Consider the following 1,153,433-nt stretch of genomic DNA (forward strand, 5'->3'; position numbering starts at 1 on the left):
GTCTGTAGAGAAAATACATTCCCCTGATTTGTTTTTTCAAAATCTTCCACTTTCCTCGTCTAAAGTATTGGCATGTATGGCACTGCGTACATATGTATTATGTCATCTTAAAAAAAACCCAACACATTTCCCCTTCTTTGGCCCTGTTTCAAACAGGCATTCGTTTTTGATACAAAGCTTAGTTTAGCTATCTTAGCTCAGCCTTTGCCACAATATCTATAGGTTTTATCACTGATCTGCCCCTGAACCACCCTTGATACAAACTGGTACGAAGCAGTGCAAATGTGCTTTTGAGCTGTGAAAAGTTAATTTTTACAGTATAAAACATCTTTTGCAGTGGATAGAAAATAACAAGCTCCTCTTTGCATCAATCTAGCACTGTTGTAATGCCTTAGAGAGTCTTGGCCCTAGTTCTCTTACGACATGACTGTTAACATGTATGATTATTGTATACTATTGCATACATTTTCAGTGTCCCCCCAAGCTTTATCTCTGAGAGGGCCAAATTGTTAAGGGATGCTCAACTACTGTAGAGGGAATTGGCTGGCATTTATCCTTTGCTCATAATATTCTGGTGTCAAAGAGATTAGACCAACTTGTTGACCAGCTTTATTACACTGTCTTTTAAATGTGCAGAAGAAGGTGCTTTTAAGCTTCAATTCTATTAAAAAAACACCAAAAGGGAACAAAAGCTTTACGCTTTCAAAGTGGAGAGAATTACTTAAAACGTAATGCTTTTATCATAAGAACTTTGCTTAGTACATTGAGTGCGCAATAATTATCAACTCTCTAAGCTGATATTCATTTAATTAACATGGAAAGGAAAAATGGATATGCTCACCATGGTTAGGTAGTGAAACGCAGAGTCTTTAATCTATATCCAAAATGCAGTTGATTTTCAATTTTTCAGTGATCTAGAGGAAAATTGTTTCATTTCTGAGTTGAGAGGTGGGAAAAGAATATACAGACACACACACACTCTTTCTCTCTCTCGCTCTGGGCTCTTTTTAAATTAGGTGTTATTCATTTGAATTGTGACATGGATTTGACAAAACTGGTTAGCACATAATCAACCCATTTTGCTCACCTAAAACATGGACTAGCCCCATAGTAAACAAGAAGGAAAGCTTAGTGAGCGGTGCAACCTGTAGTTAATGTAAGAATTGTATTAATATGATACATGATCACATTTTGTGAGCTTAAAAATACTCATATCACTGCATTTTGTACTCAGTGGAGAATGGCAACCTCTTTTCTTAGGAGAAATCTAAATAGGGTAATTTAGAAGCAGCATAATCTTGTCGTTTAATATTATGGATATGCGTTTGCCTAATATCTTATTCCACTAGTCACATTTCAGCCTGAATAAGCACATTAATTCTGTGATTACAAGAATTTGTGTAGCTGCAGTAGTGGCTAACTAGCTCAACCATATTAAAAACGGAAGATTTGAGGGCGTGGCCTTCTGCCGACTAAGATGGCCAGAGCTTAGAGGAGCTCCGATCCCCGGTGGCTTAAAATATTATCCACACAATCATCTGTGCCTTCTACCCAACATCTTCGCGTGTGAGGGTGCCTGAAACTCCCGGGACCCATCTGAGTGCTTTCCGGAGCGCACAACTGCTTTCTTCGCGCTCCGACGGTGATGGAGTGAAGTGCGGCCTGCCACCACGAGGCGACCGGGACCTCAATTACTAACAGCACCCAGTGGCCACTTCAGGCATCTGTGGTTCCATTGAGCTGCGGGGAACGGTGCGCCACGACCGCTCAACAGTGCTGAGAGTCATCTCCTGCCACCGACGGAAAGGCTCCCCAATTCTCTTCGTGCATGGTGTGGCTCCTGGCTTCGTGATGCTGAAAATCACACTGCTGAGGTCCCAACCTGCACAGCCTGACAGCCTGCGGCGAGAAGAACCGCGTTGCTTCTGACACCAGGTAGGCCGCAGGCCGCACACACGCACAGGGAGGCCGAGATCCTGACCTGCCTAAGTCCATAGGAGAACTGTGTGGCTTAATGAGACAAATCTCTCTGTCCAGCAACGTACTTTGTGGATATATCGGGATTTTTCAGAGGAGCTTACCCTAGCGATAGGTGACGGACCCTAGCGATAGGCGACGGACCCTAGCTCTGTTGCTGACCCCGGCACTCCTACAGCAGACAGCAGGCACCCACACAGTGCTGCTCACTACATCAGCCTTCCCACCATTAAAGGCCATAACCTGGAAACAGTCCAGAGAGGCGGCTCATCAATGAAGAAGATAAGCCTCGCTCCCCTTATTAGCGCCGTTGCTATGGCAGCTGGCTGGTGGGAAACCCGACAGGCCACATATGTGGTTTTACGAAATGGGCAGGCGGCGGTGAGTACCATTGGGGAAACAGTAGCAGAGTTGAGCGGATCACCTTTTCAAAACTGCGGGGCCACGACACGGTGGAGGACCACACTCCCTGACACGATAGCGGCATCAGCTGCATCTTTGGATTACTTCTCGAGTATCCCGCTTCCGGGAAACGCTCGCTGTTGGGGGCATTTTGCGGCCATGAGGGAGGCTGAACTGCATAGCCCCCAAGTCACCTGGGCAAGGAGACACCTCACCGCCACGCCCTCCACAGGTGGTTTAAAACCAGCATCATCACCGCGCATCGCGGGACGAGCCGGGCGAAGCCCAGGCCAAGGGCGGGCCCGTCCGAGCTCGTCAGAGACAGGAAGAGACTGGACTGGGCCACCTCCTTTGATTTTCCCGTATCGGTAAGACTTTTGAAACGTGTTTAATTGTAATTTTATTATCCTTATATAATTGTTTTTCATTACTGTTGAATTTTAGAATCTCGATAAAAGCATAGGCATTAGGGAGCGGCCAATGGCACATAAAACCCAGAAAGGGGAATAAGCTGGGGAATGGGGTGGGGGGGCCTGGTTTAACTGGCACTTTAGACACATTCATTACAAGGGCTGCTTCTGCATTGGAGAAGGAGATAGCCTTAACTGAACGTCGCTTATCCCTTGATCCCATGTTTCTGAGAAGATCATCACTCGGGGGGATAGCTTTAGTACTGTCTCCCGACCGACCACCAACCATCAGTGCTCAACATGAAACCATACCCCAGCATCAGCAAGATCTTTCAATTATATTAGATATTAGCGGGGCAGACCCAAGTATTGATTCTTTTATGGTTTATCCCAGAGTGGTTCCTGGCCCTAGTAATAGCCTGCAATTGGCGAATAAGTCAACGATTGAACAAATTCCATCAGAACATGCGCTGGATTCTGCCCTTAACCTAAAGCGCAAGGGTGGTGGAAACCAACAGATAGGCGGACGTTTTAAGAAGACAAAAGTCGCTTCTCCTAAATGTAGGGACAAGGTGAATGAAGACAGGAAAAACAGATCCACGCAGGCTGAGAATACCGGTCTTAAATGCCATAGCCCCTTTGATGATATAGTAGAAATACCATATAATGACGATAGGAGTGCTCGCTAGAAAGTATCGAACACCTGGTTAAATCCCTAATTTTGCCTTTAGTGGAATGAACCAGAAGGATAAGTGAACAGCTGGGAGCACTTGAGAAAATTACCCAGGCTAACTCTGTAATGTTAAAGAAGTTGGTGGATACTAAAATTTCGCAAAATAGCGCCACCACATCACTCATAGACAAACAGTTTTCAATACCTAGAGAAAAGCCAGGACAAGGAGGTAAAGACTACCTAAACCAGTTAGTGGTAAGACAACCGGTAGAGCCCCTCAGGCAGTCAGACCTGTGGTAAGCGGGGTCAAGCCGAAGGCCAAAAAGACAGATCAATAACGAGGCTGGAGAAAGCAGAAATTATAGTGGAAGCAGATAAAGGTGTGTTAGCTAGAAATAAGGGAAATAGGAAGAGAGTCGACCTCCCCCCGGATTCATACCCATATGTCATTGTGTTGGCAGGTGTCCCTGAGTGGAAGCATGATAGGGCTGAAACCTTTCATGAACTAAAAAATAAAGTCATGTTCTGGTTAGGAAGAAACCGACCTCTTAGACCAGACTTGCAAGGAGAAATTTTAAACGTAAGGAGAGTAAGTTGGTTGGGTTACCAAGCAAAGTATATTGAAGGAGACTGTATCATAGTAAATTTTAGAGATCCTCGAGTGGTACAGTTCGTAAATGGCTTCCCGAATTATGATAATTCCAGTGGTATCTTCTCCTTTGATTTTGCTACTTTTACCCATCGGCTTCTGTCGCTTTTGGTGGCCAGAGGCCTTACAATTCACATCATGGAAGTAATAACCTCATATTAGGAAACCGACTCAATGCCCCTCTGGCTCCAATTATGAATAGAGGCTTCTTGCGCAACAATTCACATCAGGGTGGCAACTATCTTCCGGCAGGGGATCAATTCAATGCCCCAATTAGTAACTGTTTTGAAACCCTGCCAGGGCTTGGGGGGGTGGATTGACCAATAAGGGAGAATGTAACCCTTAATAGTACTGAAAACTCCTCGTACCCTTTATTAATGGTTAACCAGGTGAACTCAGATCCCCCTGACCAATCATGTTTAACCAATGCTAGCAAGGAGTCCGTACATATTGATATGACTGGCAAGATAATCATGAGGGACTTAAGCTTGAGTGAGGAGATAGTGGGCAGTGATTTGGAAAAGGTAGTGAATTCCCCTGATGATCCAAATAGCAAGAAAAAGGACAAATGGTTGATTATCTTCTGGAACATCGCCGGACTCAGAGCGAAACTAGATAATCCACTCTGGTTAAACTAACTAATGAACACAATGTCATATGTTTACAAGAAACATGGGCCAAGGAAGTGTATCATCTAAATGGTTTTAAAACAATATTTACCCCAGCTTGTTGCGTGCTTATCTAGGTTCCTGATCGATACTGTGACCTTATGCCCCTATTCGGCTATAAATCCATTTATTCCCTATATTGGCATAACCGTTCAAGTGCGATTTTCTGAAAAGTCATCTCTGGCCTCACACGAACAGAGCCACATTCCAGCATGACTCTCTGCTACTTCCTTTGCGACCAATTAGTGCAATGACAGAGCAGCAGTCACTATCTGATATTCCTAGATAACACTCCGAGTTCTTCAACAAGATAAAAACTTAGCAAACCTGGAAATCCCCGCTTGCTATGTTTTGATTAGTAATAGAACTCTAATGAGCAACTGATAACTGTCACTTCCTAGTGACATCTTTAATTGACGTCTTATGTCCAGCAAACTTGCGTCAAACCCGGCACCTGTCAGGTATAAATATTACCAACGTTGCCTTAAGCAATGTGAGTTCGTTGCCTGTTGCTGATGCTAGCTGCCTGCATGACCATGTGTTGGTAAAAACTAGCACTCTGTCGCTGCAGCCTGCTATCCTGTGGTGGTGAAGCTGCTGATTACCATTATCGCCGCTACAGCGCGAACTATGGTGCAGTACGCTTAAGGAGCTGAGCAGTCGTCCTCTGCGAAGACATCCAGCCGATTCCAGCTGCCCGCGGACGCTGTCACCCCTCCTTCCTCGACGCGCTGAGAGAACCCGCTGCCTTTCTCGTGCAGAGAAATCCAGTCCCGGCGCTTCCGGTTTACCCTCGCAGGTGACTGGGATATCGAGAGAGACCCCTGAAGGAGATACCAATCCTCCATCATTCTATTCAGAGGTATGGTGTTGACTAAACCCTTAGACGAGAATTCTTGAAACAAACCTTGGCAAAACCAACTTAACTTAAGCTACTTACTTACTCCCCCTTTCACGTGTTAGGCTTAGGTCAGGCACACTGGGGTAGGCTTAGTTAGAAGCACCAGTTGAGTATGTTAGCCTAATGTATATATGACTGTACATATGTTTTATTACTTTTAAACCATTGTATGGCTAAGAAACCATATCAATGCTTTTACAGTTCTATTTCGCAATACTTATCTTACTGTACGTACTTTTTACAATAACAGTTATTGCAATTGTGGCAATACATTTCTCTTGTACGAGAAGAAAGACTGTTCAATAAATGTTAACCCTTTATTGATAAACGCCCGTCTCTCTATTCTCTACATACTGTGAAAGTAAACTGCACTAGACTGACTGAGTGAAATCTGTGTCTAATGTTTCACACGACCCTAGAGATTGACTCTTGATCTGAGGAGCAAAGTTGTCATGTTGCACGGTTGTTGGAAAACTGAATCCCTTCTTGTCTGTGCCAAGGAAGCTGATCACTTCCTATGCAGAGAAGAAAGTTTCCAGTGACCTCTGAGCTAGTTGGTAACACAACCCAATTAAGTTTAGCATAGTCAGTGGAGGCCTGGAATATAAGCAGTTCCACGTCGATACTACTGTTTATGTTATTCCAATGCGCAGGGCCTAGTGGGAAACTAGGAACTACACTACATGGCGCCCTAACGTTTGGTAAGGCGATAAACTAACGCAAGACAGTTAGAGTAACTCAGTCGTGCATATTTCACACCCCTTTCTCCCGTAAATACTCCAATAGACGTCTGGAGTGGGTGAAAGGTTAAAATCCGCCCGACCTTAGTAGGAAGAGATTCCTATGTAAAGCTCTGGTTTATTCAACGTTGAAGGATACAGTGTTCCAAAATATTGTGCACCTAATCTTTGTCTCCTTGGAGACCTACTCTGCAAAAACTGCATTTATACAATGTCAGTAGAAAACAACGGCACCACTGGGGGCGCAGCAGATGCGACTCAGCGAGGTCCCGAATACACAGACCCGGGTGCTATTATCATCCCGGTCCAGTTAAGAAGATCTATAACTTTAAAACTTATAGAACACGGACTGACACCTCAAGGTGGTACAGTGATTTTCGTGATAGAGGCTCACGAGTATCGGCAAACAGAGGTATTCTATTCATGGATAAACTTTCCAGCGGTAAACGCTATAACACAGGAGTTTCACTATTACAAAATAGAGGAACCTCCGGGAGAGTACGCTCCTTTCGAGGAGATTGAAATCCCACTTAAATTCCAAGAGCACCTGCTCTGGTTTAATGGCGCCCTAAAACACAATGATCACATAACTAGGCTCGGTCCACTAGGTAGACCAGGAGCCACGTGGCCGGTTCTAGCCAGCTACACACCACATCCTGACATTGCAAGAATGTCTAGAGAAGAGCTGTTAGAACAGTTAAACACATTAATAAAAATACATAGGCAATTAGTCCAATATGTAATACGGACTGCAACAGTCCAGCCAGCTGTTAATACACCAGAGCTGACCCCTCATCAGGGGAACACAAATAAAATTACACCACAGAACATACAGTCATGTCTTGGTAAAACACCCGTAAAACGGGAACAAATTCCTTTCTGGTTAGCCCAGAAAATCACTCAAATAGAGGCAGTATTTCCTGATACTACCCCTATTGAGAAACACAGAATTTTGACCATCTGCCTTCCTATGGGAATCGCACCACACGTGGAGGACTGTGACACTTGGGGTACAGTCTTTGCTTCCATTTACACAAAAACACACGGTGTTCCGTCTATGGCGGTAATACCAGAAGTTCTAAAACAGATTCAAAATGAATTTGGTCCAGAGCCCGCTTTAAATCTAGGTATGAAATTACTGAAAGATTTCAAGCAGGTCACGGCTATATTATTAGCCAACATAAAGGGAGAAGCAGCATCTGTGGCGATTCGCCAGAAGTTGAGGGAAACAGATATAAAAGATCCTGTTGAGCTTGCAAAAATCATAGAAAAATGCTATGAAGAATTAGGTAGAGACAGCTTGGGTGGGAAACCAGTTAAGCCCCAACTGCTCGAAAATCCTGAAAAATTATTTATTAAAAATAATTTAAACACTCCTAAAAAGAGCTGGGATGGAAATAAACAATCCACTCCCAAGGAAAAAGTTTTCCAGTCCAGAGGAAGGTCTCCTCGACGGAGGGAAAGAACTCCGACTCGAGAACGCCAGTCTCCCCAGAGGGAGCCCTCTGAGAAAAGATATATCCTTAGAAATAGGGATAATATAAAAAAACCTGATAGATATCAAAGTATTGATACACGTCCCTCTCGATCTTTTCCACAGAATTCGGAAAGAAGAGGACGGTCAGACCCAGGAGAGCACACCAAGTCCAAAGACAAGGAATCTGCTCAAAATAAGAAATCTCAATTTCAGAAAAAGAAGGTAGCCAGTATTAGAGTAATCAACCATGCCGAAAATACTGAGGACACAGTTGAAAAACGGGGAGTGGGCATTGACAATGTTGGACAGTGCAGCAGAAATCAGTATAGCGCGCAAGATCTTGATGAGTCATCTGGAGACAGTGGACACGAATGAATACATTCAGGTTGAAACTGCCGACGCCAGGCTTAGCGAGCCCCATAAAATATACGAAATAACATTGCGTATGGAGGGTGATAAGACTAGGAAAATTAAGGGTCTATTTTGGGATAAGCTCTCAAAAGGCTATGATATTCTGTTAGCTGAAAAAGATTGGCCCCCGGAGTTTGTCAGGGAGTGCCCTCGTGGCGAAGAAGTGATTATGCCTGCCTTCTCGAATCACATACCGATTCACAAAAAATACACATATGCAAGGAAATGGGCAGTGGCCCAGGCACCTGCATTGTATAAAAATCATGTAGGATGGGATGAGGATTCACCTCCTCACAAAATCCAACTAAAAAGTGAACCAACTGCCCAACGGCAGTATCCCATAAAGCAAGAAGCTAAAAAACAGGTCAGGGAGATCTTAGATCAACTTGAGTACCAGGGGGTGATTGAAACATGCACCTCTAAAATGAACAATCCTTTGTTTCCTGTCTCCAAGCCAGACAATTCATATCGTCTAGTTTTGGACTACAGACACCTTAATACATGTTGCAAAACTTTTGCAGTACAAAACTCGCATAGTGCAGCCCTAATGAATAACATAGTTAGGAAAAAATATAAAACAACATTAGACATTTCTAATGGTTTCTTTTGTCAAAACATTGCACCGGAAAGCAGATATTTGACCGCTTTCTCCGCATTTGGGTCGCAGAAAAAATTCTGTCGACTCCCACAGGGGTTCAAGAACAGCCCAGGACTATTCTCAGCTAGGGTAACAGAGTTACTACAAATCTATGATGATGAAGCATTATCTTACGTAGATGATATTTATCTCACAGACGACGACTTGGATACTCACTTGAAAAGAGTGAACACCATTATACTTGGGTTCGCAGCAGAGGGTTACAAATTCAACTTTAAAAAGTCCCGAATTGCCCATCTGACAGTACTATTTTTAGGGTACGAATTATCAAGTGAAGGGAAAAGCCTAGCGGACAACTTCTTAGAGAGGTGCGCTGTACTCCAAACTCCAAAAACGCTGAAGAATTTACAATCAATACTAGGTTTTCTGAATTTCGGAAGAACTTACATACTAAATTACGCAGAGAGGGTTAAACCACTCTACGAACTAATAAAACCTGATTTAAAACAAATCAATTGGACTCAAAAACACACAGAGATTTTGAGATCACTGCAAACAGACATGTTAGCAAAAACAAAATTAGATACACGTGACAACACGATCGATCTTGTAATCCGTGTCATCCCAGGAAGATGCGGATTCACGTACCTAACCTCTAATGAGGGAGAAAAGGTACCAATTTCAATTAAATCTCACTTGTACACACAAGCAGAAAAAACATTCAGTCACACAGAAAGAACTGTGAACGCAGTGCAAATCGCATTAGCAAATGAACGAGAACTAGCACACGGCAAACGGATTAATATGCTTACAGCGGAATCCGCCTTCGAGGCGCTATTCAGCCCGGTAAACCTGCCTACAGTGTCACTGGATCCGAAATGGATACAGTACATAGATTCTCTAGGAGCGGAAGATGTGAAATACTATTTCGCCCCGCAATTTGAAGAACTGAATGATTTAGAATATGAAGAAGAATATCCTCTGCCAATCGAAATTCTGCCTCTCCCACAATACGCCTGTATAATCTATACAGATAGCTTTGTACAGCATTTCAACGTAGAGAGAAAATCCTACGATGCAGCATGTGCGATCATTAAAGGTCGTTGGCTGTGCGGTAAATTCAGACCGAAAGTAACAAAAACTGAATCTGTAAGAAACTGTTCGGTTCAGAGAACTGAAATCAGATCTTTAAAGATGGCGCTCGAAAATGCAGAACGCGAATTCCCCATACTTATAGTGTGCGATTCTCATTTTTGCGTCAACTCTTACAACAATAAACTGCAGAGTTGGATCGAAAACGACTACAAAGATGACACAGGTGCCACAATAAAGCATAAATTGCTCTGGAACGAGGTAGCTCTTTTAAGTAAAGAACTACAAAAGACTCACGTGATTCACGCACAGAGTCTTCGACGTGATGGCGTTCACGTTGCAGGGAATTCATTGGCTAATACAGCCACAGCGGAAGCAACTAAACCGGCTTCCGTAGCCACAAAAAAGCGTACAGATAAATACATAGACGGGGAAACCATGCTGGCAGTAAAAACGACCGTAAAAGGCGACTGTGCAGCACTACCCGTAAACTATCCACTCAATTATGCATACATAATCGATGCAAACTCCGTTCCTTTTGCTCGAATCCCTGGAGTGGGGGATAGAGTAATTCCAAACATGAACAGGAGAATATTTTTAATAGCAGACGCACACATGGGTTTGGGTCTACGGCACAGAGAGATCAAGGAATCACTGACTGAATTACAATCAGTATTCTGGTGGCCGGGAATGAGTGTAGAACACCAAATATATGCAAACAACTGTGAAAACTGCAATAGGGATCGCAGTAGCGAACCCTGCTACCGGCTACCAGTCAGAAAGAGCGTAACGCTGCCTACACCTCACCCTGCGTCCTATTAACAGTTAAGGCGAAAAGCACTTAAAAAATGAGGTCCCCAGCGCTCGGCTGACGCTAGAACGGTTATAAAAGATTTGCGAGTCCATATCGGCATATACGCAATTACCACGTTCCATTCTGACCAGGGTCCTGCTTTCAGCTCTCGAGCTTATAAGGAGGCCATGGCCAGCATGGGAATTGGGTTGCGGTATTCTTGTCCGTCGCACCCCGAAGGGAATAGTGTGGTAGAAAGAAAAAACCGGGACATAAAGCAATCTATAACAGCGAAGGTATTAGGTTCAGGCGCTGGGTGGGTCAAACATTTAATAAGTGTCCAGACTAGTCTTAACAACATGCCAAGAAATTCTCTAAAAGGTTTCAGCCCATACGAACTATTGTTCGGAATTAGAATGAACGTTCAGGACCTCGATAGTCAGATGTCAGTGGTACAAGAAGAAACAACGCAGTTTGATGTAAAAGACCGTTTGGCTGTTTTACAGGAACTGAATGAAACAAGAAAATCATTAAGCAACATAAAGTTAAAGCAACAGCCAAGTACCACTGACGAGGCACCACCCGCAACAGCCCCAGCAAGGCCTGTCTGGATTCCAAAGATTGGGGATCTAGTCAGAGAAAAGATCGCGGTTAAGAAGGAATTTGGGCCTTCTTACAGAAAAGCAGTACCTGTCTTAGCAGTCACCGGAACAAGATCAGTTGTGCTACCACCCCTTGCTGGTAAAAAGGAGAACAGAGTCGTGTCTATCGATCTGGTAAAACCACAAGCATGTGGCCTATAATCAACAGTAGGCCCAGTGGACTCCCAAGAAACAACAGAATACCCAAACTTGCAACAATCCAAGAGGTTCAAACTGAAAGACTAATCACATTCGATCAGCCTGCAGTGCACAATGAAGGACTATGCAATAATGCCATGGAACTCGTGCCTCTTGAAACACAGATTGAAACAGTTCGTCATGAAACAACACCAGTCTACAATGATGTGGCATCAGAAAGTGCTACCGAGAGACAGATTGAAAGAACAATCCCATCAATTGACAGAACTGCCTCTGGTTATTTCATCAACTTCGACAACTTCTCTGAAGATTTAAATGACCCCGAAGTGATGCCAGAAACAAAAAAGTCTTTTAAAGAAAAAGCAACGGAACTCTTTCATCAACTGAAGGAAATCTACCTTGTTTCCCCTTGGCTAGAGTTCTGGTTTGGTCTAGGTGTATTTTTCCTCCTGCTTTGGCTCATCATGGTACTGTGCTTGGGAAAATTCATTGAAGGAAAATATATTACAATGGACACAGCAAGTCAGAACATCAACCTAGTCCTGAAACCACACAGATCATCCCACGTGAAGAAAAGAGAACTGTCAACAGTAAATGTCACAGCAATTCCAATACCTGGTGGGGTAGTATGGGAGAAAACAGACTATGAGATCTATGGTCCGGTCGAAATCCTGAAGTATCCTCATCAACTAAAGGTTTCCTTAAGTGACTTTGTGACACCAAGTACATTCTCTGATGATTGGGACTTTAACAGTATTATTGACATGATGTCTGATTTAGTAATGTCAGCTAGATTCACAGATCATGATTATTTACAAGGTTCATCTAGTTATGAGCAGTTATTCTGTTATACCCACTATGGGGATCATTACTTGCATAAATCTGCACAGCCTAGAAATGTTTTTATGTATAATCAATGGGAACATTGTGCTACACCACCTAAAAGCAGTTCTAAAGCATTTTTTGAGAAATTCAAATACTTCTCAGGGTTTAACACCAGTGATGCAGAAACATTTTATTACAAACTGTTAGATAAAACAGGAATGAAAACAATGCTGACAAATTCTAAATTGATATATTCAGAAGCATTTTATGACAAAATGATGACATTTGGTTTTGATTATTGGAAAAATAATATTGAAACGAAAACAATTTGGGGTACAAAAGATTGGCAGGTGCAAGGCATAGAAGCACTATTTAGAACCTGCATGATACCAGAACAAATGTTATTTTTAAATGACACAATACACCAAACATCTTGTCTTGGCCTAGCTAGGATCAAAGACCTTGAAACACCGTCTATACCGAAGCCAATACCTGAGAATACAACCACAGATATTGAGTTAGACGTGTCACACATTTTACATTTCAACAGAACACATCCTGATTGGAAAAAGTGGTTAATCTGGCCTATAGACACAAATAGCTGTCAAGATAGGTTCCTGAATAAAACACAGGGTTTAAAAATGACCAGATTAGACCCTAGATATTCCCAGAGACAACATCCAGGGATTATAACCACATACAGTGTAGGGAAACTCTGCCTAGAATGGCTAACTACATCCACACTGGCTGAAATTAAGCAACACTTGTCTTTATTAAAAGATGGTGCTGATTTGCGCGATTTCATTCTTGGACCACGCAAACAGCGTCAGAAACGTTTCATAGCGACCAGTATCTATGCTGCTTACAACGAGGCTTGGAAAGTAAAGCAAATTGAAACTGCTGAAAAAATACGAGAAATTGATCGTATTAATTTGGAGAAATCACTTTCTGTGGTAGACAATGGGTTAATGACTCTGTCTTCCAGAATATATTCTTTGGACAATATTGTATCCTCTGCCTTTGATGTGATAGACAGAGATTTGCTAATGTTACAACATGGCCAATCTCAATTACGCTCTATTATAGAATTAGGCTGGACGCTGCAAAATCTTCGTTCAGGCTATGTGCCTTGGCGTTTAATCAACACGACGTCATTATTTTCCAGTTTTAACCTTACTGATAAACAGACCAGTTTGGCACAGAAAGGAGCAGACTATACAATCCTGAGCATCGAAAAACTCGAGAGATTACCATTGACAATGTCAGAGAGTCCTGTCATTGAATGGATAATACACGGAATTATCACAATTCCGATAACAACTTTCCGATTTAAAAAGTGCCTTGAGTACATACCTGCTGGCCAGTATGAACAATTGGGTAAAGGATATGTTAAATCCGAATGGAAATTACCATACACTCATTCTTGCTATAGTGACAGTGACAAAAATGTATTTCTTAGTGGTGACAACTGTAAACACTCACTAAGCGGTATACTTTTGTGTCAAGGTATTAATTTACACGGAGCATGTGATGGAAATTCAAACAACCTTTCATGCCACCAGCTAGTCACACCTGCAACTCAGATAGAGCCCTTCTTTATGCAACTCGCAAACGGGAGTTACATTCTTAGAACGGATCAAAGATGCTGTGGCCTGACGCCAGGGAAAAGTTATCTAATACAAGTAACGTCCATGGTCAAATGTTGTATGCAAGCATTGTTTCCGAGCGGGCCTCCAGACATAGTGACTCCCATCTGGCCTCGTCTGAATCTCTATTCTATACGAATTGATACATTAAGCAAAATGAAATCTGTGCTTTTACAGACAACCGTGCCTATAACGTCATCTAAAGAGACGTATGATCTTCTAGTCGCAAGGACGGCTACTGAAGTCCATGACCTTTTATCAACAAATTGCCCCGTGCATTTCGTAGAAATGTTCAGCCAACTCCTTAACATGTCTAGTGCAACAAGCATCCCAGGCATATTTAAGACGGTCTTTACGGGACTGCTAACACCCTTCCAGGCAATTTTGGGAATATTTCCTAATTTTGTGCACTCCATTTTTGGCGGCATACCACTATTTTTGGGACTCGTTGCAGGGATTCTATTTTTGACCCTCCTGCTACGTTATGGCAAGCCTCGGCTCAGACATAGCTCCCATGGGAATGGAAGAGACAATCCTAGCAATGCGCTACAGGGACAGGATAACTAACGTCCTCGGATTGGCCAGGCTGAGAGATCTAAACATGACCTGGTTCCTTTCATTCAGACCGATATGGCAAAATTGCATTTTACCTGTGCTACGGTGTATGCTTTGCGGCGATGAATGCGTGTTGGACATCTGTCTTTCACTTCCATCAGCAGTACCAATGGACGTCGATACTTTGCTCAGTCCAATAACGGCTCACGCATTGTGTTGTCCCCAGCGGCTACCAATCCTGATGACGGCATTTGTGGAGACTCCTGTACTACAGCCAAGTGGTAACAGTGGAGCGAGTGACAAAAGCAACATCATCCAGGTACAACGTTCTGTGAGCATTGCTGGTCCTGCCTTCGATGACAGCAATCATTCTCACACCTGCCAAGTTACAGCGCTATCTAATTTGGTTGAACTATCACCTGAATTTGTAGACCAATTCTTTGAGAGCCTGTCTGATACGATGTTCTCACCCACAGAGAAACAATAACTTTTGAAAAGCTTTCCGACACACAGCGTTCCCATGAACTCTGAATTCGGCCTTCAGTTTTGATCAACAAAAACTGCCAAGTGCTTTGGAAATCTATTTTTCTTTGAATTGGACAAAAAATTTTAAAAAAATATTGACCCTCTCTTTTTGGCACGAACAATTCTTTGCTTAACGTAAAAACTATTCTTAGAGAACGGAAGCTTCACACTTCTATTTCTAAGCACATCTAGAGACATAACAACATAACACCAGCCTCTAGCACACATGTTATTACAATGCATTTTTATGTGATGATTTATCTCGCATTTCTTCTGTCAGAGATACTTCATGTGTAATTCTTTTTGCATAATCGTTCATTGATTTCATATGCAATACCTTTTGAGTGATTACTATGCTTTAAAAAACATACAGTACCTAAATTCCATGTATTACAAGTACGCCTATTTCGAATGCATGTTATGTATTTTGGGGTGGGCAATGTTACACATGCATCTTATTGCTTAGTTTTAGTAATTTTGATGGACATGAAAACGTGGAGTGGATGTTGCGTGCTTATCTAGGTTCCTGATCGATACTGTGACCTTATGCCCCTATTCGGCTATAAATCCATTTATTCCCTATATTGGCATAACCGTTCAAGTGCGATTTTCTGAAAAGTCATCTCTGGCCTCACACGAACAGAGCCACATTCCAGCATGACTCTCTGCTACTTCCTTTGCGACCAATTAGTGCAATGACAGAGCAGCAGTCACTATCTGATATTCCTAGATAACACTCCGAGTTCTTCAACAAGATAAAAACTTAGCAAACCTGGAAATCCCCGCTTGCTATGTTTTGATTAGTAATGGAACTCTAATGAGCAACTGATAACTGTCACTTCCTAGTGACATCTTTAATTGACGTCTTATGTCCAGCAAACTTGCGTCAAACCCGGCACCTGTCAGGTATAAATATTACCAACGTTGCCTTAAGCAATGTGAGTTCGTTGCCTGTTGCTGATGCTAGCTGCCTGCATGACCCTGTGTTGGTAAAAACTAGCACTCTGTCGCTGCAGCCTGCTATCCTGTGGTGGTGAAGCTGCTGATTACCATTATCGCCGCTACAGCGCGAACTATGGTGCAGTACGCTTAAGGAGCTGAGCAGTCGCCCTCTGCGAAGACATCCAGCCGATTCCAGCTGCCCGCGGACGCTGTCACCCCTCCTTCCTCGACGCGCTGAGAGAACCCACTGCCTTTCTCGTGCAGAGAAATCCAGTCCCGGCGCTTCCGGTTTACCCTCGCAGGTGACTGGGATATCGAGAGAGACCCCTGAAGGAGATACCAATCCTCCATCATTCTATTCAGAGGTATGGTGTTGACTAAACCCTTAGACGAGAATTCTTGAAACAAACCTTGGCAAAACCAACTTAACTTAAGCTACTTACTTACTCCCCCTTTCACGTGTTAGGCTTAGGTCAGGCACACTGGGGTAGGCTTAGTTAGAAGCACCAGTTGAGTATGTTAGCCTAATGTATATATGACTGTACATATGTTTTATTACTTTTAAACCATTGTATGGCTAAGAAACCATATCAATGCTTTTACAGTTCTATTTCGCAATACTTATCTTACTGTACGTACTTTTTACAATAACAGTTATTGCAATTGTGGCAATACATTTCTCTTGTACGAGAAGAAAGACTGTTCAATAAATGTTAACCCTTTATTGATAAACGCCCGTCTCTCTATTCTCTACATACTGTGAAAGTAAACTGCACTAGACTGACTGAGTGAAATCTGTGTCTAATGTTTCACACGACCCTAGAGATTGACTCTTGATCTGAGGAGCAAAGTTGTCATGTTGCACGGTTGTTGGAAAACTGAATCCCTTCTTGTCTGTGCCAAGGAAGCTGATCACTTCCTATGCAGAGAAGAAAGTTTCCAGTGACCTCTGAGCTAGTTGGTAACACAACCCTATTAAGTTTAGCATAGTCAGTGGAGGCCTGGAATATAAGCAGTTCCACGTCGATACTACTGTTTATGTTATTCCAATGCGCAGGGCCTAGTGGGAAACTAGGAACTACACTACAAGCTATAGTCTCAACACACGGCAGAGCAAAAGGGGGGCTCTGCACTTATGTTTCAAATTGTTTTAATTGTAAAAGTATGGAGATTTTTTATAATAATTGTTTTTATCACATAGTTGGTCCACATATGAATAAAACTTTCTGTATCCTGATTGTAAACTTATACAATAATATTCCATCAGTAGATATTCTAGCTGTTTTTAAAGCCCTGAGATTTGAACTTAACAGTCTAACCTGTAACGAAAGTAAAGAATTTGCTGTTATATGGGGGGGGGGTGACTTTAATTGTGCTCTTTGCAACAGAGATGAAAAGGGAAGCTGCGGCCTAATGGTGGACAGGGAGTCTACACTGGCACACTTTGAACACTCAGTAACGGGGGATGTTCTAAACGAAATTTTGTTTATGAATGACTTAGATTTTGCTAACAAACTGTGTCAGCCAGAGGTACCCTTTTCTGCCACTTTTATGGGTAGAGGGGTATCCTCGACAATTGACTATATTTTGATCTCCTCATTTTATGGTGATAGTGTTTCCAATTACAGCATCTTGGAAACTCCCCTAAGTGATCATTTCCCATTAGGGTTGACATACTAGACCCATGTGCAGTCCCTACTACTGACGATATATCCAGGTTAAACTCGAGGGATATTGATATCTCAAGACAGAATGGATACGCTTTAAAGTGGACCAAGGTTGTACCTGAAGAGTTCATGTGTAATTTAATTAAGGTCTGTAAAACGTGTTTCAGTGTTTGCTTGGATATGGGTGCTGATAACACTGAAACAATTAATAGTTTTAGGAAAATAACAAGATGTATAAAGATAAGCCTATGGGTCGAAGTAAAGAACCCAAAAAGTAAAAATAGGGGCTGGTTTGACTCAGTGTGCACCAAGGCATACTCTAAACTAAAACAGGCCTTGAGTAGTCACGCTAGAGAGCAGAAACAGATCAGGGAGCTTCGTAAAGCGTATAAAACTGCGTTAAAAAGAGGAGGGACATGTTGAAGAAGGAAGCATGGGAGGCATTAATTGAAGCTTCCCAACTGAAAGATATGACAGCCTTTTGGAAGGCAGTCAACGCACCATATTTTAAGGATAACACCAAGGCAATGATGGCGGTCGCAACCTATGGGGCGGGAATTTGGGGGGATGCTAATGTCTCAACCTTACAGCTAACCGAAAATGGCTTTCTGAGATACCTTCTATCTATTCCTGTGAGTATGTCCACCCATAATTGTCACACTGAACTCGGTTTGTCCTATTTAGAAGACATCATCAAGGTACAGACGGTTCTTTTGTGGCATAGGGTATGGACAACTGATGAATGCCATTTGAATCGTTTCATTTTGGGGGATGCCCTGAAATTGGATTGTGTCCATCGGGTGAATTGGCTGAGATATATTAGGCAATTTCTTGTTAACATCGATCATCTTGACTATTATGACGACCCCCTTTTATTCCCGAGAAAAGTGTTGAAAAAGCTATGCATAACTTATTTAGAGAACTGCACGGAAAAAACTGATTTCACCAAAAAATCTGTGATCTCCCATCAATTGATATTAACACCGCAGGTTATTCAACCCTATCTAACCCTGCAGATGAAAGATCATGTAAGGTTCCTACTAATTCGATTTAGATTCGGGATCCTATTCAGGCTATTAAGCTTTCCCGTTACTAATGACTGGTCAAGTGGTATTAGCAAATGCCCCTGTGATGATTTGTCCACCCAATCTGATATACATATTTTATTCTTTTGCAAATTTTATTCAATACCAAGGAAAAGGTGGATTATCCCCAAATTAAGGTGTCTGAACCTAAGACAGTGTCGACCTGCCTCCTTAGCAATTCAGAAGCTTGACGATATATTTTCTGTGGCGTCTGTTTCTGCTTTTCTTAATATGTTTTTTATTCACGGAGATCCATAATTATTTAAATTTTTACCTGTATTGAGCCATTGATGCTTACTTGCTTGATTTTATTTGTATTAATTTTGCAATTACAATGTTATATATGCTGTGATTATATGAACTTTTATGGTTATTTACGTAATATAACCGAATAAAGTCTTTTGAAAAGAGTACCATTGGCTAGTAGCTCACAGTTGACAGCCCTGGTTCCCACAGACTGAACTACACTCTGACACAGCAGCTTTAAACAAGCAAGTCAAACAGTTGGAGGCTGAAAGTAAGATCAAGGCGGCGAAACTGGACGATTATGAAGGCCGGTCCCGCCGCAACAATGTTCGTATCGTGGGTGTGCCGTAAGGAGAGGGGGATCCTGCGATGGACATCTTTGTAGAGGGCCTGAGCAAAAATCATCTATAACCCAGAGGACTCTCTAACTAGTTTTCAGTTGATCGGGCACACCTAGTCCCGGGGGCAAACCCAAGCAGGGCACACCTCCTCAGCCAAACTGGCCCGTATTTTCAATTTCCGTCATCCTTCAAACAGCCAGAGCAGCCCCCTTGATCCACTATCAACAAAAGCACAATCTCATTCTTTCCGTACTATATGGCAGCGGTGGCCAAGCAGCAGTGGACTTTCATTGCAATATAACAAGAACTCAGAAGGCAAGACCTTAAATATGATGTTCCCCGCAAAACTCAGAGTAGTGGCACACAGAACAACATGGTTTTTCCCACGTTGAAGGAGGCACAGGATTGGCTTGATGGCTGGCGAGAGGCCCCAACTCATGGAAAACCGGGACAAAAGAACGACCGCTGAACTGAAGGATCACAATCGCCGGAGACATCGGAAATGACATCAGCGACGGACACACAGCGACATGTGGACTAAATGAACCTTGCAGGCACTTTTCCTGTTTCATATGGTGTGACTTGAATCTGCTCAATGGGCGTGAGAAATTGTGAAATGGCAGGTACTCTACCTAAACTACTGGCACCCGCATAGATGCCGTTACATCTGGTTGGGTATCCTGCTACCGTAAAGGGCGGTTTAGACCCATTATGTCTCTAAGGACCCATGTCGGTGGCCGCACTTTATGCCATTGTCAGGGTATACTTTGATTACTCACTGGATAGGCTATAGCTCTTGAATAGCTGCCTGGGGAACCATCATGAGAGCTACTCTCTCCCCTTCACTGTTTTTGTTTTTATGTGTTCCTTGGCACACGATCTAACCAAGCATAATATTCCTGCAATGCTCTGCAGCAATCTAATTGACACTGCGCAAATGACACACAGGCCCGTGCAGCAGTCACATGAACCCACAATACCTATGACACCCTCCAGGCAGCATCTAACACTCATCTCCTGGAATGTCAATGGTCTTCAGGATAAACTAAAGAGGGGACTAGTTCTACAATATTTAAAATGTAAGGCGCCAGTGATTACCCTACTGCCGGAGACCCATCTAACGGGGACATTCTGCAAAGCCCTCGACAGATGGGGTTTTAGATAGGGGTGGGCGGCCAGCTACGCTCCGTGCACGGAGTGTGCGTAGTGCCGCCTACTCCGCATTTTGCGGAGCGGGCGTAGCCAGGCGGCACTACGCACACTCCGCAGACGGAGCGTAGCTGGCCGCCACCCGCCTCCCTCCCGCCCTCCCTAAAGTGGTGGTGCGGAGTGGGGCTACGCGGAGTGCGGAGGTGGGCGTAGTTTCTCGCCCACTTCGCGTAGCTCCGCGAAGCCCCACTCCGCCCACTCCGCCCAGGGTTAGTTTTAGACTGGACTGGTTGTGCATTCAGAACTTACACCTGGCTCACGAGGGGTGGGAATCCTCTTAAGGAAACAATATCTGCTGCGATCCCGTGTCAATGGGAAGGACAAATAGTAAACGTAATCTCTGTCTATATCCTGCCTGCACTTCACATCTCAGCCTTCACAGCACTCAGCGAATTCCGTCTCCGTCTCCCACAAGGCTCTTTAATATTAGGCAGCAACTTCAACACCACTCAGAATGACACCCGAGACCGTACGCCCCCTCAACAACAACACCGCACGCACTCGGCACTGACTGACTTCCTGGACGCGATAGGTATGGTAGACATTTGGCACTCCCATTTTCCCTCGGTGTAACAATACACCTACTACTCTGTGGTGCACAATAGCCTCTCCAGGATTGACTACATACTTCCACGTGCAGCCGAACTGGGTAACTTCCTAACAGTAACACATTTGCCAAGAGGCATCTCTGACCACTCCCCGATTAGCACTCTCAACACCGGGCACTCCACAGCACAGAACCGTATATTCCTCATATATCCCGGATACTTGAAGTCCCCGGAAATAGGGAAGGGAATAACTGACACTACTGAATATTACTTCACCAAAACACACCCTCCGTTTCTCCCCAACCGTCCTCTGGGAGGCATACAAAACAGTGCTCCGTGGGCAAGCCATCCCACTAATCACCCAGCATAAGAGGGGGAAAGTCAAAACTGTAGAGACATTGGAACAGGAGGTGGAGGACCTGGAAAGATCACATAGTCAGGATCCATCTGATGCAAATGTCCACTTACTGCAGCTTAAGAGACAGGAGTATAGGACTGGCTCTGGGGGGCAGCGAAAATGCAACAAGGCTGGCGAGCTCCTGGCCTGGCTCGCAAAAAAGGTGGACAGGTGGATAGCAGAACTTCAACTCCCCACAGGCAGTACAACTAGAGATCCTCAGTGCATAGTGGGCCTACTGCCTCAACATTTTGAACAGATCTATACCTCCACGATAATGATCACACAAACAGACGCGGAGGAGCTTCTCCAAGATATTAAACTTCCGAAACTGGAGGAAATAGAAGCTCAAACCTTAGAGGTAGAGCTCTCAGTGGAAGAAATCGTGCTAGCAATCAGCAAAATACAGTCCGGTAAACCGTTAGGGCCCAACTGTATTCTCATAGAGTGGTATAAGCGTAACGCGACAGCACTCACACCATATATGGCGGCAATGTATAAAGCCAGTTTGGAAATAGGGGAATTACCCCGTGACCAAAGTACGACAACAGTTGTGACAATCCATAAACCCAGCAAACCAGCGCAGGACTGTTCCCCCTACAGACCAATATTACTAATCAACGCCGAGACCAAGATATTGGCAAAAGCTCTGGCTAACAGACTTACACCGCACCAGGCAAAATTGATATACCCGAATCAATCCGGGTGTATGCCCAGGAGAAATACTGCATTAAATCTCTGGCACCTACATAACGTGCTTGGGCATAGTCATACCATCCAAAAAGAGGCTGTAGTGCTGCCACTAGACGCCCGCATGGCCTTCGACACAGTCGAGTGGCTGTTCCTCTTCGCTGTCCTCCAAAAACTAGGATTCAGACCAACATTTTTCTCCTGGATCCGATTACTGTAAACTGCTCCAGTGGCTCAGGGAGTAGCCAACGGGCGTAAATCAAGGGATATCTCACTACATTGCGGCACAAGACAGGGCTGCCCGCTATCGCCCCTCCTCTTCACCTTAGTTCTGGAACCTCTGGCAGCCTGTGTACGTCAAGATCCGGTCATCCGAGGACTTAAAGGACTGCGGACCAGGAGGACCGCATTTCATTATATGCGGACGATATCCTCTTATATATGGCCTCCCCAAGACGCTCATTGTCCTGTCTACTGGATATTTGTAGCTCCTATGGCTGATATTCAGGGTATAGGATTAATTAGGCAAAGTTGGTGGTCTACATCCTGAGGGTACCTTCCCTACTCCTCCCGGCATGTTGCACAGTAACAGTGGTGGACAACACTTTTAAATACCTAGGGATCCACATCACCCGAGATCCAGAACTATTCAAGACCCTAAATCTTCAAGCTCCTCTGAAACAAATTCAAAAAGATACTAAGCACGGGCAATCGCTCCCTTTATTTCTCCTAGGGAAAGCATCACTTTTTAAAAAGATGTCACTCCCCTGATTCCTCTACGCCCTTCAAAATACACCCTTCCCAGTCCCACAAACATACTTCTGGGCCATAGAGACGGATGTCACTAAACTCCTATGGGACAATAAACTGGCCTGAATAGCTATGGTAAAATTATATCGCTCCTGCTACGATGGGAGCATCGCACTCCCTAACATACAGTATTACTACTGGGCTGCCCACCTAATAGTGGTGAACCAATATATTCATGTCCCCTACACAGACCCGGCCAATGCCCTGGATAGGCTACAGCTAGGCATATCGGGGCTATAACAAGCACTTTGAACCATACACTCCAGATTTTGAAAACAGTGAACAAAAAGTTGGAGTGGCACGACACAATTACACAAGCAAAACCCCTATGGGTTACAGACAGGGTGGGAAGACTGGAAAAAAGTAAGGGACCATATAGGGATATCAAAAGGGGGCGACCTCTGGGTTAAGGGAAAAATTATTACTTTCAATAACTTCACACATAATACGAATTGGCATCTACTAAACACTTTCGCTACCAACAGATCAAACACGCTCTTGAAGCAGCACTCCCCCCAGACACCACCCTGCCTGAAGCATCCCCACTAGAGGACATGCTACTAACGGACTACTTGGACAAAAGAGCAATCTCCTTAACATATAAAAAATTGTTAAAGACAAGTGGCATGCAGACCTGGGCGATTTGGATGACACCGATTGGCAGGAGGCACTTGCGTCCCCCAGAGAGGTAGCGATCACATCCAAACTACGTCTAGTACAACTTAAAATTCTTCAGAGAATTTACTACACTAGAACTGCCCTCTGTAAAATTGGTAGAGTTGACAACCCACTCTGTTTGTGACAATGTGGGGAGGTCGGCACATTCTTCCATACTATCTGGCCATGTCCTGCTGTGGCATCCTACTGGGAGTCGGTCATGTCCTTGATCACGAGAGTGAGTGGTAGTTGGTCCCAAGGAAGCCCAAATGCTGTTTACTTATTATCTGGGATGCAACAGATCTAAACTCAACACTACAGACCTGAGCTACTCTGGGTATCATGATTGCCAAAAGAAACATTGCCCGCCACTGGGGTGGGGCAGCCAACCCTACATTAACAAAATGGCGTAGAGACATGGACACTTTCATGGTAGCAGAGAAGACGGTGTATGTGAATATTGGGTGCCCCAAAAAATGGATCAAAAATGGGGTAAATGGAATACCCATAGATGAGATATTTGTGTACTGCCATCCATACCTCAAGACTGTGAATTCATAGATATGACCAATACTGCTAATGGTAATGCTGTATAAATCAAAATTCGACCAAAAGTGTTTTTTGTGATGTATATACATGATTGCTAACATTGTATGACGTTACAAATCTAACGTGTATTACGATAATTTGATTGTGCCTCTTAATTTTTTTAATTAAAAATAAATAAATAAAAAAACTCAGGGTTTCTAAACAAATTTCTAATTGCAGTATATGTAAGCAATATGGAATCATTAATTAGGTTTCTCTTTTGACCTTTTTACGCCTCTTCTATCGGATAGAGCAAGCTATCCATTGGTGAAAAATCCTATTGTCAGCTTACAGTGGGCATAGAACTCGTCTATTGCTTACCAGTGGTTGGATTGATTGTCACTCTCATTTCTTGCTTTTCATCAGTTAACTTTTGTGGGCTTTCATCCACTTCATCTGTTTGTCTCTCCCCTAGAGCATTCGTGCATTACATGTACCCTTCCACTGCTCACTTTTCAGGCACTTTTTCTTTTGTTTAAGCACTCCACAATAGTGCATGTGTTTTCCAGCTATGTCCCTCATGTACTCCCCATGCTGTTATTCTCATCTAGCTCTTTCTCTGCCTGCACGCTTCTCCCCATCTCCTATTCACGATGCGTTCTCACTCGGTGCTTTTACTCCCCACATTTCTTTTGTCGTATCCTTCTCCTCCCATCTCCACTTTGTGTTCTGTTATATGTTTTCTCCCCCAATTCTTCTCTCTTTGTGCCCTCGATGTCGCTTCCTCCTACCCACACCCCTGTGTCGTTTCCACCCACCTCATGTGTTCCTTTTCTCGACCGCCATGATTCCAGTCCTCCTCTCTTAGGTTGCTTCACCCCACCCAGGCAACTCTTTTTTTCTTTTTGTTTACCAATCTAATTCAAATTGGTAAACTAAAAAAAAATGCTTCTGTCATTTGTCATATTGTAGTTATGTCCATGTTTGCTGCATACACCAACAAAGTGACATAGCAGGTCGCTTTAAGGGCTTTTTTTTACAGTTTTTTAAATTATATGGCACAGTATCAGAAATACTTTACAGCATGGCTAAAACCATTGTCAAAGGTAATGGGTCCTAAATATGGGACACATTGGCTTTGGCAGTGCTTGTTTGAAAAAGCTATCACACGCTATCTCACACAACAGCACTCTTGTTGCCTCACAGAGTAAGAATCTCACACAACCAGCAGCACTATAACAACTGCCACAACAGCATCCTCACACATTTCATTATTCAGGATAATGTACTGCATGGCTAAACACTTTTACGGTCCCAAATTAATTAATTAATTGTGGGTTTGTAATGCGCTAGAATCGACTCCCGAAGGAGTATCTCTGCGCAGTAGACCGCTGGGGAACCCGTCCTGGCTTTCCCTGTGAGATGGTCCCTACTGGGTATCTCCAAGGTGAAACCAGGCATCCCCGGCGTATGTGGGGGGCCGTTGTGGAGATGAGGCAAGCTAATGCCCAGATTTGCCGAGTGTGATCCCTGGTTAGAGTAGGCACCGAGATGAGAATTATCGAGTCCGCTGACCCTGGTCCACGACCCTGCCGCGTCAGGAATTGAACCCTGGTCCGGGGCCGTCCTCTGCTCTCGGGTCTGCCGCCTCTAACCAGTGAGCCACACCACTCCACAAAGGCGAGACCTATTGGGTATGCCAATGCTTGTTTGTTTCAGAAACAAATTGTATTTATTTTGTAAATAAAGATTCAACAGCCTCGTTACATTTTGTAGCAATGTAGGCATACAATGGTTTATAGGATGTGTTCTGAAGTCCAGCATCCGAAGGGAAAGTGTAACAAGGTCACAAATGGGATATCTAAGTAAGCGTACACTGAAGGAGGACTCCATAGTTCCTGGACAGCTCCCAAGTCTGAATTCAGCCTGCGTGAGCGTAGCAAAAACAAACAGGGGTATAACAATGAGGTGGAGAATGGGACGGGGAAACATTAAGGGGGGGAAATGGGTCCTACTCACTACATGTCCTGTGGCGAGGGTGGGGTTGAGCAAGGTGGGGTTTTATCGTGATCAATATTTGGCAGGGTTTAGGCCTAGTTGCACACTGCCATGACAGAGACTCACCAGGCTGAGCGATGGGTGGAATTCCCCTAGGAGGGAGATGTGGGTGGGTTCCCTATCAGAATCTAGGAATTGTGAGAGTAGATGGTCTCAGAGGGGCTCTATAGGACAGCAGCGTAGGTCCCTGGCATCCTCCATGTGCAACACTGTCACCTCGGCCTCTGCCCAGCATGCCACAAATGCCCTCCAGTCAGTGTAAAGCAATAGGGTGACCCAGTTATGTGCAGAACCTGGGGATTAGTATATTAAGTGAACAGTGGTTCTGCCACCTATCAACTTATAGAAAGCGGCCAACGTATTTACTAATTTTGCCCCTCTTCTTGGATGAGACTAACATTTAATGCAAGAAATCAAAATAAAGCCCAAGAAACAGAAACTCATGGGCGTACCATTGGGGTGCGGGCGGGGGGGATGCAGTTTTCAGGGCACTTTTTGTAAGGGCAAAGGTCATATCAGTCATGCGGCATCTGTATTGTATTCTTTGGGCCCTTTAGATACCCAATGCACTTCGAAGTGTCCAGTAGAGGGCGACCTATGGTTGAGGATATGTCCAACAGGACATCACGCCAAAAATTGAGCCAAGGTCCGGCAGTCCAACAAGATATTCCGGAGATCTGCATCTGGACCTGCCTACTGCCACGTGTCAGGGACATTTGGGAAGATACAGTGCACTCCCTGCTGCGGAAGAGATGCCCATGTAGTGTGTAAAATGTAATCCGTTGTAATCTGGCATTACAGGAAATCTTGTCCAATACCCTCTGCCACTCCTTGTCCTGATGGGCTCGGCCAAACTCAGCCTTCCAGGTGTCACAGAGAGACTGTAAAGAGTGCTGCATGTGCGTGATCATCGCACTCGAAAGCCAGGTCATCACAGTCTCCTCCTGTTCCCTAAAGTTTGTAAGCTATGTACCAGGGCATTCGCTAATGGTTCAAATGTGTCGACCTACCAGAGTACCCTTTGAAGGTACGGAGGAGACCATAGGTTAGGAATTGCCCTTGATGAATTTCATATCAGTCTACCAATTCTTTGAACTAGAGGAGGTGACCATTGGCAAACAGATTCCCAACAGCTGAGAGATTGATCCCAAGCTCGAAGCACATGCTTACAAATGGGGCCTCTTCTGCCAATGAGGACCAATAGGGGACTAGAGGGAACAATAGGAAGGAGAGCTGCAAATTAGCTAATATACACTTTGAAGACAGTGGAGTGAATATGACACTTTACTCCACACGCATTCACAACGAGTGCCATTACCCGCATTTGTTACTCCACAACAACTTTTACAATGCATAGCTTTACACCACAAGCCATTACAACGCATTGTCCATTACAACGCAATTTACTATTCTAACTCCACCCGGGCATTGTAATGGGAAATGCATTGTAATGGCTTGCGGTGTAAAGCCCTGCATTGTAAAAGTTGCTGCGGGGTAAAAAAATGTAGGGTAATGACATGCGTTGTAACGCAGTCACTGTGAAGGATATTTACCCAGTGGAGCACCACTCACACATGGCGCGGGAGGCCTAGCTCCAGGGACCAAGGGGATGAAAAGTGTTGCCCCCTGTGACAAGGGGAAAGTGGCAGCACTGGTGTCTGCTAGATTGCAGCCAACCAGCCAGTGGGCTAGCCATTGCAGCTGTGCTGTTATATAATATAGTTAGACGTTTGAGCCCCAAAACCTCCTGTTGGTAGAGTTCGCAAAACATGTACTGCCAGGGTATCACTGGGAGAGGGCAAAATGGTAAAGAAGGCGCAAGAGCATTTCTGTTTTTGCAATGGCTATACGCCCTTTTACTGATAAAGGGAGAGTTCTCAAGAAGGCGACCTGGTCTCTAAGGGAAGTCACTGTTCACACCAGATTACCCTCAAGGAGATCTGCTGCTGTACGATAAACATTGACGCCAAGATAGTGGAATGAGCAATCTTCCCACCATAAGGGTAACTCCCCATGACCAAACAGTGAGAGGGTGGCGCGGGTATCAGAGAAAAAACACATGATTTTTGTCGAGCTCACGCGAAGGCGTGACAGAAATCCAGAGTGATCAGAAGTTCTGCCAGACTAGAATAATACATCATCTGCATACAGGGAAATCATATGCATACTATGTAAGAGGGTGATTCCCAATTGGGTCCCTGCTTGGCGAGCATGAGAAGCTAGGGTTCCCACTGCAAGAGCCCTGGTGGGTCTCCCTCCTCAAAAGGACAACCCGGGATACAAGTCATCCAATTCAGACTCGTACCATGGGTGCATGATAGAGTTACCTAATAAAGAATGGGCCCCAAAGCTGTAAAATACTGTCATAGAGCGCAGGTCACCCAGCTAGGAAATTTTACTAATACTCACCTGGGCCCATAATTTCTATACCGCACACCTTAACATTGTTTAGGTAACTCCCGCTCTACTATCAGTATATTTGTGATTCTATCTCTAGTTCCTATATCTATAACCTAGCAATGTAGATACGAGGAACCTAAACACATTGGATCAGGGAGTGAGTTTAAAGATAAGCACTCCAAACAATTATAACATTTGTAAAGATGAAATAACCACAGACTCTGGGTAGGTTCAAACTTTTATCTAATCATCATCATCATTATATGTCATGAGCAAAAGGTTAAAAGAAATGAGACTATCTATAATCAAGATCATAAACAGCGTACAGCTATGAATAAGATAGAGTATGCTAAGCATTTGAGAACTTTAAAATAAAGGGAAGGTGGAAATTCAAGATTTAAATTTAGCTCAATACTATAGGGAAGGTAAGATTTGGAACATACTATTAAATTCAGCTTATCTCCTAAAGGGGAGAGTGAGAAAAGGAACATATACTAAATAGAAACGATTTAGCATTGACTAAAGGTGGGTTGAAAAGTGGGACATGCTAATAGTCAGTAATACACGAATATCTCATTTACCATTGGGATGTGGAAAGAAAAGAACATATGTAATCAAGCTTTGTAAGATTAGGATGGGGAAAAAAGGAATGCAAATTTATCTACAAACACCCACACAGACTTTATATTTACCTAGGATAGAGTGAAGACAACCCTGGCCACGGGTCAGTTGGAAAAGACAGGAAGAACCCCAAGGACTTAAGTGCCAATAGGCGAGCAGGTGCAGCTCATGGACAATCAGGACAGGATAAACCCCAGAATTCGGATCAGGACCGGTTCATCAAAGGCTAAGTTCAGCACCCGCAGCTTTGGATGCAATGCCTGCTCTACACCCTCTCTGCAAGGAATCTGCCAAAACCCCGATTGGGTTATAACTTTTATCAGCAAAGTGCTTCGCCAGCACTTTCACTTCCCAAAAACCCAATTGGGTTCTCAAACCTCCCAACAGAGTGCTCCGCAGCTCTCTGTTTCAGTCACCTATTGAGTGCGTTGGGTCAGTGACAGGTCAGCTATTCGGACAAGTCGGACAATTTCTCTAGCTAAACCAACGCTAGTTATACTGTTTTTCGGGTCAGTGTACCACCCCCCAATGTTGCAAGTGTGCGGATCCCCAATTTTGATTGGACAAAGGAGGAGGATAGGTCATCACATCACCTATATTTTAGACTTTCTCAGACTCTTTATGTAAATACCGTTAACGCCCATTGAAATCCAGGTTCTCATGACATATGCTTTCGGTTAACAATGGTGAATATAACATTGAATACAAGTGTAACAAATTTCAGTACAGTTCAGCTTCTTCTCGCTATGTCGCAGGTCCGGTTCCCAGGCGCATCTTGGCTGTGGCTGCCAGCTGGCTGGGTTCCACTGAAGCATAGTTTTTTTCCCTCCGCAAGGCGACTTGCGCAGTAAGGATTTCCAAAATGGAGTAGTAAGCACCTCCCAGGCCCAAAGAATACGATACATGAAAAGTAGGAGGAAACAAATTAGAACACAAAATTTAAGTGATTACACTGTATACCATGAATCCCTACACTATACCCATTACTTTAATATAAACTGTAGCATTAGGATTAAGCAGAACGAACAGCTTAGCAAAAGCAGCAATGCAAGCTTCAAGCATGTGAGAACACAGAACAGCCATCTTAGCTCTATTGCGCAAGTGCAAAGTTTCCCACCATGACATTGAATACGTCATGTCACATGGGTATGACCGACGCATGCGCAGTCTAAATTCCCGCGTAGCAGCGGCCATTTTAGGTTGCAAGTGTATTAATATTAATAGACACATAAGCAAGCTTCTCTCGGTCGCCCAAAAATGTCGGACAAGGGGCAGATTAATAAGACAAACAGGTTGATTAGTTAATTAACATTATTTCGAGGTTCATGAGTTCAAGCAAGTCGCCTTACGTGCTAATCCTTGCTCCATCAACTGCAAAGAGATACTTCCAGTTGAGGGAGCCAAAACCCTTCACCAAATCAAAAACGAGAGCAGCCGCACGGGTCAGTTAGGCTGTTTACCTCTGGTAAAGGGGAATTATGTTATAGGCAGTATTACAGCCCGGAACGAATCAACATTGATATACATGGATCAGACATGAAAAGACTCCTTCAATTCTACAGGCCAGAATCCTAGTGAGTATTTTATAGTCTGTGTTTAAACTAGCTATAGGATGGTATGAAGAAGAACTTATGGAATCTTTCCCTGGTTTCAGCCGGGATGCTATTAGTGCCTCACTTATAGTTTGTGGGAGCAGACCTGACTCCAATATGAAGTCAAACATTTCGACCAGGCGCATGCCAGAATGGTTCTAGGCCGTGTAGACGCTCCATTAGCTGTGATGCCTATTCATATCAAGTGACTCAGTCAATTGGTTTGTCATTCAGTGGAAGACTTAAGTTTTTGACTTTGATGCCAAAGGCCATGATTTTTGTTTTGTCTACCTGCCTAAAAATAAACGTATTAACTATGAATAGCAAAAGCAAACTCACAGTCCTCTGATTTTGGGAGACTTAATTTATACATACTTTTTAAATATTTGAGTGCCCATTTGGAGTATGATAAAGGGACAGAGGGGATTATGTACACAATCAACCATTGTAATTCTAGCAACAGGCAGAAGACAGCATAGATATAATGTGAAATATTAAGTAAAAATAGAAATCTGTCCTGAAATTAACTAGTTGTGTCGTGAAGACAGATTTATTAACCTTTTGTTATTCATAGTGTTTAATACACTTTTAAAATATAACCCTGTCTGATTTGATTTCTCTCAGAATAATCTTTTTATATTTATTTCAAACCAAAAATGTTTTATTGTAGTTTTAATAAGAATTAATACAATCTAATAGTTGAGAGGGCCTGATTCTTAAAAGCAGTTACAAACTTAAGTGCAACCTAAGCACACTTTCAGGCACCAAAACCTTGATTTACGAGTTCAAATCCTTGGTTAGATTCTACAAACATTGCTTTCCACTTTTAAAAGGACTTACTCATGCTTCCTTTACATTTAAGTAAATTTGTCAGGGGCATGGAGTGGTCACGCCAGGCTAGAAAAGGCCTTGGATATGATGCACATAAACAAAGCAAAAGGGGATATTCTCAAGAACTTGTGATAATTACCGCGAAATTAGCTTAAAGCAACTCTTCACATCGCAGTCTATCATGGGAAATAACTCTGTGTTAATGTTGTATTCTCAACCCGTCGGTACCATGCAATAGGCTCTCAATAATGCGTCAAATGTCCACAATAAAGTCAACGCGACTCAGTGAAAATGCAAATCACGAACACAAAAACACTTGCGATGAGGCCAAGCGCAATACAAAAATCAGCAAAAACCAGCGACAGGCCTCCAATCCCCACGCGTCAAGTGGGAAAAGGCACCATAAAAGCAGAACAAAACCAAAGGGAAACAAAAAGAAACGGCGTATCACCATGGATGCACCCGGGCCGAGTGCAGAGGTCCACATGAACCCCAAAATCCACAAAGACCACCAGCAAGGAACAACAGGGTCGGAGAAGGCCAAGGAGAAGAGGGAGAGTAAGACGGGGTGCAGACTGCAGGAAAGCGGATCAGCGTCACAGAGGTGACAGAACACTACCATCAACTGAACTATAACTAGACAAACATGAATGCAGTCGGAGTGTCGAGGAGGTCAATGGAGGAGGCAAAGAGGCACTGGCATGATGTGAAAAGCCAAGCACAAACCCGTTGCCAACAGGAAGGCAGCAACGGCAACAGAAGGTGGTAGTATTGCGCCAAGGAAACAGAGGCCACAGTCAACAGTGTGGAGATGGTGCAAGGAGTTGGGAGTCCGGATACAGCTCGATAGGACCTGACACAACATCAACAGGGTGAATAACAACCAGGGACTGGGGGGACGGGGGAGATGGGCACAATGGCACACATACATAATGATGTGTTGCATACTGCACACCCATAATGACCCTGGATCATGTCCCTGATACCCTTGGCGCACTGCAGCACACACACATAGCAATAACAGCACATCCACATTGACGACAATGTGGTACAATGTGCAACCCGACACTGTAGAACAGAAGACACAACTGGGTCTGCTCATGCGCAGTAACACGCAAATTACATCTAACATAGCAGGAAACTGTGAGATGGAAATGTACGCTTACAACCTCACATCCATCATGTAGTTCAAAGGTCCATTGTCCCGCATCAAAATCCAGAACCTCCCAAATAGTCACAATGTAAATTTCATACAGTCTGCATGTAAAAAAGAACAATGTGCCAACGTACATGTCAACACAATGTCAACATGCATCTCCCCTTCACATTGCAGAGGGACACACAACACCTCCAGCAGAGCAGACCAGTCAACTCATCAGTGATGCTGGAGAGGACCACCACACCTTTGACACCGATGCCCTACAACAGCTCACTGACATCCTAGGCAACCCACTGCCAGGAGCAGAGCAGTCAAGCTACATAGAGGAGACCCCAGCCCCTTCACAGACCACACAGCAGGAAGCACCCACCCGCACGGCTGGCTCCTAACAGGCACACATGGCATTCCAATGCCAGGTGTCAGAATACCAAAAGGAGGTGGCCGAACAGGTGTGGGTGGGGTCAGAGCTCATAGAAACTGAATTTGATCACATACGCGGGTGTCTGATTCCCATCAGGGACCACCTACAGCACACAAAGGAGACCCACACTGCGACAGAGACACATGCATTTGCACATTTCCTTTACTGAACCATGCCCAGAACCACACAATTATCATTCACACAACCACGCTGGACCTGCGTACAACAGCCCAGTCCACTCCTCTTACATATTGAGTGGGTGACAACAAAGCTACATGTCCAAGGACTTACCCGCTGCCTGCGGTGACATGGTTTTGTCTGCTGTACACAGCACAATGTAATGTTGTAGGGCCCGGGGCCCTTATCAGACATTATGACCACACGGACACACTCCGATAGTTTGTGGAACTGGCTACGGGTACGTGCACCAGGCCCCTTTATTGGCAGGGCCACATGTACAATGACACCTGTGCTGGATGTGTGTGGGGTGAGTGTAAGCCATCCCCCACGGAGTGGTTGGTGCTGGCAACAACTACAACAGTGAACACTAATAAAACGGAATCAGAAAACACCAGCATTACAGAGACAACTGCGGAGCATCATGGTGTTATCCGGAGCAAGGACAGAGGTCACCCAATATGCAAACAGAAGTGTCCGTGAGTTGCAGTGCACTGAGGTAGGGTCACTAGAGCTGAGGGTGCTGATGTGAAGAAATTGTCTAGTATTGTGTCCCTTCGGGATATTCCTGATGCAGCTGCAGTGGGTTGTGTTAAACCTACATCATCTTCCTCATCATCGTCCCAGGTCTCCCACACTTCCAGAGGTGACATTGTTGAGTAACCTCTCCACAGCACAAAACTCAATCAGTAACGGTCCTTGGGTTGTGGTGCACTGAGTTAGTGACACCTGTAGTCCTGAGCAGGGTATCAGGCAGATGATGGCATCCACGACAGGTGTGAGCGAATCCGTTAGTATGCCAGTACCACTGTTTTGACTCTGGCAGTTGGCATTTGGAGGTGGTCCTGGCAGTGGTGCCGTGTGCCTCCTGTGGTGATGCAACGTCTGGGCTGGTCAGATCTTCATTTGATGTGTGAGCCATGGTGGACCGCAGTTGAGGCCGGAGGCTGCCGACATTGCAGCGCTACAGACACATGGCGTTGATGACCCCAAGGCCACCGACCCAGAGGCCATCCAATATCTCATCAGATAGGGTCCCTGACTTGAGATGCATAAAGTTAGTAGTCCAGGATGCACTGTGCCCGGCACAGGCACACCACCACAGGACGGTGACTTGCGGTGCACTGAGGTAGGGCCACGTGGACTTAGCGGGTCCTCGTCGATGACAAAGGTGAATGTGGCAGAGGGTTTCAGGAAACAGTGGACGGTGTCCTCCAGGGCATGATGCAGAGAGCTGAAGCCACCCAGAAGCAGAAAATGGAGGAGTGGAATGCTGCTGCCTCGTTATTGTCAAGTCGGGATCAGCTACATGAGAATGAAGACAACCCCCAGTCCTTAGACTCAGACGACACCGAAGTTCAACCAAAGTGTGTCCATGGATGTCGGGAAACAGACCTAGTGGCCCCGGGGCTGAGAGGGGATGCAAGCTGCGATGAGGCCTGTACAATTATATAAACTCTGCCATAAATAAATCAAGACTCAGTTCCTGATGTGTGACTTACTCGACTGCAGTATGTGCCGGAGGCAGCGGCCAGCAGTTGCCCACAGCCATGTGTCATTGAGTTAGTGACACCAGAGCAGTTGTTGGTAGCATTCTATCACCTCCGTAACAATGATGCTTTTTTACTCCAGACTGAAACACGTCTTCTCCTTCTGCCCTTGGGAAATCAAGACTCAGTTTCAAATATGTGACCTACTGCTACTGGACCGCAGTGTAGGCCAAAGCCAGTGGTCAGCAAGGGACCACAGACATGTGTGGTTTGAATGCTATACATAGAGTTGGTGGCACCTGATCGAAGGGAGTACAGCAACATCAAACGTCCCATGAATATATGAACTCGGCCACCATGTTATCAAGACTCAGTTCCAATTGTGTGATCTACTTGAACGCAGTGTAGGCCGCAAGCAGCAGTCAGCACAGGTCACCTCTGTGCAGCCAGCTCCTCCTGGTACTCTAACACGCAACATTGGAATGGCATGTGGAGATGAATTGTGGTTGACGGAGGGAGAGGCACCAGAGTTGAGCAGTGTGCAGGCAGTGACAATGACATGTCCTGCCTGGTACCGACTGTATTGCATTGGTGTGGGCCTGCAGGCCCGCAGTGTAGGCCAAAGGCAGGAGTCAGCAATGGACCACAGACAGGTGTGGCTGGAATGCTATGCACAGACTTGGTGGCACTACATCAGAGGAACTATAGTGATATAAACTCTCCCATGAAATATGTCCTCGGCCATTGTGTAATCAAGATTGAGTTCCAAATGTATGACCTACTTGTCCGCTGTGTCTGCCGGTGGAGTTCGTCAACTAGAAAGGAATACTGCTGGCCTGTGTCGCGGAGGCTGTGATGGTCTGAGGAGGCTGCCAAGCTCGCGGGCTTCAGGCTTGGAGCTTGCATCAGCATGTGGTGGGCCCTCTTTGACACATGACGGTGTCCGCAGGTGAGCAGTGAGGCCTGGGTGCACAGGGGCAGGCAAGACAGGTCCGGGGACCAGCGGCTCGGGGTGCAGCAGGTTCACAGGATCGCAGGCACTACCGCACATGGCGTTGGCCTCGTGGCGGGGTGAGAGGTGCCGCCCTGGCAGACACGTTGGCCATTCTGGAAGATAGCCACACCTAGAGCTATGTGCATTTTATTCACACCCCTACGCTAGAGTGGTATATGCAAGGCCAGCCCACTCCACTCACGTTACATTGGGTGAAGTAACAGTCTACATTTCCGCGATCTTCCCCACTGGCTTGAGTGACATGGTTGCATCCATTATCCAGTACACTCCAAACACCAGCAGTGTATGTTGACATGGATCTGTCTGTCATCTGCATATCGCAGTCTGGCCAGCAAATCCACGCCACACTTGGCATTGTGTACATTCTCATTCACAGGTCACTTGCCCCCTTCGCACATGCCTGGTTCCCACATCTCCCCACAATCTGCTATTGTGTGGCTGCGGTGCCATGCCGTTGATGGCTCATGTACATTGTTAGCCCAGGTTACCACAGTAGGTTGTGCTATGGTGTCTGGTGGGTGGGCATGTTGTTTAGCATGTTGAATGTGGTTGTGTAACGTGTGCATTCGCAGCGTTGTGAGTTGTATGAGGGTGTGTGGTATGTTCATTTGGTTCTTGCCAACGAGCAGAGCCTTTCTGTAGGTGCCATCCTGGAAGCGCTGGTTGATGATAGACTGTCGGTAGATGTTGGAATCATCCACACAGCCTGGGTAGTTGGCGACGACATTGGTGAAGAGTCCCCAGTGGTCCACTATTGCCTGCACATTGATGGAATGCGTGTGCTTTCTGTTGTGGTAATTGTGTGCAGTGTTGGCAGGGGGCACAAGTAGGACATGTGTGCAGTCAATTGCCCCCAACACGTGCGGGAAGCCAGCTATGGCATGGAAGCCTTGCTTGGTCTCCAGCTGATCCTACACAGTGTGGGGGACGTATAGGAACTGGGGTATCAATCTGATGATGGCATCCAGGACATGTGTGAGGAACTTTGCCAGGGCTGGCTGCGAGACTCCTCCGACTCAAGCAGTTGTTGTTTGGAAGGTACCAGTTGGTTTGAAGGTACCAGTGGCCAACAGGTGCAGCACAGCCAGCAGCTTTGTCTGAGGTATGATGTTGGTTGTCCGCTGTGTTGGTACCATCAGCCTTTTGACAATGATGTTCAGGATGCGGAGGATGTTTGTCCTTTTGAACCTGTAGTGGGCATTGACATCCTCTGGTGGTAGGTCTGTGAGGCTGGTGCGTTTTCTGACGGTCCGCTGTCTTTGTCTGCGCTGCCTCTGTGGTAGTCCAGGGGAAGAGCAGGGGGCTCCGGGGGTGGGGGCGTGATCATGGGTGTGGTGGCGGTGGGTGTTGAGGCTCTCTCTGGGGTGTCCGAGCTGGATAGTCAGTAGCTCCAAGGCATCTGTTGTTCTTTAAGTGTGGCTCTGGGCTGGACTCCCTTTTATGTTGCAGGTTGTAGTCCAACTTTACACCAGGTCAGAGCAGGTGTTAATTTCCTGCTGCTAACTTGCCTTATCACCTATTTTGTGATCTTATCGCCGATCTGGCTGGTCGTTGAGAATGTTGTGGAGTGGTGTCACGGCTATATGCACGGGAACGCCTACTCTGCTTCTTATTAGCGTTGGTTGTCGGGGTCATCTGTGGCAATGTTATTTATCTGCTATGGCAGATAAACTGGTGATATTGGCTGTTAGCACCAGCTTGTGAATGGGGTGATACATTTATCGCCACTTTGGCTGCAATAAAGTGCTGATAACTCAGCGATAAATCCTTGCGAATATGCCCCTAAGTGTTTCAGGGTTTTCATAAATCCTTCCACAGAGTATTTCCACGCTGTACACAATTGAACAAGTACATCCGTCAATGGGAGGATTCATTTCGGAGAGGGAATCCCCCATAATTGGAGTGTGCTATGGAAAGGGAGTATTCATTGGGGAAAAATGTTCCCAGTAGAAAAAAAAAAGTAATAGCATTTTGAGGTGCAGTTGCACTAATGAGTTTACACCTATGCATGTATAAATCAGTATTATTTACATTTCCGCATGCAAAAATAATTTCCCGTGCATAAATAGGAATTGACAAGAGAATTCTGAGAATTCTGGTCGGATCCTACAAATGTACTCTTCTACAGAGTAGTACGAGAATTCTCTGTGAACCAAACAGGTAAAGAATACGCTTTGCAGTAGATTTCTGACAATTTTTCTTTAGGCAAGACCCAAAGTGCATGGAGGTGACCGCATTCGCAGAGTAGGAAATCCAGCCCAAAAATGTAGGTTTTAATAGTTTCATCAAAGAACAATTTCATACAATTCAAGTGAATTATTCTGGTGAAGCGTCCTATATAGAGCTCCATTAGAGTAAGGAGGCAGGTGGACCCGGGAAACAGTGGTTTCAATGCGGGTGTTACCACGCAGGTAGGTAACAGCGCGGTCATTACAACAACCACGTTGTTACCACGCGTGGCTTTACATCTCAACTCGTTTCTACGACTTGCGCTAGGTGGCGTGCAACACCAGGGAAAGTGTTGGATTTTAAATCCAACACATTCCCTGCTGTTGCACTAACTGGAGTAGGAATAGTAATTTATACTAGTCCTAAGTCCAGCGCGTCATCTAGTCCAAGTCATAGAAACGACTTGAGATGTAAAGCCAATGCTTGGTAACAACGCGGTCGTTGTAACGACCACGTTGTTACCTACCACACGGTAGCAACACGCGTTGTAAAGGGACATATTCAGTTGGACCGTATAGTCAAACTTTCATCAAAGGTCTATTCCCGGCTGTGAACCTATTTGGTTCCTCCTTCCCCCGCATAATGAAGCTCTAAATAGGACGTTGCTGGGCAAGTATATCTGAGTATGATGAATGGGAGTTTCAAATTTGAACGCACAGAAATAGAAAACTAACGGGAATCTTGTGAGGTCTAAACGAAGGCCAACTGGCCTGGTGATGCATTGGTGTGATGGCTGAAACCTGTGGGCCCAGGGATACAGAGGATACTAAATTCCTAAGTGCATTCCCACCTGTTTTAAGCTCTTTAAAAACAAAATTAACCCTTAGGACACCCTAGATTATATTAAATCTACGATCGCACCCAAAAACCAAATAACTCCCCTGGCTACCAGATACACTAGGTATCTGGACAAGGACTCTGTTTGCCACTTGGAATTCTAGTGGGTGAGAGTCCCTTAAAGATTATAGGCTAAGGGGGCGATTACGATATTAGGTGAAAAGCCTCTGCCTGACACCGGCTCGGAATCCCAACCAACCGACTTGCGGTCGGTGGTTCCGAATGTCAGATTATGAAGCAACGAACACTGTTCAGTCGAAGTCCCATTGATCCCTATGGGAGCTCCAGTTCCGCCCGACAACCTCCGTAACACAGTCTCCTATGGAGAAATGAGGTGTTTGCGGAAAGCCCTGCACCCTGTCGCAGGCACCCCACTGTATATTTCACACAGTGCAGAGTTCAAATCAAATCAAAATATCTTTATTCGGGTTCCATATATGAAAACCATAAAAGTACATAAAAACACAATAAATATTAAAAATCATTATTCATTCATTGTAGAAAAATTATTAAAACTATTACACATCATTACAGGTTCGTACGGTGCCTAATGCATAATTTTAGATATTGTGCCACAGATTTTGTCATCAAAGAATTTTCCAGGAGTTGCAGGGCTAAATAGGCAGGGCGACATCTACGGATGTTCATAACTTTTAGTAGTGGTAATATCCACCTCCTGCGTAGTTCCATATAAAATTTACAAAAAAATGTGACATGTATTGTAGACTGTGGGGACATAGAGTCACACGGACACACTGCAGTGTTATGAGTCCATACATTCTGAATGGGAAATAGAACCAAAAAATGATATATGTTAAGCCTGAAACGAGTGAGGAGTAACTTTTCATATTGCGACAAATGGTACTGTAAATAAGGTTGGATAGTTGGGACCAGCTGTATCATTAAGCATTGTTGTACTGAGGGTTTACCTATTTCACACAGCATTCGGAGTTCAGATAAATGTGACAGACAAAGTGTTTTTAGATCTTTTTTTGAAATGTCTGTTACAGATGGTGGGTCTTCAAAGAAGCTCGGACGGCCGATGTCAGTGAAAAAAGATTTTACATATGCCAACCATTTTATCTTATTCATATGGTCTAGTTTCATGCAGTCCTCTATTATTGTTCTTGTAAGGTGGCATTCTTCTCTGGCCCAAATTCTACGCCATAGCATGATAGGCTGAATCTTAATGATGTCCGATATATAGTGTACTCCGAGTTCAAGGTGACAACCAAATGTGGTGGTGCTTTTGGGAACAGCCAATAAAAACTTTAGGAAGGAGTTTTCGATTTTTTGGAGTTGCTCTACATTAGTTGTACCCCAGACTCCTGCTCCAAAAGTGGCTGTGCTGATAGATTTTGCATTGTATATCTTAATCATTTCGTTGGGTGGTCTTTTTCCCAAACGAAGTGAAAATGCTTTTAAAGCGCCGACTGTTCTTATGAGGGCTAACTTTCTGGAGTTAATTGCCTCTCTCCAATTAAACGCCTCATCAATAGTTATACCAAGATAAGGATAGATGTTAGTTCTTTCAAGAGGCAGGTTGTCCACAAAGATTTTTTTCTCTTTGTTCCCTCTGTTGCCGATGTGCATTACATAAGTTTTCCTTATGTTCACTTTTAGATCGAGACTGGTCATAAAGGTACAGTAATTATTTAGGGCCCTCTGAAGCTGGACAGGTGTTCTTGCCAGTATTACCGCGTCGTCGGCGTATAGTAACGCTGGAATCTGTCGACGACCGGCTTCCGGCAGATCTTTAACGCCCTTAAGCAGTGCAGCCTCTAAACCATTCGTATAAAGTGTAAATAGGAAAGGGGCCAGCACGCACCCTTGTCTGACCCCTTTCTGAATTGGAAAGCTGTTAGTTAGTTGTCCTGCTATTCCATATCTGACCTTTCCCGTAGCGCCAGAGTATAGCTCACGGAGGATATCTACTATAGGTGGTTCTATCCCCATTTGTAGCATTATTGTCCAGAGCTTCGAGTGTCCCACACAGTCGAAGGCTGCTGTAAGATCGACATACACCATGTGTAGGCACGATTTCTTCGCTGTTACATATTTTCCTACAAGTAATGTTAAATTTAGGACTTGATCCACGGTGCTTAGCCCGGCTCTGAAGCCGTATTGGAGGTCTGAGAGTACCCCTTGCTCTTTTGACCACTCCTGAAGTCGATTTAGAAGTATACGCCGTGCAGAGTTTTCAGGGGGGTCCCTTAGGTACCCCCTCTGCCATCAACCATAGACTGCGGGGCCACAGGGTCCCTGCCAGGTAAGCATGGGCGGAAAATCCGTTACGCTTGCGGATTTTGCGGATTTTTGGGAAATTCGCAATCCGCGAGATTTGCGAATTTCCCGCAAAATCCGCAAATTTGCATGCAGCGGATATTTTTTGCGGCTCGCGTCGTTGGTAATACAATTTTTGCGGCGCGCGGCGTTTATCATCGTTTGCCGAGTTGTTTTTCTCGATATTTTGCGAGTGCTGCGCCATTTTGGATCTTGCTGTGTGATCCGGTGGGAATTTGGCGAGCGCGATTACGTCATCGCGGCTTGCCAACTTGCACAGCGAGAGTTTGTCAACGCGAGTACGGCGAGATCACGTCTCGCGGTACTTCGCAATTGCGAGATTTGAGATGCGGCGAACAACAACAATCTCGCACAAGCGAAAATATAAAATTTGCAATTCTGCACAAGAAATCCACCAGCAAGCAGCATAAACCTTCTTGAAATGATGATTTTTATCTGAATTATTCCTTAGGTTGACATTTGCCTGCACTTTTTTAGCGAGGAGTCCATTTTGGGGAGGGGGGTGGGAGGAAGGAAGTGCCCCACAGTCTTCAACTTCCTGTTCCTGTCCAGCAGGCTCCTCCCAGTGCTTTGTCCATCTCCTGGTCACTTTTCATTTGGATCTGGAGCTGGAAGGATTACTTTTTGTGGATGCTGCTGGATATTTGGATTTGAGGTCTTTTTGACTTTCTTTGGATCACTGTTGGATTAGAAATTTTACAAGTAAGTTTGTTTGGGGCATTACAGTTGCTGAATGGGATTGTGCTGATTTTGCAGTGTTTTTCGATTTTTGGGGGTGTTCATGGGGAGGGACAGGCCATGTGGCTGGTGGTCATTTTGAGTGCTGCTACAGGCACTGGCCATGTGCTGGGAGAGGCAAGTGGCCCTTTTGAATGCAGGCTTTGTTGTTAGGCCTGCAACCATTTTGCCTACTTTTCAACCTTTATGCCCAGGGGTAGTGAGTCTTGCATGGGCCTAGTCTTTCTGTGGGTTGTCTTGAATTTAAACATCATGGAGGGCATGGATGGATTGGAATTGTGCTGATTTTTCAGTGATTTTCGTTTTTTGGGGCTGTACTTGTGGCCTTTTCACCAGGGGTATTTGAGTCTAGCATGGGCCTAGTCTTTCTGTGGGCTGTCTTGAACTTAAACATCATGGAGGGCATGGATGGATTGGGATTGTGCTGATTTTTCAGTGATTTTCGTTTTTTGGGGCTGTACTTGTGGCCTTTTCACCAGGGGTATTTGAGTCTAGCATGGGCCTAGTCTTTCTGTGAGCTGTCTTGAACTTAAACATCATGGAGGGCATGGATGGAATGGGATTGTGCTGATTTTGCAGTGTTTTTCGATTTTTGGGGGTGTTCATGGGGAGGGACAGGCCATGTGGCTGGTGGCCATTTTGAGTGCTGCTACAGGCACTGGCCATGTGCTGGGAGAGGCAAGTGGCCATTTTGAATGCAGGCTTTGTTGTTAGGCCTGCAACCATTTTGCCTACTTTTCAACCTTTATGCCCAGGGGTAGTAAGTCTTGCATGGGCCTAGTCTTTCTGTGGGTTGTCTTGAATTTAAACATCATGGAGGGCATGGATGGATTGGGATTGTGCTGATTTTTCAGTGATTTTCGTTTTTGGGGGCTGTACTTGTGGCCTTTTCACCAGGGGTATTTGAGTCTAGCATGGGCCTAGTCTTTCTGTGGGCTGTCTTGAACTTAAACATCATGGAGGGCATGGATGGATTGGGATTGTGCTGATTTTCCAGTGATTTTCGTTTTTTGGGGCTGTACTTGTGGCCTTTTCACCAGGGGTATTTGAGTCTAGCATGGGCCTAGTCTTTCTGTGGGCTGTCTTGAACTTAAACATCATGGAGGGCATGGATGAAATGGGATTGTGCTGATTTTGCAGTGTTTTTCGATTTTTGGGGGTGTTCATGGGGAGTGACAGGCCATGTGGCTGGTGGCCATTTTGAGTGCTGCTACAGGCACTGGCCATGTGCTGGGAGGCAAGTGGCCATTTTGAATGCAGGCTTTGTTGTTAGGCCAGCAACCATTTTGCCTACTTTTCAACCTTTATGCCCAGGGGTAGTGAGTCTTGCATGGGCCTAGTCTTTCTGTGGGTTGTCTTGAATTTAAACATCATGGAGGGCATGGATGGATTGGGATTGTGCTGATTTTTCAGTGATTTTCGTTTTTTGGGGCTGTACTTGTGGCCTTTTCACCAGGGGTATTTGAGTCTAGCATGGGCCTAGTCTTTCTGTGGGCTGTCTTGAACTTAAACATCATGGAGGGCATGGATGGATTGGGAATGTGATGATTTTTCAGTGATTTTCGTTTTTTGGGGCTGTACTTGTGGCCTTTTCACCAGGGGTATTTGAGTCTAGCATGGGCCTAGTCTTTCTGTGGGCTGTCTTGAACTTAAACATCATGGAGGGCATGGATGGAATGGGATTGTGCTGATTTTTCTGTTTTTTTTCCGATTTTTTTTGTGGTGTATAACTGAACTGATGTTCCTCTGTCTTTCATTGTTTTTAGGTGCACAAGACTCAGAGAACCACCAGTGCCAGGAAGAAGTCCTGCAGCGGTGTGTGTGTGCAGCATAACGTCACGCGACGTCACGTCTGGCCTCAGACAACTCTACAATTCGTGCAACTGCGGCCTGCTGTCTGACCTGCTCTGAAGAAGATGGCCCCAAAAAAAGTTCTCCGTAGCTCCTCTAGCAAGAAAGTTGCTAGTAAGGAGCAGAAGAAGCAAGTTACCAAGGAGGCTGGTGTGCCAACCGCCACGTTTTTTGGGAGCAAAAAAAAAAGTACGCCTGCAGCAGCAGCAGGATCTGCTGGGGACCAAGCTGGGAGCAGCACCCCTGCTCCATTGGGTTCAGTGCCTCCACCACCACGCCAACTTAAGTCAAAGCCCTTGAGTGCTTCAGAGGCAGTCAGTGTACTTCTCCAATCACCATCGACCAGTGATGTTGGCTCATCGCAAGAAAGTAGCAGCAATGTCCCTGAATCAACACAGGTTGTTGTAACTCATCTGACAAGTGTTGAACAACCACAGCCGCAACAACAACACCATGTGCAAGTACACGCCCAAGTACATGTGGAAGGAGAGGCAGCAAAAGGAGATGCGCAAGCAGAGGTGCATGGAGGGTCACAAGTGCCCACAATAGTTGTTCCTCCCGAAGTAGGGGCACATCAGGAAATCGACAATGAAGCCGAGGTATCATTGGAAGTCACTCCTCCTGATGATCATTCATTGTCTTCCACATCCCTAGCAAGGAAAAGATCAAGGGGGGTGTCTACATCTTCTTCAGGCCCACCTCCTTCTGATGCAAGTGATCCGTCTTGGGAACCACCACTGCGGTCTGACAGTGAGGCACACCATGATCTGACAAAGGTACCTAAGCGTAAAAGGAAGGTCGTCGAAAAACTCATTGCTATGGATTGTGATGAGGCTCAACAAGAAGTGACAGATACTGCTGGTGATGAAGCCTCTCACGATGACGACGAGCCAGTCATCACAAAGGTCACTGCAGCCCCACTGGGCATGCAGCAAAGAGACATTTTGACCCTATCCCGAGAAGCTGCTGAGCGTGATGATGATGTCGACGAGGAGGCAATGGAAATGGAAACACAACAATCATTAGATTTGGAGTTAAGTAGTACACCAACACCTACCGCTTCCATATTTCTTCCTCGCAAGAAGGTACCCACCTCGACCTCAATTCGTGGTGGTGAAAGTGCAAAACGTACTGAAGTTCGGCAATCCACATCCTCCACTTCATCTGGCATTAGCAGCAGGACCACCACCACCAGTATCGCCGCCTCCTCCGGCCCCCAAAGACATTTCAAGTCTCCAGTTTGGGACTTCTTTAGTGTTTGCCCAAAAATGGAAAACGCAGCCATTTGTAGCATTTGTAAGCTTCGAGTTAGTCGTGTAAGCTTGGTTCTAACTATGGTACCGGAGGCCAGAGAGGTCATCTTGAGAGAGCGCACCCTGTCCAATGGTTTCCGCACCTAGAGGCGGTCAAGAAAGCCGGAACTGCACGTAATGAAAACGTTGATTTTTCATCTGACACTTCACTTACACCCAGTACCCCTGTCAGCAGCACACCCCATGTGAGGCACACTAAGAGTGTGGGGGAGAGTGAGACATCAATGCGGAAAAGTTCATCAGCGAGCGTAACTGGGTCGAAGATATCATCATCATCCCGTAAATCCTTGGTCCAGGGCAACATTAAAAAGATGTTGTTTACAGAAGCGCAAAATGAACGCAACCACCCACTGACGCGTCTGTATAACACTAAGCTGGCTAAAATGCTAGCTCTGGACCTTCTCCCTTTTTCTTTTGTAGAAGGGGTTGGTTTTCTAGAATTAGTGGCAGCGGTCTGCCCTAAATGGAAGGTTCCTAGCCGGTTCTATTTTGCCCGAGTTGCGGTTCCAGCACTACATGAAGATGTTCTGAAGGTGATTGGGGCAGCTTTGCAGAAGAGTGCTGTTCACACTATACATATGACAACAGACATGTGGACCAGTGGCGAAGGCGCTGATTACATGTGCATCACTGCACACTGGGTCTCTTTTTCAGGGGCTAAAGCAAAGCTAAACACAGGTGTTGACACGGACATTGTTTTTAAAGCTGCTCGGAAACATGCAACACTAGCCATGTTTGGTCTGGAGAAACGTCACACAGCAGAAAACATTTTGGATGTCTTTAACACAAAGGTCCTTAACTGGCTGTCCCCACTAAAACGCCAGGTTGGTTATGTTTCCACGGACAATGGCGCCAATATAGTTAAGGCCATGAGGGACGGTAACTATTTCAGAGTGCCGTGTTTGGAGGACTGTATAAACCTGGTTGTCCAAAAATTCTTGGGTAATAAAGGCAGTGCAGCGTACAGCGTATTGGACACCTGCCGAAAAATGTGCAAGCATTTCAGCCATTCTTTTAAGGCCCGGAAGCAGCTGAGGAGCCTGCTATATCAACGTAAAATGCCAGTGAAAGCACTCATCCAGGAGGTGGTAACACGTTGGAACTCAACCTTCTACATGCTTGAGCGTCTGTATGAGCAGTATACGGAACTCGATCAATATTTCCTTACAGAGGGTACAGAGGAGCTGAGGATGGGTGCGGCGCAATGGAACATAGTTCAAAGCCTGACACGCATGCTTCGTCCTTTTGAGTTCTTCACGCGTGCAGTCAGCAAGGAGGACTGTAATTTGGGAAAAGCTATCCCATTGTTGTACATGCTGGAGGACCAACTGAAGGAGGTGTGTTCTGTGTTTGAAAAAGATGTAAAAAACCAAGACTCTTTTCTTCTGGCTGAGAAATTATTAGAGCTCCTACAAGGTGATGAACGCCTTAAAAAGATCCACTCAGAAGAGCATTACATTTGTGCTACTATTCTGGATCCACGCTACAAAAAGGCGCTGGCAGGCCAAGCATTCTTTCCTTTTGATGATGAACATGTTCCAAAGTACAAACATTGGCTAGCCTTGTCAGCCAAGAGGTTTGAAAGAGAACGGCTGGAAATTGAAGGAAATGGCAGTACATCAGCAGGCCATCCCCAGTCAAAACAATCCACTTCTGCACCTGTGGCTGTGGCACAAGTGACCTCTCAGCCGTTAAAGACACCGGCAACCGGATCATCTGCACGAGACACAACAGAAACATTGGAGGCTGAAGAGGATTGGCTAGCTCTGCGTGGGTTTGGTTCTCAAAAGGTCAGAGGCACAGCAAGAGCTAAGCAAAGTGGAGGAACCTTGGATGAGGAGGACCTTGAGTCGATGGTGAAGGACTATCTGAATGACTCTACAGAGGTCTATGTTAATTCAGACCCATTGGCGTATTGGCATGGGAAAAAAGAATTGTGGCCACAGCTCACCAACCTGGCTTTAAACTACTTGTCTTGCCCACTCGCAAGCGTGTCTTCTGAACGGGTTTTCAGTGCTGCTGGTGGCATTGTAACTCCCAAACGGAGCCGCCTCTCGCCCAAAAATGTGGAGAGGTTAACAATGATCAAGATGAATCAGCACCTCATACCACCAGATTTCAGAGTACGAGAAAGCGTGCCGGATGAAGAGGAGGTGGCCAGCAACATAGATGAGGGAATTTCTACTCTGTCAGGTGACACTGAGCTCACCCTGCCTGAATTCGCAGAGTATGATGACGAAGCCTTATTCTCATTCCTGGACCGTGATACCGAGCCCTGAAAATGAGACAACGAATCAATAACTTTCTTTTTCGTCCTTATTCACTTTTATTCCTGTGTGTCTGTCTTTCTTTGTTGTGCACAGTTAATATATTTCAAACTTTAATCAGATAATCACAAAAACAAGCCCATCAGCAGAACTGTCTTCACTGGTTTGCTAATTGATTTGAAGTTGCTGCAGTCTGCATTCCTCAGGTTAACAAGTTCAGAAGAACATGCTCCTCTATCCTCCTCCTCCAGACTCCTATTTCCATCAAACCAGAGGGCTGGTTTACGCCCAATGAAGAAAGACTCAGCACTTGTGGGGGTGTTGTTGTACCTCTTTGCAGGTGAGTTGACGGCTCTGGGGCCATTGCTGGGAAGCTCTAATACCGGATAAAAGTGGTTTGGACCAAATCCCAGGCGGAATTTTTTTTGTGTTTTTGACGACTTGCTTGCCTTTGAGGTGCTCTTAGGGGGGGTTCCGTCTGTTTGTGGGTGAGTTTCGTGGTCTGGGAGCACTGCTGGGACACTCTAATCTTGATTGCATTTGCTTTTCAGGAAATCCGTCGTGGCAACCCCGACTTATGGCCTAGCTACGCAGCGCGTTTGGACCGAAGGCCGAGAAATATTGCAAGTATGAGATTTTGCTTTTGGCCTGTTTGGGGGTGTTATGCTTCTTGGCGGGTGGGTTGGCGGGTCTTGGGGCATTCCTGGGAAGGTCTAATACTGGGTAGAAGTGGTTGGGACAAAATCCAGGCCGATTTTTTTTGGGCTATTTCTGGCATTTTGCTCAATGTAGCGTTTTCGGGGGCCTGTTTGGGGGGCTTCCTGGTGTTTGTGGGTGGGTTTCGGGGTCTGGGCGCACTGCTGGCTATATATATACTTTACTTTGCAAGAGGTTTGAAGCAAATCCATGGTGGCAGAGGGGAGTTAGGGCCTAGCTGCAGAGCGCGCGCGGAGTGAATTGGGAAATTTGTGAAAAACTGACAAAGTCCCCATTTTTGTACTTTTGCTCTTTGGCTGTTTGGGGGTCTTCTACTCGTTTTCTCCTGGGTTGACGGCTCTGGGGCCATTGCTGGGAAGCTCTAATACCGGATAAAAGTGGTTTGGACCAAATCCCAGGCGGAAAAATGTTTGTGTTTTTGATGACTTGCTTGCCTTTGAGGTGCTCTTAGGGGGGGTTCCGTCAGTTTGTGGGTGAGTTTCGTGGTCTGGGAGCACTGCTGGGACACTCTAATCTTGATTGCATTTGCTTTTCAGGAAATCCGTCGTGGCAACCCCGACTTATGGCCTAGCTACGCAGCGCGTTTGGACCGAAGGCCGAGAAATATTGCAAGTATGAGATTTTGCTTTTGGCCTGTTTGGGGGTGTTATGCTTCTTGGCGGGTGGGTTGGCGGGTCTTGGGGCATTCCTGGGAAGGTCTAATACCGGGTAGAAGTGGTTGGGACAAAATCCTCGCGGAAAAGCCTTTTGGCACTTTTTGTAACTTAGGGTTCGTTAGGGTTAGCCCTAGCAGCAGGATTGCATGTGTTTCGGGGTGTTCTAGATTTTTGCAACTGAGTTCTGGGGTCTTAGAGCACTCGTGAGAATGTGTAATTTTGGTTGCAAGTCATTTGAAGAAAATCCATGGTGGGAAAGGGGGGATTTGGCATAGTTAAAGAAAGCCTTTGCCACTATTCTTAACTTAGGGTTCGTTAGGGTTAGCAGTATTTCTATTGCATGTGTTTGAGTGGGGGGGATTTCGAGTCTTGGAGCGATGCTGGCTATGGATACTTTTGCTTGGTTGCTTGCAAGTGGTTTGAATACAATCCACGGTGGGTAAGAGGTAATTAGGAAGGGGGTACTTCGGCCTACTTTTACTTTCAAAGTAAGTTTTGTCACCAGTTTTCTGCTAGGCCTCGTTTTTTGAGATTTGATTGGGGGTCTTCTACATTTTTGCGACTGGCTTTAGTAAGGGTTCACACTATACATATGACAACAGACATGTGGACCAGTGGCGAAGGCGCTGATTACATGTGCATCACTGCACACTGGGTCTCTTTTTCAGGGGCTAAAGCAAAGCTAAACACAGGTGTTGACACGGACATTGTTTTTAAAGCTGCTCGGAAACATGCAACACTAGCCATGTTTGGTCTGGAGAAACGTCACACAGCAGAAAACATTTTGGATGTCTTTAACACAAAGGTCCTTAACTGGCTGTCCCCACTAAAACGCCAGGTTGGTTATGTTTCCACGGACAATGGCGCCAATATAGTTAAGGCCATGAGGGACGGTAACTATTTCAGAGTGCCGTGTTTGGAGGACTGTATAAACCTGGTTGTCCAAAAATTCTTGGGTAATAAAGGCAGTGCAGCGTACAGCGTATTGGACACCTGCCGAAAAATGTGCAAGCATTTCAGCCATTCTTTTAAGGCCCGGAAGCAGCTGAGGAGCCTGCTATATCAACGTAAAATGCCAGTGAAAGCACTCATCCAGGAGGTGGTAACACATTGGAACTCAACCTTCTACATGCTTGAGCGTCTGTATGAGCAGTATACGGAACTCGATCAATATTTCCTTACAGAGGGTACAGAGGAGCTGAGGATGGGTGCGGCGCAATGGAACATAGTTCAAAGCCTGACACGCATGCTTCGTCCTTTTGAGTTCTTCACGCGTGCAGTCAGCAAGGAGGACTGTAATTTGGGAAAAGCTATCCCATTGTTGTACATGCTGGAGGACCAACTGAAGGAGGTGTGTTCTGTGTTTGAAAAAGATGTAAAAAACCAAGACTCTTTTCTTCTGGCTGAGAAATTATTAGAGCTCCTACAAGGTGATGAACGCCTTAAAAAGATCCACTCAGAAGAGCATTACATTTGTGCTACTATTCTGGATCCACGCTACAAAAAGGCGCTGGCAGGCCAAGCATTCTTTCCTTTTGATGATGAACATGTTCCAAAGTACAAACATTGGCTAGCCTTGTCAGCCAAGAGGTTTGAAAGAGAACGGCTGGAAATTGAAGGAAATGGCAGTACATCAGCAGGCCATCCCCAGTCAAAACAATCCACTTCTGCACCTGTGGCTGTGGCACAAGTGATCTCTCAGCCGTTAAAGACACCGGCAACCGGATCATCTGCACGAGACACAACAGAAACATTGGAGGCTGAAGAGGATTGGCTAGCTCTGCGTGGGTTTGGTTCTCAAAAGGTCAGAGGCACAGCAAGAGCTAAGCAAAGTGTAGAACCTTGGATGAGGAGGACCTTGAGTCGATGGTGAAGGACTATCTGAATGACTCAACAGAGGTCTATGTTAATTCTGACCCATTGGCGTATTGGCATGGGAAAAAAGAATTGTGGCCACAGCTCACCAACCTGGCTTTAAACTACTTGTCTTGCCCACTCGCAAGCGTGTCTTCTGAACGGGTTTTCAGTGCTGCTGGTGGCATTGTAACTCCCAAACGGAGCCGCCTCTCGCCAAAAAATGTGGAGAGGTTAAGAATGATCAAGATGAATCAGCACCTCATACCACCAGATTTCAGAGTACGAGAAAGCAAGCCGGATGAAGAGGAGGTGGCCAGCAACATAGATGAGGGAATTTCTACTCTGTCAGGTGACACTGAGCTCACCCTGCCTGAATTCGCAGAGTATGATGACGAAGCCTTATTCTCATTCCTGGACCGTGATACCGAGCCCTGAAAATGAGACAACGAATCAATAACTTTCTTTTTCGTCCTTATTCACTTTTATTCCTGTGTGTCTGTCTTTCTTTGTTGTGCACAGTTAATATATTTCAAACTTTAATCAGATAATCACAAAAACAAGCCCATCAGCAGAACTGTCTTCACTGGTTTGCTAATTGATTTGAAGTAGCTGCAGTCTGCATTCCATGGGTTCACAAGTTCAGAAGAACATGCTCCTCTATCCTCCTCCTCCAGACTCCTATTTCCATCAAACCAGAGGGCTGGTTTACGCCCAATGAAGAAAGACTCAGCACTTGTGGGGGTGTTGTTGTACCTCTTTGCAGGTGAGTTGACGGCTCTGGGGCCATTGCTGGGAAGCTCTAATACCGGATAAAAGTGGTTTGGACCAAATCCCAGGCGGAAATTTTTTTGTGTTTTTGACGACTTGCTTTCCTTTGAGGTGCTCTTAGGGGGGGTTCCGTCTGTTTGTGGGTGAGTTTCGTGGTCTGGGAGCACTGCTGGGACACTCTAATCTTGATTGCATTTGCTTTTCAGGAAATCCGTCGTGGCAACCCCGACTTATGGCCTAGCTACGCAGCGCGTTTGGACCGAAGGCCGAGAAATATTGCAAGTATGAGATTTTGCTTTTGGCCTGTTTGGGGGTGTTATGCTTCTTGGCGGGTGGGTTGGCGGGTCTTGGGGCATTCCTGGGAAGGTCTAATACTGGGTAGAAGTGGTTGGGACAAAATCCAGGCCGATTTTTTTTGGGCTATTTCTGGCATTTTGCTCAATGTAGCGTTTTCGGGGGCCTGTTTGGGGGGCTTCCTGGTGTTTGTGGGTGGGTTTCGGGGTCTGGGTGCACTGCTGGCTATATATATACTTTACTTTGCAAGAGTTTTGAAGCAAATCCATGGTGGCAGAGGGGAGTTAGGGCCTAGCTGCAGAGCGCGCGCGGAGTGAATTGGGAAATTTGTGAAAAACTGACAAAGTCCCCATTTTTGTACTTTTGCTCTTTGGCTGTTTGGGGGTCTTCTACTCGTTTTCTCCTGGGTTGACGGCTCTGGGGCCATTGCTGGGAAGCTCTAATACCGGATAAAAGTGGTTTGGACCAAATCCCAGGCGGAAAAATGTTTGTGTTTTTGATGACTTGCTTGCCTTTGAGGTGCTCTTAGGGGGGGTTCCGTCAGTTTGTGGGTGAGTTTCGTGGTCTGGGAGCACTGCTGGGACACTCTAATCTTGATTGCATTTGCTTTTCAGGAAATCCGTCGTGGCAACCCCGACTTATGGCCTAGCTACGCAGCGCGTTTGGACCGAAGGCCGAGAAATATTGCAAGTATGAGATTTTGCTTTTGGCCTGTTTGGGGGTGTTATGCTTCTTGGCGGGTGGGTTGGCGGGTCTTGGGGCATTCCTGGGAAGGTCTAATACCGGGTAGAAGTGGTTGGGACAAAATCCTCGCGGAAAAGCCTTTTGGCACTTTTTGTAACTTAGGGTTCGTTAGGGTTAGCCCTAGCAGCAGGATTGCATGTGTTTCGGGGTGTTCTAGATTTTTGCAACTGAGTTCTGGGGTCTTAGAGCACTCGTGAGAATGTGTAATTTTGGTTGCAAGTCATTTGAAGAAAATCCATGGTGGGAAAGGGGGGATTTGGCATAGTTAAAGAAAGCCTTTGCCACTATTCTTAACTTAGGGTTCGTTAGGGTTAGCAGTATTTCTATTGCATGTGTTTGAGTGGGGGGGATTTCGAGTCTTGGAGCGATGCTGGCTATGGATACTTTTGCTTGGTTGCTTGCAAGTGGTTTGAATGCAATCCACGGTGGGTAAGAGGTAATTAGGAAGGGGGTACTTCGGCCTACTTTTACTTTCAAAGTAAGTTTTGTCACCAGTTTTCTGCTAGGCCTCGTTTTTTGAGATTTGATTGGGGGTCTTCTACATTTTTGTGACTGGCTTTAGTAAGGGTCTGGGTGGGAGCACTGCTAGGAAGATCTAATTTTGTTCTAAAACACAGTTTACAGTACACCTAGCTTGAGGGGAAAGATCCGCTACATTAATTTGCCCCTACTTATTTATCCTTCAAAAGGTGACTCAGACAGAGTACGCACTTTCAAAAATATTGTACTGTCTACTAGGAAAATCAAATTGTTACTTTTTGCACTCCACAGCCTACATACCTTATATTTATTTATCAGTGGTGTTGTAATATTATATCACTTCCTGTTTTTCGTTGAATAATTACAGGCCGGGTTTCAGTCTCTGCAATGGGGAAAAAAGGATGGAGTCAGGCTTCACATTAGCGAGCCACAATTCAGCATCAGGCAGGCAGTGGACAGGGTGTCTTCTGGTGACCAACATCGATGGACGAAGCGTCGGCTGCAATGGAGGAGTGCCGCTAATAAGAGGATTTTTTTTCTGCAGGCAACTTACTTACCACTTCCAACAGGACAACTACAACAACATAGATACAGTATCCCTTGCCTTTTTCTCTGACTGTAACTGCATTTCTTGGATCTCTCTCTGCTTCTAAATTGATCCCTTAACACATCACTTAGTCCACTCCACTATCACATCTGCACCACACATAGTCATTTGTAAGTGCTCCTACGTAATTCGCAAGTCGCAGCACGCCCCAGCCCGTAGAGGACTGGGATGGCCCCAATGATGAAGCATGTTACCAAGGGGCAACCCTGGTGAGTGAGGGGACACCTAGAAAAAAAGCAATTTCTCCTTTTCTATCTACTATACCTTCCAGACCAACCCCATTGAGTGTTGTTGTGAATGGATTTATAGTGACCAGCAAGGCTCTCAGGTATCTGGCTACAGAGACCTTATGTTGAATATAGTTATCAATAATTCCACACACGCCCTGTACTGTCGCATTCTTTCTTCCACAGTTGTCGAAAGTACTACTTACTTTTCACTGACATGCATACAGTAGTACATGCACTTTCAAAGATTGATGGATAGGTTTGTACCCAAAGAATGGTTTATGTTCAATTGTTTGTCTATGCTGTGCTTTTTTTACAGGGTGTCTTCTGGTGACCAACATTGATGGACGAAGCGTCGGCTGCAATGGAGGAGTGTAGCTAATAAGAGGATTTTTTTTCTGCAGGCAACTTACTTACCACTTCCAACAGGACAACTACAACAACATAGATACAGTATCCCTTGCCTTTTTCTCTGACTGTGACTGCATTTCTTGGATCTCTCTCTGCTTCTAAATTGATCCCTTAACACATCACTTAGTCCACTCCACTATCACATCTGCACCACTTATAGTCATTTGTAAGTGCTCCTACGTAATTCGCAAGTCGCAGCACGCCCCAGCCCGTAGAGGACTGGGATGGCCCCAATGATGAAGCATGTCACCAAGGGGCAACCCTGGTGAGTGAGGGGACACCTAGAAAAAAAGCAATTTCTCCTTTTCTATCTACTATACCTTCCAGACCAACCCCATTGAGTGTTGTTGTGAATGGATTTATAGTGACCAGCAAGGCTCTCAGGTATCTGGCTACAGAGACCTCATGTTGAATATAGTTATCAATATTTCCACCCACGCCCTGTACTGTCGCATTCTTTCTTCCACAGTTGTCGAAAGTACTACTTACTTTTCACTGACATGCATGCAGTAGTGCATGCACTTTCAAAGATTGATGGATAGATTTGTACCCAAAGATTTGTTTATGTTCACAATTGTTTGTCCATGCTGTGCTATTTTTTCTTGTCTCCCAAAACCTTTCCCAAAAACCCCCGTACCCATCCATTTTTCAAACCCTAACCATCTTCCCCCGGGCTGTGTGGTTTTGATTGATGTGTGACTAAATTACAGCAATAAATCCACACACTTGCTGGGGAGGATAAGGTGATAGCAACAGGCTGGTGAAGAAATCCGAGGATATATTCTTACTCTGCTTGACAAAGACCCATGGCTAATGTCAAAGAACTTCAACCGAATTAGTTATACTTTAACATTTGTTAGGCTACAATGTGGCAATGTTCTAGTGTACTTCTGTCACCTGCTATATTCTCTATTGTACCGTTGTATTGCTCAGGAGAACAAACCAGATTTCATTTTCTTTTTTTTTCATAGGCAAGCAACTGCCACTGTGTCACACCACTAGTACCACCGCTATGATGAAATTTTATCCGCCCAGGATTGCCAACCTTATTTGCTGTTTCCCGTGGAGCCAGCCCTGGGCGTAGCCCTACTTGCAAACAGAAATTACAGGTAAGATAGGCGTTTGGTTGGAGGTAGTATAATGGAGTATTAGGAGAGACGAGAGATTTGATTGACGGTAGTACTACTAAAGTCCTAGGACTATTCAGGAAGACAAACTTACTGTTATGTTAAACCCCCACCCACCAGACTCAAAAGCAGTAAAAAACAGGTATGGTCAGATAAAGTTTCAAAAAGTATATTTTTATAGCCCTAACAAAAGAATCTCCCACAAGACCCTCCCTAACCCCAACGATTGTCCTTCAAAGTCCCCAAAAATCCCAACTCCCAATTCCCACCCCCCAAAAGTCTCTAAAAAAGGGGCAAGGGACACTATGGCAGGGTGCTGTTGGAATTAGCAGCCATGGCATCATGCTCCTTGCGGAGGGTGGCAAGTTCGAAGCGGAGGCCCTCCACCATGTCCTTATAGTTATGGACCTCCTGCTCCAGGTAGGACAGTCTGAGGGATAAGCGGCGCCGGTGTGCCTTGCAAATCCTGTGAGGGGCAGCTGCTTTCTTTGCTGCTGGGCGGTGGCGTTTGGCTTTGGTAGCCCGGCTCCGTACCGCTGGAGCACTGCGCTGGCTGGCAGCCCGCACGGAGGAGGATGCAGCTGTCCCAGTGGACGTTGTTGTTGTACCAGACTGCGTCTCCTCCTCCTCCAGGGCCACCAGCCGCTGATATTCAGCGACAGTGGCATCCAGCCTCCGTTGCCGGGCCATTCGAGCCAGCTCCTTCCTCCTTGATGGTGTCTTGGATTTGGAAGGAGCAACTACATGAAAAAAGAAAGACATAGTCTGTAACCAATGCTCCTTAAGATTAACACAAAATGATTGAGCAGAAAGTTGTCACAGTACAAGTAGCAAATTGAAAGCACAGTACATAACTATTGAGGACAGTATCTATGTAACCTCCGACTTCTTCATCCTTGCTTTAACATTAGTGGGAGTTTAAGGAACAAATTCTACGAGCACTATGGACTTCTATTACAGTCGACTATGACAGTACACCACTCTTATTCTTCTTCTTCTCTCTTGTTTAGGAAAATTGGTACGTTATCTTATGCAAGCCGGAATAATGCCAGCGCAGTGAAATTGCACCCGAGAAAAACAGACGCACACCATGGTGAGTGAGACAGACTTGCGTTACTGTACCGGTCCAGTACATGCAGGTGGTGAAGCTCTTACTTTTCTATTACAGGTGGCACTGAGAATACTCTGTTAAAAGGGCTACTGCTTAATTAATTTAGCTTTCACCCTACAGTGCAAATGAGTATTAGAAAAGCAAAATGAAGAAGCTAAATTATCTGATTATCTATCACTTCACATGGGATGTATTTGATGACATATGGGATGACTTTAGGTGCTTTGCTTATTATTGAGTGAACAGTGATACCCCCACACATGAATGACGTACTACTACTAAACTAAAGTTATTAAGGGAGGTAGGGAGTGTCCACCGTAATAACCGGATATATGCTGTGCTTGCAGTTGCAATACAAACTACTGCTACTATTCATGGTAGTCTTTGGACAACGTTACAACTTCTTTTCCTTGCCTTTCCTACACTGGAACGGACATGCGGGTACGGTGTTACATGCTCTTCAAAGTAACACTTAGTTCATCCAGTGACCGTCTACTCTCTCTAGATACACATATGCTATCTAAGAGTCAGATAGTACCATGAATGATCCAGGCATCCATCCATTCAAAGTATATTGCACACATACAGTTTCTGTCTCACCCACCCAGGCTGTTCTCCTTCCACCCATCCTTGCTTTATCATTCACCCAGCCATGCACCATACCATTTTCTTACCTTCCCAGCCACCTCGGGGACCAAGCAAACACATATCATTCTTCTTTGCCAGTCATCATTACATTTCTCGTGCTTCCACACTTACTTACACCCTTCTTTCGCTTTTCGTTCATCCCATCCATCAAGTTCACCTCAGATCTGATTGGGATTCTTCTCGCCAAAAACTTCACAGCTAAGTCGAAGTACATTTAGAGGAGGCTACTACCTGCTTTTTTTATAATACACCCGTGCAGAAAGCACACTCTGCAGTCTTCAATCTCAATGACTAAGGAATGTATAGCTTACCTCTGCCCGCCACCACCGTGTGAACCCTCACAGGCATGTCCTTGCCCGGCACTTGCACCGCCTCCTCCCCAGAGTTGTCCTCCTCGTCCAATGCCACCACCACCTCCGCGCTGGCCCCGTCTCCAGATGTTCCACCTACAAAGTACATTTAATAATGTTAGAATACACCACTCACTACTATATAATATTTGGTCTAGGAGGAAGAAAGAAATGTGAAAAAAAGTGTACAATTTAATAATTTATGACTGTGTACTCTAGAGTAAAAATGTCCCTTTTTCCAGGGAAGGCTGTTGTCTTGCTGCACTTTTTGGCACAACTGATGAATGTTTGCTTTTTACTTTTTAACACGCACCACTTTTTCTCCTAACAGACAGAACCTTGACTTCTAAGAACACGAGCAGGATCAAGTTCAAACCAGGTGAGAGCTCGGCTCGACCACAAGAAATGTGTCCAATTAATCGTCAGCACTAAGCACTTTTCCATTTTCAGTTACACGTTCACTTTTATGACAAACTTGAATTTAATAAATGTGTTTACTTTTAATAAAGCTTTTAAACTTAAATAGACTCTGTGGTTTTTGGTCCTCCAGACTAGAGTGGATGAGCTAAAGGTTTTCGAATTTTTGCAAGCATGAGTCCGTGCCTCTGCCATCGGTGACTTTGGGAGCTAAATGACTCTGCCACACTATCTAGTCAGTAAGGAGATTGGGGGTTCAACTACAAAGTCTGTTATCACTGAGGTATGTGGAAAGTCTAACAGTTACAGCACCTATTATAATTGATAAGCTAAGCGATGCATTATTTAGTGTCCATAGTTCTGTTTGTGCAGATTTGTCCCTGCAACAGTAGTAGAATGGATTGTCCTCCTATCCAAACCAAAAGTAAAGTAGTATCTTATTCTTTCTTGGTGGTGGTCATTCACCTTTTTATTGTTGGCAATGGTCAAAGCATAAACATTTAGAATACTTGAAAAGACATTATGGACAATCCCAGAGGACTGCACTCAGTGCATAGAGCTATTGCTGACTAGAATGGGAGTCCAATGGAAATGCCAAATGTGCAATCTTAGTTAGCTACACAGACAGACTAATAAGAATAATCTAGTAATACCACACGGAGTCATAGTCGAGGCAGGATAAGAATTTAGATCCTGTCTACAAGAAGATCAAAGACGATTTAGAAAAAATCGAATGAGGTACGCTAGGAAAAAATAAGTACTCTATATTAAAATTAAAACTTACTGGGGCCAGCAAAGGAGCCCTCGACTGCCCGGTCCTGGCCTGCATCGACAACAGCACCCTCCTCCTCCTCCTCCTGTGTCCTCCTCTTGCCCCTGGGGGAAGCTGATGTACAACATGAAAGAAAGAAAAACAGAAAACATGGATGATATTTCTCAACCAAATCAAACATTTCAAAAGAACTAACAAAGTAACAAAATATTTTTGCGAAATAGCAAATAGGGAACGACTCCACGGGATATATTATTGACCAATCTCATGTGGTCGACTACGTCATTACTTTAGTATTGCTTGATTTGCGGACCGTCGAATTGGAAACTACCCTATGTAACTCACTAAACAAAGTACTAAAAAGGTTTGCCTAGGATTGGCATGCAGCAGTCCGCAGCACGCAAAGTGACAGCCAAAGTCCATCGTGATTGAAGATCAGCGACAACACTAAAGTTTCCTACTACATTCACCAGTCATTAAAATACTCAAACTATTAATCCACCACCACTATTTCTTCTAATCGCCATGTGTACAAAGGAAGGACTGGACTTGAGTCTGTAGGGGCTGATTTAGAAGGCCCTTGCGGCTCTTTTGCTCCATTGTTGCGTGACTTTTGTGACGCAGCGACAGCACCAAAGAGGCGCAATGGTGCGGCGTATATTAACAACGTGACGCATATGGGAGATGCATCACATTGTAAAGCGCTGCGCCAATAGGGGGCGTTCCGGCGCAAGGGAGGGCGTTCCTGCGCAGGAACGCATCCTAAAAGTGGCTGAGGGAAATCTACAAGATTTCAATCAGTCACTTTGAGGACAATGATGCGTGACTCAAACCCTGCGCCTGCTTGAAGCAGACGTACGGCTTGACGCAGCATTGGGGAGATAGGGCACCCCAGAGCATTGATGGAGCTGCACCATCGTTGCGACGCAACTCCAGCAATGCGCCGCCTTTACGGCACAGATGCGTAACGCTTTGGTGACGTTTTGGGCCCATGGCGCGCCGCATTGTAAATACGGCGCACCATGGGTGATGGTGGCGTGACGCACAATTACTGGCGCATCCCTGCAACTTTGCAGGGATGCGCCGGTAATTAAAAATCTGAACCTTAGTGTGTAGCATTACGCAGTTCTTTCAACTACACTCATACATAATTTCACAGGCCAATGAAATGAACACAAAATCTAAAACAAATAAGCATAGTAGCAACACTACTGAGAAGAAGGAGAGCAGTGTACCTGAAATGCACAGAAGATTTTGAAATAAAATTTACCTACAATGTAATGAGCAGCATTATTGCTCTTGGTAAAAAACAAAAATTTGCAATATAATAACACAGCAGGAGAAAACATAGTAGTAAAGACATAGCTACTACTACTCACCAAACCCGGGGATCTCAAGGCCAAGGAGGTCGAGCAGATCTCGCTCACGGGTCAGGACATCCGTCCAGCGGTGGGTGGCCTGGTTGTAGGTGCGCCAGACCCGAGAGTGGTGGTAAATGGCCTGGCACACCTTCTCCCACCGCTTCCGGCGCTCCCGGGCCCCGTACCCGGCACTGATCTTGCCGCCTCCCATGATGGTCCTGGGGAGGCGGCGCTGAACATAAAAAACGAGTTGGGCCACCTCCTCCGGGGTAAAGATCTCCCGTGGCATCACTAGCTCCCCCCTCAAACGCCCGCACGGGAGCCGGACACGGGGTGCGGGACCCTTCCCCTTCTCGGGATGCTTCCCGGCTCCCTTCACCATGGTCTTGGCGGAAAGGAATAAAGAAAATAGAATAGGGAAGAGTAGAAAAGAAAAGAGTTTACAAAAGTAGTTTAAAATTAACCAAAAGTAGCAGTAAACACAAACATATAGGGCTAGAAAAATAGAGGGATAGATAATAAGTAAAATAGATCAAAAAAAACTTCAAACAAGCAAAGGATGGCAGAGATTGACAGAGGATACAAAGACCATGCCCAGAACCATAGCAATGAATGAGAAACAAGATGGCCGCGCCCGTTCACGACCGCGCGGGTAAGTTCGCGCGAGATTTTCCTTGCGAACACGCGCAAGACTGTACTGGCAAGCCGCGGACTTTGCGAGATTACACTTCGCTCCCGGAAACGGAAATACGTCAGGCAAACAAGATGGCTGCACCCTTGAACGACCGCGAGGGTAACTTCGCGCCTTGTGCTACGAGCGGCTCGCAAAAACGCACAAAACCTTGCCAACTAACACGCCGCAAAAAAAACAAATTGCATATTCGCACGAATTTGCGGCTTCCGAATCCGATCTCGCGCGTGTTCGCGCCCCGCGAACCACGCGAAATTGCAGAAAAACGAGTTTTTCAAAACTGAAAGCACTCGGCAGGGGCAAGAGTTCAAACTCATCATTAGTAACAATTCCCGGTAGTGCTTCCTGACTGGGGCCCCTCCAGAATTCAGTTGCTAGTTGCAACAATTGTATGACCCTGCTCTGACCCTCACAGCAGGCTCATACAATAGCTACAAGTAGGCCACAAAGGTCCTGGGGAAAAAAAATGCACTGCAACAGAAAGCAAAATTACAGATAAGGAAGCAGGTGCCAGACTGGAATTTTAAAACAGTGACACATTAATAAACTAACCCCAAATTAATTCATCTCAGTTGAAGCAGGGCTGGTGTGCTTGCTTTTCCCCCCAATAATCTATAGTAATGATGAACCAGAGGGTGGCATTGATGTAACAGAGGGTTGCAGTGGTGAAACAGAGGGTGCTGGGAACCTGTGATGATGAACCAGATGTAGAAACAACATAATTCGCGACCGTTGCGCTCCGAAATGTAAGTTCGCAATTGCGAACTGGTACGAAACCCTCGCGAACTGGCAGAAATCCTTGCGAACACAAAAAAAAAATCCGCAAATTCGCAAGAATTCGCGGATTTTGCGGATTGCGAGTTCGCAAATCCGCAAAATTCGCGAACGCGAGATTCGCAAAATTCGCCCATACTTACTGCCAGGGCCCCCAAAGCCTCTTTATGGCTGCCTTTCCATGTCGGACAGGCCGACATGGAAAAACGGTTATAAATCGACTTCATAATCCCAAGGGCAGAAACGCTGTTCATAGGGGTGAATGATGCATTTCCGACTGACACAGATACTCCAACAGTTGCTCAGAACTGATTCAGAATGACCGTGCGGTTTTTGTTCTGACCGCAAACATCGTAATTGGGGGGTCAGAATGCAAACCGACCTAGTCGGTCGGAAGAGCTCTGACGAGGTTGAGGAGGTTTCATCTGTCGGGTGGAGGCTTTCTGCACGACATCGTAATCGGCTCCTAAGTATGTTCAGGGTTCCCTCCTGTTGTTTTTTGTATGGCTAAATGTTTGAGAAGGTGAGCTAACCTTGTATCACTTCTCACTCCCTCTTTCTTTGAATATCACATCGAGAATGAGCAAAAATCATGTAGTCTACATGAGGTGCGCAAAATGGTACATAGGCTCATCAAATGGCTATACCAAATAAAATGCAAAAATACCTAATATCATTCGCTAAATGAATAACAATTAGGCCCCTTTTGCCATTTAGTCATCTTACATCACAGAACAAATCTTGTTATTTGTAAATTAATGACAGACTTCAAATTCTTAGACTCTGACATACTTGTCAATTTTTTTGACTCACTGGATTTAAGGCCAGAAGAACTGGTAGAGCATTGAACAGTAACTTTTGAGAGGAAAGCTTCCTCTGGAGCTTACAAGGAACATCTTATGACAAAATAACAATACAAATTACATTCAATAATGTTTCAATGCACATTTTGCAGCAAGTCGGGCATCAGGAATGAAAACATGACCACATCTGAATTTCAAAATGGAGTTGAGGTCCAGTATATCTGAAAATCTCATCCTCGGAAAACATCATCTCACTCAATAATACCCTAATGTTTACTCAAAACTGGTTAACGGAGAATCATCTACTGCTCAACACCTCTAAAACGGAATTCCTGCTCATCTCCCCTCCGAATCTCATCCCCAAGCTAGACCTCTGGCTTAGTCACTTCACTGCTTTCAACTGTAAGTCTCTCATCTTAGACGCTGCCAAGTCTCTCGGTATCACTATGGACAAGCACCTGAACATGAAAGGTCATATCAGCAATGTATGCAAAGGAGCTAACCACTTGATGAGATCTCTCAGAAATAGCAAACCTTTCCTTCCTCTAAATGATTTCAAGCAAGTAGTCCAAGCGCTTGTCTTGCCAAGGTTAGGTTCAATCAATCAATCAAAACACTTGTATAGCGCGATACTCACCCGTAAGGGTCTCAAGGCGCTTGGGGGAAGGGGGCCGCTACTGCTCGAACAGCCAGGTCTTGAGTTGTCTCCTGAAGGCGAGGTGGTCCTGGATCAGCCGAAGGTGGATGGGGAGGGAGTTCCATGTCTTGGCCGCCAGGTAGGAGAAGGATTTGCCTCCGGCGGTGGCTCTTTGGATGCGTGGCACGGCGGCGAGGCTGGCAGACCGTAGCTGGCGGGTGGGCGTGTGGAAGGTCAGGCGTCATTGAGGTACTTGGGGCCTAGGTTGTGGAGAGACTTGTGTGCGTGGATGAGGAGCCTGAAGGTGATCCTCTTGTTGACGGGGAGCCAGTGCAGGTTCCTCAGGTGGCTGGAGATGTGGCTGCGTCGAGGGATGTCCAGGATGAGTCGGGCTGAGGCGTTCTGGATGCGTTGTAGTCTTTTCTGTAGCTTCTGGCGTAGAGGGTGTTTTCGTAGTTCAGCCAGCTGGTGGCGAGGGCCTTGGTGACCTACTTCCTGGTTTCGATCGGGATCCATCGGAAGATCTTGCGGAGCATGCGGAGGGTGTGAAAGCAAGAAGAGGAGATGGCGTTGACTTGTCTGGTCATCGAGAGGGAGGAGTCCAGGATGAAGCCCAGGTTGCGTGCGAGGTCTGTCGGCTTGGGGGCGGTGCCCAGGGCTGGGGGCCACCAGGAGTCGTTCCAGGCGGAGGATGATGGTCCAAGGATGAGGACTTCCGTCTTGTCTGAGTTCAGTTTCAAGCGGCTGTTCTTCATCCACTCGGCGAAGTCTTTCATCCCTTCGTGGAGGCTGGTTCTGGCGGTGTCGGGGTCTCTGGTGAGGGAGAGGATCAGCTGGGTCTCGTCGACGTAGGAGATGATGTTGAGGTTGTGTTGGCGTGCGATGGCTGCGAGAGGTCTTATGTAGACGTTGAAGAGGGTGGGGCTGAGTGATGATCCTTGCGGGACGCCGCAGATGACTTCGGTGGCCTCGGTGCAGAACGGGGGGAGGCGGACTCTCTGTGTTCTTCCAGCGAGGAACAAGATGATCCACTTCAATGCTTTCTCTTGGATGCCGGTGTTGCTGAGGCGTTGGACTAGGGTGCGGTGGCAGACAGTGTCGAACGCGGCAGAGAGGTCCAGGAGAATGAGTGCCGCTGTTTCCCCGTTGTCGAGAAGGGCTAGGATGGGTTACGGCAGTGCTACCCTCTGTGGCCTCCCAAATACGCTCTGGCTCCACTAAAGGCTGCATTTAACTCGGCTGCTAGACTGGTTACTGATACCAAGCGAAAAGATCATATATCCCCAGTCCTAAAATCCCTCAATTGGTTGCCCTTCGAAGCAGGAAATTCAATTAAAGATTGCTGTTCTTACACACAGTGCCCTGCTCCTTAATACTCCTACGTACCTTGCGCAAAAACTTAAACTATCCTGTGGCGTAAGAGCTTCAAGAAGTGCCACTACCCTCCTCCTGAAACCACTCATCCTTAAGAAAAAGAGAAGTTGTCACCGAGCTTTCTCCGGAGCTGCCCTGAGATTTGGATCTCTCTCCCACCGGAAGTTCGCAGAATCTCCTCATTGACGGTGTTCAAAGTGGAAGCCAAAAGATTCCTAATGAACAAATTCATACCCTAATAGGGTTAGACTCACAGGCCCATTGACATTTCACCTGCAGACTTTTTACTTACTTTTGATACAGCTCCCCCTTGTACACTGTGTTTTACCCTTGCTACCCACCTGCACTTGTTTTATTGTATTACCCTCATAGTTGTATTTTGCACTGCATTTCTTTCTCTCCCTTCCTCTTATGGAAATTATTATAGATATTGCTTTTGTCCTTCCTCTCATCATATTGTAAAGCAATACAAGTCCTCCAGGGCATGATGCAGATAGCTGAAGCCACCCGGAAGCAGAAAATGGAGGAGTGGAATGCTGCTGCCTCGTTATTGTCACGTCGGGATCAGCTACATGAGAATGAAGACAACCTCTAGTCCTTAGACTCAGACACCACCAAAGTTCAACCAGAGTGTGTCCATGGATGTCGGGAAACAGATTAAGTGGCCCCGGGGCTGAGAGGGGATGCAGGCTGCGATGAGGCCTGTACAATTATATAAACTCTGCCATAAATAAATCAAGACTGAGTTCCTGATGTGTGACTTACTCGACCACAGTGTGTGCCGGAGGCAGCGGCCAGCAGTTGCCCACAGCCATGTGTCATTGAGTTAGTGACACCAGAGCAGTTGTTTGTAGCGTTCGATCACCCCTATAACAATGATCCTTTTTTACTCCTTGCGTGCAATGATATGACTTCTGCCATTGGGAAGTCAAGACTCAGTCTGACCTACTGGACCACATTGTAGGCCAAAGCCAGTGGTCAGCAAGGGACCACAGACATGTGTGGTTGGAATACTATACACAGAGTTGATGGCACCATATCGAAGGAACTACAGTGACATCAAACGTCCCATGAATATATGAACTCGGCCACCATGTTATCAAGACTCAGTTCCAATTGTTTGATCTACTTGACCGCAGTGTAGGCCGGAGGCAGCAGTCAGCACAGGTCACCGCTGTTCAGCCAGCTCCTCCTGGTACTCTAACACACAACATTGGAATGGCATGTGGAGATGAATTGTGGTTGACGGAGGTAGAGACACCAGAGTTGAGCAGTGTGCAGGCAGCGACAATGACATGTCCTGCCTGGTACCGACTGTATTGCATTGGTGTGGGGCCTGCAGGCCCACAGTGTAGGCTGAAGGCAGGAGTCAGCAATGGACCAGCAAGGAGTCAGCAAGGGACCACAGACACGTGTGGCTGGAATGCTATGCACAGACTTGGTGGCACCACATCAGAGGGACTATAGTGATAAATAAACTCTGCCATGAAATATGTCCTCGGCCATTGTGTAATCAAGACTGAGTTCCAAATGTGTGACCAACTTGTCCGCTGTGTCTGCCGGTGGAGTTTGTCAACTAGAAAGGAATACTGTTGGCCTGTGTCGCGGTGGCTGTGATGGTCTGAGGAGGCTGCCAAGCTCGCTGGCTTCAGGCTTGGAGCTTGCACCAGCATTTGGTGGGCCCACTTTGGCACATGACGGGCAAGACAGGTTCGGTGACCAGCGGCCCGGGTGCAGCAGGCACACAGGATCGCAGGCACCGCCGCACATGGCGTCGGCCTCGTGGCAGGGTGAGAGGTGCAGCCCTGGCAGGCACGTTGGCCATTCTGGAAGATAAATATTAAAATTGTGAGGCTTCTTTTTAGCCCCACTCCAGTGGCGACAGCCTTCTAATTAACTTTGCATTTGCATTCATTTCTTCAAGTGTATAATTTTCACTTCAAATTTAAATCATTTCTTAATGCTCAACCATTTGTCCTTTCGTTTAATCATCGTTCTTTAATACATCTTCAGACAAGGGAATGCGAATTTCCCATGTTTCTCATGTCTTGGTGGGCCAAACGAACCTCTCTTCCCAAAAACACGTACAAAAGCATGGTTCTTTTTTACAAACGATTGTTAAGATATGTCCCATTGTTTATTCACAGTTTTCCCTGACGAAGGGCCCATGTAAGGGTCCGAAATGGATTGGATAACAATAAACTGCTAAAAAAGAACCATGCTTTTGTACGTGTCACCATGGCTAAGGTGACATGGTTGCATCCACTGTCCAGTACACTCCAAACACCAGCAGTGTATGTTGACATGGATCTGTCTATGGTCTGCATACAGCAGTCTGGCCAGCAAATCCACGCCACACTTGGCATTGTGTACATTCTCATTCACGGGTCACTTGCCCCCTTCGCACATGCCTGGTTCCCACATCTCCCCCCAATCTGCTATTGTGTGGCTGCGGTGCCATGCCGTTGATGGCTCATGTACATGGCTAGCCCAGGTTACCACAGTAAGTGTTGTGCTGTCGTGTCTGGTGGGTGGGCATGTTGTTTTGAATGTGATTGTGTAACATCACATGCCGAGGCCCATGTGAACGGAATTCTTTCGGACCATCTCACCAGGGCTAACATCCTTGATCCCACCCAAAACGGTTTCAGTGCGGGCCACAGCACGGAGACAGCCCTACTCTCTATGGTCGAACACCTGCGTTCTGTGCTTGATGCGGGTCGGACGGCGGCACTACTGCTAGTTAGATCTTAGTGATGCGTTTGACACGATCTCGCACAGGATCTTGCTCCAGCGCCTGGAAGAAGTAGTCGTCCCGGGCTCCGCCCTATGCTGGTTTCGTTCTTTTCTTACCGAACGGTCTTTTAAGGTTGCGATCCCGCCCAGCCAGTCTAAATCTTATCCGTTGGAACTGGGTGTCCCACAGGGCTCTTCGTTAAGTCCCACTCTATTCAACCTCTACGTGAGGCCGTTGGCTGCGGTCGTCAAGCAATGGGGCTTGACAATGGTCTCATATGCAGACGACACACAGCTGGCGGTCACGTTGAGTGGGGACTTTGACATGGAGGCTCCCAGGTTCCGTGACGGACTACGGGCAGTAAAAATTGCAAAAAACACAGCTGATGGACAGAATGTAGAACAATGTTATACATTCACCCCAGTACAAGGATCTGGGCCTAAATCCATCGTTTTTTTACACTCCACACCACCCTGGGTTAGACACTGGCTATATGCAAATCAGCTCTGACCCTGTGCCTCATGGGAACAGTCCTGTCCGAAATACCAAGCCATGTCTTTCCCAGACCGGAATCAAGCATCCAAGGACCGATTTCTGGCTATCAGCCTTCATCAGCCTGGATAGCTTGACTCCAGTGGTGTGGAGAGCCTGGGACTCACGTCTGAGTATACCCAGCACACTCAGGGTGAAAATTGCAAAAAACACAGTTGATGGACAGAATGTAGAACAATGTCATACATTCACCCCAGTACAAGGATCTGGGCCTACATCCATCGTTTTTTTGCATTCCACACCACCCTGGGTTAGATACTGGCTATATGCAAATCAGCTCTGACCCTGTGCCTCATGGGAACAGTCCAGTCCGAACTACCAAGCCATGTCTTTCCCAGACCGGAATCAAGCATCCAAGGACCGGTTTCTGGCTATCAGCCTTCATCAGCCTGGATAGCTTGACTCCAGTGGTGTGGAGAGCCTCGGACTCACGTCTGAGTATACCCAGCACACTCGGGGTGAAAATTGAAAAAAACACAGTTGATGGACAGAATGTAGAACAATGTCATACATTCACCCCAGTACAAGGATCTGGGCCTAAATCCATCGTTTTTTTGCACTCCACACCACCCTGGGTGAGACACTGGCTATATGCAAATCAGCTCTGACCCTGTGCCTCATGGGAACAGTCTAGTCCGAACTACCAAGCCATGTCTTTCCCAGACCGGAATCAAGCATCCAAGGACCGGTTTCTGGCTGTCAGCCTTCATCAGCCTGGATAGCTTGACTCCAGTGGTGTGGAGAGCCTGGGACTCACGTCTGATTATACCCAGCACACTCGGGGTGAAAATTGCAAAAAACACAGTTGATGGACAGAATGTAGAACAATGTCATACATTCACCCCAGTACAAGGATCTGGGCCTAAATCCATTGTTTTTTTGTACTCCACACCACCCCGGGTTAGACACTGGCTATATGCAAATCAGCACTGACCCTGTGCCTCATGGGAACAGTGCAGTCCGAACTACCAAGCCATGCCTTTCCCAGACCGGAATCAAGCATCCAAGGACCGGTTTCTGGCTATCAGCCTTCATCAGCCTGGATAGCTTGACTCCAGTGGTGTGGAGAGCCTGGGACTCACGTCTGAGTATACCCAGCACACTCGGGGTGAAAATTGCAAAAAACACAGTTGATGGACAGAATGTAGAACAATGTCATACATTCAAACCAGTACAAGGATCTGGGCCTAAATCCATCGTTTTTTTGCACTCCACACCACCCTGGGTTAGACACTGGCTATATGCAAATCAGCTCTGACCCTGTGCCTCATTGGAACAGTCCAGTCCGAACTACCAAGCCATGTCTTTCCCAGACCGGAATCAAGCATCCAAGGACCGGTTTCTGGCTATCAGCCTTCATCAGCCTGGATAGCTTGACTCCAGTGGTGTGGAGAGCCTGGGACTCACGTCTGAGTATACCCAGCACACTCTGGTGAAAAGTGCAAAAAACACAGTAGATGGACAGAATGTAGAACAATGTCATACATTCACCCCAGTACAAGGATCTGGGCCTAACCCCATCGTTTTTTTGCACTCCACACCACCCTGGGTGAGACACTGGCTATATGCAAATCAGCTCTGACCCTGTGCCTCATGGGAACAGTCCAGTCCGAACTACCAAGCTATGTCTTTCCCAGACTGGAATCAAGCATCCAAGGACCGGTTTCTGGCTATCAGCCTTCATCAGCCGGGATAGCTTGACTCCAGTGGTGTGGAGAGCCTGGGACTCACGTCTGAGTATACCCAGCACACTCGGGGTGAAAATTGCAAAAAACACAGTTGATGGACAGAATGTAGAACAATGTCATACATTCACCCCAGTACAAGGATCTGGGCCTAAATCCATCGTTTTTTTGCACTCCACACCACCCTGGGTTAGACACTGGCTATATGCAAATCAGCTCTGACCCTGTGCCTCATGGGAACAGTCCAGTCCGAACTACCAAGCTATGTCTTTCCCAAACCGGAATCAAGCATCCAAGGACCGGTTTCTGGCTATCAGCCTTCATCAGCCTGGATAGCTTGACTCCAGTGGTGTGGAGAGCCTGGGACTCACGTCTGAGTATACCCAGCACATTCGGGGTGAAAATTGCAAAAAACACAGTTGATGGACAGAATGTAGAACAATTTCATACATTCACCCCAGTACAAGGATCTGGGCCAAAATCCATCGTTCTTTTGCACTCCACACCACCCTGGGTTAGACACTGGCTATATGCAAATCAGCTCTGACCCTGTGCATCATGGGAACAGTCCAGTCCGAACTACCAAGCCATGTCTTTCCCAGACCGGAATCAAGCATCCAAGGACCGGTTTCTGGCTATCAGCCTTCATCAGCCTGGATAGTTTGACTCCAGTGGTGAGGAGAGCCTCGGACTCACGTCTGAGTATACCCAGCACACTCGGGGTGAAAATTGCAAAAAACACAGTTGATGGACAGAATGTAGAACAATGTCATACATTCACCCCAGTACAAGGATCTGGGCCTAAATCCATCGTTTTTTTGCACTCCACACCACCCTGGGTGAGACACTGGCTATATGCAAATCAGATCTGACCCTGTGCCTCATGGGAACAGTCTAGTCCGAACTACCAAGCCCTGCCTTTCCCAGACCGGAATCAAGCATCCAAGGACCGGTTTCTGGCTATCAGCCTTCATCAGCCTGGATAGCTTGACTCCAGTGGTGTGGAGAGCCTGGGACTCACGTCTGAGTATACCCAGCACACTCGGGGTGAAAATTGCAAAAAACACAGTTGATGGACAGAATGTAGAACAATGTCATACATTCACCCCAGTACAAGGATCTGGGCCTAAATCCATCGTTTATTTTGCACTCCACACCACCCTGGGTTAGACACTGGCTATATGCAAGTCCGCTCTGACCCTGTGCCTCATGGGAACAGTCCAGTCCGAACTACCAAGCCATGCCTTTCCCAGACCGGAATCAAGCATCCAAGGACCGGTTTCTGGCTATCAGCCTTCATCAGCCTGGATAGCTTGACTCCAGTGAAGTGGAGAGCCTGGGACTCACGTCTGAGTATACCCAGCACACTCGGGGTGAAAATTGCAAAAAAAACAGTTGATGGACAGAATGTAGAACAATGTCATACATTCAAAACAATACAAGGATCTGGGCCTAAATCCATCGTTTTTTTTGCACTCCACACCACCCTGGGTTAGACACTGGCTATATGCAAATCAGCTCTGACCCTGTGCCTCATTGGAACAGTCCAGTCCGAACTACCAAGCCATGTCTTTCCCAGACCGGAATCAAGCATCCAAGGACCTGTTTCTGGCTATCAGCCTTCATCAGCCTGGATAGCTTGACTCCAGTGGTGTGGAGAGCCTGGGACTCACGTCTGAGTATACCCAGCACACTCAGGGTGAAAAGTGCAAAAAACACAGTTGATGGACAGAATGTAGAACAATGTCATACATTCACCCCAGTAAAAGGATCTGGGCCTAAATCCATCGTTTTTTTGCACTCCACACCACCCTGGGTTAGACACTGGCTATATGCAAATCAGCTCTGACCCTGTGCCTCATGGGAACAGTCCAGTCCGAACTACCAAGCTATGTCTTTCCCAGACTGGAATCAAGCATCCAAGGACCGGTTTCTGGCTATCAGCCTTCAGCAGCCTGGATAGCTTGACTCCAGTGGTGTGGAGAGCCTGGGACTCACGTCTGAGTACACCCAGCACATTCGGGGTGAAAATTGCAAAAAACACAGTTGATGGACAGAATGTAGAACAATGTCATACATTCACCCCAGTACAAGGATCTGGGCCTAAATCCATCGTTTTTTTGCACTCCACACCACCCTGGTTAGATACTGGCTATATGCAAATCAGCTCTGACCCTTTGCCTCATGGGAACAGTCCAGTCCGAACTACCAAGCCATGTCTTTCCCAGACCGGAATCAAGCATCCAAGGACCGGTTTCTGGCTATCAGCCTTCATCAGCCTGGATAGCTTGACTCCAGTGATGTGGAGAGCCTCGGACTCACGTCTGAGTATACCCAGCACACTCGGGGTGAAAATTGCAAAAAACACAGTTGATGGACAGAATGTAGAACAATGTCATACATTCACCCCAGTACAAGGATCTGGGCCTAAATCCATCGTTTTTTTGCACTCCACACCACCCTGTGTGAGACACTGGCTATATGCAAATCAGCTCTGACCCTGTGCCTCATGGGAACAGTCTAGTCCGAACTACCAAGCCATGTCTTTCCCAGACCGGAATCAAGCATCCAAGGACCGGTTTCTGGCTGTCAGCCTTCATCAGCCTGGATAGCTTGACTCCAGTGGTGTGGAGAGCCTGGGACTCACGTCTGAGTATACCCAGCACACTCGGGGTGAAAATTGCAAAAAACACAGTTGATGGACAGAATGTAGAACAATGTCATACATTCAAACCAGTACAAGGATCTGGGCCTAAATCCATCGTTTTTTTGCACTCCACACCACCCTGGGTTAGACACTGGCTATATGCAAATCAGCTCTGACCCTGTGCCTCATTGGAACAGTCCAGTCCGAACTACCAAGCCATGTCTTTCCCAGACCGGAATCAAGCATCCAAGGACCGGTTTCTGGCTATCAGCCTTCATCAGCCTGGATAGCTTGACTCCAGTGGTGTGGAGAGCCTGGGACTCACGTCTGAGTATACCCAGCACACTCGGGGTGAAAAGTGCAAAAAACACAGTTGATGGACAGAATGTAGAACAATGTCATACATTCACCCCAGTACAAGGATCTGGGCCTAAATCCATCATTTTTTTGCACTCCACACCACCCTGGGTGAGACACTGGCTATATGCAAATCAGCTCTGACCCTGTGCCTCATGGGAACAGTCCAGTCCGAACTACCAAGCTATGTCTTTCCCAGACTGGAATCAAGCATCCAAGGACCGGTTTCTGGCTATCAGCCTTCAGCAGCCTGGATAGCTTGACTCCAGTGGTGTGGAGAGCCTGGGACTCACGTCTGAGTACACCCAGCACATTCGGGGTGAAAATTGCAAAAAACACAGTTGATGGACAGAATGTAGAACAATGTCATACATTCACCCCAGTACAAGGATCTGGGCCTAAATCCATCGTTTTTTTGCACTCCACACCACCCTGGTTAGATACTGGCTATATGCAAATCAGCTCTGACCCTTTGCCTCATGGGAACAGTCCAGTCCGAACTACCAAGCCATGTCTTTCCCAGACCGGAATCAAGCATCCAAGGACCGGTTTCTGGCTATCAGCCTTCATCAGCCTGGATAGCTTGACTCCAGTGATGTGGAGAGCCTCGGACTCACGTCTGAGTATACCCAGCACACTCGGGGTGAAAATTGCAAAAAACACAGTTGATGGACAGAATGTAGAACAATGTCATACATTCACCCCAGTACAAGGATCTGGGCCTAAATCCATCGTTTTTTTGCACTCCACACCACCCTGTGTGAGACACTGGCTATATGCAAATCAGCTCTGACCCTGTGCCTCATGGGAACAGTCTAGTCCGAACTACCAAGCCATGTCTTTCCCAGACCGGAATCAAGCATCCAAGGACCGGTTTCTGGCTGTCAGCCTTCATCAGCCTGGATAGCTTGACTCCAGTGGTGTGGAGAGCCTGGGACTCACGTCTGAGTATACCCAGCACACTCGGGGTGAAAATTGCAAAAAACACAGTTGATGGACAGAATGTAGAACAATGTCATACATTCAAACCAGTACAAGGATCTGGGCCTAAATCCATCGTTTTTTTGCACTCCACACCACCCTGGGTTAGACACTGGCTATATGCAAATCAGCTCTGACCCTGTGCCTCATTGGAACAGTCCAGTCCGAACTACCAAGCCATGTCTTTCCCAGACCGGAATCAAGCATCCAAGGACCGGTTTCTGGCTATCAGCCTTCATCAGCCTGGATAGCTTGACTCCAGTGGTGTGGAGAGCCTGGGACTCACGTCTGAGTATACCCAGCACACTCGGGGTGAAAAGTGCAAAAAACACAGTTGATGGACAGAATGTAGAACAATGTCATACATTCACCCCAGTACAAGGATCTGGGCCTAAATCCATCATTTTTTTGCACTCCACACCACCCTGGGTGAGACACTGGCTATATGCAAATCAGCTCTGACCCTGTGCCTCATGGGAACAGTCCAGTCCGAACTACCAAGCTATGTCTTTCCCAGACTGGAATCAAGCATCCAAGGACCGGTTTCTGGCTATCAGCCTTCATCAGCCTGGATAGCTTGACTCCAGTGGTGTGGAGAGCCTGGGACTCACGTCTGAGTATACCCAGCACACTCGGGGTGAAAATTGCAAAAAACACAGTTGATGGACAGAATGTAGAACAATGTCATACATTCACCCCAGTGCAAGGATCTGGGCCTAAATCCATAGTTTTTTTGCACTCAACACCACCCTGGGTTAGACACTGGCTATATGCAAATCAGCTCTGACCCTGTGCCTCATGGGAACAGTCCAGTCCGAACTACCAAGCTATGTCTTTCCCAGACCGGAATCAAGCATCCAAGGACCGGTTTCTGGCTATCAGCCTTCATCAGCCTGGATAGCTTGACTCCAGTGGTGTGGAGAGCCTGGGACTCACGTCTGAGTATACCCAGCACATTCAGGGTGAAAATTGCAAAAAACACAGTTGATGGACAGAATGTAGAACAATGTCATACATTCACCCCAGTACAAGGATCTGGGCCTAAATCCATCGTTCTTTCGCACTCCACACCACCCTGGGTTAGACACTGGCTATATGCAAATCAGCTCTGACCCTGTGCCTCATGGGAACAGTCCAGTCCGAACTACCAAGCCATGTCTTTCCCAGACCGGAATCAAGCATCCAAGGACCGGTTTCTGGCTATCAGCCTTCATCAGCCTGGATAGCTTGACTCCAGTGGTGTGGAGAGCCTGGGACTCACGTCTGAGTATACCCAGCACACTCGGGGTGAAAATTGCAAAAAACACAGTTGATGGACAGAATGTAGAACAATGTCATACATTCACCCCAGTACAAGGATCTGGGCCTAAATCCATCGTTTATTTTGCACTCCACACCACCCTGGGTTAGACACTGGCTATATGCAAGTCAGCTCTGACCCTGTGCCTCATGGGAACAGTCCAGTCCGAACTACCAAGCCATGCCTTTCCCAGACCGGAATCAAGCATCCAAGGACCGGTTTCTGGCTATCAGCCTTCATCAGCCTGGATAGCTTGACTCCAGTGGAGTAGAGAGACTGGGACTCACGTCTGAGTATACCCAGCACACTCGGGGTGAAAATTGCAAAAAACACAGTTGATGGACAGAATGTAGAACAATGTCATACATTCAAAACAATACAAGGATCTGGGCCTAAATCCATCGTTTATTTGAACTCCACACCACCCTGGGTTAGACACTGGCTATATGCAAATCAGCTCTGACCCTGTGCCTCATTGGAACAGTCCAGTCCGAACTACCAAGCCATGTCTTTCCCAGACCGGAATCAAGCATCCAAGGACCGGTTTCTGGCTATCAGCCTTCATCAGCCTGGATAGCTTGACTCCAGTGGTGTGGAGAGCCTGGGACTCACGTCTGAGTATACCCAGCACACTCGGGATGAAAAGTGCAAAAAACACAGTTGATGGACAGAATGTAGAACAATGTCATACATTCACCCCAGTAAAAGGATCTGGGCCTAAATCCATCATTTTTTTGCACTCCACACCACCCTGGGTTAGACACTGGCTATATGCAAATCAGCTCTGACCCTGTGCCTCATGGGAACAGTCCAGTCCGAACTACCAAGCTATGTCTTTCGAAGACTGGAATCAAGCATCCAAGGACCGGTTTCTGGCTATCAGCCTTCAGCAGCCTGGATAGCTTGACTCCAGTGGTGTGGAGAGCCTGGGACTCACGTCTGAGTATACCCAGCACACTCGGGGTGAAAATTGCAAAAAACACAGTTGATGGACAGAATGTAGAACAATTTCATACATTCACCCCAGTACAAGGATCTGGGCCAAAATCCATCGTTCTTTTGCACTCCACACCACCCTGGGTTAGACACTGGCTATATGCAAATCAGCTCTGACCCTGTGCATCATGGGAACAGTCCAGTCCGAACTACCAAGCCATGTCTTTCCCAGACCGGAATCAAGCATCCAAGGACCGGTTTCTGGCTATCAGCCTTCATCAGCCTGGATAGTTTGACTCCAGTGGTGAGGAGAGCCTCGGACTAACGTCTGAGTATACCCAGCACACTCGGGGTGAAAATTGCAAAAAACACAGTTGATGGACAGAATGTAGAACAATGTCATACATTCACCCCAGTACAAGGATCTGGGCCTAAATCCATCGTTTTTTTGCACTCCACACCACCCTGGGTGAGACACTGGCTATATGCAAATCAGATCTGACCCTGTGCCTCATGGGAACAGTCTAGTCCGAACTACCAAGCCCTGCCTTTCCCAGACCGGAATCAAGCATCCAAGGACCGGTTTCTGGCTATCAGCCTTCATCAGCCTGGATAGCTTGACTCCAGTGGTGTGGAGAGCCTGGGACTCACGTCTGAGTATACCCAGCACACTCGGGGTGAAAATTGCAAAAAACACAGTTGATGGACAGAATGTAGAACAATGTCATACATTCACCCCAGTACAAGGATCTGGGCCTAAATCCATCGTTTATTTTGCACTCCACACCACCCTGGGTTAGACACTGGCTATATGCAAGTCAGCTCTGACCCTGTGCCTCATGGGAACAGTCCAGTCCGAACTACCAAGCCATGCCTTTCCCAGACCGGAATCAAGCATCCAAGGACCGGTTTCTGGCTATCAGCCTTCATCAGCCTGGATAGCTTGACTCCAGTGAAGTGGAGAGCCTGGGACTCACGTCTGAGTATACCCAGCACACTCGGGGTGAAAATTGCAAAAAACACAGTTGATGGACAGAATGTAGAACAATGTCATACATTCAAAACAATACAAGGATCGGGGCCTAAATCCATCGTTTTTTTGCACTCCACACCACCCTGGGTTAGACACTGGCTATATGCAAATCAGCTCTGACCCTGTACCTCATGGGAACAGTCCAGTCCGAACTACCAAGCTATGTCTTTCCCAGACCGGAATCAAGCATCCAAGGACCGGTTTCTGGCTATCAGCCTTCATCAGCCTGGATAGCTTGACTCCAGTGGTGTGGAGAGCCTGGGACTCACGTCTGAGTATACCCAGCACATTCGGGGTGAAAATTGCAAAAAACACAGTTGATGGACCGAATGTAGAACAATGTCATACATTCACCCCAGTACAAGGATCTGGGCCTAAATCCATCGTTTTTTTGCACTCCACACCACCCTGGTTTAGATACTGGCTATATGCAAATCAGCTCTGACCCTTTGCCTCATGGGAACAGTCCAGTCCGAACTACCAAGCCATGTCTTTCCCAGACCGGAATCAAGCATCCAAGGACCGGTTTCTGGCTATCAGCCTTCATCAGCCTGGATAGCTTGACTCCAGTGGTGTGGAGAGCCTCGGACTCACGTCTGAGTATACCCAGCACACTCGGGGTGAAAATTGCAAAAAACACAGTTGATGGACAGAATGTAGAACAATGTCATACATTCACCCCAGTACAAGGATCTGGGCCTAAATCCATCGTTTTTTTGCGCTCCACACCACCCTGTGTGAGACACTGGCTATTTGCAAATCAGCTCTGACCCTGTGCCTCATGGGAACAGTCTAGTCCGAACTACCAAGCCATGTCTTTCCCAGACCGGAATCAAGCATCCAAGGACCGGTTTCTGGATGTCAGCCTTCATCAGCCTGGATAGCTTGACTCCAGTGGTGTGGAGAGCCTGGGACTCACGTCTGAGTATACCCAGCACACTCGGGGTGAAAATTGCAAAAAACACAGTTGATGGACAGAATGTAGAACAATGTCATACATTCAAACCAGTACAAGGATCTTGGCCTAAATCCATCGTTTTTTTGCACTCCACACCACCCTGGGTTAGACACTGGCTATATGCAAATCAGCTCTGACCCTGTGCCTCATTGGAACAGTCCAGTCCGAACTACCAAGCCATGTCTTTCCCAGACCGGAATCAAGCATCCAAGGACCGGTTTCTGGCTATCAGCCTTCATCAGCCTGGATAGCTTGACTCCAGTGGTGTGGAGAGCCTGGGACTCACGTCTGAGTATACCCAGCACACTCGGGGTGAAAAGTGCAAAAAACACAGTTGATGGACAGAATGTAGAACAATGTCATACATTCACCCCAGTACAAGGATCTGGGCCTAAATCCATCGTTTTTTTGCACTCCACACCACCCTGGGTGAGACACTGGCTATATGCAAATCAGCTCTGACCCTGTGCCTCATGGGAACAGTCCAGTCCGAACTACCAAGCTATGTCTTTCCCAGACTGGAATCAAGCATCCAAGGACCGGTTTCTGGCTATCAGCCTTCATCAGCCTGGATAGCTTGACTCCAGTGGTGTGGAGAGCCTGGACTCACGTCTGAGTATACCCAGCACACTCGGGGTGAAAATTGCAAAAAACACAGTTGATGGACAGAATGTAGAACAATGTCATACATTCACCCCAGTGCAAGGATCTGGGCCTAAATCCATCGTTTTTTTGCACTCAACACCACCCTGGGTTAGACACTGGCTATATGCAAATCAGCTCTGACCCTGTGCCTCATGGGAACAGTCCAGTCCGAACTACCAAGCTATGTCTTTCCCAGACCGGAATCAAGCATCCAAGGACCGGTTTCTGGCTATCAGCCTTCATCAGCCTGGATAGCTTGACTCCAGTGGTGTGGAGAGCCTGGGACTCACGTCTGAGTATACCCAGCACATTCAGGGTGAAAATTGCAAAAAACACAGTTGATGGACAGAATGTAGAACAATGTCATACATTCACCCCAGTACAAGGATCTGGGCCTAAATCCATCGTTCTTTCGCACTCCACACCACCCTGGGTTAGACACTGGCTATATGCAAATCAGCTCTGACCCTGTGCCTCATGGGAACAGTCCAGTCCGAACTACCAAGCCATGTCTTTCCCAGACCGGAATCAAGCATCCAAGGACCGGTTTCTGGCTATCAGCCTTCATCAGCCTGGATAGCTTGACTCCAGTGGTGTGGAGAGCCTGGGACTCACGTCTGAGTATACCCAGCACACTCGGGGTGAAAATTGCAAAAAACACAGTTGATGGACAGAATGTAGAACAATGTCATACATTCACCCCAGTACAAGGATCTGGGCCTAAATCCATCGTTTATTTTGCACTCCACACCACCCTGGGTTAGACACTGGCTATATGCAAGTCAGCTCTGACCCTGTGCCTCATGGGAACAGTCCAGTCCGAACTACCAAGCCATGCCTTTCCCAGACCGGAATCAAGCATCCAAGGACCGGTTTCTGGCTATCAGCCTTCATCAGCCTGGATAGCTTGACTCCAGTGGAGTGGAGAGCCTGGGACTCACGTCTGAGTATACCCAGCACACTCGGGGTGAAAATTGCAAAAAACACAGTTGATGGACAGAATGTAGAACAATGTCATACATTCAAAACAATACAAGGATCTGGGCCTAAATCCATCGTTTATTTGCACTCCACACCACCCTGGGTTAGACACTGGCTATATGCAAATCAGCTCTGATCCTGTGCCTCATTGGAACAGTCCAGTCCGAACTACCAAGCCATGTCTTTCCCAGACCGGAATCAAGCATCCAAGGACCGGTTTCTGGCTATCAGCCTTCATCAGCCTGGATAGCTTGACTCCAGTGGTGTGGAGAGCCTGGGACTCACGTCTGAGTATACCCAGCACACTCGGGGTGAAAAGTGCAAAAAACACAGTTGATGGACAGAATGTAGAACAATGTCATACATTCACCCCAGTAAAAGGATCTGGGCCTAAATCCATCGTTTTTTTGCACTCCACACCACCCTGGGTTAGACACTGGCTATATGCAAATCAGCTCTGACCCTGTGCCTCATGGGAACAGTCCAGTCCGAACTACCAAGCTATGTCTTTCCCAGACTGGAATCAAGCATCCAAGGACCGGTTTCTGGCTATCAGCCTTCAGCAGCCTGGATAGCTTGACTCCAGTGGTGTGGAGAGCCTGGGACTCAGGTCTGAGTATACCCAGCACACTCGGGGTGAAAATTACAAAAAACACAGTTGATGGACAGAATGTAGAACAATGTCATACATTCACCCCAGTACAAGGATCTGGGCCTAAATCCATCGTTTTTTTGCACTCCACACCACCCTGGGTTAGACACTGGCTATATGCAAATCAGCTCTGACCCTGTACCTCATGGGAACAGTCCAGTCCGAACTACCAAGCTATGTCTTTCCTTGACCGGAATCAAGCATCCAAGGACCGGTTTCTGGCTATCAGCCTTCATCAGCCTGGATAGCTTGACTCCAGTGGTGTGGAGAGCCTGGGACTCACGTCTGAGTATACCCAGCACATTCGGGGTGAAAATTGCAAAAAACACAGTTGATGGACAGAATGTAGAACAATGTCATACATTCACCCCAGTACAAGGATCTGGGCCTAAATCCATCGTTTTTTTGCACTCCACACCACCCTGGGTTAGATACTGGCTATATGCAAATCAGCTCTGACCCTGTGCCTCATGGGAACAGTCCAGTCCGAACTACCAAGCCATGTCTTTCCCAGACCAGAATCAAGCATCCAAGGACCGGTTTCTGGCTATCAGCCTTCATCAGCCTGGATAGCTTGACTCCAGTGGTGTGGAGAGCCTCGGACTCACGTCTGAGTATACCCAGCACACCCGGGGTGAAAATTGCAAAAAACACAGTTGATGGACAGAATGTAGAACAATGTCATACATTCACCCCAGTACAAGGATCTGGGCCTAAATCCATCGTTTTTTTGCACTCCACACCACCCTGGGTGAGACACTGGCTATATGCAAATCAGCTCTGACCCTGTGCCTCATGGGAACAGTCTAGACCGAACTACCAAGCCATGTCGTTCCCAGACCGGAATCAAGCATCCAAGGACCGGTTTCTGGCTGTCAGCCTTCATCAGCCTGGATAGCTTGACTCCAGTGGTGTGGAGAGCCTGGGACTCACGTCTGATTATACCCAGCACACTCGGGGTGAAAATTGCAAAAAACAAAGTTGATGGACAGAATGTAGAACAATGTCATACATTCACCCCAGTACAAGGATCTGGGCCTAAATCCATCGTTTTTTTGTACTCCACACCACCCTGGGTTAGACACTGGCTATATGCAAATCAGCACTGACCCTGTGCCTCATGGGAACAGTCTAGTCCGAACTACCAAGACATGCCTTTCCCAGACCGGAATCAAGCATCCAAGGACCGGTTTCTGGCTATCAGCCTTCATCAGCCTGGATAGCTTGACTCCAGTGGTGTGGAGAGCCTGGGACGCACGTCTGATTATACCCAGCACACTCGGGGTGAAAATTGCAAAAAACACAGTTGATGGACAGAATGTAGAACAATGTCATACATTCAAACCAGTACAAGGATCTGGGCCTAAATCCATCGTTTTTTTGCACTCCACACCACCCTGGGTTAGACACTGGCTATATGCAAATCAGCTCTGACCCTGTGCCTCATTGGAACAGTCCAGTCCGAACTACCAAGCCATGTCTTTCCCAGACCGGAATCAAGCATCCAAGGACCGGTTTCTGGCTATCAGCCTTCATCAGCCTGGATAGCTTGACTCCAGTGGTGTGGAGAGCCTGGGACTCACGTCTGAGTATACCCAGCACACTCGGGGTGAAAAGTGCAAAAAACACAGTTGATGGACAGAATGTAGAACAATGTCATACATTCACCCCAGTACAAGGATCTGGGCCTAAATCCATCGTTTTTTTGCACTCCACACCACCCTGGGTGAGACACTGGCTATATGCAAATCAGCTCTGACCCTGTGCCTCATGGGAACAGTCCAGTCCGAACTACCAAGCTATGTCTTTCCCAGACTGGAATCAAGCATCCAAGGACCGGTTTCTGGCTATCAGCCTTCATCAGCCTGGATAGCTTGACTCCAGTGGTGTGGAGAGCCTGGACTCACGTCTGAGTATACCCAGCACACTCGGGGTGAAAATTGCAAAAAACACAGTTGATGGACAGAATGTAGAACAATGTCATACATTCACCCCAGTGCAAGGATCTGGGCCTAAATCCATCGTTTTTTTGCACTCAACACCACCCTGGGTTAGACACTGGCTATATGCAAATCAGCTCTGACCCTGTGCCTCATGGGAACAGTCCAGTCCGAACTACCAAGCTATGTCTTTCCCAGACCGGAATCAAGCATCCAAGGACCGGTTTCTGGCTATCAGCGTTCATCAGCCTGGATAGCTTGACTCCAGTGGTGTGGAGAGCCTGGGACTCACGTCTGAGTATACCCAGCACATTCAGGGTGAAAATTGCAAAAAACACAGTTGATGGACAGAATGTAGAACAATGTCATACATTCACCCCAGTACAAGGATCTGGGCCTAAATCCATCATTCTTTCGCACTCCACACCACCCTGGGTTAGACACTGGCTATATGCAAATCAGCTCTGACCCTGTGCCTCATGGGAACAGTCCAGTCCGAACTACCAAGCCATGTCTTTCCCAGACCGGAATCAAGCATCCAAGGACCGGTTTCTGGCTATCAGCCTTCATCAGCCTGGATAGCTTGACTCCAGTGGTGTGGAGAGCCTGGGACTCACGTCTGAGTATACCCAGCACACTCGGGGTGAAAATTGCAAAAAACACAGTTGATGGACAGAATGTAGAACAATGTCATACATTCACCCCAGTACAAGGATCTGGGCCTAAATCCATCGTTTATTTTGCACTCCACACCACCCTGGGTTAGACACTGGCTATATGCAAGTCAGCTCTGACCCTGTGCCTCATGGGAACAGTCCAGTCCGAACTACCAAGCCATGCCTTTCCCAGACCGGAATCAAGCATCCAAGGACCGGTTTCTGGCTATCAGCCTTCATCAGCCTGGATAGCTTGACTCCAGTGGAGTGGAGAGCCTGGGACTCACGTCTGAGTATACCCAGCACACTCGGGGTGAAAATTGCAAAAAACACAGTTGATGGACAGAATGTAGAACAATGTCATACATTCAAAACAATACAAGGATCTGGGCCTAAATCCATCGTTTATTTGCACTCCACACCACCCTGGGTTAGACACTGGCTATATGCAAATCAGCTCTGATCCTGTGCCTCATTGGAACAGTCCAGTCCGAACTACCAAGCCATGTCTTTCCCAGACCGGAATCAAGCATCCAAGGACCGGTTTCTGGCTATCAGCCTTCATCAGCCTGGATAGCTTGACTCCAGTGGTGTGGAGAGCCTGGGACTCACGTCTGAGTATACCCAGCACACTCGGGGTGAAAAGTGCAAAAAACACAGTTGATGGACAGAATGTAGAACAATGTCATACATTCACCCCAGTAAAAGGATCTGGGCCTAAATCCATCGTTTTTTTGCACTCCACACCACCCTGGGTTAGACACTGGCTATATGCAAATCAGCTCTGACCCTGTGCCTCATGGGAACAGTCCAGTCCGAACTACCAAGCTATGTCTTTCCCAGACTGGAATCAAGCATCCAAGGACCGGTTTCTGGCTATCAGCCTTCAGCAGCCTGGATAGCTTGACTCCAGTGGTGTGGAGAGCCTGGGACTCAGGTCTGAGTATACCCAGCACACTCGGGGTGAAAATTACAAAAAACACAGTTGATGGACAGAATGTAGAACAATGTCATACATTCACCCCAGTACAAGGATCTGGGCCTAAATCCATCGTTTTTTTGCACTCCACACCACCCTGGGTTAGACACTGGCTATATGCAAATCAGCTCTGACCCTGTACCTCATGGGAACAGTCCAGTCCGAACTACCAAGCTATGTCTTTCCTTGACCGGAATCAAGCATCCAAGGACCGGTTTCTGGCTATCAGCCTTCATCAGCCTGGATAGCTTGACTCCAGTGGTGTGGAGAGCCTGGGACTCACGTCTGAGTATACCCAGCACATTCGGGGTGAAAATTGCAAAAAACACAGTTGATGGACAGAATGTAGAACAATGTCATACATTCACCCCAGTACAAGGATCTGGGCCTAAATCCATCGTTTTTTTGCACTCCACACCACCCTGGGTTAGATACTGGCTATATGCAAATCAGCTCTGACCCTGTGCCTCATGGGAACAGTCCAGTCCGAACTACCAAGCCATGTCTTTCCCAGACCAGAATCAAGCATCCAAGGACCGGTTTCTGGCTATCAGCCTTCATCAGCCTGGATAGCTTGACTCCAGTGGTGTGGAGAGCCTCGGACTCACGTCTGAGTATACCCAGCACACCCGGGGTGAAAATTGCAAAAAACACAGTTGATGGACAGAATGTAGAACAATGTCATACATTCACCCCAGTACAAGGATCTGGGCCTAAATCCATCGTTTTTTTGCACTCCACACCACCCTGGGTGAGACACTGGCTATATGCAAATCAGCTCTGACCCTGTGCCTCATGGGAACAGTCTAGACCGAACTACCAAGCCATGTCGTTCCCAGACCGGAATCAAGCATCCAAGGACCGGTTTCTGGCTGTCAGCCTTCATCAGCCTGGATAGCTTGACTCCAGTGGTGTGGAGAGCCTGGGACTCACGTCTGATTATACCCAGCACACTCGGGGTGAAAATTGCAAAAAACAAAGTTGATGGACAGAATGTAGAACAATGTCATACATTCACCCCAGTACAAGGATCTGGGCCTAAATCCATCGTTTTTTTGCACTCCACACCACCCTGGGTGAGACACTGGCTATATGCAAATCAGCTCTGACCCTGTGCCTCATGGGAACAGTCTAGACCGCACTACCAAGCCATGTCTTTCCCAGACCGGAATCAAGCATCCAAGGACCGGTTTCTGGCTATCAGCCTTCATCAGCCTGGATAGCTTGACTCCAGTGGTGTGGAGAGCCTGGGACGCACGTCTGAGTATACCCAGCACACTCGGGGTGAAAATTGCAAAAAACACAGTTGATGGACAGAATGTAGAACAATGTCATACATTCAAACCAGTACAAGGATCTGGGCCTAAATCCATCGTTTTTTTGCACTCCACACCACCCTGGGTTAGACACTGGCTATATGCAAATCAGCTCTGACCCTGTGCCTCATTGGAACAGTCCTGTCCGAACTACCAAGCCATGTCTTTCCCAGACCGGAATCAAGCATCGAAGGACCGGTTTCTGGCTATCAGCCTTCATCAGCCTGGATAGCTTGACTCCAGTGGTGTGGAGAGCCTGGGACTCACGTCTGAGTATACCCAGCACACTCGGGGTGAAAAGTGCAAAAAACACAGTTGATGGACAGAATGTAGAACAATGTCATACATTCACCCCAGTACAAGGATCTGGGCCTAAATCCATCGTTTTTTTGCACTCCACACCACCCTGGGTTAGACACTGGCTATATGCAAATCAGCTCTGACCCTGTGCCTCATTGGAACAGTCCTGTCCGAACTACCAAGCCATGTCTTTCCCAGACCGGAATCAAGCATCCAAGGACCGGTTTCTGGCTGTCAGCCTTCATCAGCCTGGATAGCTTGACTCCAGTGGTGTGGAGAGCCTGGGACGCAAGTCTGAGTATACCCAGCACACTCGGGGTGAAAATTGCAAAAAACACAATTGATGGACAGAATGTAGAACAATGTCATACATTCAAACCAGTACAAGGATCTGGGCCTAAATCCATCGTTTTTTTGCACTCCACACCACCCTGGGTTAGACACTGGCTATATGCAAATCAGCTCTGACCCTGTGCCTCATTGGAACAGTCCTGTCCGAACTACCAAGCCATGTCTTTCCCAGACCGGAATCAAGCATCGAAGGACCGGTTTCTGGCTATCAGCCTTCAGCAGCCTGGATAGCTTGACTCCAGTGGTGTGGAGAGCCTGGGACTCACGTCTGAGTATACCCTGCACACTCGGGGTGAAAAGTGCAAAAAACACAGTTGATGGACAGAATGTAGAACAATGTCATACATTCACCCCAGTACAAGGATCTGGGCCTAAATCCATCGTTTTTTTGCACTCCACACCACCCTGGGTGAGACACTGGCTATATGCAAATCAGCTCTGACCCTGTGCCTCATGGGAACAGTCCAGTCCGAACTACCAAGCTATGTCTTTCCCAGACTGGAATCAAGCATCCAAGGACCGGTTCCTGGCTATCAGCCTTCATCAGCCTGGATAGCTTGACTCCAGTGGTGTGGAGAGCCTGGGACTCACGTCTGAGTATACCCAGCACACTCGGGGTGAAAATTGCAAAAAACACAGTTGATGGACAGAATGTAGAACAATGTCATACATTCACCCCAGTACAAGGATCTGGGCCTAAATCCATCGTTTTTTTGCACTCCACACCACCCTGGGTTAGACACTGGCTATATGCAAATCAGCTCTGACCCTGTGCCTCATGGGAACAGTCCAGTCCGAACTACCAAGCTATGTCTTTCCCAGACCGGAATCAAGCATCCAAGGACCGGTTTTTGGCTATCAGCCTTCATCAGCCTGGATAGCTTGACTCCAGTGGTGTGGAGAGCCTGGGACTCACGTCTGAGTATACCCAGCACATTCGGGGTGAAAATTGCAAAAAACACAGTTGATGGACAGAATGTAGAACAATGTCATACATTCACCCCAGTACAAGGATCTGGGCCTAAATCCATCGTTCTTTTGCAAACCACACCACCCTGGGTTAGACACTGGCTATATGCAAATCAGCTCTGACCCTGTGCCTCATGGGAACAGTCTAGTCCGAACTACCAAGCCCTGCCTTTCCCAGACCGGAATCAAGCATCCAAGGACCGGTTTCTGGCTATCAGCCTTCATCAGCCTGGATAGCTTGACTCCAGTGGTGTGGAGAGCCTGGGACTCACGTCTGAGTATACCCAGCACACTCGGGGTGAAAATTGCAAAAAACACAGTTGATGGACAGAATGTAGAACAATGTCATACATTCAAACCAGTACAAGGATCTGGGCCTAAATCCATCATTTTTTTGTACTCCACACCACCCTGGGTTATACACTGGCTATATGCAAATCAGCACTGACCGTGTGCCTCATGGGAACAGTCTAGTCCGAACTACCAAGCCATGCCTTTCCCAGACCGGAATCAAGCATCCAAGGACCGGTTTCTGGCTATCAGCCTTCATCAGCCTGGATAGCTTGACTCCAGTGGTGTGGAGAGCCTGGGACGCACGTCTGAGTATACCCAGCACACTCGGGGTGAAAAGTGCAAAAAACACAGTTGATGGACAGAATGTAGAACAATGTCATACATTCACCCCAGTAAAAGGATCTGGGCCTAAATCCATCGTTTTTTTGCACTCCACACCACCCTGGGTTAGACACTGGCTATATGCAAATCAGCTCTGACCCTGTGCCTCATGGGAACAGTCCAGTCCGAACTACCAAGCTATGTCTTTCCCAGACTGGAATCAAGCATCCAAGGACCGGTTTCTGGCTATCAGCCTTCAGCAGCCTGGATAGCTTGACTCCAGTGGTGTGGAGAGCCTGGGACTCAGGTCTGAGTATACCCAGCACACTCGGGGTGAAAATTACAAAAAACACAGTTGATGGACAGAATGTAGAACAATGTCATACATTCACCCCAGTACAAGGATCTGGGCCTAAATCCATCGTTTTTTTGCACTCCACACCACCCTGGGTTAGACACTGGCTATATGCAAATCAGCTCTGACCCTGTACCTCATGGGAACAGTCCAGTCCGAACTACCAAGCTATGTCTTTCCTTGACCGGAATCAAGCATCCAAGGACCGGTTTCTGGCTATCAGCCTTCATCAGCCTGGATAGCTTGACTCCAGTGGTGTGGAGAGCCTGGGACTCACGTCTGAGTATACCCAGCACATTCGGGGTGAAAATTGCAAAAAACACAGTTGATGGACAGAATGTAGAACAATGTCATACATTCACCCCAGTACAAGGATCTGGGCCTAAATCCATCGTTTTTTTGCACTCCACACCACCCTGGGTTAGATACTGGCTATATGCAAATCAGCTCTGACCCTGTGCCTCATGGGAACAGTCCAGTCCGAACTACCAAGCCATGTCTTTCCCAGACCAGAATCAAGCATCCAAGGACCGGTTTCTGGCTATCAGCCTTCATCAGCCTGGATAGCTTGACTCCAGTGGTGTGGAGAGCCTCGGACTCACGTCTGAGTATACCCAGCACACCCGGGGTGAAAATTGCAAAAAACACAGTTGATGGACAGAATGTAGAACAATGTCATACATTCACCCCAGTACAAGGATCTGGGCCTAAATCCATCGTTTTTTTGCACTCCACACCACCCTGGGTGAGACACTGGCTATATGCAAATCAGCTCTGACCCTGTGCCTCATGGGAACAGTCTAGACCGAACTACCAAGCCATGTCGTTCCCAGACCGGAATCAAGCATCCAAGGACCGGTTTCTGGCTGTCAGCCTTCATCAGCCTGGATAGCTTGACTCCAGTGGTGTGGAGAGCCTGGGACTCACGTCTGATTATACCCAGCACACTCGGGGTGAAAATTGCAAAAAACAAAGTTGATGGACAGAATGTAGAACAATGTCATACATTCACCCCAGTACAAGGATCTGGGCCTAAATCCATCGTTTTTTTGCACTCCACACCACCCTGGGTGAGACACTGGCTATATGCAAATCAGCTCTGACCCTGTGCCTCATGGGAACAGTCTAGACCGCACTACCAAGCCATGTCTTTCCCAGACCGGAATCAAGCATCCAAGGACCGGTTTCTGGCTATCAGCCTTCATCAGCCTGGATAGCTTGACTCCAGTGGTGTGGAGAGCCTGGGACGCACGTCTGAGTATACCCAGCACACTCGGGGTGAAAATTGCAAAAAACACAGTTGATGGACAGAATGTAGAACAATGTCATACATTCAAACCAGTACAAGGATCTGGGCCTAAATCCATCGTTTTTTTGCACTCCACACCACCCTGGGTTAGACACTGGCTATATGCAAATCAGCTCTGACCCTGTGCCTCATTGGAACAGTCCTGTCCGAACTACCAAGCCATGTCTTTCCCAGACCGGAATCAAGCATCGAAGGACCGGTTTCTGGCTATCAGCCTTCATCAGCCTGGATAGCTTGACTCCAGTGGTGTGGAGAGCCTGGGACTCACGTCTGAGTATACCCAGCACACTCGGGGTGAAAAGTGCAAAAAACACAGTTGATGGACAGAATGTAGAACAATGTCATACATTCACCCCAGTACAAGGATCTGGGCCTAAATCCATCGTTTTTTTGCACTCCACACCACCCTGGGTTAGACACTGGCTATATGCAAATCAGCTCTGACCCTGTGCCTCATTGGAACAGTCCTGTCCGAACTACCAAGCCATGTCTTTCCCAGACCGGAATCAAGCATCCAAGGACCGGTTTCTGGCTGTCAGCCTTCATCAGCCTGGATAGCTTGACTCCAGTGGTGTGGAGAGCCTGGGACGCAAGTCTGAGTATACCCAGCACACTCGGGGTGAAAATTGCAAAAAACACAATTGATGGACAGAATGTAGAACAATGTCATACATTCAAACCAGTACAAGGATCTGGGCCTAAATCCATCGTTTTTTTGCACTCCACACCACCCTGGGTTAGACACTGGCTATATGCAAATCAGCTCTGACCCTGTGCCTCATTGGAACAGTCCTGTCCGAACTACCAAGCCATGTCTTTCCCAGACCGGAATCAAGCATCGAAGGACCGGTTTCTGGCTATCAGCCTTCAGCAGCCTGGATAGCTTGACTCCAGTGGTGTGGAGAGCCTGGGACTCACGTCTGAGTATACCCTGCACACTCGGGGTGAAAAGTGCAAAAAACACAGTTGATGGACAGAATGTAGAACAATGTCATACATTCACCCCAGTACAAGGATCTGGGCCTAAATCCATCGTTTTTTTGCACTCCACACCACCCTGGGTGAGACACTGGCTATATGCAAATCAGCTCTGACCCTGTGCCTCATGGGAACAGTCCAGTCCGAACTACCAAGCTATGTCTTTCCCAGACTGGAATCAAGCATCCAAGGACCGGTTCCTGGCTATCAGCCTTCATCAGCCTGGATAGCTTGACTCCAGTGGTGTGGAGAGCCTGGGACTCACGTCTGAGTATACCCAGCACACTCGGGGTGAAAATTGCAAAAAACACAGTTGATGGACAGAATGTAGAACAATGTCATACATTCACCCCAGTACAAGGATCTGGGCCTAAATCCATCGTTTTTTTGCACTCCACACCACCCTGGGTTAGACACTGGCTATATGCAAATCAGCTCTGACCCTGTGCCTCATGGGAACAGTCCAGTCCGAACTACCAAGCTATGTCTTTCCCAGACCGGAATCAAGCATCCAAGGACCGGTTTTTGGCTATCAGCCTTCATCAGCCTGGATAGCTTGACTCCAGTGGTGTGGAGAGCCTGGGACTCACGTCTGAGTATACCCAGCACATTCGGGGTGAAAATTGCAAAAAACACAGTTGATGGACAGAATGTAGAACAATGTCATACATTCACCCCAGTACAAGGATCTGGGCCTAAATCCATCGTTCTTTTGCAAACCACACCACCCTGGGTTAGACACTGGCTATATGCAAATCAGCTCTGACCCTGTGCCTCATGGGAACAGTCTAGTCCGAACTACCAAGCCCTGCCTTTCCCAGACCGGAATCAAGCATCCAAGGACCGGTTTCTGGCTATCAGCCTTCATCAGCCTGGATAGCTTGACTCCAGTGGTGTGGAGAGCCTGGGACTCACGTCTGAGTATACCCAGCACACTCGGGGTGAAAATTGCAAAAAACACAGTTGATGGACAGAATGTAGAACAATGTCATACATTCAAACCAGTACAAGGATCTGGGCCTAAATCCATCATTTTTTTGTACTCCACACCACCCTGGGTTATACACTGGCTATATGCAAATCAGCACTGACCGTGTGCCTCATGGGAACAGTCTAGTCCGAACTACCAAGCCATGCCTTTCCCAGACCGGAATCAAGCATCCAAGGACCGGTTTCTGGCTATCAGCCTTCATCAGCCTGGATAGCTTGACTCCAGTGGTGTGGAGAGCCTGGGACGCACGTCTGAGTATACCCAGCACACTCGGGGTGAAAATTGCAAAAAACACAGTTGATGGACAGAATGTAGAACAATGTCATACATTCAAACCAGTACAAGGATCTGGGCCTAAATCCATCGTTTTTTTGCACTCCACACCACCCTGGGTTAGACACTGGCTATATGCAAATCAGCTCTGACCCTGTGCCTCATTGGAACAGTCCTGTCCGAACTACCAAGCCATGTCTTTCCCAGACCGGAATCAAGCATCCAAGGACCGGTTTCTGGCTATCAGCCTTCATCAGCCTGGATAGCTTGACTCCAGTGGTGTGGAGAGCCTGGGACTCACGTCTGAGTATACCCAGCACACTCGGGGTGAAAAGTGCAAAAAACACAGTTGATGGACAGAATGTAGAACAATGTCATACATTCACCCCAGTACAAGGATCTGGGCCTAAATCCATCGTTTTTTTGCACTCCACACCACCCTGGGTGAGACACTGGCTATATGCAAATCAGCTCTGACCCTGTGCCTCATGGGAACAGTCCAGTCCGAACTACCAAGCTATGTCTTTCCCAGACTGGAATCAAGCATCCAAGGACCGGTTTCTGGCTATCAGCCTTCATCAGCCTGGATAGCTTGACTCCAGTGGTGTGGAGAGCCTGGGACTCACGTCTGAGTATACCCAGCACACTCGGGGTGAAAATTGCAAAAAACACAGTTGATGGACAGAATGTAGAACAATGTCATACATTCACCCCAGTACAAGGATCTGGGCCTAAATCCATCGTTTTTTTGCACTCCACACCACCCTGGGTTAGACACTGGCTATATGCAAATCAGCTCTGACTCTGTGCCTCATGGGAACAGTCCAGTCCGAGCTACCAAGCTATGTCTTTCCCAGACCGGAATCAAGCATCCAAGGACCGGTTTCTGGCTATCAGCCTTCATCAGCCTGGATAGCTTGACTCCAGTGGTGTGGAGAGCCTGGGACTCACGTCTGAGTATACCCAGCACATTCGGGGTGAAAATTGCAAAAAACACAGTTGATGGACAGAATGTAGAACAATGTCATACATTCACCCCAGTACAAGGATCTGGGCCTAAATCCATCGTTCTTTTGCAAACCACACCACCCTGGGTTAGACACTGGCTATATGCAAATCAGCTCTGACCCTGTGCCTCATGGGAACAGTCTAGTCCGAACTACCAAGCCCTGCCTTTCCCAGACCGGAATCAAGCATCCAAGGACCGGTTTCTGACTATCAGCCTTCATCAGCCTGGATAGCTTGACTCCAGTGGTGTGGAGAGCCTGGGACTCACGTCTGAGTATACCCAGCACACTCGGGGTGAAAATTGCAAAAAACACAGTTGATGGACAGAATGTACAACAATGTCATACATTCACCCCAGTACAAGGATCTGGGCCTAAATCCATCGTTTTTTTTGCACTCCACACCACCCTGGGGTAGACACTGGCTATATGCAAGTCAGCTCTGACCCTGTGCCTCATGGGAACAGTCCAGTCCGAACTACCAAGCCATGCCTTTCCCAGACCGGAATCAAGCATCCAAGGACCGGTTTCTGGCTATCAGCCTTCATCAGCCTGGATAGCTTGACTCCAGTGGTGTGGAGAGCCTGGGACTCACGTCTGAGTATACCCAGCACATTCAGGGTGAAAATTGCAAAAAACACAGTTGATGGACAGAATGTAGAACAATGTCATACATTCACCCCAGTACAAGGATCTGGGCCTAAATCCATCATTCTTTCGCACTCCACACCACCCTGGGTTAGACACTGGCTATATGCAAATCAGCTCTGACCCTGTGCCTCATGGGAACAGTCCAGTCCGAACTACCAAGCCATGTCTTTCCCAGACCGGAATCAAGCATCCAAGGACCGGTTTCTGGCTATCAGCCTTCATCAGCCTGGATAGCTTGACTCCAGTGGTGTGGAGAGCCTGGGACTCACGTCTGAGTATACCCAGCACACTCGGGGTGAAAATTGCAAAAAACACAGTTGATGGACAGAATGTAGAACAATGTCATACATTCACCCCAGTACAAGGATCTGGGCCTAAATCCATCGTTTATTTTGCACTCCACACCACCCTGGGTTAGACACTGGCTATATGCAAGTCAGCTCTGACCCTGTGCCTCATGGGAACAGTCCAGTCCGAACTACCAAGCCATGCCTTTCCCAGACCGGAATCAAGCATCCAAGGACCGGTTTCCGGCTATCAGCCTTCATCAGCCTGGATAGCTTGACTCCAGTGGAGTGGAGAGCCTGGGACTCACGTCTGAGTATACCCAGCACACTCGGGGTGAAAATTGCAAAAAACACAGTTGATGGACAGAATGTAGAACAATGTCATACATTCAAAACAATACAAGGATCTGGGCCTAAATCCATCGTTTATTTGCACTCCACACCACCCTGGGTTAGACACTGGCTATATGCAAATCAGCTCTGACCCTGTGCCTCATTGGAACAGTCCAGTCCGAACTACCAAGCCATGTCTTTCCCAGACCGGAATCAAGCATCCAAGGACCGGTTTCTGGCTATCAGCCTTCATCAGCCTTGATAGCTTGACTCCAGTGGAGTGGAGAGCCTGGGACTCACGTCTGAGTATACCCAGCACACTCGGGGTGAAAAGTGCAAAAAACACAGTTGATGGACAGAATGTAGAACAATGTCATACATTCACCCCAGTAAAAGGATCTGGGCCTAAATCCATCGTTTTTTTGCACTCCACACCACCCTGGGTTAGACACTGGCTATATGCAAATCAGCTCTGACCCTGTGCCTCATGGGAACAGTCCAGTCCGAACTACCAAGCTATGTCTTTCCCAGACTGGAATCAAGCATCCAAGGACCGGTTTCTGGCTATCAGCCTTCAGCAGCCTGGATAGCTTGACTCCAGTGGTGTGGAGAGCCTGGGACTCACGTCTGAGTATACCCAGCACACTCGGGGTGAAAATTGCAAAAAACACAGTTGATGGACAGAATGTAGAACAATGTCATACATTCACCCCAGTACAAGGATCTGGGCCTAAATCCATCGTTTTTTTGCACTCCACACCACCCTGGGTTAGACACTGACTATATGCAAATCAGCTCTGACCCTGTACCTCATGGGAACAGTCCAGTCCGAACTACCAAGCTATGTCTTTCCCTGACCGGAATCAAGCATCCAAGGACCGGTTTCTGGCTATCAGCCTTCATCAGCCTGGATAGCTTGACTCCAGTGGTGTGGAGAGCCTGGGACTCACGTCTGAGTATACCCAGCACATTCGGGGTGAAAATTGCAAAAAACACAGTTGATGGACAGAATGTAGAACAATGTCATACATTCACCCCAGTACAAGGATCTGGGCCTAAATCCATCGTTTTTTTGCACTCCACACCACCCTGGGTTAGATACTGGCTATATGCAAATCAGCTCTGACCCTGTGCCTCATGGGAACAGTCCAGTCCGAACTACCAAGCCATGTCTTTCCCAGACCGGAATCAAGCATCCAAGGACCGGTTTCTGGCTATCAGCCTTCATCAGCCTGGATAGCTTGACTCCAGTGGTGTGGAGAGCCTCGGACTCACGTCTGAGTATACCCAGCACACCCGGGGTGAAAATTGCAAAAAACACAGTTGATGGACAGAATGTAGAACAATGTCATACATTCACCCCAGTACAAGGATCTGGGCCTAAATCCATCGTTTATTTTGCACTCCACACCACCCTGGGTGAGACACTGGCTATATGCAAATCAGCTCTGACCCTGTGCCTCATGGGAACAGTCTAGACCGAACTACCAAGCCATGTCTTTCCCAGACCGGAATCAAGCATCCAAGGACCGGTTTCTGGCTGTCAGCCTTCATCAGCCTGGATAGCTTGACTCCAGTGGTGTGGAGAGCCTGGGACTCACGTCTGATTATACCCAGCACACTCGGGGTGAAAATTGCAAAAAACACAGTTGATGGACAGAATGTAGAACAATGTCATACATTCACCCCAGTACAAGGATCTGGGCATAAATCCATCGTTTTTTTGTACTCCACACCACCCTGGGTTAGACACTGGCTATATGCAAATCAGCACTGACCCTGTGCCTCATGGGAACAGTCTAGTCCGAACTACCAAGCCATGCCTTTCCCAGACCGGAATCAAGCATCCAAGGACCGGTTTCTGGCTATCAGCCTTCATCAGCCTGGATAGCTTGACTCCAGTGGTGTGGAGAGCCTGGGACGCACGTCTGATTATACCCAGCACACTCGGGGTGAAAATTGCAAAAAACACAGTTGATGGACAGAATGTAGAACAATGTCATACATTCACCCCAGTACAAGGATCTGGGCCTAAATCCATCGTTTTTTTGCACTCCACACCACCCTGGGTGAGACACTGGCTATATGCAAATCAGCTCTGACCCTGTGCCTCATGGGAACAGTCTAGACCGAACTACCAAGCCATGTCTTTCCCAGACCGGAATCAAGCATCCAAGGACCGGTTTCTGGCTGTCAGCCTTCATCAGCCTGGATAGCTTGACTCCAGTGGTGTGGAGAGCCTGGGACTCACGTCTGATTATACCCAGCACACTCGGGGTGAAAATTGCAAAAAACACAGTTGATGGACAGAATGCAGAACAATGTCATACATTCACCCCAGTACAAGGATCTGGGCCTAAATCCATCGTTTTTTTGTACTCCACACCACCCTGGGTTAGACACTGGCTATATGCAAATCAGCACTGACCCTGTGCCTCATGGGAACAGTCTAGTCCGAACTACCAAGCCATGCCTTTCCCAGACCGGAATCAAGCATCCAAGGACCGGTTTCTGGCTATCAGCCTTCATCAGCCTGGATAGCTTGACTCCAGTGGTGTGGAGAGCCTGGGACGCACGTCTGAGTATACCCAGCACACTCGGGGTGAAAATTTCAAAAAACACAGTTGATGGACAGAATGTAGAACAATGTCATACATTCAAACCAGTACAAGGATCTGGGCCTAAATCCATCGTTTTTTTGCACTCCACACCACCCTGGGTTAGACACTGGCTATATGCAAATCAGCTCTGACCCTGTGCCTCATTGGAACAGTCCTGTCCGAACTACCAAGCCATGTCTTTCCCAGACCGGAATCAAGCATCCAAGGACCGGTTTCTGGCTATCAGCCTTCATCAGCCTGGATAGCTTGACTCCAGTGGTGTGGAGAGCCTGGGACTCACGTCTGAGTATACCCAGCACACTCGGGGTGAAAAGTGCAAAAAACACAGTTGATGGACAGAATGTAGAACAATGTCATACATTCACCCCAGTACAAGGATCTGGGCCTAAATCCATCGTTTTTTTGCACTCCACACCACCCTGGGTGAGACACTGGCTATATGCAAATCAGCTCTGACCCTGTGCCTCATGGGAACAGTCCAGTCCGAACTACCAAGCTATGTCTTTCCCAGACTGGAATCAAGCATCCAAGGACCGGTTTCTGGCTATCAGCCTTCATCAGCCTGGATAGCTTGACTCCAGTGGTGTGGAGAGCCTGGGACTCACGTCTGAGTATACCCAGCACACTCGGGGTGAAAATTGCAAAAAACACAGTTGATGGACAGAATGTAGAACAATGTCATACATTCACCCCAGTACAAGGATCTGGGCCTAAATCCATCGTTTTTTTGCACTCCACACCACCCTGGGTTAGACACTGGCTATATGCAAATCAGCTCTGACCCTGTGCCTCATGGGAACAGTCCAGTCCGAACTACCAAGCTATGTCTTTCCCAGACCGGAATCAAGCATCCAAGGACCGGTTTCTGGCTATCAGCCTTCATCAGCCTGGATAGCTTGACTCCAGTGGTGTGGAGAGCCTGGGACTCACGTCTGAGTATACCCAGCACATTCGGGGTGAAAATTGCAAAAAACACAGTTGATGGACAGAATGTAGAACAATGTCATACATTCACCCCAGTACAAGGATCTGGGCCTAAATCCATCGTTCTTTTGCAAACCACACCACCCTGGGTTAGACACTGGCTATATGCAAATCAGCTCTGACCCTGTGCCTCATGGGAACAGTCTAGTCCGAACTACCAAGCCCTGCCTTTCCCAGACCGGAATCAAGCATCCAAGGACCGGTTTCTGGCTATCAGCCTTCATCAGCCTGGATAGCTTGACTCCAGTGGTGTGGAGAGCCTGGGACGCACGTCTGAGTATACCCAGCACACTCGGGGTGAAAATTGCAAAAAACACAGTTGATGGACAGAATGTAGAACAATGTCATACATTCAAACCAGTACAAGGATCTGGGCCTAAATCCATCGTTTTTTTGCACTCCACGCCACCCTGGGTTAGACACTGGCTATATGCAAATCAGCTCTGACCCTGTGCCTCATTGGAACAGTCCTGTCCGAACTACCAAGCCATGTCTTTCCCAGACCGGAATCAAGCATCCAAGGACCGGTTTCTGGCTATCAGCCTTCATCAGCCTGGATAGCTTGACTCCAGTGGTGTGGAGAGCCTGGGACTCACGTCTGAGTATACCCAGCACACTCGGGGTGAAAAGTGCAAAAAACACAGTTGATGGACAGAATGTAGAACAATGTCATACATTCACCCCAGTACAAGGATCTGGGCCTAAATCCATCGTTTTTTTGCACTCCACACCACCCTGGGTGAGACACTGGCTATATGCAAATCAGCTCTGACCCTGTGCCTCATGGGAACAGTCCAGTCCAAACTACCAAGCTATGTCTTTCCCAGACTGGAATCAAGCATCCAAGGACCGGTTTCTGGCTATCAGCCTTCATCAGCCTGGATAGCTTGACTCCAGTGGTGTGGAGAGCCTGGGACTCACGTCTGAGTATACCCAGCACACTCGGGGTGAAAATTGCAAAAAACACAGTTGATGGACAGAATGTAGAACAATGTCATACATTCACCCCAGTACAAGGATCTGGGCCTAAATCCATCGTTTTTTTGCACTCCACACAACCCTGGGTTAGACACTGGCTATATGCAAATCAGCTCTGACCCTGTGCCTCATGGGAACAGTCCAGTCCGAACTACCAAGCTATGTCTTTCCCAGACCGGAATCAAGCATCCAAGGACCGGTTTCTGGCTATCAGCCTTCAGCAGCCTGGATAGCTTGACTCCAGTGGTGTGGAGAGCCTGGGACTCACGTCTGAGTATACCCAGCACATTCGGGGTGAAAATTGCAAAAAACACAGTTGATGGACAGAATGTAGAACAATGTCATACATTCACCCCAGTACAAGGATCTGGGCCTAAATCCATCGTTTTTTTGCACTCCACACCACCCTGGGTTAGACACTGACTATATGCAAATCAGCTCTGACCCTGTACCTCATGGGAACAGTCCAGTCCGAACTACCAAGCTATGTCTTTCCCTGACCGGAATCAAGCATCCAAGGACCGGTTTCTGGCTATCAGCCTTCATCAGCCTGGATAGCTTGACTCCAGTGGTGTGGAGAGCCTGGGACTCACGTCTGAGTATACCCAGCACATTCGGGGTGAAAATTGCAAAAAACACAGTTGATGGACAGAATGTAGAACAATGTCATACATTCACCCCAGTACAAGGATCTGGGCCTAAATCCATCGTTTTTTTGCACTCCACACCACCCTGGGTTAGATACTGGCTATATGCAAATCAGCTCTGACCCTGTGCCTCATGGGAACAGTCCAGTCCGAACTACCAAGCCATGTCTTTCCCAGACCGGAATCAAGCATCCAAGGACCGGTTTCTGGCTATCAGCCTTCATCAGCCTGGATAGCTTGACTCCAGTGGTGTGGAGAGCCTCGGACTCACGTCTGAGTATACCCAGCACACCCGGGGTGAAAATTGCAAAAAACACAGTTGATGGACAGAATGTAGAACAATGTCATACATTCACCCCAGTACAAGGATCTGGGCCTAAATCCATCGTTTATTTTGCACTCCACACCACCCTGGGTGAGACACTGGCTATATGCAAATCAGCTCTGACCCTGTGCCTCATGGGAACAGTCTAGACCGAACTACCAAGCCATGTCTTTCCCAGACCGGAATCAAGCATCCAAGGACCGGTTTCTGGCTGTCAGCCTTCATCAGCCTGGATAGCTTGACTCCAGTGGTGTGGAGAGCCTGGGACTCACGTCTGATTATACCCAGCACACTCGGGGTGAAAATTGCAAAAAACACAGTTGATGGACAGAATGTAGAACAATGTCATACATTCACCCCAGTACAAGGATCTGGGCATAAATCCATCGTTTTTTTGTACTCCACACCACCCTGGGTTAGACACTGGCTATATGCAAATCAGCACTGACCCTGTGCCTCATGGGAACAGTCTAGTCCGAACTACCAAGCCATGCCTTTCCCAGACCGGAATCAAGCATCCAAGGACCGGTTTCTGGCTATCAGCCTTCATCAGCCTGGATAGCTTGACTCCAGTGGTGTGGAGAGCCTGGGACGCACGTCTGATTATACCCAGCACACTCGGGGTGAAAATTGCAAAAAACACAGTTGATGGACAGAATGTAGAACAATGTCATACATTCACCCCAGTACAAGGATCTGGGCCTAAATCCATAGTTTTTTTGCACTCCACACCACCCTGGGTGAGACACTGGCTATATGCAAATCAGCTCTGACCCTGTGCCTCATGGGAACAGTCTAGACCGAACTACCAAGCCATGTCTTTCCCAGACCGGAATCAAGCATCCAAGGACCGGTTTCTGGCTGTCAGCCTTCATCAGCCTGGATAGCTTGACTCCAGTGGTGTGGAGAGCCTGGGACTCACGTCTGATTATACCCAGCACACTCGGGGTGAAAATTGCAAAAAACACAGTTGATGGACAGAATGCAGAACAATGTCATACATTCACCCCAGTACAAGGATCTGGGCCTAAATCCATCGTTTTTTTGTACTCCACACCACCCTGGGTTAGACACTGGCTATATGCAAATCAGCACTGACCCTGTGCCTCATGGGAACAGTCTAGTCCGAACTACCAAGCCATGCCTTTCCCAGACCGGAATCAAGCATCCAAGGACCGGTTTCTGGCTATCAGCCTTCATCAGCCTGGATAGCTTGACTCCAGTGGTGTGGAGAGCCTGGGACGCACGTCTGAGTATACCCAGCACACTCGGGGTGAAAATTTCAAAAAACACAGTTGATGGACAGAATGTAGAACAATGTCATACATTCAAACCAGTACAAGGATCTGGGCCTAAATCCATCGTTTTTTTGCACTCCACACCACCCTGGGTTAGACACTGGCTATATGCAAATCAGCTCTGACCCTGTGCCTCATTGGAACAGTCCTGTCCGAACTACCAAGCCATGTCTTTCCCAGACCGGAATCAAGCATCCAAGGACCGGTTTCTGGCTATCAGCCTTCATCAGCCTGGATAGCTTGACTCCAGTGGTGTGGAGAGCCTGGGACTCACGTCTGAGTATACCCAGCACACTCGGGGTGAAAAGTGCAAAAAACACAGTTGATGGACAGAATGTAGAACAATGTCATACATTCACCCCAGTACAAGGATCTGGGCCTAAATCCATCGTTTTTTTGCACTCCACACCACCCTGGGTGAGACACTGGCTATATGCAAATCAGCTCTGACCCTGTGCCTCATGGGAACAGTCCAGTCCGAACTACCAAGCTATGTCTTTCCCAGACTGGAATCAAGCATCCAAGGACCGGTTTCTGGCTATCAGCCTTCATCAGCCTGGATAGCTTGACTCCAGTGGTGTGGAGAGCCTGGGACTCACGTCTGAGTATACCCAGCACACTCGGGGTGAAAATTGCAAAAAACACAGTTGATGGACAGAATGTAGAACAATGTCATACATTCACCCCAGTACAAGGATCTGGGCCTAAATCCATCGTTTTTTTGCACTCCACACCACCCTGGGTTAGACACTGGCTATATGCAAATCAGCTCTGACCCTGTGCCTCATGGGAACAGTCCAGTCCGAACTACCAAGCTATGTCTTTCCCAGACCGGAATCAAGCATCCAAGGACCGGTTTCTGGCTATCAGCCTTCATCAGCCTGGATAGCTTGACTCCAGTGGTGTGGAGAGCCTGGGACTCACGTCTGAGTATACCCAGCACATTCGGGGTGAAAATTGCAAAAAACACAGTTGATGGACAGAATGTAGAACAATGTCATACATTCACCCCAGTACAAGGATCTGGGCCTAAATCCATCGTTCTTTTGCAAACCACACCACCCTGGGTTAGACACTGGCTATATGCAAATCAGCTCTGACCCTGTGCCTCATGGGAACAGTCTAGTCCGAACTACCAAGCCCTGCCTTTCCCAGACCGGAATCAAGCATCCAAGGACCGGTTTCTGGCTATCAGCCTTCATCAGCCTGGATAGCTTGACTCCAGTGGTGTGGAGAGCCTGGGACGCACGTCTGAGTATACCCAGCACACTCGGGGTGAAAATTGCAAAAAACACAGTTGATGGACAGAATGTAGAACAATGTCATACATTCAAACCAGTACAAGGATCTGGGCCTAAATCCATCGTTTTTTTGCACTCCACGCCACCCTGGGTTAGACACTGGCTATATGCAAATCAGCTCTGACCCTGTGCCTCATTGGAACAGTCCTGTCCGAACTACCAAGCCATGTCTTTCCCAGACCGGAATCAAGCATCCAAGGACCGGTTTCTGGCTATCAGCCTTCATCAGCCTGGATAGCTTGACTCCAGTGGTGTGGAGAGCCTGGGACTCACGTCTGAGTATACCCAGCACACTCGGGGTGAAAAGTGCAAAAAACACAGTTGATGGACAGAATGTAGAACAATGTCATACATTCACCCCAGTACAAGGATCTGGGCCTAAATCCATCGTTTTTTTGCACTCCACACCACCCTGGGTGAGACACTGGCTATATGCAAATCAGCTCTGACCCTGTGCCTCATGGGAACAGTCCAGTCCAAACTACCAAGCTATGTCTTTCCCAGACTGGAATCAAGCATCCAAGGACCGGTTTCTGGCTATCAGCCTTCATCAGCCTGGATAGCTTGACTCCAGTGGTGTGGAGAGCCTGGGACTCACGTCTGAGTATACCCAGCACACTCGGGGTGAAAATTGCAAAAAACACAGTTGATGGACAGAATGTAGAACAATGTCATACATTCACCCCAGTACAAGGATCTGGGCCTAAATCCATCGTTTTTTTGCACTCCACACAACCCTGGGTTAGACACTGGCTATATGCAAATCAGCTCTGACCCTGTGCCTCATGGGAACAGTCCAGTCCGAACTACCAAGCTATGTCTTTCCCAGACCGGAATCAAGCATCCAAGGACCGGTTTCTGGCTATCAGCCTTCATCAGCCTGGATAGCTTGACTCCAGTGGTGTGGAGAGCCTGGGACTCACGTCTGAGTATACCCAGCACATTCGGGGTGAAAATTGCAAAAAACACAGTTGATGGACAGAATGTAGAACAATGTCATACATTCACCCCAGTACAAGGATCTGGGCCTAAATCCATCGTTCTTTTGCAAACCACACCACCCTTGGTTAGACACTGGCTATATGCAAATCAGCTCTGACCCTGTGCCTCATGGGAACAGTCTAGTCCGAACTACCAAGCCCTGCCTTTCCCAGACCGGAATCAAGCATCCAAGGACCGGTTTCTGGCTATCAGCCTTCATCAGCCTGGATAGCTTGACTCCAGTGGTGTGGAGAGCCTGGGACTCACGTCTGAGTATACCCAGCACACTCGGGGTGAAAATTGCAAAAAACACAGTTGATGGACAGAATGTAGAACAATGTCATACATTCACCCCAGTACAAGGATCTGGGCCTAAATCCATCGTTTTTTTTGCACTCCACACCACCCTGGGTTAGACACTGGCTATATGCAAGTCAGCTCTGACCCTGTGCCTCATGGGAACAGTCCAGTCCGAACTACCAAGCCATGCCTTTCCCAGACCGGAAACAAGCATCCAAGGACCGGGTTCTGGCTATCAGCCTTCATCAGCCTGGATAGCTTGACTCCAGTGGTGTGGAGAGCCTGGGACTCACCTCTGAGTATACCCAGCACACTCGCGGTGAAAATTGCAAAAAACACAGTTGATGGACAGAATGTAGAACAATGTCATACATTCAAACCAGTACAAGGATCTGGGCCTAAATCCATCGTTTTTTTGCACTCCACACCACCCTGGGTTAGACACTGGCTATATGCAAATCAGCTCTGACCCTGTGCCTCATTGGAACAGTCCAGTCCGAACTACCAAGCCATGTCTTTCCCAGACCGGAATCAAGCATCCAAGGACCGGTTTCTGGCTATCAGCCTTCATCAGCCTGGATAGCTTGACTCCAGTGGTGTGGAGAGCCTGGGACTCACGTCTGAGTATACAATGCACACTCGGGGTGAAAAGTGCAAAAAACACAGTTGATGGACAGAATGTAGAACAATGTCATACATTCACCCCAGTACAAGGATCTGGGCCTAAATCCATCGTTTTTTTGCACTCCACACCGCCCTGGGTTAGACACTGGCTATATGCAAATCAGCTCTGACCCTGTGCCTCATGGGAACAGTCCAGTCCGAACTACCAAGCTATGTCTTTCCCAGACTGGAATCAAGCATCCAAGGACCGGTTTCTGGCTATCAGCCTTCATCAGCCTGGATAGCTTGACTCCAGTGGTGTGGAGAGCCTGGGACTCACGTCTGAGTATACCCAGCACACTCGGGGTGAAAATTGCAAAAAACACAGTTGATGGACAGAATGTAGAACAATGTCATACATTCACCCCAGTACAAGGATCTGGGCCTAAATCCATCGTTTTTTTGCACTCCACACCACCCTGGGTTAAACACTGGCTATATGCAAATCAGCTCTGACCCTGTGCCTCATGGGAACAGTCCAGTCCGAACTACCAAGCTATGTCTTTCCCAGACCGGAATCAAGCATCCATGGACCGGTTTCTGGCTATCAGCCTTCATCAGCCTGGATAGCTTGACTCCAGTGGTGTGGAGAGCCTCGGATTCACGTCTGAGTATACCCAGCACACTCGGGGTGAAAATTGCAAAAAACACAGTTGATGGACAGAATGTAGAACAATGTCATACATTCAAAACAATACAAGGATCTGGGCCTAAATCCATTGTTTATTTGCACTCCACACCACCCTGGGTTAGACACTGGCTATATGCAAATCAGCTCTGACCCTGTGCCTCATTGGAACAGTCCAGTCCGAACTACCAAGCCATGTCTTTCCCAGACCGGAATCAAGCATCCAAGGACCGGTTTCTGGCTATCAGCCTTCATTAGCCTTGATAGCTTGACTCCAGTGGTGTGGAGAGCCTGGGACTCACGTCTGAGTATACCCAGCACACTCGGGGTGAAAAGTGCAAAAAACACAGTTGATGGACAGAATGTAGAACAATGTCATACATTCACCCCAGTAAAAGGATCTGGGCCTAAATCCATCGTTTTTTTGCACTCCACACCACCCTGGGTTAGACACTGGCTATATGCAAATCAGCTCTGACCCTGTGCCTCATGGGAACAGTCCAGTCCGAACTACCAAGCTATGTCTTTCCCAGACTGGAATCAAGCATCCAAGGACCGGTTTCTGGCTATCAGCCTTCATCAGCCTGGATAGCTTGACTCCAGTGGTGTGGAGAGCCTGGGACTCACGTCTGAGTATACCCAGCACACTCGGGGTGAAAATTGCAAAAAACACAGTTGATGGACAGAATGTAGAATAATTTCATACATTCACCCCAGTACAAGGATCTGGGCCTAAATCCATTGTTCTTTTGCACTCCACACCACCCTGGGTTAGACACTGGCTATATGCAAATCAGCTCTGACCCTGTGCCTCATGGGAACAGTCCAGTCCGAACTACCAAGCCATGTCTTTCCCAGACCGGAATCAAGCATCCAAGGACCGGTTTCTGGCTATCAGCCTTCATCAGCCTGGATAGCTTGACTCCAGTGGTTTGGAGAGCCTGGGACTCACGTCTGAGTATACCCAGCACACTCGGGGTGAAAATTGCAACAAACACAGTTGATGGACAGAATGTAGAACAATGTCATACATTCACCCCAGTACAAGGATCTGGGCCTAAATCCCTCGTGGCAGTGGCCAACTGGATAAATTCCAACTGTCTCCAGTTAAACGCCAAAAAGACCGAGGTCATGGTGGTCAGCAAGCAGGCGGAGCTGTGGGGTGACCGGTAGTGGCCTCCTGAACTGGGTGTGAGCCCATCTCCAGCATCGGAGATAAAAAATCTAGGGGTTGGCTGGATCCGACCTTTAGTTTCATCTGCCACACCAAGAAGGCGGCGGTTACCTGCTATAGCATTTTTTAGAGGTCTAAGACCTATCCTGAAATTTTTCGACGCACCCACCAGGCAACTAGTGGTCCAAGCGTCAGTGTTGTCCCGGCTGGATTATGCTAGCTCGCTTTTGGCGGGGATTAATCAGTCAGAACTCATCCGGCTGCAGCGAGTTCAAAATGCTGCAGCCAGAGTGGTCATCGGTCTGCCAAGGCAGTGTTCTGTCTCAAACACGCTGCGCTCTCTCCATTGGCTCCCTGTGAACCAGAGGATCAAATTCAAGGTATTATGCCTGGCTTTTAAAATCCTTAAGGGTTCATCTCTCCAAATATTGGAGAATTTGCTGGTACCATATGTACCTTCACGAACCCTCAGATCCCTGGGCCAAAACCTGGCAGCTGTTCCGCGCTTCAGGCTGAGTAGAGTCGGTGGTCGTTCTTTTCGGGTGTTAGCGGCGAAGTTGTGGAACTCTCTTCCCCCTCACACCCGGGCTCTTGAAGACCTTTTGCAGTTTAGACGCGCCATCAAGACTATTTTATTTGCTTAGCTTTTATTAAATTGTAGCTTTGTTGTTCCCTCTCTCTGGCCTGTTAACTGAGTTGTGTTTTGTGTACCTTGCAAAGCGCTGGGACGCCCCTTTGGTGGGGCAGCTGAGCGCGGTATAAGTGTGAATAATATAACATAACATAACATAACATGTGCATTCGCAGAGTTCTGAGTTGTATGAGGGTGTGTGGTATGTTCATTTGGTTCTTGCCAACGAGCAGAGCATTTCCATAGGTGTCATCCTGGAAGCGCTGGTTGATGATGGACTGTCAGTAGATGTTGGAATCATGCACACAGCCTGGGTAGTTGGCGACGACATTGGTGAAGAGTCCCCGGTGGTCCACTATTGCCTGCACTTTGATGGAATGCCTGTGCTTTCTGTTGTGGTAATTGTGTGCAGTGTCGGCAGGGGGCACAAGTAGGACATGAGTGCAGTCAATTGCCCCCAACACGTGCGGAAGCCAGCTATGGCATGGAAGCCTTGCTTGGTCTCCAGCTGATCCTGCACAGTGTGGAGGAAGTATAGGAACTGGGGTACCAATCTGATGATGGCATCCAGGACAGGTGTGAGGAACTTGCAGGGCTGGCTTTGAGACTCCTCCGACTCAAGCAATTGTTGGTTGGAAGGTACCAGTTGGTTGGAAGGTACCAGTGGCCAACAGGTGCAGCACAGCCAGCAGCTTTGTCTGAGGTGTGATGTTGGTTGTCCGCTGTGTTGATACCATCAGCCTTTGGGCAATGATGTTCAGGATGCGGAGGATGTTTGTCTTTTTCAACCTGTAGTGGGCATTGACATCCTCTGGTGGTAGGTCTGTGAGCCTGGTGCGTTTTCTGAAGGTCTGCTGACTTTGTCTGCGCTGCCTCTGGGGTAGTCCAGGGGAGGAGCAGGGGGCTCCGGGGGTGGGGAGGGGCGGGGGGCGTGGGTGTGGTGGCAGTGTGTGTTTTGGCCTTCTCTTGGGTGTCCGAGCTGGATGGTCAGTAGCTCCATGGCATTTGTTGTTCTTTAAGTGTGGCTCTGGGCTGGACTCCCTTTTATGTTGCAGGTTGTAGTCCGACTTTACACCAGGTCAGAGCAGGTGTTAATTTCCTGCTGCTAACACGCCTTATCACCTGTTTTGTGATCTTATCGCTGATCTGGCTGGTCGTTGAGAATGTTGCAGAGTGGTGTTGTCACGGCTATTTGCACAGGAACGCCTACTCTGCATCTTATTAGCGTTAGTTGCCAGGGTCATCTGTGGCAATGTTTTTTGCGGCTGCTATCGCAGATAAACTGGTGATATCGGCTGTTAGCACCAGCTTGTGAATGGGGTGATTCACTTATCGCCACTTTGGCTGCGAAAAAGTGCCGATAACTCGGCGATAAATCCTTGTGAACATGCCCCAAAGTGTTTTAGGGTTTTCATAAATCCTTCCACGCTGTACACAATTGAATAAGTACATCCGTCAATGGCAGGATTCATTTCGGAGAGGGAATCCCCCCAAAATTAGAGGGTGCTATCGAAAGGGAGTATTCCTTGGGGAAATATTTTCCCAGTAGAAAAAAAAAAGTAATAGCATTTTGAGGTGCAGTTGCACTAATGAGTTTACACCTATGCATGTATAAATCAGTATTATTTACATTTGCACATGTAAAAATAATTTCACATGCATAAATAGGAATTGACAAGAGAATTATGTGATCCTACAAATGTACTCTTCTACAGAGTAGTACTAAAATCCTCTGTGAACCAAACAGGTAAAGAATACCTATTGCAGTAGATTTCTGACATTTTTCTTTAGTCAAGACCCAAAGTGCATGGAGGTGACCGTGTTCAGCAGAGTAGGAAATCCAGCCCAAAAATGTAGATTTTAATAGTTTCATCAAAGAACAATTTCATACAATTCAAGTGAATTATTCTGGTGAAGCGTCCTATTAAGAGCTCCATTAGGGTAAGGAGGCAGGTGAACCCGGGAAACAGTGGTTTCAACGTGGGTGTTACCACGCAGGTAGGTAACAGCGCAGTCATTACAACAACCATGTTGTTACCACGCGTGGCTTTACATCTCAAGGCGTTTCTACGACTTGCGCTATGTGGCGTGTAACACCGGGGAATGTGTTGGATTTTAAATCCAACACATTCCCTGCTGTTGCACTAACTGGAGTAGGAATAGTAATTTATACTAGTCCTAAGCCCAGCGCGTCATCTAGCGCAAGTCGTAGAAACAACTTGAGATGTAAAGCCAATGCTTGGTAACAACACGGTTGTTGTAACGACCACGTTGTTACCTACCACACGGTAACAACACGCATTGTAAAGGGACATATTCAGTTGGACCTTATAGTCAAACTTTCATCAAAGGTCTATTCCCGGCTGTGAACCTATTTGGTTCCTCCTTCCCCCGCATAATGGAGCTCTAAATAGGACGTTGCTAGGCCAGTATATCTGAGTATGATGAATGGGAGTTTCAAATTTGAACGCACACAAATAGAAAACTAACGGGAATCTTGTGAGGTCTAAACGAAGGCCAACTGGCCTGGTGTTGCATTGGTGTGATGGCTGAAACATGTTGGCCCAGGGATACAGAGGATACTAAATTCCTAAGTGCCTCCCCACTTGTATTTAGCTCTGTCAGGGTGCTCTTTAAAAACAAAATTAACCCTTAGGGCACCCTAGATTATATTAAATCTAGGATCCCACCCAATAACCAAAGAACTCCCCTGGCTACCAGATACACTAGGTATCTGGACAAGGACTCTGTTTGCCACTTGGAATTCTAGTGGGAGAGAGTCCCTTAAAGATTATAGGCTAAGGAGGCAATTACGATGTTAGGTGAAAAGCTTCTGCCTGACACCGGCTCGGAATCGCAACCAACCGAGTAGTGGTCGGTGGTTCCGAATGTCAGATTATGAATCGACCGAACACTGTCGAAGTCCCATTGATCCATATGGGAGCTCGTGTTCCGCCCGACAACCTCCGTAACACAGGCTCCCATGGGGAAATGGGTGTTTGCGGAAAGCCCTGCACCCTGTCGCAGGCACTCCACTGTATTTTTCACACAGTGCAGAGTTTTAGAAGGGGGGGGTCCCTTAGGTACCCCCTCGGCCATCAACCATAAACTGCAGGGCCACAGGGTCCCTGCCAGGGCCCCCAAAGCCTCTTTATAGCTGCCTTTCCATGTCGGACAGGCCGACATGGAAAAACTGTTGGAAATCGACATCATAATCCCGAGGACAGAAACGCTGTCCATAGGGGTGAATGATGCATGTCCGACTGGCACGAATACTCCAACAGTTGCTCAGAACTGATTCAGAATGACCTTGCGGTTTTTGTTCTGACCACTAACATCGTTATTGGGGGGTCGGAATGCAAACCGACCTAGTCGGTCGGAAGAGCTCTGACGAGGTTGAGGAGGTTTCAACTGTCGGGGGGAGGCTTTCCGCATGACATCGTAATCGGCTCCTAAGTATGGTCAGGGTTCTCTCCTGTTGTTTTTGTATGGTTAAATGTTTGAGAAGGTGAGCCAACCTTGTATCACTTCTCACTCCCTCTTTCTTTGAATATCACCTCGAGAATAAGCGTTCTTTTAGACCAAAAATCATATAGTCTACATGAAGTGAGCAAAATGGTACATAGGCTCATCAAATGACTATACCAAATAAAATACAACAATACCTAATATCATTGCCTTGATGAATAACAATTAGGTCCCTTTTGCCATTTAGTCATCATCTTACATCACAGAACAAATCTTGTTATTTGTAAGTTAATGACAGACTTAAAATTCTTAGACTCTGACAGACTTGTCACATTTTTTGACTCCCTGGATTTAAGGCCAGAAGAACTGGAAGAGCCTTGAACAGAAACTTTTGAGAGGAAAGCTTCCTCTGGAGCTTACAAGGAACATTTTATGACAAAATAACAATACAAATTACATTCAATAATGTTTCAATGCACATTTTGCAGCAAGTCGGGCATCAGGAATAAAAACATGGTCACATCTGAATTTCAAAATGGAGTTGAGGCCTAGTATATCTGAAAATCTCATCCTCCGAAAACATCATGTCACTCAATACTACCCTAATGTTTACTCAAAACTGGATAACAGAGAATCATCTACTGTTCAACACCCCTAAAACGGAATTCCTGCTCATCTCCCCTGCAAATCTCATCCCCAAGCTAGACCTCTGACTGAGTCACCTCACTGCTTTCAACTGTACGTCTCTCATCGTAGACGCAGCCAAGTCTCTCAGTATCACTATGGACAAGCACCTGACAATGAAAGATCATATCATCAATGTATGCAAAGAAGCTAACCACTTCATTGAGATCTCTCAGAAATAGCAAACCTTTCCTTCCTCTAAATGATTTCAAGCAAGTGGTCCAAGCGCTTGTCTTGCCGAGGTTAGATTACGGCAGTGATACCCTCTGTGGCCTTCCCAAATACGCTCTGGCTCCACTAAAGGCTGCATTTAACTCGGCTGCTAGACTGGTTACTGATACCAAGCGAAAAGATCATATATCCCCAGTCCTACAATCCCTCAATTGGTTGCCCTTCAAAGCAGTAAATTCAATTAAAGATTGCTGTTCTTAGACACAATGCCCTTCTCCTTAATACTCCTACGTACCTTGCGCAAAAACTTAAACTATCCTGTGGCGTAAGAGCTTCAAGAAGTGCCTCTACCCTCCTCCTGAAACCACTCATCCTTAAGAAAAAGAGAAGTTGTCACCGATCTTTCTCCAGAGCTGCCCCTAAAATTTGGATCTCTCTACCACCGGAAGTTCGCAGAATCTCCTCATTGACGGCGTTCAAAGTGGAAGCCAAAAGATTCCTAATGAACAAATTCATACCTTAATAGGGTTAGACTCATCGGCCCGAAGACATTGGACCTGCTGACTTTTTACTTACTTTTGATACAGCTCCCCCTTGTACACTGTGTTTCACCCTTGCTACCCGCCTACACTTGTTTTATTGTATTACCCTCATGGTTGTATTTTGTACTGTATTTCTTTCTCTCCCTTCCTCTTATGGAAATTGTTATAGATATTGCTTTTGTCCTTCCTCTCATCATATTGTAAAGCGCTCTGTTATCCCTCCAGATCTTGTTCGCGCTATAAAAAAGTTTCTAGATAAATAAAATAAATAAATGACTAAATAATTATTATTTATTCATTAGAAATTTGCTCTAACAATGGTATCCACTATACCACACATAATAAAACAAGCATCCCGCTTAAACATCACAGATCGCAGCAGCACATCACCTAATGCCACCTAACAATACGTAATACCTTTTACCATTTATTTATTTCCTTATTGTCACCCTTCCCCCTAAGCACAAAGATTTTCAGCTCAGATTCTGTATCCCTCGGCCTATGACAGCCTCTCTTCTACACAACTATTTGCCTTTCATTGAACACCATTTATTATGACAATGATACCCCCATGCTAAAGACCTAAGCCCTACCTACATCACTTTCACCTACAACTCTACTGTGCCTTTAAAATCACCCCCTTCTTCTCTCTGGTCTCTCATTCCTGGAGCAGGCACAGCTACGCATATCACTTCCGGTGCTGCATGGACCCGTACAGAGGTGCATCAAACTCCAGATGTGGAGAATATTGCCCAGTGTGAAGAAGCAGAGACGCTATTCAAAATATGAATGTATGTTTGCCAGCATGTACAATGTTTTTGGCTTGAGCCCTAGAAACTGGTAGCTATCTGGGGTCTCTCTTTTCTGAAAGATGAGTAGTGGAACTGACAGAGTTCTGAGCCCTGGAGCCGCTTCACTTCCCTGATCAGGGACAGACCTGGTATGAACTAAACAACTTGCTGCAAGAATCACACCTGCAGACTAGGTTTGGGGTCAGAACTGGGGCAGCCTAGGATCTGCTGCCCTGCTATTGGAGAGTGCAAGACACTGATGCCCCTCGTCTCCCACAGGCCCAAATTCTTCAGTGAGGTGGGGGTTGCTCTTCCTTTTAATTATTTTTGCAACTCTGTTCTCTTTAATGACGGAAATCATAGAGACCAACTGTGTCTGCATATAAGTATAATAATTATCAAAAAGGAATCAACAAGGTTTGCCTGTCCCTGCATTTTCTTGAGGGCAGATCTCTGTAAACACACCAGCATTGGTGCTGGTAATGGATGGTCATTGGGCCAGAGACCTATGCAAAAGGCTACCTGTCTGCTTGCCACTAAACAACAGAGCCAATTAGCTAACATTAATCCTCTCTCACTGCAAGCATCAGAACTACACCCCACTTGCCACTGATAGCAGAGCTTTCCTCGATCTTTGGTTGAGTAATCCTTTGCTTTGCGGTTTATTTCTCAATCAGTGCAGGCACCAGTAAGTCCTCTATTTCGCATATTCAGCACAGCTATGCCTGACCTGCTATGGTCTACTTAGGCATCTCTCAGATTCAGCAGGTCAACCCCTTGCATTCTTGTTAATGCCTTACTCACTGCTGACAGCAAAGCTATCTCTCACCCATCTCACACAGCAGGGCTACCTCTTACCTGCTGTTGACAGCCAAGATATTCTGCGCTGGACACAGGCACAGAGCTGTGACTTGTGCAGAACAATCCTTGGGCAGGGCTTCTCGTGTCTTATTATCAGTCTATCTGACGCCCCCTTTGTTCTGTCTACATTCTTCCACGTATTCCAGGGAGTGTGAAACACACACACTGAAGAGCAATGCTTCTTGGGGAACAGGGAGAAAGGAAATAGGACCCTTACTGGAAGCGACTAAGGTTTGCTGTGTAACCATTTATAACAGCTTAGTTACCTCGGGCCATATTCAGAGCCATGGGAACAATTACAATGCATAATTTCGGTGTCCACAATCGCCGAACTGGCAAAGCCTTTTTTGAGGTAATTTAATGAACTCTGGGAGCTTTAGTGGTTGTTCCATGTAGCTGCTCCCTACAGTGATCATAATGTAGCACCAGTCCTGAGTGCAAGGCTAAGAGGCACATGCACACATTAATCGAGAGAGGTTTATAGACAGTTGCATAAATTGCATAAATGGTTTATTCAGGCCAAAAGGGAGATGGGATTCATTTTACTTACTTTTATTAATACTTTAGGTAGCCGCCACCAAATGTTTTCTAATATGTCAGACGTACTTCAAAAACTAAGGACTATATTTATAAAGGGGGTTGTGTCGCTTTTGCACCACACAACGGCACTAAGGGTGGTCTTGCCTGGCTTGAGAATTCAGGAGTAATGCAAAGCAGTGCAAATCACTGTGTTGCATTACTCTGCCCTGGGAAGGCATTCCTTGGGTGTTGTGTGGGTGTTCCCACACAACTCCCAAGGATTTTGATGCATTCCCAGATGTACCATTGCTGGTACACCTCGAAATGCGCCAGAATGCTACGACTTCCCAGGTGAGGCATGACGAGGAGAAATATCTTAATTGTTACTCATTACTTCCTATGCAGCAGGGGATTATTTTTGTGCATGAAGGTGACCCTTCTTGCACAAAAACAATCCTGCATGCAACGCAGGCACCCTTGCACCACGGTGCAAGGATACCTGCATTGCCGCTAGGAGGCCCATTGTACACCAGCACTGGGGAAAGGACAGGAATGCACTGTATTGCAGTAAATATGGTAACATTCTGCCCTTTCCATATAAAGCAAATCAGAAAGGTGTCTTGTTGTGCTGCTTTGCGTTATTTTTTCATAAATATGGCCCTAATTATTTGTTGAACAATGCTTTTTAGACCTATACAAAAGCTATTCAAATCTATCGATCCACCTCGCTAAGTAGCAAAGAATGGTTGATGTTTATTAAGAATTTGTTGCATAGAATATCCACAAGGAGGTACGAGTTTGATTAAACAAGAGGAGACAAGCCAGTGTGGATAGCCCATTCTGCAACCATTGCTTGTTGTAACTGTCAGTCATCCTTTTCATTGTTCAGTATTGAGATGAGTCTGCAAAGGTAAGGGTGCACTTCTTTACAGTAAATGAAAAAGTCAGAACACGGCTCATTGTGAGCATCAGAGTGTGTAGGATATCGTTGTGATTGATGATTTTTCTTAGGATCTTCTGCACTTCTTCCATACAGGACACAGCTAAGGCGATGCTGCTTGGGGGGGTGGGGAGGGGGAGCTGAAAAGACTACCATGTGCTACACCAACCCTCTTGTCTTTGCCCTTCAGGTCCTTTTTCCTACCCCGGGCTTCCTAGCCATTTTTCATGGTGACCAGCCACTCTCTCATCCATGCACTCACTAAGTCTTCGGGGTACCCATCCATCTACTCCTATATCCATTCTTCCACCCATTCATTCGCCCTTTGACTCATTTTGTATTTGCCCATCCACACTATCAAACATAAACCCACTAATTGATAAAGACACACTTTTTCACTAAAAAATTAAGACCGTTTTTATCGGTGTGGTATTTGATATTCAATAATTGCCAAAGAAGACTCAAGGGCAATTAAGTAATCTTTAAACATATATTTCATTGGTGGAGCCTAACTGCATCTGCCAGGTCTGTGTGAGACCTTCCAAGCAGCCTAACAGTGAACAACTAACTCAGAGGCAGATTTACAAGCCCCTTGCGCCAACTTTATGCCGCTGTTGCGTCACTTCTGTGACGCTGCGGCATTATAAACAATGCGCCAAGATGCAACATATTTACAATGTGATGCATTTAGGGATATGTGTCACGCTGTAAAGCCCTGCGCTACATTATACCTGTGTCAGGTATAATGTATGAAGGGTGGGCGTTCCGTCGCAAGGAAGCCTCATAAAAGTGACGCAGTGAAATCTACAAGATAGTGCAGAGTCACTTTTTCGACGCCACAGCGTCAAAACGTTGCGCGTGCTTGAAGCAGGAGTAAGGAGTGACGCAGCATGTTAGAAATAGGCATCCCTAACCATTGCTGTAGTTGCGTTATGCTTGCGACACCACTCCAGCAATGTGCTGCCCTTACCCCGACAAGATGCGTCACGCATCTGTCTATCCTTGCACCACGGTGCGCAGTGTTGTAAATGCAGCACATCCATGGTGGCGCACAGCTTTTTTTCCGTTACACAAATTAACTGGCACATCCCTGCTAATATGCAGGGATGCGCCAGTTCTTGTAAATCTGCCCCTCTTTATGTTCTACTGTGCATTTGATGTGCAAAAATTAAGCATAGCCTTTTTTTTATTAGACCCACTGTCTGTACTCTACTTACTCGGTCACTATAGCTATTTCCATTTGATCATTGTTTAGAGAAGCAGTTTCCGATTTGGGCCAAAATTAACTGCTCATCCTGATGATGGCCCGTTAAAACAACGAAGGATCAAAATGCCATTCATATTATTAGGCATGAAGAAAGGATAAATATTTTGTGTCCCACCATGTTACTCCAATGGTTATGTATTTTTATTTCCAATGTAAGTATTTGTAGTATTCCTTTCCTAAAACACTGTAAAAGTTATTCCTCAAGCATGAAGAATTTTACTCTTTTCCCCATTGATTTGTTTTCATAAACAGAACAATTTAATTGTTTTTGTGCTTGGGTTGTTGTCACAAATTTCATCGTTTGTTGGCATTCTAAGTTATACTTTTTTTATAAAATTTGGCACTCCAAAGGAACACAGGGGCATATTACCAAGGGGGGGCTATAAGCTATTATCGCTGATTTAGCGGCCGTTTTTGGCCGCTAAGCGGCGATAATTCTATCCCCCTATTAGCAAGCTTTCGCTAACTGATGTTAGCGACAGCTTTTAGGCGATAGCGAGCGGTTTGGGGCCCGCTTTGCATGTCAGCGATGTTTATCGCTAATGACATGCAAAGTGGGCGTACCCAACCAGTTAGCGACTGAAAGCAGTTGCTAACGTCGCTATCGCCTATTAGCAAGGCAGGCGTAGCGTTGGAAATATTCGCGCTACGCGCGAATATCTCCCAATACTGACACCTGCATAGACCAGTTCTTAGCCATGTTATTCAATGGGAGGTGGATAACATGGCTAAGAGCATTTCATCGTGAATGCGTGAATATCGCTGTATTCTCAGCGATATTCACGCATTTCGCCGCTAGCGCTGGATATTTTAGCACAATGGAGAAAAACGTTGCTAATAGCATGTTTTCTCCGCTAACATATCCAGCGATAGGCAGCAATAAAAAAATCGTCGCTAAGCCTATTTAGCGATAAATGCAAATGCAAAGGGGTTTCTCTTTTGTAGTTGTGATTCTCCCTAAGCCCCTCATAAACACTCCCCGAATCCATCCTTACTTCTCCCTAAACCCTCCCTAAACCCTTGCATTTCATAGTACGTGTGTCACTTTTACCAGACACTCCTACAGTGTATCCAGCAATTTACTACTACATAGTAATCTTACATGTGTGAGGACCTATATATAGAAACCAAGACAAAGACCTTTGCAACAAACTTGCCACCTTCTTCCAACACAAGATCAGGCAGATCTATGACAGCTTCAACACCCAAGACCCTCCCACCACGCCCACCACCAGCGCACCCACCCACGCCGCACCTCAACAGATCCTGCTCAACTGTACTCCGCTCACCAGAGACGACGCACTCTAGACCATGAAGAGCATCCACTCTGGAGCCTCCTTAGACCATTTCCTGTATCTTATCTTCCAAAGAGCAGCCACCTCCATCGCCCCTAATCTTCACCACAACACCAACTGCTTCCCCGATAACAGGAAACACACTGAGATCAATCCCCTGCTGAAGAAGCAATCCACCGACCTGACATACCTAAAGAGCTTCAGACCCATCTCTCTACTCACTTTCCCAGCCAAGGTCATCGAGAAGGCCATCAACGCCCAACTTTCCAAGTTCATCGAAGCAAACCACATCCTGGACAACTCCTAATCAGGATTTTGAAACAATCACAGCACCAAGACTGCATCCTCGCCTTCACCGATGACATCCGCTCCCTCCTCGACCGAGGCGAAACTGCAGCCCTCATCCTACTGGAACCCTCGGCCTCCGATACCGTCTCCCAAAGATCCCTAATCATGAGAATCCGCTACAAGGTCCTGGACTGAATCCACTCCTTCCTAAGCAGCCAAACACAATGAGTCAGACTACCTCTGCTCTTCTCAGAACCGACTGAGATCATCTGCGGAGTGCTCAAGGGCTCCTCCCTGAGTCCTACCCTCTACAACGACTACATCGCCCCCCTTGCTGCCATCTTCAGGAACCACGGAATCAACATTTCCGCCTACACCTATGATACCCAGCTGATCCTCTCCCTCTCCAATGAACCTACAGCCACCAGAATCAAGTTCCACAGCTGGATGTAGGCTGTTGCCACCTGGATAAAAGATAGCTGCCTCAAGCTCAACTTGACAGGGTCCGGTAATTGAGGGTCACAAACAGGTACCAAGCGGGTGCCTGGCGACGTGGGCGATGTCCCATTTTCGCCACCACCCCCCTCCCGAGACCAATGGTGTGAGGAATTCTCACATCAAACGTGCAACTGGTTCCTCTAAATTAGAGGTTAGCTACCCCATTTTTTTCATCTGATTGCACTTTTTTACATTTTTTCACTTTCACGTCCTCAGGTCAGGGTGGGCCTTAGCGCACCCATACCGCCGAGGTACAACCCTAAGGTCCTGACGAATGCCAGGTAACTAACACCATGATGGCAGAAACATGTTGACCCCACTTAAGAGGAAGTAGCCGAACAATCAATTTGGCCCCCTTCCCACACTTTGTTTTTAATATGTCTGATTAGCCACCCAATAAAAAAAATTCATGACACAATCAAGACATTTTTCAATAAATCACACTGTCACTTTTCCACCCTTCACAAACACAAATAAACCAGCTCTGCAGTAACTCTGGCATCGAAGCACACCAGGGAGGGACTCGGTCTCTCCCGGTGGGGCAGATGATGTAGCATGTCACCAACCAGGTTGGTGAGTGAGGGCCTTCTATATAAATCTAAATAGATTTATATATCTATCCCCATGCTCCCTTCCATGAATTTTTAGAAGCCACACTCTTTTGTTGTTTATAATTCAAGCTCCACTTGGACAAGACCAAAGTACTCATCCTGGACAACTCCTGTTGGCCTGCCATACTGGTAACTCCCCCACCCCCACGGACCATGCTCGTAACCTCAGCATCATACTGGACTCCTCGCTCACAATGGAACTCCATATCAACACCATATCCTCATCTTGCTTCCACCAAGCTCCACGTGCTTTAAAATATGGATCCCCACAGAATGCACAAAATGGCCACCTATGCACTCATCACCAGCAGACTCGACTACAGAAATGCACTCTACACCAGCGACACCCAAAAGCTCATCAGGAACCTACAGAATGTTGAAAATGCTGCAGGTACACTGATCCTCAATGTCCCCCACTGCAGCCACATCCCATAACACCTTCGAGAACTCCATTGGTTTCCAGTCAACAAGAGAATCACCTTCAAGCTCCTCACACATGTCTACAAAGCCCTCCACAATGCAGGACCTGCATCTCTGAACCACCTCCTCTGATTCTGTGCACCCGCCAGACACCTTCACTCTATCCAACTGGCCTTGGCCACCATCCTATAGGTCCACAAGACCAAAACCGGAGGAAGATCCTTCTCCCATCTCGCCACCAAGACCTGGAATACGCTGTCTCTCCACCTAAGGCAATACCCGTCCCTGACCCAATTAAGGAAGGTTCTCAAGACCAGAGAGATCAGCACCCCCTCTCCCCCCACTCAGTGCCTTGAGACCCTCACTGGTGAGTAGCCATGCCACAAAAACCCTTGATTGATGGATTGATAAAATATATGAGAGTTGAAGGTGGAGATTTGCCCTTGTAGGTTTGTGGATTGAAGTTTGCAGTTCATAGTATTGCTGTAGTACCACCTTACATACAACAAATAAGCATTTCTTTAAGTGGCCTGTGACCCACCGCTTTTGTAAAACTAAAGAATCTTCACAGGAGGCCACTGTCTTCTGTGCTTGTTGAGCAATTATATGATCCCATGTCATTTTGGTGACAAAACGTATACCCAGATAATTATATTTTGAGATCTTGGTAATAGGAGAACCTCAAAAATGAAAAGATTTGGAGCGTGTATTTCTTTGCCCTCTAGTCTGAATGAAAGCTTTCTTTTGATTCACCTGTTAATTAAGAGTACTCATAAAATCATTAAAAATATCCCAAAGAGCCTGAAGCCCATTTGCAGTATGGGCCAAAAGGGCCGTGTCATCCACGTACAAAAGTATGGGGACAAGGCGAGATACTATTCTGGGAACATCTATGGCTTTGGAGGCTAAAAATGTATCTAGGGCATTTATAAAAAATAGAAAAAAATGGGTACCAATATACAGCCCTCCCTTACCCCTGGGGTAACTTGTATGGCTTGTGTGTAACTGAATTTGATGAGTGTATCCCAATGGATTCTTTTTAAAAGTTCCAATAGAGGAGTGTCAAGGCCTACTGCTACCATCAACCCCCACAGTTTTTCTCCATCCACTAGGTCAAAGGCACAGGAGAGGTCCATGAAAGCCATATGAATGGCTCCTCTCCTGGCCTCTACGTATTTACTTTACATTAGGGACAGACTATGTGCCTGTTCAACCGTATCCAAGTGTGGCCTAAGACCAAACTGTACCTCAGAAAAGAAGGAGTGTGCCTTTGCCCATTCTTCGAGTTTACCTAAAGTAACACGCCAAAGTAATTTAGCTGAAGAATTCCACAGGGACATGGGGCTGTAGTTTACCTGGTTGTTCCAAACTCTTTCTTAAAGATAGTCGATTCCCGCCATGTGTTTATAGGGCCAGTTTTGATGATGCTCTAAAAATGTTGGGTAGTAAAGAGGTCCAGAAAGTGGTAGCGCCAGTCAAAAATGGTTTGTCACTTGTCTCCCTCAGTCTAAAGACAAATTCAGCTCAGTAGTTAAGGTTTTTAAGTGTAGTTGTAATGCGCTCTTAAGGAGAGCATACTGATCTTCCAAGGCATTAATCGCAAGTAGATTTTGGCGTTTAAATATACGTTATAGTGCCCTGCCTTTATATGGTAAAAAGGATCACAATACTACTTTCTAAAGAAGTTCACTATGGAATCATTTTTAACACTTTTCAATTTCCTGTAAGCGGCTGCCATCCTTGACGTGTGGAGGCCAACTGCAGTCCTACAAAGCACTGATTTGAACAACACTTGGGGAGTTGATGTCTGCGCATTCATAAGCTGCCTACATTACGGTGCATTGTATTAAGTTTAACCCAACAATTCACACTGTTCTCCAACATTAACTTGCAAATAATGTGCTGCTGCAGTGCAAAAGTGCTACCATTTTATAAATTGATGGAGTGGCACTAAAGTCTTTTAAGCCTTGCATCCGACAACTTTAGCTGTGTGGGAGAACTCTTATTTCTAATATTTATTTGTAAAAGGTACATATAAGAAGTAGTACAGAGAGAGAATCTGGGCAGCTCGTTTCAGCAACTTCCTCCCCTGTGTTCTTCATGGTTTGCCATTTTGTGGATGGACAGTGCATTAAGACCAAGAGATTCTGTGGAAGTATACATTGTCCATTGATTTGTGATGGGACATCAAGAAATAGTTCTACACACTTGGGCAGATTGTGCTTTTGGGGTTCTCATTTTCCCTCCTGTCCTTACTTCCTTTATGCTCTTTCTCTTGCTCGTTTATTCCTTGTTTTTATTCTGCTCTTCAGCTTCTTCGTGTGCCTTCTCTCTGCGCTCACTGTCCTCCCTGCCTTACTTTGTCCCTCATCCCGAACTCCCTGCTTGCCCAACCAGGATTGTGATTGACTAATAACCGCTTGCTACAACAAAGCAGCAAATACAACTAGATGCTGCAAATATAAATGCAGTGATTATTTGCACACACCAGTGCTTAACATTTGCTTAGATTGGTGGGGTGACTTCTTCCAGATCGAACAGGAATGTGGTTAGCGCCTTAATTTTGACTACTATCATCACAACACAGCAATAGAATACTCATTTATCGCAAAGATCGATAGACTTGTGAAAGTGAATATTAACATTTAAGTGGACACCATTCACACTCTGCGCTCTGGCCTACTGAAAACAAAGCAAAGCCAACATTTTGCCCATTGTTTCTTCACACTTTCAATAAAAAATATTAAAGGACATATTCTTTGTTTATAATTATTTTGCATTATGTGCTGGAAGGTGCAATAATGGACGTCTGTTGGACCTTAAATACATTTTTATTTAAAAAGCTGTAGTCTAAGTACACTAAATACACATGCCAGACTACAGGGGGCTCTAATAACCCCCACAATGGTGCCACACACTCATATAGAAAGACTTTGTTTCTGGCTCCAGGGAACTTTAGTAATTTGTACCTCAGTCCAATGACCTCTAATAAGGACATAGGGTACAATGCAGCCTATTACAGCAAAGGTTTTGTTTCTGCCTCCAGGGAACTTCCTACAGAAAGGATGTGTGTGTGTTGATAGGGGCATCTAGTAACTACTTACGTTGTTGCAGTCTGCTACTACAAGGACCTATATTTGGTCGGAGGGAGCTCTGTGGTCTCCATCAGGAGCTTTTCAAAAATATGAGGGAATATGGATACTACATGTGACTGAAGATTGTTTTATTATTTTCTGTTTTTATGTCTTGTGTCTTTGGCAGGTGCAAAGTACAACAATGTTAATAGTGGGACTAAGCGTACAATATGAAAAAGAATTAGCAATGCTGATGCACTTTTCTTATGCCTTACTACAGACGGGAGAACTCATTTTACCAATATATAAAAAGAGGTACATATAAGAAATAGACAGAGAGAGTGGGCTTTGGTTCACCCCTCTACAGTCATTGGCTTTGATGTGTTTCTCATGGTTTAACATTGTTTGGATCAGACATTTAGTCATTTGTCTTTGATCCAAGCATAAAATACACATGTCCCTAAAAGGAGTAGGTGGTTCCTCATTTCCTCAGTAACTGCAAGATGCCTAGAAGCTATGATGAGTGGAGCCTCACTCTTGTTATTTTAGGCAAATACTTTTAGGGCAGTGTGCAGGGACAGAGGAAATTAAGTGCTGCAAAGGTTGGATGACTTTTGGTGGGGATTCTGTGGGGATTGGGCCTTGGTATATCACCAATCACTGGCTAGTGAGTCTGGATAAATATGATAACACTGCACCAGCTTATGAGAATACTCCTGCACCTGAAATACACCTCAGAAACAGGAAGAAAACGATCTGACTTGCCTCTGAAGAAGAAACTTGGTCTCCCGTTCTTGACTTGGACCTTGGTGGTGTAGGTACTCTCAATGATCAGTTAGCTAAACCATTGTACTGCCTCAGGGACACAAATGGCGGAAGAAGGGCTCTATCCAGTGTGCAATAAACAGCTGGGAGTTGACCCCATGGGGATCACTGGCTGGCGCGAGACCTGGGCTTTAGGGACCCTGGCTTGAAACCTGTGAGCTGTGGGAAAGACCAGGAGGGATTGACATTTCCAGCATCAAGACACCAACAGGTCCCCTCACCAGCTAAGGATTGCCCATTTGGCCTGCTCAGAGTTTCTTCCAGCAAGGTTCAAGTCTTCTGTGGGACCAATGGAGAGAAGTATCTGACTCCATGGAGCCTCTGACAGCTAAAGCCTCCAGCCTTTCCTCACCCGAGATTTCTGGGAACCAAAAAAAAGACAAACAGGCTTATTTAGAGCCTGACGGGTGGACAATAAGACCAGCAGGACAGCAGAGGCCTATCTTGTTGGAGAACCACCCACCATATATTTATGAAATGGCCGCCTCCCTAGCGGACATTTCATTGCTTTCAATGCAACCACTGACATGGAGTGGAGGAAGCAACTACAGCAGAGCAGATTGACTTTTTTTGGATGTGTTCAGCAAAGCAGTAGGGGCCTCATTTACGAGAAGTGGCGCAACGCTGCGTGAAAGCAGCGATGTGCCACTTCCCAGTGCACCCTCCTTGCGACACCAATGAGGCATCATATTTACAATATGATGCATCATGTCGAAAGGAAGGACAGATACGTCAGTATAACTGACCAATCTGTCAGTGCTAAAAGTGGCGCATTGCTGGAGTTGTGTCGGAAGTCTGATGCAACTCCAGCAATGTTCCTTTCACATGGGGCAAGCCCCATGAAAAAGGGCCTGCGTCACCCTTACGCCTGCCATAAGGCAGGCATAAGGTTTTGACGCATTGGTATCCTAGAAGTGGCACAGCGAAATCTCATAGATTTCGCTGCGCCATTCCTACGACCCTTTCTTGCAGGGGTACGCCCACCCTGCATACATTATACCTGCGGCAGGTATAATGTAGCGCAGGGGTTTACGAAGTCACGCATCTACCCAGATGCGTCACTTCGTAAATATAGCGCAACATGGTGCATATTTTACGCCACTGGTACATCACAAAAAGTGACACATCGGTGGCTCAAAAGAGATTGTTTAAGAAAAACAAAAATCAATGACAATGATGCACACGAAGACTTCTCTCAGAGCATCATAAGTGTTTGATTTCCCTGCTCGGGACCACCATGCTTACCATAGCAGTCCCTGGTTTGTAATTCAATGATGCTCACCTGACATAAATTAGGTGATGTGGCTGTCTATCTATCCTGGTATCCCTGTAGCATACAGGCCGTCAGGTCAAGAGTTTCCACTGGTGAAGCTACCTAAGGCTCCCCCAGTGGAAACTCTGCAGCCCTCTATCTCTAAATGGGTTGGGGTGAGGGAAACTTCAGATTTGCTGTAGGGGCATTCACTGTTTTTGGCAGATGCCCTACAGTTGATAAACTCCAAAGTCCCCTAACTTTGAACAAAACACTTGGGAACTGAGGATAGTGGGCACAAATATAAAGTGACCTCGGTGAATATGAAAAATCTAACTCTATGTTGACCAGAGCTTTTGGTGCAGAATTGAAAACTGAAGGTGCAGTTTGAGATCCATATATCCAACTCCAAGGTACCCATACCACTTCAGCATCATGCCTTTTCCCATTGAACAATGTGGGCTTCCAGAAAAAAAGACCCTAGGTAAATACTTTGACTGCTGAGCCCCTCAAAGCTGATCCAACACCCGCTCCAGTGTGGCTTGAGTGAAATCACAGCTAGTTCCTGGTAAACTGAGAACACTGACTTTCATTTTCACTTTGTTGTTTCTTATTGCTTTTTAGCTTAAAAGGTTCATATCACTCGGTCACTGATTTCTGTTCTAAACATTTTTGCACTATTTTGCTACATTTTTGTTTATTTTTTTTAATTGGTTTGGGAATTTTGTTGTATTGTTTTCTTGGCTTTAAAAATGGTTGGTGCTGCCTGAACCAGTTACACATTTCTCTGAGGTAAAGACTGCTGCCTGCACCATAACTACCAGAGTTGTATCATATGTATCAGGAGTTAAGTAGAGTTTCATCAGTGAAATGTGTTGTAACCCAGTAAGAAAGTATCTTGTTAAGTCAGTGAAGATCACCCCTTTCTAGATAACTAACTGACTTCAGTTCACTTTGCTTGGGTTTTTGAGTTTCTTAAAAATGATCTGTCAAGTCAAGTTATTCGGCAACTAAAAGCCATAAAAGCCAACATGTTAAAACAGCAGTCATTTCATCAACATTGATTAAAATGTTAAAATCCTTTGGCATTTAAAAAGGTTAAAATAAAAGTACCCATTGTGTCAATAAAAAATACAGATTTCAAGTTTTTTAAATTTACACAGAAATATATTTTATAAAGTGCAGAGTGCTGAAGGCCAAGTGTAGGTGCAATGTATTGAAAAGTGCACATGCAAACATAATGTAGGCCCTAGGCCTGCTGGCTATTGTAAAAACTACTTTTTCCTATGCCTGGCGGCTCCTATTAAAAAACTCGCAACCCCGAAACAAACCATGGGAGAGGTTAACATTTGAAGATACAATAGGGCAGGCCTAACTTGGGTAAAATGGCGACCTCTGAGCAGCTGGAGTATAAACCTTTTACGAAGTGAATGATAAAAATCACAAAAGAAAAAAAGTGTAAAGTATCTTGCTCCAAAAAGTTATCACAGGGGCAGGGTTTTAGGGTACCTAGTTTTGTAAAACCTTGGGCAACTGCCAAAAGCCAAGGGACCAAAAGCAGCCAAAATCTGGTCAATAGGAAGCGGTGATAAGCATTGTTGACTACAAGTAAATATAGTTGGACTTGCTTGCTCAGGGAGATTGTAACATACCTTCTCACTGTAGGTTTTGCCAACTCATTTTCTTCCCTGAGCCCTTGGCTTTTATCCAAAAACTGTTGTTTAATGAGTCTGACTGCAGATTTCCCAAGGGTTTAGGGCTCAGGGACAAGTCAGGACAGCTGAGCCACTTTATCAGATCTGTTACATATTTTAACCAGGGAATGTGCTTTACTCCCTCTAAAGCTACACAATCAGTAATTATAAGCTGGTTTAAGTTGGTGGTGGGACAAACCCATATTCTCAGCCAGCGCAGCAAATGAACTACCACTATCAGATCCGAACTATATCCCACACCTAGTTGTTCGTGTAATATAAGAGCTGGAGTAGTGGATGGGACAGCTAGAAGCTTAAGCAAAAACGTATTCTCTGCCCCCTGGATTTCCTTTCCATCCTTGTAGCCCCAGACATCACATCCATTAGTTGCTATGGGGATGCACTTTTCTTTATAGATCTTCATCGGGGCAGGGAAGGGTTTTGACCCTAGTCTTTTGGCAAAGTTCATGGTAGCCCCAGCCGCTCTAGTTAGCTTGTTAATTTTTTGTGTGGTTAGGGTACGCCAACACCTGTGCTCATCAAAGAATACCCCTAAATAAGGAAAGGTCGGGACTTCAGTTAATTCAGCCCCCTTACAGTAAAATGTGGCCTTTAAGGCCTTTCAGGGGCCTATGGACATAGTATACGATTTTGTAAAATTAGGAGTCAGATCTGGGGAATCCAGAAAAGCTATAAAACCATCTAAAAGTAATTGGAGGCTCACAGAGGTTCTAGCAAGCAGAACCGCAACCTCTGCATAAAGGAGGGCAGGTATCATCTTGGCGCCAACCCTGGGGATACCTTACATCTTGAGATTAAACAGTCTCCTTACTTATTAATGCATAGCGAGAACAGCAGGGGGGCCAAAATGTAGCCCTGCCGAACCCCTCTCTTCACAGCCCAGGTATCCGTCAAACCGCCATCCCTATTTTATCTCACTGCAGCCAAGGTATTTTCATGGGCAGTACATAAAAAGGCCACCAGCTCCGCATTGAGATCCATGTTACTTAAACTCAGCCATAACTTAGACCTGTTTACACAATCAAAGGCTTGAGTTAGATGCATAAAAGCCAGGAGTAAAATGCAAAGCACATGCAAACATAATGTAGGTCCTAGGCCGGCTGGCTATTGTAAAAACTACTTTTTCCTATGCCTTGTGGCTCCTGTTAAAAAACTCGCAACCCCGAAACAAACCATGGGAGAGGTTAACATTTGAAGATACAATAGGGCAGGCCTAACTTGGGTAAAATGGCGACCTCTGAGCAGCTGGAGTATAAACCTTTTACCAAGTGAATGATAAAAATCACAAAAGAAAATAAAGTGTAAAATATCTTGCTCCGAAAAGTTATCACAGGGGCAGGGTTTTAGGGTACCTAGTTTTGTAAAACCTTTGGCAACTGCCAAAAGCCAAGGGACCAAAAGCAGCCAAAATCTGGTCAACAGGAAGCAGTGATATGCATTGTTGACTACAAGTAAATATGGTTGGACTTGCTTGCTCAGGGAGATTGTAACATACCTTCTCACTGTAGGTTTTGCCAACTCTTTTTCTTTCCTGAGCCCTTGGCTTTTATCCAAAAACTGTTGTTTAATGAGTCTGACTGCAGATTTCCCAAGGGTGTAGGGCTCAGGGACAAGCCAGGACAGCTGAGCCACTTTATCAGATCGGTTACATATTTTAACCAGGGAATGTGCTTTACTCCCTCTAAAGCTACACAATTAGTCATTATAAGCTGGTTTAAGTTGGTGGTGGGACAAACCCATATTCTCAGCCAGCGCAGCAAATGAACTACCACTATCAGATCCGAAATATATCCCACACCTAGTTGTTTGTGTAATATAAGAGCTAGAGTAGTGGATGGGACAGCTAGAAGCTTAGGCAAAAACGTATTCTCTGCCCCCTGGATATCCTTTCCATCCTTGTAGCCCCAGACATCACATCCCTTCGTTGCTATGGGGATGCACTTTTCTTTATAGATCTTCATCAGGGCAGGGAAGGGCTTTGACCCTAGTCTTTTGGCAAAGTTCATGGTAGCCCCAACTGCTCAAGTTAGCTTGTTAATTTTTTGTGTAGTTAGGGTACGCCAACACCTGTGCTCATCAAAGCATACCCCTAAATAAGGAAAGGTCGGGACTTCAGTTAATTTAGCCCCCTTACTGTAAAATGTGGCCTTTAAGGCCTTTCAAGGGCCTATGGACATATTATGCGATTTTGTAAAATTAGTGGTCAGATCTAGGGAATCTATAAAAGCTATAAAACAATCTAAAAGTAATTGGAGGCTCACTGCGGTTCTAGCAAGCAGAACCGCATCAACTGCATAAAGGAGGGCAGGTATCATCTTGGCGCCAACCCTGGGGATATCTTTACATCTTGAGATTAAACAGTCTCCTTACTTATTAATGTACAGCGTGAACAGCAGGGGGGCCAAAATGTAGCCCTGTTGAAACCCTCTCTTCACAGCCCAGGTATCCGTCAAACCGCCATCCCTATTTTATCTCACTGCAGCCAAGGTATTTTCATGGGCAGTACGTAAAAAGGCCACCAGCTCCGCATTGAGATCCATGTTACTTAAACTCAGCCATAACTTAGACCTGTTTACACAATCAAAGGCTTGAGTTAGATGCATAAAAGCCAGGAGTAAAATTCCCCTATTGGCAAGCGTATATTTCCCTGTCACTAAATGTAAATTAAGACATTGATCCAAAGTCCCTTTTCCGTGCCTAAAACCGTACTGTAAATCAGAAATAACATTAAAATGATCAAGCCATGCTGTTATTCGTTCCAGTAGTACTTTGTCCATAATTTTAGCACGAGAATCTAAAAGAGAAATCAGTCTGTTGCAATGCTGGATCATCCCTTGCTCCTTTTTTAAAAAAATAGGGATATTGACTGTCATTGCACATGAATGTGGGAAGCCACATGAGCATGCTGCATTACAAACGTAAGTTAAAATCTTGGCCCAAACCATGGGATCAGCCTTGTAAAGATCTGCCGGTACACCGTCGGGCGGGAGCCTTACCCCCAGATGTAGAGGTGATTACCTTTTGGACCTCATCTATGCTGAAGTGGAGACATACACTAGGAGGCCCACCATCCATTTGAGCCTCAGATTCTCCTGTGTTGGTGCACTAAAAATATGTCCAAAATGCTGTACCCAGTGGTCAGCCGGAATTATGCAGTCCAAGTTGACCACCAACCAAAATTTGGAGCTTTCTGCCAGGACACTTGCTTGCCCTAGTGCCTCTCAGTCATTTTTCATTGACTTTGAAGGCTAGGTCTTTCTATTTTTTTCTTATAACAGAGAAGTAATGCACTTTAGCTGTCGCACGTGGACCAAAGGGTCAAGTGCTTTTAGCTCTGTCTTTTCTTGATCCATCTCTGTAGGGTTCTCAGTTAGGATTTGAGAAGTAGTTCTAGAATCTGAGGTAGCAACACTAATTCAACTCTTTTCTGTGATGGTATAATCAGTTCAGAAGTATAGAGCAAATAGTCTGATTTACAGAGTTGGTACAGGCTCTAAAGTGTCCCCAGTCTAGTTCCCCTACTAAAAGAAGGGGGTCAGATGAGATTGGGAGGCTGAGGCTTAGGGCCACATTTAGAATTTGAAGGGAACTGAAAATCATTCAATTTCTGGAGGAAACTCTAAATAAGGGGAACAATCCACCTGTTGAATTTTCTCCTCAATAACATCCCTATTGCAAAATTAATGTTGTTGGCCCAAGCCCAGTGAGTTATGACAGCTTTGAGAGGGGTCTATGCTACATTATGATGGTTTATCTACTACATGAGTACGGTGCTCTTCAGTGCATGCTTGAGTCTGTATTCTTCAGTACATGTGCAGTGCAGCGATCATGCATGGTGGTGAAACAGATACTCCTGTCAAGCTCATAGTACCACACATGTGGCATGTGCATGAAGGGCAATTTGTTGCATTAGCACACTAACTGCCTGATTCACTGAGTTAACTTACACATTTGAGTACATTACACTTTTGAGTTTCTTTAAATAATTTATTTCGGTCAATGATCATAAAAGCCGCATAAAATAAGAATCACATTGTATTAATCAAACAAATAAAATACACTTAAAGCTGGAGTTCCCAAGGGACAGTGCCACAATATTTAAAAAAATGTTTTTAAGTTTGAATAAAATATGTATAAAAAAGGCACTTTCACACTTTGAGACATAATTTTGGAGGCAAAGCTATATAAAATCATTGTTTTACTAAAGTGGATGTTTTCCTGGCAGGTTATGTTTGGCCGTTTGCCGAGCAGTAGTGTGCAGCTGTAGCTATGGGGTCATTATTAGAGTCTACATATGCTGTATGTTTAAGTTCTGGCATTTGCATGAGTATCCTAATACGAGTAGGCCAGACTGATTCTAAGAATTTGGGGGCACATTATGAAGAAGGGTGTTAAAATTATCGCCGCTTTAGGGGCAGGAAACTGCCGCTAAAGGGTCGATAATGGGCTTGATAATATGCACTTGAGAACTCCGATAGAAGCCTATGTTCACACCAGAACATGGGCTTCTATGGGAATTCACAAGGGTATATTATCAAGCCCATTATTTCCGGTTTAGCTGCAGTGTTCTGCCGATAAAGCAGCTATAATTTTAACGCTGTTTCTTGATAATATGCCCCTGGGTTATACAGAAAACCACACAAACCCATGTCTGACCTTCAAATAAGCAAAGCTTCTTTATGGAGCATTATTCCAAGGTGTCTGCACAAGGGAAAAATCGAGCATCTTCACTGTCTGGTATATGCTGGACAAAAAAAGAGCAAGTGATCATTATTCTCCTGTTCTGCTCCACATGTAAAGCAGGCTGCACTACGCTCTGAGTGGGATCTCCATTTGGTGGTGAAGTATGCAAGTGGCAAGGTATCCAACCTGAATTTAATATACATAGATCTAGTATATGGCGGGTCAATTTCGTCCAAGAAAGTTTTGAACCTTGGCTCAATTTTTTGATACAGTAAAAGATCAGAACAACTGCCACTGCTGGTGGTTTCCAATATCTTCCTCCATTCATTTGTCCAGAAGACTTCTTGACACTTGACCTTGCTGGTAGGTCGCTCCCCCACCACACAGCTCCGCCTGTGTCTCCTGACCCTGCCCCAGCTGCTGCTGCTGTAGAAGTTGAGGCCCTCCTCCACCCGCAGGTTACCACCTGTGCCTCATCCCTGGTGGCCAGTGGTAGGCTTTAGGTTTGTATCACTGTCACTGTCTGACTGTCTTCCCTGTACTGCCCATACTTTCTTCTGGTGTCTGTGACCGCTGTTGCCTGTCTTCTCCCTGTGCCTGCATTCTTATCTGGGCCCGTTTTTCTTGCCTTCTGTTCCCCCTCGCTGCCCCTGATTTGTGCCCGTTTTCTTGCCTTCTGCTGTCCTAATTGGTGCCTGTTTTCTTGCCTTCTGTTCCCCTGTTTAATGCCTGTTTTATTGCCTCCTGTTCCCCTGATTTGTGCCCATTTTCTTGCCTTCTGCTCCCCTGATTTGTGTCTGTTTTCTTTCCTTTTGCTCCCCTGATTTGTGCCCGTTTTCTTGCCTTCTGTACCCCTGATTGTGCTTGTTTTCTTGCCTTTTGTTCCCCTGATTTGTGCCCATTTTCTTGCCTACTGTTCCCCTGTTTTGTTCCTGTTTTATTGCCCCCTATTCCCCTGATTTGTGCCTGTTTTCTTGCCTTCTGTTCCCCTGATTGTGCTTGTTTTCTTGCCATCTGTTCCTACTCGCTGCCCATGATTGCGCCCGGTTACCTTGGGTGCCCTCGCCACTCCCGTTCCCGCCGCTGTGTCCCCTGCGGACCCACCCCCTCACTGCCCATTCGCTGCCCCTGCCTCCCGCCTCCCACCTCCCAGCTGCTCCTCCCTCCCCCATCCCCATATATGGCGGCCGCGTGCAGCGGCGGCGTGCAGCGGCGGCGCGCAGCGACCGCGTGCAGCGGGCGTGCCGCTGGCGCACCGAAGGCACGCCTAAGGCAAGACTGTCTGCATCCATCCACGTCCGGACCGTGCCCAGCGCCAGAACCCCTGGTCCCCGCACCTGCCACGACGAGCACCATCGCTACAATGCCAGTATACTCCATGCTCTCAACCCCGGACAGTCCCACACCTGCTTCAAGGCCGCCCCGAAACGCACACACAGTCCCTTCACCTGCCGGAACTGCAGCTACACCAGCCTCAGAGCTGCCAAACCACCCGCCAAGAAAGACCTCAGCCCACCTCTGATGCATCTTACTGAACACCCGCTCCACACGCAAACAGGCCGTCGAGCTCTGGGACCTGCTCAACACATCATCCCCGGACGTCGCCTTCCTGACAGGAACGTGGAGGAATGACTCCTCCGCACCCGACATCGCCATATCCATCTCAGACTGCTATAAGGTCACCTGCAGAGACCGCACCAACGGACTCGGAGGAGGAATCATCATCATCCACAAGAACAGCAGCAAGGTCTCGATCAGCACTGACGACACTCTCAGCACCGCCAAACACATGCATTTTCAGATTCACACAGAACCCAACTCTACCCTCAAAGGCACCCTCATCTACAGACCCCCCGGACCCCGAACCCAGTTCAGCGACTCCATTGCCGACTTCGTCAGCACGCACACCCTGACCTGCCCCATCGCAGCCGATTAGGCGCTGCCTGGGGTTCGGACCTGCAGCGCCCACCATCTTGGGTGAGGAGCAGGTGAGGGGACTAGTGCTCGGCCCCTCCCGCCCTTTCAGCCATAAAATGGTCACCCCCTACAGGGAGCGCAGCGGACGGGCGCAGCGGGCGCACCAATGGCGTGCCAAAGGCAAGTCCGTCTGCGTCCGTCCGCGCCAGACCGGGACCAGTGGCCACTGGCGCTGTGCGATCCCTCTCTTATCCTGCAAACATCCTCAGAGAGCTACAATTTACGCACTCGCCGATCTCCCCTGGCGTAGCTGAGCGTATGAAGTCCGCTGGCATCTTACGCAGGGTGATTAGTTCCCCTGATAGCTGCAAGCGGGCAGCGCTCCCCGTGAGGAGCGAGACACTTATCCGTGTGATGTATCTCAATACACGCTCCCTGGTAAAACATCAAGCAGACATATTCATTCTCCTCACCACTGAAAAACCCGACATACTACTAATTACGGAGACCTGGCTTACTGCAGATTGTCACCCAGACATTTTGGCGGCCCTTCCCCCAGAATATTACATTCTCAACGTTAACCGCCCTTCAGGCCGCTCTGGGGGCGGAGTGGCAGCCATTATGCGTAAACAATTCAAATTCATCGCCACGGCCTCACTCGCTCTTCCAGAGGTTGAGAACCTGGTCATCAGTTTAGAAACTGAGGCCGGTGCCCTCATGCTCATAATCTTATACCGACCCCCTCTACCTATGCCCTCTTTCACTATTTCCCTGAATGAACAGTTGGCAAACCTTATGACACACCATGCCAGAGTTGCTCTCTTTGGCGACTTCAATTACTGGTATAACAATGATAAAGCTGGCCCTCATGCCACGGAACTATTCGAAGCCCTCACCAGCCTCAAACTGGTCAAACAAATCTCTACGCCCACCCACATCAAGGGTCATACTCTTGACCATATCTGGACCCATGACTTAGCACTATCCCGTCCAGTTATCTCCCCCTGCATCTGGTCGGATCACCATCTGATTGATGCCACCATCACAGTCAGTGGCAGGGTCAAGGCCCCTCCCCTGGCAGGTGGGCTATCACGCAAATGGAGTTCTTATGACTCCCAAGGCTTCCTTGCTTTCCTGGCCAACACTCGTCCCACTATTGACACTGACGCCACCGTCGGGTCAATGGAAGACGACACTACCAACTGGCTAATGACGGCCAGTGACCAGTTCGCCCCTCTCACCAAATTTCCACGCACCAGACACAGCAATTCACATAGATGGTTCTCCAGTGCCCTGAAAGCACAGAAGCTGAAAGTGCGCCAGTTACAGCGGATTTGGAGATGCAATTACTCCAATTCCAATAGAGCGATCTTCGTCGCAGCCCGTAAAGACTACAAAGGCGCGATCTCCCTGGCCAAAATCACACACGTCTCTGACAGAATCCTCTCCGCCCAAAACAAATCTAAAGAAATCTTCAAAGTCATGAACAAGCTTACCACGGACGACAGAACCCTACCCACTCAGGCCCCAACACAAGAGTCCTGCAACTCCCTGAACTCCTTTTTCATTGATAAAATAGCCTACATTAAGAACTCCATTCCTCCCCTCACTTCCGTAAGACCACTGGACACCTCCCCTATCAACCAACTGTCCCCAACGCACTTTCCCGCCCTCAACTCCAATTCTCTGGCCAAGCTTGCGGCCCGCATTAAGTCAGGCTCCCCCAATGACTGCTGCCCTCCCTCTGTTCTCCGGGTCATTTGTATTACTCTACCTGACTGCATATTACCCTTGCTGAATGCCTCCCTCAGTACTGGTACGGTCCCTAGCTCTTTTAAGGAGGCTGTCCTAGTCCCTTGTTGACGAAACCTGGAGCCGATCCTGCAAATCTTTCCAATTACCGTCCCATCTCCCTCTTGCCCTATCTGTCCAAACTCCTCAAGGCCCAGTTCACCAACTGCCTCTCACATTTCATCGAAAGCTCCTGCTATCTTGAACCCAATCAAGCTGGCTTCAGGCCGGCCCACTCCACCGAGGCCGTTATCTTGGCAGTATTGGATGCCCTGAGGGGGAACGCAGACAAGGGGACACCTCAGGCACTTGTACTACTGAATTTGTCGGCCGCCTTCGACACGGTGGACCATAACATTCTTCTCCACCGTGTCGAGCAGGCCGGCATCCAGGGTCCTGCCCTCGAGTGGATTGAGTCTTTCCTCTCGGGCAGAGCACAAGCAGTCCGTCTGGGCCCCTTCAGGGCAACCAAGGTACCCTCGACCTGCGGAGTCCCTCAGGGCTCCTCCCTCTCTCCCCTGCTATTTAATCTATATCTCTGGCCATTGATCCACTCACTAAAGAGGTGGGATATCGTAATGTTCAATTATGCCGACGACCTACAGATCATCTTCCCCCTCAATTCCCCCGATGCTGCAAACAGCTTTCAAGCTGTTATGCTCCACATACAGCAGTGGATGAACCATAACCAACTCAAGTTAAATCCCGGAAAAACTGAGCTTATTCTACCTGGAAACAGCCCTGCACATTGGGGCCCCCAGTTCTGGCCTAAGGAGCTAGGCCTTCCCCCCACCCCAGCTAGTTCAGTGAAGAGCCTCGGGGTGGTCATCGACGCAGAGCTCTCCCTTAAGGCTCAAGTGGGGGCTGTTATCTCTTCCAGCATGTTCCAACTGCGCAAAATCCTCAAAATTGCCCACTTACTCTCGCATGCGGCACTGGTACAGGTTGTGATCTCCTTGGTGCTATCCCGCCTCGATTTCTCGAACTACTTATACCATGGACTAAATCACTGCTTCGCCGTCTCCAAATTGTACAAAATCAGGCTGCTAGACTCATTCATAAAACCCCAAAGTGGCAATCTGCTAAACCTCTGCTGCGTAAACTACATTGGTTGCCGATCGAAAAAAGGGCAGCCTTCAAGACCGGCTGTCTGACGTTCAAAGCTCTCTATTGCACCAGCCCTGTCTTCCTTAAAACCTTGATTGTGGAGCACCGCCCGGTGCGTAATCTCCGGTCAGCTCACCTTCACCTGCTGGTCACCCCGACCATAAAACTTAAAAAGTTTGGCGGTCGATGGTTTGCCCATTTGGTCCCCAAACTGTGGAACCCCCTTCCCCTGTCAGTCTAATCAAGCTGCTCCCTACTGAACTTCAGGAAGCTCCTAAAAACCAGACTCTTCACTTTGACCCGTTACTCTGCCTCTTTGCAATCTCTGCACCCTTTAGCGCCAGAAAACTTATGGTGTCAGTGCGCTCTATAAATTTCGCCTAACATAACATAACATAACCAACTACATCCTCATCGGAGACCTGAACTTTCACCTTAAGAACAACAACAAAAGCAAATCGACAACCCTGATCGATAACCTCGCCAACCTCGGACTGAGGCAACTCATCACAATGCCTACTTAATCTGACGGCAACATGCTTGACCCCATCTTCTCCGCTAGCCCCCACGTCTACTTCAGCCACACCATCGAACTCCTTTGGACCGACCACCGCTGCATCCACTTTTCCTCGCAGAAACCCATCACACACCACCGCACCCAACAGATCCCTCGCTGCTGCTGGAGAACAATTACCGAAGACCAACTACACGCAAACCTCGCTCTCAGCCTACCCACCTAACCCTCCACCACTGACGACGCTGCCCACAGCAACAGATGCTGGATCGACGACTGAGCCAACACCCTTGCCCCACTGAAGAAAGCCCCCCACAGAGACACCAGCAAGAGGGCCAACTGGTTCACCCCAGAACTCCTAGCCTCCAAGCGAACCTGCCGGAAACTAGAGAAGAAATGGCACCGCGAACAGACTCCGGACAGCCACGCAGCCCACAAGGACGCCACCCGCAACCACCATCATCTCATCAGGACTGCCAAGAGGACCTCCTTGAAAGATTGTCTCCACAACAACGCACACAACAGCAAAGAGCTCTTCAACATTGTGAAAGAACTCTCCAACCCCAGCTCCAATACCAATGACATCCCACCGTTGTAAGCCCTGTGCTACTCCCTCACCACTTTTTTCCACCGCAAGATAGCAGACATCCACAACAGACTCATCACCCAGACAGCCCCAACAGACAGCAACACAACAGACTTTCCGCACACCATCGACCACGACCTTCTGCTAGCCTGGGCCAGCGTGAGCATCGATGACACCATCAAGACCATGAGCACAGTCCACTCCGGCTCCCCGTCAGACCTATTCCCGCACCACATCTTCAACAAAGCCAGCAGCTCCGTCGCACCCCACCTGCGCAACGTTATCAATTTCTCCCTCGAGACCGCAACCTTCCCAGAGAGCTAGAAATACGCCGAGATCAACGCCCTATTTAAAAAACCCAAGGCTGACCCTAGAGACCTCAAGACTTCCGGCCCATCTCTCTGCTCCAGTTCCCGGCCAAGGTCATCGAGAACATCGTCAACAGACAGCTAACCCGACACCTTGAGAAAACAGAATCCTGGACCCTTCCCAGTCAGGGTTCCGCAGCAACCACAGCATTGAGACTGCCCTCATCGCCGCCACCGAGGACATCAGGACCCTGTTGGACAGTGGTGAGACCGCAGCCCTCATCCTCCTTGACCTCTCTGCCGCCTTCGACACCGTCTGCCACCGCACAGTACGTGCACACCTCCATGCCGTAGAGATCCAAGACAAAGCCCTGGAATGGACCACCTCCTTCCTCTCCGGCAGAACCCAGAGCTTCTGCCACCGCCCTTTCTGATCTGAAGCCTCCGAGATCATCTGCAGCATACCCCAGGGATCCTCCTTCAGCCCGACACTGTTTAACATTTACATGGCCCCGCTCGCACACGTCGCCTGACAGTACGACCTCAACATAACCTCCTTCGCTGATAACACTCAACTGATCCTCTCCCTCACCAAGAACCCCGTCACCGCCAAAGTCAGCCTCCACGAAAGGATGAAGGTCGTCGCCGACTGGATGAAGATCAGCCGACTGAAGCTGAACACGGACAAAACGGAGGTCGGCATCCTCGGCTCCAACCCTTGAGACTGCAAGACTTTTTCTTTTGGTGTGTGCTACAGGCATTCGTTAGACTTTGTTTAGCTTGTGGTTTTCACCACACACTTATTGAGGGGTTATAGGGCTCATCCCCTTTGCCTGTCTGCACCACTATCCTCACCATCACCATATCACACATATGCGTTAAACAGGGTCTGTGAGCCCGGTATTTCCCCCATCCTAAAAACCCTCTTTCTATATAGAATTCTCTTAAAGGCCCCAGAAAGTTGGGTTGCATCAGGACATTTGGGAAACTGGTTCTTCGTTAGGACTGTGTGACGAGTCTCACTTTGGCATCCATGCAGCTTTCCAGAATGAGAGTGGCAGGACGCTAGGGAGTCCCACTTTGATGCCTTCTGCTAGTTTTTGGACTTGACTCACCCAAAGACTCGTAGTGGTAATACAATCTGTTCCCAAAACAGTCTTGAGATCAAGACTGGGATCACTCCAACAACCTCGATCAGGAACAGTATTTCTTCACTTTCTGACGATGTTCCATAAGGTTACGATTGGCTTCAAGTTGCTAAATCACCTTCAGATTCCTCGTGCAACAGTCTTCACAAGACAACAGAGATAGACCTGGTGAGGGCCAGTCAGACATTTTTTTGGTGACAATCCTTGCAAGGTTTCTATCCTGTAATTTTAGAAGCTGACATGTCCCTTGCACACAAGAAATTATTATTAGACTTTTTCATCAGGACGAAAAAGTGAAGGAACAAGCTTTGGATCGGCATCAGAATGCGGGGAAAGAAAAGGACTCACATCAGCACACAGGGCAGTACTTGGGTACTGTGTCACTTTGTGGCGGGACGGAGTCTTAAGATGCCACCAACCAGCATGCAAATTAGCAAAAAACTTATCTGGATCCAATCTTGTACCCAGGGGTATCCACAGGGTGAGGATCTGCGGGTAGAAGTATCCATATGAAAACAGAGGATCTGTCACCTCAAAATAAGGCAAGGGAAGTAAGTGATAGGCAGACAGGGCATCGTTCAATTTCTGACAACTGTTCAATTAAGGTTCCTTCCTAAATGAGGCCAGAAATTCCCCCCGCAGACAAACATGTCCATTTCAAAATCGGGTGCAGCTGTTTGTTTGACATTGTCTATTTAGTATAACAATATCATACATGTAAATATGCATATGTTTATACATGGATTCTGCCTTAAAGCTGTGTTATTCATTACGGATACCATCGGAAAATCAGAATTCTAAACAATATAGCTAAACTATAGATCTACTAACTTGTTGTATCCTTAGAAATGTTTAGACAACTGCACACAGAAGCAAAGCAGCATCCTCGCCTAGTGGCCTTGAGGGAGAAGGTGGATTGGTGCAACACTAGCTTGCAAAACTCCACATGGGAGATAAAGTAATGCATTATGGGCCACCTCCCATTGTCTGCAAAACCTAATATACTAAGTGCCAGTTCTTCACGCCAAGTACTTTTCAGGCTTTACATGTTGCTATGCCTGTAAGAAAGGGCCTCTGTATGCATCTCAAAAGGTGGTATACATGCCAATGACAAGGGTAACTCGTCATGCACTGCCCATTCATTTCAATGGAAATCTCATTAAATGGACCTCATGACCCTTAGCGTCCAAGTGGTTAAGATGCTAGGAATCACCTGGTATCAATCTTGATGGACGACTACCAATACATTTAGTAATTATCCTGTATTATAATATATTTATTACCTTATATGTATCACTGTCCATCAGAGATATAACATAAAAAGCTGTGTTTACCTACAACTCTTGAATCTAACGGTCTTCATCAAAGGAGCTCTACCTGCGCACCAGCCTCACTGCAGTGTCTTTCGGCTCCCCCCATGAGGGAAGACATGGGGCAAGGAATGAACCCGCTGCTGGTAGAAATGAACAGTGCTTGGCAGTAAAGCAAGACATATAACATGTGTAGGCTTGCACTTAATTGCAATTTTCTCAAAAATCTCAGTCACAAGCCAACTTCCCATTAATCAACAGCACTTTCATCTGTGATGCTTCTCATCTTTAGATGCGGCTTCAGTGGAGTTTAGCGGGTTGGCTGGACTCATTGGCAGCTGGTTCCACCTTTAATGGTTTGCTCACTAATTAGCACACAAGATCAAGGAGTATCTTGCTGCTGCCTTCATAAAAGGTCCCCCGTAGACTCCAATCCTGTACCAAGAGGTCTGGCTAGATGTACAAGATTTTGTCAGAACTGGAAATCACAGGGGTATCACAAGTTTCCGGGAGCAATGGGCATATCTCGAGAGGTTTGACGTTTTTAATGTCATTATGAGGTTTGGTGAGATTGTGGCCTGATCAGGTAAGACAGGCCATTCTTAAGACGTAAGATTGTTTGCTGATCGATAAAAGCCACCTAGAAACTAGGTCAGCGGCTGTAAGACTATGTCGATACAATTCGAGGATTGGAATATCTATGGTGACACTTCAGGAAGTTAAAGGTGAAGCACTTATGGATGGAATCTAGGGGCCTCATTTATGAGGCCCCTTGCGCCATCGGAACTTCACTTTTCATGAAGTTCCGTGGCGCAGAAGCCAGCGTGGTATTTATCAGGCAGCAGTACGCCAGTTGTTGTGGCGTACTGCTGACTGATAAATATCAGACCCTTTAACGCAGTGTTCTGCGGCCTCGCTCACGCGCTGCTCCTCACGCCGATGGTTTAGTCCTGGAGAGTGGCAGGTAGGCAAGTAAGCTGCTCCTGCAGCGAAAGGCAGAGTTCAGGGAGACAAGCAACCTCTGTACAAGTGGGCGTGGCAGTGATATACCGATGGAACACTTGCACTACCCGCTGCTTGTCAGACCTTTACACAGATCAGTTGTGACAGTTACTGCCTTACTCTCTACCAATTGCACCCATTGCTCGCACTACTTAATAAAGGGCATGCTTGGCCCTAAAAATGGAGTACACGGGCGCAGTCTTTGTGCTGGCTTTTCTACAATTATGCAGAGACGTTTTAAGACATAGTAAAGTGTGCAACTGCTCAGGGCCCGCACCTTCTAAGTACCCCCGCCCCTCCCAGTAAGGTGATATTTCTCTTTCTATCCCTCGGACTCTCACTTTTATTGATTTCTCTGTCAGAACACCCTCCCTCCCTTCCTCCCTATACCTCTGACTCCCTCTCTACCCAGTTTAATTTTAAGTACTTTTGGGGCCCTGTGCAAGACATATTTAATCTTTTTTTCTGAGAAAGTATATTATTTGTGGGCATCATGCGGGCGTGGCAGGCTAGGTAATAAAATTCAAAGTTGCTGAGAAAATGGGCCCCCTAAAATATGTCATGCCCGGGTCCCCAAAACTCCTTAAGATGGCACTCCAGTTATGATCGCAGTTTCGGCACTGAGCTCTCGGTTATAGCACCTTGAGGTTGAACGCTATACCTGAGCGCAAGCAAGAATAATTCAATTGATTGATAACCAGCTAAACGCTGAAAACGGGTTGAAAATCGCTTGACCACATTATTTACTACTGAATCCCAAAAAACTTTCTTAGTTTGACGTGCTCTTGCTGCGCGCAAACGAAGAGCGACAAAGTCTCCTGCGCAATCTACTATAGTTTTATCACATAACACATTTAAGACTCCGTGTACGAAATAAATACCTCACCATGCTGCATGATTTCTGACTCTATTACAGCCGCCTATGTTGAATGAATGGCATTTACTGATAAAAATGCATAATAAAGCTGTATTCGTTTTCAGTACACTAATGAAAAAAACCTGTCTAATAAGGTTTTCTATTCGTGATGCTGCACTGCTCTCTAACGCTAGGGGTCACAAATGTGCTTCTTCAGTGTTACGGTTGACTCTTCCACAGACTGAATGTTTGTAACTGTGCGTCTCGCGCCTGACCTTCTGCAGGAAGCACGAGCTGCTCTATAGTCATATTGTTTATACAGGATATAAAGCGGGCGTAGTTAACAGCACGTACTATGGGTTAATAATCATTCATTACACAAAACGGCCCAGAAATATTCTCAGGAAACTAACCATGACACAACCACACCTAAACACACGATCGACACTTTTCACTTTATTGTGTTCTTTTCCCAGGCTAATGACACGCAAGGGTGTCTGCATTCGTGGGGGGGGGGGGACGACGGCAAGAGGGGGCGCTTGCCCCCGCCCCCCCCCCCCCCCCCTGGATTCAGGCCCGGTTTAGAGGATCGGCCCTCATACCTGGGCCGATTTTCTTACCTGAAAGGTACTACAGCGCCGAGTGTGACTCTCAGCAGGTCACAGAGTGAGACTGCTCCATTGCCATGGGCAGAATGACAATGGGCCGGCAGAGGAGGCACAGCATGGAGCATCTCCGCCCATCCCAGGCCTCAGGAGGTGAGCAGCACAATTAGCAAGTCTTAGGCAGGGGACGAGAGCTTTAGTCTCTCACAGCAGGCCACAACAATCAGATAAAAAGCTAAGGGGCGCGGGTGGGGGCGTTTGGGGAGCGGGGTTATGCAAACATTCTCAGTTTAAAAACTGTGAAGTGACAGACCGGATTGAAATGTAAACTTTATTATGAAATTCCATCCGTTTGTGCAATGGGGAGAATGCTGTATACAGCTAACAGTGAAAAAACTCTGCAAAAAACACTAAGGACTGAAATAACTACATTTAAAGAACAATATGACTAAAAATAGGAAAAAAATAAAATTCGATTTTGACAACGTTGTAGTGAAAAATTTAATTTCTCCTCCATGCTGTGGCCAAGGGAGACGTAAGAGCAGAGGAGAGATAAAGAGAGAGACAGAGCCAAAAGGAACAAGCATTGGAAATGCAATAGGTCTCGCAGCATTAGAGTTAGTGCTTTTAGAATTGTTTATGGTTTTTTTTTGTAAATCTTTAGCATTTTTGTTTCCTGTAGCCAATGCTAAAGAATTAAAAAAAAAGCCATAAACATATCTAAAAGCTCTAACTCAAATGCTCCAAGACCTATTGCACTGTGTGAGGGTGAGGGGTTGAGGGTGAGTGAGGGTGAGTGAGGGTGAGGGTGGGTGAGGGTGAGTGAGGGTGAGTGAGGGGTTGAGGGTGAGTGAGGGTGAGGGGTTGAGGGTGAGTGAGAGTGAGGGTGAGTGAGGGTGAGTGAGAGGGTGAGTGGGGGTGAGGGTGCTAGTAATTACAGGAAATTAGAACAGGAAATAGCGTAGATGGAAAGCGTTTAACAAAGTGAAAATTAGCACATGAGGTTCTGCAAACATCCTCATCGGGGTAGCACAGATCGGCAACCCTAAAAACACATTACTTGAACAGCGAATGAGACGTGAAATGTATTAGGTCACCTGCCTTATAAGGGATTTAAAGGTTAATAACTAATTAGAAATAATGGTCTCACTCCGAAGATCTATTAATAAACCTCTCAGCTCATTAAATACATTCTATACGCCGTCACAGCAGGCGTTTTTAAATATCCGATAAAGGGAAACCCTACTGAAAGGATTCGTGCTGTTGCAGGGAAAATTGGTTCCATTTGAAACCCCACACGTCACGGGGTTCAACTCACAGTGACAGAACTCCAATGCACCGCTCAGAGTGAGATGACATGCCCTGAATGTTAACTCCTCTTTACTTACACGCACCACCGGCGGTGTAGATGTTAAAAAGTGGGCTGGGTGACGTACAGTAGGCCAATGCCACTGAAAATAAAGTCTGATCAGCTAGCGGCCAAGAAAGTCGCAAAGTCACATACATAATAAAGCATCTAGGTTTCATAAAAGGTTAATGCTCCCTAAAAGCACGTTTCTTCTTCGTGCTGAGGAAAACGAAAAAACCGAAAGAAGCGCTTAACTCTAGTATGCTTGCAACGTATCCTTTTGAATGAGCACCACTAGACATGCGCAGTATTTAACGCTTTGAGTGAGGTTCGCGGCACCATGCCAACAGCTGCACGGTGCCTCCCTTGCGGGTGGCGACATTACGCTGCCAGTGCAGGAGGCCCAGGACCAGTGACGTCAGCTGCGCGCACACACACACCGCACGTCGATGCAACCAAGACCGACGCGGCATTACAACACTGGCAGGTCCAGGCGGATCTCGGGAGCCCATCATGGGAACACAGAACAAGAATGAGCCCTCAGGAAAAGTTAAAAGGCTGCATGCGCTTGCTAAAGCCGACTGCCTAATGTAACCAGCATGCAAAGCAGAAAACACACGCTCATGAAAGTGTCTTGTTGTGACCCACACAGGACACGTTTGGAGCGACTTTGACGGTGTTCAGTAGCAAACGGCAATCGTTATAACACGTCAGCCCGACTATGCCATAAGTAAAAGTAGCAGTGCCTCCGTGTAGAAGCATGAAACAAATCGTACTCACCTCACGGTAGAAGTAGGAGAAATGCGACACGGCGGGAAGGGGAGGGGGTGGAGCGGGTAAAATAACAAACAAGACGGAGGGAAGAGAGGGGAGGGGGGAGGAGAAATGCGACACGGCGGGAAGGGGAGGGGGCGGAGCGGGTAAAATAACAAACAAGACGGAGGGAAGAGAGGGGAGGAGAAATGCGACACGGCGGGAAGGGGAGGGGGCGGAGCGGGTAAACCAAGACGGACGTGCACGCGCTTTTAAGCTCAATGCGCATGCGCATTGAGCTTAAAAGTCACGGGCACTGCAAGGAATCGCCACGATTCCTTGCAGTGGATAAAGAGTGGATAAGTCCCAATACTCTCGCTTGCTCGATGCGCATGCGCATCGACAGGCGAGACCTAAAAATAAGAGACGTAGTGGGGAGTAGAGACAAATGGAGAGGGGGAAAGGAAAGAGTGAGAAATGATTGACGAGAGAAGATAGGAAAAGAGGCGAGAACACAATGAGGGAAGGAGACAGAGGGAGACAGAGGGCAACAGAAGGAGGGAGAAAGACAGAGGGAAGGGGGCGACAGAGGGAGGGAGACAGATAGAGGGAGATACAGGGTGGGATACAGACAGAGACAGACAGAGGGAGGGAGACAGAGAGAGATGGAAAGAGAGTGAGACAGAGAGAGAGGGAGACAGAGAGAGGGAGAGGGAGACAGAGAGAGGGAGACAGACAGAGCAAGGGAGACCAAGAGAGAGGGAGACAGAAAGAGGGAGACAGAGGGAGACAGAGAGAGATGGAGACAGAGAGGGAGACGGGGAGGGAGACAGCGGGAGGGAGACAGGGAGGGAGGGAGACATAGAGAGGGAGACAGAGGGAGGGAGACAGAGGGAAGGAGACCGAGGGAGGGAGACAAAGACAGACAGAGGGAGACAGAGAGAGAGGGAGACAGATAGGGCGGGAGACAGAGGGAGAGAGGGAGGGAGACAGAGGGAGGGAGACAGAGGAAGGGAGACAGAGGGATGGAGACCAAGGGAGGGAGACAGAGACAGACAGAGGGAGACAGAGAGAGAGGGAGACAGTTAGGCGGGAGACAGAGGAAGAGAGAGAGAGGGTGGGAGACAGAAGGAGGAAGACAGAGGGCGATAGACAGAGGTAGGGGGGTGACAGAGGGAGGGAGACAGACAGGGAGACAGATAGAGGGAGACAGACAGAGTGAGGGAGACAGAGAGTGAAAGACGGAGACAGAGAGAGAGGGAGATAGAGACATAGGGTGACAGAGAGAGAGAGGAAGGCAGAGAGAGGGAGACAGAGGGAGGGAGGCAGAGGGAGACAGAGAGAGAGGGAGACAGGGAGACAGAGAGGGAGGGAGACAGAGAGGGAGGGAGGCAGCGGGACGGAGGCAGCGGGAGTGAGGCAGAGGGAGGGAGACTGAGGGACAGAGACTGAGGGAGGGAGACAAAGGGAGGGAGGGAGACAGTGAGAGGGAGACAGAGAGAGAGGGAGACAGACAGAGTGAGTGCGACAGAGGGATACAGAGGGAGACAGAGAGAGAGAGAGAGAGGGAGAGTGAGAGAGAGGGAGACAGAGAGGGAGGGAGACAGAGTGAGAGAGAGGGAGGGAGGGAGATAGAGACAGATAGAGACAGACAGAGACAGATGGAGGCAGAGACAGGGACAGGGGAAGACACGCAGAGACAGACAGAGAGACGGAGAGGGAGACAGGGAGGGAAACGGACAGATAGAGACAGACAGATAGAGACAGGGACAGACAGGTAGGGGCAGAGACTAAGACAGACAGAGAGACATAGAGGGAGATGGAGGGATAGAGAGGGAGGGAACAGAGGATGACAGAGGGGAACAGAGAGGGAGACAGAGAGAGGGAGATAGAGGGAGGGGGAAAGACAGAGGGAGACAGAGAGAGGGTGACAAAGGGAGGGAGACAGAGGGAGGGAGACAGGCAGAGGGAGACAGACAGAGGGAGACAGACAGAGGGAGACAGTCAGAGGAAGACAGTCAGAGGAAGACAGTCAGAGGGTGACAGACAGAGGGCAACATACAGAGTGCCACAGACAGAGGGAGACAATCAGAGGGAGGGAGAAAGAGGGAGGGGACAAAGGGAGGGAGACAGAGTGAGACAGAGAGGGAGGCAGAGAGAAAGAGAGGGAGACAGAGGGAGGGAGACAGAGGGAGGGAGGGAGACAGAGGGAGACAGATAGACAAAAGGCGACAGACAGAGGGCGACAGACAGAGGGCGACAGACATAGGGCGACAGACAGAGGGAGACAGACAGAGGAAGACAGACAGAGGGAGGAGGGCGACAGAGGGAGGTAGACAGACAGAGGGAGCGAGACAGACAGAGGGAGGGAGACAGAGGGAGAGAGAGGGAGGGAGACAGGGAGAGAGAGCGAGATAGACAGACAGAGTGAGTGAGATAGAGGGAGATATAGAGAGGGAAAGGGAGGGAGAGAGAGAGATAAAGAGAGAGGGAGGGAGACAGTGAGACAGAGAGGGAGACAGGGCGAGAGAGAGGGAGACAGAGGGAGGGAGACAGACAAAGGGCGACAGACAGAGGGCGACAGAGGGAGGTAGACAGAAAGAGGAAGAGAGACTAACAGAGGGAAGGAGGGAGACAGAGGGAGAGAGAGGGAGGGAGACAGGGGAGAGAGGGAGGGAGACAGAGAAAGAGCGAGGGAGAGAGAGATAGACAGAGTGAGTGAGACAGAGGGAGACAGGGAGAGGGAGGGAGACAGAGAGATAGAGAGAGGGAGGGAGACAAAGAGAGAGGGAGGGAGACGGAGAGAGAGGGAGGGAGACAGAGAGGGAGAGAGAGAGAGAGAGAGAGAGATGTGTGTGTATGCCGGGTCTGGTGGCTATGTGGACGAAGGCGTCCGCTGCAGGCACCTGTGTTCAACCTCATGGTCATAATTTTTTTTGTTGCTCTAGCCTCTCCTCCCTTCCCCACTATCCCCGCCTCCACCGGTGCAGCCCTCGGCCACAAACCACACTTTAAATTTGGCCCCTGAGAGAAAGTTTGTGAGTACCCATGCTCTAGAACCGCATCAACCTGATTTAAAATGTTTTTGTTTTTTTCCGGTCATTTTTAGTTTTTCCCTCTGTTTTATTGTAGTTGCCAGGTCTGTGGCGCCTCACAAGATTTTTCTCTTCCCCCTATGGGTTTCTTTGTTTATTTAAACTCTTTGTCTTATTAGATTTTTTTAATGTATTTAATACTTGTGCTCAATCATGTCGGAGGATGGTGATGAAGTTAAAATGTTGCCCCCCCACCCCCTGGAAACATTTCTGCGGATGCCCATGATGACACGAAAAATCAAAATACGTAAATCTCACAGATATTATAGCCGCACATTTTATCACTTTCAAGACAATGGGTGGGTGTTTATTGAACGGCGTCACACAATGGTTAAATACAAGTACTACTGATGGGTAAAATGTAATAGTGCACGCACAACCTGACACACTCTCTTCCCCACTTCAATCATCTTTCTCCACCCCCTGCCATGCCCATGAACCATCAGAATCATGTTATATTGTCCAAGGTGTAGATTTATTCACATCAAATCAGGTGATTCACCACAAACCACAACAAGAGTAAAAGTATCCTACTTGGATTTATATAATTAATCATGACATCACACTCCAGCGACATCCACTTGTCAAAGGCAGTAAGAAATTAAAATTGACATTACAGTTAAGCTGTATCTAGGCCAGACTCTTGAACACTCTGTTGCGCACATTATGCCTGCAGGCCCCAACGCACTACAGCAAACAGTTGCACTACTTGAAATCCAAGGCACCGCATAGCGCACCGGCCCACCGGGGTACCTGAACACAGGAAGCCTCCCCAAGATTCATCTCAGTCCATTAGTTGCGGGTTAGGGCAGTAGAGTTGAGGACCACCAGCAGGTCAGTCCCCATGGGTTAAAGCAGGGCACCAGGGCCGAATTTAGCACAAATGGCGCCCAGTGGGACAATGTTTTTTGGCGCCCCCCCAATGACCATCTCCGCCACGGATTCCCTCCCTCCCACCCTTTAACAGTCTACATAACCTCTCTCTCAGATGCATTTCATGAATTTTATGGCATCGCTCATAAAAGTGAAGGGTGTCAGAGCACTTTACATAACACACACATTACACAGAGGGGTATATTCACAAGAACTTATGCTAAACATCACCAAAAAAATGCTAACGCACCTTTACACATCGCAACCTATCGTGGGAAAATAACCCTCTGTCAACGTGGAATTCACAACAAGGGGGTAGTACGCAATAGTCTGCCAAAACCGCGGCCAATGTCAGCAATACAACCACCTCAACGGAGATAAAAACACAAAACACAACACAAAAAAACGTGCGAAGAGCCCATTCGCGACGATGAAAGCAGGGATAAGCACCGCCTGGCCCAGGACACACACGGCAGGCGGGAATAAGCACAATAAAAGCCTGAAAAAAAGACACTCCAAACAGAAGACAACAGCCAAGCACAATGGAGGCAACCTTAGCCAGTATACAACCCCACAAGCCCCATTGGCAACAAAACATTGTACATGGCAGGCCACCTTGGACAAGGTGAATGCAGCCTGAGAGCGGAGGAGGACAATGGACAAAAACCAGAACATCCGGAATGATGCAAAACGTACAAACAATTAGAAACACGCCGAAAACAAGAAGGCAGCAATGCACACCAGAGGTGGGAGGCCAGAGCCACACCAGGAGCTGGATGACATGGTGGAAATGGTGTCCACCACATCAGTCTGGAGACAGTGGCAGGACTCGGGGACCGGAAACGGCCCAAAACAACAAACACAACAGCAACATGGAGGAACTAGCAGGGACCGGGGGATGGGGGGAGATGGGCCTATTGGCACACATGCACAATTAAGCAAAGCACAACTGCAGACAAACCATGCCCAAGAGTAACAACACCAACCAAGAGCACAAGTCACACAACCCGGCAAAATCACACCACTGAACAAGCATAGAAGTAAAAACCACACTGCCTGAAAGGGAGAAGGATGAGCCAAATCAGAGCTGATGGGACATCTCACACACAATGCAGCACACACACATAGGAAGCAGAGCACCCCAACATCGAATAATTGCAATCCCCAATCCCTATCACGAACAGGGTTCAGCGGGTTACCCGCACCTGTCGGCGAAGGGTAGACACACGCTGATCCGTTCAGTGTAGCGCGCGTGCAGCCCCGGACATCTAAGGGCATCACAGACCTGTTATTGCTCGATCTCGTGTGGCTGAACGCCACTTGTCCCTCTAAGAAGTTGGACGCCGACCAACATCGAATACAATATGGCACAAACACCAACATTTGCACAACCAAACATAGGACACAAGTGCACCCACCTGGTGCCGGTAAACGGCCATTCACATCTGGCTAAGCACAAACAGGTTATGAGAAAGTGACATGACAATGCACAAGTACAAACCCACAGTCCTGATGTGGTAGCAATGCACATATTGCAGGGAGCCAGAGAGTCCTTCACACATTGGCATACAAATCAAGGCTCAAAACAGTTGGAGACAAGTTAAAGAGCGTAAACTTATCAACAAGGGCGTGTCAGTACAGGCAAGAGAAGTACCATGATTTGTAGACCAATGCAACAGCATGTCTGTATGAAGAACGTAGGAAAGTGCCCATTTCCACCCCAGGGGAGTCCATTACCAACACAAATCAGTGCCAACCTGTGTCAGTTGTCTGCGCATGGATCATGAGCCCAGGCCAATTCAGCCATGTCCACTGTTATCTTTGGACGTGAGCAGATACACAACATGCAACCAGGCTTTGGGACACGTGCAATGGGTTACATCCAGTTGTGGCTGTAGGTACCTTGTCACTCTTCCATGAACGTGAGTGCAGCTGTGTAGGCCAACATCTCCAATGAGTGATCGTCATCCATCACATCTGACATGTCATTGACGTAATCCATCAGCTGACCCAAACAGATGTGCTGACTCCAACTACTGGCCCCAATGTGCACCAAAGCCCAATCGGGTAGTGGCTCAATGTGCTCACTCCACACGAGGACTCGTGCAATCTCCGATGTCCAGTTTCCAGCCTGCATGCCAAACACCCATGCATGCCATAAATGGGCATCACAGTGACACTCCAGGTCATGGGCCAACAGGGGGCGCACACACACGTCGTAATCCAGGTCAGCTACTGTTACATTGGAGAGACAGACATCCATGGACCACTCGAATATGCACGAGTGACAATGCAACACAGGCTGAACACAGGTGACGTCCGTAAGGTGGAAGCTCAGCCGGTAACTGATCGGCAAGAGGGTCAACAGCAGTGCCCCCAGTACATGCAGCAGCGTGCATGGTACAGATCCATGTGAATGAATTTGAGCATGTGTCTGTGATGGTCTGCCATTGCGTCAGTGGCTCTGCTAGAAGCAGCACTGGCTTGCCCTGCGCCAGTCCTGTGGATGAAATGGCACAGCTCAGAGCAATGAGCAGTGTTTGTGTGCCATTTCACTCACAGCAACTACGACCAAGGACTTCTGCGTGTGGGATGTGTATACGTTGGTCTCAATTTGGGCAGTGTGTAGTGTAGGAGTCGCAAGCAAATGCTATATCGGTCAGGGGGTGCCGGCCACATGCAAATTCATGCTCCGAGCTGCAGATGTACTACCGCCTGAGAGTTAAGACAATGGACCTTTCACCCCTACAGTAACTTCATGATCTGCATGCACACAGGAGATGTACAGAGGCTTGTTGTGGGTGTTGTGGGATGTCTGCAACCCTGGGAACACCCCGACGCTGGCTTTTGAAGGTGTACGGCCACGTGAGTGTAGGCCAATGGACCAGACAGGGCGGACACAGGTGTACAACCCATGGCAGGATGTGATCACGCTGCAAATGAGGCCAGGCAACTGACTCATACATCCGCAGGGCTGATACACATAACACTTGGCATGCATGAGCCAAGACCCTGAGCGGTTTTGCACTCCTACATGTCCCCATACATGTGGGTCCGCCCTCCTGGTGCATCCTACATTGCAACATCGACTACTGTGGCCCTGGTGGCGACTACACCCTAACACAGAGACGCACTTACCACACTTCCTGCCCAAGGCCAGGTCCGACCCATGCACTGCTCCCCCTGCCGAATCAGCACACCCCTGCGCTAACCTGCCATACTCCGGACCAACACACGCCGCTTGTGCATGCAGGGGGGTGCATGCGCAGCTACACGTCCAGGGTCACTGCCAACGCTGAGGAGACATGGAAACGTACACGGAAGACAGCACACTGTGATGTTACAGGGCCCGTGCCCATCATGCTGACACAATGACCAAACGGACACACTTGCTCAGATGGTGTGAATTGCTATGGGCACGTGCACATGGCCACCGTTATTAGCAGACACAAATACCGAGTGACACCTGTGTTGGATGTGTGTGGGGTGGGTGGCACTAGCCGGCAAGGGCTGCCTGGTGCAATCAGAAATCGACAACAGTGTACATCGTAAAGGACAAAACCATTCAACCATAAAGGCCCCATGACATGTGCTGCACAGAGTTAGTGGCCCCAAATGCACAGCGTCCTGCATGGGTCTACCACCATAGATGCTGACTTGCGGGGCACTGGGACAGGGTCACGAGTGCAGAGCAGGCTTCCGTAGATGTAAAAGAAGCTTGTCGCGGAGTGTCTCGGTGGACAGTGGAAGGTGTACCCCCAGGGCATGATGCAGAGGACAGGACCAGGCTGAAACTGTCACTATGGTGGAGATGAATGGAACAGATACATGTTAGACACCAAGTCTGGTCCAGGCAGATGAAGATGCAGGAAACTACCAGTCAATGGACTCAGACGCCATAAAGGGTCAACCAGATAGTGCCCATGACACACTGTGCACAGAGTTAGTGGCACCAATGCTGTTAGGGGATGCCACCTTCGATGAGGCATGTCGAATGGTGTGGACTCCTCCACATCTTACCCAAGACACAGTTCCACATGTGTGACCTGCTAGTCCGCAGGGTAGGCCTGAGCCCTCATCCACGTGTCGCCGGCCTTTGTTGAACAGGGTTAGTGGCACCTCGTATGGCCGGCTGGCGTTAAACAGGGTTAATGGCACCTCGTGTCACAGGCTTGCATCGAACAGGCTTAATGGCACCTCATGTGGCCGGCTGGAGTTGAACAGGGTTAGTGGCACCTCGTGTCGCAGGCCTGCCATCTTGAATTATGCCTCACTAATTGAAGGGAGTCTGGTGCTGTGGCCGCTGCTACGGACTTGGGGTCACTGCCATTCAGGACTCAGGACACAGTTCAAATGTGGGACCTACTGGGCCGAAAAAGAGGATCTGGGACTGGTGCTTGGAACTCGCACCAGCACGTGGTGGGCCCTCTTTGACACACGCCGGTGTAGGCAGGTGAGCAGTGCCTGGTTGTTGCGCTAGGGCAGGCATGACGGGACTGGGGATCAGTGGCCTAGGGTGCAGCAGGCGCTCAGGGACGCAGACCCCGCCGCGATCGGCGCAGGACTCGTAGCAGATGCATGGTCCATTCTGATGAGAACCACGACCAGTGTGATGGGCTTTCTGTTCACACCACTGCGCAGGCCTGTTGTTCGCATGTCCAACCCACTAAGCACGCACATGCAGGGGTGGACGTAACGTGCAACATTTCCACATTCTGCCTCACAGTCTATGGGGACATGGTAGCGTCCACTGGCCACTACACTCCATGCACCAGCAGTTGATCTCCACATGGCCATTTCCATGGTTTGCACTCTGTGGTCTGTCCGGCACCTCCACGCCACACCTGGCATTGGGTAGGGTCACATTCCTTAGTCACTTGCCGCTCTCGCACATGCCTGCTCCATGCCTCCCTCACATCCTGCTATTGTGTCTCCGTGGTGCCATGCCGTGGCTGGGTTGAAGGCATGGCAAGGCAGGATTCCCAATGGAGTTGTTTCATGTCTGGTCGGTTGGCATGTTGTGTGTCATGATGGATGTAGTTGTGCTGCATGCAATTGGCAGTGTCGTGAGTTGCATGACTGTGGGCGGCAGGTGTATTTCAGGTGGGTCCACTGTCTTTGTGTACGCTGCCTCTGTGGTGTTCCCGGGGGGAGGGGCGGAACGAGTCCTGGGGGTGGTCGCGGGCCAGGGATGGTTGCGGTGGGTGTTGTGGCCCTCATGGATATCCGCGGTGCATGATCATTGTCTCCATGGCATCTGTGGGTCTTCAATTGTGGCTCTTGGCTAGGCTCCCTTTTATGATGCAGGTAGTCGCCCTGCTTAACATCAGCAATAACAATTATAACAAAAGAGGACAGAGAGAGAAAGTGGATTTGTTTTCCCCATAGAATTATAATTAAACAAATGAAATCCACAGAAGGTGTGAGGGTGATCCCTACAATGGCGAGGAGCACACAGTGTTTTTTAAATACCCCTCACACACCAAAAGGACCCTTGGTGTCATGCTTCATCATTGGGGTCTTCGCACCCCTCTACGGGATGCGGCGTGCTACTAACCTACGACTACGCGGGAGCACTTTTTATTGGCTATGTGTCATGAATGTGGGGTGATGGCGGTGTTAGTTAGTAGTGGGTTTTTAAGTGGATAAGGTGAGGTTTTAAAAAGGACCTGGCACGTGGGAAATAACAAAAAACGTTAATGCTTCCCTGTGCTGGTACTGTTAAAAGAGGTGATAGGCGAGGTAATTCGTAAATTAATATACGTTACCTCTAGTGTGTGTCAACATGTTTCGGAGCAGAGCTCCTTCTTCAGGACGGGGTTAACAAATCCCCACCTTACTCACATTAGTTTAAAAATCTGATAATCTACAGAAAAATGAAATTGACTCCTAAAAACTCTACAGGTTGCATTACTAGAGCGTGTGCTTTATGTCTAAATGTTGTGTGTGTTTTGTCCTCGTTCTTCTTTTTTACAGGGAGTACCATCATGAATAGAATGACATTTGTTGTCTAGTTGCTGCTGCCCTCACAATTTTTCTAGGTCACTGAACCTGTAATATTGGATTTGTTTTGTCAATTTTCCAATCCATTATTCCCATCTTTATGCCTTTATTTTTAGGTTCTCAATTGCAGAATTCTACAAACTAAGATACTTAGGCACATACTAGCCTCTGACTTTCGTAAATTTCATTTTTCTGTAGATTATCAGATTTTTAAACTAATGTGAGTAAGGTGGGGATTTGTGTACCCCGTCCTGAAGACGGAGCTCTTCGCCGAAACATGTTGACACACACTAGAGGTAATGTATATTAATTTACAAATTACCTCGCCTATCACCCCTTTTAACAGTACCAGCACGGGGAAGCATTATAGGTTTTTGTTATTTCCCACGTGCCAGGTCCTTTTTAAAACCTCACCTTCTCCACTTAAACTAAGCATGGGCGTAAAATCCATTCCGCTCGCGGATTTTGCGGATTTTCGGTAAATCCGCAATCCGCGAGATTCGCGGATTTCCCGCAAAATCCGCAAATCCGCGCGCTGCGGATTTTTTGCTTGTGTTCGCACTGCTCGCGGCCCGCGGCGCGGGCAGAAACAATCTCGCACTCGCGAAATTACAAAAATTATAATTGGGGATGGGTGAAGGAAGGAAGTGGCCCAGTCTCCAACTTCCTGTTCCTGTCCAGCAAGCTCCTCCCATTGGGGTGGGGTGAAGGAAGTGCCCCAGTCTCCAACTTCCTGTTCCTGTTTCCTGGCCATTTTGGATTCGATCTTGACTGGGAAGGATTACTTTTTGTGGATGCTGCTGGATATTTGGATTTGAGGCCTTTTGGATTCGAAATTTGATTTCACAAGTAAGTTGATAAGTTGATGTTGTTTGTGGTGATTTTTGTGTGTGTTTTTCGACTTTTGGGGTGGTGTTGGGGGCTGGCTATGTTGGTGGGGGGCCATTTGTATTACTTTTGGATTCGAAATTTGATTTCACAAGTAAGTTGATAAGTTGATTTTCTTTGTGGTGATTTTTGTGTGTGTTTTCCGACTTTTGGGGTGGTTTTGGGGATTTTGCGGGTGTTTTGCCACGTTCGCGTCGTGAAGCAACAATCTCGCACTCGCGAAATTGCAAAAAGTGCAATTCTGCACCAGAAAACCACCAGCAGGCAGCATAAACCTTCTGAAACTTGATGGATGGCATTGGATTGTGGTGATTTGTGTTGTCTTTTTTTACTTTTTGGAGTAGGGGTTGGGGGCTGGCTATGTTGGTTGGGGCCATTTTGAGGCATGGTCCTGGCCATGTGCATGGGGGTCAAGAGGCCATTTTGAAGGCAGGCAGTGAGCTTTGTGCCATAGGCCTGCACCCATTTTGCCTTGCTTTCACCCATTGTGCCCAGGTTGAGTCAGTGGTACATGAAACTACAACCCTCTCTGTGGGCTCTCTTGGATCAATATTAAATTCCTGTTTCCCAAAAATTTAGCAATTCTTATTTTTGATTTTTCCATATTGTGGTGTGCACGTGTGTATTCGAAATTTGATTTCACAAGTAAGTTGATAAGTTGATTTTCTTTGTGGTGATTTTTGTGTGTGTTTTCTGACTTTTGGGGTGGTTTTGGGGATTTTGCGGGTGTTTTGCCACGTTCGCGTCGTGAAGCAACAATCTCGCACTCGCGAAATTGCAAAAAGTGCAATTCTGCACCAGAAAACCACCAGCAGGCAGCATAAACCTTCTGAAACTTGATGGAGGGCATTGGATTGTGGTGATTTGTGTTGTCTTTTTTGACTTTTTGGAGTAGGGGTTGGGGGCTGGCTATGTTGGTTGGGGCCATTTTGAGGCATGGTCCTCCTGGCCATGTGGATGGGGGTCAAGCGGCCATTTTGAAGGCAGGCAGTGAGCTTTGTGCCATAGGCCTGCACCCATTTTGCCTTGCTTTCACCCATTGTGCCCAGGTTGAGTCAGTGGTACATGAAACTACAACCCTCTCTGTGGGCTCTCTTGGATCAATGTTAAATTCCTGTTTCCCAAAATTTAGCAATTCTTATTTTTGATATTTCCATATTGTGGTGTGCTCGTGTGTATTCGAAATTTGATTTCACAAGTAAGTTGATAAGTTGATTTTCTTTGTGGTGATTTGTGTGTGTGTTTTCCGACTTTTGGGGTGGTTTTGGGGGCTGGCTATGTTGGTGGTGGGGCCATTTTGAGGCATGGTCCTGCAGGTCCTGGCCATGTGGATGGGGTCAAGCGGCCATTTTGAAGTCAGGCAGTGTGCTTTGTGCCATAGGCCCACCCAGTCTGCTCTGATTTCATTCATTATGCCCAGGGGCCCTAGAACTCCCGCGGATTTACCAAAAATCTGCAAGTTCGCGAGCTGCGGATTTTTTTGCTTGTGTTCGCACTGCTCGTGCCCCTCGCAGCAACAATCTTGCACTCGCGAAATTTCACAAATTACAATTCTGCACATGAATTGAAAACCATCAGCAGGCAACATAAGGAGTCCATTTTGTGGGGGTGGGTGCCCATCCCCACAGAATGGGGTGCCATAGGCCTGCATCCAGTGTGCTCTGATTTCATTCATCATGCCCATGGGTCCCAGAATCGGTCTGTTCGCGGATTTTGCGGGTGTTTTGCCACGTTTGCGTCGTGAAGCAACAATCTTGCACTCGCGAAATTGCAAAAAGTGCAATTCTGCACCAGAAAACCACCAGCAGGCAGCATAAACCTTCTGAAACTTGATGGATGGCATTGGATAGTGGTGATTTGTGTTGTCTTTTTTGACTTTTTGGAGTAGGAGTTGGGGGCTGGCTATGTTGGTTGGGCCATTTTGAGGCATGGTCCTGGCCATGTGGATGGGGGTCAAGCGGCCATTTTGAAGGCAGGCAGTGAGCTTTGTGCCATAGGCCTGCACCCATTTTGCCTTGCTTTCACCCATTGTGCCCAGGTTGAGTCAGTGGTACATGAAACTACAACCCCCTCTGTGGGCTCTCTTGGATCAATGTTAAATTCCTGTTTCCCAAAAATTTAGCAATTCTTATTTTTGATATTTCCATATTGTGGTGTGCACGTGTGTATTCATAAATGCCTACTTGCAAACTATTAATTGAAGCGCCACATATGCAACATATATTTAACTGATGTTCCTCTGTCTTCGTTTGCTTTTAGGTGCACAAAGTCAAGAACTCCGCATCATCGTTGAGCATCAGTGCCAGGAAGAAGTCCTGCTGCGGCCTGCTGTTCCGACATCTGAAGAAGATGGGTCCGAAAAGAGGTGCCCGTAGCTCCTCTTGCAAGAAAGATGTCTCTACTAAGGAGAAGAAGAAGCAAGTGGCACCACTTACCAAGGAGTCTGGTGCCTCGACCACTAAATTTATGTGGAAAAAAGAACAAAAGTCCACCATGAGTGCTGCACAGGTAGCCTGTTTAGTGGTTCAATCACCAACGACCAGTGATGTTGGCTCAAGTACTATTCAACAACCAAAGCCGCAACAACAACTGCATGAGCTAACAGTACAAGCACAAGTACATGCGCAAGGAGCTGTCCGAGAAGGAGCTGGCCGAGAAGGAGCTGGCCGAGAAGGAGCTGGCCGAGAAGGAGAAGGCCGAGAAGGAGAAGGCCGAGAAGGAGAAGGCCGAGAAGGAGAAGGCCGAGAAGGAGAGGTCCATGGAGAGTTGCAAGTAGAGGTCAGTGAAGAAGCCCATGTAGCGGCGCATGGAGCGGTGCAAGTGGCCACAAAGGTTGTTCTTCCAGAAGTAGGGGCACAGGAGGAAATTGACTTTGGAGCCGGGGTATCATGTCAGGAAGACGAAGCCACTCCTCTTGATGATTCATTTTCTCCCAGCTTCCCAGCAAGGAAAAGATCAAGGAGGGTGTGTAGAAGTTCCTCTTCAAGCCCCGCTCCATCAGATGATCTGGATCCAGATTGGCAACTATCTCCGACGTCTGAGAGGGAGGCACACCATGAGCTGAGAAAGGTATCAAATGTTAAAAGGAAGGGCCCCGGAAAGCTCATACTTATGGATCAGAACGTCGGACTTGATGAAGTGGTGCATTCTGATGTTGATGAACAGGATGACAGCAATGACCTAGTCATCACACACGTCATTCCAGCCACACCGGCCATGCAGCCGACAGACATTTATACCCTATCCCGACGTCATGCTGAGCGTGACCCTGGCGATGTGGCACTGGTAGCACCACCAACGCAGTCAAGTAGTACAAGTTCAACAAAACCTAGAGCTCCCATATTTTCTCCCCAGAGAAGAACTCCATCCAGCTCGACTCCCTCAAGTAGGGTTGCTGCAATAATTGCACAACCCAGTAGATGTCTGCAAGGCTCATCCACCACTGCTTCATCTGGCATTGGCAGTATCACCTCGTGCGGCAAAAACAGAAGTTTCCAGTCCCCAGTTTGGAACTTTTTTAGTGTCCATGCAAAGCATGATAACCTAGCCGTTTGTTCCATTTGTACGACTACAGTTAGACGTGGTAAGATTGGTACCAACTATGGTACCGGAGGCCAGATAGTTCATCTTGAAAGAAGGCACGCTGTCGAATGGTTTGCGCACCTAGCAAACATCAAGGGAAAGCAATCCCAAAGGGCAAGTGGCCAAAATATACCCGTACTAGGTGTTTCATCTGAAGATGACGGGGAGGTAGAAGAAGCGTCAGACATTTATCCGGGCGCACCCAGTACCCCTGGCAGCACCACACCCTCCGGAACACATAGGAGGCACACTGAGAGTCTGGGAGACACACCAATGCGGAAAATGTCAACACTGAGCAGAAGTGGGTCGAAGAAGGCATCAGCATCATCCATTAAACTTGTCCAGCACAGCATTACAGACATGTTCTCCTCAGATGCGCCATTTCAACGCAACCACCCAATTGTGCGCCTGTATAACACTAAGCTGGCTAAAATGCTAGCGGTGGACCTTCTCCCTTTTTCGTTTGTCGAAGGTGTGGGTTTTCTTGAACTCGTGGCAACACTGGCCCCTAAATGGAAGGTTCCTAGCCGGTTCTATTTTGCCAGGGTTGCTGTTCCAGCACTACATAAAGAGGTGCTTGAATTGGTTGGGGCAGCTTTGCAGAAGAGTGCTGTTCACACTATACACCTGACAACAGACATGTGGACCAGTTGCCAAGCCCTTGATTACATGTGCATCACTGCACACTGGGTCTCTTTTTCAGGGGTTGCAAAACGGATAAATGCAGGTGGTGACTTGGTCGACTTTTTTAAGGGTGCTCGTAAACATGCAACATTAGCCATGTTTGGCATGGAGAAAACTCATACTGCAGACAACATTTTGGATGACTTTAACAAAAAGGTCTTGCAATGGCTGTCCAAAAGAAATTGCAAGTTTGGTTATGTTTCTACTGATAATGGCAGCAATGTAGTTAAGGCCATGGCGGACGGTGACTATTTCAGAGTGCCGTGTTTGGCGCACTGTATGAACCTTGTCGTGCAAAAGTTCTTGAAAAAAGAACCTGCAGTCGACAAAATACTGACCATCTGCAGAAGAATATGCACACATTTCAACCATTCATTTAAGGCCCGGAAGGAGCTGAGGCGCCAGCAAAATGTACGTAGAATGCCAGTGAAAGCACTTATCCAGGAGGTGGCAACACGTTGGAACTCAACCTTCTACATGCTTGAGCGTCTGCATGAGCTGTTTCCAGTAGTCAATGAGTATTTCTACAACCTGGGTGGTGATACGACAGAAATGATGCTAGCGGTGGAGCAATGGCAGCTAGTTAAAAGCCTGACAGACATGCTTCGTCCTTTTGAGGTCTTCACGCGTGAAGTCAGCAGGGAGGACTGTTCTTTGAGCAAAGCTATCCCATTGTTGCTGAAGCTCGAGCACCAAGTCAAGGTGGTGTCTTCAGAATTAAAGGATGCTGGAAAGAATGAAGCATATGAGTTGGCGCAGAGATTATTACAACGCCTAGTTAGCAATAAACGGCTTGTAAATATCAAGAAACAACAGCACTACATTTGTGCTACTATTCTGGATCCACGTTACAGAAAGCCATTGTTAGGCAAAGTATTAATTCCTTTTGAAACTTCAGATGTTACAGAGTACAAAGGTTGGCTAGCTCGGTCAGCCATTCGTTTTGAAAGAGAGCGGAAGGAAACTGTAGGAGAAGACAGTACTAGTGAATCAGCAGGCCAACAGGCGTCCCAAAAAAGCACTTCTGTGCCTGTGGCAGAAGTGAGTGTCTTTTCCTCTGAGCCGTTAACCACACCAGCAACCGTATCATCTGCACCAGGCACAGGCGATATGTCTGAAGAGGATTGGCTAAGTCAGCTAGGGTTTCCTTGTCCCAGAAAGGACACAGAAGTGCAAAGTACAGGAATGCGGGAGAACATTGTTTCAATGGTGCAGGCCTACCTGGATGACTCAACAGCGGTCAATATTACTGAGGACCCATTGGCGTATTGGCATGGGAAAAGAAACATATGGCGAGAGCTCACCAACCTGGCTATCAATTACTTGTCTTGCCCACTCGCAAGCGTGTCTTCAGAACGTGTTTTTAGTTCTGCTGGTGGCATTGTGACTTCCAAAAGGTCCCGCCTCTTGCCCGCAAATGTGGAGCGGCTCACCATGATAAAGATGAATCAGCACTTCATACCACCAGATTACAAAGTACGAGAATGCACGCAGGAAGAAGAGGACACCGACCTACCTGAGGAAAGTTCTACTCAGTTACCAGAAGTACTACCGACTGAATTTGCAGAGTATGAGGACGAGTTCTGCTTCCCTGACAGCGAGTTCTGAATATGAGTCAAGGATTCATTAACTTTATTTTTAGTCCGACTCCTTATTCACTTTTATTCCTGTGTGTCTGTCTTTCTTTGTTTAGCAAGTGCTTGATCCCATTCACAACAAAACTGTAATCACCCAATCAAAGAACAAGCCCATCAGCAGAACTGTCTTGATTTTGATGCCGCAGCATTCATCAGGTTCACAAGTTAGTTGCCAAGAACTCAGTCCTGGTCGTCTATCCTCCTCCTCCAGACTCACCCTATCCATTTCCCATAATGCTGATGCCTGGATTCCGCACAATGAAGAAACTTACGATGACGAGTCCCCTAAAGAGGTACTGGAAGTAGTGAGTCCTCATTTAAATACATTTTGCTAAGTGTGGCTTTTTTCCCGGATTTGCTTTTTGGCTGTTTGGGGGGTGTCAAACTTGTTTGTGCTTGGGTTTACGGGTCTTGGCTGGGCCATTGCTGGCAAGGTCTATTAAGGGATGAAATTGGTTAGGAGGAAATGGGAGGTGAAAACGTTTAGGCGTTATTGCCCGCTTGCCTGTCTTAGGGGTGCTGTCTGTGGGGCTTCTAGGGTTTTGGGGTCTGTGATTCCCGCTGGCACATTTCGAATGTTGATTGCTTTTGCTTTGCAGAAAATCCACGCCGGGAAACTCCAGTTGGGGCCCTGCTGCAGAACGCTTTAGGACACTGTGAATTCCAGGTGGAGACAGCCCTCAAACACAAATTACAGGTAAGATAAGCGTTTGGATGGGAGGTAGTATAATGGAGTATTAGGAGGAGAGGCGAGTGAGTGACAGTGGTACTACTAGTAAACTCCTATGACTCTTGTTTTAAGAAACTCTGTGACAGGCATTTAACTTTGGAAAACATTTGGCCAATCACAGGTGAACGTTTAGGTGTTATTATTGCTCGCTTGCCTGTCTTAGGGGTGCTGTCTGTGGGGCTTCTAGGGTTTTGGGGTCTGTGAGCCCCGCTGGCACATTTCGAATGTTGATTGCTTTTGCTTTGCAGAAAATGCACGCCGGGAAACTCCAGTTGGGGCCCTGCTGCAGAACGCTTTAGGACACTGTGAATTCCAGGTGGAGACAGCCCTCAAACACAAATTACAGGTAAGATAAGCGTTTGGATGGGAGGTAGTATAATGGAGTATTAGCGGAGGAGAGGCGAGTGAGTGACAGTGGTACTACTAGTAAACTCCTATGACTCTTGTTTTAAGAAACTCTGTGACAGGCATTTAACTTTGGAAAACATTTGGCCAATTACAGGTGAACGTTTAGGCGTTATTATTGCTCGCTTGCCTGTCTTAGGGGTGCTGTCTGTGGGGCTTCTAGGGTTTTGGGGTCTGTGAGCCCCGCTGGCACATTTCGAATGTTGATTGCTTTTGCTTTTCAGAAAATCCACGCCGGGAAACTCCAGTTGGGGCCCTGCTGCAGAACGCTTTAGGACACTGTGAATTCCAGGTGGAGACAGCCCTCAAACACAAATTACAGGTAAGATAAGCGTTTGGATGGGAGGTAGTATAATGGAGTATTAGGAGGAGAGGCGAGAGAGTGACAGTGGTACTACTAGTAAACTCCTAGGACTCTTGATTTAAGAAACTCTGTGACAGGCATTTAACTTTGGAAAATATTTGGCCAATTACAGGTGAACGTTTAGGCGTTATTATTGCTCGCTTGCCTGTCTTAGGGGTGCTGTCTGTGGGGCTTCTAGGGTTTTGGGGTCTGTGAGCCCCGCTGGCACATTTCGAATGTTGATTGCTTTTGCTTTGCAGAAAATCCACGCCGGGAAACTCCAGTTGGGGCCCTTCTGCAGAACGCTTTAGGACACTGTGAATTCCAGGTGGAGACAGCCCTCAAACACAAATTACAGGTAAGATAAGCGTTTGGATGGGAGGTAGTATAATGGAGTATTAGCGGAGGAGAGGCGAGTGAGTGACAGTGGTACTACTAGTAAACTCCTAGGACTCTTGTTTTAAGAAACTCTGTGACAGGCATTTAACTTTGGAAAACATTTGGCCAATTACAGGTGAACGTTTAGGCGTTATTATTGCTCGCTTGCCTGTCTTAGGGGTGCTGTCTGTGGGGCTTCTAGGGTTTTGGGGTCTGTGAGCCCCGCTGGCACATTTCGAATGTTGATTGCTTTTGCTTTGCAGAAAATCCACGCCGGGAAACTCCAGTTGGGGCCCTGCTGCAGAATGCTTTAGGACACTGTGAATTCCAGGTGGAGACAGCCCTCAAACACAAATTACAGGTAAGATAAGCGTTTGGATGGGAGGTAGTATAATGGAGTATTAGGAGGAGAGGCGAGAGAGTGACAGTGGTACTACTAGTAAACTCCTAGGACTCTTGATTTAAGAAACTCTGTGACAGGCATTTAACTTTGGAAAACATTTGGCCAATTACAGGTGAACGTTTAGGCGTTATTATTGCTCGCTTGCCTGTCTTAGGGGTGCTGTCTGTGGGGCTTCTAGGATTTTGGGGTCTGTGAGCCCCGCTGGCACATTTCGAATGTTGATTGCTTTTGCTTTGCAGAAAATCCACGCCGGGAAACTCCAGTTGGGGCCCTGCTGCAGAACGCTTTAGGACACTGTGAATTCCAGGTGGAGACAGCCCTCAAACACAAATTACAGGTAAGATAAGCGTTTGGATGGGAGGTAGTATAATGGAGTATTAGGAGGAGAGGCGAGAGAGTGACAGTGGTACTACTAGTAAACTCCTAGGACTCTTAATTTAAGAAACTCTGTGACAGGCATTTAACTTTGGAAAACATTTGGCCAATTACACGTGAACCAACACGATGACAGTGTTCAGTAAAACGAACTTACTGCAAAACCACCACCCACCAGGCTCAAAAGTAGTAAAAAACAGTTATGCTCAGATAAAGTTTGAAAAAGTATATTTTTATATCCCTAACAAAATAATCTCCCACAAGACCCTCCCTAACCCCAACAAATAATTTTTAAATAGTCCTTCAAAAGTCCCCAAAAACCCCAACTCCCATTCCCACCCCCCAAAAGTCTATAAAAAAGGGGCAAGGGACACTCTAGGGATGCATGGTGTTGACTTTGGCCTCCAGGGCATCATGCCTTAGGGCCAGGGCATCATACTACTCCCGGAGGGTGGCGTGGTCTAGGCGGAGGCCCTCCAACAGATTTTGGTATTCTTTTAACTTCCGGACCTCCGCCTCCAGGTCGGACACTTTAGAGTACTGTGAGGGGCAGCCTTTGCTGCTCGGCGGTGGCGTCTGCCAGCCCGGCTCCGTATCGCCGGAGCACTGCGCTGGCCGGCAGAACGTGGGGTCACGGAGGAGGATGCAGGTGTCTCATTTGATGTACTGGACTGCGTGTCCTCCCCCTCCAGTTCTACCAGCCGCCGATATTGGGCAACAGTAGCATCCAGCCTCCGTTGCCGGGCCAGTAGAGTCTTCATACTCCTTGGTGCTTTTGATGTTTTAGTATTACCAACTATATGAAGAAAGAAAGACATAATCTGTAACCAATGCTCTTTAAGGATATGATTAACACAAAATGATTCAGCAGAAAGTTGTGTCACAGTACAACTAGCAACTAGCCAGCGCAGTACACAACTATTGAGGCCAGTATCATGGGCGTCCGCAGGGAGGGGCAAGGGGGGGGGGGCGCTTGCCCCCCCTCGGATTGCAGGTCCATCCAGTGCTGGCCCAGTGACAAATTACAATATGGTAATTACAGCAGGCTGGAACCGACAGACAGATAGAGGCAGAGACAGGGACAGAGAGATAGAGAGGGAGATGGCGAGGGAGAGAGAGAGAGGGATTGAGACTGAGGGTGACGGAGGGAGGGAGACAGAGAGGGAGACAGAGAGACGGAGACAGAGGGAGACAGAGAGACGGAGACAGAGGGAGACAGAGAGACGGAGGGAGACAGAGAGAGAGGGAGACGGACAGAGTGAGTGAGACAGAGGGAGAGAGAGAGAGAGGGGGAGAGAGAGCAAGAGAGGGAGACAGGCAGAGAGGGAGGGAGACAGAGAGAGAGAGGGAGGGAAACAGAGAGAGGGAGGGAGACAGAGAGAGAGGGAGGGAGACAGAGAGAGAGGGAGGGAGACAGAGAGAGAGAGGGAGACAGAGAGAGAGGGAGGGAGACAGAGAGAGAGGGAGGGAGAGAGACAGAGAGAGAGAGAAAGAAAGATGTGTGTAATGTGTATGCCAGGTCTGGTGGCTCAGTGGACGAAGGCATCCGCTGCAGGGGCATGAGTTCAACCTCATGGTCATAGTTTTTTTTGTTGCTCTAGATCCAACCCCCTCCCCCACTGACCCTGCCCCCTTCGGTGCGGCCCTTGGCCACAAACCACACTGTCAATTTGGCCCCGAGAGAAAGTTTGTGAGGACCCATGCTCTATACCACATCCTCCTGATTTAGATTGAATTGTTTTTTTCTGGCATTTTTTGTTTTTCCCTGTTTTAATGTAGTTGCCAGGCCGTCTGCTGTGGTGCCGCACAAGATTTTTCTCTTCCCCCTATGGCGTTCTTTGTTTATTTAAGCTCTATTTCGTGTTAGATTTAAAAAAAATGTATGTAATACTTGTGCTCAAACATGTCAGGACTCAGGAGATGGTGATGATGTTGCCCCCCCCACTCCCCCCCCGGAAACATTTCATAGTATTTTCGTAGTTCATCCAGTGACCGTCTACTCTCTGTAGATACACATCATATGCTATCTAAGAGTCAGATAGTACCATGATCCAGCTTACCTCTCCACTCCACCACCACTGTCTGTTTCCTCACAGTCTCTTGTTTGGGCACTTGCGCCACCGCCGCCTCCTCCCCAGAGTTGTCCTCGGACCCGGAGTCTACCACCACCACCACATCCGAGCTGGCCCCTGCACCAGATGTTCCACCCACAAAGTAGATTTAAGAATGTTAGCTTACACCACTCACTAGTATTTGGTCTAGGAATGAAGGAACGTGAAAACAACAGAAAAAGTAATTGACTGTCTACTGTAGTCTAAAGTAAAAATGTCCCTCCTTCCACGGAAGGCTGTTGTCTTGCTGCACTTTTTTGTCACAATTGATGAATGCTTGCTTAATTTTAACACACACCATTTTTCTCTGAACAGACAGAAGCTGGACTTCTAAGGACAAGACCAACATCAACTTCAAACCAGGTGAAAGCTCGGCTTGACCACAAGAAATGTGTTCCATTACTCATCAACTCAGCACCAGGCACTTTTCCATTTCCAGCTAACTTAATTTTAATATATGTGTTTACTTTTACTTTTAATAAAGCTTTTAAACTTGAATAGACTCTGTGGTTTTTGGTCCTCCAGACTAGAGTGACTGAGCGAAAGGTTTTGCAAATTTTGGCAAGGAGGAGTCCGTGCCGCAGACACTACCAGGTTTATACAGTGAGCCAAACACGCCACTCTGAAAATGTATTACTCTGGTGTTTAGTGTCCATAGTTCGGTTTGTGGAGAATTGTCCCTGCAACAGTTGTATTATGGATTGTGCTCCTATCTAAACACTCTTTCGGAAAAATTAAATTAGGAACGCTTGGACAACAGTAGGTCCTCTATATTTAAATGAAAACTTACTGGGGCCAGCAAAGAAGCACTCACCGCCCTGGCCTGCATCCTCCTCCTCTGGAGCCACAACAGCATCCTCCTGTTCCACTTCTGTCCGCTTGCCCCTGGGGGGACCTGACATACAACATGAAAGAAAGAACAGAAAACATTGATGATTGCTGCTTGTCGATGTCCTTGTCAACCAAATCAAACATTTAGAAAGAACAAGAACCAACTATTTCAGCCAAAAAGAGGGCTACAAAGGAAGGACTGCACCTGAGCCTCTACTCTAGGGGCAGATTTACAAGCCCCTTGCAGCTCTTTTGCTCCGTTCTTGCGTCACTTTTGTGACGCAGCGCCACAACAAGAGAGGCGCCATGGTGTGGCGTATATTAACAACGTGACGCATATGGGAGATGCATCCCATTTCAAAGCCCTGCGCCATAAGGGAGCGTTCCAGCGAAAGGGAGGGCGTTCCTGCACAGGAACGCAAGCTAAAAGTGGCTATGGGGAATATATAAAATTTGAATCAGTCATTTAGGACAATGTTGCGTCACTCAAACCCTGCACCTGCATGAAGCAGACGTACGGCTTGACGCAGCATTGCTGGAGCTGCGCAATCGTTGCGACGCAACTCCATCAATGAGCAGCCTTTACGGCACCGATGCGTAAACGCTTCGGTGACGTTTTGGGACCATGGTGTGCCGCATTGTAAATACGGCGCACCATGGGTGGTGCTGGCGTGCCGCACACTTTGCAGGGATGCGCAGGTAATTGCAAATCTGACACTTAGGGGCATACTTACTAGTTCTGGGCTGCACACCTCCAGAGGTGCACCAGAACAAATGCGTAACGCAAAACTAACCTTGCGTCATGGCAGATGCGCCGCAATTACAATGCGGTACACCCTGGCGCAAGGGTAGGCAGATGCGTGACGCATCTCGTGACGAAAGAAGGGCACATCTCTAGAGTCGCGTCGCAGGCGCGATGCAACTCTAGCACTGCTCAGGGCTGCCCAATACTCAACATACCGCATCAGTCCTTACGCCTGCTTCAACCAAGCAGGCATAAAGAATTGACGTAGCAGCGTCGCGGAAGTGCCTGCGTTAAATCTTGTAGATTTCACGCAGGCACTTTTGCGAGGCGCACAGCTGCCTGACTGCCCCCCGCCCCCGTGTGGGGACGCACCCATTGTGGCGCAGGCCCAGGCCTTAACGTGGCGCGTCTCCCTAGATGCATCACGTTGTACATGACTCGCAGGGATGCGCCACGTTTACGTCGCTGTTGCGTCAGGTAAGGCAGCGTAAACGTGGCGCAAGGGGATTGTAAATCTGCCCCTTGGTGTCTAGCATTATGCAGTTCTGTAAAGTACACTCATACATTACTCAGCCCAATTAAATGAACACAAAATAGAAAACAAATAAGCAGTGGCACCGCCACAGAGAAGGAGAGCGGTGCACCTGAAATGCACAGAAGATTTTGAAATATTAATTTACCTCTACTATCAATGTAATCGGCAGCATTATTGCTCTTTATAAAAAAGTTAAAACAAACATTTGCAATATAACACACAGAGCAGGGGAAACAACAGAGTAGAGAGTGATGAAAAAATTGCTACTACTACTCACCAAGCCCGGGGACCTCCACTCCCAGCAGGTCGAGCAGTTCGCGCTCCCTGTCCAGGATATCCGTCCAGCGGTGAGTCACCTGGTTGTAGGTGCGCTGGACCCCCGAGATGTCAAACAGGGCCCGGCGCACCTGCTCCCACCGCTTCCGTCGCTCCTGGCAGTTGGTGTAGGCAGCAGCGATCCTGCCGCCTGCCGCGATGGTCCTGGGGAGAAGGCGCTGGACATAGAAAACCAGTGAGCCCACCTCCTCAGGGCTGAAGATCTCCCTGGGCACCACCATTTCCGCCCTTAAACGGCCACACGGGAGCCGGGCACGGGCTGCGGGGCCCGTCTTGGGCAGCTTCACTGCTGTCTTCACCATGGTCTGGGCAGGTGGTAGGAACAAGGAGAAAAAATGAAAAAGAATAAGACTAGGGAAGAAGAAAATAAAAGTTTAAAAAAGTAGTTGAAAAGTATGTGGTAAATATTTAATTACCGTCCTAATTTCTATGCAGGTAAGTACTAAAAATAAAATAACTCAATCGGAAAGAAAGACGCAGAGTCCGTGGTGTTAGAGTTCTTAGGGGTTTTATTCCTTAAAAAGGAATGGTTCTTGAACCGGATATCGGGTTCCTGACACCACTGGGGTCCAGGAAGGGATAGAGCAATGCTTTATTGACAATACATAACTTTTATACTCAAATCATATAATGGAAACCAATACAGTAGGCGTAACAGCTGAGAGAAACAAGATAAGAGCACACACGTGTTAGCAATACGTAATCAGAAGGCGTGAACTAGGCGTGAACACAGAGGTGTGTGCTAGAAACGTCACATGAAAGTGTCACAAGTGGGTGGGTACATAGCAGAATCTTGCAATGTCAGCAGAAATCTGAGATCTGGATGCGCGCGCAGCTGCATGACGTGTGATTGACGTGAAGCTGGAGGGTGCAGGGGACTTGACATTTACACTAGAGGAAAGAGACAGAAGTCTGGCATGTCAGATCAACTCGTTCCTATATCATATCTGATATCTGATGTTTGGGAACCATATTATCTAAGGGAAAGGTCTCTTGGGCAGAGGCTATTCTATACTGACTGTGAGTGCGTGTATAAGCGTCTACGTGTCTGCATGAGATGCGAGGGGGCATGGGCCTACCATGGTAACAGGAGCTATGAATTACTTGCACGGAGACAGTGAGGCCGGGCCCTTTGCTCTGCAGCTGGAAGGATGTTTACTTGAACTAGTAGGCAGGAATGTATTTTTGAGGAGCGGAGCAGATAATTCGAAGGTTGAATGCAGTCTTGGCAGGCAACAGGCTGAGCTAAGCGCCGTTAGCCGCGCAGGGAGTAAGGCAGAGGTCACGGGTACAGAGGCAGGCCCAGGCTGAGGCATTCAGAGTCAGAAGGCAGGAAAAGGCTCGATGGCAGAATTCAGGGCCTACTTCGCCAGGGCTGAAAAACGTGTAAAGTACACCACATAAAGACGTTGGCAAAGCATACTTAGGAACGGAATATTCAACCCGTTCAGGGTGGATCTGAAAGAGGACATGTTAACATTGGACGCAAATGTATGTGCGTCTTCATAGCTGGCACAGGAGGGAAGTTACATGCACTTTAAGCTCGTACATGGAGACGGTGGGGTACACGTTAGGGAACATTTCTTGACCATAAAATTTATATTTCCTCAAGTAAACAAAAGTAGCAAAAAACACAAAAATATAAAGCTAGAAAACTAGAGGGATAGATAATAATTTAAATAGATTCAAAAAATATTATAACAAGCACAGGATGGCAGAGATATAGAGAGGATTAGAAACACCACCTAGCCCAGACACAGGAATGAATGAAAAACAAGATGGCGGCCCGATCACGTGAGCGCAAGTAAGTTCGCACGCGATTTCTCTCGCGAACACGTGCAAACTTGTATTCGCAACGCGCTCATTCTGCGAGATTACACTTCGCGGGCGGAAACGGAAATACGTCACGCAAACAAAATGGCGGCGCCCATACTCGACCTTGGGGTCTTTCGCACGAGTTCGCGGCTTTTACGGTCGATTTCACACGAAATTACAGAAAAACGATTTTTGCAAAAGCAATGGCTATGAGCAGGTGCAAAAGTTCAACCTCATCATTTGTAACCATTCCCTGTAGTGCTTCCTGAAGGGGCCCTCCAGAATTCGGTTAGGTTCCTGTTAAAAAAAAAAAAAAATTGCAACAAACAGGAAAAGGAAAGGAAAGGGAGCAGACAAGCAGGTGCCAGCCTTCATTAATGTCAGTTGGGGCAGGGCAGGTGTGCTTTGCTTTGCCACAATAATGTACACTCACTGGTCAACCAGAGGGTGCTCTGATGACACTGAGGGTGGCATGGGTGTGCCAGCCAGAGGGTGGCATGGGTGAACCAGAGTGCCAGTGTTGACAGAGGATGGCAGTGCTTTGCTTTGCCCCAATAATGTACACTGGTGAACCAGAGGGTGCTGTGATGACACAGAGGGTGACATGGGTGAGCCAGAGGGTGGCATGGGTGAACAAAGAGAGTGCCAGTGGTGACAGAGGGTGTCAGTGATGAAGAAAGGCTTGCAAACAGGCTGGGCACGTAGAAACAACAAGTTTGCAAAACTGGCGACCTGACAAGTAAGTTCGCAATTTGCGAAATTGCACAAAACCCTCGCGAACTTGCAGAAACCCGTGCGAACACAAAAAAAAATCCGCAAAATCCGCGAGGATTCGCGGATTTTGCGGATTTTCGCAATCCGCAAATCCGCAAATTCGCGGATTGCGAATCCGCAAAATCCGCCCATGCTTACTTAAAACCCCACTACTCACTAACACCGCCATCCCCCCACATGCACCACACATAGCCAATAAAAAGTGCTCCCGCGTAGTCGTAGGTTAGTAGCACGCCGCATCAAGTAGAGGGGTCCGAAGACCCCAATGATGAAGCATGACACCAAGAGGTCCTTTTGGTGTGTGAGGGGTATTAAAAAAATGCTGTGTGCTCCCCACCATTGTAGGGATCACCCTCACACCTTCTGTAGATTTCATTTGTTTAATTAACATCAGCAATAGGCAGGTGTTAATTCCCTGCTGCTACCGCAGCTTATCGCCTGTTTTTGTTTCGTATTGCAGATCTGGCAGCTGGTTGTGAAAGCTGTGTTGTCATTTTTTCATGTGTTTTTGCACGGGAACGCCTACTCTGCATCTTATTAGGGTTAGTTGGTGGTGTCTACGGGCTACCACTTTGGGACTTAATATTAATAATGAGTTACACCATTTCTTATAAATGAGTCATATAGTAAAAAATACTCCCCTCCCCCTCAAAGGTAGACAACTAGAATATGCGATTTTGATCAGCATATTTAGGTACTATAGATACTCCTCCATTATATACCTGCATTCACACTGAATTACCAGCTAGCAGGTTGGAAGGAGCGTTATATAGATACTTAACTAGAAAACGCAAATTCATCTATGCTCTGTAAGACTATAGCCCAAAATCAAAAAATGCCAGGTTCATAAATAATTTTTCCATAGATACAAATAGCTGATATACTTAATGATCATGACAATACTTGTTATAAAAGATCTCAGAATATAATTTATGATAATAACTTCTCATTTATCACGAAAGACACATAAATAGCTACTGGTGGACATTGCGGATACCTTAACATAAACTTTTCCAAGATGGCGCCCATTTATTTTGGCATGTATACTAGTATATGCCTGGCAAGTTCATGAGTGGTTTATTTACCATTTAATAGAAAACGGTCGGTATTATTATTCATTTCCCACAAATACTTAAATAATATTAATTATTATCAACGAATTGTAATCATTCCATCTTTATTATTTAAATATGGGCAAGTATAAGTGAGGTTTCGCCTCAATTTGATGGACGAAACGAGACCTTCCCAAAATGGCGCCTGTTATTTCATGCCTCTGACCAAATACAACATTGCCGGCCTTTAGATACATGACCAAATAAACAAAAAAAGGCTTAGACTAAAATACTTAAAACAACACTACTTTGTCCCCTTGGGTGGAGCTATTGTTTAAAACCGCTACACCTTCTTTGACTAACAGAGCAGTCATATAAACTTCAAGATGGCGACTATGTTTAAATGTTAAGGGTGTCGCCCTTCCTACAAGAGAGGTTTCGCCACATTTTCATGATCGAAACGAGACCGTCGTAAAATGGCGACCGTCTTTTCATTTTTTAAATTGAATATAACGTTGACGGCGTTTAGATGCCAGAATAAACAAACAGTAAAGTTAGACAAAAATATATATAACAATTTTGTCTTTGTCATTGCGGGTGGAGCAGTTCCTTACAAAGAATTGTTACACCCTCCGTGATTGGCATGGCAGTTAGCTACACTACAAGATGGCGACTGGGCTTTAATATGAGGGATGTCGCCCCTTCAAGAACTCGGTCAGCTGTTCGCGATTAAGTGATCGGAGCGGGCTATTTAAACCGGGTAGAAACTAAACCCATTTGCAAGCGGATGCGGTTACGATGCCACGGAGTTCGGGATCCACACTTTAAAACAAGTAAGTGCGAGGGAAATGCTTTACCAGAGGTGCTTAGTATTAGATGCCCTTTAATTTAATCTGAGAAATCTCTAAGATGCGAGTAAGGGTTTGCAACCTCGTCCCCTTTTATATATATATAATAATAAAAAAACATCTTAGTCAGTGATAACTCTGGGAACCTAGCTGGCCTTTTTAAATTTAAATGTTAACTTTCAATTAATGAATGTTTAAGGATTGCAACCCTGTCCCCTTGAATGAATAGAAAATGTCTTGGATAGCAGGGTCTCTGGAAATCAGTTGGTTGTTTTTTAAAAACAAATTAGGTTAAGTTACAAGTAATGAATATCTGAATATCCTCTTTTTTAACATTTACAATATTATACATGGCTTTCTTAAACTAATAGAAACCCACATAGCTCAAATAATCCAATGATGGCTATGCAATTACGTTTAGGCTAGCTCTAAGGGTACACTAAACAATACTGATGCTTATAATTTACGGTTTATAATATAAACTAAATGAAGTAAATATCATTTCCCTCAAATAGCGAGTTGGACCTACTATAACCCGGCTCAGTCCAAATCTTTACCAAAGACATCACGAGACACTTCTCAAAGATACGGGATCCCCAACGAAAAGATAATACTTACCAATTACAAGGTAGGCTTATACGCAATGCAATAGTTGATAACCATGTATGTAACAATTAATATTGTATGAGAGCTTTTGCTTATTTGTGAACCAACTTTTTAATTGAAATTAATGAGGGACATTTCCAATCTAAATAAATTATATACATATTTCTCTTAGATATTTAACACAATGCTTGTGTAAGCCTGCTGAGAAAGTAACTCGCAGATAACTCCCTAGATGATACGGCAGACTGAATAAAGACATTGAATTACCTGGTAAGACTGATCACAGATATCTTCTTAGATTGTTGTGAATGGAAATCCTAGGTGTGTTCTAAATGCGTAGAACGCAATATGTACGTATACAATGAACATAGCCTGTTTGACTTTCATGATGACTTAAGAAAAATAATAAATAATGCCCTGGACTTTTTTCTTTTGGGGAGATGTTATGCTCACTTAATAGTGTGCGCCTGCCCAAAAGAAATAATAGTTACCGCAATGGTGTCCTCAAGTAGCTACTCTAGTATTTAGTGTAATCTTTGTTCAACTGTTGTTCTCGCTGCTTACTCCAGCTCTGACAATAAGTTCTGGTCCGCCCACCGTCGTAAAAAATCTATGATAAATGGTTGTGTCCATATGGAAAGAATATGTGTAAGAATCTTCTAGTCCCAAAAGAGAACCTAAGAGAACTAATGATAAATTGTGCGAGAAAAATGGTCTTCAGTGGAGTTTTGTTTGATCTCAAAAAGTAGTACAAATGTAAAATGTGTAAATAGTGTAGATATAAAAATTGTTTCCCTTTGACTTTTTAAAAATAATATGTGATAGTAAAAGTAGATTGTGTAATTTGTATATGTATATATGTAAAAATTGTAATTAATGTGTATATATGTGTTACTTGTAGCCCTGAAGAAGTCCTTTTGGACGAAACGCGTAGGCACCGGCTACAACATTGTTTTTAAGAAGATAGAATCCATGCACTTTTGAACCGAATAAAGAATTTACTACCCAACCACTGAAGACTCTTCACTCACCTGGATTGCATGAATATAATGCTGTGATTTTATGGTGTAGAATCCATAAAGAACATTGTTTTTTTTTTCTTGTTTATCATACCACATAGAAATAGATCCTTTATACTTCTGTAGAGTGCTGGACATTGTGTTAAATTCTGTATGTTTGAGACTTTTTAGTCTCAGGGAGACCTAGGGGTCTGGATCTCCTGTCCCTAGCACCTAAAAATTAAAAATACAAACGTGACACTAGTGGATAGGTGCAGTATCCTATAGCCTCAAACCCCTGTGCTTGGTGTATATAATTATACATTTTGGGGTCGTTATCACAGGAATACAGGTGATGTCTGCAGTTTGCACCAGCTTGTGAATGGGCTGTTAGATCTATCTCCACTTTTGATGCATTAAGGTGGGGATAAATCAGAGTTAAGTCCTTGTGAATATCCTCCAGAGATAATCAATCATAGGTGTGTAAATCAGTGTATAGTAAATATTTCAGAAGACAGAGGACAACAAAGGATGGATTCACATGTCATCTATACAGGTAGGCAGTATAGTTGAAGAGTACTTGGTCTTCAGAAGCACAAACTCTGAATTTAAAATGTAGCACAGCGTATTGGGGCTCTCTTTCATAACAAGAACTGATTTGTACCCAAATGAACCCTTTTTGCAACATTAGAATAATAAAGAAAAAATCCATACACTCTAATCTATACCTTGAAGTCTGCACGCAGTTCTTTGCTGACAGTTAATAGATCATTGTAAACTGCAACTAACAAAAGAAAGGTTCTGACAAAAGCAGTAACTCGCTGGCCTGTTTACATTATATTCACTTTGTGATCTGAAGGGTATGTGTTCTTTGCAGCAGGCACATTAACCTCGGCACTAACTTATCATGAATTAAAATTTCCACGAGTCAAAACTTCTGCTAGAGAAAACTCCGATCTCACCAGGAAGAACATTAATCACCGGTGTTTTCTTGACATTTTAATTGTTGATTGATATTGATGGATGCCATGATTGCGGCAGCCGGTGCTATTAAGCACAATATAAAATAGCAAACAGGTGCCACCATTTGAAGTCAGCACCCGGTGCGGTGGCACCATTCACACCCCCCTAGAGCCAGCCCTGCAGGGCACTGCATAGCGCACCTGCCCACCGGGCTACCTGAACACTGGCAGCCTCCCCAAGATTCATATCAGTACATAGGTTGTGGGTTAGGGCAGCAGAGTTGAGGACCACGAGCAGGTCAGTCCCTGTGGGTTAGGGCATTAGAGTTGAGGACCACCAGCAGGTCAGTCCCCCCTCCCCGCCTACCCTCTGCACACTTCAATCCTACCCCCTCCTGGAGATCCACACAGTCTCAAAACCTCTATTGTTGTGCATGACTCTTTGTTGTTAACTGTCAGCGCTGCACTGCTCTGCATTACTCTGTTGCCAGGTGGGTGGGTGGTTGCCGACGCTCTTGCAGCTTGGTCAGGGTCCAAGGGGACAAAGAGGACGAGACCCATAAGGCGCAGCCTTAAATAACCTAGAATTAGGATTCAGTTTTTTTCTCTCCTATGCACATCCCAGTCCAGTTTCGTCACCAGTCCCCCTCCTCAAAGAGCCCCTTTTCCCCAGCCCCGGTGGATGCTCAGTCCTGTGGCGCCACTAAGGGCACCCCTCCTCTAGGCGCGCCTGCTCATAATGAGCGCACGTGACACTCTCTCCTCCCCACTTCCATTATCTTTCTCCACCCCCTGCCATGCCCATGAACTCTCAGAATCATGTTATATTGTCCAAGGTGTAGATTTATTCACATCAAATCAGGTGATTCACCACAAACTACAACAAAGGTGAAAGTATCCTACTTGGATATTTATCATTAATCATGGCAACACACTCCAGCGACATCCACATGTCAAAGGCAGTAAGAAATTAAAATTGACATTACAGTTGGGCTTTAACAAGGCCATACTCTTGAACACTCTGTTGCGCACATTGTGCCAGCATGCTCCAACTCGCTACAGCAAACAGTTGCACCACTTGAAATCCAAGGCACTGCATAGCGCACCGGCCCACCAGGGTACCTGAACACAGGAAGCCTCCCCAAGATTCATCTCAGTCCATTAGTTGCGGGGTAGGGCAGTAGAGTTGAGGACCACCAGCAGGTCAGTCCCCGTGGGTTAAGGCAGTAGAGTCGAGGACCCCCAGCAGGTCAGTCCCCCCACCCCGCCTACCATCTGCACACTTCAATCCTACCACCTCCTGGGGGTCCATCCAGTCACTGAACCTCTATTGCTGTGCATGCCCCTTTGTTGTTAACTGTCAGCACTCCGCCACAGGGTGAGAAGATCCCTGGCGCACTTGCCTACCCCTGCCCCTTGGCAGTGACTGTGCACTAGAATAGCCCTTAGTATAATGTGGATAAATATCTCTGTCCCTTTTGCCGACAGATGTACCCCATCCTGGTGGAAAAACTGTTTTCCTGGGATGGAGCAACTTATGCTGAATAGTACCCATTGTAGAACCAGCTAGGATTCTTTGTATTGAATAGTTCAGCTTCTGTACAGATCTATTCATGGCCTTCACCAGAGCCCCGCCAGCTCATACCGCCCACGGTATCACCTCTGACAACAACTTTAACGTTGTCGATAAGTATTGTTTTATCCTAGACATGATTGAAAATAAAACCTCTCTTACCCCTCGCCTGCCTAGTGGCCTTATATCATTCCCGCCCACGTGAATAACTAAAATGACTGGGTGAAGAACTGCTTTAGACTCTATTGCTTGTTCAACCTGACTAAACAGGTCCTGCAATTTGAGACCCCGCACTCCAATCCAATGATGCACAAACCCAACGGCCCCCTGTGCTTGCTCCAGACTGGACCCGTGGAATTGATGCTCCACTTTGCGAATTAGGTAATGCCCACACCAACATACATGCACTGGTTTGCAGGAATCAACTGAAAGAGAGATAGAATCGCTGTTAAGACCATGATTGGTGAGCTCCCTGGGCATCATTCCCTACACAAGACTTGGCCGGACGTAGCATTGAAAACATGCTGACTGCCAATGACCCACCCTTTAAATTGCATCAACTAGCAGGCTCATCACCGCTGCTGTGGTGGCTGCCCCTAAGCGGAAGGAATGGGAGCTAAACTGCGTTGAACCCTCGCTCAGGTAGGCCAACGCCCTCCTACACACCTGAGTGAACTTGTATTGCGTCAATGGCATCCCATCCCTGTGCACTAAAAGCCTAGTTGAGTCCATCACGGGGCGTCCATTAAGGTACTCCCTCGCCATTGCCACTGGACAGTATGCGGCGTGGTGCGCTGTGTGCAATTTCACCCATGTGCCCCTCACCAGCGAGTCTATTTTTGACCACCGAATCCTAAGATGGATCGACTCTACTTCCAGAAGGACATCCACCAGGCCCAACCCCCTTCACCCTTCTTGGATGAGGCCGCCAACTCAGAGATGTGGAAAATCCCATAAAAGGCAAGCATGTATGCAAGGCTGAATAGCTGTACCTCTTATTGGGACTGGCACACCTGCTGTAAGACCCCCAACAGCCTTCCCAGCCTCTCCATGTTTATAGGTCGCCTTTGTCCTGTACTCATGGTACCAAGCGTTCCCAACCCCTGATGGCCTTAAGTACCCGAAAGTCCTTGTGGGTTAGGGCATTAGAGTTGAGGACCACCAGCAGGTCAGTCCCCCCTCCCCGCCTACCCTCTGCACACTTCAATCCTACCCCCTCCTGGAGATCCACACAGTCGCAAATCCTCTATTGTGGTGCATGCCTCTTTGTTGTTAACTGTCAGCGCTGCACTGCTCTGCATTACTCTGTTGCCAGGTGGGTGGGTGGTTGCCGACGCTCTAGCAGCTTGGTCAGGGTCCAAGGGGACAAAGAGGACGAGACCCATAAGGCGCAGCCTTAAATAACCTAGAATTAGGATTCCGTTTTTTTCTCTCCTATGCACATCCCAGTCCAGTTTCGTCACCAGTCCCCCTCCTCAACGAGCCCCTTTTCCCCAGCCCCGGTGGATGCTCGGTCCTGTGGCGCTACTAGGGGCACCCCTCCTCTAGGCGCGCCTGCTCATAATGAGCGCACGTGACACTCTCTCCTCCCCACTTCCATTATCTTTCTCCACCCCCTGCCATGCCCATGAACTCTCAGAATCATGTTATATTGTCCAAGGTGTAGATTTATTCACATCAAATCAGGTGATTCACCACAAACTACAACAAAGGTAAAAGTATCCTACTTGGATATTTATCATTAATCACGGCAACACACTCCAGCGACATCCACATGTCAAAGGCAGTAAGAAATTAAAATTGACATTACAGTTGGGCTTTAACAAGGCCATACTCTTGAACACTCTGTTGCGCACATTGTGCCAGCATGCCCCAACTCGCTACAGCAAACAGTTGCACCACTTGAAATCCAAGTCACTGCATAGCACACCGGCCCACCAGGGTACCTGAACACAGGAAGCCTCCCCAAGATTCATCTCAGTCCATTAGTTGCGGGTTAGGGCAGTAGAGTTGAGGACCACCAGCAGGTCAGTCCCCGTGGGTTAAGGCAGTAGAGTCGAGGACCCCCAGCAGGTCAGCCCCCCCACCCCGCCTACCATCTGCACACTTCAATCCTACCACCTCCTGGGGGTCCATCCAGTCACTGAACCTCTATTGCTGTGCATGCCCCTTTGTTGTTAACTGTCAGCACTCCGCCACAGGGTGAGAAGATCCCTGGCGCACTTGCCTACCCCTGCCCCTTGGCAGTGACTGTGCACTAGAATAGCCCTTAGTATAATGTGGATAAATATCTCTGTCCCTTTTGCCGACAGATGTACCCCATCCTGGTGGAAAAACTGTTTTCCTGGGATGGAGCAACTTATGCCGAATAGTACCCATTGTAGAACCAGCTAGGATTCTTTGTATTGAATAGTTCAGCTTCTGTACAGATCTATTCATGGCCTTCACCAGAGGCCCGCCAGCTCATACCGCCCACGGTATCACCTCTGACAACAACTTTAACGTCGTCGATAAGTATTGTTTTATCCTAGACATGATTGAAAATAAAGCCTCTCTTACCCCTCGCCTGCCTAGTGGCCTTATATCATTCCCGCCCACGTGAATAACTAAAAAGACTGGGAGAAGCACTGCTTTAGACTCTATTGCTTGTTCAAGCCGACTAAACAGGTCCTGCAATTTGAGACCCCGCACTCCAATCCAATGATGCACAAACCCAACGGCCCCCTGTGCTTGCTCCAGACTGGACCCATGGAATTGATGCTCCACTTTGCGAATTAGGGAATGCCCACACCAACATACATGCACTGGTTTGCAGGAATCAACTGAAAGAGAGAGAGAATCGCTGTTAAGACCATGATTGGTGAGCTCCCTGGGCATCATTCCTCCCCTGCACAAGACTTGGCCGGACGTAGCATTGAAAACATGCTGACTGCCAATGACCCACCCTTTAAATTGCATCAACTGGCAGGCTCATCACGCTGCTGTGGTGGCTGCCCCTAAGCGGAAGAAATGGGAGCTAAACTGCGTTGAACCCTCGCTCAGGTAGGCCAACGCCCTCCTACACACCTGAGTGAACTTGTATTGCGTCAATGGCATCCCATCCCTGTGCACTAAAAGGCTAGTTGAGTCCATCACGGGGCGTCCCTTAAGGTACTCCCTCGCCATTGCCACTGGACAGTATGCGGCGTGGTGCGCTGCGTGCAATTTCACCCATGTGCCCCTCACCAGCGAGTCTATTTTTGACCACCGAATCCTAAGATGGATCGACTCTACTTCCAGAAGGACATCCACCAGGCCCAACACCCTTCACCCTTCTTGATGTGGAAAATCCCATAAAAGGCAAGCATGTATGCAAGGCTGAATAGCTGTACCTCTTATTGGGACTAGCACACCTGCTGTAAGACCCCCAACAGCCTTCCCAGCCTCTCCACGTTTATAGGTCGCCTTTGTCCTGTACTCATGGTACCAAGCGTTCCCAACCGCTGATGGCCTTAAGTACCCGAAAGTCCTTGGTGGGATCCCTGACTCCTTGCAACCCAACAAAGAAGGCCATGGTGGACAATTGCCAGCGCACTAGCGACATCGCTTTTTCCTGGTCTCTCTGCTCCACAAGAAAATCCAGTACTCCTTCTGGTGTGAATCTGTTGTTCTCCTTGCCTGAGCTAAACGTTGCACTACATACCCCCACGCCCTCTCGTACACATGTATTGTCTAGGGTGCCAGCGATGCTGCAATTAGATCTGTAGCAATTGGGCACCAAGCCTCCACAACTCCTCTGGGAACTCCGCCATCAGCTCGTCCGCTTGCGGCCACCATGCCCTGAACTCTGCCAACTTAGATCGAGACAAAGCGTCAGCTGCTAAATTATCAACATCGGGTACATGTTTGGCAGAAAAATGCACGTTATGTAAGAGACATAGGCGAATAAGAGTCTTCAGCAGCCGCAGCACCAAAAGGCATTTTGCACTCTGATTGTTGATGGCCTTGACTGCGGACATGCTGTCAGACCAAAGAGTTACTCTGGTGTTCGCTAATGATGCCCCCCAAATGTGTAGGGTGACAATGATGGGAAACAATTCTAGAAAGGTAATGTTGTGTGTGAGCCCAGACGCAACCTAATCCTCTGGCCAATTCTTCATGCACCACCTAGAGCCCAACACTGCTCCACAACCAATGCTGCTTGCTGCATCCATGTAGAGGTCTAACTCCCTGCTGCTCTGCGCTGGTTGCTGCCACAACAGTGTTCTGTTGAAATTATCTAAGAACCCCTTCCAAGTCCTCTCTGACCTCTGTAGACAACCTTGTGTGGTGGTGCTTTGTACGTAGGCAGGACATTGCTCTCACTATGTTCTTTGAAAAAACTCTCCCCATGGGAATCACTCTCTAGGCGAAGTTCAATTGGCCCTCCAAGACCTGTAGCTGATGTAGGGTAACCGTCCTGGCAGTTATGCAGGCGTAAAGGCTTCCCAGAATGCCCTCACCTTCTGCTGCGGCAACCTACACTCCCCTGCCACAGAGTTTTTCTCAATACCCAGGAAAAACAAACAGGTCATAGGGTCTTCTGTCTTTTCTTCAGCTAACGTAAGCCCCAATGCCTGACCAAGTTGTTGGAACCCTTGCAGTGCCCTCTCTTCCCCGGTCACCTGGGGGGCCCATGAACAAGAAATCGTCTAGGTAATGCACCACATCGACTGATGACACCAAGTCATTCACTGCCCACTCCAGGAATCTGCTGAATGGTTCAAATACTGAGCATGCTACGGACACCCAATGGGCATACACAAGTCAAGGAAGTACTGACCCCTGAAAGTGAAACCCAGCAAGTGAGTATTCTCAGGGTGGACGGGTAGAAGGTGGAAAGCAGACTCTATGTCTGACTAGGCCATAAGAACCCTCTTGCCTAATCTCTGTAATTTTGTAATAGCTTCGTCAAAGGTGGTGTATTGCACTGTGCATAGTGCCTGGTCCAATCCATCATTTACTGATAACCCAGTGGGATGAGATAGGTTGGAAATCAAACAAAATTTGTCTGGCTCTTTTTAGGAACCAACCCCAGGGGCGAACACACCAAGGATACGCATGTTGGAGAACTAAAAGGACCCGCCTGCACCACCCTCATAATCTTGTCCCGGACCAACTTCTGTTGTTGCAAAACTGACTGTTGATTCTTTGCTGGATTGATGAAGGGGGTGTGCAGGAAGGAATGCGGAACCCCTCCTTGAATACGTGGTACAGCATGTGAGCATCCTTGTTGTTATTGTATTTACTGAGCAGGTGTGTAAGGACATGCATGCGAATTGGGGAAGGGCGCTTCACCTTATTGCTTGGGCAATACACTCTCAAAGGTTGTCTGCTCTCTCTGCTTGCCCTGCTTTTTAAAACACTTAAACTCTGGATGTCCTTGTCCCCCGCAGAAAGAACAAATGTCTTTAAAATTACATGCTGCCCTCTTGCTACATTCCTTCTTGTTGTAATGTCAGCAGAACAGTTTTTTGTCTCCCACATTTTTGTTGAATCGAAAAGACTGATCCGCCCTCCCAGTTGCATGAGACATATTAAACTCTGCATGCCAAATATTGATCTCCTTCTGGTCTCATGCTTTCTCAGGCCTGACCGCTTTCATCTGCCTAAATATGGTGTTGTACTACATCCACGCAGACCTTTGGAACTCATATGCTGCCCCTTGTATGAGAAACATGCACCCAAATAACTGTGGGACTAGCGATGGTGTTTTCTCAGTCAGAATTGCTGCGTAAATGGAAAACCCTGTTACCCAGTTCCTCAAAGACCATTAAACCCACACTGTTTTTGGCTTCAACTCGCTCTCCTTTGCTGTTCTGGGCCTACTTGGGACCAGCCCCGCATTGACCAAGACAAAACGTTCACAAATTCTCCCCTATGAATCTTGTCCTGTGTCTCCGACGGAACGTGTCATGTAATTGCTGAAGGAGGGGCCAGCACCAAGGATGTAGACCCAAAAAATGAGGTTGCCATTGGAGGCGATTGGAATATCCTCACCCCCACCATTGCCAGTGTGGCAGAAGGCTGTGCTATTCCCAGCCCCACCGTCATCCCACCAGTCTGTGCCCACACTTGTCCCGCCACCCGGCACGCGTGGTCACCATTGGAGGCGATTGGAGGTCGCCATTGGAGGCGATTGGCCTACCCTCAACCCCACCATTGCCAGTGTTGTAGAAGGCTGTGCTATTCCCAGCCCCACTGTCATCCCACCAGTCTGTGCCCACACTTGTGCCGCCACCCCCCTTGTGCTCCTGTCACCGTAACTGGCCTGGGTAGTGGTGGAACTGTCAATCCTCCAACACTATGGGGGCCTGGTGGGCGGCAGTGCTACCTGCTGCTTGCAACACCCCTTGTGCTCCTGACAGCACACATGGCCTGTGTGGTGGCTGCGCCATGACCCCACCATACTCCCCAGGGGCTGGAGGGCAGAGGCACTACCTGCACCTTGTGTTACTACTAGCACTCCCCCTACCTGTGGTGCCCCCACCGATGCCATTGTCATGAAGATTGACATAATGCGCTGCCCCACCGCACCCACACTCATGTTAAATACAGGCCCCTGCGCCACCTAGTCTGAACTGCGAGCAGCCATGCCCTGAGCAATTGTCTTAACCCCCACTGTGGCTACTGATTCAGGCTCCATGCACGGCTTGTTCTGTTGCCCCTCCCTATATCGAACCAGGACCTTCCTCTGCCGCTTTGGTGCCCTGCCGTCTGGCTGTTGCTCAGACTCATCAGCCAACTTCAGCAGCACTGTCCCCATGCCATGCTGCTTAGCTCGTTCAGGGCATGGAAACCTTCCTGGGTCGCGGACTCTCCAGGATTGGCGCATGCGTGCTTAGGCACCATGCCTCGAACCTACTAGCCAAAAACAAAAGATATCTTGGTAAACACCTTTTCTGCCAATACTGCAAACTCTACCTTCTGTACCACATGACCGAATGATTACCAACCCAGGCTTCCACACTTTCCTTTCAAATGAACCTATGCCAAAAGTTGTGTGATGCATTATTTGCCAACCAGATCAGAAGTGATGTTTAGCCAGAGCACTAGGTACATTTAAAGTTGTTTATTGTAGGCACAGGGGTATTAAGTAAAGTGCCTCGAATTACAGGATGGTGAGCCAGCGCTGGGGGACCAGGGTATGAGGTTGGGCAGGGGCACAATTGTCCAATTGCGGTGACAATCTAATAAGGGATTTAAAGGTCTTTCTCTGTCAAAGTTCTGTATGACTGCATTTGGTTGAGGCTGTGCTATGCTTGTTGAGAGGTGGCTTTTAGGTGAAATATCTTTTCGCGCTGGAGCGAGACAGCGCCCTGAGTGTTGATGGGGCTGGCGGTCGTTTTTGGTTCTGGGGAACCTGAGTTCCAGCCTCAGGGTGGGCGTGACGTGGAAGTCTCTGCATCTATTTTATGGTATATTTATTAAAATACCTTAATGTATTCCTAATGTGTATCAACGCCATTTTAAAATTTACTTGGGGTCACCATCAATGATCATGGCATTAATGTTATGGCCGCATGGCGGAGGCCTGAAACCTAGGGGACCAGGGGTTTCACCTCCAGTGGAGGCACAGGTGTGAATCGGCTACATCAATGTTTTCGGTTATGGCATTGTGTATATGGAAAGCCACACAGGAGCAAGGACCCGTAGACACATGCAGATATCTAACTCAAATGCAACAAAATGACAGACAGCAATAGTCGATATAACGCTGTACTACAGCAAAGCAATGCGTTAGGAATCAGACTTCTGCTGTTAGAGGAAACACACATATTTATTTGAAACACTGAAACAATCAGTTACGGTTCTGACACTAAACCGAATAGGCACACTTTGCCTGGGGTCCGGAGACCCCCGTGTATCGCAGTGGCCTCTGGATCTGTTGAATTCATCACTGTGACCCCGGGCCCCTTCAGGAAATAGCATGCTTCCAACAAGCATTAGAAATGCAATAGGTCTCGCAGCATTAGAGTTAGTGCTTTTAGAATTGTTTATGGGTTTTTTTGTAAATCTTTAGCATGAGGTTGAGGGTGAGTGAGGGTGAGTGAGGGTGAGTGAGGGTGAGGGGTTGAGGGTGAGTGAGGGTGAGGCTGAGGGGTTGAGGGTGAGGGTGAGTGAGGGGTTGAGGGTGAGGGGTTGAGGGTGAGTGAGGGTGAGGGTGAGTGAGGGTGAGGGTGAGTGAGGGTGAGGGGTTGAGGGTGAGGGGTTGAGGGTGAGGGGTTGAGGGTGAGGGTGAGTGAGGGTGAGTGAGGGTGAGTGAGGGTGAGTGAGGGGTTGAGGGTGAGGTGTTGAGGGTGAGTGAGGGTGAGGGTGAGTGAGGGTGAGGGTGAGGGTGAGTGAGGGGTTTTGGGTGAGTGAGGGGGAGTAGTTGAGGCTGAGTGAGGGTGAGTCAGAGTGAGGGTGAGTGAGGGGTTGAAGGTGAGGGGTTGAGGGTGAGTGAGGGTGAGGGGTTGAGGGTGAGTGAGGGTGAGTGAGGGTGAGGGGTTGAGGGTGAGTGAGGATGAGTGAGAGTGAGGGTGAGTGAGGGTGAGTGAGGGGGAGTAGTTGAGGCTGAGTGAGGGTGAGTCAGAGTGAGGGTGAGTGAGGGTGAGGGGTTGAGGGTGAGTGAGGGTGAGTGAGGGTGAGTGAGGGTGAGGGGTTGAGGGTGAGTGAGGATGAGTGAGAGTGAGGGTGAGTGAGGGGTTGAGGGTGAGGGGTTGAGGGTGAGTGAGGGGTTGAGGGTGAGTGAGGGGTTGAGGGTGAGTGAGGGGTTGAGGGGGAGGGGTCGAGGGGGAGGGGTTGAGGGTGAGTGAGGGTGAGTGAGTGAGAGTGAGGGGTTGAGGGTGAGTGAGTGAGGGTGAGTGAGGGTGAGGGTTTGAGGGTGAGGGGTTGAGGGTGAGTGAGTGAGGGTGAGGGGTTGAGGGTGAGGGGTTGAGGGTGAGGGGTTGAGGGTGAGGGTGAGTGAGGGTGAGGGGTTGAGGGTGAGTGAGGGGTTGAGGGTGAGGGGTTGAGGGTGAGTGAGGTTTTGGTTCCCCAGTCCTGCCCTGACAATCAACACTTTACTTTGGGACAGAAGATCTGTTCGAAGTCTCCTCTGGGTGGGGTGATGAACAGCTGCTTGGCTACACAAAAACACACCCGAAAGAAGCAGTATTCAAATATTCCTGGAATTTCGCGATTCTGTAGCAAATACCAGGATAAATAAAACTGCCAAAATGCCAACATTTCCCAGAGAACCTCCTGATTACAGCAAAATGTAACTTTGTATTATGTGGGTAGACTTCAAAAGCCACACAAATTAAAAGAGCAGACTAACTTGCACAACAGCCGGTAACAGCATTTCACCCGAGCTTACATGCGTGAAGAGATATTTACAAACAAGGAGGCAGATCAAGAAAGAAGAGAAACACCTGACCTCTTCAAAAGAGCTGGACAAAGCAGAACTGATGGAACATAAAGAAATTACTGTGGAAATAGTAAAAGGCGCTTTAGGCGGAGATGTGCAAATTACAACGTTAAAATTATCAGAACTTGACCTCGTGTGAGTGTGTACCACGACAATCTGAGTAGGTCCAAAAATGTTTCTCCTACTAGGAAAATTCAGAAATTAGGATTTTGTCTACGATTAGCAAACTTTTTTTAATTTCTCAGAGTCCCATTGGCTACAGACAAAAATGTCCGAAAAATCAATGTTTTTCACACACGCCACAAACCAAAATTCTGCTTATGTTCGCTGGTGAACAATCTGCGGGTTTACAGGTAGGGTTAACATGCATCTTAAATTATTTTCTCTTACTCCAGGTTGCAGGAAAAAGTGCTCTTCGTAAGAGCCCCATGGAGGCCCGGTGACAGGTTTCTCCACCAGCACCACCACTGGCACCTCACTCTGCATCGGTCGGTTTTTGGCACCACTGTCCTGTGCATTGTTCAAAAGCTGCAGTTTGGAGCCCCAAGTGTCCACACTAAAATTGTGCTTCCACAACCAGGAAAGCGTTAACTGGGAAAACTAATGATAAAAGGGGACAGTAATAAATCGCAGTACCTTGCAAAACTGCGTCTCGATTCCAGGAAATGTACTAAGCAGCCAAGCGCTTTAGTTAGAGTTCCGAGATAAACCAGGCGCTAGAATCTACCAGTACAAATGCACTAGCAGGGAGGGGAGGAGGCGGCAATGTGGCAGGAGACTTTAGAAACCAACTCAGCCCTGTGCTTTACCTCATAGTAAAGCAAAAAGCAAACAGCAAAAAATGCGTGAGCAAACGCAGTTCAACCTCAAATCCGAACAAGAAAGGGTGGAGGGGGCAGGGGAGGAGGGGTCCGGGGAGGAGGGAAGGGCCAGAGGGACTTGATGGGAGTGGTGGGGAGGAGGGGGAGGGTATAGAGAGAGAGAGGAGGAGAGACAGGACAGGGGGAAGCAGCAGAGACACGGCGGGTAAAATAAACAAATAACACAGCGGGCAGGGGAGGGGGCGGAGAGGGGAGAGGAGAAATGCGACACGGAGGGAAGGGGAGGGGGCGGAGCGGGGAGGGGGCGGAGAGGGGAGAGGTGCGACACGGCGTTAGACGGAAGGAAGAGAGGGGAGGGGGAGGAGAAAGAGAAATGCGACACGGCGGGAGGGGGCGGAGCGGGGGAGAGGGTGTGTGTGTGTTGTTAGGAGACGGACGTGCACGCGCACGCGCTTTTAAGGTCAATGCGCATGCGCATAAGCTCAATGCGCATGCGCATTGACCTTAAAAGTCACGGGCACTGCAAGGAATCGCCACGATTCCTTGCAGTGCAGATAAAGAGTGGATAACTCGCAATAGTCTCGCTTGCTCGATGCGCATGCGCATCGACAGGCGAGACCTAATAAAAACTGCCACACAAAGTCCAGGCGTATCCAGACAATTGAAACTCCCACTGCACCGGCTCCCCTGAACCCACTGTGCTGCCCTCTTTCTGCCATCAACCGGAACTCCTGGTTGCCGACGCTCTTGCAGCTGGGGGACCAACTCCTCCTAGGGGCTGTGAAAATAGAGGGAGGGGGGCCGAGCGGTCCCCCTCCTGGAGTGCTTGTTAGGCCTAGGGACCCCCCAGCGCCAGCTCCTGCAATGTCCTGGTATATGCATCCCCGGGACATTTCCGTTTGGTATGTTAGCGCGGGAGGCCCGTGTCGAGGGGGGTGTCTACAATTTGGGAATCACAGCCTGCAAGACAAAAAGCAAGATAAGATTGTGCATTATGCACCCAACAAAGGAGAGAGAGAGAGAGAAAGAGAGAAAGTGTGAGAGAGATGAAGAGAGAGATAAAGAAAGAAAGAGTGAGCGAGGAAGACAAAGAGAAAGAGAGAGAGACGAAGAGAGAAAGAGAGAAAGAGTGAGAGAGAGGAAGAGACAAAAAAAGAAAGAGTGAAAGAGAAAGATAGAGACAGAGAGTGAGAGAGAGGAAGAGAGAAAGAGTGAGAGAGAGGAAGAGAGATAAAGAGGTAGAAAGTAAGAAAGAGTGTGAGAGAGAAAGGAAGAGATGGAAAGGGAGAGTGAGTGCAGACACTCCGGACAAAACCCTCACAGCTCACCTTTCCGCTACCGGTGTGTCTCCAACCACGTGCCGGGACATACTGCAGCAGTCAAGCTCACTCATCTGAAACATAGTATAGAATCAGTAATGGCAGAGTACATACGACTGCACATGCCTTCATTGCTGTCCCGCCCCTGCACACTCAGGCTGCTGCACACCATCCACTCCCCCTACCCAGAGGTGACTGCCCGCCCCCGCACACCCAGGCCTCACTGCTCACCTTTCCGCCACTGATGTGTCTTCAACCATGTGCCGAGACATACTGCCGCCCTCCAGCTCACTCATCTGAAACATAGTATAGAATCAGTAATGGCAGAGTCCATCAATTGTGTATATTTTGCTTTCCCACCCTAAGTACGATAGGTATGCCCGGACATGGGTCCTGGGCTCACTGTGCCACTGGAATCAAGCTATCCTGGCTGAAGAGGGGGTGAAACCCGGAAACCGGTCCTAGGAGGACCTGGCTTGGCAGTTCAGGCTGGACTGTTCCCAAGACTGATTTGCATATGGCCAGGTCTAACCTGGGGTGGCATGGTGAGCAAAAGAATGATGGATTTAACCCAGATCTCTTGACAGGGGGTGAATGCTTTGATTTGTTCTGCATTCCGTCCATCAATTATGTATCTTTTGCTAGAGTACATACAACTGCACACGCTTTTATCGTTGTCCCGCCCCTGCGCACCCAGGCTGCTGCACACCATCCACTCCCACCGCCCAGAGGTGACTGCCCGCCCCTGCAAACCCAGGCCATACTGCTCACCTTTCCGCCACAGGTGTGTCTCCAACCACGTGCCGGGACATACTGTCAAACCTCCAGCTCACTCATCTGAAACATAGTGTAGAATCAGTAATGGCAGATTACATACGACTGCACATGCTTTTATCCCTGTCCCGCCCCTGCGCACCCAGGCTGCTGCACACTATCCACTCCCACCGCCCAGAGGTGATTGCCTGCCCCCACGCACCCAGGCCTCACTGATCACCTTTTGCCACCGCCATGTGTCGAAGAGGTTCCACCACGTGCCGAAGAAACCTCCTCAGCCATGGCGTACACGAGGTCTAGCCGAGCTCAAAATACAAATGGGGTCTTAATTGCTCGGCTGGTGTATTGAGGCCATGTATCATCGCAGCCTGCATTCCCACTCAGCTCTTGCGGTGGCACTCTGTGACCAGAGAGACCACGACACGGGGCGGTAGGCCCTCGCCGTTTGATGGCTTAGGCCTACACTGCCGTCTACCAGGGTACACAAAAGCTGACCTGTCTGGATCGCCGGAACGGGGCATCATCGCAGGCTGCTCAGCACTTACAGTCCCCCTACCGCAGTGGCCTGAAAATCACCGTCCCGTGGCAGTGTGCCTCTGCCGGCCACAGTGCATCCAGAGCCAGCAAGTCTGAAATGGCTTAGAGCATGTGTACCCAGTCTTTACTATTGGGAGGGTCAAGTGTCCTGTGACCCCTGTGCTGGATGGCTGTGGTGTAGGTGTATACCAGCCATGAGGGAGTGGCTGTGTCGTACTGACTAGGCCTGTGACCAGTAGATCACTGCAATGAAAACATGGGCCATGTAGCGTTTTCGTCCCTCCCTCTAAGTGTAAGTGGAGTGGGCTGGCCTGGCTTATGCCAGTGCTGCGTGAGGCTGTGAAGAATGATTCCGGAGCTATGGGCATGGTTCTGTCCTGGGTTGTTGGAGGAATAAACTGATGCAAATGTTCCTGTTGTAGTGCTGCCGTCTCCCGGGTCGCAAGCACCAATGTGTCACTCTGTGACCCAAGTCCCACAACGTGGCCAACATGGAAGGTATGGGGAACACTGACCCTACATTCATCCATACTTCCACGGTATTGCACCGTTACAACGCAACTTTTACAACGCACTACCATTAAATCGCAACTTTTACAACGCAGGATCCATTACAATGCATGCCTTTACAACGCATGTCATTACATAGCAGATGCTATTACAACGCATGCCATTACAACGTAAGTATAGGTAAGTATATTATTTTATTTTATATTTTATTTAACATTATTTAATTTATTTAATTAATATTAAAAAAAATATATATATATATTATTTTATGTATTTTTTAAATTAAATTATATATATTAATTTAAGTAATTTTAAAAAATACGTATTTTAGGTTTTAGGGCTGTGTTTGGTTTTTGGGGTACAGGGGTATTTTTAGGTTTTAGGGCTAGGTTTGGTTTTTGGGGTACAGGGGTATTTTTAGGTTTTAGGGCTGGGTTTGGTTTTTGGGGTACAGGGGTATTTTTAGGTTTTAGGGCTGGGTTTTGTTTTTGGGGTACAGGGGTATTTTTAGGTTTTAGGGCTGGGTTTGGATTTTGGGGTACAGGGGTATTTTTAGGTTTTAGGGCTGGGTTTGGTTTTTGGGGTACAGGGGTATTTCTAGGTTTTAGGGCTGGGTTTGGTTTTTGGGGTACAGGTGTATTAGGTTTTAGGGCTGGGTTTGGTTTTTGGGGTACAGGGGTATTTTTAGGTTTTAGGGCTGGGTTTGGTTTTTGGGGTACAGGTGTATTTTTAGGTTTTAGGGCTGGGTTTGGTTTTTGGGGTACAGGGGTATTTTTAGGTTTTAGGGCTGGGTTTGGTTTTTGGGGTACAGGGGTATTTTTAGGTTTTAGGGCTGGGGTTGGTTTTTGGGGTACAGGGGTATTTTTAGGTTTTAGAGCTAGGTTTGGTTTTTGGGGTACAGGGGTATTTTTAGGTTTTAGGGCTGGGTTTGTGTTTTGGGGTAGAGGGGTTTCTTTAGGGTTTACTTTTTTCAAAATCACGACTTTAAATACATTTAATTAATTAAATTAATTAAATTAAATTAATTATATTATTTACAATTAATAAATAAATTAAATTACATTAATTAAATTAAATTAATTACATTATTTAAATTTATTAAATTAAATTATATTATTTACAATACTTTTTTTATTTAGATTACATTAATTAAATTAAATTAAATACAGTAAATTAATTACAATTTTAATATTTATTAAATTACAATAATTATATTAAATTACATTAATTACTTTTTTCTATTTAATAAAATTAAATTAATTTAATTAAATTAATAAGATTAACTTAATTACATTTTTTTAAAAAAGATATACTTACGTTGTAATGGCATGCGTTGTAATAGTATATGCTATGTAATGACATGCGTTGTAAAGGCATGCATTGTAATGGATCCTGCGTTGTAAAAATTGCGGTGTGGCGGTCGTCGCACGTACCGATCTCCCCTTTCAAATCCTATCCCTACCTACCATTGCTACCACTGAATTCCTAGTGATCCGCACACTCTCCACCTCTCCCCCCCTAACCTGCTTCCTCACTTACCGTCCCCCCCAGTCCCCCCTACAGTTCCTCCCCGACTTTCTGGAGGTCCTGGCCACTATTACTGTCAACAATTCCTCTATCTTACTCCTTGGCGACTTTAATTTCTGGCCTTCCGATCCTGCCGAATGTCCTTCATCAAAGGAATTCTCCGAAACCCTTCACTCTCTCAACTTTACATCCCATGTCCACTCCCCTACCCACACTAAAGGTCATCGGCTTGACCAGATCTGGTCCCTGAACTGCCCTGTGGAATCACTCTCTATCTCCCCTTGCCCTTGGTCTGACCATCACTTGATCTCCTTTCTCCTCCCCATTCTTCCCCCAGCTAAGCCCCTCCGACCCAAAAACACCTGGGTCCGATCATGGAGTCGTGTCAATCTTGAAAATTTCTCCTCCCTCCTGACTAATTCTCTTCCCTCTCTCCAGGGCCTCACCACCGCTTCCCAGGTTGATTCCATAAATCAATGGCTCACTCACAGCTGCGACTCTGTTGCCCCGCTCAAACGCATCACCTCCAAACGCGACAAAGACGCCAATCGGTGGTTTAATAATGAGCTTAAAACCACCAAATTAACTGTCCGTCGCGCAGAGCGGGCCTGGAGAAGAAACTACTGCCCCACTTTGAAACTGGAATACACCAACATCCTGAGCCAGTATAAAAAAGCCATCTTGGAGGCCAAAACATCCTACTTCTCTTCGAAAATCCTAGCAGCAGAGATCCAGTCCAAAGAGATTTTTTCCATCGTCCACAACCTGGCGTTCTCGGACAGAACTACTCTCAAACCAGCCCCTTCCGAAGATCTCTGTCTCTCTCTTAACGATTATTTTATTCACAAAATTTCCACCATTAAGGCCAACATCCCCCCTCCCTCCCCATCTTTTGTTGATCCTCAATGTCCTCCCCCTAAAGGTGCACTAATCTCCTTTCCCCCTATCACTCGGGAAAGTCTGACCTCTGTAGTGCCACTGATCAAATCCGGCTCTCCGCTTGATCCCTGTCCTGCCCACATCCTCCGCCACGTCTTTGTCTCTTGCCCAGACCCTCCCCTCCACCTCCTCAACAGTTCCCTCTCTCAAGGCATAGTTCCCAACTCCATGAAATCCGCGGTCATTGTGCCCATTCTGAAGAAACCGGGGGCAGATCCTTCTGTCCCGGCCAATTTCCGCCCCATTTCCCTCCTACCTTTCCTGGCTAAGGTGCTTGAGCGCCATGTCACCTGCGCTCTGAGTTCCTTTGTGGAGAAACACGGTGCCCTTGCCCCCCGTCAAGCCGGTTTTCGCCCCGCACACTCTACGGAGTCTGTTGTTATGTCGGTCCTTGACACCCTCAGGGAGGGTATGGACACCAATCAGCACCAGGCGCTTGTGCTCCTCGATCTCTCAGCCGCTTTCGATACGGTGGACCACAACACCTTACTTTCCCGTATCGCGGCGGCGGGGATCGGGGGGAGTGCCCTGGTCTGGTTGTCCTCCTTCTTGAGTGACCGCACCCAGGCTGTCCGCCTGGGTGACTACACAGCGGACACCCAAAGAGTTCAGTGCGGGGTTCCCCAGGGTTCCTCTCTCTCTCCCCTCCTATTTAATCTGTATATTACCCCTCTTATTTTCTCTCTTCAACAGATGGAGGTCACCGTATTTAATTATGCGGATGACCTCCAGCTGGTCTTCAATCTCTCTTCTCCTTCTGCCACACTTAACTTTCAAACTGTTATGCTTCATATCAGGGACTGGATGAACCACAACCACCTTAAACTCAACCCTGATAAAACAGAACTGGTGTTGACGGGTGGTTCATCCAGTCCCTGGTCCCCTCTCTTCTGGCCCCCTTCTCTTGGTCCTTCTCCTGTTCCCTCTCCCTCAGTCAAAACTTTAGGCATAAAACTCAACTCTCAACTCACCCTTCACTCCCAGGTTAGCTCTGTGGTATCTTCTTCCTTTCTCTCACTGCGTACTATTCGCAGGGTGTCCCGATTCTTCACTTTCTCCGCACTTAAACTCATCCTTTTGGCCATGGTGGTGTCCCGCCTGGATTACGGGAACGCCCTGTATGCCGGCATTTCTGCATACAGCTGCGTCGCCTTCAACAAATACAGAACCAGGCGGCCCGCCTGGCCTTCAATCTCCCTAAATTCCACCACTCTACCCCTCTTTTGAAATCACTGCACTGGCTCCCCGTGCGAGCTAGAATTCAATTCAAGCTCGCATGCATTACTTTCCTGGCCCGCTCCAGTTCGGCGCCAGCCTTGATCTCCTCTGAGATCGTCCCTTATGTCCCCACTAGGGCTCTACGATCCTCCACCCAGTCCCTCCTTACCATCCCACGCTTCCGGAGAAAGAAGTGGGGTGGATCTAAATTTGCTGTCCTCGCCCCTACCCTCTGGAATTCCCTTCCCCTTGAACTTCGCTCCATCCCCCTCTATTCGCAATTCCGTAAAAGCCTCAAAACCCATCTTTTCACAAAATCCTTTGACTAATTGCCCGTTTTGACCTCCCTACCTTCACCCTCAGTCCCCGTTAGCTATAGCGCCAAGAAGCCGCTGGTATACGTGCGCCTAACAAGAACTTTTAAACTCAAACTCAAACTCAAACGGTCCGCGTTGTAAAATAACGCGTTGTAACGTCATAGATCCACTTCCACACATGAAAGATAGTCGACATGACACATCTGTGTGTATGTGAATGTTTATTGCACATTCAGGGGAGTAGTGCAGCTGTAGTAATACAGGGCCATGCAAAATTGAAGTTTCAGTTTTTGGCACTGGCAATTAGAGCCAAGCTCATGCTCAGGGATTAGGCTGCGCCAACATATGTACGTATACAATCACTTCGCCAATCCCCAAGCACTTTTAAATTCACTATACACTCTTGTTGTAGTACTCTAATGATCAAGTCTCTACCTACGTACTTATACAATGGCAGAGACAAAGTTAAATAACCAGAGCTTTTCACACTGCTGGAGGTAACGTGGTTGCATACCCTGTCCACATCACAATGTAATGGGGTAGGGCCCAGGGGCAGCATCTTGCATACATAATTAACAAACAGACACAGTTAGATAGAGAGTGGAACTGGATACGGGCACGTGCATGCAACTCCTTTTCATTACCAGGGTCACATATCCAGTGACGTCTGTTCTGGATGCGGGTGGGGTGAGTGTAAGCCAGCCCTCAGGGAATGGTTGGTGTTGGCAACAAGTACAACAGTAATCATCAGATCACACAAAGAGATTCAATCATAAAGGGTCCATGACTTGTACTGCACTAAGGTAGGGGCACCTGATGTAAAATAACACATAAAAGATTCTATCGCAAAGGGTCCATGACTTGTGGTGCACTGAGGTAGGGGCAGCAGATCTGAAATCATACACAAAAGATTGTATTATAAAGGGTCCATGAGATGTGGTGCACTGAGGTAGAAGCATCAGAAGCATTCAGCGTGTGCGCAGCCAGCGATGGTGCGTGGTGCGGGCGGGTACACTGGGTGCAATGTGTCTTGCCTACTGGACTGCATCATCTGCAATCGCGACTCGATCTGAATTGTGAGCCCTGCTGTCAGCAGTATAGATCAAAGGCAGTAGTCAGCACAGACATCGAGGAATGCTTTTTGTCACCTCCTCTTGAGACAATCCCAAAACATAGAGTACAGTTCACTCTGCAATAAATAAATCAAAACTGAATTCGAACTGTGAGCTCTGCTATCCATAGTGTAGAAAGCCATTCAGTGTTCTTTTGGACTTGCAAGATGAATTTGGTCATTGTACTAAAGGTATAATTGAAATCAAAAAAGTTCTTGAAGCAAGGATACTAAAAGGATATAATGTAGGTTTTAGGGAAGTTTTAGTTAGTTGCCTACTAGACTCTGTAATTAATTAATCAAGACTCAATTTTAAATTGTGAGCCCTGCTGACCGCAGAGTAGGCCAGATGTTGCGGTCAGGAAGGGCCCACAACCATGGGGCATTGACTTGAGCTGCATAGAGTTAGTGGTAGCTGTGGCGCTCAGCACGTGTGCAGCCAGCGATGATGCGTGGTGCGGGCGGGCCGCACTGGGAGCAATGTCTTTTGTCTAATGAATTTTGCATCAATAAGTGAAGAACCGGGTTTTAGAACCCAGCGGTGCCAGGGATAACTCCCGATGTCTTCGGATTCCCCTGCCTCGGCAAACAGAGACACGGGACACTTCTTGATGATGTCAAAGACCAAGTTTATTGGCTGCAACCAGGAACAGAGGTCTACGAAGCACAACACGGGTGGTTCGCTAGAGACTGCACAAATTCAAGGAGCGCAGCATCGTCTTTTATGCTAAAAATCACATTCCTGGCTAGCATCAATTACATACAAACTAACCAATGGAAACATGACATTTCAAAAGTATCGCATGACGACAATCCCACTTTCCGTTGTCCAGCCCACCAGAAATGACCAAGCACATTCCAATATTCCTGTTCGATCAGGCCGGACAAACCCATCATAAAGACCTCAACCCAAATCAGTGACTAAGCCATAAAGGAAGGAACAGAAGCAGATGAGAAGCAAGATAGAAGGGTGTGTGCGTGTACCATAAACTCAGCAATGTCCTGCTCTTTGATCTTTATCTGACCAGCTGCTTAACAAGGAACTGACTCAGCGAGGTCAGCCTCGGGCAAGGGAGTCAGTTCGGCCAGGTCACGCAAGAGTCAGCTAAGGTGTATGTGTCCCAAGGACTCGTTCGGCCATAGTCATTGGCCTATGTGAGGGCAACCACACAAAATGGCTGCCGCACACAAAATGGAACCCGAGGGTTCAAACGAAATTCCTGAATACGTAGTGTTCTCATTGATCAATTATGAAGAAAACACTCGTACACATCGCACTCATGATTTGCGGTCCGCTGATACAAAAATCGTCTATATTCGACGACCTTTATTGAACGGGTTCAGAATCTACGAACCACAGACCCTCGAACTACGGAACCACATAAGGCCTTGTGGCAATAACTTGAGCTGCATAGAGTTTGGGGTAGCTGTGGCGCTCAACACGTGCGCAGCCTGCGATGAGGCGTACTCCGGGAGGGCCGCACTGGTAGCAATGTATGTTGCTTACTGGACTGCGTCATCTGCAATCGCCACTCGATCTGAATTGTGAGCCCTGCTGTCTGCATTGTACATCAAAGTCAGTAGTCTGTACAGACATAACTCTGTGGTGCTGTGCCGCTGGGTTCGGTCATGGCGGCGGTAACGTGGCAGGGTGAAGGCCGCCGCTCTGGCAGACGTGAACCATGCCCAATACCCCAGCCTATTTATTCACACTTCTACGCTTTAGTGGCGTACTTTGGACCAGCCCACAGCACCTGCGCTTACAGGGGGGACGACACAGGTACATGACCGAGATCTTCCCCACTGCCGGAGGTAACATGGTTACGTCTACTGTCCACACAAGCACCAGCAGTATATGTCCACATGGAGAGGTTTCTGCTCTGCATAGTGAGGTCTGTCCAGCACGTCATCGCTACACTTGGTAATGTGTGCATTATTATTGTTGGGTGACTTGCGTCCTTCACACATGTTTGGTTGCCACATCTCCCAACATTCAGCTATTGTGTGGCTGAGGGGCCATACCATTTTTGGAAGGTTCTGTGTCCTGTTGTGCGCTGCCTCTGTGGTAGTAGGGGGGGGGGGGTGTCTGGGAGGGCAGGTCCTGAGGGTGGTGGATGCGGTTGTTGTGGCCTTCTTGGGTGTTGGAGGTGCATGATCAGTAGCTCTATGACACTTGTTGGTCTGCAGATGTGATTCTAGGCTGGGCTCCCTTTCACACTGTAGGTAGTCGTCCGGCTTTACACCAGTAAAAGGCAGATGTTCGATTCCTACTGCTAACATGGCTTAGCACATGTTTTTGGATTGCACCACAGATTGGGCTGAAAATATCGGAAAGTGGTGTTTTTGTGTTATTTTTGCACCTGAATGCCTACTCTGCATATTATAAGCGTTAGTTGTTGCTCTCATTTGTAGCAATGTTTTTTGCAGACGTTATTGCTGGAAAACTCTTGATATTGTCTGTTTTCTCCAGGTTGAGAATGAAGTGATCATGTAAAATCACTGAAAAAACTATAGGTTTAATGAACATAATAATTAGAAAATAAATGTGTGTATAGTTAGGAATTAGTCAGTGGGTATATAGTAACTGCTATTGGTTTCTCTATGGTTTCAAAAATTGTAGTCTGCATTTTAGAGCAGGCGTATCAAAGGTTATATTAGGGAGTGAGGAGGTGCATCAGATCATCACGTGGATGATGTCATGAGTAATGTCACTGGCCATGTCAGGAGTGATGTAATATGTGACGTCATCAGCAGTGCATTGCGGGGGCCGAGTTATAGTTAGCTCTACTAACTATAATGTTCGCATTTCTCTGGTTTTGTACAAGTGTAATGTCCAACTAACTATAACGTCTGTGAAACCTATGGCTTTTTCAGTGAATATATATATATATATATGTGTATGTATATATATATATATATATATATATATATATATATATATATATATATATATATATATATATATATATATATATATATATATATATGTGTGTATATATATTCACTGAAAAAACCATAGGTTTCACACCAGTTACAGTTAGCTGGAAATTTTACTGACATAAAACCAATGAAATTCCACGTTATAGTTAGTTGGACTCACTATAACTTGCGCGCCTGCAATGCACTGCTGATGACATCACATAATACATCACTCATGACATGGTCAGTGACATCACTCATGACATCACTGATGACACCATCCAGTGAATGTGTCTTTCTGAAAAACATATATGTTTTATATATGTAGTTTGTAAAGGACGATGGAAGAATAAATGGTTAAATAAGTGTGTAAATGGATGTTTGTTTTTAAAAGAATTGATTGGTTAACTGCCTTATTAAGTGTATCTTAGTGAATACATATATTAGCAAGTAACTTTTAAATATTGAAATGTATGTGTCAGTGTTTCACTTTGTGTATAAGTGGCTCTATGGGTTGGTGACTGACTCACTGTTTGTATGTGTTTTGAAGACAGCATATGTACAGGACTGTATTGATGGATGAGTGTGTATATGTGTGTGTTAGTGAGTAGACGACTGTCTCACTATTGTCTTTTTCAGTAATGACATATGTTTTAATCTAGTATATGTGAGTATTGATATATATAAGTGAGTATATGTGAGAGTGAGAGATTGTAAGAGTTCCTGTTTAAATAAGTATGTGTTTCTATAAGTGATTGTTTAAGAGAGTAAGTATGTGTAAGTTTCCTTAGAAGTAAAGTGGTAGTGTGTGTATAGCTGTATATGCAAATAAATGGATGTTCAATAGTTTTTTTGCATGTGTGAATATGTGTGTGAGTAACTTTTGGATGACTGTCAGTGTGTAACAGGATGTATAGGTCTATCACTACATATGATGAGTGAATATATATATGAATGACTATATAGAACTGTTGGTGAATGAGTGGATGTGTATATAAATGGTGGAATTACTGAATTGGTTGTTGTAACTGGTATAGGTATCTCCACTTTTTTGAAAATGTTAGTTTCCATTTTTGAATATGTGTTTCAAGGGTTACTTTACAGTGAAAGGAGGTCTGTCACTCTGTCACAAGGATGGTGTCATCAGTGATGTCATGAGTGATGTCACTGACCATGTCATGAGTGATGTAATATGTGACGTTATCAGCAGTGCATTGCAGGTGCGCAAGTTATAGTGAGTCCAACTAACTATACCTTGGAATTTCATTGGTTTTATGTCAGTAAAATTTCCAGCTAACTATAACTGGTGTGAAACCTATGTTTTTTCAGTGAATTTAATAGGTTTTTTAAATGCTAATTCCTAACTATAACTGGTGTGAAACCTATGGTTTTTTCAGTGAATTTCTTAGGTTTTTTAAATGCAAATTCCTAACTATAACTGGTGTGAAACCAATGGTTTTTTCAGTGAATTTCAAAGTTTTTTTTAATGCTAATTCCTAACTATAAGTCTCACTTTATAAGTAAGACTGTTAGCGCTCTAGTTGTTACTTAGAACACTCTGGTACATTCTGTCATTGGGCTATAGTTGGGCTACATCTGGCTGATATTTGGGCTACATTTGTTTTTTTTTTTGTCTCTGGTGGCCATCTTTGGGCTACATTGGGCTACATTGGGCTACATTTGGGCTACATTTGGGCTCAAACATATATATAGCCCAATGTAGCACAATATATATTTTTTTCAAAGTTAATTTTCGTAAAAACCACTTGAGCCTATATCTTGAGACATAGCAAAGGCACATCAGGCTACCAGTCCCTACAATTTTGCCCATTTTTTTTTGTATATATTTTTTTGCCTTGGAGCGCTCCTGGTGCGCGCCCCGGAAAGCGTAGTTTTATGAAGCGCCCCAGGGCGCGCACCGGGGAGCGTCCCGTAAGCGCCAATATCGCGAACGAAAACATGATCGTGACGTATCGCGTAGCCGCGTCCGCATGATACGCACGGCGTAAGCGCACCCGGAACCACTCGAGCGAATACGATCGTGCAACGTAGGCGTCCGACGCGCTAACGCGACGCACCCCTGGGCGTAGCGTAAGCGCGTCGGGTCATGTGATAGATGGTGGAATTACTGAATTACTTGTTGTAACTGATATGGGTATTTTTTTTTAAATTTCAGTTTCTATTTTTGAATATGTGTTTCAAGGGTTACATTACAGTGAAAGGAGGTCTGTCACTATGTCACAAGGATGGTGTCATCAGTGATGTCATGAGTGATGTCACTGACCATGTCATGAGTGATGTAATATGTGACGTCATCAGCAGTGCATTGCACGCGCAAGTTATAGTGAGTCCAACTAACTATAACGTGGAATTTCATTGGTTTTATGTCAGTAAAATTTCCAGCTAACTATAACATGTGTCAAACCTATGGTTTTTTCCGTGAATTTCATAGGTTTTTTAAATGCTACTTCCTAACTATAACGTGTGTAAAACCTATGGTTTTTTCTGTGAATTTCATTGGTTTTTAAAATGCTAATTCAGAAAAATGTCGTTTATGCAACCTATACTTTTGGCAATAAAGTTCTGGCAATATTTTTTTCGAAAACAAGCCGTTTTCTTCACTGTTCAAGTTGCATAGAGACTCCGTGTAAAGCAATACAGAATTCGAAAGTCTGTACCTTGCCTTTTTTTAAACACATTAAAATTTGTCTGTAAATAAAAATAGCCTTACTAAACTTTCGTGCGCGACCCGGTGTGCGCACTCTCGGCAACAGTTGTCAATAAAATGGATATCGCATTTCCAGGCTTTCGTGCGCGACCGAGTGCGCGCACCGGCCTATATATATCGTAAAAACCTTGCGATTTGAAATTATTGAATTTCTACATACACCCCTCAAAGAACTTATAGTACGTCAAAGAGACTGTACCTAGACTTCTTTTTTATTCTTATGAAACTTTTCAGTAAATGGAGCCGAATGTCTTTTTAAACTTTCGTGCGTTACCGGATGTACACACCTTGGTATTTTTTTTAGAAATATAAAACGTTTCATACTTTAACAATTGTGTGCTTAAATCCAGCTCAGAAGATATACAAAATCAGGATGGTAGTTGGTTCAACCCGGACCGTTTATTAGAGGTAGATCGTCCGACTCCACCGGAGGAGACCCCTAATAAAAAGGACATATATATAAAATGCGGACTAGCCGCTGTATCGTGCTAGCAAACTATAACATATAAATCGTTAGAAAAAACAAAAGGAATCGAGCAAAATCAGTAGGCCACTGATGAGATCTTTTTTTGACCTCGCTAAAATAGAAAAATTAGGAACAACCCCTCATGAGAAATATGAAACTAGTGAGAGAAACCGAGCTCGACGCCATGATGGCTGCAAGACAGCTCGGCTCCGCCGCCCACCCCACCCAAAATAACGACAAATATTATAAAGATACACAACACACCAGCAAAGTAACAGGGTAAAACGTTTTATTACATAACTATTTACATGGCAGCCTACTGCAACATGAAAACAACACTTTCAATTGGTTCTTAATAGTTTCAATTCTGGAATTTACACGCAGCACTCCACCCACTTCCCTCACTATCTTTTCTACTCTCAAGAGAGAACAACGTCCTACATCTTTCGGAAGACTTTGGTAAAATGGCTACCGTATCTCATTCATCTTCCGAATCTGACCAAAATGATCGACTACCTTTAATAAGAAAAAATAAATCTTTCATCTGGCAATTTTTCACTTATCCTGAAGATCAAAAGAAAGTGAATGCACCAAAAGTAACCTGCACGATATGTGACTTGGTTCTCTCAAGAAGAAATCCAGCAAAAAAATATTCCTTTTCCATACATACCATGGTGCGGCATGTCAAACAAGTGCACCCTCTGCAATTTGCAGAGGCAACGACAAGAGCCCTGGCCACGCTATTACCATTAGAGGTGGCCAGCACATCTTCTGATCGACGACCTGTATCTCCATCGAGTGCAGAGATGGACTTCAGATATTTAACTATATATGGTCTATAACCTATGGTTTTTTCAGTGATTTTCTTTGGTTTTTTAATTGCAAATATCAAAAGCTTTTTTGTGGAAAATGACTAAAATTAGGTATACATAAGCGGCGTTCATTTATGTTCACCACAGCCATTGTTAAAAGTAAAGTGAAAGTCGCGAAACAGTGGCCACGCCATCTAGTCCCTTTTAGGCCCCATCATGCACGTAAGTAACAGCCATTTTCTGTGTCATGGCCTCTCTGCCCACTGCCAATAGCCTATGATTGTTCGAAATTGGTTCTCTTTGGGTCATTCTCTGTTCACAAATAAGCATAAAGTCGCAATACTCTGTTTAGTTTTTGCAGATAGTGAAGGATAGGTAGTGCACACTTTTGTCCCCTTTGTAACCCGTCATGCCTATCTCTGCCCCGTTTGTTGGTAGTTGGTTCAACCCGGACCGTTTATTAGAGGTAGATCGCCTGAGGGCAGGGTTTGGGTTTTGGGGTACAGGGGTGTTTTTAGGTTTTAGGGCAGGGTTTGGGTTTTGGGGTACAGGGGTGTTTTTAGGTTTTAGGGCAGGGTTTGGGTTTTGGGGTACAGGGGTGTTTTTAGGTTTTAGGGCAGGGTTTGGGTTTTGGGGTACAGGGGTGTTTTTAGGTTTTAGGGCTGGGTTTGGGGTTTGGGGTACAGGGGTGTTTTTAGGTTTTAGGGCAGGGTTTGTGTTTAGGGATAATTAAATTATATTTACCATTTTAAAATTGATTAAAATATATTTAATAAATTAAATTAATTATTTTACACTAATTACATTTTTAAATTAAATTAATTAAATTAAATAAATAATTATTATTAATTTAATTTAATTTCATTATAAAAAATATGTACTTTAAACTAATTACTTTTTTTTTATTAAATTAAATTAATTACTATTTTTAATAAAATTACATTTATTAAATAGATATTATTTATTAAATAGATATTATTTAATTTAATTAATTTAATGACAATTTTAAAATGTCTTTTAATTAAATTATTTTAAATAAATTAATTACAATAAACTAAATAACATTTTTTTAAGAAGGTATACTTACCTATACTTACAATGTAATGCCATGCGTTGTAATAGCATTTGCGATGTAATGCCATGCATTGTAATGACATCCGTTGTAATGGATCCCGCGTTGTAAAATCTGCGTTGTAACGGAACGCGTTGTAATACAACGCGTTGTACTGACACCAATCCACATCTGGGTGATATTTGGGCTACATTTGGGCTCTTTTGTCTCTGGTGACCATTTTGGGAGACTGCATGTCAGAATGTTTTAATGAAATAGAAAAGGATTTGAGAAGTCACTCAAAATGTGCCCTAATTTTTCATTCTGCAGCACTAATCATACTTTCTATGGCAAAATATACCCCCTCATGTTGTTTCTTTTTAAATTAAATGTTTTAAGAGTTACCACTTTATTCCAATCAAGATGGCTTCAGGTGTGCCATATCTTTGTAATAAGTAGGACTGTTAGCGCTCTAGTTGTTCTTTAGAACACTCTAGGAGGCTGCAGTAGAACACAAAGGAATCAACTGACAGTCTCTGTCCTTGTTGGATGTACATGTTTTACTGAGAATGTCAGACTTCATTTTCACATGACTGAGAAAGATAATGTGAATTTACAGAAAATATGCTTTCAGCTTAGCTTATAGATCCCCTTCCAAACCACTGTGGGAAAATCATGAGATATTAGTTTTCTTTCAAACAATATTCATGATATCACAGCAGAAGGTTTTTTCACATGGTAAATTCACCTTAGAACCCACCACAATTCCTAAAACGAGTATGGTACCATCAACAAATGATTTATAATGTAACTAAAGTCCTAAAACCCTCTATTAACTACAATGCTTTTTAATGAGGTGCTATCATGTATATTGGTCCCAAGATGGCTTCCAACACTTCTTGGATGAAGTGCTGACAGCCAATCAGATCAGATGTGTGGTTAGGCTCCGCCCAGATATATATCTTTTTTTTAACCTAAATTACTCAAAATCCACTGGAGCACATATATTGAGACCTAGCAAAGGCACATCGGGCTAACAGTCCCTACAATTTTGCCAAGTTTCGTGCAAATCCATTCAGCCGTTCGAGCTAAAAGTGAGGCCAACCGCCCTATGGAAATTAACATGGGAAAAACGCGTTTTGGGACCTCCCTTTTTTCTCGGCCCCCCCTTGATGAAACCCCCCCAAATTGTCAGGGGCTGCTCAGAAACGAAATGTTCCATTTTCCTGAAAATTTCAGCCAATTCCGTCCACAAACGCCAAAGTTATTAGACATAGAATTTTCAAAAATCCCATAGAGAAAAAATCCTAACTATATATACCTACTGGCGACCGCCAGTAGGTAATATATATATATATATATATATAGACACACTCCTGGTCACAGATGCTCGTATTTTCAGCAAAGAATACCAGAACCGGGGCCCAAATGTTGTTCAAAGTGCTGTATTTTATTGGCACACGGACAAAACAACCCTACGCGTTTCAAAGCTTGCGCTTCTTGCTCACGGGTACATTTGTTTGGGTGGCCATTCCTTTTAAATTGATACAATCGTGATTACTTTCGTGCACGTGACTCCATAGACATGGAAACGTTACTATGTTGCATACACAGTCCATTGTTTACAATCATGTGATTGCCATGAAAATACACAATAATTTATACTTGGCACATTTAAAGGATAAAGCAAAATCGAAAAAATGTACAAAATTGCTAAACTCATAAACCCTTAAACATTAAAGCATGATAAATGATCGAGACTTCATGCCCGAGTGGGCAATTTAAAAAAACCCTTGTTTGCAAATATCGAATTCTCAATCTTGCATGGGAGAAACAAAGTCAATAGTTCATGCTTGAAGGTGTCTAGCCCGAGTGGGCAAAGTCGTTCCAACTGCCAAGTGTATTATCAGCACACCTTAAAATTAAAGGGACAATATGCAAGATGTTTACTATATGAAGCCCTTGGATCACGGAGAAATGTAAATATTAAAAACATACAGAATGGAATATAGAAGGAAAGCAGACAATAGATAAATCATGTTTGCAAATGGACTGATAGTTCTTCCCCCATATTGTGTCCTGAGGGCTGTATGGTATTGTACCGGATGATGTAGCGGGATTCTAGTTTGCGCAACTCTAATAATCTGTTACCACCTCTTTCATTTCTCGCCACACAATCAATGACAAAAAATGTCAACAGATTAGGATTCTGTTGGTGCTCAGCTGCAAACTCTGCAAGCCTGAGGCTTTTGTTAATTTGGTGAAGTGGCTTTGTACCAAATGACAAATTGACTTCCTGTAACTTACCTTAGGATAGTCCGAAAGTTCTTTGCCTATCACTACGTCAGACTTTAAAATCTTCCAATATTTGCAAAGTATTGCTCTTAATTTACTGGCTGCTGACGAAAAGTTCATAATTAGTCTCAAGTTCCCTGTTTCTTCCCCTGATGGACTTGTTTGTAAGTCACTGAGTAACGTCTGTCTTTCTTTTGTCTCCACTCTTTCTTTAGCTAGATGTAGGGTTTTCTGAGAGTAGCCCCTTGATCGAAAACGTCTAGCACACTCACTAGCTGCTTGATCATAGTCTTTCTTTTTTGAGCTATTCCTCTTTATTCTTAACAGTCCCCCATAGGGGATACTGTTTTTAAGGGTAGCAGGGGGACTACTACGCCCATGTAAAACAGAATTACCCATAGTGGCCTTTCTGTACAAAGATGTTTGAATAACCTCCAAATCTGCAAATACTTTGAGATCTAAAAAGTGAACCTCATTTCTGCTCATCTCATATGTGAATCTTAAGTTCAGATCATTCTCATTTAGGGCAGAGATATATTGTTTTGCTGATGTTTCTGATCCCTTCCAAATTACGAAGAGATCGTCGATATATCTTCGACAGCAGACTATCTTGTCTACCGACTCTTCCTTGTCGTCGGCACAGGCACCTGCTTCTCCCACCAGCCCACGAACAGGTTCGCGTAACTGGGGGCGAAGCAGGTGCCCATCGCCGTGCCCTGGATCTGCCGACATCGTTGTCCCTGGAAGGTAAAGATGTTGTTATTCAAACAAAATGAGATGAATTCGATAAGCATTTCACTGTTTTCCAAATATTGGGCTGGGCGATGATTGAGAAACGCTCTTACTGCAATTAGGCCTTCTTGATGACTTCTACTGGTGTATAGGTTGCAAATATCAAGTGCTATCATGATAAGGTCATCTTCCCAACCTATATCATGGATCTGCCTCAAAAAATCTTCAGTGTCTCTCGTATAGGAACTTAATTGTGCAACAAATTGTGCCAGAAAATAGTCGATAAATGTTGACATATTCTCAGTCAATCCTCCAATTGATGACACAATCGGTCTTCCCGGTGGTTTAGTGGCGTCTTTGTGCACTTTCGGCAAGTGGTAGAACGTAGGGATTTTCGGATATTTATTCTGTAGAAATAGAAGTTCTTCCCTTGTTAGTATTCCTCTTCCATACCACTTGTTAATTAGCTTTGTATATTCTTGGATACTCTTATTATATTCATCTTCCGTTGTGGGGGCATAGTTCTTCTTGTCCTCAAGTTGTCGGGGAGCTTCCTTGACATAGTTATTTTGAGTCTGTATGACAACGTTGCCCCCCTTATCCGAGGCTTGATTATAATTGAGTCATCCTGGGCAAGATTTTGTATCGCCTTCCTTTGGCTAGATTCCATTTTATTTTGTCTTTAAAGTCTTCCTCTTTTTTTATCAAAGTTTGCAGTTCTCGAATTACAGTTTCGGAGAAAATGTGAATTGCATCAATGGGTGATTGGGGACAGAAATGTGATGGAGGCTTAATATATATATGTATATATATATTCACTGAAAAAACCATAGGTTTGACACATGTTATAGTTAGCTGGAAATTTTACTGACATAAAACCAATGAAATTCCACGTTATAGTTAGTTGGACTCACTATAACTTGCGCGTGCAAAGCACTGCTGATGACGTCACATATTACATCACTCATGACATGGTCAGTGACATCACTCATGACATCACTGATGACACCATCCTTGTGACATAGTGACAGACCTCCTTTCACTGTAATGTAACCCTTGAAACACATATTCAAAAATAGAAACTGAAATTTAAAAAAAAATGGAGATACCCATATCAGTTACAACAAGTAATTCAGTAATTCCACCATCTATATACACATCCACTCATTCACCAACAGTTCTATATAGTCACTCATACATATACTCACTCATCATATGAAGTGATACACCTATACATCCTGTTACACACCGACAGTCATCGAAAAGTTACTCACACACATACTCACACGTGCAAATAAACTATTGAACATCCATTTATTTGAATATAGAGTTATACACACACTTCCACCTTACTTCTATTGAAAATTACACATATTTATTCTCTTAAACAATCACTTATAGAAACACATACTTATTTAAACAGGAACTCCTACAATCTCTTACTCTCACATATACTCACTTATATACATCAATATTCACATATACTAGATTAAAACATATGTCGTTACTGATAAAGACACTAGTGAGACAGTCATTCACTCACTAACAAACACATATACACACTCATCCACCCATACAGTCCTGCACATATGCTGTCTTCAAAACACATACAAACAGAGAGTCAGTCACTCATGCATCTATGTGCTAAGTAATACCCCCACCAAACCATATAGACACTCATACTGATACTAAGAGAAACATCTAAAACCCATATACATACGCATGTAGCTACTTACCAACACATGTAGCCACTTATACACAAAGTGAAACACTAATATATATATTTAAATATTTAAACATTACTCACTAATATTTATTTTTCAGAACGACACATATTCACTGGATGGTGTCATCAGTGATGTCATGAGTGATGTCACTGACCATGTCATGAGTGATGTAATATGTGACGTCATCAGCAGTGCATTGCACGCGCAAGTTATAGTGAGTCCAACTAACTATAACGTGGAATTTCATTGGTTTTATGTCAGTGAAATTTCCAGCTAACTATAACATGTGTCAAACCTATGGTTTTTTCAGTGAATTTCATAGGTTTTTTAAATGCTACTTCCTAACTATAACGTGTGTAAAACCTATGGTTTTTTCTGTGAATTTCATTGGTTTTTAAAATGCTAATTCAGAAAAATGTCGTGTATGCAACCTATACTTTTGGCAATAAAGTTCTGGCAATATTTGTTTCGAACACAAGCCGTTTTCTTCACTGTTCAAGTTGCATAGAGACTCCTTGTAAAGCAATACAGAATTCGAAAGTCTGTACCTTGCCTTTTTTTAAACACATTAAAATTTGTCTGTAAATAAAAATAGCCTTACTAAACTTTCGTGCGCGACCCGGTGTGCGCACTCTCGGCAACAGTTGTCAATAAAATGGATATCGCATTTCCAGGCTTTCGTGCGCGACCGAGTGCGCGCACCTGCCTATATATTTCATAAAAACCTTGCGATTTGAACTTATTGAATTTCTTCATACACCCCTCAAAGAACTTATAGTACGTCAAAGAGACTGTACCTAGACTTCTTTTTTATTCTTATGAAACTTTTCAGTAAATGGAGCCGAATGTCTTTTTAAACTTTCGTGCGTTACCGGATGTACACACCTTGGTATTTTTTTAGAAATATAAAACGTTTCATACTTTAACAATTGTGTGCTTAAATCCAGCTCAGAAGATATACAAAATCAGGATGGTAGTTGGTTCAACCCGGACCGTTTATTAGAGGTAGATCGTCCGACTCCACCGGAGGACACCCCTAATAAAAAGGACATATATATAAAATGCGGACTAGCCGCTGTATCGTGCTAGCAAACTATAACATATAAATCGTTAGAAAAAAACAAAAGGAATCGAGCAAAATCAGTAGGCCACTGATGAGATCTTTTTTTGACCTCGCTAAAATAGAAAAATTAGGAACAACCCCTCATGAGAAATATGAAACTAGTGAGAGGAACCGAGCTCGACGCCATGATGGCTGCAAGACAGCTCGGCTCCGCCGCCCACCCCACCCAAAATAACGACAAATATTATAAAGATACACAACACACCAGCAAAGTAACAGGGTAAAACGTTTTATTAAATAACTATTTACATGGCAGCCTGCTGCAACATGAAAACAACACTTTCAATTGGTTCTTAATAGTTTCAATTCTGGAATTTACACGCAGCACTCCACCCACTTCCCTCACTATCTTTTCTACTCTCAAGAGAGAACAACGTCCTACATCTTTCGGAAGACTTTGGTGAAATGGCTACCGTATCTCATTCATCTTCCGAATCTGACCAAAATGATCGACTACCTTTAATAAGAAAAAATAAATCTTTCATCTGGCAATTTTTCACTTATCCTGAAGATCAAAAGAAAGTGAATGCACCAAAAGTAACCTGCACGATATGTGACTTGGTTCTCTCAAGAAAAAATCCAGCAAAAAAATATTCCTTTTCCATACATACCATGGTGCGGCATGTCAAACAAGTGCACCCTCTACAATTTGCAGAGGCAACGCCAAGAGCCCTGGCCACGCTATTACCATTAGAGGTGGCCAGCACATCTTCTGATCGACGACCTGTATCTCCATCGAGTGCAGAGATGGACTTCAGATATTTAACTATATATGGTCTATAACCTATGGTTTTTTCAGTGATTTTCTTTGGTTTTTTAATAGCAAATATCAAAAGCTTTTTTGTGGAAAATGACTAAAATTAGGTATACATAAGCGGCGTTCATTTATGTTCACCACAGCCATTGTTAAAAGTAAAGTGAAAGTCGCGAAACAGTGGCCACGCCATCTAGTCCCTTTTAGGCCCCATCATGCACGTAAGTAACAGCCATTTTCTGTGTCATGGCCTCTCTGCCCACTGCCAATAGCCTATGATTGTTCGAAATTGGTTCTCTTTGGGTCATTCTCTGTTCACAAATAAGCATAAAGTTGCAATACTCTGTTTAGTTTTTGCAGATAGTGAAGGATAGGTAGTGCACACTTTTGTCCCCTTTGTAACCCGTCATGCCTATCTCTGCCCCGTTTGTTGGTAGTTGGTTCAACCCGGACCGTTTATTAGAGGTAGATTGTCCGACTCCACCGGAGGACCCCCCTAATAAAAAGGACATATATATAAAATGCGGACTATCCGCTGTATCGTGCTAGCAAACTATAACATATAAATCGTTAGAAAAAACATGAAACTAGAGAGAGGAACTGAGCTCGACGCCATGATGGCTGCAAGACAGCTCGGCTCCGCCTCCCACCCCGCCCAAAATAACGACAAACACTATGCAAATATTATAAATATATACAACACACCAGCAAAGTAACAGGATAAAACGTTTTATTAAATAACTATTTACATGGCAGCCTACTGCAACATGAAAACAACACTTCTAATTGCTTCTTAGTAGTTTCAATTCTGAAATTGAACACCCAGTACATCCAGAGGTCATGTCCGACAAGTTGTGTGGGGGGATGCCTTGCTAATGCCGCCACCCCCACCACCTTCTGTAGGAAGGACTCTGGATATGCTTGGTCCCTGAGAGGCTTCGATGTCCCTGCCTTGCACAAATGTCATAAGTTCTGGATGTTGAGTGCCATACTTCAGGGTCCGACAAGTTGTGTGGGGGGATGCCTTGCTAATGCCGCCACCCCCACCACCAGTCATCGAAAAGTTACTCACACACATACTCACACGTGCAAATAAACTATTGAACATCCATTTATTTGAATATAGAGTTATACACACACTTCCACCTTACTTCTATTGAAAATTACACATATTTATTCTCTTAAACAATCACTTATAGAAACACATACTTATTTAAACAGGAACTCTTACAATCTCTTACTCTCACATATACTCACTTATATACATCAATATTCACATATACTAGATTAAAACATATGTCGTTACTGATAAAGACACTAGTGAGACAGTCATTCACTCACTAACAAACACATATACACACTCATCCACCCATACAGTCCTGCACATATGCTGTCTTCAAAACACATACAAACAGAGAGTCAGTCACTCATGCATCTATGTGCTAAGTAATACCCCCACCAAACCATATAGACACTCATACTGATACTAAGAGAAACATCTAAAACCCATATACATACGCATGTAGCTACTTACCAACACATGTAGCCACTTATACACAAAGTGAAACACTAATATATATATTTAAATATTTAAACATTACTCACTAATATTTATTTTTCAGAACGACACATATTCACTGGATGGTGTCATCAGTGATGTCATGAGTGATGTCACTGACCATGTCATGAGTGATGTAATATGTGACGTCATCAGCAGTGCATTGCACGCGCAAGTTATAGTGAGTCCAACTAACTATAACGTGGAATTTCATTGGTTTTATGTCAGTGAAATTTCCAGCTAACTATAACATGTGTCAAACCTATGGTTTTTTCAGTGAATTTCATAGGTTTTTTAAATGCTACTTCCTAACTATAACGTGTGTAAAACCTATGGTTTTTTCTGTGAATTTCATTGGTTTTTAAAATGCTAATTCAGAAAAATGTCGTGTATGCAACCTATACTTTTGGCAATAAAGTTCTGGCAATATTTGTTTCGAACACAAGCCGTTTTCTTCACTGTTCAAGTTGCATAGAGACTCCTTGTAAAGCAATACAGAATTCGAAAGTCTGTACCTTGCCTTTTTTAAACACATTAAAATTTGTCTGTAAATAAAAATAGCCTTACTAAACTTTCGTGCGCGACCCGGTGTGCGCACTCTCGGCAACAGTTGTCAATAAAATGGATATCGCATTTCCAGGCTTTCGTGCGCGACCGAGTGCGCGCACCTGCCTATATATTTCATAAAAACCTTGCGATTTGAACTTATTGAATTTCTTCATACACCCCTCAAAGAACTTATAGTACGTCAAAGAGACTGTACCTAGACTTCTTTTTTATTCTTATGAAACTTTTCAGTAAATGGAGCCGAATGTCTTTTTAAACTTTCGTGCGTTACCGGATGTACACACCTTGGTATTTTTTTAGAAATATAAAACGTTTCATACTTTAACAATTGTGTGCTTAAATCCAGCTCAGAAGATATACAAAATCAGGATGGTAGTTGGTTCAACCCGGACCGTTTATTAGAGGTAGATCGTCCGACTCCACCGGAGGACACCCCTAATAAAAAGGACATATATATAAAATGCGGACTAGCCGCTGTATCGTGCTAGCAAACTATAACATATAAATCGTTAGAAAAAAACAAAAGGAATCGAGCAAAATCAGTAGGCCACTGATGAGATCTTTTTTTGACCTCGCTAAAATAGAAAAATTAGGAACAACCCCTCATGAGAAATATGAAACTAGTGAGAGGAACCGAGCTCGACGCCATGATGGCTGCAAGACAGCTCGGCTCCGCCGCCCACCCCACCCAAAATAACGACAAATATTATAAAGATACACAACACACCAGCAAAGTAACAGGGTAAAACGTTTTATTAAATAACTATTTACATGGCAGCCTGCTGCAACATGAAAACAACACTTTCAATTGGTTCTTAATAGTTTCAATTCTGGAATTTACACGCAGCACTCCACCCACTTCCCTCACTATCTTTTCTACTCTCAAGAGAGAACAACGTCCTACATCTTTCGGAAGACTTTGGTGAAATGGCTACCGTATCTCATTCATCTTCCGAATCTGACCAAAATGATCGACTACCTTTAATAAGAAAAAATAAATCTTTCATCTGGCAATTTTTCACTTATCCTGAAGATCAAAAGAAAGTGAATGCACCAAAAGTAACCTGCACGATATGTGACTTGGTTCTCTCAAGAAAAAATCCAGCAAAAAAATATTCCTTTTCCATACATACCATGGTGCGGCATGTCAAACAAGTGCACCCTCTGCAATTTGCAGAGGCAACGCCAAGAGCCCTGGCCACGCTATTACCATTAGAGGTGGCCAGCACATCTTCTGATCGACGACCTGTATCTCCATCGAGTGCAGAGATGGACTTCAGATATTTAACTATATATGGTCTATAACCTATGGTTTTTTCAGTGATTTTCTTTGGTTTTTTAATAGCAAATATCAAAAGCTTTTTTGTGGAAAATGACTAAAATTAGGTATACATAAGCGGCGTTCATTTATGTTCACCACAGCCATTGTTAAAAGTAAAGTGAAAGTCGCGAAACAGTGGCCACGCCATCTAGTCCCTTTTAGGCCCCATCATGCACGTAAGTAACAGCCATTTTCTGTGTCATGGCCTCTCTGCCCACTGCCAATAGCCTATGATTGTTCGAAATTGGTTCTCTTTGGGTCATTCTCTGTTCACAAATAAGCATAAAGTTGCAATACTCTGTTTAGTTTTTGCAGATAGTGAAGGATAGGTAGTGCACACTTTTGTCCCCTTTGTAACCCGTCATGCCTATCTCTGCCCCGTTTGTTGGTAGTTGGTTCAACCCGGACCGTTTATTAGAGGTAGATTGTCCGACTCCACCGGAGGACCCCCCTAATAAAAAGGACATATATATAAAATGCGGACTATCCGCTGTATCGTGCTAGCAAACTATAACATATAAATCGTTAGAAAAAACATGAAACTAGAGAGAGGAACCGAGCTCGACGCCATGATGGCTGCAAGACAGCTCGGCTCCGCCTCCCACCCCGCCCAAAATAACGACAAACACTATGCAAATATTATAAATATATACAACACACCAGCAAAGTAACAGGATAAAACGTTTTATTAAATAACTATTTACATGGCAGCCTACTGCAACATGAAAACAACACTTCTAATTGCTTCTTAGTAGTTTCAATTCTGAAATTGAACACCCAGTACATCCAGAGGTCATGTCCGACAAGTTGTGTGGGGGGATGCCTTGCTAATGCCGCCACCCCCACCACCTTCTGTAGGAAGGACTCTGGATATGCTTGGTCCCTGAGAGGCTTCGATGTCCCTGCCTTGCACAAATGTCATAAGTTCTGGATGTTGAGTGCCATACTTCAGGGTCCGACAAGTTGTGTGGGGGGATGCCTTGCTAATGCCGCCACCCCCACCACCTTCTGTAGGAAGGACTCTGGATATACTTGGTCCCTGAGAGGCTTCGATGTCCCTGCCTTGCACAAATGTCATAAGTTCTGGATGTTGAGTGCCATACTTCAGGGTCCAAGAAACGCGGACTCGGAGGGGGCGCTTGGCTCCTGCCCCCTCCCCAAGTCTTGTTCCCCTGGTATGGCCTGAGATCGCCCCCGACATAGGCGGCCGGCTCCCGGGGTCAGGCGGAACTTCTTGCCTTTTGATGCCTCTTCCATTCTGGACCTTGTCCCACAATCCATTTGACCTGAAGACACGTCCTGCGGTGCCCTGGTCCGACCATCACATATACCTGCGCCAGGAGACGGGGTGGGGTGCACTGGAAGGGAGAGGCGGCGCGAACGAGCCTCTCCCACCTCACCAGGTGGAGGTTTCTTAGCTACACCCCAGCGCTTCACTCGGCCAGCTGAGTTCCGCCTGCTCCTGCGGCACAGTGCCTCGCTCGGCCAGCTGAATTACGCCTGCTCTTGCTATTACACCGTCTCACCCGCCATCCGGCTGAATTGCACCCACTCTTCCGATACAGCGACAGGCGGCTGCCACGGAGCTCAGGAAATGGCGGTCGGCTCCACAGACTTGGGCCTGGCCTGCAAGGATGGCTCTGGGCAACCTTGGAACTCGGACGCTTGACTGCTAGGGCATGAGCCCCATTCCCAAAAGCGTCCCCTCAGCCTTGAAGATTCTACAAGAGTCACCGAGGCCCCCGACTCCTGCAGACTTCCGGTGGGGAGCGACTGCCATGATTGCTCGCGGAATGGCCACGACGTAGCCACGGGGTGCTCTCATGCTGACGCCAGCTTCAGTCTGAAACATCCAGAAACACTGTAGACTACCAATTCGATCAGTTCCGGTGGAGCCCCAACGACGTATCGCGTTGTTGCGTAATCCGTCATATGACGCGCCGCGTTAGCGCACACGGAAGTGCTCCGGTGCGCGAGGCGCAAAGCGCAGCTTCCCGGAAGCAATCCGGGGCGCGGCGCGGAGCGCGTAACGTAAGCATTTACATTTCAGTTGGTTCTCCCTCACAATATTTTCAATGTCACATAAAAGTCACCCATCACCCACTGCCATCTCTGGCTGTTTCCATGGTAACACCTCATTCTGCACCTGGCTGAAGGCACAGGTCAAAAGTTCATATCTCAACGTTCTACAGCAAAGTAACAACACTGTTTTCCCTCCAGAAACACCTGCCAATCCACAGCTCTGTTACATGTCTTTTTTTTCACACCCAATAGTACTTTTCGTTTAACATAAACATTAACATGCAACGTACTGTTCAATCTCCACTTCTTACAATCAACCAATCATTTTTATTTTTTAAACCACACCCAGCCTCTTCTTTTTTCTTTATTTAGAATTTCAACTTCTAACTACCATTCCACTTCCAGAACCGATCGGAGGACGACTACAAATCCCTTGAAAATGAAGGTCTGGCTAATAGGACACAGTTATATTCACTGGAGTGAAAAATATGCAGTAAGCAGACGAATTTGCAACCTCGGCTTACCAAATGTACACATAACATGGATTGGCAAAAGAGGATTGAAATGTCACCAATTCATTCCATTGGTGAAAACTTTTATGCATCTCCCAGAACCAGACCTTATAATTGTGCACTGTGGTGGGAACGATCTAGGCACAATCACTGGGGTAGGTCTGGAAATGCTTCTAAAAGACACCTTTCGACAATTGATGACACTTTTTCCTCGATCTGCCTTGGTATATTCCAATATATGCCAAAGACAGAAATGGAATTGGTCCAATCAACATTGTGCACAATTTGAGAAAGCAAGGAGACATGTAAATAAATCTGTTTCTGCTTTCCTCAGAGATTATAGCATGGGTTCTATTTACCACAACAACTTGCGATACCACATGCAAGACGTCTATAGGAGAGACGGTGTTAATTTCACGAATGAGGGAAACAGAATCTTCCTCTGCAACATCAGGCTCTGCATCGGTACTTACTTATAAATGCAGAAAACACTCAATTAACACAATGGCTCTTTTCAGAGCCACCTTATATCTAAGCACTCAAACTTCTGATTTATCTCCATTTTCACACTCTTGTAAAAAGGTGTGCGCGAACGAGTGCGCGCACCACGCAACTTTAAAAAAAATATATATATATATTTTCGCCCTTAAGGGCCTTACTGCACACCCTGAGAAAACCTACGCAGCAAAACAATCTCTACCTTCTCCCCTTTCCATATTCCAACGCTTTGAAATCAACAATATATTTACTCGCAATGACAAAATGGCGGTCAACACTTCCTGATTTCCTTCGAATCGAACGTTAACAGACGTCACGCAGCAAAATTCCGCTCGCGCGCGCAGCCATTTGGATGCGCGCACGTGTGTGCGCGTATAGATATATAATTGACTTTAACTTTAATTTCCTCAGCAACTACTGAACGGATTTACACCATTCCAAAAAAAACGTAATCTGCGAGCCGGACTGTACAGTTTTGCCAAATTTCTTATAAATCCATTCACCCGTTCGACCTGTAGCCGAGTCTAAAGGTCCTATGGAAAATAACATGGAGAAAACACGTTTTGGGACCCCCCTTTTATCTCAGCCCCCACTTGACCAATCCCCCCCAAACTTTTAGGGAAGGAGCGCAGCGGACCGAGCCATCTTCTTTGAGAAATTCGCTAAGATTCTTCAACCAGGGCCAAAGTTATTCCAAATAGAATGTTGAGGATTTCCTATGGAAACTAGGTCCTAACTATAACTACCTACTGGCGACCGCCAGTAGGTAATATATATATATATATATATATATATATATATATATATATATATATATATATATATATATATAGCTACACGTTCTCTGCCTCCATGCGGTATCAGAAAAAAGAAAGGCCGGCACACTGGTATCCGTTTTCCAAAATGTAATTACCAGAACCCCCCTTCACCCCTCGCAAAAAAACAAAAAACAACAAAAATATATATATATGTGATCAAGGCTATCTCTAGCCGAAACGCGTCATGGCGGATTGGTGCTGGGCTAACATCTAAATAAATCTATTTGCACCACATTTGGGTCTTGCCTGTTCCTGACTGACGGTGTGGCTTACTGCGCTGCGCTGTGTTACATTGGGAACTTTACGTACCTCATATATATATATATATATATATATAGGCTCAATGGGGGCTGCATAAACTGTTCTTTAATCTAAAGTGAACATTTAAACCCACTGGAGGGCTTGATTGGTGCGAATATGAACTGCAAAGCCCAGCATTCATTGTGAGTGACAAGTCAATAGAGGCACACCAGAGGCCGAGGCTATTTAATTGAAAAGCATGCAGGAGCTTGTGTGGATGCACATGACTGATTAATTGCTCACTTTTGGCCTCGGAAGAAGATGAAGTGAGTTCATCGAAACGCGTTGGCCGGAATAACAAAAGTACAGAAGGGGAAGCTGCATGATTTACAAAATAAAGAAATGTTTTCTCACCTTGACGGAGTGTGGTCTTAATTGCTGGAGCAATTTAAGAGAAAATATTTACACGGAGCGCTTCAGGCGGTGAAGGCGACGCACCACCCGCCTCATTGAACTTGGGACCACTCCTGGGGTAATGTCTCCTGGAATGCGGCGATCGAGGTGGCTTTAATTAATCATGCAAAGTCTCCTTCAGAGGCTCAATGGGGGCTGCATAAACTGTTCTTTAAGCTAAAGTGAACATTTAAACCCACTGGAGGGCTTGATTGGTGCGAATATGAACTGCAAAGCCCAGCATGCATTGTGAGTGACAAGCCAATAAAGGCACACCGGAGGCCGAGGCTATTTGATTGAAAAGCATGCAGGGGCTTGTGTGGATGCATGTGACTGATTATTTGCTCACTTTTGGCCTCGTAAGAAGATGAAGCGCGTCAGCCAGGAGAACAAAAGTACGGAAGGGGAAGCTGCATGATTTGCAAAATAAAGAAATGTTTTCTCACCTTGACGGAGTGCGGCCTTAATTGCTGGAGCAATTTAAGAGAATATATATATATATATATATATATATATATATATATATATATATATATATATATATATATATATATATATATAACCTACTGGCGGTCGCCAGTAGGTAGTTATAGATAGGATTATTTTGTATAGAGAATTCGCAACATTCTATTGGGAATAACTTTGGCGCCGGTTGAGGAATCTGCCTGAAAATTTCCTGAAATTTGCCTCTCTGCGCTCAGCTCCTTCCCTGAAAATTCGGGTGGGATTCATCAAGCGGGGGCCGAGATAAAAGGGGGGTCCCAAAATGTGTTTTCCCCATGTTAATTTCCATAGGGCGGTTGGACTCACTTTTAGCCCGAATGGCTGAATGGATTTCCTGATATTTGCCCTCCTTCCCTGAAAGTTTGGGGGGGATTCGTCAAGCGGGGGCCAAGATAAAAGGGGGGTCCCAAAACGTGTTTTCCCCCATGTTAATTTCCATAGGGCGGTTGGACTCACCTTTAGCCTGAATGGCTGATTGGATTTCCACCAAACTTGGCAAAATTGTAGGGACTGGTAGCCCGATGTGCCTTTGCTATGTCTCAAGATATGTGCTCCAGTGGATTTTGAGTAATTTAGGTTCAAAAAAATATATATATCTATAAGCGCGCCCCGGTATGCGCACCGGGGCGCGCACCGGGCGCGCTACGCTAGTTCGCGCGTGGAAAGCTGATTGGCTCTCGGGTGTCTGTCAACATTCCAAACAGTCCGGAGCGGCCACCATCTTGTGTCTCAGTAGGATCGAGACACAAGATGTGGCAAAAACAAAGGGGGAAATGACCAATAGGGGGCAGGTTCCCTTCTCTCCAGTTGTTTCGCAAGCGCTCTGAGACCTATTGGTGAATTATGCGCTATATAAAAATAAATACATAGACATAGACATAGACATAGACAGGGTAGACCCCCCTGACCCCCTAGGTTTGATGTGGGGGCCATAAAAGGGCCCAGCGGGGCAAAAAAAAAATTTTTTTTTCTTTTTCGATTTTCGAGGGGGGAGCGCCCGGTACGCGCACGGGGGAGCGTACCATGGTGAAAACCCAGTGAAACAGTAAAATAATAATTTAAAGTGCTTAGAGGTAGGGTAACTCTGAATAGAGTCGTTGTGTTGTGTGGGTGATTTAAGTACCAACATGTAGGTACCAATGCAGAGTCTTAAATTTAATGTACACCGTCTCCTCTGTAGATATCTTGCATGTTGTTACAGAAATTATTGTGGTATATGGAATCCATACCATAGTCTGTCAGGAAAGCAGAAACAGATCCTTTAAACACTCCCTGAGAAGGCCTAGGGGATCATGGGTAGTCTATTCTGCTCCCTTATGATGAAAAAGAGATGTGAAATACACATTGGAGATAATATAGTGGGAGAAAGGAAGTAACTATGAGCAAACTTACTATGTAACACAAAAAAGTTGCACAGTACACTATAAGTCTCACTTTATATTATAATCATGTTGGTACTACTTCATGAATTACATATAAAAATGAATAATGTCTCAAACAATTTTTAATTATTAAATATAAATTTATTCTTCAGATTTTTCAAAATTTAATAAAACTTCCACCATTAGATTGTCTGGAATTTCCTCATAATTTTCATTGCATGATTCTATTTTTTCCAAACAGTCAATTAATTGTTGGTCCAGAGAGTCATCCATAAAATCCAAGTCATCTTTTTTTTCTTCTGGATTGTTCTCAACCTTAACTTCAAAAGAAATAATATTGGATTATTCTTTCCCTTCCATTTTCTTTCTGTAAATTGCATAAAAAATAACTATATCAGTAGAGTTAGGGTACTGTTGGGTTTAAGTTCAGACAGGTACTTCTGAGTTTTTAACAGTGAAGTAATTTTTGGGCAGTGTATGGTTTCAGGCAGGAAGTAGAACTATTAAAAAGTGCATGTGATGAAGCCTAAGTAAATTCATAATTATACCAAAGAAGCCTAACTCAATCCATAACTATAACAGAGAAGCCTATCTCAATCTATAACTATAACAGAGGGACAGTATATAACTATCAAAAAACGTTTTTTCAAATTAACTTCAGTGCACAACATAGTTCCCCTTCCAAATTAACAACTTACCTTTGTCAAAGCAGTTGTAGTTTTGAGTGAAAATCCTTTCAAATGTACCTCAGGTAGTACTAGTCAAAATGGCTGTATTTCCCTCTCATTTTTCATATATATTCATGTACATAACCAATCAAATGTCAGCACATAAAAGTACAAAATGAAAGTAACATTTTAATTGGTTGTAAATTCTAACACTTTCATATGTGTTTTTGTCATGTAATTTACCTCAGGATATTTAGACAGGGCTACAACCCAAATGGCTCAATGGAATTCCAAGAAATTTGGAAAAAGGTAGGGACTGGTATGTAGTAGGGCCTATTCTATATTTGGTGAAAGTGTCTCCAGTGGTTTTTATGTAAATTAACTTCCCAAATTTTTGGGGAGCGCTTGCCGGTGCGTGCTCCGGTATGCGCACCGGGAGCGCCACGGGAGTCCGCCATTTTGTGTTTCGGCAGATTTGAGACACAAGATGGAAGACAAACAATGTTGGGAATGGGTAAAAGGGGGCGCGGTAGACACCCCGTGACCCTCTAGGTTTTCTGAGGGGAGTTTAGGAGGCCCGTATAGGCCCAAAAAAAATTATTCTTTTTTTTTTTAATTTCGCGGGTGAGCGCCCGGTACGTGCACCGGGGAGCGTACCGAGGAGCGTACTTTGGTGAAAAATAGTGAAAAAAGTAAGATAATCATTTTGAGTGATCAGAGGTAGGGTAGCCCTGAAAAGAGCTTTTGGGTTCCGTGGCTGATTTAGGTACCTACAAGTAGGTTCCAATGCACAGTTTTAAGTTCAGGAGGAATATTCTATTCCCCTCATCTGAGAAGTGCACACCATCTCCTCTGTAGAAATCTTGCATGTTGTAACGCAAGTTATTGTTGTATTTTGAACCCATTCCATAGTCTCTCATGTAAGCAGAAACAGATTTATTCACATGTCAAAAAGTGACTCACCGGTGGCGTAAAAGTGATGGATGGCCTCATAAATGAGGCCTTCAGTCTTCTACTCATGCGTCATATTTAATGTATGACGCATTATGTCGCAAGGAGTTACAGATACGTCAGTATTTCAGACGTATCTGTAAGCACAAAAGTGATGCATTTCTGGAGTGTGTCACAAAAGTGATGCAACTCCAGCAATGCATCCTTTCACATGGGGCCAGCCCCATGTGAAAGGGCCTGCGTCAATCTTATGCCTGCTGTGAGGCAGGCGCAAGATTTTTGACCCAACAGTGTCCTAAAAGTGATGCAGTGAAATCTCATAGATTTCACTGCGTCACTTCTATGACCCTTTCTTGCGTCAATACGCCCCCTTTGCATACATTACACCTGGCGCAGGTATAATGTGAAGGGGCTTGCGTCAGTCTTTTCTTACCCTTCCACACCACCGTTCTTTTACTACATTTTCTTCACTTATCCACATTCCCCATGTTCACTCTCCTTCTCCTCACTCTCGTTCCCCACACTCACCTTCTTTCAGTCCCCCTACTTCACTTCCCTTCCCCTCTCATCCCTTTCTTTGCTTTCTCACTCATTTTCCTTTCCTCTCCTCTCTCACTGCACTCCACTTCAGTTACTCCTTTTGAATTTGTTAAGAATATAGCTCTTTTTTGAGAACTGGAGGTAGTTCTAAAAAGAACAGTTTTTTTTCTTCTTTTTTTATGTTTTTTCAGAACAAAAACAAAAACAGGGAATGCAAAACTGCTCAACAGTAGCATAAAAAGGGGAAAAATTAGGGCTGGGGATGGCAGCGGTGTTCTTGCCTCTTGCGTGCAATGAGCTTGATGCTCTGCTCACCATAGCAAAGCATTTCATCGCATTGCTTGCACTTTATAGTAATGTCACTAAAAACAGGTTGAATGTTCGGAATCATCTCCAATTCCGCTGCACGTCCTCTCCCTGATGTTGTGGCTCCTCCTGTAGACGTAGAGGCACCATTCCTTGGTGGATTACATGCCAGGTCTCGGACACTCTCCCGGGCATAGTTCTGGGGGTGCCTGCATTGGACGTGGCAAATCATTGTCGAATTGCCAAAACTGTACTTCCTTCTTGGGTCTCCTCGGGAAAGCACAGTTTGGCAGATTTTGCATTCAACTTTGGGAGCATTCACCTTTTTTAATCCTTCAGGTATTGAAAAAAACTTCCAAATAAAATGCTCCTTGATCTTGGGCTGACAGGCTCGTCCTCAATGAAGCCATCCGAGTCCTCACTACTGCTGGATGGCCTAGCTGCCATTCTTTGCACAAAATGGTAGGACAGAAAAAAACAGGTCTTGCTGTCTCCAAAGTGAAAGAAGAAATGAAGGAAATGGGTGGGGTTTTCATTAGTTGTAAATAAAAACTGTTAACAACCAATGAAAAGAGTTATTTTAAGGTCACATGACTTGACGCGCTTATGCTGTGCGCACCGGAGCGCTTCCGGGGGCGCTTACGCCGCACGAACGTAAGCGCTTCCTGGGGCGCTTACGCGGCATGTACGTAGGCGCTTCCGGGGGCGCTTCCGCGGGCCATGAAGCGGCGCGTCTAAATGACGTTTTGCTAACATTACGAAAATAGGTTAAAAGTTGTAATACGGGTATTTACAATCAAAAATACTACTTTTATAAGTATGCTACTGAATGTCTTGCATTATTATTTAGTTAAATAAATACTTCTTTTTCCGCACGAAGAAATGGCGCTCACGCTGCACTCTCGGGTGAGCTTACCGGTGCGCGCACCCTGAGCAACCCAAGACAATATGATAAAAAAAATGAAAAATACATTGTAAAAATTATTCTTGTGAAAAAAAAAATAATAATAATAGTTATAAAAATCAGTTTAAAAATCGTAGGTTACAAACTCGTTATACAAAGGAATTAGCTTTTAAAAAACCTTTGAAATTCACTGAAAAAAACATAGGTTTCACACCAGTTATAGTTAGGAATTAGCATTTAAAAAACCTATTAAATTCACTGAAAACACCATAGGTTTCACACCAGTTATAGTTAGCTGGAAATTTTACTGACATAAAACCATTGAAATTCCCACGTTATAGTTAGTTGGACTCACTATAACTTGCGCGCCTGCAATGCACTGCTGATGACCTCACATATTACATCACTCATGACATGGTCAGTGACATCACTCACTCAAGGTAAGAACCTTCTTCAGACGCCTGCTGCACAACTGAAAGTCCACGCAGCCCAGCATAATTTGTAATCTGCAATGCTCCCAATCCTTGGAGTAAACGCCCCCCTGAGTCATGTGATCGTCCACCTGGTTGTCGCGTTAGTCTTACACTCCAACTCCCAGAATTCTGTTTGGCTGGGTAGGTTTTTGACGCGGGGAAACCAAAGATGAATCTTTGTGTCTTTCAGCGTATGCAGAGCTGGGCAACCTTCATTCAGCTGGAATTGTTTCATTAAAAGCCCCTTGGGTCCCTGCATTACGTTCTCCCCTGCAGGGCACCAGTCCGCCGGTCGTGGATTGGCAAAAGTTCACCAATTACATCCATGAAGTCACGAACTGCCATGTGACAGCGTCCCAAGCTAGACTGGCCTCTGTAGGTGTTCTGCCGATGAGTCAATACCTTGACAAACACCAAAAACTGCTTGCGCAGACGCCAGGAAAATCAGCAGCCACTTAATGGAATGGAATAACGTCTTCTGGCTGACACGTAAAAATTGCCACAAGCCTCCAGTTTCACCGAAGGAAGGAGCCACAAGCATGGATTCTCAAATGGGGTTCTTTATTTGAAAAAGGAGGTATATATATATGTGAATCAGTTACTGTGGTAGAGTCCCTAGTAGCTCATAGGAAACTGAGGTGCGTTTCAGCAAAACAGAAGATCCTTTAACCATGAAGAATGTGGGGGGAGATGTGCCCAAGCGGGGAGGAACTTTCTCTGATCCTCTGTGGGATGCAGTGAGCAGATTTCGGGAGGTGTTTTGAAGGAGGAGGGAAATCTCAGACCTTTAGAACTACCATGTCAGTAACACATAGACCTTTATCATAAACCAACTAGTAAAGGCGGAAAGTGGATCCTGGTCTGGTGAATCCTAGACAGGGTTAAAATTCTTGTCCGAATTGCTGACAGTTATAGCAAATCAGTCAAATGATCCCTTTAAAAGCAGCTTCATAGCTACCTTTTGTTTGATAGGTGACTGAAATAGAAGACAACAGCAGAGTACCTCATATAGAATTCCTATCTCCCTGGTGTGGGGGTGAAGAAACGAGCATCCTACTTTATCATAAATGTGTGGAAATGGAAAAGCTAATAAGAGGATTAGGGAAGCTGCCTTCTTGCAGAGCCATTAAAAAGAGAGTTCAGGTCCTTTCAAAGAAATCCCTGCCACCTGTGGATCTTCCCTACTGAGCTTGTAGAACAGGGTAGTAGATTCCTAAGGAGAGAGACAGCTTCTTCTCTATGGAAGACAACCAGCAACATTTGTGGTAAAATGTAATTTGGCTGTGGACCTCACCGGAACAGGGGTCCAGCAGATTCCTCTTGGGACTGGCGGATTGATGTCCAAGCAGGCTTTCCTAAAAATTTGAGGGCTGTTGGATGACCGGGAAAAAGACTAGAGAAACAGTACTGCAAGTGCGTCATTTAATCAAAAGCTATTTTTAAGCATGAACATTTGATTCTACAAGTGAGGGAAACTAGTTTTAAAGGACAAATAACGTCTCCACACACTATTTAAACTAATGAACATTGCTTTGTTTCAGTGTCAAAAATAAATCTCCATCATGGCCATTTTGAAGACCCACAACACTAACAGAGATATTTTAATTTTCTGTGAGGAAGCTTTTTCTGTTTGTATTAAACTACCAAGGGGAAATTAGAGATTCCACAAGTAACTTGTTTATATATTAGCAATTATACTACTTTAATTTTGCGGGAGGTCGCCCACAGCTTGTATCAAGTGTGGGGCCTCTCTCACCCATAGTTTAATATTTCCGTGCTTTATGCATTGCTTTGGACAAAATCAATATTTTAATATTGTCTTAGAACACAGTTTTTCTAAAGCAAATTGTGAGAAAAAATGCAGTTAAGGCCCTCTGGTGTCTGTGAGGGGTTCACGCTTTGTTAAGTTAGTTGCTTTATTGCAACAGTAGCAATACAATAGTAACCTTGTATTAATTACTGTGGATTTGTTTTAACTTGGAAAAAGAGTTGCTATTGTACAGTAAAATGGTGCCTTTGCTTTCTTGCTGTCCACAGAAGGTTTGAAAGTCAATATTGAAGGACATCTTTTTTCTCGTACCACAAGAACTACATTTCACTTTGTTCAGGTTAAGGCCGAATTATTTGCCAATTGACTAAGAGCCAGAAGAAAATAGTATGGTGGGCAAGGGCAGTGTTTTTGGGGCAACTATGGAGAGTGGAATTATTGTCAAAGGATAATGACTCCAAAGTGTATGTAGCAACAGAGCTCAGTGCAGCAAAAAAATTATCTGTTGTCGTGATCCTTTCACAGACAAAAGCAACACCAAACCAAGCACTTCTGATGCTCCACAGTGAGAGCTTTAATGCTGACGCCAGGCCCACTAGGAATCTATAGTCTAAATCCCATGCTATATAGATTATGCAGATATAGAAGGCAATGTAGGAGACAATAACGTGCCTGAGGAAAGTGGGAGTGCACGTCAGGGGAAGAAAAAGAATATAAACACCTATGTTCACATATATAGTACCTGCCAGTAATCTGGGGCCAGATCTCAAGAGTGCCAGAATTCCATTGTGAAAAACTGTTCTGTCACTTGAATGAGAAATCCATTGGAAAACCTTTAATATATTGTGCTCTAGCCTCATGCACTTCTGGTGTACCAATGACCCCTACTAAGGATTTCATGTCCACGCCATATATTTCTATACCCATAGCCCCTGCTGCTATTGGCCACCTACTGTGTTTTCAACCACTATTATGTCTAACTTCCTACTAAGACACTCACACACACATTTTCATCCCTGTATTCTATTTTACCAATTACGTAACTGTGCCAACATTTGCTGCACCAGTTTGTAGTAATGGCCTTTGCTGAGTTGCTAGTCAGCAAATGATTTGTGCTCGACAGACTTGTCCTTTGCATGCCAGTATCAGAGAGGATTCCTTGGGGACAGCAAGCTCACAGACGCCTGAGAGCTTCAAATTGGGAACACAATTTGGGAAGTTACTGCTAAGAGATTTGGAACAAGATGGGCACAATTGTAACTTGAAGTATCACTTAAAAGAAAAATCAGATGATCAGGGTTAAGTGCCTCATCAAGCTAAGTGACAACAAAGTTGGTTTACTGAAGCACCATGTTGCAGCCAATTATTTTTATTTTTTAAATGGATCTCCCTCCCTGTTACTAATAGTGTTGTGTTTTACTCTGACGTGTTAATTATACTGGTAATGTTTGATGTTAAGAGACTAAATACCTGGGCCCTTATTTATGAGGCCTTGCGTCAGTTTTGCGCCGCCGGTGCGTCACTTTTTGTGACGCACCAGTGGCATAAAATATGCGCCTTGTTGCGCCATATTTAAAAAGTGACGCATCTAGGTAGATGCGTCACTTTTTGAACCCCTGCGCCACATTATACCTGCGTCAGGTATAATGTATGCAGAGGGGGCGTTCCCCTGCAAAAAGTCTCGTAATAGTGGCGCAGTGAAATCTATGAGATTTCACTGCGTCACTTTTAGGACGCTGTTGCGTCAAAATCTTGCGCCTGCCTCACAGCAGGCGTAAGACTGACGCAAGCCCTTTCACATGGGGCTTTCCCCATGTGAAAGGACGCATTGCTGGAGTTGCGTCACTTTTGTGACACACTCCAGCAATGCGTCACTTTTGCGCTTACAGATACGTCAGAAATACTGACGTATCTGTAAGTCCTTGCGACATGATGCGTCATACATTAAATATGACGCATCATTAGTGTCGCAAGGAGTGCGCAGTGAAAAGTGACGCATCGCTGTTTTCACGCAGCGATGCGTCACTTTTCATAAATGAGGCCCCTGATTTAGTGCTAGGGCGTTATATTCAAATCCTAAATAAACATAGAAATGCATTTCTTGTGAAATGCCCCTCTGTGAGCCACCTCTATTCAAGAACTCACAAGAGCTCTTGGACGGAGCCCTGGTGAAGGAAACGCTCTGTATTAGCTAGAATCAGAGAAAGGTAAGGAAGACACATTTGTCAGGCTTGTACTGATGAATCAACAAGCTAATTCTGTCAATGAAAGGATCTCTTTTGACTTTTTGGTCAAAAGTTCGAATCCCAGTGTCTGCACCCGGTCCTGAGGTCAATAAAATCGGTATGGTTGAGTTGAGGTAAAAATAAATATCTATTATATGGCACTAAGAAACCCCTTGGAGTGAATATTTAATTTACAAATACACATTATGATATGTTATGTAATGTCAGAGAAACCCTTTTGACCTCAAATGTTGATTAAGGTTAGGCTCCATGACAGTGATAATTTCCAAAGCTGCCTTTCTACATCAGACGTAACATAGCGTCGTCCATCAACCATATACATACCTCTAATTATGCTTTACAATGTCCCACCAAAAAGGTAGTTGGTTTTCTACCATTTTAAATTTACCTTGAATACTTCTATTGGTTCCTCAAGGCCCAAGTTAATGTTTGTTCCCATTGACATTCATTAGGAACAAAGAAACCCACTTTAAGTATGGGCTTTAACACTGCTTTAGCTTTCTCTCCCGGTTATTGTTTTTCCAAAATGTCATACATAATATACATGCTATGGGGAGTTTGTGGTCAGTCGAATTGATCCACTGGTTTGTTGTAGAGTTATTCACACTTTGCTCCAGCCCACCACAGCATACAGAATGACGCAATGGGTCAGCCTGCTTGACCCATTGGCTCTCTTAAGTTTCAGTGATTGCACAATGTCGGGGGCACAGTATTTGCATCAGCCAAAATTAGTTCCTCTCTGTACATTGACAATTTTGGTAGGAAGTTTGTTTTATTTTATTTATTTTTCAATATCCACTTTAGATACCAGCTATTAATTTTGTTTGCACTTTTGGTGCCCGCTTAGATAGTGGTGTACTTTCCGACTCTTTTTCAAAGGTGCTGGTACAAAGTGTTTAAGTGACATAGTAATATTTTAGCTGTCTGTAGTTTGACTGCTTTTTTAGGTGGTGATTATTCTTTTCTCCTTCTAGTCAAAACCAAGACACAACTGAAACACTTGTCGTTCATAAAGCATGACTAGTAGTACGGTGGCATCAGTGAATGTTTTTCATTGTAAAGTTCTTATTGAAAGCATATGGTGGCTACGTTTAGGGTACTGCATGCTTTATGTTTTTTCTTTTTGTGGCATGTGCTTGCAAGAAAAAAAAATGATCATACCAGCTTGCAAAAGCAGACAAATTGGTTTTAACAATGCTGTTTAACAAAGTCGCATATTCATATGTTGGCTAGTTTTTAGGATACACTTTTTAGATTCCCTGAAGAGAGAGGGAGAATTTTGTTCTAATTCAAAGTCCTCACTTCAACCTATGCTTTCTTTGTACGGCAGGGTAGCTTATTTCCTATTTCCTTTTTTAATGGCTGGCTAAAACGTACAGTGACATTCTTTCACAGGAACACTCGAACATTACGACTCGTTCAGTTTACCAATTCACAATCACCTTCAATTTGCATGTGCAAAACATGTAAATTCATTGAAAGAAGTTCACAAAGAATGCTGCTTGCATACACCTGTTTTCCTACCTCTGTCCGAGTATATGTTAGTGTTTCCCTACAGTGCACATGCAGGGTTAACATAAAAAACGTGTAGAATTACAATATTATTAAAGCATTTCATTTAAAAGAATGTCTACCATTAAACATCCCCACAGTCCAAACCTATCATGCGTTTTTCTAAAATGTAGTACTTTCACTCACACTTTCTGCAGCACGCAGGCCTAAATATTTCAGGAGTAATTGAATATGAAGGTAAAAGTGGCAAATGTTTTACAAAATCATTTTGGATGCCAGCAAAATTGAGTCTTTGGGGAAGGTGACCTCACTTGCATTTAATTTCGCGGCCACTCCTTTGGTACAGCTCTGCACACCTCAACCAGTATAAGCTGAGTGCAAAATGATGTGTTTACTGTACCTATGAGATCTCCCTTGTAAAGCAGGATAAACCTTTGCATGAAAAGATTAAAAAAAACAATCTGCCTTTGGGAATTAGGATCAACGGTTCACCGAAACAGTAATTGTAACTTAAAAACACAGGGGCGGATTTATCAATATTTTACGCAGACAACTTGCTGCAGTGTACTGTGTGAAAAGGAGAGGGCAGGAATACACCATACTCAACATATTTTCCCATATTTGTCCTGTGCTTGCGCTGGTGCACTTTTGACTTCCTAGCACCAACGCAGGGACCCTTACATCATGATGCATTGCAGGTAGGAATGATTTTGTTTAGGAAGTGACACCTTCCTGTACAAATTCCTCTGAGGCTTTTTCCTCTTTCTACGTGTGCTACAGAACCATTACACACAGGAAGAGGGAAACAAAACGTAGGCGAAATAAAAGTAGTTCTCCTGGTAACGCCTCGCCTGGGAAGGCCAAGCATATTGACCCATTCCCAGGTCTACCACTCATGGTGAATCTGAGAATGTGCCCAAGTTCATGAGTGGATTTGTGGGAACACTCAAAATCCATCCACGGAACACCTCCCTGGGGCAGAGCAACACAAGGCAGCGACTTCCGCTGTCCGCTGTCTTGCGTTACGACAAATTTACCAAGCACCGCAGGGCCACGCAAGGTGTGCTAAATCTGACTTGCTCTTGTGTTGTCTTGCTGCTCTTGTGTTACCTTGCATGACAAGGGCAACGCAGCACTTTGATGAATCTGGGCAAGAGTTGGTCACATGAAAAGATGAAAGTATGGTAAAATGATGACTACTCGCAATGAGGGAAAGATAAACAATGGATGAATGTTTTCCACTAACACATTCAAACAGCTCCACATTTTTGTATGTGAAATGATTTTTCAACTGGAAGGTAAAATACATGCACTGCCTTCTGTACACGCATCAGTTTAAGTCGAGCTATTTCTAACCTCGGCATCCTGTGGTGATTTATTATAAACTTCCTGTTTGGCATTACACGCTTGGGTGTCAGCTGATGCTAAGAGCAAACGAACGTCAGGGAAAGCGAGAGGCTCCTCGGACAGCATCACATATCTTAGAAGGTCAGGAGCCATTCCAGACCTCCCAGCCGTGTGCGTCAGTGCTCACATATTTAGAGCGTGATGTGTACAGGAAGTAGAGTTTCCTTCGAAGTAACAAACCCCTTCTAGTACGATTGACACGAGGCATTTCCGTGAATGGAAATGATGACCTTTCACTTGGAATGCACAGAGCGTTTAAATCATAGCTACCTTACATACTTCAATGTAGTTGCCACCATGCCATCACAGTTCTTCACACAGTGTTTTTAAAACTGGTGGTAGTAACTTGGAAGACTGCCCTAAAGTCACTCGGCTAGTACATGCAAAGCAGTGCTCCATTTGTGTTGACCCTTGGAATTTGAAACAATAAAAAGTGTTCAATGCTATTTGCATATCTATGAGCCACTCACCAAAAGATTTTTCCATATATAAAGTATTCCTCCAGCAGTACTGCTTTCCCAACTCACAAACGCTATTTATGAAAAGGTGGGCAGGAACTCCGCCTAATGATGCCCTCGCTGTTATGTGCTGCGTTCTCTGCCTCGTGGAAGGAGCTTGGGGAAGTGGTTGGGAAAAGGGGAATATATACTGCTAAATTTAAAGGGGTTATGGGAAAAAATGCGGATGTGTGCAGGGTGTACATGCATATACAAAAACATACCTACAAAAGAGTAAAATAATTGTTATTCAACATAATTATACCCACATCTATTCCAATTATACTGCTGACAAATATCTACCCGAGCTAACCCTAGGAGTCGATCACACGCTTCACTGGTACCGCAAGAATTGTAATGCCTTAATCAATTGAAGCAAGGTATAACATAAGGAAATATAGGAATAAATGGAAAATGTTTTTATGGTTCAGAAATATTTTATTTAAATGTATTTATTATTTAGTAATAGCATGTGGACTTAATAGTAAACATAGTTAGAATAAGTAGGCAATAAGGCTTCATTCACTTTGCATAGAGTGGAAAATGCAACACTCGTAGGCGTATATTTACAAGAATTGCAGCAAATCAGGGTTTTCGTTAGCTGCAATTTTCTTAACGCTGTCTATCGCCGAAAACTATCACCCAGTTACCGGCGTATATACAATACGTCACTACATGGCAACAGTATAAGCATGAGCGAATTTTGCGGATCTCGCGTTCGCGAATTTTGCGGATTTGCGGATTCGCAATCCGCAAAATCCGCGAATTCCCGCGAATTTGCGGATTTTTTTTTTTTGTGTTTGCGCGGGTTTCTGCCAATTCGCGAGGGTTTTGTACAATGTCGCAAATTGCGAACTTACCTGTCGGGTCGCAAGTTTCGCGAACTTGTTGTTTCTACGTGTCCAGCCTGTTTGGGACACTCTTCTTCATCACTGCCACTCTCTGTCACCACTGCCACTCTCTGACTACTCATGCCACCCTCTGGCCCACCCATGCCACCCTCTGTTTCATCACCACACCCTCTGGTTGTCCAGTGTACATTATTTTCGGCAAAGCAAAGCACACCTTCCCTGCCTCAAGTGACCTGAATTAATTTGGGGCTGATTAATGTGTCACAGAATATTTTTTTAGCTGGCACCTGCTTCCTTAGTGCGCCCTGATTAGTGATCTTTTGCACTTGCTAAGTGCTTTCATTGTTGCAAAATTAGTTACAACACCTGCCCTGCCCCAACTGACAATAATGAATTAGGGGCTGATTAATGGATTTTAACTTCCAGCCTGGCTCCTGCTTGTCTCCCTTAGCTGTAATTCAGGACCTTTGTGGCATATGTGTAACTATTCTGAGGTTCAGAGCAGGGTCACATAATAGTTTCAACTGGCAACTGAACTCTGGAGGGGCCCCTCAGGAAGCACTACAGGAAATGGCTACTAATGATGAGCCTGAACTTTTGAACCTGGTAAGTAGTTACTTTCAGTTTTGCTAAGATCGTATTTCTGCAATTTTGCACTTATTCGCGGGGCGCGAACTCACGCGAACAGTGCGAGCAGTGCGAGCAAAATCCGCTGCTCGCGGATTTGCGGATTTTGCGGGAAATTCGCAAATCTCGCGGATTGCGGATTTCCCGAAAATCCGCAAAATCCGCGAGCGGAACGGATTTTCCGCCCATGCTTACAACAGTATCAGCTAGCCATGGCGACAACTGCCGCTAACACAAGCGTCAAGGCGATAAAAATGTTGACGCTAGCGAGAGAAAAGTGACAAAAGGCCAATTAGCAGTAAAAAAACACACGTTAGTCAGCCCAACATTACTTTTCTGCCTCTAGAGGCAAAAATAGTTGATAAGTCCACCTTCTATTACAAAAATAAAATAAAACAATGGAATGCAGAACGGAGCAGCCAAGGCCAAGTTCAGCACGGGTAAACAATCCCCCCAACAGCCAGGATGACCAGCCAGAGTCCAAGGGAAGATGAAAAGAAGATTTAGGTCTCCATTTATGTAAAGAGGTGCATCGCTGGGGAAAACAAAGATGCATGCCATAACATGGCAGTTGATGCCTGGAAGCATGGACAGTTTATGGGGCCCGAAGGCCTCGCTGGGCCTGCGTCTGAGGCCCGAAGTGGAAGACAGACGTGCTGTAGAGCCACTGTGGCCTGATGGTGGAGGCAGGCCGTGTCAGGCCCTAGTCTGTGGGCTGTGGCGGTAGACATTGAGTTATCGGCGATCGCCTTTACCTAGTGGTGAAGTCTGGCAGGTCGAATGGAGACACGTTGTTGCTGACCTGTGTGAGAAGACCGCCTGGCGCCCTTTGGAGCTGTGAATGGTCGAAGTGCTCCTGCGCACCAATGTAGGGAGGTCTGCATCGCATAACATGCGCCACCACTACACCGGGGTGCACGCAGAAGATTAGCAACGGTGGGCCGCGCCTCTCTGCATCACAGGCCAGAGGATGTGGCACTGCCTGGGCGCTGTAGAGGTCAAGGCCCCTGAGCTGCACAGAAGTTGTGCGGTGAGAGCGCTGCAACTTCACACCTATGCCGGCCCTGTTGCATCACCTGCTTCGGGAGGTTCCCCAGTGGACTTGGCGTTGATTGCTCTACCCAGGCTTGTGAAATCCCGCCTGGCTGAGGCTCCTTTTGGATGAGCCACAGATTTGGAGAGAGTGCAGTGGATTGAGCCCCGGTGTCAATGTCCAGGTGAGGAGAAGATGGGACTTTGCGGTGAAGAGGGCAGAGGGTCGAGTCGGGCCCAAGCATAGCACCTGTGGGTGGTGCACACAGTGCCCTGAGCAATCCCTGCACGGCGGCTGACCTACATCTACGAAGGCACCTCATAAGACTGGTGGGGGACTCCACTAACTGGCTTAAGTTACTGAGATCAGCCATTGGGGGCAGTGGGTGCGAGAACAGAATCTGGTCACCACTTTTGGATCGAAAAAGGCAACCTGGTGGTGCTGCCTTTCCTCGCACCATGTCATTTTGCTTTTGGTTGTACGGGGGACTATCCCTTAGTGGACTTGCTCTTCCCACAGCACAGCACCATCTGGTAGCTTCAGCTGCTGGCTCCATCTGCTGCAGCTGGTTCCTCTAACCAGGAGGTCAGCTGTTCGAGTTCCTCCTCCACCCGCATGCTCCTGACTGAGCCTCGTCCCGGGTGGTCCAGTGGTATAGCGTCACTGCTCTACTGCTTTACTGTCCTCCTATCCCTCTTTCTGCTCTGCTTCATTGCTTTTCTACCTTTGGCTTTCTTTTTATGTCTCCCCTCCAATGTTGTTTCCCGCCTCCTAGCTGCCCAGCCCCCGCAGCACTCCTTAATGGCTGCCGCTGTGTGGCCATGCACAACAGGCATGCCACTGGTGTGCTGAATGCGAACCACAGGCAAGCACATCTGCATCCGTCCGTGCCCAGCGCCATGGACCCTGCCTCTCAGACACTCCACCACCACAACAAAGCACCCTCTTTGCCCTCAACCCTGGACGCCACACCATCTGCCATCTAACATCACCATAGAATAGCCTTGCATTTTTCACCTGCCCAAACTGCAAACGCATCTCCTGCCACATCAAAACACCAGCTTCTCTCGCAACTCAGCAGACCAACAGCACTCCCAACAGCGCTCAACTACTCCCTCCTCAACATGTGGTCCCTCCAAAAACATACCACAGAAATCTCGGACGTCCTCGATGCCACCTCTTCAGACTTCGCCTTCCTCACGGAAACCTGAACCTACCTCGGCTCTTGACCGGACATCGCCATCCCCGGCAGCCACAAATCACCCGCAAGGACCACCTCGACTGCCCAGGAGGAGGCATTGCCATCATCTACTAAAGCACACTCTGGCTGACCACGCACTCTAATGACCCAACTGCAACCATGGAACACCTCCACTTCCAGATCTGGACCAACCCCAACCCCACACTCCATGGCACCCTTGTCTACAGGCCCCCAGCCCATGACCCCCCATTCCCAGATGTCATCCAAGACCTCATCGCACACCCGGGACTCCCATCTACTGACTACATCCTACTTGGAGACCTCAACTTTCACCTGGACAACCCCGGTGACCATAACACCATCACCCTCCCGTAGAACCTCAGCAACATAGGACTCAGGCCGCTAGTAACCGAACTAACCCACATAACCGGACACACGCTTGCTCGACCCAGTCATGTCCGCCAGCGGGAACTTCAACTACAGCCACACCACTGAACTTTCCTGGACCGACCATCATTGTATTCATCACGTCTTCACCATGCCCCCTGTACCCATCGCCATCATCGCTCCCTCATTGCAGCTAGGTCAAGTCCACAGAAGAACACCTCATCAACTCCCTCAGCACAACCATTCCGCCAATACTTACATACGCCAACACCGTAGCAACACCTCCACCGATGGATCTCCAACTACACCAACACCCTGGCACCCCTCAAGAAAAAAACAGGCAAACAACACTCCAAGAAGGCCTAGTGGTTCACTTCCGGCCTCCACTAGTCCAGACGCACCCCTAGGCATCTCGAGAAGAGATAAAGCCACAACAATACCCCTGAAACTCACACAATCTTCAAATCCGCAATCAACACACTCCAGCGCCCCATGAAAAACACTTAGAAAATGGCCCTCCAAGACAGAATCAATGCCACAACAGCAAGTAACTCTTTACTAACATCAAGGAGTGTGCTAGGCGCAACAGCGAGACCACAGACGTGCCTCCCTCCCAAGACCTTTCAACAAACTTGGCACCTTCTTCCACCACAAGATTAGAAAGACCTATGACAGCTTCAACACCCGAGATCTGGGCACCACGCCTGCCACCATCGTACATAACCAAGCCGCACCCCAACAGACAATACTCTGCTGGACCCCGCTCACAACAGGGGACACACTCAAGACAATGAAGAGCATCCATTGAAATTCCCCGATGGATCCCTGCCTGTACCATATCTTCCACAGAGCAGCTGCAGACATCGTCCCCCAGCTTCGCCACACCAGAAACTGCTCCATCGAAATCACCACCTTCCCCGATGGCTGGAAACACGCTGAGATCAACCCTCCGCTGAAGAAGCCATCCTCAGACCCGACAGACCTCAAGAAATTCTATCTGATCTCAGTCCTCCTGTTACCATTCAAGGTCATAGGGAAAGCCTTCAACGCCCAACTCTCCGAGTTCATCAAAGTGAACCTTGCCCTGGACACCTCCCAACCACGGCGCAGAGACTGCACTCCTCGCAGCCACAGATGACATTCGATCTCTCCTCGACCAGGGTGAGACCGCAGCCCTCATCCTATTAGACCTCTTGGCTCCTTTCAACACCGTCTCCTAGTGCACCCTAATCACAAGCCTCCACAATGCCAGCATCTGCGACAAGGCTTTGAACTGGATCCACTCCTTCCTCACTGGCCGGACTCAGCGGGTCAGACTACTCCCATTCCTCTCAGAATCTATGGAGATCAGCTGTAAAGTACACCAGGATTCCTCCCTAATCCCCACCCTCTTCAACGTCGCAGCCATTGTCAGAAACCATGGACTCAGCATCGTCTCCTACGCCAATGACACATAGCTAATCCTCTCCCCTACTAATAAAATAAATAAATTTGTATTTGTAAAGCGTGAACTACTCACCACTTTTGGGTCTGAAGGCGCTGGGGACCGTCATGGAAATTAAGTGAGCTATTGCCCAAAGTCACATGGTGCTGAGCTGAACTGCCGCCAGAGCCGGGGATCGAACTGTAAACCCTGTGCTCCAAAGTCAGCTGCCCCGGCCGCTGCACCACACCTCTCCACCAATGAACCCACAACCGCCAGAACCAACTTCCACAGTGTAATGAAGGTTGTTGCTACCTGGGCGAAAGACAGCTGCCTCAAGCTTAACACGGACAAGACCAATTATTCATCCTGGAACTCACCCCTTTAGCCTGTGACAACTCCTTGTGGTCAGCCGCTCTGGGAACTCCCCCCACCCTGACAGAAAATGCACGCAACCTCAGCATTATACTGTATTCATCACTCACTATGAACCACAAAATCAATGCAGTTTCCTCAGCCTGCTTTCCCACGTTCCAACTGCTTTGAAAGACATTCAGATGGATCTCGACAGAATACAGAAAGATGGTCACCCACGTGCTCGTCACCAGCAGACTCGACTAAGATTTAGATTTAGATTTATAAAGCGCATGAAAACCCTTGGGCAGCTCAGCGCTGAGGTGATACAGAATAGAAGTGGTAAGCACTTGGGTTTACGGGAAAAGCCATGTCTAAAGTCTTTTATTGAAGGATGCTTCATTTTCAATGAGTCAGAGTTCTGGGTTCAAGCTGTTCCAGAGTTTCGGTACTAGATGGGTGAAAGATTTTCCACCCCATCTGGCTCTTTAGAATGTGGTCTCCTCTGGCGTCACCCAGAAACAGTTCAAGAAATGAAAAAATGCCCAAAATTCAGCAGCCAGACTGGTCCTTGACATTCCCGTGCAGTCACATCACGCAACACCTCCGACAACTCCACTAGTTCCCAGTAAGCAAGAGAGTCTCTTTCAAACTTCTCAATCATGCCTACAAATCTCTTCCTGGTGGAGGTCATGCACATCTAAACACCGCCTCACATTCCAAGTACCCGCCAGATAACTGTGATCCTCCCAATTTGCCCTTACCTCCATCCCTATGATCCACCAGACCAGAACAGGAGGAAGGTTATTCTCCTACCTCTCCACCAAGACCTGGAACACCCTGCTCCTGCAACTCAGGCAATTTGCAGCATTGACCCAATTCAGGAAGGACCTTAACCGCATCGCTGCGACGGCTTTTCCCGCTGTGTGCGGCAAAATTCAAAGAGCCTTGTTACATGACGAGCTCAGCTCGTCATCAGCACGCCGACCACCATGGCTGATGACGAGCTGAGCTCGTCATCAGCAGCGAGGTGGTTAAGACCTAGCTCTTCGAATGATCCTCCACCCAGTCGGACAAGCAGCCTCCCTCACACAATACCGTGAGTCCCTCACGGGTGAGTAGCCACGGTATATATGTCCCTGATTGATTGATTTTCTTCGGTACCGTCCGAACAAAGATTCCTGGCTAACATACACCTGACTGGAGGAGAGGGGCCAGCTGGCCAAAATGCACTGCACCACATGCCAAACATAGTGCCTGGGAGTCTGGTGCAATGATGGGTCACCTGCACATGGGGTAGGGTCAACACCTGGCAGCTCCTCCATGTTAGTGGACAGAGCAGCTGGGGGTCACTGGCTACTACGGCAGGTGACAGCAGACATTCTGGACACCAAACTAGATTCTATACTTGCGGCTGTGGATAAAATAGGTACCTCCCTCGAACAAACACGCACTTCCCTTGAGTGCTGTGGCGACAAAATCGCAGTTGACTTACCCTTGAGTAAGCAGATCATTGCAAGCTGACTGACAAGGTACACAATATTGATCAAGAATTGGCTGAAGTCCACCCTATTAACTGGAATGCAGTGTTGGAGGTACAGCAGCTAATAGCACATGTGAAGTCACTAGAAAGAAGAGCCGAGGATATGGAGGGCCGCTCTTGGCAGAACAACATGCAGGTGGTGGGTCTGCCAAAGGGAGAAGAAGGAGCTGATGCAGTGGCATATATTGCGACATGGTTACGTGATCTACTGCAAGCAGTTGCACTCTCCCCATTCTTTGTTTTGGAGCAGTCCCATGAAGTGCCGTTAAGCCATCCGTCAACAGGGACAGATCCTAGTACCTTTCTCTTCTGCCTCCGTCAGGGATCGTGACACTGTCCTGAGGGAGGTGCACAAGCTGGGGGAGGCGAAAGTAGATAACACCACAGTGCTTTTCTTCCCTGACTACGCCACAGGAGTGCAGAGGCAGAGGTGGTCATTTCTAGTGGTTAACTGATGTCTCCGAGAGTTGAGCATCAAATACTCCGTCCTTTTCCCGACAAGTCTACGAGTGGTCTCAGATGGTATCGCAATTGTTTGGCACCGCTGATCAGGTCTGAACCTGGCTGGAATCTACTGGTCGCCAGGAGGTACAGACAGGAAGTGAAGGGTCTGCACAACAAGCTGTCATTCGCAGAGCCAGTCGTAGTGAGAAGCGCAGAAGGAGCAGGCATACCCGCCACAACTACAGGCCACCCCCAATCTGGAGCAGGTTATACAAGAGAGTTGGAATGCGCTGCATGTGGTGGCTACGATGCACGATTGAACTCAGAGACAGGATCCTGACACTTCCCCTAAATACTCCCCCAGCGACAATTGCTCCACTGCAACGTGGCCATCGATGGGGAGCCAGGGTGGCCCATGAATGTGACTCCTCAGACGTCAGATAACCTAATTTAATGTTTACTGGTTGTTTGTCTCTCCTTCTTCCACAATTACAGACAGCTCAGGAGAGTTTCTGGTTTTCTTTGGTTTCTAGTCTCTAGCTGAAGTTTCAGTGTACAGAGGCCAGCACTTAGAGGGGATCAGGACAAGTTGTCAACTAAATGGAACAGAGCAGTTGTTCAAGTGAGAGATGCATATCAGGGGTGGAGGTGGTGGTCTCCATGAAGCTCTAAGCTGCAAAGGCAGGAAGTCCCTGGTGTTGTTAACCTTGCCAAGGATGAATTGTTAGAGTTCTTCTATTATCCCAGGGCCTCAATTATGAGGAGCTAGCTGCACTCTTGCAATGCTGTGAAGTCACATGCTTGAAGTTCTAATAGCACAATCTGTCACAGCATGTTTACAAGGCCATGCAAAGCCACTCTATGTGGCTTTTAATGTACTTGTATATATGTCCCCCATTCACTCATTAAGCAACACCCAGTTCAATGGGTGTTGCTGTGGGCGTTCCCACGCCAAACCATTGGAATCTGAAGCATTCCCAGGTTTACAAGAAACCGTAAACCTTTCGAATATGCCAGAATCTAATACCACCCCAAGGGTGACGTTTGGGAGGCGCTACGAGGATAAATGTTTTCTTTTCTCCTCTTTTTCTCACTTTTTCTATGTGTGCAGCTTTCGGTAGCACACAGAGAAACAGGAAATACCCTGGATTGATAGGTTTTGTGCAGGTGGGTGTCTTTTCCTGTACAACATCAATAAACTCTGCAACACAATCACCCTTAGACCATGGGGTTTTGTTTAGTGTTATCTGGTATTGTTTCGCTGTCAAAGCGTGCCGCAGTGTTCTCTCAATGTGCCTGCTTGTTTGCGCTGTGCCGCGATACATATTGCCTTGTGTGTAATGCCAGGCGAGTGTCCAAGGGCGCATTGCGCGGCACCAAATTAGGGGAGAATACAGGGGGGCTTATTCATGAGCCCCTTCTGACAATTTAAAGACATCTGCTTGTCATTTTCTTGATGTACTTGCAGTGTGAATTCTATGGCAGGACCGGAGGTGAGGATTATGCTCTGCTTTCTTTATTTTCCAACACCAGTAGCTTTAACATTACAACAAAAAACTCTCTTTCCCAGGAACCCTCGGGCAAGGGCAGTCCGATAGGTCAACCAATCAGCATCCACTCATGTCCACAAGGTCCAGGAAATGCTGGGACATCTCCACTTTCTTTCCTGCTCACCAGCAGATAAGTAACTCCCATTGCTCTTCTATGGTTGTGGCAGTGTGTGGGTTTTGTTTAGTGTTATCTGGTATTGTTTCGCTGTCAAAGCGCGCCGCAGTGTTCTCTCAATGTGTCTGCTTGTTTGCGCTTTGCCGCGATACATATTGCCTTGTGTGTAATGCCAGGCGAGTGTGTAGCGCGAGTACTGTGCTGATTTTGAGTACTGTGCCGATTCCTCTTTCAGCTTCATTTTGTTTGTTGCCCTGAGTAGCGTGATCATTGTGTTTTAGTGGTGGCTGCGGGAGCGTCCTCATCGCTCCCCTCGCGTTTTTTGTTCTGTGGGGGCAACGGCTGCTAGAGGGCGCTCACGCAGCTTGTCTCTCTCCTCTTGTTTGCTCGGCAGGAATGCTCTCTGTCAGGAACGCTCTCTGTCAGGAAGTTCCTGTCCCCGCCGAGCATAAAGCCCCCAGAGCCTGGAGCAGTGACACCCGAGCTCGGGTCTGTTGAAAGTGCAGCCTGACGCCCGCACGAGGGTCGGACTCTAGCTCAGTGAGCCAGTAATAAATCTAATGGCTATTGATATCTTCAGGGGCCAGCCCAGGTTGTTTCTCTTGTGACTGCTCTGGGGAGAAGAGATCCGTCAGCAGTGAGACCCCTTTGATTTAGTGGGTGAGGCCCCGGGTTGATTACCCAGAATTCCTTGCTACAATGCCAACATTTTTGAAGTTTTTCCTTCTGCAAAAGTTAAGAGCCTCAGGTTTGCCGAATACCCCTAGCTTGTTTGTTTGGCTTAATACCTTTGTCATGGAGGGGGAATATTACGAGGAGGAGTCTGTTTAGGTCCTCCTGGTGGATGATGCCTTTTGCGACGCTATGGATGCTTCCATCCACCAAGCTGTCGCTGCAGCCATGGGACCTTTTGAAATGTGCATAATGAAGGTGGCTTGCACCTACGCCTCTGGAGAACGCCAACCCCCACCACGTAAATGTAAAGAAGAAGAGACCGTGGCTGGGGGGGTTTTTGAGCACCTTAAAGCAGCTTTTCATGGCACGTCCCCAGGTGCCCCCAGTAGATCCCTTAGATGAGGGAAGTCCTGTGTCCCCGGAAGGTGACGATGAGGAAGGCGATTAATCGCTTGACGAATCCCTTGAAGAACCGGGCCCTTCCAGGCCCTGGCGCCCATCGCAGAATGTCCCTGAAGGTCCTGCTGACATGCTTGTCCCGGAGGATTTGGTCCATCCTCGCTCTTCTATGTGGACACCGAGCGAGAAGGTGACAAAGTTCGTTGCTAGCAGGATGAGGAAGCCCTTAGAGAAAGAAGTTAGGGCTTGCTTGCGGGCAGAATGCCCTTACCCTGCCTTACCGGGCAAGGTGGCGGTCACCCCCGAGATAGATGCTAGGATGGCCACTTTTCTTCAGAAATATATACGTGATCCCAAAAAGGGGATCGATAGGTCCTGGAAAGCTTGTGGCCCTCTTACAAAAATTTTAGATCTTGCAGAGGAGGCAAAGGCCTCTGGTACCACCCTTTCCCCGGAGTCAGTCTCTGGCTGGGCTCAGCACGCTATTGTCTTCCTGGGGAACGCAAACTGCGCCCTGGCCACAGAGAGGCGTCGCTCCTTGTTGCTTAAGGTGGACCCGAAGTTAGGGGACTTAGCCTCCTCGGAGGTGGGAGCAGTAGCGGATGGGGGGCTTTTCGGCGAGCCCTTTGTGAAGGAGCTCACCAAGTTTGTGGCCACCTTCCCTTCCCTCGACAAGGCGCAGGCTTCTATTAAAAGAGTGTTTAACCCCCAGGTTTTTGTCTGGGTCAGTCATGGCCGGGGGGCGCTTGACCGGCTGCTTCTACACTCAAGCTCTCAAAAAAGGCTTCAAGAAGGAGGGTGACCAACCCAATAGGAATTCTTCCAGTCACGCAGAAACTGAAGAGGCAGAGGCGCCAGGGGAGGAGGCAGAGGCAAGTTCCAAAATCAATCAGGTGAGTCTCTCTCCTTACCCCCATTTGCGGGAGGGGGCAGGTTGGCTTTGTTCGCTCATAATTGGGAAGCCATCACCTCGGATTCGTGGGTGCTTCAGACCATAAAAGGGTTTCACATAGAGTTCTACGGGACCCCAAACCAGAATTGCCGTCCAAGGCCCCTGGTTTTCTCGTCTGCTCAGTCGGCTCTGGTGGACGCAGAAGTTCAAGATCTCCTCTGCAAGGGAGTGATAGTGTGCTTCTCTCTCCATCCCAACGGTTTTTTGAGCAATGTCTTTTCGGTGGACAAAACGGACGGTGGCCAGCATCCAGTTATCAATCTAATGGAGGGAATCCACCTGCTGCGCGACCTCCTGCGCCCAAACGACTGGATGGTGCGCCTCGATCTGAAAGACACTTACCTTTCCGTCCTGATTTTTTCCCCGCATCGCAGGTTCCTGCAATTTCTGTGGAAGGGTCAGGTTTACGAGTTCGGGACGCTTCCTTTCGGTCTTTCCTCAGCCCCTTGGTGCTTCAGCAAGGTGCTCAAACCTGTGGTGGACAACCTCAGGGCTCGGGGATTCCGTCTCCTTATCTATCTCAACGACATCCTTCTCTTGGCTCAGTCACCCACCTTGCTCGGGGAGCAACTGCGGACGACAGTGCATCTCCTGCAGGGGTTAGGTTTTGCCATCAATGAGAAAAAATCCTTCTTGCATCCTGCCCAAAATAACATTTCTGGGATTCCTGATAGACTCGGTCAAAACAACTTAGAGTCTCCCCTCCAGGAAAGTTTCCAAGATTCGCAGGCAACTCAGGCGCACACTGGCTTGACCCACCACCTCTCTCCAGCAAGTGGCCAGGGTGGTGGGCCTTCTTTCCTCATCCATACAGGCCATCTTTCTGGGGGCCCTGCATTACAGGGACCTTCAGCGGTTGAAGGCCACACACCTCAGGAGTGGTTTGCAGTACTCGCAACTCGTTCCTCTCACGGATGAGGTGCGGCTGGAAATGCAGTGGTTAGAACAATATGTGTGATCACAATTTGTTGTGTGAATTAATCTATTTTATTTTCATTTAATTTTTTTTCATCATTTTGGTTATTTTTCACCAATTTCAAGTTTCAAAAGCAATATACTAAAACATTAATCCATAATTTCTAAAAAATCCCTTCTACCCATTCATATACATACTCTCAATAGCTTCAGCTCTCAGTCATACTATCTCTCACACACCACTATTATTTACACTTTTTAATACAATATTCACAAAATGCCATAGACCATATTATTTGTCAAAATCACAATAATTGAAAGAACATTTCAATATTCTTATGGCTCAAAAAACAAAGGGTCTACGCGTTTCGAACTCTCGTTCGATTATGGAGTTCTCATCAGAACCATGCGCTTTCAACCCAAAAAGCTTGTTTCTTTCTAATAGTGTCAACCACGACGCTGAACAATATTCTTTTGTCAGCAATCACACATGCAGAGCCCAGCCTTTCTTAATGGTGGCCGACCCTGTGTGCCAGGATGTATATTGCTAGGAGTACGCCTTAGTTGTGCGTCCGTTTTTGTTGATACAGTCCATTCACGGCCAACAGCATCAGGAGTATGTACGGCCCCGTACATCGTTATGGAATCAGACGCTAGCAGGTCAGGCTGGGGAGCGCGTTGCGAGGACTCCTTTACCGGAGGAAAATGGTCAGCGGACAAACAGCACCTTCACATCAATTGCTTAGAAATTCTTGCGGGCTTTTCCACCATCAAATGCTGGATGAAGGACAGGATCAGCTGCCATGTCCTTCTCAAAATGGACAATGTATCCACGGTCCACTATATAAATCACCTGGAGGGCACTAAGTCCAAGGTCCTGGCGGACTTGGCCAAGGAATTTTGGACCTTTTGCTTGGACAACAGTGTCGCGGTAACGGCGGAGTATCCTCCGGGAGTAGCCAATGTGGTGGCGGACTGGTGCTCCCGACAATGGTCAGACGTCAGCCTCTGGCAGCTGGATCCCAGGGTCTTCCAGAGGCTCAATGCACTTTGGGGCCCCTTCTCGGCGGACCTCTTTGCTTCCCGCCTGGACCACCAACTTCCCTGTTTCTTCAGTTGGAAACAGGATCCTCTAGTGGCGGCGATGGACGCTTTCCTTCAGGACTGGTCCGTGGAGACGGGGTACGCTTTTCCACCGTTTGCGATGATCTTGCGCCTCACAGCGCAGGTTCGCCGACAGCAGGCGAAGGTGGTACTGATCACGCCTTATTGGAGGTCGCAAATTTGGTTTCCAGTTCTTCTGGAGCTTTCTTGGGATTCTCCAATCCTTCTACCCCTCGATCAGATGATTCTTCGGGATCCCCAAGGAGAGCCTCATCCACTAGCCCTGCAGAATCAGTAGCCCCTCATGGCCTGGAGGATTTCCGGCAGCGTTGGAGACTCTGAGGCTTATTGGGAGAAGCTCAGACTATCTTGGCAGCGGCGTGGGCTGACGGCACCAACAAGCGATACCGTTCGGCTTGGTCTAGATGGGTGGGTTGGTGCCTTAGCCGGGGTCAGGATCCCGTGGGGTGCGAAGTGGTCCATGTCCTGAACTTCCTGGCTTCCCTAGCCACAGAGGGTTTGGTTTATGGCACCATAAATTCGAACCGATCAGCCATCTCAGCGGGTCATGACCCGGTGCAGGGTGCTGCTGTGGGGAGAACACCCTTTTGTGTGTAAATTGTTAAGAGGTATTCGTCAATCCCTACCTCCCCTTCCTAGGTACTCACAACTGTGGGATGTTAACAAAGTTTTGCATCTCTTCAAGTCATGGCCTTCCAATAGATACCTGTCTCGCAAGCAACTCTTCGCCAAGTTGTCCATGCTACTTTGTTTGGTATCCTACAGGAGGGTTTCTGATGTAGGGGTTCTTGACCTCTCCGGTCGGGTTTTTTCCCCCAAGGGGTTACTTTTCATGTTTCTCGGTGTAATAGGTAGGACTCCAGGGTAATTTCATACCCAGCTTTTGATAAACACCCAAAGTTATGTGTGGTACTTTGTCTCAAGGCTTATAAGAGCATGACGGATGAACATCACCCTCACAGGTTTAACCAGTTACTGATCTCTCTCAGGAAACCATTCAAGGCTGTGTCTTCTCCCACCATCGCAAGATGGGTTAGATGGGTCATGCGGGAAGCGGGCATTGACATTTCGCACTTCGGTGCTCACTCAGTGAGAGGAGCGATGGCCTCCAAAGCATTTACCCTCGGAGCTCATCTCAAGGATATTCTCAATGCCGCTGACTGGTCTTCAGACTCAATGTTTAAAAGATTTTATTTTAAACCAGTCATTGACATGGCTTCCCTGGTGGTGGACAAGCTTTGAACAAGCATAATCCTCGCCTCCGGTCCTGCCATAGAATGAAAACTTTCCTAGTAGTCGCGACGGAAAGTTTCAATTCTATTAAGGACTCGGATGCGAGGATTATTCCCTCCCAGAGTTTTCCTGAGGAGTCAGTTGCTCTCTCCCACCCGGCCTATATGTCAAGTACACCGTAAGGTATAAGTATTGGTCTCAATATTGCTGTTTAAATTATTGGCTATCCAAAGTATAACTGCATTATTCTTCTGTTTTATGATCATGTTGCTTCTTGTTGGTATTTTACCTTGTGAGCCTTATGTTGTTTAAGTTCTGGTTCATTTGTTGTTCTCTTATCTCTTTCAGGACTAGAAACATCTAAAGCGGACTAATGGACTTCGTTGACAACTGAGTGGTTCGCAGTCAAGAAAGAGGAGATGTCCCAGCATTCCCTGGACCTTGTGGATATGAGTGGATGCTGCTTGGTTGACCTATCAGACTTCCCTTTCCCGAGGGTTCCTGGGAAAGAGAGTTTTTTGTTGTAATGTTAAAGCTGCTGGTGTTGGAAAATAAAGAAAGCAGAGCATAATCCTCGCCTCCGAGTCCTTAATAGAATTGAAACTTTCCGTCGTGACTACTATGAAATTTTTCATTTTGTACCACTTTGTGCCATATTTATAAATTGACACATCTATGCATATGCATGACTCATGAAGTCCTGTGCCACAATATACCTGCATCAAGTATGATGTATGCAGGGAAGTCGTTCCCACACAACAAAGCTTCATAGCAGTGTTGCAGTGAAATCTATCAGATTTCCCTTTAAGTGGGTTGCATCGTCAACATTGATGGAGTCCCAAGTGAGAATTCACGGAGGTGTTGCTGGGCCGACTGTCCCTGTTGAACTGCTTGGCTGTGACTGCTAACCTTTCGGTGGGGCAATGTCTCTCCTCGCTCTCCCGCCTGTGGAGGCCCGTTGTCGGCGTTGCTGCGGGACTGTAGGAGGGCTGCGCTGGGGCCGCTTGTGTGTCGCCTGGGGCAGCTGCAGGACCACGGAAGAGATTGCAGTAGAAATCCAACGAGCTATGGTCTGTTTGGTTATTGTGTGCCCTTTGCGCATTTTTCCATATGCTATGAAAAGCTGATCAGATTTTTGTATTGAGAATGTCCTTTGTAAGTAATATTTTAGACATCTTTTGACATCAAGCCCTTTCCACAGGTGATCGAGGATTAGGAAAGAGAGTCCTTAACATAACTGGTTCATTGAGATGCAAATCAGAAGGTACTTTAGGCATAAAAATGGGGTTAGTGCGGAGCACTACCGAGTCCCTGGTGAATTGAAGTAAAGGCTGTTTAATAATGAAAGCTTGAATATCACTGACCCCCCTGGCTGATGTGAGAGCCAACAGCAGAGACATCTTCCATGAAACAAACTTCAGATCGGCTCTATAAATAGGTTCAAAGGGATGTCGCATGAATTGAGACAGAACAATGTTAAGATGCCATTGTGGAGGTGGGCGGTGGATGGGAGGAAACATATGAAACAATCCTTTGAAGAATTGTTGAATGATCCTAGAGTAGTAAAGAAATTGTGAACCCTCCTGTCAGAATTTTGAGATAGCCGCTAAGAATACTTTAAGAGTAGAAAGCAAAAGGCCTGACTTTGCCAGGTGTAAAAAGAAAGGCAAAAGTTGTTACGGTTTTGCATGGATTGGGTGAATGTTGGCGGCTTGACACCAGAGGCAAAATTGCTTCCATTTGAGCATGTAGGTTTTTACTGTGGAGGGCTCTCTAGCATTAGCTAAGACCTCCCTACATTCTGAAGGAATGTTTAAGTGAGCAAATTCAGGGTGTTCAGGCGCCAGGCTACTAAGCGCAGACATGCAGGATCCGGATTCCGGATAGCAGATCTGCCCGTTGTGGCTGGACAGGAGATTCAGTATTGGTTACAACTGAATGGGATCGCATTCGGACAGAAGGAGAAGTTCGATAAACCAAAACTGGCGAGCCTACCTGGGAGCTATCAGGAGTTAGCAACAAGTATCCTTCTTCAATTTCCGGAGAACCCCGGAAACCAACGGTATTGGCGGAAAACCGTCGGCATAGATCTGCGATCAGTTCATCAAAAACGCATTACCGCACAAGTCTTGTTGGGGAAGCCAGCTTGCGTAGAATGGGCATTTGCGGTTCAGACTGGTCGCGAACAAGTCCAAATCTGGTCGACCCCACATCTGAAATATACGATCCAACTATGGTTGATGGAGCTCCCACTCGTGGTTGGACGTTGTTGACCTGCTGAGGGAGTCTGCGAGGATGTTGGATACTCCCGTAACAAGGACTGCTGCCAGAGTTATTTGATGTCGGGTCGCCCAATCCCAAATTTGCTGAGCTTACTGGGACAGCAGAGTGGATCTTGTCCCTCCTTGTTTGTTTAGATAGTGCATACTTGTTGTGTTGTCTGTCCCGATCAACTCTGATGCTCCAAGAATGAAGGTACGAAAAGATTTTAGAGCCAGGAAGATCGCAAGCAACTCTAAAAGGTTGATATGCCAAGTTCTTTGTTGAGCATCCCATTTGCTGTTGACTGTTAGTCCTTGAAGGTGCGCTCCCCACTCTTCGAGGGAGACGTTCGTGGTGATAACGAAACTTGGAGCTTCCACTAGGAATGAGAGGCCTGCTGCCACGTTCCTTTTGCAAGTCAACCAGAGTAACGCCTTCCGTATCTGAGGAGTGATGTGTATGAGATCGTCGAAGGACCCTGAGACCTGCAGCCATTGTTTGTTAAGCTCCTCTTGCATGGATCTCATCTTGAGATGACAGTTGGGGACTAGGGGAATGCAGGAGGAGAGCATCCCTAGAAGTGACTTGACGTATCTGACAGAAACGCACCTTTTTGATTGTAGTAATTGGGCAAGCTTGCACTGCTTCTGTTGCCTTTCGTTTGAGTCAAAAGCTTGTGTCAGTAGTGTGTCTATGGTGGCTCCTAAGAACATTCTTGTTTGTGATGGGATGAGTTGAGACTTGTCCAGATTGATGGAGAGAGTCAGAGACTGGAACAGCGACATACATTTCTGAGTATGGGCGTTTGCGATTGCAAAAGAATTCGCCTTGATAAGGCAGTCGTCTAAATAAGGAAAAATTTGAGTTCCTTCTAGTCGAAGGTATGCAGCCACCAAAACTTTGGTGAAGACACGGGGCGTGGAATGTAGTCTGAAAGGAAGGACTTTGAACTGGAAGTCCCTGCCAGCCACTCTGAACCTCAAGAACTTTTTGTGTCTGGGTAACATCGGAACAAGAAAGTAAGCGTCTTGGAGATCGAGGGTGGTCATGTGATCCCCCGCAGTGAGAAGTTGAAGGACTTCTTGGAGAATCAACATCCGGAAGGATTGTTTTTTGAGATATTTGTTTAGGGAAAAAAGATCCAGAATGGGGCACCATTCTCCCGCTTTCTTTTTTATTAGGAAAAATCTGGATTAGAAATCGGTGCCTCTTTGTAATTTTGGAACCACTTCAATCGCTCCTTTCTTTAACATCAAATTTATTTGGGAGAAAATCTCTGTGAGATGAGCTGGAGGTGGGCCTTCGAGAGGAGAATTCGGAGGGAGTTTGACAAACTCTAGAACATAGCTTCCGGCCACAATGTCCAAACCACATTTGTCTGTTGTTATAACAGACCAAGTTGAGTAAAAATGGGAGATCCTTCTTCCAACTTTTGTAGGATTGAGCGGTAAAGCAGGTGGCAGTTGTCACTCCTTCTTAGACGTATGCCATCCACGGTAGGATGACTTCCTTCTGTTCTGTGCATAAGACGTAGCTGGTTGTTGCCTGAAGATTGTGGTCGTTGAGAAGTAACGTTGGTTACCCTGATAAGACTGGTATTGTCTCGACTGGTTATAGCCTCCTCGACCGGTTATAGCCTCCTCGACCGGAGAAGGATCCACGGCCTCTAGAGTCACTAAAAGGCAGTTTTCGAAACTGAAGAGTACTGAGACATCTTGCTGTCTCAGTATCTTTTTGAATGGCTTGGAGGGCATCGTCAATATGCTGACCAAAAAGAGACTCGCCATCAAAAGGCATGTCGATTATTTTCACCTGAACTTCCTGACGAAATGATGTGGTTTCAACCAGCCCTGTCACCGCAGGACAACAGCACCTGGCAGTTGCCGAAAACCCATAGATGCAACATCCACAGCAGAATCGATAATCTCAGCCGAGATTTGTTTACCCTCCTGAAGGATCTTGAGCGCTTCTGCCTTGGAGGGCTTAGGTAACATCTTGATAAAGGGAGAGATGCCCCACCACATCTGCCTATCATAGCGGCCTAGGGTGGCCAGTGAGTTAGCTATACGGACAGTAGTGGCCGCAATGGTCGAAACCTTTTTTACAATGGCGTTTAGACGTTTCTCATCCCGATCCGGGGGAGCCGACAATGGAGAGGAGGGATTACGTGCTCAAAACTGTGCTGCTTGGGCGATAACGGAATCTGCCTAAGGCTGACCTATCAAACATGCTGGTGAATTATCCGGTGTCTTGTATTTCTTTTCATGGCGAGGCAGGGTTGCAGGAATGGAGGCAGGAGTCTTCATGACTTTCAGTCCTTCCTGCCAAAAAAGTAAATAATAGGGATAGCTTGTACTTGTTTCCTCGGCTGGTCTTTAAAATCGTATAGGAAACAATCATCTTTCTTTGTTTCCATGGGAAGAAGGCCCGTTGTGCTGCTCTTTCCATCAGAACATGAAAACCTCCGATATCAACTGGAGGTGAGTCAACTGGAGCAGGAGTCAAAGGAGATCAGGTTTGTATTTGATAGTCATCCCATTCTGTAAGGAGTGATCTGTCATCCAATGCCCCTTCTTCCCTGTCATCATCCGCAATGTTGACTTTCTGATGGTGATGAGACATTGAAGGCACCGGAGAAACTGTTCTGGGCGACATCAGCACTATAGAAGATTGAGGAACAGGTGTTGGTGGGACAGAAGAAGCCTATTCAGATAGAGGGAATTGGCGGTTATAGTCATCCAACATGTACTTCAAATTGTTTAGAAGTGATAGAGGCAATTGTGCCATAGGGTTTGACTCTGGAGCTGAAGGAGCAGTCTCAGGGTAGTAGTCCTCCTCTTGATCTACGTCTTGATATTTAAAGAAAAGCTCTGAAGGGCTCCTGGCAGTATGAAATCGGTCATCCTCCTCAGATTCTTCCACATCGGCCCCATAAGCCAATTGTTGTGTATGTATCTAGCACCCTAATTAGATATTCCCGATTTATGCCCTTGTGTGGTTATAATAAATCATATCCTTATAAAGGCATAAGAATCATATCCATATTAAGTCATAGCCAATGCAGTCCAAATACAGGCAAGGCTACTCCCATAGACTCCTAGAAAGTACAACACGTTCTTAAACAAACCAAGCCTCTAGCAGCCTGGGAATTTCCCCTGCTTCTGCTTTGATTTGTCCTAGAACTCCTGAGAGTCCTGAAAGAACTGCCAGTTCTTAGTGACGTCGGCACCTTCCACGTATAAATATACCAGCATCTGCCTTAAGCAACACACGGTGGTTTGGAGCAGAATCGGCTATCTACTTGCCCGACCCCTGCTGATGCGAGCGCCGAAGGAAGCCGACCCTCCCTGCTGACGCACTGCTAAAGACGCTGTCTTTTCTCCTGCCGAGAAATCCAGCTCCAGTGTTTTCCGGTCACCCTCGCGGGTTTCTGGGAGATCGAGTCCTGAGAGAGAGATACAAGACCTCCTTCATTCTATACCTAAGGTACGGAGCTGATTAGACCCATAAAGAATTCTTGATTCAGATTCTTGTCAAAAAACTGTAACTCTTCTACTCCTTCCCACGTACTAGGCTTAGGTTAGGTACACTGGGGTAGGCGTATCTTAGAAACACCAGTTGAGTATGTTTAGTCATTATTTTATCATTGTATTTATCCATTTTAAGTATCATATGGCTTAGAAACCATATAAATGCTTTTACAGTATTATTTCATAATACTCCTTTTACTGTACGCACTTTACTTTATGACAAGTATTGCAATTGTGGCAATTCATTTCTCTTGCATGAGAAAGAAGACTGCTCAATAAATAACCCTTTTATTGAAAACGCCCGTCTCTCTATTTCTCTGCATTTCTGGTGAAACGAACATGCACGATTGACTGAGTAAAATAGCTATCTATTGTTTCCGCGACTCTAGAGAAATATTCCTTATTGCAGGGGAAACAAAGTTGTCATGTGATATGGTTGTCAGAAGCTAATCCCTTCTTGTCTATTCAGGAAAGCTAAACACCTTCTTGTTTACTCGAGAAAGTTTCTAGTGACCTCTGAGCTAGCTGGCACACACAATTAAGTCTAACATATTCAATAGAGACCTAGTCGACCTCAGTCCTACGTCTAAGCTATTGTTTATGTTATTCCAATGCGCAGAGCCTATTGGGCATATAGGAACTACACTACATGGCGCCCAACGTTTGGTAAGGCGATAATTTAACGCTAGATACTAGAGTAACTCAGTTGTGCTTTTGACACAGACCCCTTTTCCCGTAAAAACTCCAATAGACATCTGGAGTGGGTAAAAGGTTAATATCTGCCAAAACTTAGTAGGGAGAGATTCCTATGTATTAGTTTTTGGTTTAGTAAACGTTGAAGGATAAAGTGTTCTACAATATTGTGCACCTAATCTTTGTTTCCTTGAAACTTGTTCTGCAAACTTTCTGTCAGCAAAATGACAGAGAGTGACGACGAAAGGGATAGAGATAGACTTGCAGCTCAACTTTTGATGGAAGACACACGTCTCCAACAAGATCAACCGGATGCAATACTCATCCCGGTAAATGTAAGGAAAACCTGAACTATAAAACTTATAGAAAATGGAGTATCATCAAGAGGTGGTACAGTCATATTTGTTGTCGAGGCACATGAATATCGGCAGACAGCGGTATTCTATTCATGGATAACTTTTCCAGCAGCAAATGCTGTGACACGCGAGTTCCACTACTACAAAGTAGGGTAACCTCTAGCGGAATACGTTCCTTTCGAGGAAGTTGAAATTCCAATAACTTACCAGGAGCATGAGCTCTAGTTTAATTGCGCCCTAAAGCATCAAAATCACATTACCAGGCTCGGTCTACTAGGGAGACCAGGAGCCGCATGGCCGATTCTAGCCAGCTATACACCACATCCTGACATTGAAAAATGTCAAGCGAAGAACTTTTAGTTTGAATTAAAGAATTAACAAATACATATAGGCAATTAGTTCAATTGACAATTGACGGTACAATCTACTGCCAAAAACTAAAAGAAACAGATATAGCAGACCAACCTTTTGAACTTGCCAGAATAATTGAAAAATCCTATGAAGAATTAGGTAGAGACAGTTTAGGTGGTAAACCACTAACTAACTGAAAATCCTGAAAAAACTTTCATTAAAAATAATCTCAATTCTCAAAAGAAGAAGTGGGAGGGTAATAAGCAAACCTCTCCCAGAGAAAAATATTTCCAGTCCAGAGGAAAGTCGCCCCAACGGAGAGATAGATCTCCAGAAGGGGGGGCAAGTCTCCACAACGGGGGCACTCTGAAAAAAGATATAACCTTAGAAATAGGGAAAATTTGAGAAAACCGGACAGATATCAAGATATTGATACACGTCCCTCTCGATCTTTTCAGACTTCCGCACAGAAATCAGAAAGAAGAGGACGGTCAGAACATAAAGAAGAGCGCGTCAAGTCCAAAGACAAAGAAGCTGCCCATCAAAGTAAAAAATTACAATTTCCTAAAAGGAAGGTAGCCAGTATTAAAAACAAAACATGCAGAGGATCCTGAGGACACAACTCAAGAACGGAGAGTGGGTCCAAATATTGCTAGACAGCGCAGCATAAGTGACAATAGCTCGCAAGATCCTGATGAATCTTCTGGAGACAGTGGACATGAATGAATACATTCAAGTGGAAACTGCAGACACCTGAGTAAGCGTGACCCATAAACTATATGAAATAGCATTACGTATAGAGGGAGATAAAACTAGAAAAATAAAGGGTCTCTGATGGGAAAACCTATCTAAAGGCTATGATATCCTTCTAGCAGAGAAAGACTGGCCACCAGAGTTTGTCAGGGAGTGCCCACATGGCGAAGAAATGATTATGCCTGCCTTCTCAAATCACATTCCAATTCATAAAAATACACATGTGCAAGAAAATGGGCAGTGACCCAAGCTCCTCCATTATATAAAAATCATGTAGGATGGGATGAGGATTCTCCTCACCATAAATCCAGTTAAAAAATCAACCATCTGCACAAAGGCAGTATCCTGTTAAGCAAAAAGCTAAAAAACAAGTCAGAGAGTTTCCTGTCTCCAAGCCAGACGATTCATATCATCTAGTTTTGGACTACAGACACCTAAACTCTTGTTGTAAAACATTTGCAGTACAAAACTCACACAGTGCAGCACTAATGAATAATATTGTGCGCAAAAAATATAAAACGACATTAGATATTTCAAATGGTTTTTTCTGTCAAAACATTGCACCAGAAAGCAGGTATTTGACCGCTTTCTCCAGCGTGGGGGCCCAAAAGCAATTTTGTCGTCTCCCACAGGGATTCAAGAACAGCCCAGGATTATTTTCAGCTAGGGTAACAGAGTTACTACAAATATATGATGATGAGGCATTATCCTATGTCGATGACATCTATTTTACAGACAATGACCTGGAGACACACTTGAAAAGAGTGAACACCATCATACTTGGGTTCGCATCTGAAGGGTATACATTTTACTTTAAAAAGTCACGAATTGCCCACCAGACAGTCCTATTTTTAGGATATGAATTATCAAGTGAAGGCAAAAGCCTAGCAGACAACTTCTTAGAGAAGTGTGCAGTACTCTGAGCTCCAAAAACGCTGAAAAACTTACAATCAATTCTAGGTTTCCTGATCTCCGGAAGAACTTACATTCTAAATTATGCAGAGAGGGTTAAACCACTCTACGAATTAATAAAACCTGATTTCAAACCAATTAATTGGACTCAAAAACACACAGAAATGTTACGATCATTACAAACAGACATGTTAACTAAAACAAAACTGCAAACATGCACAAACGAACGCAACCTTGTAATCCGAGTCATCCCAGGAAGATGCGGATTTACATACCTGACCTCCAATGAGGGAGAAACAATACCAATAGCTGACAAATCACACTTGTACACACAAGCTGAAATGAAATTTAGTTCTACTGAAAAAATTCTAACTGTGGTACAAACTGCTGTAGCAAAAGAAAGAGCCCTCGCACAAGGTAAACGTATAATAATCGTTTCACCAGTACCTGTTTTAGAAGCAGTAACAACAGCAAGCATTCCTAATGCTAAAGCATTACATCCAAGATGTATACAATGGGTTAATTCTCTTGCTGCACCAGACGTAGTATACGAATTTGATTGCAGAATGAAAAAGCTAGAACATCTAGAATACGAACAAGAATGTCCTCTGTCGATCGAAATTCTGCCTCTGGAACAGTACACCTGTGTAATTTACACAGATAGATTTGCACAACACTACGTTGTGGATAAAAAAGTCTACAATGCTGTGTGCGTGATTGTTAAAGGTCGCTGGCGCTTAGGTAAATTCAGACCAATGGTCACTAAAACTGAATCAATTGGAAACTGTACAGCTCAGCGAGCTGAACTATGAACTTTGAAGATGGCGCTTGAAAATGCAGATCCCGAATTCCCCACACTAATAGTGTGCGACTCGCATTACTGCGCCGAATCTTATAATAATTCCATGCAGACCTGAATTAAAAATGGTTACAAAGATGAAAAAGGTGGCACAATCAAACGTAAAATGCTTTGGGAACAAGTAGTTCTTTTCCAGAAAGAACTACAAAAGACTCACGTGATACATACACAGAGTCTTCAACGTGATGGCGTTCACGTTGCAGGGAATTCATTGGCTAACAGAGCCACAGCGACAGCTGATCAACCGGCTTCCGAAGCTACAAAAAAGCGTTCACAAAAACAAATAGATGGTGAAACGCTGCTTGCAGTAAAAGCCTCCATGGAAGGTAATTATGCGGCGTTACCTCTGAATTATCCACTCGGAAATACATACATAATTGATGCGAACTCCGTTCCTTTTGCTCAAATCCCTGGAGTGGGGGATAGAGTAATTCCAAACACGAACTGGAGGGTCTTCTTGATTCAAGAAGCACACATGGGATTGGGTCTGAGGCAGCAAGAGATCCTGATATCTCTAATAGAATTACAATGACGATACTGGTGGCAGGGAATGAGCGTGCAAGTTTACAACTTTGCAATGGATTGTCAAGACTGCAATAGAGATCGCAGTTATGAACCGGACCAGATATCTGACTTCAGCACAATAATACCAGCCCAGATACCCCTGTTAGACAGCATTAGACTATCTACTTGCAGGCGTCCGACCGGACAAGTGCGATCCCATGAATATTAAGACGAGATTCATTTGGATGTGGCCCCAGCGCTCGGCTGACGCCAGACCTGTTATAGAAAGATTTGGGAGTCTTTATCGGCACATACGCAATTGGCATGCTACATTCTGACCAGGGTCCTGCGTTTAGCTCCAGAGCTTACAAGGAGGCCATGGCCAGCATCGGCATTGCATTGCGGTACTCTAGTCCATTCCATCCTGAGGGAAATGCGGTAGTGGAGAGAAAAAAACGTGACAAAGCAATCTATAACAGCGAGGGTATTAGGTTTGGGTAATGGGTGGGTCAAACATCTAATAAGTGTCCAAAGTAGTCTTAAAAATCTGCCAAGAAGTTCTCTGGGTGGAATCACTCCGTATGAACTTTTGTTTGGTACAAGAATGATAATAGAAGATCTCGATTGTCAGACTTCAGTGGAGGAACAAAAAGCTTTTGATATCAAAGATCGTTTTGCTGTTTTACAGGACTTGAATGAAACAAGAAGAAGTCTAGGTAACACAAAGCTAAAGCCAACAACCACTGAAGAGAAACCACCTGTCCCAGCAAGACCTGTCTGGATTCCAAAGATTGGGGATCTGGTCAGGGAAAAGATCGCGGTGAAGAAGGAATTTGGGCCTTCTTACAGAAAAGCAGTACCTGTCTTAGCTCTCAGCGGAACAAGATCAGTAGTACTACCGCCCCTTGCTGGTAAAAAGGAGAACCGAGTTGTATCAATCGACCTGGTAAAACCACAACCATGTGGCCAATAATAAGTAGTAGGCCCAGTGGACTCCCAAGAAGTAGCAGAAGACCAAACCTTGCTACAATCCAAGAGGTACAAACTGAGAGACAAATCACATTTGATAAACCTACAGTAAATAAAAAAGGACTATGCAACAAAGCCATGGAACGTGTGCCTCTACAAACCCAAATTGCAACAGTTTGTCAAGAAACACCTGTCTACAATGATGTAGCCTCGGACTATTCTAATATGAAAAAGGAAGAAGAAACTAAAAAGATTAATAATAATCCTGATGCCATCCAAACAATTGACAGAACTGCATCTGGCTACTCTATCAATTTCGATGACTTTTCCAATGATCCAAGTGAACATGGAGACAAGCCAGCAAACAAAACTTTCAAAGACAACATTACAGAGCTCTTTTATCAACTTGGAGAAACATACTTGATTTCACCCTGGATTGAACTGTGGATTGTGTTAGGTGTACTTGTCCTCCTGCTCTGGCTCATCTTAGTTTTAAGCTTGGTAAGAATGATTGATGGAAAATACAGTACAATGGACACAGCAAGTCAGAACATCAACTTGGTTCTAAACCCTCACAGATCCTCTCACGTTGAAAAAAGAGAACTATCATCAGTGAACATCACAGCCATTCCTATACCTGGTGGTGTAGCATGGGACAATACTGATTACGAAATCTATGGTGTCAGGGCTAGGGTGGCCTGTGGTCTAGGGCCCGCCCCACTCAGCATTCGGGGGTACCCCTGTGGCAAAATGCATCAGTCATCTTTGGGAGGGCGTTGGTGGTTGTTGTGTTCTAAGCCTGCTTGTCCATCTGTCTTGCATCCTTGTTAGAATAGCTGTGCAGGTTGCCTGTCCTTTAACTGCTGTCTACTGCCGTTCCGCCTAATGCGTGAGGTTTGGCATGTGGAAAGCGTCCGCCTAATGCGTGAGCTTTAGTAGCCTGGTCGCATACGTAAGCGCCGTAGGCACGTTAACTTACGCGACCGCGCCCTGTCTCCTGTGCTCACTATTCTGGTCGTTTCTGGGGAGTGTCTGTGGTCTCTTCTTGCTCCCTCTCCTGATTTATGCAGATCCAGCTGTTTGGAGTAGGAATTCACCGGAGGCCTTGGAGATCGTTCTCAGAGGGCGTGGCAGTTTTCAGCTTGCTCCGAGTTCAAGATTCCTGAATAGAAGAGTCGTATTGAGGATCCAGAGGGGACGTCTTGTCCTTCAGAGAAGTAGAGTAGGTCGTACTCTACAGGTAGGAGCAGCTCTTGACGCAAAACGTTGAAGTTTACTTTCTTGGTTCAAAGGTGTCAAATCAGGCTGCGAATTTAAAAGGGAATATTTAAAAGTACAGAAGTCTGAATCTTTAACGTAATTTTTCTTTTGAACTGTGACAAGCATCTCATTGCTGGCAAGAGATGTTTAATGTTTTCTGAGAAGCGTAAAGCTAATGAAAGTGCGTGAATTCATTTCTATCACAGATTATCTAGTCGCAAATTGTTCTTGTGATTGTTTTTGGTGAAAAGGCCAAAAGGTGTTTTTAGCTGTAGCTCATGTGAAAGACAACAGTGTGATATTTATTGGGTTGCTCTTCAAACTTTGGTAAAGAAGTCTATTTACTAAAGTGTGGTGTTTTTTCTTTAAAAGGAGAATCTGTCGCAATTCACAAGAGAAAAGAGAATAACAACTTTGTGAAAAGAATGTGTTTAATGACTTTGTTTTTATTACAAGAAGTTGACTTAATTCTTAGAGAGTTTGATTAAGGGCTTGAGTTCTAGAGAATTCTCAGTCTTGGTTCAAAGGTCTATAGTCAACTTTGGATTACGGAATATTTGGTTACTAACTCCTCCTTTTCAGATCTCCTTCCCTGCTGTCCCCTTCCTAATTCCCTTTTCCCCCCCGCTTGATCACTCCAAGATTCTGTGTAATAATTACATTCGGAATTGGAGGTATCGAGAGGTGGGTCCTTATTACTTCACGACAGACCCTGAGGAAGACGTCGCCTTGACAGAATAGTGAGCCCACGAATTATTTTCCTCCTGGTCTGTACGTGAAGTCATAATGACCACCATCAATGATATAATGTCAGCAATCATGCGTATGCAAGCGGACTTGAAGGAAACCATGAGTGCAACTGCTTTGTTAGCAGCTAAGGTAGACAATATTCAATTACAGAGTACTCCTCTTCCTGAAGAGGTTCAAGAAACTGGTGCTAGCAGGGGAAATACGAATATAGCTGTTACAGTACCCCCCCAGATTCCTTTAGCAGCTCCTGAACGTTTTTCTGGGGACTCTTCTAAGGTGCAAATCTTTTTGACCCAGATTGAATTACATTTTGCTTGTAGACCAGCTGCGTTTCCAACCCCACAGTCTAAAATTGCATTTTTAATTTCCTATTTGACCGGAGATGCCGCAAACTGGGCAGTTCCTTTGGTCAGACAAGATGACACCTTGTTATACAACTGGAAACGATTTGTGGAAGAATTTGAAAAGGTTTTTGATCGCCGAACAGTAACATTATCTGCAGATCGAGAACTACTTCAGTTGAAACAAGGTAATAGGGACCTAGTTTCTTATTTGTCTCACTTCAACAGATTGATCGCTGAAACTTCTTGGCCAGAGGAAAAAAGAGCCGCCCTCTTTTATCAAGGTTTAAAAGATGATCTGAAAGATGTTTTGGCACAAATTGATCCTCAACCAGTAATTTGTTCTGAATTGATTAATCTAACGCTGCGTTTAGATCACAGACTCTCTGAACGAAGATCAGATAAAAAAAGAACAGACAAACCTAATTGGAGATCTGAAGCTAAATCCAGACCTCAATTCACAAACCCTGAAACTGGTTCGGAGCCAATGGAAATAGGAACTTTAAGACAACCATTGTCAAAAGAGGAAAAAGACAATCGGCGAAAGAATGGACAATGTCTTTATTGTGGTCGAAAAGGTCACTTCGTGAAGGACTGTTTAACTAAGCCTAAAGGAAGATTTCCTAACTCTAGTAAGTCAGCAGCTCTGGAAAAAACAGATCAAAAGTCGGAAAACTAACTGGCCCAAGATGTTTGAAGGGAGATCTCTTGGGAACCATTGCCTTCCCTTCTGTGAACTCATGTGTCTCTAACTACAAAGCACATTTTAGATTAGCCGTACAAATCAGGTTAATTCGTGAAACATGCCAAATGGAAGTTTTAGTTGATTCTGGAGCTACAGGAAATTTTGTAGATTTAGAAACTGCCCAACGCCTAGGAATCATCTGCGAGCAAAAGGAGACTCCAGAAATTGTCCAAGCAGTGGATGGAAAAATTCTAGCTGGAGGGCCAGTAACCATGCAAACTTCTAAGGTCGTTATGTTCTGTGAAGATGCTAAGCAACAAATACATAAGGAGGAGCTTCAATTCGATGTTATCCAAGCACCTCAGTATGGATTTATTCTTGGAATGCCTTGGCTTTGTTTACACAATCCAACCATAGATTGGCGGAAGAGAGAACTGGTTTTTCTGTCTGACTTTTGCCATTCTTCTTGTCTAAACGCCTCAAAACCAACTCTAAGTCAATTGGCCACAGCAGAAGAAAAAGAAACATTTTTGCGTAAAATTTACAAGGAATTCGCAGAGGTCTTCAGCGAAGCTAAGGCAGCCCTCCTTCCTCCTCATCGTAGCTATGACTGCCAAATTGATCTTGTACCAGGTTCTAGTGTTCCAAATTGTCGCATCTATGCTCTGTCTGAAAAAGAGAACCAACATTTGAGACAGTATCTTGACCAATATTTAGAGAATGGGTTCATCCGCCCCTCCAAGTCTCCGGCAGCATCTCCTTTGTTCTTCATTCCGAAAGCAAATGGGGAACTGAGGACTTGCATCGATTATAGGGCGTTGAATAAAATCACTGTCAAAAATAAATACCCATTACCTCTCATCCCTGTTCTGTTGGACCAAGTTAAAAGGGCAGAGATTTACACTAAGTTGGACCTCAGAGGGGCCTACCATTTGGTTCGTATCAGGCAAGGTGATGAATGGAAGACTGCTTTCAAAACTCGATATGGATTGTTTGAGTACTTGGTAATGCCATTCGGGCTGTGCAACGCACCAGCGGCCTTCCAGTTTTTTTTTGAATGATGCCTTGAAAGAATTTTTGGATCTTTTTGTTATTGTCTATATAGACAATATTTTGATCTATTCCGATTCTGAAGCTGAACATGAAGGTCACGTCAAGAAGGTTTTGAGCACTCTTCAATCTCATAACTTGTACTGTAAACTATCTAAATGTGATTTTCATGTTCGTGAAGTTGAATTTTTGGGAGTTCTCCTCACTCCAACTGGGATGAAAATGACTGACAGAAAGATTAAAGCCGTTGCTGATTGGCCCACTCCGACATCAGTTCGAGACATACAATGCTTCTTGGGATTTGCGAATTTTTACCGTCGTTTCATTGATCACTTTTCTGCTGTGGTAGCTCCCATCACACGTTTGTTGAGGAAGAAAGTGAAATTTGAATGGTCCTCAGAAGCTGAACATGCATTCCAGAAGCTAAAAAGGGCCTTTACTGAAGCTCCCGTTCTCATGCATCCCAACGTAGAGGAACCTTTTATCATTGAAGCGGACGCCTCTGATGTAGCCATAGCAGCCATTCTTTCTCAAAGACATCACACTACAGGTCAAATGCATCCGGTTGCTTACATGTCTCGAAAATTAAATCCCGCAGAGCAAAACTATGTTACAGATGAAAAAGAACTACTAGCTATACTAGAAGCCTTCAAAGAATGGAGACATTACATAATGGGAGCAAAATTTACTGTGACTGTGTATACTGATCATAGAAATCTACAGTTCATGAGCTCAGCTAGAATGTTAACCCCGAGACAACTCAGGTGGATGATGTTCTTTGCCAAATATGACTTCATAATAACTTTTCGTCCAGGTCAAGACAATAAGAAAGCTGATGCCCTGTCCAGAAAAGACTCTTCTTTGCATCGCTTTGAAGGAACTCCTCAACCTATAATCGATCCTGGTAAAGTAATCAGTGTACTCTCGGCAGATCAATTTTTGGAGAATATTCATGAAAGTTTTCCTTCTTCTCAGTGGAAATCATGGTTGAACTCCAATGTTAATCAAACCATCAAAGAAGGGATACCTTTCCATGGAAAACAAGTATATCTGCCCTCTTTGCAACTACAGGAAACTGTGTTCAACTGGTTACATTCACATCCTATGGCTGGACATCCTGGCCCCCGAAAAACTGTGGAGAAAATACAAAAGATGTTTTGGTGGCCAACGCTGCAAAAAGATGTGATGAAAATGGCTAATGATTGTGAAGTCTGCGCAAGATTTAAATCCGATCACACTAAACCAAAAGGTTTTCTGCAGGTTTTACCTACACCAACTGAACCATGGAAACATATTTCGTTGGATTTCATTACTGATTTGCCACCAATCCATCAGCATACTGTGATTCTAGTAGTTGTGGACAGTTTAACCAAATATGCACATTTCATCCCTTGTAAGCAACTACCTTCTGCTGGACAATTAGCACAACTATTCTTGCAACATGTGGTGCGCTTACATGGCCTGCCTTCAGTTTTGCTTTCAGATCGTGGTTCTCAGTTCTCTTCCAAGTTCTGGCAACAATGGTGTAAAAATCTACAAATCACTTCCAACATGTCCACCAGTTATCACCCTCAAACTGATGGGCAAACTGAAAGATTGAACCAAACTTTGAAACAATACTTGAGGTGTTATGTTACGGACTCTAAGAAATCTTGGTTAGATTTACTTTGGATTGCTGAATTTGCATACAACATTTCGCCTCATTCATCAACCGGATCTTCTCCGTTTGAGGCACTCTATGGCTATGAACCTAACACCATTCCGTTGACTTTGCCCAATGATGGGAGTGGTGTGCCGGCAGTTAGAGACTCTGTACAACTTATGCAAAGTATTCATCGTCAGGTTCAAGATCGCTTGTTACAGAGCAAGAGGAAATATAAAGTGCAGTATGATAAAAAGCATCGTTCAGGTCCTAAGTATGCCCCTGGAGACAAAGTTTGGCTGTCCACGAAGAACTTGAACTTTAAACACAAGAGTATGTTTCAACCTAAATTCATTGGTCCTTATCCAGTTCTACGTCAAGTGAACCCTGTGACATTCAAGTTGTTGCTGCCCAGGTCTCTACGCATTCATCCAGTGTTTCATACTTCCCTTCTTAAACCTGCTAATCAAAATCTGGCTCCTCGTCCAGCACCGATTTTAGTTCATGGTAATTGGGAATATGAGGTGCAGAAAATTTTAGATTCTAAACGTCGGGGCTCCAGGTTGTGGTATCTTGTCTCCTGGAAGGGATACGGTGCTGAAAATGATTCCTGGGAGCCGGCTGACAATGTTCATGCCCCTCGTTTGGTACGCCGTTTCCACCTCCTCCACCCTCTAAAGCCGGGCCCTAGACCACTCTTGGGAGGGGGGAGTACTGTCAGGGCTAGGGTGGCCTGTGGTCTAGGGCCCGCCCCACTCAGCATTCGGGGGTACCCCTGTGGCAAAATGCATCAGTCATCTTTGGGAGGGCGTTGGTGGTTGTTGTGTTCTAAGCCTGCTTGTCCATCTGTCTTGCATCCTTGTTAGAATAGCTGTGCAGGTTGCCTGTCCTTTAACTGCTGTCTACTGCCGTTCCGCCTAATGCGTGAGGTTTGGCATGTGGAAAGCGTCCGCCTAATGCGTGAGCTTTAGTAGCCTGGTCGCATACGTAAGCGCCGTAGGCACGTTAACTTACGCGACCGCGCCCTGTCTCCTGTGCTCACTATTCTGGTCGTTTCTGGGGAGTGGCTGTGGTCTCTTCTTGCTCCCTCTCCTGATTTATGCAGATCCCGCTGTTTGGAGTAGGAATTCACCGGAGGCCTTGGAGATCGTTCTCAGAGGGCGTGGCAGTTTTCAGCTTGCTCCGAGTTCAAGATTCCTGAATAGAAGAGTCGTATTGAGGATCCAGAGGGGACGTCTTGTCCTTCAGAGAAGTAGAGTAGGTCGTACTCTACAGGTAGGAGCAGCTCTTGACGCAAAACGTTGAAGTTTACTTTCTTGGTTCAAAGGTGTCAAATCAGGCTGCGAATTTAAAAGGGAATATTTAAAAGTACAGAAGTCTGAATCTTTAACGTAATTTTTCTTTTGAACTGTGACAAGCATCTCATTGCTGGCAAGAGATGTTTAATGTTTTCTGAGAAGCGCAAAGCTAATGAAAGTGCGTGAATTCATTTCTATCACAGATTATCTAGTCGCAAATTGTTCTTGTGATTGTTTTTGGTGAAAAGGCCAAAAGGTGTTTTTAGCTGTAGCTCATGTGAAAGACAACAGTGTGATATTTATTGGGTTGCTCTTCAAACTTTGGTAAAGAAGTCTATTTACTAAAGTGTGGTGTTTTTTCTTTAAAAGGAGAATCTGTCGCAATTCACAAGAGAAAAGAGAATAACAACTTTGTGAAAAGAATGTGTTTAATGACTTTGTTTTTATTACAAGAAGTTGTCTTAATTCTTAGAGAGTTTGATTAAGGGCTTGAGTTCTAGAGAATTCTCAGTCTTGGTTCAAAGGTCTATAGTCAACTTTGGATTACGGAATATTTGGTTACTAACTCTTCCTTTTCAGATCTCCTTCCCTGCTGTCCCCTTCCTAATTCCCTTTTCCCCCCGCTTGATCACTCCAAGATTCTGTGTAATAATTACATTCGGAATTGGAGGTATCGAGAGGTGGGTCCTTATTACTTCACGACAGACCCTGAGGAAGACGTCGCCTTGACAATGGCCCGGTTGAACTCTTGAAATATCCACATCAGTTCAAGATTTCTTTAAGTGACTTTGTATCACCTAGTACTTTCTCTGATGATTGGGACTTTGAAAATATTAATAATATGATGTCAGATTTAGAAATGTCAGCAAAATTTACAGAACATGATTATTTACAGGGTTCATCGAATTATGAAGAAATGTATTGCTTCAATCATTTTGGGCATCATTATTTGCATAAATCTGCTAAACCTAGAAATGTGTCCAACTCCGCCAAAAGGTAGTTCGAAAACATTTTATGAGAAATTCCCATACTTCTCAGTGTTTAATGTCACTGATCCAGAAACATTTTATTTTAAAATTATGAATAAGACAGGAATGAAAAACATGTTGACAAATACTAAACTGATTTATTCTGAAAATTTTTATGAAAAAATGTCTACATTTGGTTTTGAATTTTGGAAAAACAACATTGAGACAAAAACTGTCTGGGGTACAAAAGAATGGCAGGTACAAAGTTTAGAATCATTATTCAGAGCCTGCATGATCCCAGAACAAATAATGTTCCTGAGTGACACCATTCAACAAACAACCTGTCTTGGCCTAGCCAAGATAAAAGATTTAAACAACTCGTCTATACCAAAGCCTATGCCTGATGGAAATAACACTACAAATGAGGGGTTAGACGTGTCCCATATTTTAAAACAAAACAGAACAAATCCTAATTGGAACAAATGGTTGATCTGGCCCACAGACACTAATAACTGTCAAGATAGATTCCTGAACAAAATACAGGGGTTCAAACAGAATAGGCCAGACCCAAGATATTCCAGAGACAACATCCAGGGATAGTTGCAACATACAGTGTAGGAAAACTATGCCTCGAATGGCTACAGAGTTCCACACTACCCGAAATTGAGCAACACTTGACTTTACTTAAATAAGGTGCTGACTTGCGAGATTTCTTACTGGGACCTCGCAAACAGCGCCAAAAACGTTTCATACACGCAGCTTAAAATGAAGCTTGGAAAATAACACAAATTGAAACTGCAGAAAAAATACGAGAAATTGATCGTATTAATTTGGAAAAATCACTTTCTGTAGTGGACAATGGGTTAATGACTCTGTCCTCCAGAATGTATTCACTGGACAACATTGTATCATCTGCTATTGATATAATAGAACAGGATATGCTAATGTTACAACATGGCCAGTCCCAATTACGTTCCATTGTACAGTTAGGCTGGACGTTACAAAATTTGAGTTCAGGCAACGTGCCATGGCGTCTAATCAACACAACGTCATTATTTTCTATCTATAACCTTACTGATAGACAAATCTCTTTGGCAAAGAGAGGGGAAGACTATACGGTGCTGAGCATTGAAAAACTAGAAAAATTGCCATTGACAATGGCAGAACGACCGGTCATTGAATGGATAATACATGGCACCATTACAATCCCGATAACAACTTTTCAGTTTCAATACTGCCAAAAGTATATACCATAAGGCCTGTATGAAAGTTTGGGCAAAGGATACATCAAGACAACCTGGAATTTACCTTATACACATAGATGTTGGAGTGGGGGCAAGAAAGAAGTATTTCTTAGTGGTAACAACTGTAAAAAGTCACTAAGCAGTACACTTCTGTGTCAAGGAATTAACTTGCATGGAGCCTGCAAAGGTTCTTCAAATAACCTTTCATGTCACTAGCTACACAGATAGAGCCTTTTTTCAGACAGCTTTCCAACAGCAGCTATGTTATAATAAGTGACCACAGCTGTTGTGGCATGGTGCCAGGAAAAGCCTATCTCGTGAGCGTTACTTCCATGGCCTTTAACCTCGTCTAGAGAAACGTATGATCTGCAAGTTGCAAGGACAGCAGCAGAGATACATGCATTATTATCAACAAATTGCCCCGTACATTTCGTAGAAATGTTAAGTCAAATCTTAAACATGTCTGATACCAGCAGCATCGCACATGTTTTTAAGACAATTTTTTCGGGACTGCTAGCACCCTTCGAAGCAGTTCTTGGCATCTTCCCGAATTTTGTGCATTCTGTGTTCAACGGCCTGCCTCTCATCTTCGGACTCGTAGCAGGAATCTTATGTTTGTTCCTTCTGCTCCGATATGGCAAGTCAAGTCACAGACAAAACTCAGGCTACAATGGAAGACACGATCCTAGCAGTACAATACCGAGAGCGGATCACTAAAGTCCTCGGCTTGGCACGGCTAAGAGATCTGAATACTACCTGGTTTCTTTCATTCAGACCAATCTGGCAAGATTGCATCCTACCTGTACTAAGATGCTTGCTTTGCGGAGAAGAATACTTGTTAGACGTCTGTCTCACACTTCCATCAGCAGTACCTATGGATGTTGATACTTTGCTTGGTTCGGTAACAGCTCATGCAACGTGTTGTCCCCAGCGGCTACCCATTCTGATGACGGCATTCGTTGAGACCTCACCATTACGATTAGGTGGCGGTGAGGTACGAGATGAAAGCGGCACACACGTACAACCTTCCGTGACCATTGCTGATCTAAACACCGATGATGGCAATGAATCGCACGTATGCACTATTTCCACCTTTTCGGAGTTGGCCCAACTTTCACCTACTGTTGTAGACAAATTTTTTGCCGGCCTATCTGAGGTAATGTTTTCTCCTAACAACGGGAATAATATTTGAAATAGCGAGCACACAGCGTCCCCTGAATTTTGAATTCAGCCTTCAGTTTTGATAAACAGAACTTCTAAAAACTTTGGAACTATTTTTCTTCCCGTAAGCGAAATTATTTTTCTCCAGTTCCCAAAATATTTTCCTTTTTTTGGCACATGAAACTCTGCTTAAAGTAGAACTATTCTTAGAGAACAAGATTTCTATTTTTAAAATACCTAGAGACAATATTTTGACTTAGCCTCTAGCACATGTACAGTCTTGTATAAATATGTGATGAAATGGTCTCTACCTTATCTTCTGTATTAAGAGCCATTTCATAAATGTAATTTTCCTGATTCATTCAGTTAACATTCTAAATGAACAAAATATGCATTTTCTGAATAATACCACTGCTTGAAAACGTACAGTATTATACTAATTTTTCATGTATACACCATTTAAAATGGAAACTATGTATTTTGGGGTGGGCTGAAAAACACATGCATCGTTATATGTTTAGTATTGCTTAGTATTTAGTAATGATCGACATTATACGTGGAGTGGGTGTTGTGAATGTATTAGGAACCCTAATTAGATATTCCCGATGTATGCCCTTGTGTGATTATAATAAATCATATCCTTATAAAGGCATAAGAATCATATCCATATTAAGTCATAGCCAATGCAGTCCAAATACAGGCAAGGCTACTCCCATAGACTCCTAGAAAGTACAACGCGTTCTTAAACAAACCAAGCCTCCAGCAGCCCAGGAATTTCCCCTGCTTCTGTTTTGATTTGTCCTAGAACTCCTGAGAGTCCTGAAAGAACTTCCAGTTCTTAGAGCCGTCTTATGTCCAACCTTACGTCAAACTCGGCAACTTCCAGGTATAAATATACCAGCATCTGCCTTAAGCAACACACAGTGGTTTGGAGCAGAATCGGCTATCTACTTGCCCGATGCTCTGCTGATGCGAGTGCCGAAGGAAGCCGACCCTCCCTGCTGACGCACTGAGAAAGACGCTGTCTTTTCTCATGCAGAGAAATCCAGTTCCAGTGTTTTCCGGTCACCCTTGCGGGTTTCTGGGAGATCGAGTCCTGAGAGAGAGATACAAGACCTCTTTCATTCTATACCTAAGGTACGGAGCTGATTAGACCCATAGAGAATTCTTGATTCAGATTCTTGGCAAAAAACTGTAACTCATCTACTCCTTCCCACATACTAGGCTTAGGTTAGGTACACTGGGGTAGGCGTATCTTAGAAACACCAGTTGAGTCAGTTTAGTCATTATTTTAGCATTGTATGTATTTTATCCATTTTAAGTATCATATGGCTTAGAAACCATATAAATGCTTTTACAGTATTTCATAATACTCCTTTTACTGTACGCACTTTACTTTATGACAAGTACTGCGATTGTGGCAGTTCATTTCTCTTGCATGAGAAAGAAGACTGCTCAATAAATAACCCTTTTATTGAAAACGCCAGTCTCTCTATTGCTCTGCATTTCTGGTGAAACGAAGCATGCACGATTGACTGAATAAAATAGCTATCTATTGTTTCCGCGACTCTAGAAATATATTCCTTATTGCAGGGGGAGCAAAGTTGTCATGTGATATGGTTGTCAGAAGCTAATCCCTTCTTGTCTATTCAGGAAAGCTAAACACCTTCTTGTTTACTCGAGAAAGTGTCTAGTGACCTTTGAGCTAGCTGGCACACACAATTAAGTCTAACATATTCAATAGAGACCTAGTCGACCTCAGTCCTACGTCTAAGCTATTGTTTATGTTATTCCAATGCGCAGAGCCTATTGGGAATATAGGAACTACACTACACAATAACTGCTCCGGCAAAGCAAGAGGAACTTTACTGGGAGAGGTGTGAACTGGAGAGAGTACCTCCAAAGAAGATCTGCGCCCTTGAAGCAAGGAAGGCGCTGTCTTCAACGGTGGCAATTGTGTAGACAGTATCATATGACTTCGAGAATGCTGTGGCTGTAGACGAAGACCAAACTTGAAGTTCAGTGCAGGAAGATAGCAACGTCGATGAGGCAGTCGTCGACGAGGCGGGCGTGGACGAGGTAACTGTCGACGAGGCAATTGTCGACGAGGCAGCCGTCGACGAGGAATCGACGGCAAGACAATCGCCATCAATGAGGCTTTCTTATTCTTCGTCGGCGGAGGGACGTCGATGGTAGACTTCATCTTCTTCGTCGACGAGAAGGCAGTGACTGACATGGTTGGTCTTACGGACGTGGACCAGCGTCGACGGCGAGGAAGCCGACAACAGTATCATCTGAGGCTTTGGAGAGTAGAATGTAGCAGTAGATGTCGTTGTTGAGGCAACGGCAGGCTTCATCGATGAAGACGTCGTCGTCGAGCTCATCGACGAGGGACCACGTTTCTGAGGTAAATCTCTGTCAGAAATGGGTTTTGAAGCCTGAGATTTCACAGTCTTTCTCGGGGGGTGTAGAGGGCAGAGTTTTACCATTACTAGGTGGAGGAGCCTTTTTGGAAGTGGAAGGCAACTCAGCACTCTTAGAGGTGTGCTGTTTTTTCAACACCTTAGCCCCAGGAGAAGTCAAATCTGTGTTGTTAGTCCTCTTCCTAGAGGAAGCAGTCCTGACAGAGGTAACACGTCCAACGTCAGAAAAAGGGTTGTCTTGATCTTTAATCTTCTGTAGACACAGAAGTAGACGTCCCTCTCTGTCCCTCACAGTTTTTTGAGGGAAAGTTCTGCAGATTTTGCAGTCTCTGACCTGGTGGTCCGGATACAAGCAGTAAATGCACTTCTTGTGGGGGTCATCAGAAAACAAGACTCACAAGGTCTAAAGAGAGATTTCTTAGAAGAAGACATCATGAAATGAAGAAATTCTGAAGAAACCTGAGAAGTACTGAGCAGAGCTCAGGGAGACTCTCTTCACAAGACGTGCAGTAGAAAATCTAAGAGCCTGAGACTATGCGGGAACGTTCAGGAGGGTGCTGTCGCCTGATTGGCTATAGTTTAGACTATATATAATGACTTGGACGAGTCACAAAAGTGGAAGATTTTTTCCTGTTAACTTCTAGCTATTTTACTTCCTGGTTCTAATTTACCTATAATATGGCTATTTTATGCATATTTGTTGCTATTTTTATGTACCGTGGGACTCCCACTCCGACGACGGGGAATGATTCAAGCATGTGAATCTATGAAAGATACCCCAATACTGGAGAAATAAATAATATGCCCAACGTCTTTTGTGCAAGAGGCTTCACAGTGGTGTGAGGCACTCGAATGTCAGACGATTGCTGTTAAGAGGGACGACAGAACTTCAGTTATTTCTGTATAAGTGGTCAGAAAAATCTCAGCTTTCGAAGAAAACCATGCAATCTATAGTCAAGCGCACATCTACTGAAAAGAAAAAAACAAGCTATTGCAATGCAATAGGTCTTTCATTTACGCGAGTTTAAGCTATTGGCATTGTAAATGACAATGCCTTTTATTTAGGTTTTAAAAACCAAAACATAAATAAAAGGCTTTGTAATTTACAATGCCAATAGCTCAAACTTGTGTAAATGCGAGACCTAATGCATTGCAAATGTTTGTTTATCGATAGGCTGAAACAGGGAAAGGAACAGATATATGAGACAAGACAGGGGCAGTTACCACTCAATGGACACTCAACATCTACAACCTTATTTAAAAACAAGGAATCAGCAATATTGGAGTTCATGAAGGATACACAGGGTTTGGATGATACTATCCCCATTTTTAACTTCTCTCCCCTGACATTAAGTAAGGAAAAGTTAGAGGTTTCTCCTTCATGCCTAAAATTAGAAATAATATCTTTAATTTGAATCAGGATGTCTTTGCATTCTTTAGGAAAGTCAGGCTAAGAAAATATAGTTTGCAAAATCAAAAAATAAATTCACTCCCACACTGTACATGGGCCCAGAGGTTGCCATCTTTGAAAAGGCGGTTCTAAATGATCTCCAACGTGTCACTAAATATGTTCCCTATGCTACACCTAATCTAACGAAAGATGAATTGACTGCCCCAAGAAATTGCACATTTCTTGGGGCAAGTTTGATGGTAATATCGACCTGATATTACCATCAAACCCTTAGACAGAGGTAGGGACATAGTTGTAATGATATAGACATTTAATGCTATGATATCGAATCACTCCTGAAGGAGTATCTGAGCCCTGCCCTGCTGAGGAGGAGGAACTTCTTAAAACAGCCAGGTCTTCAAACTCTTCTTGAAGGCGATAATGTCTGAGCATAAGCAAAGACTAATGGGAAGTTTACTCCAATGATAGGGGGCAGTATAGGGAAAAAGAGCAACCCCGGATTTGAGGTTCGAATGCAAGGGATAATCAAAAGAGCCTTATCGGAGGACCTGAGCATCTTGCGGGTTGATAAGGTATTAAATTCATGGACAAGTAGGCGGGGTAGGATTTGTGAAGTACCTTATGTGTCAGAAAACAGAGTGTAATGATGACCTGTTTTCTGTTAGGCAACCAATGGAAATCTGAAAAATAGGGGAAGAAGGGGAATGAGAGGGAAGATTACAAATTAGTCCAGCAGCGGTGTTCTGTCCCACCTGCAGCTTAGTCAACAAAGAGTTGTTTACTGATGTTAACAGAGCATTCCCGTAGTCCAGGCGACTGATTATGAGATCTTGGACAAGAGTTTTGCTAGCACTGTCGGGGTGCCAAGGAAGAACCTTTTTTAAAAGCTTCATAGAGGCGAAGCATGAGCCAAAGGTGGCGTTTACTTAATCCTTTATGGAGAGAGACTGATCAAGCTTAACACCAAGATTTTTCACAGACTGCTTCGGTGAAAGGGCTGGGCCCAAACCAGGCACCCACCAGTCAGAATGCCAGAGCTCTGATGCTTTCCCAAAAAGCATAATGCCGGTCTTGTAGCTGTTTTGTTGAAGATAGTTACTAAACATCCATGCAACAACTTCCCTTATACAGTTAGCAAACTTGCTTTTTTTTTTTTCTTCAAATACCTTTATTCGGCACTTCAAAAGATACCATGAAAGAGCAAACAAAGTAAACACGAATTATAAAAACATTTTTTTTTTAAAAAGACGATTTTTTGTTTAGAAAAAGATATAAAATGTCATAAAATGGGGCGACACATTCATTAAGGAGATTTACTGATATGGGGCGAAATTTACAGGTTATTAAGATTAAAATCCACCGCCTCTCGTGTATTTCTCAGTCTCATTGCCATTTTGATAAAGCTTATTATACATAACAGGGTGTGGGGATCAGGAGCTTCTTGTAGAAAAAGTAAGGCTACTTTCGCCTGTCTCAGCTTCTTTTTCTTCAGAATCCTTACTAAAAACTTACGCCTAGGGACTGAGTAAAAGGGACATAGTAGAACAAAATGAAGGGTATCCTGCGGAGACCTAGCGTCGCAGCCGCAGGTACCCTTCAACTCCACTGTACTTGTAAAACCAGAGGGAACGGCAAGTAGGTGGTGTAGGAGGTTTAGTCCGAATCGAGTCATATAAAATCTTTCCTGCGCATTGTGTATCACTGCCAAATAAGGTTCCATTCTACATGATTTTTTCAGCAGGCAATGCACCGTGACAGACGATTTCCCCCTTTCCCTGTCTGCCCTTTTCGAGGATGTCCAATGAAAAAAAAAGTTTTTTAACCTGAGTCCTGTTCAGATTAGTCATGGACTCGGGGTCCAAAAAGGAATTCTTGCAGCCAATTGATTCCAAAGAAATTTTTACAGAATTTAGCCACGGGATCTGTACCCCTCTGTCCCGGCTCATACAGTCTTTGATAATTCGTCGGCTAAAGTTGGCCTCTGGGTTGATCCAAATTTTGATCCAAGCCAAGAGTGGTCTAATCATTATTCTGTCTTCAATGTATGATTCCCCCAATTCATTGTGTGTAATGTAAGAGGGGGTGCACTGGGGAACCTTTAATAACCTTTTGAAGAACTTGTTTTCCTCTTTTTGGATCTGGCACACCCGGTTGCTCTTAAAACCCCATACTTCAGCACCGTATGAAACTTTGGAACAAACAATTGATCTGTACAGGTTAAGTATTTGCTCAGGTGACCATCTGCCAAGCCTCTTCCCGTATGCCATTATGGCACTCGTTGATGCCACCAGTTTGGCTTGCATGTCTTTCAATGAGACTTTTGAATTCCAATTTCTCATCGAATAGGACTCCTAAATAGGAAAATGACTTCACCCTGCCCAGCCTGTGGGATCCTATCCTGTGTACAAAGACCCTCTTGGTGCTTATGCCTGTTGACATTACATATGATTTTTCCAAATTTGCTGCAAGGTCAAGCGAGTTCATAAAGTTGACAAAGCCGTCTATCAGTTTTTGGAGTCCCAGTGAGGTACGGGCCAACAACACGGCGTTGTCCGCATATAGGAGGACTGGCACCGGGCGCTGACCTATTTGGGGGGAGTCCACACCCAACTTCACTAGCTCTTTGTCCAGTTTGTTAATGTATAATGAGAATAGGAATGGGGCTAATATACAGCCCTGACGCACCCCGCTGGTGCAAGAGAATGGTTCTGTCTTCATTCCTTCTTTCGTGTAACTCACTGTGGCTGTGGTCTCCCAATGTAGGGCTTTTAGTGTGTCAACCAGCCCCTCATCCACTCCTAGGTTTGTCATCAAGGCCCATAGTTTTTGTCTATTGACGCGATCAAAGGCCGCCGAGAGGTCCATGAACCCCATGTGAATAGCCCCTTTACTGGCAATGGTGTTCCTCGCCAACAGAAGGTTTAGATTTAAACATTGATCTGTTGTTGATCTCCCTTCTCTGAAACCGTATTGTGTGTCCGATAATATGTCATTGTCCTCTGCCCAGGATCGTAGGCGGCTTAGGATGACACGCCCCAGGACCTTGGCCGTCACGTCGATTAAAGATATGGGACGGTAACATTGTGGGCCATCCCGATTCCCCTTTTTGTAAATGGGCACGATGGTAGCCGTGGACCAGGAACGGGGCAATCCTGCCACTACTGCCTCGTTAAAGACCCTCATGAGAATGGGGGCCCACAAGTCGGTGTTGCTCAAATAAAGGTCCGGCGGTATCCCGTCAGGGCCTGGCGCTTTGTTTTTTGATAGCCCTGAGATTGCGAGTTTCACTTCTGTCAGGGAGAAATCTAAACAAATGGATACTGGTGGACTTGCTCCCTCCTCCCCCTGTGGCGCTCCGGTGTGGCTGTAAATGCTTTGGTAATGGGTATGCCATTGTTCGGGTAGAATTGTGTTCACCACTTCTGGCCTGCTCGGGTCGCTAAAACATGGGTCATTGATGACTTTCCAAAATGCAGCCATGTCCCTCCTCTCTGCTGCCTCCCTTAGGTCCTCCCATACCTGAGTTTGCAGGGTTAATTTGCGAGATTTCAAGGCTTTTTTGTAATTGGATCTACAGCAAGCTATTTTAAGATTATCCCTTGGTTTCTGGCTAAGGCATTTTTTACATCTTTAAGTGCCTTAGTACAGTCATGGTCGAACCATTGCAGACTCTGAGTTGTTTTTGGGCTTTTTACTGATTTTAGTAGACCGTCCACCAAGCAGGCTATTTCTTCAAATGCCCTGACTACACTTTCTCCTACCACGTTTTCATCAAGGCAGACATTTATATGTGTTTGGCCTTTTGTTACAAGGTTGTGGTAGAATTCATCTCCGTTTATCTTGGCCCACCTTAATCTCCTTCCCTGGTCTGTAGCCTTTTCTATAATGCCAGGTCTACCCTCTGATTTTTCAAGGTTAAGGCATTTTAGGACCACAACCAAAGGGTTGTGATCACTGAAGTGGCTAAGTTCAATATTAAAGTGGCCAATCCATTTCCTGAGTGTAGGGGAGACCATGATAAAATCTATATAGGAGTGACACCCTCTGCCTTTAAATGTTGGGTTAGGTTCCTCAGCACAATCTACTTTTATTAGGTCCATTATATGTGTCAGGTTGTGCTTATTGATAAGGTTATCTACTTCCAACCCTTCCGCAGAGTGGACAAAATGTGGCCCACTTGCTGCTGGACATCTTGACCATTCTTTATTAATGGGTCTTAATCTCTCACACAAGTGACAGTTAAAGTCTCCTGCAAGGATAACATATGGCTTCCTGACAGGCTTGTTAGAAGCATGCTCTGCCTGTAGAAGACCATCCAGTTCTTTAATGGTATTGGCAGTGACGTTTGTTCCCATGACATTGTACCAGTTTATCACCGTGATGTTTAGCCCCTTGTTGCGGAAGCCTATCTCCTGCATATTCACTGAATCCCATTTTAGATCGGACCATGTCCCTTGTATGCGGAGATCCACATAGGTAAGCAAACCGCCAATTGCTCTCCCTGATGCCGCCCTTACAGCTGGGACAGCAAAGCATTTAAACCCATCCAATATGTATTGGCCAGGCTCGACTGCCCAGGTCTCTTGAAGACATATAATTTGGAATCTGTTTATGTAGTCTCTCCATTCCTTACATTTGAATTTAGCCGCCACCCCGGCTATGTTCCAGGATATGACTTTCACTCCGTCCTGAATGCCAGACCCTTTCTCACCCTCCCCTAGTCTACTGGGTCCCCTGTTATTCCCCGATGTTATTTGGTCATCAGTTATGGACTGAGTATTACTCTCATTTGGCTCAACCCATTTTTCTTTCCCCTTTATGTCTGCCCATTCATTTACTACAAAGTTTACAGAAGGGCCCATATTGCTACTAGTCTCTGCTGCTACAGAAAATGTGGAACTCCCTGAATGTGGTTGTCCTTTATCTGGGGGTCCGCCAACGGATTGAGGTGAACACATTTGATCCTGACCGAGTCAGTCTACCTCATCCAGTGCACAGAACTTATTCCAGTGTGCATGCATTGCGATGGCTGGGTCGTATAAGGAGAGAGCCTGCCATGGAGCTTGCCATTGTTCCCATCTGTTTTGCAGCCCAAAGTATGGGGCTCTACTCATCTGGGCCCTATTTATACGTATTGGTGTCTGAGGTACTGAGGGATAAAAGTAGGATAGGTGTAATGGGTAGATGTTGGTTGTTGAGCCATGCGTTGGGGCATTACAGATATGGTTCACTGTTGAGGTGTCCCTAAAATTTATAGCTATAATGTCTTCAGTTATGGTTTTTATTCCCTTCCCTATCCATTCCCCTCTTCTCACAGAGAGAATTACCCCAGAGAAGTGGGGCGGTAATGGTCGGTTTATTCTTAGCCATTGTATGCATTTGTTTTTTAGCTCTATCTCGTTTTCTTTTTTCCCTTCCTTAAGCGGGGGACCCCTGTTAGGACTACCACATAGGGTAATGCTTGTGGTGGTAAATTAATTGTGTGGAAGCGTATTGGGCCTTTTGTTGCTTCTAGGTTTTTTTGGGGGCTATTCTTTGCTGGGTTGGTACACTTCTGCCGGGTAGTGCCTGTAGTGTCATTAGTGTCATTGCGCGCAGACAGACTGTTCTTTCCTTGCCCTTGGCTTACTTGTGTTTGAGGGGTATTAACAGTGATACCAGGTTGTGGGGGGACTATTGGCTTGGAGGTAGTAGTTACTTGAGGCGCTGCAGTTTTCTTTGTTTAGTTGGGTTAGTATTTTGTGCTAGCTTGTCAGCATGTGTGGTCGTAAGTGTGTTTGGTTTTCCCGTTGTCTGTTCCTGTGGGGCAGGGATAGTCACTGGCTTAGCTGATCCAGTCCCTCTACTATTTATTAGTGAGGTCAGTTTATCAATTTTTGATACCAAAGGTTTGATGTGGGTAATGATAGACTCTTTCAAACCCACCTTAAGATCTGCTACCATGTTAGCTATCCAACAAGGTATACCGGGCGCAGTGCTTGTTAATGGTGTCACCAAGTTGTGGTTGGTTTTGTTCCGGCCCCCCCTTTTTTTGTGCTTGTTTCTGTGAGTATCTTTCCTCCCTGTCATGTTGGATCTGCCTAGGTGCGACTTTTCTAGATTAGGGGAGGGGGACACATTCGAGCGATGTAGCTGTGGGGCTCCTGGTGTATCCGTAACTGCCTGTGCGCAAGGCGGGTCCACAAACTAAGAAGTTAGAGAAAAGCTGGTTTCTAGCTCGTCTGGCACTACCACTACAGGGCCATCCTCTGAGTCCTGGATATCTATTGTAGGTACTAATGAAAGTCGTCTTTCGGTGTTAACAATAGCGGATGCTACTGCCCCTGTAGTTTGCTGCAACATCTTGTCAATTGCAGTTAAAGAAGGTAACGGCTGTGGTGTATCAGCTTTCTGTTTCAAGTTGGACCCTAATGTTGGCATCCTACTCGTCTTAACCCCTTTCCTCATACTTGTGCGGTCTATACTTCTCTAGTTGTATAACAGGTATCCCCCTAGGCAATAGTACTCGCAGACAAAGTCACAATGTATGTTTTCAGGAAGAAAGCCGGATATAAGGGTCTGGAGACAGTACCCTTGTGAGTTCTTAGTCACGTGATCACAGGCCTGATGTTAGTGGGGTGGCCCAGCCCAGCCTTATCTGGCCTTTGAGGGCCGTAGCGGGCCCGCCCTTTGCCCGGGCTTCACCCCGGGCACTCCCGCGACGCGGATGTAGAGCCTTATTTTTAAGCGCCGCCTGGTGCGCTGGTTGACCACCTCCCTTCCGGTACGGGTGCAAGGGCAGCTGGGTGATGTAGTTAGGAACACTCTCGCTCTCCCCCACTCGGCGGCTGCTGTTGGTCTGCGGCGGCGGGGGGAGAGCGGTAAGCACACACAGGTCCGGGAACAAGAAACAGGTTGCAGTACTCCAGGGAAATGAGCCGGTGAGCAAACACAGATGGGCAGATTCAGTCCCTCGCTCTGCCGATGTAGAGCCTTATTTTTAAGCGCCGCCTGGCGCGCTGGTTGACCTCCTCCCTTCCGGTCCCGGTGCAAGAGCAGCTGGGTGATGTAGTTGGGCGCCCTCTCGCTCTCCCCCACTCGGCGGCTGCTGTTGGTCTGCGGCAGCGGGGGGAGAGGGGTAAGCACACACAGGTCCGGGAACAAGAAACAGGCTGCAGTACTCCAGGGAAATGAGCCGGTGAGCAAACACAGATGGGCAGATTCAGTCCCTCGCTCTGCCGATGTAGTCTTATTTTTAAGCGCCGCCTGGCGCGCTGGTTGACCTCCTCCCTTCCGGTCCCGGTGCAAGGGCAGCTGGGTGATGTAGTTGGGCGCCCTCTCGCTCTCCCCCACTCGGCGGCTGCTGTTGGTCTGCGGCGGCGGGGGGAGAGCGGTAAGCACACACAGGTCCGGGAACAAGAAACAGGTTGCAGTACTCCAGGGAAATGAGCCGGTGAGCAAACACAGATGGGCAGATTCAGTCCCTCGCTCTGCCGATGTAGTCTTATTTTTAAGCGCCGCCTGGCGCGCTGGTTGACCTCCTCCCTTCCGGTCCCGGTGCAAGGGCAGCTGGGTGATGTAGTTGGGCGCCCTCTCGCTCTCCCCCACTCGGCGGCTGCTGTTGGTCTGCGGCGGCGGGGGGAGAGCGGTAAGCACACACAGGTCCGGGAACAAGAAACAGGCTGCAGTACTCCAGGGAAATGAGCCGGTGAGCAAACACAGATGGGCAGATTCAGTCCCTCCTGCTTTTATTTTTGTCTGGGTCTGGTCCGAAGGAAACGATATCACAGGCTCTCACTATCCAGGCGATTGGTGCCATGTAGATATTAAAGAGGGTTGTACTTAGAAACAAGCTCTGCAAGTACATAAGATGAGACTTGAAAGGGTCCAGGCAGACTGGTTGTGTTTTATTTATTTATTTTTTCAATAACTTTATTCAGTATATATAAATACCATAAAAATAGCAATTTATCTAAAACACGTTACAGGTAAAAACATAAAAGAATGAGTTATTCATCAGTCTAAATGGTGCACTTTCAATCAATAAGTTAAAAGAAAATACACATTGCATGACACCTGACCCTCATCAGTCTAATTCATCTACAGACGTGGGAACCATTCTTAAGAGATTATGAAGGATTGTAACAGGAAATCTAAACACTTCCACTGCCCCTTGTGTTCCTTAGTCTGAATGCAGCTCTTAAAAATCTTGCTTTCTTTAAAATTCCCTTCAGGAAACGACTCCTGGGATGTGAATAAAATGGGCATAATAAGATGAAATGGAGGGTGTCCTGTGGAAACCTATGGTCGCAGGCACAGAGCCACTTCATCTCTATAGACGGTGTGAACCCTGCCCGTTCTGCTAAAACATGATGCAGAAGATTCAACCTGAACCAGGTCATTAGGAATCTATCATGCGCACTGCTTAAAAATGACAGGTATGGTTCAATGCCCTGGGCAGACTTAACTACTAGGTGTTCTCACACGGACGACTTGGCTAACTCTGTGTCTGCCCTGAGCAATGAGACATCGTTAAAAAACCGATCCTTAACCAGAACCTTGTCTTGCATACTTACTTTGGAAGGATTAGTGAATAGCTCTGCGGATCTGATTTTCTCAAAGGATTCCTTCACATATTTGAGCCAGGGAATTTTTAGCCCGTGATCAAGAGAAAGACAGTCTTCTATAACCTGCCTACTAAATGCCGCCTCCATGTTTGCCCAGATCTTTACCCAACAAACTAAGGGTTTGATTGCCATCCTATCTTTGATGTAACAGACACCCAATTCCTGATGAACAATATGGGCTGGCGTGCTCTGGGAGACTTTTAACAGGCGCCAAAGATACATATTCTCTTCAGTTTGTAAATGGGTAACCTCAATAAATCCACACACCTCACTCCTGTACAGCACTTTAGCACAGTACATAGAGCTATATAGTCTCAGGATCTGCTCTGGGGACCAACGTCCTAACCTGTGTGCAAAATTCATTATGGACCTGGTGCATTTAGTCATAGCTCGGCGCTTCTCTTTTATTAAATATTTAAAATTTAGTCGGCCGTCAAATAAAATCCCCAGATATGAAAAGGCTTGTACCTTTCCTAGATGATGGGATCCAATTGTGTAATTATAGGATTTACCTGTTTTTTTCCTCACTTCCATTACATACGATTTTGCAAGGTTGGGAGATAAATCCATATTCTCCATAAACGACACAAAAACCATCGATTAAGAGCTGCAAGCCTTTTGGGGTGCAGGGTAACAGTACCGCGTCATCTGCATAAAGCAGAACAGGGATCCACCGCTTACCTATCCTAGGGGTGTCCGCCTGTAAAGTGCTTAGTGCATGGTCCAGACCATTTATATATAGTGTAAACAAAAAGGGAGCTAATATGTAACCCAGTCTGACCCCACTAGAGCACCTAAAGTGTTCTGTTATCTTTCCCTCCTGACTGTATCTGACCGCAGCCGTGGTATTCAGATGCAGGAATTTTAAAATGTTTTAATAAGTCCCGGATCTACACCAAGCCCACCCATGATTGCCCAAAATTTCCCTTGATTGGCTCTGTCAAAGGCCGCAGTCAGGTCCATAAATGCCATATATATCGTTCCTTGGCTGACTATTGTATATTTGGCCAAAATGAGATACAGGCTAAGGCATTGGTCGGTGGTAGATTTTCCAGGCCTGAAGCCAAATTGGACGTCAGTTATGACCCGATGCTCCTCTGCCCAGTCAGTCAGCCGATTCAAGACCACCCATCCTAGTACCTTCACTGACACATCAATGAGTGAAATGGGGCGGTAACATTGTGGGCTATCCTTGTGGGCTATCCTTGTTGTGTATTATTGGTAAGGAAGCTGCAGAGCCAAGGCAGAGCTTTACCGTGTAACCCAGTCTCATGTAGCCTGTGAATTAAGATGGAATGGAAGACTGTTGAATGCTGCAGACAAATCCAACAGAACAAGCTTAATAGGGGAACCTAAGTCAAGAGAGAGCATGATGTCATCACCCATGTCTAACAAAGCGCTTTCTGTACTATGACTCTCTCTGAAACCAGATAGTGAATAATCCAAGATGTGAATTTCCTCACGAAAAGCAGGAAGTTGTTGGTTGATAAACCTTTTTAGAGATTTGGCAAGGAAAGGTAAAAGTAAAATTGGTCAGTAGTTGACGGCATCTTTAGGATTTGCAGGGGATTTCTTAAAAAGTGGAGACACCAATGCGTGCTTCCATTCCTTGAGCACTGTAGCTGAAGTCAGTGAGAGATTATATAAGCCTGTGACTACAGGAGCCAGACAGGTTGCTAAGCTTGCAGTTATTCTAGAGGGGCATGGGTCAGAGGTGAACTGGACTTAGCATTGGATAGCATATCCAACACATGACCCTCAAAGAATAGTGTGACATTGTCCAGGCTACCAGTCGGATGGGGGTGATTAATGTCAAAATTATGCTGAAAGCTATCCGAGATAGCTAGCAGATTTTTATAGATAGATTCAATTTAATCTTCAAAGAAATTGGCTAATTTATCAATAAAATCCTGGGAAGCCTCTGTGGTAGCAATACTGGTGTGGGGTTTCACAAAATTATTTAAAGCTTTACAAAGTTCTTGGGTGGAATTCCCTGCTTTTTCATTTGAGATTGCTAAACAGGCTATCCGGGCGGCCCTGATCCTATTATGATAGCTTCTCAACCTAGAGCGATAGTCTGCTTTCTTTATGAGGTTTAGTAGAACGCTACCTTCGCTCTGGGTGCTCACATATTGATTTCTCTTGACGCAGGGCATCTGAGTACTAAGGGGCAGAGTTTCTGGAGGGAACTATAGATGATAGCTTGAGGGGTGCTAAATGGTCTATAGCCGTTCGTAAAGGAATCCTGGTAAATAGATAGTGCTGTTTCCACATCTACAAAGAGAAGAGATGGGGAATTAAAAAAGACTGTGAAAGAAGAAGGGTAATAGAGTTCCAGTTACACTGTGGCTTTTTTCTGTTTTCATATGTATGTTACAGGTCATATTTCGTGTGGTGGACATATAGATCAGATAGTGGTCTGACCAGGAAATCGTCAGCAATGAGTCACAAACAACTTCTTCAGCGTTCGTAACAATAAGATCCAGCATATGACCAGCCCGGTCACCAGCTGCTTTAAACCATGGGAGCAGATCAGGTAAAAATTGGGTGACACATGCATCATCCAGATTTTCACCATGATAATTGAAGTAATCTAATACTAAAAACATTTTCGTGGCCAAGACGTGAGGGGTAATGACGTCAATTAAAGCTTGCGGGAGTCCTTCTTGGCACTTAGGGGGGGGTTGGATACAACAGTGCTCCTTTCCAGACTTCTGTAGGTGAGAGGTACAATCTATACTACTATTATAAAGAAAGAACTTTGAACCTTTGAGGCGGATAAACTCGGGAACCACAGCGCCAATCCGCACACCTGATACATCGTTGTAATTGTCAGGGTGTGCAGATGGACATAGGCTATATACATTAAAAAAATATAAGTTATTTAAAAAATTTACGAGAAAGAAAAAGTGATCCCATGGAAGTAGCGCCGGCCGCGACGTGTGTGCTGACATCAGGAGCGCAGGGAGGAGAAGCATTCAGGACCGTGAGGAGGAGCGGCGGACATGAGCGCGGGGAGGCGTGGCGGACAGGCGGGGAGGAGCGGCGGACAGGCGGGGAGAAGCGGTGAGGAGCGACGGACAGGCTGGGAGGAGCGGAGAGGAGCGGCGGACAGGCGGGGAGGAGCGGCAAGGAGCGGCGGACCGGTGATCTCAGGAGCGCGGGGAGGTGCGGCGGATGAGGTAAGGCTCCGGGGGACCCACGGACAATGTCGGGCAGGGGCCCTGAAGCCAAAGTCGGGACGGGCTGCTACTCCGGGGGACCCACGGACAATGTCGGGGCGGGCGGGGGCCGGGGCTGGCGGGGGCCCTGAAGCCTGATTGCTCCCGGACAAGGTCGGGACGGGCTGCTAGTTTAAAAATACAAATCTCAAGCCACCTAGTACATAAGGTGTCAGTGAGCTCACCTTTAAGGGAGTCATGAAACGCAATTGTGATGCCCCCCTGGGCTGTCTATCCTGTCGGATTGGACCTGGTAATAATGTTCAAGGATGGCAAGTGAGATATCAGGGAAAGCGGAGGCACAGAGCCAGGTTTCTGTAAATAAACAGATCCCAGGATCGGATAAGGAGATTCGGTCCATACTTCTATGGAATACTTAGCCATGGATCTAATATTACAATACATCCCATGTCGTTTTCTGGGTTTTTCAGAGCTGGAAGGGGAGCCAGAGGAGGCAAAGAAGGTGTTATCTCTAATATTAGCAGATAGGCAGGGGCTCAGCAAGAGGATCTACAGTGTTTACATGAGACAGGGCCCTCCAGTAGGGGGAAGCTATGGCTACAACTCAAGTTGGAATGGGGAGAATAGGACACGGATGTCCGAAATTGGAACAGTTCTGCAGAGGTAAATTTCCTTAGCATGATTAAGCAGAGATAGCCCCCAGGTCCAGAAGAGTGAGAAATAGGAGTAACAAGAGAAAAAGGGCTGGGATTCTGGCATAGTCCCGGTGCGGACAGGCCCTGCAGCTCCTTTTATGAGTTTGAGTGCAGATAGAGGTGGGAAAAAAAGCTAGACCGCTGACCTGTCCAAAATGGCGTTGGTCTATGGCACACAGGAAGTGGGGACAGACTCCAGTCTAGCTCCCTCTGCAGCAAACAGCACAAAAGTCACGGCTGACCAAAGAGCAGGAGAAGTGAGGTGAGGGAAGAACAAAAGAGGGTATGCACACGAAGCAACAGGTAGACAAAAGGAGGTTGAAATTAGCAGGCACACAAGATAAAAGACCACAAGGTCAACTCAGCATCTAGAAGTGTGGAACAGGTTTCTACTCAGCCTAGTAGTTCCCGACCCAACCCCACAATTTCAATAAATCTACTTAAAAAACAGAAAAAAAAGGTACAAGTTTAAGAAAGTACCCTACTAAAAGCTCATACATGAGTATACTACCCAACCACAAACTATGTTAGCAGATTCTGAACACTACAAACACGTTTTTGCTAAACTCAATCCTAAATTTGACAAAATCACAGCAAAAGCCCAGCAAGACGTAAACATCTGCAAAAAAGGAATGAGTTTTTGAATAAATCTGATCGTGTCACTGTACCCCTTTATGGAGTGCCTAAAACCCATAAGGACGTCAGAGACCCCCCCCCCTTGCGACCGATTGCCTAATCTATTAATGTTAGCACTGAACCCCTATCCATGTACGTGGATGCATGTTTGTGCCCTATGACTAGGAACTAGTCATATATTAGAGACACTGGTGACATAATGGCTAAAAGTGAGAATATGCCTTTTAACTTAGAGCTGAAAGTATTAGTCACTCTTGATATAGAAGCTCTCTATACCAATATCCCTCAGCAGGAAGCCATTGAGTCAGTGGCGGTTCTCCTCAATAGAAACGCCGGGGGACTGTTCAGATCATTTTATTTTGGAATGTTTAGAAATAGTGCTTTGGAGCAACTTCTTTAAATTCAACAGCAACACCGATCAACAAATCAAACGCACCAGCATGGGAGCATCATGCGCCCCCCAGTGTAGCGAATATCTACATGGGGAAGTACGAATGCAAACATATCTTTAATGACATCGCACCTTTCTTTGAAAATGTCATGCATTGGTATTGTTTCATCACCTATAGTTTTTTGTATGGTCAGGCAGAGGACAAGGAAGCCTTACAAGACTGACTCATGGATTAATCTGAGTGATTAGAACGTAAAAATGACAGCCAAATACAGTAGGGAGAAAGTTGAGTTTTTACACATCTGGATCTCTGGAATCAATGCAGTTTTACAAATCAGCTTCTACAGAAAATCCCCTGCAAAGAACACCATATTGCAACATAACCGCTTTCATCCTAACTGCCAAAATGATTCCATTCCCTTTTGGGAATTCTTAAGCATCAGGTGGAATTGTTCTAACATGCAAGAGTATGACATGCATTGTGAACAAATGAAAAGTAGACTCTTAGAGAGAGGATATCTGAAAGATCTGGTTAGGAAAGCTTTCAAAAGATATAAATACTACAGCCAAGATGCCCGAATACAGGGACAGAACAGTGCGAAAGAAGAGAAAGTGTTCTGTGGTATCAACAATCCCAACTTCAATTTCAAGATCAAAAAGATTTTTGACAAGAATTGGAAGATTTTAAACATAAACGATGAGGAATAAAAAATACAAAAACCCATGCTCCCATATAGGAGGAATGCCCAGATACGCTGGTTCATTCCAAGTAAAAACAAGAAAATGATTCCTCACAAAGATCCATCATAGGTTTAATCCTTATTAAAGGCTCTCATAGGTGTGGTATTTGCCATGCATGTGAATCAGCTCTTACTACAGAGATATGGGAGTACAGAGGTCATGCTGGTATTTTAAAGGATATGACCAGCTGCAAAAGCAAATATATAGTGTATCTCATCTTATGCCCAAGTAGTCTAGGGTATATTGGCGAAACTGGGAGAGAGTTTAGAACTCGATTCTGTCAGCATACGTCAGCAATGTGGACTAAGAGGTTCAGCATTTCCACGAAAAAGAACATACTGAAAACGATCGCAAATTGCTCATCTTGGAAAAAGTTAGACCAAAACAAGAGCACTCTACCTGTGAAATACGCAAAGAAAGGGAAACATATTGGATTGTTTCCCTTAATACGGTAACAGATGGCCTAACTGAAGAAATAGTTTGTGATATTTCTTGATTTTGCCATAAAATTAGGATTGTATTCCATGCCAGGTAGTCTTCTCTGATGCAGACATTAGCCCTACCCATGTACATCTTTCTATGGGATTCCTTGGGCCGTAACATATTATCTCCAATTGTGTTGAGAGCGTTCCCCACGTGGTCTGTGTGACTGACCATTCTGGCATAATACAATGTTTCTTTTCCCCCCCTATATCCCAATCCATGGCCCTGGGAAAAATATACACACAAATAAATACCATCTGGAGCTTATTCTGTCGATGTTGGGTTTAAGCACGTTTTGCTTTGCATTGTACCTATTGGAAGCCTAACATTCCAAGATGGCACCCATAAGATGTCTCTTTAAATTTGTCTTTACAATAGAGGAGGCTTTGCGATGACTGCGATTAGCTTGTATATATTGGTAGCTCTGCAAGTAAGAGGCAGGTTGAGTGTCAGCTTCTCAACTGTTATTTTCATCCTTGGGTGCAAGCTAGATACCTTGCCACTCGTAAATGTAAGCTTCGTGTAGACAGGGTAGACAATGGGCACTTCATCATTAGTCAATAGCCTTGTTGGATATTTACATAAGAGCTAGGCAAAGTCTAGTTTGAGTTATGTTCCCTGCTTGCTTTGTGTATTTTTCTCTGTACAGCCGGCACACTCCAATATCGGGCGCATGGAATCGTTTCTTATGCCCGCCGCCTCAAGCAGAGAGGCAGAGTATCGAGAGTCTTGCGACATCACTCCTCCCGCAAATTCTTTATTAGCAGTGAGTGATTTTGCTCTTGCCCTCTCACATTCCCTGCGACATACGACTGCCACAGGATGAGGATCGTTTGAGGCATGGCATCATCTGTAAAGAGGTATGTAGTGAATCAACAACATACTGCCTTATTAGGGTCTTAGAAATCATAATGTCATCTGCTAATAGTATAGGTAAATGTAGGAAGTCACTGTCTAATTGGAGTGAAACAATTGTTCGGGAGCCCTTGTGTTTGATGCTGGATTAAAGTTCCTACGATTCAGAAAAGGGGTGGTGATGAACAGAGTGTCTGAATTAAGCAGACCACTCTTACCCAGTCCAAAGATCAGGGCTTGATCCATCACCGTTATTTAGCTCACTGCACCATCCCAGCTCAAAACCTGGCTATATGCAAATCAGTCTGTCCCTGGCCCAGTGCATCATGGGAACAGGGCAGACCAAACTACCAAGCCAATTCTTCACCAGAAAGGAAACAAACTTCCGGGGACCGGTTTCTGGCATTTCAGCCGTCGTCGGCCCAGCTTGCTTGAATCCTGATGGTGCAGTGAGCAAGGGACTCATGTCTGAGTATACCCTACCACACCTATATTGGCCAAAAACGATTCAGAAAAGGGGGTGGTGATGAAGAGAGTGTCTGAATTAAGCAGACCACTCTTACCCAGTCCAAAGATCAGGGCTTGATCCATCACCGTTATTTAGCTCACTGCACCATCCCAGCTCAGAACCTGGCTATAACGGTTCATCACCACCCCCTTTTCTGAATCGTTTTTGACCACTATAGGTGTGGCAGGGTATACTCAGACATCTACTGATTGTGTGATTTAATCTTGCTGACAAGCACAGCTTTGGATATATAACATCTGATAATTTCCTGACAAGCACATCTCTTAGATTAAAAATTAACTTTCGCTGACAAGTGCAGCTACAACAACTTTGTCAACACTTTGTTGCTTGTCGCCGACTGGCACAGCTTCTTCGACCTCATTCTTTCTCCACCTCATAACTGGCCAAACCTCGTCAAAATATTTTAGTTCTTTCTCAATTGTTTTGGAAAATGCAAAACGTCACGCCACCGCCGTTTTTTCTTTCCAATCCTGGTGAACCTCCAATACGATGGTCTAAGTGGAAAAAGGTTTTTGTCAACTACGCTAGAGTCTGTGGTGTATCACTCAGCGCTGCCTAGGCTCTGAAGGACAAGTAGTCTTTGAACATCTCCCAGAACTTAATGACTCTGAATCTGATGGCCTTAATGAATTTGAGGTCTGTTTAAAAAAACTGGATAAACATTTCTTACGTAAAGTTAGTACGGTTCTTGAACGTTACCACTTTGGAAAAAGAGTACAACCTAAAGAGACTGTAGAGATGTATGTTTCACATTTACATAAACTTTCTTGGACTTGCAAATTTGAAGGCGCACTAGAAGAACATGTGCGTGATCAATTTATGCTTGGGTGTTCCATTGAGAAAGTAAAAGATGAATTGTGGCAAAAGGACGACCCAAAACTTGATGAAGTAATTGCCATTGCTAAAAGAATTGAACATTCTTTAGCCTGTGTTGAAGTGATAAAAAAAGAAAGTGAGGCCACAATGTCTCAAAATGAAAAAGTACAGATGGTTTCTCACTCTAAATCTTCTAAAGCTTCTGATTCTAACACAATGAGACCCAATTCTAAATGCATTGATATTCAATCTTCTTGGCAAAAGAAACAGTTTATAGGGAAGTGTGTTCGATGCGATAGTCCTGGACACCTAGCCAATGACAAGTCCTGCCCTGCTCTAAGTTCAAAATGTCAGAACTGCAGGAAGGTGGGTCATTTCACTAAAGCTTGCAGATTCTATGTCAGGACCGGAGGCTTCAGATTATGCTACATCTTCCTTCGCTTTATTAACATAAAGTCTCCACAGCAGCTTAGGAAAAGATATATAATAATAACCAAAAATGCTTTAAACATAAAGCCTTGACGGAATGTTCAACAAATCAAACAACAACTCCCAAGAGTCTCTTTGTATAATGATAGCCCATAGTCCTTCCACTCTGTCCATCACCACTATAAATCCGGACTTCTCATCTTCTTCCTCCTCTTTCTTCGCTGCTCCCGCAGCCAGATAAGTGCTTTTCATGTTTTTTCCCTTTTTCGATATTGCTGATTGTATTGTGTACGATCGTTGGGGGACTCACTGCATGGTTTATTCCCTTACAGAGTCCCCGGTCGCGGGAACGTTCTTCGTTCCTACGCGACCTTTTTCTTTCCCACTTGTGTGCGGTGCGTGAGTAGACCGCCAGGGGGCGGCCTGTCGTCTCGCCGACCCTTCGGCGCGCATCCGCAGTGCCAGGAGCCGCGCCGTGGAGTCTGCTTGCGCAGGAGCCAGCCCTCGCGTACCCCTCTGACACCTGGTGCCCCAGGTCTGTACTTTCCTGCTTCTGACGCCCCGTTGGGGTCTGTATTGCGGCTCTGACCGCGTGATCCCCCGCGCCGCACGGCCACCAGCTGCTGCGTGTGCCCCAGTGCCTGCCTTCTGCCTCAGCGCCGGCCTCGCTGCCGCCTGGAGCGCTCCCCTTGGTTTTCGCCGATTTTTTACCGTAATTTGTGCTTGTTTTTCCTTGTATGCCGTATGATAGTTTGTTAACTGTTTTGCCTCCGTTTTGACCGTAATTTGTGCTTGTTTTTCTTTGTATGCCGTATGAGAGTTTGTTAACTGTTTTGCCTCCGTTTTCGACCTGCATTGTTGCCTGTTTATTTTTGTACCGTTTCTTCTTCGTGTAGCCCTCCATTTGGGCATTTGTGCTTGTCTCCTTCCTGTTTGCCCGCCTACCTCGCCGCCCTCCACTCTCCCTCCCCGCTCCCGCTTCCCGCCACCGCCACTAGCCCCGCCCCTTTCTCTTCTGTTCCCTCCCCGCTCCCGCCTCCCAGCTACTCCGCCCACCCGCGCACTTGGCCTTTAAATGGCGACCGTGCGACGCAGGTGAGTGTGAACCACTTGTGGGACACCCCCGCGCCGCACGGCCACCAGCTGCTGCGTGTGCCCCAGTGCCTGCCTTCTGCCTCAGCGCCGGCCTCGCTGCCGCCTGGAGCGCTCCCCTTGGTTTTCGCCGGTTTTTTACCGTAATTTGTGCTTGTTTTTCCTTGTATGCCGTATGATAGTTTGTTAACTGTTTTGCCTCCGTTTTGACCGTAATTTGTGCTTGTTTTTCTTTGTATGCCGTATGAGAGTTTGTTAACTGTTTTGCCTCCGTTTTGACCTGCATTGTTGCCTGTTTATTTTTGTACCGTTTCTTCTTCGTGTAGCCCTCCATTTGGGCATTTGTGCTTGTCTCCTTCCTGTTTGCCCGCCTACCTCGCCGCCCTCCGCTCTCCCTCCCCGCTCCCGCTTCCCGCCACCGCCACTAGCCCCGCCCCTTTCTCTTCTGTTCCCTCCCCGCTCCCGCCTCCCAGCTACTCCGCCCACCCGCGCACTTCGCCTTTAAATGGCGACCGTGCAAACGCGCAGCGGTCACGCGCAGCGGGCGCGCCGATTGTGCGCCGAAGGCGCGCCAAAGGTAAGCCCGTCTGCGCCCGTCCGCGACCGGATCGCGTCCAGCGCCAGGACCCCTGGACCCCGAAGACCCCGACCGACCCACCTGACGTACTCCGCCGCCACCCTCACCGCACTCAACACCGGCCGACTCCCAGAATGCCATCAAGTCACTCCACGACGTACCCACGGACCTTTCAGCAGCCACGCCTGCAAGTTCTCCTGCATCCGGACCAGCCTCGCACCAGCATCCGCCAAGTCGAACACCAGCAGCACCCACCTCAAGTGCATTCTGCTCAACACCCGCTCCGTCCACAGACACGCCATCGAACTCTGGAACCTTCTAGACGCCACAGCCCCTGACGTTGCCTTCCTCACGGAGACCTGGATGAACGCCTCCTCAGCTCCCGACATCGCCATCGCTATCCCAGAGGGCTACAAGATCGTCCGGAGGGACCGAAACGCCAACCAGATGGGAGGAGGCATCGCCATCATCCACAGGAACACCATCCGTCTCACGACCAGCACCGACAACACCCTGACCAGCGCCGAACACCTGCATTTCCAGATCCACACCAACCCGAACACCACCCTCAGAGGCACCCTGATCTACCGACCCCCTGGACCACGCACACAATTCAGCGAGGACATCACCGACTTCGTCAGCCCGCATGCCCTCCCCTCCGCTGACTACATCCTCCTGGGAGACCTCAACTTCCATCTAGAGAACAACAACGACCGCAACACCAGCACCCTGCTCGACAACCTCGCCAACCTGGGACTCAAGCAACTGGTGTCCACCCCCACCCACCTCGCCGGACACACACTTGACGCAGTCTTCTCTTCCAGCACAGACATCGACTTCAGCCACGCCACAGAGCTTCATTGGACGGACCACAGCTGCGTCCACTTCACCTTCAAGAGAACAACGACCCACCAACACCAGCAACAGGCCGCCCACAGAAGCTGGAACAAGATCACAGCAGACCAGCTCGCCACCTCCCTGAGCCAGCACCCTCCTGCCAGCTCAGCGAACCCCAGCCAGGCCGCCGACAACCTCACGAAGTGGATCAGCAACTGCGCGGACGAACTCGCCCCACTGAGGACCCCGCCTAGCAGACCCGGCAGCAAGAAGGCTCCATGGTTCACCGACGAACTCAAGAGCTCCAAGAAGAACTGCTGAGCCCTCGAGAAAGTCTGGAGAAAGGAACCGACACCGGACAACAGGACCTCCTTCAAACTTGCCACCCGGAAACACCACCAGCTGATCCGCGCCGCCAAGAAAACAGCATTCAAGGACCGGTTGGACAACAACGCACACAACTGCAAGGAACTCTTCAACATCGTGAAAGAGCTTTCCAACCCCAGCGCAGGAAACAACGACATCACCCCATCGCAAGACCTCTGCAACTCCCTCGCTTCATACTTCCACAACAAGATCGCGGACATACACAACAGCTTCTACAACCAACCAACGCACACCATGACCGAACAACCACACCCCACCACCACCCTCCACTCCTGGACCCCGATCAGCACCGAAGACACCATCCGCACGATGAACTCCATCCACTCCGGATCACCGACCGACCCCTGCCCTCACCACGTCTTCAACAAGGCCGACGCTGTCATCGCACCCCACCTGCGAGACATCATCAACACATCCTTCGACACCACCATCTTCCCTGAGAGCTGGAAACACGCCGAACTCAGCGCTCTACTCAAGAAACCAACAGCGGACCCCACCGACCTCAAGAACTACCGCCCCATCTCGCTCCTCCCGTTTCCAGCCAAAGTCATCGAGAAGACCGTCAACAAGCAGATGGCCGCCTTCCTCGAGACGAACGGATCCCTCGACCCCTCACGTCTACATGAGCCCCCTCGCGGCCATCGTACGCAAACACAACCTCAGCATAATCTCCTACGCCGACGACACCCAGCTGATCCTCTCCCTGACCAACGACCCCACCGCCGCCAGAGCCAACCTGCACGAAGGGATGAAAGAGGTAGCCGAGTGGATGACGACCAGCCGCCTGAAACTGAACTCGGACAAGACGGAGGTCCTCATCCTGGGCCCCTCACCCTCCGCCTGGGACGACTCCTGGTGGCCTCCCGCCCTGGGCACCGCACCCAAACCGACAGACCATGCACGCAACCTGGGCTTCATCCTGGACTCCTCCCTCTCCATGACCAGGCAAGTCAACAACGTCTCCTCGGCGTGCTTCAACACCCTACGCATGCTACGGAAGATCTTCTGGTGGATCCCCACCGAGACCAGGAAGACCGTCACCCAGGCCCTCGTCACCAGCCGACTGGACTACGGCAACGCCCTCTACGCCGGTACCACCGCCAAGCTCCAGAAGAGACTCCAGCGGATCCAGAACGCCTCAGCCAGACTCATCCTCGACATCCCACGAACCAGCCACATCTCCGGACATCTGAGAGACCTTCACTGGCTCCCCGTCAACAAAAGAATCACCTTCCGCCTCCTCACCCATGCACACAAAGCCCTACACGACCAAGGCCCGAGCTACCTCAACAGCCGAGTCAACTTCTACGCTCCCAAACGCCACCTCCGATCAGCCAACCACGCCCTCGTCGCCGTCCCCCGCATCCGAAGAGCGACTACAGGAGGAAGGTCCTTCTCCTACCTGGCCGCCAAGACCTGGAACTCCCTTCCGACCGACCTGCGCCTGACCCAAGACCACCTCTCCTTCAGGAAGAAGCTGAAGACCTGGCTGTTCGAGCAGTAGCGGCCCCCCCCCCCCCCCAGCGCCTTGAGACCCTACGGGTATGTAGCGCGCTTTACAAGTGTCATTGATTGATTGATTGATCCGCCTTCGGGTGTCCTTTGTGCACCTCTTGATTCAAAGTGTGGCTTAGCGCGCTTGAGGGGTGCGAAGACCCGGTCCCGGCGAGGAGGGTCTGCACGCTTGGGGGTTGGTGCAGCCCACCTGCCACGTCAGTTGGCCAAAAAACGTGATCGCAGCCGGTTGGCCTACCCATATCCGAGTTTTATCTCGACTGCCGCCCTACAGGGTGCCCCAGATTTGCCCTTGGTTCAAGGATGGAAGGGGAATACGAGGAGGAACCTTACCCCTATCTGCAGGACGACGAATTCTACCAGGCGGTGGACAATTCGATTTACCGCTGCGTGACGGAGGTGGTAGGCCCCATGGAAGACCGCCTTTCCGCCCGCATCGTGGAAGAATGTGCGAAGCTGGCATCGGCGCATGTGCCCCCGATCCCCGATCTCCCGGGGACGTCCGGCGGGTTGTCACCCGCCCCGAAGAGGCCTTGTAAGGAGGGGCCGTCATCGGAGGCCCAAGGTGTAACAGGGGCGCGTTTGAGCGTCTTCGGGACGCCTTCCTGGCAAAGGCAACGGCGGTGCCCCCTGCGCCCTTGGTAGACCCTAGCGCTTCGGGGGACGTGTCTACGGCCCCGCCTCTCCAGTATACGACTCTCCGGACACCGACGACGACGGGGAGTCGACCAGATCTTGGCTTCCGGCACCCTCTGCCAAGGAGATGCCTCGAGATGAGTCGGGCATGCTGGACCCGGACGAGATCGTCCACCCCCGCTCCGCGACCTGGACACCGGGGGAGACGGTGGCGAAATTTGTAGCGGGCAGGCTGCGCAAGCCCCTGGAGAAGGAGGCGAGGGGTTGCCTGCGTGGGGAGTGCCCTCGGCCAACTTTGGAAAGGAAAGTGGCCATGACCCCGGAATTGGATCCCAAGATGGCCACCTTCCTGGCGAAATTTATGAAGGACCCCAGGAAGGGAATCGATCGGTCCTGGCGGGCCTGCCAGGACAAATTGTTAGATGCGGTTGGGCCCGCCACGAAGATCCTCGATATGGCGGAGGAGGCTAGGGCGAATGGCACCGTCATTTCCCCGGAGGTGCTTTCGAATTGGGCCCAGAGGGTGATAGTGTTCTTGGGCAACGCCAACTGTGCCCTGTCGACGGAGAGGCGGCGTTCGCTCCTGATCAAATTGGACCCAAAATTGGGGGACCTGGCCTCATCGGAGGCGGGTGCTGTGGCCCAGGGGGGCCTCTTCGGCGAACCCTTCATCAGGGAACTGGGCAAATTCGTGAACACGTTCACGTCGCTGGATAAGGCCCAGTCCAGCATTAAGAGGGTGTTTCACCAGCGTTTCTCCGGAGGGGCCGGTCGCGGTAGGGGCCGCGCGATCGGCCGTGGCCAGCAGACCAACAATTAAGGACAAGGCTCCGGAAGAGGTCAATACCAGACCTCTGCCAACTATACCAACTTCTACCCCACCAGAGGGCAGCGCTTCGGCGGCAGAGGGTTCAAGTAGAACTCCGGACAGGGAAATGCCCCCAGTAAGTGTCCTTTGTTTGGATCAAGTTCCTATTGGGGGGCGGCTGGCAAGCTTTTACGGGGAGTGGGAATTGCTCACTGCCGACGCTTGGGTCTTGCAAACTGTACGAGGGTTCCACATAGAATTTTACGACCAGCCCACGCAAGCGAGGCCCCCGCGCCCAATGGTCTTTTCGGAGTCCGACGCGCAGTTGATAGACGGGGAGGTCTCGGACTTGCTGCACAAGGGGGCCATCCGCCTATCAACGCGCCACCCACACGGGTTCCTCAGCAACGTCTTTTTAGTGGACAAGACGGATGGGGGCAAGCGACCTGTGATCAATCTCAAGGAATTCAATGGGTGGTTGGTCTATCGACATTTCAAAATGGAGGGTATCCACCTCCTTCGAGACGTACTCCTCCCTCGGGATTGGATGGTGAGACTGGATCTCAAGGACGCCTACTTGGTCGTCCCCATCCACCCCCCTCATCGTCGTTTCCTACAATTCCTGTGGGACGGCAAGGTGTTCGAGTTCACCGCGCTGCCGTTCGGTCTTTCATCGGCCCAGTGGTGCTTCACGAAGGTTCTCCACCCGGTAGTGGAGTTTCTCAGAAGTCAGGGGGTCCGTATGTTAGTATACTTGGACGACATCCTCCTCATGGGGCAGTGCCCGGAGGTGTTGGCGGGCCAGCTGCGACAAGCTGTCGGTCTGCTCCAGAAACTGGGGTTTGTGGTCAACGGCTCCAAGTCGGTTTTGGTTCCCACTCAGAAGATCACCTTTTTAGGTTTCGTGGTGGACTCGGTGCAGGCAGTCTTGAGCCTGCCGGGTCGGAAGGTCACAAAGATACGACACCTGCTTCGGCAGACGATCGCGAGGGATCGTACGGCCCTGCGACATATCGCCAAGGTGGTGGGTCTTCTCTCGTCCTCCATCCAGGCGATTTTCCCAGGCCCACTGCACTACAGGGCTCTCCAACGTCTGAAGGCGCAACATCTGCGCCGTGGGATGAGTTACGATCAGTGGGTCCCCCTCACGGACGAAGTGAAGGAGGAAATGTCATGGTGGCTGTCTCACATGGAGGCTTGGAATGGTCGGGCGATCTTCGGTTCAGCTCCGGACCTGATCATAGAGTCCGACGCCAGCAGGTCGGGCTGGGGCGCCCGGTGCGGGGATTTTTCCACCGGCGGCGCCTGGTCTTCAGAAGAACAACGATTGCATATCAATTGTTTGGAGCTCCTGGCGGGCTCCTTCGCAGTTCGTTGTTGGACCAAGGATTCGGTCAAGGCCTGTGTCCTGTTACGGATGGACAATATTTTGGCGGTTCGTTATGTGAACCACCTAGGAGGCCCTCGTTCCCGCGCATTGGCGGACCTGGCGAAGGACTTCTGGGATTATTGCCTGTCTCGTCACATTGCGGTGACGGCGGAGTATCTGCCGGGTCAGTCCAACCAGGTGGCGGATTGGCACTCCAGACATCTCAGGGACGCCAGCCAGTGGAAACTGGATCCGGAGGTCTTCCGGTGGCTGCAAGCTCTCTGGGGTCCCTTTTCGGTGGATCTCTTTGCGTCCCGTCTCGACCACCAGCTGCCGCGTTTTTTCAGCTGGAGGCCGGACCCTCTAGCGGAGGCCACGGACGCCTTTCTGCAGGATTGGAGACGGGAACAGCCGTTTGCGTTTCCCCCGTTCTCCATGATCATGCGAGCGGCGGCCCAAATACGCCGCCAGGGAGCGGAGCTGGTGTTGGTTACACCACTCTGGAGGTCTCAAGTGTGGTTTCCGGTTCTTCTGGAACTTTCTTGGGATTTTCCAATCCTACTCCCCCTGTTTCCTCTGCTCCTGACAAATCCGGATCAGGAACCTCATCCCCTCGTCACGCAGAACTCTCTTCGCCTCGTGGCGTGGAGGCTCTCAGGAGACGCCGGACGCTCCCAGGCCTTTCAGGGTCGGCTGAGCACTTGCTCTCCAAAGCATGGGCCGATAGTACGACGAAGCGTTACAGATCCGCTTGGCTTAAGTGGATGCGTTGGTGTTTACGAAGGGGTTTGGATCCCTTGGTCGCAGGCCTCGTTCCCGTGCTGAATTTCCTGGCGCATTTAGCCGACAAGGGCTTGGCCTATAGAACGATCAATGCTATCCGATCGGCGATTTCGGCAGGCCACGACAACATCGATGGCCATCCAGTAGGGGAACACCCTTTTGTTTGTCGGCTTCTGCGGGCTATCCGCTTCGCGTTGCCTCCTGAACCCAGGTACTCCGTCCTTTGGGACGTCAATTTGGTTCTGAATTTGTTCTTGTCTTGGCCGGCCAATTCCTATCTGTCTCTTAAGGAGCTGTCGGCGAAGTTGGCCATGTTGTTATGTTTGGTTTCTTGTAGACGCGTCTCTGATGTGCGCGCGCTGGATGTCTCTGCACGCATTTTTTCCCCGGATGGGGTTACTTTTACCGTGGGCCGACGCACTAAAACGTCATCGCGGTCAATTTCATATCCAGCTTTTCTTGGCACTCCTAAGTTGTGTGTTGTGCAATGCCTCAAAGCATATGAGGACCTGACCTTGGAGTTACGCCCTCCGGGCGAGCGTCAGTTGTTGATTGCCCTGCGGAAGCCACACAAAGCTGTCTCCTCGCCCACTATTGCTCGGTGGGTGCGGTGGGTCATGCAAGAAGCGGGCATCAATACTTCTCTCTTTGGAGCACACTCCGCCAGGGGGGCCATGGCCTCTAAGGCATTCTCGGTGGGTGCTCGTTTGGAGGACCTGATGCGAGCGGCAGATTGGTCCTCGGATTCCACCTTTAAGAGGTTTTATTTTAAGCCGGTGGTGGATTTGGCCCAGTTGGTGGTAAGTAAGCTTTGAACTACCATAATCTGAAGCCTCCGGTCCTGACATAGAATCGAAATTTGCCTAGCTTACGTAACGGTAAGTTTCAATTCTATTAAGGACACGGAGGCGAAGATTATCCCACCCAGGCTACAGTGGTGTCTCTTCCCACCCGTATGGCAGTAAGTAAAGCGTTTTCCTTTACGTTGTCGGTATTGTAACAGTCACTGAATGCTCCTCGCCTTGTTGTCGCATTCCTGGACCACCTCGCTGATGCTGTTTCTTTTTCGACAGGCAACGAGGGTGCTAAACAGGACCAATGAGACTTAAGCGTGATCTGCGCGAAGAAAGAGGAGGAAGAAGATGAGAAGTCCGGATTTATAGTGGTGATGGACAGAGTGGAAGGACTATGGACTATCATTATACAAAGAGACTCTTGGGAGTTGTTGTTTGATTTGTTGAACATTCCGTCAAGGCTTTATGTTTAAAGCATTTTTGGTTATTATTTTACATCTTTTCCTAAGCTGCTGTGGAGACTTTATGTTAATAAAGCGAAGGAAGATATAGCATAATCCTCGCCGCCGTGTCCTTAATAGAATTGAAACTTACCGTTACGTAAGCTAGGCAAATTTCGATTACATAAGGGTAAAAAAAACAAGCGTGTTAAGGAAGTGTGGATACAGAATGATTCTGATTCTAGTTCTGATGATCTACATTGTGGTCAAATCCAAACAGAAGTCTCTCAAATTATATCCTCTCAGGTTAAGTCTTCCAGTCCAGTTGATTGTGTCTTAGTAAATGGTAGACCAGTGAACATGCTTTTTGACTCTGGAGCAAAAATCACTTCAATCCCCAAATCATTTTATGATACCTTCCTTTCGGGGAAAATGAAAGTCTTCAAACCAGACAGACCACTGGCTTATGGTGGACAGCCTATTAAGCTGTTCGGTTATTTCAAGGGTGATATTGAATTTAGAAAGAGATCTACTGCTGGGAAGATATACATCTCTTCCAAGGGTGACAGTATAATTAGTTGGGTCCACCAAGCTGACCTTGGTGTCATGTTGATTCCTGGTAGTAATCCTTGTATTGTGATGAGAGAGGATCATCTTCAAAAGAAGTTGTTAGGTTATCACCTGCTACTACTCATGATCACAATCCTACCAAAGAAGTTGTTGTGTTGTCACATGCTCCTATTCATGATCATGATTCTACCAAAATTGTTCAAGTGGACAATTTACATTCTGAATTCAAGGATGTATTTAGCGAACATTTAGGAGGTTTATCTGATTACACTCAAAAGATTATCTTAAGGCCTGGCTCCACTCCTGTAACTTGTAAAGTACATAACATTCCTTTAGCTTTGAGAGGTTCTATGGAAGAAGAACTAAAGAAATTGCTCAAAGAAGGAATTATTGTTAAAACTGAGGCCAGTGATTGGTTGGCCACTGTGGTTCTTGCTCGCAAGGCCTCTGGTGAGGTCAGGCTGTGTGTTGACTTGCGCTCCCTCAATCGTGAAGTCATAGCTGATAAATATCCTCTTCCCAATATTGCTGAGATGTTAACACAATTGGCCGGTGCTGAAGTTTTCTCCACTCTTGATCTCAGGGCCGCATACCACCAAATTAAAATCGACCCTGAATTTCAAAACCTCACAGCTTTTATAACACCCTTCGGCACCTTTAAATTCACGAGACTTTGGTCTCAACTCTGCTGCTTCAGTCTTTCAAAGGGCTATGGAAGATGTTTTACAGGGTCTTTCTAGAATAAACATTTATCAGGATGATGTGCTTGTTTATGGCCCGTCTCAAGACGTTCAAGATGAGAGACTTAGAGCTGTTTTAAATTGGTTTAAGTCACGTGGTTTGGCCTTACGTGAGAATAAATGTAAATTCAATCTAAATTAAATAGATTTAGGTCACAAATTATCTAAGGAGGGTGTAAAGCCTAAAGATAAGCTGATAAATACAATTAACCATCTTCCTGTACCTGAAACTAGAGATGAATTGATCACTTTCCTAGGAATGGCAGAATATTATATTAAATTTGTTCCTCAGTTTGCTTCCCGCACTCACTCTCTCAGATCTCTCCTTAAAAAGGGTGTGAAATTTATTTGGTCACAGGGTTGCCAAAAGGAATTTGACGACATAAAAGAAGCTTTGAATGAGGCCCCTGCTTTACATAGTTTTGATACCTCTGCACCTTCTTTTCTAGTCATTGATGCTAGCTCAAAGGGGCTTGGTGCAGTACTTAAACAAATTAAAGATGGACATGAGACCACTAAGAGCTCTTGTAGGTGCGGAACTACAATACTCTGTAATGGGAAAAGAAACACTCTGCATTTTCTGGGCAATTAAGAAACTAAGAAAATTCTTATGGGGAAGATCTTTCACTGTACAATCTGACCATAAACCCTTGAAAGATTTGTTCACCAAGAAGAGTTTGGACACAGTGTCTTCTAGGATTACTAAATGGATTGTTGCTTTACAGGACTTTGATTTTTTGGTTCATTACATACCTGGCACGCAAAGCAAAGTCTCTGACTGTTTGTCTCACCTTGTTACAAATGATCCAGGTGAATTGAATATTGAATCAGAAGATGGTCACTATGATGAAGATAATTATAGAGTTTGTGAGGTCACGTCTGGTGTTTTGAGTGAAGATGAGTGGAAGTCCTCTATGAATAAAGATTCTACTATGGTCAAAGTTTGTAAATTGGTAAATGAGGGTTGGAAAGGAATTAGAAGTCTTGATGAAGAAACAAAGAAATTCTGGAGTGTACGACATGAACTGTCTGTTTCTTCAGGGTTACCTCATAGAGGCACTAGGTTAGTTCCACCACAATCCCTCAGAAAAACTATTGCTGAACAGGCTCACCAAGGTCACCAGGGTATTTCAAAAACAAAGGAAAGGATATATCTACATTTCTGGTGGCTTGGAATAGATCTGCTGGTTGAACATCTAGTTAGAGATTGTCATGAATGTAACGCCTCTGACAAAATTCTTAAAACCAGGGTTCAACCTATGGTTATTCGGGACGCTCCCTCTCGTTGCTGGCAAGAGCTCGCTCTTGATATTTTAGGTCCTATTCACTGTAACTCGGGTCAATCTTTTGTTCTAGTTTTAATTGATTCTTTTTTAAGGTGGCCAGAAATAAAAATTTGCCATGGCATTGAATCCAAGCTTATCATCAAGTTTCTTGACAAGGTATTCTCTCGTGAGGGTCTTCCAGATTGTCTCCTTACGAACAATGGAGGCCAACTAATTTCCAGAGATAGAAATGTATCTTGCTGAGAAAGGGATTAGACACAAGCGTTATGCTCTCTAACATCCCGAAACTAAAGGTATGGTGGAGAGGTTCAATTGCATGTTGAAGGAGTCCATTCAACTTGCCAAGACTTTAAACAAGGACTGGAAATCTGAAATACGGGAAAAAGTCATGATATATAGACTTACTCCTCATTCCACCACATCTTTGGTTCCTTTTGAACTTTGTCGAGGTAGAAAACCTAATACTCGCATGTTTTAATCCTGGATGAGGTGTAATAATAAGAATTCACTTGATTTGGGTGACACTGTTGGGTCAGCTTCTTGGCAAGCTAGTCAAAAAAAAAGTGCTAAAAGGAAGGCTTACTTTCACTTTAGACACGCTGTCACGCACACTTGTATGCGTGATTGGGTACGAGTTCGTCTTCCACAACGATCTGCTGGTGTTTCAAAATATTCCTCACCCTTTGTTGCAAAGAAAGTCTTCTTAAATGCTGTCAAGTTAAGTGATGGGCGCATTTGGAACCTTAATAGGACTGCACTGGTAAAAAACTCTAATGGTTCTGTGACTATACCTAAGTTGTCTAGTACTCATGTTAACTTTCCTGTTTCACATGAGTCAGAGAAAATCAAGCCTCTTGATGTTGTACCCAATGCTAGGAAAAGTTTGCGTCCTAGTAAACTTCCTGTGAGATTTAATGATTTTGTTTTACATTGATTTCTTTGCTTGTTTTTATATGGTTTATTTTTTTTCTGGAAAGAGGGAAGATGTGTAATAACCTTGCCAGAATCTTCAGAGTATGTCAGAATGGCCTGCGTGTCATTCAGCTCTGGAAGTTCTGGATTCTTGTTTGTGTCAGTTGCTGTTCCTGCTCGCTGTGGGTAGGACGTTACTTTAAGCCTATTTTATCATACTCTCAAATAAATCCTTATTCGACTTTACATCAATGACCAGTACTTCATTTCAATATATCTCTCACAGAAATATTGAAGTTGAATCCTTGACGTGTGGTGGAAACATCTGGCTTATGGCTAAGACCTTCAATAATCAGTTAAGGCCATTCATAGTTAGCTGTGGGGACTCTGACGGTTAGTAGGCAGGACTGTTGTGCTATGATTTTAGATGGAATTGCGCCTTTTTTGTCCTCACGCAGTCACAGGTGTACTTTTCTGGACACATTCTCTGCAACAATGGGATTTAAGGTAGAACAGATAAGGAAGAATATTAAATCACTAATCACACTGTGGTGACCTATGGTCTATTGTTTCTAAGGTCGTTTACAGATCTGTGATCATTAGTGGCTGGCATAATGTGCTCTGGATAAACCCAAGAAGCTTATTAGACATTTCCCGCAAAATAAATATTATTGTTTGGGTAGATCTTGTAAAAATATCTTTTCTGTTTATTTATTTACAGATACCTCCTCCACTCACCATAAAATAAATAGAGAGGCCATCCTGATGAAGGTGGCTATAAATTAGAAATTCCACTGTAACATACGTTGACCTGGTTGCATTTTTCCCAACCTACAACATCATAACAGGACTGTTTCTGGATATATTTCTACTGGTAATTCCAGTAGTGTATGTCATTGGTTGAGTAGGTTAAGTATGAGAGGAGAGAATGATAGTTTGTTGGTGTGTTTGAGGTGAGAATGGCTATGTGTGGTTGACTATAGTGGGTTGTTTCCTTGCAACAATTGATTTATGTTTCATCATATTTGTACAATTGCCTATTTGTTTGATCAGTAAAAGACAATTGATCCATGTGTTACCATGCGGAAGAATTATATGCAAGCATCTATGAATTTATTGTGGTCTCATAACATGTTTTAATTATGTAATTTGTATAATGAAATGAAAAAAAATTACCTTTGGTAAAGTATATAAACAAGTTTTTATAATCAAATAAAAAGACAAACAACAGTATGTATATGCCTATAAATCAATGAATGTGTAATGGTCAGCCCATGGAGCTGTAGCAGGACCATTTGGAAGAAATACAGTTCGTGTGAGAGTTTTTCACGGTTTACATTTGGAAGCGAATGCAGAAAATGGAAAGCTTGTTTACATTGATTAAAACCTTGTTGCATCAGAAATTATTTTAAGTATCACTTAGTAAACGGTTTATAGTGGCCACAGAAGAGAACAAAGTGCATCAAAGTCCGGACTGAAGCCTCATCATGTGGACGAATTAGAATAGTAGAGGAGTCATATTGGCCCAAGAGGAAGAATAAGAGCGACCGGATATGTCCAGTCCGGAAACTCATTAATGAGGTTCTCTCCAAGACATTATATACCCAGTGGAAATATAGCCAATGTAGGGGATGAGGGAAATATTTACAAAGTCCCGGATGAAGTCTTCCAAAATTCAGCAAGCTATCTTTTACGCTACCTCATTCTCCAATAATTTTCCTTCACCCAATTATTTGCCTATCTGTGATCTTCCCAGGTGTAAGGAACAAATCTGCCCTTCCTTGCTCACCCTTCTTGGGGATAACCCATGAAGGGTGGGGATTACCTCATTTTGACCATGGCATAGTTAAGTCCCAGCTCTTCAAGTAAAATAAAATGTGAGCTAGTGTGGTAAGCCCAGGAGTTTCCTTCAAAGTCGGTTTGCTTGAAACTGTAGGCAATCGATTGGAACATAGCATCTCTACAGCTTGCACCACTCCTGCAGCCTACAAAAGCTCACCCTCGTGGCCTCAACTATCCCCTTCTCTCTCCAGTATGGCAGACCTTTGCCTGAACGCAACAGGGTGCAATTCTTACATCCTCGTATACCCTCAGAACATTTCCAGGCCCGCTGCTAAAACCTTCAAACACTCCATTCTGAGAAGACACCCTGAGACCCTGATCTCTGACCTGTGCTCAGTGCCGACAAGGGCACAATTATCAATGACCTCATTTTCTACTCCAGAAGAACAGCTTTATGGTGCACAGCCATTTAAAACCTCCTTAATGTAAATGTAAATGTAAATGTGTTTCGATTTATATAGCGCACTTTAACCCAGGGGTCCCAAGGCGCTTGCTTAGGGAACCCGTCCTGGTATTCCCCTGTGAGATATCCCGGCCGGGTATCCACAAGGCGAAAGCCAGGCATCCCGCCGTGAGGGGCCGTAGTGGAGATTAAGCAAGCTATTGCCCAGAGTCGCAGAGTGTGACCCCGTGAGTCGAGTAGGCACCGGAGCGAGAATTGTCGACTCCATAGAATTTTTGAGCCCGAGACCCGCCGAGGCGGGGAATCGAACCCTGGTCCACGGCCGATCTCAGCTTCCGGGTCTGCCGCCTCTAACCACTGAGCCACGCTTGTACATGAATCCAGGAACATTCCTTATAGCACCAAACTCACGATTGTGGCCTCCTTAAATCTAGGAGCTGACCGTACCATCAACTTATACAAAAACGGCATTGTTCTGGTCCAAGTGCCAAACAAAGCCCCAACAAATTTCCTGACCTTTTCACCACCCTCAAAATGCATGTGCATGACTCCTATCCCTCCACGCTCCCCCAGGGCCAGCTGTCGCCATCTGGCTCTTCTCATAGCTACGGTCAACCCAGCTCAAAGGACAAGGGTAAGAGCATCCAGTAGCTCCACCAAAGCTACAGCCACTCTCCCTCGCTCCCCCAACCACTCCTATCATGGAGACTAGCCCAACTCCACCGATGGTGTTCCCCACTCAAAAAGTCTCTCTAGGCAGGGTCTTACCTATATCTACTAGGGAACTTCCCTCCACTCACCCCCAACCTTCATCCTCTCTCAAGTAGACCATGTCGCTGCCCCGATTGTCCAACCTGTGCTCTTCTTACACATCCATAGTGACTAACATACTAATCACTTCCAGTGCAGCGGACACCTGCCCCAATAACACTGCTGAGCGCGCATAGCCCCACACAAACCCCTCCCCTCAGAAACCTAGACGCAGGATGATCAAGCTCCACTACCAGGCTACCTGACCCACTGATCTCCTTCCCGCAAACACAACCCTCACTTATGGATCTTGAAACACTGAACCTCAGAGCAGCCAAAATTGGTCAGAGCATCCATAACTTCATTCTTGAATTGAAAAGCATCCTTCACCTCACTGAACTCTTGAATTTCAAGCTCTCTCAGAACTCAATTCTTCCCCCACTCACTAAGCCCTTCCTTTCCCCTATGCCGCTAGCCTTTAGACACCTTCATCCTCGCAAGCATCCCAACTACCTCTCGGAGGAAGAAATTCTAGCCCTCCTCTTAACCTACAAGACCGCTCATGAAGCCCCCAGTCCTTCAGACAAGAAAGATGAACACTTAATCCATATGGTTGTAAGCAACTCTAATAGATCATCAACTCTCCGCAACAGGAGTTATCAGCAACAATTTAGTGCAAGTACCCATTTCCACCCTCAATCACAACACATGCCCTGACCCCCCTCTCTCTGGCCTTCAAATTAACTTCCTTTCAGCAGCAAAGCATCCTTCCAACGTCACCATTCTCATCCGGAGCCAAAAATCTGACGTAGTAATCCTGACCAAATCATGGCTCAACGAATCATCATCTTCTTGCCTAGACCTACTTGTCTCTCCAAATTATCATATCATAAGGCTAGACAGGCAATTAAAAAAGGGGGAGGCATTGCTTGCATCTACCGCTCAGATCTCCTCTTGCTGAACTTCATGCTGACCCCACAGACTCCTGCAAATATCTCGGACTCTCCATATGCAACACCACCACACAATTGTGCAGTCTGCATATCTTCTACCACCCCCCAGGTAAGAACGACACCTTCAACGACCACCTCATGGAAATCATTACAGCCAAGGTTTCCCCAACTCAAAGTACATTTTCCTCTGAGACTTCAATCTGCACTGGAACAAACTCAAGGACCCTCAGGTGAAAGCCATCAAAGACTTCCTGGCTAACCGGTCACTTACCCAAGCCTGCACACTCCCAACACACACGAAAGGTGCCACGCTGGATTGCATCATGGCTAAGGAAACTGCGGTCTGGCTTAACTCAATAGACCCATGCGATCGGTCTGTTCACCAGGCTGTTACCTTCTTATTACTTGGCACCCACAAGACAAGACCAACCCAAACTGTGAAACCAAAACGTTGGCTCAGGGACTCAGAGAGCCTAGATCTCATGAAACGGGCTGCACGTTGCGTGAATGAACCCCCCCCCCCCCCCCAATCTCTCAATGGTCAACGACCTTACAGAACACTACAACTCGACTATGTCTGACATACTTGATGATCTTGCCCTGCTAAAGCTATAAAGATCCCAAATCAGAGACAAAAACCTCTGGTTCAACGAATCCCTCAACAATTAAAGGAGAACCCTCCAGATTACAGAAAGAAACTGGAGACAGCACCCCTCAGCCTCCCAACTGAAATTTCTCCGACAGACCAGGAAGGCTTATAACAGGAACATCCTCAAAAAACAAATCTGAACTGGAGAACGCTAAGAACAGACCCCACAAGCTCTTTGAAATGGTCAAACACTGATCTAACAAACTGGCCAAAACTTCCAAAGAAAACCTCAAAATCTGTAATAACCTGTGAGGAGTTCTCCTTCTTTACTGCCAAAATTACCTCCCTAGGAAACTAACTTATTTGCACTACCTTATTAGGACCCCACCTGAAGGGTCCCAGCTCTCGTCTCTGCCCCTCCAGACATCACCCAGAAACCAAGCACACTGGTGCAACTTCAAGTTATATGACGGCCATTCCATCTCAAAAATTCTATCCTCCTTAAATCCAAACAGCCACTTTAATGACCCACTCCACGCCAACTGTTTGGCTGCTACCTCAGAAATGTATCATTCCTATTTGGACAACAATAATCAACCCCTCACTACTACAAGGGATGATACCAGACTCTTTAAAAGCCGGACAAATCATTCCCATCTTAAAAAAACTAACGTTGAATCCTGCTACTCCGGACAACTTTAAACCAATATCCCACTTCAAGCGAAAGCTCTGGAGAAATGTGTGCAACTTCAAATGAGCCAACATATCACCAACTTCAATCTACTAGACGATTTCCAATCTGAGTTCAGGCCAGGGCACCGTAACCACCATTCTCCATATTGTGGATGATGCTCTCCAAGTCCTTGACCAAGGCAGAACCTGTCTCCTATTTGTATTATTCCTTACTTGACTTTCGACACAGTCAACCACGAGAAACTTCTTGAACGCCTCAAACTCAGGACGGGACTGTGGGGATCCGTGCTCCTATGGTTTAGATCCTTCCTCTGGAACCGCTCTCAGAGATTCTTAGTCAACAGTAATTGATATGCTCCTTCCCCGATTACAATCTGAGTTCCCCAAGGATCAACTCTTTCCCCCACCCTCTCCAATCTCTACCTCAAACCGCTAGCAGAAGTACTACGTATCGCCTATATCTCCTTCCACATGTATGCCGATGATATCCAGATCTACATCAAAATCTCATCTCCAGAGGAGGAGATCTATTCCCTGGATGAGGCCCTGAAGTTGACTGTTCAATGGCTCATCTCCAATCAGCTCAAACTAAATGCTCAAAAAACTGAATTCCTTCTAATCTACCCTCCCAAAAGCAACTCTGATATTCGGGAATGGACTAAGTCGACGACAGCTCAAAACTGCAGACCGATCATAGTGGACTCTGCCAAATCTCTCAGAATACTACTAGATAGCAACCTGAATATGCGAGACCATATCAACTCGATGGCTAAAACTGCCAGGTTTCACCGAAGCTATCTGAGAAAACTAAAACCTTTCCTCGACACCTCAGACTAAAAAATGGCAGTCCAGGCATTAATGATCTCCAGAATCGAATATGGATGCTCTACCCTTTCTGGCATACCCAAGATCTCCAAGGTCTCCTAAAACCCTGCCTCAACGCTGCCAGACTCTCAACAGGCTCAAAAAAATTCAACCGCATCTGAAGGCACTGAACTGGCTTCCTCTTAAAGCCAGAACCCAACTCAAACTTGCATCACTCACAAAGTGCTACACACTAAATACCTTACATATTTTGCCCAGAAACTCATGGTGTCCAGAGGAGCGAGATACCCCCCTGGTCCACCAGAGACCTTGTGCTCCAGCAACCCCGCTATGGAGAAAAAAAAAAGTACAATTGTGCATTCTCTGGGTCCGCGCCAAGAATCTTGAACTTGCTGCCAACCTTCATCAGAAGAATTCCCTCTGTCAATTTTTAAAAAGGAAGCCAAAACCTTAATAATGGGCAGGTTCCTCCCATAACTCATGCATTGCACACACCGTTCGGCGACCTTGCTTGTTTTTGCTTCTGCTACCCTGTACTCCCACTTATGTAATGGTTAGATTTCTCTACATTTCGATCCGAAAATTGTATACATCCTGTTTACTCCCAAGTGTTTCACCTCCTTTCAGCCCTATTTATGTTCTTTTTGTCTATGTCATACATGTATACAACTTGTTCTCTCTGTAAAGTGCTCTGATACCTTAACGTGTCACAACTGCGCACTATAAAAAACTAAATAAATAAAATAGTCCCAAATAGGTCTCCCATAAGTCAAAACAGGCACATGTACGTTTGTATATATCTGCACCATTGCAGGAATAGGCTTAAAGCCAATACTCATAACAAATTGAAAGAGGGGCCCAGTTGCTTGTGAAAATCTATTGACCATTTGCCAGACATGGGCTACATTGACAACCAAATATAACAAACAAATAGGGGAAGCTATAATTTCTTTCCAACCATCAATCCTTAACAAAAACAGGTCTGATCTTTGACGGTAGCCTTCCCACTGCCATGTAATGAGTTTTAGTAAAGTTAGTTTCCAGCTTTAGGGCGTCCATAAAGGTCACAAAGTTGTCAATTTGCTTTTTAAGCCCAGCAAATGTTCGTATATAAGAGACACACAGGGAAATCCTTAATTTTTGGGAGATGGCAACCATGCAGTTTAAGGTAATAATGCAACCTATTAATATATAGCAAAAATTAAATTGGTGCAAGCACGCAACCCTGTCTCATGTCACGATCCAGACCAAAGAAATCCGTACAATCCCGCCCCCTCATTCTATAGCAGCCAGAGGCACGTAGGGCTCTATGAAACTCAACCTATTCAGATTCCAAGCCTAGGTCTCGTAAGATAGTCCATTTCAATCCTATAGTCAGCCAGTCAAATGCTGAGCTAAGGTCTATTAATGCCAGCTATAGAAGAGTCCCATCCTTAGACACAGTATATTTCTGAATTAATAACTTGAGCTTCAGGCTTTGCTTGAATGTTTTTAGGCCTTCTCTAAACCTGTACTGGACTGGTGTTAGGATATCACAGGCCTCAGACCTGCCCATAATTCACTTCAGGACCATAAGGCCTACTATTGTCACAGTAGAGTCCAACAAAGAAATGGGTCGAAAGCACCAATGGTTTTTCCCTGCAACTATTCTTAAATACAAGTTTGATAATGGCAGACTGCCAGGAACTATGTAGCTTGGAAACAACTGCACAATTACGTGCATTTGTAATAATAAAAACCCAGAATTCTGGGCACTCTTTATAAAGATCTATTGGGATGCCATCTGGACCCATAGCTTTATTGCCAGGACTAGATGCAATAGATAAATAGACTTCTTCTAGAGTGAATGAAATGGTTAGCAAATTACAATTGAAGCATACATCATTAGACAGCACTGCAGCTGAAGAAATTCCATAAATGGTTTTTAATGAAAAACCCACCTAACCGCAGAGATAACAATGCAAATCATCCATCATCTAGTAAGGAGATCACCCATATTGACAATCTTCCAAAACCCTCCAATGTATTTTTCAGAGCAAGCAGTATTGAGCCTATCCCAGGTATCTCTTTTAATTCCCGTTTTAACACCATCGATGCTAGTGTTATTTTCCTCCTGTGCTGGCTTTGCTTTATTCCCATTGTTCATGACGAGCTCAGCTCGTCATGAGTGTATGGAGGTGTACATCATGACTAGCTGAGCTCGTCATGAGCGTCCAAGGAGTTAAGGTCTCGCATAGCCTTGCGCAATGTGCTGTTTGGCTTTGCGAGGCATGCAGTATACAGTATAGTGGGGGGAAGCTCCGCCCACTTTCTGCCCATGTTTTTCATTGGCTTAAATCGGAAATGCTGCATTCTGATTTGTTTTCAGCTGGTTTGTCCCTCCTCCTCACAGCAATGGAAGGAGAAAAATGGCGGCATGGCCATCGGCCCCTTTACTTTACAAACTCTTGTTCCTCTGCCCCCTTCCCTTCTGCAGTAAGTAACTTCTCTGGCCACCCCCCCACCCTCCCACTCTCCATCATCCCGCCTTCTTGGAAGCCCGCACGTTTGTTTATAATGCAATAGGTCTGTCATAATACGAGTCCTATTGCATTTATAAATGCTTCTTTTTTCGTCGGCTTGGCTGGGGGAATTCTCACTCTTATCTTACGCATGCGCAGTGACAGCCTCTCCTCCTACAGCCAGCCCAGCTTCCTTTATGTTATATTTTTTCACGAGCCTCCTGCTCATATATATCTATCTGTACAGATTTTCTTTGAAAAAATGCATCACGTATGTGTGAAACATACAGTTTGTTCGGAAGGAAAGGGTTCCCTCTGTAAGATGGCATCCGCATTCCATTGACACTAAGCTGACCGCAGTCTGTCCTCTTTCTCTTTCCATAAGGGGCAGTTCTGCAGGCAGCGAGCTACTGCCGGACAGATGCAACAGAACCTCTCCAGGTAGGTCTTCTCTCACTCAGACAGTTCTGCTGCTGTGCGCTGACATCCGGGGATCCCGGAGATAACCAGGAAGCGGGTTTAAGGTTTACATGCGAATTGCTCCATGATGCGCATCTCATATGCATGCAATGTCTTAAAATGCGCGCATACGAGTATAAAGAGCTTCCGTCGGGGCTTCCATTGTGCCCAGAAGTGTTTGCTTGTGCTATTCTAAGCGAACAGTCCTTCCCAGAGAAGCTGTGCTGTTTTGCTTGAAGTGCTGCTGCTCCCCAGAGGTATATCTGCTCTCCTAGTAAAGCCAAAGTAGTCCTGCTGAGAGAGGTGTGGCCATGGCACTCTCTAACGTGCTGTAGTCCTGCTCAGAAGTGTCTTTAGTGTCCTTTTCGAAGAGCTTCAATCGTGCTCTGAAATGTATGCACCATCTGTTCAAAGTACTGCAGTCATGCCCAGAGAGGTCTTCACTGCCCCAAGGGCACAGTCTTGCTCAGAGGTGTGGGTGCAATTCTCTTTAAAGTGCTGCAGTTTCTAAAATGGAATCTGTGGTGTCCTAGCACACGCATAGTATTCCAACATCCCCATAGGGACAGTAAGCGCTGTACAAATACTGCAAAACAATACAGTTGCAGTCCAGACGAGAAGTGTTTAGTGGTCCAGTTTAAAGTGCTCTATTCCTGTGGGCACGTGCCGTGCTATCTTAACTACACAAAATACTGCCTTCTGCAGTGTACTCCTGTCCAAATAAAGGGCGTAGTCCTGTTTGGACGCGTGTGCACCACCCGGTTCAAAGTAATGCAGTCATCCTACAACACATTTAAAGCCCGATTAAAATGAATACACTCTTGGAACGGTCCGGAGAGGGAGTAACAGTACACCTGCATTAAAGGTACTGGTCTAATGGGGAATGTTGGTTCGGGCCCACTGAACACATTGCAGTCCTGCTGATAATTATGTTTACCATCCAAGTAAAAGTACTGAGGGGACTGAGACTAGCAGAAGACCAAACACTGCTTCAGTACTGCAGCCCTGCTAAGATACGCCTGTCCTGCCCCAGTGTACAGCAGTCCTTGTAAGAAGTGCGACTCCTGTCCCATTAAAATAGCATTGGTGCTGTTCACAAGGGATGGCCCTCCCCCACTGAAAAGCAGCGCGCCTCGAAATTGAATGAATGCTGACAAATGGCTGTCCTTTCCCAATGCACAGTCCTTCTGACAAGATGTGGTCAGACTGTACAGTGCACAGCACTGCAATTCTGCACAAAAGTGTCAGCACTGCCCCATCCCAAGTATCACATTCCGGTTAAGAAATGCCATCACTGTCCAGAAGTTCTGCGGTCCCTCTGGGTGGGAAGAGCTACAGCTGCTATTTTCACACTAAAAATGCTGCGTTCTAGCTCGATGGAGAGCACTGCTGTCAACTCCTGAAAGTGCTGCATTACCGCTGGGTGGAAAGCACTGCTATTGCCCCATTGAAAGTGCTGCACTACTGCTGGGTGGAAAGCACTGCTATTAACCCACTGAAAGTGCTGCATTACTGCGGAGTGGAAAGCCCTGCTATTGGACCACTGATAGTGTACCGCTGGGTGGAAAGCACTGCTGTTGACCCCAGAAAGTGCTGCATTACTGCTGGATGAAAAGCACTGCTATTGAACCCTGAACGTGCTGCATTACTGCTGGGTGGAAAGCACTGCTATTGGCCCACTGATAATGCTGCGATACTGCTGGGTCGAGAGCACTGCTATTGACCATTGAAAGTGCTGTATTACTGTGGAGTGGAAAGTCCTGCTACTGGACCACTGATAGTGTACCGCTGGGTGGAAAGCACTGCTATTGCCCCATTGAAAGTGCTGCATTACTGCTGGGTGGAAAGCACTGCTATTAACCCACTGAAAGTGCTGCATTACTGCGGAGTGGAAAGCCCTGCTATTGGCCCACTGATAGTGTACCGCTGGGTGGAAATCACTGCTATTGACCCCTGAAAGTGCTTTCGTTCCAAACAAGGTGGAGGAATAAACTCTCAGAAACTCTGCAACAGAACACGGAGAATAACAAGGTGTATGGTTGTAAAAGGCACAGCCTGGGCAAACCCAAAACAAAAATAGAGTAGTGCACAGATAAAAACATTACACTATAGGGTATTATACCTTATATTCCTTTTGAAACAGAACATGTTTGGAATCCATTTCACAACTAAACTTTTATGAACTTTTTGAAGACTCATTGATTATTGGAACAGTAATTCCAATCCTGATGAAGTCCTGTTGGAAGAAACACATTGGCTGGGCTGCTGTACGCTTGTAAAATGACTTCAACAAAGTGGAGTTGAATACAGATGAACGAGACTCCTTGCTGAATTAAATATGATTTATCAATGTATCTCATTGTAACTACAAAGGAATAATACATATCGTAACATTATGCTCCTTTTCACGTTTTACTTATTACCCGAAAGATCACTGTCAAAGCATGGGCACTGTCTTAGTCTTGAAGTCAAAATTCATCAGTCCTGAATTGGAGGCCAAATAGTGGGCTCACCCCAAATTGTGTCCGTTGCAGGAAGTAGATTGAAAAGGAAAATGCCCCAAGCACTGCTGCACACATCCCCATGCAGTTTGACTAGGCATTGGTAAAATAACCTAACAGGTTAAAAACAAAGTACCTGGAGGGGTGGCCCAGCACAGCCTCGTCCGGTTGTAGACAGCCCCGCTCTTGGCTCAGTCTTTTTTACACTCCTCACTGACTGAAGGAAGGAACAGGAGCAGGAGGAATTCTTGTTCCTGGAACCAACCTGTCTATATCGGAATTCATAGGGTCGTTTCTTTTGATATCTCCTTGCCTTTTCCATTTAATGCTTCTGCAACATGATAAAAGCAGAAACCAATATTCAAATGTTCTATCCTTATCTCACTTGAACTGTTATAGGCAGTTAGCCTGCATAGGTGGCGGGTTTTTGCTTCCAAACATGGAGCAATGCTATGATATTTACATCCCTCGGCTGCTCTCGCTACACTCCACCTTCTCTCCCCTAGTCTGAGTGAGGCTACTGTTGTTACGAGTGCGTCTGGAGTTGTGCGAGAATAGCGGTGTACAGTGCATATGATCGACTGAGTGGCATACTTTCTAGCCGATATGTATCTGCATATCTGAATAGGCTCACTACACAAATATCAAAGAGCTGATGCAAAAAACATCCATTCGATAGAACGAGAATGTGACTCCGTTTCCAGATCTCGTGAGGCATTCTTGCTAACGTAGCCTCACCCGTTCAAAGAAAGGTCTTTGTAAACTTCACTATCAAATAAAGTATCAAGAGAACATCACACTAACTGGAAGCATCACCTGTGACTATGCGTTGCTAATGCGAGAGGTAACAGAAGCGAAACAACAAGAGCTAAATGGCATTCAAAACCGTGCGGTTCTGCAGGCGCTCTAGTTCAACATGTCCTGTCAACATTTCCTTGCATGTGTTTAGTAAGATTTTTAATAGAAGACCCACAAAGAAGAGACAATTTCAAGACTTTTAGTGGTTTCAAAAATCGAAAAATGCTTTACTTTGAAACTTACTGTAACAGCATAGACATTGTAAACGTTTGCACAACATTTATATTTTATTTCAATGTTGCTTTTACCGCTTCAGAAAACAGGTTGGCAATCAGGCCACAGTAAGAATTAAATAACATGGCACTACAATTAATACAAAGTCTGCAGCAGCAATTACAGATTTAGTGGTCGAACAGTTTTAGCTTGAAACATCTGTACTCGTAAAATAACACCACAAAACAGAACTCAATACATAGTACAAGCTAGATGTTTCGTTCACTGGCACAAAACCGCTGTTTTTCGTAAATACAATCTTCTTGAATGTAGGCTGTGTTGGTTTTATCAGCCAATACTGTTTTGCCGATTAACTTCCACTGATTATTTTCACTTGCTCTCACTCAGAAAAATGTGTACAAACATATCAAACACTAAACAAAACTGGAAAGTGGTGCACTTTGCTCGCTGCACTTAAAAATGCATACTGGTCCCTCTGGCCTGCACAGCTGTGTAGCCACAGGAAACAATGGGAAAACATGAAAACAATTCAACAGATTATTCTCAAACGCTAATAACAAAAAACTAAATATGAAAGTAAATTCATCTTAATGTAAGATGTTTATAAACTGATAGTTGAAAAGGTGGACAGAACTGAAAAAACAACACATACGCTTTTTAACACAGTTTGTTAGGCTACCAACAACCGTTTTTATCAACATTGATTGAAATAGGCGAGAATTTCTTCTGAACAAAATGCCCACTGGTCGATTCACCAGTGTCACTAACTGGACACTGAGCGACTATAAATTTGGCAATACACGTTACTGACCCATTTATGCATTTTTAACAATTAATAGGAATCGTTAATACTGCTAACAAGTATACTTTCTCATCAACCTTCGAAGCTCAAAAGAAAACAAATCGATTCCAACGTGCTAACTCTTAAATACTTAGGGTTCCATAAATGGCAAAACATTTAAGGTAAATACAAAGTGTACTTCAGCAAGCTGCCTGTCGATGCCATGGTTTTGCTGAAAAAACTATATCTTTTATTTATTTTTTTAATTGGCAATTCCCTGTCTCATGTCTGGAATGTACTGGTGCTCTGCGGAACCTCAAGCTGCATATATTACATCAGTTTAGGGTACAAAAATGGAAGTGCCTGTAAAATTAGATCACATTCCAGTCTTTTTTATCTTTTCATTTTGTAAAACGGCTTAAGAAAGTGGAAGAAGCGAATTAAAAAAAAAAAACTTTTGTTAGGTATCGACATTACAACTGAGAGGTACATTACCTGAACTGTTGATAGTAGTTAGTACAAATCCATAATTTAAATTGTGTAAAATTAATCTATAAATAGAAAAGGGTTGCTTTGTAAACATCAGGTAGCCAGTTGGAAACTTAAGCTTTTGTAAATAACCCTTTGTGCTGGCTCCTGGTTCACGTCAGGGAAACTGTAGTAATGACAAATACAGATCACGGTTACCAGCAGCAAAGGGTTAATTTGGAATGGTACTTCTGGATACGGTTTTGGTTGTTCAGTTGCTGTGCTGAGTTGAACTCATGTGACCACGTTATAATAGCGTCAGCTCACAGTAAAGGTGTTCGGATATCTATTGAACACTAATCAGTGCACATTTCCATCACATCATCTTCATTTCCACAGCTTCTTATCCCAAATACGCTTGGTGGCAAATGTTATCATATGTGCCGTATCAGGTCTGCAGAGGAGCATTTATAAAGGTATTTCCAAATGGCATAATAATGCACAGCAGCAGCAGTTGCCACAAAAAGATGCCAAATAGCATGTGCAAAGGGTATGACGCCATCACTCTTGAAGAACACCACTCCCAAACAATAGATCAATCCTCCCCAGGCGAGTTCTTGGAGTCCATCCGTGTTATTCTGTATGATTAATGGATAAAATAGAAACTTTAGTAAATGAAGAGACCACTCATATTTCCAAGATGCAATCAATGTACTATTTAAATGTATCTAGAGTACAAAAGGGAGGAGGTAACAATACCCAGTTTTAGGGCTTGAAATATCAACAAATTGCTACTGGTCCTACAGGCTGAATACGCGACTAAAATTTACTAGAGCCCTATAGTCTTCAATCAACCTAATTTTCTCAAAGTAGAAGTAAAATATATTTTAGGGAAAACATTTTTTAAGGTGTCAAAATATAAGCATTAAACAGGTGGTGGTGGCGGCGGTGGCTCCCTGTACTCATGCATCCAGTGCAGGGATCTTTATCACATACCCACAGGTTAATATCTCAGCTGGCCAGTCAGTAGTCTTTCATCCTTGAACATGGATAAAACAAGCACAATTTTAAATATCAACCATAAGAAATGCGTTACTTACCTGTAACTGCAGTTATCCAGTATTGGTATCTTTCATAGATGCACATGCCTGAATCATTCCCAGTCATCGAGATGGGAGTCCCCGGTATATAAGTAAAGTAATGTCCCATTAGACATAGAAAGTAATTGGCCTAAGGCCTCACATTAGTAGCATTTCCAGGTCCTTTTGTAAATGTGACTAAACTCTAGAGAACAACCAATCAGCTGTCACCACCCTCTGGAACCTTCCTGGAAAGAGTTTCAGTCCCTCAGATTTTCGTAAGCACAGTTCTATATAGAGATACCAGTGAGAGTACTAGGTGAACCCTTCCAAGGGAGGAGGGTGGATTGCATGTGAATCTATGAAAGATACCAATAGTGGATAACTGAAGTTACAGGTAAGTAACGCATTTCTTATCCAGTATTAGGGATTCTTTCATAGATTCACATGCCTGAATCAGAATAGAAAGCAATAATGAGCACATTTCCTGTTGTACAGAAGGCATACATGCACAAGTTAATACATATATCAATGTTAAAATGCAGAGCAATTAGTTGCAATTATGGCAAAAGTTCGAAAAAAGTAACAGAGACATGTACGTTTAGAAAGAGAGAGGTTGGTGGGAAGGAAGGAAGGCTCACCTTTATGGAAATCGATGACAACACTGCCTGTCCCACAGCAGCATCCTTCATTAGCTCCGAATCCAAGCAATAATGCTTGGTAAATGTATGCAACATCTTGCATGTTGTCGCTCTGCAAATGTCTGTGATAGGCACGCCCGCAAACAATGCCATAGAAGTAGAAACTGCCCTAGTGGAATGGGCACAACTTCTTGATTGTAAAGGTTGACCAGCTTGTTGGTGGCAGGAGACAGTAGCACCAGAGATCCATCTAGAAATACTTTGTTGTGTAAGGGGAAAACCTTTGCTAGGTAAACTGTAAGCCACGAATAGTTGGTTGGACTTGCGGAATGCTTTTGTCCTGTACAGGTAGAATTTAAGGCAGCGTTTCAAATCCAATGAATGTAGAGCTCGTTCAGCTGCTGTTTGTGGATTTGGAAAGAAGGTCTTTAAGACAATAGGTTAGTTAAGGTGGAAGTCCGACAGGACTTTGGGTATAAATTTCGGATTAGTCCAAAAAATCACCGTATTGTTCTTGAATTGAAGAAATTGATCTTGTATTGTGAATGCATGAAGCTCACAGACTTGTCTTGCGAACGCAAGGGCCGGAAGAAGTGCAGTCTTCCAGGAGAGGAATTTGAGGTCAGCTCTCTGTATCGGCTCAAAAGGATGATTCAAAAGTTGAGCAAGGACTGTGTTTAGCTGCCATATTGGAGGAGGAGACTTTAAAGGAGGGAAAGTTCAGAATAGACCTTAGAGAAATTGTTTTACCAGTCTATTTGACCAAAGAGAAGGTCCTGTAGAAGATCTCTTAAAAAGGGAGATTGCTGCCAGGCGAACTTTGATGGAAGCATGAGCGAGGCCTGAAGTTGCTAGATGGAGAAGGTATGGTAATATTTCTTCCGGAGAAGATGTGAGGGGATGCACCTTAGCAGAGCTAGACCAGATACAGAACCTTTTCCATTTGAAACGGTAAGTCCTGTTTGTACTGTCTGCTGTAGCGCGAGATAGACCTGCCCTGCAGTCTGGAGGAATGTTTAGGCCCTGAAATTCGTGGATCCCAGGAGCTAGGACGATAATTTGAGAGATGCTGGATTTGAGAGGTGTTGAACTTGTTCCTGGTCCATTGTGAGGAGAGATGGAAACGGTGTTAACGGAATTGGAGATTGCAGGGAGAGCAGATGGAGTTCTATGAACCAATGCTGGCGATGCCATGCTGGAGCTATTAGAATTAGTGTGCAGGGCTCTGCCTTCATCTTCCTGAGGACCCGGGGATTCGGTGGAAAGGCGTAGGCAAATACGCCGAACCAATTCTATTGAAAATGCATTCTCCAGATATCCCTGTTGGGGATGCCAGCTTGTGAAGTGTTGGCATTTGGCGTTGTGCTGTGTGGCAAACAGATCCAACAGTGGTTCGCCCCACTGAGAGAAAATGCTGTTGAGAGTATCTTGGTTCAACTCCCACTCAGGGCAGGTTGTCTGCAGTCTGCTTAGCGAATCTGCCAATGCATTGTCTTTTCCAGGAACATACTCCGCCCTCAGGGAAATTTTGTGTTGAAGTGACCAGTTCCAAGATTCTTGAAAGAGTGATAGTGAACAAGTTCCTCCTTTTTTGTTTAGGTAGTGCATTGTCGTAGTATTGTCTGTCTGACGAGCACTAGTGAACCTTTCATCCTTGGAAAGAAAACCAGGAGTGCTAGATAGACTGCTCTCAGCTCTAGGAGGTTTATGTGCAGTTTCTACTCAGAAGAAGACCACTTCCTGCTGATCTGAAGCTCCTGAAGAAAGGCTCTCCAACCTTCTAGAGACGCATCCATGGTGATCACTTGAGGAGAGGCTCGAGTTAGAAAAGGTAGACCTCGAGAGAGATTTCGTGGATAATTCCACCAGTTTGGAGAGGCGACCATCTGAGGAGTCACCTGCATGATGTCATCAAAGGATCCGTTGACTTGAATTCACTGACTGGATAGAGCCTCTTGGAGAGGATGCATGCGGCGATGACAGTAGGGAACTAGAAGAATGCAGGAGGACATTATTCAGAGGAGGGATTTGAAAAGGCGCACTGAAAGACTTTTTCTGTATACGCTCTGCTATTTGCAGGACCTTTTGTTGTCGTTCCTGTGATGGGTAAGCCTGTTTCAGGACTGTATCCAAGACAGCTCCCAGAAATGGTATCTGCTGAGATAGTTGTAGCACTGATTTGTCTGGATTGAGGGCGAGACCCAATTTTTTTTAAAGCCGTAGACAAGCTCTGGAAGTCTTCCTTGCGCCATCGAGAGAGGGTGCCTTGACTGACCAGTCATCAAGATGAGGAAAAACTTGGTGATGCTGCTGCCAGAGGTATGCAGCCACTGGGGAAAGACATTTGTGAAGATGTGCAGGGCTGACTTGAGTCCGAAGGGCAGGACTTGGAACTGGCAGTGCCTGCCGGCCACAGCGAACCTCAGAAATCTTATGTGTCTTCTGTGAAAAGGAATATGAAAATAGGCATATTGGAGGTCCAAGGATACCATGCAGTCGTTCGCATTGAGAAGCTGAAAGACTTCTTGAATGGTGACCAGAAACGATTGTTTCTTCAGGAATTTGTTTAGACTTCTCAAAACTAGGATTGTCCTCCATTTCTTTTCCTTTTTGCGCACCAAGAAGAATCAGGAGTAAAAACCTTGTCCTCTTTGATAGACAGCAACTCGTTCTACAGCTCCTTTCTGGATCATTGATATTTCCAGGAGTAAGAGGTGTAAATGTTTGTGAGCCATAGATTGAGGAGGTGTTGGTGGAGGAGTTGTGATACGATTCCAATTTTGAAGATAGTGTGATATTTTTACTCCTATTTTGGGGGGTGGAGATGAAACAGAGAGAAGTCACTGGCGTCGGGTGGAATCCTTTTGTCGTCCGGCCTTTCCACAAATGGAAGACTTGTTGTAGGAAGTCTGTCTGTTGCCTCTGTTGAAATTGTTGTCTGTATTTTTGGTTAGAGGAGGAGTAGGTAGGATACGTATACTGCTGGTAGCCTTCTCTGTAAGAAGATTGCACTCTAACCCGTGAGCCTCGAAAAGGGGTGCTTTTATATTGGAGGGTACCCAGAGCTCTGGCTGTATCATCTTTTTTGATCCCTTGGAGGGCTTCATCAATAGGAGTTCCAAAAATTAATTATCCATCATAGGGCATGTCAGAATTTTGGTCTGGATCTCAGGCCGGAATGTTGTTGCCTTACGCCATCCATGGCGCCTTAGGACAGCCGCCCCAGCCAGTTGGCGGAAACCAGTTAATGAGATGTCCATTGCACAGTCGATAATTTCATAAGCTGATCTTTCGCCATCCAGCAACACCTTCTTTTCTTCCTCTCTAGAATCTTGCGGGAGGGTCTCTAGGTAGGGTGCAATGTCTGACAACATCTGCCTGTTGTAGCGTCCTAATAACGCCAATGAATTAGACGCTCGTACAGTTAACGCCGACATGGAGGAAAAACGCTTTCCAATATTGTCCAAGCGCCTGCCCTCTTTATCCAGAGGTGCTGAAAGTGGGTCAGATGGGTTTTTTGATCTGCATTGAGCTGCCTGAGTAATGACTGAATCAGGCTTGGGATGGCTTATAAGGCAGGCTGGAGCGTTGTCGGGAGCTCTATATTTTTTATCCAATCTTGGCAAGACTGGAGGAACTGTAGAAGGGTTTTTGCATTATTTTGATGCCTTGATCCCAGATATAATCTAGGATAGGCATAGATCTGAGCGATTTCTTGAAAGATTCCTTGAAGTCGTAAAGGAAACAGTCCTGTTGAGAAGAAGGCATTGGAAGTTGAAAACGTGTTGCTGCTCTTTCCAGAAGGTTATGAAATTCTCCGATATCTTCTGGAGGAGAGTCTACCTGGTGAAATGATGGCAACGCTGGAAGAGGGATAACATAGTTGTCCCATTCCTCATTATGTGACTGAGTATCCTGAATTTCCCATTCTTCTTGCCGCTCATTCTCCTCGTCATCCGTAGAGGGCGGAGGCGACACAGGCACTTCAGGGCAGTAAGCGGTTGAGGTGGAGGTGGAACTTGCACCATCTGAGGGGGCGAGAGAACTGGAGCAGGAGACCGAGCAGAGGTAGGGAACCTCTTCTTGTAGTCTGAAATCATAAATTGTAGGCCAAAGACCAGGGCTGAAGGAAGACAAACCATTTGTGACTGTTGGTGATGGCTTTGTTCTTGACAGTACGCCTGCTCATCCATATCTTGATCCTCATACTCAGAGTCCTCTTGGTATTTAACATTGAGTTCAGAAGGACTTCTTGCAGCCCGAAACATACTGTCCCAGTCAGAATCATCATCTTCGTCCAAAAGATCAGAGGGGAGCACAGGCTGGACCCTACTGGGTGATGTCAGGGAAGGAGTCAGCCTCTGTTTGCTGAATTTCTGTTGAAAATATGTATTTTCTGTCCTTGATTTAGGAGTCATCGACGAGGCCGTCGCCGGTATATTCGTCGACGAAGAATCGTCCATGGTCAAAAGGGGCACTGCCATCGATGATGGAACCCTCGTCGAGAAAGTTGTCGTCGACGGGAGGGTCGTCGAAGTGTAACCTCTTTTTTCTGCAGGTACCACAGGGCCTAAAAAGGCCATTTTTAGGAGTGTCCGACATGAAGACAGTAAGGACTTCACTCAGACAAAGACAATCCTTAAGAGAAATACCTTGAATCCAAGAAATAACTGAATACAAGGAGAAATGAGGAAAACCTGAGCAGAGCTCAGTGGAGACTCCCTTAGCACGACGTGCGGTGGACAATTTGAGGGACTAGAGCTCCTTCCACGAAGATTCCAGAGGGTGGTGTCAGCTGACTGGTTGTTCTCTAGAGTTTGTTCCTTATTAGAAAAGTACCTGGATATGTTAGAAAGTAATAGGCCTAAGGACTCACATTAGTATGTCTAATGGGACATTACTTCACATATGTACCGGGGCCTCCCATCTCAACGACTGAGAATAATTCAGGCATGTAAATCTATGAAAGATACCCTAATACTGGATAAACACTGGTTATATAGTCTAAGCACAAAGAGACCCCACTCAGGATCTAGAATGCCTCTCTTCTGTTTTTAATGTTTAGCTTGTACCCAACATGTGAAGAAGTAGTGTTTGGGTCCTAATAATATGTACTATCTAAGCCAGAATCACAAGGGACATGAGGATGCACTACATTTTGTCACACTGATGCCATCATTACAGAAAATGCTCAAATGTGGTAATTTGCGGATATACAAGAACTCAGATGAGATGCTTTATCTTGTGCCTTCTCGTCTGGCCTTTTTATCCCTCTCCCTCATTTTGTCTGTCTACACAAAATGCTTTAAGACTGTGGACCTAATGTACAAACGTATTATTTTGTGGTAGCAGATGCTGCGATTTGCAAAATTGAGCTTGTCAGCACAACATAGGTTCTTACTGTGTACACTAATTCATATAGGGTAGGATTCATTTATTATGGTCCTGATGAAATGGTGATTGATTCTCCTGGCAACCTATTCTATTCTATTCTAGGTTTGGTAAAGCGCGACAGCTGCCCCAGCGAAGAGGCGTCCCGGCGCTGAGAAGAGTCACAGAACCTACCAGGTAGGGGGAAAAAGGGAGAGTGAAGATCTAACCAGAGGGAAACAGGAGGGTCTTGATGGCTTTTCGGAAAGTAGGAAGGCTATCTAGGGAACGGATGTTGAGGGGCAGAGCATTCCAAAGCTTAGGTCCTAAGACCCTGAAGGAGCGGCCTCCGGTGCGACAAAGCTTTGCGCGGGGAACGCTCAAGAGAAATTGGTTAGAGGAGCGTAGGTCACGACCAGGAACGTAGGGACTGAGGAGATTTTGTAGTAGAGTGGGACTTACCAGTTTGAAGATTTTGAAAATCGTGATGAGGGCTTTAAAACCTAGGCATGAACATGTCGACCTCACCTTATTCCTCACATTTGTAGCTATCAGGGCACATTGTGACCTGAGGATAGCACTATTATATTTATTGAGTCAAGGGACCACCACTCGATAAAATAGTTCCTTGTTTCCCTTGGACTATTTTACTCTCACCCTTGCCACTACCCTACTTGCTAAAACAAACACTTACATGCACTCATTTCGGACAAAGAGCACCCAGACCAGTCAGGCATTGCAGCTCTGGCTTGACGAGGAACGCCCAATGATGAAGCATGACACCCTGGCAGGTGTGTGAGGGCCTTAAGATCTGACCACTCGGATCCCCTGTGATCCTTTCGGTTGGTCCTGTGATTCCACCAGATTTAGGCTCCAATTTGTCCCTAGGGAGGAACTACTCCAGCCATTTTAACTGTTTAGGAGCAAAAATACTTTACACATTGCCTCCAAGTTAAGCCAGACTGCTCTGTGCCAAGTTACCAGGATGGTTCAGCACAGGTTAATTTTTTTGGTTGTGGTTGCTGCTTGACCAGGACTCATACCCGATTCAACCAAAAACCCAATTGCTTACAAGAGGTGACCACAGACCTTGTGCTCTGCTGACCCTATCAGACCATCATTCCTTTGATGGTTTCCAATCAGACTGAGTCACAATTTTCAACCTATCTCATGAATAGTATTGGTACGATTGTGAGCCACTATAAATCATTTTTACCCCCAGAACTGATCTACACAAAAAGCCTGCTAATTAAAAGAAAAAACAAAACAACAAAAAACCTTATTCTGATCTCAAAAATCCTGGTTGCAATTTGCAACCAGAAAGTCCGTAAATGAGGCCTTAAGTTATGATGGCATGACGAACTACACATTACTCAGCACAAAAGCCATTTTGAGTCATGAACTGTTTATTTCTGGGTACAGAGAACATGAAAGTGGAAATCTAAGGTACAGTAATATACCGCTTTCGTATTGGCCTGTTTATTTAATCATGTAAGCGTACTTTCTATCGAATGCAACAGATTTCAGATGGTACATTAAATGGAGGCAAGTAACTGAAAGATGCAGAATTCAAAACTGAAACTTGAATGCAGACTCGTCAACCCTAATAAAATATTTTTCAGCGATACGAGGGTAAACATTTTGATGGAAACGATTGATAGTAATTGCTGGACTGTATCCAGTTTGGTAACTAGCCATGGCAACACCCTGCAATAACTATACAGCAAATTATTGAGTGTGCTTGCACTCCACTTTACAATAGGTTTAGCATTAAATAGCACCTGACCACAGTGTTCTGGAGAGATGAACAATTATTCAGAATTCAAATGAGAGCTGGAAGATGACAAAGAGAACCAAGAAATACATTGGATGTTAAACGTAGCGAGGTATGAAAGAAAGGAAATATCATGATGCAGTGAGTAACAACCTAATTTCCTTTCAAGGAGGCTTTACTCACTTCTTGAGTCTCAACCAAAACGGCCATTTCTGCCATGTCTTGTAAATGCATGAACAGATCTCCAAATAGCATTTTTGCATTTTCTGAAATTGGGATTTATTAAAAAGGTATGAAGTGGCCACTTTTCCTCGTGGAAAGGGCTTTCGATTTTCCCAAAAGTGATTTGTTACTTTTCTCATAAGATATGTTAATGCACAAGACTTATCCATTTAGAAATGAAATGTATGGATGTGGCTCAATCCACAGTAATAAAAGCATGGTTGACAAAAGGATTTTCTAAAACGATGCTTTCGCTCCAATAGACCGTTTTAGTCGCAGCAGCAAATGTTCTTGTTTTAAAACCAGATGCGTGTGTGGCGACTGTATGGGTACCCAATAAGATGTGTGCCTAATTGACCTCTGGGTGCTTGTCTCATGAAAATAGCTCCCACCTGCCCTTTTGGAACTACTACACCATAAAATATAGAATGGCTACAAAGTGTGATCCCTAAAAGAAGAAAGATCAATAACCTGGAAGATTTTGGGACTAAACTCGGATGCAACTCCCCACAGCCAAATCCATGACGGCACTAAAAGAAACAGCAGGAAGACTGCAGACACCAGAACAAGCATTGAGAGCAATACAGGCCTGCTGATCACCTCAACACAGAGGGACGACCACAAACAAGAAAAATAATAGCGATGAGGTCAATACCAACATGAGACTATTAGCGGGGCAGATTGAAGACGGTGGCCCATGATGCTGCCACCAAAGTGAACTGGCTGAGGTGAGACGGTCAATTTAAAAAGCAGTGGCTAGTGAGACAAAAGTTTGAAATGAAATACAACTTGATTAAATAAGCCCAATAGCAAATGGCCCCTTAAACTGCTGCAAATGCAAATTTGAGGGAAAAATAAAACAGAAAATTACAAATAAAACACACAAAACAAATGCATAATTACGGTTTGGATTTAAAGTTAACCGATCCCTATAAACATTATAGCTACGGCAAAAGCGAAAAGAGCCAAAACACCATCCATTGGAGCCATGCTACATTCATGCATTACACATAAACCTCAGAGCAAGCTGAGAATGAACCTACAGTACTCAACTACGGTGCTCGCACCGACGAGTCAGAGTTCAGGCTCAAGCAATTGAAGGCACTATCCAACAGCTCTCATATGAGTTTTAAAAAACAGATGACCACGAAAAGACAAGATTTCGGGAAAGCCATAACCGACTTGGATCGGTCATTACAGAATACAGCATAAATAAGTCTGGAACAAGAAAAAAATCACATTGAAAATAATTTGTTGAACATGCCTCAAAACAGGATGAACAGGCAGCCAGACTTGATGCCCAACAGAGGAGCTTTTCCGACAAACTATAAGGCCTAGAAAGCCAAACCCGTAGGAATAATATTAGAATTTGCGGGATAGGAGGTCGACATTACCCTACACAGACAGAAGCCTCGGTGCAATCCTCTTCCAACACATTCTTCAACTAAGAAAAAGAAACCTAGCTGTCCAGAACTTGTGGAGTATTCTCGTAGCACACCATAATATCGAATACACCTCTTTCAAGAGCTATTCTATCGTAAGTAGTGTTTTAAAATGTATCTCCCTTCAGCCTAAGAATATGGCACTTCTATAGGGTAGTCACACCTTTCTTTCAACCCTAGAAGGTCCCATGTAGATGAGGGATCCCATTCAAACTAATTTTTACTTTGCATGTTGTCAAAACAACAAAGTAATCGAAAGAGATACTGGGGCAACCACATCACTTAAGAACGGCCTTTTTGTAGGGCATGAAGGTTCACAAAGTAATAGTTTGTGTAAGTGTGTAGTGAAGACCATGTAACCACTTTGCACATGTATGCACGCACTAGTGTTACAAGTAAAAACATAGTTGCTCCTTTTTTGTGAGCAGAGTGTGCTCTAGGCATAGTGAGAAGAGTAGGTTTAGCTTTAGCCTAACTTAACAACTTGTAAATAGGATTAGCCAAGTAGGGTTTGTCAATACTGAAAAGTTGTTTTGTGCGCTCTTTATTTATAATATAAAGTGATGGAGTTTGTTAGCTCTTGTCACCTTCATATGCCACAACAAAAGGCTGTGTCGGAGCAGGACTCAGAGAAGTGTCAATATTCTCTTGTAAGAACAGTGATAAGCTGTCAATCCCTTGTATGAACAGGCATTTGGCTAATTATATGCTGTTTTTAACAGATGGCTGAGAAAGAGATTAAAACTCAATGAGTCTAGTGTGCTGGGTAACATTTTGAAGTGCAGCCCATTCACAGCTCTTCATGCCTTTCTTGGACAGGAGGAAGTTGCAACAAATGAATTAGTGATCTAGGGAGAGTGACCAAGGCAGCAGATACAGGTATAATCAGAATTAAATTGAAAAAATAAAGACAAGAAAGCAGCAACCGTTTCTCATTATATTGAGCACAGAAAAAGAAATATGTGCCAAATATTGCTAAGTTTCTACCCTTCATGTAGGTGATGAGAGCCTGGGTGTGGCCATCAGGGTACATGACATTTATGCCACCTGAGGGTTTTGTTCACATTTAAAGTGGACTCAGAAAAATCAATGATGCCAAATAATTTAGCCAAAATGGTTACCATGTTTAGGAACAGACACATGCAGGAAAGGTGCTGTTTAGCAGGTCCTCACTGCCCAGAGGTCATAAACAGCACCAATCCATCATTATAAGAAGCAGAAAGAAACAAACTTCAGTAGCACATCCCTGGGACTGTTCATAAGAATGTAATGCTTGAATCTCACTATCCACGAGAGTGGAAATTTTAAAATACTATGATGAATGCATTCCTAGAGAGGTGTTAATGGGAGACTTTATGCATAGGCTGAAATGGGGATCCTTAAGTTTTAAAAGACCTATACTAAGCTCCCATTGGGAGGAAAAATTGCTCCAGATTACAGCCTTTTTGTAAACACCAAATGCAAAACCGGGATGTATTTTATTTACTATTCAGAAGCTCCATAAAACACTATTTGTAAGCTTTAGGTTACTTTAAATATGAGAAGAGGCATCAAAACTGTCCAACCTGGAAAATTATTGTTGTGTGGGTCGAATACATCTGATCAGGTAGGGTGGCGTGGACGATGAGCGATTGTGACCTGTGTGAGGATAGTCCATTTAGAAAGTGCACTGGAACAGTTGAGCTTCCAAGATTATCCTAGAGCACAGCTGGTTGGGTTCTAATTTCAGATAAGGGCAGAGGGCATGCCATGGTCTTAGGAACTGTACTCCCAGGGATTTTCCCTTATGTATGAACAGCCACAACACAATATGCTGGGGACTGTAGGTTTCAAAGATATAACATACAGCCGGGTTTTGCAAGTATTTGGTGTTTTCTCAATGAGCTTAGTGGTGCAGAGAAGCCTGAATTTGACCCGGTCTTCAATGAGTAACTATCAGAGTACTTTCACTACAGGGATGACTTTGCCCTACTTGTATGGGTTAAGGTACATTCAGGCTGCCAATTTGTGCAATTTGTATAGTTTTTGTATCGGTTTTGGGAGACTCTGGTGCAAATACCACTGCTATGACAAGAGGAACAAGGTGAGGGATCTGGTAAGTTCCACCCAGTGGTCAATTTTTCGTAATGAAAACGTTTTGTAGAATAAGAGACCTAGAGATTAAGTCAGCCCTTTAACAACTGCATTTGCATTTGAAAAGAAAAAAACAATAGATCTATTCCGCAAAACTCTTAATGTCTGTGTAGTCTGCCAGCGATGTATTTGCCTTATGAATGTAGTAGATGAATAGTTGAAGCTATGACATACAAAGCACAAATAAAGGACCAGAGGGGGTTGAAAGACCAGCATGGGTTGTATTCCTAAACAGAATCACTACACAAAAGGACCCCCCGGGTCAAAAAGAAAGGAAGAAAACAAATACAAATGGGGTGCCCCTTTTATAGGACGGTTTCCCTCAACAACCTGAAAGTGGCATGCTTCGTCATAGGGTAACTTCCTCGCACTATGAACTTAGTCATAGTGTTGGCCCACACTGAGTGGGAGGAGCTCAGGGAAGTTTTATTTGTTTGGCTAATGCAAAAAGAACAATTGATGGACAGAATGCAGAACAATGTCATACATTCACACCAGTACAGAGATCTGAGCCTAAATCCATCGTTTTTGCTCACCATGCCATTCCAGTTTGGACCCAGCTAAATGCAAATCAATCTTGACCCTGCGCCCAATAGGAACAGTCCAGCCTGAACTGCCGGCCAGGTCCTCCCTGGACTGGAAACAAGCATCCTAGAACCGGTTTCGGGCTTTCAACCCTCATCAGCCAGGATAGCTTGACTCCAGTGGCATGGAGAGCACAGGACCCACGTCTGGGCAAACCCTTCCCACTCGGGGTGACAAATGCAAAAAGAACAATTGATGGACAGGCAGAACAATGTCATACATTCACAACAGTATAGCGATCTGATCCTAAATCCATTGTTTTTTTGCATTTCAGCTTCGACCCAGCCATATGGAAATCAGTCTTGACCCTGCACCCAATGGGAACCCTCCAGCCCGAACTGCCAGGCCAGGTCCTCCCTGGACTGGAAACAAGCATCCTAGGACTGGTTCCGGGCTTCCAGCCCTTATCAGCTTGACTCCAGTGGCATGGAGAGCACGGGACACACGTCTGAGCATACCCCTCCACTGGATTCAAGCTAGCCTGGCTGATGAAGGGTTTACACAGAAACTGGTCCCAGGATGCTTGTTTCCGGTTCAGGGAAGACCTGGCTTGGAATTTCGGGCTGGACTGTTCCCATGAGGCACAGGGTCAAGACTGATTTGCATATAGCTGGGTCTGAACTGAGGTGGCAAAGTGAGCTAAAGAATGATGATGGATTCAACCCAGATCTGTGACTGGGGGGTGAGTATCCGAAAAGTTTCAGCGCTCCGTCCATCATCTCCTTGTGTGTGATTCATTTGTTTGGCTGTCATGCACTCTTTGACAGATTTAATTCCACTCTGACATAGTTTATTTTTAATCCTAGTCAGAGGACCCTTGAATAAACAAAGTGTGCACCTCTGAACTAGTTTTAATTCACGTCCGTCTTATTTGCCTCCTTCACCACACTGATTTCACATAGGGTATTTAGTATACCTCTTCAAAACAAATAAAACATCCCTGAGCTCCTCCCTCTCAGTGAGGGGGTTGCAGCCCACACTATGACTAGGTTCATAGTGCAAGGAGGTCACCCTATGATGAAGCATGCCACCATCAAGTGGGTGAGGGAAACCATCCTATAAAAGGGACAACCCTTTAGCATTAGCTTTCTTCTTTTCTTGTAGACCAAGGGTTCCTATTTTGTTGTGAAGCTATAACATAGCGACATAGCCTTTGAATGCTCAACACTTTGTCATGGATAAGAGGCTGCCTCATATCATTAGCATGGGGAGAAAATGCAGCCTGACAGGCCAACACTCAAAGGTTAAAAATAGGCCTGTACCTTTAAGAACCTCAGAGCCACCTTATCCCACAATGCACTGTAGTGCCAGTTCGCTTGGGCGAGTCAGTGCTTTTTTATGTGCACTACAAAATACATATGCCCAGACAGCCGGGATGGAGGGCTGGTCGTGTAGGATTTCAATGAAGAAACCTATGATACAGAACCAGGAATACAAGGATGTAACATTTTCTTCTGTGTTGTAGGATCTTTATTGAAAGTCATAAACGTTGTATAGAGTGGCAGGCTGAAGAAAGTACCCCATACCACGGCTGTCAGGTATGTGGTAAAACTCTTATGTGCATTAGCTGTAGTAGTCCAACTACACTAAACTAATGTATCAAGCCGAAAAAACGTCCAACTATTTAAACCGATTTCTCAACATTTCCTGCCCAAACATTGCTTCGGATTGAGTGTCTGTGTCTAGACACTAATGTCTTGTAAAGGTGTGTATAGTTCTCCAAGTAGTTGGCTTCCAGATATCTAAAATTGGAACATGTCTGGCCTAAGCTGTGGCTCCTGCCTTCCCATTTGTAGAGTGAGCTTTAAGTTTGCCTGGTAAAGTTTAAACAGCAATATAGTAGCACAAAAAGATACAAGAAACAATCCATCTTGCTATGGATTGTTTCGAAGCAGCAAAGCCTTGTCCTAAAGAACCATAGTTTATAAAAAAACAATGGTTCCACTTTCTAAAATGTTTCGTCTAAATAGAAACTCAGCATTCATAACATCTAGGAAATCCAGAGTTCTTTCTGCTGCTGTAGTAGGGTTAGGAGAAAATGTAAGGAGTGTGATTGGGTAAAATTAAAATCTGAGACCACTGTAGGTAAAAACTGAAGGGTGTGTGCACAGAACTACTCTATTAAAATGGAAAATTGAGAATGGTTACGAAAATGAAAAAGCCGGTTACTCACTAATCCTACAAGAAGGGTTAGTGGCTATTAAAAATGCAGATTTCCATGACAAATGTTGTCATGTTGATTTATGGATGGGTTCAAATCGGAGCCCATCCGCTTTGATAATACCAAGTTTAATTCCAAAGGACGAGAAGGTCTCGAAACTGGAGGAAAACATTTTTTAAGTCCTTCCAAAAAACCCTTGGCCACAGAGAGAGAGAGAGAAACTCTGTTTATTTAGACCGTAGTCTTTAAACAATGAGATCCAAAGTAGAGCTGCGTCACATCAATAAACAAACAAAACTGTACACAATTTTAAAAATTATAAAATCGTTAAAACATTTAAAACACATGCTATACATAATAAAATTGGAGATTGTTACATTTAAAATAGACGATTTTGATATGTTGCTCATTACAGTACTATCTGATGTCTTATGGGCTTGCAATCCCTCATACTTTAGTTTTTAGCTTCCTGCGCTAAGCGATTTATCTCTTTCAGGTAGTTACCAAGAGCAATTGCTATTTCCAGATTTTCCATTCCTATCAACAAGTTTGTTGCTTGTACACGTTGTCTTATGCCATGTTTTATGAATAAAGGACGTAGGAACCGTTGTCTCACTTTTAGACATGTCAAGCAATCAAGAAGTATATGTAACATTTCACACTTGGCTCCCAAGCCACATTTACATATACCATCTGGGTATAACATTTCTGCCTTAACTCTCCCCTCCATTTGCCAAGGGATGATGCCAATTCGAATTTTTAGTATCTCCCACCTAAAAGCGTAATTTGGCAAGGTTTCTAGGTATGGATACCCCGTCTCGTATTCCCATGCTTCTATCATATTTACCACAGATTTTTTGTTTCTTAGATATCTTATATCCTGGCTTCTGGAGTACTCCCTTCCTTGTGCTCTAAGTGCACTCTTCGTGAACTCCACATCTAGGGAATTTTGGTTTACTCCCACTTTTAGGTTCCCAATTATTTCCTTTATTTTTCTTTTAGCATCTAATGCCCATCTAAGGTTACTGTGGCGGATTTCCTCACTACACCAAAGTGAGACCTTTTCCCCTAGCCCCTGTGATTGGCGTTTCCAGAATCTTATCATTGCCGTTTTGGCCAAGGTATTCCATCCAATCATATCTGTTTCCAGTCTAACAGCCTGTATCATTGATGACTTTGGCAATGACAATAATGTTTTCAGGGCCCTACCTTCCTCCCGATCCCAGCCTCCCTTTCCGCTTAGAAGGAGCACTTCTGCACCATACAGTACTTGGGGTGGTATCATGGCCTCATATGCTTTTAATAGCGGTTTGTGTGACATGTCCCCATAGTTTTTATTGAATTTTTCCAGGCCACAGATAGAGGAAAGGAGAGGAAACTCAGCATTCATAACATCTAGGAAATCCAGAGTTCTTTCTGCTGCTGTAGTAGGGTTAGGAGAAAATGTAAGGAGTGTGATTGGGTAAAATTAAAATCTGAGACCACTGTAGGTAAAAACTGAAGGGTGTGTGCACAGAACTACTCTATTAAAATGGAAAATTGAGAATGGTTACGAAAATGAAAAAGCCGGTTACTCACTAATCCTACAAGAAGGGTTAGTGGCTATTAAAAATGCAGATTTCCATGACAAATGTTGTCATGTTGATTTATGGATGGGTTCAAATCGGAGCCCATCCGCTTTGATAATACCAAGTTTAATTCCAAAGGACGAGAAGGTCTCGAAACTGGAGGAAAACATTTTTTAAGTCCTTCCAAAAAACCCTTGGCCACAGGCATTTTGAAGAAAGATGGTTGAGTTGGAGATTTTCTGTAAACAGTAATTGATGCTAAGTGGACCTTAAATGAAGAAAATTGCAGACCTGACCTGGCCAAGTTAAGTAAGTACAGGAGGAGGACATTCTCTTCTACATTAATAGATCATTGCCATTGTTTCAACACCACACACAAAACTTTTTCCACTTGAGGGCATATCATTATCGTGTTGGCGGTCGCTTTGATTTTTTAAGGATGTTCATACAATCTTCTGGTAGATTTAAACAGCTGTATTGCATCATTTCAGGAGCCATGCTGCCAAATTCAAGATTGGATTGTTGGATGTAAAACCTGGCCCTGAAGCTTGGATAAGAGATCCGAGAGTGAAAGGCATCTGTGACATGGTATGGATATCTGAATGAGATCTGTGAACGACCACTGCCTCGGCCAATCCAGTGCCATTAGAACCATTCTGATGGTTGATATCCACAATTTCTGGATTACTCATGGTCTGAGCGGTATCAGTGAGAACGCATAAACACATGGAATCGTCCAGTTGATCAAAAAGGCATTGCACAGAGATTGTGGTTCTGGTACCATGGACTTGAAGTATCTGCATTTTTTTGTGTGCTGTGGCGAATAAACATAACGTGGAGTACTCCATTATTTGAAGGTGCCGTTACTACCTTCTCATGGAGAACCCACTTGTGGTTTTCTTTGTGAAACTGACAGAGGAAGTCTGTTTCTTCATTTTGGATTCCCGGAATGTGGAAGGCTGTAAGTGATTGTCCTCTCGCTAGTGCATTGTCACGCTGATCAAGCTTGGAGTGATAATTGCCTAATTTTGCTCCAACTTGCTTGTTGATAATAATACATTGTAGTGGTATTGTCCATTTGAATCATTAGATCTTTGGAAGTGGGAGCGGGAAGAAAAGCCTTGACATCTAGATGTACAGCTTTGAGCTCTAATAAATCTATGTGATAAGACTTCTCATTTTAGGACCAACACCCTTGAATAGTGAGGTGGTTCATATATGCACCGCAACCTGAAAGTGAGGCTCCTGATTATAGCCTGTGAGGGAGTTTCCTTCAGAAAAAGGACTCTTGGTAGTAGATTGTAGGACTTGGTTCACCAGGTGAGAGATTGACATTCACTTTATTAGATAAATTTGATCTTCCCAACAACAAGTTTTCAGAGACCATTGATCCTCTAGACATATTTGTAGAGGTCTCATGAAGAGTTGTGCATTTGGGCCTATATACATGCAGGATGCCATTGATCTCAGAAGTGATGCTATCGGACTGGTTTGACTTGCTGCATTACCTGTGCATATTTAATCTGGATTGATGATACGCTCTCCTCCGAAGGATACACTTTTCTCTTAGTGCATCTATTTTTGCTCCCAGGAACGTGAGGTACTGAACTGGTATGGAGGTTGATTTCTAGAAATCGATTTGTAAACCCAGCTTGGATAAAAGATTTGTGGTGACTGTGAAGTCTTTCTTTGCTTTACAAAGAGACTTTGCTTTTATTAGTGACTCATCTAGGTATGGATGCAGAAAAATTCCTCATTTTCTTAAATGTGCTGCTACCACTGCTATGCATTTGGAAGAGGTTTGGAGAGCTGATTGTAGGCCGAAAGGAAGCACAGTGTAATCATAATTATGTGTTCCTTCTAGGAATCTTAGAAATTGTCTGTGATGAAGAGCTATGGGAAGATGGAAATATGCATCTTGTAGGTTTACTGCGCAGAGCCAGTAATTTTTAGGTCTCGCCTAGTGACCCAGAGCATGCGCTCCTCGATTAGCAAGATCTATTGTCGTGGCTTTTGCTTGCGAATGGGGACAGGAGATGTGCACGCGTACGGCGCTGCTTCCCACATCGGTGTCCAGACACCCTCGCTGGCCGGAGGTGCACTCGCTCTTTCAGGACAAGAGATGCACACGTGGCGGTGCTGCTTCCCACATCGGTGTCCAGAAACGCACCCTGGCCGGAGGTGCGCTCGCTGTTTGAAGACTAGAGATATAGACGCAGCAGAGCTGCTTCCCAAATCGGTATAAGGACAGGCACGCAGGCCGGAAGTGCTCTCGCTGTTTGAGGACAAGAGATGTGCACGCGTATGGCATGTCTTTTGCTGCTCAGCAGCGGCGCTGCTTCCAACATCTGTGTCCAGACACACACGCTAGCTGGAGGAGCGCTCGCCGTTTTATTATTAGCTAAGTTAGCAGCACCTAATAAACATTTCCTACAGCTCATCCATGGCTTCCCAGTTGTAAGAGGCGACGAAGCGGGCTGGCATCCCTTTGCAAACAAGTTTGTCACACATTCAAAGGAGGTCGTGCCACCAAGATTGAGGGTCTAAGGCTCGAGATCCAGGAGACCTTCGGCATAAGTGCAAACTGGCAAAGGTTCTTCTTCCGGCGGAAGCGGGTAAAAAAATGCCGGCTGGTCCACGTGAATACATACCGGCTCCAAGTCAGCAAAGTACTACGTATCCCCCCTCCGTCCAGAGGCAAGCAGGTGCCTCCTAAATATATGGAAGCCCACAGACTTGAACACCGCACAGACACAGTGGGCTACTCTGGGGTTTATGGTGGCCAAAAGGAGTATCGCTCAATTATGGGGGGGCTGTGTAACCACCTACCTTAGAGGCATGGGGAAAAAACCTAGATTTGTGCATGTTTAGGGAAAGAACGGTGTATCTTCCAAGGGGATGTCCTGGGAAGTGGTCACATATCTGGGGCCCGTGGAATAACTACAGAGGAGAGATCTGCGTACCACCGCAAAATATTGTTCATGATGACCCCTCTTCCCCGTAGTGTTCCTCTCTTCGGTACTATGTGAATATACTGCTACCCATCTGTGTTGTGGTGTGCACCTTGTTCGATCCTCTGTATGGTGTTTCTTGCCGATGTGTTTTTTCAATAAAAAGAGTTATAAAAAAAAAAATGCCCGCCAAAGCAAATAAAAAGAAATTCATGCAGGATCTCGGAAGCGTGCCCAGCAGCATACAAAAAAATAAGGTTACAAATACAAAAACTGATCAGATTGGTTTTATTCACAACCAAACACATTAGCGCCACTTTACACAATTGCCAGTGATGCGCTACTTTCGTTTGCTCTTCTGTCTTTAAACAAGTCAGTGTTCACTTCTTCTACGTTGCCCCTCCCCCTCTCAATTTCTTCTTCTTCGCCTAGCTCCTTCTCACTTTAGTTTTTCACATTACATACTAAATAATGAACGCCCCTCCTACCTCTCATACAGCATCGAGCGGCAAACCCCATGGCCATTTTTTTTATTTAATACCTATTCGTGTTGATTTACTTGCCAAAACTTTCCATGGCTCGACTCTTGCAGGACTCTTAGAGCAAAACCAGACCCTTGACGTGGCTCAGGCTCGATGGTCATTGTCGTTTCCTTCTGCCCCAACCCCCTTGCACTCCTCGCCCTCTCCTTGTGGCTGCAGGAACACAAGCAACGGAGGATCCTAGCTTTTGCAGTCTCATAGCACTACACCGGAGGTAAAATACACAAAAAACATCCAGCTCCAGGCCAGTCATCTAAATGCTGAGCGCGTCCTCGTGCTTTTTCATGTTTCCACGCCCTGTCTTTGTCTTTCCAGTTCGTGACTTTAAAACTTTCTTGCCTCCCTACGACTCTCAACCGACACCCAACACCTCAATTTGTGGAAAATGGCAACACGGAATCTATAGCCTTGGGTCTGAGACAACAGAACAAGAGCACAGATTACATAGGACAACAGGCTCTGGTTTTAGACAGCAGAGCAATCCCTACAGTCCGGCATCGTACAGCAGAGCTACCCCCAACGTGACAAACACCTTACAGGCACTGGCCTCCCACAGCAGAGGCATTGCTTAAATGTTGCCGCTCTTACAGGCATCAACCTATAAACAACATAGGAATGCCTGGGAAGCCTAGAATGTACAGTAAGGCATCTCACAGCAGAGCTACCTCCAAAGTAACAGAAACCTTACTCTCACAGGCGTTAACCTGTATAGAGCAGAGCAAAGTTACTCTCAAAGTGACAAAAACTTATAGGCACAGGACTCTCACAGCAGAGACATTCCTCGGATTTTACACCTCTTACAGGCGCTAACCTGTAGCAAGAGAACAAGCCTCAGGAACCTAGAATACACAGAGACAAGCACCCGCACAGAAGAGTTATCTCTCAGATTTATGCACTTCACCCCTTCTCCCAGTATTGTGACACCCACAGCAGGGCTCCGTAAGAAGTCCTGCAATTACTGTCAGATCAAGAGAAAACATATCTCTCAAATCAGCACTGTCACCAGAGGCCTGTGAGAAACTAGATCACTAGCTTTCAGTGTGGATTTTTATTTGTGAAAACCGAGGACGCTGTGAAGAGACAGGAACCTGACAGTTGTGTGTGCTAGAGATTAGGGGTTATTCTGAAATCATGTGCCATCAAAGTGGTCTCAGTGGTCATTGCTACATTGTTATGGAAAAAGTCCAGGTTATGCTACTAAAGGCAAAGTGAGAAAATGGTATAGATTGCTCTTGTGAATAAACATTTGCAATGCAATAGGTCTCGCATTCGCGAAATTTTAAGCTATTGGCATTGCAAATCACAATGCCTTTTATTTATCTGTTTTCAAAACCAACACATAAATAAAAGGTTTGTGATTTACAATGCCAGTAGCTCAAAGTCTCGCAAATGTGTTGGTATACTTGATGGAGAAATACCATCATGAATTTTAAGTTTTTGACATACTTGCTGAGGAATCAGATCCAGAATTGGCCAAAACGGGTTGCAAAGATTTTTCTTTTGGACTAGAAAGTACCTTGAGTAGATACCGTTGTTGACCTGATCAGAGAGAAGTTTCTATATTGCTCTTAGAACATGTCTCTTGTTAGAGGTTGTTTAGACTAGCCGTTGTGACATGTAGTGGATGAACAGGTGGAGGAGTGTGCTTGAACCAGAGTGCATACCCGTTTTGAATGATACTTAAAACCCATCTGTTTGATGTTACAGCTTTCCACTCCTCCAGAAAGAATTTCACTGCTCACCCCACAGGAGTGGGAAACTGTGAAGGGGTTGGCTGCCATGTTTAGTGGTGGAATATTTTCTTTTTCAATTTAAGGTGTATGTTTCCAATCAAATATTTTTTAAAGAACTGCCATCACAACAGCCTGCCAAGGGCAGACCTATAGGGTTTTTCAATGCTCATTTTAGATGCACGGTGTTATTTGCATGCTGAACAGGGTGAAAAATAGAATCTTAAATGGAGGGTGCCACCCACCTTGTGAAGTACCAAGAGTAATGAGGAGTTGTTATATGGCCTGCAGCAGTGCATGAGCTTTATGAGAAATGGGCTAATATTTAGGCAGCCAGTCTCCGGATTTCATCAGACTCAAAGGGTTCAAAGGTTGTAAGCTAAGGTAGCAATAAATGAAGTAAGACAGAATTATGTGACTATGGTTCTCGCATGTTGTTCATGGGCTTCGTAATTAACCAGTTAATTATGTTTGTTAAAGCTATTTCTGGTGGGTAATCCATCTAATTGCCGGTTCTTCCCCAAAGACCACTACCCAGGTACCAGACTGGATCTGGAAACTGTCTCAGCCATGTTCTAGCCCACCGCTCGGTTGCACAGTGTGGCTCTGGCTCCATATTCCCCCGAAAGTAATGGAGTGGAGCTGCATATAGGTAGAACCCCTTTGCTCTTGCGTCAGTTTCTTGCTTGACTGTATCTATGTCATCCGCTGCGGAGCGTGATCCAATTGTTGGACCTTTTTAGATGTTACAAAAGAGGCCCCTCTTTTTAGATGTTACAAAAGAGGTCACTCACTGAAAGGGGAGATGAGATAGCATTTAGGTATCTGCGGTTAGACAGAGCATTCACCAAAGGTTAAGTGACGTGTTCTCCTGATGGATACTACTAACCACAGATTCCTCACCTTAGAATAGCTGCCACAGTTGTACCGCCTCAACGTGAAGGGTCTGTAGCGAGGGCTTGGCCTTAAAAGTAGTGCAGGAACAAATGGGAACAATGTTCTTCCCTTCAGACCTGGCTGTCAAAGCAGTAGTATTTAATGAACATATGCGCCAACACCTACGTTGGAGCCTTGCAGGCACTATGCATGCCAACACAGTGGTGGCAGCCTGGGCCCTGGGCTCTCTGTCGATACTGAGGCTGTTTCTTGGTAACAGCATAGCAGAGCTTGATTCAGAGGACAATCCACCTCAACAGGGTCCTCTTCTGCACAAACTTCTTTTTCTTTGCCCCAGAGAAAATCACAAAAAGCTGATCGTCCACCCAATGGTCAGTGGTGCAAAAAATTTAAAAGATTAAAGCCCTATTTAGGTCCAGACAAACAAGCCTCTGCTTCTCTTTTGAGGGGTGAGTGAAGAATGCTAGACGGGTGATGGATTGCCCAAAGTGGAAAGAAATGAAGCAGAGAGTCTGACTCATCATCATCACTTTTTCAGAAAAACGGAGGTGTAGGGTTGTTGCACTGACAATCCCTTTAGTGGTAGCGGTGGTGCCTGCTTGGCTATTTAGCGAGTCATTATGAGGGACCTGGAGCGGTCCCACTGTCACCTGCTACCTACTATATCCCCAATCTCTAGGCAATTCCAAGAAGTGGATGAGGATGGCTCACTCAAGTAACGTGACATTTTTCATCATTTGCCACCACGTCCCACCCTAGTAAGATGGTACTACCAGGGAGGACTCAACTTCAGATTGGTGACCTGAGTGAGTTCTTAGAGTTTATCCTTGAAATGTTACAGTACTGCTGCAAAGGAGAGCAGTTGGGATTGGTGGATAGGTAATCGGCCATGCACATGAACAAGCATTATGTGGGCTCAGGGATGACAGTGCATGTCAGACTGTAGTAACAAGTCAAGGCTATCTCTGACCTACCTCTCTGTTCTTCAGGATGATTTTGTACTTTAAGTAAAGTGGTAGGGTTTCTCCAAACCAAGGCCTTTGTTTAGAGTTTGGAAGATGAGACACTCCATCAAAACATGTCATGGGCTACTTTTCATACAATGGATGGGATATCCGCCGCATTTCTGACAGAGGATACCATTCACCAAGCTCTAAATAAGGCCTTATATCTTGGAAATACTTTAAGTGTACACCTCAACATCCACTGTGAACATAAACATCTCGTGCTTAAGAGTGATAAAAAGGAAATCAGTAAAACTCTGCCATAAAAGGGCAGGAAATCACTCTTCCTAGAAAAAAGAGGTTGTGTGAATCCCTCCAAAAATATAGTTTAAAATTATTTTCTCTTCAAAAAGGTGAAGAATAGTCGGCACTAGCTCGGAGAGTTCCTGAGTCCAGGAGAGTGAAAAGAGAAGTGAGGCAACAAGACATTCCAGGGGATGATGGGATACTGTTGCAGCTGGCTTTCTTAAAGGTGCAGTAAGGAAGTACCTGCCTAATTGGTAACATTATACTAGCTTTCTTTGACTTTTTTCTTTTAAAGAAGGATTGTGAAATATTCCTTGTCACTTAAACTCTCACTACAGGCAGTTTTTAATTGATTTAATATTTCGTATTTAATGCAAACGAATTACATTAGTTCAATAAAGTTTGCATATGGAAAATAATTTTTATTTCTAAAGTGGTCTGGAAAGAAAAATATATATTTATTTTATATGCATGCATTTGGCAGGCATGTGAATGGGATTTTTCAACGTGGGTGCTCTGGTACATAGTGATTTGCTCTGGTGAAGTACAACAATACTAAAACTTTATATGTTTAAAAAACAGCCTGTGCTTTATGTGTAATCGCACTTGTGTTTTGTGTCGGAGCTTACTATTTTTAGCTGGTCAAACTATACTAAATATTTTAATGAAATGGTTAAGCAACACAATCACAGGAACGAGGAAAGGAGGAGGAAGAGAATACACAAAACATTATTTGATTAATAACTCATCTTGTATCTAGACTCTGAGCTCGGATTCAGATTAACGTTTCGGTTTCTTACCATTGATGTGACTACTAGGGCAGGAGAAAACCCCATTGCCAAATAGAAGAGAAGTTCAATAATCTTATACCTAAAAAACAATAAAAATAAAAAAAAACATTTATGAATACGCATTATGTACCAGATACAGAACATCTATGTTTAATGTAAAGTAATACATTAACATTCTCGTCAATGGTATTACTTGAACAAATTGGTGACCTGGTGAGCTCTTAGAAAACAGCCTTCACTATATTAAATATCAAACTGACCCATTATGCTTGTGCATCTATCTAGCACATCAGCATACAGTGTGTGAAAAATTTGATTTGTTTTAGTGGATGGTAGTCCACCATAAGTATTAATGAACAAGTTACTTACCATCAGTAACGCCTTATCTGGTAGAGACATCTAGCCGTATATTCCTTACCTTTGAATTTCTCAGGCACTGGACTAGATAGGGAAGATTTTTGTTCGAGCAATACCCTTGTGCCCTGGTAGGTGGCATCAGTCGGCTCTGTGTGACATCATTGGCATCGTCTCCACCATTGTGAAGTCTGCATCACCTATATAGGCGCCACATCGGTTCACTGACGTCAGTTACTTTTCTCGACTTTCCACACAAGGAGCATGGAGCCGCGAAGTGCACTGACATTGGTTTACTTTAACCAAGTAAGACCCTGAAAGGGAACAGCCTTGACTCTGCAGGGAGGATGGGTGGCTGGATGGGTCGGTAGGCAATCTGCAGCTAGATCAGGTCTCTAACAGATAAGGCATTACCAAAGGTAAGCAAACGTGTCCATCTGACAGACATCTAGCCACCGATTCTCTACCTTTGAATAGATACCTAAGCATTACCAACGCTGCTGAAGGGACTGCGGACAAGTTTAGACCAGGACGTTCTGCAGGTCAAAGCGGCCAAAAAGGATGTCCCTTCCGACTGGACTGTCCAGTCAGTAGTGTCTGGTAAATGTGTGCAGCAATGCTCGCATTGCTGCCTGACAAATGTCAAGGACTGAATCACCATGTTGCAACACCGTGGTAGGAGCCTTAGCTCTGATGGGATGAGCCCTTAAGCCTTCAGGAGGCAGCTTGGCTAGAGCGTCAAAAGTAAAAAAGAACAGATGATGGACGGAATGGTGAACAAATTAAACATTCACCGCCATTCACAGATCTGGGTATAATCCATCCGTTTTTTTTTGCTCACCACACAACCCCAGTTTGGACCCAGCCATATGCAAATCACTTTGGTTTCAAACTAGCCTGGCTGATGAGGGGTGATATCACAAAACCAGTCCCAGTATGCCTGTTTTCCAGTCTGAGGACGACCCGACCTGGCAGTTCGGGCTGGACTATTCCCATGGGGAACAGGGTAAAGGCTCATTTGCATATGGCTGGGTCCAAATTGGAATGGCGTGGCAAGCAAAATAACAATGGATTAAACCAACATCTGCGACTGGGGATTAATATTTTATTAATATTTTATGCAGCATGGAGACACAGAGACACAGAGCCAAGATACAGACTGCGAGGGAGTTGCTATGAGAATCTTCCTAAATCAGTCTGGTGTCTGGAAAAATTGCCTTGCCTTGCTGAGCATTTCTGCATTACCTGTGTACTTCTCTGGGTATGTATGAGAGTGCAAACTAAATGGTTCTGGATCTGTTACCACAGGCTCCCTACCACATACAAATGCCAACGTTTGACTAGGTCCCCTTAGCAATGAGGGAGCAACATGGACCATTTGAGCTGGTTACACACCATATCCAGAAATAGATAATCTAGGAGCAGCAGAAATGCGTATGTTATACACATATCTAGTAAAAATATATAGATGCTTAACAATTTGTCACGCAAACAATGCATGTATGTAGAAACAACTAATTATGAGGAAGTGTTCGGTTTTCAACATTTTGGTAATCATTTCCTGCATAAAGCAAGTACTCCATGTGCTCTGATGATTACATGCAACGGGAACACTGCCTACACCACCACAAGGTAGTTCACATGTTTGCATATTTTTCTTGGGGATAATACTACAGACCCGGCGTCATATTATAGATTCACACCAGCAAAGAAAACTATGCTTACCTACACAATGTGGATATATTCAAACATCATGTCATTGCCTGGCTAAGATAAAACATTTAAATATACCAAACATTACCACATTTACACATTTTGCGAACTGGCAATGATTCACAAATAACATGGATGAAACACTAGATACCATGCTTTGCAAAAGTTCAAACAATTCTTCAGTATCCAATCGGGTTGGGGTTAGTGTGGTATTCAAACACTAGCGGGCATCATGCATGTTTCCTGGGACATACACAAGGGTTTAAGATCAGTAGGCCTGACCCACATTGCGCATAGACACAACACTTGTGGGTCGTGACAACTTACAGTGTTGGGAGGTTGTGACTTGATTGGCTAAAAACCTCAACTTTGTCCCAGATGAAACAATGGCCCCTTGTTTGATGACATGAGACTGCAGGACTTTTTATTAGGTCCTTCAAAACCACGTCAAAAGTGGTTTCCTAGTAGGAGGCTACTGAGAGACTGTTTCAAGTTTGAAAGAGCAAATTTGTACAGGGCTTTTGCGGTAGTAGATAATGGTATGACTAAATTGTCCACTAGGATATACTTTCTCGGTAACATTGTGTCCTCTGTCATAGACATCATATAGAATGACATGTCTTCTTTACAACATGGTAGTCACAGCTTAGATCGATTACGTTATTAAGCTGGACTCTGAACACACTTTGTTCTGGTTGCATACCACTACAACTTCTTAATGCAATTAGCTTGTTTACCACACAATCTCTCAAAACAGCAATCAGTCATGGCAAGGAACGATGCAACATACACTACGTTATACATAAAGAAGTTAGAGAAATTACCATTTACTGTTGCAGAAATATTTTCCGCGGATTGGATAATCCACTGATTTCCTTCTCTGCCAATACAGACATTCCACTTTCCTTAATGTTTACAATAGCATCAGGTAGGCAGATCGAGGCTCTAGGAGAAGGATATGTGCACAAGTCATGGAATTTACCTTTTAGACATTGCTGTAGGAATGGCGAGACTGAAGTCTTTCTTAGCAAGAATACTTTAAGACATTCCTTGGTGTGCAGGGAGATTTCACTTCATGGTGCATGCAATGAGTCAATGGCAAATTTGTCCAGCTATCTGAAGGGTTCTCTAGCTGCTGTGATATCTCGGGCTTACAGATTGCTCTCGAATGGGAATTATTTGATGTTAAACGATCAGAGCTGCTTCATCATGAAACCGAGAATAGCATATCTGGCAACAGTTTCTGCAGTTGTGACTTTATGTACACAAGTATTGTTTCCACCTACCTGTACAGTTTGGGAAGCAAAACTTTGGCTTCCAAAAAAGCTTTCCAACGTGCACTTTGATGCTCTGAGCAGACTGGATGCCTTCCTGTTCTAGAAGGATTTGGCCTTAACATCTGCAAAGGAGACAATTGATTTTCAAGTTGCAGGGTCTTCTTATGAGATACAGTCGTTACTCCAAACAAATTTCCTGCAAAATTTAGGGAATTTGTGCACTGCATTTTTTAAGTGTCTAGTACTGTGAGAGTAGCGCACTATTTTTTAAAGAAAATAGGCTCTGGCTTGGTTAGTACCTTCCGAGACATTCTTCTGAGTTATTCCATAGTTCATACACTCCGTGCTGGGCAACATTTTGGAGGTCTTCCACTAGTCCTGTTCATGATTGTTGGGACTGTTTCTTTTTCTGCTCTCCAATTGATGTCCCATTAAGAAGCCAAATGGAATTAGCACTTCCAGATGTGCTCCTGTGTCTTGAATGGATGATACAATGTTTTGGCACACCCTGGCTTTGGAAACGGAATGATTACTGGTCCTTATCCTTTCGGAATGTGTGCTACACTGCCTGCAGACCGTATTACCCTGTCATCAGTGAGCTTTGGAGTGTGCACTGGATTTATGCCCAAGAATGCAGCTGGTTCAGTCTTTGGACATTGACCTACTAGTGCGCCTGTTAATTGCCAATTTGTACTATTGTCTCTTGCACTTAGCATTGCTCCTAGATGCATTCTACAAGCCCTCCTGGGAAGCTTCTGTGCCTAGTGATCTGGAGCTTGGCTCGGCTACTGCCGATCTTGCACAGACTACTTCTCCTTTGAGGGATGATAGATAGGAACATTTTTGCTCCATGAATCCGATTCAATGGGTGACTCTTGGATCATCCTCTGCATTTGCTGGGAACAGCATTCTTTCCTCTACCTCTCGGAACACAAACAATCTGGCGGTTTCGAGTTGTGGGACAATTTTTTTGGCTTTTTCATTTTTAATACAAAATTGCTTTTAAATTGGTTTTAAATAGCTTTCAATAAGCTCTTTGTTTGAAAGAAGCAGGATGCTTTTTTAGATTTGTAGGGTTCTTCTACATTGATTGGCCCATATATTTTAGCATTCGTCTGGAGATAGCTTTCTTGACTTCCGTGCAAGGAGTGGCTGTCATGTGGTCAGGATAGAACTAGCAGAAACAAGATTTACATGCTTGAGTTTCTTAAGTTGACTTCTTTTTTTACACACAATGACTTTTGACATACAAATGACTTGCATGCGTGTCTATGCAGGATAACATTCTACGAATCTGCATTGCTTACATTTCTACTTTGAGGGTACATTATCATGAAACCTTGAACATTTAGTGCTAATTATAATGCTCACTGTGCAAATGTCATGTTTGTTATTTATATGTTTGGCGACTCCGCTATCCAACTAGAATAAACAATTGAGGCCTCAACGGGATTGTGACATGGAAACATGGGTTTTGTTGAACAAGTTACTTGCCTTCCGTAACGCATTATCTGGCTGCAGATTCCATACCTTTGAATTTCCCAGGCGTCAGGATAGATCCGTGAACTTTTGCTCGAGCAAAACCCATAGTGTGTGCCCTTGAGTGGAGCCATTCTGCCACGCATGACGTCATCAGCAGTACCGGTTATAACGTTGCGGTCACCTGTATAGGTGCCACCCAAGTGCGCTGACGTCAGTACTGATGTTTTTCCACGCCAGAGGCGCAGAGCCACAAAGTTGTGCGCAAAACTAGGGCCCTAAAAAGGGGAGTAACCCTAGCCCTAACAAAACCAAATGCAAAGCGTGGGGGCAGAGGTGGGGCTGTAAGGAATCTGCAACTAGAGTCTCTACCAGATAATGCGCTACTGAAGGTAAGTAACTTGTTCATCTGATAGGGACTTCTAGCTGCAGATTCCTTACCTTTGAATTAGATACCCAACCCATACTATCCTGGCGGTGGAGGATGTCCTGCAGGACTGAACGGGCAAAATAGTCGTCCCTATGGACCTGACTGTCCAGGCAAAGATTCCCATATTGCTGCCGGACAGATGTCCAGGACTGGGACACCCTGAGCCAAGGCCGTAGTTGCAGCCTTTCCCCTCTTGGAATGTGCCTTTAGGGGGCTGCTTCTCAGCCAGGACATAACAGATCTTAATGCAGAGAACGACCCAGCTAAAGAATTGGTCCTTTTCTGTAATACCCGCCCATTCTTTGATTCCAAGTAACCCACAAATAGTTGGTCGTCCACCCAGAACTCTGTAGTGTGGTCATGGTAGAATGACATTGCTCTTTTGGAGTCCAGATGGTAGAAACACTCCTCTTCCTTAGAGGAATGCGGGGAGCAAAGAAGGTGTGCAGCATGATGGATTGACCAGATGGAATGTGGTCACAGCCTTTGGCAAAAATGAAGCACGGATGTGAAGCACGACTTTTGTCTGGGAAAGGCATCATGTAGGGAGGATTTAAAAATGGTGCCTGCAACTCACTCACCCTCCGGGTAGATGTTATTGTCAAGCAGTCGGAGGGGACAGTTGTGCAAAGGCTCGAATGGAGCACACATATGAAAAGTGAGGACCAAATTATGATCCCACGCATAACAAAGGGCGTGTGAGGAAACAAGTCAGCCAGCCCTTTCAGAAACCTATGTACAATTGGAGACCTCAAGAGAGTAGGCTGGTATGGCAACCACACAAAAGCAGATAGAGCAGAAAGACAACCCTTGAAAGTACCCAATGCAGAGCCATGCTGGGCAAGGATTAGAATGAATATAAGAACAGTGGAAAGAGAAGCAGAAAGAGGGTCAATAGACCTTTACGTACAGTATAATACACATTTCTGCCAACAGCAAGCGTATACCGTTTTAGTGGAGGGCCGCTTGGCTGTCAAAATAACGTTACATTCTTTTATTAAAAACTTTGACATTTTCAAGAATACAATAGTGATGTAGTACACAAATCATACACAATCAATGTAAGCACTCAGAGCGCCACTGACAACTAAGAAAAAACAATAAGTACACTTCAAAATTTCGAGGTTGACCAACTGCCCCTGCCCAACACCCCATATTCAGTTAGCAACACAATCCAAGACCCCATGAATGTCCTGACAGACCGACATGGAAGAATACCATTACAGTACAATTTGAACCAGGAACTCCGAGTATCTGATCAATGTCTATCCTATTCCCGTGGGGACCAACCCAACAGGTGGTTGAGAAAGATGGAGTGTAGGGTTGTCAACAAGATAAGCTTTAAAGGGGCCCCATATATCCTTTGGACGGGGCTGGCAAGGTTTCAGCATACAAGTCGCTGTGGGTGTTACAGTGAGCAAGACTGTGCAGCCAGGCTTTAGTTGTGGGAATAGCCTTACAGCCCCATCTAAGAGTGATCACTGGCTTAGCAAGCAAGAAGGTTATAGACATGAATTTCAGAATTGCTTTGGAGAAGTCAAGCACATAACCCAATAACACGGATTCTGGGTTCGCAGTAACCTCCAGCCCAACCATAGTAATGATTCCTTTGCATACGGATCTCCAATAACCCTCAATCGTGGAGGAGGCCCAAACGAAATGCGCAAAATCATAATGTTAAATACTTCAGGACGAAGGTCAAAAGCCATCAACTGTTGTCGCTCAATATTCACACATGGAGGCACAGAGTTGGCTGGTTTGGGTGGACGGCCCTCCCCTGCTGCTGGGACAGAAGATCCTCCGTTAGGGCCAGCCTGATTGGTGGATCAATGCTCATTTTCAGAAGCTCTGGATATCAGACTCTCCTTGCCCAGTCAGCCATAAGAATGACTTATGGCCTGGTCAATCCTTATCTTCTGAAGAAACCTGTGCAGGAGTGGTATGAGCAGAAATGCGTACAGCAGGTCTGAGCTCCACTCTTGACGAAATGTGTTGCCGAGTGATAGCTGCCTTGGAAAATTCAGGGCACAGTATTGCTGACACTGCACGTTCTCGTTGGAGGCGAACAGATCTAACCAAGAACTTCCTCAATGCGGAAAGACTTTGCACCACCTCCGACTGGAGACTGCATTCGTGATCCACTAGGCATGGACGGCTGACTTTGTCCACCCAGGCATTTATAGAACCTGCCTGGTGTTAACCCACCAGGGTTATGTCCAGCTGTTCCAGCCACGTCCAGAGTTGCAGGGCCTCTCGAGAAAGGGTCCACAACCCCACCCTGCTTTTTGCAGTATCACATGGCAGTGTTGTTGTCTGAACACCTGCACTAACTTCCCCCTTGACAGAGCGAAAAAATGCCTTCAATGCAAAATGAGTCGCTCGGGCTCCAACAAATTGATGTGGTGCCCGACTCTGCCAGAGACTAGTGTCCCCTGATCTCCACCTCTCCCAGACAGTCGCTCAATCCCAGAAGTGACGCATTTGTCACAACTGTGAGATCTGGTTAGGAAGGGAGAGGGGTCTGCCATTGACTCAATTCCAGTTTGTTAACCACCACTGCAGATCTCTCACAGTTCCTTCCAAGATCTAGCCCATGTCAGTGAGATTTCTTCAATGCTGTATCCACTGGAACTTCAGGTCCCACTGCAGAGTCCACATACGCCACCTCGCATGCTTTACCAACAGGATGCAGGAGGCCATGAGGCCCAACAGCCTTAGAGTCGGTCTCACTGAAATCCAGGATAGAGGCAGGAACATCGGAATTATAACCTGAATATCCTGGACTAGCTGTTCGGGAGGATAGGCCCGAAACTGCACTGTGTCCAGAACAGTCCAGATCAAAGGGAGCATCTGAGAAGGAGTTAGGTGTGACTTCGCCGCGTTTGTAGAGAATCCCAGTGAATGCAGGAGGTCCGCTGTAGTCTGAAGGTGGGAGACTACAACCTGGGGCGAGGACGGCTTCAACAGCCAGTCCTCGAGGTAGGGGAAGAAGGACACCCTTAACCTGCACAAATAAGCTGCGACCATCTTCATTACTTTGGTGAACACCTGAGGGGCACGAGTAAGGCTGAAGGGGAGCACGGTATACTGAAAGTGCTTGTGGCCTACCTTGAACTGGCAAAATGAGGATGTGAAAATATGCATCCTGCAGGTCCAACACTACCATCCAGTCTTCTTGGTCTGGGGCAGACAAGACCTGAGCTAGAGTGAGCATTTCAAATTTCTCCTTCTTGAGGAAGAGATTGACAGTCCCAAGATCTAAAATAGGCTGCACCCCTTTGTTCTTCTTCGGAACCAGAAAGTAGCAGGAATAACAGCCACTGCCTACTTCTGAATCCAGGACCCTCGCTATAGCTCCTTTGGCCAAGAGAGCTATAGCTCCCTCCTGGAGCAAAATTAAATTATCCTACGTCAGTTGTTCTTGATTTGGCAGAATGGGAGGAGGAAAAGAAAGGAAAGGCACAGAATAGCCCTTCTAATTGATCTGCAAGTGCCATTTGTCCGGTGTTCTGGACCTCCAGCAGGGCAGATGATAATGGATTTTCCCACCAACTGGAAGGTGTGGTCTTGCAGAGTCAGTCTAGGAGTGCTTGGAGGCTGTGGCTGCTGAGGGCAGGATGGCCGTGGACTTCTGGCTTCCATTCCTAGGTCAGAATGAACAGTGTCCAAGTCACTGCACAACTTGGGAATTCTGCGCAAGATGGTGGTAGGGATAAAGCCGATGCGGCTGGAAACTCCTTCCATTGCCACAAAAGTGGCAAAAGCTAGACTTGCCACGGGGTGTAGAAGAGAGGCCCAAGGATCTGGCCGTAGCTCGAGAGTCCTTGAAAATCACCAGGGCAGAGTCTGCCTTCTCCCCGAAAAGACGGGCATTTCCATCAAATTTGCCAGTTGTCTTACGCCAGGAGGGGGACCTCAAGGCCACCGTTGTAGAAATCGATCTGCCCAGTGAATCAGTTGTGTCAAGGCCACACCTTATGGTGAGTTTTGCTGCATCTCTCCTGTCCTTGACTGCCCGAGAGAGTACAGCCCGGGCCTCCTCTCCCGGGGACTTGTGGCAGCAACTGCGCAACCGTCTCCCAAAGGGAATGGGAGAAATGGCTCAATAGACCTGCGATATTTACCTACCGCAATGCCAGGCTGGAGGAAGAAAACATCTTCTAACCAAGCAAATCCAGCTTCTTGGATTCCCTAACCAGAGGGGCAGAAGGGAACGTGCTCTGTGATATAAAGCCTTGCACCTCAAAGCTTTATGGGGTGGGGTGTTGGCTGAGGAACTTTGGGTAACCCGGAGCTGGGCAATGGTAGCGTGCAATTATCCTATTCACAGGAGCCCTTGGGGTAGGCTTGGACCACGTGCCTAGAAGGACATCCGTTAGTGTCTCATTGAAAGGCAAAAGGGGTTCAGAGGTGGCAGCCCCAGATTGCAGCACTTCGGTCAGGAGATTAGTCCTGACCTGCACGGAGGGCAGCTCTAGTCCGAGGACCTCGGCCGGCCTCTTAACCACCACAGCATAAGATGCCCCCTCCTCCCCAGCCAAAGTTGGTGGAGCGAGCATATCAGTATCTGGGATAGTGTCCAGTCCACTTGCTTCCCCAAGTTCCCCAAACCTGTCCATCTGCTCCGCAAGGTCATCCAGATGTTTCAAAGTGTCCATAGACCCCTCCGAAGAGCCTAGAACATCTTAACCATGTTCAGGCGACAAGATACAACATCTGAGTTCAATAAGTGCCGGAATCGACTTAATGTGAAGCCTTTCCGATAGGATATTCCGGTGCATTTTACCAGAGCATCCCGAAGACCTCGAGCGGGATGAAGAGGACTTTGAGCTCCGGAAGCGGTCCTGCGACAACCTCTTGTTCGATCGCGACTAGAACCTTCGCATAATCTCACTGGATGGTGTTGACTGCTGGGGCCACAATGACCTTCGTAGCCCGCTGCAGCAAGGCCTTCGGAGCCGTACCCGACAGTCCAAGCACTACTTTTAATCGCAGTCGCGCTCGAGACACTAGAGGCCAACTAGGTGGTGGTTGGTAACCAACATCATGCTGTGACAGGCACCGCACGGCTTGAACCCAGCCTTATCGAAGACTTATTCGCACACAAAGTTGGGAAAAAAAATGAAAAATCGACAAATTCAAAAAAAGGCCGGTCAAAAAGTGACAGAGAGGTAGCTCTTCCTGGATCAGCGCTTAACTGATGAAGAAAGAAAAGAACTGAAGTCGGCGCACCTGGATGACGCCTATGTAGGTGTCCATGACACCATAAACAATGCTAATCAGAGTTGTCATGTTCTAAAGTTGCACACATAATTGTTGACCATTAGGGTTAGGGGTACTGATGGTGCCCTTGCAGGGACACAGGACAACATATCCAGAGGGTGTGCACAGAATCAGTTTGGCACAATCCTGACGTTTATGTTGTGTGGCAAACGCACGGTTTTACTGAGGGAGATACAAGCCGGCACTGAGACTGGTGCTCAGAGGAAGAAGGTATCCAGTCTTACTGTTAACTCTGCAGCTTGTTTAAGGCTCTCATGTTTAAGGGCAAATGTTAGGCAACAGAAATGCAGAACTATTAGAAGAGCACCTTCACACAATTGAGGAGGATGAGGACCACTAATATGATGCTGTTCACCTTTTCCTGCTTGCCCAGTATCCAACCAACAGTGCTGGAGAGGTACTGACACTGCGTTTCTTGAGCAACAGCTGACCATCTTAACATAAAAGTGTGTAATATTCCAAAATTAGAGAGAAATCCTAATAGTTTAAGGAAGAACTTCAGGCCATCAATGCATGTATAATCCCAAATTGACTTACATCAATCAGTTACTGTGTGTCATAATGACTGTTGAGGTTAGGGACTGGCTAGTAACGAAAGTCAAATGGCCACAACAGAACTGCTCCTGAATATCCAAACAACTGCTACACAAATCCAGACTATCCAAAACACTGCTGCAAGACTCAACCTACAACGTTGCACCCACCTCACACAGCACGTCAAGAAGCTTCACTGGCTCCCCATTCACAAGTGCAGCCAATTCAAACCTAACACACACACACACACTCCAAGCCCTACACATCACAGGACCAGTATACCTGAACAGCCACCTACACTTTCATCAACCCACCAGACACCTACGCTCTGCCTCACTCACACACATTACATATATCAGCAAAAGCAAAACTGGAGATCGCTTATTTTCCTACGTGGCACCCAAGACATGGAACGACCTCCCACAACACATTGGAGCCTCCTCCTCACTTCTTGTGGCTAGACAAAAGCGGTGATATTTGCTTGGGGAATTTGGTGGGGGATCAACTGATGGAACAGTTTTTATTGTTTTAATCTGTTGTACCCACAATTTAACTTTAAACTGCACCGTTCGAAAAAACTAAAAGCTACTTTGACTTACTTGCAAGCTGTCGAAATCTGCCTCAGTGTTTGATTTTTCCTGCTTTCCGCAGTCGCGCACTCTGATTGGCCGTCTCTCAGCCAATCAGTACGTAGCCCGGGTGGAGCTGGTTGAGCTCCCGTGGCATTAAAAGGACGCTGATGCGAGGTCGCGTGGCTAAACAAAAGTGGTAATATTTGCTTGGGGAATTTGTTGGGGGACCAACTGGTGGAACTGTTTTCATTGTTTTTATATGTTGTACTCCCAATTTAACTCTAAACTGCACCGTTCGAAAAAACTAAAAGCTACTTTGACTTACTTGCATGCTGTAGCAATCTGCCTCAGTGTTGGATATTTCCTGCCTTCGGCAGTCGCACGCTCTGATTGGTCGGCTCTCAGCCAATCAGCGCGTAGCCCGGGTGGAGCTGGTTGAGCTCCTGTGGCATTAAATGGAAGCCACTGCAGGGACGCGCAGCGGGCGCGGCAAAGGCGCGCCAAAAGGCAAGCCCGTCCGCACCAGAACATCGCCAGGAGCGAGGGACCTTGCCCCTCTTAAATCTTATAGAGGCAGCTATACCGGCGAGGAATTGCGGGCCTTATGTACGAAAGGCCCCTGTGGGAATCATAGCTGGGATCCTGGGAATTGCCCCACGTTCTGTGAATACTGTGAATTTAGACCACTTCACTTGAAGCACGCTACAACCTATGGTCATGGGGGGCTGAGCCACACCATGTTGAGTATTAATTGTCGCTCCCTGCCTAAACATCACGCTGAGGTATTCGATCTCTTAAAAGAACACTCACCTGAGATCCTGTTCCTAACTGAAACATGGCTCTGTGATTCCTCTGTGGCCATCCCAGCACTTGCTCTTCCTACAGGCAACGTTATACGCAGCTTAAATAGATCTGGAGGTAGAGGGGGCAGCATTGTGATTATCTACAAATCTGTACACTCATGCAGTTTGTCACCATTTGCGCTTCCTGATTGCGAGAGTGCCTTCCCCTTCTCTGGTCTTGGCCAACTTCAACATTATAGGCGACCTGAACCTCCATTTAGAATCACAAGAATCTTCGGAGATCATTAGCTACCTAGGGGACCTGGCAGCCTGTCAGCTGATTCAACTGACGCCCAGTGCGACGCATAGAGCAGGTCATTTCCTTGACCCTATTCTCTCGAATTTAGAGCTACTGAAGTTTTGCTACCGCTCCCTATGATCTGGACTGACCACTTTCTCATTTCAATGCGGCTATCAATAGCTTGACATAAATCTCAGCCTAATCAACATCCTTCCCTAAAACGACCCTGGCATAAACTGAACCAAGTAGACTTCCTCACAGCCCTAAATGCAAAGCCTCTGGGCAAAGCCACAAACATGGAAGAGGCTAACGCGGCTTTCCAAAGGTGGATAAGTCAAGCCTTAGATATGTGTATTCCCCTTAAACTCACACACTCGAAAAGCACGCGGGCCAATGCTTGGTTTAATGAAGACCTTATCCTAGCTAAGAAAAATTGTAAAGTTCTGGAAAGAGCTTGGAAAAGATCACATGACCACCAGGCCAAAGCATTATATAGAGCGACTAGTAAACCCTACCATAAGCTGGTGCGTAAATCCAGAACATCTCACTACTCTGGCTTGATCAATACCAGCACCAATCATAACAGAACTATCTTTTCTCTATTGAAAGAACTGACTTCGGTGCCAGGGGAATTAGGCATGACTATCTCCTCCAACAAACACTGTGAAGACCTGGCAACCTTCTTTCTGAAGAAGGTTGAAGATATTGATCATAAGTTTGACCAAAGTATACCTTCCAGAGCTTATGGGAAAAACACTCCCACTGGTTTAGAGATTGTCACTCTTGCTTCTCTCCCCCCATTTCCCTGAGGGAATTCGAGAGACTAGTAATTAAAATTAAATACGGATCCCCAGATGATCCTCTTAAACCGGACGCCTTCAGGAAAACTCAACAGGGTTTCCTGCCTGAATGTCTGGAGCTACTCAATCTCTCCCTCTCGACCGCGACGGTGCCTAAAGCCAGGAAACACGCTAAAGTGGTCCCTCTTCTCAAAAAACCTACACTTGATGTGTCTAAATCAGAGAATTACCGCCCAATCTCACTACTCCCTTTCCTCTCGACAATTCTGGAAGCACATGTGACTTCCATCTTAACACAGTTTCTAGACTCAAATCATATACTGGACAGCTCCCAGAATGGGTTTTGACTAAGATATAGCACCAAGTCAGCCTTATTAGCTGTGGTCAAACAACTCAAATCTGTGCCAGATGCCGGCAGCACATCTGCATTGGTGCTGCTGGATCGATGCGCGACATTTGACACAGTGTCTCATGAAATCCTGCTCCTTCGTTTGGAAGAAACAGGTATTGGGAATGAAGCCTTAGAATGGTTTTCCTCCTTTCTGAGCGACCGGACCATCCAAGAGACCTCTCCTCCTTTCTCGTCCCAAGTCCATTCTCTTCGCTGTGGGGTCCCTCAAGGTTCTGCATTGAGCCCTACACTCTTTAATATATATATGAGCCCCCTGGCACGGATGGCCAAAGCATGAGGAATATCCCTGGTGTCGTATGCTGATGACACCCAGCTGGTGATTGCCTGGTCTAATGACCCAGAGCAGGATAAATTAAAAATTAAAGATGATATAACGGCAGTTGCAGAATAGATGACAGCAAATTTCCTGCAATGAAATTCCACCAAATCGAAGATTCTTCTGGTTGGCAAACAGTCCCATCTCTGGACGAATGATTGGTGGCCTTGAGCGCTAGGTGACCCCCCTATTCTCAAACCTGCGGTGAGCAACCTAGGCTTTTTAATGGATACAAATCTTAATTTTGAAACGCATGCTAAGTCAGTAGCCAGGAAATGCTTTGGACTACTGCGCGGCCTACGACCAATCCTATGCCTCTTTGATACCCAAACACGCCAACTGATTATCCAAGCCTCTATACTGGCCCGCCTGGACTACTGCAATGTGCTTCTGCTTGGCTCTAACAAATCTGTGCTTAGTAGACTGCAGAGGGTCCAGAATGCGGCAGCACATATTTTTGCACTTCCTAAATTCAGCCATGTGTCTAATCTCCTCCGCCGTCTACACTGGCTCCCACTGGCACAGCGTATTAACTTTGAGATTCTTTGTATCACGCATAAGATACTAACAGGCAGTGCACCGGACATTCCAAGTGGCCTCTGCACTCTGTACACCCACTCACGTGCCCTACGTTCGGCAAACCAGAGTCTTGCCTGTATCCCTCACATTCGCAGATGCCTGGCCCCAACTCTCTGGAACTCTCACCCCCTTCACATCCGTAGCAATCCTGATCATCAAGCCTTCAGACGTCTCCTGAAGACGTGGCTCTTCTCCCAGGCCTAATCCTCCTCGTCCGTCCTGTTCCTGTCCTGCCCCTAGAAGTTTTCCCCTGTTCTACTCCCTGCCGGGATACCCTCTTGGTTGATTAGCACACTATACAAGTCAATATAACATACCAACCCTAGGGATAATGCCACTGTAAAAAAAGTCACAGAAGATAATATTAATAAAGTAATAATATGCCCAGTCAAAATAGACTGAACAAAAATTAAACACTAATCAAAAATAAAAGGGGGGGGGGGGCGTGTGGATTACTTACATGGATAGAAAGGCAAATTGGCATTTAAAATGCTATTAAAATGGTCTCTGAGGCTGTGGGGGTTACCTGTGCTCAGGGGTTACTTTAAAATCCAGGACAAGTTACCTCTCAGAGTGATTTGGCTAATTAAATATCTATGAGATGGTAAGAGGGTGAGGAGGAATGGGAAGAGAGGTAATAATGGGAGTGACTGGGACGGTGTAGTGGTGGATTTTTTTGCCTCAGGAAATTCTCTTACCATTGGGGCAGCTGAGACACTGATCACACTGATGACTCATTTCCTACCCAACCACTGCGTTCAGGTTCTTGCTAAGATGGTCCAAGAGAAGACTGCCCTATCTGTACATCAATACCTATTGATGAAAAAATTGTGTGCGTATAGTGTGGGTTCAAACCAAACCCACTTCCTGTCTAATCAATACAGCAGCCTGTTGATTTAAACTTAAGGCTTTATATGCCCCTCTCCTTCAGTACATCAGTGGGATTTGAATTTCTAACCAGAAAGTTCTCCATTCCGTTTCCACTCCAGTTCTCTCTCCTTAGGTCCCACATCAGATCGACATGTCTTTTTTGTCAAGTCCTCTCTAGCTCAGAAGTCACTTAGAATGAGATCTATTGTGAACCTTGAAACGGTCTGTGTAGTGCACACTAGATAAAATAATTGCCCATCACACCCTTTTTCGAGTATTATTTCACAATTTTAGAAATTGGCACCATTCAATATGGTCCCAGCATGCCAAGATAGGGTTATCGTCATAGCATGCCAAGATAGAGTATGTCCTAACTACTGGACCTGTTAAAGTTTACCCCAGTCCCATGAAGAGGCTCATCTAGATCCACCAATGCACCAAGCTAAGGAGGGAATCTCCTCTGTCATTTATGCATTGTTAGCACAACCTAACTGCAACACTTCATTTTAGCCATCTAGAAACCTGGGAAAGACACATACTGCTTTGTAGATGATTTTCTAGCTGTTAATGCGTTGTCTCATCCACTGCTTCAAATTTACTGGTGTTGATATTTATTCTGTTTTCCTCATTATCCAAATACCCATGTGTTCACATGAAAGGGTCAACAGTTGAGGAATCATAATCCAATTTAATTAACTACGACAAGCATTCCGCATGGAAAGAGTCACGTTCAATATTTTCTTAGGCTCTAAAAACGGGGAGAGATGGGTGGCACGGTGGGCGATGGAGCAAAAGGGAGAGATGGTGTAGAGGCGCAGGGCTCTCCCTTATCCAATATATAACCAGTTGGTCCTCTCCCACACCTTGGATCAATATAATTTGACTCCTTGTACTGTCTCACTAAATTAGCTTCCCCCAGAAATACACCAAGCACAGTAGCACAACAGTGAGAGCAATAAAAGCAAAGCATATAATCTGGACCATTTATATATAACAAGACCAATGATGCATTAGTTTTAGATTTATTTTTCTTTATAAATATTAGTTTGTAGAGCTATCAGTCATTTCAAAAAATATATATTTTTTATTTTCTATAAAAATTAAATGGATTCTTACCTTTCATGATAAAGAAACACATAAATGGTTCCTCCTACAGCCATTAGCCAGATAAACCAACGCATGTGAGATGCTAGTGGTCCAAGTTCACGTAGATTTAACCTAATAAATGTAAATAATACAAGTAGGGTTTATGATTAGCATATACATAATAAAATAATTTTACAAATAACCCATATTAAGTGACCCACATGGCTGACTTACAGACGATCTTGAGGGAGGGAGGATGGGAAAGTGAAGACATGATGCCTGGGCTTCTACTACTTCACATGGATGTGGTCGTGGGAGGAAGATCAGCGCAGTATCGTCACTAGGGTGGGCCTAGATGAGACCTGTGTATTTCTCCAGGCCACCACATTTACCACCAAACACCATTTGCGAGCCATCACCAGGGCTGGAAATGCCTCAACAGTATTTGCAGCCAAACTACTGCAGGAAAACAGAGCTGGAGTCTTTGCTCACTATGAAAGGAACCACCAGAAGTCAGATGTCCAATCTTAATGAAAAGTATAGCACAGATTCCTCCCAACTGACACCCTGCTTAAAAAACCTATATGATGCTGCCTTTACTGCAGCGTTCCTACAGCCCACGTTGAGCGACGCCCTCCTTATCGTACTGCCTAAGCCGGAACAAGACTGCTTTGAATTGGGTTCTTATCACACATTGGCGTTATTGAACCCAGATGATAACATACTAGCAGATCGCCTAGCCGTATTGGTGCCACAGCTAGTTAATTCGGACCAAACCAGTTATGCGTTCGCTAGAAACACTTCATTGAACGTCTCTCGCTTCTTACGAGTACTTAAGTATGCTTTTTCTTAGCACTCTTACTAGGCATGCATGGTTCTAGACCTTCACAATGCATCTGACTCACTGGAGTGGCCATTTCTACTCGAGGTGCTGCAACGCTCTGGCCTTTGGACCATATTCCTTTGCTTGATTATTTAAGTATACTAACCTAAACACAAGGGACCGTATCGACTGACATATCTAACCCCATCACGATACAGCGTGGGACTCACCAAGGATGTCCCCTATTCCCACGGTTATCCTCTCTAGCACTAGAACCCTTGGATCAGCACCTACGTGCGCAAGGCCGAGACTGAGGATCCCACAGGGAGATGGCATATACGTGATTTCGATTTTTGCGGATGACATGCTCCTTTACCTCAAAGATATTAGGTCCATACCCCCAACTGTAGTGAGCCAACTCACAGATTTTGCCGTCATTTCTGGACAGCGAGTCAACTGGTCTAAATCATTCTTATTTCCTTTCCACACCCACACCCACACTCCACATCCTGTTTGCACAGCAAATTGCATTGCACTCGAATGGCAATCCGACACGTTTTGCTACATAAGGATCCGTATACATCGTACACCGGAGGACCTACTGAAGACAATTTGATGCAAGCGGTTTATGCATTAAGTGCACCATTCTCTTATGCCAGACACCGCCCCTGTCGGTTGCTGGACGGGTGGTCATGACGAAAAGGCCCATTCTACCAAGAGTGCTCTACTATTTCACTAACCGTCTGCTTTTTATACATTAACTGTTTTTTCACTCCTTAGAGCGTATGATCGGGGACTTCATTTGGCACAACATACATCACAGGCTAGCACTGCATCTCCCCACTGAGGGCGGTAGACTCAGCGTCCCCAGTCTGGAGCATTATTATCTGAAGTCGCAGTTGCAATGGGTGTCACATTGGCTTGCTGCCCAGAATCTCACGACACTGCAACATTGCTTCCTTCCTGGACCTTGTAATCCGTCCTGACTTTATTTCACCCCTTTTCTAGGCCTTCACCGCCAGATATCCCTCCTCCTCCAAGTGGCTTACCAGTGCTATTGCAGAACCCTTTTCATCACTTGGACAACTAGACCATATGCTCCAGCGCTGCCATTACTTGGTATGCCAATGGGGAGTGGGTTTGCTACTCTCTCAGAGCTGGTTATATAGCACACAGCAGGACTACACACTAAGTGACTAGTACAATGATGGATCACTCCTTCTGTTGGATGAGTTATTTGCTAACACTGAGCTTCCATCTGGCTAATTTTTACTACACGTCTCTTTTGTTGCTATACTGACTCACTCTTGGGGAGGAGATACAACAAGACCCAGCTAAACACCTGGTAACACAATATCTTCAACACACTAGGTACGGGCAGGCATTAGACCCTCAGGTTAGCCTGCGCCATGAGCACACAAATGCACTTCCCCTCGACACACCGCATGGGCACTAGGATGTAGATTTAAGCCACACCTGCACAGACAGGTAATGGCAGACTATTCTGCAATATCCTTCCCTTGTGTCCCACAACGTCCACTTCAAATTGATCCAATTATGCATTTTACATAGAGCGTACATAACTACTAGAAATATCAACTGGACAAAAGCGGCCTGACCCCAGATGCAGAAATAATACATATGCTCTGGTCCAGACCCACACTGGTAATATACTGGAGGGATGTTAAAACATACCTTGAACACTGGATAGCCACTGTCCTCTCGTACACTTGGGAAATCTGTCTATTGGAACTTAACCACCGCACCAAAAAACATAAGGCTGAAATGCGATTCGCCGACCCAGCGAAATGCCTAATCACTCGAAGGTGAAAGGCAGCGCAGCCACCTGTGGGTTCGGCATGGGTACTTACCATGCTGGAGTGGGCCGAGGGCACATGGTTGCATAGAGAAAAAGTAAAGCGTCTCTGTAAATATCCCCCTGCGGGGCTCTTAGATACACTTTTAGGGAAATTCTGTGAAGGAGAGCTAGATACTCTACACATTTCTGGCTCACCCATGCAGGTAGCACCCTCTCCTCGCTCTCCCCTACAGAGCTCCATACCGTCTGATGTTTGTTCCACTAACACTTATAGACCCTCCCTGCATTACTGACATGTGTATGGCAGCATCCTTCACGTTGAAGGAATGCACTCCTCCCCCATCTTCATTTCTTAGTTCTAGTCTCCTGTTGCCAAAACTTTTTCTCCTCCTCTTCGCTTGTTGGCATCCTTTGATCTTCTGTCGAGTCAACACATCCTGGTAACAATGTGTACAGACGACTGCTCACGTTAATGTCAATATTCATGACATTGTTTTACACCCAACTAATACTGTGACGTGTTGTCTCACATTTACTGTATATGTACTTAACCTAACAAATGTCAATAAAAATCAGTTGATAAAATAAATGAGATCTATGGCACAGAATCATTCAGATGAGATGACTGGTTTATGGGGTGTATGGTTCTTCTCTAATTTTACTGGCAGGGAAGTTTAATGTGAACATATAAAGTTTATTTTATATTTTTGAAAATAGACAATTTATATTTTTAATTTATAAATTCCCTTTCATCTTTTCTGCAATCACCATTGGTCAGTGTTCCGTATAGAAAGTAGAATTATAATCAGGGCAAATAGTGTCAAATTAAAGACAGAGGTGGAGACTAAGTAAGGTCAACAAAGTTATAGGAGGTAGGAAAATTGGCAAAACTGGTTTACTTGGTGTCTCATACCTTCAACGTGTATACAGTTATCTATGTACTATCACACATATAATACAAATACATATCCACAAAGATCTGGCCATGAGGTGCACAACTTTGCAAAAACAACAGGTGATGGACCGAATGTGGATCAATGTCACACATTCAACCCAGTCAAAAGATCTGGGTCCTAATCCATCGTTTTTTTGCACTCCACACCACCCTGGGTTAGACAATGGCGATATGCAAATCAGCTCTGACCCTGTGCCCCATGGGAACAGTCCAGTCCGAACTACAAAAGCCATGTCCTTCCCAGAACGGCATCAAGCATCCGAGGACCGGACCGGTTTCGAGGTAACACCTCTCATCAGCCCGGCTAGCTTGACTCCAGTGGTGTGGAGTGCCTGGGACCCACGTCTGGGCATCCCCAGTACACTTATAGCGAGTTTGCAAAAACAACAGGTGATGGACCGAATGTGGATCAATGTCACACATTCAACCCAGTCAAAAGATCTGGGTCCTAATCCATCGTTTTTTTGCACTCCACACCACCCTGGGTTAGACAATGGCGATATGCAAATCAGCTCTGACCCTGTGCCCCATGGGAACAGTCCAGTCCGAACTACAAAAGCCATGTCCTTCCCAGAACGGAATCAAGCATCCGAGGACCGGACCGGTTTCGAGGTAACACCTCTCATCAGCCCGGCTAGCTTGACTCCAGTGGTGTGGAGTGCCTGGGACCCACGTCTGGGCATCCCCAGTACACTTATAGCGAGTTTGCAAAAACAACAGGTGATGGACCGAATGTGGATCAATGTCACACATTCAACCCAGTCAAAAGATCTGGGTCCTAATCCATCGTTTTTTTGCACTCCACACCACCCTGGGTTAGACAATGGCGATATGCAAATCAGCTCTGACCCTGTGCCCCATGGGAACAGTCAAATCCGAACTACAAAAGCCATGTCCTTCCCAGAACGGAATCAAGCATCCGAGGACCGGACCGGTTTCGAGGTAACACCTCTCATCAGCCCGGCTAGCTTGACTCCAGTGGTGTGGAGTGCCTGGGACCCACGTCTGGGCATCCCCAGTACACTTATAGCGAGTTTGCAAAAACAACAGGTGATGGACCGAATGTGGATCAATGTCACACATTCAACCCAGTCAAAAGATCTGGGTCCTAATCCATCGTTTTTTTGCACTCCACACCACCCTGGGTTAGACAATGGCGATATGCAAATCAGCTCTGACCCTGTGCCCCATGGGAACAGTCCAGTCCGAACTACAGTCTGGGAAAGATATGGCTGTTGTAGTTCGGACTGGACTGTTCCCATGGGGCACAGGGTCAGAGCTGATTTGCATAAAGCCATTATCTGACCCAGGGTGGTGTGGAGTGCAAAAAACGATGGATTTAGGCCCAGATCCTTGTACTGGGGTGAATGTAAGACATTGATCTACATTCTGTCCATCAAATTGTTTTTTGTAATTCTCTCCCTGAGTGTACTGGGGTAGCTCAGACGTGGGTCCCAGAGCCTCCACACCACTGGAGTCAAGCTAGCCGGGCTGATGAGAGGTGTTACCTCGAAACTGGTCCGGTCCTCGGATGCTTGATTCCGGTCTGGGAAAGATATGGCTGTTGTAGTTCGGACTGGACTGTTCCCATGGGGCACAGGGTCAGAGCTGATTTGCATAAAGCCAATATCTGACCCAGGGTGGTGTGGAGTGCAAAAAACGATGGATTTAGGCCCAGATCCTTGTACTGGGGTGAATGTAAGACATTGATCTACATTCTGTCCATCAAATTGTTTTTTGTAATTCTCTCCCTGAGTGTACTGGGGTAGCTCAGACGTGGGTCCCAGAGCCTCCACACCACTGGAGTCAAGCTAGCCGGGCTGATGAGGTGTTACCTCGAAACCGGTCCGGTCCTCGGATGCTTGATTCCGGTCTGGGAAAGATATGGCTGTTGTAGTTCGGACTGGACTGTTCCCATGGGGCACAGGGTCAGAGCTGATTTGCATAAAGCCATTATCTGACCCAGGGTGGTGTGGAGTGCAAAAAACGATGGATTTAGGCCCAGATCCTTGTACTGGGGTGAATGTAAGACATTGATCTACATTCTGTCCATCAAATTGTTTTTTGTAATTCTCTCCCTGAGTGTACTGGGGTAGCTCAGACGTGGGTCCCAGAGCCTCCACACCACTGGAGTCAAGCTAGCCGGGCTGATGAGGTGTTACCTCGAAACCGGTCCGGTCCTCGCATGCTTGATTCCGGTCTGGGAAAGATATGGCTGTTGTAGTTCGGACTGGACTGTTCCCATGGGGCACAGGGTCAGAGCTGATTTGCATAAAGCCATTATCTGACCCAGGGTGGTGTGGAGTGCAAAAAACGATGGATTTAGGCCCAGATCCTTGTACTGGGGTGAATGTAAGACATTGATCTACATTCTGTCAATCAAATTGTTTTTTGTAATTCTCTCCCTGAGTGTACTGGGGTAGCTCAGACGTGGGTCCTAGAGCCTCCACACCACTGGAGTCAAGCTAGGCGGGCTGATGAGAGGTGTTACCTCGAAACCGGTCCGGTCCTCGGATGCTTGATTCCGGTCTGGGAAAGATATGGCTGTTGTAGTTCGGACTGGACTGTTCCCATGGGGCACAGGGTCAGAGCTGATTTGCATAAAGCCATTATCTGACCCAGGGTGGTGTGGAGTGCAAAAAACGATGGATTTAGGCCCAGATCCTTGTACTGGGGTGAATGTAAGACATTGATCTACATTCTGTCCATCAAATTGTTTTTTGTAATTCTCTCCCTGAGTGTACTGGGGTAGCTCAGACGTGGGTCCCAGAGCCTCCACACCACTGGAGTCAAGCTAGCCGGGCTGATGAGAGGTGTTACCTCGAAACCGGTCCGGTCCTCGGATGCTTGATTCCGGTCTGGGAAAGATATGGCTGTTGTAGTTCGGACTGGACTGTTCCCATGGGGCACAGGGTCAGAGCTGATTTGCATAAAGCCATTATCTGACCCAGGGTGGTGTGGAGTGCAAAAAACGATGGATTTAGGCCCAGATCCTTGTACTGGGGTGAATGTAAGACATTGATCTACATTCTGTCCATCAAATTGTTTTTTGTAATTCTCTCCCTGAGTGTACTGGGGTAGCTCAGACGTGGGTCCCAGAGCCTCCACACCACTGGAGTCAAGCTAGCCGGGCTGATGAGAGGTGTTACCTCGAAACCGGTCCGGTCCTCGGATGCTTGATTCCGGTCTGGGAAAGATATGGCTGTTGTAGTTCGGACTGGACTGTTCCCATGGGGCACAGGGTCAGAGCTGATTTGCATAAAGCCATTATCTGACCCAGGGTGGTGTGGAGTGCAAAAAACGATGGATTTAGGCCCAGATCCTTGGACTGGGGTGAATGTAAGACATTGATCTACATTCTGTCCATCAAATTGTTTTTTGTAATTCTCTCCATGAGGTGCACAACGGCAGCTTTAAAGCACCAGAAGCAAAGACAGAGTTTACAATTAAGTATGTCTATGAAGCTACAGGAGAGGGGAAGATGGCCAGACCTGATAAGCCAGATAGTCCTCCTATACCATCAATTTCTTTGTATGTTACAATATAATACCATAACAGTGTTTTCATAAACAGAGCGGACAAGTAAAGGACATGAGAGCTGTGAATATTTACGTATAGAAGATCTTACTAACATACCCAAAATATAAGGGTTCTTTGAGAAAATTGGGTTGTTGGTTGAGGAGTAAAACCATACTGGAATAACAGCCACAATCCTTGAAGTCACTTGAGGGATACAAATCAAATTCCCCTACATTAGCAGTATTAATCATATCTATATATTGTGTTAGCATGATGTATCTATATACTCTTTGCTTTTTATATGCATAATGCCTAACCTATATGTGTGATTCTCATAACAGGTAACCGTAGCGCGTTTAATCGCCAGGGGAAATGAATCCGTATTGGGAGTTCAATCATTGGCTCATAAGGACCATCCTTCATTCAATGACCTTTGAAGCCAGATCTATAATCTCAGCAGAGTGTGCTTATTTTAATGTAATTCAATGTTTAAACAGACTAATCTTGTAGCGGTTACGTATTGTTAGAGGTGTATGTATCTCCATTCTACTGTTTTAGTGGTGTAATACAGAATCCCACGGGATGTTGTCATTAAGTCCCAAAGTGTGGGTTGCAAGATGGTAAACCCACCTCTGTTCCTTCTCGAACAGTCTTTGCGTTGAATTGCTTCCAGATGCAATCTGCTCAATAATGGTCCATCGCAGATCGTTTGTCGTTGGATTAAACTGTAAGAAATGTTCCGTCATTCTTGTGGCACTCTTTCTACATCGGATGTTGCTTCGATGTTCACACATGCGTTGTTTAAATTTTCCCTGTGGTCATGCCCACAGACCTCAAGCTGCAGGGGCAAGTGATCATATAGAAACGTTAGTTGAATTACAATTGGTATGTGAGCGTTGCGTCCAGGTACATCCACTTTCCAGGTTTAAAGTTTTGGTGGGTGCAGTTAAGAGGCAAATACTGCAATTCCCACAAGGGAAATGTCACTGGACTCTGGGCAGGCCCCAAGCATTCAGGACAGTCGGTTTTGCTTCATTCTCAGTTTTCCATGGGCAAGTTATACCAGAGCGTCCCTGATGCTCCTCGCTTTTTTGTATGAGAACAGTGATTTTGTCCATTTGCTGATGTTGGTTTCCAAAACCTTCTAATGCTTTTTTTATTGATTTGGAAATCGAATTTGAAGCAATGTTATACGTGGTGTCACATATCAACGTAACTTCTTCAGAATGTTTCTGATGGTGCTCAAGTAGAACTTCCCTTGGTTAGTTTCTAGCTCGTTTACAGCCTCTTTTGAGGGTCCAGTTTGGATAGGTAAATGCTACTTACCAGTATGCATCTGTTCTTGGCATGTAGAGCTGCAGAGTCTCACACTGAGCATTAGATCGCCACCTGGTGTTGGGCTCGGATGATTGCATGTTGTTATCATCTTTGAAGAAGTCTTCGTAGTCACGAGATGGGTGACTCATCCCTTGGACAATAGATTGTTTTTCGCCATGATGGGAAATGATGAAGTTAGTAGAAATAGAAAAAAGGGATGTCCATGTGTGTATATCTAATTACGATAGAACTGGAACAGATACAGGTCCCGGGGAGGCGGGTGGGCGTGTGAGACTCCGCAGCTCTACATGCCAAGAACAGATGCACACTGGTAAGTAGCATTTACCGTTCGAGGCATATGAGCTGCAGATCTCACACTGAGCATTGACTATACAGCAGTGCTTCCACTAGCGGTGGTCGCCTGTATCTGTTGCAGTACATTGAAAGAGTTTTGGGGACAGCTTGGCCTACTGCAGCTTGCTGCTTTGCTTGCACTTCAACACAATAGTGTTTAGTGAAGGTATGTATTGCAGACCATGTTGCTGCTTTGCATAGGTCTTCTAGAGGAATGTTCCCTAAGAAGGCCATAGAGGCTCCTAGTTTGTGTGTGGAGTGCACTCTAGGAGGAATTGTTAATGTACGTTTTGCTTTTTGATAGCATATTTGTATGCATTTTACAATCCACCTAGTAATTCCAGCTTTAGAGATGGAGTTGCCTTTATGTGGCGGTGAGAAAGTTACAAACAACTGTTTTGTTTTTCGAAAGGTTTTAGTCCTATCAATGTAATATAGAAGGGCTCTTTTTACGTCTAGGGTGTGTAGAGCTCTTTCTGCTAGAGAGTCTGGGTTTTGAAAAAAAGTTGGCAACTCTACTGATTAGTTTAGATGAAATGGAGTAATGACTTTAGGAAGGAATTTTGGATTTGTTCTTAGGACCACTTTGCTACGGTGTAGTTGTAAAAATGGTTCTTGTATGGTGAAAGCTTGAATTTCACCTACTCTCCGGAGAGAGGTAATAGCAATAAGGAAAGCTGTTTTCCATGTGAGGAATTGCAGTTCACATTTGTGTAAAGGTTCAAAAGGGGGTCCCATGAGCATGGTAAGAACAATGTTTAGGTTCCACACTGGAGCGGGTGGTAACCTAGAAGGAATGATTCTTTTCAATCCTTCCATAAATGCTTTAATTGTCGGCACCCTAAATAATGACAGATGTTGTCAATTTTGTAGGTACGCAGCAATGGCGGCAAGATGAAGCCTTATAGATGAATATGCTAGACTACATCTTTGTAAGTGTAGAAGGTAGCAGATAATATTCTGGATAGAAGCATCCAGTGGATCAATTTGATTATTGTTGCAGTAAATAGCAAATATTTTCTATTTTGCTGATTAGCAGGCTCTAGTTGTAGGTCTTCTGGCTTCCTTAATGATATTCATACAGTCTGGTGGTAGGTTAAGGTAACCAAACTCTAAGACTTCAGCAGTCCGATCGCTAGATTCAGTTGATTTGGATCTGGATGTCTGATGTCGCCATGGTTCTGCGTTAGCATGGATGGTGTCAGACACAGTTTTTGGTGTGGAACCATTGAGAGTTCTAGCAGCGCTGTGAACCACGGTTGTCGTGCCCATGTGGGAGCTACTAGGATCATCTTGAGAGACTGTTGTCTTAACTTGCGTACTACTAGTGGTATTAGTGGCAGTGGCGGAAAAGCGTATGCAAATCTGCCTGACCAGTTCATCCATATCGCATTGCCTTTGGACAACGGGTGGGGAAACCTGGCGGGGAAGGTTGGGCATTTTGCGTTATCGTGTGTGGCAAACAGATCTAGGTCTGGATGACCCCACTTGTGAAAGAATGGCAGAAGAACTTGCTGAAGTAGCTCCCATTTGTGAATCTGTTGTGTCTGCCGACGTAACAAATCTGCTATCTGATTGTGAACACCTGGAAGGTGCTCTGCTAGCAGATATATTTTCTGTGGAATGGCCCATCTCCAAATGTTCTGTGTGGGCTGGGACAGTTGCAAAAAGTGTGTCCCCCCTCCTCCCTGTTTTTTAATGTAGAACATGGCTGTCATGCTGTCCGTCCGGATCAGGACAGTCTTGTTCTGTACATGTACTTGGAAGGACTTGAGTGCTAGGAATACTGCTTGCAGCAATAGGTGATTGATGTGGAGCATTTTTTGTTGAGTGGTCCATTTCCCTTGAGTTGTATGGTGTAGGAGATGGGCTCCCCATCCTGTTAGGAATGCATCTGTTGTAAGTACTATTTGTGGAACTGGCTCGAGGAACTGCCATCCTCTGGACAAGTTTTTGGTGTTCCACCACTGCAGAGAGGGATATGTGCGGCTGTCGACCAACACCAATTCTGTTAGTTGCCCTTGAGCCTGGTTCCACTGATGTGGTAGACATTCTTGCAATAGGCGCATTTGCAGTCTTGCATATAGAACAATAAAAATGCATGATGCCATCATGCCTATTAGTTGCATGAACACTCTGGCTGGGAGAGTTTTGTGTTTGAAACTTTGTGACTAGGGCTTGAATGCTCTGTATCCTGGCCGGATCGGGATAAGCTAGAGCTGTAGCTGTGTTTATTGTATCCCCTAGGTATTGATGTACATGAGAGGGCTGAAGATGCGACTTGGTATAGTTGATTGTGAATCCTAAGTTGTGCAATGTTTGAATCGCTTTTAATGTGTGTTGGACACACTGATTTAACGACTTGGCTTTTATAAGTCAATCGTCTAGGTATGGGAAGACATGGATGTGTTGTCTTCTGAGATGTGCCTCTACTGCTGTTAGGCACTTTGTAAACACTCTTGGTGCAGTAGTGACTCAGAATAGAAGGACTTTGAACTGATACTGTTGTCCTTCTAGCACAAACCTTAGATACTTCCTGTGAGAAGGATGTATTGCAATGTGGAAGTAGTTGTCCTTGAGATCTAGCGTTGTCAGGAAATCAGTTTGTTGCAACAATGGGAGCACTTGTTGTAAAGTGATCATATAAAAATGATCTGAGTGTATATATAGATTGAGGGGCCTCAGGTCGAGGATTGGTCTTAGTGTCCAGTCCTTCTTGGGTATTAGGAAATACAGTGAGTAAACCCCTGTTCCTTGATGTTGTAATGAAACTATTTCTATTGTGTGTTCTGTAGATATTGGACGAAGTATGGGTGGTATATGTGGCGGGATAGCTGTAAGTTCTAGGCAGTAGCCATACTGGATAATCTGTCTTATCCACTTTTCTGTTGTGATGGAATGCCAGACAGGTAGGAACTGTGTTAGTCTAACCCCTAGAGGAGTGGAATGCTGTTGGGGACGCAGAAAGAAGTTACTGTTTTGTGGTGGGAGAGGTTTGATTATTGTTATTTCCTCTGCCTCTTCCCTTGTTGTTGTTGCCTCTGAAGCTTCCTCTAAAATATCCTCTATTGGAAGATGTTTGTGTATTGGTTTTAAAGGAAGCTGAATTGTCAGCTCCAGCTTGTTTGGAGCCTCCTCTGTTAAAGGAACGACGAAAGGAGCCTCGTGCTTGGGTGGACTGCAGAGCTCCCATAGATTTGGCTGCATCAGTGTCTTTCTTCATTTTCTGTGTCTACCTCTGGACCAAACAATTGTTGTTGGTTGAATGGCTGATTTAAGATGGTTGTTTGCACTTCCTGCTTAAATCCTGAAATGCGTAGTCATGCATGTCGTCTAAGTAGGACACTAGTGTTTATTGCTCTAGATGCAGGGCCTGCTACATCTAGTGTGCACTTGATTGAGGCATTTGAGATTAGCTTACCCTCTTGTATAAGGTCATTTGCATGTGCTTTATATTGGTCAGGTAGATGTTGTAAAAGTGAAAAGTGTTTCTAACTGATCATAGTGAGCCCTGTTGTATCTTGCGAGGAGGGCTTGTGTGTTAGATATGCGCCATGTATTGCTAGCTTGGGCAGCTATTCTCTTGAGTGAAGCGTCTATAGTTTTTGAATCCTTATTAGGAGGTGGTGCTTCACCTGATGTTTGTGAGTTTGCTCGCTTTCTGGCGTTTGAAAGGACTAGGGTAAGGGTAGCTGTCCCTTAATGTAGCCAGGATCTGTACTTTTTCTCTATTCTTGGATTTATGATCATAGCTCGTACGGGATCTTTAAACACATGCATGATGACCCCTTTAATCATAGGTAGTATTTGAACTGACTTTTGGGAGTGTTCAAAAGTATCTAGCAAAAAATCTTCTGCCTCATCTGAGTACATTGTAACATTATGATAGATGGCAGCCCTATTGAATAAGTGTCCAAACCAGATATCTTCTGGAGGAGATAGTTTGGATGGGTATGGAAGTGGATCTGGGATATCTGGTACATCTTGTGGGTTTGGGTACTCCCAGTCTGATGTATCACTGGGGTAGGGAAAAGGCTCATTTGGGTCTCCCCCTTCCCCTAGATAATCCTCATCCTCATTCTGAGGTGGTGTATGTGGAGGTGAAGAATGAGGAGGAGAATTTTGAGGTGAAAGGTTTGAAGGAAGAGGAGGTGACGGAGAAAGAAGAGTAGGTGAAGAAGGTACAGGAGAAGAAGGGTGCATAGGTAATGTGGCAGAATCCTTCTCGACAGTCACTGGAGGTGTAGGTGCTGTATCTAACTTCCTCTTTCTGAGTAGCATAGTAAAAACATGACCTGTTTGTGGATCAATGTAGATCCTTTTTTTTGCAAAGGATCAGGTTGAAAAAGCTCCTCTTCTTGAGGAACCGCTTTTGGCGCAGATTTTTTCGGTTCCTGGCATGGTTGTAGCTTGTCTTTAGCCTTAGGAGCTGGTGTAGTTTTGTGGCGTAGTTTTCGGCACCAAAGATATGGTCTTTGGAGTTGAGGCCTGTTTCGTGGGATTGGAAGCATCAGAAGCAGGCTTTGTGGTTTTTGGCACTGACAATTTCGGGCAGGAAGCTGTTTTGGTCGGCTTTGAAGCGTCGGAAACAGGCTTCATTATTTTCGGAGCCGTCTTGTCTTTAGGAGGCAACGGTTTCAGAGTGTGTTTCGGAACCGGGACTTCTTTCGAGGGAGCTGGTGGTATCGGCACGTCCGGTTTGCTCGGTATGGAGCTACCGGAAGGCTTTAATATTTTCTTCGGAGCCGGGCTGGATTGCGGGGCTCTCGAAGTAGTGGTAGCGACTGGGCCCCGAAGGCAGAGTTTTGACCTTTGCCTTCGATTTAGGTGTTGGAGCTTGGGTAGGGGCAGTAGTACTCCCGCATTGACCCTAAGGTATGGAGTTGTCTGACTCGGATACGATTTGGAGATCGGAACCATCCTCTGGGACGAATGGACCTTCGTCGAAGATATCCACCGGTTCCGGAGCCGATCTCTGCATATCGTGTCGACGGGCCCTCTGATCTCGAATGGTCTTTTTGGATCGAAAGGATGCACAAGCTGTACAGCTCGACTCGTTGTGTTCTGTTGATAAGCACAGGTTACACACCTCGTGATGGTCGCTGTGTGGACATTTTGCTCCACACTCTGGGCATCTCTTGAACGGCGTCCTTCCCATGAGTTGTAGGTCTCAGGGCGTGGATAGGCCCAACGGCCCGCATCGATGACCGGAATCTATCTGATGAGGTCGAGTCGATAGTTATTGATATTGAAGGTTGTTTGGTAAAATTTTTACGCGGCAAAATACTGGAAAAGTAGATTTTGAACCAAAGCGGAAAAGTTACATCCGAACCCTGTGGCGGAAAAAAACAATCTAAGGATGGAGTCGATGCCCATGCACACTATCGTCCAAGGGAGGAGTCACCTATCACGTGACTACAAAGACATTTTCAAGACAACAACATGCAATTATCCGAGCCCAACACCAGGTGGCGATCTAATGCTCAGTGTGAGATCTGCAGCTCATATGCCTCGAACACCTCGTTTTCGTAGTTAGTTAGTTAGGTCAGTGGCTTCCGACCGAAAGTCGTCAATCCTGCTGAAGTTGCGTCGGATCCTCAGGTACTGACCATACAGTAGATTCTCGCTCAGGGTTCTCGGGTGTAAGCTAGAAAACTCCAGTAAATTGTTTTCATCCATAGGTTTATAATGGGTCTTGGATAATAGTTTCTTTCTGATTTCGTTATCACGAAGTCTAAAAAATCATCTCTTTTTTTTGTCCAAGGTGTGTGAACCTTAAGTTGGGATCCAGGGTGTTGATCCATTCCAAAAATACCAAAAGCGGGGCTTCAGGTCCTTGCCAGATGACCAAAATATCATGGATATATCTTTTCCAAAAAAAGATATACCAAAGGCATAGGGGTTACCTGCATTTAAGATGTATTTGCATTCAAAATCATGCACATACAGTCCTGCTATGCTTGGGGAAAAAGTGCTGCCCATAGACGTCCCTGTTTGTAAAAAGAGGTTACTCTTCTACTCAAAGAAATTCCGTTTTAGGTCCAAAGTGGCACACTCGTTGATAAATTGTTTGGGAGTCTGGTGTTCCCAGATGCCTTCATTCAGAGTCACACTCAAAACTCTGATGGTATCGTCCTGAGGGATGCTAGTGTAGAGACTTTCAATGTCTAGTGAGACCAGGATTGTAGAGTGTTCATCAACCGTGAACTCCTGTAGGATGCCCAGGAGGCTCTTGGTGTCTTTGAGGTAGGTCCTGTAGGATGCCCAGGAGGCTCTTGGTGTCTTTGAGGTAGGTAGTGGTCTGTTGGACGAGAGGCTTAAAGAAAAAGTCACAGAACCGTGACAAAGGCTCCAAAAGGAAGCCTATCCCGGACACAATCGGGCGTCCCGGAGGTGGCGTCTTGTTTTTGTGTCTTGGCAAGGATGTAAAAATAAGGAATTATTTCCTGACCCGTCGTCAAAAAATCTGCCTCATTCTTTGTGATGTAGTCATTCGCCTTGGCACAATTGACCAAATTACTAATTTCTGTCTTGAGTTGCGTGGATGGATCACTGATCAGGGGGGTGTAGTTCCTCGGGTCATTCAGGAGACGTCTACATTCTCTATCATAGTCTCCTACATCCTGAATAACCAACCTTCCGCCTTTGTCTGCAGGCTTGATATCGATCAAGGTGTTGAATTGGTTGTGAAAACCACCACCCCCTGGTGTAGGAAAGCCTGGCCACATCTGTTAAGGGTACAGTCGCCAACCCATACCTCTGCCCCTCAGTCTAGATCTAAAACTACCCCTGCTTGATCCACTGGACGTTGATACATCGTCATCAGACGTGTCAGAAAATTATAGACTTCTTTGGGTGTACTGTATAATCTGGGTCAGCATAATGGTATACCTTGGTTGAATGTGAACTACTTTAGGTCTTTTTGCAATTTCTGTACTTTAGACTGTGAGAGACTGTCTTTATAGTCATTGATATCCTTATTCAATTTGTCAAGTTTTTTCTTGTACCCGGTCAATGTGGTCTTGAAATGAATTTCCACCATCATTGCTTCCGATAACCTTAGTGCAGTTTTTATGATAAGCACTAACCAGTCGCGGGTGCAGTGCCATGCAATCAGGGCCATTCTATAAAAACAGCATCTTCTAAAAAAAGTGCACGGGCATTTGTGACCAGTAGACCTTTGGGAGCAATGTTATTCCGCAGGTACTCCATTAGGATTGTACCATGAAGTATAGTTCGGATCCGGTTTCGATTTTGTTCTGTTAATTTCTCCCAATCACTGGTCTGGGAGATAGTTTGTGCTATCGTCTGGTCAGAAAACAGAGGGATGGCCAAAATGGCATCCATCTCTGCATCAGAGAATGACAATCCTGGGATATCCATGCTATTTGCAAATTTCAGTCAAAGTCCTTCAAGCAATATAGAGAGACAAAAACTCACAGCTGTGCGCTGCCTAGATATATATATATATAATCAACAGGAGAGAGAGGGATACTGAGCCACTCTTAGACCCCCTATCAATAATCTTAATTAAACAACAGAAGATTGAGGCCAACTAGGTTGGTGAGCGAGGGTTCTTTTAATCCATTCGAGTGATCCTTTTGCGCCGTTTATTCTTAGCTTTTTCTCTGTATTTTGGCATAAGTGCTGCAGACCCACTAGTAGCATTTAATCTACCAGCCCTGGTTATATGATATACCACTTTAGAAGGGACTTACACATAAATTAAATGTTCCAATCGGGTGCAAGACAATTTGACCATGTTTTTATTGAGGGAGCACAAGCACTTTAGCACTGGCTAGCAGTGATAAAGTACACAGAGTTCTAAAAGCCAACAAAACATGAGAGGTGAAAGCAAAAGGTTTGGGGCTGACCCTGCAGAGAGGGCCAGGCCCAACAGGTCCTATTATGAATCAGGTGGAACAAATTAATTTGTGCTTTCACGCATTCATTTTGTTCTGCCTGGTTATCAAATGTTTCTACACCCAGATTTCCCAGGTGTGAAAAACCAGTAGCATCCAAGTCTCATTCCTGTTTTTATTTGCCTTCCTAACAGAGGGGTTCCAAGACTTGAACAATGTTTCTACTTCTCTACCCTACTCCCCTCACCTCCCTCTATTACCAAAAACACACAGCACCACCTGCTAAATGTATGTGTTAGAATCCCCCACAGAATTAGGAAATCACGAGGCTTTACGGCCTGAAAAATAGCAGTACCACATGCGAATCAGCAATTCTATGAGGTTTAACTTGTAATTGGGCAGATTTACCACACAAAAACAATTGCCATGCAAGTTTATTGTGCAGTTAATCTGCCCCTTTACCAGGCTATTTGTAATTGGGGTTAAGTGTGTCACTTGAGTAGTACTCTACCATCATTGGTGGCCCCAACAATTTTATCTTTGGTCCATCGTGTTTTCCCTCTTGCCCCACACTTCTTTTAAAAGTAGTGACACCACTGACAAAGAGCCTTGGGCCCAGATTCAGAGTTTGTCAAAATGAAGGTGCTATTTATCGCATCTGAATTTTGGGGAATAACATGTGGATTTTGGTGCTTAGTGCACCAATATTTGCATTGTATGGTAAATACCACGCACATTTCCATAGTTAAATTGCCAGGTTTGACCTGCCGGAATTTAAGAAAATGTCTATTTTTAACGCACAAGCAAGTATATCTGTAGAATACATTAGTTAGTGATAGATTCCTTACCTTAGAATATACCCAGGCATCAGACTGGATCCGGAAAGGTTTGCTTAGTAGTACCCTTGCCACCTGGCGGCGGTCGGTGGCATCTAGTGATGTTTTTATCCACCGGGGCCCCCGTAGCCGGCCTCAAACAGGTGCCCAAGATGACCTCTGTAAGAGAGTCATTAAAGGGAAGCGTGTAATGTAAGGTAAAGAGTGCCTACAGGGGATTTTGTTTGTAAGGAACTTCTCTTTTTTAGAAATACTTAAGAGGTGAGTCCTACAGGAACAAACACCAACGTGTCATTAGACAACAACAATAAATGTAAGTTACGAGCACAGAAACACTGGAAATCCTAATAGTATAAAAATATATGTATTTTTATATAGCAGAGATTAAAAAGAGTACAAAAACATGGAACAAATTAATGGAACCGGCCGGGGCCGGACAGGCACCGGTTCCCAATGCGGATCCCAAGCTGGAACAAAATGGTCTGGGAACCAGGGCAGGGGCGGGATAAACGGCACGCAGTGCCGCGCCGGGGGCGGAGCCGAGGGTGGCACCCGGGCTGGAGCCGAGGGTGGCGCCAGGGCCAGAGCTGGCAATGCCGCACCTCGTGGTGCCGGGGCCAGGGGCGCAGGATCCTGCAGACGCCGATGGCAGAGCAGCCGGCCAGCAGGATCTGGACACGGGTCCTCGGGCCCGAAGGCACACTGGCGGGAGCCAGAGGCCTGTAAAGGTGGTCCAAAGCAGCAAGGAACTCTTGCATCTGTTCGGGAGTTGCCGACTGGCCCGGGTATGGCGGGTAGGCCGCGGTACTCCTCGGCTCCAGAGGAGCCGCAGAGGCAAGGCCCCTGTCCCCCTCGTGCGCCTCAGAGGAGCGATGGGTCGAAGAGCGAACACGCTTCTTCGACTCCTTTTTATGGCGACGCATACCGGAATCAGAGGGCGAAGCCTTGAAGTCAGAGGAGCTACGTCTCTGGTCCCACGAGCAGTCCCGGGAACGGCGACGCGTTGAATGCTGGACCTCCAGCAGCTTCAGGCGCCTCTACCGTAAGGCCTTGGGGGCCATGGCACGGCAGTAACTGGAGTCATGGTCAGCCTCCAGGCAGTAAAGGCAAACATCGTGGGGGTCACCTAACGACATGTTTCGGCGACATGCCCCACAGGACTTGAAACCGGGCATCCCTACGTGCACCAAGGGAAGTTGGGGAGACAAAAATTCTCAAAATAGTGGTCAAAAATAGACTAAGGTACGCGCGCAATCCAGATCAGCGATTACAGGCACGGAGACAGCAAGAATGAACTGACGTCAGCGCGCATGGGTGGCGCCAAAGTACACTCCGTTGACTTCATCTTGGCGCTGTCGACGCCAGTGACTGACGCGGAGCCGCAGGATGCCACCTACTGACGTGCAAGGGTACTGCTAAGCAAAACTTTCCAGACCCGGTCTGACACCTGGGGATATTCTAAGGTAAGGAATCTATCACTAACGTGTCTCTTTCAGACACACCTGGTAATTATTAGATGCAATAAAAATAGCCCAACTCAGAATTCCAAATTCCGTACAAACAGGGGTTAATGCAGGGGACAGAACATTCTGACTAACTTCTAATTAGGGCCATTGTAGGGCCCAGGTAGAATTCTATGTAACAAATATCACCCTCCACATGAATGAGAAGCCTCCCAACAAGATGAACTACCACTTCTTAAAAGAACTCTGCAGGAAAAAAAAACATATTATCCAATAATCCTTACATTAATTCAAAAGTAACCACTTTCATTTAGATGGAATACTGGTAAAAATTCAAGGTGCAATTGAATCCAGACAGCCAACGCAAAGACAAAGGGGAGCAGTGAAGGAAACATCCCTCCATTTGGAGGGGATAGTACAAGCTCACTTGCAAGGTGAATGAGATCCAAAACCTACGGCTAATTATGCCAAATGTAGTGGGGCACAAGGATTAGAGAATCCAATAGAAATTTTCAGATCCAAGACTACTCAGGGAATCATGGGGCGGGAGTGGACATGTGAAAGGCATAGTGGGAGAGATCTGACAAGTCAAACAGGAACACAACACATCCCCCAAGAGAGAATATGTAGAAAGCAACTGAGCGGTTAGTGCCCACTTGCAAATCTGAATGCAAGTTGAATGATTTCATCAACTAAGTCCCAAGTCCCCAGGCACAGCCCAGTCTCCAGACTACAGTTGGCAAGGGTGAGGTTTACCTACACCCTTCTGTCAACCTCCCTAAATGCCTCATCTCACCCCCAGTTTCATATGTTAGTGTAGAACATGGCTTTGGAGTTGGCCATGAAGATAAATACACTACTGCACAATACTTACGGAAGGAAGGATTTCAGCACGAGGTAAACAGACGTGTTGATGTACACAAGAGAGATTAATGGAGACCACTATTGACAGTTTTACTTAGAAAGAATCTATGGCAACACTCACGATAGATGGAAATTGGCTCCCATAATTGACCCTCAATACTAGTATATGCTATGGCCTGCAAGTCACAGGTTCAAATCCGGACCAGAAACATCATGTCAAGTTTGGTAAATTCAATATCATTAAGTGGAGTAATATTACCACCTTTTATTTACGTCACTTAGAGGCAGCAACAGTGTATCAAGAAGCACTAAAACGTTATCCTTACATTTTGTTATGCTATTATGCATGGTATAGGTGGCGACATACCTCGGGCATGAGGATGGTGAAAACCAATCAGATAGACACTACGCAAGATACCATCAATTTAAGATGTTCTGAAAGACCGGGATTCAATTAGACTGAGGGCAAGACTCCTGTTTCTAGTAAATCACACACATGGATCACACCCATTACTGTGTCTTCAAACTACACACTATTTCATCACCAAAAGTCTACATCAAAACATTCATGGAAGAATCTACACAAAGAGATGCAGACTTGCACTTCCCAATCAACCTATATGTGCATCCCATCCCATGGAAGAAGCCCCCTTTGTTGTTCTTTTCTACTGCAAAGAAACCTAGGATCCAGGGTTAAACTGTATAATCATCTGGGCACATCCAAAATCTCCTACAGGTTCCCACTAGCATCCATTGAGACTTGATGGGAGTGCAAGGGAACGACAGGACCGGGATCTGAGGGTGTTCAGAGGAGTTTCATGGGGTGGGGACAGATATCTGAACCCCATGAGTGCCACCAAAAGGTTACGTAAGTATTGTGTGATGGCATTCCAGGTTTAATAACCGGTGCCACTTTGTCCCCACCTGGAGTAGGGTATTTGGAGGAATATCACTTGTTCATTTTACATCACAAAGGAGGGAAAGGAACCCTTTGTTGGATATGTACTCCTTCCTCCATGGGGAATTGTTCTGGCACTACTATTTGTTTAATTGGGTAATGACAGCACAAAACACCTGTAGGATCATCAGGCATCTGAGGCTGGATTTAAGAAACAAGGGACTTTGCCACAATAGCCCCTGAACTACAGCACATCATTTATCTACTAATTCCCATCAGATGGAAGTTCAAACACCTTCTCTAGAACCTTTTGTTAAATAATAGAATGTCCACATCAAGGTTGGTACCTGGGTTACAATATAACTATGCCCCAGGACACAACACAGCAAAATGTCAGTTTGCTTTCGACATTATGGACAGCCTGAAGCTACCAATTGTTCTTGACAGGTCTGAGGAAAGAGCAAGATATGTTGCCACTGAAACTAAAGGAAAAGACACAGGTGATGGACGGAATGCAGAGCAAATCAAACATTTAACCCCAGTCAATAGATCTGGGTTAAATCTATTGTTCTTTTACTCAGCTCGTGGTAGGCCTCACCCAGCTGGTGGAACAACCCGAAGTCCTTCATGACTGCCTCGCTAATGTCGATCGTTGGATGTCCCATTCTGCCCTTAAACTCAATGGTGAAAAAACCGAGCTGATGCTGATGGGCAAATCGAGTCCCACACTCATTGCTAGCTGCTGGCCCCGGTCCCTGGGTGACCCACCATCTCCCAAGAAGGAGATTAAGACCCTGGGAGTTTGGCTGGAGGAAGATCTGTCCTTTAGGACCCACGCCAGGAAGACCGTGGGGGTGTGTTTTGGTCTGTTGCGGTCAGCTCGCAAGGTTCTACCACTGCTCCCTAACTAGTCTAGGAAGCTCTTGATCCGTGGTCTAATCTTGTCAAGGCTTGACTACGGGAATGCGCGGTTTCTCGGCGCTCCCGAAGCGACGTTTAAAACCCTTCAACAGGTGCAGAATGCAGCCGCCAGAGTGCTGATGGAGGTTCCGAGAAGACACTCAGCCGCCCCGGCTCTGAAAACGCTTCACTGACTCCCCGTCTAGGAGCGGGTGAAATTCAAAGTGTTATGCACAGCCCATAAGATCTTGCATGGCAAGGGCCCCTCTATCCTGTCCACTATGGCACGCCCCTACAAGCCCACACGCCCACTGCGTTCGGACCAAAGACGACATCTACAGTCAGCCAGAGTAAAAAGAGCTCGCTCTGAGGGCCGTCGCTTCTCAGTGCAAGTGGCGGCACTGTGGAACTCCTTGCCTTTCAAGATTCGTTCAGAGCCCAACATCTTGCACTTTAGGAAACTCTTGAAGACCCATCTGTTTCCGGTGTAGCGACGGAGTTGAGCGTTTTTTCCTGTGTCTACAGCGCCGGGATGGCCCCGGGTTACTGAGCGCGGTATAAATTTTATATAATAATAATAATTACTCACCATGCCACCCCAGCTTAGACCCAGCCATATGCAAATCAGTCTTAACCTTGTACCTCATGGGAACAGTCAGCCCGAAATACCAAGCCAGGTCCTCCCTATCCCGGAAACCAGCATCCTGGGACCAGTTTTGGGGCACCATCCCTCATCAGCCAGACTAGCAGGAATCCAATGGCACAGGGAGTCCGGGAACCACGTCTGGGCATACCTAGCGGACTGGGGGTGAGTGTCTGGAAAGTTTCAGCGCGCAGTCCATCATCTCCTTGTGCTTGCTTTGTTCACCCTAAGTTGGGACTCTCTTGCTTACTTTGCCACTGCATTAAAGCTAGCCTGGCTGACGAGGTGTGTTACTCCAGGATGCTTGTTTCCAGTCCAAGGAACACTTGGCTTGGCAATTTTGGCTTGACTGCTCCCATAAGGAACAGGGTCAAGACTGATTTGCATATGGCTGGGTGTGAACTGGGGTGGCGACGAGAGCTAAAGAATGATGGTTCAACCCAGATCTGTGACTGGGTAGGAGTGTCTGAAAAGTTTCAGCGCTCCGTCCATCACCTCCTTGAGTTCACTGAAACTAAAAGGAGTAATTATATTAAAATGGAAAACAAGAAACTATCCTAAAGCAGGAAAAGGCTTATTTAAAACGCATTCCTAGAATGGTAACTTTGTTCCTGGATCAAAACAGAAACTGAACCTGTTCAAATACATCTATCAAACCATTTGGTCTGATGTTCACATATAAGCTCAATCTCAAAAAGACCTATGTGTTTAGCACTGGCAATGACCACTTCTCAAACCTGTATGTTTAAGAAGTGTGCAATACTGGAGTCACACTTACCAATTGCAAATGTGTCCAATTAACTATAGTTCAGTTCTAAATTGTGCGGAGTCTTCATTTTGGCTCATAGGAAACAAAGAAGGGCATTGTAGTTTCTTCTGATTTGCTCACCAATGTCAAAATACGAACACTACGCCAAAATACAAATCCTCTAACTTAGACTGATATAAGACAGTTGAAAATGCAAATGCAGATTGTAGATATTTGTTCCAATGCATAATGTTCGTGATGGAGTTCCCAGTAGGTCAAGACTGAGTACAAGGGCTTGCGCCATGCCAGAGATCTGATTTTTCTGTTTTGTGAACACATAGTCAAGGCCCCAACGTTTGTAAGCCTTGTCCTCCTGGAATGGCAACAGCAATGGATAACAAAGGTCTGCTACGGTAGGAGATTGCTAGTCATGGAAGGAAGCATGAGGAGTCACAAGAGAGATGAGAGCCCACGCTTGAACTTGGGAAGAAAGGCCCTAGCCAAAAAGCGCAGAGCAGAGACTATGTTGGTGATGAAGTGACTTCTATCTGGCCATCTGGCTCTAAAACATTTGGAGATTGGTCAGAGTGTATGCTAGATCACGCGGCATACCTTAACCACATTTCACCCCATCAAGGTGAGAAAATGGGGATTCCCCCTGGTGGCTTATGTGGCCCGCAAGGACTGATCCACAAGAGAGACTTTTTCTTAATGTATTTATTTTTATACAGAATACATTCTCAACAACTGTTACAGGGTTAGCATAGGTTGAGACAGTTATCAATTATACATAGGGATTTATATAGTTAACCCCACATGGCATTATTTATTGAAGAAGAGAGAAAGACAGGTGGAAAAAAAAGGCAGAAAAGTAAGGGGTGAAAAACAGAGGTAGGGGTCAGACATTCTGAGAGTTTAATTCCTTATTAATTAGATCTGACATTCTGTGCTGATGTATGAGCCCGCATGGAGGCACGAAAGGGCTATAATTGGAAAAGACCCTTTCGGCCCAAGTAGACGCGGTTGACTTGGTGAAACAATCGTAGGGGTTACCAAAGAGTAATTCGCTGGCCTGGCAGTTTCATGGAGGATCATAAGAGTCTAGGTAAGTGTCCAGAGATCTCCACATCCCTCTGGAGGCTGGTTTCCAGGGTGAGTCCTGTAGTGTGATGTTATCTGCTCCTCTAAGATGCGTGATCCAGTTGATTCAACCTTTGTAAGGTACCTTACTTGTATCCTTCCAGTTGGCTAAGACCATTTTCACTGCTGCTGTCAGTAATCGGTCTAGTAGGTCCTTATCTTGCTCCATTCTCAATTTCGTGCTCATAAATGCCGAGGTGAGGGTGGAAAATTCTTCTACCAGTGTACAGTCAAGCAAATCATTCATGAAACCAAAGATTTTCCCCCAGAATACTTTTGAGTGTTGGGCACTGGAAGATAAGGTGTGCTAGGTCCCCCTTCCCCTTGTTACAGTTCCAGCATAGAGCGTTCTCCCTGAGGTCTAATGAGAATAACCGTGCAGGGGTCCAAAACCTCTTGTGAAGCAGCTAAATATGTGTTTGTGCGAGCACTGGGGAGATCTTATTGTGTGAGGTCGAGGCCCATAGTGTGGCCCATCCTTGTTCGTTAAGTGAGGTTTTAGTTTGTTTATCCCAGTAGGCGACTGTCTTATCATTAAGTTTGTAGGTTTTTGAGCGAGGAGTTTATAGAGCTGCGAGACTTGGTGTCCTGATTTGTTAATGTTTGACACATATCGGAAGATTGAGGGGTGTGGAGTAGATAGCTTAGTTTTTGATAGGGCTGATCTGATTTTCAGAAAGTTATAGAATTCAATGTCATTTAAGTGATGTCTTGATTTGAGGTCTGTGAATGTAATGGGGTAAGTTTTGTTCTCTAGTTGGTGAGGGTAGTAAATACCTTTCTCAATCCATGTATCGAAGGTTAGGCTTTTCCCTTTATATAAAACTTTGCTATTTTCCCCAAAGGGATTCTATTTTAGACCCCTTGATACTAAGATCCAGCTTCTTGTCTACCTTTAGTAGCGCAATTTTTGTGTTTTTAAAGATAGGCTTAGAGGCTTGGGGGTATCTATTTACTGTAAGTAGGGACAATGGGCTTAGATTGTTCAGGATGGCCCTCTCTACTTGAAGCCATACAGGTATGTACTCAGGCAGTGGTAATATCCAAGATGAGCCTTGTTTTGCTAGAAAAGCTAACTGGAATAATCTGAAGTCTGCTAGGATTACCCCTCCTTGGGTTTTATCCAATGTTAGTTTCTTAATGCTTATCCGTGCCTTTATCCCGCGCAAGAGGAATTTAGAGTTCAGGATATCGACTTTCCGGTGAAAATCGTCTGTGAGGACTGGGAGCATACTGATGAAATAGTTAACCATTGGGCTGATCATCATTTTAATGGTTTCGATTCTCCCCCACCATGCTATGAATTTTGGGGACCAAGACTCCAAAAGTTTCTTAATCGCTTCTAGTAATAGCTTCTCATTGTGGTGTAGTGTGTCCATTAGGTCGCTACCAAAGTGTATGCCGAGGTACTTAATATGCCCTGTCTGCTAGGCCAAGCCCGACCCCCCAGGGTGTCTTTCGTGCAGTGAATGTTTAGTGGTTTGCATTTAGATTTGTCCTTGTTTAGCTTATACCCTGAGAACCCAGAGTATTCGGCTATCGTAGTCATCAGAGCCCTGATTAAGGACTTAGGTCTCCCAGATTGTATCCAAATTAGTGCTTATGGCACAAAAACAACTGACAATGTGTATATCGCAGTAGGATAGTGCAGCTAAAGACCGGCCTTAAATAAATATGAGGGAGGTCAGTGCCAATCGTGCAGCATCTTGAAGAAGTTGAGTTTCATGCAGGCTTTTTGTGGCCGTCCATTAAGCCAAATTCATTATTTAGCCCTCCTGCAAGACTTGGCCCTGTAAAGAGATTCCTTTTGATGTCCATTCCATTGGGGCCACTAGAAGGTCTCTGGTGAGGGGTTTGGATATCAAGATGCAAGAAAACATTGACTCTGTGGATAGAAATCCATATAAGAAAAAATGGAATGCATTACTGGGTATCAGTTTTAGGTAGAAGTGTTTTCTTCTTTACAGAATCCCAATATTAGAGAGTTGAATACAAACCAATTTGCCTCCAGAGATGAGAAGGGGAACATGTAGGAAATCTGGTAAAGGTGATGAGCTTGTTGTCTGATCTCTTTTGTAGGACTCCCAATTCTCCAGAAGTCATGCTCCAACATAATTTAGTTTCAAAACTGCTTGTTGATATCATTGCAGAAATCAAGGTTCACTGATAGTGAGCCAGCAAACAAACGAGCATCACTATCTCCCCAACGTATGTTAATACCAGCCATTTTGACTAAGCTGTTGCTTCGATTTCACAACATTAACTATCAGAGGGTCCAAGAGGGCGCAAAATGTGAGAAAAGAGTGGAGCAGAGAGAGGACGAAATAAATCAACAACAACTATTATTAAAGCTGGCCATAGTACTCCTAACCCATCTCCCTATGGGAAGCCCCAATCCCGTCCCATACAGAGCCCTCCAGAAGCAAAGATTCCCGGGCTACACCACTGTTTAATGTTAGTGTTGTACCCATCACTCCCAGGTAAACCTCGCAGTGAAGTCTCAACAGAGTCCAAGTTCCACTCTTGAACTTGCAGGAAGAACCACTAAAGCACCCTGCCCCAGCAAAATCATGCTTTCCTTTACACCCACCAGTGCTCTCTTCCTTTAAAATGTGACAGGTCATATGTCAGTGAAATACAAGGGACAACTGTTCCTCATCTGCCCTACCTTACTCTTGACCATTGTCCGCAGAGCCTGATCTCTCCAGTCCGCCAACTGTAGTGACATCAGAAAGAGTAAGAGGCACACCACTGCTTTATCCACCAAAGCATCCCCTCCAAAGTGTCCTTGCCCACATCTGCTTTACTTTCTTCGCACTGGAAATAACCAGGCAATTTTAGTTAGACCTCCACAACAGGGAGAGTGGAGCCATCCCTGCTAGAACAAAGCAGATACTATTTTGATCCCCAACAGGCCCACGCCCCAGCATGTCATTTATATATGTGCACTATTCTTTTAGCACCCATCCCATGCATGTATTTTTTTTTTTAACCTGCCAATTTGCCACAACAAGATGAAAGGGAAGGTGCAACTTTCAATGTATATAATTGAATATGGAGGGGCACAATATTATAGACAGTTTATTCTCTTCTCAACGGACAGAAAGTTCCCTATGGAAAGAGATGCAACTTCTACCAGAGTTTTAAGTCGCAGTTTTTTTTTAAAATAATGGTGTCAGGTTACCTGGGGCATGTGGGACAGACTGATATTTATCTGTAACCTCAGACACTTCAAATTTTCAGTCGACTATGTTCATGGGTAGTCCACAATTAAAAACCTGGTTGTATGAGCATTTTTTTTTTTTTTATCACAATTGCTGTGTTCATTTCATTTTGTCTTCTCTTCAAACATATTGTAAAGCGCTCTGATATCCCTCGGGATCTTGTTCACGCTATATAAAACTTTATAAATAAATAAAATATTGACATAGCTACTTTCGGGTCTGTTTTGGTGGTCACTTGCTCCAATATATGGCAGAGAAGTCGGGTGTTTTCGTTAAACATACGGCTGCGTAGGAAACCGACCTGGGAGTTGCTTATTAGTTTGGAGAAAACCGCTTTGAGTCTAACTGCCAATATCTTAGCATACATTTTAAAGTCCACGTTGATGAGGGATATGGGTCTGTATTTTTTTGTTGATACGTGGTCTTTACCCGCCATTTGGGATGACTACTAGGTCAGCTTCTGACCTGGATTGTGGAACTGCCCCCTTAGCTGCAGTATGGTTAAAAACACTTTTAATGGTTGGTTTGAGCTGGGTTAAGAATATCTTGTAAAAATCGGCTGTGTCTGACCCAGGGGCTTGATTACCTTTCAGAAATTTGACCGCCGTTTCATTTTCAGTGTAGGTAATTTCTTGACCTAACCGGATTGTGTCCTCAGTGCTCATCTTCGGGAGCCCGAATCTGTCCAGGTATTTTATACAGTCCTCTTAGTTGGGGTTCTGGTCGTTTTTGTAGAGTTCTTGGTAGAACCCTTGGAATGTCTTAAGGATGAGAGAGCAGTTAAACTTTTATTGGACCCTCAAAGATTATTACTAAAGTATGTCGACCCGCATGCCCTCTAGGTTTGATGGCAGCAATAATGTGAATACAAATGATTAACCCCTTAAGTGCTGCTGACGGCCAACGGTCGTCAGCAGCGCTACCTCCCCAGTGCTGCGCACGACCATTGGACGTCCATTCAGCACTGGTTCCAATGGACAGCGCAGCACTGGGGAGGGATGTTTACACACAGCTAAGGTGTTAAGGGAATTGCTGTGCGGCACCTGCTGGTCCTTAATTACCTATTCAATTATACTCTTCCTGAAGAGTTTCAGATCTTGTCGCTGCTCGTTCATGCATTGTGTATAGCAGAAGTTTGTGTCTACTATTCAAAAATGGAAAAACAAAACAAACTACTTTCGTAAGGTCTGTTATTTTGAGTCTCAGGAATGTTTCAAAATGGCCGGGCAGAGCTAACATGGTGCACATTTGGAGAAATGTATTTTTCTATATGGGATTTCAGTCTGCTCAGGCTGGCTAGGGGGAGTCCTTCTCACCTTGCTTGCTTTATGTGAAGACAGACCTCAGCTTACGGCGCACTTGTGGTCTTACGTTTATTTCAATTTTCACCCTAATTTTTGTGCATTCTCTCATAATTTGTTTTACCTTGAACGGAACTTTATTGCTTGTGATTTGAATATCTTTAATTGTACATTGCTGCTATACTTATGTTTGTTTCTTGTGTTGCTCTATAAAAAGGGAAAAAGTAACCTCAATGTTGGGTGCAGCTTTATCATGTATTTACATACCACATAAGGACTCAACCGATTTTGCTTAACAGGCATGCAATAAACAAGCATTTGTAATGCAATCGGTCTCGCAATTGCAAGTTAGAGCTATTGGTGTTGACAATGTCTTTTACCCATGTGTCTTGGTTGTATGTGATTTGGAGTGGAATTGTGGGAGTTGGACATGTGAGGTGTAGTGTATTTGTGGAGTGGAATTATGTGGTATGGTGAACAGACAGGGGTGAGAGCTGCACATAATAAGATGGAAAGAAAGGTAGTGAGATATAGGTAGTTTGTGCACGAAGGGGTTAATGAACTTGTGCGTGTGTACACAGAAGACACCCTAAGAGAAGAAGAGCGTGGTTTTGAGGGACGGAAATCTTGAAAAGAGAGGCGGGAAGAGTGTGTGGGAGAGCAAAAGAGCTGTAACGGAGAAAGAGAGAAAGACGAGTGGGTGGGACACCAGGGGAAGTGGACCCGTGCACAGCTGGAGGAGGTACGTGAAGGTTGCTTGTATGAGCAGGGAAGTATAGAGAGGAGATAGGGAGTGTGAGGGAGGAATGAGAGTGGCAGTGAAAATGCATGACGAGAGGAGGTAGTTAGTGGGAGAGTGAGAGAGAGGTGAGGGGCAGTTGCTATGTGAGGGAGAGATGACAGGGTTGGTAGAATTGCGATGTAGAGATGCGTTATATTGGAATTATTTGTTGCAGAATTCTGTGGTGTGGGATGGTGTGGAGTTGGGTAGTGGAAATATATGGCATGGTGTGCTGTGGAAGTATGTGGATAGTAATTAAATGCTGTGAAATTATGTGGAATGAGATTGTGTGTTATGGAGTCAATTATGTGGAATGGTATTGTGGAGTGGAATGTTCTGGAGTTAAACTATGTGATGTGCTGCTCAATTTGTGGCAGGATGTTGAAACGTGTGGTGTGTAATGGAGATATGTGGTGTATTGTGGAATTGTGGTGTGTAGTTGAAATATGTAGTTTGGTGTAGAATTATATGTTGTGTTTTGGAAATGTGTGGAGTTTAATTGCATGGCTGGAACTGCGATATACATACAAAACGCCAGAAAGTAAATGTGAATTCTAGGTCAGGAGCGGAGGCTTCTGATTAGGCTGTCACTTTCTCCTTTATTGTACTCCAGCAGCCATTAAAAGGTAACATTCTCAAACAAAACTACATTTCCCATGAGCATCAGGGAAAATGAAAATAGAAAATGTCCCGGTAACTGTCCAATTCCTGGCCAGGGCACCTCATATCTTCCCCTGCTGGCACTCTATCCTTCTCTGCTCCAGCAGCATACAGATGCTTTTCTTTGCTTTTCTGACTAAACTCTAGATTGTTAGCGATTTACTTGCTGAAATGTACAGGGTCGCGCAGGCCAACGCACTGAGGTTTCTCTCCCCTGGGGGGTTGAGGCAGCGACTGTGTGTGTGCGCCGCGGGGACGTTTTCCGCTCCTTTCGCGGTTGTGTTTTTCTAGAAGGCTCTGTGCGCGGGCAGCCTCCCACCGCTAGGGGACTACGCGTCCTTCGCTGCTGCTCTGAGGAGCTTTACCCCCCGACGGGCGCGAGTCGTTGAGTTCCGCTTCGTACTCTCGTCGGGAGAGGCGGCTCAACGGACTTGACCGCCGCGTGGGAGAACTGGTGTGGTTTTGTCTTGCTAATTGGGCAGCGCTAAGGCTAAAATACGATTTCAGAGCCCCTGCCTGGAGCCTGAACACCCGCGAGGGGGGTAAGATATTTGGCACGATTTCGGGACCGGCCCAGGCTGGCTTCCTTTTCAGTGCCTCATAGCAGAGGCTGTTGGTCCCAGTTTTCCTTCATAATTACCCCGCTGCGGTGGGAGGAGATATTTTTCAGGGCTCTCTCCTTTTATTACCCCCTAATTGAATTGGCTCCTTGGTATTGCGCAGAGGCGCTATCGAGTATGAAGAATATTACGAGGAGGAGGAAGAGCAGCAGGTCATGTACCTGCCGGTAGATGACCACTTCTGCCAAGTTATGGACTCTTCCATTTTGAAAGCAGTGACGCGGGTGGTTGCACCCCTAGAGAAGAAGATTGATCAACCGCAGCCACAGTGCCAACCCCCTCGGGCAAGGGGCAGACCTTTCGGGGCTCACGGGCACCATACCTCCGAGCCAACCATTGACGAGTACCACATAATCTAAGAGGAAGCGTCCTGCGGACATGGGGGTGGACTCTGCACCGACCCCAGTTCAGACATGCTCAACCCCAACGAGTTGCTCCACCCGCGCTCAACGCACTGGGTTCCTGCTCCGACGGTCGCGGCATACATGGCGGCCAGGCTTCGTAAGCCTTTGGACCAGGAGGTGCCTAGTGGTCTTCGGGCAGAGTGCCCGCGTCCCACCTTGGAGGGTAAAGTTACGGTTATCCCAGAGATTGACCCCAAAATGTCCACCTTCCTGATAAAGTTTGTGAAGGACCCCAAGAAGGGCATAGACCGATCTTGGAGGGCCTGTCAAGATAAACTCTTGGACACGGCGGGGCCTTTGGCGAAAATCTTAGATATGGCCGAATACGCCAAGGACTCGGGATCCCTGATTTCCCCGGAGACCCTTTCCGGTTGGGCGCAAAGAGCGATCATTTTCCTGGGGAATGCAAATGTAGCCATTTCGACAGAGAGGAGAAGATCTATTCTAATCAAGATAGACCCGACGTTGGGGGAACTAGCCACATCTGAAGCAGGTCCGATGGCGGAGGGTAACCTCTACGGGGACCCGTTTGTCAAAGAACTGGGTAAATTTGTAAATACCTTTAATTCTCTGGACAAGGCCCAGACATCCGTGAAACGAATCTTCACACCACGTGTTTTTGGTGCAGGCAGTCGTGGAAGGGGCAGCTCGTCTGGCAGACCCTATAACAAAGGCTCCTACTAGCAGGGAGACTCTCACAGGGGTCAATACCAGGATCCTGACAAGTTTGGAAACTTCTACCAGACCAGAGGTTATCCCCGCCGCCGTGGTGGAATAGGAAGAGGAGAGGGTGGCTACAATAATCACAAAGGTGAGACTTCAAAATGTGAAGGGCCTGAAAGTGGGGGGCAGACTCCAGTTTTTTCTTCAGGCATGGTCTTCGCTCACCTCCGACGCCTCGGTCTTACAGACCGTTGGAGGGTTCCAAATAGAATACTCGGGACTCCCCAGGCAGTCCGTTCATCCCAGACCTATCGGCTTCACGCCGGACCAATGCTCTCTGATAGACAAAGAGGTCGCGGATCTCCTACAGAAAGGGGCTATTGTGCAGACGGATCTGCACCCGCGAGGTTTCCTCAGCAATATTTTTTTTGTGGAGAAGCAGGACGGTGGAGAAGCACGTTCTCGGTGGACCTTTTTGCTTCCCGTCAGTGATAAATCTCAAGGAATTCAATGGCTGGCTTATCTACCGCCATTTCAAGATGGAGGGCATTCACCTCCTGCGGGATCTACTTCAGGAGGGGGACTGGATGGTCCGGCTGGACCTGAAGGACGCCTACCTCACGATTCCCATCTTCGCTCCCCACAGGCCTTTTCTTCAGTTTCAGTGGGGTCAACAGATTTACGAGTTTGCCTCCCTTCCTTTCGGACTGTCGTCCGCTCCGTGGTGTTTTACCAAGGTGCTGAAACCGGTGGTGGAGCGCTTGCGCACGGAGGGCATCTGTCATATAATTTATCTGGACGACATGCTCCTCCTGAATCAATGTCCACGGAAGTTGCTGGCCCACCTTCAGAGGGCGGTCAACCTTCTAGAGTCCTTGGGGTTCATAGTCAACCAGGCCAAATCGGACCTTCTCCCATCACGAAGGATGCAGTTCCTGGGTTTTCTGATAGACTCCGTGGGAGCCACCTTGTCCCTGCCTTCTCGGAAGTTGTCCAAGAACACGCACGAGTTGAGATGCACCCTGGCACGTCCGACGATCCTATTGAGACACCTGGCCAGGGTTGTGGGTCTCTTATCGTCATCCATTCAGGCGATATTCCCGGGGCCCCTTAATTACCGGGCCCTTCAGCGCCTCAAGGCTTTTCACCTCCGCAAGGGCCTTACCTACTCCCAGGTCGTCCGACTCACGGAAGAGGCGAGGACGGAGCTTCGATGGTCGATCGAGCATATGGACGCTTGGAACGGTCGGGCGATCTTTGGTTCCAAGCTGGCTTTGGTGATAGAATCCGACGCCAGCGGCCTGGGCTGGGGAGCGCGTTGCAGCGCTGTTTCTACAGGCGGAGTATGGTCATCCGCAGAGAAGGATCTTAACATCAACTGTCTGGAGTTGATGGCGGGGTCATTTGCGGTGAGGTGTTGGACGAAAGACAGGGTTCAGTGCTGTGTTCTTCTAAAGATGGACAATGTGGCGGCGGTGCGCTACATCAACCACCTGGGAGGAACCAGGTCCAGGGCTTTGTCCGACCTTGCCCGTACTCTATGGGAGTATTGCCTGTCCAACGAAATATCCCTGTCGGTGGAGCACCTTCCCGGCTCAGCCAACCGAGTGGCGGACTGGTGGTCTCGCCATTGGAGGGACGCCAGCCTATGGCAACTTCGCCCGGATGTGTTCGAGGCGATCGGAAACAAATGGGGTCCGTTCTCGGTGGACCTTTTTGCTTCCCGTCTGGACGCCCAGCTGGAGCGCTATTTCAGTTGCCGGCCAGAGCCAGAAGCAACGGCGGTGGATGCGTTTCTGCAGGATTGGAGCAAGGAGAGGGGCTATGCGTTTCCCCCCTTTGCGATGATCATGAGAGTGTCAACCCAGGTGAGGAGACAGCAGGCGGATCTGGTGGTGATCACCCCGATCTGGAGATCGCAAGCCTGGTTTCCAGTTCTGATGGAACTTTCCTGGGATTTTCCAATCCCTCTACCCCGCGTTCCAGATCTCCTCAAGAAGACTCCTCAAGGGGATCCTCACCACCTCCTGGCCACAGACAACCTGTGTTTGATGGCCTGGCAGGTTACAGGCAACGCTGGCAAGTCCCGGGACTTTCGGAGGACGCTGCCATGCTGTTGGCCAAATCCTGGGCAGACAGTACCAACAAGAGATACAGATCAGCATGGTCTCGGTGGAGTGGTTGGTGTCTGCGACTACAGATTGATCCTATGGGGCAGACGTTGTCCACGTCCTTAATTTCTTAGCCTCACTGGCGAAGGAGGGTTTGGCGTACAGATCAATCAATACCTTTAGGTCGGCCATCTCGGCAAGTCATACCCAGTTGGATAACCACCCGATAGGGGAACACCCTCTGGTTTGCAAACTGCTGCGGGGGATTAGGTTATCAGTTCCTCCGGAACCTCGCTATTCAGTTTTATGGGATGTGAATAAGGTCCTTAACTTATTTCGGGAGTGGCCGTTCAATAAATACCTGTCGAGGAAACAGATTTCAGCTAAGTTGGCAATGTTGCTTTGTCTGATTTCGTGTCGCAGGGTCTCAGATGTGAGAGCCTTGGACCTTACAGGTCGTGTCTTGACCCCGGATGGAGTTACCTTCCATTTCTCTAGACGTACCAAGGATGATTCCCGATCTATCTTGTATCCTGCATTCCCGGATGTCCAGAATTTATGTGTGGTTAGGGCACTGAAGGCCTATGAAGTGGCAACGATTGATATACGCCCACAGGGTGTAAAACAGCTGTTTATTGCTCTTACTAAACCACACGGGCGGTTTCATCCCCTACTATTGCGCAATGGGTGCGATGGGTTACGCAGGAAGCTGGCATAGATATTTTCCAATTTGGAACTCATTCTGTGAGAGTGGCAATGGCGTCTAAAGCCTTTTCCCTGGGGGCTCGTCTGGAAAACATTCTGAAAGCTGCAGACTGGTCTTCAGACTCCACCTTCAAGAGATTTTACTTTAAGCCAGTAGTGTCTCTGGCTTCATTGGTGGTGGATAAGCTTTGAACTAGCCTAATCAGAAGCCTCCGCTCCTGACAGAATAAAAAATTTCCTAGCTAACGTACAGGAAAGTTTCAAGTCTATTAAGGAGGCGGAGGCGAGGATTAGCCCACCCTGTCTTCATTCAACCCTCCCAATATTCCTACGTTGGGATGGTAAGTAAAATCTTTATGATGCAGTTTCCCCTAATATGCTGTTGTAGGCTATGATGTTCCTACGTTGATTGACTTGCAGAGTGATGCTGGCTGATGTGGTTGGAAGTTCACTTCCTGGTGCCTTACTGAATCTGCTTGTACCGTAGGTTCAGAGACAGGCAAACAGGACTAACGGACGATGGACTGTGGCAGTGTCGCAGGAAGAAAGAGGAGGATAGAGTGCCAGCAGGGGACGATATGACGAGCCCTGGCCTGGGATTGGACAGTTACCGGGATATTTTCTATTTCCATTTTCCCTGATGCTCATGGGAAATGTAGTTTTGTTTGAGAATGTTGATACCTTTTAATGGCTGCTGGGGTACAATAAAGGAGAAAGTGACAGCCTAATCCTCGCCTCCGCCTCCTTAATAGAATTGAAACTTTCCTGTACGTTAGCTAGGAAATGTTTCATTCACCTGCGCACGATGGTTTGAAAATATAGAAAAATTAAACTTTTTATGTGTTGAAAAACTGTCTACTGGCTGAACCGGTTTTAATAAGCAAGCAAAATTGAAAAGGGATTGCTAAAGATCTGGGGATCGGAAAACAAACATTTCAAATACCGTCAAATGAGCAAATAAGCTCAACATTCCAAAAGCAGGAGCAGAGACCAGGAAAAAAGAAAATAGTCCACCAAAACCAACATAAATAGACAGCAGGGAAAGAGCACATGAAATAGGGCCCATACTCCATGGGAGGGAACCAAACACGAGAAGGCCAATGCCCCACTAAAAAGCAAGGATTTCCAAATGGCAGGAAAAAGAATGGATGAAAAATGGTGAGCGTGTTTGAAGCCTCTAAATGAGCAACATCATATTTCAAAGAGACAGTGCATGCGCTAGCAAGGCAAGACCTAAAAACTAGGAGTGAATCAAACAATTTATGTAATATTTGTATATCTAAATGTGTGAAGCAAAAGTCGTAATTAGATCAAATGTCAAAGGATAAAGAAAATAGTACTCACATCGAGTTGCAAATATGTAAATAGCCTTGTTGGTATTAAACAGAATAGATGAGCTAGAAATACGAATGTGTTAAGGTCAAGCTAATTTGCGGACTGGTTTGTTATTTAGGGGTGAATTGTAATCAGGGCTTAAGGGATTCAATCACATATATATCTACTTAATCAGGGGTTAATTAATCATGCAGTACAACTCGCATCATTATGCAGTTGAATACAATTATACAAACATAGCCTTCAGTCTCTTTATAAAACCTGAAAAAGGGCGCGGAGTGCATTGCAACAACTAGAAGGCTACTCTTATTGGCCTTGTTGGAAGGATTACAATTCTGAAGTACGGTGTTTTTAAAGATGAACCAGTTCGGAGCTTGGAAAAATAAACCAGTCCGGATACAGGCTCGGAGCAAGAAGCAAATTCGACTGACAAACTAACTTGGGCAGAGCGCTGAATTATTTGTCGCTCATAGGTTTGTCGAAAGGGTGACCAACCGTCCGTAAATTTCACGGACCGTCCATAATTGGGACCTCACGTCCGTTGTCCGTGAGGATCCCTTTTACGGATGCCTTTTGTCCGTAATTTTGGCCTTCACAGGGAGAAGCACTGCTCCCTGTGAGAGGCCTCAGCCCCTTGATGCTGGCTCCTCGCGCTCCTCCTTGAGCAAAAGAGCAGCCCCACACCGCCCATTGTCATTCTTTATGCAGGCTAATTGCCACATACAGAATGTCAATGGGGCAGTCTGGGGTGTGACAGCATGTGGTGGCCTCCTCTTACCTCAGTGTACAGCCGGGCATTCTGTAAGATAAAAGGTAAAACGCCCATGCTGCAATGTGAGAATACAGTTCATGTAAAGAAGCCTGTGAAACAAAAGTTCTATAATAACCATGGAAGTAACTGTAACTCATTTTAAGTATCTTAATACTACGAAGGATGAAGACACTGTCAGAGGTTAGACTGTCATGTCTAAATATGGTAGGTCTATCTTTTTGATCAGCTTCAAGTCTAGTTTATGCAAAATTATTCCGCTCGATTGCAAACGTACCCATTCTCTCATCTGCCATTTCCCTATACATTTCCCTATTTCTGAATTCATAATTTTTCTGGATAGTCTGTAGTTTCAGTATTGAAGTAATTTGATTTTCTTTTAGATATGGATGCACATTTAGTTTTTCCTCAAGCATATTACCTAGGCAGTAAAGAATCCATCGTTGAATATAAATAGTGTACCTTGATACCTATGGCACGAAAAGACCACATTGGGGAAGGGTCTTACATTTTCTTATTATTATGTAACCCCTTCTGAAAGAGACAGGCTACACGTGGGTACTGCCCCTACATATCATTCACCCCCCCCCACCCCAGCGATAATAGCATATGATTGGAGTGCAGTAATGGCTTGAAATCTGCCGTGAGTCCGCTGACCTCTGCCCGCCCCTGCCCACCCTAAACTCCACGTACCCCGAGCAATCAATCTGCATCAATGGCAAGACTACAGAGCCTCGACGCCACTGCATGTTTGAAGACACCCCTAACGCATATAAAGTTCCTGTGCAGCTCTGTTATTTGAAACGGGGGATGGCAATTAGGAATGGACAGTAGACAGCAAACGTTTAAATATACTTTGGATGGGTTTTTCCTTTGGGCTATGATATGCACTGATGAATGTTAAGGCTCCTGATGGATATTGAACTAAATGCCAATAAAAATAAGTTTGAAAAATAAAATAAAAAAGAAGGGTTATCGTTCTTTCAGTGTCATCATTTTAGAACTGAAGCCATTTCAATATTGTATTCAACAAAGCCATGGTTGCTGCATTTTTACTTTAAGCAACTAACAACCATTGTCAAAGCCAATAGTCCTGGCTTGTTGTTGGTGAAATGATACTTGCTGTATTATATATCTGGATGCAATGGCTGAAACATAATACCGGGGGGGGGGGGGGGGGGGGGGGGGAAATACTATGCTAAGTGCAGATTTTCACTATAGGTGTTTTAAGCCAAGCCCTCAATTACATTGAATACCCCCTTTGAAGAGACCCCCCAGATTTTTAACCCCACTTAAGGCGCTGGAAGCATCACCATGTCACAGTCACCTCACATCCTGGCACTGTGCATCATGCATGACTTCTCGGTTTTTAAATTGTCTATGTGCAGGGGCACAGTGAACTTTCCCCCACCCCACCACACCCCACCCCTTGCTTTAGGAACTGCAGCAGGGTTGAAGTTATTGATGGGTCTCTTTTGTCTGCAACTCTGCAGACTAAGGCTCAGCTCATAATGTGAAAAGGTGGGTGAGTAAATAAGTGAAGGAATGTGTGAACGGCTGGATGGATTACTGAAAGGATGAATGGATGAATGAAAGGGCGAATGGATAGAGAATGAAAAAGGATGGATGAGTGGAAATATGGACGAGAGAACAGGTAAATAGATGAATTTATGGGTGGAAGTGTAGATGGATGGGTAAAAGGGTGGATGGGTTTGTGAAAGGATGGATGGATGAGTGAAAGGGTAGATGATGGGCAAGTGAATGGGTAGATGGATGAGTGAAAGGATAGATGGATTGATGAATTGATACGTGAATGGGTGAATAGATGGATGAGTGAAAGGGTGTATGTAAGGATTGATGAGTGAGTGAAAGGGGGTAGATGGACAAAAGGGTGGATAGATGAGTGAAGAATTGAAAGGGTGGATGGATGAGAGAACGGATGGATGAGTGAAAGCATGGATGAGTAATAGGATCAATGGATAGATTCATGAATGGATGAGTAGATGGGTGGGTAGATGGATGGATAAGTGAAAGGGGGATGGAGAGAGAAAGGGAGGATGAATGACTGAAAGGGTGGAAGGATAAGTGACTGGGTGGATGGATGAGTAACTGAATGGATGGGTGAAAGGGTAAATGGCTGGATGGATGAGTGAATGGATGGATGGGTGGAAGAGTGGATGGATGGCTGTACAGATGAATGGGGTGAAAGGGTGGGTAGATGAATAATGGATAAGTGAACGGGTGGATGGAAGGATATATGGTGGATAGGTTTGCAAATGGTTGAATATGTTTGGATATAGATAGGCGCACAGATGGAAGGACAGAATGAATGGTGAAAGACTGAATGGTAGATAAAAGAAGGATTACACCTTGTAGCACCCATTATCTTAAATAACATTTCCTATACATTGACATTCATGTCAATAGGAGTCATTGTCTCTATGTAATGTGTGTGTGATGTAATGCACTCCAACACCCTGCCCTACATACTTAGGATATGCACATGAGAGACAGTCAAAGTGAAGATGAGGGGCACCATTTTAGGGTGGTAGTAAGGCCGGACTGGCCGGACCGGGCATCGGGTGTTTCCCTGGGAGGCTGGAAAGCAGGGAGAGGGAAGGAGCTGTTTTGTTACTGGGGGGCTGGAACTGCCAAGTTCCTTGTATAGCCAGTAGTTTTCAATCGACAATAAAAGCTGCCTCACTTATATTCAGGTGTGGTTCACCATTGTCTGGTGACTAATGTACCTGCTGGCGTGAGATGCGAATTTTGAATCGTCTAAGGTAGCGAGCTGCGGGCATATTGAAAAACGGTGAAGTGCACGATTGTCTCAACCTAATATAAACTTATTTTGACTTGTACTTAGGTAGTTGTCTATTTACTTACTTGTATACTATTGCGCGACCACCTCTGACGTGTCTGTAAAACGTACCGTTTGTCCCGAAGTTTTGTCCTGAATTTTGACATTTTGTCCTGAATTTTTGTCCTGAATTTTGACATTTTGTCCTGAATTTTGTCCCTTTGTACTGAATGTTTACACTCACCGTCCTGAATTTGCACCTGTGCCAGTTGGTCACCCTATTTGTCAACCCTGCACAGATTAGCACCGCCGCCATTAGGACCTCCTCTGTGTACTACATCAAGCGGCTGGAACAGCAGCCTGCTGCAGACTGGGCTGGAGGGATTGATCAAACCGCCTATTGCTTCGCTGCAGACAGCTTAAATGAGGAGTATGTGATGCAGCAACATGAAGCAAAGAATACGTGAATGTGCATATGCCAGCTGAAAAGACAGAAGGATTTGTAGGTATTCCTGGGATCTTAGGTAAACAATACAAAGCAATGTTGGGCTTTCACGGTTTACTTACTACGGTCAACGCAGATGTCTTCAAAATCACACATCGTTTCATTTTTTCAATTTCGCATCTCTGAGACTTGCTGATCACAGTGTATTCTACAACTCCACCACAACAAAGTATTATCGCAAATTTTGCGACTTTTGCATGAAATGCAAAAATCAAATACTATGGCATCAAAACTACACAGGAAAGGCTGCTTCTACACATTTACCGACTATTAGTTTTCAATGTATAAATTATTTTGACACTGAACTATATAGACTCAGCCCTGTCTGCAGATATGCATAACCAATCTACCATGGCACTCACTAAGATTTGCACTACTGGTACACCCACAGAAATATATACAGACCCATATTCATGGGGTGGTCTCTTGCACTCATTCCCTTGCAGCATCGGAAGCATGGGCAACGCACCGGATCGGGGTCGCTGTACTTAATTTAAAATGCCAGAGTTTCTTATAATTACTGGAGGCTATTTATGCCTTTATATCCCATAGTTCACCCATGTCTAACACCTAAGCAATTACACTTTCCCTGTCCCACTACATGTACATGAATGGCAAACGGTCTCCAATCGCTAATGTTATATATTCTGGTGCTTTCCAACTTCTAAAATGGCTTGCACTACATAAACACTACTTTTAGGAGCATAAACATATCTAAATTAATATACAAGACATTTATTTAGCAAAAGGATATACGCTCATAACAAATAAATACATTAAAAAGAATTATAATAATAATGGTTAAATCGACATTTATTTCAAAAAACAGTTCTTACCAGGGTGTATAGGATGCTGCAATGAAGAAGTAGATCACCATTCTGTCACACATGTGAAAACAGTGCTCCATTGTCCTGAGGAGAAAAGAAAAAACGTAAAAAAGACAATGAGGTAGAAATTAAAGTATACATTGAATGCCTTTCCAAACCCAGTATATGCATATATCTTTAAACCTTGCTTAAAAAAACTATTTCACGAAACAGCATCCATTAAATGAAGTTTATTTTACTTTAAGTGCATCTCATTTATTCGTATTGCGCATGTTAAGCTGGACGATTTGTGCAGAACAAGAGCAATTGTGCTACAGTCTGCCAACAACAGCATTCACAAACTGAAGGGACATCAAGCACAAAAGTTATTTCCTTTTTTAAAATATCAATTTCCTTATTGATGTGTGGTCACTTAACCTTTGTAGCTGGACTAAACAGCAAGATTTAAAGAACAAAATATTTCTGTAATTGCCACACTTGTTAACTGAGTAATGCCAACTCTGACTACCAATACATCTGCAACGCCCCAACCTCCACCCCTGCGACGCCACCCAACAAACCCTCCTCAACTGGATCCCACTGACGACAGAAGACACCCTAAGGACCATGAAAACCATCCACTCCGGAGCACCTTCTAGCCCATACCCGCCGCACGTCTTCTACAGGGCCGCCACTGCCATCACACCAGAGCTACATTGCACTATCAACTGCTCCCTCGAGACAGCCACTTTTCCCGACAACTGGAAGCGCACCCTTCTGAATCCGGATTCCACAGCCTAGAGACCACCCTCCTCACTGCCATTGACTATATCCGTGCCCTCCTTGACCAAGGCCATACGGCAGCCCTCATCCTCCTGGACCTATTAGCAGCCTTCGACATTAGCCACCAGTGGGCATCCAAGGAAATGCCCTAGACTGGTTACGATCATTCCTCTTAGGCAGAACACAGAGAATAAGACTCCTGACCTTCCACTCAGAACCGACTGAGATCAGATGCGGAGTCCCAAAAGGATCCTCCCTCAGCGCCACCCTCTTCAACGTCTACATGGCCACCCTAGCAACCATTGTCAGAAACCACGGGTTCAACACAGTCTCCTATGCTTATCCTCTCCCTCACATTGGAACCAGACCTCACCAGGCACAATTTCCAAGAAGGGAAGAAAGCCATTGCAACATGGATGAGGAACAGCTGCCGGAGACTCAACTCAGAGAAAACAGACATCCCATGCAGAAGGAGTGGAGCCGAGGATAAGGACAACACCTGGTGGCCCATGCCCTCGGGAACCCACCCACCCACCCCAACGGACCATGCACATAACCTCAGCATCATACTGGACTCATCACGAATCACCAGATCAACACCTTCTCATCCACATGGTTAAACACCCTCTGAATACTACACAAGGCATTCAAGTGGATTCCCCCCTCCCCCCCGCCGACTCCAGGAACATCGTCCCTCATGCACTCATCACTAGCAGACTGCACTATGGCAACGCCCTCTACGCCGGAATCAACAAACAAAACCTCCTCCGCACAGTGCAAAACACCGCAGACTAATCCTTGATAATCCAAGGAACAACCACATCACCCAACACCTCCGCGACTTCCACTGGCTCCCCGTCAAGGGTAAAATAACTTTCAAGCTACTCACACATGCTAACAAGGCTCTCCACAACACCAGACCACAATACCTCAACGACCACATCTCCTTTCATGTCCCCAACAGAAACCTATGCTCAGCCGACCGCTCCCTAGCCACAGACCTACGCTTCTACAGGACCAAAGCAGGTGGAAGGTCCTTCTCCTACCTTGCAGCAAAGACCTAGAACAAACTCCCCGGAGCCCGACACTGCACCAATTCAGGAAGGGCCTCAAAACCTGGCTCTTTGAATAACCCAACAGAGCTGCTCACACCCACCCCCCAGCGCCTTGAGGCCCTCACGGGTGAGTAGTGCGCATTACAAAACCCTTTGATTGATTGAGTGAACATATTTGGTTCCTTCTGATGCTTCACATTCACACTTCACATTTCAGGACAGAACTTCAGACTCTGGAATAGCAGGGCAAATGATTTTAATATTTCTCAAGTAAATAAAAAATGTAGAACACAAATATGAGCTCTAAATCTACCCTTTCTGAAGAAACAATCTGCTATTTGTCTGGCAGTGAGTTCAAGAATTGGAATGAACCACCCAAAGGAATTAGGATGGGCAAATATTTTCCAGTCTTTAATGAAAGCAAAAACCTGCTGGAAAAAACTTATAAGTATAAAAATGCCTTCCTCCATACTCATATCTCAACACCTTTCTGATAATATACAGTAATGTGTCTCTTTCTTTTGGTATGATGTCAATTATGTTGTATCCCCTGAACCTTTATTCCTGGGTAGGTATATCGGTTGTATAATTTATAATACTTCAAGTATAGATTTTGCAATGACTGTAAAAAGCTCCTGATGCCCTACAGGATGGAATCAGTGCTATAGAAAAATGTCTAAATGAAAGCAAAAAACTGGACAAGCAATTAAAACATAAGACACAAGAGTTCGCATATAAAAAGGCTCAAAGGGAAGTGGGCATAGGTTGGCAATGGAAAGAGAAAGAAAAGCAGAAAAAAATTTGCAAGACTACAGACGGAACAAAGTTGTACAAACACAGGCGTACCAAGTAACAAAATCCAAAATAGATTAAAGATTAGGTATAGCACGGGGACAAGAAGGAGCTAATAGTAGGACGTGAAGTCCCAAGGATCAAGAACGGGGGAAACTCAGAAGTAGCCAACTGTAGCGCAAAACGCATGAATGTGAATGGAGGAAGTGAATGATAAGCAAATTTTGAGAAGAGCCACAGGAAAGTGGGATGCAGCAAAAAGGGGTAACCAGGTAGAGGGGGAATAATCAAAATGAAGCACTGCCATACGTGGGGTAGACATCAGTTTCTGCGCCACTACTAAACAAACTACTGGCACAACTCTTGGAACTAGAGGACCGCCAGAAGACCCTGGAGGGGCGGTGTCTCACCGAAACAAACCCCACACTAAAACGCACCTTACTGCAGGCACAACAGTCTATACAATGCTCCACAGATTGTGCCAAGCAGAGAAGTCCCCTACTAATGTACCGGTGCTTCGGGACGATCATGGGACCTTGTGCTCGTCTCCTCAGACAGTGGCTGCAGAGTTTGCACACTATTTATCACTCCTAAATACATGCCAAGAGCAGCTATCGGAGGCGTCCATAGACGAGTTCTTACGTGATCTCCCCCCCCGCAGACTATCAGACTCTGCACAGGACCTGCTTGATGCTCCAACAACACTAGATGAACTTAGCGCTGCACTGGCGGCCATACACCCAGCCCGGGACCCTGGACCTAACTGTTTTCCTATGGAATTCCTTAGACCACACAGGACTACATTGGGTCCCCACCTACTAGATGCTATACAGGAAGCCACAGTCCAATCCCAACTCCCTCTGGCGTGGCGCCACGCAGTGATAGTAGTATTCTGAAAACCGGGACGCCCGCCAGAAGATCCAGCATCATACACACCTATCTCTTATTAATTTTGAGCCTAAGCTGTGCAAGGTCCTCGCCGAGCGCATTCGATCCTGTATACATGACCTGATCCAAAAAATTATCACACACCCAATGTTTATTTCTTTTAGGTCTAGAGGAGGGGGAAAGGGTAGGAAGCACACTGTAGAGAAACCTCTGGACTGACCTATCTAGTTTCAGCAAATTGGTATACCTCAAAATAAACAATTTTCTACAAAGACACAGAAAATCTAGTATCAATAAATACAAGAAACAATATTTTAGGCTTGATTTATCATTTATTTCTCAAAGTTTGCATTTCAAAAAGCCATTTTTTTGTTATTTTTCAAGAAGGTTTTTTTAAACATATACAAAAACGAAAATACACAATTCATCATTCCTATATTATCAAAAAAGGTAATTTATACAATTAATACACAGTACAAAGTTTCATATAGCAACCCCACCTAAACACTCCATAAAAGAAAAGCTAAAAAAAGGCAGCTTTATTCATTCATCCATATCAATCTCACCAATCAAACTACTCATACATACTATCTCTTACATACTACGCACAAGGGATGTAGGAAAACCGACAACCAACCAAGTTTACAAAAGCCCCCCGGGGCGGGGTGGGGGGGGGGGGGTGAATTATTTAGATGTTATAGATGCTAATCCCAAAGACTTTTAATTTGCTATCCTTTTGCGGATCCTTCTCAATTGGATTTTCAATTGTCTGTGCGTAGCCTACATACGTTTTGGTGCAAAAATAAAACTAAGCCACCTTCATCAGGGCCAAAAAGAATATACAATCTCCTTGGAGGTAGGGGTATCTTCTCATCTGTAATTAATAAAATGGTGGTACAGATGTAAGTGCTGCGTCCTTGGCACTCAAGTTTCTTTTTTGGTTAAGTTCTATTAGTGGAAAACGTGTCAAGTGCTCATAGAGGAAATGTGACAAAGGAAAGGAGAAGAAGTAGCTATATAGGTTGAGAGTCTCTTAATAGATTATGGTAGAAAAAAGGACTGTATCACTAGTGCATAAGATAAGAAATATAGATTTGTGAGAGAAAATCTGTCTCCATAAAAGCCCCAAAGAATGAAAAGGATTCTATAACTAATAGTGAGCTACCATCAAGAGCAAGAGAAGCTGAAAATACTCTCCTCACCTACTTATCTGGTAATAGCTGCACTGTTGCGGGTTATGAAAATCGGGCCACAATGATTGATGTAACCTGTGCAGACATACACAGAGAGAAAAAGTATTTAAAAAGGGTGATCTAGACCTGTGGTTCAAGATATTCAATTCTCAATCTGAATGATTGGATACCTGCAGGCATATGGGGGCCCAAGCCAGAAAGAAACTTTTCTGCTTGTGCCAGCGCAGCAGTGCTTTCTTCTGTATCTCAGACAATAGTATCTTGTGAAGAAAATAGGATCAAGAGGATCTCCTTATTTCTTCTTCCTTGCGGGCTGGTAGGAAGATTCTACAATTTTACAAAGTGTATGGATTTAGAACATAAGCATATACTGGAGCCTATTAGCGTTGGTTTAGGGTGCATTTATTCTCACTGTAGTCTAACCTTATTAGTAAAATCTCTCTCAGGGCGATCCTGTTGATGGATAGCACCGGAGTGTAATTCTATTTCGTAGTTGCTGGAGTTTCCAACCAGAGCGTGTGATCACTGGAGGGCAAACATAGAAACAAACAGATGGAACTATGTAGCTGCATGTTTATCATTCGCTCATTTCTGTGAGGGAAAATGTTCCTATAGAGGTTGCAAATAACGGGGAAAGCCTATGGTGGACAGACAGATGAGCGCATTGGCGGCGTGCATAGTATAGTATTGGTAAACAGCCTTTACAACAAAACCTTTACAACGCACTAACATTACGACGCAACCATTACAACGCAAACCATTACAACGCAGTGCGCTGGGGGGCACTCTAGGATAGGGAATAGATTTAATTTACTATCCAACACCTTCCCTACTATCCACGGGAACTGGAGTTGGAATAGTAAATTAAACTATTCACTATCCAGCACCCCAAAGCGCTATGCGTTGTAATGGTATGCGTTGTAAAAACTGCGTTGTAACGGCATGCGTGGTAAAAGCATGCGTTGTAAGGTCATACATCCTATATTATCACCGCCATGGCAGTAGGGTCATTATAAACTATGCCAAAAAGTAGCGTCTTATGCGCTCGTATAATTGGTTTAGCAAATTACCAAGGAACGCAAAGCCGATTTTAGAAGGGATTTGCTTGCTACAGAGAACCAACGGTTAAAAACACACTACCATCTGATAGTGCTTTTAAGCAATGCTCACGGCTAGGTTGTGATGCAAAAGGACATATTGACCTTAACTCTAGGTCAAAATGCGGCTGCTAGTTAGAGGAACTGACTGTTGATGCCACGCTGCCTGATGTGTGTTTACCAAGTAAAACGCTTATGGCTTGATAGAGATGCTGAGAAAGCAGCGATTAAACTTCCTCTAATAACGAAATGGTCTCAAAAGCAAATTGCGCTAAGCAGATGCAAGATCAAGATTTTACCTTGTGTAGGTGGCTAATCAATATCCTCTACTGGCGTCGTCTACACAGCAGCTGGTCGGTGTTCGGGAACGCGGACAATAACTGTTTTTAAAGGGAGTGAACGGCTTGACTCCTACTTCAAATCGGGCGATATTGGCAAACTGCACTTCCTTATTGTGAGCGAAATAGAAAGAGGACTGAGATGTATTGCTATCTCGGTGAGGAAAAGTCTCCCCAAAGGGAGCCCTCTGAAAAAAGATACAACCTTAGAAATAGGGACAACTTGAGAAAACCTGACAGATATCAAGATATTGATACACGTCCCTCTCGATCTTTTCCGACTTCCTCCAAGAAATCGGAAAGAAGAGGACGGTCAGAACATAAAGAAGAGCACATCAAGTCCAAAGACAAGGAAGCTGCTCATCAAAGTAAAAAATTACAATTTCCCAGAAAGAATGTAGACAGTATTAAAATAAAACATGCCGAGAATTCTGAGGACACAACTGAAAAACGGAGAGTGGGCCCAGACAATGCTAGACAGCGCAGCAGAAGTGAGCATAGCTCGCTAGATCCTGATGAATCTTCTGGAGACAGTGGACACGAATGAATACATTCAAGTGGAAACTGCAGACACCCGAGTGAGCGTGCCCCATAAACTATATGAAATAACATGACGTATAGAGGGAGATAAAACTAGAAAATAAAAGGTCTCTTTTGGGAGAATCTATCTAAAGGCTATGATATCCTTCTAGCAGAAAGGGACTGGCCACCAGAGTTTGTCAGGGAGTGCCCACATGGCGTAGAAATGATTATGCCTGCCTTCTCGAATAACATTCCAATTCATAAGAAATACACACTTGCTAGAAAATAGGCAGTGGCCCAAGCCCCTGCATTATATAAAAATCATGTAGGGAGAAACTAGGGGAGAACGAGGAGGCAAGATGGCCGCCGTAGCTCTGTAGAGAGAAGTCGCTTTTTCTCTCTCTCCTATCCTAGGATGTGGAAGGATTGGTGAATTCAGGGATGTGGGTCCTGGTTAACCTGATATATCGTGATACGGCAGAAGCACTTAACCCAGACTGGTTGAGGAGATTCTCAACAAAGACGGTGAAGAGCTGGCTTAATTATTGGAGAAGTCTACTACCGTGGTTTGGCCAGAGTCCACCTTGCGTCGGATGTTATCGACCACATAGGTAAGGGCGGACTCTGTGCTGTGGTGTTTTCTGAAACCGTGTTGGGTGTTATCCAGGTATTCAGAAGAATCGAGGAAGGCAGACAGATGGAAGTTCAGATGTGTCTCAAGCATCTTCGCGGGCGCTGGAAGGAGGGAGATCGGCCTGAAATTTTTCAACATGGCCGGATCCAGAGTCGGCTTCTTAAGCAGAGGTTTCACAATTGCCTTCTTCCAAATCGGAGGAAAAGAACTTTGAGTAATAGCCTTATTTAGGACCTCAAGAAAGGGAGGAAGAAGGCAATTTCTGCACTCTTTCAGTTTTTTAAGTGGTATCGGATCAAGGGGAGAGGCCGATTTAGTCCTATCCAGAAGTGAGTTCAGAGATTCAAGGGATAGGGAGGGAAAAGTTGTGAGTAGGCAGGGGGGATCCTTGCCAAGTGAATCAAGATTGGATATGAAAGGAGGAGTGTTTTGATCAAGAGCAAGACAGTGGGCTTCAAGAGAAACGTGTATATCGTGTATTTTGTTGTGAAAGAAATCGGAAATATCATTGCAGAGTTGTTGGGAGCGGACTACGGGATCGGGGAGTTGCAGGGAGCATAAGGAATCAGCAATTTTAAAGAGCTCCCTTGAAGAAGAGAGAGAGCTGGTCAAATTAGAAAAATATTCCTGTTTCTCCATTATCACTTGCTGTTTGTAGGCCCGTAATGCAGATTTATGAGCCTCTCAGTCCTTTGCGTCCCAGGATTTCCTCCATTTTCTCTCACTTTTCTCTCAAACTCCTGCTGTAAAACTTTTGCAGTACAAAAATCACACAGTGCAGCACTAATGAAAAACATCCTGCGCAAGAAATATAAAACAACATTAGATATTTCAAATGGTTTCTTCTGTCAAAACATAGCACCTGAAAGCAGATATTGGACCGCTTTCTCCAGCATGGGGACCCAAAAACAATTTTGCCGTCTCCCACAGGGATTCAAGAACAGCCCAGGATTATTTTCAGCCAGGGTAACAGTTACTACAAATGTATAGTGATGATGAGGCATATGTTGATGACATAATTCTTACAGAAGATGACCTGTAGACTCACTTGAAAAGAGTGAACACCATAATACTTGGGTTCGCAGCTGAAGGGTACAAATTTAACTTTAAAAAAATCACGAATTGCCCATCTAACTGTCCTATTTTTAGGATATGAATCATCAAGTGAAGGCAAAAGCCTAGCAGACAATTTCTTAGAGAAGTGTGCAGTACTCCAAGCTCCAAAAACGCTGAAGAACTTACAATCAATACTAGGTTTCCTGAATTTCGGAAGAACATACATTCTAAATTATGCAGAGAGGGTTAAACCTCTCTACGAACTAATAAAACCTGATTTTAAACCAATTAATTGGACTCAAAAACACACAGAAATTTTAAGATCATTACAGACAGACATGTTAACTAAAACAAAACTGCAAACACGCGCAAATGAACGCAACCTTGTAATTTGTATAGCACACTACTCACCCAGAGGGTCTCAAGGCGCTTGAGGAGGGGGGGGGGGGGGAAAGGGGGGGTGTTCGTTACTTATCAAATAGCCATGTTTTGAGTTGTTTTCTGAAGGAGAGGTGGTTCTGTGTAAGGCGGAGGTGGGTGGGGAGAGAGTTCCAGGTTTTGACCGCTAAGTAGGCGAAGGATCTTCCTCCCATGGTGGCTCTTCGGATGCGTGGAATCGCAGCGAGGGCTTGATTGGACGATCGTAGTTGGCGGGTGGGGGTGTAAAAGGTCAGGCGCGTGTTGAGGTATTTGGGTCCCAGGTCGTGGAGGGCTTTGTGTGCGTGGGTGAGGAGACGGAACGTTATTCTCTTGTTGACTGGGAGCCAGTGAAGGTCTCTCAGGTGACCGGATATGTGATTGTGGCGGGGTATGTCTAGGATGAGTCGGGCGGAGGCGTTCTGAATGCGTTGGAGTTTATTCTGTAATTTGGCTGTGGTTCCGGCGTAGAGGGTGTTTCCGTAGTCCAGTCGGCTTGTGACAAGTGCTTGGGTGACCGTCTTTCTTGTTTCGGTGGGGATCCAGCGGAAGATCTTTCTGAGCATACGTAAGATGTTAAAGCATGATGATGAGACGGCGTTGACTTGTCTGGTCATCGAGAGGGAGGAGTCTAGAATGAATCCCAGGTTGAGAGCATGGTCCGTTGGTTTGGGTGCGCTGCCCAGGGCCGGTGGCCACCATGAGTCGTCCCATGCGGAGGGGGATGATCCTAGGATGAGGACTTCCGTCTTGTCAGAATTCAGTTTTAAGCGGCTGTTCTTCATCCACTCGGCAACGTCTTTCATCCCTTCGTGTAGGTTAGTTTTAGCGGTGTTTGGGTCTTTGGTGAGGGAGAGGATCAGCTGGGTGTCGTCGGCGTAGGAGATGATGTTGAGGTTGTGCTGGCGTGCGATGGATGCGAGGGGGCTCATGTAGACGTTGAAGAGGGTAGGGTTGAGCGATGATCCTTGTGGTACGCCGCAGATGACTTCGGTGGCCTCTGACCTGAAAGTGGGGAGGCGGACTTTCTGGGTTCTTCCAGCGAGAAACAAGATGATCCAGTCCAGTGCTTTTCCTTGTATCCTGGCGTTTCTGAGGCGTTGTACAAGAGTGCTGTGACAGACCGTGTCAAACGCTGCGGAGAGAACCAGGAGGATGAGGGCAGCTGTTTCCCCGTTATCGAGAAGTGTTCGGATGTCGTCTGTGGCTGCGATGAGGGCGGTCTCGGTGCTGTGTTTGACTCGGAAGCCAGACTGTGAGGGGTCGAGGGAGCCGTTAGATTCGAGGAAGGCTGCGAGCTGATTGTTGACGGTCTTCTCTATGACCTTGGCAGGGAAAGGGAGGAGCGAGATGGGGTGGTAGTTCTTAAGTTCAGTCGGGTCTGCTGTGGGTTTCTTCAGTAGAGCACTGAGTTCGGCATGTTTCCAGCTTTCTGGGAAGATAGCAGTGTTGAGGGAGCAGTTGATGATATCCCGGAGATGGGGTGCGATGATGGAGTCGGCCTTGTTGAAGATGTGGTGGGGGCATGGGTCGGTTGGTGATCCGGAGTGAATGGAGTTCATCAAGCGAATGGTGTCTTCGGTGCTGATTGGGTCCCAGGCGCCAAGGGTGGTGGTGGGGGGCTTCAGTTCGGTGGTGGTGAGGGGGGTGGACTGGTCGCCAAAGCTGTTATGTATGTCAGCGATTTTGCTGTGGAAGAATGAGGCTAGAGAGTTGCAGAGGTCTTGAGAGGGAGTGATGTCGTTAGAGCCGGCGCTGGGATTGATTAGCTCTTTGACGATGCTGAAGAGTTCCTTGCTGTTGTGGGCGTTGTTGCCGAGTCGATCCTTGAATGCTAATTTCTTGGTGGATCAGATCAGCTGGTGGTGTTTGCGGGTGGCGTCCTTGAGGGCGGTCATGCTGTCTGTGGTTGGGTTTTTTCGCCAGGCTTTCTCGAGGGTGCAGCAGTTCTTTTTGGTGTTCTTGAGGTCGTCATTGAACCAGGAGGTATTTTTGCTACCGGGTTGGTTGTGATGGTTTTTCAAGGGTGCTAATTCGTCGGCGCAGTGGGTGATCCATTGTGCGAGATTGATGGCTGCTTGGTTTGGGTCCAATGGTTTGGCGGGAAGGTTTTGGTTTAGCGATGTGGTGAGCTGGTCGGCGGTAATTTGGTTCCAGTTTCTGCGTGGGACTTGTTGTGGGTGGTGGTGGGTTGTGGTCTTTCTGAAGTTGAAGTGGATGCAGCTGTGGTCCGTCCAGTGGAGTCCTGTGGCGTGAATGAAGGAGATGTGTTTGCTGGAGGAGAAGATTGGGTCGAGCGTGTGTCCGGCGTGGTGGGTGGGGATGTTTACCAGTTGCATGAGTCCGAGATTGGCGAGGTTGTCCAGCAGGGTTGTGGTTTTGCTGTCGTTATTCTTTTCCAGGTGGAAGTTGAGGTCCCCTAGGAGAATGTAGTCCTCGGATGGGAGGGCGTGTGGGCTGATCAAGTCAGTGATCTCTTCGCTGAATTGTGTGCGGGGTCCTGGTGGTCTGTAGAGGAGGGTGCCTCTTAGTGTGGTCTTGGGGTCGGTGTGTATCTGGAAGTGGAGGTGTTCGGCGGCGGTGAAGGTGTCGTCGGAGCTGGTTGTGAGGCGGATGGTGTTCTTGTGGACGATGGCGATGCCTCCTCCTGTTCGGTTGATGCGGTCCTTTCGGATGATCTTGTAGCCGTCCGGGATGGCTATGGCGATGTCAGGCGCTGATGCGGTATTCATCCAGGTTTCTGTAAGAAAGGCGACGCCCGGCGTTGTGGTGTCCAGTAGGTTCCATAGTTCAATGGCGTGTCTGTGGACCGAGCGGGTGTTGAGCAGGATGCATTTCAGGTGGTTATTGTCGGAGCTCTGTTTGGCGTTAGTGGGCGTAGTGTAGGTCTTGATGCAGCAGAACTTGCACAAACTTGCAAAACAATCCTAGCAATACGATACCAAGACCGTATCACTAAGGTCCTCGGATTGGCCCGGCTAAGAGATCTGAATACTATCTGGTTTCTATCATTCAGACCAATCTGGCAAGATTGCATTTTACCTGTGCTTCGATGTCTGCTATGCGGAGAAGAATGCGTGTTGGACATCTGTCTTACACTACCATCAGCAGTACCAATGGAAATCGATACTTTGCTCAGTCCGGTAAAGACTCATGCAACGTGTTGTCCCCGGAGGCTACCGATTCTGATGACGGCGTTCGTTGAGACTTCACCATTACGATAAGGTGACGGTGAAGTACGAGATGAAAGCGGCACCACACAGGTACAACCTTCTGTGAACATTGCTGATCCTGACATCAATGATAGCAATGCATCTCACATATGCACTATAGCAGCTTTTTCAAACTTGGTAGAACTTTCACCTACTGTAGTAGAGGAATTTTTCAACAGCCTATCTGATTTGATGTTCTCTCCTAACAACGAGAATAATTTTTGAAACGGCAAGCACACCGCGTTCCCTGAACTCTGAATTCGACCTTCAGTTTTTTTAACACTACTGACAACATTTGGAACTATTTTTTTCCCATGAAAGCGAAATTATTTTTTCCCAATTTCCAAAATATTTACCTTTTTCCTTTTTTTGGCGCATAGTACTCTGGTAGACTATTCTTAGAGAACAGAACTTCTATTTTTAGAGACTCTTGTATAAATATGTGATGAAATGGTCTCGACCTTCTCTTCTGTATTAAGAGCCATTTCATAAATTTAATTTTCGCAATTCATTGAGCTGATATTTATATTTGCATTATCTGAATGATACCACTGCTTGAAAGCGTACAGTATAATACTCATTTTTGTGTATCTATACCATTTCAAATGCATTTGATGTATTTTGGGGTGGGCTCGAAAACACATGCATACCTATATGTTTATATATTGCTTAGTATTTAGTAATGATGGACATTATACGTGGAGTGGGTGTTGTGAACGTATCTAGGACCCTAATTAAATATTCCCGATTTATGCCCTTATGTGGTTATAACAAATCATATCCTTATAAAGGCATAAGAATCATATCCATATTTAGTCATAGCCAATTGTTCTGACCGACTTTTTCGGCCCTCTTTGGAGGGAGAATGATTGAAGATGACTCCAGCCTATTACCCTCCTAGTACAGGGGATTAGAACTATAAACAGGACCTATTCATAAGACACAGTAGCGCATTTTCGTACCCTTTTCCTTAGATCGGGGCTTATAAACTTAAGTTAGGGGATAGATTCATTAGTATTGGTGATGAACCGTCCTTTTGCAAGAGTGTTGGTATACCTTCTATGGAGTTATGCTTATTTCGGGCCTTGTAGGCCTCAAACGGGAGAGACTCCATCTTGCTTTCTGCCCGGCAGCTTGAGAGGCTTTCTAGGCCAAGTGTAATGTTTTAGTTTCGAAGTGTTGTTCGCTTGGAGAGAACCGGCTCAGGCTGGCCCATATCGAAAGACTGTATTTTTCTCCACTCCGAAGACAACTTCAGGCCGGGCGGCTGGGAACGTGTCCTTGGTACGGGGAGGTACAAGAATTTGGTGGGCGGCAGGTTACTGGCCGTAACTTTCCATGAAAGGACAGGCTTCCATATTAGCGAAAGTGTTAGGCAGTGAGTCAGTCAGTCCGTAGGCGGCAGCTAGCCGTTAGCATCTATGCCATTAATTATTTCCAGGCAGACAGTCGCCATTTTGAAGTCTGAGAAAGATCATGAAACTGAGACTCTCTGAGAAAGACTGAAGGAGAAGGAGAAGTAGCGCAGAGCGATCCGAAACAGAGAGAGAGACAGCAGCTAATAACGAGAAAGGTTCCAGTGACTTGGAGGGAAGCAGAGGAGACCGAGCATAGCGGTGCAGACATGTACTTGTGACTGCTACGGTGTGATTCCGAGACGAGCCAAGGCACAGACGAGACGGGAATCTAGATGACTGCCGAACCCCGACTTCACGTTAATAAGGTGACATCCGCCCCACCTCTTATAGTGTGCACATTCTAACCTTTCACTTTTCTTTGCAGAATATATGTTATCGTATAGTATTGTGTTTATAATTAATGTCATAAAATACCCCAGTTCTTAGTGAACCGACATGTGCCTTGTATTCTTGTTCAATCAGGGTAACCTGGTCTTCTAGTCAGACATTGTTTGCATGAACGGATGTGAATCCCGGTCAGGTAAAAGGTGACTGAACAATGAGGGAGAGAGGGAACATTTGATGTCAAGAGCAGAAGGTACATATTTCAATTTGGAAAGCCATTCTAACTCCTATCATTGTAGTATCCCGAGTAGACAATGAGAGATTTCTTCCACAGGTGATCATAAGAAAGTGATCGTCGTTGGTACGCGGCGTTAATGAGAGCACCGGGGGGATACGGTGTGTAGATCTGCCGGATTGTGGATCATGTTGTAAGTGAGTGAGCACCGGGGGGATACGGTGTATAGGTCCGCCGGATTGTGGGCCATGTTGTAAGTGAGTGAGCACCGGGAGGACACGGTGTGTAGGTCCGCCGGATTGTGGACCGGATAAAAGAGAGAGCACTGGGACTGCAGCCCCGTGTGTAGACACGCTGGATTGCGTGTCGAGTGAGCACTGAGGGAGATCAGTGTGTAAAGGTACATAATCAGACCTGCCCAAGGTAGATTGGTCTGGGCCTAAGTGGCCGTGAGACTAGTTGGTATGAATAGGATATTGTAGAAAACCTATGCATGTTTATTGCTATTTTCCCCATCCTTAGGTACGAGATGTACATACATATATCTATACCCATTGTAAATACGTTCTAAGGAGGGAGGTGATTACGTTCCGACTGGGTTAGAGGGGCTCCTAGAAGCTGATTCCATCTCGTCCGAAAATCCGGTCGTTACACCAATGCAGTCCAAATACGGGAAGGCTACTTCCTTAGACTCCTAGAAAGTAAAACAAGTTTTTTCAACAAACCAAACCTCCAGCAACCTGGGAATTCCCCATGCCTTTGATTTGTCCTAGAACTCTTGCGAGTCCGAAAGAATGGGCAGTTCTTAGTGACATCTTTTATTGATGTCATATGTCCAACCTTACGTCAAACACGGCACCTTCCAGGTATAAATATACCAACGTTTGCCTTAAGCAACACACAGTGGTTTGGAGCAGAGCGGCTATCTACTTATCCGAAGCCCAGCTGATGCGAGTGCCGAAGGAAACCGTCCCTCCCATTTGACGCACTGAGAAAGACGCTGTCTTTTTCTCCTGCCAAGAAAATCCAGCTCCAGTGTTTCCAGTCACCCTTGCGGGTTACTGGAAGATTGAGTCCTGAGAGCGAGATACAAGACCTCCTCCATTCTAAAACAAAGGTACAGAGCTGATTAGATCCTTAGAGAATTCTTGAGACAGATTCTTGGCAAAACTAACTTAACTTAAAAACTCCTTCCCACGTACTAGGCTTAAGGTTAGGAACACTGGGGTAGGCGTATTTAGAAACATCAGTTGAGTACGTTTAGTCAACTTTTAACATTGTATGTAATTGTATATATTTTATGCATTTTAAGTATCATATGGCTCAGAAACCATATCAATGCTTTTGCAGTATTATTTCATAATACTCCTTTTACTGTACGCACTTTACTTTATAACAAGTATTGCAATTGTAGCAATTCACTTCTCTTGCATGAGGAAGAAGACTGCTCAATAAATAACACCTTTTTATTGAAAACGCCCGTCTCTATTTCTCTGCACTCTGGTGAAACTAAGTATGCACGATTGACTGAGTGAAATAGCGATCTATTATTTTCACACAACTCGGGAGATATACTCTTTCTGGGGGAGCAAAGTTGTCATCTTTATGCAGCTGTCAGAAGCTAATCCCTTCTTGTCTAATCAGGGAAGTTAACTCCTCCCTGTTCATTCGAGAAAGTTTCTAGTGACCTCTGAGCTAGCTGGCAAACCTAATTAAGTCTAACATATTCAATAGAGACCTAGTCGACCTCAGTCCTACGTCTAAATTATCGTTTATGTTATTCCAACGCGCAGAGCCTATTGGGAAAATAAGAACTACACTACAATAGGTCCTACGTAAAAGATACAGGACACATGATATCTGTCCTAGAACATACGCCTTTTAATGACGCTACCCAATTTTTGGTAACCCTTGACATAGCGTCGCTCTATACTAATATCCCCCAGGACCTAGCCATGGAGCCGGTGGCAGCGCTCCTGGCTAGGACACCGGGGGATAGACCAGACAGGTTCATTCTAGAGTGCCTCAAAATAGTTTTACAAAATAACTTTTTTGAATTTAAAAGAAGATCTTCACCGACAGATCAAGGGCATAAGTATGGGCGCATCTTGTGCCCCAAGCATAGCGAATATCTTTATGGGCGAATTTGAAAGAAAACACGTATTTAATGAGGTAGGCCCCTACTTTGAAAATGTCACAAGTTGGCATAGATTTATCGACAATATCTTTTTTGTATGGACAGGTCCAGAACAGACACTACAGGAATATGTGGCTTGGTTGAATCTAGCTAACCAAAATTTGAGATTCACAAGTAACTATTCATCCATACAAGTAGAATTCCTTGATATTTGGATTAAAAACAAAGAGGGGGAGCTGGTGGTGAGCCTGTTTAAGAAACCAACAGCTAGAAACACCATATTGGAACACACTAGTTTCCACCCCCTTTGTCAAAGACTCGATCCCCTTCGGGGAATTTCTACGAATCCGTAGAAACTGTACCAGTATTCAGGATTTCATGTATCATGCCGAGAAACTTAAAAATCGTCTACTACTTTGAGGTTACCACAAAAGGCTGATCCCTTAAAAGAGCCAAATATTAAAACAGCGACGCTCTGTTTAACTCTCCCACCAAAAAAGCCACTGACAAGTTAGTCTGTGTGGTACACCATTCTAGCATGAATCAACAAATTCGACGATTGATCGACAAAAATTGGAGAATTTTAAACACCAACGAAGAGGAGACTAGCCTGACCAGACCATTAGTAGTGTTTAGGAGAAATCCCAACCTAAAAGACAAATTGGTCCATAGTAGATTCAGGACTAGTCCACAACCTAGCCAAAGTACAATGGACGGACGTCCATTACCCACAGGAAGCCACAGATGTGGTACGTGTCATGCATGTGACCAAGCCATCATCAGCCAGACTTGGAATTACGGCAACAAATCAGGCAATATCAAAACGATGACCAACTGTCGTAGTTCCAATACTATTTATCTCATCCTATGTCCTTGCGGACTTGGATATATTGGCGAAAGCTCTAGAGAATTTCGAGTGCGATTCTCAGAACACAAATCAGCCATCAGGACTGGTAAACTCAATGCCCCCATGGTCAGCCACTATCAAAATCAGAATTCCACTGAGAATGAAATGCGCTGTCTAATCCTGGAACGTGTAAATACAAAACCAGGGGTAGATACCACTAAGCTCAGGAAACAACGTGAAACATATTGGATCTACACCCTTAACACAGTACGGCATGTCCTTAATGAGGAAATCATTTGGATAGTTACCAAATGAAATCGGCTTGGCATGGCTCTTCTATACTGTAATGACATTTACCACATCATACATTTACATGGCCTGTTTCTTTGCCGACCTGCAATCATTTTTGATTTCATTTGGTGTACTAAGACACTAGAATCACATACATCATCAGTTATTAACAGATGGGCATATGTGCTGAGATTGCATAATAGTAATTCTATGGAGAATCGATTAGGGTCTGATTCTAACTTCAAATCTTGATCTAACACCCTATGATAGTTTATTGACCTCTCAGCCTGCTCGTCTGACTACACGTTCTCATAACAAGTAGCAGCCGTACTTACAACCCGAAGAGAGAACATTATGATTAGTTTTGCATATCCACACATAAGGCTGCGACCTGTGTCCATATCTGAGAACCATACTCTATAGCTGCGGGTCGGCGGTCATTTTGACACTCTACCAAACCAATACTTGGTGCATCATTGATATTGGAAATAGGATGTATTTATCAGCGTAGTGTATCCTATAGAAAATCTATAGAGTCACTACACAGAGCCCCTACCTTGGAATCCGTTATTATCAATGGCACATTCATGAATCACTGGCTTGCCTGATTCACAACATCACTCGAAAATGGCGGCAACTATGCAGATATTTTCCTCACCGAGATAGCAATACATCTCAGTCCTCTTTCTATTTCGCTCACAATAAGGAAGTGCAGTTTGCCAATATTGCGCGATTTGAAGTAGGAGTCAAGCTGTTCACTCCCTTTAAAAACCGTTATTGTCCGCGTTCCCGAACACCGACCAGCTGCTGTATAGACGACGCCAGTAGAGGATGTGATAAGCCACCGGCACAAGGTAAAATCTTGCATCTACCCCAGATAGGATCCGCTTAGCGCAATTTGCTTTGGAGACCATTGCGTTATTAGAGGAAGTTTAATCGCTGCTTTCTCAGCATCTCTATCAAGCCATAAGCGTTTTACTTGGTAAACACACATCAGGCAGCGTGGCATCAACAGTCAGTTCCTCTAACTAGCAGCCGCATTTTGACCTAGAGTTACAGTCAATATGTCCTTTTGCTTAGATGCAGATATTTAAAAAGTTCAAAATGCACATGATTTGGTACTACCAGTGTACTTGATTTGTTTTCACTAAGGGAGCCCACCATTTTTTTTTTTTAAATACATGTGTCTATGAAAGTGCAGACTGATAGATATTGACGTATTTCTGGTCTGAAAACAGGTAATTTAATCCACATATGACGGTCAAGTAGGACACTGATGTTTACCTGCCTTGAGGCAGCGTAAATGCAATTAAAGGGTCACCAGATGGTTGCATCAAAATTGATTTTCCTCTCCTCCACTAGTTCTTCAGCCCTTTATCTTTAAGCATCTGGGAATTATTGTAATATTTCTGTACATCTCCTCCCATCGATCTCTATCATAGTGTGATAAAAGGACCACCAAGTTAGCAATGCACCACCGTGCTGACAAGCCGAATGTCAAGCATTTACCTGCCCCATCACTGCACTTTATCTTGTAGTAGAGAACCCCCATACTCCTCTCCCTCCTGCAACACCAACAATGACAACTCTCCCTTAACGCCCAATTCACTTGCTCCTCCTGTGAACCCCTCACCCCAACTTACCTCCTGTCCCCCCACCTCTCCCCAACTTACCTCCTGTCCCCCCACCTCTCCCTGCCTTCCACCACCAATACCACCACCCCTTGTCTCAATCGAGCCACCCAACCTTCCGTGCTCGGCCTCATTCTCACTGGAAAATACGCTAGGCTCTTTGATCACCTCCATCTCCCAGCTTACAGCTGCCATTTCACTTCTATGCTCTAAGATCTCCACCCATCCATGCACCTCTACTCCCTCCCAACTTCCCATGAGATGCACCTCGCCCCTTCACCCCAATACAGCCAAGCCCAACCTCTCGTCTGCTAACTTCTTTAACTCACACAAGCCCTTGAACGCCACCCTCCTTCAACAGACATACCCTAGCAACCCCACTATCTACACTATTCCGACCATCACCTCTGTCAGAACAAAGCATCCACCTAAACCTTCCCGAGCACCCCCACATAAGTACAATATCCCGATCACCCTTCAGAGCCCAAGTGCCCCCGTCACCAAAACAGTCTTGACAGAGCTGCGCTGTATGCTTCACAACTGCAGATCTGCAGTAAAACACAAACTTGAAATCTCCGATACCATCACCCTTCACAAACTGGACATGCTCTTCCTCACAGAGACCTGGTTCAAAGATACCTCTCACTCTATGTTTGATCTCCTATTACCCACAGGTTACTCCATATTTAGGAATGACAGAACTGACAACACGGGGGGAGGTGTTGCAGTCATCTTTAGAAACGCCCTCCAACTTAAGGCTTCTCCAATCAGTTCCTCCCTCACCTTTGAATGCCTTTCTCTTGAGCTTCAATTGAAACACCGTCCACCGCTCAGATTCCATATCATTTACCGCCCGCCTCGTAGTGGCCCTCCGTTTATAGAAGATCTCACTGACTTCATCAGCGACCAATACACACAAAGTGACAATCAGACCTTCGTGGGTGACTTCAATCTCCACTGGGGCGTACCGCAAGACTCCTCTGCGAACTCGCTGGCCACCTTCCTCTCTACAAACGATCTTATCCAACACTGCATTGAACCAACCCACTCTAAGGGTGCAATCCTGGACCTTGCTATTTCTAAAGCAGGCATGCTTTCTACCTCTACCCCAATCCATGTAGATTGGTCTGACCACCACCTCATCCCATTCTCTCTTCAACTTTCACACTCGATAACTCTTGGCCAACCCAAGAGGGCCATCTCCTGGTTCCGTGATGCCAAAAATATTGATGTCGGTCCCCTCTGTGAATCAGCTTTGCTATCACTTCCAAGGCTAGACCCAAACATAGCTGTTGACGATCTCACCTCCCAATGCCTCACAGTGCTTGCAGCTGAAATTAATGACGTCGCTCCACTCAAAAGCAAAAGGATAAGGCCCACTCCCTCAGCACCTTGGTTCAACAAATCCCTTTATGAGGAAAGGAAGCAGCTAAGATTTCTGGAGAAGCAATGGAGACAAGTGCCCTCCACGGACAATTTAGCCATGCTTCGCACAGCAAGATCCAAGTACCACAAGCATATCTTCCTTGAGAAAGCGGCGCACTTCAAAACCCTCCTTGACTCCGCCAAAAATAGACCCAAAAAACTATTCGATCTCATCCAGATTCCGAGCTGCTCTCCCCCATCCTCAGAGGTGGAGGATTCTACTAAGAGAGCAGCGGACTTCGCAATTTTCTTCGATGAAAAAGTGAAATCACTTGTGGATCAGGTCGCTCATCCTACACCTCCAGAGGAGCGCAAATCCTTAGCCATTTGACAGAGCTTTGACCCCATCTCTGAAGATGCCCTTCTCAAGTGCATACGCGAAACAAAGCCCTCCAACCATTCTCTTGACCCTATCCCCAGTGCCATTGCCTTGGACTTCTATACCCATTCCCTTTCCTATTGGACCACTCTGATCAACCTCTCCCTCTGGCAAGGCTCCCTTCCTATCTCCTTCAAAACTGGGCAGGTCACCCCTCTGCTTAAAAAGCCCACTGCTGATGCGAAGGACCTCAACAACTTCCGCCCAATCACTAACCTTCCCTTCCTTGCGAAGATCACAGAAAGATGTGTAGCAAAACAACTCTCTCGTCCTATCAAGGACAATGATCTTCTTGACAATTGCCAATCTGGCTTCATCCAAAACTGCAGCACTGAAACAGCCCTACTGCAAGTGGTTGATGACGCGCTGAGGATACTCTATTCTGGGGGGTCCTGTCTTCTAATTCTCCTTGACCTTTCCGCAGCCTTTGACACTGTCAATCACAACACCCTCCTCAATATCCTTCAACAGAGAATGGGCATGGAGGGCACTGTGCTTAAATGATTTGCATCCTTCCTCTCTGACAGATCCCAAATGATCAAAATAGCGAACAGTCTTTCTTCTCCTGTGGCGGTAGGTCAGGGTGTTCCTCAAGGCTCTAAACTTGCACCCACATTGTTCAATCTCTACTTAGAACCACTGGGAAACCTCCTAAGCAAATCCGGGATCCAATATCATCTCTATGCAGAAGACACTCAACTCTACCTCAAGGTTGCCTCCACTCATGATCTCTCCTTCCTAAGCTCTACTCTGGACTCCATCCAAAACTGGATGTCAACTCATCAACTGATTCGGAATCCCTCCAAAACTGAATTCCTCCTCTTCTCCTCCTCAGTCTCTCCTCCCCCGGTCCAATCATGGATGGATCAGATGAATCTACTAAACAATAAACCTAGCATTGTCGACAGCGCAAAATCCCTTGGAGTCATTCTAGACAAAAAACTCAACCTAACTCCCCACATCAATTCTATTGCTAAATCTGCTCGTTACCAACTGCGCCTTCTTTGGGGAATCCGACGCTTCTTCCCGGAGCAGGACCTCATCACCCTGGTGCAATCGCTGGTCCTCTCCAGACTTGACTACTGCAATTCTCTTCTTACTGGCCTCCACAAATCTCACCTGTCCCCACTTAAGTCTGTTTTCCATTCTGCAGCTCGCTTCATTTATGGGGCCAAAAGAAGCGATCACATCACACCAATGTTATCCACCCTCCGCTGGCTTCCCTTCGAGGCTAGAGCTATCTACAAGACCGCTTGTATCACCCACAAAGCCTTGCACTCCTCCTCTCCTCGCTACCTGGCGAATAAACTGAAACTCTCTGGAGGCTCTAGACCTTCACGCAATGCGGAGAATCTACTACTTAAACCTCCCACTTTCAAGAAGGAGAGAACAATGGCCCAATCCTTTTCAGGCAACGCAGTGAGAATCTGGAACTCCCTTCCGCCTCAGTTCCGGACCACCGCCTCCTCCCAGGCCTTCAAAAGGGACCTCAAAGTTCTCCTCCTCCAGAGACGCCTCCAAAAGTAATTCACGTCCTCTTGTTATTTGGAGGAAGGATTCCCACTACTGATAATTTCCACGACCATGGAAGTGCCTTCCCAGTATATTCCTGGGGGTGGAGTGTCTGCCTCTTTGGAGTATTTTCCATGTACTTGTGTTTTGTGCCCTTTTGTAACATGCACACACCACTTTGCCCTTGTAACACACGATTTGCGACCTCTCACATGTTTTTACCTTTGATACTGGCACAAGTGCCACCTCTGCCTACATAACACTTGTTCTTGGGCTGGAGTGCCTAGCACCTTTTGCAGTATTATACCCCAAATGATACTTTGTTTTCTCTTGTAACTGCACACTTGTCACTTTTTCCTCCTGTGCACTTTTTACTACCTCATGTATTTTGTTTGCTCACAATTGTCACTACTACCTTTACTACCTCATGTATTTTTGGTTGCTCACAATTTTTACTACCTCATGTATTTTGTTTGCTCACAAATGTCACTATTACCTTATGTACTGTAATGTTTGCGTTTGTAATCTGTTCTTTTGTAATGTTTCTCATTATGTTTCATTTCTGTTCCTTCTGTGAAGCGCTCTGACACCTTCGGGTAAAGTCCGCGCTATATAAAAATGCATAAATAAATAAATAAATCCTGATTTTTGGAGCACAAATGTCGGTATGGTCTGAACTGTGGTGGCATTCTTTTTTGCAGCCCCCTACCTCTTCCAGTCACTGAGCTATAAATGAAGGTGTGTTTTTCAACTCCTTCCTTTCCTTTGATACCCAGGCGCAGAGGATTGGAAACTCTGGCTTCTAAATTTTCAAAAATCCAAGAAAACGTTTCCTCTAGTTACAGCCGAGCTCAGAGTTGCAGTGGTCTTCGCGCTCATTACATAGAGCCTTTACTATTGTAATACTCTGTACGTAGAAATATTAATAACCACCCCTAATAGACTTAATACTATTTAGAATTCTACTGTCTAGCTTGTCCTAGATGTGCCTAAAACATTGGTCAGTCCGAGGCCATTCGCTCCCTGCATTGGCTGCTTGTCAGGAAGTGTGCGACTTACAAAGTCCTCGGTCTAGTTCACGCGGCTCTTTACTTCCAGGTGCCGATGCACTTAAGAATGGCCTTCCACTGGTTTATCCCCAACAGACAGCTGAGGTCTGCCTGCCTTAGAAAGGTGAAGATACCGAGATTTTGAAAAACCAGGTTTTGGGGTATTTCGGGGATGAGGGGGTGGGGGTGAGGGGTGCTTTTGGGATGCTTGCTAAGCTACTTAACACACTACCCACTCCAAGAGTCTGTACTCCGATGGGGCTTTTCCGCAAGCATTTCAAAACCTGGCTTTTCTCCCTTCCCTGATGGATAGCTTTGGTCGTCTCTTCTGTAGTTGCTCTTATTCTTTGCTAGTGCTTTGACACCCTTGGGTAAAATGTGCTCAATAAATGCTCAAAAATACAAAATAAATAGACCGATTTCACTATGAGGCTGGTAGAGTAGACAGAGGTAAAAGCATTTGTCTGAAGAGCAACAAGTTGGCAGGAGAGTGAGAGGCCAAAAAGACAGGAGACAAGACAACGGAAAACACTGGATTACACAGGAACCACATTTTAAACTCCTCCAAAAAAATACATGAAATTAAGTCAACACCAATTTTAAGCCCAAGGAAGAGATTCTATGCAGGGTGATTCCAGTGAGTATAAAAACAAAGGCAAAGGGGGCGGAGCTAGCCGGCAAGCGAAATGGCTGCCTAGTCCCACAGCTCCGCCATGCACTGAAGTAAATATCCTGCAGGATCCTTTCACAGCACAGTCCTTTGGGCGAATTTCGGCCCTTCCATCTCCCCAACGAGCGTGGACACAGCGGTCGCCCCGGCGGCGCCCAGGAACGGGAGACGCGGCCAGACAAGGAGGGGCTCGCGTCTCTGGGAGATCGGGCCGCAAGCAGCGAGCTCGGGTGATCGCGGCGCCCGGCCGGCGTCACGCGACGTGCTGCCACAGACTTTGCCGGTGGCCGGTACAGAGGCTCCTCCCCCCCCCCCGTCTGTGAGAGGAGGCCGCCCTGAGGAGACAGTGACCCTCAACCTCCGCTCCGGTCCCTGGATCCTTCTTGGCGGGACCCCGGCGGGCCGCCACCGAGCCGGTGAGTCCGCGTGGTGAGGCGGGGAGAGGCCGCGGCCCCCCCTTGGAGAGGCGGTGGCGTAGTGGCCAGACTCCAGTGGCCTGAGAGGACCTTGAGGCGGAGCGCGAGCCAGCGGGGACAACACCGGGGGCGGCTGCCTGGGTGGCCTCGGGTAGCGAGGTGGTCGGCCCCCTGGAAAACCTGGCGCCACTACTTGAACTGCACGGCTGGTGCGGCGCGGCCTGAGGACGCGGTGCAGAGGGCAGGGCCGGTTCCCCGCCGGGCTGCGCCAGCACAGGACGCTGTATCTGTTGGGCAGCATTGGAGGCCCTAAATTTTGACCCCCACTGGCCTCCTCGATCTGTTGGGCCAGACTGCCGCTGGGGTCGTCGGCTCCCTCCACGTGATAACAAGGTCACGCAGCCGGGGGCTCTAACTGGTAGCTCCATCAGGCCCACGAGGTGCGAAGAGGGGAGAGTGGACCCGGTGCCTTTTCTTGCTTCTGCATCCCCTGGTAGGCGATCTGAGGGTTGCGAAGGTGTACTTCTAATAATAAATAATAATAATAAGTCATTTTATAAAGCGCATGGCTGCACAAACTGTGTGTCCCCGCGCTAACTGCTAACAAAGACTGTCAGAGGGAGAGGGGTGGAGGGGAAAAGGAAAATAATTGTGGGAAGAGGTGCGTTTTTAATTTGGCTCTGAAAAGCATTTCTGAGGGTTCCATTCGTAGATGAACTGGGAGAGCATTCCAGTGTTTAACTCCAAGGTAGCGGAAGGATCTTCCTCCCATTCTAGCTCTGAAAATACGGGGAAGTTTGAATTGTGTCATTCCAGAAGATCTTAGGTCTCTAATGGGACGATGGATAGTCAGTAGATTTCTGAGATAGATAGGTCCTTTATTGTGGGCAATTTTATGGGCGTAGCAGAGGCTTTTGAATCTGATTCTTTCCCTAACAGGGAGCCAGTGAAGTTTGGATAGGGCCGCTTTGGAGGATGTTCTTCTGGGAAGACCCAGTACCATGCGGGTGGCTGCATTCTGTATGCATTGTAGCTGATGTAACTGCTTTTAGTTAAGGCCTAATAAGAGAACATTTCCATAGTCCAAGTGGGGAGTAATGAGCGCGTGAACTATAGTTTTTCTGGCTTCAGTTGGGATGAGATCAATGATTTTTCGTAGGGTTTTTAAAGTGCCGAAGTATTTGCCTGTGATTTTGCTGACTTGAGATTTTCCCGAAAGATCCGCGTCAATCATAACCCCTAAGTTTCTGACCTTTTCTACAGGGTGGGGGGGGGGGGGGGGATCGCCCAGGACCGTGGGCCACCAAGCCTGGGACCATATTGAAGTATTGTTCCCTACCACCAACACTTCTGTTTTGTCTCCGTTTAAGCGGAGGCAATTGTTGTCCATCCAGGTGGCTACAGCAGTCATGCAGCCAGAGAAATTGGTGGCATATTTCTCGCTGTCTGGGGTGAGCTTGAACATGAGCTGGGTGTCGTCGGCATAGCTGACAATGCCTACCCCGAAGTTCTCTATGACCCGAGCCAGGGGCTCCATATAGATGTTGAATAAGGTAGGGCTCAAACTTGAGCCCTGTGGAACCCCATAGCTCACGTCACGAGAAGATGTTTTAAAGGGTGGGCAGTGCAGCTGGAACGATCTTTTAGAGAGAAAAGACTTGAAACATGCCAGAGCATGGTCTTTCACTCCTATGTGTGAGAGTCGGGACAGCAGCGTGGCATGGAGCACAGTGTCGAAAGCTGCGCTTAGGTCTAACATGACCAACGCTGCTGTTTCTCCTTTGTCTACCATCTTGCGGATGCATTCTGTTGAGTATAGTACAGCTGATTCCGTAGAATAGCCAGGTCTAAAACCCGATTGAGAGGGGTGGAGTACATTTTCCTTTTCAAGAAAAGCCATGAGTTGTTTGTTGACTATTTTTTCTATAATCTTGGCACATTGTGGCAGGAGGGAGATGGGTCTGAGGTTTTGAAATTGAGTGATAGGGATGTTGGGTTTTTTTTTTTAGAGGGATGACTTGCGCTGTTTTCCAAACTTCTGGCTGAGAACCTGCGAATAACAGCACGGTGAGCGGCCGGGGGGGGCCCTACATTCCACTGTGGACTGCTGACGATCACAGAGGCGCAATGGGCAAGGGGGATCAGACTCAGAGCAAGTTGCCCTTCTCACAAAAACGGCTGCTCCAACAAAGCCCGGCCACGGAGGATGGCCCTGCGACGAGGACGGAGGAAGCCCGGAGTGTTGACCCAGATATAAACACTATGCTGCTCTCGATGGAGCAGGGAATCCAGACTAGCATCTCGGCCCTGGGGTCCAAGATAGATGCCATGTCGTTCAGAATGGACGGCATGGCGGAACGACTGGACAAGCACGCAGAGAGGCACGATATGGCGGAAAGAAGGATGACGGAAGTCGAGGAGGCGCAGACGGACCTGGACGCGGCCCAGAAAAAAATGGAAAGGATGATGCAGGTCCTGAGTGATAAGACTGAGGATTTGGAGGCAGGCTCTCGGCGCAGCAATCTATGTATTACGGGCCTTCCGGAGAACACATCCACCGGTCCCATGGAACGCTTTGTGGAAGGGCTCCTCACGAAACTGTTAGGGGACGGAATGTTTTCAGCCATGTTCACAGTTGAGAGGGCGCACAGGTCGCTAGCCCCGCGGCCGCAACCTGGTGCGCCACCACGCCCTATTATAGCGAAGCTCCTCTCAACTACAGAGACAGAGACACTGCGCTCCGCCTGGCGAGAACCAAGCAGCACCTGCAGTATGAGGGGTCCGCCATCTCGCTGTATCCGGACTTCACAGCTAAAGTTCAGGAGGAGCGGAAACAGTTTATCCCCCACAAGAAACGACTACGGGAGATGGGCCTGGACTATGCGTTGCTGTACCCAGCCAAACTGCGTGTCAACAAGGGGGGACACTCATATTTTCACGGGCCCAAGGGCATTGCAACAGGCGATGAAAAAATGGGTGAAGGAACAGAAAACAAACTCTGAAAAGGACCACGAGGGCGAGGGGACCGATAGCCGACTGGATGACCAGGACTGAGCGCAGTCTCCGATGGAGGGCTTTATGTGACTCCGGTGTGGATGCCTCGGGAAGGCGGAGTGCTGTTGCTTCCCAGGAGGAGAGTCGGGAAGCTTCTTGACTAGTGGGGACATTGCTAGTTACACAGATAAGTGACATTGCAAAAGGGCTGTACGAGGCGGGAGGGGCCGCTCTGGTGGCGATTTGTTGTACATATGCTCTGGGTGCTAGTTGGGGACTACTGCGGGTGTCTAATTGCTTATCCCTTGCAGGTGGTGGGGCCCGGGATCGGGGTCCTTATGCATGATACAGTGGAGGGCAGCGCGTGACGGAAGAGCTTTATAGTTAGGACTGCTGCTTACCGCCTGGTTATGGTGCATGGTGGGGGCGGGTGGGGGGCTTCACGAGAGTTCTGAGACGTAGGTAGAGACTATGTTACTTGGCTACCTGCTGCCCCGAGCGTTAAGCACACTGTTGTGGTGGTTGAACCTAGTTGGGGTGGGTCTGTTGCGGTGTGGGGTGGGCGAGCTGCTGTCGGACCAGGTTGGGGTGGGTCTGCTGTGGGTGGGGGGTTGGATTGAGTTGAAGCGGATGAGGGAATGGGGTTTGTTGCAATGGCGGTTGTTGTGTCTGGAAGGGGTGGGTGGAGGGGTGGGTGGAGGGGTGGGGGGGAGGTGTGCCAAAGGGGGGCTTGTTCATAACCTGTTCGCTGTACCATTTAGATGACCGGAGAAATGTTGGTAGGATTGTGTCGATGTACTATTGTTCTGACCTATGTCATTTCCAAAAAAACAAAAAAACAAAAAAAAAAAAAAAAAAGGCAAAGAATTCCATCTTGTTTAATTTCACCTGACTGCTCCAGAAATGCCTGTTAAGGAACTGTGCCTGTGCAATTGAAAACAAATGCCAATTGAAGATATAAAATCGGACGACTTCGAGCATGAATGTTTAATACTTATTACAGTGCAGGAATGCAAAGAACAGTCATGTGATTAACCCTTTTTAAAGCGCGCCTGAGCACTCCTGCTTTCAATTAATTCCTTACCGTGATCAAGGCAGAGCCCCGAAACGTTGGTAAAAGGAATTGTGCTGCTTTCTAACTCGAATAAAAGCCTGTCAGCAGTATTGGGCCTCACTTTGTGTTGTCTTCGTGGTGAAAAGAAAGGGGCTACTCCGTGCCCGTGTGTGAGGCCACTCCGTAGGGTCAGGCTCCACACACACACACACACACACACACACACTACTGGCGGTCACCAGTAGGTAGTTACAGTTAGGATTGGCTACCATAGGAAATTGGAACATTCTATTGGGAATAACTTCGGCACCGACTGAGGGATCTGCCTGTAATTTTCCTTAAAATGGTCTCGCTGCGCTCCGCTCCTTCCCTGAAAGTTTCGTGGGGATTCGTGAAGTGGGGGGTGAGAAAAAAGGGGGGTTCCAAAACGTGTTTTCTCCATGTTAATTTCCATAGGACGGTCTGACAAGTCTGCAGCCCGAACCGCTGAACGGAATTACGCCAAATTTGGCAAAATTGTAGGGACTGATACGCAGATGTGCCTTTGCTATGTTTGGTGAAAATTGCTCCAGTGGTTTTTATGAAAATTAACTTCAAAAACACAAATATATATATAGGCGCTCTCCGAGCGTTCCCCGGTGCGCGTACCGGGGAGCGCACCCGGCGCGCTACGGGAGTGCGCATGCGGAAAGCTGATTGGCTGTCGGGTGTCTGTCAACATTCTAAACAGTCCGGAGAGTCCGCCATCTTGTGTCTCGGTAGAATCGAGACACAAGAGGTGAAAAAAGAAAGGGGGATATAATTAAAAGGGGCAGAGTAGACACCCCAGGTTTTCTGAGGGGGGCCTAGAAGGACCTTGAAGGGCTAAAAAACTTTTCTTTTTTTTTTTAAATTTTCACGGGGTAAGCGCCTGAGTGCACCACGGGGAAAAACAGTGTTAAAAAATAGAGTAAAAAAATAATGCTGAGTGTTTAGAGGAAAGTGATGCATTGCTGGAGTGTGTGACAAAAGTGACGCAACTCCAGCAATGCATCCTTTCACATGGGGGTAAGTCCCATGTGAAAGGGCCGGCGCCAGTCTTACGGCTGCTGTTAAGCAGGCGCAAGATTTGGACGCAACAGCGTCATAAAAGTGACGCAGTGATATCTTTTAGATTTCACTGCGTCACCTCTACAACCCTTTCTTGCGTCAATACACCCTTTTTGCATACATCACAGCGGACGTAGGTATAATGTGGTGCAGGGGTTTACAAAGTGACGCATCTATCTAGATGCGTCACTTTGTAAATATGACTCAACAAGGTGCATTTTATACAGCACAGGTGCGTCACATAAAGTGACGCACTGGTGGCGTAAAAGTGACGCATGGCCTCATAAATGAGGCCTTCAGTCTTCTGCTCATGCGTCATATTAAATATATGACGCATTATGTCGCAAGTACTTACAGATACGTCAGTATTTCAGACTTATCTGTAAGCGCAAAAGTGATGCATTGCTGAAGTGTGTCACAAAAGTGACGCAACTCCAGCAATGCATCCTTTCACATGGGGCAAGTCCCATGTAAAAGGGCCTGCATCAGTCTTATGACTGTTGTGATACAGGCACAAGATTTTGACACAAGGGCGTCCTAAAAGTGACGCAGTGAAATCTCATAAATTTCACTGCGTCACATCTACGACCCTTTCTTGCGTCAATACACCCCTTTTGCATACATTACACCTGACGTAGGTATAATATGGCGTATGGGTTTACAAAGTGACGCATCTACCTAGATGCGTCACTTTGTAAATATGACTCAAGAAGGTGCATTTTTTACAGCACTGGTGCGTCACGAAAAGTGACGTACCGGTGGCGTATAAATGAGGCCTTCAGTCTTCTACTCATGCGTCATATTTAATTTATGACGTATTATGTTGCAAGTACTTACAGATACATCAGTATTTCAGACATATCTGTAAGCGCAAAAGTGATGCATTGCTGGAGTGTGTCACAAAATGATGCAACTCCAGCAATGCATCTTTTCTTACCCTTCCACACCCCCGTTCCTTTTCTACATTTTCTTTGAATATCCACATTCCCCATGTTCACTCTCCTTCTCCTCACTCTCCTTCCCCACACTCACCTGCTTTCAGTCCCCCTACTTCACTTCCTTTCTCCTCTCATACCTTTCTCTGCTTTCTTACTCATTTTCCTCTCCTTTATCAATGCACTCCACTTCACTTACTCATTTTTTTAAGAACATAGCTCTTTCATGAGAATTGGAGGTAGTTCTGAAAATAACATTTTTTTTTGTTTTTTTAGAACAAAAACAAAAACAGGGAATGGAAACTGCTCAACGAGCAAAAAAAAATAAAAAAAATTAGGGCTGGGAACGGCAGCGATGGTTCTCCAATGCTCGAACCATGAGCAGTCTTTTAAGTAATACAAGGGAACCCAGGGCGCAGTAAGCTAAGGACCATGGGTAGAAACTTATTTTCAAAAGACAACAGTCCTTAGAAAAGGAAGGGAATTAAGGCAATAAATATAGACTCAATAGAACTATATTGTTAAGAATGCCCAGCCGGACACTTTAATTTCTTGATGAAAGTAATATAAAACAGGGGAATGAAGCACAAAGTGCGATGGAAGTGGGACACCAGCCGATGTCCAACCAACACACTTGGGGAACAAACAGAAGGGAGGGAATATTCAGGCAACAATAGGTTATCAAACAATTAAAATTGCAAAATGATAATCCACATTATACACATATGCATGTTCAAATAATATGTTAACTCTGCATTTAGTGTACTTATTGTCGACGACGTTTCGAACCACACATATTATTGGTTCATCCTCAGGACAAAAAGTGATTGCCTAAAGAATTTCTAGGGATATTAATTGGGCAGATATAGTCTGCCCATTTACTAGGGAGTCGGGGGGGAAAACGATGCCCTGGTCCAAGTCACCAGGATCAATACTCTCTCCAAAGCGATCCTTAGCTTATCCGGAATGGGGTTCAAGCTTAATTATTAATTCTTTAGGCAATCATTTTTTGTCCTGAGGATGAACCAATAATATGTGGGTTTATTCCTGCTCTTAAGGACTTATTGGCCACCCTAGTAGTCAATAATACAGCTGTTTTAGCAATACAGAACAAAAGGAGGCTGGGTAAAGTATGCGCAATTACAACTAATATAGTATTCTCCAAGTGAGATGGCTCAAGGGAACAGGGGAAAGCGGCCACCAGCGTCCCCAAAGCAATCCTCTGTGGAATCAGAGGATTCAAAGGCAAAGGGTAAGAAGTTCCCGAGCACAAGAAATCTCCATAAGGTCTTTAGAAAATTAAAGATACTTTCAATAGTCCAAAAAGTCAGTTCCTTATTTATATATTTATAAGGTATATTGTTTATAAAAATTCATACTCGTAGTGCCCTATTACTCAACTAAAACTAAATATTTAATAAATACCTCAAGAGTTTCTGTATTTATGCAAAAAACCGGGATAAACCCGATCAATTTAATGCATGGGAAGTTATCTTTAATATGTGTTTTACATCCTGGCATATCACGCCAGGTTCTAAGTACCAGTCAGCATGTTAACAGCATCAAATATCTATAATCAAGAAGAGGTCTAACTCAAACTTCAAGTAAAATTTATACAAGGACGTAAACACATGAAACCACATACACGGCGTCCCAAATGCTATATCAGGGACTATGTAAATATCGTAACATTGTGGCTCGTCAATCTCGCGAGCCACACAGATACTTAATATAAGAAATGGCCCTGGCTACTTCTATGCAAAAAACGATTATTTAAAAGAGCCCAGTGTAGCGTGTAACACTGAGCACACGTCTTAATACGATAGCCCTCCGGCATTACAAACCACATGTAGAAGATCAATATTTAAATGTGCCCGGTTAAGCAAATGGCGCATAAATACACAAGCGTATAAATGCGTTGTAGCATTGGAACAAATTTATGCGGTCAACAAGCTGCACGTAGAGATTTGAGTAAACCGGTACACCAATATGAAGGAAAGCCGAAAAGGAGGAGGTGCACCAGGAAAGAAGAAAGTGTGTAACATATATAAGAGAAAAAATGTCAAAATGAAGCCTCAAGTTGTACATTGATTTCAAACATAATAAAGTCATAGTTTAAATGCAATCAAAAAATAAGACTTCTGTATAAGTGAAGTCTTATGAAACACAAGATTTGATGTATAGCTGTATGGTTGTCCGTGTTGCATTTTAATATGATTGGTACTATCTGACTATCTGAGTACTAAGATTGTTAATGTACTTATTTGTATGATCATGCATAGACAATCCTATATACTGTGAATATTTTTGATTGCATTTAAACTAGGACTTCATTAGTTCTTTTATGAAATTTTCTCTGTATTTATGGAGCACATAGACTTTTCAGTGGTTTTTCAGTTTCTTTGCACATATTTTCCTTTACACTGCCGAACTAATTCCACATTTGATATATATTCTGTATGTGGTCTGTATTTAATATCTAGGCTGATACTTCCCTTTGAATTGGGCCACTTTAATATTGAATTAGAAATTAGATTTATTTACTGTTATGCGAATGGCGTAGTTGAATAACTTTATTGACGCTATTTCGGCTATCAATCCTTGTATTTGCGAAATGATTTGACTAGCCTAAGATGGCGGCCATTTACGAATATGTATTGTCCTACGTTTATTTCAATCACATCCCTTAGGTGCGAACAGGTTTTTAAACGCCGTGTGTTGTTGTGAGGCTGATTTACGTAAATGGACCCCTTTTGATGCAGCATGGAGTACTCTCCTAGGTAAGCCCTTTATACTATTCCTCAGGCTGGCGTATGGCATCCGTATTGGTGTACCGGTTTACTCAAATCTCTACGTGCAGCTTGTTGACCGCATAAATTTGTTCCAATGCTACAACGCAATTATACGCTTGTGTATTTACGTGCCATTTGCTTAACCGGGCACATTTAAATATTGATCTTCTACATGTGGTTTGTAATGCCGGAGGGCTATCGTATTACGACGTGTGCTCAGTGTTACACGCTACACTGGGCTCTTTTAAATAATCGTTTTTTGCATAGAAGTAGCCAGGGCCATTTCTTATATTAAGTCTATCTGTGTGGCTCGCGAGATTGACGAGCCACAATGTTACGATATTTACATAGTCCCTGATATAGCATTTGGGACGCCGTGTATGTGGTTTCATGTGTTTACGTCCTTGTATAAATTTTACTTGAAGTTTGAGTTAGACCTCTTCTTGATTATAGATATTTGATGCTGTTAACATGCTGACTGGTACTTAGAACCTGGCGTGATATGCCAGGATGTAAAACACATATTAAAGATAACTTCCCATGCATTAAATTGATCGGGTTTATCCCGTTTTTTTGCATAAATACAGAAACTCTTGAGGTATTCATTAAATATTTAGTTTTAGTTGAGTAATAGGGCACTACGAGTATGAATTTTTATAAACAATATACCTTAGGCTTACCCTTTGTTGGTTGCCTTTTTAGACTGTACAAGCCCATTTACTTTAATGTCTAATCCATAACAGTGAATATACCTTTTTGGTGTTTAAGAATGGTGATTACTTGTAGGTCAGGACTTGTGTCACATAATGCTAGTACAAATTTAAAACTAATATACTGGCTCATACCTTTATTGCAGAATATCGACTTAATTACTACTTATATGAAGAAATTCAATAAAAGGAATGGATGCAGGTAATTGTCCTCAACTCATTCCTTTCACCAATATTGCCTGTTATTTTAATGTATAGTTATTATAATAATGTTTATGCTATCCCTATGACCGATTGGGATATTATGCTCTTTTTGGATGTAGTTTTAGCCTTATGTTGGTTTTATCTACCTATTTTTCGAATGCGTAGGCCCTAATTTACTTTTCCTCTATTCTAGTTCTTATCTTGTATTTGGAATACTATTGCCCTTTGGAATTGAAAATATATATACTATCGAAGCGTCTGATTTATATGGTGAGCAAAATTCTCTGACCATAAACAGGCTTATTAGTTCTGATAATCCTTTTTCACTGGCCCATTAGGTCCTATTTCGGGTGATATATTTTGTGACTTTGCACTAGTGCATTTAGATATATGCATGCGTTCTTACACAGATATTGGTCTGCTTTGCTCTTCTTTTCCCCTTGTCTCTTTCTTTATGTGTACCTTATATTCCCTATGGAACCTAGTAATAGTACTACAAATTGTAAACTTTAGTCTTTCCTCTCTCTAGTGTGAATAACACTGTTAGTGTTATGCAACCTTCTTGCTACTCACAATTCTTGGGCTTTCTCGACACCCTGATCTGAGTGTGGAGTGATCACTGGTTGGTGATGGTTGTTTTATAATTATGGACAGTGCTTATACCCTGTATTATTTCACTTTCATTTGTAGCCCTGAAGAAGTCATTTGGGAGATTGTGCCCCATGACGAAACACGTGTTGGAATTGGTTTTTTCCATTGGCTACGTTGATGTGAACTTGATGAATACTCATGAAGAATTCTCTGATGTATGACGAGAAAAGACAAAGAGAAATAAATATATAAATAAGGAACTGACTTTTTGGACTATTGAAAGTATCTTTAATTTTCTAAAGACCTTATGGAGATTTCTTGTGCTCGGGAAATTCTTACCCTTTACAGCTGTTTTAGTTCTAGGGGACTTCAACTTCTGGCCTGGCGACCTGGCGGAAGACGCCCCGTCAAGAGATTCCTCTCAGCTCCTTTTTAGTCTTAATTTTGTTTCCCACCTCCACTCCCCTACCCACTCCCGTGGCCACACTTTGGACCAAATCTGGACGTTATACGTTCCTATTACCACGCCTATTGTTATTCCCTGTGTGTGGTCTGACCACTTTTTGATTTCTTTTCACCTAGACCTTAACTTGGTAAAGATACACTTTTCCCCGAGAAATTCCTGAGCCAGGAACTGGAGCAAGGTAGACATTTCCGCTCTCTGCGCTACGTGGTCATCCTCCTGCCCTGACCTAATGGGCGCCCCTTCATTGTCTCAAGTAGCCATGCTCAATGGCTGGCTCTCGAGAGCTTGTGATCAAGAAGAGAGAAGAGAGGAGAAGTGTGGCTCAGGGGTTAGAGGCGGCAGACCCGGAAGCTGAGATCGGTCCTGGACCAGGGTTCAATTCCCCACCTCAGCGGGTCTTGGGCTCAAAAATTCCACGGACTCGATAATTCTCGTTCCGGTGCCTACTCGACTCACGGGTTCACACTCTGCGACTCTGGGCAATAGCTTGCTTAATCTCCACTACGGCCCCTCGCGGCGGGATGCCTGGCTTTCACCTTGTGGATACCCTGCTGGGGTTATCTCACAGGGGAATACCAGGACGGGTTCCCAAGGCAAGCGCCTTGATGCCTTCGGGTGATACGTGCGCTATATAAATCGCAATACATTTACATTTACATTTACAAGAAGCTCCTTTGAGACGTGTCACGGTTAGGCGCGCTCATGAGGCAAATAAATGGTTCTCCCCCCTCCTTAAGACAAAAAAGCTGGAGGTGCGCCAAGCGGAGCGCGCCTGGAGGCTTGATTACTGCCCCTCCCGCAAAGCCCGCTACAAAACTGTATGTAAGGAATATAAAAACGCCATCTTACAGGCCAAGACTGACTACTTCTCAGAGAAAATCCTTGCCGCTGAGAGCCAATCTAGGGAAATCTTTGCCACAGTGCGCGAGCTGGCCTCCTCCGACAGTACATCCCCTAAAATTCCTCCTTCCCAGTTGTTGTGCGATTCGCTCAATAACTATTTCATCGATAAGGTCGCTCTGATTAAATCCAACATCCCTCACACTCCCCCCCTCTTTCTATGATCCCCAGGCCCCGCTTAATAGGTCAACAATTAACATCATACCCCCTTTAACCAAGGAGTCTCTCCTTCCCCTCCTGGCCCGTGTTAAGTCAGGATCCCCAGCCGACGTCTGTCCGGCCTATGTCCTGCGAAAATGTTTCTCTGATTCTTACTTGCCACCTCTGACTTTTCTGAACGAGTCCCTATGTCAAGGCACAGTGCTTGCTCTCCACAAGGCAACCGCCATTATCCCTATTCTGAAAAAACCAGGGGCTGACCCTGCTTCCCCTGCTAACTACCGTCCAATCTCGGTCCTCCCTTTTTTGGGTAAGGTCCTTGAGATTCATGTCACCCAGACACTGAGCTCCTTCGTGGAGGACAGCGGCTATCTTCCTCCCTGCCAGTCTGGCTTCTGTCCCCGACACTCGACCGAGAAGGTGGTCATTTCGGTCATGGACCAGCTTAGGGAAGGACTAGACACTAACACCCCCCAGGCCCTCGTCCTCCTCGACCTATCCGCCGCCTTTGACACGGTCGATCACTCCATCTTATTATCTCGTGTCAGGGCGGCGGGTATGGGGGGTTCGACTTTGGCCTGGATTAGCTCCTTCCTCAATGGCCGCACTCAGGCTGTCCACCTAGCCGACTTATCAGCTCCCCCGCGAGAAGGGAGGGTCAGTGGCAGTGATCCTCCTGGATCTCAGCGCAGCCTTTGACACGGTTAACCATCGGGTCCTACTCCATCGGCTGGCCGCGGCAGAGCTCGCAGGTTCGGCGCTCACATGGATAGAATCCTTCCTTTCAGGGCGCTCGTTCCAGGTATGGGATGGCAACTCCCACTCTGCCTCCCTCCCCCTCACGAGCGGTGTCCCCCAGGGGTCATCACTAAGCCCCACTTTATTTAATGCATACATGGCCCCTCTCGAAGATGTCGTCGCCCCCTTCGGGATCAAGATAGTGAGCTACGCGGACGACACGCAACTGGTCGTCTCACTCTCACATCTGGACAACCACCCTGACAATCTGCTGAACTGCCTCAAGGAAATTCACAACTGGATGGGCAAATCATCGCTCAAACTAAACGGATCAAAGACAGAAGTCATGCTTTTGGGCAAGCAATGGACCACCATCCCCCCATCGGTCTGGCCAGACGTGTTCGAGGAAATTCCCACCCCGAAACAAGAAATTAAGACCCTAGGAGTATGGCTGGAACCCGAACTGTCGCTGAAAACTCAAGCAGCCAAAACAGCAGGCACCTGCTTTGGTCTCATGCGCTCCATCCGCAGCATCCTCCCACTACTTCCGCCCCTATCTAGGAAACTCCTGGTCCAAGGTCTGATCCTTGCGCGGCTGGACTACAGCAACATGGTATATCTGGGAGCTCCTGAAGCCACCATGGCTAAACTCCAGCGTATGCAGAACGCAGCCGCCCGGCTCCTTATGAACCTCCCTTCCAGAGTATCAGCCAAACCAGCGATCAAGGCCCCTCCACTGGCTTCCAATACGTCAGAGGGTCGAATTCAACGCCCTGTGCACTGCACACAAACTGCTCAACGGTCTTGGCCCTGCTATTCTGAGAGACCTGGTCACTCCATACAAGGCCCCCAGGTCCCTTCGCTCGGATAACGAGCGTCTGGCCAACGTCCCCAGATACAGGAAGGCACGCACCGGCGGCCGACGCTTTTCTGTTAAAGCATCCGCTGGATGGAACTCACTTCCCCGCCCCCTGCGGCTGGAACCCAGTCATCTCACTTTCAGTAAAAAACTGAAAACTCTGCTGTTCCCAAAATAAAGTTCCCTTTTCCCTCTGGTCTCCACAAATGTTACAGCGCGGGGATGCCTCCGGGTCACCAGGCGCTCTATAAATCGCTAAATAAATAAATAAATAAATAAGTTCAGTGTGGTGCTCCTCAAGGGTCCTCCCTTTCTCCCTTACTATTTAATTTGTACATCCTCCCCTTGTGCTTACTCTGCAACAGATGGAGGTCACGGTGTACAATTACGCCGATGACCTCCAGCTGATCTTTAACCTTTCCCCTTCCCAATCCGGTGTTCACTCCTTTCAGTCGGTCATACTATTTATCCGGGATTGGATGAATCACAACCATCTGAAACTCAACCCGGATAAAACTGAGTTTGTTTGACCGGCGGCAGTGGCAGTCCCTGGTCCCCCATCTTTTGGCCCCCGTCTCTAGGTTCCCCCCGTTCACCCTCCCCTTCTGTTAAAACCCTTGGCATCACCATCAATCATCAACTCACCCTTCACTCCCAGATTAGTTCTGTTGTGTCTTCCTGCTTTTTTATGCTCCGAACCATTCGGAAAATCTCCCGTTTCTTTTCTGTCCCTGCCCTTAAACTGATTCTGATGGCGATGGTTCTTTCTCGGCTAGACTACGGGAACATCGTGTATAACGGTGTTCCCGCCTATGCCCTCCAGCGCCTTCAGAACCAGGCGGCCCGGCTGATCTTCGGGCTGCCCAAATTTCACCACTCTTCACCCTTACTGAAGTCCCTTCACTGGCTGCCGATTAAGGAGCGGGCTTTATTCAAATTAGGTTGTACCACCTTTCAAGCCCGAGCGGCAACGGCGCCTGCCTATATTTCCTCAGCAATTCAAGTTTATCAGCCTACTAGCGAGCTGCGCTCCTCCTCTATGTGCCTTCTGACAGTTCCCCGTTTCAAGAAGAACCGGATGGGGGGCCTGAAATTCTCTGTCCTGGCTCCTTCCTTCTGGAATTCCCTCCCGCTGGCCTTACGCTCAGCTGCCTCCTATATGGAGTTCCGAAAATCACTCAAAACCTTTCTCTTCTTGAAAGCTTTCCCAGCCTAAAAATCTTCTTGCTCCCCTGTTTCTGGTTTTAGTGTTCACCAGCGCCATGAAGCCGCATGGCATACGCGCGCTTTATAAATTCTTTTAAATTAAATTACATTTTAAATTAAATTCCTGATTTGGAGTGTTGACAGCCAATTAGCATACAGCTCATGCTCGGCATGGTGCACGGATCCTGCGCGGCCAAAGATATACATGTACTTTTAATTGGGATTTTCTCAGGAACTACTAAACAGATTTACGCCATTTAAGCAAAAGGCATGAGTCTGAACTAAGGACTACTTCTTTGCCAAATGTGGTGTAATTCCGTTACGCAGTTTAGGCTGTAGCCGCGATGAGCAGTTCCTATGGAAAATTGCATGAGGAAAACATGTTTTGGGACCCCCCCTTTTTTCTCGCCCCCTGCTTGACGAATCATTCCAAGACTTTCAGGATAGGAGCGGAACGGAGCTGTCCATTAGTTTTGAAAATTAGGCGAAGGTTCATCAACAGGCGCCAAAGTTATTCCAAGTAGAATATATATATGTGTGTACCTCCACAAAATGATGTGTACTCAACAGATGATACAAAAAAAGCTAATTGCTGAAAGGAGTCTATCTGTACACTTCTAATTGTTATTTTTAATTTATGATATGAAGGAGCACAACAGCCAGATAAAGCTCTCTCTAGCTCAAACTAAAAAATGATGAGTGCTTGTAGGGTGCCCAAATTGAACAAGCAGTCTATGCTTTCTCATTCAGTAGAAAAAATACCAGGGTATTTCGGGCAATCTTTACTACCCAACAACTTCATCTTTATTACATAAGGGAGCTATATGGCTATGTAAACATTCATATAGTAGTGTACCAATGGGACGTTCAAGACAATCCTATGAATGAAATTGTTTTGCTGACAGTAAACTATCTTTTTATGTCATAGCTGTGGATCACGGAAGGGAAAGCTAGTATGTTGAAATAAAAAAGTTATATGCTCTTCAATCAATATATGAAATTCATATAATAAATTAATGATGTGAAACTATTTTATGCCATTTCACTGCAAGGGCCGTAAAAAGTGTCAATACGGACTCAATTTCTATATAAAATCAAGGCTATATGGAAGAGTTTAAGACTAAATTGACTAAAGAAAGCTTAGGTAGACTATTGATACAATTGTGACTGTCGACATATCACAGCACAAGCCATAGTGCTCCTATCTTTCCACTAACTAGAGAGAAATATGCGAGCGTCAGTCACTCTCAATTCACTCTTTGAAATGCTGGTAGAGCATTTCTTGACTGGGTCAGAAACTAGCTGATCTGCTGTGTGCTTTTCAGACTTACTGACCCAGTAAGTCTGAAAAGCATACAGCAAGTTCCTGTTTCACAGCAAAATATATATATATATATATATATATATATATATATATATATATATATATATTCACAGCAAACTGATAGATTTGCAAAGAACAGTTTAAATAAATGCCTTCTCTTACCTCAAGTGACTTTTTTTCCATGATACTATGTGGAATACTGTAGAAACAATGAAGAGAGCACAAAGTCCCATTCCATAAATCCATGCAGTTATCTTTTCCCAGCGATCATCTGACATTCTGTGCAGTAGGGCACTACCCACAATGGCAGGGACAATGAGGAACTAATGAAAAGGATAGAAATACGAACAAGAAAGTTTATGAAAATTTAAACCAGCAGTTCTTGTTTAAAATATTTACATTAGCATCAAACAAACGAAGCAGTGATAATGTAATATCTATATATCTATATCTATATCTATATCTATATATATATATATATATATATATATATATACACATATATATATATATATATATTTTCCATCCATGTAACTATGCAGTAATTAAGATAGGGAGAGACAATCGCGCCAATAACAAATGTAGTAGGCATAGGATTTCCCTTTACTCAGTAAAGACACTAGCTGGAGGGCCATATCTGAGAGTAGTCAGTTAACCACACCACATCCTCCCTATAATGCAACTCATTCTCTAATGTTCCCACTATATTTTCAGCACAAAAGTGGCAGAAAGACCAAGGACTTGCTAAAATGAGCGAAAAGCAATGATGTAGTCTCCTCCTTTAGTAGATACGAAGAGTGGAGGAGGATGAGGATGATGATCAGAATCATTTCCGGTAAACTGTAACTAGCTAGGGGTTTCACGGATTAGACTTTCCTGGAAAATAATCCCCACATTCCTCATCACATAAGCAGGCCTGGGACAATACGAAGCATAGGTCGGTGCAAGAAATATACAAGGGTTCTACCACCGGTATTTCACAATAAGATATACGGATCTTTAAACTACTGGTTGTCATTCCACCACTAATTAACACAGAAACTCTGTGAACGATGGTCTTAGATGTTCACTGGCTAGCGGGAGGCTATACCAATTGGATGTCCTCAGTATAGATGCATATTTTATGACCTATCTTTCAAATCTGCTTAATGAGAGGTAAAACGTAAACATTCTAATATTGATATCACGATGAAGGATAAGAAGTGGGGCATAGTCCCTTGACGTCAAACACTTCCCAGAAGTCTAGTAACATCAATGTTTTCAGACAGAGTTTGAATCTTGCTAGTCTTGGGTAACCCATATAGCAGTGATCACTGATGCTGTGCCTCTAAAGAGGAGAAATCCTGCCTTTGTTGGGTCTAGATGGTCACCAAGTTTCACAGATGACTGTAGTTGCACAACTTTATTCTTTAAAATCTTTTAGGTATGTGACACTTTGACGATCTGCAGAATGTTTGACAGGTCAAAAAGGGTGCACTTGAGTCTTTCAACAATCGAGTAAAAAGAGTCAATTAAAAAAAAAATGGTATGAGTTTAGCCCTTAGACAGGGCAGAAACAATGAAGAGCCGAAGACGGTCAGCAAATTATGAACATGTAGCCAGTCATTAAAGAGAAGTGCTGGGAATCGAGCTGAAAATGTGCGAGTATTAAAACAAACTCGACAGGACTTAAATGAAAAAAAATGCTTAATGAATAACAGATGCCGTTTTCCAAGTAAAAGTGCCGCCCTGAAGTCTAAGTGCCTGATTACGAGTCTGGGGTCTTCCAACCACCAGACTTGCGGTCGACAAGCAGTGGTGGGCCACCATCCGCTGTATTAGGACTTCTAAACATGTTTGGGCGGTGGATCGTCGGCTGCGCCAGGGAACAACCGTTCTCTGGCGGTGGCGCAAGAGCGCCACAACGCAATATGCTGAGCAGGGACAGGCGCAGGCCCGCTAAGCATATTACCAGTTCCTGGACCACCAGGAACAAAGTGCAGGAACAAAGCCCACGCTGTCATCGGGACACATTCAAAGGGGCACAACATGTGCCATCTTGTCTGTACCCCCACAAAAGTCCATGTCCATGCCGGGCTGGAACTTTTTTGTTGTTCTCATTTTAGTGCTTGTTTTCTAGGCACCGCCATGGGAATGGCAAAGAACCGCCGACCGCATTATGAGTTGCAATTTGCAACTCGTAATACGGTCAGAGGTGCTCGCGTGGACTTGGCACAGCAGAGGAGACATTGCGCAGCTGCGCCAATGTCGTATTCAGGCCTAAATACTGACTGTGGCTGACAGCATCAAGGCTGGTTCTGGTAGATGCAGTTTACCAGTTTAAGTGATCGCTATTAAAATATGGAATATATTTTCCTATTACAGCAATTACTGTATTACGAAGTACTCCGTGATGATGATGATTTGCAGCTTCTTAAATTAAGGTAAAATGCAATAGAACTCCTTATATGGGCTATTCAATTTGGGTAAATGTCCTGAAAAGTGTTTTAACTGTGAAATAAGTATTTTCTAGAATATGCAGAATCTCAAATATGCCAGCATGCCTGTTCTATGCTCTCTCTTCCTCTATCAAAGTGTTGTTTTTTTCTAATAAAGAAGGAAACCATTTCTGACCTAATAAGTTCTTTTGAAAGGGCAATGCTTAAGTGATATATTTAGGAGTTCATTTTCAGAAATGTATTCACAGAAGCATTTTAAGACATCATAAAAATCATAGTTAATGATTGAATCTATTGGAGTAATTAAGTTTGTATCAGTTTTCCAGAAACACTTCTGGATCTGGGGGCTTATTCATAAACTGCATTTTATAGCATGCTTAGAAATACTGCAATAGTACTACAAAGTCCTGCAAAATGCTTTTCACAGACTTACATGCAAAGGGTGCCGCCTCTCCCATATTTTATGTGCAGAGATCTCCGCCATGACTGTGGAGATGTCTGCACATGTAGGTATACGTTTTAGTAGTGAATGTGGTAGGGGCAAAAAGAAGCGGTGGCTGGAACATGGGGAATACTTATTAAAGGGGGAGGGGAGGTTTGTGCGGACTAACGAGGGACTAAGGGAGTGGTGTACACCTACCCACAGAAGAGTAAGACCATTGTTATTCACAAACTGTATGTCTATATTAAACACAGCCGAAATGAACCAAAAACAGTAGTAAAAGTACTCCAGCTGAGGGACCGAAATAAGTCCAGCACCACCCATGGCCACTGGGTACAGCAATACCCTCCCATAGAAAAAAAACGAGGTAGGCACTTAAAACTAAACCACATTAGAAACAATATCAAAATAAAGTATTTTATTTAATCTTTTATAAATATACAAACGTTTATTTTAATGTTAAAAAATAAAATGTAAATAGATACATATTAAATACTTTACTAAACTTTTCTCAATTTAAAAAAACAACTTTAAAAAACTATTTTTTGTTCATATATTTTAGTAACTTTCAATACATTATAAACACATATAAACATTTTACTGTATGTGGGTGTTTTCTTTTAAATATATCCCTAAACAAATTACATTAATTTTAATAAGCTTAAATTGTATTTTCAATATCGAATCTATTTAATAGTGCTGAAGCATTGTTTTAACATTCTATATGTAAAATCCATATAAAAAATTAGTTTCCATTGGCATTCAACTTACAAAAACGTAAAACATGTTTTTACTTTAATTAACTTTTAAACATTTTCCTACATTTTACCATAGGAATATCCCAAAGTGCAGAATGTCAAATATAGTTGTAAAGTCCCTATTAGAAGAAAATGTAAGGTTGTAAAAGATATTTTTTCCGATTACACCTCCTAATTCTGGGGGTGGGAACATGCAAGTCTACACCTTTGAGTAACTTTACACTCCTAAATTATGAATAACCAAAAGCAGTAAAGTTTCTCAAAAGCATAAAAGTAAACGTGTAGATTCATACACATGCAAGTTTACCTTTGTGAATAGGGCCCCTAATGTTAAAGCAAGGGAGATCATATTTAATGGCACATTATTCATGAACTATCCAACAATCAAACAATGTCCTCTAAAGTCTTGAGAGCTGTGTGGTTAGGGCCTTTAAATGTCTGGGTAGCATTATGATTCTCAATGTAAATATAGATTTTTGCAGCAGTTCAGTCTAATCGATTAAATCATTTAAGTTTCAGAAAAAGGTTAAATTATTGCCCAATTAGACAACAATTGTCAATGAATCCAACAGTGTCACACATGAGACATGGGAGAACGGTCTATACAACAGCAGCAGCATTAAAATGCTCGGTATGCAAGCCGTTATTAAGATATTGAAATATGAATGGTAGAAGCTAATATTCAGGGCACTGGGCAATTACGTGATAAAATGCTTTTGTGGAACAAGGTACGTGGGTAATACCATCTGCCCTCTGAAAAAACGCATACTAGAGCACATCAGAGCAGTGCAAAACAAAGATTTGAGCAATGCCATTGCCAAGTATCTGTAGGAAACTGGCTCTATATATACTACACCAAAATAAGTTATAGTGGGTGCATAGAGTCCAGGTGACCCCCAGAGGCAGGCAGAGGTTAAAGTTAGATAGAACCTTACACTCTATTTGGGGTATAGTGGTCGAGCAGTAAGGCAGTATCAGAGGACAGTGTTAAGCATTTGATGGGCACACCCAGTCAGCAAATTAATTCACACACCCAAGGACTGAACTCTAGGCCAATTGTTTTTGTATAAAGAAAATATACTGTTTAGTTTTAGAACCAAGCAAGCCTGGCACAGGTGAGCATTAAATACTTTACAGTAATAGGTTGCTGAATGTAGAACAGTATGAAAATGCAACAGGAATTGTACTTTGTTTGATTTACAGGGGATGCAGTAGGTTGCAATACTTAGCAAATACAGTACTTTGAAATTAATAGGCTTTTTCAGTAAATTATAGGCAAGTAATTCTTTACGCTACTTTACTAACTCCATGCTGGATACCTAGATTCAGCACTGGGACATTTCCTGCAAACAGGTAAGTAAATAAGTTTTGGTTAAGCTCAGGGCAAATGGGGAAACAAATTAGCACCAAAGGTGCATCCTTAGCAGCACTAGAGTGGCCGGGTGCAGGGTGCTGTTTCGAGGACGGATGCCCTGTTTCCAATGGAGAACCTCCGGTTTGAAAAGCACTACAGGCAGGGAGATGAAGGACTTCTGGGTGCGACCACCACTTCGAGATGCAAGTTGTGAAACCCATACTGGCATCAGTGTGGCTTTAAGGTGCTGAGAAGTTTGATACCAAACTTCCCAGTTTTCAGTGTAGCCATTATGGTGTTGTGGAGTTTGTAATGTCAAACTCCCAGCACCATATACTCTTAATGGCAGCAGTGCACTTACAATGCCCAAGAATGGACTTGGGCACTGTAGGGGTACAGGGCTCATGCAGCTATACCCTCACCACTGGCATAGTGCACCCAGCTGGAGGGGTGGCTAATCTAGGCCAGGGCAAGTGGGTAGCAGCATAGCACACAGGGATGTGTGCCAGGTCGACTCTTCACTTTTGTTCTGCACCAAGACACGCAGCCTGCACAGGCAGTGTGTGAGTGAAAAGGTGCAGGGCATCTATACAATCTCTCTGGAGGATTTTTTCTTTCTTTCCCACCCACTTAACTCCTCCCATAATTCTTGTTTCTATGTGTGTATTACATGAACATTATCTAAAATTACTATATAAGGTGTTGCTGCCGGCGGTAAATTGAGGCGATCACCCGCTATAGACCCTGATTAAAACCCTGTCTTGGTCGCCAGTGGCCCATGGTTGGTATAAGTATTAATATTTCCAGCCCAACACTTATATTATTTGCTTTCTGTCCCATTCCAGAGTGAGTAGGCTATCTGAATCCAAAATTACAGTGGGTCTGATAAATAGCACCACGTTGGCATTCCCTGGGTCAGTATCTAATAGAACGCCATCATCTTGCGTGTTTACACCTCTTATTCTGTTTTATTATTTCCTTTTAAATACATCTCTAAATTCACCACTCCGTCTGTTAGGTTTCCCAGGGCTGAGACCATCATTTTTTTTTTAGATATTTTTTTAGTGCCAGGGTTGGTTCCTCGACTGGCGCGTTCAGAGTGGATTATCCTGTACTGCCCATATTTCTGCATGCTGGTGCTTTAGCTGCTAGTTGTTTTCCAGTGATTTTCCCTTTCTTAGAAATTTTTTTAGACCGATTTGCCAGACTGTTCACTACGGGTTAATTTACTAATTTACTGCCCATAGTTGGGTTTTTAATGCGTTTAGATGGTGGTGGGAGATCCTCTTCTAAATCGCTCACCTCTAGGTGGCCGGAGATTTCCTGTATACACCCGTTCAAACTACCCTGGACAGCGTTCCTCATTTATGGGGGTAATAGAGAGATTTAATATGTTCGAATGAGCTGAGCCTTCCGTTTGGGCCCCCGCCTCCCTTTCCTAATAGTAACCTCCACTGTGTTAATTTGATCTTCAATAACGCCCATTGCACCAGTCAAATAAGTCAGTAAGGATGTTTGCCCCACAGGTTTTATGTTTGTATTTGTCGTTCCGGGTGCAGGTTCAACTACATGTCTCAACTTCCTTTTGCTCATAACAGTTTATGACACCACAACAAAGGAAAAGTAAAGTCTTACTCATACAGGGGCTCCACAGTCCACTTAACATTAGCCTGGCTTAGAAGGGTTGGCCGGCCGCAGTTGCCTTTATGCGCCACCCGGCGCACATTACACACAATGACACTCCAGCAGCGCAAGGGACGATGGATGTTGAAGTCCCCTAGCCGCGGGTGAAATGGACGGTGTGCCGTTGTCCTCAGGATGCCTCCAACTAATGCCTCCAAAGTACCTCCAAAGTGCGAGTAGTGTCAGTAAGGTTAATAACGGGCTCAATTCCGCTCTGTTTGTACTGCTGCTGATAAGATTTCAGTCTATTTAGAGGCCAAGAGTGTCAGGTTTAGAAAGACCCGGCACCTTAACTCTCTCCTGTGTAGATGCAGCCCGGGTATATCACCATGGAAAGAAGGAGGGGGGGCAGACCTGGTCCTACGAGGAGTGCCCGAGCAGTCTGAGGCAGCCCACCCTTAACTCCACACTGTCCCCGGAGCTTAGGGAACACAACACAAAGGCCCCGGCGTTCCCGCTATTGGCCCCGCCACCGTGTCTCACCCTACTGCCCACACAGCTCCTGCACCCCGCCTAAGTCGGCAACAGGCGTGGGAGGCTCTGCGCACACACACACGGCCTCACCTGGGAGGCGGTCTGGCCGGTAGCAGTTCGGGTCTCCTACGGACGCCGGGAAGGCAGGAGATCACACAGCCTCTCTCCCGCAAAAAGTCCAGCGCCACTCCAGGCGCAGCGGCTAATCCCTGAACCTTTTCTAACTCAGTGATGGATACCTAGATTCAGCACTGGGACATTTACTGCAAACAGGTAAGTAAATAAGTTTTGGTTTCGCTCAGGGCAAATGGGGAAACAAATTAGCACCAAAGGTGTACCCTTCGCGGCACTCGGGTGGTCGGGTGCAGGGTGCTGTTTCGAGGTAGGATGCCCTGTTGTTTCCAATGGAGAACGTCCGGTTTGTAAAAGCACTGCAGGCAGGGAGACTAAAGACTTCTGGGTGCGACCACCACTTAGAGAAGTAAGTTGGAAAGTTAGGGGTTGGCTAGGCACTGTCGGTTTGGGCACACAAGGCAGTGGGGCGTCGGGTGCAGGGGTGCCTTTTTGGGTCGGATCTTCTGACCAGGTCCTGGTTAGGGGGGGCCTTCTGGATTTAAACTGCAGGCGTCGGCTGGAGACTTGAGGCAGGTCAGGGATCGCGGGATCTCGGTTCAGGATCACAGGGGTAACCTCCTCGTGCCCACTCGAGCTCAGGCCGTGGATGGCGGGTGCAGAGAGGGGGGATTTGCAGTTTCCGGCTGGTGCCAGAGGTTGCAGTTGAACAATTTCGGTGTTCACAGGAGAAGCAGTCTTTGGAAGTGAAGGCAGGCACGTCCTCTGGAGTTTTTTGAAGTTGCTGGCTGCAGGACACACCGAATTTCGCAGGAGCTGGTTCGAGGGCAAGACAGGCCGGTAGGGTTGGGGCCATGTCAGTGGGCGTCTTACTCTTGCTAGCTGCTGCACAGCTTTTCTGTCCTTTTCTTCTTGGTTCTGGTATGGATCTGAGGAAGCAAGGTTCAGGGTGCCCCCTAAAGACTAGATTTAGGGGAGTTACAGGTAGGTAAAGGACAGAGACCAATGGGTCCCTTCCCCGATGTACCACCCTTCAGTGGGAGGGGGGCAGGAGCCTGTCCCTGGTCGGTTGGGGACGCTCACAAAGGAGTCATGCCTTTGAAGCTTCCGCTTCATGAACCCTGCCCCTCCTGGGGGGAGGAGGCCTGGCACCTCGTCTCAGAATGTGGATTGCTTCAGGCCCCCTGAGAGCAGCAGGCTCTGGACCCAGGGGTCCAGAAACATGTCTATTGATGTTGGCCTAAGCAGCCGGTCGGGACACTAGTTGGTTGAGTTTCAAGAGGCATCTCTAAGATGCCCTCTTCCTTGCATTTTACATTAAATCCCACACTGGCATCAGTGTGGGTTTAATGCGCGGAGAAGTTTGATAACAAACTTCCCAGTTTTCAGTGTAGCCATTATGGTGTTGTGGAGTTCGTAATGACAAACTCCCAGCACCACATACTTTTAATGGCCGCACTGCCTGCACTTACAATGCCCAAAAATGGACTAAGGCATTGTAGGGGTATGGGCTCATGCACCTGTACCCTCACCGATGGCATAGTGCACCCACCTGGAGAGGTGTCTGATCTAGGCCAGGGCAGTAGGTTGTAGGTATGGCATACAGGGATGTGTGAAACAAACAGAAACTGTTTGGGAGCGAAGCACTTTTCACTAGCTCCTGTGGGATGCTTTTCTAGAAACACAATTCTTTCCTATATGTTTCTGTTTTTTACAAATTGTACATCTATCAAAGCAAATATCAAAACAAATATCAGAACAAATTGTCCATATATCACGTAATTCTTGTCAAGAAACCAATACGACTCTGATGCTCGTCGAGGTCATATGTTTAAATGACTGTTTTCTTTTAGATTTCTTCTTTTAGTACATTACATCATGTACTGTGGTTCCTTTTAACATAATTACTGCAGTTCATCTCAATGCATTTCGGTCTTATATACCTTCGTCAGGGGAATACTGAAAATTGACATAAAACAATAATCAAAACCCTACTTGGGGATTTTTAGGACCCCACCTCGTGTGCATGCATTATTGATTTATGTCAATTTACTTAAAGAAGAAATCGTATTGGTTTCTTGACATGAATTACGTGATATATGGACAATTTGTTCTGATATTTGTTTTGATATTTGCTTTGATAGATGTACAATTTGTAAAAAACAGAAACATATAGGAAAGAATTGTGTTTCTAGAAAAGCATCCCACGGGAGCTAGTGAAAAGTGCTTCGCTCCCAAACAGTTTGTTTGTTTCGCATGTTTTGTACTGACCACGGCCAGTCAGTTTGAGCGAAAGCACCATACAATCAGTTGGATTAAGAGCACACATTTGGATTAAAAGTATATATTTGGATCACACAGGAGTGCAGAGTGCCATAAATCTTTGTATACAGGGATGTGTGCCATGTTGACTCCTCACTTTTGTTCTGCCCCAAGACACGCAGCCTGCACCGGCAGAGTGTGAGTGAAAAGGTGCAGCACTTTAAGTGCTGCAGCCCTTAGGGGACTTCCCGGGTCACAGTGTCCTGTGGTACCTGTGGTACCATTTACCAGGGGCCTATCTGTGGCCAAGGATGCCAATTGGGTTTAGGCTTCAATGCAATATTAGAGAAGGAACTTAGGCCCTGGGTACCTGATTAGCAGGAGCCCAGGGAACACCAAGTCAAAGAATGTCAGCAAATCAGCAGAAAGTGGGGGCATACCATGCAGAAAGAGGGCACTTTCTCACAGCATCTCATTACCTACCCTGAACAAAGTATGCACTACTATGGGGCAGTGAGAATACCTAAGAATGAGAGAGTGAGGTGGATAGAGTTGTTAAACTATGATGACTGGAGTCATTACTCATAAGATTGAGAACAAAAGCACCGTATGGACTAAATGGGGACCAGGAACTCTATGTTCAACTATGAATATACAAGCTCAATTTGGAATCATCCGGTTGATGAACTGTAATACACCACACAGCTGTAGGCACCAATTGAGGTGAAACAGGATGCGACTATGTTCCACATGTCAGTAAACATTGAGTTTTCAATATTGGGGTCCAAAGTATGTCATTACATCCAAGTTGCAATATCTGACCAATCCAATTGGGGAAAGTTCTCCTGACACAATAACACCATGGGCATCCCATCATAATTGATCACTAAATACTGACAAAACCTTGGGCATCCCATCATAATTGATCACTAAATAATATCATGCAATGGGGTCGCGACATGGAGAAAAGCTTAGTCGGGCACTTAGCAGATGATTTTAAATGCAGTGCTGAGGATTTGTAGTACACCTCCGCTTCCCTAATGACCACCACAATGGAGATAGGAACAACAACTGCAAATAATAAGGGTCCTACCCACTCAGAGGGAACGGTTTACATTTTCAGAGCATGTGGCCACCAAACCAGACTCTGCACCATTACTATACGTCATGTTATGTTAAAATGATTTATAGAGCGCATGGCTACCCCAGCAACGGGGCGTCTCAGCGCTAACGGAATGGGCAAAGAGGTGAAGGAGAAAGCTACGGATAGGACAGCCCAGAAATGGCCGGTAAAGGTGCCATGGGCAAAAGTGCCCAGGCTAGATGGAAGAGAATAGCCAGGTTTTAATCTGTTTTCTGAAAGCCAAGTGATCCTGGTTGCAGCGGGCTGAGATTGGCATATAATTCCAGAGGGCAGGAGCTAAAGACCTAAAAGAGCGTCCGCCCGCTCTGCTCCTGCGCACCCTGGGAGTGCAGGCCAAGTGCAAATCAGCGGAGCCCAGAACTCAAGTTGGTACATATAAAGAGCATAGACCCTGCAGAATTTGGGGGCCCTGATGAAACAGCATTTTATGAAGGATACAAAGAGTTTTAAAATGAATTCTCCTTTCGACCGGGAGCCAATGTAAACGATGCAAGAGGTGGGAGGTGTGACAATGTTTAGGGAGGGCAAACAGATAGAGGGCGGAAGCATTTTGGGCCCGTTGCAGTCTCTTCGTGACTGTTTTATTTGTGCCCAGTAAGAGTCCATTGCAGTAGTCCAGAGGAGACAAGACTGCTGCACCCATCCGTCAGGTGATCATTTAATCAGTAAAGAATCCTAAAATGGGTTTAAGCCCACGTAAGTGGCCAAAGCAAGTGCCTGCCACTTTTTTTGCACGCAATTCAATGAAGAGGGAGTTATCCATCAGGACCCCCAAGTTTTTTACTGAATTTTTTGGCGGGGCGGGGGTATAAAAGGGGGGATAGGGGGGGCCGGCGCAACAGGTCACCATTGGTCATCCCATTTATGCGAGTCTCTACCGAACAGAACCACCTCTGTTTTAGAGGAGTAAAGTTGGAGATAGTTTGCTGCCAGCCATTCTGAAATTACCATAATATCCTCCTGAAACCTCAGTTTGTCTTGACTGGGGTTTTTGGAAAGGTGAATAGCAACTGTGTGTCGTCCGCGTAGGAAAGCATATTAATCTACCGAGCCTTGGCCAGACGGGCCAAAGGGCGGATGGACATGTTAAAAAGTGTAGGGCTCAGCGCAGAGCCTTGAGGGACACCGCAGTTGAGGAGATGGGTATTGGACTGGTAAGGTCGGGCATGGATCTGGAAAGAACGCTCGGACAAAAATGATGCAAACCAGCCCCAAGCTGTTGCACTGACCCCGATCTCCCTCAGTCGATGGAGCAAGATCTCATGGGAGACCGTGTCGAAGGCCGCACTCAGGTCAAGCAGCACCAAGACTGCGGCGCCGCCCTCGTCCAGTGCCACCCTCAGCTGCTCTGTGACTGTCAACAAAGCGGATTCTGTGCTATGCTTAGGCCGGAACCCGTTTTGCGACTTGTCCAAGATCTCATTATCCTCCAAGTACTTGGTAAGGATGGTGTTAACATGGGATTCCATGACTTTCGCCAGGTAAGGGAGCAATGAGTCGGCCGAAAATTCTCAGGGGCTGAAGCATCCAGTGAGGGCTTTTTTTTAGGATCAGAACAACCTTAGCGTGTTTCCAGGACTTAGGAAGCACCGCTGACTGAAGTGATCTATGAATCAGAACCCTCCCCTCTGTCAGGAGGCAGTCCTGGACCTTCATAAAAATTTCAGGTTTAACAGGGTCGGCAGGAGAGCCGGATTTCAACTTGTTGGAGATAGTTACCATGTCATTACAGGAGAGGGAGGGTAGGACTTTTAGTCGAGGGGAGGAATCAGAGATAATGATAGAAGGCCGTGGTTCAGGTACAACCCTGCGCACATCAAGGGTAGTATAAATACAGTCAATTTTATTGATAAAGTATTGGGCTAGAGCTTCACAATGCTGGTCGGAAGAAATTATAATATTGGTGTCTGCTATGTGTTTCGTCATATCATTGACAAGAGAAAAAATGGTTTTGGAGGGATTGGAGCTCAAAGTGATTAAATTGGTATAAAATGCAGCTTTAACCTTTTGAACAAGTTTATGGTATGCTTTGATCGCCAACCTATAAAGTTGTTTTGCTGTAGGGTCATAGAAGCGTCTCCAGGAGCGTTCCAAAGATTTGCATTGTTTTTTATCCTGCCTTAAGGACTCGTTGTACCAGGCGTGAGATTTTGTATGCTTAGCACAGGTCAGCCTTTTAGGAATGCAGCAGTCTAGTGTACTACTAATCCAACTCCTATAGACCTAATGCGTTTCCTCTAGATCGGCAGGCCATACAGAGCAGGAGGCTTTTAAGCTGGACGCAAACACAGAAGCGTCCAGTGTGTGCCACGGACGTTTCATGGTGGAATCCTGGAGGATCTGCAGAGGGGCGTCCGCCAGATCGAAACTCATATGAATAAGAAAATGGTCGGATCAGGCTAGTTGGAGAAGGGCATGGGCTGTAGTCCGGTCGCTCCTCTTGCCGCGTGGCCACCCAGAATGTGCCCGTTCTCCTCCCGGTGCCGCACGTTTTCGCGTGTTGCCCTGTAAACTGGTTAGTTGTAAGCTGTCCCTGTGCCTGCTTGTTGTCCCCGACTGTCCCTGTGCCTGCTTGCTTCTCGTGTCTATTTCTCTGCCGTTCACAGTCTCTCGTGTGTGCCCTGTCCCTTTGCCCATCGTTGTCCCCTGCCCCACCCGCTCCCTGCCGCTGCTCCCCCGCATCCTCGCACGCCCCCCCCCCCACTCGCCACCCCGCTCCCGCCTCCCAGCTGCTCCTCCCGCCCACAAAGGTACTTAAGGAGAGGCTCACGAGGCAAGGAGCTGTGACCTACCTGACCTGGTCAGTCCGGTCGCTCCTCTTGCCACGTGGCCACCCAGAGTGTGCCAGTTGTCCTCCAGCTGCAGCCGCTGCCGGTTTTCTCGTGGTGCCCTGTAAACTTGTTAGTTGTAAGCTGTCCCTGACTGTCCCTGTGCCTGCTTGTTGTCCCTGACTGTCCCTCTGCCTGCTTGCTTCTCGTGTCTATTTCTCTGCCGTTCACGTTCTCTCGTGTGTGCCCTGTCAGGCTAGTTGGAGAAGGGCATGGGCTGTAGTCCGGTCGCTCCTCTTGCCGCGTGGCCACCCAGAATGTGCCCGTTCTCCTCCCGGTGCCGCACGTTTTCGCGTGTTGCCCTGTAAACTGGTTAGTTGTAAGCTGTCCCTGTGCCTGCTTGTTGTCCCTGACTGTCCCTCTGCCTGCTTGCTTCTCGTGTCTATTTCTCTGCCGTTCACGGTCTCTCGTGTGTGCCCTGTCCCTTTGCCCATCGTTGTCCCCTGCCCCACCCGCTCCCTGCCGCTGCTCCCCCGCATCCTCGCACGCCCCCCCCCCCCCCCCTCCCCACTCGCCACCCCGCTCCCGCCTCCCAGCTGCTCCTCCCTCCCACAAAGGTACTTAAGGAGAGGCTCACGAGGAAAGGAGCTGTGACCTACCTGACCTGGTTAGTCCGGTCGCTCCTCTTGCCGCGTGGCCACCCAGAGTGTGCCAGTTGTCCTCCAGCTGCAGCCGCCGCCGGTTTTCTCGTGGTGCCCTGTAAACTTGTTAGTTGTAAGCTGTCCCTGACTGTCCCTGTGCCTGCTTGTTGTCCCTGACTGTCCCTCTGCCTGCTTGCTTCTCGTGTCTATTTCTCTGCCGTTCACGTTCTCTCGTGTGTGCCCTGTCCCTTTGCCCATCGTTGTCCCCTGCCCCACCCGCTCCCTGCCGTTGCTCCCCCGCTCCCTCCAGCATCCTCGCACGCCCCCCCATTCGCCACCCCGCTCCCGCCTCCCAGCTGCTCCTCCCTCCCACAAAGGTACTTAAGGAGAGGCTCACGGGGCAAGGAGCTGTGACCTACCTGACCTGGTCAGTCCGGTCGCTCCTCTTGCTGCGTGGCCACCCAGAGTGTGCCAGTTGTCCTCCCGCTGCAGCCGCCGCCGGTTTTCTTGTGGTGCCCTGTAAACTTGTTAGTTGTAAGCTGTCCCTGACTGTCCCTGTGCCTGCTTGTTGTCCCTGACTGTCCCTGTGCCTGCGTGCTTCTCGTGTCTATTTCTCTGCCATTTCACGTTCTCTCGTGTGTGCTCTGACGCTTTGCCCATCGTTGTCCCCTGCCCCACCCCCCTGCCGCTGCTCCCCGCGGCCCCACCCCCGCTCCCTCCAGCATCCTCGCACGCTCCCCCCCCACTCGCCACCCCGCTCCCGCCTCCCAGCTGCTCCTCCCTCGCCCTGCCCCCCCCCCCACTCTCCATTAATGGCAGAGTCCGCACGTACGTGCAGCGTACACGCGCAGCGGGCGCGCCCTATGCGCGCCGAAGGCGCGCCAAAGGTAAGCCCGTCTGCGCCCGTCCGTGCCTGGACCGCGCCCGACCTCCTGGCCCCCGCAGATTCGACCCCACCCGCCGGACTTACGCCGCCGCCACCCTCAGCGCACTCAACACCGGACGCCTCCCCGGATGCCACCAAGCCACCCCAGGACGCACCCACGGACCCTTCACCTGCCAATCCTGCGAGTTCACCTGCATTCGGACCCGCAACCCACCCGCACCCGCCAAACCATGCACCCACAGCAACCACCTGAAGGGCATCCTGCTCAACACCCGCTCCGTCCACAGACACGCCGTGGAACTATGGAACCTGCTCGACACCACACCCCCGGACGTCGCCTTCCTCACGGAGACCTGGATGAACGCCTTCTCATCGCCCGACATCGCCATTGCCATCCCGGAAGGCTACAAGATCATCCAGAGGGACCGCGCCAACCAGACTGGAGGAGGCATCGCCATCATCCACAAAAACACCATCCGCATCTCGTCCAACTCCGAAGATACCCTCACGGCCACAGAACATCTTCACTTCCAAATACACACCGACCCCAAGACCACACTCAGAGGCACCCTCATCTACAGACCCCCAGGACCCCGCACACAATTCAGCGAAGACATCGCAGACTTCATCAGCCCACACGCCCTTCCTTCCGCCGACTACATCCTCCTTGGGGATCTCAACTTCCACCTGGAGAACAACAACGACAACACTACCACCCTACTGGACAACCTCGCTAACCTCGGACTCAAGCAACTGGTGAACACCCCACCCACTACGCCGGACACATGCTTGACCCAGTCTTCACCTCCAGCAAGCACATCTCCTTCAGCCACTCAACTGGACTTCACTGGACAGACCACAGCTGCGTCCACTTCAGCTTCAGAAAGAACACTACTCACCACCTCCCGCAACAGGTTCCCCGCAGGAACTGGAACAAGATCACCACCGACCAGCTCACCGCATCACTGAACCAGAACCCTCCCGCCAGATCATCGGACTCCAACCAAGCAGCCCACAACCTCGCACAATGGATCACCAACTGCGCCGACAACCTCGCACCCCTGAAAACCCATTCCAGCAGGCCCGGAAGCAAGAAAGCCCCGTGGTTCAACGACGACCTCAAGAACTCCAAGAAGAACTGCCGAACCCTCGAGAAAACCTGGCGAAAGAGCCCGACCACAGACAACCGCCCTCAAGAACGCCACACAAAAACACCACCAGCTGATCCACACCACCAAGAAGATGGCATTCAAGGAACGCTTAGACAACAACGCACACAACAGCAAGGAGCTCTTCAGCATCGTCAAAGAGCTCTCCAACCCTAGCGCCGGAAACAACGACATCACTCCCTCACAAGACCTCTGCGACTCACTGGCCACGTTCTTTCACAACAAGATCGCAGACATACACAACAGCTTCAGCGAACAGACCACGCACCCAACCACAGAACCAACGCTCCCCACCACCACCCTCCGCGACTGGACCCCAGTAAACACCAAAGACACCATCCGGACTATGAACACCATCCACTCCGGATCACCAACCGACCCATGCCCTCACCATGTCTTCAACAAGGCAGACTCCGTCATCGCACCCCAACTCCGGTACATCATCAACTGCTCCTTCAACACCGCCACCTTCCCGGAGAGCTGGAAGCACGCCGAACTCAGCGCCCTCCTGAAGAAACCATCGGCAGACACCACCGACCTCAAGAACTACCGCCCCATCTCGCTGCTCCTGTTTCCCGCCAAAGTCATCGAGAAGACCGTCAACAGACAGCTGGCCGCCTTCCTCAAGACGAACGGATCTCTCGACCACTCACAGTCTGGCTTCCGAGCCAATCACAGCACCGAGACCGCCCTCATCGCAGCCACTGACGACATCCAAACCCTGCTCGACAACGGGGAAACAGCAGCCCTCATCCTCCTAGACCTCTCAGCAGCGTTCGATACTGTCTGCCACCGCACCCTAGTTCAACGCCTCAGTAACGTCGGAATCCAAGAGAAGGCACTGGAGTGGATCATCTCATTCCTCGCCGGAAGAACCCAGAGAGTCCGCCTCCCCCCGTTCAGATCTGAGGCCACCGAAGTCATCTGCGGCGTTCCTCAAGGTTCATCACTCAGCCCCACCCTCTTCAACGTGTACATGAGCCCCCTCGCAGCCATTGCACGCCAACACAGCCTCAACATCATCTCCTACGCCGACGACACCCAGCTGATCCTATCCCTCACCGACGACCCCGCCACCGCCATAACTAACCTACACGAAGGGATGAAAGAAGTAGCCGAGTGGATGAAGAACAGCCGCCTGAAACTAAATTCAGACAAGACGGAAGTCCTCATCCTTGGATCAACGCGATCCTGGGACGACTCCTGGTGGCCCCCGGCCCTAGGCTGCGCACCCAAACCAACGGACCACGCACGCAACCTGGGCTTCATCCTGGACTCCTCACTGTCGATGACCAGACAAGTCAACGCCGTCTCATCTTCATGCTTTTATTATTATTTATTAATGACATTTGTTAAGCGCATGGTTGCACAAGGAACAGTGCGTCCCCGCGCTGAAAATCCCACTAATCATCGTATCAGCTTAGCTCAGGGAGGAGGAGCACTAGGACCGGGAGGGGAAACTAAACTAATTATGCCTTGGGGAAGAGATGGGTTTTCAACCTCTGTCTGAACCTTGCTTCAGACGGTTCCATCCTCCATTCGATGGGCAGGTCATTCCAATCTTTACTGGCCAGGAGTCTAAAGGACCGTCCTCCCATCCTTGCTCTGTGGATCCGAGGAATCACTAATGGCATGCTGCCCATCGACCTGAGAAGGCGCGAAGGACGATAGATTGGAAGCAAATCCTGGAGATATGAAGGTGCCTTTTTGTGAGCTATGCGATGGGTAATGCACATAGTTTTAAATTTAATGCGTTCCTTAATTGGAAGCCAATGCAGGGAACGCAATGCATGTTTCCCAGAGGCCCTCCTAGGGAGGTTCAGGACAAGCCTGGCAGCTGCGTTCTGGACGCGTTGCAACTGCATTAGGCCTTTTTTACTGAGTCCACATAGGAGGGAGTTCCCATAATCCAAATGGGAGGTGACCAAGGCATGTACCATTGTTTTTCTGGTGCTGGGAGGCAGTAGGTCAAGGATTTTCCTCAGGACCTTCAAAATGCCATAGCATTTGCCGGCAACATTACCAACATGATTAGTGTAGGTTAGAATCAAGAAGTATGCCAAGGTTTTTGACTGTGTCCACCGGGGCAGGGACAGAGCCCAGTTCTACGGGCCACCAAGCAGATGTCCAGATGGAAGGGCAGGGACCAACGATAAGAACTTCCGTCTTATTACCATTGAGGCGGAGATAGTTCTGCTTCATCCACCCATCAAGTGCCACCAAGCAGGCCGAGAATTTCTCAGCATCCACAACTGGATCCCGGGACAGGTTGATCACCAGTTGTGTATCGTCTGCATAAGAGACAATGGCAACACCATACGACTCCACCAGTTTGGCAAGGGGTTCCATGTACAGATTGAATAACGTGGGGCTCAGAATCGAGCCCTGTGGAACCCCTTGTCTAAGACATCTTATACTGGATTTGCATGGTGGGCAATGCACTTGAAATCTCCAGTTCTTGAGGAAGGAGACCAACCACTCATGAGCAGGACCGGTTATTCCCTTCTCACTCAGACGGTCCAGTAATACGGAGTGCGATACGGTGTCGAACGCCGCACTTAAGTCCAATAGGACCAGTGCGGCCGTGTGACCCTCATCAGCCCTACTCTGCAACAGTTCCGTGGATAGAAGAAGGGCGGTCTCAGTCGAATGTTTGGCCCTGAATCCCGACTGAGACGAGTGGAGGAGCTTATTTTCCTCCACAAAGCTCACCAGCTGTCGGTTAACCAATTTCTCTACTACCTTCACACAATAGGGAAGGAGGGAGATTGGTCTAAGGTTGTCCAGTTGTGTCATGCTAATGTGGGCTTTCTTTTTTATCGGGACAACTTGGGCCAATTTCCAGTTGTCCGGAACTAGACATTCATGGAAGGAAAGTGAGGCCATGTTACCTATGTGCTCCGCTACCTGGGGAAGATGACTGCGAAGAATCCTCGCTGGGACCGCATCCAAGGGGGAGCCAGAGTGAATGTCTAATAAAATGTTAATTAGCTCCTCTGCTCGGGGGACCACAAACTCCCTAAGTTTTTTCGTAGCCTGTTTCTCACAGCTAGGATCTGGCGAATTTGTGGGTTCTGAGTATATCTGAAAAGATGCGTAGATCTTTTCTACCTTCCCTACAAAGAAGTCTGCAATCTCATTGCATGACTCTGTCGAGGGGGGGACTTCCCCTGAACTCGCTAGAGGGGCGGAGAGTTCCTTCAAAATCATAAAGAGCTCTTTAGATGTGTTATCTGAACAGTCAATCCTCTTGTTATAGTAATCTCTTTTAGATTTCCTAATCTGACTGTGATAGGACCTTAATCCACTCTTATAGACTTCACGTAGTGAGGGGGCATATTCCGCTCTCCATCTACGCTCCTAAGTCTTACATTTAGTTTTGGCGGAGCGCAGCTCGGCGGTAAACCACGGAGCAGATTTCGTGCTCCGTGCCATAGCTTTTTGAGTCCAGGGGGCAACTTAATCCAGTGCACCCCCAACCCAATCATCATACATCCTGCATGCCTCAACCAAATTGTCGCTGAGCTTTGGGGGTTCCTGTCCTAGGGCTTGACTGAAGACATCGTGACTGAATTTCCTCTAGTCCCTGCGCCTGAAGGCGGGGGGTTTCTGTAAAGGCACCCTTTTGGGCAGTCTTCCAAGTTTAAGAGGGATCAGATAATGATCCGACCACAGGATCTTAATCGGGGCAGATACGCTTATATCTTCCCAATTTACAAAGATTGGGTCCAGCAAATGCCCCGCTTGATGAGTGGCTCTATTATCGGCCAAAACAAACATCAGAGCTCTAAGGGAATTGATCAGGGATACAGCCTCTCGGCAGTTGACATCCAAATGCACGTTGAGGTCTCCTACAATCATGAACTTATTATGGCGTAAAGCCGATTGCGTTAGGGCCTCCAGGAGACTCTCAATGAACGCGGTAGCCACACCAGGAGGGCGATAAATAAGGTAACCCTTAATGGTGCAGTTAGGGCCAACCGAGATGGAAAATAGCCCAGCTTCACAGTTATTAATGGCAGCCGGTTCAAGAGAACATGGCAGCTCGGTTTTATGAACCATAGCTTTCCCCCCACCCCCCCCCCCCACCCCCCCCCCCCCCCCCCCTCTGGATCCCTCTATTAATTTGGAGAATGTTATAGCCGGAGGGGAGGGCCTCTATAATGTCAGGGAGGGATTGCTCATCCAACCATGTTTCTGTCAAGAAAACCAAGTCAGGGTTGTCATCCATCAGCATGTCATAAATGTTCATACTATGACATTTCAACGATCGACAGTTCAATAGTAAGGCAGAGAGTTCATTACCTTCCTTACCCGTCTCTCGGTCTCTGTGGATAGTGTAGCCACAACCCTCACACTTAAAAGGCCATTGCTCCACGTGCAGCGTGTGTGAGCATTCCGGCGGAAGCACCTTGCGCAGATGTAGTAGCGCCTGCCTCGTATAGGTTACCATCCCTCACCGGTCTATGATGGTCTGACCAGGGGGACGGGCCCCGGGCCGCGTATGGTCGCGGACGGGCGCAGACGGGTTTGCCCCAGGCACTCCCGCTGCGCTCGTCCGCTGCGCTTCCGGTGGCAGCACATGATGCAAGTGGCCGAAGGGGCGTGGCCTAAAAGGGGGCGTGGCCTATGTCCTCACCAGAGTGGCGTTTATGTGCGAGTACAGTCGGCGCTAGGATCCGCTGCCCAGACTGAGGTAGTAGTAAGTGAGTTTAGAAACACACAAAATTAAGTGACAGTAAATAGAATCAATCAATTCAAGTAGCACACAATTTTTAAAAAAATGCAGAGAATGTTGCTCCCGGCGTCCGCCTAAGGAGATCAGTGGAATCATGCTTCAACATCCTACGAATGCTCCGAAAGATCTTCAGATGGATCCCCACCGAAACCAGGAAGACGGTCACCCAGGCTCTTGTCACCAGCCGACTAGACTACGGAAACACCCTCTACACCAGAACCACAGCCAAACTGCAGAAAAGACTCCGCACGACTCATCCTGGACATCCCCCGCCACAGCTTTATCTCCAGACACCTGAGAGACCTGCATTGGCTCCCCGTCAGCAAAAGAATCACATCCGCCTCCTCACCCACGCACACAAAGCCCTCCACGACCTAGGCCCAGGTACCTCAACAACCGCTTGACCTTCTACACTCCCACCCGCCAACTACGATCGACCAACCACGCCCCCACCGCCGTCCCACGCATCCGAAGAACCACCATGGGAGGAAGATCCTTATCCTACCTGGCAGCCAAGACCTGGAATTCCCTCCCCATCCACCTCCGCCTCACCCAAGACCACCTCTCCTTCAGGAAGCAACTGAAGACCTGGCTGTTCGAGCAGTAGCGGACCCCCCCCCCCACATCAGCGCCTTGAGACCCTCCGGGTGAGTAGCGCGCTATACAAATTTCTTGATTGATTAACAGGATGGGATGTTAGAAAATACAGGGTCCAGGAGGTGGCCTGCAAGATGGGATGGACCCACTACTATTTGCGTTAGTTGGCAGGCCTCCATGTCCCCCAGGAAGATGGTGATTTCCTGGGAGTCCTGGCGATCTAGGTGCAGTTTCAGATCGCCCAGAATACTAAAATGGGCTGCCTCCAGGGCCAGTGTAGATGCAGAATGTACGAGGGCCTGTTGAAAAGCTCTAGATGGTCCCGGCAGGCAATAAATGAGGAGCCCAGAGAAGGTAAATGTGTGTGATAGACAGATTTTAAACAGCGCACACTGACAATCCGGGATATTGTGGGGCGATAGGGTGCAGGAAAGGGTCGATTTAAATATTACTGCTAGGCCACCACCCCTACCGCAAGATCTATTCTGGGCCAGCAGGGAATAGCCCGAGGGGAGGACCAGAGCAGGAATTGCCACGGAATCGCTTGTTAACCATGTTTCGGTTATAAAAAGTATGTCTGGAGTAGAATCCTGAAGATCAAATATTCTCCGTGATTTTTAACTAGCGACCTACAATTCAGGCAAAAAAATTTAATATGTGGAGTGCTGGAAGGTCTGCACAGAAATCTATTGGTCACTTCAGTTCTAAAGCCGCATACCTTACACTGCAGTTGAGACGCAGCTGGGTGTAGATTGTGATTGCCACATGGTGTTTGGTTTTGCGCAGCAAGCAGCCACTCCCTGGAGTAGGTATGAGCCTGAATAGGGCAAGAAACAACTACTAACTGGACAGCCCCACCTACATAGGCTACTAAAACATTTAGACCATATAACGGAGCGTCATCAGCACTTAGATACGATAGGATGTATGAAACCTAGCCCGAATCCTTGTCAATGCTTCGATAAGCCAGTGTGCAAACATAGTCATAACTAATATGCCAGGCTGAGGACAAGCAGTATACCTCAGACTCCTAAACGGACATACAACCACAAGGTGTGAAGAAACAACAACTCCATATAAATAGGGTCAATCAACACTGAAAAGGGACGATGTGCATCTTTGGAGTACGTGGTTACCAAACTGGACCCGGCGCTAGGACTATATACTAGAAAGTATGGCATGACATTACTGGTAGCTGGACACCCCCACCCACAGACTCGAGCCAACCAGCACAAATGTCGTAGAGCAGAGCCATGTTGGCACTCAGCCATTACAGGAGGCATGACATCTAACCTAAACCATTGCCATCAAATCACTGGCATCATGTGGCAATGTTGGTGTAAAACCATACACTACTACAAGGATTCCTCCATACAATATTGTGAAATAGTAATAAATATGCATCATGAATGTATTCATTGATCTTGTATGCTTGTGTAATATGCTGTAGGAAAGCATGTAATAATGGCCTCCACAGCAATGTATATATTGTTTTTAAAAGTGTATCATTTATTCAGACAACTACAACTCCCACAATGCCTCATAATTGGCCAGGCTAGATGTTTCTATTTATAGTTCAAATTTAAGATGGGCTCACTACTCAGTGAGCAAGAATTGACCATTGAAACGAGTCAGTGGTGATTTAAGTAAAGTAGGTGAGCCCACAAATAAAATGGACTTTACAAGACACTTCCGTAGTGTGGCTTTATCAATCCATGGTGGCTTCAGGATGTTTTATCCACTCCCACTTGTTGACCTCCAAATGTTAAAAATATATTTTTTTGTTTCTTTTTGCCTGTCACTAGTTGGAAATACATTTCAGAGAGTTTTTGGTAGGGGTGGGCGGAATTTGCGTAAACGTGTTACGCAAATCTCCGCAAAACGGTAAAATATCTCTGCGAACATGTAAAAATTACGCGAACACTCGGAATTGCTTGTTCGCGATGCTTTTTTACTGTTCGCAATCGCTGTTTGCGTGCTCGGGGGAAATATCTCAAACACGCATTTGAGAACGCGAACAAGCAAAAAAGTTTGTGAAGTCTCGAAACGCTGAATTTTTTGCAATTTCACATTCTCCGCGGAACGCAAAATTACCCAAATTCTGCAAATTCCGCGAGCGGAACGGAATTTACCATTAAGTCTAATATATTTCGATAGAGACCTAGTTGACATAAGTCCTACGTCACATCTATAGGATATATTATTCCAATGCACAGAGCCTATTGGGAATATAGGAACTACACTACATGACGCCGAACGTTTGGTAAGGCACTAATTTAATGCTAGATACTAGAGTAACTCAGTTGTGCTTTTCACTGAGACCCCTTTATTCCGTAAAATACTCCAATAGACGTCTGGAGTGAGTTCAAGGATAAAATATCCGCCATAACCGAGTAGGACGAAAATCCTATTTATTAGTTTTTTGTTTTGTTCAACCTTGAAGGATACAGTGTTCCAAAATATTGTGCACCTTATCTTTATTTCCTTGAAACTTGTTCTGCAAGACTTTCAAACAAAATGTCGGATACAGACGAGGATAATCCCAGGGAAAGGGTAAGTGCAGTAAATGCTAACCAGCACTTCTATAAGATAGAGGGACATCCAGCGAGGACATTGAAATTCCAATAACTTACCAAGAGCATCAGCTCTGGTTCAAAGACACCCTACAACATCAAAATCACATTACCAGGCTAGGTCCACTAGATAGACCAGGAGCAACATGGCCGGTACTAGCTAGCTATACACCACATCCTGCCATTGAACAATATGACAGGTCCAGAACTATTAGCTCAGCTAAAACAATTATTCAAAATACATAGACAATTGGTGCAAAACGTCATGCGGACTCTAACAGTCCAACCTGCTATAAGAATTTCACAGCACACCCCTCATCAGGGAAACACAAACAAAATTACACCACAGATTATACAATCAGTCATCAGTAAATTACCCACAAAGGAGGGAACAAATTCCATTCTGGTAAGCTCAAAAAATTACTCGGATCGAGGCAGTATTTCCTGATAGTACACCTCATGAAAAATACAGGATTCTTACAATCTGTTTACCAATGGGGATTGCACCACACTGGAAGACTGACACTTGGGGTACAGTCTTTGCTGCAATCTACACCAAAACACATGGTGTTCCGTCCATGGCGGTAATACCAGACGTCCTGAAACAGATTACGGGGCAGAGCCTGCTTTAAATCTCGGTATGAAGTTACTGAAGGATTTCCAACAGGTCTCAGCTGTAATATTAGCTAATATTAACCCCTCCCCTGCTGATGACGGAACCGCTCCGTCATCAGCTACGGTTGGGCTGTGCTGATGACGGAGCGGTTCCGTCATGGCCCGGCCGCCGCGCCTGCGCTGCCCTGATTTCGCGCCTGCGTGGCCGTTGTATTGAGCGGGGCGGGTCATGACGGAACCGCTCCGTCACCAGCACAGCTCAACCGCGGCTGGTGATGGAGCAGTTCTGTCACCAGCATGCGGCCGCCCCGCGGCCGCCCCGCCCCGTTAGCGCTGCCGCTGAATAGCCGCCGCAGCGAAAGGGTTAAAAGGTGAAGCAGCATCAGTGGCAATCCGCCAAACACTGAAAAAACTTGACGTAACTGAGCAACCATATGAACTGGCCAGAATATTAGAAAAATCATATGAAGAACTAGGAAGAGATAGTTTGAAGAGGGAAACCTGTAAAACTCAAACTAACAGAAAATACTGAAAAAGTTTATCAAAGACAAACACACTCACTACTCCTAAAAATAAAGTGGGAAAATACTAGACAGACACTTCCTAAAGAGAGGCGCTCTCAATCCAGAGGTAGGTCTCCTCAAAAGAGGTATAACCTCAGAAACCGGGATAATTTGAAAAAACCTGATAGATATCAAGATACTGATACACGTTCCTCTCGTATCTTTCAGACTTCCTCGCAGAAATCCGAAAGAAGAGGACGATCAGAACACAAGGAAGAAGGCGTGAAGTCCAAAGACTATCAACATTTTCCGAAAAATAGGAAAACTCAATTCACCAAAAAGAAGGTAGGTAGCAAGTCTAAAAATCAGACAAGCTGAGGATCTTGAGGACACAACTCAAGAACGGGGAGTAGGCCCAGACAATGCTGGACAGCGCAGCAGAAGTTACCATAGCTCGCAGGATCCTGAAGAATCAACTGGAGACAGTGGACCTGAATGAATAAATTCAGGTTGAAACTGCTGATACCAGGGTAAGTGTACCCCATAAGTTTTATGAAGTAAGGCTCCGGATGGAGGGGGACATAACTAGAAAAATTAAAGCACTCTTTTGGGAAAAAACGATCTAAGGGTTATGACATTCTTCTGGCTGAAAAAGACCGGCTACCTGAATTTGTCAGGGAGTGCCCACATGGCGAAGAGATCATTATGCCAGCCTTCTCAAATCATATTCCTATTCATAAAAAATAAACTTATGCCAGAAAATGGGCAGTGGCCCTGGCTCCAGCATTATATAAAAATCATGTGGGATGCGATGGGGGCTCGCCTCACCATAAGATCCATAAAAAAAAAAAATCAACCAACTGCTCAAAGGCAGTATCCAGTTAAGCAAGAAGCTAATAAACAGGTCAGGGAGATCCTAGATCAACTTGAATACCAAAAAGGTGATTGAAACATGCACCTCGTCCATGAACAATCCTGTTTCCTGTCTCCAAACCAGACAATTCATATCATATAGTTTTGGAATACAGACATTTAAACTCTAGTTGCAAAACATTTGCAGTACAAAATGCACACAGTGCAGCACTGAGGAATAACATAGTGCGCAAAAAATATAAAACCACACTAGACATTTCTAACCGTTTCTTCTGTCAAAACATTGCACCAGAAAGCAGGTATTTGACCGCTTTCTTAATAATAGGGACACAACACTTTTGTCGCCTCCCCCAGGGATTCAAGAACAGTCCTGGATTATTTTCAGCCAGAGTAACAGAGTTACTACAAACGTACGATGATGAGGCATTATCTTTTGTCGATGACATCTATCTTACAGACGATGATTTGGACAGGCACCTTGACCAGGGTGAACACCATAATACTTGGATACGCCTCTGAAGGGTATAAATTCAACTTTAAAAAAAATCAAGAATTGCCCACCTCAATGTCCTCTTCTTAGGATACAAACTTTCAAGGGAAGGCAAAAGCCTGGCAGCAAACTGATTAGAAAAATGTGCGCTGCTCCAACCGCCAAAAACGCAGAAAAATCGACAGTTCTAGGATTCCTGAATTTCGGAAGAACTTACATTCTAAATTACGCAGAAAGGGTTAAACCTCTCTACGAACTAACCAAACCTGATTTCAAACCTACTAATTGGACTCAAAAACACACAGAAATTTTGTGTTCTGTGCAAACAGACATGTTAGAAACAACACATTGAAAGACACGCGTAAACGAACGCAACCTTGTAATCCGAATCATCCCAGGTAGATGCGGATTCACATACCTAACCTTTAATGAAGGTGAAAAGGTACCAATAGCTTACAAATAACACTTTGTACACACAAGGTGAAATGAAATTCACTTCAACAGAAAAAATTCTGACAGCGGTTCAAACTGCAGTAGCAAAAGAGAGCCCTCGCACAGGATGAAAGCATAAAAGTCGTTACTCCTGTACCGACCTTGGAAGCAGTGACAAAGGCAAGCATTCCAAATGCAAAAGCCCTACAAACAAGATGGATACAATGGGTTAATTCTCTTGCTGCACCAGATATTGAATAAGTTTTTGACCCCTACTTGAAGACAGAAGAATTTCCCCAATACGAACAAGAATGTCCTCTGCCAACTGAAATTCTGCATCTAGAACATTACGGATGTATAATATATACAGATGGATCAGCACAGCCCGCAGTTGGGGGTTAACAAGCTTATAGTGCTGCGTGCGCGATTGTTAAAGGTCGCTGGCGCGATGTTAAATTCAGACCTATGGTCACAAAAACTCAATATCTCGGAGACTGTACAACTCAGCGAGCTGAATTACAAGCTTTCAAGATGGCGCTTTGAAATACGGACCGCAAATTCCCCACACTTATAGTGTGCGATTCGTATTACTGCGTCCAATCTTACAATGAATACTTGCAGAACTGGGTTCAGAAAGATTTCATAAAATGCAAAAGGTGGCACAATCAAGCATAAAATGCTTTGGGAACAAAAACTTCTTTTTACAGAAAGAACTACAAATGACTCACGTGATTCATAAACGGAGTCATCAGCGTGATGGCGTTTACGTTGAAGGGAATTCACTAGCTGATGAAGCCGCGAAGGCAGCAGTGCAAACGGCTTCCGTAGCTGCAATCACTCGTTCAAAAACAAAAATAGACAGCGAAATAATGCAAGCCGTCACTGCTTCAATAAAAGATAGTGGTAAAACATTACCAAAAGGCTTTCCACTCAAGTACTCATATATAACTGATGCAAATAATGTTCCTTTTGCTCGAATCCCTGGAGTGAGGAATAGAGTAATCCCAAACATGGAACAGACTAGGAATGATTTTAGCAGCACATGAAGGGCTAGCCTCTGCACACGCAGGTGTTTCCGCCACAGTGTCATTATTAAAGCAAATATACTGGTGGCCGCGCATGAGGAAACCGACGCGAAACTATGTTTTGGAATGTGAAATCTGCCAGAAAATGAAAGTTTCAACAGTGAAACACCTGGCGAAGACGCTGCTTATAATTTCAGATAAACCATTAGCATGTGTTTACCTGGACCACTGTGGTCCCCTACAAAGGGATGGTAACTATAAAAACATCATGGTCGCAGTGGATTCATGCTCAAGATTCATTTGGATAAGGCCTCCGTGCTCGGCTGACGCCCGAACAGTTATAAAAGATTTGTGAGTCTTTATCGGCACATACGCAAACGGCACGCTACATTCCGACCAGGGTCCTGCTTTTAGCTCTAAGGATTACAAGGAGGCCATGGCCAGCTTGGGCATTGCATTGCGGTACTCAAGTCCATTCCATCCTGAAGGAAATTCGGTTGTGGAAAGAAAAAACTGACATAAAGCAATCTATAACAGCTAGGGTATTCGGTTCGGGTGAAGGGTGGGTTAAACATCTAATAAGTGTCCAACGTAGTCTTAATAACCTGCCAAGAAATTCTCTGGGTGGAATCACTCCATATGAAATCCTTTTTGGTACTAGAATGATGGTCGAAGACCTCGATCGTTATACTTCAGTGGTGGAACAAAAACCCTTTAATATCAAAGATCGTTTGGCTGTTTTGCAGTACTTAAAGGAAACAAGAAGTCTAAGCAACACCATACAAAAGCCAACGACCACTGAAGAAAAACCACCTGTCCCAGCAAGACCAGTCTGGATTCCACAGATTGGGGATCTGGTCATAGAGAAAATAGCAGATAAGAAGGAATTTGGGCCTGCTTATAGAAAACCAGTACCTGTACTAGCAATCCACGGATCAAGAACAGTGTTACTGCCGCCCCTTGCTGGAATTAAGGAGAACAAGTCCATATCAATTGACCTGGTAAAACCCCACCATGTAGCGGATAATAAGTAGTAGGCCCAGTGGACTCCAAAGATGTAGCAGACGACCAAATCTTGCTACCATTCAAGAGGTTCAAACTGAAAGACTCATCACGTTTGAAGAACCTGCAGTGAGAAAAGAAGGACTATGCAATAAAGCCATGGAACTTGTAACTCTTCAAACTCAAATAACAGTTCGTCAAGACACTCCTGTCTACAATGATGTAGCATCTGACTATACCAATATGTCAAGGGAACAAGCAGCTCCAGCGATTTCCAATAATCCGGAAGCAATACCAACAATTGATAGAACGGCATCTGGCTATTTCATCAACCTCTATACCTTTTCTGAGGATCCTAGTGAACCTGAAACTACGCCAACAAACAAAAATTTCAAGGAACAAGTAAAAGAACTTGGTCACCATCTTGAAACTACAGATCTGACTTCACCATGGGTTGAATTTTGGATTGTGTTAGGTGTACTTTTTCTCCTACTATGGCTCATTCTTGTTTTAAGTTTGGGGAAGCTGATCGATGGAAAATATAGTAAAATGGACACAGCAAGTAAGAACATCAACTTGCTCCTGAAGCCACACAAACCATCTCATCGTGATCAACGAGACCGGTCATCAGTGAACATCACAGACATTCCACTACCTGGTGGAATAGCATGGGATAGAACTGATTATGACATTTATGGCCCGGTTGAGCTGTTGAAGATTCCACACCAATTTAAGGTTTCCTCGAGTGATTTTGTTTCACAGAGTACATTTTCCGATGAATGGGACTTTGAAACTTTTTATAACATGATGGCAGATTTAGAAACTTCAGCAACATTTGCAAAACATGAATACTCAGAAGGTTCATCAAATTATGAAGAAATGTATTGTTTTAATCAGTTTTAACTTATAATCAATGGGAACATTGTCCAACGCCGCCAAAAGGTAGCTCTAAAACATTCTATAGAAAGTTCCCATATTTTACAGGTTTTAATGTCACAAATCCAGAAACCTTTTACTTTAAAAATGTTAATAAGACAGGCATGAAAAGTAGGTTAACAAATACTAAACAGATTTACCCTGCGGCCTTTTATGCTCCAATGTCCACATTAGGTTTTGTCTTTTGGAAAGACAACATTGAGACAAAAACTGTCTGGGGCACAAAAGACTGGCATGTACAAGGTTTAGAAGCATTGCTCAGAGCCTGCATCAAATACTGTTCTTAAATGAAACTGTTCAACAGACATCTTATCGTGGCCTGGCTAAGATAAAAGATTTAAACAAACCATCCATACCCAAGCCCACACCGGATAGTAACAGAACTACAGATGAGGAGGTGGGCGTAAATTACATTTTACAACAAAACAGAACTAATCCTGAATGGAAGCAATGGTTAATCTGGCCCACAGACACGAATAACTGTCAAGATAGATTCCTGAACAAGACACAAGGGTTTACAGTAACTAGGCCAGATCCAAACAACATCCAGGGATATTAACTTACAGTGTAGGAAAACTGTGCCTTGACTGCTACAAAAATCCACACTCCCAGATATAAAACAACACTTAACTTTACTTAAAGATGGCATTGATTTGAGAGAATTCTTATTAGGACCTCGAAAACAACGTCATAAACGTTTCATAAATGCCGGTATTTACGCTGCTTATAATGAAGCATGGAGTCACGCTAATGAAACTGCAGAACGAATACGAGAACTTGATTGTAATAATTTAGAGAAAGCACTATCTGTAGTTGACAATGGATTACAACTCTGTTGTCCAGAATGTATTCTTTGGACAGCATCGTATCCTCTGCCACAGACATAATGGAACATGACTTGCTAATGTTACAACATGGCCAGTCCCAATTACATTCTATAATGCTGCTAGGCTGGACGTTACAAAACTTTCGTTCTGGCTATGTGCCTTGGCGTCTAATCAACACCTCGTCATTGTTTACTGTATTTAACCTTACAAATAAACAAATCTCTTTGGCACAGAGGGGAGCAGACTGTACGGTGCTGAGCATAGAAAAACTTCAGAGATTACCATTGACTGTTTCTCAGAAACCAGCCGTTGTTTGGATAATACCTGGCACCATCACGATACCAGAGACGATTTTCCAGTTTCAATTTTGCTTAAAACACATTCCAGCAGGCCTGTATGAAAAGTTGGGTAAGGGGTACATAAAATCGACCTGGGATTTACCATACACATACAAATGTTGGAGTGGGGGAAAGGAGGTATTTCTTATTGGTAAAAATTTCAAAACCACATTGAGCGGTACACTTCTATGTCAAGGTATTCATTTACATGGAGCCTGTGAGGGTTCTTCAAACAACTTATCATGCCACCTGCAGAGTTCCCCGGCAACAGTGATAGATCCAATTTTTAGGCATCTTTCCAATGGAAGCTACATAATGCTGAATGATCATAGCTGTTGTGGAATGATGCCAGGGACAGCCTATCTCGTTTGTGTGTCAGCCAGGGTCTCTTGTTGTATGCAAGTATTGTTTCCAAAAAACTAAGACAGACGGGGAGTCGCCACTATGGCCTTCACTGAACATCTCTTCTATACAAATTGATACTTTAAGCAGAATGAAAGCCATTCCTTTACAAAAAACGGTGCCACTGACCTCGTCCAAAGATATTATCAACAAACTGCCCCATACATTTCACAGAAATGTTAGGTCGTATCTTAAACATGTCTGATACCAGTAGTCTTGTACATGTATTTAAGACTATTTTTTCGAGACTGTTAGCACCCTGTGAAGCAGTCCTGGGCATTTTTCCTAACCTCGTGCACTCTGTGTTCGGCGGCCTGCCTCTCATCTTGGGACTCTAAGCAGGGATACTATTTTTATTCCTTCTGCTTCGTTATGGCAAGTCCAGTCACCAGCGATACCCAAATTACCATGGAGAATGCTCTTCTGGCAATGCAGTATCGTGAACGCATAACACAGATCCTTAGCTTGGCTCGTTTAAGAGATCCAAGTACCACATGGTTCCTGTCATTCAGACCAATCTGGCAAGATTGCATCTTACCTGCTCTACGATGCCTGCTTTGTGGAAAGGAATGCGTGTTGGATATCGGTCTAACACTTCCATCAACTATGCCAACGGATGTTGACGCATTACTGGGTCCGGTAACGGCTCATGTTTTGTGTTGCCCACAACTGCTACCAATCCTGATGACGGCATTCATTAAGATCTCACCGGCAATTCCAGCTGAGGGTGAGATACGCGGACCAACAGGCACACAGGTACCATCAACTGCGAACATTGCTAATGCGACTGATGCTGACGACGATGCTTCTCATTTGTGTACGATTGATCTATTTAATGAAGTAGTTCAACTTTCATCTACTGTGGTAGACTATTTCTTTGCCAGCCTAGACAAATTAATGTTTTCTCCTGACACCGAGAATAACTTTTGAAGTTAGCACACAGCATTCTTTCAACTCTGCAATTCAACCTTTACTTTTTCATAACAAAACTTCTAACTTTGGAACTCTATTTTTATTTACAAATTGATTTGGCCTTTTTCCAAACACAATGAACTTGGCACAAAAGCAATCTGCTTAAAGTAAACTCTTCTTACAGAACAAGAATTCTTTGAATACTTCCTAGGAACAATATTGACCTAATCCACAAACCAAAACAGTCTGTATATTCTGCTATGAGATGGTCTCGACTTTTCTTCTGTAACTAAGAGCCATTTCACAAATATGTTTTCGCAATTCATTCGGTTAGCATTTCAAATATGTTGTTATGTGCTTACGATGAAATCATTGCTTTTTCATGCATTCAGTACAAATGCTCATTTTTCGTGTGCAGCCATTTCAAATGCAATTTTTATGTATTTTTGGGTGGGATTGTAAACAAATGCTTTAGCATATGTTTTAGTGCTTGAACTTCGTAATGTTGAACATGATAAACGTGGGGTGGGTGTTGTATAGCATTTTAGGACCCTACTGTAATTTTCCCGATTCATGCCCTTATATAGGTATAAATCACCATATCCTTATACAGGCATAGAAATCATAACCATATTTAGACATAGCTCATGTAGTCCAAATATGGCAGGGCTACTTCCACTAGTTCCGAAAATCCACAACGATTTCTTGGAAAACTCTGCTTCAGCAGCTATGGACTTCTCCTTGCTCGAATACTGACTTGTCCAAAAACTCATGGAGTTTTCAAAGAACTGAGACTCTTTGATGACGTTATTATGTCCACCTTTACGTCAAACTCAGCACCTTCAAGGTATAAATATGCCCACAATTGCCTTAGCAAACACACGGTGGTTTGGAGCAGTTCAACTATCTACTTGCCCGACGCATCCTGCTACAGCAAGTGCCGAAGGAAGCCGACCCTCCAGCAGACGCACAGAGAGATGCGGTCTTTTCTCTTGCAGAGAAATCCAGCTCCAGCGTTTCCATGCTAACCTTGCGGGTTGTTGGGAAATAGAGTCCTGAGCCTGACCTTCATTCTAAACCAAGGTACAGAGCTGATTAGACCCATAGAGAAATCTTGGATAGATTCTTGGCAAAGAATACTACATCTCACTTACTCCTTCCCTAGAACTAGAATTAGGTTAGGTACATCGGGGTAGGCGTATTTTAGACGCACCAGTTGAGTACTTTTTAGCCTCTGTTATTTATGTATGTATTTATCTACGGTCTAGGAACCATACAATGCTCTTACAGTATTATTTTATCCTACTCTTTTTACTGTACGCATTATACTTTACGACCAGTATTACGATTGTAGCAGTTAATTTCTTCTGCTTGAGAAAGAAGACTGTTCAATAAATACCTTTTATTGAAAACGCCCGTCTATCTACTTCTCTGCAAACTCTGGTGAAACGAAGCATGCACGAATGACTGAGTAAAATATCTATCTATCGTTTCCACGACTCTGAAGATCAGATTTATCTTGGGGAAACAAAGTTGTCATGTTTGTGCGGTTGTCAGTAACTAAATCCCTTCTTATGAACTCGAGAAAGTTTCTAGTGACCTCTGAGTTAGCTGGCACTCACAATTAGGTCTAATATATTTCGATAGAGACCTAGTAGACATAAGTCCTACGTCACATCTATAGGATATATTATTCCGATGCGCAGAGCCTATTGAGAATATAGGAACTACACTACATCATGAAAGGAATTACGACACGGTGTGTAAACGGTCTGATGGACACAGAAGAAAAAGTAGAAATGGAAAAATAAGAGTCACAGCAGGTTTATTAGAAGAGATGCCCAGGCTTAACTGCTATGTTTTTCCAAGATCATGACACTCTACTGTCTTAAAAGAGCTGAAAACCGATGTCCCAAGTAACCACTATTTAGTTAGACAGATGGTGACCAAGAAAAGGAAGCTAAAATGTTTATAGATGTCATGCAGAAAAGTAGACTCTCGGCTTCTAAGGTAAGAGTGTTCTTTCAATGGAATGGGTGAACACTTTCATATAAAGGAGAGAGGCCGCTCGAAAGGGAAATGCAACAGTCTCTAGGTAAGACCTGCTTTTTGGTAGCCTTCGGTCGGTATGCCTTCTGTACATAAATTTGCTGGTTAAACACATGCAAAGTGTCAGCAGTTTTCACAAGAGTTGTTTTCTTCTATGGCCCACTCTAATGTAGGTTGCATAGATTTCAAGATCTTTCCAAATGTACATTACACAATTGTACTGACCTGCACAACACTTTGATCTGGCCACTCTTTTCGAGTGCTTTCCCATGCCCTTGAGTTGAGTCAGAAATACGAGGGTCACTTTTGCCAAACAATTATGATTCGATATATAGTCCAAGACTGAGAAAGAATGTGTTACTCCGCTTTGGAAGCACAGGTGCCAGGCTGCATACCTCTGATCAAATCCTTATTTCCCTCTTTTTCTTGTTATAAGCACTAGGAAGCATTTACTGATTGCGCTAACAATGCGCAGAAATAGTAAAATACGTTATTGGGAACCAGACTATCATTTGCAGCTGAAGAGAAGTGACCGTGATTCTGTCTGGATTTTATTCTCATGAATTTAAGCGCAGCCGTAAACGCCAGACCCTTTGTGTTATGGGAGGCGGGCAATAATATGTTTTTAATGTTTCATTAACATTTTGTAATATGCAATAAACATGCATTTTCTGTGACAACAGTAGTGGCACCAATAAAACATGTTGAATACGATAGACAAAGAACAAATACGTCCATAAACAAGAGGCAGTAGTAAGTTTACCCCGACTAGAATTGTATGATCGAGAAAGCAGCACTGAACAGGGCTAGCGTAACCTGCTACTGCTTAACAGACAACATCACTGCCTCAGTGGCCTCAGGTCCCATTCCTCTAACCCCTGACCTCCAAGTATTCATCCGACACATCCTGACCTTGTTTCACATGATCATCTGGGTTTCCCTCAGTAATCAACCTTTCAATCTTAATCAGCTGTCAATTTTCTTCTGTGCGAGTTTAGAGTCATTTCAAGTCATACCTCGGTTATGTTTCGCTAATACGAGTCCACAACTGCCTTCCTTAGATGTAATAAACCCAATAAGCATAATTTTTAATTCCTTGTCGGCCCCCAGGACAAGAGCACAGTCAAAAGGTCAGTCAAAGGTCCTCCGAAATTTGACACCACGCTATAATTCTGCAGCATGTGGCAAAACCTTTCTGTAGTTATACCACAGCTCTAACAAAATAGGTTAGAGGATGAATCCATGGACAGAATTATTTCGAGCACTATATAGGTTCATAAGACAGTTATAAAGAAAAATCTTTAAAAACTTATTTCAGAATATCATTTTTGCAGGCTTGTATGCCCTTACCCATTCAATATTTGACATTTGTTTCCCTATTTGACATTTTCATTTCTTGAAGCATTGATAAATTCAAATTCGAACCAATGTTTCGAGTTATAGTCATCCAATGGGTCTTCAGAATGCTAGGGAATTATAGCCCTTCTTTCCTACCGAAGCTGCCAAACTCACGCACAGAGTGAAGCCTATCTGCTATACCAAAATAGGCTCTTAAAAACACTCACAAGCTGTAAATACACCATCAACATAAAATTGGACAGAGCAGCGTGGTGGTAACTCTGTCTTTCTGCCAGTACTGGTACTGACAGCCCCCAAAGCCTAGCTAGTCATCCAGGAAACTGAACCTACTTGGAGGTTTCTTAGCCATCTAACTACTTGCTGCAAAGAGGAGAAGTGCACGATGAATTGAAGTAAAGAATAACAAGCATTGGCTAAGCCAATAGGTCTCACCTTTGGGGCCTTAGAAGTATTTAGTTATGCAGCACAATATCCTTGGTGGAACAACATCAACTGTGCCAAAGCATGTACATCACACGCTCAGGGACCTACCAAGGAATGGAGAGTACACTGAAGCTGCGGTGTAAGGAAGGTACCGTCGAACGCCTTGTTTATTTTGATTTGTTTTTGTCTTCCACTTCAACACCCAAGGACTGGACTTTTGGAGAGACGCGGAGCAAGCCGTGCGTAGCTGATGTAATCTCAGCTCCCTGTCTGGGCCTGCGGCTGGCAGCTCCCAGCTCCCTAACTAGGAAGAAAGATCCAGTTTACAGTTCCGCAGCTGTAACGCAGCCCTGGGAAGGACAGCCTGAGAGAAAGTTTCTCAGAAACAAGGAGGGAGCGAGGCACACCCGAGCCGTACCTCGGGTGCACCATTCAAAGCGGCAGCGGTCAGAGACAGTCGTGGCCCACCGACGAGAAAATGGATACAGCGGCGCGAGGACGACGAAGGCCCCTGCGAAGCCACCCAATGGACCAGCCAGTCCCCTGTAGGCATCTTTCCTGCCAGGTAAGCAGAGCCCCTCGCTGTGATGTGGCACATCAACAAACCTCTCTTGGCGCTACAGAGCACTATAGTTATGTACCAGTGGACAGACATGGCTGAAGCGTCACTTCTTTGCTGCCACATTCTAACCAAAACGATATGAGTCCTCCTGTGTGTCAGTTTGGATCTACAGGTCTTGGTGTAGTCTCTAAATGTGGGGGCATTCTGCCTCACTATGTGGGCAGCTCAATTTGCACTTTCGCTATGAAAAACAGAAAAGAGCACTGCAGTTGCGCCTGGGGAGGAGTGGGGGGGGAAGAGGTGTGATAGGTTTGGGGGCGGGCGGGGGAGGGGGGAAGGGCCTGTGCAGGTTTCCCTTGCAGGAGCGAGCAGCAAGGCGTGATAATTGCTAACATATGGCGCCGCTGCTCGCTCCCGCAAGAGAATCGCCAAACATGCACGCGTTGCCACTGGAAGCAATGCAAAGTGGGCACATTTGTGCCTGCAGAAGTGTAGCGATGGCTAAAAGTCTTTCCTATGCAGGGCACATGCGCGCTGCGTAGGCGCGACTTAAAAAGGATGGGTGTGGTCTTTCTAGCAGAATCATCTTTACTAGTGTCAGTGTCCTCAGAACTACAAATTGTACCATTAACTCTTCTTTGCTTATGTAAGAACAATGTCCACACTGATTCAAATACAAGGTTATTTAATTAATCCCATTGCAGTTTTCATGACAAGTGGAGATAGGTTATGAAAAGGTTAACCAAACAGCAGTTACAGCACTGATTGATCCCAATTTACCATTACATACAAGAACATTCTGAACTCTATAAAAATGGGGAAACAACCTCTGTTTGCAACGTACAATAACATTATCCATATATTGGGCGTTAATTTGTGAAACACTATACACACCAGCCACCATACTCTGCTACCTACATCTCAGAATGTACACCTGTAGCTCAGCGCCCAAGGCAAAAATCAGAAGGGAATATGGACTATCACTCACACTTTGTGTATTTCAGCTAAATATGGCTGTGGGTCCGGAGCCTCTTTTTATTTTATTTTTAATAATGGTTGTTTTGCAGCAGCAAAAGTCTCTTGATGTTAAGCCTCATAAATTTACCAAAATAAAATCCTGTCAAGTGGAAGGGTGTCTGGTTCAGCAGTAGTGGGATCAGTCGCTACAGGTTTGCCATCTACAATTATTAATGATAGGGTCTGTAAGAGCCACATTTCATTGGGTGCTTATCTGGTTAATGGAGCGCTATACCCAGTGTCTGGTGCAATATGTCAGCAGAAATCACTTAACTAAAGCCTGATTAAACAATTCTTATAGGTTGGGAGCAAGTAACACACAATGGAAAATGCACCTGAAGGGCCTTCAATTTTAAGGGCCTTGGCATTAACCAAACCACATGGATTATTTCCTGACGTGGAGGGTTGACAAAGGGCCTTTCTCTGCAGACCAGTAATATATGTTTCGCCCAATAAGTTTAGAATTCATCCGTCTTGCCAGACCTGTTATGAGTTGGTTTGAAATGTTGAATGAACACTAATATTTACAACAAGGGGTGGTGAGGGACAGAGTCTCTGAATTAAGCAGAAAGCTCTCACCCAGTCAAGAGATCAGGGCTAGATCCAACACCGTTTTTTAGCTCACTGCACCATCCCAGTTTCAGAACCTGGCTGTATGCAAATTAGTCTGTTCCTGTCCCAGTGCATGATGGGAACAGGGCAAACCAAACTACAAAAGCCAATTCTTACACTGGGAAGGAAACAAGCTCCCGGGGACCGGTTTCTGGCATTACAGCCGTCTTCGGCCCGGTTTGCTTGAATCCTGATGGTGCAATGAGCAAGGGTCTCACATCTGAGAATACCCTTCCACGCTTAGGGTGGACAAAAATATTTACAACAAGGGGTGGTGAGGGACAGAGTCTCTGAATTAAGCAGAAAGCTCTCACCCAGTTAAGAGATCAGGGCTAGATCCAACACCGTTTTTTAGCTCACTGCACCATCCCAGTTTCAGAACCTGGCTGTATGCAAATTAGTCTGTTCCTGTCCCAGTGCATGATGGGAACAGGGCAAACCAAACTACAAAAGCCAATTCTTACACTGGGAAGGAAACAAGCTCCCGGGGACCGGTTTCTGGCATTACAGCCGTCTTCGGCCCGGTTTGCTTGACTCCTGATGGTGCAATGAGCAAGGGTCTCACATCTGAGAATACCCTTCCACGCTTAGGGTGGACAAAAATATTTACAACAAGGGGTGGTGAGGGACAGAGTCTCTGAATTAAGCAGAAAGCTCTCACCCAGTCAAGAGATCAGGGCTAGATCCAACACCGTTTTTTAGCTCACTGCACCATCCCAGTTTCAGAACCTGGCTGTATGCAAATTAGTCTGTTCCTGTCCCAGTGCATGATGGGAACAGGGCAAACCAAACTACAAAAGCCAATTCTTACACTGGGAAGGAAACAAGCTCCCGGGGACCGGTTTCTGGCATTACAGCCGTCTTCGGCCCGGTTTGCTTGAATCCTGATGGTGCAATGAGCAAGGGTCTCACATCTGAGAATACCCTTCCACGCTTAGGGTGGACAAAAATATTTACAACAAGGGGTGGTGAGGGACAGAGTCTCTGAATTAAGCAGAAAGCTCTCACCCAGTCAAGAGATCAGGGCTAGATCCAACACCGTTTTTTAGCTCACTGCACCATCCCAGTTTCAGAACCTGGCTGTATGCAAATTAGTCTGTTCCTGTCCCAGTGCATGATGGGAACAGGGCAAACCAAACTACAAAAGCCAATTCTTACACTGGGAAGGAAACAAGCTCCCGGGGACCGGTTTCTGGCATTACAGCCGTCTTCGGCCCGGTTTGCTTGAATCCTGATGGTGCAATGAGCAAGGGTCTCACATCTGAGAATACCCTTCCACGCTTAGGGTGGACAAAAATATTTACAACAAGGGGTGGTGAGGGACAGAGTCTCTGAATTAAGCAGAAAGCTCTCACCCAGTCAAGAGATCAGGGCTAGATCCAACACCGTTTTTTAGCTCACTGCACCATCCCAGTTTCAGAACCTGGCTGTATGCAAATTAGTCTGTTCCTGTCCCAGTGCATGATGGGAACAGGGCAAACCAAACTACAAAAGCCAATTCTTACACTGGGAAGGAAACAAGCTCCCGGGGACCGGTTTCTGGCATTACAGCCGTCTTCGACCCGGTTTGCTTGAATCCTGATGGTGCAATGAGCAAGGGTCTCACATCTGAGAATACCCTTCCACGCTTAGGGTGGACAAAAATATTTACAACAAGGGGTGGTGAGGGACAGAGTCTCTGAATTAAGCAGAAAGCTCTCACCCAGTCAAGAGATCAGGGCTAGATCCAACACCGTTTTTTAGCTCACTGCACCATCCCAGTTTCAGAACCTGGCTGTATGCAAATTAGTCTGTTCCTGTCCCAGTGCATGATGGGAACAGGGCAAACCAAACTACAAAAGCCAATTCTTACACTGGGAAGGAAACAAGCTCCCGGGGACCGGTTTCTGGCATTACAGCCGTCTTCGGCCCGGTTTGCTTGAATCCTGATGGTGCAATGAGCAAGGGTCTCACATCTGAGAATACCCTTCCACGCTTAGGGTGGACAAAAATATTTACAACAAGGGGTGGTGAGGGACAGAGTCTCTGAATTAAGCAGAAAGCTCTCACCCAGTCAAGAGATCAGGGCTAGATCCAACACCGTTTCCCCGGTAGCTTGTCTCCTTTCTGGTAAAGAATTGGCTTTGTAGTTTAGTCTGCCCTGTTCCCATGATGCACTGGGCCAGGGACAGACTGATTTGCATATAGCCAGGTTCTGAGCTGGGATGGGGCAGTGAGATAAATAACGGTGATGGATCAAGCCCTGATCTTTGGACTGGGTAAGAGTGGTCTGCTCAATTCAGACACTCTGTTCATCACCACCCCCTTTTGTAAATCGATTTTGGCCACTATAGGTGTGGCAGGGTATACTCAGACATGAGTCCCTTTCTCACTGCTCCATCAGGATTCAAGCAAGCCGGGCCGAAGAGGCTGAAATGCCAGAAACCGGTCCCCGGTAGCTTGTCTCCTTTCTGGTAAAGAATTGGCTTTGTAGTTTAGTCTGCCCTGTTCCCATGATGCACTGGGCCAGGGACAGACTGATTTGCATATAGCCAGGTTCTGAGCTGGGATGGGGCAGTGAGATAAATAACGGTGATGGATCAAGCCCTGATCTTTGGACTGGGTAAGAGTGGTCTGCTCAATTCAGACACTCTGTTCATCACCACCCCCTTTTGTAAATCGATTTTGGCCACTATAGGTGTGGCAGGGTATACTCAGACATGAGTCCCTTTCTCACTGCTCCATCAGGATTCAAGCAAGCCGGGCCGAAGAGGCTGAAATGCCAGAAACCGGTCCCCGGTAGCTTGTCTCCTTTCTGGTAAAGAATTGGCTTTGTAGTTTAGTCTGCCCTGTTCCCATGATGCACTGGGCCAGGGACAGACTGATTTGCATATAGCCAGGTTCTGAGCTGGGATGGGGCAGTGAGATAAATAACGGTGATGGATCAAGCCCTGATCTTTGGACTGGGTAAGAGTGGTCTGCTCAATTCAGACACTCTGTTCATCACCACCCCCTTTTGTAAATCGATTTTGGCCACTATAGGTGTGGCAGGGTATACTCAGACATGAGTCCCTTTCTCACTGCTCCATCAGGATTCAAGCAAGCCGGGCCGAAGAGGCTGAAATGCCAGAAACCGGTCCCCGGTAGCTTGTCTCCTTTCTGGTAAAGAATTGGCTTTGTAGTTTAGTCTGCCCTGTTCCCATGATGCACTGGGCCAGGGACAGACTGATTTGCATATAGCCAGGTTCTGAGCTGGGATGGGGCAGTGAGATAAATAACGGTGATGGATCTAGCCCTGATCTTTGGACTGGGTAAGAGTGGTCTGCTCAATTCAGACACTCTGTTCATCACCACCCCCTTTTGTAAATCGATTTTGGCCACTATAGGTGTGGCAGGGTATACTCAGACATGAGTCCCTTTCTCACTGCTCCATCAGGATTCAAGCAAGCCGGGCCGAAGAGGCTGAAATGCCAGAAACCGGTCCCCGGTAGCTTGTCTCCTTTCTGGTAAAGAATTGGCTTTGTAGTTTAGTCTGCCCTGTTCCCATGATGCACTGGGCCAGGGACAGACTGATTTGCATATAGCCAGGTTCTGAGCTGGGATGGGGCAGTGAGATAAATAACGGTGATGGATCAAGCCCTGATCTTTGGACTGGGTAAGAGTGGTCTGCTCAATTCAGACACTCTGTTCATCACCACCCCCTTTTGTAAATCGATTTTGGCCACTATAGGTGTGGCAGGGTATACTCAGACATGAGTCCCTTTCTCACTGCTCCATCAGGATTCAAGCAAGCCGGGCCGAAGAGGCTGAAATGCCAGAAACCGGTCCCCGGTAGCTTGTCTCCTTTCTGGTAAAGAATTGGCTTTGTAGTTTAGTCTGCCCTGTTCCCATGATGCACTGGGCCAGGGACAGACTGATTTGCATATAGCCAGGTTCTGAGCTGGGATGGGGCAGTGAGATAAATAACGGTGATGGATCAAGCCCTGATCTTTGGACTGGGTAAGAGTGGTCTGCTCAATTCAGACACTCTGTTCATCACCACCCCCTTTTGTAAATCGATTTTGGCCACTATAGGTGTGGCAGGGTATACTCAGACATGAGTCCCTTTCTCACTGCTCCATCAGGATTCAAGCAAGCCGGGCCGAAGAGGCTGAAATGCCAGAAACCAGTCCCCGGTAGCTTGTCTCCTTTCTGGTAAAGAATTGGCTTTGTAGTTTAGTCTGCCCTGTTCCCATGATGCACTGGGCCAGGGACAGACTGATTTGCATATAGCCAGGTTCTGAGCTGGGATGGGGCAGTGAGATAAATAACGGTGATGGATCAAGCCCTGATCTTTGGACTGGGTAAGAGTGGTCTGCTCAATTCAGACACTCTGTTCATCACCACCCCCTTTTGTAAATCGATTTTGGCCACTATAGGTGTGGCAGGGTATACTCAGACATGAGTCCCTTTCTCACTGCTCCATCAGGATTCAAGCAAGCCGGGCCGAAGAGGCTGAAATGCCAGAAACCGGTCCCCGGTAGCTTGTCTCCTTTCTGGTAAAGAATTGGCTTTGTAGTTTAGTCTGCCCTGTTCCCATGATGCACTGGGCCAGGGACAGACTGATTTGCATATAGCCAGGTTCTGAGCTGGGATGGGGCAGTGAGATAAATAACGGTGATGGATCAAGCCCTGATCTTTGGACTGGGTAAGAGTGGTCTGCTCAATTCAGACACTCTGTTCATCACCACCCCCTTTTGTAAATCGAATAAACACTAATGCCCGCCTGATCTGCTACCAATTCACCTCTGAAATTTTCAAACATTGCTCTAGGGCCCTTTTCCCAGTAGGCCAGCCAGGCTACCAGCCTTTTCTCTTTTGCTGCTTTCTTTGGCCAAAATGGGTCCTAATCAAAACAACTCAATCAGATTGCTGCTTCAATGCATTCCAGCTCCTGCTAATATTACCAAAGTTTTCCTGATGTCGGACACGGTCCCCACGCAAGCACTGCTCACTAGAAAATAATCTTAAAAATATACATTAAGTACAATATATCTAGGAATATTTGGCAATTTTTAAGTTAGAGATTCAGAGTGGAAGACAGTTGAAGGGTCTGTGATTTTCCATGTTCCCTCTATAAGACGTTCTACTTAGAATGTTTGAAACAAGAGGACTTCTTTTCTTCTATAGTGGGTTTATGAGGGGGGTGAGGAAGGTAACTAATGTGGATCACTTTTGCTCTCTATCTTCTGGAGAACGATATATGCACTTGAAGGTATTCTGCTGCCTTGTGTGTTCTTGCTCAACTGACGCAAGTCATTATCTTGCCCTGTTGCATTCTTTTGTATTCCATTTTGCTGTCTCTAGAATGTGAGCTGAATGACAATGATGAGTAGACTTCTTTTCAACATGTCACCTTGTCAAGTTAGAATGAACTGATAAAATTAGACTTTGCAATGCTATTGTGTGGATATACCTACCCATTTATGTTGAACATGGACCTACCAGGGGGTATTTATAAAGGCGGCATATTACTTTTTGTATATGCACTGTACTGTGACAGATGGATTAACAGAATTAGTGCGTAAAGAATTAGGTTCATATCTTGATTGTCTTTGTTCTTTGCAATGATTTCAGGTGAGGAAATAGATTGCAAAATAACTCTGTAGTTTTGGTTAACATAACTTGTTTGTAACATATCAAACCAATCATTCAAGCAAAGATGTACTTACTGCATGTGTATAGCAGTTAGCAGCATGTTCATACCATGTGGGTTTATAGCGGCAATTTGCTGGAGCTGGGTGGTTCATAAATCTGAAAAAAAAATGAATGCATATGAATTTCTCTTCTACTGTGACACAACCTTCAATCCTGCCTTGCTCCACAAGCGAATCTAAAGTCAATAGAAAGTTGGTTTAGCAGCAAACATTTATGAAAGTGCATAGTGGGAATTTACAGTACAACACATACTTCACTTGTCTGCAATTCGGAGGGCCACAAACAATCAGCAATCACACACTCCTGTCCACTGCAGTTCACCATTTGTCAGTTGATACATAGACCTACTCGGCAGGAATTTTCTTAATGTAAACACCAAACAATGCAAAAACTGTGAAGTTGGTCTATTAGACTTTATCCTATTTGATCAACAGATTATTTATATTTGTCGATCAAATAGGATAGAGATAGAGATTGCGATAGAGATAGGGAGAAAGAAAAAAAGTTGGAGCTACACCGGTGAACAGTTTTGGGTAGAGTACACCGTTTCGTCCATAGATGAAGGGGATTGTGCTTGTATCTTGTCAACAGGTGGATAGAGATATCAAAGTAGCCAAATAACTGGTCCGAAAACCAGAATACACACCATATTCATGACCAGCCTTTGTTGCAAAGGGAGATGAAATCCAAGTCAAATATTGATAGAATGTGGTTAACTTGTTTGTTAAACTAGATCAGAATGTAAGATGTAGAGCAATGATGTACCTCGAAAGGGAGAAGACAAATATAAAAAAATAAAAAAGGGTGGGGTGTAACGTGACTATTACAGGGTGGCGAGAAGTTGGGGCTGCGAGTGGGAAGATGGCCTTGAAATGCTGAAGAGAAAGTTGGGAGTGAATTACTATGTAGGGTTTATTTCTAGTATGAATTGGTCCAGTGAGTTCCATGGTTTGTGGGTTTTATTGTTCCTGCGACTGTCAGGGTGAACTGTGTGCACTGCAGATTTAGATGACCCAGGCCCAACATGAGTGGAAGATATTCTGCTCAAATGGACATCATCTATCCATATAGAGTGACTGAAATGGTCTAAAGTAGATCGAGTAGTGATATGTCGGTTAAGAAAAGTGAGCGGGGTCTGAAGATGTGAGTGACCTACGATCACTGTAGGGAAGTCTACAGCTATATAGGTTATGACTATGTTGGACAGTTGATTGGAGATCTTTGGTTAGTTTACAGCTAAAGAATATATATTAAGAGTCCCTTTGCATCTCTTTGTAATTCCAATATGTTGTAGTAAATCAATTTGAGTTTGTAAACTTTATCTGGTGTCTAAAAGGACAATTGTAGCATGTATAATTTTTACTCAGTGAAGGAGGGCATGATTTTATCTTTTAAGGAGTCAGTGCAGATGTTAGCCCAGATCTCTTCCAAGGTTTCTAAACATTTTTCTCATTTGAGTTGGATGGAGGAGGGGGGATTTGACATTATATGTTATGACTGATTTGTAAATCTTGGCGGCTATATGGCTTGTTGAGTGTAATTTCTTGAATGGGGATTAGGTCTAGATCCAAAGTAGGTCCAACCATTAGATATTTTGCAGTTTATTTTTTAGAAAATTGCTAAAAGTCAATGTTAGGGAGAGAGTAGGTATATTTGAAATATGTTAGGGGTCTTGAGGCAGCATAAAGATCTTTGATGGGGCAAATACTTTTCACTGGCCAAATTGGTCCTATTGATGGAGATGTTCTGATGATAGGCGTGTTGCTTTTCCTGAGAGTTACAAGGTTGGATGTAGTTATTTGTGTAGACATCTTGTCAAGATGTAGTTTTACTCCGGAGGTGTCTGAGATTATTTGTTTTGATTGTGGGACATGTTCACGGTTCATGTAACGTGAAAAGGGACAGTAAACTCCTGTTAAATACTGCACAAAGATGGCTGGGATATGCGTTTATCAAGAAACAAATGGGAACCTTAGCTAGCAAGATAAGCAGTTTGAAGGCTTCAATGGAGATTGCACCCGCTCTCTCTGTAGCCTAATTATAATTTCCAGTAGGATATTTTGAGTCTTTTTTGGTTACACAGATAATTGTAAGCGATTTTGTAAACTGAGGAAAACAAATTGTTAGATGGATAGGTAACATACTGGAATTAACATTGACTATTGGAGTGAGCATTATTATTTTTTTTTCTTTTTAGAGTTTCCGCTCTGCTCCACCAAGAGATTTACTAGAAACACCAGTAGTCTAAATGCTTTTTGATTTTTTATTTGTTCTGTCTAACCAAGTCCCTGTGATTGTTGCAAAACCAGATATCGGAAATAATTAACTGGGGAGGCACCATGGGTTAAAGGGGAGAACTTCAGGTTTTTTCTTAATTAAAGAATAAACTGAATATGTGGGCATTGTATTAATGATATCTAATACAGATGCGATTGCAGCTTCACTGTCTTCTAGAGAATACTCCTACATCATCAGCATTTGCAGCCATTTTGAAAGGGTTGGATGTAAAGCAGAAGCATTTGAGTTCTTGGTAATTGTTTAATAGTTGCAAGAGTGTTTCTATAGAAAGGAGGAATAGTGGTTGGCGTAGTGGGGTGGACAGAAACGTTGTCGAGTGTCCTGTTAGAGTGATGGGGTCCGGCAAGGTCCTGTAAATTATTACTCTCATTGCTGGGTTGGCATAGAAGGCCACAGTCCCTTTTATGTAGTGTGTCCTGTGGCGGTACTGCTGTAGCACGGCCTCAAGGAACAGCTATGTAACTACCAAATGCCTTTTCCTTAACTAGGGTAATGGTGAACTGAGGGTGAAATAGAGAATGGGGTCTTTTCAATGACATGGCAAAAACTGTTGATGCTCTCACTAGTGAATATTGCTTTGAGAAACCCCTATTAAGAGTTGTAGAAAATTATCACTTCAGGTTCAGAGACTTTGCCAGTGGACATAAATAGTTTGAGAGCCGGTCAAGAGGCTCCACGATTTTGTAGGTAAATGTTTTGTAAAGGCTAATTGGGAATCTATCGAGGCCTGTGGCTTTGTCACCTGGAATAAGTCTGAAGGCATGTAAGATTTTCCTTTCAAGTGGGCTATTAGCCGTGGGTCTGTCTGTAGCAGAGGTCTTGTCGAATAGGATGCTATTTAGGAGATCTAGATATTTTTCCTTTTGAGATGTCAATAGTAGGGTGGTATAAGGAGGCCTACACTTTTCTGATTACTTTTATTTCATTATTTTAAGTTTTAATGCAGCCGTCCATATCTTTCATGATGGTGATGATTGATATAAATGTATTGATTATGAATCTATTGTTTTGAATTTTAAGAATGCGGCCAAGGTTTTCCCACCTTGTTACGGTACAATAGTTTTTTTTTTACTTTTTGCACAAGGACCCATAAGTAAATTGGTTATATGCATACTTCAAATGTTTGGTGGTATCAAGGAGCATGGAATTGTTGATCTGCCTGTGCGGTTCTGTTGCTTAGATTTCTTTTGGTAGTCTATCTAATGCAAGTTTGATCGCTTAGTTTCTTCTAGACATGTGGCTTACTACTTGTTTACAAAGGGTCTGGAGAAAAGACCACATTTGTGTTCTCTTGAAGAAGAGTTGTACATATCTATCAACTACTTTTAAGTCTGTCTCATATTCCTGAATTTCACTGTTCAAACAAAAAAAGTTGCTTTTGACAGTGGTAGGATCATTTTGTATAACTGATATTGTGGCGGCACCGTCAGATCACCATTGGCTCAATTGAGGCAATTATTGACTGTACCATGGTGCGGTCACCGAGTACATATTCAATGTGTGAATAATTTGGGGAGGAGGTGAAAAGTAGCTAAGTGCACTGTTGTTTTGATTGTGTACCCAGGGTTTACGGGTAGTGCAAAGATTGCATTAGTTATGGACTTGGGGAGGTGGAGGAGGGGGGGGGGGGGGGAGTTAGGGTTTCTGTATTTAGATGTTTAGTGTCCATCTAATATTGCATCCATGGGGGAGTTGAAGTCGCCACCACAGATAAAGGCCTTTAGTGGAAGGTGAACATTTTTTAGTTTAGAGCTTTTCAGAATTGAGGGCAATCAAAGTTTGGTGCATAAATATATTTGGCCTGTATAACTCTGTCCCCGTTTTAAAGTCTGGTGAGGAGCCATCTGCCATCAATGTTTTGTTTTGATGTGATGCTTGCAAGGCCCGATTTTTTAAAGATTAAAATAATGACCCCATTTTTTATGCCAACTGCTTCTGAGCAGGACATGTCTTCAACCCATTCATCTCTCAGAGTTAGGGCTTCCCGATACTCTATTTTTGGCTTCTTTAAAGAAAACTATAACCTCTTTTAGTATATTACAATATTCTGTGATTGTTTTCCCTCTTGACAGGATGATTGAGACCTTTGGTATTAAGAAAGACAGTGCTAAAGCTAGCCATGATGCAGAGAAAATTTATGCTGGATATGGGCTGGTTTAGAATCAAATTGGAGGTGAAACGATTGGCGTCTGAGTTGGTAGAGTCTATGGCCCAGACGCCTGGTATTAGCGAGGGTGAACATGAAAGGTAGAGCAAAGATATAGAATATAAGAGTACATGCAAAATTAAAGTAAACACCAACAAAAAGCGCATCCTCCATACCCACCCACCAGGTTTTGCAGAAAGCTTGAAGACAATATTAATTACCTAACTATCTTATGATACTGCGTAAGCACTTTATGGTGGTCTTTCCTGACACGGATAGGCACCCCACGATGCTCAATTTGTGCCTGTGTAATAATTTGTCTGCACAGTCCTCTCTGTTTGTAATGCTAGTCAGGTGTGAACATTTTACTGCAGTTTTTGGAAAACTATTTTACTTTCACTTTTAAGGGATATTAATGCTAAACACTATAAGCCAGCTATTTATTATTTACAATACCTTCTATGAGTGTCTGACTGTAGTGAGCTATGTACAGCATACAATTAAGCACAGGAAATACGGCCTGCAGTGTACTGAACATGTTATACGGTGTTATGAAGCAGAATTAATTTTCATTTAAATTTCCTCTTATCTTGAATTTATTTTTATAAAAATATATTCATTGTGTAATATGTATTCCAACCAGACTACCACTGAATACGACTTGCAGATGACTTTTTTTGCACAATTCATTTGCCACTTTACGATACCCCTTGTAGTCTGTGTCACTCGAATATTTTTTGATTTTTTTCAATTAATGTATTCATTGTATTACACATTATGTGTTCATGTTACTATGATACGATTCACAATTGTTTTAATTCAGGTTTGTGTTTGACTGGTCTTTTATGGCCTTTGGCCGAATAAAGTGTTTTTGAAGAGAATGATACGTTTTTTTCAATGAATGAAAGTAGATAAATCCGACACTGTGAGGCAGCAACAGAGTGTCTCCAGACAAATACCAGCCCTCCGCCATTAGTTTCAGGAGTTAATGACACATGCTATTATTTTCCATTTTACCTGGAGGAAATGTCCCACTACTTTCTTTAATTTACTTTTGCCATGGCTTCGAACATGCTTGTAAAATCAACTGGGAGGTTACCCTTCAGGTTCTATGTGTCTATTCTATTCTATTTTGTAAACAATACCAAACTGTGAAATCTGGTTGAAAAAGTACAATCTCATCATCAAAAACCAAATGTTGGCAACTCAGTTTTTTGATACTTTCGGCAACAATGCAAGCATCTGGCTAACTGCTAATAACAACGAATTCGTGATTTCCAGGATAGGCTATAAAAACAATCAGGTACAGAGCTATGACCTTTGTGCAAGGCAGATAGTCAGTCTATATTGGATGTGTCAAACTACTTTTCCACCATCTTCAGGCTCGACAATCCATGTATAATTTCCAATTTTTACCTATCCTCCAATGCAGGGAGCGAAATTTAATAAAATATCTACTTGTCCGTGGGACAGGTTGGTCATATAACTACTTGTTCAGTAACAAAATCCACTTGTTCCTGTGGTGCCATGCAGTGCCGTGACAAATGACAGGAATCTAATTATATAAAAGCTTTGATAATACCCTCTCTGATGCCAATGTTAAAGTACTAGCAATTCCCTTGTTTTGCCCCCTTACCACAGATCTACATACTGTGGCTGGAGGTAGTGGAAATCAATAGTTCGGCATGGTTGGAATGCCCTTTCGAATCTGTGCAAACCTACTAACTCGCAGGTTTCCTAAGCTTGTCTCTAATATTTTTCCATATAGAGAAAGGTTTGCAATTTACTCCTAATAAGGGCAGAGATAAAACTTATTCCAGGGTTCGGGAAAAAAGTGGGCGGAGGAAAAGTGAACTGTGAATGCAGTTGACAAATACTTTCTATGAGTGTAATTTCCTGGCCTACTTCTGTAAATTCTTGTGAATTCATGAAAGCAGTAAATCTGCACTATTGCAAGGACATATACCAATGGTGCACATTTGTGTCTTTCTTTAAGAATTGGGCCCCCAATTTAGGTCTGGCGTTTAGTTTTTATTAAAATTCTCTCTCTTTCTCGATCTAACAGCTGGCTTGACTGCGAGTGACAGCATTCTGCTGTTTCACAAGGAGCATAGTGGTACGCAAAGTTGTTTTGTTCAGTGACAGGGACTACTGTGGCAAGGTTTGGTTTTTGAGACCAAAACTATTTTTGTTTTTGCCAATGTTTGTTCTAATGATGAGGGTCCAGCAGCTCCCACAACAATAAAGTTTTACAAAACACACGTCAAAATAAGGCACGCATTGACAACCAAAAAGCGGACCACTAAAGTCATATCTATTGTCTTTGCCAATACTGATTTTCATGTTCCCTATAATTTAGCTTTAACCGGTTACACTGATTTTCCCCATAGGAATATTTTGGGGAAATACTACCATGCATCAACACACTTTGCTAAACAATGCTTCAAAGAAATGGTACCTAAAATTTCACACTTTTTTTCTAGTTGCATTTTTTTTTTTTAGATTAATATTTTTAAAGCACAATAATCAATTCTGCTTTCAAGCTTTAGCCTATATTTGCATCTAATCAGAGCATCCTGGAAGCATTAAACATTGCCTTATATTGTTAACCGCTTTGCTGAGGCCGGAATTCCCCTGCGGTGCTGAAAGAAATTGATGCGCGCGCGGTTCGGAAGGCCCCCGGTCGTCCTCCGCCCACGTCCACCGTGATGTCGGACGACACATCGAAGCAGTTAAACTTTGAAAACGTGCGTACACATTTTTACACTGGAACCACTGTCAGTAGCACAGGCTGAACTTACATTTCCTTAGAGCACTCACCCAAATAAAAAAGGCAGAGTATTAATGAACCTTAAATACAAGTTCCAACGGTATTAATATATGAGCACAACTATTCACTTAACTGCAGACAATGCCCTTCCCGGATCCATATTCTGGTAGTGTAATCTGGCAGCGAAAGCAATGCATTTAACCAATGATGGAATTAATCCGAAGTACATACCCAAGTGGAATTAGGGTGGTGCTCCACGATTAATTTAAATTAAAAATGAGACTGGAATTTTTACATAGCCCTGATTTAATCTCTACTGATTTGCTGCGGATGGTAACTTGATGAAAATATTGAGTAAATACGATTGTGAGGCGCACCTGATCACAGCTGGCAAAAATGTGTTAATATATGAACGCTCTTTTGTTGTCATTTATATGCTTTATTTTATTGGATGGAGAGTGCAGCTGAAATCAGCCCTGCCAATCTGATTTCTCTCATGAGAAATTAGAGTCAACAACACTAAACTATAGATACTGAAGACAGTGGTGGACAAGGTTCCAAAAGGCTCTCTACAATACTCTTTGCTGTTCCGCATGAAATAGTGGTGGAGCCCAAAGTTGAACCCAGCCAGAAGTACTGTGGGACACAATATGGAGGCAAGCCTGGAGTAACAATCAAGACAAAAAATGTAAGGCCCAGGCAAACCGAGCATCAGATTGAAAATATCTAAAAAAGCAACTCAAGTCTTGAAGGTAAGAACAGCTGTAATAGACGTTTAACAGGGGTTTAAAATGGAGTGCTTTGATAAGCACTTGTTGTGGTGGGCGATTAAAGTCTGTGATGTGATGTTGAGAAATATTCATAACTGTTCTATGAACATTTTTGATTTGTTTGAAGGTGCTAGCATCAGATTGATTTATAAGAAGATCCTACCTTTAGGAGTCCAGAACTCCGCAGAGTAACTGTTTCCTGCACTACTCAAATTCACAATAAAACACGTGACCGTTTCAGAGCCACCCTTTACCAAATTAACATAACGAAGCTGCCTCAGTTCACCCCTAGCACTTCCTGTGATGGACACAACAGATATGGAACAACGTCAAACACACCTGGAAAATTACAGCAGTAAATAACATATGGCCCAAGGATGTAATGCCTATGAAACAAATCAAATGCCGGCACGCAAACAAAGGCTCAGCAGGGGGCCTACATTTGGTCAAAGGACACGATACCACAGCAATTGGCCAGTTGCATTCATCAGATAAAGCCCAAACAATGCCTCGTAGTAAAGCACAAGTTACTACTTGTGTAACGATATATCTGTAAGAGACATTAGTTAGTGATAGATTCCTTACCTTAGAATATCCCCAGGCGTCAGACTGGACCTTGAAAATGTTGCGTAGCAGTACCCTTGCGCGTCGGTAGGCGTCGTCGGTAGGCGTCGTCTGCGGCTCCGCATCCGTCGTCGGCGTCGTGGGCGCCGTGATGACGTCGTCGGAGTACTTAGACGCCGCCTCCGCGTGCTGACGTCAGTTCTTAGCCACAGCTTTTCCGCGCCAGAAGCGCAGAGCCATGACAAAAACCGACACTCGTGCCAAGAAACTAGGGCCCTGAAAGGGGATGACCTTAACCCTAGATATCGGTTCGCAGAACGGGGAGGATGGGTGGGTCGGTAAGGAATCTATCACTAACTAATGTCTCTTACAGATATATCGTTACACAAGTAGTAACTTGTGCATCTGAAAGAGACACGTTAGTGATAGATTCCTTACCTTAGAATAGATACCCCAGCAATACCATCCCCGTGGTGGTGGGTCTGCGAACCAATATTCACACCACAAAGTCCTGGAGAACGGAACGGCCGAAGTAGCCATCCCTCCGGACTTGACTGTCCAGGCAGTAGTGCCTCGCAAACGTGTGCAACGAAGCCCACGTAGCAGCCTGGCAAATGTCCTGCAAGGGCACACCGCGGCCCAAGGCAGTTGGAGTGGCCGTGGCTCGAGTGGAATGAGCCCGCGGCCCAACAGGTGGTTCCTTCTTAGCCAAGGAGTAACACGCCTGGATGCACATGATAATCCATCGAGAAATGGTCCTCTTGTGCACCGCTTTCCCTTTCTTAGCACCCGCGTACCCAACAAAGAGTTGATCATCCACCCGGAACTGGCGTGTGCGATCCAGATAGAACGAGCGCACGTTTTGGGTCCAGACGGTGGAGCCTCTCCTCCTCTCTCGAGGGGTGCGGAGGCGGAAAGAAGGTGGGCAATGTGATGGACTGCCCCATGTGGAAGGCCGTGACCACCTTAGGCAAGAAGGAGGGCCTAGTCCTGAAAACAACCTTGTCCGGATGGACTGAAAGGAAAGGAGGCTTACAAGAGAGGGCCTGGAGCTCACTCACTCTCCTGGCAGAGGTGATGGCTACCAGGAAGGCAGTCTTCAAAGAAAGAAGGCGAAGTGGACAGTTATGAAGTGGCTCAAAGGGAGCGCACATCAGAAATGTTAGAACCAGGTTCAAGTCCCACTGAACCATCACGAAAGGAACAGGAGGAAAGGTATGAGTGATGCCTTTCAGAAATCTGTTTACTATAGGGGACTTGAACAAAGAAGGTTGGTCAGGCAGCCTCAGAAAGGCTGAAAGAGCCGAAAGATAGCCCTTGATAGTGCCCAGAGCAGAGCCCTGCTGGGCAAGAGAAAGAAGGAAGAGAAGAATCTCAGAGAGAGGGGCATTGAGAGGATCCACAGCCTTTGCTGTGCACCATGCCACAAATCTGTTCCACCTGCAGGCGTATACCGTTTTTGTGGAGGGACGCCTGGCTGCCAGAATGATGTTGCAAACTTCAGGAGGCAAGTCAAATGGCCTCAACTGTCGCCGCTCAATCTCCATGCATGGAGGTGGAGACTGGACAGGTTCGGGTGGAGGACCGTCCCCTGCTGCTGCGACAGAAGGTCCTCCTGAAGAGGCAGACGAACCGGGGGATCGACTGACATACTGAGTAGCTCGGGATACCAGTACCTTCGTGCCCAGTCCGGAGCCACAAGGATGACTTGTGCTCGGTCGCGCTTGATCTTCTTCAGCACTCTGGGCAGAAGAGGTATAGGCGGAAAGGCGTACAACAGACCGCAGCTCCACTCACGAGGAAAAGCGTCTCCGAGCGAGTGCCGCCTTGGAAATTCCAACGCGCAGAACTGATGACATTGCGCGTTCTCTTCGGTGGCGAATAGATCTAACCAAGGCTCTCCCCAACGCAGAAAGAGGCCTTGTGCCACGTCCGAGTTCAGACGCCATTCGTGATCCATCGAGCACCGACGGCTGAGTTCGTCCGCCCTGGCGTTCAGAGAACCTGCCAGGTGTTGAACCACCAGAGTCACGCCCTGATGTTCCAGCCATTGCCAGAGGCGCAGAGCCTCCTGGCATAGGGTCCACGACCCCACACCGCCCTGTTTGTTGCAGTACCACATGGCGGTGGTGTTGTCCGTGAACACCTGCACTGCACTCCCTCGGACAGACGGGAGGAATGCTTTCAGTGCCAGACGAATCGCCCGCAGCTCCAACAGATTGATATGGAGCCGGGACTCCGCCGGAGACCAGAGTCCTCTGATCTCCGCCTCTCCCAAGTGGCCACCCCAGCCCTGGAGGGACGCGTCCGTCACAACCACGTGCTCCGGTTGGGGAAGGGAGAGTGATCTGCCATTGACCCAATCGCGGTCCGTGAGCCACCACTGCAGCTGTCTCGCAGTGCCCTCCGAGATCAGGACATGGTCGGAAAGGTTGCCCCGGTGCTGGGCCCACTGAAACTTCAGGTCCCACTGCAGAGCCCGCATCCGCCACCGTGCGTGATGCACCAGAAGGATGCAGGAGGCCATCAGCCCCAGAAGCCGCAGCGTCAGCCTGACCGAAACCTGGGATAACGGCCCGAAGATCGGAATCAGGGCCTGAATATCCCGGACTCGCTGTTCGGGCGGGTAAACCCGAAACTGCGCCGAGTCGAGAACCGCTCCGATGAAAAGGAGCTTCTGAGAGGGGCACAGGTGTGACTTCGGCACATTGATGGAAAATCCCAGCCTGTGCAGGAGATCTGCCGTAGTCTGGAGGTGGTTGACGACTGCCTGGGGCGAGCCCGCCTTCAACAACCAGTCGTCTAGGTAGGGGAAGACTGAAACCCCTAACCTGCGCAGGTGAGCTGCGACCACCGCCATCACCTTCGTGAACACCCGTGGGGCGCTGGTAAGGCCGAAGGGGAGCACGGTAAACTGAAAGTGCTCGAGGCCTACCGTGAACCGCAGGTAACGCCGGTGGGCCGGCAGGACGGGGATGTGGAAATACGCATCCTGCAAGTCCAACGCTACCATCCAGTCTCCTGGGTCTAGGGCAGCCAAGACCTGAGCCAGTGTCAGCATTTTGAACTTCTCCTTCCGGAGGAAGCCATTGACGTTCCTCAGATCCAAGATAGGGCGTAGGCCCCCTTTGCCCTTCTTTGGTACCAGGAAGTAGTGGGAGTAGCAACCACGTCCTACTTCTGGCCTAGGAACGCGCTCGATGGCCCTCTTGGCCAAGAGGGCCGAAACTTCCTCCTGCAGGAGCCGCAAATGATCCCCCGATACGCGGTGGTGTTGCGGTGGCATGGCTTGAGGGGTCGTCTCGAAGGGGAGGGAGTAGCCCCTTTGGACGATCTGCAGCACCCACCTGTCCGAAGTGACTGTGCGCCAGTGAGAGTGGTGATGGCGAACCCTGCCCCCCACTGGCGTCACATGGGCCGAAAAGCACGGACTAGGAGGGTTTAGAGGCGGATGCTGCGGGGGCAGGTGTGGACTGGCTCCGCTTGCCTCCACGGCGGTTTCCACGGCCGCCGCCGCGCTGGACGACAGTTTACGGCGAGTGGCTGGCGGCACGCGTGGGGACACCCCTTCCTTGGCCACGAAAGGAGCGAAAGGCACCCACTTGCTGGCGCGGGGCCGAGAGGCCCAAGGACTTGGCCGTAGCCCTGGAGTCCTTAAAGCGCTCAAGCGCGTGGTCTGCCTTGTCGCCAAAGAGGCGACGGCCATCGAACGGCATGTCCATGAGGGCATTCTGGACATCAGCCGAGAAGTTGGCGGATCTGAGCCAGGCGTGGCGTCGAATCGCCACCGTCGTAGCCATCGCTCTGCCCAGCGAGTCAGTTGTATCCAGTCCGCACCTGATCGAATACTTCGCTGCGTCCCGGCCCTCCACCAGGGCTTGGCCGAGTTTGGCCCGTACCTCCAACGGACACTCTGGCAGCAATTCCGCCACAGTTTCCCATATAGAATGGGTGTAACGGCCCAAGAGGCATGCGGTGTTGGAAGACCGCAGCCCTAAGCTAAGGGACGAGAATACCTTTTTGCCAAAGGCCTCGTACCTCTTGGATTCCCGGTCAGGGGGAGCCGTCGGGAAGGCGGTCTGGGAGTTAGAGGCCTGGATAACCAGACTCTCTGGGGTGGGGTGGGTGGACAGGAAACATGGGTCGCCCGGAGCCGGGCGGTGGCGTCTGGCCACGTTCCTATCTACAGGCGAACCTGTAGCGGGCCTGGACCAAGTGCCCAAAAGAACGTCCGACAAGGCCTCATTAAACTGCAGCATAGGCTCCATGGAGCATGACTGCGGCTTAAGGACCTCAGTGAGGAGGTTAATCCTCACGGCCGCGACGGGGAGCTCAAGGCCCAACGCCTTAGCAGCCCTCATCAACACCACACTATATGTTGCGCCCTCCTCCGAAGCCACGGAAGGAGGAGAGACGAATCCAGGGTCTGGAGAGGTGTCCAGGCCACTGGCCTCCCCAAGGTCTCCTGTCCAGTCCATGTTAGACTGACATTCCCTTGTCAGAGGGTCCTCAGACCCCTCCCAATCCTCCTCTTCCCCCATCTCCTGAGACTCAGGGTCGTAAGTGAATGAGGATGGGTCATAGGGATGGAACTCCCCGACCGGCTTCGAGATCGGCGCCGACAGGCTCCGTCCCGACGCCGGAACCCATAGAGAGGAGGCAATGGGGACGGCGTCAGCCGAGGCCGACGCCGGAGGGGACACCACACGGACCGACCCCGGGGGGGGTCGTAAGGTCCACCGGGGACGATCCAACGCCCGACGAGGGCCGAACGGCACCCTGCGGCGTCGGGCCCGAAGGCACAGACGACGCCAGGACCGCAGAATCCTGCGGCGCCGAGCCCAAGGGCAGCGGCGGCGTCGGGATCGTGGAGCCCTGCGGCACCGAAGACGCCGGCGGCGTCGAGGCCGAAGCACCCGATGGCGTCGGGTTCGCAGCCCCCGACCCACTAGGGCCCCCTGACTGGTTCGCTGGGCCCGAAGGCGCCGCGGAACCCGGCGGAGAAGAAAGGGACCTCATGGCCATGAGGAAGCGCTCTATCTCCTCCGGCGTCGCGTTCAGCCCAGGGACCGGGGGGTATGGAGCCGAACGCGGCGCCCACGACTCACGAGGAGCCGCGTGGGCGGTGTCACCCGAACCCCCGGCCGCATCGCGCGAGCGTCGGGGGGAGTCGGAAGAGCGATGATGTCTCTTCGACTTCTTATGCTTCTTACCTGACGACTTGGACCCGGAGGAGTGGCGCCGACTCCCGGAGCTGTGACGGCTATGTCCCCGCGACCTGTCCCTCGACCTCCCGTGGGACCGGAACCTCACACGGCGCGGGGCCGACTGGCGGATCTCGAGTCGCCTGCGGGACCGCTCCCGCCTGGCCTTCCTCGAGAGGGCCCGACAGTCGGAGCAGGCCTCGTCGTCATGGTCGACGCCCAAACATGTCAGGCACAGGCGGTGCGGATCCGTAATCGACATGAGGCGTTTGCACTCGTCGCAGTGCTTGAAGCCGGGCATCCCTAACGGCACCGTCGGAGTCGTGAAGACTTCGAAATAGATCAAAAGATCCAAAAAGTTAGTAAAAAAATGACTAGGGAACTGCTTTTTCCAGATCTGCGCTGGCTGGCGCGGAAAAAAGAAGAACTGACGTCAGCACGCGGAGGCGGCGTCTAAGTACTCCGACGACGTCATCACGGCGCCCACGACGGACGCGGAGCCGCAGACGACGCCTACCGACGCGCAAGGGTACTGCTACGCAAAATTTTCCGGATCCAGTCTGACGCCTGGGGATATTCTAAGGTAAGGAATCTATCACTAACGTGTCTCTTTCAGATACTAGATTACACACACGATACACCCAGCCACCTGGACCACCTCAGAATGTGACCTCCAGGTGGCATTTATGGCCTCTTCTATCAGGTTGGGATCAAGCATCTAACACATTTTATGGACCAGTATTTCCTGCTCAAGGGAGGGTAGCGTTGGGGGTGGGGTGGAGCTTCACTTTATTGCACCTGCTGTACAGAATAAAGCATGCTAAGTACCTAAGGCAAGTTGAATTTCAGCAAGCTACTGTAAGATATAAGATATGTGACTGCTATTTACCGCTGTTATTTAATAATTAAACGTAAACTGTTTCTGATAGCCAAGCCTCGCCATTCTCCTTTTTGATATTCAGAACCTGGTTACAATAAAGGGAACCTGGATCAAGAGATAGGTAGATCAGCATGTTGAGGATTGGCCTGCTTGACATAGACATCCTTGGGTTTAACAAACCTAAAGCTAGGTTCAAGCAAGAAGAAGCTGGGGGGCGTGGCCAAGCCGCGGACCAAGATGGCCACCTGGCTTTGAAGCTCTGTCGGCCGGTACGGCAACCGCAAAAAATTCCCACGTTCCAGAGAGGCCACTGATCGACATTACACAGTAGCAATGATCTGGTGAGCTGACCTGGACCCTTTCTGATCCAGTAGCGCTAAAATCGGAGCGCTGTGAGCAGAGATATACTGGAGTCCGGAGCGGACCCCCTGAAGTCAACATGGCGACGGAGGAAACGTAAACAAGCAGAGGGGCGGCGAAGCACAACTGGGGAAATATCGAGCCAAGCAGAGAGTGACCTGAACGGGGTTTGGTGAGTTGTAGGTCCCGGCAGCAGGCAGCAAAACTCCAGCGACCCCCTTTGTGCTGCTTGGGGACAGCCTGATCGACCTCCTGTGGAACCCATTCCATAAGTCTGTCTGCACTCGCAGGAACAGGGCCTGCGGGTGCCTGGTGCATTTAACCCTCGGAATCACCGCGAGCAAAGGGGAACCTGAATGGCCACATTCCCATAGCAGCCTGAGCCTGCCGCTGCCATACGGACTTGCCCCCCCCCCCCCTTACCCCCGTTAGGTGACTACAGGCTGATTCTGCTGCCCCTTCCCCGCTCACATCGCTGCATTAAAGCAACACCACAGCCGGAACTACTGCAGCTGGCCACTACAGCAACATTCCTGGCCCAAGGCGAGGTGTAAGACTCCACCTGTACTATTTATCTGCCTCAAGCCCTCCTGCTTATCTTGAATTCAGTGCCTCCAGCCCAGAACAGGGGCATGGGCCGCAAAGACCCCAAGCATTGGCTTCTCCCCTTTAAAAAGGTCACAGAGACAGCTTTAGAGGAAACCTCCACAATGACAGAAGGCGGACAAAGCGCAGCCACATCAGAAGACACCTCTAATAAAGTAGGCGCACTACTGCAAGAAATGAGAGCAGGATTTAAGGCCCTGGATATGCGCTTTGACACGTTGAATAAGCACATTGCGGATTTGGGCTCTAAGATACAAGTACACGACAGGCGCCTAGATGTTGTGGAGTCGCGCACCTCTGACCTGGAGGACGGAATGGAGCAAATGCTCAAAAGACTCAAGCGGGTTGAGCGTGTTCCCAAAGATGAGGCTATAAAGAATGAAGATTTGGAGGCACGCAGTCGCCAGAACAACATCCATATTCTTGAGGTCTCCCAGTCCACTACCACTGGGCGCGTGGACACTTTTGTAGAATCACTAATAATCAATCGATTTGGAAGAGACTCCTTCACACCGAGCTTCGTGGTGAAGCGTGCACATCAATCGCTGGGTCCTAGGCCCAATCCAGGTCTCCCACCCAGACCCATTATCGCACGACTTCTCGTGACACGGGGGTTTTTTGAAAAATAGGACTAAAAGGGCGCGCTACCTGGGTTGAAACGTTACAAAGTGTGTGAGAGGCAAGATAGTCGTTCATGTAGTGCGTAACGAGCAGACGGCAAAACACCCTTAACCGTCCAAACAAGTCAAAAGACAAAACATTTGTACATAGCTATGCTCTCGCAACTACATTAATGTTCATCCAATCATGGTACAATGACCAAAGTTAAAAAAGAAAGCGCAGAAGCAGGTTCTTTGATGTAAGTCTTCTTGTCACAGCAAGATGTTTAATTTTCTCCAGACTTGAGAATAGTACATACGCCGAAACGTGTTTCGTCGTGTACGGTTGAGTCACACGACTCTTCAGGGCTTCCACTCCAAATCCAATATGTGGATGGAGTAAGTCTGGACCTCTGAAAACTCAGTATCAAGCAATGGGTTTTCTGTAAGTTTATGCAACAGCCGATGCTGTGTCACACAAAATTCAGTTGCAGTGTGAGGATAATAAATGTCTTGTCCCACTGGTAATTTTCATATGAAGGAATAGCACTGCTAGTTGCTATGTTGTGAGGCGGAAAGCCGGGAGGGGATTCAATGTGGCGCCAAAAAGAGGAAACGGGTGCGTGTCCTCCGCAGTGGTGTGCCGCTGCAGGCAATCCCTCCTCTGTTGATTCCCGGCGGTCGGAGACGACCGCCGGGAATCAACAGAGGAGGGATTGCCTGCAGCGGCACACCACTGCGGAGGACACGCACCCGTTTCCTCTTTTTGGCGCCACATTGAATCCCCTCCCGGCTTTCCGCCTCACAACATAGCAACTAGCAGTGCTATTCCTTCATATGAAAATTACCAGTGGGACAAGACATTTATTATCCTCACACTGCAACTGAATTTTGTGTGACACAGCATCGGCTGTTGCATAAACTTACAGAAAACCCATTGCTTGATACTGAGTTTTCAGAGGTCCAGACTTACTCCATCCACATATTGGATTTGGAGTGGAAGCCCTGAAGAGTCGTGTGACTCAACCGTACACGACGAAACACGTTTCGGCGTATGTACTATTCTCAAGTCTGGAGAAAATTAAACATCTTGCTGTGACAAGAAGACTTACATCAAAGAACCTGCTTCTGCGCTTTCTTTTTTAACTTTGGTCATTGTACCATGATTGGATGAACATTAATGTAGTTGCGAGAGCATAGCTATGTACCATTATCGCACGACTCCTGAACTTCGGAGACCGGGACACTGCACTTCGCATGGCCCATGAGCGTGGCGAAACTATCTGGCAGGGCTCCAAGCTGTCCCTGTTCCCAGACTTCACCATCATGGTACCGGAGGCACGGTGCAAATTTAATGGTGTTAAGGCCACGCTCCGAAATCTTGGTCTTAAATATAGCATTTTGTACCCGGCTAAGTTGTGAGTGGAGATCATTGGGTGTGCCCGTGTCTTTGATAACCCCACAATTGGTACTTTGTATATCTTGGTTAAAGTTGGCATTGCCTCTCCGGATGGGTGGGGGGGGTGAGGGGGGGTGGGGGAGGGAGGGGGGGGGGGGGGGTGGGGGGAAGAAAGGGGGCGGAGGATTGGGTTTTGTTACTATTTCGATGCACGGTGCATGCAGTCCAGCCTAGCATATATGCAGGTCACACACCCAGATTAGCATTATACTGACAATATGGCCCAGTTAGGACATAACCCTGGCCCCACGGATTTAACGTTGATGACGTGGAACATGCACGGCCTCAATGACACACGCAAGAGGAAGCAGGTATTGCATTACCTACTCAGACATAGGGTAGACGTTGCCTTTTTGCATGAGACTCACTTGCCAGCATCAGACAAGGCTACCTTTGCCACCTCCTGGGGATCCCATAGATATTTTGCAAACTTCAGCAAGTATGCCAGAGGCACTGCCATTCTTGTTCACAAAAGAGTCCCTTTTTGTCCACACTATTATCCGAGACTGTGATGGAAGGTACCTAATCGTAACAGGCACGTTACATCGGCACACTCTAGCAATAGTAAGCATATATGGCCCGAATAATGATTACTCAGATTTTTATTACTCCATGCTTGCCCAACTGATGCAATTAGGCCAGATGCCCTGCTTCATTGGAGATTTCAACGTCACGCCGGATAATTTACTACACAGCACCCGATCCCAAACCCTGTGCACGCAAGACCCTGCATTCCTTATGGGACCAGCTCTCTTTAGCAGACGTGAGTAGAACACTCAACCCAGAGCACACAGATTACACACTACACTAGTTGCCACAACATATGGACAAGGATCGATTATCGGCTGGCCTTCCCAGCAATATTTCACTGGTGCTATTCTATACATAGATTCCCTCGCACATACTCCGAATATTCACCTGCATCATTGGTATTGAAAATCCCCTGTCCTGAGGGCTTTCAAAGACAGTGGAGATTCCCCAGTCGTGCTCTAGATGACGAGCTATTCCAACACGAAATTCGGGAAGCCATAGAGGACTACTTCTCCATCAACACAGGCTTGGTTGACTCTGCAGCAATGTTATGGGAGGGATGTAAAGCATATATAAGGGGAGTCTGCATCTCAAAACACGCCGGAGTCCTGCGCGACTTACGTGGCATACTAGCCGGTCTGGAGTAAGACTTTAAAGAGAGTTAGACTCTAGGCAGGGGTTCACACAACTCATAGACTGAAGTACGGAGGTTGGCCTTGCTCGCAGATTACAGAGATACTGCTGAGAGTGAGATCCTCTACATGGGGAACTACCATAATGCAAAAAGATATGGCGAGGGTGAACGGCCGGGACGCGTCCTGGCACAAATTATCAGACCCCCATATAATAAGGCATATGTTGCCAACCTACACACATCATCCGGGGAGCACATAACAGACCCGCTTGGTATTCAGAGGGAATTTATGTCCCTCCTCAAGACCCTATATACCCCCAGACTGGGGCCTGACCACACTGACCAAGACACTTATTTATCGGAGATTGCACTGGTCTACCTCGAAAGGTACATGCAGGACTTCCTGGCAGAGCCCATTTCGGATACGGACGAAAACAAAGACATTGCTGCTCTGAAGTCCTCATCGCCCCCTGGCCTGGACGGCTTCCCAGGCGACTTTTATAAAGCCTTCAGGGAGCTGCTGGTACCACAGTTATTAGAGGTATACGCAGAAGCCCTGGAAAGACAGATTTTGCCGCCAACACTAAGCGAAGCGGTCATATTCCTCCTGCCCAAACCTGGCAAAAACCCCTTGATGTGTGGCTCATATCGTCCACTTTCACTCCTGAACTTAGATTACAAAATCTTGGCCAAAGTCCTGGCCAATCATTTATCCCTCTTAATGGAATCCATAGTCTCCCCGGCGCAATCTGGTTTTATTCCCCATCGCTCCACCGCTTTTAATCTTCGGTCCTGATTAGCTATCCTCCACGGAATTAATCCAGGGAGTACCTGCAGCCGCAATTTTATTGGACACGGAAAAGGCCTTCGACTCTTTGGAGTGACCTTTCTTTCTGCCCATCATTCAGAGAATAGGTATGCAAGCTGGTTTCGTAGCCACCACATCACTATTATAAAGCCAGCCCACGGCCCAACTCAGACTAAATGGCAGCCTATCAGTCCCCTTTTCTTTATCCAAAGGAACAAGGCAGGGCATGCCCACTTTCTCCCTTATTGTTTATTTTAGCTATGGACCCCTTGATTCAGCATCTTAAAGAAAAACACATACACAGAGGCATACAATTTAATACGGGCCCATTACTAGTATCATTATACGCAGATGACAATTCTATATGTTCGTAACCCCCACTTAAATTTAGAACCACTAATCCGTGAAATTCTCCGATTTGCTTATATTCTGGTCTAGGTATATTAACGGGTACAAATCCGTTATATTTCCCCTCACTACCAGCACAGAAAAATTAGACCTGGAGTTCCCACTAGAGTGGTGCTGCAATTCGGTAAAATATCTGGGCATGCACATACATCTCGACACTGACCAGATTATCCGACTAAACTATGGTCCGGCAATACTATCAATGGAGGCACAGATAGAGAAATGGCTTAAACTCCTACTCTCGATGGCAGGAAGGGTTGCCCTGATTAAAATGATCGTGCTCCAAAAGTTCCTCTACTTGTTTCATAACATCCCGATTCACCTTTCAAACAGGTTCTTTCCGACTATTCGATCCCACCTGATAAGACTGGTATGGGGCGGTAAGAGGGAACGGGTCTGCTGGACAGGTATGACATTACCCTGCGACAGAGGGGGATATGGGGTTCCGGACCTCCAGTTACATTACCTGGTCGCCCAGTGCAGCTATGCCCAGACGTGGTACCACCCAGACGCCAGAATTCCCTATCTAAGACCAGAGTCTGATCTTGTTCTACCGGATACGTTAGCGGCTGTATTGCCCAAAGGCCTGCCCAGGGACCCTGAAGACATTCAAACTGTATCTACTACCAGCTGGGCCTGGGAGAAGCTGAAACGCATCACTAACACACCCACTCTATATGCGTCCTCGCTCCCACTCCCAAATGCCAGATGGCTATCCATCACAGGTGAAAAAAATCATTCAACGAACATGCACAAAATCCGGCATGGCCAAGATGGGTGACCTATTTCCAGAGGGGCATGTGTTTGGAGCTAACGACATAATGCAATTCCCAGAAGCCACATTAATGGATAAGTTCAACGTGCTCCGTATTCGCTCAGTGTTGCGTGCCACTTTCCCTGACTTTCCTCTTGAACCCTCAACCTTCCCCCTACTCACCATAGTGATAGACAGCGCTAACAGTGTACACCTGATTTCCAAACTATAAAAGGTCTGTGCTGTCCTAATTCCCCTCAATGATTCCAGAATTCATACTGAGTTGGAAACGGACTTAGAGAACCCAAATATGGACGAGCAATGGTTGGCATGTTATGCAGTTACGAAGAAGATATTGCTTAATAGCCGCCACAAACTGATCCACTTTAAATTTCTCTGCAGAATATATGCCACATCTGCCAGAACCCACTGAATAGATCCCTCCAAACCTCACACCTGTCCCAGATGCAATGCCCAATTTGCGCACTTTGCACACCTGTCATGGACATGCCCACGCATATTGGGTAGAAACGCACAGTATTATTAGTGGCATGGTCAATTTAACAGTCACCCCCCTGCCCGAGATTGCCCACCTGGGTTACGTTGTACAGTTGCCCCTGAAAATGTGTAAATTTGTCGCCATGAGTTTACTATTAGCCAAAAGAGAAGTCGCCATCCATTAGGGCGGCAGAGCGCCCCCCACAATAATGGGCTGGCTAACCAGCATGGCATCCTGCTCAATGAGAAGCAAAATATATGCAAGCACATTTCCTCCATCTTCCAGGCCCGCTCCGCGCTTATCTAGAAAAGCAGCAAAAAGATCCACCCACGCAACAGGAACAAGGCATCGTCCCGACTGGAGTGGGTTAGATAAACTATGCCACACATGTAAAGCCAAGCATCACCCCTTTCGCATTGCACTGCTATACATATTCTATGTCAGAACTATGATCACAATCAAATTGAATAACAGGATTAGGCTTCAGGCAACGTACCCAGTATAATGCAGATGTGTATTTGGAGAAGAGAAGTTCATAGCTACTTAAACAGAATTGTGCTGCACTTGAGACCATCTGTGATATACGAGCTGACATCCTACTTCGTGTATTGTGACTGCTATTATATACATGTACTGTATTGTTCAATTCCGAAATGCAAAATAAAGTTTTTAAAAAAGCAAGAAGAAGCTGGTCAGGGGCAATGACTGCAACAAATTCCATGGCCTAGAGTAGTAGGACAGTGTTCTTGGTGAAGATGCCTCGCTGTTGTCAGAAAAGGTCCACATGACAGAAGGTGTATGAAGCAAAATCACGGAATACAATAACTGTTTTCCTAGAGGTTTTTGTAAGAAAAATCGTTACCAGCAACCACTGGACACAGGCTTGGAATAAGCAAGTTTTGAATCATTTGTATTCAATTCATAATCTCGCTCAGATGATGGAAAGTGAAAAGGAAAAGAAACAAGCATTTGCAATGCAATCGGTCTCGCATTAGGAAAGTTTGAGCTATTGGTATTGTAAATGACAATTTTTGTATTTATGTGTTGGTTTTGAAAACAGCGAAATTAATAGCTTTGTCATTTACAATGCCAATAGTTATAACTTTCGCAAATGTGACACCCATAGCATTTGTAATGCAATATGTGTTGTATTTACTTGACTTGGATGTATTGATATTACAAATAACAATGGCTTTTATTTTTTTTAAATAATTAATACTTAAATAAAAGTTATTGTAATTTATAATGGCAATAGCTTAAACTTTTGTAAATAACTTTTGTGAAGGTTATGTTCAGTGTATTTTATTGTGACAAAAATCCAAGAACCGAAGTGAAATATTAACATCTTTTTGTGACATTTGTAATAAAGCTTGAAACATTGAGACAACATATTTGAACCAGTTGTTGTTGAATAGTTGCACAGATTGATGCTGTGGTGGCGCTGAGTGAAGCTGTGGTGGTGCTGAGTGATGCTGTGGTGATGCGATAGATAGAGTGAGGGCGATGGGTAGATAGAAGGACGGTGATAGATAAATAGAGTAAGGGCGATAGATAGACATATAGATAGAGTGAGGGTGATAGATAAAGGGAGTGTGATGGATAAATATATAGATAGATGGATGGATGGATAAATAGTTGTGTGTGTGGTTTTGTGTGTGGATGGGGTTGTGTGTGGGGTTGTGTGTGGGGTTGTGTGTGGGGTTGTGTGTGGGGTTGTGTGTGGGGTTATGTGTGTTGTGTTTGGGGTTGTGTGTGTGGTTGTGGAGCTGTGTGTGTGGTTGTGTGGTTGAGTGTGGTTGTGTGTGCTTGTGGTTGTTTGTGTGTGCGTGGGGGGTTGTATGTGTGGGGGGTTGTGTGTGGGGTTGTGTGTATGGGGTTGTGTGTGTAGGGTTGTGTGAGTGTGGGGCTGTGTGAGTGTGGGGCTGTGTGAGTGTGGGGCTGTGTGTGTGTGGTTATGTGTGTGTGGGGGGTTGTGTGTGTGGGGGGTTGTGTGTGTGGGGGGTTGTGTGTGTGGGGGGTTGTGTGTGTGGGGGGTTGTGCATGTGTGGGGTTGTGTGGGTTGTGTGTGTGTTTGGGGTTGTGTGTGTGGGGGTGGGGGTGTGTGGGGTGTGTGGGTCCAGTGAGTAAGTGATTTGAATCATGATCCCATGCTGAAGGCTCTGTGCAGCAAATGGATGACTGTGCGACATCGGGTCACCGGCGACGCTAGTACGGTTGTGGCACCAACTAAACTGGCAGGAGAACACAGGCAGTCAAGCGGGCACGGCGGGAAACTAAAGAAACATAACTGCCCACCTCATTCAGATACACTGACTTTCTGCCAACAGGCTGTCAGCAATTGGACAAAAGAGTCTTTCATTATTGTTGCGCAGTCACGTGATGCCACATGAATGATACTGTGACCGGCCCGGGAGTCTCTGCAGCAACTGTGTAAATGAGCCCCAGGTCGGCTTGAACCACTCGCCTGGCATATAATTCTGCTATGAACTACTGTCTTCTCAAAGTGTACAGGGCAGCACTGTACACTCGCGAGACAGCCAAAATAAAGCCATTTCAGCTTTAAACCAGTCAAGCCCAAGAGACCCAGTCAAATGAGGGGACATGAAGCAATGGTCACCAAAGATGATCGTTTCAGATGGGCTCGAGGATGGTAACCTCCATTTTGACTCTAGGCTTCAGAAGGGGTGACTTCCTATGTCTCATAGTGCCAGACAAATAGATTATTTTTACTAAGAGCTGATGTAACCCAGTAAAACACTGCTCTGCACCAGTAGTGAGCTGTACAGGTTGCGTCAAAGGCATAATTATTTGGACAAGTTAGGACACTCCATAGGAAGGCCAGAAAAATAATCGGATCTGAAACCTAGTCCTTCTGTCTCAAGCCGTGGAAGTGTGTCTGTTGAGTGCTACCACTGCTAATAAATGTTATTGTAAGCCTAATAGGTAGATCCGGTGCAAATACGCTTAGAAGTAAATTTTCAAAGAAAATAGACTACACAAGAAATAATGCGATGTTAAGCACTGCACAGACGGGAAAAAATGCGGGAAAAAATGTGTTATGCACAGACGGGCGGGAAAGTGAAACAAGCATTTGCCCGCGAAATGAAAAGAAAACAAAAAAGCATTAGACATAGCGTAGAAATTAGGGTAGTAAAACGGCCTCACGCGTTATCCACTGGGTGTATTACGTGTTCTGTGACGAGACCTGGGAGGGCAGGGGCTGCCCGCGCATGTGCGGCATTTCTAACTTTCATTCTGAGAGCCCCGGCTCCGGTTAGAAATGCCGCGCATGCGCAGGCAGCCCCCGCTCTACCAGGTCCGGCAGCTTCCGTCGTGAAGAACATTGGCAGGCAGCCCCCGCTCTACCAGGTCCGGCAACTCCCGTCGTGAAGAACATCGGAAAGGGGCGAACATGCCTAAGGGGAGAGGAGCCCGGTGGGGGTGTACGCGCGTGTGTCTGTGCGTGCGTCCGTTTGTGTGCGCGTGTGCCTGTTTAAGGGGGGGTGCGTGTGTGTATGCAGTGTATGTGTCTGTGTATGGCTGTGTATGTGCGCATGCGTGAGTGTGGCTGTGTTTGCGCATGGGAATATGAGGCACGAGAGGGGCACGGCGCCGTGCGCACCCACGAGGTGAAATCTGCGCTCGTGCCCCTCGTGTCTACATTCCCAAATACGGGCAGCAATAGGTCTTTCGCTGACGCGAGACCTAAAAATTACTTATCTGCAACTACAGTTCTCCATTGATGTCATCTTTCATAGTTTCACAAACCTGAATTTTTTGCCATCATCCAGCTAGGAATCACACAATGGTACAAAAGAAATGTAATAGGAACCAATACCAGCAAGTACACTTTACTAGAATGCATTCATACTTCAAATTATTAAAGGACTAGTGAACTAGAGCCTCTGAAAGGGGAAGACCGCATGTTAATGAATGAAAGATACTGATCCTAGAAAACTGTTTTTACAAATAAGAACATTGTTTTCTTCTACAGCATTATATCTTTTATATATTCAAATGTTTGAATTGCAATAGAAATAGTATTTAATACAGAATTCAATTACATCTAACATACACTATGAAATAATATTTCAAACTTTAAATATGCAAGAAGCTTTCTGAACTGGATAATGCCATACCACCACCTCCCACACAGCAGAATCAGTATCCAAAACGTAAAGACTTGTGAATATATGGCAACTAGTCTATGTATCTGCCCAGTACGTGTCTGATAAACTCATGCTCCTAGAGGTCCAACATTTCTGTTTCGAAGGGGTTATATTCTAGATGGTAAGGGACTACCATTCGGGTGACAAAAATAGCTGGAGAAATCCATCTCACTGTCCCTTGTATCAGGAGCAGACACCCTTTTTGGCAAATTATCGAAGACAATAAAGAGCTGGATTAGTTTGTTTGAATGTTTTACTTCGATCAATATAGAATTTCTAACACCTCTCTACTTCTAAGGACTCCACTCCACTCCACTCCACTCCACTCCACTCCACTCCACTCCACTCCACTCCACTCCACTCCACTCCACTCCACTCCACATGTATGCACCTTAGGTATAAAATTTGGAGTGGCAAACAAATGAATACGATTCTTTCAAATTCATAGGTCAGACAGCCATTCAAATACTGAATGATCTAATGCACATGGCAATTTAAGAATACTCTCATTGGTGCAGGCATTTTATGAAGGCTGAATCTTGAACTGATAATGGTAGAAGTCCAGAATGAAGTCCAGCTTTCCTGATTTTTTTCCTGACCAGATAGAAACTGGAACGGAGATATTGTTTTGCAGGGAGTGCAGCCTTTCTGGGAAGTATTGACAGTACCCATCCTTGCAAGACTTCTAGATGACGAGGAGTTCCTGTAGGATTTGTAAAGGTTTCAGTACAAGTGCACGGGTTGTCCGTATTTCACCAAATCCAAAACCCATCTGCCTATTGTTACGTCTTGCCACTGAGAGTAGAAGACAGGAATCCTACCACCTACAGAGCCAGGTGGAATGTGAGGTGGAGATATGGCTGGTAGGGCCAACAGAGAGTCACTGGTGATGCAATGAGTTCTGCTGTTTACTGTGCCTGAGGGAATACTATCTGGATGCTGGTTTGGTGTAACCTGAGTAGTGTGGTCTATTTGAGGGAAGAGGATATTTAAGGCTATGTGTAGTTTGATGGTTACAAGTGTTGGTTTTGCAGGAGGCTACATGGTTGGAAAAACATTTGCAGAAGGAAAAACCTCTGCCTTTAGCTCCACGAAAAGGAAACTGCAGTGCCCCAGTGAAAGTGTCTTGTTTGTGTCAGATGTGATGGTTTGATGGGCGTTGTCCACATGCATTTCAAAGAGGGGGTTGCCATCGAAGGCATGTCCAAGATTGTGGGATGCACTTCACATCTGAAGCAAATACAGCACATGCACCCCTAACATCACAGTAACTTCTACATCTAATAGTTCATGGAAGCGTTCTCACCTCCTCATAGTATGGTGAGCGCTTCTTCCTTCCAGTAGCAGGTCAAGATATGGAGCCATACATGGTGATCATACCTGCAACTTGTGCCATGGAATAATCAGGCTTGACTAAGAAGATAGATGCCCTCTTCCCAGAATTGCTCAACATTCTTCCTCCTTCCCATATCAGTGGGAGCATGTCCAGATGAATTTTTCTAATGGTTCTGAGAATTTTACATCACAACTAAAAACGATATTAGGATGCCAATGAAGCATGCTCGTGAGTGGTCTATCTCATTATTATTTGGTCAGTATAGGGGCCATAGCTGAATACGTCCAAAGCCAGTGTTTTCATAATTTCTGCCCCTCTTTCCAGAAGTGATCGATCATCTAGAACACCATCATTGACTTCCTAGGTGCCTCTTTAGAATCATAGAGGAAGCTCTCCGCTACATCAAAGTCACTGGTAAGTCAAATCTGTTTGATGCCCTGACCACTAGGGTGTGGAAACTGGAATACCTGTGGTCATCTTCTTCCTCCTTCCAATAGTGATAATCCTTATTATCGTCTTGACATTTTAAATGAAACTGAATAGGGATAGTTGCAGTTCTGACGGGTCCTTCAGCTTAGGATAAATCTTGTATTCTAAGAACTTTGCAGGTAGCCGAGAAGATATTTTACGAAGTGATACCTTTTTTTGCCCGATGCCTGAAGACTACATAGAGCTGGTTGGTTTGCAAAAATGTTTTAGTTTGATTGAAACAAAATTTCAAACAACTGTGTTTGTCCAAGAAGTACAGTGCCTTCCCTTCAAACCTGGTGGTTTCTGAAAAATGCTTTCAGCGTAACTGGCTTATTTAGGCAGAAGTCAGTATGCACTTTCTGCATAAATTTTGGGTTGGTTAACAAAAAAGTACTGTTGTGCTAAATCACAGGAAATTAGGCTTGTTTGTCAAACATCTGGATCTTGTGGCCTCGTCTAGCAAATGTTAGGGCTAACAGAGTTGGTTTGCAGGGCATAAAATAAATGCCCACCTTATTTATAGGTTTGACTGGATGTTTCATTAACTGGTCAGAGGCAGTGCTCAGGTCTTGTGATGGAGAAACCCTGACAGGTGGAAAGGCCCAGAACTCACCTGAGAAAAACTTTAATTATCAATCTTAGTAAAACAGGTGAAGTGCCTTTAATCTCCTGAACCTCAAGACAGCTGCCAAATGTACCTTTATGGCAGCATATTTAAGGCATGATCCAGTTGGCTGCAGGAAGTAAGGCAGGATTTAATGTAGCTCTATGGAAATTGGAGACAAATCAGTCACCAGACACAGAAACTCTCATTTTAACTGATAAGTCTCAACAGTTTAAGAGGCCATGGCTAGGAATAGAATCTCATTGCAATCCTGCAGTATGTCTAATTATTTATGGAACCTCTGGTTGTTCAGGATCCATATGCATAAGCTCAGAGATGCTGGGTTGTGACTGAGAACCGGTCTATTGTCATTCGAAAGGAAATTGCAACATTTACCTATAGAGTTGGGTGTAACGGACAGTTGGAGTGATCGATTGGACCATTAACAGTAGATTGCCCACAGAAGAGAAGACGCATAAGGAAAATCTTTCCCAGATGAAGATTTTCAAGCCGATTTGTCCATCTCAAAGGGCCTTTTCTGTGGCTTTTTACTTTGTTTTGACGTTCCTGAAACACACTCCTGTTCTGGTGTCATCTGGTCAAGAGCCTTTTTTACCTGCTGCCATATGAAAAGACAACCTTCCCGATCATTCCGGGTTTTAGATGAAAATGTGAGGCAAATTCTTACTGTCTTTCGGTTTATGTTGTGGGGGGGATGTGAGAAAATGTAGTCGGAATGCGAGCGATCTACAACAATTCTCTTTTTGCCATACTAGTTGCATGCAAAACAAATAGAGAGGGCTTTCTTTGGTGTTTCAGCAACTATGACAACATTTTTTTGTCTTACAGGCAAAACTTCAAAGGGTAGTTGAAAAGTTAAATCGAGGTGAAAAATTTACAAAGTAAGGTGACAGGTCTCTGAGCAGTACTCTGAAAGGGAAACCCTTCCACACAATGTGTGGCAGAAATATTAAGTATAGAGGCCTGTGGAGTACACTGCACTCTTACCTTATTGGCTGACGTTTGGGTCTTTCTTAATAAGGAGATTGTGCTACTAAAGTGACGATTATTTTTTGTGAAATGTCTTTAATATTGCGAATGAAAGATCAAGGTCAAACTACCAGCTTGAAGACAGACCGGGAACGATTCAAACATGTGAATCTTAAGATCCAATGCTGAAGAAAATGGTTTTTAATTTGGTTCAGAGCATTGCACAATTAGGTTAAAGAACCTCAAATTGTCGCAGTTACATTTTTATCTTGTGAAATACAGCTTAAAAGACAAGGTGCTGAAGAGTACAGAGTGGTAAAATGACTGTGCGAACCTAGAGCTGAAACTGTGTTTCAGGTGTTGAGCCTATAACAGACCATTCAGAATAAGCTGGACAATTGTTCCTTCAACCAGAGGACCATGGGCATCACAGCTACTAAGTACTGCTCTGCAGGTCCTCCATGCATTTTGTTTTCAAAGGTATGGGAGCAACTATGCCTCTAACAATGGAGCATTAGATCATACTGGTTCTGTGGGTGGGAATAGGAGCAGGCAGGCTATTTTATATTGGGAACAAATGTAAGTTCTTCAGTGACTCAGGCATACAAGTTGCTCTTAACTAACAAGGAAGCTTGTTTGTTCCTTAGTGCATTCAATGAAATGGCAAACAAGTTCAGTTGTTAAACTGTACTAACTTTTGCCCTGACTGGTGCGCTTTTAAACCCTTAAATAGAGAAACTGAAACTTTTGTAAAGTGGGCTCACTCTCACTTATACTACAGAGACAATATACAGAAATCCCACGATGTGGTTTCAACCATACAGACCCTATGCTCCGTTTACCACTCAGAGAATATGCACAAATGAAACCATGCCCCCAATTGCGCCCCTCCTTGATGTATATCAAATGAGTGGACACTTGAGTGATACAGGTGAACGAATTTACTCTGAAGGGAGTAAATTATCGCTCATCTTAAACAATGCCTACTCTTCTTTGGAATGTCCCAATAAGGATTCTGAAGACACAAGAATAACCATACTGGACTACCCACTAAGACTGGGTTTCCAGAGCAGTATTTTCCACAAGGTAAAATGGTTCAACGTCTCATACAGGATAGTAAGCACAACATAAAATGTATTTACAATTACAAGAACCGAGACAAACCAATGGTTGAGGTAAGTGCAGTAATAAAGTTGACCAGAGAAGAAACTAAGGGTCTGATTACTAGTTTGACTGTCCAACCGCCGTGGTGGCAGTACGAAGAAGACCGCCATGGCATTGGTCTCCAGCCCACCGTATGAGGATGTTCCGGCAGCAAGCTTTCTGACGGGGGGTGAATGTTTTTTCATTTTTGTCGATGTCTGTGTGTATATTTTGACTGCACAAGTGTTGAATGTACACATGTGCATGAAATGTGAAAAAATACCAACTACCCATTGCTCGAATCTGGACCATATGCGCCCAGTCCAGTCAACGGGTAAATAGTACAAAACGGACTTACCTGGATTTCAGAACCAAAAGAGTGGTTTTCTATGGGGTCAAGAAGCTGCTTTGAAGGGGGGGCCTGAAGAAAGAGATCCACGTCAGAGACTGAAGGGAAGAAAAGGAACTAGATGAGTATGCACCCCAAGACCCTTGATTCCGCCCAACTCGAAGCAGACCGGCCCACGGTCACGGTCAGCTTGTCGGAAAGCAAACTCGTAATTCGGAAGGCAGTGCACTTCTTTGTACCGCCATAAGACAGCTGCTATCCCCCAACCGCTCTCGAGGTGGTCCGCGAATGGATGTCGGTATCAGCTCTGGCGGTCTTCCACTCTGAAATCTGGCAACATCGTAATATGGCGAGCAGGACCACCTAGTCGGTGGTGGTGAATCCAACACCACAGTGGCAGTCAGACCTCCAAACTCGTAATCAGGCCCTAGAGAGGAAACCTATTTTTTTAGGAAAGGAACCTATTTATACTAAATGGTTACTGTGTTCCCATCTGTAATTGGCAGAAATGAATAACGTTTCCATTAGATGATCATGATGAAGTAAGTTATTTGTGTAAACCATACTTTAGAAGATTATGGATCGCAACCTGTGTACCAGTATTAATTTTACTTCTTACACAGCCTCCAAATAATGATCAAAAGAGAAAAATAAGACTATCACAAGGAATGTTGTAGAAAGAAACAATCATGGCGCACAAGGTCACTAATGGTACACAAGGTCACTAAAAAAGTTTTGGTTGGTACACAGATAGAATAAGAGGGAAGCATGACAAGTGGTTGATTTGGACAAGAAATAGACAAACAAAACAGATATATTCAAAGGTCCAAGTAGATTATTGAGACTAATGAATATGTGCTTCTCAATATATTTTCATGAAAGACATATTAGCAATGCCTAGTATTGAGTGAGAGAGTGCACAAGGTTTTGCTGGGCCACTATCTTTATAGTTTAGTAAAGCGATCTTTAAAGAGATTTAGAAATTGGTGAGAGAGGTGATAGCACCTAGTTCAGATGGAAGTCTTTTCCTGACGCTGGATCCAATTAGGTAGAATGAAAAGAAATTGGTTTGGCCTTGTAGAATGGAAAGCAGGGACAGAATCTAAGAATGTTGAGTACTTGAAATCTGGCAGCCATGGCCATAAATTTGACTAAGGATTGTAAGCTCATAGCCGAGTTAAATAGTAATCCAAAGTATCTAGCTCAAGGAGTAGGGTAAGTGTCTGGTGGTAAAAAGATGGGAACTTGAGACGCATGGGTACAGAACTTACGGAAAAGTAGACCATTTCAGTGTTAGAGGAGTCAAGCATAAAAAAGTGGATGTGATCCGATGGAGAATAGCTGTGAGGCAGACCAAGGCTCATCAATGGATGTCAAAGATAAAAGTTGAGAGGAGAAAAATATGTTTTTGTGGTTAACATGTAAAGTGTGTTAGAAGCATAAAGAAATAATGATGTTTCTGAGGGATGAGGCGCAGAGGCTTCTCAATTGATCCTGGAGATACATCAACAAGGAAGGGGGTTGGATTAGGTAGTGAAGAACAGGGAGTGACATTTGATTTGACATCACCCATTTTATTCAATCATAATTTTTGACAGTGAATCTAAAAGCTTTATAATAAAAATTCAGCACATCTCGTAGGGCTTGCCACTTTTGGGAAATCTCACAGAATTCTTGGATTAATACTGGAAAGATGTTTGCATGTGTAAGCCACTGCACATCTGTAAATGCATGTGATATGCAATTTTTCGTGTGTATATGCTTTGCAAAAGTGCTTTTTCACATGCTTTTCTCTCGCCCCACAGAAAAATGATTTTCTCTGAGGCCAAAGTCGTCCTTACTCTGCAGAAAAACAATATTTGAGGGTGCTAACACCCCCCCCCCCCCGTAGAGATTTACTACAGCCCTTGATATAAATAAATCTAGAAGTACATCCTGTGTGGGACAGCGCATTGGAAAGGTATAAAAACACCACAATCCTGTATGGTGTTCACTACATTTTCATGGCCTTCCTACCCAGAAACAACTAATGCTTGTATCGGAGGCAGACTAACACTCATATTTTACACCATAACTGTTCATATTTCACATGAGTAAATCGATTTTCATTTGGAAAAATCAAAGTCTACAAATTGAACTTGTATCCATAAAACCTGTTTGCACAAATAGGTTGAATTAAGTTGTGAATTAGGCCTGTGGAATTTATAAAAAGTGGACCACTCCCAAAGTGTTTCCAACAGGTAGGTCTATACATGCCTTCAGATCAAATGGGAGAGTCTGGCCCTCAGTTTCAGGGTATCGGCGAAAAACATGCCTGTTGCACAGCAGGTGTGAAACTACACGTGAACCCGTGATACAAGATCAACCAAGGTATAAATATGGGTGTTGAAAAAGAAGGAATTATATATCTAGAAACTCTGAGATACCAAGCAATTTCCTGGTATTGATATGGTGGTAACTAATGTAAATGCACTGCTGAAGCAACACCCCGTTTCTTGTGTTATATTAAGAGATGATTTCAGTACTATGATTAAAAATGAAGTACAACATTTTTTTTTTAAATGCCACGTTGAATGGTAGCCAATCCCTCGGGAATGTACTTTTAAAGACTTTGGGAAATGTTTGTGTATTTCACAATTAATACCTGCCTGTGCATGCAATCTTTTGTGTAACCAGGCTGCGAAGTTCTAAATGATTATTGCCAGTAACTTCCGTCTACACAAGCAAAGTAAAAACTGCCCACAAAAATACTTATAAAAAAACAAATATTAATCAGGACACGAATAACAAGCAGGTCATGTCCCACAAGAGAAACATTGAATTTCTGACCTCAAAAGTTTCCGCGTACTTTTCATTCTGCTTAGAATTCCAAAGTATTTCACAAACATATTTGCCATTGGCATTTGGTACCGACTTCATCCAGCCTGTAAAAAAACATTTACAAAGTTACTTTAATCAAAAGCATTACAAGTAGCATAGAAAAGACCAAATTAGCCACATGTTAAACACCAAAAACTATAAAATATGTGTTATGGGAACTGCCTTTACCCGTTTGTAACAATGAATAAATGACACAAATCAAACGAATGACCTTTCTTAATGATAGACACATTAAAAACATGAAATCTAGTCTAAGTAAAGGGGAGGGATATGCATGGCCCAGACACCAAACGAGCATGGCCGAAGTATTAGTCTTAAGATATGTAAAGCATTTTACAACTGTCCCCATTACTGAACGAAATGAACACAAATACGTGTAACTGTCCTTACATAGGTGCATAAAGCAAATTCGCACAGAACAAAATACAAATTGAAATGTATATTTTAGTACGGACTGTACTGTTCGGCTGCATGAACGAGGGAGGGGAGATTTGTGGATTCATGAGAGAGCAGAGAACAGAGAGAGAAAGAAAATGGAAGACAAGCCATTGCTCAAAATAATAGAAAGGCAAGTAGAATAACGGAGAAAGACCAGCAACTAGGTATAGGGAATGGCGGTTTGGGCTCAGGGTGCACAATTTCTAATTGTCAGCAATCCAGAAGAGATTCACATGATCAGAAAACTGAGGACAATTAGGCAGATCAATCGTCCCACTGGAGCAGGTATATAGCCACTCTTTGAAATTCGAGTGGGCACAATAATCATAAGTGCACCAGAGAGAGTCCTTTTCAGAGGATAGGTGAATGCTGTGCATGTGGCAAAGCACACACCCTTTCAGCACAGCAATTGCAATGCAAGCGTCTCTGCTCTTGGCCTTCGCCCAAATTCCGACTTCATGTAATGCGGAACAGGATCTGTAATGCTGCAGCAAGGCATCTAGTCCATGGAATGTACATCCAGGATCTTGTAGTGTGTGCTATGTGAAGTGAAGACCTTTACGAACATGTCTCACATCACCAAGGACAAAAAACGCAGGCTGTGTGGTGGCCTGGAACTTTTCAATTGTTTAAATGATCTAACGTTTGGATAGAAGGACTTTAATGCCAGAAGTACCAGGGAGCTAAGGCCTATTCAACTAATATCCAATGTCAAAGGTGTAGACGTGTGACATAAGAATCAGAACATATTCATTGTATATAAACACTGAGCCTCGACAAGTCCACAGTACGCAGCATGTCGGTTGTTTAGTGTTTCAGGCTTCAACAAAAAAAGGTAAATATGGAGAATAGACACTAATTGTTCTTGTTGAATTTCCTGCTTCGATCAATAAAGAAAACAAATACGGACACATGCTGGAACAGTAACTATGCTGTTGTAGAGTGCCTTCTGTTATAAATTATGTTTTGCTGTTTTGCTGTTACACTATCCTTTGGCACCAATTTAGTTGAGGCAGCACCTGATTGATTTGAATTAACATTTCACTGTCCCATTACAGGATATGACAAAGGAGCGTGCACCATCATGTCAACAGTTGCAAAACTGTGGGGATAGCTGGCAAATAGCCTACTCTATAACCCTACACTCAACCAATGACACACAAGGAACAGAAGAGCCTCTTACACATTCATCCTCAGTTCTCTGGGGTATCATTTGGTGGATGAAGGGACTTTACAAATTATAAAATTCAGCTGTTGATGAGAAAGCTTAACTTTCAGAATCACTAAAGACGTTATATCTGCAATCACAACGCCACTTCACTGAGCTCCTTTCTGGGTGTCTTCAACTGCACATACGCAGAAAACAGATTGAAACGAATTAGGGGCCACACGTACAACTGTTTTTAGTGGTCACAACTAGGTGAACAGGGTGGTTTGCAACTGCTAAAACAGCATTTAGCATGTGCTAACCCTATTTTGCGAGACTGTAACGTATTACCGACTCACAAAATAGGGTTTGGAAGTTATTAGGAAGGGGCGTGCCAAGGGCGTACCTTCCTAATAGCGAGACGCAGGGTCATGTATGAATATTTTGCAACCGGAATGCAGTCAATCAATCAGGGGTTTATATAGCGCGCTACTCACCCGTCAGGGTCCCATGGCGCTGGGGTTGCAAAACATTCATATTTTACCGACTCCGTGAAGGAGGTGGTAACCCATTCAATCAATCAATCAATCATTGCATTTATATAGCGCACTACTTACCCAGAGGGTCTCAAGGCGCTGGGGGGGGGGGGGGGGGGGGGGGGGAAATCTGCTACTGCTCGAACAACCAGGTCTTGAGTTGCTTCCTAAAGGCGAGGTGGTCCTGGGTCAGGCGGAGGTGGGTCGGGAGGGAGTTCCAAGTCTTGGCGGCCAGGTAGGAGAAGGACCGTCCTCCTGTGGTGGCTCTTGGGATGCGGGGGACGGCGGCGAGGGCGTGGCTGGTCGATCGAAGCTGGCGTTTGGGAGCGTAGAAGTTGAGGCGGCTGTTGAGGTATCCTGGGCCTTGGCTGTGTAGGGCTTTGTGTGCGTGGGTGAGGAGACGGAAGGTGATTCTCTTGTTGACCGGGAGCCAATGCAGATCCCTCAGGTGTCCGGAGATGTGGCTGCGACGAGGGATGTCCAGGATGAGTCGTGCTGAGGCGTTCTGGATCCGCTGGAGTCTCTTCTGGAGTTTGGCGGTGGTTCCGGCGTAGAGGGTGTTGCCGTAGTCCAGACGGCTGGTGACAAAGGCCCCACCGAGACCGTCTTCCTGGTCTCGGTGGGGATCCACCGGAAGATCTTACGTAGCATGCGCAGGATGTTGAAGCACGACGAGGAGACCGCGTTGACTTGTCTGGTCATGGAGAGGGAGGAGTCCAGGATGAAGCCCAGGTTGCGTGCGTGGTCTGTTGGTTTGGGTGCGCTGCCTAGGGCGGGGGGCCACCAGGAGTCGTCCCAAGCGGCGGGTGAGGATCCCAGGATGAGGACTTCCGTCTTATCTGAGTTCAGTTTCAGGCGGCTGTTCTTCATCCATTCGGCTACCTCTTTCATCCCTTCGTGAAGGTTGGCTCTGGCGGTGGCGGGGTCGTTGGTAAGGGAGAGGATCAGCTGGGTGTTGTCGGCGTAGGAGATTATGTTGAGGTGGTGCTGGCGTGCGATGTCTGCGAGGGGGCTCATGTAGATGTTGAAGAGGGTTGGACTGAGCGAGGAGCCTTGAGGGACGCCGCAGATGACTTCGGTGGCTTCAGATCTGAACGGAGGGAGGCGGACCCTCTGTGTCCTTCCGGCGAGGAAGGAGATGATCCACTCCAGTTCCTTCTACTGGACTCCGACGTTGCTGAGGCGTTGTACTAGGGTACGATGGCAGACAGTGTCGAAGGCCGCGGAGAGGTCGAGGAGGATGAGGGCCGCTGTTTCTCCGTTGTCGAGCAGCGCTCGGATGTCATCGGTGACTGCGATCAGGGCGGTCTCGGTGCTGTGGTTGGCCCGGAAACCAGACTGCGAGGGGTCGAGGGATCTGTTCGTCTCGAGGAAGGCGGCCAGCTGCTTGTTGACGGTCTTCTCGATGACTTTAGCAGGAAACGGGAGCAGCGAGATGGGGCAGTAGTTTTTGAGGTCGGTGGGGTCAGCCGATGGCTTCTTGAGTAGAGCGCTGAGTTTGGCGTGCTTCCAGCTCTCCGGGAAGGTAGCAGTGTCGAAGGAGGTGTTGATGATGTCCCGCAGGTGGGGTGCAATGACAGCGTCGGCCTTGTTGAAGACGTGGTGAGGGCAGGGGTCGGTCGGAGATCCGGAGTGGATGGAGTTCATCGTGCGGACGGTGTCTTCGGTGCTGATCGGAGTCCAGGCGCAGAGGGTGGTTGTGGGGGGCGGTGGTTCGGTCGTGGTGTTCGTCGGTTGAGTGCTGAAGCTGTTGTGTATGTCCGCGATCTTGTTGTGGAAGTAGGAGGCGAGGGAGTTGCAGAGGTCTTGCGAAGGGGTGATGTTGTTGTTTCCGGGGTTGCAGAGCTCTTTGACGATGTTGAAGAGTTCTTTGCTGTTGTGTGCGTTGTTGTCCAGTCGTTCCTTGAATGCAGTTTTCTTGGTGGCGCGGATGAGTTGGTGGTGTTTTCGGGTGGCGAGCTTGAGGGCAGTCATGTTGTCCGGTGTTGGGTCTCTGCGCCAGGTTCTCTCGAGGGCTCTGCAGTTCTTCTTGGAGCTCTTGAGTTCGTCGGTGAACCATGGGGCTTTCTTGCTGCCGGGTCTGCTGGGCGGGGTCCTCAGGGGGGCGAGCTCGTCTGCGCAGTCGCTGATCCACTTCGTGAGGTTGGTGGCCGCCTGGCTAGGGTTCGTTGTGCTGGTGGGAGGGTTCATGCTCAGGGAGGACGCAAGCTGGTCGGCTGTGTTCTTGTTCCAGTTCCTGCGTGCAGCCTGTTGCTGGTGGTGGTGGATCGTGGTCCTTGAGAAGCTGAAGTGGACGCAGCTGTGGTCCGTCCAGTGGAGTCCGGTGGCGTGTCAGATGTCCTTGCTGGATGAGAAGACGGGGTCGAGTGTGTGTCCGGCGTAGTGGGTGGGGGTGGTCACCAGTTGCTCGAGTCCCAGGTTGGCGAGGTTGTCCAGCAGGGTGGTGGTGTTGCGGTCGTTGTTGTTCTCCAGGTGGAAGTTGAGGTCCCCTAGGAGGATATAGTCAGCGGAGCAGAGGGCGTGTGGGCTGATGAAGTCGGCAATGTCTTCGCTGAATTGTGTGCGTTGTCCAGGGGGTCTGTAGATGAGGGTGCCTCCGAGGGTGGTCTTGGGGTTGATGTGGACTTGGAAGTGCAGGTGCTCGGCGGTTGCGAGGGTGTCATCGGTGTTGGTCGTGATGCGGATGGTGTTCCTGTGGACGATGGCGATGCCTCCTCCGGTGTGGTTGATGCGGTCCCTTCGGATGATCTTGTAGCCGTCTGGGATGGCGATGTCAGGCACTGAGGAGGCATTCATCCAGGTTTCCGTGAAGAAGGCGACGTCTGGGGCTGTGGTGTCGAGCAGGTTTCAGACCTCGATGGCGTGCCTGTGAATGGAGCGGGTGTTGAGCAGGATGCATTTCAGGTGGCTGCTGCTGTTGCTCGTCTTGGTTGGTTTAGTTGTAGAGCAGGTCCGGATGCAGGTGAACTTGCAGGAGTTGCAGCAGAAGGGTCCTTGGGTGTGTCTCGGGGTGGCTCGGTAGCAGCCCGGGACTCGGCCGGCGTTGAGTGCGTTGAGGGTGGCGGCGTCGTACGTTCGGCGGGTGGGCTGGGGTCTGGGGGGGCCAGGGGTCCTGGCGCTGGGCGCGGTCCAGGCGCGGACGGGCACAGACGGGCTTACCTTTGGCGCACCTTCGGCGCTCAGTCGGTGCCCCCGCTGCGCGCATCTGCTGCGCGGTCGCTCTGGGCACAAACGAGAAGGGGTCCCAAATGGACCTCTTCCCCTTTGTGAATATGTCTGCGACTTTTTTTAAGAGGAGGCAGTGGTCCCACGGACCACTGCCTGCTCTTAAAAAACTTAAAGGTAGCTATTTTTTATGCAGCACTTTTTACTTTAAGAAAAAACGTACTGATTGTCCGTAAAAAAATTGCTTCGTTTAAATAGCAAAAAAGGGCTGCATTTTAATTTAAAAATATTTTATTTCAAAAGCAATCACAGACATGGTGGTCTGCTGACCCTTACAGGCCATTCTCAATGAGTAGCAAATTGTAGCCTGCATCAGACACTGTTGTACATTGCAGTTTAATAGTGGCAAAAAGTTGCAACTAGGGACTCGCAAAATGTTATTGCTGTACATGTGGCTCTTGGTCTTCTATAACTTTAGTATGCTGCATCGCCACTTCAACAATAAAGGCTGTGTGCAAGGCTTACCAGACTCCTGTTCTTTTAAAATGTGCAGGACATTTCTTAACGTCTTGATCAAGTCTAAATTGTGTTCCTTAGGACAGTGGTGCATGCCCTTGTTGCGTGTGAAGAGAGGTTTGCAGCTGCTCAATTATCACTCACCTGCCTTTTTATGGCAAAATGCTGCAACGATTGGCTGGTTTTCTACTCTGCAAACACAATAAAATGGACGGAGCCCTGAAACTTTTCAGACATTCACCCCCAGTCAATATTAGATTTGGGCTGAATCCATCACTGTTCTTTTGCTCACTTGGCCACCCCAGTTCAGACCCAGCCATATGCAAATCTGTCTTGATCCTGTTTCTCATGAGAACACTCCAGCCTGAACTGCCAAGGCAGGTCTTCCATGGACCAGAAACAAGCATCCTGGGATCGGGCTAACACCCATCATCAGCCAGGCTAGCTTGAATCCAGTGGCAAAGTGAGCAAAGGAACCACATCTGGGCATACTCGGCCAACTTAGGGTGAACAAAGCAAACACAATAAGCTGATGGACAGAGAGCTGAAACTTTTCAGACACTCACCCAGTCACTATTAGATCGGAGTTGAATCCATCATCATTTTCAGCTCTGCCATTGGCATAAAAGCGCCAATAGTGAGAGACTTACTTCCTCAAGAGTAGATCGCAAGATTGTGCTATGCACCAAAAATCTAAGTATGCCTAGATATCATAGAATATCTTATTAAAAATAATATAATGTTATGGTGGTTCCCTCTAACTGTACATTTGTAGCACGGAGAGGTAAAACCCATATAAAGAAAGAGCTGCAACGCACCGTTACGAGGCAGCCAAAAAAGCTCTCAGAAGATCCTTCATGACTTACTCACAATAAACTTTGTTACGAATTCGATACTGTATACAGTTTTACCTCGACTTTCTTCAGTAATAGTTTACGGGACAAGTAACCAACTGCACTATTACATGTCAGACTGCAGAAATCTTATCTTCAACATAAACAAAAATATATGTACAATGTTAAGACTACGAAATCAGAGTTGACACTCAACAAAAGTTTACATAACAAAATACATGTTGCTTAATTTCCTTGTTATACGCTTATGTTTAAGAGTTCAAGATTAGAAACCATTACATGAAACAATTCTACTGTGAAAGCATATTAAGAAATATAGTTGACTTGTGCTCATCATGGCAATAACGGGAAACATAAAAACGCTAATACTAAAAGTAACGATAAGTGTGCAATGGCCTGTCTCAGTTTACAGAAGAGCAGCTCGCCCTCAGAGCACTTGCATAGATATATACATGAGGTTGAAATCCTATTCCTATTGGGTGAATTCTCACAACCAAAGTTCAGTTCCATCTATTCCACCAGGAGAAGGGCCAAGAGAGCAGGTTCAGCCTAAGCAAGAAAAGCAATAATGACAGGCAAAAAAGCCCAACCATGCCAGTAAAACACCTCGGTAGGCGGAGAACCATTCAGACACTTGCAGCTCAAAGATTGATCCCCAACAGAATCAGCCTTTCATTCTTCAGGTGACAATAAAAGCAATGGTAAAATGTCAGCCCCTAAAGAGCATTAAATCATTTCATTATGCACCGTTGTGGATCGGACATGAAAGTCATATCATGCCTGATTTGGGGCAGAAGGCTCCATCTGACATGCTAGACTCGATCCAAGCCATGCCAGGCTGGATTGGACATGCCATGCTGGATCTGATGCCTCATGCATAATCTAACATGCCAACTACGATTTTAAATTACGACATTGAGAGTTGCCAGAATGAATCAGGTTGCTGCAAGTACTTCATGCTGTTTCCTTGCCGCACAGCTAAGTAGTCGTGTGGTCCTGCCAGCAGCTTACTTGTGTTGTCGTGCCAGTTGGGAGCTGGAGCCATGCTGATAAAGTGATGAGAGAGAGAGTATCGCCCGGCAAGTCAGGCCCTGGCGTCGTGGATCTTAGCCCGTCTATAGTCCTGTGCCATGAAGTGCCAGGGAAGAAAGAAGCGGAACTTTACACATGCTGAACATTACATTTGTGTGCTGATGAAACGAAGAGAAATTGCATGATTTATTTCAAAATACACGAATAACAGAATGTGGGCATTGATGGGTGGCACTTCAACGCTCCTCTGTTCCTTGGTTAACTGTTCAGAGTCAATGCCTACAAATCCATCTGGTGGTACAGTAAGAGGTGTACGAGTAACTAATTTCAGTATTAGTTCGTGCCCTCTCACATCTGTCTTCCCCACCACCACAATTCTATAAAACGTTCCTTTATGTGCTTCTCCTTTTTCTCAAGTGTCTCACAGGGTAACGTTGAGGCTGATAAGTGAAGAGGCGACTTCAGCTTTTCTTTTTGGGGTAATCTCAAAAGGCTACGCCTCAGTTCCTTAATTCTGCTCTTGATCTATAGCGTAAACTTCCGGGAAGGAAACAGAAGAAAAGCTGCGGTCAAAAGAAAGGGAGGAAGGTGCAGGGGAGGACAGAACAGAAACTGTATGAAGAAAAACCTAGGGTATGTAAAGATAGGGTAGGCATAGAAATATTTCTAAAATGGATGTGGCCAGACAGGAGTTTAGTGCCAGGAAGCCCCTTCTGGGGCAGCCGTGCTCTTCAAAAGTCCTTTCAACACAACATAACTATGAACTTGGGGTAGGAGGCCGTTGAAAGCTCCAAATGGCTACCTCCTAGCACGTGCGGCAGCTACCACCACAGATGATGTCTGCTTCCTAATGTTATACTCCCATTATCACCATGGGGCCCACCCAGCTCGCACTACAAATGGGATAATGTGCCACATCAAAGAGCTTACCCGAAAGAATCTGACTGCATTCCACAGCATTCAGCCAGGGTTTAAAAAAGGCAAAGCTGCACATTGGCTTCCCTTTGTCTCTCTCATTTCCCCCAGCAGGAAGCACTATGCCCAAAATATTTAAGCGCGTTTATTCACCTCTTTGTTTTACACTATGCTGTTTTGAGCAAATCACTTGAGGTTGTAAAAGCACACATTTGTAACTGGGAGGAAATTCCTACGGTTGGAACAATTTACGAGGGACTTTTATCACCTCACCTCCCTTTGTAGTCCGTTAAACTTAGGATGTAAATACCTAAACATCAAACCACAGATGCCTCTGCCACAAATAATTTAAAAGAGAACTATATGCATCGAGTTAAAACATATAGGAGTCTTCCTCCATCTGCTCAGCACGGATCAATGACATTCCACAAGAATACTGCTTTCACATACATTTTCAAGAAGCACCTGGATGCCCCTATTGACTAGAATACTGAAGAACCACCGGAATTAGGTCCACAGCTACTATGTCAGCATTTCCAAACAGATCTAGAATCGCAACGGAGTAACTCTGAGCAACTTACAGATGAGCAACAAGTATTGAAATTAGACCAGGAAATATATATTGTAATATTTGAGGCAATACCATATCCGATCTAGAGCACTGATATTTCTTCTCCCACATGCCCCTGCACAACAGCACTTACAGAAACTGATATGTGCATTAGTATCAACTGTTTATACTTATGGGTGGGGCCAAGAATGATGTGTGTATGCTTGGACCATTTCACTGGATACGGTAGAATATAAAGCCACCTAAATAAATCTGCAGTTAAAAAGCTCCATTACAAAGTCTCAATCACTTCTATGAACCCTCTTCTGTTGTCTCATTCCATCGAGGTATATGTCCCAGTTGACAACACATGCAAGAACGGACATGACTAAATACGTTACTGATAATACAAATTTACCGTTTTGAATAAAGCAAACTCGCTCTTACTAGGATTATTTTTTAGAAAGGTTTCCTTAAGAGAAGAACGACAGATTGGGGAACAGAAACAAGTCATTACAACAGTGAGAACTATCTTTTTCCACAAATTCACATTGTCGCAGAGTTGCAATAAGCACCATTCTAGTTTCCGTGTTTCAATATATTGCCGCATGGGCAGTACACTTTTAGAGGCACAGTGCAGACCAGCTTCCAATAACACAATGGGCAATCAAAATATCAAACCCACCAAGAAATTAGCATGGCACTCGGCCTGAGGAACAACTGGGCCCGATTTTCAGCCTGCCTCCAACGGATCATCTTTACATTTGTCAAAGTGCTAACTAAAAAGAATGCGCCGTAGGGATTCGTCAACACACAATCTATGTAGCACATTAAACCCCCCCGTTATTTAAGGGTCTATGTTTAAACGCATCCACTGAAAATTCGAATTTAAAGTCAGGGATTATACAAGCCAAAAACAGACCATTCTTTAGGAATTGATGAAGCTTTGAGGGTGTAAATCACATAAGTAACTGTCACCGAGACAACTTGGCAGGCAAGCAGACGCGAACATATGACCGAAGCAGGGATGCGAGTCTGTTGTAGACGAAAACACTGCATGTTCGTTTGGGTTTGGCAGGCGGTGGTCGTTTATTTCGATATTAAACCGGCTGGCACTGAGAGACAACGGCACATGGAATGAAGGAATGGGACGTTGCCAGTGTCTTTCTGCATCTTGTATGCCCAAGACAACCAACGACATACTGTAAGACACGAAATTAGGATAGCCAATATGCCAGAGAAGTGTACATTGAAGATACCATTACGTTGCCCCTGTGGCGCTATACCTATACCCCCATTCATTCTTAAACATTTACACCACTCCCGGTCACCCTCGACAGGCATGGTCCCTTGCCCTTTACTGGCACTGTATCATACCTTACTCTTCAACGGCACCCTACAGAGCGCCTCGCCGGCTCTGCTCCTTCAACCTACCTAGCCCCTCACCAGCACCATCCCTCAATGTGCACGGCACCGACCCTCACCAGCACACGACCCAGCCACCTCATCTGACCTTCCGTCAGACAGCGGGCATCCTGAGTCTCAAAAGTGAGCCGACGTCCGGGCCCCAGGCAGCTGGAAAACCTCGGGGACCCGTAGGAACGGGACCGGTGCCGGCGAGCGGACTCTTCTCCGAGGCGGCCTCACTGTAACAGAGAGGCGCTGCCGCAGACTCCGCCCCGCAGCATCATCAGTGAGTGTTCGAGCGCCGAGAGCCATCCGGCATATCCCTCGTCACCGCGCGTCACGAACTACGGCAGTCCGAGACACAACCTCAGGCTCCCCACGGCTTAGCGTGCGTTCTCCAGGGGCTTCCCTGTGTCTCAGCTGCGGAAATTCCATAGGCCGTCTGGTCACCTCCTGCTCCTACAAACCACCAGGGCCCGTGTCACGTCCCTATGGCCTCAGCTTTCTCAGCAGATGGGGCTTCTTGGGCGTGGTTATGAAAGTGGGCGTTGTTATCAAAGGGCTTGCTCAGGTCTTTAACGGTAATCATCATTCAGTATCTATAGGACACATTCCTTTTGTTGGCCATCTTTAGTCTCTTCATGTACACTTAAGAGAGTTAGTAACTCTTCAACTACATCAACAATATGAGTAAAATTACAAATCTAACTTGTATAACCATCTCCAGAGTGTTTGTGTATAACCATCACCAGAGTTCAGGTTTTTTAGTATGCAGTTTTCATGACTTATTACCAGGCCTCGAAAAATCATAAAAATGTTACTAAAGCTGCAAGTCTAGTAACTTGAATCATTTACTCAACCTAACTAATGTACTTTTACCCTAAAATGGGCTCATTATGTCATCCCAGGCAATATTTTATTTTGCAAAGCCACATGTTTTCTTCATTTTCACATTCTCTGCACCAACCTATATGTTAGTTCGGCATTCCTGCTGTCCAAAAAACATGCTTGGTTTCATTTAATAGACTAAACCTATGCTTCCACTCGCACAATTCCTGGACGCCTCTCCCGTCACACAAGGGAAGGAGGTGGTGCAGCTTACATTTCTTTGGGGGTTATACATGCCCTTATTGTTGTTAAAGCTACCTGGATGATCCTCCATTTAGGGTGACCCAGACCTCTTTCCCACTCTACACTTCACTCAAATTTAAATTGGTGTTTGTGGAAGGAGTTTTGCTTTTCTCATATATCGACTTTAAGAGGGTTGCCAATACATTGTTTGGGACTCCGCATATCAAATACACTCTTTCGAAGATCAATCTACGAAGAGCAAACGTCGCGTTGCGTGATACAAGGGGTGGACCCACATTTCAATTGAGATTCCCTCTACGCCTGCAATTATTCGCTTATTGACCATCTATTGAGCCCTGAAGAAGTTCCAATTTGGAACGAAACGCGTCGGCTGAGGCCTTTTAAGAATTTTGAAATACAATAAAAAGGACTATTTTTGAAAATTAAAGCGCTTTGGACTGATTTATAGTGCACTGTCTCCATTTTGAAAATGCACCAACCTATATGTTAGTTCGGCATTCCTGCTGTCCAAAAAACCTGCTTGATTTATTTAATTGACTAAACCTATGCTCCATGCATAGTAAGAATCTAGCCCACATGCAGGCTACACATTTTTAAAAAAAATTATTTAGCACAAACTAGACCTGAAGATATCAGGTATCAGAGCATTTTACATAAGGACCAGTTTTGTTCACTAGGACACATTTATTTTTGTTAGGCACGGGGAGGTTAAGTGAATTGTCCAGAATCTCAGGATGTTGAGCATTGTTGCCGAGACTCAAACTCAGTTCCCCAGCTTTGAGATCGACTTCTAGCCATAAGGCTACATCCTCCCCTCACATGACACCTGAATTCCCTCTTAGTTAGTTAGGGGGCAGGGATGTTTCTCAGCTTATCTTTGAAAACTCACTTTTAATAAATATATTACTAACGCATGATGTTGTAGTGAACTGTCATTTAAAGACAGCACGTTTTCCATTGAAATGGCCGAAAACGTTCCTACTAACATGTAGTTTTACTTATAAAGCTATATATTGTTTACACAGTTTTCTATGAAAATTGGGGTTCAGCAAACATATTTATCATTTGCAAATCACCAAGTAAAGTGTTCTGATTTGTTTTCATCCTATTAAAATATTTTTTCTCATAACAAAATTATAAAATAAGGACTCCAAACTACTGAAATTTATTTTGAAATGTTTGTATAGTTCACTTTTTAAATGTGTAGCACAGGGATGTTGAATTCCTCTAGCCTAACACCCAGGATATATTATTTGGGGTCAAGGACAAGAAGTTTTCATGTTTATTTTGTCCTTAGGACAAGTAAGCCCAACCTCCTGCAGCATAAACCTCTGGCTGCCAGATTATACTACCACATTATGTATCAGGGAAGGGCATTGTCTGCAGTCAAGGTAATAGCTGTGTCCATATATTAATGCTGTTCAAACTTTTATTTGAGGCCCATCAATACAAGGGCTTTATTATTACGGTGAAGGCTCTAAGGAAATCTTGTAAGTTCAGACTGCCCTACTGATAGTGGTTCTAGTATAAAAATGTGTACACACATTTGCAAAGTTTAACAATATAAGGTTGCATATAATGCTTAAAGAATGCACTTAGATTAGATGCAAATATACGTAAAAGCTTAAAAGCAACATTGATGATTCTTCGCTTTCAAAATAAAATTTTAAAAAAATGCAACTAGAAAAAAACATTTTGCTGAATTACTGTGAAATTCTAGCTACCATTTCTTTGAAACATCGTTTAGCAAAATTTGCTGATGCATGCTAATATTTTCCAAAAATATTCATAATGAAAAATCAGTGCAACCAGTTGCAACACAATTATAGGAAACATAGAAATAAACAAGCATTGGCAAAGCCAATAGGTATGACATAGGTGGTCAGGCTTTTGGTTATGTTAATGCATGTCTTGTTTTGACATGGGTTTTGAAAAACTTTATTGTTGTGGGAGCTGCTGAGCCTTCATCATAAAAACAAACGTTGGCGAAAGCAAAAAGTTTTGGTCTCAAAAACTAAACATTACAACAGTAGGTCCTGTCACTGAACAAAACTACTTTGCATGCCAATATGCTCCTAGTGAAAGAGAAGAATGCTGTCACTCACAGGGAAGTCTGCTGCTAGATAGAGAGAATCACACACACTCAGAAGGGGGGAGAGACAAAATTCCACTACTCCGACCTCCCCAATCACATAACTATATCACACATGGAGGAGTAGGGAATTGTAATCCAAAGTTGGCATGTGCTCTGTGAAAAAATACTGCCCTTACTCACAAAATTGTGACATGTTTCATCATTGCGCTTGCTTCAATTCCCCCTGCGCAGACCAACGCCTCGGATGGAGCAAAGGGAGGGGAAGACAATACAAACTTAAAAAAGTATATACGTTGGGATCATCGAAAGAACAGTGCAGTGAAGGTTAAAACTAGCTCAATGGTGACTCTTCTCAACAATTTATTCCTGGACCCACCGGCTAGGTCTTACTACGTAAGGAGTAGTTAAAGAGTTCCTTCACCCTACTTTACTGCCAAAGTGTCAACATGTTTCTGCCATGTTTTAAGTGCCCACAGTGTTAGGTCACACCAGCATTCCTCAGGACCCTTCGGTACCCAAAATGTGTAACCCTCTGTACCTAGGTTCGGTATCCTTGGAATCTGTTACTTCCAAGAGAAGGGTAAGGCTAAGTAACTCACTCTCGATAATCTGTAGGGAAAAGCACACCGAAAATGGGATAAAATTACTCATGCAGGGGTACCTCTCGGGTGTTCGTGCTCCGATACTCGATGTTTCCTCTCATTTCACAAGGCACACATGTTTCACCTAGGTGCTTACGTTGACCCAATCGGTATAGAATATTATCTTAACGTCCATTCCAGAACTCACCATTCAATAATGGGATAATTCACCTAAAAACAATTGCAGGAAATCATACTTTGCTACACCGAAGTCCATTGCACATCCATTGGGCACACACATGCTGTGCTGCGAAAACAAACTCACTGAGTTACATCAACTACAATGCTAAAACTGGCGAGAAATATTGGAGAGACTCCCTGTAGTCAAACTCTTGGGGAGAATAAAAAATGTAGACAACTGGGATTAATCAATAGCATATAATGCTGTGTTGACATGCAGGACTAGGTAGTGAGTATTAACAAAGTCATGAGTCGAATAGAATAAAATAAAATAAAGTGAATTGGAGAGGCTCTCTGCGTTGTAAACAGACTCTAGGTAATGCCCCGATACTGCTGTTGCCGTGGTATGTTAAGGCTGTCTGTAAACAACTCACCTTCCAATGTAAAATGTACAGTGAAATATCTGTTAACAATGAATGGTGATAAAGTACCCCCGCATGATAGGGCGATCTCTCATGTCGGGGAAATTCCCTCTACTGAGAGGAATGGCCTCTAGTCGTGGTTCCGTCCCACGGAACTCCCCTCGCTACAACTCCTTAATTCATCAAGGTAGTTGCTCTCCCCTGAAAATGTCCAGCTCTCGCAGTGAAGGTAGCGAGATGCAGCTTTGTTGCTAATCTTATAATGGGAGGATTTCCGGTCACGTGACAGGATCCGTGTCATGTGGCTGTGTCATGTGACCTTGACGTATTCTGTCATCACCACGTTGCTAGGAGCCCTGTAGCCTAGCGCGATCACTGGGAAAACTTTAACTATACCCTCTACATCTGTACAAGGTGACAGAATCAATGTTAGAGTGGAAACGATCACCGCAAGCCGAACCCTACGCAGGCACTGTAGGCAGAGATCTATTGTGTCACTCTGCATAGTTAGAAGGATAGGGCTTCAAGAATCGCTCATACTGCAAAGTTTCCTATGTCCTTAGGGGGCATTTCCTGTACTGTTAGCACAATGGTAGGGGATGTTGGAGGAATGAAGAAGTATGGAATGGGACATTGCTGGAGCCCCCAGTGCCTTCCGTGTAATTCATGGCCGTCCAGGGATTAACACTACTATGAGCACTTGTCTGGAGATACAGTATCATATCTCCTCAGACTATGGTTTTTAGGGAGTAAGTGGTACATAGCACTGTGTAATTCTCTCATTGTTTTATTGCCAAGGGCATGAGACTGAGAGTAAGGTTAGAAAGTGATGTGGAGTGGCCAGTGTCTAACTTGGTTCTATCTATTGAGGGTGTTCCATGGGATATCATCATTTAATCCAGTCTCATGGCTCTCAAGTCTGTATACCCATTTCTGTTCTCTCATCAGAAGCAATCTTCTTTTGTCGCCCACGTTTGAATTAAATCTAGGTTTGTCCAGCACAGTCCATGCTATGTTGTTTATTGTGTGGTGTTACTCCAAATACTGTGTCGTAAGTTTAGTGTTTGACTTTTGACACCTAACGGTGCTTCTATGCTCCATAATGCGAATTTTCACTTTTCTCGTGATCATGCCTATATATTGTTTTCGACAGGGGCATGTTATGAGGTAAATTACATTTTCTGAGTTACAGTTGGTATGTTTCCTCTGTTACTACGAATAGAATATGAGAGGGGTCCAAGGGGAAATTATATTTATAGACCTACATGTATCTTGTCCCCCAACTAACCAATATAATAACACAAGAAAGATACCAGGGGTCTTAAAAAATCCTATAGTTAGCACTCAATTATAGTGTCTAAAGAGAGAATACTGTAGGAGAGAACAAGAAAAGGAAAAGAAAAGTACCCATCAGTCCACCCATTGGCGGAACTTCGTCATCTGGGTTTTTATGAAAATGGAGACTGGTATCCGCTAGGCACCTCAATTAGAATGTCTTGAGAGGTGTTAGTAACGGATCCTCCAGTTAGATTGACAGCCAGTGGGTAGAGGTAGTAAGCTAGGGGTACAGGTTACAATGTTTATAACAGGTGAAACGAAGGAAAAAAGAGTGATATTATAAAAATACCTGTCGTGATGTCTAAAGGTACTTTATTAGATGTGACCATCACAACGGCATGGTTAAAAACAGAGTGAAGATAGTATGAAAAAATTACTATCCAACATAGATATTAAATGGTCGACATGTTTCAGCCCTTACAGGCTTTCATCAGGACCCATGCCATACACTACTGCAACAGTGAAGATAGTTGATAACAGAAAAAGGAATATGTAGACCTACCAGTATATCTTAACTTTTAGGCAGTCTCATATTGTAATGTCATGAACTCTCCCATATATGAAGGGGAGAAGACCTCACCTCGCCTGGCGCTCGCTCAGGACACTGAGGCCACGCTCTTTCCGTTGTTGCCTCGGTCTTGTACCTTCCCCTCGGCTCAGATTAAAACGTGCATATTTGGAACTTTTCCATAATTACATTTTTCAAGGTTTGTTTTGGCTTATTATCTTATTGGTTGGAGATATCCATATAATTTATGTACTTTTATCGTGTTTTTGTGCCAGTTTGCTTTTATTTCCATTCATTATTATTTCTGCTGTTAATACTCCCCTGTTACCTTTTATTGCCACTGCAAATCTTGGAGATGTTTCATGCAAAAGTGAGAGGCCTTTGCTTACTGTAATCTCCAGAAGAGATGGACTCGACAATCCCCTCGTAATTCAGACTAGTAAATAATTGAACTCATTAAGTAGATTACATTCACAACGGATAAAAGGTAAGATTGAATCCCACGTGAAACTCTGATTAATGTATGTGTTCTTGGCTCTCACTACAGCGAGCAGGGAGGCTTACCTCAATGTAGTGAAGAGACCATAGACCAATGCTTGTTTTCTGTCTCGAGAAATAGGCCTCTTCTCTGCGTCATCTTGAGCCTGAGTTACAGATGCCTCAGTCCTCATGAGGGACCTCTTTACACAGTTCAGATGATGAATCAGCTGGGACATCTGAGAGTGACTCTACTGTACATGGGTTGGGTCTTAGTACTCACCCCTCCGGGAGAGCTGACCGCTCGACTAGTTGTTACCCTGCAGTTCCCAATCCTACACGTACCGAGTACATAGAGGTGGACGGTCCCTTACTAACCACGTCAATGTCGCCCCTTCCTGGATCCCTCTTACTGGAGAAACCACTTCTTGGGGGTCTGATCTCAACAGTCATTCCTTTGAGGTATAGCTAGTGCTTGAAGTCTGCTAGATAAACTGAGGAGGCAAAAACCTTGAGTGTTGTTGTGCTTCGCTAAGACTTGCACAGCTCCTAGGAGGGGTCGAGTAGCTTTGACAACGGTGGACTTTCGAACTGAGGAACTGAACAACGTGTCTGTTCTGAAGCGGTGGCCCCACCCGGGAGGTGATTTAACATTGGCGGGGGTATACCTACTAACAGTCGCTTCTTGAGGGACCCCTCCGTTCCTCTATCCTCCTGGTCCTCCCCGGGCTCCCCTCCCTTCAGTGTGCCAGGAGGTGCCCATAAGCACTTACTTCTGGCTCCCCTTCTTATTGAACCAGACTGATCAGTTTTAGAGATGCCGATGGGCTCCTGACGCCACCAAGGCTCAACGTCAGCGCAGCTTTTTAATGCCGAGTAGGCACAGCAGTAAATCCAGAGCAGCGCTAAATTTGAGCCAGTGATTTCCGGTGCTCGGCATCAACACTGAATTGTCAGTTCCAGCTCTAGTGACAGTCCACCACATGGTGGTGCTGTCTGTCAAATTGTGAAATAAGCACAATTACAGTGTTTAATAAGTCAATATACATAAACAATTAATAGCACCTGTGGCTCACACCACCATTATAGCTTTGGGTGGCCTGTGATAGTTTGAATTCTCACACTAAAGGAGTGCGAATGTTAGTACTCATGCCTGTTCTGTCATTTGGTATTTGAGTTCTTGACAGTATTGGCCACATCTCAGAAACGGGTTCATGTCAGTGGTGATGGCAGCAAGATATATATGCATTTACTTCAGCGATGTTTTGCTTTTTCAGTTTGTTGGGATAAAAGCTGGTATTGTTATTTTGAATTTTATTGCTAAATGTTATTTTTTATAATACCACTTCCAATAATGTAAAATGTGGGGAAATATGGTGATAACATCAAGCACAGGACATTTTACAGGTGACAGATTAAAATACTGCCAACACCTTTCAGCGCAAACATATTGTTATACCACAGACACAAATCAACCTTTTCATGTCTGTCATGTCTGTTAGATCTGTGTTCTCAAATCCATTTAAAACGACATCGAGTATGGCAAAAATGAATTATAGCATTTATTTCGAACAAAAAAGATGTAAAGGTTTTCAAGTTTTTATAGAATTAGTTCTGTCACTTCCAAGCTATTCCAGTACTTGTCTATTCCAATTTTTGAGTTTTGCCTTTTTCCTTCATCTCTTTGCACTTGTTTATTCTTTGCAGATTTTTTTCCTCTATTACTGCTTCCTATTGCTGAATTTTCTACTATCTTACACTTTTTTCTGTGACAGTTTTTCCTTTTGTGCAGTTTTATCTCCCTGTTTTTCACTTTTCTGCTCCTTTTTAAGTCTGATTTGGCAGTAGGGCTTTCGCAGAATGTAATGTGATCAACCTTAAAAAGAGTTTTCAGGAGTGCTCTAGAGAAGGGTTTGGCTCCCTCATGCTGGGAGCCAGGAATACCTGTTTGACTGAACAGAAGCTGTGTGCTTCCACAGAAAACAAGCTTTGGCATAGCTAATAGGTCTCGCCTTTGGGACCTTATAAGTGTTTGGCCATGCAATGGTTGATGTTGTTGCATCAAGGATATTGTGCTGCATAACCAAATACTTATATGGTCCCAAAAGCAAGACCTATTGGCTATGCCAGGGCTTGTTTAAAAAGGGTTTGAGATCTTTTTGCAGATTATGATCTTAGACTGATATTAGGTCCCCTCCATTTTTCCTCCCATGGGGCATGTAGGGCTTGTTCCTAGGGTAAGACATGTGAGATTCTCTCTAATATACTATGTTTCTATATTCCAGTGGGTACACAGATGAATGTCACGTGTTACACACATATTGCCACTCAATATATGTGCCTGTGGATATGAATGACTCCAATAAGTGACCGAGTTTTCTTTTGATTGTACTCTTGTGTATATATTTTTCTTTTACAGGCTTACTGAGAACTCTCCTCTCTGCGGTGGAGTGTGACACAGGTCATCACACCAAGTGGTACCTTCTCGCCACGAAGTTGGTAAGAACGGAGCCCCATTGTTTTTGGTCCTGATGAATGCCACAGACACATCTGGTCCAAACCGCAGAAACATGTTGACCGCACTCACTATGGTGAAGGGACAATCAATTCCCCCATTCACCATCCACCCCCTTTTTAATACCCTATAGCTACTTGCCACATTAAAAATGAATTGGGTAACTATAATGGTTTTTAAACTTCACACACTTTTCACGGGCACCCACTTAGTTTAGAAGTGCATCCCTGTCGTCAGGTGAATGCCCACCCTCCCCCAAACCTAGTTTCTAGAGGGCGAGGACTGCCGATGATGAAGCATGACACTTGGTGGTGTGTGAGACCAGTCCTTCACTTTTTGTGAGGTGTCCACACTCACAACTTAGTCTTAGAGCACCTTCGGTCACTTTACTGGGAGCGGCCCTATTTGGGTTGAAAATTTTAGGTTAGATGCTGGCCTGCTCCTAGCGCCCGGGCCTCTAGTTCCCTCCCCAGGACTCCACTGGGGTTAGTGTGGTTTCACTCCTTGTATTCCCCCAACTCATTGTTGACTTCATCTAGTTTATGCTTGTATGTGGCTAAGCTGCTGCTCCAACCGAATCACACACACTCAGAAGGGGGGAGAGGCAAAATTCCATTACTCCGACCTCCCCAATCGCATAACTATTACATACACGGAGGACTAGGGAATTGTAGTCCAAAGGTGGCACGTGCTCTGTGAAAAAATACTGCCCTCACTCACAAAATTGTAGCATGGTTCATCATTGCGCTTGCTTCAATACACCCCTTCACAGACCCACGCCTAGGGTGGAGCAAAGGGAGGAGAAGACAATACAAACATGAAAAAGTATATACGTTGGGATCACTGAAAGAAAACTGCAGTGAAGGTTAAAACTAGCTCAGTGGTGTCTCTTCTCAACAATTTATTTCTGGACCCACCGGCTAGGTCTATACATGTCAAGGATGGTGGTGATAGGAGTACTTAAAGAGTTCCTTCACCCCTCCTTACTGCCAAAGTGTTGATAAGTTTCTGCCGTGTTTTAAGTGCCCACAGGGTTGGGTCCCACTGGCATTCCTCAGGACTCTTCGGGTCCCAAAACGTGTTACCCTCTGTACCTGGGTATGGTACCTTGGAATCTGTTACTTTCAAGAGGAGGGCGCCCCTAAGTAACCCACTCTCGATAATCTGTAGGGGCACCTCCCAGGTGTTTGTGCTCCGACATTCGAAGTTCCGTCTCATAGCTCTCATTTCACAAGCCACACATGTTCCACCTAGGTGCTTACGTTGATCCAATCGGTATAGAATATTATCTTTACTTCTATTCCAGAACTCACCATTCAATAATGGGATAATTCTCCTTGAAACAATTGCAGGAAATCGTACTTTGCTAGAGCAAAGTCCATTGCACATCCGTTGGACACACACATGCTGCCCAGCGATAACAAACTCAATGAGTTCCATCAACTACAATGTAAAACCGGCGAGAAAATGGAAGAGACTCCCTGTAGTCAAACTCTAGGAGAGAATAAAAAACATAGACAAATGGGATTAATCAGTAGTATATACTGTTGTGTTGACATGCAGGACTAGGTAGTGAGTATTAACCAAGTCATGAGTCGAATAGAATAAAATAAAGTGAATTGGAGAGGCTCTATCAGCCCCTTGTAAAGTGATTGCTTCTCTCATAACAGGAGGATTTCCGGTCACGTGACAGGATCCATGTCATGTGGCCGTGTCATGTGACCATGACGTACTCTGTCATCACCACGTTGCCAGGAGCAGCTACATCTGTACAAGGTGACAGAATCGATGTTAGAGTGGAAACGAGTACCACAATAAAATACTCTGACCCGCTTTATCTACCTATAACACACACGGAGGAGTAGGGAATTGTAATCCAAAGGTGACTTTTTCACAGAGCACGTGCCACCTTTGGATTACAATTCCCTACTCCTCAGTTTGTGTTATAGGTCGATAGAGAGAGACAGAGTATTTTATTAAAAACAAAACGCCAGACCTAAATAGGGGCTCCATTCTTAAAGAAAGTCACAAAAGTGCATACATGGTATATGTCCTTGCAGAAGTGCAGATTTAAAGCTTCATGAATTCACAAGAATATACAAAAGTAGGTCAGGAAATCGTACTCCTAGAAAATATTTGTGAACTCCATTTTAGCCCAGGCAAATAATCATGTGCAGATTTCCTCATACGAAAGTCTGTTACACAATAACAAGTTCACATTTTTCCCAATCCTGAAAGTTTTATTTCTGCCCTTTTCAGGAATAAATTAGGCCTGGGCGGTAAATTCCGTTCCGCTAGTGGAATTTGCGGAATTTGGGTAAACTCGCATTCCGCGAAGAACGTGAAATTGTCCAAAATTTTACATTCCACGGCTTCGTGGAATTGTATGCTTGTACGCGTTCTCAAAAAGTGTGTTTGCAAGATATTTCTCCCAGAGTACGCACTCAGCGATCTCAAACGGGGAAAAAAGCATTGCGAACAAGCAATTCCGCATGTTTGCGGAATTTCTGCGTGTTCGCTGAGATTTTATGCTGTTTTGCGGAACTTTGCGTAGCGTGACTACTCAAATTCCGCCCACCCCTAGAATACATTTCCAACCTTTCTCTATATGGGAAAATATTGGAGCCAAGCTGACGAAAACCCATAAAACATTCAAGTGAGTAGGTTTGCACAGACTCAAAGGGGCATTCCAATCACGGGGAACTATCGCTTATCGCTACCTCCAGCTTGAGGATGTAGATCTGTGGAAAGGTGGCAAAACAAACAAATTGCTAGTATTCTAACCCTACTAGTGTATAAACTCTTGCATAGTCAACGAGGCTAGTATCAGAGCTCTTATATAATGAGTTTGTTGCCATAATTTTTAGCAGCACTACATATCACCAAAGGGACTGGTCTATTTTGTTAGAGGACAAGTAGTACTATGAAGCAACCTGTCCCATGGACACTGTTAGAAATGGGATTTCAGGTTGGCTAGGGCAAGCGCCTAAGCCAGGCAGAAACCACCACTCTAGTCAGGGCAAGGGAGTTACACACCAATGATGACTCCTGTTCACCCCCTTGGTAGCTTGGCAGAGCAGTCAGGTTAATCCCAGGGGCAATGTGTAAAGCGTTTGCGCAACACATACACACAGCAGCACACTAGGCATACCACAAACGAAACTCCACACACAGGGATTATATACATCACAGGGCCAATCGGGCCATCATAACTCACAGTTAGAGAAAACAACCAGTAACTACTGTTAACTTTACACTTAGCAGGAACATTAGGCAAAAAATATCATCAGTAATGCACCCACCCCATAACACATCATGCCCCTCTAAGGCATAAACAGCATTGCTGCACATAACACTGGCAGAGAGCGCATATTAGAGAGCATATTAGGAAAATCTTTAAACATGATCCTCAGTACACTACTCCTCAGAGTGCACATTAGTAAACTACTTTGCACCCAATTTGCCCACCACTCGTGGTGCAGCTGCTGTGGTAACTGAGGTGGGGGCCCGCTTCAGACTCTCACCACAATACCCACAGGACCAATAAGATGCCCCTAACAAGCCACCCAAGTGCCTGCTGCTGCGTCTCTCTAAGGCGCAGCTGCTGGTGCCAAATACGTTGGAGACCTCTGTGTCTCATGCACTCAAATACGGAGTAGTCGTTGCAATACTGCCAAGAGGTAGCGCAATGCCGCGTAGGACATGAAGACCTAACTTGGCCCCCGCGAAGTCAACTCTCTCACTGGTAGCTGCCTGCGATGCCCGGACTCACACTCACTCCAGGCAAAGTAGGATTTCAAGGGAGGTCTTCTACACACGGAGCAAAGCCTCCACCGGCTTTCCCTTCTTCGCCTGCCTGGCTTCCTCTCCCGGGGGCGGGACGCACCGACTTCAGTCAGGCAACAGCCACCTGGCTTCATGTTCCAGTGAAGCGCTCACAATGTGCTGGGAAGCAGGGGCCCCCTCCTCGAGCTTAGAAGGGGCAAAAGTGAAGCACCCACTGCATGCTTTCAGTGGGCAGGACCCCCTCTCCTCAGGGGTACTCGAATGCAGCGTTCCCCACTCGTCTGCTCAGTTGCTCCTGACGGCTCCACCCACAGTGAGGCAGCAGCCACCTGACTTCTGGTTTCGGCCACAGCGCTCGTTTACGAGCAAAGTTGGAGCTCCATTCTCAGGCTCTAGAAATATAATTACAAAGTGCCCACCACACGCTCCTGGTGTGTGGGCACGGTGCTATGGGGCACAGTAAGGTCAGGTGGTTGAGGGGCACAGTAAGGTCAGGTGGTCCTCACGCTCCATGGTGGTGCATCAGCAGAGCACTCACAACGCACTGCTACGGCATGAGCTCACGCCAGGGGCTCAACACCTGGGACTCCTGCAGCGCCTCAAAGCATACAGGGCAGAGGTGGGGCCCAGGCAGGCCAGCTCACAGGGCCCTCCAGCAGAGGGGGATTCCTTTGTGGCAGTGCCTGCTGGCGCCAAGCAGTCCTTTCTTCACAGCTCCAAGAAGGTAACAAACAGCATGTGGTCACAGCCCCAATATGTATACTGCAACTGTCTTTGTTTTCCCCGTGGCACAGGGCTCTGTGCCCGGTCCAAACCAGTTCTGGGGGGCACTTACACATTTCTTTACAGTGCACAACAACCTCCTGTGTCAGTGTAGGCTCTGGTCCCTGACACACCACAGGGGGGCAGAGCCAGCATTGTGGAAGACAGGCACAGTCCTACTCAGGGTCAGGTGCTACTCCTCCCACTACTCCAAATGCAGATCAGCCTATTCAGCCTAGCGCTGACTCACCCAGCCTCTCTGGAGTCACTGCAGCTCCCCAGCCCCTGTCATCCAGAGCCAGACATGCAAAACACAACAGGCAGGCACAAAGACACATAGCATACAGAAATGTCCACCTCTAAAAGTGGCATTTCTAAAATAGTGATAATAAATCTGCGAACACTAGTATGCAGCATTTATTACCACTATTTAAAAAATACCAAACTTGATTACGCTACTCCTCTCATGTCAGGAATTATCATTGAAACACATATCAGGGAATCCTTAATGCATTCCTATGAGAGGGCAGCCTCACAGTAGTGAGAAACTAAAATGGCTTTTTGTCACTACCAGGACATGCCACACAGTTAAGGCACATGTCCTACCTTTTACCTACAGCGCACCCTGCCTATAGGGCTTGCTAGGGCCTACCTAATCCATACTAATATAATAAAGATAGAGCCCAAACCTTTGAGGCGGGTAATCTCAGGAACCACAGCACCAATCACAACACCCAATACGGCGTTGGAAAGGGCAGTTGCAGCAGAAGGACATAGGCTATGCAGTCGCCCACCATATACATTCAAAAGGTAAAAGAACCGTGCCAGCAAAGTAGTCCCTTGTGGGCGTGTCTGCGTTGTGCTGTGGGCGTGTGCTGGGGGGGCGTGACAAACGCTGGGGGAGTGTGGTACGTTCTGCCCTTCATGCCATGTCTCATATTGTGTGCTAATCCCACCCGGCTCCCTTTAAATACCCCTGCACCCCATAATAATAACCCACCCTTACTCCTTAAAATACCCCAACACCCTTAAACACTAACCCATCTTAACCCTATAAATATACCCTGTACCCCAAAAACCCAAACCTATCCCTAAACCCTAAAAATACCCCTGTACCCCAAAATCCAAACCCAGCCCTGAACCCTATAAATACCCCTGTACCTCAAAACCCAAACCTACCCCTGAACCCTAAAATACCCCTGTACCCCAAAACCCAAACCTAGCCCTGAACCCTTAAAAAACCACTGTACCCCAAAACCCAAACCTACCCTTTAACCCTAAAAATATACCTGTACCCCAAAACCCAAACCTAGCCCTGAACCCTAAAAATAACCCTGCGCCCCAAAACCCAAACCTACCCCTGAACCCTAAAAATACCCCTGTACCCCAAAACCCAAACCTAGCCATGAACCCTAAAAATACCCCTGTACCCTAAAACCCAAACCTACCCTGAACCCTAAAAATACCCCAAAACCCAAACCTAGCCCTGAACCCTAAAAATACCCCTTTACCCCAAAAGCCATACCTATCCCTAAACCCTAAAGCTACCCCTGTACCCCATAACCCAAAACTATATCTGAACCCTTAAAATACCCAAACACCCCAAAACATATACCTCAGTACCCCAAAACATATACCCCTATACCCATACTTACCTTATCCAAACATTAAAAAAAAAACATGCGTTTACCATTCATGTATTTTAATCGAATTTCGTTGTAAATGTATGCGTGGTAAAAGCATATAAAATGTAATGTCATGCGTTATAATGGCATTGCGGAGTCATGGTACTTTCGTAATGAAAGTATGCGGAGTGATGGTATGCCGAAAGAAAGTTGCGGAATAATGGGTGTTTATCCTCCCCCGGTAAGTACATTGGTGGCACGGCGGCCCACATCTCCAGCAACATACTCATATTTTTTCACCACCCATTTGAAAAATGCACAGGTCTCTCTCATTGATGGCCAGCACCGACATACACTTTTAGACTAAGCATGGGCGAATTTTGCGAATCTCGCGTTCGCGAATTTTGCGGATTTGCGAACTCGCAATCCGCAAAATCCGCGAATTCTCGCGAATTTGCGGATTTTTTTTGTGTGTTTGCGCGGGTTTCTGCCAGTTCGCGAGGGTTTTGTACAATGTCGCAAATTGCGAACTTACCTGTCGGGTCGCAAGTTTCGCGAACTTGTTGTTTCTACGTGTCCAGCCTGTTTGGGACACTCTTCTTCATCACTGCCACTCTCTGTCACCACTGCCACTCTCTGACTACTCATGCCACCCTCTGGCCCACCCATGCCACCCTCTGTTTCATCACAGCACCCTCTGGTTGTCCAGTCAGTGTACATTATTGTGGCAACGCAAGCACACCTTCCCTGCCTCAAGTGACCTGAATTAATTTGGGGCTGATTAATGTGTCACAGAATATTTTTTTAGCTGGCACCTGCTTCCTTAGTGCTTCCTGATTAGTGATCTTTTGCACTTGCTAAGTGCTTTCATTGTTGCAAAATTAGTTACAACACCTGCCCTGCCCCAACTGACAATAATGAATTAGGGGCTGATTAATGGATTTGAACCTCCAGCCTGGCTCCTGCTTGTCTCCCTTAGCTGTAATTCAGGACCTTTGTGGCATATGTGTAACTATTCTGAGGTTCAGAGCAGGGTCACATAATAGTTGCAACTGGCAACTGAACTCTGGAGGGGCCCCTCAGGAAGCACTACAGGAAATGGCTACTAATGATGAGCCTGAACTTTTGAACCTGGTAAGTAGTTTCAGTTTTGCTAAGATCGTATTTCTGCAATTTTGCACTTATTCGCGGGGCGCGAAGTTGTACTGGGAAGCCGCGAACTCACGCGAACAGTGCGAGCAGTGCGAGCAAAATCCGCTGCTCGCGGATTTGCGGATTTTGCGGGAGATTCGCGAATCTCGCGGATTGCGAATTTACCGAAAATCCGCAAAATCCGCGAGCGAAACGGATTTTCTGCCCATGCTTATTTTAGACACACCTCCCGCCACAAATTCTAGAATTGCGAACTTTAGAGCTGGGGAGCTACGTTCGAATCTCAGCATCAGCTCAACATCGTGGGATTCCAGGCAAATCGCTTTGTCTCCCCGTGCCTACCACAAATGAATGTGTTCTTCTGTAATGTAAATTGTGCTGATGCCATGTTGTCGAGTTCGCGCTATATAATATTGCAAGGAAAAATAAAGTAGGGAAACTCGAGTTCACACACTACTGAACGCGCACTCTTAAGTGCATCAGCAGTGCACTGTGAATCGGAGCGTTTCACAGGCCTGTCCCAGATAATAAATGCTATCAAAACGAAATCCTACAAAACAATATACTACTGGCCGGCAGCAATTCATACCCGTTCAACGTCGGGACGGGCTGCTAGTATGTAGTAAAGGGGGAGTCACGAACATGGCACCCACTTTAAGTGCCACTTCACAGCGGCAGTAAACTGCGTGCGCAGGCCCTGCAATGGCAAAGGCCTGAGGCAGGTTTGAAAGGTTACTTTGGTGGGTGGCGCAAGCAGCGCGGCAAGCCCACCAGTGCCATTTAATTTACTGGCCCTGGGCATATGAGATACCACTTTACAAGGGGCTGATAGGTAAATTAAATACGCCAAACAAGGGTAGGCCAATCTTACCATGTTTACCATAAAGAGCACATGCACTTTAACACTGAACAGCAGTGATAAAGTGTCCAGGGTCCTAAAACCACCAACATCAGGTCAGAAAAAATATCAGGAGGAAGGCAAAAAGTTCAGGGAAGACAGTGAAAAAAGGCCCTATTCTAACAGACACATAGATATTGACTTGCCATAGCTGGTGGGGATTAGATTTGTTGAGGTCTGATAACTAACATAAACATGTTCTTGAGACAACTCTGGTGGCAGACAGATAATCCATACATGCCATTATGTGCAAAGCAGAAAGAGGGAGATAAAAAAATATAATTGGGGGTAGGGTGTGCTATCTCCATTGACTTGAATTGGAGTGGGAACAAATTCAGGTAGGAGAAGGCTGAATTGAACCTATGTTTGGCTTTTACAATCTATCAGGAGTCTTCCACCTGAATCACGTGTATTGGTATTTGTGATAAACCTTTACTGTGTAGCACAAACAGAGAAAAAGAGTCTGAAAGGGGCCCACGTCTGCTTCTCAAAATACGGCAAAACACAAAAGATGGCACTGTGTCCTTCTATCCCAATCCCTAAGCAAAGTACCAAGTCGATACAGAATCTTTTTTATGCTTTTACGGCTAGATGCCCTGTATGTCCCTTACTCAAAGTGGTAATTCCAAGAATTGGACGAGGTGGTCTTACTCACGTAATGTGACATGCTTCATTTTAGCTCAAAAAACAACACAAGGGCTTTGACTCACCTTCAGTAACGCAGAGTCTATTTAGATAATCAACAACCAAGATGCCAATACTGAGTTTAACTCCAGACCAAACTTTGTTAACCAGGTTAACAACCAATGAATTATTAACCATGAATTGGATTTAATCCATCAATATTTATTTCTTTTTTAGAAGATATCAAAAGAACAAACACAGTACAAAATGTATATATAAATATGTGAAAGAACACCTGCAAGTTGTGTAGGAGACAGACATGTACAACATGAATAAACATAAAATCTGACACATTCACACAAAATCTTGCATCACCTGACTCAACTCGTCTTCGTATCACACTATCACACCTTCAAGCTTACAACACCAAAAACAAACATAAGACAAAATGACAACAAGGGGATATGTCAAAGCCTCAATCCAAGAGTTTTTCAAAGTGAAAAGAGGGATACATTTTTCTTTTTTCTTTTTTTATCTTAGAAACTTAATAAACATTGTTACTCTGAAACATAAATGCTTGAAAATATTTTAGACATAAGCCCAACAGACAAGGTCGACGCGTTTCGAACTGGACCCTTTGTCCGATTCTCATCAGGACCAAACAGGGAAACTGAAAGGAGAAAGAACAAGTTCCCTTACTGTGAGAAGTTGGCCTGGTATATAATGCTCACTAATTCTAGTGATCACTTTGTACCATGCCAAGCAACCCTTATGATGATGGTTGTAATTCAACCTTGTAGACCAGTTATCCTAGTGGTAACGTGGACAAAGCAGTCTTAGGCTAAACTCTGAAAGGCATGTGAAGCCAGCTGTTATACCATACACAACCCCCTTGAATACCAAATGAAAGGGACACCACACAGATATATATTGAAAATATATATTGATTTATTAACTATAAAATCCCCTGGACTCTTTATGAGCACAGAAGCACAAGCGTAAAATCACAAGACAGTTTAAAATACACAAAAGTTGCACAATATGGATGAGCCCTAGGGGCCACCTAAACCATATACTAAATAAGTGGTATAAGAGATACCAGGAGGAAAGTGAAGAGGCCTAGGGCCTTGGGAATCGCTGGAGCTATTCGAGACTGGAAATAACTAAGTCGGGAAAGGCCCACGGGACTCGGGTGCAGTGTTCAAAGTGCACGCACTTCTCAATACAAAGTCTATGGTGCGTAAAAAGCACAAAGTTAGAAAGTTAGGAACCTTCCGAGTGACCTACGGAGCTGAAACTTAAAACACAGGCCCTTGGGATGTGTACCAGTGCAGGAGCACCGGCGGAGCTGAGTTACCTCACCCACAGGAAGCGGGTGCACAGGGTCGAAGATGTGTCGGGTTTCGTCACGCTGGTCGATGGTGCTTGGAGCAGGAGATGCTGCAGGCGGCTCGATGAGAAGAGTTCCGGTGGATCCAAGGGTGGATCTGTAGATGTGAAGACCTGAAAGCAGAGGGGACAGTGTTCAAAGTCACTAGCCAGTGACTGCCGTGGAACCAGAGTGGAACCAGGTGATGTCGGGTGCAAACAGGCGTTGTCGGGTAGCTTCTTTCTGCAGCCACGTGGATACCCGGGGTCGAGGACGTCCAGGAGTCGGTCACGAGCTGTCCCACGTAGGCTTCTCGCTGTTGGCGGTGTCGGCGACCTGATCGGAGCAAACAGGCCTTGGCAAATGCAAGCCACGCAGAAGTTGAAAGATGCTGTTCACTCGGACCAGCAAGGTCAGAGCGAGTGCTCCTTTTCACAGGAGCTTGGGTAGGTCTGGAGCAACCAGACCTGCTGTTTAAATCTTCGGGTTCGTCGCCAAGATGGCCGCTGGCCGCGTGGCTAGTGGCCGGGATGGCGCGTCGAGTGGCACAATGCAAAAGGGCCCCACGCAGATCGTGGAGATGCTGGAGGGCTGATCTTCGGTGCAAGGGCTGCTCGGTGGTGGGGGTTCTCAATCCCCAAAGCACAACGTCGAGGATGCCTCAGAAGCTGCGCAGTCAGCTTTTCGGGTGTCTTTCAAGAGGTCCGGTCCCACGTCACTCGGTGCCTCCACGGGTCCCTTCTTTGCAGGGACTGTGGATCGGGCTCTGAGAGGTCTGGGAATCTGGTTCTTGTCGGGCTCTGGGCTCGGGCTCCGGCGGGAGGCGGCGGCAAAGCAGACGTCGAGTTGCTGGTTGGTACCTGTGTTCACAGGGTGGTCACTCCTTGGCCACAAGGGAGATTCTTCTTCAGTCTTCTGTGCAGCAGAATGTCGAAGTCCAGTCTTCTTCTTAGTTTAAGTTGATTTCGGGATGATCTGCTGTGCAATGGCACTGCTCCCCCTCTTATTCCAATCTAGGGGGTGGATCACCTACTAGGTCCCTCCTCTGGGAGGAACCAGGAAGGGGGGTGGTTACACCCCCTTTCCTTTGTCCAGCTCCGCGCCAGGACTGGGGCTGGAAGGCCCCAGAACCGGTTTGGACTGGCCTATGCACGGGGACACCTTGTGTGCCCCGGGCATGTCTGATTCTTTTCAGCCCTGTCCTACCTAATACACAAAATCCTGTCTGGGGTGGTGCTCGCACCTCCCAAGGCAGGAAACCCTTTGTCCAGGCCACCATCTGCCGAGTTTCGGTCAGCAGCAGGAGGCCAGACTTGTGTCTGTGGTGGCAGCGTCCATTTTGTGGAGCTGAGGCTCTGTTTAACTTTAACCGGGGTTAAGGCTACACACATGTCGTGTCCCTCTAGAAGGGTGGAATGCTATCCCCGTCGCCAGAACTGGCGAGGGGATAGTATTCCAATTCGTATGACACCTTACTCGACATGTTTTGATAAAGCCAAACCAAAGATAGCATTTAACCGCGAGGATTATAATGCACTTAAGAGTATATGGTATGGCAATATCCCGGAACAGCTTAGGGAGTGGTTCCCGACAGCTGCAGACAGGCTCAGCTCATGCTAGAGCACCATCTCACATATTTCCAAGCACTCTGCCTCCAGGATTGATGAGGCCTTCCATAGGAGTGGCTGATAGGAACATATGTGTCCAGTTTAGGGTTAGGCACAGGCATACTGTACCTAAGTAAGAGGTGGTTACACCGACTTACCCCAGCTGAGTGTTCAGCCAGTTGTGTCAAAGATGGAGGCCAGGCCAGGGGTGGCACAATACGTGCTGCAGCCCCTGGTAGGCCTTGGATACACCTATGCCCTGGGCACCTAGGGTGCACTATTACAGGGGCTCATAAGGTGAACCAGTTCCAATTCGTAATGCACCTAGAATGCATTGGCATCAATTTAGAGAGAGAACAGCAGGCTGTGGGTCTGATTAGCAGGCCCACAGCCACATTAAGTCAGAAACCAGTGAAGCAAAAAGCAAAAATTTGGGGTGACCATAGGATAGCAGACCCTACTCTCCTACATAACCCCCCCCCAAACGCAGGGACATTAGACTAACCTTGACCAGTTGTGTCTTCATGTTCTAAGTGGAAGTACCTGGAGAGACCATCTGCGTTGCCATGGTCAGTCCCTGGGCGGTGCTCCACTGTAAAGTCCATCCCCTGTAGGGAAATGGACCACCTGAGTAGTTTGGGGTTTTCACCCTTCATCTGATTAAGCCATAGGAGGGGCTTGTGGTCGGTCTGAATCTTGAAGTGAGTGCCAAATAAGTATGGTCTCAACTTCTTCAGGGCCCACACCACAGCAAAGGCCTCCCTCTCTATAGCTGACCAACGTTTCTCTCTGGGGGTCAGCCTTCTGCTAATGAAAGCAATGGGCTGGTCCTGGCCATCTACATTAAGCTGTGAAAGCACTGCTCCCACTCCCAACTCAGAAGCATCTGTTTGGACAATGAACTCTCTTGAGTAGTCAGGACTCTTCAGGATAGGTGCAGAGCACATGGCCTTCTTCAGGTCATCAAATGCCTTTTGACAGATTTCTGTCCACTGAACCTTTTTGGGCATCTTCTTGGATGTCAGATCATTAAGAGGAGTCACAATGGACCCATAGTTCTTAACAAACTTCCTGTAGTACCCAGTCAGGCCCAAGAAAGCTCTGACCTGAGTCTGGGTAGTTGGAGGGGACCAGTCCTTGATGGTCTGGATCTTACTCTCCAGTGGTTGAACTTGGCCTCCACCTACAAGGTGGCCCAGGTATACAACCTTGCTCTGCCCTATCTGGCACTTTGTTGCCTTGATAGTGAGGCCTGCCTTCTGCAGAGCCTCAAGCACTTCCTTCAGGTGGATCAGGTGATCCTCCCAGGTGGAGCTAAAGACAGCAATATCGTCCAGATAAGCTGCACAAAAGTCATCCAACCCAGTGAGGACTTGGTTCACCAACCTTTGGAAGGTGGCAGGTGCATTTTTCAAACCAAAGGGCATCACCACAAACTGATAATGCCCACTAGGGGTAGAAAATGCTGTCTTGGCTTTAGACTCCTCAGCTAACCTGATTTGCCAGTAGCCAGCTGTTAAGTCAAATGTGCTCAAATATTTGGCAGAAGCCAACTTGTCAATGAGCTCATCTGCCCTTGGAATAGGGTGTGCATCTGTCCTGGTGACAGCATTGAGTCCTCTGTAATCCACACAGAACCTCATCTCTCTCTTGCCATCTTTGGTGTGAGGTTTGGGGACCAGAACCACTGGGCTAGCCCAGGGGCTCTCTGAAGGCTCAATGACACCTAATTCCAGCATCTTTTGCACCTCAGTCTTTATACAGTCCCTGACGTGGTCAGGTTGCCTGTAAATCTTGCTCTTTACAGGAAGACTGTCACCAGTGTCCACCACATGGGTACACCAGTTAGTCTGACTGGGGGTCAAGGAGAACATATGCCTGTATGCCTGTAGAACTTGTCTGCAGTCATGTTGCTGATGTTCAGTGAGGCTGCCACCTAAGGCCACACCATCAACTGAGCCATCCTCAGGGTTCTGAGTGAGCAGGTCTGGGAGAGGGTCACTCTCTTCCTCCTGTCCCTCATCTGTAGCCATGAGCAAGCCCATGTCTGCCCTGCTGACATATGCCTTCAATCTGTTCACATGGAGCACCCTGTGGGGGCTCCTGGGAGTTCCTAGGTCCACCAAGTAGGTAACCTCTCCCTTCTTTTCCAGAATTGTATGGGGTCCAGACCATTTGTCTTGGAGTGCTGCTGGGGCCACTGGCTCCAACACCCATACCTTCTGTCCAGGCTGAAATTCAACAAGGACAGCCTTTTGGTCATGCCAAGCTTTTTGTAATTCTTGGCTAGCCTCAAGGTTTTTGGATGCCTTTTCCATGTACTCTGCCATCCTGGAGCGGAGACCAAGTACATAGTCCACTATGTCCTGTTTAGGCTTTTTGAGAGGTAACTCCCATCCTTCCTTCACAAGACACAGGGGTCCTCTTACAGGGTGCCCAAACAACAATTCAAAGGGGCTGAAGCCAACCCCCTTTTGAGGGACCTCTCTGTAAGCGAACAAAAGGCAGGGCAGAAGGATGTCCCATCTTCGCCTGAGCTTTTCAGGTAATCCTTTAATCATGCCCTTTAGGGTCTTGTTAAATCTCTCAACAAGCCCATTGCATTGTGGGTGATAAGGAGTGGTGAACTTGTAGTTTACACCACATTCCTTCCACATAGCTGTCAAATATCCAGACATGAAGTTGGTACCTCTATCTGATATTACCTCCTTAGGAAACCCCACTCTGGAGAAAACTCCAAGTAGGGCCCTGGCCACAACAGGAGCTGTTGTGGTCCTAAGGGGAATTGCCTCTGGGTACCTGGTGGCATGATCCACTACCACCAGTATGAATCTGTGCCCAGATGCTGTAGGGGGATCCATTGGACCAACAATATCAATCCCCACTCTCTCAAAGGGAACCCCCACCACAGGTAGTGGTATCAGGGGGGCCTTTGTTGTTCCACCTGCTTTACCACTGGCTTGGCAGGTTTCACAGGAGCGACAAAACTCCTTGGTGTCTTCAGACATGTGAGGCCAGTGAAAGTGAGGGACAAGCCTGTCCCAAGTCTTGTTCTGGCCTAGGTGTCCTGCTAAAGGAATATCATGGGCCAAGGTGAGTAGGAAGCCCCTAAATTGCAGAGGTATAACCAACCTCCTGGTAGCACCAGGCTTGGGGTCTCTAGCCTCTGAATAAAGGAGTCCATCGTCCCAATATACTTTATGGGCACCTTGAGCATTCCCAGCAGCCTCAGCAGCAGCCTGCTGTCTGAGGGGTTCAAGAGAAGGACAGGTTAACTGAGCCTGCCCCAAGTCTGCCCTAGAAGGTCCCCCTGTCCCCAGAAACTCAACCTGATCAGGTTCAAGTTCTTCAGGGACAGTTCCTTCAGGGGTCTCTAGATCAGTTTCCTGTGAAGCCTGATCCTCACTTGTAGGCAGTTGGGAAGGCACAGCCTTAACCCTCCTGTTCTTCTTCTTGGGAGGTACTTGGTCCATTGTTCCAGGATCCAAGACCTGAGGTTCAGAGAGGCACTTTTTGGCCTGTGACCTGGTCACAGCAAGGACATGTGATGATATCCCTAACATCTCTGCATGAGTCCTGTACTCAACTTCTGACCATAGAGAGTTCTCCAGGTCATTGCCCAACAAACATTCTACTGGGAGATCAGCACTAACCACAACTTTCTTTAGGCCAGTTACCCCTCCCCAGGAAAAGTTAACAAGTGCCACACTATGTGTAGTAGTGACATTGCTGGCATTGGTCACCAGGTAATCATCGCCTGGCATGTATTGTCCAGGGTCCACAAAGTTAGGTGTCACCATAGTGACACTGGCACATGTGTCCCTGTAAGCTTGAGCCACTTTGTTGTTAATCAAAGGTGTCTGTCTGTATTTGCCCAGGTTACTGGGACTTATGTCAGGGGTCAAATCTATGTCCCCTTCACAAACCAGAACAGCCTGTGTAAGGGTTCTGACTAGGTCAGAATCTCCTTCAGTTCCCAAAGTGATTCCCACTAAACCCTTGGCTTGAGGACCAACACTGCTAACTGTACTAGTGGGTGCAGGTGCCTTAGGGGCTGCAGTGTTGGGGGCTCCACCCTTTTTACACTCACTTGTCCAGTGAGAGGTGTTCTTACAAGTTTTACACCAGGGTTTCTTCTGACCTTCTTTCTTCTTCTTCTTGGAAGTTTGGGACCCACCCTCTGTCTCAGTTTGGGGCCCTGTTGAAGACTTCTGGTCTTTAGCTTTCTGCTCCCCACCCTTCTGGTCTGTTTTCTTCTGGTCACCACCCTGGTTCTGGTTCTGGTTCTTTTGCTTAACTCTGGTTCTTACCCATTTATCTGCCCTCTTTCCCAATTCTTGGGGAGAGGTCAAATCTGAGTCAACCAAATGTTGATGCAACTGCTGGTTCTGACAATTATTTAAAATTTGTTCTCTCATCAGCAAATTGTACAATCCTTCATAGTCTGTAACCTTGCTTCCCAGCAACCATCCCTCCAGAGCCTTAGTGGCACACTCAACAAATTCAGACCAGTCCTGAGTCTGTGTCTTCTGGGTATCTCTGAACATTAACCTGTACTGTTCAGTGGTTAAGCCTAACCCATCAATCAGAGCACTCTTCAGGACCAGGTAGTTTCTAGAATCCCCATCACTAACTGTGAGGAGTCTGTCTCGGCCTCTACCTTCAAAGGAGAGCCACAAGATTGCTGCCCACTGCTCCTGAGGGATCTGCTGTACTCTGCAGGCTCTCTCCATTGCAGTAATCCATTTATGGATGTCATCCCCAGCTTTGTAGGGGGGCACAATCTTACTCAGGTTTCTATTATCAAAAGACCTGTCTTTATCCTTGTGGATATTGCTGCCACCAGTGGGTTCTATTACCCCACTCTCTCTAGGCTGTCTTGCTCTAGCAAGTTTCTCCTTAGCCAGGGCAACCTCTAACTCTTGCCTCTGGATCCTAAGCTCAGCCTCTCTCATCTTGGCCTCATGTTCCCTTCTCTGAGGGCTAGTCATCTCCTTTCTGGAGTGACCATGAGAGCCTCTAGAGACATGGGAGGTGTTGGATTCACCTGAGTGATGCCTTCTCCTCCTATGGCCCTGGTTAAGTCCACCTGGGGGTCTGAATGGGTTGTTACCTGATTCATTCCCAAGTTGACTTAAGTTAGCCTGGTTCAGTCTACTGACCAGCACCTGACTATCTCTGTCATCATCTGACTCACTGCTTTCCACCTCCTCCTCTTCTTCTTCTTCCTCTTCATCTACCTGAGGAGCTCCAGTGGTGGAGGCTTCCTCATCTACTAGGATGATAGGGGTAGGGGTGTCTACAGTGTCATCCTCTGAAGGATGGCCTCCTTCAGCATTCCCTGTGGGGTTTGCTTTAGAGGTCTTTAGAGCTTCAGACTGATCCAGGAGCTCTCTTAGGTGGTCTGTAGTAGGGGTAGGCCCTGTCTTCAGACCCCTTAAGACACAAAGCTGTCTTAATTCCTTAAAGGGAAAAATAGCAAACTGGGATGGTGCCCTTGGAGGGTCACTCTCAACAGGAGTAAGTCCACTGGACCCCTCTGTTCCAGACATTGCTCTAGTGTGGGTGGATGTGTTGCAATCTACCTACACTGGTGTTTTCCTACTAAACCTATCTAGTAGTTGTAGCTAGGGTGTGCTACTCCCTTTACTCTACAACAACTAAGTTCAGTAGAACTTAAGTATACTAGTCTTGTTTTATATGTACCTAGCAGGTACCTGTATGATCTTTCAAATGATAATCTCAAAGATTGTAATGGTAAAACAACAGCAAGCTCAGATCCCAATCCGCTGCTCACCAATGTGAGAAGTTGGCCTGGTATATAATGCTCACTAATTCTAGTGATCACTTTGTACCATGCCAAGCAACCCTTATGATGATGGTTGTAATTCAACCTTGTAGACCAGTTATCCTAGTGGTAACGTGGACAAAGCAGTCTTAGGCTAAACTCTGAAAGGCATGTGAAGCCAGCTGTTATACCATACACAACCCCCTTGAATACCAAATGAAAGGGACACCACACAGATATATATTGAAAATATATATTGATTTATTAACTATAAAATCCCCTGGACTCTTTATGAGCACAGAAGCACAAGCGTAAAATCACAAGACAGTTTAAAATACACAAAAGTTGCACAATATGGATGAGCCCTAGGGGCCACCTAAACCATATACTAAATAAGTGGTATAAGAGATACCAGGAGGAAAGTGAAGAGGCCTAGGGCCTTGGGAATCGCTGGAGCTATTCGAGACTGGAAATAACTAAGTCGGGAAAGGCCCACGGGACTCGGGTGCAGTGTTCAAAGTGCACGCACTTCTCAATACAAAGTCTATGGTGCGTAAAAAGCACAAAGTTAGAAAGTTAGGAACCTTCCGAGTGACCTACGGAGCTGAAACTTAAAACACAGGCCCTTGGGATGTGTACCAGTGCAGGAGCACCGGCGGAGCTGAGTTACCTCACCCACAGGAAGCGGGTGCACAGGGTCGAAGATGTGTCGGGTTTCGTCACGCTGGTCGATGGTGCTTGGAGCAGGAGATGCTGCAGGCGGCTCGATGAGAAGAGTTCCGGTGGATCCAAGGGTGGATCTGTAGATGTGAAGACCTGAAAGCAGAGGGGACAGTGTTCAAAGTCACTAGCCAGTGACTGCCGTGGAACCAGAGTGGAACCAGGTGATGTCGGGTGCAAACAGGCGTTGTCGGGTAGCTTCTTTCTGCAGCCACGTGGATACCCGGGGTCGAGGACGTCCAGGAGTCGGTCACGAGCTGTCCCACGTAGGCTTCTCGCTGTTGGCGGTGTCGGCGACCTGATCGGAGCAAACAGGCCTTGGCAAATGCAAGCCACGCAGAAGTTGAAAGATGCTGTTCACTCGGACCAGCAAGGTCAGAGCGAGTGCTCCTTTTCACAGGAGCTTGGGTAGGTCTGGAGCAACCAGACCTGCTGTTTAAATCTTCGGGTTCGTCGCCAAGATGGCCGCTGGCCGCGTGGCTAGTGGCCGGGATGGCGCGTCGAGTGGCACAATGCAAAAGGGCCCCACGCAGATCGTGGAGATGCTGGAGGGCTGATCTTCGGTGCAAGGGCTGCTCGGTGGTGGGGGTTCTCAATCCCCAAAGCACAACGTCGAGGATGCCTCAGAAGCTGCGCAGTCAGCTTTTCGGGTGTCTTTCAAGAGGTCCGGTCCCACGTCACTCGGTGCCTCCACGGGTCCCTTCTTTGCAGGGACTGTGGATCGGGCTCTGAGAGGTCTGGGAATCTGGTTCTTGTCGGGCTCTGGGCTCGGGCTCCGGCGGGAGGCGGCGGCAAAGCAGACGTCGAGTTGCTGGTTGGTACCTGTGTTCACAGGGTGGTCACTCCTTGGCCACAAGGGAGATTCTTCTTCAGTCTTCTGTGCAGCAGAATGTCGAAGTCCAGTCTTCTTCTTAGTTTAAGTTGATTTCGGGATGATCTGCTGTGCAATGGCACTGCTCCCCCTCTTATTCCAATCTAGGGGGTGGATCACCTACTAGGTCCCTCCTCTGGGAGGAACCAGGAAGGGGGGTGGTTACACCCCCTTTCCTTTGTCCAGCTCCGCGCCAGGACTGGGGCTGGAAGGCCCCAGAACCGGTTTGGACTGGCCTATGCACGGGGACACCTTGTGTGCCCCGGGCATGTCTGATTCTTTTCAGCCCTGTCCTACCTAATACACAAAATCCTGTCTGGGGTGGTGCTCGCACCTCCCAAGGCAGGAAACCCTTTGTCCAGGCCACCATCTGCCGAGTTTCGGTCAGCAGCAGGAGGCCAGACTTGTGTCTGTGGTGGCAGCGTCCATTTTGTGGAGCTGAGGCTCTGTTTAACTTTAACCGGGGTTAAGGCTACACACATGTCGTGTCCCTCTAGAAGGGTGGAATGCTATCCCCGTCACCAGAACTGGCGAGGGGATAGTATTCCAATTCGTATGACACCTTACTCGACATGTTTTGATAAAGCCAAACCAAAGATAGCATTTAACCGCGAGGATTATAATGCACTTAAGAGTATATGGTATGGCAATATCCCGGAACAGCTTAGGGAGTGGTTCCCGACAGCTGCAGACAGGCTCAGCTCATGCTAGAGCACCATCTCACATATTTCCAAGCACTCTGCCTCCAGGATTGATGAGGCCTTCCATAGGAGTGGCTGATAGGAACATATGTGTCCAGTTTAGGGTTAGGCACAGGCATACTGTACCTAAGTAAGAGGTGGTTACACCGACTTACCCCAGCTGAGTGTTCAGCCAGTTGTGTCAAAGATGGAGGCCAGGCCAGGGGTGGCACAATACGTGCTGCAGCCCCTGGTAGGCCTTGGATACACCTATGCCCTGGGCACCTAGGGTGCACTATTACAGGGGCTCATAAGGTGAACCAGTTCCAATTCGTAATGCACCTAGAGTGCATTGGCATCAATTTAGAGAGAGAACAGCAGGCTGTGGGTCTGATTAGCAGGCCCACAGCCACATTAAGTCAGAAACCAGTGAAGCAAAAAGCAAAAATTTGGGGTGACCATAGGATAGCAGACCCTACTCTCCTACACTTACAATCAAAATGATACAGTGTGTATCGAAGACCACCATTAAGCGCCCACCGGCAGAAGATTCACCCTACCTGAGTGTGCCAAATGAATTGATTCAACTAATTTGGAAGGGAGGCGTGGAAAAACGTCTGTAAACAAAGTGAACTAAGGGTTAGTCACAATGGTTAAAACCTACTTGTCCTTCTAAGTGTAGTGGCCAAGACTGAAAAAAAATACCTGCAGCAGGACTGTATTGTTAGTTGTTCTGCTTTGGTTTGTGGAGGACTGGGCAGCAGCTGGTGTTCTCAACTACTTGCGGGAAGCATAGAGCTGTAAGTAAAGGAGCAAAGAGCTGGTCACTTAATATGATTGCCTAGTATGCATGGGGTGTTCACAGTTACACATGCAGCAAGGGTTTACCTTCGACTCTGAATCGCTGGGAGGAGGTTATCGGTGCATATGAAGCTGCTCGAATGGGGAGGTTAGTTCAGTGATGGTTCGCCATTTTTCTACGAGGGTGGAAAGGATAGCCAATTAATGCAACAGGCCAAATGAGCTACATCATTCTAGCATGCGATGGCAAGACTCCGGCTTAACTACGAAAAAGCACATACCTTCAGCGGTAGTTTCAAGGAGCTCGAACACGGGGTCGCAGCGCGATGTCTCCGTGAAGTGTTTATTTTCTACAAGGAGTGGAGATGATTGACAATTAATATAGAAGAGCGTGGAAGCTTCGGCAATCTAGCGCATGGCGACAGGGATCTTTTAGCTTGAAAGCACTCATACCTTTAACAGTGGTTTCAAGGAGCTCAAAAAACGAGGACGCCGTGCAGTCTGTCCGTGCGGTCCGCGTAGCTCGAATGCACCGTGTGAGGCGGGTTACAGTACGTGGTAATATCAAGCGCTACTATTGGTCCAAGTGGGTGAAATATTTCTCATAGGGTTTCTGGTCGTTGTAGTTTCACGCTGCCTGTTCAAGGTGGGGAGGGAGGACCATCGAAAAATAGTTACAGAAATGGTGGCACAGTTTAGTAAAAGGCCCGTGGAATCTCTGAGAACTCGTTCAGTCCATTTGTGACTGTGTCGAATCTTAGGATAAGCTGTGCTTCACGTTGGCTGAGTTTAGCTTCCATGTCGCCCCCTCTTGTGTCCATTTCCAATCTGGACAACACGGTCCATTTGATATCATATTCTGTATGTCCTACGAACGACCAATGGCTGACCAAAGGTGCATTCGCCACTGATCTCCTGACTCTTGATTTGTGTTGGGTGATCCGCTGACAAATTTCTTGTGATGTTTTCCCAACATATAGTTTCTGGCATGGGCACAGAATGCCATAAATAACATTTTCGGTTTTACAATTTGAGAAAGCTGAGTGTTTCCAAAAAATACCATTATGTGAAATTCCATTGTGTTATTACAACACACGCAAGTGCCGCATCTATGATGTCCATGGATAGGCTGTAATCCCAACATGCTCCGTAATGTAGAGGTTTCCTTTTGGGTAGTGCAGCTCGCACAACAAGATTTGCGATGCTCCTCTCTTTTTTAAAAGCAAAAAGAGGTGGCTGTTGTAAGCTGACTTCAAGATTCTTAACCAAGTGCCAATTTTGGTTAACAACTTTTTTAAGTTGGTTGGCATTTGGACAGAAGGTGGTGACGCAGACTATTCTATCTAATGGTGGCTTGGCTTTTTTCTCCAGTAGGGCTTCTCGTGGGGTCCACCAGGCTCTACGCATGGCATGCTTGAGAAGTTTCTTTGGGTACCCGCATTCCATCAGGCGTTCAAGTAAATTTTGAGCGTGTTCAAAATATTCATCTCTGAACGTACAATTACGCCTGATACGTAAAAATTGGCCGAATGGAAGATTTTGACGGAGGTTTCGAGGGTGGTTGCTTGTGAAATTCAAAGCGTGGTTACGATCAGTTTCTTTTCTAAAGAGTGTAGTAGCCAAAAAACCTTCTGATGAATAGGCTTTCACATCCAGAAAGGTGATATGATGTTTGGCATGGTTTATGGTAAACTGAATATCTTTTGTGCGTCTGTTGAGCCAGGTCAAAAACTCATTGAGTTGTTCCTCATAACCACTCCAAATGAAAAAGGCGTCATCAATGTACCGCATACAATGACTAATGCAGGTTGAGAAAGGGTTATTATTGAGGATAAATTTAGCCTCAAAGAGTTCCATAAACAAGACGGCCAATTCCGGCGCAAAAGGGCAGCCCATGGCCACCCCTTTGATTTGGAAGAAAAAATCTGATCCAAACAAAAAATAGTTTTTCTGCAAAGCTATTTTAGCAAGGGTAATTATGAAATAAGTCGGGACCCTAACGGGTTGTTCTCTTGTGTCCAAAAAATAGGGTAAAGTCTCAAGAGCCTTTTCCTGCGGGATCTGGGTGTATAGAGCAACTACATCCATTGTGACCAGTAGTTGTCTTGATGGATCATACTCAATATTGGCCAATCTATTGATGAACGCAGTCGTGTCTTGAAGATGTGCTGGAACTGCTGAGATCAGGGGTTTTAGAAAAAAATCAATGTATTTAGACACTGGTTCCCTCGTCCCACCCTGGAAAGATAGTACTACAAGGGCAGACTCAACCTTGGGTTGAGCTATTCCGAGGGAGTTCTTAGATATTACTTCTTTTTTCTGGGAAGCTTTGGTCCAGTTACTATCTAAAAGTACAGCAAGAGCTCCCACAAAAGTACTCTTTATTGCTGTGGCATCCTGGATACGATTAAAAATACCGCTAGGTGATTTCAGGTTATGGATATGGATCATTAGGCATTGGTGTAGGTAGGTAGGAACTGACTACATAGTTACCCCCACTTTTTGCCTGGTGTTTTGCTGGTTTTTAACTAGTCTGTCTGGGATTCTGCTAATCAGGACCCCAGTCTATCTGCATGCTCCCTAAATTGGTTATGTTATGTGCTTAGGTACACTCCAGATTGGATACTGGGGTACCCTTGTCAGCCCCTAGTATATGGTACCCATGTACCCAGGGCTAAGGTACCCCAGAGGCCTCCCATGGACTGAAGCATGTATTATGCCCCCATGAGAGGCTATGCAAAATGGAACTACAGGCCTGCTGTTGCAGCCTGTTTAAGATGTTGCATGCACCTCTTACTTTAGATATAGGTTTCCTATATCTAAGGGTCAATGCACTTAAAACATATAAGTCATCCATATGGCAGGCATTAACAATCCTGCAGGCAGGGTGCTTGGACCTAAGTTAGAGGGTGCCCCTGCATAAGCAGGACACCCCTGCAGCCTACGAAGTCCATTCTCCCGGGTTGTCAATGTATCAGCCATGTACGACATATATAATGGCATAATGTGACCGCGTAATGACCAACGCAAAAATGGCTGAACGTAACCCTATTGTGTTTGGTGTGGTGTGGGGGCATGATAAATAATGAAGAGGTGGCGTGGCATGCTATGGTGGATGGTAGACTGTTAAACTAACAAACAGGTTACACTAGTCCCTGGGAGGAGTCAGTTGTACCCCCGGATTATACCCTTACTGAATTGGGATCCACTCTTCATTATTTATCGAAATTGCCACTTGAATGTCGGTGAGAATTTACTGTTCACCCGCAAACTACGACCACCAGGGATGTGGAATTCCTATATCCCAACGCCCGGGACATATTGTTTGGGGTCAAGGGCAACACGTTTTCATGTGTATTTTGTCCTTGGGAAAAGTGGGCCCAACCCCCTGCAGCACAAACCCTTTGGCTGTCAGTTTGCAGTACCACATTATGGATCAGGGGAGGACACTGTCTGCAGTTACTGTAATATTTTTTCCCATATGTTAATGCTGTTGAAACTAGTATTTATGGTCCATTAATTGAAAGCCTTTATTATTAGGGTGAGCACTAATTAAATGTTGTAAGCTCTGACTGTACTACTGACAGTGGTTCCAGTATAAAATGTGTACACGTTTTCAAACTTTAGCAATATGAGGCTATGTTTAATGCTCTCAGATTGTTCTCTGATTTGATGCGAATATTTGCAGAAGCTTGAAAGCAAGATTGATGATTCTTTGTTTTCAAAATAAAATGTTCATAAAAAAATGAAAGCAGAAAAACAAAACATTTCGCTAAACTACTGTAAAATTTCAGGTACCATTTTTTTGTAGCATCATTTAGAAATGTGTTAATGCATGCTAATATTTCCCAAAAATATTCACAATGGAAAGTCAGTGTAAACAGTTTCAATAAAATTAAGGGAAACTAAAATAAACAAGCATCGGCAAAGCCAGTAGGTCTGAAATGTGTGAATTGTTCTGGCATAGTTTTTGTAAAACCTTATTGGCGTGGGAGCTGCAGGGCCCTCACCATTATAACAAACATTGGCAAAAGCAAAAATTGTTTTTACTTTCAAAAAGCACACACTGCCGCACTGAACAAAACTACTTTATGTGCCAATATACTCCTTGTGAAAGAGCAGGATTCTGTCTCTCACAGTGAAGCCAGCTGATACAGAGAGCAGGAGACAGAATTTTATTAAACGCAAAAGGTCATGATCAACGCCAGACCAAATTGGGGCCCAAATATTAAAGAAAGTCTCAGCAGTGCAACCATGGTATATGCCTTTGCATTAAATGTAGCTATACAGCTTTAGTGAATTTCCAAGAATTTACAGTAGTGCAAGAAATAGTACTCCTAGAAAATAAGCATTTGTAGTTTTGCTCATGCAAAAATCTGAGCGTTTGTAAGTTCACTTTCTCTCCAACCACTTTTTCCCCAAATCTGGAAGAAGGTTTACGTCTGCCATTGTCATGAGTACATTTCCAACATTTTTCAGTATGGAAAACCAGTTGTTTGTTTGTTTCACACGGAGGCACCATCAGCAAGGCAGCGCCTCTGAACCCTATCGAGCACACACCTCGCCGCACCCGCTTCGCGGGTGCCGCATCGTCCGGTAGTGAGTGGGGCAGCGTCACTGAAGGAGAGGAGCGGTAAGGCGGTTCCGGGTGAGAGGCATCAGCGGGGCTGCGAGCGTGCGGGGACTCCAACAACCAGGAGTCCCTGCGAGACCGATAGCCAGCATCCGGTCCGCTCTCCCTGCTGGCCCACCCCCCGCCCACCTGAGGACTGTAAAAGCACCCCTCACCTTCCCTCGCTGGGACACCAGTTGTTTGTTTGTTTCACACGGAGGCACCATCAGCAAGGCAGCGTCTCTGAACCCTATCGAGCCCACAACTCGCCGCACCCGCTTCGCGGGTGCCGCATTGTCCAGTAGTGAGTGGGGCAGCGTCACTGAAGGAGAGGAGCGGTAAGGCGGTTCCGGGTGAGAGGCATCAGCGGGGCTGCGAGCGTGCGGGGACTCCCAACAACCAGGAGTCCCTGTGAGACCGATAGCCAGCATCCGGTATGCTCTCCCTGCTGGCCCACCCCCCGCCCACCTGAGGACTGTAAAAGCACCCCTCACCTTCCCTCGCTGGGACACCAGTTGTTTGTTTGTTTCACACGGAGGCACCATCAGCAAGGCAGCGTCTCTGAACCCTATCGAGCCCACACCTCGCCGCATCCGCTTCGCGGGTGCCGCATTGTCCGGTAGTGAGTGGGGCAGTGTCACTGAAGGAGAGGAGCGGTAAGGCGGTTCCGGGTGAGAGGCATCAGCGGGGCTGCGAGCGTGCGGGGACTCCAACAACCAGGAGTCCCTGCGAGACCGATAGCCAGCATCCGGTCCGCTCTCCCTGCTGGCCCGCCCCCCGCCCAACACGTCCCCTATATCATAGTCTCAGACTCCCGCAGCGCGGGACGCAGCTCGGGGCGAAGACCGGGCAAAGAGCAGGCCGTTTGAGGCCGTTCGAGGTCCAAGAGGTCTGGGCCCCCCCCCTTCGCCCCTCGCTCTGCCACCGGTACTGTTTTCATTACTTTTTCCCTTGTTTATGCTGGTTGCTTACCTTTGCTAGATATGTGCACTCGGGCAAGCCGTAGTAGGGCTACTAAGGGGGGGCTGAAACAAAATGGTCCTATGGATGATTTCATTACACGCACAAATATTGCTATAGATAAGGAAATCACCAAACTGCAAACTCGTGTCTCCTTAGATTTTGCTGCTGCTAGAAGATTGTCGCAGGACATATCTAATTCTAAAAAATCCTCCTTGGGACACATAGCATCTGCTATAACTCCGGAGCGTCTGGTCAATCCGCGCTGCGTAATTACGCAGGCGGATGTCCATTACACTCCAGCTTTGCTCCCCTCACCTCCAACTCTGTGCCCCACACACCAGTTTGCAAGTCAGATTCCACCCGTGGCTATTCTTGACCAACCAATCACCAATACACCTCATACCCTGGAAATTCCCAATGAATCTGTATATTATAGTAACAAAGGTAAACTACACAAAAGGAAACGTAACTCAAGGTCTGCATATTCACGTAAGAAGGCTAAAATTGTTGGGGCACATCAACTTAATGTTGGTAGTTTACCTGTGACTAGCGCTACAGGAGGGTGTGCTTCATCGCTACAGGTACCTCGAGGAACAGATAGCGATGGAGTAGCCCCTGCAACCACTAAAGATAACACAATTGCAGAGGAAATTGGATCACAAGCAGAGGAGCAGGAAGGGAGGGATGGGGAGTTTATAGGAATAGTTTGGGAAACTTTAAAAAAGCTCCTATCTCCCCTGGATTTAAGACTCTCACGTATTGAGAACCATCTCTTAGAGATGGAAAAGAGTATTATAGCTTTGGCTACCCTTGGTTTGAGAGGTCTAGATAACCAAGGTCTCCTAGAGAATAACTCAGTCCCACAGACACCAAACCTTCCCTCTCCGGTACCAGCTATAACACGGCCTGTCCCTAAACCTCGTACTAAGGGATTTGATCACAAAACCTCTGATCCTCCGCCTAGGGCGCCAAAGCATCCGATTCCCCAAGCTCCTATTCACACTAATGCAGGTGCTCCCCCAAGGCTGAATGCTAGCAACGCTGTCTATCGATCCACCCAGGGCTCACATAACAAGAGCAATTTTCGAGGGGGTTATATTGATCTCCCCCCTGAGGCCAACCAATATGTGGTGGTGCTGACGGGTGTGCCTGAGATTGAGAATTACCATCACGAAAACCATTGGTCCCTGAAGAACAAGGTTATGCACTGGCTCAATGTGAATAGGCCGATCCCAAATGGTCTGAGAAGCAGAGTTTTAATGGTGCGAAGAGTTCCCTGGGTAGGTCCCTCGCGGAAATCTAGTCCTGGTGACTGTATAGTCGTGACGTTTGAGGATCCATACACGGCCCACCACATTTGTTCATGGTTTATCGATGGTGAAGGCTCATCCATTGTACCCAGGCCATTAACTTTCTTTTACCCACCACGTACTTCACATACTCATGGGGGCGACTGGTCCTTGGTACGACATCAGGCCCGGAGGGGGTTAACAAATAAAGAGCAAGCTCCAATTAGACGGTGGTTCGGGGCACCAACCTCTAACAGGTTTGGCTGCCTTGAAGAAGTAGATTGACTCCTCAAGCCAGTTGATTCGCCACTGCATACAAGGGTTTCTTTATCTCATGGGGACCCCGACTCCTTTTCCTTGACAACCAAGCCTGACGGAAACAGCCCCGTTACACTTGCCCAACCAACGGCACATGCCTTGCTAGCGCAGGGAGTGCTGAACACCTCTAATACTTATAGAACTCATGCAAGAGGGCATGAGATAGCTGCACCCCCATCGACCCCTCTGTTATTGCACCAATTGGCCCAGCCTGCTGGCAAACGGCTCACTGTCACCAGGGCAAATATCCGAATCAAGAAAGAGGACACCCAATTACCAACCAGTGCTGATGCGATGGCGACAGTGTTGGAGCATGGCCCAAGAAGGTTGGGCCCTGTTTCTGATTCTGTCCCCCCTGCTTTTTCCCCAGTGCTCAGGCACAGAACCACAGGAAACCTACAGCTGAGGATCCTAAGCTGGAACGTGGCAGGGCTTGCACGCAATTTTGACAATCCAGATTGGAATTCCCTTGTGGAACCCTTCGGGATTTGTCTTTTGCAAGAAACATGGTGCTTGGAACCTCGTCACAGGATAGGGTACACAACCTACTTTGTGCCTGCATCCCAACCTCAGGGCAGTAAAGGTCGCCCGTCGGGTGGCCTTCTCATTTGGGTCAGTATTGCATTGGGACTAACCATAAGGCATATAATTACACAATCTCCTGATCTTCAGAGTTTAACATTACAGTGCCACGGGGGTAGGAAGCTAGAAGTGTTCAACCTCTACTTAAGGGGGGCTAGGGGAGGGGCCTCAATGTTATCCTCATCCGGAATAGAAGAGGAGCTTGGATCCTGTAACATAGATTCCTTTGTCGTCTTGGCAGGAGACCTTAACTGCTGCTTCGAACCCCTAGCCAGAGAGGACATTTTGGACACCTGGGAAGACGATGCTAGGAGAGGCATTCCCATGCTCTCTCTAGACCCGATCAAAAAATGGACCCAGAGTGCCATAGATATTAATTCACTATGTATGGAATACGATCTTAGAGCAACTAATGGCCGATCTAAGTCTGATCCCAGGGGAGCACATACCTACAATAGGGTGGGACATACTTCAAGAATCGATTACATATTGTTGAACCACAAGCTATGGCCGTATCACCAAGATATGGAAGTCTTATTGACTTCCGACAGTGACCATAATCCATTGGCCCTAACCCTCACCCTCCCGTGGCAAGACAGGAACCCAACCACGCCTCTACATATATGGAAATCATCCCACGAACTTGTCCCCTCGAACTGTGGCAGACGACTAAAATGGGCGAAAGTTGCCGCGGACGAGGGAAGGATGGCCCAAGCTAAGACCATAATGACAGCTGTCAAGTTGCGACTAGACACATCGGAAACCACTAATCATGCTGTCCTTACGGCCTTCTCAGAAACTACTTCAGCTCTAAGTGAGTTGTTCATTGTCCCACAGAGCAGGGCAAGGGCCACAAACAGAGCCGCAACTAAGGGTAGAGATAAATGGTATTCCTCTGCTTGCCATGCTGCCAAACGGGAACTCACTCTAGCCGTGAAATCAAAAGATCCAGGTCACATTAGTCTCGCTAGGAAAAGCTATAAAAAAGCTCTATCCTTGGCAAGGGAAGCACACGAAACCAATTTCTGGAGAGAGCTAATGATTGCGAGTTCTAAAAAGGACTCAAAGGGGTTTTGGGAACTGCTTAGAGCTAGGGACAAGCCCGTTGATTCCCAATTGACTTGTAACATCACGGGGGAGGCTTGGTTCGCCCATTTTTCTAAGCTTTATTCCATCCCAACAGGCGCACTACAATCAAATATGGGTTTCTCGCATAGAGCGCCGGTTGCCAACACAATTAGCGACCACCCCTTTGCTGCTAAGGAAATCGAAGGGGCAATCAAGTGCCTTGTTGCTAACAAGGCTGCAGGGCCAGATGGCATCCCAGGTGACCTGATACGGGTCAATTCAGAGGTGTGGAGCAGACTTATTGCCTCACTTCTGAATGAGGCTGTGATGGGAGGCTGCCTTCCTGACACCTGGAGCGGTGCGGAGGTCGTCCCGATTTTCAAGAAAGGATGTCGGGACGACCCTGCTAACTATCGTCCAATCAGCTTGCTTGATTCCACCCAGAAGGTAGCCGGCAAAGTAGTCTTAGGCAGGATCTTGCAGTGGGCTGAAGAAAACCAGGTATTGTCAGACTTCCAGGCTGGTTTTAGATCAGGAACTGGTACCATTGAACAGACATTTCGCCTACTAATACTTTACTGGAAAGTGGTCGTATTGGGCAAAGGCAGTCTGTATCTCGCATTCATAGATTTGCGGACTGCCTTTGACCTGGTCCCACGTGACCAGCTGTGGAATGTCTTAGAGGGTTTGGGTATCCCTCCGTATCTACTTGGTTTGCTCATCAAGTTCCATGAAAGTAACTTTGCACAGATCAGGTGGGGAGATCAGGGGCAAAAAACATCATGCATTCCTGTAGATAGGGGCGTCCGCCAGAGTTGTGTGTTAGCCCCCACTCTGTTCTCACTTTATTTTAACGGAGTGGTGGAGCACCTACTCAAACATCCAGCAGATGCACCCTCCCTGGCTGGCAGAAAAATACCTACCCTCCTATTTGCAGATGATACCCTCCTGATCTCAAAAACCCAGATAGGCCTCCAAACGTTACTTTCTAGTTTCAAGGATTTCTGTGACTCTAAGGGCCTAGTTATTAATGTAAGCAAACCCAAATTCCTGGTCTTAAACCCCCCTAGGAAAACCGTCATCCCTCCCACCCTAGACTCAGTCCCACTTGAAAGGGTAAAGGAGTTTGATTATTTAGGCATTCGACTCTGTGACTCCATGAATTGGAAGGCTCATCATCAAAAAGTCTTTCTGACTCATAAGAGGGTTACAGGGGCCCTGCTAAAAGAACAACGTGCCTCGTCCCTTAAACCCATTGGGGCGGTCTTAGACATTTACAGGGCAAGGGTGGTGAGCGCGGCGCTGTATGGGTCGGAATTGTGGGGTGTTCAGAGAGTTGATACTTTGACACATCTTGAAAACAAATTCCACAAAGATCTCATGAGGCTACCACACAGCACCCCCACACTCCCACTCTTACTAGATGCAGGTACACGCCCAATAAGCGAGCAAGCAAGGCTACGTCCCCTCTTACTGTGGACTCGAATATGGAAGGTACCAGAACTGTCCAGTTACGCTGAAGCCCTAAGAGAACTCCTTTCAACACCAGGCTGGTACAACGTCGGCTGGCTCAGGGAAGTTAAGCGGCTTCTTTGTGAACTGGGCCTTGGAGACGCTTGGGTCAATAGAACTGCCCCACCCAAACAGATGTTAAAGAAATTATACTGGTCATGGGTGGCAAACGGGAGAATTAGCAATTCTAAATTATGCAGATCTGCAGTAGAGTTTCTGCTAATCAAGGAGCTCCCCTTTAGAGAACGTTACTTAGACACAATCCTTAATTCGAGGGATAGGTCATTGTATTTCAAATTCAGGGTGGGAGTTCTACCTCTAGGGCAGTTGACAGCAAGCTGGAAGCCACCGTTGCAAACTACACCACATTGCCCTTTTTGTGAGAAAAGGGATGAGTCTATTGCCCATCTAATGTTTGAGTGTCCAGCCTATGCAGCCCCTCGATGCAGATGGCTGAAACCACTATGCAGGAGCCTTGGCACTAGATCCCACCTGGAGGCTCTACGCATCCTAAGATCTGATGCTCGCCCTTTGTTCGCCTGTTGTCTGGCAAAATTCCTGGGTTGGGTATGGCGGATAAGATCCGTGAGGAAATCGTCTCTCCAGTAACACGAACTGCATTGACCCAGTCCCATATTTTAGCTATGTTTTACAACCTTTTGGCAAATGAGCTCCTTTTTATGATGTTTTATTGCTAGTTCTCATGAAATCGAAGAATTGATAAACTGTATAATGTGAACAGAGGAATGAATTGTCAAAATGTATTGTACTTTTTATTATTTTTGTATTGTAATGCTTTTATGATATGACAAATATATCGAAATAAAGCTATTCAACAACAGTATGGAAAAAGATTAGAGAAGAGTTGCTGAAAACTCTTAAAACATGCAAGTTAGTGGGTTTGCACAGACTCAACCGGACATTCTAACCCTGGAACTATTGCTTACCACTACCTTCAGCCCCAGTATTTAGATCTGTGGAAACGTGGCAAGGGGATTGCAAGTATTCAAACACTACTATGGTATGTGCCCTGGCATAATCAGAGAGGCTATATCAGAGCTCTTATATAATGAGATTGCTGCCATAATGTGTTGCTGCCCTACATGATACCAAAGGGGCAAGCGGATTTTGTTACAGGACAAGAATATTTATGAAGCAACCTGTCCCATGGACAAGTAGATATTTTATTAAATTCCACACCCCTGGACCACGGTACCTAGTTTCAGAGACCAGTATAAAGGGGTCTGGTTTCTCTACTACTGCAATGAACTACCTGTGAACTCCTTTATTTTGATATTAGCCTGAGCATTTGTGGCCCGGAATACACTGTACCCTCAGCTACCACAGCAGAACAGTTTCCCTGCTTTACCCCAGTCCTGATGAGGCCCAAGATACAGGCTGAAACGCGTCGACTCCACTGATTGGAGAAACCCCACAAATTGAAATTGTGTTTAAAGAAATTGATATTGATTAAAACTAAAGACAGTAGAGATTTTCCCTCAATCTACATTTGGTTTTGACAGGGCTATCTCCATAGACCGGAATGCTAGTGATAAATATATTGTTTGGCATCTGTAACAACTAATAGGGTAAAGAGGAAAGTGTTATATGTACAGTCATTATTATTTCTTATGTGTTGTATATATTCATGTTTCTTTGTGTGTATATGTGTGTGTACATTTGTCATTAAAATTTATTTTCCATATATATATATATATATGGAAAAAAAATTGAATGACATATGTACATATATATGTATATATATATACATATATATTTATATATATATATATATATATATATATATATATATATATATTTGCCACTTCACTCTCCTTTACTCCGGATTTCCATCCATAAGGAAAAAAGCACTCCCCGGGGCCGTTTGGGTCTTTTATTGACAGCAGACGCATTTCGGTATAAAGAAGATTTGCGGGAGCACCCCCGCATTTAAAGCACCCGCCTGAGAGTGCTTCGCTCTGGTGTTGTTGGAGCTGTTATATATATATATATATATATATATATATATATATATATAGCTTCCACTCTTTTTTTGTGAAGAAGGTTTTGGTGTATTTCTACAACGTGTTCACCAGTGACACGTCTCTGGAAGCCCCGCATCGCAAGTTGGCTCCGGTCTCAGTGGCGTGGGCGGCTGCGGCTGCTCGTGTGTTGTTTGCCGAGATTTCGGATGTTCGGAGCCCACCTACAAATCTGGGAGTAAGAGAAGCGATGCTAAAGCTATTCTGCCTCACACCGGCCTGATGCACTGTCATTTGGGCCCTCGTTGATGCGGTGTGGGGACTCGAGGGGGTGTTTTGTTTTTTTACACACATCAGGACAGTGGCAGAAGGCTTAACGGCCGAAATGCATTTGCCTTGTGTATTTTAAATATAGAGGCCTCCTTGATGTTCCCCGGCTGTGGCTTCCACTCTTTTTTCGTGAAGGAGGCTTTGGTGTATTTCTACAACGTGTTCGCCAGTGACACGTCTCTGTAAGCCCCCGCATCGCAAGTTGGCTCCGGTCTCAGTGGCGTGGCCGGCTGTGGCTGCTCGTGTGTTGTTTGCCGAGATATCGGATGTTCGGAGCCCACCTACAAATCTGGGAGTAAGAGAAGCGATGCTGAAGCTATTCTGCCCCACACCAGGCCTGATGCACTGTCATTTGGGCCCTCATTGAACGGACTCCTTGAGGCAAGGTTGATGCGGTGTGGGGACTCGAGGGGGTGTTTTGTTTTTCTACACACATCAGGACAGTGGCAGTGTTCTTTTCCCAGTGTCTCATCAAGCCAAATTGTTTTTCACCCTATCCAGCATCGCCCTGGACCAGAACGATGCATTCTTGGACATGCGGTCCACCGCTACACAGTGGACAGTAGTTTGGGCGCACCAATCCACTTGGAAGGAAAGTGACAGGGTGGAACCAATCAGCTCAGAGCGGGACATATTTCATCAGGGTCTGAGCACGCCTCCTGGATCACTTACCTGGCACTTAAGAAGGCCTAACGACCGAAATGCATTTGCCTTGTGTATTTTAAATAAGGCAGCCTCCTTGATGTTCCCCCGCTGTGGCTTCCATTCTTTTTTTCGTGAAGGAGGTTTTGGTATATATATATATAAAATATATATGAACATCCACGTTTCTCCTTCCGGGATGCTGCGACCCTAGGAAGATGGTGTACACTCCGGCGGAGCATGCCGGGACTCAGTCTCAAAATACAATGTTCAAAGTAGTACGCTCTCAGGAAGCATCCAGGAAACACACAATCTAGATAGCCAAGTTTAATCCACACAACGCGTATATATATATATGCGCAATTCCCCGCCAATAGTCGCCTCATTCGGAGAAGTGTGGCTCAATGGTTAGAGCGGCAGACCCTGATGCAGAGGTCTACCCGGGACCATGGTTCAATTACCCGCCTCGGCGGGTCTTGGGCTCAAAAATTACGCGGACCTGATAATTCTCGCCTCGGTACCTAATCCAATCATGAAGTCCCACTCTGCAACTCTGGGCAATAGCTTGCTTAATCTCCACAACGGCCCCCACAACGCTAAGGATGCCTGGCCTCCACCTTGGGGGTGCCCAGGAGTGGACGCCTCACAGGGAAAGCCTGGATGGGTTCCACAGCGGTATTCGTACAAGCGCCTTGAGACCCTTGCGGGTGAGTAGTGCGCTATACAAGTATCAATTTACAATTTATTTTTACTCGGACCAAAATGACAAAAATCGGACCCCAGATTCTTAATGCCAATCAAGGGATGTTTTATTTGGTGCCCAGCAAGTCCGCCATTACGGGTTTCAACCCCCACTCGGATCTTGATCACATGACGCCCAATATATATATATATATATAGATAGATAGATAGATAGATAGATAGATAGATAGATAGATAGATAGAAACTCCAGCCTGTCCCTCAATGCACTTTCTGTGTGGACAAGAACGGGACACTAAATGACGCCACAGCCAGACTTAAGGTGCTTTCACTCGTGGTAAATTTTAATCGTGCATGCAGGGTGCAAAGCCTCGTCAAACGCGTTTCGGGCCCCGGCTTTCCTCTTGCTCACTGACAATTCGCCATGGTTACGCCACCAATATAAATACAACAGTGTAACAAATGCGCGCCAACCTCGCAGTTTATCAATCAACAGAGACAAAGGACTGGTACGATTAAATGCTTCACTGAATACATGGAATGGTCCCGCCATATTGGAACGGTGTATATAACATAGCCCAATATAAACATAACTCATTAACATCAACATAGATATACCTAAACAAACCTAAAACGATCATCGATCATAAATACGTTTAAAATTGCATTATATACATAGCATTAGTTAGGTTGTTGATGTCATGTAAAGAAATGTAAAAAATGTAAAATGTCTATCGGATGGTGGGAATAAAACCATAATACACTCAAAGCAAGGTTTCATGATCCGTTCACTGGCATAAATTGGAATGCCTATATTTGAAAGTTAGTCCCATTAAAAATATATAAAACCAATAACACTGTACAAATACGATGTGTTGAAATAGCGCTATGCGTGTGGATTGCGATGTCTACAATGATGATGTTTGGTTTCAACTAGTGCAACATTACAACAATAAAGTGCTAATGTGCTGAAATATGTAAATTTAATTGTAAACATAAGACCTGTGCAAACTTAACCATGCAATGTAGGAAAAGTGCATATTGCAAAATGTAAACAGAATATATGTAACTATAGGACTTTCCAGAACGGTGCAAAAATGCAATAGTATTGAAAAATCATGCTGATGTGTTGACTCTCATATGATCATCTGATATAGGGCTACTTGCATTTAACATAAAGATATTCTTTACATATATGTATGTATATATATTACCTACTGGCGTATATATAGTTAGGACCTAGTTACTATAGGAAATCCCCAACTTTCTATTGGGAATAACTTTGGCGCTGATTGAGGAATCTGTGTGTACTTCTCCTTAAAATTGCCACAATCCGCTCCGCTCCTTCCCTGAAAGTTTCGGGGGGATTCGTCAAGCGGGGGCCGAGAAAAAAGGGGGGTCCCAAACGTGTTTTTCCCATGTTAATTTCCATAGGAAACTTTAGACACGGCTACAGCCCGAACGGCTGAATGGAATTACACCAAACTTGGCAAAATGGTAGGGACTGATATGGAGATGTGCCTTTGCTATGTTTGGTGAAAATCCCTCCAGTAGTTTTTGCAAAAATTGAATGTGAAATGTAGCCCAATGCAATTTTCCATAGGACATTTAGACACGGCTACAGCCCGAACGGCTGAATGGAATTACACCAAACTTGGCAAAATGGTAGCGACTGGTATGCAGTAGTGCCGTTTTTATATTTGGTGAAAATCGCTCCAGTAGTTGTTGAGAAAATTGTATTTTCCCAAATTATATATCTATGGGCGGGACACCGTGAGTGCACTATAAGCTTACTGTACTCTGTACCTTCTTGAGTGTGAGCTGCATGCTGATTGGCTGCCACTGTCTGTAAACACTCCAAAACAGAAATTGTTGGCAGCCATCTTGTGCCTCAGTAGACTGAGGCACAGGAAAGCAGAAAAACAAACGTGTAGAACTCAAAAAGGGGGCAGGGTAGAAGCACCCTGACCCCTAGGCCTGCCCCCAAGGCCCCCCAAAAATATTTTTTTTTTAGGAAAATTGCGGGGGTACGCACACCGTACGCGTACCGTACGCATACGTACGTCCTTGTGGGACCCCCTGAGCAGGCCTAGGGGGTCAGGGTGCTTCTACCCTGCCCCCTTTGCGTGTTGTGCACCTTTGTTTCACTGCTTTCTTGTGCCTTGGTTCTACCGAGGCACAAGATGGCTTGGTAGTTCGGACTGGACTGTTCCCATGAGGCACAGGGTCAGAGCTGATTTGCATATAGCCAGTGTCTAACCCAGGGTGGTGTGGAGTGCAAAAAAACGATGGATTTAGGCCCAGATCCTTGTACTGGGGTGAATGTATGACATTGTTCTACATTCTGTCCATCAACTGTGTTTTTTGCAATTTTCACCCCGAGTGTGCTGGGTATACTCAGACGTGAGTCCCAGGCTCTCCACACCACTGGAGTCAAGCTATCCAGGCTGATGAAGGCTGATAGCCAGAAACCGGTCCTTGGATGCTTGATTCCGGTCTGGGAAAGACATGGCTTGGTAGTTCGGACTGGACTGTTCCCATGAGGCACAGGGTCAGAGCTGATTTGCATATAGCAAGTGTCTAACCCAGGGTGGTGTGGAGTGCAAAAAAACGATGGATTTAGGCCCAGATCCTTGTACTGGGGTGAATGTATGACATTGTTCTACATTCTGTCCATCAACTGTGTTTTTTGCAATTTTCACCCTGAGTGTGCTGGGTATACTCAGACGTGAGTCCCAGGCTCTCCACACCACTGGAGTCAAGCTATCCAGGCTGATGAAGGCTGATAGCCAGAAAACGGTCCTTGGATGCTTGATTCCGGTCTGGGAAAGACATGGCTTGGTAGTTCGGACTGGACTGTTCCCATGAGGCACAGGGTCAGAGCTGATTTGCATATAGCCAGTGTCTAACCCACAGTGGTGTGGAGTGCAAAAAAACGATGGATTTAGGCCTAGATCCTTGTACTGGGGTGAATGTATGACATTGTTCTACATTCTGTCCATCGACTGTTTTTTTTGCATGTTCACCCCGAGTGTGCTGGGTATACTCAGACGTGAGTCCCAGGCTCTCCACACCACTGAAGTCAAGCTATCCAGGCTGATGAAGGCTGATAGCCAGAAACCGGTCCTTGGATGCTTGATTCCTTTCAGGGAAAGACATGGCTTGGTAGTTCGGACTGGACTGTTCCCATAAGGCACAGGGTCAGAGGTGATTTGCATATAGCCAGTGTCTAACCCAGGGTGGTGTGGAGTGCAAAAAAAAGATGGATTTAGGCCCAGATCCTTGTACTGGGGTGAATGTATGACATTGTTCTACATTCTGTCCATCAACTGTGTCTTTTGCATTTTTCACCCAGAGTGTGCTGGGTATACTCAGACGTGAGTCCCAGGCTCTCCACACCACTGGAGTCAAGCTATCCAGGCTGATGAAGGCTGATAGCTAGAAACCGGTCCTTGGATACTTGATTTCGGTCTGGGAAAGACATGGCTTGGTAGTTCGGACTGGACTGTTCCCATGAGGCACAGGGTCAGAGCTGATTTGCATATACCCAGTGTCTACCCCAGGGTGGTGTGGAGTGCAAAAAAACGATGGATTTAGGCCCAGATCCTTATACTGGGGTGAATGTATGACATTGTTCTACATTCTGTCCATCAACTGTGTTTTTTTGCAATTTTCACTCGAGTGTGATGGGTATACTCAGACTTGAGTCCCAGGGTCTCCACACCACTGGAGTCAAGCTATCCAGGCTGATGAAGGCTGATAGCCTGAAACCGGTCCTTGGATGCTTGATTCCGGTCTGGGAAAGACATGGCTTGGTAGTACGGACTGGACTGTTCCCATGAGGCACAGGGTCAGAGCTGATTTGCATATAGCCAGTGTCTAACCCAGGGTGTTGTGGAGTGCAAATAAATGATGGATTTAGGCCCAGATCCTTGTACTGGGGTGAATGTATGACATTGTTCTACATTCTGTCCATCAACTGCTTTTTTTGCAATTTTCACCCGAGTGTGCTGGGTATACTCAGACGTGAGTCCCAGGCTCTCCACACCACTGGAGTCAAGCTATCCAGGCTGATGAAGGCTGATAGCCAGAAACCGGTCCTTGGATGCTTGATTCCGGTCTGGGAAAGACATGGCTTGGTAGTTTGGACTGGACTGTTCCAATGAGGCACAGGGTCAGAGTTGATTTGCATATAGCCAGTGTCTAACCCAGGGTGGTGTGGAGTGCAAAAAAACGATGGATTTAGGCCCAGATCCTTGTACTGGGGTGAATGTATGACATTGTTCTACATTCTGTCCATCAACTGTGTTTTTTGCAATTTTCACCCCGAGTGTGCTGGGTATACACAGACGTGAGTCCCAGGCTCTCCACACCACTGGAGTCAAGCTATCCAGGCTGATGAAGGCTGATAGCCAGAAACCGGTCCTTGGATGCTTGATTCCGGTCTGGGAAAGACATGGCTTGGTAGTTCGGACTGGACTGTTCCCATGAGGCACAGGGTCAGAGCTGATTTGCATATACCCAGTGTCTACCCCAGGGTGGTGTGGAGTGCAAAAAAACGATGGATTTAGGCCCAGATCCTTATACTGGGGTGAATGTATGACATTGTTCTACATTCTGTCCATCAACTGTGTTTTTTTGCAATTTTCACTCGAGTGTGATGGGTATACTCAGACTTGAGTCCCAGGGTCTCCACACCACTGGAGTCAAGCTATCCAGGCTGATGAAGGCTGATAGCCTGAAACCGGTCCTTGGATGCTTGATTCCGGTCTGGGAAAGACATGGCTTGGTAGTACGGACTGGACTGTTCCCATGAGGCACAGGGTCAGAGCTGATTTGCATATAGCCAGTGTCTAACCCAGGGTGTTGTGGAGTGCAAATAAATGATGGATTTAGGCCCAGATCCTTGTACTGGGGTGAATGTATGACATTGTTCTACATTCTGTCCATCAACTGTTTTTTTTGCAATTTTCACCCCGAGTGTGCTGGGTATACTCAGACGTGAGTCCCAGGCTCTCCACACCACTGGAGTCAAGCTATCCAGGCTGATGAAGGCTGATAGCCAGAAACCGGTCCTTGGATGCTTGATTGCGGTCTGGGAAAGACATGGCTTGGTAGTTTGGACTGGACTGTTCCAATGAGGCACAGGGTCAGAGTTGATTTGCATATAGCCAGTGTCTAACCCAGGGTGGTGTGGAGTGCAAAAAAACGATGGATTTAGGCCCAGATCCTTGTACTGGGGTGAATGTATGACATTGTTCTACATTCTGTCCATCAACTGTGTTTTTTGCAATTTTCACCCCGAGTGTGCTGGGTATACACAGACGTGAGTCCCAGGCTCTCCACACCACTGGAGTCAAGCTATCCAGGCTGATGAAGGCTGATAGCCAGAAACCGGTCCTTGGATGCTTGATTCCGGTCTGGGAAAGACATGGCTTGGTAGTTCGGACTGGACTGTTCCCATGAGGCACAGGGTCAGAGCTGATTTGCATATAGCCAGTGTCTAACCCAGGGTGGTGTGGAGTGCAAAAAAACGATGGATTTAGGCCCAGATCCTTGTACTGGGGTGAATGTATGACATTGTTCTACATTCTGTCCATCAACTGTGTTTTTTTGCAATTTTCACTCGAGTGTGATGGGTATACTCAGACTTGAGTCCCAGGGTCTCCACACCACTGGAGTCAAGCTATCCAGGCTAATGAAGGCTGATAGCCTGAAACCGGTCCTTGGATGCTTGATTCCGGTCTGGGAAAGACATGGCTTGGTAGTACGGACTGGACTGTTCCCATGAGGCACAGGGTCAGAGCTGATTTGCATATAGCCAGTGTCTAACCCAGGGTGTTGTGGAGTGCAAATAAATGATGGATTTAGGCCCAGATCCCTGTACTGGGGTGAATGTATGACATTGTTCTACATTCTGTCCATCAACTGTTTTTTTTGCAATTTTCACCCCGAGTGTGCTGGGTATACTCAGACGTGAGTCCCAGGCTCTCCACACCACTGGAGTCAAGCTATCCAGGCTGATGAAGGCTGATAGCCAGAAACCGGTCCTTGGATGCTTGATTCCGGTCTGGGAAAGACATGGCTTGGTAGTTTGGACTGGACTGTTCCAATGAGGCACAGGGTCAGAGTTGATTTGCATATAGCCAGTGTCTAACCCAGGGTGGTGTGGAGTGCAAAAAAACGATGGATTTAGGCCCAGATCCTTGTACTGGGGTGAATGTATGACATTGTTCTACATTCTGTCCATCAACTGTGTTTTTTGCAATTTTCACCCCGAGTGTGCTGGGTATACACAGACGTGAGTCCCAGGCTCTCCACACCACTGGAGTCAAGCTATCCAGGCTGATGAAGGCTGATAGCCAGAAACCGGTCCTTGGATGCTTGATTCCGGTCTGGGAAAGACATGGCTTGGTAGTTCGGACTGGACTGTTCCCATGAGGCACAGGGTCAGAGCTGATTTGCATATAGCCAGTGTCTAACCCAGGGTGGTGTGGAGTGCAAAAAAACGATGGATTTAGGCCCAGATCCTTGTACTGGGGTGAATGTATGACATTGTTCTACATTCTGTCCATCAACTGTGTTTTTTTGCAATTTTCACTCGAGTGTGATGGGTATACTCAGACTTGAGTCCCAGGGTCTCCACACCACTGGAGTCAAGCTATCCAGGCTGATGAAGGCTGATAGCCTGAAACCGGTCCTTGGATGCTTGATTCCGGTCTGGGAAAGACATGGCTTGGTAGTACGGACTGGACTGTTCCCATGAGGCACAGGGTCAGAGCTGATTTGCATATAGCCAGTGTCTAACCCAGGGTGTTGTGGAGTGCAAATAAATGATGGATTTAGGCCCAGATCCTTGTACTGGGGTGAATGTATGACATTGTTCTACATTCTGTCCATCAACTGTTTTTTTTGCAATTTTCACCCCGAGTGTGCTGGGTATACTCAGACGTGAGTCCCAGGCTCTCCACACCACTGGAGTCAAGCTATCCAGGCTGATGAAGGCTGATAGCCAGAAACCGGTCCTTGGATGCTTGATTCCGGTCTGGGAAAGACATGGCTTGGTAGTTTGGACTGGACTGTTCCAATGAGGCACAGGGTCAGAGTTGATTTGCATATAGCCAGTGTCTAACGCAGGGTGGTGTGGAGTGCAAAAAAACGATGGATTTAGGCCCAGATCCTTGTACTGGGGTGAATGTATGACATTGTTCTACATTCTGTCCATCAACTGTGTTTTTTGCAATTTTCACCCCGAGTGTGCTGGGTATACACAGACGTGAGTCCCAGGCTCTCCACACCACTGGAGTCAAGCTATCCAGGCTGATGAAGGCTGATAGCCAGAAACCGGTCCTTGGATGCTTGATTCCGGTCTGGGAAAGACATGGCTTTGTAGTTCGGACTGGACTGTTCCCATGAGGCACAGGGTCAGAGCTGATTTGCATATAGCCAGTGTCTAACCCAGGGTGGTGTGGAGTGCAAAAAAACGATGGATTTAGGCCCAGATCCTTGTACTGGGGTGAATGTATGACATTGTTCTACATTCTGTCCATCAACTGTGTTTTTTGCCATTTTCACCCCGACTGTGCTGGTATACTCAGACGTGAGTCCCAGGCTCTCCACACCACTTGAGTCAAGCTATCCAGGCTGATAGCCAGAAACCGGTTCTTGGATGCTTGATTCCGGTCTGGGAAAGACATGGCTTGGTAGTTCGGACTGGACTGTTCCCATGAGGCACAGGGTCAGAGCTGATTTGCATATAGCCAGTGTCTAATCCAGGGTGGTGTGGAGTGCAAAAAAAACGATGGATTTAGGCCCAGATCCTTGTACTGGGGTGAATGTATGACATTGTTCTACATTCTGTCCATCAACTGTGTTTTTTGAAATTTTCACCCCGAGTGTGCTGGGTATACACAGACGTGAGTCCCAGGCTCTCCACACCACTGAAGTCAAGCTATCCAGGCTGATGAAGGCTGATAGCCTGAAACCGGTCCTTGGATGCTTGATTCCGGTCTGGGAAAGACATGGCTTGGTAGTTCGGACTGGAATGTTCCCATGAGGCACAGGGTCAGAGCTGATTTGCATATAGCCAGTGTCTAACCCAGGGTGGTGTGGAGTGCAAAAAAACGATGGATTTAGACCCAGATCCTTGTACTGGGGTGAATGTATGACATTGTTCTACATTCTGTCCATCAACTGTGTTTTTTGCAATTTTCACCCCGAGTGTGCTGGGTATACTCACTGGAGTCAAGCTATCCAGGCTGATGAAGGCTGATAGCCAGAATCCCGTCCTTGGATGCTTGATTCCGGTCTGGGAAAGACATGGCTTGGTAGTTCGGACTGGACTGTTCCCATGAGGCACAGGGTCAGAGCTCATTTGCATATAGCCAGTGTCTAACCCAGGGTGGTGTGGAGTGCAAAAAAACGATGGATTTAGGCCCAGATCCTTGTACTGGGGTGAATGTATGACATTGTTCTACATTCTGTCCATCAACTGTGTTTTTTGCAATTTTCCACCGAGTGTGCTGGGTTTACTCAGACGTGAGTCCCAAGCTCTCCACACCACTGGAGTCAAGCTATCCAGGCTGATGAAGGCTGATAGCCAGAAACCGGTCCTTGGATGCTTGATTCCCGTCGGGGAAAGACATGGCTTGGTAGTTCGGACTGGACTGTTCCCATGAGGCACAGGGTCAGAGCTGATTTGCATATAGCCAGTGTCTAACCCAGGGTGGTGTGGAGTGCAAAAAACGATGGATTTAGGCCCAGATCCTTGTACTGGGGTGAATGTATGACATTGTTCTACATTCTGTCCATCAACTGTGTTTTTTGCAATTTTCACCCCGAGTGTGCTGGGTATACTCAGACGTGAGTCCCAGGCTCTCCACACCAATGGAGTCAAGCTATCCAGGCTGATGAAGGCTGAAAGCAGAAACCGGTCCTTGGATGTTCGATTCCGGTCTGGGAAAGACATGGCTTGGTAGTTCGGACTGGACTGTTCCCATGAGGCACAGGGTCAGAGCTGATTTGCATATAGCCAGTGTCGAACCCAGGGTGGTGTGGAGTGCAAAAAAACGATGGATTTAGGCCCAGATCCTTGTACTGGGGTGAATGTATGACATTGTTCTACATTCTGTCCATCAACTGTGTTTTTTGCAATTTTCTCCCCGAGTGTGCTGGGTATACTCACTGGAGTCAAGCTATCCAGGCTGATGAAGGCTGATAGCCAGAAACCGGTCCTTGGATGCTTGATTCCGGTCTGGGAAAGACATGGCTTGGTAGTTCGGACTGGACTGTTCCCATGAGGCACAGGGTCAGAGCTGATTTGCATATAGCCAGTGTCTAACCCAGGGTGGTGTGGAGTGCAAAAAAACGATGGATTTAGGCCCAGATCCTTGTACTGGGGTGAATGTATGACATTGTTCTACATTCTGTCCATCAACTGTGTTTTTTGCAATTTTCCACCGAGTGTGCTGGGTTTACTCAGACGTGAGTCCCAGGCTCTCCACACCACTGGAGTCAAGCTATCCAGGCTGATGAAGGCTGATAGCCAGAAACCGGTCCTTGGATGCTTGATTCCGGTCTGGGAAAGACATGGCTTGGTAGTTTGGACTGGACTGTTCCCATGAGGCACAGGGTCAGAGCTGATTTGCATATAGTCAGTGTCTAACCCAGGGTGGTGTGGAGTGCAAAAAAACGATGGATTTAGGCCCAGATCCTTGTACTGGGGTGAATGTATGACATTGTTCTACATTCTGTCCATCAACTGTGTTTTTTGCAATTTTCACCCCGAGTGTGCTGGGTATACTCACTGGAGTCAAGCTATCCAGGCTGATGAAGGCTGATAGCCAGAAACCGGTCCTTGGATGCTTGATTCCGGTCTGGGAAAGACATGGCTTGGTAGTTCGGACTGGACTGTTCCCATGAGGCACAGGGTCAGAGCTGATTTGCATATAGCCAGTGTCTAACCCAGGGTGGTGTGGAGTGCAAAAAAACGATGGATTTAGGCCCAGATCCTTGTTCTGGGGTGAATGTATGGCATTGTTCTACATTCTGTCCATCAACTGTGTTTTTTGCAATTTTCCACCGAGTGTGCTGGGTTTACTCAGACGTGAGTCCCAGGCTCTCCACACCACTGGAGTCAAGCTATCCAGGCTGATGAAGGCTGATAGCCAGAAACCGGTCCTTGGATGCTTGATTCCGGTCGGGGAAAGACATGGCTTGGTAGTTCGGACTGGACTGTTCCCATGAGGCACAGGGTCAGAGCTGATTTGCATATAGCCAGTGTCTAACCCAGGGTGGTGTGGAGTGCAAAAAACGATGGATTTAGGCCCAGATCCTTGTACTGGGGTGAATGTATGACATTGTTCTACATTCTGTCCATCAACTGTGTTTTTTGCAATTTTCACCCCGAGTGTGCTGGGTATACTAAGACGTGAGTCCCAGGCTCTCCACACCAATGGAGTCAAGCTATCCAGGCTGATGAAGGCTGATAGCAGAAACCGGTCCTTGGATGTTCGATTCCGGTCTGGGAAAGACATGGGTTGGTAGTTCGGACTGGACTGTTCCCATGAGGCACAGGGTCAGAGCTGATTTGCATATAGCCAGTGTCGAACCCAGGGTGGTGTGGAGTGCAAAAAACGATGGATTTAGGCCCAGATCCTTGTACTGGGGTGAATGTATGACATTGTTCTACATTCTGTCCATCAACTGTGTTTTTTGCAATTTTCACCCCGAGTGTGCTGGGTATACTAAGACGTGAGTCCCAGGCTCTCCACACCAATGGAGTCAAGCTATCCAGGCTGATGAAGGCTGATAGCAGAAACCGGTCCTTGGATGTTCGATTCCGGTCTGGGAAAGACATGGCTTGGTAGTTCGGACTGGACTGTTCCCATGAGGCACAGGGTCAGAGCTGATTTGCATATAGCCAGTGTCGAACCCAGGGTGGTGTGGAGTGCAAAAAAATGATGGATTTAGGCCCAGATCCTTGTACTGGGGTGAATGTATGACATTGTTCTACATTCTGTCCATCAACTGTGTTTTTTGCAATTTTCACCCCGAGTGTGCTGGGTATACTCACTGGAGTCAAGCTATCCAGGTTGATGAAGGCTGATAGCCAGAAACCGGTCCTTGGATGCTTGATTCCGGTCTGGGAAAGACATGGCTTGGTAGTTCGGACTGGACTGTTCCCATGAGGCACAGGGTCAGAGCTGATTTGCATATAGCCAGTGTCTAACCCAGGGTGGTGTGGAGTGCAAAAAAACGATGGATTTAGGCCCAGATCCTTGTACTGGGGTGAATGTATGACATTGTTCTACATTCTGTCCATCAACTGTGTTTTTTGCAATTTTCCACCGAGTGTGCTGGGTTTACTCAGACGTGAGTCCCAGGCTCTCCACACCACTGGAGTCAAGCTATCCAGGCTGATGAAGGCTGATAGCCAGAAACCGGTCCTTGGATGCTTGATTCCGGTCTGGGAAAGACATGGCTTGGTAGTTTGGACTGGACTGTTCCCATGAGGCACAGGGTCAGAGCTGATTTGCATATAGTCAGTGTCTAACCCAGGGTGGTGTGGAGTGCAAAAAAACGATGGATTTAGGCCCAGATCCTTGTACTGGGGTGAATGTATGACATTGTTCTACATTCTGTCCATCAACTGTGTTTTTTGAAATTTTCACCCCGAGTGTGCTGGGTATACACAGACCTGAGTCCCAGGCTCTCCACACCGCTGGAGTCAAGCTATCCAGGCTGATGAAGGCTGATAGCCCGAAACCGGTCCTTGGATGCTTGATTCCGGTCGGGGAAAGACATGGCTTGGTAGTTCGGACTGGACTGTTCCCATGAGGCACAGGGTCAGAGCTGATTTGCATATAGCCAGTGTCTAACCGAGGGTGGTGTGGAGTGCAAAAAACGATGGATTTAGGCCCAGCTCCTTGTACTGGGGTGAATGTATGACATTGTTCTACATTCTGTCCATCAACTGTGTTTTTTTGCCATTTTCACCCCGAGTGTGCTAATATACTCAGACGTGAGTCCCAGGCTCTCCACACCACTTGAGTCAAGCTATCCAGGCTGATAGCCAGAAACCGGTCCTTGGATGCTTGATTCCGGTCAGGGAAAGACATGGCTTGGTAGTTCGGACTGGACTGTTCCCATGAGGCACAGGGTCAGAGCTGATTTGCATATAGCCAGTGTCTAATCCAGGGTGGTGTGGAGTGCAAAAAACGATGGATTTAGGCCCAGCTCCTTGTACTGGGGTGAATGTATGACATTGTTCTACATACTGTCCATCAACTGTGTTTTTTGCAATTTTCACTCGAGTGTGATGGGTATACTCAGACTTGAGTCCCAGGGTCTCCACACCACTGGAGTCAAGCTATCCAGGCTGATGAAGGCTGATAGCCTGAAACCGGTCCTTGGATGCTTGATTCCGGTCTGGGAAAGACATGGCTTGGTAGTACGGACTGGACTGTTCCCATGAGGCACAGGGTCAGAGCTGATTTGCATATAGCCAGTGTCTAACCCAGGGTATTGTGGAGTGCAAAAAAATGATGGATTTAGGCCCAGATCCTTGTACTGGGGTGAATGTATGACATTGTTCTTCATTCTGTCCATCAACTGTTTTTTTTGCAATTTTCACCCCGAGTGTGCTGGGTATACTCAGACGTGAGTCCCAGGCTCTTCACACCACTGGAGTCAAGCTAACCAGGCTGATTAAGGCTGATAGCCAGAAACCGGTCCTTGGATGCTTGATTCCGGTCTGGGAAAGACATGGCTTGGTAGTTTGGACTGGACTGTTCCAATGAGGCACAGGGTCAGAGTTGATTTGCATATAGCCAGTGTCTAACCCAGGGTGGTGTGGAGTGCAAAAAAACGATGGATTTAGGCCCAGATCCTTGTACTGGGGTGAATGTATGACATTGTTCTACATTCTGTCCATCAACTGTGTTTTTTGCAATTTTCACCCCGAGTGTGCTGGGTATACACAGACGTGAGTCCCAGGCTCTCCACACCACTGGAGTCAAGCTATCCAGGCTGATGAAGGCTGATAGCCAGAAACCGGTCCTTGGATGCTTGATTCCGGTCTGGGAAAGACATGGCTTGGTAGTTCGGACTGGACTGTTCCCATGAGGCACAGGGTCAGAGCTGATTTGCATATAGCCAGTGTCTAACCCAGGGTGGTGTGGAGTGCAAAAAAACGATGGATTTAGGCCCAGATCCTTGTACTGGGGTGAATGTATGACATTGTTCTACATTCTGTCCATCAACTGTGTTTTTTTGCAATTTTCACTCGAGTGTGATGGGTATACTCAGACTTGAGTCCCAGGGTCTCCACACCACTGGAGTCAAGCTATCCAGGCTGATGAAGGCTGATAGCCTGAAACCGGTCCTTGGATGCTTGATTCCGGTCTGGGAAAGACATGGCTTGGTAGTACGGACTGGACTGTTCCCATGAGGCACAGGGTCAGAGCTGATTTGCATATAGCCAGTGTCTAACCCAGGGTGTTGTGGAGTGCAAATAAATGATGGATTTAGGCCCAGATCCCTGTACTGGGGTGAATGTATGACATTGTTCTACATTCTGTCCATCAACTGTTTTTTTTGCAATTTTCACCCCGAGTGTGCTGGGTATACTCAGACGTGAGTCCCAGGCTCTCCACACCACTGGAGTCAAGCTATCCAGGCTGATGAAGGCTGATAGCCAGAAACCGGTCCTTGGATGCTTGATTCCGGTCTGGGAAAGACATGGCTTGGTAGTTTGGACTGGACTGTTCCAATGAGGCACAGGGTCAGAGTTGATTTGCATATAGCCAGTGTCTAACCCAGGGTGGTGTGGAGTGCAAAAAAACGATGGATTTAGGCCCAGATCCTTGTACTGGGGTGAATGTATGACATTGTTCTACATTCTGTCCATCAACTGTGTTTTTTGCAATTTTCACCCCGAGTGTGCTGGGTATACACAGACGTGAGTCCCAGGCTCTCCACACCACTGGAGTCAAGCTATCCAGGCTGATGAAGGCTGATAGCCAGAAACCGGTCCTTGGATGCTTGATTCCGGTCTGGGAAAGACATGGCTTGGTAGTTCGGACTGGACTGTTCCCATGAGGCACAGGGTCAGAGCTGATTTGCATATAGCCAGTGTCTAACCCAGGGTGGTGTGGAGTGCAAAAAAACGATGGATTTAGGCCCAGATCCTTGTACTGGGGTGAATGTATGACATTGTTCTACATTCTGTCCATCAACTGTGTTTTTTTGCAATTTTCACTCGAGTGTGATGGGTATACTCAGACTTGAGTCCCAGGGTCTCCACACCACTGGAGTCAAGCTATCCAGGCTGATGAAGGCTGATAGCCTGAAACCGGTCCTTGGATGCTTGATTCCGGTCTGGGAAAGACATGGCTTGGTAGTACGGACTGGACTGTTCCCATGAGGCACAGGGTCAGAGCTGATTTGCATATAGCCAGTGTCTAACCCAGGGTGTTGTGGAGTGCAAATAAATGATGGATTTAGGCCCAGATCCTTGTACTGGGGTGAATGTATGACATTGTTCTACATTCTGTCCATCAACTGTTTTTTTTGCAATTTTCACCCCGAGTGTGCTGGGTATACTCAGACGTGAGTCCCAGGCTCTCCACACCACTGGAGTCAAGCTATCCAGGCTGATGAAGGCTGATAGCCAGAAACCGGTCCTTGGATGCTTGATTCCGGTCTGGGAAAGACATGGCTTGGTAGTTTGGACTGGACTGTTCCCATGAGGCACAGGGTCAGAGCTGATTTGCATATAGCCAGTGTCTAACCCAGGGTGGTGTGGAGTGCAAAAAAACGATGGATTTAGGCCCAGATCCTTGTACTGGGGTGAATGTATGACATTGTTCTACATTCTGTCCATCAACTGTGTTTTTTGCCATTTTCACCCCGACTGTGCTGGTATACTCAGACGTGAGTCCCAGGCTCTCCACACCACTTGAGTCAAGCTATCCAGGCTGATAGCCAGAAACCGGTTCTTGGATGCTTGATTCCGGTCTGGGAAAGACATGGCTTGGTAGTTCGGACTGGACTGTTCCCATGAGGCACAGGGTCAGAGCTGATTTGCATATAGCCAGTGTCTAATCCAGGGTGGTGTGGAGTGCAAAAAAAACGATGGATTTAGGCCCAGATCCTTGTACTGGGGTGAATGTATGACATTGTTCTACATTCTGTCCATCAACTGTGTTTTTTGAAATTTTCACCCCGAGTGTGCTGGGTATACACAGACGTGAGTCCCAGGCTCTCCACACCACTGAAGTCAAGCTATCCAGGCTGATGAAGGCTGATAGCCTGAAACCGGTCCTTGGATGCTTGATTCCGGTCTGGGAAAGACATGGCTTGGTAGTTCGGACTGGAATGTTCCCATGAGGCACAGGGTCAGAGCTGATTTGCATATAGCCAGTGTCTAACCCAGGGTGGTGTGGAGTGCAAAAAAACGATGGATTTAGACCCAGATCCTTGTACTGGGGTGAATGTATGACATTGTTCTACATTCTGTCCATCAACTGTGTTTTTTGCAATTTTCACCCCGAGTGTGCTGGGTATACTCACTGGAGTCAAGCTATCCAGGCTGATGAAGGCTGATAGCCAGAATCCCGTCCTTGGATGCTTGATTCCGGTCTGGGAAAGACATGGCTTGGTAGTTCGGACTGGACTGTTCCCATGAGGCACAGGGTCAGAGCTCATTTGCATATAGCCAGTGTCTAACCCAGGGTGGTGTGGAGTGCAAAAAAACGATGGATTTAGGCCCAGATCCTTGTACTGGGGTGAATGTATGACATTGTTCTACATTCTGTCCATCAACTGTGTTTTTTGCAATTTTCCACCGAGTGTGCTGGGTTTACTCAGACGTGAGTCCCAAGCTCTCCACACCACTGGAGTCAAGCTATCCAGGCTGATGAAGGCTGATAGCCAGAAACCGGTCCTTGGATGCTTGATTCCCGTCGGGGAAAGACATGGCTTGGTAGTTCGGACTGGACTGTTCCCATGAGGCACAGGGTCAGAGCTGATTTGCATATAGCCAGTGTCTAACCCAGGGTGGTGTGGAGTGCAAAAAACGATGGATTTAGGCCCAGATCCTTGTACTGGGGTGAATGTATGACATTGTTCTACATTCTGTCCATCAACTGTGTTTTTTGCAATTTTCACCCCGAGTGTGCTGGGTATACTCAGACGTGAGTCCCAGGCTCTCCACACCAATGGAGTCAAGCTATCCAGGCTGATGAAGGCTGAAAGCAGAAACCGGTCCTTGGATGTTCGATTCCGGTCTGGGAAAGACATGGCTTGGTAGTTCGGACTGGACTGTTCCCATGAGGCACAGGGTCAGAGCTGATTTGCATATAGCCAGTGTCGAACCCAGGGTGGTGTGGAGTGCAAAAAAACGATGGATTTAGGCCCAGATCCTTGTACTGGGGTGAATGTATGACATTGTTCTACATTCTGTCCATCAACTGTGTTTTTTGCAATTTTCTCCCCGAGTGTGCTGGGTATACTCACTGGAGTCAAGCTATCCAGGCTGATGAAGGCTGATAGCCAGAAACCGGTCCTTGGATGCTTGATTCCGGTCTGGGAAAGACATGGCTTGGTAGTTCGGACTGGACTGTTCCCATGAGGCACAGGGTCAGAGCTGATTTGCATATAGCCAGTGTCTAACCCAGGGTGGTGTGGAGTGCAAAAAAACGATGGATTTAGGCCCAGATCCTTGTACTGGGGTGAATGTATGACATTGTTCTACATTCTGTCCATCAACTGTGTTTTTTGCAATTTTCCACCGAGTGTGCTGGGTTTACTCAGACGTGAGTCCCAGGCTCTCCACACCACTGGAGTCAAGCTATCCAGGCTGATGAAGGCTGATAGCCAGAAACCGGTCCTTGGATGCTTGATTCCGGTCTGGGAAAGACATGGCTTGGTAGTTTGGACTGGACTGTTCCCATGAGGCACAGGGTCAGAGCTGATTTGCATATAGTCAGTGTCTAACCCAGGGTGGTGTGGAGTGCAAAAAAACGATGGATTTAGGCCCAGATCCTTGTACTGGGGTGAATGTATGACATTGTTCTACATTCTGTCCATCAACTGTGTTTTTTGCAATTTTCACCCCGAGTGTGCTGGGTATACTAAGACGTGAGTCCCAGGCTCTCCACACCAATGGAGTCAAGCTATCCAGGCTGATGAAGGCTGATAGCAGAAACCGGTCCTTGGATGTTCGATTCCGGTCTGGGAAAGACATGGGTTGGTAGTTCGGACTGGACTGTTCCCATGAGGCACAGGGTCAGAGCTGATTTGCATATAGCCAGTGTCGAACCCAGGGTGGTGTGGAGTGCAAAAAACGATGGATTTAGGCCCAGATCCTTGTACTGGGGTGAATGTATGACATTGTTCTACATTCTGTCCATCAACTGTGTTTTTTGCAATTTTCACCCCGAGTGTGCTGGGTATACTAAGACGTGAGTCCCAGGCTCTCCACACCAATGGAGTCAAGCTATCCAGGCTGATGAAGGCTGATAGCAGAAACCGGTCCTTGGATGTTCGATTCCGGTCTGGGAAAGACATGGCTTGGTAGTTCGGACTGGACTGTTCCCATGAGGCACAGGGTCAGAGCTGATTTGCATATAGCCAGTGTCGAACCCAGGGTGGTGTGGAGTGCAAAAAAATGATGGATTTAGGCCCAGATCCTTGTACTGGGGTGAATGTATGACATTGTTCTACATTCTGTCCATCAACTGTGTTTTTTGCAATTTTCACCCCGAGTGTGCTGGGTATACTCACTGGAGTCAAGCTATCCAGGCTGATGAAGGCTGATAGCCAGAAACCGGTCCTTGGATGCTTGATTCCGGTCTGGGAAAGACATGGCTTGGTAGTTCGGACTGGACTGTTCCCATGAGGCACAGGGTCAGAGCTGATTTGCATATAGCCAGTGTCTAACCCAGGGTGGTGTGGAGTGCAAAAAAACGATGGATTTAGGCCCAGATCCTTGTACTGGGGTGAATGTATGACATTGTTCTACATTCTGTCCATCAACTGTGTTTTTTGCAATTTTCCACCGAGTGTGCTGGGTTTACTCAGACGTGAGTCCCAGGCTCTCCACACCACTGGAGTCAAGCTATCCAGGCTGATGAAGGCTGATAGCCAGAAACCGGTCCTTGGATGCTTGATTCCGGTCTGGGAAAGACATGGCTTGGTAGTTTGGACTGGACTGTTCCCATGAGGCACAGGGTCAGAGCTGATTTGCATATAGTCAGTGTCTAACCCAGGGTGGTGTGGAGTGCAAAAAAACGATGGATTTAGGCCCAGATCCTTGTACTGGGGTGAATGTATGACATTGTTCTACATTCTGTCCATCAACTGTGTTTTTTGAAATTTTCACCCCGAGTGTGCTGGGTATACACAGACCTGAGTCCCAGGCTCTCCACACCGCTGGAGTCAAGCTATCCAGGCTGATGAAGGCTGATAGCCCGAAACCGGTCCTTGGATGCTTGATTCCGGTCGGGGAAAGACATGGCTTGGTAGTTCGGACTGGACTGTTCCCATGAGGCACAGGGTCAGAGCTGATTTGCATATAGCCAGTGTCTAACCCAGGGTGGTGTGGAGTGCAAAAAACGATGGATTTAGGCCCAGCTCCTTGTACTGGGGTGAATGTATGACATTGTTCTACATTCTGTCCATCAACTGTGTTTTTTTGCCATTTTCACCCCGAGTGTGCTAATATACTCAGACGTGAGTCCCAGGCTCTCCACACCACTTGAGTCAAGCTATCCAGGCTGATAGCCAGAAACCGGTCCTTGGATGCTTGATTCCGGTCAGGGAAAGACATGGCTTGGTAGTTCGGACTGGACTGTTCCCATGAGGCACAGGGTCAGAGCTGATTTGCATATAGCCAGTGTCTAATCCAGGGTGGTGTGGAGTGCAAAAAACGATGGATTTAGGCCCAGCTCCTTGTACTGGGGTGAATGTATGACATTGTTCTACATACTGTCCATCAACTGTGTTTTTTGCAATTTTCACTCGAGTGTGATGGGTATACTCAGACTTGAGTCCCAGGGTCTCCACACCACTGGAGTCAAGCTATCCAGGCTGATGAAGGCTGATAGCCTGAAACCGGTCCTTGGATGCTTGATTCCGGTCTGGGAAAGACATGGCTTGGTAGTACGGACTGGACTGTTCCCATGAGGCACAGGGTCAGAGCTGATTTGCATATAGCCAGTGTCTAACCCAGGGTATTGTGGAGTGCAAAAAAATGATGGATTTAGGCCCAGATCCTTGTACTGGGGTGAATGTATGACATTGTTCTTCATTCTGTCCATCAACTGTTTTTTTTGCAATTTTCACCCCGAGTGTGCTGGGTATACTCAGACGTGAGTCCCAGGCTCTTCACACCACTGGAGTCAAGCTAACCAGGCTGATTAAGGCTGATAGCCAGAAACCGGTCCTTGGATGCTTGATTCCGGTCTGGGAAAGACATGGCTTGGTAGTACGGACTGGACTGTTCCCATGAGGCACAGGGTCAGAGCTGATTTGCATATAGCCAGTGTCTAACCCAGGGTATTGTGGAGTGCAAAAAAATGATGGATTTAGGCCCAGATCCTTGTACTGGGGTGAATGTATGACATTGTTCTACATTCTGTCCATCAACTGTTTTTTTTGCAATTTTCACCCCGAGTGTGCTGGGTATACTCAGACGTGAGTCCCAGGCTCTCCACACCACTGGAGTCAAGCTAACCAGGCTGATGAAGGCTGATAGCCAGAAACCGGTCCTTGGATGCTTGATTCCGGTCTGGGAAAGACATGGCTTGGTAGTTCGGACTGGACTGTTCCAATGAGGCACAGGGTCAGAGCTGATTTGCATATAGCCAGTGTCTAGCCCAGGGTGGTGTGGAGTGCAAAAAACCGATGGATTTAGGCCCAGATCCTTGTACTGGGGTGAATGTATGACATTGTTCTACATTCTGTCCATCAACTGTGTTTTTTGCAATTTTCACCCCGAGTGTGCTGGGTATACACAGACGTGAGTCCCAGGCTCTCCACACCACTGGAGTCAAGCTATCCAGGCTGATAGCCAGAAACCGGTCATTGGATGCTTGATTCCGGTCTGGGAAAGACATGGCTTGGTAGTTCGGACTGGACTGTTCCCATAAGGCACAGGGTCAGAGCTGATTTGCATATAGCCAGTGTCTAACCCAGGGTGGTGTGGAGTGCAAAAAAACGATGGATTTAGGCCCAGATCCTTGTACTGGGGTGAATGTATGACATTGTTCTACATTCTGTCCATCAACTGTGTTTTTTGCAATTTTCCACCGAGTGTGCTGGGTTTACTCAGACGTGAGTCCCAGGCTCTCCACACCACTGGAGTCAAGCTATCCAGGTTGATGAAGGCTGATAGCCAGAAACCGGTCCTTGGATGCTTGATTCCGGTCTGGGAAAGACATGGCTTGGTAGTTTGGACTGGACTGTTCCCATGAGGCACAGGGTCAGAGCTGATTTGCATATAGTCAGTGTCTAACCCAGGGTGGTGTGGAGTGCAAAAAAACGATGGATTTAGGCCCAGATCCTTGTACTGGGGTGAATGTATGACATTGTTCTACATTCTGTCCATCAACTGTGTTTTTTGCAATTTTCACCCCGAGTGTGCTGGGTATACTCACTGGAGTCAAGCTATCCAGGCTGATGAAGGCTGATAGCCGGAAACCGGTCCTTGGATGCTTGATTCCGGTCTGGGAAAGACATGGCTTGGTAGTTCGGACTGGACTGTTCCCATGAGGCACAGGGTCAGAGCTGATTTGCATATAGCCAGTGTCTAACCCAGGGGGATGTGGAGTGCAAAAAAACGATGGATTTAGGCCCAGATCCTTGTACTGGGGTGAATGTATGACATTGTTCTACATTCTGTCCATCAACTGTGTTTTTTGCAATTTTCCACCGAGTGTGCTGGGTTTACTCAGACGTGAGTCCCAGGCTCTCCACACCACTGGAGTCAAGCTATCCAGGCTGATGAAGGCTGATAGCCAGAAACCGGTCCTTGGATGCTTGATTCCGGTCGGGGAAAGACATGGCTTGGTAGTTCGGACTGGACTGTTCCCATGAGGCACAGGGTCAGACCTGATTTGCATATAGCCAGTGTCTAACCCAGGGTGGTGTGGAGTGCAAAAAACGATGGATTTAGGCCCAGATCCTTGTACTGGGGTGAATGTATGACATTGTTCTACATTCTGTCCATCAACTGTGTTTTTTGCAATTTTCACCCCGAGTGTGCTGGGTATACTAAGACGTGAGTCCCAGGCTCTCCACACCAATGGAGTCAAGCTATCCAGGCTGATGAAGGCTGATAGCAGAAACCGGTCCTTGGATGTTCGATTCCGGTCTGGGAAAGACATGGCTTGGTAGTTCGGACTGGACTGTTCCCATGAGGCACAGGGTCAGAGCTGATTTGCATATAGCCAGTGTCGAACCCAGGGTGGTGTGGAGTGCAAAAAAATGATGGATTTAGGCCCAGATCCTTGTACTGGGGTGAATGTATGACATTGTTCTACATTCTGTCCATCAACTGTGTTTTTTGCAATTTTCACCCCGAGTGTGCTGGGTATACTCACTAGAGTCAAGCTATCCAGGCTGATGAAGGCTGATAGCCAGAAACCGGTCCTTGGATGCTTGATTCCGGTCTGGGAAAGACATGGCTTGGTAGTTCGGACTGGACTGTTCCCATGAGGCACAGGGTCAGAGCTGATTTGCATATAGCCAGTGTATAACCCAGGGTGGTGTGGAGTGCAAAAAAACAATGGATTTAGGCCCAGATCCTTGTACTGGGGTGAATGTATGACATTGTTCTACATTCTGTCCATCAACTGTGTTTTTTGAAATTTTCACCCCGAGTGTGCTGGGTATACACAGACGTGAGTCCCAGGCTCTCCACACCGCTGGAGTCAAGCTATCCAGGCTGATGAAGGCTGATAGCCCGAAACCGGTCCTTGGATGCTTGATTCCGGTCGGGGAAAGACATGGCTTGGTAGTTCGGACTGGACTGTTCCCATGAGGCACAGGGTCAGAGCTGATTTGCATATAGCCAGTGTCTAACCCAGGGTGGTGTGGAGTGCAAAAAACGATGGATTTAGGCCCAGCTCCTTGTACTGGGGTGAATGTATGACATTGTTCTACATTATGTCCATCAACTGTGTTTTTTTGCCATTTTCACCCCGAGTGTGCTAATATACTCAGACGTGAGTCCCAGGCTCTCCACACCACTGAAGTCAAGCTATCCAGGCTGATGAAGGCTGATAGCCAGAAACCGGTCCTTGGATGCTTAATTCCGGTCTGGGAAAGACATGGCTTGGTAGTTTGGACTGGACTGTTCCCATGAGGCACAGGGTCAGAGCTGATTTGCATATAGTCAGTGTCTAACCCAGGGTGGTGTGGAGTGCAAAAAAACGATGGATTTAGGCCCAGATCCTTGTACTGGGGTGAATGTATGACATTGTTCTACATTCTGTCCATCAACTGTGTTTTTTGAAATTTTCACCCCGAGTGTGCTGGGTTTACTCAGCCGTGAGTCCCAGGCTCTCCACACCACTGGAGTCAAGCTATCCAGGCTGATGAAGGCTGATAGCCAGAAACCGGTCCTTGGATGCTTAATTCCGGTCTGGGAAAGACATGGCTTGGTAGTTTGGACTGGACTGTTCCCATGAGGCACAGGGTCAGAGCTGATTTGCATATAGTCAGTGTCTAACCCAGGGTGGTGTGGAGTGCAAAAAAACGATGGATTTAGGCCCAGATCCTTGTACTGGGGTGAATGTATGACATTGTTCTACATTCTGTCCATCAACTGTGTTTTTTGAAATTTTCACCCCGAGTGTGCTGGGTATACACAGACGTGAGTCCCAGGCTCTCCACACCGCTGGAGTCAAGCTATCCAGGCTGATGAAGGCTGATAGCCCGAAACCGGTCCTTGGATGCTTGATTCCGGTCGGGGAAAGACATGGCTTGGTAGTTCGGACTGGACTGTTCCCATGAGGCACAGGGTCAGAGCTGATTTGCATATAGCCAGTGTCTAACCCAGGGTGGTGTGGAGTGCAAAAAACGATGGATTTAGGCCCAGCTCCTTGTACTGGGGTGAATGTATGACATTGTTCTACATTCTGTCCATCAACTGTGTTTTTTTGCCATTTTCACCCCGAGTGTGCTAATATACTCAGACGTGAGTCCCAGGCTCTCCACACCACTTGAGTCAAGCTATCCAGGCTGATAGCCAGAAACCGGTCCTTGGATGCTTGATTCCGGTCAGGGAAAGACATGGCTTGGTAGTTCGGACTGGACTGTTCCCATGAGGCACAGGGTCAGAGCTGATTTGCATATAGCCAGTGTCTAATCCAGGGTGGTGTGGAGTGCAAAAAACGATGGATTTAGGCCCAGCTCCTTGTACTGGGGTGAATGTATGACATTGTTCTACATACTGTCCATCAACTGTGTTTTTTGCAATTTTCACTCGAGTGTGATGGGTATACTCAGACTTGAGTCCCAGGGTCTCCACACCACTGGAGTCAAGCTATCCAGGCTGATGAAGGCTGATAGCCTGAAACCGGTCCTTGGATGCTTGATTCCGGTCTGGGAAAGACATGGCTTGGTAGTACGGACTGGACTGTTCCCATGAGGCACAGGGTCAGAGCTGATTTGCATATAGCCAGTGTCTAACCCAGGGTATTGTGGAGTGCAAAAAAATGATGGATTTAGGCCCAGATCCTTGTACTGGGGTGAATGTATGACATTGTTGTACATTCTGTCCATCAACTGTTTTTTTTGCAATTTTCACCCCGAGTGTGCTGGGTATACTCAGACGTGAGTCCCAGGCTCTCCACACCACTGGAGTCAAGCTAACCAGGCTGATGAAGGCTGATAGCCAGAAACCGGTCCTTGGATGCTTGATTCCGGTCTGGGAAAGACATGGCTTGGTAGTTCGGACTGGACAGTTCCAATGAGGCACAGGGTCAGAGCTGATTTGCATATAGCCAGTGTCTAACCCAGGGTGGTGTGGAGTGCAAAAAAACGATGGATTTAGGCCCAGATCCTTGTACTGGGGTGAATGTATGACATTGTTCTACATTCTGTCCATCAACTGTGTTTTTTGCAATTTTCACCCCGAGTGTGCTGGGTATACACAGACGTTAGTCCCAGGCTCTCCACACCACTGGAGTCAAGCTATCCAGGCTGATAGCCAGAAACCGGTCCTTGGATGCTTGATTCCGGTCTGGGAAAGACATGGCTTGATAGTTCGGTCTGGACTGTTCCCATGAGGCACAGGGTCAGAGCTGATTTGCATATAGCCAGTGTCTAACCCAGGGTGGTGTGGAGTGCAAAAAAACGATGGATTTAGGCCCAGATCCTTGTACTGGGGTGAATGTATGACATTGTTCTACATTCTGTCCATCAACTGTGTTTTTTGCAATTTTCACCCTGAGTGTGCTGGGTATAATCAGAAGTGAGTCCCAGGCTCTCCACACCACTGGAGTCAAGCTATCCAGGCTGATGAAGGCTGATAGCCAGAAACCGGTCCTTGGATGCTTGATTCCGGTCTGGGAAAGACATGGCTTGGTAGTACGGACTGGACTGTTCCCATGAGGCACAGGGTCAGAGCTGATTTGCATATAGCCAGTGTCTAACCCAGGGTATTGTGGAGTGCAAAAAAATGATGGATTTAGGCCCAGATCCTTGTACTGGGGTGAATGTATGACATTGTTCTACATTCTGTCCATGAACTGTTTTTTTTGCAATTTTCACCCCGAGTGTGCTGGGTATACTCAGACGTGAGTCCCAGGCTCTCCACACCACTGGAGTCAAGCTAACCAGGCTGATGAAGGCTGATAGCCAGAAACCGGTCCTTGGATGCTTGATTCCGGTCTGGGAAAGACATGGCTTGGTAGTTCGGACTGGACTGTTCCAATGAGGCACAGGGTCAGAGCTGATTTGCATATAGCCAGTGTCTAGCCCAGGGTGGTGTGGAGTGCAAAAAACCGATGGATTTAGGCCCAGATCCTTGTACTGGGGTGAATGTATGACATTGTTCTACATTCTGTCCATCAACTGTGTTTTTTGCAATTTTCACCCCGAGTGTGCTGGGTATACACAGACGTGAGTCCCAGGCTCTCCACACCACTGGAGTCAAGCTATCCAGGCTGATAGCCAGAAACCGGTCCTTGGATGCTTGATTCCGGTCTGGGAAAGACATGGCTTGGTAGTTCGGACTGGACTGTTCCCATGAGGCACAGGGTCAGAGCTGATTTGCATATAGCCAGTGTCTAACCCAGGGTATTGTGGAGTGCAAAAAAATGATGGATTTAGGCCCAGATCCTTGTACTGGGGTGAATGTATGACATTGTTGTACATTCTGTCCATCAACTGTTTTTTTTGCAATTTTCACCCCGAGTGTGCTGGGTATACTCAGACGTGAGTCCCAGGCTCTCCACACCACTGGAGTCAAGCTAACCAGGCTGATGAAGGCTGATAGCCAGAAACCGGTCCTTGGATGCTTGATTCCGGTCTGGGAAAGACATGGCTTGGTAGTTCGGACTGGACTGTTCCAATGAGGCACAGGGTCAGAGCTGATTTGCATATAGCCAGTGTCTAACCCAGGGTGGTGTGGAGTGCAAAAAAACGATGGATTTAGGCCCAGATCCTTGTACTGGGGTGAATGTATGACATTGTTCTACATTCTGTCCATCAACTGTGTTTTTTGCAATTTTCACCCCGAGTGTGCTGAGTATACACAGACGTGAGTCCCAGGCTCTCCACACCACTGGAGTCAAGCTATCCAGGCTGATAGCCAGAAACCGGTCATTGGATGCTTGATTCCGGTCTGGGAAAGACATGGCTTGGTAGTTCGGACTGGACTGTTCCCATAAGGCACAGGGTCAGAGCTGATTTGCATATAGCCAGTGTCTAACCCAGGGTGGTGTGGAGTGCAAAAAAACGATGGATTTAGGCCCAGATCCTTGTACTGGGGTGAATGTATGACATTGTTCTACATTCTGTCCATCAACTGTGTTTTTTGCAATTTTCACCTTGAGTGTGCTGGGTATAATCAGAAGTGAGTCCCAGGCTCTCCACACCACTGGAGTCAAGCTATCCAGGCTGATGAAGGCTGATCGCCAGAAACCGGTCCTTGGATGCTTGATTCCGGTCTGGGAAAGACATGGCTTGGTAGTTCGGACTGGACTGTTCCCATGAGGCACAGGGTCAGAGCTGATTTGCATATAGCCAGTGTTTAACCCAGGGTGGTGTGGAGTGAAAAAAATGATGGATTTAGGCCCAGATCCTTGTACTGGGGTGAATGTATGACATTGTTCTACATTCTGTCCATCAACTGTGTTTTTTGCCATTTTCACCCCGAGTGTGCTGGTATACTCAGACGTGAGTCCCAGGCTCTCCACACCACTTGAGTCAAGCTATCCAGGCTGATAGCCAGAAACCGGTCCTTGGATGCTTGATTCCGGTCTGGGAAAGACATGGCTTGGTAGTTCGGACTGGACTGTTCCCATGAGGCACAGGGTCAGAGCTGATTTGCATATAGCCAGTGTCTAACCCAGGGTGGTGTGGAGTGCAAAAAAACGATGGATTTAGGCCCAGATCCTTGTACTGGCGTGAATGTATGACATTGTTCTACATTCTGTCCATCAACTGTGTTTTTTGAAATTTTCACCCCGAGTGTGCTGGGTATACACAGACGTGAGTCCCAGACTCTCCACACCACTGAAGTCAAGCTATCCAGGCTGATGAAGGCTGATAGCCCGAAACCGGTCCTTCGATGCTTGATTCCGGTCTGGGAAAGACATGGCTTGGTAGTTCGGACTGGAATGTTTCCATGAGGCACAGGGTCAGAGCTGATTTGCATATAGCCAGTGTCTAACCCAGGGTGGTGTGGAGTGCAAAAAAACGATGGATTTAGACCTAGATCCTTGTACTGGGGTGAATGTATGACATTGTTCTACATTCTGTCCATCAACTGTGTTTTTTGCAATTTTCACCCCGAAGGTGCTGGGTATACTCAGACGTGAGTCCCAGGCTCTCCACACCACTGGAGTCAAGCTATCCAGGCTGATAGCCAGAAACCGGTCCTTGGATGCTTGATTCCGGTCAGGGAAAGACATGGCTTGGTAGTTCGGACTGGACTGTTCCCATGAGGCACAGGGTCAGAGCTGATTTGCATATAGCCAGTGTCTAACCCAGGGTGGTGTGTAGTGCAAAAAATGATGGATTTAGGCCCAGATCCTTGTACTGGGGTGAATGTATGACATTGCTCTACATTCTGTCCATCAACTGTGTTTTTTGCAATTTTCACCCCGAGTGTGCTGGGTATACACAGACGTGAGTCCCAGGCTCTCCACACCACTGGAGTCAAGCTATCCAGGCTGATGAAGGCTGATAGCCAGAAACCGGTCCTTGGATGCTTGATTCCGGTCTGGGAAAGACATGGCTTGGTAGTTTGGACTGGACTGTTCCCATGAGGCACAGGGTCAGAGCTGATTTGCATATAGTCAGTGTCTAACCCAGGGTGGTGTGGAGTGCAAAAAAACGATGGATTTAGGCCCAGATCCTTGTACTGGGGTGAATGTATGACATTGTTCTACATTCTGTCCATCAACTGTGTTTTTTGCAATTTTTACCCCAAGTGTGCTGGGTATACTCAGACGGGAGTCCCAGTCTCTCCACACCACTGGAGTCAAGCTATCCAGGCTGATGAAGGCTGATAGCCAGAAACCGGTCCTTGGATGCTTGATTCCGGTCTGGGAAAGACATGGCTTGGTAGTTCGGACTGGACTGTTCCTATGAGGCACAGGGTCAGAGCTGATTTGCATATAGCCAGTGTCTAACCCAGGGTGGTGTGGAGTGCAAAAAAACGATGGATTTAGACCTAGATCCTTGTACTGGGGTGAATGTATGACATTGTTCTACATTCTGTCCATCAACTGTGTTTTTTGCAATTTTCACCCCGAGTGTGCTGGGTATACACATACGTGAGTCCCAGGCTCTCCACACCACTGGAGTCAAGCTATCCAGGCTGATAGCCAGAAACCGGTCCTTGGATGCTTGATTCCGGTCTGGGAAAGACATGGCTTGGTAGTTCGGACTGGACTGTTCCCATGAGGCACAGGGTCAGAGCTGATTTGCATATAGCCAGTGTCTAACCCAAGGTGGGGTGGAGTGCAAAAAAACGATGGATTTAGGCCCAGATCCTTGTACTGGGGTGAATGTATGACATTGTTCTACATTCTGTCCATCAACTGTGTTTTTTGCAATTTTCACCCCGAGTGTGCTGGGTATACACAGACGTGAGTCCCAGGCTCTCCACACCACTGGAGTCAAGCTATCCAGGCTGATAGCCAGAAACCGGTCCTTGGATGCTTGTTTCCGGTCTGGGAAAGACATGGCTTGGTAGTTCGGACTGGACTGTTCCCATGAGGCACAGGGTCAGAGCTGATTTGCATATAGCCAGTGTCTAACCCAGGGTATTGTGGAGTGCAAAAAAATGATGGATTTAGGCCCAGATCCTTGTACTGGGGTGAATGTATGACATTGTTGTACATTCTGTCCATCAACTGTTTTTTTTGCAATTTTCACCCCGAGTGTGCTGGGTATACTCAGACGTGAGTCCCAGGCTCTCCACACCACTGGAGTCAAGCTAACCAGGCTGATGAAGGCTGATAGCCAGAAACCGGTCCTTGGATGCTTGATTCCGGTCTGGGAAAGACATGGCTTGGTAGTTCGGACTGGACTGTTCCAATGAGGCACAGGGTCAGAGCTGATTTGCATATAGCCAGTGTCTAACCCAGGGTGGTGTGGAGTGCAAAAAAACGATGGATTTAGGCCCAGATCCTTGTACTGGGGTGAATGTATGACATTGTTCTACATTCTGTCCATCAACTGTGTTTTTTGCAATTTTCACCCCGAGTGTGCTGGGTATACACAGACGTGAGTCCCAGGTTTTCCACACCACTGGAGTCAAGCTATCCAGGCTGATAGCCAGAAACCGGTCATTGGATGCTTGATTCCGGTCTGGGAAAGACATGGCTTGATAGTTCGGACTGGACTGTTCCCATGAGGCACAGGGTCAGAGCTGATTTGCATATAGCCAGTGTCTAACCCAGGGTGGTGTGGAGTGCAAAAAAACGATGGATTTAGGCCCAGATCCTTGTACTGGGGTGAATGTATGACATTGTTCTACATTCTGTCCATCAACTGTGTTTTTTGCAATTTTCACCTTGAGTGTGCTGGGTATAATCAGAAGTGAGTCCCAGGCTCTCCATACCACTGGAGTCAAGCTATCCAGGCTGATGAAGGCTGATCGCCAGAAACCGGTCCTTGGATGCTTGACTCCGGTCTGGGAAAGACATGGCTTGGTAGTTCGGACTGGACTGTTCCCATGAGGCACAGGGTCAGAGCTGATTTGCATATAGCCAGTGTTTAACTCAGGGTGGTGTGGAGTGAAAAAAATGATGGATTTAGGCCCAGATCCTTGTACTGGGGTGAATGTATGACATTGTTCTACATTCTGTCCATCAACTGTGTTTTTTGCCATTTTCACCCCGAGTGTGCTGGTATACTCAGACGTGAGTCCCAGGCTCTCCACACCACTTGAGTCAAGCTATCCAGGCTGATAGCCAGAAACCGGTCCTTGGATGCTTGATTCCGGTCTGGGAAAGACATGGCTTGGTAGTTCGGACTGGACTGTTCCCATGAGGCACAGGGTCAGAGCTGATTTGCATATAGCCAGTGTCTAACCCAGGGTGGTGTGGAGTGCAAAAAAACGATGGATTTAGGCCCAGATCCTTGTACTGGCGTGAATGTATGACATTGTTCTACATTCTGTCCATCAACTGTGTTTTTTGAAATTTTCACCCCGAGTGTGCTGGGTATACACAGACGTGAGTCCCAGACTCTCCACACCACTGAAGTCAAGCTATCCAGGCTGATGAAGGCTGATAGCCCGAAACCGGTCCTTGGATGCTTGATTCCGGTCTGGGAAAGACATGGCTTGGTAGTTCGGACTGGAATGTTCCCATGAGGCACAGGGTCAGAGCTGATTTGCATATAGCCAGTGTCTAACCCAGGGTGGGGTGGAGTGCAAAAAAACGATGGATTTAGGCCCAGATCCTTGTACTGGGGTGAATGTATGACATTGTTCTACATTCTGTCCATCAACTGTGTTTTTTGCAATTTTCACCCCGAGTGTGCTGGGTATACACAGACGTGAGTCCCAGGCTCTCCACACCACTGGAGTCAAGCTATCCAGGCTGATAGCCAGAAACCGGTCCTTCGATGCTTGATTCCGGTCTGGGAAAGACATAGCTTGGTAGTTCGGACTGGACTGTTCCCATGAGGCACAGGGTCAGAGCTGATTTGCATATAGCCAGTGTCTAACCCAGGGTATTGTGGAGTGCAAAAAAATGATGGATTTAGGCCCAGATCCTTGTACTGGGGTGAATGTATGACATTGTTCTACATTCTGTCCATCAACTGTTTTTTTTGCAATTTTCACCCCGAGTGTGCTGGGTATACTCAGACGTGAGTCCCAGGCTCTCCACACCACTGGAGTCAAGCTAACCAGGCTGATGAAGGCTGATAGCCAGAAACCGGTCCTTGGATGCTTGATTCCGGTCTGGGAAAGACATGGCTTGGTAGTTCGGACTGGACTGTTCCAATGAGGCACAGGGGCAGAGCTGATTTGCATATAGCCAGTGTCTAACCCAGGGTGGTGTGGAGTGCAAAAAAACGATGGATTTAGGCCCAGATCCTTGTACTGGGGTGAATGTATGACATTGTTCTACATTCTGTCCATCAACTGTGTTTTTTGCAATTTTCACCCCGAGTGTGCTGGGTATACACAGACGTGAGTCCCAGGCTCTCCACACCACTGGAGTCAAGCTATCCAGGCTGATAGCCAGAAACCGGTCATTGGATGCTTGATTCCGGTCTGGGAAAGACATGGCTTGGTAGTTCGGACTGGACTGTTCCCATGAGGCACAGGGTCAGAGCTGATTTGCATATAGCCAGTGTCTAACCCAGGGTGGTGTGGAGTGCAAAAAAACGATGGATTTAGGCCCAGATCCTTGTACTGGGGTGAATGTATGACATTGTTCTACATTCTGTCCATCAACTGTGTTTTTTGCAATTTTCACCTTGAGTGTGCTGGGTATAATCAGAAGTGAGTCCCAGGCTCTCCACACCACTGGAGTCAAGCTATCCAGGCTGATGAAGGCTGATCGCCAGAAACCGGTCCTTGGATGCTTGATTCCGGTCTGGGAAAGACATGGCTTGGTAGTTCGGACTGGACTGTTCCCATGAGGCACAGGGTCAGAGCTGATTTGCATATAGCCAGTGTTTAACCCAGGGTGGTGTGGAGTGAAAAAATGATGGATTTAGGCCCAGATCCTTGTACTGGGGTGAATGTATGACATTGTTCTACATTCTGTCCATCAACTGTGTTTATTGCCATTTTCACCCCGAGTGTGCTGGTATACTCAGACGTGAGTCCCAGGCTCTCCACACCACTTGAGTCAAGCTATCCAGGCTGATAGCCAGAAACCGGTCCTTGGATGCTTGATTCCGGTCTGGGAAAGACATGGCTTGGTAGTTCGGACTGGACTGTTCCCATGAGGCACAGGGTCAGAGCTGATTTGCATATAGCCAGTGTCTAACCCAGGGTGGTGTGGAGTGCAAAAAAACGATGGATTTAGGCCCAGATCTTTGTACTGGCGTGAATGTATGACATTGTTCTACATTCTGTCCATCAACTGTGTTTTTTGAAATTTTCACCCCGAGTGTGCTGGGTATACACAGACGTGAGTCCCAGACTCTCCACACCACTGAAGTCAAGCTATCCAGGCTGATGAAGGCTGATAGCCCGAAACCGGTCCTTGGATGCTTGATTCCGGTCTGGGAAAGACATGGCTTGGTAGTTCGGACTGGAATGTTCCCATGAGGCACAGGGTCAGAGCTGATTTGCATATAGCCAGTGTCTAACCCAGGGTGGGGTGGAGTGCAAAAAAACGATGGATTTAGGCCCAGATCCTTGTACTGGGGTGAATGTATGACATTGTTCAACATTCTGTCCATCAACTGTGTTTTTTGCAATTTTCACCCCGAGTGTGCTGGGTATACACAGACGTGAGTCCCAGGCTCTCCACACCACTGGAGTCAAGCTATCCAGGCTGATAGCCAGAAACCGGTCCTTGGATGCTTGATTCCGGTCAGGGAAAGACATGGCTTGGTTGTTCGGACTGGACTGTTCCCATGAGGCACAGGGTCAGAGCTGATTTGCATATAGCCAGTGTCTAACCCAGGGTATTGTGGAGTGCAAAAAAATGATGGATTTAGGCCCAGATCCTTGTACTGGGGTGAATGTATGACATTGTTGTACATTCTGTCCATCAACTGTTTTTTTTGCAATTTTCACCCCGAGTGTGCTGGGTATACTCAGACGTGAGTCCCAGGCTCCCCACACCACTGGAGTCAAGCTAACCAGGCTGATGAAGGCTGATAGCCAGAAACCGGTCCTTGGATGCTTGATTCCGGTCTGGGAAAGACATGGCTTGGTAGTTCGGACTGGACTGTTCCAATGAGGCACAGGGTCAGAGCTGATTTGCATATAGCCAGTGTCTAACCCAGGGTGGTGTGGAGTGCAAAAAAACGATGGATTTAGGCCCAGATCCTTGTACTGGGGTGAATGTATGACATTGTTCTACATTCTGTCCATCAACTGTGTTTTTTGCCATTTTCACCCCGAGTGTGCTGGTATACTCAGACGTGAGTCCCAGGCTCTCCACACCACTTGAGTCAAGCTATCCAGGCTGATAGCCAGAAACCGGTCCTTGGATGCTTGATTCCGGTCTGGGAAAGACATGGCTTGGTAGTTCGGACTGGACTGTTCCCATGAGGCACAGGGTCAGAGCTGATTTGCATATAGCCAGTGTCTAACCCAGGGTGGTGTGGAGTGCAAAAAAACGATGGATTTAGGCCCAGATCCTTTTACTGGCGTGAATGTATGACATTGTTCTACATTCTGTCCATCAACTGTGTTTTTTGAAATTTTCACCCCGAGTGTGCTGGGTATACACAGACGTGAGTCCCAGACTCGCCACACCACTGAAGTCAAGCTATCCAGGCTGATGAAGGCTGATAGCCCGAAACCGGTCCTTGGATGCTTGATTCCGGTCTGGGAAAGACATGGCTTGGTAGTTCGGACTGGAATGTTCCCATGAGGCACAGGGTCAGAGCTGATTTGCATATAGCCAGTGTCTAACCCAGGGTGGTGTGGAGTGCAAAAAAACGATGGATTTAGACCTAGATCCTTGTACTGGGGTGAATGTATGACATTGTTCTACATTCTGTCCATCAACTGTGTTTTTTGCAATTTTCACCCCGAAGGTGCTGGGTATACTCAGACGTGAGTCCCAGGCTCTCCACACCACTGGAGTCAAGCTATCCAGGCTGATAGCCAGAAACCGGTCCTTGGATGCTTGATTCCGGTCAGGGAAAGACATGGCTTGGTAGTTCGGACTGGACTGTTCCCATGAGGCACAGGGTCAGAGCTGATTTGCATATAGCCAGTGTCTAACCCAGGGTGGTGTGTAGTGCAAAAAACGATGGATTTAGGCCCAGATCCTTGTACTGGGGTGAATGTATGACATTGCTCTACATTCTGTCCATCAACTGTGTTTTTTGCAATTTTCACCCCGAGTGTGCTGGGTATACTCAGACGTGAGTCCCAGGCTCTCTACACCAATGGAGTCAAGCTATCCAGGCTGATGAAGGCTGATAGCCAGAAACCGGTCCTTGGATGTTCGATTCCGGTCTGGGAAAGACATGGCTTGGTAGTTCGGACTGGACTGTTCCCATGAGGCACAGGGTCAGAGCTGATTTGCATATAGCCAGTGTCGAACCCAGGGTGGTGTGGAGTGCAAAAAAACGATGGATTTAGGCCCAGATCCTTGTACTGGGGTGAATGTATGACATTGTTCTACATTCTGTCCATCAACTGTGTTTTTTGCAATTTTCACCCCGAGTGTGCTGGGTATACTCACTGGAGTCCAGCTATCCAGGCTGATGAAGGCTGATAGCCAGAAACCGGTCCTTGGATGCTTGATTCCGGTCTGGAAAAGACATGGCTTGGTAGTTCGGACTGGACTGTTCCCATGAGGCACAGGGTCAGAGCTGATTTGCATATAGCCAGTGTCTAACCCAGGGTGGTGTGGAGTGCAAAAAAACGATGGATTTAGACCTAGATCCTTGTACTGGGGTGAATGTATGACATTGTTCTACATTCTGTCCATCAACTGTGTTTTTTGCAATTTTCACCCCGAGTGTGCTGGGTATACACAGACGTGAGTCCCAGGCTCTCCACACCACTGGAGTCAAGCTATCCAGGCTGATAGCCAGAAACCGGTCCTTGGATGTTTGATTCCGGTCTGGGAAAGACATGGCTTGGTAGTTCGGACTGGACTGTTCCCATGAGGCACAGGGTCAGAGCTGATTTGCATATAGCCAGTGTCTAACCCAGGGTATTGTGGAGTGCAAAAAAATGATGGATTTAGGCCCAGATCCTTGTACTGGGGTGAATGTATGACATTGTTGTACATTCTGTCCATCAACTGTTTTTTTTGCAATTTTCACCCCGAGTGTGCTGGGTATACTCAGACGTGAGTCCCAGGCTCTCCACACCACTGGAGTCAAGCTAACCAGGCTGATGAAGGCTGATAGCCAGAAACCGGTCCTTGGATGCTTGATTCCGGTCTGGGAAAGACATGGCTTGGTAGTTCGGACTGGACTGTTCCAATGAGGCACAGGGTCAGAGCTGATTTGCATATAGCCAGTGTCTAACCCAGGGTGGTGTGGAGTGCAAAAAAACGATGGATTTAGGCCCAGATCCTTGTACTGGGGTGAATGTATGACATTGTTCTACATTCTGTCCATCAACTGTGTTTTTTGCAATTTTCACCCCGAGTGTGCTGGGTATACACAGACGTGAGTCCCAGGCTCTCCACACCACTGGAGTCAAGCTATCCAGGCTGATAGCCAGAAACCGGTCATTGGATGCTTGATTCCGGTCTGGGAAAGACATGGCTTGGTAGTTCGGACTGGACTGTTCCCATGAGGCACAGGGTCAGAGCTGATGTGCATATAGCCAGTGTCTAACCCAGGGTGGTGTGGAGTGCAAAAAAACGATGGATTTAGGCCCAGATCCTTGTCCTGGGGTGAATGTATGACATTGTTCTACATTCTGTCCATCAACTGTGTTTTTTGCAATTTTCACCTTGAGTGTGCTGGGTATAATCAGAAGTGAGTCCCAGGCTCTCCACACCACTGGAGTCAAGCTATCGAGGCTGATCGCCAGAAACCGGTCCTTGGATGCTTGATTCCGGTCTGGGAAAGACATGGCTTGGTAGTTCGGACTGGACTGTTCCCATGAGGCACAGGGTCAGAGCTGATTTGCATATAGCCAGTGTTTAACCCAGGGTGGTGTGGAGTGAAAAAAATGATGGATTTAGGCCCAGATGCTTGTACTGGGGTGAATGTATGACATTGTTCTACATTCTGTCCATCAACTGTGTTTTTTGCCATTTTCACCCCGAGTGTGCTGGTATACTCAGACGTGAGTCCCAGGCTCTCCACACCACTTGAGTCAAGCTATCCAGGCTGATAGCCAGAAACCGGTCCTTGGATGCTTGATTCCGGTCTGGGAAAGACATGGCTTGGTAGTTCGGACTGGACTGTTCCCATGAGGCACAGGGTCAGAGCTGATTTGCATATAGCCAGTGTCTAACCCAGGGTGGTGTGGAGTGCAAAAAAACGATGGATTTAGGCCCAGATCCTTGTACTGGCGTGAATGTATGACATTGTTCTACATTCTGTCCATCAACTGTGTTTTTTGAAATTTTCACCCCGAGTGTGCTGGGTATACACAGACGTGAGTCCCAGACTCTCCACACCACTGAAGTCAAGCTATCCAGGCTGATGAAGGCTGATAGCCCGAAACCGGTCCTTGGATGCTTGATTCCGGTCTGGGAAAGACATGGCTTGGTAGTTCGGACTGGAATGTTCCCATGAGGCACAGGGTCAGAGCTGATTTGCATATAGCCAGTGTCTAACCCAGGGTGGTGTGGAGTGCAAAAAAACAATGGATTTAGACCTAGATCCTTGTACTGGGGTGAATGTATGACATTGTTCTACATTCTGTCCATCAACTGTGTTTTTTTTCCCATTTTCACCCCGAGTGTGCTAATATACTCAGACGTGAGTCCCAGGCTCTCCACACCACTTGAGTCAAGCTATCCAGGCTGATAGCCAGAAACCGGTCCTTGGATGCTTGATTCCGGTCAGGGAAAGACATGGCTTGGTAGTTCGGACTGGACTGTTCCCATGAGGCACAGGGTCAGAGCTGATTTGCATATAGCCAGTGTCTAATCCAGGGTGGTGTGGAGTGCAAAAAACGATGGATTTAGGCCCAGCTCCTTGTACTGGGGTGAATGTATGACATTGTTCTACATACTGTCCATCAACTGTGTTTTTTGCAATTTTCACTCGAGTGTGATGGGTATACTCAGACTTGAGTCCCAGGGTCTCCACACCACTGGAGTCAAGCTATCCAGGCTGATGAAGGCTGATAGCCTGAAACCGGTCCTTGGATGCTTGATTCCGGTCTGGGAAAGACATGGCTTGGTAGTACGGACTGGACTGTTCCCATGAGGCACAGGGTCAGAGCTGATTTGCATATAGCCAGTGTCTAACCCAGGGTATTGTGGAGTGCAAAAAAATGATGGATTTAGGCCCAGATCCTTGTACTGGGGTGAATGTATGACATTGTTGTACATTCTGTCCATCAACTGTTTTTTTTGCAATTTTCACCCCGAGTGTGCTGGGTATACTCAGACGTGAGTCCCAGGCTCTCCACACCACTGGAGTCAAGCTAACCAGGCTGATGAAGGCTGATAGCCAGAAACCGGTCCTTGGATGCTTGATTCCGGTCTGGGAAAGACATGGCTTGGTAGTTCGGACTGGACTGTTCCAATGAGGCACAGGGTCAGAGCTGATTTGCATATAGCCAGTGTCTAACCCAGGGTGGTGTGGAGTGCAAAAAAACGATGGATTTAGGCCCAGATCCTTGTACTGGGGTGAATGTATGACATTGTTCTACATTCTGTCCATCAACTGTGTTTTTTGCAATTTTCACCCCGAGTGTGCTGGGTATACACAGACGTTAGTCCCAGGCTCTCCACACCACTGGAGTCAAGCTATCCAGGCTGATAGCCAGAAACCGGTCCTTGGATGCTTGATTCCGGTCTGGGAAAGACATGGCTTGATAGTTCGGTCTGGACTGTTCCCATGAGGCACAGGGTCAGAGCTGATTTGCATATAGCCAGTGTCTAACCCAGGGTGGTGTGGAGTGCAAAAAAACGATGGATTTAGGCCCAGATCCTTGTACTGGGGTGAATGTATGACATTGTTCTACATTCTGTCCATCAACTGTGTTTTTTGCAATTTTCACCCTGAGTGTGCTGGGTATAATCAGAAGTGAGTCCCAGGCTCTCCACACCACTGGAGTCAAGCTATCCAGGCTGATGAAGGCTGATAGCCAGAAACCGGTCCTTGGATGCTTGATTCCGGTCTGGGAAAGACATGGCTTGGTAGTACGGACTGGACTGTTCCCATGAGGCACAGGGTCAGAGCTGATTTGCATATAGCCAGTGTCTAACCCAGGGTATTGTGGAGTGCAAAAAAATGATGGATTTAGGCCCAGATCCTTGTACTGGGGTGAATGTATGACATTGTTCTACATTCTGTCCATCAACTGTTTTTTTTGCAATTTTCACCCCGAGTGTGCTGGGTATACTCAGACGTGAGTCCCAGGCTCTCCACACCACTGGAGTCAAGCTAACCAGGCTGATGAAGGCTGATAGCCAGAAACCGGTCCTTGGATGCTTGATTCCGGTCTGGGAAAGACATGGCTTGGTAGTTCGGACTGGACTGTTCCAATGAGGCACAGGGTCAGAGCTGATTTGCATATAGCCAGTGTCTAGCCCAGGGTGGTGTGGAGTGCAAAAAACCGATGGATTTAGGCCCAGATCCTTGTACTGGGGTGAATGTATGACATTGTTCTACATTCTGTCCATCAACTGTGTTTTTTGCAATTTTCACCCCGAGTGTGCTGGGTATACACAGACGTGAGTCCCAGGCTCTCCACACCACTGGAGTCAAGCTATCCAGGCTGATAGCCAGAAACCGGTCCTTGGATGCTTGATTCCGGTCTGGGAAAGACATGGCTTGGTAGTTCGGACTGGACTGTTCCCATGAGGCACAGGGTCAGAGCTGATTTGCATATAGCCAGTGTCTAACCCAGGGTATTGTGGAGTGCAAAAAAATGATGGATTTAGGCCCAGATCCTTGTACTGGGGTGAATGTATGACATTGTTGTACATTCTGTCCATCAACTGTTTTTTTTGCAATTTTCACCCCGAGTGTGCTGGGTATACTCAGACGTGAGTCCCAGGCTCTCCACACCACTGGAGTCAAGCTAACCAGGCTGATGAAGGCTGATAGCCAGAAACCGGTCCTTGGATGCTTGATTCCGGTCTGGGAAAGACATGGCTTGGTAGTTCGGACTGGACTGTTCCAATGAGGCACAGGGTCAGAGCTGATTTGCATATAGCCAGTGTCTAACCCAGGGTGGTGTGGAGTGCAAAAAAACGATGGATTTAGGCCCAGATCCTTGTACTGGGGTGAATGTATGACATTGTTCTACATTCTGTCCATCAACTGTGTTTTTTGCAATTTTCACCCCGAGTGTGCTGGGTATACACAGACGTGAGTCCCAGGCTCTCCACACCACTGGAGTCAAGCTATCCAGGCTGATAGCCAGAAACCGGTCATTGGATGCTTGATTCCGGTCTGGGAAAGACATGGCTTGGTAGTTCGGACTGGACTGTTCCCATAAGGCACAGGGTCAGAGCTGATTTGCATATAGCCAGTGTCTAACCCAGGGTGGTGTGGAGTGCAAAAAAACGATGGATTTAGGCCCAGATCCTTGTACTGGGGTGAATGTATGACATTGTTCTACATTCTGTCCATCAACTGTGTTTTTTGCAATTTTCACCTTGAGTGTGCTGGGTATAATCAGAAGTGAGTCCCAGGCTCTCCACACCACTGGAGTCAAGCTATCCAGGCTGATGAAGGCTGATCGCCAGAAACCGGTCCTTGGATGCTTGATTCCGGTCTGGGAAAGACATGGCTTGGTAGTTCGGACTGGACTGTTCCCATGAGGCACAGGGTCAGAGCTGATTTGCATATAGCCAGTGTTTAACCCAGGGTGGTGTGGAGTGAAAAAAATGATGGATTTAGGCCCAGATCCTTGTACTGGGGTGAATGTATGACATTGTTCTACATTCTGTCCATCAACTGTGTTTTTTGCCATTTTCACCCCGAGTGTGCTGGTATACTCAGACGTGAGTCCCAGGCTCTCCACACCACTTGAGTCAAGCTATCCAGGCTGATAGCCAGAAACCGGTCCTTGGATGCTTGATTCCGGTCTGGGAAAGACATGGCTTGGTAGTTCGGACTGGACTGTTCCCATGAGGCACAGGGTCAGAGCTGATTTGCATATAGCCAGTGTCTAACCCAGGGTGGTGTGGAGTGCAAAAAAAACGATGGATTTAGGCCCAGATCCTTGTACTGGCGTGAATGTATGACATTGTTCTACATTCTGTCCATCAACTGTGTTTTTTGAAATTTTCACCCCGAGTGTGCTGGGTATACACAGACGTGAGTCCCAGACTCTCCACACCACTGAAGTCAAGCTATCCAGGCTGATGAAGGCTGATAGCCCGAAACCGGTCCTTCGATGCTTGATTCCGGTCTGGGAAAGACATGGCTTGGTAGTTCGGACTGGAATGTTCCCATGAGGCACAGGGTCAGAGCTGATTTGCATATAGCCAGTGTCTAACCCAGGGTGGTGTGGAGTGCAAAAAAACGATGGATTTAGACCTAGATCCTTGTACTGGGGTGAATGTATGACATTGTTCTACATTCTGTCCATCAACTGTGTTTTTTGCAATTTTCACCCCGAAGGTGCTGGGTATACTCAGACGTGAGTCCCAGGCTCTCCACACCACTGGAGTCAAGCTATCCAGGCTGATAGCCAGAAACCGGTCCTTGGATGCTTGATTCCGGTCAGGGAAAGACATGGCTTGGTAGTTCGGACTGGACTGTTCCCATGAGGCACAGGGTCAGAGCTGATTTGCATATAGCCAGTGTCTAACCCAGGGTGGTGTGTAGTGCAAAAAACGATGGATTTAGGCCCAGATCCTTGTACTGGGGTGAATGTATGACATTGCTCTACATTCTGTCCATCAACTGTGTTTTTTGCAATTTTCACCCCGAGTGTGCTGGGTATACACAGACGTGAGTCCCAGGCTCTCCACACCACTGGAGTCAAGCTATCCAGGCTGATGAAGGCTGATAGCCAGAAACCGGTCCTTGGATGCTTGATTCCGGTCTGGGAAAGACATGGCTTGGTAGTTTGGACTGGACTGTTCCCATGAGGCACAGGGTCAGAGCTGATTTGCATATAGTCAGTGTCTAACCCAGGGTGGTGTGGAGTGCAAAAAAACGATGGATTTAGGCCCAGATCCTTGTACTGGGGTGAATGTATGACATTGTTCTACATTCTGTCCATCAACTGTGTTTTTTGCAATTTTTACCCCAAGTGTGCTGGGTATACTCAGACGGGAGTCCCAGTCTCTCCACACCACTGGAGTCAAGCTATCCAGGCTGATGAAGGCTGATAGCCAGAAACCGGTCCTTGGATGCTTGATTCCGGTCTGGGAAAGACATGGCTTGGTAGTTCGGACTGGACTGTTCCTATGAGGCACAGGGTCAGAGCTGATTTGCATATAGCCAGTGTCTAACCCAGGGTGGTGTGGAGTGCAAAAAAACGATGGATTTAGACCTAGATCCTTGTACTGGGGTGAATGTATGACATTGTTCTACATTCTGTCCATCAACTGTGTTTTTTGCAATTTTCACCCCGAGTGTGCTGGGTATACACATACGTGAGTCCCAGGCTCTCCACACCACTGGAGTCAAGCTATCCAGGCTGATAGCCAGAAACCGGTCCTTGGATGCTTGATTCCGGTCTGGGAAAGACATGGCTTGGTAGTTCGGACTGGACTGTTCCCATGAGGCACAGGGTCAGAGCTGATTTGCATATAGCCAGTGTCTAACCCAAGGTGGGGTGGAGTGCAAAAAAACGATGGATTTAGGCCCAGATCCTTGTACTGGGGTGAATGTATGACATTGTTCTACATTCTGTCCATCAACTGTGTTTTTTGCAATTTTCACCCCGAGTGTGCTGGGTATACACAGACGTGAGTCCCAGGCTCTCCACACCACTGGAGTCAAGCTATCCAGGCTGATAGCCAGAAACCGGTCCTTGGATGCTTGTTTCCGGTCTGGGAAAGACATGGCTTGGTAGTTCGGACTGGACTGTTCCCATGAGGCACAGGGTCAGAGCTGATTTGCATATAGCCAGTGTCTAACCCAGGGTATTGTGGAGTGCAAAAAAATGATGGATTTAGGCCCAGATCCTTGTACTGGGGTGAATGTATGACATTGTTGTACATTCTGTCCATCAACTGTTTTTTTTGCAATTTTCACCCCGAGTGTGCTGGGTATACTCAGACGTGAGTCCCAGGCTCTCCACACCACTGGAGTCAAGCTAACCAGGCTGATGAAGGCTGATAGCCAGAAACCGGTCCTTGGATGCTTGATTCCGGTCTGGGAAAGACATGGCTTGGTAGTTCGGACTGGACTGTTCCAATGAGGCACAGGGTCAGAGCTGATTTGCATATAGCCAGTGTCTAACCCAGGGTGGTGTGGAGTGCAAAAAAACGATGGATTTAGGCCCAGATCCTTGTACTGGGGTGAATGTATGACATTGTTCTACATTCTGTCCATCAACTGTGTTTTTTGCAATTTTCACCCCGAGTGTGCTGGGTATACACAGACGTGAGTCCCAGGTTTTCCACACCACTGGAGTCAAGCTATCCAGGCTGATAGCCAGAAACCGGTCATTGGATGCTTGATTCCGGTCTGGGAAAGACATGGCTTGATAGTTCGGACTGGACTGTTCCCATGAGGCACAGGGTCAGAGCTGATTTGCATATAGCCAGTGTCTAACCCAGGGTGGTGTGGAGTGCAAAAAAACGATGGATTTAGGCCCAGATCCTTGTACTGGGGTGAATGTATGACATTGTTCTACATTCTGTCCATCAACTGTGTTTTTTGCAATTTTCACCTTGAGTGTGCTGGGTATAATCAGAAGTGAGTCCCAGGCTCTCCATACCACTGGAGTCAAGCTATCCAGGCTGATGAAGGCTGATCGCCAGAAACCGGTCCTTGGATGCTTGACTCCGGTCTGGGAAAGACATGGCTTGGTAGTTCGGACTGGACTGTTCCCATGAGGCACAGGGTCAGAGCTGATTTGCATATAGCCAGTGTTTAACTCAGGGTGGTGTGGAGTGAAAAAAATGATGGATTTAGGCCCAGATCCTTGTACTGGGGTGAATGTATGACATTGTTCTACATTCTGTCCATCAACTGTGTTTTTTGCCATTTTCACCCCGAGTGTGCTGGTATACTCAGACGTGAGTCCCAGGCTCTCCACACCACTTGAGTCAAGCTATCCAGGCTGATAGCCAGAAACCGGTCCTTGGATGCTTGATTCCGGTCTGGGAAAGACATGGCTTGGTAGTTCGGACTGGACTGTTCCCATGAGGCACAGGGTCAGAGCTGATTTGCATATAGCCAGTTTCTAACCCAGGGTGGTGTGGAGTGCAAAAAAACGATGGATTTAGGCCCAGATCCTTGTACTGGCGTGAATGTATGACATTGTTCTACATTCTGTCCATCATCTGTGTTTTTTGAAATTTTCACCCCGAGTGTGCTGGGTATACACAGACGTGAGTCCCAGACTCTCCACACCACTGAAGTCAAGCTATCCAGGCTGATGAAGGCTGATAGCCCGAAACCGGTCCTTGGATGCTTGATTCCGGTCTGGGAAAGACATGGCTTGGTAGTTCGGACTGGAATGTTCCCATGAGGCACAGGGTCAGAGCTGATTTGCATATAGCCAGTGTTTAACTCAGGGTGGTGTGGAGTGAAAAAAATGATGGATTTAGGCCCAGATCCTTGTACTGGGGTGAATGTATGACATTGTTCTACATTCTGTCCATCAACTGTGTTTTTTGCCATTTTCACCCCGAGTGTGCTGGTATACTCAGACGTGAGTCCCAGGCTCTCCACACCACTTGAGTCAAGCTATCCAGGCTGATAGCCAGAAACCGGTCCTTGGATGCTTGATTCCGGTCTGGGAAAGACATGGCTTGGTAGTTCGGACTGGACTGTTCCCATGAGGCACAGGGTCAGAGCTGATTTGCATATAGCCAGTGTCTAACCCAGGGTGGTGTGGAGTGCAAAAAAACGATGGATTTAGGCCCAGATCCTTGTACTGGCGTGAATGTATGACATTGTTCTACATTCTGTCCATCAACTGTGTTTTTTGAAATTTTCACCCCGAGTGTGCTGGGTATACACAGACGTGAGTCCCAGACTCTCCACACCACTGAAGTCAAGCTATCCAGGCTGATGAAGGCTGATAGCCCGAAACCGGTCCTTGGATGCTTGATTCCGGTCTGGGAAAGACATGGCTTGGTAGTTCGGACTGGAATGTTCCCATGAGGCACAGGGTCAGAGCTGATTTGCATATAGCCAGTGTCTAACCCAGGGTGGGGTGGAGTGCAAAAAAACGATGGATTTAGGCCCAGATCCTTGTACTGGGGTGAATGTATGACATTGTTCTACATTCTGTCCATCAACTGTGTTTTTTGCAATTTTCACCCCGAGTGTGCTGGGTATACACAGACGTGAGTCCCAGGCTCTCCACACCACTGGAGTCAAGCTATCCAGGCTGATAGCCAGAAACCGGTCCTTCGATGCTTGATTCCGGTCTGGGAAAGACATAGCTTGGTAGTTCGGACTGGACTGTTCCCATGAGGCACAGGGTCAGAGCTGATTTGCATATAGCCAGTGTCTAACCCAGGGTATTGTGGAGTGCAAAAAAATGATGGATTTAGGCCCAGATCCTTGTACTGGGGTGAATGTATGACATTGTTCTACATTCTGTCCATCAACTGTTTTTTTTGCAATTTTCACCCCGAGTGTGCTGGGTATACTCAGACGTGAGTCCCAGGCTCTCCACACCACTGGAGTCAAGCTAACCAGGCTGATGAAGGCTGATAGCCAGAAACCGGTCCTTGGATGCTTGATTCCGGTCTGGGAAAGACATGGCTTGGTAGTTCGGACTGGACTGTTCCAATGAGGCACAGGGGCAGAGCTGATTTGCATATAGCCAGTGTCTAACCCAGGGTGGTGTGGAGTGCAAAAAAACGATGGATTTAGGCCCAGATCCTTGTACTGGGGTGAATGTATGACATTGTTCTACATTCTGTCCATCAACTGTGTTTTTTGCAATTTTCACCCCGAGTGTGCTGGGTATACACAGACGTGAGTCCCAGGCTCTCCACACCACTGGAGTCAAGCTATCCAGGCTGATAGCCAGAAACCGGTCATTGGATGCTTGATTCCGGTCTGGGAAAGACATGGCTTGGTAGTTCGGACTGGACTGTTCCCATGAGGCACAGGGTCAGAGCTGATTTGCATATAGCCAGTGTCTAACCCAGGGTGGTGTGGAGTGCAAAAAAACGATGGATTTAGGCCCAGATCCTTGTACTGGGGTGAATGTATGACATTGTTCTACATTCTGTCCATCAACTGTGTTTTTTGCAATTTTCACCTTGAGTGTGCTGGGTATAATCAGAAGTGAGTCCCAGGCTCTCCACACCACTGGAGTCAAGCTATCCAGGCTGATGAAGGCTGATCGCCAGAAACCGGTCCTTGGATGCTTGATTCCGGTCTGGGAAAGACATGGCTTGGTAGTTCGGACTGGACTGTTCCCATGAGGCACAGGGTCAGAGCTGATTTGCATATAGCCAGTGTTTAACCCAGGGTGGTGTGGAGTGAAAAAATGATGGATTTAGGCCCAGATCCTTGTACTGGGGTGAATGTATGACATTGTTCTACATTCTGTCCATCAACTGTGTTTATTGCCATTTTCACCCCGAGTGTGCTGGTATACTCAGACGTGAGTCCCAGGCTCTCCACACCACTTGAGTCAAGCTATCCAGGCTGATAGCCAGAAACCGGTCCTTGGATGCTTGATTCCGGTCTGGGAAAGACATGGCTTGGTAGTTCGGACTGGACTGTTCCCATGAGGCACAGGGTCAGAGCTGATTTGCATATAGCCAGTGTCTAACCCAGGGTGGTGTGGAGTGCAAAAAAACGATGGATTTAGGCCCAGATCTTTGTACTGGCGTGAATGTATGACATTGTTCTACATTCTGTCCATCAACTGTGTTTTTTGAAATTTTCACCCCGAGTGTGCTGGGTATACACAGACGTGAGTCCCAGACTCTCCACACCACTGAAGTCAAGCTATCCAGGCTGATGAAGGCTGATAGCCCGAAACCGGTCCTTGGATGCTTGATTCCGGTCTGGGAAAGACATGGCTTGGTAGTTCGGACTGGAATGTTCCCATGAGGCACAGGGTCAGAGCTGATTTGCATATAGCCAGTGTCTAACCCAGGGTGGGGTGGAGTGCAAAAAAACGATGGATTTAGGCCCAGATCCTTGTACTGGGGTGAATGTATGACATTGTTCAACATTCTGTCCATCAACTGTGTTTTTTGCAATTTTCACCCCGAGTGTGCTGGGTATACACAGACGTGAGTCCCAGGCTCTCCACACCACTGGAGTCAAGCTATCCAGGCTGATAGCCAGAAACCGGTCCTTGGATGCTTGATTCCGGTCAGGGAAAGACATGGCTTGGTAGTTCGGACTGGACTGTTCCCATGAGGCACAGGGTCAGAGCTGATTTGCATATAGCCAGTGTCTAACCCAGGGTATTGTGGAGTGCAAAAAAATGATGGATTTAGGCCCAGATCCTTGTACTGGGGTGAATGTATGACATTGTTGTACATTCTGTCCATCAACTGTTTTTTTTGCAATTTTCACCCCGAGTGTGCTGGGTATACTCAGACGTGAGTCCCAGGCTCCCCACACCACTGGAGTCAAGCTAACCAGGCTGATGAAGGCTGATAGCCAGAAACCGGTCCTTGGATGCTTGATTCCGGTCTGGGAAAGACATGGCTTGGTAGTTCGGACTGGACTGTTCCAATGAGGCACAGGGTCAGAGCTGATTTGCATATAGCCAGTGTCTAACCCAGGGTGGTGTGGAGTGCAAAAAAACGATGGATTTAGGCCCAGATCCTTGTACTGGGGTGAATGTATGACATTGTTCTACATTCTGTCCATCAACTGTGTTTTTTGCAATTTTCACCCCGAGTGTGCTGGGTATACACAGACGTGAGTCCCAGGCTCTCCACACCACTGGAGTCAAGCTATCCAGGCTGATAGCCAGAAACCGGTCATTGGATGCTTGATTCCGGTCTGGGAAAGACATGGCTTGGTAGTTCAGACTGGACTGTTCCCATGAGGCACAGGGTCAGAGCTGATTTGCATATAGCCAGTGTCTAACCCAGGGTGGTGTGGAGTGCAAAAAACGATGGATTTAGGCCCAGATCCTTGTACTGGGGTGAATGTATGACATTGTTCTACATTCTGTCCATCAACTGTGTTTTTTGCAATTTTCACCTTGAGTGTGCTGGGTATAATCAGAAGTGAGTCCCAGGCTCTCCACACCACTGGAGTCAAGCTATCCAGGCTGATGAAGGCTGATCGCCAGAAACCGGTCCTTGGATGCTTGATTCCGGTCTGGGAAAGACATGGCTTGGTAGTTCGGACTGGAATGTTCCCATGAGGCACAGGGTCAGAGCTGATTTGCATATAGCCAGTGTCTAACCCAGGGTGGTGTGGAGTGCAAAAAAACGATGGATTTAGACCTAGATCCTTGTACTGGGGTGAATGTATGACATTGTTCTACATTCTGTCCATCAACTGTGTTTTTTGCAATTTTCACCCCGAAGGTGCTGGGTATACTCAGACGTGAGTCCCAGGCTCTCCACACCACTGGAGTCAAGCTATCCAGGCTGATAGCCAGAAACCGGTCCTTGGATGCTTGATTCCGGTCAGGGAAAGACATGGCTTGGTAGTTCGGACTGGACTGTTCCCATGAGGCACAGGGTCAGAGCTGATTTGCATATAGCCAGTGTCTAATCCAGGGTGGTGTGTAGTGCAAAAAACGATGGATTTAGGCCCAGATCCTTGTACTGGGGTGAATGTATGACATTGCTCTACATTCTGTCCATCAACTGTGTTTTTTGCAATTTTCACCCCGAGTGTGCTGGGTATACTCACTGGAGTCCAGCTATCCAGGCTGATGAAGGCTGATAGCCAGAAACCGGTCCTTGGATGCTTGATTCCGGTCTGGGAAAGACATGGCTTGGTAGTTCGGACTGGACTGTTCCCATGAGGCACAGGGTCAGAGCTGATTTGCATATAGCCAGTGTCTAACCCAGGGTGGTGTGGAGTGCAAAAAAACGATGGATTTAGACCTAGATCCTTGTACTGGGGTGAATGTATGACATTGTTCTACATTCTGTCCATCAACTGTGTTTTTTGCAATTTTCACCCCGAGTGTGCTGGGTATACACAGACGTGAGTCCCAGGCTCTCCACACCACTGGAGTCAAGCTATCCAGGCTGATAGCCAGAAACCGGTCCTTGGATGCTTGATTCCGGTCTGGGAAAGACATGGCTTGGTAGTTCGGACTGGACTGTTCCCATGAGGCACAGGGTCAGAGCTGATTTGCATATAGCCAGTGTCTAACCCAGGGTATTGTGGAGTGCAAAAAAATGATGGATTTAGGCCCAGATCCTTGTACTGGGGTGAATGTATGACATTGTTGTACATTCTGTCCATCAACTGTTTTTTTTGCAATTTTCACCCCGAGTGTGCTGGGTATACTCAGACGTGAGTCCCAGGCTCTCCACACCACTGGAGTCAAGCTAACCAGGCTGATGAAGGCTGATAGCCAGAAACCGGTCCTTGGATGCTTGATTCCGGTCTGGGAAAGACATGGCTTGGTAGTTCGGACTGGACTGTTCCAATGAGGCACAGGGTCAGAGCTGATTTGCATATAGCCAGTGTCTAACCCAGGGTGGTGTGGAGTGCAAAAAAACGATGGATTTAGGCCCAGATCCTTGTACTGGGGTGAATGTATGACATTGTTCTACATTCTGTCCATCAACTGTGTTTTTTGCAATTTTCACCCCGAGTGTGCTGGGTATACACAGACGTGAGTCCCAGGCTCTCCACACCACTGGAGTCAAGCTATCCAGGCTGATAGCCAGAAACCGGTCATTGGATGCTTGATTCCGGTCTGGGAAAGACATGGCTTGGTAGTTCGGACTGGACTGTTCCCATGAGGCACAGGGTCAGAGCTGATGTGCATATAGCCAGTGTCTAACCCAGGGTGGTGTGGAGTGCAAAAAAACGATGGATTTAGGCCCAGATCCTTGTCCTGGGGTGAATGTATGACATTGTTCTACATTCTGTCCATCAACTGTGTTTTTTGCAATTTTCACCTTGAGTGTGCTGGGTATAATCAGAAGTGAGTCCCAGGCTCTCCACACCACTGGAGTCAAGCTATCGAGGCTGATGAAGGCTGATCGCCAGAAACCGGTCCTTGGATGCTTGATTCCGGTCTGGGAAAGACATGGCTTGGTAGTTCGGACTGGACTGTTCCCATGAGGCACAGGGTCAGAGCTGATTTGCATATAGCCAGTGTTTAACCCAGGGTGGTGTGGAGTGAAAAAAATGATGGATTTAGGCCCAGATGCTTGTACTGGGGTGAATGTATGACATTGTTCTACATTCTGTCCATCAACTGTGTTTTTTGCCATTTTCACCCCGAGTGTGCTGGTATACTCAGACGTGAGTCCCAGGCTCTCCACACCACTTGAGTCAAGCTATCCAGGCTGATAGCCAGAAACCGGTCCTTGGATGCTTGATTCCGGTCTGGGAAAGACATGGCTTGGTAGTTCGGACTGGACTGTTCCCATGAGGCACAGGGTCAGAGCTGATTTGCATATAGCCAGTGTCTAACCCAGGGTGGTGTGGAGTGCAAAAAAACGATGGATTTAGGCCCAGATCCTTGTACTGGCGTGAATGTATGACATTGTTCTACATTCTGTCCATCAACTGTGTTTTTTGAAATTTTCACCCCGAGTGTGCTGGGTATACACAGACGTGAGTCCCAGACTCTCCACACCACTGAAGTCAAGCTATCCAGGCTGATGAAGGCTGATAGCCCGAAACCGGTCCTTGGATGCTTGATTCCGGTCTGGGAAAGACATGGCTTGGTAGTTCGGACTGGAATGTTCCCATGAGGCACAGGGTCAGAGCTGATTTGCATATAGCCAGTGTCTAACCCAGGGTGGTGTGGAGTGCAAAAAAACAATGGATTTAGACCTAGATCCTTGTACTGGGGTGAATGTATGACATTGTTCTACATTCTGTCCATCAACTGTGTTTTTTGCAATTTTCACCCCGAAGGTGCTGGGTATACTCAGACGTGAGTCCCAGGCTCTCCACACCACTGGAGTCAAGCTATCCAGGCTGATAGCCAGAAACCGGTCCTTGGATGCTTGATTCCGGTCAGGGAAAGACATGGCTTGGTAGTTCGGACTGGACTGTTCCTATGAGGCACAGGGTCAGAGCTGATTTGCATATAGCCAGTGTCTAACCCAGGGTGGTGTGTAGTGCAAAAAACGATGGATTTAGGCCCAGATCCTTGTACTGGGGTGAATGTATGACATTGCTCTACATTCTGTCCATCAACTGTGTTTTTTGCAATTTTCACCCCGAGTGTGCTGGGTATACTCAGACGTGAGTCCCAGGCTCTCTACACCAATGGAGTCAAGCTATCCAGGCTGATGAAGGCTGATAGCCAGAAACCGGTCCTTGGATGTTCGATTCCGGTCTGGGAAAGACATGGCTTGGTAGTTCGGACTGGACTGTTCCCATGAGGCACAGGGTCAGAGCTGATTTGCATATAGCCAGTGTCGAACCCAGGGTGGTGTGGAGTGCAAAAAAACGATGGATTTAGGCCCAGATCCTTGTACTGGGGTGAATGTATGACATTGTTCTACATTCTGTCCATCAACTGTGTTTTTTGCAATTTTCACCCCGAGTGTGCTGGGTATACTCACTGGAGTCAAGCTATCCAGGCTGATGAAGGCTGATAGCCAGAAACCGGTCCTTGGATGCTTGATTCCGGTCTGGGAAAGACATGGCTTGGTAGTTCGGACTGGACTGTTCCCATGAAGCACAGGGTCAGAGCTGATTTGCATATAGCCAGTGTCTAACCCAGGGTGGTGTGGAGTGCAAAAAAACGATGGATTTAGACCTAGATCCTTGTACTGGGGTGAATGTATGACATTGTTCTACATTCTGTCCATCAACTGTGTTTTATGCAATTTTCACCCCGAGTGTGCTGGGTATACACAGACGTGAGTCCCAGGCTCTCCACACCACTGGAGTCAAGCTATCCAGGCTGATAGCCAGAAACCGGTCCTTGGATGCTTGATTCCGGTCTGGGAAGGACATGGCTTGGTAGTTCGGACTGGACTGTTCCCATGAGGCACAGGGTCAGAGCTGATTTGCATATAGCCAGTGTCTAACCCAGGGTGGGGTGGTGTGCAAAAAAACGATGGATTTAGGCCCAGATCCTTGTACTGGGGTGAATGTATGACATTGTTCTACATTCTGTCCATCAACTGTGTTTTTTGCAATTTTCACCCTGAGTGTGCTGGGTATAATCAGAAGTGAGTCCCAGGCTCTCCACACCACTGGAGTCAAGCTATCCAGGCTGATGAAGGCTGATAGCCAGAAACCGGTCCTTGGATGCTTGATTCCGGTCTGGGAAAGACATGGCTTGGTAGTACGGACTGGACTGTTCCCATGAGGCACAGGGTCAGAGCTGATTTGCATATAGCCAGTGTCTAACCCAGGGTATTGTGGAGTGCAAAAAAATGATGGATTTAGGCCCAGATCCTTGTACTGGGGTGAATGTATGACATTGTTCTACATTCTGTCCATCAACTGTTTTTTTTGCAATTTTCACCCCGAGTGTGCTGGGTATACTCAGACGTGAGTCCCAGGCTCTCCACACCACTGGAGTCAAGCTAACCAGGCTGATGAAGGCTGATAGCCAGAAACCGGTCCTTGGATGCTTGATTCCAGTCTGGGAAAGACATGGCTTGGTAGTTCGGACTGGACTGTTCCAATGAGGCACAGGGTCAGAGCTGATTTGCATATAGCCAGTGTCTAACCCAGGGTGGTGTGGAGTGCAAAAAAACGATGGATTTAGGCCCAGATCCTTGTACTGGGGTGAATGTATGACATTGTTCTACATTCTGTCCATCAACTGTGTTTTTTGCAATTTTCACCCTGAGTGTGCTGGGTATAATCAGAAGTGAGTCCCAGGCTCTCCACACCACTGGAGTCAAGCTATCCAGGCTGATGAAGGCTGATAGCCAGAAACCGGTCCTTGGATGCTTGATTCCGGTCTGGGAAAGACATGGCTTGGTAGTACGGACTGGACTGTTCCCATGAGGCACAGGGTCAGAGCTGATTTGCATATAGCCAGTGTCTAACCCAGGGTATTGTGGAGTGCAAAAAAATGATGGATTTAGGCCCAGATCCTTGTACTGGGGTGAATGTATGACATTGTTCTACATTCTGTCCATCAACTGTTTTTTTTGCAATTTTCACCCCGAGTGTGCTGGGTATACTCAGACGTGAGTCCCAGGCTCTCCACACCACTGGAGTCAAGCTAACCAGGCTGATGAAGGCTGATAGCCAGAAACCGGTCCTTGGATGCTTGATTCCAGTCTGGGAAAGACATGGCTTGGTAGTTCGGACTGGACTGTTCCAATGAGGCACAGGGTCAGAGCTGATTTGCATATAGCCAGTGTCTAACCCAGGGTGGTGTGGAGTGCAAAAAAACGATGGATTTAGGCCCAGATCCTTGTACTGGGGTGAATGTATGACATTGTTCTACATTCTGTCCATCAACTGTGTTTTTTGCAATTTTCACCCGAGTGTGCTGGGTATACACAGACGTGAGTCCCAGGCTCTCCACACCACTGGAGTCAAGCTATCCAGGCTGATAGCCAGAAACCGGTCCTTGGATGCTTGATTCCGGTCTGGGAAAGACATGGCTTGGTAGTTCGGACTGGACTATTCCCATGAGGCACAGGGTCAGAGCTGATTTGCATATAGCCAGTGTCTAACCCAGGGTATTGTGGAGTGCAAAAAAATGATGGATTTAGGCCCAGATCCTTGTACTGGGGTGAATGTATGACATTGTTGTACATTCTGTCCATCAACTGTTTTTTTTGCAATTTTCACCCCGAGTGTGCTGGGTATACTCAGACGTGAGTCCCAGGCTCTCCACACCACTGGAGTCAAGCTAACCAGGCTGATGAAGGCTGATAGCCAGAAACCGGTCCTTGGATGCTTGATTCCGGTCTGGGAAAGACATGGCTTGGTAGTTCGGACTGGACTGTTCCAATGAGGCACAGGGTCAGAGCTGATTTGCATATAGCCAGTGTCTAACCCAGGGTGGTGTGGAGTGCAAAAAAACGATGGATTTAGGCCCAGATCCTTGTACTGGGGTGAATGTATGACATTGTTCTACATTCTGTCCATCAACTGTGTTTTTTGCAATTTTCACCCCGAGTGTGCTGGGTATACACAGACGTGAGTCCCAGGCTCTCCACACCACTGGAGTCAAGCTATCCAGGCTGATAGCCAGAAACCGGTCATTGGATGCTTGATTCCGGTCTGGGAAAGACATGGCTTGGTAGTTCGGACTGGACTGTTCCCATGAGGCACAGGGTCAGAGCTGATTTGCATATAGCCAGTGTCTAACCCAGGGTGGTGTGGAGTGCAAAAAAACGATGGATTTAGGCCCAGATCCTTGTACTGGGGTGAATGTATGACATTGCTCTACATTCTGTCCATCAACTGTGTTTTTTGCAATTTTCACCTTGAGTGTGCTGGGTATAATCAGAAGTGAGTCCCAGGCTCTCCACACCACTGGAGTCAAGCTATCCAGGCTGATGAAGGCTGATCGCCAGAAACCGGTCCTTGGATGCTTGATTCCGGTCTGGGAAAGACATGGCTTGGTAGTTCGGACTGGACTGTTCCCATGAGGCACAGGGTCAGAGGTGATTTGCATATAGCCAGTGTTTAACCCAGGGTGGTGTGGAGTGAAAAAAATGATGGATTTAGGCCCAGATCCTTGTACTGGGGTGAATGTATGACATTGTTCTACATTCTGTCCATCAACTGTGTTTTTTGCCATTTTCACCCCGAGTGTGCTGGTATACTCAGACGTGAGTCCCAGGCTCTCCACACCACTTGAGTCAAGCTATCCAGGCTGATAGCCAGAAACCGGTCCTTGGATGCTTGATTCCAGTCTGGGAAAGACTTGGCTTGGTAGTTCGGACTGGACTGTTCCCATGAGGCACAGGGTCAGAGCTGATTTGCATATAGCCAGTGTCTAACCCAGGGTGGTGTGGAGTGCAAAAAAACGATGGATTTAGGCCCAGATCCTTGTACTGGCGTGAATGTATGACATTGTTCTACATTCTGTCCATCAACTGTGTTTTTTGAAATTTTCACCCCGAGTGTGCTGGGTATACACAGACGTGAGTCCCAGACTCTCCACACCACTGAAGTCAAGCTATCCAGGCTGATGAAGGCTGATAGCCCGAAACCGGTCCTTGGATGCTTGATTCCGGTCTGGGAAAGACATGGCTTGGTAGTTCGGACTGGAATGTTCCCATGAGGCACAGGGTCAGAGCTGATTTGCATATAGCCAGTGTCTAACCCAGGGTGGTGTGGAGTGCAAAAAAACGATGGATTTAGACCTAGATCCTTGTACTGGGGTGAATGTATGACATTGTTCTACATTCTGTCCATCAACTGTGTTTTTTGCAATTTTCACCCGAAGGTGCTGGGTATACTCAGACGTGAGTCCCAGGCTCTCCACACCACTGGAGTCAAGCTATTCAGGCTGATAGCCAGAAACCGGTCCTTGGATGCTTGATTCCGGTCAGGGAAAGACATGGCTTGGTAGTTCGGACTGGACTGTTCCCATGAGGCACAGGGTCAGAGCTGATTTGCATATAGCCAGTGTCTAACCCAGGGTGGTGTGTAGTGCAAAAAACGATGGATTTAGGCCCAGATCCTTGTACTGGGGTGAATGTATGACATTGCTCTACATTCTGTCCATCAACTGTGTTTTTTGCAATTTTCACCCCGAGTGTGCTGGGTATACTCAGACGTGAGTCCCAGGCTCTCTACACCAATGGAGTCAAGCTATCCAGGCTGATGAAGGCTGAAAGCCAGAAACCGGTCCTTGGATGTTCGATTCCGGTCTGGGAAAGACATGACTTGGTAGTTCGGACTGGACTGTTCCCATGAGGCACAGGGTCAGAGCTGATTTGCATATAGCCAGTGTCGAACCCAGGGTGGTGTGGAGTGCAAAAAAACGATGGATTTAGGCCCAGATCCTTGTACTGGGCTGAATGTATGACATTGTTCTACATTCTGTCCATCAACTGTGTTTTTTGCAATTTTCACCCCGAGTGTGCTGGGTATACTCACTGGAGTCAAGCTATCCAGGCTGATGAAGGCTGATAGCCAGAAACCGGTCCTTGGATGCTTGATTCCGGTCTGGGAAAGACATGGCTTGGTAGTTCGGACTGGACTGTTCCCATGAGGCACAGGGTCAGAGCTGATTTGCATATAGCCAGTGTCTAACCCAGGGTGGTGTGGAGTGCAAAAAAACGATGGATTTAGACCTAGATCCTTGTACTGGGGTGAATGTATGACATTGTTCTACATTCTGTCCATCAACTGTGTTTTTTGCAATTTTCACCCCGAGTGTGCTGGGTATACACAGACGTGAGTCCCAGGCTCTCCACACCACTGGAGTCAAGCTATCCAGGCTGATAGCCAGAAACCGGTCCTTGGATGCTTGATTCCAGTCTGGGAAAGACATGGCTTGGTAGTTCGGACTGGACTGTTCCCATGAGGCACAGGGTCAGAGCTGATTTGCATATAGCCAGTGTCTAACCCAGGGTGGGGTGGAGTGCAAAAAAACGATGGATTTAGGCCCAGATCCTTGTACTGGGGTGAATGTATGACATTGTTCTACATTCTGTCCATCAACTGTGTTTTTTGCAATTTTCACCCTGAGTGTGCTGGGTATAATCAGAAGTGAGTCCCAGGCTCTCCACACCACTGGAGTCAAGCTATCCAGGCTGATGAAGGCTGATAGCCAGAAACCGGTCCTTGGATGCTTGATTCCGGTCTGGGAAAGACATGGCTTGGTAGTTCGGACTGGACTGTTCCCATGAGGCACAGGGTCAGAGCTGATTTGCATATAGCCAGTGTCTAACCCAGGGTGGTGTGGAGTGCAAAAAACGATGGATTTAGGCCCAGATCCTTGTACTGGGGTGAATGTATGACATTGTTCTACATTCTGTCCATCAACTGTGTTTTTTGCAATTTTCACCCCGAGTGTGCTGGGTATACTCAGACGTGAGTCCCAGGCTCTCCACACCAATGGAGTCAAGCTATCCAGGCTGATGAAGGCTGATAGCAGAAACCGGTCCTTGGATGTTCGATTCCGGTCTGGGAAAGACATGGCTTGGTAGTTCGGACTGGACTGTTCCCATGAGGCACAGGGTCAGAGCTGATTTGCATATAGCCAGTGTCGAACCCAGGGTGGTGTGGAGTGCAAAAAAACGATGGATTTAGGCCCAGATCCTTGTACTGGGGTGAATGTATGACATTGTTCTACATTCTGTCCATCAACTGTGTTTTTTGCAATTTTCACCCCGAGTGTGCTGGGTATACTCACTGGAGTCAAGCTATCCAGGCTGATGAAGGCTGATAGCCAGAAACCGGTCCTTGGATGCTTGATTCCGGTCTGGGAAAGACATGGCTTGGTAGTTCGGACTGGACTGTTCCCATGAGGCACAGGGTCAGAGCTGATTTGCATATAGCCAGTGTCTAACCCAGGGTGGTGTGGAGTGCAAAAAAACGATGGATTTAGGCCCAAATCCTTGTACTGGGGTGAATGTATGACATTGTTCTACATTCTGTCCATCAACTGTGTTTTTTGCAATTTTCCACCGAGTGTGCTGGGTTTACTCAGACGTGAGTCCCAGGCTCTCCACACCACTGGAGTCAAGCTATCCAGGCTGATGAAGGCTGATAGCCAGAAACCGGTCCTTGGATGCTTGATTCCGGTCTGGGAAAGACATGGCTTGGTAGTTTGGACTGGACTGTTCCCATGAGGCACAGGGTCAGAGCTGATTTGCATATAGTCAGTGTCTAACCCAGGGTGGTGTGGAGTGCAAAAAAACGATGGATTTAGGCCCAGATCCTTGTACTGGGGTGAATGTATGACATTGTTCTACATTCTGTCCATCAACTGTGTTTTTTGCAATTTTTACCCCAAGTGTGCTGGGTATACTCAGACGGGAGTCCCAGTCTCTCCACACCACTGGAGTCAAGCTATCCAGGCTGATGAAGGCTGATAGCCCGAAACCGGTCCTTGGATGCTTGATTCCGGTCGGGGAAAGACATGGCTTGGTAGTTCGGACTGGACTGTTCCCATGAGGCACAGGGTCAGAGCTGATTTGCATATAGCCAGTGTCTAACCCAGGGTGGTGTGGAGTGCAAAAAACGATGGATTTAGGCCCAGCTCCTTGTACTGGGGTGAATGTATGACATTGTTCTACATTCTGTCCATCAACTGTGTTTTTTGCCATTTTCACCCCGAGTGTGCTGGTATACTCAGACGTGAGTCCCAGGCTCTCCACACCACTTGAGTCAAGCTATCCAGGCTGATAGCCAGAAACCGGTCCTTGGATGCTTGATTCCGGTCAGGGAAAGACATGGCTTGGTAGTTCGGACTGGACTGTTCCCATGAGGCACAGGGTCAGAGCTGATTTGCATATACCCAGTGTCTACCCCAGGGTGGTGTGGAGTGCAAAAAACGATGGATTTAGGCCCAGATCCTTATACTGGGGTGAATGTATGACATTGTTGTACATTCTGTCCATCAACTGTTTTTTTTGCAATTTTCACCCCGAGTGTGCTGGGTATACTCAGACGTGAGTCCCAGGCTCTCCACACCACTGGAGTCAAGCTAACCAGGCTGATGAAGGCTGATAGCCAGAAACCGGTCCTTGGATGCTTGATTCCGGTCTGGGAAAGACATGGCTTGGTAGTTCGGACTGGACTGTTCCAATGAGGCACAGGGTCAGAGCTGATTTGCATATAGCCAGTGTCTAACCCAGGGTGGTGTGGAGTGCAAAAAAACGATGGATTTAGGCCCAGATCCTTGTACTGGGGTGAATGTATGACATTGTTCTACATTCTGTCCATCAACTGTGTTTTTTGCAATTTTCACCCCGAGTGTGCTGGGTATACACAGACGTGAGTCCCAGGCTCTCCACACCACTGGAGTCAAGCTATCCAGGCTGATAGCCAGAAACCGGTCATTGGATGCTTGATTCCGGTCTGGGAAAGACATGGCTTGGTAGTTCGGACTGGACTGTTCCCATGAGGCACAGGGTCAGAGCTGATTTGCATATAGCCAGTGTCTAACCCAGGGTGGTGTGGAGTGCAAAAAAACGATGGATTTAGGCCCAGATCCTTGTACTGGGGTGAATGTATGACATTGCTCTACATTCTGTCCATCAACTGTGTTTTTTGCAATTTTCACCTTGAGTGTGCTGGGTATAATCAGAAGTGAGTCCCAGGCTCTCCACACCACTGGAGTCAAGCTATCCAGGCTGATGAAGGCTGATCGCCAGAAACCGGTCCTTGGATGCTTGATTCCGGTCTGGGAAAGACATGGCTTGGTAGTTCGGACTGGACTGTTCCCATGAGGCACAGGGTCAGAGGTGATTTGCATATAGCCAGTGTTTAACCCAGGGTGGTGTGGAGTGAAAAAAATGATGGATTTAGGCCCAGATCCTTGTACTGGGGTGAATGTATGACATTGTTCTACATTCTGTCCATCAACTGTGTTTTTTGCCATTTTCACCCCGAGTGTGCTGGTATACTCAGACGTGAGTCCCAGGCTCTCCACACCACTTGAGTCAAGCTATCCAGGCTGATAGCCAGAAACCGGTCCTTGGATGCTTGATTCCAGTCTGGGAAAGACTTGGCTTGGTAGTTCGGACTGGACTGTTCCCATGAGGCACAGGGTCAGAGCTGATTTGCATATAGCCAGTGTCTAACCCAGGGTGGTGTGGAGTGCAAAAAAACGATGGATTTAGGCCCAGATCCTTGTACTGGCGTGAATGTATGACATTGTTCTACATTCTGTCCATCAACTGTGTTTTTTGAAATTTTCACCCCGAGTGTGCTGGGTATACACAGACGTGAGTCCCAGACTCTCCACACCACTGAAGTCAAGCTATCCAGGCTGATGAAGGCTGATAGCCCGAAACCGGTCCTTGGATGCTTGATTCCGGTCTGGGAAAGACATGGCTTGGTAGTTCGGACTGGAATGTTCCCATGAGGCACAGGGTCAGAGCTGATTTGCATATAGCCAGTGTCTAACCCAGGGTGGTGTGGAGTGCAAAAAAACGATGGATTTAGACCTAGATCCTTGTACTGGGGTGAATGTATGACATTGTTCTACATTCTGTCCATCAACTGTGTTTTTTGCAATTTTCACCCGAAGGTGCTGGGTATACTCAGACGTGAGTCCCAGGCTCTCCACACCACTGGAGTCAAGCTATTCAGGCTGATAGCCAGAAACCGGTCCTTGGATGCTTGATTCCGGTCAGGGAAAGACATGGCTTGGTAGTTCGGACTGGACTGTTCCCATGAGGCACAGGGTCAGAGCTGATTTGCATATAGCCAGTGTCTAACCCAGGGTGGTGTGTAGTGCAAAAAACGATGGATTTAGGCCCAGATCCTTGTACTGGGGTGAATGTATGACATTGCTCTACATTCTGTCCATCAACTGTGTTTTTTGCAATTTTCACCCCGAGTGTGCTGGGTATACTCAGACGTGAGTCCCAGGCTCTCTACACCAATGGAGTCAAGCTATCCAGGCTGATGAAGGCTGATAGCCAGAAACCGGTCCTTGGATGTTCGATTCCGGTCTGGGAAAGACATGACTTGGTAGTTCGGACTGGACTGTTCCCATGAGGCACAGGGTCAGAGCTGATTTGCATATAGCCAGTGTCGAACCCAGGGTGGTGTGGAGTGCAAAAAAACGATGGATTTAGGCCCAGATCCTTGTACTGGGCTGAATGTATGACATTGTTCTACATTCTGTCCATCAACTGTGTTTTTTGCAATTTTCACCCCGAGTGTGCTGGGTATACTCACTGGAGTCAAGCTATCCAGGCTGATGAAGGCTGATAGCCAGAAACCGGTCCTTGGATGCTTGATTCCGGTCTGGGAAAGACATGGCTTGGTAGTTCGGACTGGACTGTTCCCATGAGGCACAGGGTCAGAGCTGATTTGCATATAGCCAGTGTCTAACCCAGGGTGGTGTGGAGTGCAAAAAACGATGGATTTAGACCTAGATCCTTGTACTGGGGTGAATGTATGACATTGTTCTACATTCTGTCCATCAACTGTGTTTTTTGCAATTTTCACCCCGAGTGTGCTGGGTATACACAGACGTGAGTCCCAGGCTCTCCACACCACTGGAGTCAAGCTATCCAGGCTGATAGCCAGAAACCGGTCCTTGGATGCTTGATTCCAGTCTGGGAAAGACATGGCTTGGTAGTTCGGACTGGACTGTTCCCATGAGGCACAGGGTCAGAGCTGATTTGCATATAGCCAGTGTCTAACCCAGGGTGGGGTGGAGTGCAAAAAAACGATGGATTTAGGCCCAGATCCTTGTACTGGGGTGAATGTATGACATTGTTCTACATTCTGTCCATCAACTGTGTTTTTTGCAATTTTCACCCTGAGTGTGCTGGGTATAATCAGAAGTGAGTCCCAGGCTCTCCACACCACTGGAGTCAAGCTATCCAGGCTGATGAAGGCTGATAGCCAGAAACCGGTCCTTGGATGCTTGATTCCGGTCTGGGAAAGACATGGCTTGGTAGTTCGGACTGGACTGTTCCCATGAGGCACAGGGTCAGAGCTGATTTGCATATAGCCAGTGTTTAACCCAGGGTGGTGTGGAATGCAAAGGAACAATGGATTTAGGCCCAGATCCTTGTACTGGGGTGAATGTATGACATAGTTCTACATTCTGTCCATCAACTGTGTTTTTTGCCATTTTCACCCCGAGTGTGCTGGTATACTCAGACGTGAGTCCCAGGCTCTCCACACCACTTGAGTCAAGCTATCCAGGCTGATAGCCAGAAACCGGTCCTTGGATGCTTGATTCTGGTCTGTGAAAGACATGGCTTGGTAGTTCGGACTGGACTGTTCCCATGAGGCACAGGGTCAGAGCTGATTTACATATAGCCAGTGTCTAACCCAGGGTGGTGTGGAGTGCAAAAAACGATGGATTTAGGCCCAGATCCTTGTACTGGGGTGAATGTATGACATTGTTCTACATTCTGTCCATCAACTGTGTTTTTTGCAATTTTCACCTTGAGTGTGCTGGGTATAATCAGAAGTGAGTCCCAGGCTCTCCACACCACTGGAGTCAAGCTATCCAGGCTGATGAAGGCTGATAGCCCGAAACCGGTCCTTGGATGCTTGATTCCGGTCGGGGAAAGACATGGCTTGGTAGTTCGGACTGGACTGTTCCCATGAGGCACAGGGTCAGAGCTGATTTGCATATAGCCAGTGTCTAACCCAGGGTGGTGTGGAGTGCAAAAAACGATGGATTTAGGCCCAGATCCTTGTACTGGGGTGAATGTATGACATTGTTCTACATTCTGTCCATCAACTGTGTTTTCTGCAATTTTCACCCCGAGTGTGCTGGGTATACTCAGACGTGAGTCCCAGGCTCTCCACACCAATGGAGTCAAGCTATCCAGGCTGATGAAGGCTGATAGCAGAAACCGGTCCTTGGATGTTCGATTCCGGTCTGGGAAAGACATGGCTTGGTAGTTCGGACTGGACTGTTCCCATGAGGCACAGGGTCAGAGCTGATTTGCATATAGCCAGTGTCGAACCCAGGGTGGTGTGGAGTGCAAAAAAACGATGGATTTAGGCCCAGATCCTTGTACTGGGGTGAATGTATGACATTGTTCTACATTCTGTCCATCAACTGTGTTTTTTGCAATTTTCACCCCGAGTGTGCTGGGTATACTCACTGGAGTCAAGCTATCCAGGCTGATGAAGGCTGATAGCCAGAAACCGGTCCTTGGATGCTTGATTCCGGTCTGGGAAAGACATGGCTTGGTAGTTCGGACTGGACTGTTCCCATGAGGCACAGGGTCAGAGCTGATTTGCATATAGCCAGTGTCTAACCCAGGGTGGTGTGGAGTGCAAAAAAACGATGGATTTAGGCCCAAATCCTTGTACTGGGGTGAATGTATGACATTGTTCTACATTCTGTCCATCAACTGTGTTTTTTGCAATTTTCCACCGAGTGTGCTGGGTTTACTCAGACGTGAGTCCCAGGCTCTCCACACCACTGGAGTCAAGCTATCCAGGCTGATGAAGGCTGATAGCCAGAAACCGGTCCTTGGATGCTTGATTCCGGTCTGGGAAAGACATGGCTTGGTAGTTTGGACTGGACTGTTCCCATGAGGCACAGGGTCAGAGCTGATTTGCATATAGTCAGTGTCTAACCCAGGGTGGTGTGGAGTGCAAAAAAACGATGGATTTAGGCCCAGATCCTTGTACTGGGGTGAATGTATGACATTGTTCTACATTCTGTCCATCAACTGTGTTTTTTGCAATTTTAACCCCAAGTGTGCTGGGTATACTCAGACAGGAGTCCCAGTCTCTCCACACCACTGGAGTCAAGCTATCCAGGCTGATGAAGGCTGATAGCCCGAAACCGGTCCTTGGATGCTTGATTCCGGTCGGGGAAAGACATGGCTTGGTAGTTCGGACTGGACTGTTCCCATGAGGCACAGGGTCAGAGCTGATTTGCATATAGCCAGTGTCTAACCCAGGGTGGTGTGGAGTGCAAAAAACGATGGATTTAGGCCCAGCTCCTTGTACTGGGGTGAATGTATGACATTGTTCTACATTCTGTCCATCAACTGTGTTTTTTGCCATTTTCACCCCGAGTGTGCTGGTATACTCAGACGTGAGTCCCAGGCTCTCCACACCACTTGAGTCAAGCTATCCAGGCTGATAGCCAGAAACCGGTCCTTGGATGCTTGATTCCGGTCAGGGAAAGACATGGCTTGGTAGTTCGGACTGGACTGTTCCCATGAGGCACAGGGTCAGAGCTGATTTGCATATACCCAGTGTCTACCCCAGGGTGGTGTGGAGTGCAAAAAACGATGGATTTAGGCCCAGATCCTTATACTGGGGTGAATGTATGACATTGTTCTACATTCTGTCCATCAACTGTGTTTTTTACAATTTTCACTCGAGTGTGATGGGTATACTCAGACTTGAGTCACAGGGTCTCCACACCATTGGAGTCAAGCTATCCAGGCTGATGAAGGCTGATAGCCTGAAACCGGTCCTTGGATGCTTGATTCCGGTCTGGGAAAGACATGGCTTGGTAGTACGGACTGGACTGTTCCCATGAGGCACAGGGTCAGAGCTGATTTGCATATAGTCAGTGTCTAACCCAGGGTGGTGTGGAGTGCAAAAAAATGATGGATTTATGCCCAGATCCTTGTACTGGGGTGAATGTATGACATTGTTCTACATTCTGTCCATCAACAGTTTTTTTTGCAATTTTCACCCCGAGTGTGCTGGGTATACTCAGACGTGAGTCCCAGGCTCTCCACACCACTGGAGTCAAGCTATCCAGGCTGATGAAGGCTGATAGCCAGAAACCGGTCCTTGGATGCTTGATTCCGGTCTGGGAAAGACATGGCTTGGTAGTTCGGACTGGACTGTTCCAATGAGGCACAGGGTCAGAGTTGATTTGCATATAGCCAATGTCTAACCTAGGGTGGTGTGGAGTGCAAAAAAACGATGGATTTAGGCCCAGATCCTTGTACTGGGGTGAATGTATGACATTGTTCTACATTCTGTCCATAAACTGTGTTTTTTGCAATTTTCACCCCGAGGGTGCTGGGTATACACAGACGTGAGTCCCAGGCTCTCCACACCACTGGAGTCAAGCTATCCAGGCTGATAGCCAGAAACCAATCCTTGGATGCTTGATTCCGGTCTGGGAAAGACATGGCTTGGTAGTTCGGACTGGACTGTTCCCATGAGGCACAGGGTCAGAGCTGATTTGCATATAGCCAGTGTCTAACCCAGGGTGGTGTGGAGTGCAAAAAAACGATGGATTTAGGCCCAGATCCTTGTACTGGGGTGAATGTATGACATTGTTCTACATTCTGTCCATCAACTGTGTTTTTTGAAATTTTCACCCCGAGTGTGCTGGGTATACACAGACGTGAGTCCCAGGCTCTCCACACCACTGGAGTCAAGCTATCCAGGCTGATGAAGGCTGATAGCCCGAAACCGGTCCTTGGATGCTTGATTCCGGTCGGGGAAAGACATGGCTTGGTATTTCGGACTGGACTGTTCCCGTGAGGCACAGGGTCAGAGCTGATTTGCATATAGTCAGTGTCTAACCCAGGGTGTTGTGGAGTGCAAAAAAATGATGGATTTATGCCCAGATCCTTGTGCTGGGGTGAATGTATGACATTGTTCTACATTCTGTCCATCAACAGTTTTTTTTGCAATTTTCACCCCGAGTGTGCTGGGTATACTCAGACGTGAGTCCCAGGCTCTCCACACCACTGGAGTCAAGCTATCCAGGCTGATGAAGGCTGATAGCCAGAAACTGGTCCTTGGATGCTTGATTCCGGTCTGGGAAAGACACGGCTTGGTATTTCGGACTGGACTGTTCCCGTGAGGCACAGGGTCAGAGCTGATTTGCATATAGTCAGTGTCTAACCCAGGGTGTTGTGGAGTGCAAAAAAATGATGGATTTATGCCCAGATCCTTGTGCTGGGGTGAATGTATGACATTGTTCTACATTCTGTCCATCAACTGTGTTTTTTGCAATTTTCACCCCGAGGGTGCTGGGTATACACAGACGTGAGTCCCAGGCTCTCCACACCACTGGAGTCAAGCTATCCAGGCTGATAGCCAGAAACCAATCCTTGGATGCTTGATTCCGGTCTGGGAAAGACATGGCTTGGTAGTTCGGACTGGACTGTTCCCATGAGGCACAGGGTCAGAGCTGATTTGCATATAGCCAGTGTCTAACCCAGGGTGGTGTGGAGTGCAAAAAAACGATGGATTTAGGCCCAGATCCTTGTACTGGGGTGAATGTATGACATTGTTCTACATTCTGTCCATCAACTGTGTTTTTTGAAATTTTCACCCCGAGTGTGCTGGGTATACACAGACGTGAGTCCCAGGCTCTCCACACCACTGGAGTCAAGCTATTCAGGCTGATGAAGGCTGATAGCCCGAAACCGGTCCTTGGATGCTTGATTCCGGTCGGGGAAAGACATGGCTTGGTATTTCGGACTAGACTGTTCCCGTCAGGCACAGGGTCAGAGCTGATTTGCATATAGCCAGTGTCTAACCCAGGGTGGTGTGGAGTGCAAAAAACGATGGATTTAGGCCCAGATCCTTGTACTGGGGTGAATGTATGACATTGTTCTACATTCTGTCCATCAACTGTGTTTTTTGCCATTTTTACCCCGAGTGTGCTGGTATACTCAGACGTGAGTCCCAGGCTCTCCACACCACTTGAGTCAAGCTATCCAGGCTGATAGCCAGAAACCGGTCCTTGGATGCTTGATTCCGGTCAGAGAAAGACATGGCTTGGTAGTTCGGACTGGACTGTTCCCATGAGGCACAGGGTCAGAGCTGATTTGCATATAGCCAGTGTCTAACCCAGGGTGGTGTGTAGTGCAAAAACGATGGATTTAGGCCCAGATCCTTGTACTGGGGTGAATGTATGACATTGTTCTACATTCTGTCCATCAACTGTGTTTTTTGCAATTTTCACCCCGAGTGTGCTGGGTATACTCAGACGTGAGTCCCAGGCTCTCCACACCACTGGAGTCAAGCTATCCAGGCTGATGAAGGCTGATAGCCCGAAACCGGTCCTTGGATGCTTGATTCCGGTCGGGAAAAGACATGGCTTGGTAGTTCGGACTGGACTGTTCCCATGAGGCACAGGGTCAGAGCTGATTTGCATATAGCCAGTGTCTAACCAAGGGTGGTGTGGAGTGCAAAAAACGATGGATTTAGGCCCAGATCCTTGTACTGGGGTGAATGTATGACATTGTTCTACATTCTGTCCATCAACTGTGTTTTTTGCCATTTTCACCCCGAGTGTGCTGGTATACTCAGACGTGAGTCCCAGGCTCTCCACACCACTTGAGTCAAGCTATCCAGGCTGATAGCCAGAAACCGGTCCTTGGATGCTTGATTCCGGTCAGGGAAAGACATGGCTTGGTAGTTCGGACTGGACTGTTCCCATGAGGCACAGGGTCAGAGCTGATTTGCATATAGCCAGTGTCTAACCCAGGGTGGTGTGTAGTGCAAAAAACGATGGATTCAGGCCCAGATCCTTGTACTGGGGTGAATGTATGACATTGCTCTACATTCTGTCCATCAACTGTGTTTTTTGCAATTTTCACCCCGAGTGTGCTGGGTATACTCAGACGTGAGTCCCAGGCTCTCCACACCAATGGAGTCAAGCTATCCAGGCTGATGAAGGCTGATAGCCAGAAACCGGTCCTTGGATGTTCGATTCCGGTCTGGGAAAGACATGGCTTGGTAGTTCGGACTGGACTGTTCCCATTAGGCACAGGGTCAGAGCTGATTTGCATATAGCCAGTGTCTAACCCAGGGTGGTGTGGAGTGCAAAAAACGATGGATTTAGGCCCAGATCCTTGTACTGGGGTGAATGTATGACATTGTTCTACATTCTGTCCATCAACTGTGTTTTTTGCCATTTTTACCCCGAGTGTGCTGGTATACTCAGACGTGAGTCCCAGGCTCTCCACACCACTTGAGTCAAGCTATCCAGGCTGATAGCCAGAAACCGGTTCTTGGATGCTTGATTCCGGTCAGGGAAAAACATGGCTTGGTAGTTCGGACTGGACTGTTCCCATGAGGCACAGGGTCAGAGCTGATTTGCATATAGCCAGTGTCTAACCCAGGGTGGTGTGTAGTGCAAAAAACGATGGATTTAGGCCCAGATCCTTGTACTGGGGTGAATGTATGACATTGTTCTACATTCTGTCCATCAACTGTGTTTTTTGCAATTTTCACCCCGAGTGTGCTGGGTATACTCAGACGTGAGTCCCAGGCTTTCCACACCACTGGAGTCAAGCTATCCAGGCTGATGAAGGCTGATAGCCCGAAACCGGTCCTTGGATGCTTGATTCCGGTCGGGAAAAGACATGGCTTGGTAGTTCGGACTGGACTGTTCCCATGAGGCACAGGGTCAGAGCTGATTTGCATATAGCCAGTGTCTAACCCAGGGTGGCGTGTAGTGCAAAAAACGATGGATTTAGGCCCAGATCCTTGTACTGGGGTGAATGTATGACATTGCTCTACATTCTGTCCATCAACTGTGTTTTTTGCAATTTTCACCCCGAGTGTGCTGGGTATACTCAGAAGTGAGTCCCAGGCTCTCCACACCAATGGAGTCAAGCTATCCAGGCTGATGAAGGCTGATAGCCAGAAACCGGTCCTTGGATGTTCGATTCCGGTCTGGGAAAGACATGGCTTGGTAGTTCGAACTGGACTGTTCCCATGAGGCACAAGGTCAGAGCTGATTTGCATATAGCCAGTGTCGAACCCAGGGTGGTGTGGAGTGCAAAAAAACGATGGATTTAGGCCCAGATCCTTGTACTGGGGTGAATGTATGACATTGTTCTACATTCTGTCCATCAACTGTGTTTTTTGCAATTTTCACCCCGAGTGTGCTGGGTATACTCACTGGAGTCAAGCTATCCAGGCTGATGAAGGCTGATAGCCAGAAACCGGTCCTTGGATGCTTGATTCCGGTCTGGGAAAGACATGGCTTGGTAGTTCGGACTGGACTGTTCCCATGAGGCACAGGGTCAGAGCTGATTTGCATATAGCCAGTGTCTAACCCAGGGTGGTGTGGAGTGCAAAAAAACGATGGATTTAGGCCCAGATCCTTGTACTGGGTTGAATGTATGACATTGTTCTACATTCTGTCCATCAACTGTGTTTTTTGCAATTTTCCACCGAGTGTGCTGGGTTTACTCAGACGTGAGTCCCAGGCTCTCCACACCACTGGAGTCAAGCTATCCAGGCTGATGAAGGCTGATAGCCAGAAACCGGTCCTTGGATGCTTGATTCCGGTCTGGGAAAGACATGGCTTGGTAGTTCGGACTGGACTGTTCCAATGAGGCACAGGGTCAGAATTGATTTGCATATAGCCAGTGTCTAACCCACGGTGGTGTGGAGTGCAAAAAAACGATGGATTTAGGCCCAGATCCTTGTACTGGGGTGAATGTATGACATTGTTCTACATTCTGTCCATCAACTGTGTTTTTTGCAATTTTCACCCCGAGTGTGCTGGGTATACACAGACGTGAGTCCCAGGCTCTCCACACCACTGGAGTCAAGCTATCCAGGCTGATAGCCAGAAACCGGTCCTTGGATGCTTGATTCCGGTCTGGGAAAGACATGGCTTGGTAGTTCGGACTGGACTGTTCCCATGAGGCACAGGGTCAGAGCTGATTTGCATATAGCCAGTGTCTAACCCAGGGTGGTGTGGAGTGCAAAAAACGATGGATTTAGGCCCAGATCCTTGTACTGGGGTGAATGTATGACATTGTTCTACATTCTGTCCATCAACTGTGTTTTTTGCAATTTTCACCCTGAGTGTGCTAGGTATAATCAGAAGTGAGTCCCAGGCTCTCCACACCACTGGAGTCAAGCTATCCAGGCTGATGAAGGCTGATAGCCAGAAACCGGTCCTTGGATGCTTGATTCCGGTCTGGGAAAGACATGGCTTGGTAGTTCGGACTGGACTGTTCCCATGAGGCACAGGGTCAGAGCTGATTTGCATATAGCCAGTGTTTAACCCAGGGTGGTGTGGAGTGCAAAAGAACAATGGATTTAGGCCAAGATCCTTGTACTGGGGTGAATGTATGACATTGTTCTACATTCTGTCCATCAACTGTGTTTTTTGCCATTTTCACCCCGAGTGTGCTGGTATACTCAGACGTGAGTCCCAGGCTCTCCACACCACTTGAGTCAAGTTATCCAGGCTGATAGCCAGAAACCGGTCCTTGGATGCTTGATTCCGGTCTGGGAAAGACATGGCTTGGTAGTTCGGACTGGACTGTTCCCATGAGGCACAGGGTCAGAGCTGATTTGCATATAGCCAGTGTCTAACCCAGGGTGGTGTGGAGTGCAAAAAAACGATGGATTTAGGCCCAGATCCTTGTACTGGGGTGAATGTATGACATTGTTCTACATTCTGTCCATCAACTGTGTTTTTTGAAATTTTCACCCCGAGTGTGCTGGGTATACACAGACGTGAGTCCCAGGCTCTCCACACCACTGGAGTCAAGCTATCCAGGCTGATGAAGGCTGATAGCCCGAAACCGGTCCTTGGATGCTTGATTCCGGTCGGGGAAAGACATGGCTTGGTAAATCGGACTGGACTGTTCCCATGAGGCACAGGGTCAGAGCTGATTTGCATATAGCCAGTGTCTAACCCAGGGTGGTGTGGAGTGCAAAAAACGATGGATTTAGGCCCAGATCCTTGTACTGGGGTGAATGTATGACATTGTTCTACATTCTGTCCATCAACTGTGTTTTTTGCAATTTTCACCCCGAGTGTGCTGGGTATACTCAGACGTGAGTCCCAGGCTCCCCACACCAATGGAGTCAAGCTATCCAGGCTGATGAAGGATGATAGCCAGACACCGGTCCTTGGATGTTCGATTCCGGTCTGGGAAAGACATGGCTTGGTAGTTCGGACTGGACTGTTCCCATGAGGCACAGGGTCAGAGCTGATTTGCATATAGCCAGTGTCGAACCCAGGGTGGTGTGGAGTGCAAAAAAACGATGCATTTAGGCCCAGATCCTTGTACTGGCGTGAATGTATGACATTGTTCTACATTCTGTCCATCAACTGTGTTTTTTGCAATTTTCACCCCGAGTGTGCTAGGTATACTCACTGGAGTCAAGCTATCCAGGCTGATGAAGGCTGATAGCCAGAAACCGGTCCTTGGATGCTTGATTCCGGTCGGGGAAAGACATGGCTTGGTAGTTCGGACTGGACTGTTCCCATGAGGCACAGGGTCAGAGCTGATTTGCATATAGCCAGTGTCTAACCCAGGGTGGTGTGGAGTGCAAAAAAACGATGGATTTAGGCCCAGATCCTTGTACTGGGGTGAATGTATGACATTGTTCTACATTCTGTCCATCAACTGTGTTTTTTGCAATTTTCCACTGAGTGTGCTGGGTTTACTCAGACGTGAGTCCCAGGCTCTCCACACTACTGGAGTCAAGCTATCCAGGCTGATGAAGGCTGATAGCCAGAAACCGGTCCTTGGATGCTTGATTCCGGTCTGGGAAAGACATGGCTTGGTAGTTCGGACTAGACTGTTCCAATGAGGCACAGGGTCAGAGTTGATTTGCATATAGCCAATGTCTAACCTAGGGTGGTGTGGAGTGCAAAAAAACGATGGATTTAGGCCCAGATCCTTGTACTGGGGTGAATGTATGACATTGTTCTACATTCTGTCCATCAACTGTGTTTTTTGCAATTTTCACCCCGAGTGTGCTGGGTATACACAGACGTGAGTCCCAGGCTCTCCACACCACTCGAGTCAAGCTATCCAGGCTGATAGCCAAAAACCAGTCCTTGGATGCTTGATTCCGGTCTGGGAAAGACATGGCTTGGTAGTTCGGACTGGACTGTTCCCATGAGGCACAGGGTCAGAGCTGATTTGCATATAGCCAGTGTCTAACCCAGGGTGGTGTGGAGTGCAAAAAAACGATGGATTTAGGCCCAGATCCTTGTACTGGGGTGAATGTATGACATTGTTCTACATTCTGTCCATCAACTGTGTTTTTTGAAATTTTCACCCCGAGTGTGCTGGGTATACACAGACGTGAGTCCCAGGCTCTCCACACCACTGGAGTCAAGCTATCCAGGCTGATGAAGGCTGATAGCCCGAAACCGGTCCTTGGATGCTTGATTCCGGTCGGGGAAAGACATGGCTTGGTATTTCGGACTGGACTGTTCCCGTGAGGCACAGGGTCAGAGCTGATTTGCATATAGTCAGTGTCTAACCCAGGGTGTTGTGGAGTGCAAAAAAATGATGGATTTATGCCCAGATCCTTGTGCTGGGGTGAATGTATGACATTGTTCTACATTCTGTCCATCAACAGTTTTTTTTGCAATTTTCACCCCGAGTGTGCTGGGTATACTCAGACGTGAGTCCCAGGCTCTCCACACCACTGGAGTCAAGCTATCCAGGCTGATGAAGGCTGATAGCCAGAAACTGGTCCTTGGATGCTTGATTCCGGTCTGGGAAAGACACGGCTTGGTATTTCGGACTGGACTGTTCCCGTGAGGCACAGGGTCAGAGCTGATTTGCATATAGTCAGTGTCTAACCCAGGGTGTTGTGGAGTGCAAAAAAATGATGGATTTATGCCCAGATCCTTGTGCTGGGGTGAATGTATGACATTGTTCTACATTCTGTCCATCAACTGTGTTTTTTGCAATTTTCACCCCGAGGGTGCTGGGTATACACAGACGTGAGTCCCAGGCTCTCCACACCACTGGAGTCAAGCTATCCAGGCTGATAGCCAGAAACCAATCCTTGGATGCTTGATTCCGGTCTGGGAAAGACATGGCTTGGTAGTTCGGACTGGACTGTTCCCATGAGGCACAGGGTCAGAGCTGATTTGCATATAGCCAGTGTCTAACCCAGGGTGGTGTGGAGTGCAAAAAAACGATGGATTTAGGCCCAGATCCTTGTACTGGGGTGAATGTATGACATTGTTCTACATTCTGTCCATCAACTGTGTTTTTTGAAATTTTCACCCCGAGTGTGCTGGGTATACACAGACGTGAGTCCCAGGCTCTCCACACCACTGGAGTCAAGCTATTCAGGCTGATGAAGGCTGATAGCCCGAAACCGGTCCTTGGATGCTTGATTCCGGTCGGGGAAAGACATGGCTTGGTATTTCGGACTAGACTGTTCCCGTCAGGCACAGGGTCAGAGCTGATTTGCATATAGCCAGTGTCTAACCCAGGGTGGTGTGGAGTGCAAAAAACGATGGATTTAGGCCCAGATCCTTGTACTGGGGTGAATGTATGACATTGTTCTACATTCTGTCCATCAACTGTGTTTTTTGCCATTTTTACCCCGAGTGTGCTGGTATACTCAGACGTGAGTCCCAGGCTCTCCACACCACTTGAGTCAAGCTATCCAGGCTGATAGCCAGAAACCGGTCCTTGGATGCTTGATTCCGGTCAGAGAAAGACATGGCTTGGTAGTTCGGACTGGACTGTTCCCATGAGGCACAGGGTCAGAGCTGATTTGCATATAGCCAGTGTCTAACCCAGGGTGGTGTGTAGTGCAAAAACGATGGATTTAGGCCCAGATCCTTGTACTGGGGTGAATGTATGACATTGTTCTACATTCTGTCCATCAACTGTGTTTTTTGCAATTTTCACCCCGAGTGTGCTGGGTATACTCAGACGTGAGTCCCAGGCTCTCCACACCACTGGAGTCAAGCTATCCAGGCTGATGAAGGCTGATAGCCCGAAACCGGTCCTTGGATGCTTGATTCCGGTCGGGAAAAGACATGGCTTGGTAGTTCGGACTGGACTGTTCCCATGAGGCACAGGGTCAGAGCTGATTTGCATATAGCCAGTGTCTAACCAAGGGTGGTGTGGAGTGCAAAAAACGATGGATTTAGGCCCAGATCCTTGTACTGGGGTGAATGTATGACATTGTTCTACATTCTGTCCATCAACTGTGTTTTTTGCCATTTTCACCCCGAGTGTGCTGGTATACTCAGACGTGAGTCCCAGGCTCTCCACACCACTTGAGTCAAGCTATCCAGGCTGATAGCCAGAAACCGGTCCTTGGATGCTTGATTCCGGTCAGGGAAAGACATGGCTTGGTAGTTCGGACTGGACTGTTCCCATGAGGCACAGGGTCAGAGCTGATTTGCATATAGCCAGTGTCTAACCCAGGGTGGTGTGTAGTGCAAAAAACGATGGATTTAGGCCCAGATCCTTGTACTGGGGTGAATGTATGACATTGCTCTACATTCTGTCCATCAACTGTGTTTTTTGCAATTTTCACCCCGAGTGTGCTGGGTATACTCAGACGTGAGTCCCAGGCTCTCCACACCAATGGAGTCAAGCTATCCAGGCTGATGAAGGCTGATAGCCAGAAACCGGTCCTTGGATGTTCGATTCCGGTCTGGGAAAGACATGGCTTGGTAGTTCGGACTGGACTGTTCCCATTAGGCACAGGGTCAGAGCTGATTTGCATATAGCCAGTGTCTAACCCAGGGTGGTGTGGAGTGCAAAAAACGATGGATTTAGGCCCAGATCCTTGTACTGGGGTGAATGTATGACATTGTTCTACATTCTGTCCATCAACTGTGTTTTTTGCCATTTTTACCCCGAGTGTGCTGGTATACTCAGACGTGAGTCCCAGGCTCTCCACACCACTTGAGTCAAGCTATCCAGGCTGATAGCCAGAAACCGGTTCTTGGATGCTTGATTCGGGTCAGGGAAAAACATGGCTTGGTAGTTCGGACTGGACTGTTCCCATGAGGCACAGGGTCAGAGCTGATTTGCATATAGCCAGTGTCTAACCCAGGGTGGTGTGTAGTGCAAAAAACGATGGATTTAGGCCCAGATCCTTGTACTGGGGTGAATGTATGACATTGTTCTACATTCTGTCCATCAACTGTGTTTTTTGCAATTTTTACCCCGAGTGTGCTGGGTATACTCAGACGTGAGTCCCAGGCTTTCCACACCACTGGAGTCAAGCTATCCAGGCTGATGAAGGCTGATAGCCAGAAACCGGTCCTTGGATGCTTGATTCCGGTCTGGGAAAGACATGGCTTGGTAGTTCGGACTGGACAGTTCCCATGAGGCACAGGGTCAGAGCTGATTTGCATATAGTCAGTGTCTAACCCAGGGTGGTGTGGAGTGCAAAAAAACGATGGATTTAGGCCCAGATCCTTGTACTGGGGTGAATGTATGACATTGTTCTACATTCTGTCCATCAACTGTGTTTTTTGCAATTTTCACCCCGAGTGTGCTGGGTATACTCACTGGAGTCAAGCTATCCAGGCTGATGAAGGCTGATAGCCAGAAACCGGTCCTTGGATGCTTGATTCCGGTCTGGGAAAGACATGGCTTGGTAGTTCGGACTGGACTGTTCCCATGAGGCACAGGGTCAGAGCTGATTTGCATATAGCCAGTGTCTAACCCAGGGTGGTGTGGAGTGCAAAAAAACGATGGATTTAGGCCCAGATCCTTGTACTGGGGTGAATGTATGACATTGTTCTACATTCTGTCCATCAACTGTGTTTTTTGCAATTTTCCACCGAGTGTGCTGGGTTTACTCAGACGTGAGTCCCAGGCTCTCCACACCACTGGAGTCAAGCTATCCAGGCTGATGAAGGCTGATAGCCAGAAACCGGTCCTTGGATGCTTGATTCCGGTCTGGGAAAGACATGGCTTGGTAGTTCGGACTGGACTGTTCCCATGAGGCACAGGGTCAGAGCTGATTTGCATATAGCCAGTGTTTAACCCAGGGTGGTGTGGAGTGCAAAAGAACAATGGATTTAGGCCAAGATCCTTGTACTGGGGTGAATGTATGACATTGTTCTACATTCTGTCCATCAACTGTGTTTTTTGCCATTTTCACCCCGAGTGTGCTGGTATACTCAGACGTGAGTCCCAGGCTCTCCACACCACTTGAGTCAAGTTATCCAGGCTGATAGCCAGAAACCGGTCCTTGGATGCTTGATTCCGGTCTGGGAAAGACATGGCTTGGTAGTTCGGACTGGACTGTTCCCATGAGGCACAGGGTCAGAGCTGATTTGCATATAGCCAGTGTCTAACCCAGGGTGGTGTGGAGTGCAAAAAAACGATGGATTTAGGCCCAGATCCTTGTACTGGGGTGAATGTATGACATTGTTCTACATTCTGTCCATCAACTGTGTTTTTTGAAATTTTCACCCCGAGTGTGCTGGGTATACACAGACGTGAGTCCCAGGCTCTCCACACCACTGGAGTCAAGCTATCCAGGCTGATGAAGGCTGATAGCCCGAAACCGGTCCTTGGATGCTTGATTCCGGTCGGGGAAAGACATGGCTTGGTAAATCGGACTGGACTGTTCCCATGAGGCACAGGGTCAGAGCTGATTTGCATATAGCCAGTGTCTAACCCAGGGTGGTGTGGAGTGCAAAAAACGATGGATTTAGGCCCAGATCCTTGTACTGGGGTGAATGTATGACATTGTTCTACATTCTGTCCATCAACTGTGTTTTTTGCAATTTTCACCCCGAGTGTGCTGGGTATACTCAGACGTGAGTCCCAGGCTCCCCACACCAATGGAGTCAAGCTATCCAGGCTGATGAAGGATGATAGCCAGACACCGGTCCTTGGATGTTCGATTCCGGTCTGGGAAAGACATGGCTTGGTAGTTCGGACTGGACTGTTCCCATGAGGCACAGGGTCAGAGCTGATTTGCATATAGCCAGTGTCGAACCCAGGGTGGTGTGGAGTGCAAAAAAACGATGCATTTAGGCCCAGATCCTTGTACTGGCGTGAATGTATGACATTGTTCTACATTCTGTCCATCAACTGTGTTTTTTGCAATTTTCACCCCGAGTGTGCTAGGTATACTCACTGGAGTCAAGCTATCCAGGCTGATGAAGGCTGATAGCCAGAAACCGGTCCTTGGATGCTTGATTCCGGTCGGGGAAAGACATGGCTTGGTAGTTCGGACTGGACTGTTCCCATGAGGCACAGGGTCAGAGCTGATTTGCATATAGCCAGTGTCTAACCCAGGGTGGTGTGGAGTGCAAAAAAACGATGGATTTAGGCCCAGATCCTTGTACTGGGGTGAATGTATGACATTGTTCTACATTCTGTCCATCAACTGTGTTTTTTGCAATTTTCCACTGAGTGTGCTGGGTTTACTCAGACGTGAGTCCCAGGCTCTCCACACTACTGGAGTCAAGCTATCCAGGCTGATGAAGGCTGATAGCCAGAAACCGGTCCTTGGATGCTTGATTCCGGTCTGGGAAAGACATGGCTTGGTAGTTCGGACTAGACTGTTCCAATGAGGCACAGGGTCAGAGTTGATTTGCATATAGCCAATGTCTAACCTAGGGTGGTGTGGAGTGCAAAAAAACGATGGATTTAGGCCCAGATCCTTGTACTGGGGTGAATGTATGACATTGTTCTACATTCTGTCCATCAACTGTGTTTTTTGCAATTTTCACCCCGAGTGTGCTGGGTATACACAGACGTGAGTCCCAGGCTCTCCACACCACTCGAGTCAAGCTATCCAGGCTGATAGCCAAAAACCAGTCCTTGGATGCTTGATTCCGGTCTGGGAAAGACATGGCTTGGTAGTTCGGACTGGACTGTTCCCATGAGGCACAGGGTCAGAGCTGATTTGCATATAGCCAGTGTCTAACACAGGGTGGTGTGGAGTGCAAAAAAACAATGGATTTAGGCCCAGATCCTTGTACTGGGGTGAATGTATGACATTGTTCTACATTCTGTCCATCAACTGTGTTTTTTGAAATTTTCACCCCGAGTGTGCTGGGTATACACAGACGTGAGTCCCAGGCTCTCCACACCACTGGAGTCAAGCTATCCAGGCTGATGAAGGCTGATAGCCCGAAACCGGTCCTTGGATGCTTGATTCCGGTCGGGGAAAGACATGGCTTGGTATTTCGGACTGGACTGTTCCCATGAGGCACAGGGCCAGAGCTGATTTGCATATAGCCAGTGTCTAACCCAGGGTGGTGTGGAGTGCAAAAAACGATGGATTTAGGCCCAGATCCTTGTACTGGGGTGAATGTATGACATTGTTCTACATTCTGTCCATCAACTGTGTTTTTTGCCATTTTTACCCCGAGTGTGCTGGTATACTCAGACGTGAGTCCCAGGCTCTCCACACCACTTGAGTCAAGCTAACCAGGCTGAAAGCCAGAAACCGGTCCTTGGATGCTTGATTCCGGTCAGGGAAAGACATGGCTTAGTAGTTCGGACTGGACTGTTCCCATGAGGCACAGGGTCAGAGCTGATTTGCATATAGCCAGTGTCTAACCCAGGGTGGTGTGTAGTGCAAAAAACGATGGATTTAGGCCCAGATCCTTGTACTGGGGTGAATGTATGACATTGTTCTACATTCTGTCCATCAACTGTTTTTTTTGCAATTTTCACCCCGAGTGTGCTGGGTATACTCAGACGTGAGTCCCAGGCTCTCCACACCACTGGAGTCAAGCTAACCAGGCTGATGAAGGCTGATAGCCAGAAACCGGTCCTTGGATGCTTGATTCCAGTCTGGGAAAGACATGGCTTGGTAGTTCGGACTGGACTGTTCCAATGAGGCACAGGGTCAGAGCTGATTTGCATATAGCCAGTGTCTAACCCAGGGTGGTGTGGAGTGCAAAAAAACGATGGATTTAGGCCCAGATCCTTGTACTGGGGTGAATGTATGACATTGTTCTACATTCTGTCCATCAACTGTGTTTTTTGCAATTTTCACCCTGAGTGTGCTGGGTATAATCAGAAGTGAGTCCCAGGCTCTCCACACCACTGGAGTCAAGCTATCCAGGCTGATGAAGGCTGATAGCCAGAAACCGGTCCTTGGATGCTTGATTCCGGTCTGGGAAAGACATGGCTTGGTAGTACGGACTGGACTGTTCCCATGAGGCACAGGGTCAGAGCTGATTTGCATATAGCCAGTGTCTAACCCAGGGTATTGTGGAGTGCAAAAAAATGATGGATTTAGGCCCAGATCCTTGTACTGGGGTGAATGTATGACATTGTTCTACATTCTGTCCATCAACTGTTTTTTTTGCAATTTTCACCCCGAGTGTGCTGGGTATACTCAGACGTGAGTCCCAGGCTCTCCACACCACTGGAGTCAAGCTAACCAGGCTGATGAAGGCTGATAGCCAGAAACCGGTCCTTGGATGCTTGATTCCAGTCTGGGAAAGACATGGCTTGGTAGTTCGGACTGGACTGTTCCAATGAGGCACAGGGTCAGAGCTGATTTGCATATAGCCAGTGTCTAACCCAGGGTGGTGTGGAGTGCAAAAAAACGATGGATTTAGGCCCAGATCCTTGTACTGGGGTGAATGTATGACATTGTTCTACATTCTGTCCATCAACTGTGTTTTTTGCAATTTTCACCCGAGTGTGCTGGGTATACACAGACGTGAGTCCCAGGCTCTCCACACCACTGGAGTCAAGCTATCCAGGCTGATAGCCAGAAACCGGTCCTTGGATGCTTGATTCCGGTCTGGGAAAGACATGGCTTGGTAGTTCGGACTGGACTATTCCCATGAGGCACAGGGTCAGAGCTGATTTGCATATAGCCAGTGTCTAACCCAGGGTATTGTGGAGTGCAAAAAAATGATGGATTTAGGCCCAGATCCTTGTACTGGGGTGAATGTATGACATTGTTGTACATTCTGTCCATCAACTGTTTTTTTTGCAATTTTCACCCCGAGTGTGCTGGGTATACTCAGACGTGAGTCCCAGGCTCTCCACACCACTGGAGTCAAGCTAACCAGGCTGATGAAGGCTGATAGCCAGAAACCGGTCCTTGGATGCTTGATTCCGGTCTGGGAAAGACATGGCTTGGTAGTTCGGACTGGACTGTTCCAATGAGGCACAGGGTCAGAGCTGATTTGCATATAGCCAGTGTCTAACCCAGGGTGGTGTGGAGTGCAAAAAAACGATGGATTTAGGCCCAGATCCTTGTACTGGGGTGAATGTATGACATTGTTCTACATTCTGTCCATCAACTGTGTTTTTTGCAATTTTCACCCCGAGTGTGCTGGGTATACACAGACGTGAGTCCCAGGCTCTCCACACCACTGGAGTCAAGCTATCCAGGCTGATAGCCAGAAACCGGTCATTGGATGCTTGATTCCGGTCTGGGAAAGACATGGCTTGGTAGTTCGGACTGGACTGTTCCCATGAGGCACAGGGTCAGAGCTGATTTGCATATAGCCAGTGTCTAACCCAGGGTGGTGTGGAGTGCAAAAAAACGATGGATTTAGGCCCAGATCCTTGTACTGGGGTGAATGTATGACATTGCTCTACATTCTGTCCATCAACTGTGTTTTTTGCAATTTTCACCTTGAGTGTGCTGGGTATAATCAGAAGTGAGTCCCAGGCTCTCCACACCACTGGAGTCAAGCTATCCAGGCTGATGAAGGCTGATCGCCAGAAACCGGTCCTTGGATGCTTGATTCCGGTCTGGGAAAGACATGGCTTGGTAGTTCGGACTGGACTGTTCCCATGAGGCACAGGGTCAGAGGTGATTTGCATATAGCCAGTGTTTAACCCAGGGTGGTGTGGAGTGAAAAAAATGATGGATTTAGGCCCAGATCCTTGTACTGGGGTGAATGTATGACATTGTTCTACATTCTGTCCATCAACTGTGTTTTTTGCCATTTTCACCCCGAGTGTGCTGGTATACTCAGACGTGAGTCCCAGGCTCTCCACACCACTTGAGTCAAGCTATCCAGGCTGATAGCCAGAAACCGGTCCTTGGATGCTTGATTCCAGTCTGGGAAAGACTTGGCTTGGTAGTTCGGACTGGACTGTTCCCATGAGGCACAGGGTCAGAGCTGATTTGCATATAGCCAGTGTCTAACCCAGGGTGGTGTGGAGTGCAAAAAAACGATGGATTTAGGCCCAGATCCTTGTACTGGCGTGAATGTATGACATTGTTCTACATTCTGTCCATCAACTGTGTTTTTTGAAATTTTCACCCCGAGTGTGCTGGGTATACACAGACGTGAGTCCCAGACTCTCCACACCACTGAAGTCAAGCTATCCAGGCTGATGAAGGCTGATAGCCCGAAACCGGTCCTTGGATGCTTGATTCCGGTCTGGGAAAGACATGGCTTGGTAGTTCGGACTGGAATGTTCCCATGAGGCACAGGGTCAGAGCTGATTTGCATATAGCCAGTGTCTAACCCAGGGTGGTGTGGAGTGCAAAAAAACGATGGATTTAGACCTAGATCCTTGTACTGGGGTGAATGTATGACATTGTTCTACATTCTGTCCATCAACTGTGTTTTTTGCAATTTTCACCCGAAGGTGCTGGGTATACTCAGACGTGAGTCCCAGGCTCTCCACACCACTGGAGTCAAGCTATTCAGGCTGATAGCCAGAAACCGGTCCTTGGATGCTTGATTCCGGTCAGGGAAAGACATGGCTTGGTAGTTCGGACTGGACTGTTCCCATGAGGCACAGGGTCAGAGCTGATTTGCATATAGCCAGTGTCTAACCCAGGGTGGTGTGTAGTGCAAAAAACGATGGATTTAGGCCCAGATCCTTGTACTGGGGTGAATGTATGACATTGCTCTACATTCTGTCCATCAACTGTGTTTTTTGCAATTTTCACCCCGAGTGTGCTGGGTATACTCAGACGTGAGTCCCAGGCTCTCTACACCAATGGAGTCAAGCTATCCAGGCTGATGAAGGCTGAAAGCCAGAAACCGGTCCTTGGATGTTCGATTCCGGTCTGGGAAAGACATGACTTGGTAGTTCGGACTGGACTGTTCCCATGAGGCACAGGGTCAGAGCTGATTTGCATATAGCCAGTGTCGAACCCAGGGTGGTGTGGAGTGCAAAAAAACGATGGATTTAGGCCCAGATCCTTGTACTGGGCTGAATGTATGACATTGTTCTACATTCTGTCCATCAACTGTGTTTTTTGCAATTTTCACCCCGAGTGTGCTGGGTATACTCACTGGAGTCAAGCTATCCAGGCTGATGAAGGCTGATAGCCAGAAACCGGTCCTTGGATGCTTGATTCCGGTCTGGGAAAGACATGGCTTGGTAGTTCGGACTGGACTGTTCCCATGAGGCACAGGGTCAGAGCTGATTTGCATATAGCCAGTGTCTAACCCAGGGTGGTGTGGAGTGCAAAAAAACGATGGATTTAGACCTAGATCCTTGTACTGGGGTGAATGTATGACATTGTTCTACATTCTGTCCATCAACTGTGTTTTTTGCAATTTTCACCCCGAGTGTGCTGGGTATACACAGACGTGAGTCCCAGGCTCTCCACACCACTGGAGTCAAGCTATCCAGGCTGATAGCCAGAAACCGGTCCTTGGATGCTTGATTCCAGTCTGGGAAAGACATGGCTTGGTAGTTCGGACTGGACTGTTCCCATGAGGCACAGGGTCAGAGCTGATTTGCATATAGCCAGTGTCTAACCCAGGGTGGGGTGGAGTGCAAAAAAACGATGGATTTAGGCCCAGATCCTTGTACTGGGGTGAATGTATGACATTGTTCTACATTCTGTCCATCAACTGTGTTTTTTGCAATTTTCACCCTGAGTGTGCTGGGTATAATCAGAAGTGAGTCCCAGGCTCTCCACACCACTGGAGTCAAGCTATCCAGGCTGATGAAGGCTGATAGCCAGAAACCGGTCCTTGGATGCTTGATTCCGGTCTGGGAAAGACATGGCTTGGTAGTTCGGACTGGACTGTTCCCATGAGGCACAGGGTCAGAGCTGATTTGCATATAGCCAGTGTCTAACCCAGGGTGGTGTGGAGTGCAAAAAACGATGGATTTAGGCCCAGATCCTTGTACTGGGGTGAATGTATGACATTGTTCTACATTCTGTCCATCAACTGTGTTTTTTGCAATTTTCACCCCGAGTGTGCTGGGTATACTCAGACGTGAGTCCCAGGCTCTCCACACCAATGGAGTCAAGCTATCCAGGCTGATGAAGGCTGATAGCAGAAACCGGTCCTTGGATGTTCGATTCCGGTCTGGGAAAGACATGGCTTGGTAGTTCGGACTGGACTGTTCCCATGAGGCACAGGGTCAGAGCTGATTTGCATATAGCCAGTGTCGAACCCAGGGTGGTGTGGAGTGCAAAAAAACGATGGATTTAGGCCCAGATCCTTGTACTGGGGTGAATGTATGACATTGTTCTACATTCTGTCCATCAACTGTGTTTTTTGCAATTTTCACCCCGAGTGTGCTGGGTATACTCACTGGAGTCAAGCTATCCAGGCTGATGAAGGCTGATAGCCAGAAACCGGTCCTTGGATGCTTGATTCCGGTCTGGGAAAGACATGGCTTGGTAGTTCGGACTGGACTGTTCCCATGAGGCACAGGGTCAGAGCTGATTTGCATATAGCCAGTGTCTAACCCAGGGTGGTGTGGAGTGCAAAAAAACGATGGATTTAGGCCCAAATCCTTGTACTGGGGTGAATGTATGACATTGTTCTACATTCTGTCCATCAACTGTGTTTTTTGCAATTTTCCACCGAGTGTGCTGGGTTTACTCAGACGTGAGTCCCAGGCTCTCCACACCACTGGAGTCAAGCTATCCAGGCTGATGAAGGCTGATAGCCAGAAACCGGTCCTTGGATGCTTGATTCCGGTCTGGGAAAGACATGGCTTGGTAGTTTGGACTGGACTGTTCCCATGAGGCACAGGGTCAGAGCTGATTTGCATATAGTCAGTGTCTAACCCAGGGTGGTGTGGAGTGCAAAAAAACGATGGATTTAGGCCCAGATCCTTGTACTGGGGTGAATGTATGACATTGTTCTACATTCTGTCCATCAACTGTGTTTTTTGCAATTTTTACCCCAAGTGTGCTGGGTATACTCAGACGGGAGTCCCAGTCTCTCCACACCACTGGAGTCAAGCTATCCAGGCTGATGAAGGCTGATAGCCCGAAACCGGTCCTTGGATGCTTGATTCCGGTCGGGGAAAGACATGGCTTGGTAGTTCGGACTGGACTGTTCCCATGAGGCACAGGGTCAGAGCTGATTTGCATATAGCCAGTGTCTAACCCAGGGTGGTGTGGAGTGCAAAAAACGATGGATTTAGGCCCAGCTCCTTGTACTGGGGTGAATGTATGACATTGTTCTACATTCTGTCCATCAACTGTGTTTTTTGCCATTTTCACCCCGAGTGTGCTGGTATACTCAGACGTGAGTCCCAGGCTCTCCACACCACTTGAGTCAAGCTATCCAGGCTGATAGCCAGAAACCGGTCCTTGGATGCTTGATTCCGGTCAGGGAAAGACATGGCTTGGTAGTTCGGACTGGACTGTTCCCATGAGGCACAGGGTCAGAGCTGATTTGCATATACCCAGTGTCTACCCCAGGGTGGTGTGGAGTGCAAAAAACGATGGATTTAGGCCCAGATCCTTATACTGGGGTGAATGTATGACATTGTTGTACATTCTGTCCATCAACTGTTTTTTTTGCAATTTTCACCCCGAGTGTGCTGGGTATACTCAGACGTGAGTCCCAGGCTCTCCACACCACTGGAGTCAAGCTAACCAGGCTGATGAAGGCTGATAGCCAGAAACCGGTCCTTGGATGCTTGATTCCGGTCTGGGAAAGACATGGCTTGGTAGTTCGGACTGGACTGTTCCAATGAGGCACAGGGTCAGAGCTGATTTGCATATAGCCAGTGTCTAACCCAGGGTGGTGTGGAGTGCAAAAAAACGATGGATTTAGGCCCAGATCCTTGTACTGGGGTGAATGTATGACATTGTTCTACATTCTGTCCATCAACTGTGTTTTTTGCAATTTTCACCCCGAGTGTGCTGGGTATACACAGACGTGAGTCCCAGGCTCTCCACACCACTGGAGTCAAGCTATCCAGGCTGATAGCCAGAAACCGGTCATTGGATGCTTGATTCCGGTCTGGGAAAGACATGGCTTGGTAGTTCGGACTGGACTGTTCCCATGAGGCACAGGGTCAGAGCTGATTTGCATATAGCCAGTGTCTAACCCAGGGTGGTGTGGAGTGCAAAAAAACGATGGATTTAGGCCCAGATCCTTGTACTGGGGTGAATGTATGACATTGCTCTACATTCTGTCCATCAACTGTGTTTTTTGCAATTTTCACCTTGAGTGTGCTGGGTATAATCAGAAGTGAGTCCCAGGCTCTCCACACCACTGGAGTCAAGCTATCCAGGCTGATGAAGGCTGATCGCCAGAAACCGGTCCTTGGATGCTTGATTCCGGTCTGGGAAAGACATGGCTTGGTAGTTCGGACTGGACTGTTCCCATGAGGCACAGGGTCAGAGGTGATTTGCATATAGCCAGTGTTTAACCCAGGGTGGTGTGGAGTGAAAAAAATGATGGATTTAGGCCCAGATCCTTGTACTGGGGTGAATGTATGACATTGTTCTACATTCTGTCCATCAACTGTGTTTTTTGCCATTTTCACCCCGAGTGTGCTGGTATACTCAGACGTGAGTCCCAGGCTCTCCACACCACTTGAGTCAAGCTATCCAGGCTGATAGCCAGAAACCGGTCCTTGGATGCTTGATTCCAGTCTGGGAAAGACTTGGCTTGGTAGTTCGGACTGGACTGTTCCCATGAGGCACAGGGTCAGAGCTGATTTGCATATAGCCAGTGTCTAACCCAGGGTGGTGTGGAGTGCAAAAAAACGATGGATTTAGGCCCAGATCCTTGTACTGGCGTGAATGTATGACATTGTTCTACATTCTGTCCATCAACTGTGTTTTTTGAAATTTTCACCCCGAGTGTGCTGGGTATACACAGACGTGAGTCCCAGACTCTCCACACCACTGAAGTCAAGCTATCCAGGCTGATGAAGGCTGATAGCCCGAAACCGGTCCTTGGATGCTTGATTCCGGTCTGGGAAAGACATGGCTTGGTAGTTCGGACTGGAATGTTCCCATGAGGCACAGGGTCAGAGCTGATTTGCATATAGCCAGTGTCTAACCCAGGGTGGTGTGGAGTGCAAAAAAACGATGGATTTAGACCTAGATCCTTGTACTGGGGTGAATGTATGACATTGTTCTACATTCTGTCCATCAACTGTGTTTTTTGCAATTTTCACCCGAAGGTGCTGGGTATACTCAGACGTGAGTCCCAGGCTCTCCACACCACTGGAGTCAAGCTATTCAGGCTGATAGCCAGAAACCGGTCCTTGGATGCTTGATTCCGGTCAGGGAAAGACATGGCTTGGTAGTTCGGACTGGACTGTTCCCATGAGGCACAGGGTCAGAGCTGATTTGCATATAGCCAGTGTCTAACCCAGGGTGGTGTGTAGTGCAAAAAACGATGGATTTAGGCCCAGATCCTTGTACTGGGGTGAATGTATGACATTGCTCTACATTCTGTCCATCAACTGTGTTTTTTGCAATTTTCACCCCGAGTGTGCTGGGTATACTCAGACGTGAGTCCCAGGCTCTCTACACCAATGGAGTCAAGCTATCCAGGCTGATGAAGGCTGATAGCCAGAAACCGGTCCTTGGATGTTCGATTCCGGTCTGGGAAAGACATGACTTGGTAGTTCGGACTGGACTGTTCCCATGAGGCACAGGGTCAGAGCTGATTTGCATATAGCCAGTGTCGAACCCAGGGTGGTGTGGAGTGCAAAAAAACGATGGATTTAGGCCCAGATCCTTGTACTGGGCTGAATGTATGACATTGTTCTACATTCTGTCCATCAACTGTGTTTTTTGCAATTTTCACCCCGAGTGTGCTGGGTATACTCACTGGAGTCAAGCTATCCAGGCTGATGAAGGCTGATAGCCAGAAACCGGTCCTTGGATGCTTGATTCCGGTCTGGGAAAGACATGGCTTGGTAGTTCGGACTGGACTGTTCCCATGAGGCACAGGGTCAGAGCTGATTTGCATATAGCCAGTGTCTAACCCAGGGTGGTGTGGAGTGCAAAAAACGATGGATTTAGACCTAGATCCTTGTACTGGGGTGAATGTATGACATTGTTCTACATTCTGTCCATCAACTGTGTTTTTTGCAATTTTCACCCCGAGTGTGCTGGGTATACACAGACGTGAGTCCCAGGCTCTCCACACCACTGGAGTCAAGCTATCCAGGCTGATAGCCAGAAACCGGTCCTTGGATGCTTGATTCCAGTCTGGGAAAGACATGGCTTGGTAGTTCGGACTGGACTGTTCCCATGAGGCACAGGGTCAGAGCTGATTTGCATATAGCCAGTGTCTAACCCAGGGTGGGGTGGAGTGCAAAAAAACGATGGATTTAGGCCCAGATCCTTGTACTGGGGTGAATGTATGACATTGTTCTACATTCTGTCCATCAACTGTGTTTTTTGCAATTTTCACCCTGAGTGTGCTGGGTATAATCAGAAGTGAGTCCCAGGCTCTCCACACCACTGGAGTCAAGCTATCCAGGCTGATGAAGGCTGATAGCCAGAAACCGGTCCTTGGATGCTTGATTCCGGTCTGGGAAAGACATGGCTTGGTAGTTCGGACTGGACTGTTCCCATGAGGCACAGGGTCAGAGCTGATTTGCATATAGCCAGTGTTTAACCCAGGGTGGTGTGGAATGCAAAGGAACAATGGATTTAGGCCCAGATCCTTGTACTGGGGTGAATGTATGACATAGTTCTACATTCTGTCCATCAACTGTGTTTTTTGCCATTTTCACCCCGAGTGTGCTGGTATACTCAGACGTGAGTCCCAGGCTCTCCACACCACTTGAGTCAAGCTATCCAGGCTGATAGCCAGAAACCGGTCCTTGGATGCTTGATTCTGGTCTGTGAAAGACATGGCTTGGTAGTTCGGACTGGACTGTTCCCATGAGGCACAGGGTCAGAGCTGATTTACATATAGCCAGTGTCTAACCCAGGGTGGTGTGGAGTGCAAAAAACGATGGATTTAGGCCCAGATCCTTGTACTGGGGTGAATGTATGACATTGTTCTACATTCTGTCCATCAACTGTGTTTTTTGCAATTTTCACCTTGAGTGTGCTGGGTATAATCAGAAGTGAGTCCCAGGCTCTCCACACCACTGGAGTCAAGCTATCCAGGCTGATGAAGGCTGATAGCCCGAAACCGGTCCTTGGATGCTTGATTCCGGTCGGGGAAAGACATGGCTTGGTAGTTCGGACTGGACTGTTCCCATGAGGCACAGGGTCAGAGCTGATTTGCATATAGCCAGTGTCTAACCCAGGGTGGTGTGGAGTGCAAAAAACGATGGATTTAGGCCCAGATCCTTGTACTGGGGTGAATGTATGACATTGTTCTACATTCTGTCCATCAACTGTGTTTTCTGCAATTTTCACCCCGAGTGTGCTGGGTATACTCAGACGTGAGTCCCAGGCTCTCCACACCAATGGAGTCAAGCTATCCAGGCTGATGAAGGCTGATAGCAGAAACCGGTCCTTGGATGTTCGATTCCGGTCTGGGAAAGACATGGCTTGGTAGTTCGGACTGGACTGTTCCCATGAGGCACAGGGTCAGAGCTGATTTGCATATAGCCAGTGTCGAACCCAGGGTGGTGTGGAGTGCAAAAAAACGATGGATTTAGGCCCAGATCCTTGTACTGGGGTGAATGTATGACATTGTTCTACATTCTGTCCATCAACTGTGTTTTTTGCAATTTTCACCCCGAGTGTGCTGGGTATACTCACTGGAGTCAAGCTATCCAGGCTGATGAAGGCTGATAGCCAGAAACCGGTCCTTGGATGCTTGATTCCGGTCTGGGAAAGACATGGCTTGGTAGTTCGGACTGGACTGTTCCCATGAGGCACAGGGTCAGAGCTGATTTGCATATAGCCAGTGTCTAACCCAGGGTGGTGTGGAGTGCAAAAAAACGATGGATTTAGGCCCAAATCCTTGTACTGGGGTGAATGTATGACATTGTTCTACATTCTGTCCATCAACTGTGTTTTTTGCAATTTTCCACCGAGTGTGCTGGGTTTACTCAGACGTGAGTCCCAGGCTCTCCACACCACTGGAGTCAAGCTATCCAGGCTGATGAAGGCTGATAGCCAGAAACCGGTCCTTGGATGCTTGATTCCGGTCTGGGAAAGACATGGCTTGGTAGTTTGGACTGGACTGTTCCCATGAGGCACAGGGTCAGAGCTGATTTGCATATAGTCAGTGTCTAACCCAGGGTGGTGTGGAGTGCAAAAAAACGATGGATTTAGGCCCAGATCCTTGTACTGGGGTGAATGTATGACATTGTTCTACATTCTGTCCATCAACTGTGTTTTTTGCAATTTTAACCCCAAGTGTGCTGGGTATACTCAGACAGGAGTCCCAGTCTCTCCACACCACTGGAGTCAAGCTATCCAGGCTGATGAAGGCTGATAGCCCGAAACCGGTCCTTGGATGCTTGATTCCGGTCGGGGAAAGACATGGCTTGGTAGTTCGGACTGGACTGTTCCCATGAGGCACAGGGTCAGAGCTGATTTGCATATAGCCAGTGTCTAACCCAGGGTGGTGTGGAGTGCAAAAAACGATGGATTTAGGCCCAGCTCCTTGTACTGGGGTGAATGTATGACATTGTTCTACATTCTGTCCATCAACTGTGTTTTTTGCCATTTTCACCCCGAGTGTGCTGGTATACTCAGACGTGAGTCCCAGGCTCTCCACACCACTTGAGTCAAGCTATCCAGGCTGATAGCCAGAAACCGGTCCTTGGATGCTTGATTCCGGTCAGGGAAAGACATGGCTTGGTAGTTCGGACTGGACTGTTCCCATGAGGCACAGGGTCAGAGCTGATTTGCATATACCCAGTGTCTACCCCAGGGTGGTGTGGAGTGCAAAAAACGATGGATTTAGGCCCAGATCCTTATACTGGGGTGAATGTATGACATTGTTCTACATTCTGTCCATCAACTGTGTTTTTTACAATTTTCACTCGAGTGTGATGGGTATACTCAGACTTGAGTCACAGGGTCTCCACACCATTGGAGTCAAGCTATCCAGGCTGATGAAGGCTGATAGCCTGAAACCGGTCCTTGGATGCTTGATTCCGGTCTGGGAAAGACATGGCTTGGTAGTACGGACTGGACTGTTCCCATGAGGCACAGGGTCAGAGCTGATTTGCATATAGTCAGTGTCTAACCCAGGGTGGTGTGGAGTGCAAAAAAATGATGGATTTATGCCCAGATCCTTGTACTGGGGTGAATGTATGACATTGTTCTACATTCTGTCCATCAACAGTTTTTTTTGCAATTTTCACCCCGAGTGTGCTGGGTATACTCAGACGTGAGTCCCAGGCTCTCCACACCACTGGAGTCAAGCTATCCAGGCTGATGAAGGCTGATAGCCAGAAACCGGTCCTTGGATGCTTGATTCCGGTCTGGGAAAGACATGGCTTGGTAGTTCGGACTGGACTGTTCCAATGAGGCACAGGGTCAGAGTTGATTTGCATATAGCCAATGTCTAACCTAGGGTGGTGTGGAGTGCAAAAAAACGATGGATTTAGGCCCAGATCCTTGTACTGGGGTGAATGTATGACATTGTTCTACATTCTGTCCATCAACTGTGTTTTTTGCAATTTTCACCCCGAGGGTGCTGGGTATACACAGACGTGAGTCCCAGGCTCTCCACACCACTGGAGTCAAGCTATCCAGGCTGATAGCCAGAAACCAATCCTTGGATGCTTGATTCCGGTCTGGGAAAGACATGGCTTGGTAGTTCGGACTGGACTGTTCCCATGAGGCACAGGGTCAGAGCTGATTTGCATATAGCCAGTGTCTAACCCAGGGTGGTGTGGAGTGCAAAAAAACGATGGATTTAGGCCCAGATCCTTGTACTGGGGTGAATGTATGACATTGTTCTACATTCTGTCCATCAACTGTGTTTTTTGAAATTTTCACCCCGAGTGTGCTGGGTATACACAGACGTGAGTCCCAGGCTCTCCACACCACTGGAGTCAAGCTATCCAGGCTGATGAAGGCTGATAGCCCGAAACCGGTCCTTGGATGCTTGATTCCGGTCGGGGAAAGACATGGCTTGGTATTTCGGACTGGACTGTTCCCGTGAGGCACAGGGTCAGAGCTGATTTGCATATAGTCAGTGTCTAACCCAGGGTGTTGTGGAGTGCAAAAAAATGATGGATTTATGCCCAGATCCTTGTGCTGGGGTGAATGTATGACATTGTTCTACATTCTGTCCATCAACAGTTTTTTTTGCAATTTTCACCCCGAGTGTGCTGGGTATACTCAGACGTGAGTCCCAGGCTCTCCACACCACTGGAGTCAAGCTATCCAGGCTGATGAAGGCTGATAGCCAGAAACTGGTCCTTGGATGCTTGATTCCGGTCTGGGAAAGACACGGCTTGGTATTTCGGACTGGACTGTTCCCGTGAGGCACAGGGTCAGAGCTGATTTGCATATAGTCAGTGTCTAACCCAGGGTGTTGTGGAGTGCAAAAAAATGATGGATTTATGCCCAGATCCTTGTGCTGGGGTGAATGTATGACATTGTTCTACATTCTGTCCATCAACTGTGTTTTTTGCAATTTTCACCCCGAGGGTGCTGGGTATACACAGACGTGAGTCCCAGGCTCTCCACACCACTGGAGTCAAGCTATCCAGGCTGATAGCCAGAAACCAATCCTTGGATGCTTGATTCCGGTCTGGGAAAGACATGGCTTGGTAGTTCGGACTGGACTGTTCCCATGAGGCACAGGGTCAGAGCTGATTTGCATATAGCCAGTGTCTAACCCAGGGTGGTGTGGAGTGCAAAAAAACGATGGATTTAGGCCCAGATCCTTGTACTGGGGTGAATGTATGACATTGTTCTACATTCTGTCCATCAACTGTGTTTTTTGAAATTTTCACCCCGAGTGTGCTGGGTATACACAGACGTGAGTCCCAGGCTCTCCACACCACTGGAGTCAAGCTATTCAGGCTGATGAAGGCTGATAGCCCGAAACCGGTCCTTGGATGCTTGATTCCGGTCGGGGAAAGACATGGCTTGGTATTTCGGACTAGACTGTTCCCGTCAGGCACAGGGTCAGAGCTGATTTGCATATAGCCAGTGTCTAACCCAGGGTGGTGTGGAGTGCAAAAAACGATGGATTTAGGCCCAGATCCTTGTACTGGGGTGAATGTATGACATTGTTCTACATTCTGTCCATCAACTGTGTTTTTTGCCATTTTTACCCCGAGTGTGCTGGTATACTCAGACGTGAGTCCCAGGCTCTCCACACCACTTGAGTCAAGCTATCCAGGCTGATAGCCAGAAACCGGTCCTTGGATGCTTGATTCCGGTCAGAGAAAGACATGGCTTGGTAGTTCGGACTGGACTGTTCCCATGAGGCACAGGGTCAGAGCTGATTTGCATATAGCCAGTGTCTAACCCAGGGTGGTGTGTAGTGCAAAAACGATGGATTTAGGCCCAGATCCTTGTACTGGGGTGAATGTATGACATTGTTCTACATTCTGTCCATCAACTGTGTTTTTTGCAATTTTCACCCCGAGTGTGCTGGGTATACTCAGACGTGAGTCCCAGGCTCTCCACACCACTGGAGTCAAGCTATCCAGGCTGATGAAGGCTGATAGCCCGAAACCGGTCCTTGGATGCTTGATTCCGGTCGGGAAAAGACATGGCTTGGTAGTTCGGACTGGACTGTTCCCATGAGGCACAGGGTCAGAGCTGATTTGCATATAGCCAGTGTCTAACCAAGGGTGGTGTGGAGTGCAAAAAACGATGGATTTAGGCCCAGATCCTTGTACTGGGGTGAATGTATGACATTGTTCTACATTCTGTCCATCAACTGTGTTTTTTGCCATTTTCACCCCGAGTGTGCTGGTATACTCAGACGTGAGTCCCAGGCTCTCCACACCACTTGAGTCAAGCTATCCAGGCTGATAGCCAGAAACCGGTCCTTGGATGCTTGATTCCGGTCAGGGAAAGACATGGCTTGGTAGTTCGGACTGGACTGTTCCCATGAGGCACAGGGTCAGAGCTGATTTGCATATAGCCAGTGTCTAACCCAGGGTGGTGTGTAGTGCAAAAAACGATGGATTCAGGCCCAGATCCTTGTACTGGGGTGAATGTATGACATTGCTCTACATTCTGTCCATCAACTGTGTTTTTTGCAATTTTCACCCCGAGTGTGCTGGGTATACTCAGACGTGAGTCCCAGGCTCTCCACACCAATGGAGTCAAGCTATCCAGGCTGATGAAGGCTGATAGCCAGAAACCGGTCCTTGGATGTTCGATTCCGGTCTGGGAAAGACATGGCTTGGTAGTTCGGACTGGACTGTTCCCATTAGGCACAGGGTCAGAGCTGATTTGCATATAGCCAGTGTCTAACCCAGGGTGGTGTGGAGTGCAAAAAACGATGGATTTAGGCCCAGATCCTTGTACTGGGGTGAATGTATGACATTGTTCTACATTCTGTCCATCAACTGTGTTTTTTGCCATTTTTACCCCGAGTGTGCTGGTATACTCAGACGTGAGTCCCAGGCTCTCCACACCACTTGAGTCAAGCTATCCAGGCTGATAGCCAGAAACCGGTTCTTGGATGCTTGATTCCGGTCAGGGAAAAACATGGCTTGGTAGTTCGGACTGGACTGTTCCCATGAGGCACAGGGTCAGAGCTGATTTGCATATAGCCAGTGTCTAACCCAGGGTGGTGTGTAGTGCAAAAAACGATGGATTTAGGCCCAGATCCTTGTACTGGGGTGAATGTATGACATTGTTCTACATTCTGTCCATCAACTGTGTTTTTTGCAATTTTCACCCCGAGTGTGCTGGGTATACTCAGACGTGAGTCCCAGGCTTTCCACACCACTGGAGTCAAGCTATCCAGGCTGATGAAGGCTGATAGCCCGAAACCGGTCCTTGGATGCTTGATTCCGGTCGGGAAAAGACATGGCTTGGTAGTTCGGACTGGACTGTTCCCATGAGGCACAGGGTCAGAGCTGATTTGCATATAGCCAGTGTCTAACCCAGGGTGGCGTGTAGTGCAAAAAACGATGGATTTAGGCCCAGATCCTTGTACTGGGGTGAATGTATGACATTGCTCTACATTCTGTCCATCAACTGTGTTTTTTGCAATTTTCACCCCGAGTGTGCTGGGTATACTCAGAAGTGAGTCCCAGGCTCTCCACACCAATGGAGTCAAGCTATCCAGGCTGATGAAGGCTGATAGCCAGAAACCGGTCCTTGGATGTTCGATTCCGGTCTGGGAAAGACATGGCTTGGTAGTTCGAACTGGACTGTTCCCATGAGGCACAAGGTCAGAGCTGATTTGCATATAGCCAGTGTCGAACCCAGGGTGGTGTGGAGTGCAAAAAAACGATGGATTTAGGCCCAGATCCTTGTACTGGGGTGAATGTATGACATTGTTCTACATTCTGTCCATCAACTGTGTTTTTTGCAATTTTCACCCCGAGTGTGCTGGGTATACTCACTGGAGTCAAGCTATCCAGGCTGATGAAGGCTGATAGCCAGAAACCGGTCCTTGGATGCTTGATTCCGGTCTGGGAAAGACATGGCTTGGTAGTTCGGACTGGACTGTTCCCATGAGGCACAGGGTCAGAGCTGATTTGCATATAGCCAGTGTCTAACCCAGGGTGGTGTGGAGTGCAAAAAAACGATGGATTTAGGCCCAGATCCTTGTACTGGGTTGAATGTATGACATTGTTCTACATTCTGTCCATCAACTGTGTTTTTTGCAATTTTCCACCGAGTGTGCTGGGTTTACTCAGACGTGAGTCCCAGGCTCTCCACACCACTGGAGTCAAGCTATCCAGGCTGATGAAGGCTGATAGCCAGAAACCGGTCCTTGGATGCTTGATTCCGGTCTGGGAAAGACATGGCTTGGTAGTTCGGACTGGACTGTTCCAATGAGGCACAGGGTCAGAATTGATTTGCATATAGCCAGTGTCTAACCCACGGTGGTGTGGAGTGCAAAAAAACGATGGATTTAGGCCCAGATCCTTGTACTGGGGTGAATGTATGACATTGTTCTACATTCTGTCCATCAACTGTGTTTTTTGCAATTTTCACCCCGAGTGTGCTGGGTATACACAGACGTGAGTCCCAGGCTCTCCACACCACTGGAGTCAAGCTATCCAGGCTGATAGCCAGAAACCGGTCCTTGGATGCTTGATTCCGGTCTGGGAAAGACATGGCTTGGTAGTTCGGACTGGACTGTTCCCATGAGGCACAGGGTCAGAGCTGATTTGCATATAGCCAGTGTCTAACCCAGGGTGGTGTGGAGTGCAAAAAACGATGGATTTAGGCCCAGATCCTTGTACTGGGGTGAATGTATGACATTGTTCTACATTCTGTCCATCAACTGTGTTTTTTGCAATTTTCACCCTGAGTGTGCTAGGTATAATCAGAAGTGAGTCCCAGGCTCTCCACACCACTGGAGTCAAGCTATCCAGGCTGATGAAGGCTGATAGCCAGAAACCGGTCCTTGGATGCTTGATTCCGGTCTGGGAAAGACATGGCTTGGTAGTTCGGACTGGACTGTTCCCATGAGGCACAGGGTCAGAGCTGATTTGCATATAGCCAGTGTTTAACCCAGGGTGGTGTGGAGTGCAAAAGAACAATGGATTTAGGCCAAGATCCTTGTACTGGGGTGAATGTATGACATTGTTCTACATTCTGTCCATCAACTGTGTTTTTTGCCATTTTCACCCCGAGTGTGCTGGTATACTCAGACGTGAGTCCCAGGCTCTCCACACCACTTGAGTCAAGTTATCCAGGCTGATAGCCAGAAACCGGTCCTTGGATGCTTGATTCCGGTCTGGGAAAGACATGGCTTGGTAGTTCGGACTGGACTGTTCCCATGAGGCACAGGGTCAGAGCTGATTTGCATATAGCCAGTGTCTAACCCAGGGTGGTGTGGAGTGCAAAAAAACGATGGATTTAGGCCCAGATCCTTGTACTGGGGTGAATGTATGACATTGTTCTACATTCTGTCCATCAACTGTGTTTTTTGAAATTTTCACCCCGAGTGTGCTGGGTATACACAGACGTGAGTCCCAGGCTCTCCACACCACTGGAGTCAAGCTATCCAGGCTGATGAAGGCTGATAGCCCGAAACCGGTCCTTGGATGCTTGATTCCGGTCGGGGAAAGACATGGCTTGGTAAATCGGACTGGACTGTTCCCATGAGGCACAGGGTCAGAGCTGATTTGCATATAGCCAGTGTCTAACCCAGGGTGGTGTGGAGTGCAAAAAACGATGGATTTAGGCCCAGATCCTTGTACTGGGGTGAATGTATGACATTGTTCTACATTCTGTCCATCAACTGTGTTTTTTGCAATTTTCACCCCGAGTGTGCTGGGTATACTCAGACGTGAGTCCCAGGCTCCCCACACCAATGGAGTCAAGCTATCCAGGCTGATGAAGGATGATAGCCAGACACCGGTCCTTGGATGTTCGATTCCGGTCTGGGAAAGACATGGCTTGGTAGTTCGGACTGGACTGTTCCCATGAGGCACAGGGTCAGAGCTGATTTGCATATAGCCAGTGTCGAACCCAGGGTGGTGTGGAGTGCAAAAAAACGATGCATTTAGGCCCAGATCCTTGTACTGGCGTGAATGTATGACATTGTTCTACATTCTGTCCATCAACTGTGTTTTTTGCAATTTTCACCCCGAGTGTGCTAGGTATACTCACTGGAGTCAAGCTATCCAGGCTGATGAAGGCTGATAGCCAGAAACCGGTCCTTGGATGCTTGATTCCGGTCGGGGAAAGACATGGCTTGGTAGTTCGGACTGGACTGTTCCCATGAGGCACAGGGTCAGAGCTGATTTGCATATAGCCAGTGTCTAACCCAGGGTGGTGTGGAGTGCAAAAAAACGATGGATTTAGGCCCAGATCCTTGTACTGGGGTGAATGTATGACATTGTTCTACATTCTGTCCATCAACTGTGTTTTTTGCAATTTTCCACTGAGTGTGCTGGGTTTACTCAGACGTGAGTCCCAGGCTCTCCACACTACTGGAGTCAAGCTATCCAGGCTGATGAAGGCTGATAGCCAGAAACCGGTCCTTGGATGCTTGATTCCGGTCTGGGAAAGACATGGCTTGGTAGTTCGGACTAGACTGTTCCAATGAGGCACAGGGTCAGAGTTGATTTGCATATAGCCAATGTCTAACCTAGGGTGGTGTGGAGTGCAAAAAAACGATGGATTTAGGCCCAGATCCTTGTACTGGGGTGAATGTATGACATTGTTCTACATTCTGTCCATCAACTGTGTTTTTTGCAATTTTCACCCCGAGTGTGCTGGGTATACACAGACGTGAGTCCCAGGCTCTCCACACCACTCGAGTCAAGCTATCCAGGCTGATAGCCAAAAACCAGTCCTTGGATGCTTGATTCCGGTCTGGGAAAGACATGGCTTGGTAGTTCGGACTGGACTGTTCCCATGAGGCACAGGGTCAGAGCTGATTTGCATATAGCCAGTGTCTAACCCAGGGTGGTGTGGAGTGCAAAAAAACGATGGATTTAGGCCCAGATCCTTGTACTGGGGTGAATGTATGACATTGTTCTACATTCTGTCCATCAACTGTGTTTTTTGAAATTTTCACCCCGAGTGTGCTGGGTATACACAGACGTGAGTCCCAGGCTCTCCACACCACTGGAGTCAAGCTATCCAGGCTGATGAAGGCTGATAGCCCGAAACCGGTCCTTGGATGCTTGATTCCGGTCGGGGAAAGACATGGCTTGGTATTTCGGACTGGACTGTTCCCGTGAGGCACAGGGTCAGAGCTGATTTGCATATAGTCAGTGTCTAACCCAGGGTGTTGTGGAGTGCAAAAAAATGATGGATTTATGCCCAGATCCTTGTGCTGGGGTGAATGTATGACATTGTTCTACATTCTGTCCATCAACAGTTTTTTTTGCAATTTTCACCCCGAGTGTGCTGGGTATACTCAGACGTGAGTCCCAGGCTCTCCACACCACTGGAGTCAAGCTATCCAGGCTGATGAAGGCTGATAGCCAGAAACTGGTCCTTGGATGCTTGATTCCGGTCTGGGAAAGACACGGCTTGGTATTTCGGACTGGACTGTTCCCGTGAGGCACAGGGTCAGAGCTGATTTGCATATAGTCAGTGTCTAACCCAGGGTGTTGTGGAGTGCAAAAAAATGATGGATTTATGCCCAGATCCTTGTGCTGGGGTGAATGTATGACATTGTTCTACATTCTGTCCATCAACTGTGTTTTTTGCAATTTTCACCCCGAGGGTGCTGGGTATACACAGACGTGAGTCCCAGGCTCTCCACACCACTGGAGTCAAGCTATCCAGGCTGATAGCCAGAAACCAATCCTTGGATGCTTGATTCCGGTCTGGGAAAGACATGGCTTGGTAGTTCGGACTGGACTGTTCCCATGAGGCACAGGGTCAGAGCTGATTTGCATATAGCCAGTGTCTAACCCAGGGTGGTGTGGAGTGCAAAAAAACGATGGATTTAGGCCCAGATCCTTGTACTGGGGTGAATGTATGACATTGTTCTACATTCTGTCCATCAACTGTGTTTTTTGAAATTTTCACCCCGAGTGTGCTGGGTATACACAGACGTGAGTCCCAGGCTCTCCACACCACTGGAGTCAAGCTATTCAGGCTGATGAAGGCTGATAGCCCGAAACCGGTCCTTGGATGCTTGATTCCGGTCGGGGAAAGACATGGCTTGGTATTTCGGACTAGACTGTTCCCGTCAGGCACAGGGTCAGAGCTGATTTGCATATAGCCAGTGTCTAACCCAGGGTGGTGTGGAGTGCAAAAAACGATGGATTTAGGCCCAGATCCTTGTACTGGGGTGAATGTATGACATTGTTCTACATTCTGTCCATCAACTGTGTTTTTTGCCATTTTTACCCCGAGTGTGCTGGTATACTCAGACGTGAGTCCCAGGCTCTCCACACCACTTGAGTCAAGCTATCCAGGCTGATAGCCAGAAACCGGTCCTTGGATGCTTGATTCCGGTCAGAGAAAGACATGGCTTGGTAGTTCGGACTGGACTGTTCCCATGAGGCACAGGGTCAGAGCTGATTTGCATATAGCCAGTGTCTAACCCAGGGTGGTGTGTAGTGCAAAAACGATGGATTTAGGCCCAGATCCTTGTACTGGGGTGAATGTATGACATTGTTCTACATTCTGTCCATCAACTGTGTTTTTTGCAATTTTCACCCCGAGTGTGCTGGGTATACTCAGACGTGAGTCCCAGGCTCTCCACACCACTGGAGTCAAGCTATCCAGGCTGATGAAGGCTGATAGCCCGAAACCGGTCCTTGGATGCTTGATTCCGGTCGGGAAAAGACATGGCTTGGTAGTTCGGACTGGACTGTTCCCATGAGGCACAGGGTCAGAGCTGATTTGCATATAGCCAGTGTCTAACCAAGGGTGGTGTGGAGTGCAAAAAACGATGGATTTAGGCCCAGATCCTTGTACTGGGGTGAATGTATGACATTGTTCTACATTCTGTCCATCAACTGTGTTTTTTGCCATTTTCACCCCGAGTGTGCTGGTATACTCAGACGTGAGTCCCAGGCTCTCCACACCACTTGAGTCAAGCTATCCAGGCTGATAGCCAGAAACCGGTCCTTGGATGCTTGATTCCGGTCAGGGAAAGACATGGCTTGGTAGTTCGGACTGGACTGTTCCCATGAGGCACAGGGTCAGAGCTGATTTGCATATAGCCAGTGTCTAACCCAGGGTGGTGTGTAGTGCAAAAAACGATGGATTTAGGCCCAGATCCTTGTACTGGGGTGAATGTATGACATTGCTCTACATTCTGTCCATCAACTGTGTTTTTTGCAATTTTCACCCCGAGTGTGCTGGGTATACTCAGACGTGAGTCCCAGGCTCTCCACACCAATGGAGTCAAGCTATCCAGGCTGATGAAGGCTGATAGCCAGAAACCGGTCCTTGGATGTTCGATTCCGGTCTGGGAAAGACATGGCTTGGTAGTTCGGACTGGACTGTTCCCATTAGGCACAGGGTCAGAGCTGATTTGCATATAGCCAGTGTCTAACCCAGGGTGGTGTGGAGTGCAAAAAACGATGGATTTAGGCCCAGATCCTTGTACTGGGGTGAATGTATGACATTGTTCTACATTCTGTCCATCAACTGTGTTTTTTGCCATTTTTACCCCGAGTGTGCTGGTATACTCAGACGTGAGTCCCAGGCTCTCCACACCACTTGAGTCAAGCTATCCAGGCTGATAGCCAGAAACCGGTTCTTGGATGCTTGATTCGGGTCAGGGAAAAACATGGCTTGGTAGTTCGGACTGGACTGTTCCCATGAGGCACAGGGTCAGAGCTGATTTGCATATAGCCAGTGTCTAACCCAGGGTGGTGTGTAGTGCAAAAAACGATGGATTTAGGCCCAGATCCTTGTACTGGGGTGAATGTATGACATTGTTCTACATTCTGTCCATCAACTGTGTTTTTTGCAATTTTTACCCCGAGTGTGCTGGGTATACTCAGACGTGAGTCCCAGGCTTTCCACACCACTGGAGTCAAGCTATCCAGGCTGATGAAGGCTGATAGCCAGAAACCGGTCCTTGGATGCTTGATTCCGGTCTGGGAAAGACATGGCTTGGTAGTTCGGACTGGACAGTTCCCATGAGGCACAGGGTCAGAGCTGATTTGCATATAGTCAGTGTCTAACCCAGGGTGGTGTGGAGTGCAAAAAAACGATGGATTTAGGCCCAGATCCTTGTACTGGGGTGAATGTATGACATTGTTCTACATTCTGTCCATCAACTGTGTTTTTTGCAATTTTCACCCCGAGTGTGCTGGGTATACTCACTGGAGTCAAGCTATCCAGGCTGATGAAGGCTGATAGCCAGAAACCGGTCCTTGGATGCTTGATTCCGGTCTGGGAAAGACATGGCTTGGTAGTTCGGACTGGACTGTTCCCATGAGGCACAGGGTCAGAGCTGATTTGCATATAGCCAGTGTCTAACCCAGGGTGGTGTGGAGTGCAAAAAAACGATGGATTTAGGCCCAGATCCTTGTACTGGGGTGAATGTATGACATTGTTCTACATTCTGTCCATCAACTGTGTTTTTTGCAATTTTCCACCGAGTGTGCTGGGTTTACTCAGACGTGAGTCCCAGGCTCTCCACACCACTGGAGTCAAGCTATCCAGGCTGATGAAGGCTGATAGCCAGAAACCGGTCCTTGGATGCTTGATTCCGGTCTGGGAAAGACATGGCTTGGTAGTTCGGACTGGACTGTTCCCATGAGGCACAGGGTCAGAGCTGATTTGCATATAGCCAGTGTTTAACCCAGGGTGGTGTGGAGTGCAAAAGAACAATGGATTTAGGCCAAGATCCTTGTACTGGGGTGAATGTATGACATTGTTCTACATTCTGTCCATCAACTGTGTTTTTTGCCATTTTCACCCCGAGTGTGCTGGTATACTCAGACGTGAGTCCCAGGCTCTCCACACCACTTGAGTCAAGTTATCCAGGCTGATAGCCAGAAACCGGTCCTTGGATGCTTGATTCCGGTCTGGGAAAGACATGGCTTGGTAGTTCGGACTGGACTGTTCCCATGAGGCACAGGGTCAGAGCTGATTTGCATATAGCCAGTGTCTAACCCAGGGTGGTGTGGAGTGCAAAAAAACGATGGATTTAGGCCCAGATCCTTGTACTGGGGTGAATGTATGACATTGTTCTACATTCTGTCCATCAACTGTGTTTTTTGAAATTTTCACCCCGAGTGTGCTGGGTATACACAGACGTGAGTCCCAGGCTCTCCACACCACTGGAGTCAAGCTATCCAGGCTGATGAAGGCTGATAGCCCGAAACCGGTCCTTGGATGCTTGATTCCGGTCGGGGAAAGACATGGCTTGGTAAATCGGACTGGACTGTTCCCATGAGGCACAGGGTCAGAGCTGATTTGCATATAGCCAGTGTCTAACCCAGGGTGGTGTGGAGTGCAAAAAACGATGGATTTAGGCCCAGATCCTTGTACTGGGGTGAATGTATGACATTGTTCTACATTCTGTCCATCAACTGTGTTTTTTGCAATTTTCACCCCGAGTGTGCTGGGTATACTCAGACGTGAGTCCCAGGCTCCCCACACCAATGGAGTCAAGCTATCCAGGCTGATGAAGGATGATAGCCAGACACCGGTCCTTGGATGTTCGATTCCGGTCTGGGAAAGACATGGCTTGGTAGTTCGGACTGGACTGTTCCCATGAGGCACAGGGTCAGAGCTGATTTGCATATAGCCAGTGTCGAACCCAGGGTGGTGTGGAGTGCAAAAAAACGATGCATTTAGGCCCAGATCCTTGTACTGGCGTGAATGTATGACATTGTTCTACATTCTGTCCATCAACTGTGTTTTTTGCAATTTTCACCCCGAGTGTGCTAGGTATACTCACTGGAGTCAAGCTATCCAGGCTGATGAAGGCTGATAGCCAGAAACCGGTCCTTGGATGCTTGATTCCGGTCGGGGAAAGACATGGCTTGGTAGTTCGGACTGGACTGTTCCCATGAGGCACAGGGTCAGAGCTGATTTGCATATAGCCAGTGTCTAACCCAGGGTGGTGTGGAGTGCAAAAAAACGATGGATTTAGGCCCAGATCCTTGTACTGGGGTGAATGTATGACATTGTTCTACATTCTGTCCATCAACTGTGTTTTTTGCAATTTTCCACTGAGTGTGCTGGGTTTACTCAGACGTGAGTCCCAGGCTCTCCACACTACTGGAGTCAAGCTATCCAGGCTGATGAAGGCTGATAGCCAGAAACCGGTCCTTGGATGCTTGATTCCGGTCTGGGAAAGACATGGCTTGGTAGTTCGGACTAGACTGTTCCAATGAGGCACAGGGTCAGAGTTGATTTGCATATAGCCAATGTCTAACCTAGGGTGGTGTGGAGTGCAAAAAAACGATGGATTTAGGCCCAGATCCTTGTACTGGGGTGAATGTATGACATTGTTCTACATTCTGTCCATCAACTGTGTTTTTTGCAATTTTCACCCCGAGTGTGCTGGGTATACACAGACGTGAGTCCCAGGCTCTCCACACCACTCGAGTCAAGCTATCCAGGCTGATAGCCAAAAACCAGTCCTTGGATGCTTGATTCCGGTCTGGGAAAGACATGGCTTGGTAGTTCGGACTGGACTGTTCCCATGAGGCACAGGGTCAGAGCTGATTTGCATATAGCCAGTGTCTAACACAGGGTGGTGTGGAGTGCAAAAAAACAATGGATTTAGGCCCAGATCCTTGTACTGGGGTGAATGTATGACATTGTTCTACATTCTGTCCATCAACTGTGTTTTTTGAAATTTTCACCCCGAGTGTGCTGGGTATACACAGACGTGAGTCCCAGGCTCTCCACACCACTGGAGTCAAGCTATCCAGGCTGATGAAGGCTGATAGCCCGAAACCGGTCCTTGGATGCTTGATTCCGGTCGGGGAAAGACATGGCTTGGTATTTCGGACTGGACTGTTCCCATGAGGCACAGGGCCAGAGCTGATTTGCATATAGCCAGTGTCTAACCCAGGGTGGTGTGGAGTGCAAAAAACGATGGATTTAGGCCCAGATCCTTGTACTGGGGTGAATGTATGACATTGTTCTACATTCTGTCCATCAACTGTGTTTTTTGCCATTTTTACCCCGAGTGTGCTGGTATACTCAGACGTGAGTCCCAGGCTCTCCACACCACTTGAGTCAAGCTAACCAGGCTGAAAGCCAGAAACCGGTCCTTGGATGCTTGATTCCGGTCAGGGAAAGACATGGCTTAGTAGTTCGGACTGGACTGTTCCCATGAGGCACAGGGTCAGAGCTGATTTGCATATAGCCAGTGTCTAACCCAGGGTGGTGTGTAGTGCAAAAAACGATGGATTTAGGCCCAGATCCTTGTACTGGGGTGAATGTATGACATTGTTCTACATTCTGTCCATCAACTGTGTTTTTTGCAATTTTCACCCCGAGTGTGCTGGGTATACTCAGACGTGAGTCCCAGGCTCTCCACGCCACTGGAGTCAAGCTATCCAGGCTGATGAAGGCTGATAGCCCGAAACCGGTCCTTGGATGCTTGATTCCGGTCAGGGAAAGACATGGCTTGGTAGGTCGGACTGGACTGTTCCCATGAGGCACAGGGTCAGAGCTGATTTGCATATAGCCAGTGTCTAACCCAGGGTGGTGTGTAGTGCAAAAAACGATGGATTTAGACCCAGATCCTTGTACTGGGGTGAATGTATGACATTGCTCTACATTCTGTCCATCAACTGTGTTTTTTGCAATTTTCACCCCGAGTGTGCTGGGTATACTCAGACGTGAGTCCCAGGCTCTCCACACCAATGGAGTCAAGCTATCCAGGCTGATGAAGGCTGATAGCCAGAAACCGGTCCTTGGATGTTCGATTCCGGTCTGGGAAAGACATGGCTTGGTAGTTCGGACTGGACTGTTCCCATGAGGCACAAGGTCAGAGGTGATTTGCATATAGCCAGTGTCGAACCCAGGGTGGTGTGGAGTGCAATAAAACGATGGATTTAGGCCCAGATCCTTGTACTGGGGTGAATGTATGACATTGTTCTACATTCTGTCCATCAACTGTGTTTTTTGAAATTTTCACCCTGAGTGTGCTGGGTATACAGAGACGTGAGTCCAAGGCTCTCCACACCACTGGAGTCAAGCTATCCAGGCTGATGAAGGCTGATAGCCCGAAACCGGTCCTTGGATGCTTGATTTCGGTCGGGGAAAGACATGGCTTGGTATTTCGGACTGGACTGTTCCCATGAGGTACAGGGTCAGAGCTGATTTGCATATAGCCAGTGTCTAACCCAGGGTGGTGTGGAGTGCAAAAAACGATGGATTTAGGCCCAGATCCTTGTACTGGGGTGAATGTATGACATTGTTCTACATTCTGTCCATCAACTGTGTTTTTTGCCATTTTTACCCCGAGTGTGCTGGTATACTCAGACGTGAGTCCCAGGCTCTCCACACCACTTGAGTCAAGCTATCCAGGCTGATAGCCAGAAACCGGTCCTTGGATGCTTGATTCCGGTCAGGGAAAGACATGGCTTGGTAGTTCGGACTGGACTGTTCCCATGAGGCACAGGGTCAGAGCTGATTTGCATATAGCCAGTGTTTAACCCAGGGTGGTGTGGAGTGCAAAAGAACAATGGATTTAGGCCCAGATCCTTGTACTGGGGTGAATGTATGACATTGTTCTACATTCTGTCCATCAACTGTGTTTTTTGCCATTTTCACCCCGAGTGTGCTGGTATACTCAGACGTGAGTCCCAGGCTCTCCACACCACTTGAGTCAAGTTATCCAGGCTGATAGCCAGAAACCGGTCCTTGGATGCTTGATTCCGGTCTGGGAAAGACATGGCTTGGTAGTTCGGACTGGACTGTTCCCATGAGGCACAGGGTCAGAGCTGATTTGCATATAGCCAGTGTCTAACCCAGGGTGGTGTGGAGTGCAAAAAAACGATGGATTTAGGCCCAGATCCTTGTACTGGGGTGAATGTATGACATTGTTCTACATTCTGTCCATCAACTGTGTTTTTTGAAATTTTCACACCGAGTGTGCTGGGTATACACAGACGTGAGTCCCAGGCTCTCCACACCACTGGAGTCAAGCTATCCAGGCTGATGAAGGCTGATAGCCCGAAACCGGTCCTTGGATGCTTGATTCCGATCGGGGAAAGACATGGCTTGGTAGTTCGGACTGGACTGTTCCCATGAGGCACAGGGTCAGAGCTGATTTGCATATAGCCAGTGTCTAACCCAGGGTGGTGTGGAGTGCAAAAAACGATGGATTTAGGCCCAGATCCTTGTACTGGGGTGAATGTATGACATTGTTCTACATTCTGTCCATCAACTGTGTTTTTTGCAATTTTCACCCTGAGTGTGCTAGGTATAATCAGAAGTAGTGAGTCCCAGGCTCTCCACACCACTGGAGTCAAGCTATCCAGGCTGATGAAGGCTGATAGCCGGAAACCGGTCCTTGGATGCTTGATTCCGGTCTGGGAAAGACATGGCTTGGTAGTTCGGACTGGACTGTTCCCATGAGGCACAGGGTCAGAGCTGATTTGCATATAGCCAGTGTCGAACCCAGGGTGGTGTGGAGTGCAAAAAAACGATGGATTTAGGCCCAGATCCTTGTACTGGGGTGAATGTATGACATTGTTCTACATTCTGTCCATCAACTGTGTTTTTTGCAATTTTCACCCCGAGTGTGCTAGGTATACTCACTGGAGTCAAGCTATCCAGGCTGATGAAGGCTGATAGCCAGAAACCGGTCCTTGGATGCTTGATTCCGGTCTGGGAAAGACATGGCTTGGTAGTTCGGACTGGACTGTTCCCATGAGCCACAGGGTCAGAGCTGATTTGCATATAGCCAGTGTCTAACCCAGGGTGGTGTGGAGTGCAAAAAAACGATGGATTTAGGCCCAGATCCTTGTACTGGGGTGAATGTATGACATTGTTCTACATTCTGTCCATCAACTGTGTTTTTTGCAATTTTCCACCGAGTGTGCTGGGTTTACTCAGACGTGAGTCCCAGGCTCTCCACACCACTGGAGTCAAGCTATCCAGGCTGATGAAGGCTGATAGCCAGAAACCGGTCCTTGGATGCTTGATTCCGGTCCGGGAAAGACATGGCTTGGTAGTTCAGACTGGATTGTTCCCATGAGGCACAGGGTCAGAGCTGATTTGCATATAGCCAGTGTCTAACCCAGGGTGGTGTGGAGTGCAAAAAACGATGGATTTAGGCCCAGCTCCTTGTACTGGGGTGAATGTATGACATTGTTCTACATTCTGTCCATCAACTGTGTTTTTTGCCATTTTCACCCCGAGTGTGCTGGTATACTCAGACGTGAGTCCCAGGCTCTCCACACCACTTGAGTCAAGCTATCCAGGCTGATAGCCAGAAACCAGTCCTTGGATGCTTGATTCCGGTGAGGGAAAGACATGGCTTGGTAGTTCGGACTGGACTGTTCCCATGAGTCACAGGGTCAGAGCTGATTTGCATATACCCAGTGTCTACCCCAGGGTGGTGTGGAGTGCAAAAAAACGATGGATTTAGGCCCAGATCCTTATACTGGGGTGAATGTATGACATTGTTCTACATTTTTTCCATCAACTGTGTTTTTTGCAATTTTCACTCGAGTGTGATGGGTATACTCAGACTTGAGTCACAGGGTCTCCACACCACTGGAGTCAAGCTATCCAGGCTGATGAAGGCTGATAGCCTGAAACCGGTCCTTGGATGCTTGATTCCGGTCTGGGAAAGACATGGCTTGGTAGTACGGACTGGACTGTTCCCATGAGGCACAGGGTCAGAGCTGATTTGCATATAGCCAGTGTCTAACCCAGGGTGTTGTGGAGTGCAAAACAATGATGGATTTATGCCCAGATCCTTGTACTGGGGTGAATGTATGACATTGTTCTACATTCTGTCCATCAACAATTTTTTTGCAATTTTCACCCCGAGTGTGCTGGGTATACTCAGACGTGAGTCCCAGGCTCTCCACACCACTGGAGTCAAGCTATCCAGGCTGATGAAGGCTGATAGCCAGAAACCGGTCCTTGGATGCTTGATTCCGGTCTGGGAAAGACATGGCTTGGTAGTTCGGACTGGACTGTTCCAATGAGGCACAGGGTCAGAGTTGATTTGCATATAGCCAGTGTCTAACCCAGGGTGGTGTGGAGTGCAAAAAAACGATGGATTTAGGCCCAGATCCTTGTACTGGGGTGAATGTATGACATTGTTCTACATTCTGTCCATCAACTGTGTTTTTTGCAATTTTCACCCCGAGTGTGCTGGGTATACACAGACGTGAGTCCCAGGCTCTCCACACCACTGGAGTCAAGCTATCCAGGCTGATAGCCAGAAACCGGTCCTTGGATGCTTGATTCCGGTCTGAGAAAGACATGGCTTGGTAGTTCGGACTGGACTGTTCCCATGAGGCACAGGGTCAGAGCTGATTTGAATATAGCCAGTGTCTAACCCAGGGTGGTGTGGAGTGCAAAAAAACGATGGATTTAGGCCCAGATCCTTGTACTGGGGTGAATGTATGACATTGTTCTACATTCTGTCCATCAACTGTGTTTTTTGAAATTTTCACCCCGAGTGTGCTGGGTATACACAGACGTGAGTCCCAGGCTCTCCACACCACTGGAGTCAAGCTATCCAGGCTGATGAAGGCTGATAGCCCGAAACCGGTCCTTGGATGCTTGATTCCGGTCGGGGAAAGACATGGCTTGGTAGTTCGGACTGGACTGTTCCCATGAGGCACAGGGTCAGAGCTGATTTGCATATAGCCAGTGTCTAACCCAGGGTGGTGTGGAGTGCAAAAAACGATTGATTTAGGCCCAGATCCTTGTACTGGGGTGAATGTATGACATTGTTCTACATTCTGTCCATCAACTGTGTTTTTTGCCATTTTTACCCCGAGTGTGCTGGTATACTCAGACGTGAGTCCCAGGCTCTCCACACCACTTGAGTCAAGCTATCCAGGCTGATAGCCAGAAACCGGTCCTTGGATGCTTGATTCCGGTCAGGGAAAGACATGGCTTGGTAGTTCGGACTGGACTGTTCCCATGAGGCACAGGGTCAGAGCTGATTTGCATATAGCCAGTGTCTAACTCAGGGTGGTGTGTAGTGCAAAAAACGATGGATTTAGGCCCAGATCCTTGTACTGGGGTGAATGTATGACATTGTTCTACATTCTGTCCATCAACTGTGTTTTTTGCAATTTTCACCCCGAGTGTGCTGGGTATACTCAGACGTGAGTCCCAGGCTCTCCACACCAATGGAGTCAAGCTATCCAGGCTGATGATGGCTGATAGCCAGAAACCGGTCCTTGGATGTTCGATTCCGGTCTGGGAAAGACATGGCTTGGTAGTTCGGACTGGACTGTTCCCATGAGGCACAGGGTCAGAGCTGATTTGCATATAGCCAGTGTCGAACCCAGGGTGGTGTGTAGTGCAAAAAAACGATGGATTTAGGCCCAGATCCTTGTACTGGGGTGAATGTTTGACATTGTTCTACATTCTGTCCATCAACTGTGTTTTTTGCAATTTTCACCCCAAGTGTGCTAGGTATACTCACTGGAGTCAAGCTATCCAGGCTGATGAAGGCTGATAGCCAGAAACCGGTCCTTAGATGCTTGATTCCGGTCTGGGAAAGACATGGCTTGTTAGTTCGGACTGGACTGTTCCCATGAGGCACAGGGTCAGAGCTGATTTGCATATAGCCAGTGTCTAACCCAGGGTGGTGTGGAGTGCAAAAAAACGATGGATTTAGGCCCAGATCCTTGTACTGGGGTGAATGTATGACATTGTTCTACATTCTGTCCATCAACTGTGTTTTTTGCAATTTTCCACTGAGTGTGCTGGGTTTACTCAGATGTGAGTCCCAGGCTCTCCACACCACTGGAGTCAAGCTATCCAGGCTGATGAAGGCTGATAGCCAGAAACCGGTCCTTGGATGCTTGATTCCGGTCTGGGAAAGACATGGCTTGGTAGTTCGGACTGGACAGTTCCCATGAGGCACAGGGTCAGAGCTGATTTGCATATAGTCAGTGTCTAACCCAGGGTGGTGTGGAGTGCAAAAAAACGATGGATTTAGGCCCAGATCCTTGTACTGGGGTGAATGTATGACATTGTTCTACATTCTGTCCATCAACTGTGTTTTTTGCAATTTTCACCCCAAGTGTGCTGGGTATAGTCAGACGTGAGTCCCAGTCTCTCCACACCACTGGAGTCAAGCTATCCAGGCTGATGAAGGCTGATAGCCCGAAACCGGTCCTTGGATGCTTGATTCCGGTCGGGGAAAGACATGGCTTGGTAGTTCGGACTGGACTGTTCCCATGAGGCACAGGGTCAGAGCTGATTTGCATATAGCCAGTGTCTAACCCAGGGTGGTGTGGAGTGCAAAAATCGATGGATTTAGGCCCAGATCCTTGTACTGGGGTGAATATATGGCATTGTTCTACATTCTGTCCATCAACTGTGTTTTTTGCAATTTTCCCCCGGAGTGTGCTGGTATACTCAGACGTGAGTCCCAGGCTCTCCACACCACTTGAGTCAAGCTAGGCTGATAGCCAGAAACCGGTCCTTGGATGCTTGATTCCGGTCAGGGAAAGACATGGCTTGGTAGTTCGGACTGGACTGTTCCCATGAGGCACAGGGTCAGAGCTGATTTGCATATAGCCAGTGTCTAACCCAGGGTGGTGTGGAGTGCAAAAATCGATGGATTTAGGCCCAGATCCTTGTACTGGGGTGAATATATGGCATTGTTCTACATTCTGTCCATCAACTGTGTTTTTTGCAATTTTCACCCGGAGTGTGCTGGGTATACTCAGACGTGAGTCCCAGGCTCTCCACACCAATGGAGTCAAGCTATCCAGGCTGATGAAGGCTGATAGCCAGAAACCGGTCCATGGATGTTCGATTCCGGTCTGAGAAAGACATGGCTTGGAAGTTCGGGCTGGACTGTTCCCATGAGGCACAGGGTCAGAGCTGATTTGCATATAGCCAGTGTCTAACCCGGGGTGGAGTGGAGTGCAAAAAAACTATGGATTTAGGCCCAGATCCTTGTACTGGGGTGAATGTATGACATTGTTCTACATTCTGTCCATCAACTGTGCTGTTTGCAATTTTCACCCCGAGTGTGCTGGGTATACTCACTGGAGTCAAGCTATCCAGGCTGATGAAGGCTGATAGCCAGAAACCGGTCCTTGGATGCTTGATTCCGGTCTGGGAAAGACATGGCTTGGTAGTTCGGACTGGACTGTTCCCATGAGGCACAGGGTCAGAGCTGATTTGCATATAGCCAGTGTCTAACCCAGGGTGGTGTGGAGTGCAAAAAAACGATGGATTTAGGCCCAGATGCTTGTACTGGGGTGAATGTATGCCATTGTTCTACATTCTGTCCATCAACTGTGTTTTTTGCAATTTTCCACCGAGTGTGCTGGGTTTACTCAGACGTGAGTCCCAGGCTCTCCACACCACTAGAGTCAAGCTATCCAGGCTGATGAAGGCTGATAGCCAGAAACCGGTCCTTGGATGCTTGAATCCGGTCTGGGAAAGACATGGCTTGTTAGTTCGGACTGGACTGTTCCCATGAGGCACAGGGTCAGAGCTGATTTGCATATAGCCAGTGTCTAACCCAGGGTGGTGTGGAGTGCAAAAAAACGATGGATTTAGGCCCAGATCCTTGTACTGGGGTGAATGTATGACATTGTTCTACATTCTGTCCATCAACTGTGTTTTTTTGCAATTTTCCACCGAGTGTGCTGGGTTTACTCAGACGTGAGTCCCAGGCTCTCCATACCACTGGAGTCAAGCTATCCAGGCTGATGAACGCTGATAGCCAGAAACCGGTCATTGGATGCTTGATTCCGGTCTGGGAAAGACATGGCTTGGTAGTTCGGACTAGACTGTTCCCATGAGGCACAGGGTCAGAGCTGATTTGCATATAGTCAGTGTCTAACCCAGGGTGGTGTGGAGTGCAAAAAAAAGATGGATTTAGGCCCAGATCCTTGTACTGGGGTGAATGTATGACATTGTTCTACATTCTGTCCATCAACTGTGTTTTTTGCAATTTTCACCCCAAGTGTGCTGGGTATACTCAGACGTGAGTCCCAGTCTCTCCACACCACTGGAGTCAAGCTATCCAGGCTGATGAAGGCTGATAGCCCGAAACCGGTCCTTGGATGCTTGATTCCGGTCGGGGAAAGACATGGCTTGGTAGTTCGGACTGGACTGTTCCCATGAGGCACAGGGTCAGAGCTGATTTGCATATAGCCAGTGTCTAACCCAGGGTGGTGTGGAGTGCAAAAAACGATGGATTTAGGCCCAGCTCCTTGTACTGGGGTGAATGTATGACATTGTTCTACATTCTGTCCATCAACTGTGTTTTTTGCCATTTTCACCCCGAGTGTGCTGGTATACTCAGACGTGAGTCCCAGGCTCTCCACACCACTTGAGTCAAGCTGGGCTGATAGCCAGAAAACGGTCCTTGGATGCTTGATTCCGGTCAGGGAAAGACATGGCTTGGTAGTTCGGACTGGACTGTTCCCATGAGGCACAGGGTCAGAGCTGATTTGCATATAGCCAGTGTCTAACCCAGGGTGGTGTGGAGTGCAAAAAACGATGGATTTAGGCCCAGATCCTTGTACTGGGGTGAATATATGTATTGTTCTACATTCTGTCCATCAACTGTGTTTTTTGCAATTTTCACCCCGAGTGTGCTGGGTATACTCAGACGTGAGTCCCAGGCTCTCCACACCAATGGAGTCAAGCTATCCAGGCTGATGAAGGCTGATAGCCAGAAACCGGTCCTTGGATGTTCGATTCCGGTCTGGGAAAGACATGGCTTGGAAGTTCGGGCTGGACTGTTCCCATGAGGCACAGGGTCAGAGCTGATTTGCATATAGCCAGTGTCTAACCCAGTGTGGTGTGGAGTGCAAAAAAACTATGGATTTAGGCCCAGATCCTTGTACTGCGGTGAATGTATGACATTGTTCTACATTCTGTCCATCAACTGTGTTGTTTGCAATTTTCACCCCGAGTGTGCTGGGTATACTCACTGGAGTCAAGCTATCCAGGCTGATGAAGGCTGATAGCCAGAAACCGGTCCTTGGATGCTTGATTCCGGTCTGGGAAAGACATGGCTTGGTAGTTCGGACTGGACTGTTCCCATGAGGCACAGGGTCAGAGCTGATTTGCATATAGCCAGTGTCTAACCCAGGGTGGTGTGGAGTGCAAAAAAACGATGGATTTAGGCCCAGATCCTTGTACTGGGGTGAATGTATGCCATTGTTCTACATTCTGTCCATCAACTGTGTTTTTTGCAATTTTCCACCGAGTGTGCTGGGTTTACTCAGACGTGAGTCCCAGGCTCTCCACACCACTGGAGTCAAGCTATCCAGGCTGATGAAGGCTGATAGCAGAAACCGGTCCTTGGATGCTTGATTCCGGTCTGGGAAAGACATGGCTTGGTAGTTCGGACTGGACTGTTCCCATGAGGCACAGGGTCAGAGCTGATTTGCATATAGCCAGTGTCTACCCCAGGGTGGTGTGGAGTGCAAAAAAACGATGGATTTAGGCCCAGATCCTTGTACTGGGGCGAATGTATGACATTGTTCCACATTCTGTCCATCAACTGTGTTTTTTGAAATTTTCACAGGAAAGCAGCATGCTCATTGGCTGTCAACACTTCTAACCAGGAAGTGTTGGCATTCATCTTGTGCTAGGTAGACCGAGGCACAAAAGAAGCAGAAAAACAAACGTGTAGAATGCAAAAAGGGGGCAGGGTAGAAACACCCTGACCCCCTAGGGCTGCTCAGGTGGTCCCACAAGGATATTAACCTATTTAAGCGTTATCCACTAGTAGAATTAGCATTTAAAAAACCTTGCAAATTCACTGAAAAAACCATAGGTTTCAGGCCTTATATAGTTAGGAATTAGCATTTTAAAAACCTTGCAAATTCACTGAAAAAAACATAGGTTTCAGGCCTTATATAGTTAGAAATTAGCATATAAAAAACCTTTGAAATTCACTGAAAAAAACATAGGTTTCAGGCCTTATATAGCTAGGAATTAGCATTTAAAAAACCATTGAAATTGCTCCTATATAGTTAGTTGTACTAACTATATTTCGCGCACCCGCAATCCACTGCTGATGATGTCACATATTACATCATTCATGACATGGTCAGTGACATCACTGATGACATAATTCATGTGATAATATGATGCACCTCCTTACACTCTAATATAACCTTTGATACACCCAGTGTTAAATCCAGACTACCATTCTTGAAACCATTGACACACCAATACCAGTTACTACATACACACTCACTGATTGCTAGGTTTACACACATCCACTTATTCACCCATAGAATCACTCATACATACAGTAACTCATCAATACAACACTAACATATGCACTCATACCCCTATACAGACACTCACTCACTGCCACTCATCCATGGAGTTACTCACACACCTAGTCAGTCATGCAAAGAATCAATCACACTTCCATTTCCTCAACTATACAGTCATACACACAACACCTTACTTATTCAAACATATACTAACACATACTTACTCTCTTATACAATCACTGATACAAGTGCACAATGATCCATACAGCCACTCGCACAATCACTGGCTCTCATGTATAGTCATTTATATATGCCAACTCTCACATGCACTGTGTTTTAAATATGTACTTACTTGGACATGTAGCACTGAGATATCCATTCACTCACCAACACACACATGCACACAGTCAACCGCCCATACACCTGTTTCCACATGCACTCTTGAACCCATACACCTAGTGAATCAACTGCTCACACATCTATGCACAGAGTCACACACCTCCCAGCCACCCACACACACACTCAGTCTCCCATACAAATACTTGGGCAACCAATCAATAACCCATATAGCCACTCATATAGCTACTAATCAACACATGCAGCAGCTTACACAACAACAGACATACTGATGCACACATTCAGACAGTTTAGTCACTAACCCATGCATTCAGTAAGACACAATTAATCACTCACTCATACAGTCAGTCACACACCTACTAAATCCTTCATCCAGACACTTATACATCTACTCATTCTTCAATATGTAAAACATATTCAAACTTTACAGAAACATACAGTCACTCGATGATGTCATCAGTGATGTCATCAGTAATGTCATTTGAGATGTCATTAGTGATGTCATCAGTGATGTCACTGACCATGTCATGAATTATGTAATATGTGACATCATCAGCAGTGGATTGCGGGTGCGCGAAATATAGTTAGTACAACTAACTATATAGGAGCAATTTCAATGGTTTTTTAAATGCTAATTCCTAACTATTTAAGGCCTGAAACCTATGGTTTTTTCAGTGAATATATATATATATATATATATAAATCTTTTTCAAACTACTATCTGGTGTTCGTTTTTTTAATTTATATTTAAAAAAATTGAATAAGATATACTAATCCAGGAGAGGGATTAATTGATTTTTTCCCATCAATATTAGTTTTTTCAAGTATTGGTTCCAATGCATTATTGTTATTTTCATAACTGTTTGTTAGCCCAGATGAAGTTAGAGTAACAGGGCTTACCCCCTTTATATTGGTAGGACACCGACCCCTCAGTATTCGTCATCCTTCGTGGGACAGTTCGCATCCGGCTCCTGGTCATCCTCGACGTCTCCTGGATCCCTGTGGCTGCAGAGTCAAGAAGCCCCTCAACGCACCTAAAGCACCCGACATCGGTGGGCATTCGTCTACCGAGCCCCTGGTCACTCCTGAGTGACCCAGACTCTGCCCCCTCTGCTTTCAGGTACTCTAAATCCAGAATCCACCTTTGGATTCCTGCGGACATTTTTCTTCTTTCCAGTATTGGCTCTCCTTTGAAGTCCTCCATAGAGTTCAACAGAGCTTTCCGAAGCCACTGCAGACCCATGCACCTGGCTTCCCTGGGCTAGGTAACACTGGTACTACGGGATCCACAAGTGGGGTGGCTCTCCAACCTCCTAACTTCCACTGGGTTCCTTCGAAGTCCACTTAGAAGGGTCCTAAAACTTTAAAACTGCCACTGCGACTCTCCCAAAGAATTGTACGACGCCTGCGGTCATGTTCCCACATTGCACCCGTCCTCCGTGGGGTCCCTACTTACACACCTTGGGTGGTTCCTTGGGGCCCCAGTGATTCTACATCCTGTAGAAACTGTCTTGACTCGAGTTGTGGTTCTTACACCACTATTTTAGTAAACGGTTTCATCTCCACCAAGAGCCCATTGTGTATTAGTACTACTTACGATTGTTTCTGTGCTACAGTATTGTGGGCTTTGTGTTTATCTGCGTGTATCAGATACTGTGAAGTATTTAGAGTGTGTTATAATAATAAATACATATTTTTATATCTACTGTGTGGTTCTCTTTCCTTTAACCCATACAATAAGGTTGCATTCTGGTAAAACAAGCTGCTTAACATTCCTTCAAGACTAAGCCTGAAGGCCGCTCTCCACAGCTACCACTTGCATAGCTTTCTAAGGTTATACTTGACTTCTCAAATCACCATAAGGGTTCTTTGGACTGGTACAAGGTGTCCACTTTAATTAGTGGACAGCATATACCAGGCCAACTTCTCACAATTGGGATAGAAGTACACCATGCTATCTTTTGTGCTTTGTGATTATCCTTTCCTGCAGCAGTTATACTGGGAAATTCTCTTAAAAGCCACAGTAAAAGTGAAGCCTTGGTTACGAATTAAAACGAGAAAACAACAGAAATTTGCTAGCTATGATTGGAACCACAATCCATAACTTGCAGAGCAGCAATTCTCATTACTTCATCTTTAACCAGATGCAATTAGAAATGTTTGTATCATCGAGAAAATCTTTTCCAGGAGTATGTTAGAACATCTTGAAGCTTTGGTTTATAAAAATTGAATCATCCCCATGAAGCCATCTGGTTTTAGGTCAATTTGTTTGACAGCTGACAATGGTGCTGTTCAATTAATTATTCAAAAGAATCTGTTAGACTAGTAATTTTAACTCCCACAGAATTCTGTTCACCTCAGTATCGAAAAGATGGCTCAAATGAATTACACTAAAAATGGCCAGAAGCAGAACATTTTTTCAAGGAGGTGCCAATGGTTATTTGGTGTAACTCCCCTCAGTAGTTTTCGAGAAATAGTGTTTACAAAGTTTCCCCAGCAGGGTATGAAGATGTTAGATTTTAGAGCTACCTAGACTGCTAATCCGCGGAGTTCTAGCAATCTGTTTTTGCAGACCTTTGTGGATCCAGAAACTAAAAAAATGCTCAGTGATTGTCCAAGGGAGCTTGTTCTCCCTTTGGCCATTTCTGGTTTGTGGATTCACAGATGGATCAATAATAATGGAACAATGTGACTGGCTGACTGCAACTTGAAGAAAACTTCACAGGCATCAGACCAAAAACCCACAGCAACCCTGTATCTGAATCCAGATCCACAAACCGTGCTGAAGGTCCAACATGCATATCCTCTGATAAGACCGGCAAATTATGAAAAAAAGTTTTAAAAAACCAGAACATGGCTTATGTCAAGGATCTACTGGCAAAGTCTCTTAGCAGCCTGTGGCACATTGAGCACAAGGCTCTGGGTGCAGGCCACGGCCTGAATTTCAATATGTGGATTATGATAGAAAAACAACTGAAAATCTCAGAAAAAATGGTTATACGACACTTATGGTTAGCGTTGCTTATACACTATATAAGCTTAAAATATGCTTTAAAAAACTCTGAAGTTCAATGGAAAACACACAGTTAAGGTGTGGTTATGGTTACAAAACAAACCCTAAAAAAAAAAACAATTTTCCAGTATGATTAAGTCAACTAGCCAAAACTCTTCTCCTGATCATGCGCTACTTATGACCTAATATGATATAATTGATTACATGTTTAATGACATCATTGATGACATATCAGTCTCCAAAGATCACATTTTTAGGTATGTTAAAACTATAGATATAGCATTGGATTATTTATTGGAAACTCCAGATAGGTTAAGATCAAATTAGGAATCGCCTCCTTCCCTACTTTTGTAGATTGGTAGTACTATTTAACCAGGATGAATCAGACATTAATTTGGGCTTCCTCTCAATTGCCGACTGGTATCAGACTCTGACGAGAGTGAAGCAGCCATCGGCATGCGCTTCCTCCCTTGGGCTTGCATGAATCAGCCATTAGACAGAGCTAAATTAGCCATCAGGCTTCCCTTCCTTCCCCTGGTTTGTAGACAGGCGGGACAAGCATACTAGTCCTATTAAACATTCTGCTGCGTTTCAATATTTGGTGAAAGATAATACGATCTAACTTTAGTCAGCCATGAGAGAGGGCTTCCTTGCCTCAGTTTTCTGGTAGAAGTGCCTGAGAAGAATATCTTAACCAAGGGGATGTGCCTTTTTCCCTCTTTTTGCAGAAAGGTAATACAATGTGGCAATGCTGAACCAGCTGTCAAGATGTGCCTCATTTCACATGTTCCTTATAAAGGTAGCACAATCGGAAAAGGCTGAATTTGCTGTCAGGGGGTACTTTCAGTCCAGTGTTTGCAGACAGGTAGCACAATATGGAAGGGCTGAATTAGCTATCATGATGCATTTCCTTCCCCTTTTTTTGCAGAAAAGCAGCCCACTCTGAGATGGGTGAGTCAACGGTCGCTATGTGTTTGCTTCCCAGTTTTACAGATTGGTAGGCTATTCCGATAGGGCTGATTCAGCTATCACAATATGATTTGTCCCCTGGTTTGCTGATAAGCAGCACAGTCTGATGGTTGGTCAGTTGTCAGAAGGCCGGGAAGCATCTCACATTTGTTTTGGCAGACTTGGGGCATAATCTGACAGGTCTGAGTCACCCTTCAAGGTGAACTTCCTCCTCTTTGCAGACAGGCAGCATATTAACTTAAAGGCATGAGTCACTCATCAGAATGTGCTTCTTTCCCTCTGTATAGAGACTGACGACAAAGAAGTATAAAAAAGGAAAAACAAGGGAGCAGGCCTTTTCCGTGAAAACTGCCAGTATCTGAAACTACATCTCGGTTTCCATCAACACTTCCCAACTCGAATCCAAATTAGGAAAGAGTTGAAGACGCACCTCTTTAAAAAACATTACATCATGACGATTTAACAATACACTTCTGCACTCAGAGCCCAGCTACCTCTCCAATCACTCAACCGTATTCTTTCATTTGACCCTGTAGAGTGTTTCACTGCCTAGGTGAACCACATACATACATACATACATACATACATACATTCAGACAGGTGGCAGAATGTTGCTTGGTAAAATCAGCCATCAGCACATTCTTTCTCCCCTGTGTTTGCAGATATGCCACAGACTATGTGGTGCACTTCTTCTTTGCCTCCTTTGCTTCCCTTATAGGAGGATGATAAGAACCCAAGTATACCTCTTGAATATCCAACTAAATTTCAAAGCTGCTAGGCATTACACCTAGTCTCTAAATGTACTTCCAGTGCTAGTTTTGATATAAACACTGCTCCCCTGTGTCCCAGCAGCTATAGCACCTTCCTCACAATTTTCACTCAAGTCTACGTTAGGGTGTATATGTGGTACTATTGACTTGATATTCCTTTTCTACCAGATGTCAGTGGTCGATTAGAAGCCATAACAGAACAGACCAGGTGATACTTGCATAAGTGTTGGTGTTGACAAGCATTGGACTGTGTAACATTGACCCTGTCCTCTGACCTTCTTAACTACTATTTGGCTGGGGACTTATGGACATTGTCGTAGCAATTCCCCTTTAAAGTCACTGGTACTAAGGTAGCATGATCCTTCGACATGTGGAATGTACATGAGTTCTGAAGAAGTTTTCTTTGTGAGCAAACTGCTGTGAGTTGGACATCATTTCTGTAAACCAAAGCAGAGCCATGCGTCCCCAGGCTAATGGACAGGGAACATTAACTATAGTCAGCAGTACTCTATCCATGTTATTATTCCCAGGGCTCAAGGTTATACCATCCTTACGGCCTAATTACATACATGCTTGAATAACCTTTGGGGTCATATCTAAGCCCCAGCTCTCCGTTGAATCTGCTCCTTCTTAACGGATAGCAAAAAAGCTGTCAGCCTGGCACCTTACTCCTTGGAAGCCTGCAAACTCATCTGTGTAGTCCTTCAATGTTCATCGCTCAGCTCCACCTTCTTCAAAGTATAATGGTACCTCTGGTCAATTTAACGTGTGTGCACAAAATCAGCATCCTCCCCTACGCAGACGACGCACAATCATACTCTCTCTCTTGGACAAGACCCCCAACAAAAGAAACAAGCTCACCACCTGCATGATCGAAGTCACTTACTGTATGAAAGCCAACTGTCACAAGTTCATTACAGACCAGGCAGAAGTAATGAGCTTTGGCAAGAACACCTCACCATGGGACTCCAACTGGTGGACAGCTGAACTCGGACCCACACCCTGAACTTAAGCCAGGAACCTCAGAATAATAAAACTGGACATGACTGCACTAGTCAACGCCATCACTGCATCCTGCTTCCGCATCTTGAAGATGCTGAGGAAGATCTTCAAATGGCTCCCGAGCAACACAAGAAAAACTGTCACTCACACCCTAGTCACCAGCAGGTTGGACTATGGAAAAACTAAAGTGTGAATAAACCTCCCTCTCCACATCAATGCCTCAGCCCCTCTTCTTGAATTCCTGGCTTTTCAATTAACCAACCTACCATAGCTAGGGCTAGGTACACATACTTACTCAGCGCCAGGATGTCTTTGTGAGTGATAGTGCACTTTTCAAATGCACATAACATAACAGAGTGTGCACGCCCATAAGAGTCTTCTTTGGTCGTTTTCATATTTACTGTATTATTCATCTGTTGAGTAAAAGACAGACTTATCATTTTTCAAAAACATAGCTCTGCCTGGTCTTGGAAAGTTGTTTTCTTGTATTTGATTAAACCACACTTTATCCAAATTGCTAGCCCATATCATGCCACCTACCCCTGAATTTACCATTGACCTGAAGGGCTCTACTCCATAGTCTAGGCTAAACTAGGATCCTTTTGCACTTGAGCAGAGTACCAATACCAGGCGTGACACTGGTTAAGTGGCAGTATTTACCAGATTATTGCGCAGTGTTCGTTGAATACCCAAGTGCATGAAGATCATGCCAGACATAATCATTTGAGACAAAGTGCTGACAGGACTCATACTTGTCATTAGAAAAAAGAAATAGTGTGAAGAGCAACAAATCTAGGGAAATGGTCATATGCTCAGTATACAGATAGGCCTAAAAAAATTGACTCGCCCACTCACTATAAAGAGTCCGATTTTATCAGGAAGGCTATTTTTTGGGCCCATTCTGGAAACGCTCAAGATAGAAAAGTAGGGGTGTTCTGTTCATGCAGAAAGTGAATGAGCAATAATGTACTTACTTATGCCAGCTACCCATCCTGGGGTATCGGCCATCAACAGTACTCTCCAGCCATCTCTGTCCTTGGCTTTCCTTTCAATCTGACTCTAGTTGTAACCCATCTCCATGCAGCCAGTCTCAAGGCATTGGCGCCAGGTGTTTCTTGTCCTTCATGTTTTCCTTTTCTCTTGTGGAATCCAGGTCAGGGCTTGGCTGGTGGTGTTTTATGAGGAGTTGTGGAGGGTGTCACCTACCCAGCCCCAGTATCTTTTCATGACTTCTTCATGAGCAGGAAGTTGGAATGTCAGCTGCCATAGATCATTGTTTCTGATGGTGTTTGGCCAGCAGATTTTGAGGATTTTCCTTAGTTAGGTGTTGATGAAGGTCTGGACTCTGTTGGTGGTGGTCACTGTTGTCCTCCAAGTTTCTGCTCCATACAGAAAGACCGTTTTTACGTTGGTATTAAAAATCTTGATCTTGTTTTGCAGCGTTTGGTCCTTGAAGTCCCAGATCTTAAGCTGAATGAAGGCAGCCCATGCTTTGCTGATTCTTGCCTTGACAACGGTATCTGTGCTGCCCTGCTTGTCTATGACACTGCTCAGGTAGGTGAAGGCCTTAACCTCTTCCAGTGCATCACCTGCCAGAGTGACAGCAGTTGTGCTTGCTGTGTTAGCCTTCAGGATCTTGATTTTTCCTCAGGGGTTGTTGAGGTCAAGTTGTGCTGATGTGGCTGCCACATTGTAGATTTGTTCTTGCATCTGCCGGTAGGTATGAGAGGGTAGGGCCAGGTCTTCTGGAAAGTCCAGGTTGTCAAGCTGAGTCCAAGGTGTCCACAGGATCCCATTTTTTTGTCCTTGCTGTGGATGTCGCATGATCCCGTCTATGGCAAGCAGGAAGAGAATAGGTGAGAGCAAACAACCCATGGTGGACTCAGGAACAATAAAGAAGGCAATACATCTTGTTTTTATCTTGTCACATTTACTGTGCATTGAAAGACAGTGGTCAAATATCAGCTTATTTCTTCTTATAAATTGCTGTTTATTATGTCCTGGAGATTGGTGTGTACTGTTTAGGTCGAGCCTGGCCAGCGCATGCGCTGAGAGGCATGCTGTATTGATGTATGGCATAGAAGCTTCGCCCATTTCCAGCCCATCTTTTCAATTGGCTCCTGTTACTGTCCTTGCAAAATCGTTGCTTTTTATTTGTGAATAGGCATTGTAGTCCCTCCTTGGTACAACCTTGTCTGCATTTGTAACCTCCCATAACGACTGGACTTTTTACTTGTGCTGATACACGTTCTACCTTATGTAGTCGGTGAGCGCTATTTTCTTTAATCATCTTCCCCTATTCCACCCACGACATCGCAGCACTCTTTTATATTATTAGTAATGTATTTATTTAAATTACAGCGCTGTTTGCTTTAACTATAGGAGCCGCACTTATTTAATTTATTTACGGCGCGGTCCGCTTTCACTTTAATGGACACGCTTAGTTATTAATTTACTTAACAGCGCAGGTCACTTTCACTTTAGCGGCTGCGCTACAGTAGCTTTCTTAATTAATGAATTTTTTTCCGCTTTCACTTTAATGTTGGCTGTGCCTTTTTCTTTAGACGCTGCTCACTGTAACCTGTAACGCGAACAGCGTCTTAAGAAAAAGGCGTGGCCACCATTAAATTGGTCTCGCATTTGCATGACATAGAGCTATTGCCATTAGAAATAACAATGCCTTTTATATATGTGTTGCTTTTAAAAGCACATAAATAAAAGGCATTGTCATTTACAATGCAAATAGCTTAAACGCTTGCAAATGCAAGACCTATTGCATTGAAATGCTTGTTTTTTCTTTGACTGAAAAGTTGGAGGATTTTGGGCCAGATGTACAACCCTTTTTTATACACGCAAACGGGAGATCAGTCCATTTGCGACCCAAAAAAAGTGTAATGGCATGTACAAACACTATTTTGCGAGTCACTGACTTACAAAATAGCGTTTGCAACACTTGCTATTAGGAAGGGACATCCCTTCCTAATAGCAAAATGCACTGCCATGTACTATTGTTTTGTAACTGCATTTGCTGCTGCAAAACACCCACCTATGTGGTAAACCACTCACAAATGGGAAGCGGTCCCCAGAAGGCCCTTCCACTTCATGAGTGTGTGAGAAAATATTTTTTAAGAGCAGGCAATGGTCCCAAGGACCACTGCCTGTCCTTAAAAAATTAAACTGAAAAGCTTAATTTTTCTTTTTTAAATGCAGCCCGTTTTCCTTTAAGGAAACCGAGCTGCATTAAAAAAAATGCTTTATTTAAAAAGCAGTCCCAGACATGGTGATCTGCTGATCCAAGCAGGCCACCATCCCTGGGAGTGCTAGCCACTCCCAATGGTGTCCCAAATTGCGCTTGCCTCATCAATATTGATGAGGCGTACAATTTGCGACCCCTTTGGGAATCACAAATTTGGGTTGTACATTGCATTTTGCGAGTCGTAAAGCAACGCAATTTGCGAGTCGCAAAATGTAAGGGTCGTATGTTTGGCCCTTCATAAAGTTAAATGTCTGAAAAATGTGCTAGGTTACAGAGAGTGTGAAATGAAAGCCTGTAGGATCTCACTTTTTTTCTAACACAAAACATTTAGGTAGCTTGTAAATGAACTATACAAACATTTCAAAATACACCAGCAGTTAGGAAAACACATTTGTTTAATAATTCTGAAGTGTGACGGAAATAAAGATTTTAATAGGATCAAAATAAATCAGAACACTACTTGATGATGTGCAAGTGATAAATATTTTCTCAAATGTGATATCCTTACATTATTGTTTGTACGCTATATAGTTTTATCTGTAAAACTGCATGTTAGTGGGAAAGCTTATGGCCAATTGAATGGAAAATATGCTGTTTGTAAATAACACTGTGCTCCCACATCATACTGTAGTAATATAGTTGTTCAAAAGTGAGAGTTTTTTAAACATGAATTGAGAATCATTCCTGGCCCGCTCTGATGACAATTCTCTCAGTGAGCTAAGAGGCAAGTCAGAGGTCATTTGTATTTTATACATTGGCTAGATTTGTTCTACATAGAGCAAAGTTTAGCCTATTAAATCAAAGAAAATATTTTTTTGTACAGCCGATACACTGAATTCACATACTTGAAGGTGCTCCTATATGTGGTGATGAAGGAAAAGGCAACTTAGCGAAATTCAATATTTGATTAAGATCTGACAATTTGCGACCACTCTATGGGTCAAGCACATTATAGTTACAGTAAGTAGATTACTCAAGTCACAAGACCTGCAGTTCTAGAAATATTTGTATTATTTTTCAAGGGCTGAAACACAAGGAGGGAGAATTATTTAAACACAGCCCTGCTTGTGATTAGGGAAGAAGGCACAAGAGAAATTACATTAATTCCCAAAGCACACAATGCTACTACTGCACTCAGATTGTTGTGAAAAAAAATTGGATGACTTAAGACCCATTCTCAACCTAAATACTACAAATTGGTGATAGAGAAGAAAGTCAGAGTGCCGAATTCGCAACTGACCTATCACCAGTTATATTCACGGAGCGTACTGTGCAGATTACACCCCCAAAATCTGTTTCCCATTTTCCCATAGTAGAAAAACATAAGAAATGTTTACTATTCAAGATCACAAGCCTAAACTGCTCTATCAATGCAGTGTTTCACTTTTTATCATAAAGTAAACTGCAGTTTCTTTCCAAATGATATACAGTGGCACAGCTCATTTCTGAAGGAAAACGTTTTTTTGTTTGTTCATGACCCAATACTAATGTCTCAAAGCATATGGAAACAGCTATTGCAGAATGTAATCAGAACATAAATCCATGATAGAAAATAAAATCATAGTAAACAAACCTTCCACTGGGACAAGATCAAGTTGTTCCTATACTCCAAAAGAACAATTTTGGCAATAACTAAAGGTTTCTCAGATTACTCAAGGTCCACCCCGAAGTCGTCTAATCTCAAAGTTTATGTAATGAAAACAATAGGTCCATTATCTGTTTCATTGATAAAATTCAGCAGATAAGCCATGTGATAGAAAATGAGAACATCCTCCCAGCTACTATATTCAATTGCTCTGTCTCCTCTTTTGCTCTTACAATTGAGTCCCTTCAGCTGTTTTTAACCAATTTGAAACAGAGAGCCATGCCCAGTAAACACTCTCAAAAAGTCTCCTAAAGCTACTCTTGAACAAGGCATTGAACCAGAACCTTATAAACTGACAATGCTCACACTCATTCATAGGAAGACGAGGGCTGATTGCACAATAATACAAAACATTCCCGCAACTTTTTACTGACAGCTGGCAAAGAATTGGACAACTATGTAGCTAAACAAATAAACACGAATATACCATCTACAAACGTATTAGTCAGTCAGTCAGTCAGTCAGTTCAACTTTATTCTGATACAATAGTATCCATAAAAGCACACAAACAAATACATCACATTAGATAACCAAAATTCAATTTAAAAACAATTAAAATATTCAGTACACAGATGCTAAAGTGACTTGTGCAAAACTATACAGATTATCGGTTCATTCAGAAATGAGGTTATTCTATATAACAACATCACTGGTCTAGCATGAATCTTCGCACCCTTACTGCAAATTTAAAAATACAACACATTAGATATCCAAAAGTCTGTTTAAAAACAATTAAAATATCCAGTATACAGATGCTGAGGTGACTTGTGCAAAACTATACAAATTATCAGTGCATTCAGAGATGAAATTATTCTATGTAACGACATCACTGGTCCACTATAGATCTTCGCGCCCTTATTGCAGATTTTAGAAAAGTAGTGGTATGACAGATAAGATCAACATCATCCAATTCTATCATTAATTGATATGCTACCTCCAAACAAATTGGTCTTTTTTAAATAAAAATAAGGGCTTAAAAACGGTTTAAAATACTTGGTATAGTTTGTGCAGAAAAATATAAAGTGCATAATAGTTTGCTCACTCCTCCCATCACATGGGCACAAATTAAGGTTTGAGTTTGGGCTATAGCCGAGTGGGAAACTGATCAAAAATCTAATTGTGCCGGCTCTCAAACGAAACAATAAACTAGTTTCCCAACGGCTCATAGGTAGAGACAGGTATTTGTGAAGTGGGTAGCTGTACCGTTCTATAGCCATATAGTTATGTATAGTTGTCTTCCTAATCTCTACAATCTCCCGTTCATTCTTATATAGGGTGTACAGTGTATTTTGCAATTCTTTTTTAGCGACTGAGATCGCAAGTGTGGGATCCCAAAAGATGTTTTCCATCTTTATACTACGTAAGCTACCCAACACTCCGCTCAGCCATGGAATGTCTAGACACTTATCGCAGCGTAAGCAGTCCTTAATTATTGACTGTGTCAGGGAGCAAAAGATAAGCAGTACCTGCCACGGAGAAGTGAGGTCCACGAGAGAGCCACAGGAGGAGTGAAGCAACCGTAAAATTGCCAAAGTCCGCGAACACCAGGCACGCCACCGCCGCTCCGGGACTTCAAATCCCGGCACCCTTAGCGGCGGCGGCGCGTTCCCTGACGCGAGGTGAAGGCGCCAGGAGGGGCGATAAATTGAGCACGCCCTCGGTGAAGCGGTGGGAGCAAAAGATAAGCAGTACCTGCCACGGAGAAGTGAGGTCCACGAGAGAGCCACAGGAGGAGTGAAGCGACCGTAAAATTGCCAGAGTCCGCAAACACCAGGCACGCCACCGCCGCTCCGGGACTTCAAATCCCGGCACCCTTAGCGGCGGCGGCGCGTTCCCTGACGCGAGGTGAAGGCGCCAGGAGGGGCGATAAATTGAGCACGCCCTCGTGAAGCGGTGGGAGCAAAAGAAAAGCAGTACCTGCCACGGAGAAGTGAGGTCCACGAGAGAGCCACAGGAGGAGTGAAGTGACCGTAAAATTGCCAGAGTCCGCGAACACCAGGCACGCCACCGCCGCTCCGGGACTTCAAATCCCGGCACCCTTAGCGGCGGCGGCGCGTTCCCTGACGCGAGGTGAAGGCGCCAGGAGGGGCGATAAATTGAGCACGCCCTCAGCTTCGCAGGACGCGAGCGGGACGCCCGGAGCTAAGCCCGGGCAAAGGGCGGGCCGTCTGAGGCCATCCGAGGACGACGGAGGACGGGACGGGCCACCCCATCTTATCCCCACGTTATCCCAAAATTCGCCAGCAAGACCTCTCCTTACGATTCATTCATCCATCCACACCACGTCTCCACTAGGTGATTATCCCATACACCTACCGCCATGTCCACAAGGGGCAGTCGGAGCAAGACTGCAGCAGGAGCAGGTAAGGTCACTGGCCCAATTGACAACTTCATCTCCAGGGCCAACAAAGCAATTGATCAAGGAATATCACTTTTGGAGCATAGAGTCTCCTTGGAATTGGCACAAGCCAAACGCTCTTCATTGGGACTACTCGCCTCAGCTAAGACCCCAAACAGGGACAATCCCACTGATGGTACTCCCGTAGTTAGAGCTAGAGCAGAGATCCACACTATGCCCAACACAGTGGACCTATCAGCAACACAGCTATTATCAGAATCATTACGGAGTTTGGAAAAATCCCCAAACCTAGATGTAACTGATAATTTTAATACACAATTAGACCTTGTTACCAACTCTATTCCAGCTGTGAGTTTTGCTGAGAATTTGGTTACATCACCTATCATGGAGTCTCAGTTACCCCCTATTTCGACAACAGACATCACATGTGCTCCTGCCTCGATTTTGATTATAGACTCTGATCTGATGGCCGCTAATCCACCCCCCCCCCCCCTGTGGAAATTAGCAAAATTACTACTCTGAAAGATAGCACTCCTGCTTGACCCACGCAGACCCCCCATTTCCTCTCGAAGAAGCATCCTTCGCCTCAGCTGACATAACCCCCCCCCCCAGCTGTACCTGACTGTCCCCGCTCTCTCATGCGCGGGTCATAAGACCCCTCTCTCTCTCTGTGCGACTCTGTCCCTGAGAATCACCCCCCGCGCCTGACCATCACCTCCCTTCTTTTCATGAATACCCCTCTCTTGATGACCCCTCCACTGAGCCCGATTGTCCGCCCGGACCACTGGTCATCCCCTTCGCCTGAGGATACAGTTATTTGCCCACTATTGTATGCACTCGCCCCTCTCCAAAAGAGCTACTATTGATCATGACCTCCCCACCCCTCCGAGAATCGATCAGGCGCACACATTCCAAAGGAATCAGCGGAACACTCTTGCTGCGTGATAGCCCCCTGCACGTGTATGAGGGATAAGGACCTGTACTGTAGCCACGTGTTGGAATGAGCCGGGCCGGGGAGGGGTCGGGGATGTCTTTCCCTTGTTTCACAATGTCGTTATTGTAATAAGGAATGTTTGTAATGTATAAAAGGCGATGTCGCAGAGAACTTGTTAGAGCACCTCCCGAAAGACACTGTGTTTCGTGTCCGAAATGATAGGCTCTCCTCATGAGAAATAAAACTCTGTTCTTATGATCCTGCTTGCAGCGCCCGTCTCTTTATTTGGTTACTATTCAGAATAGGAACTAAGAGGCGTCTTGCGCCAGCAGCCTGGGCATCGGTTGTAATTTGGGCTGACTTTCCACAATTGGCGTCCCAACGCGGGGTCCATCAGTGACATAGGGTCCAGTAATAGAGGTCCAGACGATGAGGTGAACATCTAAAAGATTGGAGTATACCTGCCTTGAGAGGGCCCTCGTCCGGCTGCCGATTGAATGAACTTCACCGATTCTGAACGGACCTCTCTCGAGTGACCTATTGTCCTGACTGGAAGCCCACAGGAATGCTGCATGGAGTAAGAGAACGATCGGGCGCTGGAAAGGGAAGACGAAGAACTGTCCGCACAGTCCGGTCCGGGTAAGATTAAGTAGGGCGTTTTTGCGCCTGATTGGTAGGATGGTTTTATCCATCTGATTGATTGATTGATTGTATTGGAATCAGTATTTAAATACTGATATTGTTTGTTTATTGGTTCATTTAGCTTTGGTTGCTACTTGAAATATTGGTTCTCTTCTTGAGAACGAGACATTCTCTGTTTGCAAACAGCGGCGAATGGGAACGTTCGTCTCTCTTTGCAGATAGAGAAGGGTAGGTAATGCCCCTTTATGATTCGTCATGCCTACCTTTCTCCCCACTGATTGTTTGTTATCGATTTTCATCGATTGTTGCTCTTTGAGATATTCTCTGTCTGCAAACAAGAGGAATAGGAATATTCCGTCTCCCTTTGCAAGCAGAGAAGGGTAGGTAATGCCCCTTTATGATTCGTCATGCCTACTTTTCTCCCCACTGATTGTTTGATATCGATTTGTATCGATTGTTGCTCTTTGAGATCTTCCCTGTCTACAAACAGAGAAGAATAGGAATATTCTGTCTCCCTTTGCAGATAGCGAAGGGCAGGTAATGCAGACGTTTGTCCCCGTTGTAATCCGTCATGCCTGTTTTTCTCCCCACTGATTGATTGATTGACTGGACATTGTTGTCCAAGGAATTGTTCGTTTGAGGTATTTTCTGTTTACAAATAACGTGGAGTAGAAATATTCTATCTAGTCTTTGCAGATAGAGAAGGGTAGGTTATGCCCCTTTATGATTCGTCAGGCCTACCCACTCCCCACTGATTGATTATTTATTGGAGGTAGACCATCTGGTCCGTCCAGGTGGATGCCCTAACAAAGGGACATGTGCTCCACACTCATTGGAGGTGATCATCCGGTCCGTCCAGGTACCTTAATGAAAGGACACATGCTCCCCACTGATTGATAATCTAGTTCCACCCGGACCATTTATTGGAGGTAACTCATCTGGTCCGTCCAGGAGTACCCCTAATGAAAGGACATATAAAAATATGAAGTGATCACCGTACCCTGTTAACAGAAACTTTAGCCTGAAACACGCTAAGGAAAGGAAGGAAAAATAAAAGAAATCGGGCTAAGTCAGTAACCCCCCGATGAGCTTTCGGCTTCACTAAAAATACGAAACATATATATAAAATGACGAAAGCTTGACGCCGGGACAGCCACGAGGCAACTAGACTCCGCTGCCTATCGCTGCTCCAAACATGTGTGTCCCACCGCCCGCCACGCCCAAATAACGGTAACATGAAATAAATACAAATCAGCAGATACCTACCCCCATTCCGGAAGCTCCCGAAGTGCAACAGGTCCGCGGTTACGCCCATCCGGAAGGCGAGGCCTCAGCGCGTGTAGAGCAGGGCTCGGCTGGCCGCCATCGGAAGGGGAGGCTGTGGGGCGGACGGCCCGAAGGTTGTTATGGTCTTCCCATTCCCTTCTTTCCTTCTGCCCTACGGGCCACGGGGGGATGTCTTGCCTCAGCCACCGACCCCCCCCCCTCTCTCTATCACCTGCTCCGCAGCGATAACACTGGAGAGTTGCAGGTAGCCCCTTCAGCGGCAACACTTGAGAGTTGCAGGTAGTCTCGCCTGGTCTGGCCGCAACGGAAAGTCCAAGGAAAACGGTACCTTGCAGGCCACGAGGGGGGGGATGTCTTGCTGCCTCCGACCCCCCCCCATCTTCGTTGCCTGGTACGGCCATACCGAAGTGCTGGAGCCGAGAAACGGCGCGGGGTCACTGGAAGGGGGAGGCGGCGCGAACGAGCCTCCCCCACCTCCCCAGGTGGAGACTTCCAGCGACACCCCAACGCTCCTGCTCAAAGAGGGTCCATATCAAAAGGTGGGTTTTTGCCCGGGACTGGCACACGCCCTGTGCTCCTCGACCTTGAAGATTCTAAAAGAGCCGGGGGGGGCCGACCTCTCCACGAGGCGCCCCCCGCCCCCGTCCTCCGATGGAGCCACGAGACGTCGGCGCACTCCTGCCGGCGCCAGCCTCAATTTTGAAATGATTAAAATCCTGCAAAGATACAGATTTGTTCAGTTCCGGTGGAACACCAGAGTGACCCGGTAGGAAAGATCGTTGCCTCCCTCCCCACTTTTTGACTGATGGCTCATATCGCTAGTCTGTTACCCTATTACGAAAAACTTTTTGAACTGCCAAAAGAAGGTTCTGGTCCAACCACGAGTCAGTAGAGACAATCTGACTATACTGGGACTTGCCTGACCTTGCCCAAAATGGCGCCGATACAAAATGAAACTTTCAACTCCTTGTTGCACCCTGATTACTCAGCCTTGATGTTCCAAGATATGTATGCAGTTTTTGGACAATGAAAATAGATAAAATGGATATTGATTATGTGTTAGGAAAAGAAAGCGATGTAAGATGGGTATTGATTATTTGTTGGGACAATGAACTGATATGGGGTGGGTACTAATTATATGGATGGATAATGAACAGATATGAGATGGGTATTGATCATGTATTTCAACAATGAATTCAGCATAAGATGAATACTGGTTACGTGATTTTTCAATGGATTGATGCACGATAGGTATTGAGTGAATAGTTGGACAATGAAATGATGTAAAGTTTGAAACCAATGGTTATTGAAAGTTCGAATTTTCGACATTTATGATGCTTGCTCCCAATGAATTTCGATACGATTTTATTACACTGCTGCACCTTATATTACGAAATAAATGGCCACCGACTTCGTTCCTCTTATGCACAGTTCCAGTCTGCTCCGTAGCCGGCCCATTGGGTTGTAGGTCGGTATTTGTGCGCCAACATTTTTTATTAAAGGGTTTCTTGAACACGCAAATATAATTGTAGCGTTTGGATTGATGAGTTTCGAAATGTATGGCTACTGTCACCGATATAAGTAAAATACATGCAGCATGATTAAGGTTGAAGGTTAAAAAGGCCCGATACTTAGCAGCTACATTATGTGTCACAGGCAGCCGGAAAAGTGTTTTAGACGCCCTTAAGCGATACCGAAGAAATGCCACCTGACCACCACCCTTGCACATGACCTAAAAGGCCACGATCAAGTGATTCATGTAGATACGCAGACCATCGATGATTATCTATCTAACAATACTGGTCCCTCTGGGCTTAAACGCCGAGATGGTAGAGAATGCACCCCGTGGAGATGGGTCGAGTATGTGGTAGGTAAAAACATTTTCGGATTATTGCGCGCTGATGTGTTTTGAATGCTGCCCCCACCCTCTTCTTTCTCCTCCCTTCTGCAGGTCACGCCGGAACATCGGTTGAAGTATGAAGGAATGATGACCGAACGACCGACGGAAGGGGAAGTAGGGAATTTGAGCATAGTGCTTATACATGACGAGCTTTGTAAAATGTAGTAACCCCCCCCCCCCTTTTTTTACTTAGACAAGACTGTTCCTCCCTCAGAACCTAGTGATTGGGAGGATGGACTGACATAGATACTCGACGGGTTAGTACGATATGACAGACTATGACTCGAACCAGCATGCCAGATGATGCAACTATGACGTTCAACTAGATAGGGAAAGGACAAGGAAAGTTCCGGGGTAAGGTTTACCTAAGCACCACCCGTCTGGAAGACTAGGAATGTTGTTAATGTTTAAAAACGTGTACCACCTCCTTCTCGCACCCGTATAGATATAGCTAAGCTGTCCGAGTGTTCTCCCGATTAACACACTCCGTTGCCTCAAGCCTGGAGAACTTTTTTTCGCCAAAAGGGAGAAAAGGAGAAATTATTCAAAGATCCCACCGTGAGTAGTAGCCCAACCAGGTTAATTCCTGACCAACTGACCGAGGTGTAAGTATTAGCGATCGAGAACGCTCGCAAAGATAGCAAACGAGAGGAAAAGGAGGAAAAGGTAAAAAGAGCTCAGCACGTAGATAAATAGGATACTAAAGATACGCAGCATGCAGAAAGAGATCTTTTTGGCCAATAACTGTTTTATGTTTTGTCGTGAACCTTTTTTGTATGTAATACATGTACTGTCTTCCCTTGACTGAGTTTGTGTGTATGTAATGTATGGGTTTACGTCTTCCCTCTGTTTGCGTCTCTGTGTTACCTGACCCCTGCTGTCCTGTGTTGTGAGCGCACTAAATGACCTATTACCGTACACGTCTCTCTCTCTCTCTCTCCCTCTCTCCCTCTCTATCTCCCTATCTCTCTCTCTCCCAACCTCCCTACATGTCATACGTGTACCGAATGGCTCGTTTAGGTTGCGGACGACTCTCATTCTCCATGAGAGCTCCCCCTGTTCCCTCTCCCTTTTTTTTGTATGGAAAAATTTTGCCCCGTCGGCACCAGTCTAATTGGGTCCTTTTTTTGAACGCAAAGGTGTTCAGCAAAATTGACAGAAACTAAAACGATTGTGACTTGCCATATTACTACCTCTCCTTTCTGCAAAATAAATAAACTTGAATTGGCTAAGAAAGAAAGGGCAGGTAAGACGACTGATATCCCCCAATCTGGCCTTTTATAGGGGGGACTATATGTCAATGGATTCCTATTCTTCAGTTCGTTAGAAATACAATCCCCAATGCCCAGATTGATCCCCAATGTCCAGGTTGCCCCACCCTTATGTACTCAAGCGCGAATGTTCAAAGCGTCCCCGCTTCTCCCATTGACCCCTGCTCCATATCAGCTACCCCCGAAGTATAACTGAATGACCTTGATTAACTGTCGCTCCTCGATGAAAGTCTGTTTACCCCCCCCCCTCTCTCGATGATAGCACCCCCGCCCTGTTTGAAAGGGTTAACCAGCTCTGAAGGGAAATGTTGGACTGTTAAGGCTCGGGCTAGAAAGACGAGTCTCCGCTGAAGGTTCCGAAATGTTGAGTTTGATGAAATGCGCAGTTGATAGGAGTCTGATTTCTCTCCAAACGTGTCATGAATAGACGATGAATAAACCTGGCATGAACACAGTAGGAATGCCGACATATACACTGCATGGTAATAGACCTCTGACTGTGACCGATGAACGTATCACCCAAGTTCGTAGGATTGGGGGAGGAATTCTAATGCATAAATGTCTTCTTCTGCCAGTTCTCTAAAACTTGTTTTGTACCTGTTCAAAGATATACGATCACCGGAGGAGAAGGGTCGGACGTGACGCACAGCCTGGCTGCAGATCTTGAGACACATGTGACCTCGACCAAAGGTGGAGCTGCAGAGCAACAAGATACGGGACGAGACAGCAATCTCAAACGTGGAAAATGAAAACTTGACGGGCTGCCCTGAAGCCCTCAGTCTGCTAACCCACGTGTGCCTGAAGTCTTCGTCCCCTTTTTTGGGCCCGATTGATGGGCCTGCCTGCTCATTATCCTTTGCTCCCTTGGTCCCTTGGAAATGTCCGAAAAGATCTGATCCCACTCCGCCCTCTCTTCCCTCGACTATCCAACAACCCCCTCTTTTTCCACGTGACTTTTTGACTCAGAAAGAAGAAACAGCATTTAGGTGAAAATGAGGTTTGCAAACGGAAGTAAAAAGAAATATAGGTGCCGAGCATAAGGCACCACCAAAGGGATTGGTTAGGGAACAGGACTGTGGTCTAACAGCAGAGGACTGACCGCACCCTGCAACGCGTAAGGATAGATCCGAGCTGGACCTATAGCTCCACCGCCGGTGCTCAACAGCGCCAACGAAAAGATACGGACTAGAGCCTACCAGTGATGGCTCACTGCTAAAAAGACACTGTGACGAAGATATCATGTATTGGACTGAATTCCTCCCTCAACCACTTGGTATTGTTTTCAAAATGTTTGTCGGTCACCTTTAGAGCTGTACATTGATGCCATTCCTTTTTTTTTTTAGACAGTCAGAAGCATTTATACTGTGTAGTATGCTGCACCCTAGGCTTGTAGTAACCCAACAAATGTAAATGTCTATGTATTGCATTCTGCCAATCACATCGACTGCTCATGGTTATATGCAATCTGCTAGTATTGATAGGTTTTCATCAACCATACATGTTTATATGTACACCCATCAATTAGGAAATGAACTCGCTTATGTTAAAAGGGCGACTGTGGAAATTAGCAAAATTAATGTACATAAGCGGCGTTCATTTGCCTTCTCCCGTCCCCCTCCGTGTAGGCACCATGAATACCGTGAAACATTGACCGCATCATTCCGCCAGTAAAAGCCCGTGCCCATATGTACATGACAGCCATTTTAGGCACCATGGCCCCTTTGCCTGCTCATTGAAATCCCCGGCTTCCCTCCTGCGCGCATTTGCACACCCCCTCCCACTCTCACATGCATAGGTCATGAAACCCTCTCCCTCTGCGTGACCCTACTCTGAAAGATAGCACTCCTGCTTGACCCACGCAGAGCCCCCATTTCCTCTCGAAGAAGCATCCTTCGCCTCAGCTGACATAACCCCCCCCCCCCAGCTGTACCTGACTGTCCCCGCTCTCTCATGCGCGGGTCATAAGACCCCTCTCTCTCTCTGTGCGACTCTGTCCCTGAGAATCACCCCCCGCGCCTGACCATCACCTCCCTTCTTTTCATGAATACCCCTCTCTTGATGACCCCTCCACTGAGCCCGATTGTCCGCCCGGACCACTGGTCATCCCCTTCGCCTGAGGATACAGTTATTTGCCCACTATTGTATGCACTCGCCCTCTCCAAAAGAGCTACTATTGATCATGACCTCCCCACCCCTCCGAGAATCGATCAGGCGCACACATTCCAAAGGAATCAGCGGAACACTCTTGCTGCGTGATAGCCCCCTCCACGTGTATGAGGGATAAGGACCTGTACTGTAGCCACGTGTTGGAATGAGCCGGGCCGGGGAGGGGTCGGGGATGTCTTTTCCTTGTTTCACAATGTCGTTATTGTAATAAGGAATGTTTGTAATGTATAAAAGGCGATGTCGCAGAGAACTTGTTAGAGCACCTCCCGAAAGACACTGTGTTTCGTGTCCGAAATGACAGGCTCTCCTCATGAGAAATAAAACTCTGTTCTTATGATCCTGCTTCCAGCGCCCGTCTCTTTATTTGGTAACTATTCAGAATGGGAACTAAGAGGCGTCTTGCGCCAGCAGCCTGGGCATCGGTTGTAATTTGGGCTGACTTTCCACACCCCCAGGATCGGTCATCACACACACACTGAAGGACTCAACTCCAAACTCAAGAGCACTGCGAGGTTTAAGGGAGGGAGCCATACAGAAACAGCCTAAAGGCTTAAATACATCCATACTTAAGGGGAACCCTCTACCTCAGAGAAAGCAGGGGAAAGGCCCATTTAACATTTCAAAAAAGGGTAATAAGAAAGCTAACATAGGGTTGGTTCATAACGGGGACTCGTCCATTATGGAGTCACTATGCAAAGAATGCTCCCCAAACAACCAACTAATAACGAAGGTTGGGGAACTTATAAGTGCCCATCTAGCAACCATAGACGCAAGACTAGGGAACATAGAAAAACAACTAAACGAACTAAGTACCCTAGTCAAAACTCCCCCTATAAAAGGAACGTCCACTTTAGTGACAGCCAAACCACGCATCCAACAACCCCTGGGCCAACCTGCGAAAAAACCCGTCGCAGCTTCTAACATCACACCCAAACCAACTTCACCCTCTAAGGATGCCGCGAAAAAACCGACCCCTCCCACTACAAATACAAACCCGCAAGGGAAACACTCTAATCCATCACAATCGAAGGGAGGAAGTACCACCAACCACAAAGACAGAAATAAAGGAAATCAAGAATGATTTGCCGCTAACCTGCCCCCTGGATCAAGCCCTTATGTAGTGGTGATGACGGGAGTCCCCAAGATACTAGATAACACTGATGAACCCACCTGGTCCTTATTAAACAAAGTCAATTTTTGGTTAAACAACAACAGACCTCTACCCCCATACTGCAGGAGTAAAATTCTAACAGTCAGGAGAGTACCGTGGGTGGGCCACGAGAGAAAGAAAACACATGGTGACTGTGTGATTATTAATTTCGAGGACCCACGCACGGTAGATTACATCTGTTCCTGGAGAAGTGAGGGGTATAGCGAAGGCATAGAGACAAGGCATCTCTCTTTTTTCTATCCATCTAGGAATCACGATAGGTTTGACCACCACGACCAGGCCTTTGATGGAGGCTGGTGTCGGGTGGGGCAGAGGGACGTGGGGAATAACTGGGGTGAGTGGGGGCGAGACAATTATAGATACCCTCAGAGAAATATATTAAGTAGGGATGCCTACTGGAGAATTCCAGTTTTTAATAGATTCAGCAGCCTAGAAATGGTTGACTGACTTCTATCACCACCATGGCCGCTAAACACTGAACTGGAGGGAGTCAAACAGGGTAGCCACATTGAGACTATAAAAATTAAAGAGGCGTATGCTAAGGAGGCCCCCAGCATGCACCTAGCTCAAACTAGCTTAAGGATGACACCAATAAGAGAAGAGCTAACAGGTGGTAATACTAACGAGCCCACAGCATTTGAACTCCAAGACCCAAGCAGCCCCCAAAATACCCCCGATATACATACGACCAACGGGAAACAATACCCGAACAAACAATCTAATAACGATCTAAGGATCTTTATTTGGAACGTCGCTGGACTCCAACAGCGGGTGTTGGACTCGGAAAGGTTAAAATTTATATCTGATAAAGATATAATAATGCTACAAGAGACATGGGCTACCTCTGCAGTAGCCATAGAAGGCTTCGAATGCCACAGCATTAATGCACAGAAACCAGTTTTTGGACGCCCCATGGGAGGTCTTTTGATCGGATTCAGGATAACTTTAGGGGGGTCCATTAAATTAATATCTACCAAAAGCCCAAATATTCAAATAATTGAGTTCACACGGAGGTTCACGTTATACCTGATTAATTTCTATACTAATGACTTTCAATCGATTCCCAACAAGAATTATATAGAACTATTCGGGAACTTAGCAAAAATAACTGAATCCCTCAACAACCGAGCGAACAACCGGATTATTTTAGCTGGGGATTTTAATGCAAAACTGGCCAAACCTAAAGAAGGTGTTAATCAATCAGATAGGGGTACTAAACGTGGAAAGGAACTAGAAAGTTTTATAAATGCGCATACCCTAATGGATAGTATGGACACAGGTAAAACCAATGAACTCACATATATTCCAACCTTCAGAGGCAGAGACTTTTCAAGCACGGTGGACTATATTTTTATGTCTGTAGAACTAATAGACAGAGTCATCCAGGCTAGAGTTTTAGAAACAGCCTTTGGCGACCATAATGCGCTGGAAGTCACCATCAGATTAGGATCCTTCCAAGCTCCCGCTCGTACTCTCGGAGCCAGGGATATCATGCCTTCAACTAACAACTTAAGGCTGAAGTGGAAAGGGGTGGACAGTGGCTGCATTATGAACACAATTACAAATAACCACCAACCAATAGTTGATTCGTGCTCACTTACTGATGGGAATCATCAAAGGATAGTTAAAGACTTTGTAAATCTTTGCAATGTTATAAAGAATCTTTTAACTGTCCCCAACAAAAAACATAATTACGAGCCTAGGTGGTTCGACAGTCGCTGTTGAGCGGCAAATAAGGCTCTTCGTAGGGCGTTAAATTCCAAACCTAGAAGCCAAATAGAAGTACGAACCGCCAGACAAACCTATAAAACAACTATAGGGATAAGGAAGGCTGCCATAGTGGAAGAACAATGGAAGGAATTAACTGTTTCTGCCGCCGTGGGAAATAGTGCTACCTTTTGGCCTGCAGTAAGGAAGATGCGGGACATGGGAAAGCAGTTATCACCAATAAGCTGTACCATCTCAAGCCAGCAATGGGAACAACACTTCTCCACAATATATGCCAACCCTGTTGCTTCTACAGAAGACTATAGCCCCGGCAAACTGAAATCACTAGACATAACCCAGGGGGAGGTCATCGTGGCTATCAATCAAAGCCTTGGTAACAAGGCGCCTGGGCCGAATGGCTTCCCAATTGACCTAATTAAATACAAGCCGGAATTTTGGGGACCCATTCTGGTTAATGTCTTCAATTGCTTGCCGTTGGTCCCTATTCCTGACACCTGGTCAACAAGCATAATAGTCCCTATCTACAAAAAGGGCGAAAGATCTGACCCTGCAAATTACAGGCCCATTTCGCTCTTGGACAATACCCTGAAAATTCTGGCCCGGGTGTTGTATAATAGAGTGAATGACTGGGCTGAGGAAGCAGGGGTGCTGGACAGATGCCAAATGGGCTTTAGAAGCAAGGTTGGGACAATCGAACAATGTCTGAACTTAAACCTTATAATTGGCAAATATAACATAGCTAGGGCCTCACCCATTTATTTAGCATTTATGGACTTATCGTCCGCATTCGACTTGGTAAACAGGTCAAAATTGTGGGCGACTCTCCTGTCCTACAACCTAGACGAACCTTTGGTTTATTTCCTGGCTTATTTACATGCAGACACTAAAGCACAGGTACGGATTGGTATGGAAGGTGAGATCTCAGGGGCAATCAAGGTTGAAAGAGGCGTGCGACAGGGGTGCGTTCTAGCACCCCTGCTGTTCATTATCTATATAAACGGACTGAGCGACTCTCTGAAAAAGACGACCCCTGACGCCCCGAGAATCCAAGGGAGATTGCTACCCGCACTTCTGTACGCCGACGATGCAGTGATTATGGGCCTAACACCAAATGCCCTACGTGCCCTGGTTAAGAATTTTGCACATTATATGGGGAATCTGGATCTTAAAGTGAATTTTAAAAAATCTTTTATTATGACCTGCGGGCCAGGGGCCAAACATCTTAATTCTATTTCTATAGGTCATGATAAGTTGAATTCCACAAAATCATTTCCTTACCTAGGTATGGTCTTTGCTGCGAACGGCCTGTGGAGTGGGCATCTCGCCCACGCCACAGGCAAGTTCTCAAAGGCCATAAACTCAATCCTCTCCCTCCCACGGCCAAAGAGGACTGAAGCAACCAATGCAATTCTGAAGATATACAGACTGCAGTGTGCCCCGGTAGCAACCTACGGCGCTGAGATTTGGGGGATAGTGAAAACACCCAGCCTGCAGACAGAAGAGAATCGGCTATGCAGGAAATTACTGGGAGCCCCAATTTCCTCATCCGGGTACATCTGCCACGCTGAATTCAACTTGCCCTATATAACTGACTTCATTGCTACAAGGCCTGCCCTATTTTGGCTGGCTATCTGGGCCAACGACCGTGCCACCTTAACACAGGAAATCTTGAAGGAGTGCATAGACTGTGATAAAGGAATGAGCATCCCGTGGCTTAGGGCGACACAGGAAAGCCTGAACAGCATAGGCAAAATCCACCTTTTCAACAATCCCTCCCAGATTAAGAGCACGGATAAAAAGGATGTACAATCTGAACTTTATGCCCTTTTTAGGGAAAAAAGGTTGGAGGTAGAATGCAAAAAGAAACTGTTAAATCATACGTGAATAATGTAAACAATGACCCAACTTTAGAACAAATTCCTTTATATTTAAGACTCCCAACGACTAATTGGGAGAGATCGTTATTATTTCGCCTGAGAGCTGGGACTATAAAATACTCACTTTGCTTTCCTATGGGCCACAGTACGATGAATTCTGGAAACATGCCTTGTCCCTGCGATGGACTTAGTAGACAAAATGATTTACATTTCTTTTTTAATTGTAAATTTTATATGAAATATATTAAATGGTTTTTAGCCCCATATTTTAAAAAACATAGACCAGTTTCCCTGATTCAAGCCTACTCTATGCTTTTAAAACTAGAAAATGATGAATTAATTTTCTGTGTAAGCTCATTTTTGAAAGTTATTTCCCACACACGCAAAACGATGGAATCTCCCTGAAACGTCCATGCGTTGTATAGCTCCCAATGCCTTTGCACTATAGTAATTGGACCTCGCTTTAGCACTTTAGTATTGGATTACACTGACTGTTTACATCTATGTTTGTTTGCTCTCTTTTGTAGTCTTTAATTACTTGTGAAAATTCTGTAATTCTTTTAAATGTATTTTTAAATGTGTTGCTTTTATGGATTTGTTGAAATCCGAATAAAGTATTTTTGAATTGAATTGAATTGACTGTGTCAGGGAGGCTGCTTCATTCTTCCATACAGCAACCCACATAAGTGCCGGGCGTGCCCTAATAAAATCAGTTATGAAATTGATGTTAAGCTCTTTGTGACATAGATATTGGGGACTCGAAATTGGGACGTTCAGTAATATCCTGCAAAACCTATTCTCTTCTTGCCCTATGGGTAAGCAATTAGCCATTCCCCAGATCTCAGCACCATATGAGGCCACCGGAGTACACTGAAGTCTATAAATTTTCTGCACAGCTAAAAGTGCATCCTCAGATTTAGGGCGAGGTATGCTTAAAATAGAATTAATGGCCTTTGAGAACTTACTTCTGCCGTGAGCTATATGCTCACTCCAGGAATTGTTCGCAGCAAAGGCCAATCCCAAATAAATAAATGATGTTACAGATGTCATCTTGTGGCCGTCAATTGTAATAGGTCAGAGAAGGTGCTTACCAGGGCCACTACTCATTAAAAAGGATTTTTTTAAATTTACCAACAGATCTAAATCCTTCATATAGCTATTAAAATTTTGGACAAGGAGGTGCAGTGAATTAGCAGCATGGCCAATAAGAACTGCGTCGTCTGCATAGAGCAGCACGGGGATGGGTTGTTTATTAATATAAGGGACGTCTTGGGTTGCCAGTTTCAACGATGCGTTCAGGCCATTGATATATATAATAAAAAGCAGGGTGGCCAACACTCACCCTTGTCTGACCCCCCTGCCAATATCAATGACACCTGAGACTTCTCCACCCATCCCGAGTCTTACTTGGGCCTTACGGTCTTTATGCAAAAAAGCCAAAAAATTCACCAAGGTTTTATCGAGACGCCCTGCCAAAAGGATAGCCCACAGCCTTGACCTAATAACTAGGTCAAAGGCTGTGGACAAATCCATAAAAGCTATATAGGCCGGAGATTTTTGGGCGATAGCATATTTGCCGATAATTAGGTTCAGGTTCAAGCATTGTTCTTTAGTTCCTACCGTTCCTCTGAAACCCAGCTGACAGAGGTCTAAAATATTGTTAGCTTCTGTCCAGTCTATGATCTTATTATAAAGAACTCTACCTACTAAAATTTTTAACGTGTTCTCTATTAGGGAGATGGGGCGATAATTACACAGTAGGGATCTATCCCCCTTTTTAAAAATCTGAACTATTATACTTGTGGCCCATGTAGCAGGAGTCTTAGCCAACGTCAAATTATTAAAAATATTCAGAAGCAGGGGCGCCCAAAAACCCGGGTTCCACTTAATTAAGTCTATGGGCAGCCCATCAGGGCCTGGCGCCTTATTCCCCAGGCTTTGATTGATCACTTCAACTACTTCCGAAATACTGATCTCTATTGGGGTTGGCTTGCCCGGGATAGGAAGTGAATTGTTTGTTGGTGGGGCAGAATAAATAGTTGAAAAATGGTCCACCCAAGCATTACTAGCTATATTGCAGCTGATTGGCGTAGACGATTGGCCCATAGAGCGCACATCTCTCACCACCGCCCAAAAGATATTACCATTTTTTTGATTAGCCGCATCAGACAATTTAGCCCAGCGTTCAGTCAAAACTTCTTTCTTCCTATTTTTGACGGCCGCCTTATATTCCTCTCTTGTCCATTTAACAGTCATCAGACATCTTGGAGTGGCAGTTAGTGCCCTGTGTAGATTCCTATTCGCCTCGGAGCAAACATGGTTAAACCATCTAGGGCATGGGTACTCACAAACTTTCTCTCGGGGGCCAAATTTACACTGTGGTTTGTGTCCGAGGGCTGCACCAGTGGGGGCGGGGTCAGTGGGGGAGGGGGCGGGGCTAGAGCAATAAAAAAAACTGACCATGAGGTTGATCACTGATCCCTGCAGCGGACACCTTCGTCCACTGAGCCACCAGACCTGGCATACATATATCTCTCTCGCTCTCTTTCTCTCTCTGTCTCCCTCCCTCTCTTTTACTCTGTCCCCCTCCCTCTGTCTCCCTTTCCCTCTCTCACTCCCTCACTCTGTCACTCCCTTTCCCTCCCTCACTTTCCCTCTCTCACTCCCTCATTCTGTCTCCCTTTCCCTCTCTCACTCCCTCACTCTGTCTCCCTTTCCCTCTCTCACTCCCTCACTCTGTCTCCCTTTCCCTCCCTCACTCTGTTACTCCCTTTCCCTCCATCCCTTACCCTCCCTCCCTTTCCCTGTATCCATTTCCCTCTCTCACTCCCTCACACTGTCTCCCTTTCCCACCCTCGCTCTGTCTCCCTTTCCCTCCTTCACTCCCTCCCTCTTTCTCCCTTTCCCTTCCTCACTCCCACCCTCTGTCTCTCCTTCCCTCCCTCCCTCCTTCACTGTCACTCCCTTTCCCTCCCTTCCCCTCCCTTTCCCTTCCTCCCTCCCTTTTCCTCCTACCCTTTCCCTCTCTCACTCCCTCACGTGGTCTCCCTTTCCCTCCCTCAAGGTTCATTACGCCACTGGATTTAACAGATATGTATTTTCTCAAAAAGCGCTCCTGCCACATTGATGAAATTGCTTTTGACTGAAACATCATGCTAATAAAGTGGAAATATTTTAATAGAGCAGGTGGACCACAGGTAGAAGTGGGGTCATTGCGGCTCTAAAAAAAAAAATCTGTCTGCCTGCTGTCTACCTAGCTAGATATCTAGTGGGCGCAGGGTTCAAACCTTGCAGTTGGCCAACCCCTTCTGCACACGGCCACAGGTTGCACACAGTGGGGTTGGGTATAGGGCCTGGGCTGCAACCAGCCCTGCACCTAACCTCATCAACAGCCAAACTGCTGCCAGCAGCCTTGAGTTTTCCACCCACCTATGCCTTGGGTCAGAAACTCATGAATGTGTCTCCCTTTGCCTGTGGATTTATTTTCACCACACAAAACTTGTGAATCACAATCGATTTGTGAATCATTTATAAAAAGGTGCTTGAATCTGGCATCTAAAATGGCAACTTGCAGGTTAAATGATTTGCGAATTGCGTGCAGGCTTTTACACTGTTTAATTGTGTGTGACTCACGATTTGCATACCTTTGGCTTGCAGTCACCACTTCCCTCAAGTCAGACTTCTGGGGGTAGCCACCCAAGGCTGTGAATGTTTTTTAAAGAGCATATAAATTGCAAATAATAATCGATTCACAATTTTGACGATGCTGCAATAAAATTCAGATCCCTTTCTCTCCCTTTCCCTCCCTCACCCTCCTTTCCCTTCCTCCCTCCCTTTTCCTCCTTCCCTCTCTTACTCCCTCTCCCGGTCTCCCTTTCCCTTCCCTTCCCTTTGTCTCCCTTTCTTTCCCTCTCCCTCCCTCTCCCTCTGCCATCTTACCCTGCCTCTGTGTCAGCCCGGGCTGATACAGCTTCGGAGCACACACACACACATAGCCGCACAAGCGCATTAACAGGTCTTTAAAAGACCATTAGCATGTTAATGAGGCTGTGTTGCTCACCTCTTAGGCCCCTGCAGCTCCACTCTAAGTATGGCAGGAATCGCCCGGCCGGCCCCCACAGAGCAGCAGAGTCTCCGAGTCGCGCTGCTGTAACTTAGTTTGCAGACACTTTTTTACAAAATAAAAGAAAAGAAAACACTGGTATGATGTGTGCAAGGTCCGCGGGCCGCCAGGGAAGGCTTGCCGGGCCGCCACCGGCCCGCGGGCCGTACTATGAGTAACCCTGATCTAGGGGGAAGTGCAACCTTTTTAAGAGGTTTGGATAAAATAGTTTTATTCGTCCCGCAAATCTTCCCGAAGTCCCCAATCATCTGCAATGGTATTAGTGCATACACAAGCAGGTTGTACCCTGCACATAGCACAACATATGTTCTACTGGCCACCTGTGATGACCGTAGATAGATAGATAGATAGATAGATAGATAGACAGATAGATAGATAGATAGATAGATAGATAGATAGATAGATAGATAGATAGATAGATAGATAGATAGATAGATAGATAGATAGGAAGCAGAATAAAGGAGTTTAAGCTTGCTGATATCATCAGACCTATTTGATACTGTGGGCCATAAAATCCTAATCCTCCATTTGAGTACAGTTTTAATCACTGGCAAAGCCATCGACTGATTCTCTCAGTAATGGACAATCAACTCAGTCTGTGAGTTTGCCTTCCTATAAAGCACCAGAGGTTCATCAGAAATAAGAATCCCACCTAATCTGTTTAACGTCTATAGGTGTCACCTTTAGCAAGACTACCCCACTCAGAATTTGTCAATTAATATATGTATGCTGATGAGACTCAGCTACTAGTTTAGCTAGATGGTAACCTCACAAAGAGCCTACACTTCATATAATGCATGAGATCCATATGCAAGTGAATGGACAGTGTGAGGAATTGAATTGTTGATTGACTGGGGTGTGAGGCTTGGTCAAACAGCAACCACAATCCTTGTCAGGGTGAGGCACACGTCAAACCTAAATTCTTCACCCTCTGGTAGTTTGGCACAGAGCATGCAGGCTTAACTTAGAGGCAATATGTAAAGTGTTTGTGCAACACTTCAAACAGAAATAAAGTGAAAACACCACACAAAAAGAATCCCTCACCAGATTAGAATAATAGATATTTTTTTAATAAATAAATCATGACCAAAACGTCAAAAATCTTGTCAGCAGAACTGATATATACAATTTTAAGATTATAGTAAAAATAGCACCAAAAAGAACAAAGCTGCAGTGGAACAAAGTGGCATGGTTAAGCCGACCACAATGGAACGTGGGCCAGTTACAGAGACTCAATGAGGCCCACTGAACAAAGTACCTTAAATCCTGGTTTGCAGAGTGATCGATGTAAAAAAACCATTGAGCAGCGGAAGGGATGTGTCAGTTCTGAAATGCGGCGGAGCTGCGATGCGAGGTCCTACGTTGTCGTCGAGGATCTTGTGATGCAGGGTCTGACATGCGTCAGTTCCGAGGAGCTGCAAGGCTGTTTATGCGGAGTCCGTGGTCGTCATCAAGGCTGCCATTGACAAGGGAAGCAAAGGCCTGCGCTGAGGATGCGGCAAGCAGCGGCAGTTCTAAAGAAGCTGAGGGGTGATGTGGGCCTTTACGGCTGGTCCAACCCTCACAGCAGCAATCATGCTTCGGTTCTGCTCAGGATAGCACCAAGCAGCAGAGGAGATGTGTCAGTTCCGCTGGATCCAGAGGCTGCCAGAACACCTTAGGCCCACTTTCAAGGGTCCAGGACACCACTTGGCAGGGTAGACTCACTGATGGCAGAGTCCAGGTGCTGGGGTCGAGGTTATTGGAGCCTTCTGTCCCTGAGGGTCAAGTCAGGCGGCCAGCCAACTAGTCCTTGGAGTCACTCTAGGGTCCTGGGTTCAACAGATGCATGTCCAGTCCTTCTCACCCAGGCAAGAGGGCAGCAGGTCAGCACAGCATGCAAGCAGTACTTCAGAACTGCAGTCCAGCAGATTGTCAGTCCATCCAGCAGCACAGCCGTCCCTCTTCCTGGCATAGCATCCTCAGGTGCAAATGTGTACCGAAGAGTTGGTGTCTGACGTCCATTATTTGTACCCAGTTGTGCGTTTGATCTGGGGAGAAGCAGGTCTTTGAAGTGCACAGATGTCCTGCTTTCCTGGCTTTAGACAAACTAAATGGGGTATGCAGCCTATTGTGTGGAGGTAGGATACAGCCTATTCAGTTAAGTAGGTCCGGGCCCAGCAACTCCCTCCCATCCTGCCACAACTAAGCGTCCTATTGTGTAAGGCTGTCTAGGAGAAATATATCAATCCCAACTGTCACCTGCACCCAGTCATGTGATCCACAGACAAGCTGCATGCGCCAAATGTTAAAGCAGGAAAATGCCAACTTTCTAATAGTATGTCAAAGAAATTGTTGAATCCTCTCCCAAAGTTGGGAATCACTTAATCTCTCTGTGAATTTTGATGAAACTTGTTAAAAGTGGATTGCTTTGGACTTACTGGATGTTTACAGTTTGCCATTATCGGCTTCAGCCTAAAACCGGCAGTGCAGCTTGAATCTGGGTTGCAAGGGTGCAACAGTCTTTTTCAACTTAATAATAATTGCATTTTAAAAATTGTAATTTAAAATTCGAATTCACCATAAGTTAGGATGTTTCTTTACAATTCCAAAGACACCAAACATGATCTGGTTACGGTTACCTGCTCCGTTTTGGAAATACAACTTATTAAATGTAAAAAGGTAACTCCAATCATATCCTGAAGAGATAGGCCTTGTAGTAGTGAAAACGGATTTAGGAGTTTTTCACTTTCAGGACATGAGGAAATTAAAAGTGCATGTCCTACTTTTTAAATACATTGCACCCTGGTCCCTAGGCTGTCCACAGACTAACCAAGAGGTGACCTATATAAATTAAAAAGAAAGGTTTGGGCCTGGCAAAAAGTTTATTTTGCCAGGTCAAAATGGCAGTTTAAAATGCGCACACACACAAGCTGCAACGGCAGGCCTTAGGCATGTTGAATGTGCTATTTAGGCGGGTGGCAGAATTACTGCTGCAGGCCCACTAGTAGAATTTAAATTACAGGCCTTGTGCACAGGTAGGGCCACCTTACTATGAATTTACAAGTAAATTAAAAATGGCAATTGGGTATAAGGCAATTCTACCATTTTTTTAGGGGAGAGCACAAGCACTTTAGCACTGGTTAGAAGTGGTAAACTGAAGATTCCCAAAGTCAGCAAAAAAAGGAGGTCTGAAGGCAAAATGTTTAGGAGGAAAATCACGCCAAGGATGCCAGGTCTAACAGACAGTGACTGGCTTAAGCTTAATGCAGATAAAAGAGATGATAGTTGTTAAAAGTCAATGTAGCCTATGGGTTGATTCATCAGGGCCCCCTGATTCTTCAGGGCCACCCATTTACTTGCACTTCATCTAGATCAAGCACCTATCTGGAGCGTAACCCCACTAAAACAGAAGTGCTTCTATTTACCAAGAAGCAACAACTACTCCAAATTTGCCAAAAAGGCATGGACTTGGACAGCTTCCAACTATAACTTTCACCTAGTGGCAAGTCTCTCTGATTCAGCCCCAATACTGAGCTTACCCTAAAGGAATACACTATCTAAAATGGAAGAAAAGAAATTGCCTGGTGATAGCTTTCTTAAAGAAAGTGAAAATATTTCTCCCATAAAGTGATTTCATAACTGCTGTTCAAGCCCCATACTTGTGCATCTGGATTGCCTGCTCCATGGCCCCCTGGACTCGACACAAGAACCCTGTAAAGGCATCCTACGTGCAGCAACACACCTCATCAAACATCTAAATAAATATGACCATATCACATCACTATGATGAAACTCCACTGACTGCCATCACGACTGACATCACCGGGTATCTAGATCACGAGGCTAATATCTCCAGTGGCTTTATGCACAACCAAATCCACAACACTATCAGACTGGAGATGAAGAAATGCAAAAAAAAAGTCAAGACGCCTTCTCGATGTATGCACGCAGGATTTGGAACGGCATCCCTGTTTCAATCAGGACAGCTCTATCCCTGCTCCAATTTAGGAAAGAAATGAAAAGACACCTTTTTATTAGATAACAGAGATCCCTCTTCAGTGCTCTAGTGCTTTTTGGTAAGGTTTATGATGTACGAAAACACATACATGCATACATATAAACATATATACAAATGGACACTCATCCAGCCCCAGAAAAGGTTGTCAAGACCTTAGGAGTCATGATTAATAGTGAGCTTGCATGCTCACCAGGCATCTTCATTGATATCCTCTTGCTTGTTCCACCTTAGACTGCTGAGGAATATCCTTCCTTTGCTTAATTGGAGAAGATTTGCTATCTCAGTGATCATTCTCTGTAGATTTGACTACGCCAAATGTGTCAAAGTATTTAGATTGGAGCAGCTCGACTGGTACTTAAAGCCCCCAGTTTCACCAATTCCCGTCCTTTTCTGCTGGAAATATATTGGCCTTCTATTAAAGAACATGTCCAAAATAAAGTCCTCTGTATGGCAGACTCTGCATTTTATTGACCCACAATGCTTATAAAAAATAGAAAGAGATACCAACTATCCTGATTCCTTCACTCCTCTACCATCAGTTTCTCCGTCATTCCTCACTAAATTTGGAGAAAAAATTATGATTGGTCACAGCTTTTCTGCCTGTGCAGCAAAGATGGTGCCCGCTACCGTACAATTTTCATTCTGCTCAGACTTCAGTTTGATACATCCTAAAGATAAGATTATTTTATCGTGCATGCTAATCTGTACCTCAGCCGCTATCTATATATGTTGATCTGCAGCACCAAGAAACCTCCATTGTCTGAGCATTTTATATACCATTTTAAATGTTACAAACTTACATAGTTGTACAGGAGACAAACACAAACATCACCGTCAGAATATATATGGAAAAGATGGCCAGATGCCGGTTTCATTTGCTGTGGTGAATGGGGCAAATATTTTCGAAAGTAAATCCATCATGGTTTTCCTGATACTATAGACAGAAATGGGCCTTGGGTAAGACTCCTTCAACCTGACCCTTGTTGGCCTGCCTTTCACAATCTATTTCTGCCCACAGCCAGAAGACATAGAGTTGTAGACTACGTCATCGCACTTAAGCTATTGTTCGTTGGCAGAATCTGTTTCATTTTGTATCAACTACAAGGTCTTACATTTGTTTTCTAGTTTGTCAGGCAGTAGGTGTGATGACATCTTGCCTACTGACTGTCAGCTGCTATAGCAGAAAGACATGCACTGACATTCAGAGGAGTGTCTTACCTAAAACATATCGATAATTTGTCTCTGTGTTCCATTGTAATGAGTAAGATCTTTGCTACACTGACAAACACTATGTTTCGATGAGTTGTCATGCTGCTTCTGTTTTCAGTCTTGGCTTATTCAGTGTCCCACCCTCCATGGCACTGGCAAAGCCAGTATGTCATATAATCAATAGAGTGCGCGCACACACTCTCGCTTTCACACTGCAGCTCAGGGCACTCGTGGTGCCTTCTCTCCTCTGCATTCTGTCTCATTGTTGAAAACACAGCAGCCCTAACAGCTTTTCTGTCCTGCCGTCCATCTTTCTGGCACCTACTAAACCCTACCCTCCTTCTCACTCAGTTTCCGTGCTTGTATTTCGGCTGGGTTGCCGCACCTTGGCTTAACTTCCTGCAGGTACCGGGAGACCTAATTTGTTTTGGGCCTGGTGAGCCAGGATAGCAGCGCCAATAAATGAGACCAAATGCTAATTGTGTTTGGTGCTGCTGCGCGGGGTCCGTTACTAAGGACACACCCTACGGCAGTGAGCCTTTATTTTGCGCTCCCACGCAACGTGAGCTGAACCAACACTACACACGCCACGGGGTGAGTCGAGGCATACCCCTGGCCATACCGTTAGTTATGGTAGCGACACAACTAACATACCGCGACAGGCAATACTACATTTCCACCCGAAAATAAAAAAACATGCAAGCAATGGCTAACAGCATGAACTATAAACTATGTCGCAGTAGGTACTCTGCAGAACCTCACCACTGGTCACTAAATACATTACAGTTCCAACTTACAAGAACTTGAATGTCACCTGGCTCCATAGATCAAAAGCGCCCTTCTAACATCAAATGTCCCTCAGTCTACTTGATGGCTGGGGATTGCTCCTCAGAACACACCTTATTCATGACTCACGACTTGGCTCAATCTCTGTCTCTGCGTGCAGGATTCGCCAATGCTCCTTGCTTGTGAGTGCTCTTTAGCATGTTCGTCTTCTCCAGATTCACCTTCCGACCATCCGTCCCTGTACTGAGCATCCACTCTTGCGTCGCCACACAGGGACATTATGTCTCGACCAGCATGGAATTTTTGAGTGCTGAGATATTACGCGTTATAGCCTCTAGCCTCCTCGGGCATTGATCTGGGTTCCTCATATTGAAGTGATGCACCATGGCTCCTTCTCGAACGGCAGCCTAAACTTGATGCCTGGGTATCGATCTTGGACTAACACCAGATCCCCGACATTCAAATAGGAATTCTTTGCTCTGTGATGACAGCTGGCTTTGTCATTCAACCTCTTCCTCCAGTCATACGCTTCTTGGTCATTCATGGCGATAGGAACCCAGTTTGGGTGATGTGGGATGGAATCTGCAATTACTCTTCCCATGTAGAGATGACCGGGGGCTCGACCGGTGGTGGAATGAGGAGTTTGTCGATAGTTTCTCAAGAAGGAGTAGATAGCTTGTTCAGGTGACTCACCTCTGGCAGTAGTGATTTGGATTACTTTATTCAAAGTCCTCATGAAGGGTTCACCCTCTCGTTACCTTGAGGCAACCTGGGGGTGATTTTCTTGTGGACGATCCCTAGCGAGGTGAAATAGGATGCGATCTTATGCCCTTGCAAGGGAGGGCCTTTGTCAGTCCTCAATTCTTTGATCAGTCCATGGGTGGCCATTACTTTCTCCAGCTTAGGTATGACTTTGGATGCACTAAGGGAGGACAGGACTTCTACCTCTGATACTTAGAGTAGTCATCCGTTATCACTAAAGTGTGTCTCCTGTCTGGAAGGCTCCCGAAATCCATACTGGCACATAGCCATGGGCCATGGGCTCCTCATTTGGTCAGTATTTATTTATTTATTTATTTTATGCAATTTGTAAAGTGCGCAAATAACCATGGGTGTCTCGCCCGCTATGGACAGCGAGCAGGAACCAGAGACAATAGACTATTTGCTGAATAGCATATTTTTGTAATTTTCCTGAAGGCAAGTAGGGTCGGGCTAGACTTGATGTGGATTGAAAGGGAATTCCACAGCTTGGCCTTGGCGAAAGTGAAACGTCTGTCACCCCATGAGGCTGTCTTGGTGTGGGGGACCCTTAGCAAGTTTGCTGTGGATGACCGTAGAGCTCTGTTGGGGGTGTAAGCACCCAGGGCATCCATCAGGAACAGAGGTCCAGTGTTGCGCGATGCTTTATAAGCAATGCAAAGGGCCTTGAATTTAATGTGATTTTTTATCGGAAGCCAGTGATACTGTCGAAGCACTTTTGAGATGGATTTGTACTTGGGTGTTCCTGATAGGATTCTGGCCACTGCATTCTGGACTAGTTGTACTTTGTTGAGGATTTTGCTCTGTGCGTTTATGAACAGACCATTACTGTAGTTGATAGTTGACATAACTAAGGTACTCACTAGGGTCTTTCCAGCACTGAGTGTGAGGAATGGTAGAAGTTTTTTTATCGTTCTCAGTTTGTGGAATGATAATGACACAACAGAGTTAACATGAGGTACGAAGGACAGCTTTTCATCTAATATGATGCCCAAGTTTCTGACCTTAGATACCAGGAGTGGCAGGGGTCCCAATTTGGACGGCCACCAGGAGGAGGACAAGCCTGGGGATAATTTGCCGAAAATCATTACCTCTGTTTTTTCAGAGGTAAGTTTTAGGCAATTATTAGCCATCCATGTGCTGATGGCTAGCATGCCTTACTGGAAATTGGCTGCTACTGTCCTTCCATCGTTGTGTATTGCCAGCACCAATTGTGTGTCATCAGCGTAGCAAGTGAGACCCATCCCGTTTGCTTTGATGACTCTGGCCAGGTCCAACACATAGATATTAAATAGTGTCACACTCAGAGATGATCCTTGTGGCACGCCACACAGGAGTGCGAGTTGTGGGGAGTTCAAAGTGCCAAGACTGACTGATTGGGTGCGGTTGGTGAGAAAGTACGTTAAGAGGGCTCTGGCTGTGTGCTGATACCTATGTTTGTGACACAGTCGATCAGGGTGGCATGGTCAACCGTGTCAAATGCCGCTGACAGGTCCAACAGTATCAGAACAGCGGCACCCCCTTGGTCCAGTATCATCCTAATCCTCTCTGATGCCTTAATAAGGGCTGTCTTGGTTCCATCGCCCTTGCGGAAACCAAATTGTGTGTCATCCAGGTGGTTGTTGTCTTCAATGTAATTGGATAGTTGGGAGTTCATAACCTTTGCATACATTTTTGCTGGGAATGGAAGGCTAGTGATAGGTCTGTAATTTTTTGTATCGGTAGGGTTAAGGTTGTGTTTTTTAAGCAGAGGCTTGAGATGGCTTTTTTCCATATCGACAGATAGATGCCTGTTTTAAACATCACATTCCAAATGTTAGAGAGGCTGGGAGCTATGAGATCAGAGATGGGTATGGGTGCTGGAAGGCTTCATTCTCCAGTTGCTTGACACCAGAAACAGGACCGTACTGCTTCCACCACTACCACTCTCTCATCCATTAGGAGGATAGTTGGGAGAGGAGTTGGCCCAACGGCTAGGACAGTGAACCTCAAATCTGGGGAATAACATCCTGTTATTCTGGGCAAATCACTTAATCTCCCCTAACAAAAACGAATGTGTCCACATGTAACGCAACTGGTGCTTGTGTAAAGCTCTCTGATACCCGGTACCTTGGGGTTAAGTTTGCGCTATATAAATCTCAGTAAAAAAAAAAAAAAAAAAAATATTAGGGGAACTAAACCTTGGTACGGAGGTGACCCTTGGTTTTCATCATGCTCTGATGTCCAGCATGGGCTAAGTGGATCACTCGATCGGCCAATGAGGCAGGGATGACTAGGCAATGGCCTCACAACAGGCACCCAGTGGGATCCACACTCAGTTCCTGCTGCACGTTGTACAGGCTTTCAAGCACACGCCGTGCTTCTGGGTTGAGGAGAGCCCATTGGCCTTTGCACTGGTGCCATTTGTTTGTCTCTACTGCCTCCAGAGGTTTTTGTAGGCACTCAGCCAGGGATGTGGCCTGACAAAAGTCTGAAATCGAAATTAGTATCGGCGAGACCAGTCCACCACATAACATTCATATTCCTCAGTCTCTTCCACATCCTCTTCTTCACTGAGCGTGGCCGCTGGAACAGATAGTCGGCTGGGTTGCTCGCCCCTGGGTGGTATTCGACCCTGCAATTGTATTCCTGCAGTTGAAGAATCCATTTCTCTTTTCTGGGTGGAGGCTTCAACACTGTCCCCTTGAATAGGAGAATCAAAGGCTTGTGGTCGATGATAACCAAGAAGGGCTTTCCATGCACATACAAATTAGAAGTTATGGCACCCCCAGTGAATTGCAATGGCCTCCTTTTCAATTTGAGAGTACCTCTGCCCTTTGCTGGTCAGTGACCTGCTCGCAAAGGCCACAGAGCTCATTCTTCCTCCTCGCCTGACCACTGCATCAGAACGGGTCTCAGGGTCGACTGCAATTAAGGTGTTTTGCTGAGAAGCGAATTACCTCAAGGTGGTGTGGCAAGAGAGGGCATCTTTGGTGGCTTGGAAAGCAGGTTCTTGTTCAAGACCCCACGACCACTGAGTTCACCAATAAGGTAATCGATTGTTGGAGTGAGATGCCATTCCCTTTTGATCACGGCGTTTGGTAGGCGCATGCCCACGCAAATCCTCACCACTCCGGGTTGTTTGGGCTCTTGTGCAACAATGATTGGCGACACCAAGGGGTTGGGTCCTTTCACCTTCTCTATGATACCTGCTGCTTCCAACTTGTTCATCTCCTTTTCTACCAGAGGCCTGGGGTGAAATGTGATGCACCGGTGTCGGAGGGCAAATGGTCGTACATTGGGGTCAATGTACAGGTGTATTTCTTTTCCCTGTAGGCATCCAATGTCATGAAATACCTAGGGAAATTTGTTGAGGCTGTGATTGATTTCCTCTTGGTGTATCCTGAAGGCGAATGTAACGATGCCCAGGACCTCCGCAGGTCGGCATCCCAGGAGCATGCTGTGGCTTTTTCCGTCACATACACCTGAGATTCGCTGGACTTCTGTTTATACATGAGTGTAGTCTTGAATAGGCCTCTGATGACATGTGGTCGCTCCAGCCCATATGCAAAACTTTGATTTTGGCTGTGGCTGAGGACGGTGGCAAGCTCATTTCCCCATACACTTCCGAGGACATTTTGTTAATAGTATCCTCGGTGTCTATTACTGCAGTGAAAGAGTATCCACTCACCAGTATTTGGCATGAGGTAGCCGTCTCTATGGTTGAGATGCCATGCCGATGGGGAAAACTGAGTGGACGGTGTGTTCTTCACTGTCTTCATTGTCCATATCACTGCTTTTTTCTTGTACCTCCGGGATATTGTTGACGGCTGATCGTGGGGTTCGCCATTTGCTGGAGCAGCATACCTTCATGAACTTATTTAAATTCCCACACACTATGCACTTTTTACCCCTTGCCAGGCCGAAGAGGGGGTCCAACACAATACCCACAAGACCGTGTTCTCGGATTCCTCATTCAGACTCTTCGAGAATCCTTTCCTGCAGTTTAGTTGAGGTACAACCCTGAATTATCTGTCCCCTTATCTCTTCTGTTTGGTCTTGAAAACCACACATGCTTGCTAACTCTTTCAGATGGGCATGAAACACATAAAGGGATTCTTCTGGTTGTTGTCTCGCCTGCCTGAATATGAATCTCTCGTAGTCCTGATTGGCCATGGGTTCAAAATGACCTGTTAGAGCTGCTACAAGGGGGAGGTGCGTCTTTGGGGCTCCTTCTTTAACCGTTTTGGATATTTTGTAAATGTCTCTTTCCCCCAGATGAAGCAGCATGGCTCACTTTTGTGCATTGTCTATTTTCGTGGCCTTGAAATAACAGAAGGACTCTCTTTACCCACTTCTTCCACTTGGGCGCTTGTGCTGATTGGGCCCCTTCCACAGTGAAAGGCTCAATTGGAGGAATCTGGGCCAGCTGTGGAGCTGACCTGTGTAATTTGCCCTTTTTTGTGCTTTGCTTAATCTAGTTGTACACTGTGCAGTACTTCCTCCTGCTGTGGATGTTCCTTCTTTGTTGGTGTAAGCCCCTTTTTGTGTAAATGTCTCATATTTGTTTGTGTTGTCAGGTTAGTCACTCACCGTTGTGCAGGGGTATTGCTGCAAGCCATGGTGATGCAGAGCTCCTTTCTGTAGTCTGGGAGTGTCCCCTCATAGGCGGGGCTTTTCACACAGAGATCTGGCATGTGGGGCCAGGTGGAAGGCCTGACCCAAGGCCGGAGTCGATGTGCAACAGCACGCCCGAGGCTTTTGGGCATGGTCCTACCATAGCACGAGCACTGCCCACATGTGTAGGCAGTGCGCGGCAGCTGCCGGGCACAGAAAGCAGTCCAGACTGCCCTCGTCGCCAATGTGATGTTTCGGCAGGGTTTCAGCACCTCGGCTTCACTCCCTACAGGTACCGGGAGACCTGATGAATTTTGGGCCTGCGCTGACCCGGGATAGCAGCGCCAATTAATGAGACCACATACTGATTGTGTTTCGTGCTGCCGCGCGGGGCCCCTTACTAAGGACACTCCCCACAGCATGGAGCCTTTATTTTGAACGCCCACGCAACGTTGGCTCAACCAACATTACAAACGCCACCGGGTGAGCCGAGGTGCGCCCCTGGCCATACCGTCAGTTGTGGTAGCGCTGCAACTAACGTATAATGACAGGCGATACTACAGTGGTCATGGCATAGTCTCTGCTCTGTCCTGCTTCATACCACAGCACAGCTGATCCCTGCGCCTGCTCCACCCCACCCTCCTTCTCAGCACAGCGCAGATAATCTCTACCAGTGCTTAGTTCATAAAAAAAGAATAGATGCTGGTGTGCAAAATTTTTCTAAGGTGGCTGTGGTCCATTTCTGCCCTAAGCGTGGTCCACATCCGTCAACCATACCCATGTTGTTTTGCTCTCTCCTGTCCTATCCATCCCATCCACTCGCTTGCTCTCCCTCTTACTTTTATTCCACTGTGCTTTCTTTCCTTTGCACACCTTATCAATTACCTGATGTCTCTGCCTTTGCTTGGTACTCTACTCTTCCACCTATCTATGTAGCAGCTGGCTTTAGCTGCATTCACTCTCTCTCACATGTACTCGATCTAGTTCTCATTTTGTCAACATTGGAGAAATTAATGGCTATTTCAACACAGCTGAGATTCAAACTTGTAACTGGTTGGAAGTCTAAACCACTGAGCTACTCTTTTCCCCCTCTCACCACTCTCCTTTCAGTGACCATTCTGACTCATGACCCTTCCCCTCTAAAGTACCAACCCTCTTCCTCATACCTCTCTCCCTGCTCCCCCCTTTTCTGGAGCTCTCCTTCATTGTCTTTTCCTCTAACAGTAGCTAGTTAAACACTCCGGACCTCCACAACCCATCTTCCACCTTTTTTTCCATCATCTCCCTTCCGTCCCTTCATCTTATTCCCCTTTCTCTTTCGTCCTATTCTTTTCTCTTACTCGAACATACAGCACTCGCTTTCGGATGCAGGAGTATCCCTCTGCAATAGAAGACCGTGCTTCTTGCTTAGGATAGGTTGGGCTCAGGGACCACAGGTGGCAGAGCAGCACAGAGACAACTTTCACCCAGCCTGCTTTCTCTATCTTCGGTGATGTCACAGATGGATGGAAATATATTTGGGCTGGTCGGTCACATGATGTCACTGACCTACATGCTTGCCTCGGACTTGGCCAGCATGGAGACAGGCCAACCAGTTTAATTGTATGACTGCCACCTGTGGGACATAGTGTCCTGACAATTAAGTGCTGATGGTGCCCATGGCAAACACCAGCAGAAACTGATGGGTTGAGAGCCAGCACCGCTTTGTAGGGAGGCTTCTCCAGCTAGTTGTGTGTGCACCAATACATTTTTTGCTGCCATACCTTCTATCTTGCATATCCGATTGTTCATCACTATGTGGTTGGGCAACCTCAGTCGAGACTGCCCCGTGTGTCACAACGTCGAGGAAACTGAAATGCATGTACTGTTTTTCTGCCCTACCTACAGGATGCCAAGGACCTGCTGGCTTGTACAACTGTGTAAGAATCTGGGCCTTAGACACTGCTCCGAGGCCCTTAGATTACTCAAGTATGATATCTAAATGCCCATTGTGTTCTCCATCTCATGCCTTTTGCAGTCCATGTGGCATACACGTAGAGCTATCCTAAAAAAAGAGTCAAATAGTTTATAGGCTAACCAACGCTCAGCAACAGTTTGCAATACCTCCCAAAACATGCACCCCTCCTTTTTTATTATAACATTTGATAGTTGAGGTTTTGATCCACCACTATTTTGTATATAATCAGTTTTATAGGACTATTTTAATACATTTTAAATGAGGGTACGGAAGTGTATTTTTATGTTTTTTTAGCATATTCTGTTTGAATGAAATAACTCTGTGGCTAACATTGTCTATCTGATAATGCACATGCACCTTATCGCCCTGCACCTTATGGGAAAAGAAAAAAAAAGTGGAGGTCTTCTGCAATAAGTATATTGCCAACTCCTATGCCAGGGGTTGCCCAGACAAGATTTTTTTTGTAACTTACGATCTTTGAAAGATCAACATACTTAGTTTAAACTGTGTTACTTAGCTATGGATACCCTAAAGTATGCCGTTATAAAATATATATATTGTACCATTTGTATGTGCTTTTATGGCCCTAGTGGCCGAAATAAAGTTATATTGACTGACTGACTGGCATATTCAAGCACCACCACTATTACCATCATCAACACTGCTACTCACTCCACTACTAACAGTGTCACTGCTTTCATCTCCATTACTCCATCATCATCACTTCAACGACCTTCACTATCAACATCATTAGCAACAACATCAACACTACCATCACCAATACTAGAATCATTAGTACTATCACCACCACTACTACACTATTATTATAACCACCATTACCACTAACATTGTTACCACTACACCACTCTCACCCATAAACCACCATTACCACCCCATGATTTCCACCACCGTTGCTACCCTATCCCCAACATCACCATCATTACCACCACCATTACCAACACAACCACCACCACAATAACACTGTTACCATCATCAACATGTCCACCACAAATACTACCAACATTGCCATCATCATCACAATTGCCACTGGTGTCATTACCAACATCACCACATACAGAATTACCCCCGCAGTTACCACCACCACAGTTACGTCTATCACCTACAAATACTAGCAAGACCATTGGCGCTACCACTATTACTGCCAGTCATTCCCACCACTGCCTCTCCTTCCGCCACCCCTACCACCACCAGTACTACTACCATCACTGCCAGTGCCTCCACCGCTACTAACACCCTCACCATCATCTGCTTGTGTCACTGAGCCCCAGCCACCACCACCTCTGTGTTTGTGTGTAAAACATTATGTTTTTTGCCAATATTGTTCACTTGTAGAGGAGCAAGTGTAGCGTGTGAATGATCGTGCAACCAGTTATATAAAAAAGATCAGAACCTGCTAGCTTATTTTTTTACTTTTTATTTCAACCGCAAAATATTTCCCACAGCTGTTCTCTTAGAACTTAACCTTGACAACTTGCACTATTATCTAAAGTATCGTTCGATTTCTACTGCTCTCCCAGGCTACTTTTCTTCATTAAAATGTCCTCCTTTTGTTTGCCTTCGTTTTGTTTCATTGAACTATATTTATTATGTGCTATTTAATGATTGGTTGACATGTATTAATACAGTAAATAAGCTTTCGATTCTTATTCCAATTGATTGTATTTTATCTGCAGTAAGTAGAGCACATTGCTAAACATAAGCTGCATCCGACGAACAATATTATGTGAATATTTGAAAAGAAGGAGCTCTGTTTGTGAACACATTGGTATTTATTTGCATGCTATATTTGCTCAGGTTACTTCCTGTTTGCAGCTAAGCAAACAACCAACTGTACACATTTGTGTCGTGTAGGTATGCTCCTGCTAGTCAAGGGCTCAGAATCATAGAACGCCCTGAATAAATACCTATGCATGAAAAGTTATCCTCAATAATATCACAAGAAATGCAAAACATTCTTGTTTGTCAAGCTCAGCGTGAAGAGAGCCTTCGAGGTATAGCTCTTCATACAAGTAGTGTATTGTTCCACCTACACAGAGCAGTTCATACCTCTATGGGAGGTCCTGAAGTGCATTTTCGGATGGGTAGCTCCTCGCACTGTGGGTGATTATAAGAGTTTAGTATTTGTTGTTATGCTGTGTAGGAAGCATTTGGTGTCATACCTGAGTGACGAGAGAGGTGCAGTTGTCTCTTCTTGGGATGTAGTGCCTACCAGCGTGATGGAGAGGCGAGTTGTGAGAGTTTGGGGTGCACATCATTTTCATAGTATGTAAGTAGCAATGCACAGCACCAGCACTGGCAGCAGTTTGTTGTGTGCTTGTGCACCAACAAATGGGTAATCATAGATGGCCCAGTAATCCATGTGGCAACATAGCAAGGCCATATTGTCATATGGGAAAGAATTGCAGTTGGTTAAATGACAGTAGCCATGCATCTTTGTTATAGGCAGGGATACTCAGGCCCGGCTTTAGGGCAGTGCGACTGGTGCGGCTGCACTTGGCGCTAACCTGTGGAGGGGTGCCGACCTCAGGGGGAGGGAGGGGTAGCGCTGTGTTCAGCAATAGCTTATGATTGGAGAGATGAGGGGCTATTTTGCCTGGTGGTAGTGAGAGAATCCAAGGAGGCGGTCATGGGTTGTGGTGGTGCCAAAAATGATTGTCGCACCGGGCGCCACAAGCGGTAAAGCCGGCCCTGGGGATACTAAACTGCCAACTGCGGCAAAAATACACTTTGTGAATGTAGAAAGAAGTGGAAGAGCAATCACATACAGCAGACTGAGCAGGAATTATTAAGGGTCCGATTCACACAGTGCATTTTGTTGTACATAAAGTACTACTTTAACACTACAAAATGCAATTCACATACCTAAGAGTGGAGATTCCCACCTTCATCTCTCCTATCTTTTTTATGAGGAGACCCTCATACATGTAAGTTTACTACTTAGTAGTAACTGTGCTAGGGACCGGGGACTATTTATTTATGCGTTTTTATGTAGCATATACTTTACCCGAAGGTGTCAGAGTGTTTTACATTAGATCCAGTTGCATTGCATAAGGACTTCATAGTACATGAATTACATAACCTATACAAAACAGATACATGCGTTTAAATAGAAAAAGAAAACGTTACAATGGTGTATACAAGGGATGTGCAATTTAAACTAACAACCTAGATATAAAATGCCAGTATTGGCAGGAAGTGAGCACTAAGAATATTGAAATAGCATAATGAACTTATAAAGCATATCATTATGATATCAACATTATTATAATAAACCAGAATACCGGTTGACTGTGCCTGTGTCATGATTGTTCACTTCATTGTCTTTTTTGTTATTATGCTGTTTCCACGCTGGAGGCTGGCCCTATGTTCTCGAGCTCTTTGTTCTCGATCAGCCTCCTCATGGCCGTCTCAGTCTTTCCATACCATGCTCTAGGAGGACGCATGCATCTCCTCCGCAATAGCAATGGCTTGAATTCCCTCCTCCTCTGGAGTGAGCAGGGGCAGGGGTGCTGGCTGCCATCTGCCGGCGGCACCAGGAGAGGGCGGCAGGAGTACTCGCCTTACCTCTGCATGATCGACTCATCCTCTCCTATCGCTCCGACTGGTTGCAGTGGGGGCAGGAGAACTGGGAGCTGGAAAAGGGGGAATGCTACTAAATGGGAGGGGTTTAGGGAAAAGTAAGGAGAGGTTGAGGTAGGGTTAATGAAGAATTTAGGGAGGGCAGAGAGAAACTGACCCACAAAAGAGTAAGTGAATTTCTAGTCACAAACTGCACTTCTAAACTTACTGTTAGACCTGGCATCGTTGGCGAGGTTTTCCCTGTCTTTTTGCTTCTGGCCGCCTGTTAATTGACTGTGTACTGCATTTAGTTTTTGCTGGTTTTAAAACTCTGGTGGCTTTATTCCTGCTGATCAGTGCTAAAGTGCAATTGCCCCTTGTGTAAATTTTGGTTATGATTGGTTATCCATGATTGGCATATTTGATTTACTAGTAAGTCCCTAGAAAAGTGCGCCCAGTGTGCACAGGGCCAGTAAGTCAAATGCTACCAGTGGGCCTGCAGCACTGATTGTGCCACCCGCATGAGTAGCCCTGCAAACATATTTCAGGCCTGCCTGTGGAATCCACGTCTGAGGGAGGGTGACAATTGTGCTGTTTGTGCATTCACTCTAGACAAGTGGTCTTCAAACTTTTTGATGTCGAGACCCCCTTGTCAAACCTTTTTAGACGTAAGGACCCCCTCTGACAACATTTTCTAGAAATTGATTCTCCTCATCATCAGCATCTATCGACAATCATAAATGCTCCTGTTAGACCTGGCATCCTTTGACACGTTTCCCGTGTTTTTTTCCTTTCTGACCTTCTTATGAAATATGGGGATTCCAGTCCTTTTCCCTTCACAAGTTGCTGCCGAGCACCAGCGTAGCAATGGGAAGAGGCACCTTCCTTCACCAAAACAATCCTGAGGTGTGTTTTCCTATTTCTATGTGAGCTGCAGAATGCAGCACACATGGAAAGATGAAAAAACGAGGGGAAATGAAAACATTTCTCCTCGTTACGCTTCTGCTGGAGAGGCATCAGTTTTTGGAGCTGCTCCAGGTTTATGTGATTTTGTAAATGGGGGGCAGCATCAAAATCCATGGGATTTGCGTGGGAACCCCACGCAAAGCCCATGGAACACCTCCTTGATCAGACCCCCCAGGATATTACAGCATAGATTTGAAAAATTTGCGGCACAAAAATGTAAATTTTGCGGCACAAAAATTGAAATTTTGCGGCAGGATAATTGAAATTTTGCGGCATTCTTGCGCCACTTTATTTTACTTGCAATCATTCCTTTCCAGCCTTAAATCATTGAAACTGTTTTAGCAGAGCATTCCAATTTGAAATAGACATGTTTAAAGTGTGTTAGAGTGTTTGTTTGCCTTGTTCTCCTTTGTGGTAACATTCTGGATCATAGGTTAAGCCAAGCACAATAGCCCAGGGTTGCTAGTCCTTTTGTTTTCTGTGGCACTGTGCTGACTTGGGGCTAGCGGTTCCAAGCCCCAAAGGGAAAGAGGTGGCCTGTGGTCGCTTGGTCATGTACAGCATGTCTGCAGTCTCCTCAGAGGTAAACTTGGCTTCCGACCTGGGTGACTGAGGGTGTAAGTGGTACAGATGGAAGGGACCCTTGTCTTGGGAATGAAGGACCGGCCTATGGACGACTGGAACATGCAGAGCACATCTAAATGCCCCTCAGAGGGCAGCCTGGCATCGGGTGAGTGATTGAAGGTGGAAGTGGGACAGATGGAAGGGATCTTTGACTTGGGAATTAAGGGCCTATCAATGTCTGGTGCATGCAGAGCATGTCTACAGACTCCTCAGAGCATGTCTACAGACTCCTCAGAGCATGTCTACAGACTCCTTGGAGGGCAGCCTGGCAAAGGGCATGGGCTGTTGATGGTGGCAGTAGGGGGTAGGTGGTACTGTCACTGGAAGGAAAGGGCCCTTGACTTATAATTGCATTGATATAGTGCTTACTACCCCGACAAGGCGTCAAGGCACTTTTCGGTGAGCACACGCTATTCTGGAACCCAAAAAGGATTAGTGGTGAATTAGAATAGGGAAATACTAAATGAATTTGAGCTGTCGACGTGTCAGTCTGTTAATTGGATTGAAAAGGATAGTGGAGGAATAGAAGAGGGAAGGCTCTAAAAAGTGTGTCTTTGGAGATCATGACATTAGGAGGTTTGGGATGAGTAAAGAAGAGATGGAGGGGCAAGAGTCTAGAAGTGGATTAGGGAGAAAGATGTGGTATTGCATGAGTCTAGGAGGGATACATGAGGGAAGGTTGTAGAAAGGCTTGTATTTATGGAATTATGTGTATAGCAGAGTTTAAGAATAAGCTCAGCACAACACAGTACCAGGAGAGCTTGAAATACATTTGTTTTATTTTGGTGAAAGACACAGGCACGCTTCTAACAACTTTTACCCATGTAACTCATCTTGCAAATGTGCCATCCTTAACTGGTCATATTTTGACTCTACAAATTCCTGCAACAAGAGCAAATTTGCGGCAAATAAGCATCATTCCCCGAAATATCACATGGCATCCTGTAAGGATGCGCAGGTTTCACAGCTCTCATTTAAAAATGGGACACCCAAAAACACAATAGAACGTCCAAAAAAGATTGGCAGCCACCTTTGGAAAAAGTCTAATAACCCTATTGAACAGGATTAATATTACAATCTGAGAAAATGTTACCCTTCTAACAGCTACTTACAAACTGCTAATTTATCTCACACAAACCAGCACATCAACAGAATAAATAGAACAATGGCAAGCAAACAAATGGAACCACCGTATGCAACCTTAAATTGTGGCAAAATTACAATTACTGTGCTGGTTTGTACACGATTGAAGTGGCTATGCACTCGCACAAATGAGAAACGCAAAAACTGTCCTGGGAAACGCAAACTTTTAAAATTCCAAAATAGAAAGATGGATTTTCAGGCCGATAAGTCCTACGCAGGAAATAAATAAACCACTTTCACTGGAAAAATTGTTATTTTGACTAAAGCCTTGCTGGCTCCTTACTAAAATCATGGAACACAACTCTTCCTCTTCTGCCCCAAAATCTCCCACCTAAATGCGTACCCATCTATCCTTCAGTCCCACAGCTTCTTCTCTAGTTGACCTACAGGTCTTAGCTAAAATGACTTGTAAAGTTACAAATACATTTTAATGCTAGCTTTAGGTCTGTGAAAAAAACGAGGAGGGTCAGAGGGAATATTTACCGACCTTGCATTGCTATCGTCCCTTATGACTATGAATACCAACAACTAGGAAACAATTATTTCACCAAGAGATACTCCTTGTAGATTTCGCGGTTGTACCCTCTAGACACATTTGTAAGATAGTATTGTTTTTTGACCCATTGTTATCCTAGTTGTTGGTATTCATAGCTTTAGGTCTGCCCATATCAACCAATTGAAACTGAGTTGTATTATCGACCTTGGAAGGATGAAAGAGTGAGTTGTAACAGCTCACAGTAGAATCTTGCCACATACAGACCTGTTTTTCCTGTACTGGCTGAACCTGCGACCTCAAGAGCAAGATCAGGCTGCCTCAATCTTAGAGGACGCAGTTCCAACTATACTCTGTTTTACACATTTGTAGGGATGTTTGTGCCACCTTTGAAGACATGTTTTGCATGCAGAAGAGAAGCTTTCTTGGATACGTGGTTTGGATTGTTGGTGTGATGCATTTGTTTTAGCTATGCTGGCTGTGCGGTATTTTTAATAGCTATTATGGTATGTCAGGAGAGAGATGGACGCCCCAAAGTGTAGAAAAACTGACAGATTACTGGAGCACGAGGATCTCATTGAAACCGCTTTGCACAGAAGGGAGATCAGCCTGCCTTTCATTCAGGCAAGCTGCTGATAACAATCTCAATTAGCGAGGCCAGCTGTCTTTTTTCAGGGACAAGTAAAGCTGGGGAATCTGCGACCCCCTTCCTAGAACTCCACGACCCCCCTGGGGGTCGCGCCCCACAGTTTGAAGACATCAGTCTAGACAGTCACAGAAAGGGAGTTGAGGTGTGCCCTGCATATCCTGATGGCCCATCACCAAGCTGATGGATATCTCAAACTAGAGTGGTTGGAGGAGTCCCACCTGGATAGGGCTGTGCCTGTCCTCACGCTAAACTGTGTCCACCCCCCTGGAGTGAGTCTGGATCCAGGTCAGAGAAAGGCAGGGTCTTGTGCACTACAAAGATTTTCTTTTGAAGTTTGCCTACTTCAAAGGTAGAAACTCGTTTAAGTACTGGAGCGGTGACACCATAACTTCAGAACACTTCTGGACTAAGAGTAAATTCTGCTAAGAAGACCTGGAGAAACTGTAGGAGGGGACCTGCTACTCTGCTTGTTGCTGTGTTGTGCTGGCCTACTGCTTGCTGTTTCTGTCTTGGGCAGTGAATGGATTGGACCTTTGCTTTCTGTATCCTGCTTGACGGGGTTCTCCATATGGGTGTGTGTGCTTGTCTCCTGTTAAGAAGCCTCATGTTGTAATTTGGCAGCGATTGGGTTAGCATTAGCAGAAGCCATCCTGTATTTAGAGGCTATCTTGTCCGTTTTGTGGAATCTATTTTGTATTTCTGGCAGCCATTTTGTATGCCATGTGCTCTGTCCTACCTTGCTGCTGTCTGCTCTTGAAATCTGCCTAGAGGCAGGTTATACTTAGCCTCTTCCACTTTGCACATGCTCAGTTGAGCTTGCAGCTGTCCATGCAGCTGCTGTTCGTCTGTAACTGTCAGGATGTGTTAACCAGAATTAGCAACTGTTAGCTCCTCCCACTTGTTGACTGTGCATTTTCTGTATGACCTTATATGTGTCTAAAACCTACTTCTTGTACTTGTACCGCCTTCTTTTGAGCCCCTGTGTGGGTATAAAAGGACCAAGCTCCTTCCATTCAGTGTGCTACTTCATAAATTGCCGAAGGGTGTTGTGTGAATGTAGTTCCACCTCATGAGGTTAATAAACTTTGTATTTTCTATTCCAGTTTCACTGCCAACTTCTATCCTAGTGGTCTGAGGATTTGTGCAGAGATGGGCGAACCCCTTGCACTGGTAGGCCTTGCTGAGGCTCACCACCACACTCAGGGCCATCAAAGACTTCAGCTGCAGCCCCAGAACTCCTTTTCTGGTAGTTCTGACCTGCCAAGTGGTGCCAATTCCATTTTTGGGCTCTTGAAGATGGTTTTGCTGCAAAAAACTCAGGAAAGTACACACATTAACCTCTAGCACCTGTTTTCCCTGACGCAGCACCACCGTGCAGTTGAAAAAACAATGTGTCGCCACAGTGCAGTGCCTGCTGTGCAGCTGAAAGATCGCATCAGCCCAAATCCTCGAGCACTGTGTCACCAACGATTCCGACTCCGAAGCAGGCCATGCTGTGTGTCTGAAGAAATCGATGCATAACCTGTTTCACAGCTCGAAAATCGACCCAGCGCCTGTTTTACGGCTGCTTCATTCACCCAGCATGTCCAGATTTACGACATATTGCACCTGTGTGCCAAGTTCTTCATCGAGGTGGCCCAGCAGTAAGGAACCGAGGCTGTGTGTCCGGAAACTGACTCATCACCTGACAGTAAAGAATCAATGCATCACCTCCACTGCACTGCAGTAAGGAACCAACACATCACCTCCCATGACAGTAAGGAACTGATGCATCGTCTACCCTGGGAGAAGGGACGCAACCCTTTGCTTTTCCGGTGCCTCACCTTGCCCGCACCTGTTTTCCTCTCTGATGACACATCCTAGGTACAGTGTGATAAAAGTGATGCATCCATAGTTTCCTATGAACTGAACTTTAAACCTTTTAAAAGTGATATCTTTACTGTATGTTTGATCTTTGTTGTTGTAGTCTTGTTTAATTAAGATAAATATTGATTATTTTTCTAAACTAGTGTGTTGTCCTTTTGTAGTGTTTTTTCTGTGTTACTGTGTGTGTTTGTTCAAATGCTTTACACATTGCCTCTGAGATAAGCCTGACTGCTTGTGCCAAGCTACCAAGTGGGTGAACCAGGTGCGACTCCTCCACTAGGGTAGAGGTGCGTCACCCGACTGCTTTCTCGCAGTTATTATCATCTTATGTTTGGTTGCGGGGCTCCTCTGCAACCAGGGCAGGAGAGGAGTGGTGTGCCTGCCTACTCCAGAGTGCATAAAGACTGTTTGGTCGGCCCACTGGGTCCTCCCAAACCAGTCATGCGCACTCTGCTCTTCTCCATGTAGGCTGCATTGCAGCCTGAATGGGGAAGATGTCCTCCCCATAAGCCTCTGGCTGGGCGTCCGTTGTGATTGACCTAGGGGAGGAAGCCTGACTGCCTGCTTCCTGTTCCTGCCAGAGGCAGGAAAGCAGTGGAGTAGGAGCAGTGAAGACACTGGACACGGCCGGCGGAAAGGTAAGTTTATTTTCTTTTTAATAATTAGTTTTAAATTAAACCGACCCCGTGCCCCCCGACCCGCGAGCTATGCCGGCTGCAACTGGGTTGAGCAGGGATTATAGTGGGTGTGCAACTCCCTTAACCATGTCTAAGTCTAACAGGGGTCATCCCTCAGCCCAACCCTTATAAATATCTAACTGACACCCCTTGCGAAGATCACCGACTGCCAAGTCCCACATCATCTCATATGCTGACGACATGCAACTTATCCTGTCCCTCACTGAAGATCCCAACACTACCAAAAACAACTAAAGCTGCAACTGCCTGCAACTCAAAGCAGAGAAAACATCAGTCCTGTTTTTGGACCCAACATCTCCACCTGGGACCTAACCTGATGCACACTGAATTGTGGCCCACCCCAACACCCACTGACCGGCACGAAACATGGGCATCATCCTGGACATCAAACTTACCATTTGACTCCAAATGAACACCGTCACATCCACCTGCTCCAACATCCTTCACATGCTCAGAAAGATCTTCAAATTTCTCTCCCTGCACACCAGTTAGACCTTCACCCAGGCTCTGATCACAAGCAGGTCAGATTACGGCAACGTCCTCTACTACGGAATACCCACCCACGTCACACACACGCTCAAAATCATCCAAAACACTGCTGCAAGACTTGTTCCCAACCTTACCCACCACACCCACATCATGCTTCACTTTTGAGAACTCAACTTGTTCCAGAAACGCTGCCATTTCAAGATACTCACCCTGCCTACAAAGGGCTGCATCAGAAGGGACTGGCCTACCTCAACTGCCGGCTGCACTTCCACCAACCAGCCAGGAACCTCCTATCTGCCTTGCTATTACTAGCACAGATCCCCCACATTCGCAGAAGCAGGACAGGAGGCCGCTCTTTCTCCTACCTCGGACCAAAGACCAGGAACGCCTTCCCCCAGGACATCAGAGTAGCCACCATGCTCAACATTCCACAAAAACTGAAGACCTTGCTCTTCGACCGATGCTCCTGACCTCCCACACCTACTCAGCATCTGGATACCCTCACTGGTGATTAGTTTGTGCTCTACAAATACGTTTACACTACATTACAGTTAGGCAGATGAGCCATGGCACAAACAGGACAGTGCACCCTATTACAATCAATTCACTGCCCCTAGGGAAGCCACAAACTCGCTGCAGTGGCCTGCACCCTAGAGAGGGGCGAGAGATCCCCTTGCAGATAGGTGCAGTGATGACTGAACCTGCCTTCAGGTGGAGGTTTGGGGGGTTCATGGGACCCCTTAGTCCCTCCAGAGGGTTACCCTCGGTCAGCACCAGGGGCGGTGCGTCCATTAGGGCGCTGGGGCGTTGCCCCCCCGCCTGCACCCGCAGCTCCCTCGGCGTCTCTGAACTTAAGTAAACCCAGTTTACTTAAGTTCAAAGACGATGAGGGAGAAAATCATGTCAGTCAGCATGACGCCGGACCGCGTCTGTGTCATGTTGACTGACACGATTGTCAGACCAGGGGCAGCAGGCAGCACCACAAGTGCGCATGAGTGGGGATGGTTGGCAAATTTTTGCGCCGTGCCCACTCATGCACACTTGTGCCTGCTCTGGTTGGCGCATGCCCATTAGGAGATTGAGGGTTGAGCAAAGGCTCAAACCTCGGTCTCCTAATGGGCTGGCAGGCGGAGAGTAACCATACAAGCAGGTGTTCAAGTCCCTGAGCAGAATAAGAAGGAAATATACCAGCCCAATACTGCCAAAACATAGGTTGTCGAGGTGGACGCCTCAAGGCAGGGCTATGACTGTCCACATGCTAAGCTGTGTACGTTAGCATAGTAGGGGGTGTATCTTCCCTACACCAGGTTTGTGCACATCATTGACATTTATACAACAACTGTGAACCAACAAATAAAGAAGCGCAAAAGAAAACAATAGCGGCTTAATTAATAGCACTGATACCTTATAGTCTCCTCCCCACACTGAGCAGCTCCCCCCCCCCCACGCACGCGCGAGCCCCAGCCATGGCTAGACCCGCACCCGGGGCCTATATATCTCTAGTAGAGAGTGACGGTGTCCATCCGAGTGGGTAAACTGGATATCATTCCACTGCACACCCCACTCCCAAAGGGCACCGCTTAAGCTTCCACACCTCCCACGTCCTCAGCCCCGCCCGCCGGCTGCAAGGCTCTGAGCATGCACTCCCAGCGCTCCGCCATTGGTTCCGTACGGAGCCCCACTGTTTCCTCCCTACGTAAGGCCGTCCACTCCGCTCGGGCCCACGCTTGAAAGGAGGAGTTCCACGCCTGCACACTTGGCGGGTCACTCGCCTTCCAGCACCTCGTAAGCAGGTGCGTAGCCACCACCATCCCCAGGTCTAAGAATCTGGATGACGCTTTGTCTTTAGGTGGCCTCTTAAATTGATGCAGAATGTATTCCTGCCATTCAAGAGGTATAATGCGCCCAGTACACTCGCGGAGCAGCTCGCCGATTACACTCCAGTAGGAGCCCAGCTTGGGGCAGCTCCATAAAAGGTGGAGGATCCCAGTGTCCAGCTCTCCATATCTGGGCAGGACGCATCCGCGCGGTGAAAATATCTAATAATAAGCGCAGGCGTGAGATAGGCTCTGTGGACAACATAAAGTTGTATCCGGCGAAAGGGCAGATTTCTGGGGATGCGCACCGGGCTTTTAAGAATTCTTTCCCACTCCTTATCCGACAATTGCCTGCCCATGTCATGCTCCCATTTTTCCCGTAGCTGGCCAAGATAGTCGCTGTGTATATCCATAACGACCCCGCAAACCAACAGACCAGGTGCCTACCCCTCCCCATGACATGCAAGTATTGCATAGCTAGGTGCTGTTCAAACTCCGAGGACATGCCCCCCCCCACCGGGCCGTCAATTTTGCCATTATGGAGTGGTGCAGCAGGAACCCCCCAGGAGGAAGTCCAACTTCTGTAACCAACGTCTCATACGCCACCAGCGCACCGTCCCTGAAGAGGTCCCCTAACGTCTGAATATCCGCCTCTTTACAGTGTTCTAGCATTGGTTGCACGAGGACCCCGTCTCCGCCCAAAAAGCCCCCAAAGGCACCGCGGGTGGGTATGGGAGGACCCGTCGGGTAAGGAAGAGGGCTCTGCGGAAGCACTTATACGCTACTGCCAGCAGCAGCGGAGTGGGTCTCACGAGAGCCGCCAGAGGATGGAAAAGCCTAGTGACTCTTTCCAATGAATACGTCGGCTCCACTGTGGCTGTATCATCTCTACCTCTGTCCGCCAACCAGCGAGCAATCCATTGAAGCTGCGCAGCTAAGTAGTAGTGCTCAAAACAGGGAGCGGCCAGCCCACCACGGTGCCGGGACGTGCCCCAGATGAAGTCCCGCAACGTTGCATGAAACGACGAGAAGAAGGAGGGCGGTACGTAAAGAGGCAAGTTAACAAAACAGTACAGGAGTCGGGGGAGCATGATCATTTTGGCAAGGGCCACCCGGCCCGTTGTGTCAGCCAAAGGGAGCTCCAAAAACGTATCTGGGACCTAAGCGCTGGCACCGCTTTACCCAGATTGCCTTCAAAAAGATCAGCTGGCTGCCTATAGATCTGGATTTTCAGATACTTTAAGGTGTCGGCCTTCCATTGGACCCTCGTGTCACCAAGGCAGTACCCCGGGTCTTCGACTTCTGCATTAAAGGCATAGAGACAGGACTTGCCCGCATTCGCTCTGAGCCCTGAGACAACCGCAAACTGCTCCAGCAATGGGCCAGCCGCTCCGGTATGCACACCACATCTTTTACGAACACCAGCTGGTCGTCCGCATAAAGCGAGACCTGGTGGGTCGCATCTCCCAGGGGGATTCCCGCTCCCAGTATCTGCCGATTGCAATTGCCAGCGGTTCCACAGCCAGCGCGAACAACAGCGGGGACACGGAACATCCCTGACGGGTGCCCACCGCCACCGGTTCAGAAATATATGGACCCAGCCTCACCCGAACCACAGGGTTTGTGTAGAGGAGCTCAACCATCTGAAGGAAACCTACGCCAAGGTCATAGCGCGAGAGCACCGCAGCCAGGTACCCCCACTCCAGGCAATCAAAGGCCTTTTCCAAGTCTATAATCAGGCAACCCGCCCGAGGCCACTCCTTTGCCGCTTCAGCCGCCACCCTAAAGAACCTCCTAAGATTCAGGGATGTGGATCTCGCCGGCAGGAACCTGTTTTGATTAGGGTGCATTAGATGAGGGACCACTGTCGCAAGCCGCTCCACGAGGATTTTTGCGAAGATTTTATAGTCCGCGTTGAGCATTGCCAGCGGCCTGTATGATCCTAGAGCAGGAAGGTCTCTGTCCGGTTTGGGTAGGGAGACCAGGAACGCTTCCCGTATGGATGGGGGAATGAGCCTTCGCCAATGGCGGCGTTGTACAGCTGAAGGAGTAGGGGCGCCAAGATGTCCCGGTTCGCCTTATAGTATTCGGCGGGTAGGCCATCCGGCCCAGGGGTTTTGCCAGTCGCCATTTCCCTGATTGCATCTCCCACCTCCTCTAGTGTGAGCGAGTCGTTCAGTACGCCTCCGTGGTCCTCGGACACCACAGGCAATGTGACTGCGTCCAGGAATGCGTCCAGCGCTTGCCGTGGGCCTGTGACGCAAGACTTGTACAATTGCTTATAATGGTCGGTCAGGGCACGGTGGATCTCCTGCTGCGTTGATACCATCTCCCCTCCCACCGTACGCAGCGCTTCTATGGGGGCTCCACCCCCATTGCTTTGTATCAACCAGACGAGCAGCCGGCCAGCCCTGTCTGCCCTGGTGTGTGTCCTGGCCGTGTGTGCCGCATAATTGTGGCAAACAAAACAGGTGATGGACCGAATGTGGATCAATGTCACACACTCACCCCAGTCCAAAGATCTGGGCCCAAATCCATCGTTTTTTTGCACTCCACACCACCCTGGGTTAGACAATGGCGATATGCAAATCAGCTCTGACCCTGTGCCCCATGGAAACAGTCCAGTCCGAACTACAAAAGCCATGTCCTTCCCAGAACGGAATCAAGCATCCGAGGACCGGACCGGTTTCGAGGTAACACCTCTCATCAGCCCGGCTAGCTTGACTCCAGTGGTGTGGAGTGCCTGGGACCCACGTCTGGGCATCCCCAGCGCACTTAGGGCGGAATTTGCAAACAAAACAGGTGATGGACCGAATGTGGATCAATGTCACACACTCACCCCAGTCCAAAGATCTGGGCCCAAATCCATCGTTTTATTGCACTCCACACCACACCACCCTGGGTTAGACAATAGCGATATGCAAATCAGCTTTGACCCTGTGCCCCATGGGAACAGTCCAGTCCGAACTACAAAAGCCATGTCCTTCCCAGACCGGAATCAAGCATCCGAGGACCGGACCGGTTTCGAGGTAACACCTCTCATCAGCCCGGCTAGCTTGACTCCAGTGGTGTGGAGTGCCTGGGACCCACGTCTGGGCATCCCCAGCGCACTTAGGGCGGAATTTGCAAACAAAACAGGTGATGGACCGAATGTGGATCAATGTCACACACTCACCCCAGTCCAAAGATCTGGGCCCCAATCCATCGTTTTTTTGCACTCCACACCACCCTGGGTTAGACAATGGCGATATGCAAATCAGCTCTGACCCTGTGCCCCATGGGAACAGTCCAGTCCGAACTACAAAAGCCATGTCCTTCCCAGAACGGAATCAAGCATCCGAGGACCGGACCGGTTTCGAGGTAACACCTCTCATCAGCCCGGCTAGCTTGACTCCAGTGGTGTGGAGTGCCTGGGACCCACGTCTGGGCATCCCCAGCGCACTTAGGGCGGAATTTGCAAACAAAACAGGTGATGGACCGAATGTGGATCAATGTCACACACTCACCCCAGTCCAAAGATCTGGGCCCAAATCCATTCCGGTCTGGGAAAGATATGGCTGTGTAGTTCGGACTGGACTGTTCCCATGGGGCACAGGGTCAGAGCTGATTTGCATAAAGCCATTATCTAACCCAGGGTAGTGTGGAGTGCAAAACACGATGGATTTAGGCCCAGATCCTTGTACTGGGGTGAATGTAAGACATTGATCTACATTCTGTCCATCAAATTGTTTTTTGTAATTTTCTCCCTGAGTGTACTGGGGTAGCTCAGACGTGGGTCCCAGAGCCTCCACACCACTGGAGTCAAGCTAGCCGGGCTGATGAGAGGTGTTACCTCGAAACCGGTCCGGTCCTCGGATGCTTGATTCCGGTCTGGGAAAGATATGGCTGTGTAGTTCGGACTGGACTGTTCCCATGGGGCACAGGGTCAGAGCTGATTTGCATAAAGCCATTATTTAACCCAGGGTGGTGTGGAGTGCAAAAAACGATGGATTTAGGCCCAGATCCTTGTACTGGGGTGAATGTAAAACATTGATCTACATTCTGTCAAATTGTTTTTTTGCATAATTGTGGCATCGCAGCTGCTCCATAAGCATTGCGTGCTTAGCACGCAGGTCATTTAGCGTACGCGCTTGCTCACCCATCCCCTCACCCTCCCTTTCGTATCAGAGGAGTTCCAGCTCCAGTCTCGTCAAGGAGGCCATTAGCGTTTTGCGTATGTTCCATGTGGCCCCCAAGCAATGCCCACGAATAGCTGCCTTATGCGCCTCCCACTCCACCAGTGCACTGCTCGCTGTCTCTGCATTGGCCTCGAAATAAGCTAATATGGCCGTGCCCAACGAGGAACTCAGCGTCTTCTAGTGCAGTAGGTTGCAGCCGCCATGTGGGCACCCGCGATCGATCTGCCTCCCAGCAGATCCTGAACCATAGGGGATTGTGATCTGAGTGTGTTCTTCCTAGGTATTCTGTCTTGGCTAGGAGCGGAAGTAGCGACTGGGTGCCTATTATCCGATCCAAACGGACGTGCAAATCGTGAACTGGGGAATAGTAGGAGTATATTCTATCTGTTGGATGCTGCACATGGCCAGAGGTCACACATCCCCCAGTGCACAAGCCAATCCCTGAACGCTTACGCTGTAGATGTTACTGTCGCAGCTCGGAGGGGAGGGAAAGACCTGTCCAGATGCGTGTCTAGTACCATGTTAAAATCCCCGCCAACGAACCAGGGGAGTCCAGCGTATGGGTAAGGAATATGATTCAGGCTTTCCAAATAGGAGGGCTGATCTGTGTTCAGGGCATAAATAAATCCTAACAGGATTTCCTGGCCATTTAATCGCCACCGCACTAGGGTATACCTGCCCGCAGGGTCCACCAGTGCTTCCATACATTTGAAGGGCACACCCGCCCTTACCCAAATCAGTGTGCTGCGTGCATGGGCAGAGAAAGTGGTACCGAATATCTGTCCCCTCCAATGCATGCGAAGTTTGTCTAACTCAACCAATGTCATATGTGTCTCCTGGAGAAGGGAAACCCCCACCCCATGGCGTTGTAGGTTGGAGAACACGGAATAACGGCGGGACGGGGTGTGCATACCTCGAATATTCCAGGTCACTATGTTAGTGTGCGTCATGTGTCTATTTTGTTCGCACACGCACAGGTGCAAGGGAGCGCCCCACGGGGGGCCCTATGAGCGCCAGCGAGGAAAGGGAGGTCAGTGCGCTGCATCTGAAACATGTGAACGAACACAAACAATAGAACAAGAAGGGCGAGTCCCTGGCAGGGCATACGTCCAAACTTTAACTAGATCCACCTCACAAGAGTGGGTTTAACTCAGCGTGGCTGCTGTCTGGGTGCGTGCGCTGCCAACTATCCTATTTCCCCGCACCCCTAACTTAGATCGCCTGAGAGCGCGGGAGGTGCTTCGGAGTTTCTAAGACCTGCAACTGCGTTGGGCCAGTGCAGGATGCCTGTGGGGGAGCCCGCTAGGAGGATAAACATGCAGCACCTACTAGCCTTGCCCAGGAGCTACATCTTCCATCCAGCAGCCTCCTCAGCAGTGCTAGCATTTTTTTTTTTATCCTCATGTTGCTGATGAAATTGTATAAGGAGTGTGACGGGAGGCCGTGACTTCCATAATTTGTACCTTCACTCTCATATTTTTACTGATCCGACAACGGAGAGTTTCCCTTCGATGGATTTGAGTCAGGCTTAGCACTCCTGCCTCCTTTGCCAAATTCAATAATTCTTTGCATACGAGGGAGAGAGCTAGCCTTCCTGGCTACTCGACGGGAATGATTCCCGTCTGAATTATTGTCACCGCTTTAATCATAGGATTTGTTATGTTTACATGGATTTATTAAGTACCTTGTATATTAAGTAAAACATGGTTTTCCCAGATTTCCCAAAAATTTGATTTTTTTGAGGGCTTTCCTTTCCTATCTAATTTATGTGTTTTTATTATAGAGTTTAGCCATTCTCCACATGTTGGTGGTACTGGTTTAATCCACTTTAGACATATCTCCCTTCTAGCAAGTAATATTAGTACAAACAACACATTTTCCTGTTTTCTTGTCAATTTCAACTTACTTAACTCCGCTTTGGTATGAATCTCAAAAATAATTAAAGACGTACTTACTTCTAGGTGTCTTCCTATAACCCGACTTGTCATCTTAACCACTTCTTGCCAGAAGGAATCCAGGTGAGGGCAACCTTGGAACATGTGCAAATCGTCTGCCTTTTCAAGCCCACATTTGGGACAGTGCTTTACACTGGTTCCGTTAAATTTGGATAGCCTTTTGGTGGTCCAATATGCCCGATGTATTGTGAGTAGGTGATTTCTCTTTAGGCAAGCTGGTTTGATGGTTGACCAGCATTTTTCTGATGACCTCTGCCATAAGCCTTGAAGGTCCGTCTCTGCTATATTATTCTTCCATATTGTTTCTGGGATCAGGAAATTCTCTTCACCTGTAGCTATTAGAGCCCAGTACCACTTTGATATTTCCTTCTTAACTGGGGTTGACTTCATCATTTCTTTCTCTAACTCTATTCTGCCAGTTTTGTTGTCCGTTAGTGTACTTGCCCAACTGGTGAGTTGATAATATTTGAATTTTGACATTGTGGCGTTGGTAATTTCTGTTAAGTACTCCCATGATTCTATTGCATTTTCTGTCATCAACTGGCCCAATTCTTTGTTTCCAGCCTCTAGCATGTATGGAGAAAAGCCAACCTATCTAAGCAGCGCGCACAACCATAAAATGGGTTACACGTCCCAAGCAGGTGCCAAGTCTAGGGTGAGTCCCCTAGTGCGTTCGCTGCAGTGCAATTTACATAATGAGAATAACTGTTTGCGGTGTTACCACAGGCATGACCATGTCGTCGGAGAGCACAATTGATGGGGATGACGGGCTGCTCATCATTCTTTTAATAAATATATGGTCTTTTTGCCTGGTCTCACATAATACGATTTATTGCTTGTTTCAAACATACTTCAGGTGGTGACTAGGGTTTACTACACACTTTTTAGCAGCACATGGGGCTATACCTGGTGAATATGAGCTCGGGAAGAGATTTGGAGCTTCCCTTTTTCTCCTTGTTTTTGTTTTCAGTGCTGACATAATAAATAAAGTGTTTTCAATTTGATATTAATTGTTTCATGTTGCTGTTTTTGATTTCCTTGTTTCCAAATTTTTTCTTGTTCTGCTTTTACGTTTCTGTTTCTAAAAACTTTCTGTTCCTTTCTTTCTTTCGCTTCATTGTGACATTTGAATTTTTCATTATGAATGACTAACAATGTAGTATAAGTAATTGCGGATTTGCCCTTACGAAGCGACCTGTATGTCGTGAAACATGTGTTGGCCCTTGTGTATGGATCTCACTTTTGAAGGAAAATTAAATGATACTTGAATCTTCTTTATGACTCAGTAATTGAATTTCATTGACCTTATGACCTCTAAAAATCTAGTCTCTTCTGTGTTTTTCTGAGCAGGACCTGAGGGATTGACCCTGTATTAAATCCTGAGGTAGTGTCCAGCCTGTGGATTGCCTCTGTTTTTCTCTAACCTTTTAGTGCCAAAGTATTTTTTGGATCCAGGATAATACTCCTATATTCCACCCACTACTGCCAGAACTTGGGGTGTTTCTGGGGGCAAACTCTTGCTTGGTAAGTAGCAATCTCCAGCCCCAAACAATTGTCTAATACCTTCTTCTACACCCCAAGGGTTGGGGGTACATCCGCTTTCCATTACCTGCCTATATCCTCTTTTGCCAAAGTTATCTCCTGGAACAAAATTTGTCATTTATATCTATTCTCCCCTATGCCATCCGTGCTATGGAGCAGGACCAGCTTGGGTTCCAATGGGTTTACCCAGGAAAGGACCTCCCCCAGACAAGCCGTCACACCTCACGAGAACCGCTCCAGTGCTGAGCAATTCCACACCGTGTGGATGAAGGTGCAATCATCCATTCCGCAGCAGAGACAAATTGGGGATTCAATTCCACAGATGCGCCACAGGCGATGTCTCATGTAATAAGCTCTGTGGAGGTATTTCAATTGAATCAAGTGGAGCCAGGCCGAAATAGCAGCCTCATGCCGCGCCCCAAAGGACTCTGTCCAGTCATCATGCTTTAGAGAGCCTAGATCGGCCTCCCAAGCCACTCTAAGTGCAGGCAATGTATTAGTACTATTTGTGACACATGTTTGACACACTTTTGCTGTTTTATGAGTGCCCTAATCCCCCAGGAGTAGTTTGTCCTCCAATGGGTTCAATCTCGGAATGGTTGCAAGGTTTTTAATGTATGGGGTAAGTGAGTGTCGTAGTTGAAAATACCAATGGAATTGGCCTTGTGTAAAGTTGAATTTTAGAAAAAAGAATATTTTTAGAGGTTGGAAAGCAATCTGCATAAAATAATAACCCAGTTTTCTAGAACTTTATTATTAAGTGTATGTGAGTTTAGCTTAAAATTATTACTCTCATTGGTCAGCCCCTGATTGAAGGACTTACAGCAATCCTGTAATGTTCCTGAAGTTCGACTTCAGCTGTTCAAAATCCAAGTGGTTTTCTCTGACGTGCAATTTGTTGTCTCAAAGGGCATAATTATACTGGTTCTCACGCAGGACAGACTTTTCAGATAGGCCACAGTCCTGTTCCATCGTAGCTACAGGCGAGCACTTGTTCTAAGGGGGAATGCCTCAGCCAAAAATTTAAGCGTGTGCAAAAAGGCACTACCTGTCTTGAGGTATCTCCGTACTTCAGGGACCTGCTTCCTTTGATGGAGGTTGCTGTCTCCCAACTATTCGCCCTTTAGGATCGTGACACTTATAACTGTCTTCACCACACTATATTGCGGGCAGAGTGCCAACAAACTTTATGAGGCATTTACAACGCATACTGCAACACTGATTGTATATTATTGGATTAGGATAAATGCACAGACCTATTTTCAGGGGATTGTGATCTGGAATATTCATCTAAGCCCTGATGAAGTCGTAGAGTGCTTACCCTGAAATGACGAAACGCGTTGGCCAAAGGGAGTGGAATATTTTGAATCATTAAAGTAGAAACAAAACCCTTATTACTGTTTTCTTGTTCTTTAAATGCATCTTACTTTAATTTAGATCAGGGAACCTTAAACAATGTCCCATGAATTTCTTCTTTGTGCCAGTTTGGAATTTCTCGCATTTAGAAAAAATCTGAATTGCAAGTTATAATGGTATCTATCACTGGTCTCCTAATTTAAAAATCGAACTAAATTTAAAACCTTATAAAAGCAGAGTCTTCCTTCCTTTACCTAGAATGCCCTTGTTGTTTCAACACCTGATTTGAAAGTAAATGCTTAGAACAGCACTCTCATTTGCAAAATTACTCTCCATAGTTGGAGGACTTCTAAAAAATCACAGATAATGTAATTTAGTACAATTGGTAGATAAAAAGAGTAGTAACTAGTTTTGAAGAGGCAATTAAGGAAAGTCTAGCTACACCAGATAATATATCCCCAAGTATCTGTAGCCGCCGTAAGTGGTTCGATAAATCTTGTTAGCAGTCAAAGAGTAATTAGAGGAAAACGTATCTTACCGGTAAAAAAAGAGGGTAATATGAAGTTTAAGAATTAGAATCACTCTAACGTCAGTATAAGAACCTTGCAATGGGAAGAACAATGAACATCTTAATAAATATTGGTTCCAAACTTTGGAAATTATTGCAATCCTCTCACCATAAGAAATTTTAGCAATTAGGAAGGCAGGGTTCACAAGATTTACAGCTATCCTTGACCTGTGTTGGCTCAAAAGAAGCCTGGGCAACATGTTTGATGAGTGGCAGGCTGGAGATTCTACAAGTAAATTTGATTATGTTAGGAATGATAAAATAATGTATCTGTTTACCTTGTTATCATTCAAACATTATTCTGTCCCTGAATTTAGGCAGAGCCATCAGTCCAGAGAATTTTCCTACAGTGATTAAGAAGTTAATTGTGTATTGCTGGACATTGGATTGCACCCCTTTTTTCACATAGTGACAGAAAGAGTCAGTCTTTCAGTATCTTGGAAGGGAGCGACTGTCAAACCAATCCACAAAAAAGAGAGATGCTACTCTTTCATCAAATCGTCGGCTAATCAACCTGATCGATATTCTTTCCATGGTTTACTTGAAAATAATCTCAAACCATCTGAATGAATCAGTTGAATAGTTGACAATAATCTGATACCCAAAAGACCTGGCAATTTTTTGGAAGGTGACAATTTGCCTTAGGGTCAATTGCGCAGAAGTCGCAAGAGCAGGTGAGGATAATATGTATTTTTGGTCGACGTCCGTGAAAATTATGATATGCAAAATAGGTGAAACCTGTGGAGGAAATTAGTAGAAATTAATCTTTCCATTCTCTGAGCCCTTCAGTCTTCCAGCTGGGACAAGTGGATGTCAATCATAATAGTAGTTTTTTCGTGGAGGATTCTTTTCATGTGTGGCTTGAATCAGGGCTGTGCAGTAGCAGCAGTTTGGCAAATCCTCCATGAAGGCTCCCTGAAACTGAGTCCTTTTCTCTGAAAATGGATGGTGTGCATGACGACTGTTTACTGCATGCAACAACCTCATCCTAATGGATTACACAGCCACTAGGTTGACAACTAAAATGTAAGTCTGAAGCAAAAGTAGACATTTGTCATGGTACTTGGGTGGCATCCATGGCGACAAAGGTAATAATAATACCTAGGTGTAATCTTCCAAATAATCTTGAGATGGTTTGACCATTTTTCCCATGCACTCTTGCAGGCTCAGACAAACTTAGATGGATTGCAAAAAATAAATTTAGACTATGGTGGTACTTCTATTCACCCCATTTTGACAGCTTTTATGAGCAACATTTGCACTCCTTTACAAGGGTCCTTAGTTGGCAGAATTATTTGCTTTAGATAACAAAGTCTCTTGCGAAGAAAAAGATGTGGAAACATATGTTGAATCATCTGCCACACTCTATGATTCAGGTGATCAGACTCAAATTCAATCATTCTTCTTGGTATGATTTTACAAATATGTTTTATTTGTGATAACTCCACACTTTAGTTCCAATGACCTCAATGGAATTTCAGAATTGTCTTCTAATGAGCTTCAAAGATGTGAACATAGCCGGTGTTCCTCAGCAGTAAAGTAGATATGAGCATTAAAAGCACTACACACCCAATTACTTGGGCTTTAGCATCTTCACCAATTTACAGCAAAACTTGAAATGAAAATGGTAGCATCTGAAACTTCAATAACTAGGGGGTAAAGTATGGTTATTTATGACACCAGAGGAGACATGAGAACGGCTTGAAGGGTGGAGGACGGTAGGAGGCTCTGGCAAGATGCAGTACTATGAGAGAAGAAAGACTATTTCTACAACAGGAGTTCAGCTGACTGATGAGACAGTCCAGAGAGGGGTAACCTGAGTCAATCGCTGTAAATGTTCTGTTTGGGTTCTGAATATTACTTTCAGCAGAATGCACACACAGTGGCATCATCAGTATCTCTTTGGGAGGCATATAAAACAGTTATCAGGGGACAGGAGAGCAGAAGTAGGGGGACTTGAACAACAGATATTAAATCTGGTATACCAGTCAGTGGACGAGGACAATGAGAATACTAGACATGTATTAAATTTTAAACAAAGAGAATATAAGGACTTAATGAGGCCAAGACTACTGCTGCTGCACCAATACATAGGGTGTGTGAGCTCCAGAGTTAAATAGGAAAACTTCTAGCATGGCTTAACCAACGTGAAAGAGTGAAACGTTGGGTTGCAAATATACATTCGAGAGAGGGGGAGCTACTTCAAGATCCCCTTGCAATAGCAGAGGTTTTTACAGACCACTATGCCCAGGTCTACTCCTCAGAATCAATATATTTGGAACAGGACTCTAGGGACATTTTAGCGGATATTTCACTCCAGTGCATGACCCCTGAGGATACACAACTTCTAGAGAGTGATCTCACAGCGGATGAAATGACCGAGGCAATCAGAGCCCTTAATTTGGGTAAAGCAGGGGGACCCAAAGGTCTCCCAATTGAACTCCATAAATGTAAGGCCTCCTCCACAGTACCACACCTGTTGAAAATGTTTGAAGAAAGTAGAATATGGGGTTGGCTCCTGCCTCCCAATCAGAGACTTGCAACCATAGTGGTCATCCATAAAGAAGGGAAGTTAGTAGAACAATGTTCTTCATACCGACCCATCTCATTGCTTAACGCAGAAGCAAAAATACTAGCTTAGCTGTTGGCTCTGCTTTTTCTCCCAATTATTTCTGGCTTAGTCCACTCAGACCAATCCGGCTTTATACCAGGGTGTAGTACAGCACTAAATCTAAGACGTCTTCATGGCATGCTAGGTCGAACCCCCAGGATTCAAGAGGATGCAATAATATTATCCCTAGTGCGCGCATGGCTTTTGATACTATTGAGTGGCCATATCTATTTGCGATATTGAAACATGTGGGTTGTGCACCTCACTTTTTAGCTTGGCTTTACTTTTTATATGCATAACTCTTTGCACAAGTGGTGGTAAATAGAGAAGCATCTCGAGTCTTCCCCTGCAGAGAGGGACAAGGCAGAGATGCCCGTCACCCTTCTTATTCGCCTTGATGTTGGAGCTTTTGGCGACTTAGATTCAGGGGGGATCCATTGATATGATGTCTTTGATGGTCAAATAAATGTGAACACAAAATATCATTATATGCAGATAATATCCTTCTCTACGTGGCATCTCCACAGTCCTCTATTACCTGGAGACTGAATATTTTTGTGACCTTCCAGAGGTACTCTGGGATCACAATTAATTGGTCCAAATCAGTCATATTTGTCCTCCATTTTCCAAAGCCCTGTCTACCAATTGAGTGCGAGACGCAGATAGTTTAGGATGGGTTCCGTTATCTAGGTATATTTGTCACCACAGACCCGGCTCTATTCTATACCTGTAATTTACAACCTCCCCTGTCCCAACTCAAGACTGATGAACAACATTGGTGATCGCTTCCCCTCTCTTTATTGGGAAGAGCGTCATTATTTGAAATGATCAGCTCTATTTGTGGACTCCCACTGGCTTTCTTGGATTGGTTAATTTAATTCGTTGATAAGATGGCAATTACAACGTCAAGTATAAATGCATTTAAAGATTATGTTTTTGCCTCAAAACATATCAAAACTCTCTTTGGTAATACTTTTCCCCTACTCACCATTGTTAATGCCTCCCTCAAACAAGGCATCTTCCTAGAATCCAAGAGTAGATCCCCGACTCCTAAAGAAACCTACACTAGACCCTGATGACCTCACCAACTATCCGTCCATTACTCAGCCACCATTCATCTACTAGATTATTGAGAAAAGCAGTCTATGTTGAACTCCAAGATCACATCAATGATAACCTATAATGTACGACTACAAGCCTGGCTTCAGATCATGATGTAGCACGGAGACTGCTACCTTACACATCGTAGACAATGCCCTTCTGCCCACAGATGAAAATAAGCCCTGCCTCTTGATACTGAAGGATCTCTCGGCTGACTTTGACTCAGTCGACCATCCCATCCTCATAAACATCCTGGAATCTCAAATAGGATTCCCCAGCAGCATCCTTTACTGATTCAGCCACACCGAGGTCCCAAAAGATCCCTATCATCTGTGAAAATCCCCCATGTTCCATAATGTCACCTTCAGCCTCTGCATTAATTCTCCTGGTCATAGTCTATGATTAATTCTTTCACAATTGTACTGTGACAACATTTACTAGATGTGTATTTTTAAAGTCTAATTGATTTTCTTTCATTTTCAGTTCTTCTGAGGTTATGTCTATTATGTTTTAGTAATTGGTTTTGGAGTGGATTTAGGCTTCTTTTTGAATTCGAGAAGGTCCTGCAGAGTGTGTTTTGGTGTTTTGGTGCCTTAACCCTGTCCCTTTGATTGAGGGACTGCTCTATATTATTTATTTAGAAACTAAATGGGAACCCATGTTTGAACCTTCTCTGGCCAACTTGGTGTTTTGTCACATTGTTTATGATGAGCTTAGATGATTTAGCCAATGTTGTTTTTTTACTAATTGTTATTAGAAGCGAATTACCCATGACAGCCTGGTTCCTGCAGCGATTCAGTGCTTGACACAAGCCAAGGAGAACTTAGGAGCATTGAGGAACATTATTATGATTTATCTCAAGGCAATGACTATGCCCTATTATCTGATTTCTGATAACTACTTTGGACATTTGGAAAATGTGTTTAATTCCTTTCCCCAAATTTGCTAAGATTAGTGTTGATAATGAGATAATCTTTCCCTCAACTAGATGGCTTAATGCTGGATATGCCAGCCTAACATTCTGGCCCACATTCTGTCACTCCACAGTTTGTTAGATTAGCATTTTGTTAAACTCTTTAGCCTGAGTAACTGTTCCACATCTCTCTGTCAGGCTGTGCTACAATCTGTGGACAATATTGTGCCTCCTTTGTCCCAGCATTTTAGAAACATTTCACTTTCACAGGATATGCTACAACTTGTAGCACCAAGAAGCAGAAAGCTCTTACCGTGGATATTTAGTCGCTCTAGACTGTGACAAAGTCACCGGTTCAGGCAGACCATGATGCAGTGTGGGCCGGATACAGAGACCAGGATAGTCTCAAAGTCTGGTGTGCAGAGTTCAAAGCTTCATGATTTCACAGGAGGAGTACAACTGATGCAAGCGCAGTGTCCAGGACTTGGAGAGGCACCTCTTGAGTATCAGGAACAGACTCCAGCAGAGAACAGCAGGTCTAAGGCAGGTCCCTGCAGGGACTCCTCTATCGCCCTCCAGGCCCTAGGGCTGGGTTCTTGGAAACAATAGGCACCCTACACAAAGATGGAATGTGTTCCGAATCGTTCGTGGTATTAGGGGATTTTAATTTTACCCTCGAAGATGCCGTGGACCTGGATACTTCCAACCTTAATAGAATAATGGAGAACTGGGGAACTGAAGCTGTTAGTGGAAGGTCCTACGCATCTTAAAGGGCATACCCTGGATGGGATTTATTCCAACAACCCTGACCTTGCCTGGCATGAGGCCCAACCCCTGGCCTGGTCCAATCATATGGCCATTATCTTTAAGCTGCAGGAATCAATAGTCACTAAATTCAAATCCAGGCCTACAAAGATGCTGGAAAAAAGAAAATGGAAGGATTTAGAGGGGGCCCAGCTAGAAGAGGAACCAAAGAGATCATTTCTCCCACTCCTGCTGGAGGTAGATGAAGCTGTGGCAACATATACAGACTGGCTAGATAAAGCCTGTAAAAAACTGGTTCCCATAAAAATGTGGATCCCCAAGTGGGCCAAACCCTCGGCCCCTTGGTATTCATCATCCCAAATGCAAAAATCACAATTTAAGGAATCTCTAAATTGCGATTCCTTAAATTGTGATTGCATTTAAGGAATCCCAAATTGAGATTCCTTAAATGCAATGCATGAAAGTTAAAAAATGTGTGATTTCGCGAATAGCAGTAGCAAATTACCATGAAGTTGAACTTCATGGTAATTTGTTAAAACTTTGAAAAAAACACTTTTGTGCATTTTTCAAAGTTTCATGTTGCGCACACACATGCCCTTAGGGCACGTGTGTGTGCAACATATGTGCAGAGATCAATTTCAGGGGTGCCATGTTGACACCCGTGCACCCTTGAAATTGCATGAGCAATATGCGAGTAGCTACTGGTACTCGCAAATTGCTCATGTAATCTCCACTTCCTTCCTATGGGCCTGTAGGCCCATATGAATGAATGGGACAGCATTCCTTAATTGCGACTAGCAATTTGCAAGTAGCAATTAAGGAATGTTTAGGAATCTCTATTTTCATAGTGATTCCTACATGCATAGACTTTTGCGATAAGTTCAAGTGGTATGTTCCCATTAGGACTCTTCGATCGACTGGAGCAAAAAAGGTATGAACCCCCACAATTAAAAAGACCAATTGGGGAGGCAGGAGTTTTATTGTTTGTACTTCCAAGGCTTGGAATGATCTGCCATATCATCTGAGGAATGCCTCGGATCTCCTTCATTTTAGGAAGGAGTTGAAGACGTGGTTGTTTACCCAATGACCCTCTCCCCACAGCGGCTAGGCAGTATATAGCGCCAGGACACCCCAAGGTAACCGTTGCGCTCCACTAATTCAATTAACATAACATAACATAACATTGTTGCAGCAGGACAGCTTGGCAGTTGCGGGGAGGCCACTGGAGCTTGTTTTGTCCTTACATCTCAGAGGTCACCCACTGACCCTTAGAGTCACTCAGGTTAGCATGGGATGCATGTGATTTGCATGAACATATAAAACAGCATCCAGTGGTAGCTGCTACCCCTAGCTTGCTCTTTAGTGACCCTAACACTGCTCTTGCAGACCGTGGTCTCGGTGACCATGAAAGTAGCAGCTCAAATAGAAAGAAAGCAGACCATTAGGTGCATTATGTAATATTGAGGTCAAAGGGTGCATTAGCTCGCTCCTAATATGCCTCAAATTTGGATGAATCGATAGCTACGCTTTTGCCAGCTCTAATACAAAAGGCATATTGGCAACTATGCCAGGTTAAATGTCAGAATATAAAGAAATATCAGCTGATTTAACTATTATGTCTTAAATTTTGCTTACAAAAATGCCACCCAAATAGGGGTAGATTTTCTTTTCCAAACTAATCAGGTGATATTTTTGTAGATGATACTTGGGACACAATATGTATTTCTGACTATATTCTGACAATGATATTAGTTTACCTTTCACAAATACATTGCTTCCTCTAATAATAATATAGACACAGTGCTTTCTTTTCAAGCACTCTTGGTAATGCCCCTAATAGTGAGATGTTCTTTTATGAGACGACCTGCTAAAATAACAATGTGAAAGAAAGTTAATCATCTACAGAGAAAAAGATGGTATGTCTAATACAGGTTTTTGAAAACGAATGAAAGCGGATAAAATGGAGGTTTGTATGAATGTGAGGAAGGTAAATTGTTAGCCTAACTAGGTTTCATATGAACATTTTCTGGAGTGCATGGAGAAAGAATATGTGTGGATTGAAAAATTGGTTTGAAAATATCAACAACCGAGCTGTCAACCATATTAGGTTTTAGGAAATATGTTAGCTATATATAGCATCCATAGCGGTTTTATGAAAGATTAAGGGAAAGAAGTTGCTAATGCTGAAATTTCAACTGATTGTAAATTATTTATGTTGACAATGGCTACTTCTTCTTTCAACACACTATTAGATTCTGTTTTGATTCTATTGAATCTAATAGTGTGTTGAAAGAAGAAGTAGCCATTGTCAACATAAATAATTTACAATCAGTTGAAATTTCAGCATTAGCAACTTCTTTCCCTTAATCTTTCATAAAACCGCTATGGATGCTATATATAGCTAACATATTTCCTAAAACCTAATATGGTTGACAGCTCAGTTGTTGATATTTTCAAGCCAACTTTTGGTCGAACCAACTTTTGGTCGAAGTTGTCACTGAAACAATAAAAAAATCAGATGAATTTTTAAAGTTTGACTTAAAAATAGCACCAAAAAGCATGGAGTGCCAACTGCAGTAATCTGGTCTCTTTACACCGGGTCAAAGTCTAAAGTTAAGGCCGGCCGAAATGGTGTGCGAGGTGAGTACAGGGACCAAGTTTGTGTGATGGAAAGTTTATCTTCTGCCTTTTAAACTTTTGTGGAGAAAAAGTGGTTGTTAACGAGCCTACGGCTGTTTAAGTGTAACCCAAAGTGGGGAAGAGCAGAGTCCCACTGTGGTCATCAACGAAGGCGGCAAAGATCTGAGCAGGCGAACTCCAAAATCTGTGCCCAGGAAGGCCTCAGAGTCAATGGGATGCAGATCCTCATCGGTCCCAATGAAACCCTTTATGTTCGGACTCAGACACTTTTCTGGAAGACAGATCTCCTTCAGCAGGGCAAATCAGCAAGCAAGCAAATGGCATACATAGTCGATGGCTGCGGCATAGACATAGATCTTGGCATCTGTTGGTTCTCCAGGCATAAAGTTAGTAAAATGTTTCTAAGTCCCACTTTTTGCAGTTTGGGGACAAGAGAAGTACACTCTAACACCAGTCAACCGTTCAGGACAAGTGGGGCACCATGTGGGGATTAGTACTCATTCCAACAGAGCCCAGAAATAGGGTCCGTAGGCAGGTCCATTTGGTACTGGTTGCATGAAAACTGCCTATGGACGCTTGTTTTGTCCATGTAGCTCAAATAGCAGGTCAGCAAACTGACCCTTGGAGTCAGTTCTGAAGTCCTGAGATCAATGCAAGCAGGTCCAGGCCTCATTCAGGTTCTTCAGACAGCAGGGCTGTCCTTTTTAAATTATTCACAGGTCCAGGAGTGTTCTGGGGAGAGGCCTGTGGCATCCACTTCTATGCCCATTGTCAGCCTGTGGGTGGAGGGCAAGCCTTTGTCCATCCTCTAAACCAGTTCTGATCTTTTTCTCCACTTCCACTGGGTATGGTGCCATACTGACTATGGAGACAAAGGGGAGATAGGACTAAGAGACTCCATTATCACACCCAGTACCCTTGGCCCACTGCCTGGGAACCATGCACACCTCACCATAGTGGAGGCAGGTGACAGCTGGACACTGGCAGGAAAGCCTTTTGGTTTTAGGCAACAAAATGACATATTACTAAAAATTTAATTTCCAAAATAGTAATATAAAATGTGACTTGCCCCATTAAGTTCGATTTTAAATTGCTATTAAAGTGTGCTCTTGAACCAGTGTTCCTCGCTATTCCCAAATGGAATTTAGCACTTATTAAATGTAATAGGGTGGACCAATGTTAACTTATGGGAAAGTCAGCCTTGCCACTGTGAAAAACGACTTCCCATTAGGATGCGACAGACCACTGTTCGGTCTCATTCCTATATTTCACTGTGGGTGCTTGCATTACGGCCTTAAACCGGCCATAATGCATGCTTCAATAGTCAAATAGGAGATGCAGTTCATCTCTGCACTAGGTGCAGGGATCAACAGGGGGGCACCATATGTACCCCTTCATCCTCCAACCGAAGGCTATGCACCAAAGGGGGCCCTGCTGGGGATCCCCTAACACACTTTCCGACATGGTTTCCATGTCGAACAGACTGGCATGCAAACCATGTCAGAAACCGTGATTGTAATCTCAAGGGCAGAAAGATCCGCCCTTGAGATTGCAGGCCAGCTTAGAACTGGCGGACGGGATCTCCGAGTCCGTCGGAAGCTAGCCGGAATGACCTTCCGGTTTCCTTTCCGGCCACCTCCAACATAAGGAGGCGGTCAGAAAGGAAACTGACTGACCCATGCGATGCAACCCTAAAGGATCCGACCTTTGGTTGGAGGCTTTATGGGCTGTATTGTAACCGTTCCCTTAATATACATGACCTGCCTTTTAAATACCATGCACCCCGCTCATTGGGCTTTTAAGGCTTATCTTAGGGGTGACCTTTAAGTATTAAAACGGTGTAGGCCTGGCAAAATGTTTATTGTGGCAGGAGTAAAGTGTCAGTTTAGAACTGCACACCCAGGTTGCAGTGGCAAGCGTGGAGACATGTTTTACAGTACCACTGTAGGGGATGGCACAATGAGTGCTATAGCCACCCGTACCATTTAATTTGTAGGCCCTGGGTACACATAGTACCATGTTCTAGGGACTTACATGCACATAAATATGCCAATGAGATGTATACCACCTTTAGCAGGTTTGATGGGTGGGCAAATACACTTTACCCCTGTTTAGCAGAGTTAAAGTGCACATAGTCGAATGGCCAACAAAAACAGGCAAAACATCTGGGGGAATACCAGGCAAAAGATTATCATTTCCAACAGCGGGCCTAATTTGGATGTCGGGCTGATGCAAGGAACCGACCGACATAGGTCGGCGTTTCTGGTTGCACAATTTGGATGCGACAGCCCTATGGACAGTCGGAAACATTCATTTTTCAATGACAGCTTGTGTGGCAGGTGGAAAAGTCCTGCAGCTCAAGCTGCCCTTGAAAAATGTTTGTAAGCCTCCCTGCACCGTGTGGCAGGCACCATGCGAAGTCTGCCACCATGCAGTGCCTACCACACCGTGGAGGGATCTTTAGGGGGGCACCATAAGTGACCAGAGACCCCATAGCTGAGGCCACAGAGAGGTGTGGGCCTTGCTAGGGGCCCCCAAAGTCACTTTCCGAAAGCCCTTCTATATCGGAAAGGCCGACATGGAAAGGCTGTAGAAAAGTGACATCATAATCCAGATGACGGAGCCAAGGCTGGCTCTGCCGTCATTATGGGATTATGGGTCCTTCCGACGCTATTACTGTCTCTTTGAGCCCGTCGGAAGTGCAGCAGAATACCCCCGTGGGTTTTCCATCTGGCCGCCGGCATGATAATACTGCGGTCGGAGGGAAACCATCCATGTACGGTGGAAATGCACTGACAAGCTGTCGAATGGCTTTACTCCTGACATCGAAATTGGGCCCAACGTGTTTTTATTCTCTTAGTGGGAACAACCTAACACAATGGATTAAAGACAAAATATTTAAATAGACATAAATATCAGTTAACACTTGAATATAAATGGGTATAGATGTGTGCACAGAATATCCAGTTAGAACATACGTAAAAACTCTTAAACATTTTAAAAAGAGAATACTAAGCAACCACTGACGTTGGACACATTTAAAAGGAAAGCACTTTCTCTAAACTTTTAGCAATGATGCATAGGAGAACAACTTAATTCTGGGGATGGAGAGAGTAGCATAGTCAAAGTAGAGACGTTTTAAACACTAAGTAGTTCCCATACATGATGGAGACATGATGGAGACAGACAATCTGAAAGAGTCAAACAATCCCAAGCTCCAGAACGAATTCTAAATGGATGGTAAATCACCAGTCCTGACTAAAAAAGATGAATCTTCTACTTTAGCTTCATGAACCATATTCAAATATTTCTGTGTTTTTCCAATATATATGGAGTCCGTAAAATGGATATTGTTTTAGTGTGTTGAAACTGGAGCAAAAAAGTTAAGTGCTATGCTTTAGTGTAATTAAAAAAAATCTTTTTATTGATTATACAAACAAACAATAGAGCAGCAGTGCTTGACCAACACCAAATAATACAAAGCAATTGATTACAACTTCCAGGACCCCATGCAATCTCAGACTTTAAGATCACATTTCCTCATCTTGAACCTCCAAAATGTTGCCTGCCCCACCTCTACTGTTCCCATGGGCGGGGGAGAGGGGTGGGGGGGGGGGAGGTTGCATATACTGCCTCAGTATGTAATCCATTTCCCCCATACCTGATTCCACTTCCGGGGGCATCCTGTTTTTGACAGACTTTGTTTCTGCAATCATGCACCAGTCCATGTCCTTCTTCCATTCCACTAAGGTTGGTGACACCGCCACTCCCCAACTCGGACCTATATTGCGTTTTGCGATCATGAGACCCATAGTGGTCCGGGGCTGCTCTGCACAGTTTATGTTGGTTGCTTCCTATATATTCAACAGGCACATCTCAGGGGACAATTGAATAACCCCATCACTGGCTTATTTCATACATGTGATTATTGCTTCCCAGTATATCCTGATCACCGGACATTCCCAAATATTATGATAAAAGGTGCTGATACCCCCACATAACCTTCTGCACCCTGCCTCCAGATTCTTGCCCATTTTAACCAACTTTGTGCATGCACTGTATGAACCATTGGAATACTTTTAATTGGACAAGTCGCAGTTGTGATGATATTGGAACTTCTCGTGGTGATGCCAGTGCCTCCCACCAATCTTCTTCCTGTAAGTTGCCGATATCAGCCTGCCAGCGCTCACGAAGACAAAGAAGTGGGCCAGGTAAGTTATTGATAATTTTTTGGTAGGTCATGGATATAGCCTTACAGTGCATATATTCGGACAGGGGCCTGTCATCCAATGGCGAGGCCTCCGGGTATGTCCTCCCCAACAGGGACTGCACCCCTGAAAGCATGTCGTATTTGTGAATATCTAGGTTTCTTCCTCAGATAACTCATATTCTTTCTGTAGTTCCGCAAATGGGATTATTTCCCCCCTTACCAACAAATGACACACCCTTGAAATGCCAATGGTGTCCCATTTGATGAAGCCCTGGTAGCGGCCCTGCTTCCCCTGCCACTGTGCCCACCAGAGCGGTGTGGCAAGGGTCACTCTGTTATCCCACTCAAGATGTTCTGTAACTCTGTGCCAGACAGCAACTGTTTGGGCCGTGTGCCCCGTGAGTTTCTGCTTTTTTGAGTTGGTGTATATTGCTTTGCTTTACCCCCGGCTCCCATCAACAGCTCATCCATAACACATGACGGGTCACCCTGTGCGTGGGGTGCCCATTTATTTATGACCACTAATTGGGCTGCCCAGTAGCATGCACAAATATTAGATAAGGCGATTATTCCCCCATCGTACCATCCTCTGGTAAATTTGTGGGCTGCGATACGGGGTGGCCTGCCATCCCAGTGTAGGTTTCTAACTTCTCCATCTATTGACCTGAAGTAGGCTTCAGGAATTTTATAGGATGTATTCTGCAGAGCATAGAGAAACTGTGCCATCATTTTAAATAATGCTGCTCTTCAAAACAGGGAGAGAGGCAAGGCTTGCCAGTGCAGCACATCTCCCCGTAAACGAGCAAGAGGAGTGAGGAGATTGCTTTCAGAAAAAGTTCCTCCCTGGTAATGATGTAAATTCCTATGTATATGAATCCCTCTGTTGCGATCTTCGCTTCACAGCCCGCAGGTAGGGCAGGAGACAGACCCTGTAAGGGGAGCACTACCGACTTTGACAGGTTGATAGTGTATCCAGAGTATCTCCCTAAAGTGGAACAAATCTGAGTATCTTGGAGGATCGTGACGATGCAACATACAAAAGTATGTCGTCTGCATAGAGCGAGATGCTGTCTTCGCACTCTGCTGTCCATATCAGCCTTCGGATAATTGGATCTCCTAGTATCCAACTCGCTAAGGGCTCCAATATCAGAGCAACCAGGAGCGGAGATAGAGGACAGCCCTGGCGTGTTCCCCGATTTAAGGTAAAGATATTTGACGTTTGCCTGTTCACTACCACTTGGGCCAATTGCAGTACAGTTAAAAGCAAGTGATACATTTTTTTTACCAGTTCGCTTTAGTGCAATTTTTAAGTTACTTGCAGTTGTCCATCCTTCAAGATCCCCCAGTGATAAGGAAAAACTAGCTTTGGCATAGCCAATAGGTCTCACTTTTGGGACCTTATATGTATTTAGTTATGCAGCACAATATTCTTGGTGCAACAACATCAACTGTTGCATGGCTAAACACTTATAAAGTCCCAAAGGCGAGATCTATCGGCTTGGCTGGGATTTCGTTTTTGGGGTGCTGCACTGAACTGCATAAGGCAGGGTGGAGGATGTGCCTAAACAAGAACTGATGTTAAGTTATGGATCTATGTGTGTGGTCGGTGATCCCTGCACCTTGAAGCAGTGGTAGGTGTGTATGTGCTGCAGTGCCCCACAGACTTAGGTTGGCAGAACCGCGTGTTTATGGCAACGCAGGAGAGGGTTCTGCACAATGATCACCCGTGTGCCGGAATCTATGGATCACTGGACACGTGAACAGCAAAGACCCCATGCACAGCAGGGGGTGGTGCATGGCGATCCAAGGTGTGCATTACACGGATCGGAGTCTGTTAGTGTAGCAGTGAGTCTATGCACAGCAGGGAGTTGTGCAGTGTGAACCCAGGTGTGCTATTACATAGATGCACAGGCCGGAGTCTGTTAGTGCAGCTGTGAGTCCACCTTCCGCAGCAGGGGGTGCAGTGAGACCACACACAGGTGGGGTGCAGTGAGTGCCCCGTGTTGTATCTCCCAAGCGGGAGACCTATTGGCCAATGATGTAATTAAGGAAGTGGCTTTAAACACATAAACTAAAAAAATCTGTGCTTAGCATAGCCTCCCGCCCGAAAATTGTGCTGCTTCTGTCATTGTATTCAGATATGTAATGCAACAAGTAACATTAAACCTACAAGAAGCCAAGACTATTCGCTTTGTCAATTGTTCTTAGCTGCATAAGCTAAATAAGCAACAACTTCGGCTTCGTTGTACATAACATTGAAAATGCTGCAGTTCTGGAATGAAGAGACTGTGAAAGAACTTAACGAGTCTCTTTGAAGGCAGTAAGATAATTTTTTTCACCGTAAGGACAACAATGGAGAGCTCAATAGAGACCCGTCTCAGCACCTGTGAGAAGTAAAGCAGGCGCACAACACACTTTTTAAAAACTGGGACATTTATATGTTAAACCCGGGCACTGCGCAAAAGCCGGGACATTTCTTTAATTTGGAGTAAAGTGTCGGGACACTGCTGCAAAAACCAGGACTATCCGGGGGAAACTGGGAAGTCTGGTCACCCTAGCTATTCTGCAACACCTAGCCTTGCATGCGTACCTGTAGAAATGCAGCCCGTCGGAGTGTGTGGACATCTCTATGCGTCTTTTTCTTTCTGCTTATATGTGTGCATGTGTGATCCATTGCATGCATGTGTGATCTATGTCAATACGTTATACATATAATAACTCCCGATTTAAGAGCAAGACTCATAAATATTAAGACACAAAATGTTATTTTACTCTTCTGTCGCTTAAAAAGTCCTCCATTATAATACAAGTCAATGGGCAGTTAATTACTCTCGAATTTTTATCTTTCAATGTCTCCCTTAGGTATTCATGAATGTAAACAAGTATAAATGTTGTGCATTTCTGCATGCATCCCGAATACGAAAGCCAGAGTTGTTGGCGTAATGCATTATAGCTTTCTACTGCATGGTGTTTACATTACTATTAAAAATAAATTAAGTAAGTAGAAAGAAATTAGGCAAAGTCGGATGTTTTTTATTTAACTCAATGTTAAGCAATGGGCGCTATTGATTAAAATTCTCCTCCTGCGTCTAATCATCGTTCTGCTTTCTTTTTTTGTTTTGTTTTTTAAAACGTGTGCCGTAAAAATAAAATAGAAGAAAAAACACACATTGGCCAGTACGGAGATCAAACCTGCGACCTTGGCGTTATTATCATTACACTCTAACCAACTGAGCTAACCGGCCAAATTGCATGATGTTTGCAAACAAAATTAGATAACTAAAATCTACATAGGTGTGTGTGGCTGTTAATGCTTGTTCATGACTTGCAGCACCAAAGTACTTACGCCACACAACCTGAACCAGTCTGCTGGAAACGAAAAAAAAGCCCCAGAAAAGTTAACGAGGTGGTTCAGACCATAGCATCCACAAATCGCACTTGGATGTTCAGTGCTCTGTTAGTGGCATTGCTTTGAGGTGTGTTTATATAAATTGTCTCGGGCAGTCTAGTGTGAGTAAACGGATAAGTAGCAATTGCTGATAAGATCACAGGGTATTCACATACCAGAAATGTGATAGGTTGTGAGGATGCACGCATGCATGTACATATTTGCGATCAGATCATTGGTTAATCACAACACCTACATGGAAGTGTATCAGTTGGGAAAATGCACGCATGCGTGTTCGTGTCTAGCTGTATGCACAATTTGGGACTGTAAAACAAACACAGGGGACACTGAGGTTTGAAAATGTTTAACTGTCCTTGGCACAAGAGGACAGAGGCAAAAACAGAACCTCGGAGCTGCCATAAACGTGAAGTGGCTCCGTCTATAGACAATGATGGCTAATTGAACAAAACCGCTTTGCACTCTGGGTCTTGCAGTTTCACAGGCACACTCAGAATTATGACAAGTATTCAAAATGCTGCTTACTAAAAGGCCAGACTTGTCTAAATGTGTCACACAATGCTGGGTTCTACCTGGCAACTGCAATGAGGGGCGAGGGGAATGACAACGAATCGAGCAATGCATTTGAGCATATGAAATCAGCTCCCATAAATAACAAATAATAAATAACATATTTTTTTCCAAAGTAAATGCCAACTTAAACTGCAGCTCAGCTACGAAGATCTTCATCAATATATCCATTTAATAGAAACGTTGTAATAAGTGTCCAGACACATTAAAACGCAAACAGCCCTTAGGAATTCAAGCACGATTCACACACAGTTCTCTCCAAGTTCCAAAATCAAAGTTTATTTGGGATTGAAGCTTCATCTTGTTTCACGGCTATGCCCTACATCTACCCTACATGTGTTCGCTGTTTTTCGTTGTCTACTGGAGTATGTGATGAATGCTCAAGTTGTATACCTATCTGTTGACTGGTGAGACAGATGCTGTGCTAAGAACAAGTATTTGCAATGTAATCAGTCCGATTGCATTTCAAATGCTTAATTTTAAAACTGAGCGAGGCGCCGCTTCACAGACACCACGCTCGGTTTCTTTACATATTTCTTAACTTCAACACTGAGCACGGTGTCCTTAAAGTGGGCGCTGCGCTCAGTGCTAAAGTTAGGAAATATATAAATAAACTGAGCGGGGTGTCCGTGAAGCTGCGCCGCCTTCAGTCTCAATGTTAAACGAGCGAGACTCACAGACGTTTCCCTTGTGGGAACGAGCTTTGAAACCATCTGTTTGCAAGTTAATTACAGATGTTTCAAAGCTCGCTCCCGCAAGGGAATTGCCAAACGTGCACGCGTTGCCATTGAAAGCAATGCAACGCGTGCATGTTTTTTGGACAAAAAACTGAATCGATTCCTAAAGTTCTCCTCCTATCAGCGCATGTGCGCTGCGTGCGTAGGCAAGACCTAAAAAAGTATAAGTGTAGACCTAATTTTGAAAAAAACAACCTTTCTAACCTGATGGGGAATTCATTTCCATGTTTACCACGATCTCCAGGGTACCAGTGATTGCATGAGAAACTCTGTAAACTCATCTGATGATTACAGCGAGAACCATTACATAATAGGCACTTAAGATATGGAATTTCGAGCTAAGTGCATCAACAGGTATAGACCCGCACTGTTTGCCAGAAATCAAACAGATCTATGATTGAGGCATTGTATTGTGTGGATGTAGGTAGGAGGATGCCTGCAGACCCATATTTTATCAAGAGAGTATATTTGTCTGCCATGTGCTACTACCTTGGAAAATATTTTTCTAATGTGTGGTACAGTATTGAGATTGTATGAGTGGACTGACTCCAGAAATGTGGAAGTTTCTACTTTCTCAAGGATGACATCTTCCATATGCTAATGAAATGGGGTGGTTTTGTGTCTACAATTAAATAGTTTTGTTTTTGTTTTTGCTGTATTAATGTGAGAGGTGTGAATTGGCATGTTACAATGTGTCCAGAGCACATTACAACCTCAATGATTGAAATCCAAAAGAATGACGTCATCAGCATATATTATCTATTTAATTATTTCATTTTTGAGTTTTATAAAGTGTGGCTAGACCCGGAGGTATCAGAGTGCTTTACATGAGGAAGAAAACATAGTTTCAGAACATGGTTACAAAGTTACATCAGTTACTGGAGCGTAGTTACAGGAATTACATGAGTACAAAAGCATAGCATGTAATATGAGGAAAGAAAACAGGCAAGGGGAGAGAAGAATAGGGGAGAGAGGGAAGGAATAGCGGAGGTAGAGTAGAATAATGGAGGGAGGAGGAGGGGGAGGGTATAGGAGGCACAACGGGGAGACAAGGAAAAACAGTGTCGGACGTCCGGCTGGGTAGGTGACTGCCGAGGGTTGAACCAGAGCCAAACTCCTCTATAGCTGCATGGTGGAGCTCCACCAGTCATCGGCCAGAGGTTGCTCGGGCACAGCAGTACAAAGACCAAAAAGTTCCATTGAGCGCACCGGTCACGATGTACAGCGCTGTGCTCCCAACGGTAATGGGGTATAAACCCTGGCCTCCGCTGTGTGAGACTCCCTTGTCTCTGTGGACTCTCTCAGAGGGGTCTCTGAGACTCCAAGACACAAATGCTCACTCCCTCCCGAACAAGGGGAGAAGGAGTGCTTTGGAAAGGTGACCACTCATGGTGGCCATTATTAGAAAATTGGTGTATCATATTAATGCTTACAAGGCGGAGGAGCATCATCCATTGCAGCGTGGTAATCGCAGGCATCCAAGAAGTGAGTCGATAGAGACATTATTGGAGCAGTCGAGGGGCCACCCTTTTGAGGAGGACAGAGCAGAGGACAAGATGCCGGCGGTAGCCACAGGGCAGGGCAATCAGGGCCTCGCCATTTTAAAGCTTAAAAGGCAGAGGAAAGTGCTTTACATAAGAAAACAGTGTGTTACAAATTACAGAGATTTCACATTAATGACAGAATGAATACATATTAAAGACAGGAGTTATTAGCAAAAACGAGAGTCTGGATCCAAACAGATCAGGGAGATTTGGGAGTCCAAAGGAAGGAGACAGCAGCAGAGGCAAAGATGAGACAAATGTCTGAAGACCGGCTGGGTAGGTGACGGCCAAAGCGGTGTGCCAGAGCCAGTCTCCCCTATAGCTGTCAGAGCAGCTCCACTGGGGAGCGGCCATGTGGTTCGGACTCCTCTGGCTTAGGGTGAGGATCAGGAGCCGAAAAAAAGACTTGAGTCCCAGTGCAGGTGAGTTGAGATGGCGAGGTTGGAGGGGTAGGAGAAGATATGTAGCTTGGCTGCCCTCTTTAAGTCAGGTAGGTAGAGGTTGTTGATCACTGTGACTCTAAGACACTGTGACTTTTAACCGCACCTTGTCACTAATGAGGTAATCACATCAGTTTGAGATCGAGGAGCCGCCATCTTAGGGTCAGGCACCCACAATTGTCTTCTAATCTTTTTGTGGCTTTTTGGTACGATAGTGGTTGGGTCCTTTTACTCCTATGCTGCAAGATAGGTATGAGAAGGTGCAATTGGGGGCCAGCGCATACGCTGCTAAGTTGTGTACGCACCTCGTAGTTGTTGAAGTGATCATCTTAGTGTTAATTGTGTGGGGGGCGCCATCTTAGTGTCAGGCACCCAAGTGTACTGCTAAACAGGAGGTAGGATCCTTATCCTTTCCAGCAGTAGGATAGGCAAGAGAATGTGCAGTTTAGGGCAGGCGCTTACATTGCAAGGTAGTGTAGTCACCTCTTGGTTAATGAGGTCAACTCTTTAGCATTAGTTGTGCCTGGGGGCCGCCATCTTAGTGTCAGGCACCCGAGTGTTCTATTAAACAGGTGGTAGGATCCTTCTTGTGCTTCCCAGCTGCAGGATAGGCATGAAAAGGTCCAGGTTTGGGCTGACGTTGCAAGGATTGTGACGGCACCTCTTTGTTAATGAGGTCACCTCTTTAGTTATAACTGTGTATATAATGAGGGATGCAGGTGGCGTTCCTTTTGCGAGGGGGTAATCTATGCCCCTTATCAAAACTTGATAGTAGATTCCACAAAAATAATGAAAATAAAAGGTGGACCAGGAGGCATCCTTGTTTCAGCCCTAATCATTATGAATGTGGGGAATAAGTACCCTATCAACGCCCATTAAACCCTAACTCCAAGTGGATGTGTGAAGGGCTGTGAAGAGTGTTAACAGACCATTGATAACATCAAGAACTGGTAATTTCCACCAATGTTTGGGCCTATCCTCGCAATCAAATGATGGGAAAAAAATCTACAAAGGCCATGTAGAGTGGTTGGCATCTTATTATTGTGATGTATTTATTGAATACTGCATTTATTGCCGTATTGTTCTCTAATGTGAATAAATATGGTCTTACACTTGATTGCTCTAGAGATAATGATTCCACAAACCAAAGACTCCAAGTAGTCTAAAAGTATTTTCGCAAATAATTTGCCAGCTGCGTCAAGTAGGATATCTGCTAATAACTTTGTGGTTAATTGCGTGGGCCAATTTTGTAAACTGGCATATTAATGCTGCTGTTCCAGCTGTCAGGAACTGCACCTGAAATATATGTCTTTATAAAAAAAATGTAAAAGAATTGTTTATTGGCGTTTAGAAAGAAGTACAGAGAATCAATGTACATATACATGCTGCCGAATGTTGCAGTGAAGGGTAACGAATATAACATAACAAGTAAAACAAAACCAAAGTAGAAGCAGCACAGCTTGATCATACGTTTGAGTGAAATTTCACATTGCATACAAACAAAACAAGGCACTAATGTGCGGATACAAATTACATAACATTCTTTAACATGAAGGCTCCTTGCGAGAAGTAAGACAGTTCAACAACAGTAAACATAGGGCATCAAGTTGATCGCTAGCCAGCATTTTGATTTGACTCGTGAGTAGGTGCAGCAGTTTGGTCAGGAGCTAAATTTAGAACCGCCAACCAAACCAGGAAAGCTCCCCAGATGTCTTTGGGCCTAGATGCTAGTGTAAGTAGTTCCCAATATATGTTTAATTGCTCCTGACAAAATGTGGTGTCTAGGACCCAAGCCTTGATGTCGAGGGATTTGCGCTTGCCCCAGTGCATCGCAACTCTACACTTGGCTAAAAGTAGGAGCATAGCGAGTAACCTGCGATAACCAATTGGTACCTCCTTAACATATCCCAAAAGGCCAACCTTAGGTGATAGAGTCATGTTAGACTCCAGAATCTCATTTATTGTATTGAATATCTCTTTCCAAAATTTCTCCATAACAGGACAACTCCAGGCCATGTGGAGGAATAAACCATTGGGAGTCCTGCATCTCTAGTTTGCATCCATGCGGAGACCCCTGCGTTTAAGTTGCATTGGGGTTCTGTAGATGCGGTGCATGTATTTAAAATGTATGAGAAGTAATTTTTGGTTGGGTGAAAGCATCTCTAATTGCCCACAGCAGAACTGCCATTGGTCGCCTGAAACAGGGTCCTCCAGCTCTTCATTCCAAACCACCAAAGCTTTTGGTAGTGTGACCGGGGATGAGGGTTGCATGGAGCTATAGAGCCGGGTGATAAGTTTGTTGGGTGATGAGTTTGTGAGCATTGATTCTAGGGCCGGGAGAGAGCTTGGGAAGGGGAAAAAACGTGTCATGTAGTTTACAGCATGTACCTCTAATACTGTAGTATAACAATAAATCGAACCATCTGGAATTCCCTCCAGGCTCTGTTGTAGGAGGATGTATGAAGTTGCCGTTCTGGTATAGATCGGCGAAGGTGTCCCATCCCACGTTGTGTGCGTGTGTGGAGTTTCCTTTGTCCTTCAGTATTGGCCGCTGTGGATATTGAGGGTATACTTCCAAAATATCGAGTTTTTAATATCGAGTTACATAATTATCGAGTTAAAAATATAGAATGGACACAATATCGAATGGACAGAATATAGACTACAAAAATATCGAATAGAATAGCATAAATATCGAATCAAAAATAAAGAATGGACAAAATATCGAATGGACAGAATATAGATAACAAAAATATAGAATGACAGAATATAGACAACAAAAATATAGAATGACCGAATATAGACAACAAAAATATAGAATGGACCGAATATAGACAACAAAAATATAGCATGGACATAATATAGACAACAAAAATATCAAATTTGAGGTAAGTAAGTGAATATTAATTTTTTTAAGTATTTTTTATGTTAGTATATGTGTGAAAAGTGTATATTTATTTTATAATTTATTTTAATTAATTACTTTTATGGTATTTAATTTTTGCGTAATATAATTCTGTAGCGGGTTGTGGGATTATAGGGGAATAGGTTGGGAAGTAATTTAATTATAATTAATTAAATGTGTAAAAGTATTTATTGGTATTTATTTTGAATTAATTGTTAATTAATAATTAATTGGTAATTAATTAAAAAATAATTGTTAATTATTTTAATTAATTGATTAATTGATAATTATGTTAATTTTATTAATCTATTTTCTGTAGCGGGTTGTAGGTTTATAGGGGAATAGGGTGGGAAGTAAATTAAATATAATTATTTAAATGTTTAAATGTATTTATTGGTATTTATTTTGAATTAATTGATATATACATTTTTAATTGATAATTAAGTAAAATATAATTGGTAATTAATTTTAATTAATTGAATAATTGATAATTATGTCAATTGTATTAATGTATTTTCTGTAGCGGGTTGAGGGGTTATAGGGGAATAGGGTGGGAAGTAATTGAATTATAATTAATTACATTTTTAAATTTATTTATTGGTATTTATTTGGAATTAATTGATATATACATTTTTAATTGGTAATTAATTAAAATATAATTGTAATTAATTTTAATTAATAGTCTAATTGTTAATTATGTTAATTGTATTAATTTATTTTTTGTAGCGGGTTGTGGATTTATAGGGGAATAGGGTGGGAAGTAATTTAATTGTAAATAAATAAATATTGTTATTTATTAATTGGTTTTGTTTTGTTGTAATTTCGAATAATTTTTTAATTGTTAATTAATTAATTGGTAATTGGTAAATAATTTCTATTAATAGGTAATTATTTATAATACTTTATTTTTGTATTTTTTTTAATTGATTAATTATTATATTATATAAAATTGTTAATTACTTTTAATTAATTTGTATTTGGTATTAATATTTAATTTATTTTTATTCATATGTGAAGTATTTACTTTCCCTACTGTTCCACTCTCTGGAGTTTGAATAGTAATTTTCACCCCTACGCTATCCAACGCTTTCCCTACTGTTGCACTCACTGGAGTGGGAATAGTAATTTTACCCCTACGCTATCCAACACTTTCCCTACTGTTGCACTCTCTGGAGTGGGAATAGTAATTTTTACCCCTACGCTATCCAATGCTTTCCTTACTGTTGCACTCTTTGTGGGAATAGTATTTTTTACCCCTACGCTATCCAATGCTTTCCCTACTGTTGCACTCTGTGGAGTGTGAATAGTAATTTTTACCCCTGCGCTATCCAACACTTTCCCTACTGTTGCACTCTCTGGAGTGGGAATAGTAATTTTTACCCCTATGCTATCCACAACGCTTTCTCTACTGTTGCACTCTCTGGAGTAGGAATAGTAATTTTTACCCCTACGCTATCCAACGCTTTCTCTACTGTTGCACTCTCTGGAGTAGGAATAGTAATTTTTACCCTCCCGCTATCCAAAGCTTTCCCTACTGTTGCACTTTCTGGAGTGGGAATAGTAATCTTTACCCCTACGCTATCTAATGCTTTCCCTACTGTTGCACTCTTTGGTGTGGGAATAGTCATTTTTACCCCTATGCTATCCAACGCTTTCCCTACTGTTGCACTCTGTGGAGTGGGAATAGTAATTTTTACCCCTGCGCTATCCAACACTTTCCCTACTGTTGCACTCTCTGGAGTGGGAATAGTAATTTTTACCCCTATGCTATCCACAACGCTTTCTCTACTGTTGCACTCTCTGGAGTAGGAATAGTAATTTTTACCCCTACGCTATCCAACGCTTTCCCTACTGTTGCACTCTCTGGAGTGGGAATAGTAATTTTAACCCTCCCGCTATCCAAAGCTTTCCCTACTGTTGCACTTTCTGGAGTGGGAATAGTAATCTTTACCCCTACGCTATCTAATGCTTTCCCTACTGTTGCACTCTTTGGTGTGGGAATAGTCATTTTTACCCCTATGCTATCCAACACTTTCCCTACTGTTGCACTCTGTGGAGTGGGAATAGTCATTTTTACCCCTACGCTATCCAACGTTTTCCCTACTGTTGCACTCTCTGGAGTGGGAATAGTAATTTTTACCCCTACGCTATCCAATGCTTTCTCTACTGTTACACTCTCTGGAGTGGGAATAGTAATTTTTACCATTACGCTATCCAACGCTTTCTCTACTGTTGCACTCTCTGGGGTGGGAATAGTAATTTTACCCCTACGCTATCCAACACTTTACCTACTGTTGCACTCTCTGGAGTGGGAATAGTAATTTTTACCCCTACGCTATCCAACGCTTTCCCTACTGTTGCACTCTATGGAGTGGGAATAGTAATTTTTACCCCTACGCTATCCAACGCTTTCCCTACTATTGCACTCTCTGGAGTAGGAATAGTAATTTTTACCCCTACGCTATCCAACATTTTCCCTACTGTTGCACTCTCTGGAGTGGGAATAGTAATTTTAACCTTCCCACTATCCAACGCTTTCCCTACTTTTGCACTTTTTGGAGTGGGAATAGTAATTTTTACCCCTACGCTATCCAATGCTTTCCCTACTGTTGCACTCTTTGGATTGGGAATAACATTTTTACCCCTACGCTATCCAATGCTTTCCCTACTGTTGCACTCTCAGGAGTGGGAATAGTAATGTTAACCCTCCCGCTATCCAACGCTTTCCCTACTGTTGCACTTTCTGGAGTGGGAATTGTAATATTTACCCCTACGTTATCCAATGCTTTCCCTACTGTTGCACTCTTTGGAGTGGGAATAGTAATTTTTACCACTACGCTATCCAACGCGTTCCCTACTGTTGCACTCTGTGGAGTGGGAATAGTAATTTTTACCCCTACGCTATCCAACGTTTTCCCTACTGTTGCACTCTCTGGAGTGGGAATAGTAATTTTTAACCCTACACTATCCAACGCTTTCTCTACTGTTACACTCTCTGGAGTGGGAATAGTAATTTTTACCCCTACGCTATCCAACACTTTCTCTACTGTTGCAGTCTCTGGAGTGGGAATAGTAATTTTTACCGCTACGCTATCCGATGCTTTCCCTACTGTTGCACTCCCTGGAGTGGGAATAGTAATGATAACCCTCCCGCTATCCAACGCTTTCCCTACTGTTGCACTTTCTGGAGTGGGAATAGTAATTTTTACCTCTACGCTATCCAATGCTTTACCTACTGTTGCACTCTTTGGAGTGGGAATAGTAATTTTCACCCCTACGCTATCCAAAGCTTTCCCTACTGTTGCACTCTGTGGAGTGGGAATAGTAATTTTTACGCCTACGCTATCCACCGTTTTCCCTACTGTTGCACTCTCTGGAGTGGGAAGAGTAATTTTTACCCCTACGCTATCCAACGCTTTCTCTACTTTGGCATTTTCTGGAGTGGGAATAGTAATTTTTACCTCTACGCTATCCAACACTTTCCCTACTGCTGCACTCTGTGGAGTGGGAATAGTAATTTTTACCCCTACGCTATCCAACGCTTTCCCTACTGTTGCACTCCCTGGAGTTGGAATAGTAATTTTTACCCCTACGCTATCCAACGCTTTCCCTACTGTTGCACTCACTGGAGTGGTTATAGTAAATTTTACACTTTCTGTTATTCTACAGTAAAAATATTGTAATTATTTTATTAATATTACGTTTATATATATAGTGCAAGATGTCTCACACCTGTGAGGCAAAGGTGGGGCCAGTGATCACATGATCCACAGTGGTCACAGGTTTAAACATCACCACAATGGACCCCCGGAAACAGCGAGAAGGCAGCTGAGATGGGCACTGATGTGGCCAATGGATGGCTGAAACACGTCTGCCCAGCGTTTCAGGAACATTATTGCCAGCTCAAAGAAAATCAATAAATCTGTTCTTACTCCCCCGGAGCTGTGTCACTCTCTTTCTTGAGTCAGAGGGAGTAGTCTGGATGCTATATATATATATATATATATATATATATATATATATATATATATATATATATATATATATATATATATATATATATATATATATATATATATATATATATAACTTAAACATACTTAAAATACTTAAATAAATGTTAAATTATTAAATAATTAATGTAAGTTAAAAAATAAAATACAAATGAATTTGTTAATACATATATATATATATATATATATATATATATATATATATATATATATATATATATATATATATATATATATATATATGTATTAACAAATTCATTTGTATTTTATTTTTTAACTTACACTAATTATTTAATAATTTAACATTTATTTAAGTATTTTAAGTATGTTTAAGTTAATTATATTTATTATTTCATTCATTTTTAAATATTTTAAAGCATTTTAAAAAATTCGATATTTTGACTAACTATATTTTTTACATTGATATTTTTGATTCAATATTTTTGTACTTACCTGTTTGGAGATATGAGGTCGATATTTTGGTATTCTATATTTTTACCTCGATATTTTTATAACTCGATATTGTTTCAGTGATCCGATATTGAGCAAGCGTGATGAATGGTGCATACAGCGTCGAGTGTCCTGCACGTAAGCAGAGCCTGTCCCAGGCCCAACGTAATGTGTCTGCAGTTTTTAGGGTAGCGTGTTGTCATTTATGGGATCGATAAAGAGCTACCGTTAATGGTAATGGAGCTTCGCTGTCAGCTTCAACTGCCACATTGGGTTGAAAAGGGGTGGGGAAGATCCATTAATGTAGAAATTGCGCCTGTGCACAGAAGGCATATAGGGCTAAGTCAGGTGCGCCCAATCTACCATGATGAGCGTTAGCGCTTCCCATGATATATGTGCCTGTTTCCCTGCCCATACCAGTGAGATCATTAAAGATCTAAGAGTTTTCAGGAAAGATTGGGTTAGTTACAACGGCAGGTTAACAAATAACTATAAGAGTTTAGGCAGGACTATCATCTTGGTGATAACAATGTGTCCAACCAAAGAAATAGGAAGTTTTGACCAGATGACTGTCTTCTTGGGCCCTGTATGGTTTCATGGGTGTCTAAGCGATTTCGAACTTGGTCAAGTTGGGTAGAGAGCTTATTGAGTTTATTGTCAATTGCTTTGAGGCTAGTTTTGACCTCCAATAAGATGCTACGTAAGTCATCATCTTGCTTATCTGGGGGGTTGCTCTACGTTGATTCTGTGTACTGGTCCGTTTCAGTTTCGGCACGAACGATATTTTAGATTGCTTAACGCCGTTTTCCCTCATTTTCTTCTCTTGTGGATGAGAGATGATAAGTGCCCAAATGAGTGTGGCGCGGATGGTGCGAGTTTCTGCGATGAGCGGGTGAGGTGCAGGACAGATACAGGGTGTCTGCTAGCATTTGAGAGACCCAGGTTGGTTGCTTGTTAGACAGTTGATGCACAGCTCTTACATGTATTGCCAATTATGCTGTCTCTAATAACTTTCACCCATACAGCCAGACTCCCCGCATCAATGTGCTCCCTGTTGTGCTAAAATGCAGAATCTGAACGTTGTGTTGGTGGTCGTATAGTGGTAAATCCAGGAGTTCGACAGAACAGGGTGATTAACCTCCAATCGTAACTTCCAGCAGCCAGGGGGCCAGGCACAATTGCTTTGCTTTCACTCTTATACTTGTGATATTTTGATTGATGGCATGCAAGCTGGTCAGAGGTTATATTGTTGTGGTGGTATAATGTTTAATAACGTGTCTGCCTCCTGGTTGTGGCTGTACCCTTTCTCAGGCCCGTGCAGCGGTGGTCGGGGCGATAGCCAACACACAGAGCCAGCGGATGAGTGACGCAGTTGGAGTCGGGGTGCAAAGGCAATGCACCAACCTGTGTTCGAGACGACTACCGCAGGCGTGGACTCCTCTTATTTCCCATCTGCTGCTTCGGCATTCACTTTGCCGCTTCATTTGGGGTCACGCAGGAAGGCCAAAACCCCTTCCAGTTGCCGGCACTGGCCCGGAAAGCTCAACGGGGTTCTAGAATGTGATCGTTGAGCCGCGGCGCCTGGAAGTCGCATGCACACATGGTCAGCTCCAGCACCAGGCCCCCCTCCAGGATGCTCCGCCGCTCTCCGGCAGCGCAGGGCCTCCAGCCGATCGGCGAGCGTCATGCCCCACCTCAGCGTGTCCCATACAGGGCCCCTCAGCTGGGTCCGGTGTCCTCCTACGCGGGCAGCACCCAAATCGTCCACGATGATCTGGATTTGAGGAGTGCTTGCAGGGCCGGTCAGCCGATCCACAGGTTCCGCCGCAGCTCGGCTGCACACCCATGGCAGGACTGCGGTTTCTCGTACGGCATCATCAATTCCCAGTTTTCACAGCGGGGAGAGCTGGCTCAACCTCTAGCAGATGTGTTATAGTTTGGTGGGGGATAATCCCTTATCACCAGGATAATTGCCGGATTATAAATTCGCCCGGCAGAGCACACTTAGCAAGCAGCCATCTTGCTGTTCGGATAAGCCACGCCCCCAAATATATCAGTCCTTAAATACAGAATGTAAAAATTCACCCCAAAAGTCACAGTCTCTCAAGACTCATGACTGTTAAGGTTCTTGCAGCAGAGATATATTTTTCTGTACAGGACATAGTAACAGAAAATGAACTCATTAACTGGGCCCTTTTTAGTAACATTACTGTTGGCTGCATGTAGATCAGAGGTGTGATTCATCAAAATGCTGAATAGACATGTACATTTGTTTTGCTAGTGTGAAGGGCAATTGAACACCAATATTTCCTGGTATTTTGTTGACCTTCTACAATATGTATATTAATCCATGCTGTGCCTGAATGAGTTTGTATACACTGAACCTGGTATTTTAATCAGAGATTGTATATATTTTGCACCAGCGTGAAGACAGACTATTAGCCCTATGTATTTCAGATGAGCGTTGTTCAAGATAATCCATTTTTGTAATTTGCTTATCACTTGAGGTCGAATCTTTCAAGAACAGATTTTGACATGAGGATGTGTATGGTGGTTTCCTGATATATACATATGTCGCTGTTAGTGAACACAGTGAAAACATTTACCCCCCTTTCTAATTTTCCTTTGGTCTTTTCGTGTAAGGAAGCAGTAAGTGTTGCGGGCCAGAATAAATGGTTACATGAGATACGTACTACCAATACATCACCTCCCAAATACCAAAACCAATTTTGATAAGTGCATACCATCTAATTGGAGAAGTGAGTGATCACTGAGATCTGATATCATCCACCCCATTTCTTTTAATTCATCCAACAACAATGTACTACACAAATCACCTTTACATCTAGAGAGAAGCAAGTCTCCTGGAATATTCCAGGCCAACTCCTTGTTTTCGGATGTAAATACTTCAGTTCTTGTAATTGGACACTGCAGCATTACAATCACCAATTATTAACAGCAAGTCCACCTTCTCAGGCTGCACCATTTCTGCCATTACATCAAAAGCAATGTAATTATTAAATATATTAGAGTAAGAAAGAGATTGTCTGGTCAGGGCAAGACTGTTATACATATAGCTGAATTCCCAAATTATTATCTTTTTAGAAATAATGTGATCCTAGCTAAGAGAGAGTAGTGGCAAGTCAACTGCTGACATGTCCTTTTGAAGATTTGTTTGTGAAGTTGGAAATAGCGTAATATCTATCTAACATAAAAGGGTTGCTGGTCCAGATGTCTTCTAAGCAAAATATTTGAAAATCTTGGGCACCTATGAAGGCTTTAAAGCGTTAGAGTTTAAGCCAATACTATTTCATGAAATGAGGCAAAGGTCTTGACTAAATGGAGGGAAGTAAATCTTTTTGCATCATAGTCATTGATCCATTGAGTGTGCCTCCTAGCCAAAACTATATTCCAACATTTTCATTAAATTAGAGTAAAGAATGATGCATGGGACACACCCTGTGGATTATTCTGCCCTTAAGGTCTAATCTGATTGTTGCTTTTCGGGCATCACTATGAATGTCATATAGAGAAGAGGAAAAGGGAGAGGAGGAGGGGAGACAATCTCTTAAACACTAGGCCTTGCCAAATGTTGTTATTGTTCTCTAGGGAGATCAGTTCAAGTCTTATGAGTGACAAATAAGGTTAGACATAAATTCCCCTAGCTCAAAGGGTATCCCTATATTTCAGGTGCTGGGTTGAAGGCACATTTTACTCTTGAGATGTAAGTATTTACATCAAAATGTAAGTAATCTTACTAACATCAAGTCTTCAGAGTTTAAAGAGCTTAATTGAGGGATTCAGTGTAGGATGGATATGAGTTTGGCCTATTTAGAGGTGAAGCATCATCTAGAGAGAAATTTCTAAAATGAATCGAGTATGTAAGTAAGGGAGTGTGGAGTTGTATTTGTATCAATACATAAGTTGATCTGAGAGAAGATTGAATAAGAATCGTTAAGGGGAGGATCAAGATGGCGGAGTGACGCCATCTTTGAGAAACCTGCACCGCGATGTGGCCGCTGAGAAATTGGTGACTCCTGCGTTTTTACTTGTTTACCAAATGCGAGAGGAACGCCACTGACAATGTTAAATGGAGCTAACGTACGAGAAAGGGAAAGCATTGATAAAAGGGAAATGGTAAAGCTGAATATTGGAACACAGTGCAGTGGGATGACAGCTTACCTGTGAAGCCGTGAACCGAACTCATCTCACGGGAAACAAGAAAATTCAGTGTCAATTCGACTCGATTGGACTCACCTGGCGGCTTTGCTAACAGTTACAGGGCTGGATGCAGACGCTGGCAAGGATCGGATGTGTTGTGCGCCACGCTTGCTTCTCTTGCTGCTCACTTACGAGACAGCGCGACTTGCGGCTTGGAACGTCTCGATTTGCACCAATTCAGGGACAGCTTTGTGGGTACAGGCACCCCCTTTGCTGCCCAAGATGGCCCCACAGAAGAACCCAGCTAGAGGGACTCGTGCTACGAGTCGTTTGCCGGTGAGAGTGGAGGCGCCGGGGGGTATGAAGGTAGCAGGGAAGGCTGATGTCGCTGAGACAGAGAATGTGAAACAAGCGGCGAATTTAGGAAAGCCGGCCCAGCGCTACCTGCAGTCAAAAAAGTCAGCTGAATTGCTAGAAGCAGAAAACAACGCAGATTCAATAACTAGTAATAAGCTAGTTGAAAAAATCATCAATTCAATCAGCTTGGAGCAAGCAAATAACGATAGTACCTTTGTGGGTCCTAATCAAGATGCGGCGCATCAGAAGGTCGTTGGGGGATCTGAATTGATAATGCTCACTGAAATTGAAGTTGACCTAGGAGGGGCTGAGAATTTGGATAGTGTTGACATACGAGGAACATCGAGGGGGACCGAGAATGACAACCTAGAGCAACCTAGTGCGATAGGCGAAGCAACAACAGGAATTAATCCTACAGAGCTACAGAAAGCAATTACACCTCTAAATGCTGTATCAAATGGGCATGGGCATGTTATTGAAAATAACCAGCAGGGTGACGAGATGGAGAAAACATCTGGTGAGGCAAATGGCTGCACCACGCTACCTGTAGAGTATTTTAGCTCTTGAGCATCCCATCTTAGCTGTGGATTCTGAGGAGGCAATCACAGCGACTGCGGCTTCCATAACAGCTAGCTGTTTGGGACATTACTCTGGTGAAATTCAAGGAGAGGGAGAGCAAGAAAATCAGGTCACTGATGACGTCGTTGCAGGGCAGCAACTCCACACAAATATAAGGGTAGAGCAAGCGGTCTCCCCAATATTATTGGTTAAAAAAAGAAGAGCCCAAAAGTTAAAAACTCAAAAGATACAAATAGGAGTCAGAGCATATCTAGTGTTGGGTCTGCCAGTAAGAAAAAGGCCCAAATTAAGGGATTGCCTGCTAATAGCCCAATGCGGAGATGGGTACAATCAAAAGGAGGGATAAAAACAGTTATGTCAAGGCTATCTGATGTAGGGCTGACGGATAAAGCTACAAGTGTCGTCCGTGTTGTTGAGTCTGGTGTGACAGTACGAGGAGCAAGTTGTTCAGAAATGGACCTGGATTCAGAGGCCTGTACAACACCTGAGAGAGGGGGTAATTCAGGCCAAAATGAACTACTCACGGTACCTGGCTCATGTGGCTCCCATGGCTCACCTCAACGGCCCTACTTATCAAGTCCGGGGAAGGACTTGCAAAAAGGACTTTCTGAGGAAAATGATACCCCAATACTCTCCCTGATATTACAAGCCCTAAAAGATCAGAGGGAACAGGCAAGAGAGCTGTTTGCCCAGATTCAGCAGATAATCTTAGTATCCAACTGTCCTTGAAGAAAGTAACAGGGAAAGTTGGTGAAATGACTGGCGAGATAACAGAGCTACAGCAGAGAGTGGTCACTACCGAGGTGGTCACTTCTAAAGTGGTTAACTTAACACAGCAACATGATGATCAAATAGCGAGCCTGGAACTCAAACTTGAAGAGTTGGAAAATAGGCAAAGGAGGCAAAACTTAAAATTATTTGGTTTTCCTGAAGGCAATAGGGCTCAGATTCTAGAACATTCATTGTGCAACTGATGCAGAAGGCCATCCCGGATCTGGTGGACTGGGACTGGGATTGCCAGATCTAGAGGGCTCACAGACTACCATTGGTGCAACGCCGAAAGGATGATCGCATTCAAGGATGTTTTTTATATATTTCGGGAACTATTTGCTGAGACAAGCATTTTCATTAAACGCGGGTCCTTGAACACCGATAGCCATAGGGTCTTACTCGATCTTTTTCCGCTCGGACTTCTGTAAGGCAACCATGGACAGGCGTTGGCGTTTGAGACAGATAATTGATCCCCTAAAAGCTATAGGGGCACAAGCTAATTTACAGGAACCAGCCCACCTGAAGATCATTAGGAACGGTCAATCGCTTTCTTTTACGTCTGAATTTGAGGCTAAGGAAGTATTACTAAAATGGCAGAAAGAGGGGAGTGTTTGAGACCGAGTAGGGACTAATGTTAAGGCTTTAAATTGGTTAAAGCGGACGGGCCAGATTTTCTAGCCCAAGGCTCTTTATCTTAATCATCTTTTTTGTGCTAAATTGTTTTTCTTATTCTGTTGACTTTTTCTATTGTTCTGATTGAGGAAAACTTGAATTTAGGGGGTCGATATTACTTGGCAGCCATTGTGGATGCAGGTTTCCAGTTTTGCTGCCATACCACCGGCAGTTGTAAGAAGGGGATGATTCCTCCTTTAAATTACGGGTGGGAGGGTTGGGGGTTTGGGTGGGATGGTGTTGGAGGGGGGTGTGAAGGAATAGAAACAGTCAACACAATTGAAGGGATAAAGGAAAAAATTAAATTCACATGTAAGAGGGAAAGAAATCAGCAAGGTAATCAAAAGCTAATGGAGGTAGATAACAGAAAAGGTAGGGAAGAACTAATATTGGGATGGCAATGATAAAGTGCTTAGCTTGGAATGTGGCTGGTCTCAACAGCAAGATTAAGAGGCAGCTAGTAGCGGAGGAATAAAAAATGTATAACCCTCAGATTGTTATGCTGTCAGAACACACATCTTTCTTATAAAGATAGAGGCTTTCTGAGACATTTAGGTTTTGAGGTGATAGTTAGCTCGGCACAAATGGTGTCTTTTCGGGGTGTAGTTTTGTTAAGGAGCAAATGATTTGGAGTGGAAATCTGTAGGACACTGTCCGATAATGGGGGTAGATGGGCTATCGCTCAAGTGAAAATAGCTGGTGAAAAATATGTTTTTTGTTCACTATACGTCCCCAATGTAGATGATCCTACTATATTAGAAGCAGTGACTCTGGAATTATTAAATTGGGAGGGGGAGTGGTTGGTGATGGGGGATTTTAATTGTATAATGGATTATGGAGTAGATACTACACGGAGGGGGGCTTTTCAAGGGATGAGGAAGACACGGGCAGCCATATGGGAGTTGGGGCGTTTGCAGGTAATTAAGGATGTTTGGGGGACTCTTTATCCCAATATAGCAGGTTATACATACTACTCTGCCCCTTACAAGCTATATTCTAGAATTGATATGACTTGGGCTTCATATAACATTTTATGGTCAAGTAGTATGGAAATATACCCGAGGGTCACGTCAGACCACAATCCTGTTCTTCTTAAATTTAAGATCTCCCCTGAAAACTCCGAACTTTCTCCTTTCCAGATATCTGCTTACAGATGAAGAATTTGTGACTCAGACTAGGTCACATCTTAAGGAGTTTTTTTAAACAAACATAGGGACAGCCTCTCCCATAGTAGTATGGGATACATTTAAAGCAGTAACTAGAGGTTTTACCCAGCAATTTATTTTGAGACGAAATAAAGAGCAGAAGACGAAAATGGAAGCTACTATATTAGCTATACAGAAGATAGAAAATTAGCACATTAAGGCAGTTACTAGAGGTCTCCAAAATGTAGATGAGATGGGGTACAGCCTACAGTATCATAGATCAGCGCTGAAAAAAACATTCAGGGAGAGGAGTATAGTGAAATTAAATAAGTATCATCAGGCACAGTACGAGTCAGGGGAGAAGATAGGTAAGATCTTAGCATTTAGAATAGCAGACGACAGGGCCAAGACAATTATAAAGAAGATTAAGGGGACTGACAACAAAATATACAAATGTCCAAAACAGATATTGGAACAATTTATGGCTTATTATCAAGTGCTATATACTCCAGAACACCAGCCTAAGCAAGACGAAATTATCAAATTACATACAAGATAATTCCTTTTTATGTGTGGAGAATGAAACAGCTAATTCTTTATCTAGTGATATAGCAATAGAAGAAATAAAATTATGAATGACCTCCCTTCCATCGGGTAAAGCAGAGGGAGACAATACCATTCCTTTGGAATTTTATAAGCGGTTTATGGAGAAGCTAGTGATACCACTCGGTCAGGTTATAAGATGTATTGGTGAAGAGGGTAAGGCTCCTGACTCATGGAAAATAACGCAAATCATTTTCTTTCTAAAAAAAGGTAAACCGGCAGAAGATTGCCGGTCGTATCGGCCGTTCTCGCTCATTAATGCCGACGCAAAAATATTTGCAAAGATCCTTGTGAATCGACTATCTCCCATGCTACCTAGTTTGGTGTCGCTTTACCAGCATGGCTTCATTCAAGGGAGAAACACGACTGCACATGTGAACATGGCTGTCTCTGCTTTTGATGCAGCAAAGACACAGTCGAACCCACTGGGTATGGTATTTTTAGATGCTAAAAAAGCATTTGACCGAGTGGAGTGGGACTTTTTATGGTCCATACTCATCGCCTTCAGCATCAAAGGGCAATATCTTATATGGATAAAAGCTCTATATGATAAAACTAGTGCCAAAATAATGTACGTGGGTTTACAATCAATTGCTTTCCGGCAAGGGTACCCCCTATCAACAATTTTATTCGCTCTTCATATAGAGTCTTTTGTTTCGACCCTTCAAAATCAGCAACTAATTTGTCCCTATATGCTTGGGGATCTGGGGGGGCATGCAAGTGATTACAGATAAAGCACGAGAGTTTGGCTTGATATCTGGGTACAAACTGAATATCAGTAAAACTCCGATTTTGCTGAATTATAAATCTGCGCTTCCAATACAATGGGTGTGTTTGACTGCCACATATCTGAGAATCAGGATGGCGGCACAGATAGAAAGAATAATCCATTTAAATTACGTGACCTTATTGAAAGAGATGGCTAAATTACTTAAAAGCTGGCACAGGTTACCTATTGGTATTATAGGGGGTATAAACATTGTAAAAATTAAGATTCTGCCAAAATCTTTGTATCTGTTTAGATCTATCCCGTTGCGATTGACTATGTCTTTTTTTAAATGATTAGATGGGATTTTTGGCAGTTTCATCTGGGGCTATAAAAAAGCGAGAAAAGCCCTGGAACTGTTAAAACTCCCCTTTAGTCATGGAGGCTTAGATTTTCCGGATTTTAGAATTTATTTTTGGTCTGCTTTTTTGGTCGTCTTCGCAGCTTTATTCATATTGAGAAGAGTACCTATTATCATAAATTTATGTTGGCAGTGTACGATTTAGGTATCGAGCGGGGAGCCGGCAAGGTAGAAATTAACCTAGTTGTGAAGATAACCCCTGCCGCAGTGCCCACGGAACACTATACTTGTGTTTTCTAAATTGGTAGGTGCCGGGAATTCCGAGCAAAACTTACAACCGGGTAAAACCGTGAGTTTACCGTTATTTGCACACACATTCCCAAGGTTAGGGTACGCCTTAGGGTGCGTATACCGCCTGGGAATCTCAAATTTCTTTATGGTCCTGATGAAAGCTTTACGAAACATAGAAGTTTACAAGCAGAAACATGTCGACCTTTTAACACACAAAGGACATATTTGACTCGAATTGATGGTCAATAATGTCCGAACCACCATTTTTAATAATGGTAGTCTGACTCTTTATTAAATTCACTTTGGAGTACAGCCTGCCATTTTTTTATTTCACTTTTTGAACACTGTTTCACTTTCACGTCTTTTTGAAACCTGCTCCCCTGTAATACAGGCGTGGTAGCATACCAGGGAGACACTCGGTCTCCCTGGTAAAACCCTATGATGAAGCATGTCATCAACTATGTTGATGAGTGAGGGTTTTACTTATAAATACTAATCATTCCAGTCCGACACTCTTCTGTGTCCTTCCTTTATGTAATTCAGTTTCTCCTTAAACAGCATCTGCAGTTTTTTGGAGAATACTTATCCGGGTAGGCACACTTTGGGTACCGCAATTTTTTTCTTCTTTCCAATGTCTTTGTCGCTCCTTTGTTGTTTCTTAGTATTTTGATTGGGGAATAGGAGTGTGTTGTATCCCTAGCTCTCTTGTTGTTTTTGAGAGATAAGGCAGTAGAGAGTACTCTGTTTCTGTTCAGAAATAATGACCCAAATTATTACAAAAGGGTCAAATTTAAGACGGTTCGAGATTGCATAACTATATGGCGTGCTATTTCTCTCAAGTATGTCTTGACACTGATGAATGACAAAATTCCTCTCTAGGGCAATCCAGGGCTGCCTAGCATTTTTCACGACCCGGCGGGGAAACATTGGGCCAACTGTGGGGTAACATGTTTAGGGGACCTATACGATCATGGTGGTTTAAGGATTTCAGAAAAATGCAGATTGTGTATAGATTGATGGATAACATGCAGTTTAAATATGTACAGATTTGTGATTATTTTGTTAATTATCTTAAATTGATGAGTTTATCTCACTCAGATATATGGGACTGTTATATGACTCAAATGATAAATCTTTGATAAGTAGAGCATATAAAAGCTTATGTGGTCATAGATTGGAGGATAGCCCCAGAATAGCTGCTGGTTTAACTAGAATTATGGGCATACCAGTCTCAGCTAAAAATATATCGAATGCACTCAGTAAAATTATTGGGGTAATTCATTCCTCCAATCTGCGAATACAACAGTTTTGCACAATCTGTTTACTATATTATACGCCGGATCAAATAGCAAAATTGATCACTTAATAACCAGGAAAACGATAGGGCAAAATGCCCCAGTTGTGAATTATATGCAGCAGATATACAATATATTATATTATTCCATCGAGCACTCAAAAAAGTCCAATAGAAATCTTTTTCAAGTAATGCAGTAGTTATTTAATCTTGGAAGTTTTCAATTCTTTTCTTCATTGAAATACACTCTTCAACATAGTCTCCAACATGTGCAGCCAACACGTGTTTCGTCTAGTCTGATTCGACTAATGACTTCCTCAGGGCTGCAACCCAAAACAAAGTATAATCGCTATTATAACACTATATCGTAGTTCGATATAACACACTAGTCAATTAAAACCGTAATCAACAGGGAAACATCCCAAAGCCATATTGGTGTTTGAAAAGGAGTACATAATATAGTAAAGTTCTCACCACCAAGTGAAAGCTAGAAATCTCCACAGTGGTCATAGATTACCTAAATATGAATCATATTAAAAGAGTTTTGTTTATTAGGTATTATCTCTTTTATTATATCTCATAAAAGAGAGGGTGCAGTATAGAAGAGAGTAAGTATCAAAAACATGGAGAACGACCATGTTAGAGGGCGTCATACCTAAATGCCTCTTCGTTGAGCCAACCTTAATCCAATGTCGTCCTTATGTTACAGTATTCCAATCTACAAAGTTATATAATATCCATAAGTCAATATGTGTTCATTAAACCTTTCTGTATTATAGAATAGAAAGGGTTTTCAGTCATGGGCAAAGTCCACTATCTTACCTTATTATCGTAGTTTAATACCCATGTTAAGGGCTTTTATTTTCGGGTGATCGTGTCCGTCACCTGAAATAATCACAATATCCTAGTATTAGGTTCACAAGTTTAAATGATACAATGGTTTGCATATCCTAAGTATCTATCTAAATTGTGCACCATGTCCGTTCTTACCTAGTATCGGTAAATCCTTGCTTCGATCGCGTCTCGTCGTGTCGGCGTCCTAGTGTGGCGCCATCTTGCTATTCTTATTTATACTATTCGATGTCGGGATGCGCCATGTTAGTAGAACAGATTAAATAAAGCTAATGTAAGTACTCGAACGTAACATTTAAATAACAGATAATGGACAAGTAATGTATGTTAATATACTTGTCCCATTATACGAGGTATTTCATAATACGTATGTCGGTCTGATTTTTATTGAAGTCGTCTAACTTGGGATCGCGTGTCCGTAATACCTTACGTTGGATATTATTTTATTTTAATTATCTTTCGATTAGTCTCGTATAGTTGGCACTCATTAAATATATCTAAATCTATTCCCGAGTAAAGCGAACATGAGTCAGAAAAAACCATCCGCCATCTTGGAACGGTCTGTTTATACGATCGTTCCTATCAAGTTAAATTCTAATGTATTAGCAATAGCAATATATACAATTTGCCGCCATGAATCTTTATGTCAGTGTACCAAACTTAATTCTGATAGTACCTGATAAAAATAAAATGTTTTTATGTAATCTCGGAACTGTGTTACTAACAATGGGCATCTCTAAACCTTCCTAGTAAGGTATTAGTTAGAGGTGAGTATTTAATTAAAGCGCATCACTACATAATGATAGGCGCTACGTTGAGGCATACAAGTACTCTGCTCCTCACCATCGTCAAAAAGATAAGTTGACTGGTAAAGTACTTGCAAGAATAAAGGAGGGTTAGGTTTGGAAACGGAGAGCACAGTAATAAAATCTACATATTTACTATTTACATCCTATACATTAGAATAGCTCTTATTAAGTTTACACAATATTAGTCAAGTCATCGAGTTATTATACAACAACAAGAGATTCATATAGTTCTATAAATGAACATTAATTCTATGAAACAATACACAGGTAACAGTTCATTGTAACTAACATTACAAATCAATACGTATCATTTACATGAGTTCAAGCAAAGAACGCCATCTCATAAAATAATTACTCATTTCCTAGGAAGAATTCAAACTCATTATCGACATTAAGTCCCTTCTCTACAGCCTTAAGCTTTATTAACCATGTCACTTCCTTTCTCCTAAGTGTTAAAATCCTATTCCCACCTCTGGGTTCAGGATCTACACGATCAATACCATGATAGCTGAATATGTGTTTTACACTATCATGTGAATTCCTAATCAAGTGTGCAGCAGTTGGATAGCGCGTATCACCTTGTTTGATAGCTCTAAAATGTTCTGCCATCCTGTCTCTGAGTCTCCTCTTGGTGCTTCCAACATATATCATTCCACAGCTACATGAAATGATATAAACAACATAGGTCGTGTCGCAATTTATGAATTAGTCTATGACATATTCACCTGTATCATTGTAGTTGAATGTAACTACCTTTTTCTTGGCCCATCTGCATGAAGAGCATTTACCACATTTGTGGAAACCTCTGGATCCAGACAGCCAATCTCTGTTAACCTGTTTCTTGGGGTAGCTAGGACTCAGTATGTTAGATAGAGTCAAACCCTTCCTATATGTAACAGAGGGGTATTTATTAATGAACGGTGTAAGATCTGGGTCAAGCATCAAAAGATGCCAGTGTCTTTTAAGGATAGAATACAGTTTGGGACTCTCTGTGCTATAATGAGTAATCATTCTCACCATAGTCGCAGTATCCTTCTTAACGTTTTTAGGTTTCACTCTTAAGGTGTCTTTACGTTTAAGTTTGTGTACTCTGGTTACAGCCATATCAATCACTTGTTTATCATAGCCTCTTCTAGCAAAACGACATGAAATGTCTTTGATGTTAGTTTTAAAGTCTTGTTCTAAGGAGCAGTTTCGCCTAGCTCTCACCATCTCTCCGTAGGGTATTGCTTTTATTTGATTATTTGGGTGACAGCTTTTGGCATGAAGAACTGCGTTGCAGCTCGATGGTTTCCTATACATTCGACTTTTAAGATGGCCTTCCTCAACAAATAACTCAATATCTAAAAAGGTTATTTTCTCAAAATCATATTGAGTTGTAAATTTTAGATTGAAGGTATTCTCATTGAGATAGTCAAAAAATCCTTTTAGTTGTTCTACTGTCCCTGTCCAGATTAGGAGACAGTCGTCGATGAAACGACCACAGTAATGAATATACTGGATCCATTCACTGTTAGCGATCCCCCAGATTCGCTCCGCCTCGAACCACCCCATGAAGAGGTTAGCAAAAGACGGAGCAAATCTGGCTCCCATCGCTGTCCCGAGCTCTTGTCGGTACCAGTTACCATTAAATAAAAAAACATTATTTTTAAGGACTAGTTCAGTCATCTGTAATAAAATTTGTGAATGATCATAGAGTTCTGCTGCTCTCTTACTCAAAAAATAGTCAAGTGCTTTGATCCCCAAGTCATGTTCTATATTAGAATATAAAGATACTACATCAAGAGTAGCTAGTATCATTCCATTATCCCATGACATATCATCCAGTATATTCAAAATGTACTTAGTGTCTTCAACAAATGATGGTAAGTTATATACAAACTCCCTTAAAAAAGTGTCTATATATTCTGAGAGGTGTTCAGTTGGGCCACCTATGCCAGAGACAATAGGCCTCCCTGGAGGTCTGTCTCGGCATTTATGGACCTTTGGTAAGGTGATTTTGGATGGGTGGTCAAAAGATAGAGGTATTCATCTCGATCTAATAGTGATAAGTCATACCATTCTTTAACTCTCTTATTAACGGTCTCCATAACTGCTTTCATGGGATTATTGTCCAATTTGACATAGTATTGTTCATTATTTAGCTGAGATAAAACTTCATTATTGTAATCCGTGGTGTTCTGAATTACCAGATTACCTCCTTTATCTGCCCTACGTATTTGTATGTCCTTATTATTCATCAGTTCTCTAAGGGCTTTCCTTTCTCCAGGTAATAAATTATCTTCTCTAGGGTTCAGATATCTCTGCTGATGGTAGTTTAACTCCTTATCAATGTCAGTGCTCACTGCTTTAAAGAAAACATCTATAGTGTTACCTTTTGCCAGTTGGGGAGTCCACTTAGATCGTAGTTTTAGACCACTATCTTGTGACTGATATCGTTCAACATCTAATTCTTCCATAAGTCTAGATAAAGTCACTGGATCATCTTCATTCTCTGTTAAGGAAAGTAAGAGCTGAGTTTCTTTGAGTTCTTGTATAGTAAGATTACTGAGCCCTCTAGATCTAGGTGTTGCCTTCTTCTCTGGTATGTTAGCAAAGAATTTCTTTATTTTAAGTAATCTCGTGAATTTGAAAATGTCTATTTTAGTCATCACCCAGTCTTGTCTCCTAGCTGGACAGAATCCTAAACCTTTTTGAAGAACACATATCATATCATTTGTGAGTGGAAAATCCGATAGATTAATAACCTCTATGTCACTTACTTCACCCTCATCTCTTACGGTTGTGGCTTCCAAGACCTCAGACTCATTCTTATCCTTGATCCTGGATCTCCCATTTCCTCTCCTGCCTCTCCTGGTCCTCTTGCAGTAGTATTGCGATTTCTCCCTGTTTCTCGATTCCCCTTCCGTAAACGTTGAACTTCCTCTAAAAAATTATTCTCTGGTGTTGGAACATTCGCTGTAGTTGTTGGTGTTTCATCGTTATCATCACTAGATATATTACTTGATGATGCATCTGTCTCACTAAGGGGTCTGGCGCTGCCTGTCTGTCTTGAATTAGGTGGTTTGTTCATCAAATAATCATATTTTTTAGCATACGTATATATTCTACCTGATCTATAGTCATTCTCATCTCGCTTAATTTTACGAGCTTTTCTCTTCTTAATATCTAGTTGTAAATCATTAAGAATTTCATCCATTATGGTGTAGTTTTTAATTGTCGCTTCAGGAAGGTTCATTTGCTTAATCTCATCTTCTACTTTCTGGATTTCAATCAGTAGTTTTGCCATCTTCCTGTCAGCATTATCAATCAGTATATTCATAAGGTTACGTGAACTATCATTAAGTTCCTTTTCCCAGGTTTTGTACAATTCTGGTTCTAGATCTTCATATGCTGGTATTATTTGTGAACGTAATCCACGGGGTATCCTATTCAGTGCTATATATTGTTTAAGTGTTGCAGCGTCCCACCACTTATTGAGTTCTTGTCTTTTAAGTGATTCAAGCTTTCTGAACTTGGCACTAAGCCCTTCTGGTCTCGTACTAGCAGGTGGTCTTACTGCAGATCCTATAGATCCACCCGCCCTTAAGTTCTTGAATAGTTCCTCTGCTTCTTTCTCTCTATTCATTTTCCCTTTGCGGCTGCTCTATTTAACAAATTGAACACAAGAGAAGCGGTAACTGTTAAGATTAGAGCGCACAGCAGGTAAAGGGGTATCACAAATTGATTATCTGAAATGGTGCTCAAAATGAATACAAGTCGGTTACCACGACAAGAAATATGCTAAGAATAGCTCAGACAAATTATATTATTCCATCGAGCACTCAAAAAAGTCCAATAGAAATCTTTTTCAAGTAATGCAGTAGTTATTTAATCTTGGAAGTTTTCAATTCTTTTCTTCATTGAAATACACTCTTCAACATAGTCTCCAACATGTGCAGCCAACACGTGTTTCGTCTAGTCTGATTCGACTAATGACTTCCTCAGGGCTGCAACCCAAAACAAAGTATAATCGCTATTATAACACTATATCGTAGTTCGATATAACACACTAGTCAATTAAAACCGTAATCAACAGGGAAACATCCCAAAGCCATATTGGTGTTTGAAAAGGAGTATATAATATAGTAAAGTTCTCACCACCAAGTGAAAGCTAGAAATCTCCACAGTGGTCATAGATTACCTAAATATGAATCATATTAAAAGAGTTTTGTTTATTAGGTATTATCTCTTTTATTATATCTCATAAAAGAGAGGGTGCAGTATAGAAGAGAGTAAGTATCAAAAACATGGAGAACGACCATGTTAGAGGGCGTCATACCTAAATGCCTCTTCGTTGAGCCAACCTTAATCCAATGTCGTCCTTATGTTACAGTATTCCAATCTACAAAGTTATATAATATCCATAAGTCAATATGTGTTCATTAAACCTTTCTGTATTATAGAATAGAAAGTGTTTTCAGTCATGGGCAAAGCCCACTATCTTACCTTATTATCGTAGTTTAATACCCATGTTAAGGGCTTTTATTTTCGGGTGATCGTGTCCGTCAACTGAAATAATCACAATATCCTAGTATTAGGTTCACGAGTTTAAATGATACAATGGTTTGCATATCCTAAGTATCTATCTAAATTGCGCACCATGTCCGTTCTTACCTAGTATCGGTAAATCCTTGCTTCGGATCGCGTCTCGTCGTGTCGGCGTCCTAGTGTGGCGCCATCTTGCTATTCTTATTTATACTATTCGATGTCGGGATGCGCCATGTTAGTAGAACAGATTAAATAAAGCTAATGTAAGTACTCGAACGTAACATTTAAATAACAGATAATGGACAAGTAATGTATGTTAATATACTTGTCCCATTATACGAGGTATTTCATAATACGTATGTCGGTCTGATTTTTATTGAAGTCGTCTAACTTGGGATCGCGTGTCCGTAATACCTTACGTTGGATATTATTTTATTTTAATTATCTTTCGATTAGTCTCGTATAGTTGGCACTCATTAAATATATCTAAATCTATTCCCGAGTAAAGCGAACATGAGTCAGAAAAAACCATCCGCCATCTTGGAACGGTCTGTTTATACGATCGTTCCTATCAAGTTAAATTCTAATGTATTAGCAATAGCAATATATACAATTTGCCGCCATGAATCTTTATGTCAGTGTACCAAACTTAATTTTGATAGTACCTGATAAAAATAAAATGTTTTTATGTAATCTCTGAACTGTGTTACTAACAATGGGCATCTCTATACCTTCCTAGTAAGGTATTAGTTAGAGGTGAGTATTTAATTAAAGCGCGTCACTACATAATGATAGGCGCTACGTTGAGGCATACAAGTACTCTGCTCCTCGCCATCGTCAAAAAGTTAAGTTGACTGGTGAAGTACTTGCAAGAATAAAGGAGGGTTAGGTTTGGAAACGGAGAGCACAGTAATAAAATCTACATATTTACTATTTACATCCTATACATTAGAATAGCTCTTATTAAGTTTACACAATATTAGTCAAGTCATCGAGTTATTATACAACAACAAGAGATTCATATAGTTCTATAAATGAACATTAATTCTATGAAACAATACACAGGTAACAGTTCATTATAACTAACATTACAAATCAATACGTATCATTTACATGAGTTCAAGCAAAGAACGCCATCTCATAAAATAATTACTCATTTCCTAGGAAGAATTCAAACTCATTATCGACATTAAGTCCCTTCTCTACAGCCTTAAGCTTTATTAACCATGTCACTTCCTTTCTCCTAAGTGTTAAAATCCTATTCCCACCTCTGGGTTCAGGATCTACACGATCAATACCATGATAGCTGAATATGTGTTTTACACTATCATGTGAATTCCTAATCAAGTGTGCAGCAGTTGGATAGCGCGTATCACCTTGTTTGATAGCTCTAAAATGTTCTGCCATCCTGTCTCTGAGTCTCCTCTTGGTGCTTCCAACATATATCATTCCACAGCTACATGAAATGATATAAACAACATAGGTCGTGTCGCAATTTATGAATTTGTCTATGACATATTCACCTGTATCATTGTAGTTGAATGTAACTACCTTTTTCTTGGCCCATCTGCATGAAGAGCATTTACCACATTTGTGGAAACCTCTGGATCCAGACAGCCAATCTCTGTTAACCTGTTTCTTGGGGTAGCTAGGACTCAGTATGTTAGATAGAGTCAAACCCTTCCTATATGTAACAGAGGGGTATTTATTAATGAACGGTGTAAGATCTGGGTCAAGCATCAAAAGATGCCAGTGTCTTTTAAGGATAGAATACAGTTTGGGACTCTCTGTGCTATAATGAGTAATCATTCTCACCATAGTCGCAGTATCCTTCTTAACGTTTTTAGGTTTCACTCTTAAGGTGTCTTTACGTTTAAGTTTGTGTGGTAGGGTGTTAAAATATCAATTACAAAAATATAGCTGACATAAATATCGTTGCAAAAATATCGTTTACAAAAATATCGACACCCTATACTTAAACAGGTAAGTACATAAATATCGACTCCAAAATATCGTTGTAATTAATATAGATGTAAAAAATATCGACTTTTTAAAATAATTAAAATTACATTAAATAATAAATAAATATAAGTACTATTAACAAAATACATTACATTACTTTTATTTTTTAACTATTTCAAAAAAATTTACTACACTTTTTAATTATAAACTTAATAAATGTGGACATATAAATTGATTTTACACATTACTTTATATAACAACAATAATACATACATATAATTAAAATACCCCTTTACCCAAAAACCCAAAACTGACCCTGAAACCTAAAAATACCCCTTTACCCAAAAACATTTTCACTAAAAAAATCCTGTACACACACCTAAAAATAATTTAAAAATTAACATAATTAATTACACAATTGTTATTTAATTAATTAATTGAAATTAATTAACTATTATTTATTACACTATTTATATTCATTTAAAACATTAATTAATCTATTATTTCATTATATTTAAATACCCCTTTACCCAAAAACTGAAAACTGACCCTGAACCCTAAAAATACCCCTTTACCCAAAAACTGAAAACTGACCCTGAACCCCAAAAATACCCCTTTACCCAAAAACTGAAAACTGACCCTGAACCCTAAAAATACCCCTTTACCCAAAAACTGAAAACTGACCCTGAACTCTAAAAATACCCCTTTACCCAAAAACTGAAAACTGACCCTGAACCCTAAAAATACCCCTTTACCCAAAAACTGAAAACTTACCCTGAACCCTAAAAATACCCCTTTACCCAAAAACTGAAAACTGACCCTGAACTCTAAAAATACCCCTTTACCCAAAAACTGAAAACTGACCCTGAACCCAAAAAATACCCCTTTACCCAAAAACTGTAAACTGACCCTGAACCCTAAAAATACCCCTTTACCCAAAAACTGAAAACTGACCCTGAACCCTAAAAATACCCCTTTACCCAAAAACAGAAAACTGACCCTGAACCCTAAAAATATCCCTTTACCCAAAAACATTTTCACTAAAAAAATCCTGTACACACACCTAAAAATAATAAAAAAATTAACATAATTAATTACATAATTATTATTCAATTAATTAATTGAAATTAATTAACTATTATTTATTACACTATTTATATTCATTTAAAACATTAATTAATGTATTATTTCATTATATTTAAATTACTTCCCACCCTACTCCCCTATAAACCCACAACCCGCTACGGAACTATTAATACTAAATTCAACTGAAAATACATTATTAAATAATAATATACTACTAAAAATACTACTTTGACTAAAAATATTCATTAAAAACACTACATTACTTATAATTGTTTAAAAAACGATATTATTGTAAACTATGTTTTAGTAAACGATATTTATTACAACTATATTAATGTTAACGATATTACTTACCTGTCTGTCGATATTCTGGTCAGACGATATTTTTGTCATCGATATTTCTTCCTGTAGATATTTTTGCAGCGATATTTAGGTTAGTCGATATTTTTACGACGATATTCCTGCTCTGTACCGTTTGTGTACTCTGGTTACAGCCATATCAATCACTTGTTTATCATAGCCTCTTCTAGCAAAACGACATGAAATGTCTTTGATGTTAGTTTTAAAGTCTTGTTCTAAGGAGCAGTTTCGCCTAGCTCTCACCATCTCTCCGTAGGGTATTGCTTTTATTTGATTATTTGGGTGACAGCTTTTGGCATGAAGAACTGCGTTGCAGCTCGATGGTTTCCTATACATTCGACTTTTAAGATGGCCTTCCTCAACAAATAACTCAATATCTAAAAAGGTTATTTTCTCAAAATCATATTGAGTTGTAAATTTTAGATTGAAGGTATTCTCATTGAGATAGTCAAAAAATCCTTTTAGTTGTTCTACTGTCCCTGTCCAGATTAGGAAACAAACAAAAGAAAGTGCCGGACAGTATGAATGAATACAAACAAATGCACACCTAGTGTAATTAATTGCTAGGCGGACAAACCATTTGTGATTGATCACTTGTATTTTATGAAAAAAGTTTTTTGAAACGTTTTTTGGCATCAAGGGATGCACACCACATTCACAGAAGTACACAAGTGCATTGAAACCAAAAACAATACATAAAATTACAATGTACACATATAACAATTGTGATTACGAAAAACAACTGTGCTATGCCTCAAAATATAACGTTGTGCTGAGGCACCAATCCTGAATGAAAAATGAACAAGTGGACAGAAAAATGAAATACTAGCCTACTTGTTTCCACCACCACTAGATACGTATTAATTTTGACATATGGTGCAACAGAATAGGAACACACAAAACTAAGCGGAAGTGTAGAATTTGTGCGAATTATATTCCTATTGTGCCCTGGTGTTTGCAGTATCTGGGTGGAGCAGGACGCCGACGCGTTTCGAACCCATTGAGTAAGTTGAGGGTTCTCCTCAGGACAAGGATTGGGGGGTCGTTGTTGCTGTGAATTTAAAAAGATTGGTATCAATAGGATGTTGACTACCACCTCACTAAAACTAAAACACTGTACATAAACATATGAGTACCTTGTACTTGAAATGTCAGGATACTCCCTGTGGGTATTCCCTGTGGGTAAGATGGTATAAACCCTAATTAGTCACATTGACATATATGACATATGGGCCTCCAAATGATCAAGGAAAGGTGGACACGTACCTTGATGTATACAACACTAAGAAGTGTATGGGGTGCCGATATGCATAAGAGCAAAGATTACGAGGATTATGCCTGGGGAGATAAACAATACTATGTGTCAGTAGCCGAACTCCGGGCGCCCTGATTTAGTTTCGCACATGTAGCTATCACTGCCACAAAGGTAAAAGAAACTCCTACCTTGTTGGGTAGACGTTCGTGACTATGCACGAACTCGAGCGGCAGCCGCCGCTGCAGTTCAGAAACTGTGGGGACAAAGGGAGGCGGTGATCAGTAAAGGGCCGGGAAGGCGTTCGCTGGCTCTCTATTAGAAACACCGAGTTAGAGCGGGACTTACATTTTAGACGATTCAGTCGGTCTGCACGTCGGACACACAAGCTGCACGAAACTGGCAACGCGAGTGAGTTGGGGGCGTGTCCCGATATTTTTAACGCGTAAAGCGTTAGCAGAGGTCTGATGGGACGTGTAGTCCGCTGTAACGCGAGTGAGTAGAGGGCGTGTCCCAGTATTTTAACGCGTAATGCGTTAGTGATGGTCTGATTGGACATGTGGTCCGCTGTAGCCCTGACACCCACGAGTGCAATTGTGAAAAATAGACGAACATGATTGGCAGCTGGAGAATTGTATGTAAACTAAAGTTTCACTTCAAGATGTCATGTATTTATGGCAATCCGATCCTTATATGATCATATTAGGGGAGGCGGGGGTGACGGGTACATCAATACGTTTAAGAGTGAGGATATTTTTAGACACATGAGCGACAAGCAGCAAAAGCAGACAACGGCTGCAGGCAGGCTATCTAGAGATTACTCAGTTCATTAAGATCATTCAGTCCCACCATGGCAGTGTTGAACCTCAGAATGAGGTAGGCCTCTTTCTGAGCGAGGCGGACATCGGGGTCCCCTCCAGCTCCCGGAGTGTTCTTGATGTTTGCTAGGATTGTCCACTTCAGATCATTGGATGAGTGTTCTTTTCGCAGAAAGTGGGATACCAGGGGCGCAGTCAAAACTTTATTGTTTATCCTAGATCTATGCTGGATGATGCGTTGACGCACCTCCTGGGTTGTTTTGCCAATGTAGACCTTTCCACAGGGGCACGTTTTAGCATAAACTGCGTACTTGGTCTTGCAGTTCGTGAAATTATTATGGCGCCAGAATTTTTGACCGTCCGTGAAGAGGGTTCCTTCTGTCGTCAGGTTACACACTGAGCATGTCCCACATTTGCGGTGACCCATGACCGGGCCCATATTGAAGAGGGCACCTTGTGATTCTTTTTTTGTGACACCTCTTGTGGACGAGATCTGCTGGCCAATGCTTCTGTTTTTTTTTAGAGCGAACAGAGGTTTGCCGATGTGAGGTAGAATTTCTTCAATCAAGTGCCAGTTACTGCGAATTATTTTCTGTACCGGGTTGGTGTGGGGACCAAAGGTAGAAACGCAGACCATTCTCTCAACGGTAGATTTTTCTCTTTTTTGTAGGAGATGTTCCCGTGGGGTCCATCTTGCTCTCTTCATGGACTGTTTTAGAAGTTTTGCAGGATAGCCTCGTGCCCTCAGCTTGTTCGTCAGGGCCTCCCCATGGGTGGTAAAGTCCTCTGTTCTCGAACAATTCCGTCTTACCCGAAGGTATTGGCCATATGGGAGGTTGTTCTTCAGGCTTTTGGGATGGAAACTTGCGTAGTGTAACGCATTATTCCTGTCCGTTTTCTTCTGAAAGAGTGTGGACTTCAGGCCCTCTGGTGTAGATTTTATCTCCACGTCCAGGAACGGCATGGATCTGCAGTCGTATGCCAGACTGAATTTTATGTCTGGACTGCGGTTGTTCAGCCACTGGTGGAACTCCTCGAGGGACTCAGGTGTGCCGTTCCAGATGCACCACACGTCATCTATGTACCTGAGCCACTGCCCTATGTGTGCTGCATACGGGTTGTTGTTATAGACAAATCTGTCCTCGTATTGTGCCATATACAGTATGGCCATTTCTGGGGCGAAGGGACACCCCATCGCCGATCCCTTTATCTGCAGGAACATCTCGTCCTCGAATACGAAAAAGTTCTTTTTGAGGGCTAGGGATGCCAGATTCACGATGAGTTCAGTGGGCACTCTGTGTGGGCGTGGTCTTGAGTTGAGATACAGTTCTATCACATCAACTCCATCCTGCTGCGGGATTTGGGTGTATAGAGAGGACATGTCCATTGTGACTAGGAGTTGGGTGTTTGGATCAAACTCAACTCCCTCAACTTTAGTCAGGAAATCCATGGTATCTCGGAGGAAGGATGGTACTTTGATGGTGAATTCCTTCAGGAAAACATCCACAAACTTCGAAATTGGTTCTAACACCGAGTCACAACCCGATACTATCGGGCGGCCTGGTGGGGCACTTGGATCTTTGTGCACCTTTGGAAGGAAGTACAGATGGGGGGGTGCGTGGAAAACGTTTGACAAGATACTCTGCTTCCTTGGGGCCAATAATTCCGTTGTCTCTCGCAACTTTGACAATCCGTGAGATTTCATGGGTGATCTCGGCTGTAGGGTCCTGTGTAATGAGGCGGTACCAGTCGGTGTTGTACACGTGTTTCCTTCCTTCGGTTTTGTAGAGGTCTTTAGACCAGAGGACCACCGCACCTCCCTTGTCCGCTGGTCTGATCACAGCTTCTTGCTGGTTCTTCAAGGATGTTATGGCCTGTCTCTGCTCTTTGGAAAGATTGTTGGGTATGAATCTTCTTTTCTTCTCCAGCTCATTCAAGGAAGATAACACTTTCTGCTCGAAGGTAATGATATTCTTTGCCATGTTGTTATTCGGCGGACAAAAGAAAGATTTGTTTCTAAGACCGGATACCTCAGTTTGTGGTTCGTATGTCGAGTCTTTAAAGAACCATCTGAGGCGAATTTTACGAAAGAATTCGATCACCTCTAATTTGACTTTAGTAAAGTCGATGTGTGTACCAGGTACAAATGAGAGTCCCAATTGCAATAATTCCTCTTCTGCCTTGGTCAGGACTTTATTGGAGATGTTAATGATGGAGGAATCTTCTAGGACTTGTAATTCCGTTTGCGCGTAGACATTTCCCATTGTGGTGGTTTGAATTTGGTCCGCTGTTGCGGTTGGCCCTGTCCTAAAAAAGGCCTCTTCTGTTGACCCCTGTTTGATGATCCTTCGCCTGGGTCGGATTCCACAGACGAATCTGAGGATGAGGTTTCGGAAAATGTTAGAAATCTCTTTTTTGATCTTCCTTGGTACGAGTTGAGATATCTGGTTGACTCAGAACGGGTATAGAAGTCCTCCTTCAAGTATGGGTACACGGACTCTAAATTGAACGCCTTTTTATCTTTCTCGAACTTCGTTGTTTTGAAGTTTATTGTATTGTCCTTGAATGTTGTAATCTCCTTTTCTATCTTTTCTAGAAGAAGTTTAGCCTCCGACTCGGTATGGTTATCTCTGATGTTCTGGAGCTGCTCTTCGATCTCCTCAATTTCTTTTTTACAAATTCTGTGGGCTGTTTCGATGGTGTGGACCATAAGGTCTCTACTGCATTTCGTGCTGATGCAGCTGAACCCTTTCTTGTAAACTGGATCGTCGGTGAAGAGGACGGGAACGTTCTTTATCTGTAGGCCCCACGGTATTGTACCTGCTCTCAAATTGGCCAACAAGAACTGGCCATGAAGTTCTGTTCTGATGTGCTTTTTTTGAAGTCTCAGAAGCTTGTCTGCCACGTTTTGCTGCTTCGCCGTGCCGCTCAATGTGAATGAAGTGAACAGTGTGGAGTCAGCAAGGAGTTTCTCAATGTGTTCCTCACTAAATGAGAGTGTGTCCTTATCTGCCATTTGTTTTCCTAAACGGAATACAATTAATGTTTTGTTTATGTAAAGTAAAGCGGCTTGAAGCCTTACGGGTAGTGACCCGTTCAAAGACGCAGAGAGGAGGGAAAGGCTGGGTCCTGTCTCTGACCGGCTTGGACCACTCTTATGAACCAAACAAAAGAAAGTGCCGGACAGTATGAATGAATACAAACAAATGCACACCTAGTGTAATTAATTGCTAGGCGGACAAACCATTTGTGATTGATCACTTGTATTTTATGAAAAAAGTTTTTTGAAACGTTTTTTGGCATCAAGGGATGCACACCACATTCACAGAAGTACACAAGTGCATTGAAACCAAAAACAATACATAAAATTACAATGTACACATATAACAATTGTGATTACGAAAAACAACTGTGCTATGCCTCAAAATATAACGTTGTGCTGAGGCACCAATCCTGAATGAAAAATGAACAAGTGGACAGAAAAATGAAATACTAGCCTACTTGTTTCCACCACCACTAGATACGTATTAATTTTGACATATGGTGCAACAGAATAGGAACACACAAAACTAAGCGGAAGTGTAGAATTTGTGCGAATTATATTCCTATTGTGCCCTGGTGTTTGCAGTATCTGGGTGGAGCAGGACGCCGACGCGTTTCGAACCCATTGAGTAAGTTGAGGGTTCTCCTCAGGACAAGGATTGGGGGGTCGTTGTTGCTGTGAATTTAAAAAGATTGGTATCAATAGGATGTTGACTACCACCTCACTAAAACTAAAACACTGTACATAAACATATGAGTACCTTGTACTTGAAATGTCAGGATACTCCCTGTGGGTATTCCCTGTGGGTAAGATGGTATAAACCCTAATTAGTCACATTGACATATATGACATATGGGCCTCCAAATGATCAAGGAAAGGTGGACACGTACCTTGATGTATACAACACTAAGAAGTGTATGGGGTGCCGATATGCATAAGAGCAAAGATTACGAGGATAATGCCTGGGGAGATAAACAATACTATGTGTCAGTAGCCGAACTCCGGGCGCCCTGATTTAGTTTCGCACATGTAGCTATCACTGCCACAAAGGTAAAAGAAACTCCTACCTTGTTGGGTAGACGTTCGTGACTATGCACGAACTCGAGCGGCAGCCGCCGCTGCAGTTCAGAAACTGTGGGGACAAAGGGAAGCGGTGATCAGTAAAGGGCCGGGAAGGCGTTCGCTGGCTCTCTATTAGAAACACCGAGTTAGAGCGGGACTTACATTTTAGACGATTCAATCGGTCTGCACGTCGGACACACAAGCTGCACGAAACTGGCAACGCGAGTGAGTTGGGGGCGTGTCCCGATATTTTTAACGCGTAAAGCGTTAGCAGAGGTCTGATGGGACGTGTAGTCCACTGTAACGCGAGTGAGTAGAGGGCGTGTCCCAGTATTTTAACGCGTAATGCGTTAGTGATGGTCTGATTGGACATGTGGTCCGCTGTAGCCCTGACACCCACGAGTGCAATTGTGAAAAAGAGACGAACATGATTCGGAAAGGGGGCAGCTGGAGAATTGTATGTAAACTAAAGTTTCACTCCAAGATATCATGTATTTATGGCAATCCGATCCTTATATGATCATATTAGGGGAGGCGGGGGTGACGGGTACATCAATACGTTTAAGAGTGAGGATATTTTTAGACACATGAGCGACAAGCAGCAAAAGCAGACAACGGCTGCAGGCAGGCTATCTAGAGATTACTCAGTTCATTAAGATCATTCAGTCCCACCATGGCAGTGTTGAACCTCAGAATGAGGTAGGCCTCTTTCTGAGCGAGGCGGACATCGGGGTCCCCTCCAGCTCCCAGAGTGTTCTTGATGTTTGCTAGGATTGTCCACTTCAGATCATTGGATGAGTGTTCTTTTCGCAGAAAGTGGGATACCAGGGGCGCAGTCAAAACTTTATTGTTTATCCTAGATCTATGCTGGATGATGCGTTGACGCACCTCCTGGGTTGTTTTGCCAATGTAGACCTTTCCACAGGGGCACGTTATAGCATAAACTGCGTACTTGGTCTTGCAGTTCGTGAAATTATTATGGCGCCAGAATTTTTGACCGTCCGTGAAGAGGGTTCCTTCTGTCGTCAGGTTACACACTGAGCATGTCCCACATTTGCGGTGACCCATGACCGGGCCCATATTGAAGAGGGTACCTTGTGATTCTTTTTTTGTGACACCTCTTGTGGACGAGATCTGCTGGCCAATGCTTCTGTTTTTTTTGAGAGCGAACAGAGGTTTGCCGATGTGAGGTAGAATTTCTTCAATCAAGTGCCAGTTACTGCGAATTATTTTCTGTACCGGGTTGGTGTGGGGACCAAAGGTAGAAACGCAGACCATTCTCTCAACGGTAGATTTTTCTCTTTTTTGTAGGAGATGTTCCCGTGGGGTCCATCTTGCTCTCTTCATGGACTGTTTTAGAAGTTTTGCAGGATAGCCTCGTGCCCTCAGCTTGTTCGTCAGGGCCTCCCCATGGGTGGTAAAGTCCTCTGTTCTCGAACAATTCCGTCTTACCCGAAGGTATTGGCCATATAGGAGGTTGTTCTTCAGGCTTTTGGGGTGGAAACTTGCGTAGTGTAACGCATTATTCCTGTCCGTTTTCTTCTGAAAGAGTGTGGACTTCAGGCCCTGTGGTGTAGATTTTATCTCCACGTCCAGGAACGGCATGGATCTGCAGTCGTATGCCAGACTGAATTTTATGTCTGGACTGCGGTTGTTCAGCCACTGGTGGAACTCCTCGAGGGACTCAGGTGTGCCGTTCCAGATGCACCACACGTCATCTATGTACCTGAGCCACTGCCCTATGTGTGCTGCATACGGGTTGTTGTTATAGACAAATCTGTCCTCGTATTGTGCCATATTCAGTATGGCCATTTCTGGGGCGAAGGGACACCCCATCGCCGATCCCTTTATCTGCAGGAACATCTCGTCCTCGAATACGAAAAAGTTCTTTTTGAGGGCTAGGGATGCCAGATTCACGATGAGTTCAGTGGGCACTCTGTGTGGGCGTGGTCTTGAGTTGAGATACAGTTCTATCACATCAACTCCATCCTGCTGCGGGATTTGGGTGTATAGAGAGGACACGTCCATTGTGACTAGGAGTTGGGTGTTTGGATCAAACTCAACTCCCTCAACTTTAGTCAGGAAATCCATGGTATCTCGGAGGAAGGATGGTACTTTGATGGTGAATTCCTTCAGGAAAACATTCACAAACTTCGAAATTGGTTCTAACACCGAGTCACAACCCGATACTATCGGGCGGCCTGGTGGGGCACTTGGATCTTTGTGCACCTTTGGAAGGAAGTACAGATGGGGGGTGCGTGGAAAACGTTTGACAAGATACTCTGCTTCCTTGGGGCCAATAATTCCGTTGTCTCTCGCATCGGGTTGTGACTCGGTGTTAGAACCAATTTCGAAGTTTGTGGATGTTTTCCTGAAGGAATTCACCATCAAAGTACCATCCTTCCTCCGAGATACCATGGATTTCCTGACTAAAGTTGAGGGAGTTGAGTTTGATCCAAACACCCAACTCCTAGTCACAATGGACGTGTCCTCTCTATACACCCAAATCCCGCAGCAGGATGGAGTTGATGTGATAGAACTGTATCTCAACTCAAGACCACGCCCACACAGAGTGCCCACTGAACTCATCGTGAATCTGGCATCCCTAGCCCTCAAAAAGAACTTTTTCGTATTCGAGGACGAGATGTTCCTGCAGATAAAGGGATCGGCGATGGGGTGTCCCTTCGCCCCAGAAATGGCCATACTGTATATGGCACAATACGAGGACAGATTTGTCTATAACAACAACCCGTATGCAGCACACATAGGGCAGTGGCTCAGGTACATAGATGACGTGTGGTGCATCTGGAACGGCACACCTGAGTCCCTCGAGGAGTTCCACCAGTGGCTGAACAACCGCAGTCCAGACATAAAATTCAGTCTGGCATACGACTGCAGATCCATGCCGTTCCTGGACGTGGAGATAAAATCTACACCAGAGGGCCTGAAGTCCACACTCTTTCAGAAGAAAACTGACAGGAATAATGCGTTACACTACGCAAGTTTCCACCCCAAAAGCCTGAAGAACAACCTCCCATATGGCCAATACCTTCGGGTAAGACGAAATTGTTCGAGAACAGAGGACTTTACCACCCATGGGGAGGCCCTGACGAACAAGCTGAGGGCACGAGGCTATCCTGCAAAACTTCTAAAACAGTCCATGAAGAGAGCAAGATGGACCCCACGGGAACATCTCCTACAAAAAAGAGAAAAATCTACCGTTGAGAGAATGGTCTGCGTTTCTACCTTTGGTCCCCACACCAACCCGGTACAGAAAATAATTCGCAGTAACTGGCACTTGATTGAAGAAATTCTACCTCACATCGGCAAACCTCTGTTCGCTCTCAAAAAAAACAGAAGCATTGGCCAGCAGATCTCGTCCACAAGAGGTGTCACAAAAAAAGAATCACAAGGTACCCTCTTCAATATGGGCCCGGTCATGGGTCACCGCAAATGTGGGACATGCTCAGTGTGTAACCTGACGACAGAAGGAACCCTCTTCACGGACGGTCAAAAATTCTGGCGCCATAATAATTTCACGAACTGCAAGACCAAGTACGCAGTTTATGCTATAACGTGCCCCTGTGGAAAGGTCTACATTGGCAAAACAACCCAGGAGGTGCGTCAACGCATCATCCAGCATAGATCTAGGATAAACAATAAAGTTTTGACTGCGCCCCTGGTATCCCACTTTCTGCGAAAAGAACACTCATCCAATGATCTGAAGTGGACAATCCTAGCAAACATCAAGAACACTCCGGGAGCTGGAGGGGACCCCGATGTCCGCCTCGCTCAGAAAGAGGCCTACCTCATTCTGAGGTTCAACACTGCCATGGTGGGACTGAATGATCTTAATGAACTGAGTAATCTCTAGATAGCCTGCCTGCAGCCGTTGTCTGCTTTTGCTGCTTGTCGCTCATGTGTCTAAAAATATCCTCACTCTTAAACGTATTGATGTACCCGTCACCCCCGCCTCCCCTAATATGATCATATAAGGATCGGATTGCCATAAATACATGACATCTTGGAGTGAAACTTTAGTTTACATACAATTCTCCAGCTGCCCCCTTTCCGAATCATGTTCGTCTCTTTTTCACAATTGCACTCGTGGGTGTCAGGGCTACAGCGGACCACATGTCCAATCAGACCATCACTAACGCATTACGCGTTAAAATCCTGGGACACGCCCTCTACTCACTCGCGTTACAGCGGACTACACGTCCCATCAGAACTCTGCTAACGCTTTACGCGTTAAAAATATCGGGACACGCCCCCAACTCACTCGCGTTGCCAGTTTCGTGCAGCTTGTGTGTCCGACGTGCAGACCGATTGAATCGTCTAAAATGTAAGTCCCGCTCTAACTCGGTGTTTCTAATAGAGAGCCAGCGAACGCCTTCCCGGCCCTTTACTGATCACCGCTTCCCTTTGTCCCCACAGTTTCTGAACTGCAGCGGCGGCTGCCGCTCGAGTTCGTGCATAGTCACGAACGTCTACCCAACAAGGTAGGAGTTTCTTTTACCTTTGTGGCAGTGATAGCTACATGTGCGAAACTAAATCAGGGCGCCCGGAGTTCGGCTACTGACACATAGTATTGTTTATCTCCCCAGGCATAATCCTCGTAATCTTTGCTCTTATGCATATCGGCACCCCATACACTTCTTAGTGTTGTATACATCAAGGTACGTGTCCACCTTTCCTTGATCATTTGGAGGCCCATATGTCATATATGTCAATGTGACTAATTAGGGTTTATACCATCTTACCCACAGGGAATACCCACAGGGAGTATCCTGACATTTCAAGTACAAGGTACTCATATGTTTATGTACAGTGTTTTAGTTTTAGTGAGGTGGTAGTCAACATCCTATTGATACCAATCTTTTTAAATTCACAGCAACAACGACCCCCCAATCCTTGTCCTGAGGAGAACCCTCAACTTACTCAATGGGTTCGAAACGCGTCGGCGTCCTGCTCCACCCAGATACTGCAAACACCAGGGCACAATAGGAATATAATTCGCACAAATTCTACACTTCCGCTTAGTTTTGTGTGTTCCTATTCTGTTGCTCCATATGTCAAAATTAATACGTATCTAGTGGTGGTGGGAACAAGTAGGCTAGTATTTCATTTTTCTGTCCACTTGTTCATTTTTCATTCAGGATTGGTGCCTCAGCACAACGTTATATTTTGAGGCATAGCACAGTTGTTTTTCGTAATCACAATTGTTATATGTGTACATTGTAATTTTATGTATTGTTTTTGGTTTCAATGCACTTGTGTACTTCTGTGAATGTGGTGTGCATCCCTTGATGCCAAAAAACGTTTCAAAAAACTTTTTTCATAAAATACAAGTGATCAATCACAAATGGTTTGTCCGCCTAGCAATTAATTACACTAGGTGTGCATTTGTTTGTATTCATTCATACTGTCCGGCACTTTCTTTTGTTTGGTTCATAAGAGTGGTCCAAGCCGGTCAGAGACAGGACCCAGCCTTTCCCTCCTCTCTGCGTCTTTGAACGGGTCACTACCCGTAAGGCTTCAAGTCGCTTTACTTTACATAAACAAAACATTAATTGTATTCCGTTTAGGAAAACAAATGGCAGATAAGGACACACTCTCATTTAGTGAGGAACACATTGAGAAACTCCTTGCTGACTCCACACTGTTCACTTCATTCACATTGAGCGGCACGGCGAAGCAGCAAAACGTGGCAGACAAGCTTCTGAGACTTCAAAAAAAGCACATCAGAACAGAACTTCATGGCCAGTTCTTGTTGGCCAATTTGAGAGCAGGTACAATACCGTGGGGCCTACAGATAAAGAACGTTCCCGTCCTCTTCACCGACGATCCAGTTTACAAGAAAGGGTTCAGCTGCATCAGCACGAAATGCAGTAGAGACCTTATGGTCCACACCATCGAAACAGCCCACAGAATTTGTAAAAAAGAAATTGAGGAGATCGAAGAGCAGCTCCAGAACATCAGAGATAACCATACCGAGTCGGAGGCTAAACTTCTTCTAGAAAAGATAGAAAAGGAGATTACAACATTCAAGGACAATACAATAAACTTCAAAACAACGAAGTTCGAGAAAGATAAAAAGGCGTTCAATTTAGAGTCCGTGTACCCATACTTGAAGGAGGACTTCTATACCCGTTCTGAGTCAACCAGATATCTCAACTCGTACCAAGGAAGATCAAAAAAGAGATTTCTAACATTTTCCGAAACCTCATCCTCCGATTCGTCTGTGGAATCCGACCCAGGCGAAGGATCATCAAACAGGGGTCAACAGAAGAGGCCTTTTTTAGGACAGGGCCAACCGCAACAGCGGACCAAATTCAAACCACCACAATGGGAAATGTCTACGCGCAAACGGAATTACAAGTCCTAGAAGATTCCTCCATCATTAACATCTCCAATAAAGTCCTGACCAAGGCAGAAGAGGAATTATTGCAATTGGGACTCTCATTTGTACCTGGTACACACATCGACTTTACTAAAGTCAAATTAGAGGTGATCGAATTCTTTCGTAAAATTCGCCTCAGATGGTTCTTTAAAGACTCGACATACGAACCACAAACTGAGGTATCCGGTCTTAGAAACAAATCTTTCTTTTGTCCGCCGAATAACAACATGGCAAAGAATATCATTACCTTCGAGCAGAAAGTGTTATCTTCCTTGAATGAGCTGGAGAAGAAAAGAAGATTCATACCCAACAATCTTTCCAAAGAGCAGAGACAGGCCATAACATCCTTGAAGAACCAGCAAGAAGCTGTGATCAGACCAGCGGACAAGGGAGGTGCGGTGGTCCTCTGGTCTAAAGACCTCTACAAAACCGAAGGAAGGAAACACGTGTACAACACCGACTGGTACCGCCTCATTACACAGGACCCTACAGCCGAGATCACCCATGAAATCTCACGGATTGTCAAAGATGCGAGAGACAACGGAATTATTGGCCCCAAGGAAGCAGAGTATCTTGTCAAACGTTTTCCACGCACCCCCCATCTGTACTTCCTTCCAAAGGTGCACAAAGATCCAAGTGCCCCACCAGGCCGCCCGATAGTATCGGGTTGTGACTCGGTGTTAGAACCAATTTCGAAGTTTGTGGATGTTTTCCTGAAGGAATTCACCATCAAAGTACCATCCTTCCTCCGAGATACCATGGATTTCCTGACTAAAGTTGAGGGAGTTGAGTTTGATCCAAACACCCAACTCCTAGTCACAATGGACGTGTCCTCTCTATACACCCAAATCCCGCAGCAGGATGGAGTTGATGTGATAGAACTGTATCTCAACTCAAGACCACGCCCACACAGAGTGCCCACTGAACTCATCGTGAATCTGGCATCCCTAGCCCTCAAAAAGAACTTTTTCGTATTCGAGGACGAGATGTTCCTGCAGATAAAGGGATCGGCGATGGGGTGTCCCTTCGCCCCAGAAATGGCCATACTGTATATGGCACAATACGAGGACAGATTTGTCTATAACAACAACCCGTATGCAGCACACATAGGGCAGTGGCTCAGGTACATAGATGACGTGTGGTGCATCTGGAACGGCACACCTGAGTCCCTCGAGGAGTTCCACCAGTGGCTGAACAACCGCAGTCCAGACATAAAATTCAGTCTGGCATACGACTGCAGATCCATGCCGTTCCTGGACGTGGAGATAAAATCTACACCAGAGGGCCTGAAGTCCACACTCTTTCAGAAGAAAACGGACAGGAATAATGCGTTACACTACGCAAGTTTCCACCCCAAAAGCCTGAAGAACAACCTCCCATATGGCCAATACCTTCGGGTAAGACGGAATTGTTCGAGAACAGAGGACTTTACCACCCATGGGGAGGCCCTGACGAACAAGCTGAGGGCACGAGGCTATCCTGCAAAACTTCTAAAACAGTCCATGAAGAGAGCAAGATGGACCCCACGGGAACATCTCCTACAAAAAAGAGAAAAATCTACCATTGAGAGAATGGTCTGCGTTTCTACCTTTGGTCCCCACACCAACCCGGTACAGAAAATAATTCGCAGTAACTGGCACTTGATTGAAGAAATTCTACCTCACATCGGCAAACCTCTGTTCGCTCTCAAAAAAAACAGAAGCATTGGCCAGTAGATCTTGTCCACAAGAGGTGTCACAAAAAAAGAATCACAAGGTACCCTCTTCAATATGGGCCCGGTCATGGGTCACCGCAAATGTGGGACATGCTCAGTGTGTAACCTGACGACAGAAGGAACCCTCTTCACGGACGGTCAAAAATTCTGGCGCCATAATAATTTCACGAACTGCAAGACCAAGTACGCAGTTTATGCTATAACGTGCCCCTGTGGAAAGGTCTACATTGGCAAAACAACCCAGGAGGTGCGTCAACGCATCATCCAGCATAGATCTAGGATAAACAATAAAGTTTTGACTGCGCCCCTGGTATCCCACTTTCTGCGAAAAGAACACTCATCCAATGATCTGAAGTGGACAATCCTAGCAAACATCAAGAACACTCCGGGAGCTGGAGGGGACCCCGATGTCCGCCTCGCTCAGAAAGAGGCCTACCTCATTCTGAGGTTCAACACTGCCATGGTGGGACTGAATGATCTTAATGAACTGAGTAATCTCTAGATAGCCTGCCTGCAGCCGTTGTCTGCTTTTGCTGCTTGTCGCTCATGTGTCTAAAAATATCCTCACTCTTAAACGTATTGATGTACCCGTCACCCCCGCCTCCCCTAATATGATCATATAAGGATCGGATTGCCATAAATACATGACATCTTGGAGTGAAACTTTAGTTTACATACAATTCTCCAGCTGCCCCCTTTCCGAATCATGTTCGTCTCTTTTTCACAATTGCACTCGTGGGTGTCAGGGCTACAGCGGACCACATGTCCAATCAGACCATCACTAACGCATTACGCGTTAAAATACTGGGACACGCCCTCTACTCACTCGCGTTACAGCGGACTACACGTCCCATCAGACCTCTGCTAACGCTTTACGCGTTAAAAATATCGGGACACGCCCCCAACTCACTCGCGTTGCCAGTTTCGTGCAGCTTGTGTGTCCGACGTGCAGACCGATTGAATCGTCTAAAATGTAAGTCCCGCTCTAACTCGGTGTTTCTAATAGAGAGCCAGCGAACGCCTTCCCGGCCCTTTACTGATCACCGCTTCCCTTTGTCCCCACAGTTTCTGAACTGCAGCGGCGGCTGCCGCTCGAGTTCGTGCATAGTCACGAACGTCTACCCAACAAGGTAGGAGTTTCTTTTACCTTTGTGGCAGTGATAGCTACATGTGCGAAACTAAATCAGGGCGCCCGGAGTTCGGCTACTGACACATAGTATTGTTTATCTCCCCAGGCATAATCCTCGTAATCTTTGCTCTTATGCATATCGGCACCCCATACACTTCTTAGTGTTGTATACATCAAGGTACGTGTCCACCTTTCCTTGATCATTTGGAGGCCCATATGTCATATATGTCAATGTGACTAATTAGGGTTTATACCATCTTACCCACAGGGAATACCCACAGGGAGTATCCTGACATTTCAAGTACAAGGTACTCATATGTTTATGTACAGTGTTTTAGTTTTAGTGAGGTGGTAGTCAACATCCTATTGATACCAATCTTTTTAAATTCACAGCAACAACGACCCCCCAATCCTTGTCCTGAGGAGAACCCTCAACTTACTCAATGGGTTCGAAACGCGTCGGCGTCCTGCTCCACCCAGATACTGCAAACACCAGGGCACAATAGGAATATAATTCGCACAAATTCTACACTTCCGCTTAGTTTTGTGTGTTCCTATTCTGTTGCTCCATATGTCAAAATTAATACGTATCTAGTGGTGGTGGAAACAAGTAGGCTAGTATTTCATTTTTCTGTCCACTTGTTCATTTTTCATTCAGGATTGGTGCCTCAGCACAACGTTATATTTTGAGGCATAGCACAGTTGTTTTTCGTAATCACAATTGTTATATGTGTACATTGTAATTTTATGTATTGTTTTTGGTTTCAATGCACTTGTGTACTTCTGTGAATGTGGTGTGCATCCCTTGATGCCAAAAAACGTTTCAAAAAACTTTTTTCATAAAATACAAGTGATCAATCACAAATGGTTTGTCCACCTAGCAATTAATTACACTAGGTGTGCATTTGTTTGTATTCATTCATACTGTCCGGCACTTTCTTTTGTTTGGTTCATAAGAGTGGTCCAAGCCGGTCAGAGACAGGACCCAGCCTTTCCCTCCTCTCTGCGTCTTTGAACGGGTCACTACCCGTAAGGCTTCAAGTCGCTTTACTTTACATAAACAAAACATTAATTGTATTCCGTTTAGGAAAACAAATGGCAGATAAGGACACACTCTCATTTAGTGAGGAACACATTGAGAAACTCCTTGCTGACTCCACACTGTTCACTTCATTCACATTGAGCGGCACGGCGAAGCAGCAAAACGTGGCAGACAAGCTTCTGAGACTTCAAAAAAAGCACATCAGAACAGAACTTCATGGCCAGTTCTTGTTGGCCAATTTGAGAGCAGGTACAATACCGTGGGGCCTACAGATAAAGAACGTTCCCGTCCTCTTCACCGACGATCCAGTTTACAAGAAAGGGTTCAGCTGCATCAGCACGAAATGCAGTAGAGACCTTATGGTCCACACCATCGAAACAGCCCACAGAATTTGTAAAAAAGAAATTGAGGAGATCGAAGAGCAGCTCCAGAACATCAGAGATAACCATACCGAGTCGGAGGCTAAACTTCTTCTAGAAAAGATAGAAAAGGAGATTACAACATTCAAGGACAATACAATAAACTTCAAAACAACGAAGTTCGAGAAAGATAAAAAGGCGTTCAATTTAGAGTCCGTGTACCCATACTTGAAGGAGGACTTCTATACCCGTTCTGAGTCAACCAGATATCTCAACTCGTACCAAGGAAGATCAAAAAAGAGATTTCTAACATTTTCCGAAACCTCATCCTCCGATTCGTCTGTGGAATCCGACCCAGGCGAAGGATCATCAAACAGGGGTCAACAGAAGAGGCCTTTTTTAGGACAGGGCCAACCGCAACAGCGGACCAAATTCAAACCACCACAATGGGAAATGTCTACGCGCAAACGGAATTACAAGTCCTAGAAGATTCCTCCATCATTAACATCTCCAATAAAGTCCTGACCAAGGCAGAAGAGGAATTATTGCAATTGGGACTCTCATTTGTACCTGGTACACACATCGACTTTACTAAAGTCAAATTAGAGGTGATCGAATTCTTTCGTAAAATTCGCCTCAGATGGTTCTTTAAAGACTCGACATACGAACCACAAACTGAGGTATCCGGTCTTAGAAACAAATCTTTCTTTTGTCCGCCGAATAACAACATGGCAAAGAATATCATTACCTTCGAGCAGAAAGTGTTATCTTCCTTGAATGAGCTGGAGAAGAAAAGAAGATTCATACCCAACAATCTTTCCAAAGAGCAGAGACAGGCCATAACATCCTTGAAGAACCAGCAAGAAGCTGTGATCAGACCAGCGGACAAGGGAGGTGCGGTGGTCCTCTGGTCTAAAGACCTCTACAAAACCGAAGGAAGGAAACACGTGTACAACACCGACTGGTACCGCCTCATTACACAGGACCCTACAGCCGAGATCACCCATGAAATCTCACGGATTGTCAAAGATGCGAGAGACAACGGAATTATTGGCCCCAAGGAAGCAGAGTATCTTGTCAAACGTTTTCCACGCACCCCCCATCTGTACTTCCTTCCAAAGGTGCACAAAGATCCAAGTGCCCCACCAGGCCGCCCGATAGTATCGGGTTGTGACTCGGTGTTAGAACCAATTTCGAAGTTTGTGGATGTTTTCCTGAAGGAATTCACCATCAAAGTACCATCCTTCCTCCGAGATACCATGGATTTCCTGACTAAAGTTGAGGGAGTTGAGTTTGATCCAAACACCCAACTCCTAGTCACAATGGACGTGTCCTCTCTATACACCCAAATCCCGCAGCAGGATGGAGTTGATGTGATAGAACTGTATCTCAACTCAAGACCACGCCCACACAGAGTGCCCACTGAACTCATCGTGAATCTGGCATCCCTAGCCCTCAAAAAGAACTTTTTCGTATTCGAGGACGAGATGTTCCTGCAGATAAAGGGATCGGCGATGGGGTGTCCCTTCGCCCCAGAAATGGCCATACTGTATATGGCACAATACGAGGACAGATTTGTCTATAACAACAACCCGTATGCAGCACACATAGGGCAGTGGCTCAGGTACATAGATGACGTGTGGTGCATCTGGAACGGCACACCTGAGTCCCTCGAGGAGTTCCACCAGTGGCTGAACAACCGCAGTCCAGACATAAAATTCAGTCTGGCATACGACTGCAGATCCATGCCGTTCCTGGACGTGGAGATAAAATCTACACCAGAGGGCCTGAAGTCCACACTCTTTCAGAAGAAAACGGACAGGAATAATGCGTTACACTACGCAAGTTTCCACCCCAAAAGCCTGAAGAACAACCTCCCATATGGCCAATACCTTCGGGTAAGACGGAATTGTTCGAGAACAGAGGACTTTACCACCCATGGGGAGGCCCTGACGAACAAGCTGAGGGCACGAGGCTATCCTGCAAAACTTCTAAAACAGTCCATGAAGAGAGCAAGATGGACCCCACGGGAACATCTCCTACAAAAAAGAGAAAAATCTACCGTTGAGAGAATGGTCTGCGTTTCTACCTTTGGTCCCCACACCAACCCGGTACAGAAAATAATTCGCAGTAACTGGCACTTGATTGAAGAAATTCTACCTCACATCGGCAAACCTCTGTTCGCTCTCAAAAAAAACAGAAGCATTGGCCAGCAGATCTCGTCCACAAGAGGTGTCACAAAAAAAGAATCACAAGGTCGACAAAGCGCCAGTTCTCGAGCGCTCACTGGGTTCTTTGCTCCTGAGGCGGAAGCCGGGAGACGCTCTATTTTAAAGTGTGTAATTGTGATTTTAATACTTTATCTGCTGCTATCTGCTGTTTTGCACATCGAGGGCTCCGTGCAGCGGATCCATCGCTCACGTGACGCCCTCCTGCCGGCTGGCCACGCCCACCTCCAGGCCACGCCCCCTTCCCGCCCTTCTTAAGCGCCAGTTCTCGAGCGCTCACTGGGTTCTTTGCTCCTGAGGCGGAAGCCGGGAGACGCTCTATTTTAAAGTGTGTAATTGTGATTTTAATACTTTATCTGCTGCTATCTGCTGTTTTGCACATCGAGGGCTCCGTGCAGCGGATCCATCGCTCACGTGACGCCCTCCTGCCGGCTGGCCACGCCCACCTCCAGGCCACGCCCCCTTCCCGCCCTTCTTAAGCGCCAGTTCTCGAGCGCTCACTGGGTTCTTTGCTCCTGAGGCGGAAGCCGGGAGACGCTCTATTTTAAAGTGTGTAATTGTGATTTTAATACTTTATCTGCTGCTATCTGCTGTTTTGCACATCGAGGGCTCCGTGCAGCGGATCCATCGCTCACGTGACGCCCTCCTGCCGGCTGGCCACGCCCACCTCCAGGCCACGCCCCCTTCCCGCCCTTCTTAAGCGCCAGTTCTCGAGCGCTCACTGGGTTCTTTGCTCCTGAGGCGGAAGCCGGGAGACGCTCTATTTTAAAGTGTGTAATTGTGATTTTAATACTTTATCTGCTGCTATCTGCTGTTTTGCACATCGAGGGCTCCGTGCAGCGGATCCATCGCTCACGTGACGCCCTCCTGCCGGCTGGCCACGCCCACCTCCAGGCCACGCCCCCCTTCCCGCCCTTACGGCCGCCTATATCAATGTGTCAATATAGAACGCGCAGCGGACGAGCGCAGCGGGAGCGCCGACTTCGCGCCGTAGTCGCGCAAAAGTCAAGCCCGTCTGCGCCCGTCCGCGGCCGGTCGGGGCAAAGGGCTCGACACCATGCTCAAAATCTGTCTTACTCCTCTAAAGACCTTATCGCCCTTCAAGGCACCTGGCCACTCCCGGACCCCGTCCGTAGACTCGTCTACTCACTGGGCCTTGCCCCCACCCTCCCTGCACCTCCGCTTCCCCCGCCGCGGTCTCCCCTGTTACCCTGCCTCCCCCTCCCCGACCCACCCCCCACAACCACAGCTCTGTCCGTTATTCTACTCAATACCAGGTCGGCGGTCAAGCATCACCACGAGCTGTTCGTCCTACTCGATACCGAGAAACCGGACCTACTGCTCCTGACCGAAACCTGGTATTGCGATTCCTCTCTCCCCGCTCTCCTGGCCACCCTTCCACCGTCTTACGTGGCCCTACGCGCCGATCGACCGGCAGGCAGGGCGGGCGGCGGGGTGGCCTTAATCACTAGGTCAGATCTGCACTTCCAGTCACTTCCTTCTCCCCCTATGGCCCCTGTCGACTTTCTGGTGGTCCGCTCCCTCCTGACCGCCCCTCCCATCACTTGTCTCCTCATGTACCGCCCCCCTCAGTCCTCGCCCTCATTTCTACCTGCCTTCCAAGATCTACTGGCCAATCTGGCGGTCAACTTTGCCTCGGTCTTGGTGCTGGGGGATTTTAATTACTGGCCCTCAGACCCACACGAGTGCTCCGCCTCAAAAGAATTCACCGAATCTCTGTCTTCCCTCAACTTCGTCCCACACATCTCTGTCCCCACTCACTCTCACGGGCACACACTTGATCAGGTCTGGGCTCTTAACCTCCCACTGGCCTCGGTGGCTGTCTCTCCCTGCCCCTGGTCCGACCATGCCCTCATCTCTTTCTCCATTCCCCACAACCCATCCCCCAAAACCCCGCTTGCCAAAAACACCTGGGCGCGGAACTGGAACAGGCTGGATCTCCCCTCCCTGACCTCCCTGCTTCACAACTCCATCCCTTTCCTCTCCGGCTTACCATCTGCCTCACAGGCCAAGGCCATTAATACCTGGCTGGCTGGAGCTTGCGACTCAGAGGCCCCCCTGCGACGCATTTCCATCCGCCGACTTAAGGACTCTAATAGATGGTTCAACGACCACCTAAAAGAACTTAAACTGAGCGTTCGTAGGGCGGAGAGGCAGTGGAGGAAGGATTACAGCCCCTCATTAAAAACCCATTTTCTGACACTGCTGGCTGAATACAAATCAGCAATTCTAGCTGCAAAAACCGACTACTTCTCCACGAAAATATCGTCTGCCGCCAACAAACCCAGGGCTATCTTTGACATCGTGAATGACCTGGCATTCTCAGACCGAACCTCGCCCCAAATCCCTCCCTCCCAGCTTCTCTGCGACCAACTAAACAACTACTTCGTGGACAAAATCACTACTATCAAGGCCAATATCCCTTTACCCTCGCCTGCCTTCGTCGATCCTTCCCCCCCCCCAGTTCAAAATCATTTCACTCTCATCCCTCCCCTCACTCAGGAATCCTTTCTGGCGATACTCCCCAAAGTCAAATCAGGGTCTCCGGCGGACGTCTGCCCCGCACGCATCCTACAGCAAATCTATTCTAGCTGCCCTGATCCCCCTATTGCCTTCCTTAACAGCGCCTTGGCACAGGGTGTGGTGACCCCGGTACTAAAAGCAGCCACCATAGTACCCCTGCTGAAGAAACCCGGCACGGACCCTTCTATCTCGTCCAACTTTCGCCCCATCTCCCTGTTGCCCTTCCTGGGCAAGGTGATGGAACGCCATGTTACCGCGGCACTGAGCGCTCACATCGAGGCAAATGGGGGGCTGGCTTCTCGTCAGGCAGGATTCCGCCCCAGGCACTCAACAGAATCGGTCGTAGTCTCCGTCCTAGACAACCTCAGAAAGGGTATGGACGACAATAACCACCAGGCACTGGTCCTCCTCGATCTCTCCGCCGCCTTTGACACGGTGGACCATACCATCTTACTCACCCGTGTCAAGGCGGCCGGCATCGGGGGATCAGCACTGGTCTGGCTTTCCTCCTTTCTGAGGGACCGCACTCAGGCGGTCCGTCTAGGCGACTTCACCTCCACCCCCCTCCCTGTCACCTGCGGTGTTCCCCAGGGCTCTTCTCTCTCCCCTCTACTCTTTAACCTCTACATCTTTCCTCTCATCTTTGCTCTCCAGCAGCTGGAGGTCACCGTCTTCAACTACGCGGATGACCTCCAGCTCATCTTTGATCTGTCCCCCTCTTCTCTCTCGGTTTCCAATTTCCAGTCTACTATGACATTCATCAGGGACTGGATGAATCACAACCATCTTAAACTGAACCCTGATAAAACTGAGTTGGTTCTCACTGGTGGTTCATCCAGCCCCTGGAACTCTTCTTTCTGGCCCCCCTCTCTTGGCCCCGCACCATCCCCCTCCACCACCGTCAAAACACTGGGTGTCAAAATGAACAATCAGCTCACTCTTCACTCACACATCAGCTCCGTGGTCTCTTCCTGTTTCCTCACTCTTCGTACCATCCGCTCTGTTTCCCGCTTCTTCTCCCCCCAGGCTCTTAAGACCATCATAGCCGCTCTGGTAATCTCGCGTTTGGACTACGCCAACGCCCTTTTCCATGGCATCCCAGCCTACAGCCTGCGTAGACTCCAAACCATCCAGAACCAGGCGGCCAGACTGATATACGGCCTCCCACGCTATCACCATTCCACCCCCCTCCTAAAAGAACTCCATTGGCTCCCTGTGAAACAACGTTCCCTTTTTAAGATCGGGTGCATGGTCTTTCAGGCCCGGCAGGGCACTGCCCCTGCTTTCATCACTTCACTAATCAAACCCTACGTCCCCGCAAGAAATCTCCGGTCCTCCTCCCAGTCCCTTCTCCAGATCCCCCGCTTCTCGCGCAAAAAGTGGGGCGGGTCCAACTTTTCTACTTTGGCCCCCTCCTTCTGGAACTCTCTCCCTGACAACCTCCGCTCCGCTACTCAGTACCTCTCCTTCCGCGGAGACCTGAAAACCTTTCTCTTTAGCCAGGCTTTCCCCGCCTAATGCTATTTCACTCCTCCCTGGTCTTCTTTCCCCTCAGCTACTGAACCTCCAGCGCCAAGAAACCGCAAGGTGTACGCCGCGCTCTATAAGTGTTTTAAATTAGAAATTAGAATTAGAAGGTACCCTCTTCAATATGGGCCCGGTCATGGGTCACCGCAAATGTGGGACATGCTCAGTGTGTAACCTGACGACAGAAGGAACCCTCTTCACGGACGGTCAAAAATTCTGGCGCCATAATAATTTCACGAACTGCAAGACCAAGTACGCAGTTTATGCTATAACGTGCCCCTGTGGAAAGGTCTACATTGGCAAAACAACCCAGGAGGTGCGTCAACGCATCATCCAGCATAGATCTAGGATAAACAATAAAGTTTTGACTGCGCCCCTGGTATCCCACTTTCTGCGAAAAGAACACTCATCCAATGATCTGAAGTGGACAATCCTAGCAAACATCAAGAACACTCCGGGAGCTGGAGGGGACCCCGATGTCCGCCTCGCTCAGAAAGAGGCCTACCTCATTCTGAGGTTCAACACTGCCATGGTGGGACTGAATGATCTTAATGAACTGAGTAATCTCTAGATAGCCTGCCTGCAGCCGTTGTCTGCTTTTGCTGCTTGTCGCTCATGTGTCTAAAAATATCCTCACTCTTAAACGTATTGATGTACCCGTCACCCCCGCCTCCCCTAATATGATCATATAAGGATCGGATTGCCATAAATACATGACATCTTGGAGTGAAACTTTAGTTTACATACAATTCTCCAGCTGCCCCCTTTCCGAATCATGTTCGTCTCTTTTTCACAATTGCACTCGTGGGTGTCAGGGCTACAGCGGACCACATGTCCAATCAGACCATCACTAACGCATTACGCGTTAAAATACTGGGACACGCCCTCTACTCACTCGCGTTACAGCGGACTACACGTCCCATCAGACCTCTGCTAACGCTTTACGCGTAAAAAATATCGGGACACGCCCCCAACTCACTCGCGTTGCCAGTTTCGTGCAGCTTGTGTGTCCGACGTGCAGACCGATTGAATCGTCTAAAATGTAAGTCCCGCTCTAACTCGGTGTTTCTAATAGAGAGCCAGCGAACGCCTTCCCGGCCCTTTACTGATCACCGCTTCCCTTTGTCCCCACAGTTTCTGAACTGCAGCGGCGGCTGCCGCTCGAGTTCGTGCATAGTCACGAACGTCTACCCAACAAGGTAGGAGTTTCTTTTACCTTTGTGGCAGTGATAGCTACATGTGCGAAACTAAATCAGGGCGCCCGGAGTTCGGCTACTGACACATAGTATTGTTTATCTCCCCAGGCATAATCCTCGTAATCTTTGCTCTTATGCATATCGGCACCCCATACACTTCTTAGTGTTGTATACATCAAGGTACGTGTCCACCTTTCCTTGATCATTTGGAGGCCCATATGTCATATATGTCAATGTGACTAATTAGGGTTTATACCATCTTACCCACAGGGAATACCCACAGGGAGTATCCTGACATTTCAAGTACAAGGTACTCATATGTTTATGTACAGTGTTTTAGTTTTAGTGAGGTGGTAGTCAACATCCTATTGATACCAATCTTCTTAAATTCACAGCAACAACGACCCCCCAATCCTTGTCCTGAGGAGAACCCTCAACTTACTCAATGGGTTCGAAACGCGTCGGCGTCCTGCTCCACCCAGATACTGCAAACACCAGGGCACAATAGGAATATAATTCGCACAAATTCTACACTTCCGCTTAGTTTTGTGTGTTCCTATTCTGTTGCACCATATGTCAAAATTAATACGTATCTAGTGGTGGTGGAAACAAGTAGGCTAGTATTTCATTTTTCTGTCCACTTGTTCATTTTTCATTCAGGATTGGTGCCTCAGCACAACGTTATATTTTGAGGCATAGCACAGTTGTTTTTCGTAATCACAATTGTTATATGTGTACATTGTAATTTTATGTATTGTTTTTGGTTTCAATGCACTTGTGTACTTCTGTGAATGTGGTGTGCATCCCTTGATGCCAAAAAACGTTTCAAAAAACTTTTTTCATAAAATACAAGTGATCAATCACAAATGGTTTGTCCGCCTAGCAATTAATTACACTAGGTGTGCATTTGTTTGTATTCATTCATACTGTCCGGCACTTTCTTTTGTTTGGTTCATAAGAGTGGTCCAAGCCGGTCAGAGACAGGACCCAGCCTTTCCCTCCTCTCTGCAGATTAGGAAACAGTCGTCGATGAAACGACCCCAGTAATGAATATACTGGATCCATTCACTGTTAGCGATCCCCCAGATTCGCTCCGCCTCGAACCACCCCATGAAGAGGTTAGCAAAAGACGGAGCAAATCTGGCTCCCATCGCTGTCCCGAGCTCTTGTCGGTACCAGTTACCATTAAATAAAAAAACATTATTTTTAAGGACTAGTTCAGTCATCTGTAATAACATTTGTGAATGATCATAGAGTTCTGCTGCTCTCTTACTCAAAAAATAGTCAAGTGCTTTGATCCCCAACTCATGTTCTATATTCGAATATAAAGATACTACATAAAGAGTAGCTAGTATCATTCCATTATCCCATGACAATATATGTTTGTCACATGCCCAAAACTTTCGCTATTTTGGCAGAAGGCGGAACATATTCTGTTGCAAAAATTGGTGATCCAAACACCACTAACGGTCATGGAAATATTGATGGGGGGAAGGGATCGAAGATCTGACAATGAAGATCTTTTAACTATTTTGCTTGTCTGCGCAAGACTCATAATCGCACGAGTCTGGATATTGCCAATAGCTCCCACAGTAATGGATTGGTGGGTATTAGTCAGGCAAATACATGACATGGAGGAAGCACTAGCCAGATCGAAGGGTGTTCAACCCATGCACACATTTAATTTGATCTGGGGATCATTGTTTAAAGAAAAGAAAATACAATACTTAAAATGTATATATCAATGGTTGCTTATTTATTCTACCACTTGGTACAAGGAAAATTCATGCAACTATATACTTACTGTTCTCTGTCTTCTTCCTTCTTTTTCTTCAATGCAATGTAAAAGACTTGTTTATTATGATTATGTTTGTGATCATGATTTAGTTTGTACAAATTGGCTTTATACTTTTTTGTTGTCAAAAATTTAAAATATTTACATTTAAAAAAAAAGAATCGTTAAGTGTGTTACGTTTTTTAAACTGGAGAGTGAGAGAGAGCTATGAGGTTTACCTGACAATGTGGTAATTCTGCTAGAAACAAGAAACTTGAGCTGTGATTGCTACTACATGCAAATCAGTTTGGGTGGCTTGGGTAAAAGAAGTTGATATTTTGAATATAATCTTTCTCTGTCCCTTGCGGGTGATCTTACACCCTTCTTCTTGGCTTTTCACTTTACCCCCTTATGCTGTTCCTTTTTACCCACTGTACTTGATGAGAGATTATTAAAGATAGGGAACATTTTTGAGGTTTTAAGCTATGTTTGTTTTTGGTAATTCACCTTATTAGGTCTTGTAACAAGGGGGTTCAGATTCAGAAATGAGGGGCTGTAAAATCCATTTACCACTTATGCAATGTAGATATCTAAGTTAGTACACTCTGTGTTTGTCAAAGTTAGTAGATGGTTTGATCCTAGTGTGAGTAATGCTAGTGATTATGGGTCTCCTCACTTGGGTAGTTTTATAGAGGGAGAGTCTAGTAGATACAACCTGGTTCACCTCTGCAGCAGGATGGTAGGTGTCGTTTTGAGTGATTCCTTCGCATGATTTCCCTTTTGTGTTGACACCGGCATCTTTAAGGATTTAAAGATATCATTTTGGCAACCTACTTATTTTCCGAGCACTTTCAAAGTGAAGACTTCAGTGTTTTGTATGAAGGTCAGGTAATACAATGCTCCAGGCATAACAATGTTGTGGGATAAGTGTTCCTTAGAGTTGTCTATCCTATCCAAGAATCCTGAGAGCCTTACACAGTTGCCGCTGTAAAACTGCAACAGCACTGCCCGCCCGCCCTGGATTACACTCCTAATCTGGCCTGGTGAGTGCACATGGGGTTGCTGGTCCTCCTGTCGGTACGGCAGTGGTGGGCCAACAGGACGGCTACAAAACTCATAAGTCCCTTTGTCAATTTCTAAGCTGGAGCGATGAAAGTATCCTACGAGATAGAATATTTGTTATTGATAAATTGTGAAAGGGGAATATCAGGAACAGTGCATTGAAAGAAATCTTGGTGATGATTTGGTCAGTGATTAGATAGCATATTGGAATCAGAAAAAGAGTGATTTGGAATCCTTATGAGGCATAGAAGAGAATACCTAAAAAGGCTTTCCACTCCTACTGCTGAGTTAATATGAGTTACTACTGGGTCATTAACAGGGGGATTTTTTGTCTGGTGTTCATGACATCATTGGAGCATAACAGGATGAGAGTGAATCTACCATCGGATCTTATTTTAGCTTCCATAGATCTTATTGTTGGTACTGGAAGTGATAAGTGTAAGAGAGTTAGATGACCGGCAATGAGCTATTCTGTCAACGAAGATGGACGGCCCACTTTTGCTGAGTTACTTAAGAAGTAATCAATTATCACTTTTTGGAGTTTTTAATGATGGGCCATGTACCTTGGGATGATTCTGAATACCAAAATTCAAATATGTGCAGCTAAAGGAACAGTATGACATGCAACTTGTGCTCAGCTTTCAAGACGTTTGTCTAGTGTCTTAAGACAAGTTTTGGCCGTGAGAATCTACTATCCATACCCATGACTGTTGTCCCAAGTAAAAGTAAAAAAAAGTCAGGGAAGAACTTATCATTTATCTCTGCCACTTAAAAAAAAGCATAGACCTCCTCCCCTTTTCCTTGTTGTGGTAGAGTGTAGACCGACAGAGTTAAAGAAATTATGAAATAGCAGAGTCCCAGATGCTTACGCTGGGCGAGCCTGATTTCTAATGCGACTCCTTGGCAAATACCAGCATTTGTAAAGCGTGCAGCTACCTCAGGTGAGGTGTCCCAGGGCTGGGGACCGTCGGGAAGATTAAGCGAGCTATTGCCCAGAGTCGCAAGGTGCTAGGCTAACCTGCTGCCAGCTATCGAACCAAGAGCCCCTGTGTACTGGAGTCAGCCACCCTGGCCGCTGCACCACACCTGAGATTCAGCATCGAAGCTTCATCAGGGCACACTACCCCACCTCACACATGCTAGCATCTGCCACCTAACCTTGGGAGCTAATACACGCCCACTGCTCGCAGGAAGCATTCACCATCTACCTAAGGTGATGTAATCCATAATGAGCCCCGCAACTCCAGCAAGACCGGTGCAGAAACAGAGGGCAGAAGCACCAGCATGCCTGACTTCTAAGCATGAATACAAGCAGAAAGGACAGTTTAAATATGAGGCTCAAGCCACAGCCCAAAGTTCATAGGCTGTACTAGGTTCATAGGCAAAATTGATATGCTGTTCATGGATTAAGCAGAGGATAAGTCAATCTAGTAGTCAGGTCTGAAGTGACCTCCCCTCCAGGGGGGCCTCCAAATCAGTGCAATACAAAAAGGTTGTGGTAGATGAGGAAAGATGGAATGGCAAATGAGGGTGGCTACAAAGCAGTGTTCAGGCAATGTATTAGTGGAGTCTGAACACCTGTGAGGCTCCCACCAGCAATCCTTATTACTGGTCTGCAGTGCTGCTGTAGCACTTTGGCCTTATTTTGACCATTTCAGACTTATGTGGCAAGAGTGTGATCACAGGGCCAGAGGTCCTGGTTACCAGCTAAATCTCAGCGATCTTATCAGTCTCAATCGGTAGACGTTTTTGAACTTGAGTGAACATGCAAAGGAGCATGCTACTTTATCTTGTGATGGAACCAAAAACCTCATACGGAAGGCCACTCTGTGTCTCCAAAGTGCAAATGTCACAAAACGTGTTCTTTGTACTTACTAACCTGAACAATTGCACAGAAGGATCAATTAAATGCCTTCTTCACCCTCGTCTGCACATCCTAGAATTAATTAACTTCTTCTCTGAGTTTACACGCAAGGGGAAAGGGGTTGAGGACAGAGAGAGCTAGAGAGAGAGAAAGAGAGAGAGAGAAAGAGGGAGGGAGAGAGAAAGAGAGCTGGTTTCTCGAGTTGTCCTCATGATCAGTAGATTCTCTATCTCCTGGTTGAACTTCATCATTACTCTTGGTGTGGTATGAGTCTTCTTGTATACTATCATACCTGTTCAAGTAATATATGTGATTAGCAAGTTATGGCACCACACATTTGCTTAAGTTCTAGTATCTTTCATATGTTCCTTAATGCACATCTGCGTCGTTTAGGCGTTACCTGATAATTCAATGCTCGCTCACTTTCATTAAAGTCTCCTTCACTCTCTAGAGCGTAGTCCCTTTGCTGGATTACTTCTCTAATTAAGATATTGTTTTTGCTTCCTTCTGAACCTTTCATGAAATTTGGTTTCTCAAATTTCTTAAAGGTTTGTTCAAGCATTGTTAAAACATTGTTACAGAATGTTGCTTGGCGTGGACCAGGTAAGTACTCTCTATCTGGAACCATGATTTCCCAATAAGGCATGGTTGCATTGTGCAGCTTATTTGTATTCAGCCACTCAAAATAGCAGATGAAATTCAAGATCTTGCGTGAGCCACCTCTGGGATTTTTTTAATCATCCCAAAGCACTACATTCATGTGCCACAATTGCAAACCTTCCCACTGTGCCTTTGTGTTCCCATACCAAACGCTTGACTCATAATTTTTTAATAGGATACTTCGTTGGGTAGGTTGAACATTGCACTCTGAACATCCCTTTAAAATATATATGATGATTTATTGTGGCATACACTTATGAAGCTATGTTCAAGCATAGTGTGAGTTGGAATGGGTTTGGAACGCAAGGTCGAACCTCCATACCTTTATTAATTGGGTCCACTCGCTCGACATAGTGGTTAATGCTACTTTCTGTTCCAATGCCTAACATCTAGCTCCATGGTTTTAGGATTACTTTGTGCTCCAATGCATAGCATTTAGTTGTTTATGCACTTATGATTTCTGCGGATATGACAGCAAAGACATTTCCATACTAAAATACACCTTTTTTAGCAACATCCCCAACATCTTGAAATCGCTACTTACTGATGTAAATACTGAGTCTTATTATATTGTGATCAAAACTAAACCAAAGAAGCATCCACAAGACACACAATGACACACATTAATAATTGTCTCTCTGTGTTCATGTATGCTCCCTCAACTTGTTTAAGCACTTCTGATATTCTGTTAAACTTGGTTTCCCTCTGAAATGGTCTGATGTGTAGGCTCATGCTTCCCTTCCATTTGAGGCACTTTGCCTGAGGGTCATGATTGCGCTATATAAAAACAGAATTAATAAATCAATTATCCATCCAGGAAGTGGGAGCCAACTTATTTATGATAATCAGCCACAGAATCTGGTGTTGCTTTGATCACACGCATCTTTACACCTGTGTCAGTACATGTGAATGGACTCATGTTAAGTCATCATAATTCAGCACAGTGACATTTGAGGCTAAACATAATGATGTTCAAAGTGTTCTTATATTTGCCCCTAATGACTAACCGTAATGAATCAGTGAATCAAGAGTTTGTCCTGAGTAGAAGTAAACATTGTAATGCTTGCATGCACATTGTAATGTTCAATGAGGTAAGTACTGGTGGCAAATTATAGTTAAGCAGCTATCTTCTGACCTCCCCCTATCACCCCTTGGAGAATTTCGATTTTTAGTGAATGATGGCCTGGACAGTACTCCAAGGACATGAACATTGCATATTCATCCCCACAAGACTCTTGTATTTCAGTCGTCGTTCATGTTCAGGGCGCAGTTCTTTCTGCTCTTGGTACCTATCCATGTTGCACGTTGCCAGTTTGAATGGGCTTACATTCATTGAACATTTTACCATATAGGGGCATAGGTTACAGAGTTTTATATAATATGCGTTATACTTCATATCCAGTAAAACACAATCTGCTTGTTTTACTCTTTGTACCTTTGGCAAGGCTTCCTGTTTGTTGTCCCGGCTGCTGTTCTGTAAAAAGGGGCTTGATTTGTTACTATATTACAGGGAATCTGCAGTTCCTTTCCTACGTGCAGGTTCCGTGGTATCAAATTGCTTAGCTGCACTCTGGAATAAAGATTTTGTTTGTTTGGATGTAATTCAAGATTTTGTTCTGCAGGTGCCTGTGAAGATCTCGTGAAACTAGTGTTTCCTGTCATTTAATAAATGTTTAGAAAATCCGTTTAAGAGCTTGGTTGTTCAAAGGTATGCTTCATGGAGGAGCAGATGGCTGAATATTTTCATTTGGCAGAAAGCTGGCCCACGGCTCGCCAAGAATTAAATTGAAAGAAGTGGTATTTAGTTCTTTACTGTGCTAAATGTGTGCAATTCCTTTTGGGCGTGGTTCTTACGAAAGTCAACGCTTGTTTAGTCTCAGCCCTAGTTACAGGATTGTTCTGAAAAAAACAAGCAGTTGTATCCATCGCATGCCAACACAATGGTTCGGTTGACTTAAGCAGTCATTAAAGACACCTGTAGCAACTTTCAATTCACAAGTTCAAATCCAAGTCAGCCCTACTCACCCCTCACCCTTCTACTGCCGAAAAACTGAGTATCATTAAATTGGGTAATGGTTAGGTGGCACTTTGAAATGGTGAAACAGTAACATACAGAAAAACAAATTGTGATTGTTAGAAACCATGTGCTTTTGCAGTCTCTCCCTAATTTTTGCCCCATTTGGACTACAAGATGCTGCTTTTTTTACTCTGATGGTGCCCTGAGTTCAACTAACCAGACCCAGGGCATGTGCTCTTTGTAAAGGTTTATGGTATTTAGATATAATGTAGCTTTGATGGACAGAAAATCTGGATTTTATTAAAGACACGGGGCTAATATTATTGCAATCTTCCTTTATTGCGCCACCCACAGCAGCACCTTTAAAGAATTAAGAACATTAACCAAAGTTCTAAGAATCAACAAAGGACCAGAACCACCAGCCTTCTTCCTTCTTTTTTGTACACTGCAACAAAACACAAACATAAGTCCATAAAATAACAGCTTGAATCCATGCGAATTGTTATCCACTTTAAACAAGAGACCATCTTCATGTCTCATTGTTGACCACGTCCTGCAAAAGAACAAACAACAGTTAATAATCAGGGTAGGGTGAAGGGAGGGATAATATTAGCCTCTGTGTCTTTAATAAAATCCAGATTTTCTGTCCAGCAAAGCTGATGAAAATCTGCATTTTATGATAAGACCGGAGGCTAAGATTACTGCAAGTTTAAAGCTTCTCTAACAAATATGAAGCTGCATTAATCACAGGTTTAAAATAAAACTTCCAAAAAACAGAGTCATTAGACCAATCAGCACATCTCAAAATATCATGCAATGCCCCACCCAGCATAAAAGATTTGGAAGCAGATACACCTCTCCCTGAATGTGCACCAAACCTGCTCACATCAACTCCAGCATTTTTCATCACTTCTTTCACCCGGCTTGCAAAAGTTGGACTGGCTACAGCCCTGTGCTGTTTACTATAAGATATTAAAAGTTGCTTCTCATTAGAAAAACGAATACCAATAGTTCTTCTTTCATACTCCTTCAAACAACGCATAAACATTCATGCTCAGCAAAATAAGGATAGAAAATTGTTTCTGAATTGGTTTTCGTTCTTTTGCACTGGTAGAAACAAGCCCCCCCTGAGTTAAACATCCTAGCACAGATAAACAAAGCTTTCATATCTGAAACTCTTTCTAAAAGACAGTAAACACAACAACATGGTCAAATTACCAATCAAAACCCTCAAATCCAAAGCACTGTTGTTTCCTAAATTCTCCAAATATGATAAGCTTTTAGAAACGTCCCACAGGAGTCTTAGAAACTCTCACACTTCTCATCAATCTTTTCACCAAAACATTCTGTCCCACAGATATTCCTTTAACCAGTTCATGGCCAGCAGCACTGGCTGATCTATGTAGATTGATAGTACGGTAAACTAAACCAGAGCCAAACAAATTTGCTAAATAATTTACTATTTCAACTACATCAACTGAAACTGGATCAAAATCCCTCTCTACACACCAGCGAAACCATTTTTCCCATGCCAGTCTATACATTTTCCTTGTTCCTGGAGCCCCAGATTCTCTAATAAGGTTATAAGTGTCTTCAGAAAGTCCAGGCACTTCCCAGACTCACTTGAAATTCTCCATGCCAGACTCACTTGAAATTCTCAATGCCATCAGTTTTAACTGGTCTGCTAGCACCAATTTGTGATGTTCCCACAAAGGACCCATCAAAATGTCTTGATACGATGGAAGCAAAAATTGAAAATCTATTGACATTTCTAAAAGGATTGGGTACCAGACCTGAGATTTCCAAAGAGGAGCTACCAACACAACTGTTTCCTTTAATTTCCTAACCATCAACGTCACCTGTGTTATCATGACAAAAGGAGGGAAAGCATAAGGATGAAGACCCCCTCCAATCCTGCCTGAAAGCATCTATCCCCTTTAATTCCGGATCCGGACGTCAACTGAAAAATCTCCCCAACTGGGTATTCCTCCTGTTCGCAAACAGGTCCTCATAACAAGGACCCCAAATTTCCATCAATTCCATTCCTGGCCTGTGGAGACCCCAATAACTAGAATCACTCTAATTCCTCGATTACCAATCTGCTTCCACATTTCTCAGACCTGGGATATGTTCCGCCTGAACCAGAATATTCTGAGCCAAACAATAATCCCCAAAAACTCTTGCTAGGTCCGCCAGATCCTTTGATCTTGGACCCCCTAAATTGTTCACATACCTCACTGCTGTTTCATTGACCATTCTCAACAGGACCGAGCACCATGCTTTGTCCTTTGTAAAGCTCTTTATTGCAAAGACCCTGCAAGCAATTCCAGGCAATATATATGCATTTCCCTTTCTTCCAAAGTCCAAATTCCTCCTATAGATGTTGCACCACAATGAGCTCCCCAGCCAGTTAAACTCACATCCGACACTATAATCATTTCCGGATTTACTCCGAAAATTGCTTTCCCATTCCATGCCTCCATATTTTTTAGCCACTAAAGAAGTTCTAACTTTGCTTCCTCTGAAAGAGTCATTTCCACTGAATACTTGAAACCACGCCTTAAGTGACTGCTCTTCAACCTTTGAAGAGCACGATAATTCAATGGTCTGGGAAAAATAGCTTGAATAGTTGAGAAAAACAACCCTATAATCCTTGCTAGCATTCTCAAAGAAATCACATCCAACAACAGAATTCTTCATATTTCCTTCCTTATTCTCTTTATTTTTTCCATAGGTAATCTCAGTTGTCTTTGATTCGTAGTTATCAAGAACCCTAAGAACTGTGTCTCTTGACTTGGAATTAAACATGATTTTTCCCTGTTCTCTACAAACCCAAGAGTCTCCAAAAGATCTATTGCCAACTTCGTATGATCTTCCACTCTCAATTTCTCTTGATCCATTATCCATTAACAAAATATCGTCTAAATATATTATCACACAAATTCCTCTCTCTCTCTCAAAAAAGTGACAACTGGACGGAGCATTTTGGTGAAACACCACGGGCCGAGGATAACCCGAAGGGGAGACAAACAAACTTCCACAACCTTCCTCCCCAACTGCACCTTAGAAATCTCCATTTTTCTTTGCAAATTGGTATTATTAAATAAGCATCTTTCAAGTCTAGACGAGTCATCCAGTCTCCTAGTTGTAACACATCTCTTAGCATATGCATACTTTCCATCTTGAAATGATGGTATTCCACCCAATCGTTTAATTTCTTCAAATTTATGACTGGTCTTATACCTTTTCCCTTTTCTCCTCTACAAAAATATTGCTTACAAACCCCACAGTATGATCTAATTCCTCCACAATCATACCTTTTCTTATTAACTTCTGTACTTCTGCATCCACTAGTTCTGTTACCCTTGAATTTAATCTTATCATAACCGGGCATTGATGTTAAAACGGTTCTTAAATGAAGTCTATGTGATACTCCATAGCCCTCTGAAAAACCCACGGGTCCTTTGATATCGCACCCCAATTGTGATAAAATTGAGCAAGTCTTACGCCCAACTTTACATGGATAACAAAAGGGTCTAGACTTACCTGAGCCTCTTGACCTTCTACTCCCTCTCAAGTTTGCTCTCTGCCTTTGAGGGTAAAGGTTTACCGGTTGACAACCACCTTGTGTCTAGTACTGGTAACCTCCAAACCCTCTTAAAAGTGAGGCCCTTGTAATTCCTTGTCCACAGCTGGGGAAACTACCTCTATTTCGCCCGGCTCCTCAAAAAACATGACGGTTAAAGACCTTCTTAATTTCTCGTTGCGACTTCTGTAATGAGCTGAAAGCCCCCACATATTTAGACAGATCTTTTATAAATGCTTCGTCAAACAACATTCCATTGGCCTCCAAGTCACCTTCGTTATTGGGTAATTCAGCCAATTTCAGATCAATCTTGAGAAGGATACTTTTCCTTCTCTCCGCCGAGAAGGCTGTGTTTGCATTGCCTAGCAAACAAACAGCTCTTTGAATCCATTTTCTGAGTTCTTCCACATACAGGTCTCTCTTCCCCACATAAGCCTCTTTGGCATATCAAAAGAATTTATGAGAGGACCTGTTAAATCCAGGAGCCTGTCTTGACACATTCTTAAACCTTTGTCCAAACCCTTCCTAGGATCTTTACCTCCTTTCCCTATAAATGCTATTATCTTAGCATGTAGATCTGGTGTAATTCCTATTTATTTAGCCAAATTAGGTTGTGGACAGTCAGACCGAAATCTTAATCTTACATCCTTTGGAATTTGTTTTCTTAACCATAGTTCCACATACTATGCCATGTGTGGAGCTGGGCTCCATTCAGGTGAAATAGGATGTTTTAACATCAATGGGTCAAACAAAGACTCTCCAAGAGGGTCCATGACCCCACAAAGGCTCTCCACCTTTGCAGATAACATTGTCCCCAGACCCTTACCTTTCTCCACTATTTCTACCTCTGAATGAAATTCTGAAGAGCAACTCATCTCCATTTCTGCACTTCCAGATGACTCGTCACAGAGTATAGTAGTATGTTTTCTACTATTTTTATTTTTATATTTTGTGGTTAGTTTACCTCTTCCAAGGTCCCCATTTGTGTCCTCAACACTACCTTTTTCCGCATGTTTACGAAGACCTCTGTCTGTATGCGCAGGCTTTGTTCTCTTACTCTTGTAACCTGTATCATCTAAATTCTTCCTTTTTCTACTTGCTTTTCCTTCCTTGGTTGCTACCTGCTCAGGCCCCTCACCAGCAGACCAGAAACGTTCAACTTGCGAAGAGCTACCTTTATTCTGAATAAAATCTTCACATTTCTTATCCATCTTCCTGTCCAAGTCTGATGCGAATATTATTAAGCATTTCACTCATTTTATTCTCAATACTCATTTCACTCACATTTGTTTCTGACATCATTTAAAATATATATATATATACCTTTGCTTAACCAAACCAACCCTGTATTATCAAGTTCTTTCTTTAAAAAAATTATTCACATGTAAAAAACAAGTTTCTAAATATCCAAATATACCCTAACTCTAAAACGTTCACTGTCAGAAGAAGTAACGCATCAAATCTACCTCCAAAAATAAATAACCTGTTTTTCTTCAATTTGCGACCCTAAAAACCAGGCAGTAAAAGTCTTGTCAGTATCATACAACGAGAAACTGACTCAAGCACTCGTACAACAAGAGACTGACTCGAGCGCTGGTGCACGCAAGCTCAACGTGAGCATGTGCGTCAGCGTCATCCCTATACTAATTAGCGCGTTCACCACACATCCATGAACTCGTGCAGATGACTCACTCTATGACGTCTGCTAACAGCTCACGCATAGCAATGTTAAGACCTTGCTTATTTTTTTTTTTTAATGTTTCCAAAACTATACGTATATTTATAAATCCGATTTCATAATCGCTCGGCTTTCCTGAATAACGCGACTCGCTCCAAGTCAAAGATATACTTCAAACTATCCATTACGAGATGCCCGCACTCAACAAGACTGACCAAATTTACACGTAAAAATCTCCGGTAACCCTACAAACTACTCCAAATCTTGAACTATCCTCACTTTCGTTTCTCTAGAAATGGAATATTGTGACAAGCGATCATCTAATTAAATAATCCTAGTCTAGATAAAGACGAGAGAGCTAATACATTTCTAAAGCATGCAACTACAGGTCAAGCTCATTCATGCAGGATCACAAAACATTCTAATATTGCTCTAATTTAATATACATATACTATATTAAAATAAAATCATTATTAATTATTAAATCAAACAAGAGAGTCGGCAGACAAGACTTATCTATGTGGGCAGCAGCAGGTTAAAGTTCTTAATTTTTTAAAGGTGCTGCTGTGGGTGGCACAATAAAGGAAGACTGCAATAATCTTAGCCTCCGGTCTTGTTATAAAATTACAATTGCTTCTGACAACCTAACTGTAAGTCCCTAGAATAAGGTAGGGCATGTTGGTTTAGAAGCCCAGCAGATTTAATCCACTTAACTGTGCACTGCTGTGGTACCTGATGCAATTTTAAAAGTGAGCCCTGTCTTGCAGGCTGCTCTTGAAATAAAACTATGCCAAAATTCAACTTTGGAATTAAAGGTAGTTCCAAAGTTTAAGACTATCTTATTTTACATATAAGTTGCCCCTAAGGTCTACCCTAGGTGCCCCATGGGTAGATTGCCATGTTAATGTAAGCAGGGACACTATAAAATATGTTTGATAAGTCCAGGTGAGAGAAAAAATGCCAATTACATTTTTCTTCATTGTAGTGTAATAGCTCTATTGGTTAACATGGGAAGGCTTTAATTAACCTTAATAAAATCTAACTATTGGCAGGAGTGTGCTAAAGTAATTATTTAAAGTATGAAAATGATAGTTGCAAAAAATCCAGCAACTTGCCGAAGTTGGATTTATTATAAATATTACAGAAAAGAAGTTATAGAACTTGCTTTTCTGATGTGTCTGAATTCATCCCTGTAGCAGCCTCTACTGGTTGGCAATCCTTTGACAGGCTGATCCAAGCACTCTTGATTAGGTGTGAAGTGACCTGGGCTGAGACAAAGGAGACATCTGGTGGGAGACGATCTGATGCTGCAGAGCAAATAGCTGGATAGCCAAACTAGTCTTCAAAGGGAGAAAGCCAGTGAGGACAGGAACCAGGCCGACCCCCTCTTTGTGCACCCCGGCCAGATGGGAGCCCCTGTCATTAATTTAGCAGAGTGGCTGGAAGGGGGTGTTAGCGAAAGTTAGCCACACCTTTAGAATGGGTTACCCAGACCTGAAGCTCCAGGAGAGATTTTCTCCATTTTGGATTTTATGATACTCTGCACCCCAGTGGTCATGGGTGCCCCCTGATTTCCTGCCCAGAACACTGGATAAATATAGGTGAGCTGCTCAGCCTGGAAGAAACAAGAAAAAGTAGGACTACCCTGCTGAACCTGTGGCCTGCACCAAGAGGACTGCACCTGCTGCACACTTTGGGCTTCAGCAAAAGAAGTACTTTGCATGACTCTAAAAGTTTGAGGAGTGGACTCCCTAAAAGCGAAAGGTTAAAAGAGCTCTACCTGCATCCTTTCCACCAAGAGGAACCCAGCTCGACAGCTTTCAGTGGACGTTTAAGGATTTGGCCAGGTGCAGTGTGGGTTTTGTAGTCCAAACTTCCCAAGGAGCAACTCAGAGATTCTGGCACCTTGGATTGGTGTTGTGAACCCTTAAAGAGCTCAAAGGGACCTTCTGTGAGAAGATCTAGAAAATTGGAATCATTTGGAGAACTTTTGTGGAAACGCTCCATAAGTTGGCTGACCGGTCGTCGAGAGTCAAGCCACTGACTTCAAACTGCGACACAGCCTGAAATTCAGGTTTGCACCGCAACAAGACTTCCGGGAGTTGACCGGGGCATTGCGCTGAGCCAAGCCGCCATCGTCAAACTGCAAGCCAACCTGAAGAGGAGACCTGCTCGGCGTTAAGAGCAAAATCCCCAAAAAAGTGACTAAGAAGTCAGACAGTAAAACTTGACCAGGGCCTACCACTCATTATACCTGATGCTCACTCCATTGCAGTAGGCCTGAAGCTTTGACAGTTTCAAGCACGACCAGATGTCCCAAGTTGGTGCTTTTGGCTTTTAAGCACTATGAAGTGTTAAAACTTTAAAAATTCATATCTCCGTTTTCCTACATTGGATTTTTGTCATGTTGGTGTCTATTTAATCATAAAAATATTTCTTATTTTTATAAATTGGTGTTTGGAGTTTTATTGTGTGTTGTGTCTTATTTAATGTATTGGTCTTCTTGAATGCTTTACATGCCTGTCTCCTAGATTAAGCCTGACTGCTCGCAGTCAAGCTACCAAGGGTTGAGCAAGGATTCATTTATTGCGATCTTGACTGGGCTTTATTTGAAATTATGTGGTGTTATTACTAGTTGTAGATACCTACCTGCACCTACTAATAAACCCCCTTCCAACAGTTATGATATGGCATATTGTTGCCATGTTACATATCTATTATTTTAAAAAACATGTATGTTCTGATCACAGAGAAATTCCGGCTCATTTATTTATTTATTTATTTATTTTTGAAATTTTTATTGCGCTAACAAATACCCTAGGGTGTCCCGGCGCATGTGTGAGCTAGCAGGACCATATTAGTAGAGTTCACTGGTCAAACAGCCATGTCTTTACGAGCCTCCGGAAGCTCATCAGGTTAGGGGCATTTTTGATATTTAGTGGAAGAAGGTTCCAGAGTTTTGGTGTGGCCACTAAAAAGCGACAGTCTCCCCAAGTTGCCGTTCTAGTTCGAGGTACAGGAAGAAGGCAAGTGTTGGCGGATCTCAACAGTCTTTTGGGGGTGTACAGCTGGAGTGCCTCAGTCAGGAATTTGGGTCCTGTGCCATGCACTGCCTTATAGGCAATGCAGAGGGCCTTGAACTTAATACGGCTCTCTACTCTGAGCCAGTGAAGCTGACGGATGGCAAGAGTAGTAGGCTGGCGGCGAGGGATGTTTAAAAGAATTCTGGCAGCCGCATTCTGTACCGACTGTAACTTTGACAGCACAGATTTCTGGGTGTTGAGGAAGAGGGCATTTCCATAATCCATTTTGGAAAATACCAGAGTGGTAACTAAAGTCTTCCCGGCAGAGGAGGGGAGATAAGGCAGTAATTTCTTTATTTTCTTTAGCGTGAAGAAGGCAGAGGAGACAACCTTGTTAACATGAAGGTTGAAGGTTAGTTTGCTATCGAAGATGACTCCCAAGTTCCTCGCTTTTACCACTGGGACAGGTGGAGAGCCCAGTTGTTTGGGCCACCAGATGGAAGACCATTCTGGGGCGAGGTTGCCAAAGGTCATAACCTCGGTTTTATCCGAGTTGAGCCTTAGGCAGTTGGAGGACATCCACGTACTGACAGCAAGCATTGCTTCCTGAAAATTAGCTGCCACTGCTGTGCCGTTCTTGTGGATCGCCAGCACCAGTTGGGTATCGTCTGCGTAGGAAGTTAATCGCACCCCATAGGCCTTTATTACCCTCGCTAAGTCCGCTACGTAGATGTTGAATAACGTGGGACTTAGCGAGGAGCCCTGTGGTACTCCACATGGTAGTGCAGAGACGGGAGAGTAGAAATTGCCCAACTTGACTGTCTGGGTGCGGTCGGTCAGAAAAGATGAAATGAGGTCTCTAGCCGAACCGTCAATCCCCAGAGCTGTGACATGGTCGACCAAAATAGCATGGTCGACCGTGTCAAATGCAGCCGATAGATCCAGAAGAATTAAGATGGCCGTTCCTCCCTGATCCATGATGGTTCTGATTTCATCAGAAGCTTTTATTAAAGTGGTCTCCGTCCCGTGTCCCTTCCTAAAGCCAAACTGCGTTTCGTCTAAGAGTTGGTGCGTGTCGACGAACTCTGAGAGCTGTATATTCATCAGGGCTTCGCAAATTTTGGCCGGGAAGGGAAGACAGGCAATTGGTCTACAGCTGACCGGAGCGGAGGGATCCAGGGAGGGCTTCTTCAGAAGAGGCTTAATCACTGCCTTCTTCCACGGGGCTGGATAACATCCGGTTTGAAAGGCAGTGTTACAGATTTCCATGAGTGGATGGGAAATCACCTCACTTAAATTAGCCATCACTGAGGGAGGGCATGGGTCCAGAGGGGATCCAGACTTGGTGATGGAAATGAGTCTGCTAATTTGGTCTTCAGAGGTGTCAGCAAAAGAAGAAAGATGGTCATGGTTATTATGGGGAAGTTCCTTATTGCTGGCAGTGGATCTAGCTCCTGAATCTCCACCAAAGGATGCATAGATATCTGCCACTTTAGTAGTAAAAAAGGTGGACAGTGCGTTACAGAAGAGTTGGGAGGGTTCTACTCCGAGACCCGATGGAGGTGTAGATAGGGAGTTGACCACTGAGAACAGTTCTCTGGCCGAATTCCTGGCATTGTTTATTTGGGTCGAGAAAAAAGTCATTTTCTGAGTAGTGATGGCCTTTTTATATATGGTTAAGGCATCTTTGTAAGATTGCTTAGCACTGGGGCAATAGGATTTCCTCCAGTGTCTTTCTAAATTCCGACAATGTTGTCGGTGAAGTCTAAGCTCCTCTGTATACCATGCCGCCGAAGGCGACCTTCTGTTAGGTGGAATGGACTCATCTATATACTGTCAATTGTTCTTTTTCAATATAGATCAGTAGTGTATGAATCACAAATGTTGTGCCCCCATTTCTCCAAAGGTATGGCGTAAGAACTGAATTAATGCTGTAAGTCTAATTTTTCCCACCTATCCTGCCATGCCACTTTCTCACCAACTAGCTGTTTGATCTAGAGGCTAGCTGAAGTAGACTCTTTGTCACTGCATTACCTTGGAACCACAAAAAAAGAACCACATTCTGCATATGACATAGTTACACATCGTCCAGTTCTAACCATGACAACCTTTGTAGGTAGAAGGTGATGGGTATGGCGGTGTAACATTTGAGTTGGTAGAAACACCCTCATACTCCTTCTCCCTGAAACAGGTTGATTCTAGAAAATGTGGTATGATTCAAGCAAATACCATGTGGATAGGGTATAAGTGCGTCCAGCACTTCAATCAGTATGGAAAGTTGTGGGAATTTCCCCAGGATGCAAACCAGGCATACCACACCCAGAATGGTGGTGTACAAAAAGCTTCCAAAGTGGCAGATGCACTCTTTCAACCAATTAGTGCTTTGCAAAAATTACACACTTGATTGTAAACAGAATCCACAAAATGGGTTTCTTTCAAGAAGGAGAAAAACTGATTTATTCACCACTGAAGAAAGGGTACCAAGTGGTACACTGTCACACATGCTCGATAACAATCTATGACAATTAAACTACCATGTTAAACAAAGTCATTCAAGGGTATATGCACCCACTCTAACAGAGTACTAAAATGCACCAAGCCTTCCAAGGGATTATGAGTTGCTTTAAAATCTAAATGTTGTCAATAAAATAAAAATGTTGTTGAGATATGGTATTTCATCCTCAAACACTTTTCGTTGTATCTCATACTAATTTTCAAATGTATCTAAGGTACTCAACTCATGACATATAGCACCTAAATACAAAAATTCTAACACAGAAAACACACACAAAGGCAAGAAACATTATAACAAATAAAACGTTGGAGAGATATTTACAGGAGATTAATGAACAATTAGTTCATCAGGGGTGAGAGGCTGAGTGCAACAGAAAACAGTTTAACAATCACAACCTATGCCAGCACCAGTTTGTCTACCCATTTACACATTGATGTTTCATGTTTGAACATCAGTCAAGCAGCCAATAAGTGCTACAGATAATGATTACAAGACGAATCATCGAAAATTATTAAGTAGCCTAACAGGAAACTAGTAGTCAAAATGTTTAAACCTCAACTCAAGAAATTTGAACATCAAGGTTTACAAAGAGGATTATCTTTTATGGTTACACACAATATATAATATTGTTTGAAACAGAGATTTAAATGTTTTAATGCATGTGTTAGGTGAGACAAAAATATTTGTTCACCTCATTGGAGGAAAATATTGCTTCCGTTTAACCACCACAATATATTACATTTTTCTGGAAAAATGTGGTCAGGTACTTCCACACCCGGTTTGGATCCAATAAACCCTATCCACTAATAATCAGGTATAGCGCAAAGGTAAGTTTTCTTTGTTAGAATTTGATGTTGTCTGTCGCATCCACCCCTCACCCCAGTTCTTCCCTGCATCGGCCGAAACTGGGCAGCATACTCAAGGATCGCCGAGGGTAGCAAAAGCTCTAGCTACGCCACTGAGAGTAAAACTAAACTTGCATTATTGGATTATTGCATTCTGCAGACTTGTAGTCAGGCTGCTAGTATAATATTTATTCTTACATTCAATTTCTTTTCTTACAGTGTTGTTTACAGTTTGTAGCCATTCTATCAATTATTTTATGACATACCGTGATATTGTTATTGTTTTATTCATGTAAAGCCTCAGTCTCTCACTGACTGCTCTACACAACCTTAGTAAATTCCTTACATTTCTCTTTAATCCTCCAATGTGCCCCTGCGTGAAAAGACAACATGGCAATCTAGAGCATTTTAAGGAACTTATTCTTACTCCTGCACATATTTTCCACAAACATTTAGTCCACCGAAAGGACATTGTGGCAGTCCCACCAACATCCAGCGTAGCGGTCTTACCGCCACATTACTATTGGGTCGGTGAGACTGCAGTGGGCGGAGGGAAAGACCGGCACATCGGATAGGTTCTAAAAGCCATCAGAGCATCGATCTGACCATAATCCCTGCAATGGGGCAGCGCTGGTAGTCGCATTGTAATCGGGCAGGTGGAACCACTAACACATAGTCGGTTGGACACCTGCCCGAAATGATGGTGATCAGAAGCTCTTGCGGCCGCCTTCGTAATCAGCCCCAAAGTGGTGGTGTAATAATAGAATTATAGGATTTTTCCCTCTTTCTTTTCTTCTTCTTGTCGATTCCTTTTATTTTACTTCTGTTTCCAATATGCTTTTATTTTTGCACCTAGTGTAACATTTCTTCTTATGTTCAACTTCTGACGGTATTTATATTGTTATATACTTTGGGTATAGTTTATGGCTACTATATGCATTATATTATTGCATCATTTAATAAGTTCATGGTTTTAAATATGTAAAACGTCATTAAACTTAAAAAGAAAGTTTCATGCCTGCTAAGAAACAATAAAATGTGAGTAAGAAATTCTGATTGCTGACTGATATCGTATAAAATGAGGTAAAATAGATTTAGGGAAAAGGTGTTTTTTTTTCAGACATGTCATGTTTCAAACACTTTCACAAGCACATAGCTGTCCATAATGTTACCCGGCCACTTCCCCATAAATCCTGTAATAAAATGTCCCGTTATTTCATCTTGATCGTTAGGATAACTCTCTTTTAACATGTATTTGTTTTTTCCAGGGTACTCTGCAGTGAACTAAAAGAATTACTTTGTACACCTAGGGCCTGATGTAGGTAAATCTTTTTTACCACTTCATAAATACCGATTCATACCGAATCGGTATTTAAGAAGTGGTAAAAAAGAGAAGGGCAGATGTAGGTAATTTTATTTTAAAAATTACCGAATCGGAAGGAATCGGTATTTACCGATTCGGTAAATACCGAATCGGTAATGCCCATTGATTCCTATGGGCATTGAAGCCCATAGGAATCAATAGGCATTACCGAATCGGTATTTACCGATTCGGTAATTACCGATTTCTGCAAGGGTGCAGGGGGTGTCACTTTGACACCCTCTAGCACCCCCAATACTGGCTTGTGTGCCATGTGGCACACAGACATGCCCTAAGGGCATGTCTGTCTGTCACATGGCATAGGTGTGCATGCACACATGTGCATGCACACCTGGATTCGGTATTTTAACACCCAATTGGATTGGGTGTTAAAATACAGAATCTGAAAGGCCTGTGGGATTCAGAAGAGTCCCACCTACATCTGGAAGATACCGAATCGGTAAAAATACCGATTCGGTATTTTACAGATTCTGTAAATTTACCGATTCGGTAAATATACCGAATAGGTAAATACTGGCCCCCTACATCTCAAAGTGCCAAATACCGGTCGGAAACGGCCGATTTTGGCCGTTTCCGACCGGTATTTGCCACCTACATCGGGCCCTAAGACTTGCCTTTAAACTCCAGCTATGAGCTGAAGGGAGTTTGGAGAGTGGAATAAAATGAAAGCACGCCACAGAATATATCCTGATAAAATCCTTTTCTACTATAGTAATCCACTCAGACAAAAAGACAAGACAATAACACCAAAGCCAGCACATGCCCATCTACCATGAAAATCCAACACAGATTGACTTCGCTGCATTAGTTGGTTGTTCCCTTGCTTTCTAGATCTGTGTGTAACCCACAAGTCGCGGTCTAACATACCTGAGGGAGCAATGGATTAGAGATAAGTCATTTGTATAGCACACACAAAAGCTTGAATGTATATTGCTGCGTTTAATGTTATATATTATTACAATGAAGCTAGTTGTAACTGCTTCGTAAGGGTGCAATGCAGAACGGACAGGATATATAAATGTCGCAGGCAGATCACACATACAGCACTGCAGCAGGTGCATGAAACCACTCAGCTGTGCTGTCGAAGATAAATGTTATGTGAGTGAAGGATGAGAAGTTCATTTAGATCAAATAACAAACAGATTTGCCTTGTGGTGTTTTCAATTTACAGATATCAATAATATCCATCTCAAAGTTAGTACTGCTAGCAGCAGAGCGTGGAGAGAATGGGAGCTATGCTATTAGAATATTCCATCCAAAAATACCCCTGCATTTCCTAGAGACTTCCTCCTCAACTCACGCCATCAGCGGCTGAGGTGGTGCCGCTCTGATGACCTCCACCCTCAGTAGTAATATCTCACTCTTACAAGGCTGCTCTATACTACATTTGGAGCCTGGAGGAGACTTGTATAGAACCAACAGGCAGGACTGTTATTGCTGAAAGACTTTGTAATACATTTTGCCTTAGAAGTTTGGAAATAGACAGCCAACGACCGTTTCAGAAGTTAACTGTGAATGCTGTTGTATAAGAGAGCATTTGTCCAAGTAGCACCACCTCTCATCGGGGAACATCCTTTACAACGCAACTTTTACCACGCAGAGCTGTTACAACGCAGGTTTTACTACTCATACCATTACAACGTATTACAATGGGGGGCGCTCTAGGATAAAGAATACGTTTAATTTACTATCCAACACCTTCCCTAGTGTCCACGGGGACTGGAGTTGGAATAGTAAATTAAACTACTCACTATCCAGCACCCCAAAGTGTAATGTGTTGTAATGGTATGCGTAGTAAAACCTGCGTTGTAACAGCATGCGTGGTAAAAGCATGCGTTGTAACATCATACATCCCCTCTCATCATCTGAACGTTAGGCCTTTCAGTTCCTTGAAACAGCCTCTATTGCAGAGTTTATAAACCATTCCTAACAAAGTATAACCCACATTTTGAGTCTATTCAAAATGGGGATACCCAGGCTAAATTAATATAGAACAGTCATTGATCAAATACTTAATTTTACATGAGGTAGAGTCTGAAAAAAAGAACTGATCACACCTGGCCATCACTGGAAAGTGCTATAAATGCTGGGGTAAAGCCAAGTGCAGTACGTTTTCTTTAAAAGGATATTCACTTTTTGTTCTTGTTGTGATTTCGTCCTTGCTAATCATTTTTTACCTTTCCAATTTCTGAATCAAAAGCTCTCTCCAACCACCTTATCTTTCACTTTTGTAAAGAACTTCTCTACTTAGGTTAGTCTTCCTTTTGAGAGCTGCTGCCTCAACCGCGGATTGAGCGCAAGGACAGGAGTGCTATCAGAAATCAGTTACAGCATCAAATGTGCAATCTAATGGAAAAAGCAGACATACTTTGCACTTTGTCTGGCGTAATGGACTTCACGCGATATTTACTGTAGTTTGGGATACAAGGTTAAAAAGGGCTGAAGAATGGAGGTCAGTGTAAGTGAAGACAACCATACTTAAAAAAAATGTTAAGTATAAGATAAAGAGAACAAGGGTTTTCACTGATACAAGTTAACCCATTACCAATCATTACACATTTTCCATTTGTAAATACTATATTCCCTATTTACTGATCGGTTATTATGAGCAGGTGTTGTGGTTAGTATGCAAAGGGCGATAAATAATGTGATTAATGGCAGAGGGGCTTGTTTATGAGAGGCTTGTGATCCCGGAACATCACTTTTTTTTTACACTCTGGCGGCGTAAGCCTCTAAATCATATCCAGGAGGCGACACAAAGCCACTCTGCGTGGCTTTGCATGGACACATAGATATGGAATAAGACAAAGCAGCCCAAGTAGCTGCCTTGCCTTACTCTGCATCAAAGGAGGCGTTCCATGGGTGTTGCGGTCGGCTTTCCCACGCAACACCCATGGATTTTGACGCTACCCCAGATTTACTTATTCACATAAAGCTGGGGCAGCGCCAAAACCTTACACCTCCCCAGAGCAGGCATAACGTAGAATTTCTTTTTTTCTTGTTTTATTTTTTTCCATGTGTGTTGCATTCTGCAGCCCACATAGAAAGAGTAAAAAGCCTCTCGGGATTGGAGGGGCACCTTCCTGCACAAAAACAATCCTGCCTGCAACAGAGGCACTCTGCCACATGGTGCAAGGGTGCCTACGTTGGTGCTAAGCAACACATTGTGCACCAGTGCAGTGGGAAAGGACAGGAATGCATTGGATTGCATTAATATGGTGCATTCCTGCAGCTTCACATTGGTGTACATCAGCGCAGCAAGAAGACTTGCAGCGCTGCCCTATATCAATTTTTCATAAATGAAGCCCAGGTACCCTACAAATGTCAAGTAGCAGCCTCTATTATGGTTTTGAATTTTGATAAAGACAGTAATTTGGCAGGAGCAAGAAAAAACAAGTGAATAGGAATAGTCTACATTTGAGATCAGTAGCAATATGAGGACATTGTGTCTTCATTAACGCATACGGATTCTGCAGAAAATAAATAAATCAGTTGCCACACAAGCTTAATAAAAGAATGACATATTTCTGTATGTCACCTAACTCACCTACAGCCAGCAACAAAAACACATTATTTAATGTCTATTATTGTGCAGCAGTGATTGGAGGTGGGTTAGGGTATCATCCCGTTCTCTCTGTTTCGAGGGTCTAATGCATTTTACCACCTCCAGCCTCTTCTTTAAGATGGTACGAAAATATCAATAAAGAACTTTTAGAATCTTCAGATTGAGCATAATTTCTCAGTATTCCCTTCAAAAAAGACATATTTCACAGTTGGTGATGCCGTAGAGGCGAGATTCCCACAAACAGGGTAATTTAGATAGTAGTAAACAACACTGGCAAACCCCCTAGGTCTGGCTTTTTGTTAAGGAATGTGTTTTGGTAATAATTGTTTAGTTTGTTGCCCTCAGTTATCCTAGACAAAACAACCTATAATGTAGGAACATCTCAGGCTACAACAATATGAAAGCTGTAAGTAGGATCCCATTGCTGAATAGACTGTGTCAATAGAAGTAAGCTGTTCTCTAGCAAAAGAGTAATATGAAAAACAGTGAGAATTTGAAACTTGCATTATGAAAGTCATAAACAGTACAACATTGCTTAGTACATACTATTGACAGAGGCCAGCATTTCCATTGCATCTTTAAGAAAGCCTATATGTGCCCATGCCGTTACTTTCTGAACAAAGAAATCTGTAAATCCAAAAGCTACGATCACGTACAAGTAAAAAAAACATTAGCATAACCAATAGGTCTCGCTTTTGGGACCTTATAAGTATTTAGTTATGTTGCACAGTATCCCTGGTGCAACAATATCAACCTTTGCATGGCTAAACACTTATAAAGTCCCAAAGGTGAGATCTATCGGCTTGGCTGGGATTTCGTTTTTGGGGTGCTGCGCTGAACTGCATAAGGCAGGGTGGAGGATGTGCCTAAACTAGAATTGATGTTAAGTTATGGATCTATGTGTGTGGTCGGTGATCCCTGCACCTTGAAGCAGTAATAGGTATGTATGTGCTGCAGTGCCCCACAGACTTAAGTTGGCAGAACTGTGTGTTTATGGCAACTCAGGAGAGGGTTCTGCACAATGATTCCCGTGTGTCGGAATCTATGGATCACTGGACATGTGAAGAGCAAAGACCCCATGCACAGCAGGAAGTGGTGCATGGCGATCCAAGGTGTGCAATACACGGATCGGAGTCTGTTAGTGTAGCAGTGAGTCTTCGCACAGCAGGGGGTTGTGCAGTGTGAACCCAGGTGTGCTATTACACAGATGCACAGGTCGGAGTCCGTTAGTGCAGCTGCGAGTCCACCTTCCACAGCAAGGGGTGCAGTGAGACCACACACAGGAGAGGTGCAGTAAGTGCACCGTGTTGTATCCTGAGATGATTGCTGGGCTAGTTTATTTGTGGGGTTTACACATCCCGGGTGAGTTCTGTGAACCCCGGTGACGTGGTTAGGATGGACTTTCCCGCACTGCGCAAGCACGCCAAATGAAAGGGTGTATGCGTGCGTGACCGGTGTCCGAGCCGCCCGTGCGCCGACACCAGTTACTCGCACCTTCTGTGTCCTGCCTGTTATTCAGCGGGCTACACACGCACATGCAAGCACCCCGGCCTCGCGGGCTAATTAACATTACTGCGCACTCAGCTGACATCGAGTGCTGTGGTAAGAACATCACACACTGTGCACAGAAGGGGGTGCAGTGAGATCACGCACAGCAGGGGATGCCGAGTGATGGTAAAGTCTGGCCTTTAGCTTCACAGCCTGGAGTTGTACGCATTGTTCCCACAGTGTGTCCTACTGCTTTGAGCACAGCCTTTGCAGTCCTTTCTCCTCTTCCTCCTCTGTTGGAGCAGTTTCTCGATTTTCCGCGCTCTGTAACTCTACCCAAACTCAAGCTGCTTTTGATAGAGGTTGCGAGTGGGGCCCGTGGGGGGGGTAGGAAGGGGGGAGTACGGGGTAAGGTTATGATCGACACCAGTTCATGGATGGAGGCCTGTTTTATTAATAGTCGCTTCTCTGGAAGGCCCAGCACCCTGCGCGCTGGCGTGCGGGGGGGTCTGTACAGCAGAGCGCATGCGCAAATCTGTGGTGAATGGGGAGTGGGGGTAAAATGGGGCATTGAGGGATTTAAGGTTTGCGGACATAAAAAGGAGCAGTGATTGTCTTGAAGGGTCTGGTGCATCAAATTTGTTCCTCGTTTATATAGAGGGGTAGAGGGGGAGGGGTGGAGGAGGCGAGAACAAGGAGAGGAGAACGCAGCAGGGGAAGTGCGGCCTTTTTCCCTTACTGGAGCGAGCAGGGGCACCATATGTTTGCAAGTTAATTACAAACATATGTCCCCAAAGCTCACTCCCGCAAGGGAATCGCCAAACTTGCACACATTGCCATTGAAAGCAATGCAAAGCGTGCACGTTTTTGGCCTAAAATTCGAACCAATTCCAAGGGGTCTCTTCTATGCAGCGCATGCGTGCTGCGTAGGCGAGACCTAAAAAATAATGAACAAGGATGAATAGTAAATAACACTGTATTTTTATGACCGGCTACCAGTAGCGGCTCGTGGAGGGAATGCCACGGGGCGGGGTGGGGGGTAGTAAACTCCGGCTCACGACCAACCGGAGTAATGTAAACAAATAAATAGATAAAACAAATTTCATTGATCGTGCTGAAATACTAAAAGTGTTTCAGCACGTGCAATGAAATTCATTTTATTCCTTTATTTATGTACATTATTCGGGTCGGCCGTGAGCCGGAGTTTACTACCCCCCACCCTGCACCTCCCCCGCCCGCCCCATGGCACTCCCTCCAAGAGCTGTTACTGCAGGCTACGTTATCTATGCAGCACGCTCTACCTTAATAAAACAAACATAAACCAGCAATTAAAATGTGATCACAACAGCAAATGAATACATCAAAGAACACACACTGACTAAATTACAAGCTACATGTCAGGTTGCATCTGCAGTCTAGCAAAGGGACTACCTGCTGCCCATATCACAGAGCCTAATGGTAACACGCATGGTAAAAGGCAAACATCCACCATATGTCATGGCTTTTATGGTCAGTCCATCCAATCAATTGGAGGCTATTAAAAATACATGAAAGTCGATGGCTGAACGGAGCTGAACAAGAGTTCACTCTCTGTATTACTTAATGGTTGATGACATAACTTCCAAACATTTAAAGTTGCCCAAAGCCAGAGCTAATGAGGCCACACACTGTATTTGGATTTATTTTCTCAGGAGCAGCATTTTACAGTCGAATGCAAATTACGCTCTTTAATTTAAAATCTTTTAGTAACTTGTAAAGCAAAACAAATGCAAAAAAGCCTACATAATACATGAGCACAATGGACACTAATGCTTGTTGCGTAGATGTAAAAAAATAAAAGGTGCAAACCTTGTAGTACAAACATCCAGCAGTAATGCTATTTGCACCAGGACATTTTTGCACCTAGTGTTTGCATTGGACTTGATGACCTCAATTTGAAGTGTGAAAATTCATACTCAACGTCATTCTCAGCCACAGAGCAGCATGTCAATTTTTTGTTTATTATTGCCCTTCCCGGTTCTTATAGAAAAAGTTAAAACGGAATGTACACGAGAAACCATTTACATCGTAGAGGATGAGTAAACTAATTAATTGCAACTAAAGCGGAAAATACACAAATAACTAAAACAAATGTAACAATGAAAATGTCAAGAAAAAACAACCTATTTGAGTTAAACAGATTGCTATCAATTAAAAAGTATTAGTTGAAACAACTGGTCTTCTGAAATACACACCCCAGCATTGATATCAAGGGGTATGATCAGGGTCACTGGAATTATGCGATTGTGCGGCCATGGCGACTTTCGCATAATCACAATTTGTCTCATTTGCCACATAATGCATCATCTGCTGCATAATCTTCAGATTTTAACACCTAAAAAATTTTGTTCTAGCTCAAACAGTTCAAAAGTTACTAAAAATGCAGCAACACTTGTTGATGCGCAGCGCACAGCTTTTTGCAAATCTTGGCTAGTCACCATTCTGTTCCTTATTGTTATATTGGGTATTAAACTTATACTAATGAGGTACCACCAATGCACTTGCAGTGTTACAGGTTTAAAGATGACGAAATAATGAAGTAATACTTTTATTATGCAGCATAATGTGACTTTTATTCACATAATTTGCTCAACCCTGCCTCATAATTTGACCATCCCTTGCCTGATTGTCGCGTTGGCCCTGGCAAGGATTAACAGATAATCTGAAATTACTTAGTTACGTTTTTCTTTCAAGTCAAGTCAAGTCAAATTTGCTTTATTCGAGATAAAAAAACTCATAAAAGCATGATTATTAAAACCTCCATTTGTTAAAATAAATTCATTTCGGTTAACAATATTTAACAAATGTAAAAATACAATTCAAAGAAATTTGACAGCACTACTATTTAAAAAACAATCACAAAGTTCATATATTCCAAATGTTCCTAAAATCTCTATCATATACTTTGGGCATGAATTCAATACATCTTAAGATTTCTAATATCGTGTGTATACTATGGAAGATCATGTTACTAACAGATTTTTTTTTCTAATGGCCCAGACCCAGCCCAGGTATTTTGCGACTGCAACTGAAATAACAGGTAAAGTGCTAGTGCAAATTAATCTTAGCGCCACTCCGCTATCCCTTGTGCCTAACAGTCTACACACAGCTTTTAACCAAACTCATCTGGGGTATTATAGGCTATACATACAAAGAGAAGATGAGCAATAGTCTCGTTATCATCTTTACAGGCCGGGCACATTTTGGAACTACCTAGAGTCCATCTTCCAGTTAATGATCTTTTTGGGAGAGACCCTGCTCTGAGCTGCAAGTAGAGCTTCCTATCGCCTGGTTTTTTAATACCATCCCAATATGGCTCTAAACTGGGAAAAGATTTATATTCCAGAAAACGACCCTCCATAGTAGAGGGATCAGCACTGTTCCAATTCCGGTACACAACCAATTTCCAATATTTTTTTTTTAAGATAACCTTAGAAGGGAATGGAGTTGCCTCGGGGTTCTGCCACAGCCCCTTCATGCCCATTCCCACCAGAGTTTTACAAAGTTCCTTTAACCAGGTTATTTTGTGGAAATCATCATTTTTAATTACGTCCAAAAATCCCATGGCATAATGGGCAAGTTCAGGGGTTACCCAAATCCGTCGCCAATATAATATGGGGCGCAATCTAGTGATATCTACCAAGGCCTTCCTGCCTAGATCATATCGCAGTGGTTTCATCGGTGAGCTCTTGGGTAGACTAACAAGGTTTTTCTTTTAAATGCCATGCCTTACGCGGCCTTGCGATTGACAGACGTATAACATAACATAATATTACATACAAAAATAATATAACATTTATTTGCCCCAATTCGATGAAGACTTCTGTTGGCGCATTAAATCTAAAAATAAGCAGCAACTTTCTGATAGGAGTTCCCAGCCACCTTCTCTACCAATCAGGCGGCCCCCCTTTGATCACCCTTAGCGCGCGCACGAACGGTACCTGACAGGCATCAAACGGCGATCTCCGACTCTTCCCTTTCCAAACAGGCTGAAGAAGGACTTGCCATCGCCCTCGGTCGGTTTGCTTCCGTTTGCTGTAGCTTGCTGTGTTGGCAGGGGCGAGGAGTTCAAACTGAAACCGATACCCCTGCGAGTTAGCGAATGCTTATGCCGAGAGCAAATACTCAAATAGCCGAGGCCACCGGGTTTCTGGCATTTGAATGGAAAGCTTGAAAGGTAGTATTAGGAGGTGACGCAGGTAGCTATCCAAAGCTGTATTCGATGGCAGTGTGATGAGAGCCTGACAGCTGCCGCCTCTCGCAGTGACGTCATGCACGCCGAGACCCAGCAGCAAGCTAGGACAGAGGAGCTTTAACTGCAGCACTAGCAGTCAGCCCTTTTCCAGCCCCTGCTCCCCACCTTTCATATTCCTTGTTTTTCTCGCGTTATTCCAAATGCATTATCCAGTCTTTAATGAATAGATTATTACTTAAAATACTGCAATTAACTTTCCGTGATAGGACCATTTTGGAATGGAGCGGAACAAGATGGCAATTTGGAGGAACACTGAAGGAAAGACATCTAAGCAAAATACCACCATGAGCTCCTCTTCTACTGATCCTCAAAAGGTACATCGCCACGTGACATGGTCAATGCATTGATGTATCACCCAGGGAGTGGGACCCTGTCGTACATTGGCAAGTCGTGGTTAGTGTCGGCTGTAGGATTGGCTGAAATGCATCTTTTGCGGTCACCTAGTAGCAAAGCCATGATATGAAATGTCATGAAACCAAGCATTGGCAAAGGTAATCGGTTTATCTCATTGTGTAAGTGTTTATTGTGCAAGCTGTGTGGTTGTGTATATATATTTGACGAGTCAGTGCACAGACAGGAAGATTGTCAGATAGATGTGAGGGCAGATGCATGGATGAGTGAGTGGATGCTCGAGTGAGTTTGTCAGATATGTGAGTGCAGAATCAGCAAAGACATGGTGACATTGTTTAACAGTGCACAAATAAAGTGCATCTCTAGCAAGTAAAACGTTGGCAGTTATCAATGTGCACATGTTCTAAACAGGTAAAGACAGTAGTTGGAGTTTAAGTAAATACCTTGACGAGTTGAGCCATTGCCCTAAATAACAGTGTGGCTTTCTGTTTACATGCTCAAATGCCACCTTTGCCGTCTCAATTCCAACAATAATGTATGGGGTTTTTCTAGTATGGTGAAATACACATTTTAAGAGTGATGAAGAAAAATGAAAAAAGAAATGCGAGTGAATTTCAAGGGTTTTCCTACTTTCTGTTTTTATAAAGTAATACAAAAACATAGAGAAGAACACTACTGTCCCTCAAATATATAATAGGGTGCACCTCCTATAGTTTATAAAGATACATTTAAGGAAGCCAAGATCTTTACAGTCAAAAATAATGTATTTATTTTCTTTTTCCACTCTAATAAATTATACAACAAACAACACTGACCTGAAACACAGGTAGTGTGTTGGAACAGATGATTTTCTCATTCAAATATTAATTACGTTACATAACATATACAGATGCAGCCACCCAACCATCCTCTCAATACTGATAGACCTGGGAGATCCCGATGGACACATGAGAAATCTCAATCCAATCCTCGTTTACGTTTTTGCTGTACCCCGATTGGAGCTTCTGCTCGACCTTTGGGACCTTTGCCTTTATTATTATTATAGTTCCATTATAGGCACAATACCTCACCCACACCACAGAAAAATAGGCATGCATGAATAAATACACAGCATAACTTTTGTTTGGAGAAAATATTGCTGCAGGTTTGTTCCATACAAAAGTATGCAAATACGGTGGGTTATCTTACGGGCGATCTAAAGGCAGGCAGCTGTACCAACCTATGCTGCCCGCCCGCCTGATGAGTCAAGCACTGTGGAAAACCCAATCAGCGATAACCTTATAGGCGTGATCCCCTTACTAGATCAATTGACACATTGGTTCCTTATTACTCACTCCCCTTTCAGGGTGGAGATTAGCAATTCAAGCCCCCGGTTGTTCAGGCCCACAACCGCCCGAAGGACTAACAGGGCGCCTATGTAGGAGAGTAGGGTCTGCTATCCTATGGTCACCCCAAATTTTTGCTTTTTGCTTCACTGGTTTCTGACTTAATGTGGCTGTGGGCCTGCTAATCAGACCCACAGCCTGCTGTTCTCTCTCTAAATTGATGCCAATGCACTTTAGGTGCATTACGAATTGGAACTGGTTCACCTTATGAGCCCCTGTATTAGTGCACCCTAGGTGCCCAGGGCATAGGTGTATCCAAGGCCTACCAGGGGCTGCAGCATGTATTATGCCACCCCTGGCCTGGCCTCCATATTTGACACAACTGGCTGATCACTCAGCTGGGGTAAGTCGGTGTAACCACCTCTTACTTAGGTACAGTATGTCTGTGCCTAACCCTAAACTGGACACATATGTTCCTATCAGCCACTCCTATGGAAGGCCTCATCAATCCTGGAGGCAGAGTGCTTGGAAATATGTGAGATGGTGCTCTAGCATGAGCTGAGCCTGTCTGCAGCTGTCGGGAACCACTCCCTAAGCTGTTCCGGGATATTGCCATACCATATACTCTTAAGTGCATTATAATCCTCGCGGTTATTTGCTATCTTTGGTTTGGCTTTATCAAAACATGTCGAGTAAGGTGTCATACGAATTGGAATACTATCCCCTCGCCAATTCTGGCGACGGGGATAGCATTCCACCCTTCTAGAGGGACACGACATGTGTGTAGCCTTAACCCCGGTTAAAGTTAAACAGAGCCTCAGCATCACAAAATGGATGCTGCCACCACAGACACGAGTCTGGCCTCCTGCTGCTGACCGAAACTCGGCAGATGGTGGCCTGGACAAAGGGTTTCCTGCCTTGGGAGGTGCGAGCACCACCCCAGACAGGATTTTGTGTATTGGGTAGGACAGGGCTGAATAGAATCAGACATGCCCGGGGCACACAAGGTGTCCCCGTGCATAGGCCAGTCCAAACCGGTTCTGGGGCCTCCCAGCCCCAGTCCTGGCGAGGAGCTGGACAAAGGAAAGGGGGTGTAGCCGCCCCCCTTCCTGGTTCCTCCCAGAGGAGGGACCTAGTAGGTGATCCACCCCTCAGATTGGGAATAAGAGCGGGAGCAGTGCCATTGCACAGCAGATCATCCTGAAATCAACTTTAAACAAGAAGAAGACTGGACTTCGACATTCTGCTGCACAGAAGACTGAAGAGAATCTCCCTTGTGGCCTAGGAGTGGCCACCCTGTGAACACAGGTACCAACCAGCAACTCGACGTCTGCTTTGCCGCCGCCTCCCGCCGGAGACCGAGCCCAGAGCCCGACAAGAACCAGACTCCCAGACCTCTCAGAGCCCGATCCACAGTCCCTGCGAAGAAGGGACCCGTGGAGGCACCGAGTGACGTGGGACCGGACCTCTTGAAAGACACTCAAAAAGCTGACTGCGCAGCTTCTGAGGCATCCTCGACGTTGTGCTTTGGGGACTGAGAACCCCCACCACCGAGCAGCCCTTGCACCGAAGATCAGCCCTCCAGCATCTCCACGATCTGCGTGGGGCCCTTTTGCATTGTGCCACTCGACGCGCCATCCCGGCCACTAGCCACGTGGTCAGCGGCCATCTTGGCGACGAAACCGAAGATTTACACAGCAGGTCTGGTTGCTCCAGACCTACCCAAGCTCCTGTGAAAAGGAGCACCCGCTCTGACCTTGCTGGTCTGAGTGTTAAGCATCTTTCAACTTCTGCCTGGCTTGCCTTTGCCAAGGCCTGTTGGCTCCGATCGAGGTGCCAACACCGCCAACAGCGAGAAGCCTGCGTGGGACAGCTCGTGACCGACTCCTGGACGTCCTTGACCCCGGGTATCCACGTGGCTGCAGAAAGAAGCTACCTGACAACGCCTGTTTGCACCCGACATCGCCTGGTTCCAATCTGGTTCCACGGTAGTCACTGGCTAGTGACTTTGAACACTGTCCCCTCTGCTTTCAGGTCTTCACATCTTCAGATCCACCCTTGGATCCACCGGAACACTTCTCATCGAGCCGCCTGCAGCATCTTCAGCTCCAAGCACCATCGACCAGCGTGACGAAACCCGACACGACTTCGACCCTGTGCACCCGCTTCCTGTGGGTGAGGTAACTCAGCTCCGCCGGTGCTCCTGCACTGGTACACATCCCAAGGGCCTGTGTTTTAAGTTTCAGCTCCGTAGGTCACTCGGAAGGTTCCTAACTTTCTAACTTTGTACTTTTTACGCACCATAGACTTTGTATTGGAAAGTGCGTGCACTTTGAACACTGCACCCGAGTCCCGTGGGCCTCTCCCGACTTAGTCACAGCTAGTCTCGAATAGCTCCAGCGATTCCCAAGGCCCTAGGCCTCTTCACTTTCCTCCTGGTATCTCTTATACCACTTTCTTAGTATATGGTTTAGGTGGCCCCTAGGGCTCATCCATATTGTGCAACTTTTGTGTATTTTAAACTGTCTTGTGATTTAACGCTTGTGCTTCTGTGCTCATAAAGAGTCCAGGGGATTTTATAGTTAATAAATCAATATATATTTTCAATATATATCTGTGTGGTGTCCCTTTCATTTGGTATTCAAGGGGGTTGTGTATGGTATAACAGCTGGCTTCACATGCCTTTCAGAGTTTAGCCTAAGACTGCTTTGTCCACGTTACCACTAGGATAACTGGTCTACAAGGTTGAATTACAACCATCATCATAAGGGTTGCTTGGCATGGTACAAAGTGATCACTAGAATTAGTGAGCATTATATACCAGGCCAACTTCTCACATTGGTGGCAGCGGATTGGGATCTGAGCTTGCTGTTGTTTTACCATTACAATCTTTGAGATTATCATTTGAAAGATCATACAGGTACCTGCTAGGTACATATAAAACAAGACTAGTATACTTAAGTTCTACTGAACTTAGTTGTTGTAGATTAAAGGGAGTAGCACACCCTAGCTACAACTACTAGATAGGTTTAGTAGGTAGACACCAGTGTAGGTAGATTGCAACACATCCACCCACACTAGAGCAATGTCTGGAGCAGAAGGGTCCAGTGGACTTACTCCTGTTGAGAGTGACCCTCCAAGGGCACCATCCAAATTTGCTATTTTTTCCTTTAAGGAATTAAGACAGCTTTGTGTCTTAAGGGGTCTGAAGACAGGGCCTTCCCCTACTACAGACCACCTAAGAGAGCTCTTAGACCAGTCTGAGACTCTAAAGCCCTCTAAGGTAAACCCCACAGGGGATACTGAAGGAGGCCATCCTTCAGAGGATGACACTGTAGACACCCCTGCCCCTATCATCCTGGTAGATGAGGAAGCCTCCACCACTGGAGCCCCTCATGTAGATGTGGAGGAAGAAGAGGAAGAGGAGGAGGTGGAAAGCAGTGAGTCAGATGATGACAGAGATAGTCAGGTGCTGGGCAGTAGGCTGAACCAGGCTAACTTAAGCCAACTTGGGAATGAATCAGGTAACAACCCATTCAGACCCCCAGGTGGACTTAACCAGGGGCATAGGAGGAGGAGGAATCACTCAGGTGAATCCAATACCTCCCATGTCTCTAGAGGCTCTCATGGTCACTCCAGGAAGGAGATGACTAGCCCTCAGAGAAGGGAACATGAGGCCAAGATGAGAGAGGCTGAGCTTAGGATCCAGAGGCAAGAATTAGAGGTTGCCCTGGCCAAGGAGAAACTTGCTAGAGCAAGACAGCCTAGAGAGAGTGGGGTAATAGAACCCACTGGTGGCAGCAATATCCACAAGGATAAAGACAGGTCTTTTGATAACAGAAACCTGAGTAAGATTGTACCCCCCTACAAAGCTGGGGATGACATCCATAAATGGATTACTGCAATGGAGAGAGCCTGCAGAGTACAGCAGATCCCTCAGGAGCAGTGGGCAGCAATCTTGTGGCTCTCCTTTGAAGGTAGAGGCCGAGACAGACTCCTCACAGTTAGTGATGGGGATTCTAGAAACTACCTGGTCCTGAAGAGTGCTCTGATTGATGGGTTAGGCTTAACCACTGAACAGTACAGGTTAATGTTCAGAGATACCCAGAAGACACAGACTCAGGACTGGTCTGAATTTGTTGAGTGTGCCACTAAGGCTCTGGAGGGATGGTTGCTGGGAAGCAAGGTTACAGACTATGAAGGATTGTATAATTTGCTGATGAGAGAACAAATTTTAAATAATTGTCAGAACCAGCAGTTGCATCAACATTTGGTTGACTCAGATTTGACCTCTCCCCAAGAATTGGGAAAGAGGGCAGATAAATGGGTAAGAACCAGAGTTAAGCAAAAGAACCAGAACCAGAACCAGGGTGGTGACCAGAAGAAAACAGACCAGAAGGGTGGGGAGCAGAAAGCTAAAGACCAGAAGTCTTCAACAGGGCCCCAAACTGAGACAGAGGGTGGGTCCCAAACTTCCAAGAAGAAGAAGAAAGAAGGTCAGAAGAAACCCTGGTGTAAAACTTGTAAGAACACCTCTCACTGGACAAGTGAGTGTAAAAAGGGTGGAGCCCCCAGCACTGCAGCCCCTAAGGCACCTGCACCCACTAGTACAGTTAGCAGTGCTGGTCCTCAAACCAAGGGATTAGTGGGTATCACTTTGGGAACTGAAGGAGATTCTGACCTAGTCAGAACCCTTACACAGGCTGTTCTGGTTTGTGAAGGGGACATAGATTTGACCCCTGACATAAGTCCCAGTGGCTCAAGCTTACAGGGACACATGTGCCAGTGTCACTATGGTGACACCTAACTTTGTGGACCCTGGACAATACATGCCAGGCGATGATTACCTGGTGACCAATGCCAGCAATGTCACTACTACACATAGTGTGGCACTTGTTAACTTTTCCTGGGGAGGGGTAACTGGCCTAAAGAAAGTTGTGGTTAGTGCTGATCTCCCAGTAGAATGTTTGTTGGGCAATGACCTGGAGAACTCTCTATGGTCAGAAGTTGAGTACAGGACTCATGCAGAGATGTTAGGGATATCATCACATGTCCTTGCTGTGACCAGGTCACAGGCCAAAAAGTGCCTCTCTGAACCTCAGGTCTTGGATCCTGGAACAATGGACCAAGTACCTTCCAAGAAGAAGAACAGGAGGGTTAAGGCTGCGCCTTCCCAACTGCCTACAAGTGAGGATCAGGCTTCACAGGAAACTGATCTTGAGACCCCTGAAGGAACTGTCTCTGAAGAACTTGAACCTGATCAGGTTGAGTTTCTGGGGACAGGGGGACCTTCTAGGGCAGACTTGGGGCAGGCTCAGTTAACCTGTCCTTCTCTTGAACCTCTCAGACAGCAGGCTGCTGCTGAGGCTGCTGGGAATGCTCAAGGTGCCCATAAAGTATATTGGGATGATGGACTCCTTTATTCAGAGGCTAGAGACCCCAAGCCTGGTGCTACCAGGAGGTTGGTTATACCTCTGCAATTTAGGGGCTTCCTACTCACCTTGGCCCATGATATTCCTTTAGCAGGACACCTAGGCCAGAACAAGACTTGGGACAGGCTTGTCCCTCACTTTCACTGGCCTCACATGTCTGAAGACACCAAGGAGTTTTGTCGCTCCTGTGAAACCTGCCAAGCCAGTGGTAAAGCAGGTGGAACAACAAAGGCCCCCCTAATACCACTACCTGTGGTGGGGGTTCCCTTTGAAAGAGTGGGGATTGATATTGTTGGTCCAATGGATCCCCCTACAGCATCTGGGCACAGATTCATACTGGTGGTAGTGGATCATGCCACCAGGTACCCAGAGGCAATTCCCCTTAGGACCACAACAGCTCCTGTTGTGGCCAGGGCCTTACTTGGAGTTTTCTCCAGAGTGGGGTTTCCTAAGGAGGTAATATCAGATAGAGGTGCCAACTTCATGTCTGGATATTTGACAGCTATGTGGAAGGAATGTGGTGTCAACTACAAGTTCACCACTCCTTATCACCCACAATGCAATGGGCTTGTTGAGAGATTTAACAAGACCCTAAAGGGCATGATTAAAGGATTACCTGAAAAGCTCAGGCGAAGATGGGACATCCTTCTGCCCTGCCTTTTGTTCGCTTACAGAGAGGTCCCACAAAAGGGGGTTGGCTTCAGCCCCTTTGAATTGTTGTTTGGGCACCCTGTAAGAGGACCCCTGTGTCTAGTGAAGGAAGGATGGGAGTTACCTCTCAAAAAGCCTAAACAGGACATAGTGGACTATGTACTTGGTCTCCGCTCCAGGATGGCAGAGTACATGGAAAAGGCATCAAAAAACCTTGAGGCTAGCCAAGAATTACAAAAAGCTTGGCATGACCAAAAGGCTGTCCTTGTTGAATTTCAGCCTGGACAGAAGGTATGGGTGTTGGAGCCAGTGGCCCCAGCAGCACTCCAAGACAAATGGTCTGGACCCCATACAATTCTGGAGAAGAAGGGAGAGGTTACCTACTTGGTGGACCTAGGAACTCCCAGGAGCCCCCACAGGGTGCTCCATGTAAACAGATTGAAGGCATATGTCAGCAGGGCAGACATGGGCTTGCTCATGGCTACAGATGAGGGACAGGAGGAAGAGAGTGACCCTCTCCCAGACCTGCTCACTCAGAACCCTGAGGATGGCTCAGTTGATGGTGTGGCCTTAGGTGGCAGCCTCAATGAGCATCAGCAACATGACTGCAGACAAGTTCTACAGGCATACAGGCATATGTTCTCATTGACACCCAGTCAGACTAACTGGTGTACACATGTGGTGGACACTGGTGACAGTCTTCCTGTAAAGAGCAAAATTTACAGGCAACCTGACCACTTCAGGGACTGTATAAAGACTGAGGTGCAAAAGATGCTGGAATTAGGTGTCATTGAGCCTTCAGAGAGCCCCTGGGCTAGCCCAGTGGTTCTGGTCCCCAAACCTCACACCAAAGATGGCAATAGAGAGATGAGGTTCTCTGTGGATTACAGAGGACTCAATGCTGTCACCAGGACAGATGCACACCCTATTCCAAGGGCAGATGAACTCATTGACAAGTTGGCTTCTGCCAAATATTTGAGCACATTTGACTTGACAGCTGGCTACTGGCAAATCAGGTTAGCTGAGGAGTCTAAAGCCAAGACAGCATTTTCTACCCCTAGTGGGCATTATCAGTTTGTGGTGATGCCCTTTGGTTTGAAAAATGCACCTGCCACCTTCCAAAGGTTGGTGAATCAAGTCCTCACTGGGTTGGATGACTTTTGTGCAGCTTATCTGGACGATATTGCTGTCTTTAGCTCCACCTGGGAGGATCACCTGGTCCACCTGAAGGAAGTGCTTGAGGCTCTGCAGAAGGCAGGCCTCACTATCAAGGCAACAAAGTGCCAGATAGGGCAGAGTAAGGTTGTATACCTGGGCCACCTTGTAGGTGGAGGCCAAGTTCAACCACTGGAGAGTAAGATCCAGACCATCAAGGACTGGTCCCCTCCAACTACCCAGACTCAGGTCAGCGCTTTCTTGGGCCTGACTGGGTACTACAGGAAGTTTGTTAAGAACTATGGGTCCATTGTGACTCCTCTTAATGATCTGACATCCAAGAAGATGCCCAAAAAGGTTCAGTGGACAGAAATCTGTCAAAAGGCATTTGATGACCTGAAGAAGGCCATGTGCTCTGCACCTATCCTGAAGAGTCCTGACTACTCAAGAGAGTTCATTGTCCAAACAGATGCTTCTGAGTTGGGAGTGGGAGCAGTGCTTTCACAGCTTAATGTAGATGGCCAGGACCAGCCCATTGCTTTCATTAGCAGAAGGCTGACCCCCAGAGAGAAACGTTGGTCAGCTATAGAGAGGGAGGCCTTTGCTGTGGTGTGGGCCCTGAAGAAGTTGAGACCATACTTATTTGGCACTCACTTCAAGATTCAGACCGACCATAAGCCCCTCCTATGGCTTAATCAGATGAAGGGTGAAAACCCCAAACTATTCAGGTGGTCCATTTCCCTACAGGGGATGGACTTTACAGTGGAGCACCGCCCAGGGACTGACCATGGCAACGCAGATGGTCTCTCCAGGTACTTCCACTTAGAACATGAAGACACAACTGGTCAAGGTTAGTCTAATGTCCCTGCGTTTGGGGGGGGGTTATGTAGGAGAGTAGGGTCTGCTATCCTATGGTCACCCCAAATTTTTGCTTTTTGCTTCACTGGTTTCTGACTTAATGTGGCTGTGGGCCTGCTAATCAGACCCACAGCCTGCTGTTCTCTCTCTAAATTGATGCCAATGCACTTTAGGTGCATTACGAATTGGAACTGGTTCACCTTATGAGCCCCTGTATTAGTGCACCCTAGGTGCCCAGGGCATAGGTGTATCCAAGGCCTACCAGGGGCTGCAGCATGTATTATGCTACCCCTGGCCTGGCCTCCATATTTGACACAACTGGCTGATCACTCAGCTGGGTTAAGTCGGTGTAACCACCTCTTACTTAGGTACTGTATGTCTGTGCCTAACCCTAAACTGGACACATATGTTCCTATCAGCCACTCCTATGGAAGGCCTCATCAATCCTGGAGGCAGAGTGCTTGGAAATATGTGAGATGGTGCTCTAGCATGAGCTGAGCCTGTCTGCAGCTGTCGGGAACCACTCCCTAAGCTGTTCCGGGATATTGCCATACCATATACTCTTAAGTGCATTATAATCCTCGCGGTTATTTGCTATCTTTGGTTTGGCTTTATCAAAACATGTCGAGTAAGGTGTCATACGAATTGGAATACTATCCCCTCGCCAATTCTGGCGACGGGGATAGCATTCCACCCTTCTAGAGGGACACGACATGTGTGTAGCCTTAACCCCGGTTAAAGTTAAACAGAGCCTCAGCATCACAAAATAGATGCTGCCACCACAGACACGAGTCTGGCCTCCTGCTGCTGACCGAAACTCGGCAGATGGTGGCCTGGACAAAGGGTTTCCTGCCTTGGGAGGTGCGAGCACCACCCCAGACAGGATTTTGTGTATTGGGTAGGACAGGGCTGAATAGAATCAGACATGCCCGGGGCACACAAGGTGTCCCCGTGCATAGGCCAGTCCAAACCGGTTCTGGGGCCTCCCAGCCCCAGTCCTGGCGAGGAGCTGGACAAAGGAAAGGGGGTGTAGCCGCCCCCCTTCCTGGTTCCTCCCAGAGGAGGGACCTAGTAGGTGATCCACCCCTCAGATTGGGAATAAGAGCGGGAGCAGTGCCATTGCACAGCAGATCATCCTGAAATCAACTTTAAACAAGAAGAAGACTGGAATTCGACATTCTGCTGCACAGAAGACTGAAGAGAATCTCCCTTGTGGCCTAGGAGTGGCCACCCTGTGAACACAGGTACCAACCAGCAACTCGACGTCTGCTTTGCCGCCGCCTCCCGCCGGAGACCGAGCCCAGAGCCCGACAAGAACCAGACTCCCAGACCTCTCAGAGCCCGATCCACAGTCCCTGCGAAGAAGGGACCCGTGGAGGCACCGAGTGATGTGGGACCGGACCTCTTGAAAGACACTCGAAAAGCTGACTGCGCAGCTTCTGAGGCATCCTCGACGTTGTGCTTTGGGGACTGAGAACCCCCACCACCGAGCAGCCCTTGCACCGAAGATCAGCCCTCCAGCATCTCCACGATCTGCGTGGGGCCCTTTTGCATTGTGCCACTCGACGCGCCATCCCGGCCACTAGCCACGTGGTCAGCGGCCATCTTGGCGACGAAACCGAAGATTTACACAGCAGGTCTGGTTGCTCCAGACCTACCCAAGCTCCTGTGAAAAGGAGCACCCGCTCTGACCTTGCTGGTCTGAGTGTTAAGCATCTTTCAACTTCTGCCTGGCTTGCCTTTGCCAAGGCCTGTTTGCTCCGATCGAGGTGCCGACACCGCCAACAGCGAGAAGCCTGCGTGGGACAGCTCGTGACCGACTCCTGGACGTCCTCGACCCCGGGTATCCACGTGGCTGTAGAAAGAAGCTACCCGACAACGCCTGTTTGCACCCGACATCGCCTGGTTCCAATCTGGTTCCACGGTAGTCACTGGCTAGTGACTTTGAACACTGTCCCCTCTGCTTTCAGGTCTTCACATCTTCAGATCCACCCTTGGATCCACGGAACACTTCTCATCGAGCCGCCTGCAGCATCTTCAGCTCCAAGCACCATCGACCAGCGTGACGAAACCCGACACGACTTCGACCCTGTGCACCCGCTTCCTGTGGGTGAGGTAACTCAGCTCCGCCGGTGCTCCTGCACTGGTACACATCCCAAGGGCCTGTGTTTTAAGTTTCAGCTCCGTAGGTCACTCGGAAGGTTCCTAACTTTCTAACTTTGTACTTTTTACGCACCATAGACTTTGTATTGGAAAGTGCGTGCACTTTGAACACTGCACCCGAGTCCCGTGGGCCTCTCCCGACTTAGTCACAGCTAGTCTCGAATAGCTCCAGCGATTCCCAAGGCCCTAGGCCTCTTCACTTTCCTCCTGGTATCTCTTATACCACTTTCTTAGTATATGGTTTAGGTGGCCCCTAGGGCTCATCCATATTGTGCAACTTTTGTGTATTTTAAACTGTCTTGTGATTTAACGCTTGTGCTTCTGTGCTCATAAAGAGTCCAGGGGATTTTATAGTTAATAAATCAATATATATTTTCAATATATATCTGTGTGGTGTCCCTTTCATTTGGTATTCAAGGGGGTTGTGTATGGTATAACAGCTGGCTTCACATGCCTTTCAGAGTTTAGCCTAAGACTGCTTTGTCCACGTTACCACTAGGATAACTGGTCTACAAGGTTGAATTACAACCATCATCATAAGGGTTGCTTGGCATGGTACAAAGTGATCACTAGAATTAGTGAGCATTATATACCAGGCCAACTTCTCACAGCCAACATCATTGTTCCAGCACCCTCCCATGAGGCTCATGGTGGCCCTGTGCAGGGAGCGTAGGTGGGGGCCCCGGAAGAGGGGGTCCGGACGGGGCGGAGCTCAGGAAGGTGACACTAGTTAAGCCAAGTAATTAGATATTTTAGCATTATTCACTTTCTCCTAATTTCCATTACATATGATTCTTAGATGGCAGCGACACCTCCTGTCCAAACGCACTCACCCTGACATACAAGGGCAGTACATTACACTGCTCGAGAGACGGACATGAGGAAAGATATTTGAATTCTCGGCCTTGGAATGGGCGGAATGGGCTGGTATACATCATAGCTGTCATACCCTGCTCATAAATGTTAATCAGGGATCAATGATGCTTTGCAATGTCAGTAACTTCTGTAACATGTCAATTACACGAAGATATCTTGACAAATGTTGGACAAATATTATGTGATGTAGAATGTATAAAGAAATGCCAATAACGATATGTTTAAAAAAGGAGAATGGGACGTGTCCTGGTACCTCTTGAAAGGTAAGGGCTAGAAAGAAAGGTGAATTGGTTCCAAGTTCAGAGTAACGAGACCTTGGGAGCAAGCCATGGGAGAAGAAAGCTCTGTCTGTTGAGGCTGAGAGGGACAAGTGGAAGCCTTTTTGAGGCATTGTCACAGTATTGTTCTTCTTCTTCCAGGACCTGGTGGGACTCTGCCTTACTAACTGTAAGAAGCTGTCCACTAAGAGCCTGCAGACACTGCTTGACTTCAACCCCACCCTGGGCTCCTTGAGTCTCTTTGGCCGCGGTAACATTTTCTACGAAGAGGAGAATGCGGGTGGCTCCGAGGACTACGACTGCCTGGCAAACCCATCCCGGCAGCTTCGAGTCAAGGACTTCACTTTTCAGGATTTCAGACGCCTGAGACTTCTTAATCTCAGGAGCGTGACAAAAGGAGTGGACGTGAAAAGACTGATTCAACCTCTGACCTGCTTCACCGCCCTTGACCTTTCTGGGATCCATCTGTCTGACCTTGGTTTCCTCACACAGTGGAAGGACATCCTCGTCTCTTTAGTGCTTTACAACACTGACCTGTCCGAGGATCACATCTGTGCAATCATTCAGCTGCACAAACTCAGGTCAGCATCTGGCACCGGCTCTGCCCAGGGATGTCCTGGCTCACATTATACATCTTATTGTCCCTCTAATTTTCACCCATATATTTTTCTTCCTAACAAATCTGGCTGTGTGTCCTTTATGTGCCCTTCTAGACCTTCGGGTTAAGGGTACATTTTCCATACTCGTGGGGTGTCCTGTCCAGATCTGGGCAAGTGAAACTGAGTGAAAACAACAACGCTCACGCTGCCACTGCCTGGAGGCCGCCAAATCCTGACGGGGCCGCCACTCCAGTGATCCTTCCGATCCGATCCTCGTCGTGCCTGCCCCTGGGGTTTGGCAGCCCTGTGCAGGTGCACAGTTTGCACATGCCTAGGGCCGGCCCTGTGGTATTTGGCTCTGGCACCCCTATTGTGCTTTTGGAGAGGTATTCTTCTGTACCCAAGCTGCTTCCAGATCGCCCTGTAACTCTGTGTCAGGGCTCATCAGGCAGAATAGCGCTGTACTGGTGACGAGGAACACAACGAGCGCACTGACGCAGACACGTTCCAAGACGTGCTGTCATCGGAGCAGTATAAACAAAGATGGCGCCTGAACAAAGACGCTGATTATTCCTGAAGTTCCTATAGTACTGGTGAACCCGGACGGTAAGGGTGCGGATGCGCACCACCTCCTTCATTGTTTCTTTACCTCTGTTTGGACCCCGGAGTTTACCGGGATTCACACCATCTTTTTCCCGTTGGCGAGGCACATGCGTTCCTGGTGGTCTCTTGCGGGAGGAAGGACGGGTGTTCCTGTTTTTTCCCGTTGGCGAGACACACACTTCACTTGTGGTCTCATGTGGGAGAAAAAACCTGGGTAATTAAGATTACTTTATGGAGATTAAACACTCTCGCTGTGAGGGAACCGCAAGAGTGATTACAGCCTAACTTCACTGTTGTCGTTAACCACATTTCTATTGGAAAACATTGTGTCTCGCTATGAAGCAATAGTGATAGAAACCCTGAGAGTGATTCTTGGCAACCCCCTTCCTGGCAAGTGGTTTAGGTTTGCTACCAAAGTACTTGTAACTGCACTATGGAGCTTATGGTATAGAGCATTTCCAGTTTTGGTGTTTTCTACAGAAAGCAAACTATTGACTAAATTGATATATAATTAAATCTCAACACTGTGTTCTCTTTCGTTTTCAGGGGAGATTAGTTGGCATATCCAGGGCTAAACTGTCAAAGTTTAGTAGGGGACAAGCACAAGTCTATGCAAGGTATGCACATGTTCATCCTACCTGCTGATAAACTTAATGAGAGGAGCCACTGATTCTTTGTGTTATCTGTGGAGACTGACTACATATTTCCTCATAATAGGTTCAGGCTGGTACCTTGCGATTACCCTCAGGTCTCACCCCATTTATGGCCATCATTATTTTATTTTATAGGTAGCTACATATATAAGTTCTACATGTTTAGTGAGAAGAGCATGCTATTGTAATGTTACCTTTTTATAGGAAGGAATAGGTAGGAGCTGAACATCACAGTAATCTGTGTCTCTCTCTTGTTTACTCCTAGGTCTTACTCCCTGCTGTTCCTACCCTTTCCTTCCCTCACTTGACCATCCCATTAGTCCGAGCGGATTTATTCTATCCCGACTTGGAGCTGTTGAAAGGTGGGCCTCACAGAGCTTCAGCCTGATCCTGAGGATAACCTGTTGCCATGACAGAATAATCGGCCCACGTTTACTATCCTCCGGATCAGGTGGACGCAGACATGGTGACCCTCGATGATTTCTTAGCCGCCCTAGTTTTAGTCCAGTCAGAGCTGGCTGCAATGTTACAGGCCAGAGTAGATAGCTTGTAGAGGAATCCCTTCGATGCAAGTGGCTCTTCTCTTCCCCAATCTGGTTGTGGCGGGGTTGTAGAAAGGGCTCGGAGACTCGTTCTTGATAAGTAAGGTTTTACTCCTTGATGTGAGTCCCTCCCGGGAAAAGGCTGCTGGATCCGTGGTGACTGTTCCCCCTCTGGGAGTCTTCTTCTGCTTTGCTCTCTTTTTGGATCAGCTTCTCCTCAAATATGTCCCGCAAGGGCATGTAGGAACAAAAATAAAGCAACGGGTCAGGACGCCGTCCTCTTCGTGTGTTTGCCTGGGGGGAGGGTTACCAGGGGGTGAGGGGAGCACCGCTGAATAGGTGTCTGCACAAAATGCCTATATACAAGGGTAGTGCAAGGAGCAGTAGTGAGGACAGCGTGTATGGGGAAAAGGAAATGGGGAGGTCAGGAAAGGTTATTTACAAAATAGGGACGTAGGTATTAACAAGTTGGGTATGTCACTAGCGAGATGAGTTTCCCCACCTCCCCACCCAACTTGAAACCCGCTGTCGTACCTGCTGAAGCCACACTCCTCCAGGAATGTGGCCCGGCGACTCGTGGGGATGTTGGCCTCCTGGCGCTCCAACACTCTCGCCCAGATCTCTCATCTACCTGCTCCGGTTCCCTTCTCCTGACACTGATCGAATTCCGCTCGCCTCCCTGCTCCGGTAATCCTCTTCCGACACTGCTCGAACTCCGCTCGACACGTCAAACTCCTCCAGGGTGATGTCACACCCTGGTTCTTCGTCTTCCTCTTTTTTGGCCAATCCGACCATGCGTACAGTAACCGGCGGCGGGTCTTAATCTTCCTCATCGTACGCCCAATTAAAGGAGCCGTCTCCTAATTTCTCCTCATGCTTGGGCAATAGAGGGTGCCTGTCCACGCTACACTCCTTCTGGTTAGGTGGGAGCGAGGGGGCAATATCAGAGTCAACAACCCACCATTCTATGGGAGGAGATCCCTTATACCCCTGTTCATCCACCTTGTTACACTAGTATAGTGGTGGTGGAAGTTCCATTGCAAATCCCCTTAGCCTCCCCTGAAAGATATTATGGAGACATGCACAAAGTCCAGGTGTTTCTAACTCAGGTGATGCTCCATTTTCACTGCAATACCAAGATGTTCTCTACAAATCAGGGAAGGGTAGGCTTTCTGATCTCTTATTTAGCCGGAGAAGCTGCCCAGTGGTCAGTGCCCATAGTACGAAGAGACGACCCCCTTCTCCATGATTGGGATGCTATCAAATAAGAATTTGAAAAAACGTTAGATCGCTGAGCGGAAACCTTTTCAGCCGATAAGGAGTTGCTCGAATTAAGGCAAGGTAGTAAAGACCTCTTGGTATACTTGTATACCTTTTGTCCAGTGGTGGCAGAGACGGATTGGCCAGAGTCTAATCAAGCCGCCATATTTTACCAAGGGCTGCGGGACAACTTGAGGGACGTCATAGCCCAAGTGGATCCACAACCAAAGACTTGTTCTGCTTTGATAGAACTAACGCTGCGTCTCAATCACCGTTTGAAGGAATGCAAAGGTGACCATAGAAGAAGGGAACAGGGACCACTACACGTGGAGCAGTCGAGGACAACAGAGCAGAGAGCAACAACCTCAGAACCTATGGAGATTGGGGCAGTCAGGGCCTCACTCACACCCCAAGAACGAGATTATCGAAGAAAACAAGGGCTCTGTCACTACTGTGGGAAGAAAGGGCATTTTCTATGAGAATGCCCTGTTAAACCTAGGAATAGTCATCCCAGGTTCGGTCAATTAGCAGCGATAGCTGCAGACAAGACGTTGGAAAACTGAGGTGCTTGTGGAGTAGGGACGGGGACTCCTTGAGCAGAAGTGAAATCCCTTCAGAAAAGAATGACGTTACTATCAAGCCTGAACATTTCTTTATCAACATGAAAATTGTTGTGGAAGAAGACAAAAGACCAATTCGTGTGATGATGGATTCAGAGGCGACTGTTTGCTTCATGGATGAAGAAGAAGCCCTCAGATTGGGAGTGGATTTGATGAAGCATCCCGGAAAGGGTATTTGCAGTAGATGGTAAACTACTGGAGTCTGGTCCCATTCGGTTTCATACTAGAGAACATGAAGTATGATACCAGGATGATCATTGCGAGTTACTTACATTCAACATCATCCACGCTCCTCAATATGGAACGATATTAGGGTTGCCTTGGCTTCGGAAGCATGATCCCACCATGGAGTGGTCTACATTAACTTTGAAGATGGATTTAGGGTTCTGTTCCGCCCACTGTACTTATCCCCCCACTGTGCCATCCAAGGCCTTATCCTTGTGTCATCACATCGCTACGGCTGCGGAGAAAGATATGGACTTACATGATTGCTATCAAGAGTTTGCCCTGGTGTTCAGTGATAGCATGGCTGAGGTATTACCACCTCATCTGATGTACGACTGCCAGATAGATCTCATACCAGGCGCTGTAGTCCCTTGCAGCAAGATTTATGCCTTGACCGAACCTGAGAACCAACATCTGAGGCAGTATCTAGAAAAATATCTCTCTTTGGGGTTCATTCGTCCCTCAAGGTCGCCTGCAGCTTCCCCCTTTCTTTATACTGAAGGCAAATGGGGAGCTTTGAACATGTATCGACTTTAGAGCGCTGAATACCATTACAGTGAAAAATCAATAACCTCTTCAACTTGTCTCGGTTTTGCTTGAACAAGTAAAGTGGGCCACGCTCCAGACAAAACTCAATCTTCGAGGGGCCTATCACTTGGTTTGAATGTGAGAAGGTGGCGAGTGGAAGACCGCCTTCAAGACCAGATACAGGCTTTATGAATACCTTGTTATGCCTTTTGGCCTTTGCAACGCCCCTGCCGCCTTCCAATTCTTTCTGAACGATGTTCTCTGTGAGTATCTAGACCAATTTGTGGTCGTTTATATACACAACAACCTTGTCTTTTCTGCTAACACCAAAGAACATCAGGATCATGTTCGGATCGTGCTACAAGCCTTGCAAAGGAATCCTCTTTTCTGCAAAATCAGCAAGTGCGAATTCCACGTTACTACCGTGGAGGTCTTGGGAGTGATGCTCACTCCGGCTGGCCAGATCATGTCTGAAAGAAAGGTAACAGCCATCACGGAATGACCCAGCCCCAAGACAGTGCGTTACATGCAATGCTTTTTGGGATTCGCCAATTTATTAGCTGTTTTATACATCATTTTTCAGCTTTGGTGGCACCTGTCACACGTTTGTTGCTGAAGAATGTTACCTTTGACACTTTGAAAGCAGCTTTTTCCTCCGCTCCTGTCTTGGCTCATGCAGATCCTGAGTTGCCCTTTATAGTAGAAGCTGACACCTCTGATGGAGCAGTGGGAGCTGTATTGTCACAAAGACATCCATCTACTGGATAGTTGCATCCTGTCGCCTTCATGTCTCACAAACTTAACAGCGCCGAAAAGAATTACACCATCGCTGAGAAGGAACTGTTGGCCATCAAGGACGCCTTTTTTGAAAGGAGACATTGGATCCAAGGGACAAAGACCTTGTAACCCTTTACACCGATCACCGCAATCTGCAGTTTATGAAATCTACTCGGCAACTTACTCCTCGACAACTCCGATGGATGATGTTTTTCTCTGAATACCATTTTGTCATCACCTTTAGACCCGGAAGAGACAATAAAAAAGCAGATGCTTTAACCAGGCAAGACACCCAAATAGAAGAAATCTCAAATCCAGCACAAGCAATCGTTTCACCGGATCAAGCGGTTTATGTGACCCAGACTAATGATTTCCTTCACAAAATAAGGAGGGGAGTCCAGACCATCACTTGGAGAGACTGGCTTAAACACCATCCCGAATGGAAGATGTTTCACGGTATTCCCATGAAGGGCAAACAAGTTCTGTTACCCACCAAAGAAGTAGGACAACAAGCCTTTCAGTGTTGTCATACCCTTCCCTGTGCTGGGCATGGTGGTGGTCAAAAAACCATAGAAAACACTCTATGGCAATTCTGGTGGCCATCTCTTTGCAGCGATATCCTTCTTTGGGTACAGGAATGTGGTATCTGCGCTTAAATGAGGACTGATAAAAGTAAGACTCAAGGCCTGTTGCAACCTATGCCCACTCCAGACAACCCTTGGGAACAATGGTCAGTCGACTTTATTGTTGGATTACCTAAAGATCAAGGGCATATGGTCATACTTGTGGTCTTGGACTATTTGACTAAAATGGGACACTTTATTGCCTGTAAACAACTTCCTACCGGAGGGCAGTTAGCAAGCCTGTTACTGGCCAATGTGGTTAGGCTACATAGGCTCCCTCGTACCATAGTGTCAGACAGGAGAACTCAATTCACAGCACAGTTCTGGAGAGTTTGGTGTGCTAGATTGAACATCTCTTCCGCTCTGTCTACCAGTTTTCATCTGCAAACAGATGGCCAGACGGAACGGTTGAACCAAACCCTCAAACAATTCCTGCGGTGATATGTAGACACTAATACAGAGGCATGAGTGGACTGGTTATGGATAGCAGAGATTGCTTATAATAACGCTCTTCATAGCTCCACCCACCATTCACCCTTCTACAGTTCCTATGGGTTTCACCCACGGTTTGTCCGATTTCTAACCCCCAGTTGTTCCCTGAAACTTCCAGAAGTACAGCAGAGGTTCACACACATTAAACAAAGCTTACTTGATACCTCACTACATTTCAAACTCGCCAAATGTATGTACAAAAGTCAGGCCCACAAACATCGGAGACCCGCTCCAGAGTACAAAAAAAAGGGGATTTGGTCAGGCTCTCTACGAGAAACATTTGCTTCAAGAAACATAGTTTTCTGAATACCAAATTCATAGGTCCTTACAGGGTTTTACAAAAGGTGGGACAAGTGGCGGTGAAATTGCGTTTACCTACGCATTTTCGTACCCATCCTGTGTTTCATGTCTCTCTGTTGAAGCCATCCTATAGTCCCGTCAAGAGGCGGCCTGTCCCTTTATGGGTTGATCAGAACCTGGAATATGAGGTCAGGGGACTCATGAACTCTAAGATATCTAGAAACCGTTTATGGTATTTGGTTTCCTGGAGGGGATATGGGTCTGAGGAAGATTCTTGGGAACTGGTCTCCCCTGTTCATTCCCGGATAGTCCTTGTTCCTGTCAGTGCTCTTCGAGGGGGGGATCCACTGTCAGGGTTCATCGGGCAGATTAGCACTGTACTGGTGACGCGAAGCATAACGGGCTAGAGACTACATTTCCATTCGCTCCGTTCATGCTACCAACGATCGCACTGATTCAGACACGCTCCAAGACGTGCTGTCATCGGAGCAGTATAAACAAAGATGGCAGCTGAACGAAGACGCCGATTATTCCTGACGTTCCTATACTACTGGTGAACCCGGACGGTAAGGGTGCGGATGCGCTCCACCACCTTCATTGTTTCTTTACCTCTGTTTGGACCCCGGAGTTTACCGGGATTCGCACCATCTTTTTCCTGTTAGCAAGACACACGCTTTCCTGGTGGTCTCTTGCGGGAGGAAGGATGGTGTTCCTGTTTTCTCCTGTTGGCGAGACACACACTTCACTTGTGGTCTCATGCGGGAAAAAAACAGTGTAATTAAGATTACTTTATGGAGATTAAACACTCTCACTGTGAGGGATCCACAAGAGTGATTACACCCTAACTTCACTGTTGTTGTTAACCACATTACTATTGGGAAACATTGTAACTCGCTATGAAGCAATAGTGAGAGAAACCCTGAGAGTGATTCTTGGCAACCTCCTTCCTGGCAAGTGGTTCAGGTTTGCTGCCAAAGTACGTGTAACTGCACTATGGAGCTCACAGTATAGAGCATTTCCAGTTTTGGTGTTTTTCTACAGAGAACACACTATTGACTCTATGGATATATAATTAAATCTGGACACTGTGTTATCGTTCATTTTCAGGGTAGATCAGTTGGGGGTATCCAGGGCTAAACTGTCAAAGTTTAGTAGGGGACAAGCACAAGTCTATGGAAGGTATGCACATGTTCATGCGACCTGCTGATAAACTTAATGAGAGGAGCCGCTGATTCTTTGTGTTATCTGTGGAGACTGACTTTATATTTCCTCATAATAGGTTCATGCTGGTACCTTGCGATTACCCTCAGGTCTCACCCCATTTACGGCCATGATTATTATATTTTACAGGTAGCTATAAATATATAAGTTCTACATGAATAGTGAGAAGAGCATGCTATTGTAATGTTACCTTTTTAGGAAGCAATAGGTAGGAGCTGAACATAACAGTAATCTGTTTCTCTCTCTCTTTTACTCCTAGGTCTCCCTCCCTGCTGTTCCTACCCTTTCCTTTCCTCACTTGACCAATCCATTAGCCCGAGCGGATTTATTCTTTCTGGACTTGGGGTTGTCGAGAGGTGAAGCCCATAGAGCTTTAGCCTGATCATGAGGAGAACCTGGTGCTGTGACACTCCGCCTGCAACAACAAAGAAAACATTACAAAGTCCTCTGCAGTTCACCTGCCTGTCCCATGCCGGGTACGCAGTAGGGTGGGAGATGGAGTGCCAGGCAACAAAGGGGACCCAAAATGGAGGGGGGAGGCCTAAATACCCTCCCCACCCCATGGCGCACCGGACATGATGTGTCTGGCGCGCCCTGTAAGGGGACTCCTTATGGAGTCCTGCTGTAGTGAGTGGGGGTGGGGAAGTGCCCAAATGGATCTAAGGGGGGCCGCCCTCTGAGGTGGCCCTCTGCGGGGCCGTGGGCAGCTGCATTATTTAACTTAATCTGGGAAGACATTCACCTAAATCCTAAATAATATGCTCTTTTTTTGCTGGACAAGGTATCTAAAACATTTACGCACCCAGTATAGTCTACTCGATGGCGTTTGGATATCTGCAGGGGATGCAGCAGAGCCCCCCACCCAGTAAACCTATTGGTATCTCTCTGTCAGTTTCTGTGACGGATGTCTCGGTTTTGGTAAACACAAAAGATTGCCACCCTGCGCATCCTTGTTTTTACATTGGCGGCATGTCCGATGTCATGAGGAAGGTGTCACTGCATTCTTGGTGTTCCATCAAAACGCGCGTCTCTGCTACCTTTGTGTTATAAGTAGAACCAGAAAGAAACATTTCAATGTGTTTATGATTGTGCTTTGCAGCACATTATTATTTCCATTTAATCGAAGCTGTCTATCAAAACTCATCAGAATTTTTATACTATTTGTATATCAATGTTGTCTGTTATATGAGAGTGAATGGGGTTTGTTTGATTTGTATGTAAATGCTATTTTAGTATGAATGATGGTTGGGTGGCTGGATTTTGTATATATTAAGTCACATAGTGATCATTTGAAGTAGAAAATCATGTTCATTGTCACACTACCTGTGTTCCAAGTCATTTTTTGTTTGTTGTATACTATAGTGGTGATGAAATTAAAAATAAATACATTATGTTTGACTCTAAGGATCTTGGCTCACTTCAATTTATCTTCATAAACTATAGGATATATACCCAATTATATATTTGAAGTATAGTGTTGTGTTTCGATTTAGATTCCGTATGAATTTCCGGATTCATGCCCTTATATAGGTACAATTCAAATTGCCCTTATATAGGCATAGAAATCCAGTTCTTATTTAGGCATAGCCCATGCTACCCAAATACAGGCATGGCTGCTTACATCAATTCATCTACGTCACAACGATTTCTTGGAAAACCAGCCTCATAAACCGTTAGGGACATCCCCTTGCTTGAATATTGATTTCTCCAAGAAACTCAATATTATGCATGAACATCTATTCCTTAGAGGATCATTAATGACGTTCATATGCCCGACTCTAATGTGAATACTGGCATTCATAAAAAAACACCTTCAAGGTATAAATATACCTTCACTTGCTATGGCAAAGCATGGTGTGGTTCGGTGCAGTTTGACTACCTACTTGCACGGCACAGCTCGCCACAGCAAGTACCGAAGGAAGCCAACTCCCCAGCTGACGCACTGACCAGAAGCTGTTATCCTCCTGCCGAGAATCCAGCTCCGGTGTTTCTGACTCCCCTTGCGGGGTGTTGGGAAATAGAGTCCCGGGAAAGAGATACCAACCTCTCTCATTCTAAGGTATGGAGCTGATTAGAACCTAGAGAAACCTTTGACAATTCTTGGCAAAACTAAACCTATGCTAAACCAGCACCTACTTCTTCCCTCGTACTAGACCTAGGTTAGGTACACTGGGGTCGGCGTATTTTAGAAGCACCAGTTGAGTATTTTAGCCTGTGTTATTTATGTATGTATTTTTATATATGTCATAGTTAAAGACAATGCTATTACAGTATTATTTTCTATTACTGTTTACGCTGTATGCATTATACTTCGCATTCTGTCTAATGATTGTAGCAGTTCATATCTCTGGCATGAGAAAGAAGACTGCTCAATAAACCCTTTTTATTGACATGCCTGTCTCTCTATTTCTGTGCAACTCTGTAGAAACGAAGCATGCACGATTGACTGAGTGAAATAGTTATTTATTGTTTCCACGACTCTGAAAATACTGTTCCGACCCTAAGGGAAACAAAGTTGTCATGTTTATGCAGTTGTAAGAAACCAATCCCTTCTTGTTCATTTGAGAAAGTTTCTAGTGACCTTTGAGTTGGCTGGCACACACAATTAAGTTTAATGTACTCAATAAAGACATTACGACCTCAGTCCTATGTCAAATCTATTGTGTATATTATTCCAATGCGCAGAGCCTATTAGAGATATAGGAACTACACTACATGGTGCCCAACAGGTTGGTAAGGCACTAATTTAACGCTAGATACTGAAGTAACTCAGTTGTGCTTTTCTCAGAGACCCCCTACACTTAATACTCCAATAGACGTCTGGAGTGTGTAAGGGATAATATCCGCCATAGCTCAGTAGGATGAAAAATCCTATGTATTAGCTTTTGGTTTGTTCAACGTTGAAGGATACTGTGTTCCAAAAAATTGTGCACCTTATCTTTGTTTCCTTGAAACTTGCTCTGCATTTTTCATTAAAATGGCCTACGAAGATACCACCGCAAACGGTGGAGCCACAGGCGACAATGCCGAAACATATTTTAACTTTACAGGTTTTAATGAAACCGATGGGAATGCTATAATCATTCTCCAAATATAAGGAAAGCCATCACTACAAAACTTATAAAACATGGCCTAACATCAAGAGGTGGTAGGGCAGTTTTTGGGAAAGAGGCACATGAATATCACGAGACAGAGGTATTTTTTTTTGTATTTAATGAGTTTTATATAGCGATGACTAGACCCGCAGGTATCAGAGCGCTTTACATTAGGTTAACACAATGTTACAGAAAATGATAACAATTACACATTACATCAAAAATAAGCAACACATTGAGAGAGGAAAGAAAGGTGGGACATTAAGAGTAGAGGGGGAAAGGGGAAGAGTGAGAAGGGAGGAAGTGGGAAGATATGACAGGAGAGACGAAAGAAAGTCCGTCCAAAGACCGACTGGGTAGGTGACGTCCGAGGAAGGAATCCACAGCCCGTCTCCCCTATAGCTAAACCAGGTAGCTCCATCAGGCTTTGGTCAAATAGCTGGGTCTCAACTGACAAGGGAATGTTAAAGTTAATGTTAATACGGCTCTTTTATAGCGCACGGCTACTCCTAGGAGTGTCCCGGCGCTTTGACAAAGACCCGAGAAAGAAAAAATTCCAGGGCAGATGCAGGGCAAAAGAAAATTACTGAGTGAAAAGCCATGTCTTCAGCTCCTTCCTGAAAACCAGTAGATTGCTGATTTTCCTAAGGGAGACAGGCAAAGAGTTCCAACATCGAGGTGCCAAGTATCGAAAAGAGCGGACTCCAATTCTAGCCCGCCTGATGGAAGGAACCGAAGCCATAGCCAGAGACGCCGAACTCAGAGTTCTAGAAGGCAGATAGAAGGCTAGGCGCCTCCTGATGTATCTTTCCCCTACAAGGTGGAGCGCCTTAAAGGCAAGAGTCAATGCCTTAAAAGTAATCCGTCTTGAGACAGGAAGCCAGTGAAGCATTTTAAGCAACTTTGATGCACTCACTCTTCGCTGAAGGCCATAAATGGCCCTTGAGGCAGAGTTTTGCACCAGCTGAAGGCGCGCAAGAAGAAATTTTGGCAATCCCAGGTAGAGCACATTTGCATAATCTAGGCGTGAGCCTATCAAGGTCTGTACAGTAGTCTTTCTATGCTCCAGGGACAAGATCGGAAGGAATTTTCTTAGCATTTTCAGAATGCTGAAGCATTTCCCTGTGAGCTCGCGAATCTGAGGCCCAAAGGAAAGGCCGTCATCAATCTGGAAACCAAGGTTCTTCGTCTTGGAAGAGACATCTGCCGAGGGTACATGTCAGAAGGCCACCAGGCCTTCCATCTTGGATCAGGAGAGCATCCAAAGAAAAGCAATTCCAATTTTTCGGAATTACATTTCAGACTGTGCTGTTTAAACCAGTCAAAGACCGCCCCCAGACAGTCTCTGATCCGCATACCGTCAAAGTCAGAGCCCTCAGTGCAGGTAAAAAGGAGCTGGGTGTCATCAGCGTAGGATACGATCTGGGCACCAAACGACTCCGCCACTGCCGCCAGAGGGGCCATATAGATATTAAAAAGGGTGGGGCTCAGGATGTTCACAGAAGAAAGTTGAGTGGATAAACAGGGTGGGGGATTATGGGCAAGGACAGGTGGGGGCAAAGGTCAATAGCTGCAAAGAGGAGAAAAGTGGAGTGGAGAGGTGTAGGGGGTAGGGAGAAGGGGGAGGAGGGAGACAAGGTCTGGAGAGACGCAGGAGAGTTTGCCCAAAGACCGGCTGGGTACGTGATAGTCAAGGAGGGAATCTGTTGGACATGGCCCTTTTGGCAGGTCACCCCTGAACTTATTGCCTTTTAATATTACATAATTATAGTAATTTCTGGTCTTTGCACACTTTAACACTGTGTCCCAGTCTAAAGTGCCCGCGCAGTCTGAGTGCATGTGGAGAGATTGGCTTGCCCTCCCATAGGAATGCATGGGGAATATGTGTGTCAATGGTAGTTCCTGATGTGTGGGGAGTGCAGGGTCGAGTTTGGTATGTGCGAACTCGTGAGATTAAATGCTGCCCGATGATGTGTGCAGATTTATTGTCTCTAGGGGAGAAGTGCCAATTCTAGAAGTTGGCATGTCTGTGCAGTAAATGTGAATTGACTATCTGGCATGTGATTGGCTGGAGCTGGCTGCTGTGCCTGGCTCCAGGAGTCAGGATGGGTCTGCCTCAGTGGTGAATGGAGAGATCTGCATATTGATGGGAGGGAGGAGAGCACCTGGAACCTGAATAGGGCTGGGCCTTCCCTCCACAATGCTGGCTCCACCCCCTGTGGTGTGTCTGATGTCCATGACCCATCCTGTGCATAGGCAGAGGGGCTGAGCAAAACAAAGTGCTCAAGAACCAGTTGTATCTGGTTCGCCCTTGCCTGCACCTTTGGAAACAAAGGATTTCTGTGTATAAAAGAAGGGCTGTGACCCCATGAAAATGTTCTTGTTCCTCCTTGAATCTACCAGGGGCGTGCTGCTGCTGGGGCCCAGGGGAGGGTTTGCCTCCCTGGGCCCTGCCCAGGCCCCTGGATGCCCTGCCCCTAGATGCTGGAGGACTTCTGGGGACCCTGCTACTTGCATAATTATTTCCTGGACCTTGGAGAGATTCAGGGGCTGCCCCAGCACCTTGTGAGTGCTGGCTTCGTTTCTTTTGATGCCCCTAGTTCATCCTTCGCTGCATTTTCCTCTGGGAGCGCTTTATTTGAGCCCTGCAGCAATGGGCTGCATCTTGTGTGAGGGATGCTTTACCTGAGGGTTCCCCCCTCTGTGCTACCTTCATTGCGGGTCCCCACCCCTCCTATTTAATGGTGCCCCCTGCGCAGGTGCCCACCCTGCGTTTTCGTTGTATTTCCTAATTAACGTGGGTGCCCACCCCGCTTATTTGCGCCTCTTTACGGGTGCCCACCCAGCTTCTACTTTTGTTTGTCCTGGCCGAGGGAGCCTACCCCTCAAATGGCCGCCACAAAGAAATTGCCACGGTCCGCGGCCCGCCTGACTGTGGGCGGGGCCACCGGACGGAAGTCACGAGTGCGGCCGGAAGTTGCATTCTGAGAGAGGAGGTCGGGAGCTCACCCCGCCTTCTCGAGTGCCGAGTCCCGGGGCTCCCAGGAGGGGGCCCGGGCAAAGAACTAAGGCGGCTGCGGCCGCCAACGGCATCGCGGGGCTCCCAGGAGCGAAGGGAAGCCCGGTGCCGCGAGTGTCATTGCCGGTGTGTGGGGCTCTCCCTAGATGCCCGACACCAGCAAGGCCGCCCGCTGCATCCCAGCGAAGAGTCCCCCGCTCCAACAGGTGAGTGGGGATGGCCGGAGACATTGCCGGTACCTCTCGCCAGAGCAGCCCCGAGTTGCAGAGGGCTGCTCCGACGTCTTGCCCAAGTTTTTACTGGGGCCCGATGAGCCCATGCTTCATTGTTTAGGGGCCCCCAATGCCCACACCGCTGTTGTTGGCCCTAGTGTCCCAAGGGCCCTTGTGCCAGTGCGCTCCAGTGTTCGGGGGCATGGTTACTTGGACATACCTGTTTCTAGAGCCTAAATGGCTCCCAGAGGGGCAGAGTTTAATCAGAAGCCCCAGAGAGGCCCATGGCTCCAACCTTTTGGGCACATTTGTTTTGAGAGCCTAGAGGGCTCCAATGTGCCCAGTATTCATTTCCAGAGTCAGAGGGCTCCAGCATTTGGCACAGTTTTGTTCCTAAGGGCCAGTGAGAGCCCATGCCGCAGTTTATTTCCCAGCTGCCCAGCAAGTAGTGGGCAGCTGCACCGTTTAGGACTTTTTCCTTTCAGGGGACATGTGTTCTTTTGGACTCAGGAGTGAGGCGCACTCCTTTGCCCTACCATGGCCTTCCACAGCTGTGCAGCACTTAGTGCGAGCTGCAGCGTTTAGGCCTCAGTTCATTGTTCTAAGCTGCCCAGCAAGTAGTGGGCAGTTGCAACGTTTAGGCTTGGCGCAGTGGCGCAACCTTGACCTTCGCTGCTTAGGCAGCAGCCCTGACTTTATGTACATAGGGCGTTTGAGCCCCCTTATTTGAGATGGCCAGTTGGCCAGGGGGGATTGTTACATTTATAGGGCACAGGCCTTACTGTGATTTATGTGCTAATGCTTTGGGTGTTAGGAAATGTATTGTGTATAGTATGTTTTGCGCACCCTGTTTTGATACCTCTAGATATGGTTTACGCATAGGAGGTTGTTTTACCTGTTTAGGTTTGTGTTAGGGAGATTATACTTCCCTGTGTGATTTACGCCCCCTAGTGTAATGTTTACTTATGTGGTTAGAGTCTAATATAGTTAGACTTGTCGTATACTGTACATGATGGGTTTCATGTCACAGACTGTTGCAAAGTACAGTGATTATCAGTGTTTACTGGCTGTACATTCTATGACCTATTTTACTTGTATGTTTATGATTTAGTTCGTTTTTACCAAGTTCACTTTGTGATGATCCTGACAGTGGCCCTTGTGGCCCTGTCATGTGTAAATAATCCCTTGTAAATATTGCCAATGCTTGTGGGCACAATTTAGAGTGTGTGATTACTATCTGATGTGTTTTGAGAATACAAAGGCTATTTTTGATATAACCTTGTGTGGAGTTCCTTTTGTGGGGGCATGGGATGTTGTTGCTGGTGGGTGCGTGCGCAAATGGTTTACACATTGCCTCCGGGATAAGCCTTACTGCTCATGTCATGTTGCCAATGGGGTGAGCAGGGGTTATCTTGGCGTGTAACTCCCTTGCCCTAACTAGAGTGGTGGTTTCTGTCTGGCTTTGGCGCAAGCCTTAGCCAACCAGAAATCCCATTTCTAACAGAATCCATATCCCCTTTCCCCTTTAGCTCGCAAGGCAGCTCGCAAGGTAGCTCGCAAGGTATTCTATTCATGGATAGTCTTCCTGGAAGCAAATCCAGTAACATGTATGTTTCACTTCTACAAAGAGGATGATCCACCAGAGGAATATATTCTTTAAATCACATTACCAGGCTCGGTCCTCTAAGTAGACCAGGAGCAACATGGCCGGTTTTAGCCGGCTATACACCACATCCTGACATTAACGACATGTCAGATGTAGAGTTACTAGCTCAACTCAAAGAGTTAATCAAAATCTACAGACAATTGGTACAATATGTCATGCAGACTCTTACAGTTCAACCTACAATAGTTATTATACAAAAAACTTCTAACCAGCGGAATACACTGAAAATTACGCCACAGACTTTACACGCAGTCATGTGTAAATTATCCACAAAACGTGAACAAATTCCATTCTGGATAGCTCAAAAAATTTCTCAGATGAAGCGGTATTTCCTAATACTAGCCCTCATGAGAAACATAGAATTTTAACAATCTGTTTACCGATGGGGATCATACCACATCTGGAGGACTGCACCACTTGGGGTACAGTCTTCGGTGCTATCTACACTAAAACACATGATGTTCCATCTATGTCGGTAATACCTGATGTCCTGAAGCAAATTTAAAATGAATACGGGGCAGAGGCTGCTCTGAATTTAGGTATGAAGTTACTGAAAATGTTTGACCAGGTCTCATCAATAATATTATCTAATATTAAAGGAGAAGCAGCATCAGTGGCGATCCACCAGAAATTAAGGGAATTTGATTTAACAGAGCAACTACAAGAACTAGCCAGAATAATTGAAAAATCCTATGAAGACTTAGGCAGAGACAGTTTGGGTGGGAAACCAGTAAGACCACAGCTGTCCAAAAGTCCTGAAAAGGTCTTTCCTAAAAACACTCCTACATCTTCTAAATATAAGTGGGAAAATAGCGAACAAACTTCAAAAGAGAAGCGTTCTCATTCCCGAGGTAGGGCTCCTCAAAAGGAGCCCTCTGAAAGAAGGTATAACCTCAGGAATAGGGATAATTTGAGAAAACCTGATAGATATCAAGATATTGATACACGTTCCTCTCATACCTTTCAGACTTCGTCACAGAAATCTGAAAGAAGAGGACGGTCAGAAAACAAGGAAGAACACGTGAAGTCCAAAGTCGATCAACATGTTCAGAAAAACAAAAAACTTCAATTCACCAAAAAGAAGGTAGCAGGTCTAAAAATCAGACATGCCGGGGATCTTGAGGACACAACTCAAGAATGGAGAATGGGCTCAGACAATGTTGGACAGCGCAGCAGAAGTAACAATAGCTCGCCAGAACCTGAAGGGACTTCTGGAGACAATGTACTTGAATAAGGATATTGAAGTTGAAACTGCAGATACCAGGGTTATTTCTCCACATAGGTTATATGAAATAACACTCTGGATGGAGGGAAACATACCAAGAAAAGTGAAAGCACTCTTTTGGGAGCGACTTTCCAAGGGTTACGTTATACTTCTAGCTGAACAAGACTGGCCACTAGAATTTGTCAGGGAGTGCCCACATGGCGAAGACATCATTATGCCAGCCCTCTCTAACCATATTCCAGTACATTTAAAATATACTTATGCCAGGAAATGGGCAGTCGCCCAAGCCCCAGCATTATATATAAATCAGGATGAGATGAGAACTCACCTCACCATAAAATCCAATTGAAAAATCAACCAACTGTACAAAGGCAGTACCCAGTTAAGCAAGAAGCTAAAAAACAGGTCAGGGAGATCTTAGATCAACTTGAATATCAAGGGGTGATTGAAACATGCACCTCATCAATGAAAAATCCTTTGTATCCTGTTTCCAAACCAGACAATACATATCGTCTAGTTTTGGTTTACAGACACCTAAACTCTTGTTGCAAAACATTTGCAATGCAAAATACACACAGTACAGCATTAATGAATAACATTGTGCATAAGAAATATAAAACCACATTAGATATTTCAAATAGTTTCCTTTGTCAAAACATTGCAACACAAAGTAGGTATTTGACCGCTTTCTCAATAATGGGGACACAGCGTCACTTCTGTCGTCTCCCTCAAGGATTCAAGAATAGTCCTGGGTTATTTTCAGCGAGGGTAACAGAGTTACAGCAAAGTTATGATGACGAGGCATTGTCATATGTCAATGATATATACCTGACAGACGATGACCTGGATAGGCACTTGAACAGGGTGGACACCATTATACTTGGCTTCGCCTCTGAAGGGTACAAATTCAAAAAAGAAAAATAGAGAATTGCCCATCTCAACGTCCTTTTTCTAGGATATGAACTATCAAGTGAAGGCAAAAGCCTGGCAGCCAACTTTTTGGAAAAGTGTGCGCTGCTCTAACCTTCAAAAATGCTGAAAAACTTACAGTCGATTCTAGGTTCCAGAATTTCGGAAGAACTTACTGTGAGACTGTGGGATGGGCGGGCCGGAATAACAAGCGGGGAGGCCGTATGTAGTGTGCTATGGTCAAGGATTTATTGATGGAAAGTGAATACAAAGTCCGGAATAAAGAGTTCGTAGGGAAGAATAGTTCTGCCAAGAAGCTCCCAGCCGGGAGGGAATCTCGATGGTATGTGGATATCCTGGATGTGGTCCGCTGCTGGGCTGTGGTCGTCAGGTTACTGCCGGTCGATGGGTCTCCTCGGAGATAAGTAAGAGAGAGTATAGGGGTTAGTCCCGTCCAGTAAGGACTGCTGAGTACTACCACCGTCACCGGTAAGTGAATGGCCGGGTAATGAACGTGGGGAAGGAGGGAAGGGCAGGTAAGGATAGGATCACTCGGCAAACAGGAGGGGTTTGTGATGGGAGTGTTCGGGATAAGTGTGGGGACTATGAATACAGTGCTCGTGAGGTTACTTCTAAGTACTAAGGCTGGTGCGGAGTGCTCGTGGGGGCTCTATATACAATATCTTACAGTTAGGTACAATATTTACACTAGGGAAACACGGAGAAGGATAGAGTGTACTCACGTGCCCCGCCGTAACTCTCATCCGAGTTACGGCCGCTCTCCCGCCACCTCCGGAGGTCGCCACCAATCCTCCGTCCACAGGTCTTCTTCCTCGTTCTCTTCTCCGGTCTCCGCCTCCTCTCCGCTCTCCTCCTTCCTTCCACTCTCCGTCGGGGGTTCCGCGCCGTTCGCTGTCTCCTGCCACGAGTCCGCTGGGCTGAACACTGTCTCCTCGCTCCTGCCGTCTTTTCTAGTGTCCCGGCTGACTGCCGTGGTTGTACTTCCGGTTCCGGTCGGGTGGGGTTCCGGGTCGTCGGCGGGAGTTCTGTTTCCGGTATCCTGTTCTGGTTCCGGGTCTTCGGGGGTTTGCGGATCCTGTGGGCGAAGAGAGGGAGCCCGGTGACAATGGGACGATGTTCCTCCCGGGATGGGGGTGTGGCTTCCCCACCTACTCTGCGCTTCCAACGAGGTAGGGACCGCGGATCTTTCACATCCCCTTTCCCTAGCTGTCCTACTAGTAGGGGTATCAGTAGTAGGATAACGTGAGAGGTAATCTGCATTGCCTTGATCTAGTCCCTTCCGGTGTAGTGTCTTGAACCGAAAGGGTTGTAGGGACAGGAACCACCTGAGTACCCTGTCGTTGTGGCCGCGGTTCCGGGACATCCACTCCAGTGGGGCATGGTCCGTATACAGGAGGAACTCCCGACCCTCCAGATAGTATCGGAGACTGTCTACTGCCCACTTAATCGCTAGAGCCTCTTTTTCTACCACAGCGTAATTTTGTTCTCGCGGAAAGAGTTTTCGGCTGAGGTACAGTATTGGTCTTTCGACCCCTCTTTCATCTTGTTGGGACAGGACAGCCCCCAAACCCTGGTCGGAGGCGTCTGTTTGCAGGATAAAGGGACGGGAATAGTCAGGACTGACTAACACGGGTTCAGACAACAGGGACTGTTTAAGGAGATCGAAGGCTTTCAGCAATTGGGGAGAGGGTTGCTGTAGCTTCTCTTCGGTTCTGGAGGCTTTTCTCAAGAGGTCGGTCAAGGGGGCAGCCACTTGGGAGAAGTTGGGGATAAACCTCCGGTAATACCCCAGCAACCCGAGGAATGCTCGGAGTTCCTTCTTGGTATGAGGGAAGGGTATGGAGTGAATAGCCTGTATTTTATTGTGTTGAGGGCGAATGACCCCCTCGCCCAATAGATACCCCAGATACTTCACACTTTGGGCCGCCAAGGTGGTTTTAGCAGGGTTGATGGTAAAACCGTGTTTACCCAGGGATTGTACTACCGCCTGCAAGTGTTGAAGGTGTTGTTCCCAGCTGTCACTATGAATGACTATGTCATCGAGGTAGGCCCCGGCATAGCTGGTATGGGGTCGTAAGACCAGGTTCATGGCCCTTTGGAAGGTAGCCGGGGCCCCGTGGAGTCCGAAGGGCATTACCCTGAACTGGAACAGACCCTCAGGGGTTGAGAAGGCCGTTTTCGGTCTGTCCTCCGTTTTTAAAAGGATCTGCCAGTACCCTTTGCACAAGTCTAGGGTACTGATGTACTTGGCTTTGCCGATACGCTCCACCATCTCGTCCACTCGAGGTAGGGGGTATGAATCAAAGGCAGAGATTTTATTCACCTCCCGGAAGTCTATACAGAAACGAGTAGAACCATCAGGTTTAGGAACAAGAACGATTGGGGAATTCCAACTGCTGCAGGAGGGTTCGATTATACCCATCCTTAACATCTGGGTCGTTTCGTCCTTTATGACCGCCTTTCGCGCTTCAGGGATCCGATAGGGTCTCTGTCGCACTGTTTTCCCTGCTTCAGTGTGAATGGCGTGTTCCACAATGGTGGAGTGCCCGGGCATGGAGGAAAAAACTGTTTGTACAGAGGACAAGGCCTGTCTCAGGTTCTGTTTGTCCTTTTCCGGGAGGTCCGGATCGATACAGCTCTCAAAGGGTAGAGAGGGATTGGTTGTCATTACAGGGAGGGGTCCCACCCATTTCTTCAATAGGTTAACATGATATATTTGGGTGACCCCTCTGGTGGCATCAATATCAAGCTCGTAGGTAACAGGGGTCACCTGTCTTAGGATAGGAAAGGGGCCCTGCCACTGTCCCAATAGTTTATGGTCGGAGGAGGGTAGAAGCAACAATACCAGGTCTCCAGCGTTAAATGTACGGGCCTTGGTTCCCTTGTTGTACTGTTGGGTCTGAGATACCTGCGCGGCTACCATGTTTTGTCTCACTATTTCTCGGATTTAGGTTAAATGGGTTCGAAGATTATCCACATATTCCGGGAGGGGCCGGGTTCGGTCGGGTTCAGCTTCCCAGGCCTCGCGGGCCATGTCCAGTAGTGTCCTGGGGGCTCGGCCATACAATAATTCATAGAGTGAATACCCGGTGCTACTTTGCACCTTACACCGGATTGCGAAAAGAGCCAGAGGAAGCATCTCCTCCCACCTTTTACTCTCAAGGCCTAACAGTTTTTTTAGCGTGGTCTTTAGGGTGGCGTTAAAGCGCTCTACCAACCCATCGGTCTGTGGGTGATACGCCGAGGTTCGTATCTGTTTAATACCTAGCTGGGCACAGACTTGACGCATGAGGGAGGACACAAAAGGCGTACCTTGATCTGTTAAGATCTCCCTAGGAAACCCTACTCTACTAAAGATGGAGATAAGAGCCTTGGCGATATTTTGGGTAGTGGGTTGTTTCAACGGGACGGCCTCTGGGAACCGGGTGGCATAATCTACCAATACTAGGGCATATCTACACCCCGTTCTAGAGGGCAACATGGGTCCTATCAGGTCCATCCCAACTCGGGAAAAAGGCACATCTATAAGGGGAAGGGGCTGGAGCGGGACTCGAGGGGGCCGGTAACGACTGTTTTTTTGGCAGACTGGGCACTCCCTACAGTACTGCTTTATTTGACCGTGTACGCCCGGCCAGTAGAACTTTTCCAAGATAGTGTGGCCAGTCTTTTCGTCACTGAAGTGGCCACCTAGCAAGTGACTGTGGGCCAGATATAGGACTTTGTCCCGAAACAACCCTGGGATAACCAACTGGGCCGGTAGCTGTGGTCCGCCTTTTCTATAGAGGAGGCCATTTTTTCGAAAAAAGTAAGGACCTACGTGTAGTGGATCCTCATTGTCCAGGGCACGATTCCAGGCTTCCTGCAATACGGGGTCTTCTTGCTGGGTGGCTCTGAATTCGCGGTCGGTTTCCCAAGGATGGGCCTCGACCTGAGCCGGATAAGCGCCAGTAAAGGTCCTTTTCTCCCTCTTCTTTTGTTTCTTGGACTTCTCTGGTTTTGAGGGTGATTCGGCTGCGGGGAAATCCTGGGGAAACGGGGCCTCTGCCCACCACCTCTTTAGGGAGTCCGTAGTGTCTTTCAGGAGGTGGGGAAGACCACTGTAGTCGCTTCCTAGTATGACTTGTTCAGGAAGGTTAGGGACCAACCCGACGGTTAACATTCTGCCTCCATCTGCCTGTTGTTGTACCCGCACTTGGGCGGTCGGGTAACTCCGAGTGTCTCCGTGGACACACTTGATCGCTACTGTTCCGGTCAGAGGCCCAATGGGGTGGGGTAGTTCCTGGGGTCGGAGAACGCTATGTCTACACCCCGTGTCGGCCAATGCCATCATCCGGTGTCCCTCTATTCTCACGGGACATCGGAACGGCGGAGGGGTTACTTCGTTAGTCAGGCAAACGTAATTTCGGGCCATTCCAATGTCCATCGGTTCATCTTTTTGGGGACACACCCGAGCTATGTGGCCATACCCTCCGCAGTGATAGCACTGAGGACCAGGTGGGGTAGGACGAGGCATGACGGGGTAGGGCATCAAGGGAGTAGGATCTGGTCTTCTGGCCGTCAGTGGGGGTCTTTGGGGACGAGTGTGGCTTCCATGAGGAATTCGTGGATGTGGTTCCTCTCGGACCCGTTGCGACTCTTGGGCTCTGCTAAAAGCACTGGCTATCTCCACTGCACTGTCCAAAGTCAGGCGGGCGTGTTGTCTCACCCATTTTTGTGTGGCCGGGTGTAGGGAGGCCAGATACTGTTCCAGATATATTTTTGCGAGAATCTGGTCTTTGGTGGCTGTGGCGGGTTTCAACCACCTGTTTGCCAGGTCCCGTATTCGGAATGCGAGAGCCCGGGGCGTTTCTTGGGGTCCCTCTTTCGCCTGTCTCAGACGTACCCTGTAGGTTTCGTCGTCTATTCCCAGCCTCTCGAGAATACATGTCTTGATGTCCTGGTAGGGAGTCTGACCCTGGATATTGGCCTGCTGATATGCTGCCTGCAGTTCACCAGTCAAGAGGGGACCTAGATAGTGGCCCCAGCGATCTTCAGGCCATGCTGCGGCTTGAGCCAGACGCTCAAAGTTGGTAAAGAAATAATCGGGGTCTTCACCCGAGACATATTTCTGGAGAACAACGGAGGGTAAGGAGGTTGTGGGTCTTGGTTGCCCCATGACTGTAGTTAGTTTTTCAAGGGCTTGATCCTGAGCGGTCCCCTGTCCCTTAAGGACGTCATGGAGTTGTCCACGATCATCTTCGGCAGTTTTCAGGAAGCGTTCCATCATCTTGCCAAGCTGCTCTTGGCTCTCAGCTAGCTGCTTGACGGCGGCCTCCATGCTTCCGGCTGATCCCACTTCTGACACCACCTGTGAGACTGTGGGATGGGCGGGCCGGAATAACAAGCGGGGAGGCCGTATGTAGTGTGCTATGGTCAAGGATTTATTGATGGAAAGTGAATACAAAGTCCGGAATAAAGAGTTCGTAGGGAAGAATAGTTCTGCCAAGAAGCTCCCAGCCGGGAGGGAATCTCGATGGTATGTGGATATCCTGGATGTGGTCCGCTGCTGGGCTGTGGTCGTCAGGTTACTGCCGGTCGATGGGTCTCCTCGGAGATAAGTAAGAGAGAGTATAGGGGTTAGTCCCGTCCAGTAAGGACTGCTGAGTACTACCACCGTCACCGGTAAGTGAATGGCCGGGTAATGAACGTGGGGAAGGAGGGAAGGGCAGGTAAGGATAGGATCACTCGGCAAGCAGGAGGGGTTTGTGATGGGAGTGTTCGGGATAAGTGTGGGGACTATGAATACAGTGCTCGTGAGGTTACTTCTAAGTACTAAGGCTGGTGCGGAGTGCTCGTGGGGGCTCTATATACAATATCTTACAGTTAGGTACAATATTTACACTAGGGAAACACGGAGAAGGATAGAGTGTACTCACGTGCCCCGCCGTAACTCTCATCCGAGTTACGGCCGCTCTCCCGCCACCTCCGGAGGTCGCCACCAATCCTCCGTCCACAGGTCTTCTTCCTCGTTCTCTTCTCCGGTCTCCGCCTCCTCTCCGCTCTCCTCCTTCCTTCCACTCTCCGTCGGGGGTTCCGCGCCGTTCGCTGTCTCCTGCCACGAGTCCGCTGGGCTGAACACTGTCTCCTCGCTCCTGCCGTCTTTTCTAGTGTCCCGGCTGACTGCCGTGGTTGTACTTCCGGTTCCGGTCGGGTGGGGTTCCGGGTCGTCGGCGGGAGTTCTGTTTCCGGTATCCTGTTCTGGTTCCGGGTCTTCGGGGGTTTGCGGATCCTGTGGGCGAAGAGAGGGAGCCCGGTGACAATGGGACGATGTTCCTCCCGGGATGGGGGTGTGGCTTCCCCACCTACTCTGCGCTTCCAACGAGGTAGGGACCGCGGATCTTTCACACTTACATTCTGAACTACGCAGAAAGGGTTAAACCTGTCTACGAATTAATCAAGCCTGATTTTAAAACAGTAAACTGGACACAAAACCCCACAGAAATTTTGCATTCACTCCAAACATTTACAAACACGCGTAAACGTACACAACTTAGGGATCCGAATCATTCCGGGTCAATGCGGATTCACCTACTTAAACTTTTAACGAAGGTGAAAAAGTACCAATAGCATACAAATCACATTTGTACACACAAGCAGAAATGAAAGAAAGAGCCCTAGCACAGGGGAAACGCATTATAGTTGTGACTCCAGTACCTGACTCAGAGGCAGTGACAAAAGCAAGCATCCCAAATGCTAAAGCTTTACATCCGAGATGGACACAATGGGTTAATTTTCTTACTGCAACAGATGTTGAATACGTTTTTGATCCTTATTTGAAAACATAAGCATTTCTACAATACGAATAAGAATGTCCTCTGCCTACTGAAATTCTGCCTCTAGACCAGTATGAATATATAATTTATACTGACGGATCAGCACAACCCACTACGGGGTAAACAAGCTTATAGTGCTGCATGCACGATCGTTAAAGGTCGTATGCGCGATGGCAAATTCAGACCTATGGTCACAAAAATGCAATCTCTAGGAGATTGTACAGATCAGTGAGCTAAACTACAAGCGTTCAAAATGGCACTTGAAAATACGGTTCGCGAATTCCCCACACTCATAGTGTGCAATTCTTTCTATTGTGTCCAATCTTACAATTCATATTTAGAGAATTGGCTTCAGAACGGTTTCAAAGAAACAAAAGGTGGCACAATCAAGCATAAAACACTTAGGGAACAAGTAGTTCAGTTATGAGAAGGACTATAAAACACTCATGTGATACAAACGCTGAGTCATGCAACGTGATGGCGTTCACGTTGAAGGGAATTCATTGGCTGATGAAGCCGCGAATGGGGATGAGCAATCGTCTTCCGATTTCAAAAACGAAAATAGACAGTGAAATAATGCTGGCTGTCAATGCTACATGCAAAGGCAGCGGTGTAGTGTTACCTAAAAGGTTTCCACTCAAATACTCATATATAACTGATACAAACAATGTTCTGTTTGCTCATATCCCTGGAGTGGGGAATAGGGTAATTCCAAACATGGAACATAGATTAGGACTAATACTAGCAGCACAAGAAGGGCTCGCCTCTGCTCATGCAGGTGTTTCCACCACAGTATCATTATTAACCCCTTTGCTGCAGCGGCAATTCCGCCGCAGCGCTAGGGGGGAGGGGGGCCGAGCGGCGCTCACATGCTTGTGACGGAACCGCTCCGTCAGGAGCCTCGGTTGAGCTGTGCTCATGATGGAGCGGTTCCGTCATGGCCCCGCCCGCTCAATGGAACGTCCAGCGCAGGCGCGGAATTCGCGCCACGCAGGCGCGCCAAGCGGGCCATGACGGAACCGCTCCATCATGAGCACAGCTCAACCGATGCTCGTGACGGAGCGGTTCCGTCACAAGCATGGAAGGAGTTAAAACAACGATACTGGTGGCCCGGCATGAGGAAATAGAACAGAAATTACGTCTTGGACTGTGAAATATGCCAAAAGATGAAAGTCTCTACTGTGAAACGTCCTGAGCAGATGCCCCTGTTATTCTCAGATAAACCATTAGCATGTGTTTACCTGGATCACTGCGGTCCCTTACAAAGGGATGGTAACTATAAATATATCATGGTCGCAGTAGACTCGTGTTCAAGGTTCCTTTGGATGTGGCCTCAGCGCTCGGCTGACGCTTGAACTGCTATGAAAGATTTGCGAGTCTTTATCAGGACATTCGCAATTGGCATGCTACATTCTGACCAGGGTCCTGCGTTTAGCTCTCGAGCTTACAAAGAGGCCATGGCCAGTTTGGGCATTGCATTGCGGTATTCTAGTCCATTCCATCCAGAGGGAAATTTGGTTGTGGAGAGAAAAAACCGGGACATAAAGCAATCTATATTAGCTAGGGTAATAGGTTCGGGTGACGGGTGGGTCAAACATATAAGTGTCCAACATGGTCTTAACAACTTGTCAAGAAGTTCTCCAGGGGGGACCACTCCGTGTGAGGTCCTTTTTCGGACAAGAATGTTAGTCTTGGACCTTGATTGTCACACATCAGTGGTGGAACAAAAGAATTTTGATATCAAAGATCGTTTGGCTGTTTTAAAGGACTTAAATAAACTAAGAACAAAATAAAGCTACGTGTTCATGAAGCCAACCACCACTGGGGAAAAACCAACCGTCCCAGCAAGGCCTGTCTGGATCCCAAAGCTTGGTGATCTAGTCAGAGAAAAGATCGCACACAAGAAGGAATTTGGGCCTTCTTACAGACAACCAGTACCTGTCCTAGCAATCCACGGATCAAGAACAGTTTTGCTGCCGCCCCTTGCTGGTAAAAAGGAGAACAGGTTTGTGTCTATCGACCTGATCAAACCACACTATGTGTCTGATACTAAGCAGTATGCCAAGTGAACTCCGTCAATGTAGCAGACGCACTCCAGTAGCTACAATCCAAGAGGTTCAAACTGAGAGACTCATCACCATTGAAGAATCTGCAGTGAGAAAAGAAGGACTAGGCAATACAACTATGGAACTCGTTCCTCTTGAGACCCAAATAACAGTTCATCAAGAAGCACCTGTCTACAACGAAGTAATAAGTGACTAAGTGGTTCCAGTGATTTCAACAAATACAGATGCTATCCCAACTATTGACAGAACTGCCTCTGGCTATTTCATTAACTTTGATACGTTTTCTGAGGATCCCAGCGAACCTGAAACAACACCAGGGAAAAGAACTTTTAAAGAACAAGCAACTGAACTTTTTCATCACCTGGAAAAGACTTATTTGGTTTCACCATGGATTGAATTTTGGATTTGGTGGGAATATTTTTTCTTCTACTTTGGTTGACTCTAGTAATAACTCTGGGTATGCTGATAAATGGAAGATATGTCAAAATGGACACAGCAAGTAACAACATCAACTTACTCCTCAAGCCACACAAATCATCCCATCGTGAGCAAAGAGACTTGTCATCAGTAAACATCACAGCGGTTCCTGTACCTGATGGTATAGCCTGGGACAAAACAGAATATGCCATTTTCGGCCTGTCAGAGCTGTTGAAGATTCCACACTTATTCAAGATTGTATTGAGTGACTTTGTTTCATCTAGTACCCTTTCTGATGATTGGGACTTTGAGACTGTTAATAATATGATGTCAGATTTAGAAATGTCTGCAGTATTCACAAATCATGAATATTTAGAACTATGAACAAATGTATTGTTATAACCATTATGGTCAACATTTCTTGCACAAATCTGCAAGTCTTAGAAGTGTATTAATGTAAACCAATGGGAACATTGTCCTACACCACAAAAGGATAGCTCAAAAACATTTGCTATGAAATATCCATACTTTTCTGGGTTCAGTGTATCCAATCCAGAGACATTTTACTTTAGAAATGTAAACAGACCAGGAAGTCAAAGTATGTTGACCAATACTAAACAGATTTATTCTGCAGGTTTTTTTGCCCAACTGTCTAGACTAGGTTTCGACTTTTGGAAAGACAACATTGAGACAAAAACTGTCTGGGGTACGAAAGATTGGCAGGTACAGGGTATAGAAGTTATGTTTAGAGCCTGTATCATCCCTGAGCAAATTATGTTTTTGAATGACACTGTCCAACAAACGTCTTGCCTTGGGTTAGCCAAGATCAAAGACATGAACAATCCGTCCATACCTACACCTACACCTGAGAGTGATAACACTTCAGACGGGGAGGTCGACGTACATACTATTTTACATCACAACAGAACAGACCCAGATTGGAATAAATGGTTGATCTGGCCCACAGACACAAGGAACTGTCAAGATAGATCCCTGAACAAAACACAAGGGTTTAAAATCAATAGGCCAGACCCAAGCAATGTTCAAAGACAGCATCCTGGAATAGTAACAACATACAGTGTAGGGAAGCTCTGTCTTTATTGGCTACAAAGATCTACACTTAAGGATGTAAAGCAACACTTATCTTTACTTAAAGATGGCGCAGACCCTAGAAAATTATTGCTAGGACCAAGAAAACTGCGTCAAAAATGCTTCATATATGCTGCAAATAACAAATTATGGAAGATTACGCAAGCAGAGACTGCAGAACGAATACGAGGAAATTGATCGTATTCATTTAGAGAAATCTCTCTTTGTAGTTGACAATGGGTTAACGACTCTGTCGCCCAGGATATATTCATTGGACAGCATTGTGTCTTCTGCCATAGACATTGTCAGACCTGGCATCTTTGGCATGGTTTCCCCTGACTTTTTGCCTCTACCTCCTGTATTTTTGATGCTGTGCCGGATGTAGTTTTTGCTGGTTTGTATGCTTTGGGCACTTTGCCACTGCTGATCAGTGTCAAAGTGCACGTGCTCCCTGAATACATTGCTATTGTAATTAGTTATCCATGATTGGCATATTTGTCTTAACAAGAAGTCCCTAGTAAAGTGCACTGAGTGTGCCAGGGTTGGTGATTCAAATGCTACTAGTGGGCCTGCAGCACTGATTGTGCCACCCACATGAGTAGCCCTAAAATGGTGTCTTAGGCCTGCCACCACAGTGCCTGTGTGCAGTCTGTGAACTGACATGTCAACCTGGCCAGTGTCCCCACTGAGCAGGCCTAACCCTTCCCTTTCTGTACACATTGGACACCCCTATGGAAGGCCCAAGGTACCCCCCTGGGCAGGGTGCAGTGTATGTGAGAGGTAGAGCATGAACTAGTGTGGTTGACAAGCTCTGGTGGTGAATTACAGCCATTTTCGTTTTTTTCACTATTGTAAGGCTATCTTGCACATAGGCTATAATGGGGAATGCTGTGTACAGTGCATATCTTCCCATAGGAGCAAGATAGGGCATACAAGTCTGATATCCCTGAACTCAGAATTTAATAACACATCTTTTAGGAAAGATGTTTTTTAAATCCTGTGATGGAAAACAGCACTTTCAGAAGGTGTCTATTTTCTTGTTTGACCTTTCTGTGTGCCTTGGCCTGTTTGTGAATTGACTGTCTGGTTTGTGAGTGACAGAGGCTGGGTGGCTCCCAGGGGCTGAGTGGGCCATCCCTGGGATGAATAGCTCCATCTGCATCTAGAGTGGTAGGAGGGGATAGCACCTGGGCCAGAATAGGGCTGTGCCTGCCTTCCACAATGCTGGCCCCACCTCCTGCTGGGCGGCTGCCGACCCTACCTCTCTCTCTGAAAGCAAAGGAGAAGCCAGGAAAAGAAAGTGCTCAAGGAACACCCAGAACTGGTTCAGACCGGGATCAGAGCCCTCCTGAAAGGGAACAAAGACTTTTAGGTTTATAAGTACAGGACCCCAGACTACAGAAAATTAGATCATCCGCCACTGCGAAGATCCAGATCGTAGCAGCGCCTGTTGCCGCTGCAAGAACCGACGCATCCTTCGCTTGCGGAACGCTTCGCTCCGGTGTGGGAAGTTTACCTTCTCTGCGAGTATCGTCGCAGACGCTGTCGTCGCTGGGTGAGATAGCTGTACCACTTGCTTGCGGACCGCATCACGTCGCTGCGAGTGTCCTCACAGACCCATCGCATCGAGGGGCTGCGAGAGGAGAAGATCGACGCAGTGCTGCGCATCGCCGCTGCACCTGAGATCGTCGCCGTCTGTAACGACCGGATTCTCAGAACAGGCAGCTTACCAACCGTAGCTGACCCAGTCGTCACGTAACGACACTCTTCTCAGGCGACTATTTACAAAATATCTAGAATACTCACCTGAGAAGGTGGAAAGTAGCTATTTACAAGCCTATACAATCAAAGATACCACTAACACGTAATGGATTCCATATCTTATCCTATAATTACCTCATCTTATATTCTTTCACGTCTCCCGACGATATCTTTAACGTCACCCGACGATATCTTTAACGTCACCCGACGATATCTTTAACGTCACCCGACGATATCTTTGACGTCTCCCGACGATATACACTAATGGGGATGCTAATGGGGATTCACCTTTAAAAGTTATTTCCCTAATGAAGTTCACACCCTCCCCCCATCATCAGTTACCTTTCCAGAAGGGCATATACCATCCTTCTGTATGTCAGCACCTGGTTAAAAGGAAAGGTCAATCTCATTCAGAAAAACAACATTCAAAGATATTTATCATTAAATCTTTATTCTACAACTAAGCATGACAGAATGAGCAAAAGAAACATGAGTTAAGTTAGTCGCTACCTATAACCTAAAAGGGGAGTAAAATGAATGATTAGATATATTCTACACTAAGCTCAGAACGCCTCACCTTAGACGTGTGTCTTTCCATCTCAGCAGCGGAGCTGATCCCTCTCTCTCTCGCTTTGTCTTCAATATGCTCGGGACTCTGCTCTCCCTCAATGACTCACAAATACACGTCTGCACCGCTACGGCTCGTCTACGCTGGCATGGTTCAGAAATACTCGAACCCTGTTCTGGACTTAGTCGCTGCCACTCCTGTATGATTTCACTACAGGATTCTCAATCACTTTCCTTCTTCGTTTCAGGATTTCAATTAGCTGATGATATCAGTCTCTATGCACCAGCCTTTGGACCAACTTCTTCTGTCTACTCCACCCGTTGCTCTCTCTCTATCTATCTTCGTTCCTTGATAATATAGAGCTCTCTTTCTCTATGGAAAATTCCGGTATTAGGCCGACTCCCACCAAATTCCTGTACCAGTCCCCGGCTCCCTTTGCCTTCCACAGTGGCCACCTACGTATTGCTTCTAGAGCCGGGGAGACAAACACATTCCTTTGATAAGGGCCAGTCTTGACCGGTTCCTCACTAGCGAATAACAGGATGAATTCTAAACACTACCTTTACCCTGCAAGCGCCTCGGACAGTCAAGGCAGAAGTACAAAATGGCTTCTCTCTAGCTTTCGGGCCTGTAGGCCCAAGAAAACGGAAAAAGGCACTAAACCCTGTCAAAGCGCATAGTTAAGCCCTACAAATGAACGCAAATGCAACTAGGACTGAGATGGTAGTGGATTATAGTCACCACCAGTCTGAAAATAGACTAAAATTACCTTGTCTCTACATTCCACTCCTGACTATGGGGCCGATTATGATGGCGGACGGACCTGAGTCCGTCCGCCACCATAGAGTAGGAGGGACCGTCCGCAGGGGTTGCGGCGGTCCCTCCGTGCAAATTAGGATGTGACCGCCACCCTGGCGGTCACATCCTGTATTTTTATCATTGCAGAGGGTGCTGCTTGAAGCAGCACCCGCCGCAATCATAAAAATGTAAGTTGTGCATTTGCATGCACAAAGCGGCAGGCACCTTGCGGTGCCTGCCGCTTTGTGCAGGCAAATGCAGGGGGGTGCCATAGGTACCTCCCATGTGCACCCCCCACCCCCCCTTCACCCCTGGGGGCCTGCAACGGGCCCCCAAACACAAATCCGTATGCCTTTACACAGCGGAAATGCCGCCGTGTAAAGGCATCTTTCCGCAGACATCCTAATATGGCTGGCGGTGTCTGATAGACACCGCCAGCCATGTTAAAGCTTTTCCGCCGCGGTCGGAAGGCGACCGCGGCGGAAAAGCTGCGGACTGAAAAACGATCCCCCAGCCATCCTAATCTGGCGGGGGGTCTTTTTCAGTCCGCAGCGGTTTTCCCGCATCCTCCGGGCCGGCGGTGGCTTCCGCCGGCCCAGAGGATGCGGGAAAACCGCAATCGTAATCAGGCCCTAAATGTACTGACATCGAAAGTCAAAAAATAAAACAAAAAGAGGAACTCAAACAGGACGTATATCAGTTGAAGAATAATAGGAAACAAGACTAAAAGACCTAGCCATAACTCGTGGACGGAACATACGAAAAAAGGATGGTATACACTGAATACAGCAACAAATAACAATTAAAAAACTAACTGCTAAGAAGATTCCACCTAACATCTGGCGTAAAGAATGAACATCTGGCAGCCAATTGAAAAGCCAATCAAACCACCCTACATCTAAATGTTCCCTCACTTCTTGTGTCAGCTCACGTAACTTATTAAGATGGGACCTAATGGATTTAGAATGATCTGATAAGTTAAAGCAACATAGGCCCTCAAAATCTGAACAGCCATGGTCATGTTTTAGTAGTAAATAATCTATCGCAGCTCTATTCTGTAAAATAGCACGGCGCTCGCCTTGAGCGTCTAATAACAAATCAGTTAAAATAGCAGAAGTACTGTTCAGGGATTTCACCATCCAGCAAGCAAGTTTGCCTATAGTTTTGGCGTTGTACACAGATAACGCCGGAACACCAATAATAGAATCAGCTAAACTAAGATTTTCAGTTTTAGAAAATAAATGTAAGGAAGAATCACGGTCTCTCGAAAGTGGAGGTGCATCACGCACTATGCGGGATGACATTGTTCTACATTCTGTCCATCAACTGTGTTTTTTGCAATTTGCAGCCCCATCAGAAGAAAACATCAAAAGGCTTAATTGTGTTAAAGCACATGGACCTCCAGAGATATTTGCAGGAATATAGGACAAGGACACATTGCCACAGGAAAAGAGCCATCCAGGCGGTAATAACACATGATAGTAATGGCTTGCAGTCACTATAAGACGTTTGCAACTCATATTATTTTGGACTGAAGTGCATGCGGCAGGAGTCCTGGTAACACATAAAATCTTTTCATGGATAGATGAAGGACTAGAATGTTCTAATCGTAGTTGGGCACATTTGCCTATATATCTAGGATCGCAAGTCATGTTGTAACAAATGTCACTTTCTGTGATGTTATAAGTTGAAATCTGAAAAGTCAAGGGGGATTCTGGTTCACTTAGAACAGTACATGAAATACAGTAATCGTAACCTGAAAAATCCGAATGAATAAATGTAGGATAAACTTCAGATACATTGAAAAAAATGTAGAAGGGAGTCTGTCGAGATTGGTACAGCCACAAGACACGTTGTGAGGAGATCGTTGACAGATCTCATGGATGCTAAACAAAAGTGAGTACAATTAACAATGGTTTGTGCTAGATGCGTCCAAAAGTTAGTAGTGATATCCCACGAAGCAGTGGAACGACGTTCTCTGTCATTAATCCGGTCCTGAGCGCTCTATTGACTCTCGGTGCGCCAGACCAAAGGGAGTCCAACAACGACACATCCGGCAACAGCAATCCAGGCAATGACCTGCATTAAAAAGAACAGGCATTACTCATTCTCGCAGATAACATTTATCAGCCGGGACTACATCCTAGCTTTCCTGCCCTGGCCTCATCACTAGTATTGTGTTGTCAGATCCTGTTGCTATAATTTCGGCCTGTTCAGGGGGATTATTTGGCGACTGCACCCACACTCTAGCTCCAGGATTATCAGTTGAACCAAATCCACCGGTTCCACGCATTGTTAACAGAGTTGGAGCAGTGCCCTTTTGAATCGCACCACTGAAAACAGGCATAATGACAAATTGAGCGATCCGATCACTTTTCTGAAGTATGATTTCGGAATCGCCACTGTTTAACAGGATGACTTTTATTTCTCCTTGGTAATCGCAATCAATTATCCCACCAAGCACCTGGATGCCTTTAAAGCCAAACCAGATCTCGGGGCAATCAATCCAAAATGTTCTGCTGGTATTTGAACACTAATTCCAGTTTCAATTATAACAATACTGTTAATTTTCAGAGTAATCATTTTCAAAGAATGCAGGTCTAAGCCTGCGGACCCAGGGGTAGCTCTACATGGAGCCAAAGCTCCGGGAGTGATTTCTCAATAGGAAACTGTACTTTTAACTGAATTAGGTTGAACATCAATATTTGGAGGAAACAAACGCATTAAAGGAGAATTCACATACAAATAAGGTCTGTTATTCAAAATCAATAAAGCATCTGATAAATGATCTCTCCAGTTCTTTAAGGTGCCATCTGACAATTTGCACAATTGGTCTTTTAATAATCCATTCATCCTCTCAATCAAACCCGCAGCCTGCGGGTAATAGGGTATATGAAACACCCAATCAATACTGTTTTCTGCACAATAATTTTGTACCAATCTTCCTTTGAAGTGTGAGGCATTGTCAGACTGCACCTGAAGTGGAGTACCATAATATAATGTAATCAAATCTAGTGTCTTCATCGTATTAATTTGAGTAGCTCTCTTACATGGAAAAGCGAGTAGGAAACCGCTATAATTGTCAACAACTGTACAGACATATTGGCAATTTTTACTCATAGGCAGAGGACCGATATAGTCCATCTGCCAAATTTGTGCGGGGATTTACTTCGATGTAGTTGCCCTTTCACTATTCGAGGTGCCTCTCTATGTCGGGAATGTTGGCATATAGGAAATGAAGTATTGCTATTTTAATCAAATCAACGGGAATATGAATGCCTCTATCAGTAGCCCACCTGCTAGTAATTTACTCTCCAAAATGTCCTGCTTTTTGGTGGGCCCATTTCGCCAATCCCGCCAAATCAGAATTTTGTTGGTCCACCACTGCCTCAGAAATTTTAGATTTCTCATCTGCAATGTTATTAAATAACTTGTCAAGTGAGTCAATAGGCATATGAGCATCAACATGAAAAACTGTGACATTGCTTCGAGGAAGTAATTCATAAATTTCCTGCCACAATTCCTTACCCCAGATTGTTTTGTTATGAACCATCCAATTATGGGACTGCCATGTAGGTAACCAGACTACCAATCCATTCGCAGTCGATCATGAATCAGTAAAAATGTGACATGTTCCTGGCAATTCTTGTTTTAAAACTTGGTACACAGCATACAATTCTGCAAACTGACTTTTTCGCCCTTCACCAGTAGTGCTCAACAATTTCTGAGTCGTGGGATTATACAAGACTGCTTTCCAATGTCTCTTTTCTCCTATGTACCTGGCTGAACCATCCGTAAACCATACATGTTTTCTATCCTCCACGGACAGATCATTGAACGGCATACCCCACTTAACAGGAGATTCCTGTACTATAGGTACGGAGAACTCTTTCTCTCTCTCTTCCATCGGCGCCTGCACCACTTTCTCATGCAACATTGCAACTCCTTTTGGGCCAACACGACCCCAATCTTGTATATACCACTTCCATTTTATGATGCTCACTTCTTGAGCATGGCCAATTCTATGAGTTTTCGGCGAACTCAAAACCCACTGCATTATAGGAATTTCTGGTCTCAAAATCCCATCATGTCCCAATGTTAACTACTCAGTATCCACTAAAGCCCAATAGCATGCAAGCAACTGCTTCTCAAAAGGTGTATAACGGTCACCAGCCTCAGGTAACTTTTTAGTCCAAAAACCTAGGGGTACTCTAGTTTTACCCTGCTTTTGCCATAAACTCCAATTTGCATACATATCTTGTACAGATACATTCAGATCCACATCACCATCACGCACTGGCCACAGATCCAAAGCATGCTGAATCGCTTCTTTTGCCAAATCAAACGCATCTTGTTGTGCTCTGTTCCATTCAAACACATTCTTTTTACGTGCAACTTTGTACAAAGGGGCCAGAATCTGACTCAAATGTGGAATGTGTTGACGCCAAAAGCCAAATAAATAAATAAATCTTTGGGTTCTTTTCTGTTTTTAGGAACTGCAAATTCGGCAATTTTCTGTTTCACTTGTGGAATCACTTCTCGATTCCCTTCGTGCCAATGAATACCCAAGAACTTCACATGTTGCGCTGGATACTGCAATTATCAGGATTAGTCTCCCAGCCTTTGCTTTGTAAATGTGCAACAATTTGTTCTAACTGTACTCGCACCTGATCTTGTGTCTCACCTTGAATTAGTATATCATCTATGTAATGACACACCTGAATATTTGGATCCACAGTCACCTCATCTAAATGCTCTGCCACTATCCAATGACAGATTGTCGGACTATGTACATAGCCCTGGGGAAGACTTATAAATGTCATTTGACGGCCATTCCATGTAAAACTGAATTGTTCTTGACATTCAGGGGCAATTGGAATAGAAAAGAAAGCATTAGCAATGTCAATGGTTGCATACCATGTACCTGAATGTTTCTGGATTCTTTCAATTAAAGTAATAACATCAGGGACTGCAACAGTCAGAGAATGTGTATGTTTGTTCAATTCTCGATAATCAACAGTGATGCGCCAAGAATTATCACTTTTGCGTACCGGCCAAACATTATTGTTCCAGGCCGAAGTAATAGAAATTACCACTCCTGCATCCATTAAGTCTCGAATAGTAGCACTGATTTCATCGTGCCCACTGGGAATACGGTATTGTTTCATTAAAACCACCTTCGTGGCTTGGGGAATTTTAATCGGAGGTATTTTTAAATGTCCGACTCTCACAGATTTTGTTGAAATATAATAGTTGTGCCCAAATTTGTAACATCCGTCATCTGAATACAATGTCATACCTTTTAAAATATCAATTCCAATTATATATTATTATTATTCATTCTTTATTTCGATCAAATGTATCATAAAAGAGTACACCAAAGTTTAAAAATGCGCTAAGTTAATACAAGTTCATTCTACAATAATTAAATAAAATGACATTACAACTATCATCCAATTGATCAAAATCAGACAATTCCATTATATTACATATCATCAATCACAAAATTGATTTAAAATATCATAAATTGAATGCACTGTATTTCAATTGAATGTGAGCAGAGAAGAAATAGTTTTAAAAATGATAGCGAATCAATGTCCAGTTGCAGACAGCAAGTACGTATATGCCACATTGCAGTTATAAATTTGGCTACCGCAAATACAATCGGAGGTGAAACGTCCGTCTTTAGAATTCTGTAAGAGGGCAAGTAATGCCTGAACCCCAGGTTTTTAAGAAGGGGAACCAGCCAGTACTTTCTGGGTTTCTGATATGCTTTACAGAAAAATAAAACGTGCAAATCATTTTCCTGGTGGTACGTACAAGCTGGACAGAGCTCAGGGGTAGGGGGGTGGGACCAAATGCTGCTGAATGCTCTAAGTGGGAATGTACCATATCTCCACTGTAAAAATAGTTTTCTTGTCAAAGGAGGGCTGATTGCATCGAGGACAAGTTCCTCATGATAGGAGTCTTTGAGTTTAATAAATAGTTGAGTTAAAGACCCCATACGGGGATTCTGTAGTAGGGATATTCTTTTAAATTCTTAAAAGTCCTTTTTCAAAGATTTACGCGATATCTTACTACAGGCATTTACAGGGTCCAACCACAGTTCTGGCCTACCTAGGCTCTCGCATATCTTTCTTATGTATTTTAACCAGGGAATCTTCATTATATTTGGAAGAGTTTAAATCTCCTGTAACTCCATGCGGTAGCTCGAGAGCTCTGAGGTAATCCAAATTTGTCGCCAGAAAGTTAGTGGTTTTAATCAATTATATATTCATCAAGAGGTACCACCAATACATGATACTCTTTTCAGGGGTTCCTACCTATTCTCAATTCAAGTTTAGTTTGTGCTGCGGGGGTTTCTTTACCACCTAATCCAGTAATCGTGTAGCCTTGTCCTTTAAACTTTTTGGGATTTCCAGAAATTAGAGTGGCCTCCGCTCCAGTATCCACCAATGCTCAGGCCCTCTGTATATTTCGATGTCTCCAATAAATTTCAATATCTACATAAGGCCTGTAATCTTTGTGAGCCCAATTATGTACTTGAGCTTTACCTACTTCCTAGTCTCGTTTACTGTGTTCTGTCGCCCAAGTCAAATCAGGATAAAGACTCTCATATCGTTTAGGTAATGTCACTTCTCGATTTTTGTCATTTGTAACATATTGTGATCTCCGTTCAAGGGATCATGATCTTTTATCTCTCAAACTCACCTATGGGGATTGATCTCTCTCTCTTCTGTCTCTGCGTTTAGAATGATCTCTTTTCTCCTCTCTATCTCTCTCTCTCCCTTCTAGAATGAGACGATTCATCTTGTGTCCTGTCCCACTCTCTCTCTCTCCCACTCTCTCTGCCTCTCTCTCGACGCGGCATAGCATCATCCCCACTGCCGTCAGAACGATTAACATCATAGTCCTGTTTACGGACCTTCCTGGCTCCTTCCTTCCTGTCTAGGCCATGCTTACGAAACATAGCCCATAACACATTATTGAGTAAATCATGAGTGTCATCGGCTTTCACACCAGCTTTTATCAAAGCTTGAAACATGTCACGTCTAGAGAATTTGTAATCATTAGTGCGACCTTCCGGTCGGGACTGTCGTTCAGGTTTAATCCATTCACCCAACTCACCGAGTTCACGCACAGCCTCAATCACGTCAGACAGAGGATTACCAGTCTGATTAATCAACAAAGTCATCATCACTTGTTTGTATGCAGGAGGAGAAGTACGAATGATTCTGTTCCTCACAGAGGCAGTAAGCAAACCATCCATCAACTTATTCGCCGTACCTAAAAAGACAGCGGTTTTCATAACTTCCTCTTTCAATCGCTGAGAAGCATCTCTCAAAGTATACCACGGCTTCTCATTAACCACATGACTGCTAAGCCGATTCCTCTCCTGTGCTGGAAATTGTTATATTCCATGATTCATGACGAGCTCAGCTCATCATAAGCACATGACCAGTGTACTGCATGACGAGCTGAGCTCGTCATGAGCAGCGAAGGGGTTAAGAGGCCAATCAGATTCAGTAGGGTACTTATGAACAAACCACTGCCAACTGCAACAGATTAGTCTGATCATCGCCATCATAATTTCGAAAACATTCCTGAACCGTAGGATCAGAACTCAAAGTACAACATTTCAAAGCATCACCTCGATCTAACTGGATTCCCGAAACACCCAAATCGAAAAGACGAACCATCCAAGTAAGCAAGGATTCATCCGACTTCTGCCGGAACCTATCCAAAATGTCATTCAATTCTTGTTGAGTATAATCCTCCAAGCTGTCAAGCGGAATACCCAGGGGATTATTAGGATTGCCCTGTTATTTACGTCGATAAATCGGTTGAGCGGAAATCTCAGTACGGTCATCAGAGCGACAATGACGTCTAGTGCGAGAAGGCGCACGCGCAGCATTCTCCTCAGCCGAAGAAAATGAATCCGAAGAATTCCAAATATCACCATCCCATTCGTCAGGGTTCCAATCGAGCCTTGCATTTGCAACAACCATATGCATTTTTCTGATATTAACCTTACCACGTCTGTGTCGATATTTGTATTTCGCTATGCGCACGGAAGCCCTTTCGGCCACAGCTTGATACGTTTCTAATTTGTCAGCAAGCAATTTATTCTGACATCGTAAAAGAGTAACATCATTTTGAACCTGAACAAACTGTTCTTCCAAAGTCTTATTCTCACGCTGTAATCGAGAACAATGCTCATGTACAAGCCTGTGCACATTCAACAAAATCCAACCTCTATGTCCCAATATGGGAAGCTCCTCACCTTTCGCCACCGGAACTTTCTGCAGGCACGCAACCACCTGAGCTGGCTCAGCATCTTCCAAACATGAATTCCAGTTCTCACTCAAACCAGTGGAATTAGCCCATTCATGAGCAAGCGCTTCATAAGCAGTTGACTCCCAACCAGGAATTTCCACAGGCAACTGAAAAGACGGTTTCGATTTTCTCGAAAACATCATAAAATCGTAGCAAACAAACAAGAACAATAAAAACAATATTAAAGAAGAAAAAACTGTACAATCAAACAAATATCGACACAATCATTCACGACGAGAACCCACGGATCCCCATACGGAATCACGAAGGCACACCCGCACCCATCAATCGAAAACTGTTCGTGACGCCAAATGTAACGACCGGATTCTCAGAACAGGCAGCTTACCAACTGTAGCTGACCCAGTCGTCACGTAATGACACTCTTCTCAGGCCACTATTTACAAGATATCTAGAATACTCACCTGAGAAGGTGGAAAGTAGCTATTTACAAGCCTATACAGTCAAAGATACCCCTAACACCTAATGGATTCCATATCTTATCCTATAATTACCTCATCTTATATTCTTTAACGTCTCCCGACGATATCTTTAACGTCACCCGACGATATCTTTAACGTCACCCGACGATGTCTTTAACGTCACCCGACGATATCTTTAACATCACCCGACAATATCTTTAACGTCTCCCAACGATATACACTAATGGGGATACTAATGGGGATTCACCTTTAAAAGTTATTTCCCTAATGAAGTTCACACCCTCCCCCCATCATCAGTTACCTTTCCAGAAGGGCATATCCCATCCTTCTGTATGTCAGCACCTGGTTAAAAGGAAAGGTCAATCTCATTCATAAAAACAACATTCAAAGATATTTATCATTAAATCTTTATTCTACAATTAAGCATGACAGAATGAGCAAAAGAAACATGAGTTAAGTTTGTCGCTACCTATAACCTAAAAGGGGAGTAAAATGAATGATTAGATATATTCTACACTAAGCTCAGAACGCCTCACCTTAGACGTGTGTCTTTCCATCTCAGCAGCGGAGCTGATCCCTCTCTCTCTCGCTTTGTCTTCAATATGCTCGGGACTCTGCTCTCCCTCAATGGCTCACGAATACTCGTCTGCACCGCTACGCCTCGTCTTCGCTGCCATGGTTCCGAAATACTCGAACCCTCTTCTGGACTCAGTGTCTGCCACTCCTGTATGATTGCACTACAGGATTCTCAATCACTTTCCTTCTTTGTTTCAGGATTTCAATTAGCTGATGATATCAGTCCCTATGCACCAGCCTTTGGACCAACTTCTTCTGTCTACTGCACACGTTGCTCTCTCTCTATCTATCTTCGTTCCTTGATAATATAGAGCTCTCTTTCTCTATGGAAAATTCCGGTATTAGGCCGACTCCCACTAAATTCCTGTACCAGTCCCCGGCTCCCTTCGCCTTCCACAGTGGCCACCTGCGTATTGCGTCTAGAGCCGGGGAGACAAACACATTCTTTTGATAAGGGCCCGTCTTGACCGGTTCCTCACTAGTGAATAACAGGATGAATTCTAAACACTACCTTTACCCTGCAAGCGCCTCGGTCAGTCGAGGCAGAAGTACAAAATGGCTTCTCTCTAGCTTTCGGGCCTGTAGGCCCAAGAAAACGGAAAAAGGCACTAGACCCTGTCAAAGCGTATAGTAAGCCCTACAAATGAACGCAAATGCAACTAGGACTGAGATGGTAGTGGATTATAGTCACCACCAGTCTGAAAATAGACTAAAATTACCCTGTCGCTACACCATCCCAAAGATCGTCGCATCGTACCTTTGCGAGATGCTTCCTGACAAACCTGCGCACCGGAATCAATACAAGGTATCGCCTTCCTCCCCATACAGACCGGATTCGTCGCAACACACCAGCTGCATCCAGCGAGGCTGTTGCATCGCCTCTCCAGGGTCTAAGGAGTTTGTTTTTCAACGCTGCAGCTTTCACTTTGGAACTTTTGTTGCATCTAAAGGTACTTTTGGCTAAATGTGACGCAACTGTGGATTGTTTTGACGCAAACCCTAGAACTCTTTTAAAATCATATCCTTGTTAGATTTTTGTCGTTTTGGTCTTGTGTAGTTTAGATTAAATGACTTTATTTTTCTAAACTAGTGTGGCTTCCATTTGTGGTGTTTTCACTGTGTTACTGTGAGTGCTGTTATAAATACTTTACTGCCATAGACATCATGGAACAGGACTTGGTCATGTTGCAACATGGTCAGTCGCAACTATGTTCTATCATGCTATGAGGCTGGATGTTAAAAAACCTTTGTTCAGGCTATGTGCCTTGGCGTTTAATCCATACTATGTCACTGTTTTCAGAATCCACTCTCACTGATAAACAGATCAAATTGGCACAAAGGGGAGCAGACTACATGGTGCTGAGCATTGAAAAACTGGAAAGATTGCCATTTATGGTAGAAGAAAAACCAGCTACCGAATGGATTATACATGGAACAATCACTCTGCCTATTACAATTGTCCATTTTCAGTATTACCTAAAACACATACCAGCAGGCACATATGAAAGGTTGGGAAAGAATACATCAAGACATCCTAGGATTTACCATATATACACAGATGTTGGAGTGGGGGGCTTGAGGTGTTTCGTAGCAGTTCAAACTGTGAAAATGCACTAAGCGGTTCTCTCCTTTGTCAGGATATTCATTTACATGGGCCTGTGATGGTTCCTCTAACAACTTATCCTGTCACCTGCAAGGTTCACCAGCTGCAGTGATTGATCCAATTTTAGGACAACTTTCGAATGGGAGTTACCTCATGTTAAACGATCACAGCTGCTGTGGCATATTGCCAGGTATTCTGTATCTAGTAACTGCGTCATCCAGGGTCACTTACTGTATGCAAGTATTGTTTCCACAAAACAAGACAGGGAGTCGCCTCTATGGCCTTCACTGAACATCTCTTCTATATGAATTGATACTCTAAGCAGAACAAAAGCCATTCTTTTGTAAAAAATTATGCCACTGACCTCGGCCAAAGAAACCTATGATCTACAAGTCGCTAGGACTTCTGCTGAGATACATGCCCTTTTGAATACAAACTACCCTATACATTTCTCATAAATGTTAAGTCGTATCTTAAACATGTCTGATACAAGCTGTATTGTACATTTATTTAAGAACATATTTTACGGACTGTTAGCACCTTTTCAAGCAGTCCTCGGAATATTTCCAATCTTCGTGCACCCTGTGTTTGGCGGACTGCCCCTCCTTTTGGGACTCGTTGTAGGGATACTATTTTTGCTCCTACTGCTGTTCTCCATGGAGACAACTCTACTGGCGATGAAGTGTCGTGAGCGCATCGTTCAAATTCTGGGGTTACCTCGTCTACGTAAATTAAATACTACATGGTTTCTGTCATTCTGACCTATCTGGCAAGATTGAATCTAACTTGTTCCATGCTGCCTGCTATGCGGAGAAGAATGCGTGCTAGACATCTGTCTAACACTCCCATCAGTCATGCCAACAGATGTTGATACTTTGCTTGAACCGGTAACCGCCCATGCTCTCTGTTGTCCCCAGCGGCTACCAGTTCTGATGACGGCATTCATTGAGATCTCACAGACGCAAAATGCTGTTGCTGAGGTACGAGAGGAAATATTAGGCACACGGGTACCATCCAAATCGAACATTACTGATGCGACCAAAGCTGAAGGCGATGCTTCACATCTATGTACGGTTAATCTTCTAAATGAGGTAATCCAACTTTTGCCAACAATGGTAGACAACTTTTTGTCTACAGACATTGAAGATTTCATGTTTTTTCCCAGCCCTAACACTGACTTCTGATTTTGGCACACAGTGTTCTCAGAGTTTGAATTTGACCTTCATTTTTTACAAAAGAAAGACCTTTTTCCTATGATTAATTTTTTTTCTCCAAATTTGTATTTTTCCTTTTTTGCACAAAGTAATCTGCTTATAGTAGAACTATTCTTAGAGAACAAGAATTATTTGAATACTTCCAGAGTCAATATATGACTTTGTCCACAAACCAACAATTTTATATAATCTGAAATGAAATGGTTTTGGTCCTTTTTCTTCTGTATTTACGAGCCATTTCATAAATGTATATATATTGCTTTAATATGTACAGCTCCATTGCATTTTATGCTTCGCAACAGGCAATGCATTTTCTACAAAGTATTTTTAAGACATGAATCTAACCATACATATGTAGCTATGTTTTACATATTTTTAGCATGTTTAGAATTTAGTAACGTCATACATACGAAAGTGAAGTGGATGTTGTGTTTCGATTTAGATTCCATATGAATTTCCCGATTCATGCCCTTATATAGGTACAATTCACATTGCCCTTATAAAGGCATGCAAATCCAGTCCTTATTTAGGCATAGCCCTTGCTACCCAAATACAGGCATGGCTGCTTACATCCATTCATCTACGTCACAACGATTTCTTGGAAAACCAACCTCTTAAGCCGTTAGGGACACCCCCTTGCTTGAATATTTATTTCTCCAAGAAACTCATTATTATGCATGAACAACTATTGCTTAGAGGTTCATTCATGACGTTCATATGCCCAACTCCTACGTCAATACTGGCATTCCTAAACACCTTCAAGGTATATATATAATATACCTTCACTTGCTATGGCAAAGCATGATGTGGTTCGGTGCAGTTCGATAGCCTACTTGCACGACGCAGCTCACCACAGCAAGTACCGAAGGAAGCCAACTCCCCAGCTGAAGCAGTGACCAGAAGCTGTCATCCTCCTGCTGAGAATCCAGCTCCAGTGTTTCTGACTCCCCTTAAGGGGTGTTGGGAAATTGAGTCCTGGGAAAGAGATACCAACCTCTCTCATTCTAAGGTATGGAGCTGATTAGAACCTAGAGAAACCTTTGGCAAATCTTGGCAGAACAAAACCTATGCTAAAACAGCACCTACTTCTTCCCTCGTACTAGACCTTGGCTCGGTACAGGGGTAGGCGTATTTTAGAAGCACCAGTTGAGGAATTTAGCCTGTGTTATTTATGTATGTCATAGCAACAGACAATGCTATTACAGTATTTTTTATATTATTGTTTACGCTATACGCATTATACTTCACATTCTGTCTAACAATTGTAGTAGTTCATATCTCTTGCATAAGAAAGAAGACTGTTCAATAAACCCTTTTTATTGAAATGCCCGTATCTCTATTTCTGTGTAGCTCTGTAGAAACAAAGCATGCACGATTGACTGAGTGAAATAGTTATCTATTGTTTCCACAACTCTGAAGATACTGTTCCGACTCGAAGGGAAACAAAGTTGTCATGTTTATGCGGTTGTCAGAGACTAATCCCTTCTTGTTCATTCGAGAAAGTTTCTAGTGACCTCTGAGTTAGCTGGCACACACAATTAATTTTAATGTACTCGATGAAGACATACTGACCCCAGTCCTATGTCAAATCTATAGTGTATATTATTCCAATGCGCAGATCCTATTAGGGATATTGGAACTACACTACAAGAGTGCTCTGCTATGTTTTTGAGTTTTTCCGCCTGGTTTTCTCGCTCCCTAATGTTTTCCAGGGGCCCTCTTTTTGCTATTGTGTTATAAAGTAATAAACAATCTCCAATTGTCCGGCCAACACGTGTCACTTGGATGAATATATCAAGAATGTGAATAGAATTGAATCAGTGTGCTGCAAGATTATGTCCAAAGTGTATCAATAAAGAAGTGTCCCCATTACCTCACCATGAGGTGAAGTAGGACTTGTGTCCAAAAAATCTTGAGACAAACTATGATTCTCTGTGATGAAGTGAAAATAGTAAAAATAATATTTAAACAAATCATACAATCCCGTGAAGAAATGTAGAGATTACACTATTGGATCTATGCACAGGAACACTGCAAAGACAACAGACAAAAAATATTCTGTTGGTTAGGAAAATATTGATGGAAGATGCTTGGGTTAGGCATGCTAGGTATATGCAATGCAAGATCAAAGAATGTATCACAATAGCCAGAGCTCGCAAAAAGTGCTCTAATAGCTTTGAAATACCCAAACCCATCTATATGATGGGGAAGCAACATTAACAAAAACACATTTAATAGATTAGAAAGCGTAGAGCAACATTACAATTAGCTGTTTATCGCCATACAACAAATGCAAAGTTCTTATATTGTGTCTCGGAGTGGTAATGACCATATTGAGAAAGGGTGAGTGTTATCTTTATTTATGAGCCAGTCAATTATCTGTAGCTGTAAGAGAAAAATGAAGTTAGTGTGACACTATGAAAATGTTATATAGAGAATTAAATGGTAAAGGAAAGTTGGCAGAGCTTACCATTTGCCTCATAGCATAGTCATGTAGATAGAAACCGTGTTGCATTTAGCAAGCACCAAGAGCGGCCATATTTAAATGGCAAGCATTACGTCAGTCAGAGGAGTGGGCCAGCTTCTCTTGGTGGTAAAGTCAAAAGGCAAGAGTAGTCGCTATATTGGGAATGTGTGTCCAAGAGAAACAGAGTGTCTGTTTGTGGTTGTTAACAATGGCCTGCAAAAGTTGAATTGATAATTGATAATTGGAAAGAGAAACGAAAATGACCTAATACTGTCCAGTGTGGCTAGTCGCATGATTGATAGGACAAGACCAAGTGTAATAATACATGTCTTAGATTCATCCTTCCCAAAATGAGTATAGTGGCTGTTGTGTTTAAGGAACCAGTAACAGGTGTGCCCCCTTAAGGAATATCTAGCATGTGCAGCAAGGATTTACAACTGCCATGTTTTTGTGAGCCTCCCTAAATGTTGATCAAACCCAAATATAATTCCATTGCTTCAAGGTTGTATTTGCTTATTGCCCCTTTCAGAGAAAAAGAAAACAGGCAGGTGTCTCTCACTCTTCTGTATAACAAGATATGCTCATCTAGATTTAAAGTGCTATGTGTCGGAAAACCCTGCCAGCGATACTCTTATTTGCAGGGGTTATTTGTAGTTGCACAGACCCTTACCCTGATCTCTGAAAGCCGTAAATACATACTGCATCTGTTAGTTATGATGATTAGGTATTTATTATGTACCATCAGAACACTGAACGTGTGTAATAATGAGAAGTATTATCATTTTTTAGCAGCCATCACAAATATTATAAAAACTCAAAAATGTTATATAATTTATAAATGTTTACTGCCTATAGTAACTAGTTCAAAACTACCTATGTTTATACCTGTCTTATTGTCAACCTCCCAATTATAGTTTTGTTGAATTGTTAGCACCATCTGTTTCTATAGTAACCCAAGCTATGTATTATATTCCTGCATACCTGAGAGAAGCTTTGCAGTCAGCATTCTCACCAATCAACCAGTGTTTGTTTCTGCCCCTCTCTAATTCTTAGGTATCTTTATACCTTCTTATTCAACAATTCTATTTGGCGCAGGATTGGTAGTTGTGTGTGCAGTTCTTGCATCTATATAGCTGCTTCTCAGTACAGGAGACATGCTACAGAGTATTTTGTAAGGATTTATGACTGCCTTGTTGGGTGAGTAATGGGAAAAGTAAATATAAAATCAAAGTTCTAATTGGGTAAAGTGTGTTCACTGAAGTTAAGTATAACTATGCTTACAGTAAAAGAAAAGGGTGATGTCCAACTGATCATTCAAATAGAGGCATGACAGTATATGCATTCATTAAGTGGTGCCCTTAAAATGAGGCTCAATGGTGAAATCATAAATAGATTGATATACACAAATGAAAGAATGGGGAGTAGGAAACTGTTGGCTGATATAGAGAAGATGATACATGAACCAAAGGAGTGAATGTCAAACTATGGAAGAGGCAAGTGTAATACTACAAATGTCATTGGTAGTAATTAGAGAAAGAAGATAAGTACATAACTGTCAGTCCCAAAATAATCTATACAAATGTTAAAAATATCAGATGGGGCAACACATACAATCACAGTAAAGACTGCAACTTTTGTATCCAATATGTTTCTCTTTGCCACAACTTAAGTTCTATATTGCCTCCTTGTTTGTTTTTACCTTCGGTTCCATGGAATGTAAAATTCAACTTGTCACTGTGAAATTCTTGAAAGTTATTAGTCAAAGCAACAATATTTTCATATTTCTTTATCATGCTTAGAGTACAGACCATTACTTATACTGTGTCTGGGCATATGGGCTACACCCAAAGTTCACCCATTCAGCACCGGTACCACATGCCAAATACCTCGAAAGAGACTGATTACGTGTTGGACTTTAGCCACATGTCCGATTTATCTTGGTATTATTTTCTATTCTTTTCAAAAAAATCTGAAAAAATGTATATTTGCGCTCATGTTTCATCAAAAACTGAGGCCAACCCCACCACCTTTACCCACCATGACAAAGGGGTAGAACGCTATACGTCTCTCTAAAACTGGCAATTTTCAAACTAGAAGCAGAATGTAATCTATGTAATAATTTAGTGGGATGATCTAAATGTAAGGAACATTTCTATCAAGAACTTTCAGAATGGGACTTTCCCAAAGTAGCCAGTGGCTGGAGGATACTGACTGAAAGAAACTCTCTGTGTACTGTTCACGTAGGGTCTTTGTCTTTGCCAAACCTAAGAAAATGCAAAAAATTAGATCAAGTTAAAAAGCATATGAGGCTGTTGAAGTCAAGCAAGCATTTTTAAAAGTGAATTATGAGGGAATGAAATCGCTTCCATTCTAGTTTGTTGATACTTTTGTTGCAAGCTTTAAGAAATCTCAGATTTTCCATAGATTCTCTTTAGTTTGCCAAACACATTGTCATAGACTCACTGTTTGCATGATGCAATTAAACAAACTCACCTCTAACCTACTTGAAGTCCCTGTTTTCTCCTTCTTCCTCTACTCACTGTATTTCATTATGATAGGGTATGTCATGTGTCTAAAAGTCTGCGTGACACCTTCAGAAATTCCTATTTCTTTTTTCTAAAATCTATTGAATTTAGGGCCAGATGCATCAAAGGGTTTTGCCCATTCTATGTCTATGGGGAAATGTGTTGATACATATGGCCCTTAGTGACTAGTAGATTATGATTTATCAAAAAGATGGAAAGGTATGTATCATTAGTTTGGGACCATAATATAGCCTTATAGCACGCCGTAGAGCGCAAGGGGATTGTAATCCCCTCAGGCTCCCTGAACCCTTTGTTCACAGCCGGAGCTGTGAACAAAGAAACATTGGAGCTCCAGGCTTATACCAGCCATTATAATCCCAGAGCACTCTATTGTTTTCAATGGAGCTCCCAACATTCCAATGTTCTAATTATGGTTACAAACATTGAAGAATACTGACCCACAAGTTGGGCTGAGTCGCAATGGGTAAGCTGTCTAACACCTCTTTAGGAGTCATGTCAGATGGCTTTGACGTGAGCAGGCAGCTGTATTGACAAAAACAGCCCACTAACTGTATAGTATGGACTAGGGAATATAAGAAAATGCCTGAAATCCAATATGTCTGCTAATGTAAGGGATTTATACCTTTGCTTAAGGTCTGGAAGTCCATAATCTCTCTGAAAACAATTTCCCCAATTAAAATTGGTAGTTTTCAGGTCAACAGTCTGTGACTATTGGACAGAGATCATCATTCCTTTCCTCTGTAAAACTAGGTGGAGCAACATAAGTTTGTGTCTTTCTTTCCAAGGGGAACAGGAACACAATGCATAAGACGCACAATACATGTCTGCTACCACAATCGAGCAAGTGAACCTTCCCTTGTGTACACAGACAGTTTTGCACTTAATTTTTTTATAAACAAATGTTATTACGTTTTAATGAGTCAACAGACAAGGCAAGATCAAAAGAAAACAAAAAACGCCAAAAGTATAGCTTCAAGATGATCAACTCACCCCTCCCCCCAAACTTCCAGCAAATTTAAATCACATGATTCACCGATGACTCTAATGTGGAAGTCCGACCATAGTAGCCCAACCTTTTAACCCAGATTTTTAAAAACTTTTTGGGTCACCCTTTAGCAAAATAAACAGGTTCCTCTAGTTTTGCGCACAGGACCTTCCCAGCATGCCACTGTTTCATTGTTGGTGGGGAAGGTTGTTTCCAAGTGCGGGACTAAAGTCACCATACCAATTAAAGATCTGTCTCCCCGGCGTCTCCCTAGACCATCTAGTCTTTCCAGTAGGGCCACTTTAGGAGTCAGTTGAACAAGGGTGGTCAGTATATCGAAAGGGTAGAGCCAATCCGGGACCAGTAGAATGTGAGACTAGGACACAGCCATGTCGTATGAAAAAATCTGCTTCCAGGGATTGGCATCAAGAACATCTATGGTCTGTGTCAAGTTAGGGGTGGCCCGGTCTCTCGGGTGTCAAGTAGGTATGGTTGAGTTACTTCAACTGGATCAATCATAGTCCGGCCAATATCGTCAGCTCCATGGGAGAGGGGGTATTTGGACAAAATATCAAGGAAGAAAAATCAAGATGCAGAAATATTGAGTCGGAAATATAGAGATGCACAAATATCTTGTGCAAAAATGTTGTTGACAAGAATATCGATTTCAAGATAAGTAATATCAATCTTACAAATATTTCTGCTTTTAATATTGAAGTTAAAAATATCTATGTTGTTAATATCATTTACAAAAATATTGTAGTTAATAAAATAATTGTGAGGTTTATAGGGGTGCAGGGTGAGAAGTAAATTAATTATAGTTAGTTAATTATAATTTTTTAATTAATATAAATGTTTATTTGATAATTATGTTAATTGCATATTTTTTTAATCAAGTTACGTTTTAGATGCAAGTTAGGTTTTTATAGGGGTATAGGTTGGGAAGTGATTTAGTTATAATAAACTAATAGTTAATTTTTAATTATTTAAAATTATTTAATTGATAACTAATTATGTAAATTTTATAATTAATTGCTTTTCTATTTATATTGTTGTGGGATGTGGTTTTTGTAGGGGAAATGGGTGTGAAGGAAATTAATTATAATAATTCATAACAAATGTTCATTATTAATAAGTATATAATTGATAATTATGTACATTGTGTAATTAAGATTTTGTTAGGTTATATATAGGTTGTTGAGTTTGTAGGGGTAAAGGATGGGAAGTTAATTAAACAATAAAATTAAGATATTATTAGGTAATTATTGTTAATTGTGTAATTGATAACTAATTATGTTAATTATGTAATTAAGATTTGTTTAATTTATATATTATGTGTTGGTTGTTTGGTTTGTAGGAAATAAAAAATGTGGGAACTTAAATAAATATAATTATTTTATTATAACTTAAATACTATTGTTTAATTGATAATTGGGAATACCTATATATTTGTTGATTTTTATGATTATGGGAATATAGTGTGGAATTTTAATTATATTATTACTAATCGTTTAATTTAAAATATTTAGTCATCATTGTAATACATATGTAATTTTTTTTTTAAATGGATATGCATATTTTTCATATTTAAATATTTATATTTCTTTATGTTTATACAGTTGAAAGTAAAGTACTCTCTTTCTACTGTTGCACTGCCTGCAGTGGGAATAGTACATTTTACCCTTTTGTAATCCAACACATTCCCTACTGTTGCAGAGACTGGAGTGGGACTAGTACATGTAACCCTCCTGAGTCCAACCCTTTCCATACTGTTACACTGCCTGGTGTGGGAATAGTACAATTACCCGTCTGCAATCCAACACTTTCCATACTGTTGACTTGACTGGAGTGGGAATATTTTACCCCTACTGAGTCCAACGCTGTCCCTACTGTTGCACCGACTGGAGTGGGAATAGTACATTTTACCCCTCTGCAATCCAACACTTTGCCTACTGTTGGTGCGACTGGAGTGGGAATAGTAATTTGTACCTCTCCTTAATCCAACACTTTCCCTACTATTACACAGACTGGAGTGGGAATAATACATTTTACCCCTCCCGAGTCTAGCTATTTCCCTACTATTGCTCAGACTGGAGTGTGAATAGTCAATTTTACCTCTCCTGAATTCAATGCTTCCCTTTTGTTACACAGACTGGAGTGAGAATAGTAAATGATATCGCTCCTAAGCCCAACGCTTTCCCTACTGTTGCACATATTGGAGTTAGAATAGTATATGTATTATTCCTACAATTTTATAGTTGTGTTTATATTGTTTACATTTATTAGGATGTTTGTGTGTATTTAACGTTATATTATTTGTATTCAGTAATATGTAATATATTTTCAGTAAAATTTAATTTTTTTATATTGTTTACTATTTTATGTGTAATTAAATACAGAAAACAACACATTTCGGCTTACACCTTGCTCACGCTCACATGAATTTTCGAATGAACATATATATAAATATATTTGTTAAATTAAACTTTACAAAAAAATTGTATATTATGATATAAATTAAAATTGTTAAGTTAATATTAGTTTTAAATTACATGTGTTTAAATAAACATAAACACATATGTAAATATATGTGTTTTTTAAATAAGTATCACATTTGTATATTTTTTAATTATTGAAATATATAGAATTTACATTATATTACTGTTAAATGTTGATATATTTAATGTTTACTATTACCTATATATGTTAAATACAATATTCTTGTAATCAATATTAGAATACAATGATATTTTTGTTTCAATATTTTTGCTATTTACATTAAAGGTATAAGAAAACAATATTTTTGTACTCGATATTTTTAACATGATATTTATATACTATGATATTTGTGGTTCCAATGTTTTGTCAGTGAGCCCCCTGGGGGCCAAGCAGGCCTCTCTCGTTCCACCTCATCTAAGTCTTCCACCCAGCCGTCCCATCATGATTGCAGCAGGTCCAAGGAACCCGGGCGTTGCTCACCAGTGCTTGGTATATTCTCCCCAGCATCAGCCGGGCTTCAAGGAGACTGAAATCAGGGAGGTCTTGTAGTTCTATAATGTAGAAGTCAAGATCATGGCATACCTTCAGATATAGATGAAACTGGGTGGCAGACAGAGAGAACTGCAATTGTAGTTTGACAAAGGAATATATGTGGGATCCACACCAGACATCAGCTAGGGTGGAAATGTCTGTAAATGCTGCTGGAAAACTAGGGGCAGTCTTGATCACAGAGCTGGAGTCGGCAGTCACATCAGGGATCAAGTGGGGCACTAAGTCCTGGAATATAATTCTGTATAGAAGTGCCCCTTTTTTGTCACCATGTTCATAAATGTGTCAGATGGTCACCCTCCAGCACTGGTGTGCCTCGTTGGAAAGTAGGTGTTGTAATGCAGTTCTGTCTTTATCTAATTGGTGGGTGAGTGTTTTAGTGACTGTGTACGTCACCCTGCTCTCGCTGTTAAGGATGCATATCTGTAGTTCGACAATGTAACGCTGCCTGTCTTTTTCTTTATGTTTAAGATAGCTCCTTGCTTGCCCCCTCATCTTGGGCTTGCAGGTCACCCTCGGAGTGTCAGAGTCTCTTACAGAGCCAGTATTGAGATCAAAGTAAGATACAAGTTCCACTGCTAAGTGGTCTTTCCGTCCCTGAGCCGTGAGGAGACAAGCATTAAGACACCGCAACGGGCTATCGGAGGGGCACGGGCCTGCTAGTCGAAGGACCTCTGAGGAATGGTCAGACTCACCCCAGGAAAGGATCGATGCATCCGTGGTGGCACCTGTAGGGCTCGGAACATCCGTAGCCAAAAGGAAAAATATCATCAACCCGGGCATTGAACGTACATGGTTGGCACATGTGAGTAGGCCTTTGTTTGTGGATTTCAAGTCTTCCAGGGCAAGTAGATGAGTTTAACTAAACTCAAAAGATGGCCACATTTATTTCCCAATTTATTATAAATTCAGTCAAACAGAGTACCAGTGATATCAAGTTTTAAAACAACAATTTCTTGTATACAGTTAAAAAAGGATAGAAAACGTTTCATAAAACAATCCACATATAGACGCCCCACAATTAGAAAAACCTATTCCTAAGACAATCAAAGCAGAAGAACATATTAGACAGTTGTCTCATGTCATTAAACAGTCAACAGTCCGTAACAGATCATTTGTTAAAAGAGTAAGAATATCTTGTCTGCTAAATTGTCTTCAATTGTCCCAAAGATCTTGTGTAAAAGTAATATTCTTATTAAAACATCAAAGCGTTTCGGTGGGTACTAGTATTTGACAGCCACCTTCTTCAAGAAACCCAATATCTCACAGCCACAATTTGTTATCTATACAGCGCACATACAAAAAGAAGAAAAAAATATGTATGTTACACATTATTTCCAAACCCCCATAAGGCAATATTTATATCAAGGTGATTTTGTACATAATTAGACACACCCTCACCCATTCATACCGAGCATTATTAGAATACCCAGATATCTTGGGTATAGTTGTAAACAATACCTTATTTTTCTACAAAAGAACACTCCTGGTAGACCTCAAAGTAGTTTGCAAAATCCAAAGAGAAAGGTATCCTTAAACATCCCTTCTTGCCACTTCACAGATTTCTGCAGATTAGATCACATCCTCCATTATAGGGGCATACCTTCCCAATATAGTCCCATACCAATTGGACCAAATATTTATTTCTTTATTTACTTATTTATTGAGATTATATAGCGCGACAGCTACCCATAAGGGTTTCCTGGCGCTGAAGGACAGAAGCAGCATATCACTAGTAAATGAGGGATTATTGGTTAAAGAGCCAGGTTTTAACGGCTCTGTGGAAGCGAGCATGACAGTTCTCCTTGCGAATGTCCAAGGGGAGGGAGTTCCAAAGTCTAGGTCCAAGATTAGCAAAAGAACTGCCACCAATTCTGGAAAGTCTGTACTTGGGTACATAAAATAAATATTGAGAAGAAGAACAAAGAGAACGAGAAGGAGTGTAGGGTTTGACAAGGGACTGAAGATACAAGGGAGCTACCCCCGCCTTGATCTTGTGCATGAAGCTCAAGGCCTTGAACTTTACACGACTTTCAAAACGAAGCCAATGGAGCTCCCGAAGGCGTTCTGTGATGTGATCAGTTTTACGACAGCCACAGAGAAGCCGAGCGGCGGCATTTTGGACCAATTGAAGATGACGTGTGACTGCCTTGGTAGACCCCAGGTAAAGCACGTTGCCATAGTCCAACCTGGAGGTCACCAAGGCATCCACTACGGACCTCTGCCTGTCGGACGGTAGCATCCAAAAGATTTTTCTCAGCCACCGCAAGATGGTAAAGCAGGTGGCTGCCACTTTGTTGGCCTGACATTTCATGGATAAACCATTGTCGATGATCACCCCTAGATTACGCACATATTTGGAAGGGGAAGGTAGAGAACCCAAGGCAGCTGACCAGTGCCTAGGGCTCCAGAGGTCGGGTTTGTTCCCAAGTACCAGAACCTCGGTCTTCCCACCATTTAATTTAAGCAGGTTGTGGTTCATCCAGTTGAATAATTCGCAGAGACCCGCCTGCAGGGGGGAGGTCGAGGCTGGGTTAACTTGGGATAAAGAAAAGACGATTTGAGAATCGTCTGCATAGGTAAATAGATTAAGCCCAGAACGTTGTGCAATAAGTGCCAAGGGAGTGACGTAAAGATTAAAAAGGAGGGGACTGAGGATCGAACCTTGGGGCACACCGTGAGGGGAAGAATACGTTTTGAAAGTGCAAGAATGAGAAAAGATTTGGAAAGTCCGGTCCGTCAGGAAAGATGTAAGCCAGTCCAAGGCTTGTCCACCGATGCCAATGGCTGCGAGGGATCTGAGGAGTATGTCGTGGGATACAGTATCAAAAGCTGCACTGAGATCGAGTAATATCAGAGCAACTGTATCACCTCGGTCCAGCAGCAGGCGAAGATTTTCTGTGACTCCAAGAAGAGTGGTCTCGGTGAAAAATCCAGGACGGAAACCAGACTGAGAGGGATATACCAGGTGCTGGTGAATATGCCTCTCTAAGATTTTAGAAAATGCAGGTAATAAAGAGATAGGACGGAAGTAGGTTTTTTCAACAAAGGGGTAACCATTGCGTGCTTCCAACAGCCAGGGAGGACAGCAGTGTTGAGTGACTGATTAAGTAAAGTGCAAATCATAGAGAGTTGAGGGGTATCCAGAAGGCGCAGTATAGGGATAGGCAAGGGATCAATCGGAGAGCCTGACTTAACCTTGCTCAGGATCTCCAAGAGAGTTGAGGGGTGAAGATCAGGCCAGGACAGAAGTAATGCCGGGGATGAAGCAGGAGAGTCAGTGACCTCCCCTAAATTAGGGGGCAAAGTCGCCGCGATGTTGCTGTCTCTTTGAACAGAGATATCCTGATAAATATTTTCAATTTTAGCGATAAAGTACTGAGCGAGTTCATCACACTTGCTGCTTGACAGGGGGGGAGGTTTGGCCACAGTCTGAGAACCTGCCAGGTCTTTAACCACGCTTTAGATTTATTGACCGCTTCCGAGATCATTTTGTTTGCATAATTTGCCCTTGTCAGGGCACATGCTTTATGGTAACGCTTCAACTCATTTTTATAGGTAAGGCCAGCTGAAAGGGAGTAATCCCTTCTCCAAGCGCGTTCCAATTTTTTACATCGAGATTTGTCAGTTTGTAATGTCTCGTTATACCAGGTTGCAGGTGTTTTATGGATTTTCATCTTCTTATGGACAAAGGGAAGGCGGGTGTCAGTAGCTTCAAGGAGCCAGGAGTTGACAGCGCTGGCAGCGGTTTCCATGTCAACCGAATTTGGTAGGCTGGTGGGTAAGTGAGTGGCAAGAACTCTGTCAAGAGAGCCAATATCCAACTTTTTCCAGTCTCTCTTTCGAATACTCACTGGGGCCCTACATTGCGGCAATGCTTCAGTAGGAGTAACACTAAACCTAATTAAATAATGGTCAGACCAAAGAACAGGCAATGCCGAAAAGCAACGTAGGTGGAGTATATTAGAAAAAATGGGGTCAAGAAAATGACCACCACTATGGGTGGGGCCCTTATTATGTAGAATAAGATTCATGGATGCGAGGTCAGCAATAAGATTGCTGCCTACACTATCTTTAGGGTCCTCCAAGTGGACATTCAGATCCCCAACAACCAAAAAGTTGCTGGAGGATGGTAAAACCGAAGCTATATAATCCGAGAATTGTACCAGCCAGGCATTAGCTGGGCCCGGAGGACGATACACTAATATACCTGTGAGGGTGACCTTAGGATGAAGAGCAAGCTTGAAATATGCTGCCTCACAATTGCATAGGGTGACCGGATCGAGTTGGCATAGATATGCGTTCTTAAGTATAATTGCAATGCCACCCCCGGTTTTCTTGGGTCAGTCACTTTTAACAACGGCGTAGCCAACGGGTAAAGCTTCCGCGATGTCTGGACCGGAGCTCTTGTGGAGCCATGTTTCAGTGATGAATAACGCATCAGGGGATTCATCAGTGAGAAGATCAAAAATCTCACGTTTATGCTTATGCAGGGAGCGACAATTCAAGCTGAGAAAGGTATAGCTAGGGTAACAAGGAGTAATGGTCCGCTGAACAAGGCAGTTACATAGCTGTGGGACATCAAATGAGAAAGTGCAATGGGGGCAAAATTGTGGGAACTGATCAAGCATCTCAAAGGTAACAGCTGCATGGATAGGTATGGGTCTCAAAGCATGCAGTTGATCAGCTCCATAAATGAGCCCAGGTGACGTGAATTGGTCAGGGGTCGTGGCCCCTGGGCCCGTGTGGGCGCGGACGGGCACGCCTCTGGCGCACCTTCGGCGCGCCAACGGCGCACCTGCTGCGCCCGCCCACTGCGCGGACGGAAGGTGCCAGACATTTACACAGGAAGAGGGCGGGAGGGTCGAAAGAACTAGACCGGCAACCCTGCGCCTCCCTACAAGATGGCAGCTCACCCCCGGATCAACCCGCGACAGCGCCTAATCGGCTGCACGGGGTGATACACAGTGCAATCAAGGTAGCCGAGTGCAAAATGAGCAAGTGAGCAGAGAACAAGGTAAAAACCGATTAAAACACATTTTTAAAACCAAAGTTGAGATGTGCTGCCTAACTTTCCCGGCTTTCCGCCTCAGGAAAGTGAAAGTGCTAATGCCAATCAGCGCGCGGCAGGAACAGCGCGATTTAAGTACCTAAAAGGCCGGGAGGGTTGAAAGAACTAGACCGCCAACCCTGCGCCTCCCTGCAAGATGGCGGCTCACCCCCGGATCAACCCGCGACAGCACCTAATCAGCTGCGCAGGGTGATACACAGTGCAATGAAGGTAGCCGAGTGCAAAATGAGCAAGTGAGCAGAAAACAAGGTAAAAACAGATTAAAACAAATTTTTAAAACCAAAGTTGAGATGTGCTGCCTAACTTTCCCGGCTTTCCGCCTAAGGAAAGTGAAAGTTCTAATGCCAATCAGTGCGCGGCAGGAACAGCACGATTTAAGTACCCGAGAGGGTCGAAAAAACGAGACCGCCAAACCTGCGCCTCCCTGCAAGATGGCGGCTCACCCCCGTATCAATCCACTACAGAGCCTAATCAGCTGCGCGGGGTGATACACAGTGCAATGACGGTAGCTGAGTGCAAAATGAGCAAGTGAGCAGAGAACAAGGTAAAAACAGATTAAAACAAATTTTTAAAACCAAAGTTGAGATGTGCTGCCTAACTTTTCCGGCTTTCCGCCTCAGGAAAGTGAAAGTGCTAATGCCAATCATATGTTATAGAGGTTACCTTTTTCTGCTATACAGCAAAGGCCTTCTATATAGAATCACGACAGATGGGTCCAACACCCACAACATGAAATAAAAAGGTGCCAAAATGCTAATCTCAACAGAAGAATGTAAACGCCATTCAGTATGTATAGTAACCAACAATCCATCAATCATTTACCTTTAAGGAAATTAAACAATTTCTTGGATGTGGTACCCCACCAAGAAAGGGTTACCGATGTAGACTACTATTACTGCAACTCATTCGACTGTCTCAGTTGATTACTCCTCTTTCTCCTTTCAACCACTTTTGCCTATAGGAAATGGTATAAATGAAGAAAATATTATGTAGCCGCCTAATACGGTAGCTCAATAGCTTATAAATCCTCACATCTAATGTGCTTCACTCAAGTTTACTTAATATGGTGTAGCCAACCAAGCTGTCTCCTTAAGCGTTAGATAAATACTAAGCCAAACCTTAGCATACCTCTAGCTGTCTTAATAGCCGGAAACGGGCACTACAATGCGGCCGTTTCCACGCATAACATTAACCACGCATGCATTACAACGCATGCGGGGTTCACACGAATAGCCTTTGCCATGCATACCTTTACTGCGAGATACGTAGTAAAGGTATGTATGGGAAAGGCTAAAACTAAAAATGGGGGCTTGGGGGATCTCCCCCCACCCAAAAAAATGAGAGAAAAGAAATGGGGCGTGTGGGGGTCTTGCCCCCCAAAAAAACGCACCGTGTTTTAAATGCACAAGGATTTTATTTAAAGATGTGGGCACAACGTAGAAAGTGACTGCCTATTGGCTATGTGTGAATTTAAAAATAAAAGTGTCTCGAGCTAAAGAACGAACGCACCTACCTTTGTTCTTTGAGATCGTAACATGAAGTTTCTTACTTCCATATCCGTTTAGCACTATGTTATTGTGTGACGTATTCACCTGTAGCATGCTGCTCTGCAACATTTTGAAGCGTGTCTTTGCTGCAAGCCACCCAGCGGGCCGTCACTACGTGCCTCAATCTTGTGACTGGAAGGGTATTACAATAGTGTGCTGGAAAATTGCTAACTACGTCACAACAAGTGAGTTCAAAAAAGAATCAACATGGACTGTAAGTAACCGGTCAAAAAGCGGAGCTTGTGTGGGTAATCAATGTTAAAAATTAAAAAGAAAAGGGGACTGAGATAACCGTTAGCAGGAATATGTCCATACCATGCATACATTTACCATGAAAATCATTTTTTTATTTTTTATTTTTTATTTTTTTTAACCTCATTTGCATGCATAGCTCCAATCTATCAAAAAAAAAAATTGCCACAGAGCAGGAAATCAGGCTGCGCCTCTATACTGTCTCAGCGTCAGCTGGCAGGGATAGCATAGGAGAGGGTGGCAGCCAAGTCCCATCAGTAAATACACGCAAGCCTTGAAAACTCAACCACAGGGCAATTTGTTGGTAGATAGTGCCCGAGATACCGAAACCCCACTAGCGCCACGGCAACTTGCCATAGAACCAAGGGTGAGCGATGCCTGCATTAATCATAGGACCTGGGGAAAAAGAAAAAAAAACCCAGGCTCAACGTGACTGCTCCAACTGTGTCCAAAAAGCTCTCCTACTCAGATTCCCACTCCTTGCCAGGTCGAGTTTTGAGGTCTGAAGGATTGAAGAACGCCATTCATGTAAGGTAGGTGGCAGGGCGTCCTTCCAGTGTCTACAAATTTCCCTACGCGCCGCCAGAATGGAATAAAACACCAGGTTGGAGGCAGCATTGCGGGATTTACCGCTCAGACCAAAAATGACAATGCCAAGATCAATGGAAATGTGAGAGCCCAGTGTCGAGGACAATTTGCTGCCTATGGAATCCCAAAATGAAGTTATTTGTGGGCATTCATAAAACATATGAATGTCAGATGCTGCTACTAATCCGCACCTTGGGCACGAGACCGGACCTGTCTGAGAAAACTTTGACAACCTATGCGGGGAATAATAGGCCCTGTGTATTGTGAATATATGGTTCCTACGGAGCCAGGCTGGTTTAACCAAGTCCCACAACACCCCGCAAGAAGCAGACCAAAGCTCCTCCACGTCTATGCCTGGCAATGAATCAGCCCACAATAATGTTGGAAGGCAAAATTTTCCATCTGCTTCCTCTAAGATCTTATTATACCAGAGCGATATTTCCTTCTTTGCAGGGGGATTGTCCAGCAGGCACGTCACTAATTCGCTATTTCCACCTATAGGTAAACTGCTGTTCCGGACTGACTGTGTACTATATGCCTGAGACCAGCTTGATATTTGTATGTATTTGAATCTTGACAGGCCTGGCCCGACTATGTTGGTCAAATAGTCCCAAGGAAGTAGAGAACCATCTATAAACAGGTCTCCCCAGGAGGTGATTTCAGCCTCTTTTAGTGGTAGTGTTAATGCATCTTCTGCCCAGGCTGGGGGTGCGGGTAGGTCCCATATAGGAGCTCTATCTGAGTAATACCCTAATTTGATTGTGTGCCTCACTTTATGCCACGTAGTAGCTATCCCCTGCAGTACCTTCAATTTTTATTTTTTTTAAAATTTGGGTCTCCGAATTCAAACAAAAAACTGCCCTGTCCAACTCCCTCACAATTCAGCAAAGTAGAAAACATATGACCTACCCCTGTTACTGTTGGTGTTTTTAGTAACATACGTGTATGTGAAAGCTGAAATGCCCATGCGTAAACCTGGAGATCTGGTCCCGCCAGCCCGCCCTTCTCTCTGCGACGTCTTATTTTTTTCCAGGAAATTCTTGGATTCTTATTATTCCAAATAAAAATAGAAATCGCGCTCTGCAGCCTTGAAATTAACTTGGGATAAAAAAAAAGCGGAATTGAGTTAAATAAAAACGAAATCTTTGGCAGAATAGACATTTTTACAAGATTAACCTTACCTAAGATAGTAAGCGGAAGGTGTGACCAGTCTCTCATATGTTTTCGGCACTGCGCAGCTACTTTAGCAAAATTTGAAGAGGCGATCAGATTAATGTCTTTAACTATGTTTATCCCCAGATATCGTAGTTGAGGTCTTGATGTTTCATTGTGTATAATTGAGTTAACATTCCAAGACATTGACTCTGTTTTAGAGGCATTCACCTCATATCCTGAAATTTTACCAAATTTAAGAGCTAAGTCTATGACCTCTGGGTATGCTGTATTAATGTCTGTCGAAAAAATCATAATATCGTCCGCATAAAGTGCCACTTTTTTTTCCCAGTCGCCGAAAACAAAAGGTTTTATCAGTATGCTATCTCTTAATTTTTGCGCAAACAGCTCTATGTATAAATCAAAAAGGAGAGGAGACAGGGGGCAGCCCTGTCTAGTTCCCCTAGTTACCCTAAATGGCGCAGTAAGCCCCCCGTTGATCAAGATTGAGGCTGAAGGTCTGCGATATAAAAAGTTGATTGCTCTACGAAATTTGTCCCCGACGTTGAATTTTTGCAAGGCCTCCGACAGGTATAACCAGTTCACCCTGTCGAAGGCCTTGGTGGCGTCCAACGTGAGAACCGATAAGGGGAGAGCATCCTTTATAGCCACGTCTATGGCTCCTACTAGATCATAAGTGAGCTCATATAGCTGTCTCCCTCTTACAAAGCCTTTTTGGTTGGAATGTAGTAAGTCAGGCGCAACCTGGCCAAGCCTTTTGGCCAGTATGGTGGCAAAAATGTTGTAGTCGGCATTTAGGATTGAAATTGGCCGATATGAGCCACAATCAGAAGGAGGCTTCCCTGGCTTCAAAATAAGTGTTATTGAGGCGTTGTCCCAGGAGGCAGGTGGTGCATCTCCATCCCTCAAAATTTGGTTGAATAAGGCCGCTAGAATTGGGGACACCTCTGATATCAAGTTTTTATAAATTTCACTCTACTTCAGCCTTAGTTATTTCCTTTTCCAGAAACCTACTCTGTTCAAATGACAATGATGGTAGGGAAATATCCTCTAACCAACTCGTGATATCATTAGGTGTAACATTAAGATCTTCTTGATATATTGATTGAAAAAGGATTTTGAAAGTTTCCCTGATTTCTGCATCACTTGAAAAAGTGCCCTTATCTGATGTGACGGAGGCGATGTTATTTCGGACCCGGTCAGATTTAACTTTCCAGGCCAGTAATCTACCAGCCCCTTCCCCATATTGGAAATGGGAGAGTTTGCTTGCCTCCCATCTCTGTAAGACACGCTTATCTAGGACCGATGACAATTTATTCTTTAGTTCGTCTAGTTCTGCAAGTTTCAGAGATAAATCATGACTGTCTTCAGCCCTGCAGGTATCAATATCCGACTGAACTGCAGACATTCTAGTCTCAATAGAAGACACCTCTTCCATATACTGCCTTCTTTTATAAACAGTCCTGTTCTTAATATTACCTCTTAATGTGCACTTAAAAGCGTCCCAAACTGTGCCTGCTGGGGCAGTACCAGTGTTGGTAATGAAAAACTCACGCGCTTCTGATTGAAGAAACTCTATATCATCCATAGATGTGAGAAAAGATCTATCGAAGGAACACAATCTGGTGGGAGGCTTGCCACTCATCTCCAGTTCCAGCTTCATAGCGGAGTGGTCAGAGAGGTGCGATGGGATATAGTCTACACAGGTGATGGAGTCGACCAAAGCTCGGCTGGTTAAGATAAAATCTATTCTTGATCGATGTCGATACTTAAGGTTTCTAAACGAGAAGCCTTGCCTCTGGCCCTCTCTAAACCTCCAGATATCAACGTATCCGTATTGATTCATACAGCCTAATAGGCAGTTTCTAGATCTGGAGGAAGCCTGCTGTCTGCTATTAGGGGATTTATCCAATAGAGGGTTCAAAGTGATGTTAAAATCACCGGTTATTATAACTGGCTCTGGAAATCTTAGGAGGTGTAAAAATAATGATTCTAGTGCAGAAGGATCGTCGCAGTTGGGCCCGTAGTAACCTACTAGTGTTATTACAGTACCCCCTATCTCAACTGCTGCAATGGCCCATCTCCCTCCAGAGTCTACCTTCTGCTGTAAAATTTTCATATTCATGGTTTTTTTAAAAAGAATAGAAACACCCCGTATATTCAGTGATTGAGATGTTGAGACTGAAGTTTCTATCCACCTATTCTTCTTAACTAGTTCAAGCATTTCGCTTTCGGTTAAATGTGTCTCCTGGAGTATAATGATCCCCGCATCAGCATCCCGAAGATACTGCAAGATTTTATTAGCGCGAGGTCTGGTGCGGAGACCATTAACGTTCCAGGATAAGATCCTGAGCCTACTCATAGCTCTGAGAATAGGGGTTACAGAGAGAAACTGCCTGTTTGTACAGTTCCACGTTTATCTGCCAGTTAGACATGAGAAAAAACTCACAAAAATACAATGATTGGAGCTCGATCAGGAGTAGATATTTTTTTCTATTTTTATTGTGCCCCTTCACCCCCCAGTGACCCACCAGACCCCCCCTCCCTCCCATGGGAAACCCTTGAACTCACTATCCGGAAGTTCCGGAAGTAAGTGCCCCTGCTCTTCCCCGTCCCCACCTCATGTGCCTCTCATTATATCATACTTGCTCGCCTTACAGCTTTATTATATATATATATATATATTTTTTTTTAAAGATTGTTGTTTTTATTATCTCATCCTAGGAGATAAGCCAACACCTATATTTTTTATTTTACTCTTTTCTTTTTTATATTGTGAGTGCCTATATTTGTGTATATTTTTTCATTTTTGCAGTGTTGACTAAGCCTAAGCCTATAATAGTAAGGGATGCTTTGGGGAGAAATTAAGAGCCCGTTGAAGAATAGAGCATCTTCTACCACTCAACTGGCCCCCTTCTCCTTCCTGCTGCCTAAAGACATTAACAGCTAGTCTGCATCCTGCACTGATCGAATATTGTGCATTTTGTTGTCCAACATTATCTTGAGAGATGCGGGGAAGCCCATCTGCACCGTAGCACCCAGCCTACGAAAAGCGTCCATTCTTCTACCTAGCTCCCACTTAAAGCAAAAATCACTAGCAGGCAAAGGATTTAACTTCCAAATACGCTCCAACCTGTCTAGATTCACTCTTGACCATGAAAATCATTGTAAAAGTATGCGTGGTAAAGTAATATTTGTGGTAAAGGTCATGCAAGGTAAGGGCATTTGCTTTGTAATGCATGCCTGGTAAAGGCATGCGTTGCAACGGAATGCGTTGTAATATCATACAACTCTTAATAGCATATGTTAACATACACATGCTCACAATAGTCATGAGGAGCCAAAATATATACCCTCCTTTTGTTAATAAGAGAAGCGCTGTTTTCCAAGCTACCCACTGGCTACAATTCCTAACTGCCTTACGACCCATTTATCCCAAGTTAAATAAAAATCATGAATTACCCTTAAAAACTAGCTAAGACAGCATTTGTAATCATGACCATTCTCTGTCAATACCCATATAGATCCCAAGGGGACCTCATACAGTTAAATACCATTTACTCTCCCGCGTAGCAGAATAAGGCTCATTCTACCCAGATAAATATGAATTTTATCACATACATGGCAAATAAGGCTTACCGTGCTCAGATCTAGCTGTAATAGAAGACGCAGCCTCATTGTCCACTGTGTAAACTAGAAACCTCAGAGTGGTGTCCCCCCATATTCCTTGGACTGCTTACCTTTCATTTACAGCAGTAGTTCCAAATCCTGTGTTTCAAAAGCCTGTGCGTTTAAAAACGCTGCCGCTACCTTCCACGTGATTAACAGGATGACATGCTACATCATACAACCAAGGGCGCCATCTTGGTGTGTTGCTATTACTACTTATCACTATAAGTTCTCACATATGGTAACTGAGCCCATGACATTATGGTAGTAACCACACAACTATCTGCATGGGGCCAAACTGAAGAGTATAAAACCCTCCCATTGTCCTTCTCCTCTATTGCTAATTTTCCTAATAGATGGTACATTCGATCTCACATATTGCTCTTAGTGCTCAGGAGTGGGACGCAGTAATCCTTCACCCCTGCCACTATAAACATATACCATAAACCTACCTATTAAAATAGACGTGAAACTCCATGGCTCAGCCTGTATAATAGATTAACTTTACTATTCATCATAAGAGTTCCTATCTAAAATTTAACCGCATGCGCGCTAGCGGGTTTTCCCGCTGCGCGCTGAAATTTGAAAATCGCGGGTTTCGTGACAAAGCCAGGTCGTCATGCGCGCAGCGCAGGTAACGCCCATGACGAGCTGGCTTTGTCATCCGCATCGAAGGGGTTAAAGGGTAAGGAAAATTATTTCTCCAAGAATAAACACGAACGCCACCTTTAAAAGTAAAAAGCCATTATTTAATAGAGCTCAGTTTTCAAAGGAATCATTTTTACAGAGATACAACCCAATCTATACTCCAAGACATCATTCCCTTTTACCAGGATAGTGTATATAAAATCCGGGTGAGGATTCCTAAATCGATAAAGATGTTGATCATACATTAGTTGTTTTAACTAGGACATACCTAACAGTCCCATTCCTCCCTTGAATTGAGGCCATTACGGGCTGTATTCAATGTCGAAATATACCATTGTTCTCTTGCTTTGTGTTTGTGGTGGGCATCTCCACGGCATCTCCAAATAGTAATTTTTTCTAAAATAATCCATTGTTACTCTTGTTTATTAAGTACCTGTTCTTCGAAGGGGCATTACATTTTTTTCTCCTGATTGCCGACTTATGTTCTTGTATTCTGGTGTGTAGCTCTCTGCTTGTCTCCCCTACGTACCCCAAACCACAGGGGCAACGTAGCATGAACACCACATTCTTACTGCGGCAATTATTTAGAGTTTTAGAAGACATGTGTATCCTATTATGGCTGATTTCTTTCGCTTGTTTACAGTTCACACAGACATTGCAAGTACCACACCTAATGTTGCCAATAGTTATAGTATTGTCCAGAGTTCTTTGTTTATTGCGTGGTTCTTCCCTATATGTATGTACCAATTCATTTCTAAGATTTCTGTTCCTTTTAAAGACGAAAAAGGGGTTTGTCCAGTCTTGTCTCTTTTTCATCATTGAGAATGTGCCAATTCCTGTTTATCACATTTTTGATCTTATTACTCATGTTGGAAAATTGGCTAACAAAAACCACTCTATTCATCTCCTTTTTCTTTCTTCCAGTTTTATTAATCATAGAATTCGTATCATAAAATCTGGAACCTTTAAAAAAAATGAGGGATCAATTTCTTTGGGTAGCCTCTATCTTTAATTTTACCTTTTAAAACATCAGCATGCTTATAGAAGTCTACCAGATTAGAACAGTTCCTCAGAAGATGGAAAAACTGACTAAAGGAGATGTTGTTCCATTGGGACTTCGGATGGAAGCTTGAAAAGTAGAGCAGAGTATTCTTATCCATTGACTTTGCATAAAGTTCTACCTCTAAAAAGCCATCTCTTTCTTTAATCGAGATGTCTAAGAAACCAACTCTTGTCCTACTATAATGTGAGGTAAATCTCACGTTGGAGTCTCCTAGGTTCAACCTAACTAAGAAATCATCCAACTGTTCAATTTCCCCATACCAGATAAAAAATATATCATCGATGAAGCGATACCAGCCTGCTACATTTTTGAAAAATTGTGCCAATTCATTGTGGATATGCTTTTTTTCTAACTCTCTGACATATAGACACGCCAGACTTGGGGCGCATGTAGCCCCCATGCTGTTTGCATTCTTTTGTCTAAATAGTTGATCCTTAAATAGGAAAACATTGTTTTTAAGGACCATTGAGGTGCATTCAACTATAGAATCTTTGTTCACACCTTCCAAATGCAAATCACTCAAAACACTCTGCAACTCCTCTATAGTGTCAGTTTGGGGGATGTTAGTGTAGAGAGACTCAATGTCTAGGGTAACCAGACCCTGAGTCTCTCTATTGAAGGGTTTCCCCTCCAAGAGTGAAATGATTTGAGAGGAATCCCTCACACATGATTTCAAGCCACTAACTAATGGACGTAAAAAACAGTCAATGTGTTTGCTGAGAGGTTCCAGCAAAGAATCTGTACTACCGACTATAGGCCTCATAGGTGGATCAGTACTATTTTTATGTATTTTAGGTAGGCCATATAGAGCCGGGCTTCTCGGTGCAGTATTGTTTAAAAACCTGAATTCCTCATCACAGATCCAGTCACTATCTCTGGCCTCTGTGAGTAGGCCCAAGCAGTCATTGGATAGGGTCGTCAAACAAGAAATTGTTTCACTTCTGTAAAGGTAAATGACTGATGGATTGTTGGTTACTATATAGTCTGAATGGAGTTTACATTCTTCGGTTAAGAGTAGCATTTTGGCACCTCTTTATTTCATGTTGTAAGTGTTGGACCCATCTGTTGTGTTCCTATATAGAAGGTGTTGGCTGTATAGCAAAGAAAAGTAACCTCTATAACATATCTTTTGTCCAATTGGTATGGGACTATATTGGGAAGGTATGGCCCTTTAATGGAGGATGTGATCTTTTCTGCAGATCCCAGTGAAGTGGCGAGAAGGGATGTCTAAGGATATCTTTTTCTTTGGATTTTGCTAACCCCTTCGAGGTCTACCAGGAGTGTTCGATTGTAGAAAAATAGGGTATTTTTCACAATTATACCGGAGCCATGTGGGTATTCTAATAATGCTCTGTATGAATGGGTGAGAGTGTGTGTACTTACGTACAATATCACCATGACATAAATATTGCCTTATGGGGTTTGCTGAAAATTTGTAACATATTTGTTTTTTTCTTCTTTTTGTCTGTGCGCTGTATAGATAACAAATTGTAGCTGGGGGAGATCGGGGTTCCTAAAGAAGGTGGCTGTCAAATACTAGTACACACCGAAATGCATCGATGCTTTAGAAATAATATTGCTTTTACACTAGATCTTTGGGACATTTGTTAATTGAAGACAATTTAGCAGAAGGGATATTCTTACTCTTTTCACAGATGATCTGTTACCGACTGGTGACTGGCTAATGACGTGAGACAACTGTCTAATATGTTCTCCCGCTTTGATTTTCTAATTGTGGATTGTTTTATGAAATGCTTTCTATCCTGTGAGCAGGCATAGTTAGAGGCTAATGATGCCGGGCAGCGAAGCCGACCACCCCTGCCACCCTTGGACCTGCAGCGATGGCAAGATCTGGAGGGGGACACATTCTTCTGAAAGGCAGGTAAGGTCCCCAGTTTTGTCTGTTTGGGGTGGTCGTGTCTGCGGAGGATTCACAGCTCAGTAGCCCACTCCCGGGCCGCCTTCGGGATGTCAAAGAAGTGAGTGTGAGAGCTGTGCATCACTCTCAGTCTGGCAGGAAAGAGCAAAATGTAGGGAACTGACAAAGCTCATTGTTTTTGCTTCACCACATCAAAGGATGTCCACTGTTGTTGTGTTGCCTTTGTGTAACCAGGAAACAATCATGATCTTCGATGATTGGTATGAGAGCACTCCCTGGGCATAGGCCTCACATAAAACCGTCTCTATAGTTGAGCACGTGGAGGATCATTGGGCTTGGGGGGCCCCAGGAGGGGACTTCAGGGTCAGCGAGGCTTGCTCCACTACATACCATGGCGAGAGGGAGCCCTCTAGGTTTCAGTAGCATATCCAGGTCTCAACAAAGGCTGTCGATCTGGGGGGTCTAAAAATCCTTGGGGAATTCCAGCCGGTGGAGATTGTTGCTACGAGATCAATTTTCGGCATACTCTGCTCTGACTTCGATGGTCTGTAGGACGCTGGATAAGTCGCCTAAGCCTGCTTACCCAAGAGATAAGGCAGCCCAAACAGGCAAGGCACAGCCTGGAGCCAGAAGAAGACCAGAAAGCAGGTCCCTTTAATGGCAGTTGGGCCCTACCAGAGGAGTTGGTGGAATCCTGCCTCCCCTTCCTGCAGGGAGGTGAAGTAACAGTAGAAGGAGCATGTGGGGGGGCCCAAACTTTGTAGACAAAAGTCAAAGTAGAAAAATGGGTGGGGACATCTCCATACCCAGCTGCTTGAGGGGCAGCAAATGTAGTCCCATTGGATCTAGGCCATGAGGGAGACCCCAGCAGTCGGTGTACCAACCATCAGACCCTTATGCCCACTTGTTGAGCTGGATGAAAGTATGTAGGTTTCTAAGGAATGGGGCATCCACCCATGTGGCCCCAGTCCCCTATGAGAGGTCCGGCAGCCCTGGGGTAGCAGTTAGTATGGTACATGTAGCACGGATTGGCCCAGATCGGAACCACAGGCAGTGTGCGCCAGCAACAGGGCGATGCGGCCTGCACTGCTCCCTGCCGCTAATAGCTGTGTCATGTGCCAGGAGGGCAGGCAGAAGTCTCGGGCAGGAATTGCTCTCATGTGCTCACAGCCCCAATCAACAATGCAGAGGCACTGGTGTAGCAGACAGCAGGTAGAGTAGGGTGCTGGGTAAGTCCCCACAGCCCATTGTGCCAGAGATGAGGCAACACGAGCAGCTGAGGCACAGCCCAGACTTAGATGGAGGCATGCAGGGAGGTCCTGTCTATGGCTGTGGTGCCCCACCAGAGAAGCCGCTAGAGTCCCGCCCCACTTTCGGTCATTGAAGATGAGGGGCAAAATTGCGACAGACAGAGCGTGTGGGGACCCTCCATGGATATAGGCAAACGTCCGAGTGGGCAAGAGACCTTGGACCTACATGTCTCTGCTGTCAGGCACTCGAAGGCCGACAAATGCAGTCCCCCAGGGTCCAGGTAATGAGGGCACCTCCCCTGCAGTCAGTGCACCAATCCTTAGCCTCCCAGGCTCTCCTATCATGACAAGTTGAAGGATGCAAGCCTCAAAGGAAGGGGGCGCCCACACTTAAGGCAGTGGAACCCCTCAGCAGGCCTGCAGCAGCAATCAGTAGATTTGCCCAGATCCGCACCACGTGGAGTCAGCAGCAGAGCGGTGCAGCCTGCAGCGCTCACGGCCGCCTGCAGTTATGTAGGATTCCAGTGGGGCAAACTGAAGTCGCAGGGGTCTGGAGGCCACAGCAGCACTCCCATGAAGCTGCACCACCCACGGGACCACAGCAAAGGCAAGAATTCACCTCACGATCCTATGGCCCTGGTCAGTGGTTCAGAATGTCACCATCTCAAGTGCGGTCGTCTGGGCCAATCACTGGACAAGGCGGCTTTGCAGCCCCCCTCACAGCCCCACACAGCGTCACGGCTCACTGTGGCGTAGTCGAGCAAAAGTGAGGGTAGCCCTATGTGGAGGGTTGACTCCACGCCACAAGGCTACATGGCAGGTGAGGGGGTAAGGGCAGCCACAGCAGAGTGCCCTGCGCTGTCCACCATATTGCATAGAACACAGGCTAGCCTGTGCCAGATGAGGGGTGGGGAGTGTCGTCTTTGAGGGGCACGGGGTCCAAGCAGGGCAATTGTGTCAATCAAAGGAGGTAGCTGGGGGAGTTGCATGCCATCAGATAGATGCGGGGTGCCAGGATTGCGAAGGAAAGCAAAGGAGGTCTCTGGAGCACCCTAAGGATAAGTCCTCCATTTTGTTCCTGTTTTTTCATTAAAAGTTCATTCAACCATCTTCCCACAACAGATTTTTCCAATGGGATCTGTCTCTTCCAATACATTTCGAAGCATTAATGGTTCAGTAAAGGAAATATAAGAACCTTTTCATGTACCTTAAGAAGGAAAAAACTGAATATTGGTTTATCAACCTCTAGTTTAGTAGACCGACTATTTACAGTATGATTCATTGCTTTCCATGTACCCACCTCCCCTCTCCTTGCACGGTATGTGAAAAATATAGTTTAGATTTGGAAGCATTTGTATTCGTGAATAGGGAAGCACGCCCCCTTCAGTGACCTCATTTCACTTAATGCCTCATTTGAGACTCAAGAAATTCCCAGTTTGACCAGGTTTCCAGTCAAATCAGGAATTACAGGAGATGTAGGAATACCACCCTCATGGTTTCTCTAATCCAGGCATTTCAGACTAGGAACATCTGAAATGAGGAATGGGTGGAAAATGACCACAAATGGATAAATAGTGCGAGAATCGTGTGTGTGTGTGTGAGAGAGGGGTTTAATACAGATTCCTGAGGTAATTGTCCCATTTATAAACGATTCCCACTCAGAATACAGTGGTATTCTGACACCTTGGAACTACTGTTTCCTGTAGTTGCAATATTTGCAGGTATGAGAATGCCAACATTATATTTCCAGCCCACTTAAAATGAAGGACTTGGTGGGAACCGGAAGACACATTGGAGAACATGTTTTTTAAACTAGTTTAAAAAATAAGAGCAATGTGTATGCTCCATAAGATTTTTCCCTTACTTACCTAAGTCCAGTCATTGTATATTTTTTGGCATGCTTCCTTGTTCCTGTATTAAACAGGTCAGATCACATTTGCAAAACTTCTGCTCCCTTCACTGGTTGATATGTCTTTGTTATGTTACCCAGAACAAATTGCCATTGCTTGGTTTACTGTACCAGCAATTTTTCCAAACGTGTGCATGCTTGGAAACACGTTCTAAAATATTACAACAGGAGAAGTCCCGGTTTAACTTTGTATTTTTGTATTGGCATTGATTGTTGTACCATAGTTTGTGAAACAAAGAAACATTATTGCTGTTTCAAAGGTGTTTTTTGAGACAGTGCCTCCTAGCAATTTTTCATAGCCTACCGTTTGTGAGCAAATCGCTTCTGTGAACTGTTAGATACTCATAAGGGCAGACTGAAGTGTCTCCACTCTATGAAAAAAGGGGTGAAATCAAATATACAAGTGTAAGTTACTACTGCCAAAAAGAAACAGTAATAAGTCCAGTCACTCATGGTCAAATACTGATATTGCATCACCATCCCATAGAAATTAATGGAGACAAATTATGTGAAATTGTATTTAATAGTGTAAAATAGTTTACAATATAAATAAATACAATTTAATATTAAAATATATGTACAAATAAAATGGATTTATTATTCAATTATAAAATATTTCAACAAACATTTTGAATTTAGAAATTAGTGAAACATTTTTTATTAAAATTTCATTACACTTCTTTTATTTAACTTTAGATATCACTTTTATTTTTAAAATTATTTTTTTCAGTTTATCTGGGAATTTATTTTTCAATTTAAATTTCTAAAGTTCTTTTATTTATTTAAACACATTTAACTTAAAGATACAATTCAAATTTATGTTAATAGTGCTGCATACATTTTTCTTTTGTTTTATATTTAAGATAAATATATAAAACTAATTTTCAATAATAATTAAAATCACCATAGTTGTACTCATTTAATAAAAAATTTAATATTTTTTTTAATGTTTCAATCAATCAATCACTTAATTTGTATAGAGCGCTACTCACCCGGTGGGTCTCAAGGCGCTGGGGGGTTGGGGGGGTCTGTTACTGCTCGAAAAGCCAGGTCTTGAGTTGCTTCCTGAAGGAGAGGTGGTCCTGGGTCAGTCGGAGGTGGATGGGGAGGGAGTTCCATGTCTTGCCTGCCAGGTAGGAGAAGGATCTTCCTCCGGCGGTGGCTCTGCGGATGCGTGGTATGGCGGCGAGGGCGAGGCTGGTCGATCGTAGCTGGCGGGTGGGCGTGTAGAAAGTCAGGCGGTTGTTGAGGTACTTGGGGCCCAGGTCGTGGAGAACCTTGTGTGCGTGGGTGAGGAGCCTGAATGTGATCCTCTAATGGGGAGCCAGTGCAGGTCTCTCAGGTGGCCAGAGATGTGGCAGTGTCGGGGGATGTCCAGGACGCGTCGTGCGGAGGCGTTCTGGATGCGCTGGAGTCTTTTCTGTAGTTTGGCTGTGGTTCCAGCGTAGAGGGTGTTTCCGTAGTCCAGTCGGCTGGTGACGAGTGCCTGGGTGACCATCTTTCTGGTTCCGGGGGGGATCCATCGGATGATCTTACGGAGCATGCGCAGGGTGTTGAAGCATGATGACGAGACGGCGTTGACTTGTCTGGTCATCGAGAGGGTGGAGTCTAGGATGAAGCCTAGGTTGCGTGCGTGGTCCGTTGGCTTGAGAGTGGTGCCCAGGGCAGGGTGCCACCAGGAGTCGTCCCAGGCGGAGGGCGATGATCCCAGGATGAGGACTTCCGTCTTGTCTGAGTTCAGTTTCAGGCGGCTGTTCTTCATCCACTCGGCGATGTCTTTCATCCCTTTGTGTAGGCTGGTTCTGGTGGTGGCGGGGTAGTTTGTGAGGGAGAGGATCAGCTGGGTGTTGTCGGCGTAGGAGATGATGTTGAGGTTGTGTTTGCGTGCCATGGCTGCGAGAGGGCTCATGTAGACGTTGAAGAGGGTTGGGCTGAGTGATGATCCTTGTGGTACGCCGCAGATGACTTTGGTGGCCTTGGATCTGAACGGGGGGAGGCGGACTCTCTGGGTTCTTCCGGCGAGGAAGGAGATGATCCACTCCAGTGCCTTCTCTTGGATTCCGATGTTGCTGAGGCGCTGCACTAGGGTGCGGTGGCAGACAGTGCCGAATGCTGCAGAGAGGTCCTGGAGGATGAGGGCCGCTGTGTCCCTGTTGTCGAGCAGGGATCTGATGTCGTCAGTGGCTGCGATGAGGGTGGTTTCGGTGCTGTAGTTGGCTCGGAAACCGGACTGTGAGGGGTCGAGGGATCCGTTCGTCTCGAGGAAGGCGGCAAGCTGTCTGTTGACGGTCTTCTCAATGACTTTGGCAGGAAAGGGGAGGATCGAGATGGGGCGGAAGTTCTTGAGGTTGGTGGGGTCAGCTGTTGGTTTCTTCAGGAGGGCGCTGAGCTTGGCGTGCTTCCAGCTCTCTGGGAAGGTGGTGGTGTTGAAGGAGGCGTTGATGATGTCCCGGAGTTGGGGTGCGATGATGGAGTCGGCCTTGTTGAAGACGTGGTGGGGCAGGGGTCGGTTGGTGATCCGGAGTGGATGGTGTTCATCATGCGGGCGGTGTCTTCGGTGCTGACCGGGATCCAGGCACCGAGGGTGGTGGGGGGGGCATTGGTTCGGTGGTAGGGTGCGTGGTTGGTGTACCGAAGCTGTTGTGTATGTCGGCGATCTTGCGGTCGAAGAACGAGGTGAGTGAGTCGCAGAGGTCTTGCGAGGGAGCGATGTCGTTGTTTCCAGCGCTGGGGTTGGAGAACTCTTTGACGATGCTGAAGAGTTCCTTGCTGTTGTGGGCGTTGTTGTCCAGTCGTTCTTTGAATGTTGTCCTTTTGGTGGTGCAGATCAGCTGGTGGTGTTTGCGGGTGGCGTGCTTGAGGGCAGTCATGTTTTCCGTGGTCTGGTCGTGGCGCCAGGCTTTCTCGAGGGTGCGGCAGTTCTTCTTGGAGTTCTTGAGTTCGTCGGTGAACCAAGAGGCTTTCTTGCTGCCGGGTCTGCTGGGAGGATTCTTCAGTGGTGCAAGGTCATCTGCGCAGTTGGTGAGCCACTGTGTGAGGTTGCTGGCTGCTTCGTTGGGGTCCGTTGTGCTGGCGGGAGGGTTCTGGCTGAGGGAGGTGATGAGCTGGTCGGCGGTGATCTTGCTCCAGTTTCTGAGGGGGATCTGCTGCGGGTGGTGGTGGTTCGTGGTTCTCCTGAAGCTGAAGTGGACGCAGCTCTGATCAGTCCAATGGAGTCCGGTGGAGTGGCTGAAGGAGATGTGCTTGCTGGAGGAGAAGACGGGGTCAATCGTGTGGCCGGCGTAGTGGGTGGGGGTGTTGACCAGTTGCTTGAGTCCGTGGTTGGCGAGGTTGTCCAGCAGGGCGGCAGTGTTGCGGTCCTTGTTGTTCTCGAGGTGGAAGTTGAGGTCCCCTAGGAGGATGTAGTCTGAGGAGGCGAGGGCGTGCGGGCTGATGAAGTCTGCCATGGCTTCCCTGAATTGTGTGCGTGGTCCCGGGGGTCTGTAGATTAGGGTTCCTCTGAGGGTGGTCTTGGGGTTGGTGTGTATCTGGAAGTGGAGGTGTTCGGCGGCGGTGAAGGTGTCGTCGGAGTTGGTCGTGATGCGGATGGTGTTCTTGTGTACGATGGCGATGCCTCCTCCAGTCTGGTTGACGCGGTCCTTCCGGGTGATCTTGTATCCGTCCGGATGGCTATGGCGATGTCGGGCGCTGAGGAGGCGTTCATCCAGGTTTCTGTGAGGAAGGCGACGTCTGGTGATGTTGTGTCGAGCAGGTTCAGAGTTCCACGGCGTGCCTGTGGACGGAGCGTGTGTTGAGCAGGTTGCACTTTAGGGGGTTGCTGCTGGTGCTCAGCTTGGCGGGTGCGGTGCAGGTCCGGAGGCAGGGGAACTTGTAGGCTTGGCAGGTGAAGGGTCCGTGGGTGCGTTTCGGGGTGGCTCGATAGCAGGCGGGGTTTCGGTCGGGATTGAGTGCGTTGAGGGTGGCAGCGTCGTAGGTCCGTCATGTGGGCTGGTGTCCTCGGGGGTCAGGGGTTCTGGCGCTGGGCGCGGGCCAGGAGCGGACGGGCGCAGACGGGCTTGCCTTTGGCGCACCTTTGGCGCACAATCTGCGCGTCCGCTGCGCACGTCCGCTGCGCTTCCGTGCGGCGACCTCCATAAGTGGCAAAGTGGGAGGGAGGAGCAGCTGAGAGGCGGGAGTGGGGTGGCCAATGGCGGGAAGAGAAAGGGGGCAGGGCCGCAGGGGAGCAGCGGCGGGGAGCAGGGAGGGGAAGAAGCGGCGGGAATAATCACGGGTGCACCGTGACGGCTAAATAACAGGGGCACAGCTAAATACAAGACTGGCAAAAAACAGCAATACAGAACAAAAAGGGATTTGCCAAAAATGGAGGCACAAGCAGAGACAACACAATACTGGCACAAGTTACAGGAATAACGCAACAAACCGGCGCTCAGCCGGAGCGAGGCAGCAGCGGAGGGGTCAAGGGTCCTGGCACTCAAGGGGGGGAGCCGCGCGGTGTGTCGAGCGACCGGCCCTGCAGGCAGGGACATATACTTTACCGTAGGTAACCCCAACTGCAGAGTTTCCCTATGGTAAAGTATAGTGAAAAATAATAATAGTCATTTATTTCGAAAAAATGTGTATAAATATTCACTGTTAGTTATTAACGTAAATTAATTTATATTCATTATTGAAAAAAGAAGAAACACCACATCACTATTAATTTTGAATTAAATCTATACTTTGTATTTAGTAAATGAAATAAAAAATATTTTCTGAAGCTTATGTTACAAAAATAAATTCACACCTAAACCAAAAGAAAATTCTTATGCATTAATAATTATAGGAACTGATACAGAAATAATTTAAAGTAACGTAATTATATTTGCTACTTTTAATATTCTAACCATACTTAGCCAGCAGTTGACAGCCTCAATCTAGGGGGAATACCTGGATCATAGATAAATACAGACTTAAAAGCAAATAAAATACCAAAATCTCACAGATAAACAGCAACTTACTCTGAAAGCGCTAGTCTGAGGAGAAGTTGTTGCAGCTCAGGAGTGCATTCAGCAACTATTTCTTGTTTCCAAACAGGTTCCCAGCTTGAGGGAGCAAGAAACCACAGTTAGGGACATGAGGGAATGTGAGTTGACAGGGAACAACAGCAATCCAGGGTGTATATTCTCCAAGGTGGGGCTTGTGGTGGTGTGGTGGTGCGGCAGCGAGAAAGGAAGGAAAGGCATGCAGACACTTCTGGCCAACAAAACCAAACAAACAATAGGAAAGGAAGAGCACCTACGTCAACCTGTCTAAAGGCAGCATTCTTAAGCTATTCCCTGTTACTGCACATAGTCAGCCTCATATTACGAGGATCTCTGTCTTACTGGAAGATGGGGAGAGAGGTAGAGAAGATGACCCTAACAGTGTACTTCTTCTTTGCTCAAGTTGTAGAGGACACACCAATATTGGTTGGGCTTCTTGTCATGAGGCAACAGGACCAAATAACACAGCAATTCTACTCTAGCTATTTGTCATGTGAGCATGGAAAGGTCTCAGCTCTAGGCACAGTCTACTTCCTCCTCCTCTGATGCTGGTTATCATGATCAGCCTTCCACACTCATTCTTTCAGATGTTTAGGATCAATAGCTACAGCGTAATGCAGAACACATCAATGAGCATTCATACTCGTTAAAAAGTAAAGGTGTGTGGACACCGTTTACCAGAGATAACTGGATTCCATTTAGAGAGAGAGAGATCGGAGCTGAACTCCGAAGCTGCAATCAAACTGCTAATAGCCAGGTCCCTAGCACAGACACAAGGTGGCCAGGCTGGGTCTGCAACCACAGAGTGAGGAAACCAAATTAGCTTCTCCCCTGCCAAAGTTATTTCCTGCGGAGTACTGGATTTGCAGTTTAGTTGTGCCTTTGGTATAGGAACCACCCACTACAACCCAAGTATTTATGGACACTTCTCAGGTTCTGAACTTTTCATGCAAAAATGAATGATTTCAGGTGTGTTAGTTGAAGTCGTTTGATGGAAGCAAAAGAGGACTACAACAATGAGAAAGCATTAGGATAACACACAATCACCAAGAAGATTGTCTGCTATGACCTTAAGGGAGGTGGTCACCCTGATAATTAGGGTATTAGGGATGGGACAGCTGGCACAATCAGTCAGGACGTTTGTTCATACAGTGGTGTTGGCAGGCCCCTCATGCCTAAGTGGCACCTCGGGCGGGAGTCAACTTCCGGGTCGTAGGTAGAAGGAGAAGAGGGGCAGTTACCGGAGTACAGGAATGTAGGAGGGGCATCACAGAGGGGCTAGCGACCCTCCTTGAATGAAGGAGATAAAGGCCTGAGATCTTGAGGGGGAAGCCCTCTTTGTCTTTTCACCGCGGTGTCTGGTGGATCGGAGACGCAAAGAATTTTGAAGTGGCGGCTTCCAGTCTAATAGATTATCCAAGTGAGGGGGCTGTTGTGTTCCAGCTTATGCACGCCCGTGGTGCAACAGGCGTGCAGCTTTGCCCTCACGTGACCTGTATAATTAAAGGGGTTCCGCACGTACGCCAGTTAGCAACGACCTGCAGAGCCACCAACAGTGCCCCAGTTGTCCGTGTATTTTTATTCACATATATACGGCCACGTGTCAGGCCTTCTGTGCCCCAGGTGCCCCACTGAGTGTAGGTCACCCCGACACAGCAGCTGGCGACGAGGGTGGGTGTACCCTCGCAGTGTGTGTCACCTGTCCTGATGGGGCGGCCGCGAGCTCTGCCATCTGCTCGTGGTGCTCGTGCACTGCAGGCCCGCACGCGGTGCGACTCCGCATTGAAGAACCGGATCGGGGACTCCGGTGGCGGCGAAAGCATCAGGTGAGCCGCTGCGCCCTGCATGTGTGCCCGTTACATTGGTGCCGCCTCCCACGTCGCGGCGCTCTCCCCCCCCGGGAGTGAAGACCTCCAGGGCTCTTGCCGGCTACCCTAACTCCCCGACGCCCAAGTCCTAGGCAGCGCCGCTCTCCGGAAGGTGCCGAGGCGTGAAGCGCGCTGCCGGACGAAGACACGTGGAAGCATTGCAAGGCCCAGGCCACGCCCCTGCAGATCCGGGCAGGCCGCGCGGAGCCCCACAAGCCTCGGGCTCCGTCCATAGGCCTGCGAGATGGCTGAGAGAGTGCCGAGTGTCCCAAAGAGGGGGGGGGGGAGAGCCCTGAACACGAGGGACAGCACAGTGCGCACCGGAGCCCTGCACGTGGAGTAACTGGAAACTACGGGCCATCACATAAGAAACACTTCACTACAGTACAGTGAGAGCACACGAGAGCACCCTATAATACACGCCAAGAGCCATTGGACTGCCTCCACATGCAGAATTTGCGTGGTCATCACGCAAAAGCCCAGCAGCCTGCGTCTGCCAACAAGCACTGGTACCTGCAAGTACACCTACAGTCAGGAATACCAGGAAACAACCACGAAGGTGCTGCACTCACCTGCCGCACCGCGCACCCTCACCACAGACATGGCCACAATACCCCCTATTGAGCCATTCCTGGTGGAGGGCTCGCCATCCTCGCTGGCCCCAAAATGGAAGGACTGGGTGGATCGACTGTTAATCTTCTTCGAAGCCACCAAGGTCCACAAGGACCAGAAACGGGCCATGGTTCTCCACCTAGGGGAAAGGACGTCCACAACATCGCTAAAACTCTAGTAGAAGTCCCGCCAAAGAATCACCACTAACTCATAAACGCCCTGAACGCCTACTTCGAGCCCATGGCTAATCAGGACTATGAGAGGTTCATCTTTAGGCAAGCACAGCAGCTACCGGAAGAATCATTGGACACGTACCATGCCGATTGAAGAGCTTGTTGTCAACCTGTGGGTTTGCGGACGCCACAGAAAAAATAAGGAGACAGATAATCCAAGGGTGTGCGTCAGCCAAACTTCGGGAACGCATCCTAGAAGAGTCAGGGAAACCCCTGGCGGACATTCTAACCTTGGGTCGAACCAAAGAATTGCCGAAGGCCCGAGCAGCCCATATGGAAGCCGCCCTTCAGGCGCCGGTGAAAGCCGAACCGGTCAACAAAGTCACAGTAAAATCACCAGCGAAGTGGAACAAGAAAAACGCGGGCCGCCACGGGAACGACGGGGAAGACCTGTGGGTACTGCGGAGGAACACTCCATCCGGCAGCGGAGTGCCCAGCCAAGGGGTAGCGATGCTCTGGATGTGGTCGGTTCAACCACTTCAAGAAGGTCTGCCACTCAAAAAAATACCGAAAACCTCGGCAAGTGGTGAACACAGTGCCCGAAGGAAACCCCAGTCAGAGCGACATGGACGATGACGAGGAGGAGGAGAGAGTCGTGCACAAGGTGCACATGATCGGCACTGCGACCCGCAAAGCCAGACGACTGTCTCAGTGCAGAATTCGGGTGGGAGACCAAGAGCTCATGGCCGTGGTAGACACAGGCGCGACCATTAATCTCATGGCCGCCACCCTCCATCAAACACTTGACCCGCCGCCGATCCTGAGTCCATCACCCATCATTGTATTTGCATACGGACAGGACAAACCCCTCAGGATCCGAGGGAAATTCAAGACATCAATCTCGCATGGAGACCAATCCATCACCACCAACATATTCATGTCAGAAGATGGGCAAGGCATGCTGCCCGGATGCCGGGCAGCGGAGGACCTGGGAGTAGTCAAGTTCGCGTTTGGAGTGCACTAGGAGTCGATTCAACAGCTCATAGTGGAATTTTCCGACATCTTCAAAGACATTGGGAAATTCACGGGGAGCAAGGTGCATCTCCACATCGACCACACTGTGCAGCTGGTAGCACTGAGGCATCGCCGCATTGCCTTCCACCTCAGACCTCTCGTAGAAGAGGAGCTCAAGAAGCTCGAAGCGGCAGGAATAATAGAAAAGGTGACGGGCCCCACTCCCTGGGTTTCACCCATAGTGGTCACACGAAACCCGAAGCAACCAGGGGCCGTCCGGATTTGTGTGGACATGCGCCTCCCCAACGCCGCCATCAAAAGGGAGCGCCACATAACCCCCACAATTGACGACCTAATAGGTGAGATGGCGGGAGCCAGCTGGTTCTCAAAGCTAGATTTGCGCTCCGGATATCACCAGCTGGTGCTCGATGAAGAGTCACGCAACATCACGACCTTCTCGACCCACGTAGGACTCCGGAGGTACACCCGCCTCAGCTTCGGGGTGTCCAGCGTGGCCGAAGTATTTCAAAATGTTATACAAGAAATTATCGCAGACACACCCGGGGTGATCAATGTCAGTGATGACATTATGATACACGCCCGCACCATACAAGAGCATAACACCCGACTAGCGCAGGTGTTCCGGAAACTAAGGGCAGCCGGTCTCACACTGCATCGGGAAAAGTGTGAATTTCTGAAACGGAAGCTACAGTTTTTTGGGTACACTTTTTCCGCTGAGGGGGTCAACCCGGATCCGGACAAGGTAAAGGATATCAAAGAAGCCGCTCCCCCCACCACCGTCACCGAAGTCCGCAGCTTCTTGGGGATGGTTAATTACTGCGGGAGGTTTATTTGCGATCTCGCCAACCTCACACTCCCGCTGAGAGAACTTACAAAAGACTCCATGCCCTGGAGATGGGGGCCTGAACAGATGAAAGCATTCCAAGAAATCAAAGGAGCCCTGTCAGATGCCACCACGCTAGCCTTTTTCGATCCCCGGAGGTTAACGCTTGTAGCCGTGGACGCTGGTCCTGTGGGACTAGGAGCTGTCCTGATGCAGCGGCAGAGAGCCGATGAAGACTAGACTCCGGTGGCCTTCGCTAGTCGCTCCCTTACTGAAACTGAACAACGCTATTCTCAAATTGAGAAGGAGGCAATAGCAATCCACTGGGTGTGTCGGCACTTCCACCTGTATGTATATGGGAAACCGTTTATAGTGGCCACCGATCACAAGCCATTGGTTGCTCTCTTCTCTGGAACATCCACGAAACCTCCACCTCGCATTGAGAAGTGGATGCTCCAACTTCAAGACTAAACCTGCCAAGTGGAGTATCAACCCGGGTCCAGGAATCCCGCGGATTACCTTTCACGACACCCGCGACCAGCTACTAGAGAAGAAATGGAAGATGCGGCAGACACCGAAGCCTACGTGAGGTGCATCAATGCCCGATCATGCCCGATGCCCATATCGCTGGAGAGTATTGCGGAGGCCACACGGAAGGACGACTGCCTACAAAGGGCCGGAATGGTGCTGCGGAGCGGGGACTGGCATCGAGCCAAAGAGGAATGGAAAATACTGACGCCCGAAGCGCGGCGCATAATGGAGAGCCTTCATCACGTGAGAGGAGAGCTGAATGAAGATGACACCGGATGCCTGTTGAGAGGCCACAGACTGGTCATACCATCATCTCTAACAGCCCGAGTGGTACAACTGGCCCATGTCGGCCACCAAGGAATGGTCAAAACAAAATCTCGATTAAGGACCAAGGTGTGGTTTCCTCTCATGGATGACCTTGTGGAAGCCGCGGTGAGATCGTGTGCTGCTTGTCAGGTCACTGGAGATGCCCCGCGAGAGGCCCCGGTCATAGCCGTACCCCGACCACGACACCCATGGGGGTGTGTCAGCCTGGATTTTGGCAGTCTCCCGGACGGGCGACACACCATGGTAGCCATTGACGATCATTCCAAATACCCAGAAGTAGAAATAGTCTCCACCACCAGTGCTATAGAAGTCATTCCCAAGCTTGAAAAAATAATGGCCGCCCATGGAGTGATGAAAGAACTACGTACGGACAATGGCCCTCCTTTTCAGGGACAAGAACTGGCCAGCTACCTCAGTGCCTTGGGAATCCAGCACCGCCGAATAACCCCCCATTGGCCACAGGCCAATGGCGAGGTAGAGCGGTTCATGCGAAACCTCAATACGGTGATAAGGATCACCCATGACAAAGGACAGTCATTGGAGCTGGCAATTTTCATATTCCTGAGGAGCTATCGCCAAACACCCCACACAACCACTGGGGTCGCACCAGGACATGTTCTCATGGGGCGAGTGATTGCGGACTCCATTCCACATCACCCCCGCTGGAAACCAGACTCATCCGAGGAGGGTCAGATCGAGGCCAAACGGCAGGAGGCCTATGCCCAAGCCAGCCGGCGCAGGAGAGCTAAAGCATCGCAGATCACCTGCGGAGACCTGGTACTGCTGAAGAATCGAGTCACCAGTGGAAAGTTCAGGCTGACGTATGAGAGGAAACCATGGAAGGTGGTCAACGTGAAGGGAACCCGCATCATAGCAATCCGAGGCCGAGAGACTGTGACTCGTAATGTGTCCCATTTCAAGCTATACCATCCCGAGACCGGGGGTTGTTGCTGTACCTGAGTCGCCAGAGATCCAGTTGCCGTCCAGCCCAGTGGCGGTGAGATCCCCGATACCCAGAGGGTGCTACCAAGGGGAAACGTCTCAGGAATCGACAGGTGAGGATGAGGGTTGCCATGAAGAACTGGAAGGCGTCAGTGCGGAGCGGGGCGCAGATGACTCGGTCGCCCATGACAACGAATCACTATCCCCGGCTGGGGGTAGTGTCGAGCCATCCAGAGGGACCTCCCAATATCGGCTGAGGAGAAACCCAGAGCCCTCCTGCCGCCTCCGGGACTATTTCACGTAAAACTGTTCCATTGCATATTTAAGTGAATTGCCAACCAGAGACTGCTAAGTGAATCTCAGAGACTGAGTGTATTAGCCTGTGGTGCATATCTATTTCAGTGTACTCCTTACTTTTCATTTCGTTTTGTCTTTCTTTGTGTTTGGGGAGGAATGTTGTGTTCCAGCTTATGCACGCCTGTGGCGCAACAGGCGTGCGGCGTAGCCCTCACGTGACCTGTATAATAAAAGGGGTCTCCGCACGCACATACGCCAGTTGGCAACGACGTGCATAGCCACCAACAGTCCCCCAGTTGTCCGTGTATTTTTATTCACATATATACGGCCACGTGTCAGGCCTTCTGTGCCCCAGGTGCCCCACTGAGTGTAGGTCACCCCGACACAACAGGGGCCTTGTAGCTGCGTAGTATGCAGGTGTGTTTCGTGGTGTGTTGCGCGCGTGGTTTGCAGCGTTTTGAGTCAAGAGTATCCCAGCATTGCTAATGAGGATAATTGTTATAAATCTGTATTGCTGCCTAAGGCAAGGACTGCGGCCCTTGAATGCTAGATAAAAAAAAAACACAACGTGCTTACAAAATCAAATGAAGTTGTGCCTTTGTCGGAAAAATGTGTAGCTATAAAATATAATTGGAAGGACCTTGCAAGGCAGTGTGAAACGTGGGCCTCTTGATTTATGCTTGTGTTGAGCCCTGTGATCTGTGGCAGAGCTGTACATTGCGCGGGGCGGCTACATTTTCCGAGCAGGTGCCGGAGCGCGAGTGGCATGGATGGCAGCGTGGGGTGGCAGCATTATTCTAGGTATCCGCCGACACCCTTACCTTGCTTGTTGCGGGCCGTCCAAGCATGGGGAACAGGCGCCGGAGCGCAAGAGGTGCAGAGGGAGGTGTGGGGCTGCAAACAGGGTCGCAGGAGATATGGACGGTGTGGGAGCACGAGTTTGCGCTCGGGTGCAGTGCAGGCTGAGGAGGTGCATGGCAGCGGGAAGCAGAGGTCAGGCGATTAGTGAAGTGGGCGTGGCTAAGTACGGGGAATGGAATCCCCTTTTGAAATAAAATACTGTGCAGGGGGCTGAGGGGGCATGGCATTGGGAGGCAGAGGCTGGTACCAGTATTTAGTTCCTGCTATGTCCAGAAGTTAAAAACTACGGAAGTGTAACTTGCAGCATTACACAAAATGAAACCACAAAATGTAATTCACAGGAAACCAGAATGCAACATGTCTTTTTGTTGAAATTGCATTTAAATAGTGTTACACGTTGTGAAAAGCCTCACAGCAACAGATGAATCTACTAAACAACAAACCCATCATTGTCGACAGCGCAAAATCTCTTGGTGTCATTCTAGACAAAAAACTCAATCTAACTCCCCACATCAATTCTATTGCAAAATCTGCTCGCTACCAACTGCGCCTTCTTTGGGGAATCCGTCGCTTCTTCCCGGAGCAGGACCTTATAACCCTGGTGCAAGCGCTGGTCCTCTCCAGACTAGACTACTGCAATTCTCTTCTTACTGGCCTCCCCAAATCTCACCTGTCCCCACTTAAGTCTGTCTTCCATTCAGCAGCTCGTTTCATCTATGGGGCCAAAAGAAGCGATCACATCACACCGATGTTATCCACCCTCCGCTGGCTTCCCTTCGAGGCTAGAGCTATCTACAAGACCGCTTGTATCACTCACAAAGCCTTGCACTCCTCCTCTCCCCGCTACCTGGCGAATAAACTGAAACTCTCTGGAGGCTCTAGACCTTCACGCAATGCCGAGAATCTACTGCTTGAACCTCCCACTTTCAAGAAGGAAAGAACAATGGCCCAATCCTTTTCAGGCAACGCAGTGAGAATCTGGAACTCGTTTCCGCCCGAGCTCCGGACCACCACCTCCTCCCAGGCCTTCAAAAGGGACCTCAAAGTTCTCCTCCTCCAGAGACACCTCCAATAGTAATTCACGTCCTCTTGCTATTTGGAGGAAGGCTTCCCACTACTGATATTTACTACTTTCCATGACCATGGGAGTGCCTTCCCAGTGTTCTCCTGTGATGGGAGTGTCTGCCTTTTTGCAGTATTCTCCATGTACTTGTGTTCGGTGCCCTTTTGTAACATGCACACAACACTTTGCCCTTGTAACACACGGTTGCTACCTCTCACATGTTTTTACCTCTGATACTTGCACAAGTGCCACCTTGCCTACGTAACGCCTGTTCTTGTGCCGAGCACTTATTGCAGTATTATACCTCAAATTATACTCTGTTTTCTCTTCTAACTGCACACTTGTCACTTTTCCTCTTGTGCACTTTTGACTACCTCATGTATTTTTGGTTGTTCATCATGTTTTACTACCTCAAGTATTTTGTTTGCTCACAATTGTCACTATTACCTTTACTACCTCATGTATTTTTGGTTGCTCACAATGTTTACTACCTCAAGTATTTTGTTTGCTCACAATTGTCATTATTACCCTTACTACCTCATGTATTTTTGGTTGCTCACAATTTTTACTACCTCATGTTTTTGTTTGCTCACAATTGTCACTATTACCTTATGTAAGTAACGTATGTTTTAGCAATCTGCTCTTTTGTAATGTTTCTCATTATGTTTCATTTCTGTTCCGAATGTGAAGCGCTCTGACGCCTTCGGGTAAAGTCCGCGCTATATAAAAATGCATAAATAAATAAATAAATAAATAAAGGAAACAAAACTATCCACAACCAAGACTTATTCTCTCATTTCATAGACACTTTTACACGCTGCAACCATGTCACTGTCTCTGCCAGTTAAGCAAATAGAAATAGGGGCACCATGTTGTGGAGGAAGGGTCTCAGGTTGTTTTTGCGAATGGCAAGCGTAATCAGCAGTTTTGACATTGCATCCGAGTCGCTTATATTAAGCAAATTGCTGGTTTGCATCAAGGACCTTGCTTGAAGGGCGTGGCAGGCGGGCAGAGCGGGGTTAAGGCAAGCGCGGCATACAAGGCCCGTCAAGAGGGCAAAGGGGAAGAATGCTGTGGTCATCTGGTAACTCTGCTTTATTTCATTTAGTGAGCAGGATGCCACCGAAATGGTCACCAGGGATAAGGAGCCTCCTGCTGCGCTGGAAGAATTGCGATCACTGTCGCTGTTGTTGGAGGTCGCAAAGAAGGGCGGTATTGACTGGGCCTTACAAATGCTGACTCAAAGGATCGAAGGGAGTCCACAGCAAGAGGTCCCATCATCCAAACGCACAAGGAGGTCGCCCGAACGTTACAGAGAAGCGCAGCAGGAGAAGGTGAAGAAGGGTCAGCACTGCAGGTGAGGGGGTGGCTGCGGGCCAACCTCTGGCAAACTTGGACAATAACCATGCTTCTGGTGCTGCTGCGCGGAGGGATCAGGTGAATGCAGAACCTACGCAGGTAGAGGGGCTGCAGCACAGCTCGGTACTCCCCATAGCAAGACCGTCGGTATTGGCAACGGCAGCCCCTGGCGCACCTATTCAGGGGGCCCCCATTTGGGTGGTACCGCATCAAGGCAGTGGGGTGGCGCAAGTCTAGGTCCAGTCAGGTGGGGTGGCACAATCTCCCATGGTGGTGGCGGCAGCGTCGCAAAGTCCAGTTAATAATGCAGGATTGCCAGGGTCAACCCCACCCATAGCGCCGGGCTCCTAGGGAGATGTGGTTACAGTACAACATCCCTTAACGCAAAGCCTGGTGATCTATGGTTCCTCGTCATTGTCGCTGGCTCCGTCAGCGGGTATTACGTGGCATGTGCTGGCAGAAACCAGAGAGAAGATTTTCAGGGGAGAAATCATAGATGTGTTTGAATTGATCAATGCGGGTGTGGTACCCGTGAAGAACAGGGCAGGAAAGAAGGGGGAAGTTAAACAGAAAAAGTTTGGGTGGAATGGTCGATAAAGAATTATATTACGGGGTTCACGATGCATGCAGCAATCATGGTAGAGCGTTTCTCAGGGTTGGCGGCACAGTTGATAAGCTACATGTCAATGATTCATGGGGCGGCATCAGAATTTCAGGGCTTGGCTTGGTTGCAATACGACAACAAATTTACACAAATGAAGGCGGTAAGGCCGGAGGTGGCATGGGATCAGAGGGAGATATTTGGTACGCCGAGTTTCACTTGTCTACACCGGTTAGCAGGCCTAAGTACTCCTTTCGGGGGGGAAAAGGGGCGGGTGATAAGAGACAAGCTTGCTGGCAGTTTAACAAGAATGAGTGCAATAGGGGGCTCTCTTTTGGACATACCTGCATGTTGCTGCTGGGGGCTGTGGAGGCTTGTTGTGCGCCCCAGCGGGACGCCGGGACCGTGACTCTGCCGCAGGTCTCCCCCCGCCGCCGCTGCCTTCTCTGACCACGCCACGGCCGCCGTGATGGGGGACTGCATTTCCCAGCTCCCCTTGCTCCAGGAAGCTGCACACGCCCTGAACAGTGCCCGGAGGCGCATAAAGTTTCGCAAGGGGCCCGCATCCCGGGATCGCGCGCGGGTCACGCCCGGAGAAGCCCGGGACAAGGGCGGGACAGTCTGTGGCAGTCCAGGGCAGGAGGAGGCAGGGCAGGGCCAAGGACTTTGGCTTCCAAAACCCGCAAAGTTAAGAGATAAGAACTCCTCTGCATGTATTGCCAGAAACGGGTCTCACGATTTTTTTAGTGTGTTGAAGTTTGAAATTCATGATAGCTTTAATTATCTTGTTTTAGTGGTTGTTTCATATAAATATTTCAGTAACAGTTGCTAGGTTAAATCATGGCTAAACAGAAAGCTGTTATTACCCCGCCAGTGCGAGCTACGCTAGATAACTATCTGGTGAAAGTGGTTAATAAGATTAATAAAGAACTACGCTTATCTTTAGGCCGGGACAGTCTTCATGTTATATCACCCAGACGGCCTACATCGCCTACTAGCCAAGCTCACCCTCTAGATGATAGTAGTCAGCCAGATAACCCCGAAACTCTAACAACAATAGAGCCTGACCAAGTAACCCCTAATCCGGATAGTTCAGTCATGCCCTACGACATGCCAGCGCGGCGCTCTCCGGCCCCGAGAGCGCTGAGGGCGTGTTGGAAGGTACAAGTCAAACGGGGGGGGGGGACCCGTAATACCCGTAATAATAAAAAGGCTGAATCACCACCTAAAAGTACCATGGGTGGAGTAGAGTCAGGGGATAGGCAGGGCACGGTCAGAATGAATGCTGAGCAATTTGATCTTTTAGCTAATATCATTAATACCAGGATAGAAAATATCATCAAACCCCTAGTGGTAAAACTTGATTTGATGTCTGCAGAAGTGCAAAGGCTAGGCGGTCTTCTGGATACCCACATTGCTATGGCAGGGAGACCTCGGGTAGTGGAAAAGGGCTCTGAAGTAAGTAAAGAAGCTCCAAAACCAGTTAAAGAGGGGTTGACTGTCCTGGTAGCTGCTACATCTATCAGTGTACCATTGGTTTGCCAGAAAAAACAGGTAGTAACGTTACCAGCATCAGCGAGCAATAAAGGCCCGACTGAAGCGAAGTATAGAGGTTCTATCAACATGCCCCCGACTGTGCTCCTTACACTGTGGTTTTAACTAATGCACCATCACTAGAAAACACTTTGTATCAGCATCAGCCTGAGTCACATGCATCCCTTAAAAACAAAACAGTCTCTTGGCTGCATAAGCAATGTGGTTTTCCACCGGCCTATTCGGATCAAGTTTTGACCACTAGGAGGGTAACCTGGATTGGTAATGCTAGGAAGAATTGCAGGGGCGACTGTGTTATTGTAAATTTTAAACATCCCCAACACATCGCAACCATCTTATTAAGAGCTGCTTCTTTAAATCAGGATGAGAATAGCGTATGTGCACGCCCACTTGGGTACTTTTATAGTCACCTTAGCAAAGTGCCCCAGGAAAATTATAGAGACAGACTCCTAACACTTATTTATCATACAGTTTTCGAGGTACCAATATTAAATAGATATCAGGCTCTGAGTAACCTGGACAGCCGGGTGAGATCCCAACCTGTCAGGTCATGGTGCCTAACGATAAGTTTATAGCCCTGGGACCTAACCTGTTGGTTGAAACCAATATGACCAATGAAGGTAGGGATACTTTAAATGGAAATCAGAGTGTGGGAGATGCCCCAACTGAAATAGCAAGATTGGAGAAAATCAGTATGAGGGGTCCTAAAAGCATCAAAGGTATAACTATTATCAGCTGGAATATCGCCGGTTTAAAATCTAAGGGTGATGTTTTGGGCTGGACAAATTTTATAAATACCCATGACATTCTTTGTTTCCAGGAAACTTGGTGTAGGGAAGATATCAATTATGCGGGGTTTGCCTCCTATAATTTACTGGTGCAGGGCTCTTCGTCAGGGAGAGCCAAAGGCGGCCTTTTGATATTAATCTCTATCAATCGGCGTATCCAAGTAAAAAAATATCTGACTGTGGGAGCACATGCGCAAATTCTCTGGCTCTATGATGACCAAGGCCGTAACATTTTGTTGATAAACTACTATAATACTGTCTTTGATAATTCTAGGACGGTAGTAGTAAATGATTTGGCTAGTGCTGTGGAAAATTTAAGTATAGAAATGAATGTTGCTTTTGATTTTATCTGGGTGGGTGATTTTAATATCCCGTTATGTGAGTTGTCAACCCAGAAAGCCTGTGGGGTTACAAATAATGTTGGTATGGATGATCTGTACTTTAAACATAATGCATATGGATAAATACTATATAAATTTATGAGTTGTTACGATTTAGAAATATTGGGTTTCTCTAATGATGAAAATGGACAAATCATTCCTACGTTTAAGAACCGACAAACTAGTTCAGTAATCGATCATGTGATCGTTTCTTCTAATATTTTCCCCTACTGTGCCTCCCTAGGATTGAAGTCACTTCTCTAAGTGATCACAATTGCATTATTTTAGAATGTATTTTGTGGGGGCGAAGCGTTGTGGAGGTAGAAACTATTATTACTAATGTTGAACCTCACAGACCAAATGGTGTTAGAGTAAAATGGAAGGGAGAAAAAGCTAAAGATTTAACCAGTTCCATTGTGAAGGAATGCCTGACAGATATCTCGCTTATATTTGATAATATCACTGATACTGAACGGGTTTTACTTGCTTTTAATGAAATTAATAGATTAATTAATGTTAGGTTTACCAGACCTAGTAGAGAACAGTATCGTAATGGACCGGGGTGATTTGATCATACATGTACCAACCTACTATCTGAATTAAAAGGTGCACTTGCTAAAAAGCCAAGGGATACCGACCAAATAATGAAATCCTGACTTATGTATAAGATAGCTTTAAATGCAGGAAGAGTGAGTTACAGCAGCAGGCATGGGACTCTCTAAACCAAGCATCTGAAACATCTAACAATACACTCTTTTGGGCTACGGTCAACTCTCCTTTTATTAAAGAAGACCATATACCTGAGCTATCCTCTAATGTCACCCGTGATGACTGGGTTACACATTTCTCCAAAATTTTTGGCTCAAAAAGTTGTGATAATACAAACCCTAGTGGATGGACCATACTACCACTGGACATCCCAGTCCAAGAGGTCGACCTGGGAATACGTGCTAGCAAGGGGGGGAAGGCTCAGGGACCTGATGGGTTCCCTATTGTTGTTTATAAATCAGCCCCAGAGTTGTGGAGCCCTCTCTTGACCATTGTATTTAATGCCGCAGTCTGTAGTGAGCCCCCTAAAACCTGGGGAGAATCTATTATTATCCTTATACACAAGAAGGGCAGTAGGTCAGATGCTAAGAATTACCGCCCTATCTCTCTTCTAGACTCCTCTGGTAAAATCATGAGTAGAGTTATGTTAGTAAGACTAGAAGAGTGGGCTGAGCAAGAGAACATCCTGGCCGACAGCCAGTATGGCTTTAGGAAGGGCCGGGGTACACTCGACCAGTGTGTAAATCTAGACCTATTGATTAGTAAATACACCGAAGCCAAAACTGGTTCGTTATACCTCTGCTTTGCAGACTTAAGCAGTGCTTTTGATATGGTCGACCATGCTATTTTATGGCCAACTCTGTTACACTTAGGAGCCCCCAAGGGTATAATTTTCTTTCTGGCCAGGTTGCATGAAAAGCTTGAAACTTGTGTGCGTTATGGCACAAAAGGAGAATGTACCTCTAAATTCAGTGTGAAACGTGGGATTCGACAGGGTTGTGTTTTGGCCCCCCTCCTTTTTATATTATTTATTAACGAGGTTGACGCAATCTTAAAGAATGTAAAAGCTGATGCCCCCAGATTAATGGTGTTTCTGTCCCGGTGTTATTATATGCTGATGATGCAGTCTTACTTTCAAGAACTCCTCTAGGTTTACAGCGCCTAATTGACAGATTCTGTAAGTTCATTCAAGATAGGAAACTGTCCATTAATAAGGGGAAGACGCACACCATGACCTGCAGGGCTAGAAGCAAATTCTCGAATGCCTTTTTTATTGATCATGAAAAAGTGCTACATGTGGAAACATTTTGTTACCTTGGTATTACCTTTTCAAGAGACAGAAAATGGACTGATTCATTTAATAATGTTAGTAACAAAATGGCAAAGAACACCTATGGTGTTTTTAGATTTGCGGCAAAAGTAGGAGACAGGCGTACAAGGACATGCTTCAAATTTATCAGGCTAGATGTACCTCAATAGCATTATACGGGGCGGGTGTGTGGGTCATAGATATACTCAAATTTTGCAAATGGAGGAAAACTCCTTTTTGAAAAAGCTTCTGTGTCTACCCCCGACCCCCCCAACTGAGCGGATCCACCGGGAACTGGATATTTATTACCTAAGTGACCTATTGTCCTTAAGGCCACTCCTGATTTGGCGTTCCATCTGGCTCCAGGAGGAGAAGTCTTTTAATAGAGCCATCCTTGAGGACTGCTTATCATTGGATCACTATAGGAAAATTCCCTGGTTAAATTATGTTGTTGATTGTTATTCAGAAATATTTAGTCTTAATGTCCTGATTGACCCATGAGCCACATCTTTGATCTCTAAAGCTGAGTTGAAAAGTAAATTCCTGGCCAGCAGAGCTAGGAAACGGTTGTCAGCAGCAGGATCTATGACAACTGTCTTGTTCTACAATAGATATATAATTTCGGAAAGTTCACCATTTTATCTATGCACGGTGACTAGGCCATCTCATAAGTTTGTGCTTACAAGACTGAGGTTCGGAGTAGCACACCATTTAGTGGCCCTACCAATTCTCAAAAAACATCCAACAGGGCCATGTCTGTGCGATGGCGTATCTAAACAGAGCACTTTGCACTTTTTACTATTTTGTAAACTGTACATAAATTTTCGTATCGCCTATTTGAAACCAATGTTTTCGAAATATAGTGTGTGTACAGTTAATCAGGCTATGAGTTTATTATGTAAGCTGAATTCCACTGACATTTGTTTTAATACTGCTTCCTTTTTAAACAAATGTATTTATGTAAGGAAAAATATGCTTTTTTAAATTATATGGACTGTATCTCTACTGATGTCTGTTTTAATTGTCAATCTGAAACTTTGGTTATTTTGTTTGTCTGTTTTTTTTTTGTGTGCTTTTATGGTCATGTTTCATGTACCGAATAAAGCTTCATGAATTGAATTGAATTGAGTGCAATAGGGGATCGGCATGAAAGTTCAAGCACATATGCTCCTTCTGTGGAGTGCAAGATCATCCCGTAAGCAGGTGTTATAAAAAATTGGAGAAACCCAAAGAACAGCGCGCCCCAGCCCAGGTGCAGGCCAAGGGACACCCTGCCCAGTCATCCTAATGCTTTGCCTACGCCCATACGCTTGCATGTTCTGGCTCACATGCTCAGTCGTTATGAAAAAGGGGAAGAGGCACAGCTGCTATATCAAGGTTTTAAATTTGGTTTTCACATCCCTTCCAGTGCCCCGCCTTCGTCAGTCTTTCCACGTAACCAGCAGTCAGTTTTGAGGAATCCAGAGGTGGCGAGGTAAAAGATTCTGAAGGAGTTAGCATGGGGGGGGGGGGGGGGGGGGGGGGGGCGGCGTTTCAGCAACCACCAAGGCAGGATCTGGTTTGCTCGCCTTTGGGCTTGGTGCCAGAGAAGGCAGTGGGGAAATAAACTGTTCAGTCCTCCTGGTGCGTCAGTTAATGACAGACAGGTTGGATCCAGAACTTTGCACAGTGTGTTACACCACATTTGACACGGCTATCCAGAGGCTGCAGAATATGGGGGTGGGAGCGCTAATGGCTAAAGCGGATGTGGAGGCAGCCTTTCGCCTCCTGCCTGTGCACCCGGATGATACTAGGCTTCCAGGTTTCACGTTGGAAGGGCAGTTCTACATGGACCTACGTATGCCGATGGGGTGTTCCATCGCATGCGCAGTGTTTGAAACCTTCAGTCGTTTTCTTGAGTGGGCAGTGCAGGACATAGTCGGGTCATGTGATGTGGTGCATTATTTAGATGATTTCCTGTTTATGGGTACACCGGGGGCTCGACGGCCTGCGGGAAGGCTCTGCTAGGCTCCCAGCGGTTGGGAGAGGCACAGGGGGTACCGCTGGAGGGGGAAAAACTGAAGGCCTGGCCACCTGCTTAACTGTCTTTGGTATAGAAATTGACACGGTGAAGGGAGTGTGTCGGCTCCCGCAGGGGAAAGTGAGAGCCTTTGAGTCATCCCTAGAGGAGTGTGTAGCAGCACGCAAGGTCACTATGCATCAGCTGCAAGTCTTGGTGGGGCAACTGAACTTCGCGCTCCGAGTGATACCCAAGGGCAGGGCCTTTTCATGTAGCATCGCCAGGGCAATGTCTGGCTTATGGGCAAAACATCACCATACTAGGTTATCAATGGAGGTAAAAACGACTTGGGCACAGGGGAAGAATTTCTGACAGGTATCAATGGTACAGTGATTTGGCAGCAACCAACTCAGTCCAGCGTAGATTTGGAACTTAACACAGATGTGGCTGGCTGTGTGGGTTTTGGGGCAGTCTTAGGGTCAAAGTGGTGCATGAAACATTGGCCAGCAGATTGGGTAAAAACAGGTTTGACTCGCAATATCACGTTTTTAGAGCTTTTTCCCATTGTGGTGGCACTGCATCTTTGGGGCCTGTGCTTTGACAATAAGCGTATTATTTTTTTGGTCAGACAGTATGTGAGCAGTCATGGCAGTGAATAACCAGAGAGCTAGATGTCCGTGGGTGCTCCGGTTGCTTAAAGAATTGGTGCGTGGTTGCCTGCAACATAATGTATACTTTACTGCTAAACATGTGCCGGGGGTCGACAACACAGTAGCTGATGCGCTGTCTCGTTTTAAGTTGACAGAATTCAGAGCCCCATGGCCCCAAGCGCACAGGCAGATGACGTTCTTCCCTGAACAATGGTGGAAGCTTGATGCCCAGTTGCCCCTGAGTTGATAGCGGCGTCCATCGCTCCCAAGACATAAAGTATGTATGAGAGGGAGTGGCAGGCATACTTAGCAGTCCTGAGGGGAGCCTGGATAGCAGAGCAATTTACCCCGCATGGTGCTCCTTTTTATGGTACAGCAGAGAGACAATGGAAAACCATTGTCCTTGGTCAGGAGGCAGTTGTCAGCAATTGCCTTCTATGCGGGTTTCAAAGGGGTTGAGGATCCCACGAAAGACATTAGAATAAGATGGGCTGTGAAAGGGTGGGAGCGGTTGGCTCCGGTGGAGGCAGATGACAGGAGGCCCATAGACGCCAGTAGATTAATGAGGATTTTGGGAGTATTATCACAAGTATGCAGCTCTGTCTATGAGACGCAGCTGCTGCGACTGGCTTACACCTTGGCCTTCTTTGGGGCTTTCCGAATATCGGAGATAGTGCTGTCCTCAAAAGTTGATCAAAAAGGGGGGATCAGATGGACGGATGTGTTAATCACGGAGGGTTTGCTTCAGGTGAAAGTGAGGAGGTCTAAAACAGACCCCTTGGGAAAGGGGGTCTGGGTCCAATTGAGAGCAGCGCCAGGGACTGTATATTGTCTGGTAACACTGATGCAGGAGTTCATGCAGGTACGTCCGAGTAAGGTAGACAATAGAATGCTGGTACACAGGGATGGTTCTCCCCGCACAAGATTTCAGTTTATAAGCCTATGCAAGCGATCTTTGGCCAAGTTGGGGGAGGATACGGCGCATTTCACTTCGCATTGCTTCTGGAATTGGGCTGCTACGAATGCGGTCGCATTAGGCCTTCCCACGGACACCATCAAGCGGGTAGGCAGATGAAAGTCGTCCTGTTTTGAGAGATACGTGAGACCACAGTTAACTTAAGTCGAGGGTGGGGGAGACAGCGCCCTATAGGGTGCCAGTCACCTAATGAAGACTATCTTTTCTTTTCTCTCTCAATGCATTTTATTTAACTGCAGAGGTCTAAAGGCAGCAGATGCAGGTATGCTGATGTGGCCATTCTTATATACGGAGAGCAGGGCAATTTTTTGGGAACGTCAGAGAGAAATGGGCACAGTGGGGGAAAGGTATTGATCATCACTGGGTAGGGACAGAGAGACAGCTGTTGAAGGATGTCATTGCGCATCTGCGAAAGGCCTTGGATAAGGGCATGCCCATCCCAGACGTGCTGGTGATACACTCAGGGGGTAACAACATGTTCCCAGTGGGCCGGAGAGGGGTGAAGGATAACCTTTTTTACACGCTGTCGAAGGTTCAGAAGGCGTTTCCAAGGGCAACAATATTTTGGTTAGAAATGATCCCTCATAGGGTCTGGCCTAATAATGCACCAGCAGTGGCAGTGAATAAGTCAGTGAAGAAATTATACCAAGAGGTGGCGAAACTTTTGAGAGTTTCACCCATAAGGGCCATCAAACATAATGGGATCCAGGCAGCACAAGGGGAATTATATTTGGCGGATGGAGTGAATCTGTCATTACCAGGTTTGGAATTGTTCCTTCAAACCATCTTAGGTGCCATAGCTCTGGAGGAGGAAGGGGTAGCGGCAGTTGGGGGGAGGGCGAGAGCAACAGGAAGCTTTTCACCCTGTGGTGGGGTTCCTGGCCAGGACAATGGCAGGGAATCTGGATTGGCGAGAACGGTCTGATCCTGGAACAACAGTGCGGATGCTCGATGGGGCTCTGGGCTCGCGGTAGAGGGGGCTGACCTGCTGGTGATTCTGGACTCTCCGGCTCTACTCAAGATGCTGGTGCTTGTGGTGAGCAATTTGGTGGCCGCGTCAAGGAGATAGACAGCGGTTAGTTATTCCTCAGGAGAGCTGGGAAGAATTGGTTGTGGCCTGCTGGCGCAACCCCACAAAGAATTGGTTTTGGCCGGCTGGCACAATCAAACCCGCATCAAGTGTGCCTTTCTCGAGAGTCCTACTGTAAATACAAATACTCTGGCCTTGTATCAATGTGTGTGGTTTTAAGAATTTAATTAATGGTCAAGGGTTGATAGTGCATCAACCAAGTAATGATTGTGTTCACTTAAAATTAATAAAGACTAAGCAGTGAAGACCATCTACTTGCCTGGTGTTACTTTGTAAAGGGAGGAAGGGATGTATGGTATATGGATATGCTATGGATGTGCGAATCGCAAGTGGTATGCCCACTTTGGCAGGCCCCCCCACACCTAGGGACGGGGGGCCCTGGTGTTTGTTGATGTGAGGTACTGGAGGAATTTTAAAATAGGGGAAAATGATCACATTTATTTATCCCCCCCCACTCCAACATATGATGCAGATCCTTTTTGGAAAAATAACCTGAAGGATTTGTTACATGCAGTAAAAAAAAGGGGGGCGTAGAATCGTGTGTATATTTGGCGAAGCAAGTGCAATGGCTTCAGGGCCCTGAGGTGTGAAAGCCCCACCACAGTCCTATTATGATAGTCTTTTCATTTAGGAGAACAGGACTCATTTTGCTTGCTTGCATAAAGGTCAAAGGTACGATTGCTATATCACTGGCAAGGGTAGAGTTTGGAAGGCTGTAGCTATCATTAATGCAGCAGGTGCAGTGTCACGTGAATAGAGTCCCACTGCACCCCAGCTAAGGCTGCTGTTTACTGTACAGCGTGAGGATCCTGGGAACTCGTTTTCATTGGTTGCAATATGGCCTATGGCTGCTAGGCCATTGAAATTGGGGATCTTTCAGTCTTTGGCAGTAGTATTCGATGTACTGTTCTACTAGAAAGACAAACTAAGGCCGTGTTCCGGGATAGCGAGTACAAGCATACATTTTAAGTGCTATCTGCTCCGCCATAGACAGTACACACACTGGTCAATCTTCTCTTCCCCTCTGCTGAATATCCCCAAAAACGTTGGCAATGTCTGTCCCGACCCTCCAAGGGCATGGATGTCTGCACCTGTTGACCTACATTAAAGTGGTACCACCATAGTGTGCAGTAGAAAATAGAATTTTGGACGAATGACAAAGGTCATCGTCTCCAAAAGTAAAAGTCCAATAAAAAGAAGGCAATACTTTCAGAGGCAGGAGAAAGGCTGCCAGTTTCTCATATCCGCCTACACTAATTCTATAGCCTGCCTTTCCACTGATAGATCTCCCACTTACCACAGTTGAATACCAGCTCAAACCTGAAATCTCTGTTCAAGTTTACAGTTCTTGCTATCATCATACTTCAACCTTATTAGTCTGTAATACATTCTTCAATCCCTGTATTAAAAACCTGTCTCCAATTACTTTATGATCAGCGTCTTCTGTCTCACCCATTCGCCTGCTATAAAGAAATGATATAGCCGCTCAGTTCTAATAACTTATTACAGTTCTGACATCACAATGCGAGGGGAAAGGCAGGTCAGGTCATGGAGTATAATTAAAGCAGCTGTTTGAAGAAGGAAAACAAAAATGTTTTTGTTCTGATTCTACCAGTACAGTGACAAGCAGAAACAGGGATTTATGACAACATGTTTATTTCTTTTGCACTAGTTAGGTAATTATAGAATAGTTAGAATATTTCTGCATGCTTCTACACATTCTGAGCTTCTGTAAATAATTTTTTTAACTGACATATAAAACTCGTTAAACTGATTCTAATATATTTTTGAAACAATATCTAACAACGGTGAGGGGAGCGACCCTTGACCCTGTCACCAGGCAGGTCGCTCCCCTCACCGCCACACAGCCCCCCTGTGTGCCCAGTGCCCGCTGCTGCTGCTGCACGTATTTTGGCCTGTGTCCCGTAATTGGTTTGTGCCTGTATTTTTTTTGTGACCTACTGCTACTCCTATGTATTTCCTGCATTCTGCTGTCTTGCCCCATTTTGCCCGTGACTCGCTTGTGCCCCCGTTTTGCCTGTGTCCCCATTTGCCTTCTGTGACCCCCGCCCGCCAACCTCCGTGTTACCCGCCGCTGCGTCCCCTGCGGCCCCGCCCCCCTGTATTCCCATTTGCCACCACGCTACTGCCTCACAGCTGCTCCTCCCTCACACATCCTCTCATATGGAGGTCGCGCAGCGGATGCGTGCAGCGGCCGCGCCTAAGGCAAGCTCGTCTGCGCCCGTCCGTGCCTGTACCGCGCCTACGCCAGGACCACTGGACCCCGGAGACGCCACGACACCCGACTGCACTATGACGCCAGCACCCTCCACGCACTCAACCCCAGCCGAGAACACACCTGCTACCGGGCAACCCCAAAGCGCACCCAAGAACCCTTCTCCTGCAGGAACTGCAACTTCACCAGCATCCAGTCAGCCAAACCGCTCACCATGGAACCCAACTACCTCAGAGGCATCCTCCTCAACACCCGCTCCGCCCGCAAACACGCCATCGAACTCTGGGACCTCCTCGATTCTACCTCCCCTGATGTCGACTTCCTGACAGAGACCTGGCTAAACCCCACCTCCACACCTGACATCGCCATTGCCATCCCGGAAGGATACAAGATCACCCGCAGGGACCGCGCCAACGGAACAGGAGGAGGAATTGCCATCGTCCACAGGAACACCCTCAGAGTATCAACCAACACCGATGACACCCTCAGCCCCGCCGAACACATGCACTTCCAGATCCACACCAATCCCTCAGAGGAACCCTCATCTACAGACCCCCCGGATCCAGACCACAGTTCAGCGACTCCATCGCCGACTTCGTCAGCACGCACGCCCTAACCTCCATGGACTACATCCTCCTAGGAGGCCTGAACTTTCATCCAGAGAACAACAATGGCGCCAACTCCACTGCCCTGCTCAACAACCTCGCCAACCTCGGACGCAGACAGCTCGTGACAGCACCCACCCACACGCTCAACCCCATCTTCACTGCAAGTCCCCACGTTTCCTTCAACCGCATTACCGAACCCCACTGGACCAACCACCACTGCATCCACTTCACCTTCAGGAAGCCCACCACGCACCACTGCAACCAACTGCTGCCCCGACGATGCTGGAGCAAAGTCACTGAGGACCAGCTCACCACCACCCTTGCCCTGAACACACCCACCGACTCCACCGACACCGCCGCCCGCAACCTCCGACAATGAATTGATGACTGCGCCAGCACCCTCGCCCCACTCAAGACACTCTCCAACAGCCACACCAGCAAGAGGTTCACTGAAGACCTCCAGGCCTCCAAAAGAAAATGCCGAAAACTGGAGAAGAACTGGCTCCGCGAACGATCACCGGACAGCTACACAGCGCACAAGACCGCCACCCGCAGCCATCAACAACTCATCAGAGCCGCCAAGAGGGCCTCATTCAAGGACCGCCTTGACAACAACGCACACAATATCGTGAAGGAACTCTCCAACCCCAGCTCCACCGCTAACGACATCCCTCCTTTGCAAAACCTATGCGACTCACTGGCTACCTTCTTCCACCGCAAGATCACCGACATCCACGACAGCTTCAAAGCCACAACCGCACCGACGACTACCGCCCCCACCACCACCACACACACCAACCATCTACTCTCCTGGACAAGCGTCAACAACAAGGACACCAGCGAGATCATGAAGACCATCACTCCGGCTCACCGCTAGACCCATGCCCCCATCACATCTCAACAAAGCCAGCGCATCCATTGCACCCCATCTCAGCAAGGCGATCAACATCTCCTTCGAGATGGCAACCTTCCCCAAAAGCTGGAAACACAGGGAGATAAACCGCTTACTCAAGAAACCAAAGGCGAGCCCAAGGGCCTCAATAACTTCCGGCCCATTTCCCTGCTCCCATTTCCGGCTAAGTTCACGGAGAAAATCGTCAACAAACAGCTGACCCGCTACCTCGAAGACAACAACATCCTGGACCCATCCCAGTCCGGTTTCCGCAGCAACCACAGCACCGAAACCGCCCTCATCGCCGCCACAGATGACATCAGAACCCTGCTAGACAACGGAGAAACAGCAGCCCTCATCCTCCTGGACCTGTCAGCCATCTTCGACACAGTCTGCCACCGCACCCTATGCACACGCCTACACGTCGCCGGAATCCGAGGGAAGGCTCTGGACTGGACCACATCCTTCCTTTCGGGCAGAACTCTGAGCGTCTGCCTCCACTCCAAGGCCACGAGATCATCTGCGGCGTACCCCAGGGCTCGTACTTCAGCCCGACGCTGTTCAATATCTATTTTATTTATTTATTTATTTGCAACATTTATAAAGCACACTGTTACCAGCCGGTGTCCTGGCGCTGATTGACCACTCCGAAGACTAGCCCTAATGCTTATTACCTAAGGAACCATGTTTTCAGGACCTTCTGAAAGGACATCAGATCTGGTGCCTGTCTGAGGTCCGCTGGCAAGGCGTTACAAGCCTTTGCTGCTCCCAAGAAACGCTTCTGCCTCCCCATCAAGCTTTCTTAATTCTTTGGACCACTATCAGCCCCTGATCGGTTAACCCAAGGGATCTAGCAGGTTTGTACCACCGAAAGTACTGGGTCATGCACTGAGGGACCAGCCCTTTAAGTGCCTTTTAAGACTATGCATAATGCTTTGAATGCAATCCGCTTACGCACAGGCAACCAGTGTAATTTCACCAGCTCTTGGGCGACAGAGGCAAATTTGGGAGTACCCATGATCAAGCGGGCCACTGCATTTTGCAGAACTTGTAATTTATTGAGCAGCCCCTGTTGAGCATTGAGCAGTAGGCCGTTGCAATAATCCAGCCGGGACAGGATCAATCCCGACACCACTGTTTTTTTCTGTACTCATCTGGAAGAAAGGGCAGAATCTTGCGTAATGTCTTTAGAACAAAAAAGGTGGCTAAGGACAGCGCATTTACTTGAGACCTAAAGGACAGTTTATCGTCCATCAGAATCCCAAGGTTCTTGACCTTGGCAACAGGTGAGGGAGGGACGCCTAACTCTTCCGGCCACCATCTTGGGGACCAGAAATTCTCTCTAGCCCCAAGGACGAGAACTTAGCCGGTCTTAGCCGAGTTCAGTTTTAGGCAGTTCCCTGCCATCCAGTCGCTGACTGCAAGCATGCAATCTTTAAACCTGCTGGCCGTGCCTTCCTCTCCCCCCGGTAGCAGCGACACCACAATCTGTGTGTCGTCTGCATACAATGTTAAATTAAAACCGTAGGATCTAATGACTGGTGCTAGGGTGGAAACATACACATTAAAAAGAGTCAGACTCAGAGATGAGCCCTGGGGAACCCCACAAGGGAGCACGAACTGACTTGATTCTTGATCATCCAAGGCCACCACCTGACTCCTGTTGGAAAGGAAAGCTTTCAAGATCTTAAGTGCTTTACCCTGAATCCCCGAGGCCCTCAGCTGGCCCACCAGTAACATGTGGTGGACCGTATCAAAGGCCGCGGACAAGTCCAACAGGATCAATGCGGCTTTTCCTCCAGCGTCCATCACTTTCCTAATCTCTTCCGCTGACTTGATTAAGGCCGATTCCGTGCTGTGCCCTGCCCTGAATCCGTGTGGCGATGGGGCCAGAGCTTGCGCAGCCCCGAGGAAAGAGCTCAACTGCGAATTCATTATTCCCTCTATAAGCTTGGCCGGTAATTTAAGTCTGTCAATGGGCCGATAGTTGTTCAGATCGTCGATATCCAGATTTGTGTTTTTTTAAAAGGGGCAAGATTGATGCCTGTTTCCAGCGGGAGGGGAATTCCCCACTTTCCAGCATATTATTAAATAATGATGTGAGCATGAAGGCTATCGGGGCTGCAGCTAGCTTTGCTATAGTAGCTTGGTGACCTGCAACATTATTGTAGTGTATGGCAGGGGGAACCTAATTCCTTATATCTTGTACAGGGCCTCATTTCCCACCAAATTAAATTTTACTCTTTCCATTAGTGATTGCCACTTGATTTAATTATACTTTGGATTCCGAGATATATTTTATTGTTAGAGCTTGCAGGTCCGTGTGGGGAATGTGCATTGAGGGCTCTGTGATGCACATTTTGGAACGTGAAGTTGGACAGGGGAATTCGAACTACAATCAATTGCTGCCTTGACAAGGACATTGATGGCTGTGGTTTTTATTTTTTATTTTATGTTCGTGCTCAATGTTTTGTTACAGTTGTTTTTGCCTTATGACCTGGGTAATTGTGTATGTAAGGCGATATGTGTAAATTGTGCTTTGCAGGCCCTGCAATGCACGTTCTAAAATGTGAGGGTGGATTGTGAGGGTGGGCAGGGGAATTTTAACAACTGGCAGCTGCTGCCGAGACAGGGACATTGATGGTTGAGTGATAATGCTGGGAATGGAATAAATGTACCTCCTAAACCCACAGACTGAGATTGGGTAATGGCAGCAGAAAGAGGACAGAGTCATGAGAGGTGGCATCTTGAGGAGTACATAACAGTTGTCCCCACTTTATTTTTAAAAACTCTCCTCCAGAGAAATGTGAAAGGAGCTAAAATGTTGAAACAAAGCTGATATGGATTATTTAGTTGGTCACAAGCTGAATTTTAAGAGGACGAAGACAACTGTGGCAGAGATCTTTGTGTATCCAGTAGGTTTCAGTAGCAGCGGCCCGTGCAGGTAAGAGCTGTGGGGCCAGGTTGGGGGGGGGGGGGGGGGGGGGGTATTTCAACAAACAACGGTGAGGGAAAATGAATTAATTATTTAATTTTCCCTTGTGGTCCTCTGCCAAATCCCACACCATCCCCACCCCACCCACCCCCTCCCGAACTTACCTGCACAGGCCACGGCTGGGTTTTAGGTTATAATACTGATATGTAACTCAGATGGGTAACACGCTTGCTTGAGAGAGATTGTGTTATCTCTTTTCACAGGTTTGAAACACAATAAACTAACTCAGACGTTTAACATGTCAGCTGCAGAGAGTTACCTGTAACATGTAAGTCACATATTCATATTGTATATATAAAAGCTTAGTGTGTCCTGATGGACAACGGAAAAACAGCGGCCCTCATCCTCCTAGACCTCTCCGCGGCATTCGACACTGTCTGCCACCGCACCCTAGTGCAGCGCCTCAGCAACGTCCGAATCCAGGAGAAGGCACTGGAATGGATCATCTCCTTCCTCGACGGAAGAACACAGAGAGTCCTTCTACCACCGTACAAGTCAGAGGCCACCGAAGTCATCTGCGGCGTCCCTCAAGGATCCTCGCTGAGCCCCACCCTCTTCAACGTCTACATGAGCCCCCTCGCGGCCATCGCACGCCAACACAACCTCAACATCATCTCCTACGCTGACGAGACCCAGCTGATCCTCTCCCTGACCAACGACCCCGCCGCCGCCAGAGCCAACCTTCACGAAGGGATGAAAGACGTAGCCGAGTGGATGACGACCAGCCGCCTGAAACTGAACTCAGACAAGACGGAAGTCCTCATCCTGAGTTCCTCGCCCTCCGCCTGGGACGACTCCTGGTGGCCCCCCACCCTGGGCACCGCACCCAAACCGACAGACCACGCACGCAACCTGGGCTTCATCTTGGACTCCTCCCTCACCATGACCAGACAAGTCAACGCCGTCTCCTCGTCATGCTTCAACATCCTGCGCATGCTACGGAAGATCTTCCGGTGGATCCCCATCGAGGCCAGGAAGACGGTCACCCAGGCCCTCGTCACCAGCCGACTGGACTACGGCAACGCCCTCTACGCCGGAACCACCGCCAAGCTCCAGAAGAGACTCCAGCGGATCCAGAACGCCTCAGCCAGACTCATCCTCGACATCCCACGACACAGCCACATCTCCGGACATCTGAGAGACCTGCATTGGCTCCCCGTCAACAAAAGAATCACCTTCCGTCTCCTCACCCACGCACACAAAGCCCTACACGATCAAGGCCCGAGCTACCTCAACAACCGCACCAACTTCTACGCTCCCAAACGTCATCTCCGATCAGCCAGCCACGCCCTCGCCGCCGTCCCCCGCATCCGAAGAACGACAACAGGAGGAAGGTCCTTCTCCTACCTGGCCGCCAAGACCTGGAACTCCCTCCCTCCCTCCCTGCGCCTGACCCAAGACCACCTCTCCTTCAGGAAGAAGCTCAAGACCTGGCTATTCGAGCAGTAGCAGCAAACCCCCCCCCCCCCCCCCCCCAAGCACCTTGAGACCCTCCGGGTAAGTAGTGCGCTCTATAAATGTCTGTGATTGATTAATGCCTTTGTTGCAGATAATCTTAAACACAATCCAGTGAGTTATGCACTCACTGCAAGCAGCAGCCTGTACAAGCAAAGCACGAGTTTGAAACCATGCAGGTTTTTACCCATAATTTACAATTGCTAGGGATGATACAACGGGTTTAGTTGGCAACTTATACACACCTATTAATTGTGATAAATCAGTCTCTATTTTGAGCAACATTAATGGGTCTTTTTACAGTAATGACAAACATACTACACATTTCTGCAGAGCTTACACAATACACAGACCTACATATCAGATATAATACATAACTTGACAAATTCAAATACTCTTTCAATCCCAGTTTAACTCCTGTGAACTTGTAAAGTTACATGTTGATTGTTTCTTTGTGGTGCAGCTGCGTCTACTGGCAAGGTGCGATTGTCCAGCTGAATTCTCAGATAAAATGAATTACTTATTGACCATGAAGTGAAGCATTTTAATTCATTGCACGATGGAGAGAAAACAAATAGAGGCTTCCATCATCTAAAAGCTGTTGCTCTGTTCAGCAAAGCAAATATTTAATATGCTCTTTTGACTCTGCATGTGTGCTGAAGTTGGTTTACGGTAATGGGACATAACCTTCGCACTTGCTCCCACCCCCCTCTCTTGTCACATCCACCGTACTGCATTCCCCTACTGCCAATCAAATAACCAATCACACTTCTTTCTTGTTGTGGTCATTTGTTGGCCGCAGTTTTTATTTGGAATACAGTTACATCATACATAACTTCTGCATTTGTTGGTTTCTCTGTCTCTCTTCCTTTTAGTAGGTTGGATTTTTTTGTGCTCCACTTTTTTGGAGGAGGGGGTAGCTTCTGTCCCAGGAGTTAGGCGTGATTCGCTACCTTTCAGGTTCTGGTTGTGCCCTGCCATCCGGCAGGGGCTGGGCTGCGAGCGCCGTCTCTGTTTTTGCTACCCCCCTTTTCGGTAAGCCACCTCACCCAGCCGTGAGGCATCTGAAGGTGGGTGGTCTTACCCTCTGGCCAGCTCTCCCAGCCGTGAGGCATCCCAAGGTTAGTGGTGCCATCCTGGCACACCGCCCTCTGGTGTGCCCTTGTTACCAACCCTAATCCGTGTAGTTCTCCGCCACGCCGACTGGGAGGCTTCCGTTTTCCTTCGGCTCCCCCTCCTACTACGCAGTGTGTCCCGCTACTTGCACCATGCTAACGCCATGGCGCCCCAGAGGTTGCTCAGAACAGGCCCATGCCCTCGCTCGTCAGGTGTACGCCGTCTTTGGCAAATAGCTCCGGGCGACCCGTGTGGATGAGCCCGTGTCTTACTGACACCAAGCCGTTGGCCCTGCAGTTTTTCGCTCACCGCCAGATTCAGTTTTTTGCGGGAATTATCAACTGCCTTTTGCGAATCCGCCCACGCCATTCCTGCTGGCTGATTACCTCAGACCACACTACCGCTGAGTCCCTGAATGTCTTGGCTATTCCGTGAGCCCTCTCTGAATGCTGTGCAGCAGTGTCCTCCTCCCGAGCTGCGCCAGGTCGTTGCCGCCAAGGTGTATTATCAGCATGTCTGGTGCCATGCCGTGTCTGCCCTCAATTCCTCGAGGGTCGCCGGCAGCTGGTCCCACCTCAGCCGAACCACCGGATGCACGTGTCCGTTGGTACCCCATACATCTTATTGCCCCCCTCACGCCTCCATGTTTGCATCTGGGCTACGAATGAGTGCCCTACCACCCATAGCAGGTGTTGTCTCCTTCCTGTTAAAGTAAGGAGAAATGTGTCACTCGTGGTTCGGTACTCTATGGGTTTGCATGTCCTGTGGGTTAAAGCAGCTGAGGTCTCACATAAGTTTTGTATGGCCTGTGACCTCCATCTTCCCACCTCTTTGATGCTGCTTCTGTCATCCCGTGCAGTGCTGTCGTCGTGTCTGCCCCTATCCTAAATGAGTGGGACCCAAAGGCTGCTGAACTTAGTCCTGCCTTACCCAGTGCGTTGTGCATGACTGCTGTGATTTGGAACCTGCTTAAATGCATACCGTCCCTGTGCTTGAATAAGGGGCCTTCCCCCACCGGGCGCACTGACATGAAGGCGAGTAGGCAACATACTGCGCAGCACCCCAGATCCTTTATGCACTGCAGCCTTATCTTGGTTCCTTTACCCCCTTGGTCGGTTTTTGACCATTTTAGTAAAATTTCGACCTCATTTGCTGTGGGTGTGACATCGCCTGCCTGTATGCATCTCCCTGCTGCTCCCCACTTGGTTGGGGCTACCAGCTCGCTGAGGCGGAATGCCCCAAAGAAGGCGGTGGAGAAGGCCGCTCTGAACAGTACTACCTCAAACCTGTCTGTACCACCCCCGCGAGGGCGCCAAACAGTACCCGGAGTCATGTAAAATCGATGGACACCTTGTGTCCTTTCTCGGAACTTCCTTCCTTCGCCACCCCTTCATTGCCGCCCTGATATAGTGGGATGCCACCGGGTCAACCCCTGTCTCTATTCTTGCAAAGTGGGCCACAGCGGCTAAGTGGGCTTGGGCCCAGGACCTGGATTTACCTGCCTTGAATGCCCATTCAATAAACTGCTCCGCTGCCCTGCGCAAGCCCCTGTGTTGCCCAGTGAACTGATTCCGCCTACCCTCATCACTGTTTCTTTTTATTTCTTGTACCTCTTGGCTGCTTCGGGTGTGAGTGCCTGATGCACCAGCTCAGTTAGGTCTGTCCTGCCAGTTCCCACAGCTGTTCTGGAAAGGGGGTCATGCTCTGCTCCGCCCCGGGTGCCAGCCTCCTGAACCTGTCTGTCTGCTGTCTGGACAAGGCGTCTGCCACTTCGTTCTCCACCCCCGGGACGTGGCGTGCTCGTACCTCCATGTTGCTGTGCAGCTGTAATGCAACCAACTTCCGCATTAGCCGCAGCGTGTCCGGGCACGCAGCTGAGCCCCTGTTAATGGTCTGCACCCCCCCTTTGTTGTCTGACCATAAAGTTATTTTCATGTCCTGCATGTGCTCCCCCCATACTGTCAGTGCCACTATGATGGGAAACAGTTCTAGGTAAATGTAAATGTAAATGTATAGGCATTTATATAGCGCACTACTTACCCGTAGGGTCCCAAGGCGCTTCGACCGCTGCGAAACCCTTCCTGGCTTCCCTGAGAGATGGTCCCTTAATGGGTATCTCCAGGGTGAGACCAGGCATCCCCGGCGGTTTGGTGGGGCCGTTAGTGAAGATGAGGCAAGCTAATGCCCAGAGTTGCCGAGTGTGATCGCTGATCAGAGTGGGCACCGAGGCGAGAGAATTATCGAGTCCGCTGACTCTGGTCCAGAAACCTGCCGCGCCGGGAATCGAACCCTGGTCCCGGGCCGTCCTCTGCTCTCGGGTCTGCCGCCTCTAACCAGTGAGCCACACTACTTCACTAGGAAGGTGATGTTCTTCATGACGCCTTATCTGTGCCATTTGGGAGGCCATTGCCCTGCACACCACCTGTCGCCTAGGATGGCCCCAAAGCCTGTGCTATCTGATGCGTCTGTGTACAACTCGATCTGTTTGTTGGCTCCCGCCAAATTAATGTGCCATTAAAGTTGGCCAGGAAGGAATCCCACATTAGCAAATCCTTTTTTACTTCTGTTCCTAACCTGACGTGGTGGTGTTTCTGCGTGAGTCCGCGTGTCAGCTGTGTTAGTCTCCTGGCAAAGACCCTGCCCACTGGGATAACCCTGGTTGCGAAGTTCAACTTGCCTATTAGTCTCTGGAGTTCCCGCAATGTTGCCTTCTCTTTCCCGCACAAACCCCTGATCTCTCTCCTGAAATCCTCTACTTTTTCTGATGGGAGCTTGGAAGTTCCTGATAATGAATCCAGCTCTATCCCCAGGAAAGTGATCCTTGTGGCCGGCCCCTCTTTCTTTTCTTCTGATAGGGGGATCCCTAGCTCTTTTGCCAATGCTCTGAATGCCGCCAGGGTGCTTCCGCACTCGGCAGACTCTGCCGGGCCAGTGAACAGAAAGTCATCCAAGTAGTGGAGTTTTCCGCCCGCTGGGTGCCTGTTGTGCAGTGCCCACTGTACGAAGGTGCTAAAAATCTCAAAATATGCACATGATACTGAGCAACCCATTGGCATGGCCTTATCTATGCAGATGCTCCCTTCCCACTGGAAGCCTAACAAATGGAAACTCCCCGGGTGTACCGGGAGAAGGCGAAAAGCGGACTCAATGTCCGCTTTCGGCATTAGGGTCCCCCGCCCCGATGCCCTCACTAGGTCAATGGCGTCTTCAATCGTGGAGTAGCTCATTGAGCATATCTCTGAGCTGATCCTATCATTCACTGAAGTTCCCTCTGGGAAGGATAAGTGGTGGATTAGGCGAAACTGACCTTTTTCCCTCTTGGGGACTACCCCTAATGGGGAGATCACTAAGCCCTCTGCCAGCTCAGCGGGGAGGGGGCCCTGGATTCTCCTTGCCTCATTTCCTTCTCAATTTTCTTGGTTACCACCCCTGGGTGCTCTGTGGTGGATTTTAGGTTTGTCCTGCTGCCAGTGGGGAGGGGATGGGAAAGCCTTCTGTGAAACCTTGCACCAGGATTGCTGCATCTGTCTTATTGTGGTACCCGTTGGCTAGCCTGTTCAGTTCTGGCACTTTGATGGGGGACCATGATAGGCTCTACTCCGCGTGCCCCGCTGAGCCCCCCTCTTCCCCTTCTGTTCCCTTACTTCTTCCTATCCTTCCTGTCTCCTTTCTGTTCCTTCTGGTGCCGGAATCCCGCTGCCGGGTGTCCCCCCCCCCGCATGTGGTGCATATGTGTTGGAATTTACATGCAGCCCCATATGTACATTCGTTAGTTTCAAACTTCCAGCATATTGCTGGCGTACCAGTGCCGTGCGAGGGTTTTCTCGCGCTGAATTGCCTGTGCCTCTGAAATGGTTTACCCCTTCCCTTGTGGGTGTGCCCGCGAAAGGACTGCTCCTGCCTGCCATACCATGTCTTCTCCTCCTTCGCTACCATCATCTTATGGATGAAGCCGGACACATCCTCCTCGTTCCACTCCATTTCTGGGTGGGTCTGCATTTTTAGTCTAAAACCTTTATCATACTTAAGCCACGTCTCGCCTGGGAATTGCCTTTGCGTGTTGTGAATGATTGCTTCGTAGAGCCACAGATCTGCTGCGCATCCCGGGAATTTTTCAATGATTATGCATGCCATAATGCGAAATGCGTCCAGCCAATTATCAAAGTTCCGCTCCTTCCGCTCTTTGCGCCTTTCCTTTCTCTCCTCCACTTTCTTATCGCAAGTTGTGAGGTCCAACCCCTCTAGCTGTATTCCTAATAGCGAGAAGATATCTATAAATTCTTTCCTCCAAATTCTCTCTTTCACTGCGAGTGGAATTAAGCTCGCGAGCCCTGTGACTCTGGTGGTCAGTGGTGCCAGCCCCGGTGAGGGCCGTGCATATGGCTCTAGCGCCGGTGCTGTTGGCCTGGGATCTTCGCCTGCCCCCCATGCTACCACTGGTGACTTGTCCCCTAGTCTCTTGCTTGTGGCCCTGGTGCCCGTTAGTGCCGCCCTACGCGCAAACCCCAGATCAAGTAGGTGCCAGGGCAGCCCTGACGATTCCTCCTCCTCTTCTGTGTCCTCTGTTGCCGCAGCCCCTCTCCATCCTGTCTGCCGTCCCCCTAATGGGAGCCCTCCACAAAACATTGGTGCCATAGTCTTAAAATATTCCACTACTATCGCGCTGATATGCTCACCCGCTGCCTGTGTGTCCGAGCCTCCCCTGTCAGGTCCAGCCGCTGCCGTGGTAGGTCAAAGTGGCCGGGCCATCTTTGGGGTTGCCTTCTTGTGGGTCGTTGCTCCTGCGAACCTGGCTAGCACCTTTTTCTGCCACTTGCCTGGTGGAGCGCCGGCTTCCTCCTGTCCGCGGCCGCTGGGCCCCTCTCCACCGCTCTCACATAGGTGGGGCTGCAGCCACTCGCTCCCATGCACCGCCGATGCTTCCCTGATTCTTTGTAGAAGGTCGGTGAGGTCCTCCTGCTGCCTCTTGCCTCTTACCCTCTTTGCCATGCTGCTCGACGCCTGCCCCTTGTGCTCGTTCGCGTGCTCCTGCCTGCGCACTTGTGCCACAGGGCGATCTCCTGGCTTTGACTGGGCCCCCCGCGGTGTGCTGCGCCCACTTATTTTGTTCTGGCGGTGTGCTGCTGCCACTTTAATGCACCAACAGTGCCTGCTCTGCTCCTTTGGGCTTGAATTCGCCGGCGTGTGCCCCACTGCGCAGCTGTGGCGGGGTGCTAGCGCCTAATCCTTGCACCAAAATGCTTTTCTGTCCCCAGTGCCTGCCATCTGCAGCGCCGAATTCTCTATGCCGCTTGTCACTACCTGCCCCCTCACATGGTGTTCGCTGCCACGGGGTTCCCCCGCTGTGCCCCCCGCTCTTCTCGCTGCCTCTGGGGAGCTACCTGCGCGAGTGAGGAGGGGCTAACCGCCCGCTCGGCCAAAGCCTGATCCAACCTATCAGCTGGCGCGGGCTCGAGAGGCGATGCGCTCGTGTTGCGCACCCGGGCTGTACCGGCGCTCCGCCCCCAGCGCTTCCGGCTGGAGTCTCAGGCTGTGGGGCGGCGGTTCCTGGCACGCTGCTCATCAGCCGGGTGGGCTCCGGTCCCTGCTTACCACTACTCTTTTTGCTGCTTGCCGGGTGGGCACCGGTGTCGTCCGCTACCTCTGCCGCAACTCACGATCGTCCGTCCGGGTGAGCTCCGGCGTCCTCTTCTTCAGGCTTGCCGGTTGAAGGCTCCGGTGTCTTGCCGCGAAGTTGCCGTAGGACCCGATGTCCTCCTGGTGTCGGCCTCCCTTTCTCCTACCAGGTGGGCTCCAGCTACGCCTGCGACGCAGACTGCTGGCTAGCGCTTCGCCCTTCTTGGCTCCGGTAGACTCCTTCGATCCGGTAAGAAAACTCAAGCCCCCTGCGCTGCTCGCCCTGTTCCGATCGTATACTTGGAGCTCACCTGGGGGAGCAGCCTTATATCCCCCCTTTCCTTTGGTACCTTGAGGGGCTTGCCCGCTGGCTGGGTTCCTACTGGCTAGTTTGTAACCCGCTCCCCTCCCCATTGGCCCGAACGGTCTAGGTGGGGGGGGGGGGGTGGGAGGGCAGGGGGGTGTTGCATGGAGCCTAGGCTGCTTTCGTGCCCTTGTCTGCCAGCGTGCCAAATTTTTTGGCGCACTGGCTTGTTCCTGGGGGGAGAGGAGCATGGCGACCGTTATGGCGCCGGCTCTTGAGCCCACCCTTCGCGGGGACAGCCTCTGCGAAATTAGAGAGCTGAAGCTGACCCGGCCTTTGCCTAAACCTGAATCAGGCTCTTTTTCACTCTTTAGCAGCACTGTACTGGATAGAAGTACTCATGTAGTGCAATGCACATATAGATTATTTCTGTAATGTATTTTTAAAACAGTAATGATTTTTAGGTCTAACCTAAGACAGAGCATGCGTTGTTGCTTGGGAAATCTTTTGTTTTCTATACAGTGTGCTTGGGGTACGTCCATTTTTCAGCTTGCTCCTTAATGTGCTTCTCTCCCCAGGCACTGTCAGTGTTGTTGCTTGCCCCGTTCCCCTGCTGTCCATGAGGCTTCTTGTTCCCTCCTGCTGTCAGTGTTGTTGCTCACCCCCACTCGCTGTCCTTAACCTTTGCTGACTTCCTCTTACTGTTTGTCCCCACTCTCCCTTTGCCCGTGTGGTGGCTAGCCCTTTCCTTCCCTCTTCCTGCTGTCCGTGTTGCTTCTTGCCCACTCCCACTGTCCATGTTATTACTTGCCCCTCCTGCAGTCCATGTTGTTGCCCCTCCCCAACCCCCTCATTTTGTTGTTGCTTGCCCCCTCCCTCTGTCTGTATTGTTGCTTGCCACCACTCGTCCATGTTGATGCTTCCCCCTCCCGCCTTCCCTCACTGTCTGTGTTGTTACTTGTCCCCATCCAATGACTGTTGTTATTTGCCCCCACCTACTGTCCCTGTTGTTGCTTACCCGTCCACCTGCCCATGCTGTTGTCTGCCCCACCTGCCCTGCGTCCATTGCTCATGTTGCCCCCCCACCTACCATAACAAACAAGCATTTGCAATGCAATAGGTCTAGCATTAGGAAAGTTTGAGTTATTTGTCCTGTACATGACAAATTTGTTATTTATGTGTTATTTTTGAAAATTGTAAAATTAATAGCTTTGTCATTTACAATGGTAATACTTTTATTTTTTGAAAATGTGTCACCTATAGCATTTTTAATGCAACATGTTTTGTATTTACGTGACTTAGAAATATTGATTTTACAAATAACAATGTTTTTTATAAAAAAATTAACTAATACTTAAATAAAAGTTATTGTAATTTATAATGGCAATAGCTTAAACTTTTGTAAATACCTTTTGTAAAGATTATGTTCAGTGTATTTTATTGTGACTAAAATATAAGAACAGAAGTTAAAATATCAACATTTTTTTGTGACGTTTGTAATAAAGCTTAAAACATTGAGAGAACATATTTGAACCAGTTGTTGTTGAATGTTTGCACAGATTGATACTGTGGTGGCGCTGTGTGATGTTGTGGTGGCGACAAGTGATGCTGTGGCGTTCAGTGATGCTGTGGTAGCGCATAGTGATGTTGTGGTGCCCCTAAGTGATGCTGTTGTTATGCGATAGATAGAGTGAGGGCGATAGATAGATGGAGTGAGGGCGATTGATAGATGGAGTGAGAGCGATAGATATATGGAGTGAGGGCGATAGATAGATGGAGTGAGGGCGATAGATAGATAGAGGATATATAGAGTGAGGGCGATAGATAGAGTGAGGGTGACAGATAGAGTGGGGGCGATCGATAGAGTGGGGGCGATAGAGTGAGGGCGATAGATGTGTGTGGTTGTGTGTGTGTGATTGTATGTGTGTGCGTGCATGGTTGTATGTATGCGAGTGTGCGGTTACAGAAGGATGTATGTGGAAGAGAGCAGCAGATCAGCATATTATAGGAGAACAGGGAATTAAAGAAGGGTGCGTGTTGAAGAGATCAGCAGTTCAGCATAGGAGAAGAGAACAGGCAGTTAGAGAAGTTGGCGGTGGAAGGGAACAGCAGATCAGCACGGGAGAAGAGAACAGGGTTTTGGAGAAGGGGGCAGGGTGGAAGAGAGCAGCAGATCAGGATAGGAGAAGAGAACAGGGAGTTAAAGAAGGAGGCGGGTGGAAGAGAGCAGCAGATCAGCACAGGAGCAGAGAAGAGAACAGGGAGTTAGAGAAGTAGGCGGTGGAAGGGAACAGCAGATAAGCACGGGAGAAGAGAACAGGGTTTTGGAGAAATGGGCGGGGTGGAAGAGAGCAGCAGATCAGGATGGGAGAACAGAACAGGGAGTTAAAGAAGGAGGCGGTGGAAGAGAACAGCAGATTAGCACAAGAGAAAATAACAGAGTTAAAGAAGGAGGTGTGGTGTTTGAGAGCAGCAGATCAACTCAGATGAAGAGAACATGGAGTTAAATAAGGAAGCGGGTGGAAGTGAGCAGCAGATCAGCACAGGAGAAGCGAACATGGAGTTAAAGAAGGAGACAGGTTTTAGAGAACAGCAGATCAGCACAGGAGAAGAGAACATGGAGTTAAAGAAGAAGGCGGGGAGGAAGAGAGCAGCAGATCAGCAAGGGAGAAGAGAACATGGAGTTAAATAAGGAGGTGGGTGGAAAAGAGGAGCAGATCAGCACATCAGAAGAGAACAGGGAGTTAAGTGAGGAAGCGGGTGGAAGAGAACAACATATTAGCACAGGAGAAGAGAACACAGAGTTAGAGAAGGGGGCGGGGTGAAAGAGAACAGAAGTTTAGCGCAGGGGAAGAGAAAAGGGAGTTAGAGAAGGAGGCGGGTGAAAGAGAACAGCAGATCAGCACAGGAGAAGAGAAAAGGGAGTTAGAGAAGAAGGCGGGTGAAAGAGAACAGCAGATCAGCACAGGAGAAGAGAACAGGGAGTTAAGTAAGGAAGCGGGTGGAAGAGAACAACATATCAGCACAGGAGAAGAGAACAGTGAATTAGAGAAAGGGGCGGGGTGAAAGAGAACAGCAGATCAGCACAGGAGAAGAGAAAAGGGAGTTAGAGAAGAAGGCGGGTGAAAGAGAACAGCAGATCAGCATAGAATATGGAGGTAAAGAAGGAAGCGGGTGGAAGAGAGCAGCAGATCAGCACAGGAGAAGAGACCATGCAGTTAAATAAGGAGGTGGGTGGAAAAGAGGAGCAGATCAGCACATGAGAAGAGAACAGGGAGTTAAGTAAGGAAGCGGGTGGAAGAGAACAACATATTAGCACAGGAGTAGAGAACAGGGAGTTAGATAAGGAGGCGGGTGAAAGAGAACAGCAGTTTAGCACAGGAGAAGAGAAAAAGGAATTAGAGAAGGAGGCGGGTGAAAGAGAACAGCAGATCAGCATAGGAGAAGAGAACAGGGAGTTAGAGAAGTAGGCGGATGGAATATAGCTTAAAGGTTATCACAGGAGAAGAGAACGTAGAGTTAAAGAAGGATGCGGATGGAAGAGAGCAACAGAACAGCACAGAAGAGAACAGGGAGTTAAAGAAGGAGGTGGGGTGGAAGAGAGCAGCAGATCAGCACAGGTGAAGAGAACATGGAGTTAAAGAAGGATGTGTAGGGCAAGAGAACAGCAGATCAGCATGGGAGAAGAGAACATGGATTTAAAGAAGGAGGTGGAGTGGAAGAGAACAGAAGATCAACACGAGAGAAGAGAAAAGAGAGTTAGAGAAGGATGCGGGTGAAAGAGAACAGCAGATAAGCACAGGAGAAAAAACAGTTAAAGAAGGAGGCGGGGTGGAAGAGAACAGCAGATTAGCACATGAGAAGAGAACAGTGTAATGATTTCCAAGCTGGTTCCGCAGGAGCGTCAGGAATCCGAAGAATATTCCCCTACGGCCTTCCGACTTTATCAAACACTAGAGTAACGAATGGCTCGCCAGGGGAGATAAAACAAGGAAAGGTGGGGGGAAAAAACAAGATCTTGATGGAGGTCTTCAGAGTGGATGCGTGGCAACTCAGAATGGACACTTGGCAACAGGTGGGCTGTAAGGAAAGGTAAATATACAATCTATCTAGGTCAAACACAATACACAAATACACCCTGTCTATTTATGTATATGACTACTACATACCACATTTGTTTTGTCTATGTCGTAGAACTGATACGTGGGATAATGGTAGGAATTCGTCGTGAGCTGTTACAAAGAAAATAACAGTAAGCACTGTCTTCTGACCTTGTACACATAAATATGAAATATCTGATTGTTAACTTCTCACTCTGTATGTGGTAGAAGACTACTGGACAACATCCATTATTCTGATAACACTGAGCTGATGCCAACACCAATGAACGTTGTATGGAAATCTATGAAACAAAACACACACTCTGGTTTCTATTAGGATCACAACATTAATCAACATATATGTAGGCAGCGCATTGCGCTGTTACCGTGATTCTAAGTCGTGAAGGTTGGATTCTGCACCCCACTCTGGTCCACGCAAGAACCCCAGAACACATGTGAGGCTTGCCAAAGAATAAGCAAAAATGACGATATGCTCAATGGGGAATTAGCATATTGTGAAGAATGACATGGAGGGAAATTTGATGCCCAGCCGGATGGCGGAGAACAGGCCCGGCAGCCGGCGGAGCACCTGAAATGAGGAGGAAGGATGCGGAGCAGGGAGGGAACCTAACTAAACTAGGAGGCCCCAGTGTGCCCAGCCGGACGGCGGAGACCAAGCCCGGACGCCGGGCGAAGCAACTCAGGAATGGGGAAAGGAATGAGTAATGAGCCCGGCCGGGCGGCGGAGACTAAGTCCGGGCCGCCGGGCGAAGCCATACAGGAGGAGAAGGAGGACTAAGTATAAGTCCAGCCGGACGGCGGAGACTAAGCCCGGCCGCCGGGCGAAGCAACACACACAAGACAAGGACAAAGGTTGAGCCCAGCCGGATGGCGGGGAAGAACCCGACCGCCGGGCGGGACTCCAGGGAATGGAAAGCGTACTCGTCACTGGGCAACCGCAACGAGACACCAGGGGACGTCAGGGAATAGAGACGTCCGTTAATCTCCGTGACTCTGTGGGGGGAAAGGAAAGCCGGAACTCGCACACAAGCGCGAGGGCCGGAAACACTCCCACAGTGGAAACGAAAGCAGAACAGCAAAACAGGAAGACAGGCAACCGGAAACAGGACGGAACAACAGAAGCAATGGAGCTAGACGCAAGAACGTAAAGAGTCGGTCCAAGAGTCTTGATGTCTTAAATAGTGGTCTTAATTAAAGGGGCAGTGTGTAGGGAACCTCGGGGCATGACAAACAGGGAGTTAAGTAAGGAAGCGAGTGGAAGAGAACAACATATTAGCACAGGAGAAGAGAACAGTGAGTTAGAGAAGGGGGGGGTGAAAGAGGACAGCAGTTTAGCACAAGATAAGAGAAAAGGGAGTTAGAGAAGGAGGCAGGTGAAAGGGAACAGCAGATCAGCACGGGAGAAAAAAACTGGGAGTTAGAGAAGTAGGCGGATGGAAGATAGCTTAAAGATTATCACAGGAAAAGAGAACAGGGAGTTAGTGAATGATGCTGGAGGAAGAGAGCAGCAGATCCGCATGTGAGAAGAGAACAGGGAGTTAGAGAAGGAGGTTGTGGAAAGGAACAGAAGATCAGCACAGGAGAAAAAAACAGGGAGTTAAAGGATGAGGTGGGGTGGAAGAGAGGAGCAGATCAGCACAGGAGAAGAGAAGCGAACCAGGATTTAAAGAAGGATTTGGGGTGGACAATAGCAGCAGATCAGCACAGGAGAAGAGAAGAGAAGAGACCAGGGACTTAAAGAAGGAGGTGGGGTGGAAGAGAGCAGTAGATCAGCACAGGAGAAGAGACCAGGGAGTTAAAGAGGGAGGCGGGTATAAGATAGCAGCAGATCAGCTCCGGAGAAGAGAAGAGTACTGGGAGCTAGAGAAGAAGGAAGTTGGAAGAGAGCATCAGTTCAGCTCGGGAGAAGAGAAGAGACTAGGGAGTTGGAGAAGGAGGTGGGTGGCAGAGAGCAGCATAACATCACAGAAGAAGAGAACATGGAGTTAAAGGAGGAGGCGGTGGAAGAGAGCAGCAGATCAGCACAGGATAAGAGAACAGGGAGTTAAAAAGGATGCAGGGTGGAAGAGAACAGCAGATCGGCACAGGAGAAGAGAACAGGGAGTTAGAGAAAGAGGCGGGTGAAAGAGAACAGCAATTTAGCACAGGAGAAGAAAACAGTGAGTTAAAGAAGGAGGCGGGGTGGAAGAGAGCAGCAGATTAGCACCGGAGAAGAAAACAGTGATTTAGAGAAGAAGGCAGAGTGGAAGAGAGCAGCAGATCAGCATGGGAGAAGAGGAGAGAACAGGGAGTTAGAGAAGGAGGTGGGTGGAAGAGATGAGCAAATCAGCACAGCAGAAGAGAACAGGGAGTTAAAGATGGAGGTGGGGTGGAAGAGAGCAGCAGATTAGCACAGGAGAAGAGAACAGTGAGTTAGGGAAGGATGTGATGTGGAAGAGAGCAGCAGATCAGCATAAGAGAACAGGGAGTTAAAGAAGGAGGCGGGTGGAAGAGAGCAGCAGGTCAGCAGAGGGCTAAAAGAAGAGAACAGGGAGTTAGAGAATTAGGCAGTGTAATAGAGCAGTAGATTAGTACGGGAGAATAGAAGAGAACAGGGAATTAGAGAAGGAGGTGGGTGGATGAGAGCATCAGATCAGCACAGCAAAAGAGAACAGGGAATTAAAGAAGGAGGTGGGGTGAAAGAGAGCAGCAGGTCAGCAGAGGGCTAAAAGAAGAGAACAGGGAGTTAGAGAAGGAGGTGGGTGGAAAAGAGAATCAGATCAGCACAGCATAAGAGAACAGGGAGTTACGGAAGGAGGTGGGTGGAAGAGAGCATCAGATCAGCACAGCCTAATAGAACAGGAAGTTACAGAAGGAGGCGAAGAGTGGGAGGGAGCGGCAGATTAGCACAGGCGAAGAGAACATGGAGGTAAAGAAGGAGGTGGTGTTGAAGAGAGCAGCAGAACAGGACGGGAGAAGAGAACAGGGAGATAGAGAAGGAGGCGGGTTGAAGAGAGCTGCAGATCAGCTCTGGAGAAGAGAAGTGAACAGGGAGTTAGAGAAGTAGTTGGGTGGTAGAGAGCAGCAGATCAGCACAGGAGAATAGAACAGGGAGTTTGAGAAAGAGGCGAGTGGAAGAGAACAGCAGATTAGCATAGGAGAAGAAAACAGGGAGTTAAAGAAGGAGGCGGGTTGGAATAGAGCAGCAGATCAGCACATGAGAAGAGAAGAGAACATGGAGTTAGAGAAGGAGGCAGCGTGGAAGAGTCAGCAGTTCTACACGGGAGAAGAGAAGAGAACAGGGACTTAGAGAAGGAGTTTGTTGAATGAGAGGAACAGATCAGCACAGCAGAAGAGAACAGGGAGTAAAAGAAGGAGGTGGGGTAGAGAAGAGCAGCAGATCAGCACAGGAGAAGAGAATAGAATAGGGAGTTAGAGAAGGAGGTGTGGTGAAAGTGAGCATCAGATTAGCAGAAGATAACAGGGAGATAAAATGCAATGCAATATGTTTCTCATTTGGAAAGTTTGAGCTATTGCTATTGTAAATGACCAATTTTATTTTAATGTTTTGTTGTGGAAAATAGGGAAAATAATTGCTTTGTCATTTACAACGCTAATAATTATAACTTTTGCAAATGTGACACCTATAGCATTTGTAATGCAATATGTGTTGTATTTATGTGACTTACATGTATTGATATTACAAACACTGGTTTGAATTTGGAGGGTGGAGGGTGGACTTGGAGGGTGGAGGGTGGACGTGGAGGGTGGACTTGGAGGGTGGAGGGTGGACTTGGAGGGTGGAGGGTGAACTTGGAGGGTTAAGGGTGGACTTGGAGGGTGGAGGGTGGACTTGTAGGGTGGACTTGTAGGGTGGACTTGGAGGGTGGACTTGGAGGGTGGACTTGGAGGGTGGACTTGGAGGGTGTAGGGTGGGATTGGAGGGTGGAGGGTGGACTTGGAGGGTGTAGGGTGGACTTGGAGGGTGGAGAGTTGACTTGGAGGGTGGAGGGTGGACTTGGAGGGTGGACTTGGAGGGTGGACGTGGAGGGTGGACTTGGAGGAGGGAGGGTGAACTTGGAGGGTGGACTTGGAGGGTGGAGGGTGAACTTGGAGGGTGGACTTGGAGGGTGGACTTGGAGGGTGGACTTGGAGGGTGGATGGTGGACTTTGAGGGTGGACTTGGAGGGTGGACTTGGAGGGTGGATTTGGAGGGTGGATTTGGAAGGTGGAGTTGGAGGGTGGATTTGGAGGGTGGATTTGAAGGGTGTGTTAGAGGGTGGAGTTAGAGGGTGGAGCGTCTTGTGCATGATTGATTCATTGTTTAGTTTCCTGAATAACCTCAATTAAGGAATAATGGAGAACTGCTTTTGTGCCCTTCTAGTAGCTTACAGTGTGATATTTTGCATCGGGCCCTATGGGCCGATAATTTTCATTATACAATGATCGCTGACATCATAAGATGTTTTCATGTTAAGAGATGTATGCTAATGGGGCGAACAAGCAGTACATTTTCTGTTAGAATATATTTTAAGAACGTTCTTGTCACGTGTTTCCAGAATATTCAGCTTTGCAAACAATTTTAAGTATATATTGCAAGAACATTAAAAATATAAGGGTCCATCAAGATAGTTTAGTTCTGATTCGAGAACCAGGGATTCAAAATTAGAAGTAGTCGATTGTACAGCGTAGCAGGTTTTAAGCATTTGTGTACACAGGAAGATGGGTCAAGACACCTGTAACCGCCCAGCAGCTCAAAGGCAGAGTCTGGGAGTGGCAAAATAAAATCGACAACTGTTTTCTTTTTGTACAATCCTTCACAGCCCTCACAAACTTTTTTTTACGACTGATGATGCACAATAGGTCGTAAAGAACTCAGCTTAGGTAGTGCAGAGCATGTGTTTGTGTCTGCACACATCATGGATGTGTTCATGTGTCTGTGTATAAAACGGCCAGGGAGGAAGTGTGAGGTGCAACTGTATGGGTGCAAGAGAGGACAGATGGGATGCTCACTGTAAAATGTGGGCATGCAGGGCTTAGATGACCATGTGACGTAAGGAGGGGGAGGCTTGGGGAGCGCAGTTGAGTGACCCCGGGTCCCAGAGAGCATTAACCGGGCACGCAGGACGTCGCTACGTGGGCGAACTGTAGACGTGCAGCCCTCCTCTCGCCTGAGGTGTTTGACAGCAGAAGACATGAAATGAGCGCAGAACTCACCTGAGGGATGCAGTGTACCGATGAGGGAATTAAGTAAAATGAGTGCACAGCATGGCTACATGTACAGCTGAGGGTATGAAGAGCCAGGCTCGGGTGAGGTGGCAGTTGGGTGAGTGAGAGCGAGGCATGGATGATGGAGCGTCGAGACGGGAGGGCACCGACCCCATGGCGGAGGCACCGTAGAGAGCAGCTAAGCGCACGCACAGCCTACCTCTGGGTTATGACAAGCACAGATGAAGGCAGAAGAGCATTTCTGAAGTCTGAAGGAACCCGGATAACTGCAGAGGGCTCTTGGAGCCCTGCAGAGGGAGATTTGAATAATTACGAGGGTGAACAAGGAGCGACTAGGAATGAGCAAGATGAAATCGCTGTTCTTGAAAGGTGCAGCTAGGGATGTGGGCAGAGCGCCAGAACATGTGGCAAGACACAGGCGTAGTGGGGAAAAGCATTGAGGAAGGCACACTGAGGTGTTGAGCAGCAAATAAAACAAGCCTAACAAGCTCTTGGCATTGCTGTGGGGGGGCAGGCGGGAGCGCATTGGTGGGGGAGCAGTAACCTTTGATGTGTGAGCGAGTTTGAGAAGTGAGGCGCGCGCTGGCGAAGCATCATTATCAAACCCGGAGCAACAGAATGAAGGGCAGAAAAGGGAGTGCAAAGAAGGAACAGAAAGAGTGGGAAACCTGGTGGAGGGTAGAAGAAAGATACGGAAACAGGCACTGGGAGGAAGGAGAATTCAGACAGGAAAGCTCCGATGGAAGGAAGCAAGCCTAACAAGCTCTTGGCATTGCTATGGGAGGGCGGGGCGGGGGCGCATTGGCGGGGGAGCAGCAGCCTTTGATGTGCGAGCACGTTTGAGAACTGAGGCGCGCGCTGGCAAAGCGTCACAGTTGATTACCAGCAGCCTTTGATGTGCGAGCAAGTTTGAGAAGTGAGGCGCGCGCTGGCGAAGCGTCACGGTTGATTACCTCACATGCATTGGGGACAATCCTCACTGGTTTCAAGAGTTGTTTTGCCTACAATATTCTCGAAGAACAACGCATGCGCTTTGGTTCTACAAGACCTAAAAGCACTATGATGTAGCCAGCGCTAGCCGCGTCATACTGCTTTTTTAAACCAAACTTTCAGTCAAGCAACCTCCCTCCCGTTCTTTTGCTTGCCCTCCACCCCCCTTCGTTGCTTGGCACACCAACTTCCCAAAATAAAAGAAGCGTTATGATGTGGACACCGCTTGCCATGTCATTGCGCCCTTTTTGCCCCATAGTCTTAATGTTGCATGATTTCCCTCCCTCCGTGATGCCATCCACCTGGCCTCCCTTCAGCACTAAAAAAACATCACTATATCTCTTTTTAATAAGGTGGGAGCTTCGGTGCTTACAGGCCAAACAACGTGAGCAGCATTAAGGCTTCCAGCCCCATGTGGCTGCCTCCTTTTGCTGACAAAAATTACTTTTTTTTCAATCAAAAAATTCAGTAGAATCCCTGAAAATCCATGCTGTGCTTTATTTGAAAACAATCTACTACAATATCCAGAAGTAAAACCACCTAAGAGCGATTTCCAGATTTGAAAACAACTAAACCCTTGCTATAAAATAACGCAGCATAGAGAGATGGGAGCTATGTGTACAACAGAAAAGAAAGGAATGTGCACCAGTTTTTAAGTCCCAGATCCCATCTCTTTTAGAATATGAAAACGGAGACCAAGGACCAGTGGGTTTCTATTTAAGAGTGCATCCTCCACCACGCTTTCCTCTACATCCTCTGTTTGAGCCAAGTCACTCTCTGATCTTCTCATAACATCCTGTTTACCTTTAAATGTGCTGCTTGAGCGCTACGCTGTAGCATTCCCTACACTCTGTTCCTGCACACCAAGCGGATACAGCATCTGCATCAGTAAGGGTTAACTGCCAGTGAGTGATGATCTGTTCTTACACAGTCCCCGTCTTAGTCCTTTTTTTTAATTTAACTTTCCGCTGTATTGTGGTACAAGATGGCTAAAAACATAGACAAAGCCAGTTTACTCACGCATGCAATTTCCCTTCCCATAATGTACTTCTACCACTTCGGTAAAACCAGAATAGGCCCTCCAGAGTGTCATGCACAGCTTGATCTGAAAAAATATATTCTTTTTTGGCACTTCCTGTTTGGAGCAGGCCTAGGCCTGCGCTGTTGGTTAGAGTGTTATGTGTAGAGGCCTAGGCCGAGCCCTCTTTCAGCCACATCACTGCATTTATATTTAGCCGCTCGCAGCGAAGCACAAAAACACGAAACTTGACGCGCTTCTCCAGGAGCTCCCAGATGGTGAGTGGCAGAAGAGCTGCTCCTTAGTTTCGTTTCCTTGCAACTAATCTGATGACAGATTCTTTCAAGGGTTCTTCGAACTTTAAAAGCAAGCAGCCAGTCAGGAAGTGCCACGCGTCACCGGCTGTGAATCCGAACTAGAGAAAGAGTCAGTGAACACATACTAACTACACCGTCAGTGTGGGGAACTGTACAGCTAAATACTGTTTAGTTTTACAGCAACTGATTGACAGGAGCTGAAAGGAAAGGCCAAATAATTTTGTAATACACACTTTTATATCTGAACATTGTTGATATATAGTGGCAGGGTCGGATTGGGATCACAATTTGGCCCGGGCACTGACGAAAAAAGTGGCCCATATTCAAGGGGCGTGGCCCACATTCAAGGGGCGTGCCCTTTCACGAAACACCATTTGGTTACACACGTCAATGTCCTTGAATATTAGATGTAAATACATTAGGAATTTGGACAAGTATGGTAGTGCACTGTCCAGTGACCAGCTGAAAGAGGGCATCAAAGATCAGAAATTGGATTATAAATTCAAATCTGTTCCGAACAGGGGCCCACAAATATGTTTGGCCGAGGGCCCCCAAAATCCTTAAGATGTTTGGCACAGAAATTAATTAAAGTGAGAGGATACTGTTCTTGCACAGGAGACAAGGGGGAAAGGTGACAATGGTGCCATGCTGAGCAACTAAAAAAACAGCAAGGCCCCTTTCTGTCACAAAATTATTCGAGCCCTTCAGGGAAGGAGCACCTAGTAAGCAGCAAAGCCCCTGCTGTTACTAACCTACTCAGCCCTCCCCAGACCTTCAGCTCAGGAGCACATGAACAGCTGTGAGGCCCCTGCAATTAGTAAATTAATCAGCCCTCCCCAGCCCTCCAGGCTTCAGGGCAATGTCCTAGCAGGGGAGCACAAAACACAGCTGCTGGGTCATCCATGGTAGCCAGGGGGAGGCTGAGGTGAAGATGGTGCAAGTTGCAAAGATCACCTGGCCCCCAGAGTGTGACCCATTCTTCCTCGCCCACTATTCCCTCTGCCATTTTTCTCTGGACCCCGACCCGCCATCTTGTCCATTCCCTCGTCTTGTACCCTTCTCCCTCGTTTCCCCCTTGACGATCTTCAAATGTGTCTTCCCTTTTCTGTTTTGCCTTTTCTCCATACCCTTGTATCCCTCCCACCCTCCCTTGGTGCTGTGACTGCATCCCCCCCTCCAACCCCACTTAATGGAACTCTGCCTGAGAAAATCTACTATGTGTGTATATATATGTATATAGAGAACTCTAATCACTAGTATATGAAGTAGACCTTTGTAGTATCTACCATTCCTATGTGACTCTTAGAGTATATCCATTTGTTTCTCTTCCTTGAGTGACTTTACTACTTGTACATTTGCAATTTTTCTTTCTGTTTGTATTGGTTCCCTGTGTGACTTTACATCTTGTACATTTGCAATTTTTTCTGCTTGTATTTTTTATGTAATGCATGTAATCCTAAATCCTTATGTTTCACAACTGATTCTTTTGTAAACCGCTCTGACACCTTCTGGTAAAGTTCGCGCTATATAAAATCGCATTAAATTAAAAACAAACAAAAAAAAATAAAATACCACTGTTTATGTGCTGCGTGGGCCCCAGTGGGGCCGAGGTGAAAATGGCTCAAAGGCCTGAGCAACACCTGGCCCCCAGGGAGGCCGATTTTTGCAAACAATCACCCCCTCCCCAGCCACCCTCAGCCTGATTGCTTTTCTGGGCAGGGGGTGAAGGAGAGGCCACAGCGGATAATCACTGCACAGTGAAGCTGCATTCATTTCTCTGTCTCTGTCTCCGTGCCCTCTGTGGGCCATTTTTTTTCTCCCCTTTCCTAGTCCACAGAGATCACGGAGACAGAGAAATTAATGCAGCTTCACTGTGCGGCTGGGAAAGGGGAGAAAAAAAAACGGCCCACAGAGGGCACGGAGATACCGGCCTTTCGGCCGATGCCCAAATGCCCACATTGCCAATCCGCCCCTGTATAGTGGCAAAATAAGCAATTATGTTTTGTGAGAAGAAACCAATGGTTAATAACTACAGATACATGTGTGTTGTTTGTAGGCAGTCTGGTCATTTTAAGTAGTAACCACTGGGTTTTAATGGATCCATGATTGGGGCCCAGGCGTCATTTCTCTTATTAACTGCTGGACTTCACATGGGCCTAACGATAATGATTATGACATTTATAGAGCGCAACAAATACCAGGAGGTGTCCTGGCGCTATCTAGATCCTCTGAGACTGCTGGCGACGGAAGACAAAATTAGAGAGACCGGCTCATTGTGAAAAAAGCCACGTTTTTAGAGCTTTCCGAAAGGGCAAGAGATCCGTAGTGTTTCTTAAGTGGAATAGCAGATCATTCCAAGCTTTTGCTGCACAGTGGATGAAGCTTTTGCCACCCCGTCGGGCTTTATTTATACGCGGCATAGAGACCAGCTTGGATCCTTTTGACCGCAGTGTTCTTTCAGGAGTATACCATTGGAGTCGGTGCTTTTGACAGTCTGGTCCTATGCCATGGAGAGCCTTAAAAACCAGGCATAGAGCCTTAAAGCGTACTCGACTTTTTGATTGGAAACCAAGGAAAATCTCGACGTTCCTGTAAGCAGTCTGACTGCAGCATTCTGCAACATCTGCAGTTTATTCAAGGATCTTTGTTGAACCCTTAGATAGAGCCCATTGCAGTAGTTCAGTCTTGCCATTACAAGAGCCGTGACCACAGTTTGTCCGCTCTCCCGAGGCAAAGAAGGCAACACTTTCATCAGGATTCTAATGACAAACATAGGTTTTTGATACCATCGCATTCACGTCGGGCTCAAAAGTGAGTCTCTCATCAAGTATTACGCCCAGGTTTTTTTACCTTTTTAGTGGGAACGGGGAGCGTCCCCATCGTGCCCGGCCACCAGTTGGGTGTCCAGAAGATGATGTTATTGCCAAAAATATCACCTCGGTTTTACCCGAGTTAAGCTTGAGGCAATTCTTTGCCATCCAGCTACCCACTGATAGCATACACTCCTGGAAGCGTCCTTTAATATCTACCTCTTTCCCAGTTGTCAGAGATACCACAATTTGAGTATCATCTGCATAGGAGGTAAGGACAAATCCAAATGCATTTATGACAGGAGCCAGCGCACTGACATAAACATTAAAAAGAGTTGAACTGAGAGATGACCTCTGAGGAACTCCACACAGCGATGTGAAAAGGTTCGGACTGATAGTCCCCCAGTGCCACAATTTGTTTTCTATCCGCAAGGAAGGATCTTAAGAGATCCCACGCTTTCCCATGAATGCCACATGCTTTTAAACGGTTCATCATTATTACATGATGCACCGTACCGAAAGCGGCGGACAAGTCCAGCAGGATCAGTGCCGCCCTGCCTCCCTGATCTACAGCTTGCCTGATCTCCTCCGTGGCCATATTGAGAGGGATCCAGCACCAGTGTTACTGCTAGGAAGTGGCTTAGTTGTTTATTCATAATTTTCTCGATCATTTTCGCCGGTAGAGGGAGTCTGGAAATTGGACGAAAATTGTTCGGATCGTGGGGTCCAGACTCAGGTTTTTCAGAAGGGGCAAAATGGATGCCAGTTTTCATCGCATAGGTAAGTGTCCAGTTGTGAACATCATATTAAATATGACTGTCAATGAACCTACAATTGGGCCCGGGGCAAATTTGATCACCTCAACAGACAAGGGTCATAAGGTGAGCCTGAATTTACCTCCATAAGGTTTTTTTGTGTGTCCCCGGGGGAAACTGACAGGAATTTATCAAACATGGGGGAAAGAACCCCTACTGTTGTGGATTCCTCACTGGCCATATTCGTCTTGTCTATACTTGCCTCACTAAAGGCTGAGAAAATGGATTCCACCTTGGACAAAAAGAAATTAGCCAGTTCTTCACATAATACTTGGCTTAGTTGAACTATAGCCGGCCTAGGCGAAGCCAGGGTGGCAACCGTTTTAAACAGTTCTCTGACTGAGTTCTTTGATTCTTCAATGCGAATAGCATAGAATTTTTGTTTGGCCGCAAAGATTAACTATTTATAGTTCTGAAGGCTGAGTTTGTAGGACTTTTTCTCAGTTTCCCTATAGCTTCTCCTCCACTTCCGCTCTAAATGTTTACAGATGAGTTTTTGATTTTGTAGCTCCTCCGTAAACCATGGGGTGGACAGGTGTGTCCTTTTTGGGCGTAGGGTTTTGATAGGAGCTATTATATCACATTCCTGCTCCAGCCATTCCGTATAAACCTGGCTCGCCTCTTCCACTTCCGACGGCAGTTGGGCAGCTGTGGAGGTAAGAAGCTCTTATCTCAAATTGAACATCTGCTTGGTCGGACCATACCAGGGGTAGGAGGCCCATGAATTGGAGACTGTTGATTAGAAAAAAATCCCATCCAGGGTATGCCTTCTCCTGTGCGTAGGACCAACTACACGCTGCTTCAAGTCAGCGCTCAACATCAAATCTTTTAGATTCACTGTGTCTGTTTCCGCTAGAGCTTTCAAACGGAAGTTAAAGTCTCCCATAATTGTAATAGCCATTGAGAGCGCCCCCTCTTCCAGTACGTTACTCCGGGAGGCTAGAAAGGGATTTCTCATTCCAGGCGGCCTAAACAATAGACAATCCTTGAAGGTGTGATGGTGGGATAGACTGAGGTTATAGAACAAGGCCTCACATGTGTCTATTGGAATAGGCTGGAAGGCTGCCTTAATCGATCGAAGATAGATCACTGCCAGGCCTCCACCTTTCCTCATTGGCCTATCTAACAACGTGTGGCATAGAAACTCTGGAGGGGTGGCCTTTACTATATCTGGCCCTGATGAAGCATCTGTCCAGGCCCCTGTAAAGAAGGCAGTTTGACATACAGCTCCTCAATAAGCCTGGCACATTCTAGGCTATGTTTGACTAAGGACCTCGCATTCAGCAGAATGCATTTAAAAGTTTGAGTCTCCCTACCACCTGCACCTGTCCTCTGGTCTTCTCTTGCGCGTATAGGCAGATTTATAATCTGGGGTATGCTATTTCTGCAGCTGGGGCAGACGTCTGGGACGATCGCCGTTAAAGCACCCTGCAATAGGCAAATACAGTTCCTAGCTCTATCGGTCCCCATTAGTTCTATCAGGGTAGATCTATCATACCTAACGAAGGGTACCGTATCTGAGCTGAAACTTCCAGGGGTCCTGGCGCTGAGGGCGGGCCAGGCGCGGTCGGGCGCAGACTGGCTTGCCTTAGGCACGCCTTCGGCATGCCAGCTGCACGATCGCGCCAGCCTGTGAATTTATATGCAGGTCAGGGAAAGTCTAGTCCCCTGACCACCATTCCCTCCAAGATGGTGGCCCCACCCGCCTCTCCCTTCCGTGTCAATTCCCCTGTATCCTGCCTCTGGCCGAGTGGACACAATAGAGTGAAGGTATGAAATATCAATTAAAAGAAATTTCAGCGGTTTCAGCAGTGTTAAAAATATGCAAGTATTTAAACGATATCAGCAGCAGAACATAGAGTTGTGCAAATACGGTCCGAGCCCCTAACAGCTTTCTTCGTACTTCTCCCGGCTCAAGCCTCAGGAGATCTAGTGCTGCACACTCGCGCAGCCTGTGATTTTATATGCAGGTCAGGGAAAGCCTAGTCCGCTGACCACCGTTCCCTCCAAGATGGCGGCCCCACTCGCCTCTCCCTTCTGTGTCAGGAGATCTAACAAACAGCCCTGCCTTGTGCGCGTGAGGCAAACCTACCCATCCTGCACTCGCCCTCATCGTTAGGGTGGTGTTTTTAAGTTCCGCCCCTTTTCTCTCTGTCATTCGCAGGTGGGCGTTTACTCTTTTTTTTTGCCGGCACTTTTGGTTTCCATTTCCCCTGACCGCCGCCAGAAGAAGTCATCCTCGGGTGAGTGCTTGCTGTCCTGCCCCCGACCCCCCTCCCCCCCTTGTTCGTGCTTGCTGCAGACACCACAACCGGGCGCGAGATATGTGGACAGTGTTTCAGGGTTGCAGGCGGCCAAAAACAGCGGGGTGGTGCCGGTGGGGTCGTTAATGTGTGCCTTGGGCACGAGACGTAGACAGTGTTACGGGGGTAAGGCCGTTAACGGGTGTTGTCTCCATTAAAACATGTCCGGGGCTTCTGTTCATATTGGAAAGGGTCACTAAACGAGAGGGTTAGGCGGGCCGCGGACACAAGTGGGGGCCTGGAAGGGAGGAGTGTGTGTGTGTTTGACTGTGATCAGTGCACCGGCGGCAGCTGCTGAGCCCGATCGGGAGCCCCTGACAAAGAGGCGGGCTGGGAGCGCGCTCTTTTTCAAACGATATATACATATATATTCGTGCTTGCTGCAGACACCACAATGGGGCACGATATGTGTGGACAGTGTTTCGGGGTTGCAGGCGGCCAAACACAGCGTGGTGGTGCCGGTGAGGCCGTTAACGTGTGCACTGAACGAGAGGGTTAGGCAGGCCACGGTCACAAGTGGGGCCGGGAAGGGAGGTGCCTTGGGCGCGAGACGTAGACAGTGTTACGGGGTGAGGCCGTTAACGGGTGTTGTCTCCATTAAAACAGGGGCTTCTGTTCATATTGGGAAGGGGCACCGAACGTGAGGGTTAGGCGGGCCGCAGTCACAAGTGGGGGCCGGGAAGGGAGGCGTGAGCGTGTGTTTGACTGTGGTCTGTGCACCGGCGGCAGCTGCTGAGCCTGATCGGGAGCCCCTGACAAAGAGGCGGGATGGGAGCGCGCTCTTTTTCAAACAATATATACATATATATTTTTAATTTTTGGGGGACACATTTTGCAGGCTTGCCCCAGCCGGGCGTGAGATGTGGGCAGTGTTATGAGGTCGCAGGCGGCCAAACGCAACGGGGTGAGGCCGTTAACGTGTTGGCTCCATTAAAACATTTCAGAGCCTTCTGCTCATATTTGGGAGGGGGCACCGAACGAGGGGGATAGGTGGGCCACGGTCACAAGTGGGGGCCGGGAAGGGAGGTGCCTTGGGCGCGAGATGTGGACAGTGTTAGGGGGTGTGCGGGCAGCCACACACAGCGGGGTGAGGCCGTTAACGTGTGCACCGAACGAGAGGGTTAGGTGGGCCGCAGTCACAGACATTTTGTGGGGATGCAATGCATTCTTTTGTCTTTGAATGTGACCTGAGTGGTAAGGTACTGCATCCCATATTCATACATATTTGTTAAAGTATGTATGAGCTTTGGTTTGGATGTAGATGACTACATTTCTCACTTTCTATATCATTAACTGATCTCCTGTGTCCATAAAAGCTATCATTTAGTGGCCTTAGATGGTTATTTTGCATTGCAGATGTGAAATCACAAATATGTCCCAAGTCAGTATGGCATTTCCCTTTAATATTCTTTAAACCCTGCACAATTTGCCCTTGTTTTTCAGTTTGACAGGTGGGCAGCCTTACCTGGCAGGCCACCCCCACAGTAACCACACATGGGCTTGTCTCACTTATTGCAGTGCTTAGTCCCTTTCTTTGTCTGTAGACTCACACTTTAATCCGCCACATATGCCACATTTTGAGTGATAGACTTGTCTGCAAAGACCATTTCGATGTGCATTGTATTTGTGATCTGTGTGTGTGGCTGTGTCTGTGTTTATGTGTGGCTGTGTCTGTGTGTGTGTGGCTGTGTCTGTGTGTGTGTGTGGCTGTGTGTGTGTGTGTGGCTGTGTGTGTGTGTGTCTGTGTGTGTGTGTGTGTGTGTCTGGCTGTGTGTGTGTGTGTGTCTGGCTGTGTCTGTGTGTGTGTCTGGCTGTGTGTGTGTGTGTGTCTGGCTGTGTATATGTGTGTGGGTGTGGCTGTGTCTCTGTGTGTGGCTCTGTGTGTGTGTGACTCTGTGCGTGTGTGGCTCTGTGTGTGTGTGTGTGGCTCTGTGTGTGGCTCTGTGTGTGTGTCTCTGTGTGTGTGTGTGGCTCTCTGTGGGTAGCTTTTATTTGTAGGTGGCTCTGTGTGTGGGTGGCTCTGTGTGTGGGTGACTCTGTGTGTGTGGGTGGCTCTGTGTGTGTGGGTGGCTCTGTGTGTGGGGGGGTGGCTCTGTGTGTGTGTAGGTGGCTCTGTGTGTGTGTAGGTGGCTCTGTGTGGGTGGCTCTGTGTGGGTGGCTCTGTGTGTGTGTGGGTGGCTATGTGTGGGTGTGTCTGGCTGTGTGTGTGTGTATCTGGCTGTGTCTGTGTGTGTGTCTGGCTGTGTCTGTGTGTGTGTCTTGCTGTGTATGTGTGTGTGTGGCTGTGTCTGTGTGTGTGGCTCTGTGTGTGTGTGGCTCTGTGTGTGGCTCTGTGTGTGTGTGGCTCTGTGTGTGTGTGTGTGGCTCTGTGTGGGTAGCTTTTATTTGTAGGTGGCTCTGTGTGTGGGTGGCTCTGTGTGTGGGTGGCTCTGTGTGTGGGTGGCTCTGTGTGTAGGTGGCTCTGTGTGTGTGGGTGGCTCTGTGTATGTGTGGGGGTGGCTCTGTGTGTGTGTAGGTGGCTCTGTGTGTGTGTAGGTGGCTCTGTGTGGGTGGCTCTGTGTGGGTGGCTCTGTGTGGGTTACTGTGTGGGTGGCTTTGTATGTGTGTGTGGGTGGCTTTGTGCGTGTGGCTCTGTGTGTGGTCGCAAATGCAATAGGTCTCGCATTTGCGAGGGATTAAGCTATTGGCATTTTGAAAGACAATGCCATTTATTTATGTGTTTTAAAAACAAAAACATAAATAAAAATAATGTCATGAGCAATGCCAATAGCTCTAACTTTAACAATGCCGAGACCACTGCATTGTAAATGCTTGTTATAAGAGAGACCATAAAGAATTCACTCAGGTTGTTCTTTACATTATTAAGCTGTAGGTGCAATAGGATCTGCATGGGGACCTTATTTTTATGCATATTTTTGTGATTAACTAACACACTTTGTTCTCGCGACCCAGCTCTAACTGTGGCACGTGCTACCATGGCAATAATATAAGGCTACCCTATTGTCGTGGACAAAATATTGAGGCCACATAAACACCAGCTAAGAATGTATAGGTAAGTATTTGTCTACTTTTCTTAACTCCACATAGATGTACCTTGATTGTCAAGGTACATAGTCTCATTGTGTGGTGAATATTTAACTAAACTAGCTGAACAGGAAACATCATCAGACAACATGATTATATCTGAAAAAAAAATGAATGTGCCAAAGGTACTTGAAAACAAGCAAACTGTAGTTACTTTGCATTTACTGTATGAGTTGAACAGGTTTGGTAGCATTCATGTTGCGTTGTTCATGAGCAGCGTCTTGTCAATAGAGAATGCTGCAGTGACTGTTGCACCAGTTGCTGGTAAAAGACGGTACAGTTACCTTGAGAACAGATGATTTGTGAAAGGAATGTCAGTCAGTGTCGGACTCTTTTGAAGGTTCAAACAGGCAGTGCCCGAAGGGCTGCTCTGACAGGTCAGTGTTTTGGCCAGTTTATTTGCTGTTTGTGGGCCTGTTTTGTGGTCTGGTCTTTACTGTTACATTCCCAAATAATAAAACAGTGCTTAAAGCAAGCTCAAATCAATGCAGTCTGCAAAGCACGTATACAGCTTGTCTTTTCAAGTTCAAAACGGTACCAATTTGCAAACACTTTTTTAGCTAACTAATTAATTAATGAATGGGTGGCACATTTATTTTGGTGCCCAGGTGTATTGTTTTCGGGCCCAGTACGACGCTGCCTCAGTCCATTGTTACACTTTCATGGTCTTTTCTATTATTTGTGAGCTTATTCAGTCACTCCATTGTCTCAAATAACACGGTCTGTTTCATGAAATGTGCTCTTTTTTATAGAGCTGCCAGCCCCTTTTCAACTGGTCCTCCTTTGGACTGTTTCGACTTTTTGCCCTTCCATCTGGGCATCTGTACTTTCCTTTTGATAGTATTACCACAGAAACCTGAGCTTTCAGGTTGCTCTGGTTGCAGCCTCTCCCAGGTCTTCTGACACCGTTGGTAACTCATACAGAATGCAATCAGTGGGCTTCTGGGAACTGACTATGACTCTTTTGCAGGAATCTTCTTCTCCACCCCATTCCAGGGATACATGAGCCACAGGGCTGACAAAGTCCAGTTCCTGGGCTACCCTACACAACTGTCCAGTATACGGAGCTGGGGAAAACCACCCTTTCCACCATCATGGTCTGGCTGGCACCGGTGTCCCTCAGGGAAGTGACAGGGATCCCATTTACTGTGATCTGGTGGAAGTAACGACTCCTACCGTCACTGCCCACATTACTACTGGACTCTGTGAGATTCTGTGCCGTCAAGTCAAGTTCTTCTTTGAGACTCATTTCATGAGGCCATACAAGTTTCTTTGTCTGCAGAGCGAGGTTTCTCTCCTCCAGGGCTAGGGCTCATTCATTCAATCATTCTGCCTCAGTCGTCTCCTGGGCTCTCTCTGCCTCAGCCGTTTTCACTTTTTCAGCCGTTTCCAGCTGGACCAGCTGCAGTTTAAACTCTCTTTCTGCTTTCTTGTCCTCTAGTTCGTCACTTGACAGATGATGGGAGGACACACTGCTCACTGCCCTGGATCCGGCAGGGGACTCACTCCTGTGGGTCACCCACTCTCCGCTGATTCTGGGGCCAGGGTCAAGAGGTTCCCATCTCCTTCTAGCTCTAGAGCTATTGCTAAGTTATCCTCCTATGTCACCTCTGTCATCTATAAATCTGCCTTCGGTTTAAAAATGGACCCACTTAATCTCCCAGACTGCGAGGCCCTTAGCTTTGCCATCTCCCTAAACAACAACCAAGTATTCAAAGGGACCCTTCTTTACCGCCCCCCTGGCCCGCGTAACCGTTTCCTGACAGTTTTAGATAATTTAGTTGAACCAACAGTGGAATCCTCCCACTACACTATACTGGGAGACTTTAATTATTTTCATTTAGAGCTGCTCAGTGACCCAGACACAGCTAAGATTATATCCGACTTTCAAGTCGCGGGTCTTTCACAGATAGTGACTGCCCCTACCCATCTTGCTGGCCACATGTTAGACGGGGTATTTACTAATGACCCCGTGCTTACTTTATCAGCGGTTCTGCCGGTAACTTGGTCCGACCATGCAGTAGTCCTGTTCTTGATTAAGACTTACATGCCCAACGCACCTCAATCTAAGGCTCATATTCCTAAGAGCACTCGAGCATGGAACAATGCTGATATTCCATTACTCGCTGAGACTCTTCTAAATTCTCGCTTCACGGCTACTTCTGATCCCAATACTGCATCCAAACTATATCAGACTTGGATCCTAGATGCTTGTGACCGTGTAGTACCGCAAAAAAAATGTTTCCTAATAGAACCACCCCTTCGGCCCCTTGGTTTACCGAAGAACTCAGACTTCAAAGACAACACTGTCGAAACCTCGAAAGGCATTGGCGGAAGCACTACCATCCTCAGGATAAACAGAACTATAAGGACGCTCAGTCCATTTACAAGTGGGCCATTATTCATCAAAAAAGTATGTTTTTCTCCTCTCAAATTGCTTCTGCTCAGAACTCAGACAAAAAACTCTTTCAGGTGGTTAATACACTATCTATTCCACAATCTAGTGAACCCACCGATATATCCCAAGAGTTATGCAACTCCTTGGCTGTTTTTTTCACCACTAAGGTCACTAAGATTTATACAGCGTTCCCCATTCCTCCCCTACCTAATGACCTAATCCCTTCCCCTCCCCAAAAACCCCCTCCCCTTCATTGCTCCATTTTGACATGGCCAGCGCTGATCAGATCAGCAACCTTATTTCATCCACTAGATCAGGGTCTCCACTAGACCCTTGTCCTCCTTCTATTCTCAAGCTAATACCAGATGTAATTGCTCCCCCTCTTTTGGAAATCTGTAACACCATTTTCAGCTCTGGGACTTTCCCCCCAGCCTGGAAACAAGCAGTGATCAAGCCATTATTGAAGAAACCATCCTTGGACCCCACTGCCTCCATCAATTATCGCCCTATAGCATGTCTCCCTTTTCCTGCTAAGATAATTGAAAAACTACTCAATAGGCAGTTATCTGACTACATTGAGAGTAACCACTTACTAGACGATACTCAGTTTGGCTTCAGACAGGGTCACGGGACAGAGACGGCCTTGATTAAAGCAACGGACGAAATTAGGGCAATTATGGATCAGGGTGGATCAGCGGTACTTATACTGCTGGACCTATCCGCGGCTTTTGACACGGTCGATCACTCTATTCTGATCGACCGTGTCGCATCTCTTGGCATTAATCATCTTGCAAAGGACCTCCTGGCATCTTTTCTATCGGACCGTACGCAAACTGTCAAACTGGGTTCCTACTACTCTACCATCTTTGCGCTTCCCTGTGGGGTGCCACAGGGTTCCCCGCTAAGTCCCACGTTATTCAACATCTACGTCTTGGACTTGGCGAGGGTAATCAACTGAGCTTAACCACCTATGCTGACGATACCCAGCTGGTCCTAGCAGTTCACAAAGATGGAGCAGAAGTAGCTTTCAGATTCCAGGAGGCGATGCTAGCCACCAGCTTATGGATGACCAATAACTGTTTAAAGTTAAACTCAGAGAAAACCGAGGTCATGACATTTGGAAATCCATCTCCCGTCTGGTCGTCCATCTGGTGGCCCAAAGATTTGGGCCTTCCACCTCAACCTGTCCCCAAGGTTAGGAACCTGGGAGTGATGGTTGATGACAAACTCCTTTTCAACCACCACGTTAACAATGTGGTATCCTCCTCCTTCTATCTTTTAAAGAAAATCATAAAATTGATTCCCTATCTTCCATCTTCGTCGAGTAAAACACTTGTCAAGTCCTTGATTTTTTGGAAAATCGACTACTGTAACGCACTCCTTCTTAATGCCCAAGAGAAAGTGCTGAATAAACTTCAGTCTGTGCAGAATGCTGCAGCGAGGGTGTTACTCCGGATTCCCAAATTTAAATCAACTACGAATGCCATTCGCCATCTTCATTGGCTTAGGGTCCGAAACCGGATCAAGTTTAAGGCCCTTTGAATCGCCTATAAGGCCATTCATAACTCAGGGCCTCAGTTTCTTGTGGACGGCTTTCGCATTTACACCTCCACTAGAACTCTTCGCTCTTCTACGGCCCTTCGTCTCCCTGTCCCTCGAACAAAAACATCATCTTGGGGAGACAGACGTTTTCTTGTGGCCATCGCAAAATTATGGAACTCCCTCCCCATTTCCATCAGAAGTTGTCCCACTCTCCTAGTCTTTAGGAAACAACTAAAGACCTGGTTATTTAATCAGTAGCGTCCTCTTGTTCTTTAGGCTGGTATGGTCTTATGCGCCGAGACACCCTAGGGTAGTTGTGCGCAATACAAATTTATCAAACATAAACATAAACAAACAAACCTCTCTCATTTCATCCTCATCATCATCCTGCTCCTTTGTTGAAGCTTTCATCCTGTGCCCCCCCCCCCCCAACAGGCTTGAAGGGCTATCACATACTCAAACTGTGGAGAGACCTTGGCTGGTTTCTGCACATCCTTCTCAGCTCTGCCATCCTGTAGCTTACAAGGTTGCTGAGATCCAACTCCATCATGGCAAGTAAGTGTCAACGGTGCACAAATGTAAGGCAATAAAAACGTTTGGAGAAAGGAAAAGTAGCCAATCAAGGAGAATTTTAAAAAGTTTAAACTGATGTGATAATATTTTAGGAATTTTCAGTTTTAAACTAATCACAGAGTGGCACTGCACAAACACAAGTACTGGATCCCACCACTGAACGCCAATATGAGAAGTTGGGTTATTAGTTGAGTGGGGTGGAAGCCCTACCCAGCAACAACCACAATACTTGTCAATATGAACCACAAAAGTCACCAAATTAATCTGTGCTTAGCACACTTGTAGTTTCGCACAAAAGCAGTCAGGCATGATACTGGAACAACAAAAATCCAATCAGTAGAACTGGAGATATAGAATTAGAATTTTTTTGTGGAAATAGCGACCTTGGAAAAATCACAAGTTCAGGGTGACCTTTATGGAGTGCGGATCAGATACAAGGACCAGGTTAGTCTTGCTGAAGAGTTACCTTCTCAAGTCCAGTGCGAAGAGGTCAGTTTGCGTTAGAGGGGGCCTCAAGGAGGTGTCTTTCGGTGCAAAGAGCATGTCAAGCGTCGTGGATAGTCATAGCTGTAGGAGTGAGAGCCGGTCATCGCTAGAGCTTCGCACTGGCAGTCGCTGCAGGTTGTTGTTGCTGTAGCTCGAAGTGCAGGTCTGATGTTTCCGAGTGTCAGGGATGGTTGATGTTGTCATGGGCTGCAGAGTTCGATGCAAATGGGTCTGTTCGCGGTCGTGAAGAACCCAAACGTCAGAATTTTCACCCTTTTCTTCAGGGGAAGATCTCACTGATGCCAGCCAAGAGACAGGACCTGGAGGGGACCCTTTGGGGTTCAGGACTCACTCCAGCATTGGCCAGCAGCATGGCTCAGGCAGGTCCAAGTGCAGCTGGTCAGCTGATAAGTTGCAGGGAGTCCTCTGGAAGCTTGTTGTGTCCCTTCAGCTCACACACGACAGCCAACTGGTTCTTTGAGTCACTCTGGGTAACCTAAGATAAAGGCAAGCAGGGACAAATTTAATTTTTCATACAGCAAGGCAGTCCTTCAAGCAGCAGGGCAGTCTTTATGGCAGCAGGATGGTCCTTCTTCTGAATCTTCCACATACCCTTCCCTGTGTGATGAGCTGTGGTGTACGTGGACGTGCTGACGTGCTAACGCTGACGCTGAGGTCGAACGCTTGACGGAGAGAGAGAGAGCAGCGCAAGCAGAATCGAGACGCGGAAGACAAGGTGCGGTAATCAGACTAATCAGACTCGTACCAGGCTAAAATTCCCCCCGCCCCCTCTCAAGGGGGTCATGGAAGGTGCCGGCCGGGATTACAGTGGGCAGCTCGGCGGTACATTGATCACGGTGGAAACCGCTACCGCGGCCGAGGGTCTGCCCCCTGCCTGAGTCCTGCGCTCTCAGAAAGTAGGGCCAGGTGGAGGTGTCAGAGTTCGCGGGGCCCCCGGAGCAGGGGAGCAATTCTGCTCGGAGTTGCTGTTGCTGGAAGTTCGTTATTCCCTGATTCTGGTAAAAGAAGCCTAAGCCCCGGGGAGACACCCGATTAGGGCCCCCTGTGAGGACTGGGCAGTTTTAAGGCAAGTATAAGCCAGCACAAGAGAATCAAAGATCAGCCTCGGTCAGCCAATCAGCTCACAGGGAAGGTAAGTGGTTTTAGATTTGATTTTTACCCGTTTTAATCATTTGGATTAGCGTGTGAGTGGGTAAAGTGAGGGCTGCTGAATTTGCAGGCTAACAAAGGAAGGCTATCCTGTGTGGCCTTGACATAATCTACGGAACAGGTGTAGCTTGGATATGGCCCCTAGAAAGGCAAAGCCAAAGGAAATATGCTTAGAACCACTGGAAAAAGCTGATGAGTTAGACATGACATCAGTCGCGGAAGGGCCCGAAGAGGCTATAATGAATCCCTCCGGGCTAAACGATAAAAAGGAGGGGGAAAAAACTGCCAAGAAGTCGTCGACGGAGAATAAACTGCAAGGAAGCGAGAAAGATGGCAGCCTTGTGTCTAAATCTATAAAAGACTTTGTGGGGAAGTATTTCAAGAGAATACCCACCCCAGGAAAAGGGCAAGCCCACAAGTTCAATAAGGAGTTACCAAGCATTGAAGTAGAAGATGTAGGGGAGATTGTGGAATCCTCACTTACACAGTGTGATCTAAGCCACAGGATGCTCCCCCTTGAACCAAGACTCTCATCTTCTCCTCGGATCTTTTCTTCTCCAAGGGCAGGGGAGGAAGGCTTGACAGGTCTTGGGTCCAAAGATGTGAGGGACTGTTTTAATATGTCAAATCAAACGGCAAGAACTATATTTGACAGAAGTGTGGACCAAGTCGGGAACCAAAGCCCTAAACCTCTAGATCCTCTAAATGAAATATTACGGAGTGGAACTCTGGGCATGGATATTACATCGTCATCCTCTGCCTCGATGTTGGACATTATGTTGATGCTACAAAAAATGCTGCAAGGACTGCTAGAGGTTTCTGTGTTAAATAATACCCAGTTAAATAATCATGAAATACAATTTAAGGAAATGATAGAAGAACTGCAGGGGATAAGGGGACTGATGCCTTCAATGGTTAGAACAGTAGCGACAGATGGCCAAGTTGAAGAGAAAACAGAGCCATTAGTGGAGGGTGGTCCCCTGAATAACGTTTATATTTCTAGATGGCCTATGTTGGTAAGGAGGCGGAGAGAGACCTTTGGGCACCAGAACTTCAGGTACTCCCATAAAAGTCTTTCCCACGTTCAGGGTAGACAGAAGGCCCAAAATAAAGTGAAGGGTAAAGAAATGCAGGCTAGGGTAATAACTAAAGAAAATGTCCGGCGGAAAAACATGAAAATGGAAGGAAGGGAAATAGGGAGGCAATCTGTCCCTGTAGGTGCTGCGGTTGAAGTAGAAAGGAATAGAGCACCACGAAAAATCACGTATAAACCCACTGGGGAGGTGGCGAGCTCCAAAAACATTAGTAACAAGTCAGGGGAGAAAGCACCCCTAAGAACCGCAATGGTTGGAGGTAGCATAGCAGACACACTCCCTAGAATAAATGTACAGGAGGGAAGAGGTGTCTGGGATTCAATATCCTCAAATAAAAGCAATTACAATAAAATGTGGATCTACTTTAAATCCAAGGAACAAGTGCCTGGAGGGAAAAAACAAAGAAAGGTAGTACCTCTAAACCATTCCCATCTTTTATTTTCGTTTGCAAAATGCCCGTCCCTAAAAGAAATTGGTTCAAAGGACCTGAGGCAGATAGGGTTCTGCAGTGACAACAATGGTGCAGAATATACAAAGGTACTACTCTACTCAGGGCTTGTTAAAGCGGCAATCCAGAAAGCCGAAAAAGAAATTTTAAAAGAGGGTATAAGGATAATCCAGGAAGAAGAAGTAGAAGTAGGGAAACAGCAAAAGAGAGGCTTTCTGAGGTTTCACGCAGGATTGGGGGAAAGGCAGGTGAGGTGGGTAACCAGGGGTCGGGGGGAGAAGGCCAATATCACCATAGCTGTGGAGAATTCGAAGCTTAGAAAGGACGTGGATAGCTGGGACATGGATAGTAGTGCTTGCTCATGTGGTCTGAATGAGTCAGGGTGTCTCAGCGAGATCGACTAGATTACCGTGTTGCCGCATAGCCTGAAGTTAATTTCATGGCACATAAACGGGTTGGGAGGTACAACAAAGGCAGATAGTTTAAACCAGGTTGCAAAGTGGGTAGACATCATTTGTCTACAGGAGTCTTGGCTATGCGGCAACACCCAGGTAGTTGAAGGATTTGTTCATTTTCGTAAACCAGCGAGTAAAAAGAAAAAATTTGGACGTCCCTCAGGGGGGATGATGACTCTCGCTTCAACCAGATTCGTGAAAGAGACCAAATTAATTAACTCACTATGTAAATGGTTGTTGGTCTGCAATGTATGTCACCCAGGTACTGAAGAGAAGGATGCCCATTTGATTATCATAAATGTATATATTCAATGGGGGTCTCAAGAAGAATATGATATAGAATTACACCTCTTTAAAAAGGACATAATTGACCTGACAGAAAAGTATGGGAATGCCACATTGATGATAATGGGTGACTTTAACCACAAACTAAATTTTTGAAAGATTGATTACTGGTTCGAGGACATGCTGAGTGGCTATAATATAGGAGCAGCCATTTTCCCATTGTGTTTAACCTCTAGCCAGGACGAAGCCCTCGGGAAGTTCTTGGGTTCTGAGGGTCTAATATGCTTAAATGGAAGGAAGGAACCTGATCGACCGGCGACACAGACCTTTAGAGTAGGAAACCAACAATGCCCAATAGATTATATATTCACCCAGGCATGGAACTATATACTTGTAAAAAAAGTTCAATGTAATTAAGCGCAGGGATAGCGATCACAATGCCCTGTTTTGTGAAATTGTAGGTGGGTCATTAAGTAAACGTGAAAAGGTGATCACCCAAAATGTGGAATATCCTAAGCGCATAACTACAAGATTGACGGATGAGTATGTTGAGAAATTGGCATGTTTTCAACAAAACATATTGAAGGATAAAATCGAAGGGCATCAGGTAGCATGGTACGGGGATACAATAGTACAGGCGGTGCAGTGTCTAAGAGTATATCTAAAAGATAAGAAAGACGCCAAGGTAAAAACACAGCCCAATAAAGGGAAGCCCAGGTGGTTCAATCAAGAATGCCAGAGTAAAAAAAGTGAGATACGGAGAATAGAACGATGCCAGAGGAATAGTTATGACCTAGGGAACTTGGAACTCCTACTCGGGCTAAAGAAAGAATATAAATATTTAGTAAGGAAGCAGAAAAGGTTCTTTAAAGAAGAATGTTGGGCAAACCTTTTAGAGACAATAGAAAATAAAAACATAAAAGGGTTCTGGAGGCTGATACAGGATGCTACAGGAAGGGCACCGGGTACGATGAGTTGTCTTGTGGAAGAGGCAGCTTGGGTAAATTGCCTAAGTAACCTATATAGTGCTAAAAGGACCCCGGAAATCGTGAAGAATAAATCAGCTTGGTCAGGGGGCGTAGAAGGATTAAAATCAGACTTCGCAGTAGAGAAAGTAAAAGAAACCATTAAAAAGCTGAATCTATCACGTGCTGCAGGTCCAGATAATCTTCCCGCCGTTTTAATTAAAACTCAGATAGATTGGTGAGCAGGATTTTTTTCTCACATGTTTGCAGCAATCCTGGTCTCAGGTCATTTTCCTAAATCCTGGAGAGGGGCCATAACTAGACCCTTGCATAAAAAGGGGGTAAAGAAGAACCCTAAGAACTACAGGCTGATCAACTTGCTGGATATTGGCGAAAAGATTTTCTCAAAAATTATCCTTGGCAGGTTGAAGGAGTGGGCGGAGTGGCAGTCAATAGTCCCAATAGAGCAGGGTGGCTTCAAGGAAGGGCACTCTACTGTTGATCACTGCTTCGCACTGTGGGCTGTAGCGAGGAAGTCCATGGAGCAGCAGGGCAAATTGTTCTGTTGCTTTGTTGACTTTCGCGCTGCTTTTGATTTGGTGGATAGGGACTGTCTGTGGGAGACATTGAGAAATTTTGAGGTTGCTGCCGACTTTTTGCGGGTAATCCAAGAACTGCACAGCCAAAATTGGGCACAAGTAACCAAAGATACCTCTGGCGGCCTTACAATGGAAATAGAGATATATAATGGGTTGAGGCAAGGCTGCGTTTTGGCACCGTTGCTCTTTGCCATATTTTTAGCAGACTTGCCTCCTCTCCTGGGCACAGCCAGAGGTGCAAGCCCAAAAATAAATTGTAAGCACCTGTCCTGTCTGTTGTTCATGGACGATCTTGTCATAATGGACCAAACAGAGGTGGGGCTTCAGAGGAAGTTAAATGCATTTAATGAATATTGCATTGCAAAGCGTCTTACAGTAAACATGGATAAAACAAAAATTCTATGCTTCGGGAAAATGTGTACGAAGTTTAGCTGGTACTTGGGCCAAACTAAATTAGATACTGTAAGCAAATATAAATACCTGGGAATATGGTTTACAAGGTCCCTGAGGTGGGATACCCACTTGGAAGCTCAGAAATTAAAAGCGCATTTAGCGGTATGCGGGCTGAAAAGATTCAACCATAGCTATGGCGATATGTCACACAAACCTCTATTGACTGCCTTTAAGGCTATGGTTCCTCTGCAATTCCAATATGGGGCAGAAGTAATCTGCATAGACGGGAAAAGCTCTTGGGATAAAGAGGAAGGGAAATGTTTAAAATCCCTTCTGTCTCTTCCTGGGTCAGTAATGGTCCAGGCAGTTAGATTGGAAGTAGGCCTAACCGCATGGAATGTCCAGGTGCAGATGAGTCTCCTTAGATTTTGGAATCGACTGGGGCAAAGGGAAGTTACAAAGGTGTCACAATGGTGTATGAAAGAAATCCAGACCAGTGAGTTAAAGTGGGCCAAGGCAACAAGAAGTAAACTCCCGGCCATTTGTGACCACCTGAATGTGAACATTGGCCCGCTGACACTCCAAACTAATGTAATAAAGAGCGTACTAAAAGCACAGGGAAAAGAAATTTCAAGGGGCACAAACCAAGAGTATTTGGGAAAGAAAGACTCCGTGAAATTTTTGAGCCCATGTTGGGAGAAAGACTTAAGCTTTCCATATATAGATTTGCTACCAAACCGTTGGTTAAGGATAGAAGGTCTTAAGTTAAGAATAGGTATTAACCCAATATTTTTAAATAGTGCAATTAAATCAGCTTTAACGCATCCTGATGGCAAATGTGTGTGTAAGTTAGGAATGAAATGTAATATTTTGCACATTTTATTGGATTGTGATATGCTTTTTTTTTTTTTTTTTTAAACCTTTATTGATATTTAAACCAAATACAAGTATGGGCCTACAACCCCGGGGGCCGGCCACTAAGCAGTTAGATTAACTAGCGTACTCTTGGCCACTGAACAGCACAATTAGAAAAAAAGGATATAAAAGGTTTTCATTTTATAATATAAGATGGAAGGATCAGGTGCCGAACAATTTCCCAGCAGCGAAAGTGGCAGGCAGAATAGTAAACGTATCGACAATAAACAGTAATCAATCAAATCAATGGCGCTGAAACAAGAGGTCAGGATGTGAAGGAATATTACGGTCAATTCGCGCCTGCAGTTACCTGCCCTAAGACCAAAAAAACACCACGAAAATTGAGGCACAGATGAAAAAGCAGGGATTGATACCAAAGGAAACCCACTGCACTGACCCAGAAAAGAAAAAGACAAAGAAAGATAAGAGAAGAGAAAAAAGGCCATAGAAACAAAAATAAAAACAAAAGATCCCCTCCCTCAACCCCCCACCCTGCACCCCTGCAGATGACTACGGCCCCCCCCCCAGCAGTGTGCCTGTCGCCCGAGAACCAAACCCGAAATATAGAAGAAGAAGAGAAAAAAGAGAAAGTAAGGAAACCCCACCTAACGGGGAAGCGGAGGAGGGCGATAGTCTATGCACTCCCGGTCTCTCCCCCCGCCCTATCAAAGGGGCCCCCCTAAGCCAACACAAGTAAAGTTGTCCACCATACAAAAATACCCCGGGGGGAACCACAAACTCCCCGCCCCGGAATCCGTCTGTTGATGAAGCAGTCCCGTTACCAATAGATCCATCGTAAACGATTCAACCCACAATCTCAGCCTTGGCCCCGTCTAACAAAGTTGCCATGTCCCTCGGATAAGAAAAGCCACATCCCCGGAAAGTCAAAGTTCACACAGAAGCAGCCGGAGGTTGAGTCAGCAATTAGGAGAGGAATAGCAGGTCCCAACGCACACAGCTTGCACCAACGATGTCCCTCCCCGTCCCCGAAGCCAAGCATCGTTCCATCCGCCATATTGGGAGACCGATTGGGGAGGGGGTGCGACTCGTTCCGACACAGATCAAAGTGTGGGCCAACAGTGTCCAGGATGGGGGAAGCAGTGAAATGCTCCGATAACTGTAGGACCGATGTTTCCGAGAACTTAAGAGAGTCACCAATCTCAGCACACACAATGAATTCCGTTTCTTCGGGGGCAGGCACAGCTTCCAGCTCCGGGTCCAAACACACCAGTAGGGCTTTGTGATATGTTTTTAAATTTACGTAAACCGTTCCTTCGTCCGATTTTTTAAAAATACGATGTTGAGGTGCGTTCTCAAGCACGGGAGCTTCTAGTTGTTATGGAAAATTTAGACATCGCGATAGCCATCGGGAAATTTATGCAGGGTGTTTATAAGTTCCCGGTTTGGCAGGAGGCTCAAAAACAGCAAATAGCTTAATAATCCAAATGCGAAGATAAGTCAGACTTACTATAAGAACCCTTTTCAGGGGACCACAAGGCATGCAGGGGCTACTGGGCCTAACCGTGGAGGTTGAGGCCATTTACTCCCCCGGGGCCTGATCTACTATGTATCCTACAATGGATACAATGGATCCCACTCAACTGGGCCAAGTACCCCTTCTGCACTTGAATCTCAGTGGTAGCTGTGGTCGAGCAGTCAAGGCTTCCTCAGGTGGGGATGTAGATACAGGTTAGTGCACACACCTCATAACTCAAAAAACAAACGGTACAAACAATAAATCAATGTCCAGCCAAATACTTGCTTTCATTACAAGAAGTTGTGTTTTATTTCTAATTCTACACATTTGAAGGAATACACATTTAAAAGCAACAACACAATCCCCTTGAGGTCAGGGCTCTAGTAAGTTTCAGGCAAGTCCCTGTCCATCCTCCTTTGTGTAACTTGTCCAGGGTTATTTCCCGTTCACTGGTGGCCACATCAGGGAATGCAAACTATTAGGTCAAACTTATGAGCACTCCCTTCTGAAGTTTTAGGAACATAGTTACAAGTGTTTATGGTGCTGCAGCAAGGCCCCAGGGGCTTCAAAGACCCAGTTTCAGCCTTACTAACTCCAGCAGTTTGCACTGTTCAGCTGTGCAGCGAGTGCCCTCTCCTCCGGCACTCCCAAGTTCAGATCCTGTACAGCAAAGTCAGGCTTCTCACAATGGACACTGCAGCACCCAGCGTCAAAGGCTCTTCCTGTCGAGCAGTTCTGCTGGTCGAGTTCCAGTTATTGAAGCTCTTCCCACTTGGCGGATTAAATGTAAGTTGCTTTTCCCCGTAGCAAGAGTGGTGTGCTGGGGTGAGCTTCCAGTTTTCAACTAGATCTCCAATAATGGTGTGATGCCTTGCGGAAGCATCTCATCGATCCTCTGGATCTTCACCAGGAGCAGATTACAGAATGCAGGCTTGTCCTGTTGGTCACAGCAGTTCTTTTTCGGTCCAGGGCGATGGGTTGAACTCTAGGGTAAAGTAGGATCAGCAGCCCCTCCTGGCTTACAGGGTTGCTCTGGCATTCATGATCAGGGCACAAACGCTCCTTAGGTGACCACCCCCCCCGGCCTTCGGCAGTACCTCATGGAATATGAGGTCACTGATCTCTGTAGTAACAGGTCCTGCGTACTTGGCCCAAACTCAGTTCACTGGTGACCCTCTCTAGTATATGGGGTCACCGCAGTGAGGTGGTTATGCTTGATGAATCCCTCCCAATGCTTAATATATGGCTCAGAAGAACTCAGCCCTCTACAGCCCCAAAGACGCATAGCCTCACACCTCGCTCAGAAAGTCCTTATGCAGGTCTCCCCACTGGATCTCATTCCCTCCTATGCTATGGTCTCCCTCACAGGGCACACTGGTCTTGGCAAGCAGGCAGGCGAGGATGCTTCAGGGTCCAGGGCAGGTGATCTATGTGCCCTGGGTGATGTCTATTCACCCAGTAGGGAAACTAGTAGGCCTTTGCCCCTAGTCCTGGTCATAGGCAAAAGTCTTGCAGAGCTTCCCCTTCTCCCACAGATCATCTGGCTTCTTGGCAGATGACCATTTTTTGGGGACTCGACCTCCCCATCTTACAGTCCTTTTCCAGACAACAAATGTAATTTAGGATATGGGTCTCTGAAGTTGTGTGTTGGGGTCTGCTTCTATTGAAGTCAGCACTTTTCCTTTTCATCTTCCTTCATGAAAGATGTCTGTCACTGCAGGCCGGACTCCGGAGCTGATTTTCCACAACATAATTCATGGGAGTGGCCAGAGTTCACACCTGAATTTCAGCCACAGTGATATGTGCATTAAAGGTTCTATCCCATAACATCTGTCCTACTCTTGTTGATTCTCTTATGAACCCCATCTCCCTTCCAGAGATGTGTCCAGGCCCCTTCCTTGTCATCTATCACTGAATCAAAGAGACGTAAAGGGAGTCTCCTTCTTCCCTCCAGTCTGTTCGCATCCAGCCAACAGGAATTCAGGAATCCACAAATCTGTCTGGGGGGATTCCTCTCCTCCTCATATCTTCACCTTCCAGGTCTGGGCTTCCCAAAATGAAAGCACATTTACTCAGTGAACACTCTCAGCACACCTAATGTTCAGCACTAATACCTCTATATATTGTACTCTTACATGTACCATACATCATAAACGCTCAGTCTATGCTCACTGGTAAACACTAAAGCTTTCCTATCTTTCATCAGAGTGTGGTATTTCAACACATGCACTGCCAGCACACACAAACACTGTGCACAACTCTTCACCCTTCATGTATTGTACTTCACACAAGCACACATACACCCAGCAAATATTGTATTCACACATGCAATGAATTGCACTACATCTCCCATGTAATGTATTCCTCTTAGGCATACATACACCCAGTATATGTATTAACCAAACATGCACTGCGCAGTACTGCTCCACCCTTATATGGTACCCTTACCAGGCACACATACAATCAATGCAGAGGTACTACTCCTTGGCTGCATAGCACTCCACATCTACCTGAAGTAAGCCTAGGGTGAGTTATATACACTTAAGCATAATTTTTAAAAAGGTGAGTGAGCCTGTAGGCCTCACTCCAGTGACATAGGGTAAAAAGGTTCTGTTCATTACTACTGAACACTACATGGTATGGTGTCACCACTGCACTTGTGTAGTTTAACTCTTGGTGAAGTCTGTAACCTTCCATCACTACGAGGGTAGTGCTTTTGGCGCCTCTCACAGTTCAACAAGACGACAATCTGTGAGACAGTCCTATGTCATGGGGCACATGCATGCTCTGTGCTCTTGCTACGACAAAAAATCAGCACTAGGCAGTGGCATATGCTTCCTGATGGCATTATTCGGGTGGGCGATTACAAAAGTAAAATAAACACGTACCTGCCGGCCGGCTTACTGGCCGGCCGCCGCTTCCTCTCGGGCCTCTGCTTCCTCCCTTCCTTCTACTTGACAGGAGGCAGGATCAGGAAGCACCCACCCAGGCTCCCGTGACCAATCTCAACGCTGCAATGCAGTGTTGTGATTGATCTGAGCTCCGTTTTCAGCGCTCAGCCTGGGAATGGGAGCCTGGGGCATGTTCTTCACCCAGGCTGTAACGCAGCCTGGATGGAGAACGTGCAAAGTGCGTGTTGGATTTGGCCCTTTTTGCAGGGTCATCCCTGAACTTTTTGCCTTCCTCCTCTATTTTTTCTGACCTGTTGGCTGTTTTATGACTCTGGGCACTTTACTACTGCTGATCAGTGCTCTCCCTATTGTAAATGGATGTATGGATTAGTGACTCCATGAGTGGCTGAGTTGGTTTACTTGTTATACCCTAGTACAGTGTGTGCCCAGGGCTTTTAAACCAAAATGCTACTAGTGGGCTTGCAGCACTGGTTGTGCCACCCACAGAAGCAGCCTTATAAAATGTGCCCCAGGTCTGCCATTGCAGAGCCTGTGTGCAGTCTGGTACTGCCATGCTGACTGGGCAAGTGCACCCACTTGCCAGTCGCTAAACCTTCCCTTTTCTTCATATCAGACACCCCTATGGTAGGCCCAAGGGCAGGGTGCATTGTAAGTATAAGGTAGGACAAGCCCTGATGTGTGTGGCATGTCCTAATAGTGAATTACAGCCATTTTCGTTTTTTACTATTGCAAGGCTACCTGTTCTCCATAGGCCAGAATCCTAACTGACTCAGGGAACATGGTAGAAATGTGAGTTTAGTATGCCTGAACTCAGGATGATAAAATACATCTTTTAGTGAAGTTTGTTTTAACATTCTGTGCTTGAAAATACCACTTATAGAAAGTAGGTATTTTCTTGCCTAACTATCCAAGCCTGCCTCTGCTAGGTTGTGTATTCCCTGTCTGGAGATTGAGTGACAGGGGCTGGGGAATTCCAGGAGACAGGGTGAGTCACCCAGGGTTGAACAGAGAGATATTCATCTAGATGGGTGGGAGGAGTTTCTCCTGGGACCTGAATAGGGCTGTGCCTTCCCTCCACAATGCTGGCTCCACCTCCTGTGGTTTTCTGATGTCTCTGCCCTGCACTCTGAAAGGAAAGAAGGAATCATGTCAACAAAGTGCTCCAGGACTGACCAGAACTGGTTTGGACCAGGCAAAGGCCTCTCTGCCTTCAGAGAACAAAGCGAAAAGTAGTATAAATATTGGGACCCAGACCCAAGAACTTTAGATCACTTTGGGAAACAAGAAGAAACCTTTGCTGAGGAGAGGAACCAGAAGAAAATAAGGAGAGACTGAGCTGAAGTGCTGCTTGGGGTATTGGCCTGCAGTGGTTGCCTGACTGCCAAAGAAAGGAGAAAGGAACTTTTTGTGTGCTTATTCACCTTGTGAAGGATCTCCAAGGGCTTGAAAAAAGAGCTTGCCTCGTGCTGAAGTCTCAAGGACAACAGACTTCAACCACCAGCTTCCCAAGTGTTCTTAGGAAGTGCCTTTAGCAGTTTTTGGGTCTTCTGAGGGACTGCGTGTCGCAAGGAGCTGGAAAGGTGACTAACGAAGAAGGAGCTTGTCACCGTCGCAGCCGCTGCCGTCGCATCACTGAACAAGGGTGTCGCCGCTGTAGCTGTCGCATTGCACTGCATCACAAGAAATGTCTCGCAACATCGAAGAATCGTGTCGCCGCCGCAGCCGCTGCAGTCGCATCACTGAACAAGGGTGTCGCCACTGCAGCTGTTGCATCACATCGCAGAAGCACCTCGCATCCATGGAGAAGCGTGCCGCCGCCGCAGCCACTGTCGTCGCATCACTAAACAAGGGTGTCGCCGCTGCTGCTGTTGCATCAAGCCAAAGCATCTTGCATCATCAGAGGAGAGTGTCGCCGCCAAAGCCACTGTCGTCGCATGACTGAACAAGGGTGTCACCGCTGCAACTGTCGCTTCGAGTCGAGACATCTTGCAGCATCAGAGGAACGTGTCGCATCAAGAAAAAGACATCATCTTTGTTTCTTTGCACCAGATCTTCAATGCATCACCGTTTTTGCGTGAAAGGAACTACCACATCACCATCCCTGCAACACTTTCGTTGTAGAAGCGTTACGCTTCTTAAGGTACATTGAACTCAAAGTGTCGCATTTACCATTTTAAGAGAACTGAGCTAAATTCTACCATTTTAAGTACAGTAATGTGGATTTTTGTGGTTTATGGTCTTGTGTTAAATCTATATAAAGAATACTTATTTTTAATATACAACTAGTGTGGTGTCCATCTGTAGTGTTGTCACTTGATTACTGTATGTGGTCACAAATACTTTACACACTGCCTCTGAGATATGCCTGACTGTTTGTGCCAAGCTACCAAGGGGGTGAGCATGAGTTATTTTAGGAGTGTACCCCCTTTTCCCTGACTAGACGCAAGGGTCCCTATTTGTCACAGGTACCTACCTATTCCAACTAGAGACCCCCAAATCTAACAGCCCGCATGAGTGTTTGGCCGGCCCAAAAGGGCAGGCCAAAAAAAATGATCACTTGGGTGGGCAAACTTCTCCTCCCCTGCTCTGCTCAAGGCAGCCCCACCCTGCCCCGCCCACAAAGCTGCCTGAACACGGAAAAATAAAATGATAATAACATTGCATTATTATCCTTTTATTTTTCCCTTTTTTGTAGTGCTGCAAGCAGTGGGGTGGTGTTCCTCCGCCTTAGCGGAGGAGCTACCACTGACAGGTTGACACTCTGGGCAGGGGAAGCACCTCAACACTTACATATACAAATAGCTATATTTATAGAAGCAACATCGTTTTTCTAATTCAGGAAGTTGGTTTTGAGATTGTAAATTGATTCTGTATCATGACAATATCCATGTGAGAAGTCTTTGACCGGTGGTGTGGATTTTGCAGAGTTCTGACACTACAGGGCATTTTGTCCTGTGAGCTTATGAACAACCATTTTTTTACTCGTTTATTAGACTTCGCCAACTCCCCTCTGATTCATATATATATATATATATATATATATAACTATGGATATAGAATCCCTATATACCTGCATGGATCATGAAGTTGGACTGAATGCAGTTAAACACTTCCTTTTGACCAGATCCATTGAAAGCCATGAACACAACAAAATGATCATGGAAAGTATCAAATGGTGTTTAGATAATAATTATTTTTTATTTGGAAAGAAGATGTACAGACAATGTAGAGGTGTGGCGATGGGGTCTTGCTTCTCCCCCAGCTATGCCTGCTTAGTGGTTGGCTGGTGGGAGGAGCAGACAAGACAAGAACTATCTTTAAAACATGGAGCCCACATAAAGTTGTGGTTACGTTTTATAGATGATGTCTTTGTCCTGTGGAAGGGTAGTAAGGAGAGTGCAATCGATTTTATATGTGACATCAATGCCAATCAAATCAATCTGAATTTTACTTCACATATAAGCTGTTCTGAGGTAGAATTTCTTGACACCAAGGTATATGTAGAGGATGGTGAGATAAGAACAACCTTACACAGGAAACTGACGGCAGGCAACTCCACGTTGCTTGCCTCGAGTGCTCACCCCCGACACTTGATTGAGAGCATTCCCTATGGAGAGCTTCTCCGCATTAAGCGTATATGTAGTAGTGTGGAACAACAGAACACTTGCATGCGAGAAGCCATTGAGAGATTCCGCAGAAGAGGCTACACGGCACGGAGTCTACAAAAGGCTTTGGAGAAAGCCAGCAGTAGACCCAGGGAATCATTGTTGAATATCAATACGGAGGAAGGAGAATCACTAGAAAGTGAGGAGACTTCTAATACCAACACCCCGAGATTAATTCTAACTTACAGTAGCCAGCACCGCCAAATCCGGTCTATAGTTAACCGAAACTGGCCAATAGTGCAGACTGATGCGGTCATGAAACCAGAATTACCAGATAGACCGACCGTAACATATCGGAGGGGTGTCTCTATGAGAAGTCAAATTGCTAAGAGTATCCCAGATCTCACTAGTAAAACCAAAAAGAAACTGACTCCATGGCTACCGGAAAAACAGGGATTTTTCAAATGCTCGTCATGTCGAGCTTGTAAATTTGGGGTAACAACCAAGAAGTACATTACACCATTCAGTCCGAAAGAGTTCAAAATTCAGGGGTGTTATGACTGCAAAACTGAATATGCAGTCTATATCCTGACTTGCACTTGTGGGCTTAGGTATGTGGGAAGTACCAAGCAGCAAGTGCACGTCAGGATTCTGCAACATCTGCGGGCTATTGTCAATAATGACAGTACCTACCTGGTCGCAAGACACTTTAAAGCCACCCATAAAAACACACTGGCGGATTTAAAATATTTTGTCGTTGCTGCGGTGGATGACGATCGGAAAGGTGGCAACCGGGATAAGAACCTGCGTCAGCTGGAATCCAAATTCATTATGGAATTGGATAGCAGACACCCCAATGGATTGAATAACACAGAGGATTTACATCATTTCCTCTGATGTTCTACCCTCCAATATCCATCATCCTCTGTGTATCTCCAAACATTTCCGAAATTCTTAAATAAGTAACTCTGCCCCCCCCTTTTTTTGTCTCAATACTGTTTTTAGTCTTTCACATTACAAGTAGAACCTTTTTTCTCTTGTAAATTTTAAAACCATGAATGAGTTAATATTCATATCAGTAAATAGTATATATGAGTGAAATTTAAAAACAATCACTTTTACTTTTTGCACTTTATCAAGGAAATTCCAGGATGCTGCTAAAACAGAGAATATTTGCACATAATTTGCATTCTTGCACACTGCGTATTTTTGCACATACATTGAGCAGTTTTTCATTGGTTGATGATGTTCACCAAATAATGAGATCAGGAATTAATTCCGTAATAACTGTATAGAATTTTAGATTTTCAATATTTTTAATAGTCGATCTCTATTTTTATATTGCATTCTGTACATATATGATGTCTGTTTTTTTCAATTGATAATAGATATATATTTTTATATGTGTTTTTGATACTACATAGGTCATATATATATATTTCTAATGGCTATATTTATTTATCTATTTATATTCATTATGAAATATATGAAAGGTGAAAAGATCATACAAAAACATCAACTAGAACAATGACTGAAAACTATGGATATAATATGTGCATTATATGCTACAGTAAGATATTTTACTGCATTTAGGCTGTAATAACGCAAAAAAACATATGCAAATTGTTGGATGAGGTCTTGCAAACTACAAGTCCCAGCATGCATACCTGACAAGTATTTCCTTTATTTCTATTTTGTCACATGGAGGGGGTGAAAGCATCACAATTTGAAAAAATGGTATAAAAACTAAAAGTTTGTATATATAATATAATAATAATATATAATATGTTTGTATATTGAGAAAGAAAACAAAGGTTTTCGAAACGCGTCTGACAAGCATTTGAAAATAAAGATCTGCACTCCACGTTATTTGGAGTCTGTGGTTCATCCTTTGGCAGGGCGCCGGACGGGTCTTGCGGAGAGGAGTGAAGGCATCTATATATATATATATATATATATATATATATATATATATATTGCTTTCACTCCGTTCGACGCTGCCGCATCTTAGTCACACTATCAGGACTGTAAAAACGAATAAGTCAGACCCAGATTTGGTGCAAAATTAGTGATTTATTCCGTGAAGCAGAATAGCACCCAGGAAGCCCGCATGACGCGTTTCGCCTCTAGCCAGAGGCTTGATTACATGATATATATATATATATATATTTCAGCAGTGATGTCATTTGAGATGTCATCAGTGATGTCATGAGTGATGTCACTGACCATGTCATGAGTGATGTAATATGTGACGTCATCAGCAGTGCATTGCGGGCGCGCGAGTTATAGTTAGCTGAACTAACTATAACGGGGGAATTTCAATGGTTTTGTATGAGTGAAATGTCTAGCTAACTATAACATGTGTGATACCTATGGTTTTTCAGTGAATTTCTAAGGTTTTTTAAATGCTAATTCCTAACTATAACGTGGCTAAAACCTATGTTTTTTTCAGTGAAAATATATATATGTATATATTTAAATAGCCCTCATTGCGAATCATCCGTTATCGAAGGGTGAGATAAAGTGAGCTAGCTGTCTGAGAGATATTCTAATATAGTGCTTTCTCAGGACATCGAAAGACATCGAAGGACATAGAAGAGATGTAAACCCTTTTCAACAAGAATTTGAGGTCATAGGTGTAAAGGCGATAATTAGTCAACTAAGCTGAGTGTTGTGAAGCACACAAATTTACCTTTTTGGAATGTGCTGGATGCTGAGAGTTTAATGGATTCCAACAGAATGCCCAGGCAGATAATTTTTTAATCAACACTTCTTCACTGTAAGATCAAGTAATTTAATTAATGTAACTTTTTTTATTTAAAGCATTATGGTATTATGGTACATTTTACAAACACTTAAACATATCCTTTAGACTGCATAAGAGTGTAATGGACATTATTTATAGCCCTTCTGAAGAAATAACTTTCAATAAATCGCATGAAGAAAAATAATTAAGAACTGAGTGAACCTAGTACATTCAACACAGCAAACATGTAACAAAAATACATTAATGATAAACCAGTCTTGTGATTTATAAAGTGCTGGAGTTTCTATTGTTAGTCTCTTAATTGTGTTTAAGGCCTGAAACTCCTGTTAAGTCCACCACTTTGGGCTATATAACACACTCTTTTGTAGGCTTCCAACATCTCTTGTAGGATTGCCTTCATTTGGTTTTCTCGTTCACTAAAGACTCCCCAGAGCAGGTCATCAGCATGTTTTGAATCTCTCATTCATTTTGGGTGCTCCTCGGGAGAGGTAATTGGAGTCATTGCGATAGGGGAAAGTTTTTCCTTGTAGAATATCTGGAGTCTGTTGGTTTCTGTAGTATTTGAGTGAGGATTTTCTGAGACGGTCTGACAGCTGAAGAACATTTGTGTTTTCTTCTTTTGAGTGAGCCAATGATCTGGTATGGAAAAGCAATCCAGTAAACAGAACTGTCTACAGTTGTGTAGCTCTTGTCTCAACTTCTTGCCTACACTCTTTCTTCATCCCCCTCCCTCCTGCTTGATATTGTCATACCGTTCATTACCTCTCCTCACCTCCCCACCATCTTTTGTTTGTCTCCCTTTTTCTAACTACTTTAGACTCCCATAGGACTTCAATTGTGCTTGTCTTAGAAGTTCTACGGCTTGTAGTAGGTGATTCGCTTGGGGCTGGTGGCACATGCTTCAGAATCTAGTAATCAAAAGGAGGACAATGGAAAACGGTTATGCAATTGAAGGAAGAACCCGAGGTCGACAGTGTAGTATTTTATTTTTATTTATTTATAAAGTTTTATATAGTGCAAACTTGATCCCAAAGGATATCAGAGCGCTTTACAATTTGAGGCAAAGGTAACAAATCAGAACATTAGTCTAACATGGGGTCTTGGGCATTTCTTTTACTCTCTATGATTGAGCGGAAATGTTTCTCTATTTTCAATTTTGTATCAGCTGTTTGTACATGTTGTACATCCGTGATAAATATTAAGAAAATATTAAGAAAATGTATGATTTGCTATAACGTGTCTTAATTACAGACATCCTTAACAGTATTCTCTCTATATTGTTCTCAATCTACTATATTTGTTTATTAAATGCTCTGGATCACAAGGCTTTGTATTAGCGGTTTTTATCTGCTAGTGAGGAGAAGGAGTGATGTGGTACTGACAGACTCTTGACCTTTTAGATTATTGTACAGATTTAATTAATAAACAGAATGGCTGCCTGGGGCAATTTTCGTTATGTCGTTATGTGAGCATGCTCTCCTAAGCCTATGTGTATGTATATGTAAGTGTAAAAAAGAGTCCTTTAAATGTTACAATAACTCCATAGTAGCCAGCTCGGAATAACGTTCTCCTTTGAGAAAGCCGTCAGGAATGGTAACGTGTGTATGGTTACACATCACAGCACCCATTCATTTGGATTTGTTTATGGGTACAACCAGCATTAACCACTATTTCACAATTCACGTTTCTTGGAGATGTTTGGTGTAGACGAATTTAGCTTTATCAGGGTTAAAAGACTGAGGCACTCACTGGCAGAGTCTCTACCATGGGTGATTGCTGTGTGTACCATGACATGAAAGTGCTTAGAACATGCTTATTAGGGAATACTGTGTTGCTAAAAATGATGTACTATGTCTGTCGTTTGAGTAGTAACGTTTGCTGATTTTTTTATGCTGCTTACTAGCAGCTGCAGAGAGCTGAAAATTATGAAAGTAGGTAGGAATATAGTAGACCCCCCCCTTTCCTCTCCAGAGGTACAGCTGCACCTTGCCACATGCCAGGAAAGGTCCTGCACGAGCTGCTTTTGGCAAACACGTGTACCTCTTGCCTATAACCTGCAAAAGGGATCCCAAAAAGGATGGCCGCTGCTCCATCACATGGTCCAGCTTCAGGAGGACAAAGACCCCCACCATTCCCCACAAGCCTGAAGATGTGCAATGATCAGCCGGTCACTGCATGAGGAATGATGACTCGTTGAGTTGCTTTGAAGCTTTGAAGTGGTCGCCGACGTTGATAGGCTGATGGTGGCCAGCGAAGGACCATTGTTTCTGTTATTAACAAAACTCTTCAATTGTTTTGGTTTGGAATGGGGCAGTAGCATGCCACAATATGATAGGAGCCCCTCTGCATAATACAGTGAGGGGCCTTAAAACTTAGACTGTCATATCTCCGATATTCCTTCACCCTGGGCTGCAGGGCGGGCTCTTGAATGATTGCCCCCCCCCCCCACCCATGAAACACGGACTGCAGTCACCCCTATTTTTCAGGCCTTCCTAGATATTGGCTAGCTTGACAAAATGTCAGATGGACTGTGCCCATAATGCTAAATTGTAAGTAGGCTCAGAAATAATGAACTGACCGTGAAGTTTTGTAATATCAGTGGAGCTGCTCTGGAACATTCGAACTGAAACTTGTACCAAGACAATAAAAAAAGAGGATCATTTAAGGTTTGGGAAACTGCTGAGGATGTCCCTTTTTGAAGTGTATGGCTAATTATATACCATCTTGGTTAATCTATATGTGACTAGTAATTCTTCTTGCAGCACTAAGTAGCCCTATGAGGGTATTGGTTACGCTATTTAGGTGCATTAGTACAACAATTTGACAAAACTCTGATTTACTGTTTCATCCCATTTAAAACCTGAGTGTGTCTAATCGTGGGCCCGATCACGGTCAAAGTCCATCGTGTTGTTGGGCTGCCATGGTGGATCTGACTGCGGAGCTAGATCTACCGCAGTCAGGTCCACCACGGCAGCCCAACAACACGATGGACTTTGATTGTGATCGGGCCCACGATTAGACAGAGAATTCACTGTTTACCGATCGCCGAACTAATTACGGCCGGTCGTCAGCTATTGAGGATTATTGATTGTATTGAACACGAGGAATCAAGCTAATTAATGGAGGCATGATTCTACACGGATTCGTCCGACAGGATTAATCGTTCCACAAGAAGAAAATAACAACTGATTATACCTCCCTTGTGTCCAACTTACAAAGGAAAAATAGGCGCCACAACACTACCCCTTCCCCGACATGAAGAAGACCCGCTCGAGACCCACAATCAAGGCGTCAATAGGGTCGAAACGTCGACGATAAATCGCACAGGACCAGTCAACTGGGTCCAGTTTACCATAGCTAACTATTGTGGGGTACTGGACAAAATAATTGTTAATGGAACTGGCCGTGAGAAGTCCTTCCTTTTCCTTCCCCCTTTCCCTCACTCACGTGTATATAAATCACCATTTGCTTTGTCACTTTTGCACAATATGCCACATTTCACTCAATAGAATTGATGCGCCGTTTATTATAAAGTCTTTTGTGTTATGTTCTATGCATCATTACGGGGTCTCTATAAAGAAAAAACAAATCATGAATGAAAAATAATTTAATGATTACAACTTTTTCATGACCCTTTCTGCTGGTTTGGTTTTGCATTTAATGATTTATTCTAAAAGTCATAACAATTGATATAATTATGACAGAACGTATGTTGCAGGATTTGCGTATGTTTTGAAGCAATCAGGTTCATACCCGACAGAACCATTGTTTATATTTAAATTGTATTGCCCAGGTTCTGAAGGATACTGGGTTACCCCATGAGAAGTGTACTGGTGACGCAACAGCCACAACCCCTTGCAGTTTAAACCACAAAAAGCCAATAAATTAACCTGTTTTTAACCCTGGGTAGATTGACATGGAAAGCAATTAGGCTTAACTTAAAAGCAATGGGTAAAGTATTTATGCAGCACACAAACAGTAATAAAGTGAGAACACAACAGAAGAAAAATCCCACACCAATTTATAAGAATAGAGTAAATTTGCTTAACTATTTGACACCAAAATGACAAACATTCAATCAGTAGAATTGGAGTTATGGATACTTAAATTGTTTGGTGAAGTAATGGGTCCTGCCAAGTACTGCTGAAAACAGATATGTCATCGAAATATGCAGCACTGAAGGTCTTCATACCAGCTAAGAACTGGTTCACCAGTTCCTAGCTGCCCCTGATACCTCTGGAAGGTATCAGGGGCATTTTTCAGCTCAAACTGCATCACTTTTAAATGAAAGTGGCCCTTTGCGCTAGAGAAGGTCGACCTCTCTTTAGCCCCCTCAGGCAGAGCAATCTGTCAGGACACTGAAGTCAGTTCAGAACTTAAGTGCTCAGGAACTTGGCAGACCCTAACCTATCAATGAGATCATCAGCTTGGTGTTTGGTGACTGAGTTGAATCCCTTGTAGTCAACACAAAACCTGAGTTCTGGGGTGGAACCTGGTGATACCGCCTTTGGTACCAGTACCACTGGGCTGTACCAGAGACAACTGAAGGGTTCAATTACGCCCAATGCCAGCATCTTAGAGTCTTCTGCATTGATGCTGGCCCTCTACTAATCAGGCAGCCAGTACATTTTATTTTTGATAGGTATGCTCTCCCTACTGTCAAAATCATGAGTAAACTGTGATCGAGAGGAGGAACATGATGGCAGGCTGAACGCCTGCCGCAGGGCTCTGAGGATGACGCTCTGCTAAACCGCACCTGTGGACCATGTCTCTTTTCTTGCAGCAAAATGTAGGGAGTCACAGAGCATATCTCTTCACCCTTTACATTTCACCCATCACCATTCCACTTACCAGCGATACACATCAGTTTTGTTTCTGGGGGGAGGGAGCTCCTGAATGTCTTTGGGGCAGCGTAGTCTTTTCCTGAGGTGTAGAATGATAGTGACGCTGCTGTGGCATGAACAGCTTTGCACAGCTCAGATATGCTTCTGGGGGGCAGTGGAGGTAGAGGGAGTGGACTGGGACACCACCGGGATCAGAGCTAGTACTTTGATACCCACATGAGAAGCTGCTGGATGTCAGGCCAGGTTTGGGGTTGCCAGCCCCCTGCGCTTAGGAGACAAGGTACAGAGTCATTACAGGAATTTTCTGCACCAAAGAGGAGGATACACCTAAGAAAAACACAGGTGAGGGGGGAGACCTCAAACCTCTGCAGGCTAGTGGCGTTAGTAATAGGATACTTTAGTGGTATAAATGGGAGGAAATGGGTGTCTCTAGTTGGCAGAGGTAGGTACCATTGACCAAAAAGGGGTCCTTGCTTCTAGTCAGGGTAAGGGGGATACACTTCTAAAATAACCCCTGCTCACCCCCTTTGCATACAGGAGGTCAGGAAGAGGCTCAGTCTCCTCTTCCATTCCAGCATCTGTTGCTAGGAGCATGCCCACTTCGGACCTCTCCAAGTGGGGCTTCAGGCGGTTCACATGCAGGACCCGCACAGGGTTCCTAGGAGACTGCAAGTCCACCAAGTAGGTGACGTTAATATTGCACTCCCCCACCTCAAATCGTCCGGTCCACTTATCCTGGAGCACACAAGACTCCACTGGGGCCATGACCCACACTTTTTGTCCAGGCTGAAACTCGATGAGAGTGGCCTTCTGATCATACCACCATTTCATCTCCTCCTGGCTGGCCTCCAGATTCACCTGAGTGAGTTGTCTGAAGCGCTTTTTCTGGTTTCTGAAGGCTAGTATGGAGCTATATACATCCTGGTGAGGTTTACTGGGAGCTTTCTCCCAGCCTTCTTTTATCAGGCTCAGAGGTCCTCTTACAGGATGGCCGTACAGCAGCTCAAAGGGACTGAACCCTAAGGACTTCTGGGGCACCTTCCTGTAAGCAAACAAATGGCATGGTAAATGGATGACCCACTTACGCCTTATGGGTTCACCAAGACCCATAATCATGCCCTTCAGGGTGCGATTGAATCTCTCAACCAGCCCATTACCTTGGCGTTGGTAAGGAGTGGTGCACTTGTATGTAACACCCACTCCTGCCGCAGGGACTTCATATATTTCGATATAAACTTGATATCACGGTCAGACACCACCTCTGGGGAACCCCACACAGGAGAAAATCCCCATCAACGCACGACCCTCCACGGTGGCCGTCTAATTCTAGAGAGGGATGGCTTCCGGGTACCGGGTGACATGGTCCACCAAGACCAGGTTGACGCTGTTGCCCATGACTGTCTTGGGATCCAGAGGCCCCACAATGTCAATACCCACCCTCTCAAAGGGGGTGCTGACTACAGGGAAAGGTTGGAGAGAAGCCTTGCACTTCCTCCCACTCTTGCCACTTACCTGGCAAGTCTTACAGTGAGTGTCAGAACTCTTCCGCATTTGGGGCCAGTAAAAGAAGATGACAAGCTTTTTAAAAATCTTGTCTTGCCCCAAATGTCCTGCCAAAGGCACATCATGAGTCAGACCCAGTAGGATGGCTCTGAAACGCTGGGGTGCCACCAGCACACGGGCTGACCCAGGCTCAGCAACCTTAAGCTTGCTATATAGGAGACCATTTTCCCAGTATATCCAATGTGATCCAGACTGATCACCTGCTGCCTGGTTTACAGCCTGCTGCCGCAAACCAACAAGAGAAGGGCACTTCTGCTGCTCCTCCCAGAATTCTTCCCTGGAGGGGCCTCCTTCCTGCTGCCAACGGGTCAGCTCAGTCAGGTCCCCAGTTCAGCCACGTGTTCCCCTATAGGCTCCAGGCCATCCCCTCAAGGTCTGCCTCTTCCTGGACCGTGGGAACTTCGGGGGCTGGTTTCCCGTGCCCCCTACCTCTTCTCTTTCCGGCAGGCACCTGGGCCACTCTTTCAGGCTCCAGGTGCTCTTGCATGCACTTACTGTCTGCCATTGACCGAGTGGTCACACACTCCCACTCAGGCAGACCTAACATCTATAAATGAGACCTCCGCTCCACCTTCGCCCAAGGTGAGCTCTCCAAATCATTGCCGAGCAGACAGTCAACAGGCATGGCTGGCCTCACAGCTACTTGCAAGGTACCTGAGACTCCCCCTCCACTGAAAGGGAACCTATGCCACTTTGCAGAGGCATTCTGAATTGTCAGTGGCAACTACTGGGTAGAAGGTGTTGGGGACCACCTGCTCATCAGACACCAGCCGACAACTGACAGCTGTCATTCAGGCTCCGATATCTCTTAGAGCCTCCACACTATGACCATAGTTGGTCACCCACTGCCTGTACTTTTTAGTGTTGTCAGGCAGATGAGCTCTTGGGACCATCTCACTGTCTCCTAAAGAGACCAGGGACATCTCTGTGGGACCCCACCCACCTTGGGCACCTTACATTTTCCCCAAGGCTACACTAGCCATCTGCCGAGGCGGTGCACCAGTGGTTGCGATGGTAACATTTGTGGGACACTTAGGATCTCATTGGAAGTGGCCCACATGACCACAACCAAAACATGTCTTTGAACAGGTTTACCTGTTGGGAACCATGGTTTCATTTCAGTGGGAGGCTGGGAACCCTTACCTTGGTTCCCTTGGGGATTACTTTGGGGTCCTTTCTGGAACTCCTTCTGTTTACCCTTGTCCCCTCACTCTTCCGCTGGGGACCCTTCCCACTTTTGGCAGAGTCTCCCACATAACGTTTGTGGACCCAGAGGTCCCCCTCCACAGCAAGCTTCCTGGGTTCAGTCAGCTTCCTGTCAATCAAATGCTGGTGTAGCTCTGGAAAACAACTACTAGACAAGTGCTCCCATGCAACCAAATCATAGAACCCCTGAAAGTCATTCCCCTGGCTACCCTTCACCCAACCATCCAATGCTCTGCTAAAATAGGACACATACTCATCAAAAGTGTTTGACTCCAGCTTCTTACAGTTCCTAAACTTCTGACTGTATAGCTCTGTAGTCAACCCATACCTCCTTACTAAGGCTTCCTTCACGGGGGCATAAGACATCTGATCCTCAGTGGGCAATGCTAGCAATGTCTCCCTTCCTTTGCTGATAAAGTGGCCCCACAACCCTGCTCCCCAATATCTCTCAGGGATTCTGTGGGACTTCTTTGCTACTTCATAAGCTTTGAACCACTGACCAATGTCTTCCTGCTTTGTGAAATCCATAATAACATCCTTGGAAATATATACCTTTCCTTCCCTAGGCACCAATGGTGTGCTGCCACTAGAGGGACTGATCTCTAAACTCTTTGCTTTCAGATCCACCTCCCTCAACCCTCTCTCATGCTCTAAGAGCATATTTTGTTCCTCCAGGGCTAATGCCAACTCTCTATCATCCTTCCACAGCTTGAGCTTCGTGAGCTCCAACTAATGCATCCTGTTTTTCTACCTGTCCTCCAGCTCTTCTGGAGACAGGTCCCTTTGAGAAACACTGCTGCCTCCCCTTAGAGGCAAGCCCCCTCCAGTCAGGCCCACTATCCCATCCTGGTGCCTTTCTAAATTCTTCCCTCCACCATAGGCTCCTCGGTCTGCCCACTGTCATTCCTTGCTTCCAACCAGGCCTTCAGCGCCTTTCTGGTGAGGCCTCTCAGGGAGATTTTACATTTTTGAAGATGGTTTTAAGTTGTGGCACAGTGTAGGTATCAGACCTCTCCTCTTCAAATTCCATATCTACAGATGCAATGGATACTTGTTAACTCATGGTGAAAATTGGCAGTTCTCAAGATGCAAAAATTCCCAGGAAAAAAACTGTACCAAATGTATGAGGTTGTGTAATAGTCTGTACTATACTAGTAGTGTACACCAATCACTGTATGTGAGTCACAAATGCAAGTCCAGATCCTCACCACTGACCAACAATGTTAGAAATGGGGGTCTCTAGTTGGCTGAATACGGGCCCTTGCTTCTAGTCAGGGTAAGGGGGGATACACTTCTAAAATAACCCTTGCTCACCCCCTTGGTAGCTTGGCATGAGCAGACAGGTTTATTCAGAGGCAGTGTGTAAAGCATTTGTGAACACATACAGTAATACAGTGAAAACACTACAAATGGACACCACACCACTTTAGAAAAATAAATAATCTTTATCTAAACCAAAACAAGACCAAACAACAAAAATCCACAATACAGTTATCAAAATATCCACAAAAATAGGGGTTTCTTTTATTTTAAGGCTGTAGCAACAAATAACTCCACTTGGAGTTATCATGATGTTGCGACAGATAGAAATCCCAAAGTACGGAGCCGCCCTCGAGGTGCGCAGTGTCGGGCGTGGAGTCAAACAGACTCACAAAGAACAGTACCTTGAAAATGATGAAAATAAAGACGTCGCACAGCTTCGGGCAGGAGATGCTTAGTCGTCATCAAGCCGCGTCTGTTCCTTTCGACCCCAGGGGAGGTGAAGCCTCTGATACTTGCTGTGGCGCAGGGGAGGTGAGACTTCTGTTCCTTACTGCAGTGGTTCCCAAACTGTGCGCCTTGGCACCCCGGTGCGCCACCAGAACTTGCCTGGGGCACTGCGCACTTCTTGGGAACGTGTGAAAGGAAGCATGTTTTCCATAAGTACGCCTCAGTTTTAAAGCAGGTTAGTTGCATATTTGAAATGTGCATTTGCGCCCCGAGTAAACATGTCTTGCAGGGGAGTTTCGGAAGCCGCACCTATCAGTCTCTGTAATGTTTTAGACCAGCGTATGACGTGTTGCAGGGCAGGCACAAACAATCATGACCGTGGTGCCACTCGTTATTGCTGTTTGTGCTCTGGAGTGACTCTAGTAATGGCGTCTACCAGGAAAATCGGGTAATCTTTATAGATGTGAGATGGTTTAATTACAACTTTTTGTATATTTACCAGCTTAGCTAATGTCTTCATTGCCCCTTCACTCCCACAACGTGCCCTTCATGTGTATCCGAAGACATCCAGTGAGCGAAGGTGACTCGTGTGCAAAGGAAAGAGAGGCCTTGGAGGAGGGGCGCAGTTGCAAATTCTTATGAAACTTTCCTCCGAATACACAATAATAATATCCTATTCATGTGTTTGGCGGATTTACAGATCACTGAAGGAAGTGCGGTTCATTCAGCATCATGGCACGCAGTCCTCCACCTCCCCCCTTTGATACCGACCACCGGACCTGCCTCTTTCTGCCAAGAAGGAAACAACACACAACAAAATATTAATTACCTCCCTGCTCTGATAACAGCCAGAGAATAGCGCCCATTTCTATCCTCAACAATACAATAAAATAACATAAAATGATGATGGTGCTTAGTAGATAGGGAAGTACATCACCTGTGTACTGTATATCATCTTTTATTTGGGCACGAAAACCATTATAATTCAAGATATTTGGGTGACATTTCCAAGCCCTTGCAGCTGCCTCTCTGTTGCACTTGGAAGCTAAGAGCGGTTTGAGAAGCCTTGAGCTGGCATGGCTGAGAAATTAGAGATATTTTCCTAACCAAAACGATTGGGGTTTTATCACGCTCAGCTGTGAGTGTTTGTGAAGGTATAGGGTTGTTTGAGATGCCACTATGTTGTGTGCGTTATCTTTCCTACCAATACAAACATAATACTACATCGTCAGTTGATTTATCTTAAAAAAATAAGACAACAAGCTTCTTACGCTCCCTCCCCACTCTTTCAAATATTCACCACTCTGTAAAACTTTTGGAACGTGGTAGCATACTTGCGCTGATAAACACCTACTCATCTACAGTAAAATACGCTTATAGGTGTGACTCACGAATCAGCACGAGTCCATTTGGAGGTGAGTTCACAGTACTGATGGTTCCACTGTTCACACTGGGAATGTTCTAGACCAAGGCCTGCTCCATGTCAGCTAAAGGACTCAGACAGCAGCACTTTGCATGAAGGTGCTTACTTTAATTATTAGTCACTCATCATCAACACAGCTCAAGAATACATTTAAAAGTGATCTCAAATTTGAGGTATGTACAGATCGTAAGGGCTATAAAAATACCAACTTTGGGTGTTGTTGTTTATTTTTGGAAGAGCTGGTAGAAAACTGGTCAGGTGGCAACCCTAACTGGCTTGTTTATTTAATAGTGGGTTTTTTGTGTACATGCCACTTTAGCACAGTCTGTCTGTGATGCAGAACTCCCCTGCGTTTTTTGAACAACCATTGGATGTCTTAGTAAGCAAGTGACCAACTGCCGGACAAAAGAGGAGAAAATGGAAGTACTCTAGAGGCCGGGCTTACATCCCTGCCACCCAAAAAATAAAATGACATAATGGAGAGCCGCGGACAACTACCAATAGATAAAGGTAGCCACTGGTCAAAAAAGTTTAGGAATCACTGTCTTACTGTGTCGGGGAGGTGACGTCACCTCAGCGGCGAGGTGTCTGGTCCTTATGACGGTCCTGTGTTGATGGATTCGGGAGTCACCCACGTCGAGTATCGGCTCCGCGTTGATGAAGCACCGGCGTTGGAGTCGATGTGGCGCGGCGTTAGCAGGTGTCGGGCCTACGATGCACGCCGGGGCGGTGCATCGTGCTCTTCACGTGCGGTGCCCACGGCTTCGATACAGGTTACAGCGTTGCTCGCCGGCGTCGGTGTTGCAATTTCCTTCTGTGGCAGCTGAAGCAGCAGTTCCAGATCCAGAGAGATAGAAGAAATTACGTCTTTGTGTCCCTAAGACTTCAGAACAGGAGGCAAGCTCAGTTTCAAGCCCGTAGATATCTTCTTCCTCAAGTAGATGACAAAGCAAACAGCAAAGTCCTTTATCTCCTTTCCTTGGCAGCAAGTAGCCACTGCAGTCCAACCCCAGACAGCAAACAGCACAGGGGCAGTATTCTTCCTCAGCTTCTCCGGGTCTTGTCCTTGGAAAAAGGTTTCTCTTGATTCCCATGAGTGATCTAAAAGTCTGGGGTCTGGGCCCCTCTTTTTAGCCACAAAAATCCTTTGTTCTCTGAAGCCAGAGAGCGTCTGTACCTGACCAAAACCAGTTCTGTCCTCACTGATGCAGCTTCCTGGCAGGAGGTGGAGACAGCATTGTTGAAGGCAGACCAGGCCCATTCAGGTGAAAAGGAAATCTCCTCCCACTACTCTAATTGCAGCCCAGGTCCATTCAGCCCAGCTCTGACTCATCAGACATCTGGAGCCACAGCCCCTCTCCAGACCCTGTCATCCAAAAGCCAGACATGCAATACACAATCCTAGCAGAAGCACACTGGATGGTTAGGCAAGAAAATACCTACTTTCTAAAAGTTGTATTTTAAAACACAGAATAAAAAAGTCACCCTCACTAAAAGATGAAATTTAACATTCTGAGTTCAGGGCCACTAAACTTCACTCTTCTATCTTGGTCCTTGGGTCAGTTGTGTTTATAAGATGTTATAAACAACTCCCCATTCTGTCCTATGGGACCAGGTAGCCTTGCAATAGTGAAAAACAACATTGGCAGTAATTCAGTATCAGGACATGCCACACACACCAGGGTATGTCCTACCTTTTACATACATTGCACCCTGCCCACAGGGCCTACTTTAGGGGTGGCTAACATGTAGAAAAGTGAAGGTTTAGGAACTGGCAAGTGTGTGCACCTGTCAAGTCGACATGGCAGTTCCAGACTGCACACAGGCTCTGCAATGGCAGGCCAGAGTTACATTTTACAGGCTGCTTCTGTGGGTGGCACAATTAGTGCTGCAGCCCACTAGCAATATTTGATTTACAGGCCCTGGGCACACATAGTGCACTGTACTAGAGTCTGACAAGTAAATCAAAAATGCCAATCAAGGAACCACTAATTCATAGCAACAATTTACAAAAGGAGCACTTGCACTTTGGCACTGAACAGCAGTGGCAAAGTGCCAAAAGCATCTAGACTAGCAAAACGGAGTCCAACACACATCAAAAACACATGAGGCAACAGCAAAAGAATGGAAGGGAGATCCACATCAATGGTGCCAGGTCTAACACTAAGGGTAAACTGGATTCGAGCAACCCTTGCTCTCAAGGCCCAAACAAAAGATGCACCTTAAAGTCAGCAAGGTGGAGCACACTGGATAAGGTGCAGGACCTGGGGGTCCTGAAAACAGGCTCCAGGAAGAAGTCATCGCCCAGAGTTGTAAAGCCTGAAAAAGCACAGCGTAAACAGGGGTTAGGAGAAAAAGAGACCCCCAGGGCTCTAGTCAAGAGTCTCGCTGTAAAGTGCGCTTGGGCAAGCAAAATCCCTCTTTAACAGCATTGTTTAAAGTTATGGAGGTTAACGCCACAAGCCCTTGCAGAGGGCCTTTTGGGCCAGAAAATTCCTGGGGAGATAGAGAAGGGAGGGCCTCACTTAGAGATGATCACATAAAGTACTCAATCCCAGTGAAAATGTAATTTCAGTTGTTGGATCTGGATGAAGAGACTGACCCTGTAGCTGAGCCTGATACCCTGGACCTACCTCTTATATCCGCCACTGCATCTAACCCAACCCCTGAGTCTCATAATAAGGCTCAATTACCACAATCGCTGATATGCAATGAGCCAGGATACGTATCAGACAACTTGAAGTTTTTTTTTTGTGGAATTGATGCAAGAGACACTCAAAATGTTTGAGGCCTCTGAGCAAAATCAGAAAGAGATACAGGAGGCATGCCAGGGTCTGGGTGCCAAACTAGATGATTTGACAGTCTGTTGAAGACCATACGGGGCACGCAATGCAAGGAATTGAGAAGACCACACAAGAAATTGAAGATTTGAAGTGCCAGAACACACAGCTGAAGGACGATATGAAAAGGATGGACATTCACTCCAGGAGAAACAATTTGCGTATTTTAAACGTCCCAGAAGGAGAGAAAGGATCTGACCTAAAGGACTTTTGTATTAAGCTTCTAAGAGAAAGTGTCCTAAAAAGCCAACGTGCTCTGGACTTGGAGCAGGAAATTCAGAGGGTCCATAGAGATCCCTTTAAATACAACCTTAACGTTTTGGGGGATAGGAAGGCTCTGATCAATTTTTATTTCAAGGGTATCCCTTCCTAATAGCGAGTCTGAGCTCTATGTAGGTGATAAAGCATTCACAAAGGGGAAGAGGTCCCTAGGGGACCCCCTTCCCATTTGGGAATGCATCGGAAAATATTATGAAAACGTTTCATTTTTTTTTTAATGCAGCCCGTTTTGCTTTAAGAAAAACGGGCTGCATTTAAAAACAAACTGCTTTTTTTAAAAGCAGTCCCAGACATGGAGGTCTGCTGAGCCCAGCAGGTCACCATCCCTGGGAGGGCCAGCCATTCCTAATGGGTCACAAATTGCGAGTGGCTCATTAATATTCATGAGCTTCACATTTTGCGATCCCATTGAGAATCACTAACAGTGTCTCTGACACTGTCGTACATTTGCAACTCGCAAATTGCAACTCACAATTTTTCGCAATTTGCGAGTCGCAAAAGCAAATGGTCGTACATCTGGCCCTTAATATATATGATTCAGACAGAATGTGGATAGTATCAGGTAGTCGCAAAGTAGTATTGGGCTTTTAGACCCTGATTGATGTTATCAAAGCGTTAGCCTCTATCGCTCCCCCTTTTTCCCTTTCCTCCTTCTTTTTAAAAGAAAAAGTATATACTGGTTATTGATACCATTATTTTTTCCATTTTCTTTTAACATAGTATCTTTTTCTTTGCTTTTGAGATGCAAGAAAGTTTAGTCATAGTTAACTAATGGTAGATAGGAATGGTCTGCAGAGATTGTTTCTTTCTTTTTCTCTGTCATTCTGAGGATTCAGCCCTGAAGGCGAAAAGATGGTGCAATATTATTTGGGAGGAATTCCTCAGGGTGGGGCACAAGGGTGGAGAGCAAGAGGGAAAAAATAAAAAATAAAAAGTCCTCATACTACACCTATAATGGGCCTTATAGCTTCAGAGAGAGACTGGCTTAACTTTTTCTTGAGGTGACCTGATTTCACGACGCAGTATCCAATTAAGGTGGTTATATGTAATGTGAATGGCCTAAGAGGGGGAAATAAACGCGGGCTGGTGTTAGGCTTCTTAAAACTCATGGAAGTCCAGGTTATTAATTTGCAGGAAACACAACTTGTGGCACAGGAATGTAGATTGTTTTTAAAGAAATGTCCCTGGGTATAAGAAGTTATTTGAACTAGGCAAGCAGGCGGCATTAAAGGGGTAGCAATACTCATGAAAAAGAATACAGGAATAAGTGTGACGAGCCATAGAATAGACAGTTCAGGAAGACGACTAGCCGCTATTATGGCTCAAATTGTGATGACCCTAAATTCTTGGGGTGCCTACAGTTAGGTTTGGCAGAGTGTCCAACACCATCTGTGGTGGGGAGAGACTTCAATGTGGTGCTGAATAGAAAAAATGTTTGGACTTTCAGGTCTCCCTATACTGCCATGAATAAAACAAGGGCCCCAAAGATATTGATGAAGGATCTCGCACTAAAAGATATCTGGAGGAAAAATGAAGGAAATGAAAAGGGCTATACCTTCTATATTAAGAAGTATGGTCATCATTTGTGCATTGACTATTGCCTCCTTGACCAGGCGATAGCTCACACAGTCCAACAATAATGCATGTCCCTGGAGACCTATCAGACCATTCCGCTATTCAACTTGAATCTGAAAGGGCCTCCCCAATATGGACTCGAAAAAGGGATCTACTGTCAGATGAGGAAGTTTTGAAGCCCTGACTAAGCATACCATAGAATATCTTGAGTTTAATGAAGGCACAGCGAGGGCTGTTATGATATAGGATGCATATAAGGCATACATCATGGGTGTCATAGTAAAGATTGTTCTTATGCATGCCAGGAAAGATTGCAACTTGCAGAGACAGTCATTGAAGGAAATTGGCAGGATGGAAGCACAGTTACAAGAAGATGATAGGCTTGGCTCAGAGCCTAACCCTTCATTAAGAAAGGAATTAGAACAGCTTCAACTCGAATTCAAGGTCTACCTGGACAGTAGGCTGAAAATTAAATGGGAGTCTAGCAAACTCCAGCAGTTTGAGTAGGGGGAGAAATATGAGGCCTTATTAGCCTGTAAAATTAAACAGATCTGACTAGGGATAGCATAGACAGACTTGCCCAGTCAAGGACAAGTAGGATTCTGAAGTCCACGAAGGAAACTAAAGCAGAGATGCTGGGCAGCCTGAGCGTAATCTAAAAAGAAGTCTTAGGCGGCAACCCTCTAAATATTAGGAATTGGCTGCAGGATAAACACCTCTCACTTCTAACTGATCAGAAGGTGAAAGACCTCAGGGTTGAGTTTATGGACAAAGAGATAATAGATCAGGCTAAGAATCTAGCTAACCATAAGGCAGCCAATGCAGACAGCATAACAGCAATATTCTATAAAAAGAAGCCAGGTAAACATCCTAAATCAGCAGCCTCTTATAGGCCTATATCCTTGCTCATTTGTGGCTACACAATCTTTACTGGGATTTTAGCAAAAAGGCATTCACAGATTTTGGAAGTCCCCTCCAGATGCTTTCTGAGACACTCTAGTGCTGACCCAGAGGTCTGCCTCCTCAGCAAGCTTCCTGAGGTCAGAAAGCCTGCTATCCATTATGTGTTGGTGCAGCTTAGTAAAACAAATATTGAGCATATGCTCCCTCGAAATTAGGTTGTACAGCCCATTAAAATACTCCACTTTCCTGCTATCATCCAGCCCTTCAGTGCCTTGCTGGCATAATCAGAGAATTCTACCCAGGACTGGTTTGGGATTTTGTGGCTGTCCCTGAATCTCTGGCAGTGCTTCTCATGGGTTAGCCCAAATTTAGCAACACATATGGCTTTCATGGGGCACACCTAGTCTTATCCTCTGTCTCTAGTATAGAAGAGTATCCCGCCCCACTGTGGGCATGTATTTTCACAGGCTACCCCCTAGTAGTCCTCTCTGACCTTGTGTACCCTGAGTGCAACTTCATATGCAGCAAACCACTTGTCTATATCATCTCCCACCACAAAGTTAAGGAAACAGCTCATGTGGTATGTGGACTCTCACCTCTCCAACAGACACTGTTGGTACGCTACCACCATCACTGTTGGGTCCTAAAGGTTTTTTTTATTTTTATTTCGTTATTGAGTTTTGAGCATAGAATGCTGAACTTAAAAAACAAACATTACCACTTAACAGTTTCGACAAGGCAGGTTAGCCACTTATTTAACATCGAAATAGCATTAGCACTGTGCATTTTTTTTAAAAAAATTGGGGGGGGAGTTTTGTATAGCGCGAACTAGATCCAAGACATCGGGTATCAGAGCGCTTTATATGAGCGGCAGTTTTATTACAGATGAACACATTCATTTTTGTTGGGCAGGGGGAGATTAAGTGATTTGCCCAGAATCACATGATGTTGAGCGTCGTTGCCGAGACTCAAACCCAGTTTTCCAGGTCCGAGGTCGACCGCTCTAGCCATAAGGCTACATCCTCACCCCCACCGACAGACTGACTAACAACAGCCCCATTAATGCCGCCGGTGTGAGGTTTACATTCCAGACATAATTAGGTGCAATAGGAGTCAGAACCCATCCCATGTGTGAGCCCCATGAACCGTCAGGCCGTGGTTCTACGTCAGCGTCATCAGTGTCAGCTTGCTCCAAGAGGTACGCCTGGAGGGGAGACCATATGTCGTGTGGGTGGGAGAAAGGCGATAAGAGCTCGGCATAAGTGTGCAATTGATCTTGGCAAAATATAAGGCAATTCAGCCAATCTTTGAATTTGGGCGCCCTCCCTCTGCACCATCTGCAGGCGACTTGCGAGATGTATCTCAGTGTTAAAGTGGCCAATGCCCCTGTATAGCCAAGGAGCATAACAAGTGGAATCATGAAAACGTGAAGCCCGGTCATCTGGTCAGGGCCTACCAATACCTCCAACCAGTAACGTCGGATGGAGGGGCAAACCCAAGCTAAATGTCTAAAATCCGCCCCTCACTCCCGCGAAGGTCACAGCTATCGGTGTCTTGTAGACGAACGCGCTTCAGTCGTGTAGGTGTATAATAAAGACGATATATGTATTTATAGTGAATGATGCGCCGCCTGCTGCTGGCGGATATTTGCCTGGTCTTTTTATAACAGAAGGACCACTGGTTGTCTGCAAGGGGGGAGCTGAGTTCTTCCTCCCAGCTTGCCTGGCCAAGGTGGGTCGTGTGTGCAATCTTTTTGGGTAGCGCGGTACAGTAGCGACACAACATGTGTGGGGGTCGTTTTCTGAAGGAGGGTGTGGAGTGGAGTCATGGTGGGGGGCCCTTGTGGGAATCCCGGGGTGAGAGCCCTAACGTCTTTTCTCAGTCTGATGTAGCAAAACCATTCCAGGGGGGTGGGTGGGGTATCACCGAAGAATTCCTCACTGATACAAAATTTGCTGTTAACGTAAAACTTACCCCATGTCTGGATGGAAATGAAATGAAATGAAAGTGGGTTTTATAGAGCGCATTACTACCCGAAGGCCTCGTAGCGCTGAAGTTGCTTACTTCTGGAATACTGCAGAATTATGTCGAAAAAAGAAAAGTTTTAAGGGGATGGAAAGTTTCTGGGGGAGTTGGCAGCAGCCTCCTTCCTGTATGACCGGGAGGTCAAGTCTGCCCTGGTGGGGCAACAAGGGGGAGTACAGTGTGGTCATGTGGAGGCGACAGGCTAGGTCTCGCCAAGCGCTGATAGTGCAGTCTACTGTGGTGGAGGCGAGGTGTCTCGGGATGGCAGGTGCACTTAAATAGGCAGAGCATGGGGGCGGGGTCACACACCTGTCTTCGATTGCTAGGTGAGACATGTAAGGTCGGGGGTCCAACCAATACGCTGTGTAGTGGGCCTGTGCACAGCTGAAGTGCAATTCCAGGTCTGGAATTTCAAAACCGCCAGTGCTAAAGGGCAGAGTGAGAGTGTCCAAGCGCAATCTAGGTTGTTTCCCACCCCAGGTTAGACGGATGAGTTGAGCTTTTAGGGCTTTAAAATATGTCTACTGGGGGCATATGGGATTTTAATGAAGAGATAGAGCAATTTAGGCAGGATTATCATCTTTATGAGCGATGGCAGGCCCATGGAGGCCGGGGGTGCTGCTGTGGAGGTCCATAGAAGGAAGCGGTGCAGGCCGGGTGAGTGGCACTGGCGGTGGAGGAGTAAGCCCTGGGCAAGACGGAGCGTGATCTTCGCTTCAGGCACACTCACCTGGGTCTCGCAGCTGCTGGAGTGGGCACCACAGACAGCAAAGGTATGCGGCATGAAGAGGCACGGGCCCTCTGGGGTGCAGCAGGCTGGTGTAGGCCCCACCAGTTCAGAGCCATCACACCGGATCTCCAGATGGCAGCCCAGGCACGGTCGTCACTACGGCGTAGACAGCCTGCGGAGTTACTGACTGGTGTATGCGGCAGTGTAGAGGCAGTTCTACTCAGACAGGGACTCCAATCCTGCAGCGATGTTAGCAGAGCTAGGCGATGAGGGCAGCCGCATCTTAGGTAGGCCTGGGCGGTAAATTCCATTACGCTCGTGGAAATTGCGGAATTTGGGTAATTTCGCGTTCCGCAGAGAAAGCGAAATTGCCCAAAATTCAGCATTCAGCGACTTCTCAAAATTTTTTGCTTGTTCACGATCTCAAAATGCATGTTCTTGAGATATTTCCCCCGGAGCACGCAAACAGCGATTGCGAACAGAAAAAAAACATTGCGAACAAGCAATTCCGCGTGTTCGCTGAATTTTTGCGTGTTCGCTGATATTTTTTACCGTTTTGCGGAGATTTGCGTTAAGCGATTACGCAAAAGGTGCCTTTTGGGGTCTGTGGGTCAGTTTTGCCAGAGATTTCTGCAGAGGTGGATAGTGGGTGGGCTCCGCTTTCCAGGCAGCAGTATGTCCAGCAATTTGAGGCAGATTATGAGCAGGATGCTAAGCGGATTGTGCCCGAGCTGCAAGAGCCTCACGTAAGTGCGGCCATCTTGCTTGGCGCCCTCTGGCGCCCCCCCCCCTGTCGGGTCTTAAAGGTTGAGCGTTGAGCCCGAAATGCATTGGGTACTTTTAAAATAAACACTGCCTGAAATGAATTCATGCTCTAGTCCTGTTCATTCTTAAAGTCTGGATAGACATAGTTGAACAGTAAAAATTCGGAAACAGCATATGTAACTTCAGCGTGTGGACTCGAATTAAAAATAGATGAATAATGATTACAAACTTGGAAAATTAAGGAGTAAAATGGATGAAAATTGTGAAAAATTGGTAAAAATTCCTGCAATGTTGCACATTCAGCTGTGCGTTTGTTCGGGGCTAGAAATAGCCCCCCTTACAGTGTAGGGGTCTTAAAGGTTACCTTGCTTTAACCTCCAACTCCCTCATGCTTTTCCCATGCTCCAGCAGTAGTTTATCTTCTGCTAAGACCCTCTCAGCCTTCTCCTTCTCAGCCTCCAGGCATAGTATGGCTTGCTCCAAGTTGAGCTTTGTCTCCTCCCTCTTGTCTTCCAACTCCACTTGAGACTGGCCTCTGGAGAATACATTGCTCCCAGCCCCTTCCTGGGTATCCCTGTTTCACTGTGGGGGCAGTTCAGCTCTCGCTGCAGCTCATGGTCCCTCTCTGGTTCCTGCTTCTCCTCCTGATTTGAGTCCATGTCCTCCTCAGGGTCATCCTCTACTGTTGCTGCCCGCAACCTCTTAACTGCCTTTCAGACCTGAAGGTCTATCTGCAGATCCACTTTGGAAGCTTTCCTACCCACATTCAGTCCTCTCTCCTTGCAGCGATTTTGCAGCTGAGGCCTAGTGAGGATGTCAACACTGATCAACCTCATCTCCATGGTACAAAAGAGGAGCGTAGGGTACTGTGAGGAACCCCCTCCCTAATACCCACAGTTTCCTGAGGGCAGGATCAGGGATTTCTCAGCACAGTCCCTCGAAGTCCAGCAAAACCTGTAATGGAAAGAAAAGATGGACTATCAGATAAAAAGGGTCTAGAACTCAAAATTGGGTCACCACAACTGGAAAAGAACTCTCCCTTTCAGATTTCCTGGGGCAGGACGGTTCAATAAAACCTTCTTTGAGGCAGAGAAATGGCGCATTGCAGATTCCTGAGCAGGACGTCAGGGGACTGACAAATTCCAAGAAGGAGCCAGATGCTGAGGGAAGCCCTGCAAATGCCGCAGAAGGAGCCCAGCAAGATCCTAGCAAGGAAAGCAGGAGCCGCCAGCAAGTAGCATAGGTCGAGGATCCTGATGACACCAAAGACGCATTGGAGACCTGGACGGAGGACTGGTGGATGTTGCCAGGAGAGGTCTATATGCCAGCCACAACTCAGGAGAGTTGTGGCAACTTGGTGAGTGCTCCTTGAGAGGAGGAGAATACTAGGACGCACGAATGTAATGTTTTTACTGATGATTTGCAGGGGAGAGACATGCAGATCTTAAAACCAGGGTGAAGGTTACCAGTTTTAAATCACAAATGTGCCTACACAATTTTCTCAATGCTCATGAAAGGGCCCACATGGTGCTATCACTTATGCTATCACCAAAGACACTATAAGACTCAGGTAGTTTTAGTTATAATCTAATTTCTTTTCACTTACATTTGTTTTTCGCTTTTTTTATCCTTCCTATTTTCGACCATTCCCTCGGTGATGGATTCTATGAGTTCATTATTCCTGTATAGAAATGAAAACGGAGAATTCTTGGGGTTTTACTACCCTGGTAGCGAGGTGGATTGTTCTTTCCTGCATGGATCTTTCCGACAGGTGTTTTGGTGAAGGATAATCACATATTAAAGTACAAACAATATACTCCCGACACCCAGAAGCCGCCCAATACTTCACAAATGGCCAAAGCCATGATTGACCTGTTTTCTAGGGTAGGTTTTCCGAAAGAAATATTGATAGACCTGGGTACTCCTTTCACTTCAAAGCTCATGAAACAAGTATGTAATCAATTAGGGATTAAGCAGATATGTACTGCAGCCTATCACCTCCAGACTGATGGCTTTGTAGAGAAGCATATGCCACTTTGAAGATTACCCTAAAGAAACTATTTGATCTAGAAGCATAAAAATGGGAACATGTATTACCTTTGGCACTATTCGCTATATGATGTCATGTACAAAGCCGTACTGGGTTTTCACCTTTTGAGCTGTTATTTGGTAGAAACCCCCTCACTATTTTAGATATGGCTCAGGAAGTGTGGGAACAAGAAACAAACTATTTAAGACCTCTTCTAGACTACATCGCAAACTTAAAATCTCACCTAAATCTGATCAGGGAGATCATAAAAACAAACCTGGAGAAGGCTAAACAAGCTCAAAAAGCACAATAAGATAAAAAAAATCAAAGTTGAAGGTCTTTGGTGCTATTACACTTAGTTCTTTTGATCTTACCCTTCTCGGAATATAAATCCCTGTGTCTATTTACTCATACAGTAGGAATTAATAAAGAAAAGAAGAAGACTCAAATTTACCATGTAAATTCAATAAAGAAATGGGAAGGACCTCTCCCGGTCCTCCTTAAAAATAGAATGCAAGAGGACGAATCGTACTTCAATGCATTGACCCAGGAAGAACCACTGTAATCAAACACTCTATCATGACTGAACCAGGAAAAAATTTACGCCTTACACCATATAGGATCCCTGAGGCCCGATGTTGCAGATTGGAGTTATAGAGCCCTCCATCAGCTAAATGAATTCCCCCATCATCCGCAAACCCAAACCTGATGGGTCCACTTAATTTTGTATCAATTTTCTGGAAGTAAATAAGATCTCCAAATTTGACTCATACCCCCTTCAGGGCATTGATGAGATGATCGAGAAGTTAGAAGAGGCCAAATACATAAGATTGCGTTTTCCACTCCGGGAGGGCTTGCAACAGAGGCATTTAGGCCACATCTTTCAGTGGTTCTTGGTCTCACAACCTTTTCGGTTGCAAACCTAACATAGAAAAGGGGCTCCCTAAACCAATGCAGACTTTTTGTCTCAGTATCCTCAGGACCAGTTTCTTCCTGAGAAGAAAGTAATGGACAAGAGATGTAAGGAACCCCTCTCCCCGATACTCACCCTTGCCTGAGGGCAGGATAAAGGATTCCACCTCCAGTCCGTGGAGTGCTGGTGAAGCCTGGAATGGAAAGAAACAACAGACTGTAAGAGTGGAAAGGGGGTGGAGTTCAAAGTTGGGTCACCAGAACTGAAACAGGACTCTCCCTTTCAGTTTTTCAGGGACATGATGAGTCTAATAAAACCTCCCCTTAGACAGAGAAATTGCACGCTGTAGGTTCCTGAGCAGGATGTAGGGAGGATGGCAAACACCAAGAAGGAGACGGATGCTGAGGGTAGCCCTGCACCTGCTCAGAAGGAGCCAAGGATGAGCTGCCAGTCAGAAATGGAGGATAAGGATCCCAATGACACCAAAAATGCATTGGAGACCTGGACAGAGGACTAGTGGACGCCACCAGGAGAGGTTTATATGCCGGCCACAACACAGGGGAGTTGTGTTATTGCAGTGAGTGGTCATTGCGGGGTGGAGGATACTGGTAAGTAAGGGTGAAATGTGTTTACTGATGGTTTGAAGGAGGGAGACTTGCAGAAATATTGACAGTGGTGAAGGGTACCAGTTTTAAATCACATGACAACTTTGCAGATGTGCCTACATAATTTTCTGAATGCTCACGACGGGGCCCACATAGTACTATCACTTACGCTGTGACCAAAGACACTATAATAATCAGGTCATTTACGCTATAAGCTTCTTCTTTTCCCTTAGATTTGTTCTTCTCTTTCTTTAGCTTGCCTATTTTCTCCCATACCATTGTTGACAGATTCAATAAGTTCAGTTCTCCTGTAGAGAAATAGAAAAGGATCATACTTGTGGGTTTTACTACGCTAGTAGCAAGGTGGATTGTTCCGCCCTTATGGTCTCTCTCGAAGCATTTAGGCTCTCTATCAGTAGGCATTCTACATTTCAGATGAGCAATGGTGGACTGATTTCCTCAGTCTGACCTCTATGATTCCCGGCGTACTTAAATCTGTTTTTATGAGGTGTTCTTTTATCTCTGGTATAATACTATTGCCGTGGGAGTCAAGAATACATTTCCCCCATAGGGACCAACTTTCAACTCTACACCAAGATGGGCTCCTTGATGAAACATACCCACAGGTAACTGGGGAGTTAGATCACCCTCAGGGTTTCTTTCAGATTCATACATGCTAGGTAGACCTGGATAGGTAAGAGCATAACTATACTAATTTGCAAACATATATTTTGTGTAATAGCACAATGGTTCAATTCAATTCATTTCTTTTTTACCATTCTTGTGATGCTGATTATTCTGTTTTGTTTCCCTCTATTAATAATTGCAGTGCAAATATTTTACATAACATTCTTATTGCTTCAAAAAATATTTGAAATGCCAATTTGAGTATTTCTTGTGTTTCCCTTTTGGCATGCATAAGTTACCAAATGAAAGGGCTTTAGATCTGTGTCCACCATTTTCTTGGGGAGTCAGGCTTGTCAGGTCCTGAGGCTGCACATAACACTTGTTACCTTGCTAGGTTAGGGGTAAAAATGGTGCACTGTGAGCTAGCCAGAACTAAGGCCAACATATTGTGATTCTGTGCATGGACTCATGTTTTGACGTTCATTTTTTATTTTTAAAAAATATATATTTTTATTGTATTTTTCTTACATGGAACAAACAAATAAAGACATATGAGAGTATTTGGCTGTTAGTCTCTTGTTCTTTCTTTTGGCCCATAAAACGTGGGCAAATTTTCTGTGACTTTTGGCTGTTGGTGACCATACCCACTTGGCTGGCTGTGACTGTGGCGACTTTGCGATGGGCCTGGATTTCTTGACTCTGTGCTTGTTCTTGAACATGTAACATGAAAACATGTAACATATAACATATATTTGTTATCTGCTTTTTGGAGATCAGTGCATGGTACTATGGCTTGTTCTCGGTGTGGATGCGAAAGGTGCCAATGGTGGTTTGAACGGGTCTAGGGCTTCATCTAGTAGTGTCCACATCTCTCTGTTGGGTTTATTCCACTGTGTGGATCTTAGAGCCGTGTTGTCTGCTCCCCATAAGAATGTTACCCAGTTTAGCCAACCTTTGTAAGTGGCCTTGGAGGTATCCTTCCAATTGGCCAGTACTATTTTTGTGGCACTCGTCAGGAGGAAGTCTTAAAGATTTCTGTCTTGTTGAGTGTTAATGTCGGTATTCAGGTGTGCTGTTGTTAGGGTGCAGAACTCTTTCCTTAGGGTGCAGTTTAGTGTCTGGCTTGTGAAGTTGAGCACTTTATTCCAGAACTTTTTTACTTTTCTGCATTGGAAGATTAGGTGCGCCAAGTCTCCTATTGTGTCGTTGCAGTTCCAACAAAGGCTATTCTCTCTTAGGCCTAGTTTCGCAAGGGGCTCAATGTGCCTGTTGCAGTAGCCAGAATTTTGTTTGTGCTAATGCTGGAGATATTATGTTCACCGTAGTGGATGACCATATGGTGATTATTTCTTGTTCTGTTAACTTCCTGCCTATCTGCAATTCCCAATAATGTTTGTTTTTATCGTTGAGTTTCGAGATGGTTGGGCGGAGGAGTTTATACAGGTGTGATACATGGTGGCCTGTCTTGTTTAGATTTTCCATAAATTGGAAAGTTGAGGGGGTCAGACTATTTAGGTTTGCTTTTGTGATCGCTGTCTTAATGGTCAGGAAGTTGTATAGATCCACTTCAGGGAGGTTGAACCTACTCTTTATGTTGTTGAAGGTGAGCGGTTTGCCTTTTTCCTCTAGGTGTGCCGGGTGTGAGATGCCTATTGTCTTCCACGTTCCTATGTCTAGGGGACTTGCCTCTGTATTTTATCTTGGGGTTAGCCCATAGTGCCACCCATTTCAAGTTCTTGATGCTTACCTCTAGTTTATGATCTACCTTAAGGAGGGCCATTTTTGTTATTTTGAAGATTGGGTTCTATTTTAGTGACTATTTGTTGGTTGTTAGGATAGTTAGGGGGTCCAAGTTATTGAGGATGGCTTTCTCTAGGGATAGCCAGGTTAGGTGTGTATTTCTGGTTTTGTGTTACCCAGTGCAGCCCTTGCCTGGCCATACATGCTGTTTGAAATGCCCTTAGATCTGCTACGTTGAGGCCTCCTAGTTTTTTCTCAATCTTAGCTTTTGTAGGGCTAGTCTGGGTTTCTTGTCTCTCCAGATGAATTTGTTCAGAGCCTGATCTATTTTTCTTTTTTGTGGAAGACATTCGTTAATGCTAGCGGGAGCATGCTTGCTAGGTAGTTTACTATTGGCGTTACCATCATTTTGACTGTTTCTACTATTCCCCACCAGGTGATAAATTTGGGCGACCAGTTCTCCAACAAGCCTTTTATCTTTTTTAGTGTGCTCTCTTCGTTTTGCTCAAGGGTGACTCCCAGATTCCTCCCGAAATTGATTCCTAGGTATTTGATCGACTGCGTTTGCCATGTTAGCCCTGAGTCTCCTGGTACTTTTCTGTTTGTGTGTACGTTCATGGGCATACACTCTGATTTGTCCCTATTTAGTTTGTACCCAGAGTGAGAGGCATATGTCTCGATGGTACTCATGAGTGCTGGTATGGAATCTGTTGGATCCTCTGTAATGATCAGATGGTCATCAGCATAGGCGGCTAGCTTGGCTGTAGTTTTGTTGATGGAAATGCCTGCTATGTTCTTGTTGGTGAGGATGTCTTTGATCAATGGTTCTAGGGTGAGTAGGAACAGCAGTAGGGATAACGGGCAGCCTTGTCTGGTCCCTCTTTGGAGCTCGAATGGGGCTGAGGTAGTGCCATTAATGGCAATCTGCGCTTTTGGGTTTTTGTATAGGGCCTTGACCTTCTTGGCGAACGACTCCCCTAGATCGTATGCCTGTAGGCATTCTTCTAGGAAGTGCCAGGACACCCTATCAAAGGCTTTTTCTGCATCCAGCGTGATTGTGACTGCTGGAGAGAGTGAGTTTGAGCAGTGTTCAATGACTTGACAAAGGAGTCTGGTATTGTTCCTGGACATTCTGCCTTTCATGTATCCTACTTGTGGGTTTCCTATTAACTGTGGGAGCTCCCTGCTCAGTCTAGTTGCTAATTTCTTGGCATGTATTTTGCAGTCTAGGTTGATAAGTGATATTAGCGGTAGTTTTTTGGCCATTGTGTGTCTTTACCTTCTTTAGGGATGACTATGATGTTGGCCTGTGACATCGTTGCGGTCACTTTCCCTAGTTCTGTGCAATGGTTGAATGCTTTCGTTAGGGTCAGTACTATCTGTTCTTGAAATTATTTGTAGAATAGCGACGTGTAGCCGTCAGGTCCTGGGGCCTTGTTGTCTTTTAGCGACTTAATGGCTGTTTTGATCTCTAGGGTTTTGAAGTCTTGGCCTAGCGCCTTCGCTTCTTCTTTCGTTATTTTGGGTAGGTTTAGCTTCTCCAGGTAGTCTTTCGTTCCTTTTATGTCTAGCCCCTCATCTCTGCTATAGAGCTCTTTATAGAATTCCTTAAAGGTGTGTACGATCTTCTTGTGTCTGGTGTGTGTTCTGTTGCAGTGTCTGTGATTGTCGTGATGCTGTGCTGTCTTTGTTTACATTTGAGGTATGATGCTAGCGATTTCCCTGCTTTGTTCGCTTCACAGAGGTTGATCTCTTTGTATTTCCTTCTCCATAGGCCTGCCCGTTCACTAAGTATTCTATTGAATTCGTATTTCTTTTTTGTGAGTTTCGTTAGTGTGTTTTGGTTTGTGATGTCTCCAATGTGTTGTGTTTCTAGACTTTCGATATAATTTTCTAGCTTGGTTAGCTGAGCTCTCGCTTCTCTGTCTCTTCTCCCTTTTATTTCTATTAGTACCCCTCTGATAGTTGCTTTGAGTGCCTCCCAGACTGTGCTGGGGTTTGAATCTGGGGTTTCGTTGTCTGAGAGGTAATCTGCGATGGCTTTCTGGATTTTAACTTTGTCTTCTTGTTTGGCTAGGGTAATGGGATTGAGTAGCCATCTGCGAGTTATTTGTTCATTGTCTTCCCGCCAGGTGTAGGCTAATACATGCATGGTTTGATATTGTTCTGGCTGCGATGTCTGTGTGTTCGGTTAGGTGTATGTGAGTGCTTGATATGAGAATGTAGTCTATTCTGCTGTACGAGTTGTGTGGGTGCGAGTAGCAGGTATAATCTCTGGTGTCGGGGTGTTGTAGACGCCATGGGTCAGCTTGGTCCAGTTTTTTGCACAGATTCGTTAGTGTCTTGTGTGAGGTTGGAGTGCGTGCCTTACATTTAGCCTGTCTGTCTAGTGTTTGGTCTAACGCCATGTTGAAATCTCCCACCACTACCGTCATGTTGTGTGAGAGGCTGGATACTAGATCTTTGGTAACTTTCACCCAGAATGGAGTGTCATCTATGTTGGGCACATATACGTTTGCTACTAGTAATGTTTCCTCTCTTCTTTTCAGCTTTGTGATCAGTAGTCTACCGTCCCTGTCTCACTGCTCGCTCTCGATAGTTATGTTAGATCTGCTGCTGATCAGGGTTATGACTCCTCTTTTTTTCCCTACTGCGGGTGAACAGGCAATCTGGCCAATCCATCTGGCTCTAATTTTGTCTGCCTCCTCTATGGAGAGTTTTGTTTCTTGTAGTAGGATAATGTCTCCCTTTGTTTGGCTAAATAGTCTAGGATTTTCTTTCTCTTAATTAGATGGTTGAGACCCTTGACGTTGAGTGAGATGATCTTGAGATCTGTTAGTAATGTACTACTACCTGTTTGTGTCATTGTTGGTTTTGCTTAGGGCTAGGTACCATTTAGTTGTGGGTGACCCTTCTGCTCTTCCCCTGCTCTCGACATTAGAGATTAGTTGCACTGATGCCGAGACTGATCTGTATAAAGTGCTGGTAACTGAGCTAGCTGAGACACGGACAAGACGAACGTCACTTAATTGACATACTTGACATACATGACATATTAGACTAACTACTTGACTCCCCGCTGCTGCTCTCCCCTCCCCCTCTCCTCCCCCCCGCCCTCCCCTATCCAGTGCTTCTTCGTGCTGTTAGCATGCAATAGCAAGATCCCTCCCCCCCGCCCTGACCCCGGGAATGTCAGCCATTAATAAATTTTTGACCTGGATTATATGCTGATATAGAGGATGTGTAAAGGATATATAGGTTGATCTGTGTAAGTCTTTGAGGTAGATTGACGTGCTGCTTATGTGTTCTCTGTATAGTCTTTATTCGCGCTGATAACGCTATTTTTCCTTTTGGGATGGCGCATCGTATTTTTGATGTTCCGTTGACTCTTTCACTTGGATATGTAGTTGTATCGCGTGAGTCTATGAGGTAGATTTGTTGTAGTGTCTTTGTTTTGTCCTAGTCTAGTCTTTATTTTGAGGTAGCTGCGCTTTTCTTTTCTTGCGAGGGGTAAATTGTTCAGAGTGTAGCCACTGTCAGTTACTGTATTCGGTGAGTCGCTTCTTTTCCCTGTCAGTATCGATTCTTCCATTTCCTGCATTGGTGGTCCTTGTAGGTACCTTGAGAGTTCGGCAGGGTCTTCAAAAGTCATAGCAATTCCTTTGTTTTGTATTCTGAATTTTGCCGGGCCTGTGAATGAGAAAGCAATGTTTTCCTTCCTTAACCCCTTCGCTGCGGCGGCTATTCCGCCGTAGCGCTAAGGGGGTGGGGGGGCCACGAGGTGCGCCCATGCTGGTGGCGGATCTGCTCCGTCACCAGCCGCGGTTGCGCTGTTCTCATGACGGAGTGGTTCCGTCACGGCCCCGCCCGCTTAATGGAATGCTCAGCGCAGGCGCGGAATCGGCGCCGCACAGGCGTGCCTAGCGGGCCGTGACGGAACCGCTCCGTCATCAGCACAGCGCGACCGCGGCTGGAGGCGGAGCGGTTCCGTCACCAGCAGGGGAGGGGTTAATTTGTCTCTTTGGGCTAGAAACCCTTTTCTGATGTCTAGTGTTGGTTTTGAGTAATCTTGAGTTAGGATGATTCTGAGACCATTCCATATCAGATTAGGGTTCTTCCTTGCTACCCCGAAGATGGCATCTGTTTGGTGATATCGTAGTGGTCTGCATATCATTGGTCTCGGGTTTGATCTGCCCGTTTGTCTGCTGGCTGGCACTCTGTATGCTTTGTCTAGCTCAAAAGGCCCCTCAAACCTCATTTTGGTCAGTTTTGGGATGAGGTTTTGTATGAGTGAGACACATGAGCCAGCCTTGTCTTCCTCTCCTTCCGGTACCCCCAAGATCCTTATGTTGCCTTTTCTGCTGCGATCTTCAAATTCTGCTGCTTGTCTACGGAGCTCTGAGGTCGCTTTGGCGATATTGCCTATGGCTTTGCTGGTGAGTTCAGATCGATCTTCAATGTCACTTACTCTTTGCTCTACCGCTTCTACCTTGTTGTTTGTTGCATGGATATCAGCAGTTCCAGTTGTATCTTGTCCGTTGTTTTTTTGGTCGATTTGGCTAGTACGTGGACGTCTGCCAGTTTTTTGAGGATACTTTCTAGTGTGCTGTTTATGTCAGGTTTCTGTTTGATAGGGGAGTCGATATTGCTCTCTAGTCTGTTTTTCTTTTGTTGATGTGTCATTTTACCGTAGCTACCGGCCATGTTGTATGATGTTGTGCCTTTGCTCTCCTGTTGTGACGGTTGGATGGGCTTGTTTGCTCATTGTTTTTATTCTTTCGTTATGGCCACTGGATCTCGCTGGTTGTTCTTTTCCTGCCGATAATGCCGCTTTTGCTTAGCAGCTCTGCCTCTGCCGACCTTTGTTCCTCTTAGCCCCTCGGGCTGATATCTGTTGTTTGATCTTGGTGTGTTAGTCCTTTATTGTTCTGTGCTCACCGTTGTCATTCAACCATTACTCTTCTGTCGTGCCACCACCAAGATGGCCGCGCCCTTAGTGGGTTTTATTTTATGGCCTGAAACTGTGATGGCTGTTGCGCTGGTGTGCTTATTCGCTTTTTTGCCCAGTCGTCGCCTATTCAACCGCTGATCGACCCTCTTAGCCCACTGGTTCTCGTTTTGTGCTAGTTCTGAGCTCTTGCCGCTGCCTTTGCTGGGCGTGCTTGTTGTTTGTTTTGTTTCTTCCGCCGCAATGGCCGTGCCCTTAGTGGGTTTCGTTTTAGGGCTTGAGACTGTGATGGCTGGTGCGCTGGTGTGCTTATTTGCCTCTTTGCCCAGTCGCGGCTTATTCAACCGCCTTTGCCGGGCTGTTGTTAGTTTCCTTTCTTCAGCCACAATGGCCGCGCCCTTAGTGGGTTTCGTTATAGGGCTTGAAACTGTGATGGCTGGTGCGCTGGTGTGCTTTTTTTGCCCATTCGCAGCTTATTCACCCGCCGTTCGTCCCTCTTACCCCAGTGATCCTCGTCTTGTGCTTGTTCAGAGCTCTTGCCGCTGCCTTCGCTGGGCTTGCTTGTTGTTAGATTCATTTCTTCAGCCACAATGGCTGCGCCCTTATTGGGTTTCGTTTTAGGGCTTGAAACTGTGATGGCTGGTGCGCTGGTGCGCTTATTCGCCTTTTTTCCCAGTCACGGCTTATTGAACCACCATGCATCCCTCTTAGCTCTCTGGTCCTCGTTTTGTGCTAGTTCTGAGCTCTTGCCGCTGCCTTCGCCGGTGGCGCTTGTTGTTGATTTCGTTTCTACAGCAAAAATGGTTGTGCCCGCAGTGAGTTTCGGTTTTAATTACGCCGGGTGATTGCTTTATGCTTTTAGCTTCCTTTTCTTTTTTTTCTTTTTTTAAAGAAAAGGAGATGGTTGCTGCATAATCTTAGACCTATCTGCGGCGCTACCTGCGTTGACTAACCTCGGGGGACCACAGTGGTTCGGTTGCTGAGCCCGGTTCTTAGGCGTTTCTGTGCATCCGCGCCCTTTTGCTCTTGATCCTGCTCGTTCTTTAAGGGTTTCTCGTGAGGAGTGGGATTTCTCTGTTGGCTCGTCCTCGTATCTTTCACTGCATACAGTGATGGTCCTGCTATGCTCCGATGTCTGTTGCGCCGTGTATCAGTTGAAACGGTGTCCGCTTTCGCTGTTATTTCGGCTTAAATCCCGGGGTTTGGCAGAGCTCCGGATTTAGGCTGCTGCTCCTCTTGCCATCCAAGCCACACCCCCAGTTTTGACATTAATGTTAACAAGGACAGTTTTACTGAGAAAGTATGAACTGTGCGGCATGGCACCTAACGTGGGACTTTGGACACACAAAAAACCTAATTGGGAGACCCATTAAATAAGTACCCAAGCTAGAATGTTGGTGATGCCTGAAGGATTAGCGACCACATGCTTTTGCATGTGGCTATAACCACTGGAATGCAGAGGGTACATGGGGCCGGAAGATAGACACCTGGTGGCTCTTGAACAGGCAAGAGGTTCAACAGATTGATTGTGCCACGACCTCTATTTTATAGAGAATAAGGGAACAGTGCAGAGTCGAGTCACATTGTGAGAAGCTTATAAATCTACGATCTGGGGTGTGATCATTACTGGAGAGAGAGGTGACAAGAGGGAAAGACTCAATAGACCGGCCACCCTGGAGAGGGAACTAACACATTTAGAGTGAGAATGAGTGGCTTCCTCCACACCCTGCTTGAAAACAAATATGGATCTGAAGCAGACTAAGTTTCAGACTGTCGCTAGACATGAGGTTAAAACTACTTACTTAGCAAATCAGTAACATATATAGAAAGCCAGAAACAGAGCAGGCAAATTATTGGCATTGATTGGCAGCAAGGAAAGGAAAAGAATGTATGTTTGGGAACGTATAGCATAGTTAGGGGCAGGGGTGAGAAATAGCCAGAGAATAAAAAAAATAAATAATAATAATAATAATAAACAAGCTTATAAAGCACATGGCTATACTAGCTAGTGTGTCCCCACGCTGCGACAAGAACCAGTTCCAGGCAGTGAGGTAAGGCAGAAAAGGGTCAAACAGGAGGATTACCAGATGGAAAAAGCCATGTCTTGAGCTTTCTCCGGAAAATAATCTCTGAGGATTCCAGCCGGAGCCCTATCAGGAGTTTATTCCAGTGTTTGGCCACTAAAAAGCGAAAGAAGCGCCCGCCCATCCTAGCTCTTCTGATGGTCGGAATGCTGACCTGACCCGTCCCACTAGATCTCAAACAGCAGATGGGAACGTGTGGAGTAAGTAGGTCATGCATATAGGAGGGCCCCGTCTTCTGCAAAATGCGGTGGCTGACACACATAGCTTTAAAAAGAACTTGTTCCCTCACCGGGAACCAATGAAGGGAAGCCAGGGCCTTATTGGATGAGGCTCTCCTCAGGAGCATTAGAATGAGACGCGCTGCCGCATTCCGGATGCACTGGAGTCTCTGAACACATTTAATATTAGCACCTAGATAAAGAACATTCCCATAGTCCAAATGTGATGTTACAAGAGCATGGACCATCGTTTTCCTCTCTGACACAAGGAGAACATCTAAGGTCTTCTGGAGACTACGCAGGACCCCAAACCAGTTTCCCATCACCCGCCTGGTAATAGCAAAGGCATTTGTGGGTTATATGGAAATGTTCTACAGCACTCTGCTACAGGCCCCAGAGGAGGAGGTACTGGCCTTTGTGGAGAAGTGTGGCTCACTGGTTAGAGGCGGCAGACCCTGAAGCAGAGATCAGGCCCGGGACCAGGTTTCAATTCCTGACGCGGCAGGGTCTAGGATCAATGTCCGCGGACTCGATAATTCTCGCTTCGTTGCCTTCTCTAATCATGGGCCCCATGCTACAACTCTGGGCAATAGCTTGCTTAATCTCCACAATGGCCCAACCAGCGCTGGGATGCCTGGCTTCGCCCCTCACAGGGAGAGCCAGGAAGGGTTCCACAGCCTAAGCGCCGAGATACCCTCATGGGTGATTCAGCACTATATAAATCAATAACTATAACTATAACTATAACTATCACTCCCCGGTGAAGCGACTTGGATCACAACAGAAGAGGGATTTAGAGGCAGACGTTCCGGTTGAGATGGTGTCACTTGCCAAGGGACAGATGCAGACGAAAAAGGCTCCGGGCCTGAATGGGATCCAGGTTAAACTTTACCTTAGGCTGACCAGAAAGACAGCAGAGCCTCTTCATGCGGCCTTAGTGGCAGCATTTAGGGCCGGGCAGTTACCGTAGGACATGCAGACCGCAATAGTCGTTCTTATTCCGAAGGCCAGAAAACCCAGTGATAGGTGCGAATCCAATCGGCCCAATTTCTTTACTAAATGCTGATATTAAAATCCTGGTAAAGATCCCCAGCTGCAGGGGGTGGTAGCTCACTTAGGGTACCTGGAACAAAATGCTTTCATGACAGGTTGTTCATCCAGACTGAACCCGACGAGACTGCATAATAACCTGGCTGAGGAGGGGACATTGACTGATGTTTGAGTCATTGCCTCACTTGACACGCAAACAAGCCCTTTGACTCTGTGTAATGGCCATGCCTATTTGGGGTCCTGGCCAAGATGGGCTTTGGACCCAAATACATCAGCTGGGTTAAACTGCTTTACAATAGACCGAAAGCCAGGGAGTTTTAAGTGCTGAAGGGCAAAAGACAGGGGTGTCCCCTTTCACTAATTTTGTTCGCGTTGGTGATAAGAAGTTTTCCCGGAATGGGTATGGATTGATGCGCAAATAAATCAGGGAGGCACTGGTTGGGAACAGTATACATTGTTATATGCAGATGATATTTTGTTTAACCAGATTCTGACCCGACTGCGGGATATCTTTTGCATATTTAGTAAACATACCGGATTTGCCATGAATTGGGAAAAATCCCTATTGTCCCGATGGTAGATTGGAAGCCAGATGGTGTGTTACTCTTGCCACTTAAAGTGCAAAATAGGCAGTGTAAATATCTTGGGATTTGGATAACTAAGGACTCTGACTTGCATTATGAGGCAAATCTATGGCCCATGCTAAAGGGCTTAGACCGGGACGTGAAACGCCGGCATACATTGCCCCTCTTGTTATTGGAAAAGGTACCAATGTTTAAGATGATAGCTCTGCTCCAACTGCTATATATCCTTCAGAACAGTCCATGTAAGATCCTGGACTCTGTTCGCCAAGGTGGACGTGCTCATGAGAACACTTCTTTGGACAGCGGGATAACCTCGTGTAGATTATAAAAGTCCTCCAGGGATCCAAACATGAGGGAGTATTGAATACCAGGCATCCAAAATACTACGATGCAGTACATGTTGGCGTGATTAACGACTGTGCATGTATGGATTAGGAGAACCTGGCATTCCACCAGCACAGGCTAGGCATGGATTATTGAAGCTATCAGCATGCACTGTTCGGGGGAAGGCTTGCTCCTGGGGCAGGCCTGACCACTTGGACTGTAGTGGACTGGAGAGATGGTTTGGGGTACTAGGCTGACCCTGAAAATTCTGCTATTGAAGGGACTCAGATTGAGACCAGTGGTGGCACTGATAGTATTCCAAAGGTGGAAAAATATTGCCTCTCTGCTTTGGCAGACATCTGGGATGCCAATGTGGTGGTGCCATTCGAAGTCCTGAGAAAAGTATACCAGATGTCGAAGTTGCAGTGGCTAAGATAAGGCCAGTTGAGACATGCACTCAGGGAATGCGTGTCGCAGGAGGAGGAGACCCAGGAGGATGTCCCCTTGGAAGGTAGATTGTTGGATGGGGGGACAGTAAACTCATCTCATTGATGAAAGGCACTGTAATGAGGAACTGCCAAGCCCCCCTCCTAAAACTGCAGGATAGATGGAAGCAGGATCTGGGGGAGTTAGATGAAGAAGACTGTCAGTTTGCATTAGGATTCCTCGCAGAGATAGCAATAAAGGTGGGTAATTGCCTGGTCCAACTCAAAATTCTCCACAAGCACATTACACAAGACCATTAATATAGAGGATCGGTAGGGCGGAGAGTGCAGACTCCCTCAGGGGCTGCAGGACGGAGGGCACATTAATGTATACACTATGGAGCTGTCCCCATCTATGAGGTTTCTGGGCAGTGGTGCAAGGTTCATTATAAAAAGACACTGGAATGCTCCTGAAGCTACAGCCTACATTAGCGCTACTAGGCATATGGGGGTCAACAGATATGACACAGTACCAGAAGATTCTGTCTGGTGAAAGTGGGCTGGATGGTGGCAAAATGGGACATTGCCCAAAAATGGGGAAATAGGACTGACCGTCTTTACCGGGTCTGGGAGGCAGGCACTGAACATTGTAAACTGGTAGGAAGAGAGGATTACAAAGGAGAAGGGTGTCAGAGAAAATCTGAAAAATCTGGGACCACTGGAGCTTGGGTACACATGAGGGTTCAGATGGGGAAACAGTTTCTACACATTCTGTTGGGGACACAGGGGTGAGGGGACGATTGGTCGGGTAGGTCCAACTTGTTTAGAGACCAGACATGTGGGGTGGTAGACAGGTATACTACAATATACAAGTAACTCTATGATAATTGCTTCACTCTCCTATAGTGTGTGGGTGGCTTGAGGGGGTTTGGAGGATGTATGGGGCTTGATAGCATATGATGTTGACATATGTTTGTTTAGTTTTGTATAAAACAATAAACAAATCTTTACAAAAAATTTTATAAGGATTACCCTGTGTTATCCTATTAAAGGGGTAGTCTCAAAGTAGAAAAAATGAATTTGGATGTTTTTCACTACCATGACACGTAAAACTTAAAGGTACATGTTCAACCTTTTAATTACACAGCACCCTGCCCCATGGGCTACCTAGGGCCTATATTAGGGGTGACCTTTATGTAATAAAAGGGGGGTTTAAGGCTTGGCAAGGTTTTTTTTATGGCAAGTCAACATGACAGTTTAAAACTGCATAGAGGCTGTAGTGGCAGGCGTAGGCCATGTTTTAAGGTGTTACTTGAGTGGGTAGCCCAACGAGTGCAGCAGACCGACTGGTAGCATTTAATTTACAGGCCTTGGTTTTATGGTATACCACTCTACATGGGACTTATAAGTAAATAGAATATGCAAATTGGGTATAAGCAAAGTTAGTGAACACAAGTTCTTTAGCACTGGCTAGCAGTGGTAAAGTGCACAGAATCCTAAGGCCAATAAAAATAAGTTAAGCAAAATGGAGGAGTAGAGGCAAAAAATTTGAAGGAAGACCACCCTAAGGCTGACAGGTCTAAAACGTTGATATTCCAATGCATTAAACAGCTACATTATCGCCGTCAGAAGGCATAGAAAGACACTGCCTGCTATTGGACAGATTGGGTGCATTTGGGATAAGGGGTCAGGTCTATCAATGGCTCCAATCCTTTTTAACTGGTAGGACCCAGAGAATCCAACTGGGAGATGTCACCTCTAAAGTGGGCTTTCTGGAGTGCGGAGTCCCGCAGGGCTCTGCATTATCCCCACTCCTTTTTAATCTGTACCTTCAGCCATTGATTGACTCACTAGTTAAAATGGGTTGTCGTGTATTTAATTACGCGGACGACACCCAGTTATTGCTGAGTATTGATAATACGATCTCGGCACAAACTAGCGCCCAGAATATACTCAGACATACGGTTGGCTGGATGACGGCCAATCTACTGAAAATAAACCCGGAAAAGACTGAGGTACTAGTGGTCTCCACCCAAGCTTTGCCGTGGAGTGACCGTTACTGGCCCCAGGAATTAGGCCCCTCACCGATACCGAGTGACAATGTAAAAAGCCTCAGAATTAAGCTCGATAACGAATTGTCCATGACCAGTCAGATTTCTTCAGTGGTAGGGATGTGTACTGGCTTGATCCGACAGCTACAGAAGCTGGCCCCTCTCCTCTTCTCTTCCGCACTCCTATTGTGTCGAGACTAGACTACGGGAATGCCCTTTACCTTGGTCTACCCAAATTTTTGATCAACCGACTACAGGTGGTCCTGAATGACGCAGCCCGTCTGATCTTCAAGGTACCCAGAAGAACTCATGCCTCTGCCCTACTACTCAAGTTACATTGGCTCCCCATTGAACAGAGGGCGGAGTTTAAGAGCCTGTGTACTGCCCATAAAGCCATCTATGGGCAAGCTCCTGCGTACATCAAAGAACGCTTGGAGTTATATATCCCCAAGCGAGCTCAACGGTCCGCTGGAGCCCAGCTTTTGGTATGTCCCCGCTATAAGTTAAAAACCAAAGGCGGAAGATCCTTCTCGGTTCTGGTTCCACAGATTTGGAACAATTTGCCAGAGTCACTTCGGAAAGAAACAAATCTTCTGAGGTTCAGGAAGCAGATAAAAACTCTGTTATTTAAGAAGGCACTTGATCTAGTTAAATAAATCTTATTATAATTCCCTGATCATCTTAGTTTTATGTATTGTTGCTGCTGTTTGTTTTAAGCGCCTAGAGACCTGGTGGTGAGTTGGCGCTATAAAAGACCAAGTTAACAATAACAATAACAATAACACTGGTTTCCGCTCCGGGGCACCAAAGACAACTGCACAAAGAATCGAGCGGTTTAAATATTGCTGATGGACCCCGACGCCCCGGTTGGTTCAAGCCTTGTTCTCTTGGGACCAATTCCAAACAGGAGCCCCCAGAGGGGAGTTGCCAATTAAGCAATATCTGCCAACTTAAAGCTACACACTCGAGAAACTGTATTTAGTTTCCTGGTAGCTACATCAACCACCACCGTCTGTTATGACTTGATCACAGGGCTGTTCTATTGTTAGGAATAGCCTATAATTAAGTAATTACAGGCCGCAGGGGAGTTAACTGGAAAAGAAATCTTAGCACTCGCTTTCAAATTCTGCCTTTTGCTCAAAGCTTTTTCTCAATAAGCCCGAAAAAGGAGAATATGTTGAAGAAGCTATGATGCCCTGTGGAAATTCAACAGAGTATTTATTGGCAGCTGTGCAGGACAATTTACAAGGCATTGTATTAATTTGTTAGGTTTTAATATTTGTTTTGGTTGGCTATTCTTCATGTTATTTCTGTTGCTGCTTTCACTTGCAGTTCGCATTGCAGCCGATGTTGGCTAACTGTTTTTTAATTTATTTATTCTCCCATATATGTTTACACGTACCACGCATTTATGTTTTAAGATGTATCTACAGGTCTTACGAATGACGGGAGAGCTTCTTCTGAGGAACTGGGGAACCACTTTAATTAAAATATAGCGCTGTGCCGTGAGAGGGATGCAGTGGTCAGCTGCTGAATGCAAGATGTTATAATGCCAATCTGCACATACATAAACTCCAGAATTTCGACGATTACTAGGATATCGCCATGTTAACCGTATATGGGTAGAATGCGTTTCATATTCGTAACTTCATAGTATGTTGGCAGGCGATAATGTGGAGTAGATATAGGTGCAGGTTGATATCAAAAACTCAATATTTAACATCGCGCAGACACTGTGGAAGAAGTTGCTTCCAACCCATCCTTGTGAAACGTATATTTAGCACTCAAGAAGTGAAAGCCATCCATGGACTGTACCGATGCGCCAACTCCCCAGCAGCAAGACATGCCTCTCTTAGATTGTGGTAGAGCTCATTACTTCACAAAACACTGTTTTAAGTTCACTCTGTGGCACAGATCCTATGTTGAGTTATATTCCATATGTTATGTTGATAAGCTGGATAAACGTTTGTATTCTAAAAATGTAATATTTGTTGCTTCGAGTAAGCAGAAAATTATTTCAGAGTCTTAATTTGTCAATATCCTAGCTGGAAATCCATCTCCATAGCATCTTCGTGTATCTATGGTTGTCCTTTGGAGCTTAAATGACTTAGACAGCGCATGCCACGGACATGACGCCTGACTGAACATGTTGGGAGTCCTTACATAATTTACTCCTGGCAGAAGAATTCGAAAACACGAATAAAGTGACAGGTTAAAGAAAGTCTCAGATTTATAATAGTCGTTGAATTCTACAGAAAGATAAATATACTTTATTAGCCACTAAAAGGTAATACTTACGGGCAATTCACTGCGAGGAAAAATGTACTCTGTGTGTTATTGTTGTGCATAACACTGTGCATAACTTGTGGGCAGTCTCTGTGGCACTGATGAGCAGTATAATATACCCTTGGAGTGAATTGCCTCTAACCACTCACCTCAAAGCCTCTCTTAAAAATGCCTTACCCCAGAACAACTAATTATGAATACAAATTATAACCATTTTCCTCTTTATTGGTGCTTTTTATTGCCCAATAATTACACAGCGCCGATGCATTGTTTATAATTCGCTTGTTTAAATATTTTCATCATAGTAACATGTCTTTACATTTAACTAAAACAGGAAAGTTGAATAAACATTTAACCTTTTCTCAATAATAAATTACACAGTTTCAATTCTAGTATGTTAAAATTATACTTACCAGTTTGATAGTTGTGAGTAAGCGTCTTATTAGTTGCGGTGGATTGTAGTCCACCACAAGTAATAATGTCACTATTCTTGTTAGGTCCAGTAAAGGTTTCACGAGTTTAAACCTAAGCTCAACACCTGGAGGCTATTGAACAGAGTAGACACACATATCGAAAATGTGGAAAGGATTTAGCAGTACAGAGACAGCTAAAAGTCCAAAAGATAGAATAATAAAATCACACTCCAATTTATAAAAATAAAGAATATTTTAATGAGAAAAAAATACATCAAACCTACAAAAATTCAATAAGGCGAACAGGGTATATAAATTAAAGTTAAAAAGAAATAGCACCAAAAAAGGCAAAGCGCCGACTGAGGGCAACTGGTTGTGCTAGACCGGGACATAGGTAACTTTTAAGGACAATTGCAAAAGACATAAGTCAAATACAAGGATCAGGTTCATACTCATCGAAAAGTTAGCTTCACATTTAAAGAATTGTTACCAAGTTAGGGTACTCTGTGGGCAAAGCTATTGCCTCGATCTGAAGGCGGTCTAGTCGGCGATGGGTTGGCTAATGATGATGCCTCATTGAAGCCGGCTTTGAGCTGAAAAAGTCCAGAGTTTGAACACAGGAAGGTGTCAATCTGATGCTGTTCGTCATTGGGGCTGGTGAAGATTTCTACCTTCTGAAGTCTACTTTCCGCTGTGGAACAAGGCTGCAGATTGTAACCAGAGAGGGTTCAATATTGTCAGATGCCTGTCAACAACAGGTCTCTGAGTGGGAATTGATGCAGCCGAGAATAATGCAGCACAAGCTGCAAGAAGCCAACCCAATGGGTGACGCAACATAAGTGGATGAGTGGCAGGAAGGTCCAGGTCCTATGACTACAAATAAACCTTTTGAAAAATGTTTCTAACTCCCAGCTTTTAGGTTTTGGCATGATGAGAACACTCTGAGGCCAGCCAAGGATTTTAGGACATCAGGAAAAAGAGTCGGAACTCACTCCAGGAAGAAGCGACCAGCAGGGTCTAGGTAGGATCCAATTGACACTGTATAGCTGGGCTCTTCAGGAAGTGGGCTTTGGGCAGAGTTTGTGTCCCTTTAGCTTAACAGGAGGTCAGCCAACTGACTCTTGGAGTCCACAACAGAGTGCACAACTTGGTCCTGGGTACGCGTCTGAGCAGGCCCAGCCATTAGGGTTCTTCTCACAGGTCTCAACAGCAGGTGCAGTTTAAAAAATAACTTCCACAGATCCAGTGGTTATCTGCAGAGGGTGCCTTTGGATGCCAAATGTATGCCTGGCACAAGTCTATGGGTGGGGGTGACTCCTGGGTCCTCCCTAACCATTAGGGAAAAGTTTCCTGGAGTAACCCTACTCACTTTGCAGCAGTTCCGGCGTGGCTTGCTCCAAACAATCCCACAATGCCCCTCTCCTTCTAAATCCGACATGGTAGGATCTATCTTCCCCAGTGCAATGCTCCTGTGCTCACCCTTGAAGTGTAGCCAGCAAAACGAGCAACCCTATCTTTGTGCTCACTGAAAACATCTTATGGATGTGACTGGTTTCCTACTGGGATTCATGCCTGGCTGGCTAGAAGGACAAAAGTGGAGACAGGCCCAGGTATTAGCTAAGCATGAGCGAATTTTGCGGATCTCGCGTTCGCGAATTTTGCGGATTTGCGGATTCGCAATCCGCAAAATCCGCGAATTCCCGCGAATTTGCGGATTTTTTTTTTTTGTGTTCGCCCGTGTTTCTGCCAGTTCGCGGGGGTTTTGTACACTTTCGCAAATTGCGAACTTACCTGTCGGGTCGCAAGTTTCGTGAACTTGTTGTTTCTACGTGTCCAGCCTGTTTGGGACACTCTTCTTCATCACTGCCACTCTCTGTCACCACTGCCACTCTCTGACTACTCATGCCACCCTCTGGCCCACCCATGCCACCCTCTGTTTCATCACCACACCCTCTGGTTGTCCAGTGTACATTATTTTCGGCAAAGCAAAGCACACCTTCCCTGCCTCAAGTGACCTGAATTAATTTGGGGCTGATTAATGTGTCACAGAATATTTTTTTAGCTGGCACCTGCTTCCTTAGTGCGCCCTGATTAGTGATCTTTTGCACTTGCTAAGTGCTTTCATTGTTGCAAAATTAGTTACAACACCTGCCCTGCCCCAACTGACAATAATGAATTAGGGGCTGATTAATGGATTTTAACTTCCAGCCTGGCTCCTGCTTGTCTCCCTTAGCTGTAATTCAGGACCTTTGTGGCATATGTGTAACTATTCTGAGGTTCAGAGCAGGGTCACATAATAGTTTCAACTGGCAACTGAACTCTGGAGGGGCCCCTCAGGAAGCACTACAGGAAATGGCTACTAATGATGAGCCTGAACTTTTGAACCTGGTAAGTAGTTACTTTCAGTTTTGCTAAGATCGTATTTTTGCAATTTTGCACTTATTCGCGGGGCGCGAACTCACGCGAACTCACGCGAACAGTGCGAGCAGTGCGAGCAAAATCCGCTGCTCGCGGATTTGCGGATTTTGCGGGAGATTCGCGAATCTCGCGGATTGCGGATTTCCCGAAAATCCGCAAAATCCGCGAGCGTAACGGATTTTCCGCCCATGCCTAGTATTAGCTAAATCTTCCTGTAACACATTTGGGCTCTGACATAGTAGGCCTCTATGAAGATAGTTAAGTTACTGGGCACTTACCGGATGCCAGCTTGTCAGAAGAACAGAACGACACACACACACACACACGCACGCGCACTCTCTCTCTCTCTCTCTCTCTCTCTAGCTCTCTCCCTTTGTCTCAGCACTGAGAGCAAGCTCACACACCTTATCAAGGAACTATTCAGCTCTTGGGTGACAGTTGGATGCTCATGCAAATAGACTTCTGTAGGTTCTAGGGACCTAAAAGGGGACTTTCTAAAAGTACCTTTTAGACAATATTTATTAAAAATCCAACTTTACCAATGAATAGGATTTGAAATAAATATTTTTATAAAAGTTAAAGAATTAACTGTGTATTTTCGTTCTAGGTGGAGATAACATTACTTAATTTTATTGTTAACTCCCAGGGCTTTCCTAAGGAACAGATAACACTGCTACAGTGAAAATAGCTTTTGCTACCTTGTCATTGTAAGGACATATTTTAAATTAAACTTTTGCATGTTCTACTTTAAAAAACCATGTGCCCTGCATCATTGGGCATTAAGACTACATAAGGGTGACATTTTAATATTTAAAAGGAGGGTTTAGGCCTGTCAAAAGGTATTACTTTGACAAGCTGAAAAGGCAGTTTTAAAACTGCATAGAAGAACTATAGTAGTAGGCATGCAGTCATGCTTTGCCTTATCGCTTTAGTGATGCCACAATGTGGAATATAGTCCACCAGTGGCATTTTAATTACAGGCCCTGGGAATACTTTAGACCATTTGCTAGGGACCTACAGGTAAGTGAAATACGCGAATTACACTGGTACCTGGTTAGCAGCCTTGCAGTGCAAAGAGTCAGAAAACTGCAGCAGCAGTCCAAAACAAATGGGGTTGAGACATTTTCCTACAGGGGTCTAAATGTTCATTATCGTTTCGCATTTTTTAAACTTTTTAAACAGAGTACACATAAAGACTACATTTTTCACCTTGTACCTTTAAATACCTAAATTTCAGCTTAATTGTTACTTTTAGTATTCACCTTTTTATTTTTTTAATAAATAATGCTGTTCCTGTGTTACATTTACCTAATACAAACAACTCAAGAATAGCCAGTTTAATTGATTCTTCTAAAGAATTGCCATATATTTTGCCTTATATGTATTTTACATGCCCATATCATGCATTTGCTCATTTGCTTTGACCCTATAAGATGTTATCAAATTGGATGGTTGATGCATTTCTTTTCATTGCTGTGCAACAGTGTGCATAACATGCATTCTCTTTATCATGTGCTTTGATAGTGTACTTCTATTTCATATATTCATTTGCATTGACTCTACTTTGTATTTGAGCCACCTAAGGCTAGCTGGGGATTGTTCAATTTTCCAATAGAGACCTAACTTAGCTTTGTCTCACACACAGGCATACAAATTGGACACACATATGAAGTTTCGGTACGAACATTTGTTGGTTCTTGGAATAAAGAAATCATGATTATGGGAATACCATAGATGCTCAAGGATTAGGCATATAGGGATTCTTAAAAATGCACAGTAATTAATTTGCTCCTTGGTTTCAAAATATTTAATTCTGGGTTTATGCTAGCGCTATGATTGTAGTGATTTCTGCAGTTATTTTGTTTCATTTATTTTGCACTCAACTTGGCTAACAATAAAACCCTTAAAATGAGTGTGAAATCTACTGAGTAGGAATTTGTGGCAAAAAGTTGCTATATCTCATAACATCAATAAATACATGCGTGACAGTCTTTTTTTTGTAAAAACTTTATTGGCATTTTGTTACTATACAAGATCCATACTTCACAATAGCGACAGTGCAGGCAGTAAGTACGTTTGTTGCATAATCCCCGAATCTGGGTATTTTATCACTGAAGAAGAACATGAGCTATTACACAAAATTCAACTGTGTATCTAGGGGCGAAATACTTATACAGCCCACTCGATCATGTGTTATTCCCTGCAGGAAGTACTATTACGCTTGTGTGGACCTGTTATACTGGTGTTGGATGGCACCGTCGATTGTGTTAACTTAAAACATGAATATAACTCTCCAACATGGGTAATTTGAACTGGGATTCACTGTATGATTATGTTCATGTATTTGTCAGGGCTAGAGGATCCAATGGACAACTAGTCGTGGCGCAAAGGCGCGGGTTGTGCAGGGCTATGTAGGGGCCGGAGGCTGCTATCTGTGGTCAGAGTGGGGGGGTCGTGTTACATCGAGTGTCCCGTCTCTTGTCCTGAGCGCCTTTCTGGTGTGTCTTCTGTGCCGGGGGCATAGCTGCTTGTGTGGGAGGCTCCACCGTGCCTGCTTGTATAAAGGCATGAAGTAGTGTTGCCCATTGCATGGAGATGTGATGTTTGCGTGGGCCTTGAATTTCTTCTAATCTAAGCACCTCTTCTTCTGAAGTCCCCCACTTTCTAACCGCACCCGCCATGCCTCAGTTGAAGACCCCTCCGGCGCCCTCCAATGCATGGCTATTCCTCTCTTCGCCAGGAGGATTGACAGGGAGGCAAAGCGCGTCTCCCCTTTTTGGCGCTTCCGGCTTTTTCTTATGCCTAGCGCGCAGTCTTCCCATGTATTAAGACCCCCACGCCCAGTTATCTCTGGCAGTGTTGCATGTACCATGGCCCAATATGTGCGAAGTGCCAGGCATTCCCAGAACATGTGGAATAAGAAGGCCCCGGGTTCCGGGCATCTGGGGCAAGTGAAGTGCGAATGGGAATAGTAACGCTGAACCATTTCGGGGGTTAGATATGCACGGTGTACAGCATCGGATTGGTAACGCGGGCATTTGGGCAATGCCCGAGGGGCCGGTGTACGAGTTCTGCTGTGGACTGCTTTTTTGAGCAGTCTGGGGGGCTATTTGGGCGCTGTGTCTGTTCTTCTGATACAGTCAGCGGCCCAGTGGGTGTCTGAGTGGCCTTTCTAGAGGCGGATGGGCGCTCAATACCTCCGTTTAGCAACAGGCAGAGGTATTACTCCCTTTGTCTCGCGGGCCGGCCAATTAATGTGTGCACATACTGAGCGGGGGCAGGGGGCCTGAGTAGAAGTGGCCTCACTTGTTTCACCAGTGTAAACTAACGCGTGGATTCCCCCCCCCCTAAAGTTTTTTTTATAAGATTACACGAAATGTGGGCCGTTTTTTTTTTGCGTGCCCGGGGCGATTTTCATTCCCAATCCAACCCTGACGGTGTAATGTGCGGTATTGTATGTTTTTGAAACGGTAGTTGTGGGATACCTTTTTCAGGAACTCAAGGGCACATTCCCACTCTTTATCATGGAGGGGCAGCTATAATTCCACTTCCTATTTTTCATGCAGAGGGGCTAAAGTGATTGCACCTAACTCTTGCACCGCTTTGTACAGCCATGTTACTAAATGACGTCCTGCACCCATCTGCAAGATAGTGTGTGGAACTGGGTGCGTAAAATGAGATCGGCCTCTAGGAAAACCCACCAGTGGCTGTATGAGAGAGTCAGGGGGCAGTGCGGCACATTTTGTGAGTGCGCTTCAGACATGCTTGTGCGACTGTTAGTTTGAGTGTACAGTCAGGTATATTCTCGGCACCTGGTATTAGCATGCAGTGTATAACTGGGGCTGGGATTGGTGCAGCCATAGTGTGTGTCTCCGTCAATGCTCGGCCTGCGGTCCACCCCAACACCCATTGCAGCTGGGCCACCAGAAAGTACACCTCAAAAGAGGGAGCACCCAGCCCCCCTTTGTCCATGGGCATGTTAGATCCACGTTGCACAAAGGGGTCCACCTCCCGATGTCCCCAACTCTGGATAAGGTAACACAGAGTGATGAGGCAATCAGGCGAGGGAAAGGGATTTAGGGAAGGGACAGCAGGGATGAGGATACCTGTAACAAAATAATACAAGGTTAATACAAATCCTAGAACTCTGGCTACTCTCATATGGTCTCGCTATGACTGTCTCATACCTGTGAACTCAATAGGGAAGGAGTCTGTCTTCCTGTATATCAACATTCAGCTCATAGAGATTCTGCTCTCCAATACCATTTGCTGTATAACTACAACAATAAAGAGTGACACTCATTAAACCCCAATCATTCCTGTTGGCAATCAGAAACCTCAATTCTCATACTCATACATACCCAATGAAAAGTACTTTTAAGCTCTGAAGAATCATAAAGAAGTAATTCAAGGATACTCCCCCCATAGAGTTCTTTGTAAATCATGAAAAGGAAAACATAAACATAAAGTAGGCAATCCTCTGGAAGTAGTTTCCCTCTCCAAGCGGACTGCTGGAAGTAGAACAAAGTACTACTGATGGAGATACAAAGTAGGGAATATATCCTCCCTTTGACCAATACTCGTTGAGAGCTGTGAAGTCTCTTTATGAATACGGAGAAATGGGAAGGCAGACCTGCGCCCTTCCTCTGAGCACACAAAAGCAGCCTAGGAGCAACCACACAAGAAAATGAGTCCTAGCGCTTACATCAGCGCGGTATCCAAACCAAAGTTCAGTAACCTTTGCAACCCAGCGCTTCCTTCAGCGCGAAAACAATACCAAGAATCAAGTGTTTCTTTTAGCAATACAGCACTTCCTTCAGCCCGAGGTTGAGTAGCTGACCGACCAGAGAACACTCAGCGCTTACCTCAGCGGGTATTTTAGCGCTTACGTCAGCGCAATATGGGCCAGCTTGATCCACGAAGTTTCCCCCAACACTTCTTGGGAGAGGAGCATGGACACTGGAACACGGGTTCCGCGAGGAGCATCGCTGAACCACTAAGACGGTCAGAATTCCAAGTGTGGCAATAATTGAGGAACCCGACATCCGCGAGTCCTCACAGGAACGAAATTAGATAGAGTACGCGCACCAAGAGGCTCGTGCACGCCGGTAATGACGGGATGGCCCCGCCCACCGCACTGGTAAGAATCATGGGAAATGTAGTTTTTCCGTGAAGTAGGCACGTTGTCTAGCGCCTGACAGGGCAGCTGTAGTTTGGTGAGATCTATTCGTCTTCGGCCTGTGCCCCAGATGAGGGACACTAGCAGGGCGTCCAACTCTCGGAAGAAAGGACAGGGGGGAACCACTGGGATATTGGAGAAAAGATACAGTAGCCGAGGGATCAATATCATTTTGGCCACTGCGATTTCCCCAATGGGGGCTACAGGTAGATCTTTCCAGAATTTGGCTGATGCCCGAGCCCCGGCTAGGGCCCTGCCGTAGTTACCTTCCTATGCGTCTTGTGACATGTGGTATAGCCGTATACCTAGGTAACGGACAGTACAGGAGCTCCATGAAATATGTTGCCCATCCGTTAGCAGCTGTTGGGGATGAAGGTCGACTGAGAGTGGATAGCTTGTGGACTTATCCCAGGTAACTTTCAGTCCTGCCACTCCTTCAAAGTCCCACAGAGTATCCAGGATACGGGTGAGGTCTGACGCGATGTCACATACGTAGATGAGAACATCATCAGCATATAGTGATTTAGCGTGGATCGTGCCCGCTATAGGGATGCCCCACCCCATTCCCTCTCTTCGGAGGCAGATTGCAAGTGGCCCCATAGCCATTGCAAAGAGCAAAGGGGAGAGAGGGCACATATGTCTTGTATCCCTAAGAATTGGGAAGGATGTTGACATGTAGGGCCCCAGCTTCACTCTGAACATCGTCCTAGTGTAAATGAGTTTAGTGTATGCTAGCAAACGAGGTCCCACTCCCATCCGCCGCAGGTCCAGAAGGAGATAGGGCCAACTCAGGGTGTCGAAGGCCTTTTCGAGGTCCAGGACCAGGCACACCACACATGAAAAATGATTATGAACCCGGTCCTGAACGTGGAACAGGCATCTAATGTTGTAGGAGGTGTTCCTGCCTGGTACAAACCCACACTGATCCGGGTGTAACACAGTTAGAAGTATTGTGGCGTATCTTTCCGCCAGTATCTTCCCGAATATCTTATAGTCTGCTGGCAGCAGGGCTATAAGACAATAGGATCCCACATATTGGGTAGGGAGACTAATACCAATTCTGCGGTTGGTCCCCCTCATCTGACACTAACTGGTATAGCTTCACCAGCTGTGGCACCGACTGAGTAGAGAAGGCGCAGGAGAATTTCAGCGGAAGTCCTTCTAGGCCAGGCGCCTTGCAAGTGGCTAACGCATGCAATGCCTGCGTAACGTCTGACGCTTTGATCACCCTGTCTAATTCTTGTCAGGTCACAAGCGCTATGTGGGGCATAGGAAGTGTACTGAAAAAACAGAGGAGAGCTTGCGAGTCTGCCGCGGCAGAGGCTGCATACAGCTGTGTGTAATATTGCTGAAATACCGCCATAATGGAGGCCTGCGAGTGTACCAGTGCACCTTCTGTGTCACGGAACGCCGTGATCAGTGGGAGCGTAGTGCCTTGTTTCACTAACCAGGCAAACAGTGCTTATGCTCTGTTACCTTCCTTATGCATCGTTATGGCGTGTGCTCTAAAATTATATCTGCGTAGGTCTGCAAGCACCTCCCCGTATGCAGTTTTAGCTTCCATCACCTGTATTAAAGTGACCTCCTCCCTATCCGCTGCCTGTGTTAATGTAGCTAGTGCAGGCTCCTTCTCTAGTATGCTGCGCTCTAAGGTTTTACGCACCCCTGAAATGTGCTGTATACATGTGCCCCTTATCACGACCTTAAACGCATTCCATTTCATTGCTCTGGTTTACGCTGTGTGCGCGTTCTCTGCAAAGTACCCTCGTATGTGTGCCTCTTGCGTTTGCCGGAATACGGAATCTTGGGGGCACTCTGTTGGTAGGCGAAAGGTTGGGACCGGGGGCCTGTGTGGTTGCCACACTAAGGTGATCATGTGTGCATCATGGTCAGACAGAACTCTACCTAAATATTCTGCCTCCTGTATCTTGGGCAAGATGGGGGGGTAGCAGAGGAAGCAATCCAGGTGAACCCTGAGGTCATGCGGAATGGAGTGGAACAAATAGAGTCGGAGATCCTGGATTTGGATTGCCATGCGTCAGTTAGAGCCCAGTGTGTTGCCTAGGCTGCAAGTCGTTTGGCCTGAACTGGTATGGGGATGCCTAGTGTAGCGGGTAGGGTCTATCAATTATAGTCTCCTCCGAATATCCATGGGGCCTGGGTATATGTACTCAGGGGGTGCGAGAGTGGGTCCCAAAATGCTCCCTGATCTGTGGTCGGTGCTTAGATGCTTCGTAGAACTACTTGTTGACCGTCTAATAGCCCGTGCCGGAGTGCATAGCGGCCCACCTTGTCAACTGTTCTGGATAGCTCCTGAAATGGATTGCTGGGTGTATCCATATAAGGGTCCCCCGCGCATAGGCCGAGTACATCAAATCGCACAGTATCACGTGCCAACGTCTGTGCAGGTTGTCTAACTCATTTGCTGCCAAATGGGTTTTTTGTAGCAGCACAATTTGTGCATTCTGTCTCTTTATATATGGATATGCCGCATAACGCTTGCACGCAGTGTGCATGCAACGCACATTCAGGATGAGGATGGTGATATGTCCCTTATGTGCCATGATACGATATGCGTAATCCTGGGGAGGTGGGATTGCTAGGCTCCATTTCACGGCGCAGTCCAGCCTTGGACATAGCTCCTTGTCCCTGTGCATGTGCATGTACAGTGTTGGGGGTAACAACTTAGGGTGGGAGGACAATAGGTATGGGGAGTAATACCAATACTGGGGAACTATTGCAAACGGTGATACGTCCAAACTCGTGTTAGTGCTTGAAGAGAACTGCTAAAAATTAGCGGGGTGGCATCTCGCAGCTGCTGGTTGGCTCTCACCCAGGGCATTTGTAGGATCCTCTTGCGCTCAATAGCCTAGTGATATGTAGGGAGTCGCTAGCTGTGATATTTGGCACACCATCTACCTACACTACCTAATAGCCTTACGTTCAAGGGCACCCTGCGCACATAATCTGCCTGTTGCTGGTCAAATCAGTGTATTGGCAGTCTGTGGTGTGACCAGCATCAGAGTCTTTGAGCTCTCACGGGAGATCGTCTCTTCGCTGCCCTCCTCCTCCGCTGATGAGAAGATATGTGGGCCACTGTCTGAGCCTGTAGCTGGTAAAGACCGGCGGATCCCGCGGCCGCCTTCAGGGCTCTTCTTCTCACTGCTACTATCTGCTCCAGGTCTGGGGACCCCAGGGGCTGGGTATCTGCGCAAATATTAGCTTTGCTGCCTTGACGTTTCAGGCTGTGCCTGTAGCCACGTTGGGTCTTATGGCGCCTGTTGGCCTTTTCGGTCACTCGTTGGTGCTTCAGGCGGGAAACATCCCGTACCACGCGGCCATTGCATCGCAATGCCTTTACATCGCGGGTATTACAACGCAAGTCGTTACAATGACTTGCGCTGGATGGAGCTATAACCTAAAGTATTGTATGATTTACTATTACAACACCTTCCCTCCTGTATGAAGACTGGTGTTGGAATAGTAAATCATACTATTCCTAAGTCCAGCGCCCTCCAACGCAAGTAACGTTCCACGATCATTTTGATCGCGTTGTAACGTCACATATTTGCTTCAGGCAGTGTTGATTTGCCCGTCTCAGGCCTCCTCCTGCATCTGTAAAAACTGGGATGGACCCCTCGTGTATAATTTTAAGCCTGGCTGGGAATAGTAGAGAGTCTTGTATGCCCTCTTGTCCGCCAGTTTGTGATGGTCATCTCTGAGCAAGAAAATGTCTGTAGTGATTATGCCGAGCCTCTCCTCCATGGAAACCCTCGAATGTTCTATGGCCGCAAACACTTTGACCAACTTTTCAGAGAGTGTCAGTTCTTGTGCGGCCCCAGCTTCCTTCTGCTGTATTTTGGCATGAGTGGCAGGTTCCTGTGTGGTCACAGACAGCCCTGGACTATTAGTGCGTTTTTTCAGTGAAACAATTAGAAATCTTACTATCTTCCTCCTTTGATTTTTTTCAGTGAATTTCTATGCTTTTTTTAAATGTAAAGTTAATTCAAGTATCTATAATTTGTGCCCCAGCCATAAACTGCTAATGACCTCACACATTACAACATTCATGACATGCTCTATTATGTCATTGATAATATCATTAATTACATGAAATAACATCACTGATGATAACATTGTGCATGGAAGGGGCGCATGTTATAGTTACTTCATTTAACTATGATTGGTGAATCTAATTGTGTTTTTTAGATTAAAATGTTATGTTTTAACTGTCATATTCACCTAAATATAACATCACTTTAACCTTTGGCTTTTTCAGTGAATTTCCGAGTTTTTATAAAGCATAAAATAAATCTTCTATTTCTAGACATTACTATAATGCTTCTTAAACCGTTGTTTTTCAGCATATTTATCTATCTATCTATCAATCTATCTATCTATCTATCTATCTATCTATCTATCTATCTATCTATCTATCTATCTATCTATCTATCTATCTATCTATCTATCTATCTATCTATCTATCTATCTATCTATCTATCTATCTGTCTGTCTGTCTGTCTGTCTGTCTGTCTGTCTGTCTGTCTGTCTGTCTGTCTGTCTGTCTATCTATCTATATTCCCTGAAAAAATCAAAGGCTAGACATACGTTATAGTTTGGCTAAGATTTCACTCTTACAAAACCATAGAAATTCAGCAGTTATAGTTACCTGAGCTAACTATAACTTACACCACTGCAATGCACTGCTTATAGCCGAATATATTACATCACTCATGACATGGTCAATGACATCACCGATGACATCTTAAATGACATCACTCATGACATCATTCAGTGATTGTGAGTGTTTTCTAAAGATTTCTGAGTGTTAAAGATATATACTAAAGTACCACAAACGTTAAATTTGTTTAGTTTGTGTACTACTAATGAATGATACTATTTTAAAACATAGTTCATGTGAGTGTCTGTGTAACTGTGAGTATCCGTGTGTGAGTGTGTGTGGCTCTATGGGTGAATAAGTGGATGGGAGTAGCTGTATGAGTTTGTAAGTGGTGCATGGATGAGTAAGTGGGTATGTGAGAGATGGAATTGATGAGTGAGTGGGTCTGTGAGTTTTTATACGGGTGAGTGAGTGGATGTGTTAGAGGCTGTATGAGTGAGTGAGTGACTGTGTAAGTGGCTGTATAAGTGAGTGAGAGGGTGCATGAGTGTCTATAAATGGTGAATGAGAGGATATGAGTGGCTGTGTGGGTGAGTGAGCAGGTGCCTACGTGTTTTATGGGTGAGTGAGAGGGTACTTGACTGGCTGTATGTGTGTGTGAATGGGTGTCTTCATGGGTTTATGGGTGAGTAAATGGGTGTTTGAGTGGCTGTATGGGTGAATGAGTGGGTGTGTGGTTGTGTTTCATTACTTTCATTAGTATATGGGCCGAGGACCCATGACTTTAGATGCCACCCATAAAGGAGATTGAACTTTGACTGCACGCTGCTTCTGCAATATCTTTCTCGTAATTTATATAGCAAAGCAGCTGAAAGGTGGATAAAGGCATCTCAGGACAGAGACATTAACAGTGTTTTTATCTCTCCCAAACTGTTGGGTGGTATTTCAGAAAGATTAGGTTGTATCACTTTTGGGCTTGATTGCATTCTGCCTTGACTACCGACTGATTTAGCCTGCGGATTTGCCAGACGCAGAGCTGGCAGAGCCACGCAGCAGGAGCTGCGAGCGGCGAGAGTTACAAGCACAGCTGTGTGCCGTGTTCCCGGCGTGCTCCGGATGTCTCCAGCCCCCAGCCCAAAATGTCCCAAAGGTCCAAAAGCCCCAAAGCACCCCGGCCGTCCTGAGGACCAAAGCAGAAGTTGAGGACAAGGTGAAGGGGTAAGGAGGCATGTGGCGTGAAGGAGGAGTGTGACATGGGGGGCATACAGCTGGCTTGAAACCGGTGGAGAGCCAGCGCAGAGCATAAGTCGGCACTCGCACCGGCTGCCCAAGGTTGTGCGCACTCTGTGGTGATGTGTGTGGGGGCTGTATTCGGCCCCTGCAAAGTGTGAGCCTGTGCAGTCTGTGGAGGCGGCCCAGGTAGGACTGGGAGCAGCATGCAGACAGCACGGTGTGCCCCACATGCAGGAGGGAAATTTCACTCATCCGGCTCATTTCAAGGAAAACAACAACTTGAATCTAACAGGAAAAACATTTCCTTAGTATTCACCAATCATCGTAGAATTCTTTGTCATGGTTAATCTTTTGCCTAATCACTAGCCAATATAGAAATTTTTACACTAAATGGCCGCCTACCGCAAGACCCACCCGCGGCATCGACCAGAATCAAAGCATGCTAACTGCATTCTAGATTATACAATAGTTGATACATAGCTATTTCAAATGACTACCAGCTATCAAATCATCCCTCGATTAGAAAGTGACCACAGTCACCAGCTTATTGAACTTCTAATTTTTCCCCCAAGAGCCGCAGCAAGTAATAACCTGCTGGAAGTCCATAGCCCTTATAAATTAAAAAGGCTAGCATGGAATGGCAAAAACGCACTTGAATGAAAGAATTGTGTAAAAAAGCTGATGGCTACTAAGCCAGTCACAAACTGGCAAGTATCATGGCAAATTTAGGAAAACATGATAATGATCCTCATCTCTAAATTTTCTTAACACCATATGAAATACGAGAACAGAACCAGGAAAGAAACACCTGGGTGCTTTAACTCGTTAACATGGAAAAAAGGAAGCTCCACAGGGAGATAAGAGGACTCGAGAGAAACATATCAACAACTGGTGAAAATGTAAGTCTTCAAATCCAACAGTTACGGTGTCAATACAAAAAGGAAGTATGGACAGAAAATAAATTATACCAGCTGGTCAAAGCTTTTGCAAACAAGCAAATCAATCAACCACAAGTAATTTTGAGGATAAATAAACAGCATATTAAACAGCTCTTTTCAACATCACAACGCAAACATTCCTGAGGCTGATTGGATAGCACATTTGAACGCCATCAAGCTCTAAACCAACTGAAAAGCGAGCTTTTAGAAAATCAGTCTAAAGGAAATTGGCTCCAAACTACTCATGTTGAGAAAGTCCTTAAAAAACTCAGGTCAAGCTGGGCCCCTGGCCCAAACTGCTTGCTGAACTCATTTTTTAAGTTTGACAAACGTTTCTGGGCAGATCATCTCACCCCGCTGTTTAACCACGTGTTTCAATCAAATAGTTTGGGTCAATTCTGATCACGTTGGGAGAAGACAGACACGGGTCGCTCGCCGCCCCATTGAAGTTAATGGGAGCCTGTTGTACGACGCATACATAGGCACCCATTGATGAAAAAGGTACGTTTCACACAAAGGAATCCCCTGTAGTGGGGACGCATCTGTGCCACCCGCACCATACATGCATGTGTAGGGGGGACCCTTGCCCCCCCCCTGTGATTGACTCGTAAGGCTACGGGTGAAGGGAAGTCCAGCACGGACCCCCAATGTCCGCTTCCTGGAGCGTTTACGTGTCGTATGCTCTGACTCGATCCTGCTGTCCAAATCGTGCAACGTACTGGCTCAGTCGTAAAGGGGAGGATCCATACATTTGATGTAGTTCAGCGGGGGTAAGCTATGATCTATGAAGGATATTATGCTGGTTGTATTGGAAGTTAGCTTTCCGGGATACTTTCTGAGGTATATAGGCACCTTTTCCCATTCTTTCTGTGCTAGCACTCTTCCCAGATCCCCTTCCCACATCTACAAGTTGGAGCCAGTGGGTCTGGTGTGGTATATGCTAGAGCACGGATGAGCCATGAAATGAGCCTACAGCCACTAACTATTATATCCAACATCTGAATCAGAGGGTGTTGGGTAGGTTCAGTGTCTGTAATGCACCAGTACATCTCTAATATGGCCATCAGACTGCCGTAAGCTAGGAAATGCCCCGCTGCGAACTCATACTCTTCTCATAATTGATGATAGGGTAAGAGTACTCTGTCACGGAATAGTGACCCCAGGTTGCCTACTCCTGCTACTCCTGCTGTCGCCCAGGCCTTCTACTGTCCCACTCAGCATATCACCAAAGGGAACAAGGGAACGAACCGAGGGGCATATTACCAAGCAATAGCGATAATTATTGCTATTGCTTGGTTAGATACAAAAATTTACCGCTGAGCTGCGGCGATTTTTATCGCAGATAAACCTTGGCATTACCAAGGTTTATCGCAAATGCGATAAAAAACGGCCGCAATGCATAAATATCGCTGAAAAGTCAGCGATATTCATGCATTACCGAGCTAATGCTCTTAGCCATGTTATCCACCTCCCATTGGATAACATGACTAAGAACTGCTCAGGGCAGGTGTTAGCTTTTGGAGATATTCGCCCTTAGCGTGAATATCTCCAAAAGTTGGTAATAGGAGATAGCGATGTTAGCGACTGTTTCCAGTCGCTAACATCTTGGCACGCCCACTTTTCATGTCATTAGTGATAAATATCACTGACATGCAAAGTGGGGCCCAAGATGGTCGCTATCTCTTACTAGCTGTCGCTAATTGGTGTTATCGACAGCTAGGTAATAGGGAGATAATTTTATCTCCGCTTTCTTGGATTTTAAAGCCAAAAAAGCTGAGATAAACCCCCTTGATAATATGCCCCGATCTCAAGCGAGTGTTGAGGGATGTGTGGCATGAGTTGCAAACTGTTATATGCTACCTGTAACAGACCGTTCGCATTTGGTGGAAGTCGGTCACTGGGTAAGAAAGTAGGTTGGGATGCCTCCGGGTAACCATGCGCTATATAAAAACGGGTTACATTACATTACATTGGGCTACTTGTTGCACGTGGGTGGTGTCAGAAAGTTCCAGTTCTTCTATAAGGCACCCTGCTACCAAACGTCTAGGCCAATGAAGTGGCGCTGCCAAATAATAATTCTCAACATTTGGTGCTCCCAACCTCCCCTTTGTATACTGGCAATTGCAGCTTATCAGGCGCAACTTGCCTCCTCTCGATGTTCCATAGGAAACTCCCCAGATTTGGGAATGTAGGCTGGGAGCTTATGAAAAATTACAATAAGCGGGGTAGCATCATCATCTTGCCCAGTGATAACAGGCCCTATACAGTGAGTTATCCTATGCTTTCTCCTTTTAGCAGTGGTTTTCCATGTTTCTCTTCCTCCTTCTACCCTCCTTTTGTGTTTTTCTTTCAGTTGCTCTGATCTAATGAGGAAAAGGTAGTGGGGACCCCTAGAAATAATTGGAGGTGGGACCCACCTTCTACCACTACTTAAATTAAACACTGATCCTGCCTTCACGTTATCAACAACTAACTAGGCGGTTTCAGAACTGCGCTGGCTAGGTGCGTGTACAGTATTTTAAATTCATACACATAACTCGAAAATTCTCTTAGTCTGTGCATGAAATGCTGGCAGTACAAGTCGAAAATAGTGAGCAGAGATTGCCTCGCTGTGTTTCCGCCTGGTTCTGTCTAAAGTTCATGCAGTAACTCGGGGAAATTCTGAGTTGCATGCATGAACTTTAAACACCTCAAACTCAACCAACAGGTTGTCAGCTTTGCGCCGAGTCAGTGCAGCTACTCATGATAAGGCCCAGTCCCCTGCAAGGTCAGTGCATTTATAAATTGGCAAATGTATTGATCTGTTTCCAGAATTCTAGACTTCGCATACGCGTAGAACAACATTCTAAAAGTACATACACTACTGAAGATTGGTCAAAGTTTTTTTTTGTTTCGGCTTTCACTCTGCCCTCCACCTGCTGCTAAATGATATATTTTACATCGTTTACATGTTTTTAAACGTTTAAGCTGTGGTATTTCATGGCACACGCACAGACAAAATGCAGATCAGGCCTTTTATAATAAAGGGAGCATTTATTCAACATCTCTTAATGGCACTGAAGCCTTTTCATAACTTATGCCTAGATGCATCAACCTTTTTAGGAAGTGCAAACGGTGCGATTCGCAAAAATCGGCCTTTTGCACTTCCTAAAATGGTTTTTGGGATGCATCAAGCATTTTTGGAAAATCGCTTTTTTTTGCGAGTTCCAAAAATGCGATTGCTTTTAAGGAATCGCAAATTTGCGATTCCTTAAATGCAATGCATCATTCTCAAAACATTTGCGATTTTCAAAATTGCAAATGCAAATTACCACGAAGTTGAACTTCGTGGTAATTTGCAAAACTGTTTAAAAACGCACAAAAATGCATTTTTTAAACTGTTAAGTTACAGACACACATGTCCTTAGGACATGTGTGTATGTAACTTACATGTAAAAGTGCATTTCATAGATGAGGGGGGGTCCTTTGGACCCCCCTCTCCACCCTTGAAAGGCTTTGTTGAATTCCGTTTTCAAATTGCGAATTCGCAATTCCCATTCATTCCTATGGGCATTTCAGCCCATAGGAATGAATGGGAATTGCGAATTCGCAATTTGAAACTCGCAATTTTATTGCGATCCGGTAAAAATTGCGATTTTTACCGAATCTCAATAAAATAGCGAAATTTATGATGCATTGCCATATGCGATTCCTTATTTGCGATTCCTTATTTTTCGCAAATAAGGAATCGCAAATGACAACGTTGATGCATCTAGGGGTTTGTTCTTTAACTCATTTCTGGGTTGTTTCATTTCAGCCATCCGTATGCAAATCTCCAGACACCGTTACTAAATTAACTTTATAGTGAAAGTGAAGTGTTTCTTTTCACCAGTGTTCAGGTGTCTTTCAACCTTGACATCTAGCTAATTTTGTGAATTTGTGCTCAATGAAAGGAATCCTTTCTTTGTAATTGTTTCATCATTTTTAAACTTGGTAACACAATCCACACAAATACACTCCACATCTTGCCACATAATTCCAATCAGCATATTTTCACTCAACCCCACACACTTACGCACCACACAATTCCACTCTAAACATTTCCATTCCACACCACATCATTCAACAACAAACCAAATAATTCAACATGATTACACAACACACATACATCCAATCCACACCACAGAATTTCACATCATGCCACAAAATTCAACAGCATACCACATAATTAAACTTCACTACATACCACTCCACAAAATACTATTCCACATAATTACACTCCATGGCACACAATCCCACTCTACATGTTTCAAATACATTCAATACCACATAACTATCCACATAATTTCACTGCATACCATGCTACATAATTCTACTACACAGATCCACTCTATACCACACAATTCCACCACACAAAATTCCACAACTAACAATTCCAATCCAACCCACATAATTCTACTCCACACCACATACATCCACTCAAAACCAAAACACATGGGTAAAAGACATTGTAATTTACAACGCCAATAGCTCTAACTCTTACAAATCCGAGACCTATTGCATTGCAAATGCTTGTTTTACTTTGTGGTTCCTCCTCCTAAATCAGACTTTGTTAAGAAGAAAGTATACTTTTCTGTGCAGGGTCAGTGACTTAAAACAGGGCCCTGCAGCCCCCAAATTCCTGGGGCTCCCTCAGCACAGTCTTCTGCCCGGAGTACTCCGTAATAAGTCTGGAGTACCTGGCAGGGGCCCCCCTCAAGTTCCGTTACGCCAGTGTGTAGGCTGATACTATGGCTTCCGGGAGGGTTGTATGATGTTACAACGCGATCTTTTAGATCGCGGTGTGGTACTGTAATTCCGGACCCTGCTGTTCCACCGGTTCCGGGGTCCAACACTCGTGTCACAAAATATCGTCGTACCATGACGAATTTGGTATCTACGGACCGGTAATGATCAGGACATTACCCCTATGCATTTGCGTCATGATTGAGTGATGCTAGCACCCTTAATCATGGTTTCCGTCCCGAACCCTCAGACTCCATTTTGTAAACGGCATCCATCTTACGACTTGCCCTCATATATAGTCAATTGATTAAGACCGAGTTTGATGTGAAAGGACACGTCCACCGTAGCTGACTTCCCCATGACCTGGCCGAGCTGACTCCATTGCCTCCAGCCAAGCCTGTTTGGGCAGCTCCTCGCCCAGTGGCGAACAAGATATCATCTAGGCACAACATGTCATAAACCATTCACTACATACAGACCATGTTTTCCATACACATACACCTGTCCATGCTTCTTGTTTATGACCCGTTTTATGATGGGAGGGTGCCCGACCTTATTGGTGTTTTATCGATATCTGATGGGAATTCTGGATCTGGCGGGGTAATCCATCACAAACTGGACACCTAAAATATGTGTTGACCAGCATGACTTCGCTCTTTGTATTGTTGTAGAAATATGTGTATAACCATATCATAAACTCAAGAATTCTTGCCTGCAGCTGTTATTTATGTATATAAGGAGAAGGCTGGTTCTGTAAAAACAAACAGTCTCCTGAGAACTTACGGCCCGTGCTGTCGTACTTCTAGGACACATGTTACTTGGTTGCAGCCAATAAAACTCGATCTCTGACTTCAACTAGAAGACTCTGTTTTTCTGTGGTCCGGAACAGGGAGAACTCAGAGGTCCCCGGGTGTTACCCCTGGCACCACCGGGTTCCTAAAAACCCGGCACCTCAGTTGGCGCCCAACTCGGGGCGGTATCAAGCGGTGACGGTCCAAGCCAGATGTTCGTGAGGAGCTTCGTGTGAAAATTCCAGAGGACGGCCAGCCACTTCAGCGACCCCTGCATGTCGACGTGGTTCCGAAGGTCTTTGCTGCGAGGTTCCCCGCGTCCCGACGGCTACGAAGGACTGCTGCCCTGACTATCGCCCTGTTTTGGACCCAGTGATCCTTGGTAGAGCGAAACGATAGACGAGTCTTCTAGTGACGTCACCGATCTTCAATATTCAGTTAAGTATAAGTGGAGCGTCTCCCAGTCCTTAGTTTGGTTCTTAGTTTTGGTATCCCAGAGATACGGTTTGTATTGGTTCTTGCAAGCACCAAAACCGAGGGATTCATGTATTCACGATAATATCATAATTAGATAATCCCTTGAAGTTTGAAGCTAGACTAGTGAGCAAAGATGCCTGGTCTTAGCAGATTTGGAAACTTGTTTTGTCTTGGTTGTAGTAAGGACTCCCGATTAGAGGATTCGTGTCCGGTTCCTCCGATTGGAACTCCAACATATGAGTTATATATAAAGCACGGAGTAGGTCCTATCACGTATAATGAAGTGTGGATAAAATACACCCGCAAGGATGGTGTTTTAAAATGGCCCCAATATGGTAGTTTTGACTCAGAAATATTAGACAACCTCGAGGTCAAATTGTTCAAGAAGAAAGCCCGGCCGGCGATATTTGACTCTTTTCGCTTATGGCGCAAAGAAGCCAAACAGAAAGAAATAAAATTAGCAAAGAAAAATAAAAGAGGCATGTCGATGGTACAAGCTGCCATCGCATACAGGGATAATGAGGAAGAGCAGGAAAGTGAACAAATGCTCAGAAGCAAGAAACTAGCAGTAGATAAATGCTACCCGATGTTACCACATGGGGGACAAGACTCAAAGGGAACATCCGAGAAAGATCCATTAATGTCCCATTTATTGAACTCACCACCCCCGTACACATCGAGTATTGTTGGACCCCCGAGGCGTATTGTTATACCGCGCCCTGGCACACGAAAAGCAGCTCTTGCACAAGCACCAGCTCCTCTTCAGCTGGTTCCTACTTCTCCGGCACAGCCTTCTCAAGGGCCGCCGCCTTTGCTACATACTCATCTACTTCTACTACTTTGCCTACCGCTCCGCCTGTTTATCATGATACCACTTCTGCTACTGCTTCCACTTCCTCCACTGTTGCCTCGACTTCCTCTTTACATCAGCCTGTCTTTTCTGGCGCATCTGCCTCGCCGCAAGCTTCTCCTTCTGTCAGACAGAGAGTGGCAAGTACTGTCACTGGTCTATTCTCGCCCTTCTTTGGGTCGCCTAAAACGACCCCTAAAACAGAACGTAGACAGTTGCGTAGTCAATTACCCGACTACGAGGAAAGAGAAGTGCTGAATGAGTTAGCGCGTAAATGGGTTACTGATACTGTAAAATATGATGTTCAGTCTGTTATGGAAGTCTTCCGTCAGTGGGATTCATCCACTCAAAGATATGTATTTGAAGAGATGTGTGTGTACCTCTGGGAAGATTTACGAGACAATGACCCAAAACGCAGAATGCAGGAACTAGCCCGCATGCGATTCAAATTTTACGAAGGCATGATTATAGGTGCAGATGTTGAACGAGCAATGGATCTGTTGTTATCTTATAGGAGTAAGGGAACAGCTCTAGATCGTTTAATGAGGATGATGTGTCTGGTAGGAAAAAGGCGCGACAGTACCCCATGAGAGAGGTTCCTCCAGTATGGAGGGAAGGTGATGCGAATGCACAACCACCTATTCCACCGCATTTCCAGCGTGTATGGGTACATGTCCCCTGGAAAAGATCCGAAGTTTTAGCACTCAAACACACACTACCTGATCCACGTAAAAACCCAGCAGGATATTACAAGGAATTATCACAAACTGCCAGCTCATGTGTAATGAATTTAGCAGATGTAGACATGTTGTTTGGGAATGTTGTTCCGCATCCTTTATGGAGTAAAATTCGTCATGCAGATCATGATCAAGAACTAGGTGACTCATGGGCTAATATTACTGCTACTGATGCTAGAACAATTGGTGGTTCTAAACCCGAGCCTTTAATAGCAGACCTTCCCGGTAGGATTATCGCGTACATGAAAACGCTAATGCCTGAATTACGCGTAAATTGGGACAAGCTATCTGCATGCAAGCAGAAGAAAGATGAGAATGTGTCTGACTTTTTCACGAGATTTGAGGAGACTTACACTGATCATAGTGCTCAGGACATGGCTACCGAGGGTGGTCAAAGATTGTTTGTAGACAAATTTGTACATAATCTGCTTCCTGAACTGTGCAATAAATTGAAAGACTCAGAGAGTGCTTGGGCTGTTTCCACGTCAGCGCAGATGTTAGCCACAGCCCAGTACTATGAAAATAGACGCAAAGACGAGCTAGATAAGACAGACAAGAAGACTAAAGAACTAAAAACTAAAGTTCTTCTCCAGCAGGCCTATCCGCCTCGCACTCCTAGCCAGCCCAATTATGAGCAACCGCAGCAGTATTCGAGAAACGCACAAGGAAACAAGTTTTCCCACCAGCGTTCTCCGTATGGCCCGAATCAATGTGCATATTGCAAAGAAGAGGGTCATTTCAAAAGTAATTGTCAAGCTCTTGCGCGACGCTTGAGCGGTGTTTCCGGCGCAAGAGGTAGAGGTGTTCAACAGGCTCCTAGAGGGAGGGGCCGTGAACATTTCTCCCAGAATACCATTTCTTTTCCGCCTCAAAATTCTATGAATAGCTTTGACCAACAGAACCATGCGTCTTCCAGGTCAGCTCAGTACTATGCAGACGACTATTACCCAGAAAACGAGAATGAGGGTAATAATTGCTAGGACAGCCATGGACAAAGAGAGGGAGTTGTTTCAGTTCCAGTAGATCAGAATGGACCTTATGTCGAGGTGATTACATCCGGAGTGTCGGAGCCATTTCTGCTGGATACTGGTGCTACAAAAAGTTCTATTATGCACTCAAAACTTCCTGGCGCACCTTTGTCCGGCGAAATGAATGTTTCAGTAGGTTGTTCTGGCGCCCCTGTTAGAAACCCCATCTCCAGTCCCATGCCCCTTTCTGTTGGCCCATGCAAATTAGAAGCACCCCTCATTCTTACAACAGGTTGTGGCGAAAATTTGTTAGGTTTGGATTTGTTGAAGAGATTATATGCGACTTTGTACTGTTCTCCTTCGGGAGTACAACTCACCCTTGGTAAGAAAGTGATTTCCCCGATGTATTTGTCAAAAGAAAGAATTCCAACTGAGTTGTCATCTCTTCCAGATGTACTTTGGGCGAATGGTTCTAATGATGTGGGTCATTTGGAGATAGCACCGTATGTCATAACATTAAAAACTAATGTTAGGTTGCCACGTATTCCCCAATATAGAATATCAAACGAATGTGAAAAGGCTTTGTTAGCGATCATCTACGATCTGATTGCGAAAGATGTCATCGAAGAGACTTCAGGCAACATTTGTAACAGTCCTGTTTTGCCTGTGTTAAAGCGTACCGATCCTTCACAGCCCCCTGTGTACCGATTTGTGATCGATCTAAGGGAAGTAAATAAGATCGTTGTACCACAGTTTCCAGTCGTCCCTGACATCACTGCCTTATTGACAATGGTTCCAGCCTCAGCCAATTGGTTTTCAGTGATTGACCTGAAGAATGCTTTCTTCAGCATCCCGATTGCCGAGGAGAGCAGAGATATCTTTGGCTTCAATCTAGGAGGACGAAGCTTCCGCTTTAAACGCGCCCCTCAGGGGTACTGTGAGAGTCCATCAATATTCAGTCAGGCTCTGAAAACGCAACTAGATACGATTGTTTTACCTGGTGGCGCGACTCTGATTCAGTATGTAGACGATTTACTGATCACTGCAGATACTGAAGAGATTTGCATGCGAGCTACGTTGTCATTGTTGCGTCATTTATGTGACATGAAGCACAAGGTCTCGCTTTCCAAATTACAATTTTGCCGACAAGAAGTAACCTACTTAGGTCACATCTTGTCGAAGGAGGGAAGGAGACTGACCCCAGAAAGAATACAGGCAATTGCAGAATTGAGTGTCCCAAGGACACAAAGAGAAGTGCGTGCCTTCTTGGGCATTACATCGTACTGTAGACAATGGATACCAAACTTCTCACTGTTGGCCAAACCCTTACTGGCATTAATGCGTAAAGACACACCCAATCCTTTGCCTTGGTCTGAAGATTGTCAGGCGAGTTTCCATGAGTTGCGTGAGGCATTATGTTCGGCTCCTGTATTGGGCAACCCCGACTACAGCAAGCCGTTTACATTATATGTCCACAAGAAGGAAGGTTGCGCATTATCAGTCTTGACACAGCACTTTGGGGACAAACAACGCCCATGTGCATATTTCTCCGCGACTCTAGATCCTGTAGCTAAGGCATTACCAAGTTGCTTGAGGGCCACTGCCGCAGCGGCTGTCTGTATTCGACAGTCTGCTGGGTTAGTCATGAATAATACTCTGACCGTAATGGTCCCACATGCAGTAGATATCCTACTAAACAGGACGAAAACGCAACACCTAACTAGTGCTCGACTATCCAGCTATGAATTGACCCTGTTAGCAAGTCACATTCACATAAAAAGGTGTGATACACTCAACCCTGCTACCTTATTACCCATTCCATCAGAGACAGATGAGGTCGACAAACATGATTGCTGCTTTAGGACAGAGGAAGAGACGAAAGGGAGAGTAGACTTACAGGACACTCCCCTCTCTGAATGTAATGACAATTTATGGGTTGATGGTTCATGTTTCAAGTTGCCGAATGGTGATACGACTGCAGCATATGCTGTGACAACATTACACACGATTGTAGAGACAGCTCGCATCCCCCAGAATTCTGCACAAGCAGCGGAGTTAGTCGCACTCACAAGAGCATGTGTGTTGGCGAAAGGAAAACGAGTGAATGTGTACACTGATAGTCAGTACGCCTTTGGCATAGCCCACAGTTTTGGAAGATTGTGGCGCGAACGTGGGTTCCTGACGTCACATGGTGCGAAAATTCAACACGGCCAGCTAGTACATGACCTTCTCGAGTCACTGACCTTGCCCCTACAGGTTGCGATTGTGAAGTGCAGCGCGCATAGAAAGATCCGAGATGATGTTGGTCGAGGGAATGCATTTGCCGATGAGGTCGCGAAAGAGACTGCAAGGAACACAATGAGTCGGATATATGTCGTAGGTCCTGCTAGATGGACCCCTGATGTGGGTATGTGTGAGGACACCATCGAAAGTGTGAAGTCTATACAAGCTGATGCTACTGAGAAAGAGGTGAATGAATGGAGAGAAAGCAAGGGTAGGTTGGACGCGAATGGTTGTTGGGCCGAACTGTCAGAACATCAGCGATGGTTGTTACCTAACGCCTATGTGCTTGCAGTGGTAACGATGGCCCATGGAATGGCACACATCAGTGTGAAAGGAATATGTAAGCTGTTGGCCCCAGTATGGCAGAATGGTGGTATCCCAAAATGTGCAGAGAATCTGGTCAGAAATTGTATGGTGTGTTTGAAGCACAATCCCGGTAAAGGAACCCCAACCCCAACCGGTCATTTTGCACCTCCAACGTATCCGTTCGAGGCCTGCAACTCGATTTCATTCACATGGAGAGGTGCAATAACCTAAAATATGTCCTTGTTGTCGTTTGCGCCTTCTCCAGGTGGGTAGAAGCGTACCCCCTTAAGAACAACACTGCATTGTCAACTGCCAAAGCCCTTGTCAAGGAATTCTTCCCCAGATTTGGCATGCCTAGAATTGTCTGGAGTGATAATGGGAGTGAATTCGTGGGACGAGTGATGAAGAGAGTGTGTGAGTGTCTAGGCATCCACCAAAAATTTCATGCTGCGAATCATCCCCAATCGGCAGGATTGGTAGAGTGCTATAATGGCACGTTAAAATTGAAACTGGCCAAGATCCAAGCCAGCACAGGTCTCAAGTGGCCAGACGCCCTGCCGTTAGCACTCCTGTCTACCAGGATGATTGTCCACTCCAGATTAGGACTTAGCCCACACGAGATCGTGTTCGGGCGCCCAGCAAATATATGGGGAGTACCGAGGCCCAGAATGCTCAGGGAAATAGAGTACCCTACACTGTTTGACTATTTGCACGAACTGACAACTAAACTGCATGCTTTACATCAACAGGTCCACAGCTCCTCTCCACCGGCGTCTGACGATCCAGGCCACGCCATCGAACCTGGCTCTTGGGTCCTAGTTCAGAACTTCAGGCGAACAAAGAACGAGGAGCCTCGCTGGACCGGACCTTTCCAGGTCTTACTGTCCACCCGCTCTGCAGTACGTGTCCACGGAAAGAAACACTGGGTGCACGGCGCCCACTGCAAAAGGGTCCCGCTGCCCCTTCCATATGACCGGTGGGTCCAGCAAGGAGTCGCTGACTCCGAAACTGAGTTTACACCTCGTTTTATCCCCTTCAGCGATGCACGGCTAAAAGGAACTGGAACCGACAAGGAGCGCAATTGTATTTTGCAAGGATCTGTCCCACCGTCGATACAGTTGGATGCTACAGAACCTGAAACATTGTTTGAAGATCACACCGAGCCTGGAAAAGAACGATATAATCTGAGGTCAAGACCAAGGAACTGACATAACTGAACTAATACGATTTCCCCCTTTTCCCCATGAACTATTTTTGATTTCACAGCTCTCTCGCCCAGGGAACTAGCTCATTTTTGATTTTCGAACCGCCATCCGGTTCTGCTGCTAGGGCCGCGGTTGAAGTCTGAGGAGTGCAGCCGGGGACGCCTAGGTCAACGGTTCTGGTCGGTCTGAGGGAAATACCCCGGACTGGACAGAGCGCACATCTTGGCAGAAGCAACCTCCCACCGCGGGCAGCAACCAGAGGATGGAGTTTCCGAGGGTAGAGAGACCTGCTAGACACATGAACTTTAAAAGAAGAATACGCACTGTAATGGCCAGGAAGAAATTCCTGATAATATGTATTTTGATGATATGTAGCATAATGATGTTCTTGATTGGTTACACCTTATCCACGTTTCAAATCACCTTTGTAAACAACACTCAGCCCACGCCTTCTCCAACCGCTTCTTTGCACTCCTTTCACCCTCACCCTGAACACGAGTCTGCCAGAAGACTAGAGTTCGTAAATAACTCCTTTATCCAGCTCCTACACCAGCACCAGTCCATAATGAACACATCGAATTGTTGGATCTGCGGACTCATGCCGCACACGACAGATAAGGGCATTCCATACTTCATCCTACCATTCAGTTATTACGGTTCTCTGTGGGCTTTCCAGACCATGTTCCTGTTCGCCCTAGAACCATACCGGCCCGTTCCGCGGAGAGTGATTCCAGCAACAAGGCACTAGTGGTAGGAATAAGAAATATGAGTAGGGATGTTGATACGTATCAAATGATTCCTAAAGATGAACTCACTCCCTACGGCCGTTGGAACGTGACTAAATATGGGATCTCTTTTAATAAAAGCCAGAAAACAAAGAAATCCTCCCCAGTCTGGATAGTGCCCCACCGAGGTCACTTATGTCTGCAAGGTATTGGCAGGGATCCCAAAGCCCAGTTGGGGAAGAGCACATGTACGGAAACATACGTATTTGCCTCCCGAACTTCCCCTCCATTCTTGGCGGCTAAAGGCACCTATTTCGTCTGCCATGACAGAGCCTACACCTGGTTGCCCCCCGACTTCTCGGGCACATGCTTTATCTCGTTTCTGCTGCCACCCACCTATACGGCCGGGGCAGATTACCATCGGACAAGGACAGTTAGGGGTGTCGTGAGTCAAGACGACACCGCGAGTCAGGAGTTTGGAGACTTCGCAAAGGGTTTTCTGACATTTTGGGGGCCTATGGTGAACAGCAGGAACATTCGACAATTGACGAGGATAGTTGAGTCCGCCGTGACCGAAACGGCCGGTGCCCTTAGCAACCTGGCAGCTGAGCTTCAGTCGGATCGACTTATGACCCTTCAGAACAGGGTTGCCCTAGATGTCATACTTGCAGACCGTGGTGGTGTATGTAGAGTGATCCAATCTAGTTGCTGCATTTTCATCCCCGATAATGCTCCGACAGTGTACCAGGCCATCTCCAAATTACACAAAATCTCTGATTCCCTTCATATGGAGAAAGGGGATTGGTCTCTGCTAGTGTGGGTCTGGGAACTGATCTCTGCTTGGGGATGGAAAACTCTGATCTTCATCGGGATGATCTTAGCCGTTCTGTTTATGTTCTGCCTGTTTGTACAGTGCGCTCCTGCAATATGTGGCCTCTGCGCTACTTCATGTGTAAGGAAGCCTGTATCAAGGGACGAATTGAGCAACAGAATGATGCTACAGCAGCATCTCCATGAATTCATCAATACAGATTTGGACTCAGATTAGAGTGAGTTATTGCCTTATATGAGGGCAAAAGGAGGGTCTGTGGTACTGTAATTCCGGACCCTGCTGTTCCACCAGTTCCGGGGTCCAACACTCGTGTCACAAAATATCGTCGTACCATGACGAATTTGGTATCTACGGACCGGTAATGATCAGGACATTACCCCTATGCATTTGCGTCATGATTGAGTGATGCTAGCACCCTTAATCATGGTTTCCGTCCCGAACCCTCAGACTCCATTTTGTAAACGGCATCCATCTTACGACTTGCCCTCATATATAGTCAATTGATTAAGACCGAGTTTGATGTGAAAGGACACGTCCACCGTAGCTGACTTCCCCATGACCTGGCCGAGCTGACTCCATTGCCTCCAGCCAAGCCTGTTTGGGCAGCTCCTCGCCCAGTGGCCGAACAAGATATCATCTAGGCACAACATGTCATAAACCATTCACTACATACAGACCATGTTTTCCATACACATACACCTGTCCATGCTTCTTGTTTATGACCCGTTTTATGATGGGAGGGTGCCCGACCTTATTGGTGTTTTATCGATATCTGATGGGAATTCTGGATCTGGCGGGGTAATCCATCACAAACTGGACACCTAAAATATGTGCTGACCAGCATGACTTCGCTCTTTGTATTGTTGTAGAAATATGTGTATAACCATATCATAAACCCAAGAATTCTTGCCTGCAGCTGTTATTTATGTATATAAGGAGAAGGCTGGTTCTGTAAAAACGAACAGTCACCTGAGAACTTACGGCCCGTGCTGTCGTACTTCTAGGACACATGTTACTTGGTTGCAGCCAATAAAACTCGATCTCTGACTTCAACTAGAAGACTCTGTGTTTCTGTGGTCCGGAACAGGGAGAACTCAGAGGTCCCCGGGTGTTACCCCTGGCACCACCGGGTTCCTAAAAACCCGGCACCTCAGTGGTACATCACAACGCATCTTTTACAACGCAAGTCGTTACCACGACCTGCGCTGTAGGGTGCTGGACAGGAATAGTAAGATTTACTATTCCAACTCCAGCCTACGTACAGTAGGGAAGGTGTTGGAATAGTAAGTATATCTACTATGCCTTAGTCTACAGCGCGCGTTGTAAAAGACGTGTGGTAATGGCAGCGCGGTGTTTTGACTGCGTTGTTATGGATGTTCCCCTCCAGGAGCAGTCACCATTTCCAGAGGCAATCAATAAAGCAACATAAGCAACCATCTCAGCGTCCAGTTCTTGACAACAGTGTAGGAAAATTAGCAGAGTAAGGCATGGGAACTGGTCATGGATCAAATTCAATATCCCTATCAATGGCATAATTGGGCAATCTATTTTGTCCATTAAAAGAACACTGTTCCTGAGAATGATCTCCCTAGAAAACCTCCTGTGAATACAGATGGAGCTTTGGCTGATGGGGGAAGTACAGTTTTAAAAAATATATTTTTATTATGATGTGCATTTACCAATCTAAACAAATTACAACAATTACCATTTTTATGTATGACTGAATGTAAAGTATACATATGTTGATGTGATTCCATTTAACCATATCTCTGCTCAATAATCAAGCATCAGGTGTGAAAACTGTACAGATATTCAGAAAAGGGCTATCTTCATTTAGATCAGAGAGCATTCTTTCATATGTTAGATAACGCAAACTGTGTAAAATATAAGTAAATCAAAGTTCTACCTCTACCTGGGGGAGGACTCATCTTGGGGATGGGATGTTCTAGGTCCTGTATGAAAGTGTACTAATTTCCCAGCTGGCCAGCAAGCTTAGCATTTGTTTGGGGCATTTTCTTGTGTATTTGTCTGCTGATCATCAAACACAGACACTCTGCCTGAGAATCGTATTCTTGCTTTTGAATGCTGTTATCTCTAAAATAGAGCTTGGAGGGGCGGCCGACCGGCGGGAGGCCTGCTACCCCGGGAGAGTTTGGGGGCCGGGGGAAGGGGGGGAAGATGACCAGCACCATATGTGGGCTGGTGACACGGCAGCCGGGCAGGGGGATTTTGCGAGAGAAAAAATTGTTTCTTTGCGGTGGGTACGGATGCGCGGGGGGGAGCCAGGGGTGCGACTTCTGCATGGGCGGTATGTGAAGGACACGGGGGTAGGCACAGACGGGGCATTGGCGGGGGACGGCGGGGGGACTGGGGGCGCTGGGGCGGGTGACGTGTCGGGGATGCTGGTGCAGAGGCGGCAAAAACGGGTGACGGGACTGTCGGTGACAAAGGAGGTAAGGAGAGTTGTGACGTGCCAGTGTGCAAGCTCCCCTACATGGGCGTAACAAAACCGCTGGGGGCGCACCAGTCGCTGGCAACAAAGGAAAAGATATGGAAAAGGGAGTATGTAGAAATCCTGAAACTCCTCCATAGGGAACTCACGGTAAAGGAAGGATCAAAGGAAGAGGAGCAGGAGTTGGCTAGGTGCTCCAAAGTGCCCCTGACTTTTGACACCTGGTCAGCAGCTTTTCTGATATATGCTAGCGTATATTGTGAAAAGTACCCGGACAGAGCCATAGCTCTTTTCAAATACATAGACGTGATCAGGCGGGCGCAGGTAACCCATGGAGGATATGCCTGGTCACATTACGACGAGGAGTTTCGGGCACGTATGGCGTCGGATCCGGAGGCAAGGTGGGGCGAACTTGATTCAGACTTGTACCACCAGACCATGGGCGAGGCGAAGTTTGGCAGGACGATCTATACGGCCAGCGGTTTGCCGCTTGCGCCGTCCTCCTTTTCGGCCCGTCCCACCCGAGGGAGGAAGGGGCAGGGAGAGAGGGCTCCACAGGCCTCAGTCAGGGCATGTTGGGATTTCAATAAAGGCACATGCACCAGGCAAGTGTGGCGTTTCAGTAATGAGTGCTCCAAGTGCGGGAAGCGACACCCAGAGATACGATGCTGGGGAGTCGGGGGGGGGGGGGTACCCAGGGGCATCAGTCTGCGGCGGCTGGGGCGGCGGCTAGGGGGGGGAAAGAAAAAGGGGGGGCAGGAGCTATGGGCAGGGGCTCATACGCCGGTTAGAGTGGACCACCTTGAGCCCCTCTTGGCGTCTTATCTGCAGGTGGAGGGTGCCGCCACGTTGCGACGGAGATTCAGAGAGGGCTTTCGGCTTGGGTATGAGGGTCCACGGATGCCAGGTGGGCGAGAATTTGAAGTCGGTCAATGCACACAAAGGGGTGGTGTGGGAGAATTTATTCAAAGAAGTGAGGGAGGGCCGGATGGTGGGCCCTTTTCCTGCCCCGCCACTGCCAGGTCTGGTCATTTTCCCTATTGGGGTGGTGCCCAAGAAGGAGCCCGGTCAGTTTCGCTTGATACAACACTTGTCGTGGCCAGAGGGGACATCGGTAAACAACTATATTTCGGCAGAACTCACGTCGGTGTCGTATTCGTCTGTGGACGTGGCGTGGAGGATCGTGGTGGCGGTGGGAGCTGGCGCCCTCAGGGCGAACTGCGACGTTAAGTCAGCATTCAGGCTGCTCCCGGTTCATCCGGAGGATTACCAGTTGTTGGGGATCCAGTTTGACGGAGGCAGTTTTGTGGACAAAGCATTGCCCATGGGGTGCTTGATCTTGTGTGCTCTGTTTGAGCGGTTCAGTTCCTTTTTGCAGTGGGCTTTTTCCTGGCGGACAGGCTCTGAGACGGTGACGTACTATCTGGACGACTTCTTCTTGGTGGGACGGCTGTGTTCGATGGACTGCCAGCAGCAGCTGGACGGTTTTACCGACCTCATGGGTAACCGTGGTGTGCCCCTGGCACCAGAGAAGATGCACGGTCCCAGTACGGTGCTGTCATTTCTTGGTATAGAGCTCGACTCAGTGGCCATGGAAGCACGCCTGCCAGAGGACAAGCAGATGGCAATGTTGGTGTTGGTGGGCGGCATGTTGGACAGGGAGAAGGTGACAGTATGTGAGGTTCAGGTGTTGCTGGGGCATTTGAACTTTGCGTGCCGTATAGTGAGGGCGAGCCGGACTTTCTGTCATCGGTTGGGTCTGGCGCTGTCCGGTTTGATGCTGCCACATCATCATCTGCAGTTGTCGACAGGGACGAAGGAGTACTTGCGCATGTGACAGGCTTTTTTGGGGCGCTTCAATGGTGTGCCCATGGCGCCCCCTGAGGATTGGGACTGGGAAGTCACGTTATCATCGGATGCAGCGAGAGTTGGCAGTTTCAGGCTTTACTGGGCAGGGAGATGGTGCGCAGAGCAGTGGCCGCAGCATTGGCAAGGTGGGGGGAGGAGAATTGCCTTCCTGGAGTTTTTTCCGCTGGTGGTGGCCGTTTCGGTGTGGGCGCGGGAGCTGGTGGACAAACAGGTTTTGTTTCAGGTGGACAACATGGCGGTGGTGCAAGTGGTCAATAGGCAGTTGGCCAGGGACCCGCAGGTGTTGAAATTGATGAGGGTTTTCGTGTTGCGCTGTTTGTAGCATGATATCTTATTTCAAACTCGACATGTGCCGGGGGTGGACAATGACATTGCGGATGCTTTGTCTCGTTCCCAGTGGCAGAGGTTCCATGGGCTAGCCACGGAGGTGGACGAACACAAGACGCCAGTGCCAGCGGAATTGTGGTTGGTGGGAGAGGCCAGGTCGTTCAACTGGTGAGAGCGTCGGTGGCAGCATCCACATGGAAGGCTTATCAGCAGGCATGGGACGAGTTTCAGCGGTGTGGAGCGGTAAGACAGGGGGACCGGTGGCGGCGGGAAGAGCAGGTGGTACAGTTCATTTTGAGTTTGATGGACAACGGTCTGTCGAGGGTGACAATTGCAGGTAAGTTGTCGGCGGTGGCATTCATGGGGAAGTTGTGGTGGGGTTACTCGCCGTCGGCGGGGAAATTGGGGACGCCTCTCCTTGAAGGCTGGGCAAGAGAGAAAGTGGTCAGGGTAAGTCAGCAGAGGCCCATTACGGAGGACCTGCTCGCGGGTCTGTTGCGCATGTTGCCGTATATATATAGTGACTGGGGGGAGACGACTTTGTTTGCCACTGTTATGTTGTGGATGTTTTTCGGGGCCTTTAGGGTTTCGGAATTGGTAGGACTGGAGGGTGGCCCGGGGGTGCTTTAGGGGGAAGTGAACATGAGAGATCAGGAGGTGGCGGTGCGGCTTCGTCGTTTGAAGACTGATCAGCCGGGTGAAGGTACTTGGGTGGTGTTGGGTCCGGTGAGGAACAAGGCGGTTTGCCCGGCGGTGTGGGGACGGCGTCTGGCGTCCGGACGGCGGGCGTTGGCAGGGGAAGTTTTTGGCCAGGAGGGAGCTGGCAGGGTAACTGTGGCTCAGGTGTTGTGGGTCCTGCGGCACGCCCTACGGGTTATGGGTGAGGACCCTAAGGCTTTTGGGATGCACTCATTCCGGATTGGGGCGGGGTCGGAGGCGGCACGTCAGGGATGGGGGACGGAGGATATCAAGCGTCTCGGGCGGTGGAAGTCGGATTGTTATCAGACGTATGTCAGGATGCGGGGGGTAGAGGTGGAGCACTGAAATGAATGAGAATTTCCCACCCTCTGACATGTGTGTCTTTGCAGGTGCAGTGGCGGGGCCAGCTGTGGCGGCGCTGGAGATATACATTGTAGGACATTTTTTTGTAAAGAGAGCGGAGAGGGCAGAGTGGGAGAAGCACTGGAGTCTCAACCTGGAATTGGACGAAAGGTTGTTTCACTGTCAGTGGCAAGGAAAAGGGGGCCTGCGCTGGTATGAGCTGTTGCCGGCTTTGAATTTGAAATTGTGTAGCGGGGAGTGTGTCCGGATGTGGTGGTCATACACTTGGGCCAGGATGATTTGGTGCTGTACAAAGGTTTAGCATTGGTTAAACAGATAAAGAGGGACTTGTTGGAGATACGATGCAGGTGGGCTGGTTGCCATGTGATCTGGTCAGAGTTTGTTCTCAGGCGGGTTTGGAGGGGGGCAGAACGGCCGGCGGCCATACATGAGACTAGGAGGAAAATTAACAGGGAGATGAAGGTTTTCTGTGAAAAAGAAGGAGTAGGTAGGATGGAGCACCGGGAGTTGGGATATGGGGCGTTGTATTTTTTTGGGAGAATGGTGTCCACCTGTCTAGGTATGGGATGGAGCTCTATATTGTGCAGTTAAAGGAGGCATTGGATCAGGCAATTGGGGTGCGCAGGTATCCGAAGGTTCAGGCATCCTAGGGGGGAGTCGAAAGTACGTCTTTCGAGTGGCTGTTCTTTCTAAGTTATGGGGGAATTGTAGGAGATCTGGTTTGATTATCAAAGTGAGGGTTAAGTATAACAAGTTATTTAGTAAGGTAGAGAGGCAAGTTGAAGTTTGAAAATTGTTTCATGTTTGTTATTTGGGGGGAACCATTTTAGGGGAGGGGTTGGGGGGTTGTTAGGAAAATCATATACTCAGTGAGGTTTAGTTTTGTACGGCACAGGCCAAGGGTTTTTGTTGTGTAAGGTGAACCTGCTTCCAATAAAGCGGCCTTTGTCACACCTTAATTTGAGACCATGGTCGGTGCTGTTTTTCTCCCCCTCCCAATTGGGCCCTAATAGGGCTTTGGGGGGGGTGGCGGCCGACCGGCAGGAGGCCTGCTACCCCTGGGGGGTTTTGGGGCCGGGGGAAGGGGGGGAAGATGACCAGCACGGTATATGGGCTCGTTTTGGGCTTGTAGTGATTTTAGGATTAGGTTGGGCTGCATTGGGCTGGTGGTTGGGCTTTTTAGAATAATAACGGCCATTTTGTGTCACAAGCCACCATTTCAGTGGCAGTGACACGGTAGCCGGGCGGGGGATTTTTGCGAGAGAACAAATTGCTTTTCCCTCCCACCCTCCCTTGGTTGGTGGTGGTGTTTGATAGTTAGTGGGGGGGGAGGGTGGGGGGTTTGCTTAGCGACCTGTTAGCTAAGAGGGTTTTTTGGTGTGAGGTGGGGTTTTTGGAAAGGTTTTCTTGGGAGCTGGTGCACCGGGGATGTTTTTGTATGGGGGTTTATTTGTGTCGCTGGAACAGGTGCTGGTGTGCGTTAAGACGTCTGGGGCGATTCTTTCTACGTTATGGGGGAATTGTAGGAGATCTGGTTTGATTATCAAAGGGGGGTTAAGTATAACAAGTTATTTAGTAAGGTAGAGAGGCAAGTTGAAGTTTGAAAATTGTTTCATGTTTGTTATTTGGGGGGAACCATTTTAGGGGAGGGGTGGGGGGTTGTTAGGACAATCATATTCTTAATGAGGTTTAGTTTTGTACGGCACAGGCCAAGGGTTTTTGTTGTGTAAAGTGCACTTGCTTCCAATAAAACAGCCTTTGTCACACCTTAATTTTAGTCCGAGGCCGGTGCTGTTTTCGACCCCCCCCTCCCCGTTGGGCCCCAAAGTAGCTTTTGGTGCTAACTGTAGTGGCATATTTATATTTTGGACATGTCTATCAAACACTCTGCCTACCAATAGGGCCATATGTCTGGACAGGTCGGTGTTTAACAGAAACACGTCACTACATGTGCAGCACACTTGGTACATGCTGGTTGTCCGTTTGAATCATTTTATGTAGTATATGTTTTTTATATAAGAACTTTCAGTAAAATAAAATGCATGAGCCAAAACCTTACATATTTTTGACCCCTTACACCAGTATCACACCCGTATCAATGCTCAGTCCCACTTACATGCTGCAATCCTTCTTCTACTTCTCCTTTACCAGCAATTGCATCATTTTGACTTCAGTCCCCTTGGATTTCTATATTGCAGAAATCGCTCACTTGTTCAATTTAGTATCTATTCATGGAGAACATTTGAGATAATGAATTGTGTGCATGGAAGAATGCTATGTGCCCCTTAATAAAATCATATACTGTGTTAGAAAATTACCCTTTTTGCGTCTTCACCCTCATATGTTGCTGATTGGTATTGCAAAGTTTTGAATTTTGCACCGTGGGACACTGCCGTCTAATCACCAGTGTATGTGTTCTGACCCCTAAAACGTGATACAAATTGGATAATCCCCAATTGGTATATTTAATTTTCCAGTAAGGCCCTTGAATATGATGCCGGAAAAAAACAGAGCAAAGGCAGGGAATGTGAACCAATGACATGGACTCCAGTACATGTTGTGCCATTCACTTCACTGACAATCGCAACATTGTTTTAGGTACACATATGTAGCTACAGTTTTTAAAATTGCAGGCAACCTGTCAAAATAACCCTTTTTGACAGGAAGAAACCCTACTTGTCAATATTAATGATTTCACTCCTGTCAGCATGGTATCCCATAAGGTAGAGTGCTAGTATTTAAAAGTAGAAAATGTAACAATTCCATATTGGCATGTTCTTATAGTGATTATTTCCCAAAAGTTATTATCACTGTGAAGGACTGTAGCTGACTCTATGAGAAAAAAACTAAAGTGCAATTAAAATACTATTTTGGCAACTTTGGTTTGAGTAATAATTTAAACACTGTTTTAATAATTATTGAAATCCACATCTGTTGTGAAGTTGGAGTTTTGATACATATACATGGAAACTAAAGTTGAAAAAGTTAGACTGTGCCTGCCTGAAACTCCAGTCAGTTAATTATCATTAACCTGCCAGCTGCTGGACCCTGTTGTTGCTTTTCTCTTAATGAAGTATGCAACTTGCTTTCAGAGCAGAAACAATTTCTTATTCACTTTGGCAGGAAGGTATTGGTGTGAAGAATATGATTCACTCTCTCTTAGGAAGGGCTGTTGGAGAGAGTTTAGAAACTTAATTAACTTTAAAGGGACCAGGATGAGGCATGCCCATTCATTGTTAAGGGGAAGAGAGTCCATTTGATCTCAGAGAACAATGTAGCCTTCCTGGCACCGACCCACTGGGTGTGGGCTGGCTCCAGAATCCGTTTCGGGTGGTTGAGGTGTATGGAACAGCTTATTTACCTAGACACAAGGTCATTAGGGTTCTGCCATTTTGGATTTCCCTAAGAATAGTGTACAGTGGGAAGGTTTGCAGTGTGCTGCAACAGATTGAGGGGCTGCCCCTGGGATTTCTTCCTGTAGTCATCTCCATCCACTCGCTAATGAATCCTACAAATGTAGCAGCTCACTCCCAGCTCATCTTAACACTTTGTTGACCTGTGGAAGAAGAGGAAGAAGACAAATGGGCTGGACCTGCTGTCTGTGACCTGTGTAGAGACGTTAGGGACTGCTCCCTCCTGTACCCAGGATTGAGAAGGGGACTCCAAGGATCAGTTGGCTGACCTCAAGTGCGGCTACAGGGAAACAACAAGCTTCAAGATGCCCTTTTCCTTGTGTGACCAGAATACCAGTTGCAACTGGACCTGGACAGAACTGGTGGCCTCTGATGGTATGAGTCCTGAACCCTAAGAGCTGTCGCCGTGGTCGTGGGAGCTCTAAAAGGAACCAAGAGGAGCAGCTCCAGAAATCCTGAAAAGATCTGCACAATGCGTGGTTCTGACCCTGGGACATAGAAGCAAATGTTGTAGCGTTACCCACGGTTAGAGGAATTCTGTATGAAGATTTATTGGCAGAACAGCACAATTTTAGGGATTAGAACTGAACTGAACTGAACTTTCTCTGATCGGGAACATAGTGGAATCTCCAGTGGTCTAGCAGAAAATTAATAATATCGTTTTTTTCTATGGCCACTGGGTGCAAAATCTATTATAGCGCAGGTATGAAAATTGCATAAGGTTCCAAAGGTTGCAAAATGGAGTATGAAATGCGTTATGCACAAGTAAGAATGTTTTAGCAGCAGATTAAATGAAAAATGTCAGTGTCTCGGCTGAAGATGGCAGCTAGCATATGCATTAGCACTTGTTGCTCTGATACACAAGTTGTAAATAATGCCAGAATTGTATCTATTTCAATACGAAAATATTAATGATACGATTAATCATTTTACCAAGCCCAGGTTGGTATAGAGACTCTCTTTATGCACCTAACCATATTCTTCATCAGTATGTACTTGAAGACGATTTAGATTCTGTCACTAAGGCTCAAGCTGCTTCTTTAATAATTTGTAATTATATGGGTATAAACTGAAGTACTTCTTGTACAATTTCGAAGATACTTTTCCATAGCTTGCAACTAAACAAAAACAGTTTGTTCTCTTGCTCTCAGATAGACTAGGTGTCAGGTTATGCCCAACATGATACTGTTTAAATATGCAGAGAGTTATACATTCTTTCCATCTCCAGAACTTCCAGCAAGTAACTCTTAATATTAAAATGTTAATTTGTGTAATAACACTGCATTTGCCACTTTCACTCACTAAACAAGAGCACGATGATCAATTGCTATTTTATTGGTTTATTTATTTATTTTACATACATTGTACTTTTGTTTGAGATTCTTCACAGGAGTCAAACCAACAGTACATCAAAGTGCAGAACTAACAGTGAGATCAAACTCCAACAGCAAATTGTGTTTTTTCTATCGAAACTGGAATACAAGAAGGGACTCTTATTACCTTGTTTCAATGGGTTCTTCCAGGAATCGTGGGCAATGAAAATGTGGACGAGCACATGAAAAGGAGAATGGTATGGAAAATGGGGATGGGAACAGGGAGTCAAAGTTAAGTAAAAAGGCAAAATGAGAAATGTGCGCAGGGAGGTGACTGATGGTTTTAAAAAATGATATACAAATATATACAAATTATTCACGCTATATTTGAGAACCTCTCAAATCTCTGGATGTTTTCTTCAGACATTGGACCAGGCTTTCAATTCTGGAATTCAAAAGGTCTTCACAGCCCTATAAATGTAGATGTCGATTTGTTTTTCATTTTGTTGACCATCTGAGAACACGAGCAACTAACTGTGTTCTGAGAATGGGTGGCAATCATTTGAAGAACTTCAGACTTCCCTCATGTGAGCCATTACTCAGAATACTTTTTAATACCTTTCATATGCCTTTCAAGGCATTAAGGATTACATGTAAATCTAAATCAATGATTGGGTAAATGTCTCTTCTCTTCTGTTCCCCTCCAAGCAAGTAAGCAAATCTGACTGGACTAAATGGGCTGCAAAGCCGGGAACAACACGGTGAACAAACATTGGTAAAATCAATATTTTTAACTTATGTGATTAAGAATAAGCTGTTTTTGTTGTAAGTTGTAGCTTGGTGAGCAGGTGTGCAATATAATTTAATGAAACTCTGGGAAAGTGATATGACTTGTTTATTGAGAAAGGCAATATATTGTGCTATTACTGGTGGTATTATAAACCGGAGAGATTAGGTAAAGGGGGGAGAACAAAGGAAAAAAAACATTTCCCCAGACAAATACGCTTGAAATTGGTGCAGCTATGGGGAGATTAGTTAAAGGGCAGTGCAGGCAAGACCTGAAAAAAATGCGTGCTGACACAAAGACATTAAATAAAAGCATTGGAGGTACCAAAATATGCAGCCAATGAAAGTATTCAGTTTTCAAAACATTAACCCTTATGGCTGATTCTCATGGAAGCTTGAAACAAGCAACAAATGTAAATTCAGTGCACGTTCTGTTAGGCCTAGACATGGTACAGCAATCCACTTTGGGAATGACAATATTAAGAACGCATGGCATAGGTGACAGATAAAATGCCACGACGTGTCTGCTGACCCATGTGGCCAAATGAAAACATGCATTACCAGGGAAAAATGCAACACTGGCAGTTTTAAGATTCCAAACAGTGAAGTGCTGCACTATTGACCAAAGCCCTCACGCCTGCATCATCTCAGCAGCAGTGAGCAAATTTAGGGCACACATCGGAAATAGACAGAGTAAAATGAAATGCTCTACAAATGAATGACTTCAGTTGTATGTCACTAGCATAATAATTACCCCACCCTCTTGCCTATACAGGATAGAGTTAATAAATCAATAGCACTCTTTAAAAAAAAAGATACTAAGGGATGTAAGTTTATGATTCAATAACATTCCAAAACCAATCCTTAAGAATGCCATGGCAACATGTCAGTGAAACAAACAGACAAACATTTGATGCACACATCAGGATTAGTAATATTCACTTCCATATAATGAAAATATTTCAGTGTTATGGTGGGGCTAACAGCAAGAAACATTTTGCCCTGGCAGCAAAGCCTCTAACCAAAGCAATAAGGATAAAGCCGTAATCTTAGCAGCATTTCTCTTGCAGCAGATGGCTAAAAAAAAAACATCTGAGAATGTTATTGATAGTAGAGAGTAAAGAGGCAGCTGCATCTGGCACCTAAGCGGCTAAATGTTTTTGGTGAGAGGAACGCACATGAAGGCATGGTATTACTGTAAATACAAAGACAGAACAAGGACAGTGAGGCTTGACGTGCTCTCTGCCTCTCCGTCCACAGACCGGAAAGGACTGATCCACAAGAATCAACAGTGTGTCTATTGCGCACACTTCATCAAAATAAACAGACACATAGAACTGAACAGCAGTGAGTGTATACACAACAGCCTTCATAAACTCAAGTCCTTGTTAGCCAGCCAGTGCGCTCTATGCCATGCCGACAGCTTTATTTGCAACACATCAAGTCCCCTCTAACATATCTGCAATCTCGCCTCAGTAACCACTCGCATGCTGCAGGAAATTGCGTGAATAAGTGAGCCATTGAGAAATTTTTAATCCGCAGCACAGCCCACGATCAACCCATTCAGAGCACTTGTGCCGCGCAAATGTTGTGTAATGCAGGGACAGGCAACCCACACGGGGCTCCACACAGCAGCGTAGTCAGAGTTTCATGTGTCCTTGCAGCCCTTAGCCTGAGCAGTGAGCAAGCCTGAACTGAGCACCAAGGAACGGAGCATGAAGCCCGGCCCCTGCCTGCTCCACAAGCACTGCCTCCTCCAGTTCACAGGCAAGCCTCCTCCAGCAGTGCCTTGCTCAGGAAGTATGCCTCGGGAGGGGGAGAGAAAGGAGTTCACAAGCATGCATTGCAACAACCAATTTGGGAAAATAAACATAAAGGAGTGTGGGTGAAGGAGGGGGAGAAGAAGGGAAAGTAAACAAGGTTGCATGCTGCTGAGTAATAAAAAGAACACTGCAGAGAGTGGGAGGAGGGTGGGAGAGCTTGCTGTAAATAGCAATGACGTTTGATGATGAATAGGAGTACTTGGGCCATGGGACACTGATAAGGGAAGCGCTGTGCAAAAATAACAGGAAATAGTATGCTACAACCAATAGAAACAGGCGAAAAGTAAGTGGCAAGCACACCAGCAAATGAAAAGTTAGGTCGGGATATATGCCTCTTTTAAGATTTATATTAAATACAATAGACCAGCACAGCGCAAGAGCTTTGCAGGCAAAACCTAAAAAGGAGTGCCTTTCCCATTTTGTATTCCTGGGAAGCTGAATTGAAAAAGGAGCCTTCACTATCTATATGCTCTAGACATACTGGCACTTTATCATTCCTTCTTTAACAGAATCTTTTGATTAATTTACTAACTGAATATTGTTATTCTTTTAATAATGGGACGAAAATATGTTTGCCTGTTTCTGGTCCATATTGAAAGAGTTGTCTTATATCATGAGCTGATTTTACAATTAAATCAGAAGTACTATGAACTGCAAATAAAAACATGTTATTTGCAATTCCTAAAAAATGGAATTCAAAGTAATGAAGGACAGGGCTATGCAGTCACAGGGTTGAAACACCATAACGTATGCATCTGTAAAGGACCATTTCAGGCATTGTGGCACTCAACAGCAGATGGTTATTGTTCATCAACTCAGTGTTACTCTTTTTATTGTCCGAATCAGGATGAAAGGATGAGCAGGCACACTGGGTTTCAAGCCTGGGACTACGTCACATGCAGATTCTTTTTCTGGGTTTATCAGTCCACTGAGCCACCAGGCCCAGCTATAATAATACTTTTCAGCATTGCATTATTACTCTTAGTGGTAACAGCTTTCCTCTGACACATTTACGTGGGAAATAAGGTAGCTCTTGTGGCAGTGTTGCTCATCACTGTTGAGGGCATAGATTTACCCAACTCTACATTATTTGCCTTGTAAATATACTACTGTTAAGAGTGTAGGTATCCATTTGTATTCAGCATTAAACCTTAGTTGCTTCACAATGCACGAACGATTGATTTATTGGTGATGTTGATTTAGAAATGGAGGACAAGAAACCATATTGCAAGCAATAATCTGCTATCTATATTGTGTTTTAAGCCAGCGTGCTTTACTTAGAACAATGTAGGTCTTGCTTTGTCTAAACACCTATTGTGGACACTGTCAGTGCTTACTGGGAACTTTATTCATCGCATTGCATAATATTAGTTTGTCCCTTCCCTGGAGTAAAGCTTCTTTACCATTTTTTTGATTGTGTAACTTGTATCCTTCGACTGCATTCATTCAGGAAACTAATGTTTTTTTTCATTGTAGTATTCCATTGGGCTGCATGTGTTTTCTTGCTCTCACCTCTACGCTGCTTCCCCTTCACTCTCCGGCTCTGTGCTCTCCATGTTTCTCTCCCTTGCCCAAGCTCGCTCAATGCTTCTCTCATCCCTGTCCTGCTTAGCTATTTAATTTCTTCACCCTTCTGCTGCTCCGCCACCCCTCCTTGTTCTCTGCTGCTGCTTGGCTGCAGCTTTCAGTTGCTACCCCTAACCCTCCCACTCCTCTGTTGCCCCTCCACCACTCCATGTAATATACAGCTTTGGATGTAATATTCCCCCTCATTAACTCTATTACGCCCTTGCGACTCACTGCTTTGTGCAACCCTGCCTTTCTTCCCTCCCCTGCAGCTCCTTTCTTCCACTCCATGTTGGCTGTTTCAATTGACTTTGCAATGTTGGATGCTTTTAATGCACCAGCAATGGCAAAAAGCCAGTAGTAGCGTCTGCCCATGCAAAAAAGTATAGAAAATATTTGAAAACATTGTTTTCTATACTTTCTAAATGGTTGCTACATTATGTGATGCAAGATGATTAATGGAACATTGTTTCCTATACTTCTTAAACTCTGAAGATGGACCTGCTTCAATGTGTCAGTTATCTTTAGAGTATAGAACAACATGTTTTATTTGCTTTGTAGACCGTCACCACATTGCGTCAGGCAACAGTACTCATTTATTACCTACAAAGGATGAAAGGCAAGCTGACCTTGCTGGGAATACAACCTATGGCCTGTAGATCACACACAGATGTCAAAGTGAGAATTCAACCCACTGACCAGCTAACAAGTACGTTTTTTACAAATCTTTTTCTACAATAGGGTGTCTAAATTTGTTAGGTTTCCTTATTTACATTGATCTGCATAGACTTAATCCATGAATCAAGAGCTATTCTATCTAACAGAACCAAAGACATAAGACGGTAAGATTATGCTAGAATTGATGGCACAATGGTTTGGCACATGGTTACAGAGCCTTTTCCTACTTGGTTTGAATTTGTTCTTTCGCTGCGGTAATTCATGGCCCTCTGTAGATTTGTTCATTTGCTTACGGGAAAGGGTCAGCTACCTTAGTACATTTTTCAGTGGGCAGATGTCTACTATCTACAAAATGTCCTTCCTAATTGGCACAAATTGGCCCCCTTCTTGGCGGTCTAATCAAATAACCTACTTTCTTACCCCTTGGGTAAATTTGATGTTCAGTGAAAGGCAGTATCAGACAATTGTAAAGATGTGGAGGTATCCCATTTGAATTTTTCTTACTTGGACACGCATATGTGCATAACGTTTTCGCTAGCCTCTGAATGTAAACTAAATTGCGAAATGAATTGCACAATTACATTTTTTCATGCACTTATTAGCTCACTTGGTATAGTTTCAGTTGCAGAGATTTCAAGTAGCTGAGAACAAGCTTATTTTATCCCTGTATTATCTGGATATTATTTTACAGCAATCTCTGATTCAGTAACATTGGCTGACTTTAGTGTTTCAATTTTCTGCCATGATATCTGAAACCAATGATCGTTTTCATTCTGACTGCACCCTTGAGACAAGGATGGATCTGATGCAAAGATCTCAACAATATCTGAGACACATGAAGTGCACACTTGACGGTAACTTTTGAGGTAGCAATCGCAAACCTATACTGTAATCTCTTCAAAACAGGTCTAGCTTTAAAAGACCTCATGAAATTGATATAGGAATAGCGCAAGCAAATATATTTCTCAAGGAGCCAACAACATCTTCAGCCCCAGCTTATCTATGAATATCTTTTCTTTCTCTACAATAAGATCAACATTGTTTTGTTTTATTCAACCAAACCTGTGAGGATGTATTTGTTGATCCTCTCTGTCACTTCTCTGGCACGATTAAGTTGAAATTAATTGATCCTTTGTGACTGGCGGCACCATTCGCATATATATATATATTAAATGATGAAGAGACAATCACTCTTTGTTTTATGGACTGAGCATTGTTCTGTTAGAATGAATGGACCTTTCAATCTCTAGAAACATGGTTTGTGGTGCTGAGAAGGCCTATGGTCTCACAGTTTGTGGGGTATTTATCAGCGAACAATAAATGTATCAATGTATCATTGTGCTATGAAGAAAATGTATTAATTGATGATGTGACATGGACAGTCGAGTGACCTGTACTATGAAGTGTGAATAGTATACTTACTAATCGGACAATAATCCACGTTTCATTGGAGTTATACTATGATGCAAGATAATTGAATCCACAGAAGTGCGAGGAGTATGGCAAAGTTTCTTAGCTTTGTCCATTATAAAATGCGTGTCCCCAGGCTTGAAATGTGTCAAGATGTGACGCTAACTAATGATACTCTCATTAAACAAAAGTGGGCCTTTAGTGTTAGGGGTTTATGCTGTCACTGGCATGTATATGTTCTTTAAAAACTGTTCCTCTCAAGAACACATACCAGTTACGAATGCCCGACGTGGAATTACTAAGGCGGACGCACAGAGACTTCTGTTCATACAATACAAATTTCACATATTCGTTTTTTATTGCAATGGGCTCCAAAGACCTCTGGCTTCCCAGCTTAGTTCTCCTAAATTGCTGACTGTGCAAAATATGTGTGCCACAGTACTGGTGCCTGTTTTGCACTGACACCAATCTTGAACTGGGCACAAATTGTGCCTGAGGATTGAATTTAACATGTTTGCTAGGTTATTCCCATTGACATGTCTCATTCGTGTACATGTTTATACATACAAAAATATACAGATATATTTTCAATATTATCCAGAAGCAAGTCGTGCAAATTCAGTTCTGGAAAATAGGCTAAATAAAATGAGGCATTGTTTTAATTTTGTTTTTCTTAGCCATGCAAAGCCCATCCGCATCGAATGTCTCCATATTTTGATGCATCTCAAGTGAATCCCAGTGCATTTATTAGATTGTGCCGGTTTTGTTACACAATTAGATCACTGACTGGTACTGCTTGGTTGGGATGAATAACATTTTGACAAGCACACCTTCACACACAAACGAGAGTGTGGCTATGGGTATGTCAGTATTTATAAACACAACATCAACTTGCTCAGAGATTCACAGATAAAGTTGTGTATCTTTTTTGCACTTTACTTTCCGCTTTGATTTCAGGATATACCTCAGCACTTTACTCTTGTGTTCATTCCAGTTTTGCACCCTCTTCACAATGCCCATCCACTCTATAGATCATATAAAAAAAATGTCAGATCAGTCGAGGCACAGATGGGTCCATACGCTGCATTATACGCTCTCAGATCCAGATCTTTCCCTCTATCTGGATTTCAGTAGGGCTAAAGAGATCTGTATCTAATCAAGTCACATGCAGGATCCACGCTGGAAAGAAACCCCAGTGTAAATGATGTGCAACTGCATAGTCCCAGTGCATGAGTTAGCATGAAACATAAGTGTTCTGTATATCCACCAACTGTGGAAAGTTCAAAGGTAATACCTCGGCTGAGGACCCAGTATCACTTTGTTTGAGAAGCTTCCGAGTGCAGCCCACCATTTTCCTAAAATGCTCAGGATGTAATGCTGAATGACCTTTCAGAAATGTCAACCTTTCCTCAAGATTACCAAAATAAACTCTTCATCCTATCAGGTGAATTTTAATTTGGAGCATAAATTGTGTCTTTACCACATAAATATTGCCAAGGGTTCAGAAGTCTCAACACTTTGGACTGCAGTGCAGTAATGACAGTTTAGTTCACATTATGATATTCAGCTGCCTGATGCCAAGCAGTTTCTTGTAAAGAGGGGCACAGTCTTTAGAATTAAGAAGCCAGGAAGAATTAGCCCCAGAAAGACCTTGTGAACTAGCTGTAATTCCACATGTGTATCTGCTACCCCATTCACAGGCCATTGAAGACAGTCTCTCATTGAACCTGCCATTCTGTAGAAACACTGGTCTACTGCACAACCAGTGGGTGGATGATAACCAGGATTATTTATCCATATCCTCTCCTTGAGCAGCGTAGGTTTTCAGGTTGCATGCAAAGTCCGCATTAGTGCTCACGTTACGCAGTTCAATTTTCTCAAAGACAAAAGCATAGGTGCTAGCATAAGTGATGCATGCAAACAGAAATGATAATCTAGTACAGGTTATCACAGCGGTGCCACTGATTAGCAATTTATCAAAAGCATGATCTTGGGAGGATAATTTCTCTTTTCCTTCCGGTTGAGAAGATGGTTGGCAAGATGAATCTCGCTCATCCAGATGTGTAGAAGAATACCCTGTGCTGTAGGTGATGTTGCACACCTTTTATCGTTTAATGTCACTTTTGAGTACGTTGTTGCCACATCCCAAATTAGATCCAATCAGCTAGAGCACACCCACACGTATAGCACAAGATGTACCAGGCAGACTTGCAGAAATGAGTATCACAATCGTCGTCTTAGAATTTTTGTTCCTGTGGAAAAAAGACCAAATAAACATCAATTACAAATATTTCCATTTAATGGCCCAAGCATATTAAAGAGAGTAAATGATCAACGTAAAAATGGAATTTAGGGGCATATGTAGGTAATTTCCATTTTGCGATTCCCAAATAGCAAATTTTAAGGAATCGCTATTTGAGAATAGCAAAATGGAATGCAGGTAAAAATTCGCATTTTTTTTGCGAATCTCTAACATTCCTTATTTGCGATTAGCAAATTGCAAATCGGAATGAGTGTCCCATTCATTCCTATGGGCCAAAAGGCCCATAGGAATTAATAGGGATACATTCTCAGATTGCGATTTTCTGTGTGAAAATCGCAATTTGAGAATCACAATTCCAAGGGTGCCAGGGTGTACAAAGGACACCTGTTGCACCCCTGGAATGTGCCTATAAGTACATGTGGTGCACATACATGCCCTAAGGGCATGTCTGTGCGCCACATGGCACTTAAATTTTTTTTTAAAAAATTCATTTTTGAAGTAAATCACAAAATACCATCTACTTGAAGTAGGTGGTATTTTGCGATTCCTTATGCAAAAATCTAAATTTTTAAAGCACCCCTACATAGCATTTAAGGAATCGCAATTTTGCGATTCCTTAAATGCTATAAGCAAAATAAGGAATCGCAATTTTTGCGATTCCTTATCACCTTCCGTGCGCCCCGATTTCCTCAGTGTGCTGGACATTCCTTAACTGGGTGCGGTCGTGACGGAACCATTCCGTCATCAGCACAGCTCAACCGTGACTGATGATGGAATGGTTCCGTCACCAGCATCGAAGGGGATATTTTGCTAAGTGGCACACACATATCAAAACGCCATTTGCGATTCGCAAACGCCGAAATTCGCCGAATTTCGGCGTTTGCGAATCGCAAACGGCTACCTACATATGACCCTAGATATTTCAAGATTGGTGTAAGCAAACGTGTTGTTCAATTTTGCAGTAAGAAATGTTTTCCAATAATCATGCTACCCGCAAAATAACAACCCATTGTTTCTTAGACAACATATGAAATGTCAAGGATGACCACAAACCCTCATATGGGAAAGCTAAACTTTTCTTCTCCTTAGCCTTTAGGAAAACTATTTTTTTGCCAGATCCCTTCATTTCCTGACAAAATTGGGAGTACCCATGCAAAGCTGCTAATGTCAGGGGCTTCGTTTCCAGGCTACTGAATTCGGGAAATAGAAACATTTCTTAATTCTCACTTATTCAAACCAGTTACAGAATTGGTGAAAGGTTCTTGAATACTTGAACATTTCTATATAAATGGGCTTATTTAACAGCAATGTTATATTTTGTTTTACAGTTTTCTCGCGGTCTGGTGGGCGGTGCTTTAATGGTCCCGCTGTGGTGCAGTTCTAAGGCCCATATGTGAGCCTTAGAACTGCAGTGCAGAGGGAGCGCCAAAGCACGTTCCTACATGGCATTAACTGTGCAGTCCATGCCGTACAGTAACAGGGGTGCATGTACAAAGGGGGCACAACATTTGGCCCCTTGGATGCACCCCATACACAGGGGCCTCTGTAGGTCGCCCTTACTTACCTGACCCCCACACTTTTCATGGCGGGCTCACTGCCATGAAAAGTGTGGAGGTCTGGAAACTGTAATATGCTTGGGGGTGGCGGTGAAGCAGCGGCACAGCCAGCATACTGCTGCCCCACCACCAAGGCACTGTGGATCCCCGGCAGTTACGGTGTCTCCTTGTAGTCAGACCGCCAATATTGTAATAAAGTGGTTGGACCGTACCACCACTGCTGCGCCACCGTTAGTTTGGCAGACCATGGACCACCAAACTCATAATCAGGCCCTAAGACTGCCTGGGTCTGGCAATCAGTCCCAGCTCCAGGATTTTGGATCTGGGAGGGTCATGAAAAAGCATGAGTGGGCCATAAAGATGTGCCGGTGACCCAGAGTCCCTCTCCCAGGTGTCTGAACTGGGTCTGTGTATGCCGGATGGCCTTGTGCAGATATGAGCTGCATACCGTACTTCCTGCTGGGTCCTCTCTACTAGTTGTAACTGTGTATTTTGAGAGGTTTAAATCTATGGGCCTGATCTCTTCAGGTCTAGCTTTACACCCTCTTTTGTCTCTAGCTCTCCCTCCTGTCTCCTGATCTGACCTCACCTTACTTTCTCTTCACTTCACCCTTCTATCCCGTTCATCTTTCCCTCCACATCCTTCCACCTCATTATTTTCTTTTAACATCTCATCCTACTCTCTCTCCATCTTACCCAACTGTTTCCCTGTTGTTCCTTATATTTCTCCACTTCACCACATTATTTTCTCACCTCCCCCTCTTCTCTTTCCGCCTTATCCTACTTTCACTATCTGTACCTTGCCATCCTCTTACTGGTCGTCAAATTACTCTGACTTAACTTCACCCTTTTATTTCCAACTCATCCATGTCTGTCCACCTCACCATTCTCTCTATTCCTCGTCTATTTCTCTCTTCCTCGCCCTTTTCTCACTTCTGCTCAACCCCCTCTGTCTTTCCAAAGTGCCGCCTTTTCATCCACTCACCCTCCTCCTTTTTCTCTCACTATCCTACCACCGCTTCAGCATCCTATTACCCTTCCTTTTCTCTGCTTCACTTTCCCCTCTTTTCACCTCACCCTTCTCTCTCTCCACCTCACCCTGGACTCTCCACCTCACCCTCTTCCGTAAACCTCACCTTCACTGCTGGGATGAGTAAGCATGCACTGAGGCAGGGTTGATAAGAGTTGAGCAGGCAAAACACCAAGTAATTAAAATACCAAACTGAATTAGAAAAATAGAGTAACATGTATTACCAAAATGACTAAAATCAAATGGGGAGAGATGGAGACATGTTTTTCAAGTTTTTGGGGGAAACAGCACCAAAAAGCACCAGTGGAATTCAATGCCTGTAGTAGACTGGAACGTAGGCATGATTAGAGGCAAACGTAGGTGAAGCTCAGTTCAGATAGCCCAAGTGTATTGGTCCTGGTCTGGAAGTTGAAAAGTCTCAAAATGTTTCTAAGTCCCACTTCAGAAATCCCCACATATCTGAAACAGGATGGCCCCGTTGACGCTCTGAAATTTTTGAGATTTCTTGGAGAAGAAGTTTCAAGACCCAGGCTAAGAATAGGCGTTGGTTGTTTTTTCTTATGTGCGGAGATCTATGTGGAGGGATGAAGATGAAATTCAGTCCAATGTTGTGAGGGTGCCGGTCTGATAATTACCTCAACAGGTCCCCCTGGTGTCCTGGTGGAAAATTTTTCAAAAGTTTAAAACGAGTTCTGGGGCCAAGCAACCACGGGAGCACACTTCTAAGGCACCCAATACCTTAGGGAAGACACATAGAGATTCTCAGTGTGTCAGACAGTGGTCACTGCTTAGTTGGGCACTTGAGGGAAAAGACCTCCTGCAGCTTGTGTGTGCCTGTAGCCATACAGATAGTCAGCAAACTGACCCTTGCAGTTCACTTCTTTGTCCTGGGTGCCAGAGGGAGCACTCTAGTCCTTCGGGGCTCCACTAAGGTCACAGACACCAAGTCCAGTCCTCTTCTGATCCTTCACAGTGTTCTGAGGAGGGTGCCTTGAGGTGCCAAATTCATGGCTGGCACTGGTTAGTGGATGGAAGAGACTCCTGGGTGAGGTAAAATTTGGGGTGGGGTCAAGGTTGCCAGGCTCTGGACTGCCTACATTTTCAGTAATTCCTGTTTGCCTTACTGCAAAGAGGCCCTAAATGGTGTCCCGGCAATTCCAAGATGGACTTCAGCCACATTAAACTCTGATAGCTGAGGGTGTGATTGGGAGTTTGCTATGGAAATGACTAGTGTCCTCCCTCAACTAATGCTAAATTCCAGTTTCAAACAAGGCCCTGGACATACAACAACAAATGATACAGATGTCTGGCAAGACAAACCACCGTCCTTCCACAACCAGACATAGTATACATAAAAATTGTGATCTTATCATGGTTGATTCCGTTCAAGGGTGCAGCATCTTTACATGTTCCTCAGGTAGAATGTGACACTATTGTGCCAAGAGAAGGGGCAGCAGCCCTCACCCTGAATGTCCAGCTGTGCTCAGAGGAGTGATAAGTGGCCATTCAGGTTATCATGTCTATCAAAGATGGATAGTGTGTGACTCCTGGGAAGAATTTCAAACCTTGTTAAAGGCTAAGTATTGGCTGGGGAGTTGCTTTAGAGCTAATGCAAATCAGCCTCCAAGAGCTTCAGGCAGGGTAAATGTTACTTTCTAAAAGTTATTTTTCCTTAATAATAGTAAAAAATCCAACTTCACAATTAAATTGGATTTTTAATACCTATTTAAAACAGTTTTTTTCCTTGCTGGTCCCAAACCCAAGATAGCAGTGTTAATACTGTAATCTGTATGTTGGTTTTCTGTATAGGATAGCCATACCTGCCAAAATCAAAGTAGCTTTTGAGGCCTTGTCACTGTAGGTACATGGTAACATTAATTTTCTATTTCTCCCGCTTTCAAAATACAATGCACTCTACCTTGAGGTCTACAAGGCCTACAGAGGGGTGACTTTTTCATTATTTTAGCAGGTTGCACTTATGTTTTACACTGCAGCAGTCACTTTACAATGGTAGACCTGAATCCGTGTTTTTCCAGCCTAATGTGTGGATTGCACAATAGGTGCTGCACTTCACAAGTGACATTTAACTGCCAGGCCCTAGGTACATTTTCTGGATCATACAGTAGGGTCACGAGTTAAATGTGTCAACCTGCAATTAGCAATATTTAGCCATGTTTAAAGGGGACACACAGACGTCTTACTCCTACTTAGCAGAGGTAAATTGTACCGAGTTAAAAAACAATAAAATAGCTTTCAGAAAAAGGCGATCAAATCAGGGGTGACTATGGAGAAAAGGCAGATTTCGTATTCTGTCTCACTTTTTTTTTCAGAAATAGAAGGCTGAGTAGCAAGATTTGAACTTATGAAACTTCACATCAACAACACGAATATCGTGTAACAAAAATATTGTATCAAACATCACTTACAAAAATATTGTCTCCCTATACTTATAATGGTAAGTACAAAAATAGAGAAAAAATATTGTGTCACACTAATATTGATGAAAAACATACAAAAATATAGTTTTTTGGAGTGTGTGTGTGAGACACGCCACCCGCTTAAACAACAAGGGGCCATTTGAGGAGAACCCTCTCTGTGATCATGGAGCAGCAGAAGATTTGAGTACAATTGGCAGAGTCTCATCCAGAGGCTCAATATGGGCTGCAAAAACTGTCCTCATAGAAATGTGAGAAAATCGGACCCACTGGTGGGTGAAATTGGTGCTTAAACAGACTACAGATACCAGCGTGCATTGAGAATGTAATCATAATGAAGGGCACACCTGAGTCCTATAATGTTATTTTAAAAGCACGCAGTGTACTGTGGAGGGCAGGTTACTTGCCGATTTTTCACTTGGCCTCTGAGGAAGAGGAAAGCAATCCTCGAAACGCTTCAGGCCAGGGGGACGACAAAAACAGCATGAGAAGCTGCCTGTTGATCTAAAATAAAGGTTGTTTCCTTACCTGCTACGGATTGCAGCTTTTTGCTGGTGCAATTGTTTGGGACATATATATATATATATATATATATATATATATATATATATATATATATATATATATATATATATATATATATGAAAGAGCATGATGTGAAGAGCAACGCCCACTTAGGGCTGCCTGATTTAAATAAACCGCATTTAAATCAGTATGGTGGGTGGAGTGTGCTTATTGCAGCAGTCCATGAGGAAGGGGCGTGTCTGCCCCGAAACGCGTCGGACTTCCTTTCGGGCTTCCTTGTTAACTCTCAGGAGGAGAGCTGTGCAGCTGATGGGGCAATAATAGACTGGATGGTCGGATGCGCTGTGGGCAGCCCTCCTGAAGCGCCTGGCGCATTGCTTTTTCATATATATATATATATATATATATATATATATGTATGTCTATATATATATATATATATATATATATATATATATATATATATATATATATATATATATTCACTCAGCAAGTTCCTACTCTCAACAGGAACCACTCGGACACTCCAGATGCTTGCAGAAAAATGTATTCAGGCAAGAGAAAAACGACGCATTTCGGTAATAAACCTTGTTCACAGGTGAACAAGGTTTATTACAGAAATGCGTTGTTTTTCTCTTGCCTGAATACATTTTTCTGCAAGCATCTGGAGTGTCCGAGTGGTTCCTGTTGAGAGTAGGAACTTGCTGAGTGAATATTTCGAAAGTGCCGGCTTTCACAACTCGGACTGCCCATGACAGCCCTTAATCTCTTTCCGGAATTGGTGGATAGGAATATATATATATATAACACCTACTGGCGGTCGCCAGTAGGTAGTTATAGTTAGGACCTACTTTCCATAGGAAGAGCGTTTTTTTCTTTTCCCAATAACTTTGGCGCCGGTTGATGAATCTTCACAAAATTCTCAAAACTAGTGGCACGCTCCGGTCAGCTCCTGTCTCGAAAGTTACAGGGTGATTCGCCAAGCGGGGGCTAAGTAAAAAGGGGGGGTCTCAAATCGTGTTTTCTTCATGTTATTATCCATAGGAAACTTTAGACATGGCTACAGCCCGAACTGCAGAACGGAACTACACAAAATTTGGTAAAAAGGTAGCCCTTGGTTCAGAAAGAGCCCTTTTTGTTAAATGGTGTAAATCTGTTCAGTAGTTCCTGAGAAATTAAAAAAATAGTGGTCGGAAAATCAATTCCCCATAGGAAACTTTAAACACAGCTACAGCCTAACTGCTGAACGGAATTACACCAAATTTGGCAAAAAAGGTAGTGCTTGGTTCAAAAAGCGTCCTTTTTTCAAATGGTGTAAACGTTCAGTAGATGCTGATAAATACAAAACCACAGGTTTCGATATCGGATTCACGACCCCTCCCGTCCACGAGCTTCACTGTGATTGGCTGCCAACACTCCAAAAGAGGAAGTGTTGGCAGCCATCTTGTGACTCGGTAGAACCAAATCACAAGAAAACATTGAAACAAAGATAGAAAACAAGAAAAGGGGCAGGGTAGAAACACCCTTACCACCCAGGCCTGCTCAGGGGGTCCTACAAGGACACCCAGGGCCAAAAAAAGCTTTTTAAAAAATATTTTCAGCGGAAGTCATGTTGGAGTGGCGAATCCCGCCGATATTATTACATAAAATGAAGCACGTGCGCCCGCGTTTCATTTTCTATAAGCCTCCGGGTGGGCCATATTCCCCTTTGTGCAGCAGAGTGCCTAAGAATTTATTATGTATTTCTTCCTCTATGCTATGTTATGTTATGCAATGGTGTACATCAAGGATCCCTGTATATTCACTCCTTTAGACATATGATTGCATAGGGGTTGCGGCAATCATTAATTCTTCCGTGCGGTGGTTTGCATAGGGGCTAAACATACACCCCCCCTCTAGGCATATAGTTATATAGGGGATTCTGCATGCATTCTCTCTTCTGTGCAGAGGGTCAGGTTGTCCCAGGTGGTCGGTGCAGTGCTGGGAACATACAGAAAGTTAGAAAGTCGGCACCAGGTGGTAACCCAGTAATCAGAGATAAATTGCGTTAATCAGAGTTTTCCACCCAGAGCTATCCATCAACAGCAGCAAATGATCCTCGCTTCCTCTAATCTGTGGGGTCAGGGGATGCAGCTTTAAACCCAGACTCAATTAAAGCCGCAGCTGAGCGGGGCCATCAGTCATGCCAATTAGGGATGTGTGGCAGGGTGGTTGGGCCAGACCGTTACAGGGATGTGCTGAGTGCATGGAAGACCTACCTGTGCAGCAAGGAAACCCCGAAAATATGTGACGTCTGGACGACATCAGGCAGTGTGCATCCACCGGTTGGGCACTGTGATCTGTGCCCCCACTCCAGAGCCGTGTCAGATTTCTGCTCCCTCCCCAGTTGGTTGTCAAAGCAGACATCCGTTTCATTTTATCTTCAACTTCTCTTTCTCACTCTTATTTTCTCCTCCCCTTTTTTGTACATTTGTGATCTTGGGCACCTACTACTTGCCAGATGTGGTAATGCAGCATGGACTCTTGTCACGTTCGATGCTTGGCTTCCCGGGAGAGAAAGGTGGAAGGAGCTGGTAGAGCTGGTGCCCCACCCCTCTCAGACACCTTCTGACCTAACCCTTCCCTCACCCAGAACACATGTGAGCTTACTGCCCCTCCCACCCTGCCCACCCATCACACACACACCTACCCACAGTGAGGCACTGGCATCACCTCAACCCATTTCACCCACCACACTCATATCTCGCTACAGCATACTTTTATCCAGCTCCCACACAGGTACTTGGCCCAATCTACCGCCGGCCTGTCCCACCCATCACACGCCCACCCGGCTCCTGCCAGACTTTATCCAACTTCCACACGCCCACCTGGCCCCAGCCAGACTGTATCCGACTCCCACATTAACACTCAGCTCTACCTCGGCTTGTCCCACCCACCACTCGGCCCCAGCCAAACTATATCCAACTCCCACACAGACACTCGGTTCCACCTTGGCTTGTCCTACCCACCACACACCAACACGGCCTACACTAACATTTCTCCAACACCCACACAGGTACTCCGCTAGACCCCAAACTATCCCACCCACCACACCCTACCTACCACGGCCCGCCTTCATCCAATTTGCACACAGATACTCAGCTCCATCCCAACCTGTCCCACCCACCATACACACATCAAGCCCCAGGCAGTACTTGTTCCATCTCTCACCCATATTCCACGCAGTCTGCAGGCCCCACTCCAACCTACAACATGCCCCGGTTCTCATGCCCACCCATGCAGCCTCCCTGCTGCGGTGTGTGGTTTTTATTCACCTTCTGGGAACTCCTCGTGTGAAGCTTTTAGTAACTAACTGGATATGCTGCCCCGGTGCACGCCAAATAGAGGGGAGCGTGCACTGTCCCTACTGCGGCAAAGTCGTGGTGTGTACTTTCCAATTGCCAATGAGGCTCGGATATTCATCTGTAATAAAGATACCTGCGCTCTCGGGTTCAGTCATTCAATAGTGCATTCATCCACCCACTCCCATCTATCCATCCGACCACCATTACCATGTCTATCTACCTATTTCTTTATTTGTGCAGTCACCTTCACGTACATTTGTTCATGCATTCAGTTAATTTGTGTATTTGTCAGCGATTCCAAACCCCAAACTTTGCCAATAGACCAGAGTAAGTATGTGTTAGTATCTGTATGAATAAGTGAGGCGGTGTGTGTAAAATTGTATAGGTGAGTAAATGGGATTTTCATGTGGATGATGTCATCAGTGATGTCATCAGTGATGTAATTTGAGATGTCATCAGTGATGTCACTGGCCATGTCCGTATGGAGGGCCCGAGCGCAAAGTGTCCTTTGAGATTCACTACGGGGGCATTATTATAGCCAGAAACCGGTCCTTGGATGCTTGATTCCGGTCTAGTAAAGACATGGCTTGGTAGTTCGGGCTGGACTGTTCCCATGAGGCACAGGATCAAGGCTGATTTACATATAGCCACTGTCTGACCTAGGGTGGTGTGGAGTGCAAAAAAACGATGGATTTAGGCCCAGATCTTTGTACTGGGGTGAATGTAAGACATTGTTCTGCATTCTGTCCATCAACTGTGTTTTTTGCAATTTTCACCCTGAGCGGGCTGGGTATGCTCAGACGTGAGTCCCAGGCTCTCCACATCACTGGAGTCAAGCTATCCAGGCTGAAGAAGGCTGATAGCCAGAAACCGGTCCTTGGATGCTTGATTCCGGTCTAGGAAAGACATGGCTTGGTAGTTCAGGCTGGACTGTTCCCATGAGGCACAGGGTCAAGGCTGATTTGCATATAGCCATTGTCTGACCTAGGGTGGTGTGGAGTGCAAAAAACCGATGGATTTAGGCCCAGATCTTTGTACTGGGGTGAATGTAAGACATTGTTCTGCATTCTGTCCATCAACTGTGTTTTTTGCATAGTTTAGGAAAAGCTCTGTAAATTGATATCACCATGATGTTACATAAGAAAAAGCTTTACCTTTGGTGGTGCCCAGTGCGACAATCTTTTATGGCGTGCACCCAATGACAAATACATACAAAAAGAACCCACAGAGTCACTAACGTGCGTCACATCATACACACCTAATTCCACGCACGTAAAGGGGATCATTAAAAAGCATTGGGGCATCCTTAGCATGGGTGAACTAGAGTTCCCCCACCTAGATTTACCTTCAAAAGAACGAGCAACCTGAAAGATGTGATTGTGCATACTAGACCCCGCACCAGACAGGATGACATTCAAAGAACACTCTGGGACCTCCCCGCCGTCACGGCGCATTATCCCTTTGGCAACTGTATGGTCTGTGACCAGACAAGGGTGGTGAAAACCATAGACCTAACTGACACTTTCACATGGACTATAAGGAGACATACTAATTGCAACACACCTAGATGTATTTACTTGGTCACCTGCCCATGTTGCAAAATGTATGTGGGCATGACGATGAGAGCTGTGAGGATTCGCATAACACAAGAGCAACATCAGATGCCAAAGGGTCACAACTAAGATGTACACACACTACCGAGAACAGGGACACAACCCAGAATCATTACAGTGGCTGGTATTAGAATGCCATCCTAGGATCACCCGACAGGCACTTTTTGGGATAGAACAACAGTGGATACATCGGTTATCCACATCAACTCTTGGCCTGAATGATGACATTCCGTGGACAGCTTTGAACAGATGAACTTCCACATATGTATACCTGAGCACCTTTCCGACCAGGAACTCCACCATGTGAATAATTCTGTTTCACTACCAATCCGGTAAAACTTCACATGCAGTGGGTTCGATAATGTTAGATAATGCTCTACTACTAATGTGGTAACCAAACAAACACGGTGTGACAATAGGTACCTTTCTGACCTGACCTTTCCTAGCCTCCAGGTAATACTGACCAACCCCACCCAAATCTCAAAAATGACCACTACTACTTTTATGAGGAGTGGCACTAACTTGGTTGTATTTGTGGTACATGCCCCTGCCACTAGGTACCAGGTGCCACTGACCAACTCTATCCACAGTTTCTGAAGCTATCACGCTGTGTGATAGTGACTACTCTTACCCTGTGTCCACCTTGGATATACACCCGCTACACAGAGAACAAGCCTTAATACAGCAGCTCCAATCACGAATTAGACCATCCGGCCCACTCCAACATGGCCACCATAGTGTGCCGCAAGTGGGCCTTAGTCTTCCTGGAATAACCTGCAGGTCACGTGGACCAGACTCTGCCCCCCTCCCAGCCTGTACATGACCCATAAATAAGGTTTTAACCCCGCCCAGGAGTCACTTATACTCATCCCGGTGCAGACGCAGAGGGTAGGTGAACCGCCCGGCCCCACACTGGACATGTGAGTACCTGATATAGGCTGTGAGCGTTGGACCAACCTGATTTATAGCCGCTCACACCACTTGCTGTGCGCTGAGCTGTCTGTCACGGGGACCACGCACTCCACTCCTACTTGCCGACCCCACACGCTTGGTGAGCATAACCTGATATTGTGCGATGTGAGCTCTAGGTCTGTCATGCTCCCTTACAAGGGAAGTAGCAGCACACACGCATAGTGCATGGATACCACTAGCGCCTGTGGGTGGGCTCTGGCACAGTGGAATAGACCATCATCGTGGCAACTGTCCGCACGCATAGAGGGGTGGATTGCTTTTAAAACACGGAGGCCCACCCTTGCCCAATTAACTCGCTACCTATGCAATCTGTACATTTTATTTCACAGGACACCATCTTCCGAGATGTCTTTTTGACTCACTGCACCTGCTGAGGAGACACACCAACTACGGGGAGGTGAGTTCAACCGTGGTATTCTAAATGCCTCCCACCACTTTACAGGCACATGACCATGAGTTTTATCATGCCTTGACTACACCCCAGAGCCTGTTTGCCTCCATTTCTGTTGTTATATATGACCTTCGATCCTTGGCCATAAGCCCTTAACTAAGAGAACAGTCTTCCAATATACAGTGGATTCTCACATGTATATTTTTAACCTGCACTTGGGGTGTAATTCACGCCCCACATTCACGTTATTCTCGTGCACTTTTATGTCATCTGTGCCCTTGTTTGCTCTTCACCATCTATATTTAAGGGAAAAATTAGGAGGTTGGATGAACACTTCGAGCGACCACTTTAGTGATATTCACATACTGTTTCTAGAGAAACTCATACGCATTTTCCATTTACTTTATTTTTCCTTAGGTCTTCTAACATCACTACTGGAGAATGTTGAGGTAGTGTTCTTTCCTAGTGGTAGTCAGCAATTAGCTGCACCACCAAGTGTAGATAGATTTCACTTCCAAGGTACTGATGAATTGCCACAGTATTTAATAACAATGAGGCAAGAAACATGTTGACCACAAAGAGATGAGCATAGTTTCAACTGAACCCTCACGTCAGGGGAGCTGCCACTCTTCACATTTTTAATAAGGTGGATAACCAACCTGAATGAAATTATCCTTAGGAATATCCAACCTTTTTTAAGAACGCACTCACTGCACTTCAGTGTATCTACACTTTCATGGGCCACAGACCCCCACTACATCAAACGGCAAAGGAACAAAAGATCTCCGACAAAGAGCCACCCCACGGGTGCCCATTGGGTATTGCAGCACCAACCCAAAGAGGAGCAGGTGCAGATGATGAAGCATGACACCTAGCTTGCTGGGTGTGTGAGGACTCTAGTTCCACAAAAGCGGGATATCCTGGGATTCCCGACCACTCCTAATACCCCTCCACCACCATCATCGTCCTTTGAGGGATGGTACACACCTACTGCTTAGGCCCCACTACTAGAGGAACAGCATCCACGTTTCATATTAGTGCCCCCAATGACCTCCTTCTCTATTGATTCCCTCACTGTCACCGACCAGCAGTGCCCCTCGTTTCTCTAAAGCTCCTCTCTCATACATTTAATTTGTTTTATTGTGTTCCTCATACAATTGTAGAATGTTATAGCCCTTTACCTCACACACACACACATTATACAGAGAGAATGAATCATACGTGTGTAAATCAGTCTATGGGAAATGTTACATACGAAAATGAGGATTACAAAATGTTGGAATCACATGTCATCCATATTAGTAGACAGTATATTTTAAGAGAATTTTGGTCTGGAGAAGCACAAAGTCAGGATTTAAAAGGAACCACAGTGGTTGAGGTTGGGTTTACTAATAAGAATATATTTCTACCAATCAATCAATCAATCAAAACATTTGTAGAGCTTGCTACTCACCCTTGAGGGTCTCAAGGTGCTGAGGGGCAGGGGGAGCAGCTACTGGTCGAACAGCCAGGTCTTGAGACGTCTCCTAAAGGTCAGCAGGTGCTGGGTCTGACGCAGGTGGATGGGGTGGGTGTTCCATGTCTTGGCGGTGAGGTGGGAGAAATAATCTTCCACTGGTGGTCTTTTGGCGGATGCATGGGGCAGTGGCAAGTGCGAGGTCGGCGGAGCGATGCTGTCGGTTCGGGGTGTTGAAGGACAGTCGTTCATTGAGGTATGCTGGTCTGGCGTTGTGGAGTGCCTTGTGAGCGTGGGTGAGGAGCTTGAAGGTGATCCTCTTGTTGACCGGGAGCCAATGGAGCTCTCTCAGGTGGGTGGTGATGTGGCTGTGGCGAGGGAGTCTGAGGATGAGGCATGCAGAAGCGTTTTGCATGCGTTGGAGTATTTTCTGGAGTGTGGCTGTGGTTCCTGCGTAGAGGGCATTGCCGTAGTCCAGCCTGCTACTGACGAGTGCTTGGGTGATCGTTCTTCTGGTTTCCGTGGGGATCCATCTGTAGATCTTGTGGAGCATGCAGAGGGTGTTGAACAAACCCCTCCGAACCCTTCATAGCAAGATTACGCTAATGAAAGGCTGCCTCCATAGGTTCTAACCTATACCATACAGTTTGTAGCTCTTTTATGACACTTCATAAGCCATTGTCCTATATTAGGATTTTAACTTATGAACTGCAAGAAACAAAAAGATCTCTGCAACAAAAGCACTAACCCACTGAGCTATCCCCTTAAATAACTGTTCTGTGTTCTGCATGGTGCACATTGTTAGCAGCACACATATTAACCCGCTGCACTACTTTATGACAAAACTCAGTCTCTCTCCAGCAGGAACATTAACTCCTTAACAGCGGCCGTTCTTTCGCTGCAGTGCAGCGGTTCCGCAGAGTCTGCGGGACCTTGTTGGCCGTTGGCTGTTCACAGCACCAGCAAGGTAGTGCTCACGACGGCGAACGGCCGACGGGAGCACGGAAAGGGTTAATCAACAGAGTTATATTGACATTTTTATTGTTGCATGAAAACTGTTGGATACACAAGGAACTCTGCAGCAGGTGTGTTTACACCCATTAGTTATTTATAAACAGAGCTCCCCCTAAACCCCTTCCGTGCTCCTGATGGAGCAATGTTTCACACATAAAGTGACTTGCTCGTACTCAACCCTCTTGATAATAATATTAATGTACTAACTAACATATTTAGTCTTATTAATATTGCATAACACAACATATTAGATATCTAGGGGAAGCTTGCCAATGTGCTATAATCCGCTTGCACTAAAATGGCTGCTGATACGTGGGATTTTCTACTGCGCATGCGTCTGTCATGCCCACGTGACATGCTTGGTGGGAAAACGTTTGCTTCTGCGCAATAGAACTAAGATGGCTGTTATGTGTTCTAATGTGCAAGAAGCTTGCATCGCTGCTTTGCTAAGCTGTTTGTTTTTGCTTAATACCTAACGCAATAGTTAAAATAAAATAACGGGAATAGAGTAGAAAGAAATGGTATACAGTTCATTCATCATTTTGTGTTTCTAAAACTGTTTCTTTTCTATTTTTACATGTTATCAAAATTGTGGGCCTAAATGCTTTGCTCAACTCCATCTTTGGAGAAACTGCGCCTATGCGACAAATATCCTGAAGCCACAGAAGCTGTAGCCTTGAATCATGGCCAAGACAGACATGGAAGGCAGAGAAGAGTGAACTCCTTGCCTTGCCAGAGGAAGCTGAATTGATTAAATTGTTTAAAAGATCATTGATACATTTCACTAACGGGAGGAATAAAGAACATGGGTAGATAAAGTTTGGGAGGGAACGACTTGAATACATGATTGACAAGTTGCTTCTAGAAAAGTATGGTGTGATGGCTACTCCTCGTTCTTTGTCCAATAAAATTGTGGGATTCACACATTTGCAACATTTTGGGGTGGTATACTGACCTGAAAAATAGTATAACTAGGGTAGGCTTAGTTATTCAGTTTATCCGACTTGTCCGAATAGCTGGCCTGTCACTGACCCAATGCACTCAATAGGTAATCAGGAGCACAGTTGCTGGCGGAGCACTCTGTCAGAAGATTCGATAACCCAATCGGGGTTCTGGGGAGGAGATTGATGACCCAATCGGGGTTCGACTGTTAGCTGCAGAGAGGGTTGACAACGCTGGCGTTTTGAACTTTAACTGTGGTGCTGGACTTAGCCTGTGGTAGTCCTATCCTGATCCAATTTTGGTTTGTAACCTGTCCTGATTCTGGCTTGCACCTGTTCTTTTCTGTTGGCACTTGTACTTTGTGATTCTATTTCTTTGACTCAGCCTATTACCAGGGTTGGTCATCACACCGAAATAGGTAACTATTAAGTGTGGGTTTGTCATTGTACTGTTTTCCCTTCTTCTCTTACCCACCCTCTGTTCAAATGCTTAACGACAATTTCTCTCCAAGTTATTGCAAATGTTGTTTTTAAAATCTGCATTAGTCTAAACAGAATAAGAAATTCATTTGAGTTTCATGTTTTATAAGTCTTTCAAAGATTTACTTAGATAAAGATTTTAACCCTTTCCTGAGTTTGTGGTTATTTATGAAATGCTAAATGTTGTTATTGCTACCTATTTTCTCTCTAACTCCTTTGATCCTTCAAGACTTTGGGTATCTGTGACTTGGATTGGTAAGATAAATGGAATAAAAATCCAAATGGTAAAAACCCCAATTGATTGAGTGTAGGTTTACCTGTTTAATGTATATATAATCATATGGGCCCAAGTGATCCTGCACTCTATCAGTTATTTTGGTAGCAGAGGCAAGGTTAAGGATTAGTGTAGATAGGTAGTTAGTAAATATTGATTATTGATTGATTATTAGTTATTGATTTTATTGATTTTATGCATTAACCAAAAATCTTCATACCTGTTTTTATGTTTTGTCTGAAAACCCCGGGGCAGAATAACAGGTGGTAAATGGAAGCCATTCTGTAGTAAGGTCACTATTCGAGGTAGTAAGTGCATGGTTAGGTAAAACCGGAAGCACTGTTTTAGGGATTTTTCTGTATAAATGTGTGAATAATTGATGGCAAAGAGTTTGCTAGTAAAACTTTGGTGTGATATCACCTAGAAAGGGTCACTGGAGGAGTAACAGGTTCTTCTGAGCTTGATTGACAGCAAAGGGGTTCGTTGGTGAAACTTTGGCCTTGCATAACCTAGAAAGGGTAAACCCGAGGGAGTAACAGGTTCTCCGATGCTTGTGTGAAAGATAGATGGAAGGGATCTACTTGCAGTATATGAAGAGTAAACGGAAGGGAGTTACTCGCAGTGAATATAAATCATTCATTTTCTTTCTAAATAGTTACTCGGACACAGTGGCAAATGTTTTTACATTGTTAATGAATAAAAATGAGCATTTAAAATAAATCTCTCGTATTACCTTGCAAAGGAGGGAGTCAGTTGCGGAGCTGCGCTGACGTCACTAAGAGCCGTGCTGGTATTGGTTAATACAGCGGGTGTGTAGCTGAGGTAATTTTGTAAAGGAGGGGTGAGTACAGAAGCTCGAGAACTCGTCTCATGAAAAAAGCCACGCAACCATTGGTTGAAAAATATTTTGGATTCTAACTGTTGATTGGTCATTGAAAATTAGAAACGTTTTGGAGGTTTTTCGTAAACAAACAGTGTCATTACGAAGTAAAGCGGCATAAAATATATGTGGCATTTAGATCCAGAATTCATAGGAAATAGACCAGATGGAAAAGATCTAGGTTTTGCTAAAGAACAGATGATAAGAGAGAAACCTTATATCATGTACGGAGACAAAAGAAAAATGTCATTTGTCAAGAAAGTTAAAAATTTCTTTAAAAAGGATAAACCGATTAAAACCAGAGAAGGGATTATTATTCCACCATCGAATACGCCCGCATCATACATGATGGTTGAAAGGGGCTACCATACTTGCATATGGTAAGAAAACTGGATAGAATACATAAAAGATGATGGAATTTTGGCATTTGCAGAAATTGGTGCCTTTAATGGTAGAGTTTTGTACAATTTAAGAGCACGCATGAATGAATTAGATCCAAGGCATAGGTTAACTCAATATGAGGCATTGGAAGAATGGGAAACAGAAGCTTTTGAGTGAGACAGATCTAGAAGTGATAAAAGTATTAGTACATTTTATCCTAAATTTCCTAAAGAGACAAGAGATAAGCAAATGAAACAATGGTGACAGTCCTTGCTGGTAGAAGGGTTATATCCTGTCCGAGCATTAGAAGAACAAACAGGGAGTAAAAGTACTGAGAAAAATAAAAATGTAATGGCAAGTGCTGATCCAGAAGATGATTACTTGGAGGATTTATTAATGAAAAATCCGCCACCTTTTAATGTGGAGCAGAATAAGACAAATGCTAGTGCTACGTTTTGAAAGCCACCTTTAGTTCCACAAGTATTACATGGGGCATCATTAGAAAAAGTGCTGCAGGAAGAGGAACGAGAAGCAATAATGGACCAAAGAAATGAGTTAATTCAGAAAATTACACAGTTAAATATAACTCCTGAAGCCTTGACAATTCTGGTGACTATAGGTCCAGTTGTTCCTTTATATGGAGAAAACCAGACTAGTCCCAGACCTCCTGTTTTAACTACACCTGTAGTGCAGCCATGGAAAGAAACATTAATAGTGGATGACCAATCAAGTGAATGTGGGTCAGAAATGTATTTGATGGATTTACCTATAAGAGAACCAGTAAGTAGATCATCTAGGAAAACTACACCTGTAAATACTAGAGAAGTGCAAATAGAAACCTCTTCAGGTACGAGAAGTGCAACTGTAGTTACTCCAGAAGAAATTGAAAGATGATCTCGAGAAATAGAAAAACCAAAATCACAGTCAAGGACATTGGATATTTTTAAATTAAGAGTTGAATTAGAAGAAATGATTGCTGGGAATGTGGGATTAGATCGATTGAATGCATTATATGAAGATGAATTGTTGTTTAGCAAGGGAAATGGGGATTGACATTGGTAAAGCAAAAGTGTTACAGAAACCATATCGAGCTGAGTTTTCGTACAAATATTTAGAAAATGTGATTGTGTCAGGTTGATAATTACAAATAAAAGAACTGTTATCATTGTTGCAAAAATGGGGTGACATAGACAGAGGGAAAGCTAGATGGTTAAAGAAAAAGGAAGAAGTTCAAGGGAAAAGCACTGTATCAGAATATATGTTGAAAGAAACAGAAAAAGTAGAAAGGTTGTGTCCAATGAGAGAAGTACCAGGTGGAGGTTATGTGCATGTTCCATGGTCCCGACAAGATATATTGTCATTTACAAATGAATTTCCAAAACTCAGAGAGAAACCTGTAGATTGGTACAGACAGGTCGAGAGATTTGTAAAGGTTTTAAAAGTGTTATTAAAAGATCTAGATGGGTTATTTGACATTGTTGTTCTTGTCGATTTATGGACAGAATGTTAAATTCCATTAAACTGGCCAAATGATGAGTATTCTAGAGACCCGAAAACAGGAGCACCATCAGACGAGGTGATGAGGAAGTATAATGAGGTTATACTGTATTTGAAAGGGAAAGTACCACCAAAAGAAACAGACTGGACTAGAATAGATAGAACTACTCAGAATAAAGCTGAATCTGTGCATGCATATTATGAACGTCTTTTACAAGTTTTTAAACAGTATAGTGGTTTAGAAAATTTTGACACCAAAGATATGACGCATTTTATCTATCGGTTTGTGTCTGGATTAAGACCAGAAAATTCACAATGGATTAGGCATAATAAAATCTGTTGGCAGGTCAAACCTGTAGATGAAATACGCTAAATATTGTAAAGACGAATTGGATAGTAAACAAAAGAATTTGGAAGAAAAAGTAATGTGAGTACAGGTAAAATTAGCAGAGCAACCTGAACTTCAATTGAAAAACATTCAGACCCAAGGAGATGGAAATGGTAATAAACCTAGAGCTAACTTTAATCGAGAAGAAGCTAAGAAAAAATGTACATGTCATGGGTGCGGCAAGTTGGGCCATTGGAATAACGAGTGTTAGGCTGTGTTAAATAATAATAATAATTTGAATCCACAGACGCAGAATGAGGTATCGAAAAAGCAGCAAAAACAGGTAATACAAAATCAGTTACCATTGGAACCTATGCCAAACCCTGGGAGTCAACAAGCATACAGTATAGATACCACAAGTTGGGAAGGAAGTAGTAAAAGGGACACAGTGACACCCCAATTTCTTTTGAGCGACTCATACTTTGATGAAGATAGTTTCTGACAGTGCCTGAGGGGGGAGGACGAGGAGTGCGAACTTGGCGCATCCTTGCAGGTAGATCAGTCAGGTCCATACATTGAGGGAAAGGTTGAAGGAAATAATGTTACCTTTTTGTTGGATACTGGCGCTACCCGTTCTTCTGTGAGAACAGCAGACGTTCCAAACCTACCGCTCTCGGGAGAAGCGATCCAAGTAGTGGGCGTTTCTAATAAACAAATTAGTACCCCAGTTACTGGGGTATTAATGGAAGTTAAAATAGGCAATTTTAAAGAAATGCACACATTTGTTGTTTGTGACTCCAGTCCTGTAAATCTATTAGGTAGGGATTTGTTGTGCAAAATGAATTGCACTATCTTTTGTACACCAAATGGTGTTGAAATTCAAACTCCAGATGAAGATGGAATTTATAAAATTATGCTAACAAAACAAGAAACTGATAAACAAAAGTTTACCATAGAAGACTTACCAAAATAACTACAACATACAGTAGATCCTAAAGTTTGGGATTTCACAGGAAAAGATGTAGGATTAATGGCAAATGTTGACCCAGTAAAAGTGATAGTAAAAGAAGGTGCAGTTTATCCAAATATTTGACAGTACAAAATGAGCCCAGAAATAAAAGCAGGAGTCGCACTAGAAATAAAACATCTAGTGGAAGCGGGAATTTTGCAGGAAATAATGAGCAGTCCATGTAATTCACCCATAATTGGCATCAAGAAACCAAGCGGAAAATACAGGGTCGTACAGGACCTCAGCAAAATTAATAAAATTGTCGTCCCATGTTGTCCAGTTGTGCCAAACCCTGCTGTAATTTTATATCAAATACCATGGGCAGCAGGCTAGTTCACCGTAATTGACATTTGCCATGCATTTTTCTCAATGCCACTGCACCCGGATATTAAGCATCTTTTCTCGTTCAAATTCGATGACCATATCTATGTTTGGAATCGCATCCCTCAGGGGTACACAGAGAGTCCATCGATCTTTAATCAGATCTTGAAAAAAATGTCTTGAATCTTTGATATTGCCGGACAATCAGTCCTGGTGCAGTATATAGATGGCCTACTGGTGGCATCTAAGAATCGAAAAGACTGTGTTACTGATACAATTGCTTTGTTGAGCCATTTAAGAAAAGGTGGACACAAAGTATCACCTGAAAAATTGCAGTATTGTACTACATCAGTGAAATATCTGGGGCACCAGATAGAGAGAGGTGTCAGTGGGGTTATGTTGGACCCGGCCCCTTATGGCAGGTTCACCCTGAAACTTTTTGCTTTTGCCTAGGCTGTTTCTGTAACCTGGTGTTAGTGATTTTAGGTCTCTGCGCACTTTTTCACTGTGGTCCAGTGTAAAGTTTGTGCGCTCTCTGTTTGTGTGGTGAGAGTGACCTGCACTCCCATAGGAATGCATGGGGAATATGTGTGACCATGGTAGTTCTTGATGTGTGGAGAGTGCAGGGTCGAGTTTGGTATGTGCGAACTCGTGAGATTGAATGCTGCGCAATGATGTATGCGGCATGATTGTGTCTAGTGTGGAAGTGCCACTTCAAGAAGTTGGCATGTTTGTGTAATTTGTGTCTGGCTTGTGATTGGCTGGAGCTGGCTGGTGAGCCTGTCTCCAGGAGTCAGGATGGGTCTGCCCCGGTGGTGAATGGAGAGATTAGCATGCTGATGTGAGGGAGGGGTACACCTGGGACCTGAATAGGGCTGGGTTTTCCCGCCACAATGCTGGCTCCACCCCCTGTGGTGCGTCTGATGTTCCTAGCCTGGTCAGTGAAAGGGAGTTCCCCATAACCAGTTGTAGCTGGTTCTCCCTTGCCTGCACATTTACAACAAAGGATGTTGCTGTATAAATGAGGGGCTGTGACCCCATGTCAGTGTTCTTGTTTCTGACTGGAATCTACCAGGGGCGTTCTGCTGCTGGGGCCCGGGGGAAGGCTTGCCTCCCTGGGCCCTGCCCAGCCCCTTGATGCCTGGAGGACCCCTCTACTTCCTGAACCCTGACAGAGGGGGCCTTGCAGATGGTGGGGCCCAGAAAGGACCACCATGGGGGCTGTCTCCATGCTGGAGTGCCCTGTGTGCTGGCCCTGGGCCCTGCTTTGCCTCCCTGACCTCCAGGACCTTTTTGCTGTGCCTCGGCCCTTGCCCCAGGGCTTTGGCTGCCACTAGCACCTGGGAGCACTTTATTTGGCCCCTAGCGCTTGAGCGCTTTATTTTGCACTAGCGCCTGGGAGCGCTTTATTTTGCCACTAAGCGCTTGGTAGCGCTGTCGTGTTACCCTCACAGGAGCCCCCCCTGCAGGTTTGGCCGCTTTTGATATATTAAACCTCCCAAGCGGCTGCCCACGCCGCATATTTTTCCTCTATTTTAAATATTTTGAGGGAGCCCACCCTTCATCGGTTGCCGTGTGAAAATCACTGCCGGCCGGCCCGGGACATCCCCCTGATGTCATTCCCCGGGCCGCGCTGTGATTGGCTGCCGGCCCCGGACCTGACTTAGAAGCAGGAAAAGAGGAAGCCAGAAGCTGCCGAGAGCTCACCCCGTGCTCCGGTGTGGAGGAAGGTTGCCTGTCGCCTGGAGGCTCTGAGGCTCCCCAAGGAAGTCCTAGCCCCCGTGGTTGAGGGGGGACCAAAGGCAGAAACCCACAGAGACCGGGGGAAGAGGGGCAGCGACGCCGGCTCCCCCAGCGAGGCTTTCTCTGGAGAGAGAGAGGGAGCCCCGCCTCCGCCTTGAAGCAGAGTCCGAGGAGCCGGGAGAGAAGCGGTTTGCACGGAGAGAACAGAGCGGTGAGTGACACGGGCTGGGGGGAGCTTTGGGCGTTATCCTGAGTGCCTAAGGGAGGCACAGTTCTATCTCAAGTCCCCCGAGCGGGACTCCGACGACAGGGCATTTCTTCAACCAGTGGAGCGGCCCTGGAAGGCAGCGGGCCGCTCCCCCTTCCAATTTCAGGCCCCATTATTTCTAGAGCCGCAGAGGCTCCACCTAGGGTCATTCTTTCTTTGAGCCAGAGAGGCTCACGGGGGCATTTTGTCATGTAGAGCCTACGAGGATCAGAGGGCGGAGTCTGCATTTCAATGCCAGAGTGTTCCAGGTGACAAATGTACGGTTTTAGAGCCTAGAGGGCTCCAGCGATGGGCAAGTGATGTATTAGAGCCTAGAGTGCTCCTGGGGCCACATTGTGTTAGAGCCTAGAGGGCTCCACCGATGGGCAAGTGTTGGCCTAGTGCCAGAGGGCTCCAACTGGGGCAGATGTATTCCCAGAGCCCAGAAGGCTCCCACAAGTGGCAGATTTGTTCTGAAGGGCTAGAGAGAGCCCCATGCCGCAGCATGAGTCCTAGAGCCTAGAAGGCTCCAACATTTGTTGCAGTTCTGTTCTAGGGTCAGTGAGGGCCATTTCACAGTTTTGTTGTTTCCCAGCTGCCCAGCAATTAGTGGGCAGCTGCACCGTTTAGGCGCCATTTGAGTGAAAGTCCTTGTGAGGGACAGAGGTGGCACAGAGGTGCAGGCCTTCTACAGCTGCAACGTTTAGGCCCTGTGATTGTCATCAGCTGCCCAGCAAGTAGTGGGCAGCTGCAACGTTTAGGTTTGCGCCGGTGGCGCACCCCTGACTGGCGCTGCATTGGCAGCGCGCCCTGACATTCTGGACACAGGGCAGTTGAGCCCCTTCTTAGATGGCCAGTTGGCCAGGGGGCTGGTATGTGGCTAGGGCGCAGGACCCTAATGTGATTTTTGCACAATGTGATTACTATATGTGATGGTAATTGCCTAATGTGATTTATGTGCTAGAAAGATGTGGTGCTAGGAAATGTAATGCATCTAGTATATTTTATGCACCCTGTGTTGATACCTCTAGAGAGGGTTTTACCTATGGAGGTTGGTGTTAGTGAGAGTTTACTTCACTGTGAGTTACAACCCTAAATGTGAGTTATGCTTAGGGGGTAGCGTCTAATGTGTTTAGACTAGTGAGGAGATGGCCTACTGTAATTATAATGGTTAGGCCTAAATGTGAGTTATGCGTAATGTGCCATGCCATTATGCCTGTGATACCTCTAGATGTGCTTTCATGCTTAGGAGGTTGTTTTGCCTAGTATAGTTTATACTAGAGAGGTTATGAGTCCATGCGTGATCTAGGCCTATGGTTACTAGTATTGCGTAGTGTGTACCTACCTTCTACCAGTGGTTACTGGTTGTGGTCTATAATTGTTATTTTGTGTTACACTTATTCTATGTTCTAGAAGTGCTATTTCTGCTAAGTGTTGATCCTGACAGTGGCCCTTGTGGCCCTGTCCTGGTGTAAATAATCCCTTGTGAATATTGCCCGTGCCAGTTGGCACCATGTATATTGTGTGATTACTATCTGATGTGTTTTGACAATACAAAAGTTCTTTTTATATAACCTTGTGTGGAGTTCCTTTTGTAGTGTGCCTAGGATGTTGTTGCTGTTGTGTGCGTGCGCAAATGCTTTACACATTGCCTCCGGGATAAGCCTGTCTGCTCGTGCCAAGCTACCAAGGGGGTGAGCAGGGGTTATGTTGGCGTGTGACTCCCTTGCCCTGACTAGAATAGTGGTTTCTGCCTGGCTTTGGGTAAGCCTTAGTCAACCAGAATTCCCAGTTCTAACAGGTTACCTCTGGAAGAATCAGAATAATTCAAAACATGAATCTACCTCAAACACAGAAAGAAATCAGAATGTTTATTGGAGTTGTAGGTTGCTGCAGGCAATGGATTGTGGAATTTGCAGTCCTAGCAAAACCATTAATACAAATGACAAGGAAAAGAGAAAAAGACCCAGTCGAATGGGATGATGCATGTCATCTTTTCTAAAATTACGAGATTGTTTGTGTTAAGCTCCAGCATTAGGGATGCCTGACTATACAAAAGATTTTGCATTGTTTTGTGACACACAAGACAATTGTGCACTTTCAGTTCTGACTCAGACTCATGGTCTGATGAGATGACCTGTTGCATATTTTCCTCTACTCTGGATCCAGTGGCAGCAGCATTGCCAGGATGTCTGAAAGCAGTAGCAGCAACTTGTGCGAGTCTTGAGCAAAGTGAGTCCATTATCATGGGACATCCAGTTACAGTGTATGTCCCACATGCAGTTGTGATTTTACTAACTAGGACTAAAACTCAGTATTTAACACCTAGTCGGCTGACTAAGTATGAACAAATTCTTGTAGTTGCAGAGAATGTGACAATTGCTAGATGTAATATTCTGAACCCAGCAACATTGTTACCTGAATCTCAATTTGCAGAAGTCAAAAATTAAATCAAACATAATTGTATTGATCTTACAGAATATTGTACTAAACCCCGCCCAGACATAAGAGAAGACCCACTAATAAAATCAGAACATGAGCTATTTGCAGATGGTTCATGTATGCGACTTGATGAAGGAGGTTTGAGTGCTGCTTATGCAGTTTGCACTCTATGGGGTCCAGTTGAGGCATCATATTTACCTGGAGTAAAATCTGCACAGATAGCAGAATTAATTGTGTGGACAAATGCTTGTAAATTTGGGAAAACCTGAAAGTAACTATTTTTACGGAAAGCCAATATGACCATGGAGTTGTGCATGATTTTGGTCAACTCTGGATGCAAAGAGAGTTTCTGACTTCATCAGGTACTCCAATTAAAAATGGAAATTTTGTGAAAGATTTACTAAAAGCAATTCCATTACCAGAAACAGTAGCTGTGGTCAAGTGTGCTGCTCTCCAATCTGGCAATGACAAAGTGACAGCAGGTAACCGATATGCTGGCCAACTAGCTCAATATTGTGCCAAAAATAAAATGGCAATAAACGCGAAAATTGAACCAAAAAGAAACAGCTGCCAACTTATGTTGCTTGAGAAAGTGAAAACGTAGGAAGAAGTGAGACATTTGCAAAATGATGCAGAACAGGAAGAGTGGAAAAAAATAGGATGTCAGAGAAGGGCTGAAGATGGTGTCATTGATTACCTTGATGGGAGGCCTGTGTTGCCAAACTGTATGCTTGCTCCTATGGCTAGGATGTATCATGGTGATTCTCATCTAGGGTGAGATGCTATGGTAAGACTATTCAGACAAACTGGGTTCAATGCAAGGTTCAGGAACGTTGCAGAGAGTCTTTGCCATAGGTGTTTGGTATGTCAACAAATGAATCCTGGGAAAAGAACTGTAGTATTGTCAGGAAAGAATGGAAAGGCAGAAAGTCCATTTATTCGACTTCAGATTGATTTCATTAAGTTACCCCCTTGCAGAGGAATGAAGTATGTCCTTGTCTGCCTATTTTCAAAATGGGTGGAAGCTTATCCTACACGTAGAAATGATAGCATCACAGTAGCCAAACTATTACTTAGAGCGCTTATACCACGTTTTGGTTTTCCAGTAACTATTGAATCAGACCGAGGAAGACATTTCAATAATGAAATAATTGGTCTAATCTGTGAAGCATTTAAAATAGAGCAAAAGCTGCACTGTGCATACCGCCCATAGGCTTCTGGAGTGGTAGAACAACTGAATGGCACAATCAAATCAAGATTGGGAAAGATTTAGGAATCAACTCGATTAGAATGGTAAGATGCTTTACCTCTTGTTCTGATGGGACTCAGAAGCATTCCAGACAGAAAAACAGGTTTGAGTCCTCATGAAATACTCATGGGAAGAGCAATGAGGCAGGCATGGGTGCCAGGACATAAGTTGGTAAATATATCTGATGACTTAGTACTAGAGTACTGCAAAGAACAGGCTGACCAAGTGCATTCTATCTCTCACCAGGTTGGAGAAGACGATGGCACCAGGCACACCATCTGATTCCAGGTGACTGGGTTGTAATAAAGAACATACACGAGAATCCTGTCTAGCTCCAAGGTGGGGAAAACCAACAAAAGTGATATTGGTTACCACTACAGCAGTAAGGTGTAAAGGAGTTCCGAATTGGATCCATGCGAGCCATACAAAAAGAGTGGCTGAACCTGATGAAACTGAAGCTGAAGGTTGTGCAGCTGATGGGTCTCGAGAAAGTGATTCCGAAGTAGTTGATGATGAACAACCGAGCACCAGTCAGGATGAATGGATTCCAGTGATTAACATTCCTGCAGATGTTGTGAGAACCAGAAGCCAGACCTATTTAGATAGACAAAGTGATAGTGAGGATGTGATAGGAATAGAAGAACGTACTCAGGTTACACATATCAAAGTCAAAAGTAATTCTGAGGAGGAACAGATAAGGAAAGATCAATGTATTCAGACATTCCAAATACCTGTCACAGTTCCAGAGTCTGAGAAGGGACAGATAGGTAAAAGGGCGAAGGCTCAGGAAGAAGAACAGCAAGAGATTGAGATACCTAAGCAGGATCAGATAGATGTAGATAAATGTGTTCAGGAAGAAGAAAGCAAACCAAATCAAAGTCAATTGCAGCACATACCTGAACAAGGCCAGATTAGTTTCCAGGCAGAAGAATCAGAAGAAAGACCTGGACCAAGTCAGACAGAGAGGGATACAGATGACGAAGATACACAAATTGTGCCACAACTGAATGAAAACAAAGGAACAACTGAAGAAAAACAAAGCATAGTGCCAGCTTAAAGACTCAGAAAAGGAGATAATTGGCCTTGTTTTGTTAAGAAACTAAACTTTCGTCTTAAATCAATAAATGAAGAACTAGAGCAAGTAAACGAAATATCAAGTCAAACTGAGCTTTCCACAGAACAACCAAAAAGAAAAAGTCCAAGATTGAAAAGACTGAATAATAAGTTCAGAGGTCCTGAATGGACTTATGTCATTCTTGAAGATCTTGAAAAATTAGAACTGAGTGATGATGATGATGATGATGATGATGATGATGATGATGAATTAATTGTTGAACCAACAGACGAAAAAGTAAGACCAACTTGAAAATTTCACAAGTTGAAATTCGGTGAAAAAGTCTCAAAGAGGGGCTAAATCTCCCTAATCGAAAAATGGCTGATCATACTGTTAATGGTAAACCGAAATGAAATTGCTTAACCGCATCGCTGCGGGCGATATTTTCCTCCTGTGCTGGGCCCCTATGAAAACGGGTGTGGCCGTGACGGAACCATTCCCCCATCAGCACAGCCCAACTGTGACTGATGACGTAATGGTTCCGTCACCAGCATCGATGGGGTTAAAAACATGCTGTAGAATATGCACATGTAGTATAGTAATAATACTTATAGTATGGTTAGGACTGACAGTAGCTATTGCTTATCTAATGAATAAAAGTGAAAAGAATGATACTAACATTCATGAGAATGTAGATGCACCTGAAAAATTAGACACACATGGAAATATAGACAATGTTAGGCAGCAAAGAATAGAAGTAGAAGCATCAGATTGACTTACTGGCTGCGCGCTGCGTGACGCGCTACTGTTTTCTTGCTCTGGCATCATTTTAAACTTTTTAAAAGCACTTACTCGCATTTGGCACCATCGCGCTGCGCGTGCATTGGCTGCAGGCGCATTAGCTTTGCTGCTTCATTGGGAACATAGGCAGATCTTGCCTGCACTTTAATCGTTTTGCACCCGCATTTTGCGGAACAGAGGGACATCGGGGGGCCCATTTGGAATCGCTTCGCGCCGCCGTTGATTGGCCGCCATATTGGGTTGGGCACTGAGGGGGTGAGCATTCCTAGGCGCCATCTTAGGTGAGGGGCCAGAGACTTGCCCTCACAGGACTCTCGCGATCTTCCGTATTTAAGAAGGACATGGACCAAGCGCGCTGCGTTAGTGCGCAGCGGGCGCGTCGTAAGCGAACCGGAGGTGTGCCAGAGGTAAGCCAGTTTGCGCCCGTTCGCGCACAGGTTGCGCCGGGCGCCGGGAACGTTGCCTCTCCTACCTATCCTCGTACTGTTTATTCTAGTTTAGAACTTAGGCAGCTCAGGCCAAACCTGCAGGATATGGCCGCCCGCAGGAACGAGATGCTTGCCTGTGGTCTTTTGAATGTGAGGTCCCTATGCAAGCATCATACAGAGATAGTTCTACTCATTGAATCGCTTGGTCTGGATGTACTCTTTATTACAGAGACTTGGTCGAGGGCAGACAGTAATGTGGAATTAGGACTGGCCTGTCCAGTCGGCTACAAAATTAGGCACACTCCCCGTTTGAGGAACAGAGGTGAAGGAGTAGGCTTTATTTTTAGAGAGACCATAGCCCTTACTCAGTTGGAGGTTAAGGAGGTGCAGGGCTTTGAATTGATGGGTTTCTCCTTTAAAGGACAGAAAGGAGTATTGCAGTCTGGGGTGCTCTGTTATAGACCCCCGGGCAACACAGTATCTACTTTGCCTGATTTTATTGACCTCATCTACGACCTCTCCAACTCCCACTCTAGGCTTCTAATCCTGGGTGATTTTAATCTGTGGCCGAATGGTCCCGCACACTCTGCTTATACTGATTTATGCCAGGCTTGTAGCAATATTCAGCTGAAACAGCTGGTAATCTCCACAACGCATCTGAAAGGCCATATCTTGGATTTAGTCTTTGCGGACACCATGCAGGTGTCGGTGAAAGACATCTCCCCTCAATGTTGGACGGACCATGCTTTGTTCTCTTTTTCTCTCCACCTTGTGGCTGACTCCTCAGACGATGCACGGTCGAAACCTTTTAAGGTGGGTCGGCCTTGGTCTAGGCGCCTAAAGGCCCCGGCTCTGCCTAGCCTACTTCCTGGTGAATATGTGCTGGGGGCTAATGTGGAAGATACCTATACCGATCTTTGTCAGCAAATCTCGAACTCCTTGGATCTGGTGGTCCCTTTCCCTAGGTCATGGGACAGACAGAGACAAGCCAAGCCTTGGTATACCAGCGATCTTCGGCAGTTGAAACTGCGGTGCAAACGGGCTAAAAGGGCTTGGAGGAAGCATTACTTACATCCGGACAACACCATCTTTAAGCTCGCATTAATGGAATATAAAGCAGAGATTAAATGTGCGAAAGCTATCTATCTTGAGGAGTCATTGAATCAAGCAACTAACAAGTCACAGGCCTTGTTTGGGATTGTTAGCGATATCTCCCGGCCTGCATGTGCCTCGAATAACATCCCGACTTCCCAGGCTTTATGCAACTCTTTTGCAGCCGCATTTGAAGCTAAGATAGCCACAATATTGAGCGGTCTTACTTTGTCTGACTCCCAGTCTCTGATACCCCAGGTTTCTCCATCTACCCTGGGTGACCCGGAAGATCTGTTGGTTCAACCTCGGCTGAGCTGCTTCTCTGTCCCGAATTTCGACGATTTTTGCAAACTAGCACTGACGGTGTCCTCGGGCTCCCCTATGGACCCGCTTCCTCATAAATTTTGGAAGCTTTTCCATAGGGAACTTTTTCACCCACTGCATTCCATCTGTCTCCAGTCCTTCGAATCTGCTTTGGTTCCGGAATTTTGGAAGACAGCAGTGGTGTCCCCCCTCCTGAAGAAGCCCACTCTAGACCCCACCTGCTTGGAGAACTATAGGCCCATTTCATTACTCCCTTTTCTGGTTAAAATCATGGAGAAGGTGGTTACCCAGTCTCTGTCTAGATACCTGGAAGTTTGGGTTCCGACCAGCGCATGTTACAGAGTCGGCTTTGGTGGTCGTGTTGGACAAACTTCGCTCGCGAGTCGACACTGGTCGAGCAGCTTTCCTGGTGCTGCTCGACAAGTCGGCCGCGTTTGACACGGTCAGCCACCCAATTCTCATCAGGAGACTGGAGGAGGCTGGAGTAACAGGGCTGGCTCGAGACTGGTTAGTCTCGTATCTCCGTAACAGGCAGCAGGTGGTGGCTCTGCCGCCTTATAGATCAGGTGTGCGGAAGGTAGGGCAGGGGGTGTCCCAGGGCTCAGCCATTAGCCCAATACTATTTAATTTGTACCTTCGCCCTCTAATCCAACTCATCAGTTCCTTTGGTATCTCGGTATTTAATTATGCCGACGACACCCAACTGATTTTTTTGCTGGAAGGTGGAGAGGCTATTTCTTTAGAGACCTTCCACCGCTGTATGTCAGTTACAGCGGACTGGTTGTGTTCCAACTCACTCCAGTTTAATAGATCTAAAATGGAGGTGTTGTACTGCTCCAATAATCGTGTTCCACGCTCCTTGCCAGAGGAATTCTGGCCTCCTTCTTTTTCGGGGGCAGTGATAGCAGCAGACTCTGTTCGCAACTTGGGAGTTATGTTTGGTCCTAACCTTCAACTGGATGTTTTTGCCAACAAAACCATTGCCACTTGCATGGTTTTGCTTTGCATGCTACGCAAAGTCCTTCCTATGCTCCCAGCTTCGGCTAGATCTGAAGCTGTGCGGGGGATTATACTCAGCAGGTTGGACTATTGCAATGCATTGCTTTTGGGTGCACCTAAGAACTTGGTTGATAAGCTCCAATGGATACAAAACATGGCAGCCAAGTTGGCCTTGTCTCACCCGCGCATTGCCTCGTCCACCGCAGCGTTGCGTGATCTCCACTGGCTACCTGTCCAGCAACGGATTCTTTTCAAGGCCTCGTGTCTGGTCTTTAAGGCGCTGCATGGACAGGGACCTGTTTTGTTGCAGAATCTTTTTTCCTGGTACACTGTCTCACGAACCTTGCACTTCTCCACTGCATGCCTGGTAACGGTTCCCAGGTTTCAGAGGTCAAGAATGGGTGGTCGATCTTTCAGCTTTGCTGCCGCCAGTCTTTGGAATTCCCTTCCGCTCCAATTGAGGAGCCAAAGTGAATTTCCTTCTTTTAAGAGAAATTTAAAAACTCATCTCTTTCCTAGAGTAGCGGTATCTCTGTGACCGTGTGCTAGTCTGTCTATCAAAGCGCAAGGATACCCTTTGGGTGGCAGTGTTTTGCGCTATATAAGACTGGAATACAATACAATACAATCAGATGAGGAAGGATTGCATTACGATAAAGTTAGAAATAGAACCCATTTGAATGTATTTGCAAATCTATCAGTACACGTTGTAGAGGCAATGGAAATAAGCGATTGCTACGTATGTATGGAGCTACCATTGTCTGTAGCGGAAGGCGTCACTTATCATCATTTGCCCTTGACTTATGGTATTTCATGCAGTATTTTAGCTAGCTTATTTTACAAGAGAGGACCCTTACAATATTATTATTCTAATTTAGATGTGATTTTCTCTGAACTTCCTATCTATAGTAACCTGAATTCCGTACATAGTAAAGGTAACATAGCTCCTTATATGGGAGAATATTTTCTAACAATAGGTACAATAGATATAGCTGAAGCACACAAGAGTAATTTAACATGCATTTTACATGAAGAAGAGAAGATATTTTTTAATGTAGTTGAGAAAAGGAGAGAGGATTTCCAAAGAAAAGCTACGGAACGGAAACGAAAGATTCCTAAATGGGCAGAAAATAAAGAGTACACCTTGAATGGCAAAAATCATGCTGCTATGTTGCTGGATTTTGAAAGGAAAGGGAAACTCTGTCTCCACAGGGAGAAAACAAGTTATTATAACAATATATTCATTGGTTCCAGTGAATGTGAACACAATTATAAAATAATTGGGGGTTGGGGTTTTCAAAGATGGAACTGAACCGGTGTTTCCTGGAATTTATTATATCTGTGGGAACAAAGCGTATTACAAATTGCCTAATCATTGGTATGGGAGTTGCTATTTTGGAATAGTATTCCCAAAAGTATACCATACAAATAGAATCACTGGAAGTAATGAAGATACTAATGGACTAATATGTAGTAAAAGAGCTAGTATAGCAGAAATTGTAGGTGACATATTTAGTGAATTGATACCTACAGTGGGAGTGGTTTTAAATACACAAAGAATTTGTAAATTATCAACAGTAGTAGATCGCTTATCGACAGAGCTGCTGGAGGTTTCTTAATGATTAATACAGAATTAGTTGCGGTAAGATCAATGGTTTTACAAAATCGACTTGCTCTTGATACATTGTTGGCAAAGGAGGGCGGAGTCTGCAGAATGCTGAAAGTGCAACATTGTTGCACTTACATACCTGCCAAAAATATAGAACTGAAAGGGTATGTAAGGAATATTACATGTTTAGAAAAAGAACTTAAACCACTGGAGGTTGATAGTGCATGGAAAAGACTAACAGATGGTCTTTTCTCTATAGGTAGTTGGTTTTCTAATGTAGGGAAAGGTTTTGTAGGTAAAATACTGATGCTAATGGTGGGAATAGACTTAATGATTTTAGGGATAATAATTTGTTGTAGATGTCGCAAACATAAAAAGACATATGCAATGAGTAAAAAGGGAAAGAAAAGAAATATCAATTAAATAGAATTAGAAAAATATAATAGACATTTATACAAAAAGGTGAAAGACCTCCATATGAAGAATGAAAAGAAAATTAACAGAACGTTTGAAGAAATTGAGATGGGTGAAGTGTAAAAGTTGGCATCTGTTTCAATAATTAGTTCTGATATAAAATATCATCAAAGAGGGGATTGATGGAGCAAGGTTTCACATGTGAAGTGACTTGCTCCTACTCAACCCTCTCGAAAATAATAATAATGTACCTACTAACATGTTTTGTCTGATTAATATTGCATTACACAACATATTAGATATCTAGGAGAAGCTTGCCAATGTGCTTTTACTAACTATAATCTGCTTGCACTAAAATGGCTGCTGCTACGTGGGATTTTCTACTGTGCATGCGTCTGTCATGCCCACGTGACATGCTTGGTGGGAAACGTTTGCTTTGGCGCAATAGAACTAAGATGGCTGTTATGTGTCCTAATGTGCAAGAAGCTTGCATCCGGGCTTTGCTAAGCTGTTTGTTTTTGCTTAATATCTAATGCAATAGTTAAAATAAAATAATGGGAATAGAATAGAAAGAAATGGTATACAGTGCATTCATTTATTCTGTGTTTCTAAAACTATTTCTTTTCTATTTTTACATGTTATCAAAATTGTGGGCCTAAATGCTTTGCTGAACTCCATCTTTGGAGAAACTACGCCTGTGCGACAAATATCCTGAAGCCACAGAAGCTGTAGCTTTGAATCATGGCCAGACGGACATGGAAGGGGAAGAAGAGTGAACTCCTTGCCTTGCCGGAAGAAGCTGAATTGATTAAATTGTTTAAAAGATCATTGATACATTTCACTACCGGGAGGAATAAAGAACATGGGTAGATAAAGTTATGGGAGGGAATGAATTGAATATATGATTGACAAGTTGCTTCTAGAAAAGTATGGTGTGATGGTTACTCCTCGTTCTTTGTCCAATAAAATTGTGGGATTCACACATTTGCAACATTTGGGGGTGGTAAACTGACCTGAAAAATAGTATAACTAGGGTAGGCTTAGTTAGTTAGTTTGTCCGACTTGTCCGAATAGCTGACCTGTCACTTACCCAATATTTATTTATTGCATTTGTAGCGCGCAGCAGCTACCCACAAACGGTTTCCCGGCGCGAAAAAAGTGGATCAATGTAAGTAAGGCTGGGAGGGCAATGTTACTATATGTTGAAAAGTAGGGTTTTTAAGGTTTTTACGAAAGCTCATATAATTCACCTCGTTACGTACTGTAAAAGGTAGGGAGTTCCATAGCGAGGACCCTAGGTAGGAAAAGGACCTGCCTCCCATGCGTGTGAGCTTGATTTTGGGGATGACAAACTTTTTAGATGTAGAGGAGCGGAGGGTGTGGGCAGGGTGGTAGAGGTGGACAAGCGACTGCAGGTATTTCGGGGCCTTACCTGCGTGGATTTTGTGCATGAAGCAAAGCGTTTTAAATTTGATTCGGCAATCGACTCTCAGCCAATGGAGGTCCCGAAGATAGCGAGTAGTGGAAGTGGATCTAGGGATTTTGCATAATAGCCTAGCAGCTGAATTTTGAATGACCTGTAATTTGCGTATTGATGCTTTATTTGCTCCCAAATAGAGCACATTGCCATAATCAAGTCTGGAAGTAATTAAGGCATTGACTACTGTTTTCTTAGTAGAATCAGGCAGCATCCAGCAGATCTTTTTTAGCCATTTTAGGATGGCTAAACACGTGGCCGAGGTTTTTAACACCTGCTGGTGCATATTGAGGGAGTCATCAATGATGATGCCAAGATTGCGTGCTTGTGGGACTGGGACGGGAAGTGTGCCCATTTCTTGAGGTCAATGGTTAGGGCCCCACAAGAGCTTATTTTTGCCGAAAATGATGACCTCGGTTTTTTCTCCGTTTAATTTGAGAAAGTTGTCTTGCATCCATCCTGCAATTTTAATAAGACATTCCTTAAGTGTGTAGGAGGTGGCAGTGTTCTCAGAGGAATGGGAAAAAATCAATTGAGAATCATCTGCATATGAATACATCAATAGCCCGGCGTCCTCCACCACCTTAGCCAAAGGGCTCATATATAGGTTAAATAGTAGAGGACTAAATATGGATCACTGTGGGACACCATGTTTAAAGACATAGGTGTCTGAGCAGGCTGAATGGGAGAAAACTTGGAAGGTGCGATCTGTTAAAAAGGAGATGAGCCATTTAAGTGCCGAGTCGTGAACGCCTAGGGAGCCAAGTGTTTTAATTAATACAGTATGTGATACCGTATCAAACGCGGCACTTAAGTCCAGCAGTATAAGGGCCTCAGTCCCAACGCACTCAATAGGTAATCGGGAACAGAGTTGCTGGCGGAGCACTCTGTCAGAAGATTTGATAACCCAATCGGGGTTCTGGGGAGGAGATTGATGACCCAATCGGAGTTCAACTGTTAGCTGCAGAGAGGGTTGTCAACGCTGGCGTTTTTAACTTTAACTGTGGTGCTTGTCTTAGCCTGTGGTGGTCTATCCTGATCCAATTTTGTCCGTAACCTGTCCTGATTCTGGCTTGCATCTGTTCTTTTCTGCTGGCACCTGTCCTCTATGATTCTATTTCTTTGACTCAGCCTATGACCAGGGTTAGTCATCACACTGAAATAGGTAACTATTAAGTGTGGGGTTGTTAATGTACTGTTTTCCCTTTTTCTCTTACCCACCCTCTGTTTAAATGCTTAACGACAATTTCTCTCCAAGTTATTGCAAATGTTGTTTTTAAAATCTGCATTAGTCTAAACAGAATAAGAAATTAATTTGAGTTTCATGTTCTATAAGTCTTTCAAAGATTTACTTAGATAAAGATTTTAAACCTTTCCCGAGTTTGTGGTTGTTTATGAAATGCTAAATGTTATTATTGCTACCTATTTTCTCTCTAACTCCTTTGATCCTTTAAGACTTTAGGTATCGGTGACTTGAATTGGTAAGATAAATGGAATAAAAAACCAAATGGTAGAAACCCCAATTGATTTGAGTGTAGGTTTACCTGTTTAATGTATATATAATCATATGGGCCCAGGGGAGTATGTTGAGCAGGTGAGCCTGCACTCTATCAGTTATTTTTCCCGTCGGCACTCCCTCCCCATTGCTGCAAATGGCCAACGGCCGTCGCAGCCCCGGCCACTTAATAGAATGCCCGCACCGCGGCAGAATTGCCGCTGCGGTTAAGGCGTTAAGCTCAGCACTAGGTGCGGCTGCACCAATCACACCACCTTAAAGCCAGCCCTGATTATAAACAATTAAAAACGTATCATGGAAACGTGTGCACAACATAATGTAACACTAACGTTTGCATAAAATACCCAGTGCCAGTATAGTGAGAGCTTCTCTGGGGGTTTGTTCGAGCTGTATAGAAGCTTATAGCACAAATATTAAAACGGGAAAACTCTGGACTTAAAACAATTTTATAATGCTTTTTTATTGCTTAAAACCATCGTAAAATGTGGCCATATGGTTGTTCCTTTGATAAAACCATTCACATATTTTCATAGAATAGTAATTTAATCATGCAAATTAAACAATTTGCTGCATGGCTACAACTCCGTTATATACATATTTAGCAATCTATGACACCACCAGGTACATAACTTCTGGCTATGCAATCTCAACTCAACTAGCAATTATTTGCTCATCTGCCCTTAAACAGTGTCAAAGCCTCAGCTGCGGGCCGGGTGTCATATAGCTTAAATAGGGGAAGTAGCCATCGATTACCAGCCTGAGTAAACTTTGTGGAAAATGACATAAACTGAATGACAGTAACTGTTCCATCAACAGAAAAATCACAACTATTATTTCCCGTTTTTGTGCTTTTTTCACGGTACTAAATAGTCCTTTGTTGGGAAGGTCCCTATCCTAAGGCTGATGTATAGGAAACGTTTCAGTTGCGGCTATAACAAGCAAGTACTATCCAGTCCCAAAGGCCATGTTTTGGGCTAATTACTTTGCTGTTATGGCACCTTTTCGAGCTTTAGATATATATTCTTCTATTTTATGGGACCCGTACCGCTTCTTAACAAGAATAATTGAATCCAGGCCAGCTTGAGTTGGGCGATTCAATGCTGTAAGGATGTTAATTTTTTTTAACATAATTCAACCTATTTCTGCCACCCCTGTTTGCATATGCAGACATTTCTTGGACTGATTTTAGGTGTATTATCGTAGGCCTGTGCACACGCTAGAATTACAGTGCTTATTGCGACCTAGTATGCAACTTTCACAAAATCAAGAGTACATATATCATGCAAAGAACTCAAAAACAGTGAAATTGTTAATGTATTGTTCTTCTTTAATCCGAACAGTTACCCAGCCAGCATGTGTTTCGTCTGGGGAAGTACCCCAGGACTTCTTCATGGCTGAAAAGATGTACAATAAGACATAATATATCATGGAGTCCTGACAAAGCACTGTGCAATAAGGTATGTTGAACCAACATACTATACACCAAACACGTGGAAACCCTGGGTTCCAAAGGTGCTTGCATATTCATAATGCACCCAAGATTATATGTATTTAAAAGAACATTTCCCCGTTCAATAGAACGACATGCATATAGTGGCGTCATAGGAAGGCCCAAGACATTAGCAATACTGAGGACCTGAGAGTGTGACCATGATTATAATACTCTACACTGACAGATGTACATAGTACAGAGCTATGAGAAATATCTGAACAGTAAAGAGAGAGAAACAGGTAAAAAGAAAAGAGAGAGAGACACTTGTTTACATTTTCATACTCACGAAGAGAAGACAATGTGAGGTGAAACGGGGTCCAATACTAGCCCCAAAAGGCAGTGAGGAAAAAAGCAATCACTGCTTGAAAACTCATGAATGTGATCAAGTGATAATACAGCAGTGCGGCGGGGAGAATACCGCCATAATAATATTCAATGTCGACCCGGAAGAGGTCTAAGCAATCGTGTAAGAAGTACTGTGATCATGTATCGGCGAGGAGAAAACCTCCCTATGATAAAGTTAAGCGTTAATCTGGATAAGGTTCAGCAGTAGAACGCGAATGCCGTAAACCTTAGTGAGGGATATTGGCTCTCCTGATCCGTGATTCATGCATTAGAGTAAGTGATTAATGCTGTATGACCGTGGGGAGTATCCTACCTTCTGGCAATGAAACAATGTTTTTGGGCTCCTAGGGTAACAAGCAAACAAAACAAGTGTAGGTATGGGACCAGCAAGTGTGGTGGTCATAGTATTAGGTGAGAGGGTGAGAAAAATCATCTTACCTCTCTGCCGGTTGTAATTCCGTCTCGGCTGGAAAGTAGATAGCGAAGATCGTCTATAATGAAATCTTAGTGATTGACACAATTCCTAATTGGAGTGAGCGGAAAGACTATCAGAATAGGCATTGTGATTTACAGACAGTCCCCATCCCACTATATCAAGGGCCTGAAAGACCAACCCCTGACTCTCCTGACTCTCACCGTACAAAAATAAAATCATCTGCGCACTGTCCAAAATGTATGGTATTTATTATATCTGTACTCTGTGTACGAGTACCTGAAATAAAGATTCCAAATCCTGTGTCAGTCAACATGACCCAAAAATATGATAAAGGTGCCCTCCTATATATTGACCTCATTTGTAAAAGAACTTACTTGGCAGCGAGTCTGCCGGCTGTGGTCACGCTAACCCAGAGGTTCCAAATTAACCCGGAAGTGAAAGACCCAGCCACGAAAAGACCTCTCTTTAACTGATGTGTGTCAGAAAAACAGGACCGTTAAACCAAACAGCAGAGTTGCTGTAACTGTATCCAAAATGAAAGGAGTACGCGTGCGCATCAGAATGTGGTCAGAAGGCCATCTGACCGATTAACCGTTTCCATATGTTGTAAGAATAGGGAGCTCCAATCTGGTGATAACCATGCATAAAAATTGATTAGAAAAAAAGACGTGTATGCCTGATCCCTAATGGCGTGAGTGCGTGTGGAGATATGGCTCGGCCACGGTCTGAAACAGAACTGAGATTATAGAATACGTTGTGCAGGGGGTGGCCTCCTCTAAAACAGAGGTAAGGGATCCAGTCGGTGAGTGAGGAATGTGGCACATTGTTGAGTGAACATGAGGTAGTGCAAGAACTGCCTGTTCCAAGATGCAGAGAAAGATGAGGGGAGGTGAGTACAAAGATCATCATATTCACATTCTCGTAATCATACAGTAGAGGATTACAAAAAGTCCATAAATGTACAGATATAGATTTTTGAATAATGTAGGGAAATGGTTCAGAAGCATATCTTATGTACTCCCTGCTGGAAAATCAGCCAGTATGAATAGGGAAGAATTAGTGCACTCTGGGACAAAATAGTGCCACACTTTACAGGATGTGGTCAAACCTTTGGCTGGTACTCTGCTCCCCATTGACAAGAGTGACCTCCTGCTTGACCAAGAGAAATTAGAATAAGTATCAGAGAGGGACACAGACTCTTAGATCTGCTGTTTGAAACTTAAGAAAGCAAGAAGTGTGATGTGCATTTCCTAAGGCCTGCACTCTGAAGATTTTACCTTCTGCACCATCTAAAACTATAGCCTTGTGGACTACCTTGCTGTAAAAGGACTAAAGAGTGGACTCCCTGCAAGCTACAGTTTAACAGAGTTCACCTGGATCATCACCACCACCTTAACCTGGAGAACTAACAGTGGATTTGTAAGGATTTTGACCAAGTGGATTGTGAGAACTGAAGTCCTCACCTTTCAAGGACCATCTTGGAGATCCCAGACCCTTGGAGTAAGTTTGAGACAATTTCGGACCCTTTGGGGAACTTCAGGAATGAGTTCCAGAAGTTTGGAGAACTTTGGAGCAACTTTGGTAAATAGCTCCATAAGGGGACCGACTTAACCTGGCCAGCCAAGCCGCCTGCCTTCAACCCCAAGTCGGCCTGCCGTCCAGATTTGTCCCACTGAAAAGCTCCGTAGGTCCTCCTTCCAGAGTTTTACCAGGAGTAGTCGAAATCCGAGGCCGGCAGCCCCCTCACCGTATCCGGCCTGGTGGAGAGCATCGATGGACATCCCGTGAAAAAGCACTTTAAAAGTTTCTAAGTCCAAATGAAGAAAAGGAGACCGGGAGCAACTTCAAAAGTCAAGCCGCCTGCCTTCAACTGCGTGTCAGCCTGAATCCATGGTTTGTCCCGCTGGAACGCTCCGGAGGTCAGACCTCCATAAGTTTGACCAGGAGCTTATCGCAAGGCAATCCGGCAAACCCTCACCGAATCCGGACTGGCTGAGAGCTTAGAGAGAGACCCCGGGAAGAAAAGCTCCAGAAAGGTTTCTAAGTCCGAAGGTAAAAACTGTGACAGAGACCTTCCGCGAGGGGTAGGCGACAAGGGCTCCATCGCGGTTGGCCTGAAACATTGACTTTGACCCGGTCCACATGTCCCGATAAGGCACACTAGGTTTCTATGTGCTAGATAATGCTAAATCTTTGAAAATTCATATCTCCGGTTCCCTACATTGAATGTTTGTCGTTTTGGTGGCATTTTAAAGATAAACATATTTCCTATTTTTATAAATTGCTGTTGGATTTTTATTGTGCATTATGTCTTAATTATTTACTGAATTTGTGCTTCTAAATGCTTTACATACCTGTCTTTGTAGTTAAGCCCGCTTGCTTGCAGCCAAGCTACCAAGGGTTGAGCATAGAATAATTTTCTAAGACCTATTCTGAACCCTCTATTGTGTTAGTGGCCTTATTGCTAGTGACAGATATACCTTTGCCCTTACTAATAATTCACTTTCCAACAATAACCAAATGATCGGCCTCTGCCTTTCACTCATTTGATTTTGGTGGTGACCAGGAGGGAGAGGTTGTTGGAACTTAGCTCTCTCACATTATTGTATGGTGTGGCAAATCATGTATGTTTTATGGAATAAATCCACCCACAAACTGCAGGTCTGCCTGGCTTTAGCTGAATGAGCATAACTCATTGTAGCGAGGAGTGAGAGACACCGAATTTGTGACGTTTGTCCACAAACAATTACTCTGCATACCATCCCTCCGCAATTATTACACCGCAAATACAATCACCCCGCAAATTATCACAACGCAAAACTTTTACAATGACTATGCCTTTACCACGCATGCCACTATAACTCAAAGGCATGCATGTTAAAGGTATACTCATTGTAAAAGTTTTAAAGGTAAGTGAGAGTACCTTACCCTACCCTACCCTACACTACCCTACACCCTAATGTAATACCCCCGCACAACCCACCCTCGACACACAGTCCTTTTCCTACATTTACACTACCCAGCACGACCCCCCAACACTACCATAAACCACTTTTCTTCCCTACACAAACATTACAACAATACCTTAATACACTACCTCTGCACAACCCTACACTACACAAACACAACATCACTACCCTAAACCCTAACACACTACCCCCAGCATGACCCTACACTACACAAACACTACAACACTACCCTAAACCCTAAAACACTCCCCCCAGCATGACCCTACACTACACAACACTACAACACTACCCTAAAACCTAAATCACAACCCCCAGCATGACCCTACACCCCACAAACACTACAACACTACCCTAAACCCTACACCACTACCCACAGCATGACCCTACACTACACAAACACCACACCACTACCCTAAAACAGTTCCCCCAGCATGACCGTACACTACACAAACACTACAACACTACCCTAAACCCTAAACCCTAAACCACTACCCCCATCATGACCCTACACTACACAAACACTACAACACTACCCTAAACCCGATAACATTACCCCCAGCACGACCCTACACTACACAACCACCACAACACAACACTACACTACAAAATCAATACCCCAGCACGACCCCCCCACTCCTAAAAAATTAACCCAAACCCCCTTACCTCTCTCTCGTCGTGGTTCCACTCTCCTCCTGGTTCCACTCTCCTCCTGGTTCCATCTTCATGATTTCTGGGGTTTTTTTCACAACGTGAGTGCATTTACCATACATGCCTTTACAACGTAATTAGTTGTAAAGGCATGCGTGGTAAATGCACACACATTGTGAAAAAATGCAGAGTGATGGTGTGCGAGGTCAATGACCTCGCGGAGTAATGGTATACGGACTCAAATTCCGCGCAAGAAAAGATTCGAAATAAACGTATATTACCAGAGACACCTGCTACTTCTCTTTTTCTCCGAAGAGGGGGCACTTTGTATTATTCCTCTTGGGCTTTAGAAGATCTACCCTGGTTGTTCCTTCCACATCGAATACCAAAGGTATGTGGTTCCCAATATGATGCCACCCAAGCATGAGCCTTGATCTTTAAGAGCCATGGAGGGCCTAGGGCCATGGAGATAAGCCACGCTTGTGATAGAGAGCAGGGAGGCACCTGGAATTGCATTATGAAGAAGAGGTGCATGTAAGGGCTTCTCAAGGTCAGGACAGTCTTTTAGTGATGTGAGCTCTTTAAGTTTTAAGTTTTGTGCTGATTGGGCATTGCCATTCAATGTTCACGGTTGCAGAGTACAGTTTCAATGAACATATGCTGGCTTTGATGGGGATTGGGCTCATACTGGGGAGATGAGACTGCAAATTGGTCAGATTTGCAAGTGTGTTGTGTTACTTATAGGGTGTTATGCCGGCAGTACATCTGCTTGAAATTGACTGAGGGTGCCTTCATGCTGTGGGTGCAGATGCTCAGAATTATGAAGGGCCACCAGTTAGACTGCCACTTGTGTGGTACGTCAGCCTCATGCCTTCAATGTTGCTGTGGCAATAAGGGTGCTTGGATTTTCAGGTCAGTCTGGGCAGCTGAGCCTCAACTCTGGTTTTGGTTTGGCTTGCCAACACTTAGTAACTCATGGAGGTACAGGCACACTGAATCTCAGCTTCTGGCAATGTGGAGCACTTTCAAGACAACAAGGCACTGTAAATCCTTTCAGATGGCCTTCCCAGCATAGATCTTGACTATAGAGGATGCCAATGGAGGATGAAGAGGGAAAATTCATTATTTATTGAATATTTATTTAATTTTCCCTAGACATCGTCCCTCAAAATCTCCACTCTCACCCGGCAGCACGTCCACCGCTGTTACCTGCACGGACCGCAGCTGGTCTTAGGGCTATACTTCTTATCCTTTTCGGAAAACCTCTAATGATACTGTCTTATGGTCCCCTTTCCCTACACTGGTGAGCCTAGCTTCTTTATATAAAAAGGTAAACAGTCATATGATGTTGGGGCCAGGTTATATCTAGTCCAGGAGATAGTTGCCCCAGCAGGTGAAAATGCCACCTCTTTTGTGAATTCTATGTCAGGACCGGAGGCTTCAGATTATGCTATATCTTCCTTCGCTTTATTAACATAAAGAAACCACAGCAGCTTAGGAAAAGATATAATAAGAACAAAAAATGCTTTAAACATAAAGCATTGACGTAATGTTCAACAAAAAATCAACAACAACTCCCAAGAGTCTCTTTGCTATAATCATAGTCCACAGTCCTTTGTCACTGTTCATCATCCCTATATAACCGGACTTCCCATCATCTTCCTCCTCTTTCTTCGCTGCTCCCGCAGCCAGATAAGTGCTTTTCTATTTGTCTTCTTTTATTGTGATTGATGTCTTGCGGTCTTGGGGACTCCTTGCATGGTTTATTTCCTTTCAGAGTCCCCTAGTTGCGGGAACGTTCTGCCGTTCCTACGCGACTTTTTTCCCACTTGTGTGCGGTGTGTACATAGACCGCAAGGGGGCGGCCTGTCGCCTCGCCGACCCTCCGGCGCGCCTCCGCGGTGCGAGGAGCCACGCCGTGGGGTCTGCTTGCGCAGGGGCCGACCCTCGCGTACCCCTCTGACACCTGGTGATCCGGGTCTGTACTTTCACAATTTTTGACGCCCTCTGAGGTCTGTATAGCGGTTTTGACCGCGTGAATCGCCTTCGGGCGGGATCTGTGCACCTCTTTGACAGTGTGTGGCCTTGCGCGCTTGAGGGGTACGTAGACCCGGTCCCGGCGAGGAGGGTCTGCGCGCTTGGGGGTTGGTGCAGCCCACCTGCCACGTCAGCTGGCCCAAAACGTGATCGCAGCCGCTGGGCCTGCCCACATTCGAGAACTTTCTCGGTTGCCGCCCTCTTGGGTGCCCCGCATTTGCCCTTGGTTCCGACATGGAAGGGGAGTATGAGGAGGAGGCCTGCCCCTATCTGCAGGATGATGAGTTTTATCAGGCGGTGGACAACTCCATCTATCGTTGTGTGACGGAGGTGGTAGGGCCCATGGAGGACCGCCTTTCGGCCCGCATCGTGGAGGAATGTGCCAAGCTGGCAGCGGCGCAGGTGCCGCCGTCCCCCGAGCTCCCGGGGACGTCCGGCGGGTTGCCGCCCGCTCCGAAGAGACCCCGGGGTGAGGGGCCTTCATCGGAGGCCCAAGGCGTGGACAAGGGCGCCTTCGAGCGTCTTCGTGACGCCTTCCTGGCCAAGGCGACGGCGGTGCCTCCGACGCCCTTGGTGGACCCTGGCACTTCAGGCGGTCTGTCGACGGCGCCCGCCTCCCCGATCTACGACTCTCCGGACACGGATGACGACGGGGAGTCGACCCGGTCTTGGCTCCCGGGGCCTTCGGGAAAGGAGATGCCCCGAGATGAGTCGGGCATGCTGGACCCGGACGAGATCGTCCACCCCCGATCCGCGGCCTGGGCCCCGGGGGAGACGGTGGCGAAGTTTGTCGCGGGCCGGCTGCGCAAGCCCCTGGAGAAGGAGGCGAGGGGTTGCCTGCGCGGGGAATGCCCTCGGCCTACTTTGGAGGGGAAGGTGGCTATGACCCCAGAATTGGACCCCAAGATGGCCACCTTCCTGGTGAAATTCATGAAGGACCCCAGGAAGGGGATCGATCGGTCCTGGCGGGCCTGCCAGGACAAGCTGTTGGATGCGGTCGGGCCCGCCACGAAGATCCTCGATATGGCGGAGGAGGCTCGAGCGAATGGCACCGCCATTTCACCGGAGGTGCTCTCCAACTGGGCCCAGAGGGTGATCGTCTTCTTGGGCAACGCCAACTGTGCCCTGTCCACGGAGCGGCGGCGGTCGCTCCTTATTAAGCTGGACCCGAAGCTGGGGGACCTGGCCTCGTCGGAGGCAGGTGCCGTGGCCCAGGGTGGTCTCTTCGGTGAGCCTTTCATCCGCGAGCTTGGGAAGTTCGTGAACACGTTCACGTCGCTGGACAAGGCCCAGTCCAGCATCAAGAGGGTGTTTCACCAGCGTTTTTCTGGAGGGGCCGGTCGCGGCAGGGGCCGCGCGATCGGCCGTGGTCAGCAGACCAACAACCGTGGACAAGGCTCCGGAAGAGGTCAGTACCAGACCTCGGCCAACTACACCAATTTCTACCCCACGAGGGGACAACACTATGGTGGAAGAGGATTCCAAAAGAAATCCGGACAAGGAAATGCCCCCGGTAAGTGTACTTTGCTTGGATCAGGTCCCGATTGGGGGGCGGCTGGCAAGCTTTTACGGGGAGTGGGAGTTGCTCACTGCCGATGCTTGGGTTTTGCAAACTGTGAGAGGTTTCCATATAGAGTTTCGCGACCAGCCAACTCAGGTGAGGCCCCCGCGCCCGATGGTTTTTTCAGATTCCGACGCGCGATTGATAGACGGGGAGGTCTCGGACTTGCTGCGCAAGGGAGCCATCCGCCTATCAACACGCCACCCGCATGGGTTCCTCAGCAACGTCTTCTTGGTAGACAAGACGGATGGGGGCAAGAGGCCTGTGATCAATCTCAAGGAATTCAATGGGTGGTTAGTCTACCGTCACTTCAAGATGGAGGGGATCCACCTCCTTCGGGACGTGCTCCTCCCTCGGGATTGGATGGTGCGACTGGATCTCAAGGATGCCTACTTGGTCGTTCCCATCCACCCCCCTCATCGTCGTTTCCTACAATTCCTGTGGAACGGCCAGGTGTTCGAATTCACCGCCCTGCCGTTCGGCCTTTCTTCGGCCCCGTGGTGCTTCACGAAGGTCCTTCACCCGGTAGTGGAGTTTCTCAGAAGCCAGGGGGTCCGTATGATAGTATACTTAGACGACATCCTCCTCATGGGGCAGTGCCCGGAGGTGCTGGCAGGACAGCTGCGTCAAGCGGTCGGCCTGCTTCAGAGACTGGGGTTCGTCGTCAACGGCTCCAAGTCGGTCTTGGTTCCCACTCAGCAGATCACCTTTTTAGGTTTCGTGGTGGACTCGGTGCAGGCGGTCTTGAGCCTACCGAGCCGGAAGGTCGCAAAGATACGACACCTGCTTCGGCAGACGATCGCGAGGGATCGTACGTCTCTGCGCCATGTCGCCAAGGTGGTGGGTCTTCTGTCGTCCTCCATCCAGGCGATTTTCCCAGGCCCGCTGCACTACAGGGCTCTTCAGCGCCTGAAAGCGCAGCATTTGCGCCGTGGGATGTGTTACGATCAGTGGGTTCCCCTCACGGACGAAGTGAAGGAGGAGATGTCGTGGTGGCTGTCTCACATGGAGGCATGGAATGGGCGAGCGATCTTCGGGTCGGCCCCGGACTTAATAATAGAGTCCGACGCCAGCAGGTCGGGCTGGGGCGCCCGGTGCGGGGATTTTTCCACCGGCGGCGCCTGGTCGTCAGAAGAACAACAATTGCATATCAATTGTTTGGAGCTCCTTGCGGGCTCCTTCGCGGTTCGCTGTTGGACCAAAGATTCGGTCAAGGCTTGTGTCCTGCTACGGATGGACAATGTTTCGGCGGTCCGATATGTGAACCACCTGGGAGGTCCTCGGTCCCGCGCCTTGGCGGATTTAGCGAAGGACTTCTGGGATTATTGCCTGTCTCGTCACATTGCGGTGACGGCGGAGTATCTGCCAGGCCAGTCCAATCAGGTAGCGGATTGGCACTCTCGGCATCTCAGGGATGCCAGCCAGTGGAAACTGGATCCGGGAGTCTTCCGGTGGCTGCACTCCCTTTGGGGCCCCTTCTCGGTGGACCTCTTCGCGTCCCGTCTCGACCACCAGCTGCCGCGGTTTTACAGCTGGAGGCCGGACCCTCTGGCGGAGGCCACGGACGCGTTCTTGCAGGATTGGAGTCGGGAACAGCCGTTTGCGTTTCCCCCGTTCTCCATGATCATGCGAACGGCGGCTCAAATACGCCGCCAGGGTGCGGACCTGGTGTTGGTTACACCGCTGTGGAGGTCTCAAGTATGGTTTCCGGTTCTTCTGGAACTTTCCTGGGATTTTCCAATCCTACTCCCCCTGTTTCCTCTGCTCCTGACGAGCCCGGATCGGGAACCTCACCCTCTCGTCATGCAGAACACTCTCCGCCTCGTGACGTGGAGGCTCTCAGGAGACGCTGGACGCTCCCGGGCCTTTCGGGGTCGGCTGAGCACTTGCTCTCCAAAGCATGGGCCGATAGTACGACGAAGCGTTACAGATCCGCTTGGCTTAAGTGGATGCGTTGGTGTTTACGAAGGGATTTGGATCCCATGGTCGCCGGCCTTGTTCCCGTGCTGAATTTCCTTGCTCATTTGGCCGACAAGGGTTTGGCGTATAGAACGATCAATGCTATCCGGTCGGCGATCTCTGCGGGCCATGATAACATCGATGGCCATCCGGTAGGGGAACACCCTTTTGTGTGCCGGCTTCTGCGAGCGGTTCGCCTCGCGCTGCCGCCAGAGCCCAGGTACTCCGTCCTTTGGGACGTCAATTTGGTCCTGAACCTGTTCCTCTCGTGGCCAGCGAATTCTTATCTGTCTCTGAAGGAGCTTTCGGCGAAATTAGCCATGTTGTTATGTCTGGTCTCTTGTAGGCGCGTCTCGGACGTGCGCGCGCTGGATGTTTCTGCACGCATTTTTTCCCCGGAGGGGGTTACCTTTACGGTGGGTCGACGCACTAAGACGTCGTCGCGTTCCATTTCTTATCCAGCCTTTACTGACACTCCTAAGTTGTGTGTCGTGCAATGCCTCAAAGCATATGAGGACCTGACCTTGGATCTGCGCCCTCCGGGCGAGCGTCAGTTGTTGATTGCCCTGCGGAAGCCACACAAAGCTGTCTCCTCCCCCACTATCGCTCGGTGGGTGCGTTGGGTCATGCAAGAAGCGGGCATCAATACTTCTCTCTTCGGCGCACACTCCGCCAGGGGGGCCATGGCCTCTAAGGCATTCTCGGTGGGTGCTCGTTTGGAGGACCTTATGCGAGCGGCGGACTGGTCCTCGGATTCCACCTTCAAGAGGTTTTATTTTAAGCCGGTGGTGGATTTAGCTCAGTTGGTGGTAAGTAAGCTTTAAACTAGCATAATCTGAAGCCTCCGGTCCTGACATAGAATCGAAATTTGCCTAGCTTACGTAACGGTAAGTTTCAATTCTATTAAGGACACGGAGGCGAGGATTATCCCACCCGGACTACGGTGGTGTCTCTACCCACCCGTATGGCAGTAAGTAAAGCGTTTTCCTTTACGTTGTCTGTACTGTGTTGTTCACTGAATGCTCCTCGCCTTGTTGTCGCTTTTTCCTGGGCCACCTCGCTGATGCTGTTCCTTTTTTGGCAGGCAACGACGGTGCTAAACAGGACCAATGAGGCTTAAGCGTGATCTGCGCGAAGAAAGAGGAGGAAGATAATGGGAAGTCCGGTTATATAGGGATGATGAACAGTGACAAAGGACTGTGGACTATGATTATAGCAAAGAGACTCTTGGGAGTTGTTGTTGATTTTTTGTTGAACATTACGTCAATGCTTTATGTTTAAAGCATTTTTTGTTCTTATTATATCTTTTCCTAAGCTGCTGTGGTTTCTTTATGTTAATAAAGCGAAGGAAGATATAGCATAATCCTCGCCTCCGTGTCCTTAATAGAATTGAAACTTACCGTTACGTAAGCTAGGCAAATTTCGATTCCAGGTAGGCACATTCTGTTCTCAGTACAAAGCACATGAAATAGGATAATGGTAGGCAGCCCTTGCCATTATGGAAGGTGCCTTCTACTGGGCATGTTTCCTGGCCATAGTCTTTGTTCAAGTGCTGCTTGGTCATATCACGTTCTGGCCTGTGGGAAAAGGTACTTTTTCAGTGGAACTGAAAGTTCATTTCCTATAATGATTTGAATCAGGCTGTGCTCTTGGTTTCACACAATAATTCTAGAGGAAGGGGTGCAGCACAGGGGGACATGCAATCAGACTCTGGCTATCAATACCCTATGGAACACACCATAACAGTAATGCTACATATACAGGAGGGGATCTCTGCATAGGTACCTTCCTCACCTGTACTCAAGAAGCGAACATATACTGTGCATCTAATGCGGCGCAACAAAAAGCTCATTTGTGACGTAATTCATGGATTTATCGGTGAGAGTCAGAAGGCAATCTTCACACTGGTGTTCAGAAAGAAATGTGTGTACTCCACTATTATGATAATCTACCATCAACGGTTATTTGTGTCATGTATATGGTAAGCACCCATCCTAACAAGCATTTGCAATGCAATAGGTCTCGCATTTACGCAAGTTTGAGCAATTGGCAAATAACAATGCCTTTTATTTATTTTTTTTGGTTGTTTTTTTAAACCTAAATAAAAGGCATTGCTATTTACAATGCCAATAGCTTAAACTTGCTTAACTGAGAGACCTATTGCATTGCTAATGCTTGCTATTACTATCCATTGCTCTTGTCTTTGATGGGGTTCCTCTTTCCCTGCACCCTTCTTTACTGACACCAGAGTGAGATTATCTGGCACAACAAACCACTTAATGGAATAAGGTGCTACACCGGTTTCTCCGGTACTGCATATGAGAGGTAAAGGGAGTTGACGGTCCCATAACCACATCAATTTAAAGAGCCTCTTTATTGCAAGTCTGGTCCAGATCCAGTGGTAGTAGGTGCTACTACCTAATAATTAGCATTATATTACATTTGACCTCATAACAAAGTATGCACACGAATTCTTAGGTGAAGAACAATGTAAAAGTCTGCAACAATTCAATATACATTAAAAGGACATGAGATTGAATCATCTTTAAACCGAAAGGCACAGCACATAGAATGTTAATGACAGTGAGTGCACAAAACAATCTGTGTGCTCTACAAGCAGACTCCCTCGTGCGTTGTGATTGCAACAGCACCTCGCCTCCTTGACACACACTATTTGCAATGGTGCCATCCTGCTGGACTACAGCAACAGCATCCACATGGGTCTCCAGGGAAATATCCTTCACCAACTCCACCCAGCTCTAACCCTAGCAGAGGACAAGTCGATGGCTTAGAAATACCCATCATCCTGACCCTCTTGGGCCCACACTGAGTGCCCATCACACAGAGAGTGGCCTTAGGACGCTTTGGGTCACTCACACCGCATCCTGACCCCCTGAGGCACACACTGACTGCCCATCACACGGAGAGTGGCCTCAGTATGCTTTGGGTCACTCACACCGCATCCTGACCCTCTGAGGCTTCACTGACTGCCCATCACACAGAGAGTGGCCTCAGAATGCTTTGTGTCACTCACAGCTTCCTGACCCTCTGAGGCTTCACTGAAAGCGCATCACACAGAGAGTGGCCTCAGGATGATTAGGGTCACTCACAGCATCCTGACCC

General features: G+C 45.9%; 1 protein-coding gene and 1 pseudogene across 2 annotated transcripts; one reads left to right on the plus strand and one right to left on the minus strand.

Moving 5' to 3' along the window:
• Positions 1-312,532: 312,532 nt before the first annotated feature.
• Positions 312,533-847,235, minus strand: MMD (monocyte to macrophage differentiation associated). 2 transcript variants are annotated; one of them, XM_086930869.1, is made up of 8 exons: positions 847,024-847,235; positions 514,143-514,237; positions 480,976-481,057; positions 437,072-437,232; positions 396,598-396,672; positions 355,773-355,874; positions 338,964-339,033; positions 312,533-314,456 (listed from the first exon to the last, which is right to left on the minus strand). In XM_086930869.1, the coding sequence occupies exons 2-8, from the start codon at positions 514,214-514,216 to the stop codon at positions 314,253-314,255; spliced, it is 768 nt and encodes a 255-aa protein (XP_086786995.1). In that variant the 5' UTR covers positions 514,217-514,237; positions 847,024-847,235; the 3' UTR covers positions 312,533-314,252. The 2 variants fall into 2 exon arrangements, with proteins under 2 accessions (XP_086786995.1, XP_086786994.1); XM_086930868.1 differs by lacking the exon at positions 847,024-847,235 and adding an exon at positions 524,781-525,261.
• LOC147702209 (uncharacterized) lies at positions 388,076-395,723 on the plus strand (annotated as a pseudogene).
• Positions 847,236-1,153,433: the final 306,198 nt, after the last annotated feature.

Source organism: Lissotriton vulgaris, chromosome 7, assembly GCF_964263255.1.
Source record: "Lissotriton vulgaris chromosome 7, aLisVul1.2, whole genome shotgun sequence".
Classification (NCBI taxonomy): Eukaryota; Metazoa; Chordata; class Amphibia; order Caudata; family Salamandridae; genus Lissotriton; species Lissotriton vulgaris.

What these genes read in the sequence shown, in the direction of transcription:
- MMD (XM_086930869.1), bottom strand. Translation starts at nt 514,216, where the DNA reads ATGCCAATGGCAAATATGTTTGTGAAATACTTTGGAATTCTAAGCAGA. An exon ending in GCAGCATCCTATACACCCTG is followed by an intron (nt 355,875 to 396,597) that starts GTAAGAACTGTT and finishes TACATTTATTAG; the next exon opens with GTTAAATCTACGTGAACTTG. An exon ending in GTGTTTCTTTATCATGAAAG is followed by an intron (nt 339,034 to 355,772) that starts GTAAGAATCCAT and finishes ATTGTTTTTTAG; the next exon opens with GTATAAGATTATTGAACTTC.